We start from the raw sequence: 1,077,390 nt of genomic DNA, 5'->3' as shown, positions 1-1,077,390 counted from the left end.
TGCAGATGACACCACCCTTATGGCAGAAAGTGAAGAAGAACTAAACAGCCTCTTGATGAAAGTGAAAGAGGAGAGTGGAAAAGCTGGCTCAATGCTCAACATCCAGAAAACTCAGATTTTGGTATCTGGTCCCATCACTTCATGGCAGATAATGGGGAAGGAAACAGGGGAAACAGTGGCTGACTTTATTTTTCTGGGCTCCAAAATCACTGCAGATGGTGATTGGAGCCATGAAATTAAAAGACGCTTACTCCTTGGAAGGAAAGTTATGACCAACCTAGAGAGCATATTAAAAAGCAGAGACATTACTTTATCAACAAAGGTCCATCTTGTCAAGGCGATGGTTTTTCCAGTGGTCATGTATGGATGAAAAAGTTGGACTATAAGGAAAGTTGAGCGCCGAAGAATTGATGCTTTTGAGCCTGGGGAGAAGACTCTGGAGAGTCCCTTGGACTGCAAGGAGATCCATCCAGTCCATTCTAAAGGAAGCCAGTCCTGAATATTCATTGGAAGGACTGATGTTGAAGCTGAAACTCCAATACTTTGGCCACCTGATGTGAAGACCTACCTCATCGGATAAGACCCTGATGCTGGGAAAGATTGAGGGCAGGAGGAGAAGGGGATGACAGAGGATGAGATGGTTGGATGGCATCACTGACTCAATGGACATGAGTTTGAGTAGACCCTGGCAGTTGGTGATGGACAGGGAGGCCTGGTGTGCTGTGGTTCATGGGGTCTCAAAGAATCCGACACAACTGAGAGACTGAAATGAACTGAACTTACACTGTTGGTGGGAATGAAAACTAGTACAGCCACTATGGAAAACAGTGTGGAGATTCCTTAAAAAACTGGAAATAGAACTGCCATAGGATCCTGCAACCCCATTGCTGAGCATACACACCAAAGAAACTAAAATTGAAAGAGACACATGTACCCTAATGTTCATCACAGCACTGTTTACAATAGCTAGGACATGAAAGCAACCTAGATGTCCATCAGCAGATGAATGGATAAGAAAGCTGTGGTACATGTTCACAATGGACTATTACTCAGCTATTAAAAAGAATGCATTTGAATCAGTTCTAATGAGGTGGGTGAAAGTGGAGCCTATTACACAGAAAGAAGTAAGTCAGAAAGAAAAACACCAATATAGTATATTAATGCATATATATGGAATTTAGAAAGATGGCAATGGTGACCCTGCATGCGAGACAGCATAAGAGACACATACAAATAACAGACTTTTGGACTCTGTGGGAGAAGGGGAGGGTGGGATGATTTGAGAGGATAGCTTTGAATCATGTATATTACCACATGTGAAGTAGATGACCAGTCCAAGTTCAATGCATGAAACAGGGCACTCAAAGCTGGTGTACTGGGGCAACCCAAAGGGATGGGATGGGGAGGGAGATGGGAGGGGGGTTTGGGACTGGGGACACATGTACACCGTGGCTGATTCATGTCAATGTATGGCAAAAACCACCACAATATTGTAAAGTAATTAGCATCCAATTAAAATTAATTAATTAAAAAATAAAAAGATTTGATTTTTCCTCTTTTGGTAATTCCACAGCAGTTCATACTATTTTATGGTTCCAATTTCAATCTGTCTAATATTAGAGTGACTTGGTGACTTGCATAATCTACTAGTTTGAGTTATGAGCAAGGATTAGCTTTATTCATTTTTTAATCTATTAAATCATGAAATATTATTCTTTCCCTATAATAGGAACTTGAAGTATTTATTGAGAGGTAGCTATAGCCCGGAGAAAGAGGAAATAAAAAAATTTCACCCACCCAAATTGAATTATTTCATCTATTTTAGGAATACCCCGAACCACTGAATAAACACATATTCAAATAAAATTCATTTAGTTTATTCCAAGTTATTTAATACAATTAAATCCTTTTCAGCACTAAACAGCATCATCACCATAGGGGCATTTTAAAATCATAACAAAGGATTTTGCATATTTTTGGAGATTAAGTAGTTCTTAAGTAGATTAAGTAGTTCTTTTAAAAAGCAGACATGCTTCTTTTTAATGAGTTTGAAGACAGTGAATTCCAAATGGGATTTCACTGCCATTGACCTTTTTAAAACTTTTAAGAGGAGACAGCACTCTAGGGGTGGCATTGCTCTGATGACCCTTCTTTTAAACAATGCAAGAATTATCCCCTTTGAATAGGAAACCCTGTAAATACTGAGACTTAGGTGGCTCAACTCTGTGCCCCTGACCTCCCTTCGCTCAGAACATTTACTTCTGAAAATCTGTAATTGCAAAATCTTTCTCTGACACTTTGAAATGTACATAAATCCTTCCCTGACTTCTTTCCTGAATAACACTTCAGGAATGTCTTTCTCAAGGACCCAGGAGCCATCCCTTTGAAGTGTAATCACAAGGAAGATAATGCTGTATTGTTGTCATATGATATCAGCTACCTTCCAGTGCCCTTGGGAGGGTAGGAGCTAAATTCCGTAGGTGCTTTGCCCCAAGTTATAAAGCTACCTCCTGACATAAAGATTTTAGAACATAAGGCAAAAACTCTCCAGCCTGTGGTTTACTGCTGAGTTTAGATGGAGTTTTACTCTCTCTCTTTTTGCAATAGAAAGTCTTCTTTCTTGTTTAATAGTGTGGTGAAATTTTTGCTATGACTGTTTCCATAAAATAAAAAAAAAAAAAGTAAACTTCCCTCGGCAGTATTCATAAAATGCTGCTAGGAAACTATCAGTATTACATGAATTTGATGTTAAGATATTTAATTGCTTTATACATTTTATTCAGGAAGTAATGATAAATTGCATTTAAATTAGGCTATACAGATAGGCTTTGCATGACCAACTGTCAGATAAACGATTTTCTTCTGTTTAGTTGCATAAGGGGTATCACCCTAACTCAGTGTTAGTTCTGAGGAGCCTGGAGATTCTGGAGTCAGTCGCTTCCAAGACACAGGATGTACTTAGATTACTTTTATAATAAGTAAGTGTTTTGCTGTTGAAGGTTGCCATGTCATGCTTTCTGATTTTTTTTTTTTTTACTGCTTCTAACACTTGTCTCCTAATGCTGTAATTACTCTTGATAACAGACACTTACAGTTTGTGTCAATTGTTTCCCCTTCCTTGGCAAGAGCATCTTTCCAGGTAAGCACACTCAGGTTAGGGAGCAAACACCGGGTAAATAAATAAGGTGCTTTCAGTGCCCTTGGCTTCCAGCTCTGCCCACCTCCTCAGGCACCTACTTGGTTTCTGCAAGTGGTCCCCTTGTCCTGGGACTTTCCAGGACTGGCCTGGAGAACTTCTCTCAGATGAGCAGCAGGAAGAGAAAGGAGAAGGTTCATAAAGGAGCTTCTGTAAAGTTGAAGGAAGAAAGTTACTGCATGTCACAGAAGAACACAATGGGTTGATAGAAGGGATCTTTGATTAAAAGATTAAAAAAAAAAGGTTGAAAAGAAAAAAGAATGTTTAAATGAAGTAGAACATAAAGGGAAATAAAACAGGCACACATTACCATCAGTGAATACTGGATCACGTGTTTTGCACCTATCATTGCCCCAAGAAGAGAATTTAATTTAATTTATCATTAAGCAATAAACATACCCCATCTCTTCTGGTTATGCTAGCTCTTCTACAGTCTAATAAAGAAGAGGTCTTAGTCTTATAAATATAGGGCAGGAATAATGAGATTAAAAGAATTTTTAAAAAATTCTTCAATAGCAAGTATTAATCCCTTTCAAGATTACTTAGAATTTGTTAAATATTTATGCTAATTTTTAAAAATAATTATGCTTTATTTAGAATCTCCAAATACCAGAAGTGAATTACTTTCTACGTGTCATCAACTTTTAACTAGTTACTGTTTCTGCTGCTGCTGATTCTCTTCAGTCATGTCCAACTCTTTGTGACCCCATGGACTCTAGCCCACCAGGCTCCTTTGTCCATGGGATTCTCCAGGCAAGAATACTGGAGTGGGTTGCCATGCCCTCCTCCAGGGGATCTTCCTGACCCAGGGATTGAACTCAAGTATCTTATGTCTCTTGCATGGACAAGCAGGTTATTTGCCACTATTTCATAAGAAATTTTAGACATAATGAGATAATAATTATTTACTCGAAAGATGACCTGTCTACTGTGCTCCATTCATGCAAAAGAGGAACTGGCTAAGTGTGGACTGGATATTAAGTTGTGCACATAGGGGTTGGGGAGTTGCGATCTGTGTTTAAGTCATGTATAAGGTATTCATTTGCAGAAGACAATGCCATTGGATTAATGGAAGTTCAGAGGAAGTGATAGGAATCCTGGATAGTAGTAGTGGGATAGAAGAATGATTTTGGGAGGGACAGGTATATGGAATGTGGAACGAATTAAGATGATTGATGTGGTGTGTGCATGTAAACCATCCCTAATTTTCCTCCAAATTTCAGTAGACCAGCTGAAAGAGTCTCTGGGCCTAATCTGTATTTCTTGCTGTTGCTTTTGATGAGGGAGGATTCTTTACAGTGAAAAAAGAAAGACTAATATTGGCATCACATAGGCTCCAGTCACGGTTACGTCTAAAAGACTTTATACAAAACTCCTTCATGTGGGGATGGAAAAACAAAATCAACTGGTAGTGTTTAATGAATGCTCACATTGTGTGGATCTAGCCCTAAAATATTAACTGACTTTTATGTCTGATAAAAATTACGTGCTATTGTGCATTTTGGAAACAGCATCAGTTTTTCTGGGCTCCTAAATCACTGCAGATGGTGATTGCAGCCATGAAATTAAAAGATGCTTACTCCTTGGAAGGAAAGTTATGACCAACCTAGATAGCGTGTTAAAAAGCAGAGACATTACTTTGCCAACCAAGGTCCGTCTAGTCAAGGCTATGGTTTTACCAGTGATCATGTATGGATGTGAGAGTTGGACTGTGAAGAAAGCTGAGCGCCGAAAAATTGATGCTTTTGAACTGTGGTGTTGGAGAAGACTCTTGAGAGTCCCTTGGACTGCAAGGAGATCCAACCATTACATCCTAAAGGAGATCAGTCCTGGGTGTTCATTGGAAGGACTGACGCTGAAGCTGAAACTCCAATACTTTGGCCACCTGATGTGGAGAGCTGACTCATTGGAAAAGACCCTGATGCTGGGAGGGATTGGGAGCAAGAGGAAAAGGAGATAACAGAGGATGAGATGGCTGGATGGCATCACCGACTCAATGGGCGTGAGTTTGAGTAAACTCCGGGAGCTGTGATGGACAGGTAGGCCTGGCGTGCTGTGATTTATGGGGTCACAAAGAGTCGGACACGACTGAGCGACTGAACTGAACTGAACTGACTGCATTTTACACACTAAGTAAGATGGTTTGTCCCTTTGCATTTGCACAGCCTGGCTAGAGTTAAATATGTAAGCCTGATTTTATTATTCATTTGAAGTGGAATTAGTCACTTCCTTAGTTAGCATTTATTAGGCAGTATTTGTTGCTGGTGATGAGTTGGACATAACTGAGTGACTGAACTGAAGTGAACTGGTGACAACCTGAGAGGTGGCTTCAAGTTGCTTATGATTAAGGAGCTGAGACAGACATCTAAACAGATGATTTTGACACAACATAACCTGTGCAATAACGGAGAAATTTTTAAAGTGTTATTTTAGCATGGAAAAGGAGTCAATATTATTGGATGACGAGTAGGTGAGGAAAGATTCTAGATAGAGTACCCGCATATTCTAGTATCATCCTTTACAGAACTTTCCTATGGGCCATTATAAAGTCTCTCCCATGAGGGATTGGAGACAAAAGCTGTTCTAAAAACACAGGCATAGTTTACTATAATGTGACTTTTATTTTTGTTTTCTGGTCAGTTAACAAACATTGGCATTAATGTGCTAGTTCTTGAGGCTGGCACCCAAATTTTGGAATGCGGGAAAAATCAAAGCAATCTGCTTCGAAGTGAAGCCAACAGGATAGTTCTGCCAAGAGATGATGGCAGTATTCTAAATAGAATCATTTTATGATGGTAGGCCAGTTTCTCATTTTCCTTTACTTTATAGTCTATCTTGCTTACATTTGGTTAATAAATACAAGTGCAATTTATTTACCACAGAACAGGCCACTTTAAAGAAGTATGTTTCCAGACAATTTCATTGAGGCTATACTGACCCACATTTATCCAAGCAATCCCATCGTTGTGTTACTCTGAGTGCATTTAGGTAGCACCAAGTAATAGGACCCACTGAGCACATACTTGAGTTTTATGTGATGTGTATGTTCATTTAGGCAGCAGTGATGCTCTCAGAGAGCTTCTGGACTATCAGTGGAATTCTGTAATGTAATTAAGGTAGTGTGTACAAACCCCCAAACCTAAAAAACATGCAAGATGCAGGGGCAATTGTTGGAATAGTGATTCACACTTTTATTTAGAAATAAGATTTAGGGAAGATTGTCATGTAAGTAGATAAAGAACAGTTACTACTGGAAAATGTGTGGAATCTCAAATGCAAGATAAGGAATACAGAATGGAATGTCCCTTCACTGGGACTTCATCTCCAGGTGAAGTTGCTGTGTGTTGTGGTGTTGTTATTGTTGATACGATGGTGTCTGCTTCCTAAAAGTAGTGCCACCTACAAACTGTCACTTGCCTTCTGCCTCTACAATGAGTAAGGCACAAACCACTGTCGCCGCCAGCCTTCAACAGCCCTGAAAGGAGTCCATTTTGGAAATCAGAAGTGAGGACCTCTGTGCTCTGAGAAAAACTGGCAGAACAGGCCTTCAGATAGTCAGATATTTTTAGGAGAAAATTTCATGAGCTCAATTCTATATCTCCTCGTATCTAGAAAAGCACTAAAATCATTAAGGTTAACATCTGTTCCTCCTGACTAGCAGCAAGCCTCTGCCAAAATGTGTGTTGATTGCGTGTATTCCCCCTTCATTAATATCACATATGTACTGACCTTATCCCTACCTCTTTGAAGCGTTTCCTCAGAGCTACCTGAGAGGCTATCTCCTGGGCAATAATCCTCATTTTACCCCAAATAAAACTTAACTCACTATTCTCACATTGTTTTTTTTTTTTTTTTTAAGTCGACAGTATATTAATTCCTACTTTAGAGAATTTAAAGTTTATCTTCCTGAGTAGAATTAATTTCGACTCTGAGCAAGTATAATATCCTCAATACTGGTGTGACTCAAACCTTAGTAGGCTCTAGTAATATTCAGGGGAGCTTAACTGAAAATGCAGATTTTCAAGCTTCTTCAAAATCCTGTGTTAGTACATGAGTATGATGCCTGGGAGGATGTATTCCTCTTAATATCCCTAGGGGATTTATCTTTATTTCTGTTAATATTATTCATATACATTTATATTCTTGTACTACATCTTTTGCAAGAAATAAATAAATGAATAAATAAAGTGTTAATTGCTTAGTCATGTTTGATTCTTTGTGATCTCATGGGCTATAGCCCACCAGGCTCTTTTGTCCATGGAATTCTCCAGGCAAAAATACTGCAGTGGGTAGCCAATCCCTTCTCCAGAGGACCTTCCTGACTCAGGGATCAAATACAGGTCTCCTGAATTGCTGGCAGATTCTTTACCATCTGAGCCACCAGGAAAGCCCTTAATATTTTTTACTGCTTTATAACAAATCTTGATATGTCCTTGTAGACATCAATTTTTTACATGTATCTTACTATGTAGCTCTCTTGACCTAGATAGGTAAAAACTTTGATCTCTTATGTGTATTGCAAAAATGTTCCCTTGTGCTATTGCATTTTAGCTGTGTTTTTGTTTGTGTGTTAGGGGTGTGTGTAAAATGAGCACTGTGTACTGTAATACACTCTGACTCTCTGCACTGTGATCTTTGGTGTATTCCACTGCTAAGAGACAGATAACTTGAATAATTGGTTTCAGTGGGATTATGGTTTTGAAATATTAACCAAATTTTAAACAATATCACCTGGCAGTTCCCTTTGGTTTCTCTATCCCCAGTTCAAAGCAAGAGGTTTTTCTGGATTTACTGCTTTAGGGAAAAGATATTTGGGCAAAAGACAGCAGAGAAGATGCTACTTCTGGCTTTTAAGCTAAACAGCTCAGGCCCTCTGAGTAATGTGTGAAGAGAAGCAAACAATAGGCTTGAGAAAAAGATGATGTCTTTCTGCCCCAAAGTCTTAGAGAAAAACAATGTTCCTTTGATTAGAGGAAGGGAATCTAGGGCTACGAGAGAGCAAGAGGTCACTTGTGAGGGGTGGGCTTCTTCCCCTCCTCCCAGGGGTGTATGTGCAGGAGCAGACCCCAAAAGGTGAGTGGGCTCTGGAGGATGAGGGAACTTGGGGATCCCATCCTGGCTGACCCCTCTGGAGTTTTCCGGGGATATGCAAGTCCTGGAAAACAGTTAACATGTGGGTTCACAAACCCAGACACCAGGTAGTCTGATAAAGTTTCTAGTTCTCCAGCATGGTGGGGAAAGATGTGCCCTTTGTGCCTGAGAGTTGAGGAAAATAGCAAAAGTTGATACTGGTTCTGTAGGGCATTTGCAGATGGAAATAAGAGGTGACTCAGCAGCTAACTGTGGGAACTAATAGTTGTGGACTTCAGTCCTTTGCAATCCCTTGACCCCACTTCTCGTTCACATGTACTGGATGATCTGGGTAGATGCAGATCAGGGGGAAAGGGGAAAGGCAGAGGGAAGGATCAAAATACGAGTCAAAGTGGTTTCTGAAAACAGACCAAGGTACCTTTGAGCATGCCCAATCTGTGCACACCAGTGCTGGGCCTGGCGAGCTCTCCCCCTGGAGCAGGTGCCCTGAGCTCTGATTGTCACTGGAGAGGGGAGTGTGCGTACCTGCTGTCCATGGCTGCTCTGGACTGGGGTCATAGGCAGGTGTGGGCAAGCACCCTGTGTCTGAGAAGCACTCTGGAACCTAGAACACTTGACTTTGCCCCAGATCATCCCAGCCTTGAGATGGAGCAGAGTTAATGGTATCAGGAAAGGCCTGTCCTTATCTCACTGAGCGGAGCAGGAGAGGACAGTGAGTATGGCAGGACAGGTGGCCTCGTCCTGATGCTCACTGGCCATTCCTGAGCAGGTGGGGAGCTTCAAAGGGGAGCTTCTGGGTCAGTTTCCTCCTCCACCTTCCTTTAATTTGCTGGTTTCCTTGCACGTCTTTTTATTGGAGTCTAAGATTCTTCAAGGTAGGTTTAATTTAGTTGCCTTGGTTTTTTCACCAGAGAGCTAGCTTTCTAGCTTCTAAGCTTAGGCCACATTTCCTAACTTCAGATGGAGTGTTGGCAAACGTTTCTTCAAAGGGCCAAACAATAAATATCTTAAAGTTCTCTGTTGAACTACTTGACTCTGCCACTGAAGCATAAAAGCGGCCATAGGCAACAAGTAAACGGCGGCCGCGGCTGTGTTCCTGTAAAACCTACAGAACGAGCAGCTGGCAGTGATGGCCGTCCTCTTCAAGTCTACAAACGATAAATGCTGGCGAGGGCGTAGAGAAAAGGAGCCCTCCCACACTGCTGGCGGAAATGTAAACTGGGGTGCAGCCACCACGGAGAACAGTCTTGTTGTTTAGTCGCTAAGTCTTGCCTGACTCTTGTGGTCCCATGGACTGTAGGCCGCCAGGTGTTTCTGTCCATGGGATTCCCCAGGCAAGAATATGGAGTGGGTAGTCATTTCCTTCTCCAGGGATCTTCCTGACCCAGGGATTGAACCCAAGTCTCCTGCATTGGCAGGTGAGTTCTTCACCATGGTGCCACCAGAGAAGCCTGCAGAACAATATGGAGGTTCCTTAGAAAACAAAAATAGAGCTACCATATGACCCAGCAATCCCACTCATAGGCATATATCCAGAAAAGATGAAAATTAATTTGAAAAAATATATGCACCCCAATGTTCACAGCAGCACTATTCACAATAGCCAAATCATGGCAACAACCTAAATTTCCATCAAGAGGAGAATGAATAAAGATGTGTGCTAAATATATATATATATATATATAATGGGCCATTATATATTGGCTATTATATATATATATATATATATATATATATAGGCTATTATATATATTATATAATATTACTCAGTCATAGAAAGTAATGAAATAATGCCATTTGTAGCAACATGGATGGACCTAGATATTATTATGCTAAGTGAAGCAAATCAGAGAGAGAAAGACAAATATCACACAATATCACTTGTAAGCGGAATCTAAAAACAGATACAAATTAACTTATTTACAAGACAAAAACAGATTCACAAGCATAGAAAACAAAAGGGGGAAGTGGGAAGGGGATACTATGGGAGTCTGGGATTAGCAGATGCACACTTTTGTTGTTCAGTTGCTCAGTCCTGTCCAACTCTTTGTGACCCCATGGTCTGCAGCACACCAGTCTTTCCCATCCTTCACTATCTCTCGGAGTTTGCTCAACTCATATCCATTGAGTTGGTGATGCCATCCAGCCATCTCATCTTCTGCCATCCCCCTTTTCTCCTACTTTCAATCTTTCCCAGCATCAGCATCTTTTCCAATGACTCAGAGTTCTTTTCATCATGTGGCCAAAATATTAGAGCTTCAGCTACAGCATCAGTCCTTCCAATGAATATTCAGGGTTAATTTCCTTTAGGATGGACTGGTTGGATCTCCTTGCTGCCCAAGGGCCTCTCAACAGCCTTCTCCAACACCACATTTCAAAAACATCAATTCTTTAGTGCTCAACCTTTTTTATGATCCAACTCTCATATTCATACATGACTACTGGAAAAACCATAGCTTTGACTATATAGATATTTGTTGGCAAAGTGACCTCTTTGCTTTTTTAATACGCTAAGTTTGTCATAGCTTTTCTTCCAAGGAGCAAGCATCTTTTAATTTCATGGCTGCAGTCACCATCTGTAGTGATTTGGGATCCTGAAAAAATGAGGTCTGTCACTGTTTCCATTGTTTTCGCATCTATTTGCCATGACGAGATGGGACTGGATGCCTTGATCTTAATTTTTTGAATATTGAGTTTTAAGCCAGCTTTTTCACTCTCCTCTTTCACCTTCATAAAGAGGGTCTTTAGTTCCTCTTTGCTTTTTGCCATAAGGGTGGTGTCATCTGCATATCTGAGTTTATTGATATTTCTCCTGGCAATCTTAATTCCAGCTTGTGCTTTACCCAGCCTGGCATTTCACATGATGTACTTTGCATAGAAGTTAAATAAGGAGGTGACAATATACAGCCTTGATGCACCCCTTTCCCAGTTTGGAAGCAGTCTGTGTTCCTTCTTGACCTGCATACAGGTTTCTCAGGAGGCAGGTAAGGTGGTCTGGTATTTCTATCTCTTTAAGAACTTTCCATACTACTACTATATATAAAATCATCTACAAGGATCTACTGTATAGCACAGGGAACTAAGTTCAATATTTTTTAATAACCTATAATGGAAAGAATATAAAAAATAATATATACATACACATATATATGTATACATTTATACACACATATATGTCTGAATCTCTTTGCTGTACACTTAAAACTAACACAGCATTGTAAATAAACTATAGTTCAGTTGAAACCAAAAACACACTAAGCAGCTGGCCAAATTTTGCCGATGAGCCTAGTTTGCCAAATCCTGCTTCAGGCGTTGCTTCACCCCTCATTTTATCTATGAATTTGCTCACTGAAAATCAGGATTCAGATTATGTGGGGTGGTGTGTGGGATATTCAATCCTGGTCTTCCGTTTGCCTCTTCAAACTGTGTGTTAGAAGGAAGTTTGCATAACATTATGTGGACTGGACAGCTGGTGTTATTTAAGATGAACTAACCCAAATTTGAGAAGTGGATTGTGAGCTTTGATTATAGATGTAGGGGTCGGATAACCACATTGGTAGGGCAAAGATCACCAAAATGCAGTGGATTTTCTCCCAGTCAGCCTGGGCATAAAGGCCAGTGGCGATGTGAGCACATGGGTGGTGCACTGGGGTCCCATCTCACTTCTGAGGATTGAAGGGTCCTGTGGTTAAGGGCAGAGGGTCCCTCACCACATGTGATTCCACTGGGGCCTGGAAAGTCCTCAGTGATGCTTCTGGGACACTTGTCTCAACTCTCCTCACAGCAGTAATCTGCTGCCTTCCGGGCTGAACTTCCTTATTTTTCCTAGCTCAAGAAGAGACTTGATCACAGTCACAATTCTCACACCCCTGAGCTGGCCAGAGGGATAAAGGAGGCAGCATCTCCTCCATGGGCCAGAGAGGGCTCCTCTGTGGTTAACAGCAGTCGGTGGAGGAGGGCCGTCTGCAGCTCTGAGAAGGACCTGGGAGGAAACCTAAGGACTGACCTGGAGCATGTGCAAGGCAGTGACCTCAGAGACTCCCAGAGCAGCTGCCAGGTATGTTGCAAGCAATGCAGACTTTTGACAAATGCACCAATAGGCACTGGAGTTAAGATAAAAAGAAATAAGCTCATGTCCTATTTAGCATCTGGTAAGGCCACTGATATAAGGTACACCCAATTTCTAACCATCACAAATGCACTTATCAATACACATATATTATAGTCTAAAGTTGCTCTGTCATGTACACCTTATGGTCAGTTTCACTGTTGGATGTCTTCCAAATAGGAAGATTTAAACTTGCTAATGTTAAAAGTAAGTTTTATAGTTATCTTTGGGAATAAAGTGTTGTCTGTGATTTTCTAGTCATTTTTATGTTATTTATTTTTTGAATTGGCAAGTATCATTGTTTTCATCCCCCAGATGAAGAAGCTGAGACTCAGAAAGCTCACGTGACTTTCTAGGGTCAAATAACTAAGAAGTTATAGAAATGGGGATTCATTCTAAATTTTGGATTTCTCCAATTCTTGTTCCATTGTATAAAATGGCCCTTAAAAAAGAGGAAATAGAGGTCTCTCAATATCTATTTATGATTGTCTGAAAGCATCCTTTTAAAAAAATTAATTCCTGGAAAACATAACTGATGCCAAAAAATCTCAGAAAAAGTTTATTATTAGAGCTCAGAAAGCTTCATTCAAAGATGAAGGTCAACAGAGACGAAGTAGACACAATTCCAACCTGTTTTAATGAATCAGGACTGACAGAATGAATTCTCTTTTGTAAAGAAAAAAACAAAAACAAAAACGGGGGGGCTGTTGCTGTGGTTTCCTCTCAAAAGATTTTATTCAGTTTTTGATTAGACCAAGCAGAACATATTTCAAGGACAGAAATCATCTTTTTTTTTTTTCAGATATAGAAACACCTTGTGATTTGGAATCCATACTTATTTTCTGTAAAAAATTAAATCTATAGAAAGTAGGGTTGGGGTTATGTCAAAATGGTGATAGAGAAGACTAAAATGTCCTTCAGCTAAAGCTAGATGAAAACTGTTGCAGGTGACGCTTTCTGCTGAGCCCTTGCCTTCTTCAGCTGTCAAGTTCTGCTTGGTTTCTGTCCTTGCACACTTGTCTCTTCCTCTGTCTCGTCCCCTGATGCCTGTCTGAGTCTCTTGCTTCCTGCTTTGAATGTCTCCTTGTTTTCACATTTCTTCCCTTGGGAATCCTCCTCTGAAGGTTTCACTTGTGGCGGCTGCTAGGGGTGTTGTCCCAGTCTGCTGGCCCGAGGGTGTGATTTAATTCTTGTGGAGCTAGATGGCAAGCACCCATGGCAAGTGCCAATTTAGGACTGATGAAACCATCCTTTCACTGCAAGAATAAAGGTTCAAGGGTGTGTGGGTGGAACTTCTCTATAGATATGACTTGGAATTGCAGGACTTGAGGTCCTAACAAGGAAACAGTAGCTACAGTAGCCCCGGGAGGGCAGAGCACGGGCCTCTGGCTCTGATGCTAAAATAGCCAAAGATCACAGAAATTCATATGTGGACATTTTGAAAAAACAGGAAACCAGATGGAAATTTGGAGCCAGGCCTAAAATAAGGTTAAACAGTTACTTGACAACCTAATTTTTGGGGTTTTGTCCATAAGAAGAACCTGTTGAAGATCTAGATTTTTGGAAAGAGAATGATCTCTTTTCTTGAACATGAATATTATATGCTCTAAGCAATTATGTCACTTTCTTGACCTGGGAATGTTGGTAGCTCTTAGTAATGGGCTTAAGAGGGTAGGACATGGTACATACTTAAGACCAATCTAAATTTTATGGGACAAGTTATCTTCTATTTACTATTGAATATTGTCTTTAAGTACCAATGCAACAGAAGTTCTTTAAAAGACATTGTAGATAAAAATAAATTCAAATTTTAAAATATTTCCTGGTAGGTTTGATCAATATTATTATGATTTTATGCTTTTTTGATTTACAGACTAAAACTCTTACATTCTTTTTTTATACATTAATTTATTTTAATTGGGGGATAATTACTTTACAATATTGTGGTGTTTTTTTGCCATATATCAACGTGAATCAGCAATGGGTATATATATGTCCCCCCATCCTGAGTCCCCCCTCTCCACCTCATCACTCTGGGTGGTCCCAGAGCACCAGCTTTCAGTGCCCTACTTCATGCATTGAACTTGCACTGGTCATATTTTTATATATGGTAATATACATGTTTCAATGCTATTCTCTCAAATCATCTAAACCTCGCCACCACCCACATAGTCCAAAAGTCTGTTCTTTACATCTGCATCTCTTTTGTTGCCTTGTATATAGGATCATCATTACTGTCTTTCCAAATGCCATATATATGCATTAATATACTGTATTGGTGTTTCTCTTTCTGTCTTACTTCACTCTGTATAATAGGCTCCAGTTTCAACCACTTGATTAGAACCAACTCAAATGAGTTTTTTTTTAATAGCTGAGTAATAGTCCGTTATGTATATGTACCACAGCTTTCCTGTCCATTTGTCTGCTGATGGACATCAGGTTGCTTCCATGTCCTGGCTATTGAGAATGGTGCTGCAGTGAACACAGGGGTGCATGTCCCTTTCAGTTTTGGTTCCCTTGGTGTGTATGCCCAGCGGTGGGATTGCTGGGTCATATGGTAGTCCTATTCCAGTTTTTTAAGGAATCTCTGCATTGTTTTCTATAGTGGTGGTGCTAGTTTGCATTCCCTCCAACAGTGTAAGAGGTTTCCCTTTTCTCCACACCTGCTCCAGCATTTATTGTTTGTAGACTTTCTGATAGCAGCCATTCTGACCAGCATGAGATGATGCCTCGTTGTGGCTTTGATTTGCATTTCTCTGATAATGACTGATGTTAAGTATCTTTTCACATTTTAATTAGTCATCTGTATGTTTTCTTTGGAGAAGTGTCTCTTTAGTTCTTTGGTCCACTTTTTGATTGAGTTGTTTGTTTTTCCGGTATTGAGCTACATGAGTTGCTTATATAATTTCGAGATTAATCCTTTGTCAGTTGTTTCATTTGCTATTATTTTCTCCCATTCTGAAAGCTGCTTTTTCATCTTGCTTATAGTTTCTCTCATTGTGCAAAAGTTTTTAAGTTTAATTAGTTCCCATTTGTTTATTTTTATTTTTATTTCCATTACTCTGGGAGGTGGGTTACACGGGATCTTGCTGTGGTTTATGTCAGAGGGTGTTCTGCCTATGCTTTACTCTAAAAATTTTATAGTTTCTCATCTTACATTTAGATCTTTAATCCATTTTGAGTTTATTTTTGTGTATGGTGTTAGAAAGCCTTCTAGTTTCATTCATTTACAGGTGATTGACCAGTTTTCCCAGAACCACTTGTTAAAGAGGTTGTCTTTTCTCCATTGTATATTTTTGCCTCCTTTGTCAAAGATAAGTTGTCCACAGCTTGGATTTATCTCTTGGCTTTCTATGGTGTTCCATTGATCTTTATTTCTGTCTCTGTGACAGCACCATACTGTTTTGATTACTGTAGCTTTGTCATATAGACTGAAGTCAGGAAGGTTGATTCCTCCAGTTCCATTCTTCTTTCTCAAGGCTGCTTTGGCTATTTGAGTTTTTTGTGTTCCATACAAATTGTGAAATTATTTGTTCTAGTTCTGTGAGAGATACCTTAGGTAGCTTTCATTGCAATATAGATTGTATTGCATCTATAGATTGTTTGGGTAGTATGCTCATTTTCACTATATTCATTCTTTCATTCCACAAACATGGTTTATTTCTCCATCTATTTGTGTCATTGATTTCTTTCATCAGTGCTTTATAATTTTCTAAATATAGGTCTTTTGTTTCTTTAGGTAAATTTATTCCTAAATATTTTATTCTTTTCATGAATGGGATTGTTTCCCTAATTTCAGAAATTTTCAGAATTTCTCATTCTGTTTGTTTTTTTATTGTTGGTGTATAGGAATGCAAGGGATTTCTGTGTATTAATTTTTTATCATGCAACTTTTCTTTATTCATTGATTAACTCTAGTAATTTTCTGGTGGTATCTTTAGGGTTTTCTATGTAGGGGACCATGTCATCTACAGAGAGAGCTTTACTTCTTTTCCAATCTGGATTCCTTTTTTTTTCTTCTTCTTTTTCTTCTCTGAATGCTGTGGCTAGGACTTACAAAACTATGTTGAGTAATAGTGGTGAGAGTGGGCACCCTTGTCTTGTTCCTAATTTTAGAAGAAATGCTTTCAATTTTTTGCCATTGAGGATAGTGTTTCCTGTGGGTTTGACAAGTTAGGCTTTTATTATGTTGAGGTATGTTCTTTCTATGCCTGCTTTCTGGAGAGTTTATCATAAATGGGTGTTGAATTTTGTCAAATGCTTCTCTGCATCTATTGAGATAATCATATGGTTTTTATTTTTCAATTTGTTAATATGGTGTTTCACACTGATTGACTTGTGAATATTGAAGAATCCTTGCATTCCTTGGATAAAGCCCACTTGGTTGTGATGTTTGATCTTTTTAATATGTCGTTGGATTCTGTTTGTTAGAATTTTGTTGAGGGTTTTTGCATCTCTGTTCATCAGTGATATTGATCTGCAGTTTTCTTTTTTAATGGCCTCTTTGTTTGATTTTGGTATCAAGGTGATGGTGGCATCATAGAATGAGTTTGGGAATTTACCTTCCTCAGCAATTTTCTGGAAGAGTCTGAGTAGGATAGGTGTTCAGTTCAGTTCAGTTAAGTCGCTCAGTCCTGTTTGACTCTTTGCGACTCTTTGTGACTGCAGCACACCAGGATAGGTGTTAGCTCTTCTCTAAATTTTTGGTCGAATTCACCTGTGAAGCCATCTGGTCCTGGCCTTTGTTTGTTGAAAGATTTTTTTACTACAGCTTTGATTTCCATGCTTGTGATGGGTCTGTTAAGATTTCCTGTTTCTTTATGGTTCAGTTTGGAGGGTTATACTTTTCTAAGAATTTGTCCATTTCTTCCAGCTTGTCCATTTTATTGGCATATAATTGTTCATGGTAGTCTTTTATGATCTTCCACATTTCTGTGTTGTCTGCTATATTTTTTCCATTTTCATTTTTTTCCCCATTTTCATTTTTAATTTTATTGATTTGATTCTTCTCCCTTTTTTTCTTGATGAGTCTGACTAATGGTTTGTCTATTTTATTTATCTTCTCAAAGAACCAGTTTTTAGTTTTGTTGATCTTTGCTATAGTCTCCTTCATTTCTTTTTCATTTATTTCTGCTTTGTTTTTTATGATTTCTTTCCTTCTACTAACTTTAGGGTTCTTCTGTTCTTCTTTTTCTAGTTGTTTTCAGGGTAAAGTTAGGTTATTTATTTGATGTTTCTCTTGTTTCTTGAGGTAGGCTTGTATTGCTATGAACCTCCATCTTAACAGTGCTCTTACTGAATCACATAGGTTTTGGGTTTTCATGTTTTCATTTTCATTTGTTTCTATGTGTATTTTGATATGTTTGATTTTTCTTTTTGATCTGTTCTGTGATCTGTTGGTTATACAGAAGTGTGTTGTTTAGCCTCCATGTTTGTGTCTTTTTAAAATTTATTTATTTTGTCTTGTAGTTGACATCTAATCTTACTGCACTGTTATCAGAAAAGATGTTAGAAATGATTTCATTTTTTTTTTAAGTTTACTAAGGCTAGGTTTATGGCCCAGGATGTGATCTATCCTGCAGAATGTTCCATGTGCATCTGAGAAAAAGTTGAAATCCATTGTTTCTCGGTGAAAAGGCCTGTAGATATCAATTAGGTCTAACTGCTCCATTGTATCATTTAAAGACTGTTTCCTGCTAATTTTCTGTTTGGCTGGTCTACCCACAACTGTGAGTGATGTGTTAAAATCCCCCACTATTATTGTGTTAGTATTAATTTCCCTTTCATCCTTGTTAGTATTTGCCTTGCATATTGCAGTGCTCCTCTGTTGGGTGCATATATGTTTATAATTGTTATCTCCTTCTTGTATTGATCCTTTGATTATTATGTAGTGTCTTTCTTTGTCTCTCATCATGTTCTGTATTTCAAAGTCTATTTTATCTGATATGAGTATTGCTACTCCTGCTTTCTTTTGGTTCCCCATTTGCATGAAATATATATATTTCCAGCCCCTCTCAGTCTGTATGTGTCCCTAGGTTTAAGGCTGGTCTCTTGTAGACAGCATATATATGGGTTTTGGGGCTCTGGTAGACAGCATACATATGGGTTTTGTTTTTGTATCCATTCTGCCAGTCTTTGTCTTTTGGTAGGAGCATTCAACCCATTTATATTTAAGGTAATTATTGATAAGCATGAACCCGTTACCATTTACTTTGCTGTTTTGGGTTCATTTTTATAAACCTTTTTCTGTGTTTCCTGTCTAGAGAAGATCCTTTAGCATCTGTTGAAGAGCTGGTTTGGTGGTGCTGAATTCTCTCAGCTTTTACTTGTCTGTAAAGCTTTTGATTTCTCCTTCATATCTGAATGAGAGCCTTGATGGGCAGAATAATCTTAGTTGTAGGTTTTTCTCTTTCATCACTTTAAGTATGTCCTGCAATTCCCTTCTGGCCTGAAGAGTTTCTATTGGAAGGTCAGCTGTTATCTAAAGGGGATCCCCTTGTGTGTTATTTGTTGCCTTTCTCTTGCTGCTTTTAATATTTTCTCTTTGTGGTTAATTTTTGTTAGTGTGATTAATATGTGTCTTGAAGTGTTTTGCCTTGGATTTAGCCTGTTTGAGACTCATTGTTTTCTTGAACTTAGGTGGTTATTTCCTTCATTTTAGGAAAGTTTTTGGCTATTATCTCCTCAAGTATCTTCTCATGCCCTTTCTTTTTGTCTTCTTCTTCTGGGACACCTATGATTCGAATGTTGGGGTGTTTAACATCATCCCAGAAGTCTCTGAGGTTGTTTTCATTTCTTTTAATTCTTTTTTCTTTCTTTCTCTCTGCTTCATTTACTTCCACCATTCTATCTTCCACCTCATTTATCCTCTCTTCTGCCTCAGTTATTCCACTGTTGGTACCCTCAGAGTGCTTTTAATCCCAGTTATTGCATTGTTCATTATTGACTGACTCTTGTTTATTTCTTCTAGATCTTTGTTAAACATTTCTTGAATCTTCTCAGTCCTTGTCTCTAGTCAATTTATCGGTAACTCCATTTTGTTTTCAAGATTTTGGGTCATCTTTACTACCACTCTGAATTCTTTTTCTGGTAGATTCCCTATATCCCCCTCTTTTTTTGATTTGGTGGGATTTTACTATGTTCCCTCACCTGCTGAATATTTCTCTGCCTTTTCATTTTGTTTAGATTGCTGTGTTTGGGGTGTCCTTTCTGCAGGCTGGAAGTTCGTGGTTCCCCTTAATTGTTGACTCTGCTCCCAGTGGGTGAAGTTGGACCAGCGGCTTGTCAGGGTTTCCTGATTGGGGGAACTTGTGTCTGTTTTCTAATGGGTAGATCTGAATCTCTTCTCTCTGGAGTGCAATGAAGTGTCAGTACTGAGTTTTGGGGTGTCAGTAGGTCTGGCATGGCTTTGGGTAGCCCATCTTCTAATGTTTAGTGTTGTGTTCCTGTTTTGCTGGAGAATTAGCATGTGTGTCTTGCACTGGAAATTGTTGGCTCTTTGGGTGAAGCTTAGTTTCAGTGTAGGTATAGGTATGGAAACTTGGATGAGTTCTTGTCTACTAATACTCCCTGGAGTCAGGAGTTCTCTGATGTTCTAAAGTTCTGGAGTTAAGCCTCCTGCCTCTGGGTGTTGGTCCTTCTGTTGCATTAGCCTCAAGACTTCATCCATACAGCATAGACGATAAAACCCCTAGGTTAATGGCGAAACAACTCTCCACAGTCAGGAACACCCAGAGAGATTCACCAAGTTATATAGAGAATAGAAGAGGGAGGAAGGAGATAGAGGTGACCTGGAGGAGAAAAGGGAGAGTCAATAGGGTGAGAAGAGTAATCAAGCCAGTAATCAAATCCCTGAGTGAAAATGGATAATGAAGATTAGATTCTTAAAGGTACAAAATTAATAACAAATATCAAAAAGCAAAGATTAAAAGTGTAGAACAGTGGTTAGACTCTCAAAAATACAATTCAAAAATACAAAACAAAATCAAACACAAAAAAGTAAATAAGTAAAATAAAAAATATATGGAATTTGTTTTAAAAAATATGGATTTTTTGAAAGGTATGATAGTAGGTTACAAAAATGGAAGTTAGAGTAATAAAGAACTAAAATTTCAAAAAAATTTTAAAGTGATAATAGTAAAAATATATCTAGGAATTTCTGTGGAGCTGTTGTAGGCAGTGTGGGATCAGTTCTGTGTCAGATAGTCCATTGTTTCAACTTGTACTTGTTCTCAAGGTCTATAGTTGCCCCTCAAAGGCACAGAATCAGCATTAACTGAAGGGTTTCAATCTGTTGCACCCGTCACGTCCAGAGCCATCCCCCCGTCTTTGTTTATTTGGGCTCCCTCTGTTTGCAAGTCTCGTCAGTGTTTAATTTCCACCCTGACATGAAGGGGCAAAGTGGCCACTTATGTAGGCTCGCTTGTTCAGCTGTGCTGTGGAGAGGGAGGGACATCACAAACGAGCACTGCTGGTGTGTGCGGGAAGTGCGCTCAGCAGAAGGGACACGGGGCTTGCCGCAGCCCAGGGCGATGTATCCTTCCCAGGTCCACTGCTCCAACTCCAGGGTGCTCTGCAGGGCACTGCCCATGCGGACCCTGCGTTTCACGCGCTTCCCAGGTCTAAGCCGCTCAGGTTCTCTGGCACTCCGCAAGGACCAGACCCAGATGGGCTGTGCGTTTCGTGCCCGTCTTCCGTCCGAGCTGCTCAGGTGACCAAGCGCTTGGTGAGCGCTCTGTCCCAGGTCAGCCGTGTCTCATGCCCCTCCCTGGTTCTGACCACTCAGGTTCCCGGGTGCGCCACGGGGGCACGGTCACAGTTTCCCGGGTGCCTTTTGTCTCCTCTGGGAAGCTGATCTCAGGCTGTGACACTCCTGGAAGATGTTAACTGTCCAGGATGCCAGCAAGACGTGGTTAGCAACTGACAACCCCACTTTGGTGTAAGGTATGATCTATGGGGTCGAGAAAGCAGCAGCCCCTTGCCTTCCAGCTCTGGCTGCCGCCCGCCTGCCTCTCTGCCTCCCGCCCGCCTGCCTCTCTGCCTCTGGGGAGGGAGGCCATGAAACGCAGCTGACTTGCTCTCCTTTGCTATTCAGTCAATCCTTTGTTCTGTGAGCATGCCAGGGATCTCCATGTGGCATTAGAGTCGTTAGTGGGAACGTTCCTCGCTTTTTTTTTCTGTCTCACGGATGACTGCACAGTCTGGGTTGTCACATTAGCTCCCTCAGATTGTCCTCAAGGCTTTACAGTCCAGTTCTTACCCTAAGGATGGACAAAGCAGCCCATGCCTCTGTCCAGCCCCCAATCGCTGGTGGTGGAGGCAAGCATCTCAGCCACGTCTCCACTGTTAGCTGCAGTTAGGCGTGTATTCTGTGTTTGTTTCTTTGTTTTTTCCCAGTTACGCTGCCCTCTGAGATTCCAAAGCTCCACACAGGCTTGCCTGTGAAAGGGTTTCCTATTGTGTGGAAATTTCTTCATGACTCCCTCACCAGGATGGGTCTCCATCCCTAAATCTTTTGACTCTGTTTTCATCTTTTATATTCTGTCTAACCTCCTTTTGAGGAGTTTGGACTGCCTTTCTGGGTGCCTGGTGTCTTCTTCCAGTGTTCAGAAGTTGTTTTGTGGAAGTTGCTAAGCATTCAAATTATCTTTTGATGAATTTGTGGGGGAGAAAGTGGTCTCCCCATCCCTTTCCTCTGCCATCTTGGGACTGCTCTTTAATTCTTAATGTAAATGATCTGACGCCTTTTTACTTTAAAATGATTGAAAGATTCACCAGTCCCATATTATGATATGCATTAGTTTTCTTTTATTTCTTCACAGTTTCCCTTGTCTCTGTAACATATATGTGTATAGGTAAATTTTATTTTAAAGAAAATATTTAAATGGTCTGCATAGACAGATTAAATTAGCTCCTTGAATATATTTTTCTTTCCTTAGTAACACAATTTTAATAGTAAAATCATCAAAATAGATGAACATAAAGATCACATTCAGGTTAAGAAATGACTTCAGTATTAAGCCTAGAATTAGTGGCCCTCTGAATCTAATTTTCAGTTGTTTAGAAGCAAAGGACTCAGTTTGGTTCAGTCACTTAGTTGTGCCCAACTCTATGTGAACTCCATGGACTGTAGCAAGTCAGGACTCCCTGTCCAACCCCAACTCCTGGAGTTTACTCAAACTCATATCCATTGAGTCAGTGAAGCCATCCAACTATCTCATCCTCTGCCATTCCCTTCTCCTCCCACCTTCAATCTTTCCCCAAATCAGGATCTTTTCAAATGAGTCAGTTATTTGCATCAGCTGGCTAAAATATTGGAGTTTCTGCTTCAGCATCAGTCCTTTCAATGAATGTTCAGGACTGGTTTCCTTTAGGATGGACTGGTTGGATCTCCATGGAGGGACTCTCAGGAGTGTTCTCAAACACCACAATCGAAAAGCATCAATTCTCAGCACTCAGCTTTCTTTGTAGTCCAACTCTCACATCCATACATGACTATTGGAAAAACCATAGCTTTGACTAGAAGGACCTTTGTTGGCAAAGTAGTGTCTCTACTTCTTAATATGATGTCTAGGTTGTTCATGACTTTTCTTCCAAGGATCAATCATCTTTTAATTTCAACACTGCAGTCACCATCTTCAGTGATTTTGGAGCCCCCCCAAAATAAAGTCTGTCACTGTTTCCACTGTTTCCCCATCTATTTGCCATGAAGTGATGGGACCAGATGCCATGATCTTAGTTTTCTGAATGTTGAGTTTTAAGCCAACTTTTTCACTCTCCTCTTTCACTTTCATCAAGAGGTTCTTTAGTGGTGTCATCTTAACACCATCAAGGGTGGTGTCACCCTTGACACCATCAAGGGTGGTGTCATCTGCATATCTGAGGTTACTGATATTTCTCCTAGGTATTAGGAAGATATTAAGAAAAGGTAGCAAAAATACACAGAAGAACTATACAAAAAAGATTTTCATGACCCAGATAATCATGATGGTGTAATCACTCACCCATAGCCAGACAGCCTGGAATGTGAAGTCAAGTGGGACTTAGGAAGGATCACTATGAACAAAGCTAGTGGAGGTAATGGAATTCCAGTTGGGCTATTTCAAATCCTAAGAGATGATGCTGTGAAAGTGCTGCTATCAATATCCTAGCAAATCTGGAAAACTCAGCAGTGGCCACAGGACTGGTAAAGGTCAGTTTTTTATTCCAATCTCAAAGAAAGGCAATGCCAAAGAATGCTCAAGCTACCACACAATTGTGCTCATCTCATATGCTAACAAAGTAATGCTCAAAATTCTCCAAGCCAGGCTTCAACAATACGTGAACTGAGAACTTCCAGATGTTTAAGCTAGATTTAGAAAAGGCAGAGGATCTAGAGCTCAAATTGCCACCATCTGTTAGATCATCAAAAAAGCAAGAGAGTTCCAGAAAAGCATTTACCTCTGCTTTATTGACTATGCCAAAGGCTTTGACTGTATGGATCACAACAAACTGGACAATTCTTCAAGAGATGGGAATGCCAGACCATCTGATCTGCATCTTGAGAAACCTGTATGCAGGTCAGAAAGCAACAGTTAGAACTGGACATGGAATAACAGACTGGTTCCAAATCAGAAAAGGAGTACATCAAGGCTGTATATTGTCACCCTGCTTATTTAACTTATATGCAGAGTACATCATGAGAAACGTTGGGCTGGGGAAAGCACAAACAAAGGACTAATGAAAGTGAAATCACTCAGTCGTGTCTGACTCTTTGCAACCCCATGTAGCCTACCGGGCTCCTCCATTCATAGGATTTCACAGGCAAGAGTACTGAAGCGGGTTAATGTTTCCTTCTCCAGGGGATCTTTCCAACCCAAGGGTTGAACCTGTGTCTCCTGCATTTCAGGCAGACACTTTACTGTCTGAGTCACCAAGGAAGCCAAGGACTAATGAGATAGGTAATTTTTCTATGTCAGTTCTGGCAAGAAAAAAGAAAAACAAAAAACAGTTCCAAATACTTTTGAAAAGAAGGTTTTCTTTCAGTTTAAACACCATGTTGAAAAATGTTTGCTGCGGTTTATTATTTGTGATATCTTTAAGATTAAAATGTTTAATGTAATATTAATATTCTTTAGCTGAAAATAATAATAAATTTGTGTTTCTTCAGCATTCGTTGAGAGAAATCTAAGACTTGTAATTGCATGCAATGAAAACATCTATACTTGAATGTCATTCAAATGTAATGCTCTCATGAGAAAGAAGCTGCTAGGAGTGGGTTTTTCATTGTTACACTTAATAGAACCATATGATCTTGTTTTAATTGAAATTTTATTAACATAGTTCTCCCTGAGTGATGAGAGTTCTTAATTTAGCAGCATCCAACATCAATTTAAGAACTTCCAATGACTTTCCACTTATCAGTCCCTCGCCTAGTTCTTTCAGTTAAACAACAAATATTGCTTTATAATTAAGGAGACAGTCCCAAATGTTTCAACAGGTAATGAGAACATAGGATATAATTCCATGTCCATTTAAGAGAAAATAAGAGTGATTATTCTTTAATATTTTTTCTTGAAATATTGCTGATTTACAGTGCTGTATTCATTTCAGATGTACTGAAAAGTGATTTGGTTATATATATATATGTGTGTATATATATATATACGCACACACATATACACACAGAGACACACACACACACACACACACACACATATGTATTCTTTTTTTACATTCTTTCCCTTATAGGTCATTACAAGATATAGAGTATAGTTCCCTGTGTTATGTAGTAGGTCTTTGTTGGTTATCTATTTTATATATAGCAGTAAGTATCGCAAACCCTTAGGAACTGTGAAGGTGCGAGAGCAGTAAGAGGCTTACTGCCTGGGAGTTATGAATATGGACTTGGTCCCTCTGTCTCTCATCAAACTTGTCACTTTAGGAACTGACTCTCCAAGATTCTGTTTCATCATCTATAAAGTGGAGATAGTAATAATTGTCTTTCTCCTCCAGGGACTATCATGAATGTTAAATGAGATCATGAATGTGAAGATTTAACACTGAGCTGAAGTTAGCACTGTGTTCACTGGAGGCTGACTTCATTTTTATTATTATATAATTATTGAGTCTATCTCTTTCATTTTATTAGATGAGAAAGTCAAGATTCAGCAAGTTAAAATGACAAGCCCAGGGTACTTCAGCTTTTCTTCTTCTTCCTATGCTTCTTCCTGTGTTGTATAGAATCCAACCTGATTATCAAATTGAAACAAGAAATTCAATCTGGGCTCTGGGGTCTCCAACTTTCCCTACATCTCTCTTTCTCCAGAAACTTAAGGATAAGGTCACTGAATGCTTGAAGGGGACAAATCCAAATCACACCTCCCAAGACACAGTTTGAGCAACTGCCTGCTGGCATGTGGAGATAGAAGCGATACACGGTGTGAGCCACCCTGCTGTGGAGCATTAATCCCTGAAGACCAAGGGAGCATGTCCGTGTTTATTTTTATAAATGTTCTGCTCCACAATCTCTGTGGGACAGGCAGAGACAACCATGGTCCAGGACTCAGAACACTTGTCTTTCATTCTGCTGCCCCTTCTAAGGTGCACGATGTTAATAAGAAAACCAGCTTTTCTGAGCCCCTTCCCGGATCTTCTGTCCTCATCCATGGATGGAGAATGATGATATTTACTTCCTGCTCTTCTGATGAAGTTCAAGTTCACCTCTTTTCAGGGTGTAAATCTGGATTTCAAATGTTAAATGCTACACAACTGAGTGGGATTAGTGAGCAAGTTTAAAAACCTAGTGGGTGAAAGGAATTTATGTATGAAAACACACTTTAGTTAACAAGATGAAAGAAAAACATAGATTTTAGAACTAAGGAGATAATATATCAATAGGATTTGGAAATTTCTTTTTATTAGCCTGACTTATCTTGCCTAGTGGAATAATTTAGACTAATTTTTCTTATAAGTTTATGCTGTTTTATTTGCATATATTGTCTTTTAAATAATGTTAAGTTTTTATTTAAATGCAACAGCACCATTTACAATAAAAATAATCTGTTTTAAAGAAATGTGTTATATATAAGCACTCACTCATAATTAATCTATAAGCTTATAGTTTATTCTAAAAAAATATTGAAGTATAGTCTATTTAGATTTATAGTTTTGAAGAAAAAGAGTAAAATTATACCTTTCTTATACGTGGAGAAGCACAGAAGGGAATGAGTAGCACAGACCAGAAACAATGAGCATGAAAAAGGACAAATGATGGCCTCAGCCTTTTTAGGGAAGTTGATCTTGGGTTTGCCATTGTTCATCAGCATGAACTCAGTTTTCTGTTGAGATCCAAAACTGTTGTGATTAGTTACCGCACATAGGATAGTTAAACCATGAGTAAGATGAAATCGTCTTAAGAGAAAGTAAGGCCAATATCAAAGGGCAGAGAGTGAGAAAAAGAAACATCATTATTATTTCCAAACAATAATGAGATATGTGGGGAGGTAACCAGCAGATAATGTGATCACTAAACACAGGGTAATGGCAGAAGTAGAAGCGGATGGATTAAAGGAGAAAGAGGAAATGGGGTTGAATGACAGGAGGTGAGAGAAACATGCACCATATATGCAGAGTACCTTCCATAAATAGAAATGTTTGCAGAGCCATTTTGGTTTATAATCAAAAAGAAGGTTCTCATTGGAAAGCAAATAAAAAACAAGGCCATTACGGGGTGCGGGGGCAGGATCTAAAAGCCATTCCAAGAAAGGTTTTCAAATTCTCACATTTACTACCTTTGGATAATTTCTATTAACATGTGTGAGAAATTATTAGTAGCCAAAAAACAAAAGCTTTATCTTCAGTTAATTTCCCATCATCTTCTAAAGACATCTTTTAGTGAATCCGTTTAGGCATAACCATGTGCATTTATGTAAGAGTGTCCCTAAAACATTTGTATAAATGCTACAGTATTAACGAGCATGTGCTAAAACAAGTACATCAAAATATTTTACATAAAACAGGGGTAAAGTATGTAACAGGGGTAAAGTATGTAACAGTGTCAGGCCTAACACAAATGAGTGCCTTGTGTTTTCAAGGTGTTAATTGGTATATTCAGAAAATTCACAGCATTTAATTTTGGGATGATTTCCATTTAGATTATTAAAATATTTTGGGCTATAAGAAAATGGTCCCCAAATAGCAAAGATGATTTAATTCACAGCATTGTGATTTCAATATAATTTTTTAAAATAAATATTTATACCAGCAGTTAAGTTTATAGAAGACCTTAATATATGAAACATGATGTTAGTAAAAATCAAGCAACAAAGGATAATGGAATTTGCAAGGTAAGTTCTATACTTTGGTTTTTGTTTTGTTTTAAGCAGAGAAAGGTTTATTGCAGGGCCAAACAAGGATAATGGGTGATTTGTGTTAAAAGAAATCCAAACTCCTATACTTTGTTGAGTACCATAACAAAATATGTCTGAACAAAGGAACATATTGAAAGCATTGCAAGGATAATAGGTGATTTGTGTTAAAAAAAAAAAATCCAAACTCCTATATTTTGTTAAGTACCATAACAAAATATGCCTGAACAGAGGAACATATTGAAAGCACTGATGACCCAGCAATCCCACTTCTGGGCATACACACCAAGGAAACCAGATCTGAAAGAGACACGTGCACCTCAATGTTCATCGCAGCACTGTTTATAATAGCCAGGACATGGAAGCAACCCAGATGCCCATCAGCAGATGAATGGATGAGGAAGCTGTGGTACATATACACCATGGAATATTACTCAGCCATTAAAAAGAATTCATTTGAATCAGTTCTAATGAGATGGATGAAACTGGAGCCCATTATACAGAGCGAAGTAAGCCAGAAAGATAAAGACCATTACAGTATACTAACACATATATATGGACTTTAGAAAGATGGTAACGATAACCCTATATGCAAAACAGAAAAAGAGACTCAGATGTATAGAACAGACTTGTGGACTCTGGGAGAAGGCGAGGGTGGGATGTTTCAAGAGAACAGCATTGAAACATGTATATTATCTAGGGTGAAACAGATCACCAGCCCAGGTTGGGTGCATGAGACAAGTGCTCGGGCCTGGTGCACTGGGAAGACCCAGAGGATCGGGTGGAGAGGGAGGTGGGAGGGGGGACTGGGATGGGGAATACATGTAAATCCATGGCTAATTCATTTCAATGTATGACAAAAACTACTGTAATGATGTAAAGTAATTAGCCTCCAACTAATAAAAATAAATGGGGAAAAAAAAAAAGAAAAAGAAAAAAAAAATGAAAGCACTGATTTTTAATCAAGAATGAAAACAGTCAAAACTGTGAAGTTTGTATGATTATAAAATACTAAAGGAAAGCAACCATTCACTGAGTCACTAACTTAAAAACACGTGGACTGGAGCACCTCCCAGGCACTGGTCAATATTCTAGCCACAGCAGTGAACGAAGCAGACACTGTCACTAGCTTTGTGTTGCAAACACACCAGTGGACACAAACAACAAACACACATGAATTGGCGGCTGTGGTGACTGTGGGGAGAGGTTAAGCAGAATAACCAATGACGGCAGTGGGAAGACACATTTTAGACAAGTGGTTAGGGAAACCTGAGAGGGGCAAGTCCGCTGTCATCTGGGAGGATCACGCCAATCAGAGGGAGCAGAGCATGCCTGGAGCATTTGGGCCATGTAGATAACAGAGAAAGTGGAAGACAGCATGGGGTGGGAGAGAGGGTGGGGGAGAATTCTTGGTGGGCTGGATCAGGTAGGGGCTTAGGATTTACTCAGAGGGAGATGCTAAGTTTGAAATGTCTGTTGGGCATAGTTGACTCTAGCTTTCAGATAAAATGCTTTGACTAGAGAGGTAATTTTTGGAGTATCTGGCCCTGCAGATGGTGTTTAAAGCAGTAGGACTGGGTGTACCATTTAGAGGATGTGTGTGGTTAAAGAAGGTAGTGAAAGTGCAAGTGAAGTCGCTCAGTCCTGTCCGACTCTTTGCGACCCCATGGACCGTAGCCCACCAGGCTCCTCAGTCCGTGGAATTTTCCAGGCAAGAGTGCTGGAGTGGGTTGCCATTTCCTTCTCCAGGGGATCTTCCCAACCCAGGGATCGGACCTGCGTCTCCGGCACTGCAGGCAGACGCTTTACCATCTGAGCCACCAGGGAAGGTAAGAGGTCTCAAAGATCTTCATGTGATCCTAAGGAAGATCTCCATCAGTTGCGAGTTGGGAAGTCAAGTAGGCTCTAGTAGAGGAGGATGAGAAGGACTAGCCAGAATGTCAGAGGTAAAGAGTGAGGTTTAAGGTGTGAGTGGGACCGGTATCGGTTCCTGAGTTATTGCATCTGGCAGCGTGGAGGCAGACAAAGATATTGTCAAGAGGAGATTACAAAGAGCAGTGGTGACAAATGATTTACTAGGGAGTGGTCATGGGAGGACAGAAGTGCAGAGAGAAGGTAAAGTCAACTCAGTTTCAAAGCTTTGCTGCAAACAAAGGAAGAAGCAGCAGAGAAGATTTCAAAAGAGGATCTAGGTTGAAATATCAGTTCAAAACATTTTTCAAAATTCGGATAATACAGACGGTGGGGGATGATCATAGAGGGAACGCAGCGGTATGATGTTCAGTTATTCCAGCTGTCTCATTTGCATTTCAGAATATAAATCTATGTTTTGATGCACACAATTATACTTAAAATTCATTGTGGAAAACTCGCCCAAAGCACAATGCTTGTCTTCCTTGGCCCAGATACCTCATAATCTTTGTATCTAAATATTAAAATAAACATATACACTTCCCACTTGCTGAAGGTAGCTGAATTGCCTTCAAAATAACAACTCAGAATGTTTCTAAATCATGAAAATTGTGTTATACACTGTTAGCTTCCTTCCAAGAAGTCATATCTTTCCTTCCTTTTTAACAGAATTCCCAATTTTGTGTAGACTGAAGATCTGTTTAGCTGTAAGCAAAGAAAACCCCATTCCTCTTAGCCAGGGCCTTTTATGTGTGTGGCTGTGGCAGCCACCTTGTGATCATGAGGAAAAAGGCAATAAGCTGAAAATGGCAGATAAGAAAAATATGAAGGGCCTTGGTTTTTTATAATATTTTGAGCTCCTGTTTTACATCAATGGGACTTCTCTGGAAGCTCATCTGGTAAAGAATCTACCTGCAATGTGACTCTGGTTCGATCCCTGGGTCAGGAAGATGCCCTGGAGAAGGGATAGGCTACTTACTCCTGTGTTCTTGGGCTTTCTTGCTGGCTCAGATGGTAAAGAATCCACTTGCAATGCAAGAGACTGGGTTCGATCCCTGGGTTGGGAGGATCTCCTGGAGGAGGGCATGGCAACCCACTCAAGTATTTTTGCCTGGAGAATCCACATAGATAGAAGAGTTTGGCGAGCTACATGAGGTCACAAAGAGAGATACAATTGAGCCACATAAAGTTGCTAAGCACAGCACACACAGCACCATACCAGTAACACTTTACAGCTATATTTATTATATGTAAGAATTAAATGGCTTTATTAATTAAGCCTTGATTACTCAGGTATGGTGTTACTTGCAGCTGTAAACATTCCTGATATAATTTGATTTTAGTTGATGACTAGAAATCACAGGTGGAAGCATCTTAAATTTCTCACTGTGCATGTGTGTGCTCGGTTGTGTCCATGTCTTTGTGACCCCATGGACAACTACCTGTCATCTTTTATTCCCATTTTGGTGCTTTCATTTAAAAAACCATAAATCTATTTTTAATAATAATAGCTAACACTTAATAGCACTTTCTTTGATCCAAAGACTGTTCTAAGCATCTTACTTATAGTATTTTATTTAACCCAATAAGATATGTACTACTATGTTTTGAATTTTTACATACAAGAATCTGAGGCACAAAGAGATTAATAACCTCTCCAAGATTACACAAATGATGATCAGCACAGTTGAGATCAGCACCGGCAACGTCTGCCTCTCAGGGTCCAGACTCTCAGGGCTGAGTTAGGAGGAGTGCTCTTGCTCCTGTATTCCCTGCTGTGCCCCATTAACCCACTACAGTCAGATGTCCCTTCCTAGTCTATCCCTTCCCTTTATCAACATGTCTTCATCATATACAATTACTAAATAGGGCATTTTAGTGGACATCTAAAAATTCTATAAATCATATGTTTATTTATATCCATAAATTATACATGCATAAATTATATATGCATATGTACAAATTGCATATCTATGAATATTACACATACTGGACATATTGTCAGTTAATTTCTACAAAAGCCTATGACATTGTTGGGCTTCCTAGGTGGCACTAGTGGTAAAGAACCCATCTGCCAATGCAGGGGACAAAGGGCAATTTCCATTCCTGTGTCGGGAAGATTCACCTGGAGAAGGGCATGGCAACCCACTCCAATATTCTTGCCTGGAGGATCCTGTGGATAGGGGAGCCTGGTGGGCTACAGTCCATAGGGTTGCAAAGAGTTAGACCTGACTGAAGTGACTTAGCATGCGTGACATATTGTTTGCACTCACTTTATAAGGCTCCCAGAGAAGTTAAGTTCTAGTAAGTGGCTTGTATCCTGAATACAAACTTGTATAGCTTCTAGTGCCTCTTCTTCCTAATGGCTGTCTCAGCTGTCAAGTATACTTGTTTTTACAATTAAAAAAAATATTTAACTCACGTTATAAGGAGACAGGACCCAATTTTCTTTTTGTCACTGCCTAAAGCAATGACTGATGCATAGCAGCTACACATTGAAAATATTTAAAGCTATTTTATATCAGTAAAATAATTCAATATTTAAAAGTACATATACACAATGCAATATTACTCAGCCATTAAAAAGAACGAATTTGAATCAGTTCTAATGAGGTGGATGAAACTGGAGCCCATTATACAGAGTGAATTAAGCCGAAAAGGAAAACACCAATACAGTATACTAACACATATACATGGAATTTGGAAAGATGGTAATGATAATCCTATATGAGAGACAGCAAAAGAGGCACATATATAGAACAGTCTTTTGGACTCTGTGGGAGAGGGTGAGGGTGGGATGATTTGGGAGAAGGGCATTGAAACATGTATATTTTCATATGTGAAATGGATCTCCAGTCCAGGTTTGACACATGAGACAGGGTGCTCGGGGCTGGTGCACTAGGATGATCCAGAGGGATGGGGTGGGGAGGGAGGTGGAGGTGGGGTTCAGGATGGGAAACACATGTACACCCACGGAGGATTCATGTCAATGTATGGCAAAATCACTACAATATTGTAAAGTAATTAGCCTCCAAATAAAATAAATAAATCTATTAAAAAATAATATATGAAAAAATAAACAAAATTTATAGAACCAACATTCAGATAGTATTGGATTAAAAATCCAGTATTCTTTGGCTAGCTTGCTGATCTCTCTTTCAAAATAACTAAGAAGCATATCAATCAGGGGTGTCAAATCAAACAAATAGAGTACCACTCTCTCCTTATGTTCCTGGGACACACTTTGCTTAACAATCATCAAGCTTTTGCCCAATATGCCTTGTTGAGGCCTCAGAATTATTCTCTACTCAGGTCTTTAGACATTACTGTTGACTAATTTTTCTCGTCTAAGTTGAAATATATTTTCCATCTTAAATCTACAAATAATTGCAAGAAAATTCTTGTCTTGTTTCATATATATTTGCTCTGTTTCCATAAGGTTTTCCAACACTGAGGAGGGGAAAAGGTGGATATTAGCAATAGCTATACCATCACAGGAATTAACAAATTCTAAGTGCAAAATAACTCTCTACTATTTATCTGTCAATCTACCTATGTATCTATTTACCTACCTACTCACGTACATATTTACCTATCTATGTATCCATCCATATCTCATCTAGGGACAGAGAAGTAAAGAACAAATTACCCCTGTGATAGAATTCCCTGGAGATCCCTAGTAAAGATGCCCCAAATGCTATGCACCAGAGTAATTGGTGTCCCTCTATCTCAAATAAGTCTGTACAGGAAAATTGCCATTGCGATTGGCCTTAGCTTCATGAAATGGTTTATTCTTTAAGGAATATTACCTGCCAATTTGGTCACATGCATGGTAGACCCTAGTGGCAAAAAGCAAAGAGGAACTAAAGAGCCTTTTCATGAGGGTGAAGAGGAGAGTAAAAAAGCTGGCTTAATGCTCAACATTCAAAAAACAAAGATCATGGTATCCAGTCCCATCACTTCATTGCAAATAGATGGGGAAAAGGTGTTAAACAGTGACAGACATTCTTTTCTTGGGCCTCCAAATCACTACAGACAACGACTGCAGCCAAAAAATTAAAAGATGCTTGCTCTTTGCAAGAAAAGCTGTGACAATTCCAGACAGTGTATTCAAAAGCAGAGACATCACTTTGGTGAAAGAAGTCTGTATAGTCTAAGCTATGGTTTTTCCAGTGGTCATGTATGGACGTGAGATTTAGACCATAAAGAAAGCTGAGAGCCAAAGATTAATGCTTTCAAGAATGTGGTGCTGGAGAAGACTCTTGAACATCCCTCGGAGAGCAAGGATATCAAACCAGTCACTCCAAAAAGAAATCAGTCCTGAATACTTATTCGAAGGACTGATGCTGAAGCTGAAGCTCCAGTATTTTGGCCACCTGATAAGAAGAGTTGACTCATTGGAAAAGACTCTGATGCTGGGAAAGATTGAAGGCAGAAGAAGGGAGCAACAAAGGATGAGATGGTTGAATGTCATCACTAACTCAATGGGCATGAGTTTTAGCAAACTCCAAGAGATAGTGAAGGGCAGGGAAGTCTGGTGAGCTTTAGTTCATGGGATCACAAAGAGTCAGACACAACGTAGTGACTGAATAATAACAATGCTAGACAGGACCAGCCTCACGGTGGCTGCAATGCTTATGGCTCCCTTCTGAGGAGACCTGCGCTTTTCTCGAGGAGGGCAAATCCTAAAACATAGTTGCCTAACTGGTATTGGTTAAGCTCAGCTTTGATCACACTGATGGACTTGTGTATCAATGTAAGGAAATAGTAGGCTAGATAAGGAGCCTTGAGGCCAGCTGACTCCCAAATATCTCAGGATGTTTCAGTGAAAGATAACAGGGAAAACTGAAGATGTTATTAATAGAGGAAGGTGCTGGAAAGAGTACAGAAGTAGGCAGATGTCATGAGACAAAGGAGTTTGTAAGAGCATATTTTTCTGGTTGGTGTGTGAAAAATACACACTGATCTGGGTAAAAAATAAAAACATTAAAGTGTGTAGGTTAAGCTGCTTTAGTGTGCTGAGAAATAATTTTCCCTGTTTTTATTCTATGATATGGTCTGTATAGGGGCTTCCCAGGTAAAGAACCTGCCTGCCAATGCAGGAAGCATAAGAGATGTGGGTTCAATCCCTGGATCAGGAAGATACCCTAGAGGAGGCCATTGCAACCCACTCCAGTATTCTTGCCTGGAGACTCTCCATAGACAGAGGAGCCTGGTGGGCTACAGTCCATGGGTTCACACAGAGTTAGACATGACTGAAGTGACTTAACACACACACACATGCTGTGTATAAAATCAGGCTAATTTTTACAATGCCTTCTTTCAAAAATTACTTTCAATAAGTTCCTTGATATTTTCCAATATATTAAATTCACATTTAAAAAATAACTTTCAGGTTTGTCTATCTTTACTTTTCTAATAGTTAGTTGCTATTGGATTTGTATTCCCTAGAAAACACATCTGTTTATAGATTCTCAGAACTCTCTGTGCAGCTCCCAGGATGTCCTGCAGGTATCAATACCAAATATTTAAATTGGTCTTTAATGACAAGGGGTGTGGAATAGTCAGGAAAATGGAATTTTAACTTAAGAGATGCAGTACCTCATATAGGAAGAAAAAATGGCCATTTATAAGGGGTTGAATGAGTATATAGTAATGACGAGTAAGTGGGATTTGTAATTTTCTAAGTAAATACACTGATAAGGAGACCTAATTAGGTGACTTCAATCAGCATTTTTGTTACTTATATGCCTGAGACACACTGATTTGGCTAAGACTGTAGACTTCTGACACATGCAGTATGGCCCCATACCTAAATTCTTCCCGGGATATGCTTGGTGTGATTTAGCCACATTAGGAACCAATAGGAGCATGTTGGACAGCTCAACATGATCTGCTATCTTTTTCAACCAACTATATCATTATTACTTTGATTCTCTTATTAATGTAATGAGATATTTAAAATTTTGAGTCAAATATATTTTTATTTGATGCTAAGCATGACAATGTTCTAATATTTATCAATTAATTTTTATTTTGTCTTCTCAAGTTTATTTGGTTGGTTGCTTATTTTGCTTATAATTATGCTTTGGTCCTTTACTTTGGTCCATTACTTATGATTTTCATTATCTTTGGTTAATTTTTTATTCTTTACAATACAACCTATTTTTATTGTAGAAAGTTGGAAAATGAAAAAAAGCATAAACATGAAAATCAGAATCTCTGAACTTCCAAAGAATTTATTTTTAACAGTATTTTATCCTATGTGTAATAAATTATCATTCATTAATACTTGAAAGAAATAAAGGATAAATTTAGGCATTGTGGAGCATTTATTTTATTTTCATATTCAATTAAGAGAACTGATAAGAGTAATCAGATCTTTTAACTATAAGACACAAATAAAAACTTACATGAATCCCCCATCTTGAACATTAATCAGTTACTTTTACGACTAAACAAGTGAGAAACAAGAATAATCTCAATTTGTTTAGACAGAAAGACAATAAGTATAAGAGCAGAATCAGAAGATTCACTGTGATGGTGAAGATCAGTGTTGCAGGGACTATTTGCTTTCCCTATTCAATTCTATTGTCTTTTTCCCCTTAATACAACACCCAGTATTCATGTGTGCAGCATGAATAATAACTACAGGTGTAGCTGGATGAGATTGTGGGAAGAGGTTTTGTTCAATATAAGTTAGTGAACATGTTTGGGAGCAGCTTTTTGAAATCATCCTTAAAGCTACTGGATGTTCCTTGCCTGTTCCTTACTTACTTGTCCTCCATTTTGGACCATGAGGATAAGATGAAATGATGTACTAGAAAGATCTTGACTGCTTACGATCTTGACTAGAGGTGTTCTGTTGACCAGCTGAACCCTCTCTGATGTGAGAGAAAAAAAATTCTATATTTATTAAGCCACTGTGATTTGGAATTTCCCTGTTACTTTCATCTAAAACTAACCCTACCTAATAAAGTCAATTAATCCAAAACATGGTTCTTTGAAGACATAGCAATATTTGAAAATGTGTAGGTAGACCTATTTCTCTCCCCCTCACCCCAAAAAGAGGAAAAACATGGAAAGAAAGAAGGAGAAAGCCCAAATATGTAATATGAGGGAATAGAAAACGGGACATAATTTCTGTGGCATTAAAAAGTAAAATGGAGAGGAAATAGCAACCCACTCCACTCTTCTTGCCTGGAGAATTCCATGGACGGAGGAGCCTGGAGAGCTACAGTCCATGGGGTTGCAAAGAGACAGACACAACTAAGTGACTAAACCACCATCACCAAAAAAGTAAGAGGGTAGTACGAAAAATGTTACACCAAGAAATTTGAAAACATATATGAAATTCCCAGAATTCTATAGTATAAAACTGACTTAAGAAAGATACAGAATCTGACTAGTCTGATAACCATTAAGAAAAATTAATCAGTACTTCAAAAAATCTTGCCACAAAGAAAATACCTGAACTGGCTTTATCAGTAAGTTCTACAAAATAGTTAAGATTTAGAATACAAGTGGATTTTTAAAAGGTCATGCTATGCACAAACAGTCCTAAGATAGCTGTGCCATACACAGCACGTATGTATTTCTTGTTCACCTTATGTCATATTCTCTTTGTTGCTGCAACTTTTCTGTAGCTCTTCTCCAGATGTGCACTGGGATCACATCTTCTAATTCATGTCTTCTAGGACTCAAGTGGAAATTGCTACTCTTTTCCTGGATACATCTTTCTCACCAGAGGGGATGCAGGAGCAAGAAAAGACCCTATATATCTATGCAACTGGACTTCCATCTGGCTCAGACAATAAAGAATCTGACTGCAATGCAGGAGACCAGGGTTTGATATTTGGGCAGGAAGATCCCCTGCAGAAGGGAATGGCTACCCACTCCCACATTCTTGTCTGGAGAATTCTATGAATAGAGGAGCCGAGAGGGCTATAGTCCAGGGGGTCACGAAGAGTCGGACAGGACTGAACGACTGACACTTTCTTTTTTATCCATCCAGTGGCACTATGGTGTCTGTCTGAATGTGAAATGTATCCCACTCACTCATATCCCATCAGCTGAACTACATCACATAACCAAGTCTACATCAATTGGATTAGAAAGTACACTGCTTCCAGAAATTATAGGATTTGGGAGAAGTTTTGTGAATGAAAAGTGAAAGTGTTAGTCGCTCAGTCGTGTCAGGCTCTTTGAGATCCCATAGACTGCAGCCGGCCAGACTCCTCTGTCCATGGAATTTTCCAGGCAAGATTAACGGAGTGGGTAGCCATTCCCTTCTCCAGGGGATCTTCCCAACCCAGTGATTGAACCCAAATCTCCCACATTGCAGGCAGATTCTTTACCATTTGAGCCACCAGGGAAGCCCTATTTGTGAATTGAGATTTACCATAAACAATAAAATAATAAGCTAGTAAACATAAAGTAATAAACTATATGTGGTAAATCCCAATTTTTATACCAAATCAAAGTATAAAGAATGAAAACCCTCCAACTCATTTATGAAGATGTTACAAAATTGGAAATGAAAATAAAGTTAGAACAGTCTGAGAAAGAAAAGCAATTGCCAATATCCGTCATGAATTCAGATCAAAAAATTCCAAACAAGAAAATAAATCAAATTAGACATGCTGAAAAATAAAATATTTACTGACAAAACCACTTTATGAATGGATGTTTTAAATTTCACTTGCACTGGAAAAGTCAAATAATGTAGTCAACATATTAATTTATTTAAAAGAAAAATATCTTAATAGATGTAAGGAATCATTGAATAAAATTCAATATTTTAAAAAAGCATTATCAGCAAGTGTAAAACGCATGGAAATTTCTAAATGATGCTTTATTTATTTCATTCTGAAATAAGCTCAGGCTTCCCAAAAACTTAGAAAAATAATGTAAAGAATTCCTATACACACTTTCTCAGCTTACTCAGGGGTTAAGATATAACACAATGCTTGTTTTTGTTGTTTAGTCACTAAGTCATGACTGACCCTTTTGTGACCCCATGGATTCTTCTATCCATGGTTCCTCTAGGCTCCTCTGTCCTTGGGATTTTCCTGGCAAGAATATTGGAGTGGGTTGCCAGTTTCTTCTCCAGGGGATCTTCCCGACCCGGGGATCTTGAAGAGTACTGGTCAGTTATTTTTTACACTGTTTCTTAATTTATGTTTGTTTTATGCTCCCTAATGACTAAATTTGAGTCATGTATTTTTGCCAGGAATAGCAGAGAAGTGATGTGGGATCTTGGTGCATCATCTCTGTAAACGTGTGATGTTTCTGCCTTTCATTGATGGGGATGCTTTCTTTACAAACCTCTTAAGGTAGCGTCTGCTTGGTCCTTCCTTTGCAAAGATACTATTTTTCCCTTTGTAAGTAAATAGTTATTTTGTGGGAGGGTTCTTTGTGACCAGGTAAATATCTCATTTCTCATGGTATTTTTGCATAATAATTTTAATATCATTGATGATATTTTACTGCAAGACTTATTACTGTGTTGTCTGCTAAAATGGTGATGTATGTGCACAATTCTTTCTTTTTTTTAATAATTAAATTTTTCCTGTAAGAAAGAGCTCTCCTCTTTCCCATTTATTCAATTATTCATTTATATCATCATGAACTTGTGAATATTTGTCTTGCCCTGTGAGATTAACTCATTACTCTCATTATTTCTTCTATTGATATCACCCTAGATTTGGCCATTGGGGGCCACTTCTAGTTTGATTTTATTCTGAATTATGTCCCTATCACTTTGTGAGCATTTTCTTGTTTTCTAAATTGAAAAGAGTTCTCAGGCTTAGCTTGTTCTTGGTCTCTTCCAGCTCTAGAATTGACTGTTTTTCCTAGGAGCACTGGTTCTTTCTGTTAGAGAAGGACCATGACGATGGAGATCTGGGTGCTGGATGTCCTCCTTGCCACTGTGGTGTTATTACTTTTTATTTTGGGAGGGTACAGTTGCTTCACAATATTGTGTTAATTTCTGCTATACAACAAAGTGAATCAGCTATACATATACATACATCCCCGTTTTTTTTGAATTTTAGACTTCCATCAACAAATGGAGCTAAGAAAATGTTGACATAGACTAGTAAATATTCATATATACCACATCTGTTTATAGGTGTAATTACAAGTAATAAATTCATGGTGACGTCATTGATCCCAATCCCCAGCTCAGAATCCATCTGGACTCCCTCTTTCCTTACCTGTCAATGCTCTTCTCTGGCAATGAGTACATGGGTCTCCTTATCCACACTCATTTACTTATTACTCAGTTAGTCTCAGAACTGCTAACTCATACCTCTGTGAAAAGCAAATTTACCAGCTGGAGAACAGTATTTGTGGACAGCTCTTTTGTCTTCAGCTTTAGAATATGCTGTCAACATGCTTCACCCAAGTTACAAGTTACTTGACTTTGCTACATCTCTCTGAGTTCTGACTGTGTCTCCCACTTGTCCTCTGCATGTCTGCGTGAAACCTCTCTCTGCCTCTCTTTTAGAAAGACTCAGAGGTTGCCTTTAGGGCTAGCCTAAATAATCCAGGACCATCTCTCCACCTCAGAATTCTCCCATCTGCAAAGACCCTTTTCCCAAATAAGGTCCCATTCGCAGGTCCTGGGAAACAGTATACAGATGCATCTTTGGGAGTTGTCCCCAGCCTCCGCCAGTAATTACTGTCATTATGGCCCAGTCGATCTTTTCTGTGACTTTTGTTGTCACAGCTGGGCAGACAGGTGGCATTAGTGGTAAAAGAACCCACCTGCCACAAGAGATGTTGGTTCGATCCCTGGGTCAGAAAGATTTCCCTGGATGAGGGCACAGCAACCCACTCCAGTATTCTTGCCTGGAGAGTCCCATGGACAGAGGAGCCTGGAAAACTATGATCCATATGGATGCAAAGACTCAGACATGACTGAAGCGACTTAACACAAACACACTCATATGTAAACATGTAAAGTGAAGTGAAGTGAAATTTGCTCAGTCATGTCCGACTCTTTGCAACCCCATGGACTGTATAGTTCCTGAAATTTTCCAGGCCAGAATACTGGATTGGGTACCCTTTCCTTCTCCAGGGGAACTTCCCAACCCAGGGATCGAACCCAGGTGTCCACGTTGCAGGCAGATTTTTTTACCAGTTGAGCCACAAGAGAAGCCCAAGAATGCTGGAGTGGGTAGCCTATCCCTTCTCCAGGGGAGCTTCCTGACCTACGAACTGAACTGGGGTCTCCTGCATTGCAGGCAGATTCTTTACCATATAAACATATATTATCTTTACCATATAAACATACATTGTTTTATTTCCTTTTCTTTTTAAGGTGGAAGACAGCATAGATTAGATAATCTTTTGTACTTTACTTTTAAAGTTTAACAATATATCTTGGAAATTTATCTTTTTCCATTCTAGAGAGCATCTCATTTTCTATGACTTCATAGAACTCAACTGCATGGATTGGCTATAGTTTATTCATCCACTCTCACATATATGGAAGTTTAGATTGTTACCAATAAAGTATAGTTTCAAAGAGCATGTATGTATGTTTCTGTTGTTGAATGTTTATCTTTAGTGTAAATTCCTCAAAGTAGGATAGCTGGGTCAAAAGATAAGTGCATAGATAGATAGTACTATTGGTATTTCCAAATTCCCCTCTGCCTTAGTCTGTTCAGGCTGCTACAATAAATTACCATGGACTGGGTGACTTAAACAACAAGCATTTCTCCCGCTTCTGGAGGCTGGAAGCCTGAGATCAGGGTTCCAGCACCATCAGGTTCTGCTGGGAGCACACTTCCAGGTTGCAGACAGCCACCTTTACATATCCTCAGGTGGTAGACAAGAGCGAGAGAGCTCTCTGGGGTCTGTTTCATAAAGGTACTAATCCTTTAGTAGGGGCTCTGCCCTCCTGACCTGATCACCTTCCAAGCCCCACCTCCTAACGCCATCACATTAGGGGTTAGCATTTCAGGTATGACTTTAGGGAAGATGCATCCACCCACAGCACCTCCAGAAAGGTTTTGTGTTCTCAGCAGCCATATACGGCATCCCTGTTTCCTCATAGTCTCACTACAAATTACATTGTCACAGTTTATAATATACATGAGTCTGATAGATAATAAGTGCTTGAATTTTCATTTCTGTAATCATGAGGAAGGTAAACCATATTTTCATATGTTTAGGGACCACTGTAGAATCTTTTTAAAATTGCCTTTTTATGCATAAGGAATTTCCATAACCAGATAAATCATAGTTTAAATAAATCTGCAGGCATATCATATTAATAGAGAATTGTTTAAAATATTCCATTTTAGATTAGAAACAAAGAAAGAATTACTGCTATGATTACCTTTGTTCAGCATTGAATTGAATGTCCTAGTGAGTGAAATAAGGCATGAAAAGAAATGAAAAGTAAAGGGATTGTGAAGAAAGAAGCAAAGCCACCATTACTCACAGTTCGCATGATTATCTATGTAGGAAAATCAAAGGAGTCAGTAATTAGCATATTAGAATACTGAGATAACTTAACAATATTCCTGGTTACAGAATTAAAGATAGTTGCATTTCTAAACACCAAAAAATGTACTTTTATAAAGTACATAGAAAGCATACAACAAAAAAATAGAATGAAGTGCCAAATACCTAGAACTTGAACCAAAATATTCAAGGCATTTACAGAGAAAATGATAAATTTTGTATTTTATTGAAAAATATTAAAGTAGTCTAATAAATGGAGATAGATGTTTATGAATAAAAAGACACACTGTTATGAAATGTAATAGGTTGAACTACAGATCCAGAATAATTTCATTCAAAATCCCAACAGGTCATTGAAGTAAAAAATTTACAAGCAGACTCAAAAATCTACTTAGAAGAATGAAGAATTAACAGCAAGATTGGAGCACTTGGCCTATGAGTCACAAAAATATTAGCAGAAGAGGAAATTCTGAATGGTTAATAAGCACAGTAAAAGATGCTTAACCACTCACGATATCATTTCACTTCTATGTACTTAGCAAAAAATGGTAAAGGTGCAAAAATATTGTCATAAATGGGAACCAAGTGGACTCTGGTGGGAATGTAAAATTTAAAAATACGTCCTAAAGCTTTTAGTTGCATTCCTCAAAGCTTAAAATCGACGTTTATTTTTACTGTAGAAGTTGAAATTTTTTTTTGAAGTTGCATTTTTTTGAGACATATGTCCTAGAGAAAGTGTTTGATATATAACATCCAGAGATAAACACAACAAAGTTCATAACAGCAACATTTGTCAGAACAAAATGTTGGTAAGAACCCAGATTTCCATCCACCAGCGAATAAATAAACCATAGTATGTCAGACAATAGCAAATCTATAAAGCAGTGAAAATGGATGACCTTCAGCTGCGTGTGTCAATGAGGATAAATCTCGAGAACAATGCAGAGCATAGACCAGGCTGCAGAAGAATATATATGTGTTCTATAAAGCTTATAAATAGATAAAGCTAAACAACATATTATTAAGGAATGCATTGCTCGGGATACATAGTAAAACTGTCCTACAGACACTGTAGGACTGTGGCCGACTCAGATGTTGCGGGAGACCAGGAAAGGTCACACAAGAAGATTTAAGAGTACTGGAATGTTCTAAAGCTTAAAAAGACCTATTCTTCATATTTTATGCATACTGAAAAAATACTTTTGTGAATACATACAAACTGCAAAAAAAGAGATATCAATTTAAAGCATTGACATAACTCATGATTTTTGAGAAGGTGGTTACTTGAGTGCTTTGTTCGGAGAGTTCTTGGAGCCACTTTGTCCGCTGCCTCACAGCGCTTGTTCACCTCTAGCTGAAGAACTTAGTGGAAAAAATTGCTCTCCACTATAAAACCAAAACACACAAATAAAGCAGAGAGTATCTGAGTCCATATCGTGGGACAAAAATGTCCAGATGAACAGTGGTATCATTAGCAGCAAGCAGGAAGCTTTCTGAGGGATGGGGGATGGGTGGGTCAAGGCGTAAATGCTGCTAGTTGCCTATGCTGATCGTCTGAGTATCTAAAGGGAAACAATGAATGCAGTTAATTTGAACCAACTGAGTTTGGGAAAGGACATGAGTCTACAACGATGTTCTAAAAGAGTAAAATGATGTAAGTTGCTAGAAGAGATTGTATACATCCATATGAGTTAATTTAATATGAGCTAAGTCTTTCCCAGATGGAAGAAGGGATAAAGCCATCTAAGTTAAAGGAAATGGATGGCTGTAATGGGTTTAATTAGAAAGTGTTCTCACTGCGTCATTCAAGTCGAAGCATTGTGAGGGGCACTGTTTCCACTCTGGCTGAGATGTGAGGAATGTCTTACAGTGACAAGGATGGATGAGCTGCTGAGATAATACTGTGGGATGTTGACCTGAGAAAAGTGGCTGTTCTGCAAGAGTGGTTCCCAAGCATGGCAGGAGGGATGTATTAACACTGCTGGTTCAGAACCTTCAGGACTGAGCCGCAGGTATCTCCAGGCACGTGCTCCTCTCTTGAGAAGCAGGTAGAGACACAGAGCCAGAATATGTAACTAATGAGAGCCTCCTGTATAGCTGAGGGAGCAATACCCAATGCTCTGTGGTGTCCTAAAAGGGAAGGAAGTCCAAAGAAAAGGGGGGGGGGGATATATGTACAGCTGGTTCACTTTACCATACAACTGAAACTAACACAACATTATAAAGCAAATATATTCCAATAGAAATTTATAAAAACAGAAACGAGATGCTAATGGACAAAGCATCAACACGCTGTTTGATTCGTGTACCACATCCCTCCCTATCCTACCCCTCTATGTTGTTACAGAGCCCTGGTTTGAATTCCCTGAGTCACAGCAAATTCCCGTTGACTATCTATTTTACGAATGGTAAAGTAAGTTTCCATGTTTCTCTCTTCATACATCTCACCCTCTCCTTCCCTCCTCTCAGCATGTCCATATGTCTATTCTCTATGTCTGTGTCTCCATTGCTGCCCTGCAAATGATTTCATCAGTCCCATCTCTCTAGATTCCACATATATGTGTTAGTATATATATGGGCATTTTGGGGGCTACTCCTTTACACCAGGCATTGAGTCCTACTTAGGGATACAAAGATGTTCTCCAGGCTCACACCTAGACTAGAGAGGTGCTCAATCATCAAACTGGCGCTGTCATCACAGGGCACTGGGATACACCCAAGGGTGATGGGTATACCCAAGATGCTACCTGTAAAAAGGAAAGGCACACAAACTTGGGAGGAACTGACTGTCGTTCCCACTTAGGAGACCTCTATGAGCCTGGAACCTGTTGATATCAAGTCTAACAGGCACCTCAAAAATACATCCAAAATGGGGCTTGGCATTTTTTTCCTACCACCCTCCAAACCAAATTCCTCTCTCATTCCTTCTCATGTACTGGAATAAGTGGCACCACCATACACCCATATCTTTTGGCAAAAAGTCTAGGAAACCCCCTTGAGAGCTCCCCCTTTGAGAAGAAACTCCTCTTTACCTCAACCTAATGCAAGTCCTAGCATTCAGTGACAGGTGTATATCTCTGAGCTGTCAGTCATTCCTCTAGTTCTGGATTCATCCTCCAGTGTCTCCCCAGGATGTGACATGATCTCACGGTCTCTGACTGCACTCTTGCCTACCCATCCTTTCTTACCTTCTAGACCCAAATCTATTCCCTTGCAGCCATCATTGTATAAAAGATGCTTATAAAAGCAAATTACCTTTTTAAAATTTTAAATTAGTTGTTTAATTGAAGGATAATTGCTTTACAGAAATTTGTTGGTTTCTGCCAAACATCAGCATGAATCAGTCATAGGTGTAGATATGTCCCCTCTCTGTTGAATCTCCCTCCACATCCCACCTCTCTAGGTTGTTACAGAGCCCCGGTTTAAGTTCCCTGAGTCATAGAGCAGATTCCCATTGCTCCCTATTTTACTTATGGTCGTGTAAGTTTCCATGTTACTTTCTCCATACGTCCCACCCTCTCCTTCCTGCCCGCCTCCCAGGTCCATGAGTCTGTTCTCTATGTCTGCATCTCCATTGCCACCCTGCACATAATTTCATCAGTTCCATATTTCTAGATTCCAAATATATGTATTAGTATACAGTCATTTTTTTTCTCTTTCTGACTTACTTCACTCTGTGAAACAGGCTCTAGGCTCTTCCACCTCGTTAGAACCGACTCAGTCTTTGAATGCTATGATTAAACATTTCCTCACTGCTTTTAGAGTAATACCCTCAGTCTTCATGCAGGGTCTTGAGGCCCCATAAATTGGCCCCCTGCACCCATGTTCAGTACAATCTCATGCCACTTGCCCTGTTGCATCCCAGACTGTGCTCAACGAGATGCCTTACTGTTTCTCAAACACAACTCTGTCCTGCCTTGGTTTATTTATGTTTGCTGCTCACTTGCCTGGCTCACATCAGTCTTTTGAGTGGTGGCTGAAATGTTATCTCCTTACCTGCCTCCTTGACCACCAACTACTCACTGTCATATTGCCGTATTTATTTTCTCCCTAGCACTAGTTGCAATCTAAATTAATAGTGTTTATTTGTGTGTACCCGTATTTGTTTTTCACTTGTTTGTGTTTGCCTACCTCCCACCACTAGAATGTAAGTTCTACTGAGACTGCATTGAGTCTGTTTTCTGCCTTCTATACCCCCAGCACCATGCACAAATAAATAGATGTGCCATGAATTCCTGAAGAACGAATGTGGAAGAAATTGAGAGACGTGAGGGTATCATTTCTTTGGGAAGCCTGATCGATTCAGTAAAGCAATAAACATATTTACAGCAGTCATTCTTTATTGAACGTGGCTTTATGCCAGGTATGATTCCAGCAACTTTATATACACGATCGCTTTTAATCTTTACAGCAGCCTGGTGAATTAGGTGTTATTGCAAATGATTCACTTGAGGCACAGGGAGATTGAGGTTAAGTTTAAGGAATTTGTCCCAAATATAACAGGCAGTGGGAAATGAAGAAATTTAATGTAAACTTAGGTCTGACCTTAGCCTTTGTTTTCCCAGCACCCATGTCGTGGGTCTTCACAGAACAGCTGCTGAGATGCAAAGGATCCATCAGTGACTTGTCAACTGAGGCCTTCATTCTGTTGAAATTTCTATGATTCAGGTCACTTCTCTGGGTCTTCTATTTGTGTAATTAAGGTGCAATAGAGACATTTGTTAGAGTATTGGATAAATACCCTCATTTGCCTAATTTGGCATTGTTCCATTTCAGCTGATGCAGACTGTAGTCCTGAAAGAGAGGAACTAGGAAAGTTGAGGTTTGGTTAGACAGATTCATGGGAGGAGGCAACTGAGAAGCCTAATCAGGTAGAAGAAGAAGTCATAAAAATGTAAAAATTATATGCTCGTGTTCCCAAATACAGACTTGAGTCCCTGGTGGCTCAGATGGTAAGAATCCACCAGCAATGAAGGAGACCAGGGTTCGATCCCTGAGTTGGGAAATCCCCTGGGGAAGGGCATGATAACCCACTGAAGTATTCTCATCTGGAGAATCCCAGGTACAGAAGAGCCTGGTGGGCTACAGTCCATGGGGTCACAAAGAGTCAGACAGGACTGAGCAACAGCCAGGGGAGGTATTTTGCTTGGACAAAGCTCAGAAAAGTTAACTATTTGCCCACAATTGACCTGAAATGAGAAGTACGTCTAGAACAGAGGACCTGAAGTTCTGAGTGAAGTGTTTGTTCCAATGTATCAGGTTCTATGGGCTTCCCTTGTGGCTCAGATGGTAAAGAATCCACCTGCAATGTGGGAGACCTGGGTTTGATCCTTGGGTTGGGAAGATCCCCTGGAGGGAAATCTAGCCAGAATGTCCTGTCCCAGACCCACCAGGCTATCTATGTTCTAATTTCTGGAACCTGTGAGTGTGTTATTCTACATGAGAAAGGGAACTTTTCAGATGTGATTGAAGTTAAGGACCTTGAAATGGGAAGATTATTCTGGATATCCTGGTGGACCCAAGCTAATGACAGGAATCTTTAAAAGCAGAGGACCTTTCTTAGTTGTAGTCAGACGAAGACGTGAAGAGGCGTCAGGGAGATGCAATAATACTAACTTTGAAGATGGAGGAAGGGGATCATGGGGCAGAGACTGTGAACAGCCTGCAGAGCCAGAAAAGGCACTGGAATGAATTCACCCCTGGAGCCTCTGAACAGAGACTTTGATTCCAGCCCAGAGATATCTATAGCAGGCTGGTGGGCTTCAGGCCTATAGAAGCTAAAGATAATACATTTGTCTTGTTTTTTAAACTACTTAAAATGTGGTAATTTGTTATAGCAGCAATACAAAACTGATACATAGCCAAATTAGAATTTTAAGCTGCTTTTTAAATTTTACACAGAAGGGCTCAACAGAGAGCACATTTCAGGAACTCCTTTTCCATCTTAAGGATTCTTTCATGAGTTAAATCATTTTCATGTCATGAACACTGTTGGTCTCTCTGCTGTTTCAAGGACTAGATACAGTTTGGTTAAAAAACATTAACTCCTCTCTCCCAAATGGAACCTGATTATTTTTTCCCCTCTGTCAGACGGTGACTGACAAAGTTTCTTGAGGGAAGTTATAACTCTGATGCTGGTCAATAGGTTTTGGCAATTATTTGTTTTGTCTTGTTCTTGATATGATTAGCTAGTATTGTCATTATTTTGAATTTGGGACAAAAAAAATTTAAGATTCTTAAGCTAGCAAAAGGTGAAGCAAGCATTTTAAACACAATCTGTGTTTTTATGAGCCTGCTTGTGTTTAGTTAACACCTTGTTTATTTTTGAGACTAAGTGGAGGTTGCTTCTTCTCATTCATTATAGAAGTTTATGATTCATCTCATTCCCCTCCTTGCTCAGAAAGAAAAGAAAAAGCAGCTACACTGGGAATTAGAACTGTTATCAGTCTCAAAACCTTTAATTAAATAATGAATTTGCTTACTTCTAATCATGCTGCATTAATCTTCTTAGTTTTGCCCTTACATCAGTCAGGCAAGGCTAGGCTATATTGTGAAGTGAAGTCACTCAGTTGTGTACAACTCTTTGTGACCCTATGGTCTGTAGCCTTCCAGGCTCCTCCATCCATGGGATTTTCAAAGCAAGAGTACTGGAGTGGGTTGCCGTTTCCTTCTCCAGAGGATCTTCCCAGCCCAGGGATCGAACCTGGGTCTCCCGCATTGTAGGCAGATGCTTTACCATCTGAGCCACCAGGGAAGTCACCAGGCTATATTGTAGTAATAAATAAATACTCAAAGGCCAAACATAGCGATGTTTGTTTCTCATCAGTGTCTGCAGCCTTTCTTCACTGGGTTCCCATGTGTAGATGTGTCCCAGTGCGTGGACGATCCTCCATTCTGGGGCTTCCACATGTGCCCAGGCAGGAGAAGGAGGCTGGCTACTTGAATGCACCAGCTTTTAAGAGTCCTTCATTTATTTTCTTTCTTTTTCTAATTTACATTACTCAGTATGATGATCTAAAGAATATTTTTAAAAAGAAATGTATATATATATATATATATATATATATGTAAAACAGAATTACTTTGCCTTACAGCAGTAATTAATACAACGTTGTACATCAATTATACTTCAATTACAACAGTTCTATCATTTTTGATGGCTCAGACGGTAAAGAATCTGCTTGGAATGCCCTGGGTTGGGAAGATCCCCTGGAGAAAGAACAGGCAACCTACTCCAGTATTCTTGCCTGGGAAATCCCGTGGACAGAGGAGCTTGGCTGGCTACAGTCCATGGGATCACAAAGAGTCAGAATATGACTGAGCGACTGACAACAATCAGTTTCGAAAGGTCAGAAAACAAGCCTGGTTTAAAAGTGACATGTCATGTCACAGTAGTCACATGGCCCCTAACTTCATGGAAACTAGAAATTAGGATTACTTGGCTGCTCAGTGAGAAATAAACTTGTCTGCCCCAGAACCCCCAGTACTACCATCCAATTTTACAAAGAAGCACATAAGAAATGGGAAAGTTCTACTGGGAGTTGAAGGACAATAGATGTTTTCAGTTGTACTTTCATCACTTTCAGGTATCATATGGCACCACTTTGCTGGCTGTATGAATAATTGAATATCAGTCATTTTTTAAAAGCTCAATCACAAGGAAGTAAAGCAAGAAAGTACTAATAAATGCAAAAGTATAATTGAGGTTTCCTTAGTAACCAGCAAGCACACGCTTGTGTGGAAGGAGCAATGGGTGAAAAGCTGGTTTCTTTTCCTAGCTCTTTTTGCATTCATAAAAAAATGGAATGAATAGATGAATGAATGAACCCCCAATGTAACCAGGTTAAGTCTTTCCTTGACTACACCCTCATCTGTAAAACAAGGAGCCTGATTACATTTTCTATGTCTAAACTTCTATTAGGTGCAGAATTTTAGTAACCCAAACTTCAAAGTGGGTATCAATTTATTTAAGCAATCATTCTCATCCTTGGAATGGAGGCTCCTGCAACCTTTTCAGGATCTATATTGATATTAAAATGATGAATATTTGTCATTATATGTTTGTCCAAAACCGTAGAATGTACAACACCAAGAATGAACCCTATTGTAAACTATAGACAATGGAAGATAATGATATGACAATGTAGACTCATTGTTGGTAAAAAACATACCATCTGGTGAGTGATGTTGATAATGGGGGAGGCTCTCCATGTGTACAGGTTTGGCTAAATGGGAAATCTCTTTACCTCCTTCTCAATTTTGTTGTAAATCTAAAACTGCTTCCCAAAACATAGTCTTAAAAAAATGGACCACAATCACATTGAATTAGGACCCAATCTAATGACCTCAGTTTAACTTGATCACTTCTATAAAGAATCAGTCTCCAAATAAGGTCATATTCTGAGTTACTGGGGGTTAGACTCCAGCATTAGTTTTTGAAAGGGGTTTTGGAAGGGACACTATTTAACCTATAACTGCATGCAAAGATGCAAAGACACGTAACTGTTAACTGGCAGGATTATGTTCTCTGATTTTTCAACTTTCAGTCTGACACATTTTCTGCCAAAGTGGTGTTTCTTAAACTATGGATCACATTTGTTAGAACTAAGAAAATGGAGATATGTGTGTATGTGCTAAAATGCATTTCCTAGGTTCCACCTCAGACCTCCTAAATCAAAAGATGAGTATGAAATTCATACAGACAATATATCTTCACATCTGATAATAAATTGTGCTTTATTGCCAAAATGGTTTTTACAGCAATTTTGAAATGTACTCTTAAAGACATACAGAGAGGCGATTAGGTATAAATAGTTGCATTGAATAATTAATCCAGATTTCTTTCTAGAAGTATATATTATTTACAAAAACTATCTCAGGTATGTTTTTAATTTTTAAGATTTCCTTCAACAAATGTAAACTGATTTGAGATCTTCAGCAGTTAAACATGTAAACTCATGGTGAGAGTTGGGGTTCAAAATCTCTTACAGACTGAAATCTGTCTCTTAGTTCTGTGGGATGCTATCAATCAATACTGCATACAAGCAAAGCAATTGGCTCAGTAAAATCATAGCACACATCTCAAACTACACATAGTATTAGAGCATCACTGATCTCAATCAATATTACTTACCAAAATGCAATTGGGTCAGCTAAAATTATTAACAGAAATTAGCTTAAAGCCCTGTATATGCTATTTGGGTTACACTGATTTCTACATCCATCACATTGATTTCTACACCCATCATTGGAATCAATTTTGTACCATCTATCTTTTGCAATCTAATCAGTTAATTGTTGCCTGAGATTTTCATATATAGTGTAGCGATCAAGAAGAAAGCATGGAAAATGTATTTCTGATGGAAACTTATTCTGGGGGTTGATACACAGGGGTCACAAATGTGACCAATAAGATTAGTAATAATAACAACAGACTTTTCTCCTTTCTGGTGTGTGTTTTGCAAATCTCATTATTTCTTGCAGGAGCCAAATTACTTTCATCCTTGCTCCTCATCCCTGAATTTGGAACTAACTAACATGATTGAAAATGGCTCAAACCATGTCTTTTGTTGGGTTTTTAGAGGAATAATTAATGAATATAAAGTGCTTGGGGAATTTACTGAGCTATTTAAGTACTACTAAAAAAAAAAGCCCAAGAAGAGTCCTTTGGTACTCAAAGAAAAGATCTAATCATCACACTAGACTAAAATTCTGTTTTCTTTTATTGGATTACATTTTTGCAAAGGCAGGATATGGTTGAGTATTGATGGAGTCTTCCAGAGATTCCAGTTTTAGTGCACTTTTGACATGCATGTTTGAAAGGCAACCCTTCAATAACTAGTAGACCCCATCAGAAATGTTTTTAAACATATTCAATAACAAACATTAATACAATGAAAAACTACACATCACCCTGGTCATTTTAAAAGCATTAGATATGGTGGGGGATTTGCTTGCTTTTATGCTAAGTTATCTTTACATTGTTGGTACACATAGAATATCAGTATAAGACTCAGTTTTTGTGTGTTTTATTAGTGTATCAGAGCAAGACACGTGGATCTTGCTTTAGTCGCCTGCCACTAAATTATACTCAATCTTTTTAATCCTCAATTTCCTATACATAGTGTGAAGATTTATATCTTGCTTTCAAAGTTATTGAAAAGTTTAACTGATGTTGCAAAATTAAGTTTACTTTATCTTATGAAACTTTCCTCTGGGAAGCTATTTAAGACGGATTATTCAAGTTTCATCAATATGTTATTTACTATACTTTTCAGAGGGAATATATTAAAAATAATTTGTATTTGTTATAAAATATAATTAAGTAGATGTCCCTTATACAATCTCTAAGGTCTACTTAAGGCTGTGTTAGCTTTTTAAGGGCCAAGCATAGAAACCTATGAGTCTAAAGCCAGTCACATAAATATTGCTCAACAGAGGTGTGGATAAATGAACAAAGAAACTTAAAATAACTGAGATTCACCATTAACCCAGGCAAAGTAATGCATCTTCCTGTTTGCAAGAGATTTCAAATAATAAACCTTTACTATAACCAAATCAAAATCCCTCTATCCACAGAAATTATGTCTGAAAGAGAAATGACCAGAATACAAAATATATCCAATTTATTACTGTTTTAATAATATACAGTTTTACTTCTCAAAGAATGGCCTTAGAATTGACTTTAGGAAGCTGAGAGCACTTAAATCATAAAAATAGCTGAAAAAAATAAGGAAATGACTATTGCTGGTAATCACATATCTGAATACAAATTCTTTGCTTCAACAGATCAATGCTTGCATAGCCAACAGAGAGAGAAGGCGATGACAACTTCTGAAGAAATGACACTGTAAATTTCAAAGCTCAACTTGGCAAGGGTGCTCAAAATGGAAAATAATACCCTGGAAACGTGCTTATTATTGCTTAGCAATTAAATTGATTTAACCTAAGGTGCCATTTATTGACAGGACCACTACTATTTTACATATGACTAATGGCAAATAGATAGGGAAACAATGGAAACAGTGAGAGACTTTATTTTGGGGGGCTCCATAATCACTGCAGATGGTGACTGCAGCCATGAAATTAAAAAACCCTTGCTCTTTGGAAGAAAAGCTATGACCAACCTAGCCTATTAAATGACAGCCTATTTAATATGACAGCCTATTAAAAAGCAGAGACATTACCAACAAAGGTCAGTCTAGTCAAAGCTATGTTTTTTCCAGTAGTCATGTATGGATGTGAGAGTTGGACTATAAAGAAAGCTGAATGCCAGAGAATTGATGCTTTTGAACTGTGGTGTTGAAGACTCTTCAGAGTCCCTTGGACTGCAAGGAGATCCAACCTGTCAATCCTAAAGGAAATTAGTCCTGAATATTCATTGGAAGGACTGATGCTGAAGCTGAAACTCCAATACTTTGGCCACCGGATGCAAAGAACAAACTCATTAGAAAAGACCCTGATGCTGGGAAAGATTGAAGGCAGGAAGAGAAGGGGACCACAGAGGATGAGATGGTTGGGTGGCATCACCTACTTGATGGACATGAGTTTGAATAAACTCCAGGAGTTGGTGATGGACAGGGAAGCCTGGCGTGCTGCAGTCCATGGGGTCGCAAAGAGTTGGACACAACTGAGAGACTGAACTGAAACTAAAAGAAAAGAAAAAAAAGGTTAGTTCTATATGTAGGATGTTAGATGTTACTGGTTGTACCAATTTCAGAAATGAAGAGAATGTGCATTACAGAATGAATGTAATATAGTATGTAAAGTGTCAGTTGGGGATAACAAATAATCAAAAAAAAAAATCAATCTGTTCAGAAATTTGTCTGTTAGCAGGGCTGCCATAACAAAGTCGCACGGGCTGGTGGCGTAAACAGACATTTGTTTTCTCTCAGTTATGGAGGTTGGAAGTCCAAGATCGAGGGCTCAGCAGGTTGACGTCTGAGGTTTCCATTTGTCTCATAGAGGGTGATCTGTCTGTTCTCCTCCTGTATTTGTCTGTGTCTTAATTTCCTCTTGTTACAGGGACAACTCGATTGGACTAGGGCCACTGAATGACCTCATTTTGACTTAATTGCTTCTTTAAAGACTATATCTCTAAGTACCGTCAAAAAAAATAAATAAATAAAACAAAACACACACAAAAAAATAAGTACCGTCACATTGTAAGGTACAGGGTTAGGAACTAAACACTTGATTTAGAGGGGGTCACAATTCAGCAAATGGAAAGTCTAAGTTGGTGTCCGTGCCCCCTCTGCCTGCCTCAGTGAATGAAGTATGATTCTAATCTAGGTCTTTTTACTCCAGATCCTGGGTTCATTTCCTTATAGTGTCAGCATGACCACTAGCTATAGAATATTTATGACTGCTATGATGCTTTAGTCACAGAACAAGATGAATTCATCCAGCTTAAATAATTTTTAATATATTAATATATAGTGAATACTGCATACAAACCACATATGAATATTCATAAGTGAATATTTAGAAGTGGGAGTTAGTTCTATATGGTACAATAGAGTCCAATCAAATGCACCTAAATTTAGACATTTATTCTTCAGTTGTAGACCTGTGCTACCTTCCTCCCAAGATTGTAGTGAACATTAAATGAGATTATACCAACACAAACTTGGCTTGAAGCAAAATATTATCAGCATTGCACTTATTTAAAGAGAACAGTGCTGTGGCAATTCTGTCGGAAGTAGGAGAAACACAATTGCCTTTTTAAAGTTAAGCCTCACAATCATTGCATGATGGATAAAATCTTCTTGTAGTGGCAAGAATGGGGACAGTATGACTGTTAACACAACTCATGGAAGGATGCTTCACACATGGGATGAGATAGCCCATGGAGGTTTAGGAGAGGACCACGGAGACAGATATCAGTGACACCCATCTGCACACTTCCAGGAAACAGGGGATTAAAGCCAGTAGTTTTTTTTTATTTTTTTTTAAGATCCTATAGCCAAACTCCCAACTAGGGGATTAACTCTTAGGCCTGTTGTAGTCTTTTTTTTTTTTTTAACTTTTTTTGGAGTGTAGCTGCTTTATAATGTTGTATTAGTTTTTCCTCTTCAGCAAAATGAACCAGCTATACCTGCACTTATATCCTCTTTTCTTAGCCTTAAACCATAAGATATTCATTCATTACACAGTTTCTGCCTGAAAACCACTTTAACCTGAACAAAAGTGGTGTCAGTCACTGTGCTCGCAGAGGTCATGAGAGTCTCTCATCCTAACTTGGGTCTTCAGTAACTGCATTATTATTTCTTTAAGTAAATAGACGCTGATGACTTTAATGTGATTGAGCTATGAATCCCATATCTGATGTAAATCTGGTTTCTGTCTCTGAATGTCTATGGACTCAATTTTACCACATTGTAAATTTAACCTATATGATTTAATATTTAGGTTTGACAGATTTAGTAAATAAATATATAAAAAGCCCAATTAAATTTGAATTTCAGCTAATCCATAATTAGCATTTTTTAGGATAAGTCTGAGCCATGCAATATAAAATGTATTCATTGTTCATCTGAAATCCAAATTTAGCTGTTCATTGAGCATTTTAGCTGGCAAATCTAGAAAGACCTCTTTTAACACAGCTCCTAATTTTATTGCTTAAGTCCTATCACAGATTCTGGCACATAAAACCATAAATGGTAGCACATTTGAGCTTTTTATAAAAGATATTATGCAGGTTGAAAAGTAATCACATTAGTTAATATAGTTACTAAAGAGAAAATCCACACATTATTTTTTTCTTTTTACTTTTAAAAATGAAAGCCTCCAAAGTTAGCTATTAATTCTCTGATCAAGAAAGATCATATTGCTTCCTTTTTGTTTAGGAGGTGTCTAGATAAAAGGATATTTATGAAATGGCCCCCAGTTTTTGCTACCCCTTTAAGCCTGAATAATTACAAAATGGACTAAACTCCTGATTGAGATTCCTTCCGGCTGCCTGGTATAGACTTATGGCTGACATTAACCTAGGAGAGAACCAATGTGTAAAAAAGTGTTGACCTTCAATCCAGCCACACATCTGATCACCTTTGTTCGTCCCTTTCTCCTTTTCTTTTTTTTTTCTAATGGAAATATAGTTAGTTTAATTGCAATGTTTTGTTAGTTTCAGGTGTGCACCAAGGTGATTCAGGTTTATTTATTTTTTTTCTTTTCAGATTCTTTTCCGTTTAAGTTATTATAGAATACTGAGTACAGTTCCCTGTGCCACACAGCAGGTCCTTGATGGTCCTCTGTCTTAAGTACAGTGGTGTGCATATGTGAGTCCCCAGCCCCTAAGTTATCCCTGCTGACCCTCCCCCTTGGGTAACTCTAAGTCTGCTTTTTGTGTCTGTGTGTCTGACTCTACTCACTTCCCATCAGCTCAATGGGAGCAGATCCAGGGACAGTTGACAGGAATGTCTTGCCTTTGCAGACAAGAAGCAGTCGTCGACATTCAGGGTGGCTGAATGTCCAAGAAGAAAGTGGAGCTTAGCACAAGGAAACAGCTATTCTTAGGGCTACACAAAGTCCTCAGAAATTTCTAAAAGAAAGTCCTATTGAGTAATTAAAAACATATCCTTTTCTTACCACATTTGTCTGCAAGACCAAAAATGCCAAAAAATTAAAAGCTGTTAACTACTGTTTTGAAACACTTGGTGGATTGCTTGATCCAGATGATTTGCGTCAACTAATCAATATATTCTTCCTTTTCTTTGTCTTCCTCATTCCTATGCTGTTCTTGAAAGAGAGCCCCAAGGTCACTCCCTGCTGGAAAGAACTCATTTAACAAAGGCCACGTGGAGAAGACATCTGACCCCTCATGGAGGAATCTGTATGTGGCCCCTGACTTGTGTTAACACAACCACATGGAATTGACCAGTGAAACTACATGATTAAACTCTCATTGGGGAAGTACTTCTGTACTTCTTCCATGAGTCTAATTTTGATATTTTTTTTAGTCATGAAAACACAATAGCATTATCAAAAATAAATGAGCAAAACACCTAAATGTCCATCAACAGAGGAACGGATAAAGAAGATGTGCTATATATATACAGTGGAATATTGCTCAGCTATAAAAAGGAGTGAAATTGAATCATTTGTAGACATGCGGATGGATCTAGAGAGTGTCATATAGAATGAAGTAAGTCAAAAAGAGAAAAAGAGGTGTTGTATATTAACACATATATGTGGAATCTAGAAAAATGGTATAAATGATCTTATTTTCAAAGCAGAAATACAGACATAGTTGTAGAAAAAAAAAATGTATGGATACCAAGGGGGAAGGAGGAAGTGGAAGGAACTGGGAAATTAGGATTGACATATATATACTATTGATACCATGTATAAAATGGATAACTAGCGAGAACCTACTGCAGCACAGGGAACACTCCTCAGCGCTCTGGTGGGCTGAGTGGGAAGGAAGTCCAAAAGCAAGAGGGCGCGTGTATACATACAGGCGATTCATTTTGCTGTGCGGCAAAAACTAACACAAACCTGCAAAGCATCTATACTCCAATAAAAATGAATTCGAAAACTAAATGAGCAGAACATATTAAAAGACATAAATGTGCTCTATTGCATCACTCTGCATTCTACATTCATGCATGCATAGATTTTAACAGAACAATAAAAATTTGAAATGAATGAAACTGTAAGGCAAACTTTCATGTGTGGTACTTAATACGTAAAAATTCTGGACTTTCTTTTTTAGCCTGTTTGAAAGAATCATTTAAAACAAGCTCTCCTCCTGTTACTTAATTTCAACAAATAAGATAAAATGGAGGTTTAAATTACATGTCTTGTGGAGCGATTTGGTTGGCAAAGCCGAAGTGTGTGCATTCTGTAGGAAATAATTACCCTAACAACAACAAGCATTGTTGGCTTCTTTTCTAAAGACTCACAGGATGCCTTATAATTAAAACACAGCAAGCTGACCTACTTTTTTAAGGGTGTTCAGGAAGAGGAATGAACAGATATTTCTTTAGTTTTAAGCGTCCAGACAGAAGAGTACTATGAATAGAATCTGGAAAGAAATTCTGGGGCTTCAAAAGCCTGGAGCTTAGGAGTGGGATAAAACAAATAGCCCGCTGACTCTGACCTTAATGATCGACCAGGGACATATGGTCGTCACAAAAGATCTAACAAATTTCCTGGGCCTCAGCCATTAAACAGCTCATCAGTGACTGACACACCATTTGAGTCAGTCCTGGGGTTCAGTTCTGGAACATGCAGCCTGAGGGCCCAGTCGCCTGAGCCTTCAACCAACAGAGCTGACCAAGGGCTACTTCCTCGTATGCACCGGGACCTGGTAGCTTACCTTATCACCAGTGACCAAGGCTGCCCTGCACTCTGAAGTAGGGGTCGGCGAGAAGAGGTCTCCAAGACCCCAGTGGGAATATCAGTGGAGAAGAATTCCCGCGGCCAGGAGTAGTGATGCCCAGGTGATGCTGCTGGCATCAATAGCTCCAAAAACTTCACCTAACTTTCAGGCCAATGCAGCACTAGCCAAGTTCCTCAGCCATCCACTCTGAATTTAAAGGGGCATGTATCAGCTGTGGTTGGCCTTCTTCACAGTTAAAAGTCTGATGACCAGTTTGGACCTGAATACATCCCAGAAATTTGGGCTCGACTCTGTGGTGTCCTTCTCAGAGGCTCGAGGAACCCCAAAGCTGTCATCATCTTCAAATACATGCAAACAAGCAACCAGTACTATTTCAGTGTGGAAAGTACAGTCAGTGAAAGCAAGGGTCACATCTAAATATGTCTTTTAATAACAAGTATTAAAATTATTCCAACATCAGAGTAGACTAGTGGTTCTCAACCAAGGGTGATTTTGCCCTCGCCTCCACCCAGGGGATGTTTGGCCATGTCTGGAGGCATTTTTGATTGTCACAACTGGAGGATGCTACTGGCATCTGAGGGTAGACCCAAAAATGCTGCTTAACATCCCACAATATACCAAACCATCCACCCAACCACAGTCGTGGTTGTTGTTCAGTCACTATGTCATGTCCGACTCTTTGTGACCCCATGGACTGCAGCATGCCAGGCTACCCTGTCCTTCACTTCTGTCCCAGAGTTTGCTCAAATTCATGTACATTGAGTCAGTGATGCTATCTAATCACCTCAGCCTCCTTCAGCCCCTTTCCTTTGCCTTCAATAAGTAGTACTAGTATTAACTGATAGTGACTGGGTCATGGGTCATAATCAGAGGGGTTGGTTGGTAATTTGTTACCAGGAAGCAAGTCATCTGTATGGAGTCTATGAAAAAAATAGCTAAGGAACAAATGTTTGGTCGTTCTCACCACTGTTGAAGAGCAGAATGTTCTGATACCAGAAATCCATTTACCCATTCTTGAGTTAAATAGAAATATCCCTCCTACATAAGATGAGTTATTTCTCAGGCACTTTGGGCTATGGTTCCCACTTTGATCTGATGCCATTTTATTAATTACCCTCTGATCTTGAATTTGTTACCTTCACCAGCCTGGCCAATTAGGCAGAAATGCCCTGAATGATGAGTGAGTTTCAGTTCTCAAGTTAAGGACCTCTACCAAAATGTTCCACTTGTAAAACACCTGGAGTTTCACATAAGCTTGTTGTATCTAGATCCAAGCCTGTCAAGAAAAGAGTGATTTTTATCAATGAACATATCTACAGGAAACAAAAATTATAAAGGTCAATTGGTTTGTCAAAGCTCAATCAGTGGACGCATACCAGCCAGCTTTTCTCACAATGCTCACATCTAAGGAGAGTTAATAATACAGATATCAGAAGATGAGAGGATGATCAATACAGACAATAGAGTGTGAATATTTCCCCCAACAATTGTCTCCACCTATGTTGCTCCCAGTTCTGCTGTCTCCCTCTCTCTGGGTTTTGTGACTTTAGTTTCCATTCAGTAGCCTGTTGAATGACGCATGCTCCTCTCACACCTGGAGGTGTTGGGATGGCATGAGAGATGACAGGATGGATAAGGTACTGCATTGGGATGGCATAAGAGATGACGGGATGGACAAGGTACTGCGTTGGGATGGCATAAGAGATGATGGGATGGACAAGGTACTGCGTTGGGATGGCATAAGAGATGATGGGATGGATAAGGGACTGCATTGGGATGGCATAAGAGATGACGGGATGGACAAGGTATTGTGCTGGGATGGCATAAGAGATGATGGGATGGACAGGGTACTGCATTGGGATGGCATAAGAGATGATGGGATGGATAAGGTACTGCGTTGGGATGGCATAAGAGATGACGGGATGGATAAGGTACTGCGTTGGGATGGCATAAGAGATGACGGGATGGATAAGGAACTGCATTGGGATGGCATAAGAGATGACGGGATGGACAAGGTATTGTGTTGGGATGGCATAAGAGATGATGGGATGGATAAGGTACTGCGTTGGGATGGCATAAGAGATGACGGGATGGACAAGGTACTGCATTGGGATGGCATGAGAGATGACGGGATGGATAAGGTACTGCGTTGGGATGGCATAAGAGATGACGAGATGGACAAGGTACTGCGTTGGGATGGCATAAGAGATGACGGGATGGATAAGGTACTGCGTTGGGATGGCATGAGAGATGACGGGATGGATAAGGTACTGTGGCATCTCCAGAGGCAAGTGCAGAGAAGGGGGGATTTCTTCATGTGCATGGAGGCAAATGCTAGACTGGGCCTAGGAGGCAGATATTTTGAATTCCAAACTTACCATGTCCTTCTTGATTTTTAGACTATTGGACAAATTCCTGCATCGGCTTCCTCAATATATTGTTTGCAATTCTTGAATGAGAGTGCAAAAATGACTTGCTAAAAAAAAAAAGGCAGGTCCTTTAGAGATACTGAGCTAACAAGTAATTATAATAAATTAGATTTCCCTAATCATTTTGAGATGTTATCAATTATTTCCTAGTCTCACTACATTTAATCAAGCAGGTGTGTTAATAACATTTTCTGCCTTTTTTGTTTGCTTTGTAATAGTTTGCCAATCTAATTCCTTTGAAAGTGGGGCATATATGAGACCCTTCTTGGGGTATAGCTTTTTTCCTATTTTTAATATCTCATATTCACTTATTGCTAAAGGACTATATTAAGAAATTATTAAAAAAAAGAAAATATTTAAAGGCATATGAGAAGAATTGTGAACAAATTCAATCATACTTGACCATACTTAATGATCAAAGTGATTCAATAAAATATCAAAAGGGAATTTAACATTAACTTTTATATTTATTTTTTAAAATGTAGACTAGAAGTTTGAGTAGCTGAATTATTAAGGTGCCGGAGAGTCTGTGGTGCAGAGATAAAAGCCTCAGAAAAGGGAATCCCATTCAGTAACAGATGAATTATTCTTTCTTTCTTTAAACTGTCAGTTTAACAGTTTAACACTAGCCTTAAATAATACATAAGACCAAATGAACTTACTATATACATATAGAATATTCTATCTCAAAGCAGCATAATGTACATTCTTTTTAAGTGCATATAGAATATTCTCCAAGATAGGTTACATGTAAGGCTATAAAATAAGTCTCAATAAATTTAATAAGACTGAGATCATATCAAGCATCTCTTCTAAACATAATGCTATGAGACTAAAAGTCAAGTATAAGAGCAAAATGGAAAAAAAACAGAAGCACATGGAAGATAAACAATATGCTACTAGACAACCAATCAGTTACTGAAAACAATCAAAGAGGAAATTTAAAAATACCAAGAGACAAATGAAAATGGAACCACAAAACAAGTTAAAACCTATGGGACAGAGCAGAAGCAGTTGTAAGAGAGATAAGTTGGAAAACAAGAAATACACAAATAAGCAATCTGATCTTACATCTAGAGAAACTAGAAAAAGAACAAATAAGACCCGACATTAGCAGAAGGAAATAAATTATAAACATCAGAGCAGAGACTTTAAAAAAAAGAAAAGAGAAGTGAAAAAAGAAGATATCAAAGAAAATTAGAACTGGGTTCTTTAAGATAAGCAAAATTGTTTAACCAGATTTATCAAAAATGAGAGAAGGCACAAATCAGTAAAATCAGACATGAAAGAGAAGTTACAACTGACACCACAGAAATTGAAAGGAATAAAGTGATTTCTATGAACAATGATAGTTTAATAAAATGGAAAATATAGGAGACATGGATAAATTCCTAGAAAGGTACAATCTCCCAAAACTGAATCAGAAATAGATAGAAAGTATGAAAAGGACAATTATTAGTAATGAAACTGAATCAGCAATAAAGAGAAAAATCCCCAACAAACAAATGTCCAGGGCTAGACAGCTTTGTAGGTAAACTTTACTAAACACTAACACTTTAAAGAAGAGTTAACACTATCTCTCTAAAATGGTTTTAAAAATATTTCAGAGGAAGATACACTACCAAACTCATTCAAAGAGGCCAGCTTCACTTTGACACCAAAACCAAAGATACTACAAAAAGATAATTACAGACCAATATCACGGATGCCCATAGATAAAATAAAAAACTCTCAACAGGACATTAACAAATTGAATTCAACAATATATTAATGTATTAATAGGGTGATTCAATATCTGCTAATCAATCAATGTGATACATCCTATTCACAAATAATTAAAACTATATGAACATGTCAATAAGATGTGGAAAAATCTTTTGAAAAAATTCAACATTCATCCTGGATAGACCTAGAGAATACTATGCTAAGCGTAATAAGTCAAGCAGAGAAACACAAATACTGGATGATTTAACTTACATGTGCAGTCTAAAAAACTAACAAACATAAAACAGAGTCAGACTTGTAGATACAGAGAAGAGATAGTTGCCAGGAAGGAGCTGATGAGCAAAATAAGAGAGAGGTTAAGAAGCACAAATTTTCAGTTACAAAATAAATAAGTCATGGATGTGACACACAGGGAATATAGTCAATAATTGTATGGTGGCAGATGATGCTAGACTTACATGGTGATTATTCTGTAATGTATGAAAATATCAATTTGCTATGTTGAACACTTAAAATGAATATAATATTGTAAGGCAACTGTACTTCAACAGAAATAAATAACCTGTTAGTTATCAAGTTCCAAATATACCTAGTATCTAAAGGAAGAGCTTATTTGTTTACATTGAAGTATCTGTAGGTGCAAAGATCTGTCACCTCTTTTCAGCTTGAATTGATTGATTTCTTTGAGTTTAGTCATTTTTCTTGTTAAGAGGAACACCTATGTGAAATACCAAAACTCTCATTACATTTTTTCATGATGTGCCACATGCCTCTGGAGCAGTCCAGTTTCCATGATTATGTTTTGTGTGTTCTCACAATTTCAATTCATTTTTATTCCTTATGAAATCTCTATACAAGAATATTTGGGAATAAAAAGGTTTGTATCAATAATACATGAACACACAAACCTGCTGCTCCCTATTGCTTTTATCTCCCTAATGGAAGAAAGAAAAATGTTTTAAAATTCCTTGCTGTAAGGCTCCTGAAGAATTCCTCCGTGTATGAAGACCAAAACTCAAAATCTTCAAACAGAACATTAGAACTTTGAAACACTCTTGATTGGTCTTTATCATCTACACTTAGCTGCTTTGCATGCTAAGTTTTTAATTTGGGAAGTGTGAGAGCAAAAGGAATCCTAAGCAAATATATTATTTGGGAATATTCTTTTAACTCTGAGACCAAAGTATTGTAAGAAATTTCCTTAGTTTTGCAAATTTTTTCTAAAAGGGAAGAAATGGGGAGCAATAGATTTCTATTTATTTTTTCATAAATGGGTGTGTGCTTTTAATATCACAGGTTCTCGCTTGCTGGTTGGAAAGACTCTTCACACTATGAGTCTGTTTCCCGAGACCCTTTTTCTTCTGTTAAAAAGTCCCCTTTGCTTCTCTTCAGGAGACGTCAGAGGCACACAAGCAAAACCGTATTGTCACAGTCAGTAACTTTTATGAAAATTACTTGTTTGGATGTTTTAGATGTAATAGGTGATACTTTGTTAATGTCTTCAGTGAAGGGAAAACCTATGGAGACATTGTTCCTATTTGCTTTGATAGAACCTCAAAATCTTAGAAATGGTAGAAGTTCCTGGTAATCTGTTTTTCAATTCTAAGAAATTTCTTTCTCAGTCACAGTTGGGAGCATTCAAATGAGTTCAACAGAATTGAGTTGAAACCTCCTAATAAAGATAGTGGAGGACACGGAAGTTAAGGAAGACGGTGTTTATCTGCTGCCTGAGCGCATCTCACAGGATGCCGACATCAGAGGACTTTCATTTATCATAACTGCGATGCTTCCGCTCCGCCAGACAGCAAGTTCTTGGAATTCTAAAGCAGGTCCTCGCACATCCCTTTAGCAGCCGTAGCACAGTGCCAGGAACATTAGCGACCCTAGAGAATGTTTATGGTGAAAACGACCAATTTTACTTTGTGATAGGAAAAGAAATGGCATCTAATGTTAATACATTTCTGTGCAGTTCCTTCTATTGACCCAGTCTTGCTGGATCTGCTGATTAAAATAACAGAGAAAAGGCTCCCAGCCTTCTTTCTCTTTAATCCAAGATCTACCACTTTTTTGTTGTTGTGGTGGTGGTGGTGTTTTTTAAATTTTTCTATTATGATACTATTTTAACCATATTTAAGCACAGCTCAGTGGCTCGAAGTGCATTCACTTTGGTGTGCAACTCTCAACATCATTCATCTCTTAAATTTTTCGCCTTCCTAAACTGAAACTCTGTCCCCATTAAACACTAAATCCCCACTCCCCTCACCTTTCCCACCCCTGGCCCCTGGCATTTATCAATGTACTTTCTGACTCTATGAATTTGACTATTCTAGATACCTTGTACAAGTGGAATCAAACAGTATTTGTCTGTGCCTACTGTATGTTGGAATGCATTTCAAGGTTAATTTAATTCATGTCCTACAAACAGATTGTACTTTTCCCCCCTATGCTGTACAGTAAGCTTTCATTAATTATCTATTTTATACATAATACTGTATATATGTCAATTCCAATCTCCCAATTCATCCCACCACCACCACCACCCTCCCTTGGTATCTACCACACTTACTAAAAGTAATGAGTAAGGTCTCATTTACAACAATAGATCTCTTTTACTCTACTTTCGTGACTAAGATTGTCACCCTTATTGGCCCAGAGTCAGTCTGGGGTGGGAGGATATGGGGTAGAGACACTAAAATAAGATGAACATAAAGAGAAAATGTAGGCAACATGCAATTTTGGACAGTCAAAACAGGACAATAACTTTTCAAGCCATGCTAATTTTCTGGAAAAGGAGTTCCCAAGTTCCTACCACTCCCATTGAGTGTATTAAGGAATTGGACAGGCTTTGGAGTCAGACAGAAGAAGGATTTCATTTGGCAAAGTCAAAGGAGACTCAAGCTTTTCCCAGCGTCTGGGTATTATGGCACAAGGAGAAAAGATGCAAGCAGAAAGGTGACCTGTTGTACGTGTTAGAGGTTTTTTTGTTTGTTTGTTTGTTTGTTTGTTTTTCCTGCATGGGTTCATCTCACTAAAAGTTGATTAGTAAGGGGCTCAAGACAGGTGGTGGGGTTGGGAGAAGCTCTTGCCTGTGCTCTTAGTTTTGGCCTCTGGAAAGAAACACTTCCTTTAGCTTCTCTTAAACAAAGTGGTGCTTGGCCATGCCAACTTGAAGGCTCAGTGAGCATTCACAGGCATGAGTCATTTTAGTTTCTCCAAACTACCCAGATTTGCTTTGGGACAAGGATGCTGAGTTGAGCTTTGGAGGGTTAGCCATCAGGTCCTTTGTGGCAACAGGAACTGAAGATAACTGAACAGGCCAGGACACCGAGTGGAGGATATGGATATGCAATGCACAGATTCAAGGCCTTCAGGTGGTAGAGTTGAAAGGGACCCAGTGGGCCAGGCAGCTGCACCCAGCTCTGTCCAAGCCAAGGAGAGACTATACATCCACCAGTTCTGAATTCCACCAGCCACAAGCAAGCACAGGCGACCCATGGCTAAATAAGATACATGTTCCCCTGAGATGGCATGGCTAAACTTTCCAGCCAGTAGATGAGAACTCCTGAAAAAATCTAATCTTTACGGATGAGCTGTTATCTTTTGTCTGAGCGTCTAAACTGTAGTCAAGTTCTGCAAGCCCAGTCATGAGGGCAGCAGTGATTTGCCAGAATCTGAGTGCAGAACGGTCTTGTTTCAACTTGCCCGTGACCAGGCGGTGTTAGTACAACTCAGTCTCTTTGTGGCCACGTTGAAATGTGCACTGGAAATTCCTTAACCAGAATATGTGCCTGATAGGAGAGTCTCTCCCCGCTTAGGCCTTCAGGATTCATCATGCCAGGTCACAGTATAAACTCACGTGAGAGTTAGGATCGGGAAGTAATGGCTGCTTTCAATTCACTCTAGAATATTCACAATAATGACTTATATTCAATAACATAGGTCCCTAGTTACAAATGCTTGTTCTAGTGTTTCCTATGGAGTAGCAGAAGTAATAATTTACTGTATATCAAATTTAATATACAAATATGATGTTTTTTAATTCTCACAATCAGTCTGAGGATAGAAATTATTAGTCCATACTTATAGGATCCTGACTCTTCATGTGTGTGTGTAAACTGCCAAATATTACAGCCAGTAAGAGGAAAGACAGTGTATTTACTGGATGAGTGACTATTATGGGTAAAGAGTTTTTCATTAGCTATTTGAAATAATCTTTGCGATAACCCTCTCAGTTAGATGCTACTGCTGCTGCTAAGTCGCTTCAGTCATGTCCAACTCTGTGCAGCCCCATAGACGGCAGCCCACCAGGCTCCTCTGTCCCCAGGTTTCTCCAGGCAAGAACACTGGAGTGGGTTGCCATTTCCTTCTCCAATGCATGCATGCATGCAAAGTCGCTTCAGTCGTGTCCGACTCTATGTGACCCTATGGACAGCAGCCCACCAGGCTCCTCTGTCCACAGGATTCTCTAGGCAAGAATACTGGAATGGGTTGCCATTTCCTTCTTCACAGTTAGATGCTAATGTCTATTTACTGGGGCTTCCCTAGTAGCTCAGTTGGTAAAGAATCTGCCTGCAATGCAGGAGACCCTGGTTCAATTCCTTGGTCAGAAAGATCCCCTGGAGAAGGGTTAGGCTACCCACTCTAGTATTCTTAGGATTCCTTGGTGGCTCAGATGGTAAAGAACCCACCTGCAATGCAGAAGACCTGGGTCAGGAAGATCCCCAGGAGGAGGAAATAGCAACCCACTCCAGTATTCTTGCCAGGAAAGTCCCACGGAGAGAGGAGCCTGGTGGGGAAAGATAAGTCATTTGGTCCAGATTGCAAACAACACTAGTACTCAGTTCTGATTTCACTTAAATCCTGCTGTTCTTTCCATTTTCAACAGTCTTTCTACATAATTATCTGTTTGAAGATCAATTTGAACCACTATAAAATTCATAATATATTTTAGAGCCTTTATTTGTAGCTTCATATATTATTTGAAGGATGAAAGGGCAAATCAAAGCATAACAGACTGAAACACAGTCTAAATTTTCTGAATCCTTATTGCCCTATATTTAATTTTCTCATCTTTCAGGGATTAAATGAGATAACATATTAAAAGTGAAAGGCAAAGGCCTAGTGCATAGTAGATTGTTAAATGATCTTATTGTTTCTACATTGTTAAACAATTTTATTTATTTCTTTACCCATAAGCTCAGAATAAATATTTATATATACATATGATATATACATATATACACATATACATACTTATATACCTATTTCTCTTATATAATATATTTCTTTATATAATATATAATTTCATTAATACTATAAAACTGTAAAAGCTAAAGATAAACATTTGAGCAATTTTGCATTGGGTTTTTAATAGATGCAAAAGAATATAGAGCAAATTCTTACAAAGAATGCCTATGCCTATTGAGTGAACACTTAAATGAGGAGACAAATCTCAATTCAATAAAGCCTAAAAATCTTAAAATTACTAAAATTATAAAACTTTATTTTCATAATAAAAACTTCATTAGAAGCCATATAATTTTTTTTTTTTAATTCTTGGTGTTCAAGTGACATTGGGTATAGTCAGGGGAAAGAACTTAAATGTGTTTTGAAAATTAAAATGCTTTAGAATAGTAGACCAAAATGTAGGTCTAAGTAAACTGTACTTAGGGAAAATATCCCTTGACAACTGTGAGAAGCAGAGACAGAAATGATTTGCAGTGCTGAGCAGTGGAAGGTCCACATCACCCTCCTGCTCTCTGGGACTTCAGCCAGTCCATCTGGTCATCTAACAGGAGGCTGAAAGACAGTGGGTGATCTCACAGACCATATGCATGTAGATACCCAAGAACCACTGGAGCTCAGATAATGACATGGCTAAAACCTAAATTTGAGTTTAACTTGCTTTTACTGAGCAGAATCCAAAGATATTGTTTTGTTTGTCTGATTTTTGCACATTTCTTGCTTTGTATTTTATTAACTTAGAAATGGGGTTGCAAAAATATACTGTTTTTATTAGAGACATGATTTGACTGACCTGCTTAACCAATATTATGCCTCTCTTCCCATGGAAGAAAATTAAAGCCTGGGAGAGAAAAATGCTGCTATTCTCTTTGTGCTGAGGAGTATTAAGACGAATCACCAGGGGTTGGCATTGGTATTGCAGCTGTGAATGAATGACGGGATAATATCTTTGAGCCAAGACTGTCCTGATTCACAAGAATGTACAACTGTGGAGAAAATGATATAACAAGTCTGCAGAGGGTAAATAAACCCAGGAGGGGTGAGGAGAGTCCAAACAGGTGAAAATAAAGATCTGGGAGGATGATCATCAAAATCAGGTGATGATGGAGTCCTCCCGAAATGTTCATCTCATTGTCTGTTCCTATGTAAGCATCCTCTTCTATAAAAGGCCACCTCATTCATATAGTTCACAGGGAATAGACATGGAAGGTAGAATACAGCAGGGGGTATTCTGAAGGAATGATATTAATATTATTCTGAACTGGGTTTCTGTTATTATGATTTGGCCATGCATCACATGGGATCTTCCAGGGACAGAACCCACATCCCCTGCATTGGGATTGTGGAGTCTTGGCCACTGGACCACTAGGGAAGTCCCTTGGTCTCTTATTTAAATTACCAAATATTTATTTCCTCCATCTCCAATTTTGGGCTTTCCTGGTGGCTCAGATGGTAAAGAATCCGCCTGCAATGTGGGATACCTGGGTTCGATCCTTGGGTTGGGAAGATCCCCTGGAGAAGGAAAAGTCTACCCACTCCAGTATTCTGGCCTGGGGAATCCCATGGACAGAGGGGTCTGGCGGGCTCCCAAAGAACTGGACACGACTGAGCAACTTTCATTTCACTATCTCCAATTTCATGTTGCTCTCTAGACCTAGTAAATAAAAGTCCAAGGTTATTAAGAAGCTCCTTCTTAATTCAAGATGAGTGCAAAATTCTTTCAGACAAAAGAGAAATGTGTTTGAGATGACTGATATAATTATTTTGCAGAAATTTTACACCTACAGAGAGCAAGTTGGCGTGATTTCCCCTGCAGACTACTTTCCTATTTCAGTATCTTTGTTAACAATTTGTACAGGATTAGGAAGCATTAACTCCGATCCTCATCCTTAGTTTTCACTCATCAAAGACTTGATCTGATGTTTAAAGGCAAATTAAAAGTCCAATTAAGCTTTACATAAATGCTGACTTCTATTTAATGTGTTTTTACAGATTAGAAATCAGGAGTGTAAGGTTGTCTCTTAGTTCATATGGTGTTGCTTTAAATTCCACTTTTTTTTGGTTTCTGATTTAAAAACTGGTAAATATGCCAGAGAAATGCCACATTTAATTCAACAATGTGAAATCAGATTGTTTGGAAGCAATTTTTTAATTCAATTGAAATCATTTGGGTAATACTAACTAATATTCAAAATTGCTCTTGGATTATTCTCAATATCATATTTAATGGAAGATTACAAAAAGGGAAAACTCATGCTTTGGTCTGAAGATAGTTCTGAACATCTTACACACTAAATTCTCTCCATTAATTTATCAACAGGCTATTTGGTTACACTAAGTAACAATTTATTCTATATCTGTGGACACTGATATATAGAGTGATACTGGGAAATCAGGACTTCCCTGATAGCTCAGTTGGTGAAGAATCCGCCTGCAATGCAGGAGACCCCAGTTTGATTCCTGGATCAGGAAGATCCATTGGAGAAGGGATAGGCTACCCACTCCAGTATTCTTGGACTTCCCTTGTGGCTCAGCTGGTAAAGAATCTGCCTGCAATGCAGGAGATCTGGGTTCAATCCCTGGGCTGGGAAGATCCCTTGGAGGAGGAGATGACTATCCACTCCAGTACTCTGGCCTGGAAAGCTCCTTGGACTATATAGTCCATGGGGTCGCAAAGAGGTGGACACGACTGAGCAACTTTCACTTTCATTGGGAAATAGTGGCTTATCTGTGTAGCAGTAGTGTCACAAGGGTTAGAAATGTATTTCTGATACTGATTCTAGACTCTGGACCCTGATTTCATATCATCAGAACAGAACACTAACTCTTATTTACTTTAGGTGAGCAACTACGGTTAAGAGGACAACATATAATTTCAACATTAGAGGTTATCAAAAAAAGAACAATGGGAAAATGACACTATGAAATTGTGGTCACCAAGTTAGATCTAAACATGAAATAAGAGTCCAGATGGTAAAATTTCTAAACTAAGAGCCCTGTGGCTATTTTCCCTGAAAAGTTTGTGGTTGAGTCTCTGTAGGAATACATTTACTTATCCATTCAATAAGTATTTACTGTGTGTAACAATCAGAGCCCAGTCAACAGACAGAAATTACATCAGTGATGTGAACAGAGAGAATTAAGTATAAAGAATCATTAAGAATATGGTTAAATGATAACATTTTACTAAAAAGGGTTAAAGCAAAATTTTGGGTACCATGGTAATAGCAACTTAGAAAGCAACCACCATCCCTAGGGCTGAAGGAACAAGAGAAATGATTAGAATAACTGAAACTTAGAAATTTCAAGAAGTTCCACAAAGCTGAAACATACTTCCAAGGAGGAGTTGTTGTGGGCCTGATGGTGGCATCACTGAGCTTAGAGAATGACCCTGTGAGTCTGAGATGCAAACCTTTGAAGAAGGACCCCCAGGCAATTGTGTTGGTTTCTTGATCAGAAACAATATTGTCTGGAATGGCTTGATGGTGAGTAAGTTACCCTATTACTCTATAGGTTATCATGCTGCCATATGTGTGATGGACAAGGGAGGCAGAACAAGATCCAGAACAGATATGTATTGTGGTGAAGACCATGTCCCCTGTGAAATGGAAGAGGTCCAATATAATCAACCTGCCATCAAGGGACCGTCTGGTGCCCTGGGCACTGGACCGTGTTAGGGTCTCAGTGTTCATCCCTGCTGTTGGTGGGTAGGGTATTCTGCCCCAGTGGGAGCCAGGTCAGGCTTCATGTGGGTCACTTTATGTATAGGCCACTGGAAAAGGACTGAGTGTCTGGGGAAAGAGAGTCATGGACGGCTCAAAGCACACCATTTGTCTATATTATCCTGGAAAGCTTTCTCTGTAGTAGTTGCCCTAATTCCTGGCCATCCAGCCAACTCATGAGTTACCGCCTATAACTCCATGCGGTTGTGTACTTATGACCATTTATTTACAGACAGGTGGGAAACCAAATAGAGGCCCTCAAAGATCTCCGCCCCCCACCCCACAGCCCCCAAAAGAGTCCCTGTCAGTGTTCTCCGTAAATGGGGTTTTAATGATGCAGATATCCATTCTCATTTGGTGCCACCATTTGGAAGCCAGGCCTATTATTTTACCTCCTCTATTAAATGGTCATAATGAATTCACCCAAAGGGACCTAAGTGTCAGTTGAGGGAGGGATTCAGTGAAGCCGGTGTTGGTGCCAAAAAGCCAGAGATGTGCTCATGCAACCTGCATGGGACTTCTGGACCTGCTCAAGTCTGTGTAGGATGCCACAGCTGGCCTTCCATTCAGAAGGACTATCTCAACATGCTCGCTGAGGAGGTTCATGCCTACATTTGTTTGTGGTTTATCTCTAACACCTCGCATATGTCCTCCTAAGGCCTTCGTTGATATACTGTAGCTGTGAATGGCTGTCAGTAGGCTTGATGGGTCAGATAACATTCTTGTCAGTTGATGTCACCTGATTAAGTGCTCCATTTCTACGAGGACCAAACAGCAGGGTAGAAGCTGTTTCTCAAAAAGAGTGGTTACCTTGAGAAGAGAGCCAAGATTTGATCCCTGATCCCAGACATCCGATTCTTCTATAGCTCTTTGTGAGAGGGCCCATGCAGCACTCTTGTCCACCAGGCATTCTGAGTGTCTTGGAATTTGCTGTCATTAGGTCCAGGTGTATTCACTGCCCTTCAGACTGCAAAATTTCTCCTGCTCCGCTTTTCACTTCAGATTGCAAGACTTATGACTTACTTGATAGATGTGTCAAGCTGGTATATTTGAACATGGAATATGCTGCCTCTCCAGTTCAAAAAGTACATTAAGCTTCATTCTTCCTTCCTGTGGCTAGAAGTGCAAGATGGTACATCTTGCCTTCTACTTTAGAAGGGATATCATCATCACGCTTTAGACTACTGCATTAAGGTATCCTGCCTAAATTTTTATGTGGTTTATCTCTAACACTTCAATTACATCATATGAAGGCATTTAAAATATCTATTACATCAGCTAATGGGATCCAATTGGCATATTTTGATTATGGAGGGATCCACTGAAATATTGGGTAAAATATCAAGATGGTCAAGGTCTCTTGTATGTTAAAGAACAGCATGTGAATGGATTCACTCCTAGTGTCAGATTGTGAAGGGCAAAGTAAACTGCTTCTGGTCTTTCTTGAATGTATGTACAGAGGGATAATTTTTTTTTCTAGGTCATATTTGCATGATAGATGCCAGAGTCTTGGCTGATTTGCTCTGGAATATATGCTACATCTGGGATATTGTTGCTGTTTAGTCACTAAGTCCTGTCTGACTCTTCCACGACCCCATGGACTACAGCCCACCAGGATCCTTTGTCCACGGGATTTCCCAGGAAAGAATACTGACTGAAATGGGTTTCTATTTCTTTCTGTAGGTGATCTTTCTGACCCAGAGTTTGAACCTATATCTCCTGCATTGTAAATGGATTCTTTACCACTGCAGACACCAGGGAAGTCTTACATCTAGGATACCAAATGCAGCTGGAGTCAGCAATTAATAAATTTTATGATAATCCACAGTCACTCTCCAAAACCCTCCCACCTCCTGTGTGAACAAAACAAGGGAGTTAAATGAGAATGAGGTGGATATCACTATGTTTGCACTTTTAAGGCTTTGATGATGGCATTAATTTTCATTTTCCCAGGAATATGAATATTTTTTGATTAATACACTGGTGAAGAGGGGACATTTCTAAGAAGTTCCATCTTGGTGTTTATTTTTGTTGTTGTTGTTCAGTCACTCAATCATGTCTGATTCTTTGCAACCCCACGGACTGCAGCATACCAGGTGTGGCTGTCCTTCACTGTCTCCTGAAGTTTGCTCAAATTCACGTCCATTGAGTCAATGATACCATCCAACCATTTATCCTCTGTCACATCACTTCTCCTGTCCTCACTCTTTCCCAGCATCAGAGTCTTTTCCCAATGACGGGCTCTTTGCATCAGGTGACCAAAGTATTGAAGCTTCAGCTTCAGCATCAGCCCTTCCAATCAATAATCAGGCTTGATTTCCTTTAGGATTGACTGGTTTGATTTTGCAGTCCAAGGGACTCTCAAGAGTCTTCTCCAGTACCACAATTGGAAAGCATCAATTCTTTAATGTTCAGCCTTCTTTATGGTCCAACTCTCACATCCATAGATGACTACTGGGAAAATCATAGGCTTGACTGTATAGACCTTTGTCAGTGAAATGATGTCTCTGTTTTTTAATATAGTGTCTATGTTGGTCATAGCTTTTCCTCCAAGGAACAAGTTTCTTTTAATTCCATGGCTGTAGTCACCATCTGCAGTGATTTTGGAGCCCAAGAAAATAAAGTTTCACACTGTTTTCATTGTTTCCCCATCTATTTGCCTTGAAGTGATGGGACTATATGCCATGATCTTCATTTTTCTGAATGTTGAATTTTAAGCCAGATTTTCCACTCTCTTCTTTTACCTTCATCAAGAGGATATTTAGTTCCTCTTCACTTTCTGCCATAAGGGTGGTGTCATCTGCTTGTTTGAGGTTATTGATGTTTCTCCAGGCAATCTTGATTACAGCTTGAGCTTCACCCAGCCCAGCGTTTCTCAAGATGTACTCTGCTTATAAGTTAAATAATCAGGGTGACAATATACAGCTTTGAAGTACTCCTTTCCCAATTTTGAACCAGTTCATTATTCCACGCCTGGTTCTAGCTGTTGCTTTCTGACTTGCACACAGCTTTCTCAGGAGGCAGGTAGAATGGTCTGGTATTGAAGAATTTTTCACAGTTTGTTGTGATACACACAAAGTTTTTAGTGTAGTCAATGAAGCAGAAGCAAATTTTTTCTGGAATTCCCTTGCTTTTTCTATGATCCACTGGATGTTGGCAATTTGATGTGTTTCTACCATAGTGATCTTTATTCTTGTAAGACATTCAGTAATGAACATGAGAAATTCACTTTTTGAATGCTGTGTTGACTGCCTAGATGCTTTTCAAGACAGAAGAACTCATTTCCTGAGCTGCTGGAAATGTCAGTTGCAGACAGTTCACAGCTCTGTCCTTTTCCAAAAATTTCCATCCTTGGTAAAAAGCTTTATGTAAACTTGCATCTACTCCCCACCATCTTCCCACATTCAATGACTAGTAAACACAGGATACAAAGTGGTACAAAGGTCAGACTCCCTTGCCATGATTTGGGACATTTGTGAATAGTCATTCCATCTTGGAGCTTCATTGGCATCAACTCTGAGGTGTTGCAAGCACACTGCCCCCAAGGTTCTCTTCCTGCCTAATTTTGCTTCCCTCACTCCCTCCAAGTATTATTCCACAGAGCACTCACAAGGAGTTCCTACTGAGTGAGTATCTCCAATCTCAGAGCCTAGGGACTTGAGAAATGTCAGCTGGAATCTTAGGAATCAGATTTTGTAGTTGGTAATTGGCAGTCGGAGCAGCAAGGAAGACCTCACCAGGTGTGATGAGGATGGATGTCTCCACACAGGCAGTTCAGAATCTCTCTAGTGGAGAACTGGGGAAAGGTATCAGTGCTGGCATTGCATGGCACATGCAATCTCCCAAATGTTTGAGAGGTAAAGGAGAAATAGCAATTATAAAGACTATAAAAGTAGATATCTATGGCCCATGGTCAATAAATGTATTGGAGAAAGACAATGAAAGGATAAGTATGATTAACTATCAATTTAACGCAAAGTATAAAGCCTGAAGGATATTTTGGGCAGTCTATACAGAAATTTTCATCCATTGCAGTCTGAAAGCAGAAAAAAAGCTGAGAAAGCATCAGGTCCAAAACTTAATCATAAGAATAATAACAATCAAAAAGATGTTGAGCCATCAACTTCAACAAATCTATTACATCAAAGTCAAGGCCCTGATTGAAATGAGGCGGGTCTCTGTGCCTTGAAAAGGGACATTTGGCTAGAAGCACTTGAAAATATTGAATCCCTGAATTCACTGAGATCTTCCTAAAATCTTTGCTGAGGTGGCCACCCCTCCCCCATTTATTGAAGACAATACAAAAATCCCTGCCTTGTGGGGCCTCCACACCCTCTCATGATTTCCCCTACTTCCCCTGCTAATTACCAGAGCCATTGCTAAGTCACAATGTATACCTATTGGGAAAGTGATAAGTCTGATAATAGAGGAAATAGATAATATCGTGAAGGGACTGCAGGGCTTAGCCAACAGATCCTGGAAGAAACCATAGAGCATACAGGTGCCTGGATTCTGAACATCCTGGATTTGAAGAAGCAGCACAGAAGATTGGATGAGGGAGATGTTACTGACATGGAAGCAATTGCCCATGACACGGGATTTACCGCTCTAGGACAGATCTTGGGAGTTGGTGCTAGCATATTTCTGGGATGGAAATCCTCAAAGATGGGAGAAAGCAAACATCTATACCAGAATTGCCACAACAAGAATGGAAATCAAAAGACTGGTTGAAGTGGGCATACTCTGGTGCTAAACCCCTGCAAGCTGACTATATAATACAGGAAACTCAGACAACTTGCTCACCTAAGTGATAGGATGCATTGTGGAGGGGCACGGGCATCACTGAGAATCCAAGGGAGCCTGCTGTCTGTAGGCCAGGTCTGACTGTAGGATGGAGAGAAGTGCTACCCTGGGCAACAAAAGGAGGGTAGGGCCCTGAACAAGAGTCCAGGTGGTGGTTCTTATCTTTCAGAAGCAAGGTGAACACAACTGCACAATCATCATAATAAGCAGTGAGCAGAGAGTGCCGTCTGAGAAAGAGCCAGTTTACATAAAGCTGTGGGGGTGTTTAATAAAATACAGTAATCTCAGAAGCAAATGTCAATCTAAACTTGGCACTTGCCATCTTCCCCTGCAAGGATTAAAGCATGTACTGCTGCAGTTGCTGGTTTTCAAGACCTCTTGAAAGGAGTTCAGGATGGAGAACAGAAATGAGGCACTAGGTACTTGGGGAAAAGCTGGCAGAGCAGGTCTTCAGATAGATACTTTTTGGAGACAATTTTACGAGCCCAGTTCTTGCATCTCCTCTTATCTACAAAAGCACTAAAATTCTGACAACTGCTACTCATGACTAGCAGAAATCTTGCAAAAACAAGCAAACAAACTTGTTCTTGATTCTATGCCCTCTGCCTTCACCAAAATCATATGTATATATATACTGACTTCCCCATGCCTCTTTGGAGCAGCTTCTCAGGGCTGAGATGCTGTCTCTTGAACTACAGTCCTCATTTTGTCCCAAATAAAACTTAACTCACATGCTGTGCTTTTTTTTTTTAAGTTGACATAAGCTAGTTGGGAACCTAACAAGGACATTGTTTAATCTACATAAACCAAAGGAAGAAAGGATGCATGTTTAAGAGGCTAAGTCAACTGCCCAATAGAACATTACAATCCCATGACCGGTTTCTGAATTTGAGCCAATTTTCAGATGTAGAAGCCATACCTGAAGGAGAGGCTGGGTTTATAGAAGGAGAACCCTGAAAAATCATGGCCACTGCATATCATAATTATTCCTTTTTTCCTTTTCCCCCGAAGACCTACAGCCCTGTAGGTCTGTGTACCTATATAGCCCTGTATACCTATACAGCCTTGAACTGTGTTCAAGTTACCATATTTTAATGAAAGATACTGTTAGCTATTTGGAACACTATTAAATACTGGATTTGATTTAAACTTATCTTCAGAGACTTATCCAAATTTTGTCATCCTGTTTCTCCTGTTAGAGTAGGAAGTACATTGGCAACATACACTCAAGGGAATATTGGCTCAGTCTCCACTTACCATGGACCACGTGTCTACTCCCTCATTCAATGATCATTTTCTTGGTTTCACAATATAATTAGCAGGGATATATTTTATATTTGACAGAAATCAACATTGGTTTCTTGACCTGTGAAATAATAGCTACCGTAGGAGCCAAACAGAAAATTCTGATCACATCACCACCCAACCCTATCCCCAAATTAAGACAGTGTATCAAATGCAACATTGCATCATTAAGAAATGACAGGGATTTGCCATCATATCTTCATTGGCAACGTATAATTCAATGATTATCTTCATTTAACTCATCATCGGCCCCTAGGAGTATCACGTAGATCTTAGAGGATAAAGGCCAACTACCACAAACCTACCCAAACAATAGACCCATTTATAGCTTCTGTGCCAATTAAACTATCTTTGCTAGAACAGGTTAACACAGCTTCAGTTTTATTTATGTATCTTTTATGTATTTACTTATTTATTAGTTTTTGGATTCATATTTATATTTTGTTGAAGTATATTTGATTTACAATGTTGTGTTAATCTCTACCGTAGAGCAAAGTGACTCAGTTATGCATATGTGTGTACATTCTTTTGCATGTTCTCTTTCATTATGGTTTATCACAGGATACTGTGTAGAGTTCTCTGTGCTATACTTGTTGTATACCTTGTTGTTTACCCATTCTATATATAATAGCCTACCATCTACAGCTTCAGTGTTAAATATGTCAGTTACATTAGCACAGTGGTTCTCAATTGGAATGGGTGACATTTTTATTGTCATGACTTGGGGTGGAGCTATGGTAGATAGAAAATAGAGGTACTGTTAACATCATATAATGTATAGGACAGACATCCACAACAAAAATGGAATATCTGGTCCAAAATTTCAGTAGTGCCAATTTTTGAAATCCAGACTTAATGAGGGCATTTTCCCCCCCCCTCCCCATCTTTATCAGGAAGGAAGCCCAGGAGCAGTCACATTCACAAGGAACGGAAAAGAATACACACTTACACCCACAGTCCTGCCCTTGTTACTTTTACCATCCTCTGTCACAATATAATTCAAGGGCACTTAAACCATCTGGATCTGGATATCCCACTGAATATCATGTAAGTTTATTATATTGATGACTTCATGTCAGTGAGGACAGATGAACCAGAACCAGCACGTATACTGAAGGTTTTGATAAAACTATGTGCTGCAGAGGGTTGAAGATAGTCTTCAGGGTCAGAAGTCCATAATATCAGTGGTTTGGGTCATGCAGAGAAATCCCTCTACAAACTGAAGAACACGTTGTTGAATTTCCCACTTTCCATATCTAAGACGGTGGCATAAATTGCCGTAGGTTTCCTTGGGTTCTCAAATTCTGGAGGGAGCACGTTTCTCCTTTAGGACTAGTGTCAGATTGGTTTACTGAGTGACATGAAGGCTTACAGCTTTTGGTGAGCCCAGAGGAGGAAAGAGCTCCAGGAGATACTGGCTGTAGTCAAAGGGTTGCTGACTCTTGGACCACAGGACTCAGCAGACCCCAGGCTATTCAAGATGACTGTGGTGGGAAAGATTCCATGTGGAGTTTATGACGAGCCGCCAGCAGTAGGATCATTACATAGACCTCCAGAGTTGTAGAGCAGGGCCATGTCATCTCCAGCATAAAATTTCAAACCATTCAAAAATGTTCTAGTATGCTGTTGCATCATGGCAGAAACAGAGTGCCTGAGATGGGGCCAGGGACCCTGGGGCCATAGCTACACATCATGAGTTGGGTTCTGCAGGGCGATGTGGGTCTAGCAGTCATCATAAAGCAGGAGCATTTTATCTAGTATTGGGCATAAGTAAGACAAGAGGGTACAGAATGTGAAGATCACATATTAATGTTAATATCTCATAATAACGTGGCAAAGACATGTAATCTAAAAAGAGAGAAAGAGTCAGTCTGTTGTCATCACACAACCTCTGTCACCCCAGTGTTAGCACAACAGGAGCATGAAGAAAGTGCCCTGGTACAAGGATAGAGGCCACTCCACATTGTGGACTCTCTCACTGAAGCTGACACTGCCGCTACTGATGCTACACCAACAGCGCTGACTATCTCTGGGCTCCTGAGGTGAGCCTCCTCTCTCAAGGACCCTGAATATCCTGGCGGAAAGTTGATGACATTGAACACTGTTTACCCGTCAATGCACAACAATTCATCTTGTCTAAAATTGGCAGGTATATCAGGTATCTGCCTGCCTATCCAGTCTGCAAAGTGTAGATTGCACCAACATTGCAGTGTTTGGTCTAACAATGTGGGAAAGCACTTAAGTTGCGTGAGACCACAGGACCCACTGTGTAACAAGGGGGTTGGCCGCAGGCAAATGGCCATGAGGTCCTCTGGCTCCATAACAAGATGCACCCGGCAGAAGCTGCTGCCTGATAGAGTGATGACTTTTGAAAATGTGGCCAAGATTCCAGCGTGGTGATGATAAACTGCAACAATGGGACTTCATCCTCCCAGAGGGAGAACCCACTCTAAATCACGCTGTGTCTCTCATGTGTAGAATATGTGGGTCTGAGACTCAAGGGGTGAGATGGGCTTCCACTTGCTGTTACTCTCAGTAACCAAGTTAGGGGCTCTGTGCCTCCTAACCCCGCAACCCTGAGCTCTGAAGACATAGGGATTCTGGAGCTCAGAGGAAGAAAAAATTCTACCGCAAGAAGACAGTAAGACTCATTTTAAACCATAAGCTAGTACAGCCACCCAGTTGCTGCAGTTTCATTGGATCAGTAAGCTAGCAGTCAAGGCAAGGAGTCACCATCAAGTTGGGAGTAGTAGACCTTGATAATTAGGATGGAATAAGGCTTCTGTTTCGGGATAAAGTGGCTGAGTGATGTGTTTCACACTGGAATATTTCACTGGCAACAAAGTTGGCAATCCCCTAACCAGTTTTGGAGGCAAATGAAAAAATGCAACAACTAGAATCTTCTTAGGGTGCACTGGTTAAGGGCCCCAGGCCCCTTAAAAAGGAGGTTTGGAACACGATACCATGTTGCTTAGCAGCAGTATCGGCCAAAGTTGAACAGAACCTAGAAATAGGTAATAAAAAGGTAAATATTGAACATCAGTTGTAACCCTAAGGTCAGTTGTGGCAGAAGGGACTGTAGTTTGTCCTACTAACTTTCTTTTTAAACTTCTAGTGAAAGAGACCATTTAGAATACTGGGAATCCTTGCTTTTGGGTAGCGGAGGCATAGCGTTTGAAACAAGGAATTTGAGTACCATGAGGGTCGACTCCAGTGGAGGCTGGAGCGTACTGTCGAGATTCCCTTTGGATGTGGGAGCTCAGTCCCCTTGCTTCTGGGACTGTCAGCTGCTGGGTCTTCACAGATGTGTTCCTTCATGAGAACTGCCTTTGCCTTCACCCAAGTTTATGTCTTCTGGAGGCAGCCTTCATCCAATCACAGATCAATGCAAATAGGAAGTTCTGCTCTGCTTACCTGGACTTGAGACATATCTGCAGATAAATCCAGCTGCATGGTATCAACTACTCTGTACTTCAAGCTCTCCCTCTGCCAAATGTTGCTTTCTTTGATCATTCTAGGTGTTCCAAAGGGCACTTTTCAGTAAATCCTCTGCATGCAAATCTCAGAGCTTCATAGTCTGTTTCCTAGGATAGCTGACCTGTGGAGGCCACTAATTTCACAGAGTTTACATTTGGTTTCAGTACTAAGGGGACTCATGGATAATAAACATATAAACAAACAACCAAATAAAATAATTTCAGAAGATGATACAATATCATAAAAGGGTACTTAAACCTAATAGTTGATGGTGTAAATAGAATAGCTGATGGTAGAGGAGGAAGCAGTCTAACATGAAGAGTTGAGTAAAGAGAAGAGTTGCACTAAAACCTCATAGAGGCTTCCCAGGTGGTGCTAGTGGTAAAGAACCTGCCTGTCAATGCAGAAGACATGAGACACAAGCTTGATCCCTGTGTCCAGAAGATCCCCTGGAGGAGGGCATGGCAACCCACTCCAGTATTCTTGTCTGGAGAATCCCATGAACAAAGGAGACTGGCAGGCTATAGTTCATAGGGTCACAAAGAGTCGGACATGACTGAAGCAACCTAGAAAACATGCACACACTAAAATTTCATGGTGGCATGGAAGTGGGAGAAAGGTGATCTTTGAACAGCAGCAACAACTGAGTTTGTCTGGAGACCAGAGAATGAGAGGGGAGGATGAGAGGACATGATAGTAAGAGGAGGAGCTTTGTGGATGGTGGTTGAGTTGTTTGGTTTTTATTCAACTTTCAGTGAAGCCAATAAAATATTTCTAAGCAGAGGAGTGGTGTGATATGAATTATTCCTTAAAAGGGTCATGTCTGTCATCTTGGTAAAAGGGACTTTTTCCTATTTAAAATGTTACTCTTATCTCTCTCCACATTTTCCAACTTTTCATATCCCCCTTTTTCTGCATTATCTTTCTTGCATTTATCACAAATATAAAGTATGTTACTTCTTTATCTGGTATATGATCTAGCTCCCTACTAGAATGTAAGCTCCTAGAGGGCAGGGCTTTTTTTGTTTTTGTCATTTCTGAATCCCCAAGACCAAAGAGAGTACTTACTGCTATCACATCGCACATTCAAGACAAATACATATTAAATGGAAGAGTAAAATAAAAGTTACTGTTATATAGCTTATAGGCTAGGGTGACGGAGGGGCAGAGAGAAAGCCTAGAGCAGCAGTCCAGATGAGAGAAGGTGGTAGCATGGACTAAAGCTTTAGTGGTTCAGAAAAAGAGAATGTGGCTCATTTCAGTTATGTTTGAGAGTATAGTACTCAGTGATAAATTGGATGTTGGAATGATGTCTGAGAGAGGGAAATCAAGGATGATTTCAGCCAGAACAACTAAATAGCTGTTGGCATCATTCACAGAGATGGGAGAGATCAGAGCAGGAGAAGGTTTGTAGATAGTAGCTGTGGCTGGAGAAGCTATTTCTATAAAAGTTCAGGGAGGCGGCCACCTTTGTTTCTGTGCTCAGAGTAGGCTGGGAATTACAAGGCTTAAGGAAATGAACTTGAGTGTGAAGAACTTCTTAAGAAGAATTTGTGAGTCCTCATTCTTTAATGGTCTTCGTGGTTATTAAAAATGTTGGAACATTGGGTAAGAGGGTAGGAGAAGTGAGGATCTCTAATTTCTATGGTTTAATGGAAAGGTGTATATATAGTGGAACGACCACTGGTTACTATTTCTGTGACCTTACCAGATCTCTGAGCTGCACTGATCAGTGGATACCTGTTAATAGTCCAATCTCTGTCTTTTGTGGCAGTGAGATGGAGTTACACACAGCATGTTGGTCCCTTAACCAGTGAAAGTCCTGGACCTTCTTCAGCTTTGGAATGTTATACTGCTTTATAAACAAACTATCACAATCACATTATCAACAATATTGAATGCATCTGATAGATCCAAATGTAATAGAAATGGCATCCTTTGGGGACCACTAGAAAGAGTGTCATAACTATTGAATTGCAAGATTCTCCTTTCCAAACTGGAGAAGAACTTTTTCTAATTCAAGTCAAGAAACATAACAGTATTCTCAAAGATGCTGCAAAGTGATTATTCAGACAGCCTCAGCAACAGCAAAACTCTGTCTCCTTTTCTCTTTTGTAGCAATTCTCAACTTTGCCTGCATATTAAAGTCACCTAGCGAGCCTTTAAGAATCCTGATGCCTGGGTCACATATTATCCAAGTAAATCAGAATCTCTGGGTGTCAGACCCTGGCATCAGAATTCCTAAAAATCCCTAGGTGATTGTAATGTGTAGTTAACACTGATAACCACTGCTTTGAGATTCTTGAAGCACACTAGTGAATAGAAAACCTGATATATGTATACCTATGTCTGATTTATGTTGAGTTTTGAGAGAAAACAAAAAAAATTCTGTAAAGCAATTATCCTCCAATAAAAAATAAATTAAAAAAAAACCCTGAGAAGTAGGGTAATAAAAATATCATTTTTTTTGTTGAATATATAGTTTGCAAAGTAAAATGCCTCACAGTTATGAATCATTTATATTATTTCAAGGAGCACTACTATAATATGGGTATATTCTGAAAGTATTTCTGTAGATAGTTTAGATATAGCCTGTACTTTCTATGACAAAATTATGCAAATCTGAAGGATTAAAAGATGGCATCTCACCATTTTTCCCATTTGCATATCCTTTTTTATTAATGGGGTGAACATCTGTGCAGATGTTTATTTAAAAATCAGAAAGCTTTCAGGGTTGCTGCTTATGGTTGTGAATAATTCAAACAAAGGATCAGGGGAAGAAGCTCCACAAAGAACAGGAGAAGAAAGGCAGTGTCCTGGGCCTGGTCATTGGAATCAGAGTCCTGGGGCTTCACTGCTATCAGCATGGCATCATGTGAAAATTACAAGGATGGTAACACTGAGAGCTTGTAATCATGTTCACCTGTGTAGCCTCAAAACTCAGCCAGGTGCATGTCAGAGCCTCAAAAAGCATTTGTTGAATAAAGGATTAAGGTGTTGGCCTTTATCCTTCTAAGGTCTTTCTGCCAAATGGTTCTCCTCCCTGTGACTTTACACAGTCTTCTTTAAGTGTGTGTTTGTGTCTTAATCTCCTACTCTTAAAAGAATGCCAGTCATGTTGGATTGTGTGCATGTGTCCAACTCCTGCTCAGGTTCCTCTGTCCATGGAATTTTCCAGGCAAGAATACTGGAATCAGTTGCCATTCCCTTCTCCAGGGGATCTTGCTGACCCAGAGACTGAATCTGCATCTCCTGCATTGGCAGGTGGATCCTTTGCCAGTGTATCACCTGGGAAGCTGTAAATATTTTTTTATTTTTTTATGGCTGTGTCAGGGCTCAGTATTTCTGCATTCAATCCCTGGGTCAGGGATACTGGATAAGAACCCATGCAATGATTTCATTTTTTAACTCAATTACATCCTTAGTTAATCTATTTTCAAATAGTCACATTCTAGGATTTAGGGTTAGGATTTCAAAATATGAAATAGATGCCATGCTGATAGCTACACAATTCAGCCCATAACACTCTATCAACCAGTTCAGTTGCTTAGTCGTGTCTGACTCTTTGCGACCTCATGGACTGTAGCATGCCAGGCTGCCCTGTCCATCACCAATTCCCGGAGCCTGTTCAAACTCATGCCCATAGAATGAGTGATGCCATCCAACAGTCTCATCCTCTGTTGTCCCCTTCTCCTCCTGCTTTCAATCTTTCCCAGCACAGCCTTTTCCAATGAGTCAGCTTTTTGCATAAGTTGGCTGAAGTGCTGGAGCTTCAGCATCAGTCCTTCTAAAGATTATTCAGGACTGACTTCCTTTAGGATTTGATCTCCTTGCAGTCCAAGGGACTCGCAAATATCTTCTCCAACACCACAGTTCAAAAGCATCAATTCTTTGGTGCTCAGTTTTCTTTGTGGTCCAACTCTCACATTCCTACATAACTACTGGAAAAACCATAGCTTTGACTACATGGACCTTTTTCTGCAAAGTTATGTCTCTGCTTTTTAATATGCTGTCTAGGTTGGTCATAGCTTTTCTTCCAAGGAGCAAGCATCTTTTAATCTCATGGCTGAAGTCACCATCTGCAGTGATTTGGGAACCCAAGAAAATAAAGTCTGTCGCTATTCCCATTGTTTCCCCATCTATTTACCATGAAGTGAAGGGACTGGATGCCATGATCTTCATTTTTGATGTTGAGTTTTAAGCCAGATTTTTCACTCTCCTCTTTCACTTTCATCAAGAGGGTCTTTTGTTCTTCACTTTCTGCCATAAGGGTGGTGTCACTGCATATCAGGTTATTGATATTTCTCCCTGCAATCTTGATTCCAGCTTGATCTTCATCCAGCCCAGAATTTCGCATGATGTACTTTGCATAGATGTTAAATAAGGAGGTGACCAATATACAACCTTGATGTATACTCCTCTTCCCAGTTTAGAACCAGTCCTTTGTTCTATGTCCAGTTCTAACTGTAGCCTCTTTATCTGCATACAGATTTCTTAGGAAGCAGGTAAGGTGTTCTGGTATTCCCTTTTCTTTCAGAATTGCCAATAGTTTGTTGTGATCCACACAGTCAAAAGCTTTAGTGTACTCAATGATGCAGAAATATTTATTTTTCTGGAATTCTTTTGCTTTTCCTATGATCAAGCATATGTTGGCAATTTGATCTCTGGTTCCTCTGCCTTTTCTAAATCCAGTTCGTACATCTGGAAGTTCTTGGTTTATGTACTGTTGAAGCCTAGCTTGGAGAATTTTGAGCATTACTTTACTAGTGTGTGAGATGAGTGCAACTGTATGGTATTTTGAACATTCTTTGGCATTGCCTTTCTTTGGGATTGGAATGAAAACTGACCTTTTCCAGTCCTGTGACTACTGCTGAGTTTTCCAAATTTGCTGGCATATTGAGCACAGCACTTTCACAGCATCATCTTTTAGGATTTGAAACAGCTCCACTGGAATTCCATCACCTCCTCTAGCTTTGGTAGTAGTGATGCTTTACCTGACCTTGTACTCCAGGATGTCTGGCTCCAGATGAGTGATCACACCATCTTGGCTATCGGGGTTATTAAGATCTTCTGTGTATTCTTGCCACTTCTTCTTAATATCTTCTGCTTCAGTTAGGTCCATACTGTTTCTGTCCTTTATTGTGCCCATTTTTTCATGAAATATTCACTTGGTATCTCTAATTTTCTTGAAGAGATCTCCAGTCTTTCCCATTCTATTGTTTTCCTCTATTTCTTTGCATGATCACTTAGGAAATGTTTCTTATCTCTCCTTGCTATTCTTTGGAACTCTGCATTCAGATGGATATATCTTTCCTTTTCTCCTTTGCCTTTAGCTTCCTTTCTTTTCTCGGCTATTTGTAAGCTCTCCTCAGACAACCATTTTACCTTTTTGAATTCCTTTTTCTTGGGGATGGTTTTGATCACTGCCTCCTGTACAATGTCATGAACCTCATCCATAGTTCATCAGGCACTCTGTCTATCAGATCTAGTCCTTTAAATCTATTTCTCACTTCCACTATATAATCGTAAGGGATTTGATTTAGGTCATACCTGAATGGTTGAGTGGTTTTTCCCTACTTTCTTCAATATAAGTCTGATTTTTGCAATAAGAACTTCATGATCTGAGCCACAGCAGCTCCCGGTCTTGTTTTTAAAGACTGTATAAAGCTTCTCTCTCTTCAGCTGTAAAGAATGTAATCAATCTGATTTTGGTATTGACCATCTGGTGATGTTCATGTGTAGAGTCTCTCTTGTGTTATTGCAAGAGGGGGTTTACTATGACTAGTGCATTCTCTTGACAAAACCCTGTTACTCTTTGCCCTGCTTCATTTTGTACTCAAGGCCAAACTTGTCTGATACTCCAGATATCTCTTGACTTCCTACTTTTGCATTCCAGTTCCCTATGATGAAAAGGATATCTTTTTTTTTTTTTTTGGTGTTAGTTCCAGAGGGTCTGATAGGTGATCATGGAGCCATTCAACTTCAGCTTCTTCAGCATTACTGGTTGGTGTATAGACTTGGATTACTGTGATATTGAATGGTTTGCCTTGGAAATAAACAGAAATCATTCTATCATTCTTGAGATTGCACCCAAATACTGAAATTTAGACTATTTCTTTGACTATGAGGGTGATTCCATTTCTTCTAAGGGATCCTTGTCCACAGTAGTAGGTATAATGGTCATCTGAATTAAATTTGCCCATTCTGGTCCATTTTAGTTAACTGATTCCTAAAATAACAGTTTATAGGCAAGTTTATTTCCAAGTGGTCTAGAGAGATTGAGGACTGACCAGAAATTACTCTGAGTCTGGCATTCATTCTCTAGCATGAACTTTTATGGATCTAGAAAAATATTTTCTTCCTCCATATCATTATTTCCTGGGATGCATGTGTATGTGTGTGCACATGTATATGTCTGCATGTGCCAGAGAGAGAAACTTTTAGTAAAACAATTAGAAATAAATCAGGCTTTGAGGAGTATTCTAGCTGTGAAGTTCTGCACAGCGTCTTAATGAAGATAAGAGACCGATCATCTTTCTCCTGTTATGGTACTTTCCTTGGGGGCCTACATCATTGCCTGAATTCAGAACCTTTCAAAGGGTTTTGGAAGATGACTGGCCAAGGGTGGTCTAGCCCCCAGATTGTGCACAGAGATATTTTCTTTTCTTACTGACTATAGCACTAGAATAGGTAAAGTCACATTAAATTAGGTAAGAAGAATTTTAAAATACTGTGATAAATTCCTTACAATGTAAAGACTAACTTTAATACTTCAGTTACATCTAGAGCTGCATGCTCCAGATTGCTTCAAAGTGTCCAATTCTCTGCAGCCCCATGGACTGTAGCCCACCACGTTCCTCTGTCCATGGATTTCTCCAGGCAACAATACTGGAGTAGGTTGCCACGCCCTTCTGCAGGGAATCTTCCCCACCCAGGGTCTAACCTGCATCTCTTATGTTTCTTGCATTGGCAGATGGGTTCTTAACCACTAGTGCCACTTGGGAAATCCATAGTGAGAGCTACCTTTTACTTATTCAAGAGTTCCGGTAGAGTTTACTCACATATGAAGGTTTCTAATGCTTTCCATTACTGGCTTATTTTTTACCTTGGTTTCTATTTTAAATGATGCAATTAAGATAAAATATAAGGGGAACGTGGGAAAATATTTGGAACAACTCTTTCCTGATTTATTTATTTTCTGTCCTTTTGGAAGAATTTTTGAATTCTTAATGTTCTCTTCACATGTAGATTAAGTGATCTAGGACCTATAAATATTAGCAGATATTGTACATTTTATTCTGTAATTTTCAGTCACTTGAAGAGAAAATCCTGTGTCTTTCTTCTCATCAAAAAGAGGTGGAAGAGGCAAAAAACAGAACATCTTCTCTTCCTAAATTTCATGCCACCATAAAGAGATGACAATTACAATGTTTCTTAAAATTTGATATAGCATAATCACTAAATATATTTCCTAGGATCTTACAACTGCCATATTTTGGGGAATTTGGTTATATATAAATTTCATGAATGTCTATGTGATAAAAGAAACAAAATATATATAAGCTAAGACTGCATAAAATAACATCTTACTTAGGAAAATTGATTGGAGAAGAAATCTAGTACATGAGTGATCTTGCTTTTCAGTCTAAATTCAATCTACATAGTATAACAATAATTTAACTATCTGTATAATAAATACAACCTCACTTCCTCTGTAATGTGTGTTTTTCTAACAACAAACCTAGGCCCAGTGAAGGCAGGCAATATAAAAGCTATATGTACCATTTATTTACATATTTAGTCTTTAGTTTAGTAAATTCTACCTAATCTTTTAAAATATGTGATTAGAAGCTACAGTGCATTTTCTGGCGATTTTTAGAGCAGTTTCCCTTCTGGCTCAAATTCATAAGAGGAAGATGTTTGATGAAATGGTTTTGGCTGTTAAAATGTGTTAAATACTTGCATCTTGAGATTGTAAGACAATTAAGTGAAATAAAGCATGCACTAATAAAACATATACAACACAATAAAGAATTGATAACTGATACAATTAATAGGATAGAGAGAAAGATTATTTCAAGGACTCCTAACTGACAACTAAACAGGGAAATAAAATGCAACTAATCATAAGGAGGAGCTTGTGGATGTTTTGTGAGAAATGGTCTGATCATTCCAGTACACCTGTGTGTCCCAGAATTCCACTTTCCTTCTATGGGATAGATCTCTCAACTACAGTCCCTGCCAATCCTATGATTTTTTTTAAAAAAATTATTTGAGTATAGTTGATTTACAATGTTGTATGGTTCCCTGAGCTTTAGAGTAGGGCCTTGTTTATCCATCCTATATAGAATAGTTTGCATCTGCCAGTCCCAACCTCCCAATCCTTCCCTCCCATACTCCCCTGCCCCTTGGTAATCACAAGCCTGCTCTCTTTGTCTGCGGGTCTATTTCTTTTCACAGATAAGTTCATTTGCGTCATATTTTAGATTTCACATATAAGTGATAGAATATGATATTTGTTTTTCTCTGACTTACTTCACTTATGATGATCTCTAGGACCATCCATGTTGCTGCAAATGGCAGTACCGCATCTTTTCTGTGGCTGAGTAGTATTCCATTGAATGTGTGTGCCAAGCTTCCTTAACTATTCATCTGTCAATGGACATCTGGGTTGTTCCCATGTATTGGCTATTGTAAATAATGTTCTATGAACATAAAAACCTTGTGATGTTTAGTCTTTTTAAATTTGATCCTTTAAGATGTAAGACTCAGAAGTGATTGGTCATAATATCTGTGATGCTCATTGTTCACGGCCTCAATCTTTTTGACATCTGAGAAGAAATATTTATTATTATTATTTCTTTCTTCTACACAATAAAACTGTGCAATAGTAATCATAAAATAAGACAAATCATATTAATGACCAGAAAATAAATGTAGACTGTGACATCTTTCTTTTGCTCAATTTTTTACATAATCATGCTGGCAAATTTGTTTAATTAAATATAAAATAACTGTAAAGTGAAAAAGGAAAAAACAAATTGTTTAATACTGCTCAATTACAATAACAAATTTTTTGAAACAAGGGTTTAAACTTGCCCCTACATAATGGCTTGTCACAGAAATGAATAATAAAATTACAATTTCTATTTCAAGACCTATCTTTTGCATGTTTGTCAACGATTTTGTGACAACTGACTTTTTTGCGTGTTCAACAGAAGATCTATCAATCTTAGCTTAAAGTTCATCAAAAAACACGTTTTATTAATTTTTATTTAAGAATACTTCTTTCTCTATAAGTGACAGATATTAAATTTATTATGAAAAGTTTTTTACGTAAGAATGTATTGACAGCAATTTGTAAAATCTCATTTCACAATGAATTCTAGAATTTCAACATTTTTCTCCCAAGGATTGATTTCAGTAGTGGGAAATAATTTGAACAAAATGAAAAACTCTAAATAGTCACATAGAATGGCAGGATTGAAGTAATTAAAGTTCTGTTTCTTAGTCTTTTACCATCATTGTGTTATTAACTGCTTAAACACTGAAGCACATTGGTTAGAAATACAATTGCACCCGGAATGAACTCAAATTATTCTAAACTGTTGCAAAATTACTCTTTAAATATAGACATATATGTCAGTCCCTTTGTGTTGGGAGATTAATTGTATAATCAGAATTTCCTCAAATTAGCTTTGGTTATATATATATTATGTTGATAAAATTTTATTAAAGGAGAAATAATAATATGTGCTAATTTGCATATTATACTATTATAAAAACAACATTCAACTATACTTGCCACAAGTGTAAAATTAGAGCGGCAAAAGGTTTGCTTTGATTCGGAAATGACATTTACAAACTGCTGGCTACCTTTATTGAATCTTCAGGGCAGGCCTCTTCCATCTGCCCTGGTCTTGGTACCTCACTGTTAGAAGGCAGTTTCTTATGGGTGTCTTATACTTCTGATTGCTTTGTGAACTGAGGTTCTGATTGCCTTTGTTCTAGATTATTTTCCTAAAAATGTCTGCACTGAGAACTGTCTTAAAAGAAAAAAATGGCATCTTCTTCCAAATCAAAGGTCAGAATCAAAGAGAGTTTCTTTCTCCAGGACAAAGAGCACATTTGCGTATTCTCATTTATAAAAGCTTGGAGTTCCCTAACATTGAATTCTTTTCTGTAACTGAGAATTACCTAGTCTTCTTCACATCACATGATGGAACTGGGGCTCAGGAAACTGGCCTAAATACTGGTATTCTGGCCATTGCTATTGCTATGAGTAATAAAGTCATTTTTCTCTGAACCAAGTGTCCCATGCCTTCTGCCAGCATCCATAAAATTGTGGCAAGTAAGGTGAAATCTCACTTAGCACAAACAACTCTGTTACAAATATCTTGTAGATAAATTAACCTGTTCAAAATACAAAGGAAAGTAGATGATATAAAAAAAAAAAAGAAATATGGAAGATTTCTTTGCTTCTTAGAAGGGGTTATACAAAGAATACTCCAGTCTTTAGATGTTGCTTTCATGATGTTTAGGTCATTTATGTGTTGTCATGGTGACAAGAGGCATGACAGCCTAAAACCGGAAACAATCAAGGGCCATGCAGAAGCGATGAGTTGCCAAGTGGTACAGGGGGCAGTGGCTTCTTGGAAAGCAGGCAGGTAGGGTCTGAGGCGCGTGGATAATCAGGAAATGTCACATCCTGAGAGGCAGAGGTCAGAAATTAAGAACAAGTGGTAGTAAATGAAGATGAAGTAGCTGAAGGTTGGCTTGGAGGAGGCAGGGCTATAGCAATTCGTTGATCTCAGTCTTATCACCCCACATTGTCCCCTATATTTTAAACCTGATTTGAACAACATATGTTCCTCCACATCCTTAGGTGTGGCCTCACATCTGAAATTGGCCGGGATAGTATTAGTATCATTTGCATCATATCTCATTTCTTTATAAGCTTTTTCACTTTATATTATTTTTTTCCAAGTGTGAACATTTAAAGGGAAAAATCAATTAAATTTAGTTCATCACACTTTCACAACTCTGGATTCTATTATAGAAGGTGTTTATTTTTTTCCTTCTCTTTATTTTAATTTATTGCTTGCAATCTTTATTACAATCATTTGGAGACACTTTTCCCTGGTTACTAATCCCTTTAGAGCTGATGGGTGTATCATAGGCACTAACATCATCATTATTATGTAGCAGCATGTTCTTAGGGAGATGGAGTGGGAAACAGAAAACATTTACATCTTCTCCCTGGAGGAAATGTTAAATGTAGCAGGATAGAGGCTATATTAATGCCACAGACTCTAGAGAATATGTTGTCTGTGTACTTTTCCATCACACAGATATTAACAGGTTGACAGTACACTGTATAAAAATTCCAAAAATTATAATTTAGACTGTAATTTTCAGTCTAAGATGACCATTAAAAATGTTGAAGTATCTATAGAAAACCAAGATGAAAATACATTCTTGTTCCCTGGTGTTTAGAGTTAACTTTCCACTCTAAGGAAATGAGATTGGGTTTATTTAAACATCATTCCATGTTTGCTGAGCACCTACTGTGGTCCACACTGGGAGTCAGTGCTGGGATCAGACATCAGCTAAAGCGTAGGACCCTTCTCTCATACAAAATTAAAAGACAAACACTAAGTATTTACCAAGGGATATAAAAGAAAAAAAAACAACTATAAACTTGAATAAGTGAATGATATTATATTTAGAAACTGGAGAGATTGAATTTCTTAATGGTATTCTTCCAAAATTAATTTACATATTCAATTCAACAAGAATCTCAGTGAGAAAATAGATGGATGATAGGTAGGTAGGTAGATAGATTCAGTTCAGAATAGTTCAGTTCAGTCAGTGTCGACTCTGTGTGACCCCATGGCTTGCAGCATGCCAGGCTTCCCTGTCCTTCACCATCTCCCAGAGCTTGCTCAAACTCATGTCCATTGAGTCGGTGATGCCATCCAACCCTCTCATCCACTGTCGTCCCCTTCTCCTCCTGCCTTCAATCTCCAGCATCAGGGTCTTTTCCAATGAGTCAGTTCTTTGCATCAGGTGGCCAAAGTATTGGAGATTCAGCTTCGGCATCAGTCCTTCCAATGAATATTCAGGACTAATTTCCTTTAGGATGAACTGGTTGGATCTCCTTGCAGTCCAAGGGACTCTCAAGAGTCCTCTCCAACACCACAGTTCAAAAGCATCAATTCTTCAGCACTCAGCTTTCTTTATAGTCCATCTCTCACATCCATACATGACTACTGGAAAAACCATAACTTTGACTAGGTGGATCTTTGTTGGCAAAGTAATGTCTCTGCATTTTAATACACATTCTAGGCTGGTCATAGCTTTTCTTCCAAGGAGCAAGCATCTTTTAATTTCATGGCTGCAGTCACCATCTGCAGTGATTTTGGAGCCCCCCAAAATAAAGTCTGTTACTGTTTCCATTGTTTCCTTATCTATTTGCCATGAAGTGATGGGACAGGATGCCATGATCTTATTTTTCTGAATGTTAAATTTTAAGCCAACTTTTTCACTCTCTTCTTTCACTTTCATCAAGTGGCTCTTTAGTTCTTCAATTCCTGCCATACAGGTGGTGTCATCTGCGTATCTGAGGTTATTGATATTTCTCCCAGCGATCTTGCTTCCAGACTGTGCCTCAGTTAGCCTGGCATTTCACATGGTGTATTCTGCATAGAAGTTAAAATAAGCAGGGTGACAATATGCAGCCTTAACATATTCCTTTTCTGATTTGAAACCAGTGTGTTGTTTCATGTCCAGTTCTACAGATAAATAGTTATATAGATATCAATATGTTTTTGGAAACTTAGAAGGTGAATTCAAGTTTGTTCTGACAAAAGGAACCAATACATTTTGGTAAAAAGTTTTGTGAATGTGAATTTCCTACCAGATATAAAAATAAAAAGCTGCATAAATAAAAAGACACATGCGGTTCTGAGAGAAGACTTAACACCTCAAAGAGAGCAGACTTAATAGGCCAGAAGTAGACAAGCGATATACAGGAATTCAGTGAGGAATAAAGATGACATCACAAAATATTGGAGGAAAGATTATTCAATAAAAGACATTGGGGAAAATATATATGTACTTGAATGATCACTCCTCACAAATGCTTCTTCATTAGAATTAATTCTAGAGGTATTGAAAAGTTAAATGGAAAAAATGAAACTGAAAAAAAAGAAAAAAAAATCATGGATGTCTATTTTAGTGATTTTGAGGTGGGAAATTAAATTCTATATAAAAAAGCAAAGCAAGAACACCCAAAGGGAAAAACATATATATTTTTCTTATAAGAAGCAAAGGATTCTATGCGTAATTGTAGTTGGAAGGCAAAAATCATGATAAGTTGGAAAATATATGCAAAAAATGTAGCAAATTTTTCATGTACAGAGATTTTGTGGGGAAAATACACTAAATCTCCCCACTGAGGTGGGCAAAGGACACCATGGCCTGGACTGTCCAATGAAATCCATCCTGTCTTTGATAGTGATAGAGCTGTAGTCTGGTCCATGATTAGACTCACTCCCAGTCTCCATCGTGGCTGCAGAGATGTTTTTGCATGTGGGCCAGGAGCAGAAATGATGGACCCGCTAGAGAAGCAGGGCTTCTCTGAGAGGGAGTGTTCCTACCTTGACCCATCTCATCCTGCACACTGAAGCTTGCGTGGCAGGACCCAGCGCCTCAGGGTCAGCTTTAGAGGGTGCAGAGCTACAGAGCAATGGAGCCTGGTTTCTCCATGACCACGTGGAGGACACCCACCTGGCAGTTTCACGCCAGCTGGGAAGGGCGACAGATAAGCCTCTACGTGTATTTTAGCCTTTACCTTAACCATGTGGCTTGCTATAGCAATGTAGCTCACCTTTTACACAATGCTAAAAAGAAGAGACACATGTGGCTAGTAGCCACACAGAGTATATTCATGGTTATTAATAATTCAGAACAATTAAAACTCTGATATGTTACTTTCATCTATTGAATAATTATTTTGCAAATATATATATATATAAAAAAGCAAAATTGCTCATTTTTGACAAGGATTCAGGGGAACTGCCATTCTTAAATAGTTCCTGAGAATGTGTACTGGTCCAAGGTCTTCAAAAATCATTTTACAATGTATATTTATTGAACAGTCTTAGAAAACATACATATTTTAACCTAATAATTTGTCTTTAATAAATTTATCCTAATAATTAGTATTTAATAAAGATTTATGTGCAAAGATGTTCGTTGCAATGTTCTTTCCAAAAGCAAAACATTTGGAAACAAATTAATTCTCTCAAATAATAAAACAGATAATTACAATTGGGTGTATTATTATGATGAATATACATTCATTAAAATTGTGCTTAAAAAAATTTTAAGTATTGACACCTTAGTTACTAGTATGAAAAGGTAACATACAAAATGTAATATACAGTAATAGAAAGTATGCATCTAATATTTGGAGGAAACAACTAGACTGTACAAACTATAAATATAGATAATACATGTACAGAGATTTGAAATAATATATGCTGAATATTATATTTACTGCAAGTTACTTCTATGATCTACATTTACCTTTAGACACTTTTTAGAACTCTCTATAGTAAGTATTTTATTCATTTTTAATTAGAAAAGAAGCAATTTTGAAGGGAAAATGAGTTGCCAAAAACCTGAAGTAGGTTTGTGAACTTCTATTTGTTGATATACCAACTATTGCAGCAAATAGCTTAAAACATGCTATTTAGAAGACTATTCTAGGTTTAATTATTTTTGTCCTCTGGTTATGAAACATTTTCTAATATTAGAGTTTTAGAACTGCAGCATTTTCTGCAAAGTGGTACAAAGCTACTACTTTGGATGTCAAATATTAAAAAAAAAATTGAAATATAACATATATACAGAATCATGCACATAGACTAGATGGTTCCACAATCTGAAAGCACAACCATATCCAGCACTTAGATCAAGAAACAAAACATCAACAGAAACAAAAGACTTCTCATGTTCCCTTCTAGTCACTTATACCCAAGCTACCTGCACAGACTAATTTTGTCTATATGTACTTAAAGAAGTTGGATTATAGAATATAGCATCTTTTATGTCATACGTCTATCACTCAATTTTACCTGTTTTAGATTGTTCATTCTTTTTGCCGTGCAGCTTCCATTGTGGAAGTGTGCTCTGTTTTATGTATATGTTCTACTATTGATAAGCATTTACAGAGATTGGAATTTGAGCTTTTATGATGAACTAGAATATCCCAACACATATCCAGTGAATATACATGTGTATTTTAGTTAAACGAATCTGTAGGAATATAAAGTGAAGTTGCTCAGTTGTATCTGACTCTCTGTGATCCCATGGACTGTAGCCTCCCAGGCTCCTCCATCCATGGGATTTTCCAGGCAAGATACCAGAATGGGTTTCCATTTTCCTCTCCAGGGGATCTTCCCCACCCAGGGATTGGACCCGGGTCTCCCTCACTGCATGCAGACTCTTTGCTTTCTGAGCCACCAGGGAAGCTTGCTCCGTAGTAGATACTGCCAAACATTTTTCAGTTCAGTTGCTCAGTCGTGTCCAACTCTTTGCAACCCCATGAATCACAGCTCTCCAGGCCTCCCTGTCCATCACCAACTCCCGGAGTTTACTCAGACTCATGTCCATCGAGTCGGTGATGTCATCTAGCCATCTCATCCTCTGTCGTCCCCTTCTCCTCCTGCTCCCAATCCCTCCCAGCATCAGGGTCTTTTCCAATAAGTCGACTCTTCGCATGAGGTGGCCAAAGTATTGGAGTTTCAGCTTCAGCATCAGTCCTTCCAATGAACACCCAGGACTGATCTCCTTTCAGATGGACTGGTTGGATCTCCTTGCCGTCCAAGGGACTCTCAAGAGTCTTCTCCAACACCACAGTTCAAAAGTATCAATTCTTCAGCACTCAGCTTTCTTCATATTCCAACTCTCACATCCATACATGACCACTGGAAACATAGCCTTGACTAGACGGACCTTTGTTGGCAAAGTAATGTCTCTGCTTTTTAATAAGCTATCATAACTTTCCTTCCAAGGAGTAAACGTCTTTTAATTTCATGGCTGCAATCACCATCTGCAGTGATTTTTGGAGCCCCCCAAAATAAAGTCTGACACTGTTTCCACTGTTTCCCCATCTATTTCCCATAAAGTTATGGGACCAGATGCCATGATCTTAGTTTTCTGAATGTTGAATTTTAAGCCAACTCTTTCACTCTCCTCTTTCACTTTCATCAAGAGGCTCTTTAGTTCCTCTTCACTTTCTGCCCTAAGGGTAGTGTCATCTGCATATCTGAGGTTATTTATGTTTCTCCTGGCAATTTTGATTCCAGCTTGTGCTTCTTCCATCCCAGCGTTTCTCATGATGTACTCTGCATATAAGTTAAATAAGCAGGGTGATCACAATAAACTGTGGAAAATTGTGGAAGAGATGGGAATACCAGACCACCTGATCTGCCAAACATTTTTAAAAGTTGTTTAAAATGTATATCTCATCAGTTGCGTTCATTGCTTCGTTCTCTCACCAGCACTGGAAGTGTCAGTTTTCCTTTTATTCTCTTCTTAGTCATTCTGGCAATAGGTAGTGAAGTGGTCCTGACATCTTAACATTATTGGGTCTTCCAGTGAGTGAATATGATATATCTTTCCATTTATTTGGGTTTTCTTTAAATTTTCTCAATTGTTTTAATAGTGACTCATTTAGTTTATCTTTTTCTTCAGATTTGTTCTTAGTTATTTGATTTCAAATGGAATGCTCTTCTTCTTCTTCTTTTTTTTTTTTTTAAATTTCTGCACTCTATGTGTTTAATTCTGCACTCTATGTGGACTCTGGCCACCATTGTCTCCCAAGACATCCATCTCCATCTCTCTACCTAGAGTGTCCTCTGGGACTGTTCTGCATCCCACTTCTCTCAACACAGCAAGTGGAGACAAGCTTAAGTTTCACCTCATTTGTCCCTGTCTTACAGATCATAGTATTTCATTTTCTAATATTTATTTTTTTTTTCAAATACGTTCTGATGTTTCAGTTTTTTTTTTTTTTTCAGTAGCGAGTACAAGTCAGTTTCCTTATCCTCCATCTTGATTCAAAGCAGAAGACATAAACATCACAGGTGTTTGCTCTGTTATTGTTCTTTCATATTATACATATAGATTTTCATATTCTTTTAGCTCCATGTTATGTTTTACATATACACAAATACACAATTTTAATGAGTTTTTTCAAAGTTATGGAGACTCCTTATTTTAAAATGTTATCACAGCTTAAAAACAAGTTGGCAAATTTTACAATTTTTTTGGCATTCACTTTCTTCTCAAACATTGGAAGAGGAAGCAACAGGGGAGTCATATAGAGACTTTGAAATAACCACTGAGGTTTGGCCACTGCTAAGTAGAAGCAGTAAGTGGTTGCTATTTCTCATTTTGATGACAATTGGGTTAAAGGAAGCCTGTAGCAACAGGAATGTGACAAAGTTGCGGTTTAGAAATGTAAGAGCCGGAAATGCCCACATCAATTTAAAAATAAATAGCAGAATGTGGCTATTCTCTCAAAGTTTTAGAAAAGGTGGAGGGGGGGTGGCAGAATTGAATTAAACAGAAATCAATGACAGTTTGCAGATTCCAATAGCATTAAATCCTACTTAGGTTTTTGTACTCGTAGATACCTTCTGTAAATTATGTGTTTTTGAAAATTAACATTTACTTTTTTATCTCCTAAGGTGTACTTAAGTCATAGGAGACTCCAATTTTGATCTGATCTGTAGGCCATATAGTTTGGAAGCCACAGGTTTTAAGATTTTATGTTTTCTAACCACCCCTCCATACGCCCTGTCCTCCCTAGTTATCATTACATTACATTAGTGATACAGACTCCAGCTCATACAACTTGCAGCACAACAGGCCAATCTAGAAATGATTTGTTGGGCCAAACAAAGCAACTTTATTCAGCAAGCCAGCAGTCCAAGGACATGGTGAACTGGGGTCCAAACAACCATCTTCCCTGATCTTCTTGAGTTAGAATTCAGGTTCCTTTTATACAAAAAGGCTCCTTTTATAGTAAAAAGCAAAACATCATGGCAAATAGACAGGGAAACAATGGAAACAGTGACAGTCTTTACTTTCTTGGGCTCCAAAATCACTGTGGATAGTGACTGCAGCCATGAAATAAAAAGACACTTGCTCCTTGGAAGAAAAGCTATGACCAACCTAGGCAGCACATTAAAAAGCACAGACATTACTTTGCCAGCAAAGGTCCATCTAGTCAAAGCTATGGTTTTTACAGTAGTCATGTACAGATGTGAGAGTTGGACTATAAAGAAAGCTGAGCACCAAAGAATTGATGCTTTTAGACTGTGGTGTTGGAGAAGACTCTTGAGAATCCCTTGGACTGCAAGAAGATCAAAGCAATCAATCCTAAAGGAAATCAGTCCTGAGTATTCATTGGAAGGACTTCTGCTGAAGCTGAATCTCCAATATTTTGGTCATGTGATGTGAATAACTGACTAGCGGAGATCAAAAGGATATGGCTGCAAGAAGGGTTACTTTCTGACCTTTTCCTTGTATCCTGGGCTTCTGGCTATGGGCAGTCTTGGGAGCAGATCAATGAACACACTGTGACTCTGACATGGGGACATATGCCCTGCTGCAGGATGCCCACAGGGAGCTGGCAATCAAAGGAAGATCTTCTACGCTGGCCAAGATGCTCCAGAGAGATCCTGGGTCAAAGATGGAGGCCAAATTTCTCGTTTCCTTATCAGTTAGGAAATCCTGCTCTTTTGGAAAGGGATCAAGGGAGTATGAAGCCCCAGAGGAGTTCTTGGGATATAACCATATTCTACAAGGGCTTGCAGTTTATGGTGTGTCCGGAAAGAGAGCTTGGGTCAGTACGTCTCCAGGGTGCACTATACCCCACAGAGCCGCCATTCATTCTGGTTGCTTGGTGTCTGCAAGAATTCACACAGATGTGACATTCAATTCTGACGCAGCTTCTACAGTCCCGGCTCCAGCAACTCCTTGCTAAATCCGTGAAGATGTATTTCAACATTGTCACCCCTTGCTGTTAAATGATGTTTGAACTCAAATGCCATTTCTTTGATTAACTGTCCTGTAACCCCTAAACTTAACTATATTTTCATCTGTCTGCTCATGACATGGTTTCCACTTCCTTTGTCACTTTTTGTTTAATTTTGAATTATAACTGGTTTGTTTTTACAACTGCTATCCTCATGAAACTTTAAATCAGTTAAAGTTAATATCCTATATCTACTCTTTAGTGTTAATGAAACACATCTAGAAAAATTTCCTCCAGTAGTTATGCTACTAAATGCAACCTTGTGTGCCCTACCCACAGTGAAACCAAATAAACAGAAACATCGGAGTTTGAAGCAGAGAAGGGTGTATTGCAGGGAACTTCAAAGAGATCAGTGGCTCACAGCTAAACCCCCGAATCCCCCCAAGGATTTCAACCAAGCATTTTTAAAGGCTAGTTGAGGGAGGCACGTGGTTGCAAACTTCTTGGTGTAAGAATTCTTTGTTCTTGCAGTAGTCCACACAGCTCAGGTCAGAATATTCCTATAAATCTCCAATGAGACAAATGTTATTCTCTATTCTTCAACATTTTATCTCCATGTAAATGAAAGAGTGTTATACCCTTAAAGATCAGAGCCTTAAGAATGGACTCTTCTGTATATTTCAGTCTATAGGCAACATTCTTAACTCTAAACAAAAGAAATAGAAAACTAAGGTTAAAGCAAAATCTGACTATTGAGTTAGATTTCTTCTCCCGATTACAGTTATGCAATAAATATGCTTAAAGAATAATTTGATTGAATGTCAAAATAATCCTCACGTTGACCATAGTGGTGGTACCTAATCATGAAACATCAAATTTCTGGGGCGGGGTGGGGGGAGTCTAACCAGTTTTTAATGAGTATCTATTATATTTTATGTTCTATTCATAATGCAATGTGCGTTTCAATCAAGGAAGAAAATGTGTTAAACTGAGCCTACTTCGAGGATTAGAAAGTTGATACCAATTTGAATTGGAGAAATCAGGGGAAGAAAAGTATGTTTTCTGATGGATCACTGAAATTGAATTAATGAGTTTAGGCACAGGCCAAAAAGAAGGTTTCTCAAGTCAATCTACCATACTAAGGTGTGACAAGGAGTCAACATTTGATTATCAGCCTGGGTTTGCAGACTCCAGACAGAGATTTGGAACCTAGGGAAAAAGAAAGAAAAATAAATAACATAAGCCTGAGATTCGGTGAAGTGTAGAGCAGAGGTAATTTGGTCCAGCCCTTGTTGAAACAGGATGGGCTGGAGAATCTGATCATCAGGAAAGAACCTTTTAGGGGTTTCAAACTTGGTTGAATCTAACCTTGTTGTTTCTGCTTATTTTTAGCTCTTTTTTATTTCTTTCTTGCAGACTATAGTCTAGCTTCCTGACCAGCTTTTATTAAGAATGCTGATTAAGTTGTGACTTGAGGACAAAATAAACATATAAATAGATAAACAGACACTTAAATAATTACTATAAGACCATCTTCAAAGTAGTTGTGCCGTTTTGACAGAGACAGTAATTGTTTTCAGTGTCTCATTCTCTTTCTGAATGTTCTATTTATATTTCATCTCCAATAATACAGATGTGCCCCACTTTTCTTAGAGCAAACAAGGATTCATATTTTCAGAATGAAAAAATAAGAAAAATTATTTCAATTATAAGATATATACTTAACATGTTGACATTGCAAATATGTATTATTTGATTCCACTAAAATATGTTGTTGGTTTTTGGTTTTGGTTTTGGTATAAATTCTGGTTTACAGAGGTTTTCCTGGAGAAGGGCCAGAAAAGTTAATGTAACAGATTGGAAAGTACAAACAACTAAAACATTGTTTAAATCTCAGCTCAAATTTCACTTCCTGGGTGAAGCCTTACCAAGATTCCTAGTTAGACTCTCTCATGGCAATGGAGAGAAACTTGAATCACTAAATAATTCAGAAAATAATATTTTAAAATATATATTTAAAAAGCAATTATGAACAACTCCAGAAACTAGCACATCACATAAGGTTGTATGCTGGGGTACCATCTGCCAAGTAGTGAAATACTAAGTGGAAATGTCAGTACTTTCGACTTCCCAGCTTGAAGTTTACATTTGTGTCCAGCACTGAGTAAGGAAACAGAGAGTGTTCACTTCAGTGTATGAAACGGGCTTCCACAGTGGTGGTGGTCCTTTGATCTCTAAAAAGTCTCTTTTTAATTGGAATACAGTTGCTTTACAATCTGTATTAGTTTCTGCTGTGCAGCAGAGTTAATCAAACACATGTCTGCATATATCCCCCTTTTCTGGATGTCCTTCCCATTTGGGTCGCCACGCAGCACTGAGTTTTCCCTGCGCGATACAGAAAGTTCTGTTACCTATTTATACATATCGCTGTATACACGTTAGTCCCAATTTCCTAATTCATTCCACCCCCTTCTCCCTCTTGGTGTCTACATGTTTCTTCTCTATGTCTGTGTCTCCATTTTTTCCTTGCAAGCAGTCTCATTAGAAAAAAATAATAATAAGTATGGTTTAGTAAGAAATCATTCAGCTAAAACAGTTTCAAACTAAATTTTTTCATCTTTGAGGTAAGTAAATTTGAGGTAGTCACACCATCATTTTGAGATTTAGTTTCCTCATCTGTTAAACAGCATGATGAGCCTACTTTACAGCTATTGTGAAAATTCATGGAGACTGCGTACACAAAAAAATATCCTGCACAGTAGCTGCTACTGAATAGAAGGCCTATAAAGCAAAGCTTTATTTATTTGGTTTATACTTTTAACCAGAGATGCCTGGAGTAGCGGGCAAGTTTGGTCTTGGTGTGCAAAATGAAGTAGGGCAAAGGCTAACAGAGCTTTGCCAAGAGAACGCACTGGTCACAGCAAACACCCTCTTGCAACAACACAAGAGACGACTCTACACATGGACATCACCAGATGGTCAATACCGAAATCAGATTGATTATATTCTTTGCAGCCAAAGATGGAGAAGCTCTATACAGTCAGAAAAAAACAAGATAGGGTGCTGACTGTGGCTCAGATCATGAGCTCTTTATTGCCAAATTCACCCTTAAATTGAATAAAGTAGGGGAAACCACTACATCATTCAGGTATATCCTAAATCAAATCCTTTACAATTATACAGTGGAAGTGACAAATAGATTTGAGGGATTGGATCTGATAGACAGAGTGCCTGAAGAACTATGGATGGAGGTTCATGACATTGTACAGGAGACAGTAATCAAAACCATCCCCAAGAAAAATAAATGCAAGATGGCAAAATGAGAAGATCTTAAAAATTGCTGAGAAAAGAAGAGAAGTGAAAGGCAAAGGAGAAAAGGAAATATATATCCCTTTGAATGTAGAGTTCCAAAGAATATCAAGGAGAGATAAGAAAGCCTTCCTCAGTGACCAATGCAAAAAAATAGAGGAAAACAATAGAATTGGAAAGACTAGAGATATCATCAAGAAAATTAGAGACATCAAGGGAATATTTCATGCAAAGATGGGCACAATAAAGGACAGAAATGACATGGACCTAACAGAAGCAGAAAATATTCAGAAGAGGTGGCAAGAGTACAAAGGAGAACCATACAAAAAAGATCTTGATGACACTTATAACCAGGATGGTTTGATCACTCACCTAGAGCCAGACATCCTGGAATGTGAATTCAAGTGGTCATTAGGAAGCATCACTATGAACAAAGCTAGTGGAGGTGAAGGGTTGCAGCTGAGATATTTCAAATCCTAAAAGATGATGCTGTTAAAGTACTGCATTCAATATGCCAGCAGATTTGGAAAATTCAGCAGTGACCACAGGACTGGAAAAGATCAGTTTTCATTCCAATCCCAAAGAAAGGCAATGACAAAGAATGTTCAAATTACCACACAACTTCATTCATCTCGCACACTAGTAAAGTAATGCTGAACATTCTCCAAGTCAGTCTTCGACAGTATGCGAACTGTGAACTTCCGTACGTTCAACCTGGATTTAGAAAAGGCAGAGGAACCAGAGATCAAATTTTCAACATCCATTGGATCATCAAAAAAACAAGAGAGTTCCAGAAAATCATCTATTTCTGCTTTATCGACTACATCAAAGCCTTTAACTGTGTGGATCACGAAAAACTGTGGAACCTTATTCAAGTGATGTGAATACCAAACCACCTGACTTGCCTTCTGAGAAAACTGTATGCAGGTTAAGAAGCAACTGTTAGAACAAGACATGGAACAGCAGACTGGTTCAAAATTGGGAAAGGAGTACATCAAGGCTGCATATTGTCATTCTGTTTTTTTTTTTTAACTTATAAGCAGAGTACATCATGCAAAATGCCAGGCTGGATGAAGCACTATCTGGAATCAAGATTGCTGGGAGAAATATCAATAACCTCAGATATGCAGATGACACCACTCTTATGGCAGAAAGTGAAGAGGAACTAAATAGTCCCTTAATGAAAGTGAAAGCGGAGAGTGAAAAAGTTGGCTTAAAACTCAATATTCAAAAAACAAAGATCTTGGCATCCAGTCCCATCACATCATGGCAAATAGATGGGAAAACAATGGAAACAGTGACAGACTTTGTTTTCTTGGGCTCCCAAATCACTGCAGATGGTGACTGCAGCCATGAAATTAAAAGATGCTTGCTCCTTGGAAGAAAAGCTATGACCAACCTAGACAGCATATTAAAAAACAGAGACATTACTTTGCCAACAAAGGTCCATTTAGATAAAGTTATGTTTTTTTCAGTAGTCATGTATGGATGTGAGAGTTGGACATAAAGAAAGCTAAACACTGAAGAATTGATGCTTTTGAACTATGGTATTGGAGAAGACTCTTGAGAATCCCTTGAACTGCAAGATCAAACCAGTCAATCTCAAAGGAAATTGATCCTGAATATTCATTGGAAGGACTGATGCTGATGCTGAAGCTCCAATACTTTGACCACCTGTTGAGAAGAACTGACTCATCGGAAAAGATCCTGATGCTGGGAAAGATTAAAGGGAGGAGGAGAAGGAGGTGGAAGAATATGAGATAATGAGTTGGATGACATCTCCAACTCTGAAGATGAATTTGTAGACTCCGGGAGTTGGTGATAGACAGGGAAGTCTGGCATTCTGCGATCCATGGGGTTGAAATGATACAACTGATACAACTGAACTAGTAAACTGAGCTGAACTGAACACTTTAAAGAGCATATAGATGAGATGTCTATTCTTTTATCTGTTACTTTTTTTAAGAAAAAGATAGGAAAGCAAAAGAATGATATGTGAAAATGTAGATCAAAGAGATGTTTCTATAATATGGTATCACAGAATTTTTTGAAACTGAAAATTTTTCATAACAGCCATATCTGTGGATCTTGGGGATACTTTGGAAAATTCAGGCACTGCAGTTCCTGTGGGCAGTGTGGCCTGTGGATGTCCATTGCATAGCAGAATTGAGTTTTGAAAAATGTTGACACTCAGGTTTATTGTTGATTTCGGTGTTGCTTTAAATTGAATTCAATTCCCCATAGAGGCATTTCTTCTCATTGTTGTATTTACCCTGTTATATTACACAATATACAGGTTGCTGTGTGATAACCCTTGACTGCATCTGAGTAACCATTCCCATTCCTACCTCTGCTCACAGCCAGGTGTCAATGAGGGAAAGAGACCAGACCAGGGATGTGTAAGAAGACCTTTTGCCCCTCTTCTGTTTGTTCATCTCTGTTTTCCTCAAACCTTAATCATAATAATGAGATCACTGGGTAACACTTAACCTAGCTACTGATTTTTGCTTTGCGGAATGTACACAATACCTTGCCTAACCTGTTGATTCCTCTTCTGGTTTAGGAGTAAGAATGAACAATTAGGCAGATAAAGAATGACTGACTCTCTGTGCCTAGCTTCTCTTTAGCAAATTTGCAGGTGGATCCCATGGGTGCACCAGAAAGATGGCATCTGAAGGAAAATCAGGAGAAGTCAGCAGGTCTTCCCACAATGGAAAAATGATGACAAATCTAACATCTTACCTTAATGATTAACTGAGATTGTTTCCCCTTTTTCCCTTTAAAAAAAGTCATGGCTGAGCAGAATATTCTGAGTTGGTCTCTGGACACAGGTCTGCCTTGTCTCCAGCTTTTTGGAGTAAAAGTTTCTCCTTTCTACCAACACTTGCCCCTCAAATATTGGCTTTTGAGCAGAGAACTGCTGGACCTGAGTTCAGTAACAGAAACAGCTCTTCATGGACAGAAGACTGAGAGGCAGGGTTCCAGCTCCATCTTTACCACTTTAATCTCTGGATTTTCTGTTTCCTTACTTGTCAAATGTGGGGTTTGATTAGCACAGGTGATTTACAAGGTCTCCTTTCATTGCAAAACTCTGAATTCAGGCCTTATGAAGCTAAATTAAATGTTCTTTCGCTATCATCACAGTTCCTTCCTTCTTTCCTAGGAAATAGAAAACTTCTGCACATAAGACTCAGTATTCTTGAGAAAGAAGAATGGAACAGGAGGAATCAACCTGCCTGACTTCAGGCTCTACTACAAAGCCACAGTCATCAAGACAGTATGGTACTGGCACAAAGACAGAAATATAGATCAATGGAACAGAATAGAAAGCCCAGAGATAAATCCACGAACCTATGGTCACCTTATCTTCGACAAAGGAGGCAAGAATATACAATGGAGAAAAGACGACCTCTTTAATGAGTGGAGCTGGGAAAACTGGTCAACCACTTGTAAAAGAATGAAACTAGAACACTTTCTAACACCATATGCAAATATCAACTCAAAATGGATTAAAGATCTAAACATAAGACCAGAAACTATAAAACTCCTAGAGGAAAACATAGGCAAAACACTCCCTGACATAAATCACAGCAGGACCTCTATGACCCACCTCCTAGAGTAATGGAAATAAAAACAAATATAAACAAATGGGACCTAATTAAACTTAAAAGTTTTTGCACAACAAAGGAAACTATAAACAAGGTGAAAAGACAGCCTTCAGAATGGGGGAAAATAATAGCAAATGAAGCAACTGGCGAATAATTAATCTCAAATATATACAAGCAACTCTTCCAGCTCAACTCCAGAAAAATTAACGACCCAAGCAAAAAATGGGCCAAAGAACTAAACAGACATTTCTCCAAAGAAGACATACAGATGGCTAACAAACACATGAAAAGATGCTCAACATCACTCATTATCAGAGAAATGCAAATCAAAACCACAATGAGGTACCATTTCACGCCAGTCAGAATGGCTGCTGTCCAAAAGTCTATAAGCAATAAATGTTGGAGAAGGTGTGGAGAAAAGAGAACCCTCTTACACTGTTGGTGGGAATGCAAACTAGTACAGCCACTATGGAGAACAGTGTGGAGAGTCCTTAAAAAATTGGAAATAGAACTTCCATATGACCCAGCAGTCCCACTCCTGGGCATACACACCGAGGAAACCAGAATTGAAAGATACACGTGTACCCCAATGTTCATTGCAGCACTGTTTATAATAGCCGGGACATGGAAGCAACCTAGATGTCCATCGGCAGATGAATGGATAAGAAAGCTGTGGTACATTTACACAACAGGATATTACTCAGCCATTAAAAAGAATACATTTGAGTCAGTTCTAATAAGGTGGATGAAACTGGAGCCTGTTACATACAGTGAAGTAAGTCAGAAAGAAAAACACCAATACAGTATACTAATGCATATATATGGAATTTAGAAAGATGGTAACGATAACCCTATATGCAAGATAGCAAAAGAGACACAGATGTAAAAAACAGTCTTTTGGATTCTGTGGGAGAAGGCGAGGGTGGGATGATTTGAGAGAATGGCACTGAAACATGTATATTATCATATACGAAATGAATTGCCAGTCCAGGTTCGATGCATGAGACAAGGTACTTGGGGCTGGTGCACTGGGATGACCCAGAGGGATGGGATGGGGAGGGAGGTGGGAGGGAGATTCAGGATGGGGAACACATGTACTTCCATGGCAGATTTATGTCAATGTATGGCAAAAGCACTACAATATTTTAAAGTAATTAGCCTCCAATCAAAATAAATAAATTTATATTTTAAAAAAACAGTATTATCTGACTTCCGAAAAATGTCCGTACACTTGTATTTTATAGGTTCTATTTTAACAAAACAAGCCTACTGTCAACCTGTGAACTCTCAGGATTGTTGAAATGCAAAAGCAAAGTGAAAGAGCAAATCATTTGATTATTTTTCTTAGATAGCAAGGAATAAAAGTAACTTTGTCTGTCCTAGTATAGCCATTCCTGGCAATTCATTATATCAGGGGGGAAAAAAATGGGTCAGGTTTAAATATCCTGCTGTTTATAAAAATATATGAAGCCATAAAGCAGTCTTTGTATATGTCCTTCTTGACAGAGGGGATGCTTTAAATGACCGGGTTGGCTTTTGTAGACCTGATCTTTTTTTGCGCGGCATGACCATTGGTGGGAGGATGGGAGGGGTCACCTCGCGTCTCAGACGCAGGGCAGAACGCAGCTGTGAGTCAGGCACCAAAAGCCGGTGGTATTAGCCTTAGAAAGGATGATAGAAATTCTGTGTTCTTCTGATTTTATTTTTACCCACTTCTCACCTCTAGTTCTGAAGGTGATTAGAGGGGTTCCTAGAGACAAAGACACGCACCGCACACTGCGCACCACAGTAACCTGTGGTCTTGGTTTTATGAGCCTCTTCACCGAGTCCCATATCCATACATTAAGGGAGATTTGTCTCAACGCCACTTGCAGGATGATCAAATCACTTAATTTTTTATTGCATATTCTTTCCCGCACAACCACAGGAGCACTTTTATTTTCATCTTATGCTGGAGAATGAGGTTTCTTGAGTCTTCCGTGTTCTCTTTTATTTTTGAATGATTGCCATGATCTATTTGCAAGACTGGAAGTCTATTTAAATAGCATAGAGCTATCAACCTGATAACTAACGGAAAATGCATTTAGTTCTGCTTTTTAACATAAATCTCTCTGATCTAGATTTCCACTCCTAAGAAGGTCATGGGGCCACTTACTTAGGGTTGGGGAAGGTTGGGGAATAAATTATGGCTCCTATAAATTGAGTGAGTGAGGCAGCAAATGACGAGGCAGGGAGGTGTGGAGTCACATAGACCTTGAAGAGGCCACTTGGGGATGATCTTGCTGCCAAATCATCAGTATTTATGACATCTTCTTTGAGGTTGTAAAATGTTGGCCCTGGGTATTATACGGTGGTAATATCACATGGGTCACCTGTCTTGCTTCTGAATTTTTGCTCAAAATATTCCCTATGCCTAGATGTGTCTCTCCCTGCTCCTTCAGTAAGTTTTATTTATATATAAACTTGATTTCAAACTCTAACCTTGGCTCTTCAAGAGTCCTGTCTGAGTTGACGTTGAAAGCCCATCATTTTACCATGTTAAGGACACCTCTTCATTTTTAAACATAATTATTTCTATTAAATTAAAAATAAATATTTTAAATGTCCACTACAAGACAAGCAGCACAGTGGTACACAAGCACACACATTTTGTAACCACATTTGCAGACATTCAGAATATAAAAATCTCTGCTTTGCTGGGGACTGGGTAGGACCTTCTGACCCCGAACAACCTTCCGGTAAATCAGGGCAGGAAATCCAGTCATCCTTGGTCCTCTCTCTTGTTCTAAATTAAACACTCTACCCCGGGTGAGGTGACAACAGAATTTGTCATCAGCATTTAGAGGTGATAGGTTTACTTAGCACTTCAAAAGGAAGGCTCTGGAGGAGGGAAAGGAGGATGGGTTGAAATTGTAGGGTGGTGGTAACCATTTGCATGGAGCTCACCACGCCTCGGAAGCGAGGGACCCGAGCCGAGCCAGGAGGTGGCTAGTGACCCTCTCTGCAAGGTTCCTCTTTAGACAGCCAGCTCCCAAAGACAGGAGAGAAGTGTGTTGCACACTCAGAAATCTCCTTCTGAAAAGAAAAGCAAAGAGCTCAAAATAGTGAATTCCTAACTCTCAAGCGATATTGCTATGTCTACTCCTGGGGCAGAATAACTGCTCCCCCTGGGCCCTTGTCTCACCATGTGCCTTGCTGTTACTTCCTGTGATGATGAGAATGTGCTTGTGGAATCTCTCTGTCTCCAGGAAGGGTGTGTGTGAAGCAGAATTATGTGTATTAAACCCTCCTCTGCATTCTCACACATCTGGAACTAGGACATGCTTTTTGGCTGAGGTGTCCGTAAGCCCCAGCCCCTGGCAGTCCAGCTTCCACCCTGTGGTCAGACCGTTGGCATGGATTCTGTAATGTGCAACAGAAAATTCCAACAGGCAGTTTTTTTTCATGTTTAGTTAGAAAAGCAGAGATCTTCAAGTCTTGCTTGGGGTAGGTCTTCAGAGACCATGTAGCTAGTGGACTTTTTGATTTAGCAATTGTGATAAATTCAAATTCTGTATCAAATATCAGTGGGTCACCATAAAGGAAACTCTCAGTATCCTTGAGGGCCCTGCAATCAACATTTTAAGTGAGAAATAAGACATAGCTGAATACAGCCAAAAGGAGGTGGCTTCTCTGTGGACAGAAATCTTCCTTTCCTCCCTCTCCCCTCACGCTTTCTGTCACACAGAACTCCTGCAGCCTCCTCTATCCCCAGAGCTGATCTCACCCAGTATGATCACCAGGATTAAAGCAGGTGACACTGAGAGATTTAATGCATTCAATGAGATGTTTTTTATTGGAATATCATTGATTTACAAGTTTATGTTAGTTTCAGCATACAGCAAAGTGATTCAGTTATACACACACATCTATTATTTTTCAGATTATTTTCTCTCCTAGAGGTTGTTGCAAAACATTGAGTCAAGTTCCCTACGCTATGTAGCATATCGTTGGTGTTTATTTCATACACAGTAGTGCGCATGCGTTCTCAAACTCCTAATTTGCCCCCCTCCCCCACTTTCCACTTTGGTGACCGTAAGTTTGTGCTCTAAGTCTGTGGGTCTACTCCTGTAAATAAGTTATCTGATTCCACATGCAAGTGATATCATGACTTTTGTCTCTCTGTGTCACTTACTCCATTTAGTATGATAAATAGCCTCAGGGCTGATCCATGTTGCTGCAAATGGTCTCATTTCATTCTGTTTTATGGCTATGCATGTGTACCTGTTCAGTCGCTCAGTTGTGTCTGACTCTTCGTGACTCCACCGACCACAGCCTGCCAGGCCCTTCTGTCCATGGTATTATTCAGGCAAGAATACTGGAGTGGTTTGCCATTTCCTCTTCCAGGGGATCTTCCTAACCCAGGGATCAAACCTGAGTTTCCTGTATTTCCTACATTGGCAGGCAGATTATCACTGACCACCAGGGAAATTTTTTATGGCTGAATAATATCTAATACATGTAAATCCATGGCTAATTCATTTCAATGTATGACAAAAACCACTGCAATGTTGTAAAGTAATTAGCCTCCAACTAATAAAAATAAATGGAAAAAAAAAAATGGAAAAAAAAATAAAAAATAAAAGATTGAAAGTCATTTTTAAAAGAATGAAATGTGAGACTTAAAAAACTGGAAAATGTGAGACTTAGAACCATCAGGAATAATGACGAATTCTTTGTTAACAGCAGGGTTTATGTCCACAGCTGTGTGATTCAGGCCCTCTGCTTGGAGGACTCTCAAATGTCTTGCCCTGGATGGAGCCTTTTTACTCAGCCCTGTGAGAGAGCAAGCAGCTCATAGGTAGCCCAGATTCTGAGAGAAAAAAGAGAATCAGAGATCTCCCAGAACAAACTAGGGACACTGGAAAGACTCAAAGAAATGAGAAATTGAATTAAAAATTCTTCGTTAAGGATGTGGTACGTATATTCAATAGGATATTTCTCAGCCATAAAAAAGAATGAAATCATGCCATACAGTTTTGTTTGAAACCAGCACAACACTGTAAATTAATCATACTTTAAATTAAAAGATGGTTTAAGTGAAAAAGAAAAAAGAAAAGATGTTTGCCAAGCTAATGCCCACACACAACTGAAAAGCCCTGTGTCCTAAAGAGTAAGCTTGTGCTCTAACCTTGCCTTGTCTCCTGATTTTCCTGGTCAGAATCAACCACACTCGACTCCTGTAGCTCTTTCTCTGACATTTACCTTCATATTTCTGCTTTTTTATTTCTTTGTGAAGTTTGACTATGGCCTATTTATTTCACAAGACAGGAGGACTTAAGTTTCCAACAACCTCTTGCCTGCATCACTGCCTTCCCTATAAGGGTAAATCGATATTCTGTGTTTAAATCACCATGTCTATGCACATGCTGTCTGTACTCAGCCAAATATTACACCAGGATTTCTTTTCCTGTACACATTTTTATTAATCCTGATGTTCATACACCTTGTTTGTCACTTGATTAGTTTCATAATGATCACTCATTCTTTCCATAGTTTTTAACTACTTTCCACGGCAGTTTGCTATAAAATTGAATGTTGCATTTAATTGTTTTTCTAGAGCATTCCCCTCCTGGAGGTCAGAGTCATCTGCTTCAGTGTAAATGGGTGGCAGTCCAGGCCTGCTCAGAGCTGTCACTCTGGGATGTCCCATCACAAGCACCAGAGCACCCTTCTTCCTGGACTCTGGGTAGAATCTCTGGACACCTGGCTCCTAGGGCCTCTTTTCTTGGTTAGCTTCCTTGTTTTGAGAGCTCACACACCCTCCCTTTGGGTGGATTCCTGAGAAAAAATGCATGGGAAGTAAGATCCTGATATCTGGGAAATCTAAGTGTTGTTATTTTTCTGCCACATTCTTTAATTAAGATTCTGATTGTGTGCAGAATTACTTCATTCAGAATTGTGAGAGCCTTTTGCTTCTCAGTGTGGCTCCAAAAAACTGATGTCATTCTACTTTATATTCCTTTTTATGTAATCCATACTTGTTCCACACTTGAGATTCTTGAGGATAAATTTCTTTACCCTTCCTGTTGTGAAATTCATGATGCACTGCCTCGGTGTTTTCCTTCCTTCGTCATTCCCTCCCTCCCTTGCTTTCCTTCTTTAATCATGCTTGGCTTTGGTAAACCAATTTAATCCATTGACTCGTGGTTCAGGTTCAGGAAATGTTTTGTATTACTATATCTTGGTAATACTATCTAATCCTCTACTGACAATTTAGGGGAGGTTTATTTTTGAGTAGGGATAAAGACATGTTAATTTGCCTGGATAACTTGCCTGGTTGCTCTAGGATTGTCTTGATATTAACGCATGAGCTAAGTTGGCCAGTATTCAGACACTTATTCATCCTACAAAATGCAATATGTGCCTTATATCCTTTTATGTGCTACATCCTAAACTCAGTGAGCCTGTCAGACTCCACTTGGGTTAAACCTCCCTTAACTGCATCTTGAAAACTCTTTCAAGAAAGTGATTTCAGGAAATTACAGGACCTTCTCATCTGCCTCCCTTCCCTCAAGGTCCATTGTTCTTTATTGTTTGATATCTGGTGTCAGCGCGAGAACTCTTTTTCAGATATTTTAGGTGGTGTTGAGGTCATTTCCGGTGGGTGAGGGGGGAAGGGTAATTTTCTAATCCTTTTTACTTCATCTTGACTAGAAGTAGAAGATCTGACTCATTTATATTTGAAGCTTGCTTTTACATTATAGGAAGATTTAATCTTTGCTTCTACACACTTGCTCTGAGATATTTCATTTTAGCTTTCAGTGTATTTTTATAGCAGATAATAGCAGCGTCAATTTATGCTTTGTAAATCATTGATGTGAAGTTTTTCTCTTGTTACTTCCCCCTAGTCTTGTATTTAGACTTCCCAGTCAGATAGCTTTCTGATTCATAGAAAAATGTTTGTGTTGATGATCATTTTGGCATTAAATTTCCTTAGAATTCTCTACTGTAACCAATTTTTAAAAATAATTTCAGATACACTCTTTTTCTCAATTTTATCACGTCTTTCATGGCTTTCCACTTTTAAAAAATATAATGTTGCAATAAAAAAATGCTGAGTACTAGTAAAAAATAGCAGTGATCATTGATTTTTATATGTGTTAGAATTATAATTTCATTTTTGTAAGTTTTAACAAAGTGAATTTTCTCACACATAAATTGCAATTTTAATGCAGGTGCAGAGATTTTTTAAAATGTAATTTATGAGTATGTATGTGCTCCAAAAGACAGCACACCATGCCTTATATTATCTTTTTATGAAAACAGTTATTTAAATAAAGTGTTTTGCTTTACTGGGGCAAATATGACTCAGGAAGGATCTTCCCTGAAACAATCTATCAATACCCTTCTTGGCAACAGTCAAGATCATATTATAAGGAAGCATGAGAAGAGTGAGTCTGATTTTTATCACATTTATAGCTTCATTGATGTCTATTGGAGAGAAGGCCTATAACACTTCTTACCTTTGCTTTTACTTTTTCTGATGCAGACTCATTGTTTGGGAAAACTCTTACTTGGAACTCAAGATGAAAAACAGATGATAGCAAGTTATGCATTGCTGAGCTACTGACACCTTGAAAATACTCAGCCAGCAGATGTGTGACAATCCAGGAGGCATTTATCCCTTTTTTATTCTTTCATTAGTGTCTTTTGGTGTTATCAAATTTTAAGTAGGGTGTTATGCATTTTCTCAGAAAGCCAGTGTTTCAAATTTGATCCCAGTCCACAGTTAGTGTACACTTAGTTCTCAGAAACATCATTAAAAAGCTGACTCCTGTCTCTTCCACATTGTCTGATAGGATATGAGTGTTCTGGTCATCAGAGGAAGCTTTCAAAAATCATCTTTGTGGTTTCGACCTAGATATCTGTGTTCATTCACTCCGCTATGTATGAGCATCTATTAGGAACCTAATATTATTTTTTAAAAAATACTAAAGGGAGAGAGAAAACCTATGTCTTTTGGCTAAAACTTTGAGTTTATTGTAAGCTCTGATGTCTTCAGTCTTTATAAAAGGAGAGGATGAAGTGGCACAGTAGTCTACAATATGAGGGGATCATTTGAACAGATTGGAAAAGGTGAGTTTTAATGTTTATCACTGCTCAATGCATAACCTACTATCCTCATGAGTAGGCCAGCTAATGGTGACCATGAGGCATAATTTGTGAGCCAGAGATAGCATCACTGCTTTGGGATAACATGTTTTCTTCACTTCTGGTTATTCATAGGCATTAAATCATTAGTGCCCTAATTCACACCCATCGTTTTGTTAAGTTGGATCCACTGCCAAGCAAAACCTGGACTTGTATTTCAGCAGGAACCTTAAATAAAACTTTGTAGGTGATAGAATATATCTATAAAATGATGAGCTCCAGAATCCCATTTTTGTATTCTTTTTCCTCTAAATATATCTTTTAATTGTGGTCTCTGTGTTTTTGTGTTGACCTGAGACGACAATAAAGAATTTCAGTACTGTTACTTGGGATATGTGCATGTTAGTATTGGTTCTAGAACTCAGTACTGAGACCCTGGGTCTTGACTTTCTTGTGTGTAAAACGGGGAGTTTGAGCAGCATGATTTGCAAAGTTCTTTAAAGCTCCCGAATTCTGGAATATTAACCTATCACTGAGGAAAGGACTTAATATGCTAGTGACTTTGTCACAAATTCCCCAAAAAGTTGTATCAAAAAGAAAAATACAGTAGTCCTCCTTATATATGGTTTCACTTTCTGCAGATTCAGTTACCAGCAGTCAACTGTAGTTCAAAAATATTAAATGGAAAATTCCAGAAATATATAATTCATACATTTTAAGTTGTGTGCTTTTCTGAGTAGCATGAGGAAATCTTAGGTCATTCCTCTCAGGGATCCGCCACAATTGACATAATCATGGTCCCACGACCCAGGCTCTCCCAAAGCAGGTGACGGCCCGTACAGCATCAGACAGTCAGTGTTAGATTATCACTACTTCACAACACCTCCATCGTTCACTCACATTATTTCATCCTACTGGCATTTTATCCTCTTCCATCATCACAAGGAGAAGAGTGGGTAGAGTCCAGTAAGATATTTTGAGAAAGAGACCATATTCACAAAACTTTTATTATATTAGATTGCTATAGCTGTTCTACTTTATTATTAGCTACCGTTGGCTTCTCTGGAGGCTCTAATGGTAAAGGATCTGCCTGCAATGCAGGAAACCCAGATGTGATTCCCTGGGTCAGGGAGAATACCCTGGAGAAGGGAATGGCTCCCCACTCCAGTGTTCTTGCCTGGAGAATTGCATGGACAGAGGAGCCTGGAGGGCTGCAGTCCATGGGGTTATAAAGAGCGGGACACAACCGAGAGGCTAACACTTTCACTTTCATTGTTGTTACTCTCCTTTTGTGTCTAACATAAATTAAACTTTATCATAGGTATGTATATATAGGGAAATACACAGCATAGATGGGATTTGGTGCTATCCATGGTTTCAGACATCCCTTTGGAGTCTTGGAGCACACTCCCCAATAGAGAAGGGGGAGGACAACTGTATACTTAGAATGCTTGTGTCAAGTTTTGAGAACTAGAGTAATGAGAATTAGAGCTTCATTATTTCTGCTGACACCATCATTCTGGATGATCCAAATAAACACACTTTCCATTTCCATTCAGATATGATTTTTATCCACTTACCTACTCTGCAAGTGTCTATTCATTCATTAAATACTTCTTGAGTGTCTACTATGGAACAGTTACTATTCTAGGCATTTTGCAGATATGTTTTAATTCAGATAATTCTTTTACATGCTGATATGAGGTTTGAAAAATTTTGGGGTCTCAAGTGAGTGCTCTAGAAAATGATGAAAGATTGAAAAGTATATTAGAAAACAGTTTTTCCACCTCACCGAGCTGCCTCATTCCCTCCATCCACCCCTGTTGTGCCCTGGACAATTCTTTGAATATTCTTCCCAAATATTTTGAGTGAAAGGGGAAGAATAATTTTGATGGATAGAGCAGGACTCTAAGAAGGCAATATTAGCATAATATATTCAGGCAGATACACTCTTTAATGAGGATGGAATAGAAAGTAGCCATATGAGATCGAGGACTCAAAAATATATATCTTCTCTATAAGAATGCTTCCCAGAAATGATACTTCTTTTTCTTTTTTGGTAAAGACACAGCCTGACTCTGTGTGTGTGTGTGTGTGTGTGTGCGCGTGTGTGCGTGTGTGTGTGCATATACACACGTTTTTTCTACATTATATATATATATATTATTATTATTATATTTTTTCTACATTTTATATATATACACACACACACACACACACACACACGTATGTGTGTGTGTGTGTGCGTGCACTTAGTCACTCAGTCATGTCTGGCTCTTTGCCACTCCATGGGCTGTAGCCCACCAAACTCCTCTGTCATTGAGTTCTCCAGGCAGAATACTGAAGTGGATTATCATTCCCTTCTCCAGGAGATCTTCCCAACCCAGGGATCGAACTCGGGGCTCCCACATTGCAGGAGGTTTCTTTACCATCCGAGCTACCAGGGAAGACATATAGGTCTTAAATGATCAAAAGGTTTTGGTTTGTGATTTTTACCTGGAGACATTACATTTTCCAATTTATTTTTAGCATATTTGCAATAGGTCTGCACTTCAAGAGAATCCATCTATACACATCTAGCCCTTCTTCAACAGATCTTCCTAACCCAGGAATAGAATCAGGGTCTCCTGCATTGCAGGCAGGTCCTTCACCAACTGAGTTATCACAGAATCCCATAATGTAGGAAGACACATCAGAAATAAGGGTCTGGAAGTTACGCACACCTCTTTGAGCACAAGACTGAGCTCTTTGTGTCTAAACTGTAGCATTCATTTTTCCATGCTTCTCCAGCTCTCAAGCTGCACATTTGTCATCTTAATTTAGTTGTTTACATGTTTATTTTGGGAAAGCAACATTTAGAAAAGTAGAATCTGCTTCAAGAAATAAGAAGCGAGAATTCCATCACAAAGTAAATACTGAAATCAAGTGGCATTTATTTTTCACGCATCTTTTATTGAATTCTGTATTTTTGGATATCACCTTTTAGAGAGCTTGCAATGAGCAGGATATAAAACAGGAACCAACTGTCAACTGAAATTCACATGTTAAATTATGGTAAAAGTTTGAAAATTAGAATTGGGTGCAAAATTGTTTTTTCCTTTCAACTTCAGGAAGTTGAAGAATTAATCATTGAGAAATGGAATAATGTTTAAGCCAAAGCACAAGCTCAATAGTCTAAAATATTGCTACTGAAAAGCTTCAGTGTAATTTTTGATTGTGTGATTTATTAATAAATCAGTGTGTGATTTATTCAAAAAATGCATGTTAAAAACCTGATATGTATAAAACATAGCACTAGAAATAGGATGTGAAAAGAGACAATTATAGAAAGGTGTAAGGCATGGTCCTTACCCAAGTTTACAAACAGAAAACAGTAATTACTTCTGCAACTCCAATGTTACTGATAAAATATATGTGACATTTTTTAAAAAAAGACTCTTCTGGAAAACCCATGAGCTATTCACATGAAGGCTCCTAATATTGTAATATGAAGCAGGACTTGTCTACAAAAAGTCCTTTAAATCCTTTATGAAGAGTTCACCACAAAACAGGATCCGCATCTTGGAAGGAATTCACTGTTCCTGCCCTTTATTCAAACAACCCTGACAGATGAGGTAATAATAAGACACACTTAGGAAACCTAAGGAGGTGGCCTATTCCCAGCCACCAGCATGACGTACCTGGCACTCCACATTTTCTAAACGTGAATTAGTATGTTGCAAGTTACCCTGAGGTGGCCAGTAACATCATCACCTTCAGGTTTATGGATCATCTGTGTCCACAATTCATAACATGAAAGTTCTCCAGAAGCAAAAGAAGACATGTAGACTTTGAAAGAAGGGGGAGGTTTAGAGGCTACCCCTGATTCCTCCTCAACCCTCTTTGGGGATTAACTCTGTGGGTGGCCACCACCAAAGATGGAAATTCTGGGCCAAGAATCCTGCAAATTTAAACGTGACTCCAACTCAGTTTATTTCAAAATTTGTCTCATTTCTCTCTGAATTACTCACCTTAAAGTAAATCCTGACACTAATTTACAGCTTCCCAAGATAAAAAGACTGATTTAGAAGTCCTAAATCAGAACATCCTAGGCTTGGATTGCAATGATTCCCTGAATTTTTTGTGTTCCTAAATCTAACCCTGAAATATATCCTTCAAAGAGAATAACTGGATATTTAAAAATATATTGAGGAGAACACTTAAAAATGAAGAGAGGCTGAATGTCAGAGTTGTGGAAAGTTAGTTTTTGGCATTTGAAAAATACACATTTCAAAACAATGTCAATTATACAGCTATTGTTTTGGTGTACAAAGATGACAGAGAATTTATAAGATGGTAAAGAAAGCTAAGTGGGGAATACAGAGAAGTTATCCACAGAGACACCATGTCCAACTTTCACAAGTAATCTTGGCATGCTGGAGCTTTGTGGGAGAGTGGGCAACCACTTAGCAGGGAAGATACACAATTGCTCACATTTAATTATTGCTTTCTTTTCAAAATACTTTCCTGTTTTACAGCCCTATGTTCTCATTGATTAAGACTAAACCACCTCCTTTTTTCTTGGTAACTCAAAGTTATACATCTTTTTAAATACCATATTATATTACCCAAATATAACAATTCATTTGCGCTTCCTTGGCGGCTCTGGTGGTAAAAACTCTGCCTGCAATACAAGAGACCCAGGTTCAATCCCTGGGTCAGGAAGGCCTCCTGGGGAAGGGAATGACAACCCGCTCCAGTGTTCTTGCCTGGAGAATCCCAGGGATGGCGGAGCTTGGTGGGCTGCCATCTATGGGGTCACACAGAGTCGGATACGACTGAAGCAACTTAGCAGCAGCCGCCAGTATTCTTGCCTGGAGAATTCCATGGACAAAGGAGCCTGGCAAGTCATAATCCTTTTATGTTACAATTCTTTGTGCACTAAGTTTTAGATTCAATTACATGAGTTGTTAACCTGTTATAAGAATATGGAGTTCATTGGAGGCAGGGATCAGAGAGTTGAAGGGTTTTCCCACACATGAAAATGTTGCATAGATAATATGGTATCTGCACCATATCACCTTGTGCGAGGTGTAGTGTGACTGAACCCAGACCTAGAGATAAGGCAGAGAGACTGTCACATTTATGGCACATTCTCTGGGAGAGCACAGCTTCTCGGGTTGCATGCCACTGGGGTTGGTCACAGGCACAAGGAGAGACATCCGTCGGGATGTGCTTTTATGTGGTTTCTGTGGGAAGAACAGGTGATACAGGGTAAACAGGTTAGCATTGGAGAGTTTGACAAACTTCAGCAGATTCTGGGATGTGGAAGCTGACCCTGGGTGCCTGCTATGCGGCCCTGCATGGGCTTTTTTGGGGGGTATAGAGTGTCCTGAAGTGTGCAAGCCCTGAGACAGGAATGGGTGGAATGGTGGCTACATGGTTGCACAAGAAGGAGAATGATCAGCCTCTAAGTTCTGTCACTCAGTCACGTCCGACTCATTGCAACCCCATGGGCTGCAGCACACCAGGTTTTCCTGTCCATCACCAACTCCAAGAGCTTGCTCAAACTCATGTTCATCAAGTCAGTGATGCCATCCAACCACCTCATCCTCTGTTGTCCTTTTCTCCCGCCTTCAATCTTTCCCAGCATCAGGGTCTTTTCTAGTGAGTCAACTCTTTGCATCAGGTGGCCAAAGTATTGGAGTTTCAGCTTCAGCATCAGTCTTTCCAATGAATATTCAGGACTGATTTCCTTTAGGATGGACTGGTTGGATCTCCTTGCAGTCCAAGGGACGTTCAAGAGTCTTCTGCAACGCCACAGTTCAAAAGCACCAATACTTTGGTGCTCAGCTTTCTTTATGGTCCAACTCTCACATCCATACATGACTACTGGGACAACCATAGCTTTGACTAGACGGACCTTTTTTGGCAAAGTAATGTCTCTACTTTTTAATACGCGTAACTTTTCTTCAAAGGAGCAAGCGTCTTTTAATTTCATGGCTGAAGTCACCATCTGCAGTGATTTTGGAGCCCTAGAAAATAAAGTCTGTCACTGTTTCCATTGTTTCCCCATCTATTTGCCATGGAGTGATCAGCCTCTAGCCAGAGTCTTACCTCTGGGTCATGACAGCATCTTCGTAACATATGAGAGATGGTGCCTAGCTCTCGGTTGTAATATTGTGAGTGATCTTACTGGGAAGTCTTCTCCCCCTTGACTAGGCCTCAGTTCAGTTCAGTCACTCAGTCGTGTCCAACTCTTTGTGACCCCATGGACTGGAGCATGCCAGGCTTCCCTGTCCATCACCAACTCCCAGAGCTTGATCAAACTCATGTTCATCAAGTTAGTTGCTGATAATATAGACATGTGCTTGCAAATCTATTAATTTTTTTGTTGTTTCTAATCGCCTGCAAGAGTAAAATCTCCAGAAAAGCAGGGACTTGGCCTCTTTAACTGCTGTATTACTACAACAAGGAGCTCAAAAGACATTAAATGAATATTTTAATTGTTGAATAAATGAATTAGTTTCTGTATTACATATATTTTGCCTATTACTGTTAATTAAGCAAATAGCTTATAATTCCTATGTAAATAAATGCTTATCAGTCCAGTACAGTCACACAGTCATGTCTGACTCTTTGTGACCCCGTGGACATCAGCACGCCAGGCTACCCTGTTTATCACCAACTCCTGGATCCTGCTTAAACTCATGTCCATTGAGTCAGTGATATCATGTTTATAAAATGTTTATAGATAAAATAATATCTTAAATGCAATAACAAAATAGTATAGTGTCCTTTGATAATCTTTGGACATGAAATACCTTCAACATATATATTTTTTAAATTTTAGCTTTGTTTTGGCATATCTTTTCAATATATTTCATAAACTGAATATATATTAAAATGCTTAGTGAGATTACTTTGTGTGTTTTCATTCTCAATTAAGAATAGTCAAGTATAAACAAAAAATGGCTAAAATATAACCTGTTATTGAAAATTCATATATCCAGAAAAGACACAAACCAATTCAAAAGATACATCTGCCCCAATGTTCATTGCAGCATTATTTATAATAGTGAAGACATATATACATATATATCATATATATATATATACATACAAATATATCTTTTATATATATATCATATATATATATATACATACAAATATATCTTTTATATATATATATATATATATATACTCAAAGCTAGTGGATGTGATGAAATTCCAGTTGAGCTGTTTCAAATCCTGTGAAATGTGAAATGTGATGCTCTGAAAGTGCTGCACTCAATATGCCAGCAAATTTGGAAAACTCAGCAGTGGCCACAGGACTGGAAAAGGTCAGTTTTCATTCCAATCCCAAAGAAAGACAATCCCAAAGAATGCTCAAACTACTGCACCATTGCACTCATCTCACACGCTAGTAATGTAATGCTCAAAATTTTCCAAGCCAGGCTTCAGCAATATGTGAATCATGAACTTCCAGATGTTCAAGCTGGTTTTAGAAAAGGCAGAGGGACAAGAGATCAAATTGCCAACATCCTCTGGATCATTGAAAAAGCAAGAGAGTTCCAGAAAAACATCTATTTCTGCTTTATTGACTATGCCAAAGCCTTTGACTGTGTGGATCACAATAAACTGTGGAGAATTCTAAAAGAGATGGTAATACCAGATCACCTGACCTGTCTCTTGAGAAACCTGTATGCAGGTCAGGAAGCAACATTTAGAACTGGACATGGAACAACGGACTGGTTCCAAATAGGAAAAGGAGTACGTCAAGGCTGTATATTGTCACCCTGCTTATTTAACTTATATGCAGAGTAAATCATGAGAAATGCTGGGCAGGAAGAAGCACAAGCTGGAATCGAGATTGCAGGGGGAAATATCAATAACCTCAGATATGCAGATGACACCATCCTTATGGCAGAAAGTGAAGAGGAACTAAAAAGCCTTTTGATGAAAGTGAAAGAGGAGAGTGAAAAAGTTGGCTTAAAGCTCAACATTCAGAAAACTAAGATCATGGCATCTGGTCCCATCACTTCATGGGAAATAGATGGGAAGACAGAGGAAACAGTGTCAGACTTTAGTTTTTTGGGCTCCAAAATCACTGCAGATGGTGATTGCAGCCATGAAATTAAAAGACATTTTCTCCTTGGAAGAAAAGTTATGAACAACCTAGATAGCATATTGAAAAGCAGAGATATTACTTTGCCAACAAAGGTCTGTCTGATCAAGACTGTGGTTTTTCCAGTGGTCATGTATGGATGTGAGAGTTGGACTTGAGGAAAGTTGAGCACAGAAAAATTGATTCTTTTGAACTGTGGTGTTGGAGAAGACTCTTGAGAGTCCCTTGGACTGCAGGGAGATCCAACCAGTCCATCCTAAAGGAGATCAGTCCTGGGTGTTCATTGGAAGGACTGATGCTGAAGCTGAAACTCCAATACTTTGGCCACCTCATGAGAAGAGTTGACTCATTGGAAAAGACCCTGATGCTGGGAGGGATTGGGGGCAGGAGGAGAAGGGGACAATAGAGGATGAGATGGTTGGATGGCATCACCGACTCGATGGGCATGAGTTTGAGTAAACTCCGGAGGTTGGTGATGGATAGGGAGGCCTGGTGTGCTGCAATTCATGGGGTCGCAAAGAGTCGGACACAACTGAGCAACTGAACTGACTGACTGACTGATATATATACTCAAAGATTGGAGAAGGCAATGGCAACCCACTCCAGTACTCTTGTCTGGAAAATCCCATGGGCGGAGGAGCCTGGTAGGCTGCAGTCCATGGGGTCACTAAGAGTCGGACACAACTGAGCACTTCACTTTCCCTTTTCACTTTCATGCATTGGAGAAGGAAATGGCAACCCACTCCAGTGTTCTTGGCTGGAGAATCCCAGGGATGGGGGAACCTGGTGGGCTGCTGTCTATGGGGTCGCACAGAGTCAGACATGACTGAAGCGACTTAGCAGCAGCATACTCAAAGATATATATATGCGCTCAGTCTCTTCAGTCATATATATATACACACATACAATAGAATATTACTACACACCCATAAAAATAATGAAATAATAGTATTTCATTATTATATGAAATAATGCCATTTGCAGAAACTTGGATGTACCTGGAGATTATCATACTAAGTGAAGTAAGGCAGATAGAGAAAGACAGATATCATATGATATCACTTACATGTGGAATAAAAATAAGATACAAATGAACTTGACAGAAACAGGTCCACAGAGATAGAAAACAAACTTAAGTTTACCCAAGGGGAAAGGGAGAGAGGTTTAAATTAAGAGTTTGGGATTAACACATGCAAACTACTATATATAAAACATGGATGACAAAAACCACTGCAATGTTGTAAAGTAATTAACTTCCAACTAATAAAAATAAATGAAAAAAATGGACATACAATGTAGCACAGGGAACTATATTTGATATCTTGTAATAACCTATAATGGAAAAGAATCTGAAAAAGAATCACTTTGCTGCATACCAAAAGCTAACACAGCATAGTGGGATTTCCTGGTGGCTCAGAGGTTTAAGAATCTGCCTGCAATGCAAGAGACACGGGAGATGAGAGTTATATCTCTGGCTTGGGAAGATCCCATGGAGGAGGAAATGGCAATCCGCTCCAATATTCTTGCCTGAAAAATTCCATGGACAGAGAACCCTGGCAGACTACAGTCCAAAGGGCTGCAGAGTCGGACGTGACTAAGTGACTAAGCACAATACAACATTTTAAACCAATCATATTTCAGTAAAAATTCTTTAAGCAAAAACTTCATTTATGGAAGCTTTAAAAAATTAAATACTTAATAATATAGCTCCTAAATGAATAAAGCAAATATACAGGAAAACAGGAAGAAACAATTAACTTCATAATCACAGCAGAGATTTTAACATAACTTTCTCAGGAATTAATAGGTCAAATAAATAAAAAATAAGTAAGGATTTGAAGACTACATATCTTAATTTAAAAGTTTCTTCAAATGCAGAGAGATAATAAAAGAATCTTGGACTGAAACAACTGCATAATACACACTCTATTTCAGCACACTTAGGATATTGTGTAGAATATTTAGAGAATCTTTCTACTTTCTAGGCTCCAAAGAAAAGTCAGAACACATTTCAGACAATTTATGTCTTACAGGCCATGTTCTTTGACTAAAACACAACAACAGTAGTAATAAATTAGATAAACAAATCTAGAAAAACATTATATGTATGAAATTAAGAAATATGCTTTTAAAAACTCATAGATGAAGGGAGAAATCAATGAAAACCAGAAAATAGTGAAAGTGATAATACAACTAATAAATAGCTAAATGTGTGTCCAGCTAGAATAGTATTTAGAGATATTTATATTGCATATATTTAAAATGAATAAATGATGTAAATGAATGAACTGAAGGAAATAATTCATGTAAAGGCACAAATTAAGGCTATGGGAAATAAAACAGAGAGACTCTATAAAGCAAAATTTTATTTAGAAAGTGTTTCTAAAAGGTGGAAAATTGCCTGAAAATATTAAGTATCGAAGAGAATGTGGTGCTCTGCATAGAGCACTTATGTTCTACATCTGCAATTGTTATATGAATTTTGGAATATAATTTGGCATATCTGCTATATCTGCATATCTGCTATAGTTGATGATACCCTACAACCTGAGGCACCTATAAAATAGAAGCTAGTGAAACTGCACTTGTAAACAAACAAAAGCAGAAAATTCACAGAAGTACTCTCTGTGATAAAAAGGTATTAATTTTTTAAAAAAAGTATAAACAGCATGAGTAACTTTGAAAGTAAAAAGGACACACTATAGTATAGTCATACAATAAAGTACTACAGGGTAATTAAAATTAATGTATTTCAGTTACATACAATGGCATTGAGAAATCTCAGGAACAAAATATTGAGCTAAAAGACAAATACAGAGAATAATATTAATAAATAATACATAAACTTAAACAAAAATGCAAGACTAAACAGTATATTATTATAGATTAAAGGTTAGCTGATGGATGAGGAACAACTAGTAGAAATCTTATACCATCAGAGGTCAGAGTGTTAAGAAATAGGATATAGAGAAAGGATCTGTCAAGAGTTAAGAGAGAAAAATAAAGCTAAAAATGCCTTCATTTGTGGTGAACTTGGAGAACGAAATAGAAGAATAGCAAAAAATTTAAGTTATGTTTCACATCAATATTTTCTCAGATAAATCCTCGCCTACACGCAGCTTAAGCTGATCCATGCCCACTAATTGGGATTTGTTGCCTTCTTTTTTGCCTTTGTTCACCTTGCATCTCCCTCCCTGAATTCCTTCCTTCCCTCCCCCTCATCCTAGTCAAGGGAGGGTTAAAGTGTCACTTGCAGGAAGATGTCAGAGGTCGTTCCCTGTTCTAAAGTGTTCTAGACTCAGTCCAGCACTTAATTATTTGTAGTGACTTAACCAATCGAATATGACTGAAGCAACTTAGCATACAAAAGCACCAATCACCTAGGAATCAGACTTCAATTTTATCTTATTTTTCATTTATTTTTATTAGTTGGAGGCTAATTACTTTACAATATTGTAGTGGTTTTTGCCATACATTGACATGAAGCAGCACTGTTTATAATAGTCAGGACATGGAAGCAACCTAGATGCCCATCAGCAGACGAATGGATAAGGAAGCTATGGTACATATACACTATGGAATATTACTCAGCCATTAAAAAGAATTCATTTGAATCAGTTCTAATGAGATGGATGAAACTGGAGCCCATTATACAGACTTCAATTTTAAATATTCAGAATGAAACAAGGAATTTAGAAACAAATAATAAGGATAGATGACTTGTGGAGAAAACAGCTGTCTTAAAGCCCATGTATGTGTGAGTCAGTGTGACTTGAGGTCTTGTAACAGTCCCTTAGACAGCAAGGAGATCCAACCAGTCGATCCTAAAGGAAGTCAGTCCTGAATATTCATTGGAAGGACTGATGCTGAAGCTGAAACTCCAATACTTTGGCCACCTGATGTGAAGAACTGACTCATTGGAAAAGTCCCTGATGCTGGGAAAGATTGAGGGCAGGAGGAGAAGGGGACAACAGAGGATGAGATGGTTGGATGGCATCACCTACTCAATGGACATGAGTTTGAGCAAGCTCTGGCAGTTGGCGATGGACAGGGAAGCCTGGTGTGCTGCAGTCCATGGTGTCACAAAGAGTCAGACACGACGGGGCTACTGAACTGAACAGAATCCTATGTGTACCCATTCACCTCTGGTCTCCCTGGAAGACATGTATGGTTCATGAACTCTATTTTCCAAAGTCCTGTTACAATGTCAATCAAAATTCTGCTCTGTTTTCACTGTTTGACAACCAGACTAGAGAGATCCCTTAAAACCAAGGTTGAATTACCATTCTCCTGTGAAAAGCTTCCAAAGCCAAGAAGCAGCACGTGGGATGTGCAATGTCACTGTTATCACAAAGGGAAAGACTTGGGTGGAAGGCTGTGTTGATTATGTCTACTCTGGCCTCAAGCTGGTAACTGTGAGTGGAAGGAATTCAGCATCATGGGCACCTGCTTATTTAGGCAAGTCAGTCAGGTTGGAAGAATGCTGAAACTTCAAGGAAAAGAAGAATCGACGAGACATTGTGGAATCAAAGCAGTAGAACCTGACACCCCTAGGGCAGCTCTGAGAGTTTGAGGTGAAATTCAAAAGTACTCAAATTCAAAGTCTGGAGCTTACATCTTGCTCTTAGACAGTCTTTCTTGTCTAACTTGGGGGTCCGAAACCTCCATAACTGAAAAATCCCAGGGGCTTATTGAGCAAGTTTTCAGTTTGAGGGTGACTGCCCTGGGAAATAGCTGATGAGTGGAGTGAGACCATTGAGTTTCAGCCCCCTGGACTGAGATTTTGTTACTTAAAAGTTGCAGAAATTGATGGGAGTTGGGCTGCTTTCTGTGGGACAGGTGCTGGGAATGAGGAGCGAATGGGACACAGCAGAACTAGCAGCTGACAATGTCATGAAAAGATGTAGAGAGGCCAGGGCAATCTGCAAGTCATCCTTTGCTGTCCACTAGCCTAAATCTTTAACTTTTAAGAGAATAGATATAGCAAGAAAATTTACCTATGAGAGTTGTCCCATTGCCCATCATGTTACGTATGATTTACACTGTCTCACATTACATTTCGCTTCCAATTTGCTGGGACCTTTATTGTGTCTACTGAAGAAAGTGTTTCTCTGAATCAGCAGAGATCAAGAGTGCAAAAACAGGAGGCAAAACCTCTACATGTAGATTACTAGTAGTAAAAATACTTCCACTTTTTGTTCCTGGATGTGTTAATTCTGGCCATTGTGGAATAGGAGCTTATACTTGATCCTGGATTAAGGAATATATGAATATACCATATTCTGTGGCAAAACATAACAACTCTGCAGGGTGTGATGTCCCAGCTGGGAGTATAACTGACTCTTCTTTGGGTCATTCCATCATTCTGCTGGACTGAAGTCTCAGAGAAGTAGAATGAGGAGTGAAAACACTGAATTCCAGGAGTTCAGGTTCAGTTGTAGTGAAATGAATCCCTTGAGTGGAACAATGTTATGGGGAATAAAAGGAACAGTGCATTGGGTTTTTTGCAAGTTCATGAATAAAGGCTCTAACAGAGGGATAAGGTAGCTGGGAAAGACAAATGCTTATCAGGAACGTCAGCTCTGAAGACATGTCTCTGCCTCGTCTATGATCAAAGGCATCCAATGTCATCCAGTGATTACAGTGGGAAGACCAGGGGACCGCTGGTCCCCCAGGGTGTGATGACTTATTGCAGGCTCAGCACCAGCTCCTGATGTCTGCGGGTGGAGCCCTTAGCAGAGGTGGCAGCTACATCGCACCTGCCTCCATCCCTGCCCCAGTCACCCTGTGCACGGCTCCCTTAACAAGCAGCAGCCAGCTGACATTCACAAGACAGTTCACTGGGGTGGGGTGGGGAAGGAGGGGAGGCAGGTTCAGGAGGGAGGAGACGAGTATATACCTGTGGCTGATTCGTGTTGAGGTCTGACAGAAAACAAAATTCTGTAGAGCAATTATCCTTCAATAAATATAATTTAAAAAGAAGTATATATATTTAGTACATATGCTCATGCTATTTGTAATCTATTTTATGTCACCAGCTACTAATAAAGTACATAGTTTAAAAAAACTCATTGTTAAGTTGTTGTTGTTCAGCTGCTAAGTCATGTCCGACATTTTGTGACCCCATGGACTGCAACACACCAGCTTCCCTGTCCTTCACCACCTCCTGGAGTTTGCTCAAACTCATGTCCATTGAGCCAGCGATGCCATCCAACCATCTCATCCTCCATTTCTCCTTTCTCCCACGTCCCTCAATCTTTCCCAGCATCAGATTCTTTTCCAGTGAGTTGGTTCTTTGCATCAGGTGGCCAAGGCATTGGAGATTCAGCTTCAACATCAGTCCTTTCAATGAATATTCAGGACTGATTTCCTTTAGGATTGACCGGTTTGATCTTCTTGCCCAAAAGGGAATCTCACGAGTCTTCTCCAACACTACAGTTCAAAAGCATCAATTTTTTTTGATGTTTTTATTTTTAAAATTTATTTATTTTAATTGGAGGCTGATTACTTTACAATATTGGGGGGGGGGTCTTGTATTAACTGGAAACAGTGTCAGACTTCATTTTCTTGGGCTCCAAAATGTGGACAGTGACTGCAACCAAGAAATCAAAAGAAGCTTGCCCCCTGGGAGAATAACTATAACAAACTTAGACAGTGTATTAAAAAGTAGAGACATCACTTTGCCGACAAACATCCATATAGTCAAAGCTAAGGTTTTTCCAGTAGCCATGAATGGATGTGAGAGCTGGACCATAAAGAAGGCTGAGTCCTAAAAAATTGATGCTTTTTATATATGGAATTTAGAAAGATGGTAACAATGGCTCTATATGCAAGACAGCAAAAGAGACACAGAAGTAAAGAACAGTCTTTTGGACTCTGTGGGAGAAGGCCAGGGTGGGATGATTTGACAGAACAGCATTGAAACATATACATTATCATATGTGAAACAGATTGCCAGTCCAGGTTCGATGCATGAGACAAGTGCCCAGGGCTGGTGCACTGGGATGATCCTGAGGGATGGGGAGGGAGGTGGGAGGGGGTTCAGGATGGGGAACACATGTACACCCATGGCTGATTCATGTCAATTTATCTATGGGCTTCCCCTCTGGCTCAGCAGTAAAGAATTCACCTGCAATGAAGGAGCTGCATACTAACACTGAAAACATTTTTATTATACTAATGAAACAGACCCCAAAATTCATCACATATAAGACTGAATGATATGAAATAGTCATTTTTATAGATTAAAAAATAATCAAGCATCACTGCTTTCATATGGGTCAGCTTAATAGTTGATAACTCTTTAAAATATAAACTTTATAAATAACAATATATAAGACAAAAACAATAAAAAGATGATCTTGCCGTGCAAAAAGAGTCAGCCTCTTGGAAGCTGATAATCAAAACTCTTAATACAAGACCCCCCCCGGAGGAGGAAATGGCAGCCCACTCCAGTATTCTTGCCTGGAGAATCCTATGGACAGAGGAGCCTGGCGGGCTACAGTCCACAGGGTCGCAAATAGCTGGACTTGACTGAGCACAAAACAGCACAACCGTATTAGAAAGCTTCACAGCAAATATACTAAGTGATCAAATTGATAAACTAGGAAAAGAGGAAAATAATCAAAAGGAACTCTCAAACAAATAAAGGAAAAAGGGAAAACAAAAAGCAACAACAACGAAACACACAGGGTGGTAAAGAAAAATAAGAGCAAAAGCCATCGGATATGTAGAAATATAATTCATTTTGATACGATAATTTAAATTTCCTAACCTTGCCAAAGTTATTTGCTAACTATGATAACTTTTTGTTTGTTCTCAGAATTTTATATGTACTTCTTCCTTTCCCATCAACATGCCTTTTCTTCATTTTTCTGTCTTATTGTACCAGCTCAGACCTCTCACAAAATGCTAAATTTGAAATAAGAAAGTTTTCTATCTATCACCATATCTATATGTTGTGGGCTGTAGGTTTTTACTAGCTTTCTTTAATCAATTTTTTAAAGCAAGTTCTCTTTATTGTTAATTTGCTAAGAGATTTGATCATTAATTGATGTTGATTTCTTGTCAAATGCCTTCTCTGGATCTGTTGATTTTTTTTTTTTCTTTTGGTCTGTTGGTTTGATGAATTACCTTGGTTGATTTTAGACTACTGAAGCTGCTTCATATTTTGGGGAAAATACTATTTGGTCTTGATATAATGGGTTGGTGAAAATATTTGTTCATTTTTTTTTCTGTAAGATGGCTCCAGTTGTCTTTAACTCCATTTGAAACAATTTTGTTTTCAAGAAGCAATTTTATTATTTCAAGAAAGGTAAAAATGTAACTGAAACACAAAACAGAGTTGTGCAGCATATAGAGAAAGTGCTGAGACTGATCAAACTTTGGGCTGGAGATTTCTCACTGGAAGGTGCTCCACGGTTCAGTAGACCAATTGATGTTGATAGCGATCAAACAGAGACGTTAATTGAGAACAATCAATGTTATACCATGTGAGAGGTAGCCGACATGCTCAAAATATGCAAATCAAGCACTGAAAATCACTTGCGCCAGCTTGCTTGTGTTAAGTGCTTTGATGTTTGGGTTCCACATAAGCTAAGTGGAAAAAAAAATACCTTCTTGACCTTATTTTCACATGTGATTCTCTAATTAAAAGTAATGAAAGCATTCCATTTTTAAAACAAATTGTGATAAGTGATGAAAAGGCACAATAATGTTGAACAGAAGAGATTGTGGGCCAAGCAAAATGAACCAACCAACCACATTGAAGGATGGTCATCATTCAAAGAAAGTAATCTTGTGTTTGGGTGGGATTGGAAGGGAGTCCTCCATTATGAGCTTCTTCTGAAAAACCAAAGGATTGATTCCAGCAAATACTGCTCCCCATGAGATCAACTGAAAGCAGCTTTCAATGAAAAGTGTCCAGAATAAGTCAACAGAAAATATATAATCTTCCATCAGAATAATACAAGAACCCACGTTTCTTTGATGACCAGGCAAACACTGCTTATAGCTTGGATGGAAAATTCTGATTGATCCTCTGTATTCACCAGATATTGCACCTTCAAATTTCCCTTTATTTTGGTCTTTACAAAATTCTTTTAATGTAAAAAATTTCAACTCCCTGGAAGACTGTCAAAGGCACCTGGGACAGTTCTTTGTTCAAAAAGATAAAAAGTTTTGGGAAGATGAAATTATGAAGTTGCCTGAAAAATGGCAGAAGATAGTGGAACTCAATATTGCTGTTTTAACATATTAGTGGATTCAACATGCTACTGTTTTGTGAAGAATGTTCACATCTGTGTTCACAAGAGATGTGCTCTATATCTTTTTATCTTATTTTGTACTGGCCTCAAAAAAATGTTCTGGACTTGATTTATCTCTTCTCCTTTCTGAAAGAGTTTCTGTAGAATTGATATGATCTCTTCCTTATATGTTTGATAGAATTTCCTAGCAAAGCTATTTGGGTCTGAGTTTCCTTACAGGGAAGGTTGTTAATTAATTTTGTTTCTCAAATAAATATAAAGCTTTCAGGTAGTCTATTTTTTCTTGTATGAGCTTTGTTAATATACGCATTTCAAGGAATTAATTTCACTTGTCAAATTCATCGGCATAAAGTTGCCTCCTTACCTCCAGGCCCCATGAGCTTCAATTCTTCCATTGGGAAACTGCTGGTGTTTTACACTTAAAGAGAGATGAGAGACTGGGGCCACCAGCAGATAGTTGTCAGTACGGCCTCCACCCCTAGACATTAACCGTCCCTGCACATGTGCCCCTGAAGCCTGTTCCGTCCACCGTCCTCTTGCGGACTCTTGCAGCCGTTACCCAGATCAGGGCTCTCTGCGTGAGCAGGCAGAGGGGGTTGTTGGTTCTCCACCACCAGCCTTAGGCAGACCTTGTACCTGAGCCTCACAGGTAGCAGATAACCTCTTCACTCAGTCCAGGATTAGAGCATATTTGGTTTCTTGCTCTTGCATTTTTCCTTGGCAACCAAACTCTGCTCATGTCCTTCGGGGTCTGCTGCCTGGCATCAGTGTGCAGTGGGTCAGGGCAGCCTTACAGTGTCCCCACCCACCCACCCACCCTCAGCCATAGCCTGCCTTCGCTCTCACACTTTCATCAGGAAGTTGGAGGTTTTCCTGTCCTTCCCACCTTTCAGCTTCTTCCAGTGAAGGGTCTAGAGCTGACCACCAGGTGCCTCACATGTGTCTCGGATATGGGTGCCCTTTTTCTGGAATAGCCGCTGCTCCCTCAACCACTGCTTGACCCTGAGTACCTGAGCCCCTGGGCAATTTTTCAGGCCTTTTCCCCGACAGGTGGAGGCCTGTGCAAAAGAGAGAGCAACTAAGTGAGAACTCCCCTTCACCTGAGACTCTCAAAGATGCTAAAGGGTGATGCTAGCCCACATGTGCTTCTTGTTGTTCAGTCACTAAGTTGTGTCTGACTCTTTTGCCACACTTGGACTGTAACCCACCAGGCTCCTCTGTCCATGGGACCACGCAGGCAAGAAGACTGCAGTGTGTTGCCATTTCCTTCTCCAGGAGATCTTCTAGACCCTGGGATTGAACCCATGTCTCCTGCATTGGCAGGTGAGTTCTTTACCACTGAGCCACCAGGGGAGACTAAGAATTGTGAGTAATGTGGTTGTTTCCTTCTCATCAGCCCATAGGGATGCCCCTTCTTCTCCTATGTTCTAATGATGGTAAAAGAGGTTGTCATCTCTCTCTAGAACCCTTTTAGAATTCAGTTCCCCTGATTTGTTTTGTGACCTCAGCTCAGAGAGGAAAAAAATGAGAAAACAAGAGGAATAAAAGGGTTTTTTAAATGATAATTTTGAAATATATTCAGATATCTTTTCTTTTCTAGGATGGGAGCAATGTTTTCTTAAGGTTTTCTACATCCTCAGAGGAAGCAGAATTCTGGATGCTTCCATAAGTAGAAAACCTTGGAGACAGGATATCTTTAGCTGAATCATGAATAACTCATTAAGCATAGGCTGCTTCATTCTATAAGCCCACTCCTACATACCTGAGGACGTTTAAGGCCTTCATCATTCTAGGACATCGTGGGGAAGGCCTTGTTTCCATGTGCACCTTCCTGGCAGGGTCCAGATTAACTAAGGCGAGGCTCCAGAAGTATTCTCTTAGTGAGAAAATGACTTGGTCAGATATTTTAGAAGTCCACTACTTTATTTTACCTACTCTGGTATAGTTTGAACCAAACCACTTAAAACAGAGACCATCTGCTGGGAATCTTTTACCTTGAACAAAAGGCCCAATTCAGTTTCTTGGCACATTTCTTCAATTCAGTCATTTGTTTTTGGAACAGATATTTATTCAGTGCCCACTACGTGCTGGGTTCTGTTCTGTGCCCTGAAGACTATATAATGAATAATTGTATAAGATTGTATAATGTATAATGAATAAGGCTAAGACTTTGCCTTCACTGTGCTCACATTCTTATGGACAAAACAGACAATATGCAAAATCTTAGTTGGGTGTTTGACATAAATGCAGGTTTCAATTAAGAAAAAGAAGCAGTATAAGTAGATAGTAAAACTGTCTTCTATATAAGTAAGGCAATCTGAGTTAAGTGCACATGGTGACATATGGCTGAGCTTTTACTGTCCAAGGAGCTGTGTTTGGAGTCAGAGCACAGTGAGTGAAGAACTTCAAAGCTAGTGGAACCACCATGTCAAGGAGCTTAGAAGTCTAGGGGGGAGTCCTAGAGTGGTTTAGTCTATCAAAGTGATGTGCTTGTGAGAAAAAAAGAGGATGGATCAAGGCTTGATACTGTAGGTATTAGTGAAAGTGAGTCGTCCAAGTACAATATTGATATTTTCTAGGTCTGACAATATTTGACATGTGCTTGAATATTGTTATATTTACAATATCTAAAGTAGGAAAAAAACCCAATATTTGGGATATTGTGGAAACCTAAATCCTGAAAAATCTTTTAAAAATTACTTTCAAGTGCATATATAAAAATGAACTAAGCTACTTAATTAAACAAGAATTATTTATAATTAGAATATCAAAATGTTTCTAGTTGAGTGCTTATAGAATGCTTATAGGTTCCCCAGGATATTGTTGATACATAATATTAATTTATTCATTTAGCAGGTCCTGTCTCAAAAAGTGTGGATTTAAAACCCTACCTCTTGGTCTTAAAGTTCACAAACCTTTATAAAACTATGCGGATTGAGATTAGTCTAATTATGAGATTAGTCTAATTATGAAGCTTTCTTACTACTATTTTGTTCACTTCCTTGGGCCACGGTCTGTCAAAAGCCAGGTCAGGGGCTTCAGATGCTCCGAGGAGCCCAAAACAGAATGTTTTAGCAGGAATGCATGCCAACGTTTTGAGCTTAAAATTTGCCAGGAGTGATGTTTTCATACTGAGAGATTCAGAAAGATAAGTACAGAGTCCCCATAAATAAGGCAGAAATTCATCTACAGTATGTTCAGCTTGTCAGTGTCCAACTTTTTTGTGGGCAAAATTCAGAATGATTTATTTCTTGGTATACTTTGGTATACTGGTATACTTTTTTTAAATTTATTTTTTAATGGGAGGAAAATTGCTGTACAATGTTGTTTTGGTGTCTGTCATACAACAATGTGAAACAGCCATAGCATAAATATATCCCCTCCCTGTTGAGCATCCGTCCCACCAACACCCCTGTATCCCACTCCTCTGGGTCATCACAGGTCACTGGGCTGAGCTCCTGTGTTATATAGCAGCTTCCCATTAGCTATCTATTTCACACATGGTAGTGTATATATGTCAGTGTTACTATTCCAGTTTGTCTCCTGCCATGTCCACAAATCCATTATCTATGTCTGCATCAAAGTTCAGTTTTTTAATAAAAGTACACTGTAAATCTACTAAAATGAGAAATTTTCCTTATGGCTATTGTTTTCTATTTGACACAGCATATAAAGGAAAAATATCTATTTTTAATTTTTATCTTTTAGAGTGTACAATATTATGATTCAATACATGTAGACATTGTGAAATGATTGTCACAATCAAGCTAATTATAACATCCATTATCTCACATAGTTATCACTTTTTTTCTGTATGGTGAGAATATTCATGATCTACTCTCTCAGCAAACATCAAGCATACAGCAAGGTGTTAGTAACTACAGTACACATACTGTACAGTTAGGTCCAGAAACTATTCTTCCTGCATAGCTGAAACTTTGTACCGTTTGACTGACCACTCCCCACTTCCCCCACCCACCAGCCACTGGCAGGAACCACTCTGCTTTCTGTTTATATGACTATGACATTTTTAGATTCCACATGTTAATGAGATCATAGAGTATTTGCTTCTTCTGAGGTTGCCTTATTTCATTCAGCTTAATACCGTCCAAATTTATCTGTGTTGTCAAAAATGGCAAGATCCCTTTCCTTTTGTGGCTGAATAATATTCCCCCGTGTGTGCGTGTGTGTGCGCACATGTTTCTTTATGTACATTCATCTGTTGATAGGCACTCAGGTTGTTTCCACAGCTTGGCAATTATAAAATGTACTGGAATTTCAGCTTCAGCATCAGTCCTTCCAATGAACACGCAGGACTGATCTTTAGGATGGACTGGTTGGATCTCCTTGCAGTCCAAGAGACTCTCAAGAGTCTTCTCCAACACCACAGTTCAAAAGCATCAATTCTTCTGCGCTCAGCTTCCTTTATGGTCCAACTCTCACATCCATACATGATTACTGGAAAAAACATAGCTTTGACTAAAAGGACCTTTGCTAGCAAAATGATGTCTCTGCTTTTTAATATGCTGTCTAAGTTGGTCATAGCTTTTCTTCCAAGGAACAAGTGTCTTTTAATTTCATGGATGCAGTCACCATCTGTAGTCATTTTGGAGCCCAAGAAAATAGTCAGTCACTGTTTCCATTGTTTCCCCATCTATTTGCCATGAAGTGATGGGACCAGATGCCATGATCTTAGTTTTCTGAATGTTGAGCTTTAAGACAACTTTTTCAGTCTCCTCTTTCACTTTCATCAAGAGTCTCTTTAGTTCTTCTTCACATTCTGCCATAAGGGTGGTGTCATCTGCATATCTGAGGTAATTGATATTTCTCCTGGCAATCTTGATTCCAGCTTGTGCTTCATCCAGGCTGCCATTTTGCATGATGTACTCTGTGTGTAAGTTAAATAAGCAGGGTTACAATATACAGTCTTGACGTACTCCTTTCCCGATTTGGAACCAGTCTGTTGTTCCACGTCCTGTTCTGTTGCTTGATTACTCTGTGAAAATTTTAAGAGTCCTGATCCTTTAAATTTTAAAGTCACTCTGGGAAATGGAGGAGGCAATTTTCCAAGTATTGGAAAGGGAAGAGGCAGTCTGATTAGAGAACAAAAAGAAACATTGAGAATTACAGCAGATTGCTAATAATCTTGGATTGTATCAGTTGATTTTATAAAAAAACAAAAAAGCATGTCTAGCTGCTTTAAATGAGTTCAAGTGTCCACACTTTGATGACTTTCATTCTAAAATACTAAAAAAAAATACTTTCAGATATGAGTACATAATCAATGCTGTTAATAATAGGGAGTTTAAGGTCAAAGAAGAGGTGGCAGAATTAAGAGATGAGCCTTTCAATTTCTAACATTGAGGAAGACGGCGAACTCCAAAATAATGTGGAATATAAATCCTCAATAAAATTCTAGAACCGCTTGTTGGGCAGATGGCTTGTGAATACTGGGAAAAAGGATTCACTAGAACCATCATGAATTTTCTAAGAGCAAGTCATATTAACCAAATTAACTTCATTTCCTTTTAAAAATACTGAAAAAAATGTATATTTTGGGGAATCTGAAAAAGTTGTCTTAGGAATACTTTGTGGACATAGGGATATAAATTGTGAAGTTGGTTTCTGGTCTTGATTTAAGGGTTCAAGTAACTCTCTCTTGGGCTCTGTGTGTTTACTATTTTGTCAACTTAATTGACAACAAACATGACCTATTTAGCATATCTGGATATAGCAGAATTAGGAAGGTGGCTAACAAGTTAAATTGCAAAATCAGAAATTTTAAAAAAGCACAGTAGATAGAAATAATGAGTTAAAATGATGTCTAACCAAAATAACATAAAATTCTGCATTGAACTAATAAAAAATCAATCCTAGAGCAAAAACCTAAATTAATTTGGAGCTTGAAATCTATCTAGTCATTGCTTTTAGCATAAGTTCATACTGACAGGCAGGCTGAGAATATTACTTTTTTTTCTTTCCATTTTGCTTATGCGTCTAATAAGTCTGTCTGCATTAGGCAATAGCTCTTTAGAAGGGAACAATGATTGTGACAGGGCACATTGTTGCTGGCGTGGCAGGAATCAGCCAGTCTGGTTTAGGCTGTGGCTGGAAGAGGAAGTGGTAAAGAATTTACAAAATAGGACATTTATCCAAGTCCTGAGGTTCAATGTTTGCAGCAAGATTTGACAAAATTGGGCCCAAAGGTCAAATCCAGCACACCAGCCTTTTGTAAAACTGGTAAACTAAGAATGGGTTTTGCATCTTAAAAAGGTTGAAAAAAAATCAAAAGAAGAAGAGTATATCAGGACACTTGAAAATTACATAAAATTCAAGTATCCATAAATAAAGATTTATTGGAACACTATCATCAAGTTTTGCCATTAAATATTTTACTTTGCACTTAATGACTCTAGAATATCCTTTTTTGTGTGACATGTTTGACGAATCCCTCACTTTTGCTTTAAATGTGTTTTATTTTTTTGATTATTTTTTATTGGAATATAATTACTTTACAATGTTGTGTTACTTTCTGGTGTATAATGAAGTGACTCAGCCAATTCCACTGTCACATTTTATCTTAACAGACTTCCATATGCATTAAAGTAACTGGGTATAGAGAGAAGTTTCCCCAAAGTCCCATGTATTAAAAAAGTTAAAGCTTAGTTGGATATAATTTTAATAATTTGTGATGCCAGAATTTGTTTTAATCACAAATTTTTGCTTTATTTTGAATAATCTTGTAAGTGAAAACCCTCATTCTTTGCATTTGTAATTTAAAATTTTGTCTCAAAAATTAAGTTTTGTCCATATGATAACCATAAATATAACTAATAAAGAGGAAGGAATTCAAATAGTATCTTTAAGTGAGTTTAATCAACTTGTCACTCAACTGTCTCTAGGATATATGTGAAAAACAAATACTTTCCATCTTTGCTATTTCAGCAACTAAAATGATAATCCTCAATTAGGAAATTTTACTTTTCCTCAGGGTTAAAAAAAAAAGAATAGACTTAAATTTTCCCCATCAAACACTAAATTTTCATGAATGAGATATTATTCTGAAATTATTTGCTGAAAACTGTGTCCATCTCTGACCACTTTTTTCCAGACAAACTATCCATACAGTAATATCAGTGAAGGCACCAATGTCAGCTTTCAGCCTCAAGAGCTGCGTGCATCAATAAAGGATGGAAACCCACCTGAAGGACAAGAAAAGGCAGAGATATCCATCCTTAGGGATGGACACACAGCTAGGAAGAAAATTGCTTGATCGCATGTTAACTCTATGTTGAACTTTTTGAGGAACTGTCAAATCACTTTCTGTAGTAGTATGTATACCATTTTACATTTCCAAAGCAATGCGCAAAGGTTCCAACTTCTTCACATCCTTGCCAAGACACTTTTTCCTTTTTTTTTTTTTTTTTTTTTTTGCGTTGTTATGTTTTATTCTGGTAGGTGTGAAGTGATTGGTGTCTTGTGATTCTGATTTGCATTTCACCAATGATTAACGATGCTGGGCTTTTTTTCATGTGTTTATTAGCTATTTCTGTACCTTCTCTGAAGAAATATCTATTGAAGTCTTTTGCCCAATGAAAAATGCATTTTATTAGTTAGAGCAGTTTTGGGTTAAGAGCAAGATTGAGAGGAAGGTACAGATTCCCCCTATGCCCGTCCCACCCACATACACATAGATTCTTCCCTCTATCAAAATTTCACATCAGAGGGGCACATTTTTTACAATCAGTGAACCTACATCCATCATTATCACCCAAAGCCCATGGTTTACATTCGGGTTCACACTTGGTGTTCCATATTCTCTGGGTTTTGATGATATACAATGATATGCAGTATCATACAGAATAGTTTCCCTTCCCTAAAAGTCCTCTGTGGTCTGGCCAGTCATCCCTTTCCCTTAGCAACCACAGATGTTTCTCCTGTCTCCAGCGTTTGTCTTTCCCAGGATGTCATATAGTTGGAATCGTTCAGTATGTAGCTTTTTCAGACTGGTTTCCTTCTCTTTATCATCTTCGTTTAAGGTTTCTCCATGCTTTTCCCAGGTTGATAGCTCATAACCTTTTAGTACTGAGTGTTTGAATACCTGGATGTATGCAATTATTTACCCGTTCACCTACTAAAGGACATCTTGGTTGCTGCCAAATTTTAGCAATTATGAATAAAGTTCCATTTGCCTGCTTGTTTTTGTGAGGATGTACTCTTTTGGGTAAATACCAAGAAGCACGTCTGCTGGATCATGCAATGAGAATATGTTTGGTGTTTCAAAGTGGCTGTACCATTTCACATTCCCACAAGTAGTGAATGGATTTTTGTCATATAGATCTTACACATGTTTGTTAACATTTCATTTTGGAGGATATTAATGTAAATGATTTTTTGAGTTTTAATTTCAAATTCCACTTCTTCATTTATGGTATATAGGGAACCGACTGCCTTTTATATAATAACTTATCTTGCAACCTTGCTATTTAATTGCTTATTAGTTTCAGGAAAGCTTTTTATTTGATTATTTGGCAGTTCTTTCTGATTTTTTGGACAGACAATCATGTCATCTTCAAAGAAAGGCAGTTCTGTATCTTTCTTTCCTTTTTTTTGTATCTTTCTTTCCTAATTTGCATATCTTTTTTTTCTTTATCTTATCATCACATTAGCTAGGACTAACTGTATGATGTTGAAAGGGAGTGGTAAGATGGGACTTCGTTGTTTTGTTCCTGATCTTAGTGGAAAAGCATCTAGTTTCTTACCATTAAGAATGATGTTCATTGTTAAGTTTTGCAAATCTTCCACTTACATATCTGAAATTATTCATTTTAATTTTAAAAAATAAATCCACACAGTTGTCTTTACCTTAAGGTTATTTTTTGCCTAATCCTAAGTATCACAACAGTCTTTGAGGTGTGGTTTGCTATTAAAGAAGCAGATTCTTATCAGCCCTGCCCCCACCTGCCTCTCCTCTCCTTATGTTCTGGGGAATCACACCAAGGTGTCTCTTGCAACAGGTTTATCCTAACCTTCTAGTTCCTTATACCGATGCCTGTTTTCTTTAGAGTATCCCGCTTATTAAAACTTACAAGCTCACAGAATATTAAAACAACGATTCCTCATGAACATCTGATCCCATTCAAACAGCAAACTTTCACCTGCATTGGCAGTGGTACAGTGATTTGGGAAACAACCACAACAAAGAGATTACAGATGTCAGATCCACTGGCCTCATTTAGAATTTTAATCAGTGCCTCAAAATATCTGCTCATGTTTGTACATGACAATCTCAGGATAGTGGGATATTTTTTTTGAGACTATATATCTGTATTATGTATATTACCATGTAAGAGAAATAGATGGCTAAGATGCAAAAGAGAGGAACCATAGCTGTCATGTAAGACATAGTCTTAGTATCTCTTTTCCATTTTTAAAGAATGACTGTATGCCTGTTCTTCTTAAGGTATGAAAGTGAAAGTGAATGTGAAAGTTGCTCAGTTGTGTCTGACTCTTTGCAACCCCATGGACTATACAGTCCATGGAATTCTCCAGGCCAGAACACTGGAGTGGGTAGCTATCCCTTCTTCAGCAGAGCTTCCTGACCCAGGGATTGAACTGGAGTCTCCCGCATTGCAGATGATTTCTTTACCAACTGAGCTATAAGGGAAGCCTTTTATACGTATAGCATGTAAGAAAAAACAGAGATCATAAAGGAAATTAAAAATTCAGTACATGAAAGAAATGTGAGAATTATTTTAATGTACTAAATTCCATGATAACATGATTCATGGCAAATAGTTTGACATCAACGTTATTTTGAGCTGGAGTCTTAGACCAACTAACCTCTCAACTAGCCCCTCAGGGCATGTGTTTAGACAACTGACTCTTGGTACTAAGAACACTACCTCCAAGGCCTTCTCCAAGAAGTCTTCTTTCCCACTCACCCCCATTCTCCTACGCTAATAGCTTTAGTCTTAGACGGCTCTGTTTTACTTCCAGGGCTCTGGCCTTCTCACTCTCTAAGGAGCCCACCCCCAACTTCCGCACCAGGCTTCCCAGAGTTGGAGCTGTGCCACCTCTTTACGGAAGAAGCACCTCTCATGCTTTGACATTTGGTTATTCTTGCTGTGATTATATGATATCATTAAATAAATCAAGATAAATCATGTTAATAAGCATGAATTTTAAAAGCTGCAATAATACAACTATTACTGAACTATTGTTTCAATTATTCCCTCATCAAATACAAAAACTATGGCAGTTAATTCTAAAGCATAATAATTTCCAGTTTCTTTTGAAAAGGAACATAGTCAAGCTTTCATTATATGCTAAGGACCATTTCCCTAAAAATTGGGAGGATGTTATGCTCTATGTCTGTAATTATGCTGCTTCCACAAAACATTTCTCCATAAACCTAAGAAGTAGTATTCCATCTGGAAACCTAGTCATTTCACGTTTAGTGCATCTGCTAATTATTATGGTATAGGCCTTTCAGACATAATTTTAGGGATTCCAAAAAGCATTTTGCTAATGATTAAATATGAACATTTCTGTTCATTAAGGTATTACTGAACCGTGGCATCTTTGTCTTTTAATTTTACAATTGCTTGGAGAAATATATTACTTAAAATACAGATGAGTCTTAATTTAAGCAAAACAATGTAAAAATAAAGATTTTTGCAATAATAAATTGGAGTGTGACTACTCATTTTGCAGAGAAGAAATAAAAGCTTAACTTAGATCAGGGGTTGGTTAACTATCACCTGCAGACAAAGTCCAGCCAACCATCTGTTTTGTAAATAATGGTTTTAAAAAATAGTTTATACCTCCAACTCCCCGAACTCTATTGCCCCTCCCTACTTTGCACTGGCAACCACTAACTTATTTCTGTATCTTTGAGTCTGCTTCTTGTTATATTCATTAGTTTGTTGTATTTAAAAAAAGATTATGGGAATATAGTTGATTTACAATGTAGTGCTAGTTTTAGGTATACAGTAAAGTGAATCTGTTTTATATACATATATATATATATGTCTCGCCTGTTTTTTAAGATTCTTTCCCCATATTACATTGAGTGGAGCTCCACATGCTATACAACAGGTTTTTATAAGTTATCTGTTTTATATATGGGCTTCCCTGATAGCTTGGTTGGTAAAGAATCGGCCTGCAATGCAGGAGACTCCGGTTCAATTCCTGGGGCAGGAAGATCTCCTGGAGAAGGAATAGGCTACCCACTCCAGTATTCTTGGGCTTCCCTTGTGGCTCAGCTGGTAAAGAATCTGACTGCAATGCAGGAGACCTGGGTTTGATCCCTGGGTTTTATGTATACTAGTTTTATATTTTTATATTTAGATATAGCTTCTTTATATAGTTTGTTAAATAGATTTTTATATTTAGGTTTTATATCCCTGGGTTGTGTATGTATTAGTGCATATATGTCAGTCTCAAACTTCCAATTTATCCCTCCCCAACGTTTTACCCTGGTAAGCATAAGTTTGTTTTCTATAACTGCAACTGTTTTTCTGTTTTGTAAATAATAATCTTTTTTAAGATTCCATATATGAGCAATATCATATGACATTTATCATTCTGTGTCTGACTTAATTCTCCTGATATGACAATCTCTAGTTCCGGCCATATAATGCATTATTTTGTTCTTTTTTATATCTGAGTAATATTCCTTTATGATTGACTGGAGATCAAACCTGTCAATTCTAAAGGAAATCAGCCCTGAATACTTACTGGAAGGACTGTTGCTGAAGTTGAATCTCCAATAGTTTGGCCATCTTATATGAAGAGCTGACGCATTGGAAAAGACCTTGATGCTGGAAAAGATTGAAGGCAAAAGGAGAAGGGGGTGGCAGAGGATGAGATGGTTAGACAGCATCACCAATTCAATGGACGTGGATTTGAACAGTAGATAGTGGAGGACAGAGGAGCCTGGCATGCTACAGTACATGAAGTCACAAAGAGTCAGACACGACTTAGGGACTGAAAAACAATAGTATTCCATTGTATATATAGGTACTGCATATTCTTTATCCACTCATGTATTGATCATACTCAATGGAGAAAAGATGAGAATAAATCCAACTGAAGAGGTAAAAGATCCGTTGTATTTTGTATATTCCACACATATCATATGGTATTTGTCATTCTCTGTCTGACTTACTTCACTTAGGATAATGCCCTCCAAGTCTATCCATGTTGCTGGAAATGGAAAGATTTTGTTCTTCTTCATGTCTGAGTAGTAAATAAAGTTGTATTGGAACATAGTCATGTCTACTCATTTGCATTTTGTTGGTGGCTGCTTTGCTGATACAAAAGCAGAATTAAGTAGTTGCAATAGAGACCACACGGCCTGCAAAGCCTGAAGATTTTACTATTCAGATCTGTACAGAAAGTTTGCCAGTCACTGGCTGAGGTTTTCAAATAGGAGTGTTTTCAACTGTAGGCATTTCTGATGAATTACAGAGCTTTCTTGATAAAATTTCAGCTTGCTCATGATTTTGGAGGCGTGCCTCTGTTATTTATGGGGAGATCCATCCATATTATCAATGATTTTAGAAAGTTCTATTGTTCCCTTTCACAGCAGGGCACTGGCTAGTATTCTATTAAATGATGAGAGAATATGGGTCATCCTTCTATTCTCTCTATAATTTAAAAATAGAATTGTTTGTCCTTAAACAGCAGCAACATTTATTTATATGTCATATCAGCGGAATGGTGGGTACAGTGCAAAGAATAAAGTGATCTTGGTTTTTAACACTTGTCAACATCCCCTACATTTTTGCCTCTAATCTTTACAAATTACACAGACACGACCCTGAGGTAAAACATCTCAAACTTGGGTTAGTGCATTCCTCTACATTTTCTGCTCCTGGACCCAGACTGCTTAGTGCTGTTGGAGAAAACTTGGTTCAAACAAGGCATTGGACTCTCATGGTCCTGTAATTTCAGCCAAGCTTTCTAGCACCTTCATCCACGTCTCCAAGACACATACATTCTACATTTCTACAAGTCATGTAACAACAGGACTGTTCTCCTCTCATGAATTTCTTTCACGGGAATACCTTCACCTCCTCTGTTATAAAACAGGAATTCCCTCAGTGTCCACCTCTAGGGTGAACTAAATCTCTAAATCAATTATTACCTGCATTTCTTCCATTTAGGCAATGGCACCCCACTCCAGTACTCTTGTCTGGAAAATCCCATGGATGGAGGAGCCTGGTGGGCTGCAGTCCATGGGGTCGCTAAGAGTCAGACATGACTGAAGTGACTTCGCTTTCACTTTTCACTTTCATGCATTCGAGAAGGAAATGGCAACCCACTCCAGTGTTCGTGCCTGGAGATCCCAGGGATGGGGGAGCCTGGTGGGCTGTTGTCTACGGGGTCGCACAGAGTTGGACACGACTGAAGCGACTTAGCATCAGCAGCAGCTTCCATTTTGCAATAACACAGAAGATCACATTTTCATATCAAAATTAAGTGTCTTTCAAGGAGTAAGAGAAAGCTTGCTAATAATTTCAAGGATACAAGTAAATAGAGAGAACAGATGAGGCAGAGAGAGCTCCAGGATCACCAGCTTAGGTGCCCATCCCCAGCCTTTCTGCCCTGACCACCAGCCCCTAACCCCAATTCTAATGCTGATTCCAACCCAGCCCTTCTTAGTAGCCACTCTGCCCCAATTCAGATGGTGCTTCCTCACCTGTCAAATCTCAGTTTAGATGCTGCCAATTTGGGTAAACTTCCCCCAAGTCTCTGCCTGGGAGGATTTGCTCAATCTCCACGCTCCATGTATCATAAACCCATTCTGGCTGTCTTGTAACAAGGTATTATCATTCTCCTGGATGGTAAGCAACTTGTGAGTGGAAAATTTTTATTTTACTTTTTTTCTGTAACTCTAGCTCCTAGCATTGTCCCTGCATCAAATTTGGTGTTTAATAAATGCTCATTAAAGGATGAAAATATTAGGGGTATTTTCCCTCTGATATAGTATAGATAGATCTAAGGGGGAAAAGCAACAGGAAGAAGTGATGTAAAGACAGTGTAATAAGAGTTATTAAAGATGCAAAAAGCTGTAGAAACATTGGAGGAACAGTAAATCTGCTCCAGGAAATCTTGGAGAATTTCACAAAGACAGAGGAGAAATAAAGTTGCATCTAAGGGGAGAATAGATTTTTTTCAGGCAAAGATGAGGGGCAAGGTTGTATGGGGCAGAGGGAATAGTGGTTCTGAAGTCATCATTATCATTCTGCCGTGCTCAAACATAATGATGAAAATTAGGTACCTCATGTGATAAATTATTCAAGTGTTATGCTTTTGTTTATAGAAAGTATCTGGTATTTCAGTATTTACAAAGGAAGTGAATTTAGCCTAAATTCATATTATTGGATGAGGAAAGTATTTTTAAAATCAGTGCATAACTTGAAGACAGATTTTTTTTGTGGATTATTATGCAATGATTATTACAGATGTCCTGTGAATTATTGATTTAGCAAGCAATTGAGTTTCAAAACTGAGAAAACTGAACTTAATATGCATTTTATTTTTATGAGTCATGCATTTGAGTATAGAAGCCAGTTACTTACATTTGGAAGAAAAACAAATATTGTCATTAATCAATATTTAAATAACAAAGGAAAATGCTCCATCAATTACCGTGAGGTTTATGGTGATTTCAGATACTCAAGGTAAAAATTTTACTATGAAAAAGGGTTGGGGAAAAGAAGCCAGTGACATGTAGTCTGGATTTAAGGGTAAATACTGCTATTGTCCAAATGTTTTTGTCCCTTCTCCACCCCTGAATTCATAGGCTGAAATCCTAACGCCCAGGGTGATGGTATTAGGAGGTGGGATCTTTGGGAGACGGTTAGGTGAACAGGCCGCTGCTCCGAGGAATGGGATTAGCGCCCGCATAAAAGAGGCCTGAGAGCGCTCCCTGGTCCCACCCACCACGTGAGGACACGGCGGGAATTCGCCATGAATCTGCCCGTCCCTGGTCTTGGACTTCCCAGCCTTCAGGATGGTGAGAAATAAATTTTCTGTTCTTTCTAAGTCCCTGTGTTCGCGGCATTTTGTTACAGCAGCCCGAACCAACCGAGGCGAGAACTGTGGACAGCCGCTGACCTGTATGCATCCGTCACTATCTCGCAGTGCTTTGTAGCAAATTGTACTTCGTGACAGGAGCTGCATTCCTTCCTGATTGCTGACATTGCTGACATCAGTAAGATTTAATACTCGCCACTGACCAAAGGTGGCGAATGCATGGGCCGGGAGGAGGGGCAGGAAGCACGCAGGGATGGCGAGCCTTCCTGGGCTCTGAGGATTGACGTGGATGGTGGCTGCAGGTTCACAGGCTCCGAGGGCGGGCACAGCATGGGACCCACAGGGCCCTTTACATACTGGAGACTCCAGGCCCCTCCACATCTGCCATCCGGAGGGAAACCAAAGAGACGAGGATGTACGAGGGAAATGGTGTCGAGGGGACACAGAGGGGACCCCGGAACAGTAGCTCCCAACCACAAGTGGCCCCCTCACTCCCGCCGCGGAGGGTCTTTGGCAATGTCTGGACATATTTTCAATTGTCACAAGTGAAGGATGTTCCTGGCATTTAGTGAGCAGAGGCCAGAGATGCTGTTAAACGTCCTGCCATGCAAAGGACAGCCCACAAATAGAATTATCCAGCCCCAAATGTCAGTTGTGCTGAGATGAAGAAACCTCTGTGCTAGACCGCTATTGATGGCAGATTGCCTTTGACTATTAAGAAGTAAAAAAAGAAAAAATACGGGTAAGGAATGGATTGGCATTACTTTTTAGGTTACAAATGCAAGGCATAGTTTTAGAAGTTGTAAGTATGGAAAATTTATTTGGTATATACACAAATATATAAAGAAGAATAGTATATATATATAGTAAATAGTATATATATATATATATATATATATATATATATATAGAGAGAGAGAGAGAGAGAGAGAAAATAGTATAAAGAAGAAAATAAACTTCACTTGTGGTCTTGCCATACAGAGGTAACCACTATCACACTTTTAATGTTTTCCTAATAACTTGTCTGCAAATATCTTGGAAAGGCACTATGAATCAGATGGGAACCTGTAGCAATGGGAAGGGCAAGCTATCAAGGTTAATTGGTGGAAACAGCATAAGGAGAAGTTAGTAAGTGTAAAGCAGAAATGCACAGGTTAATAAGAACTTATGAGGAGAAAAACAAGGAGACAGGAAACCAAGATCACTTTGATGAGGTAGTGAAGGGTCTGTAGAAACTAAATAGTGCTTCCCTGCTCCCTGTGGTCCCAGAAATGGAGCTAGGATCTTATAACAGTGATCAATGAAAAGTAACAATAAAACAAACACTTGCAAGTGAAATTAATAGTAGAAGCAGACAACATCTTGGCTCAGAGCCTGAGAACTTTGGGGGAAGATTTTGCAGTGTGCATAGGGCTTCTCAGGTGGCGCTAGTGGTAAAGAACCCACCTGCCAATGCAGGAGACATGGGGAGTTTGCTCTCTGGGTCAGGAAGATCCGCTGGAGGAGGAAATGACAAACCACTTCAGTATTCTTGCCTTGCATGAACAGTATGAAAAGGGCTACAGTCTAAGAGCCACGAAGAGTCAGACACGGCTGAGATAGAATGGCTAAACTAGACCAGCCTGTCCAAGAACCTCAGCTATGGCAGGCACTAGTTTTTCCCAGTGGTTGTGTAAACCAGGGCCCAGGTATCCCAGCAATGAAAAATTCATTTATTTTGTCTGTTCTATTTACTGCCTTTGCTGCCTAGAAGACTTTTGTATTAGGAAAGTGGAGGATGCTTTTTCTTGGTGGTCTGTGTCAATTCTCTTAGAATTAGTACAATTGTAACCATCACCACCGCTGACTGTTCCTCCTCTCTAGATCCCTGAGAGGAGTAACAGGAATAATCCAAGGGGTGGACAATACACAGTGTGTGTGGACACGCATGTCTTATAACTGCCTTATTTAAAAACTTGAGATGATAAAGCAGAGAGATTACCATATCTGTTTTTTTTTAAATTTGGCAATATGCCATGAGGATTCTCTCATTCACTTATGTTCTAAACAGATTTTATCACCTTCTACTCACATAGCTCTACCTTTATTTATATACCTAATCCCTGTCAACAAACATATTAGCTACTTATAACTCTTTTTTTTTTTTTATAGAACAGTTCACACTGATCATCATTCTACAGTGAGCTTTTGTGATAAAATGTATTTAGAAATCAAGGTTGGATAGATAAGCAACATATTGGGCTTTTCTGTTATTCACAAGTTTATTGAAGTACAATTTATATATTATAAAAATCACCCATTTAAAATATACTATTTAGTAATTTTTAGTGTATTCCTAGGGCTGGGCAACCATCATCACAATCTAATGCTAGAATATTTTCACGACTCCTAAAGGAATTCTTGTGCCCACTCCATCCCCAGCCTTAAGCAAATGTTAATACACTTTCTCTCTGTATAAATTTAACCTTTTGTGGACATTGCATGTAAATACAATAGTACAATATATATTCTTTGGGGTCTGACTTTTTTTTTTCTTTTGTTTCAGAACTTAGTTGTTTTCTGTCACACCTCAACATGGATCAGCCATAGGTATACATATATCCACTCCCTTTCGAATCTCCCCCCCCCATCACCCTCACCATCCCACCCCTCTAGGTGGATACAGAGCCCCTGTTTGAGGGGTCTGACTTCTTTCACTAAGTCTAATGCTTCCAAGGTACATCCAGGCACCTAGCGTATTCATACTTTATACCACAGTGGACTCTTACCTGCCAAGAGCGTCAACAAATCTCCAGGCAATTAGACTAAGAAGCTTCTGATGCAGGGCTCATGGGGGGTCTTGGCTGAGTGGTCACATACTTCTGAGGTGCAAATATGCATAGTGAGTGACTTATATTTTAACATCTTCATGCAGTTTAGGGCCAAAGAATTCTGTTCTTCCCAGTTGGAATACACACAATTACTTCCTGCAATCCTTTTTCCTAGATGAGTATTTCTGGCATATTATGGTTTTTCTAGGTCTACACATGACTTATCAAAGGGCAAAATATATTTGTTTGACTTGAAAATTTAACCTAACTGAAGTCACTTTGCTGGTGATTAGCCATGGGTTTGATTTTCCAGGCTGATACACCAAGAGACACAAGTTTTAAAGAAAGCGTTTTTTTAAAGCCATCAATCAAGTGTGTAAATGAAAACTTATCAGGGTGCAGTTGACCAAAACTTCATAAAGGAGAGTAGGAAAGCCGTAAAATGGCCCAGAATGTGTTCTAAAATGGCTGAGGGAGAGGATGACTTCAGAAAATACTATCAAATGCCAAATAAAATGCTAGTGTTTCTGGACTTAGCTGGTGGCACAGTGGGTAAGAATCTGCCTACCAATGCAGGGGACAGTTTGACCCCTGGTCCAGGGAGACTCCACATGCAGAGGATGACTGAGCCCCTGCGCCAAACCACTGAACCCACACTCCAGGGCGTGCGAGCTGAAAGCGCTGAAGCCCGTGTGCCATAAAGCCTGTGCTCCACAATGAGAGAGGTCATCACAGTGAGCAGCCTGCAACTAGAGTCGCCCCCGTTTGCCGCAACTAGAGAAGGCACACGCAAAAGCAAGGAAGACCCAGCGCAGCCATAGATAAATACACCAATAAAATTCTAAAATGTCCCAAAAACAAAGAATCCAGCTAAGGCAAAATGTGGTAAGTAGAATAACACCTCCCTAAGATTTGTACAGTCTTGATCCCCTACCTCTCTGACCATGTTACATTTCTTGGTGAGACTGATTTGACAGATATGATTATGTTAAGCATCATGAGGAGATTATTCTGTATTATCTGGGTAAACCTGGTGGAATTACAGGCATCCTTATCAGGGAAAGAAGGCGATAACACAGTGAGAGGAGGTGTGAGGATGGAAGCAAACGCCAGACTCGGGAGAACCTTGGACCAAGAGATGCAGGAGCCTCCAAAGCTGGACAGACAGGCAAAGAGACAGATCTTACTCCAGAACCTCCGGGAAGAACACACACCACTGGATGCTTTGATTTTAGCTAAGGGCAAGCTGTTTGGGGTTTCCATGCTTCCAAACTGTAAGAGAATGTGTCGGTTGTTTGAAGACACTACGTTTTTGGTGGTTTGTTCCAACAGCAGTGTGAAACTAATATGCAGACGCTTACCAAGGGAGGGAAATCTGACCCACTATCAGGAAAGGAAACATGAGGCCGTGAGGGAGACAGAGCAGCTCTGAGGCAGCCAGTCTCTGACTGATCCTGGACCAGGCCAGACTTGTCCTCTCTGAGCTCTGAACTGGAACGTCCCATACCCTTTGTCCCCTCTTCCCCCAACACACAGGTTGCCCCACAACCGCTAATTGCAGTTTACTTTCAACTCAGGACTCCCCTAGAATACAGTTTAAGTGCCCCCCGGTCCTCAAGGTATGTTTTAAATTTGCAGCCTCATATGTGATTGAAACTGGGATGATCAGCCAGATCCAGTTTTTTATATGACTTTTCCTAATTTCCAGCCATCATGGTGGGCGAGAGGCACAACATATTTAAATGTTAGTTTTTCATGTGAAAAATGAGGAAATGTTACCACCTGTTTCCTGGAGTCACCAAGATCAAATGAAGCACAGTGTCTCCTTCTCAACAGCTGCCAGCATCAAGAGCCTATGGTGATCACCACCATCCCATCGTGGAAAATCACTAGTGCCTGGCTGTGCAAGTGTTTGTACATGCATATTAACAAATCAGAAACCAGGCAGATTGCTTCCATGTTCTGGCATTATTTGTAAATAATGCTGCAATGAACATGGGGTGCATATATCGTTTGAATTATATTAATAGGTTTCTCTTAATATGCCCAGGAGTGAGATTGCTGAATCATATGGTAGTTCTGTTAATACTTTTAGTTTTTTAAGGAACCTCCATAATGTTTTCCAAAGTGGCTGCATCGACTTGCATTCCCACCAACGGGGTCAGAGGGCTCCCTTTCTGCACGTTCATACTATATGTAAAATAGATGACTAATGAGAGCCTTCTGCAGAGATTAACGAACTCTGGTCAGTGCTCTGTGGTGACCTAAACAGGAAGGATTTCCAAAAAAGAGGAGGTATATGGGGCGTATAGCTGATTCACTTGCATGTACAGAAGAAACTATTCATAACACAGCGTCGTAAAGCAATTATACTCAATAGTAATTTAAAGAAAGAAAGAAATCAGGCAGGGCCCAGAAACAGATGACTCTGAAGACAACCTCTGTGACATCAAAGACATACTGATGATTAGATCTACATTTTGCAGATTTTCTGTGATAGATTAAAAACTACACAAAGCACATTTCATCATGTTTGTAGCTGTGCAACCTCTTACTTTACCAGCTTTAAGGAATGTGTGACTATTTCAGCTGACGCTTCTGGAATTTACTTAATGAAATTAATAATGATTTGATTTTTTTTTCTCTCCTGTCTGCTGTCTTTGTGATTACAGGAAAGTTTCAAGGAAAAAAAAATAAAAAGACTTGCCCTGTAAACAAACCAAAAATTATATGTCCGTGGGTAAATTTTTTTGTTCCAGTAAAATACCCCTGTATTTTCCCATGTTACTTGTATTTCATTTCTTATTGCAACATGCAGTCAAAATATATTTGTACTTTGATGTTATTCAACTCATTCACCACAGTGGTGTGTATCTTCAATATCACATATACTATTGCAATTAAGTTTTGCACAAGAGGGTGTCAGTGAACTTTCCAGAGTAGATGCCTTGGTCTAATGATCTGCTTGGCGGCAAGAGCCAGCGTCTGCTTCCTTTGAAAATTCCTAACAACCTAACGTGTTAGGTTGTCTACACAGCTCCCTTTGTCTCTCTTTCAGATCCTGTTTAAACAGTATCTTCTCATGAGGCCTTATTATCCAACAACCACCTTATTTAACATTGCTCTATCTATTCACTCTTTTCTCAATATTCACTCTCTGCTCTTCAAAGCATTTTTCTCAGAGACACAATCTCTGACATACTATATATTGCACTTACCTATTTTCTATCTCATTTGTCTACATATATACTCCACAAAGCATGATTTTGGAATATTTTCTTTACTTCTGTGTCACCAGCCCCTATAACAGTGCCAGCTAAATTGCAGACATTCAAGAAACATTTCTTTAATCGATGAATAAATGATGCCATGTTTGTTCAGTGTTCTATTTCCAGCAGGTTGAAGTAAAATTGCAAAATAGTCAAATCTTTTCAATGTATTTAGTGCAGCTTGCAGAAGAGTATAAGAGAGATCTTGGTGGCTGGAGTTAAGACATACTTCTTGAGTGCCCAGAAATGCTAAAAATCACAACCTGCATCAGAGAATTGAGGGATGATCATATTTGCAACTCCCCAACTCAGGTGTAGGAGATTGTGGAATGAATTCTATTCTATTCATAGACATCATTCTGTACACCCTTCTTTTGAAGGGTTTGCCCCTAGAAAAAAATCTGTCCCAGTGGTCTGTGTGGCAAGTGGGGTAAAGCGCAGGTGAAACAGCAGTCAAGCATGCAGACCAGCCCTTCCTCAGGGACCCATCCGCATTCATAACAAGGAGGATCTGGCTCCCTTGGGAGGACTCTCATCACCACTATAGAGAAGCAGATGAATGACAACTTACATCATTTTATCCTACTCTAGTGGAGAGAGCTGTGGATGCAGGCCATTCATGAACAGAATATTTTCCAGGTTCTTCCGCAACCTCAATGAGAGCATGCCTGGTGATGCCTGATGCCCGGGTTTGATTGCAAGCTGAGATGCGCCTACTCAGGGAGATTTTCCCACCAGGAGTGGAGCCCTGTTCTACTTTTTACTCAGTCACTCTGGATTGTGCATTAACAAGATATCATTTCCCAAGGCTATGGTTATTTATCTTTGTAAGAAACTATCAATATATCTTCCAAAGTGGTTATCCTTTTTTAAATTCCCACCAGCAGTGGATGACAATTTCTGTTGTTCTGTATCCTTGCCATCATTTTTCAGAGTTTCTGAGTTTTTTGTTTGTTTGTTTCTTTGTTTGTTTTTTAGCCTTTCTGATAGCTGTGTGATTGTTTATTGCTTATTTCATAGCTCATTGTTGTTTTATTATTCCCTAATGCAAATAATCCTTGCCATATGCTATTTTAACACCTGGATATCTTCCTTGGTGAGATGTCTTTTCTAAGCTCTTGCCCATTTTTCAGTTGGGTTGCTGCTTTCTCACTGGTTAGTTTAAAATTTTTTATGTGTATTTTAGATTCAAGTATTTATCATGTTATGTGTTTTGCAAATATTTTCTCCCAGCCTGTGGCTTTTAATTTTCTCAGTAATGTCTTCCATTTAGTGAGTGAAGTAAAAGTTGCTCAGTTGTGTCCAACTCTTTGTGACTCTATGGACTACAGAGTCCAAGGAATTCTCCAGGCCAGAATACTGGAGTGGTTAGCCTTTCCCTTCTCCAGGGGATCTTCCCAACCCAGGGATCAAACCCAAGTCTCCCTCATTTATCAGGTATGTGTTTTGCAAATATTTTTTCCCAGCCTCTGGCTTTTCATTTTCTTGGTAGTATCTTCCATTTAGAGTAAGTTTTTAATTTTGAAAGGTCTAAACCTTTAATTAATTTTAACTTTGAAAGGTCTAAACCTCATTTTTTAAATTAAAAAAAATGGAAAATTTTATTCCAGGCAACTGGAGGATTTTAACCTGGGTGGGAGACAGTCTCTTAGAAAGCTCTGAGGACTCAAAGAGCTAAGAGGTATATGTGATTTTGACAAAGGGATATGTGCAATCAAGCACACCTCTTGATAGGTGGTTACTGTTATTTGTGGGAAACAGACATCTAGGTTAATGGTTTTAGTGCTTTACAAAGTATGCAAAGAAGCAAGAAACTTGGTTCATAAAATTTTTCCTGAAAATGTCTCATTATCTGAGAGCCAGTTCTACCAGTTTTTCCATAGCTCAGAATGGCACATCCTGGCCTTAACCCTGAATGCCTTTCAGGATGTAGTGATGATCAGCAATTGTAGTGGCTAACAACTTGATTCTTGTATAACTGGATGGTGGGCAACATTCTTTATTTAATAGCTCCCTTCCTCTCGGTCTTAAATTTGATCAAGGATTGGGAAGCATTTTCTAATCAATTTGTCCCACATGCTAGGGTTCTATTGATAGTTCACTCCACATGATATTACTGGACTATTAACAGATTCTATTTACAGTAACCAAAAACCTCTAGATCACCTGTTTTACTAGTCTGTTTTGGTCCAGAATCTGATTCTTTCTTGTTGCTTCTTCCCATATCTAGAATACACCATTATCATCATTGATCTTAAAGATCATTCTTTAACACCATATACAAAAATAAGTTCAAAATGGATTAAAGACCAAACATGATCCAAAAGATTATATGTACCACAATGTCCATTGCAGCACTGCTTATAATAGCCCAGACATGGAAGCAACCTAAATGTAAATTGACAGAGGAACAAGTAAAAAAGATGTGATGCATCTATAGAATGGAATATTATTCCATCACTAAAAATGAAATAATGCCATTTGCAGCAGCATGGATGAACCTAGAGATCATCACACTGACTGACATTAGATAGAGAAGGAGAAATATCCTATGGCAGCCCTTATATGCAGAAGCTAAAAAGAAATTATACAAATGAACTTATTTGCAAAAAGGCAGAGATTACATTGCCAACATACTTTGGATCATAGAAAAAGCAAGAGAATTCCAGAAAAAACATCAAATTTTGCTTCTTGACTATGTTAAAGCCTTTGATTGTGTGGAACACAACTGTGGAAAATTCTGTAAGAGATGGGATTACCAGACCACCTTACCTGTCTCCTGAGAAACTTGTATACAGGTCAAGAAGCAACAGTTACAACCAAACATGGAACAATGAATTGGTTCAAAATTAGGAAAGGAGTACCTCAAGGTTATATATTTTCACCCTGCTTATTTAACTTACATACAGAGTACATCATGCAAAATGCCAGCCTGGATGAAGCACAAGCTGGAATTAAGATTCCTGGGAGAAATATCAATAACCTCAGATATGCAGATAACACCACACTTATGGCAGAAAGCCAAGAAGAACTAAAGAGCCTCTTGATGAAAGTGAAAGAGGAGAGTGAAAAAGTTGGCTTAAAGCTCAACATTCAGAAAACTAAGATCATGGCATCTGGTCCCATCACTTCATGGCAAATAGATGTGGAAACAATGGAAATAGTGCCAGACTTTATTTTCTTTGGATCCAAAATCATTGCAAGTGGTGACTGCAGCCATGAAATTAAAAGACGCTTGCTCCTTGGAAGAAAACCTATGACCAACCTAGACAGCATATTAAAAAACAGAGACTTACTTTGCCAGCAAAGGTCCATTTAGTCAAAGTATGGTTTTTCCAGTAGTCATGTATGGATGTGAGAGTTGGACCATAAAGAAAGCTGAGCGCAGAAGAATTGATGCTTTTGAACAGTGGTGTTGGAGAAGACTCTTGAGAATCCCTTGAACTGCAAGATCAAATCAGTCAGTCCTAATGGAAATCAGTCCTGAATATTCATTGGAATGACTGATGCTGAAGCCAAAGCTCCAATACTTTGTCCACCTGATGCAAAGAGCTGACTCACTGGAAAAGACCCTGATGCTGGGAAAGATTGGAGGCAGGAGGAGAAGGGGATGACAGGGGATGAGATGGTTAGATGGCATCACTGACTCAATGGACACGCATTTAAATAAGCTCCAGGACATAGTGAAGGACAAGGAAACCTGGCGTGCTGCAGTCCATGGGGTCAGAAAGAATTGGACATGACTGAACAACTGAATGACATCAACAAACAGACTCACAGACCTAGAGAACAAGCTTTACGGTTGCTGGGAGAATGCATGGGGAAGAAAGGATAGTTAGGGAGTCTGGGACCGACATGTACACATTGCCATATTTAAAATGGATAACCAAAAAGGCCTTCCTGTATGTCACAGGGAGCTCTGCTCAGTGTTATGTGCCTGCCTGGATGAGGATGGAGTTTGAGGGAGAAGTAATGCATGTATACGTATGACTGAATTCCCTTGCTACCCACCTGAAACTATCACAATGTTGCTAACTAGCATTCTCCAATATGGGCTTCCCTGTTGGCTCAGTTGTAAAGAATCAGTCTAGCAATGTAGGAGATGAGAGTTTGATTCCTGAGTCAGGAAGATCCCTTGGAGAGGGAAATGGCAATTCACTCCAGTATTCTTGCCTGGGGAATGCCATGGACAGCAGAGTCTGGCAGGTTATAGTCCATGGCATTGCAGAGTCAGACATGACTTAGTGAATAAACAACATATCCCAATATAAAATTTTTAAAAAGTTTAAAAAAAACCCCTCAAAAATATAAGATTGCTAAGAAAAAGATAAATTATTAATTTTAAAATTATAGCAAGAATCTTTCCTTTTAAGCAACAGAAAAGGTAGTTGTCTCAAAAATACAATAACTCTGTAGGAGAAGGCGAGGGTGGGATGTTTCGAGAGAACAGCATGTGTATTATCTATAGTGAAACAGATCACCAGCCCAGGTGGGATGCATGAGACAAGTGCTCGGGCCTGGTGCACTGGAAAGACCCAGAGGAATCGGGTGGAGAGGGAGGTGGGAGTGGGGATCGGGATGGGGAATACTTGTAACTCCATGGCTGATTCATGTCAATGTATGACAAAACCCACTGCAATGTTGTGAAGTAATTAGCTAATAAAAACAAATAACTAATAAAAATAAATGAAAAAATAAATAAATAAAATGTAAATAAATAAAAATAAATTTAAAAAAATACAATAAGCAAAAGAACAAGAAGAAGAAGAAGGAAAAAAAATCAGAATCAATGAAAGCAAAAACCAAATGAAAAGCAGATTAGAGTACTTAGTATACCATCAGAAGCCATATCCCAGGCTAATCTCAATATATAAGGAGAAATAGAACTCCAAAGAGAACAGACCATTATTAGACTAACAAAAATTTTTCTAACAGAACCTAAACATAATATTGTACTTCTGGCTACTACTTTTTGGTGCTCATCCAAATACAGTTACTAACAAGAGTAAAAGTATTCTGGAAATTGGAAAATATGGTTTATGCCAGTTAACAAACCACATCCACATGGAATGGAGGCATTTATAAAACTTTTAATTTGTTTTCAGGAAAATCTGTTCTTCATCATTATTTGTTACTGTTGTTGGACTATGGGGAAAGCCACTGTTAATGACTTGAGAGTTTCTGTAAGATATATGAAATTATTCCTGGAAAACTTTGAAGGTTAAGCTCATTTTGAAGTTGGAAGTGATTAAATAATTTATTGGGGGCAGAATGCCATTTTGCTGTCTTGGTTTTATAACTATTAATATCTATACACACACTTGTATGCATAGCACGTGCACATACAGTTCTTAATACAGATGCTAAACAATTATGATTTGAAATGCAATAATGGTTTAAGTAATAAAATCTTTGAACCCCTTACACTAAAATGCAATAGAGTATAATAACCAAAAGCCTGAAACTTGTGTTGAATTAAAATCCTTTAACTTTTAAGAGAAGAGCAATCATCTTTTACCCTGTCAATTATTTAACTAAATATTCAGCAAATCTCCACCCCCTTTTACTTAGTTTTCCAGAATCAAATGGCACACTACCTAATAGTCACTCTCTTTTAAAACTTGTACAAAGGTGAAATGTTGATCTTACAAACCCATTTCAAGGGGAGAAATGATGCAAACACACACAGGTGGAAACTGTTCAAATTGATCCTACTTTTAAAAAATAAGATATTTAATAATATTCATATCTTGCTGCCTGGAATCTTTGAGAATACCATGTGTTTCTCCTTGAAGTTTATTTATTATTGGCAATTAAGCAGTTCAGAGCAAGGAAAAATGCTTTTATAATTTCACACCATTGACAGGACCAAAAATTATTATGCATATTAATAAGAAATACAATGTGAATTAAATCTTCATACTTTATTGCAGATTTTTTTCCTTCTGCTGATCCTGCTTTTGATGATATCTAAAGACTCATCATCAAGCTCAAGAAAATGAGATTTTTTTCTCTTACATATTATTCTAGAAGTTTTATAGTTTTGGATTGTACATGTAGGTCTCTTTTACACTTTGACCTAATATCTTTGAAGAGCATAAGATTAATATCTGGTTCATCTTTTTGATATGGATGTCTAAGTGTTCTAGAACTATTTCTTATAGGACTATTCAAACCTTCATTGAATTGACTTTGCTCATTCCAAGGCAAACCTACTCAATATCACAGTAATGCAAGTCTGCCCCAACCACTAATGCTGAAGAAGGTGAAGTTGAAAAGTTCTATGAAGACTTATAAGACCTTCTACAACTAACACCAAGACAAGATGTCTTTTTCATCACAGAGAACTTGAATGCAAAAATACAAAGTCGAGAGATACCCGGAGCAACAGGCAAGTCTGCTCTTGGAGTACAAAATGAGGCAGGGCAAAGGCTAACAGAATTTTGCCAAGGGAATGCACTGGTCATAGTAAACACTCTCTTGCAACAACACAAGAGATGACTCTGCACATGGACATCACCAGATGGTCAATAGGGAAATCAGATGGATTATATGCTTTGCAACTAAAGATGGAGAAGCTTCATACAGTCAGAAGAAAACAAGACCAAGAGTTGACTGTGGCTCAGATCATGAACTCCTTATTGCAAAATTCAGACTTAAATTGAAGAAAGTAAGGAAAGCCACTAGGCCACTCAGCTATGACCTAAGACAAATCTCTTATGATTATACAGTGGAAGTGACAAAGAGATTCAAGGGATCAGATCTGATAGACAAAGGGCCTGAAGAACTATGGACAGAGGTTCATGACATTGTACAGGAGGCAGTGATCAGAACCATCTCCAAGAAAAAGAAATGCAAACAGGCAAAATGGCTGTCCGCAGAGGCCTTACAAATAGCTGAGAAAAGAAGAGAAATGAAAGGCAAAGGAGAAAAGGAAAGATATACCCATTTGAATGAGTTCCAAAGAATATCAATGAGAAATAAGAAAGCCTTCCTAAGTAACCAATGCAAAGAAATAGAGGAAAATGGAAAACAATAGAATGGGAGATACTAGTAATATCTTCAAGAAAATTAGAGATACTAATGGTATATTTCATGCAAATATGGGCACAATTAAGAACAGAGGCGGTATGGACCTAGCAGAAACAGAAGTTATTAAGAAGAGATGACAAGAATACACAGGAGAACTATACAAAAAAGATTTCAATGACCCACAAGATAACCACAATGATGTGATCACTCACCTAGAGTTAGATATCTTGGAGTGCAAAGTCAAGTGGTCCTCAGGAAGCATCACTACAAATAAGGTACTGGAGGTGATGGATTTCCAGTTGAGCTGTTTCAAACTCTAAAAGAGGATGCTGTTAAAATGCTCTACTCAAATTTGGAAACCTTAGCAGTGGCCACAGCACAGGAAAAGGTCAGTTTTCATTTCAATTCCAAGGAAAGGCAGTGCCAAAAAATGCTCAAAATACCGTACAGTTGCACTCATTTTACATGCTAGTAAAGTAATGTTCAAAAGTCTCCAAGCTAGACTTCAATAGTACATGAACCAAGAACTGTCAGATATTCAAGATGGATTTAGAAAAGGCAGAGGAATCAGAGATCAAATTGTGATGATCTGTTGGATCATAGGAAAATCAAGAGAATTCCAGACAAACATCTACTTCTGCTTCATTACTAGAGTGAATCTTTTGACTGTGTGGATCACGCAAACTGGAAAATTCTGAAAGAGATGGCAATACCAGACCACCTTTCCAGCCTCCTGGGAAACCTGTATGCAGGTCAAGAAGCAAGAGTTAGAACTGGACATGGAACAATGAACTGGTTCAAAATTTGGAAAGCAGTATGTCAAGGCTGTATATTCTCACCCTGTTAATTTAACTTATATGCAGGTTTCATCATGTGAAATGCTGGGCTGGATGAGGCACAAGCTGGAATCAAGATTGCTAGTAGAAATATCAGTAACCTCAGATATGGAGATGACATTATCTGCATAATGGCAGAAAGTAAAGAGGAACTAAAGAGCCTTTTAGAGTGAAAAAATTGGCTTAAAACTCAACATTCAAAAAACTAAGATCATGGCATCTGGTCCCATCAGTTCACAGCAAATAGGTGGGAAACAAGGGAAATGGTGATTAACTTATTTTCTTGGGCTCCAGAGTCACTGCAGATGGTGACTGTAGCCACAAAATTAAAAGACACTTGCTCCTTGGAAGAACAGCAAGACAAACCTAGACAGCATATTAAAAAGCAGAGACAATACTTTGCCAACAAAGTTCCATCTAGTCAAAGATATTTTTCCAGTAGTCATGTATGGATATGAAACCTGGACCATAAAGAAGGCTGAGTGTTAAACAATCCATGTTTTTGAATTGTGGAGAAGACTCTTGAGAGTCCCTTAACTGCCAGGAGATCAAAGCAGTCAATCTAAAGGAAATCAACCCTGAATATTCACTAGAAGAACTGATGCTGAAGCTGAAAACCCATTAATTTGGCCATCTGATGTGAAGAGCTGGCTGATTAGAAAAGACCCTGTTGCTGGGAAAGATTGAAGGCATGAAGAGAAGGGGACAACAGAGAACGAGATGGTTGGATGGCATTACCGACTCAATGAACATGAGTTTGAGCAATCTCTAGAAGATGTTGAAGGACAGGGAAGCCTGGTATGCTGCTATTCACGAGGTCACAAGCAGTCGAACATGACTGAGCAATAGATCATTTGTCAAAAATTAGCTACCTGTATTGTGAATCTTTGGGGGCTTCATTCTCTGCTCCTTCACTGTTTCTGTTCTTTTTGCAATACCATGATATTTTGTTTACTACAGCTTTGTGGTAATACTTAAAGTTGGGTTGTCTGAGTCTTGCAGCTTTTTCTTTTCAGTATTGTTTTGCCTCTTCTGGGTCTTTTACCTTTCCATAGAAACTTCAGAACCACTTTGTAGATATCTGCAAGAGTTCAGTAGATATCAAACCCTGGTTGTTTAAATCATTTGCAAATATTTTTTCCTTTTCCATAAGTTGTCTTTTCACTTTGTCAATGGTATCCTTTGTTGTGAAAATATTTTTAAGCTTCATTAGGTCCTATTTAGATCTTCCTTGGTGGCACAGACAGAAAAGAGTCTGCCTGCAATGTGAGAGACCTGAGTTTGATCCCTGTGTTGGGAAGATCTCCTGGAGAAGGAAATGGCAACCCACTCCAGTATTTTTGCCTGAAAAATTCCATGGATGAAAGAGCATGGAGAGCTACAGTCCATGAGGTTTCAAAGAGCCAGACATGACTGAGCAACTAATACACACACACACACACACACACACACACATACACACACACACACAGAGGTTCCATTTCTTTATTTTTGCTCTTATTTATTTTATTTTGGGAGACATATCTAAAGAAATATTGGTATGATTTATATCTCAGTGTATTTCACCAATGTTCTCTTCTATGAATTTTATGGTTTCAGGTCTTACATCCTTTAACTTATTTTATTTTTGTATATGATGCCAGGAGATGTTCTAATTTCATTCTTTTACATGTAACTGTCCAGTTTTCTCAGCATCATTCATTGAAGAGACTGTTCTCTTCTCTATTGCACATTCTCCTCACGTTTGTAGTAGATTAATTGATCACAGGTGCATGTGTTTATTTCTGGGCTCTCTCTTCTGTTCCGATGATCTGTGGGTCCATTTTTTGTCAGTACCATGATGTTTTGATTACTATCACTTTGTAGTATAGTCTGAAGTTTGGGAGGTTGATACCTTCAGGTCTGTTCTTTTTTATCAAAATTTTTTTGACAGTCTCTCATCTTTTGTGGTTCTATATAAATTTTAAGATTATTTTTCTTGTTCTGTGAAAATTTTCATAGATATCTTGACAGGAAATGCATTAAATGTCCAGATTTCTCTGGGTAGTATGACCATTTAAGCAATAATTATTCCAATCCAAGAGCATAGGATGTCTTTCCATTTATTTCTGTTATCTTCAGTTTCCTTCATCAGTGTTTTATAGTTTTCAGAGTATAGGTTTTTCATCTCCTTGGCTAAATTTATTATTAATCATTTTGTTATTTTTGATCAGATTTAAAAATCTTCTTTTTCTGAGAGTTCATTACTAGTAGGTAGAGCAATAACATATTTTTGTATATTAATCTTACATCCTAAAACTTTCTGAGTTCAATTATTATTTCTAACAGTATTTTGGTAAATAACCAAAGGCTCTTTGGTGGTATCCAAAGGGGTTAGTACCCCAAAACATTAACAGACCATCCAAATCAATATCAAAAAAGCAAACAACCTAATGAAATAATGAGCAGAAGACCTATGTGGAATTTTTTTTTTCCTAAGAAGACATACATACGGCTAGCAGGGACATGAAAAGATACTCAGAATTGCTAATTATTAGAGAAATGAAAATCGAAACTATGAGATATCATCTTACATCTATCAGAATAGCTCATAAATAACAAATCAAGAAGTTCATAAATAACAAATGTTGGTGAAAATGTGGAGAAACTGTAACCCTCCTCCTAGTGGAATGTCAGTTGGTGCAGCCAATATGGAAAACAGTACTACGGAGGTGCCTCAAAAATTAAAATTGAAAATTAATACTGTACAATCCAGCAACTCCATTCTTGGGTATATATCTGAAAAAAAATTTTTAAAGATATAAGCACTCCAATGTTCATAGGAGCATTATTTATAATAGTCAAGATACAGAAACAAGCCAAGTGTCCTTCAACAGATGAATAGAGAAAGAAATTGTGGCATATATTATATATATATATACATATACATGTATATATGTATATGTATGCTGCTGCTGCTAAGTCATTTCAGTCGTGTCTGACTCTATGTGACCCCATAGACGGCAGCCCACCAGGCTCCCCCATCCCGGGGATTCTCCAGGCAAGAACACTGCAGTGGGTTGCCATTTCCTTCTCCAAAGCGTGAAAATGAAAAGTGAAAGTGAAGTCACTCAGTCGTGTCCGACTCTTCTGACCCCATGGACTGCATGCAGCCCACCAAGTTCCTCCATCCGTGGGATTTTCCAGGCAAGAATACTGGGGTGGGGTGCCATTGCCTTCTCCAATGTATATGTATAATACATGGATATATAAAATGGAGCATTACTCAACCATTAAAAAAATAATGAAATTATGTCATTTGTAACAATGTTGGTGGACTTAGAGAATATTATGCTTAGTGAAATATATTGGAAAAAAACAAATACCATATAATATCACTTATATATGAAATCTAAAAAATAAAACAAATGTAAATTGCAAAACAGAAACAGAAACAGACACAGAAAACAAGCTAGTGGTCCCCAGTGAGAAGAGAGGTGGGAGAGACTAACAGACACAGAGTACTCTCTGTAATACAGGTGAACAACAGAGAGACAGCAAATTACAACCATCATTTTGTAATACTTTAAAAATTTTTATTTGGCTGTGCAAGGTTATAGTTGCAACATGTGGGATCTACTTCCCTGACCAGGGATAGAACCCAGAGCCCTGCACTGGGAGCAAGGCATCCTAGCCACTGGACCACCAAGGAATTTCACTGTAATAAGTTTTAATGGAGTATAGTCTGTAAAAAAAAATGAAACTGTACACCCAAAGCTAATAAAATATTGTAAATCAAGAATAATTCAATAAAAAAAATTAAGCCTGCATCCAATAGCAACAAAACTCATGCTTCTCGAGCTCATATGGAACACTGAACAATAAGAATCAAAGCATATTCTTAGGCATAAAACCATCATAATAAATTCTGACAAATAGAAATAAAGAAAGAACATTCTCAGACAATGATGGAATTAAATGAGAAACAAACACTACACAGAGAACTGGAAAATCCTCCATTATCTGGGCACTGAATAACCACTTTTAAATATCACATGGAGCCAAAAAGAAGTTTCAAGAAAAATCAAGAAATGTTTTGTACAAAATGAAAATGGAAATATACATTATTAGAATTTGTGGAGAATGCAACAAAGCAGTGCTTAGAAGAAAATTATACCATTACTTTTATATATTAAAAAAAAAGGGACAAGAATCAATAAAGTAGTAAATAGTGGAGAAATTGTAGAGAAAATCAAGTAACTCTAAAATGTGATTTTAGAGAAGATCAATAAAGTTGATAAAGCCTCTATGCAAGGTAATCAAAACTTGGAGATAGAGAGTGGGAAAAAAAAAATGACCAATATCATAAATGAAATAGTCATCACTACTGAAGCTATGAAGCTTAAAACATGGTGAATATTAGGAATAAATTCAAGCTCACAAATTTGATGCCTTAAATGAAAAGAATCAATTCAATGAAAATCACAAACTGTTAAACTCATACAAGGAGAGAGACGTAATATAGACAGGCCTATATCTATTAAATAAAATAAATCAATAATAAATAAACTTTAAAAAAGAAAGCACCAAGCTTAAATGGTTTTACTGATATATTCTATTGAATATTTGAAAAGAATGTTATATCAATTCTTCACATTCTATTCCAGAAAATAGAAGCTAAGGGAATACTTCTTAATCACTCAGTGAAGCCTGCATTGCTCTAATGCCAAAACTAGACAAAGGCATTACAAGAAAGGAAAACTGCAGACCAATATCTCTTATGTACATAGATGCAGTGATCCTCAAGACAGTATTGGTAAATTAATTCAACGTGTAAAAAGGATTATACCAAGTGGAATTTATTTTAGGTATATGAGTTGAATCAATACTCAAAAATAAGATAATAAATCTATCACATCAACAAAATAAAAGGATCAATGATATGACTGCATCAAATAATACAGAAAACAGCATTTTAAATGCATTTTAACAACACCAAAGCTTAATCCATGAAAGAAATACTGACAAGTTGGATTTTTAAGAAAATTCTTATGATTAAAAACTCTGAAAAAACTAGAAACAAAGGGGAACTTACTCAACTTGATAAACAGCATCTACAAAAACCCTACAGTTAATAGTCTGCTTCATGATGAAGAGCAGAACAATCCCCTTTCCCCTAAGATTGAGACCAAAGTCAGATCTCTATCCACCACTCCTATCCAACCTCATACAGGTAGTCCTGGCTAGAGAAAACAGGCTATAAAGTAAAATAAAAAGTGTGTAGATCGAGAAGGAAGAAACAGCTGTTTTTATTCATGGATGACATGAATATCTATGCGGAGAATCTTAAAGAACAGGAAAAGAACTCCTGGAACTAATAAGTGATAGTAGTGAGCCCATGGGATCCAACTGCTTTTCTATGTTCAAGCAATAAACAACTACAATTTGAAATTTGAAAACACAGCACTATATACAATAGCACTACAAAAATGAGAAATACTTCGATATAAATCTTATACAATACATATAGGATCTAAAAACAGGACATCATAAAATATTGGTAAAAGAAGTCAAAGAAAATATAAAGAAAAAGATATTCTATGTTCATGTGTGTGTGCAGAGTTTCTTCAGTCATGCCCAACTCTTTGCAATCCCATGAGGTGTAACCTGCTAGGCTCCCCTGTTGACATGGTTCTCCAGGCAAGAGTACTGGTGTGGGTCTCCATGCCCTTTTCCAGGGGATCTTCCTGACACAGGAATCCTCCCACACCTCTCAAGTTTCCTGCATTGGCAGATGGATTCCTTACCATTACGGCCACCTGGGGAAGCCCTCCATGTTCATAGGTAGACACTGTTGTCAAGATGGCAATGCTTTCCAAATTGATCTATAAATTCAATTCAATTGTAGCCAATATCCTACCAAGCTGATTTTTATTTAAAAGGGATTTGGCAGCTTTATTTTTTTTATTTTTATGAAAGTATAGTTGATTTATGCTATTCTATTAGTTTCAGCGGTACAGCATAGTGATTCAGTATTTTTACAGATTATACTCATTAAAAGCTATTACAAAAGAATGGTTCTGCTTTTCTCTGCTGTACAGTATATCCTTGTGGCTAATCTACTTTACACAGAGTACTTGGTTTCTCTTAATCATATTCCCCTAATGAGCCCCTCCCCACTTCCCTCTCATGTGGGTAATGTCTAGTTTGTTTCCTATATCTGAGAGCCTGTCTTTGTTTTGCTATATGCATTTCTATGCTTTATTTTTAGAGTTCATTTATGAGTAATACCATACAGTATTTGTCTGACTTATTTCACTAAGCATAATAAGCCCTAGGTCCACCTACATCATTTCAAATGACAGAATTTCATTCTTGCTAATAGTTGACTAATATTCCATTATATATATATATATGTATTCCATTATATATATATTATATATATTCCATTACATATAATATATATATATGTATATATAAATATATATATATACATATATATATATACACATATATATAATCCATTCATCTGCAGATAGACACTTAGGTTACTTCCATATCTTGGCTATTGTAAATAATACTATTATGAACATTGAGGTTCCTGTTTTTTTTAATTAGCACTTTTATTTTTGCCAGATATATGTCCCAAAAGGAATTGCTGGATCATATGGTAGTTTTATTTTTTTGAGGAACCTCCATACTGTCTTCCATAACAGCTGCACCAGGATACATTCCTGCCAACAGCATACAGGGATTACATTTTCTTCACATTCTTGTCAACATTTGTTATTGTAGATTTTTTGATGATGGCCATTCTGAAGGTGTGAGGTGACACCTCATTATTGTTTTGATTTTCATTTCTCTAATAATTAGCAATGTGAGCATCTTTTCTTGTGCCCATTGGCTATTTGTATGTCTTCTTTGGAAAAAATATCTATTTAGGTCTTCTTCCTATCATTTGTTTGGGTTGTTTGCTTTTTTGATATTGAGTTGGATGAGCCATTTATAAATTTTGGATATCAGCCTATTAACAGTCACATCATTTACAAATATTTCCTCTCATTCTTTAGGTTTTTGTTTTGTCTATGGTTTCCTTTGCTGTATAAAAGCTTTTATTTTTTTATTTGGTCCTTGACTGGACTACTTTAAAGATGGATTCTATTAACATGTAAAAAGAGCTAATACCTCTCCTTCTCAAACCATTCCAAAAAACTGAAGATGTGGTCTTTAAATGCTAGTTTTTAATCAAGTTGATTGATAGCACTGTTCATGTTAATTTTCTCCTTATAATTTTCTTTTTTTTTTTCCTTATAATTTTCTATCCCCTAGATCTATCACTTATGGAAAGAAGGAAGTTTAATTCTCCAACTATAATCCAAATACCTCCTTGAAGTTCTACCGGTTTTTCATAGTGTATTTTGATGCTCTCATGTTAGATTCATGAAGCCTAAGAATTGTTATGTCTTGGAGAATTGACTGCTTTATTGTTGCCCCTCTTTAAGCCTGATAAGTTCAGTGCTCTGAAGTTCACTGCCCCAACTTTTTGATTAGTGTTAGCACTGTATATCTTTTTCATTTCTTTTACTTTAACCTAGAGACTCTGAATTGAAAGTTAATTTCTTATAGACCATATAGTTGGCTGTTTTGTTTTTTTTAATTCACTGACAGTCTTCTCTCCTTATTTGGTGTATTGACATTACTCACATTTTAAAAGGTTTTGGTACAAAACCTTATATTATAGTAATATCTATCATACATGTATCTGTTTTCCACTTGTTGTGATTATTCTTTGTTGCTTTTATTTTCCTCCTTTCTTGCCTTTCAGGACAATTTGTAACTTTGTGTAAAAAGCAGATTTGACATATTGGTAATAGGAACCAAATGAAAGACGTTGAGGATGAGATTTTGTGTTGACTGAACTGAAAGTTGGGCTGTGTTTATTTTCTGTAGCTGTGCCTGTCAGAAGTTTCAAATTCCTCTAGGGTCCTTGTTTTAATTTCTGCTTTTTTCTCTTCACTTCCCTAGAAACTTCTCCTTAAATAATGTTTTTTCTTGCAGCTCTTGTAATCAGTAATCTACTCTTATTATACTAAAACACTTTTAATTTGGTGACAAATTGTGGGGGAGGGGAGTACTCTATAATCTTTGCATGCTAAGTCACTTCAAGTTTTGTCAGGGATTGAACCTGGGTCTCCTGCATTGTAGGCAGTTTCTTTACCATCTGCGCCACCAGGGAAGCCTCTCCCACCATAAATTGTCTTCCCTGTGGCCATCAGGGGGTCTCAGGATGTACTGATCCAAACAAGCCAGGGGCTTCTGATTACTATAGCAGAGGAAATGGAGGTGCTTAGTCACATCATTGCAAGGTAGCCCAGTTTCTCCTCATGAACATGGCGTAAGGACAAGGAACTGGTTTCATTTTGATGCATCAGGTTTAGCTGACCTTTGTCAAAATAGTCACATTGATCAACATTTGATTCAGTATATGATTCTATGTTGATGAAGTCCTATGTGAGGATGATCAAAGAGGAAAGGGGAAAAATCATCTCTACTCTTCTTGGCATTAAAATATGAGTTTCTTTATAGTTTCTAGAAAATATTTGGATTGTAATAGGGGGGATTCATCTTCTAGTTTGAGAAAAACAAGTTTATTCTATTATTACAAATATGTGAAAGAAAAACTATATGAGTTCTTTTCTTGGAAATATTGATATTTAAGTAAATTCTACTATATTCTTCAGTTGCTGGGTCTGAAAGCATTACCAAGAAAATAATATTTAGGCTTTTGTTGTCTAAGCAGAAAGTTTGAAAATTTTCCTTGTTAAAAGTAAATATTCTACAAAATGTATATTCATGATCACAGTGTAGTTCAACTTCAGGTGATGTATTTATTAAAAAATTTATCAAACATAGGTTTTGACATCCAAGTAGTTAATTCTTACTTTAGGAAATAATGACATTACTATAATTAGAGTTAACAGTTAGAAAAATGTCCAAATTTGAGACAGAAAGTGAGGATGAAAAGAAGAACCAGGAATGGGGGGAGGTTGAGAGAGAGATGTTTTGGGAAATTGCAGATTATAGAAAAAACTTGGAGAAATCCAAACATGGAAGCTCCTTCTGAAATATACAACTTTGTTGAGGAGGTAACCTGAAAACAGGTGACACCTGGATGCTGACAAGTGTCCCCAGCAGAGGTTAATACCAGGCTATGGTTTAGACCCAGGAAACAAGAAGAAACCAAAGGAGGTCCTTCTGGCAGACCAATAGGACTGTTGGAACAAGCACAAGGTCCCTGAGAAGAGGAGACTCCACAAGTAAATCCCTGCTTGCTTTTGATAGATCATTTTCTCTCCGTTTCCTGAAAGTGACCAGACAGCTTGAAGAGGCTGGCTAACTTCCTCAACTGCCCAATTCACTGTGAAAACTCAAGAATTTGGTGCCAAGCCTTACAAGATTAAAAAAAAAAAAAAAAAAAAAAGGAAAATATAAAACTAATTTAAGGGTCATGGTGAGGTCTGATGAGTTTCAACAGGAGTTACTATAAATCCCAGAAAGGCAAAGTAATTGCAGACTTCAGAAGATGCCTGTTCAACCAAAGACAGCAGTGACTATGGCTGAAGTGTTTATAAATCATCCCAGAACAGTGCATTCTGGGATAAACTTCTAAACCCATTTTTCTGCTTGCAGCCTCAGTTTGCTTCATGAAACATGTGATACATTTTAACAAGCCATCCTTGTGGTCCACCCGCCTCTGCCCAAACCATGCAGAATCATCTCTGTAGGATGCACCCTGACCACATCATCCTCACCTGAAACTCTCCCATGACTTCCCCTCCCCTTGTGAGAATTCTTTATGTACCTACCATGCCCTCATGTGGTGTGGCCCTAACCATCTCCCCAGTCTTATCTCCTACTTACTCTTCATCAGAAAAGCAGCACCCAAGAGAACTCTCTGTGAAGATGGTCATTTCAATACCCATATCTTTGGTGTCCAACACAGGAGTCACTTGTTACATTTGACCAATTAAATTTAATATTAAGCAAACATAAAAGTCAGTTCCTCAGTTACACTAGACACATTTAAGATGCTTGACAACCACATGTAGCCAATGGCTGCTGAAATGGACAGTCAGATACAGAACTTTTCCATCAAGGCATGAGGTCCTTTAGGGCAGTACTGATCAGCTCACCTAGCCTCATGTTCAGTCAGTTCAATTCAGTCACTCAGTTGTGTCTGACTTTGTGATCCCATGGACTGCAGCATGCTAGGATTCCCTGTCCATCACCAACTCCCGGAGCTTGCTCAAACTCATGTCCATTGAGTTGGTGATGCCATCCAACCATCTCATCCTCTGTCATCCCCTTCTCCTCCCGCCTTCAATCTTTCCCAGCGTCAGGGTCTTTTGCAAAGTGTCAGCTCTTCTCATCAGGTGGCCAAAGTACTGGAGCTTCAGCTTCAGCATCAGTCCTTCCAATGAATATTCAGGACTGATCTCCTTCAGGATTGACTGGTTGGATCTCCTTGCAGTCCAAGGGACTCTCAAGAGTCTTCTCCAACACCACAGTTCAAAAGCAACAATTTTTTTGGTGCTCAGCTTTCTTTATAGTCTAACTCTCACATCCATCCATGCCATGACTACTGGAAAAGCCATAGCTTTGCCTATATGGACCTTTGTTGGCAAAGTAATATCTGTGCTTTTTAATATGCTGTCTATGTTTGTCATATATTTTCTTCCAAGGAGCAAACATCTTTTAATTTCATGGCTGCAGTCATGACCTGAAGTGATTTTTGAGTCCAAGAAAATAAAATTTGTCACTGTTTCCTTTGTTTCCTCATCTATTTGCCATGACCTGATAGGACTGGATGCCATGATCTTTGCTTTTTGAATGTTGAGTTTTAAGCCAACACTTTTACTCTCCTTTTTCACCTTCATCAAGAGGCTTAGTTCCTCTTCACTTTCTGCCATAAAGGTGGTGTCATCTGTATATCTGAAATTATTGATATTTCTCCCAGCAATCTTGATTCCAGTTTGTGCTTCATCCAGCCTGGCATTTAGCATGAGGTACTCTGCATATAAGTTAAAGAAACAGGGTGATAATATACAGCAAACTGTGGAAAAAGAGATGGGAATACCAGACCACCTTGCCAGCCTCACTGCAGAACCTCTAAATATTTTCTCACTTGAAAGTCTTCCCAAATGTCCCTTTTGTCCCCATCTCTCCGCCTATCTCTCTCTTATAATGTCTTACCTTTTTCCCTTGTTTCATTTAGAAGAAGTCTTAAAACACAGCCTATGTTATATTCTTGTGTATTACCTCATTCATAGAGCTATTGACCATTGTAATTAATGAGTGATTTATTGATTCTTTCTTGCTAGGTTGTAATCTTCATTATAACAGACATTATATTTGTGTTCCCATTTCTGGCAGCAAAAATGACCTTAATAGGTGCTCATTAAAATTTATTTAGTAAAAGAAAAATTAATAAATGAGTAAAGGAAAGATATGGGACTGAAAATTTATCCATTAAGAAAATGCTTATATATGGGAGTGAAGGAAAGAAACTCATTTTGGTAGAAAGTGTGTGTGTGTGTGTGTGTGTGTGTGTGTGTGTGTGTGTGCTCAGTCATGTGCAACTCTTTGCGACCACATGGACTGTTGTCAGTCAGGCTGCTCTGGCCATGGATTCCCCAAGCAAGAATACTGGAGTGGGTAGCCATTTCCTCCTCCAGGGGATCTTCCCAACCCAGGGATCGAACCCATGTTTTCGGTGTCTTTTACATTGTCTAGCAGATTCTTTTCTACTGAGCCACCAGGAAAACCCTTACTCTAACATTAGACAAATTACCTTTGCGGTGATGGTGGGCTAGGGCCCTTTGTCCACTGGAAATATGGAACTGAGTCTGGGAGTGGAAATGGAGCTGGAAATGTGAGAACTCAGAGCTGAAGCCTTGGCAGTCAGTGAGATCTTTAAAATAGTGTAGGCAGAGGTAAAGGATAAAATTGTGCCACCCACAGATGAGAAGAGAGACAAGAGGGCTTCCTTGGTGGTCCAGTGGTTAAGAGTCTGCCTTCCCGTGCAGGGGACACCTGTTCAATCCCGAGTGTGAGTAGATCCCACATGCTGTGGAGCACCTAAGCCCATGGGGCACAAATACTGAGCCCTCACTGTAGAGCCTGCAAGCCCCAGCTACTGAAGCCTGTGACCTAGAGCTCATGCTCTGCAACAAGAGAAGACACCGCATTGAGAAGCCGGCACACCGCAGCCAGAGAGGAGCTCCCGCTTGCCACAACTAGAGAAAAGCCCGAGCATGGCAATGAAGACCCAACACAATAAAAAATAGACGTAAATTATTTTTTAAAAGAGAGAGAAGAGAAATCATCAGTGAAATCCGGAGACTGGAAGAGCTCCAAAACTGTCTAATGTCATGAAAGCTCAGGAAGATGGTCAATGGAACCCAGGGATATCATGCAATAAGACCCTCCACCTGGAAAAGCTCTTCATTCAATACCCTGCTGTAGAAAGTCAAAGCTACTCAGGGTTAGTCAACACTGTAGGGAGAAAAGGTGGCAAAGCAGCCTGTAAGTTAGGGCTGCATCCGAGCAAAAGATCCTGGAACACAAGCTGGTTGGTTGTCATTCTACCCATGAAGGGAGGAATAGGGGGGTCTCCTGGGGTTAGGGATCCAGAGACTGAAGGGGCTGATAAGAATGAGCAGGCATAGACTCAGAGAGTGTGATCCACATGTGTTCCAGGTCAGGACTCTCAGGAAACAAACTGTGCCCTCTGATATTTATGTGCAGCAAGAGCTTATTATGAAGTGTTCTTGGCATTAACAGGAGAGAAAAAAGGAAAGAGGCCTGGTGGTAGTGGTGGTACAGTCGCCAAGTCATGTCCGACTCTTACAACCCCATGGACTGCAGCCTGCCAAGCTCCTCTGTCCATGGGATTCTTCAGGCAAGTATCCTGGAGTGGGTTGCCATTTCCTTCTCCAGAGGATCTTCCTGGCCCAGGAACTGAACCTGGGTCTCTTGCACTGCAGGCAGATGATTTACTGACTGAGCTATGAGGGAAGCCCAAGAGGTCTAGACAGAGTGCAAAGTTGAACAGTGATGGAAGGAATCATAGCAGACGTTTCACCTGATCTCCACAAGGAGCTCCAAAACTAATAAGGCCCTGCAGGAATGTCACTAGTGGAAGCCAGGAGACTAGGCTTTTGAGTGCCTACTTTGGACAGTTATCAGATGTGGGCTCTCCCGAGGAGATGGTGTGACCTTGGGTGAGGCAGATTCCTTAGGTGGAAGGCAATTCCAAGAAAGAGATGCACATGTGAACCACCAGAAGCCAGTCCCCCCAGCATATGGGAAGAGTGCTCATCAGCACAGAAATGAGACCTACGGGGACACCGTGGCCCTCACTCCTGTCCACTCCTTCTTGAATCTACATGTTTCGAAGAGTGTGTTTATCCCATTTGGGAACAACTCTTCCAGCATCCTGGTTAGTCTCCATTTGTGAGGCAGCTTACAAAAGCAAGGTTAGGGAAAGCTGGAACAACAGATCCAGAGACCATAACTGACCCTTATCATCTCCTCCTTCTGCTACTCAGGTCACATCATTCTTAGTGAGCACCTATGCTTATGTACTAGCTAATCTGGCCAGATGACCCAGACTACTAACCCTAAAAATCCTGCTCTCTTGATCACCACACCTTTCTCAGGCTTTGACTAACAACCTTGCCAATTTTCCATTATAATGGACGTAAGAGTACCAAGAGACAGTCCAGACATTCCATCTCATCCGAGTGTCACACGTGTCATGGGGTTCCCTGACCACCATCAGGTAGCTTCCTGCTTACGACCAGAGTCAATGATGCCTGCAGCATAGATTCCTTCTCTTTGCTGGTTTCTTGGCACAGAGGTGGAAGTGACTGAGAGGCATCCATAGCTTGAAGATAAATGGGAATATTTCTGTGTGCCTGAGAGGAAATATTCCTTCTCTGTGGATCTCTGGACTAGCAAAGCCTACATGTATGAGGTCAAGAAGCACAAACCCTCCACAAGGCCACTTGAAGTGATGGTAAGGGGAGCACTTCAACCTCTTGCTGTCTGAACTCATATTCTGATTACAGGAGATACCATACAATATTATGGTCATTGATTTTAGAGTGCATATTGCATTTTGGAATATTGCACTTCATTTTTTATGGTATTGATTTTATATTGGAACCTATTCTTTCAGGGCAGTAGTTTTGAGGTGGTACAGTATGTAATAGGACCAGTAGATTCCAAGATCATGTGCCCATTCCTTTTGTTATAAAGCAGATCTCTTAGTCTTATTGGATGTATGTGGGGTTCTCTGTTAGTGGTTTGGAGACTCTATAAGCTCTAAGTTGGTATACTTGCTGAACTTTGGTGAGCAAGAAAGGCAAATACATAACCAGAGTATGTGCTGATTCCATCCAGATGAGTTGCCGCCCATTCCAGGATGCAAAGAGTTCAGGCAATCCACCTGTATCTCAGGGGCTGGTTGATGTTCTCTAAAGGTGGTGCTATACTGGGGCTCAGCGCTTTCCTCTGCTTCTGGTTGATTGGCTATTCAGCATCAGGAGACCAGCTCAGAGCCATTAGGTTGGAAAAATATACACTTGGATCCATGTATACCTACTATCTCAATCTCATGATTACTCCGTTCATGAGCCTATTGCACCAGCCTTGGGCTCATCAGTGACATGCTCACCGATGACCCAGGATGGCAGGCATCAGCTGTCTCAGTCATTCTGCCTACTTAGCTGTTTAGTACTTTTACCTGATGGATTCTCTCCGTTAGGCATGGATATGAGACAAAATCATCTTTATACTTTCTGCCACCTTCACAGTTCAGTCTATAGGCCTCTTATCCAGATCTCCTTGTCTGCAATAGCTCTCCTCCCAGACCCCTAACCCAAACACTAAGTCACTCATCTGCCCATGACACTCTATATATTCTTGTGGTGGTGGTTGTTAGTCACTAAGTAATGTCCAATTCTAGGTGACCCCATGGCCTGCAGTGCCCCAGACTTCACTGTCCTTCACTATCTCCTGGAGTTTGCTCAGACTCATGTCTATTGAGCCAATGATGCTATCCAACCATCTCATCCTCTGTCATCCCTCTCTCTTCCTGCCCTCAGTCTTTCCCAGCATCAGGGTCTTTTCCAATGAGTTGACTCTTCTCATCAGGTGGCCAAATTATTGAAGCTTCAGCTTTAGCATCTGAGATCATTCTGCTGTTTTTAAGATTGCATCCAAGAACTGTATTTCAGGCTCTTTTGCTGACTTTAAGGATTACTCCATTTCTTCTAAGGGATTCTTGACCACAGTAGTAGATATAATGGTCATCTGAATTAAATCTGCTCGTATCTGTCCATTTTAGTTCACTGATTAAGATGTTAATGTTCATTCTTGACATCTCCTACTAGATCATGTCCAAATTTACCTTGATTCATGGACCAAACATCCCAAGTTCCTGTGCAGTACTGTTTACAGCACCAGATGTTACTTTCACCCCCAGATGCATCCAAAACTAAGCATCATTTCCACTTTGTCCTAGCCTCTATTCTTTCTGAAGCTATCTTTTCACTCTTCCACAGTAGCATATTGGACATGTTATGACCTGGAGAGCTCATCTTCTGGTGTCATATCTTTTCAACTTTTTGTACTGTTCCTGGGATTCTCAAGGCAAGAATACCGAAGCAGTTTACCATTCCCTCCTCCAGTGGACTGTGCTGTGTCAGAACTCTCCACTATGACCCATCCACCGTGGACAACCCTGCACAACATGGCTCATAGTTTCTTTGAGTTACACAAGCCCCTTCATCACAAGACTGTGATTCATGGAGGAGCTATATATTCTTACCTTGAGCCAATCTTTTTCCACATAGAGTAGATGACTAATGTATGCCCAAATCTATGACTGTTAAAGGGTTTTCCTTTAACACTATCTTTCAGAGTCATGCTTGAGACCTACAGGGATGCAAAGATGACCTACATTTGAGTCATATTCAGTCTTTTTCCCCTTATTCAGTTGGAGATAAAGGCCTTGTCATGCAGCTATGGTCATGAGCTGGTAGATGGGATTTAGAGCCACCTGCTCATATTTGTCCCTCCAGCCCAGTTTATGTCTAATAACAGAGCATTTACATCTTACTTGTATTGCTTCTGGACCTTCTGACCTAATGACACAATGGGACTGTTATAGCCCAGCTCACGATAGGCAGTTTGGGTTGCATGCTTGCTTGGTATCCTATGATTAATGTGTTCCATTACTACCAGGGCCCTGGGCCATGCCAAGTGTTTTTGATGTTGTTTATTTTCAAATACTGGATAACTTGCTGCTTCAGATACTATGGCCTTGGTCAAGCCCAAGAGATTCATATTGTGATTCTCCTGCTGTAGGGTGAGATATGGCATCCTTCCCCTGAAGATACCCTATCTTTCATTAGCTACTCTAATACTAGTGTCTACTGGGTTACATGGAACAATTTGATGGAAAACTGATCCATAACATGGACTTAATTCACAGACTTCCCCTGCTCTAAACCCCTCTAAAAACATTTTTTATCATCCAGTGTTTGAGAGTATTGGGAGCAGTATTCACAAGTGTGGAGCCAAGTTGTCTCCAAGACCTAAAGAGGCTCATCAGTTGTGAAAGATGAAAGATGCAATAAATTTCCCTTTATGTGGATGGGGATGGTTCTTGCTTTATCTCCACTGCTAGACCTAAAACTTATCAATGGGTCAAGCCCCTGAATCTTTGTAGAGTTTAGTTTATTCTCTTAGGAGTATTTAATGTTTTACAGTGGGTTTTTATGTATTTGTGATTCCTTGCTCATTCAGTTTGATTAACATGATGTTACCAATGTAGTGAAGAGATGTGATGTTCTATGGCCTGGCTGCACACCCTGGGTCTCTGAATTCTATTATGAGAGAGATTAATGGGGTCAACATTAATTGGTATAAATGGATACTCTTATCCATTGTGGGTTTTATTTTTTTCATTTTTTACTGGAGTATAGTTGATTTACACTGTTGTGTTAGTTTCAGATGTACAGCAAAGGAGTATATGTATATATCTGAATGTCTGAATGATATGTATATGTCATAAAATGATATGTATGTATAATATTATATCTGATATGTGTATCAAAATATGTATAAGTATACATATATATATAACTATACTATTTTTCAGATTCTTTACCATTATAGGTTATTATAAGATATTGAGCATAGTTCTCTGTGCTATAGAGCAGGGCCTTATTGTTTATATATTTTATATACAGTGGTGTGTATATGTTAATTCCAAAGTCCTAATTTATCTTTCCCCCTTTTCACTTTTGGTAACCATAAGTTTGTTTTCTATGTCTGTGTGTCTATTTATATTTTGCATATAAGTTAATTTGCATCATTCTTTTCAGATTCCACATGTAAGGATATCATATGGTGTTTTTCTTTTCCTGTCCAACTCACTTCACTAAATATGATAATCTCTAGGTCCATCCATGTTGTTTCAGGTGGCATATTTACACTTTTTATGGCTGACTAATATTCGTTTTTAGGAATCAATGAACTAAAATGTACCAGGATGGGCATTATATCTACTACTGCATTACCATTATATCTACTACTGCAGGCAAGAATCCCTTAGAAGAAATGGAGTAACTCTCATAGTCAACAAAAGAGTCCAAAATGCTTTTCTTGGGTGCAATCTCAAAAATGACAGAATGACCTCAGTTTGTTTCCAAGGCAATCCACTCACTATCACAGTAATCCAAGTTTACAACCTAACCACTAACAAAAAAGTGGAGGTTGAATGGTTCTTTGAAGAACTACAAGACCTTCTAGAACTAACACCAATAAAGATATCCTTTTCATCATAGGGAACTGGAATGCAAAAGTGGGAAGTCAAGAGATACCTGGAGTAACACATAAGTTTCCTTGGAAATTAAACAGGGCAAAGGCTACCAGAGTTTTGCCAAGAGAGTGCACTGGTCATAGCGAACACCCTCTTCTAACGACACAAGAGATAGCTCTGCATAGGGGCATCACCAGAAGGTCAATGCTGAAATCAAATTGATTACATTCTTTGCAGCCAAAGATGGAGAAGCTTCATACAGTCAACACAAACAAGACTGGGAGCTGACTGGCTCAGATCATGAACTCCTCATTGCAAAATTCAGAGTTAAATTGAAGAAAGTAGGGAAAACCACGAGACCATGCAGGTATGACCTAAATCAAATCCTTACGATTATACAGTGGAAGTGAGAAATAGACTCAAGGGATTAGATCTGATAGACAGAGTGCCTGAAGAACTATGGATGGAGGTTCGTGACATTGCACAGGAGGTTGTGATCAAACCCATTCCCAAGAAAAAGAAATGCAAAAAGGCAAAATGGCTGTCTAAGGAGACCTTACAAATAGCTGAGAAAAGAAGAGACACAAAAGGCAAAGGAGAAAAGGAAAGATATACTCATCTGAATGCAGATTTCCAGAGAATAGCAAGAAGACATAAGAAAGCCTTCCTAAGTGATCAATGCAAAGCAATAGAGGAAAACAACAGAATAGGAAAGACTAGAGATCTCTTCAAGAAAATTAGAGATACCAAAGAAACGTTTTATGAAAATACTGGCAAAATAAAGGACAGAAACAGTATGGACTTCACAGAAGCAGAAGACATTAAGAAGAAGTGGCAAGAATACACAGAAGAACTATACAAAAATAGATCTTAATGACCCAAATAACCAGGAGGGTGTGATCACCCATCTAGAGCCAGACATCTTGGAGTGTAAAGTCAAGTGGGCATTAGGAAGCATCACTACAAACAAAGCTCATGTAGATGATGGAATTCCAGATGAGCTACTTCAAATCCTAAAAGATGATGCTGTTAAAGTGCTGCACTCAATATACCAGCAAATTTAGAAACTCAGCAGTGGCCACAGAACTGGAAAAGGTCAGTTTTCATTCCAATCCCAAAGAGAGGCCATCCCAAAGAATGTTCAAACTACTGCACAATTGCACTCATTTCACATGTTAGCAAAGTAATGCTCAAAATTCTCCAAGCTAGACTTCAACAGTAGGTGAACCAAGAACTTCAATTTAGATTTGTTAAAATTGGATTTAGCAAACGCAGCAAACCAGACATTAAATTGCCAACATTTGTTGGACCATAGAAAAAGCAAGAGAATTCCAGAAAAACCTCTATTTCTGCTTCATTGACTATGCAAAAACCTTTTTCTGTTTGGATCACAACAAGCTGTTGAACATTCTGAAAAAGATGGGAATACCAGACCACCTTATCTGCCTCTTGAGAAACCTGTATGCAGGTCAAGAAGCAACAATTAGAACTGGACATGAAACAAGGGATTGATTCAAAATTGGTAAAGAACTGCATCAAGGCTGTATATTGTCACCCTGCTTATTTAACTTATACTGGAATAAGCTGGAATCAAGGTTGCCAGGAGAAATATCAATAATCTCAGATATGCAGATGACACCACCCTTATGGCAGAAAGCAAAGAGGAATTAAACAGCCTCTTGGTGAAAGTGAAAAAGGAGAGTGAAACAGCTGTTTAAAATTCAACATTCAAAAAATGAAGATCATGGATCTGGTCCCCTTGCTACATGACAAATAGATGGGGAAACAGTGGAAATAGTGATAGACTTTTTTTTTTTTTTTTACTCCAAAATCACTGCAGATGGTGACTGCAGCCATGAAATTACAAGACGCTTGCTCCTTGGAAGAAAAGTTACTGCAAAACCAGACAGCATATTCAAAAGCAGAGACATTACTTAGCCGAAAATGGTCCATATAATCATAGCTATGGGTTTTCTAGTAGTCATGTGTGGTTGTGAGAGTTGGACCATAAAGAAGGCTGAGAGCTGAAGAATTGATGCTTTTGAACTGTGGTGTTGGAGACTACTCTTGAGAATCCCACGTATTGAAGGAGACCAAACCACTCAATCCTAAAGGAAATTAGCCCTGAATATTCATTGGAAGGACTGATGCTGAAGCTGAAGCACCAATACTTTGTCCACATGATGCAAAGAGCTGACTCATTAGAAAATACCCTGATGCTGGGAAAGATTGAAGGCAGGAGGAGAAGGGCATGACAGAGGATGAGATGGTTGGATGGTATCACAGACTCAATGGACATGAATTTCAGTAAGCCCCAGGAGATGGTAAAGGACAGGGAAGCCTGGTATGCTGCAGTCCATGGAGTCACAAAGAGTCGGACGTGACTGAGCAACTGAACAGCAACAAATATTCCGTTAATATTGAATTTGTTGTTGCTGTTCATTCACTGAGTTGGGTCCGTCTCTTTGCAACCCCGTTGATTACAGCACACCAGGCCTCCCTGTCCTTCATTATTCCTAGAGTTTGCCCAAGTACATGTCCATTGAATCAGTGATGTTATCCAACCACTTCATCCTCTGTGGCCAATATCCATAATGTAAGTATATATATATATATATATATATATATATATACACACATAATGCTCCATTACATATAAAACATTCCATTATCTATCTATCTATATATATATATGAATATATATATACATAAGCACACACATATTGGGCATGCATGCTCAATTGTGTGCAATTCTTTGTGACCACACAGACTGTGGCCCACCTGGCTCCTCTGTCCATGAGATTTCCATAGGCAAGTATGCTGGGTGCATTGCCATTTCTTTCTCAAGGATATCTTCCTGACTCAAGGATCCAACCCACATCTCTGGCATCTCCTGCATTGGCAGGTAATTTTTTACCACTAGCACCACCTGGGAAGCCCTACACACACACACACACACACACACACACACACACACACGTGTGTGTGTGTGTATATATGTATATGTATATATATGTACATATACATATATATCTTCTTTACTCATTCATCTCAGTGGACATCGAGGTTACTTCTAAACGAACATTGGGAAGCATGTATCTTTTCAAATTATATTTTTTATCATTTTTTTCTGGACATACACCCAGGAGTGGAGTCGCAGGATCATACGGTAGTTCTGCTTTTACTGTTTAAGGAGCCCCCATACTGTTCTCCTTAGCGACCGCACCAATTCACACTGCCACCAACAGTGTGGAAGGGTCCCCTTCTCTCCACACCCTCTCTAGCATTTATTATTTGCAGACGATGGCCATTCTGACCAGTGTCAGGCGGCGCCTCTTTGCAGTTTTGACTTCCGTGTCTATGATAATTAGTGATTCTGACCCTCTTGTCATGTGCCTCTTGGCCACCTGTGTGTCTCCTTTGGAGGTAAATGGCATCTGGAACTCTTTCCCAGAAGGATAGTGAAGAAAACATATATTCGTTAGATCAATGTCTATATACAATGAACCTGAAGTCATGTTAACTTGTTCTAGGAAACTTACTGTATCTGAAAAAAACAGTGAAAATTGGGGCTACTATTCAGTTTATTTTGGGCAAGACCATTGTCATTTCTAGGATTCTGTGAATTAAGTGAGTACATGGGGAAGCCAATCAATCCCATATGCTTTAAGTTTTTTCTTTTTCTATTACGGTTTATCATAGGATAATGAGTACAGCCCCCTCTGCTGTATGTTAGCACCTTGATTAGCAATCCTATATGAAGTAGCTGGTCTGTAATTTTTCGTTGGTAGCGATATTCTCTGTCATTCCTCTTCACTGTGCAGTATTGTTTTTACTCACTCTCTCGGTCTAGTGGGAGATTATTGAAGAAGTTTCTACTTGATTTCTCTACCACAGTAGCTCTTATCTCACAGACCAAGGAGCTAATTGGGGATTCTGCCAACTTCCAATTATGTCTATTTTAATTATATTCAGAAACCCAGGAAATGACTAAGGGGAACAGTAAGCCAGATCCAGTGGATGGAATATAAGCCAGACCTGTGGTCAAGACTTCTTTTTAAAATTAATATTGTATACAGCCCTAATTTTAAAAAGAGACAATTATGATAGATACTTACCCTGTTTATCAAATTCAGCTCAAACCCTACATTTAAAAGTTCTGAAAAATTACAGTTTTAGTGCACAGGTACCTGAGAAGCTGAGATTAGGTCATTCGGAGAGTTATTACCATTATATTACCATGTCTTACCATGATTTTGCAGTCTCCATACCTGGACATGTGTACTTTTTTAGCCAACAGATTTTAAGTCTTAAAACTCGCCCAAGGAATCTACCCTTTGCCCCCTGATTTGTTGTTGTTTAGTCAGTCAGTTATGTCTGTATGACATCCAACCATCTCATCCTCTGTCGTCTCCTTCTCCTCCTGCTTTCAGTCTTTCCCAGCATCAAAGTCTTTTCCAATGACTTGGCTCTTTGCATCAGGTGTCTAAAGTATCGCAACTTCAGCATCAGTCCTTCCAATGAATATTTAGGGTTGATTTCCTTTAGGATTGACTGGTTTGATTTCCTTGCTGTCCAAGGGACTATCAAGAGTCTACTCCAGCACCACAGTTTGAAAGTGCCAATTCTTCAGTGCTCAGCCTTCTTTATGTTCCAACCCTCATATTAGTAAATGACTACTAGAAAACCCATAGGTTTGCCTGCATGGACCTTTGTTGGCAAAGTGATGTCTCCATCCCCTGATTACCTATCCTTTACTTCTAAAAATCACACAGATGAAAAAATCCTTATTTTATGTATTTGAATAGATGGAGCAATTAGCCATCTCCATGGCTGCTGCCTCTCCAACTGTGTTGCTTCTTATAATAATTGTATCTAATTTTCTTCTGATAACTAAACACCACCTGACCTCTCTAATTTTGGGATTGTCTGATACTCACTTCTGTTAGGGAGTCTAGTCACTTCTGACGTGGAGAAGAAGCCACCCCTGAGTTTTTTTATAGATGTTGGTTGCCCTTTCCACCAGCTTCTAGGTTACTGCTTTGATACACGGAGTGTCCTCCAGGGTCTTGTTCAGAAGATATTTGGCTGTTAGCTTTTATGACCTTGTATGGTATCCCCACACTAGCAAGCTCCTTTCTCTGCTTTTCTTTTGATCCACTGTCTGCCCCAGCAGTTCTGGCATTTCTAACCCACTTACTACGGGTTTTCACTTTCTCCACATTTCAAACATCCATCCCAGTGATGTCAGCAGTGCCTCCCCAAACCCTCACCAGAGTATTTTGTCCTGTGAATGAGAAGGTGTGTCTGTGTTGAAGTTAATAAGCTCTCTGGTTTGTGACTTTATTTCCAGGCCTGCTTGATCCAAGAGAGTCAGGGTTCAGTTCCCTACAGACATCCTCAGCTCCTCCTGGTGCAGCGTGGTCAGTCCTGTGGCTCCTTCAGGGTGTGGCCCAGTTCTCTCCAAGCAGGGTCAGCATGACCCAGCTGGATTACATAGTGACTCAAGCCTGTCATTACTGCTCTGGTGGCCAAGAAGGGAGGCAAAGTAAAATCTTAGGGGAGATACTACATCTCCCTTCAGTTAAGGATTAGCCCTGGCACTTAACAGAAGAGAGAGCCACTTTGGCTGGCTCAGAGAGTTAATGGTCCTCTGGGGATTCAGTCTTTCTGAGTACATAGGCCCAGATATTTCGTCTCATGTCTTAGACATCCAAACTCCATTCAGGGTCTGATTTTGCTGTAGTTGACTTACTGAAGTTGAGAATTCAACCACTTAAGGATTTCAACCACTTGGGTCTGAATATCATCTTTGTCTATTTTATAGCTCTATGAGATGAGACTCTTGGTACATGCTACCAAGGAAGCCCTTTGACTTTTACGCCTGATCTTTAATTGATGATTAATTGCCCTCATTTAATGTCTTTATCCAGTGAATCAGTTCCACCCGGAAGCAGCCATCCAATTCCATAGTCTGTATAACTGTAATTTTCTTCATGTCTCTCAAGTGTCAGGGATGTTACTCTCATCAGAGTAATCCTATGCATTGCTGTCCATCCCAGCTCACTCCCAGTGAAAGTTTGAACAACTGTATGGCTGCTGAATGAGGACTATGTGTATTCTGCCTACCACCAATGGGCTCTTTATCACTGGTTGGCCAGCAGGTGAGTCAGTGTCATAATCCCATTTTTAAGTCTGCTTCCTTGGACCACTCCTGATAGCAACTGCTGTGCTTCAGGTTCCCAGGGAAACAGACTCAAAAACTCTGTGATTAGCAGGCAAGAGGTTTATCATGCCGTACTTTTGAGAACACCTGTGAGAGAGCAAGGAAGGGTGAATTTGGTGGGGAGAAAAATTGAATATCCACACAGGTGCAAAAGTGCATGCTACCGATTACACAGGATCTCTAAAGATGCTCCCTTTTTTATAGCAAATAAACCGGCTGGATCTTTGTACACTGCAGCCTTGACCACTCATTGAATGAGGGCTTTTTCAAGGAAAGGAACGTAAGGTGAGACAGTTCTCTTAGTCTAAATGTCTGCAAGCAACCAAACTCCCAGTCAGAGGGGTAATGAGTGCCTTGGTTCTGAAGGAAGATCTCAGTGAAACTTGACAGCATCCACTAGAGTATGTATTCTATTTCTAAAAACAGGGCATGTTACATCAAGGTGTCTGAACTGGAGTCAGTTGAAAAGTAACTTGGTGAATTGAGGGAAATGCATGGGAAATTAAGTCTTGAAGGAAATGGGGGTGACATTGTTGTAAATGGATGTTAGAATTTCTCAGTACTTAATAGAACAGTGACATCACAACTCAATGATTTCATAATCCTTTTGTTCTCACCTTGACCTTGAAGTAGGATCACTGTGTTTAGATTCTAGCTCTTCCATATGCTGCAGTACTATAACAGAGAATGGGTAAAACATATAACTTAAACATCATGTGAATGAAATATGCTCCAACATAGAATATAATGATGTACTGTTTCCTAGGTAACTCCATAAAATGTGTCTACCTATCAAGGACCACATGCCAACTTCTGAATCAGTCCCTGTGCCCAAAATAATGTTATTCCTTGTTGCAAAGAGAAAGTAAGTTTATCCCTTGGTTTAGACAAAGAAGCTCCAAACAGAAAGCTGGGATCAATCCCCAAGCCATAAGTTTCTAAGAGTGAAATAAAAGGTGCAGATGAGAGCACCATTTGAGGTAAATAATGAGATAAACATTTCCATCTGCCTTCTTAGTTTTTGTTTTGAAGTATTTATGGAGTCCAGAGGATCACAGAGGTTGGTAGATAGATTCTCATAAACCATCACCCAGCTTCCCTCAATGGTGACGTATTATATAACTGGAAGAAAGTATCAAAACCAGGAAATTGATGTTGGCATGATATTAACTAGACCTTAGTCCATTTTCAACATTTTAAAAATATACATCCACATACTTTTGTGTATGTCTGTGTACAGCTCACACCCAGCCTACTCTCATCCTTACCCTGACATCCACTAAACTATTCTCCATCTTTATAATTTTATTATTCCTTGAATGCTATAAATGGAACCTTTTTGGAAGGTTCCATTTGGTTTAGGCAAAGAAGCTCCAAGTAGGAAGCTGGAATTAATACCTAAGCCACAAGTTTATAAGAGTGAAATAACAGGTGTAGATGAGTACTATTTAAGGTAAAGCATAAGATAAAAGCTTTCATCTGCCTTGTTAGTTTCTAGTATGAATTATTTAGAGAGTCCAGAGGATCACATTCTTTGCCTATATGTGACCTTTTGGGAATTATCTCTTCAGTCACCATAGTTCCCTGAGAGTTGTTGCCTGTGCTAATAGTTAACTCCTTTTTGTTGCTTAGCCTTCCGTTAGCATGGATGAACAAGTTTCTTTAACCATTCACCCAGATAAGGACTTCTGGGTTTTTCCCAATTTTTTGCTATTACTAACAAAACTCCCATAAACATTTGTATGTAGGTTTTTTTATGAACAAATATTTTTATTTATCTGGGAATAACTCTCAGATTGTGACTGCTGGGTTTTTTAAGAAAATTATTTGAGTATAGTTGATTTGCAAAGTTGTGTTAGTTTCAGGTGTACAAACAAACTGAATCTGTTATACACAAACATATATCCACTCTTTTTTAAGATTCTTTTCCTTTATAGGCTATTACAGAGTACTGAGTTCCCTGTGCTATACAGTCGGTCTTTGTTGATTTATTTTATACATAGTAGTTTTAGTTTGCATATGTTAATCCTAATCTCCCAATATATCCCTCCTACTCCTTATCACCTGGTAACCTTAAGTTTGCTTTCTACATCAATGACTTTATTTTGTTTGTAAATAAGTTCACTTGCACCCCATTTTTAGATTCCACATATAAGTGATATCATATGATATTTGTCTTTCTCTGTCTGACTGACTTCACTTAGTATTATAATCTCTAGGCCCATCTATGTTGCTGCAAATAGCATTATTTTGTTCTTTTTCATGGCTGAGTAATATTCCATTGTATGTAGGTGTCAGATCTTCCTTACCCACCCCTATGTTTTTGTTTTTGTTTTTAAAGAGTAAATTAAAAAATTTACTGAAAAGATCAGTACACGTGGAAAAACACACAGGCCAGCTCAGAGAGAGAACTGCCTCTGGGAAGTTTAAATCCTTTATAAAGGAGTAGCATTCTGGTTCTTTGTCTTCCCTCAGGCCAATCACCTTGCTTTGTCCCCCATGGTTAATTTGTCTCAGGATCCTCCCCTGGGGTGTGCGCTCACACCCTAGCCAAGATAGATCTCGAAGAGAAGGCTTCTGGGAGGAGCAAGACTCATTATGGCCTGGAATTATCCCCTGGCTTCTGACTCCAAGGAGTCTTTCTGCAAATGAGTAGTCTCCCTTGTCAGACAGGGTGTTTTCTTTTCTTAGTTCTTGCCATGATTATTCCCTTGAGGTAACAGACAAAGACTGGCTATTTACCCTTTTTTTTTTCCCCGTTCAGTGATGCTATTTTATTTTTCATTTTACTTAATTAATTATTTTTAATTGAAAGATAATTGCTTTATCATATTGCATTGGTTACTACCAAATATCAACACAATTCAGCCATAGGTTTACCCATGTCCCTTCCCACTTGAACACCTCTTCCAGCTCCCTCCCTATCCCACCCCTCTGTCTGAGTTTCCTGAGTCATGCAGCAAATTCCCACTGGCTATCCATTTTACATATGTCAATGTACGTTTCCATGTTACTTTCTCCATACCCCCAATTCTCTCCTTCTCCCCCGGCTAGCTGTACCCATAAGTCTGTTCTTTATGTCTGTGTCTCCATTGCTGCCCTGCAAAAAGGTTCATCAGTTCCATCTTTCTAGATTCCATATATATATGTGTGTGTTAGCATACAAAAAAACTGTTTTTCTCTTTCTGACTTCACTCGGTATAATAAGCTCTATGGTGGAGCATGGTGGGCTGCCATCTATGGGGTCACACAGAGTCGGAGACGACTGAAGCAACTTAGAGAGAGAGAGAGAGGTTCATCCACCTCACTCAGTCACGTCTGACACTTTGTGGCCTATAGACTATACAGTCCATGGAATTCTCCAGTCCTGAGTACTGGAGTGGGTAGCCATTCCTTTCTCCAAGGAATCTTCCCAACCCAGGGATCAAACCCAGGTCTCATGGATTGCAGACAGATTCTTTACCAGTTGAGATACCAGGGAAGTACTGTATATATCTACTAGTATATGATAACTGGTTTTCTCTTTCTGACTTACTTCACTGTATAATAGGCTCTAGGTTCATCCACCTTATTAAGACAGACTCAAATGTGTTTCTTTTATGGCTGAGTAATATTTCATTGTAAATATGTACCACAGCTTCTTTATCCATTCATCTGTCGATGGACATCTAGGCTGCTTCCATGTCCTAGCTATTGTAAATAAAGCTGCAATGAACATTGGGTTGCATATGTCCTTTTCAATTTTGGTTTCCTCAGGGTATGTACATAGTAGTGGGATTGTTGGGTCATGTGGTGGTTTTATTCCTAGTTTTTTAAGGAATCTCCATACTGTTCTCCACAATGGCTGTATCAATTTGCATTCCCACCAATTGTGGCTCAGCTGGTAAAGAATCTGCCTGCAATGTGGGAGACCTGGGTTTGATCCAGGGTTGGGAAGATCCCCTGGAGAAGGGAAGGCTACCCACTCCAGTATAATGGCCTTGAGAATTCCAGGGACTGTATAGTCCAGGGAGGTCACACACAAAGAGTAGAACATGACTGAATGTGTCTCACTTTCACTTTCCCTCAATAGTGCAAGAGAGCTCCCTTTTCTCTATGTCCTCTCCCGCAGGTCTGATGATGGCCATTCTGACTGCTGTGAGGAGATACCTCATTGTAATTTTGATTTGCATTTCTCTAGTGATGAGAAATGCTCAGCATCTTGTCATGTGTTTATTAGCCATCTGTATGTCTTCTTTGGAGAAATATCTGTCTAGGTCTTTTGCCCATTTTTTGACTGGGTTATTTTTCTGCTATTGACTTGTGAGAGCTGCTTGTGTATTTTTTAAATTAATCCTTTGTCATGTGTTTCATTTGCTATTATTTTTTCCCATTCGGAGGATTGTAATTTCACTTTCTTTATAGTTTCCTTTGCTGTGCAAAAATTTTTAAGTTTAATTAGGTTCCATTTGTTTATTTTTGGTTTTATTTCCATTCATCTAGGAGGTGGTTCATAAAGGGTTTTACTTTGATTATGCCAGTAAGCATTTGGCCTACTTTTCCTGCAGGAGTTTTATAGTTTCTGGTCTTCTTTGGGGTCTTTAATCCACTTTGCATTTATGTTTTTGTACAGTGTTTGGAAGTGCTCTAATTTCATTCTTTTACATGTAAGCTGTCCAGCTTTCCCAGTACCACTTACTAAAGAAGCTATCTTTGCCCCATTGTATATTCTTGCCTCCTTCATCAAAAATAAGGTATCCATAGGTGTGTGGGTTTACTTCTAGGCTTTCTCTCTTGTTCCATTGGTCTATATTTCTGTCTTTGTGCCAGTACCATACTGTCTTGATGACTGTAGCTTTGTAGTATAGTCTGAAGTCAGGAAGGTTGTTTCCTCCAGCTCCATTCTTCTTTCTCAGATTGCTTTGTCTGCTCAGGGTCTTTTGTCCTTTGATATGAACCATGAGATTTTTTTGCTTTAGTTCTGTGAAAAATGCCATTGGTAATTTGATTGCAATTGCATTCAATGTATAGATTACATTTGTAGTATAGTCATTTTCAAAATATCAATTCTTCCAAGCCAGGAACCTGGGATATCCCTCCATCTGTTTATATTGTCTTTGATTTCTTTCATCAGTGTCTTATAATTTGCTGTATACAGCTCCTCCTTGGGTAGCTTTATTCCTAGTCATTTTATTTTTTTTTGTTGCAATGGGAAATGAATTGATTCCTTATTTTCTCTTTCTGATTTTTCATTGTTAGCGTATATAAATGCAAATGATTTCTGTGTATTGATTTTGTATCCTGCCACTGCTAAATTCACTGATTAGCTAATTTTCTGATGGCATAGTTAGGGTTTTCTATGTATAGCATCATGTTGTCTGCAAAGTGAAAATTTTAATTCTTCTTTTCCAGTCTGGATTCCTTTTATTTCTTTTTTCTTCTCTGATTGCCAAAAACTATGTTGAATAATAGTGGTGGAGTGGGGACCCTTGTCTTGTTCCTGATCTTTGAGGAAATGCTTTCTGCTTTTCACCATTGAGAATAATGTTTACTGTGGGTTTATCACATATGGCCTTTATTATATTGAGGTAGGTCCCTTCTGTGCCAATTTTTTGAAGTTTTCTTCCTTTAATCATAAATGGGTGTTGAATTTTGTCAAAAGGTTTTTCTGCATCTATTGAGATTTTCATATTGTTTTTATCTTTCAAGTTTTTAGTATGGTGTATCACATTGATTGATTTATGTATGCTGGAGAATACTTGCATTTCTGGAATAAATGTGACTTGGTCATGGTGTATGATCTTTTTGACGTGTTGTTGAATTCTGTTTGCTAGAATTTTGTTGAGGAGTTTTGTATCTCTGTTCATCAGTGATATTGGCCTATAATATTCTTTTTAGTGTTTCCTTTGCCTGGGTTTGGTATCAGGGTGACAGTGGCCTTGTAGAATGAGTTTGGAAGTGTTTCTTCCTTTGCAATTTTTGGGAGAGTTTTAGAAGGATAGGGATTAGTTCTTCTCTAAATGTTTGATAGAATTCACCTATGAAGCCATCCAACCCTGGGATTTTGTTTTCTGAGAGATTTTTGAATACAGTTTTGATTTCAGTGCTTGTAATTGGATTGTTCATAATTTCCATTTCTTCCTGGTTCAGTCTTGGAAGATTGAACTTTTCTAAGAATCTGTCCATTTCCTCCAGGTTGTCCATTTTATTGGCATATAGTTGCATGTAATAGTCTCTCATGATCCTTTGTATTTCTGTGTTGTCTGTTGTAATCTCTCCTTTTACATTTTTGATTTTGTTAATTTGATTATTCTCCCTTTTTTTCTTGATGAGTCTGGCTAATGAGTTGTTCATTTTTATCTGTTGATGGATAACATCCATCTGTTGTTATCCATCAACAGAGGGATGGCTAAAGAAGATATGTCACATATATACAATTGATATTAACTGTATCTTCTTTACTTATCCCTCACTTGATGGGCATTTAGGTTGCTTCCATGTTCTGGCTATTGTAAACAGTGCTGCAGTGAACACTGGAGTGCACATATCTTTTTGAATTATGGTTTTCTCAAGGTATATGCCCAGAAGTGGGATTGCTGGGTTATATGGTACTTCTGTTTTTAGTTGATTGCTGAGTCTTATAGTAAGTGTATGCTTAGTTTTAGAAGAAATAGCCAAACTATTTTCCAAAGTGACTGCCACATTTTACATTCCTACCATCAATGTGTGAGAGATCTATTTTCCCTGCATCCTTGAAAGCATTTAGTATTATCACTATTTTTATTTTAGGTGTACTGATAAAGTATACAGTGATATCTCATCATGGCTTTAATTTGCATTAGCTTTAATTTATTTAATAACTAATGATGCTGGTAAATTGATAGGTATGACTCAAGTAAATTGTCTAGCTTAATGTTCCTAATTTCCTTGCCTACACTTTCCATTATAATGATACTCTTATCACACAAAAAATGTTATTATTAAATACTGCCTGCTATATATTGTTCCCTGCCTCTGTGTATGCTATAATGTTAGAGATGGCTAGACTCTTAAAATACTGGTGGAATACTTAATTTTACATAGTTAGGAAATTAGGTCTAGAAATATTAAGTAACTTGTTCAAGATTGCATGATCAGAGTTGGAACCAAAACCCTGATGAATAGTGTCCTGGTTCACTCCCTGTTTTGACATGATTATATCTTGATGTTTGGTCTCCCCAGCCAAATTGGAGGTGTGTGTTTCATCTTACCTCCTTCCTCATCAAGCACATTCCCCTGAACACAGCAAGTGTTCAAAATACAGCTATTTATTAATAAACTGAGAGTTACAAACATCTCTCCTCCAGCTCCATTTTTCACATTTGTTTCTGGTCAAATGCCTATCTTTCAAATACCCAGCTCTTGACTGAATTTTACTAGAGTTAAATTCTGCATTGTATTTAGTGATGGATGTGTGTGTAAGCATGTGTGTGTGTGGTCAATGAATGCTTTTAATTTACTACTTTCTCTAGCCCCCTGGCTTTCTGACATCCTTAACCAGAGGATAATTATATAACATATGTTTGTCTTTAACTTCACAAAGTATTACAAGTTCTATCTAGCTTTTGGGACATATACAACTGAAAGAGTAGGGGAAGGGGCAGAATAACCAGGGATGAATAGAGTTAGATACAAAATTCTGTTGGTAGAAACATGGATGGAGGTCTGAGCAGCTAAGTTTTGAAGGAGAGAGAAATAGAGAGAAGCAGACCCAAAGGCAAGTAGCATGTTTAGAAATGAATGGATATTCCCATAGGGACTTCCCCAGTGGCTGAGATAGTAATGAATCTGCCTGCAATGCATGAAACCTGGCTTTGATCCCTGGGTTGGGAAGATCCCCTAAAGAAGGGAATGGCAACCCACTCCAGTATTCTGGCCTGGAGAATTCCATGGGCAGAGGAACCTGGTGGGCTACAGTCCATGGGGCTGCAAAGAGTTGGACACACTGAGCAACTGATGTTTCCACTTCCATAGTGAATGAACTGGGAAGAATTTATTTGCTTGATAGGCTCTTTCTTAAACCAAAATAAAATCATATCTAGCATTAGGTTTAAAATCCTTCCCTTATGTTTTGTAATTTTCTTTGATCCCACCCATTATTTTGATGAAGACTGATAAACATACCTCACTATCCGTGCATGTGGAGAAAGGAAGAAAGAATCAGAATTACTTTCCAAATCCATTTTCTACTTAGGATGTTGTTATCTTTGTAGGTAGGTAAAACTTAACATTCCTTTTTAGACAATCCCATCCATCCTCCTTTTCAATAAAGAGATTGACTATATATAGAGGAGGAATTCACTCTCATAGTGGGGAGGGTAGCACTAAGACTTCAGTGCCTCAACCCATCTGGTATAAACACTTAGAAGGCACTCTCAGAAGGACAAAGCTAATAAATAGTTATAGCATGTAAGAAGGAGACTCTTCATATCAAGCAAATCATAACCGAAGAGTTCTCAAGAAGTTACTCAAAGCAGAGAACAGAATGTAGAGAAATTATGCTCAAACACTGCCAATTAAACATACTAAGTGTGACTAAAATGGAAGATGATCAGTTTCAAAAGAATGTAAAAGAGGCCATGAACTCTGATTCTCTGATATTTTTTTTAAATCAGGAGATAAGCATTGCAATAAATCAAAGAAAGAACAGTTAAGAATATTTTCATTCTTCCAAGAATTAATTGCTTGGAAGAATTATGTCCAAGGCTGGTGTGACCCACCAGGAGAGAACAGAATCATGTTCCTTCTAGGTCCAAGGACAAAAACAGTCCCACACATTCAGTTCCTCATGAAATAAATGACAATAGTGGAACCTTACCAAAATTCAGATTAAAATAAGAATTTGGTTGAATTCGAGCAAAATGTCATATCCACTTTCAGCCAAATATTTTAAGTGAGATCACATGAGAGTCAAATGTTCACTGGAGCCAAAAATACATTTTTTTGCAAATAATTATAACTATGTATAAATAGGATGACCATATAGTTTGTCATGCAAACTAGAACACTGTTAAGTGAAAGAAGATGCTGTTTATACAGAAGACACAAACTCAGACAGTGCTGGATAGACAGGGACACGTGATCAACTTATATAGAAACCATTTTCGTGTAATAGAATAGGTGCCCATGACAATATGTGAATAATATACAGGTGGAGGTGATGATAAATTAAATCAAAACTCACTGTTGTCATTCACTGGTTAGGCAAAACTGCTTAGGTGTTGAAGAAGTTCCTAATTTATTTCTAAATTTTCCAGGAGATAAAAACACTTTTGTAATTGTAACTGGAGTTATACGGAATCCTAACATCAGGAAAGATCCACTTGCTTCTTCCTTGAAGTAGAAATTCCCTGGAGGTGCTCGCCTCCTGTGTTTTTCCCTCTTGTTTCAGTGAACCCCATCCCTGGCCTATCTTCTGTTTCTCTAGGGCTCTGCCCCTTCCTGACTTGAGCCTTGTGTCCACCGCCTCCCTCACCTGGGAACACTCTGAGCCAGACCTTTCTTAGACAATTCCTTCTTCTTCTTTAAATCTCTGCCTACAGAAGCCTTCCCTAGGACGCCATGACTACCCACCACCCACAGTTTATGCTCTATTCTATACCGCAAGTTATCTTCCAGAGAAGTTATTAAAGTCCAGCTGTTCTTGTGTGTTTATTTAGTTGTACCTCTGTCTGCTCCAATCACATTGTAAGTACCTGGAGCAGAGGTCAACAAACCTATTTCTTCAAGGCAGATAGTTAATGTTTTAGGATTTGCATGGTTTCCACTGTACCATCATGGCAGGAAGGCAGCTACAGATATTACATCAGTCAGTGGGTGTGGCTGTGTTCCAATAAAACTTTATTCACAAAAACAGGCTTTGGGCTGCATTTGACTCATGGGTCATACTTTGCTAATCCTTCCAGGGCCATTAACTTATATTCAGTCTTCACTCCCATAGTCTCAGACCCCAGCTTTCAACATTACCAAAATCCTGGAAGGTGGATAGTGTTATTTTCATTTTGTAGATATGCAAAATAAGGCTCAGCAAGGCATACTTCACCCAAACACACATAAATGTTGTAACACCTTTCTAGGGCTTCTATAGCAATGCGGCACAAGTTGCAAAACTGTTTGAAACAATAGACGTTTAGCCTCTCAGTTGTGGAGGCTGCAAGTCCAAAATCCAGGGGTCAGTAGGCCAAACCTCCTCCCAGGTCTGCGGAGGAGAACCCTTCCTGCCAACACCAGCTTCCAGTGGCTCCCTGTGTTTCTGGGTCTGGGGCTGCCTCACCCCCTCCTCTGCCTGCTTCCACACGGTCTTTCTCCCAGTGTATCTGAGCCTCTCTCCTCTTATAAGGACAAAAGTCATTGGACTTATAACCCATCCTATTACAATATGATCTATTTCATCTAACATCATGTGTAAAGATCCATTTCCAAATACAGTCATATTTTGAGGTTCTGAATAGGCCTGAACTTTGGGGAAAAGCACTTTTAAACCCATTCCATCTGTCAAATGGTATAGTAAAGATCTGAACTTGACCTCATTTCAATGATTTTTCTACCTGGAAGTTATAGTCTTAGCTACTAAGTTAAACTAGCAGTTATCAGTGATGTTGAATTTTAGACATCTTTCAAGAAATGATGATTTGAAGACATCAGTGGAAAAGAGAGCTTAGAATTTTACCTGAGGGGACCTTGGTCTCAGCCATCTCTTCTGACTTAAGTCCTTAACATAGGGTTAGTGTTGTTCTGACAGGCATTTGATACATATCTTATGAATAAAGATTTAAGACATTTTCCCATAGATTTCATTGGCTGGGCAAGGGGCATCTCAGGAGAAGTTTCATAGTCTCTCTAGTCAACATCTCTGGGTGCCAAGCTCATAAGATGAGATTTTTTTCCTAGTACTTGTCCAAAGTATGCTTTGTCCCTTAGGGAATGGGCGGTTTCATCACTGTCCAAATAGAGTTGGGAAATGCCAGGCCAAACCAGGCAAAACAAATTTTGTTACTGCAGTAAGTAACTTGCTTCTTAGCACCTTTTATTTGTTAAGGTACCTTGTGAGTTTCTAAGGAGGAAGTGAAAGTTGCTCAGTTGTGTCCGATTCTTTGCGACCCCATGGACTATACAGTCCATGGAATTTTCCAGGCCAGAATACTGTAGTGGGTAGCCTTTCCCTTTTCCAGGGGATCTTCCCAACCCAGGGATCCAACCCAGGTCTCCCACCTTGCAGGCAGATTCTTTACCAGCTGAGCTACCAGGGAAACCCTCTAAGGAGGAGATATTATGCATATTTTTTCTATGTTTATTGGATATTTTTTGTACAGTAGCTTCAGGAACTAATCATCTGTGCCACACACTTTGGCACATCTACCTTGGGCATTTATTTGCTTTCTTAAGTGCATGTAAATCTGATTTTCTGGATGCAAATGTAAATGTAAAGAAATGTACTTCTCTTGGATTTGAACCCCTTGATAATGGATGGAATCCCTGACAGAGGGGACACATCAATGGGTGTACCATGGCATCCACTAATTCATTGGTCAATTCACTCTCCTTTATTCATTTATTCACTCACTGATTTCACACTCACTTATCAAAGAGCAGGCAAGGAGTTGTAAACATAAAGATGATTGAGACCAGACTTCTTATCATTAAATCATTTAGATAATACACATCAATCACCATTTCCCAAAGTAATTCTAATAAATGCAAACCGCTAGTAATGGACTAGTGGAACTGCGTGCCCCCCAAAGTCACAGGTGAAGCTCTAATCCTGAGCACCTTAGAATGTGGCTGTATTTGGAGATAGGACCTTTGAAGAAGTGATTAAGGTTAAATAAGGTCGTAAGGGTGGGGAGCCTAAACCAACAGGAACAATGTCCTTATAAGCAGAGGAGACATAGCAGGGATGGGCCTGCTCAGAGATCAGGCCATGTGAGGACACAGCGAGAAGGTGGCCAAGGAGATAGGCCTCAGGATAAATCAATCCTGCCAACACCTTGATTGTGGATTTCTAGCCTCTAGGACTGTGAGAAAATAAATTTCTGTTGTTTAAGCCACCCAGCCTGCAGTATTTTGTTACAGCAGCTCTCTCAGGTGAAAACAACTCTGTTAATTGTTCATTAGGCCCCTACCTTCAAGAACTTCATTTAACTGGTTCTAATGTCTACTGAGGGTTTCTCATTCCTTTATTGACATCTTAGAAGAATTTCAACAACTTGATTATGTACCATGTGAGGACTTGGTCCTTGTTGTATCTTCACATTGACCAGCAGAGATGCAGGCATCAGACAGAATGAATGCGTCACCTACGTTTCTCCTCCCCTTTGAATATCAATTACGGAGAGATCGCCTAAAACATCCTTTGCAAGAAAAAAGAAAAAAAAGAGCACTAGAAAGTATTAGGCACACAGCTAGATGCTTCAAATATGCCTTTTAATTTAACATCCCTCTTCTATCTTGAGGTGAATATCTTCAGTCCTCTTTCTAGGGGAAGAAACAGAGATCCAAAGAGGATAATGGATTTGCCAAGATCATGAAATTAGTGATAGAGTCAGAATTCAAACTCATATATTGTTCCCTCCTGAATATATGCTGGTCTAAGGGAAACAAGGCTAATTTTTTTAAATGGAGAAAAGATGCTGATTAGAGTGCTTTCATCAATTACTTAATTAGAGGAAAGGGGAAATCTGGCTAGGCAGTAGCAGTTACCAAAACAGGACTAAAATTTTAGGACTATGTGTTTATTTCATTGACATTCTCATAACCAACATGGCTATCAAAAAGCCAGGCCTAATGGTAAGTTGTTCAAATAAAAATGATGCTTATAGAGTGTCAGGCACTGTTCTTGGTTCTTTCTGTTGTTCTTGATGCCTCTATTCAGGAAGGCAAGTGAAAAACCACCAGAATGTCTCAAGGCAGGTGACAAAAATGACCACATTTTAAAATCATGCTACAAGATTGTTGGTTGAATAAACTGGGAAGGTTTACTGTGGAGAAAATTGAAGATGATATGATGGGCATCTCAAGGAACTGAGAGATTTTCAGGTAGAAGGGAAATTTAGACATAGGGATAAAATTAAAAGGTAGTGAAACTTCCGTTACTGAGATTATTCAAACGGATGTGTCCAGATAGAAACAACACCCCCCTTCATTCAATGGGAGATCAACTAATTAAACTCCTAAATTTTATAAACTTGAATATTTTAGGGTTTTTAAGCATTTATAAAAGCCATCATCCTTATCTTCTTTATTAACAAAGTTAATAAAGGGGCTTGGAGGGGAAAACAAAAACCAAAAAAAACCCCCAAAAAACTAGATCCCTTCCAGAACTATAAAAAGAATTGGACAGGAGAGAAATATATCAAATTTTCCCAGCACCATTGCTAAGAGAAATTGTTGTTCAATTTGAACTCTTCTCTATATTAATTTTTTTAATAAATATATTGACAAAATTCAGTCTCAAGTATTGAAAGCCAATAACATCAACAGTTTTGAAAGGATTGTCTATTTTTGCCTATATCAGCAAGGGGACCTCATCCTTAATGCTTATTATTGGGCCAAGCATTGAGCAGAAGCTTCTCACAGTCGGCTGTGGTGGAGTGGTTTTCTTATCTGGGATCGGTGTTTCTTGAGAAGTACCTACAGAGGCTAAGAAGTGAATGCATGGTGATAGCGAGCATCATTAGAGCAATTAGAGTAGATAATCCATTGCCAACAGCAGAGAAGTGCAGTTATATGATAAGATGGACTATCCAGAGCTCCAAACGACAAATTAAAGATTCGCCGTGGTGTGGTGCCTCTGGAGGGGGATTTCAGATACATTGCACAGCAGGACCGCAGAGGGTGGGTCAAGGAAGACTGGAAGACCCAGAAAACCCAGTCTGCTGTGTGTGGGGGGGGAGGGGAGGGGGGTGTATCAAAATGATCTTTAAAAACCACATCGTTGTGGCTATGAACACTTGACCAGTACATGAGAAAGATACGGTGGAGGGGAGGAAATGCACGCCGAGGCTGTTCCGTCCTGTTCCGAACACCATGGGTGTTCTGATAATACTAATGATCCACGAAGAACATGGGGAGCGGGGATGATGACGATTAAAGCAAACCGTGGAAACACAGGGCTGGCGAGGATGGCAAAGACGAGGGAGCGTGAGAGGCAGGATGAGTCACGGGCCGAGGTACCTGGGCTGGAGCGCGGCGGTGCTCACGCCGGCCAGGGGCGGGGGTAGGGGGCGCGCGGGCCCGGGCCCGGGAGTGGGCGGGTGGGCGCCGTGGGCGGAGCGGCTCGGGGCCGAGCGGCTGGCAGCGGTGTCTGCGAGCTCAGCAGCATCACCGGAGCCGAGCCGCGGAGACTCCGCCTAAGTGCCACCCAAACTCTCCTCCCGCACCACGGACGCACGGAGGCGGCCGAGCCGGAGCATCCTCGCCGAGCCCCGAGCATCCTCGGCCCCGTGCGCTCCCGCCCCCGCCCGGGAAGGCTGGGCTGCGGGAGGCGGCCGGGCGCCCGCGCCTCGCCAGGGCCACCAAAACAAAGGCGGCCGCCTCCGGGGCTGGGTGCAGGCGGAGGACCATGACAGCCCGGGCTCGCGCGCTGCCCAGTCCCGCCGCCGGGAGGGCGCCGCGGTGAGCCGAGCAGGGACGCGGCCGCCGCCGGGCGTGGATCCGAAGGTGCGCTCGCGCCGAACCCAGGCCATCGAGGAGGGGCGGGCCAGGCCGCGAAGATGTCCTCGGCCGTGGGGCCCCGGGGTCCCCGCCCGCCCACCGTGCCTCCCCCGATGCCCGAGCTGCCCGACCTGAGCCACCTGACCGAGGAGGAGAGGAACATCATCCTGGCGGTGATGGACCGGCAGAAAGAGGAAGAGGAGAAGGAAGAAGCCATGCTCAAGTAAGCCAGCCGGCCGGGCCCGCCGAGCCTCCCTCCCGCGGGCCGTTCCCCGCGGCCGCCCGGTCCTCCCGGCTGGGGGTGGGGGCGGGGCGGGCCGGGTGCTGGGTGCGGGCGGAGGCGCCTGCCTGGGGGCCCGGGGCCCGAGAGGCCGGGGCGAGGAGGCGGCGGGTGGGGGGTGCGGGACAGGTGTCAGGCGAGGATGCGCTGAGCCCTGAGCCGAGGAACCCGGGGAGACGATGGCTGGGGACCGAGGTGCAGGAGAGGACTGGGTGCGCGGGGGCCAGCCGGGGGTGGGTGCTCAGAAGAGCAGATGCCGCCCGAGTGGAAGGAAGGGGCCCCGGAGCCGGAGCAGAGGAGGGGCAGGGGCTGAACAGGCAGGAAGGCGAGGTGGGGAAGAGCTGCCAGAATAGCTCTTCTTGCCTTGGAGTTGTTGAGCAGGTTGGGGTTACCCCAGCCAAGGGTGCCAGCATTGATGCAAGAAAGATGCTTGTTTTGAGTGTTCATTTTGCTACTCATTCATCTCGCAGCCCGAGGTTGGGTCTTTTTTTTTAGGCAGTTGCCATCTTTGGTAACCTGCCTCCCTAGCTTCTCTTTAACCTTTGATTCAGGGTCTGCTACACAGAAGACCTGTGTGAAGACATTTTCTTCCCCATATATAATGCCATTGGCAATGCAAAGTTTTTAACAATGGGAGAAGCTGATGGGCACTCTGGCCTGAATAAAATACAGGTTCCTCCTTACTGGTTTCCAAGGGAGCGCCAGGGCCTGCTCCTTCCTGGTGCAAGCCTTACAATAGAGGACTGAATCTTTGCACACATCTGCCCTTTAAATCCCTTCAGCCAACCCTGCAACGGACCTCTGTCTAATGCCCCTTTTATCTGGGTTTGGGGAGGGGACGGACTGGTGGCTGGCTATGTAGGCATGGGTGACCCTGTCCTGCCACCTGCCTTAGTCTCAGGCCAACATGCCCTGGGGTGCTGGCCTCCTGCACCTGCTTCCCATCACCGTTTATGAGTGGAGTTGGAGGGGACTTCCCCTAGAAGGGTCTCCCAATATTGGGCAAAGTTTTCAACTTGGCAGTGAGGGGCTTCAGAGCCCCGATGGAGATGAGCTCCTTGGAGCCCCAAGTTAAGGCCAGAAGGTGTGTCCAGGGGCAGAAGATTTCTATGAAGAGCCGAAAGGGAGCCTGTTGCATCTGGAGTTAGTGAAGAGAGAAGGAGGGGTGGCAAAAGGGTGATACCCACCTGAGCTCAGGGCAGCTGGGTCCTCTCCCCCGCCCACCCCTGGAAAGGCCTCCAAAAGAGAAGATGCTGCCACAGGAGGGGGGGTTTCCTCCTTCTGCCTGGGTGCAGCAGAGGCTGGCAGGAGAGAGCCGGAGGGAGCTGTGTCCCCGAACTGCTGGGTCTCCACCAGCACGGCTGCAGCCCATATGGGGGAGGGGGGCGTTGAGGACAGCTGTTGGGGCCGATCACAGCACACAGGGAGAAACCCAGTCATCCCTGCCCTTTTATGGTAGACTCCGAGAGGAGCCATTAACTCGGAAGGCCAGAGTTGGCCTGGTTATATGAAGAGCAGCAGGTTTCTAAATTCCCTGTCCCTTCTTATCAAAAAAAAAAAAAAAAAAAAAAAAAAAACCAAAGACTTTAAGCCTCCCGGCTTGAGGGAGGCAGAACCTCGTTAATCTGCTGCCTGTCCCTGATGGACCGTCCCTGGCGCTGCAGGCTTCCCCTCTTCTGAGACTGGAAGTAATGGATGGTGTCTGCTGGTCCTGCTGTCTGTCTGTCTGGTTGTCAGTCCGTCTGTCCTCCCCAGCCGCCGCCCCTGCCACCTGTTCCAGGCATCTCTTCTGCCGGTCAGGAAGCACCGTTTGGCTCCTATTTCTTTTGGTGTTCGCCGCACACAGCAGGTGGACGGATGCCTCCAGCCGCCGGTGGAAAACATGGGAGGCTGCCTGACGGGGTCCGACCCGGAGCAGGGCACGCGGGTGGGCGTCACGTTTCTTCATTGGCTGTTTCAGGGCTGGCAGAGAGTCAGGGATTCTAGTGGGGAGGGTGCATCCTGGTAGTGATCGGATCCTACCGGCTTCTATGGACAAATAAAAATGAAAGATGCTGTCCAGCTGCTCACGTGGAAAGCATCGTTCCCGCTGCTGTGCTTGCGACTGCTCTCCCGCACACAGCGCTCCTTTTTTGCAGATTCACAAAACATGACAGGGTGTGATGCTCTCACACCACAGCCTCTACAACCCCGGGGCTTGAGCACTATCTCTGTCAATCAGCCTAATGTCTTGGCCTTCCTTGCCCTGGCAGATTGGGCATGCTTTGGAATCCCAGTTTGCTGCGATGTAAGTCTGCCCTGTTATCTGCTCATTAGTGGAACAGAGCTGTACTTTTTTTTTCTAGAGGGCACTTTATGTCTTAAAAACAGGATCCTTAGTGGGTATTCAGATAACACACCTATGTGGGAACTTAAAGACACACAGTCATGGGTGGCGGCCCTTTGTAAACTTTGCATAAAGATAGATTGTAAAAAAGCAGGAGGCTTTTCACAAGGTTTTGAAATAGTTGTGAAATCAGAGACAGGTTTTTTTGTGATAATGTGTGGTCATCATAGCACATATCTAAGATATTGCTCTCACAACAGGTCCTACAAAGCTAAACTCCTGGTAACAGAGCATTTAGACTTAAAATTCACTTTAGTCATTACTGTAGAGTCATTCCCTTGGGCTCCCTACCTACTGTGTACCTATTGTGTGTTCACAATTTGTAAAGTCAGATGTCAGCAGAGAAGAGATGAAACTGATGGGTGAATATGCCAAAGAAATGCTATACAATATCAATTACAATATATTCATGAGGTTTCATCAGCCTTGACTTTACATTACTGCTTGAATTTGGTCTTGATAATGCCTTTAAATTTTTACAAATAGAAAAGAATAGTGAAGCTAATTTCACCTTAAGATTTCAGGAAAGAAATTCTTTGAAATTTATAAGTACTTTGTCATAAAAATAACTCGTTTTGTTGGCAAGGTGCACTAATTTTAGACACCACTGTCATATAGTAATTACTAGATATAGCTGACTCCTGCAAATAATTTCTAATGGTTTGATTTATTTCCCTGTGAATAGAAGGTCTTTCTTAATCTTAGGGTTTTGAGGTGTGTTGGTGTGGGTATGACTATGTGTTTTAGAAGTTTTTTGGAACCTAACTTCCTCAATGAATACTCCTTGAGGTAACTGTCACCAGACACCAAGAGCCAATATATTACATGGGTTGAAAACTGTGTTATCCTGGGACCTGAATCCAAGAAGATCTCATCAGATCTAAAATCTTATTCCCTTCTTATAAAAGCTTCATAGACAGAAGAACTACAGAGTAACAAGATGAGGAAAAAATATATAGAAGCAGAAAGGGAAAGTGATGGCTGGAGGCAGGGAATTGAGAATTGTGTCAGAATATTTAATAGAACTACTAACATTTATTGAGCATTTACCTCATATTGGCCATTAACCTAAGTGGTTATTGAAGCAAATGCCAAAGAGTTGAACTGTGTTCAAGTTCAATATGTGTGTATTTGGATTCTCCCAAAGAGCTTGTGTAGAAGGTAAGTTGGGTCATGTCATCCACAGATCCTCATCCTGCTCTTAGAGGGTTCCTGTGGTACCTTGAACCACCTCACAAAAAGCCCAACCAGGTCCAGACCTTTTATGCTAAGTCCGAGCACAGTTCCCACATGCCACCCTGCCCTTCTACCAAGAAGAAACCTGCATTTCATCCACCTCCTCTTTAAATTGGTGTCTGTCCATCCTTCACTGTCAGAGAGGGAGTTTGGCAGAAGGTTAGGCTGATTCAGAGGATGAGCTGCTGATTATAGGAGAACCAGGAGCTTCATCCACACTCTTAATAGGGTCTCCCAGTGGAGTGAGGGCAAGGGAATTATCTCCAAGTTGACGGTTATAAAAAGCATAATGGAAAGTCCATTAAAGTTGGATCCAAGCATTTGGGGGTTCAAGTTTTAATTTTGCCACTTACATTGTATAAATGTGGGCAAGAAAATTCAGTTGGGATTCCAGGAGGTTCTTTCTTACAAATCCTGCAATTCATGGTGTGAATTGATTTATAAAGGATATTGAGTTTGGACTTCTCCATCTCTCTTAACAGGGAACCTTGCACCCACTAACTCTTCAAACCTCCATAACACCTACTTCCTTTGTGAGAGGAGAGACAAAAGAGAGGGAAGAACCCTTGTATCTTCAGCTTTTTTTCCTCCTTTTTCTCCTCCAACCAATTATAATACTGTGACTCAGAATTCATCCAGCAGTCTCAATTGACAACTGTGAAATGAAAGAATGGTAGCAGAGGGCTTCTGTAGTGAAGTGAGGACAGAGTCCCCAAGAAGGCAGACATCATTTTTTCCTAGACATTTGCATAGAGTTTTGTATGTTACACCCCAGAATACTCTCTCATGTTGCTGATCCAGGGGGGCATAGACCTATGTTAGTAAATATACATACCTAGTACTAGGTCCCAAAATGCTCCTGGAGAAAATTCAGATAAGAGAAGCCTCAAAAAATGACAGTGAGGCGTTGTCAAATAGAAGAGAGGGTAAGAAAGATAACATTAGTTCACATTTCTGCCAGCCTGTCTTGCCTCTCCTTTACCTCTGAGTATTCTCTCTTAACCAGAAGTGAGGAGCACCACTGCTGAAGTAAATAGATTCCTAAATCTGCAGTAGAATGTGGAAACCAGTGTGGACTGCAGGCGCCCCTGCCGACTTAAATAGAAACAGAGTCTTGGGAGTGTTACTTGCTCAACTGGTTAGATGAGAAGAAAGGTTTGAGTTCAACCTGTGCAGAAAGAGTCAGCTTCCTGCAAAGATATCAAATAGCAATGCCTGCAATAACATTATTGCCCTCCCAACATCTGTAATATGCTGCTGAGATTACTGTACCATGGATTGTAAAGCCCACTGTATTGCATTCCATTTATCTTTATGGACTGTTTTATATTTTTAAGCAGCTTTCTACATGTTGAGCTATAATAGGAGCTGGGTATTTTAGAACTTGCCCTGGGAGTTGAATTAAGTTGGCCTGAGGCATATGACAATAAAAGTAATAGAACCCAGAACCCACATACATGGACTTCAAATCTTTAGTGTTCTTAAAAGTCTTTTCAAAACTGCATCAAGCTATGGGTATCAAGGTTACTTTCCCTCTTCTGTTGGGGAAGGAACTTAACATTTGGTCATGTGGCTGTGTACATTACATATTTTACTCTGCCCCACGCCCATCTCCTGAGAGGGCTGTCCTGTGAGTATTCTATTATTACTAGTTTCTGTTAGTGACATTCCCAGAACTAACTTGGTTCCTTCCAAACCCTTGCCTTATGACATTTGATCCTGGATTCAGAAAATAAACCTAAAAGGAGCAAATAGTTGTCATGTGAAGAGTGGCATTTTCCAACATTTTCAGAGGACCCCAGGCACGCTCCAGGCTCTGGATCTGGCCCACCCGATGTGCATCTAGATTCTCTGATCTGACTCATTTGCTCAGAGTTCTCGAATCCCTTTGCACTTTTCCACCATGAGGTTCTCTCTTCTCTCTACTATTGTGATAAATTTTATGTGTTAGGTAGATTATTTATAACAAGATATCATGTGATAATAAATTCACCAATAAGACCATTTTGTCTGGTGTTAGGGTTGGGTCAGGCACTGGGCTGTTGGTTAGAGTAAAGAGAAAATCTTTTGCTTTAGTCAGATGTTGACTAGTTCCTACCACTTAAAAACTGCCATGGCCAAAAAGGAAGGTGAGCATCAGAGAGTGAGACAGAGCAGTGGACTACATTCTACTCAACATTGTCATATTCCATAGGTGTAAACATCGATAAGTTAACTCATCTGTGCCCTGATTTCTTCCTGTGTAAAGTCGAATTGATAATGTCTGCCTTTCTAACTTATGAGGCTTTAACATGATGGTACAGGCACCCTTAAACTTCCAATTGCTGTAGCGAGAAAGGTGGCATTATTAACTTCACTCTGTAAAACTACAGAAGAGTCCCAGGAGCACCTTTTCCTGTGATGGCTGCAGCTGCTAGAGGTCCTGCTGAGATGGGTCCTTGTGGAAGAATCCATCCATCGTATTGTGCTAGCTGGGTGGTGTGACCAAGGCTGCAGCCTCCAGGGTGCGAATTTGGCATCGAGATCGAAGGTAAAATGAGTCCAGGGTTTGACCTGAGGTTATTTTTACCTTCCTTCCATTCTTCTTTCTTTCTCATTAAATTGCTCATGAATGTCTTTGCAGGAAAAGCAGTGTGGGCAAAATGATAAAGTTTGAAATGACTAAAAGGCAACCCTAATTCAAAAATGAGAAGAGAAATTAGCTTAGGGTCATTCCATCATCTTTTGCTAGAAAAAAATTGGAGAAATAGACTGATGATTTTAGTTTCACCAGATTTAATTAATTATTCACTGTAAATTAGCAGAATATGGGGCCATGTTCTTGCCAAGCAGAAGTTCCTGTTTCATGTCAGTTAAGTGTTGGGTACAGAATAGATTTAAATATGGTATGTGTTGAAGAACTTTTTAAGATTCTGTGGTGGATGTCTTGGGTTTTCTGTATTTATTTTTTATGGTTTTACATCAGGCTTATGTACATTTTTTATGATCTTAGTAAGTGTTCTGTAGATGATGAGAGGGGAATATATTGCAGAATTGACATTAACTTTTAAAAATTTCTTTTAGTGAAGTACAATGTTGTGTTAGTTTGTGTTGTAGAGCAAAGTGTCATATTTATATATATATATCAGTAACAGCAAAGTTATTTGTATATCTATTATTTTTTATATTCTTTTCCATTATGGTTTATTACAAGATATTGTATAGTTCCCTGCACTGTACAGTAGGACCTTGTTGTCCATCCATGCTGTATATAATCCTATATATAGTAGTTTGCATATGCTAATCCAAAACTCCCAATTCATCCCTCTCCTGCCCCCTCCCACCCCCGACAACCACAAATCTGTTCTCTGTGTCTGTGAGTGTGTTTGCGTCTTGTAGATATGTTCATTTGTGTTGGATTTCAGATTCTACGTATGAGTGATACCATATGGTATTTCTCTTCCTCTCCCTGATTTACTTCACTTAGTCTGATAAACTCTAGGCCCATCCATGTTCCTGCAAATGGCATTATTTCATTCTTCTTTATGGCTAAGTAATATTCCACTGTATATATATGTACCACAGCTTCTTTATCCATTCCTCTGTTGATGGACATTTAGGTTGCTTCTGTGTTCTGAGTATTGTGAATAAGGCTGCAGTGAATATTCAGATGCATGTATCTTTTCATATTATGGTTTTCTCTGGGTATTTGTGGGGCTTCTCTGTGGCTCAGTGGTAAAGAAGCAGATTCAATCCCTGGGTGGGGAGATTCCCTGAAGAAGGAAATGATGACCCACTCCAGTACTCATGCCAGGAAAATCCCACAGACATAAAACCCTGGCCGGCTACAGTCCATGGGTCACAACGAGTTGGACACGACTGGACACCTGAGCACGCGCGCACTAGGTATGTGCCCAGGAATGGGGTTGCTGGATCGTAGGGTAGTTCTATTTTTAGTTTTTGAGAACTCTCCATACTGTTCTCTGCAGTGGCTACACCAATTTACATTGCCACCAGCAGTGTAGGAGGGTTCCATTTTCTCCACATCTTCTCCAGCATTTATCATTTTTAGACATTTAATGATGCCCATTCTGACAAGTGCTAGCCTTCATTTGCATTTCTCTGATAATTAGTGATACTGAGCATCTTTCCATGTGCCTATTGAACATTTATATGTCTTCTTTGGAGAAATGTCTATTTAGGTCTGCAGAGTTAGCTTTAGATATTCTGTGATCTGTTGTTAACATGTAGAAACTTTTCATACACATGAACATTTATTTAACTATAAAATAAAATATCAAAAACAAAAGTGGTTATATATGTTGGTTTGCCCAGGATAGTATCTGTTGATTTCAATTTCATCCTATAATTAGAGCTAGTACCTCTTTCTCTCAATTTTGAATTTCAATCTGAATGATAACTTATTATCTCCCTCTTTATAGATTTTGCTTTCCCTGAACCAAATTATTCATTTAGAACTTCAGAAAGTCAAGTAATTAACTGTTATAAAGTATAGAAGTTAGTAATTATCAATAAGTAACACAGCAAGGTATAGATGTAGAATCTTGAAAATCATTGTTTGGTAAATGGAAAAGCATTTGCTGAGGATCAAGTATTATCTTTTATGGATTCTCAGTGAAATTCTACATTTAATGACAAAGGTGAATTTAAAAGTTCAAAACACTTTTTAAATAACAGTAACTAGGAATGCAATATATACAGGACTCTCTCTATGAAGATTTTTCTCTGGGACTTGCAAAGGAGCAGACTATGGTTTAGAGAAGATATTTAACTAGAGTTTAGGAAGTAGTATTCTGATAATTCCTCTGTATTGTATATAGTAAAAGAACATAATTTTATAGAAAGTAATTTCATGAAATTTGAAAGCAAATGCTTAGATATTAAAGAACCATAATGAACCAAACATATGTGTTTATGTAATATAAAGTATAATACTTTGCTGATGATTTCCATATTATTTAGTACCATATTTTCTGTATTTCCCATCATTATGCCAGATAATTATCCTCTATTTCTGTACAGCAGCACTCAGTTGTGTCCAACTCTTTGCGACCCCATGGACTATACAGTCCATGAAATTCTCCAGGCCAGAATTCTGGAGAGGGTAGCCTTTCCCTTCTCCAGGGGATCTTCCCAACCCAGGGATCGAACCCAGGTCTCCCTCATTGCAGGCAGATTGTTTACCAGCTGAGCCACAAGGGAAGCCCAGTTATCCTCTGGGAGATGCCATTATATTCGGATAGAGAAGAGATATAAACTATAAACCAGTTAAGGTATCCATGCTGTCTTGTAGGTGTCTTACCAGCTTAGCTTCTTTACATAGACTTTGATTCATGATCTGCGTATTCACAATTGAGGACTAGTGTAATAGTGGTTATTGATGGGGTTTTCTGTCTGTATTTGCTAAACTTTATGTAGTCTATTAAATTAGTTCCCACTTACGTTCCTGTACCCGAAGCATTCTTGATCGATGTTTGAGCAGTGTTCTTAATCTCAAGCATATTGAGTTATTTTAAAGTTGTAAATGATGTGTGCACAAGTGTCATGTGACACGTTTTTCTTGTTTAAACATAGCTCTTAACACACAAGGAGGAGCTCTTTGTTCTATTTTCAGTTTATGGGGTTTATATTTTAGAAAAAAATAGATGGTATATGAAATATCTAAGGGATGCATAAATCAATGTATCAGGTCTTTTTAAATATGGAGTGGTATCCCAGGTAGTTCAGACAGTAAAGAATCTGCCTGCAATGCAGAATACCTGGGTTGGCCATTGGTTTGGGAAAATCCCCTGGAGGAGGGCATGGCAACCCACTCCAGTATTCTTGCCTGAGAATTCCATGGGAGAAGGACCCTGGCAGGAGTTCTTTGGGGTCGCACAAAGAGGAACATGACTAAGCAACTAACACTCACACTCACACGCATCCACATGCAGAAGTTCTATCAAGGTCAGAAAGATTAGTTAGTATCTTAGGAGAAAGAGATGAAAACAAAAGTGAAGTAACCCAATGGCTTTCTTTTTATTTTTCACCCAGCTTAGCAGATTTATCTGCCTTAGCTATCTCTGTCTTGTAATATTTTGAAGCTTAAGCCTTCTTTCCTAACCTCCTTTTTTTTTTCTGCAGAAAAGCATGATATATTTTACATCCTGTTATCTGAAATATAGGACTATAGGTATCAGCTGGCTAATATACTTTAGATATTAAATTTTTTGTAAGAGTAAAAATTATAAGTCTGTTTTGGAATTCTTCATGATAATCATGACAGTTGTCATAAAATGTGATTTGGAGAAATAAAATAACATAAAATATTCTTATAATTAGGCTGAATACTTCAATGTACAGATTCTCTGTTCCCTAGGCCAAAAATAGTGACCTAATATATAGAAGCCTGAAGTAAAATCTTGATACCTGTCTTAAAAAGATTGTACCATCTGAATATTGTTCCAGACATAAGTATTAGAAAGGAATTTCATGGTATTTGGAGCTTCAAAGTTCTGAGCTATAATATTCACTATATGATAGATAATCAGTCAGGTGACTTTCCAGTCCTGCCTTCTAGAAAGACAGCAAAGTGGAAGATTCTTGGAGGCACAGGTGCAATTTTAAAAAGTCAGAGTCCAAATGGATAAACAAGGTCCTGCTATAGAGCACAGGGAATGCCATTCAACACCCTGTGATAAAACATAATGGAAATGAGTATGAAAAATAATGTGCATATATGTATAACTGAATCACATTTCTGTACAGTAGAAATTAACACAACATTGTAAATCAGCTGTACTTCAGTAGATAATTTTTTAAAAAATTAAAAAAGAAAAACATGGTCCTGGCCATTGGAGTCGGATATGGTAAGGTAGTGCCCACCTTAGAAAACGTGGCATATATACTTTGGAAAAGGCTAATTAGGTAGCAAGACAAGTTGTGCAAAATGAGTGGTGGTTATAAGAGCTGGAGGACTTTTGGAAGCTCCCTCTTGCCCTTCCTTCTATAATTCCATTTCCTTCTGATTTGCCGCCTTCTGTGTGGTTTCTGGTCATGAACTCAGTCACACTTATGTGTTAATGATCTCAAGTCTGTATAACTACACTGAAATTATCTACTAAATCCTGAATTCACATACCTGACCACTTGCTAAATTGTCTCCACCTGGATGCCCCATGGGTGCTTCAAACTGAGTGTTACCCTTCATCCATTTCTTGATTTTCTGCATAAGCCCTACAAACACTTGTATGAGTCTTGTCTGAGTGGGTAGATCACCATTGCAACCCCTAACTCACTGTGTTGTCAAAGCCGTCAGATTCAATCATCTGACTGTGTACACTGTCACCTCAGCATCAGCCCTGAGAGCAAGGACATTCTCGTCTGTGTCTGTCACATAAACACAGAGCTTGCCTTGGGATAGGTACCTGGATTTCTAAACTGTGTGCATGAATGAATGAGCACATCCGGAGGATGTGGGGCGGAGGAGTCATCTAAGGCTGCTGGATAGATTCATGGGGTATGAGTAGGTGGCTGGAGTGGGAAGTTTATTCTAACCAGGAGAGTTCTATCAGCATATTCTGAAAGCAAAAAAAAAAAAAAAAAAAAAAGAGCTGTGTGTTTTGACTATTGAGAGAACCATGTTGGCCAGAATTTATGAGAAGAACATACTGGTTGTTAGATATTACAAGGTGAAATTGAAGTAAGATTTTCAGATGATATGTTGTACTCTTAATTTCTCATTCATGGCTTTGTGAAGGACAGCATTCTGACAGTGTTTGAATGCCAGTGTCGGAGGATGTAAACAATACATTTAAAAAGTAATCCTCTAGACAGACAAGCTTAATGGAAACATTTCCTTTGAATTCAAACATTAGTAACTTCAGTGAGCGTTTAAAGCATAATATGGATTCTCTGATTTGATACTTAGAATTAGATCAGATGCTTATGACTGTAAACTTTGTGCTTTTGTGAAGTGTTATATTTTTAATTAAAAAATGCTTTCTGGTTAAGTCATCTTCTAACCTTTTTTTTTTTAATTTGAAATATAGTCGGTTTATAATATGCTGATTTCAGATGTAGAGCGAAGTGATTCAGTCACACACACACATACACGTGTTGTTTTTCAGGTTCTTTTTCCTTATAGGTTATTATAAAATATTGAATACAGCCCCTTGTGCTATGCAGTAGTCATTGTTGATGGCCAGTTTTGTGTCTATATTAATAGCAGTGCGTCTATATTAAGAGTAGTGTGTATATATTAATAGTAGCGTGTATACATTAGTAGTAGTGTGTATATGGTAATCCCAATCTCCCAATTTATCTCTCCCCTCATTTGCTCTTTGGTAGCCATAATTTTGTTTTCTATATCCGTGGGTCTATTTCTGTTTCTTAAATAATTTCATTTGGATTAATTTTTAGATTCCACATATAAGTGCTCTCATTTAATATTTGTCTTTCTCTTTCTGGTTTACTTAGAATGATAATCTCTAGGTCCATGTGTGTTGCTGCAGATGGCTTTATTTCATTCTTTTTAATGACTGAGTAGTATTCCATTATATACATGAACCACGTCTTCTTTACCCATTCTCTTCCAAACTTAAACTCCGTGAAGACAAGAATCCTCTCTTACTCATTTTCCTATTCCCGCTGCCTGACCTGAGGCCGGTAAACAGAGGGACCTCAGTAAGTGCTGCTTGAGTTGAGCTGCACGGCCTGCATGCTGAGGACATGGACGCACTCGTCTTTGACACAACACAGTCAGACTGAGCCAGAATGTGGATAGGGGCTTAGAGGCTGCCTTGTCTAGGTCTGGCAAATATCCAGAAAGCACAGACAAATTCCTGAAGCTAGAACAGTATTGCTGATAAATGTCAGATGCCCCAAAACCCTTGTGCATGGAGTATTCCAGAGCATCAACTGATGTGAGTTGTAATCAAGATAACACATTCTAGCCACTGAATATTTATTCCAGCTCCAGTTTTAAGATGAGAAAACTGAAGCCCAGAGGTTGTTTCAGCTTTAATTAGTAATTAGCTAGAGAGATTGGAAAAGGCGATGGCACCCCACTCCAGTACTCTTGCCTGGAAAAATCCCATGAATGGAGGAGCCTGGTAGGCTGCAGTCCATGGGGCCACTAAGAGTCGGACATGACTGAGCGACTTCACTTTTACTTTTCACTTTCATGCATTGGAGAAGGAAATGGCAACCCACTCCAGTGTTCTTGCCTGGAGAATCCCAGGGATGGGGAAGCCTGGTGGGCTGCTGTCTATGGGGTCGCACAGAGTCGGACACAACTGAAGTGACTTAGCGGCAGCAGCGGCAGAGAGTTAGGTATAAGACTTGGGGTTTTCTTTCTCCTGGTCCAGTGTTTTTTCTACTGTCACTCTCTCCCCATGGTTTCATTTTAGCTACCATCAAATACAAAAGATTATTTTTCTCAAATTCAGTTTGATTTGTCTGCTCTATATGGTTATAGCCTGTTATAGAAAACTCCAAGGAAACCTCTTAATTATTTTGATGATTTTAAATTTGGTTATATTTAATATTACTCATATTAAGTAGGTCATTTATAGGGATGAAGACATACTTTATTTAAAGATTGCATTTTCAGTGGTATTTGTTGCAATTATATTTAAGTTGCATTAATAATTATGAACTGTGATCAGTTTATTTTTAATTTTTAATACATCTTGAAAGAGACAGTATTTTTAGTATGCAGTAATTTATTCATTATTCCAAAGAGCTTTTCCTACCATGCATTTGAATTATATACAGATTAAAATCATGTTTTGTTTTTTCAGTAGGAAAAACCAGTTGGTCTTTGTTCACTGTGAGAACTTTCCTTGGCTCTTTCTCGTCTGGAGGTTTGGTTTCAGTTAGACTTTGGTTGGGCTTCCCAAGTGGCACTAGTGGTGAAGAATCTGCCTGCCCACGCAGGAGACTCAAGGGACACAAGTTCCATCCCTGGGTCGGGAAGATCCCCTGGAGAAGGAGATGGCAACCTGCTCCACTATTCTTGCCTGGAAAATTCCATGGGCAGAGAAGCCTGGTGGGCTACAACCCGTGGGCTTGCCAAGAGTCAGACACAACTGAGCAACTGAACACACACACGCAGACTCTTGGTCAGTGACCCAAAGAAAGAATCAGTAGGTTAGGGAAGAGGGCGGCATCCTATATATAGATCTGTGAACACTCCCACTCATAAATCCATCTGTACTTACACACCTCACACCCACACACCTGAAAACATATTCTTTCTATAAAGTCTTTTTTAAGGAGTTTAATTTTATCTCATTTAGAGAATTGGCATGATCTAGACATTCCTCACTTACTTTTTTGCATTACATAATTTCATTTATTTATTTTTATATTTTATTTTATTGTGGTAAAAGTCATATAATGTAAAACATGCTATTTTAACCATATTTCCTATACAGTTGAGTGCACTAAGAATATTAGTATTGTGTGCAACTCTCACCATCATCCATCTCTTAAAAGTTTCACTTTCCTAAACTGAAACTCTGTCCCTATTAAGCAGTAAATCCCCATTCCCCCTCCCCACCCCTTGAACCCCAGCCCCTGGCACCTCCCAATGTTCTTCCTCACTCTGTGAATTTGACAATTCTAGGTATCTCATGTAAGTGGAATAAAACAGTATTTGTCTGCACCTAATGTATACTGGAATGCACTTTAAGGTTATCTTAATATATGTCCTACGAACAGTTGTTCCTTCTTTTTTTCCCCTTGTGCTATATAGTACTTTTGTAAGCACAACCTATCCTGTGAATTTTGCCTCAATGAGCATTCTGGAAGAAGCAGTCCTGTTTCCATATGTGCCCACCCTGGCCATAGTGATTGGACTAAAGATAAAAGATATGATCCAAGTCCAGATGATTCATTGACCAACCAAGAATTAGTAAGGTTCTCTTTCAAAATGAAAATAAGAAACAATCAGGGAGTCAGGAGAGTTCCATTTCTTGGAACAGGAATGAATTGAGCACTTATGATATGCCAGGAATTGTACCGAAATTAAAAGAATTAGCCAGAGTCCATGCCCTTTGCAGGGGGAGATGTATTTCATTTAAGTCAGAGTATCTCTGACAAATGCAACCCAGGACAATATATGATCCTTTGATAATATAAGCCAGGAATTCTGATTGAGGTCAGGCTGGCCAGGAGTGGAAGTGACAGTGAGACTGAACTAATATCTGAGGACGAGGAGGAGTTAGTGAGGCAAAAACGGAGGGAGGGAATCAGAGGGTCTCAGGTGGGAGAGGGAGGGGTGAATCTGAAAAAGTGGAAGGAAACCGGTGTCATGGAAGAGCAGAAAGATGGCCTGAGAGGGCCTTGGAGATTAGAACCCTGACAGTGTGAGATCTTCCAGGTCATGTAATAGAGGTTTATATTCTTCTGAAGAGCCAAAAGACTTTGAGGAGAGATATGATATAAGCCTATTAGTATTTAAGAAGATCCGTCTGGCTCCAATATCTAGAAATGATTGGATGGAGCCCAGGTGTGTGTAAAGACCTGGGGAAGCTATTGCAGTACTCTGGGTGAGAGATGTTAGAAGCAAGGGCTTCGTGGAAATGCCAAAATGTTAGAATTGGAGAGAGATTGGGTATGCCAAAGCCACATTTTGTATCCTTTTAATAGCTGGAAAATAGGTTAACTTCTGATTTGTACCACCAGAAAGGGAGATGCTATACCTTGTCTTGGCCATTTTGCTTCTGTAGACTGGAGGTTTGGACCTTATAAGAAAGATGGTTGGAAATGCAAACTCCCAGTGAGTCTTCTCTGCACAGGTGCCAGAGATGCTACAGATGAAGATGAGTGATTAGATCCAGAGCAGGCAAAAACCTAGGAATTAGCCTTAAAGAAACTTTACCTTTCAAAGGAGAAAAGCAACAGTAACCTTGCAAAGGTATTGTAGAGAAACAGGATAAAACTTTGGAGACATCTTGTTACACCATGCAAAAGGGAAGAGAGAATTTCAAGGCTGATACGGCACTTTCACTAGGATGCCTAAAAGGAAGGAGACTGGCAGCATCCAGTGCTGAGCAAGGTCATGAGGGACCAGAATTCTCAGTTACTGTCTGTGGCAGCATAGTATGGTCCAACCACCTCAGGAAACTCTTTGGTCATTGCTGTAGAAGTTAAACATGCTTTTATGTTATGACCTAGCAATTATTTATGCCATTCATAGAGGTTATAGAAAAGAAATGAAAACACTTCTTCGCAAAAATTCTTTTACAAGAATGTTTAGATCAGCTTTCTTCATAATAGCTCTAAACTGGAAATAGCCTAGATATACATCAGCAAAAGGATGAACTAAAAACCTGTGATATATTCATCCAATGAAATACTGTCCATCAAAGAACAGGAGTAAACCACTGGTACAGGAACACACATATGAATCTCAGAAGTATCATTCAGAATGAAAAAAGCCAGACACAAATCATGCAGACCATAAATTCTATTTACATGAAGCTCTAGAACACACACACCTAATCTATGTGTTAGAAGCTAGCCTGGCATTCAGCTCTGATAGCACGGCTGAGGGGTTGACAGGAAGGGGATAGGAGGCAATTTTCTGGAGGGATAGAAATGTTCTGTATTTTTATAGGGTGTGTATTATATGTGTATATGCACTTCTCAAGACCAATAAACTGTATACTTAAGATCTATGCATTTCACTGTATGTAGATTATATCTGAATTAATAGAAAAGGAATTCAGCTGAGACAGACAATACAGTAAGAACTGATAAATAGCTATTAGAGTCAGTAAGAAGAAATACCACTGTGACTTCATAAAATACACACACATAGCTGATACATGCATTAATTAGCATGGAAAAATATTTCCAGATGTTTGGGAAGAGGGACATAAGGTATACCAGGGGGTTATGGGAGGCAGGCCCAATGTGGGCCTCCTTTAAATGGTGTTTGAATAGAATATATGTCCATTGGCAGATGAATGGAAAAGAAAGTTGTGGTACATATACACAATGGAATATTATTTAGCTATAAAAAGGAAAGCGTTAGAGTCAGTCCTAATGAGGTGGATGAACCTAGAGCCTACTATACAGAGTAAAGTAAGTCAGAAAGAGAAAGACAAATATATATTAATGTATATATACGGCATCTAGAAAGATGGTACTGATGACCCTATGTGCAGGGCAGGAAAGGAGACACAGACATAAAGGACAGACTTTTCAACACAGTGGGGGAAGGGGAGGTGGGATGACTTGAGAGGATGGCACGGAAACATATGCATTAGCATAGGTAAAACAGGTAGCAAGTGGGAGTTCGATGTATGAGGCAAGGAAGCCAGCAGTGCTCTGTGACAACTTAGAGGGATGGGGCGGGGAAGGAGGGAGCTAGGAGGCAGGCTCAGGAGGGAGGAGGTGCATGTATGCCTATGGCCAGTTCATGTTGATGCATGTCACAGGCCAGCACAATATTGTAAAGTAATGATCCTCCAATTAATAACAAGATGCCAAAAATAAAAATGTTGATGGAAAGAATATAGCGAACAAGAGGGCTAGAATAAAGGAAGGTATAAGTTTGTGACTGGAAAGATGAGAGACCTTATGTCTGATGGTTTCTGTTTTTCTGGGAAGTAGGGTTGGAGTCATCTTCTGAGAATGATGGGAGTTGGAGATTTGAGGGTGAGGAAGAAATTCTGAAATAATTGAAGTGGAAAGCAGGATTGTAGATCTGCACAGGTATCCAGAGGAAGCCACAGCAGGTCATGTGCAAGAAGAGTCAGTGGTGGGGATAGTTTCAGGTAAAAGGCGTGGCTGCTGAGAGAGGCCTTCTGGCTCCCAAGTGAAGAGGCTTTGGTCCTGACTGCTGGGCAGAGTAACAGTGAGGCTGTCTGAACTCTTGGCTGTGAGATTTGATCTTATTGGAATAGGTTTCTATTTCTTCAAGCCTAAAGAAAGCCATGATTAGGACTTTCTAGTTCTGCTTCTTTCTGAGCTAGAGATACCAGCTATTCTTAAGTCTGCATCTTTAGTTTTCACATTCTGAGAGGATATTTTCAATTCAGTTATGCGTACATATTGGGCTAGCCAAGATGTTTGTTTGGATTTTTCTGTAACATCTTACAGAAAACCCCAAAAGCTGTTTGGCAAACTCAGCATGTATGTATGTATGTATGTATATATATGTATATATACACACACACACACACACACACACACACACACGTGTGTGTGTGGGTGTGGGGGGTTTCCCTGGTGGCTCAGACAATCTGCCTGCAATGCAGGAGACCAGGTTCCATCCTTGAGTCAGGAAGATCTTCTGGAGAAGAAAACGGCTATACCCATTCCAGTATTCTTGTCTGGAGAATTACATGGACAAATACCTGTGAAAAGAAGAGAACTGAAGGGCAAAGGAGAAAAGGAAAGATATTCCCATTTGAATGCAGAGTTCCAAAGAATAGCAAGGACAGATAAGAAAGCCTTCCTCAGTGATCAGTGCAAAGAAAGAGAGGAAAATAATAGAATGGGAAAGACTAGAGATCTCTTCAAGACAACTAGAGATGCCAAGGGAATATTTCATGTAAAGATGGGCACAGTAAATGACAGAAATGGTATAGACTCAACAGAAGCAAAAGATATTAAGAAAAGGTGGCAAGAATACACAGAAAAACTATACAAAAAAGGTCTTCATGACCCAGATAACCACAGTGGTGTGATCTCTCACCTAGAACCAAACATCCTGGAATGTGAAGTCAAGTGGGCCTTAGGAAGCATCACTACAAAGCTAGTGGAGGTGAATGGAATTCCAGTTGTGCTATTTTAAATACTAAAAGATGATGCTGTGAAAGTGCGTCATTCAATATGCCAGCAAATTTGGAGAACTCAGCAGTGGCCACGGACTGGAAAAGGTCAGTTTTCATTCCAATCCCTAAGAAAAGCAGTGTCAAAGAATGTTCAAACTATCACACAATTGCACGTATCTCACGCACTTGCAAAGTAATGCTTAAAATTCTCCAAGCCAGGCTTAAACAGTACATGAACCGTGAATTTCCAGATGTTCAAGCTGGATTTAGAAAAAGCAGAGGAACCAGAGATCAAATTGCCAACATCCATTGGATCATTGAAAAAGCAAGAGAGTTACACAAAAACATCTACTTCTGCTTTATTGGCTATGCCAAAGCCTTTGACTGTGTGGATCACAACAAACTGTGGAAAATTCATCAGTGATGGGAATACCAGACCACCTGACCTGCCTCCTGAGAAATCTGTATGCAGGTCAATAAGCAAAAGCTAGAACTGGACATGGTTCCAGAACAATCTGGAAAGGAGTATGTCAAGGCTGCTTATTTAACTTATATGCAGAGTACATCATGAGAAATGCTGGACTGGATGAAGCACAAGCTGGAATCAAGATTGTTGGGAGAACTATCAATAACCTCAGATATGCAGATGATACCACACTTAGGGCAGAATGAAAAGAACTAAAGAGCCTCTTGATGAAAGTGACAGAGGAGAGTGAAAAAGTGGGTTTAAATATCAACATTCAGAAAACTAAGATCATGGCATCTGGTCCCATCACTTCATGGCAAATACATGGGGAAAAAATGGAAACAGTGAGAGATTTTTATTTTAGGGGGCTCCAAAATCACTGCAGATGGTGACTACAGTCATGAAATTAAAAGACACTGTTCCTTGGAAGAAAAGTTATGACCAACCTAACAGCATATTAAAAAGCAGAGAAATTACTTTGCCAACAAAGGGCCATCTAGTTAAAGCTATGGTTTTTCCAGTAGTCATGTATGGATGTGAGAGTTGGACTGTAAAGAAAGCTGAGTGCCAAAGAATTGATACTTTTGAACTGTGATTTGGAGAAGACTCCTGAGAGTCCCTTGAACAACAGGGAGATCCAACTAGTCCTAAAGGAAATCAGTCCTGAATATTTATTGGAAGGACAGATGCTGAAGCTGAAACTCCAATACTTTGGCCACCTGATGTGAAGAACTGTCTCCTTTGAAATGACCATGATACTGGGAAAGATTGAAGGTGGGAGGAGAAGGGGACGACAGAGGATGAGATGGTTGGATGGCATCACCGACTCAAGGGACGATATTGAGTAAGTTCCAGGAGTTGGTGATGGACAGGGAGGCCTGGTGTTCTGCAGTCCATGGGGTCGCAAAGACCCCATGTTCATGACTGAACAACTGAACTGAACTGAGGAGCCTCATGGGCTACAGTTCAACCGAATGACTAACACAACAATAATATATATGCGTGTGTGTGTATGTGTGTGTGTGCACTTATGCAAACCTTATTTGAAATCTCCATAAATGAGCACTGTGCTATCAAAAGACATTGTCTTCCTCCTCTTCCACATACCTCTCTTAGTTTATGTTCTTTCCTCTCTCTCAGGATGCTCCTGTTTATTTGAGTTGAATGCATTTGGGGACACAGAATAGAGAGTGACATGATTTGCTTCACATCTTTACCATGAGGGACAGCCTGGGACACACGATGTGATGGGAAAATCTCTGAACACCTTAGTTTGACTTGTTTCCCATCTTTGTGGTTAGAGAGCCATTTAGATTTGCTGTCGGTCAGACTTCCTAGGAACAGACTGTGAGGTGGGGATTCTTGTGCAAGAAGTGTATTAGACAGTGCTTTTGGGATTGACATCTGGATAGGAAGGAAAGCAGCAGGTTATAAAGAGAGAGAAGCCTAATTGCAGTGCAGGTCCAATAAGACCCCGTCAGCCCCTTGGAGGCAGTGACAATAGTTACATTACTCTTGCATTGAATGATCACCAGACTCATGCCCCCCAGGCCCTGGGACCTGGCCATAGGAGAGCTGGGTCTTTCAAAGGGAGGGTTGCCAGTTAAGAGCATTCCCTACATATGCCCATAATAATGGGGCATCTGGGCAGCTTTGGGCAGCATCCACTTAATAGTTTTAGCTGAAAATCAAACTAAGAAATTTGATGAATTAAATATTTTTTAACTGCCTGAAAATTTAAGGAAACCAAATGCTATATATGAAGTCATTTAATGAGGTAAAACTATGGTTTATGAACAAAACTGAATATTTAAATCAATTTTTGAGACTTCCAAATTGTACGTCTATTTGGAGTTTGACAATATCACCAGAATATTAAATTATAAGTCTGACTATAGGTTGAAGGCAGGAGGAGAAAGGGACAATAGAGGACGAGATGGTTGAATGGCATCACCACCTCAATGAACATGAGTTTGAGCAAGCTTTGGGAGATGGCGAAGGACAGGGAGGCCTGGTGTGCTTCAGTCCATGGTGTTGCAAAGAGCAGATGCAACTGAGTGACTGAACAACAGCAAAATAGAATGTTTGGAAATTCCTGTGAGGCAGTGAGTAAGATTTGTAGAGGGTGGTGACTTCACTTGGGAAAGATATCTCTGATTTCTTCCTGCACTTAATTGGAAAGGTGAGCCTTCCTAAAATCTTAGTCTGTATAATATTTCTTCCTACCAGCTTTTCCATAAACAAGGCAATTGACCTGGTACCTCAAACAGTATGGAAGATATGCAATGACAGGATTTTTATCCAGTGACAAAAGTTTTGAGACAACTGTGATGCATAGTTTAGGGGAAGTCCCCTCCTCCTATTTAGACCGTTTTTCCCCAAATATCCTTACCTCATCCTCTGATGTGTGTGCCTCTAAAGCACTAAACTCTGTGGACCACTTGTTATCTGTGAAAACAGACAATTGAATTTTAGAGATCTACCCAGGGTTCAGCCTGAATATCCTTATTAAATTAAAAGTGTACATTTGCCAGAAAAAAAATGAACCAAGCAACTTTCCTGGATTAACATAGTAAAACTTCATTTCTCACAAATACAGCTCTGTGTGGGTTGAGTGGCCTCTTCTGCAAGGAGGTAGTGCTCTCTGGACCACGTGACCGCATCCAGGGAGGGGATGGATAGGTGAGGTTGAATGGACCCGTGTCACTGGTGTCCACGGGCCACTGGCAGGGGCCAGGCAGCTGTGAGAGAGGGGACAAGCTGTGGGAGAGCATGAGGACCTTGGGTGAACAACTTAAAATGATTTAAGAGTCAGTGTCTTATTAACTAAGCTACTTGATGCAAAACAGAAACGTTGCTTTCCTCAATATAGAATTATTAACCCATTGTAGATAGATGTCAGTATTTAGACTCATGGAATTGGAGCTGAAAGGGGACTTCAGCATCCAAATCAGAGGTTTCCACACTGTATCTGGAGGATTTTCCCTGGACTTTGGGGAGTGATAGTGAGCAGACAAGAGAAAGCTGATGAACAGGGTCTGAGCACATGGATGCTATAATGCCATAGTGCCTGCTTTAACCCCAGATCTCAACTTCAGGTGCGTTATAGTTTGCAATTTGGGTATCTTACTAAAAATAAAAACTGTTTTGCAGCTAAAGGAGATGTCTGAAAACCACTCATCCATTCTGATACTACTCCTTTCATAGCTGTGGAGGTTTATTCATCCATTTAACCAATATCTCATAGCACTATGCTATGCTGATGTAGGCTGTGAGAACAGGATCCCTGTCCTGCTCAAGAGAACACTCTGACATGTCCCAGAGAGCACCAGTGCCCCCAGCATCCAAGTAAGATCTAGAACCCATTTCCCTAACTCTCAGCCCTGACTGAAATTACAGTAATTTGTAAACTGAGAATATTTTGAAGACTTCCCAGAAATGACTAGCTCTGGAGTGCCTATACTTCCCATGGAAGATGGCATCTGTTTTGGAGAAAGAACACTAAACCCCTTGAAGTTTTTTTTTTTTTTTTTTTAAAGTCCAAAATATGAGCATCGTTTAGACTTCCTTTCTTTCTCACTTCTAATTTCTAATTGACCGAGGAATTTTCCTCTCAGAGTCCAGCATGCACGCTAAATCGGTTCAGTTGTGTCCGACTCTTGTGACGCTATGGATGGTAGCCCACCAGGCTTCTCTGTCCATGGTATTATCTAGGCAAGAAAACTGGAGTAGGTTGCCATGCTCTCCTCTAGGGGATCTTTCCAAACCAGAGATCAAACCCACATCTCTTACCTCTCCTGCACTGGCACGAGGGTTCTTTACCACTAGCACCACCTGGGAAGCCCCATGCATCCGTTAGGACCAAGTATTATCATTAACAACTAGCATTTGTCCCTGGAGCAGAGGGTGCTTGCATGCACACTCGGTATGTTCTTACTCTGGTGCTATGAAGTCAGTAAGTAAGACAGTTATTACTACTATTTGTACTTACATTAAATAGAGAAAAAAAGTGATTTAAGTGAAGATTACCCAGAACAAGCAGTGAATGCTCCATGGACTTGGGAAATAAACTTCATTATTGTATGTTATTACAACCAGATACTGAAATGCAAGTCATAAGGGCGAATCTCTCTGATTGTGTGCACTTAACACTCCTGTGGCAGGAATCATCGTGGGGTGCAGAGGAGGGAGAGCTTAAATGTGTGAATTTCAGAATCAAAGTGGCCTGGGTGTGCATCCCAGACGCTGGGGCCTGCTGTGTGATCTCCATCAGCATTTCCCTCCAAGGTCTTGTCTGTGACACAGGGCTGGTGGAGCAATAGCGGAGAGAGCAACAGTTACGTGATGCACTTGGTGCAACTCTTCATCCAAGGGCAGCACTAACAGCTTCAGGCTGTCATAATCGGCATTTGTAACAGTGTGAATGTAGATAGTACTGTGCGCCCAGTGCTCACATCTCTCTGAGGATAAAGACAGGTGCAACCACGCTGTGTGTGCCGTGTTCCAGCTCCGAGGTGCGGAACTCGCTGTGTTGATGCTACATAAAGGAATTCTGAATCACAATTGGAGCCTCTTTCTCAAGTGTGCTGAGCCTGAATACCCTATTCATTGGTGTGGTTTTAGCACAATTCAGTTACCTGAGCTTTGGGAACACACAGAAGAAGGGGGTGCTTTTTTATCCAACGTGGGCAATATCCTTATTTTAGCGGCAATTTGAAATAGGTTTACCATGCATTATACCAACAGATTTAACTCTTCCCTTTTGTTGTTTTACTAAGGAAACATTTTGACTCACCTATTTAGTTTATAATCTCAGATGAATGCATAGGGATTTACATACATAATTCATATGGTTTGTATTCAGTGAGACAGGCTGAAACTCAAATATCCTATTTCCAACCAGAAATAATCTTTGTACAAGACTGCCTTATTTCAAAAATTAACAGATTTCCACACTGAATCAATGGTATTCCTGAGGAAGTACTCATAATAAATGCTGAATAAAATATAAAAAATGGTCTTCAAAAACTTGTTTAAATGAAAGGCAGGAATGAATTTATACTGGTGAATAGTTGGAATAATGCTGATATTTTTATACAAAATTGGAAATAATGAGAATAAATTTCCATTGTTTTAAAGAGACAAATAATTCACAGACCTGTACCTTTGCTGAGACGAAGGTGTAATGAAAAAACTGAAAGATATAATAAAAACATCTAACTGTCAGTACCAACTTCTAGCTTATAGCAACTATATATGAGTGTGTGTGTGTCTGTGTGTGTGTGTACAAACCACCACTTATATCAAAATGCCTGCATTTAACTCATGAGAAAATCAAGTGCCCATAATAATGACCTGTGTTTTATTGGTGAAACTCTGGCAAATTGAATATATATTCTACAGCATTTAATGCAAATTTTCCAAAAGATAAAGCTCCTTCTAGATGCTTGCTCCTTGGAAGAAAAGCTATGACAAACCTACAAAGAATATTAAAAAGCAGAGACATTACTTTTCCAGCAAATGCATATAGTCAAAGCTATGATTTTTCCAGTAGTCATGTATGGATGTGAGAGTTGGACCATAATGAATGCTGAACACCAAAGAACTGATGCTTTTGAATTGCAGTGTTAGAGAAGACTCGAGAGTCCCTTGGACTGCAAGGAGATCAAACCAGTCAGTTCTAAAGGAATTCAGTCCTGAATGTTCATTGGAAGGACTGATGCTGAAGCTAAAGCTCCAGTACTTTGGCCACCTGATGCGAAGAGCTGACTCATTATAAAAGACCCTGATGCTGGGAAAGTTTGAAGGCAGGAGGAGAAAGGGATGACAGAGGATGAGATGGTTGGATGGCATCACCGACTCAATGGACATGAGTTTGAGCAAGCCCTGGGAGATAGTGAAAGACTGGGAAGCCTGCCATGCTGCAGTCCATGAGGTAGCAAAGAGTTGGACACAACTGAGTGACTGAACATAAACAAATACAGTGATGACTTGGGCTTCCTGGGTGGCTAAGTGGTAATGAATCTGTCTGCCAGTGAAGGAGACACCAGAGAACCAGGTTCGCTCCCTGCGTGGGGAAGATCCCTTGGAGGAAGAAATGGCAACCCACTCCAGTACTCTTACCTGGAAAATCCCATGGACAGAGGAGCCTGGCGGGCTACAGACCATGGGGTTGCAAAGAGTTGGACGTGACCGAGCAACTGAGCACACACACAGTGATGACTTAAAAGGATCAGTGTATGTCTGAGAATTAATCCTTAATTTTGTTTCCTTCAAATTTGAAATTAAGAGGCTGGGTGTTTGCCTGTATCCCACCAGCATCATTGAATCTTTTACGCTGTAGGTCTGTATGAGTGGTGGTCAGTCTTAAGGTGGATGACTGTATGTCTGTTTACCCTTTGGATTCTTGGTTCTGGCGGGCAGGTTGCCTGTCCCTCCTTGCTGATGCTCAAAAGATGGCACTCTTGGGCTTTCAGTTTCTGTGTTTCTTTCTTTAGGGAAGAAATAACGGATAATCTAGGCAGGAATTTAGGGACTGTATCTCTGTCTTCCTTTCTTTGCTCTCTCCTCCTCCTCATTACAGGAGATGGAAATCTGAGAGCCTCAGTGGGGAATTTTCCCAGAAGGGATAGATGAAATATCCATTCATCTATAATGCCAGTCATTTCCGGGGAGGAGTGATGTTTTGTGTTTGGCCCTCGGGCTCTGCTCTGCTGGGCAAACCCAACTGTTTGAGTGATCCTCCCAGGGCTGAAGGAAGGGAGACTTTTTAGGAGAGAAGCTATGCAGATAGGAGTGAGCTCCTTCTGGGAGGGTTAGCCTCCCAGGATGAAGTCAGCATCTTGGACTCTATGGGCATGTGGAGTACTTAATTTACTTGTAGGCAGAACAGAAACTGTGGATGAGGCAGAACAGCAAATTTAGAAAGGAAGAGGATGCTGTGCTGTCTGCACAGTCATTGCATAGTTTGGGCACCCCCCTATTATTTTCCCTTCAGTGTGTTGTTACAGTATGTTTTGTTCAAGCCTAAATGAACCTTTTATCTGGTAATTAACTTTTTTGCAGTGTTTCTCCTACCACCATATATTTTTGTTTGGAAAATTAAGACCCAGAGCCACAATCAGTGTTTATTTTGCAGAGAATGTATTTAAACCCATATGAGATGATTAGAGGGTAAAATGAGAAAGTTAAAGCTCATTTAATCTCCACCTCCTTGATTGGCCCATACATCAATATTTTCATCCTACTGTCTTTGGGGTTTCTTTCTTACTTATATTCATTGAATTTGCTTCTGAATTCATCTGTCTCTAACATTACGTGACCGGTGCAACCATCAGTGAGTTTAGTGGCCTCCTTTTGAGGACTTGCACCTCAACGAACATGACCATCAGTACTCGACTCTGAGCTTGAAAAGTCTGTGTGGGAGCCCCCATCCTAGTCACAGGTTAGCTCAGGAAATCCTGGATTTTAGACCTGATTCTACTATCTGTAATCTAACCCTCTAGGGTCTATGAGTTGTCAAGAATGTTCCATTCTTTTTAATTCATTAATTGCTTAATTAAAATAATGTTCTGGCTCTGGCTTGCGGAGGTGTACTAAAATGAACAACAATTACATTGCAAGTTACTGCTGATCTTATTAAACTTTCAGGAAGCTCTGTTTTTTACGTACATGTCAGAGTGAGTTTTTAATTTATCTGAAGTGGCTTGTAATTATTGTAATGCTGATCATAACATGTATGCGCTTTGGATCAGAAAAAAAGAATTCTATGGATTCAGCCTTTGGTTCGATGTAATCTGAACTGTACACTGTGCTTCCTGGCATCCCCATATTGTAGTCATCCTGCTCTCTGCCCTCCCACAAAGCACAAGGGCCGCCTGGACCAGAAGTCAGCCCACTTCTTTTGCAACACTGATTATTTGCTCTGAGCAGGATGGTCAGAGCAGGTTTCTGTTTAGAGATCTAAGCTACAGCAGAAAAGAGTTTATTTACACTTAGGAAAGAACTTATTCTTTCAGGTTTCTGTTTAGAGATCTAAGCTACAGCAGAAAAGAGTTTATTTACACTTAGGAAAGAACTTATTAGTGCTAGACGATCTTGAAGTCTATAGACATCAGAGAGAAGCATTTCTCTGTACACACTTGCTCTCAGATCAGGAGAAAATAAAAGATTACTGCCCATTTGGTAGACTCTCAGCTAAGCTGACAATCCAAGGCTTCAGAGGAAATCAGAACATTCCATATTTTTAAAATATATAACTTTAGGAGGATGGAAAACAAAATAAAATGTAGGTTTCAATGTGTTTGTCTGATAGTGGAAGCTTTGTCACACTGTGAAATGTTGTGTATTTTTGGACTGGACAGTGTTTAGTCAATATGCTGTCTGTGAGCTCCCTGGACTGACCTCCAGACAGGGCTGGCACAGCTGTTGATGGCCAGTTGGCACACAATATCTAGTCCATGAATACACACTGGGCCACATTATGTTTACCAAATTCTTGATAAGGTCCCATGTTCTATATAGATAACTTGCAATTATCAGTGCTATGTAATTTTCATATGCATCTGTGTTTTTTAGAACAGATTTTTAATGCTAAGAAGCTCCTGATTTATGGCTGGATGGCATGACCAATGCCATGTATGTGAACTTGGACAAACTCTAGGAGATGGTGAGGGACAGGGAGGCCTGGCATGCTGCGGTCCTTGGGATCATGAAGAGCTGGACATGAATGGGTGACTGAACACCAACTGATTTATATTTGTTAGGTTCATGTTTTTCAAAATCCACTAAATGCTACTACTGCCACTCTGAACTTTCACCCAAAGGTTTTGACTTGAACTTATTCCTTCCTGGTGACTTTCTTGATCTTATCAAGGCACTTACCCTCTTTTCTCTGTTCTGTATCCTTTGTGATCCAGCATTGCTTTTAGACATACTTCATATACATTTTTGATGGTGTGTGGTACACATGATGTCATTGTCCTTTGCATGCACATCCTGTGCTTTTGGTAGTGTGAAGATCCAGGGGACAAAGGATGTTAATTAGGGGGTTGTATCTAAGTAAATTTGAGTATTTCAGGGAAGATGTGTAAAAGATACCCTCCAATAGCTCAGAAGTTTGTCTCAAACCAAAGATTAAATACAAGAACCTGGGAGGGCTCCCAGCTCCAAAGAATCAGAGGCGTCAGTTGAGTCTGGCTCCATGAGAGAGACTGGGTTAGAAAAAATTGCAAGAGTGATGCTGATGGTGAAGTTAAATCTAATTTGTGCATTTGGTTCCCAAGGCAATACAGTAGGTCAGGCAAAACTTGAATATTGTTGAAATTGCTTTTGAGAACTCTGCCAGAAGGAGTCACATTGAAGGTAAACACATCCTGTCTATCACATCCACACAGGCATTCACCTTCTGGCCCTAGAGGAGGCAGCTCTGTCGAGCACTAGAAGATGTCATTGGCTTGTGCTCTAAGGTCCGTGTTGGATAAAATATATGCATCTCTATGCCTTTGAATCCAGTGACTACTGGTGTCCTTCAGTTGGAGAGGTCTTCTCTCAACTGGAGAACCATGTAGGACCTGAGGCTGCCTTGAGTGGAAAATTCTCATGCCTACTCGGGGTAAATGCTTATGGAGAAAATTGGAACACTGAAGGGATTCCTGTTGACTGTTTAAAACATTTTCTCGCCTACTTCTCTGTCCCATAAGTGTGGTTCAGTTCTCATAAGCTAAGTGCTTGTACAATGCAAATGCACATTGTTTGTGGTCAGTTGGCCACAGCAGAGGAAAGAAGCTTTCTGGGACCCTCATACTCTGTTTCTTGGTGGATGAAGCCCTGGAAATAAAAACTGTCCATTGGTAAAGATTCCTCTCTTGGATGTCCATTGGATGGATTACCTCTACAGAAACTGGCTAGCTTTGTTCTCACAAAATCACATTCACCGGATACTTAAAATATGCAAAACTTTGGAAACGCTTGCTTCCCTACCACACATCAGTCTAATGATTAAGGATTGAAGGGTATTTATTTGTCAAAACTCTGGCAGCGCTTGAGAAGCGTAAGGCATCACCTGGCCCTGGCGCATCAGTGTAGAGAAGGGACGCAGAAGTGTATGGAGGGGGTACAGGTTGCAACCCTCGAAGGGCTTCCCTTTGAGCTTGGTCTTCCTGTTTCTCCTACATCTGACCTCATCACATCCCCAGTTAAGACCTGGGAACGTGAAGTCCCCTCCGGGGTGCGTCTGCTGAACGGGTGAAGCACTCCTTCCACACCAGGGCCAACACTCATGTTCAATGTCAATGTGGCCTTATGTTCTCAACTTCTTGCTGCTCCCCACTTCATAGAAGGTTCTTATTAAATTTTCAAGTTCATATCCTGGAACTAGTCAATCAAATCCACAGGAGAGTTTGGAATTGGGTATAGAGGAAAAAAAAAATCTGAAGTTGAGGAATTAGGCTTTAAAACTGTCATTCAACTTTTCTGTAGTCTACGAACTTATATCAGAAGGGAATATAAGAATGTGCTTAAAAAAAGAAAAAGAAAAAGAATGTGCTTCAAAGCTCCAGGGCCAGCTCTTTCATTGTTTTTAGGTAATATGTTTTCCATTTAATCAAAATATGTTTTGCTATCAAATGTTTGTAAACAAAGTCTCTGACCCTCAGGTTAATTCTTTACTTCTCAACATTCATTCTTTCCCTGGTTCCTTATTTCTTCCAACATTGTGTTTGCTATAAAGCAAACAAAAAGAAAGCTCTGATCTCTAAAATATTGGAATAGAATTTAAATATCATACCTTCTTATTGCTATTGTTTATCATAATTTCTATTACACTATAATACATATATTTTTCTGTGATGACTGTTAGCTTTCTTCCCTATGCTGACATATTTATTTTAAATTTTGTAGCATTGCTCCCAAGGCTGGTTTCCATAATCTTCTCCAAACAATGACTTCTTGTAATGAAGGGGAGCCTCTTTAATGGTAAAAATGGTGCTCAGAGGTCTTGGCAAATATTAGCCCTTAGAAATGAACACAAGCTTAACTATTCAATTTAATTGAACAAATATTTATTAAGTATTATGTGTCAGGTGCTGAATCATATTGCCGAACAGAAAAAAAAATCTATTATTAAAATAAGTAGAATTTTAAGGGAGAGAAGCATTTGCTGCCTTCTTTGATGCCAGTGGCATGGTAAAGAAGGATTGGATGTTTCAGTATTATTTTGCAAACAAAGATAAGTATTTTTATTACAAAACCCTTGGTAAAAAAACAAATGTGAAAAACAGACCTCATGCAAGCTTCTTGAATTTCATGCACTATCTTTTGTTCTGAAAACAATTGACTACAATCAGATATAGTTAAAACTTTTTAAAGGAAGTGCACTCAAACTTATTTTTTTTTTAGTCATAAGCCACCTTGATCCATTATTAAATCTGTGTGCTAATGGCTTAATATAGTCACAATGCTTTGAAATTCTAAGTTGTGTAGTTTGCATTAGAATACATACTTATTTAAAATATGGAAACATGTTATACCATTTAAATGATTAGGATTATAATTTTGTTTTGCAAAATATCTGTAAACAGATCCTTATGGTAAAACGTTCCTGGGAGATAGTTTGGCTTGGCTCACCCAGCAATAGGACAAATGGATGAGTTTTCACAAATGCTTCTTGTGGGGTGGGGGAGACTGGAAGGGCAGGATGGGTGGTTGACCACCAAATATTTTTTAGATTACAGTGTTGTTTAGGGGAATCTTTTTATACATTTTATAATCTTCTTTAAATGTGTTTGAAAAATAAATTCTATAACCCCCCCCCATTCTGTTTCTATTTATACTGGGATTTTTATAATGTATCACCCTTAAATAGAGAACAGTTGCATCTAATCCTATTTAAAATGGTTGCTAAGGGGCTATTCAGAGGCGCTGAGAAGTGAGTCCAGATCTCCCTTTAAGGAGTAAAGGAGAAAAAGTGAAGAAAAGAAAATGTATGGAAAGAATTCTGACATGTGGGTTTGCGTCACACAGTTCCTGGTGTTTGGCTGCAGGATGCATTTCCCAGTCTGTGCAGTCCAGGCCGGCGCTAAGCCCTGAGTCTGCACCCGTTGGCTGGTCCCCTGTACCCCTGAGAACCCTCCAAGGGCACACAGGACCAGGCAGAGAGTGCAGGTGCAGAGTGGTGCAGGCTTCTAGGACAGCTCAGGCCTGACGGCAAATGATAGCTAGGTGTCCGTGCGTATCTACTAACCAGCTCTTCCAGAAGGAGATAAGGGTCCTTGCTCTGGGGAGGGACAGTCAGGCAAGCTGACCAAGGGCTCTCCAAGATCCATTTAAGGAAACATGGAAGTTCCTGCTCTTCCTATCTTGGGATGAATGGGATGTGATGTATACACATTATGTACACACAGACAGACACACAGACACACACACCCACACCCACACCCACACACACACACACACACAAGGCTTCCCTGGGGACTCAGCAGCAAAAAATCCACCTATAATGCAGGAGACACAGGAGAGCCCTATGTCAGGAGGATCCCTGTGTTGGGAAGAACCCCTGGACGAGGAAATGAGAACCCAGTCCAGTATTCATGCTAGAAAAATCCCATAGACAGAGGTGCCCAAAGGGCTGCAGTCCACAGGGTTGCAAAGATTTGGACATGACTGAAGCGACTGAGAGCACACACACATATGCACACACACGTGTGTATATAAACACACACATGTATACACACACACACAATCTTGCATGTATGGGTATATATACACCCACACACAATGCATATATGTATATATATACTCACATCTACACATACACATATATATGTGTGTATATATATATTTCTGTTCATTTGTGTGAATTATTTTTGTTTTCCTGTGATGGGAAAAATATGAACTCCAAGGCTTGCTATAACCCAGGTAGAGTATATTTCTACTATAAATGTTTTTTTTTTTTTTTTGGCCTGTTTCAAAAACAGGAGCTCATAAGAGGGAACTATGAATACCAACTAGACATTTCTTCTGACAAGCATTAAGTAAGAGATCTAGTAGCTCACAAAACAGTTAAGAGTAGATATAGGGTTTTTTAAAAATCAAAACCTGTCCAGAGATTTTAGAACAAAGAATATAGTGAAAAAATTCTAAGTGAAAATCTTAGGATGAATTAGTTCTCAAAACTAAAGGGGGAAATAAGTTGAGATTACATATGATGCTTTAATAATGAAGGTGTCAATTTATTTTTAGGTGTTTCTATTTAAAACAAGAGCTACATAGATATGTTCATATACCAATGCTGGCTAATATTTATTGACTATAAATATAGATTGCTCACTCTATAAAATGGCCAAAATCAGGTCAGAAATTGTTATGGCCTTCATCTCATTTTGCCAAACAGCTTTAAGATCTATCCAAGGCACCGTAATTTATTGTTTGTGCTTTATAAAGCAAACATAACTCTTTAGGGAGAAATGACCTCTGATTGCTAGCCTGTCATGTCCAAACAAATCAAATGTTAGGAAACATAAAGCGTGCTACAAATTTAGGGCCCTTTTTGCTGGATCTAAGTTTTATGAGGATCTGGGTCATCCTAAGTTGCTGACCACAACCTGTGTTTCCTGCAGGAGTGTCTAAAATACAGTGAAACTCAGTGGGACTTCTTGTTCTAGTGAATTTAAGTATATAAGCATTTATATTATGGTTTGAGAAGCTTGGTTTTCATAATCATAATACTACTTGCAGAAATATTGCTGAGTTATGCACATAGACCCAAGGCTTCCTTTTCTTCTGTGTGGATTATTTGATGTTTTCCTATCACTCCAAACCTCTGCCCACCTATATATTGACCACTTTTCTATTTACAAGATTTCCTACGAATGTTATCTACAAAGTGTACTCCTTCCCCCTTTCGAGGTCTTATTCTTTCTATTTCCCCGATCTTGTCACATATGATTTTCATCTTTGCCTCCACTTTCTCTCCAACTAATGATCAAGCTGCTCCCAAAGCAATGAATCTAGTGACATGTGAGGTCATCTGCCTTTCTTTAAACAGTGGTTCTGAAAAAGAGCAGCATCAGAGGGTCCATTTGCTTAGTGTAGGTGGTCCCAGACCTTTTCCAGCTGTCTGCATGCTTTCTTTTCAAACACCTCTGTGTCCCCCTCAAGTCCTTGGCTCCTTCTTCCTCATGTCCTAGAACAGGGGTGTTTCATGGAAGATTACACAGTCCTGGCAGGTCATTCAGCTCTTGGCCTGTGTCCTGTTATCACAGGGTTGTTGGGAGAATTAAATTAGGTAATATTTATGAAGCACTTAAAACAATGCCAAGCACAGAGTAGACACTGAATAATTTGATAAACAAAATAAATGAAAATGGGTGTGGAGGAAGATCCGTGGTGAAGGAACTGATATGTGGGGCATGGGAAGCCTTCACTCCCGAGTTCCGTGGGTTGTGGTTAGAGATGGAGTGAGCACCTCCAAGAGCTCTGCAACCTGATGGGTCAAAGTTATCCCTTTGAAAGCCAACTAACGCCCTGGGCACTCAAAAAGCTCGTTTTGTGGATTAGCATGTTTGAGGGAGAGCTTATAAACTGTTTCCAAGGTTACAGAGCATTTTCCAGCAGACTCCTTAGCTAAATCCATTGTCCCACTGAGCAATGATGAAATTTTACTTTTCTGTAATTCCCTTTAAAAATTCAGTGTCTGCTCCTCTTAACAATCACCTGGTATTTATACTGCTAAGAATTTACCCTAACTTTGAGGGGTCTAAGCCAATTTTTCAATTAACCTTATAAGATTATTCTTACTCTAGATTTCTGAGTATAATATGAATTTGCTAATCTGAAAGTCATCCATTTCTAGCACCATGAGGAACAAGGCATACATTTTTTAATGTCTTGAAAATCCAAAGGGGATATTACTCAGCAAATTGTGTCTTAAAACACTTTATTCATAGGCAGACTCTTATTCTTAGGCAAACCCTTTATGGCCTCACACTGAGGCTGTATATTCTAACTTGTTTAGGTAGTAATTAAGTGAATTACTTTAATGAGTTTATTAGTTACTTATTGCCAGTTAGGAGGGGAAGGGGCTCAACCAGAGGCAGACACATTCATCTTTTTTCACCCAGTCGGTACTTATTTACAGAATGCCTTCAGTTCAGGGACTATGACAACACAATGGCAACCAGACAAACTCACTGCCCTCCTGGAGGTTACATTCTGATGGAGAACTGGGGTGACAGAATAGGGTGAAGTCACTCAGTCGTGTCCGACTCTGTGACCCCATGGACTGTAGCCCACCAGGCTCCTCCGTCCATGGGGTTTTCCAGGCAAGAGTACTCCAGGTGTGATGGAATAGGGCCCATTTATATCCCAATGGTTGGTAAAAGCACTACTTACTATGTTTCAGGGTTTCAACCTCTCTATACCTCGGTGTCTCTATCTGTGAAGTGAGAGTTATGAAGTTACTTAGGTTGTAGGGTTACTTTGATGATTAAATGAGTTAATATATGTAAAGTGCTTAAACCAATGCCTGACACATAGTGAGTGCTGTGTAAACATTAGCTTCTATTATTGAGAAGTTATTTAACATGCATCATGTAAAAACATAGATGGGGTGAACTGGGTGAAAGAGACCATTCAACAATCTACTGTAGAAATTCAGATGAGATATGATGATAGTTTGAACTAGAGCAGAAGTGAGAATCAGTTGGTTGATGAGCAGATTGAGTGCAAGTTATCTAACAGAGATGGAACTGACCAGTTTCTAATAGATTTTAATGTGTGTAAGTGAGAGAGAAGAATCACCAATGTCTCCAGTTTTGAATGTAGGCATCTGGATGATGGAGGTGCCATTTACTGTAAGTAAGTAAGTGTGTATTAGTCCCTCAGTCATGCCCGACTCTTTGTGACCCCGTGGACTGCAGCCCACCAGGCTCCTCTGTCCATGAGATTTTCCAGACAAGGGTACTGAAGTGGATTGCCATTTCCTTCTTCAGGGGGTCTTCCCAACCCAGAGATCAAACCCAGATCTCCTGCACTGCAGACAATTCTTTACTGACTGAGCTACACAGGATGGTGTCTATTTGGGGATGAGGTCCAATTGGACCAGGAGTCCAGTTTAGGACATTATCACACTGAGATGCTGATTAGATAAACAGCTAGAGATACTGGGCAAGTAGTTGAATATTCAAGTTTGAGATACAGAGAGATATTAGGGCTAGGTATATAAATTTGGAGCGACCAGATTATAGATATTTTGGAAAGTTGTGGAACTTGGATTGTGTTGCCAAAATCTGGGATAGACAGAGAAGAGGAATAAAGACTGAGCTGTAAGATTGCTTCCATGTCCTGGCTGGGGAGACGCAGATGTATAGAACAGACTTTTGGACTCTATGGGAGAAGGTGAGGGTGGGATGATCTGACAGAACAACATTGAAACAAGTATACTATCAAGGGTGAAACAGATCACCAGCCCAGGTTGGATGCATGAGACAAGTGCTCAGGGCTGGTGCACTGGAAAGACCCAGAGGGATGAGATGGGGAGGAAGGTGGGAGGGGGGATCAGGATGGGAAGCACATGTAAATCCATGGCTAATTCATGTCAGTGTATGGCAAAAACCACCACAAAATTGTAAAGTAATTAGCCTTCCAACTAATAAAAATAATTGGGAAAAAAATAAAATAAAATACAAAAAAAAAAAAGAGTGAGCTGTAAGATTGCTAATTTTTAGATGTATAGAAGAGGGTGAAGGGAGAGTAAAGGAAACCAAATCAAAGTGGCCACTGAAATAAGGAGAAGACTAAGAAAGTGTGGAATCATGGAAGCCAAGTGAAGCAACAGTTTCAGGAAAGGGAGAGTGACCCAATCTTGCCATGTGTCTCGAGGAACTGAGTAAAAATGAGCCCCGAGAGGGTCTGATCGGATTAGGCAATGTGAAGGTCACTGGTTCTCTTGTCAAGAGCGTGTGCCTCAGAGTGCTTAAGACTGAAACATAATTTGAGTAGATTCAACAAAAGAATGAGAATCTGCAGGGATGGATAACTCCTTTGAAGAGTTTTGACATAAAAGGACCTGAGAGATTGGATGCTATTTACAGAAAATGTGGGGTTACCTTTGTCTTTTTTAGAGGTGTTATCAGAAGTGTATGTACTACTGAGAATGGGTCAAGCTAGGGCTTAAAGGAGAAATCTTGATGGTGCAGAGGACTATGGGGTAATTATAGGACTGAAGTTCTTGAATGGGGAGGAAAGGAGGAGGGATGGGCGGGGAACAGGGCATCATAACTGGGTAGAGGGATGTTCAGTGGTCACAGAGCCAGAAGGTGGCAGATGGGAGAGTTATGGGAAAATGTCAAAGTTCCCCCTTGATCACCTCTCTTCTCAGAAATGTAATGACCAGCTGAGAGCAATGAGGAGTTAGGGTTGTTCTAAGAGGAAAAGATGCAAAGCAGTAGCCCCAAGAGGTGGGTGAATAAAATCACCAGAGAAATATAGAGAGTTGAAAGCAGTCCTGAGGATTTATTTGAGGTTGGAGATTATAAATTTTTAATTTGAATTTAGGTGACATGATGTGTGATTTTTCTCCAGCTGTATTCAGCTGTTTGGATGTAAGCAGTGGCTGAGTGGAGAGTGGGATTAAACCAGGGTCACAGTTTCACCAAATGAGTCTGAACACTCAAGAAAAGGCAGATGCTCTGAAAGTGTGTGTCACAGTATGGTTATAGGGAATCATGGTGAATGAAATCTGCATGGGTAACAGGGTAGAGTCCATGAGTGTAGGTACTTCTGGGCTAGAGGATTGTGAAGAGGGATTTCTGGAGTGAGTGAGCAGAAGAGAAAGTGGTCTTGAGTGAGAAGAATCTTTGAAATTGAGAATTGGTCCAGTCTGTGATTGTGGCAGTGGGCAGCTGAGTCATGGCAGTGGACTGGAAAAAGAAGCTGAGCCACTGAGAGGCTAGTGGTCAGATGAACGATCTACATGTGCATTGAAATGAGCTCCTCTAACAAAGTATATACTTTGGCCACCTGATGCAAATAATTGACTCATTAGAAAAGACCCTGATGCTGGAAAGATTGAAGGTAGAAGAAGGGGACGATAGGAGATGAAATGGCTGGATGGCCTCATCAACTCAATGGACATGAGTTTGAACAAGCTCTGGGAGTTGGTGATGAATGGGGAAGCCTGGAATAGAAATATATTTCTCACAGCTCTGTCGGATAGAAGCCTGACATCAGGGTGCCAGCATGGTCAGGTACTGCTGGGAGACCCATTCCAGCTTGCAGACAGTCACGTGTTCATTGCATCCTCATGTGGCAGAAAGACTGAGAGAGCTCCCTGAGGCCCCTTTGAAAAAAACCACTAGTCCTATTCTTGGGGCCCCACCTAATCATTCCACAAGTTGCCACTCTGTAATACCATAACACTGGGAGTTGGGATTTCAATGTAAAAAATTTTTGAGGGAGTACAAACATTCAGTCTGTTACAACTGGAGAGAACAGTGGTGAAGAAAAAGATAAGTCACTGCAAACATTTTAGGTGACCAGGGCTTTGCTTCCAAAGCTACATAGGAAATATAGGTTCATGACATGTACTTTGACTTTTAAGGGTCTTTTTCTAGGTATGAAAGAGTTTAGTACCTATAATATGTAGGTGCTTCAGGAGATCAAAAGATGCATCAGACAATCATCTTAAGGAGTTTGAAGTCATTTCATAGGTGAGATGAGAACCCTGCGTGCATGATATAGAAGCAAGGTAATGTGATACAAGATACCATAGCTGTATAGCTAAAACACAGAGTGGAGTCAGCAGAAGCATCTCCTTTCAGATGGGGGAGAATCTATGGGGAACTATTGGGGGAAAGTGCCTTTCATATGGAATTTGCAGGCTGGAAAGGGTTTGAGCATGGAGATAGGATAGAGGAAGCTTCACACAAGGAATAATGGAAGCAAAGGCATGGAAATGAAGAATTACAGGGAAGCAGCAAGTGGTGCATCTTGACTTCCAGGATGCTTGAAGAGAGAGAGAAAATATGAATGGGACCAGATGAAAGGAATCTAATGCCAAACAAAGGCCTTTCCTTCCACAGGCAGCAAGGAGGGGAGCAGGATGTAAAGGCACACAGATGATGTGGTCAGATTTGGGTTTCAGAAAGAGAAGTGACACAGCCCCAAGTCCAATGGAAAGAGGAGGAGGAGTCTAGGAAAGAGGCAAGTTAATAGCACAGGCAGAGAGTGATGTGTATTTATTTTATGACTTACGAAGTCCACCTTGGTTGGGATGATAGTAATAATAGCAATGGAAAAGGACTGGTGGGGACAAATTAATGAAACAAGCAGAGATTCGGTCAACACATATTGACAACTGATTGGATGCACATAGTACTGAGAAGTATGGAGTATGAGAGTCAAGAAAATGACAAAGTTGGTGATAAATAGAGGACAGAAGAAGGAAAGGACCAAGCGTGGGCAGAAAGATGATCAGTTTGGTTTTGGCATATCTGGCAGGTAATCTGAAGGATAACCCTGGGACTTAGGAGCCTTGGGTGCTGATGGGAGGAGTCGTGAGCCCAGGTTAGAATGCCGAGGAAAGGGTGGGTGAGAGAGAGAGATAAACAATATCATTGGAAGTTTTCATGGCACATTTTTTTTTAATGGGGGAAGAACGAGAGGAAAGGGCTAGAGATTAAGGCAAATAAGGTATAGTGAGGTCACCACAGAGCAAGCCTAGGAGACTGTAATGTCCCTGAATCCAAGGAAAAAAATTTGAATGAAAGTGCTATTTAATTTCATCAAACAATCCAATAACATTGCAAATAAGAATCAAAAATATGTCATTGGATTTTTAACTAAGGAATCACAACTGATGGACAATAGCAAAAAAAATGTGAATAACAACCATCACAACAGCTTTGACTTTGTGAACAATTCAACAGCAATATTTTATCATCAGCAGAGAAAACAAACAGTGCAAACACCAGGAACATTAGAATGTACTCAGGTTTATAGTTTACAGGGCCAAATAGTTTGAGATTCAAAGAGTGCAACTCATTTAAGCAAACCCTGGAGGAATCAGTAAATTATGGTATGGTTTAATTAGGTACCATTTATCTATTTTTGCTTTTATTTCCATTACTCTGGGAGGTGGGTCATAGAGGATCCTGCTATGATTTACATCAGAGAGTGTTTTCCCTATGTTTTCCTCTAGGAGTTTTATAGCTTCTGGTCTTACATTTAGATCTTTAATCCATTTTGAGTTTGCACAATGAAGGAAACTATAAGCAAGGTGAAAAGACAGCCTTCAGAATGGGAAAAATAATAGCAAATGAAGCAACTGACAAAGAATTAATCTCAAAAATATACAAGCAACTCCTTCAGTTCAATTCCAGAAAAATAAGTGACCCAGTAAAAAAAATGGGTCCAAGAACTAAACAGACATTTCTCCAAAGAAGACATACAGATGGCTAACAAACGCATGAAAAGATGCTCAACATCACTCATTATCAGAGAAATGCAAATCAAAACCACAATGAGGTACCATCTCATGCCAGTCAGAATGGCTGCTATCAAAAAGTCTACAAACAATAAATACTGGAGAGGGTGCAGAGAAAAAGGAACCCTCTTACACTGTTGGTGGGAAGGCAAACTAGTACAGCCACTATAGAGAACAGTGTGGAGATTCCTTAAAAAACTGAAATTAGAACTGCCACATGACCCCGCAATCCCACTCCTGGGCATACACAATGAGGAAACCAGAATTGAAAGAAACATGTGTACCCCAATGTTCATCACAACGCTGTTTACAATAGCCAGGACATGGAAGCAACCTAGATATCCATCAGCAGATGAATGGATAAGAAAGCTGTGGTACATATACACAATGGAATATTACTCAGCTATCAATAAGAATGCATTTGAGTCTGTTCTAATGAGGTGGATGAAACTGGAGTTTCAGTTCATTATGTTATAGAGGGTAAAGTACGTCAGAAAGAAAAACACCAATACAATATATTAGCACATATATATGGAATTTAGAAAGATGGTAATGATCCTATATGCGAGACAGCAAAAGAGACACAAATGTAAAGAACAGACTTTTGGACTCTGTGGGAGCAGGCAAGGGTGGGATGATTTGAGAGAATAGTATTGAAACATGTATGTTACTATATGTGAAATAGATCGCCAGTCCAGGTTCGATGCATGAGGCAGGGTGCTCAGGGCTGGAGCACTGGGATGACCCTGAGGGATGGGATGGGGAGGGAGGCGGGAGGGAGGGTCAGGATGGGGAACACATGTACACCCATGGCTGATTCATATGAATGTATGGCAAAAACCTCAACAATATTGTAAAGTAATTAGCCTCCAATTGAAATAAAGAAAAAAGAAAAAATATGGCATGGTGCAATTGATGTTTATAATATCACAACATGAGTCTTTAAGAAAAGATCAATTTACATTAAAGATATTGGTTTAAAAATCACTGATGTTGAATGCAATATGAACCCTGAATTTCTTCTTGGAACAGTAAAAGAATAGTAGTGAAAAACTAGTGAAGTAAAAATTGAGTCTGTAGTTTAGTTAATAGTCATGCACCAATGCTAATTTTTTAGCATAGTATTCCATGTATGATGGAGCATTAGAGAGGCTAGATTAAAAGTAATGAAAATCCTCTAGTGTCTTTGCAACTTTTCTGTAAATCTAAAATTGTTCCAAATTTAAAGGTGTATTTTAAAATATGTGCCCCCATATTTAAATGTGTGATATAAACAGATTTTCCAGTCCAAATTGTTAAATCAATACTTTTAGTGCTTACATAGGTAAATTTTAGTTAATGGAAATTTTATTTTTGAGAACTAACTCTTTCCTCAGGTGGTTTTATATGTATGAGACATTGTTGTTCTGAGGCCAAATAGTAAAACTGAATAAGATATCCTTCAAGTCACCTGCTTTCTCCAGTTGACTTTTTGATCTATAACCTGAATAGACAGCACCAAATAAAACCTATTTACACAATGAAATCAGATACAGCTTTATATTTGTATTTAGTATTTCTTCATAATAATAATTCATATCTATGTTTTTCCTCACTAAGAGCTTAAGACTAGAAAGAGAAATGTGGCCACTGTTTACAAACAGAGAAATAAATATAGTTGACCCTTGAACAGCATGAGTTTAAACTGCCTGGGTCCACCTGTATGTGGATCTTTTTTCAATAGTAGATACATAATTACATCGTCTGTGGTTGGTTGAACCTATGAATGAGGTATAACCACAGATGTGAGTGTTGACTATAAATTATATGCAGACTAATCTTTCAGTTGTTTAAGAGTCAACTTTAAATCGTTCTCACTAAGAAAAGGACTGACTTCTCCTTCTGGAACCCCTATCATGAGTCTTTTTGGTGAACTAGGGAAAGGAAAGCACATCTTCCCATTTAGAAGTCCATGTTTCCATGGGCAGAATATTTTACAGGGTCCCTCCGGTGAAGCAGCAGAAGTGTGCTGCCTGGGAGACTGGGTCACTGCCAGGTCTGAGCAACCAAAGAGATCAAGTCCTTAGCCATTAGACAGGGAGCACTGACCCCAAGACTGACTGCAGAGAACTAATGCTAGGATGTATCAAACAGTGAGAACTCACAGAAAGGAAACCACTTGAATACAAGACCTGGCATCACCCAACCACCAGTAGCAGCCTGTGCCTGAGCCTCATCTAAAAAACAAACAATGTATGGCAAAACCACTACAATATTGCAAAGTAATTAGGCTCAAACTAATAAAATAAATGGGAAAAAATAAAATATAAATAAATAAAATAAAAAACCAACAAGGCAAAAATACAAATCCAAGCATCAGCAGACAGGATTACCACCTCACTCAGCCTGCCCACCAGAGGAAAAACAAAAAAAACAAAAACTCAGCACAAATCTCACCCTGTACAAAGCTTACACAAACCACTGGACCAAAGAGGGCAGAAACCAAAAAGAATAAATAATTCAATCTTGAAGCCTGGGAAAAGGAGACCTCAAACACAGTAAGTTAAATAAAATAATGAAAAAGCAGAGAAATACTACACAAATGAAGGAACAAACTAGAAACACAGAAACCCAAATTAATGAAGAGGAATTAGGCAACCTGCTTGAAAAGAATTCAGAATAATGATAGTAAAGATGATCAAAAACCTTGAAAACAAGATGGAGAAAATGCAAGAATCAATTAATAAACACAGTAGAATTAAAGAATAAGCAAGCAGAGACAAACAACACAATTACTGAAATTAAAAATACTCTAGAAGGAGTCAGTAGCAGAATATCTGAAGCAGAAGAATGAATCAGTGAGCTGGAAGATAAAATGGTGGAAAAAACTTCTGAAGAGCAGAATAAAGTGAAAAGAATGATAAGAACTGAGGATAGTCTCAGAGACCTCTGGGACAATATCAAATGCACCAACATTCAAATTATAGGTGTCCCAGAAATATAAGAGAAAAAGAAAGCGTATGAGAACATTTTTCAAGAGATTATAGTTGAAAATTTCCCGACATGGAAGAGGAAACAGTCAATAAAATCCAAGAGGTACAAAGAGTCCCATACAGGATAAACCCAAGGAGAAACATGCCAAGACACATACTAATCAAACTAGCAAAGACTAAACACAAAGAAAGAATATTAAAAGCAGCAAGGGAGAAGCAGCAAGTAACATACAAAGAAAACCCCATATGCTTAACAGCTGATCTTTCAGCAGAAACTCTGCAGGCCAGAAGGAAACAGCAGGATATATTTAAAGTACTGAAAGGGAAAATCTACAACCAAGATGACTGTACCCAGCAAGGATCTCATTCAAAATTGATGGAGAAATAAAAAGCTTTACAGACAAGCAAAAGTTCCACCAAACAAGCTTTACAACAAATGTGAAAGGGACTTATATAGTCAAGAAATACAAGAAAAGAAAAAAAGATCTACAAAATCAACCTCAAACAATTAAGAAAATGACAATAGGAACCTATATATCAATAATTACTTGAAATGTAAATGGATTAAATGCTCCAACCAGAAGACACAGACTGGATGAATGGATACAAAAACAAGACCCATATATATGCTGTCTATAAGAAACCCACTTCAGACCTAAAGGCATGTATAGACTGAAAGTGAGAGGATGGAAAAATATATTCCATATAAATGGGAAGCAAAAGAAAGCTGGAGTAGCAATCCTCATATCAGACAAAATAGATGTTAAAATAAAGAAAATTACCAGAGATAAGGAAGGACACTACATAATGATCAAGGGATCAATCCAAGAGGAAGACATAACAATTGTAAATATCTATGAACCCAACATAGGAGCACCTCAATACATAAGACAGACACTAACAGACATAAAAGGAGAAATTGACAGTAACAGAATAATAGTAGGAGACTTTAACACCCCACTCACACCAATGGAGAGATCATCAAAACAGAAAATTAATAAGGAAACACAAGTCTTAAATGATACATTAGATGAGATGGAGCTCATTGATATCTTCAGGACATTCCATCCAAATGCAGAAGAATACACCTTCTCAAGTGCACATGGAACATTCTCCAGGATAGACCACAACTTGGGTCACAAATAAACCTCAGTAAATTGAAAAGAAAAACTGAAATTATATCAAGCATTTTCTCTGATCACAATGCTATGAGACCAGATATCAATTACAAGAAAAAAGCTAAGAAACACAAACACATGGAGATTAAAGAACATGTTTCTAAATAACCAACAAATTACTGAAGAAATCAAAAGGAAATCAAAAATTTCTAGAAACAAATGACAGTGAAAACATGACAACTCAAAATCTATGGGATGCAGCGAAAGCTGTTCTAAGAGGGATGTTTATAGCAATACAATCCTACCTCAAGAGACAAGAAAAACATCGAATAGACAACCTACTTTATGTCTAAAACAAATGGAAAAAGAAGAACAAAAAAAAAACCAAAATTAATAGAAGGAAAAAATCATAAAGATCTGAGCAGAAATAAATGAAAAATAAATGAAAGAAACAATAGTAAAAATTAATAAAACTAAAAGCTGGTTCTTTGAGAAGATAAACAAAATTGACAAGCCTTTAGCCAGACTCATCAAGAAAAAAAGAGAGCAGAATCAACAAAATTAGAAATGAAAAAGAAGAGGTTACAACAGACAATGCAGAAATGCAAAGGATATAAGAGACTATTATGAACAACTATATGACAGTATAATGGATAACCTGGAAGAAATGGACAGATTCTTAGAAAAGTTCAATCTTTCAAGACTGAACCAGGAAGAAATAGAAATTATGAACAACCCAATTGCAAGCACTGAAATTGAAGCTGTGATCAAAATTCTCCCAAAAAACAAAAGCCCAGGACCAGATGGCTTCACAGGAAAATTCTATCAAATATTTAGAGAAGAGCTAATGCCTATCCTTATAAAACTCTTTCAAAAAATTGCAGAGAAAGGAGCACTTCCAAACTCATTCTGTGAGGCCACCATCACTGTGATACCAAAACCAGACAAAGACAACACACAGAAAGAAAACTGCAGGCCAATGTCACTGATGAACATAGATGCAAAAATCCTGAACAAAATTTTAGCAAACAGAATTCAGCTACACATCAAATAGCTCATACACCATGATCAAGTTGGATTTATTCCAGGAATGCAAGGATTCTTCAATATATGCAAATCAATCAATGTGATACACCATATTAACAAATTGAAAGATAAAAACCATATGATCATCTCAATAGATTCAGGAAAAGCCTTTGACAAAATTCAGCACCCATTTATGATTAAAACTTCAAAAAATGGGCATAGAAGGAACCTACCTCAACATAGTAAAGGGCATATATGGTAAGCCTTCAGCAAACATTATTCTCAATGGTGAAAAACTGAAAGCATTCCTCCTAAGATCAGGAACAAGACAAGGGTGTCTACTTTCCCCAGTAGTATTCAACACAGTTTTGGAAGTCCTAGCTATAACAATCAGTGAAGAAAAATAAAAGGAATCCAGATTGGAAAAGGAGAAGTAAAGCTCTCTCTGCAGATGACATGATACTCTACATAGAAAAAACCTGAAAATGGTATCAGAAAATTACTTGGGCTAATCACTGAATTTAGCAAAGTTGCAGGATACAAAATCAATACACAGAAGTCACTTTCATTTCTACATACTAACAATGAAAAATCAGAGAAATTAAGGAACCAATCCCATTTACCATAGCAACAAAAAGAATTAAATATCTAGGAATACACTTACCTAAGGAGACAAAAGAACTGTACACAGAAAATTTATAAGGCAGTAATGAAACAAAGAGATGGAGAGATATTCCATGTTCCTGGGTAGGAAGAATCAATATTGTGAAAATGACTGCAGAACCAAATGCAATCTACAGATTCAGTGCAATCCCTATCAAATTACAAATGGCATTTTTCACAGAACTATAACAAAAATTTTCACAATTCATATGGAAACACAGAAGACCCTAAATAACCAAAGCAGTCTTGAGAAAGAAGACTGGAGCTGGAGGAATCAACCTTCCTGACTTCAGACTATACTACAAAGCTACAGTCATCAAGACAGTGTGGTACTGGCACAAAAGCAGAACTATAGACCAATGGAACAAGATAGAAAGCCCAGAATAAGCCCATGCACCTATGGGCACCTTATTTTTGACAAAGGAGGCAAGAATATACACTGGGGCAAAGACAGCCTCTTCAATAAATGGTGCTGGGAAAACTGGACAGCTACATGTAAAAGAATGAAATTAGAATACTTCCTAGAGCATACACAAAGATAAACTCAAAATGGATTAAAGACCAGAAACTATAAAACTCTTAGAGGAAAACATAGGCAGAACACTCAATGACATAAATCAAAGCAAGATCCTCTATGCCCCACCTCCTAGAGTAATAGAAATAAAAACAAAAGTAAACAAGTGGGACCTGATTAAACTTAAAAGCTTTTACACAGCAATGGAAACTATAAGCAAGGTGAAAAGACAACACTCAGAATGGGAGAAAACAATAGCAAATGAAACAACTGACAAAGGATTAATTTCCAAACTGTACAAGCAACTTATACAGCTCAGTGCCAGAAAAACAAACAACCCAATTAAAAAGTGGGGAAAAGACCTAAACAGACATTTCTCCAAAGAAGACATACAGAAGGCTAACAAACACATGAAAAGATGCTCAACATTGCTCACTATTAAAGAAATGCAAATCAAAACTACAAGGAGATATCATCTCACACTGGTCAGAATGGCCATCATCAAAAAGTCTACAAACAATAAATGCTGGAGAGGGTTGGAGAAAAGGGAATGCTCTTGCACCGTTGTTGGGATGTAAATTGAAGCAGCTACTATGGAAGATGGTATGGAGATTCCTTACAAAACTGGAAAACAAACCACCATATGACCCAGCAATCCCACTCCTAGGCATATATCCTGAGGAAACCAAAATGGAAAAATACACATATATCCCATTGTTCATTGCAGCACTATTTATAATAGCTAGAACATGGAAGCAACCTAGATGTCCATCAACAGATGAATGGATAAAGAAGTGTGGTACATATACAGAATGGAATATTGAGTTAGTCAGTCGTGTCTGACTCTTTGCAACCCTATGGCCTATACAGTCCATGGAATTCTCCAGGTCAGAATCCTGGAGAGGGTAGCCTTTCCCTTCTCCAGGGGATGGTCCCAACCCAGGGATCAAACCTAGGTCTCCCATACTGCAGAAGGATTCGTTACCAACTGAGCCCTCAGGAAGTCCTGCACAGTGGCTGTTCCCAATTTCCATTCCCAGCATCAGTGTAGGAGGGTTCCCTTTTCTGCTTCCCCTCTCCAACATTTGTTGTTTGTAGAGTTTTTCAGTGGCCATTCTGACCCATGTGAAGTGATGCCTTGTTGCAATCTTGTTTCTTTTCTCTAATATGTAGCAATGTTGACAACTTTTCATGTGACTTTTTTTTTTCAATGGTGTGAATTAAATTTACCTCTTTTCATTGGCCTCTTGACCATATGCCTTGTTTTGAATTATTTTTCGCTGACCAACCCTAGGATATTTCAGGTGCGGGTATTGTTGTTTTTTCTTTTTGCTACAGCCCCAAAGGCCTTGTAAGTAGTAAGTGCCCAGTGCCACAGGTTTAAGTTGTTTTGGAAAGTGCCCAGAAGGTGGAAGCATTTCTTCATCCCCCTTTTTTCTTCTTGTAGTTTATATTGAGGTAGAGTTGGAATATTACTCAGTCATAAAAAGGAACACATTTGAGTCAGTTCTGATGAGGTGGATGAACCTAGAACCTGTTATACAGAGTGAAGTGAGTCAGAAAGAGAAAAATAAATATTGTATTCTAATACATATATATGGAATCTAGAAAAATGGTACTGAAGACTTTATTTTACAGGGCAGCAATGGAGAAACAGACATAGAGAATAGACTTATGGACATGGGGAGAGGGGAGGAGAGGGTGAGATGTATGGAAAGACTAACATGGAAACTTACATGACCATATGTAAAATAGATAGCCAACGGGAATTTGCTGTATGGCTCAGGAAACTCAAACGGGGGCTCAGTATCAACCTAGAGGGGTGGGGTGGGGAGGGAGATGGGAGGGAGGTTCAAAAGGGAAGGAATATATGTATACCGATGGCTGATTTGTGTTGAGGTTTGACAGAAAACAAGAAAATTTTGTAAAGAAATTAATAAATTAGAAAAAAAAGGAAATGACTTATTCACTTTTACTGGGACAGTTTCAGCTTTGTGGGTAGTGATGTGTGTGTATAATCCACATTAACCCAAAGCAAAGGCATGGTCCATCTAGTCCTGGCTAAACGTTCATCCCTGCAACTGAGGCAGAGCATCTCCCTCTGGTCTTTGAAGTCAATGAGGTTGTAACCAAACCTCTGGTCTTGAATATATTTCATTCTTCTGCCATTTGTTAGCAAAGGGAAGTTCATGCATCTAGCTTTTATTTTTGAATACATTATATTAAAATTTCTAGATAATTCCCACAAACTTTACATCTCTTTTTGTGCTATGGCTTGTGCTGAGCATCAGTTCAGTTGCTCAGTCATGTCCAACTCCTTGCAACCCCACAGGCTGCAGCACGCCAGGCTTCCCTGTCCATCACCAACTCCCAGAGCTTGCTAAAACTTATGTCCATTGAGTCAGGGATGCCATCCAACCATCTCATCCTCTGTCATCCCTTTCTCCTACTGCCTTCAGTCTTTCCCAGTATCAGGGTTTTTTCAATGAATCAGTTCTTCACATCAGGGGCCTGAAGTATTGGTGTTTCAACTTGAGCATCAGTCCTTCCAATGCATATTAAGGACTGATCTCCTTTAGGATGGACTGGTTGGATCTCCTTGCAGTCCAAGGGGCTCTCAAGAGTCTTCTCCAACACCGCAGTTCAAAAGCAGCAATTCTTCAGCTCTCAGCTTTCTCTATAGTCCACCTCTCACATCCATACATGACTACTCGAAAAACCATAGTTTTGACGAGACAGACTTTTGTTGGCAAAGTAATGTCTCTGCCTTTTAATATGTTGTCTAGGTTGGCCATACCTTTTCTTCCAAGGAGCAAGTGTCTTTTAATTTCACAGCTGCCATCATAATCTGCAGTGATTTTGGAGCCCAAGAAAACAAAGTCTGTCACTGTTTCCATTATTTCCCCTTCTATTTGCCATGAAGTGATTGGACTGGATGCCATGATCTTTGTTTTTTGAATGTTGAGTTTTAAGCCAGCTTTTTCACTCTCCTTTCACTTTCATCAAGAAGCTCTTTAGTTTCTCTTTGCTTTCTGCCATAAGGGTGGTATCATCTGAGTATCTGAGGATATTAGTGTTTTTCCCGGCTATCTTGATTCCAGCATGTGCTACATAGAGCCTGGCATTTCACATGATATACTCTACATTTAAATTAAATAAGCAGGGTGACAATATAGAGCCTTGTCATACTCCTTTCCCAATTTGGAACTAGTCTATTGTTCCATGTCTGGTTCTAAGTATTGCTTCTTGACCTGCATGCAGATTTCTCAGAAGACAGGTAAGGTGACCTGGTATTCCCAACTCTTGAAATATTTTCCCCATTTTGTTATGACAGTCAAAGGCTTTGGTGTAATCAATAAAACAGAAGTAGATATTTCTCTGGTATTCTCCTGCTTTTTCAATGATCCAACAGATATTGGCAATTTGATCTCTGGTTCCTCTGCCTTTCCTAATTCCAACTTGAATATCTGGAAGTTCATGGTTCATGTGCTGTTGAAGCCTGGCTTGGAGAATTTTGAGCATTACTTTGCTAGCGTGTGAGATGAGTGCAATTGTGCAATAGTTTGAATGATCTTTGGCATTGCCTTTCTTTGGGATTGGAATGAAAGCTGACCTTTTCCAGTGCTGTGGCCACTGCTGAGTTTTCCTAATTTGCTGGCATATTGAAGGCAGAACTTTCAGAGCATCATCTTTTAGCATTTCAAATAGCTCAACTGGAATTCCATCACCTCCACTAACTTTGTTAGTAGTGATGCTTCCTAAGGTCCACTTTACTTCACATTCCAGGATGTCTGGCTCTGGGTGAGTGATCACACCATCATAGTTATTTGGGTCATGGAGATCTTTTTTGTATAATTCTTCTGTGTATTCTTGCCATCTCTTCTTTATATCTTCTGCTTTTGTTAGGTCCATACTATTTCTGTTCTTTATTGTGCCCATCTTTGCATGAAATATTCCCTTGGTATCTCTAATTTTCTTGAAGAGATCACTAGTCTTTTCCATTCTATTGTTTTCCTCTATTTCTTAGCATTGATCACTGAGGAAGGTTTCTTATTGCTCCTCACTATTCTTTGGAACTCTGCATTCAGATGAGAATATCTTTCCTTTTCTCCTTTGCCTTTAGCTTCTCTTCTTTTCTCAGCTATCTGTAAGGCCTCCTCAGACAACCATTTTGCCTTTTTGCATTTCTTTTCCTTGGGGATGGTCTTGATCACTGCCCCCTGTACAATGTTCTGTCCATTGTTCTTCTGTCCATAGTTCTGCAGGCACTCTTGATCAGATCTAATCCCTTGAATCTATCTCTCACTTGCACTGTATAATTGTAAGGGGTTTTTTTAGTTCATACCTAAATTAAGTCTGAAATTTGCAATAAGTAGTTCATGCTCTGAGCCACAGTCAGCTCCAAGTCTTTTTTTACTGACTGTATAGAGCTTCTCCATCTTTGGCTGCAAAAAATATAATCAATCTGATTTCAGTATTGACCATCTGGTGATGTCCATGTGTAGAGTCTTATCTTTTGTTGTCAGAAGAAGGTGTTTGCTCTGACCAGTGTGTTCTTTTGGCAAAACTGTTAGCCATTGCCCTGCTTTATTTTTACTCCAAGGCCAAACCTGCCTGTTACTACAGGTATCTCTTTGCATTCCTGTCCCCTGTTATGAAAAGGACATCTTTTTTGGGTGTTAGTTCTAGAATGTCTTGTAGGTCTTCATAGGATCATTCAATTTCAGCTTCTTCAGCATTACTAGTTGGGGCATAGAGTTAGATTACTGTGATATTGAATGGCTTGCCTTGGAAATGAACAGAGATCATTTTGTCATTTTTGAGATTGCACCCAAGAACTGCATTTTGGACTCTCTTGTTGACTATGAAGTCTACTCCATTTCTTCTAAGGGATTCCTGCCCACAGGAATAGATATAATGGTCATCTGAGTTAAATTCATCCATTCTAGTCCATTTTAATTCACTGATTCCTAAATGTTGGTATTAACTCTTGTCATCTGTTTGACCACCTTTTATTTACCTTGATTCATGAACCTAATATTCCAGGTTCCTATGCAATACTGCTCTTTACAGCATCGGACTTTACTTCCATCACCAGTCACATCCACAGCCGGGCATTGTTTTCACTTTGACTCCATCTCTTCATTCTTCTGGAGTTATTTCTCCACTCTTCTTCAGTAGCTTATTGGGCAACTACTGACCTGGGGAGCACAGTGACACAGAAATGTGGACTCTTCTACGATTTGGGTCTCCTGCAGAGCCACATTCATTGACCTGCATTTTGGCCACAGAAAACATCTGCCTGCTACATTAGCAAGTGTAGAAATCAAAACTGCTTGAACTCTGTGGGAGAAGGCGAGGGTGGGATGATGTGAGAGAATAGCATTGAAACATGTATATTACCATATGTGAAATAGACCAGTCCCAGTTTGATTCAGGAAACAGCCAGTGCACTGGGATGGCCCAGAGGGATGGGATGGGGAAGGCGAGGGGAGGAGGGCTCAGGATGGGGGACACATGTACACCCATGTGAATATGTGGCAAAAACCACCATGATATTGTAAAGTAATAAGCCTCCAATTAAAATAAAAACAACTGCTTATAAAAAAAGAAATGATGAATTATGGAAAGCTTTTTTCCTATAAAGTTGTTGAATCTTTCAAAGTTTAAAATTAGCTTGCATATTGTACTCTCTCTATTGGGAACCACAAATATGAAAAAATAGTCACTTTGTACAAATACTAACAGAAAAAGAACCTGCTTTGGTGTTTATTATGCAAATGCAGTTGAGGAAACTGGCCACCACATCATATAGTATTTCCTTTATGAGAATCCCTGGTGATTCTTCTCTGGTTTCTTTACAGTATTTTCCCTGGCAGTTGCTCTGTTATATTATGGATATTGTGCATTTTTGTTTTGGTTGTTAAGAAAATCAGAACAATATTTCCTCTTTACCTTTAACCACTGTGTTGAACTTGATAGCATATTCATGTATACTTACCCAATTTCAACCTATTTTCTCATTTATATTTCACTTTCTCTCTCTCTGTCACACACATGTATGCATACACATACACACACACACACACACATACACACACATGCATTCTGTTATATGTATATGTATCTCACTCTTTCCTCGAATTCTTTTCTTTGGTGTGGTTAAAATATGCACATCAACATTTGTCATTTTAACCATTTATAAATGAACAATTCAATGGCATTAAATACATTCATAAGGATGAAGTGCTCATCACCACTATCTACATCCTGATTTTTTCTTCATCTCTAACAGAAACTCTGTATCCTTTAAACCATAACTTCCTCCTCAACCCCTTCCTCCTATCCCTGGGTAACCTCTGTTCTATTAATACTTCTTGTTGCTATGAATCTGCCAATTTTAGGCGCCTCATATGAGTAGAATCCTACAATATCTGTCCTTCAGCATCTGATTTACTCCACCAGGCATGATGTATTCAGGCCCATGCACATTGTAGCATGTATCAAAATGTCATTCCTTTTCACAGATTAATAATATTCCTTAAAATCTATTTTGAAGGAAGGCATGTAACTGAGTCCAAGCTCATCCTGCTTGCCCCCCTCTGCGGGAAACAGGCCTTGCTGACCCAGTAACCAATTTGGTAACGTCATCTTCAAGGACATATTTTTTGTTGTTGTTGCTGAAACACTTTGAGTTTAATTTGTTGACATATGGTCTGTACTTAGACAAATACTATGCTCTCAGTTTCAGTTCAGTTCAGTCACTCAGTCGTGTCTGACTCTTTGCGACCCCATGAACCACAGCACACCAGGCCTCCCTGTCCATCACCAACTCCCAGAGTCCACCCAAACCCATGTCCATTGAGTCGGTGATGCCATCCAGCCATGTCATCCTCTGTCATCTCCTTCTCCTGCCTTCAATCATTCCCAACATCACGGTCTTTTTCAGTAAGTCAGTTCTTGGCATCAGGTGGCCAAAGTATTGGCGTTTTAGCTTCAGCATCAGTCCTTCCAATGAATATTCAGGACTGATTTCCTTTAGGATGGACTGGTTGAATCTCCTTGCAGTCTAAGGGGCTCTCAAGAGTCTTCTCCAACACCACAGTTCAAAAGCATCAATTCTTCAGTGCTCAGCTTTCTTTATAGTACAACTTTCACATCCATGCTTGACTACTGGAAAAACTATAACTTTGACTAGATGCACCTTTGTTGGCAAAGTAATGTCTCTGGTTTTTAATATGCTGTCTCGGTTGGTCATAACTTTTCTTCCATAATTAAAACCTAAGCGTCTTTTAATCCCATGGCTGCAATCACCATCTGCACTGATTTGGGAGCCCCCGAAAATGAAGTCTGTCCCTGTTTCCATTGTTTCCCCAGCTATTTGCCATGCAGTAATGGGACCAGTTTCCATGAACTTAGTTTTCTGAATGTTGCATTTTAAGCCAACTTTTTCACTGTCCTCTTTCACTTTCATCAAGAGGCATACCACCTTTGTCATTGCATGTACCAATGAATAAACACATTTGCACCAGGATACCAAAGAGTTCTCACAAAGGAAGTTTATTACAAGTCAATGAAATACAAAGGTTTGTTCTTGTCTGCATTCCCCTCCTCCTTCATTTGTTTTACACAGAAGCAAACATTTCTAGAAATGTCATCAAGGGTGTTGACTTCACCAATAACCCACCATCTCTTATTTTCAGATGTGCAATGTTCTCCTGTTGAAGAATGCTCTGAAACAGAGTGTGAGGGTCTCAGAGGTGGGGACTATGCAGGGCAGTCTTAGCAGCTGCAACCTGGTGGGTTCTTCCTAAACAATCTTGAGTGTTTGCGTCAATGCATGATAACTGCTTATAGAAGAGTTTTACCTGTAATGTGTTTTTATAATGCTAATGGGTAACTAGGATTAATTTTGGAAGACTTAAATCCACTTAAGAGTTTAACTGGAGTGCAGTTGCTTTACAATATGATGATAGTTTCTGCTGTACAATGCAGTGAATCAGTCACATGTGTGGTGTATATATATGGATGTATCCCCTCTCTCATGGACCTTCCTCCTTCCTGTCCCTTCCCGCCCATTGATGCCATCACAGACCACTGAGCCGAGCTCCCTGTGTCCCACAGCAGCTTCCCACTGGCTATTGTTTTACCCGTGGAGTGTATATATGTCAACCCTAATCTCCCAACTCATCCTAGTCCCCCTCCCCTCCATGTCCACAAGCCCATTCTCTGCGTCTGCATCTCTCGTCCTGCCCTGTACATAGGCTCATCAGTACTGTTTTTCTAGATTCCACATACATGAGTTAAAATATAATATTTGTTTTTCTCTTTCTGACTTGCTTCCATCTGTAGGACAGACTCTCGGCCCATCCACGTCTCTGCAGATCCACTCTGAGGTTTCTCTGTCATCATTCATTTTGGCACAATAACATTCTTTCAATAACTGGCTTTGTCAGTTTGGGCCACTGAATGGCCTTCTGCTTGAGTGAGTCTCCCCCTTACCATGCCTCTCCACCTGCAAAAGTGTGAAATCAGTGTGATGATGTCTGTCAGAGCTCCGTGTACCATTTGTAAAATAGACATAATAGGACTTAATGAAGTTTGTATGAGAAAAGAAGTTAAGAAAGGGTCAGGCATCTGATAAATTAAATGTTGTTTTTCTTCTCCCTTATCTGAATCAGGAGTTGCGGGGCAAGACAGATGGGACAAATGGTTGTCAAAAGGCTGCAAGGCCGGAATTTAAGTATAAATGCAATTGAGAAAATGATTTGATAAATAACCAATGTCCTGTTAAGTTGGAATATTTGTTTGACATGGATTGTGAAGCATGACTACTTAGGTGAAACACCTAACAACAACATCGGCTGATATTACAAATTATAACATAACACAACAGAATTTGTGATTGATGCACAGGTATGAAATAGTCCAGCTATTTAGGAGAGTAACTACTTCTCTATGTAATCTAATTTGAAGACATGGAGGAAAATTTAGACACCAAAATAAGGTTAGGTCTTTGTCAAAACATTCAAAACTAAAAATCAGCGTTACTCCAAGTGTTTATGTCTTTGGTCAGCCCTGTTATGTTTTTACCTGTCATATTATTTTATAGATTTTTATCTCTGTGATTTTAAAGCTGGTATTAACTGCTGCTTCTTAATAGCAGCCATCGATACTATTATATGTTTAATTAGATGGAGAATTGGTAAATTTTAATTGATTCAGCCAGTTTAGACATGAACTTTGGGTTGTTCAAATCAAGATGAACTTCTCCTTTAAGGTACTTTTCTGTATATATTGATACAGATGTCTTCTAGCTCAGTCTCACATTAATAATGTAAACAGGAGTTTAAAAAGATTCAGTGTTATCAAGTATGAAGGATATAATGCACATTAACAACACAATTGTAGAATCATGTACATGGTGCTAATGCAGTCAGCATTGAACAACCAACCTGAAACATTTTCTCATGTTATCAGCAGAATCAAAAATCAAATATTTCCAGCATGTTAGGGGGGCAGTTGATATACCTCAACTAAGTTAATGAGGAAACTTTTATTGAATTCAAGATACAGCAATATCCCAGATACTTTTACTTATTAACATCAGCTTGATTACTTTGATCTTAGTTATGACATGAACCTTAAGTACATAGATACATTTCATGGCATGACTTTACAAAGAAGTTTAGTAATGTTAATTGTTTTCTACCTGGATACCCACAGATCATAGGTTCTGCTCTGAGGCATGGTAAGTAAGGAATTATTAAATTCATTTCACATGTTAGAAATCCGAGGGAAGCACATACATCCAGTGAGTCTTGAATCAGCATATATACTGAAGCTTTCACTCTCTTTTATTGGAGGGGAGGCTATTTTGCCACTCTAAGTTACTCCTGTTTCAAGATTAAGTTTAGGGAATTCTCCAGCTCTCCAGTGGGTAAGACTCCACACTTTCACTGCTGAGGGCATGGGTTGAATCCCCGGTTAGGGAACTAAGATCCTGCAAGCCAAAAAAGGAAAAAGAAAAAAAAAAAGAAGAGAGATTTATCTGAACTGATTAGAGGTGGAGAAAAAGGCAGAATAAATGTGAGAATGAGTGAATAGCAGTGAATAATTAATTTTTACTCTGAAGTAGAGCAACGGGGGAAAATGAGAATACCTCTCAACTCCCCAGGTACTTCCTTACCCTGACGTTCATCAACCACGTCCTTTAAACCATCAGAGCCTGGCTCTTCTGTATAACCCAGCAGAGTTACCCTGTTGGATAAAGGCATCTAGAGTATTTAAACCTGACTGAATCACAGTTTTCTTACTTGTTCTTGTGCAGTTCTGTGCAATGGTTTGTAAAATTGTTACAGTCAACCACACAACATAATAAACTCAAACAATGTTGAATATGTTTTAGTGTATCCTGTGATGAGAGTCACAGCGAGTTAGAAATGAAAGGATAGTTTTTGCTGAATAAAGGTGAATGTTATTAACTGGCTGATTAAATAAGATTCAGCTAAGTTCTTAAGGACCTTCAGTTGGTGTATATGACTGTGAATTTGGACGTGTGAATATCTGTCAAGTTTTTTCTTTGATTTCATAGTAGGGAAATATATTATTGAATGATGTTAAAGCACAGTCTTTAATTGCTAGAGAAGCCTTCACTCTGTAATATTCTTGCCATATACCAGGTAATGGTTAACTTATTTTGGGGCTAATGGAGAAATATCTTGGGATTATTATCATAAATCTTCATGTCGTAAAATAAAAATACCAATTTATAACATTTGAAGAATGATATATTAAATTTCCAGGTAAGTAGAATGCATTTGTAAATTGCCATTTGGCCAATTTTCTTCTGAAATTACACACTTTTATATAAAATTCTACAGTTGTTTTATGGTTGAATATGAAGACTTTTCCTATTCTTTATAAGCTGGTAAGTTGTTGCTCTCTGTAGAAATTTTAGAAATAAAAAAAAAAAAACTAGTGTTTTAAAATAAAAGAATGCATGCTTATCCCTTTAAAAAACTGAGCAATATGTAATTATATGAATGAAAAGGCACAGTCATTTCATTTTCTTCCCTCAGCCCTAACTACATTCTGCAGGGTAGGGATTCCAGTTGTCATTCTTTGTATTTATTAATATAAACAAATGCATCGGTTTTCATATAGACATATTCATATACACATGCAACTGCAAAATATAACTTGTTTCATTCAAACTGTTCTGAAATCTGTTGTTTTTTGTTGCTGTTTTTTTGTTTTTTTTCACTTAACAGTGTATCCTAGACATCTTTTCCTTCAGAGTGTATGTACGTGCTTAATTGCTCGGTCATGTCTGACTTTTGCATCCCCGTGGGCTGCAGTCTGCCAGGCCCCTCTGTCCATGGGGATTCTCCAGGCAAGAATACTGGAGTGGATTGTCATACTTTCCTCCCGGGGATCTTAACAACCCAGGGATTGAACCCAGGTCTCCCTCATTGCAGGTAGATTATTTTCCATCTGAGTCACCACCAGGGAAGCCCAAGAATACCGGAGTGGGTAGCCTATCCCTTCTCCAGCAGATCCTTCAAACCCAAGAGTCGAAGTGGGGTCCCCTGCATTGCAGGTGGATTCTTTACCAGCTGAGCTACCAGAGAAGCCCTCAGAATATATAGACCTTAATATTTTTACTCTTTCCCCACTGTATCATGTAATAATGTTTATTTAATCAATTCTTTGGTAGTAGTGTCTCCTTTTCATTATTTGAAGTACTGTTCAAAGGCTCTCTTTCAACATATATCCCCTAAGTGATTAAATTTGGTTTTCTCCAACTTAATATTATATTACTATGATTGTAATATATAATACAACATAACCACATTATATATATTAATTTATATTTTATATTATGTTACTTATATATTCAGTATGAATCACTGGATTGCAGAATATTAGGAGAAAAAATATATAAACTAAAACCTAAACCCATATATAACCTTTATATCTGAATATTCTGTATTTACCATAATATATACAATAAACTAGCTAATATACATTTTTTCTTCATCACATCCTTGCATTTGTAGAAAGCACTGCATATAACAATGCTTCTCAATCTTGGTTGCACTTCAGACTTTTAAACTAATGATTCCCAGATTGCATTAATTAAATTAGAGCCTCTAGCATGGGAGACTCAGGCTTTGCAAAGCTCCCCAGATGATTCCAGTGTGAATCAGTATTGAAAACCACTGACTGTGTAACACAAGGAGCCCAGCCTGGTGTTCTGTGACAACCTAGGATGGAACCGGGGGAGGGGGGCACAATGTATATATAACCCCTCTAGATATACCTGGATATATATAGTTGATTCACATTGTTATATGGCAGAAACCAACAACCACATTGTAAAGCAATTATCCTACAATTTAAAAAATAACAATGAAGAAAATAAAGAAAGAAGACTGACGAGACAGAGTATCTTCTTTAGAATGAGATGCTGCTCAGAGAGAAATAGAGAGGATGCAAGGAAAATTTTTCAATATGTTAGTCATCAAGAATTTTATATATGTGAAAAACATGTCCACAGAATGCTAATTTTTTGCATGAGACCAAAAGTGTCCTTTTTCAGGTTTAATTTGGTTAATGGAAGTGAAGGAACAAGCTGCAGCATCTTGCCAGTCTTGAAGAGGTAACAGGATGGGGTAACAGGCTCCCCACAGGATGGGCCCTGTTACCAGCTATGCTGGCTCATGGCATCTCTCCTCCATAGCAGTTGTTTGGGCGGTATTAATTCTCTATTCATTGTCATTACTTCTCCACTCATGCTCTTTCCTGGTAGAAGGGACCTCCCTTGAGCAGGGACCCCGTCCCAAGTTCATAGCAGAGATAACACAAACAACTTCCAATCACTGTTGTGTCATGAATGAATGCCTTTGGCCCTCCGAAGGAAGGTAACAGGTAACTAAATAGAGGTGATCACCATGTGAAAAGTTCGGGCCTGTTTTTACTCCTTAAAATTCTTGTAAGCCAGATTGAGAACAAAGTACATTTTATTTGGAGAGATAGCAGAATACATTTCACGTCCAGTTGGATTGTCTTTAAGAAAAGTAGAAGAAAGGTGATTCTGCATCATATACAACTGGAGCAAGTGTAAGAAAAAGATGGTAAAGAAGAGTATTAGGAAGAAAAGACATTTAATATGGTAATGAGTACATTCTTCAGAAAGGCAGATAAATATTACACTCTTTTCTAAGAAAAAATTAAATGTATTTAAGCAAGAAATAATGGTAAGGAAACCTGGTTCTGTGAGACTGCATTTTCATCAGAATGGGAATGATTTCATGTGGAATAAAGACGGTACCTAAAGAAACCAGAAAGGGTCAGATCAGCACTGAAATGAGGTTTGACAACTACATTAAAAGGAAATATTCCAGAAGTTCAGTTAAAATGACCGAAAATAGGAACATTATCATGTTTAATGTCTAATATTAAAATGAATCAGACAGGCACAACTCAGGAAAGAATGAGAATGATTCTGCTGTACTCTGGGAATCTAAGACCTTGGTGTAAAATATCTCATTCAACTGTTGGAGAAATAACAGAATAGTTTAGCCATCCTTGCAAACTTGTATATCTGAGGAAATGAAAAATAGTATTTTAATGGCCCAAGGCATGATGTAGGTGATGACAGACATTGTCAATTTAATGTAGATTTGATTTCACTACTGTGTAAATTCAGAAATAGAAAACACCCAAGCATATGGGAATAAAGGTATGAGTATATGAAGATGCGGATTGTGAAAAGGGAAATATTTTTATCATGTTTGTAATCGTAATTATCTGCAATAAATAATTTTCCTGTACTTATTTCTTATATTTAATATCAATACTTTCAAAACAGTTTTAAATTTGACATCATTAGAAGCATAATGGTGAAATAATTTTACCATGATCTTTTGTCTCAAAAAACAAAGCCAGTCCATTTCTGTGCAGTTTTTATCCTCCAATTTATTATTTTATTCTGAACATCTTCAGTTGTCTGTGCTGTGTTTTTTTATCATTATCAGTGTTATATGCAGGCCTAATTAGGAATGTCTTTTCTCTCATACAAAGGGATCAAGCATTTGCAAGTGGCCACTTTAAAACAGAATTTTAGGACAATACTTGTTTGTTTGAAGCAATTGTTTTAATAAAATAAAATAAACTAGATAGACAGCATATTAAAAAGCAGAGACACTACATTGTCAGCAAAGTCCGTCTAGTCAAAGCTGTGTTTTTTCCAGTAGTCATGTCTGGATGTGAGAGTTGGGCTATAAAGAAAGCTGAGCACTGAAGAATTGATGTTTTTTAACTGTGATGTTGGAGAAGACTCTTGAGAGTCCCTTAGACTGCAGGGAGATCCAACCAGTCCATCCTAAAGCAAATTAGTCCTGAATATTCACTGGAAGGACTGATGCTGAAGCTGAAGCTTTAAGACTTTGGCCACCTGATGCAAAGGGCTGACTCATCTGAAAAGACCCTGATGCTGGGAGAGATTGAAGGCGAGAGGAGAAGGGGACCGACAGAGCATGACATAGTTGGATGGCATCACCATTCAATGGACACGCGTTTGAGTAAGCTCTGGGAGTTGGTGATGGACAGGGAGGCCTGGCGTGCTGTAGTCCATGGAGTCACAAAGAGACATGACTGAGTGACTGAACTGAACTGAACTGAGATGGCCTGTTGAAATGTATGTGGTTCATTATTTCATAACATTTTCATTTCTAATACCACTTTTTCTTACTCTGTTCCTGCTAAGGACCAAGATGTAGCTTTTGGAAATAAATTATGGCATTATGAAAAACTGTAGTCACTATTTAAAGATTTACTTCAAGACTACTTAAATATGATGTCTTCCATCTTAAGTTATTTTAGAGTATTTTGCAAATAAAGATAACAATTTTATGATTAACCACATGAGAAGGTTATTATAGTAAAACCTGAAACTCAGTGAAATTTGATATCAAGTTCACTATGAGAGTTTCCCAGATTTTAGAAGGTATAAACATTTTATAGAATCAGAATTATATTGCTGGTGGCAAGACTCTAGAGATTAGCCATCCACCACCCTCTTTTACAGATGAAAACCCAGGGCCGAACAGGTAGTTATTTAGATACTGATGAGCTGTGCGTACAATCCTAACTCTTGATTCCTAGTTCACTGCTCTTCTGTGTCATAATACACTGATTTTTCAAGTGAATCAAGCCCAAGTATTTGTCCTCTGCAATCCCCCTTTCCATTAGCATTCCTGTTCATCAGGAAAATAAAAATTATCCTCTTCCTCTACTTTAAAGCTTGCCTGAAAATGTACAGACGGAAATAATGTTAGCACAGCCGGAACCAGAAGATACCTGATCTGAGTGTTTATATTGTATTATGATAAAGGTCAGGTTGGAAAAGTCAGCCTGGATTAAAGGAAAAAAAACAGCATAAGCACTAAGACCAGTATCTACTAAAAATGTAAAGCAAAGACTGGCCATGTGTTGATCCTTTTTTTTTAATAAAGCCACTAAAAATATAAATAAACCCTTGCATCATAAATTATGTATTGTTGAACTAATTTTTTGAATTTTGGAATAGATTTTTATAATTATATTTTCATGTATTCATGTATAACTCTGGTTGAAAACACAAATCCAATGACCCTAAGGAACTTAATTCTCTCAGTTCAAAAATAGGACTTTCTGAATGATTTCATCAGAACGTTATTATGCTTTCATTTAAAAGGGTCATGTAAGACCTCAGGAGAAATACTTGCTTAATGTTGTGTATTTAAACACAGGGCATTTTTATCAAGACTCTAATTTACATATGCTTATGAAATATAAAAGAAAGAGGATAAATAAAACCTGACAAGAATATCTTGACAAATGGCCCAAAGAAATATAATCTTACTTTGCAGTGGGTAGGTTTTGCATGTATAAAGGAATTTAAGGACACCCCTTCATAGACAAATTAGAAAATCTGTCATCTTCAGATAATGATGAATTATCATTAGCTATGTTTAGTAGATGGCATTCTAGGATATGTATCTTGACATACAACGTGCCTTGGATTTTTTTCATCTTTTATAGATGGGCCTCCCTGGTGGCTGAGATGGTAAAGAATCTGCCTGCAGTGAGGGAGACCTGGGTTCGATCCCTGGGTTGGGAAGACCCCCTGGAGAAGGAAATGGCAACCCACTGCAGTGTTTTTGCCTGAAGAACCCATGGACAGAGGAGCTGGGCAGGCGATAGTCCATGTGGTTGCAAAGAGTCAGACACCACTGAGTGATTTTCACTCACTCACTCGTACATGGGAAGATCCTCAAATAACTGTTGTGGAGTACAGTGGAGGAACTATATAAGTTTGGGGGACACACTTGATTAAAGTTACATATTTAAATAAAATTATAAGGACCAAGGAAGGGAACATTAGCCAAAGAGTCTTTATTGGGTTCCTAATCCTTTAAATAATATTTATGGCCCACATATTTATGTGGTAGACATTAGGGCATATAACAATGACCGAAGTGGACAATAATACATTTTAGCGAGAAGTACTTTTTACTGTCAGAGGTGTATCATCAGGGCTTTGAATGCTTACAAAGAAGTGGGTGGTCAAGAGTCAGCTTGGGGATACAGAGAGCAGATAGAACAGAGAGCCCTGGGGCAGAATCCCTGTAGGGGAGAGGCAGGCTGATTCTGGGACTTTGTCCACTGTGGAGCCTCCTCTGACACAGCTTCTGCATGGGCTCCTCTAATGGACCCTGCCTGTTGTTGCCCACTTGCTGAGTCAGGTCCAGCTCTTTGTGACCCGATGGCCTATGGCTCATCAGGCTCCACTGTCCTCTGTCCTCTCGCGGAGTTCACTCAAATTCACATCCTTTGGGTCATGACCCTGGTAGGTCTGTCTGTTTCCCACCTTGTAGTAACCATCTCATTCCACTGCCTCTCCCCTTGGCACCCCACCATGTTTTCTTGCCTTTTCTTGCTCCTGACTCTGAGTCACTTTGAGCCGTGAATTTTCTCGCATCCGAAATCCAGCCCTGGTGCCTGGCATAGGGTGGGTGCTCTGTGGTTTCTGCTTAATCGATATGCTAGCAGTTATCTGACAAAGCATACAGGGGTTGTAGAGAAACAGCATCTCTGTGCTTGACCATCTGCATTACATTAGAAACATAATGATTCAAAACATCTTTCCCTTTGAATTTTTTAAGACCAAATACCAGTGGCGGGGAGGAGAGGTCCTATGAGAGAGGGTTGTAGCTGCCCCACTCTCTCCAAACAACCTCTGCCAGTTCTTCCTCAATCACAAGTAGATGCAACTGGACTTGAAAAAAAAAAGATGTGAATTTACCTTCAAACAGTCTCTTTGGCCTAGGTTCCAACCAGATTTCCACTCCAAAGCTATTATACTTCTAGCAAGTTGCTGGTTATTGGAAATCACTGCAAATAATTATTTAATCATGTTATAAAAACATAATCTGTAGAACAAAACCCCAACCAAGCCCCCTGCCCTAGATGCTAGAAGGAAACCCATGCCTTAGAGGGAAAATGGCAAGTGGAAATGTACTTGAATTCATGCCTGGAAACCCTCTCTCCGCACCTCCTCAGTGATGAGTACTGTTTTAGGTTCTCTCTGGACTCTGTGCAGAAATTCTGGCTTGTGGGAGTAAAAGCATGAGCGTCCCTGTGTGCTGAATTCCCATAGTGAAAATTAAATTCCAAGCCTTCCCTGGAAGAACTTTGTAACAACCTGACCCAGCCTTACCCCTGGTATTTGCTTCAGAAAATCGTTTGAAACATAACTGTTGTCTTTGGTTTCAAGTTTATAATCAGAGCGGTTTGAAATCTATTGGCACTGAACATAAAAGCCAAAGATGAAAATGGGAACATATGAAGACTGAATATAGGTAGTGATGAATCACAGTATGTCAGCTTTCAAGTATTACAATTATCCACCTAAAAATACCCTAAGGCACTCTGTGCCCTTCCCTACTGTTTACCCTGCTTGCTGCTTGAAAAACCTCGAGAGCTGCTACATGTTGCCTTTTGGGTGATAATGTTAGAACTCTTCCTTTTTTTTTTTTTTTTTTACTTACAAATTATCTTTTACTTGCTATATATTTATCTTGTGAGATAAATATAGTAACTCACTAATCACACTAATTGCGGGTGGGCACTGGTAGCATTACGGGATTTACAGATTAGTCACACTTAGAAGGAGAGGGAGTCAATGTTAGCTGGATTATATCAGTGCTGCAAATTAAAAAGGAGAAAAAAACAAAAGGAAAACTTAGTGCAGACTTTGATCTTGGACTCTGAGGCCTAGGGTTAGCTGCTGAATAATGTCAGATTCCTAATGTTAACTATTAAAGCACCCAAACAGGGTTTTGGTTTATAGCACCTCTGGATGTTTACTGGAGCTCGGAAAATCTCTGCCATTGTTATGCTTAACCAGGACGACTTTGAGTTGGTGGAACGACCATCTTTCCCTCTAGGATTTATGTGTGTGGCGTGTGCTCGTGTGCTCCGTCCCCTCAGTTGTGTCCCACTCTTCGCGGTGCTATGGACTGTGTAGCCCACCAGGCTCCGCTTTTCACAGGATTCTCAGTACTAGAGTGGGTTGCCATGTCCTGCTCCTGGGGATCTTCCCATCCCAGGGATCACACCCGCATCTCCTGCACCTCCTGCCTTACAGGCAGATCCTTTACCACTGGGCCACTGTGGTCTTCTCTCCTTAAAGAAAGGGGGGCGAGGGTGAGACAGAACAAAAATTAAAGCTCTACAAATAAAGTTCAACTGTTGCCAATATTGAGACCAGTGGTAAGGCAAGTATATTGAATGAAAAGACAAAATAAAGCAACTTCAGCTGGAGTAGGGGGAGAACAGAAGAAAAGAAAGAACTACAATAGCAAGAGAGAGGCAGAAGATAGCCAGATGGGTTGATTTCCTGGGAGGTTTCCCTACAGCTCTGGATGAGACAAGAGAATGACTTTGAAAATTAACTCTTGCCTCTCACTTGTAGAAATACACTTAATCTGACATTATACTGAAAGTCCTTGGATTCAAACAGAGGTGAGGGATGAAAATTATTTAAGTCAAGTGTACCATCCAGACATCTCATCCTCTGTCGTCCCCTTCTCCTCCTTCCCCCAACCCCTCCCAGCATTAGGGTCTTTTCCAACGAGTCAACTCTTCACATCAGGGGGCCAAAATATTGGAGTTTCAGCTTCAACATCAGTTCTTCCAAAGAACACCCAGGACTGATCTCCTTTAGGATGGACTGGTTGGATCTCCTTAGACCTCCTGTCCAAGGGACTCTCAAGAGTCTTCTCCAACACCACAGTTCAAAAAAATCAGTTCTTTGGTGTTCAGCTTTCTTCACCATCCAACTCTCACATCCATACATGACTCCTGGAAAAACCATAGCCTTGACTAGATGGACCTTTGTTGGCAAAGTAATGTCTCTGCTTTTTAACATGCTATCTAGGTTGGTCATAACTTTCCTTCCAAGGGGTAAGCGTCTTTTAATTTCATGGCTGCAGTCACCATCTGCAGTGATTTTGGAGCCCCCCAAAATAAAGTCTGACACTGTTTCCACTGTCTCCCCATCTATTTCCCATGAAGTGATGGTACCAGATGCCATGATCTTAGTTTTCTGAATGTTGAGCTTTAAGCCAACTTTTTCACTCTCCTCCTTCACTTTCATCAAGAGGCTTTTTAGTTCCTCTTCACTTTCTGCCATAAGGGTGGTGTCATCTGCATATCTGAGGTTGTTGATATTTCTCCCAGTAATCTTGATTTGCAGCTTGTGCTTCTTCCAGCCCAGCATTTCTCATGATGTTCTCTGCATATAAGTTAAATAAGCAGGGTTACAATATACAGCCTTGACATACTCCTTTTCCTATTTGGAACCAGTCTGTTGTTCCATGGCCATTTCCAACTGTTGCTTTCTGACCTGCATACAGGTTTCTCAAGAGACAGGTCAGATGGTCTGGTATTCCCATCTCCTTCAGAATTTTCCACAGTTTGCTGTTATCCACACAGTCAAAGGCTTTGGCATAGTCAATAAAGCAGAAATAGATGTTTTTCTGGAACTCTCTTACTTTTTCGATGATCCAGCAGATGTTGGCAATTTGATCTCTGGTTTCTCTGCCTTTTGTAAAACAAGCTTGAACATCTGGAAGTTCACGGTTCATGTATTGCTGAAGCCTGGCTTGGAGAATTTTGAGCTTTACTTTACTAGCGTGTGAGATGAGTGCATTTGTGCAGTAATTCAAGCATTCTTTGGCATTGCCTTTCTTTGGGATTGAAATGAAAACTGACCTTTTCCAGTCCTGTGGCCACTGCTGAGTTTTCCAAATTTGCTGGCATATTGAGTGCAGCACTTTCACAGCATCATCTTTCAGGATTTGAAATAGCTCAACTGGAATTCCATCACCTCCACTAGCTTTGTTTAGTGATGCTTTCTAACCCCATAATTAATTTCTAGAAAAAAATGTTTTTACAAACATAGGTTTCTCTTAGTGACATACACTTTTGTCTAAACACGCATGGATGTGGGTGAACTGCAGGAGAAAGTCACCTGTATTTGCTGGGAAAGAAAAGGCTGTCGGGAGTATACTGGTTGCCCTGTGGCCTGCTTGATTTTTGCCTCTCTCCCAGTTCACTGCTATCAGCATCCTTTCTGAGTGCAGTCTGATATGCCCTTAAAAACATGAGAAGATACATGTTGTACCTGAGACCATGAGATGAATTATCCTGAGAAGGAGAGGAGAGCTTCCTCTGTGGAACCTGCCTGAGATTATGCAGTTGGGATTAAGTGCATGGACAGCTGAATTTAGAGAATTGCTTGTTAGATGCGAGAAATTCTGGAATGAGGTCTTTGACTGAATTTCCCAGGTGGTGCAGCAATAAAGAACCCGCCTGCCAATGCAGGAGGCTCAGGTTCCATCCCTGGGTCAGGAAGATCCCCTGGAGGAGGAAATGGCAACCCACTCCAGCATTCTTACCTGAGACATCCACACGGACCGAGGAGCCGGGGGTGGGGGGGCGCCCACAGTCATGGGGTCGTAAAGAGTTGGATATGACTGAGCATGCACGCACAACAACCTCTTTGACTTTGGGGAATAAAATGCCCCTCGGTGGCTCTTCTATCCCACGATGTGTCCATGTCACAAGACTGACTCAGAATAGGGTGGCTTAGAGAGCCAGGCTTTGCTGCAAGGGAGCTTATGAATGTTCAGTGGATTTAGAAGTCACTCCCTAAACTCTTTCAGTCACTGTGACTCCAAGCAGAACCTGGTCCCCGGGTGTTGGCTCCCAGTTCCTATGGGAGGTTTTCCATGCACTCCCGAACAGTGCTGCCACACCATCTTGGTGTCCTGCCATCAGCTCAGCTCGGGCACCGTGGAGCTTGGGGATGGGTCCCATCGCACAGGTCTGGGGCTCAGGCCCTAGGACTGCCCCACCCCTTCCTCAGAAGGCAGTCCAAGTCTAGCTTTTCACTTAGGCACATGGCCAACTATATAGATGTTTCCAATGCTCTCAGGTTCTGCAGCTTTAGATCACAGGTCCCTCTCCTTGGGTTCAATTAATTTTCTAGAGCAACTCATAGAACTCAGAGAAGGATTTGACAGGCACACCTCAGACACACTTCAGGCTGGATTCCAGTCCACCACAATGAAGCAGGCATTGCAATAAAGCAAGCAACGTGGCTTTTTTGGTTTCCCAGTACGTGCAAAGGGTTTGTTTACTCTATACTGTGGTCTGTTAAGTGTAAACTAGCATTATGTTTAAAATACACATTGTTGTTCAGTCACTAAGTCATGTCTGACTCTTTGCAACCCCATGGACTGCAACTCATAAGGCTTTCCTGTCCTTCACTATCTTCCGGAGTTTTAACTCATGTCCACTGAGTCCATGATGCCATCCAACCATCTCATCCTGTCACCCCCTTCTCCCCTCAATCTTTCCCAGTACCAGGGTCTTTTCAATAAGGTGGCCAAAGGATTGGAGCTTCAGCTTCAGCATCAGTTCTTCCAATGAATATTCAGGGTTGATTTCCTTTAGGGTTGACGGTTGATCTTACTGTCCAAGGCACTCTCAAGAGTCTTTTCTAGCTCCATAACTCAAAAGCACAAATTCTTTGGCACTCAGCCTATTTTATGGTCCAACTCTCACACCAGTACATGACTACTGGAAAAATCATAGCTTTGACTATATGAACCATTGTCAGCAAAGTGATGTCTCTGCTTTTTAATACACTATCTAGGTTTGTCATAGCAAGCGTCTTCTTATTTCATGGCTGCAGTCACTGTCCACAGTGATTTTGGAGCCCAAGAAAATAAAATCTGTCACTGCTTCTGCTTTTCCCCCTTCTATTTGCCTGGAAGTGATATATCCTTAATTTAAAAATACCTTATTGCTAAAAATCACTATCATCTGCGCCTTCATGGAGTCATAATCTTGCTGATGGAGGGTCTTGCTTCCATGCTGATGACTGTTGACTGATCATGGTGGTGTTTGTGGCAATTTCTTAAAATAAGACAGCAGTGAAGTGTGCTACACTAATTGGATCTGGCTCTCATGAATGATTTCTCTGTAGCATACAGTGCTGTTAGACAGCATTTTACTCACAACAGAACTGCTTTCAGAATTGGAGTCAGTCCTCTCAAACCCTTGTGCTGCTTTACCAACAAAGTTTATGAAATAGTCTAAATCCTTTTCTGTCATCTCAACAATCAGTCAAGTTTGCCATCTTCTGTGAGCACTGTTCATGGTGTCCCAAATAACTACAATAGGAGCCTCACTGATCACAGGTCAACCATGATAAATATAATAATAATTAAACGTTCGAAATGGTGCAAGAATTACCAAAATGTGACTCAAAAACATGAAGTGAGCAAACGCTATTGGAAAAATGGCAAGACACAGGACACAGGGTTGCCACAAACCTTCAATTTGCAAAAACAAAAACAAAAAAATACAAACAAAAAGAAAGAAAATGCAATAGCTGCAAAACAATACAATGAAATGCAGTAAAATGCAATGAGATGTGTCTGTATTTACGAGATCACTGGTTTGTCCTAAAAAGGTGTAACTTGGGAACAGCCATATGGAAGGGATGCAGTGGGCAGGGGATGGGAAAAGGTCATAGAGGTTTCATGACCCTGCCCAGCCCATCACTGTCCCAGAATCTCCATGTGTTCAGGAGAGCCTGAGTAGAGCTTTCTCAAGCAAAAAATGTTTGTCAGTAGCTACTATTTTTGTGAATCTGTGGTGGGGGTGGTGGGATATTATAAACCAGAGTTTACAAGCCATCTTCCAAAATATTCTTTGGTGATTTAGTGTAGAGCATCTCTCTGGTCTGTCTACAGGTAATGGATCCCAGACTTCCAAACTAAGGTAGATCCTCATGCTGGTAATTACACAGACTAGTTAGAATTTTTTGGAGGGTGTTTATTTGCAGGATTTTGGGAGGGGGTCCTCTTTTTAGCCCTCCTTCCTTTCTCTGTTTCTGGTGATACTGAAATCAGCCCTTTGGTTTATTGCTTCCACACTATCTCTTGCCCGTGGATCAAGCCTTTCTGCTTCATGTTATAAATCTGTGCTGGCTCTATTTTCTGCACACAGAACTGCTGCTTCTCTGCTGGCCTTTTCTGATTAACACTTGGGTTGGGCTGTCTGCTTGGCTCTGGCAGGGGGTTGGTGGGTGGGCATCATGTTGTCTCTTGTACACTGTGCTCTGTGGCTCTGACCTAGTGCTGCCCTGACCTAAGGCCAGGCCGGGCTTTCTGATTGGGATCGGGGGCCCCGGGTCCAGGGAGGAAACCTCCAAGGAATTTGGGTCACTGCTCTCCTAAGTGTGATGCCAGTTCTAAGGACCACCCTTTCTCCCACTGACACCCTGCCTGTGAGCGGTGACTCCTTGGTAGATTATCCTGCAGTTATGGTTCCCTCCTTACCCTTGGGTGCTTGCTGGGCCAGTGCTTCAGATTCTGCAGAGGGCCAGCTTCAGCACCACGGTGCGGGGTGGACGGGGTTTCCTGGTCCCTGTGGCATCCCTGCGGTGCCGGCGTCACAGCAGAGGGCAGTGCCTACCCTCCCTGTGGGTAAGGCCAGCCCAGGTAAGGCCACAGCCACTCAGAGCTGAGTTTCGTTACAGGTTCTTCATGCGTGGCCTTTCTTCTGTGGAGGCAGGTTCCCTCTGTGTCCAGTTTCTGGAGAATTGTTATCATAAATGGATGGTGAGCTTTGTCTGAAGATTTTTTTTTTTTAATCTATTGGGATGACCATATGATTTTTAGCAGAAATAGAGGCTCAGATGTTGAGAACAAACCTATGAATACCAAGGGGGGAAAGTGGGATGAATTGGGAGTTTAGGATTGACATAATATACTATAGATACTATATATAGGATAGATAGCTAATGAGATCCTACTGTGTGGCACAGGGCACCCTACTCACTGAAGTATTCTAAGGTGACCTAAATGGGAAGGAAATCTGAAAAAGAGGGGACATGTGTATGCGAATAATGGATTCTCCTTGCCGTACAACAGAAACTAATACAACACTTAAAGCAATTATACTGCAATTAAAATTAATTTTAAAAGGTTGAGTTACACAGGCAACCAGTTCTGTGTTTATTGCTCTGTTACTAACATGAGGATTAAAGGTAAACTCGTAAATCCTCCCTTAACTAGACTCCACAAGCAGGTCATAAATGACTTGTAAAATTGATTACCCTAAATGTGATTACATATCATTTTTAATAGATGTCACTTTCCTTAGTTTATATCCATTATACATACATTATAGAATTTTTATTCAAATGTCAAATGATTCAAACATGTATAGTAAACTATTTATGTTTCCACAACATATTTTATTTTATGTATCTTACAACTTTAGTTTTGCCCTAAGTAACATTCATCAAACAATAAACAGGTATATGTAACTTTCTTAGAACCCTGGAGGAATTTTTTAAATGTATTATCTGTTGCTTTACTACCAAAAATATCCTGGTATTTTATAAAAGAAACAAAAACAAAAGTGACGAAAATTAAAATAACTCAGAGACAAAGACAGAAACAACATTATGTACAAAAATTAGATGCTTATGTATAAAAATTTTTCTGAATCTCTGAATATTAATAATTACTCATACATTATTTATCGAAACATACTTGTGCTAATTTAGAGCAATACTTTTAAGAAGAAAACTTTACAAATATTAAATGTAAATTTATATAAGTATTAAAACTAGCCATAGGTACTTAAAGACTGTTGTGTTAAAAATGGAAAATGTACTAAAATGAAAAGATCAGTGAAAGTGAAAGTTGCTCAGTTGTGTCCAACTCTTTGTGACCCCATGGACTATAGTCCTTGGATTTCTCCAGGCCAGAATACTGGAGTGGGTAGCCTTTCTCTTCTCCAACAGATCTTCCTGACCCAGGAATCAAACCAGGGTCTCCTGCATTGCAGGCAGATTCTTTACCAACTGAATTATCAGGAAGCCCATTAAGATCAGGGATAAGTTAAAATCTTGATTCAAAAATAAATATAACTACAGTATATTAGCGCATATATATAGAATTTAGAAAGATGTTAACAATGACTCTATTTGCGAGACAGCAAAAGAGACACAGATATAAATAACAGACTTTTGGACTCTTTGGGAGAAGATGAGGGTGGGATGATACGAGAGAATGGCATTGGAACATGTATATTACTATATATGAAATAGATGACCAGTCCAAGTTTGATACATCAAACAGGGCACTCAAAGACAGTGCACTGGGACAATCCTGAGGGATGGGATGGGGAGGGAGGTGGGAGGGGGTTCAGGATGGGGGACATGTGTACACCCGTGGCTGATTCTTGTCAGTGTATGGCAAAATCCACCACAATATTGTAAATTAACTAGCCTTCAATTAAAATAAATTAATTAATTAAAAAAAATAAAAAGTCAATATAACTAGTATTTGAAAGAGTCAAGATAAAGTCCAGGTTACTTCTACCCATTCTTACATACAGTAGTTACTCCTAAGTGCTGATGTCTTTATTAAACAAAACAAAATCATTACCTACCACTGAGTTGTAAATAATTAATATTTATTTATAGCTTAAGATGTGTAGATGTGAAATTTCACCCTCAGATTTTAACTGTAAATTCTGAATTTGGTTATATTTTCTGGCTGTGCCTAGCTATTTGAAACCTGTGATATCTGTGGCCAAGCAAAAAGAGATTCCTTTAGGAACAATGTTGTTGATTTGCACTCGTAAAGTAAGATCACTTAACATATTTCCCCCTGACTGGTTCCAGGCATTTTTTTTTTTTTTTGGCCCACAGACTCAGCACTCTTAGGAGGAGTAAGAATTTGCAGTTTCTGTGAAAAAATTGTTTCACAAGGACTAGAAGTCAGCCACTTTTAAAAAGGACAAGACTTGCTCTTTAACTTGTTGAATTTTACCTGTGCTCAAAATTGCCACTTCTTTTCTTCATCGGTAATTCTAATCCTGTATAATATGCACTGATTCTGTGCAAACTCAAAGCCTGGTTGATAATGTGACTTCAGCACAATGCAGACTGGTTATTTAAGAACAGTTCGACTTTGTTCAGCATGTACCAAATAATATAGGCAATAAGCAGTTTTTCCTTCTGAAAAGCAGCAGGTAATTCTTATAAGTATCAAAATTGCAGCTGCCATGGTTAGTTTTCTCCCAAATTGTTTGAACATAGCAACTTTCTGGAGTATTTGAAAGCCAAAGTTGCGATCCATTCTTTGAGTTGCAACTCTCAAATGTAAAATTGCCAATCCAAATTTTTAAATGGCTTAAACCTATTAAGTGGTAGGAGGTTGTAAACTGATTGACTCAAAATATTTTATATTACTCAACACATGGAATTAGACTACTTTGTTACTAGTTTTAATGTATATAAAGGAAAATTACTTTAAAGCAATTTTAATTAAAATGTTTTTCTTAATTTTCTTGGAACACATGTAAAATTCAATGCATAAAATAAATGATGTCTCTCAGTCTTAGACATTGTTTCTATTATTTGTTAAAATAACATTATGATTAAATGAATTCAAAGAGGCATTTGGGTTTATTTTCATATTCACAGTGTCTTATTACAAAAATGTACCGCACTAGACAACCATTTAATATTTAAAATAGGTTATATATACATGAGTTTGCATTAGGAATTTTAAGTGAATACTGTACATATTTTTAAAAAGAAACAGATTGTTTGAAAATAGATGTGTAAGGGTAGAACTGTGCTGCAGCAAAAAGGCACCTCTTCTTCTTGGGGTTCAACCTCTTCCCTGCTGGAGGGCATGGTATGGGGGGAGCCAGCTCTACCCCAAGGCTGGTGTTTTGGGAAGACGGGCAGCCTGCTCACTGAACTGCGAACCTGGCTTATGTTGGAAGTGAGGGAGGGTGGGGTCAAAATGCTGTGAAGGATGCAGTGATATTAGAATGTGGAGCTGGCTTGCAGTAGATGCCAGAGGGAAGAGGGGAAAGGGAGGACCCTTTGTGTGGGCAGAAGGGTCATGAGTCCATGAGAAGGGCTTCACATGAAGGAAACAGTGAGAAATAAGGCTGGGAAGATTCTGAGTCACAGGCTAAACGGCATTGTAACAATAGCAATAAAAACTGTCCCTCACATCGTATGTGAACTTTATGTGATCTACATGGAAATCATGCATAATGCCTGCCCTGGGGATACTCAGGTCATGTATGTAAGTCTGAACTGGAATTCAGGTCCCTCAATAAAGCCCTCTTTCCATAATGCTCCTCTGGCATCTCGTGATTTAACCAGAAGATGACGTGTTCCCACCTATAGGAATGGGTCCTCCAGGAGATTTAATCACTTATGGAAAAGTCTAACACCTGTGTTCTCTTTATGTATCTGAAAACAGTGTGTGTGAACTTTCCGGACTTCTGTCTAAATTGTCTCCTATAACAAATGACATGAGAAAAATGGAGAGTTTGGAGAGAATTTAGTAAATGGACTGACTGTAAAGATGTGGGCAGTGATTAGAACAGGCAGCAAGGGGAGGGGAAGGAACCCAGAGCCAGTGCCAGATGGTAGGGGCTTCTCCCTCATTAACCCTGGAGGAACAAAGGTGAGGCCAGAGAGAGCTGTGTGGTCATGCAGATGTCAGGGTATGGCCCTCATTAGAGAAACAGCCTCCCTAAGGGGATGCTGGGGAGATGGACATCTCACCCACGGTCTCTTCTATTTTGAGAGGCTTCAGCTGTCTGCCAAGGATAAAGTCAACCCAGCACCAGGAAGGGAGGAATCCCATTTTTGCAGCTTGAGTAGCTGAACCCCCAGGCCCCAGAGCAGTGGAGACAGGGAGAGGGATTCCATCTGAAGAGATGGACAAAAAGTGTCCAGGCACAGTCATCCACAGCCCATCAGTCACTCATCATAAGACCTTTATGATTTATGATTTGTTCTTAGCACTTATTTCCTTGTTGTTGTTTAGTCACTGAGTCATGTTCAACTATTTGCAACCTCATACAATACTGAAATGGGTTGCCATTTCCTTCACCAGAGAATCTTCATGACCCAGGGACCAAATCCATATCTCCTGCATCGCAGGCAGATTCTTTAACAATGGCCCAACAGGGAAGCCTTCACTTATTACTTATAATTATTTATGTATCCATTGCTTATTTTCTATCTTCTGTCTCCTTTCATCCAACTGTTCTCCCTTCTACGTCCAGTTCTTAGAGCTGTGCACTGCCAACCATGGGCATCAATGATTTCTTGACTGGATAAAGGAAAGACATGTATTAAACAGATGCATTCATATGTGTACACACTTATACTGTTTATATATTATATATAAATATGTAAGTTATGTATCTATATATACACATAGTATGCATGTTTGTATAAATTCTCTTTCTTAGTAGACAGGATTATGTTTTATAATTTAAACCAAAATAATATCTAACAAACGGATGTCCATAAGGTAGCCTCTCATTAAAAACTTATGAAAGGGTTATAAGTGTATCTGTTTATGATGGGTAAATGAATGTGTTCAAGTTATGTTCTGTTAAGTTCAGTCGCTCAGTCAAGTCCAACTCTTTGCAACCCCATGGACTGCAGCCTGCCAGGCTTCCCTGTCCATCACCAACTCCCAGAACTTATTCAAATTCATGTCCATTGAGTCGGTGATGCCATCCAACCATCTTATCCTCTGTCTTCCCCTTCTCCTGCCTTCAATCTTTCCCAGCGTTATGGTCTTTTCCAATGCGTCAGTTCTCATCAGGTAGCCAAAGTATTGGGGTTTCAACTTTAGCATTAGTCCTTCCAATGAATATTCAGGACCGATTTCCTTTAGGATGGACTGCTTAGATCTCCTTGCTGTCCAAAGGACTCTTAAGAGTCTTCTCCAACACCACAGTTCAAAAGCATCAATTCTTCAGCACTCAGTTTTCTTTATAGTCCAACTCTCACATCCATACATGACTACTAGAAAAACCATAGCTTTAACTAGATGCACCTTTGTTTGTTAGCAAAGTAATGTCTCTGCTTTTTAATATGCTGTCTAGGTTGGTCAGAGTGTTTCTTCCAAGAAGCAAGCATCTTTTAATTTCACAACTGCAGTCACCATCTGCAATGATTTTGGAATCCCCAGAAATAAAATCTTCCCCTGTTTCCATTGTTTCCCCATCTATTTGCCATGAAGTGATGGGATCAGATACCATGATCTTAGTTTTCTGAATGTTGAGTTTTAAGCCAACTTTTTCACTCTCCCCTGTTACTTTCAAGAGGCTCTTTAGTTCGTCTTCACTTTCTGCCACAAGTGTGGTGTCATTTGCATATCTGAGGTTATGGATATTTCTCCTGGCAATCTTGATTCCAGTCTATGCTTCATCCAGTCCAGCATTTCTCATGATGTACCCTGCATAGTAGTTAAATAAGCAGGGTGACAGTATACAGCCTTGACATACTCCTTTCCTGATTTGGAACCAGTCTATTGTTCCATGCCTAGTTCTAACTGTTGCTTCATGACCTGCATACAGATTTCTCATGAGGCAGGTTAGGTGTCTGGTATTCCCATCTCTTTCAGAGTTTTCCACAGTTTATTGTGATCCACACAGTCAAAGACTTTGGCATAGTCAATAAAGCAGAAATAGATGTTTTTGTGGAACTCTCTTACTTTTTTGATGATCCAGCAGATGTTGGCAATTTGATCTCTGGTTCCTCTGCCTTTTCTAAATCTAGCTTGAATATCTGGAAGTTCACAATTCATGTACTGTTGAAGCATGGCTTGGAGAATTTTGAGCATTACTTTGCTTGCATGTGGGATGAGTGCAATTGTGTGGTAGTTTGAGCATTGTTTGGCATTGTTTTTCTTTGGGATTGGAATGAAAATTGACCTTTACCAGTCCTGTGGCCACTGCTGAGTTTTGCAAATTTGCTGGCATATTGAGTAAAGCACTTTCACGGCATCATCTTTTAGGGTTTGAATAGTTCAACTGGAATTTCATCACCTCCAATAGCTTTGTTCATAGTGATGCTTCCTAAGACCCACTTGACTTCACATTCCAGGATGTCTGGCTCTAGGTGAGTGATCACACCTTGATTATCTGGGTCATGGAGATCTTTTTTTGTATAGTTCTTCTGTATATTCTTGCCACCTCTTCTTAATATCTTCTGCTTTTGTTAGGTCCATACCATTTCTGTCCTTTATTGTGCCCACGTTTGCGTGAAATGTTCCCTTGGTATCTCTAATTTTCTTGAAGAGATAGCTAGTCTTTCCCATTCTTTTATCCTCTCTTTCTTTGCATTGATCACCGAGGAAGTCTTTGTTATCTCTCCTTACTATTCTTTGGAACTCTGCATTCAGATGGGTATATCTTTCCTTTTCTCCTTTGCTTTTTGCTTCTCTTCTTTTTTCAGCTATTTTAAGGCCTCCTCAGACAATCATTTTGCCTTTTTGCATTTCTTTTTCTTACAGATGGTCTCGATCCCCAAGATCTTTTCCTTGGGGATGGTATTCAAATAAAAATGGGGTTAATTTCATATCAGTTGAAATCAATATTATTAGCATGTAGTCACAATTTGTGATCTTTTTTATTCACCATAAGAGTAAAAATACCCATCTAGTCATATATTAAGCATTCATCGTATAGGCTACATAGGTATTGCTAAGTCCTGATATTATCAAATGAAGTCATCATTACTGTTCACCACATATTTCTGGTTTGGCATCTTCCAGTCCCTTGCTAGGATTATACTTCAGTGTCTTATGTTGGGTATGGTCATGACACTTGTTCCGGCCGATGAATAGGAAGAGAAGTGACATTCCATTTTTCTGAGCACAGACACGTCAGAGCCCATTTTTAGTTTGCCACTTCCCCTCCAAGTGGCCTGGAGCCCTCCAGGGGTGAGAACAATGTGGAGAAGAACACTCCACGCTGGCTGAGATGATGCAAAATCCATGGGAAATCAACCATCACGATCTTCAACCACTAAGATCTGGGAGCTGTTTGTCATGCAGAATAACTTGATTAATGTGGGATGATACAGCAAAGCAGATGAGAGTGAGTTTTAGCTCCCAAGGACTTCATGATTTAATTAAGGGGATAGACTTAAAAGCAAATTACAGTAAAGCATCTCAGAAAGTTTTAGTAAGAGGTATCAGAGACATAGTAATGCAGAAAATGAAGCCTCCACATGAGTTAGGGCAGGATTCAGGAGGTGACACAAGAATCTGGACTCAAAGAAAATGTAAAGTATTCTCAGACGGATGCCTTCCAGGATGAGGAGCAACATGAGTCATAACAGCAAGCCCTGACTTGGGACACATACTTACACCCAACATACACGTGGACCAACTCTAGAGTTTTAGACATAACAGTGAAATGGGTCTAAGTGTGGCCTCTGGAGAACATTACCTGGATTTGAATCCTACTTTTATACTTGTGGCTTCTTAACATACTACACAGCTTTCTAAGACTCACTTTCCCCCTACATAAATTAGAGACAAGGAGGATGCTGTGAAGATGATTTTTTGATGGATTTAACAAAGTAAATGATGGAAGCAACCTGGATGTTCATCAACAGAGGAATGGATAAAGAAGATGTGGTACATACACTGCATCTTCTTTTCATACGTACACACACACATATACACACATAATGGAATTCTACTCAACTATAAAAAAGAAAAATTGTGCCTTTTGCTGAAACATGGATGGATCTAGGGGCTCTACAGGTGGCACTAGTGGTAAGGAACCCACTTGCCAATACAAGAAACATAAGAGACACTGGCTCAATCCCTGGGTTGGGAAGATCCCCTGGAGGAGGTCATTGCAACCCATTCAAGTGTTCTTTCCTGGAGAATCCCACAGATGGAGGAGCCTGGCAGGGCACAGTCCACAGTGTCACAAAGTGTTGGGCATGACTGAAGTGACTTAGCATGCACACATGCACAGATGGCCCTAGAGGCAGTCATACAGAGTGAAGTAAGTCAGAAAGAGGAAGAAAAATATATATTAATGCGTGTATGTGGAATCTAGAAAATGGCACAGATGAACCTGTTTGCTAAGCAGAAATAGAAAGCCAGATGTAGAGAACCAACAAATGGTACCAAAGGGAAAAGGGGTGGGAGTAGAATGAATTGGGAGATTGGGATTGACATATATATACTACTATTGGTAAAGAATCTGCCTGCCAGTGTAGGAGATGTGGGTTCGATCTCTGGGTCACGAAGATCCCCTGGAGAAGGAATGGCACCTTCTGCACCACGCACTCCAGTATTATTGCCTGGGAAATCCCATGGACAGAGAAGCCAGCAAGCTACAGTCCATGAAATTACAGAGTCAGACATGACTTAGCAGCTAAACAGCAACAAGAACAAATGTATAAAATAGTTAACTAATGAGAACATACTGTGTAGCACAGAGAACTCAACTTAATGCTCTGTGGTGACCTAAGTGGGAAGGAAATTGAAGAAAGAGGGAATATATGTAAACATATAGCTGATTCACTTTTCTGTACAGCAGAAACCAATACAACATTGTCAATAAACTATACTCCAATAAAATTAATAAAAAACAATAAAAAGTGATTAACACCTAATACGTGTGTAAAATATGCTTCATAATTATTGCTAGTAATAGTCTGTGGGCCAGCTTCACAGATGGAGAAAGGAGAAGGGAGGGGAGGAGGGCTGGGTGGTGCTGGCCTGAGGGCAGGTGGGAAGGAGCACTGCAGGCTGAAGTGACCTGGGAACTCCCCCGGGCGGTTAGAGCAGGGAGGCCCTGGGGACGTGTAAAGATGCTGGAACGCTGACCTTGCCAAATCATATCCATTTATGTTTTTAGTCTTTATGCATTAAAAGGGTCTAAGTTTACCCATCAAACCTATAAATGGAGCGAGGGCATAGCTAATTCAGGCCTGCAAAGCAGAGGTGAGGGCAATTACCAGGGTCCCTAGTATAGACATCACACAGTCCCTGGCGACAGACAAGTGCATTTCAAACCAGGCTGAGGACGTTTTTACAGTAGGAAAATTGGTCCCTGTAAGTGCTTATGGGTGTATTTCTATGGCTTTCAGTGCAATATCTTAATGCAGGTTGAGAGTGTGTATGGATTAGGAATGGAAAAACAGACATGACTTGCAAACAAGATCTAAATATAATTTAGTAGGATTTAAGCTACCTTGGGATGTCACTTCCTAGATCCTGGATCTGAGCATAGGAAGTTAATAAGAAAAGTGCTTTATATCATGTAGCATACTTTCTTCTTCTTTCTCTGAAGGTCAGGAAGAAAACAGAATGAGAAAGAACAACTCTCTGTTCTGTTTTCCATGTATCATTAAATGCACTATTGTCGGCAGCCTGCTCCTCTGGTGTTTGCTACACACTACAGTGCGCTTTGGAATCATGCCACCTCAGATAACATTCCAAATTTTGTCTTATTTCATGGCTAAATTAGTCACTTTAAGCTTCAGTATTCCCATTAAAATCAATGACAATACTAAGTACTCTCTACTCATAGATATACAGCAAGAATGAAATGAGACGGGCAAACTCTTAACCTTCATAAACGTTAGACTAATGTAAGTTGAATGGCTATGAATTGTCAAGTCACCCTGTGGTCTTACATAAAATGGTTAAGTGTAATGCTTCCATTGACCAGTTAAGCGATTAGTAGTTGAAACTTTTCTATACTGCTGACAGAAATATAAAACAGTGCAGCCACTTTGGGGAACAGTGTAACAGTTTCCTCTAAAATGAACATGTACTTGCCATATAACCCACCAGTTCCACTCCTAGGTGTATCCTTAGAAGAAATGAAGAAATATGCCTTCAAAAAAGATCTAGCCTGAATTTGTAGCAGTTTTATTCATATAGGCAAAAATTGGAGACAATAAAATAGCTATCAACTGCTGAGTGAATGAGCAAGCTGTGATATATCCATAAGACGAAATACTGCTCAGCTCCACAAAGGACCCAAATAGAGATTCCTGGGAAAACACAATGGATCTCAGATACATTAGGCTAACTGAAAGAATTCAGACAAAAAGACTACAAATTGGATGATTCTAGAAAGGGAAGATTTGTAGAGATGAAAAAGACATCACTGGTTGGGATAGAGCTGGGGCAGAGATGAGAAGAGTGGAGGAGATGGAACACAGGAGACAGGACAGAACTTTTTGGGTGATAGGAATGTCCCATATTTTGACTGTGGTGTTTGGTACAAGGCTGTATACATCTGTCAAAGAACTGATAACCATGAACTTTAAAAAAGTGAATTTAATTGCATGTAAGCTATATCTCCAAACTTAAGGAAGCAGATTCGTGAAAACCTCTGAGGAGGGAGAACATCACATGAATTTGCCACCCAGAAAATCATTCTAGAAAGGAGAAACCACCAACCTGGACAGTACACATGTAGCCATCCTGACTTGTTCATTTGAGCTTCTAATTAGGATCTGGTGACAGTGAATTACGTAAAAATGTGAATTCAACAACAGAAATGTCTTAGAAAACCTGCAGTTAAAGTTTATTAGAATAATTTTAGAAGTCTCTTCCAAAACTTTTGTACGAGTGTTTGAGAGCTATGACTTGTCCAGAAAGTTCAAGATTTATTTTGAAAAATAGCTTGCTGTTTACTCTTCCTCCCCAAAATACTTTTTTCCTACTACGAGAAAACTTCTACCTTTAAAGCTAGTTTTTAAGTAAGAGCCGTAATCTGATGCGTTTTATCTAAAGTGATGAAATAACACAAGCTTCCTCTTTTAAAAAAAAAAGAAGAAAACTCAGAAGACTGCCTGAAGCATACCTTTTGTGCCTGTGTGTTTTTCATGTTTACATATTTTATTGGGCTGCCTTTACCAAGAAAGCCATAAATCTAAGATAATATTTAAAGTGTAAAAGTATACTGTAAGTAGCTGTAATACTTGGCATTTAAATGTGTTCTTGAAATCAGCATGCAAGAATCAAATATATTGTTGGTTAGTTGACTGTGGTTAGATTGAAGACATGAGACAACAAATAAGCTTACATGAAGATTAGGACACTGGTTTCATACTCTGTTCCCCAGCCTGATCTCTGATGGTGTTTCCCTTAGTGAGTTGATAACATGGTAAATGCATAATTTTTCCATAATTTTTTTCTGACCTAGCTCCTATTTTAGCTTCAGCTTTGTTAGTTCCTTGTTTCAGGAGGTTTTTTGTTGTTCCCTTGCTCTCAGAACCACCCTGCCCTGACTACAAAACCCTGTTAGTAATGTCATTAGTCAATAGGATGATATGTCTTCTATATTCTCATACACAACTTTGGAGCACCTTAATTTCCAAAGTAATGTTTAAATTGGGATGAAAAAATGACTTTTTAGGATAATATTATACAATGTGATAATGCTTGAGTATCTTCAATGCATTTTTAAACATAGTACTTCATTTCCTATTGCTAAGAATCCTCAGCATAGTATAATCCTCAATAATAGTATGCTCACCATGTCCTACAATAAGGAGACACAGAAGTTTATTCACCTAATGTTTTCTAGTCAGTAAGTGGCCAGCACACCTAGAACTCAGTTCTTTTGATTCCTTTTACTGCTTCTCTACCACACTACCTTTCTATGTTAACCTTCTTGCTCTCTGATAAAATAAAATAAAATAAATTGGACAACTGCATTTGGTTGTGCGGTTGTGTTTTTCCATCCAGGTCTCTTGGGATGAGAGTCAAGGGAGGTCTGACTGATATGATATGATATGACTGATATGATTTTCATGACTTTTTCCATTTTATTTTTAATAAAAATATTATTTTACACTTTTGGTATAAGGCGTTGCTCTTCAAAATTACAGCTAATGCTCAGAATTGCTTAGAAAAGAAATGTCATTTGCTTTATCATAAGGCATATGGCATAAGACATATTTTCAGTTCTACATAAATTGTATACTGAGTCTTCCAAAATACTGATTTTAGGATTTTTTTCCCACCATAAATGCTTGTACCCGCCTTAAATAATATTTTGTGTAAAATACTAGAAGCAAGTTTACCTTTTAAATAATCTGCATATGTGACAGGTAATATTTTAAATATGGTTTTAAAACCATAGTGTCGTTTGTCCTTTTCCTGAACTCTATTTTCAAACCTCCTTTAAGTTCTTTAAGTATACTTAATATTTCATCTTGATGAAAAATATCCCTACACAAAACATATTTCTTAGCTTTAATTATTATGTTTATATTTAATTAGGTTTATATTTACCATTCTGATTCTTACAATGTCTAAAGGAATATAGTATTTGCTTTGAAAAAGTGTATTAATTGCCTTCCATAGTTGTTTATTGGTGTTACTGTTTTCTAAAACACATTAAATTGTTTTCTACTTACATGAAAGATGACATATCTTCAAATTACTAGACTTTTGACTTCTATTGGTTATTGGTTATTGTTATTGCTTATTTTTTTACTTTTTTATATTAAGATATAATTTACATACAAAGAAATGCACAGATCGGAAGTTTTGGCTTGATGAATAATGACATTTGTATACACTTGTGCCGCCACATCTCAATACAGGATATAAAACATCCCCATCACTCCATCCACACACCCCACCCAGTGGCAACTTCTTTCTTATTCTTGACACATGGAGGACTTTTTACCTCTTCTTTATAAAAATTGAATCACACAGTAAGAAATCTTGTGTCTGACTTCTTTGCTCAACAAAACATTTTTGAGATTCATTCACACTGTTACATATAACAGGAGTACATTTCTTTATATTAATATACCAACATTCTTGTCAATAAATTCTTCTGTTGAAGGGGTTGTTTCCACTTTTAGGCTCTGAATATGCTTGTACAAGTTATTTTGTAGACATATATTTCATTTCTCTTGAGTAGTAGAATAGGTTGCTTGTTTATTGATTTATAATAATATGCATTCTGGATACAAGCCCTGTATATGTACATATAATTGATATATAAGGAAGATTTATAAAGTAAATATTTTCTCTCAGTTTGTGACTTGCATATTTTTTACTTTAATATGATCTTTGGGGAGATAATTTTTTTTAACATTAATGAAGTCATATATTACAATTTTTATCATTGGTGAGAGATCAGTAATTTTTAATTGTTTAGTGTCAGAACCTATAACTTTTCCAAACTAAAAATGTCACTTTGAGTCATTGTTGTTTGCTGTTGTTTGGTTGCTAGGTCATGTCTGACTGTTTTGTGACCCCATAGACTGTAGTCCACCAGGCTCCTTTGTCCATAGGATTTCTCAGGCAAGAATACTGGAAGGTGTTGCCATTTCCTTCTCCAGGAGATTTTCCTGACCCAGAGATCAAACCCACATCTCCTGCCTTGCAGGCAGATTCTTTACCACTGAGCACCATGAAGACAATCTTCCCAATGTCACATTTTGGGGTAAATGTACTACTTAATTTTATACATAAGACAGAAAATAAAAAATTTTTCACTCAGATAATTGTGACTTTAGAGAAAATGTCTGATTGTACCTTGAAATTTCTCTATGAGTAAAAATATATATTTACAGTAAATTTGTCTGAAAATAAATGTATAAAATGTATGTATGAAAAGTGTAAATTTTAAAGGTTTGTGGTATTTCTTCTCTCATATTAGGGTGACAAATATTCTTACTTATTGCAGTAATTACATTTTTATTTCCCATATATCTTACTTAGGAATTACAAAGAAGTACATTGGGATTTCCATGCTTTTTAAAATTATTTCTCTTAAAGTTTACATAAGTATATTGATTGCTTTTGTTGACTAAGAAGGCTACTCCATTTCTTCTAAGGAATTCTTGCCCACAGTAGTAGCTATAATGGCCATCTGAGTCGAATTTGCCCATTCCTGTCCATTTTACTTCACTGACTGCTAACATGTCAACGTTCACTCTTGCCATCTCCTCTTTGACCACTTCCAAATTACCTTGCCCTCATAGTCAACAAAAGAGTCTGAAATGCAGTACTTGGGTGCAGTCTCAAAAATGATGGAATGATCTCTGTTCCCTTCCAAGGCAAGCCATTTAACATCACAGTAATCCAAGTCTATGCCCTAACCACTAATGCTGAAAAATCATTGAACTGTTCTATGAGGACCTACATGATCTTCTAGAAGTAACACCCAAAAAAGATGTCCTTTTCAGCATAGGGGACTGGAATCAAAAGTAAGAAGTCAAGGGATCCCTGGAGTAACAGGCAAGCTTGGCCTTGGAGTATGGAATGAAGCAGGGCAAAGGCTCACAGAGTTTTGCAAAGAGAACACAAAGGTCATAGCAAATACCCACTTCCAACGAAACAAGAGATGACTCTACACATGGGCATCACCAGATGGTCAATACTGAAATCACATTGATTATACTCTTTGCAATCAAAGACAGAGAAGCTCTATACAGTTAGCAAAAACAAGACTGGGAGCCAATTTTGATTAGATCATGAACTCCTTATTGCGAAATTCAGACTTAAATTGAAGAAAGTAGGGAAAACCACTAGGTCACTCAGCTATGACCTAAGTCAAATCTCTTATGATTATACAGTGGAAATGACAAATTCAAGGGATTAGATCTGATTGACAGAGTGCTGGAGGAGCTATGGATGGAGGTTCATAACATTGTATAGGAGACAGTGATCAAAACCATTCCCAGGAAAAAGAAATGCAAAAGGCAAAAGGGTTGTCTGAGGAGGCCTAACAAACAGATGATAAAAGAAGAGAAGTAAAAGGCAAAGGAGAAAAGGAAAGATATACCCATTTGAACATTTGAATGCAGAATTCCAAAGAATAGTAAGGAGTGATAAGAAAGACTTCCTAAGTGATCAATGCAAAGAAATAGAGGAAAACAATAGAATGGGAAAGATTAGATATCTCTTCAGGAAAATTAGAGATACCAAGGGAACATTTCATGCAAACATGGGTACAATATAGGATAGAAATGGTGAGAACCTAACAGAAGCAGAAGATATTAAGAAAAGGTGGCAAGAATACACAGAAGAACTATGCAAAAAAGATCTTTATGACCCAGATAACCACACTGATGTGATCACTCACCTAGAGCCAGACATCCTGGAGTGCGAAGTCAAGTCGGTCTTAGGAAGCATGACTATGAACAAAGCTAGTGGAAGTGATGAAATTCCAGCTGACCTATTTGAAGTTCTAAAAGATGATGCTATGAAAGTGCTGCACTCAGTATTCCATCAGATTTGGAAAACTCAACAGTGGCCACAGGACTGGAAAAGGTCAGTTTTCATTCTAATCCCAAAGAAAAACAGTGCCAAGGAATGTTCCAACTATGTCACAATTGTACTCATTTCACATCCTAGCAAAGTAATGCTCAAAATTCTCCATGCTAGGCTTCAGCAGTACATGAAAAGAGAACTTCCAGATGTTCAAGCTAGATTTAGAAAAGGCAGAGGAACCAGAGATCAAATTGCCAACATCCATTAGCATAGTAAAAGCAAGAGATTTATAGAAATCTATAAATAGAGAAAGCAAGAGAATTCCAGAAAAACATGTACTTCTGCTTCATTGACTACTCTAAAACCTTTGATTCTGGGGATCACAACTAACTGTGGAAAATTTTTAAAGAGATTAGAATACCAGACCACCTTACCTGCCTCCTGAGAAACCTGTATGCATTTCAAGAAGCAACAGAACCAGACATGGAACAACAGACTGGTTCCAAATTGGGAAAGAGTACAAAAAATCTAGATATTGTCACTGTGCTTATTTATCTTATATGCAGAGTACATCATGTGAAATGCTGGGCTGGATGAAGCACAAACTGGAATCAAGATTGCTGGGAGAAATATCAATAACCTTAGATATGCAGATGACACCACCTTTATGGCAGAAAGTGAAGAAGAACTAAAGAGCCTCTTGATGAAGATGAAATACTAAAGTGACAAAGCTGGCTTAAATCTCAATATGCAAAAAAATGAAGATCATGACATCCGGTCCCATCACTTCCTGGCAAATAGATGGGAAAACAATGGAAACAGTGTCAGACTTTTTTCTTGGGCTCCAAAATCCCTGCAGATGGTGACTGCAGACATGAAATTAAAAGACTCTTGCTCCTTGAAAGAAAAGCTATGACAGCCTCAACAGCATATAAAAAAACAAAGACGTTATTTTGCCTACAAAGATTCATATAGTCCAAAGCTATAGGTTTTCCAGTAGTCTTGCATGGGAATAAGAGTTGGTCAATAAAGAAGGCTGATCGCCAGAGAATTTGTGATTTTGAAATGTGGTGTTGGAGAAGACTCTTGAGAGTCCCTTGGACAGGAAGAAAATCAAACCAGTCAATCCTAAAGGAAATCAATCCTAAATATTCATTAGAAGGACTGATGTTGAAGCTAAAGCTCCAATACTTTGGCGACCTGATGTGAAGAACTGGTTCATTGGAAAAGACCCTGATGCTAGGAAAGATTGAATGCTGGATGAGAATGGGATGATTGAGGATGAGATGGTTGGATGGCATCACCAACTCGATGGACATGAGTTTGAGCAAGCTCAGGGAGATGGCAAAGGATGGAAACCTGGTGTGTTGCAGTCTATGTGGTCACAAAGAGTCGGACACCGCTGAGGGACTGGGAAACAACAGCTGATTACTACCTGTGTGAAAAGCTATCCAACCACCATACGAAATCTTTAAGCTTTGCCCAAAGGATGGCTAGTTTAGGCAAAATCTGTCCCTTTGATGATCTGATATTGATGCTTAGTCATAAAAGAAAGTAATTTATGATATAAATTCTGGTGTCATCTCTTAGTGAAAGTAATATATAAGAATAGAGAAAAATATGTACTCTTAATCTGTATTGTCTTACTTGGAAGATGAACTTTCTGAAAGTTGGGTGATAGATTTATTCCATGCACCGAAATGTAAGGCCTTTGCCTATGTTCAGGTGGACACAGTAAAGCTTTTAGACTAAGAAGTGGCCACGTCAGGATATTTTCCCCTGAAGTTTAGTGCAGTTTTTGTTCTTCTGTGTCACCTGGAATAATTTACCAAGCATTGAGTCTATCCTATGGAGAATTCTTATTTTTCTCATGTTGCAGTTATCAAGTGTCACGTCATCACTTCCCAAACTGTATTTTATTCCTTGGAAAATGCTACATATTATGCTTCTGTGTTTAGAGAAGAGTGAACACTAGCATTTTGAAGAGTCTGAAATCTTATGCAATAAGAAAACCTACTCAGCCTATCTAAATTAATGTTCTCCTCATTTATTTTATTTGATCATTAAATCATTTCCTTTCTGTGTTTAACAGTTCCTAGGGAGTGTTTCCCTGAAGCAAAAAATTCTTCCTGAAATGCTAATTTTGCATAACATGTCAACCTTAGAAAGATGCCATTATAATCATTATTTTTTTATATATATTTTTATATTGTGTTTACATATTCATATACTATGCCAGGTATGCACCTTAAGACTTATTAGAGTTATCTAATGTAAGAAAAATTTAAATTTAAATTTTCCTAATGGGATAAAGTTTTAACCTTTTTTCTATTATTCTTTTTTGCTTTTCTCAAATACATTTCAACATAAAACATTAGTAAAATGTAAATTGAAACTTTTAAATGAGAAAAAATGAGGTTATAAACATGCTTACCATGCCAACAGAATTGTTATGATAAGCTTTAAGCTTTTCTCTTAGCTTGCTTACGACCCTGACAAAAGGAAATTATGACAATTATTTGTAGTGAACAAGAAATGACATTTTTTGAGTGCTAAATTTGAAAAGAAATAATGTAGAATGAAGGTAGAGGTTTATATGAAGGACTCGGACTGAAATCTCACCAAAGGCAGAAACCAACTTCATACAACTATTTCTTGTATTGACGTGTCATAAGAACTGAAGCTGTAACGTTAAAATGTAGTTTAAGGAAAGTCATTTTATGAGGGACTATGATAATGTGGCCTGAGTTATGGAGGGCTCTTGTGGTTTAGTTTCATGTAAGGAAAGACTCCATCCAGTGCAGTCACTGAATTGCTCATTCATCAGCAAATGCCTACCTGGGTGTATTGGAATCACCCAGAGAAGCTAATCACTTGTCAATCCCTGGATCCAAAATTCACCTCTTCAGGTCTGGGCTAAGACCCAAAGAATTTGTTTCTTTAAAAACCTCTTTGGATGATTCTGATGTGTGACCAGATTTTGGAAGCCACACACTGATAATCTCCCCTGAATGTCACTTCTGTCTGTTGGCCTTTTTCTAGGACCTGGATATTAGAGGGGCATTATAAAATTTGAGTTTGTATTCCTTCCTGTGGACCTAGAGTGAAAATATTGCACAAAAAATGGAGCCAGCTTTTAAGAGAATTGTTAACCAAAAGAACTGCAGCTGGAGTGGACCAGTTCCCTGAGCTAATGCCTTAGGAGACATAATTGAGGAGCTGACAAGAAAGAAGCAAAGATCTGTGTAGCTGATTCTCTTTGCCATGTAGAAGCTAACACAAGGTTGTAAAGTACCTATACTTCAATATTTTTTTTAAAGCATCTTAGTTCTTGAGGCTGATGACCAAAGGTCATCCTTAAAACTTTGAAAGGACTCCTAAAGCTAAGATGATATATTTTTCAAACTCTTTCTTCTTGATGAGTGATCACTTTTCTATTCTCCATGATTTTTAAAATATTAAAAGACTTTGCTTTTGGAGAAATAAAGAAAGTAGCAAAGAGATTGAATTCAAGTACATGGAGAGATGTCTCTGTGGCCTTCCTACAGCAGAAGCATAAGAGCCATAGAAGAAATTAGTGACTTGGATGGAAGGGGTGTTGAATTTAAGTCTTATAGTCTAAGAACCTCTCATGTTTTTCTTTACTCATGATCTGTACATAAGAGGTGTATTGCAAGGAAATCCCAGGAATGACTAGCTGGAACTCTGGAAATGATAGCTAAAAAGCAACCTGAACATTATTTATATGTGATAATGGAATTATAATTATTTTATGACCTTGAGAACTGATGTGACAGTGTACATATACATTAAAAATGAAATAGACTACAGTTTTATTCTTCAAAATGAATATACTTTATATTTAAACATTTTGGGGGAGGGGAAGAGGAAGCCTCTATTTCATTATTAGTCTAGATTCCTACACTTAATCCTGTTGTTTCTGTACTTGAAGATAATGTTTTATATTAAAATAGGAATTTAAGCAATTTCAAATAATTAAAATAGTATACTAATAGAGCTCAGTTGTGGAATGAATACTGTTGCAATTTATATGTTCAGTTCAGTTCAATCACTCAGTCGTGTCCAACTCTTTGTGACCCCATGAATCGCAGCACGCCCAGCCTCCCTGTCCATCACCAACTCCCGGAGCTTACTCGAACCCATGTCCATCGAGTCGGTGATGCCATCCAGCCATCTCATCCTCTCTCATCCCCTTCTCCTCCTGCCCCCAATCCCTCCCAGCATCAGGGTCTTTTCCAATGAGTCAACTCTCGCATGAGGTGGCCAAAGTACTGGAGTTTCAGCTTCAGCATCAGTCCTTCCAATGAACACCCAGGACTTATCTCCTTTAGGATGGACTGGTTGGATCTCCTTGCAGTCCAAGGGACTCTCAGGAGTCTTCTCCAACACCATAGTTCAAAAGCATCAATTTTTTGATGCTCAGCTTTCCTCACAGTCCAACTCTCACATCCATACATGACCACTGGAAAAACCGTAGCCTTTGTTGGCAAAGTAATGTCTCTGCTTTTTAATATGCTATCTAGGTTGGTCATAACTTTCCTTCCAGGGAGTAAGCGTCTTTTAATTTCATGGCTGCAGTCACCATCTGCAGTGATTTTGGAGCCCCAAAAACTAAAGTCTGACACTGTTTCCTCTGTCTTCCCATCTATTTCCCATGAAGTGATGGTACCAGATGCCATGATCTTAGTTTTCTGAATGTTGAGCTTTAAGCCAACTTTTTCTTTTATTTATTTATTTATTTTCATTTATTTTTATTAGTTGGAGGCTAATGACAAAACCCACTACAATATTATAAAGTAATAAGCCAACTTTTTCATGTTAGGCTTTTATAAATGCTTTGTCACATGGTTACTTAACTTGCCCACCATACAGAGTTGTGAGGATCATATGAGTTCATGCATACAAGGAGCTTAAAAGAGTCTGTGTGATAAATGCTCAGTAAATGTAAGTTGACAATTTACTACTGTTATTAATGATTTTCAAGCTGACTTGCTTTCAGGTTGTTGTATAGCATGGGGCATGGTGCTTGGCACAGAGCAGCTGTCCTCTAAGTGTTCGTTCATTGATCGCAAAGATGTCATGGTCATCAGGGCTTCCCAGTCAGGTCCCTGGAACACACTTTTGTTTTACGTCCTATTTCTAAAACATGCATTTCCTGAATGTCTTTCCAGCTGTTAACAAAATTTTTCATCCTATATACATATGGACTAATTTGTTTCTTAGGAGGTGCTAGTGAAGGATTAATGAAAGTCTTTAGCCTGGAAGGCTTCCTAGAGTTCAGTGCATTTGAGTTGAATTTTGTAAGATCTAAAAGTGAATGGAGAGGGAAAAGGAGGCAGATCATTTTAAGTAAGAAATGTGGCATATGAACTAGAGAGGCAAGTGACAGAAGGATGTTCTGAAATATTGAGATGGATCACCTGACTTGAGAAACAGACTCTGTTAACAGACTCTGAGTTAAGAGGAAGAGATTAGTGAATGAGGATGTGTGTAGGTGGACCCTGGAACTAGACAGTGGTGTGTGTGTTTTACATGATCGGAGATGGGAAGCCTTTTCTGGAGTCTGAGGACAGGAGAAGAAGGCACTTGAGGAAGATCAACTCAAGCAGTTCACTCCAGAAAGAACATGACTCTGGAAGCAGTGGACTAACGCCTTACTGGCCATTAGAAAAAGTAAGAGGTCACAGGGCACCAAGATTGTGGACATAGTAACAAGAGGGTTAACTGACCACCAGGCAGACTTTGGGAGGTGTTATGGTCTGAGGGAAGGGGGGACACTGAGTTTAGTGTTTTAGTCTGATCTGGCTCAGTCATTAGGAAGGTTTCACGTAGACAGATTTCAGACCTGATAGGTAGTGGAAATTGAATTCTGGAAATGATAGTTCAGGAGTCATCAACCCATCGGAAGCCACAAGAATGACACTCTAATCAAGTCAAAAGTGCTCAGAGAGTGTTTACCCTTGTCAGTGAGTAGTCAGCAGTCCTAGTCCCTGGATTACTTTTCCAAATCTCATACCTCTCTTATTTGTCTAAATATCTGTACATATTTTCATCAGCTTGGTTGAAGGGGAGGAAAAAATGATTTACAATTTTTTTTTAATGTTCTCATTCTGAATGTCAAAAATATTTGGACAAAAAGCAATCATATTCAGGTATTAAAGGTATTGATGTATCCAAATGATTTGGATTCATCCTTTTGTCATGTTTTGGGTAAAAAAAGCACATCATGGCCTCTTGAAAAAATAAAGAAATCTTCATTTACAATAGGAAAGGAATAGTGTATATTTAGTATTGAGCACTTTCATACTTATATGAACATTTATATATATAGTCCATGGGCGATGCATTTCCATATCTGATTGACTCCAGTTTCTCTCTAACTTTCCAGTCAAGTGAATCAGATGAGAAATTAGATATAATTAATTGAAAACAATACCTGAAATATTTCATTAATGCTTTTCCTAGTTCCAGTTCCCCATTTTATCTATTTAAAATCCACTTAAATCCCACCAAGGAACTATTATGGACCTCTTAGTATATATTTATTTAGCTATCTAGCTCCCCATGAGCAAGGAAGGAATACTTGTGGAGCAAAGGCACACATAGAACAATCCTAAAATCGTTATTTAAAGAGCTATGGCTTTGTGTTGCAAATAAAAAGCAGAAAAATCGTTAGTTGTAAAGAAGCCCTGGAAATAATCCTTACAAATACCATTCATCCCTCCTTGCTACCGAATTGAATTTTTTATCCTGGGCATTAAACTGTAGATAAGCATTATCAGACAGCTCTCTATTCTTCTAGGGTCCTGAAATGTCATAAGAGGATGTGAGGTGCTTAAAGCTTGAAATACGCAATTACAAACTTGTGTCTCATGCTAACACTTGAATGACAATGGAATAATTTATTTGATCAAAACAAAGCACTTCACAGATAGCGTGTAGTGTTTGAAATGATGAGTTGTGCTTCCGAGAAGAAATGGTAATACTGCACAAGTAAACATGTAACTTGGGTGACACCAAGGGCCACCTGTGACCTGTGAGCAGATGGCATGCTAAATGCATCTGGGACGCTTACCTCAGCCCCTGGCCCAAGGCAGACACTCAGAAACGTGAGCTGATGTCACTCACTGTCCTTTTCCTGTTCTATTATTGTAGAGTTTTCCTCTCTGAATAGGTTTGCATTTCTTGAAATTAATTTTGTTTTGCTGAATTGCATTTTTGATTAATGAAGACAGTTTTACTTACTTGATTCTCTGTTTCCTTGTAACTTGGTATTATTGCTGATCCATCAGTGTCTCTCATCTCAATCATTCAAGCACCTTTGTTTAGGTGGAGAGACCACCCTCAGCCAGGCTTGAGACAGAGCCACAGTGCAGAGTAAGGATCCCAGATTGGGCTGTAAGGCCCAGGAGTTGGCTGTGAAGGGCGCTGTGAATGCATGCATACTCAGTTGCTCAGTCATGTCCAGCTCTTTACGACTCCGTGGACTGTAGCTCTCCAGGCTCCTCTGTCCACGGGATTATCCCGACAGGGATGCTGGAGTGGGTTGCCATTCCCTCCTGCAAGGAGATCTTCCTGATCCAGGGATCAAACCAGGGTGAGGTCCTGTTTATGAATGGAACTGAAGTACTAACAACTGTAAACAATTTTCCCTTTAAGATAACCATATGTTAGTGAGTGAGTGTTCGCTCAGTCGTGTCCAACTCTTTTTGACCCTGTGGACTGTTGGGGTCCTCTGTCCATGGGATTCTCCAGGCAAGAGTACTGGAGTGGGTTGCCATTTCCTTCTCCAAACTGTATGCTGGTTCCAAGATTATTCCTTGATACTACCGTTCTCATTCACTTTAGATCAATGTGCTTTCTTTTGTAGTTGTTCAGTCACTCAGTCACGTCCTTCTCTTTGCCACCCCACAGACTACAGCACACCAGGCTTCCCGGTCCTTCACCATCTCCTGGAGCTTGCTCACACTCATGTCCATTGAGTCAGTGATGCCATCCAACCATCTCATCCTCTGTTGTCCTCTTCTCCTGCCTTCAGTGCTTTCTTTAGTGGGACAAAAATGGGTGGGGCTTTTGTTGGTGCAAATCAGATCCTGTGTTCCACACGGATGCACCATCCTGGGGGCCAGAGGAGCAAACCAGGATGACAAATTCTCCTGTCTTGCCAGAGAAAGTCAGATTTCACTGAGTTATTCTAATGTTCTAATTGCTGTGAATTGTCCTTCACAGTCAAGGTGGTAGTGGTTGTTGTTGCTTTGTTTTTGCTTTTTTCAACTCACTCTAAATCTGAATGACTATGTTTTCTGAGTAGGCTTTAGATATGTTGACCTAAATAGTCTGCGTAGACTAGAATTTGGCTTCCCAAGTGGCACTAGTGGTAAAGAACCCACCCGCCAATGCAGGAGCATAGGAGAAGAGGATTAGATCCCTGGATAGGGAAGATCCCGTGAAGGAGGAAATGGCAACCCACTCTGTATTCTTGCCTGGAGAATCCCATGGATAGAGGAACCTGGCGGGCTACAGTATATGGGTTGCAAACTCAGACATAACTGAAGCAACTTAGCATGCACACAAGAGACTGGGGTTGGTGAGAAGCAGGGGGCGTTAGAAACACAGCAGAGCCTGCCTCTCCCCTCCCACTTCTCCCCTGCCCCTCTCCCCATCATTTTGTTGTTCAGTCACTCAGTGATGTCTGATACTTTGCGACCCCACTGACTGTAGCACGCCACGCTTCCCTGTCCTTCACCATCTCCCAGAGCTTGCTCAAACTCATGTCCATTGAGTTGATGATGCCATCCAACCATCTCACCCTCTGTCACGCCCTTCTCCATCCAGGTAACTTCTCCCTTCCCCAGGGGGAGTTCATCACCTGGAATTGTGCCTATAGATGTAAAAAAAATTAAAGTCTTCCTCATGACTCTTTTCTCAACCTACCTCACCTTACTCTCTCTTTTCACATTGCTCTTTCTCCTCAGCCTCCTGTCTTTCCACTGAAGTCTCCCCGCCCCCCACTTTTAGTCTTCGAGGGTCCGGAAGGTGGCTCAGGCCTCCCTTGCCTCGTTGGTGCCTCTGCTTCCTTGATTCTAGGAAGGTTTCCTCTGGCTGGAAATACCTTACCTCTTACTAGATAAGATTTTTTCCCCCTCTATTGAATGCACACAAGTCATTCTGGTGAATGCACACAGATTAATAAGTAGAAAAATGTCAGCAGGATGGTGTGTGGGGAATGGTAGCAGATATAAATTCATAGGTCAATGTAACACTTTGAGAATGGTGAATGGGGACAGAAACTGATTGTGTTAATAGGAAATATTAGCTTGGGTAAAAGGTTAATTGGGCATATTGCTGCCATGTTGGGAACAATATTAGGACCTTATAAAACCAAACCTGTTAGCATCCTGGAAACATGAGAGGTGATAAACAGGCAGATTTGAATGGTCCAGAAGACCACGGGCTTGATTTCTTACTTTCCTTCTTATTAGTCTTTGAGAAAATTGTTTTTCCCGACTTTAAAATCACCCATTAATCTCTGTAGCAAATCGATATCTTGTTATCACCTTTATTTTAGAATCCTATACTTTTTAGTCTGGTTTTGTAAATAAATTCCTGGCCTAGTTAAGGTGATTTAACTGCCCTTACCACTTACTGTGGAAACTGGCCAGCTGGGTTCCCTTTTCTTATAATTAAGAGCCTAACTTACCTGTCCTCATTGTCAATTTTAAAATAAAGGTCACTCTTATGTAGCTTCTGAGCGTTCCCTGAATGTACATCAGAGGTAGACCATACCCTTATGATCTGTGATTAGTACATCTGGCTTTTCAAAATAACAACATCCACTTTTCCCGTCTGGTGTAGAATTGTCACTGTTTCATCTTCATCTTACAAGTAGCAGTCATCACACTTCACTGCTAAGTAGACATGAATACACAATTTTTAAAATTCATTGTGTAAAATAATATTTTCAACTTTACCTCTTTCAGTATTAGTAAATGGAGATGAAAAGATCACTTTTGAAGACCTCCTTTGAAAAATATTTTTGAAGAGATTTTTATCAACCAAATTATATTTGTCTTGCAAGTAATTTTTAAATTTTTTTTCACTTTCTTGACTCTTTTTCTTATATAAGCTGTTTTTCTCTATATACAGGATGACCTACCTTGAGTTTTACATTCCCACTGGTCTCAAGGTCACTCTGCATTTCTAATTTAGCCAACCTGACACCTGCTGTCACCATTGTTCTGCTGGTATATTTGGAGAATATGGTCTTGGAATACTAGAATAATGTTTTAAGAACACTCAGCTATGTGAGATATCTGAATAGTTTCAATAATATACCTGTATCACGAAATCAGTTATATTGAAACATATCTGAGGATACTGTACTCTGTAGCTTCATGATTGATTTGTGTTAATTTTCATTCATCTTTTGAGTGTTAATGTTAGAAGGAGTCTTTGAATGATGGAAAAGACATTACCTTTTCCCAAACAAAACTTGATACACATCTTAGCTTCTTAAAATATTAACATTTGCCAGTTATCATTGGAAAATAAATTTAACCTCTTAGAGTTGTAATTATTTCATCTGTCAAATAAGGCAATCATATCTCCTTGCAGAGCATTGTGAAGATTAAATAGGATATTAACTGTATATCCTTGGACATTTTCAAAATAGATGACAATAGACAGAAGTTTTTTGTTATTTTCCTACACTGTTTACAAAAATTAAAAAAAGGGGGGGATTAATTTTCTCTCTTTACTATTAAGGAATTACCTCATGTACAATTATATTAAAGTGTTATTTGATAAAAGAGCAGGATACTAGATGTTAAATAGTGTCTCATTGTTTTGAAGCAACAATGTGATACTAAAGAGTCTTTTCCACAAAATTAATCATTTTTTTTCTGGTTTAGAAAAAGAATGAACCTTAGTCATGTCATATAAAAACAAATATAGTGGATTATTCAAATCATAAAATTTGTTGGTCATACATTAATTTATATTTTGCAGATATTTTCTATAAATATGCTTTAATCATGCAAAAAAGTATTACCTAAATCTATTTGTAAATAACTATCTTAGCATGTTAGTTACTCAAGCTGGAAATATGAAGCATTTTGCTTTATTCATTTAACAAATATGTAGTGAGTGACTATGATGTTCTATGTGACTATGCCCTGTTCTAGGCTCTGGGCCTTTGCCAGTGAACCAAACAGAGATCCTTCCTCTTGAGCAGCTGGTATTTCAAGCTGGGTTGAAGAGGAGAGGCAGATTTTAAAAGGCAACCCACTCCAGTATTCTTGCCTGGAGAATCCCATGGACAGAGGAGTCTGGCAGGATACAATCCATGGGGTTGCAAGAGTTGGACATGACTTAATGACTAGACCACCACCACCCTAGAGCAAGATGACTGAAGGGCACTGAAAGTCTGATGGGAGCAGACGGTACAGTAGGGAGGGAAGTTGAGCAGGAACCACCAAACACTGACGCTTGAGCCAAGACTGCAAAGAGGGGAGGGTTAGTTCCATACACATCAGGGAGGGAATGTTTGATACAAAGGTCCCAGTGTGTTTGAGAACCAGCAGCAAGGTCACTGCAGCTGGGGTAGCATGAGTGGGGTGTGGATGCTGGGGAGGAGATAGCAGGAGAAAATACTGGGAGTTACGTGAGGCCAGATGACACTCCAAGGACTCCTGCATTTTTGTGGGTAAACTGTGGCACCATTGCAGGATTTGGAGCAGAGGAGTAATGATTGATTTATCTTTCCAAAGGGTCTCTGCCAGCAGCCAGTGGGAAGTCTGATTCAGGAACCCAGTGAAAAGTAGCATTGACCCCATCGGGGTAGCCACAGGGGAAGAGGGGGGAATGGACAGATGCTGAAATGGACATATTTGAAAGGAGAATCAAATGTGATGGACTGGACACAGGTGTGAGAGGAGTGTCATTGAGACTAAAGCTTTCGGCCTGAACAACTAGAGAAAACATTTACAACCAGCCAAGATGGTGCTGGCCCTGGAGGGTCAGGTGTCTAAGAAAAGGTGGATTCCTACTGAAAGTGTTGATTTTGAGAAGCCTACTGGAAACCCACGCCAAAGTGTTGGGGAAGCAACTGGATGCCTGGAGTTAAGAAAGAATCAGGGTGGAGACAAGACGTTTGCACATGTTTTGGTACTTTTGCCTAATGTCTTATGTAAGAAGGGTCTCTGGTGCTGAATAGAAGGTTCAGAAGAAAGTGGCTGGTTACAGAGTCCTCTTCTTGCCTGTTTTTCCCTTATTCTGTGTGTCTGATCAGCGATCAGCAAATTAGATGTCATTGTAACTGACAAACTCTTGTGACAAATGCACACTAGTACAATCCTACCTGGGAGCAGGCACAGACACACTTTCCCCAGCCTTGTTTGAGTGTAATTGTTTCTATCACTGGAGGAGAAACCCCAGTAAAGTCCAGAACCACAAAAAATGGAGAGCGGAAATGCATACGTGTCCGCATCTGTGGTACAGCTCAGTGCTGTCACTAGACTCATGACCTTGTCATCAAGCTCAGTTGAGATAAAATTTCATAAAACAATAAGGGCTTTTTGTTTATTTGTTTGTTTTTTAGTTATTTTGCAGGGAAGGGGAGGGCAAAGTGGGGCTGGTGAGTGCAGGCACCAAAATGGAAACTCAAAAGAGAGAAAGTGATTATGTAAATTGTGCCTTTTGAAGGCATTGAGAATGTTTCATTCACATACTCTAAGTCTCTGGAAGCACATTTAGTTCCTGTTTGGGGAGATGAAAGCCTTGCCACAGCCTCATCTGCGGGCTTGCGGCAGGGTGAGTTTCTCTTGTGTGTACGATGCAGGGAAGAGTGGGCAGTTGGCAGTCGTTCAGCATTGATTGCAGTCATTCATAAAACCCAGCCGCGCGGAAGGCGGAGTCCGCGGGAGCTTCCCTGAGATGCTTACAGGATGCCTTATTTGCATAAATCCTCAGTGATGCTTGAGTGATAAGGGGTGCTCACAGGTACCGCCAAGATGGTGAGGGGTCCACCTTCCTTCCCAAGTAACTGAAGACTTTGCAGGAATCAGAGGTCACACCTCTTGGACTCTTGGTCTCTATCCACAGCTTTTCTGGAAAGTCGGCTTTGTGGCTTATCTGTGGCCTCTTTGTGTCTGGATGAAGGAGTAAATCATATGTAAGGAAGACCCTTGGGGCTTCCCAGGTGGTACTGGTGAAGAACCCTCCTGCCAATGCTGGAGACATAGGAGATGCAGGTTTGATCCCTGGGTCAGGAAGATCCCTTGGATGAGGGCATGGCAACCCACTCCAGTATTCTCATCGTCATGAACAAAGGAGCCTGGTGGGGGTCCCTAGAGCATCGCAGACAGTCTCACACACTGAAGGGCCTTAGCACACAGCAAAGGAAGACCCCTGATCACTGCAGTGTGCTGATCTATCACTGTGGTGTTTAAGTATGAGGGGTCCCTGTTATTGTGTTATGATTAACGCCTGGAGGATGGGAAGTGGTCGGCTGAACAGTTTCCATGCGTTACAACTGGCAACACCACTTGGGTTTATCCCTCAAACTGCAATAGAACAGACACAAGTACAGCTTTAAAGAAATGCTAATTCATTCAGGCTGACAAAAGTCTGAGGAGGCCGTTGTATTATTTTATGTTGCTTATTCTGAGTGTAGGGTTTTTTTTTCTTCTCCTCCTTCTCTAGAAGCAATTTCAGCTAAAAGAAGTCAGATTAGAAAATGTAGGAATACATGTTGGCATAGCTTAGTGCCCCCTCAAATTGATTGAATAACTAGCAAGCTGAAACTAATCATTTTCTCCCTGACAACAGATTCAACAGCTAACTGATTCACTCTAGACCTGAGATCAGGATATAAGTTAGTATGAAAAATCAGTTTTCGTATTTTGCTTTAAATAAAGTATATTAATTAAGTTAGTATATTTTAAATTAAGTACATTTAAATTCTAGCAACATTGTTTTTTAGTATTGATGTGTTTATTTTCATGGTCCAAAAAGAGCTTTAAATTTCAGAAATTCAAATGAGGTTTTTATGGGCCAAAGAACTAAACAGACATTTCTCCAAAGAAGACCTACAGATCTAATAAACACATGAAAAGATGCTCAACATCACTCATTATTAGAGATATGCAAATCAAAACCACAATGAGGTACCATCTCATGCCAGTCAGAATGAATGCCATCAAAAAGTCTACAAGCAATAAATGCTAGAGAGGGTGTGGAGAAAAGGGAACCTTCTTACACTGTTGGTGGGAATGCAAACTAGTACAGCCACTATGGAAAACAGTGTGGAGATTCCTTAAAAAACTGGAAATAGAACTGCCATATGACCCAGCAATCCCACTCCTGGGCATACACACTGAGGAAACCAGAATTGAAAGAGACACGTGTACCCCAATGTTCATCGCAGCACTGTTTATAATAGCCAGGACATGGAAGCAACCTAGATGCCCATCAGCAGACGAATGAATAAGAAAGCTGTGGTACATATACACTATGGAATGTTACTCAGCCATTAAAATGAATACATTTGAATCAATTCTAATGAGGTGGATGAAACTGGAGCCTATTATACAGAGTGAAGTAAGTCAGAAAGAAAAACACCAATACAGTATACTAATGCATATATATGAAATTTAGAAAGATGGTAACAATGACCCTATATGTGAGACAGCAAAAGAGACACAGAAGTATAGAATGGACTTTTGGACGCTGTGGGAGAAGGTGAGGGTGGGATGATTTGAGAGAATAGCATTGGAACATGTATATTATCATTTGTGAAACAGATCGCCAGTCCAGGTTGGATGCATGAGACAGGGTGCTCAGGGCTGGTGCCCTGGGATGACCCTGAGGGATGGGATGGAGAGGGAGGTGGGTGGGGGTTCAGGATGGGGAACACATGTACACCCATCGCGGATTTATGTCAATGTATGGAAAAAACCACTACAGTGTTGTAAAGTAACTAGACTCCAATTAAAATGAATTTTTAAAAAAAGATTCTATAGCATAGGCAGACAGATGAAATATGCCATTTACTATAGTTTTAAATCAAAACCACTGAATTCTCAAAATTAAATTAGAATTTTCTTACACAGACATGGTCTTTCATGCTGGCTAATAATCCACCTTTATTGGAGAAGAGTTTTTTAAAAACATATTGAAGGAAAACTCTAATTGAGTGGCAGATTTCTTTTTTTCCCAAAACTTTGCCTAAATACCTGAATTTTCAGGAGGGAAAAAAAAGAAGAAAGGAAATGAACTAAGACAGAAGGTTGCATATGGTTTCTCATACATATAATTCTTCAAGATTTTCTCCAAAGTTGGTGATATTTCCGATATTTTCACAAACCAATGCGTGTAAAGATTCAACATGCCATGTGGGCTATTTTTAGTTGAGTGAGAATTGCTAAAGATTTCCCAGTGCAGTGAAATGTAACTTTCTGTGCACTGTACTTGAGTAAGTTATATTAACATTTCAGAGCTCAGTAATACCCTGGGGTATTACTTCTCCCTGGCAACTGCCTTCTTGAATGTTCTCTGAACCTTCCTGCCAGAGTGTCCTTCTCCAATGACTGGTGATCAGTCCACTAAGAGTTTAGCGTTCACTCTAGATAGTTACCACATTTCTTTCCTTTGAGCCCAGGAGGGATGGCTTTGAAATGGCATCGTTTTCTTTTCTTGTCACATTATATATTGATTTCTAAGTCTTACTTGATCCTGTTTGGACTTAGCTCTGTGTGTGTGTGTGTGTGTGTGTGTGTGTGTGTGCACTCACGTTTCTGTGCAGTGTCCACGTCTGCCTGTATCATTTCTTTCAGAAGTGGAGAATTTTGCCATGCAGCTTTTAGCTCTGGGAAAGCAGTTTATCCGCCACTGCCTCACCACTGAGCCACCTCTTGAATAGCATGACTGGCCTTACAGGTAGTCAGATCTCCAAGTGCAGTCAAAAACACTGTCAAAGTTAAGAACCAGGTTCTTGTTTGAGAATCCCAAGTCCTATGTGGCTTGATTTAGCAGAGTCTAAGACTCAGGGTCTCAACTTTATAAACAGGGCTTCCCTATTCAAATCAAGGTTTGTTCAGGGCTTCTGAGGTGGAGGGATATCTGAGCCATCCAAGGACAGCCTCAAAGGGCTATGTTTTCTGGCTTATGCTCTGATTCTCTCCAGCGTTGCATTAAGTCCTGTTGACATCAGGTTAAGGGCACCTCCCCCTGCTGCCCTTTGCAGCTGTGACCCATTCTCTGCATTTATTTATTCTGTGATGGACAACTTAAGACCCAAAGACCTTTTCCTGCCTATTTTCACACTGTGCAGGCATCTTGCATATTTATTTTGCATACTTATGGAGACACACACACTTTATATATGTACATTTCCCTCTGACTCTTCCTCCTTTCTTAGCTTGAATGGATTTAGAACATGGGGGATGTCCTGAAACATTGCAGATCTCTGTTTTTTTTATTTCTCTTCTTTTTTCTTGCATAAAGGGAAAGATCTATGTGGTGATGAAGGGCATGAAACAAAAGTCCATGTCTTTCAGTAAGATAGCCAAGGCCACAGAAAGTCCTGCCTGTTTTTAACGTATCAGCGCAGCAGGGGCTCCTATGTTTACGCTTTCAGATGTCTTCATAGGGTGAAGCCAAAGTTTTCAGCAGCTTTGCTTCTATGGGGAAGTCTAATAAGGACCATTTTATTGGTACTAAACAGGAAATCCAATACTGAGGCCAGCACTGGCATGGAGTTCATCTGGGTGTAATTGAGCTCTTAGAAGCATGAGCTGAAGGCTCCTAACTCCCAGGGCTTCTCAGGGCCTCTAGGTTAATATGTAGGGGCTTGCAGACAGTTCCCTTAAACTTGTTTTCAGTACCGTGTTTAATTTCCAGATGTTTCTCCCCATTTTATAATTAATAGTGCGTTGTGCTGTCTATCATGCGCCCCAGGTGTGTGGTCAGGGACATGGTGAAGCCTGCTGCCTGCAAAGCCCCAAGAAATGTTGAGCACCAGCCCCACCCGCCTCCACCGTGAGTATGGCATTGGTTTCATTGACTGAAAATGTCGTCTGTAACACAGATCACTGGTTCCAGATGTATTAATTCACATTGCATGTGGGAGCGCAAGCTCTGGCTGCTCTGGGGTGTCTGGGGGTAAAAGGCTGCTACTGAATTAGATAAAACGATCTGGAAACACCTCTGTGTCTCAAGCATCTTCATTAAGTGATGTTTCTAATGCCTATGGGAAGCATGAAGCTAATGATGGGAAAGAAACACGTATTGGGGAGCTCTGTGCTATTAGAAACTCTGTAAGTTTTGGATTTAGAAAGTATGTGGGCTTGAGCCTGAGATCCTGGGGAAGTAATGAAAAGGTGCAGAGAGGGGATCCTTTCCTAAATGTGAAGAAGGGAAGTGCATGGCTCATTCATAACCACCTTCACACTGTGTCCTAGAAAGGTCAGGGACAATCAGAAAGAGGGATGGACCGTCAGTTTGTTCTTATTATTGTAACCTCAAGTGTGGATATTCCTGAAGCTTTAAATGGCCAAGCAAAAGGAATTAGAGGAGAAACCAAATAAGCAAACTCTGTGTTGCAAGTGTGGATTTCTGTAAGATGAAATGTAAAGAGCTTTAAAATTCTGCAGAGTGGCATAATCTATTCAATCTTCTGAATAAAATGATGCTCCTGGTAAGAAAAATTAAATATTTCCTTAAAATGTCTCAGCAGTGGTAATACTGTTAGCATAACCATTACAGCCAAGTAGTTACTCCTAGGGAAATGCCTCCTTCCAAGTTATTTTTGCAAAAGCCGTTGAAGAAATGTGTCTTAGGAGTGATTTTTCTATAGGTTTCCTTAGCTATCTGACAATTTTTTGAAGTAAAACCAAAATAAAGTAATAAGATTATCAAAAAGCTATGAAAAGAAAAGTAACTTTTTGTAATCCTTTTGCTGTGTCAAGTTTTATTCCCATTGGCAAAACTGAAATTAATAAAATGTTTAAATGCTTGCTTATATTTTGCATACACATGGTCACAAATACAAAATTATTTATGGTTTAAGATATAAAATTTGGGTAAATAAATTTCAAGAGGCTCCATAAATGAGTTATAGATTTTATCTATGTGTATTTGAAATATCATCTTCCACACTTGATCAGTACTTTTCAAGGAACACAAATAATTTTCTCCTAACTGTAGTAAAAATGGTTTATAATTGCATTGAAAAAAGTTTTAAGTTGGAAGAGCTGCTTCTTTTAATGATGTTGCCATTTTTTTATACACATGTTCTAGCCATAAATCCATTTTCTTGATGGTGGAACTTTTTTTGAAAATTCATGGAAAACTTATGATCCCCACTTTCCATCATATGTTCCAGGCATTAGAAAACAAGCAACTTTGGGGAAAGTTCTTTGAGGAATTAACATGAATTTTAAGATGTGTTATATTCCATATAATGAGGTCCCATTTTTGTTTGTACCACTTATTCCAGTGTCCACCTAAGATTGGAATTATCAGATAAGAAGCAGCAATTGACATCCTTGCCAAAGAGACTAATTATTTTTTCTTATTTTGCTTCTGCTTTCCGTGGACTCCTAGGAGTGGAAAGCTGTTGTAACTTACCATGAACCTAGTGGAACCTTCCTGGCAGCCTCTCTGAGTAGAGTGACTGAGAGTGGCTTTTGGGTTCTCCTTTCTGAGAATCTTTTTCTTCACTCCACACTTAACTAATTACGACAGTGGACCTCTCTTTAGGTGACTTGAAAAATTTAAAGTTTACAGTCCATTCCTCATTTCTACTGATTCTCTCTAGAGAGTGGTATTTGTAAGTCGAGCTCTCCATTTCCATATAAGTCCCTTTCTAGGTTGCTGTGAAAACAGTGACAGTAATTTGGGGGTGGGCAGGACACTAAGGATGGGCTTTAGCCTGTAGGCCAGTGTTTTTAAATATGTGCGTCACAACCTATCAGTGGGCCTGAAGATCAGTAAAAGCTAGTTTTTTAGTGTGGAGGTTGTGTTTACATTTTGATTGGACTAAAAGAGAATAGAAATGTAAGATGGCATCCTGGGTTACTATTGTAGGATGAGCTTAGATTTCTGTACATGATAACTGGATCAAAATAAAATTTAATAAACACTACATTTAGTTTTTAGCATGCACTGATGGATTTTAACTCGTCAGATTTTCATTATGTGTATGTATGTGTGTGTGTATAAGATACATATAGCTTACTTTGGCAGAAGTAAGAATGATGGCATATGAATAGGATGTGGGCAAAACTGAAGACAAGCAGATCAATTAAGGGACTATAGCAACTGTCCAGAGAAGGATGAGGTCTTGACCTACAGAAGTAGCAGAGGGTGTGGGAAGGAAACGTTTTAAGAGCTCAGTAAGAAAGAAGGTAAATGGGCAGTGCTTAGTTGTCAATTGAATATGGTTTGTAAGGAAAGAGTTTAGGGGGGCTGTTGTATCAGTGGTTGGGTGATTGAGCACGTCAGCAGCTGGCATGGGGAAAGAAAGGAAAGTAAAGCAGGCTAACCAGTAGGGTGGACAGTGAGGAGTTCAGATCATGATAGGATGATTTGGGGCACCTGTGCATTATCCAGGAGTCTATGTTCAAGAACGAGTTGGGTATATGAACCCAAGGCACTCAGCCGGAGAAGTAGATGACATCACCAAGTAACAGAGTGCCTGGGTAAAACCAGTGTTTAAGGAGTGGGTGAAAGAAGAGGCTCCCCTGACTCACCTGACAAATAATGGTCAAAGAGGTAGAAGAACCAGAAGCCAAGAGGGAGGCGTCATGGAGGGTGTCCCAGAGTAGCAAATGCTGCAAAAATTAATAATAATAATTCAAGAGATTAAAAAATTTTGGCCTCAGGGGTCATTAGTGACATTTGCTATAACACTTTTAATATCTAAGTAGGTGGAAATACTTTATTTGTATAGATGTAAGGGAAAAAAAATAGTCAGGAGGAGGAGATGGTGATTTTGCATGGTGAGCAGGAAAAGAGAGATTATTACTATGTGAATCAGTGGTAGAGTCACTATATTCAGGTCACTCAGTGCTTTCTGTTCTACAAGTCTAGGTCAATGGCTGCACATGTCAATATAACCTGTATTTTTATAATCATGTATGTAAACGGTCTGAAGATTCTTTTTTCAGTTATTATTAAAATGTCACTCAGTCTTATTTTAAGCATGCTGCCTAAGTTGTCATCACTTAATCAAAGTTCAGTTCAGTTCAGTCATTCAGTCCTGTCTGACTCTTCGCGACCCCATGGACTGCAGCATGCCAGGCTTCCCTGTCCATCACCAACTCCTGGAGCTTACTCAAACTCATGTCCATTGAGTTGGTGATGCCATCCAACCATCCCATCCTCTGCCGTCCCCTTCTTCTCCTGCCTTCAATCTTTCCCAGCATTAGGGTCTTTTCCAATGAGTCAGTTCTTCCCTTCAGATGGTCAAAGTACTGGAGCTTCAGCTTCAGCATCAGTCCCTCCAATGAATATTCAGGACTGATTTCCTTTAGGATGGACTGGTTGGATCTCCTTGCAGTCCAAGGGACTCTCAAGAGTCTTCTCCAACACCACAGTTCAAAAGCATCAATTCTTCATCACTCAGCTTTCTTTGTAGTCCAACTCTCACATCCATACATGGACTGCTGGAAAAACCATAGCATTAACTAGATGGACCTTCATTGGCAAAGTAATGTCTCTGCTTTTTAATATGCTGTCTAGTTTGGTCATAGCTTTTCTTTCAGAGCAGGCGTCTTTTAATTTCGTGGCTTTAGTTATTATCTGCAGTGATTTTGGAGCCCAAGAAAATAAAGTCTGGCACTGTTTCTATTGTCTCCCCAACTATTTGCCATGAAGTGATGGATCTTAGTTTTCTAAATGTTGATCAAAAACATTAGTGGAGTTAAACAAATTGAGTCTGATAGCTGCTATTCTTCAGGTATGAGATGCATAGATAAAGCCCTCTCAAGTTGGGGGCAACAGTTATATAATCCAATTAACTATTACTTCGTGATAACTGCAAGACTAGAAGTATGTCTATAAAAGAGAAAATGACCTATTCTCTTTGGGGTTGATGAGGCCAGAGAAGAGCGTTCAGAGCCTGAATTTAGAACAAAGTCTCCAGAATAAGGAGTTGATTGACTAGTGCCCCAAAGCATCAGGTTGTGGGTGGTGATTTGGAACATGTACTCATTGCTGGAGCCTGAGAGTGTGCAAGTGTGTGTATCTGTGTGTTGGTGAGTGAGTGTGCATGTGTGGGAGGGCGGGGTGAATGTGTCTGGGTGTTGTGGAGAGCTTTATAAAGACTTCAGGAGGTGCAGCACCAGTGTCTTTAAGGAAGAAGATGTTGGTCTAACTTGGAAAGGATAGTCTACACACTTGGTCTTGTCTTTGATTTTAGTTTTAATACAGTATTTTGAAAGTCGACCTAACAATGTGGGGTTTTTGAGTTTTTCAAAGTTATCGTGGATTTTAGAAGATGGACAGTTCTGCAGTCTACCAATCAGTTCCAGCTGTGGACGGAAGCAGGTCTAAGCAAGAGAGGCAGTGATAGGGCAGATTTGAGAATGTTTCCCGGGTGATTTAATTACAGCACAGTGATTCACTAGCTCTGATAATAGAGTCAGATGAAGAGGAAATAGTTCACTTTAGGTCAAGAGAGTAGATGGATGTGATCATAGCAAGAAGAGCTAATTTAGGCACTAGAACATGTTTAGATTTAGCTTTAGACATATGTGAAAATTGAAAGTGAACGTCGCTCAGTTGTGTCCAACTCTTTGCACCCCCATGGACCCCATGGAATTCTTCAGGCCAGAATATTGGAGTGGGTAGCCTTTCCCTTCTCCAGGGCATCTTCCCAACCCAGGTCTCCCAGATTACAGGCAGATTCTTTACCAGCTGAGCCACAAGGGAAGCCCAAGAATACTGGAGTGGGTAACCTATCCTTTCTCCAGCAAATCTTCCCAACCCTGGAATCAAACTCCGTTCTCCTGCTTTGCAGGCAGATTCTTTACCAACTGAGCTATCAGGGAAGTCCCCTTAGATGTATGTATTCGTGGCCAAAGAAATCTCTGGTTGAAACATGCAGAAGGCAGTTGGCTATTCATACCCCAAACTCAGGGGAGACTTATATAAGTTATACTAATTTGTGGATGATTATTTTATAATAAAACTATTAACACAAGTGAAATAGCACATAGATCTATACTCAGTATTTTGTAATAACCTGTAAGGGAAAAGAATCTGAACATAGTGATATATACACTTAAAACAACACACACACACAAACAAAATAATGTTATTTTCAAGTGTATGGCAAGGTGATTTAGTAAATTTAATTTCAAAGTTGTTTTACAGAGTATGATTTCTATAGGATTAATTTTATATATCTAAAAAGTGAATTTTAGGGGTAACTTCATTATTAAAATACTTGAGATTAAAAAACAGCATAAGCAGAAGCTGTCAGTTTGAAGGAAAAAGCAAGATGGAGAACATGATAGGAATTAAAGAGAAGAGGAATTCAGTAAATTATGCAAAATCAGGCAAGAGCAAACTTTCTCAGTTTTCCTGGAATTTTCCATGTTTTAGTGCTGAAAGTCTCATGTCTTGGGAACCCCCTCAGCCCTGAGAAAACTGGAAAGATTGGCATCATTAGAACTGGTAAATTTGGAATGTGAAAGTAGAGACTTAGAAAAAGAATTTATAGCCAAGGGATAACCATGTTTAGACAAACAATTTTTACAGTACTGTGGACAGTGACATGTTCAACAATAACTTGAATTCAGGGAGGTACATCCATCATACTTCAGCTCAGTCTTTTCAGTTTTCCTTTGTTTTGTTGGTGGTTGCCTGCTTTTAAAAATAAAAGAAAAAATATATAAATAAATGCTGTACTTGTAGTTCACCTTTTCAAAGGGTAAAAGTTAGTGTTCTTGTTCAGTTGTTCAGTCACTCAGTCCTGCCCAATTCTTTGCGACTCCATGTACTGCAGCATGCCAGGCTTCCCTGTCCTTCACCATCTTCCAGAGCTTGCTCAAACTCATATCCATTGAGTCGGTGATGCCATCTAACCATCTTGTCCTCTGTCATCCCCATCTTCTCCCGCCTTCAATCTTTCCCAACATCAGGGTCTTTCCCAGTGAGTCGGCTCTTCGAGTCAGGTAGTCAAAGTACTCAAGCTTCAGCTTCAGCATCAGTCCTTCCAATGAATATTCAGGGTTGATTTCCTTTAGGATTGACTGGTTTAATTGCCTTGCAGTCCAAGGGACTCTCAAGAGTCTTCTCCAGCAACACAGTTTGAAGGCATCAATTCTTTGGTGCTCAACCTTTTTCATTGTCCAGCTCTCACATCCATATATGACTACTGGAACAATCATAGCTTTCATTATAAGGACTTTTGTTGGCAAAGAAATGTCTGCTTCTCAATATGCTGTCTAGGTTTGTCATTGCTTTTCTTCTAAGGAGCAAATGTCTTTTAATTTCATGGCTGCAGTCACCATCTGCAGTGATTTGGGAGCCCAAGAAAATAAAGTCTGGCACTGTTTCCATTGTTCCCCTTTCTATTTGCCATGAAGCAATGAGACCAGATGCAATGATCTTCATTTTCGAACAGTGAGTTTTAAGCCAGATTTTTCACTTTCCTTTTTCATGTTCATCAGGAGGCTCTTTAGTTTCTCTTCATTTTCTTTCATAAGAGTGATGTCATCTGCATATCTGAGACTACTGATACTTCTCCCCACAGTCTTGATTCCAGCTTGTCCTTCATCCAGCTCAGCATTTTGCATGATGTACTTTGCATATAAGTTAAATAAGCACAGTGACAGTATACAGCCTTGATGTACTCCTTTCCCAATTCAGAACCAGTCCACTGTTCCATATCCAGTTCTAACTGTTTGCTTCTTGTCCTGCATATAGATTTCTCAGGAGGCAAGTCAGGTGGTCTGGTATTCCCATCTCTTTAAGAATTTTCCATAGCTTGTTGTGGTCTTCACAGTCAAAGGCTTTAGAGTAGTCAATGAAGTAGAAGTAGACATTTTTCTGGAATTCTCTAGCTTTTTCTATGATCCAATGGATATTGGCAATTTGGTTTCTGGTTCCTCTGCCTTTTGTAAATCCAGCTTGTAAATCTGGAAGTTCTCGGTTCACATACTGTTGAAGCTCAGCTTGAGGAATTTTGAGCATTACTTTGCTAGCATGTGAAATGAGTGCAAAAAACTTAGTAGTTTTTACAAAATTGTGCAACTGTCTCCACTATGCAGTTTTGAAACACTGCTGGATTATTCCAAAAAGAAAGATAATATTCATTAGAATTATCCCTATTCCCCTCAAAACTGAGCTTCTAAAAGCCACTAATCTACTTTCCATCTCTATGGATTCACCTATTCTGGATATTTAGTATAAATCAAATCACATAACATGTGATTATTAAGCTCTGATTTTTATAACTTGGTTTAACTTAGCATATTTCCAAGATTCATTCATGTTCTAGCATTTATAAGTACTTCATTTCTTTTACTGCCATATAGTATTGCATTATACCACTTGTACAGTGGAACATATGCACCACTCTTGTTCTGTATTTGAATTGTTTCCAATTTTTTTATGCTGTATAAAGTGACCCTTAACATTTATGTACAAGTTTTTGCGTGAACATATGTTCTTACTTCTCTTAAGTATAAACCTAAGACTGAAATTTCTGGGTCATTTGGCAACTGTATGTTTACATTTTTTAAGAATTGTCAAGCTGTGTTTGAAAATAGCTGCAGCATTTTACATTTCTACCAGCAATATAAGAGGGTTCCAATTTCTCTACATCCTTGTCAACACTTGTTATTGTCAGTCTTTTTAGTTATAGCCATCTTTGCAAGTGTGATGTGTGTGGAGGGTTATCTTTTTGCAGTTTTGATTTGTGTTTCCCTAATCAATAATGATGTTTAACATCTTTTCACATGCTCATTGGCTATTTGTATCCTTTCTTTGGAAAAATATAGATCAAATCTTTTGTCCATTTTTGATTGGATTATTTGTCTTTATTGTTTAATCTATATATATGTGTGCATATATAGGTGCATTTATATATATGTGTGTGTGTATATATATATATATGAAAGTGAAAGTTGCTTAATCATGTCTGATTCTTTGCTACCCCATGGACTATATAGTCCATGGAATTCTCCAGGCCAGAATACTGGAATGGGTAGCCCTTCCCTTTTCCAGAGGATCTTCCCATCCCAGGGATTGAACCCAGGTCTCACGCATTGCAGGCGGATTCTTTACCCTTTGAGCCACAAGGGAAGCCCAAGAATACTGGAGTAGGTAGCCTATCCCTTCTCCAGTGGATCTACCCAGCCCAGGAATCGAACCAGAGTCTTCTGTATTGCAGGCAGATTCTTCACCAACTGAGCTATCAGGGAAGCCATGCCCCTGATATTATATATATATAATGTGTGTGTATATATATATATATATGTATATATATATATATATGATATATGATATATATATAATGGATATACATCCATTATATATATAATTGATACTACATTCTTGGCGGATAAATGATTTACAAATACTTCCCCTCATTTAGTGAGTTGTCTTTTTATTTTCTTATAACTTGAGGCACAAGTTTTAATTTTGATGAAGTTGAATAGTTCTATTTTCCATTGATTACTTGTAATTTTGGTGTTGTATTTAAGGACCTCTTGTCAAATTCATGGTCATAAAGATATGCACCTAGGTTTTCTTTTAAGAATTTTATACTTTTTGTTCCTACATATATGTCTTTGATCCATTTGGGATTATTTTTTGCATATGGTGGGAGGTAAGGACCCAGTTTCCCCTGTGGACATCTAGTTGTCAAAATGTGGTGATCACAGACAAACATCTTGCTTCTGATACTAGAAGGAAAGCTTTCAGTCTCTACTGATTAAATATGATTAAATTTGGTGTTAATTGTGGGGTTTCAATTCATATTCTTTGTCAGGTTTAGCAAGTTTCATTCTAAGTTTTGTTTGTTGAGTGTTCATATCTTGAAAGAATATTGAATTTTCTCAAATGCTTTTCCTGCATCTACTGAGATAATAATGTGTTTTTTGAACCTTATTCTATTAATATGGTATAATGCCTTGATTTATTTTCACATTTAAACCCTCTTACATTCCTGTGATAAATCCCACTTGTTTATCTATTTGTTGCTTTGATTTGCTAAAATTTCTGATAATTTTTATGTATGTATATATAAGTGATATTGGTCTACTGTAATGCCTTTGTATGATTTTAGTATCAGGATAATACTGTACTCATAGAATGAATTGGGAAGTATTCCCTAGTATTCTATCTAAAGGAGAAGGTTGTGAAATATTACTATATTTTTTTCTTCAAATGTTTGGTAGACTTCACCAGTGAAGCCATCGTCTTTTCTTTGTAGTAAGTTTTTTTCTTACTAAGTTCGTTTTGTTTAAATAGTTGTAACACTTTTATATGAATATATATGTATGTTTAGGCAAGTGTATCATGTGAAATCCCTGCATCTTTAGAACAACTCACATTCAAAAGTCAGTTCTATTTAACTCTTGAACCATTCTTGATTTGTGGTTATTGACACCTTGGTTTCCATTTCCCACAAAATAAACTTAATTCTCTCTCTCTCTCTCTCTCTCTCTCTCTGTGAGACTAACTGAATCATATAAAAATTATCAGTGTAACCTCAGAGTCTGGGATCAATGTAGTTAAAGACCAATCAGAAAGAAATTTAGTGCTAAAAGAGCTTGAAGATATGTTATTAAATATTGTTGAGATTCTTTGGTTTGAGTTTATCTGATTACCATTGGAAAAATTGAGAAACTGATATTGATATAGCATTTATTTTTACTTATTTTTCTTTTGTTTTGCTAGTTAGATGTTTGTAAGTCCTGTAATTAAATATCAGTCTCATTCATCTAACAAAAAATGAATTTAGGTTCTGGATAAAAAATTCAAATCATTTAGTCTCAGGATTTTACTTGGCCGCTCTCTCTCTGTCCTCTTCACTTCCTCCTTCCCAGAAATGGTCTTCCTGTGCCATGGGAACTCACATTCTGAACTGGATCATCGGGTACATCTGCGTTGAGGCTTTTGACATAGACATGTGTGCCACACACACTCTGTTCTTTTCCCTTCTCACAGCTTCAGATGAATCAGCCTTGAATTGACAGGGAGCCTGCATCCAAATTTTTCTTTTGATAGTCATACTTTTTCAGATATCAGGGGCATGGATTTTTTCAGCAACAACAATCTTCCTTCAGATTTGGTTACAACACAGGGATTTCTGAGGACTAACATGTATGGAACTAGAATGAATTTAATAATCATGGAAATGTGCCATCTTATAGTAAACTTAGTTTTAAAATAGTCTACCATAAGGACCAAAATATGATTGCAAAATACCTATTAGTATATTTACTTTTCCCATAACACTACAGGAAATCTACATGTATGTTTATACTTGAACATATGTTTTTTCATTAAAATCACATATGTAACACCAAAATTATATATCATAATAGGTAACAGATCAAACAGAAGTGTCTTTGAGGTTGTAAACATTTGGACAACAACCTTTGTCCTTGTGTGACTGTGCTCTTAAGGTCTGCTCACCACATGTGGTCTTTAGGTTCTGAGTACTGATGCCCATAACTTTGTGTCTTGCTGTAGTAACAGATGGCAGAAGGTCCATGGATAACACAGAAAACTGGGCAACCCACTGGCAGACCATCACCACCTCTGTCATAAATCCAAGGATTCTTCTGCATAGCCTAGGAGAGATGCCATGGGTGCTGCAGTCGAGCCTGCTTTTCCCTGATTTCCCTGATCTTGACCCTCAGCTCCTGAACCTCCTGCTGTTCTGTGCTCCTGATGTTCTGCAGATTTTACACCCAGTCTTTTCCAAAGTCTCCTGAGTTCTGAACTCAGCCTGGCTGAGGTCTAGTTCTTCAGTGAGAACCTGTCAAATCAGCTTTGGGAAGGTAGCATTGAGCAAAGGGGGTTTGAAGGTCTAAAGTTGGTTGGAAGAGTGTGAGATGGGGAAGCAGTGCGCCGCTGGCTCTGCAGTGAATCTGGCTAGTCCTGCCTTCCACAAATATTTATTTACTCTGTGCCATATGCAGAGCCTGGCACCCGGCAGTGGAGGTGATGATGAACAAAGCAGAGTCTTGATAGAACTTGGTGTGTGGAGGAGAAGATCTAAACAACAAAATAAAATACGTGATAAAAACTCTTCCTTTTAATCCAGAGCCTAAACCAAGTGCAGGGATAGAGACCACACAAGAGAAGCTGTCCAGGGAGCAGACTAAAGTAAGACTTGGGAAGAGATGACATTTAAGGAGAGACTGGAAAGATAAGAAGTTGGCATGGAGAAAAGTCAGTGGAATGGAATTCTAGGCACAGAGGATGCTACATGCAGTGGACCTTATAAGGAAATTTGTGTATTGGGGCTGGAAAACTAAGAGAAAGACAGAGAAAAGTGAGGAGGAGGCGGGCAGTGGAGGAGATAAGCAAGGTTCCACCCCAAAGGCTTTTCAGGTTTTTGGGTTTTATGTAATACTGTGATCAATCCCTCGAGGCCTTCCAAAGAAGGGAGAATCATGATCCAATGTGGTGTGGCCAGTGGGTAGGAAGAAGATGAGGGACTTTGGGAGGCAGTTGGGGTGGTTTGGACTCTGCTGGTGGCCAGAGATGTGGAGGAAATAGAATTCAGTGAAGTTTAGTGGCATTTAAGGAAATTTTTTAAGCAATGAAGGAGAAATTTCTGGTGAGAACTGGAGGGAGGGGACTTCAGTTCATGTTTGTAATCCCCAATATGCTTGATCAGTCCTCTGTTCATTAAATGCATAATGTGTGGGAACATTTTCTCATAAAGTCTTAAGCACTCTATTATATATCTCCAATTTATCTTCAATGGCTTATATAAGTGACAAATTTAGAAATCTCACTTTATCACTTTAGGTAAATTTGCATAGAACTTCAAGTATTGAAGGTTAAAAATAGTGAAAAGTAAAACTGAGTATAATTGAAACGTGATCAGACTTTACCATTTTAAATAAATTTGTTTTTCATGATTTTTTCACTCTAATATTCTGTTGGGATAGATTTAATAATTTTGTAGGGTTTGCATGCACTAGAGGAAATGAATGTTTAAAAATATATACTCCTTATAAAAATAATAATCTTTTTCTGAAAGGTGTCTCATTTTTCTGAGTAAAATTCAGCCAAGAAGAAAAAGAGCATGTTTTCATTTGCTAATAATCTTTTAGCTATATATTTTATTATGAATGAATGTATTATTCAGAGGCAAGCAGCTATTTCTGGACTTCTCTTAGCTACCTGTTTACATCAAAATGTGATGAGTTTTATTATTTTCCTGGGTTCATTTCTTTTCTTATACTATAAAAGATGTTCAATGTTATAGTCTATAGTTCTATTACCAAACATAGTAGGAATCGTATTGAGCAAGTGATAATAGAAAAAAGTTTCAAATAAAAAACATGTTTTTTTGTCTTTTAGAATAAGTCAGAACAGCCAGTAACTTGAAAATAGAGAGTACTGGGAACACTGACATTTCCAATTCATGGTTATAATTAGGAAGTGACAGAATTTTTTTTTAATTGTGTGGCTTTTATAGACTTCATTCTCTTTGTATGATTTGCTAGTTTCTGCAAGTCATTCTGTGCCAGTTTACAAAGTCTTACAAAGCTCCTCTTTCTGATGTAGCTATTTTAATTTTGTGTTTATCTCTGTCTGAGTTCTCAGAGGAGAAGATGCCTCCTTCAACTTCCTAGTATTAAAAGAGTTTAATTCTTTAGGAATAGAGCTGTAGTACTTTTATATGTAACAGTTATATTTGGTGGAACTTTACTAGGCATTGATTGCTCTCACCAATTATCCCTTGTTAACTGAACTAGGTCCTCTTTTAATGATGCTCTGAGCAGTACCTTAAGCTGGGGACCAGCCGCGAGCAGTGGATTTTCCTACTTTCCACTTTCTTTAACTGAGTGATATATGTCCATAAGAACAAAGAATTACTTTTAAAAGATGCCCATGTCCAGAAGAAACTAAGGTTGTACAAACTCCAGCAAACCTTTGAGTTCACTTAATGTCAGCTTTACCTTGAGCCACATGTGGGCAATGAACAAGCTTGGAGGATATGTGGATTTGGTCTGCATATGGCAGACATCACATGGACCTGGGAAGTGCCTTCCTCTGGTTACTCAGCAGGAGAGGGGCAGGTCTAGGTCTAGAATTCATGTCTTCTGAGTTCATAGTAGAAGATGGATCCAAATTATGCAATTAATCCACATTATTAGCAAGGAGAAGAATTTTGCTGTTCTTCAGGGAATAATAAATAAATTCTAGCTTTAAGGCTTCAAGCTGTGTATTTTTTAATCCTTGCTCTGGTGTTCATTTGCTAGATGATGGTGGCCCAGTTATTTTAACTTCCTAAATACTTAGTTTTCTCATCTGGAAGATAGGAAGAAAATAGTTTATAGTTATCTCATTGGGAGCTTTTGAGGATGAAATGAGATAAAATGTAAGAGTTGTATATAAAGTACCACAAAAATATTATTCTATGAAAGCAGACATCAATAGACATCAATAATCTTTACATTATTTTTTACTTCATCCATTTAACAACTATTTGCCAAGTCATTACAGTGTGCTATACTGACACATTTTGAAAAAAAAAAATTATATATATATATATATATATATTGTTTTTTTTTTTTTGAAAATTCAGTCAAAACATAGACTATCTTTTCTTACCTATAACTGTTTCTTCTTGAAAAGAGTGATGTAAAAAGCATACACCCATCTCATGCTACCTCATCATGTGTATCAAATATTCCTTCCTATGCATGGATAGGGAGGCCAGGAAATGTGTATCTGGATCATTTGCCCAAGCTATCCTGATCTAGTCTCTTGATTTAAAACCACTGGTATGTACCACTGAGATGCTCAATAAAAATGAACATTAGCTGAGATAAGTGATCATTCATAATTCTAAATTAATGTGAATATCACTAAATTGCACTTCTCTAAAATTCACATAGAGAGGAAATAAATACTGGCAGCATTATTATTAGAAAGTCACTGTGCCTTGGGGCTAGCCTTGTTACTCTGTGAATCACTGCTATTTTCTCTACTCTTCTATGGAGTCTTTTGTCTGGGACAAGAATGCTCTGCCTGTGCCAAGAAAATAGATGGTCGTTGTGCAAAAACAGGGATCTTATAGCCAAAGGAGAATTTGTACCCATGGCTACTTCTCCTGGTATTAGAAGGAAGGTATTAAATAAAAGGAAGAGATTATTTCCAGTTCCTTGGCAATCTATGCGGCAAATGAATGTTTATTTAGTGAGAAATGATTTAGGTAGATAAATGAATGCATTCATCTATTATGCATGTAACAAATATTAAACCTTGTGGATGTGTCTAGCTCTTTAATGACTTCAGATAGCATCACTAGTGATCTATAATTGAGGTCGTTGGTAGACAAATTCAGAACATGGCAGGCTGAAGCAGACCTCTAAGTCTTATTTAACTCTAGGTAATGTTAAATAAGATTTCCATCAGTTCAGATGACCCAAATATGTAGCATCTATTGTGACATTTATTCATTAATTTTTACTCATTCATTCAACAAATACTAGAGACTTATAAAGCTATTAAGAAGATGTAACTTAGTTAAGCTGACAGACAGGTAAACAAATAATTAGAATAAAGTATAAGGATGAGGCTAGGAAAAGGCTTAGAGGTTCCTATGAGAGCAAAGAGGAATCTAGCTCAAAATGGGAGGTGAGGAAAAATTGTTAGAGCCAGTCAGATTTAATCATGATTACATTAATATTTAATTATATGCTGTCTGATATGTACCCATGTTCAAGGGCAGAGAAGCCCCAGCAAGACGGTAGGCACTGGAACAGCAGTTGTGCGGTGCTGGAGTGACTTTGAAGAGACACCCCACATCCAAGGGCAAATGAAAAGCCCCAGCAAGATGGTAGGAGGGGCGAAATCGGACTTAAAATCAAACCCCATACCCACCAGAGACGCTCAGAGGGCTCAAACATACCTCGTGTGCACCAGGACCCAGAGACCCCACGGAGACTTAGATCTGTGCTTGGGTGTCTCCTGTGGAGGCACAGGTGGGTCAGCAGCGGCCCGCCGCAGGGGCAGGGGCCTGGGTGCAGCAGACCTGGGCATGGCATGAGCCCTCTTGGGGGAGGTCGCCATTAACCCCACCAGAGAGCTGCCAGAACTTACACAAGACTGGGAAGCAGGGTCTTGGAGGCACAGACAGAACCTTGTGTACCAGGACCCAGGAGAAGACCAGTGACTGCACCAGAGACCGACCCAGGCTTGCCCGGGAGTGTCCAGGAGTCTCTGGCGGAGGCCTGGGTCCATGGTGGCCTGCTGCAGGGTTGGGGGAACTGAGTGTGACAGAGCCTGCGTGGGACCTTTTGCCATTATCTTCATTGCCTCCACCATAGTTTGGCCTTAGGTCAAATAATAGGGAAAGAACACAGCCCCACCCATCAACAGAAAATTGGATTAAAGATTTACTGAGCATGGTCCCGCCCATCAGAATAAGACCCATTTTCCCCCTCAGTCAGCTTTCCCATCAGGAAGCTTCCATAAGCCTCTTATCCTCCATCAGAGGGCAGACAGACTGAAAACCACAATCACAGAAAACTAACCAATCTGATCACATGGACCACAGCCTTGTCTAACTCAAAGAAACTATGAGCTATGTCTTGTAGGGCCACCCAATATGGACAGGTCATGGTGGAGAATTCTGACAAAACGTGGTCCACCAGAGAAGGAAATGGCAAACCACTTCAGTATTCTTGCCTTGAGAACCCCATGAACAGTATGAAAAGGGAAAAAGGACACTGAAAGATGAACTCCCCAGGTCAGTCGGTGCCCAATATGCTACTGGAGATCAGTGGAGAAATAACTCCAGAAAGAATGAAGGGATGGAGCCAAAGCAAAAACAATACCCAGTTGTGGATGTGACTGATGATAGAAGTAAGGTCTGATGCTGTAAGAGCAATATTGCATAGGAATGTTAGGACCTAACCTGGAATGTTAGGTCCATGAATCAAGGCAAATTGGAAGTGGTCAAACAGGAGATGGCAAGAGTGAACATCGACATTTTAGCAATCAGCTAAGTAAAATGGATTGGAATGGGTGAATTTATATCAGATGGCCATTATATCGACTACTGTGGGCAAGAATCCCTTAGAAGAAATGGAGTAGCCATCATAGTCAAGAAGAGTCCAAAATGCAGTGTTTGGATACAATCTCAAAACATGACAGAATGATCTCTGTTCATTTCCAAGGCAAACCATTCAGTATTACAGTAATCCAAGTCTATGTCCCAACCAGTAATGCTGAAGAAGCTGAAGTTAAATGGTTCTATGAAGACCTACAAGACCTTCTAGAACTAACACCCAAAAAAGATGTCCTTTTCATTATAGGGGACTGGAATGCAAAAGTAGGAAGTCAAGAAATACCTGGAGTAACAGGCAAATTTGGCCTTGGAGTACGGAATGAAGGAGGGCAAAGGCTAACAGAGTTTTGCCAAAAGAATGCACTGGTCATAGCAAACACCCTCTTCGAACAGCACAAGAGAAGATTCTACACATGGACATTACCAGACGGCTAATACCAAAATCAGATTGACTATATTCTTTGCAGCCAAAGATGGAGAAGCTCTATACAGTCAGCAAAAACAAGACTGGAAGCTGACTGTGGCTCAGATCATGAACACCTTATTGCCAAGTTCAGATTTAAATTGAAGAAGGTAGGGAAAACCACTAGGTTATGACCTAAATCAAATCCCTTATGATTATACACTGGAAGTGACAAATAGATTTAAGGGGTTAGATCTGATAGACAGAGTGCCTAAACAACTATGGACAGAGGTTCATGACATTGTACAAGAGGCAGTGATCAAGACCATCCCCAAGAAAAAGAAATGCAAAAAGGCAACATGGTTGTCTGAGGAGGGCTTAAATAGCAATGAAAGGAAGAGCAGTGAAAGGCAAAGGAAAAAAGGAAAGATATACCCATTTGAATGCAGAGTTCCAAAGAACAGCAAGGAGAGATAAGAAAACTTTCCTCAGTGATCAATGCAAAGAAATAGAGGAAAACAATAGAATGGGAAAGACTAGAGATCTCTTCAATAAAATTAGAAATACCAAGGGAAATTTTCATGCAAAGATGAACATAATAAAGGACAGTAATGGTATGGACCTAACAGAAGCAGAAGATATTAAGAGAAGGTGGCAAGAATACACAGAAAAACTATACAAAAAAGATCTTCATGACCCAGATAATCACAGTGGTGTGATCACTCATCTAGAGCCAGACAGCCTGGAATGTGAAGTCAATCGGGTCTTAGGAAGCATCACTACAAACAGTGCTAGTGGAAGTGATGGAAATCCAGTTGAGCTATTTCAAATCCTTAAAGATGATGCTGTGGTGCTGCACTCAATTTGCCAGCAAATTTGGAAAACTCAGCAGTGGCCACAGGACTGGAAAAGGTCAGTTTACATTTCAATCCCAAAGAAAAGCAATGCCAAACAATGTTCAAACTACCACACAATTGCACTCATCTCACATGCAAGCTCAAGTAATGCTCAAAATTCTCCAAGCCAGGCTTTAGCAGTATGTGAACTGAGAACTTCCAGATGTTCAAGCTGGGTTTAGAAAAGGTAGAGGAACCAGAGATCAAATTGCCAACATCTGTTTGATCATCAAAAAAGCTAGAAAAGTCCAGAAAAACATCTACTTCTGATTTATTGGCTATGCCAAAGCCTTTGACTGTGTGGATCACAACAAACTATGGAAAATTCTTCAAAAGACGGGAATACCAGACTACCTTACCTGCCTCGTGAGAAATCTGTATACAGGTCAAGAAGCAACAGTTAGAACTAGATATAGAACAACAGACTAGTTCCAAATCCAGATAGGAGTATGTCAAGGTTGTGTATTGTCACCCTGCTTATTCAACGTATATGCAGAGTACATCATGAGAAATGCTGGACTGGATGAAGCCAAGCTGAAATCAAGACTTCTGGGAGAATTATCAATAACCTCAGACATGCAGATGATACTGCTCTTACGGAAGAAAGTGAAGAAGAACTAAAGAGCCTCTTGATAAAATTGAAAGAGGAGAGTGAAAAAGCTGGTTTAAAACTCAACATTCAGAAAACTAAGATCATGGCATCTGGTCTCATCACTGCATGGCAAATAGATGGGGAAACAATGGAAACAGTGCCAGAATTTATTTTCTCGGGCTCCAAAATCACTGCAGATGGTTACTGCAGCCCTGAAATTAAAAGACACTTGCTCCTAGGATGAAAAGTTATGACCAACCTAGACAGCATAATAAAAAGCAGAGACATTACTTTTACAACAAAGGTCCATCTAGTCAAAGCTATGGTTTTTCCAGTAGTCGTGTATGGATGTGAGAGTTGGACTATAAAGAAAGCTTAGCATCACAGAATTGATGCTTTTGAACTGTCGTGTTGGAGAAGACTCCTGAGAACCCCTTGGACAAAAAGGAGATACATCCAGTCCATCTTAAAGAAAATCAGTCCTGAATATTCACTGGAAGGACCTTCGCTGAAGCTGAAATTCCAATGCTTTGGCTACTTCATGTGAAGAACTGACTCATTCAAAAAGACCCTGATCCTGGGAAAGTTTGAAGGAAGGAGGAGAAGTGAATGACAGAGGATGAAATGGTTGGATGGCATCACTGACTTGGTGGACATGAGTTTGAATAAACCCCAGGAGTTGGTGATGGAAAGGGAGGCCTGGCGTGCTGTAGTCCATGTGGTCACAAAGAGTCAGACATGACTGAACTACTGAACTGATCTAATATTTTCCTATAATATTTTTAAAGTGCTTATTAAGCCCAAGCTAGGTTCTAAATATAGTATATATTAGAAGATGAGAGAGGTTAACTTCCCAAGGTAATGTTAAGTAATAGGATTTGCCCTCAAGTAATTTATAATTTAACTATTGAAGATGAAGTATGGATGAATGGATGGATTTATGGGTAGATGGATGAATGCATGGATGGATGGATGGGAGGATGAACAGCAGATGGATACATTGGTGGCTATGTAGGTCTACAAGATACCCTACCAAAATCAGATGAATTCCTTAGTAGTTTATGTGGAGTTTTTTTCACAGAGGGCAAAAAGTACATAGGTAAAATGGTGTGGATTCAGGAAGAGCTCTGGGGAAAAGAAGCACTTTAATTTTCCATCAAGAATGAGTATTAATTGGGGAGAAAGGAGAGTTTAGGCCATCCCAAACTAAGAAAACAACTTCGGTAACTGTTCAGAGTGAGAATGAGTTAGTCAGGCAGAGAGGGCCTTGAATATAGACTCTGGTTTGAGAAGCATGTTTCACAAAGGATTTGGGGGAATATCAACCTATGGAGGAAGATTGGCTCTAGTTTATAAATAACCTTATCCTTCAGGATCAGTAGCCAGATTTTACTCTGAAGGAAGATGTGAAAACAGCTGACTATGGAGCTACCCAATTGAAAGGTACATTTCAGAATGATGGATTTCTCAGAAGTACCCATGATGGATGATAATAGGGCTTTCCTGGAAAGAAAGAGATCAATTAGGAGATGATTAAAATTGACCAGACATGGTTAATAATAGTAAGGACAAAGTAGTGGTTAAGAAGAATTGGATGAGAGAGAGAGGCATCTGGAAGGAATAAGCAGCAGCTTTGGTGACAAGCGAAGGAACCACAGAAAGGGACAGAGAGAGAGGAAGGAGTCTAAAAACATCTAAGAATTTGAGCCTGGGAGTTCTGCAGGAAAGTTAATGAAAAAAATAAGGAAACTGAAAATATATGTAGCTCTAGGGAATCCATTCCCTAAGATATGCACTTTTTTCTAATGACTTAGGAAGATCCTTAGGAAAGAAGTCTCTGTGTCACAGGGGAGAGAAGTATTTTATGTGGTAGCATCACAAAGGAAAAGAATGCACACCTAATTTTCAGAATCTAAGGGATGCATCAGGTTGGGGCTGAAGGTAGTCTGGTTTTAGCTCTTGGCTGGTTTTTTATCCACAGTAGTAACAATCACTGGAAAATGTCAACAATTGAGTTGAGGTGTTTGGGGGAATAATTGTATTTTTCTCTTTAGTTTTCTATATACTTTTTTTATAATAAAGGTAAACCCTGTCAAAATCATATGCTCTTCTATCTTAGGCACTTCATCTGTGTTCAACCCTCACAAAATTTTGTAAAGTACCACAATTATATTCATTTTATAAATGAGAAAACAGGTGCAGAGATTGCTCCTGCGCCCACACCCACTGATAGTGAAGCAGGATTTGAAGCAAGGCAGTCAGACTCCAGAGCTTCCTCAGAGGCTTGCTCAAAAGCAGGCACTGTTAGTAATTCATTTCAGAATCCACGTGAGGACCTCACTTATGGCTCCCTTCCTGCTCAGCCCTGGGCTGTGCTTTATGAGATTAGAAGACAAGAATGTTATTGTGTTTTTTTTTTTTTTTTCCTTACTGAAGTATGATTGAGTTACAAAATTGTGTTAGTTTTAGGTGTAGAGTATTGCAATTCAGTTCTTTTATATAGTCCTCAGATTATGTTCCATTATAGGTTGTTATAAGATATTGGATATAATTCCCTGTGCTGTACAGTAAATTACTGTTGGTTTTCTATTTTATATATAGTAGTGTAAATTTGTTAATCCCAAGCTCCTAATTTATCGCTGTCCCTCTCAGTTCCCTTTCGGTATCTATAAATATATTTTCTATGTCTGTGAGTTTGTTTCTGTTTGCACACAGATTCATTTTCACAATTTTTTGTATTCCACATATAAGTGATGTTGTACAGCATGTCTTTCTCTTTCTGACTTATTTCACTAACTGTAATATTCTCAAGGTCCGCCCATGTTGCTACAAATGACATTACTTCATTCTTTTTATGACTGAGTCATATTCCATGATATATATCACATATTTATTAATTCACCTGTCAATGGCCATTTATGTTGTTTCTACTGTAATAGTGGCTATTGTACTGTAAGTAGTGTTGCTGTCGTAAATAGTGTTGCTATGAACCTTGGGATGCATGTATCTTTTGAAATATGGTTTTCTCTGGATATATGCCCAGGAGTGGGATTGCAGGACTCTATTGTAACTCTATTTTTAGTTTTTTAAAGGAATATCCTTACTGTTCTCCATAGTACCTGCACTACTTTACATTCCCACCAACACTGTAGGCAAAAGGAGGTTGAAGGAAAAAGGAGAAGGGAGTGGCAGAGGATAAGGTGGTCAGATAGCATCACTGACTCAACAGACATGAATTTGAACAACTTCAGGGAGACAGTGGGGGATAGAGGAGCCTGGTGTGGTGCAGTCCATGGGATCAGAATTGAAGATGACTTAGCAACTGAACATCAACAGTGTAGGAAGGTTGCCTTTTCTCCACATTTATTATTTGCAGATTTTTTGATGATGACCATTCTCACTAGTGTGAGTTGAAACCTCATGGTAGCTTTGATTTGTATTTCTCTAAAGTTAGTCATGCTTGAGCATCTTTTCATGTGCCAGTTGGTCACCTGCATGTCTTCCTTGGAAAAATGCCTATTCAGTTATTCTGCTCAGTGTTTGATTGTGTTGTTTCTTTTGGTATTGAGTTGCATGAGATTTCTGTATATTTTTGGCATTAATCCCTTGTCAGTCACATCATTTGGAAATATTTTATCCCATTCTGTGGGTTGTCTTTTCCATTAGTTGATACTTTTTTTTTTTTTGCTGTGATGTCAGTGTTCTTGATTTGGAGAATTCACACTAGTTGGGAGTTTTGGGCATAATATACATAATCATACATAATATACAATAAGTCTCATTGTCCATGGAGTTGACCACAAGTTGGAACAAATTCATGGAGGATATAAAATTGGATTGATCTGGAAGAATGTAAAGAACTGCTCCCATGACTTTTCCACCTAAGTTTTCTCAAATATGATGTAAGTAGATTCTTATTGTTTTGCTTACAGAAAGGAGAGGTTGATATTTAAATTAAAGATGCGCTTCTGCAGGATTTTAAAAGCATACCAGTTATTTGTTGATAAATTGTGTGTTGCTTTGGGATGTGTTTTCTTTGGTTGCCTTAGTTGATTTAAAAAACAAAAAATATTAACTTTTCAAATGTTTTTATCTTCCCACCTGTAGTGTTAACTTGTTGAAGGTGGAGGTGGTATTTTATGAAAGTCCTTGGTCTTCTATAATGCATAATACTGTGCTACACCATTACAACTTGGTATAAGTAGCTTTCTTTTTATTTGAATTATGATTTCATTTGATTTGAATAACAAAGCCCAATTGCAAATGATTTCAAAATGGATCCCTTTATCCCCTTATTGTGAATGGTAAACTGGTCTGATAAACATGAAAAATTAGAGAATATGGAGAACTGGGGAGGAGAATGAAAGCCTCTTTCATTCATCCCTTAGATTTTTCTAGCTCTGCCTTTCCATGCAAAGCAGTTTCTCCATCTGTTATCCTTTGAAACATTAGTTGAAATACTTAGGTTGGTCCTTTGCAGAGTCATTTACTCTGAGAGTTCAGGGGATAATTTTGGGTCATATTTATGAGAAAAGTTCAGACTTGGAAAAAGTATGACTTTGAGTTATATTTAATTGTTTCTGTATATAACTGTGTGTAGATTAAATTTATCATTCTTTGCAATTGTGATTAGTGGGATCTCATGTGTCACCATACTCTCTGCTGCAGCCAGCATAGAGCCTTATACAGAAGTGTACTAAGTACCATGCTGTTTGGTCCAAGTAAAACAGAACTAAACATGTTATCTTCCTCCAGCTGCCCCCCTGCCCCCCTGCCCCCCTGCCCCAAACAGTGTATCTTCTTCCACCTTCTCTCCTTTCTTCATGCTGTCTCCATCCTCTGAGTCATCTGGACAGGAGCCCCTGGTCAGTTTCTGCTCTTGTTTCCTTGGGTCCCTAGTGTCAGTCACTGGATCCCATCAGCTCCATTTCTGAATTGCCTTTCACACCTGCTGCATCTTTCCATCCTCACTGTCATCCTCCTATTTCTCTTCTTCTCTGTCACTTGGAGTTGGAAACCTAGCTGTCCTTTCTATATCCAATTCATTCTCCAGTCAAAACCGTCCCATTCAGCTTTGGATGGAGCAGCTGCCCCTTTCGAGGCCTTCAGCCTGAAAATAATCCCAGACCTTGCACTGTCCAGTAACTGCCTGTATATGCTTTTAAGATGTTCTTTCCTAAATCCCACATTCATTATATGCCTTTCTGATTCAAAAATGCATTTTGGTTCGCAGCTACATGTCAAGTTAAGCCCAAAATCCAATGTCTGTATTTCCCGGCTTGTCCTCATCTTCATTTCTGTTATGTTTCTACATACTTTTAGCAATATACCAAAACTCATTAAACACTCTAATGTTTTTACTTATTGGTTGATCTATTATAAATTGCTGTTACTGAATAGTTAAACTGTCATCAGAATGTATTAGAAATAAGGGGACCATAATCTGATTTCTGCAATGTGTTTATATCTGAGACTGAGAGGAAAGCAAAAGGCTTGTGCAACATCTCTCTACTCTGAAACTCTTAAGTAATTGCTAGGTGATATACAGGGACATCTAGACAGGAAAATGAGAGGCAAAAGTCTCCAACATGCCCACCAGAAGGACTCCAAGCTAGTGTTACGAGGGCGATCTTTGAGAAAATAGGATGGGGAAAAGAAAGGAAGCTTCACTGCTGCAGCCACACTGCGAAATAAGGGAGTGTCTCCACCAAAGCAGCAAATGTACATTCTCTTGGAAGGATACATGGGATTCACGGTCATCCAAACTTGGAATATCTTCTCACAATTTTTGGTTTAAAAACCACTGCCATATTTAAGCTCAGTTCATTTTCTTGCCTTGGAGGAAGTGTTATTCTTGCTTTTTGTTTTGAGAAAATTGATGCTCACACTGACTAAATCATTACTAAATGATGGAGTAATAGCCAGACCTCTGACTCTAATCCTCCTTTTATTTCATTGCACAGAGATGGATAGGACCTTCAGTAAATTATCTTAAAAGTCAAGGTTGTAAACCTCCAGTATTCTGTCTGTCATCATCATATTTCTGTATCTATCACCTATCATCTCTCCATATACATGCTGATGGATGTTGTATAAAAGGCATGACTGACCACAGACCCTTCCCGCATCCCCCTGCCCTGTTCATCCCTGTTCCCACCTTCTCCTCCTTCACATACAGACACCTTATACTCCAGCAGAATAGACTTTCCTGCTGCTCACAACACAGAGATTGATTCATAACAGGAATTTTTCTTTTTAGAATAATATATGTATAGTTAAGGGCTCCCCTGGTGGCTCATGGAAAAGGAAATGGCAACCCACTCCAGTATTCTTGCCTGAAAAATTCCATGGACTGAGGAGCGTGGTGGGCTACAGTTCATGGGGTCGCCAAGAGTCGGACACGAGTAAGTGGCTTCACTTTCTTTCTGGTGGCTCAGACAGTAAAGAATTTGCCTGCAATGCAGGAGACCAGGGTTCAGTCCCTAGGGTAGGAAGATCCCCTGGAGAAGGGAAGGGCAATCTACTCCAGTATTCCTGCCCAGAGAAATTCATGGGCAGAGGAGCCTGGCAGGATACAGTCTATGGGGTTGCAAGGAGTCGGACATGACTGAACGACCAACACACACATGTACAGTTATCTTACTCTTTTCCTTATCTAACACGTATACTTACATTTTTCTGTTGGATAGAGCCAGGAAATATTTCTGTGGGATTTGAAATGACATAGTAAGACTTGTGTCTTATGAAGGTAAGCTTTAGACTTTAGATGAGGAATGGTTTAGAAGTAGAGATGGTGGAATTAGGGGAACTAGACTGGAGGCGAAGGCAAGAGGCAGAATGAGTGATGATGTGTGCACTGGGGCCCTAAGAGTGCCTGGAAATGGGGAACAGTTGGAGAGAGAACAGCCAGACAGGATCACTGGTTATAGCTGCTACATAAGAAAAAAGCAGAAACTACTCTGAAATTCCTTGCTTTGGTTTTGGAGTGCTTGGGGACGCTCGTAGCTGGGAAGTAGATGTCTGACGTGCAGCAAGCTGGAAGGACGACTGTGGAGGTCCGTGTGGGGCATGTTAGGTGTGATGTTCTGTGGCCAAGTGCACATTAAAAATATTTAGCCACCATTATAGTATTGACACTGACAATGAAAATGAGATACAAACCAATGGAATGGATAACAGCCATCAGCCAACAGGCATTGGCATTGTGTGACAGTGCTTTCAAGTCAGCAAGAATATCCAACCCACAGCTTTGGGTCTGGGACTCAGGAGAGAATTGGGTCTGAAGATTTCAGAGTCCTTGACTCAGGTGATATTGATAATCTAGGAGTAAGTGAGATCATCTGCAGAGTATTTGAAGCAGAGGGTGAATGGTACAACCACAGAGTATATTAATATTTATAGGATGAGAAGTAAAAGTAGGAAAGAAGAAAAAGATGGAGTGGTTAGATTTTGTGTATTGTAGAGATGATGGCTTTTCTTGCTTCCACTTCAACCACCATATTTTTTCTGATGGACCAGTGCTTTTGAACTGTGGTGTTGGAAAAGACTCTTGAGAGTCCCTTGGACAGCAACAGCAAGGAGATCCAACCAGTCCATCCTAAAGGAAATCAGTCCTGAATATTCATTGGAAGGACTGATGCTGAAGCTGAAATTCCAATAGTTTGGCCACCTGATGCAAAGAACTGATTCATTTGAAAAGACTCTGGTGCTGGGAAAGATTGAAGGTGGGAGGAGAAGGGGACGACAGAGGATGAGATGGCTGGATGGCGTCACTGACTCAATGGACATGAGTTTGAGTAAACTCTGGGAGTTGGTGATGAATGGGGAGGCCTGGCGTGCTGCAGTCCATGGGGTCACGAAGAGTCAAACATGACTGAGCAACTGTACTGAAATGACTGAATTGTTCTGTTAGAAGTGAGGTTATATAGGGGCTTCTATAAAATAACAATCACCACAGAGATTGGAGGCTTGAACTTTTGTGCTATGGGAAGACCACCCTTCATTGAACCGATGGTTGACTAGGGTTAAAGAATATCATTATCATTCCAGGAGCACTTTCTGGGACTGAAAGGCAGAGGGCTTATCAGGGTTCAAAGGTGACTTCCCGGCAGCCTCTCTGACTTCAGCCAGTGATGGAGAAGAGAGGTCTGGGAATATAAAGTGGCCTGTGTATGTCATTGACTGTGTCCTTAGCACACTTCTGCTGTTGTGATATTTCTCAAACTTGATAATAGGAGCAATTATGAGATGATGAGAAAGCATTTGCATTTGAACAGTGAGTTGTTCTAGTTCTGTTTCCCAAGGAGTTCCTGAGGAAACCAAGGCTACCATAGTCCATATGGTCTGGAAAAGAACACCATGCTTAGGCTCAAATATGTGTGGGTCAGCAAACTGCTGTTCCCCACCTCCCGCCCCTTAGGATTCTGAAAGGTTGCTTAATCATTTGTCTCGTTATTGCAAATGTTGCCATAATAATTATAAATGTCCTTTGCTTTCTAGGGCAGCAAATCTAAATTTTTCCAGTTGGCATCAAGATCCAGGCTACCCTACCTGCAGTAACATCCCCTCCCACATCTAGGTGCCCTCAGATTATATCACCAGCTTTACTTTCAAGGCTCTAAGTCCGTGATTGTCACATGGGCACATCAAGTTGACTCCCACTGCCGTATCTTTGTCTTACTTCATTCCTCAAAATTCCATCCAATTTCTGTTTTGCCTATCCAAGGTGTTTGGAGTCCATGAGACCTAAATCCATATACCCAAGATTTTTATATCAGGAAAAACTTTCAAAGCAACTGTCTACCCTGGTCTTGACCTGATAATCCTACTTATGGGAACAGATCTGACAGAAATACAGTGCCAATGCATAGAGATGTATCTGCAAAGAATTTTTTTCAACAAATTGGATAAACTTGAATAGTCAGTGATAGGAAAATGGCTAAATAACTTATGGTACTGCATGTAGAGTCCAGTTGTTCCTACAGCCACACTGTCACATGTATGCACCGAAGCTGAATTGGGTCTAATTATTACACAATAAAGCAACTTGTAAAGCACAGGTACAAGCCTAGCAAAAGAGATCTTGGCTCTGAGCAGCTGAATGGTTTACCAGTTTGTAAACAGCTCAGCGTGAGCCCTGTAGCTCAAGGTGTGCATGGGCAGTGGAGGACATGTGCAAGGTTGCATCAATAGGGTTAGACTTACTGATCGTGGCTCCTTAGGCAGGTGGGACTGGAGTGGGGCAGGGCTGTTCTATGTGAAAACTGTCTTGTGCGAGTTGTCCTAAAAAAGTTTATTTTGTCACTAAAATGACTGACGTGTAAAATGCTGCTTCTAGTAGAGACACCAGCACATAACACATAGCTCAATATTTGGTAACTATTATGGTCATTATAACTGTTTCAAGTTCAGGAAACTCTAGAAACAACATATATCCCCTCAGCATTTGGACCATAGAGACACTTGTGTGCAAACTTTATTTATAAATAATACATGAAATGGCACAGACAGGTCTTCATTCCCTGTGGCCTTACCTGAAACGAGGTTTTGTTTCAAAAACATAGTATTTTTAAGGTGGAGTCACATTTTATGCTTAGCTTACTTTATTGAGTAGTATCAGAAAATGTAATTGCAAGCAAAATGTTGACAGATAATTGCATTTGTTTCTTTTAATGAAAAGGCATTTATTTCTGAGCCACAGCTCTTGATTATGCTTGGTGGCAACCATTGATTCATTTGTTGAGCAGATCTATGCGAGCATCTGCTGTATTCCAGTCACCTCTGTGAGGTCCAGGAACACAACAGTGAACAGGACAGACCAGGCCCATCCTGGAGTGAAATTTGTTTTCTGGTGGGGGAGACATTCCAATACATTTACATAGATATAGATTTGCAAATATGTATAGATAAATAGATCAAATAATTAGAGATTGTGGTAGGCACTAGGAATTTAATGAGTAGGTGTGACGATAGAGAATAATGGAAGAGCATACTTAGCACAAATGTCAGAGATGGGGTCTGTAGACACCTGGACCCCACAAATGAGAAGCTGGGATGAGGGTTCCCCAGCAGGAGGCACACAAGCTCCCACGGGAACGACCATGCTCTGTGACCCAGGATGGATGGAGCAACCTGAGCAGGGTTGGAGAAGACCTTAGCTGGGGCACAGTAAGGACTGGGCTTGTTCCAAGTTTGATTGTAAGATTCCAAAATAACAGCATCTGCGAGTAACATCAGGTCATTGCCTTAGAAGTCTTCATGAAATATATTTTAAGCAGTTAAGATAATTATGGAGAGTTTTCATATTTAAAAAAGTATATCTCAGAATACTTTAAGATATACTTCTGGGTCAAGTGCTACTTGTTGTTCATAAATATTATTTAAAGACTTAAAGTGAATATGGAAAACCAGTGAATCTTTTCCAAGGTGAAAATGACCAGCCTCATCTCAGTTCTGTTCCTTTTGTCTAGAATTTGCCTCTCTAAGCTACACTGAAAAGAATGTAGTAACTGCTTTATTTTTATAAATGACTTCCTTTAAATTGTAGGTTTTATTTTTGAAATTGCCTCAAGACTCTGTGAGTCACTTGTCTTCTTATATTAAAAAAAAAAATCTTTCAAAATTTTGACAGCATTTTATGTCATTTACTCAGACCATCTGAATGTGTTTTTTTAAAATGTCTAACATTGTACCATTTGCTTGACCATGTCCTTTTTTTTCAGTAGCACATCCTAAAACCCACATCCTTTGCATTTTTTAGGTTATGTAAATGCCTGTATCTTTAACAAGTATCCTCCAAATTGAGCGTAGTTTATTCAGCATTTATTAACTCATCATACATAAGCAGGTACTGCATGCAAAATTTACTTAAGGAATCATCAGTGAAATCAAACTGTTTCCTACTTTCAAAGATATTCAATTTAGTAACAGTTTCAGTCTAATACTCAAATACAAAGTAGAGCATATTATATGTTACCTACACAAAAGGGGGCAAGAAAATACTGCAGGAATTTAGGGAAGGCACAAATGGAACGGCAGCTACAAATACATTGTAAAAGGAATCAAACTGACATTGCAGAGAGCCTGAGACTCTACAGTATACTAAGATAATGTTCAAAATATTATTTTCCTCTGTAAAAATCTAAAGTATTAAGTTTTCACTGTGCTTTGTATTATGTACCTCTTTAGTCAAAGTGGTATTATAAACAAGCAGTGACAATGAATGAGTGTTAATTATAAATCCTTGATCCTCTGCAATGTGCTTGAAAACACACACAAACCATTTGGGTTAAAAATCTTTAACATCTGTTAGAAAGAATTTCTCATGTGCACTCATAATTTTTTTTTAATTTCCCCCTTTATGCATCGTACTGGTTGTTGACCACCAGATACCACACTGCAAATATCTTTTCTTATATTCCCATATACCTAAATAATGATATTGGTAAGAGAAGAAATTTATTCTTTATAGATTAGAAAAACAGAAAGAAGAAATTAATTCCAGCCACCACAACACATGCAAAGGCGTGCTCATTCTGTCCACTCTCCTTTACTTAAAAGTATATCAAATAGAAAAATAAAAATTTAGAGCTGAAAGAGTTTACAGGATCATTCAACCTACATCCATGCTTGAACAGAGACACAGGTTCAGAGGCCAAATGACCACACTGCCCCGTGTTACTTGGGAAGAGAGTGGTAAAGCTCGGTGATTCCCCTAAGCCTGGGCTGCTTGCTTTCCACCACCATGGAGACACGTGGTGGTTTTCCAGAGAAGGTGCTACAACAGTCAAGGTTTATCCAAGGAATGTGCTGTACAGTTATTTTTTTTTTTTAATTTTAAAACAATCACATTTTATTTTCAGTTGACTTCTAATTGGAATTTAAATGGGCAAGTGCATTTTAATCAGAGTCTTCTTATCTAAATATATTGAAGACAGTTAAGGGAGAAATTGGATTTAACAAAACCAGTTGAGGTGTTGATTGGTCACGAGTGAAGCTTCTTCTTCATGTTCAGGTGGTCACAATGCGGGCATGCTCTATAAAGAGAGGTTTCTGAGTCCTAGATCCCAACATTTTAAAGAAGAAAGAAGACTATTTTGCCTGTGGTTCTCAGATATTACCTTTTCACAAGGTCTGTCAAGGCCTCTTGTTCTGTGACTTTAAATTGTTGCTGTTGCTTCCAAAGCTATGAGGAAAGGGGAAGAAAGCTCCAGGTGGAACCTGCTGATGTCTGTCTGTTTGTTTTTAAAAAGTCTATGACAGCAAAATAGAAACGTAAACAAGAGTGATGCTATTTTGGTGTGATTGGCATCTTGACTAATTGCCGAATACTTTTTAGATGGGCAGACTTCCTGGGTAGAAGTCAATCACAGTGCAGAGGGCCTCGCCTTCTCCTTCTTGTCTTTGGTGCAGACGAAGAAAACAATCACAAATGAGTCTAGCCGACCTGGTCCTCTTAGAACTGCTAGGGGGAAAGCTTTGGATAAGCTGCAGGTTGGCCCCAGATAAACAGTTACTCTTCTCCAGGTTCATCATTATAATCGAATTATAAGCTGTAGACTGTTTGACTCTTGAGGGATTCTGTCTAAGCGTTCACACAGTGGTAGACGGGAGGATCTTTCCTTAGAATTTTCAAAGTTGGATTTCTTTTGAAAATTATGGCTAATGTATGTACATTATATATTATTTCAGTCACAAGCAGACTTCTTTTACACTGTCATGGGTTGAATGAATGCTGTTCAAGCACTTTTGAAACATTTTTATGTGATTTTGGGAAGTGATTTATTTCCTAAAAATGGTCCTCAGGTGACTATAATTGAAGGACATTAAATCCTAAGTCAGTGAGAGTGGAGAATGATTTGTTACTTTGTTTTATCAAAACAGTTTATGGAAGATAGGAACTAGAATTCCCCAGCACCTTTTGTTTATTTTCACCTCCCTTTTAAATTTTAAATGTAGAGGGTTTATGTGGGGGATTCAGTATTATACTTTAAACTTGATCTTCAAAAGGATAAACCCAAACCACTTGGGGTTTGGTGAAACATTTTGTTAAAGAAAATGTTTCCATCAAATACATGTAGTTGAAAGCCTCTTTGCTCTTTTGCCCAGCCATCTGTGAACAGGTGGAGTAAGTCAACAGTTCAAGTAATGTCTGGAAGGATAAATGTGCTGAGAGTAAGTGGCTGCTTGCAAGAAGCATCCAAGACAAGATGCACCATGGATGAAACATTCTAATGGTCCCTGGACAAGTCAGTTGACAGTGTCACAGGTGTATGTATATATGGTCATTGTCTCAATACAGATTTTTAATTGCTCAGGAATGGGACTGATGGACATCCTCTATCACCCCCTGAGTTTCTCTTTATTCCTGAGCTTTTATCGCTAAGGTGACTTTTGGACTTACATTTTGGACTTCACTGTCCCAGTGGTGTCTTTCGGACTCAGCTAATGCTCCACCTAAACCAGCTATTCTTTGAAAGGGGAAAATAAAATGAATAAGGAGCACTGTCAGTATCATCAGCGGAATGGATGGAGACTGCATTTTAAACATATTTAAATGATGTATGATAATTTTCTCCTGAAATTATCTAGCATGCTCTGTCTCCAAGCTGGGCTGCAATACTTAGGGCCAGGGAAGAAGAGGTGCGTATACTGCCTAGTAAGAAAATTTCATCATTCTGTTTCTGCGTCTCAATGCTGACTCTTAATACTGTTTCAGCAAAGAAAATATTCTGAAATATAAGCTTTGTTAGGAAGAAATTGATTTTTGGAAATTGTGTTATACTCATTAGCATATCAAGAACTCTCCTAAGGTGATAGAATTTTCTTACAGTGAAGGACTGATGCTCCTTCTGACATGCAGGCTGAGCCATGGTTCTCTTACTCCTCTGGGATGAAAGCACCTTTGGTGTAGGGGAAGCACCCTGAGCCATTCCCCAGGTGGTGTTTCTCATAAAGAGAGAGGAGACGAGGCAGAACTCTGCAAGACTGAGCGGCCTAAAAGGCACTGTTGGAAATCAAAAGAAAATAATTTAGAAATGACTGATTCTAATTTGGATTTCCAAGTTTAAACTCGTTCCTTAGCCATCTTTGACCCAGACTACATTTTCTCTGTGCTTCTAGGGATGAAAATATTATAAGTTTTTACTTCATTTATATCAATATGGACTTAGACAAACTGCTCTATTTCTGGTTTTCAGTGTTTTGGTTTGTCATATGATCTGTGTATATGTGTGTGTGTGTGTGTGTGTGTGTTTATGTATAAAAGTGTGTATAGACTGTGTACTACATGATCCCTTGTGCACAAACACACCTCAGAGATATTATGGGTTCAGTTCCAGACCATCACAGTAAAATGAATATTGCAGTAAAATGAATATATAATAAAGCAAGTTACATGAACTTGTCGGTTCATATAGAAGTTATACTATACTTTAGTCCATTAACAGTACAATCAGTTCAGTTCAGTTCAGTTCACTCAGTCGTGTCTGACTCTTTGTGACCCCATGGACTGCAGCACGTCAGACCTCCCTGTCCATCACCAACTCTTGGAGCATACTCAAACTCATATCCGTTGAGTCAGTGATACCATCCAACCAGCTCATCCTCTGTTGTCCCCTTCTTCTCCCACCTTCAATCTTTTCTAGCATCAAGGTCTTTTCAAATGAGTCAGCTCTGCACATCAGGTAGCCAAAGTATTGGAGTTTCAGTTTGAACATCAGTCCTTCCAATGAACACTCAGAACTGATTTCCTTTAAGATGGACTGGATGGATCTCCTTGCCGTCCAAGGGACTCTCATGAGTCTTCTCCAATACCACAGTTCAAAAGCATCAATTCTTCAGTGCTCAGCTTTTTTTATAGTCCAGCTGTCACATCCATATGTCACTACTAGAAAAACCATAGCCTTGACTAGACGGACCTTTGTTGGCAAAGTAATGTCTCTGCTTTTTAATACACTATCTAGGTTGATCATAACTTTTCTTCTGAGGAGTAAGTGTATTTTTATTTCATGGCTGCAGTCACCATCTGCAGTGATTTTGGAGCCCCCCAAAATAAAATCTGCCACTGTTTCCACTGTTTCTCTATTTGCCATGAAGTGATGCGATCGGATGCCATGATCTGTTTTTCTGAATGTTGAGCTTTAAGCCAGCTTTTTCAGTCTCCTCTTTCACTTTCATCAAGAGGCTCTTTAGTTCTTCACTGTCTGCCGTAAGGGTGGTGTCATCTGCGTATCTGAGGTTATTGATAGTTCTCCTAGCAACCTTGATTCCAGCTTGTGCTTCATTCAGCAAAGTATACAATACATTGTCTAAAAAAGGGAACAGTGATACAGTGGTAAAGAGTCTTGCCTGCCAATGTAGGAGACTCAAGAGACACTGGTTCAGTCCCTGTGTCAAGAAGATCCCCTGGAATGGGAAATAACAACTTGCTCCAGTATTCTTGCCTGGAAAATTCCATGTCAGAGGAGGCTGGTGGACTACAGTGGATGGGGTTTCAAAGAATCAGACATGACTGAGCTACTGATCACTGAGCACAGTGCTAAAAAAAGGCCAAAACATTTATAATACTAACATCAAATGTCACTGATCACAGATCACCATAACAAATATATAACAATGAAAATGCTTGAAATATTGCGAGAATTACCAGAATATGATACAGAGACACAAAGTGAACAAATGCTGTTGGAAAAATAGTAATGATAAATGCTTGGCACAGGGTTACCAGAAATTTTCAATTTGTTAAAAAAAAAAAAAAGCAGTGTCTGCAAAGTATAATAAGGCAAAATGCAGTAAAATAGATCTGTATTACTTTGCTCACACTGATAGAACAAAATACCATAGATTGGGTGAATGAAACAGGAATTTGTTTTCTAGCAGTTTTGGAACAGAGAGTCCTAGATTAGGATTTTCCAGCATTCTTGGATTCAGGCAGCGGCTCTTCTCCTGACTAGTAGAGTCTGTGTTCCCTCCATGTCCTCACATGGCCTTCCCTTGGTTCTTATGAATGGAGAGGAAGAACAAACTCTCTGATGTCTTTCCTTATAAGGACACTAATCCTATGGCATCAGAGCTCCGATCTTATTATATCACCTAAATCCTTGGAAGCCCTGCCTCCAAATACAGCCACACTCTGGCTTAGGGCTTTAACATATGAATTTTGGGGGAATATATTCAGTTCATAACACCTTCAAACCTAAACCTTTGTTTGCAGTTTATATTCTTAGGTTAAATTAATGCCATATCCACTTTTTGAAAGTGTGTTAGTAGCTCAGTAGTGTCCAACTCTTTGTGACCCCATAAACTGTAGGCCACCAGACTTCCCAGTCCATGGAATTCTCCAGGCAAGAATACTGGAGTGGGTAGCCATTCCCTCCTCCAGGGGATCTTCCCAGCCCAGGGATTGAACCAGGGTCTCCTGCTTGCAGGCAGATTCTTTACTGTCTGAGTCGCCAGGGAAGCCCTCATTTAATGAGGTTGGCTCTAAATACCATCAGTCTAAATTCTAAACTCTATGAAAAATATTAAAACCTTGCTTCCCCACTAATGCACCATGCTTATGTTTTATATCTTTAGGTTTTATATACTTTCATTAGTACATTTTTCAGATTCACCATTAGCAGAATTAGAATGGCTTAAGAAAATTATACTGGTTTGGGAGTTTGGTAACAGCTCAAAGCATGCCCTCAGGACCCCAGGCTCTCTTTTATAATCTGTGCTTCACTCTCTTCTCTTTCAATAGCTGTGTTTTCTCTACTACCGAGAATAAAGTTTGCAGAAAATGGCAGATTCATCTAGGAGTTTGTGGTACATCCCAGCCTTGGTGCCACTGATCAGCTGGCTTGGACAAGGCCCCTGTGAAGATACTTTACAAGGGCCCCACTTGGTACAAACCTCTGAGCAGACAGAGATAAAATAGTACTAACTGACCTCCATACTGGTGGAGGGAAGTTCTCTGGGGGAAAAAAAGGAATGTCCCTACAAAGCTGCTTCCTAATATGACTAATAAAATTGCACTAGGTTTGATAATTATAACATTTCTAATGAATAAGAAAATTAATGTGTCAACCTAATAATTGTTGGGCAATAACCAGTCAAGGGTACCAACTGTTCTGTCACCACAAATAAAGTTTTCATGTGGAGTGAGAGATAAATTAGCTTCAATGTAGTTTATTAGAATTTTACATTGGTTTTGATAAATGACTTTTTCCTTAGAGCAATACCAACATTTTGTCTGAAATATTTCCCAGTGACTATTCAGCACAGAAAATACAATACTGAAGTAAATTAATTACTTTGGGAGGGAGGCAGAGTTCACCTTCATATAATTTTACAGAAGAGATGAGATAAACTTTTTTGTATTAATGAAGAGTTCCATTAAATGATTAAACCTTGACATGAGTTTTCAATATTAGCTTCATTTTAGAATTAAAAGAAATAGAAAAAAGAATTAAAATACTTATAAGCCAGGTGATACTTACAGTTAACAAGGATTCTTTGCAGAAAGATTCAAACTTCTTGGTTATAAAAAGCAAGCCAACTAAAATTCAAAGGGATTGCAAAAGCCATAAAATAAAATAGCCATTTAAAATACTTAATGAAGTGTGGGCAAAGCTCTTGTGCTTTAAATGCCTGCCCCTTTCATTAATTTCTTCTCTAAAACCTGAACAATTAGGCTGGAATGTTAAAGTCACTGAAAAACTTAAATAGCACTTCTGGGAATAAGGTGTTTTGAAGGAAGTGTTATTGCATAAGAACTGCAAACATGAAAATATCTCATCACAAGAAATCAAGCTGTGTTTTCTATGTGGGATGGGTGAAAAGAAGGAACTTTTATCTTAATTATGAGCAGCAGCACCCTCACAGTATGCAGGAGAGAAACTAGTTAATACAGGCTACTGTTCTAGGAATTTCAGTGTCTCTTTCTAATACTATATCAAAATGAGCAAATCATTTAAACATTGCTTTAAAACATCTTCGTTGTGCAGTTTGTACTGCACTACTCTACTCCAGAAAACAAGTAACATCACTGGCTCGTCTCAGAAACTTGTAATGTTGAACTAATATTGATGTTTAGGGATTGAAAAAGATGCCATTTGTTCATGTTCAGAAATATGGGTGGAAATAGCATATCCACAGTATAGAGTGATTCCTGAGAAAGCGGAGAGGCAGCTAGCTCTCAGTGGGAGGCCTCTTGGTGCCCTGGCCCCCCGTTTCAATTTGGTTTTAATACCTTGAATATTCTTCTGCTACGTCCTTAAAGGATGTTCACCTGTTAATACAGTGCTTGGAGCTTCAGTGTTCGTGTTTCTTAAACTCAGGCTATTTGCTGTGATCTGGGCTCCGGGGACCCCGCCCCTCGTTCACTGCGCCCTGGGTGCAGGCCCCTGCAGCTGTCTGCTCTGTTGGCCAGCTCACAAGGCCTGTCTGGTGCTGATCTCCGCCGTCCCCCGCCCTGTGCTGTGTTGTTCTCCGTTAGGGCACACGCCGCAGCCCTGCCTGCACTTAAGTGGTCTGTCCGCTTGTGCGCGGTTGCGTCCGTCCCTGCCCGTAGCGTGGCAGCTCCAGAGAGCCGGGCACTTGGAGGTCTCGGCGCCGCCTCCCGCATGACGTCACCACGTTATGCCTGGGCGGAGTCACCGCTCGAAGGGAGCCGAGTGCAATAATCCGTGTTTCCCCACTTACCTGAGAGTCCACGTTCACCACGCGTCTAAGCGCATATTGATATATTTTAGTCTCTTTCCATTTGGGATCTACTTTCTGCTTTTACCATTTTTATTTTAATTATTGTAACTATATGCAAAACAGAAAAAGAGACCCAGATGTATAGAACAGACTTGTGGACTCTGTGGGAGAAGGCGAGGGTGGGATGTTTCAAGAGAACAGCATAGAAACATGTATATTATCTAGGGTGAAACAGATCACCAGCCCAGGTTGGATGCATGAGACAAGTGCTTGGACCTGGTGCACTGGGAAGACCCAGAGGGATCGGGCGGAGAGGGAGGTGGGAGGGGGGATCGGGATGGGGAACACATGTAAATCCATGGCTGATTCATGTCAATGTATGACAAAACCCACTACAATATTGTAAAGTAATTAGCCTCCAACTAATAAAAATAAATAAATAAATAAATAATTATTGTAACTTTAAAATATGCTTTCCTACTTCAAAAAGCAAACAGTCCCTCACTCCTATACTGTTTCAAATACATTCTGACTATTGTATATGTATGTTTGCAGGCTGAACTTTAGAATAATCCTATCAGGTTCCAGTGAAGCTATCATTAGATTAATGCTAAATTTGTAAAGGAATTTGCCTCTTTAGATATTGACTCTTTTCATTTCAGATCAAGAATAGAATACCACTCAATTCTTATTCATTTACTATATATCAAATTCGTACTCTAATTTTTCTTTTAAATACATCCTCCACAACTGAAGTTATTTTGTGCTCTTTTTCTCCATTTTTTAAAAATAAGATTTGTTTTATAGTAGTTTTTCCTGACTCTGAAATTCTTTTAATTTTTAATATATTAAAACTGAGAACCTAATCAAAATCTGATTTCTATATGTAACTTAATTTTCATTTGGTCTTCTTTCAAAGTAGACAGTCATAGCAAACAAACATCAGTAACTTTATTGCTTCTTCTCTAAATTTTAGATTTCTTATTTCCTTATTGAAATCCATTGTAAAGGACCTCACTACTATTGTTACAATAGAGTTAGCCCTGGCTATTAGTGCTGAGATGAACAAATAAAGATATAGAGACTCAGATAGAAATATGGTTACAATATGTATATTCTTTGTTATACAAATTGTATGTAAGATCTGTGCTACCTTTGTTAAGTCTTCCTAGTAAGATGATTTTCTTCTGTAAAATAAATTGGCAAGAATCCCAACCCCCTTGGACAGTTTTAATCGTGTGGAAACATTTTGACAGCTTTAAACAATCTGAGTCTGGCATTTTGAGACAAAGAAGTATAGTTCTTTGGTAATTTAAAATCTATCCATTTTTATTAATATGTCTCAGAATTACACCTCTTTTAAATTAATGCTTGTAAACCACTGATATTTACTAGTCTGCCATCAGGCTGGTGGGGTTGTCAGAATTTTCTGCCAGCCTTAACCTGTGTTGGCTTCCCTGCTGGCTCAGACGGTAGAACGTCTGCCTGCAATGCGGGAGACCTGGGTTCAATCCCTGGGTCACCTGGGTTCAATCCCTGGGTCAGGGAGATCTTCCTGGAGAAGGAAACAGCAACCCACTCCACTACTCTTGCCTGGAAAATTTCGTGGACGGAGGAGCCTGGTAGGCTACAGTTCATGGGGTGGCAAAGAGTAGGACACGACTGAGCGACTTCACTGGTTACCTTTGTTGTTTGTCAGTGGTGGGACTAAGATGATTTCAGAGGAGTGTTTCTGTCTTTTACAGTTACTTGGGGTTTCCAGTCTTCTTCGTTCATAATGGGTGCTGTGCTTTAAAAAAATAATAATGTCCTCCATTACCTATGACTTGTTACTACTGTAAAGGATAATTGAATGTCAACTTTCAGCATCGCATTACAGTTTGGATTGAAATGCTCTATCTGGCAGACATTGCTCAAATTTGAGATGGTCATTATTTTTATCACTGATAAAATTTTTAACCTAATTTGTCCTTTTTATTCATACCAATCGCTTTCTGAGAACTGGGGCAGGAGGTGAAAGAGAAGCAGTGAAACCTCACACTTTTACCCTGTCTTCATCAAGGATGCCATTATATCATACGACTTGTTTTAAGTCAAGAACAAATATATTGTAAATAAAGCCATAAAATGAATCCCAAATTCTTCAGACAGAATTTGAAATAGTAACCCAAGCTTTCTTCTCTAAGTCATTTATTTTTCATTGTTTAAGTTCAAGATATAGAAAAATTTCATGTTACACAACTATATTGTATTAATGACACTTCGTAAATATCGTTTAGAAAACATGCTTAGTAAGTTCATTGCTTATAAGATTTAGTATGATAATTTCTGCTACATTCTTTATTTTCAGTTTCTCATCTTCACAGGTCCTCTTTCCTTCATCCTATAGTCACACTTAAAGTTAGCCCAACCAAATAATCCCTTCTGGAAGCAAACAAGCAAACAAATTTCCCCCTCGTCCACTGCGCTTACATTGAGGTCCGTTTTCACCTTCTGCTTGACTTCCAAGCCTCATGAAAGGAAGGGGCTTCTTCTCAGCTGTGGGAGTTTAGCTGTTGCGTTTGCCAGTACTTGGAACCTGCCTGCTTTGGTCACAGATAATTTCAAACTGCCAGATTTATTTGTTTCGCTTTCATTTTCAAACTGCTTGCTCACATTTGGGCTCTCCTCTGTGAAATTCTCCCCACTTTGCTTATACAGGTACTAATCTATCCAGACCCTCTCCCTCCTCAGTAATTCGTCCTTCAATGACTTCCTCCAACTCCCCTTGAACATTTTTTCAGTGATTTTCAACCACTACTGTGAAGCACACAGATTTAAACACATGAGAAACAGATTATGTTGGGTATTCTATCGACTGAATAAAGCTATCTGTATATTCCCCAGTCATCCCAAGTGTAAAACACCCAGACAAAACACAAGAACTGTCCTTATGGTCAGTGCATTTTCCAGTGTGCATTAGAGTCATTAATTCCACTCTTTCCCTAAAGTCACAGATCTCAGCCTGAAGAAGGAACTTCAGCCTCCTTAGCTGATCATAAAACCCTTGATAGGCTGACCACATGCTCCATTTCCGAGCCATCCACCACCCAGCCTCACTACAATCGCCTTTGTGCTCTTTTAGACTAAACATCATGCTTTCTTGCATGTCTATACATATCACTTCACTCTTGTCCTAAAATGCATTTTCCATTCTCTGGAAAAGTATTACTCATGCATCAGAACATAGTTCAAATATAATCTCAGTCCTTAACAAGCACTTCTTGCTCTATGATCATAGTGTTTGGTTCCTGTGTTATTTTATAACCAAGTATATTAGTATTTACTGTAATTTATGCCTGTTATCATTGCCCTGGGCTTCCCTGGTAGCTCAGCTGGTAAAGAATCTGCCTGCAATGCAGGAGACACCAGTTTGAATCCTGGTGTCTTGGATTGGGAGAAGGGACTTGGTTACCCACTCCAGAGTTCTGCCTGGAGAATTCAGTGGACTGTATAGTCCATGGGGTTGCAGAGCCAGACAGGACTGAGCGAATTTCACTTTCCCTTTTATCCTCTCCCTAACCCACCCCCATATTCACTAGAATGTGTTCTTGAAGGCAGAAATAGTACCTGATGTTACTATACTGCATAAACAACAAAGCTTTACTAAATTTTAGAAGTTCAATAATGAGAGAAAAAGACCAAGCATTCATTCCATCAGGCAGATATAGTGTAAAACTATGACAAACCTATTATCTTTCTGTGTATATCTGGGTACAAACACTAGACATTATAGTTGTCTACATACATATAAATAGTGTTTTAGGGCTCCATTATAATAAAGAAGCATTTCTTGAGGTCAGTTTTCATTCCTTCCCCGGAGAAAGGCAATGCCAAAGAGTGCTCAAACTATCACCCAGTTGCACTTACCTCACATGCTAGCAAAGTAATGCTCAAAATTCTCCAAGCCAGGCTTCAACAGTATGTGAGTCATGAAATTCCAGATGTTCAAGCTGGTTTTAGAAAAGGCAGAGTAACCAGAGATCAAATTGCCAACATCCATTGGATCATCGAAATATCAAGAGAGTTCCAGAAAAACATCTGCTTTATTGACTATGCCAAAGCCTTTGACTGTGTGGATCACAATAAACTGTGGAAAATTCTTAAAGAGTTGGGAATACAAGAACACCTCATCTGCCTCCTGAGAAATCTGTATGCAGGTCAACAAGCAACAGTTAGAACTGAACATGGAACAACAGACTGGTTCCAAATTGGGAAAGGAGTACATCAAGGCTGTATATTGTCGCCCCACTTATTTAGCTTATATGCAGAATACATCATGGAAATGCTGGACTGGATGAAGCACAAGCTGGAATCAAGATTGCCGGGAGAAATATCAATAACCTCAGATACACAGATAACACCACCCTTATGGCAGAAAGTGAAGAGGAACTAAAGAGCCTCTTGATGAAAGTGAAAGAGGAGAGTAAAAAAGTTGGCTTAAAGCTCAACATTCAGAAAACTAAGATCATGGCATTCCGTCACACCACTTCATGGCAAATAGATGGGGAAACAATGGAAACAGTGCCAGACTTTATTTTCTTTGTATCCAAAATCACTGCAGATAATGACTGCAGCCATGAAATTAAAAGATGCTTGCTCCTTGGAAGAAAAGCTATGACCAACCTAATCAGCATATTAAAAAGCAGAGACATTACCTTACCGACAAAAGTCCATCTAGTCAAGGCTATGGTTTTTCCAATAGTCATGTATGGATGTGAGAGTTGGACGGTGAAGAAAGCTGAATGCTGAAGAATTGATGTTTTTGAACTGTGGTATTGGAGAAGACTCTTGAGAGTTCCTTGGACTCAAGGATGCTACCAGTCCATCCTAAAGGAAATCAGTCCTGAATATTCATTGGAAGAACTGATGCTGAAGCTGAAACTCCATTACTTTGGCCACCTGATATGAAGAACTGACTTTTTGAAACAGACCCTGGTGCTGGGAAAGACTGAAGGCAAGAGGAGAAGGGGACGACAGAGGATGAGATGACTGGATGGCATTACCGACTTGATGGACATGAGTTTGAGTAAGCTCCGGGATTTGGTGATGGACAGGGAGGCCTGGTGTGCTGCAGTCCATGGGGTCGCAAAGAGTCAGACATGGATGAGCGACTAAACTGAACTAAACTGATTTCTTGCAAGTTCATGGCTGTCAGTTACAAGAGTCGCGTTGCTTGTATTTGGGCAATAAGAAGATTTTATTCTCTCCAAAATATGGTGCAGAAAATTCTACAAAATAGAGGAATGAATGATGAGGACATGGAAATTCTCAAAAGAGCTCAAAATGCTCATTTTATTTTCTTCATGTTCCTATGATATAAACAAGCAGATGATTTTTAAAAATAAAACTTAAACTAAAGACACAACAGGGGAGATTTCATTAAAATTTGCCAATGTGCCAACAAGAGAGCCCAATAGTAAACAGAATACTATTTTTTGCTCCTCATGGTCCATCTTGTTGATGCATATATTTTCACTTGTAACTTGTAAACTTTCCCACAAAAGGCAGTAGGTTAAGAACACAAAGAAAAACATCTTCATTCTCAGGACTTTTTAAAAAGCTGCCTGTTTTGCATATAGGGTTATCGTTACCATCTTTCTAAATTCCATGTATGTGCGTTAGTATACTGTATTGGTCTTTATCTTTCTGGCTTACTTCACTCTGTATAATGGGCTCCAGTTTCATCCGTCTCATTAGAACTGATAACCCTATATGCAAAACAGAAAAAGAGACACAGATATACAGAACAGACTTTTGGACTCTGTGGGAGAAGATGAGGGTGGGATGTTTTGAGAGAACAGCATCAAAACGTGTATATCATCAAGTGTGAAACAGACCACCAGCCCAGGTTGGATGCATGAGACAAGTGCTCGGGCCTGGTGCACTGGGAAGACCCAGAGGAATCGGGTGGAGAGGGAGGTGGGAGGGGGGATCGGGATGAGGAATACATGTAAATCCATGGCTGATTCAAGTCAATGTATGGCAAAAACCACTACAATATTGTAAAGTAATTAGCCTCCAACTAATAAAAATAAATGGAAAAAAAAAAAGCTGCCTGAACTCCCTACTGAGAGAAGCTGCTGCTGCAGCTCCAACTGGAGAAGAAATAGTGTTAACAGCAAAAAGATGCTCTAAAATGTATAGACTATGAAGGGAGATATACCACCTCTGGCATCAGTACAGCCAGGCCTTGCACTACCTTCAATACCTAGGAAGATACTTTTTTTACAAAAATAGGTAGAAAGTGGCATCCTAAAGAAAAAATGTATTAAAATACCTCAGTGGCACTGGTGAGATTAAAGGACCAAAGTTACATGGGGCGGGAGCGCACAGAAGGAGCTAGCAGCCTCAGAAGCACAGCCTTGCAGGCAGGGAACCTGCTTGGAGGAGGCCTGAGGAGGGGGCAGGGACAGAACCAGTTTTCACTGAGCAAAGGCAAAATGCTTGTGTGTCCAGAAACAAGATCACCACGGATGCCTGTGGATCCCAGTGTGAACAGGTAACCCAGGGCAGATCAGCGGAATGCAGCAAAAATAGGATTGAGCAGGAAAAGAGTGGTTAGCAGATGAAGAAACTGAAGAACACAGGCAAGAATGGAAGTCACCTAGGGTGCTCTTTACCCTTTTATCCCTGAAAGGAGGTAGCTAAATCCATGTCAGAAATCCCATCAAGGAAAATGGCCCGTGGAGTAATTGTCCTTGCTCTCCCCACAGAGAGCGCAAGCCTCAGGATGCCGGTCTCTGTGCCTCCATCCTCAGGGTCACAGGTATGCTTTCTAGCCCCTAACGAGGCATCTGCTTTTCTGGTGTCTCCCCAGCAGTCAGCCTGCAGGGTGGGCAGATCATACGCGACTGATCACGACTCAGTGACAAGGGCAGAGATGAGGGAGGACCCAGAAATAGCTGGGAAGGTGCTGACGGGGGTGACGCTGTGGTGGGCTGGGTGTGGAGGGAGCCATGCGTCGTCACCACTCGATGTGCATGGAGATCTTTTCACTGTCAGGCCTTACAGATCTTTGAGCATCTGAGCCTTCTGAGAGTTTCCGCAGCACTCCACCCCCTTACCCGAATATCTCCAGTCCCATCTTCTCTGGCAGCAGAGTGCGGGTGGTCACTGTTCTCTCACAGCACTTTCTAGAAGCTGGCCTGCCTGCCCTAGTGGATGCATACGTGGATAATGAATGAAGCTCTTTAGCCCCCTCCTGACTGTCCCCTTCTATTTCCATTGACTCCTGCTTTTAAAATGATTAGTATGTAATAATCACTGGCTAAAATGATGATGTATGCCATTTTGCTGGTGGGCAGAAAGGTGTGTGTACTTATCATCAGAATTCATCTGGATTCTCTTCAATTAGTTATATCAGACGACCCTGGACAGCCTTGTACTTGAAAGAACTGTCCACTATAGTGGTTCTCTTTCTGCAATTAGATTTTAAATAATTTCTGAAGAATAAGGCCACAGCTCCCCTGTTTTCTACCCCGTGGAACTAATACTGAGCTCAGCAGTGGCTTTTGCTGATGAATCAGTTGCTTGGAGACAGCTTATTGCTTCCAGCTTTTCGAAAAATCATTAATCGTTTGAGAAAATTAGCTTTCTTTGCCTTAAACTCAAGTAAGTAAGTAGACTTAGAACAAGCATCTGGCACAGAAAAGGCAGTGGGTGATGCCCCATTATGACTGGCCTCTGTTACAAGTACCTCTGGAATTCAACACCTGCCATGCTCATGAGCAAAGCTCTTTTGATCAACAATTATTTACTTATTATTCAGCTAAAATCATTTATTGGCTGTCTACTCTGAGATTCATATTGGGAATACAAGAGTGAGCTGGATAGATGGATTTGGTCTCTGCTGACATGTAACATAGATTAATAGGAGGCAAAAAAAACGAAATAAGTAAATGAGAAATGCCAAAAACTTAAGTTCTGCAAAGTTAAGGAATGCAGGATGTAGTAAATGGGAAGAAGGAGGGAGGGTGGTCAAATCACACTTATTTGAGAAGGAAACATTTAAGTTGAGACTTGAAGGATGAATAACTAGCTGTGTAATAAATAGAGAAGGGGGGCCTGTTGAAAAGAAAGGAATATAGTGCACATTGCAGGGGGCGGAAGAGCCAGGGCCTAAGAGGAAGTTTGTCTATTTGATGTACAGATACACCTTGGAGACATTTCAGGTTCAACTTTCATATCACCACAATAAAGTGAAGGTTGCAATAAACCGTCATATGTATTTTTGGTTCACCAGTGCATAAAAAATTATCTTTACTGTAATTTTTTGTGTGCAATAGCATTATGTCTAAAAATAGAACCTACATACCTTCATTTAAAAATGTTATTGCAAAAAAAAAAAAAATGCTAACCACCATCACCTTCAGCTAGTTGTAATCTTTTTTCAGGTAAAGGGTCTTCCTTTCAGACTTACTGACCAGGGTGGTGGTTGCTGAAAACTGGTGTGTCTGTGGAAATTTTTAACATAAGATGACAGTGAAGTTTGCCACATTAAGAGACTCTTCCTATAAGGAACAGTTTCTCTGTAGCATACAATATTGTTTGATAGCAAACTGTTTTCTGAAATGTTTGCACCATTTTTTAATATCACAGGCAATGAATGAGGTTTCTGATGGTTCCACTTTTGACTTATTATTGACCATTTTAAAAATTTTAGGTATCCTAGTAGATATGAAGTGTTACATAGCTGTGGTTTTGATGGGGAGATCTTTAATAAATAGTTAAATTGAGCTTCATGTACTTATTGGCCATTGTGTATCTTCTTTGGAAAACTGTGTAATCAAATCATCTGCCCATTTTTATACTGGGTTATTTATTTTGTCGTTGTTGAATTCCATTTTCCACTGCCAGAGTATAAAAGTACAGTTGCTTTTTGTATATTGATTTTGTATCCTGCCCCTTTGCTGAGCTCACTTATTAGTTCTAATTAGTTTTTTATGGCTTTTTCAGAATTATATGTATAGAAGATCATGTCATCTACAAATAGAAATAGTTTTTCATATTCTTTTCATCCTGAGTGTTTTCATTCATTTTGCTTGCCTAATTCCCCAGACCAGACCCTCCAGTAAAATTTTGAACATATGTAATAAGAGCAGACATGCTAGTGTTGTCCACATCTTGAGTGAGGAGCTCAGTCTTCCTCATTTAAGTGTGATATGAGCTATGGGTGTTTCATAGATGGGATTTATCAGATTGAGAAAGTTTTGTCCTATTTCTAGTTTAATGAAGATTTTTTATGATGAGAGTTTTTGAATTTTGTTAGTTACTATATTTGCACCTTTTGGGATGATCATATGGTTTTTGTCCATTATTATATTGCTATAGTACTTTACAGTAATATGGTCTGTAATCTTTTCTATATGTCACATAAATTCAGTTCATTAATAATTTTTTAGTGACTTTTGTATAAATATTCATAAGGAATATTGGTCTGCTGTTTCCTCTTTGGGTCATATCTCCTTTTACTGTCAGGGTAGTATTGTCTTTCTACTCTCTATTTCATTTATTTCCATTCTTATTTTTATCATTTCCTTCCTTCTTTTTGCTTTTGGTTTTGTTTTCTTTTCTTTTTCTAGTTAAGAAATGAACTCCTAGACTCCTGTTTTTCATGAATACTTCGGTTCTGGGGCAGATGGTTTTGAAATCTACTGTGGGCTAAGAGGGGAGAAGTGGGAAGAGAACAAGAGAAAATGCTATAAAGTGCACTTTTCTTACCCAGTTTCAGCCATTTTTCTTGAATAAGTGGATTGTTGCAAGTGATGGTAATTTCCAGAGTTCTGAAAAAAATGATTTTGACAAGTTTTGTCAGTGTCCTCATTTTATGGAGGACAGGATTTGGGGAGGGCCAAATTCTCCCATTCTAGAAGTTATTCTCTCCGCTGTGTTATTTTAACCACATTTGAAAGAAGAATGATCCACAGAATTTTGGGAGGCATTAGCTGTTTCTTTATGTGAACACAAAGTAGTTGATGATATGATGTGGATAATAATTAAAGTCCTTCTCAAACGCCTATGATGGGAAAATAAAGCATACTTGACTGTTACTTGGTGAGTATGTGCCAATGACATGGGACCCTGATGGTTGCAATTGTTAGAATGGGAGTCCTGATTATTTTTGTTCTACCAAGTAATGTGCCCATGGGCTTAAGAAAAATATTTGGTTTTATTAACTGTGTTGAGTCCATTAAGCCTTAAAAAGCCACCTTTTGAGAAAAGCGCACGTTACTACACCGTTAGGGTGTGTATATATAGCGTGGCCCGTATTCTAGACCTAGACAGGGACCCAGCGTGTTCACTGTGCTGCGGTGAGACGAGACTGCCATCTCCTTCTGCCAGCGTCTCCCAGTCACTCCTAGCTCTTCTCAGTGTTAGCATTCAAACGCTGTAATTAAATTACTAACACCTCATTTCATTCTAATGCGCTCACATTAACGCTGAGATGTATTTCCGCCTAGAACAGTAGTGATGCTGAGCATTTGGTTTTGGTGATTTAGTGACGCACAGTTGCCATTATGGTGGCCTGCGAACACTGGACTTTGCTCCTTGAGATGATGCGCAGTGCCTCTGTGGATGCAGCTCTTTCCGTCTCTCCAGCCACGTGTGGAGAAGCCAGAAGGGGCATGACCTAAGGCTTAGTTTAACCAGATCACTCTAAGCATGGCCATAGGGGTGAAGGGTTGGGAACAGGAGCTATCACTGGGGGCTACTGCAGTACCATTCCTGAGAAATGATAAGCTTGGCATGGTAGTAGCAGTCTAGGTTTTAAAAATATGTTGGGTTCTGAATATTTTTTCACAATTAGAGCTGAGAGGATGGCCTTACAGATATAATATAGAGCATGAGAAACAGAAGAGAGTCAAGTGTGGCTAAGGTTTTTTTGTTTGTTTGTTTGTTTGCCCTGAACAAATATAAAAATTGAGTTTTCATTTAATGATATAAGGAGAACGTGTAAAGTTACAGATTTTGTACATTGTAGGGGGAGGCCAGAATATCAAGAGCTCACTGTTAGCTGTAGAATCTGGGGTGCCTTTGACATCCTAGATGGAGATGGAGATGAGGCAGTCTTTTACACAGAGCTAGAGTCTAGGGAGATATGTGAGCTGGAGATCTATTTTGAGAGTTATGAGTTTATAGATGTCATTTAATGGATGAGAACCCTGATTGAAAAAAGCAAGACCCCAAATGTGAGCCTTGGAGCACTCCACCCTTTAGAGGCTAGTAAGAAGGAGGATGCAGAGAGTATGGTATCCTAGAACCCAGGTGAAGAATGTCTCGAGAAGAGAAGCAAAGGAAGTCTCAAGTGAGCAGATAAAAACTGAAAACTGACCATTTGGTTTAGTTTAGTTTAGTAATATAAATACCATTGTTCAACTGGGAAGATTATCCTCCAAATAATGACTTTATCATTGCAACAGGAATTCCACTCTGAATTTCAGAACGTTGTTAAATGATTTCACGGGTGGTAGAAAGTATCACAGTCACAGTCTTTGGGTATTCAGTCCTCCACTGCCTCATTAGGGGACCCTCCTGCTGGGATGAGACAGTGACTGGAAGGCGCAGCATGAGGCACACCCTCTATGGGTGCCCTCTGGTGTTCTGGGGTGAGATGTACAAACTTTATGGCTCCTATTATAATGTCTTGCCCAAAGTTCTCTTTGTTGGATAAATTCGTGTGTGAGTTACAAGAATTCTTTGACCTCATAGGATGAAAATATTTTTGTGAAATTGGAATGGAGTCAGATGTGCCTTTGTGCAGTACAAATGGGCTTTCAGAAAAATATTATTGACCTTTAATTTAGAATTTGATTCACCTATTAAGCTATTATTATATGGGAGATTTCTTTGTAGATTGCAGTCAACACAACAAATTAAGTCACTAATATTTCCTTTTTTACTTGACATTTGTTTTAAAAGTGAGGATTAGATGAAAAAATCAGCAGGCAAAGCAAGTGAAATTACTTTGTCATGCATAAATACCTGTGCATATAATTATTATAGAAAGCCATTTTACTTTTTTTATTTTAATTTGAGGGAATCTGTGACATAGGTAATACAAAACAGGGAATAATCAAGATGTTAATTTTGGATTTTGTAATGTAGCTTGAATGGATATAGACCTAATATACTGGAAAATTATTTCCCCTTGGTAATCTAACTAAAGAAGCTACTTGAATCTTCCTTCCCTTTCTTGTTCTCCTTGGTTTCTGAGTTCTTGGCTCTCTGGCAGAGTGTGGGTTATAGAGCTTTGTAAGGAGATGAGAGTGGTGGAATTTTATCAGTTTAATCTTTGAAATTTCATTTGTTGCCATTTTTCCCGTATAGACGTGTGAATTTGCATGTACTGCTCAGGACAGTGGTGCTGATGTGATGTCCCCGCTGTCACGTAAGGTTGTCGGAGGTAGTTCAGTCAGTCCTCTCATGTACTCTTTGTGCTGAGCTGTACCAAGTTTACTGTAAATTTGAGTTCGACACAAACTTTTAAAGACTTTAGAGACCAAAAATTAGGGTTTTAATCCTGACTCCATCACTTCCATGACAGGTCTCTCCACCTCTCAGAGCCTATGTTCTTACATGAAAATGACAATAATTACATTTATTTAAACAGTGTTTCAGAGTAAGTCCTGAATAGAATTATTACTCATTAACATAATATGCCAATCAGTTAATAATTAATACTACTAATATAGAGATATTCTGTGATACAAGTGGTGCCTTCAGCAGACCACTTCTCATTTCTTTGGAGGCCCTGGAGATAATAAAATATCTTCATGGCAAAGTCCTTCTCAAATAGTCTTAACAACAGCCAGAGCAAACTTTTAAAATCACAAAACTAAGTTTTCTTTGCTTCAAACCTATCAGTGGTTTCTTTGGGGAAAAACCCTTCAGTTGTTCAGATAGTCCATAAGATGGTCTACAAACATGACTTTGGCCTACTCAGCCTCCTCAATGCTGGTTTTTATAGCTCTGGCCTCCCTTCTGCTGCATTAGTGAGCTGACTCCTTCCTGTGTCTGGTGCTACACCACCACTGGGGATCCTGTCAGAATCCTTCCCGATTGCCAGCCACTGGTCAGTTCTCAATCTTTCACTTTGCAGTCTAAGCACACCCTTGACACATGGTGCTTGAGCGCTTGATGAAAATATCCTGGGAAGTCAGGAAAGCTGGAATCCTCTTCCCAAGAAGTTCCCAAGGAGCAGTAAGATATGACCAAGGACTGCTATCCCCTTTAGTGGCCGAGTTCTGTGTACCCTCAAAGAGGACACTGGTGAAGAAAGTTGGAGAACATAAGGTAGATGGATAAAGTTATTGAAAGTAAGACCCCAGACTCCAGAAGGGGTTCTGACTCAGCTTACCATCCCTGCATAAGAAATGAAAGTCTCAGAGAGGCTGACATCTTAACTTCTCATCGTACATGAAAGATCTCTCACTACAGTTTATTCTGTGAACTGTAAACACTTTATTCTGTAAACTGTAAACTGGCTTGATGTGAGGTCAAATTTTGAAAAATAAATAAATAAATAAATAAACTAAATGTCCCAGCAGAGTTGCCAAAAAATTACTAAATGCAAAAGGGAATGAGATTCTTTGTATAGTACCATGCAGTACCATACAGTAAGACTATTGGTTTCAAATTTTCTATCTTATAATCTCATAAAGAGGATGGGTAAACAGACAGACATTTTCCTCTTCCTCCCACCATGCTAATGGATATCTTCCCCTGCCCCTTGCTTCCCTAAACCACTGGAATCTGTCCTCTTATTCACCATGCCTTGCTATATAAATCTTCCTGGCTCTCAGGGAAGCAGCTGTCAACACTAATTGTGGAAGTCTTAGGATAAATCACCTTGGAGGTTCCTACTCTTCTTTCTATCAGACAAAGTGAACCAACGCCAGATTCTGAGCTCATCCTGCCAACTATCAAGCAGTGGGTCCTAAAGTACTCTGCTGTTCTCTCAGTCTTCCTCATCTGTCTGGGGGTACCAGAAGTGACAGAAGCGCTCTTCCTTCTCACCAGGGAACTAGGCTGATTTCTCTGCCCAGGAATTCCCAGGAGAAATAACACATCACACCTGGGTCAGTCGGGTTCCTAGAGAAGCAGATGCTGAGAAGGAGTCTATTAGGGGAAACGCACAGTGAGAGGAGACAGAGTCAGAAAAGACTGGAAGACTCATTGAATATAAATCTGACAACACGAGAAGGGTGGGAGGAGAGGGAAGGGGACGGTGGGTGGAAACACCCTAGATCGCTGTGCAGCCTAAGGAAGGTTCCCCAAGGTGGTCAGAGAGGCTTTAAGCACATGTTGGTGATGAGGTGAGTGAGAACCTTTTCTCCTGGAAACAGAATTGACCTTTGCATCCCTGCCCGGCTCACTGGTGGCCTAGAAGCAGCTCACAGGGGTGTGGTCTCCACGCAGTAGCTATGGGTTTTTAGGGGACTGAAGATGGACCTGTGTCAATTTGCACCTCCTAATCTGGCCACTCCCATGAGAGAGAAAGTGGCACAGTGATTAGGAGTGGAACTGTGGATTCCTACTTTGTATCCGTTTCAGTCTTAGCTCCCCCACTCATTGGCTGTGATATGTACAAGTGACTGACATTGGCCACCTCTCCCTGTCCTCATCTGTGGAGGGAGGAGACTAACCCTTTCCAGGCCATGGTGGTGTCATGATGTTTAACTCTTAGATGACTGCCCAGCACGCGGGGAGTGTTCAAAAGCACATTAGTAAAAGGATGAACTAGTACAAATGTACTTAACCTCAGACCCCATGATCCTCCTGCTATGATGACACTGTAACTCCTGGGGAAATGAGATGAGAAGGTTTTATGTGAAACTCCTGGGATGGTGCTAGACATAGGATAAGCACTGAATAGATGGTATAGGTGACACTGATTGTTATCAGCAACAGAAGCGATGGCAGCAGCATCCTCACGTAGCCTCTTCCATCTTGCGATCGTTGTTTTCTAAAAGTCGAGCCTATTAGATGCATAACCATCCTTTCAATGTGCCGTGGCTAAGGACCCTCTCTGTGTCTGACCCTTCTGGGGACAGAGGCTGTTTTCTCTTCATTCCAAGCCATTCCAGATCCATGTTCTAATTAAAGTCATAGCGAGTGTGACAGAGTAGATGATTTAGCCCGCTCTAATTTAGCTTTACTTGTAAAAACATGTCCATCGATACATAAGGGTTAATGATCTTGCCCTGTTTCACATGTTAAACAGCTGGCTCATGTTGGATTGGAATTGTCTTTTAATTCTTCACCCAGGAAGGCTCTAAATGTGAGACCATCTTTTAAAATCATATTAATAAATGTGTTTCCTCCTTCTGAAATTAAAGCTCTGAAATATGTATATCCAAAAAAAGTCTTACTTCATAAAAATTTATTGTTGTTATAGGGTCTCTTAGTGTTGAAACTGAGAAGTTTTGATGAACCAGACTTGCCAGTAATGCCCTCAATATAGTGTATTAGGAGGATTTTAAACATTTATTAAGTCTGTATTATTTTCCAGGTCCTTAGGGGATAAAAAGATGGCACAGTGTCTGTTTTAGAGGCACTTATCCAGAAAAATACATACTCACAATAGCTGGGCGATAAGCTCAATGCTAAGCTTAAGCCAAGATGTCTGGTGCACAAATAAAGGACATGGTGTCATTTGGGATTAGAATCACCTGAGAGTCATAATAAAGGCAAAATACCCCAAATAGCAAGAGGAAAGTTTCTTCCTCTCACAAGTCCATAAAAGGCATAGTCACCAATGTAGGAATGAACAGGGCCGCACAACGTCAGGACTCAGGCCTCTATCCTGAGATATACTCTGAGAGCAGCATCCTTTCCCTACGTCACTCCTGGTCCTTGTTGATTGTTGATATTCAGTTGTATTTGCATTGAGCCATCAAGGAGAAAGGAGAAGAGAATGCAGGATTCACTGGCACCTTTGACAAGTAAATCCTAAAGGTTTTGTACAGAACGTCTGCATGCATCCCCTTGACCAGAAAGTGGAGGGTGTGCAAAGGGAGTCTGTAAATATAATCTTTTTTCCAAGCCATCATGTACCCAGGTAAAATGACAAATTATTTTTGCATACAATGTAAGGTGGAAAGAATGGGTATTTGACAACAGCAATTCTGCCGTAAAACCCAACCAGATAGGAGTGGGAGTAGAAGAAGCTGTCAAGTGTTATTATTAAAATAATAATATTATTAGTGTGTGGCATTTTAACTGATAAGCTATTTGAATTTCAAAAAGCATTTACAGAAAAACTCACAGTCTAATTGAAAACCTAATGTAACCAATTTGCATCCATTGACAGCAAAATGTTTATGTTGCTTACAAGTAAAGACAGAGGGCTGTGGAGTGTGCCATAGGTGGAGGTTAGCTTTCTCCCACTAGAACGGAGTCTGTGCTTACCTTCTTCAAACTTGGTGGGCCATATTGTGATTGTCTTCTTTAGGTTATTACATGGAAATGTTTATATAAAGGTGGCAAAGCTTGGGAGAGAAGTAGCAATCTAACATATTCTGATATTTAATGTACATTTACATTATAGTATATATTTGCTATAATATAGTGGTGGTGGCAGTTTAGTCTCAAAGTCATGTCCAACTCCTGGGATCCCATGGACAGTAGCCTGCCAGCCTCCTCTGTCCATGGGATTTCCCAGGCAAAAAATCGTGGAGTGGGTTGCCATTTTCTTCAACTGCAGTATAGAAGATGACTTAATACTCAGTGCTTTAGTGTATTACTGCTAACTTCAAGCATAATACCTAATGAGTTCATTAAGCATTAAAAAATTAGGTAATTAGTGTCCTAAAGGCTTTGCATTGTGCAAGCATCCTTGGTAGCTTTTTTATGTTTAAGAGGGTTTTATTCGTATTTGGTGAAGTTGATTGGGTTTTTTGGAGTGATAGGAAGAGTTTGTTACCTCTCCCATTTAAACTACTGGAAGATAGGCTCATGCTATAGGAAAATTCACAATCCAGCACATCTTCAGGAACATATTAGGTGCAGACAAGAGGAGTACCTCTAATTAATCCTTAGAATAGGGGCCCAGAGTGGGAAGGAGATATCTAGTAGGGCAGAGACACTTTTTGCAATAATCTGTTCTAAACGTCATAGGTGGGGAGGAAGGTGGGAGGGGGGTTCAGGATGGGGAACACATGTACATACTCATGGCTGATTCATGTCAGTGTATGGCAAAACCACCACAACATTGTAAAGTAATTAGCCTTCAATTAAAATAAATAAATTAAAAAATAAATGTGATAGGCACCATTGAGAGACAAACATATACACACCAAGATACATGTAAGTACGTGTTAGCTTCTTTATCTGCTTACATCTAGCTTTTTATCCAATCTGTTCTCCCTCTGTGGGAACAATTAGGAGTCACAGGTTGTTGCTAAGCACAGTTCTGAGTCCTGAATGATTTTGAATTAGTATTTTGCTTTTTGCTAAGAAAGTTACCAATACAAATTTTAAAAAGATTCAATCTCATTTAGAGTTTTCAGTGTTATTTCAGTTACCTAAATCATTTAAAAAGACTCTTTTACATCCTAAAAGAGCAAAAAATGTTATTAAATGTTTGGTATTGATTGTAGATATGTAAATTAGATATGTAATATAGGTCCGCATCATGTTTATATGTTGTATATAATAGCATGGTATGTTTCTACTATAATCAGTTTTTGAAGTATTTTATATAATCATATGTAATTTAAGTAATTCTTATCATAGCTGGGAAAGATTGAGGGCAGGAGGAGAAGGGGATGGCAGAGGATGAGATGGGTGTATCACTGACTCGATGGACATGGGTTTGGGTGGACTCCAGGAGTTGATTATGGACAGGGAGGCCTGGTGTGCTGCAGTTCATGGGGTCCCAAAGAGTCGGACATGACTGATTGACTAAACTGACTGATAGTCTTTTATAGTTGTGACAGGAGGTTGTTATTATTTTAATGTGGGTAAAATTATTTCTTAACCTTGATTTAGAAAATGCTTAGGAAAATATCTGATTTGATTAAATATCTTTTCCTAGTCATTCTTTTAAGAAAAAAAAAGAAAAACTTCTGATTTTTATATTATTTACAATATATTATTTGAAATATGCAGATATAAACTTTGCAATTTTTAAAATTTTATAAGGATTTTCATTTTCTTGCTATCTGTATCTTAGTGAGTCTAGAATTTCATTGATTTGTCTCAGGCAGAATTGTTATGTAGTATACTTTGTAAGTATCTTGTTTGTGTGAAATTCTTAAACCAAAATTATTTCATGTTAAATTGTTTTACATATGTATATATGTATATGTAAATACTTATATGTGTAAACTTACCTCATGGATATATTTAAAGAAATACACCTGAAATTGTATTTAATAAAAATCAAGTTTTAAACACATGCTATATCTCAGGCACTATTATGACTATTTTAGGTGAGCTAACTTGTTAAAAGAGGATCCCTTTGACTATCATCTCCAATTACTGATGAGAAAACTGTCTTAGTGACGCTAAGCTCCTCATTCAGTGACACAGCTTTGGCGTGTCACTCAGTCATTTCCCCCCAAATCAGATTATAAAGCATACTTTTTATGTCTTAATGAGCTTTAAAGGAAATGCCTTGGTGAGTTTGTGGAGGGGATTTCCTTAACTTGGTTTTCAGTTGTGTCTCTTGCTATGTCTATCTCCCTGCACATTTCTGATTAAAAATTTATTTTACTGAAGTAGAGTTAATTCACAGTGTTGTATTAGTTTCAAGTGTACAGCAAAGTGATTCAGATATATATCTATGTGTGTGTATATATATATATAGACACATATATATATATTCACACACATATGTATATTCTCTTCCATATTTTTCCATTATAGGTTACTATAAGATATTGAATATAGTCCCCTACACTATACAGTAAGACTTTGTTGTTTATTTTGTATATAGTAGGTTTGTATCTGCTAATCCCAAGCTCATAATTTATGCCTCCTACCCTCCTTTCCCCTTTAGTAACCATAAGTTTTCTATGTCTGTGGGTCTCTTTCTGCTTTACAAGTAAGTTCATCTGTGTCATTTTTTTTAGATTCTACATATAAGTGATATCATGTGACGTTTGTCTGTCTCTGTCTGACTTACTTCAGTTCGTATGATAATCTGTAGGTTCATCCACCATTTCTGATTTTTTATCTTCCTTCTTGATGCCTTTGTTTCTCATATAGATGTAGGACTATCTTCTGTTTCCTGTGAATTTTTGCAACTTGCTTTCACCTCTGCTTGAGCAGTTTTCTCTGGTAAGATGCATTCCCAATTCTGAATTCAGAGAACTTGGGTCTTATCAGTTTGCACATATTTCAATCTTGGTTTCCTCATGTGTGAAACAGATGCTGATCTTGAGCTTATAGGGTTGCTGTGAAAGGAAGGACATCGGTTCATACACATGAAATGTTGAACGTGAAATACTTGACATGTAGAATTCAAACGGTGTTTGTTTTTTGTAATTAATGTTTTAATTCCTATGACTTCAGCTGTCTTTGTCAATATATCCAATCAGATATGAGTCCCTCAAACCTACTCACTTCTGGATTTCCTGGTCACCTCTCTCAGATAGTAGGTGCCTACACCAGCTGCTTCCAGCTTCAGAGAAGTAACATAACTTGGATCAAATGACAGGCTCTCAAAGACTGCTCTGAGCCAAGCAGTGTGCTGGGCACCATCCACTACACTATCCTATTTAGGTCTGACAAATGTTGCCCATCTTTCTGAAGAGAGAAACAATAAGCTGAAATTCCAAAATGGCAAATCACCCAATGTCAGGTAAATATAGTAAGTAGCAGAGCTGAGATTTGAACCTAGGTTTCTCAAATTTCCCATTCATTTCACTGTGTATTTTTACATTTGTTTTACACTTTTATGCAGACTTGCTGCTTTAAATTTGGTTCCACTCAGGGGTCCAGTGTGATGGAAACAGGGCAGCTGTTCTTTTCATCCTGGTGACCCCTCTTCATGTGCAGAAGTGACAGGACGTACCCGTGTAGATGGCAGAGATGAAATTCAACAGCGGCTTAACCAGCTTTTATGTCCTGTGTCTGCTGCTTCTCTAAAGTGAAGCCGACACTTTCTGATTTATTTTTTCATATCTTCAGATGATAGCCTAACTAACATGTGATACAGTTAGTCAGTCCCACATCATAACTTTACCTATACTAGAATACTTATCAACAGAGCGTGTAGGACACATAGTTGCTCTCATTTTCTAAAATAATATTTTGTCTGCTGGAACTCATCTGGTTGAGCAGATAGTTAGGACCTCTTTGTGTTAGTTGCCTATTTCTTGACCCATATAAATTACCCCAAAATTGAGTGGCCTGAAATAGCTGTCTTTTTTTTTTTTTTTTTTTTAATGTGTAACTGGGGAGTGGCAGTGTGAGAGTGGTTCAGGCTTGGATTCTCCAGGCTGCAGTGGGATGTCACCAGCTACGCGACATGCAACTGCAGCTTGACCGGGGACTTAAGACCCACTTTAATGCAGCTCACTCCCATGCTGGCAAGTTGTTACTGAAAGTTGGTTTCTCTGCGGATAGTCTGTGCATGGGTTTTCTTTCCCAGTGTGGCAGCCAGCCTCCCCCAGAGCAGGCAATCTGAGCAGGCAGGGTGGAAACTGCAGTGTTACTAAGACCCAGCATTGGAAATCACACGCTGTCACCCCCTCCATATTCTGCCAGAACATGGAGATCCAATTGCAGAGGGACTATGGAGGGCCTGAAATGCACAGGTGTGGACTTGGGGTGGTCATCTTGGAGGCCAGCTACCAAGTTTTTCAGGAGAAACGGCAGTATTTTCTCCTTATCCAGAATGGAAAGGCAGTGGATTGTGTGTGAAATGGGACAAGTATGATCAAGGAAAACCTCTTTTATAAAACTGTGATAGCTCTCCATTGCCAGTTGAACAGAGTGCAAACATTTGATCTTTGCATTAAACATTCACCAAACTTCTGTCCCTAACCTTCTTTACTCTCTTTACTTTCCACTATTATTTTTAACTGAGGAATAACGTACCCATTTGGGGCACATATCAGGAAGTGCTCAAAACTCAGGAATCATATAAAATGGTATTTTTGCCTCCAACTAATAAAAATAAATGGAAAAAAAATGGTATTGTTGTTGTTGTTGGTATTCAGTCATTAAGTCATGTCCCACTCTTTGCAACCCCATGGACTTCAGCATGCCAGGTTTCCCTGTCCTTCACTATCTCCCGGAGTTTGCTCAAACTCATGTTCATTGAGTCGATGATGCCATCCAACCATCTCATCCTCTGTCACCTCCTTCTCCTCCTGCCTTCAATCTTTCCCAGCATCAGGGTCTTTTTGAATAAGTTGAATCTTCACATCAGGCAGCCACAGTATTGGAGCTTCAGCATCATCAGTCTTTCCAGTGAATATTCAGGGTTGATTTCCTTTAGGATTGACTGGTTTGATCTCCTTGCTGTTCAAGGGACTCTCAAGAGTCTTCTCCAACACCACAGTTCGAAAGCATCAATTCTTTGGCACTCAGCTTTCTTTATAGTCCAACTCTCACATCCATACACGTCTACAGGGAAAACCATAGCTTTAACGATATGGACTTTTTCCAGCAAAGTGATGTCTCTGCTTTTTAATGCTGTCTAGGTCTATCATAGCTTTCCTTCCAAGGAGCAAGTGTCTTTTAATTTCATGGCTGCAGTGTCCATCCACAGTGATTTTGGAACCCAAGAAAATAAAATCTGTCACTGTTTCCACTTTTCCTCCATCTATTAGCTATGAAATGATAGGACCGGATGCCATGATCTTCATTTTTTGAATGTTGAGTTTCAAGCCAGCTTTTTCACTCTCCTCTTTCACCTTCATCAGAGGCTCTTTAATTTCTCTTCACTTTCTGCCATTAGAGTGGTATCATCTGCATATGTAATATCTGTTGATATTTCTCCCGGCAATCTTGATTCCAGCTTGTGCTTCATCCAGTCCAGCATTTCACATGATGTACTCTGCATATAAGTTAAGTAAGCAGGGTGATAATATACAACCTTGACATACTCTTTTTCCAATTTTGAACCAATCTGTTGTTTCAGGTCTGGCTCAAACTACTGCTTCTTGACCCACATATGGGTTTCTCAGGAAACAGGTAAGTTTGTCTGGCATCCCATCTCTTTAAGAATTTTCCACAGTTTTCTGTGATTCACATAGTCAAAGGTGTTAGCATAGTCAATGAAGCAGATGTTTTTCTGAAATTCCCTTGCTTTTTCTATGATACAAGGAATGTTTTTTAATTTGATCTTTGTTTCTCTGCCTTTTCTAAATTCAGCTTATATACTTGAAAGTTCTCAGTTCATGTACTGCTGAAACCTAGCTTGAAGAATTTTGAGCATTACTTTACTAGCATGTGAAATGAGTGCAATGATGCAATAGTTTGAACCTTCTTTAGCATTGCCTTTCTTTAGAATTGTAATGAAAACTGACCTTTTACAGTAGTGTGGCCACTGCTGAGTTTTCCAAATTTACTGGCATATCGAGTACATCACTTTAATAGCATCCTCTTTTAGGATTTTAATAGTGTACATAGTAATATATGCACACTTCTTTTTTTGACACTGAAATGTGCCCAGATTTTCTACTGCTATGTCCTTCCAGGGATAGCTTAAAGGACAAATTCTACATAAAATGTTATCTAAACTGCTGAAAGATCATTCCCACCCTCACTGCACCCTACTCCTCAATAAACCTTACAATATTTGGTGGATTTTTTCAATGTTTCTTTCTTTTTTAATTTATTTTAGTCTATTATTGAAGTGTAGTTGATTTATAATGTGTTGGTTTTAGGTGTACAAGTGATTCATATATATATATATATATATGAAGGAGATATATATATACATATATATATATATATATATATATATATATATATACTTTTCTCCATTATAACTGATTACAGAATATTGACTAGTGTTTCCTGTGCAATACAAAGTTCCATGTTGGTTTTCTCTTTTACATATAGTGATGTGTATATGTTATATAATGGTAGTTTGTTTTTTTTTTTATATAATGGTAGTTTTGGCATACTACCCCCTGTCAACATTTTGAAGTAATGTCTCACCTCTTCAAAAAATCTCTAAAGGCTTTGATAGCAGAAGTCATTTTTAAATTATTTTTGATTCTCCAAACTCACATTTTTCTAAAACAAGTAAAATATCTTCATTTTAGAAAACTTGGAATATATGGAAATTTAAGTGAGGAAATACTTCTCACTCATCCACTGCAGTTTAAGCTCTAAATTCAATGAATGAACTACATGAATACATTTTTAATCATTCATTGAAACAAGGATGAATGATTTTAAATGTTTTCACATGTTCATTTGGGCCAGCTAATTTTGACGGTCAGAATTGTTTTCTTGTAAAAAGTGGCTTCCTAATTTTCTGTGCTTTCTAAGACCAAATTTGGATTCTTCTGGCTTACTGGCTACCACACAACGTCTACTTTCCATCAGAGGTGGATGAGCCCAGAACTGTGCCCAGGAGGCCTGTGGTTCATTAGCCTGGAAGACTTAAGTTGTCAAGTAGGTCATGTGGTCCTGTGGCTGGAGTAAGGAATATCCACCTCTCTGAAGGGGCAGTCACATGGGTAAGCTACAGAAAATGATCAGTTTAACCAGATCTCTACCACCCAAATTCTTAAGACTAATACAGCACGTATAACAGGAAGTGCTTGAGGATGCCCTCAGAACATGGAACATAGTAGAAACCAAAGCTGTTTTATTATTTCCTGACAACAGTTTAAAGAAAATATCCTCTTTTGTTCATGTGTTATGAAATTCTTAGAAATGAACTGAAAAGATCAGTTGAAAATGTATCCTTGCCAACCTCTTCATTAATAAAAGCTGTATGAAATTTCCTTGGTCACAGCCTCTTCTGTTGATGGCTTCTTACTGTCCTTATGTTACCGATAGGATTGTATACTGTGCCCTAATTAATCCAGTGACAACTACTTTAAGTCTTGTGGACATTTTCATAGCAGTAGAGAAAATATAAGAAACTCAAGGATTATGCGATTTGCTGCTTTGCACAGTTTAGATTTTGAAACACCTATTTCATGGATGCTCACGGTAGTATCAATACCTACCAGCGGTCTCGATTTTTATCTCTTGCTGTGCTCTTGAGGCAGTAAGTGGACCAGAGAGGCATGTTTGCATTTTTATGTGTATTTGTCTTTGCTCAGTGAGAACAATATGCAAAATTTCTTCTTTTTAGAATTCAGATTAAAGAAGAGATTAAATAATCAAACAGATACACATCAGGTTGTATAGGCTATCAAACTATTACAAAATGAAAGAAAACATATTCTGGATTCCACCTGGGTATGTTAAGTACAATGATTATTTAATGTAGTAAAACTGTCACCAATAAATGACCTTATTTAGTTATGTAATATCAATGTATTAAACAAACTCATAGCCTAGTGCAGTTCCTTAATCTCTTGGCCATGATGTTTCTATTGTAATATTTCTAAAAAGACATTTAATAAAAAGTAAGCATTTAGATATATTTGTCAAACTATTAAATAATTGATCTAAAACACTTATGTTCATATGTGTGTGTGTGTGTGTGTGTGTGTGTATCTGTGTTTGTGTATATATGTGTGTGTGTGTGAAAGATTTCTTTGAGATGTTTTATTTCCATATTGTACCCACAAAGAATGTTGAAAATATAATTTGTGATTTGGAACTTCATATACAGTTGGGGAATCTACATAGTCTTCCAGACAGGCCAACAATGGAAGCTGAAAAATGTTTCACAAGCTTGTCCCCCTAAATCAATACCATTTTCAACATGATGGAAAATGGAATGCTTCCTTTCTTAGCTTCTTCATTATCATATTGGTGATGAATCAACACAACTTTTTGCCAACTAACAAGCCAAATGAAAGCATGAATATTTTTCAGTTATTTTAGTTGAGTTTGCATGTATTAAAATAGGATATTCCTCAAAATATTTCAGGGATTAAAAGGATCAGAATACATATTTCTTTCACCAAACATATAGACTCTTCAGAGTTCCCTGGATTCTGAACGAAGAGTCTAAGTAAAAGTGGAGATTCAATAAATATCCATGCATTGTCCACCTTCTATGTATCTGCTCCTCTGTGAGAATTAGCAGAAACCAACTGTGGACTGGCTTAAATTATAGTCAGAAATGCCCCATGTCCTTATGAATGAAACTGACAATGCAGTGTTTACATTACTAACATTATATTTCTTGATCTCAAAAGACTTTTCCCTCCATTAGTGACTATAGAGACTTCAGCTGCAATTTCCACAGAATATACTTGTGACTTTTCATTTTTACTTAAACTGTTATCTTGTCAGTATTACCATAGTGTATGTTTGAAACTAACCTATGAAAATGTAATAGAAGAAGTATAAGTTATGCATGTTCTATAAATATTTACAATTGCAATGGCATTTTCCCATAAATTTTTGCTACAATTTGCAGATATTTTGACCACTTCTATAATTGAAAAATACTGTAAATTTTAAAAGATAGTTATATTTGAGTTATTCCAATAAATGTGTGATTCAGCTTTTAAATGAGATTTTTAGTATGGTTTATTTTTCTTAATATCTTCAGTGAAGTAAAAAAGCCTTTGACTCCAAAATACACGTGATCTGTTTAAACACAGCTACACTGTATAGCTAGAAAAGCAAAATTAAGGAAATGCTGCTTTCAACTGCTTACTTCTGTTTTCATTCTTATTTTCATCAAAGTGTAGATCACAATCAAAGAAAAGAGATTCAATTCAAACTCTCCTTGTCTAACTCTTGTTGAGATAGGAAAAAAGCAAGGGAACAGTTTAAATATATTTCTGTGGGTTTGCAACTTTGTTTCCATTCTTTATCTACTATTCTTTTCTACAAATCTCACCTGAAGGCTTTGAGATCTTGTTGGAATAAAAGCAAACAAGTAAAATAAATACAAGACATGACATGATTATTTTAGCAGGTTTGTATCTTGTGGTCATGAAATTCTCCCTTGCAGAACTTTAGATTACCTCTGATCACTCCATGTAACCAAAGATTATACAGATGGCCATAAATAGAAATAAGAAAAAACTGCAAGATGACAGCTTGAGGTTCCATTAAAAGAAGTACTGAAATGAGAGGTCGTCCCTTGCACTTTCTGTCTGGTGGAGATGTCCGCCAGTTCCTCTATATATTTAGCAGTATATAAAGGATAAAATGATACTTCTGTCAGAGCCCACAGCCGATTTTCTATTCCCCAACTCATCCTCCCAACAAAGCGTTTTCATTTATAGCCTAGAATAACACTCTTTCTATATGCGGGTATAATTTTCCAGTGATTCCAAATAAGGAAGTTGTTATTCTTGAAACTGGGATTAAAAATATAGAGAACTTTCTCCAATATGGAAAAGTAATTATAGAACTCAGAGTCTCTTGAACTGGTGTAAACTAAATTCTGGGGGAAATAATTAAACAGGCACAAGCTTCCTATGGGCAAACAGTCAGGAAGCAATAAACACAAATCTTACAGCCTGATGGTCCAGCCAGGCAGAGGTGAGACCTGCTTGAAAGGTCTAGATGATGCATTTGGGTAAAATTCTGAAATCTTAAACTTTAACATCCACGTATCCCACTGCCATCATTTATTACCGAAATGCTTGTTGCTTGAACACTTACTAGATACACAGCCATATACTTTGTTATCAAAGAAGACAAAAAACAAGAATAGAAAAGAAAGACTTTGCCTCTGAATTTGTAATAATAGAGATGCAAAGAAGAACAAGCACATATACAATGATGAGAATCAATGAGCCAGTGTTTGATGGTACAGTGTAAAGTATGGTTTTGAGAGGAAGCGATGAGGCATATGTTCAAGGGAGTCTTCTGTAAAGTGTCCCATTTGGGGACCAAGGAGGCTTGTATTGGAGGAGAGGAGGTGGGGAGAAACCAAGGTGAGAAGAGAAGTGTAAGGGTTATAGAGCCTGTCAGGAGGAGAGAGACGGGGGAGGGAGGGAGGAAGGGGGCAAGGAGGGGCAGGGGAGGGATGGAGTATGCAGGAATGAGTTTTGGAGGCATGTTGGAAATATGGGTCTGCATTAGGGTATTTCTGTGTGGTATTAAAAACATGACAAACCATCCTGAATTAAGCAGAAAAAACAGACTACATGGGAGACAAAGAGGAAAGCACAGAGCTGGCTGCCAGCCAGAGCACATTGTGCCCGAAGCAGGATCTTCCTTTGTTGTTTCACGATGCACACCCAGACCCCCCAGGGGACCTCAGCTTCCAGAACTCTCTCTAAAGACCATTTTGTTCCTGCAGGTGTGGGTTTGGAGTCTGCTTACCCTAGGGTACTAGGCTTTTTTCATTTTAGCTGGAAATGGTATCTGGGAAGAGAAGACGGGATACCCTTAGAACATTGTGGATTTGCATTTATTCATGAGGGTTTGTTTCAGAGGATTTCTATTGGTATAACTCCTCTGTGAGTAGAAATGCTTTATTGCACTTCAGTCAGATTTCACCCCAACTCCTTAGGAATAAAATTAGAATTTTTAAAAATAAAATGTGTAAAACAAATTCCTAATGTGAAGCGGCAGAGCAGAGGAGAGGTGAATCTGAATAAAACATCTTTGATTATTTCTCTCCTCTATCAGGTGAGCACTTCCATTCTTGTGCATTCGTTCAGAAAGGTCTCAGGATACTCCAGAGGGGCACAGCTCCTGATGTCAAATCGTTCTTGCCTTTTAGGGAAAGCAGCCATGCAGATTCCCAGCTCCATCTGATAATACAGCACTAGCTCTGTGGGTGCATCAAGGGGGTAAACAGGTCTATGGAGTCCTAATGAAGAGCCAGCTGAGCAGGCCTGTGAAGACTTGTGCAGATGGGCAAAGGGTGAAGAAAGATTTCTAGTGAGACACAGGGTTTGGGTCAGGCATTTCCCAGGAAGTGAACCAGGAAAAGAACACCCTTGTTGGTGGCAATGTAAATTGGTGATGCCCCTATGGAAACAATGTGGCTGTTTCTCAAAAAGCTAAAAATAGAATTACCATATAGCCCAGCCATTCCGCTCCTGGAAATAAACCTGAGAAAAACAAAAACTCTAACTTGAAAAGATGCATGCACCCCCATGCCTATCAACAGTGTGAAAAAATATACACTTACCTATAATATGTAATTATAAATATTATATGCACATATATATATCCCATATATATATTTTCTTAGTCACATACCTTAGATATCAGGGAAGGGAGCCAAGGCCATGGTAATTAGTATGGTGAATAATTGCACTGAATTGCATTGATTCAATAATTGCATTGAATACATTTCAAGACATTTTTGGTTGTGTCTCAGGGAGTTTAATGCTGCACATTCTTATAAAAATTAAGTATTTATATACTCATATTTAGACTATTTTGACAAAATGATTAAAGTAAAAAAACCCAGGTGAATGGATAAAGAAGAGATGGAATGGTATTTTATGACTAATGAAATATTAGTCACAAAATAATGAAATAATGTCATTTTCAGCAACATGAATGAAACTAGAGATTATCCCACTAAGTGAAGTAAGTCAGAAAGACAAATATCATAATATCACTTATATGTGAAGTCTAAAAAGTACAACACACTAGGAATGCAGCAATGTAGTAAAACAGAAGCAGTTTGACAGAAACAGAGACCAAACTAGTGGTTACCAGTGCGGAAAGGAAAGTGGGGAGGGGCAATAGAGGGGAATAGAATTAAGAGGTACAAACTATTAGATGTCAAATAAGCTACCAGGATATACTGTACAGCCTGGAGAATATAGCCAATATTTTATAACTATAAGTATACTATAACCTTTAAGAATTGTGAATCACTATGTTGTACACCTGTAACATTTAATATTGTTTATCAACTACACTTCAGTCAAAATTTAAAAAAACAAAAAACAGGAAAAGAGCATTGCAGGCTGGCCTAGCTCCCTTGCTTCTTGGTAACTGGCTTCTGTTTTTCCAGGCTTTGCTTTCACCATACCCATTCACAGTTTCTGTCAGCGGTGCCTGGCTGCCCTCGGGTCGCTCACCATCCAGAGGAAACTTGTGTGTGTTATGCTGCCTTCAGCAGGCAGGCTAGGGCTTTGCATGGACACTTTGTCCACCAAATGTGATTTCTTGCCCTATCTGGGGCATGTAATATGTCCATGTTAATTACCTAATTATATGAGCTGGATTCCTAACCATCACTCAGGTCTGGGCTTACATGCTTTGGTCCTTGTATCACATGTCTCCTTTCAATACCAAACTCCGTGGACTGTCTCTTCCCTCCAAAACAGCCAGATGCTTTGGTCTTGCTTTTCATGGTCACTTCCTTTCTACTGGTATTGTCATCATTAAAGAAAACTCGTCAGGGGATGAGAGAACAACAGCCTTGTGAGGGCTGATTTATAAAAGATTTTTTAAAAAGATTCTCCTGCCTGTAGCATGTTTGAATAGGAACCACAAATGTAGTTTAGTCTTTTTGTATATGTGTATGATGTTATAATTTGGTATTGGGTAGGCACAGGCATTTGAGGAATAAGAGCTGGTACCTTAGGCTAGCTAGCGTTTCTCACTCAGATGCATGCTCACTGGTTCATAAGTTCTAATTATTTTCTTTGGGTTTCATGTTTTCACCTCAACCAGGTGAGTCATTTACCAGTAGATTTGCCAGATAAAATACAGGTGCCCAGTTTAATTTAAATTTCAGATAAATGATGAATAGTTTGTTAGTGTGTCCCTAGATTTTAGTACATCCCTAAACATTTTAGGATAGCACACCCTTAAATGAAAATGCATCCCTCAGTGTAGTGGTGGAGGTTTAGTCACTAAGTCGTGTCTGACTCTTGGGAACCCATGGACTGTCGCCTAATAGGTTCCTCTGTCCATGGGATTCTCCAGGCAAGCATACAGGGTGTGCTAAGAAGTTATTCATTGTTTATTTAAAATTTCAATTTAAATGGGTGGGTGTACTCCATATTTATTTGCTAAATCTGGCAACTCTCTGTATTAGTGATAGAGATTAAATTTCTCTTTTTCAGAGATGATTCACATTTTCATTGTATAAAATGAGATTTTTGAATCGGTGTTTCTCAGGCTTGGCAACTGTGGACATATTTTTGTCAGTTCTCAAAGGTTACTCTTTCCTTGAACAATATCTGTTCCATAGTTAGGTTTTTAAAATGCCCCTTGAAAACTAGGAAACTCTCTGTAAAATTATTTTTCATTATCAGATAGAACACATATCTAGAGTTTATAGAATTCTAGGAATTTGGAGCTCAAGGGATATGAATATCCTTAAATAATCTTTGTTACAGTTAAGGAATATGACCACAGTTTTTAATGTTAAGTAACTATTGATAAGTTAAAAAGTTAGCAGGTAAATAAGCTGAAACTGATCTCACATCTTCCAGGTCTTGGTCCTGTGCTAAGAGGTATGTGAATATGAGGGTATATTCTTTCTCTTCTACAAAGGTATCAACATGCATAGCTGTGAAGTAATTAAGAAGAAGAAATTAACTGAATTCAATATCTTGTCTAAATGCACTGGCCTACATGTTATTGACCATCACTAACAACTTCCAGTATCACTAATTACTTACTGTATTCAACCAGTTCAGTTTAGTTGCTCAGTCATGTCCGATTCTTTGCGAATCCATGAACCGCAGCACGCCAGGCCTCCCTGTCCATCACCAACTCCTGGAGTCCACCCAAACCCATGTCCATCGAGTTGGTGATGCCATCCAGCCATCTCATCCTCTGTTATCCCCTTCTCCTCCTGCCTTAAATCTTTCCCAGCATCAGGGTCTTCTCAAATGAGTTATTTATTCCCATCAGGTGGCCAAAGTATTAGAGTTTCAGCTTCAGCATCAGTCCTTCCAATGAACACCCAGGACTGATCTCCTTTACGATGGACTGGTTGGATCCCCTTGCAGTCCAAAGGACTCTCAAGAGTCTTCTCCAACACCACAGTTCAAAAACATCAATTCTTCTGTGCTCAGCTTTCTTTATAGTCCAACTCTCACATCCATACATGACCACTGGAAAAACCATAGCCTTGACTAGATGGACCTTTATTAGCAAAGTAATGTCTCTGCTTTTTAACATGCTGTCTAGGTTGGTCATAACTTTCCTTCTAAGGAGTAAACGTCTTTTAATTTCATGGCTGCAATCACCATCTGCAGTGATTTTGGAGCCCCCAAAAATAAAGTTTGCCACTGTTTCCACTGTTTCTCCATCTATTTGCCATGAAGTGATGGGACCAGGTGCCATGATCTTAGTTTTCTGAGTGTTGAGCTTTAAGCCAACTTTTTCACTCTCCTCTTTCACTTTCATCAAGAGGCTCTTTAGTTCTTCTTCACTTTCTGCCCTAAGAGTGGTGTCAGCTGCATATCTGAGGTTATTGTTATTTCTCCCGGCAGTCTTGATTCCAGCTTGTGCTTTACCCAGCCTGGCATTTCTCATGATGTACTCTGCATAGAAGTTAAATAAGCAGGGTGACAATATTCAGCCTTGATGTACTCCTTTTCCTATTTGGAGCCAGTCTGCTATTCCATGTCCAGTTCTAACTGTTGCTTCCTGACCTGCACAGAGATTTCTCAAGAGGCAGGTCAGGTGGTCTGGTATTCCCATCTCTTTCAGAATTTTCCATAGTTTATTGTGATCCACACAGTCAAATGTTCTGGCATAGTCAATAAAGCAGAAATAGATGATTTTCTGGAGCTTTCTTGCTTTTTCAATAATGCAGCAGATGTTGGCAATTGGATCTCTGGTTCCTCTGCCTTTTCTAAATCCAGTGTGAACATCTGGAAGTTCCCGGTTCACGTACTGTTGAAGTTCAATCAGTTAGCCATCATTGGTTAAGAGCCAACAGCTATGCTGCTTGCCTCACCATCAACTGGCTGTTTTACTTTCACCAAGTAACCTCTCTGTGCCCCCTGTCTTTATCTGTGGAAAGGGTCATGGTGATGAGAGTGCCATCAAAAACTGGAGTAGGAATTACATGGGAATATGGCAACGCACTCCAGTACTCTTGCCTGGAGAATGCCATGGACAGAGGAACATGGCAGGTTCCAGTCCATAAGGTCACATAGAATCAGACACGACTGAAGCAACTTAGCATAGCACACCTACAGAGGAGCCTAGAGGGCTGCAGTCCATGGGTCACAAAAGAGTTGGACACGACTTAGTGACTAAACAAAAAAAACAGATCTCTAGGGAACATCCAACAGTGCCTGATGCCGATCAAGATCTAATCAGGATGACTTCTTGTTGACTTGTTATTGGCCTTAATATTGTTAGCTCCTCAGATACCCACAGATAGTGAGATCAATGTCCCGACTGTCTGAGTAGATGTGATTAAAAATGGGATTAAAAGCTTCAACTTAGATATAGATTTTGTGATTTTTGAAAATATTTGATGCTCAGCATTGTGTATAAATTGTTGTTTTTAATTTTAAAAAAGTAATGGTCCCCCATCCTGCAACTTCATCAACCAAAGGGGAGACAACCCAAATTTCTTTCCTATTGCTTTCAGTGATACCATATTGTAGATTTAGCCTTGAATTTCTTTCATTTTTTTTCAGGATTAATTTGAAAAATATGGCCCTCCCAGTAGGAAATGCCCCTCATAGTAGAAAAGCCTTTGTGTGGATCACAACAAACTGTGGAAAACTAGTCAAGAGATAGGAATACCAGACCATCTTTTATCTGCATTCTGAGAAACCTGTATCCAGATCAAAAAGCAACAGTTAGAACTGGACATGGAACAACAGACTGGTTCCAGATTGGGAAAGGAGTACATCAAGGTTGTATATTGTCACCCTGCTTATTTAAATTCTATGCACAGTCCACCATGCGAAATGCCAAGCTGAATGAAGCATAAGCTGGAATCAAGATAGCTAGGAGAAATATCAGTAACCACAGATGTGCATATGACACCACCCTTATGGCAGAAAGTGAAGAGGAACTAAAGAGCCTCTTGATTAGGGTAAAAGAGGAGACTGAGAAAAGCTGACTTAAAACTCTACATTCAAAAAAATAAGATCATGGCATCCGGTCCCATCACTTCATGGCAAATAGATGGGTAAACAATGGAAACAATGACAGAATTTATTTTCTTGGGCTCCAAAATCACTGCAGATTGTGACTGTAGACATGAAATTAAGAGACACTTGCTCCTTGCGAGAAAATCTGTAACAAACCTATGACAGCATATTTAAAAGCAGAGACATTACTTTGCCGACAAAGCTCTGTAATATGCTATGATTTTTCCAGTAGTCATGTATGGATGTGAGATTTGGACCATAAAGAATGTTGAGTGCCAAAGAATTGATGTTTTTGAACTGTGGTGTGGGAGAACACTTTTGAGAGTCCCTTGGACTGCAAGAAAATCAAACCAGTCCCTCCTAAAGGAAATCAATCCTGCATATTCACTGGAAGGATTAATACTGAAGCTGAAGCTTCAATATTTTGGCCACCTGTTGTGAAAGGCTGACTTATTAAAAAATACCTTGATGCTGGGAAAGATTGAAGGCAGGAGGAGAAGGGGACAACTGTAGATGAGATGGTTGGATGGCATCACCAACTCAATGGACATGAGTTTGAGTAAGCTCTGGGAGTTGGTAATGGTCAGGGAGGCCTGGCGTGCTGCAGTCCATGGGGTTGCAAAGAGTCAGATATGACTGACAGACTGAACTGACTGACTGGGTAGGAAATTAGTATTTGAATTTATAAAATTATACAATCCTTTTAGAGATTCAAAAAAAAAAAAAAAAGACAGGAAGAAAATATTGTAAGCATTCAGGTTCTTCAGTGATGTCCCAAGAGGCTCAATATTCCCTTGTGGGAAGGAGAAAATGCGTATCTTCACACTGTAGTTCTGATCATTCTAGTTACAGGTTTCTATCCAGAACATCTGGGGATAAGTTTCCAAAATTAGTGGCCGCAGTGTGTTAAATTCCAGAAGAGTCATAAAGGAAACTGACTATATTTAGCTCAGTAACACTTTGGGATAGAAAAGACCAAGTCATACTCAGGGTAGAAAGTTATTTTTCTTTAACAAAGCAAGACTTCACATCCTTGAAAATTAGCTAAACAAGTTATTGTTGCTTAGCTTTTCAATCGTGTCTGACTCTTCTGTGACCCCTATAGCCCAGCAGGCTCCTCTCTCTGTAGGATTTCCCAGGCAAGAATACTAGTGAAAGTGAAGTCGGTCAGTTGTATCCAACTCTTTGTGACCCCATGGGCTGTAGCCTTCCAGGCTCCTCTGTCCACAGAATTTTCCAGGCAAGAGTACTAGAGTGGGTTGCTATTTCCTTCTCCAGGGAATCTTCCCAACTGAGGGATCAAACCTGTGTCTCTTACATTGACAGTTGTGTACTTTACCACTGAGCCACCAGGGAAGCCAAGCTAAATAAGTAGATAGCTGTTATTCTGTAGATTCAAACCCAATGGAATCCACCAAATGGCAAAAACAACTTGCATTTGTGTTCCTGAAGTACTCAAATTCACAACACTCTGCTCACCATTTGTGCAACACATTCTAGATGAATTTCTTCTGTGTTGGTCTCCTAGCATGTCTGAGACCCGTGGTCCCTGCCAAAGGGTCACAAGTAATTTCAGATGTGAAGCCCCAAGTTCACAACTAGGAAGGCCTATTGATTACCTGTTGTCAATGTAAGAGCTTGAATTTAGATTACAATTGTCTTTGTTTCTCAAAAGTTGTTGACAAAGAGGAATTGATTGGAGCAACAGAGAAAGGAACGGCTTCCTAATGTGCAGTGATGCCAAATGTGTCTGCTGTGGGAAACCCTTCCCATTCCTATGCCCACAGATGTGTGTGTGTGTGGTGAGTATGCATAACTGAGCTTGCCTGAACTGAGAACCATGTGTTTTGATAGATGCTTACAAAGACAAATAATCATAATTCCTGACCTCAAAGCTCTGTCTGTAGCTCACATGAGAAGCCTCCAAACAATCAGGTCTCCCTCCAGTCTTAGTTCTGTGAGTCATCGAGATAAATCCAATAAAACCATGGACAATGCCTGATGCCTGATAACTGGGCATCAGAGCAAATTATAATATCCGTATTAGCAGTGATCACATGTTTAACACAGTGTGGGCTGTATACTAGGTGAATAGTCATTTAAAGAGGAGGTAAAATCTAGGTATATTCTACCAAAACCATCTGTCTTGTAGATACAAACAGGCTGAAACAATCTGAAGCTGTCATTCATATAAAAAGCTTTTCTTAGGCTAAAAATGGAAGTGGCCAGCATGGGAATTTCTAATGGGCTAGGGGAATGTTGTATCTTCCATGTCTGCTTTTAGATCAATAAATGCACCTTAAGCTTTCTCCTAGCAACTGATGTCTCCAAGTAAGTATCTCATGGGGAACCTGAGACAACAGCTGGAATTCTTAGGAAATGGCTCATTACGACAATGAAGTATTTCCCAGCTTTCTGGTTGACAACCCTTGGCCATCATCAGCCCCTTGGCGGTCTGAGTTCCATGTGTTTGCTTCCTTATTCTGAAGGCAATTTTGAGGTGAGGAAGTAGGGATGCAGGCAGTCTTCTAGGTTGGCATGTGGATGAGGTGACAGGAGAATTTTAGCAGCCCGTGGGTGGGTGTGCGGGGAGCAGGTGGCATGGGAGAAGGGAGTGACTGTCAGGATTCGGTGGCATTTGGGGGCGGGTATAGGCAGGCACAAAAAAAGAGTCAGGGATTCTAAAAACACTTTGGTATTCTCGTCACGAGAAATGTAATCCAGGGTTTCTGACATTCTAAAGCACACTGTTTAATTTGTCACTCTGAGCATAGTTGGAGGAAAAGAGCCCCAAGAGTTAAAAATAATAGGAGCAGTAACCTATTTACATGGTGTATTAGCAAACCCTGCGTGATGGTTTGAATTTTTGAAGCAATGCTTTGGCAGGTCAACAGTGGGTTTTTTATGTTCTTATCTTCTCAGGGAGGAAACAGTTTTCACTCCAGCATTGCTGTTTTGGGGCGGTTTGTGAGACCTTGGCTGCCTCAGTTAAAATAAAGTGGTTTCAGTGCTGATTGGAGCCATATCACCAATCTTTAGCCCTTGGCCTCATGTGGCATCTGTGTTCTGAACTGGTCCAAAGGTGTTCATCTCTTAACAAATTCGGGCTATCTCCCATGGTAGAAGAGCTCCTTCTGTTACTGATGGGACAATGCGGTTGCAGTCTCTTCCGGGACATGGAGAGAATACATTTTGATTCAGTTCTCGGTTGAACAAAATATTAAGTTCTCCACTCCCACTTTCCAAAAAGACACTCTGGAAATCTTCAGGAAAGAAGGTTAAACAAGAGAGATATGGAAAACTTCGATACATGGACAGCAATGTCATGACAAAGATAGTTCTAAAAGCAAATAGTCAGTCTTTTTTTCAGATAGGCTTTCAATAAGCTGTGATCACATGTAAGCCCTGTCAAGTCAGAACCGTAAAAAGGACATATACAAACCTTTGGGCAACTGGTTTTTCAGAATTCATGATAATGTTTACAGATAAGAATATCCTTCAGATGCTCCTGTCACTTTAAAGACATAACAGAACTTATATACTTTATAAGTTTCAAGTTGAAATATTGTACATTTGTAAGCTTGCGTTGAAATAGGAAAAGTGAAAATCGCTCAGTCGTGTCTGACACTTTGCGACCCCATGGACTATACAGTCCATGGAATTCTCCAGGCCAGAAATACTGGAGTGGGTAGCCTTTCCCTTCCCCAGGGGATCTTCCTAACCCAGGATTGAGCCCAGGTCTTCCACATTGCAGGCAGATTCTTTACCAGCTGAGCCACAAGGGAAGCCCGAAATAGGAAAAGTGAGGATTTAAAATAGGTGTTTAGGGACTTCCTGGCAGCCCAGTAATTAAAATTTTTGCCTCCCAATGTAGGGGGTACAGGGTTTAATCCTTTGTCAGGGAGCTAAGACCCCACAGGAGAAAAACACCAAAGCATAAAACAGAAGCAATACTGTAACACATCCGGTAAAGATGTGTTTTTGGATGTATTTTTCTTAAAGATGTGTTATTTTAAAAATAGAAAAGAAAGTAAAATAGGTGTTGGCTTGCGTGTTTATGAGTCAGGGTTCTGGAAGGGGAGAGAGTCGAGGGTGGATGTGGGCAGGTCAACAGTCAATGGTGCAGCCTAGCTGGCAGGTGCCACGCTGCAGATTTCGCTCCTCAAAGGAACAGCATTCAGATTGCAAGTGCTTTGGAAAGAGAAGGGCACCTCTCACTGCTCTGGGTTTTTCAGGATCCTCCCGGGAGTGAGGTGTTCGTAGGGCTCTGACATCATTTGTGTTGGGATTTCTTCAAGTTCCCATAGTGAGGTGTTTCCCTGTTGCCTGGAGCTAGCTGGGCTGTAACAGAATTCTTATGCAATGACTATTTAAAGTGGTAGCTATCTCTTGGGTGTCTCCTAGTGTATTTACATTTTAAAAACTTGAAATAACAGTTTCTTTTAATTATCAGTGGAATTCTAAAAATAAATGGAAATGTCAATGTATGACAAAACCCACTACAATATTGTAAAGTAATTAGATTCCAACGAATAAAAATAAATGAAAAAAAAATAAATAAAATAAAAGACTGAAAAAAAAAATGGAAATAGCATTTCACCGAGGCTTCAACATACAAATCAGCTTGATTTGACTTTTCCTAACAGTTTCGATGTGGTTTTGCAAAGCTCTTTTGTTTGCCATAATTTCTGTCCCAGAGATCGCTGTTCAGGACATGCTTTCCAACAGGAAGAAACACCAATACATTTTAGAAGTAACAGTGTGCCTTAGCCACATGCGTATTTTGAATAATGTCTATTGTGAAACTTTTTTTTCTTCATTTATTTTTATTAGTTGGAGGCTAATTACTTTACAATATTGTACTGGTTTTTGCCACACATTGACACGAATCAGCCATGGATTTACATGTGTTCCCCATCCCGATCCCCCCTCCTGCCTCCCTCCCCATCCCATCCCTCTGGGTCTTCCCAGTGCACCAGCCCTGAGCACTTGTCTCCTGTATCCATACACTCTTAACAGTATATGTCATTTAGAAATCAGTTTAATGATTCTTACATGCTCTTCATCAATGAAGAGCAAAAACTAATATAAGGCACAATTCTCTTAATCTTGCAAATTCAGAGAGAAAAGGTGAATTTTTTTTTTCCCATAAAGTAGATCTTCCTTTTTACTTGATGTTCATTTTGACAATATGAAAAAACTTCAGGCTATTTGGTCAAATGTTAACATATTGATTTTTCCACACAAGTCAAATCATCTCTGATATTCAGCAGAGATGATGGCTTCATCTGCAAGTCAGCCGCAGTGCTGAAATACGGAAACACTTCTCTCCCACTCAGATAAAGACCCCCTTTACTAAGTGCTCCCATAAGACTCCTTCCTCGCAAGCCCTGGGGCCCTCTGTGAAGCAGCCTCTCAAGGAGTTTAGAAGGACTTATCTTTGAATCAGGCACTCCAAACAGTTCTGTGATTTCAGCAGTTATTAGTTTACATTTTTAACATATCTTAAAAATCTTAATGGATTATGATTAACCTCAATAGCCCAAATGAGATTTTAACCCAATGTGTTTTTTGTCAAATGATGTGTCTAATATAAGTACAACGGTTCAAAGCATTCACAGCACTTTCAAAAACTGGTATAACTAGGACGATGTTCTTTGGGAGGCAGACCTGATCGACCCACTAATAAGGAAAGAAAAAGAAATAGTGGCTCATATAATTACCATCATATTTCTCCTTAATGGTTTTGTCATTCATTTTTGCATTACAAAAGGATATATGCCAGGACTGGTCACTTTATATTCACAGAGATTGCAAATGTGTGTTGCTTACGGCACATTGCTTTGAATGCAACACGGGGAGCGTTTCAAAGTAGTATCTTGGACTTTCTGCTGACAGGCTCTGTGAAAGGGGATAGAAGGTGCTTGGTATCCATGCATTTTACTGTTTCATCTGCAAAATGAAGATGGGAACTAGCTTATCTCTGCAAGCTGCACTCCCTTCCCCTGTTCCCTTGCACGTGGTCTTTCCACTGGAACACGAGCGACGATCAGTGCTGGCGTCTGGTTACTGTTTCCAACCATCTGTTATTTGGAGCAAAGTGAGAGCAGTAACAGGACTTAATGAATAATAGACTTTTCTGGGCAACACGACAATAGCATGGTATTAGGATATGCTTGTCTAGATTTTAAATCCTAGCGTCCAGGCCAATGCCCATGTCACACAGATATGATGTACTCAGCCCTGAGAGGTATGTCTGGAGACAAGCTAGAACATTTCGTGAACTAAAGTGTAGAGTTCTCGGCTAGTGTATTTGGGAAAAATAGATAACATTTAAAAATAAGGTTTGTATTTTTTCATTTATTATTATTATTATATGAAGTGAAATGGGCTTCCCAGATGGCACTAGTTGTAAAGAACCTGGCTGCCAATTCAGGAGACAAAAGACACATGAGTTCAATCCCTGGGTCAGGAAGACCCTCTGGAGAAGGGAATGGCAATCCACTCCAATATTCTTGCCTGGGAAATCCCAGGGACAGAGAGGCCTGGTGGCCATCAGTCCATGGGATCGCAAAGAACTATACATGAGTGAAGTGTTCAATTCATATTCAGTTCACATGTTGTGACTTAGCAGCAGGCATGAAGTAAAATACTGAAAGTTAATTTTGTAGCCTAACATTATACCCAAATGTTGCCTTACATTATATTTTGTCCTTCTATAGTCACAGTGTTTCTGGGTATCATAAGAACACCCTTTCTAAATGAGCCTGTTTTAAGACAATAGCGTGTACAATGACTTCCCAGGTGGCACTAGTGGTAAAGACTCTGCCTGGTAGTACAGGAGACATAAATGACGAGGGTTCGATCCCTGGGTCGGGAAGATCCCCTGGAGGAGAACATGGCAACCCACTCCAGTATTCTTGCCTGGAGAATTTCATGGACAGAGGAGCCTGGTGGGCTACAGTCCATGGGGTCATGAAGAGTCAGACACGACTGAAGTGACTTAGCATACATGCACACAACATATACAATATTCTTATTAGTTGCATTAAGATTTTACTACACTCTCATCCTAGTAATCCAGATCAGATACTGTGTAAAGTTAAACAGTCTTAACACAGTAGAAAGCTGTCAACCTTGACTGATCTCCACTGCACATGCCCAGTAGTTTAGACAAGAAACCTTGCTAACAGGAGCTGCCCTCTGATGGATAAAGCCTCTGTCACATGTGTTTTTCAAAAGTATCATTTCAGTAGTTGTCCCCTAAGGTTCTGATGAGCATCTTCTAATGTTATATATAAAGTTTTTTTTTAATCTAGATAAACAAAAGAAAAAATTTAAAAATCACTCCTTATTTTACCACCCACATGTAAGTCAAGACTATACAAAGTTTTATTTTTTTTATGTCAATAAGTATTCTTTTGCCACATTATAGTTAATATTTGGAGGGTATGCTACCATACAGATGTGTTATAATTTACTTCAATAATCTTTTATCTACAGGCACTTAAGTTGTCTCCTCTTTACCCAAATTGTTAGCAGTGCTCTATAAAACACTCTGGTGCATCTTCTGTAAGCTGCGTTTTTCCTTCCTTAGTTGAGGTGAGCATGCTATGCTGAAAAATTGCAGACAAGTAGCAATCTACTTTGAGTGTATACCTCAAAGAATATTTCTAATGCAGTTGCCTTTCCCTTTCATGTTACTAAGGTTCTTTACACATAAAACATAGTAAACTACTTAAAAATGGGTTCATGCGACTTCTCCAAGTGGTATTTGATGACCAAGTGGATGTAGTGGAAGGGCTAAAGAAGCAAAGCAGAAAAGTTGATATTAGTTTTCATATTCAACTCACATGTTGCCTGAAGCTTCTTCTTAGGTGATTCTTGGTTATTAAAACTGTACTATTTTTTAGTATTTTGAATATTAAAAGAATAGTTTTTTCAACTCATTAATCTCACAGATTACCGTTTGAACCAAGTATTTTGGACCATCATTTTATTTTATTTTTCCATTTATTTTTATTAGTTGGAGGCTAATTACTTTACAACATTGCAGTGGTTTTTTATTTTATATCTTACTCTAACACCACTCTGGGAAATCGTGTCAACCCATTTTTATTTTACTGTATACTGCATGTTAAGAACATGCATATTATAATATGAAAAAGAAAGGCATGTCTATTAGAAATATCTTTGAGATATACCAGATTGGGTTGTTATTTATCTGTAATTTCTAAACACAACATGCAAACCTCTGTTGAGAAATAAGAAAACAATGCAGTGTACAGAGTGTTTCATGAAGCACTGTTAATCATTTGAAAAATTTGGAGACAACCTGAGTGTCTAACTATCAGAAATCACCCGAAAGTAAGCTTTAGACAGGACTTGAATTGAATGTGAAAACGAATTTCAACTTTCCTTCTTAGCTTTTTTTAGCTCTTACACTACTCCCACTTGGTACTAATTATATTTTTTGCCATGTTTCAGTTTTTCTTAGAGTCGTGCTATATAATGCCATAGTCATGGAACATACTCACACTCACACACAGTCACAGACTCGCAAGATTATTTGCATCACTGATATTATGAATGTAAAATAAGAAGTTCCTGAAAAGGCAAGTTCCGCTCTGCCAAAACTGTCTATTATAAAAAAAAAATAAGGAAAAGGATGAAGAAATAGAACTGTTCATAGTTGTCATTTTTATCTTTCTACCTTAAAATCTAGGGGCAAAATCTTTAAAAATAATCAATTGCTATCCATTGATGTTTTTCATTCACTCAGGTTCCAGCAGAAAGTCCTTGATCATCAATGAGTATGTAGAAAGTTCAGCATTAAAATTGGGTGGGATTACACAGTAGGATTGTATGCCTAAATCATTTATTAATTATTATTCTTTTTTCCTTTTAAGGATATAGTCTGTTGAAACATTTGGCTTAACTAAAAATTCTGTCTATTCCTTTGAGATTATTCAATTTAACAATGAAACTGTCAAATATAATCTGATATTGTTTTAGAAAATTGTAAGTTACTTTTAACCAGATTTTCCACTTTTCTGTTGATGTACTATGTTTCATATATTTATGTGATTATTTCTTCCAATTATACCATTAAATAGAGTTATAACCCAGGAATCTGTTTCACAAGTTTAATGAATGAAATTCCAAACTTTTATTTTATTTTTTTTTCATTTATTTTTATTAGTTGGAGAAGGCAAGAGTGGGATGATCTGAGAGAATAGCACTGAAACATGTATATTATCAAGTGTGAAACAGATCGCCAGCCCATTGGATGCATGAGACAAGTGCTCAGGGCTGGTGCACTGGGAAGACCCAAAGGGATGGGATGGGGAGGGAGGTGGGAGGGGGGATCAGGATGGGGAACACATGTAAAATGTAATGAATGAAATTCCAAAATTTTATTATAATTTATATGTACCTTTGTGAAGGAAAATGCAATTAAATATAAAAAGAAAAGTAAAAATATCTACTATATAATCAAAACTCAATAACCTTGGGGCATATATTTTGGTATGTTATGCTCCAGATTTGTATATACATTTTGTTTTTACGATTTTTTTCACATGTGTCATTTTAATAAATTATTAATCTGTTATAAAAACACTAAAATCTGCAGCTCTCTGACATAATAATACACAAAAATAATTATATTTTATAGAGTAGGGCCTTGCTTTATGAAACATAATTATTTTTTAGGATTAAGAATAGACATATGTATATATATATATAACTGAATCAATTTGTCATACACCTGAAACTGACACAACATTATTAGTCAGCTATGCTTTTGTTCTTTTCTGTCCGGCTCTTCGTGATTCCAGGGACTGCAGCATGCCAGGCTTCCCTGTCCTTCACTATCTCCTGGAGCTTGTTCAGGCTCATGTCCATTAGTCAGTGATGCCATCCAACCATCTTATCCTCTGTCACCCCTTCTCCCCCTGCCCTCAATCTTTCCCAGCATCAGGGTTTTTTCCATTGAGCTGGCTCTTCACATCAGGAAGCTAAAATATGGGAGTTTCAGCCTCAGCATCAGTACTTCCAAAGAGTATTGAGGGTTGATCTTCTTTAGGACTGACTGGTTTGATGGCTTTGCTATCCAAGACACTCTCAAGAGTCTTCTCTAGCACCAGAATTTGAAAGCATTAATTCTTTGGTGCTCAGCCTTCATTATGGCCCAAATATCACACCTATACATGACTACTGGAAAACCCATAGCTTTCACTCCAAGGACCTTTGTTGGCAAAGTGATGTATGTGATTTTTTAATACCCTGTCTAGGTTTTTCATAGCTTTTCTTCCAAGAAGGAAGCATCTTTTAATTTCAAGGCGGCAGTCACCATCTGCAGTGATTTTGGAACCCAAGAAAATAAAGTCTGTCACTGTTTCCATTTCTTTCCCATCCATTTACCATGAAGTGATGGGACTGGATGCCATGATCTTTGTTTCTTTGAATGCTGAGTTTTAAGCCAGCTTTTACACTCTCCTCTTTCACCTTCATTAAGAGGTGCTTTAGTTTCTCTTTCCTTTCTGTCATGAGGGTGGTGTCATCTACATATCTGAGGTTGTTGGTATTTCTCCCAGCAATCTTGATTCCAGCTTGTGAGGCATCCAGACTGACATTTCACATGATGTACTCTTCATATAAGTTAAATAAGCCGGGTGACAATATACAGCCTTGACATACTCCTTTTCCAATTTTGAACCAGTCTGTTGCTGCATATTCTGTTCTAACTGTTGCTTCTTGACCTTCATTCAGGTTTCTTAGGAGGCAGGTAAGGTGGTCTGGTATTCCCATCTCTTTAAGAATTTTCCTCAGTTAGTTGTGATCCACACAGTCAAAGGCTTTAGTATAGTCAATGAAGCAGAAATAGACGTTTTTCTGGAATTCCCTTGCTTTATCTATGGTACAATCAGTTCAGTTCAGTTCATTCACTCAGTCATGTCTGACTCTTTGCGCCAGGCTTCCCTGTCCATTACCAACTCATGGGGGTACAGTGGATGTTAGCAATTTGATGTCTACTTCCTCTGCCTTTTCTAAATCCAGCTTGTACATCTGGAAATTCTTGGTTCACATACTGTTGAAGCCTGGCTTGAAGGATTTTGAGCATTACCTTGCTAGCATGTGAAATGAATGAAATTGTGACATTGCTTGATCATTCTCTGGCATTGCCCTTCTTTGGAATTGGAGTGAAAACTGACCTTTTCCAGTCCTGTAGTCACTGCTGAGTTTTCCACATTTTCTGGCATATTGAGTGTAACATTTTAACAGCATCATCTCTTGGGAGCTAAAATAGTTCAGCTGCAATTCCATCACCTTCACTAGCTTTGTTGTTAGTAATTCTTCCAAAGGCCTGCTTGACTTCACACTCATGAATGTCTGGCTCTAGGTGAGTGGCTATACCCTCATGGTTTCCATGTCATTAAGTCCATTTTTTGTTCAATTCTTCTGTGTATTCTTGCCACCTCTTCTTAATATCTTCTGCTTCTGCTAGGTCCATGCCATTTCTGTCCTTTATTGTGCCCATCTTTTCATGAGATGCTCCCTTGGTATCTCTAATTTTCTTGAAGAGATCTCTAGTCTTTCCCATTCCATTGTTTTCCTCTATTTCTTTGCATTGTCCTCTTAGGAAATCTTTCTTATCTCTCCTTGCTCTTCTTTGGAACTCTGCATTCAGATGGGTATATCTTTCCTTTTCTCCTTTGCCTTTCCCTTCTCTTCTTTTCTCAGCTGTTTGTAAGACCTCTTCAGACAGCCATTTTGCCTTTTTTCATTTCTTTTTCTTGGGAAAGGCTTTGGTCAGTGCCTCCTGTACAATGTTACAAACTTCTGTCCATAGTTCTTCAGGCACTCTACCCAGTCTAATCCTTTGGATCTATTTGTCACTTCCACTGTATAATCGTAAGGGATTTGATTTAGGTCATACCTGAATGGCCAAGTGATTTTCCCTATGTTCTTCAATTTAAGTCTGAATTTTATAATAAGGAGCTCATAATCTGAGCTGCAGTCAGTTCCCAGTCTTCTTTTTGCCAACTGTATAGAGCTTCTCCATATACAGCTGCAAAGAATATAATCATTCTGATTTCAGTATTGACCGTCTTGTGATGCTCATGTGTAGAGCTGTCTTTTGTGGTTTGGGGGAGGGTATTTGCTATGACCTATGAATTCCCTTGGCAGAACTCTGTCAGCCTTTGCCATGCTTCATTCCGTCCTCCAAGGCCGAGCTTGACTGTGACTCCAGTAGTCTCTTGAGTTCCTACTATTGCACCTGAGTCCCCCCCTGTGATGAAAAGGACATCTTTTTTTGGTGCTTTTTCTAGAAAAGTCTTATAGGTCTTCATAGAACAGTTCAACTTCATCTTCTCTGGCATTAGTGGTTGGGGCACAGACTTGGATTACTGTGATGTTGAATGGTTTGCCTTGGAAACGAACCGAGATCATTCTGTTGTTTTTGAGATTGCACCGAAGTACTGCATTTCAGACTCTTTTGTCAACCATGAGGGCTACTCCATTTGTTTGAAGGCATTCTTGCCTGCAGTAATAGAAATAATGGTCATATGAATTAAATTTGCCCATTTCCGTCTGTTTTAGTTCACTGATTCCTATATCTATGGCTGATTCATGTTTAAGTTTGACAGAAAACAACAAAATTCTGTAAAGTAATTATCCTTCAATAAAAAATAAATTAATTTAAAACATGTCAATGTTCACTCTTTCCATCTTCTATTTGACCACTTCCAATTTGCCTTGATTCATGAACCTAACAGTCCAGGTTTCTATGCAATATCATTTTTTACAGCACCAGACTTTTCTTTCACCACCAGATACACCCACAACCGGGCATCATTTCCACTTTGGCTCAGTCTCTGTATTCTTTTTGAAGCTATTTCTCCTCTCTTTTCCAGTAGCATGTTGGATACCTACTGACCTGAGAGGTTCATCTTTCAGCGTCATATCCTTTTGCCTTTCCATACCATTCATGCAGTTTGTAAGCTGAGAATGCTAATGTGGTTTGCCATTCCCTTCTCCAGTGGACCACAATCTGTCAGACCTCTCCACCATTACCAGTCTGTCTTGGGTCACTCTACGTGGCTTGGCTCATAGTTTCATTGAGTTACACAAGTCTGTTATCATTTTGGTTAATTTTCTGTGATTGTGGTTTCCATTCCGTCTGTTCTCCAATGGATGAGGATAAGAGGACTGTGGGGGCTTCCTGATGGGAGGGACTGGCTGTGGGGGAAACTGGATCTTGTTCTGATGGGAGGGGAGGGGCCATGCTCAGTAAATCTTTAATCCAGTGTTCTGCTGATGAATGAGGTTGTGCTTCCTCAAAGTAGTTTGGCCTGAGGCAGCCTAGTCCTGGGGTCTTGTATTCTTTACAGGAGGGCTATAGTGTCTGTGTTAGGCCTAATGGTGACCTCCTCCAAGAGGATTTATGCCAACATGCTGCCTCTCCCAGGAATGCTGCTTCCCATGCCCCTGACCCTGCGGCAGGCATCTGTGGAACCACGCCTCTGAGAGAGACTCCCAAACACTCACATGCAAGTCTGGCTCAGTCTCCTATGGGGTCTCTGCCCCTTTCTATCAGCTATACCCCAATATAAAATGTAAAGTTTAAAAAATTACTAGTATAAAAATAATTACATTTTGTCTTTAAATTAGTCTGCGGAACTTTTCAAAGGTGCCAAGGTAATTCAGTGATAAGTAGTCAATAGTGCTAAAACAGCTGGAAATAGAAATGCAAGTGAAAAAAACATTTAAACCTTTAACTCACACCATATAGAAAAATATGTCAAAAACAGATCATAGACTTAAGTATAACAGTAAATTATTAGAGGAAAACATAGATTATTTTCTTTCTAAGAAAATTACTACTACATCTATGAAAGCAAAATAAAATATTTTGGTTCACAGATAAGTGGTTTGATAATTGGACCAATAGTGACTAATCAGTGACCACCTATGTCTTGAAATCTCAGAAAGTTGTTGAATTCCAGGGACCAGCCTGTGGTATGAACCTTAATCTCAAGCTCTGAGTTTACATAACCATCAGGTCTGTTTAGAAAGTGTTCCAGTTGGTGTCCTCATCCATTTTTGTGAGTCTTGAGTCAGAGAGTGGTGTGGGGGCGAAATGATGAACAAGTTTTATTGTTGGGGGGATGCTGACATGGAGGAAACTTGACCATGTTTAGACACTAGAATCCATAGTTCTGGAAAATTTTGAGGCTACAGAGGAGGAGGACAGCTGGGGAACTAGCGTCTCTGAGGATGCTGCAGGGTCCCAAGTCTATTCAGAGAGATCACCCTGGATTAGAAAGAAGTTATCATTACTAAGGTGAGAGGGAAGGATGGGAACAGGGATAGGAATACTTACCAACAAGTCAGAAGGACCCTGACAGGAAGCCTACCCAATTGTGTTTATTTGTATTTTTATTTGCTACCTTTAGCAAGATGATGTGCTATAAATTAAGATCTGGAGACAGGTGCCAAATGGTTTAGAAAAGTCATACTGAGAACTGAAATTTTAGATTTCATTCTTCCAAACAAGGAGTTCTGAGAGAATTAAACTTTTGTAGAATGTTTGCCTCTAATATTCACTTCAGGCCAATAGATCATATAAAGTGGATACTCTACACCGTTTCAACAGTTTCTACTGTAATAGTTAACTTCCCTCATCTTTAACTATAAACTATTATATTCTGCTGTCCTCCTGTGCTTTGAGTCTTTGCATAAAATAGATACTTTTTAAAACAGGCTTAGACTTAGGAAATAAATTTTGAAGTCATCTGACTTGGGAAAGTAAACGGTGTTTATATGAATTAGTCAAATACCTCTGTCCTTTACAGGAAGATTACAATATATAGTTACCCCCCAAAATCTGTTTTTATGGCATAAAATGACATGCTTTGGAAGTGATCTGTGTAAAGAAGTAGTAGATTTTTTTATAAAAACTTCAAATTTCTCCTTTTAGCTGCTATGAATTTTTTGTGTGACCCTGCAAACTGCAGAAATTGATTTTTTATTGCACTCCTCACTGCAGGAGATTCTTTGAATAAGTTCATCTAACTTTACTTATTAGAGTTTTACTTCTCAGAAGCAGCATTGTGACACTTGATTCAACAATTCCAAATTAAATCTAAATGCAAACCATGGAATTTTCAGTTTCACAATTTCTTTGGAGACCTGGTAAATACTACAAAGGAGGAATTCTGTGGTGAAATAAATCGAGAAATGATGACCACATAAGATGTTGCTGGTCTACAATATTTTAATTCCCAGTGAAAAACCTTAGGCAGTTTGTTAATCTGCCTGAATTAAATGCTTTGTCATCCCAGATTTAAAGACACAGACATAATTATGAGAGACAAGAGACTAATGGAATAAAAACAACAATAGCAAAATGGCTTTCAAAAAGTTTACCTGCCACTTCTGTAAGTTATGGAGGTGACTTTACAGCTTCTCTGACCTAGCTAGCAAGGCAGAACTAGGTACAAACTCAATCCAAATCCTCCTCCCATAAAATTCACATTTAGCCTCTAAAAGAAACATGGTATGCTAATCATATGGTTGTATTAGGTGGCTTTCAACATTATCTTCCTAATCAGGAAGTCTTAGTTAAATCTGTGTTCTTTTATGTGGGTTATACTTAAAAAATCAGTTGCATACTGATTGGAACTATTCTTCAAAACTTTCAGTTTATTGGGCAGTTATTTTTGAATTGTTTCCCATTTCCATCATCCCGCATTGTCAACAAATATTAGTGGATTCAAACCAAATAGTACCACTAGCAAAACAGCTTATTTCTTCAACAACTATGAGAGGTTGCCACTTTTCAAGGTTTTGGGGATACAGACTGAATAAAACAAGCAAAAATACCTCCTCGTGGAGTTTATATTACACTGGGAAGAGACAGAGAATAAACAAGCAAATGTTATATTATAATAATCATATTACATTATAATGATTATAATTATTAATATATTAATATATATTAATATAATTAATTAATGTATAATTGTTAATATAATTATATATTATATAATTATATTATATTAGAAGCAGATCTGAAAGAGACACGTGCACCCCAATGTTCATCACAAGCACTGTTTATAATAGCCAGAACATGGAAGCAACCTAGATGCCCATCAGCAGACGAATGGATGAGGAAGCTGTGGTACATATACACCATGGAATATTACTCAGCCATTAAAAAGAATTCATTTGAATCAGTTCTAATGAGATGGATGAAAGTGGAGCCCATTATACAGAGCGAAGTAAGCCAGAAAGATAAAGACCATTACAGTATACTAACACATATATATGGAATTTAGAAAGATGGTAACGATAACCCTATATGCAAAACAGAAAAAGAGACTCAGATGTATAGAACAGACTTGTGGACTCTGTGGGAGAAGGCGAGGGTGGGATGTTTCAAGAGAACAGCATTGAAACATGTATATTATCTAGGGTGAAACAGATCACCAGCCCAGGTTGGGTGCATGAGACAAGTGCTCGGGCCTGGTGCACTGGGAAGACCCAGAGGGATCGGGTGGAGAGGGAGGTGGGAGGGGGGATTGGGATGGGGAATACATGTAAATCCATGGCTAATTCATTTCAATGTATGACAAAAACCACTGCAATGTTGTAAAGTAATTAGCCTCCAACTAATAAAAATAAATGGAAAAAAAAAAAAGATAAATGACAAAGAAGGGAGTGAGTAAGGGGATCAGGAGTGTCCTGGGAGGGTGCATTTGCATATTCAGATAGTGTGGCTATCCTCCCTTGTCACTTCACAGCAGGCCTCCATTGGACCACTGTACCTGGGGCTGCCTCAGTGATAAAACGACGTTTCAGCAAGGAATTAAAAGGACACGAGAATGAGGTAGCAGAGAAGTAGGGGAAGCTTTGAAGCAGCTGTGGCAGCAGGTACAATGCTCTAAGGCCAGGGTTTTCCCAGGGAATTCTAGAGGAGCAAGGAGCCAGCCTGGCTGCATAGGAGGATGGGAGGAGGAAGCTGGCAAGGGTGAGGCCAGAACAGTGACGGGCTTTGTGGCTGTCCCTCCAACAGTGGATGCTAGCAGTGCAGGCCCCACAAGTGGTTACTGACTCCTGCATAAACACGCTGCATGTAATTTGTGAAATTAGTGTTTTGTTTTCCTTTATGGAAAGGATGGCCTACTTTTCAGACATAAAGACAGAATGTTGAGGGTAAAACCGTATATTTTAGAAAACAAGAAGAGAGACGTTACCCTATAAAAGTGTGAAATCACTCAGAAAATACAATCTGAATTTTTGCCATTTATATTTAATACAGTGGCTTTACCTTAACTGTAGACTCATTATCATCAGCATGAGTTCTTCTTATCCTTTTCCAATGCCTCCGAGCCAAATCTGATTCTTGAAGCCAGACTAGATTTACATGTTTTAGTGGAAGTTGACCACTAAGTACAAGGTGTCAGTTTTCTATAAAGGAGGGTGAGTCTGATGGGTGCCTTTTGATTGCAGTTCCCAAGAGCACCCAGCTGATCCATTGCATCACTTCTGCCTGAAAGAGAGCCACCAGGATGACTCCGGGTCTCATTTATGACTTCACAGTGGGCTTTCGATTGGGTGATGGTTGACAGTCCCCAGGAAGACTCCCCAGTCATTACTCAGAGCCCGGCATGTCAGTTACCTCTTCCTCCTTCAGCTGCCAGTCATCTCAGCCTCTGCTAGTCTGAAAAGTCTACAGAGGTCATGATGAACTCACCTCAGATCTCAAAATAGAAACTGCATTAAATTTCCTGTTTCAGAATATTTTCTTCCCAACATTAACTTTAAGTGTGAGTTGTAGGAGTAAAATGTAAAAAAATAAACTGAGAAGGGGGGGAAGGATATATATTATGGTGCTCATGGTACAAATTCTAGTAGAAACCAGGAGAGTAAGAAGGAGAAATTAGGTCTTTCAGAGATGAATGGTATTAATCTAGCTTAATTTTTTTTTTCAAAAAATCAAGGTTGCCTTACTCCCCAAATCTTTTAATATTCCTTACAATAGGATATAATTCAGGGTTTGACTTAGCTTGAAGGGAAAAGTGTTATGTAAAATCTATATTTCCAAAATATCACTGTTACAATACTTAAATGAAACTACTTTGGCAGGGGGTGGTGGGTATTGTATGAATCAAAGGCATTCTGAAGAATGAAAGGAATTATCACTCTTTATGTTGGTCTTGACTATAAACTGAATTTTTCCCTCTGGTCTTGCCTTCTGATCCTTGTGAGGTGAGGAAACATTGGCCATTAAACTTCAGTCTGCCACCCTTTGGTTAAAATAGCATATTTGTTGAGACACCTAAAATCTGTGATGACCTATCTACAGTGGTGAAAATATATGCATAGCATTAGATATGGTAGTGATTTTAAGTAGGAATGGTAGACAAAGGAGCACAAAATAAGTATTAAAAATATCTTCACTTGCCATCATTACAGCAAGTTACTTTAGGTCAGGGTATAAAAACCCAAGCCTGTACCAGGGAGTGGTCCAGAGGCTTTTGCATCCACAGTGGGAGGATTTCCCAGTGACACATGGGGTTCAGCCAGCACAGCCTCAGTGTTCCTCTCAGCCCTTCTCCAAGCCCTGGTGTCCCTTAAAGATGCAGGAAAGATTTTCTTTTCCTCAGGGACTGGCAACACAGTGTGACCTCAGTGTTGCTTTCTCAAGAGTTACATGATACATTTTGTTCCACTATGCTACAGGATGTAGAAACAAAGTAAAAGAGAAAATTAAAAGTTTGAGAAGGAACAAACTATATTTATAGCAGTGGGTAATAGTGTCATAATGTAAGAACTGGGCCTGGTGGGTAAAGTGTTTCATCAACAGCCTTCTGGGAAAGAGGATTAAATATAAAAATGTTAATGGAAAAGCTTATTATGACATCAAAAGTTATTTTCTTACCTTTAAACTTTAATTATGAGAAACAGATTGAGAAGAGGGAATATGTTCATGACTTCTGCCTGAGATTAAGCTTCTTGGTTCTTAGTGCAAGTAAAACACTGGAAGGAGGAGTGGTAGCAGTCTGTATAAACCCAGCAGAAGTGACCTTAGACCCTTGACCTGCGGCCGGAGTCTTAACCTGGCTGTGGGCCTGATCCAGGATGCTGGCAGGAGAGACAGGGTGGATGATAGACCTGTAGGCAAAGATGGGGCAAAGATGAGCACAGGACCCAGGAGAACGGACAAAGAGAGGCTGCTAGAGGGGGCCGAGGGCATGGCCAGTAGTAGGGCTGCCCTATGGGTGAGTTCAGGGTAGACCAGAAGGACCAGGCACTCGAGAGCAAGATGTGGGAACATCAAAGGTCAAGTGCAGAGGACTCGGAATGGGGTCAAGCCATTGAAGAAAGAGGAACATTTGAACCCTGGCAGCCAGGAAAGGATACAAGAAGCTGAAAACTGTAGGCTTTCTCTGGGGGGAATTTTGTTGTTTTCCCTTGTGTTTTTGTTGATCAGGTAGGAACCAGCCTCAAGAGTGTATAACTTAGAATCTGGGAACTCATCACTTCTAACAATTTGGCAGTGAAAGCAGGTGATGGAGAATCTTTTATTGTAGAAGAATCCACACACTGAAGCATCTAATAGGACTTTATAGAATCTGGTTCATCTGATTGTAGTCACAAAGCCAAGTTCCATAGCTGCAGGACAGTGGGCATTCAGATAGTATTTATTGTAGGTTTGAACATTGGGAAGTGGGATGGTTAGGTGTCATTGTGTAACTTAACCAGTAAGGAACGAACAATCCCCAGATGGTTTTGGCCCTGTAAAGCCTGTAAGCTGAGGGGCAGGAGCAGGTCACCTGACAGCATGAAGCATGCTGTGGCCTCTCCCACAGCCCCCCAGAAGACTCCAGTATAAGTTTTCTTTATAAACATATAGCCGTTGTTTGTGGAGAGGCAGTACAGATAATATAGAGAAAAGAGTAAGTGTACTGTTTCTTCACACTTCCATTATTGATCCCTGCTACCTGTTCTTAGCAGGTTATTTTTATTAATTTATTTTTGGAGTATAGTATTAGTTTCTGCTGGTGGATTATACTAATACTTTAATAAATTTTTTTCTAAGAGAAAGCACTTATTTTCTATTATAGATATAAACTTAGATGTAATTACATATTTTATGTATATAATAGATGTATATAAAGTGTGTGTGTGTGTATGTAAGTATGTGTTACTCATGTGACAATCACCTTCCTTATTGGGCCCAAAGTACATTTTTTTCAGTGTAAAATTGAAGAATGCATGCTGAAGTCCTGGCCAAAGAAATCAAAGATACGCCCATGACTCTACTTCCCCAAACTTGGAGAATCCAAATCAAGGAAAAGCTATTTCTAAGAGGCTGACATGCTCACTAGAGAGCAGGCATCTGCGCGCTCCCTGTGACTCTGCCGAGGGTCAGTCCCTGAGTTGAGCTGAGTAACTTGACTGTTAGAAATGGTAACAGCTGGCTTTTTAAAAATATATATTTTGATTGAGAAGTCTCAACTTATGAGGAGTAGGCAACAGAAAAAATCCTGGTTTTTCAGTAAAAAACCACCTCCTTGGGTCTCCACGAGGCTCTCCGTCTGCTGGGAATGAGTGTCTCTGAAAGCCATCTGGGTCCAGCTCTGTCATGTCCAGTCACGCTCACTTAATGAGAGTGTGCTGGTGTCTGGAGTGGGAGTGCTCGGCCTCTTGAATATTTCAGCCTCCCCTCTGATGTGTGGTGGCCCCCTTCCATGCCTTCTCTTCCCTCTCCTGGGGCTCGATCACCCGGGCAGAGCCCCACAGTGGGCGGCCTGGGCTTTAGGGTTTGAGTGTGGTCTGTGCTCACGTGCCCACACCCTCCTCCTGGCTCTGGACCTTGGCGCTGGGCCTTGGCAGTGGGTGAGGGGAGAGGCCATCCTCAGAGGCGCCCTGGATGAGTCTGACTTCCACCTGAACCAGGCTGCCTCCTCCGATTCTAACCGCCCAGCCCTGGCTCCCCTGGGGGTGGATGTCCAAGTGCCTCTACTCTTCTGGGCTTCTGCATCGGGCACGTTCTCAGGGGCGTGTACAGTGCTGCAGTGAAGATGTCAGGAAGGGCAGGTTCATCCTGTGTCTCACCCCTGCCTCTCTCTGCCAGGCACAGGCAGGCAGATCCAGGGCCAGTGGCATCCCATCCACCTTGGGCACCAGAGGTGATTCCCATCCCCACCTGGCTGGATGGGGGCATCGGGCTCACTGGTCCTGCAGGAATGGGCTGTGACTCGCAGAGGAGGGTAGAGAGGAAGCCACAGTCCTCTCAGCTCAAATGTTCGTCCAGGAGGCCCTCTTTCTTCCTCTGGTCCCCTTCACTGTCTCACTCTGACAGAAGCTGCTGGAGCTTCTTTGGCCTTTGAGGGTGTGAACAACAGGGCCTGCTTTGAGCTTGACTCCAGAGATGTTAGTTTCTTTTCTCAACAAGGCACCATCTTTACAATAATCTTGTCTGTTTTTTAAGGAGTGGGGAGAGAAGGAAGGTCTTCATGGCATTCTCATAGTAATGAATTACTTACTGTGTGTTTGGCGCACTATTGTGACTCATTGGAAGCCGAGGCCCAGAAAAGTTCAGTTACTTCTCAGAGATCAGAGTCAGAGTTTAAATCTGACTCTCACCACAGAGGCTGTGCTTTAATCATTGTGTTTCAACAAGGCTTGTAGGACGTGATGCCTGGCCATCATTCATGGGTTTTTTGAGGCAAGATCCTGAGAAAAGTGGCTTTTGATGCAGGGGACAAGGCTGGGAACTCTCCTCTTATTGTGAAAACTCCAAGTCATAGCACTGTGGGGTTTAGTGCCAGATTTGAAACAGTAGCAGTGGTTGACCCCAAGATCCCAGCTAATTTAAATTTACTTGCTGTTTGAATAAGAAGTATTGAAACAAATTATAATTAGCACACTCTCCTTTTATAGTTGAATTAACAATTTATTTTGCAAGTATTAGAAAGTTTAGCAGCTTTTTTTAAAATGTAATGCACAGTAAGCTGATCTACAATAGATTTATTAGACAACCAAAGAAATTTAAAAACATGATGCTAACAGCAGATTAGTGGTCATACAAACAAGGGGGGAATAAATGCATTGTTTTATGCATTCATCATGATATATTAGACTTTGCTAAAATTTCAGTCTTTAGTAAGTCTCCCAGAATTCTATAGCTATTATCTATAGGACAGTGATGTATATAATTAAGTTCCTAGTGGTTAAAACTGCTGGGTTGCCCTCCAGCGCAACTGTGCTTTCTCAAGTGAAATGGTGGTGTGTGTGGCTCAGGGTTAAGCGTGGTCCTTTCAGCCTTCGAGGGCCCCCAGCAGCTGCCACAGTACCACATGTAGGAAACAGCATGATTCCTTTTGTGAGTCAGAGAACCCCATCTGGGTTGCTTAAGACATAGTGGAGTGTCTTGCAGAATCCAAGAAAGAAGGATAAAGAAGAAGTGGACGAACAGTTAGAAATAGGCATGGGGTCCCGGAGGGAACCGTGAACATTTTGCTTCTAGCCTTCATCTCTACTGACCTGCCTCCTTTGCTGGCCATTCAGTGATCTCTTCTCATACTTCCTTGGCATCTGTTCAAATGACCAAAAAATCCATCATTTAGATTTCAATGCAGCGTGACTATGGTAAACCATCCAGATCATCAACATTGAGACCCACCTGACCTGGATTTGCATTTCAGTTTTGTCCCTTGATGGCTCTGCCAATTCGGGGGTCTCATTTAGTCTCAGTTTCCTCATGTGTGAAAGCGATATGCAAGCTACTGGGTGGCAGTGATAACCAAAGAGATGTGATATGGAGAGCATCTGTGTTGTTTGAACAAGTGTTATTCTCTGCCTTGTGGATTACATGGCCACTTGAGCAATAATGTAACAGAATTATAGCCTTTCATGACTGTTATTCACCAGATGCTTGTAAATGCTCACTCTTTGCATGAGAAGGGAAACCACGAGGTTGTACCCACCAACAGGTGGGGAAATGGCTTCTGCGAGGAAGCCACTGTGGTTACCCCGGATCCGCTGGGCTGCACAGGTGAGATGTGTGATGGGCCCGCTTGTGAGGATGTGCTGCAGAGACACGATGAGCTTAGGCTCTTCCGCAGAGATCACCTCCTGCTTCTGAAGAGCAAGCCCCAGCTTTCGTTACGACCCAGAACCACGGCTCGCCTTCTTGAGTGGCCCCACCTGTTGGCCCCCACATGGGCAGAGGCCCTCTGCTCCCCGCCCCCCCCCCCACCGCCCACGGCTCACATACCTGTTTGTCACTCTGCTGCATGTAGAAATCTTTGCTCCATCGTCTCCTTTGGCCTGATAAGCTAGGTATACTATCTGTTGCCTTTCTTTCTATGTTTGTAAAATTTTAAAGGGGGAATAAAACACACCACAGAATGGGTAGACTCTTCTTGGCTTTTATGGTTTAATATCTGTTAGCTTCACTCTTTATGAGCCCTGTGCTTCTTTCCTACCATGGAGCACAGGTTTGGGCTGCTTGCACAATGAGAGGAACTGAGTGGGGATAAAGATAAATCAGTGAGGGATCTCAGTGAGGTAGATCTTGCCATCTACCCTGAGTCTTCTTAGCATCTAACTAAAAATTCAGGCATTTCGCTCACAGAGGCATATTTAATCACTCTTGCAAAGGGAGATACATTTCATTCCTTTGTGAAGAACAGTCCTGGGAATCAAGCAAACTTTAATGGCTGCCGTTGGAAGTAAAAAGAACAGGAAGAGGTATAAAAATAATACTTCTGAACCAGGACATAAATTCAGGTTTGCAAAACCTTACAGTTGGACACCAGCTCTCCTGGTGGTTAATATATGTGACATGAATAAGTTTATTATGTTCTCCAAAGGCAATGAAGCAATGTGACTCATAAAAAGTGTTTCGGTGAGTATTGAAGTCAGCCCTCAAATGTTACTTTCTGCATGATGTAATAGAGGGAGCCTTTGAGAAATGGGAAATTCACAGAAATCTTGGAATGCAGTTTTTGTGATTGTTAAGGAGCTGCTTTTCTTTCTTTTTAAAATAAGAATAATTGCCATTTAATGAGCATCTGTTCCAGGCAAGCACACTCCTGGGTTCTCCTTACGTATAATTATATTTTATTCTCACAAAATGTACATGAAGCAAATGTTAACCGGATGAAGAATTTGAGAGTCAAGGAGGTAAATTTTCTTATCCAATGTCATGCACTCTGTCCTTCCATGTGTGGCCTAACTCATTTTCAAAAGAACTGTAAAAGGGAATCCTATGCATTACTATGTAAAATTGAGAGAGTCACTGTGATGTTTTTCTGCTTCAAACCAGCAAGACAAGTCACTTTTTTCCCTTTTATATTTTGACTTCAGAAGATGAATGACTCTTTTGCCTATCAAGTTCTAACTGTTTTCTCTCTACGCAAAGATTATAGTTACTTCTAGGATGAAAGGAAGATTTAGAATATTTATTTGAAATCTTAATTTTTATATTTATTTAGTATTTTCAAGTTTACAGAAAGAGTTGAACTGGCTTGTCAGTTAAACATAACAGAAAGTAAGAAAACAAAGGTTAAATAAGATCTGCTAAAATTTATAGATTGTAAAGTATACTTAAGAAAAGCTAATTTAGATACCTAGTTTCTAAAATTATTTAAATAAGAAAAGTACAGTTTTCAATCTACATTATCTTTCCTAATAACAAAACATGTAGAATAGTCTGTTGATAATTTTCAGAAGCTATGCTGAAGAAGAAATTTTCATATACACAGATTCAGGTTTGGCCCCGTGAACTGGTGGATTTCAGGTGATGCTGAGGTGACATGGTTTAGATCACTGCTTTCTGTCCCTCTGGCTATAGAACAAATAGATAAGCCAAACACAGGAGAACGTAAAGTACTCTGTGAAAAAGGTTGTTGAAAATGTTGTTGAATTGGAGTACAGTCTTTAGCAATGCTTGAATCCAGTAAAGTTGGACTCAGTGCCTTTGACATAAGGTTGCAATGCAGAAATTACCTCAGCTATTAAAGGTGCTGTGTTTATATAATTAATGGTCCACACTGGGGTACTTGAGAGGAAAAAGGAGAACTGATCATATTATACCAACTGAAGAGCTTTCATCAGAGACCATGCCAGGCACATGGGGACTATGGTGGCCCTAGGTAACAGCTCTCTTACCTGAGGTCAGGGCAGCCCCTGGAGCAGATCCCGTGGCACTGAGGTGTGCTGTGCTAAGTTGCTTCAGTCGTGTCCACCCCTTTGTGACCCCATGGACTGTAGTCCACCAGCCTCCTCTGCCCATGGGATTCTCCAGGCAAGCATACTGGAGTGGGTTGCCATGCCCTCCCCAGGGGATCTTCCTGACCCAGGGATCAAACCCATGTCTCTTGTGTCTCCTGCATTGGCAGGTGAGTTATTTACCACTAGCGCCACCTGGAGCACATTTTAATCCTTATCTGTGCAGATGCCAGCCTCCTAAGGATGGTTTCTGTTGCATGGGTGCCTAGGAAATAGATCAAGATTCCTTTACAAAATGTTTTCAACAACCTCATGGACTTTTAAAGGACTTATTTGAGTCTCCTGACGTCTGTATACCAAGTTGTTGGAGAAATCCATCGGTTCTCTGTTAACTTTTTTTTTTTTTAAAGAAATCAAACCCTGGACTTGAACCTTATGCCCAAATGTCCCCTCCTAGTGGGGTGTTCTCACTCATCCCCACTAAAGCCCTCAGACTGGCCTCAGAGATGCTCTGTGAAGGTCAGCTCCCCCCATGAGTCTTGGTTTCAGAGTTGATCCTCATCTTTATCATATAAACAGCATTCTATAAAAGGCTCAGAGATGGTAGATGAGTAATGCATGCACAGTGATGAGTGTCGTGGTGACCTGATTTACACAGGGGGACTGACTCACCATCTTGGAAGGCCTTCTGGGCTCGGGGTGGCTGCCAGGTGCTCAGCACACCTCCACCTGCTGAGCCCACCTTGTTCCAGCTGTGCGTTGGAGAGAGGGTCGCTTTCAGGAGTATGTGCCCTCCAGACACCCAGGAAGAGTGTCAGTCTCCTCCTCTAGGCTCTGGTTTCTCCCTAAGCCTTCTTTCCTGGGCTATTAAGAGCAGGACTGTGGCCACTCTGAAGCCTCTTTATCTTACTCTGTCCAGAAGCACCCCTAATTCTATGTGCCTCACCTATTAAGCACACTTTGAACACAGGAGACACATAGAGAGGTGTTGGAAGATGACTTGGCTGTGTATGATCCATGGAAGTCATGCTCTTGGTCTGAAAATATTACTAAAATAGTATCAACTGAGCTCTTGTTTCTATATAGTAAGTGTTGAAAATATTTGCATTATTATAACTAGCTGCGAGAGAGAAGCAGCCTTCTAATTGGATGTTTAAAGGATTAAAATAGAACTCTTAATCAATTATTTTAATATGTTATTAGTAATAGTAAATGAATATTCATTTTGGACAACATTGCTACTGCCCAACTTACTGTTTCTAATTTTAACTTCATGATCATCATTTTTGCAGAAACTTGGAAATCATTCCAATTCAATGGGGGAAAACTACAAAAAAGTTTTTATAATTCAAAATATATTTAAAATTATATTTTTAAAGCAGCCAAAACCTTTAACCAAAAATTGTATGTAACTGTGACCTGCTTCTACCAGGTAGTTTTAAATTCCTTCTAAATCATGTTGCCTTAAGGTTGTTGATGACTATGTGTTAAAAGCTAACATCAATCGATTAAGTGTAAGAAAAAATGATTACACATGTGATAATGCTGTCACTGTCCCATTTGAGGCCTTATCAATTCATGCCAAGATCCTTCTAACATCCTTATTACTTGTGGACCCATTGAAAGCTGCCAGCATAGGGATCAAATACCACTTTCATCCTCTAGTCAATCAATCCATCCATCAGTCGGTAGAAAGTTCCTTTTGAATTATGTGACATCCAGGAGTTAGAAAGGTTCACATCAAACTCTGGGTTTCTAGTTGTTCTGAAGGAACCAGGTATCTGGCAGAACTGGACCCGCCGAGTTTCCTACGGGCCAGAACAACGTGGTCCCCCGAGACTGCTGGCACAAGCCCCCCCAGGCCTGATATGCACCTGAGTTTGCAAGCCCTGATCTAGACACCCACATTCCAGTGCAGCCTACACTGCCTCCAGATTAGACCTCTGGTGCCTCATGGTAAATATGCCGCACCCCACTAGGACCCCTCCTTGGCTCCATCTGTGGACTCTGGTATAATATTCTGATACGTGGCACTCAGTACCATTGTTCTGGTCAGGGAGGGCTGGTTGTTACCAGAGCCCACCTTCTATTTTTATACACCTTCACTTTTTGGATGCTTTTCTTCTGCCTTACATTTCTTCTCATCTGTCTTCACATATGAATACCAGACCCATTGATTTAGATCCAGTTAAAAGTTTGTCCCAGATTGTTCTTCCCTGAGCCGCCAAGATGGGTCTACACTCATATCACACCACACACATATCACATATCACTTTCAAATTCCTGAACATTATGTTGAAATTACATTCAATCAAGTCTCATCTTTACTGTTAAGTAGGGTCTAAATCTTGTTCAGTTTGAATTCCATGGGTATTTGGCACAATTCCTTATACTTATTTGAGACTCATAGTTATTTGTTGAATGAGAAAATTGTTTTCTTTGTTCCAACATTCTCTGTGTAACTAACATCCTGTGAGACACCGATGTTGATATTTATGCTTGTGTTCTCATTAGGTAGATGACAGATGTGTGTATTTGAAGTACTGATTTTTGTGACATATGTGAATCATTTAAGCTCTAGAGCTTTAGTGTAATCAAATATTTGAACTTCTTGTTTAATCTTTTCTTTCCAGTTATTTCCATGATGTATTTTGGTTCTTTATAGCTCTCTCCTATGAAAATAATTCAGAAGTAATTAAAAATACCAGTGATATATCTTTCTTAACAGTGTAATAGTATCATGTCCAAACTATAAGAAAAACTGTTACTCCTAAACTGTAACATGGTGCTAAATTTTAGGTTAGTGGGATTCAATGTTAAGTTTGAAGTTTGGCTGGGAATTTGTAGCTCATGGAAGTCCTTTTAAACAAAGTACTATAATATTCCTTTTGGTCACACAGTTTATTAGAGTAGTCGTTGCTCCTTGTTACTAAGTCAGAAGGGTGTGCTTACATTTACATATGTGTTACATGTGTGTTACATACCGGTGTGGGTTGGCAGCTTCTTTTGCTCCCATTGGTAGGCTCATTCCTTTGTTAGAACTCACTTAGTAGCCAGTTTTTCCAGCTCCCTGACTTCCAATCTTCTCACTTGCTTGTCTTCTTCCCAAAGCTGGGACCTGGGCCTTGCCCGCTACTGCCCTCCTTGTGGTGAGGGGACTGCAGTGGTGGATGGCGGGGGGTATGGAGACCAGCCTTGGCCACCAGGACCCCCCAAGCCTGGCTCGGCATCTCAGAGCATAGTGAAGAGATGCCCTGTCAGGCATGTACCTTTATAAACTTCAAGCAGAAGCATTTTCTTTTTAACATTTTAAATCTGTTACAAATCATTCTAGAAAAGATTTGCAACACAATAACGTTTTTATTTTTCCCCGGAGGGAAATTTTCACTGCTTTCAAAGACAGAAACAATTGCATTTTCATAAATATAGCCATCACAGTGTGCATAAATATAATTATTCAGCATATCCCTATCGGCAGAACTACAGGGAGACTTGTGCTTGACCTTGAATCAGAGTGAAAAAGCAAATAGTTTCTGGTGGCCCTATAAACCTTTCAGTGGACCACTGCAGTGAAGGAGTCGCCTAGGATGAATGACATTGAAACTTGTGCAACATCTAAGGCTCCAAAAATGCCCAGATATTTTTTATCAAGGACTTAGTTTTTTGTTTGTTTTTTCCTTCATTTTATTAAAGGGAAATAAGTAGTGCGATGACAAAGTACGACAATCCTGTCCTTGTAAAAGTGACTACGATCCAGCCTTTTCCAAATAGTTGTCCCAGTCATTTATCTCTCCATTTATCTGTTTACATGCACCCAAACCACTTCTGTCCTCAGAGCTCTGTTATTTTATCGCTTCCTCCCTCCTTCTCCCTTCCTTTCTCTCCTACTTGCTTCCCTTGTGCTTTTTCTTTCTTTCTGTTCTTTATATTGATCTTCTTATTTTGCCTATGCCTCCACTCCCTGCCTGTGGAAACTGCCAATCTGATAATCTGATTTCTGTATCTATGGGTTTGTTCTTTAAGATTAAGTGTGATCATACAGTATTTAACTTTCTCTGACTTATTACACTTAACATGATGACCTTAAAACTCATCCATGTTGTTATATACATACATACATATATATATATATATATATTTATAAAACTTCACTTTGCTGACAAAGTTCCCTTTAGTCAAAGCTGTGGTTTCAAAGTCATGTATAGATGTGAGAGTTGGACCATAAACAAGACTGAGCTTCGAATTATTGATGCTTTCAAAGTGTGGTGCTGGAGACTACTTTTGAGAGTCCCTTGGACTGCAAGATGATCAAGTCAGTCATCCTAAAGGAAACTAACCCTGAATATTCATTGGAAGGACTGATGCTGAAGCTGAAGCTCTAATATTTTGGCCACATGATGTGAAGAACCGATTCATTGGAAAAGACCCTGATGCTGGGGAAGATTGAAGGCAGGAGGAGAAGGGGACGACAGAGGATGAGATGGCATCACCGACTCAGTGGGCATGAGTTTGAGAAAACTCCTGTAGAGAATGAAGGACAAGAAAGACTGGCATGCTGCAGTCCATGGGGTAGCAATGAGTCAGACACCACTTAGTGACTGAATATATATCTTTACATACATAGAGAGAGACACTTTATATATAGAGAGAGACACTTTTTTTTAATAAAAAAAAAGTGAAAATTTCCCTCTGGGGAAAAATAAAAACATTTTTGTGTTGCAAATCTTTCCTAGAATGATTTATAACAGATTTAAAATGTTAAAAGGAAAATGCTTCTACTCCATTCACCTGTAGACACAGGTTGTTTCATCCTTTTCAAACCTTTATTAAACTTTGACACTGTGGAGAGTATTTTGCTAGTAATCAGAAGAGTTAGAAGAATTAGAATGCTCAGTATTTTTTCTAAAGTATCTGACAATCTAATCAGGGAAGCTAAGCAGACCCTAAGATAAAAATTCAAGTACAGACACTTGCTTAGGGGCAGGGAGGAGTCAGTGGGTGGGAGGCGTGGATGTGGGAACCGAGGTGCACTTCTTTCCCAGGGCTGCCTTCACAAAGCCCTGAAGACCAGGTGGCTTAGAGCAGCAGAAATGCATTATCTGATGGCTCTGAGCACAGCCGTCAGGCATGGAGGTGCCGGCAGGCCTGGGCTCCCTTTGGCGGTGCTGGGAGACAACCCTTACTCATCTTTTTCTCTGCCTCCAGTTGCCTCGCCGTCTTTGCGAGTGTTTCCCCTGCCCTCTATCTTCCGTCCCTATAGGTCGTTCTCCGTGGCCATATCCCGTCTGTGCATGTGTCCTATTGGATGGGAGCCCAAGATAATAAGCTCATTCTTAACTGGGTTACTGCATAAAGGCCTTATTTCCAAATCATGCCCTCTTCCTAAGGGACTGGGATCAGAACTCCACGCGTCTTACTGAGGGACACACCTCAGTTCATAAGAAGTAGGAGAAAGCCAAAGGGCAGTGTTAATTCTAGTAAAGAAGCAACAGCTTCTGGCAACAGCTGTGACAATAGAGGCCTCAGGTTCCTCCCCAAATGGAAGGAGGGAGCAGGGGCCATGATTACAAGGCCCCATGGGTCACAGGGCAGGGGCTGTTCATCGCTTCTCTCTTGGGCTGAGAAAGCCCACAGGCAAAGGATGAGGCGCTCAGAGCTGGAAGCAGTATGTGTGGGGGGGTGGTATGGGATGGGCACCCTCAGTCTATGTGACCATATGAAACGCCCTGTCACCAGCCTGTCCCAAAGAAAGAAAGCAGGTAAAACCAGGAGTCAACATTACCCCGAGCAGGGTAACGCATGCAGTGCTGTCTGCTGGTGAGAAGCTGACCAGGAAACAGCAAAGCCCGGGGACCCCATCACGCCCATCGCGGAGGTGGTCTGTGTGCAGCAGACGGGAGGAGGGGCCTTGCACCACCAGGGTACCTGCTCCAGGCGGAGACTCTTCCTGCGCTGCAGCGGGAGTCCACACTGCATCCTGTGCTTTGTATGATGTAGCCACTGCCTGCTTCTCACAGCTGCTCCAGCTGTTAGTTGGTATCCGCTTTATCCATAAAAGTTAAAATCTGTTTCAGTTTGCTAGGTCCCACAGGTGGAGCGGCTGAAATAACAGAATGTATCTTCTCAGTTATGGAGGCTGGATCGCAGTCCTGGATCAAAGAGCTGGCAGACTTGGTTCCTTCCAAGGACTGAGCAGAGACTGTATCCCAGCCCTCCTCCAGGGCCCAGTCCTCTTCCCTCTTCCCTCTGTACTTGTCTGAGTCCACGTCTGCTCTTTCTGCAGGGACGACAGTCACACTGGATCAGGGCTCCCCCTCATGGCTGTGTTTTAACTTAATTATCTCTATAAATACTCAGTCAGCCCATAGGGTCACATTCAGAGGTACCATGACTTAGGACTCCAGTACATGAAATTCTGAAGGGACACAGTTCAGCCCAGAACACTCTGACCCCGTGAGTCATGTCCTTCTCTCAAGCAGAAAGCACTTACCCTCTCCCAACTGACCTGAATTCTTAATCCCATCCAACATCAATTCTAAAGATAAAATCTAGTTTTTTGTTTGCTTTCGTTTTGTGTTTCCTATTCATCTACTAAGCAGATGTCCATCTGGCATTTCCTTCCAAATGATTCCACTCTACATCCTGCAGGGTCCCTTTTGCTTGCTTGTTCTGTCAAGGTCCTGTATTTCCCTGTGATGGCACGTGTCACAGTCAAGCTCAGGGTTAAATGCTCTCATCACTCTGTAAGACAGGATCCTGTAAGAGAAGAAAGGCTCCAAGAGAGAAAGAAAAGAAGGAAGGGAAGAGGAAAAAAAGGAAAAGGTTTACATGGAGGGAAGATGGTCTCAGAGCCTACTTGATAGGAAGCTTTGAATGCAACCTGGGACATAAGAGCTAGGCACCGTCACCTTGTTCAGCTGATTAACCTCACTGGGCTTTATCTGACAAGTAAAAAAGCTAGACTTCAGTTTTCTTATCTCCTTTAAGATGACACTTGTGTGTGTGTTAAGTCACTGCAGTTGTGTCCAACTCTTTGTAACCCTATGGACAGTAGCCCGCCAGGGTCCTCTGTCCATGGGAGTCTCCAGGCAAGAATACAAGGGAGTAGGGATCTGCCTTCTTCCTTCAGGGGATCTTTCCAACCCAGGGATCAAACCCAGGTCTCATGCCTCCTGCATTAGCAGGCGGGTTCTTTATCACTAGCGCCACCATGATGATGCTTTAAAAACTTTATTTCCAGCAGCTGTGAGTGGATTTAAGCTATTTGGCATGGGCTGGACTCTGAAAGACCACCTAGGAATCACTTATATAAATACAGGTGTGAGGTTCTGTTTGGAAGAGAGTTAAAATGATGGATTTGAGTTGGGAATAGGGTTTGGGCGATCACCACCTGCATTACGGTGCTGTTTGTATAGGTTGTCTGCCTTCGGAGATGTGTGTTTGCTGTAACATGGGCTTGGTGTGCGTCATCCTATACCAAAGTCACCTCTTTACGAGCATTATCAGTGTTATTGATGCTTAGTGTATGAGGGATGGTGCGAAGGTATTGATTTGAAGTCTGGTTAAAGTGTCTGTATTGTTCAACTGAATTATGCTGCTATAATCAATTATTCAAACCTGGTGTGCTACAGTCCATGCGGTTGCAAAGAGTCTGACATGACTTAGTGATAAAACAACAGCAATCAGTTATTCATCTGCTGTGATTAGAGATACAATTTAGTGAAAAGGTCCAGGAAACTCTTCTGTGAATTAAAATGAAGGAGGAAGAGAACCCTTTGAGGCTGAACAGATCTTACCCCAAACCCAAGCCTGACCGTGATGCTGTGGCCTCTAATGTGTACCAGACTTGCCAAGGCTCACCTCTCCTCTACACCCAGGATTACTGAAAACTGGCCAAAGGTATTATGTTATGTTGGATCATAGTACTGGATTGAGCTCTCCAATAGGCATATATGAAAGCATAAGTACCTGATTTTACTAATGGAAATTGCAAAAGATTTCTACAAAATAAACTCTTTTAAATGTTAAAGCTTGAAAGAGTGACTGCTGTTGGTAATTTTACTTTTTTGAAGAATTTATCTTTTGTTAATGGTTTCTTCCTCTCCTGGAGAGAAAAGGAGATACGGGACACATGAAATTCAAGGGACCTGTAAAAATAATAGTAGTACCAATTAAAACAACAACAGTAATGGCAAACCTTGACTGATTCCTTACTCTATGCCAGATACCTATAGGATCTCATTTAATCTTCAGAATAGCACTGCGATGAGGGTCAGTTATTATCTCCATTAGACCGGTGAGAGTGTCTGTGAGGCACAGAAAGATAATAGGACTTGCCCTTGAACACATACTTACTTAGTGGTTGAACCAAGATTCATATCCAGGCTGTCGGAAACCATGCTCTTAACCAAACAGGCTATAGTTAGGGTAGTTGCTAAATAATCACTCACTGAAAATGAATCTGAAACAATGTCCAGAGAGAAGCAACAGAATTAGGGGCTGAGGAAAAGGAATGCTGGATCCCAGCAATGCAGCTGAATATATATTGTGCTGGGAATTCATCAGTGTTATGTACAGGAAGAAGTGAATTTTCTGTTTGATTTGAATCATTCTCAGAGGTGCTTCTTTAAAGTCACAAAGACCATGGAGGAATTCCAATCATGCTGAGGGCTTGGGAAGCTCCTTTCTTGAGATAGTTAGTGTAGTTTAGAGACATGCAAGTGTAATAAATGATTCATCATTATCTTCTTACATATTTATAGGTTTCAGTGTTCCCTTTTTAAATCCACAGTGAGCCAAGAGAAAAATATTTGGCTTTTCTAGTTTTGTTCATTGCTTTCCAGGTATATACTTGGCGGATTGGGCCTATTCTGTCTCTGTGACTTAATGAAATATGTCCTTGCATTTCACTGACTGTACAGCTGGAGCCTTCTTTTCGAGGTCATTCAGTATTATAATTAATGCTGAACTTGAATCTCAGCCAGTAACCAAGTTTGTATTGTATATCTACCTTGTCAGATTTTTTTTCTATTAATCATACTTAGATTTATCTCCTCAACCAACCCAGATGTGAGCCCAGCTACTTGTAAACTATTTAGATCCTTCTTCTCTTTTGTTTTAAATTGTAATCTTTCTCTGTGCTCAGAAGCAAATTGTGTTGTTTTTCCAAGTGTGTTTTCTCTTCTATAAAAATGAGGTAATAATAGTTCTCATGTCTTGGAACCATGTGAGCATTAAACAAGACTGTATGTTTGTATCTCTAGCCTAAACATTTTCCTGAGCAATATGTAATTACTTATGCAGCATCTTTGCTCAGATACCTAGTAGACATGTCAAACTTAACATGACTCAGGCGGTAAAGTTTCTCCCTCAAATGAGCTCCTTCCCTGACTTTCTAGTCTCTGTAATTGACCCAGTTCCTCGGATCATAAATTTAGGACTCACCCTTGAATTGTCTTTTTCAGTCATTCCTTGCAGAGATCTACCTTCAAAATCAGCCCGAATCTGGCCCTTTTCAGTAACTTCCTTGCTCATATCCTTTGGCTAATCACAAGTCATCATCCTGCTCCCCAAAAGCAGCCAGAGAGACTCTGTATATCTTTTAAATAGAGCATGTCTCCTCTCTGCTTAAAATATTCTGGTCAGTTTCCATCCCACCTGAAATAAAATCTATGCAATTTATCAGGGATGGTGGGACCCCAGGGGTTGTGGACACACATCCATGTCCACCCACCCTGCTCCTGCTGGGACTGCCCCACTGGCCTTCTTGCTAATTCTTAGTACACCAAGCTCATTGCCTCTGAACTCGGCATTCCCTCCATCTAGAATATTCTCCCACAGATATTTGCATCATTTGCTTCCTCACTTTATTTAATCTCTGTTCAAATCCATTTTTTCATGGAGAGGCTGGGTCAAGCATTTTTAGCATAATTTATCTAAAATATCCCTCCTACATTCCTGGTCACTCCCTGACCTCTTCCCCAACAATCATGGCCCTTGTTATATATTGCAGGATATTTTTCTCCATTTACATGTTCTCTTCATTTAGGATATAAGCCTCTTGAGTTCAGGAACTTGCCTTTTTCAATGCTGTATTTCCAGTGCCTAGAACAGACTGGCATATGTTAGGTTTTTTTAATGCAGATTTGTCAAAAAATAATTAATAGAAAGCATCCACAGTCTGAAGCATACTGAGTCCTCCTGAATGTTAGTTCTTATCTATTTTTCTGCCGAGACACATTACATAGTCAGAACCTATTCTATTTGCATTGAAGTGTATTATACACTTTTAATTGAATGTACTTATATTTTCCTCATGGAATCTGTTAGGTCAGTGTTTTTATTTCACGGATGGAGTAACTGAGGCTTATGCGCTCAATTGGCCCAGAATGACACAATCATTAGAAGTTCAGAGTTGGCCCAAACTCATGTCTCTGTGTCCAGGGATCCTGCAGTAAAGGGTGGTTTAAATGAAGGGCTACCACTCGGGAAGATCCCCTGGAGAAGGAAATGGCACCCCACTCCAGTACTCTTGCCTGGAAAATCCCATGTACGAAGGAGCCTGGTGGGCTACAGTCCGTGGGGTCGCAAAGAGTCGAACACAACTGAGCAACCTCACCTTCACCTTCACTAGTTGAATGCTCAAAGCTATTGTCTTTCCACTAGTCAGGTACAGATATGAGAGTTGGACTATAAAGAAGGTTCAGTGCCAAAGAATTTATGCTTTCAAACTGTGGTGCTCAAGAAGACTCTTGAGAGTCCCTTGGACAGCAAGGAGATCAAACCAGTCAATCCTAAAGGAAATCAACATGAATATTCATCAGAAGGACTGATGTGGAAGCTGAAACTCCAATATTTTGGCCATCTGATGTGAAGAACTGACTCATTGGAAAAGACCCTGATGCTAGGAAAGATTGAAGGTGGGAGACAGGGACAACAGAGGATGAGATGGTTGGATGGCATCACTGAGTCAATGGACATGAGTTGAGCAAGTTCCGGGAGTTGGTGATGGACAGGAAGGTCTGGCGTGCTGCAGTCCGTGGGGTCACAAAGAATCAGATACAACTTAGTGACTGAACAACAACAACAACCAACCTTTCTAGAATTAGACATGTTCTAACATCCAACGTTATTGTACCATGCTGTGTCTGCTCCTCAGATCACTGGCAAGAAACCAGCATCAGCTCTTTTTCTTTGGACCATTGTGTGTAGGCCTTACATTTTTTAAACTAATTTTCATTCTATACACTAAGGGTAGTTGTTACATGAGCCAATTAGGAACAGTTTCTTTCTCGCAAAAATCCACCATGCTTCGCACTAGATAAAACCATTCCTGTACTGTTAGGACTAGCTGTGGGCTTGCTAAACTGTCCTCAGAGACGGGTGTGGGAGAGTGCAGATGGCAGAGGAGCTGGCAGAGGTGACGGGGTGGGGAAGCAAGGGACAGTGAGGAGGGATGGAAACACAAGAGAGGTGATGGGTGTGCTGCAGCCGCATCAACGAGGAACCAGCAGAAGTAAACCGGTGACGGACCTACGAAGTTCCAGGCATTGAGGGCCGTGCTGAGGGGAACAGAACAGAAGCAAGCAGAGGAAGCACAAAGGCAAGAGCTGAAGACAGAGTGTGGTCCAGGCCACAGGATGGAGATGTGTCTGGGGTGATGCACTGGCCACGTGTCATGGAGATTAACAGTGATTGTGACGCTCAGGAGGAAACTGGCCCATAGCTGTGAAACCCAGGATTCAGACTGTGCCACGCTGAGGGAGAAACAGGAGGCTTCACTAGCTCTCCCTGGTGCTGATCTGACCAGAGGGAGATGCAGGGCTCCCGGAGATGCTATGCTTAGGGCTGTTGTGGGGGCAAATGTGAGCCAGCAGCCACTTCCTCTGCCTGAAGGCAGTGTAGACAGGGGAGGCAGCCCCCAAGCCAGAGCTCGCTGGCCCAGTTCTCGGATGGAGGTCTCTGGTGGTTTGTTGAGCTTAGAGGACAAACTAAAAAGTGTCTGTGAAAAAAAAAAATCAGAATAGAATTGAGGAAACTATTTCTGCATGTTGTGTGTGTGTGTGCTCAATCATGTGTGACTCTTTGTAACCCCACGGACTGTAGCCCACCAGGCTCCTCTGTCCGTGGGATTTCCCAGGCAACCAAACTAGAGTGGGCTTTCTGCACATTAGTGTTGTGGCAAAGGTAGATGTTTGGGGATTTTTCGAAAAGAGGCAACTGTTTCTGTTTCTTTTGCATATGCAAAGCAGTCTCCATCTCCCAAGCCCCTGCCTCCTGACTGTTGGCACCCTGTGTTTCTGCTCTAAACCTTCATTCTTCCTGATGCTCCAAAGAGAAGCGGGCTTCTCCTTATTCTCACAGTGTCTTTGAGCAGAGGGCCAGTGACGTGATTTCCGTTTTTCACCACCAAACTGAGGCAAAGGATTGAGTAGTTTATCTTAGACTAGGAGCACAGCCATCCAAGTGGTCTTGCTTTTGTTTTTTGACCCCTGCTTGGTTTAATTGGGTTTCATTTATGTGTGCTGGGGCCTCGTGTGGGAGTGGAGGAGTATCCGGATGTGGAGCCGAGAGTAACTGCATGGATTCTCGCCCCTTTGGGAAATGTGTACCACATCTTGATTCTATTTTCTAGTTTCAGTACAAGTTTTAATTTGACATGTTGCTTCTGTTTGTCATAACTTCCCATTTTCTCCCTTAGCATATTTATTTGCACTTATTCAGTTCACATACTTGAATACCCAAGGTTCTAGGTACTAAGGATATAATGGTGAATAACATAGTGTAGAAAGATTCATTAACACAGACATTTTATAAAATATGTTGAAATCTACCACTTAACAGAAGTAAAATGGAAAAGCATATAAATAATTTTAAATACCATTTTATTCATTAGCAACTACTGATCTATGATTATGAATGGTACAGTGGTATAAGTCATAAAGAGCCTTTAGTCAACTGGGGGAAAGACAATGTAGTAACTGATTTCTACTACATATACCTCTATAATGATGTCTATCAAAGGAGACTCCCGGGGGGGACATGATAGATAACACTCTTCAAATATTCAGATGAATGTCTTGTGGGAAAAGGATTAGTTTTATTCTGTGTGAGCCAAGGGTATAAAGACAGTGATGGAGGAGCAGAGAGGAGGCTCAATATATAAATAAATACTCATTTGAATTATTGTTCAAATATGGGATTTGTATGCCTCAGAAGGTAGTTCCTTTTCCTCCCTGGAAGGTGTGCACAGAGAACTGTGAGTCAGGATGTTGTTGATGGGATCAGAAGATCAGAAGGAAATCTAGATTAAGTGACATGTAAGATCGCTCTTGAAACTGAGCATCCCAGAGAGTAATTACCATGCAATTGAATGCGTTTTGATATTCCTTGTCACTGACTGTTTGCAAAGTTTATAATTGTGAATGAGACAAAGGAATCCATGATGTGGATTCAAAGGGGAACAAAAGACCTTTGCAAATAAGAGATAAATGCATTAAGCATCAGGATGAGTGATGTGTAGACTGAAATTCCATGGTCATTCAAACAGCATGGGGTCAGTGAACATTTCAGGAAGGGGGTGAGCTCTGAATGAGCTTTGAAGATTGGTTTTAATTCGGGTGGGTGGTAATAAGAACACAGAGGCTCTAGGTGATAAGAGCAGTGTAAGCAAATACCAGACAAGGAGGGGTAGGGTAGGAGATGTGGACAGTGGGGGAGAAAAAGGTTTCTTGGAACAATGATTCATTCAACACTGAAGGGGCATCCATTACAGGAAACCACAATGCAATACAAGAGGTCACCAAGATGAGTACAATAAAGATTCTTGTCCTCAGGAAACTTCTAGCCCAGGAAGAGGAAAATCAATGCTGACGACTCTCTACAGTAGCTTCGTTCCTAGGTGATTCAGCCACTAGATGAGTTATGGGAAATTTCTTGAACAAGTTTCCTCCAGCTTAAAAAACTCACCAACATGTATTGAACAAGTCCACATTGAACCCCAGCATTGTACTGACTCTTGGAGATGGGTCCATGGACAAAGCAGAAAGAACCCTCATGACCAGGATGTAATCTAAACATAATTTTTGTTATTCCCTGGTCCTTCAAGTAACATAAGACACTATTTATTGTTTTGCAAACATTGAGAGGGCAAAATCCATATGAGAAACATCTTCTGGGGGCTTTCAGAGGAATATTTAGAGCTCCATCTGTAAAATACTCAGCAGTGTCTCTTAAAATCTATGCTCCTTCCTTGAGCAGCATTTGTATTTTTGTCATCCATTCTATTGTGATTGTGGTTTTGTTTTTTCGCACCTGCAAGATCTAAACTGGAAATTTCATCCTTTGTGTCTCAGCTCTTGTCACTCAACACGTCTTTTCTTGGATGGAATCAGTATTGGCTCCTCATACAAATAAAATGCAAATCATATGCTTGTCAGAGCTAAACGCTTATCTCAATGAAATCAGAACAAATATTTGAAGGTTAAAACTGAGATGCGTTGAGAGAAAAAGAGAAGAACACTGAATGCAACTTGAATTTTCCATTGAGATGAATTCAGAAGACAAGCCAAAAACTCAGTAGAGATAAAAATACTTCTTATACGAAATCATGTATTTTGATATCTAGAACCAATTGGCACACTTATTTCATTTATTTTTTCACATGGAATTTAATGTTGAGCATCACATTGCTTCTCACTGTTGAAAAGGCCATATTCAATTTCACAAAAGGAAGTGAGTTAACTCTGGGGTCCAGCTCAAGTGGCTTTCCAAAGGGAACAGCTTCCCTGGTTTCCCTGCAGAACCAAAGGTCTGCCGGCTAGTGGACTGGGAGGCTCTGCCTTTCCCTCTGTGAATCACCTTTTCCCTGGCTCCTGGCCGCCTCACCTGTTAACTCTTGAGTCTGTGAATGTCGCCCTCTAGGCAGTGGCTTTGAGGCATAAAATAAGCATCAGCATATTGTATTCTATTGTTCACTTAAAAAAAGTGTTCTCCTTTTAGTGTCCAAGAAGTTAAAAAGATCATACATATTGCTACATTTTAAATGTGTTCTTTTAATACCTGGATAACTTTTTCAACATAATTGGTTTTCTTGATCATTCTGCCTATTTTATGATCTATGCTTGAAAGCATCAGTGTGAGGAGGGATCTGTAGATTGTCAATGAAGTCCATAACCCCAAAATGGTTCAGAACCCCATATCCTATACTTGGCTGTGAAAGAGCAGGTGTTTCCTCTGACCCACTCTGCCATGTCCTTAGGTTGCCTTGAAAGAGAGAGGCAAGACCTAAGCCAGGTTTGCTAAAAAGATTCAGTGGTGAAAATCTCCTACAAAGCCACATTCATTCACATAAATGTATTGCATAATATAGCTGGTGTGTTGTGCTAAGTCATCTCAGTCATGTCTGAGTCTTTGTGACCCTATGGGCTGTGACCCACCAGGTTTCTCTGTCCATGCGATTCTCCAGGCAAGGATATTGCAGTGGGTTGCCATGCCCTCCTCCAAGATATCTTCTTAACCCAGGGATCAAATCTGCATCTCTTATGTCTCCTGCATTGGCAGGTGGGTTCTTTACCACTAACGCCACCTGGGATTGCATTACATAACTAGTATTCATAGTTATTTTTATTTCATCAATATATCTTGTTTGAATCTGAGGCAAAAACAAAGCCAAAGTGATTGTTAAAAATCATTGTTAGAGTGAAACGTAGTGTCTGCTGGCAGGCCAACATTTCCAAGATGAGTGAGTTGGGGAAATGATAGTATGTATATAGTTTCTGCAGTTTCCACAGCTACTGGATGTCACCAGTCAGCACTTCTCAAGGGAATAAGCTGAGTTCTGGACCTAAATAGCATAAGCAGCTACCAGTTACTGATAGTGCAGACACCAGGTTTGATGCTTACTGGATCCGTGCAGGTGGAATCAACCCCTCTCTGTGTTCTTAAAAATGAAGAGTCTGTATGTAGAGGAGAGGGGATCCTTTCAAACGGTGAAGTCCACTGGTTCAGAATAATTCTGAGAGGAAACTCAGACTATCCTTTGGAACAGAGGATGCTTCCTTTGCCATGTTCTGGTGAAGGTGAATTTCATTTTTCAGGTCTATCTGGACTCTAATGGTGAAAGAATTTCATCCTGGCATCTCATGTTTAATGAGGTTAAAAGTTATTATTCTGCTTAACTAATAATAGAAGAATAAAACAAAAAAGCATGTTCACAAGCTCTAGATCTATAAACGCTCTAGAAATTCTCTCCTCGGGTGTCTAAATAGCACAGGTCTGAACAAATTTTAAGTCTACACTTGTACACTAACACTGAATAAGTTTCTTTTTTAATTAATAAGGATTTTTTTTTTTCAGGATTCCACCTTCAAAGCTATTTTTACACTAGTCTTTTAAAATATCCAGATGAATAAGAAAAAAGCATTTCTTTATGGTAAAAAAAATCAATGATTGGAAAAGCTAAAGTTAATTTTGCTTATGCTCAAAGTTATAACTGCAGATAAATTTTTGCAATGAGTTTCTTGTGAATGTGTGACCTGTTTTTTCAGGTGTAATTATATATGACCTACATTTCTTGTCAAGTTAAATATTCTCTAGCAAACTAAGGATTTTCAAAGCATTTGTTCCTAGGAATTGATCCTTATATTAATGATGATGACTTGTAGAAGTTTTAAATTGCATTAATAATTGGTGAAGCGGACTAAGCATGCTAACACAAGCCAGACCTTGACTTTGCTCAACTTCCCCCTGTAGGCCCCACAACAGCCCCATGGAGGGGACCAGGCTGTCACCCCACTGAGAGGGGAGGGCATTCAGTGTCTTGGTCAGCTCAGGCTGCATAGCAAAATGCTGTAGACTGGGCTACCTGACAAGAGGTCAGTCCTCCCTTTTCTGGAGGCTGGATGTCCGAGATAACGGTGCTGGTGGAACTGGTTCCCCTAAGGGTCTCTGTGGGCTGCAGACAGCTGCCTTATCACTGTGTCCTCGTGTGGTGGAAGGTTCCCAGCCCTGGCCTCTTCTCCTTCTTATGGGGATGCTAATCTCATCATAAAGCCCCAACCTCATGACTTCATCCTCGCCTCACCAACTCCCGAAGGCCCCACTCCAAACACCGTCTCATTGGAGTTAGGGCTTCACCTTATGCGTTGCGGGGGGAGGGCATGTACATCATGTCCCTAGCAGTGGAGGTTGAGGAGATTAAGGAATTTGCTTTTTGTTACAGAGCAAGTGGGCATCCCCTGTGGCTCGGGGGTAAAGAATCCGCCTGCAATGCAGGAGCCACAGCAGGTGAGGGTTTGATCCCCGGGTCAGGAAGTTCCCCTGGAGGAGGTCATGGCAACCCCCTTCAGTATTCTTGCCTGTAGAATTCCATGGATAGAGGAGCCTGGCGGGGTACAGTCCATGGGGTCCCTAAGAGTCAGACATGACTGAAGTGACTTAGCACATGTGCGTGCTAAGGGCAGGTAAGTCCGTAAAGATGGAGCAAGCCCCTGGGACTCGCTGAGATGCATGCTTACAGTGGAGTGATGGCTTTAATAGACACTCTGTGACTTTACCACCCTCCCCACAAGCACCCCATCAAAACACCACCACAGCTTGCTGCTCTGCTAAATGTCCAGCTGTGGGCATGTTCTCCACACAGTAAACTGAAGAACCCTTGCAGTCCTCAGCTTCATCATATCAACTTGTCACTCAGCCCTTCAGTGGCCTTCGACCCCATTCAGAGGCAAACAGAAAGCCCTCCATGACTCCAGAAGTGCTCTGGCCTCTTCTGATGGTGACCTTGTCTCCAGTCCCTGCCAGACTCCACCCCGCCTGCCGGAGCCCACCATCCCCTCTCTGGGACCCTGACCACCCCATCTCTGCCCCGCCACACCCAAGACTGTGTTCTTTATCCTCTTGTATTCGTCATCAGAGCCTGCCCTGCTGCTTGACAGTACCCTACCCTAGGTCCTTTTCTTACCGTGTTTTCACACCCACCTCCCTTAGTTAAATGCAGGTTTCCTCTGAACAGAGAGGCAGTTGTGTTTGCATTGAGTTCACCAGTATCCCTAAGAGCATCCAGCACATGGGACATATGCATTGTTTGCTGAATTTACAGAATAATGAAGGGTAACTCTAAGTGGTCCGAGTGTATCCCTGCTATGGAGATAAAGAAGCCTGGCTCAGAGGTGCCGAGAGCTATATCTGAAATTCCCCTGGATGTGGAGGCAAAACCAAGCCTGAGACCCACGTCTTCTTTCTCTACTGGTCCTTCCGTCCCTGCTACCGCCCGCCCCTGCAGGAGCAGAGTCAGGAGCAGACATCCTGATGAGAAAGGGGAAGTGTAGGCAGATCTGCAGACCCGCTGAGGGTCAGGTCAGCATCCAACACACACGTGGTCACCCCTCTATAGGCCCGAGGGGTAACAGTGGCTATTCTCACTTTACAGACAGACTCTGCCACTTGCTGACATCAGTCACCAAGCCCCTGGCAGAGCCTCTGCTCAAACCCTGGCTCTGATGTGGCGGTCCTGCCCTTACCAGGAGGTGCTGCTCAGGGTCCTTGGATGAAGCAGTTTCCCAGCCTCATTCACGCAGGAGTTTAAGGGAAGAGAATGGCTTGGCCTTAGCCAAGTTCTCTAGAATTTAGAAGACTCCTTCCTCAAACTCCTGTTCTTCTGTTTACTGTGAGGTTATTCAAAACTCAAACAAAAGCCAGAAACCTCTGGGTTCTGAAAGCAATCTGTTAAAGCTACGTATAAATCATGTGTTGTTAGAGCCAAGAGTATTTACACATGAGGCCTGATCCCTTCAGACAGCTGGGATGGTGCGGCGCAAGCGGGCTTTGCAGTGTCATTTTACAGATTGCAGGGTAAGGTGGGCTGTGGGTGCACACACAGACAGGTGAGTGGTGCTCCCAGCCAGGCCATTCGCATTATTTTTAGGCAGGAGACATCCTGTACTCACCGGGCTTCAGATGTGAGTAATTAATTTGAAAAATGTCCTCCCTCTTTGCCTGTAGTCACACTGAGGAGGATTTTTCTCTCTCTTCCCAGGTTCATTGCCTGGGTTCTCATGTATTGTCCGTCTTGCAGACTGCCCTGCTACTGAGAACAATGTTCTTGTTATACTGACAAGAATGTCTGTTCTCTAAACCGGGTGCTGGTGGCAGTACCCCTGCCCAGAGCCCGCAGTGCGGAGGCCTGAGCCCTTGACTCCCCTTCTGTGATGGACCAGAGGCACTCACTGGTGTCTGATCAGGGGTTGGGATGGGTTTATTTAGTTCACTGCCTGTCTACTGAGACCCTCCGTTAGTTAGAAGCTTTCTCCTAGACTTAGCAGAAGTAAAAGCGAAAACAGAACAAAACAAAATAAAACCCAAACCAACCAAAGAAGCAAGCAAAAACCACAACAAAACAGAAGCTCATAGAAGGGATTATTTGAAGAAGCATCTCCTTGGCATCTGAGCCAATTTCCCATCCCCTCCTATATCTATATTTTCACCATCACACGGGTTTTCGTTGTTGTTCAGTCACGAAGTCATATACGTACACATCACAGAAGGTGGAGGCATTAAAATGAAGCCCCCGAGGCCTGTGCTATCCTAGATCACATGAAAAGGGTGACCCCCCCCCCACCTCCCACACACACACTGCATGCCTGCGTGCTAAGTCACCTCAGTTGAGTCTGACTCGGAGACCTTGTGGACTGTAGTCTACCAGCTCCGCTGTCCATGGGATTTTCCAGACAAGAATACTGGAATGAATTGCCATGCCCTCCTCCAAGGGGATCTTCCCAATCCAAGAATCTAATCCGCATCTCTTATGTCTCCTACATTAGAAGGCATGTTCTTTAACACTAGCGCCACCTAGGAAGCCTGCTGCTGCTGCTAAATCGCTTCAGTCATGTCCGACTCTGTGTGACCCCATAGACGGCAGCCCACCAGGCTCCTCTGTCCCTGGGATTCTCCAGGCAAGAATACTGGAGTGGGTTGCCATTTCCTTCTCCAATGCATGCATGCACGCTAAGTTGCTTCAGTCATGTCGGACTCTGTGCAACCCCATGGACAGCAGCCCATCAGGCGAAGCCTGCAAGCATACTATATTGGGCATTTAATGTGTTTGAGGGAATTAACTTTCTCAGAACACCGCAGTTTAGGTTTTTTATAAACAATCCAAGGGAAGGTGGAATCTGTTACAAAAACCAGAAAATATATTTTTAAAATATTTTATATTAGAGCTGTTTTCCTCTGTTTCCATACAGATTCTACGTTCTATTAATAATAATGATTTAGTTTACCTGAACTTTCATTCCTGCCAGGGACAAAAGAGTTGGGACCATGGGACTTGACCCAGGAGCTAGAAAAGGGAAAGGGAACCAAGGAAACAGGATTAACATGCCATTTCCAGACATGGGATTACTATGTAGTCACATCGCCTGCACAGTATTCATAAAACATACAAAATAAATGAAATTTCGGGTACTTTTAAAGTGAGTTTGCCTTGATGCCTCAGCAATTACCAGCTTTTACAGTGGGTGTGTGCTGGACCATACTTCAGCCCTGATGCCAATAGGGCATCTAATCAGTTTGGGTGTTTTTAACCATGAAGCAATATATCAACATACTTCTGCATCCCCTTCTGGTGATGCAGGAATTCCTTCAGAGGCAACTTCTTGGGTGTCCCTCTGCCTCAGATAGCTGAATGCTCCTCACTTGTGATTTGGCAATAATTGCCATTGATGCTGAGGAATGCTGTACAGTGTAAGGTACAAAATGAAACCTGATAACCAGTTTTGAAAGAAAAAGAAATTATATTATGGTCATGAAAATTAAAATCTACCTTTGTATCATTTTTTAAGATTTCACATATAAGCGATATCACACTATATATAATGCAAAGACAAATATTTGCCTTTGCCTGACTTACTTCACTTAATATCATCTCTAGGTCCATCCATGTTGCAGCGTGAGCAGTATACTGATGGCTGAGTAGTATTCCATGGAATATATGAACTACATCTTTTTTATCCATTTATCTGTTGGCGAAAATTTAGGTTGTGTCCATATCTTAGCCATTGTGAATAGTGCTGCTATGAAGATAGGGATGCATATATCTTTGTGAATTATGATTTTTGTCAGGCTATATGCCCTGGAGTGGGATCCCTTGATTATGTGGTAACTCTATTTTTAGAGTCATTTATGAAACAGAAATAGACCCACAGACAGAGAAAACAAATTTATGGTTACCAAAAGGGGAAGAGGGAGAGGGATAAGTTAGGAGTTGGGATTAACATATGTACAGTCCTATATGTCATAAACAAGGATCTACTGTATAGACAGGGAACTGTACACAATATCTTGTAATAAACTACAAGGGAAGAGAACCTAAAATGAACACGTGTGTGTGTTTGTGTTTAACTCAGTCTCTTTGCTGGTCTCTTGAAACTCTTCTGTGCTGTACTTACTTGCTCAGTGGTGTTCAACTCTTTGTGACCTCACAGACTGTAGCCCACCAGGCTCCTCTGTTGATGGGGGTTCTCCAGGCAAGAGTACTGGAGTGGGTAACCCTTTCCTTCTCCAGGGGATCTTCCCAACCCAGGGATCATACGCAGGTCTCCCACATTACGGGCTAATTCTTTACCATCTGAGCCACCAGGAAAGCCCTGAAAATTGAAAGTAACACTTTGCAAATCAACTATGCTTCAATAAAATAAATAGAATTTTAAAAGACCCTCTGCATACCTGCAGAGGCGGTGGGAGTATTTGAAATAGGATGAAAGGAAGAGGCAGATTCAGACACCAGCCCCACCTGCTCCCCCAAGCTGCTGTCAGACCTCTATGTCAGGTCGTCACGAGGCCTCATTATGGAGAGAGGGACCACCAGGATATTGTGAAAAATTAAGTCCAGCTGTATGGTGCCTCCAGGGACTTCCCATCACCCAGGGTTAGGCCAGCTGCTAACAGTGACTTAAAACTCAACATTCAGAACACTAAGATCATGACATCTGGTCCCATCACTTCATGGCAAATAGATGAGGAAACAGTGGAAACAGTGACAAGCTTTATTTGGGGGGCTCCAAAATCACTGCAGATGGTGACTGAAGCCACAAAATTAAAAGATGCTTGCTCCTTGAGAGAAAAGTTATGACCAACCTAGACAGCATATTAAAAAGCAGAGAGATTTCTTTGCTGACATAGGTCCATCTAATCTAAAGCTATGGTTTTTCCAGTAGTCATGTATGGATGTAAGAGTTGGACTATAAAGAAAGCTGAGTTCTGAAGAAGTGATGCTTTTGAACTGTGGTGTTGAAGAAGACTCTTGAGAGTCCCTTGGACTCCAAGGAGATCCAACCAGTCCATCCTAAAGGAAATCAGTTCTGAATATTCACTGGAAGGACTGATGCTGAAGCTTCAATACTTTGGCCACCTGACGCAAAGAAATGACTCATTGGAAAAGACCCTGGTGCTGGGAAAGATTGAAGGTGGGAGGAGAAGGGGGCGACAAATAAGATGGTTGGATGGCATCACTGACTCGATGGACATGAGTTTGAGTGGTGGTGGACAGAGAGACCAGGCGTGCTGCAGTCATGGGGTCACAGAGAGTCGGACACGATTGAGTGACTGGACTGAACTGACTGAACTGAACAGTTCAGTGACCCAGGAGATGGACAGAGCCTGCCCCAGCCCGACACCACTCTGCTCCCCGAGCCTCTCCAGCCTCTCCAGCCACACCCCTCCCTGCCTCTCCCTCCCCTCCCTCCCTCTGCCTGCCGATCCTCCTCGATACCCTGGCTTTGGGACATGTCCACTCACCTCCTGCAGGTCCTCAGTTTAAAGCCCTCTCAGTCAAGCCTTCCCCAGCTTTCCCATCTCTCCTTTCAGAAGCAGGAAATCAACAGAAACCAACATGACTCAGCATTCAGAGACCCCAGATGATGGCAAGATGTGTTTCACTCTACAGAGCTACAGTATTTTCTGTTATAGTCCTGGCTTTGCCCCCAAGAGGAGTTCAGAGTAATACAATTTAAAGAGAAGGAAAGGAGTGGATTCCTCTGTGTGATGACAAGGTGACTTTCTGGGCCATTCCACTGTATAGATTCCAGGTAGATAAACTCTAAATATTTATCTAATCTCTATTTAGATAAACTCTAAATATTTACTCAGAGAAGGCAATGGCACCCACTCCAGTACTCTTGCCTGGAAAATCCCATGGACAGAAGAGCCTGGTAGGCTGCAGTCCATGGAGTCGCTAAGAGTCAGACACGATTTAGCGACTTCACTTTCACTTTTCACTTTCATGCATTGGAGAAGGAAATAGCAACCCACTCCAGTGTTCTTGCCTGGAGAATCCCAGGGACAGGGGAGCCTGGTGGGCTGCTGTCTATGGGGTCGCACAGAGTCGGTCACGACTGAAGAAACTTGGCAGCAGCAGCAGCAAATATTTACTGATCTCCAGTTCTATAGGACTCTGTGCAGGGGTTACTGAGCAGATCAGAGACCAAGGGGCCCAGGTTTTAAGTTTTTTATGCTCATCAGAGGAAATTAAATACTCAAGAGAAATCACTCCAAAAGATATAAGTTTAGGTGTTACCCATCAGTGAAGTAGAGGAAAGCATTCTCTACAGTATTGATCAGATGGTTGAGCTGAAATTAGATGATGCTTAATCTGATGGATAGGGCTTCCTTGGCAGCTCAGACTGTAAGAATAAGCCTGCAATGCAAGAGACCCAGGTTTTATCCCTGATTTGGGAAGATCCACTGGAGAAGACAAGGAAACCCACTCCAGTATTATTACCTGAAAATTCCATAGACAGAGGAGCCTGGCAGGCTACGGTTATGGGGTCACAACGAGTTGGACTTGACTGAGCAACTTTCGATCACTCACACTCTGATGGATGGTTACAGGGACAAAGATTGCAAGATTTTCTGTCCACGTTCTATTGAACTAAATGCAGTTCAAATTTAAAGTACCTTGATATTATGCAAAGTTTTTTCATAGATACTGCAATATTATGAAGGGTAAAATAGACTGTTTCTAGCTTTGTGTGCACTGTGATTAATGAAAGCTGATTATGACACATTTTTAGCCTCTAAATATAACATAAGATGGTAAGTTTTAAAAATAGACTTGATTATTCCTAGGCAGTGGCTGGTGAGGGTAGAAGATGTCTGGAGTTGATTAAATAGTGGTTGGGGTTCTGGGTCACATGGCAGAGATATAGAGTCAATATACATTTGGATAAATTAAAAATTCTTCCAATATTGTCTGGAATTTTAGTTTCTATATTTGCCAAACCACATGAACAATCCACTTTATGATCTCCCTTTCACGGTATTAAAAGAACTTAAGTTATTTACAACACCTGTTATATTATTTAGATGATCATTAAATCTTAAATGCATATTAACAATGTATTTTAATTAAAAGATGAAAACAGATGTCACCATTAGCAAATATAATGGGGAGGAAATTACATCTTGTCACTTGTCTTGAAGTGCACTCCAGAATGGCTTAGAAAATATGGTACCTAATGATGGCTGACTAATTCATCTACATGGCACAAGTAGAATCCAGGAAGCTTGTACTTCTCTGCTTTTAAGAAATGGTAAAAAGGAAGCCCTTTTGGGATAAATGTCTCAGTCCTCAGATATTCAATTTAGGCTCTAAAATTAGGATATTTTCTGGTGCTACTTTTAGAAATCTGAACTCAACCTAGATACTCTATATTTTATTATTCTAAATCCTACTTACACATTGCAGTCCTTTAAAAATAACATTAGATGTCACAGAACAAAAACAGATGCTTTATCTGAGTAGTGTTCACTGTTTTCTCTATGTTATAAAAGGAGCAAATATTTTATGGAGTACTTACTATGTCCATATGTACCTAAGCACTCTACATGCATTAGCTGTTTTAATCCTCACAACCCTTTAAGTAGTTAGGCATTATCAGCCCCATTTTATAAATGAAAAAATGAGGTCCTAGAGTGTTAAATAAATTGCCAGGCCACAGAGCTGGTATAAAAGGAGGAGCCCAGGAAAGATTTGCACTCAGGAATTTGGCCCCAGAAGCCCTGGGCTCTGCTATTTCCTCAGGTATTGGTACATACCCGTGTTTGCCAGATTCAAAACCAGAGAAATATGCCTTTGTCCTCATTTCCTGGGACAACAATCCATTTCCTTCTAGACTCAGAGGAAGGTTGACATGACTTCATTACCCCCTCTCTAGGGATGAGGTGGAACCTATGACCAGACAAGGCAGGAGAGTGACTGGTGGTCAAACAGAGCCTGGTAGCTGGGTGGGTAAGCTCAGCCTTGACCATCAGAAGGATTTGTTCATGGAGGCACGCCTTAGAAGTCTGCAGATCAGGGCATGTTGCCCATCTACCTCCTGTGGCTCTTTGCTTTCTGGGAAACAAAGGCCCTTAATTGGCTTTGTGGGCCATTGGCTTTTAAAAGGAATTATTCTGATCAAATACCACAAATATAAGGTAAATATTTGTCCAAATTACATGGGAAGATTCCCCTTATATTTTATCATTCAAAAGAACACATAGCAAAACTTGGTTAGCTCACTGATAAGAAGGGTAAATTCAGTGTACATAAATTGATCGGACATTAAAAGCAAACGGGAAAATGACTTTCGACATGTTAAGAGTTTTTTTTATGTATCATTCATCCATCCACTATTTCAGAGCATTAGAAACACTTGTGATTTGGACAGTCTACCTTTCTCAGTTCCAATAGCCTTAATGATACTGTTCTTTTTTAAAATATCAGATTTTAGAATCTCCCTTCTCTTTTTCTGTTTGTGTGACTTTTCAATGACCATTTTTAAAAATGCTGACCATTTTTTCAAACGAAAGTATGTGCATTTCCCCAGTGGCTGTATCTCCTGGACATTTCACAAAACAAGTTAGACCAGTAGGTTTGCCTTTCTCTTTGACTTTTGTCTTATAAGATGTCCTTTTGTCCCTTATTCCTGGGTCTATTGATAGATGATCTTGAGTCACTCGCACTGGTCCCTACATGCCAGGAAATCCTGCAGAAATAGCTGCTTCCCCAAAACTTCAGTGTGAAGTCATTTCTCCCCTCGTGTATGATCTATGTCTACAGGTGATAATGTGAGCTCAGTAATAATATGAGGAGTAATAAGAGTGCAGTAATAACATGAGCTCAGTTAACGTTTACGAGCTCACGCCAAGCTCAGCACTTTAACTGGAGGAACTCAGCTAACCTTCCCCAGAGTCATGTCAGGTTGCACTATTTTCACCAGTTCATACATGAGAAGACTAAGGAATAGAGAGTTTATGTAAGTTCTTCATTGGGCTTCTCAGGTGGTGCTAGTGGTAAAGAATCCATTTGCCAATACAGGAGAAGCAAGAGGCTCAGCTTTGAACCCTGGGATGGGAAGATCCCCTGGAGTAGGAAATGGCAACCCACTCAAGTAATCTTGCCTGGAAAATTCCATGGACAGAGGAGCCTGGAAGGCTGCAGTCCATAGGGGTGCAAAGAGCTGGATACAGCTGAGCACACACACACAGTAATGGTCAGAAGCTAAGAAATAGAACTAGATTTGACCCTGAGCTGGCTACCCTAGATTTGTCCTACACACAGTAATGGTCAGAAGCTAAGAAATAGAACTAGATTTGACCCTGAGCTGGCTACCCTAGATTTGTCCTCCAACTGTTATGTTGAATCTGAAGAGCATCCAGTTGTGGACTGAAGTTGGCTTATCTTTCACTTCTGGACCCTAGTAAAACACAGCCAGTCTGGGGAAGATGGTCACGATGCAGCAAAGGCAAGGCTGATGGCGTTGTGCCTTCTGGGAGCTGCAGGCATGAGTGGATCGCTCAGCACTTTGACTTTATCATGTGTGTGGACACAACCTTCTTCTAGATGGTTCCCACATGTGGTTTGGCCTTTCTGTCTCAGATGGATTAGCATCAATGTCATGAAACAGACAGAGAAGTCCACGTGGAGTGGAGTTTAATATTGACCAATTATATTTTTATCACATAGATGGCACCAACATTACCTATTAGATCATTTTCTTCAAAAAACTAACTTCCTTCCTCGTTAACTTTATGGTTTCTCTTCTGCCTCTCTCTTGACTTTCTTCCCTTGGACTGTGCTGTGAATGAGTAACCTGCTCCTCAAAGTATTAAAATGATCCCTTCTTGGGCCAGTTTTCAGGTTTAGGCCTCTGGTGCATCTCAAGCATAAGAAGCAGTAATCATATCCGATCATTTGGAATCACTAGTTCTAGGATCTAAGACACAGTTTTTACACACGCAGGGCCTCAACGTGCAGGAGTCCAGGGAGAATGTTTCTTGGGAGATGAAGTGGAACAAAAATTGTGAAGTGTGCAAGGGGGCCTCTGTGTCCTGAGATGCTCGCTTAATGCTCACTCAGGAGTGGCGTCCTGTGGTAAATTGAAAACAGAATTAAAAATAAATGCTTGACTGAAGTAACAGATTATGAAACACTCGCCGCTAATCATCAGCTCTGCTTTACTTCTCCTAAGTGTCATTTCTCTGTGCTTTCAGAGCCCCGTGGGATGCTGATTGGATGAGCTACATCTTTAAGGGTTCTCTGCCAAACCAACCCAAACAAACAACAAACAAAAATAAATGACAGAGTTCTTAATACATAAATTCTATCAGGGCATGTAGAAAGAGGTCCTCCAAAAAAGAGCAGAAACTGCACCACTTTGTACATTGCTCTTTTATTCTTTTTCAGCTGCCTCTGAAAGCACATATTTTTCCAATAAGTTACACCTCCTGCTGATTGATCTGCTTTGATTGAACATATTAGGTACTTTCAAGAAAAACAATTACTAAGAATTTTATATGACAGTAAGAATCTTTAGCGCCATCTGCTGGACATTGACAATAAGTAAAAAGTATAGGGTTTCCTTGTGGCTCAGTTGGTAGAGAATCCTCCTGCAACGAGGGAGACTTGTGTTCGATCCCTGGGTCAGGCAGATCCGCTGGCGAAGGGAAAGGCAAACCAACTTCAGTATTCTTGCCTGGAGAATCCTGTGGACAGAGGAGCCTGGTGGACTACAGTCCATGCAGTCGCAAAGAGTCAGACACGACTGCACGACTGAGCATGCATGCATCCATACTCATTTTTAAGACTAACTACGGTCCTAAACACAAAGTGAAAAATCGTCTTTTCACCTGTAGTGACTTATTTGAAACTGAAAGTCTCTCAGTTGTGTCTGAGTCTTTGCCACGCCATGGGCCATACTCCCCATGGAGTTCTCCAGGCCAGAATACTGGAGTAGGTAGCCTTTCCTTTCTCCAGGGGATCTTCCCAACCCAGGAATTCAATCCAGGTCTCCTGCACTGCAGGCGGATTCTTTCCTAGCTGAGCCGCAAGGGAAGCCCAAGAACAATGGAGTGGGTAGCCTGTCCCTGCTCCAGCCAGTCTTCCCGACCCAAAATGGGACGGGGTTCTCCTGCATTGCACGTGGATTCTTTACCAACGGAGCTATCAGGGAATTGTTCAATAATACCTGGGGTATATTTTTGAATTACTGAAGTGTTGAGAATATGAATAGTATTATATTTATATGAATGTATTATAGACATTTTATATATAATAACATTGCTATTGCAATCTTTCTTGGGCAGTTTTTTTTTTTTTTACAGACTTTAATATTTTTTCAAGTTCAGTTCAGTTGCTCAGTTGTGTCTGACTCTTTGTGACCCCATGGACTGCAGCACACCAGGCCTCCTTGTCCATCACCAACTCCTGGAGTTTACTCAAACTCATGTCCATCAAGTTGGCGATGCCATCCAACCATCTCATCCTGTCATCCCCTTCTCCTCCTGCCATCAATCTTTCCCAGCATCAGGGTCTTTTCCAATGAGTCAGTTCTTTGCATCAGGTGGACCAAAGTATTGGAGTTTCAGCTTCAACATCAGTCCTTCCAATGAATATTCAGGACTGGTTTCCTTTAGGATGGACTGGATGGATCTCCTTGCAGTCCAAGGGACTCTCAAGAGTCTTCTCCAACACCACAGTTCAAAAGCATCCATTCTTTGGTGCTCAGCTTTCTTTATAGTCCAGCTCTCACATCCATACATGACTACTGGAAAAATCATAGCTTGGCTAGATGGATCATAGGAGGCAAAGTAATATCTCTGCTTTTTAATAAGCTGTCTAAGTTGGTTGTATTAATTCTTCCAAGGAACAAGCATCTTTTAATTTCATGGCTTCAGTCACCATCTGCAGTGATTTTGGAGCCCCAAAAAATAAAGTCTGACACTGTTTCCACTGTCTCCCCATCTATTTCCCATGAAGTGATGGGACCGGATGCCATGATCTTAGTTTTCTGAATGTTGAGCTTTAAGCCAACTTTTTCTCTCTCCTCTTTCACTTTCATCAAGAGGCTTTTTAGTTCCTCTTCACTTTTTGCCACAAGGGTGGTGTCATCTGCATATCTGAGGTTACTGATATTTCTCCCGGTACTCTTGATTCCAGCTTGTGCTTCCTCTGGCCCAGCATTTCTCATGATGTATTCTGCATATAAGTTAAATAAGCAGGGTGGCAATATACAGCCTTGACATACTCCTTTCCCAATTTGGAACCAGTCTGTTGTTCCATGTCCAGTTTAACTATTGCTACTTGACTTGCATACAGATTTTTCAGGAAGCAGGTAAGGTGTCTGGTATTCCCATCTCTTGAAGAATTTTCCATAGTTGTGATCCACACAGTCAAAGGCTTTGGCATAGTGAAATAATAAAATCAGAAGTTAATGTTTTTCTAGAACTCTCTCACTTTTTCGATGATCCAGCGGATGTTGGCAATTTGATCTCTGGTTCCTCTGCCTTTTCTAAATCCAGCTTGAACATCTGTAATTTCATGATTCACGTACTGTTGAAGCCTGGCTTGGAGAATTTTGAGCATTACAGTGCTAGTGTGTAAGATGAGTGTAATTGTGCGGTAGTTTGAGCATTCTTTGATATTGCCTTTCTTAGGGATTGGAATGAAAACTGACCTTTTCCAGTCCTATGGCCACTGCTGAGTTTTCCAAATTTGCTGGCATATTGAGTGCTGCATTTTCACAGCGTCATTTTTTAGGATTTGAAATAACTCAACTGGAATTCGATAACCTCCACTAGCTTTGTTCATAGTGATGCTTCCTGAGGGCCACTTGACTTCTCATTCCAGGCTGTCTGGCTCTAGGTGATCATATCATTGTGATTATCTGGGTTATGAAGATCTTTTTTGTATAGTTTTTCTATGTATTCTTGCCACCTCTTCTTAATATCTTCTGCTTCTGTTAAATCCATACCGTTTCTGTCCTTTACTGTGCCCATCTTTGCATGAAATGTTCCCTTGGTATCTCTAATTTTGTTGAAGAGATCTCTAGTCTTTCCCATTCTGTTGTTTTCCTCTATTTCTTTGATCACTGAGGAAAGCTTTCTTATCTCTCCTTGCTATTCTTTGGAACTCTGCATTCAAATGGGTTTATCTTTCCTTTTCTCTTTCACCTTTTGCTTCTCTTCTTTTCATAGCTATTTGTAAGGCCTCCCCAGATAACCGTTTCACCTTTTTGCATTTCTTTTTTTTGGGAATGGCCTTGATCACTACCTCCTGTACAATGTCATGAACCTCTGTCCATAGTTCTTCAGGCATTCTATTGTATATAATCCCTTGAATATATTTGTCACTTCTGCTGTATAGTCATAGGGATTTGATTTAGGTCATACCTGAATGGTCTAATGGTTTTCCCTACTTTCTTCAATCTAAGTCTGAATTTGGCAATAAGGAGTTCATGATCTGAGCCCCAGTCAGCTCCTGGTCTTTTTTTTTTTTTTTTGCTGACTGTATAGAACTTCTCCATCTTTTGCTGAAAGAATATAATCAATCTGATATGGTACTGACCATCTGGTGATGTCCATGTGTAGAGTCTTCTCTTGCATTGTTGGAAGGGGGTGTTTGCTATGACCAGTGCGTTCTCTTGGCAAAACTCTGTTAGCCTCTGTTAATATTTTTAGTTTGTTTTTGTTTTTGTTTTTGTTTTAGAGAAATTCTAGGTTGACAACAAAACCGAGGGGAAGGTGTAGAGATTTCCCGAGGACCTCTGCCCTGACACATGTACCCCTCCCCACCAGGTGCTTTTGTTATAACTGATGACTTTCCAGTGACACATCAGTAATATCCAGAGTCCATAGTTTAACCTTAGGATTCATCCTTGATGTGGTATACCCTGTGGCTTGGACAAGTATATGATGACACCTATCCATCTTTATAATATGCAAAGTAGTCTGACTGCCCCAAAAGTCCTCTCTGCTCTGTCTATTCATCCTTCCCTCCCCACAGTCTCTACTATGATTATTTTTAAAATCTATGAATCCTAATGTGTGCATATGTATTATTCATAAACCTGTTAAGCTTTAAACAATGGTGGACATCACATTAAATTAGATAACACAATATTTACACTTTCAGCATAACTTCTCGCAGGCCATACCTCAACTTTTGCATTTATAATTGAAATTTAATAATGTGATGAAGATTATTTTAACAAGTGATATGAAAGATATATGAAAAAGGCCGTCATTTTCTTATTTAACACTAATGTAGGATCTCTACCATATTACAGTCCTCAGATAATCAGAATTACCTGGGTTGACTATTAAAAAGGCAGGTTCCTGGGAGACACCCCACACCTACCGTCTCAGAAACACCTGAGGTTAAGGTGCATTTTAATAAGCCCCTTGGATAACTTTGGTGTTATGTTTGAGAACACCTGGGAACATCCTTCATAGATTGGTAATTTTCCATTCCTTCAGCCATATTCAGATGAGATTCCGAAGACAGGAAGGTATAGTGGAAATACCAGACCTAATTATCACAAACCAGTTTCAGGACCTTGCCTAGATTTTCCCATTATATAATGAGAAGCTTATCCCCAGAGATCTTCAAAGTCCCTCCTGTGTCTCTATTTTCATAAATATTTCCATTTAAAATAAGTTTTGGAATCTTTTCTTTATCTTTTCTCACTCTGAGAATGGGGTTCAAATGACTTCAAAGTTGTGAACCCCAAGTTCTAGCAAAGAAACAAGGGGTTCAGATTTGTACAACTGAATTTTTTAAATGTAAAGAACAACCAAAGAAGAAAACAAAGATGAAATGTAGAATAGTTCAAACTTGTGTCAAAAGAAAGCTAACATGGTCATGTAGAAAAAGAGCATATTGTGTTCCTATATACCAGTGAAAAATTAACCTAAGTGAATGTAGATTAACAAATCATTGAGAAGTTAAAGGTTTATAATACTTGGTAAGGGTTCTGGTTGCAAAAGACTATTCAAGGCTGCAAGGAAAATACACTGCTGCAGAAGTGATCTCACTTGAATTATATGAATTTGCAATTGCAATCATTTCCTTCTGAAGAATATTATATATATATGTGTGTGTGTGTGTGTATATATATATGTATATATATTCTAAACAACTGCAAACAACTTGTTACATTATATGTTTTGTATAATCTGAAAATATTGCAAAAATACATTTACACATTTTAACTAAGATTAATTGTTCCTCTAAATAACAAAAACTACTTAATTTAATCAAGAATATTAGCAAATCATAAGTCTTTTTTAATTTTGTGACTAGAGCCTAGAAATTTACATTTTTTAAATAAATTGTTTTATTTTTATGATCAAATTACATTAGGTTTTTTTCAGATTTCAGCATGATATGTCTTCTTTTAATTGGAGTATAGTTGATTTACAATATTGTGTTTATTTATAGGTAGCTCAGTCAGTAAAGAAACTGCCTGCAATGTAGGAGACCAGGGTTCGATCCTTGGGTCAGGAAGATCCCCTGAAGAAGAAAATGGCAACCCACTCCAGTGTTATTACCTGGAAAATCTCATAGACAGAGGAGCCTGGCGGGCTATGGTTCATGAGGTTGCAAGGGTCGTACACAACTTAGCGACTAAACCCATATTATAACTCAGGGGAACAGTGTAGTGATTCAGTATTTTTATAGATTATACTCAATTTCAAGTTACTACAAAATAGTGGCTGTATTTCTCTGTGCTGCACAATATATCCTTGAAGGATATTTACTTTATACTTAGTGTTCGTCCCTCATCATCCCCTGTCCCTATCTCGCCCCCCCCCCCATCTCTCTCCCTACTGGTAGCCACTAGTTTGTTCTCTATATCTGTGAGCCTGCTTCTGGTTTTTAATATTCATTCATTGTTTTATGTTTCAGATTCCAAATATCAGTGATATCATACAGTATTTGTCTTCCTCTGACATTTCGCTAAGCATAATACTCTCTAGGTCCATCTACTTTGTTGAAAATGACAGAATTTCGTTCTGTTTTATACCTAATGTTCCATTAGATAAATATAGATAGATATATTCCATTAGCTAAGTATAGACAGATAAAAAGTGATATATTACATATCATTTGTTTTTGCCCATTCATCTGTTGATAGACATTTAGGTTACTTCCACATTTTGGCTATTGTAAATATTGCTGTTATGAGCATTGGGATACATGTACTTTTTCAAATTAGTGGGTTTGTATTTTTCCGATATGTATAAACAGGACTGGGATTGCTAGGTCATGTGATAGTTCTATTTCTCATTTTCTGAGAGACCTCCATACTGTTTTTCACACTGGCTACACCAATTTACATTTCCACCAACAGTGTACATTAGGCTTTGAAGATAAAAAAAAAATAGTTATCTCTAATGTAGGGAGAATGATTTCCATGTACAACAGAAAAGACCCATTTTTATCAAAAAGCCTTAAATAAAGTAATAAAGTAAGTGGAACTTTGTCTTCTTTTGTAGTTTTACACTGTTCTCTCTGTACCCCAGGGAGGCAAGCAGTGCCTGTGGTACAATCAGAGCTCAGTAATACTTGTTGCATTGTTGTTCGTAAGATTCTACTGTGTATCGTAACTGGAGAGAAAGCCTGATGCAAGGGCAGGAGTAAGATGTATGAGAAGGGTTTGTAGGAGACACTGATAGTAAGCAGATAAGTGGGAAGGAGGGAGGATCACCTTGGATCTCGGGATGGGGAATGGACTCTCTTAGAAATGATAGTTCAGCCGCTAACTGATGTAAATGGTTCAATTTTTTAAGGGAGATCATTCAAAGAGTGTGAAAGGTGAACCAGCGTGAGGGAACCTATTGGCCAGAGCCTCACTAAAAAGTTGATGAAATAACCAAGCTAAGAACAGTGAAGGTCCTCATTACAGGTGGTAGATTTGGGCTGTGTATCTCACGTCTGCAGAAGCAAGGTTGGATGTGTGTTTATCTGATTGTATATGTCTTGTATCTGAGTCTGAGTTTTACCTTGACTTGCCGTTCTTGCAACTAGTTTGCTAGAGGAAATGGACTGGACAGACAGCTACATATATGTGTATGAGAGTTTCTCGGGGGGCTGTGCGCTATGCTTAGTAGCTCGGTTGTGTCTGACTCCTTGTGGCTGGGGGTCCCAGTGGGGCTCTGGGGGCGGCTCCCAGACCAGAGCACCTCAGCTGAGGGGTTGGGGCTCCAGCACAAGCCTTTTGGGCAGTGACTTTCTGATGCCACAGCTTCCTGGCTGAGGAACTTTGAGTAGCTGGTTTTGCGCTTTAGTTTTGGGGATCATCCTTGGCGATCAGGCCAAGAACTACTTCTTTCCCCCTTTCAACAATTTTGTAGCCCCAAATTCTATTACCTAACCTTTTTGCTTAAAACACTGTGATGTTTGTTATTTTCAATATTTTCAAGTCAACTCTCATACAGGGACCATTACTTCCAAGCATCATTTAAAAGAAAAAGTCAGTCCCCACTGAAATGTACTGGAAGTTTACTGGCCCTCTGTTACAGAGTAGAATCAAAGAGACAGTTTCATGAAAAAGTGAATAATTGTGTTTTGGGGTCAGGAAACCATTCTTAGCTGCACCTGTGTTTTGACTTCATGGTCGGTTGTGTAGGGTGATTAGGATTGTCATTTACTGGAACACACACACCTGCATGCTTATTTGCTGATACACAAAGAATCTAAAAGGTGATTTGATTTAAACTCCATTTCTGAGACATTTGGGAACATTCATAATTATTTTATTATTATCTCAGCGTGCTTTCCTATTTCTTTGTATAAGTACTTCTATTAACTCCACCATGAGCCAGATTTTTATTATTTCAGAGAATAGTCCAAGTTCTAAATCATCTAAGAAAATATTTTGACCAGCTAAGCCAAATAGATCTCCCTGATCATCTCACCCAGAATTATTACTCTCTACTGAGCGAGTTATTTGCATTCTTTGTCGCTTGGTATATGTTGCCATAAACTGCTAATTTATGTTTACATATAACTTACTTCCTAAGTGCAAGGGACATTCCTTGGATAAAGCACAAGGAGTGCTCTTTAGAGTTGAGGTTAGTGTGAGTTTGCTCTAAAAATTTCTGAAGCAAGTCTTCAGCATATCAGACTAGCAGATGTTTAATTTCAGTCACTACCGGGGCTCCCTCCTGAACATCCCCCAGGTTTCTGGAGGCACTAAACCAGTCCAGCATTCTCAGAAGAACTCTCCTGACTGTATCTGCCCTGCCACAACTTGCCTGGGTCCTTGCAGATGCCCTGTGGTATGTGTTCTGTGCCAAGGTTTGGAAGGAAACAAAGACCATGCGTGCTGTTCTCAGTACCTCTGCCTTTCCTGCCTCATGTATGTTCCAAAACAGTTCTCCATCTCGGGAGCTGCATGCAAACTGCTCACACCTTTCCTCAGGACCTGTATCCTTGGTTTTTGAAACTTCAAAGCCCTGGTTCCCATCCCTTCGTACTCCAGGAAAATCTAGCCTAGGCTTTGCAAGGCAAAGCCAGGAAGAAAGGAGGGATTGTGGTCTCCTAGCTTCTGATGACTTTGGGGTTGGAGGAAGGAACAAAAGAAGTAAATTAGGCACTTTGCTGACTACAAAGGTCCCTCTTCATCCCACCATCACCATAACTCAGCATCTCCAGTTATTTATGGTAAGGGATCGACATATATGCATTAACTGGTAAGGATGTTATTAATAACTTCCTGTTTAAATAATTTATTTTGCATTATAGGATGATATTTATATATTAGATGCACAGAGAATAAATACTTAGTTTTTTAGGCATTCATCATTATTTCCTTCAAATATATGTCGTTACTCATCCAAACAGTTTGCTTATAAATGAAATCTTGGAGTTTCTTGAATTGAGTGCAGAGATAATAAAACAATGCAATGATTATGACATAGTGAAACAATGGAAAAATTACATCCAGGGAGGAAGCCAAGGTTTCTATCAATGCTTTTCTTCTGATAGCATTGCATATTTTAGAATACTCTGTTTCCTTCATAGAAAATTTAAGTCAGAGATCTGTGATCATATATTTTGTCAATGTTGCTAATCAGTAAGAATACTGTATTAATTTTAAAAGTGAAAAGTACAAATAAATTTCACAAAAGATTCTACATTTATGTTCCTGCCTTTACTGAAATACCATATAATCAAATATGAATTCCCATGTATTATTCATAATGGAATACTGTCACATATTTGATATGGATTAAAGCATTAAAACATTAGATAAAAAAAATAAAGAGACTGTTTACAGTTTCACTCCCTATATCCTGATTCTAGCAGCATATGAGGACAGCATCTTGACAGTGAGTGGTGTGAGTGACGGTGGGGGGGAGAGAAGGGCATTGAGGTTGGCTTGTGAGAGAGTTTCCTAGAGCGTTTGGAATAAGGAGATTTCAAAGAAGTCGAAATTGTGAAGGCTGCTTCTGCCTGTCCCCTCCTCAGCTCAGTTCAGTCGCTCAGTCATGTCCGACTCTTTGCGACCTCTCCCCGCCTGCTTTCCTGTTATAATTTCTACCGACTAAAACAAGGAGTCCTCTAAGAAACAACTTGGAGAAGATGATGAGGGCTTGGGCTGGGCTTTTTCTTTCAGAGCACAATAAGGGAGTCCTATCTGTAAGTAGAGGAAGAAGCCCCGGAAGAAAGGGACGTGAAGATGTGGCCTGAGTTCTGTGCTGAGAAACAGCGGGATCTTCCTGCTTTGATTCTCCTCTCTGTGATGGCGTACAAACCAGTTGTATAAACAGGGCCTGTTGCTGAAACCAAGAAGGAATTTTAAATGCATGTGAGAAGAGGGTTCAGATGCATTCTTGCCACCAAGATGTGGCATCCAGGAGGCTGTGAGTCCTGGTAGGCGCTGGCGTGATGCCTGTGGGGTGAGGCACGGGGGTGCATCCTTCTGGGAGAAGAGCTCTGTTCCCTGCTGGCTCTTGTCCTTAGAAACGTCTCTGTGGGCTGAAAGTTTGCTCACTTTCGGCGAGACTGGAAAGGAATGCCCCTCTAGGGCATCCCGTGGAGAGCGTATGAACCCAGAGACCTCGCCCTGAGACCGCAGTTAAGAAGCCTCATCTTGCCAACCCGACCCTTTGCCGTGGCCTCTGGGCCTCTTGGAAACTCAGTGCTGTCTCCTGGTGCTACTGTAACTCAGACCGTGGGGTCCCCCAAAGCCTCGCCAGCGCTTAGGAGGCCAGCACTGAGTTCCCAAGTCACAGAAATAGCATTTTGAATTTTACAGGACACAGTCACTTGAAGTCAGATCGGGGAACAAATACCATAGAGGAGCTGAGAAATGAGTGGGAGCATAATTGAGCAGGAGCATAGACTCTGCAGAAAGACTGCAGCTGAGCCTAGCAGCGTAGCTTTCGCTTTTCCATAGTCAGCTTTGTCCATGTACTTTCGATTAGTAATGATCGAAAGTGGACATTCACTCCCAGTGAACGCTTTGCTGAGGCCAGAAATGCTTTCCTTTGCAAGTTGCACCACATTCATTCTCAGGTTTTCTGTAAATGTGATATAAAATCTGAAGTATGTCATTATTCATGTTATTTACTTTTAATTTTTTATTTTTATACAATTTTAAAGTTTACACTCCATTTACAGATATTACAATATAGGCTATATTCGCCACATGGTACAGTACACGCTTGTAGTACATCTTACACCCAATAGTTTGTACCTCCACTCCCCTGACCCGTAGTGAACTTGCTCAGTCGTGTCCGACTCTTTGCAACCCCATAGACTGTAGCCTTCCAGACTCCTCTCTCCATGGGATTCTCCAGGCAAGAATACTGGAGTGGGTTGCCACTTCCCTCTCCAGGGTATCTTCCTGACTCAGAGATCGAACCCGGGTCTCCTGCATTGCAGGCAGACGCTTTAACCTATGAGCCACCAGGGAAGCCTCCTGCCCCATACCACCCCCCTAAACCAGTAAGTGCTCACTTTTTCTCTATGTCTGTGAGTCTGATTCTTTTATGTCATATTCACTAGATTGATGTATTGCTTAGATTCTACATATAAGTGATAATCATACAATACTTGTCTTTATCTGAGCTTTTATTTTTAATTTTTGGTCCCACCACTTGGCTTACAAGACCTTGGATCCCTGATCAGGGATTAAACTGGGGCCCTGGCTATGAAGGCATCAAGTCTTAACCTCTGAACTGCCAAGAAATCTCCTGAGAGACATATTTCACTTAGCATAATATTCTCCAGGTCCATCCATGTTGCTGAAAATGGTGACTTTTCATTTTTTTTATGACAGAGTAATATTCCATTATATAAATATATATATATATTATATATATACACACCACATCTTTAGTCGCCTGGTGATGGATATGTAATAGTGCTGTTATGAACGTCAGGGTGCATGTATCTTTTAATATTAGTATTTTTTTTTTTTCAGATATATGCTCAGAAGTGGGATTGGCAGACCATGGGTAGCTCTATTTTTATTTATTTATTTATTTTTAGAAACTTCCATACTGTTTTCCACAGTGGCTGCACCAATTTACGTTCCCACAAAAAGTGTACAAGGGTTCCCTTTTCTCCACACCCTTGCCAGTATTTTTTATCTGTGTTCTTTCTGATAGTCGCCATTCTGACAGATATGAGGTGATATCTCACTGTGGTTTGATTTACATTTCCCTGATGGTTAGCCATGTTGAGCATCTTTCCATGTACCTGTTAGTCACCTGAATGTCTGCTTTGGGAAAATGTCTGTTCAGTTCTTCTGCCCATTCTTTAATTGGGTTGGTTGTTTGTTTGAGGTTGAGTACTGTGAGCTATTTGTATATATGAGATATTAACCCTTTAACAGTTATATCATTTAGAAATATTTTCTCCCATTCAGTAGGTTGTCTTTTCATTTTATTCAAGGTTTCCTTTGTCATGCAGAAGCTTTTAAGTTTCATTAGATCTCATTTGCTTCTTTTTGCTTTTATTTCCTTTACTTTGGGAGATGGATCAAAAAAAAAATACTGCTTTGATTTATATCAAAGAGTGTCTACCTAGGTTCTCCTCTGATTTTTATAGTATCTGGCCTTAAATCACTAAACCATTTTGAGTTGTTTTTTTATATGGTGTTAGAGAATGCTCTATTTTAATTCTTTTACTAAAGCATGCAGATTTAGAAAGATATATTCAGGCAGAAAATAAAAGCAAAGTCCCAAACAAAAATTAGTTTCCTCATCAATAAAACAGGAATAAAACTGTATACTTCATAAAAAGTCATTATGTGGTTAAACATATGCATTTCTTCTGAAAATTATATTCCATACATGGTAAATTCTTTTGTAGATTTTAATGCTCTCAAATACATTCACTTTTTCAGTTCTTTAATAGCACTCATTTGTTAGCCAGTGATACCTAATGAGAAATAAATTTTCCTTCTTTTTAACATAAAATATTTCACACCTACAGGAGTATTATGTTACACACATGTAGAACATAAAGAAAAAAAACAAAGAATACATCATGCATTTGCTATGCTGCTTAAGAAATAACACATTTCCATTTACTTTTGGGGCCCACATTTGGAAAAACTTTATATCTCTTTGAAAAAATATATATTTCTTGTATATATTTACTGCACTCAACATGTTGAAACAAATTTAGTTTACTGGACACAGGTATACATATACACATATAAACTTATTCAAACCTCCCCTGTCACTGTTTATTTTTGATCTGTCAACTACATAGACAGAGGTGTGTGAAAATATTCTACTGTGATGGTAGACTTCTCTGTCCTATTAGTTTTATGAGTTTTAGGTTTTATATGTTTTGTGCAGAGAAGTTTAGAATTATCACATACAACATGAAATGAACACTATCTTAAGTAATGCTTTTGTCTTATATATATTTTTCCATATTTTTATTTAAAACATTCTGTGCTTTTATTTTATAGTTTGAGTATTTCTTATCTAGAACTCATTTAGCTGAATTTTTAAAATCTAATATTATGAACTTTTAATAATGCTGTAGTCTACAATTACTGTGACTCTTGATAGGCTAAATTGTCTCTACTATCACATGCTGTATTCTGGATGTTGTGTTTGTTTGTTTCAATTCTTATCTTCCTTGTATTGACTTTTTTCTCATTCCCTGTTTTACCCTCTCCCAGTTTGAATATTATACATTCTACTTCAATTATTTTTGGTGGCTACCTAACTAAAATTTTATTTTCAGTCATTGTCGTTCAGTTACTAAGTCCTGTCTGACTTTTTGAGACCCCGTGGACTGCAGAACAGCAGACCTCCCTGTCCCTCACTATCTCCCAGAGTTTGTCCAATATCATGGCCATTGAATCAGTGATGCTATCAAACCATCTTATTCTTTGCCACCCTCTTCTCCTTTTGCCTTCTGTCTTTTCCAGCATCAGGGTCTTTTCCAATGACCTGGCTCTTCACATCGGGTGACCAAAATATTGGAGCTTCAGCTTCAGCATCAGTCCTTCCAATGAGTATTCAAGGTTGATCTCCTTAGGATTGACTGGTTTGATCTCCTTGCTGTCCAAGAGACTCTCAGGAGGCTTATCCAGCATCACAATTCGAAGGCATCAAGTCGTCAGTGCTCAGCCTTCTTTATGGTCCAACTCTCACTTCTGTTTGTGACCGCTGGAAAGACTACAGCTTTGACTATATGGACCTTTGTCAGCAAAGTGATGTCTTTGCTTCTCAATAACCATCTAGGCTATTTTCTGTTACATGTACAAAAGTTAAAACTGAAGTTCTTGGTCAAAGAGCCTCTGTCTTTGTTTCCAGGGAAGCCATTGGTTTCAGAGCTATATTGTATCAGAATTACTGTTCCTATTCCACATTTATCATTTGAGGATCTCCATTGTATCTCCTAAGCTCAAACATAAATTTAAACATAAAGTTATCCTTTTAAATATTTTATCCAGCATTTCTAGCATTTGGTGGTAGTATGTATTTGATAGATATTTAGTCTTCAGTATAAACTTCTTTATTAATTGTGAGTTTTGCTTTTTTTCTCAAAATGAAATATATATATACTATCATATAGTATATAAATATTATAATATATATTATATTACTATATAATATATATTTTATATATATATACACACATATAAGTATATGTGACATTTCCATTCATAAGATGTATGCTTTTACTATTTGACTGAACTGTGCATTTCTAAACCATTTGCCATTTGGTAGAAGACATGTATCATGTCCAGAAAGACTAGTAATATATGGTATAAATAGTATGAAGTAGTTTTTGAGGGACCAAAGGAAATGCTATGAAATTGAAATAGAGGAGTTTTCATTTCAGTGGTCAGTGCTCTGCACAAATATATTTCACAAAGCTTCCTTGAAACAGATACATTTTTGATTGGACCCAATAGGACAGATAAAAGGTCTTTGTGTTTGAATTATTTTTAATTTACTTATATTTTAAAATATTTTTTTATTTTTTTAAATTATGAAAGTATGTTAACACATACTTTCATAATTTACAGGTGATTTGGAAAATACAGAACAAAGTTTCATATAGTTCCACTATGAATTGCAATCATTTTTAAGTAAAGTAAGATTTTCAGTTGGAGTTTCAATGTCAAACTTTCAAAAATTAATAGAATGAATATGCAAAAATGTATGGTATATTGGACCTGAAAACCATGAACCAAATCAACATGATTAAATGCATAAAATTTTCATACAATAGCAGAATACAGATTCTATTCAAGTCCCCATAGACTATTAAAAAAGAGATACTAGAATATACATATGGGGACATAAAACAAGCTGCAAAAATTTCATAGTCTAAAGGTATTGAAATCATAGAGTCTATTCTCTTATCACTGTGGAATTATGTTAGAAATCAATGTATCAATATCAAAAGATATATGAAGACAAGTGTGATGTGATATTTACCAACAGAGATCTCTGACTTGGCCATCAGAAGCCTCAATACAGTTAGAAAGCTGAGAAACCACAGAGGGGATTGCAGAGAAGAAAGCATTTAAATGAGAAATTCATACCAAAGGTACTTTAAAAACTCCATGTATTTGAAAATTAAACATCCAGTGTTAAATAATGGGTGTATCCTAGAAGCCATAACAAAGAAAATTAGAAAATATATATAACATAATAAAAATGAAAAAATAATTCATCAGCATTTGTTATATGCAGCTGAAGCTGCTCAATGAAGCTAAATAAAACGTGAAATCTTGTTTTCTTTCTTGGAATTTGATTAGAAGTTTCAAGCCTCATTCAAATTATTTTTTGAATCACTGAAATAATAAGCTTTCTAAAGTTTTAGCAGTAATACTAGAAGCCAGAATAAATGGAACTATATCAGTGTTTTGAGTGAGTGTAAATTAGAAATCCAGCATTCTATTTAGTATTTATTCTATTCATATTTAGTCAACATATAAAACTGTCATAAATTTTTTAGCTAAGCAATAGTTTATGTTTTCTAAAGTATATATATATATTATAAATACTATACACACACAAGTTTTCCTACTATACTTAATATACTTGTTCTTCTTGTGAATAAATTTTTTAGCTAAGCAATAGTTTATGTTTTCTAAAGTATATATATATATATATATATATACATATATATATATTATAAATACTATACATACACAAGTTTTCCTACTATACTTAATATACTTGTTCTTCTTGTGAAAGAACAACAAAAAGGATAGACAAATTGGGGAACATAAACTAAATGAAATGGGAGCACAGAATATAAAATAGGAAAAGTTAAACTAAATTGAAGTAAAACATCATCATATAATTCAGTTGTTTTTAAAGATGGCTGCTTATTAGAATCACATCTGGAACTTTAGAGAAAAACAAAACAAAACCTTGACATTTATATTTTTCAAAAAATTCCTAGATATTTCTAATGTGTATCTGTGTTTTAAAAAGTGATTACATTTTTCTATTAAATGGTAGTCTTAGTTATATTGAATTCTATTATTTTCTGTTGACCAATCATGATACAATGCTAATAAAATGAGTAATAGTTACATAATCACAATAGTAAAATATGTTTATCAGTTTTCACAGTCAATAGCCAGACCACCCCCCCCCCAGCAAAAAGATATTTACAATTGCAAGCCATAATGTAAACATGATTAACCTAACAATAGAAGATAACTGCATATAGTTTGGGTGGTTAAGTACAGTGATGTGGTAAGTGGAAGTGTATACTTGCACATGCTTTCATCCACCCAGCCAGTCCATGTCTTCGGCTGGTGCATTTAATCCATTTATACATAAGCTTCCCTGGTGACTCAGTTGGTAAAGAGTCTGCCTGACCCAGGATCGATCCCTGGAGAAGGAAATGGCAACCCATTCCAGTATTCTTGCCTGGAGAATTCTATGGACAGAGGAGCCTGGTTGGGCTACAGTCCATGGGATCAAAAAGAGTTGGACACAACTGAGTGACTAACCCTTTCACTTTCATTTTTCATACTTATGGTAATTACTGATATATATGATTCTACTACCATTTTCTTACCTGTTTTTTATTAATTGTAAGTCTTTTCTTTCTCTTGTATTTCCTGCCTAGAAAAGTTCCTTTAGCATTTGTTGTAAAGCTGGTTTGGTGATATTGAATTCTAACCTTTGTCTGTCTGTAAAGTTTTTTATTTCTTCATCAAATCTGAATGAGAGCCTTGCTGGGTAGAGTATTTTTGGTTGTAAGTTCTTCCCTTTCATCATGTTAAGCATATCATGCCATTCCCTTTTGGCTTGTAGAGTTTCTGTTGAGGAAATAACTGATAACCTTATGGAAGTTCCCTTGTATGTTACTTGTCATTTTTCCCCTGTTGTTTTTAATATTTATCTTTAATTTTTGTCAGTTTGATTACTGTGTGCCCTTGTGTGTTCCTCCTTGGGTTTATCCAGCCTGGGACTCTCTGCTCTTCCTGGAATTTGTTGACTATTTCCTTTCCCACATTAGGGAAGTTTTCAGCTATTATCTCTTCAAATATTTTCTCAGGTCCTTTCTTTCTCTCTTCTCCTTCTGGGACCCCTATAATTTGAATGTTGGTGGATTTGGTGTTGTCCCAGAGGTCTCTTAGGCTGTTTTCTTTTTTTTCATTCTTTCTTATATATTCTGTTTTACAGCCGTGATTTTCCACCACTCTGCCTTCCAGGTCACTTATCTGTTCTTCTGCCCCAGGTATCCTGCTATTGATTTCTCCTAGTGTGTTCTTCATCTCTGTTTGTTCTTTAGTTCTTCTAGGTCTTTGGAAAACTTTCTTGCATCTTCTCCATTCATTTTCCGAGATCTGGATCATCTTCATTATCATTATTCTGAATTATTTTTCTGGAAGATTTCCTATCTCCACTTCCTTTAGTTATTTATCTGGGGTTTTATCTTGTCCCTTCACCTGGGACATAATCTTCTGCCTTTTCCTTTTGATTAACTTTCTGTGATGTGGTTTTCTTTCTGGCAGCTGCGTGATTATAATTCTTCTTGTATCTTCTGTCTACCCTCTGGTGGATGAGGCTAGGAGGCTCGTGTAAGCTTCCTGATGGGATGGACTGGCAGTGGGAAAAACTAGTGGGCAGGAATCAGTAAAACTTTAATCTGATAGTCTTCTGATGGGTGGGGCTGTGCCCCCTTCCTGATAGTTTTTGGCCTGAGGCAACCCAGCCCTGGAATCTACAGGCTCTATGATGGGTCAGTGTTGGCTTCCAAGAGGGCTCCCACCAAGGGGCTCCTCCCAGCACTGCTGCTACCAATGCCCTGTCCCTGTGGCAAGTCCCTGTGGGCCCACATCTCTGCAGGAGACCATCCAAGACTGCCAAGATCTGGTTCAGTCTCCTGTGGGGTCACTGCTCCTTTCCCTTGGGTCCTGGTCCATGCAATATTTTGTTTGTGCCCTCCAAGAGTGAAGTCTCTGTTTCACCCGGTCCCATGGAAGTGAAATCCTCTGGCTTTCAAAGTCAGATTTCTGGGGGATTCCCAGTCCCTGTGCTGGATCCCCATGCTGGGAAGCCTGATGCAGGGCTTAGAACCTGCACAACAGTGAGAGAACTGTTGATGTTACTATTATCCAGTTTATGGGTCACCCACCTGGCAGGTATGAGATTGGGTTTTATCATGATTGTGTCCTTCCTACCATCTTGTCACAGCTTCTTCTTTGTCTTTGGATGTGGGGTATCATTTTTGGTGGGTTGCAGCATTCTCCCACTGATGGGTGTTCAAAGCTAGTTGCGATTTTGGTGCTCTCTCAGGAGGAGATGAGCACACATCCTTTTAATCCGGCATCTTAACCAATTTTGGGTCTGTGTTTGAAATTTTAAAAGTCAGAAAATCTGATTTTCAAACTGTTATGCCTTAGCACAAATCAGACACTAAGTCAGAAGTTGTCAGCCTGGTGCACTGGCTAAGTCTGGGTTACCATTTTTTAAAAAAGTTTAACTGAAACACAGCCATGCTTACTATTTACATATTGTGTGTGCCACTCTCCTGCTACAACGGTAGAGCTGAGTACTTTCAACAGAAATTTCCTGGCTCACAAAATCTTAAAATATTTATAAACTGCCCTTAGACCATAAAATGTGCCAATACCCAAACTAAATCTTATTCTGTATCAGACATTCATAGAGAAGCTTTTTCTAGCCTAGCTTTCTCCTTTGCATTATATATATTTATGATTTGGTGGTTCTCACAATAAATATTTATGCATGCACTCTTTGTCTGATTAGCATTGTAGAATGGGTCAAATTGCTCTTCAATATATTGATCAGATATTCTTATACTCATTAAACCAAGTATCATAATACCCTTCCCTGAGCTGAAATTTGCTGGCTTCTAAACTAGGAATGTTTCAGATTCTGAACTACTTTATGTGCTAGTGCAACTATGGTTACTTTAATTATGCAAAATAAGTAGAAAAAGTGTCAATTGGCAAAGCAGGAAAGGGATTTCAGAAATTTTAATCATTAAAGTTTTGCTTAAAAGTTGTTGATGTGAAAAGGAAAATATAATAAAATCCTAGTATTTCAACCAATATAATGCTGAGACTTATCTTATTTGATTCAGTTTCCAGGGAGTCCCAGACCCCCCCACAGTTATCGTAGAAGTGGAGCATCACACAAACTGCATTAATTACCAATAGCATGTGTTTTCTCTGATCATGGAGAACTCATATCCAGAAAGAAGCTTAGATACACAGATGTATCTACTTAGACATTCCGCATGAGTTTCTCTTCTGGTGTAAGAGACAATGACTGTTAGGCCTGGGAAATGCTCTCAGCTGTCATTCACTAAACAAAGGCATCCTTCCTCTGGCAATTTACAGGATGTCACCCTGCTCTGCTTCTGTTTGTAGCAATCTGAGAGAGAGGAGTTTGGACTGATGGGAAGGCTATGGGGCCTCGATCACATTAAGTGTGAACGTTCTTCATCTTGGGGAAATTCTTTGCCTCAACAAACTTAGTTGTCCCACTTTCAGTACTTATCAGGAGGAATAGGGATCCTCGTACATAAAAGATTGGAGAGAGCCAGTAAAACTGGGGCATGTAAAAATCTGAATATCTTCAAGGTATGGTTTAGAACTTGTAAGTTGATGCAGCAGATCTAAGCAAGCTCAACTATTATATATATATATATATATATATAGTCGGACACAACTGATGTGAGTTAGCAGCAGCAGCAAGAGCAGCATACATATATATATAATATTATATATATTAAACATATATATCAATATATTTGTATATGTATATATATATATATATCTGAAGATAAATGTTATATTCTGTGTACTGTGTGAAATGTTTGACGCCAAACAAGTCTCCAGGAATGGAAGTGAAGACAGCTTGCCTAGCCATGTAGTTTAAAATAGTCAACTTCCAAGCATGCATTACACTTCATGAACTCAATTTACTGTGACAAACTTCTTACAGATAGTAATCAGTATTCGGGATACCCAGGTGACTCAGTGGTAAAGAATGCAGGAAACGTGGGTTTGGTCCCTGGGTGGTAAGAAAAAGGCAACCCACTTCAGTATTATTGCCTGGGAAATCTCAAGGACAGAGGATCTGGTGGGCCACAGTCCATGGGTTACAAAAGAGTCAGACACAACTTGGCAACTAGCCAACAACAACACAAAGCACTATTAGACTTCAAATAGAATAAGACAAAATACCAAAGCAAATTCTGTAGAGCTGGTCTAAGAACATTGTATAATTTTGCCTCAGTTGTATACACACATACTTCTTGTTGTAAAGTGTTCCCAGTAAAATACTTCGAAAACTGCCTGCCAAAGCAGACACAATGAGTGGATACAAGAATTCCACTGTTGGGGAAAATAGTGATTATTTAGAGTCAACTTATATATGATTCAGTGCTATTAATAGTAGGCAACACTTGACGGAATAAATACAAGCTAATACTTTTCTTACCTCTGATAATATTGTTAGAGGGGAAGTGAAAAGTGAAAGACACTCAGTTGTGTCCAACTCTTTGCGACCCCATGGACTATACAGTCCGTGGAATTCTCCAGGCCAGAATACCGGAGTGGGTAGCCATTCCCTTTTCCAGGGGATCTTCCCAACCCAGGGATCGAACCCAGGTCTCACGCATTGCAGGTGGATTCTTTACCAGCTGAGCCACAAGGGAAGCCCATTATTGAGGAAAGTGGCTTTATATGTTTTGCTTTAGTTCAAGTAACTAGATGCCTCCTCTGTTAGGAAAAAGTGGTGGTTGTTTTTTTTCCAGCTCATTCGTCTACTGAGTGTGGCCATTTTCTCTTCCGTCCAGGAGATTGCATCAACAATTTGAAAGCTATAAAGAACAAGTGAGGAAAATAGGGGAGGAAGCGCGGCGCTATCAGGGAGAGCACAAGGACGATGCTCCGACCTGCGGGATTTGCCACAAGACCAAATTCGCGGACGGCTGCGGCCACCTGTGCTCCTACTGCCGCACCAAGTTCTGCGCGCGCTGCGGGGGCCGCGTGTCTCTGCGGTCCAACAACGTGAGTACCGTGGCCGCTAGCATCCAGCATCCCTGAGCGCAGGCGGATGCGCCCCACCTGCGCCTGCTCGGCGCAGGGGATGAGTGATGCAAAGAATTCATAAAAGATGCTCTTTGTATGTATGCACCTCACAAACAATTGCCACTCAGAACCAACAGGTTACTTGTGGGAGCACATTTGTTTTCTGAAGAAGGTCGGAGATATGTATTTAGTGTCAGGAATTAAGAAATTCTTGAAAGTTGTTGTGGTCAGTTCTTCTTGTACAAAGCAATAAAACCCAACAACCTACCTTTAGTTTCTGCAACATGTTTCAGATTGAATGAAGATAACATCTGTAGAGTTTGTGTGGCATTAATTTAATCCAATATAATCATTTATGAAGTGATAATTAGCCTCTGTGAGAATCCCTTCATTTACTATCATGTCTAAGAAATTTAGTACTAAGTTTATCTCATGAAAATTATTTGGATATTTAAAGAGTGTGTCAAAATATTGGGTTTTTTTTATGGAGTCTTGCACTTTTGTCTCCCTAATTTGGAAAAATCACAGTTAGAATTAAAGTGAAGTTACCACTCAACATTGTTTTTTAGTAGTGTATTTGAGCTATAAGTAGGGTATTATTCTAAAATCTCTCTCAGGGGAATTAAGACATTCAGTAAAATAGACGCATTATTATACTTAAGATGAGCCTTAAAGATGTATCTTTAACCTCTCTGAAAAACAGCTTCTTTATGTATGAAATTTTATGATAATAGTTACTATATATGGTTGTTATGAGAATTAAAACAGTTCTAACCTGTGCATATTTAATTTTTCTTTAGGTTCCATTTTTTGACCACATAATACTTTTTTTTCCTTCTAAAACTTACGTGTTTTAGTTAATCTTCATGTGCTACCTTACAGACTTTCTAGGGCAACCGTGGATTGAGATCTTTTTTGGCACATAAAAAGTGCACAGGGTCTATTTGTTTAATTTCCCTTCTTTAGTTCTTGAAAACACTATTTTGGAATAAAATCTCACAAATAAAACCTGTGATGATATTCAAAATACTTAACAACTCACGCAGCACTCTGAAAAGTGTTGGCCCTGAGCAATACAGTGCAAAGGTGTTGAGTGTTAATTCTGGCTGCGTGTGCATAGTGTGGGATGCTTTTAAATTCACATTATAGGTTTGAAGTAAGCCAGTAACATAGAGTCAAACTCATGTTTTAAACAGGAGATGTGTTTAAAGGAGATTGAACTAAGGGGTACTTAGGCTTTCAAACAGACACCCAGGCCTAATGAAGTTCATCTATCCTTACTATACCCATTCAATCTTGGGAAAAATTAAAACTAAAAAAATAAATAAAACAAAGCACAACTTACAATTTTTAATCTTGGGCAAAAGACAAAAATTGTATAAAGTTGGTTTTTCCTGTGATATTGTAAATGTTGAAATGCATATTACAAATAAATCAACCTTGTGGGATTATTTATGGCTAAAATAGTATAGTTCCTTTCTGTTTTTATTACAGACACTTCCCTTTCTTACATTTTTCCAATTCAAAACTATAAATATTTTAAGGACAATTTGATATAATTATTCACTTAAATTTTATGCATTTTAGTATAATCTTTTCAATAATAGGTAAACCAAATATGGTAGCATTTTTTATCTTTCTAAAGAATGTTTTAAATATAGATTTAATAATCCAAGTTCTAAAAATTTCTGAAATTGTAGTGTCCAATTTTTGTACCTACAATATAGCAAGATGGTTATATGTGCATTTGGAATGAAAGTTTGAATAGTGACTATTTTTTGGTAAGAATAAACATTTACTTTTCAAAGTACCTTTATTTTTATACTTTAAAGTTGCATATGATTGTTTTCTTAAAATCTGATTATTAATATGTGCCTTATTTTTATTTTTCTCTTCTTTTCTCTCTCCCTTCACTCTGCTTCCTTGGATGCTTTCCCAAAGGAGGACAAAGTGGTTAGAATCCATGATTTCTTTTCTATCACTTGTTATTACAATGTCATGAATTTTATTAAGAGAATGTTTCACTTTCAAAAAGAAGTTAAGTGCTAGGAAGAGCTCATTCCCAGTTCTCATGGAAAAATAAAATGAATATCTAGGAGCATTACAGTTTTATATTAATAGGCAAAGACTGGATAATAGTCATGGAAATAGTGATATTTTAATATAATTAAATCATTATGAAACTCATTTGTTCTCTTAGCTCCCTGAGTTCTGAGGATAATCTGTTTGCCTTTAGGAACAATAATGAGCTCTACCTTTCTCAAAACTCTTTAGATGCATAGACAGATGATTTGAAACTTTCTGGTAGAAGAAATGGAATACATTAATTTAGTAGACAGGAAGGATCAAATTAAGATCAAGAACTCAGAATAAAATGATATTTCTCTAGAACACAAGTAGTAGAGTTGTCATATTGAACCGCAGTTTTGCTCTTTTCTTTTCCCTCATTCATTGAAACCACCCTCTCAGGGAGTAAAAGGTCACCTTTAATTTTTATCAACCTTGGAAACCACAGAGGCTATACTCAGTAAGATAGGAGATAAGTGAAATCTTCAATCAGCCTGTCCTTTGTATATATACATACTTTGTATACACACTTCCATTTGGTATAAATTACAATTCCCCCAAAGTCATTAATTACCAGTATGAGACTGAGGCAATGAGCATTTCAGGTTCAATATATCAACTCAGCTGACTCTGTTCAACTGTTTTAAAATTTACATTACATACTATAGTACATAGGTAGTCAGTGTGACATTAAGTTGGACATTAATTTGTGTTTTTAAGTTTGTTGCTAGTGTATGTTATCAGTATTTTTTTCTATGAAAAAGAAATTAGATTGAAAATTATGTGGTTTAATTATTTTCACTGTGTTTCCTTGTAACATGGGTGGTATGTGAGATCATTTTAGGGGTTGTTATTTTAATGCAATACAGGTTTCCCATGCTATCTGAAAGTAGAGTGTTTCTATGAAAACTTTTGCAAGTCCAAATGGCATATAAAAGGAAGAACCAATTACCTCTGGACACATCTTGCTAACAGATGCACAAAATAAATCAGATAAAGCACAGATGCCCAGAGACAAGGTCAGAGTATGGTGACCAGACGCTGAGATGCTGGTGGGTCTGGAAAAGGAGCTTGGTGATCCTACTATCTCTGCTCTGACTGAGCACTGCCTCTATAACAGCTCACTCTAAAACAAACACAGAATGATGTTTTCACATCTCACCTTTTTTTTGCACAAGTGAAAATCCTTTTTGGATTTCCTTCATTTAGTCAAAACAGGTACAAGTACAGGTCTTTCATGAAAGTAAAGTGGAAAGAAGTGAACTTTTGAAAAGTGGAGGACATCAGTAGTGTATCACATTAGAAAAAATGTGATCATAATATCACAGTTTTGGTTGCATGATTATTATTACTTTGGATGAGTCTGAATTTGAAGTGTAGATAATTTTTAAATCCTTTAAAGAATAAAAGTTAAGTACATAAATAATGCTGGTGTCATGCAGAACTGGTGATAAAATTTTAGCCGCTCCAGTAGAGCTGGCCAGGTTGATTGTCCTATATGTGCTTGTTATGATTACTGACTCTGTAACAAGAATTCAGGTGGATTTTGTGGTTCTCAGGCTAATAACAGAATTAAAAGACCTATAAAATACAATAGCTTTCAATTATTTTATTCACTTTGATTAGAGTGTATATATCTAAATCCTACCATTTATGTTTAAGTACTTGGTCATAATTTCATTAAACTCCTTCATAACCAATTGAGATTGTTCAATGAATTGCTTTCTAGTCCAAGGAAACTGAAACCAGATTTTGTCTTTGTGTTAAATAGTTGAGTATTAAGCAAAGTGCTTGCTATTTCTTTCTCTATTCCTCTGGCATCTTTTATTTTTAATTGAGAAATTATAATTTGCAAATGTGTGTGTAGCAGGAGGAGGAGACTGTTGGTATGAGAGGAAAGCAAAGAGTAATAGGATGAATAAAACCTTTCTAAAATCAATCTCCATCTTGATAAATGCAATGATAATGAAGTCTGCATAGGTTGTTAAATTGATGAATAGTGTGATTAAAATAATACTATATATGATATGAAGACCTAAGATTAGCTAAGATATAAATATTTCTTTATTGAGTCCAGTGAAAAATATTCATGATCCTATTTTTTTTACAGCCCAGCAATGTTTTATTTTAAAATTTTACTGTTAGTCTAAATCAGCTCCAGTAATTTGGGAGATTGTATACTTGCTTAAAAAGAAAATGGCTTGTCATATATAGTCACTTTGTAATTGACCCATAATAGTTTATAATGAGATTATTTTATATTATTTTTATTATTTTTATAATATTTATTTATATTATTTTAAAGTGCACACTTTCAGAGATAAAATGGCAGTTTTTACTTCATAAAAAGCCTCTCCAAAGTCTGAATACATAGGGGTACTGAGGATTTCCCCAAAACCTGTTTAAATTGTTTTTGTCTTTGTTTTATCCTCTGTTTGATGGCAGAGTATTGAATTTAGATAACTCCTTTGGTAAATTAACAATTTGCTTTTACTAAATCTACTGAATTGAGTCCTCTAAGTTCAATTCCTTTAGGGTTTTCCATAAATTTTCATCAGTATTTCCTTTTTGGTGAGAGTGAGTGACTGTCAAATAAAGCAACTAAAAATGAACTATCTTGCTACCTTTCTATTTAATCTTTTTTTTTTCATACAAAAGAAGTGTCATGCATTATAAGTTGAGTATTTTGTAATAAATGTAAGCAATATTCAGAAAGCAGAACATGACCATTTTCTTAGCTATTTTATTTAAAAGTAAAAACTAAACATATCTACCCTTTAAATGTCATGTGTAAGAAAAATAAAACCTCTTTTTTTATCAAGATAATAATTAATGAGGGGCAGTGTTTACAAAGTCATGACTTTTTAAACTGGCTCCTCATACATTTTCATTGGTGTTTATTTATATAATTATGCTAAATGATATGCTGATAAAGTAAGTATGTTTTTGTAGAAAACAATTCATAAAATGTAAGGGTTGGGTGGAATGAGATAGCACCTATTGAGTTTGGAATTGGTCTCATCCTAAGGTATTATCTGTGGAATAATTGACCCTTGACATCATAAAAAACTGCTCTCATAGACTCTGTTCTTAAACGCCAAATTTGTTTTGTATTTTCTTTCACTAGGGTTAGATAAATAAAAGCAATTCAGTAGAAGTATATCCATTTTTAAAAATTATTTGCATGATTGCATTATTTATTCTTATGAAAAGAACTCTCAGAATTATCCCTATTTAGTCCATGATATGATGAGTCATCTAATCATAATTTTCCACATTCACTCTTGAAAAAAAATGACTTAAGAGCATTCCTGGACCCACTTTCATGTTCCCTCTTTCTCTCTCTATTCAATTTTTTGTACTAGATGCTTTGGTGATGGTTTTCTCTGTAAGAGTGTTCTCTTAGAGATTGTGCCCAGAAAGGCCTAAGTAGAGAAGTTATAAATATAGGTAAACATATCAGTAAGGAAATGTCAGGGTACATTGAGGGGGGAACATTCACTAAGCAATTTCATTGATTAGATTTGTTAAGGTGCCTCTTAAGGTATTGTGCTTGTCTCAGTTGTTGTTATTGTTGTTTGGTCGTTAAGTTGAGTCTGACTCTTTGCAACCTCATGGACAATAACCCGCCAGGCTCCTCTCTGTCCGTGGAGTTCCCAGGCAAGAACACTGGAATGGGTTGCCATTTCCTTCTCCAGGGGATCTTCCCAACCCAGGAAACCTTCTGCACTGGCGGGTGGATTCTTTACCACTGAGCCTCCAGGAAAGCCTGCTTGTCCCAGACAGAAGGGTAAAACATCAAGTTCTAAAGAGTTTTATTGGATAATTCAGAAAGTTTTTATTCCAAATCTGTTTTAGGAATTTGCTACACTGCTCTTCAGGACCACGAAATTTTAATCTCTTGAATTTAGCCTTACTATCCTGGAAATGCTTGCTAATATTTAATAATCAGGAAGTTTATAGTCCTGGTTTTGCCCCCGCTCCACAAACCATTTTTAAAACCTTTAAACAATCTCTTTCCATAAATCACAATTTCACAACAAATGCTTAATACAGATGCATCTTAGGATGCAGAGAAAACCATTCTAGTTTCAGGAAAAGGGTCTGTGGTAGTCAGAACTTTCACAAAGGCAGACTAATCCATGGCAAGCTCTGTGGTATTTTGTGAACTTAAGTTATCAGATCTGTTTTTCATTTACCTAGGAGTGGAATTACTGGGTTGCATGATAGCCCTATGTTTAACAATTTGAGGAACTGATCATTTTCCCAAGCAGCTGCATAGCAGTGTTTATGGGTTCCAATTCTCCGCATTCTCACAACACTTGTTACTAGCTGGCTTTATTTTTACCCTAGCCATCATGTTACATGTGAAGTGATGTTATATCCCATTGTGATTTTCACAAAGCTGTTTTTAGACCAAAATTATCAAACTAATTTGATATCTCTAAGAATTTGCTTTGTATCTCACAAAACAAAAATGTTTCTAAATTAGCAACTTCTTGAGAATGAATTTTTTTAAGCTATGGTATTCAAAGTATTAGGTGTTTGGTTTCTGTAGTGATTCTTTATGTCTTTTATGTTACAATTACACAACTACTTATTAATCTACATAAACCAATCAGAACATGAGCTCTGTTGAGTTTAGGATAACTTGGAATCTAATATCTGTCTTCTTAGACCATCTATCCCTAGGATACACACAAAGTTAGAGACTTTATTACCAATTGAAAAGACTATATTTTAAACATGCACTGAGAACTAGCAGCTTCTGTTTTTCCACTCAGCCATAGGCCCAAAATTAACACAGATATTTAAGCCCAGATTTTAAAAGATCATTCTTTTTTCAGCGTGTGCAAGATACTTTTTTTAAGTGATGTGAGCTTGCAGCAGTATGCAAACAGACCCACATAGAGACCAACAACCAGACTTTTTGTCATCCACCACCCAACTTTCCATCCCTCCCTGCTGTCGGCCTCCAGCAGATTTCAGTGGTAGACAGACTCCCGGTCATTGCTGCTGCTCAGTTCGGTTCAGTCGCTCCGTCGTGTCTGACTCTTTGTTACCCCATGAACCTCAGCACGCCAGGCCTCCCTGTCCATCACCAGCTCCCAGAGTCTGCTCAAACTCATGCCCATCGAGTCAGTGATGCCATCCAGCCATCTCATCCTCTGTCTTCCCCTTCTCCTCCTTCCTCCAATCCCTCCCAGCATCAGGGTCTTTTCCATTGCTGCTGCTAGTGGAGAATAAATTTTCAGTAGCAAACAAAGCCTATTTTATCTGGTATAACTATAGTTACTCCATCTCTGTAATGTCTGCTGTTTGCATGGTATATCCTTCTGTGTTTGTTAAAATTTAATCATACATTTATCTTTGAATCTAAAGTGTGTCTCATATAAATGACATGTACTTAGATTTTGGATTTTTTTTAATTCATTCTAACAATCTCTGCCTTTTGACTAGATTTTAATGCATTCATATTTAACATTATTACTGATATGACGGTATTTTTTTCTCCTAGCTTACATTTTGCTTTTTATGTTTTTTGATTCCTGTTTCTCCTTTACTACTTTCTTTTGCATTGAATGGGCATCTTCTAAGCATGCTTTAAATATTTCAGTGATTTTTAACTATATTTATGATTTATTTTCTTAGTGACTCTAGATTTTCCAGTTTGCAACTTTTTTTTTCTAGTTTTATTGAAATATAATTGACAATGTGTAAATCGAAGGTATTCAATGTGATGGTTTGATGCATATATTTATGCATCCATCTTGACAGAATCTACTTCAACTTTACACTATCATAATTCAAGTGAAAGATATGTTTTTCAAGATTTTTTTTTTGATGTGGACCGTTTTTAAAGTATTTATTAAATCTGTCACAAGATTGCTTCTGTTTTATGCTTTTTTATTTTCTGTCCCCAAGGCATGTGGAATCTTAGCTAACCCACCAGGGATCAAACCCACACCTTCTGTGTTGAAAAGCAAGGTCTTAACCACTGGACTGCCCAGGAGAAATGTTAATTCTACGTAGCTCTATTCACCTTTCTCCCTTTTTTGTGCTATTGTTTTTATATATTTTATGTCTATATATGTTAAAATTCCAATAATACATTGTTGTAACTAACACTTTATATGGTTTTGCCTTTTAATAAAGCCAAGAGAGGAAATGAGAGCAAGTATATATTTATAGGATCTGTTATGTAATGTTCTTATTTACTATTTTTGGTTCTCTTCATTTCTTCCTTGGGATTCAAGATAGCATCTGGTGTCATTTCCCAACTCCAATTCATAGTTGCTTCCATCCATCTCCTTTGTTCTGTTATTGTCAAATCTATTTGATTTCTTTACATTATAGGCTTAACAATGCTAGTATATTAATACTGTTTTTATACTATTCTTAAATAATTCAAGATAACAAAAAAGAAATATGAAATTATATTTTTATGATTACCCCTATAATTCTATTTACCAGAGTTCTTTTTTATATGAATTCATGTTTCTATCTACGCTAAAGACTTTCCTTTAGTATTTCTTAAAAGTGAGTTTCCTAGCAATGAATTATGTCAGATTTTGTTAACCTAGGAATATATTTCACCTTCATTTTTGAAAAATAGTTTGCTGAATGTAGGGTTCTTAGTTACCAGCCTCTTTTTCCTTCTTTTAGCACTTCAAGTATATCATCCCACTGCCTCTGACCTCCACTGTCTCTGATGAGAAGTCAACTGTTAATCTTACTAAAAGCCTGTGTGTGTGTGTGTGTGTGTGTGTGTGTGTGTGTGTGTGTGTGTAAGATGAGTGTATTTTCTCTTGTTTTTTCAAGAATTTCTCTTTTCCTTTTGTTTTCAGTGTTTATTGTGATATGTATGTATCTGAATAATGGATCTCTTTGTGTTGTTCCTAGTTGGGTTCATTGAGCTTCTCAGATGTACAGATTGATGTTTTCCATCAAATCTGTGAAGGTTCAGCTTTTAATGCTTTGTGTTTGGAAGGGATCTCTTTCTGTCCTCATGGCAATGCCACATATATTCCTGTGGCTGATAGTCTTCTACATTTCTTCAAGGTTCTGTTCATTTTTCTTCATTCTTTTTTCTTTGTTTTCACCAGGTCTCATAATCACTATTGATTTATCTTTATATTCATGAATTCTTTATTCTGCCAGTTTAAAACTTAATATTGAATCCCTCTAATAATTCTTTTCATTTTTAATCATTTTATTTCTTTAATAAGTTATATATCTTTATCTTCTATATTAGATGAGATGCTGTTTTCTTATTTTTTGTTCTTCGAGCATGGTCACTTTAGCTCTTTGAACATATTTACAAGTTTTTTTTTTTTTAATGTCTTTGTCAGGTATGTCCAAATTCTGGGCCTTCTCTGAAGGTTAGTCATATTTCTGTTTCTTTGGATGCCTCATAATTTATAGTTGAATATTGGCCATTTTAGATAGTATATTGTAGCAGATCTGGATACTGATCCCTGTCCTCACTTCCAGGGCTTATTTTTGCTTGCTTGCTTCTTTATTTGTTTCATGAGTTGGCTATATTATTTCAGTGAAGCCTATTTCCCCTGCAGCGTTAGCCTCTGATGTTTCTACTCATGGGCAAAACTTTATCATGTACACATCTGTCTTGCCTTCCCATCAGAGATGATGGTGTTTTTAACCAGGCTGTCTTTAACTGTCATTCTCTTTTCCTGGTCTCTCAGTTAAGATTTTAGTTCTTCTGCTCAAGTTGGAGCCAGTCTTTAAAACCTGTTCTGACTCTGGTCTCTTCTCTGTCTCCATGGTTCTTTCTGCTCAGCTTCCTGCTTGCCTGTTGTTTTCCTTGTTGTTGTCACAGAGCTGTCAGACTTCTCCTTACGGCTCAGCACCAAAATCTGCATTGCTTTTGACTGTGTTGCTCTGCTTGAATGTTCCCAACCTCTATTCCAGATGAAATCTGTTCTCTTAGAGAAAGATACAGAGCTCTTTCTTCCTGTGTATGACTTGCCTCTTCTCCTAGTCAGAACTCCATGTCACTGCTCTGGAGCTAGGGTTAGGGATAGCAGCCTGCTTCTCTCAGGCAGACACTCCTGCTCCATGAGTGTGTCAGTGGATGAGGTCCTTAATTCCTGATGGGCTTGATGTACCTTTCCTCATGTGGAACATCCACCGCATGAGGTAGCTGAGATCAGCGTGTTTGGGGTCCCATAGCCTTGGCCTGCACAGCAGAGGTAGAGTTTTAACCCTACAACTGGGAGATGGGTGGGGAAAGAGAGCCTTTGACCACTCAACAGCCTTTGCCTAGAGTAGAGCTTATGCATCACAGACCTGGATGAGGAGCGCTGTGGCCTTACCTGCTGGGGCAGATGCTGTAACGCTTGACCGGGAGCTGGAGGTCCTGCACACTCAGGGGGAATTTCTGTCTTCCTGAGCTTGGAGGGGAGAAGGAAGGGAGTGGGTTGTAGCTCAGATGCCACACACCCTCCCTCGCTGTTTTGATGGATTTTAAGTAGAGTTTATTGAATAAACCTTTCTCCATTTGTTATATTCCCTTTGGACAATTTCTAGGGACTTTAAATGGTTACTTTTGAGAAGTAATTTTCACCAGTCATGGAGAAGAAGTCTGAAAAGCTCCTCACTTAATAATTCTAGAAATGCCTTTCAAAGCAACTCTTGATGGTTCTGTTAAAACTCATCTATTCACTTATTAATTCATCTTTTCATTTTATTGTTCATTAGTTCATGCCTTCTTACATGAGGTTTTTTGATATAATTTTGTCCTTTTAGAATTAACTACTAATTGATTCAACAAATGCAATTTTGATGGAGATGCCCATGAGGTTTTTGTATATAATTTTATCCTTTTAGAATTAACTACTAATTGATTCAACAAATGCAATTTTGATGGAGATGCATGCCAAGATGCACTCTTTTTGTTTAATTCATATAAAATTATTTCTGTGAGCTTATTATATCATAAATTCAGATTAAAAGTGTGAATGTGCAGGTGTTGTTTTGATGCATAAAAATATTTATGGAACACCACATTAAGGAAAATAAGATTCTCAAAAGCTTCCTCTCAGTGTACATGATAAAAAAAATATCTGATAACTCTATAGACATTCCTACTCAAACTTTTCAGTGCCAGAATATCTGTGCTTATTTGTTTTAAAGCCACAAGTTTAGTAAACTATGACTAATCCCCATATTCTATATATTATTTTCTTTTTTTCATGTTAGCATTTTATTTAAACCAATACAAATACCACACTTAACAGAAGTCTGTCCAAAATAAATATGCAATATAAACTTGCACATATTCTATTGATCAAAGCTGTTTTGGAGATATCTTTAAAAGTTTATAAAATATGTTCTAAATTTGTTAATTTTGCACTTAATTTTTTAAAATATGTTCTAAATCTTATAGTCACAATTACAGTTACACACCTAGATCTCAAGAAATCATTGTTTTCAGATATTTCTTTACCACATCATTTAACAAATGTATTTTTGAGTGCTTTATTTTGTTGCTATGTATATATACATGCAATAGATATGTTTCTTACATCAACTTCAATAGCAAATATTTTGTTTCCAAAATTCCATTTGATCTGTTTCATAATGGAGGAAAAAAATGACAAATACTTGTGTTGCCAAAAAGTTAATTCTTGTAAAACTCAATTATTTTTATTGACTAGTAAAATATTGTTGTAGCAAAGAATATGGTAAAAGTAGAAGGCTCATCTTCAGTGAGAAAAGTACTATACCACTGAACTCTTCATTTATGTCTAGGGAATTTGAAAATGTCTGTGCTTTTTAACAGAACACCAAGCGTCCCAGCAGCTGAGTGAGTGTGCAGTTATGTACATGTACCAGACGTGATCCTCTCAGGGAAATGGGGCACTTGGGGGCAGTAAGTCAATACTCAGGTTGGGGGTTGGAATAGAAGATCACAAAAGTTTCTTCTTTATTTGCATTTTTTAAATGTTTTCCTTGTCTTGTTTGTTGTTGTTACTTCTAGATGTGGTTAAAATTGCATTCCCTTCTCTAGGAGATCTTTCTGACCCAGGGATCACACTTGAGTTTCCTACATCACAGGTGAATTCCTTACCATCTGAGACACCGGAGAAGCCCCAAAACTTTATTCCTGATCGCAATTACTTTATAGTATAGTTTGGGCTTCCCAGGTGGCCCAATGGCAACTTGCCTACCAATGTAAGAGATGCAAGAGAAGCGGGTTTAATCCTTGGGCAGGGAAGACACCTGGAGAAGGAAATGGCAGCTCTCAATAGTATGCTTGCCTTGTCATGAAGAAGGGGCTTGTGTAACTCAGGAAGCTATGAGCCATACCATGTAGGGCCACCCAAGATGGGTGGGTCATATTGAAGAGTTTTGACAAACGTGGTCCTTTGGAGGAGGACATGGCTAACAACTCCAGTATTCTTGCAAAGAGAAGACTATTCACCATATGAAAAGGCAAAAAGGTATGACAATGGAAGATGAACCCTCAGGTCAGAAAGTGTCCAATATGATACTAGGGAAGAATGTGTGTGTTAGTCACCCAGTCATGTCCAACTCTTTGAAACCCCATGAACTATGTGTAGCCCACCAGGCTCCTCTGTCAATGGTATTTTCCAGGCAAGAATACTGGAGTGGGTTGCCAGAGCAGAGGGCACTTACTATTAGCTCAAGAAAGAATGAAGTGGCTGGGCTAAAGCAGAAACGATACTCAAGTTGTGGAATGCTGCTGAAAGTAAAGTACAATGCTGTAAAGAAAAATGTTGCATAGGACCCTGAAATTTAGGTCCATGAAACAAGGTAAGTTGGATGTGACAAAACAGGAGTTGGCAAGATTGTACATCAACATCTTAGGAATCAGTGACCTAAAAGGGATAGGAATGGGAGAATTTAATTCAGATGACCATTATATCTGCTATGTGGATAAGAACCCCTTAGAAGGAATGGAGTACCTCATCATTAATGAAAGAATCAGAAATGCGGTATTTGGGTACAACCTCAAAAATGACAGAATGATCTCAGTTTGTTTCCAAGGAAAACCATTGAACATCACAGTAATCCAAGTCTATACCCCAACCACTAATGCTGAAGAAGCTGAAGTTAAATAGTTCTATGAAGACCTGCAAGACCTTCTAGAACTACCCCCCCCCCAAAAAAAAAATTATGTCCTTTTCATCAGGGGGACTGAAATGCAAAGTAGGAAGTCACAAGATACCTGGGGTAACAAGCAAGTTTGGATTTGGAGTACAAAATGAAACAAGGCAAAGGCTAACAGAGTCTTGCCAAGAGAAGGCACTGGTCATAGCAAATACCCTCTTCCAACAACACAAAAGACTCTACACATGGACATTGGCAGATAGTCAAAAATGAAATCAGATTGATTATGTTCTTTGCAGTTGAAGATGGAAAAGCTCTATACAGGCAGCAAAAACAAGACCTGGAGCTTACTGTGACTCAGATTATGAGCTCCTTATTGCAAAATTCAGGCTCAAATTGAAAAAATTAGGGAAAACCACTAGGCCATTCAGGTATGAACTGAAGCAAATCCCTTATGATTATGCAGTAGAGATGACAAATAGATTCAACGGATTAGATTTTGTAGAAAGAATACCTGAAGAACTATGGACAAAGGTACATAACATTGTACAGGAGGCAGTGAACAAAATCATCCCCCAGATAAAGAAAAGAAAGAATGCAAAGTGGTTGTCCAAGGAAGCTTTACAAATAGCTGAGGTGAAGAGAAGTTAAAGGCAAGGGAGAAAGGGAAAGATAAACCCAACTGAATGTGGGCTTCCAAAGAATAGCAAGGAGCCCTTCTTCAAATGAATGATGTAAAAAATAGAGGAAGACAACAGAATGGGAAAGACTAGAGATCTCTTTAAGTAAAGTGGAAATATCAAAAGAACATTTCATGCAAGGATGGGCACGATAAAGGACAGAAACTGTAAGGACTTACAAAGCAGAGGAGATTAAGAAGACGTGGCAAGAATACACAGAAGAAGTGTATCCGCAAAAGGTCTTAATGACCTGGATAACCACGATGATGTGGCCATTTGTCTAGAGCCAAATATCCTTGCGTGTGAAGTCAAGTGGGCCTTAGGAAGCATTATGACAAACAAAACCAATGGAGGTGATAGAACACCAGATAGGCTATTCAAAATCCTAAACATGATGCTGTTAAAGTGTTGCAATTAATATTTCAGCAAATTTGGAAAACTCAGCAGTGGCCACAAGACTGATATAGGTTACTTTTCACTCCAGTTCCAGAGAAGGTCAATGCCAAAGAATGTTCCAACTACTGCACAGTTGCACTCGTTTCACAGGCTAGCAAGGTAATGCCCCAAATCCTTCAAACTAGGCCTCAACATCACATGAACAGAGAACTTTGAGAAATACAAGCTTGGATAAAAGGCAGAGAAACCAAAAATCAAATAACCAACATTGGATCATGGAAAAATCCAGGGAATTCCAGAAAATCTTCTGATTTCTTAAATAGATTAAAACCTTTGACTGTGTGGATCACAACTGTGAAAAATTCTTAAGGGGCAGCAATACCAGACTACCTTACCTGCCTCCTGAGAAACCTGTATACAGGTCAAGAAGCAACATTTAGATGCAGACATGGTACAACTGACTGGTTCAAAATTGGGAAAGGAGAACAACAAGGCTGTATATTGTCATCCTGCTTATTTAACTTATATGCAGAGTACATCATGTGAAATGCTGGGCTAGATGAAGATTGCCACAAGAAATATTAATAACCTCACAAGTGCAGATGACGCCACCCTAATGGCAGAAAGTGAAGAGGAATTAAAGAGCTTCTTGATAAAGGTGAAAGAAGAAGGTGAAAAAGCTGGCTTAAAGATCAACATTCAAAAAACCAAGATCATGGCATCTAGTCCCAATCAGTTCATGGCAAATAAATGGAGAAATAATGGAAACCATGATAAACTCTATTTTGGGGGGCTCCAAAATCACTGCAGATGGTGACTGTAGCCATAAAATGAAAAGAATATGGCTTCTTGGAAGGAAAGTTATTACAAACCTAGACTGCCTATTTAAAAGCAGAGACATTACTTTGCCTACAAAGGTCCATCTAGTAAAAGCTATGGTTTTTCCAGTAGTCATGTACAGATGTGAGAGTTGGGCAGTATAAAAGGCTGAGCACCAAAGAATTGATTGCTTTCAACTGTGATGCTAGAGAAGACTCTTGAGAATTCGTTGGACAGCAAGGAGATGAAACCAGTCAATCCTAAAGGAAGTCAATGCTGAATATTCACTGGAAGGACTGATGCTGAAGCTGAAACTCCAATACTTTGGCCACCTGATGCAAAGAACAGACTCATTGGAAAAGACCCTGATGCTGGAAAAGACTGAGGGAAGGAGGAGACGGGAACAACGGAAGAATGAATGGTTGGATGGCATCACTGACTCAATGGACATGAGTTTGAGCAAATTCCAGGAGATAGTGAAGGACAGGGAACCCTGGTGTGCTGCAGTTCATGGGGTTGCAAAGAGTTGGGCATGAGTGAGTGACTGAACAACAATAAGACTGTGTATTAGGGACATCAACAAACAGTTTTTATTATAATCATCAATGTATGTAAGAATTGGACCATAAAGAAGCCTGAGTGCTAAAAAATTGATGCTTTCAAATTGTGATGGAGAAAACTCTTGAGAGTCCCTTGGACTGCAAGGAGATCAAGCCAGTCAGTTCTAAAGGAATCAACCGTGAATATCCATTGAAAGGACGAATACTGAACCCGAAGCTCCAAGTGATGTGAAGAGCTGACTCCCTGGAAAAGACCCTAATGCAGGGGAAGACTGAGGGCAGGGCAGGAGAGGGCAGCAGAGAATGATATGGTTAGATAGCATCACCAACTCAATGAGCATGAATTAGAGCAAACCCTGGGAGATAGTGGAGGACAGAGGAGTCTGCAGTCCATGGGTTCACAAAGAGTCGGATAGAGCTAAGCGACTGAACAACAGCAACAATACAATTAATTTATTTGTAGGGCAAGACTGTATCTTCTTATATCTATATATTCTTCTTGTATCTATACATTTTAGTTGTTAACATTTAAAATTATTAGAGATGCCTAAATTGTTATTAGATACATAAACCATTTATATTGGGTTTTGTAGAGACGATTCATCCATCATGTTACCAATTAATAATGCTATTAATTTCTCTGAATGTATCTTGCTCTTTTGTACTTTTATATCTTTGCTTAGTTTCTTTCTGTACTAAAATAATCTTGCCCCATAAAGCACTCCTCACAAGGGTCTCAGGCTGAGTTAGCTTGTTCTGCACTTTTTATACATCTAAATTGTAGTATATTTACAAAGTAATATATTCCACTTTGATTTCTGTTTCTTGTAGGCAAGGAAATATTAAATACTCTTTTGAATGCTCAATTATGTGGACACTGCTTGACACATATTAGGTATCCAATTCATATTTGTTAGAAAAACATGAATTCAATGAGATAACAAATAATTTCTCTCCAACTCTGACATTTTCTATGTCTTTGAAATATTAGTATCAGTAGGTGCAGCAAATCCTTCCTAGAAACTAGCTAGTGTTCACCCGGCATGTCTTTTTCCAGCCCTAGATCACAGGCCTAATGCATGTGCAGTTTTTATTAGAGAATCCACAGCAGCCTTAGCGCTTGCTGGTGTCAGCCCAGCTCAGTCTTTAATTCATCATCCTTCTGGATCACAGCATCACCATTATCCCTGAACTATTTCAGGAAACATATCAACATTGTCACCCAACTCAGTCTTTTCTTTCTGTTTATCAGAATAGTATGTTCTCCTTATTTTTATTTGAGTTCTCTATTCTCTTGAAAATTAAAGAGTGAAAGACTATCTCCCTGCCTTTCTTGTGGATTAAGTACAAGGAGGAACTCTCATTTTACCTGATGTCTGACTCACTTGTTTTCTCAATCTTTGCTTTATTTTCAGTTTTTCATAAAAAAGTACAGTTGGGGTATTAAGACATAGTGTAAAGATAATCAGGGATTGTGTAACATAAATTAAGAAGTTATATAATGAATACAACTGTATTTTTACTTCAAAATTATTCTTTAAAATGGAAAAAAATTTTGATGGTGTCATAAAACTTGGTTTATAATCAATATAAAAGAAAAAAGGTACAAAGACAAGATCAATTGTCTCTGTTTTACAGATGTTGCCCATTTGTCTGTGTGTGTTTCTGATCTTATTGCATGTGTTTTTCTTCAGCTGCACACACTAACTACTTCCTTGGTCATTGTTTCTCAGCTGTCTGATTTGCCCTACTTTCTATCATATGTATATTAAATTTCCTGCACCCATCTCTTCATATTTTTTCACATCATCTTCACTACTTTTCATTGCTAATAGTTCTCAGAATTCAAAGCTCTTTTCATATAATTATCCCTTCATGTGAACTTTGCATTATCCAAAAGCAGAAATTTTATGTCAGATTGTCTTGTTTCCATGGAACAAATATTTTCTCAAAACTCCTTAATAACATGAATTATGCATTTTCTTTTCAATGTCAGTTTCCCCTCAGTTCATCCAGTGTATAATACGATTGTTATTTATGGAAACATTTGCTGTGACTCCTCACAAAATTCCCATTTTTCTCAAATAAAAATTTCACCTTTTGGTTCATCCTTAAAATTTGAGTTTGATCCCTTTTCTAAATTTTAGCTTTAGGTGAAGAAGAAAGTTTTCATTTTCTAATAGCCCCAAGATGTCAGTTTGGGGAAGGTATGAGCATGATGCTATGGGAGGAAGACTTGATGCAGGAAATTTGGGGTAGATTACTGGCTTCCCCTCACTACTCAATGCCTCTCAGACTCAAGCATTCAGGCCCCTTTCCTTTAGTAAATCCTCAGCATCATTCAGAATCCAGATTTCCTTCCCTCCAATACTTTGATTGTGTGGATCACAACAAACTGTGGAAAATTCTTAAAGAGATGGGAATAGCAGACCACCTTACCTGCCTCTTGAGAAATCTGTATGCAGGTTAGAAAGCAACAATTAGAACTGGACATGGAACAACAGACTAGTTCCAAATTGGGAAAGGAGTACATCAAGGCCGTATATTGTCACCCTGCTTATATGCAGAGAACAGCATGAGAAATGCTGGACTGGATGAAGCCCAAACCGAAATCAAGACTGCTGGGAGAATTATCTGCATAACCTCAGATATGCAGATGACACCACACTTAGGGCAGAAAGGGAAGAAGAACTAAAGAGCCTCTTGATGAAAGTGAATGAGGAGGGTGAAAAAGTTGGCTTAAAATTCAACATTCAGGAAACTAGGATCATGGCATTTGGTCCCATCACTTCATGGCAAGTGGTGGGGAAACAATGGAAACAGTGACAAACTTTATTCTTTGGGGCTCCAAAATCACTGCAGATGATGACTGCAGCCATGAAATTAAAAGACACTCGCTCCTTGGAAGAAAAGTTATGACCAACCTAGATAGCATATTAAAAAGTAGAGACATTACTTTGCCAACATAGGTCTGTCTAGTCAAAGCTATGATTTTTCCAGTAGTCATGTATGGATGTGAGAGTCAAACTGTAAATAAAACCGAGCACCAAATAAATGATGCTTTTGAACTGTGATGTTGGAGAAGACTCTTGAGAGTCCCTTGGACTGCAAGGAGACCCAACCAGTCAATCCTAAAGGAAATCAGTCCTGAATATTCATTGGAAGGACTGATGCTGAAGCTTAAACTCCAATACTTTAGCCACCTGATGCAAAGAACTGACTCATTGAAAAGACCCTGATGATGGGAAAGATCGAACATAGGAGAAGGGGATGACAGAAGATGAGATGGTTGGATGACATCATGGACTCAATGGACATGAGTTTGAGTAAGCTCCAGGAGTTGGTGTTGGACAGGGAAGCCTGGCGTGCTTCAGTCCATGAGGTTGCAAAGAGTCGGACACGAGTGAGCGACTGAACTGAACTGAACTGAATGCTTCTGTTCCTCATACTTGTCTCCTAGCCTTGCAGGAAAGACTGAGGTTCCCAGTACCTGTGACAGGTCAGAATCATAACTGTGCTAGTCAACAATGTGGGAGGAGGCACTCTGGGGGAGAGGCCTCAGCGTGGTAGTTAGGTACATCTGCAGATGCTCAATAAGCATCTCTAACTTAACATATATAACACCCAACTCCCATTTTTATCTCCTAAGCTAGCTTACTCCACAGTCTGCACTGCAGGAAACAGAAACTCCACTCCTAAAGAAGCATAAACCAAAGACCTAGGAATCCTCCTGATTCCAAAATCCTCCTGATTTTGTTGTTGCTTGTTTGCTTTTCTCTCATGTCTCACATCCAACCCATCATGAAATCCTGTTGGCTTTGTCTTCAAAATATATCTGGAATGCCACTTCTTCTCACCATCTCCTCATTTCCAGCCTGTTCTGAGACATCATCCAGGCTGAATTATTGCATTCGTTTGCTAACTGAGCTCTCCTTTCTGTTTCCAAAATGCCACTCCCCAAAGCCAATCTTAGCTGTGATTTTAAGAAGTAAAGCAGACCTTGTGATGTCTCTTCTCAAAACCCCACGATGACTTTTCATCTCATGATGAAAGTAAAAGTAAAAGCAAAGATCCTCAGAGTGGTACTCAGACTCTCTGTGACCTGATCTATACCTACACACAGACACCCTTTCCGATCATCTCACACTTGCCCACCACCTTTGCCAGAGGCCTTCTTCCTGTCCCTGTCACACACTAAGCAGATACCTGTGTGGGCCCAGGTGCAGCTGCAGCTTTTTGTGGAAACTCTTCTCATACCTCAGTCCTGAACTTACTTCTGGTCTTTGCTCTAAAATTGCTGTATCAAGGATGGCCTCTCTAATCACCCCATATAAAATTGTAGCACCCTCCTCCACCACGATATCCCTTTTTCATGTTTAATTTTTCTCCACACACACACATATATATATGGAAAGTACTATGGCTATATATATCCATACATATATGGATATATGTCCTATATATATATATATGTTTTTTATATATATATGGAGATTTATATACATATACATATGTTTTATATATATATGGAGATTTATATACATATATATATGTTTTATATATATATATGGAGATTTATATACATATATACATATGGAGATAAGCACTATGGAATATATGTGTGTATATATATATATTCCATCCAGGAGACAGTGAAGGACAGGGAAGCCTGGCATGCTGCAGTCCATGGGGCGCAAAGAGCTGGACAAGACTGAGTCACTGAACGTGTGTGTGTGTGTATTTGTTCAATATGAGTTCTGCGAAGACTGGGCTGTGTTTTAATTGTATTAGGGTTTTCTAGAGAAACAAAACATATATATATATATATATATATATATATATATATGGAATTGGCTTATGCAGCTACATAGGCTGAGAAGCCCCATGAGCTGCTGTCTATAGTAGGAAGGCCTAGGAGTGATTACTTCCTGGAAGGCTTTGGTTACTTCCAGTCCAGGTCAGAAGGCCTGAGAACCAGAGGAGCCAGAGTCTAGTCCTGACCTCAGCAGGAGGAGGAACTGAAGCCGCAGCTCAAGCAGTCAGGTGGACCGTGAACTCTCCCTTTCTCCACCTTTTTGTTCCATTCAGGTCCTCAGGGGATTGGACACCACCCACCCACACTGGAAAGGGCCATCTGCTTTACTTAGTTTACACATTCAAATGCTCATCTCATCTGGAAACACCCTCACAGACACACCCAGAAATCGTATTCAACCCAGTATCTGGGTAGGGTGTGACCGAGGAGAGTTGACCCGTAACATGAACCATCTCTGTGATGAGGGCGGAGAAGTTAGTGTCTGTGGCATGAGCTTCAGGACAGCAGGACAAAGGACCTCTTCTCCACTCAGCAGCATCCTCCTGCCTCGAGAATCTCACTGGGCACAGTACTGCTGTACTTTATATGCTGTATTTGCATGTTAAAGTGAGGAGTGAAATTTGCAGCCCAGGTCTGCGTGCAGAGTGCTGGCACAATTTTGGAAGCCTTTTCTGCCCTCTGTCACTGGACCCTGGACCATCCCTGTCCTGAGACCACATGCTCCTTAGCTCCAGCATCTCTGGGAACTTGGTCCATGCCCAGCCTTCCCTTTGTCTCTGTCACATCACAGGCTAACCATGTCCTACTCAGCTTGATTCTTTTTTTTTTTCCACTGTGCTGGGTCTTCATTGCTGCCCAGACTTTCTCTAGTTGTGGAGAGTAGACAGCTAGCCTCCTGTGGTCAGTTGCAGGCTTCTCATTGTGGTGGCTGCTCCTGTTGTGGACCAGGGGCCCTTGGGTGTGTGGACTTCGGTAGTTGTGGCGCATGGGTGCCAAAACTCAGGCTCAGGAGTTGTGCCTCACAGGCTCAGTTGCTCGGCAGCACATGGGATCTTCCTGGACCAGGGATCAAACGAGTGTCCCTTGCATTACAGGGCAGATTCTTAACCGCTGGGCCAAAAGGAAAGGCCTCAACCTGATTCTCACCTGTCTTCTAAAATTTTCTCAGTTTCTGACCACTAATGGTGCCCATCCTTGTTCCACAGAACATATCCAGATGCCATTCTTACCTCTGTATTTCTATAGCTTTTGGAGGAGTAGAGGCAATTGCCTTCTTGAAATGAAAATTCATTGAGTAATTTTGATAAGGTTGAACTTTTAGACAAATAACATAAGATCTTATATAGAATGATAAACTTTCCCCCAATTTAGAAATTGTGAGTCTTTATGACTGAGCGGCTTCACTTTCACTTTTCACTTTCATGCATTGGAGAAGGAAATGGCAACCCACTCCAGTATTCTTGCCTGGAGAATCCCAGGGACAGAGGAGCCTGGTGGGGTCTATGGGGTCGCACAGAGTTGGACACGACTGAAGTGACTTAGCAGTAGCAGCAGCATGCTGGCATTGGACCTGCATGATTTTAAAATTACTTTTGTTGTAGAATAGTCGACACACATGATTTTTAAGATACTGCTTTTGTTGAATATTTTTAGAAATTTAGTACTTTTAGTTTTTTCTTATATGACCCAGAATGATTTTTTTCTTGAATTCTTGTCACCTCCAAGTCTCACTGGGTAGATTTGCCCATTAGTGAAAAGAAAATCAGTAATGCTAGTTATAGATTATTGAAAACCAATAATCCTAGTTATTGCAGTGAGAAAATACAAATCAATGATATAATATCAGAGAAAAATTAAAGTAATTTTAAACTTGGTGATTAATGCTGTATAAATAAATATTTGATGTGAGATACTTCTTGATCATTTTACTCTTTGCCCTAAAACTCATATACAGATATAAAATACTGTAATCTGTAGTATTTTTAAATAATGAGAATATTTTATGACAATTACTATGTCAAACATCAAATGAACAACTGAAGTAGCTGTTCTCTGATGTATCTTGAAATTCTTTTGAAAAGAAAATATTTGGCTTATGTAAAGTCATTGCTGAACTGCACATTTCCTCACTGACGAAGTATTGTGAAAGTTAGAGAAAATGAGAGGATTAGAATTTGAGTTGGCACAATTTAGTGAATGCAAATGAGCCAAAACCATACTTTTGTAATTTGTCTTTTAATTTGCCTAACATTGTTTGAATGTTTTGCAAAGTAATTTCCAACTTGCATTATTTCATGGATTTATGTACATACTGTACATAGTCATGGTAGTTCTTTACAGGTAGAGATGAGAAGGATGGCTAGTTAAGTTGAGTGATATTTTCTACAACAAAATGTTGACAGAATATGATTGGAAATCCAAGTTACTTGCCTCAGAACTCATGGCTTTTAAAGTAAGGTGATATGATTAATTTCTTCCAAAACAAATTCTCTGGTTACAAAGCATCTTTGTGTTTATACCAGATTTTAAAGGGAGTACTAAGTCTGACACTATATTTGTGGATATGTCTTAACTCCTTCACTTTGCTCTAACTAACTGCTGGATGACATGGGCTATATATATATATATATATATATATATATATATATATATATATATATTCCCCCCCCCCCGAGAGATATTTGAATTGAAAAGAATCAAAGGAGGCTCCCCACAAGCTTTTCAACTTACCAAGTCCAAACCCAAATCAACCTCAGGAGTGAATGGCACGTGCATGAAGAATGAGCAAATACAGATTTTTCTGATTTAGACTATTAATTCAATATTTGGAGTGGTAAAGAATTAGCTTGCCAATGCAGGAGACACAGGAGATGTGAGTCCAGTCCCTGGGTCAGTTCCCTGGCATAGGAAAGAGCAACCCACTTCAGTGTTCTGGCCTGAAATATTCCATGGACAGAGGAGCCTACAGGCTGCAGTCTCTGGTGTCACAGAGTCAGACGTGACTGAGAATGCATGCACACAATCTGGTTTCCATTTCATGAATCCTTCTTAATCATATACTTCTTGGTGGGCACTTTATTATTAGTTGGAATAAGTTACTTTGCTTCAAATTGTATCTTTCGTTAGCCATATGAATCTGGTTGAAAGTCAAATACTTATTACAGGCATTGATTTTCTTGATATCCATAGAATAAATAACATGTAAATTCTTCTAAGGGATTCCTGCCCACAGTAGTAGTTATAATGGTCATCTGAGTTAAATTCACCCATTCCAGTCCATTTTAGTTCACTGATTCTTAAAATGTCAACGTTCACTCTTGCCATTTCCTGTTTGACCACTTCCAATTTGCCTTGATTCATGGACCTAACATTCCAGGTTCCTATGCAATATTGCCCTTGAAAGCATCAGACCTTGCTTCTATCACCAGTCACATCCACAACTGGGTGCTGTTTTTGCTTTGGCTCCATCCCTTCATTCTTTCTGGAGTTATTTCTCCACTGATCTCCAGTAGCATATTGGGCACCTACCAACCTGGGGAGTTCATCTTTCAGTGTCCTATCTTTTTGCCTTCTCATACTGTTCATGGGGTTCTCAAGGCAAGAATACTGAAGTGGTTTGCCATTCCCTTCTCTGGTGGACCACATTCTGTCAGAACTCTCCACCGTGACCCGTGCATCTTGGGTGGCCCTATACAGAATGGCTCATAGTTTCATTGAGTTAAACAAGGCTGTGGTCCATATGATTAGATTGGCTAGTTTTCTCTGATTGTGGTTTTCAGTCTGTCTGCTCTCCGATGGAGAAGGATAAGAGGCTTATGGATTAAGTTTCCTGATTGGAGAGACTGACTGAGAGGGAAACTGGATTTTATTCTGATGGGCAAGGCCATACTCAGTAAATCTTTAGTCCAATTTTCTGTTGATGGGGGGAGCTGTGTTCCCTCCCTGCTATTTACCTGGGGCCATCTACGATAGAGGTAATGAAAATAATGATGACCTCCTTCAAAAGATGCATACACTGCTCCACTCAGTGCCCCCAACCCTACAACTGGCCACCCCTGACCCACACCTCCGCTGGAGACTCCTGGACACTCACAGGCAAGACTGGGTCAGTCTCTGGTGGGGTCACTGCTCCTTTCTCCTGGGTCCTGGTGCACAAGCCTCTGTTTGTGCCCTCTAAGAGTCTATTTTCCAGTCCTGTGTAAGTTCTGGCGGCTCTGTGGTGGGGTTAATGGCGACCTCCTCCAAGAGGGCTTGTGCCATATGCAGGTCTGCTGCACCAGAGCCCCAGTCCGTGTGGCAGGCCACAGTGACCAGTATCTCCACAGGAGACACTCAAACACAGTTCTGTCTCAGTCTCTGTGGGGTCCCTGGGTCCTGGTGTGCACAAGGTTGAAGCTGGTTTTAGAAAAGCCTGAGGAACCAGAGATCAAACTTCCAACATCCGCTGGATCATCGAAAAAGCAAGAGAGTTCCAGAAAAACATCTATTTCTGCTTTATTGACTATGCCAAAGCCTTTGACTGTGTGGATCACAATAAGCTGAAAAATTCTGAAAGAGGTGGAATACCAGACCACCTGACCTGCCTCTTGAAAAATCTGTGTGCAGGTCAGGAAGCAACAGTTAGAACCAGACATGGAACAGCAGACTGGTTCCAAATAGGAAAAAGAGTACGTCAAGGCTGTATATTGTTATCTTGCTTATTTAACTTATATGCAGAGTACATCACGAGAAAGGCTGGGCTTGAGGAAGCACAAGCTGGAATCAAGATTGCTGGGAGAAATGTCAATAACCTCAGATATGCAGATGACAGCACCCTTATGGCAGAAAGTGAAGAGGAACTAAAAAGGCTCTTGAAAGTGAAAGAGGCGAGTGAAAAAGTTGGCTTAAAGCTCAACATTCAGGAAACTAAGATCATGGCATCTGGTCCCATCACTTCATGCCAAATAGATGGGGAAACAGTGGGAAAAGTGGCAAACTTTATTTTGGGGGCCTCCAGAATCACTGCAGATGGTGAGTGCAGCCATGAAATTAAAAGGCGCTTACTCCTTGGAAGAAAAGCCGTAACCAACCTAGACAGCATATTAATAACCAGAGACATTACTTTGCCAAAAAAGGTTCGTCTAGTCAAAGCTATTATTTTTCCAGTAGTCATATATGGATGTGACAGTTGGACTATAAAGAAAGCTGAGTGCCGAAGAATTGATGCTTTTGAACTGTGGTGTTGAAGAAGACTCTTGAGAATCTCTTGGACTACAAGGAAATCCGACCAGTCCAACCTAAAGGAAACCAGTCCTGAATATTCATTGGAAGGACTAATGTTGAAGCTGAAACTCTGATACTTTGGCCACCTGATGTGAAGAGCTGACTCATTTGAAAAGACCCTGATGCTGGGAAAGAGTGAAGGCAGAAGGAGAAGGGGACGACAGAGGCTGAGATGGTTGGATGGCATCACCGACTCAATGGACATGAGTTTTTGTAAACTCCGGGAGTTGGTGATGGACAGGGAGGCCTGGTGTGCTGCAGTTCGGACACGAGCTGAGCGACTGAACTGAACTGAATTGGAAAAGTATGGTATTAATAGAAACTGATCTCATCTGTTCTCTAAATTCACTCTTTTATCATAAGGAGCTTATTTTTAGAAGTATGTGACCCAAATACATAATGCAAATAGTATTTTTGTCATCCTCCATAAGCCAATTAAAACATACATTATCAAGTTAGATTTATAAAGTGATTATATTTATTCCAGACATTTGAGATTGTCTTTATTCAGCCTTGTCAGTATTCCTTAAAAAGTGTTTTCCTTATTTAGATTTTTGGTTGGTGAATTAGAGAATATTTTAACAACAACAAAAAAAAACCCAGAATATTATGCTAATAGAGTATCCTTCCAAAATAAGTTGCTACATAATTTTTTGACTCTTAAGGAATTTTTTGTAGGTGCTATTTCTTTTAATTTGATTTAGGAAAGTTAAAGCTGTGTAAATAATTCTGTTACTTAAGTACTAGACTATAAAAATATCTAATTTCCTACTTTTATTCAATCATGAGGCCACCGTCATTTAATTTATATTATTAAATGCAAGTAACTTCCTACAACTGCAGCAAGAAGGTCATTCATATTCTTAATTGCTTGTATTAACATGTTTTCTTCTGAACCTTATTTTTCTGTTTGCATTCACAGAAAGATCTAAGGATAATATTATTTTTGCAATATTTAGTTTCAGTGATACAAATGTAAATGTCAGGTATAAACACAGTGTAGAGGCGGAATGTATGGCTTACAGGAATAATTCTTTTATTAATTTATTTTATTGACGTATAGTTGATTTACAATGTTTTGTTAGTTTCTGCTCTACAGTAAAGTGAATCAGTTATGCATGTATACATTCTTTTCATGTTGTTTTCCATTATGATTTGTCACAAGATATTGAATATAGTTCCCTATGTCACACTGTAGGACCTTATTTTCTATCCATTCTATGTATAATAGTTTGTATCTGCTAATCACAGGCCCCCAATCCATCCCTCCCCATCCCCCTCCTGCTTGGCAGCATCAAGTCTGTTCTCTACATCTTTGTGTCTCTTTTTGTCCATAGATAAGTTCATTTGTGTTGTATTTTAGATGCTGCGTGTAAGTGTATCTTGTCTTGTATGTGACTTATATGTCTTATATGTGACTTAGTTCACTTCATATGGTAACCTCTAGGTCCATCTCATTCCAACCCCAAAGAAGTTTTCATTCTTTGGGGGCAATGCCAAAGAATGTTCAAACTGCTTCACAATTGTGCTCATCTCACATGCTAGGAAAGTAATGATCAAAATTCTCCAAGCTAGGCTTCAGCAGCACATGAACCGTGAACTTCCAGATATTCAAGCTGGATTTAGAAAAGGCAGATGAACCAGAGAACAAATTGCCAGCATCCATTGGATCATAGAAAAATAAAATAAAATTCCAGAAAAACACCTGCTGTGCTTTATTGATTACGCCAAAGCCTTTGACTGTGTAATCACAACAAACTGTGGAAAATTCTTCAAGAGATGGGAATACAAGACCATCTTAACTGCCTCTTGAGAAATCTGTATGCAGGTCAAGAAGCAACAGTTAGAACTGGACATGGAACAACAGACTGATTCCAAATTGGGAAAGGAGTCTGTCAAGGCTGAATATTGTCACCCTGCTTATTTAACTTTTATGCAGAGTACATCATGCAAAATGCTGGGCTAGATGAAGCACACGTTGGACTCAAGATTGCCAGGAGAAATATCAATAACCTCAGATATGCAGAGGACACCACCCTTACGACAAAACATGAAGAGGAACTGAAGACCCTCCTGATGAAAGTGAAAGAGGAATGAAAAAGCTGTCTTAAAACTTAACATTCAAAAACTAAGATCATGGCATCCAGTCCAATCACTTCATGGTAAATAGATGTGGAAACAATGGAAACAGTGACAGACTATTTTATTGGGCTCAAAATCACTGTGGTTGGTGACTGCAACCATGAAATTAAAAGATGCTTGTTCTTTGGAAGAAAAACTATGACCAACCAAGAGAGCATATTAAAAAAGCAGAGACATTACTTTCCTGACAAAGGTCTGTCTAGTCAAAGCTATGGTTTTTCCACTACTCATGTATGGATATGAGAGTTGGACCATAAAGAAAGCTGAGCACCAAAGAATTGATGCTTTTGAACTATGGTATTGGAGAAGACTTGAGAGTCCCTTGGACAGCAAGGAGATCCAACCAATCCATCCTAAAGGAAATCAGTCCTGAATATTCATTGGAAAGACTGATGCTGAAGCTGAAAGTCCAATACTTTGGCCACCTGATGTAAAGAACTGACTCATTGGAAAAGACCCTGATGATGGGAAAGATTGAAGGCAGGAGGAGAAGGGGACAACAGAGGATGAGATGGTTGGATGGAATCACCGACTCCATGGACATGAGTTTGAGCAAGCTCCGGGATTTGGTGATGGACAGGGAAGCCTGGTTTGCTGCAGTCCATGACGTCGCAAAGAGTTGGACACGACTGAGTGACAGAACTGAATGACTGAGGTCCATCTCTGTTGCTGCAAAGAAGTGAATCTTAATGACAGAATGTAAATATTTAATTACTTTATATTTTTGTTTGAGGAGTCTATGAATCATTTTCTATTCCTACTTAATATTATTTCTTAATATTATTTCTTGTGGCTGCTGAGATGACCACCAAGGCAGTCTCAAGTTGAGTGAGGAACATGAGAATAAAGACTAAAGAGTCTGAATTTAGCTGGAACGCAACCCATCTTCTAGAGGGGGGAGCCACATGAAATACCCCTGACTTCTGGTCTAGTATTGACAAAGGCAGCGGACTATCCCCAGGGCTCATCTGCTCACTGCTTAGCTTGGACATGGGACTCTAACAGGTTACTAACAGGAGTCATCAAGGTGTGTCAGTGTGAATGTCGACTGCGGTGGTATCACATTAGAATCTGTAATTCTAAGTGTGGCTTGAGATTCCATAAAAAGCAAATGAGTGAGGATTTGATCAAGAGGCCACTGTCAGAACCAAGAAAACTGGAAATAAGTTGAAAATAGCCTTATGATGTTCTACTCAGGTAGAACACACAATGCGTTCCCAAGGACTCATAACCACATGATTTACTGCTTCAAAGCCTCCATATAATCACACTTCAGATATATATATTTTTTAATTTTCAGAATTTTCCTACTATATTCGCATGCATGCTCAGTCACTTCAGTCATATCTGACTCTGTGACCCACCAAACTCCTCTTGTCCCGGGGACCCTCCAGCACACTGGAGTGGATTGCCATGCCCTCCTCCAGGGGATCTTCTTGACCCATGAATTGAACCACTGTTTTCAATGTCTTCTACATCGCGGGCGGATTCTTTACCCACTGAGCCACCTGGAGCCAACAAACTTTTCTGTAAAGGGCTAGATAGTAAATGTTTTAGGCTTTGTGAGCCTTCAGAACTGTCATATCCACTCAAATCTACATAAATGAGTCAGTGTGGCTCAATGCAGTCTAACTTGACTGAAACATAATTTTCATGTGTCACAAAATATTCTTCTTCTTTTGATTATTTTCTTGACATTAAAAAGTGTACTTATTATGCTTAGATGCTGAGTTATTCAAGCAGGGGTGTCAGGAAGGATTTGGCCTATAGTTTCCAGCTGCTGATCTTGCATTAGGACCATCTTTTGATCAGTACTATATATCAGCTATTAGTGGAACAATAGGAGTAATTAGTCTCATTGCATTATTATTAATTTTATCCACTATTTCTCTTACTTCCAAAAGTGCAATTTTGTGTGTATGTGTCAAAGAGAGAGAGAATATATTTTTAATTTCCTTATAAATATTAAAGTTGATTATAAGTCAAAGATTTAACAAAATATCTGGTGTATGATAAATGTTAACAAACTAATATTGTATATATATATGTTACACATTAATGTATAATAATGTAATAACATAATTCCATTAATGTGTAATATATGACTAATTTTAATAAAATGCATTATTATTGCTGAGATCCAGTCGCTAAATCCTGTCTGACTCTTTGCAACCCTGTGGACACCAGGGTTCTGGTGTCCTGCACACCAGGCTTCTCTTTTCTCCATTGTCATCTAGAGTTTCCTCAAATTCACATCCACTGAGTCAGTGATGCTATCTAACAACTTCATCCTCTGTCACCCACTTCTTCTTTTGCTCACTCTTTACTAGCATCAGGGTCTTTTCCAATGAGTTTGCTTTTCGCATCAGGTGGCCAAAGGATTGGAGTTTCAGCTTCAGCATCAGTCCTGCTGATGAATATTCAGGATTGAGTTCCTTTAGGATTGACTGGCTTGATCTCCTTGTTGTCCAAGGGACTCTCAAGAGTCTTCTCCAGCACCACACTTCAAAAGCATCAAGTCTTCAGTGCTCAACTTTCTTTATGGTCCAACTCTCACATCCATACATGACTACTGGTAAAACCATTTGATTATATAGACCTTTGTTGGCTGAGTGATGTCTCTGCTTTTCAATATGCTCTTTAGGTTTGTCATAGACTAATCTTGCTCCTTCCTTCCAAGGAGCAAGCATCTTTTAATTTTATGGCTACAGTCACCATGCACAGTGATTATGGAGCCCAAGAATATAAAATTTGTCCCTGCTTCCACTTTTTCCACTTCTATTTGCCATGAAGTGAAGGGATGAGATGCCATGATCTTAGATTAACTTGAGTTTCAAGCCACTTTTTTCACTCTGCTCTTTCACCCTCATTAAGAGGCTCTTTAGTTCCTCTTCATGTTTTGCCATTAGAGTGGTATCATCTGCATATCTGAAGTTGTTGGGATTTTTCCTGGAAATGTTGATTCCAGCTTTTGATTCATCCAGCCTGGCATCTTGCATATTAAATACAAGATAAATAAGCACAGTGACAATAGACAGCCTTGTCATACTCCTTTCCCATTTTTGACCCAGTCAGTTTTTCCATGACCAGATCTGAATATTGCTTCTTGACCTGCATGCAGGTTTACCAGGAGACAGGTAAGATGGTCTGGTATTCCCATCTCTTGAAGAATTTTCCACAGCTTGTTGTAATACACACAGTTAAAGGCTTTAGCTAAGTTAGTAAAGCAGAAGTAGATGTTTTCCAGGAATTGTCTTTATTTCTCTATGCTCCAATAAATGTTGGCAATTTGATTTCTGGTTCCTCTGCCTTTTCTAAATCCAGCTTGTGCATCTGGAAGTTCTTGGTTTACATTCTGCTGAAGCCCAGATTGGAGGATTTTGAGCACAACCTTACAAGCATGTGAAATGAGTGCAAATGCATGATAGTTTGAATGTTTGGGGGCATTGCCCTTCTTTGGGATTGAAACGAAAACTCACCTTTTTCAGTCCTGTGGCCACTGCTGAGTTTTCCAAATTTGCTGACATACTAAATGCAGCACTTTAACAGCATCATCTTTTAGGGTTTGAAATAGCTCAGCTAGAATTCTATCATCTCCACTAGCTTTGTTGTAGTAATACTTCCTAAGACCCACTTGACTTCACACTCCAGGATGTCTGGCTCTAGGTACGTGATCACACCGCACCACTGTGGTTATCCAGGTCATTAAAACTTCTTTGTACAATTCTTCTGTGTATTCTTTCCACTTCTTAATCTTTTCTGCTTCTGTTAAGTCCTTACCATTTCTTTTCTTTATTGTGCCCATCCTTGCATGAAATATTCTTTAAATATTTCCAATTTTATTATAGAGATCTCTAGTCTTTCCCATTCTGCTGTTGTCCTCTATTTCTTTGCATTGTTCATATAAGACCTTCTTTTCTCCCCTTGATGTTCTCTGGAACTCTGGATTCAGTTGAGTATATCTTTCCCTTTTTCCCTTGCCTTTCACTTTTCTTTTCCCAGCTCTTTGTAAAGCCTCCTCAGACAACCACTTTGCCTTCCTTCATTTCTTTTTCTTTGGGATGGTTTTGGTCACTACCTCCTATACAATGTTATGAACTTCCATCCATAATTCTTCATACACTCTGCTAGATATAATCCCTTGAGTTTATTTGTCACCCACACTGTATAACCATAAGGGATTCGGTGTGGGTCATGTTTGAATTGCCTGATTTCTTCAATTTAAGCTTGAATTTGGCAATAAGGGGTTGATAATCTGAGTCATGGACTTCCTGGTGACTCAGGCAGTAAAACATCTGCCTCCAATGCAGGAGACCCGGGTTCAATCCCTGGGTCAGGAAGATCTTCTGGAGAAGGAAATGGAAACCCACTCCAGTATTCTTGCCTGGAAAATCCCATGGATGGAGGAACCTGATAGGCTAAAGTCCATGGGATCACAAAGAGTTGGACACAACTGAGTGACTTCACCTCACTTTTTCACTTCGCTCTGAGTCACAGTCAACTCCAGGTCTTTTTTTTTCTTTCTTTCTGTCTGTCTGTTTTCTCTGCTTGTGTAGAGCTTCTCCTCTTCAGCTTCAGAAAAAAGCATAATCAATCTAATTTCATTATTGATCACCTGGTGATGTGCATGTATACTGTCATCTCTTGTGTTTTTAGAATGAATTGTTTGCTATGACCACCATGTCCTCTTGACAAAACTCTGTTAACTTTATGCTGCTTCATTCTGTACTTCAACGCCAAACTTGCCTGTTATTCCAGATATCTCTTGACTTCCTGCTTTTGCATTCTAATTGCCAATGATGAAAAGGACATCTATTTTTAATTCCATAAAGTGTTGTAAATCTTCATAAGCCAGTCAACTTCAGCTTGACTGGCATCAGTGGTTTGGGCATAGATTTGGACTATGGTGATGTTGAATGGTTTGCTTTGGAAATGAACTGAGGCCATTCTTTTAAAGATTGCACCCAAGTACTGCATTTTGGACTCTATTATTGACTATGAGGGAGTATTCCATATATTCTAAGGGATTTTTGCCCACATAGTAGATATAATCATCATCTGAATTAAAATCTGCCATTCCTGTCCGTTTTAGTTCACTGATTCCTAAAATGTCAATGTCCAATCTTGCCATCTCCTGCTTGACCACGTCCAAGTTACCTTCATTCATGGACCTAAACATTCTACATCCCTATGCAATATAGTTCTTTATTTTATTTTATTTTTATTTATTTTTTATGCAATATAGTTCTTTATAGCATCAGACTTTACTTTCACCAACAAACACATCCTCAATTTAGTGTCATGTTCACTTTGGCTGAGCCTCTTTATTCTTTTTGGAGCTATTTCTCCTCTCTTCTCCAGTAGCATATTGGACACCTTCCAACCAGGGGAACTCATTTCTATTGTCATATCTTTTACCTTTTCATTCTGTTCATGGGGTTCTCCTGGTAAGAATACTGGAGTGGGTTGCCATTTCCTCCTCCAGTGGGCCATGTTTTGTCAGAAATCTTCACTATAATGTATGTGTCTTAAGTAGCCTGCCATGGCATGGCATAGCTTCACTGAGTTGTGCAAGCCCCTTTGCCATGACAAGGCTGTGATCCATGAAGGAGAAATGCATTATACAAACTACTAAAAGAACTTATATGTATGTATGTATTTATCTGTATATATATATATATATATATATATATATATATGATAATTTTTATTAAATCATGAATTCCTGAATGTGCAGGCTAGCTGAAGGCCCTTTCTATGAATAATAGAAATTATCCTAAACAGTTTGATGTGTACATTTTAAAACTAAATATATGATTAGTATTTTAAATGTTTTATTGTGTTAAAAATAAGGTATCTATATTTTATCACACACACACAAAAAAAAAACCAGAAACCTATGTCCTTGACAATATACTCATTATAATGCATACCCCTGATTTCTATCTTAAATTATTAAAATTACATTAAAAATTGATAAAATGTGACATACCACAAGTTAAAAAGGATGAGAAAGCATTCTTAGGTACATTTAGGAAAGATCATCTTTTTATAGTTACAAGTATTCTAAAACCATAAATGTTAAATTCACTTCTTCCTTTTCTCTTTTAAGTGTAAGAGAGTTACTTTTCAATAGTGGAAAAATGTAAAACCTGTACATACTTAGATTTCTTTATTTTCTTTTTCCTATCAAGTTTCATTCTTATGTGGCATTCTTACTAAAATCAGTATTCTGATATTTATTAGAAACATGATTGTGGATTACTTTTCCAACTTGCAAAATTTTAAAGATGAAGATCTAAAATTCCTCTTAAATCTTGTTGTTTTAATGTCTTATAACTGTTCAATCAGCAGAGAGGAGGCACCCCTTTACCAGAAATATTTTTTCAGATATTTTGATGCTTAAAGATGGTATTACTAATATTAATACTTTATGTGAACAAAAAGCAAAGACATCAGGTCACTTTTAATTTATGAACTTCAATTTCACTTCTCTAGCTGTGATCTTCATTCTTCTGTGCTGTAGGCTAATACCAGTATGTACTGTAAAGGTTTTTTCCCCCCTTAATTTGTGTATATTGTTTTGCATGCAAATATTATTCTCAGCTGTGTTCTAGTTCCCAAATTTTGGTGGTACTAGCAATGTAGTAAGGACATGGAGTCTCTGGAAACATCTTCACTTCCCTTAATGTGATTATGACTGCTAGATTTCATCCTATGAGACCAATGGGAAATTTAGTCTCAGTAATCATTAGATTCACTCCTCCTACTCCCGGATATGCACCTTATTTACACACTCACAAGGCATCGTACGGCTCCTCCATTCCCCAAACGCACATTTGTAACCACAGACACTATTTTTGGAGGCTTGGTGCCACACCTGGAACCTGGGAATCTTATGAAGCAGAAGCTCCATGCTTACGGTCCAGCTTTATGGAAAATCAAATTAAAGACCAAATTGTTTCTAAACCCAGAAAACCTGTACACAAAGACAGTGGAGAAAGAAAAGACTCTTACTATTGAATAAGCATTAACTCAGGATGTGATTTGCTTCACGGGCAGTCAACTAGGAAACTGTAAGAAAGAGAAATGCTACCCTTTAATATAGCCAAGTGGATGCAGCTAACTGTACGTGTCCTCAAGATAAACAGAAGCTAGCCCTCAAGTAAGAGGGCTTGATAGCACTGTTCATCACAGGTAGTTCATCCTAAGTTCTTCTAGTGTTTGGCCTGTTTTAGCTGATTGGCTTTATCCAAAGATAAAATGAACTCATCTCTCTAGGACAGGAGGTTGATTTGCAGTTTGTAGAGAGTCAGCTTCTACCATCCTGGAGAGGGTGCTGTCCTCCTTGGCGATGGCATTTCAAAAAGAAGGCTGCAGGTCTTGGGAAAGACCTCCTTGAGTCTAGAGGATTTTTTAGCATTTAAAACATTTTCAAAAGGACAGAGAAGAAATTACATGTTTTGCAACATAAAGTCTCTTTTAAAAAAGTAGGAGAGGGAAAGTCTCTTCCCTTACTTTCAACAGCAAAAACTATGCCTTTTTTATTTTTCTGAATGGATTTTTGCCCTTAAATCCTCCCTGGATCCACACACAGTCACTTCAGTTCAGTCGCTCAGTCATGTCCAACTCTTTGCGACCCCATGGACTCCAGCGTGCCAGGCTTCCCTGTCCCTCACCAACTCCCAGAGCTTGCTCAAACTCATGTCCCTGGAGTCAGTGATGCCATCCAACCATCTCATCCTCTATCGTCCCCTTCTCTTCCTGCCTTCAATCTTTCCCAGCATTAGGGTCTTTTCCAGTGAGTCAGTTCTTCGCATCAGGTGGACAAAGTATTGGAGTTTCAGCTTCAGCATCAGTCCTTCCATTGAATATTCAGGACTGATTTCCTTTAGGATGAACTGGTTGGATCTCCTTGCTGTCCAAGTGATTCTCAAGAGTCTTCTCCAACACCACAGCTCAAAAGCATCAATTCTTTCATGCTCAGCATACTTTGGGGTCCAACTCTCACATCTGTGCATAACTATTGGGAAAACTATAGCTTTGACTATATGGACTTTTGTTGGCAAAGTAATGTCTCTACTTTTTAATATGCTGTCTATGTTGGTCATAGCTTTTCTTCCAAGAAGCAAGTGTCTTTTAATTTTATGGCTGCAGTCACCTTCTGCAGTGATTTTGGAGCCCAAGAAAATAAAGTCTGTCCCTGTTTCCATTGCTTCCCCATCTATTTGCCATGAAGTGTTGGGACCAGATGCCATGATCTTCATTTTTTGAATGTTGAGTTTTAAGTCAACTCTTTCACTCTTCTCTTTCACGTTCATCAAGAGTTTCTTCAGTTCTTCTTTGCTTTCTGCCATGAGATTGGTGTCATCTGTGTATCTGAGATTATTGATATTTCTCCCAGCAATCTTAATTCCAGCTTGTGCTTCATCCAGTACAGCATTTTGCATGATGTACCCTGCATATAAGTTAAGTAAGCAGGGTGACAATATACAGTCTTGTACTCCTTTCTCAATTTGGAACTAGTCTGTTGTTCCATGTCTGGTTCTAACTGTTGCTTCCGGAACTACATACAGATTTCTTGGGAGGCAGGTCAGGTGGTCTGGTATTCCCATCTCTTGAAGAATTTTCCATAGTTTGTTGTGATCCACACAGTCAAAGGCTTTGGCATAGTCAATAAAGCAGAAGTTGATGTTTTCCTGGAACTCTCTTGCTTTTTCTATGATCCAGCGATACTGGCAATTTGATCTCTGGTTCCTCTGCCTTTTCGAAATCCAGCTTGAATATCTGGAAGTTCATAGTTCATGTACTATGGAAGCTTCACTTGGAGAATTTTGAGCATTACCTTGCTAGCGTGTGAAATGAGTACAATTCTGCAGTAGTTTGAGCATTCTTTGCAATTGCCTTTCTTAGGGATTGGAATGAAAACTGACCTTTTCCAGTCCTGTGGCCACTGCTAAGTTTTCCAAATTTGCTGGCATATTGAGTGCAGCACTTTAACAGCATCCTCTTTTAGGATTTGAAATAGCTCAACTGGAATTCCGTCACCTCCACTAGCTTTGTTTGTAGTGATGTTTCATAAGGCCCACTTGACTTTGCATTCCAGGATGTCTGGCTCTAGGTGACTGATCACACCATCATGGTTATCTGGGTCATTAACATCTTTTCTGTATGTAACCCATAGACTGTATCACTCAAAGCTCCTCTGGCCAAAGAATTCTTCAGGAAGGAATACTGGAGTGGTTGCCATACCCTTTTCCAGAGATCTTCCCAACCTAGGGATCAAACCCAGGTCTCCCGCATTGCAGGCAGACTCTTTACCGTTTGAACTACTCAGGAATCCAGATCCACACACAGCCATCTATTTAAAAGTTTGAACATACACCCAGGGAATCACCAGCCAGCCCTGCCTTAGTTTGTGCTATCTGCCCCACAGCTGCCAGCCAACCTCCAGTCTTCTGAAATCTTGCAGTATTCCTCTCTTAAAATCTACAGTGTGCTCCTTTATGTTGGAAAAACTCCCCAAGACAAGGAAACAGAGGTTAGTTAAGCCGATTTGAATATGGCTATGGAACCCAGGGGCCTCCCCTGGTAGCTCAACTGGTAAAGCACTGGTCTGCAATGCAGGAGATCCAGTTCGATTCCTGGGTCAGGAAGATTCCATGGAGAAAGGTTAAACTACCCACTCCAATGTTCTTGGGCATCCCTGGTGGTTCAGATGTTAAAAATCTGCCTGCAATGTGGGAGACCAGGGTTTGTTCCCTGAGTTGGGAAGTTCCCTTGGAGGAAGGCATGTCAACCCACAACAGTATCCTTGCCTGGAGAAGCCTCATGGACAGAGGAGCCTAGAGGGCTACAGCCCATGGGGTTGCAAAGAGTCAGACATGACTGGGAGAATAAACACCTGGAATCCAGAGGCAGAAAATGCAAATTAATATCTTAATAACTTTCCATCACATCGTTATTCTTGTTTTTACTCCTTATGTTTTGTTTTGTTGTTGTTGTTTTTTATTAGTTGGAGGCTAATTACTTTACAATATTGTAGTGGGTTTTGTCATACATTGACATGAATCAGCCATGGATTTGCATGTGTTCCCCATCCCGATCCCCCCTCCCACCTCCCTTTCCACCCTATCCCTTTGGGTCTTCCCAGTGCACCAGGTCCGAGCACTTGTCTCATGCATCCAACCTGGGCTGGTGATCTGTTTCACCCTAGATAATATACATGTTTCGATGCTGTTCTCTTGAAACATCCCACCCTCGCCTTCTCCCACAGAGTCCAAAAGTCTAAGTTTCATCCATCCCATTAGAACTGATTCAAATGAATTCTTTTTAATGGCTGAGTAATATTCCATGGCATATATGTACCACAGCTTCCTTATCCATTCATCTGCTGATGGGCATCTAGGTTGCTTCCATGTCCTGGCTATTATAAACAGTGCTGCGATGAACATTGGGGTGCACGTGTCTCTTTCAGATCTGGTTTCCTTGGTGTGTATGCCCAGCAGTGGGATTGCTGGGTCATATGGCAGTTCTATTTCCAGTTTTTTAAGAAATCACACTGTTTTCCATAGCGGCTGTACTAGTTTGCATTCCCACCAACAGTGTAAGAGGGTTCCCTTTTCTCCACACCCTCTCCAGCATTTATTGCTTGTAGACTTTTGGATAGCAGCCATCCTGACTGGCATGTAATGGTACCTCATTGTGGTTTTGATTTGCATTTCTCTGATAATGAGTGATGTTGAGCATCTTTTCCTGTGTTTTTTTGCCATCTGTATGTCTTCCTTGGAGAAATGTCTGTTTAGTTCTTTGGCCCATTTTTTGATTGGGTCATTTATTTTTCTGAAGTTGAGCTGGAGGAGTTGCTTGTATATTTTTGAGATTAATCCTTTGTCTGTTGCTTCGTTTGCTATTATTTTCTCCCAATCTGAGGGCTGTCTTTTCACCTTGCTTATAGTTTCCTTTGTTGTGCAAAAGCTTTTAAGTTTAATTAGGTCCCATTTGTTTATTTTTGCTTTTGTTTCTAAAATTCTGGGATGTGGGTCATAGAGGATCCTGCTGTGATTTATGTCGGAGAGTGTTTTTCCTATGTTCTCCTCTAGGAGTTTGATAGTTTCTGGTCTTACATTTAGATCTTTAATCCATTTTTAGTTTATTTTTGTGTATGATGTTAGAAAGTGTTCTAGTTTCATTCTTTTACAAGTGGTTGACCAGTTTTCCCAACACCACTTGTTAAAGAGGTTGTCTTTTTTCTATTGTATATCCTTGCCTCCTTTGTCGAAGATAAGGTGACCACAGGTTCGTGGATTTATCTCTGGGCTTTCTATTCTGTTCCATTGATCTATATTTCTGTCTTTGTGCCAATACCATACTGTCTTGATGACTGTGGCTTTGTAGTATAGTCTGAAGTCAGGCAGGTTGATTCCTCCAGTTCCATTCTTCTTTCTCAAGATTACTTTGGCTATTCGAGGTTTTTTGTATTTCCATACAAATTGTGAAATTATTTGTTCTAGTTCTGGGAAAAATACCGTTGGTAGCTTGATAGGGATTGCATTGAATCTATAGGTTGCTTTGGGTAGTATAGTCATTTTGACAATATTGATTCTTCCAATCCATGAACACTGTATATTTCTCCATCTGTTTGTTTTGAAAGTGAACTGGATCAACCAGATTACATTGATTACAAGATTTGTCTGTGTGTGTGCACATGTGCAAATACCCCTTCCTTCTTTAGCATTAGCACCATATACATTATCAAGGCCTTAATTTCCTTTATGAGTATAATAATATCCTCTCCTTAGCAGTCCTACATTGTATGTGATAGTTCCAGATCATCTTATGGCATTAAATCAACTCACAAGGCTTAGTCCCATCGCATAACTTTTGATCGCACTTCATTGCTGCCACTAAAAAAATTGGGTGTAAGAAATGGCCATATTTTGGGGGTGATGTTACTAGTGGTCCCTAGGAGCTGAGTCTTCTTGGTCTGAGTAGCAGCCCTATGACCTGGAAAAAAAAATCAAGTCTTCTTTGGATTAGTTTTCTACCTGTAATATGGAAACAATATTATTACCCATTACCTATTGCTCAGAGCTACTGAATTAAAGTAGTGAGAAACTTCTAATATTGGAAAACTATACAAGTATAAGTATTTTTAATTCATATTTTTACATAAGACTTGGGTTGTAAATAGGAGAGAGATGAGCATTTATGATTAGTGCTCATTCAATGCAGGTAGACCTCTAGTTATTTTTCTCTTATGATTGATTAAACTGTATTTCTTTAGTGGTTGCAAACCACTAGAAAATGGGCAGTGTATCTCTCAGCTTGTGATATACATGGTAAAGTGGTAACTGTATCCAACCATGTTATGGTTGCCTATCCACACGGCCTCCAGAAGCATCATGAATCATAATAAACCAAATGTGTCCTGGCCATTCACAGTGTAACACTGGACTGTTTGTTACCCATGATTCCTGTTCAGATATTGTAAGGTACGACTTTTCCATGATCCTCCTTCACAAGTTTTCTCTTCTATCCACATTACTTCAGAATGAGATCATTTTGAGTCTTCCCAAATACTTAGAAAAAATTCAAAACTAGTTCAAGTTTTAGTTCATAATTTTAGTTATTAGGAATTTCCCAGATTTTATTTCAGTTATTCTAAAAAATAAGCCCATTTTAATTTCCTTTTTGTCTTGTCACTGTTTTGAATTTAATTTTCTTTTTCTATTTCCTTGTCAGTTATTTGTGTCAGCCAAAACTCTCTAGCTAGGTGATTATTTCAGTAAACTTATTATTTAATGTGCTTGAATGACACTTCCTTTTATGTGGTATAAGTTATTCCAGCTATTTTTTATGAATATATTTGGTACATCAGCCTTATTTTCCAGATAAAAGCATATTTTACTTTATTCATATATTCATTTCTTTGCTGTGAGGTTTGATTATTTTTAGGTCAATATTTTATCAATGCTGCTCTAGCAGTTAAGCATAAATTGTGTATATTCCACATCCATTTTTAAAGTAAATTATCAACGTAGAGCCTGATTATGGAAGTAGGTCATAATGATGGATAATCTTCTTAGAGACATGTGTTTGGGGGATAGTGTGTGGTACAATATACACCAAATTCTCCTACAGCAGCAACAACATAATTCTATCCTTTATTTTAGTGTTTTTATTATTTTAGCAATCATTTATTATTCCACAGATAACACATTGCTTTTAAATATATTTTGGGACACATGCCTGATACCTCTTATCTTGGAGGGGCAAAATTCTGTTCTGTAAGCTATTTGGAAAGTTGTAAAAAGGTCAAAGGATTGAAATTTTGATATTCCTTGGGGAAAATATGCTAGGCACTGGAAAAGAATTTCCTGTAATCAATAAAAGAAAGACAAGCAATTCTTTTTAAAACAAGACAATTGGAAAAAAAAATTTTTTAATAACCTGGAGGGACTCCCCTAAATTATGAAAAATTCCACATCGTTATTTCAAAGAAATCTGAAAGTTTAGACAGCACAGCATTAAAAAGGAGGTGCTCTAAGAAAGAAATAGGAATTGATCAGTTTGGCTTCCCAGGCATTGATTAATCACTGACTGAGTTCTCAGTGCATCTCTTTGGCCCTGTTGCTTGCTTTTAGTGGAGAGAAACCTGCACCCTACATCTGCTGGTTACACAAACCGTGATTAGTGAGGAAGTGCTTCATCAATCTGCATTCTCAAACATCTCAGGGATTAGAATCCTCCTGTACTTAGCAGAGTGGAAAGTGGCCTGATTCTCCCTGAAGACAGAAGAGGAAGAGGATGCCCCAAATGTGACCAAGTTAGCATTAGTGTCGGCAGTAACATTATAATGAGAATCGATTTGCAGAAAATATCATTTGAAAATATCACCCATCGTGAAGCAGACGTTTGGGGTTAATGTATGCTGAACACACATTCTGTGGCAGTCAGGGCTCTGGTGTGCTCTGCAGTGTGTGTGTGTGTGTGTGATACATTTTAATATTTATTTTATTTGATCATCTAGACAACCTTAGTTCTATCTTCATGGGATAAGTGAGGAAGCTGAGTCAAAGCCCGTAGTTCAAGGTCATGCTTACCTGTTCCATGCTTGGCTTGGAGAAGGCTATTACTCACATCTGTGCTCTTTAAAATCTAGATCTATGCAAATTCATCCCTTGAGGAGCAGTTTTTTTTTTAACTTTTTTATTGAAGGATAATTGTTTTTACAGAGTTTTGTTGTTTTCTGTCAAACCTCAACATGAATCAGCCATAGGTATACACATGTCCCCTCCCTCTTGAACCTCCCTCCCACCTCCCTCCCCATCCCACCCCTCTACGTTGATACTGAGCCCCTGTTTGAGTTTCCAGAGCCATACAACAAATTCTCATTGGCTGTCTATTTTACATGTGGTGATGTAAGTTTCCATGTTACTCCCTCCCTACATCTCACCCTCTCCTCCCCTCTCCCCCTGTCCATAAGTCTATTCTCTATGTCTATTTCTCCATTGCTGCCCTGCAAATAAATTCTTCAGGACCAATTTTCTAGATTCTGTATATATGCATTAGAATACAATATTTATCTTTCTCTTTCTGACTCACTTCACTCTATAATAGGTTCTAGGTTCATCTACCTCATCAACTGACTCAAATGTGTTGTTTTTATGGGTGAGTAATATTCCATTGTGTATATGTACCACTACTTCTTTATCCATTCATCTGTTGATGGACATTTAGGTTGCTTCCCTGTTTTAGCTATTGTAAATAGTGCTGCAGTGAGCAATGGGATACATGTGTCTTTTTCAATTTTGGTTTCCTCAGGGTGTATGCTTAGGAGTAGGATTGCTGGGTCATATGGTGGTTTTGTTTTTAGTATTTTAAAGAATCTCCATACTGTCTTCCATAGTGGTTGTATCAATTTACATTCCCACCAACAATATAAGAGTGTTCCCTTTTCTCAACACCCTCTCCAGCATTTATTGTTTATAGACATCTTGATGATGGCCATGCTGATGGGTGTGAGGTGATATCTCACTGTAGTTTTGATTTGCATTTCTCTCATAAAGAGCGATATTGAGCATCTTTTCATGTGCTTGTTAGACATCTGTATGTCTTCTTTGGAGAAATGTCTGTTTAAGTCTTTTTCCCACTTTTTGATTGGGTTGATTTTTGGCACTGAGTTGTATGAGCTACTAGTATATTTTGGAAATTAATCCTTTGTCAGTTGTTTCGTTATTATTTTCTCCTGTTCTAAGGGTTGTCTTTTCACCTTCCTTATAATTTCCTGTGCTGTGAAAAAGCCTTTAAGTTTAATCAGGTCCCACTTGTTTACTTTTGTTTTTATTTCCATTACTCTAGGAGGTGGGTCATAGAGGGTCTTGCTTTGATTTATGTCATCGAGTTTTCTGCCTATGTTTTCCTCTAAGAGGTTTATAGTTTCTGGTCTTACATTTAGGTCTTTAATTCATTTTGAGTTTATTTTTGTGTATGGTGTTAGGAAGTGTTCTAATTTCATTCTTTTACATGCAGCTGTCCAGTTTTCCCAGCACCATTTATTGAAGAGTCTGTCTTTTCCCCAGTGTATATTCTTGTCTCCTTTGTCAAAAATAAGGTATTCATAGGTGCATGGGTTTATTTCTGGGCTTTCTATCTTGTTCCATGGGTCTATATTTCTGCTTTTGTGCCAGTACCATACTGTCTGGATGACTGTAGCTTTGTAGTATAGTCTGAAGTCAGGAAGGTGGATTCCTCCAGCTCCAGTCTTCTTCCTCAGGACTGCTTTGGCTATTCAGGGTCTTTTGTGTTTCCGTATGAATTGTGAAATTTTTTGTTCTAGTTCTGTGAAAATGTCATTGGTAATTTGATAGGGATCACATTGAATCTGTAGATTGCATTTGGTAGTATCATTTTTTCAATGTTGATTCTTCCTACCCAGGTATATGGAATATCTCTCCATCTGTTTATGTCAGCTTTTATTTCTTTTGTTAATGTCTTATAATTTTCTGTTCTTTTGTCTCCTTAGGTAAATGTATTCCTAGATATTTAATTATTTTTGTTGCAATGGTGAATGGGATTGACTCCTTAATTTTTCTTTCTGATTTTTAATTGTTAGTATATAGAAATGCAAGTGATTTCTGTGTATTGATTTTGTATTCTGCAACTTTGCTAAATTCACTGATTAGTTCTAGTAATTTTCTTATACTATCTTTAGGATTCTCTATGTATAGTGTCATCTCATCTGTAAACAGTGAGAGCTTTACTTCTTTTCTGATCTGAATTCTTTTTATTTATTTTTCTTCTCTGATTGCTGTAGCTAGGACTTCCAGAATTATGTTGAATAATAGCAGCAAAAGTGGACACCCTTGTCTTGTTCCTGATCTTGGAATGCTTTCAGGTTTTCACCATTGAGAAAAATGTTTGCTGAAGGCTTACCATATATGCCCTTTACTATGTTGAGGTAGGTTCCTTCTATGCCCATTTTTTTGGAGAGTTTTAATGATAAATGGGTGCTGAATTTTGTCAAAAGGTTTTTTTGCATCTACTGAGATTATCATATAGTTTTTATCTTTCAATTTGTTAATATAGTGTATCACATTGATTGATTTGTGTGTGTTGAAGAACCCTTGCATTCTTGTAACAAACCCAAATTGATCATGGTGTATGAGCTTTTTGATGTGTTGCTGAATTCTCTTTGCTAAAATTTTGTTGGGGACTTTTGCATCTGTGTTCATCAGTAATGTTGGCATGTAGTTTTCTATTTTCATGTTGTCTTTGTCTGGTTTTGGTATCAGGGTGATGGTGGCCTCGTAGAATGAGTTTGGAAGTGTTCCTCCCTCTGCAATTTTTTGAAAGAGTTTTTAGAATGATAGGCATTCAGTTCAGTTCAGTTCAGTCACTCAGCCGTGTCTGACTCTTTGTTACCCCATGAATCACAGCACGCCAGCTCTTCTCCAAAAGTTTGATAGAATTCTCCTGTGAAAGCATCTAGTCCTGGGCTTTTGATTTTTGGGAGATTTTTTTATCACAGCTTCAATTTCAGTGCTTACAATCAAGTAGTTCATAATTTCTATTTCTTCCTGGTTCTATCTTGAAAGATTGAACTTTTCTAAGAATCTGTCCATTTCTTCCAGGTTATCCATTATATTGCCATATACTTGTTCATAATAGTGTCTTATAATTCTTTGTATTTCTGCATTGTCTGTTGTAACCTCTCCTTTTTTATTGCTAATTTTATTGATTTGATTCTTCTCTCTTTTTTTCTTGATGAGTCTTGCTAAAGGCTTATCAATTTTGTTTATCTTCTCAAAGAACCAGCTTTTAGTTTTATTAATTTTTCCTATTATTTCTTTCATTTATTTCTGCTCGGATCTTTATGATGTCTTTCCTTCTACTAATTTTGGGAGTTTTTTGCTCTTCTTTTTCCAGTTGTTTTAGGTGTAAAGTTAGGCTGTCTATTCGATGTTTTTCTTGTTTCTTGAGGTAGGATTGTATTGCTATAAACTTCCCTCTTAGAGCTGCTTTTCCTGCATCTCATGGGTTTTGAGTTGTTGTGTTTTCACTATCACTTGTTTCTAGAAATTTTTTTTATTTCCCTTTTGATTTCTTCAGTAACCTGTTGGTTATTTAGAAATGTGTTGTTTAATCTCCATGTGTTTGTGTTTCTTACAATTTTTTTCTTGTAACTAAAATCTAGTGTCACAGCATTGTGGTCAGGGAAGATGCATGATATGATTTCAATTTTCTCAAATTTACTGATGTTTGATTTGTGACCTAAGATGTGGTCTCTCCTGGAGAGTGTTCCGTGTGCATTTGAGAAGAAGGTGTATTCTTCTGCATTTGGATGGAATGTCCTGAAGATATCAATGAGATCCATCTCATCTAATGTATCATTTAAGACTTGTGTTTCCTTATTAATTTTCTGTCTTGATTATTTGTCCATTGGTATGAGTGGGGTGTTAGAGTCTCCCACTACTATCCTGTTACTGTCAGTTTCTCCTTTTATGTCTGTTAGTGTTTGTCTTATGTATCGAGGTGCTCCTATGTTGGGTGCGTAGATATTTACAATTGTTATATCTTCCTCTTGGATTGATCACTTGGTCATTATGTGGTGTCCTTCCTTATCTCTTGTAATCATTTTATTTTAAGGTCTATTTTGTCTGATATGAGGATGCTACTCCAGCTTTCTTTTGCTTCCCATTTGCATGGGATATATTTTTCCATCCTCTCACTTTCAGTCTATATGTGTCTTTAAGTGTGAAGTGGGTTTCTTGTAGACAGCATATATATGGGTCTTGTCTTTGTATCCATTTAGCCAGTCTGTGTCTTTGGGTTGGAGCCTTTAATCCATTTACATTTAAAGTAATTATTGATATATATGTTCCTATTGCCATTTTCTTAATTGTTTAGCATTGAGTTTGTAAATATTTTTTCTTCTCTTGTATTTCTTGACTATATAAGTCCCTTTCATATTTGTTGTAAAGATGGGTTGGTGGGACTGAATTCTCTTAATTTTTGCTTGTCTGAAAATCTTTCTATTTCTCCATAAATTCTGAATGAGACCCTTGCTGTGTATAGTAATCTTGATTGTAGATTTTTCCCTTTAAATATATCCTTCCATTCCCTTCTGGCATGCAGAGTTTCTGCTGAAAGATCAGCTGTTAAATGTATGGGGTTTCCCTTGTATGTTACTTCTTACTTCTCCCTTACTGCTTTTAATACTCTTTCTTTGTGTTTTTGTTTTTTAGTTTGATTAGTATGTGTCTTGGAGTGTTTCTCCTTGGCTTTATCCTGTATGGGACTCTTTGTGCCTCTTCGATTTGATTTACTATTTCCTTTTCATTGTAGGGGAAATTTTCAACTATAATCTCTTCAAAAATTCTCTCATACTGTTTCGTTTACTCTTCTTCCTATAATTAAAATGTTGATGCATTTGATATGGTCCCATGGGTCTCTGAGACTGTCCTCAGTTCTTTTCATTCTTTTTACTTTATTCCAGTCTTCAGAAGTTACTTCCAACATTCTGTCTTCCAGCTCACTTGTTCATTCTTCAGCTTCAGATATTCTGCTATTGATTCCCTCTAGAGTATTTTTAATTTCAGTAATTGTGTTGTTTGCATCTGTATGTTTGTTGTTTAATTCTTCTAGATCTTTGTTAATTGATTCTTGCATTTTCTTCTTTTTTTTCAAGGTTTTTGATCATCTTTGCTATCATTATTCTGAATTCTTTTTCAGGTAGTTTATCTATTTCCTCTTCATTTATTTGGACTTCTGTGTTTCTAGTTTTTTCCTTAATTTGTGCAGTATTTCTATGCTTTTTCAATATTATTATTTCTTTAAGTTATTGTATTTGAGGTCTCCTTTTCCCAGGCTTCAAGGAAAGTTGTATCCTTTCCTTGAAGAAGGTTGAATTCTTTCGTCCTTTTGGTTTCTGCCCTCCTAAGGTTGGTCTAGTGGTTTGTGTGAACATTGTATAGGGTGAGATTTGTGCTGAGTTTTTGCTTGCTTGTTTTTTTTTCCTCTGATGGGCAAGGCTGAGTGGGGTGGTAATCCTGTCTGCTGATGACTGGGTTTCTATTTTTGTTTTGTTTGCTGTTTAGGTGTGGCATCCTGCACAGGGTGCTACTGGTGGTTGGGTGATCCTGGGCCTTGTATTCAAGTATTTTCCTTTGTGTGAGTTCTCACTATTTGATACTCCCTAAGGTTAGTTCTCTGGTAGTCTAGGGTCTTGGAGTCAGCACTCCCCTCCAAAGGCTCAAGGGTGATCTCTGCCCAGGGTCCAGTGCAGAAGAAACAGATCCAGGGCCACCCAGAATGTCTAAGAGAAACTCATTTGCTTTGTGCTTGTCCTAGAGCTTCAGCCTGAGGGGCACACAGCAGATCTGACACACCCTGGGAGTCCTGCAGGGCACCCTCCTGCACAGAGACATGGGTTCCATCCCAGGAGCAGGTTTATATGGAGATTTCTTCACCTCACTCCCAAAAATTTTAATTCAGTGGCTTTGGGATAGGGCCAAGACATTTGCATTTGTAAACATCACTCAGAAGACAAGTATCCATGGATTCTGAGTATCATTGGCCCAGGTAACTACTATGTTTATGCATTGCTGTGAAGTATCACATTATATCCTATACACAAAGTGTGGTATAGTAATAAAGTAATACCTCATTCATGTACACTTCAGCCTTTAATCAGCTTAACCTTCTTGATGAAATCAGATAAGAGACAGAAAGGAAACAAAAAGATACTGTGGAATTTCACAGATGATTCTTCCATGTCCAAAGAATTAAGTGTGTACTATGAATTCATAAGAGAACATATTGGCTCTTAGTTTATTCAGAAGTCTTAAAAGCTGGATTTGATTTTCAGTCTTCAAGTTTGGGAAACTGGATCAGAAGAAAAAAGAATGCCTACTCCAGTGTAACAGGTGCCTGCTGAGAATTATGTGGCACCTTCAGTGGACAGCCAAAGATAGAAAGATAAGCACAAGAATCCAAGTGGACAGCACAATCCAACTGGCCTGCCCATCACTGTTCAACTACAATTCTCAGTTGTTGTAGCAGGAGCAAGTGCATCTGTCCTTACACAGTGATGGCTTGAGGGAGAGAAAAAAAGCATAGGACTTAGGATAAAACAGAGTAGTTTCAAATCCTAGATGCTCCACTTCTTGTGTGAATATGACACTAAGTTTTCTGAAACTATATTTTCTCATCTGTGAGATAGTCATAGCAGCTGTCTCCTTAGATGGAGAAGACCAGGTGGGCAGGTTCCCAAGGACAATGCCTACTGCACAGTAGGGACCAGGTTCCTGTTCTGCCATCCTCGAGGTTATGAAGGATGGAGAGGGTAGGAGAGGAGCCAGCCAAATCAGGGCCCAGATGCTGGCCAGACACCCACCAGCTGGGAGACAGGCAAGATACTTCAACTTTCAGTGCCTCAGTTTACCCATCTGCAGAATGGAGTCACCTAATGTCTCACACTGGGTTAGTGTGAGAACTATAAATTATAATAGTATTCTGCTTATATTATATACCTTCAGTAAATGATCACTGTAAAGACTATATGTGTCATTTCCAGTTTCTTTCTTTTAAAACAATATTGCAAGTATGTTATGCACTTTGGAAATATTTGTATCCTACGTGGCAAACAAACTGAAACCAACAACAAAAGAGCAAATATGTTCAGAAGAATGAATCATTGGCAGTTCAATATAATGTATTCATTAGAATGCTGGTTGATTTTAGTTTCATTCTAGAAAAACAAATATATAGTTAATATCTTGTTTTACTTGTGATGGATATGAATACGCCCAAATAGACATGTGTCTATGTATAGGCAGACCTAATTTCACTGCAGTTTGCATCACTGCACTTCATAGATATTGCATTTTTTTTAATAAAATTCAAGATCTGTGGTGACCTTGAACCCAGAAAGTCTGTTGGTACCATTTTTCCAATGGCATTTGCTCACTTCATATCTCTGTGTCAGTTTTTGGTAATTCTCATATTTCAGGCTTTTTCATTATTATTATATCTAATGTATCATATTTGATGATCTGTGAACAGTGATCATTGATACTACCATTTTAATTATTTTGGGGTACCATGTATAGTATCCATGTAAGTTGATGAACTTAATCAGTAAATGTTATGTATGTTCTGAGTGCTCCACAGACCAGCCATCTCTCTCGGCCTTCCTGTTCCCTGATACATAATAATACTTAAATTAGGCTGATTAATATCCCTACAATGGCCCCTAAGTTTTGGAGTGAAATGAAAATTTTCTCATCTCTGATTTTAAATCAAAAGCTACAAATGACTGAATTTGGTGAGAAAGTCATGTCAAAAGCTGAGACAGGTCAAAACGAGGCCTCTTGTGCCAAACAGTCAAGTCATGAATGTAAAGGAAAAGTCCTTGAAAGAAATTAAGTTCCACCCCAGTGAAGATGTGAATGATAAGGAAGGGAAACAGCCTTATTGCTGATATGAGGAAAGTTTCAGTGTCTGGATAGAAGATCACACCCACTATAACATTCATTCTGAAGCCTACAGATCAAGAAGTAATGTTAACCTTCAAGTCATTATTTAAGCAATATAGTTTGTAAGGCTACACTTCCATAGGTAGATATTCCTGTGATAAATCTGTACAGAATCAATTGAAAACCTTCTGAAAAGGATTAACCATGAAAGATATCATTAAGAACACTTGTGATTCATGGGATAAGATCAAAATATCAACATTAGATAGTGTTTGGAAGAAGTTGATTCCAACCCTCATAGATGACTTGGGGTATTCAAGACTTCAATAGAGGAAATACCTACAGAAGTGGTGGAAAGAGCAGGAAAAGTAAAATTAGAAGTAGAGACTGAAGATATGACTTAACTTCTTCAATCTCATGATAAAACTTGAATGGATGAGAAGATGCTTCTTAGGAATAAGCAATCAAAGTTGTTTCCTGGGATGGAAACTATTACTGGTGAAGATGCTATGAAGATCACTGGATAACAATAAAGGATTTAGAATATGACATAAACCTAGTTGATAAAGCGGCACAAGGATTTGAGAGGAGTGACTCCAAATTTGTAAAATTTCTACAGTGGTCAAAATGCTATCAAATAGCAGTGCGGGTTAAATTGTTCATGAAAGGAAGACGCCTTTGTGGTAACATCTTTACTATTGTCTTATTTTAAGAAACGCCACAATCACCCAGCCTTCAGGAACCATAATTCTGACCAGTCAGCAGGCATCACATGGAGGCAAGGCCCTCCAACAGCAAGATTGTGACTCCATGAAGGCTGAGATGAGGACTAGTGTTTTTATCAGTAAAGTACGTTTTAATTAAGGTGTTGCATTATATTTCAGGGCTTCCCTGGTGGCTCAGACGGTAAAGAATCTGCCTATAATGCAGGAGACCTGGGTTCAATCCCTATGTCAGGAAGACCCCCTAGAGAATGAAATGGCAACCCACTCCAGTATTTTGAGAAGAAACTTCAATACCAATAATATTGCACACTTGAAAGATTGCAGTGCAGTGTAAATATAACTTTTATATGCACTGGGAAACCAAAATATTCTTGTGACTCACTTATTGTGATATTTGCTTTATTGCAGTGGTCTAGAGCCAAACCCACAATATATCCAAGGTATGCCAGTGTGTATGTGTGTGTGTGTGTGTGTGTGTGTGTGTGTGTAAGAGGCATGTGTGCTCAGTCATGTCTAACTCTTTTGCAACCCCATGGACTGCAGCCCACCAGGCTCCTCTGTCCATAGTATTTCCCAGGCAAGAATAGTGGAGTGGATTGCCATTTCCATCTCCAGAGGATCTTCCTGACTCAGGTATTGAATCCGAGTGTCTTGCATTACATGTAGATTCTGAGCCACTAAGCCACTGGGCAGCAGTGTGTATGAATTAAATATGTATGAATTAAATATATAGGTATAGGAATTCATATATATATATGTATGATTTTTAATTTAACTTATATCATTAGCTTATATAAAAGGATTTTTGCTTGGGAATTTGAGATCTTAATATGCTTTAATAGTGATAATATTTTCTATGAAAATATAGAAAAACATAGTTATGAGTCTGAACTTAAAAGTATAACACAAATAAAAACTTGGCTTCTCTACTCATGAGATTTGTGACTTAGGATGATCTACTTAACCACACTGAACCTCAGTACCTCATTCCTAAAGTGGGATAATATTCCCTACTTTCTATGTTTTGGGGATGATTACTAGCATTTATAGAGTCTTCCCAGGTAACACTAGTGGTAAAGAATCTGCCTGCCACTGTAGGATATGCAAGAGAGAGAGAGAGTTTCAGTCCCTGGGTTGAGGAGATCCCCTGGAGTAGGGAATGGCAGCCCACTCCAGTATTCTTGCCTGGAGAATTTCTGGATGGGGGAGTCTGCGGTCCATGAGGCTGCAGAGTTGGACATGACTGAGCAATTTAGCATTAGAATTTATGAAGTGCTTAACGTGATTCACATTATAAATAATCAACAAATGGTAGTTTTGTCTAGTTACATGCAAATAGTTGAGGAAATCATTCAGAATATCAGGGACATTTGAGTTCTCCTCAATCCCCACTCCTACTCCTTTACACATGCACGTAACAGAACAAGGCAGCAGCATCATTGACTCTTAAGCGTCACACTAACTTTCTAACACAGGAGGGCTTGACCACACTCTAAGAAAATTTATTTATTTGTGGGAGGTGCCTAGTAGAAGAGTCAGGGTCTGAAAGGGAATCAGAGGGACCTTTAAGTTTTAACTTGGTATTCAGAGTTGATATGAAAGAAGAGAAATGCAGCATGTACATCTGAGGCAAACTCACAGAGAACAGTCAACTTCCTTTTGATAAATAAAATACTAAGAAATGTTTTTGTGTGTTTGGTTATGGGTAGGTGTTCATTGCCTTTCTTCACATGTGTTCTATGCTCCAGTAATGAAAATCAAGTCAGGCAATCAACACATTCACCCGCTTACACTAAACTCATAGTGAACTCTCATATTTAGAAATAGGAAAATACCCTGTGATCTGCACAATGGCAAAAGGAAGGCACCCCAAAATAAACAGAGATGATTAAGTGAGATTGGATATAACTCAAAGAGAGATTTGCATACATAAATAAAAGCACTTTCCTATTTAAGGGGCTACAAGTGTATAAGAATGAGTTAGGAATTAAAATATGTTTGCAAAGATTGTTTTTAAAAGCTGATAGAAGTCTCTGAACCAATGTCACCCGCCAGGGAGCAGACACCAGAGCAAAAGGAACTACAGTCTTGCAGCCTGCAGAAAGGAGAGCATAGTACAATAAATTTGACAAAATGAGACAATAAAGAAATGTGTTGCAGACTAAGGAAAAAGATAAAAGCCTACAAAAACAACTAAATGAAGATGAGATAAGCAATCTCTCCAAAAAATATTTCAGAGTAATAATAGTGAAGATGACCCAAGATCTCAGAAACAGGGTGAAGAAACAGAATTTTAAGATACAAGAAACAAAGACCTAGAAGAAATAAAGAACAAACAAAGATGAACAAGACAGTAACCAAAATAAAAAATACACTAGAAGGAATCAATAGCAAAATAAATGAGCCAGGAGAATGGATAAGTGACCTGGAAGACAGAGTGGTGGACATTTCTCCATGGGATAGAATAAAGAAAAATGAATGAAAAGAAATGACTACAGTTTCAGAAACCTCTGGGGCAACATTAAAAGCACCAACATTTGAATTACAGAAGTACAAGAAGAAAAAGGGCCTGAGAAATATTTGAAGAGATCGTAGTTGAAAATTTCCCTGACATGGTAAAGGAAAGAATCACCCAAGTCTAAGAAGTGCAGAGATTCCCATACAGGATAAACTTAAGGAAGAAAATGTAGAGACACTTGTTAATCAAATTAACAAAAATAAATGCAAAGGAAAAATATTAAAAGCAGCAATGGAAGGGCAACAAATATATACAAGGGAATCCCCATAAGTTTATCAGCTGATTTTTTTCAGCAGAAACTACTGCAGGCCAGAAGCAAGTGGCAAGAAATATGTACAGTGATGAAAGGGAAAACTACAACCAAGGATATTCTACCCAACAAAGCCCTCATTCAGATTTGACAGAGAAATAAAAAGCTTTACAGACAAGCAAAAGCTAAGGTACCAAACAAGTTTATAATTAATGTTGAAGGAAATTTTCTAGGCAGAAAACACAAAAGAAGAGAAAAAAGAGGAAGAGAAGAAAAAAAGAACTACAAAAACAGACCTAAAATAATCAAGAAAATGGCAGTAGGATATCAATAATTACCTTAAATGTAGATAGATTAAATGCTCCAATTAAAAGACACAGACTGGTTGAATGAATACAAAAGTAAGAGGCATATATAAACTGTCTAAAAGAGACCCCCTTCAGACCTTAGGTCAGGGACAGACTGAAAATGAGGTGATGAAAAAAGATATTCCATACAAATGAAAATCAAAAGAAAGCAGGAGTAGCGATACTCATATCAGAAAAAATAGACTATAAAATAAAGCTATTACAGGAGACAAGGAGGGGCACTAAAATAATGACCAAGGGATCAATCCAAGAAGAAAATGTAATGATTGTAAATATTTATATATCCCAAACAGGTGCACCTCAATACTTAAGGTAAATGCTAAAGCTATAAAAGGGAAATCAACAGTCAAGCAACAATAGTGGTAGATATTAACACTTCACTTTCATCAATGGACAGATCATCAAGCCAGAAAAGTAATAAATAAACACAAGCCTTAAATGACACGTTAGTCCAGATGGATTTAACTGATATCCAAAGGACATTCCATCTTAAAAGCAGCAGAATACACATTCTCCTCAAGTGCGCATGGAATGTTCTCCAAGATAAACCACATCTTGGATCAAAACTCAATCCTCAGTAAATTTAAGAAGATTGAAATCATATCAAGTATCTTTTCTGACTCCAAGGCTATGAGATTAGAAATCAGTTACAGGAAAGACACTGTAAAAAATATAAACACATGGAGGCTAAACAATATGTTATTAAATAAGCAATGAATCACTGAAGAAATCAAATAGGAAATTTTTTTAAAACCTAGAAAAAAAAATGACAAGAAAAACATGGTAACCAAAAATCTATGGAATGCAGAAAAAGCAGCTCTAAGATAGAAGACTATAGCAATACAATCCCACCTCAAGAAAAAAGGAAAATTTCAAATAAGCAACCTAACCTTACACCTAAAGCAACTAGAGAAAGAAGAACAAACAGAACCCCAAGTTAGTAGAAGGAAAGAAATCATACAAATCAGAAATAAATGAAATAGAAACAAAGAAAAAAATAGCAAAATTCAATAGAACTAAAAGCAGGCTCTTTAAAAATATAAACAAAATTGGTAAATGTTTAGCCAAACTCATCGAGGAAAAAAGGAGAGGACTCAAATCAATAAAATTAGAAATAAAAAGGAAAGTTACAACTGACACCACAGTAATACAAACAATCATAAGAGATGAGTATAAGCAACAATAGCCAATAAAATGGATACCTGGAAGAAATGAATAAATTCTTAGAAAGATATAGCCTTCCAAGATTGAACCAAAAAAAATAAAAGATAAGAGCAGACCAATCACAAGTAATGAAATTGAACCTATGATTTAAAACCTTCCAACAAACAACTCCAGGATCAATGTCTTCACAAGTGAATTCTATCAAACATATAGAGAAAATATATAACAACTATCCGTCTCAAACTCTTTCAAAACTTGGAGAGAGAGGAATGTCCCCAAGCTCACTCTACCAAGTCACTTTAACCCTGGTAATGAAATCAAACAAAGATGTCACACACAAAAAAGAAAAGAAAATCACAAGTCAATATCCTTGATCAATATAGATACAAATATCCTCAACAACATACTCACAAACACAATCAAAACATGTAGCCGGAGGAGGCAGCCACCCTGATTTTAGGCTGTACTACAGAGCTAGAGTCATCAAGAGAATGTGGTACTGGCACAAGAACAGAAATACAGACCAATGGAAGAGCGTAGAAAACCCAGAGATAAACCCACACACCCATGGACACCTAATTTATGAAAAAGGAGGCAAGAACATACAATGAAGAAACTTCATTCCAGAAGATATTTCTCTTCCGGAAGTGGTGCTGGAGAAACTGGACACCTCCATGTAAAAGATTTAAATTAGAACACTCTAACACCCTGCACACACAACACAAAAACCGCAAAAAGGATTAAAGTGCTAAGTCCAAAGGTGTATATAAAACTATACACATAGATCTATAAATATATACACACATAACTTATTCACTGATTCAATTTACAGTATAGTAGAAACTAACATAAGTGTAAAGCAATTAAATTCCAATAAATATTAGAAAAAAATGAAAACAGAGAAACAAACTACCAAATCAACAAGCAAAGAAATCTAATAACAATTAACAGGAGCTCCAGAAGACTAGAAAAAGAAAATAGAAAACATGAATACAAACATTGAGAAAACTATTCCCAAGTTGTTAGAAGACTTGAATCTTGAGATTAAAAAGATATATATTAAGTATTAAGTGAAATTATGGGAAAAAGCTATACACACAGATGTCTCATGGTGAAATTTTGTTACTCTAAATATGCAGATGAAAATCCTAAAAGGATTTAGGAAAAAATGAAAAATGTTGATATATAAGCAAATGAAAAGCAGACTATTATGCGATTCATCATTGACAGAATGTTAGAAGTTCTTCAATGTTTTGAAGCAAAAGTGTCCTGAATCTGAAAATCTATATATAACCGAGTGTGAGTACAAATTTAACACATTTGGGACATAAAAATATTCAGAAACTTAACCTTTTACAGACCCATTCTGAAATAGTCAGTCTAAGGTTTAATGTAACAAAATGATCAGGTAGCATCTACTATAAGAATCAAAAAGTGATTTGATAAAGTAAATCTAACAACATAATTCAGTGTATCAAACATGTAAAGAAGAAAGTCATATAATCATATCAATAGATTCTTCAAAAGCATTTGATAAAGTTGCTAACCATTTCTAATTAAACCCTAAGAAAGCTAGAAGCATCATAAAACATCCTAAATATGAATAGGAATATTTACCAGAAACTAACAGCAACTATTTTTCTTATAGATAAAAAACTAAAGGCATATCAATAAATGACAGAAAGCAGCTTGATTACTATTTGTATTTTAGTCTTAGACTTTTTGGTGAAAGTAAGAAGACAAGAAAATAAACTAACTTAACAAGTGAGAAAATAGAAAAAGTAAGGTGGTATCTTTTGGCTAAGATTGTATACCAAAATGCAAATGAGAAATTCAGTATGATACCTAAATATGAAATAAATATGCAAAATTATATATATATATCATAATTTATTCTACATACTTATTGTTTCAAGTTTTTTTTTCTCACTGAAAATAATACTATAATGAATGTCCTTGTCAATATATTCTTATTTTTTAGTGTTTTACATTTTAGGGATAAATTTTTAAAAATAGGTTTTCTGAACTGCTTTCCAAAAGCATTTTAATGATTAAGAAATGTTTGAGAGCACATTTCTCTCACAGATCCAACAGTAATAGCTGATAACATTCTTTTTGATTCCTGTCAACATAATGCACATAAGTTGGCATTTAATTATTAACTTGTTCTACATAGATATTTGTTAAGTTATGCTTTACTTCACATATTTTGGGCCACTTGGGTTTGGTTTTCTTAAAATTTTTCATTCATAACTTTTGCTTATTTTTCTTTTTTTTTCTTATCAATTAGTAAGCACTGTGTATTAAGTGTATTGGCATAGTATCTGTTAAATACAGTGTGTGTATATATATATATTTTTTTCTGAATTGGTGTCCTATTTGTTTATTGATTTTGTTTTGCTTTCACAGCTTTGCTATTTTGCTCTTCTGTGCTGAAAGCAGGGTAAAAATATGTGTGCAGAAATTAAAGTGTATATGATCTATGTAATGAAAAAACCATATGTGAGTGTGTGTATGTGTATTTGTGTATAAACAGTACAGAAAAGGTAGATTTTGAGACTCTCTGTACTAACTTGTAGGGATGTCCATGATATATTGTTATTTGAAAAAAGTTGCTGGGTAATGTGTATATTTCTTTTATTAAGGTAACTTGAAATATAATATACATATAAATTCATCTCATTCAAACTTACATTTCAATGAGTCTTAGCACCTTTACCAAGTGGTGATACCATCATCATAAATCAATTTTAAACATTTTCATCCCCGTAATATTTTCATTCCCATTTGCAATTAACCCACATGTCCAACCCCAGACCTAGGCAGTCACTGATCTACTTTTTGTGTCCATAAACTGTCTTTTCTTGTGTTTTCAAATAAATAAAAACCAAACAGTTATATATATTTGAAAATAGGCTTGCATGTTTGTATGAATGAGGAGATAGCTGAAAAGTGGTACACACTGGGTGTTTGCACTGGTTAAAAATGAGAGGTTTGTGGTAAGAGCAAGGGAAGCAGAACAAAGACAGTCAAATAAGCACTCTCTACCACAAAAGAAGTATAACCTGACAAAAACAGAGTTAGGAAATTCACATAAGGCATGTTACAAATAACATAAAAGTACATTAAGTACAGCATTAATGTGCAATGAATTATTGTTTTCACTACCAGATTGATCAAACTTTCCTAGACCAGGGATCCCCAAACCCTAGGCTGCAGAATCATAACAGGTGATTCTGTTAGGAATCTTGCAACACAGTAGGAGGTGAGTGGCAGGCAAGCAAGTGAAGCTTCATTTGTATTTACAGCTGTTCCCCATCTCTTGCATTACTGCCTGAGCTTTACCAGATCAGAGGCAGCATTAGATTCACATAGTAGTCTGAACCTTACTGTGAACTGAGAGATCTAGGTTTCTTGCCTCTTATGAGAATCTAATGCCTGATGATCTGAGGTGGAGCTGAGGAGGTGACGCTAGCGCTGGGGAGTGACTGAAGATACAGATCATCATCGTCAGAGAGGTTTGACCACACAGAGACTGTAATAAATCAATTTCTCGCAGACTCATATCAAACCCTCATCAATGAAGGGCAAGTGAAAATTAAGCTGCATCCAGTGGAAGGGCTTTAAGTCAGAATCCAACACTGCATATGGCTCGCCCTTTATTTTATTTAGTTCTTTCTTCCATGCCTCTTTCCCATACTGTGCACTTTCACAGTCACTGTTTAGGTAAGCCCACAAGCTAACCCTAGCCAAATGAGTTTAAAAAAAAAAAATTGCTGGAGAGCTCCTTTGAAAAGGCAGAAAGACCCAATGATGAGACAGCAGAAGACTCTAAGACTTCCAAGAAGAAAGTTGTATTTGAAAGAAAATACCAAGTCCTACTTAACTCACAACAGGTGATCTACATTTTCCAAGCACACTTTGTATAATATGTTGATCATCTATACAATGAAGTCAAGGAAAAAAGGTGCTGTGCCACATGGAGACCAAGCACCCTGCATGAAAGATAAGCCTTTGGAGTTTTTCAAAAGAAAAAAAGAAAACATACACATGAAGACCAGAAACAATTATTAAAGTCTACCACTTCATCAAATGTGTCTGCACAGAGAGCAGTATTCTTAGTGGCTAACCACATTGCTAAAGCTAAGAATCCCTTTATTACTGGTGAAAAGTAGATCCTGTCTTCTACCAAGGATATTTGTCATGAACCTTTAGAAGAGACTGCAGTTCAAAAGATCACACACGTTCCTCTTTAATATGGTACTGTAACTAGACAAATTGATGAAATGGTAAGAGGATATTGAGGCACAACTGTTAGAATTAATGAGTCACACAGGCTATGCAGTCCAGGTTGACGAGTCTACCAGTGCTGGCAACAAGGCAACGATGTTTGTTTCCATCAGATATATTTTTCAGAATGATATGTTGAGGATATGTTATGTGCACTTTGTTGCCAATCAACAACACAGTTGCAGAGCTATTCAAGTCTTTGAATGATATGTAATCATTCATATGGAAAATTGAATTGCTGATTTTGTGTTGGTATATGCAGGGATGGAGCGGATGTCACAACTGGACAGCTTTCTGGTTTCACCACTCGGGTCAAAGAGGTCGCTTCCGAATGTGAGAATACACACTGTGTCATCCACACAGAAATGCTGGCTAACCAAAAAGTGTCATGTTTTGTAGGATGTGATTAAAATTACCAACCACATTAAAGTATATGGCCTTAAGTCACATCTGTTTGCCTTTCTGTGAGGAGATGGATGCAGAGCACACATTTCTACTCTTAAACACAGAAGGAAGATGGATTTCTAAAGGTGTATCACTGGCCAGTGTTTTTGAGTTATGAGATCTGCTCCAGGAATTTCTTTTAGAAATTCACCACTGGCAGCACACTTCAGTGACAGAGTTTAGTTCAGTCACTCAGTCCTGTCCGACTCTTTGTGGCCCCGTGGACCGCAGCACAACAGGCTTCCTTGTCCTTCGCCAACTCCCGGAGCTTGATTCAACTAATGTCCATTGATTTGGTGATGCCATCCAACCATCTCATCCTCTGTCATCCCCTTCTCCTCCCACCTTCACTCTTTCCCAGCATCAAGGTCTTTTCCAATGAGTCAGTTCTTTGCATCAGGTGGCCAAAGTATTGGACTTACAGCTTTAGCATCAGAACTTCCAACGAGTATTCAGGGCTGATTTCCTTTAGGATGGACTGGTTTGATCTCCTTGCAGTCCAAGGGACTCTCAAGAGTCTTCTCTAACACCACAGTTCAAAAGCATCAATTCTTTGGTGCTCAGCTTTCTTTATGGTCCAACTCTCACATCCGTACATGACTACTGGAAAAACCCATAGCTTTGACTAGATGGGCCTTTATGACAAAGTAATGTCTCTTCTTTTTAATATGCTGTCTAGGTTGATCATAGCCTTTCTTCCAAGAAGCAAGCATGTTTTAATTTCATGGCTGCAGTCACCATCTTCAGTGATTTTGGAGCCCCAAAAAATAAAGTCTGTCACAGAATGGATCACAAAACTTGCTTACTTGTGTGATACATTCAACTTGCTCAGCAAACAATCTATCACCTCAGGGAAGAATGACAAGCGTGTTCAAGTCTACAGATAAAGTGGCTGCCTTCAAAACCAAACTGAAATTATGAAGGTGATGAGTGAACATTGGGATTAGTAGAGATTTTGAAACATTAGCAGAGAGTTTGAAAGAGACTGAGCAAGGGCCTTCTTTCTCCCTGCTGGTCCATGATCACCTATCACATCTTTCAAAAGAGTTTGTGCATTACTTCCCAACCACAAATGACCCCCAAACTGGGAAGGAATGGATCCAAGACCCATTCTGAATAAGTTTCTGTGAATTGACTTTGTCTATGCTAGAAGAGGATCAGCTGCTTGATACATCAAATGACAGTGACCTTAAAAGTATGTTGGAGAAAACTTGAAATATCTGTACATTCTGGATTAAAGTCAAGGTGGTATATCCTGAGATTGAAATAAAAGCACTAAAAGCCTGCTTGCATTTCCAAAATCCTACCTTTGAGAAGCCAGGTTTTCTGCAGGAACTCAACCAAAACAAGATTACAAAGTAGACTGGTCATAAGCAATACACTATAGGTGTCACTGTCTCCCATCACCCCCAGATGGGACCATCTAGTTACAGGAAAGCAAGCTCAGGGATCCCACTGATTCTGAACGATGGTGATTGTATAATTATGGCATTATACATCACAATGTAATAATAATAGTAATAAAGTGCACAATAACGTTAGTGCATTTGAATAATCCCCAAATCATCCACTCCCCAGTTCCATGGAAAAAGTGACTTTCACAAAATCAGTCCCTAGTGCCAAAAAGATTAGGGACCGCTGCCTTAGGCAGATGGAACCTGATGTTGTTGCAGATTTTGAGAAATGGTTGTTCTCCTACTTTGCTGATTGAAAAGTAAATTGGTGGTCGTTTAGTCACAAGTCATGTCTGACTCTTGTGACCCCATGGACTGTAGCCCACCAGGCTCCTTTGTCCATGGGATTTTCCAGACAAGAATACTGGAGTGGATTGCCATTTCCTTCTCCAGGGGATCTTCCTGACCCAGGAAACGAACCCGGGTCTCCTGCATTGCAGGGAGATTCTTTACCAACTGAGCTATGAGGCTGGTTGAAAAGTAAATTAGTACAGCCTATTCTGAAGGGTAATTTATTAACATTTGTCAACATTTAATATAACTTTACCATGAGTTACTTTTATATTTTTAACTTGTTTTATTAAACTATAGTAGATTTACAATGTTGACTTAGTTTCTGGTATACAGCAAATGACTCAGTTTTTTATATAGATATAAATGTCAGGGGCATGGAAACCCAATCCAATATTCTTGACTGTAGAATCCCGTGGACAGAGGAGCCTGGTGGGCTACAGTCAATGGTGTCACAGAGTATATATAAACTTCCAATCCATGCCTTCCTCAACACCCTCTCCCTTGAATCCTAGGGAAATCGCATATGAGCAAAGTTGTATTTTGCAATAGCTAAATAAAAACATCTATACACAGCCAACACATATATGTGTAAACACACATATGTGTGTACATACCCATACATATTCCATCTATCTATCTATTCATCCACCCATCCATCCATCCACCTATTTACATCTCAGTTCAGTTCAGTTCAGTTCAGTCACTCCATCATGCCCGACTCTTTGTGACCCCATGGACTGCAGCACACCAGGCTTCCCTATCCTTTATCAACTCCCGGAGGTTGATCAAACTAATGTCCATCAAGCCAGTGATGCCATCCAACCATCTCATCCTCTGTTGTCTCCTTCCCCTCCTGCCTTCCATCTTTCCCAGAATCAGGGTATTTTCTAATGAGTCAGTTCTTCAATCTGGTGGCCCAAGGTATTGGAGCTTCAGATTCAGCATTGATTCTTCCAATGAATATTCAGGGCTGATTTCCTTGAGAATTGACAGGTTGGATCTTCTTGCAGTACAAGGGATTCTCAAGAGTCTTCGCCAGCACCACAGTTCAAAAGCTTCAATACTTTATCACTCAGCTGTCTTTATATTCCAACTCTCACATCCATACATGACTACTGGAAAAACCATAGCTTTGACTAGATGGATCTTTGTTGGCAAAATAATGTCTCTGCTTTTTAATATGCTGTCTAACTTAGTCATAACTTTCCTTCCAAGGAGCAAGTATCTTTTAATTTCATGGCTGCAGTCACCATCTGCAGTGATTTTGGAGCCCAAGAAAACAAAATCTGTTACTGTTACCATTGTTTTCCCATCTTTTTGCCATGAAGTGATGGGACCAAATGCCATGAACTTCGTTTTTTGAATGTAGAGTTTTAAGCTAGATTTTTCACTCCTCTTTCACTTTCATCAAGAAGTTATTTAGTTTGTCTTCGCTTTCTGCCATAAGGGTGGTGTTATCTGCATATCTGAGATTATTGATATGTCTCCTAGCAATCTTGATTCCAGCTTGTGCTTCATCCAACCAGGCATTTATCATGATTTACTCTACGTAGAAGTTAAGTAATCAGGATGACAATATACAATCTTGACGTACTCCTTTCCCTATTTGGAACCAGTCTGTTGTTCCATGTCCGGTTCTAACTGTTATTTCTTGACCTGCATGCAAACTTCTCAGGAAGCAAGTAAGGTAGTCTGGTGTTCCCATCTCTCGAAGAATTTTCCACAGTTGGTTGTGATCCACACAGTCAAGGCTTTAGCAAAGTCAATGAAGCAGAAGTAGATGTTTTTCTGGAATTCTCTTGCTTTTTCTATGATCCAGCAGATACTGGCAATTTGATCTCTGGTTCCTCTGCCTTTGCAAAATCCAACTTGAATATCTGTAAGTTCTCGGTTCACAGACTGTTGAAGCCTAACTTGGAGAATTTTGAGCATTACTTTGCTAGCGTGTGAAATGAGTGCAGTCGTGCGGTACTTTGAACATTCTTTGGCATTGCCTTTCTTTGAGATTGGAATGAAAACTAACCTTTTCCAGTCCTTGATCACTGCTGAGTTTTCCAAATTTGCTGGCATATTGAGTTCACCACTTTCACAGCATTATCTTTTAGGATTTGATAGAGCTCAGCTGGAATTCCATCACCTCCACTAGCTATGTTTATAGTGATGCTTCCTAAGGCCCACTTGACTTCTCACTCCAGGATGTCTGGCTCTAGGTCAGTGATCACAACATTGTTGTTATCTGGGTCATGAAGATCTTTTTTGTTGTTCTTCTGTGTATTCTTGCCAGCTCTTCTTAATGTCGTCTGCTATCTCTTTCTATATGGGCTTCCCAGGTGCCTTCCCAGTGGTAAAGAATCCCCCGTCAATGCAGTAGATGCAAGAGATGTTGGTGCGATCTTTGGGTCAGGAAGATACCCTGGAGAAGAAAATGGCAACCCATTGCAGTATTCTTGCCTGGAGAATCTCATGGATAGAGGAGCCTGGCAGGCTACTGTCCCTAGGGTTGCAAAGAGTCGGACATGCCTGAAGCAACTTAGCATGCATGCCTATCTGTGTATATATCTCACTATACACATAATATGTACTCTCAGTGTCCTTTATCATGTTTCTTCACACTGTCACGGAAGCTTCTTGATGATGGGAACTTCTTGCTTTCCTAAGGTCTAATACCTGGCACAAGATGGATACAGAATATTGACTGTTAAACAAATGAACTAGATTGCAAAGATTATGAGAAACTGCATGAAAGGAAAATATCATATCTCAATTATCTTTAATTACTTTTGGTTATTTTTAAAGAATATGTTTCCCTTATGTGTGCATTATTTCATTATTTTAGAAATCACAGATGAAATCTCTCACACTTCCAAATTAATCCAAGAAGTGTGCTTTTAGTTACATTCTTCAAATTGCCTAAAGAAGTCCAAGTTTAGAATAAAGGCTTTTGTCTTAAAAAAGATAAGAAACCTGAAGGTTGATTTAAGGTTTTACACTAATAGCATGTTAGTGTCTTTGTATTTAACTTTGTGGGGTGCAACGTTGGTCCAAGTTTGGGGAGAGCTTGCTTTCCTTATACTATGTCAGATAAAATATGTTCCTCATTTTTATGGACACGTGATTTCAGACTAAGTTTGGAGCTATAATGGTTTAGCAAACTGTTCTAATCAGTGATATACAGCAAACAATAATTATTTCTTTTAATGTGAACTTTTGAGTTAAAAAATCATTTAAGCAACTAACCTTTATTCTAAAATAAAGATTTTTTCTTCTCTTTACATCACTTTCTTTAAATTTGTGATTTAAAGACAAACAACTAACCTTTATTCTAAAATAAAGATTTTTTTTTCTCTTTACATCACTTTCTTTAAATTTGTAATTTAAAGACAAGCAACTAACCTTTATTCTAAAATAAAGATTTTTTCTTCCCTTTACATCACTTTCTTTAAATTTGTGATTTAAAGACAAGCAACTAACCTTTATTCTAAAATAAAGATTTTTTTTCTCTTTACATCACTTTCTTTAAATTTGTGATTTAAAGACAAGCAACTAACCTTTATTCTAAAATAAAGATTTTTTCTTCCCTTTACATCACTTTCTTTAAATTTGTGATTTAAAGACAAATTTGTGATTTAAAGACTTAGATTATTGTTCTAGTTTGGTTATAATTGTACATGCCTGGTGATATCGCAATGAGAATCAGAAATTATGTGGGTAACATGGTTAAACAGAGACAGAACAGTCTGTAGTGAGGACATGTTGAAATTTAATCAATTTAATCTGTTTAGAGTATTTCAGCACAGTTAGAATTTTTTGAAAGTACTTTGTTATGTTGCCTGGCAGAAGTTACAGAGCATTGGGAAGAGGAAATATTACTATCACATAGTATTACTGATTATGCTTTAATATTTCCACCTGGTGTGATTGTTATATTTGGTGTGATTGTTATATTTAAAACTTAGTCCCTGAAGTTCCTTATTATAGTTATATTTATTTTGCTTCAGTTTATGAGAAAAAGGCAACCTCATTTCTCCAGCAAGAAAGCAGATCCCTGCTGTGTGTGTAATTGTGTGTGTGTGTGTGCGTGTGTGTGTGTTATCAGACCTCTCACAGCTCAGAGGATTTCAAACCAGGAGTTAAGACATCCAGAGTTGCATTTCTCATCTTCCTTCCTGTTATCAAAGATTAAGTTACCATCTTAGTTCAAATGTGTATCTCTGTCTTTCAGAGACATCAAAATTTACACAATATACATAAATTAAATATATATTATAAATACATAGAATATATAAGGTAAATATATAAAGTTAGCCCAGTGGTAAAGAATTGGCCTGCCAATACAGGAGATGCAAGAGACGCAGTTTGATCCCTGGATCGGGAAGCTCCCCTGAGTAGAAAATGGCAACCCATTCCAGTATTCTTGCCTGGGATAATCCCATGGACAAAGGAGTCTGGCAGGCTACAGTCCATGGGGTCACAAAGGATCAGACACAACTGAGCATGCATGCAATGCAGTGCAGTGCAATGCAAGTATATGAAGTATATATATAAAATATATTAAGTAGAAAATTGCATGAGCTTTCTTTTTATTGTCATGTGAATGAAAAATTATATAGCTTTCTGAAAAAGTGAATACTCCTCCGGAGGGTTTTGGGGTGAAAAAAGAAAGTTGGCAACAAGTTCAAAAGGAAGGAGAAATCAGTCGTTCCCTAAGGTGGTAATGTTCCCTGAAGATGGTAGAAAAAAAAAGTAATTTATCAATGTTCCCAATTGCTGAGAAGCAGGTTACAAATATCTCATATTTGGGGGTTGGTACAATTCCAATTTTTTTTAAACAAAAGTATTGTTGATTTACAATGTTGTTTTATTTTCAAGTGTACAGCAAAATGATGCCATTATACATATACATATAATACTATTTTTTCAGATTCTTTTCCCTTATAGGTTATGTGAATTCCAGTAGTGCCAACACCATACTGAGAGATTATTCTGCACAACCTCTAAGAATTGATAGTTAATTTCTTAGTAATATTTTCAGAATGTTTAATAAACTACTTGAAGCAGCTATAACCTGAGCTGTCAGCTAGCACAGTTACGGCATTTGGATCATGACTCTCTGAGCAGGGATGTGGTCTGAGGGATGAGGGCAGGAGTGATGTGAGTGAAGGCTGACTCCCGTCCCTGCCTCACCAGCGGGGCAGATCAAACCTGTGCACCGCAGCGCTTAGTTCCCGTTGGGCTTTTCTGCTGTTATTTATTCCCAACCCCCACTCCAAAAAAAAGGTTTAAATATACTTACAAGCTCTGTGTATCTAAATCAAATGGCTAGGAGGTCTTAGAAACCGTATTTGTTACAATTGTTAAATTAGAGGCTGCATTTTGTGACAAAAATCTCACAAGAAAGTTAACACTTTCTCAATTATAGTGTTCAATGATGACCAGTATGTTTAGTAATCAAAAGGATGAGGATTCTTGGTGTCATATTTAAAAATTATATTTTTCGGAATTTAATGTGCTTAGAGCTTAGAGTACAGCTGGCATGAAAGAAGCTGGTGATAAAAATGATAAATCACTAGACTTTGACTAAAGTGCTCTGTTCTCACCTCAAGGAAACTGTTAGTCCAACACCTCACTGTGTGCAAGTGATGTAAGTGTAGTCCTTTCCTGGGAAGAAGTGGATGTTGACTTAGGTGACCTATAAACTTCCTTCAGGTTCTCATTCTGGAATTGAAAATGTTTGTAATTTGCATTTTAATGAAATACTTTATATCATGCTTTTAAAACAGTTATTAAAAGTGAAATTTGCCTTCACTACTAGTATGATTTTTAATTTTTTATGATGTTTTATAAGACACTTAAATTCACTATCTTCAAATCTGTAAACTGAATTGATAAGTAGGAATTAATTTAGCCTCCTTTTAAATGTCAAGCACCATGCTACCCACACTACAGAAGCTCTCTTTTCCAGCCCCCACCCAGGTTTAGCAAGTTGGGTTTTATTGTCTTCAATTTACAAAGAAGGAAATTTAAGTCTGTGTATGTAAAGTTGACTTGCTGTATTTCAAAAAGCATGAAATTGGGTATACCTAACTTTAAAGACTTTTACTTTATTCCCCTCACTGTACTATTTTAAATGAAAACACCTTCTTTACTCCTTGGAACAAACTATGAGATACTTTGTTATCATTTTAAAGTAATTTTCTAAGAGAAAGTGGTAGAACATTAAAAATAATCAATATGTCTTTTAGCAGGTTAGACAGTAAATTCCTCCTTTATAATATGACATATTTTCATTTACTGAGAAAAGTAGATAACCATTGATATTTGTTTCTAAAATCCATCAGAATTTACTCAGAGATCGTACACAATAACAAGGAAAGGGTATTTTTTAATGAGTTGTTGCAGAATTGTGTCAGTGTGAAATCTGTGTCAAGTCACATTTTCCCATTATGTATACAGAAATGAGGTTAACTCCAGCTTAAAATTAAGCAGGAATCATCTTGCAATGACAGGTGTTTCTGCTCTGTTATGATATTATTTCCAGGGTAACTCACCAAAACATCATAAAGGAAGGATTATGTTGGCAGGTGTGAAATAACCAGCAGGAGAACACTTTACGGAAACTTTATAAAACTTTGAAAGTAGATGATATTTTTGTAAACATTGCCACCAGCAATGATACATATAGGATTAGGAGGGGTTCAAAAATCACCTAGTACATGAAGTACATGATGAAAACTAGGTCAGTGTTGCTTTACTAGAAATAAGAGAATTTATGCACACAGTTTTCTCCATGTTACAGTTTTATGGAGCAAGCTATTTTTTAAAAATTGTACCAAAAGACCATTGATTTACAATGTTGTGTTAATTTCTGCTGCCCAGCAAAGTGACTCAGTTACAAATGCACGAGTGCTCAGCTATGTCTGACTCTTTACAACTCCATGGACTGTGGACCACCAGGCTCCTTTGTCCATGGAATTTTCTGATCAAGAATACTGGAGTGGGTTGCCATAACCTCCTCTAGGGGATCTTCCCAGGGATCAAACACATCACCTTCATTAGTAGGCAGATTCTTGACCACTGTGCCACCTGGGGATCCTCAGTTATACACACATATGTTCTTTTCTATATGATTTATCACAGAATTTTGAATATATTAATAGTTCCTTGTGTTATACCTTAGAATCTTTTATTTGTCCATCCTACAAATACTAGTTTGAAGCAAGCTACTTTTTCAAGTTCCTTGATGATCACGGGTCTGTTACTTATGATAGGTTGGTGTACAGTGAATACACTTATGATCAAAAAACAGTGTTAATGTTGAATTGGTATGTGGATGTTTTTCTTTTTTATTAAAAGATGTTTCAGTTTGTTTCTAACATATAGTTTGGTTCAGTTCAGTTAAGCCACTCTGTCGCATCTGACTCTTTGTGACCCAGTGGGCTGCAGCATGTGAGGCCTCCCTGTCCATCACCAACTCCTGGAGCTTACTCATACTCATGTCCATCGAGTCGGTGATGTCATCCAACCATCTCATCCTCTGTCGTCCCCTTCTCCTGCCTTCAATCTTTCGCAGCATCAGGGTCTTTTCAACTGAGTCAGTTCTTTGCATCAGGTGGCCGAAGTATTGGAGTTTCAGCTTCAGTCAGTCCTTCCAATGAATATTCAGGACTGATTTCCTTTAGGATGCACTGGCCAGGTCTCCTTGTAGTCCAAAGGACTCTCAAGAGTCTTCTCCAACACCACAGTTCAAAAGCATCAATTCTTTGGTGCTCAGCTTCCTTTATAGTTCAGCTCTCACATCCATATGTGACTACTGGAAAAACCACAGCTTTTAGACTGATCTTTGTCGGCAAAGTAATGTCTCTGATTTTTAATATGCTGTCTAGGTTGGTCATAGCTTTTCTTCCAAGGAGAAAGCACCTTTTAATTTCATGGCTGCAGTCACCATCTGCAGTGGTTTCGGAGCTCCCCAAAACAAAGTCTGTCACTGTTTCCATCATTTCCCCATCTATTTCCCATGAAGTGATGAGACTGGATGCCATGATCTTAGTTTTCTGAATGTTGAGTTTTAAGCCAACTTTTTCACTCTCCTCTTTCACTTTCATCAAGAGACTCTTTCGTTCCTCTTCACTTTCTGCCATAAGGGTGGTGTCATCTGCATATCTGAGGTTATTGATATTTCTACAGGCAATCTTGATTCCAGCTTGTGCTTCTTCCAGCCTGGCATTTTGCATGATGTACTCTGCATAAGTTAAGTAAGCAGGGTGACAATATATAGCCTTGATGTGCTCCTTCCCCAGTTTGGAACCATGTAGGCTTCCGACATGTAGGCTAGTCATAAAATGCTCTAAAATACCATGTTTACCTCAAAACAGTTAGACACATAGTTCCTAGTCATCCGTGAGTCTTTTGGAGGAAGCAAGACAGTTTACAAAACTTGGATGTGGAGTTGGTCCTTTTTCTCCTTTAATGGATAAGCCATATCAAAATAGAAAATTGTTTAAGTGCGTAATTCGGGAGAGGGGTGCAGTGGCGGGGGAGGGATCCATTTAAATTGCTTCATGGAAACTGGAATCCAGAGCAAAATAATGGGTCAACAAAGTCTCCACCATTTGGCCCTGGTGTTTGGAAAGAGTGACCAGTTTTAGAGTGTGGGGAAAGGATGGAGTCAAGAGTCTGCCACCAGCGGATTGCAGAAATGTGTGCAGAACTTCACAGCTTCCATAGACTTTCTGGATTGTGACTCCAGGAGCAGGGTGAGCAAGCCATTAAACTGAAACCTAAGTGATGGTCCCAGGACCTTGCCTTTCCTCCATCAAGCTCTGTGGATGCTCAGCTGATGCTCAGGGCTGTCTGTGAAGATCAAATCCCATTTTGAGCAGAGGAAAGGCTCCAGAATATGACAGAGGGACATAACTAATTCCATGTTGCAGTAAATGCCCAGTCTGCACGATCACGTTTCTACCCCTTTTCTACATGTGTCACGTTACTGGATGAGGTTCTATTACTTGAATGACAACTCTAAGCCATTCACAGCTTGGCAAGGAAAGGATAACATTATGCATGGATCCTGAAAAGACTGAGAAAAAGGATGGGGAAAGTGAAGAGAGAAAAATCAGATGTAACTAAGGGCCAATATGAGCTAAACGCTATATATTTTAGAGAATGGATAAACAAGGTCCTACTATACAGTGCAGGGAACTATATTTAAAATCCTATAATAAGCCATAGTGGAAAAGAATATGAAAAAGAATTAATCTGCTGTACAGCAGAATTATCACATCACTGTGATCCAACTATACTTCAATAAAATCTTTTTTTTTCCATTTATTTTTATTAGTTGGAGGCTAATTACTTTACAATATTGTAGTGTTTTTTGCCATACATTGACATGAATCAGCCATGGATTTACATATATTCCCCCATCCTGATCCCCCCTCCCACCTCCCTCCCCACCCCATCCCTCTGGGAAAATCTTTTTTTTAAAAAAAGAAAAAAGGTAAATGTGAGCTGGGGACAGTTTTCTGGGGACATTCATAATTGCTTGATGTCTTCCCTGTAGCCACTGACATTCCCGAAGCTGCAAATCATTAACTAATTAACAACACAACTTTTCATTATACAGTTATCCACCATGGCTCCATTAAGTGTTATTCAAGTACTTGATCACTAATGAGATGGTTTAGATCACTAATGAGATGGTTTACATTAAAGCCAAGTATGTTTTTACAAAGGCTAGTTAATTCAGAATGAGTTCTCACCATTGTGACAATGGTCCTAGACTCCATAAAAGGAGCTGACTGCACTCTGTCCAAGAATTAACAGGGAAGACTGTACATCTCCTGAGCTCTTTCCTGGGGAAAGAAGGAACTTGAGATGGCTCTCAGGGACGTGCCTCATGTCCTAATCACATGTTAGGATGTGAGGTGATGGAAACTTGAAAACTGAGGCTTGAAAAGACTTGCTCATATTTATGAGAAAAATATTCAAGAATCTTTGACCCCCTCCCTAATCACAAATATACTTTATATGTGTATAAAGCTCTCAAGCCAACATAGCCTGAATTGCTCACTTTGCAAGCATCCTAATGTCTCCAGCTTAGTTTTGCAGGAACTGAAGCAGACAGAAATTGGCGGCAATTCTCTGTTCTGTTTGTTAATCACCATTCATTCATCTCCTTCCCTTAAGTCTGATGCTTTGTTTTCATTTCATCCTTTTCCTGGGGTTTCTATGATTCCCTCACCCTCAGATTAAGGATGGCTGCCCTGAAGTGGCAGACCGCAGAGTCCACGTTGTATTGTTGCCTTCCAAGGCTCTTTTCTGCTTCCCAAGGTTTGCAACTTAATAATGATGGTCAGGAATATTGCTATATTGGATTCAAGTTGACCTTAGTGATAGTCATAAATGCAGTTGACAATCATTATGGTTTAGGATTTCCGAATTAACTGGAAGTTGGAAAGGCATATATTCTAACTGAAAAAGTAGTTGACTGAATCAGGATAAATGTTGAAAGAAATGGTTTCAGAGTTTAAAAATTACAAAGAAGCGATCTTGAGTTTTTTTTATACTCTCTGAACTTCATTACAACCTGTTCAAATTAGCAGCTGAAACTCAGATTAGCAGCTGTATGGGCAGGAAAAACATGCCACCCTGGTGCTCTGTGCTGTATTTGGCATCTCTTATTGTCAATAAACCCTTCTTGTATCAGATGCTCATCTTGGCACTGCTACATGTGTGTGTTTGTTATCTCTGATACCTTCTTCTTGAGCCAAAAAGAGCTTCTAAATGTCATTTTCTCTCTCCCTCTCTTTTCTCTGTGTAGCAACATGTTGCATATAAGGCAGGCCATTTTACTTAAGGGAAGACAGCATGAGTTGGATGGAAAATGCTCATTTTTAAACCCCACATTTAATTTGTTTACCAAATATTTTTATAGCACTTACTACGTATCAGGCATCACTCCAACTACTTCACGAATGCCAATTCATTTGATGTCTTCATGACAAGCCTGTGGGGGAGGCATCATTAGTGATCCCATGTTGCAGACAAGGAAGCTGAGGCACAGGGCAGATGGGTAGTTTGCCCAGGATCCCAGCGACTGATGCGTGACCCAGGTGGCTTTCAGTTGCTGTACTGTGTTCCTCTCCATGAAAACGTCTGCATGACTTTCTCTGACATCTTGAATATGTTTGACTGGGTTCTGTTCCTAGTAGTATCACCAGCTCTGCATCTATGCCACAGGTATCCTGAGGTTGTTATGCAGTGTGTGTCTAACCTGTTACCAAACCAAACTTGGATCCACTGGCCCACATACAGTAAATCCAGCCTACAGACACTAGGCTGTGGCGAAGGGAAGAACAGCATTTATTGCAGGCGCCAAGCAAGGAGAATGGGCAACTCGTGCTCAAAAGACCCAAACTCCTTGATACCTTTCTGGGAAGGGATTTTGAAGGCAATGTGAAGGAGGGAGTTGCAGAATGCATGATGAACTTATGCATAGTTCTCAGGTTGGTTGGCATCAAGACTAAGCTTCAAGCCCTCTGGTTTCAACCAGTCTAGGGTTTATGTGCTTGTGGTTGGCAGTTTTCATCTAGTGGGAGTCTACTTCCTGCAAAAACAATGTAGGAATGTGTGTCAGACCTTTATATCTTTCAGGGAACTGGGAGTCAATGACTCTGTTATGTGGCTGGTTTATAGTCTAATAAATTGTTTCCAGTTTCCCAGCCTAAGAGCTATTCTTTGTTTTAACATCTTCACCTTAGCCAGCCTTTAGAGACTCAAGGAAGACCTGGGAGACTAAAGCAAAAGTGATTTACTTCAAAGGACAGGGGCACAAGGGGCTTAGACACGAGATCAGCCTGTGTGTGTGCAGCAGTGTGAGCTTCTGTGCAGTGTCAGTCGTGTGTTGATTTATCACAGCATTTTTGGAGATACTGACACTGGGGAACCTTAAATTAGGAAGCAAGCAAAGAATACATAACAACTCCCCTCTCCAAAAGCACAAATTCCTAACTAATTACATTGTGAGACCCTGGGCAATTCAAGACCACTCTGAGTCAATTTCCTCATTAGCAAAATAAAGGAGAGGGACTCGATTTTTTTTTTCATCTTCAAATTCTAAACCTGGATCAGGGAATATATTGATTTATAAAGGAGCCAGTAAAGAAATTTCTCCTTAAGACCACGCTGACTTTTGACATTTGAAAAAGCTATACCCCAAGACTTTAATAAATCCCTATGTTTGCAAAACAGCATCTGATCCCACAACCAAATATACTAAGAAGTAAATGAAATTTTTACTTCTAGTCTCAGGTCTAAAAGGCTAAGTAACTTACAAAATTATTACAAAAAAGCTATGTAATAAGACCAAATTTACACTGTTGTATTATATAATCAATCAGATAAAACCTCAGCAGCAGTGCATCTGCAGTCAAACAAAATTGGGTTTGTGTATTTACTGCACAGAAAGTTCTAGGGGAGCTTTAGGAAAGACCCTGAAGAGGGAGTGGGAGAAGCAGACTTAACACGGTATAATTATGTGACCGGTTTACTGAGGAGCATAGAGTTTACTAGGAGTATAGATAGGGCCTGCTAATCTGTAGTGGACTCCATTTCAATGCATTATTTTGGAAAATGTGATGTGTTAAGCTGTTGTATTTTTGGTTTTGCTTGTACAGGTGGTTGTAATACTATAGAAACAGTTTTTAATTTTGAAATGATCAAATTTATAAACATATAAGGAATAAAAGGGACAGAATTTATTTGCAAGTCTAGTAGGTATAAAAATGAAGGAGGAAACATTGTTCAAAGCATAACTCTCACCAATGAAGGCACAGAATTAATTATAAGCTTGAATATGCAAATGATTATGCTGCCTCACAATATCTTTGCTGTTTGGTGAGATGACTTATTTCTGCTTGGCAAACTGCCTGATTCCTGGAAATATATATATATATATATACATATATATACATATATATGTATATATATATATACATATATATGTACATATATATAAATATATTCCTATAACAGCTATAAATTTGCAAGCTGAGAGGATAATCACACATGGGAAAAGTTGCACATTTACACAAAATGCAGAATCTTTCTCTTTTCCTTTTACTTAAAGCTTTTGGCTCTCCCAAAGCAGCAGCCTGTTGCTATGCTTACTGACAACTGACTGCTGGATGGATGTATTGATTATACAACTTTGTAGAATAAAAAGGAAGCAAATACTTCAACAGAAATTGATTGAGCATCAGTTACACCAAGGGCATATGATGGTTTCCCTTTAGGATGAAAAGGAAAAAACACCTAACTTGCAGGGAGCTGTGGTTTAATGGAGATGACAATAGCAAAATGCTGAGAGTTGTAGGAATGCAAAAATGTATCCATAGCATACTGTGAGAAGTTAAGAGAAAGAAGAAAAGCTAGTCAGTTGGAAAATGTGAAAATTCTGACAAATGCATAATCATCTGTCTACCTGAATTAATATTTTACTAATCCACATTTACTAGAATAATTAAAATACCTGAATATAAGACAACCACAGAATCCAAGGCATATGATCATTGTGAATCTTTTACCGCAATTCCTGTGTGCCTGACTCAGCCAATCCACACCCATTGTGAGAGCTGGATTGGCCTTTGTGGTTCCTATCATGACTGAAAGAGGCCCTCAGGAGTAACCATCAGGAAACAGAAAAAAAAGAAAAGTTTATTACTTATAGGTCCTGGAAATATGTTGGCACACCTGGGGCCACACAACATGGTCTTAGGTAGACAGTGAGAGAGCTTGGCCTGGGGTTCTGATTTTATTGGGGTTGTGGGTGGGGCTGTAGGGTTTCCCAAGCCTCTCTTTATTGGTGAATTTAAAACAGAAGAGCAGGACTCTGAAGCATAGGAAAAGAATAAAACAAGGGCCCCAAATGGTCAGTTATGAAATGAGCCAAGATCTCTAAAACAAAGGAGTCAGTTTGAGGAGGTAGCCTGTCTTTTTAATCTTGTGTTGTGACTGGCTAGGTGTTTATTTGGGAAGGCTGTTTTCGAAGTGGATGCCTCCATAATCAAAGCTTAAGTCAGGCACTTTCATTGTAAAAATAAAAAGTAAAAAAAAAAAAAAACCAAAACCTGTTGGAGCTTAATGATTTTTTTGAATAGATAAGAATCATCTGTCTAAATAATGAACTGTGCAAGTAGCCTGATGGCACTGCTTTAAAAAAGTAGTTGCAAAACATTTGCAATAAGGAAGTGAAAAGATTCGAAATCTGACATTTTTCTTTTTCTTTGTGATTGCCTTACTTCTTTTTGTCCTTTAGCATTCTGTAACAATTTTAGAATCACCTTGTTCATTTCCAGAAAAACATAGTGGGATTGTGTGTGTGTGTGTGTGTGTGTGTGTGTGTGTGTGTGCGCGCGCGCTGAGGATTGCACCGCTTCCATAGAGCATTGTTTGATGTACACATTTACACGTTTGTGATTCTGCAGTTAATGAACACAGTTCATTGATGAGGGCAACTTTTGTTAAAATCTTTATAACTTTACTGATTTTTATTACACGTGTTTTATTTTCTATATTGAGACTATAATGTTAATACATATAAAGTTAGATACTAGTGACATTGAATGGATTTTTGTTGTTGTTCAGTTGCTGAGTCATGTCCAGCTCTGCGACCCCATGGACTACAGCATGTTAGACCTCCCTGTCCATCAGCATCTCCCAGAACTTGCTCAAACTCATGTCGGTCGAGTCAGTGATGCCATCCAACCATCTCATCCTCTGCCGTCCCCTTCTCCTCCTGCCCTCAATCTTTCCCAGCATCAGGGTCTTTTCCAGTGAGTTAGTTCTTTGCATCAGGTGGCCAAAGTTGGAACTTCAGTTTCACCATCAGTCCTTCCAATGAATATTCAGGATGGACTGGTCAGGTCTCCTTGCAGTCCAAGGGACTCTCAAGAGTCTTCTCCAGCACCACAGTTTGAAAACATCAGTTCTTTGGCGCTCAGCCTTTTTTATGGTCCAGCTCTCATATCCATACATGACTACTGGAAAAATCACAGCTTGAACTATGTGAGCCTTTGTCAGCAAAATAATGTGTCTATTTTTTAATAATGTGTCTAGGTTTGTCATAGCTTTTCTTGGATGGATTAATGTTTTACTATATTGAAATGTGTCTTTTTATCAATACTAAGAATTCTTCTGTCAAGTCTACTTTGCCTGACATTAGTATAACTATATTTGTTTTCTCCTGGTCAGTGTTTATGTGATATTTCTTGTTTTCTCTTCTTTTAATCTCTCCATATCCCTATACTCAATGAATATCTCTTCTAGTTAGCAGTTAGGTTGTTTACAAAATCCAGTCTGATGATTTTCTTCTTTCAGCTGGAACATTTAATTTGTTTACATTCTATGCCATGCCACTGAATTTGTGTTTAAATTTACCCTCTTGCTTTGCATTTTCTATTTACCCTATTATTACCTAATTTTTAGTTAATTATATATAGCATTCTATTATTCATTAGTTAATTAGTAATATTGGGTTGGCCAAGAAGTTCATTTGGTTTTTTCTACAAGATTGTAAGAAAAACCTGAAAGAACTATTTAGCCAACCCAATACTTTCTTTTGCTATTCTTTTATTTATTATCCAAAAAATCTTATACTATTAGTATATTATTAATGCTTAATCTATACTAATATATCTAGCACTTTCTGGAAAATACAAGGAACTTAATACCACATTAGTGTGATGTACTACCCCCAATATTTATGCTATTATTGCAATTTATTCTAAGATAAATATTTTAAATGATTCTTGCTGCTTTCCATCAATATTCATTTAGATTTATCAACTGTTGCTCTCCTTTCTTTCCTGCATGTTGGTTTCTGCAGGAACTTAGTAATTCCTTCACCTTAGTAATTCCTTTATTGTGCTTCAGCTGGTGATACATTCAGTTTTTATTAGAGTTAGAATGGCTTTATTTTTAAAGGACATTTATAGAACTCCACCAAAGTATAATTGTACTGTCTTCTAACTTTTCTGTTGAGAGGTCAGTTCTCAATCTTTGGTTTCTCCTTTGAAAATAATATCTCTTTTTTTGTGTGGCTGCTTTGAAGTTTGTCTGGTTTTCTTTGGTATTGTGGTGTTTTCTTTATATTTATTCTGCTTAGGGTTTGCAGCAATTCTTTAATCTGTGGCATGATGTCATTCATTGGTGTCTTAGTCAGTTCTGGCTGTGATAACAAAATATTACAGACTGAGTGGCTTAAACAACAGTCATTCATTTTTCGCAGTTCTGGAGACTGGGGCATTCAAAATCTAGGTGCCACCTCCAAATACCATCTCATAAGGGCTTAAGGCTTCAACATATGAATATAGCAGGAGCACATTCAGTCCAGAACAGTTGATTTTGGAAAATCATGGCCTTCAATGTAGCTTCTGTTCTGTACTTCATATTCTCTCCTTTCTAATTACATGTATGTTAAACTGTTTTACCATGGTTCATATCTCATATACAATCATCTGTACTTGATAATTCAATACTTTTCTTCTCCCTACTCAGCCTGTGTATGTCATCCTAATCTGAGTTCACTAATCCTATTTTCTATTTTGTCTAATTTGAAAGTAAACCAATCTACTGAGTTCTCAAGTTTACTTTTTTCAGTGCTAGACTTTTCATTTGTCCCTTAGTTTCTGGTTCTCTGCTGAGATCCCTTCTCTTATCATCTAACTTACATGACATATGAATCGCATTATCAGAATATCCACTTTATAACTCCAGTATGTGGATGTCCTGTTCCATTATGCTTCTGTCCTTCTCCCTCTTTCTCTCTCTGACTCTGTTCCTCTGGCTGTGTCTCTTTCTCTCCCTTGCCATGACCACATTGCCTTCTGTGATATGTAGTCATTTTTATAGATGCTTTAGATTTTTCATGAAAAATTATGCATATAATTTGAGGCTTTTATGATGTTATAATACATCAAAAACAAGTACTTTTGCTTCTTCCAGGAAGTAAGGGTAAAGGCAGATCACTTTATTCCAATCAGAGATTGAGTTGGTTTGAAGTTGCAAAGCCATGAAGAGATCTAGGTCTAGGGGAGTCAGGGGAGGAAGTGGTGGTATAAGGGTCCTGGGAGAGCAACATAACTGGGGGTCCACCCAAGGGGAACCACAGAGGCATAAATTCATTGTCCATACTACTGGGGGAAAAAGACCCCAAATTTCTCTTCTCCTGACCTCTGGTCTCCTACTATGCTTCTCCTTTGTGAGAAATAGCATCTTAAGAATGCTAACAGACTTGTGGACTCTGGGAGAAGGCGAGGGTGGGATGTTTCAAGAGAACAGCATTGCAACATGTATATTATCTAGGGTGAAACAGATCACCAGCCCAGGTTGGGTTCATGAGACAAGTGCTCGGGCCTGGTGGACTGGGAAGACCCAGAGGGATCGGGTGGAGAGGGAGGTGGGAGTGGGGACTGGGATGGGGAATACATGTAAATCCATGGCTAATTCATTTCAATGTATGACAAAAACTACTGTAATGATGTTAAGTAATTAGCCTCCAACTAATAAAAATAAATGGGGAAAAAAAAAATTAAAAAAAAAAAAAGAATGCTGAGTTTTACAATCATTAAATATGATACAGGTTTCCGTTAAATATGATACAGGTCTCCATAGTTTGCTTACACTATGGTAGCAAATGCCATAGACTGGATGGCTTAAACAGCACATGTGTGTTTATCATGAGGCTGAGGAGTCCAAAGTTAAGGTGTCAGCAGAATTGGGGGCTGGTGAGAGCACTCACCTGGCTTCCAGACAGCTACTTCCTTGCTGAATACTTGCCTGACATTTTGTCTATTGCTTCCATGGGCAGGAGCTGAGGGGAGAGCTATCTATCTCTCACTCTTCTTATAAAGATGCTAATTCTAACTTTTTCAGAACAGAGTCCCACCCTTATCATCTCTTTCTTACAGGGCCCTATTGTCATATATAAGCAAATTAAGGGAGTTGAGACTTTACCATATAAATTGAGGAGGGTGTCACAGTCCAGTCCATAGCAGTCTTTATGAATTTTTCTCAGTAGCATTTTATAAATTTTAGTGTAGAGTTTTTACATATATTGTTGCTAAATTAATCTTCAAGTATTTGTATTGATTTTTGTATATTGACTTTGTGACTTACTGCCAGATAAAACCACTTCTTTTTATCCAGTAGTGTGTTTTGTTGATTCTTTTCTTTTCCATTCTTTTTCATTTATTTATAATAGTTGGAGGCTAATTACTTTACAATATTGTAGTGGTTTTTGCCATACATTGACATGAATCAGCCATGGATTTACATGTGTTCCCCATCCTGAAGCCCCCTCCCACCTCCTTCCCCATCCCATCCCTCTGAGTCATCCCAGTGTACCAGCCCCGAGCACTTGTCTCATGCATCCAACCTGGATTGGCGATCTGTTTCACAATTGATGATACACATTTCAGTGCTATTCTCTCAGATCATCCCACCGTTGCCTTCTCCCACAGAGTCCAAAAGTCTATTCTATATATCTGTTTCTCTTTTTCTGTCTTGCATATGGGGTTATCGTTACCATCTTTCTAAATTCCATATATATGTGTTAGTATACTGTATTGGTGTTTTTCTTTCTGGCTTACTTCACTCTGTATAATGGGCTCCAGTTTCATCCACCTCATTAGAACTGCTTCAAATGTATTCTTTTTAATGGTTGAGTAATATTCCATTGTGTATATGTACCACAGCTTTCTTATCCATTCGTCTGCTGATGGGCATCTAGGTTGCTTCCATGTCCTGGCTATTATAAACAGTGCTGCGATGAACATTGGGGTGCACGTGTCTCTTTCAGATCTAGTTTCCTGGGTGTGTATGCCCAGGAATGGGATTGCTGGGTCATATGGCAGTTCTATTTCCAGTTTTTTAAGAAATCTCCACACTGTTCTCCATAGTAGCTGTACTAGTTTGCATTCCCACCAAGAGTGTAAGAGGGTTCCCTTTTCTCCTTGCATGTATGGTTATTACTTCTATAAATAAGGACAGATTTACTTTTTTGTATATTGATGTTTTATTTATTTTCATTGCTTTATTGTGTTTGCTCTGATCTCTACTATAAGGTTACAGTGGTGTTGAAAACAGAAATCTTTGTTTTGTTCCTGATTGTAGGTAGAAAGCATTTGACTTTCACTTAAATGTACTGCTGGTGGTAAGTTACTTGTAGATTTGATAAATGTTTTCTTAAAGATTTTTGTTTCTATGCTTTTCAGGGATAGTGGTTTTTAACATTATTCTCTTATAGCAGTGTTTTCTTGTATCAGAAATTGAGTTTCAATGCTAAGCTGGCCTGACAAAATAAGTTCATAAGTTGAAGTGGTCCATCTTCCACTGTTTTACTAAAAAAATTTTGTATTATATTGGTATCATTTACACTTTAAATATCATTTACTTTTTTAAATTTTTAAAAGAATTTTCCATTAAAGATATCTGGTTCTGGAATTTTCATTGTATTGTCTTTTAATTATGAATCCAACCACTTTACTACTCATGGAGCTATTCAGGTTTTTTATTTCTTCTTGTATTATATTTAGTAGTTTGAATTTTAGTGGAATTTCTCTATTTAATGCATGTTAATTAATTTATTGAGGCTTTCCAGGTGGCCATAGTGGTAAAGAACCTGCCTGCCAATACAAGAAATGCAGGTTTGATCCTTGGGTTGGGAAGATCCCCTGAAGTAGGAATTGGCAATCCACTCCAGTAATCTTGTCTGGAAAATTGCATGAACAGAAGAGCCTGGTGAGCTACAGTCCATGGGGTCACAGAAAGGTGGACATGGCTGAGCCACCAAGCACACAGATTTTATTTATAGGCATAAATAAATGTGTTGTTAATAAATATATAGTATACTAATTTATAAACATGTTTTGTATATATATTTATATATAGTATATATTATACATTTATATGTAAATAAATATGCTGTTCATAATATTCCCTTATTTATCTTTTTAATGAATCTAGGGTCTGTGGCACTGTCTTCTCTTTTGGTAATTCTATTTTCTGTTTTTTTAAATTTTTCACTGAAGTGGGACATTCATCAATTATATTAGTCCTTTCAAAGAAGCCAGTTTCTAATTTCATTAATTTTCTCTAGGTTTTATTGATTTTTAAATTTTATGTGTAATGGATTTCCCCTCTCATCTTTATTGTTTTCTTCTTTATTTCATTATTCTTGTTAATTAATTTTATTATTTTTGTTCTTTTTATTGTCAAAACTGAGATCATTGATTTTATAATTTTTTTCTTTTGGAATGCAGTATTTAAAGCTATAATTTTCTAAAATGTACTTTAGCAACATCTCAGAAATTTTGATAAGTTGTATTTTATTATCATTTAGACCAAAAATACATTTTAATTTTGTGATTTCTTCTGTGACATTGACATACTTAGATATGTGTTCCTTTATTTTCAAAATTAGGATATTCCAATATTTTTGTGATTATTTTATAATTTTATTCAAGTACAAAATAAAATTATTATTCTATTATTTTTCTATATATTTTATATATATTATTCTATTATTATTCTATACATTTTTAATCTCATTCATTTAAATTTATATTTTGCATGTCTTATACTGTAAATACTGTGTTAATCTAATAGACATGGATATAATTTATTAAATAAATACCCATTTGTTGTATAAGCTTCAAAAATATTTTGTGGCACTTCACTGGCAGTCCAGCAGTTAAGACGCCACACTCTCAAGCACAGGTTCGATCCCTGGCCATGGAACTATGATCCCACATGTCACATGGCATGGCAAAAAGGGAGTTCTGATCAAAATGGAATAAGAGATGCAGAGAAGCAAGAAAAAGGAAGGTCCATGAGTTTAGGAATAAAATTCTCAAACAGAAAGAATACTTTACCAAAAAGACTGAAATTCTGAAAAAGATCCAAACAGAAATTTTGGAGCTGAAGACCTCAATTAAGGGCATGAAGAATGCATTAAATGCATTGGAAATAAAATGGACCATATGGAAGAATTAGTGAGGTCAAAGATGGAAGTCTAGAAATCATACATGCACAAGAGGAAAGGGAATTAAGACATTTTAAAAAAGAAGAAATTCTGCACTATCTAACCCTACTAGGAAGTGCAAAATTAAGGGAATAGTTATCCCAGGAGAAGAAAGGAGTAGAGAATTTATTTAAAGAAATATTAATTGAGAATTTCCCAAACCTTAGGAAGGAACTGGACTTACCATTCCCTGAAGCTGAGAACACCTAATTATCTCAATGCAAAAAGACCGTTTCCAAGAGACGTTATATTAAAACTATTGAAAATCAATGACAAAGAATTTTAAAATGATTGGGGGAAAATGGATGGTCACTTGCAAAGTAACCTCTATTAGGCTGCCAGCAGATTTCTCAGCAGAAACTCTGCAAGCCAAGAAAGGAGAATGACATTCTCAGAACACTGATAGAGGAAAAATGTCAGGCAAGAATACTCTATCTAGGAAAGTTACCCTGCAGACATGAAGGAGAAATAAAAGCTGTCTCAGAGAGACAAAAGCTGAGGGAGTTCATCATCATCAGACTTGCCTTATTAGAAAAGTTGGAAGGAACTCTTCTACTTAGGAAAAAAAAAGTCAAAAGTACTTTGATGGGACTTCTCTGGCAGGCCAGTGGTTAAGACTTCATCTTCCAATGCAGGGACTGTGGTGTGATCCCTGATCTGGGAATTAAGATACCACATGCCTCACGGCCAAAAGAACAAAACTTAAAAAAAAAAAAAAAACACAGAAGCAATATTATAAGATATTAAAGACATTAAAAATTGTCCACATCAAAAACAAATTTTTTTAAATATACAAACTTTGAATAAGTAGGTAAATAGAATCAGACTGAAGAGGTTGTTAGTCGGAATAGGTTGTTAAAGAAGAAAAAGCAATTAAAAAAAATAACAATAGCTATTTCAATTTGGTAACAAATTCACAACATAATGAAAGAATACTTTGAGACAACAAAAACATAAATAGGGAAGAAAAAAAAAGGATGTTATCCATGTAGGCAAATGAAAAGATGTCATCTGCATAAAACAGATTATTTTATTTATGAGATATTAATAGAAAACCACCAAATTAAAATGACAGACAAAAACATAAAGATCAATGGAGATATAGAACAACCAGAAAAGGAAAAAATAAAATGGCAATACTAAGTTCTCATTTATCAATAATCACCTTAAATATAAATAAATTGAATTCACCATTGAAAAGACACAGAGTGGCTAGATGGAGTAAAAAACAGGACCAAGCTATAGCTCTAAAGACAAACATAAGCTCAAAGAGAAGGGATGAAAGATTATATGCTAAGGAAATGTCAGCCAAAAGAAAGTGGGTATAGCTGCTTTCATATCAGAGAAAATAGTCTTCAAGCCGAAACAAAGATGGGCGTTATATAAAGATAAAGGGGACAATTCATCAAGAAGACATAACAGTGACTAATATATATGCACCCTGGTATAGAAGCATCAATACATCAAGAGATGGATCATCTAGAAAGAAAGTTAAAAAGGAGACAGAGGCCTAAAATGAAAATTTAGACATAATTGTGTTCAATCTCTCAGTTGTGTCCAACTCTTAGTGACCCCATGGACTGTAGCCTGCCAGGCTCCTTTGTCCATGGAATCTTCCAGGCAATCCTACTGCAATGCGTTGTCATTTCCTCATTCAGGGGATCTTCCCAATCCAGGCATCAAACCTACGGCCTCTGCACTGGCAGGCAGATTTCTTCCTAACTGTGTCAGCTGGGAATCCCCTTATACAAAAATGGACTTGAATGGGCTTGGTAGATTTATACAGAACATTCCATCCTAAGGCATCAGAATATACATTCCTTCCAAGTGCACATGGGGCTTGTCAGGACAGATCATAGATGGGGACAGAAGAAATTTAAGAAGATCAAAATTGTATACAGAATCTTTTCTAATCACAAAGGTATGAGACTGGAGATCAACTAAAGCTGGAAAGCTGGAAAATCACAAAACATGCAGACTAAACAACGTGCTACTGAACAACTATTGTGTCAACAAAGAAATCAAAGGATATGGAGTAAAGGGAACCCTCATGTACTGTTGGTGAAACTGTAAATTGGTGAAGATAACATGGAGAATTCTTTACCAGTTGAATTACCAGGGAAGTCCTGAGGAATTATAGGTATACCCCACAAAATTCCAGATATGACTACCATATGATCTAGCTATTCCATCAAAGCACTAATTTGAAAAAAAAATGTCCCCCCATATTCACCATAGCATTATCTACAGTGCCTGTCAACAGATGAATGTATAAAGGAGATGTGTCTTATATAACGGAATATTTCTCAGCCATTAGAAAAGATATTTACTTTTTCCATTTGTGACTACATGGATTGATCTGGAGGGCATCATGCCAAGTAAAATACATCAAATAGAGAAAGACAAATAGTTTCACACATAAGTGCAATATAATAAAACAAGGAAACAAACAATGAATGAACAAACCAAACAAAACCAGAAGTTACAGGGAACAGAGTTTTGGTTAACAGAGTGAAGGGGAGGTTGGGGAGGCTGAAATGAGTAAAGGGGGTCAACTTGATGGTGACAGGTGGAAACTAAATATTTGGTGGTGAGCATGCAGTCCTGTATACAGAATTAAAAATAAAATATTGTACATATGAAACTTATATGATGTTATGAATCAAAAGAATAAAAAGTACTTCAATATTACCTGTGAATTTCAATAATGCCAGTTATCCTTTGGCCAAGCAATATCTATAATAGGAGTCATTTTATTCAGAGTAGAATATTTTATGAGACCTTATACGTTTTCTTTCACTAGAAGGGGCTTCTCAGGTGGCGATAGTAATAAAGAGCCTGGCTGCCAATGCAGGAGACATAAGAGATGCAGATTCGATCCCTGGAGTTGGAAAGATTCCCCTGGAGGAGGGCATGGCAACCCACTTCAGTGTTCTTGCCTGGAGAATCCCAAGGACAGAGGAGCCTGGTGGGCTATAGTCCATGGGGTTGCAAAGAGTCAGACATGACTGAAGCAACTGAGCACGCATGCGTGCATACCATTAAAAAGGATAAATTTGAAATTGTGAATTCTCATACAGAGTTCCTCAATACTGTCTTTGCAAACAACAAATATGATTCTGCTCTTTAAATGATTATAGCGATAATAATTGCCACAATTTATTAAATGTCAATAAACTTAACAGAATGCCAGGAAAAGAGTATGAGTCGGGACTTCTAAAGTAAGGACTGTCCATATCTAGAGGCTACTAAAACAGAAATCAGACAAATAAATACAATTCAGTCTTGTGCTGTGTGTAAGAAGAGATGCACCGCCAACAAAAAGACACAAAAAGATAACCTACAGGGTTTAAAAACCATACATAGCAAAAATGAACCCAAAGAGCAGGATAGTAAAACCCCCTACATATGAACCTTCAAGTTGCAACATTTCAAAGATGCGAACGTGTGTTCCACCAGCATCAGGTGTGAGTGAAATTGCAGCTTGCCCTCCGTCTCCCATTGCTGACGATTCTTCAGCTCTGCGGTCTCCCAGCCCCTCTCTCCCTCCAGTCAGTAACTCTTGCCTGTTCACGTGATGCCAGTCCCTGTATGCCAGCTGCTACGCAGTACTACTGTACTTTTCAGGGTACTGCACTGTAAAGTTAAAATGTTTTCTTTATTTTTTGTGTTTTTATGTATTATTTGTGTGAGAAGTATTACAAACCTATTACAGGACATTGCTGTATAATCCACTGTGTTAGCGGGGCTAACTTTATTGGACTTACAGACTGGGCTTATGAAACAAGCTCTTTAAACAGAACTGGCACTTATGTAGGGAACTTACTGTGTTAGAATTCAATTCAAAAAGATCTTCAGCTAAGTCTCTGCATTTTGTCCCCAACACAGCAGCTAGAAGGATCCTATTAAAACATAAAACATTAGGTCACTTCTGTGCTCAAAACCTTCCAAGAGTTTCCATTACTCTCATCACAGAAGTCAGTCTTTGCTGTGGCTCTCAAAGACCCACTCAGGCTGACCCTAGTTGCTTGGTGAAACTTCCACAGTGCTCCACCTTCACTGCCTTGAAATCGACAGGTTTATATCTCCTCAAAATCGTCTTCACTTCACTTTCAAAATCATCTTCATTTCACTTTTGTCTCTTACAGCCAAACTTTTTCAATACCCTCTCTCAGTTAAATGTTTCCAACGGCTACTATGAAGGTAAACCAACCCTATCCACCACCACACACAATGCCTGTTCTTTTTCATTTTTTTTTTCTATTGCACTTCTCACTACCCAGCATACCTCATCTATTTACTATCATTTTTTGTTTTGTTCTGTCTTCTTCACTGGAATGTGAACTCCACAAGTCATTTTGTTCACTGCTGTATCCCCATAGCCTAGGGGGAAAAAAAGTACACTAAAGAAATACTTGTTTAAATCAGAAATATGTGCAGAGTATGGCACTTTTTACAGGGGGAAAAAAAAAAAGACTACTTGCCTTTAACTGAAGTTGTCTTCTAAAACTAAAGTGAGTTTTTGTTTGCTGTTAATCATTTATATGTATTGAGTGCTTTCCATGTGCTAAACAAGGTTGTATATATTCTCTCACTGACTAAATCCTAACACATAGTCTATGAAATCATCATTATTATTATTTTCCCTATTTTATGAATGAGTAAACTGAAGTACAGAGAGATGATGTAACTTCCTCATTAGCAGAGCAGGAAGGTGGGCCAGTCCACCCCCAGTTCATCACATTCAGTGTTCACCACCTTTGACATGTCATGACCCACACAGATAATAAAAATTTTGACTTTACACAAACAAGAGCCATGAGAGACACACCCTCAGGCAGCTCATGTGGAAGCAACTCAAGATGGAGGGCTGGGCATCATAGTTTAACTGTTGTGGCTGAATTAACAAGTGCACAGGAACATCTGTCTCTTTCTCTGCAGGAACAAAATACAATTTTCTTGCTGGCCTTGTATGCTACAGAGAGCCCCCAAAATTTTATACATATGATGAACAAGGTAATGATGATGGTAATGATTAATTGTTAGTAATAATTAGACATTACCATGTGATTAGTGCCTCATAAGCTCTTACTGTCTATCAGGCTCTGTGCTGAGTGATTTAGATGAATTATGTCATTAATTCCCAAACAACTCAGTGAGTTAGGAGCTGCCAGGATCCTAAGTTTATGGTGAGATATGGAGGCTATGAAAGGGGGCCAGAGTAAACAGCAAACACGAGGCGGATCTGAGGTGAGAGCCTGGGCTGTTCAGATGCCACGTGCTTCTTTGAAGTTCAGTGATGAGATGAGAAGGATTATCTAGTACATCATGTCAAGGTAGTTAGCTCTGAGGGAAAGACAACCACTTTAGACCCCTGTCTCTTGTCACACATCGAAATAAATTCTGAAGGATCAAGAACTAAATTGTAACATATTAAAACACATGAATAGTCAATGAAAATAAAAATGAATTATCACAGCATTTTTGGTGCTAAATTAGAAGCAACACAAGAAGCATTAAGGAGGAGCACAACAGATGAGACAATGGAATGTCATCTTTGTAACAAAAAATAGTTGGTATGACAAGTGACAACTTGAAAACTCTATCAAACAGTTATTAAATGGATAAGAAAATGCCATTAATTCAATTGATGAATACACAAAATGTTGGGGCAGTTCATATCCTAATGGATATGTAGAAATATCCAACAACTGAAATGAACAAAAGTAATAAAATCATCAATAAATGGCAGTAAATGATCACTGTACATCATTCTACTTTTAAACATATATTATGAATATGGTTAAGAGGTTTACCAGTAGACATGCATATATATATATATATATATATATATATATACACACACACATGTATATATATGTGTTATATATAGTTAATATTAGTTAACATTATTATTAACTATTAGAATAAATATTATTGACTTATTAATATTAGTTAATATTAATAATAGTCAATATAGTTAATAATAGTTAATGTTAAATTCAAAAACAGAATCTTTAAGCACAAATAACTGCATTGCCTATTAGCAACTAATTGGTCATTTTTATACATGTCTGCAATGTTTGATATGAACTGTGTTGAAAGATATGACTAATATTTTATTGCAATTCCAGATATTTTTCTTTACAACTCACATAAGCAATTTCTTTTTTGCTTGTAAACTTTGGGTCAAGAATAATTTAAATAACTAACAATGGATATTGAGGAGAATTAGTATTTTAATAAAAATATTTTACCTCCTAACAGTTAATTTTGCTTTAAACTGGAAGATAGGTTGACCATACTTTTAATTAATTTTTAAGTACAAATATAAAAATACTGTGGTACACAAATAAATACAACATAGGAAAATTTGGAATTACACAAGTTTTCCTAACTGTTAAAGTTTGACAAATATAATATCACAAATTAAAATTAATAGATAATATTACAAAATGCTAAAGTAGCTGCTTCTACTAGCCATTAACTGTAACTTTTTAAATAAAGTAAAAATAAAATTAGGTGAATTGTAAAATTTAATTGACTTCAACAGTACGTGAATTGGGAACTTCCAGATGTACAAGCTAGATTTAGAAAAGGTAGTGGAACCAGAGATCAAAGTGCCAACATCTGTTGGCTCATAGATAAAGCAGGAGAGTTTCAGAAAAACATCTCCTCCTGCTTTATTGACTATGCCAAAACCTTTATGTCAATCACAACAAACTGTGGAAAATTCTTAAAGAGATGGAAATATCAAGCCACCTTTCCTGCCTTCTGAGAAATCTGTATGCAGATCAAGAAATAACAGTTAGAACTGGACATGGAACAATGGACTGCTTCAAAATTGGAAAAGGAGTACATCAAGGCTTTATATTGTCACCCTACTTATTTAACTACTACGGAGAGTACATCATGCAAAATGATGGGCTGGATGAAGCACAAGTTGGAATGAAGATTGCCAGAAGAAATATCAATAAACTCAGATATGCAGATGACACCACCCTTATGGCAGAAAGTGAAGAAGAACTAAAGAGTCTCTTGGTGAAAGTGAAAAAGGAGAGGGGGAAAGTTGACTTAAAGCTCAACATTCAGAAAACTAAGATCATGCTATCTGGTCCCATCAATTCATGGCAAATAGATGGGGAAACAATGGAAACAGTGACAGACTATTTTCTTGGGTTCCACAATCACTGCAGATGGTGACTGCAGCCTTGAACTTAAAAGATGCTTGCTCCTTGGAAGAAAAGCTATGACCGACATAGATAGCATATTAAAAAGCAGAGACATTACTTTGCCGACAAAGGTCCGTCTAGTCAAAGCTATGGTTTTTCCAGCAGCCATGTATGGATGTGAGAGTTAGACCATAAAGAAAGCTGAGCGCCAAAGAATTGATGCTTTTGAACTGTGGTGTTGGAGAAGACTCGAGAGTCCCTAGGATAGCAAGGAGACCTGACCAGTCCATCCTAAAGGAAATCAGTCCTGAATATACATTGGAAGGACTGATGCTGAAGTTGAAGTTCCAATACTTTGGCCACCTGATGCAAAGAACTGACTCATTGGAAAAGACCCTGATGCTGGGAAAGATTGAAGACAGGAAGAGAAGTGGACGACAGAGAATGAGATGGTTGGATGACATTATCGACTCCATGGACATGAGTTTGAGCAAACTCCTGGAGTTGGTGATGTACAGGGAAGCCTGGTGTGCTGTAGTCCATGGGGTTGCCAAGAGTCAGACATGACTGAGTGACTGAACTGAACTGAATTAGTAAAAAGCACATTCTGTTTGCTTTTACTAATCCTACAGCAGTTCTGCACATATTCAAAATTTGGAACTTGGCCAAATCTGAAAATTACTTTTTATTAGTCCATTTTTATAATACTTAAAATCATGAAACAAAAAAACTGTGATAACAATTTTATAAGAAATATGCAGATTTTTTATGAATCATGTAGTCTCCTTCCTGCTCTTTTTCTGCCTCTTTACTCAGGTTAATTCCATTTTGGAACTTGTGTAATAATTGTAAATTTTGCTGTGCTCTGCACAGTTTTCAAGGAAAGATATATTTATCCTAAGTACACCTTATACACCTTTTTGTATAAAAGAAAGTAACTTGAATCTAAGTAATACTTTGCAAATTATTGGTGTAATCAATACGATTTTAATGTCTACTTAGTTCCTGTGAAATTGTCAAAATTTCATATCAATGTCCTAGGACTCCATGAATTCAGACCTTCTCTTCACTGTCTTAGCAACCAATGAGGCAGCCAAGGAGGAGGGGTGTCACCTGTCCTCAACCAGGGTCTGGGCGGAGGACACATGGTGTCACTGTTGATGGAAGTCCTGACTCTAGGGTAGCATGCTCACGACATTGTCATTGATACCTCCATGTTCAATCAGTCAGAACTTCTGAGGGACTTCATTCATAACATCAAAGAGATGGAAGGATGCTGTCAAAGTATAGCCATATTTGGCAAGCATGTTAAATTGAAGTTCCACTCCATAGTTCCTTTATTTTGGTATTGGCATATACAGCATATTGCTCGTCTTGTCTAACATTTCAGTAGATGTCCATGATATAATACAGTGTGCAGATGTTATAATTAACTGATTTTGTGGACCAAATTTTCTTTGTTTTGTGACCCAAGGAAATATAGAGGGCTGAGTTAAATGTCATAAATCTTAAACATATTATAGCAAATATATTTGCTACATCTTAGTTTTCCCCATATTATTAATTCATTTGAATTTTTTTTGGTTGGAAAGAAGGAGTTCTCAGCAGTTCATCTGCAATATTTTCCTTTTTAAAATGTATTACTTTTCTCATCTCATTATCATTTTAGCTTTAGTCTTATAAACAGTAACAAGTGATAATTTTCCTCATATCCATTGGAAAGTTTTTAGTATTCTATTTTCTTCTTTTTGTCAACTAAACCATGCTTCTATTGCCTTACATTGCTTCTCACTTGATGTATCTAGGATTTATCCATCCTCACGTGATAAATTTGAGTGATTGTTGACTTGGTCTTATTAGTGGAAATGGGCACCTGGAGATAGGTGATGAGCCTTTCTGGAGGTGCTGCTTCTGAAATGCAAAAGAAAAACTGAAGTGCATTCTGAGAAGCATAACTGAGCAGGCTTGTCTGTGGTATTATTATTTATTATTTCTCTGAACACAATTGTCCCCATTATTACCTTCACTGTAAGCATTCCCAAGAAGAGAGCAGCTATATAGATTTTAAATGGTAATACATTTCATAATTTATCAGCGGATGTGTTTCCCAGTGATGGTTCCAAAATAGCTCTTATAGCTGAGCTTACTTGATTACTAGTAAACTAGAAAATATATACAACCTGTCCTGTTCTTTGGCACCTACCTTTCATTGTTTGTTTATTCCTCTTGAATATCTTGCAATATTGATTTTAATAATGGATGGTTCTTGAGAAGACAGATGGCTTCTAAATCTTTTGACACACAGAGGCGTATGTACATAAATATTAATTCCATGGTTCCCTACAACATTTTTCTAATCAATCAACTGCCTTGCTTAGACCATTTTTACTAGCATATTTTAAATGAAACTTCAGACTCACCATTCAAAATGTGATGAATACATGGTCATAGGAAACTCAGAATCATAGACTATGAATTCCAAGTAGAACTCTGTTCTGGTTACCGTAAGTCTATGGTTTCCGATGGGTCATGATGCACGCATTCATATACTTGTTCAGGGGTCATTTTCATAAGACCTGCTCAAGGATCAACATAAAGATTACAACCATTCTGCTTTGCCTTAAGAGATATTTTAGTGTGATGAAAAGAAATTTATTTCCACAGCACAGAAAATTTACACCATTCTCTCTTCTTCAAATAGGTTATGTGGGTATGCAATTTGTGTCGAAAGCAACAGGAAATCTTAACGAAGTCAGGGGCATGGTTCTTCGGCAGCGGCCCTCAGCAGCCCAGTCAGGACGGAACGCTCAGCGACACGGCTACAGGGGCGGGTTCCGAGGCGCCTAGAGAGAAGAAAGCCCGGCTCCAAGAGCGCTCGAGGTCGCAGACCCCCCTGAGCAGCGCCGCGGCCTCCGCCCCCGACCAGGCTGCCCCCGGTGCGCAGACGGACAGGACCAAGGGTGCTGAGCCCGCCCCGCCAGCCGGGGGCCCCGAGCAGAAGCAGGCATCCTCCAGGTCTAGAAGCGAGCCTCCCAGGGACAGGTAAGAGGTCAGCAACCCACAGGCAAAGGGCAAGATCTTAAATGGAGAGCAAACCCATCTTCAGGAATTGAACCGCTAGGATATGCAGAAAGGGTGCCCCTCGGACCCGACCAGTAAGGCGATAGGGATCCTGCTGCCTTTGTCTCACTCCAGAACGTTATCTTTCCTTAGGAGGCCTTTGCTGAGAAGCTTGTCTTTCACGTTCCGCATGGAGGTAAACATGTCACCCAAGTGTACTGCTAACTTCCAACCCTTTGGTGAGAACAGCCGTTGGGCCGTCTATTGGCTGTTAGAGTGAGTCCTGCAGCTGAATCTGTGCTCTGAGAGAAGAGTATGGGGAACAGTCACACTTAGGGGTGTGGGTGCATCAGCAAAGCCTTCCCGGAGGATGCTTTCTTCTATACTGAGCTTTGAAGGTGACTAGAGATGAGCCAGGTGAAGCGAGGGATGGGTGCACGGGTGTCCGGCCAGAAGGAACAGTGGGACAACCCAGTGGATGCTCTTGGCTGGAGGGTGAGTTGGAGATGGGGGAGCAGGGGATGACAGTGAGGTCTGAGCGGCCAGGTCCCACTGGGCCTTTTAGCCAGGTTCAATTTCACAGACTTTATTGTGAAAACAATGGAATGCAATGGAGGCTTGTAAACTTGGGCTCACATGATCAGCTTATTAATTTCAATTTGTCTACCTTATCATTCAGTCAAAAGCGTGTATTTATGACCAGACAGGATGGTATGCAATAGGTGGGGACAGCATTAACAAGGCGGAATACAGCCCTTTTCTTCCCGAGGCTGGGAGTTTGGGACACCCGACAGTTAGCACTAGGTATGCCTGCTTTCGTCTGTAGGACCCTTATTTATTCCACTGGGTGGGAGGACAGGATCCGAGGGTAGGAGCTAAGGAAAGTTTCTGTTCTCCTTGTCAAACCAAACTCTCATAATATGCTCAAAGACTTCAAAGCTGAGCTGATCCGGATTCCAGGCCTGGCTTTTTCACCAGGGATTCTCACGGGCACCTTGGAGGCCTGGGGGGGCATCTGTGCTCAGCAGCAGGCTCATGGGAGGCCTCTAGTGACTGCAGACAGTAGGCACCATGTGTTTACCATTAGAGAACACTGCAGGAGCCAGAGGGCATAAAGATGACTGGCGCTTATTCCCTTTTCATTCAGATCCTGGGAAAGAGACCACGCCATCCCCTAGGGAAGACAGAGCCCCGGGCAGTGAGCTGGGCCAGAGGGCTGACATGATCAGAGCTAGACAATACAAACTCAAGTCCTTTGGAGGCCACAGGAAAGAGGAGTGCTTTCTGAACACAGGCAGACAGGACACCCAGAAGTTGTGGGATGGGCAGGCAAAATAGGAGAGACCATGATGGCAAGATATCAGAGCCACCCTAGTGATGGCCGGACTTGCAGCATGGTGACAAAGTGCTGTGAGTTAAGGAGAGAAAAGATGCTGAAAGGGCAGCTCAGGATTGGTCAGAAAAGGATTTCTTTTAAAGGAGAGGAAGAGTTTGGAGGTATAGGGTTTCCAAAGAGAAAATTTGCATCCTACTTATAATGAACTGTGAAAAACTACAATGAAGTTGAGAGTAGGCACCAAGGAGAGGCTTTTTGATGAAATTTGAAAAAGACTAATAAGGGCAAATAGCTTTTGTGATGATATAAATGACTTGCTGATTATATAAATACTGAGGACCACAGTGAGGACGTTGGGGTTGGAGGAGAAGGAAGAAGGGGAGCTGGTTGGTAGTCAGGGCCCTTCAGAGAATAAGCTGAGACTGGAGGAGTGGCTGGCTGTCTTGTTTTATATTTCATTATTTTTAAAATTTTATTATTGGAGTACAATTGCTTTTCAGTGCTGTGTTAGTTTCTGATACAACAAAGTAAATCAGTTATATGTGCAGATAAACCCCTCCTTCTGTGGCCCCCCTCCCACCCTCCATCCCACTCCCTAGGTCATCACGGAGCACTGAGCTACCCAGCCCCTTCCCACGAGCTATGTTTCACACACGGGAGTGTGTGTACGTCCGGGCTAGCCTCTCAATTCGTCCCGCTCTCTCCCTCCACCACTAGCCATCTGTTTTACACGTGGGTGTGTGCATGTCAAGGCTACTTTCTCAATTTGCCCCACCGTCTCCTTCCCTGATAGCTCAGTTGGTAAAGAGTCCCCCTGCAATTCAGGAGACCCCAGTTCGATTTCTGGGTCAGGAATCCTGATCCGCTGGAGAAGGGATAGGCTACCCACTCCAGTATTCTTGGGCTTCCCTTGTGGCTCAGCTGGTAAAGAATCCCCCTGTGATGCGGGAGACCTGGGTTCAATCCCTGGGTTGGGAAGATCCCCTGAAGAAGGGAAAGGCTACCCACTCCAGCATTCTGGCCTGGAGAATTCTATGGACTGTATAGTCCATGGGGTCACAAAGAGTCGGACATGACTGAGCTTCACTTCAGTTCACTTCTCCTTCCATCACTGTGTCCACAAGTTCTGTTCTCTATGTCTGTTTCTCTATTCCTGCCATGCAAATAGGTTCACCTGTACCATTTTTCTAGATTCCACATACATGTGATGACACACCAAATTTGTTATTCTCTTCCCAACTTACTTCACTAGTATGACAGTCTTTAGTCTCATCCATGTTGCTGCAAATGACATTGTTTTCTTCCTTTTTATTACTGTTATTTTGTGCCTTTTTATCACCATATCCCATTCATTGTATATTATATGTACCACATCTTCTTCATCCATTCAACAGTTGATGGGCATTTAGGTTGCTTCCATGTCCTGGCTATTGTAAGTAGGCTGCAGTGAACACTGGGATACATATTTCTTTTGGAAACAAGATCTTAATCTTTTTGATCCTAATTTGTACACTCTTCAGGAGCTAGTGGGGATGGAAACATTAGAGGTGAGAAAAGGCCTATTTCGAAGACAAGAATCAAAGAGACAGGAGGAGTCCCATTTGCATATAAGGCTATCATTTCATAAAGCATCTTCACAGATGCTGTCTCCTTTAATCTGCACATGAACTCTGCAAGGTAAGCATCATTGATCAGCATTTCAACAACAAAAAGATCGACTCCATAGAAACTTCCAACAAGGGCAACCATGATTTAATGAGCTACTGAGGTTTGCGGTACATTCATTTCACTTTTATGAAAACTCTAATTATGATGACTGCATTCATAGCACCAGAAAACACTGCATTCTTATACCGGAAAACAGCAATGCTACCTATGAAACCACACCCTCCATGAAAATCTCTCCCACTTCAAAAGAGCAAGTAATCTAAATGCCTCAAGCAGAGTTGACCACGCTTCTGTTTTGCTTTTGTGTCATTGGAAACCCTTGACCCTTTCTTGCCATTATCACCAGCCCCTGCATAGACTGATCCCACAACATATTTTAGCAATTACTACTTTGTTAATGGACAATAGAAACTGCTCTACTTTTCTGCATCTTGCATATTATTCTCAGTTTTTGTTCGTGAAGTCTGCTTTGGAATTCCAGTTCTCTCTGGAAAGCCCTTTCTATGGATCTAAGGATTCCAGAAAGAGCCTGTCTCCATTTTAACTGCGCAGTGGAGCATATAGTATCTGAATACTTTGCTAAGGCATCCCCTTTCTGTAACTTCTGGTGTCTTTGCTGAGAGCTTCCCAACGCAGGTGGACTACAATGTTCAGAAAAGGGCGGCATGGGGTATCTTGCTGCTGCTGCTGCTGCTAAGTCACATCAGTCGTGTCCGACTCTGTGTGACCCCATAGATGCCAGCCCACCAGTCTCCCGTCCCTGGGATTCTCCAGGCAAGCATACTGGAGTGGGTTGCCTTTTCCTTCTCCAGTGCATGAAAATGAAAAGTGAAAGTGAAGTCGCTCAGTCCTATTGGACTCTTAGCGACCCCATGGACTGTAGCCTACCAGGCTCCTCTGTCCATGGGCTTTCCCAGGCAAGAGTACTGGAGTGGGTTGCCATCACCTTCTCCAGGGGCATCTTAAACAATGCAATTTAAATATTCAGACTGTGAAACACTTTTCCTTTATTTTTTCTTTGCCAGTGCCTCCTACAAGATGGAGAGCAAAGTAGAACACAAACAAATACTCTTTTCTGTTATGATTTATTATAGGATATTGAACATGGTACCTGTGCTCTGCATTTTGGAATGAGGGAGAAGGCCTGGCGGGGGAGGAAAAATGAATAATAATTTCAAAATGTCAGCATTTCTCTTTTTGCTGGGGAAGGTAAAATGAAGGCTAGGCTTCAACCATTTTTTTTTTCTAACCAATTCCCTAAAAAGTGTTGGACTGCACATGATCTCTTAAAAATTACTTTTGTTCTACAACGCAAGTGCTAGTAGAGTTAATTTCTGAAATGGACATACTTGTATTCACGTTTCCTTGAACGTTTCAATTACAATAAGAGATTAATATATATTGCCCAAATATATGTCAGGTATAAATTTTTGAACTGATATTTATCTATTGGGTTTATCCTAACTTATTATTACCTATATTATTTTTATCTAGAACATGTTAAAGGCTTTGGTTCACAAGCAGAGGTCAGCATAAAACTTGTTTCTTTAGCATTAATTTATTGATTTTTAAAATGATCTGTTATCTCTATCAGTTACGATAGAGAATTTAAAAATCTTAAAGCCAGTTTTGAAGACACTGAATATCTTGTAACTCAAAGGAGCCCTATTTAGAAAGCTACTCAGGCATACAGGTTTAATGCGCCTCTTTTAACATCTCGCTTTTTAATTAGACATCGAAGGATAACTATTTCCAAGGATGCTTCTTCTGGGGTCTGTTCCTCGCCTTGAGTTTACACGCGATTCTCCTTCTTCACGTTCTTTTGTGCATCCCAGGAAGAAGACGCCAGGGCTGGCCGAGCAGAATGGCAAAGGCGCCCCAAAGGGCGAGCGCAAACGCGCGCCCAGGACCTCGGCGCCTCCCGTAGAGGCGCCCGCGGAAGAACGGGAGCGGAAGGAAAGGCGGGAAAGCCGAAGGCTGGAGAAAGGCCGGTCCCAGGACTACTCTGTCGTGCCGGAGAAACGCGAGGAAGGCCCGGCGGCGGAAGCGGAGAAGCAGCGGAAGGAGGAGGAGTACCAGACCCGGTACCGCAGCGACCCGAACCTGGCGCGGTACCCGGTCCAGCCGCCGCCCGAGGAGCAGCAGATGCGCATGCACGCGCGGGTGTCCCGCGCCCGGCACGAGCGGCGCCACAGCGACGTGGCCCTGCCGCGCACCGAGGCGGCCGCGGGGCCCGAGGGCAGGCCCGGCCCGCGCGCGCCCCACGCCGCCCGGGGCTCGCCGCCCGCCTCGCCACGCGCCTACTCGGCCGAGAGGACCGCGGAGGCCCGGGCGCCGGGCGCCCAGCCGCTCGCCGACCCCAGCCCGCCGGCGCCCCGGCCCGGCCCAGGCCCCGCGGAGGTCCCGGAGCCCAGGGCCCCGGAGCCGCTCCGGAAGCAGAGCCGCCTGGACCCCGGCTCGGCCGTCCTGGTGCGCAAGGCCAAGCGCGAGAAGGTGGAGACCATGCTGCGCAACGACTCGCTCAGCTCCGACCAGTCCGAGTCGGTGAGGCCGTCGCCGCCCAAGCCGCACCGCGCCAAGAGGGGCGGCAAGCGGCGCCAGATGTCCGTGAGCAGCTCGGAAGAAGAGGGTGTGTCCACGCCGGAGTACACGAGCTGCGAGGACGTGGAGTTGGAGAGCGAGAGCGTCAGCGAGAAGGGTGAGCGAGCGGCGCGCGCGGGCTCTGGGCGCGGGCGGGGCTGGCGGGGTGGGTGGGAACGGGGCGCTCCTGCGGGCATCCGAGGTGCGCGCTCCGAGCTGGGGGCGTGTGCTGGGATCCGAGATACACGCTCGGGGCTAGGGGTGTGTGTGCTGGGATCCGAGGTGCGCGCTCCGGGCTGGGGACTCACGTGCTGGGATCCGACAAGTGCGTTCGGGGCTGGGGGTGTGTGTCCTGGGATCTGAGATATACGCTGGGGACTGGGGGCTAGTGAACTGGGATCCGAGGTGCGCGCTCCGGGCTGGGGGCGTGTATGCTGGGATCCGAGATATACTCTCGGAGCTGGGGGCGTGTGTGCGGGGCTCCGGATTCGCAAGCTTGGCGCGTGTGCTGTGCACTCAGGGTGCGCGCCTGCAGGGTTTACATTAGCTGGTAATGTCTAACACGGTGACTGTGACTGTAGTTACCACTGCTTTATGGTAGATTAGAAACACGCTAAGGAGGCAAATCCTAAACGTTCTCATCACAAGAAAATTATTTATTTTGGTAACCGGATGAAGACAGAAATGTTAACTAAACTTCCTGGGGTAGTCTTCTGGCCTCCTCTATATGTCTGATGGTTAGTTTAAGTTCACACGTCGCTCAGCAGTGTGACTCTTTGCTGTGCCATGGACTGTATAGCCTGCCAGTCTCCCCTGTCAATGGATTTTCCAGGCAAGAGTACTGGAGTGGATTGCCTTTTCCTACTCTAGGGGCTCTTCCAGACCCAGGAATCGAACCCGCATCTCTTGGGTCTCCTCCACTGGCAGGTGGATTCTTTGCCACTGAGCTCCCTGGAAATCCGCAGGTGGTTAGGGGTACACCTTAAACTTCCATGGAAAGTGAAAGTCGCTCAGTCGTGTCCGACTCTCTGCGACCCCATGGACTAAACAGTCCATGGAATTCTCTAGGCCAGAATACTGGAGTGGGTAGCCTTTCCCTTCTCCAGGGCATTTTCCTAACCTTGGGATCCGAGGTGCGACCAAGGGATGAGCGAAGCGTGGGACTCGGGGCCCGTGTGCAGAGATCTGAGGTGCGCGCTGGGGCCCGGGTGTGTGTGTGCAGGGCTCTGGGATTCGCGAGCCTGCTCAGAGGCGCGTGTGCTGGGCTCAGGGTGCGCGCATACAGGGTTCGAACCCAGGTCTCCCTCATTGCTGGCGGATTCTTTACCAGCTGAGCCACAAAGGAAGCCCAAGAATACTGGAGTGGATAGCTTTTCCCTTCTCTAGGGGGTCTGAGCTCTCAGGGAAGCTGTATGTCAATTAAGTCTCAGTAAAAGTAGGGAAGAAAAGTGGGGCTTGGGATGCTCCAGTCAGTCTCCCAGCAAATGGAAGGTTTTAGTGTTTTGTTTCCTTTTATTTTTGGATGTGGAGTTTAGAAACGTCACCACAGGCGCCCAATGAGTTACAAGAGTTTTTCAGGACGTTGGTTCCTCTCATTCTGGGAAATTTAGTATTCTTCTGTTTTTAAGTTATTTTCAGGGAGTGGGTTTATTTGCCTGGTAGAAGTATATGTACCTTTTTGTTACACTTTAGTGGTGTAATCTTTAGGAACAGAGACTGTCTTTTCAAGTTTCAAGTGAATCTTACAGTTTGTGGAAAAGTTCCTTCACAAAGTGTCTGTCATGCGCATGTTATATATAGTGTTTCTGTAGTACGTTTGGGGTACAAATTCCATTTTACCTGTTACAGTCCAAGGAGAAGGAAATGGCAACCCACTTCAGTATTCTTGCCTGGAGAATTCCATAGAGGAGCCTGGTGAGCTGCACTCCATGGGGTCACAAAGCGTCGGACACCACTGAGCTGTCTGGGACTCTGTGTTTTTCTTAATGAATTTCTGTTTTGAGATGATTGACTATTCTTACATTTTTGCCTTGCTTTAGAATTTATAGATAAATAATAATTTAGAATGGCTAAATTATGTTAATATTATGTTGTATAAAAAGAATCACTTCCTCATTTTCTGTGCCTGCAAACTGCATGCAGGTGAGTCCATCCTATCTCCCTCCACCCCCTTCTCTTCTTCTATATCTTTGTTTATATATATATATATATATATATATAAAGCATAAGATCATATATATACGATCTTACGCTATATTTGGGAACAATTTTAAAAGTTTATTCTGTTGCTATTATTACTATAATTCAACTGGTAATAGGTGTCTTTGGAGTGTGGGGGGAGTGAATTTGGCTTTTTCAGCTCAGCATTGATGTTTATAAAGTGCACTCAGATGATGTATAGACTTTCGCTGCCTCTCATGCCTCAATATTGTGTTTTGTGAACATGTATTTTTTTCCCCTAAGTCATAAGGAAAGTGTTAAGTAAGTGGATATGCTTAATTGGTGTGCATAAAACCCCTTATGAGGATGGATATAGATATATATGTATATTTTCCTACTCTATAGAGAAAGGGTCTCCACTAGCTCCACTTGCATGTGTGTAATAAATCACAATGGGCATGAAAGTAGAAGTGAAGCTCAGAATTATTTACAGTAACAGCAGATTATGAAAGAAACATGACCGCTGGTGTGGGTGAGTGGAGGAAGGCAGCTAGTGTGATGAGAGGCACTTACTCTCTCTGGCCACTGTCTCCCTTTCTCAGGAATTATCTTCTGGGCGCTTGGGTGGCCACCTGGAATTTAGCCACCTCTGAAGTTGGGGTTCAGTGTCTTCATGTGGAAACATGGGAGCTGTCATCCGATACATGCAGCCCTATTTTCTTTTCATTTATAAATAATCTCATCCTCAATGTCTATGAATGTAGCATAGGCATTTTCCTCCATTAGCCTTAATCTGCAGTATTTATCAATGCCTTTATTTGCCAAGGCTCACCGCTGCCAACCAAGGGCTCAGCCATGGTTGTCTCCAGCATGCTGTGACCCCACACAACATTTTTAGCGTCTGTAAATCTCAGTTTTCTTATTGCTGCAGTGGAGATGAGAGTTTCCACTTCGTCAGGTGACTGAATGGTTTGAATGAGCTCATGTATCTGCAGTAAGATGCTAAGTTAGTATTCTTCCTGTCTTGATGAGCCTGTGGCATATGTGCTGTAGATCTAGTATTGCAATGAAGGTGACAAGATATATATGATGAGATATATATGATGATGTATATATATATACAAAATACAAAGAAGAGGCAAAAGAACCCATTTTATGTCTTCCAGGCTCTAGGGGGGTGAGAAGGGGACGAGTAATCAGGGAAGAGCCATCTTACCAGAAGAGGAAGCCATATGGCGACCTTCACGGTCAAGGAAGGTGATCTTCACGGAATAACTGTAAAAAAGCAGCATTTTGACTATATCCTGTGTATTCACTTGCTCAGTTTATCAGTTACATGTATCGTGTAACTATTGAACACTTGCATGGCTCTGCTAGCCTGTTTGGGCTCCTGTAACAAAATTCCACAAAACAAAAGAAGTTGGTTTTCTTGCAGCTCCTGGGCTGGGAGGCCTGGGATCCAGGCGCCAGCGCGGTCTTGTCCTGGGGAGGGCGCGCTTTCTGGTTCAGGTGGAGTTGCTCCTTCTCTCTGTATTTGTGCGTGGGGGAGGAGGCAGGGAGCTCTGTGGGGTCTCTGTGATGAGTGCTAATCCCGTTCGTGAGGGCTTCACCCTCGTGATATAAGCACCACCCAAAGGCCCCATGTCTTAGTTTGGGGGGTTAGAATTTAAACATGGAATTCCGAGGGGATACAAGCATCCAGACCAGAGCTTTGACACAGACATCTACTTAATATATGTGTACTACTCTTGGCATTTATGTTGTTTTCCTTATCATTATGCTGAGTTGGTTTGTGTGTTTATTAGAAGTGTAGATTTAACACTTTCAGTAGATACGCTGATGTCAAAAACAAAGACATGTGCTGCATGCCCTTATGGAGCTTCCTTTTTGTTGAGAGAAAGAAACAATAAAGAATAATTACACAATGAAGTATAATTTATTAAACGTCTCAAAGGAGCATTCCTTCCAGATGTATTGATATAGTTTTGCTTTGTGTCCAGATGTTTAACCAGAAAGTTTCCCTGGGCAAATGGTATCTGAAAGTCAACACATAGATAGTCAGCATGATGCTTTGTGTGTGGTGTGATTATACACACACACACACACACACACACACACACACACACACGGATTTACAGTGAGCTGTATCTAGTGGGCTTACTTAAAAAGTAGGGTCAGCTACTGCATGTTTCAAAGAGAATGCTGTTTGGTAAATATTCATACTTCTCTTTGGCAACTGGAAAAAATTGGGCATCTCTGATTTCTTAGATGAGGGGTCCCCAACCCCTGGGCCAGGGACCACTGCTGGACAGTGGTCTGTTAGAGATCTGACTGCACAGTAGGAGGTGAGCTGCAGGCTAGGGAAGGAAGTTTCATCTGCACTTACAGCCACTCCACATTGGACCACCTCCTGTCAGATCGCTGGTGGCATTAGACTCTCTTAGGAGTGGGAGCCCTACTGTGCACCATGCAGGCGAGAGGTCTAGGTTGTGTGCTCTTTATGAGAGTCATCCTGAAACTACTTTCTCCACCCTGGGCCAGCTGCCTTTCATGACACAGTCCCTGGCGCAAAAAGGTTGGGGACCACTGTCTTAGATTATAAGTATTGAATCTCTCTATGCAGAAGAAAAACAGAACTAAATCTTACTTGTAATAAGAAAGCAGTTGAATTTACATGAAATATGTAACAAGATCCCCTGGGGCAAGGTCCAGTGAAGATTTGTGCCCCTAAGGAATTGAGTCACGAGGCCTAAGGAGAAAAACGAGACACAGGCGGTGCAAAGTGGATGAGAGGAGGAAAAGGCAGCATAGCTCAGAAGAAGCAGAGCATCGCTGCCTCAATCGGGATTCATCCACTGACCCTTATAAGGAACCTGAAGCCCTCTGACAAAGCACATTGGAAGAAGAGTCTGGTGTGGGATAAAAGAATTTCCTTCCCTTTTAATCCTCGCCTTCTTGCTGGCTTTGAGTAACTGGGAAAAATACGACCCAAATTAATGTGACCTTTGAGCTTTAAAAGAACTTTTTTTTTTCCATTTATTTTTATTAGTTGGAGGCTAATTACTTTACAGTATTATAGTGGTTTTTGTCATACATTGACATGAATCAGCCATGGATTTACATGTATTCCCCATCCCATCCCCCCTCCTACCTCCCTCCCCACTGGGAAGACCTTTGAGCTTTTAAAGCACTTTGTGATTGGCTTGTGATGAACAAGGGCTAACTGGTTTCTTCGTAGCTGTTACTGCTAAGCATCATTTAGCTGTCCTTGCAGGAGTGCATGTTACTTGGATGACTAGCAAGAAATAATACTTCTAAAGGTAGCAAATAGTGAGTGATGGAAAAGGGAGCCCGAGGACACTCGGGAATCACAAGGCTGAATTTTCCCCATAAAACAAAGACAGTTTCAGGGGGTCTGTGTGTCAATTGTGGGCAGTGTGAACCATTCACTCTTTAGTCTGGGCCCCCGTCAGTTTAAACACTGGGGAGTCAGGAACAAGAGTTGGGGACCTTTGCAACTATCAGGTACTGAATTATTTAGATGTAACTAATTCATGCAATGCTTTGTATCATTCTTTAGTCATTAAGCTAAAACTGTTAGGAGTCACCTGTTTGGGCTCCAGCAGTATACCACCTGTTGCTCACACAGTACTTTTAATTCTGCACAGTTGTTGCTTTACTTCCGTTTCTTGAGAGCACAGAATGTATTTTATATTCTTTTGGTGCTCCTGATGCTTTTCCCTATAACTTTAAGAGGGTTTGCAATGAAAGAAGGTGGCCACCATTCAGTCATGTATTAATTTGTGTGGTATTACATAAATATTACATTATTTACATGATATTAAGCAAGGTATCTATAAGAATCTGCTAAATTCTAGGCACATTGTGCTAGGTTTTAGAGGTACAGTGATTGAATACAGACATGTACATAGATACAGATAGATACATATGGGGACAGCCATGGTTCTTGCGCCTGTAACACTTTTATGGGCAACCAAGAGAGCTGTTATTGTGGACTTTATAGAGAGGACATATTCGTTAGAAGGACTGACACTGAAGCTTAAGCTCAATAATTTGACCACCTGATGTGAAGATCTGTCTCTTTGGAAAAGAGCTTGATGCTGGGAAGGATTGAGGGTAAGAAGAGAAGGGGGTGATGGAGGATGAGATGGTCGGATGGCATCATCAACTCAATGGACATGAGTTTGAGCAAACTCTGGGGGATAGTGAAGGACAGGGAAGCCTGGTGTGCTGCAGTCCATGGGGTCACAAAGAGCTGGACACAACTTAGCGACTGAACAACAATGTATCTAATGAATGTGTCCTCTCCATAAAGTCCCCAAGACACTCCAAGATAAAATCAGGTTCCGTGGTAAGAATTTGACTACTGATGTTAAAAACTGAAACCTTTAAACAATTACAACTTGGAAAGACTTCTGTATTTTTTTTAATTTAAATTTTGTTTATATTGGAGTACAGTTGATTTACACTGTGATGTTAGTTTCAGGTATATAGCAAAGTTATCCCATTACACATATATACTTTGTTTTTCAGATTCTTTTGCAATGTAGGTTATTACAGGATATTGAGCAGAGTTCCCTGTGCTATACAGTAGGTCCTTGTTGGTTATTTGTTTAATATTTAGTAGTTTGTATAGTATGCTAAACCCCAGAGGGACTTCCTCTTTAAATGTCTGCCCAAATGTAGGTATTTCTTTTTCCCACTCCATGAGACCCAGCAGCAGTGAAGAGGAAAGGAAGCAAACTATGAATAGATGGTGTAAAGAGGCAAGCAGCCTGCCCTGGGACAGGGGAGCTTGCTGAGGAGGTGAGAAGGGTCAGGGCAGAGGGAGGCCTCCTGGCCGTTAGGTCCCTTGAAGAGACTTCAGGCTCAGACCTAAGAGTCAGCGAAGCTGGGAGTGAGAAGCAGAGCTGCTGATCACAGACTTCTTCAGTATTTGTTGACGGAGCTCCTGCAGCACACTCTTCATCCTTCCTACCGTTTCTTCCTCCTCTACCCGCCTGCCACCCAGCAGGAGCAGCCCAGCATCTAATTCCCAGGAAAAATCAAGAGGCAATGCAGTGAGCTGCCTCAGCAAAGCCGGAGGTCCTGGAGAAGGTGCTCTGAGTTATGGGCCCCCACCTTCCCACCAGGTCCCGCCAAGCCGCCACCTCCTCATTCCCTGTGCGGGGACAGGGCCAGCTCATAGGTGCCATCCTTCTCAGATGTCAGAGACCACATCAGTGTCCACAGGAGAAGCTCCACTGAACACACCTGTGTGACACCTGCCATGAGTGTCCACCTGAAACTAAGTGTTGCACGAGGCAGCACCAATGGCTGTGAGATATGAGGGTAAATAAGGGGGCATGTGGACCCTGGAAGTAGGGGATAACTCAAAAGCAGAGGTGTGCTCGGAAAGCAAATGGAAAACAATGCTGCACATCTTAATCGAGTTCAGTGCAGCCTGAATTTCCCAGCCCTCACCCCTGGGGCAGTGACACTGCCCAAAGCTATGGATGTCCCATGCAAAATATTTTGATATTAAAAAATTAATAAATAATTAATTTACTAATACTATTACTAACAAAACTCAAAGAGAAAGCTCTGAGTGTGCAAATCCATTGCTCTGAAGTGCTTGGAAGAGATATTTGGACAAAATACAAGACTGTTCAACTGGACACAAGATTAAACTCTTACCTGAAAATATGGATTAATTCTTCTAAACAAGAAGTAAAATATGTTCTGAGACCTTAAAGTGAAAGCTGATATTAAATCTGCAAAAATTCTTTTGGGTCCAGAAAGAAGCAGCCACACAGAAGCCTGTTACAACATTGGGGATGCCCAGAGGATGGCTCCAGAGATCAGTTGGGAAAAAAAAGAGGAAATTCAACACCATGCCAAGGGAAAAGGGAAAAATCTATACAATTCTGGAGGCTAAAGAATAAGCATTATATGTAAACTACGAGGTTATATGTAAAATCGGAGTTACACTGACTTTACATTTCTCATCAGCAATGGATCCTAGACTACAAATGACCAACGCCTTCAAAATTTGGAGTGAAACCAGTTCTAGACACATCTAAATTATCAATCAGCTCACATTTCTCAGAAATTCTACTTTGCAATCTCCTTCTGAGAAAATTGTTTAAATTTGTATGTACTCAAGAAAACTGAGGATAACCATGGAAGTGGAACAAGTGAGAAAGAAGAAACAGGGCGGCTGACCCAGGAATCCAAGGCAGAAGAACCTACGAAGGACACTGGGGATCATATATAGGAAGCTCTGCAAAGAATATCTTCTTAAGAAGAATGTCATGGATTTAAGAAGTATCCAATGACTAATCAGTTCCTTGATGCTATTAATGTGGTAAAGAAAGGCTGTCTTTCTCAACAATAAAGTGGAACAGTCAAAACTTGATGGGGGGTGGGGGGAAACTCTTAAGGAAAATCACAGTCCAAACATGAAGCAATCAAGAATATGGCATTATTTTAGCAATTGATACAGACCATTTGACTGTTAACCTAGGTAATCTTTCCTCTAAGTGAATAGGAAGCCTGACAGTTCATCTGTAGAATAGGAAATTTAACGTCTGCCTGTTACTGGTTTTTCCTTGGTCCTGAAGTATTTACATGTAATAATATGGTGAATGCCAGTTTTGTTGTTTAGTCACTAAGTCACTCTTTGCAACCCCCATGGACTGCAGCATGCCAGACTTCCGTGTCCTTCACTATCTCCAAAATTTGGTCAAACTCATGTGCATTGAGCCAGTGATGCCACCCAATAGTCTCATTATCTGTCGCCCACTCCCACTTCTCCTCCTGCCTTCAATCTTTCCCAGCATCAGGATGTTTTCCAGTGAGTCGGCTCTTCACATCATGTGGCCAAAGTATTGGAGCTACAGCTTCAGCAACAGTCCTTCCAGTGAATATTCAGAGTTGATTTCCTTTAGGATTGACTGGATTGATCTCCTTGTTGTCCAAAGGACTCTCAAGAGTCTCTAGCACCACAGTTCAATGCTAGTTACTGGTTTTCAATTTTTAGAATAAACCCCTTTCTGCATTGAATATATGTGTACTTATTTTGGTCTCTTTGTTTTACACAATTGAAGATAAATATTATGTCCATGTTAAAATAAAGGAAAAACTGACAGATATGGGAGACAAATAATTTAGAGAACAGAGAGTTAGAGATAAGCCTATGGATATTCTTATCTCTAATCATCATCTCTTAAAGATGATGCTGTTATAATTTTGCATTCAGTATGCCAGAAAATTTGGAAAACTCAGCAGTGGCTACAGGACTGAAAAAGATCAGTTTTCATTCAAATCCCAAAGAAAGGCAAAGCCAAAGAATGTTCAAAGTACCACACAGTTGCACTCATCTCACATGCTAGCAAAGTAATGCTCAAAATTCTTCAACCCAGGCTTCAGTAGTACATGAACCATGAACTTCCAGATGTTCAATCTGGATTTCAAAAAGGCAGAGGAACCAGAGATCAAATTGCCAATATCCACTGGATCATCAAAAGAGCAAGAGAATTCCAGAAAAACATGTACTTCTGCTTCATTGACTGTGCTAAAGCCTTTGACTGTGTGGATCACAACAAACTGTGGAAAATTCTTAAGAGATGGGAATACCAAAGCACCCTACCTGCCTCCTGAGAAACCTGTATGCAGGTCAATAAGCATCAGTTAGAACCGGACATGGAACAACGGACTGGTTCCAAACTGGGAAAACAGTATGTCAAGGCTGTATATTGTCACCTTGCTTATTTAACTTATATGCAGAATACATCATGCAAAATGCCAGTCTGAATGAAGCATAAGCTGGAATCAACATTGCCAGGAGAAATATCAACAACCTCAGATATGCAGATGACACCACCCTTACGGCAGAAAGCAAAGAGGAACTGAAGAGCCTCTTGATGAAAGTGAAAGAGGAGAGTGAAAAAGCTGACTTAAAACTCAGCATTCAGAAAACTAAGATCATGGCATCTGGTCCCACTTCATGGAAAATAGATGGGGAAATGATGGAAGCAGTGACAGACTTTATTTTTGGGGGCTCCAAAATCACTGCAGGTGGTGACTGCAGCCATGGAATTAAAAGATGCTTGCTTCTTGGAAGAAAAGCTGTGGCAAATCTAGACAGCTTATTAAAAAGTAGAGACATCACTTTACTGACAGAGGTCCATCTAGTCAAAGGTGTGGTTTTTACAGTCGTCATACATGGATGTGGGAGTTGGACCAAAAAGTACATTGAACGCTGAAGAATTGATGCTTTTGAACTGTAGTGTTGGAGGAAACTCTTGAGAGTCCCTTGGACTGCAAGGAGATCCAACCAGTGAATCCTAAAGGAAATCAGTCCTGATTATTCATTGGAAGGACTGACGATGAAACTGAAACTCCAATACTTTGGCCACCTGATGCGAGGAGCTGACTCATTTGAGAAGACCCTGATGCTGGGAAAGATTGAAGGCAGGAGGAGAAGGGGACGACAGAGGATGAGATGGTTGGCTGGCATCACCAACTCAATGGAAATGAGGTTGGGTAAACTCTGGGAGTTGATGATGGACAGGGATGCCTGGAGTGCTGCATTCCATGGGATCACAAAGAGTCGGACACGACTGAGCAACTGAACTGAACTGATGAATGTTCTCATCTAAAATGTTCAACATCCTGCTCAAATTTTAGGCCAAGAAATAAGGGATTAAGACTACTTAAGTACAAAAATACATAAATAAAAATAAATCTATTGGTTTTGAATGCAAAAGGGTGTCAGTATCATAGTAAGCTTAATAAAGTCTCTTCTTTCATTGGTTTTTAATATGATGTCATAAAATTAGAAATCAATGGAGAATATCCTAAATAGAGTGGTTAGTGGATAGAGCAAAGTTATTTAACACTAGAATGCTTTCCATTAGAACAACTAAGAATCATTTTGAAATAGGTTGGATGATGGAGTCGACAGTGTGGGCAGAAAGGCCGTGAGGATAAATGAGTTACTGTCGCCGCCTCAGAAGTCATTAATTTTCATCTTGTGCACAGGTTCACTTGATGTCCACTAAAATAGGAAAACAGAAAATTGCTATTTAGCTTCCCCTTGATAAGTTGTGAGTGATCAGTTTGGGTGTCTTCTGCGCCCTCTCAGAATTTTACCCACCATCTATCAGTGGTTGATCCACATGGAATTCTGACAGCCTTGACTTCTCTTTGACCTTTTATACATTAATCTTTCACTGGTTCCTACTGTTTCTGTGGGGAAGAGGAATTTAATTCTCGCTTGCAGCTGTTGGAAGAGTCAGCATTTAGAGTGTTAGGGGCTTCTGTTTAGATTCCTTCGAGAGAGTCTGAGAACTAATTTCTTCTTACAGTGGATATAAAATGACCTTGACTGTTTTAATCATCTATGTAATTTAAATCTTAGAGACTGAGGGGATATAGGTAACTGTGCCCACGCATGTGGGGGGGGAGGTTGTCAAAGCTAATGTGCTAATTCCTAATTTCTAAGAATATGGGATAAGGACATTTTGGGAAACATCATGGTGAGGAGCTGAGGTTTTAGAATTACAGTTTCTCCATAATATATAAAGGACTGGAAAATCTCCTTGATTCTGAAGCAGGAGCTCTGACTTAAAAGAAATTCTATAAAAAAAAAATAAATTAAGTCTATAAATCTAACCTGATTATATCCAATAATATTTTCCCCAAATTAATTCATGGCTAGATATACTACTCATTTAGCTACATCTGAAGGAGATTTCTATTCTAGAATCAGGAGAAACTCAATTAAAATCTGGTTTACATCTCATTTTCAAAACTAATCAAGTACAAATTTGACACATATGCTGACAGTTTTTAAAGTGGAATGTTTGGGTGTATGATTGAAGGACATTTTAAGGGAAACCATTTGTGCTTCAAAATGCATTTAGAAAAAGGGTTGATGTTGAAAGTTTCAGTGTATCTATTTTATCTCATAGGTTATTACTTCAGTATCCTTTCAAAATGCAGAATCATACTGCAGTGTTTGTGACCCATTTTATCCAGTGAATGAAAAGGTTGTCCTTACTTGGGGTTCAGTTTCACAGAATAATAGAACCTCAGGACCAGGGAGAGACTTGAGAAGCAAGCAAATAAAGAGAAAGCCTCCCCTTTCACACCCTGTTTAACAGAGAAGTGGATATTGCGGCTACCATCAGTTGTCCTGCCCCTAGCACCATTTTCCATTTGCAGCAAGAAGAGGTAGAATGCATACCAGTCCCAGCTCCAGCCAGACTTCTGAGGACCATCAGTGAGTCAGTCCTGCTGCTGTTCTGTCCTCAGTCAAGGCCCAGCCCTAGCAATCTGGTTTCTAACATATTCCTGAGGCCAGGCCCCCAGATGGTGCCTGGTTTTCGTTATTAGATTCCCATCCCTGGATCCTTGTGAAAAGCAAAAGTGAAAGTGTTAGTTGCTCAGTCCTGTCCAACTCTTTGCCTGAGTCCCTCTGGAACTAACGCTTGGCCCTAACCAATCCCCCTGTAGGAACTAGGAACTGGATTGCTGATACTGACTCCTAATCTAGGTGTCCCCTTGTGTGTCATTCTTACTCATACCTAATGGGCATCTACTTGGCACTGCTGATCTGCATTGAATGGTTACTTTCTGTGGCCATCTTTTTTGAGCGTCTTGGTATTCTTCCTGAGCTGGACTTCTACATTTGGGTCTTCTTAAAAGCTCCAGTTCTACACCAAGAGCCAAACTAATTTTAATTCTGATGAAGTCCTCTGAGGCTGGTGTGTACAAGGTAATATTATATCAGTTTCTTAGGATGCTGTAACATGATGCCACAGTGACAGAGTCCATTCCTAGGCAGGTTGATAAGAAGTTTGGGGGTCCCCAAAATGAAAGGTTGTTGCTGAACCATGAAAGATACTGGGATTCTTGGCCTCCAGAGGAGAAGAATTCGATCCGGGGCCAGAGACGAGTCTTGATTGCTCAAAGCTTTTTATGTAATAAAGTTTTATTAAAGTATAAAAGAGATAGAGAAAGCTTCTGACATAGACATCAGAAGGGGGCAGAAAGAGTGCCCCCTCACTAGTGTTAGCAATGAGTTATATACTTTTAATTAGTTATTACAATGAATCAAAAGACTGTCTGGAGGTTGTAAAGACCTTACTAGACCCGCTCCCATAATTTGCATTTTAAGATAACAGGATTAGCCAGAAGGTTTTTTCCAGAAAGTGTCCTCAAGCAGGATACATTATTGTTATATAATCCTAAGAAATGTAGAGGGGGAATAAAAAATGTTTGTCCTTTCCTCCTCCTTGAGAATTCCAGACCCCTCTCTCCTTGGGGACCCCCGGACTTCTTATCAACCTGCCTGGGAATTGACTCTCTGAACAGCCTGGGTAATCTGAACAAGAGAAGTTTGCTTCTCCCAGTCTGGAGGCCAGGACTGCAGCGTCTGAGTATCGGCAGGGTTGACCCCTCTGGGGTCCGTGAACAAACCTCTGTCCTTGGCCTGTGAGGAGCTTCTCTCTGTCTTTCCCCTCTGTGTGCATCCATGTTTCCTCTCCTTATGAGGACACAGTGCTGTTTGGCGTAGGGAACATCCCAGTGAAGTTCTTTCAAATTGATTATCTCTTTAAAGATGCTATCCACAGATATGGTTACATGTTGAGGGAGTTGGGGTGAGGACTTCAACACACGAATTTTGGCAAGAACACAGTTCAGTCCATGATAATCGTATTCTCAGGATGAAAGAGACCACATCCTCCACGTGTTTGTATCCATACAAACACGGTAACATACAAGGTAAATAAATATTCATGTCTGGAGCTTGACTCCATTGATTTCCATTTGTGAAAAGGATAAGATGATCAGGAATTTCATGGGTAGTTACTTTGTAAAGAGGATTGCCATCCACAGTCAGGAAGATACAGACAGTTTGAGGCACTGCCAGAGACTGAACCCATTGGGCATGTTTCTTAACCTCTGTAAGGCTCAAGTTCGTCCTGTTTGGAACTTGTGGAGTAATTAACTGTGCACGTTCCATGCAGTCGTCATAAAGATTAAACGAGATGATGTTACAGCTCTGTGTCCCTGGTACACGGCAAGTGCTCAATAAGTGTTTCTATTTCTGCGACACCAAGAAGGATGCAGAGACAGTAAACATAACAGGAATCAGAAGGAAAGCTGGGATGCCAGGGCTTCATGTAGGAGCTGCAGTAGAGTTTTGTGGGAAGAATCAATGTGGCGTTTAAGTCAGAGAGGTGGGCCTGAGCAAAGAGAGATGCAGAGACACACACATGTGGAAACAGGAGACTTCCAGACCTGTGAAAGGAAACAGCCCAGAGGCCAGTGATTGAGGGAACAGTTTGGATCCTAGGACAGTTTGAAGGACTAGGTTACCTTGGGCAGTAGAATGAGAGGGATAGGGTGTGTCAGTGATCTTCCTTCTTGGGTACTCTTTAGAACCTCCTGGGGGAGCATAGAGGTTATCATACTACATAAAATAAGTCAGAAAGAAAAAGACAAATGTCGTGTGATGTCGTATGACTGAAGCTGAAGCTCCAGTACTTTGGCCACCAGATTCGAACAGCCAACTCATTGGAAAAGACCCTGATGCTGGGAAAGACTGAAAGCAGGAGGAGAAGGAGATGACAGAGGATGAGATGGTTGGATGGCATCACTGACTCGATGGACATGAGTTTGAGCAAACTCTGGGAGTTGGTGATCGACAGGCAAGCCTGGCTTGCTGCAGTCCATGGGGTCACAAAGAGTTGGACATGACTTAGCGACTGAACAGCAACAACATATGATGTCACTTTTATGTGGGATCTAAAGTATGACAACTACAAAACAGAAACAGACTCACAGACATAGGGAACAGTCTTGTGGTTGCTGGGGGGATGGGGTAGGGGCAGGGGTGGACTGGGAGTTTGGGGTCAGTGGATGCAAGCTAGTAGGTATGAGATGCGTGAACAGCAAGGTCCTATTGTATAGCACTGGGAACTGTATCCAGTCTCCTGGGATAAAGCATAATGGAAAAGAACATTAAAAAAAAGAGTGTATATTTGTGTAACTGAATCAATTGGCTGTCCAGTGGAAATTGACGCAACATTATAAATCAACTATACTTCAATTAAGAAAAGGGTTGAGGCATCATGAAGAGATTCTGATTTGGTCAGTGTGGATCTGGGCCTCAGTTTATTTTATTAAAGCATGTAGCTGAATTGAGAACTGTAGGATTAGTTCAGAGTACATTATAATCACTTGAGGAGCTTCACCAAAAAAGGTAGCAGTGTTCAGGTCCCAAGCCTAGTTCTGATGGTTCTGATCTGATGGTTCTGGACTGAGGCCCAAGCATCATCACTGTTCTTAGCATCTCTTTGGTGAGTCCATTGTGAGGTCAAGGTTATGGCCACAGAGCCTTCAAGGACCTTTCCAAGTCTCAGACGTGACCCTTTCTAAATTATGAAGTGCTGATTCTTCCATGAAAAATGTTGTTTTGTATCACACAAGCTTCCCATGAGACAAAGTTGCTTATTTATATGGGGAAACATTTGGCTGGAAGAAACAACTTCATGCCTCTACTAATGTTTATGGGATATAATAGAGTTGGCTGTGTCCTGGTGTCCTTCGGAGCCCTGACCCAGGCAGAGTTGGCCTCAAACAACACAGGTTTGTACTGCACAGGCACACTCATACTTGGATTTCTTGCACTGAATACAGTACTACATGATCCAAGGAATCCAGGGGCATTTGGAATATAAGATGTTATTGCATCCCAAAGAGTATCTTGGCAGAATAAACCTTATATGATGAATATGGGTAAATACTTCTTATGACAACACTTTATAATACAGGAATTGGAAGCCAGCTCAGTTTTCAAATTAAGAAGCTCTGGTTAAAGGAATATTGTGTTGCAATCAAAGTTAACATTGTATATTCTTATACTTAGAACATAAAATATGTTTGTGATTATTGAGAGAAAGGTAATGCTAGTTGTATACATACTACATGGTATGTTTTTGAAAAAATGTTTACAGAATATGTGTAAAGAAAACTGAAAGATCAAAGTATTGTGTCTACTTATATCTGGATGATAAAACAGCACACATTCCTTATTTTTCTTTCTGTATTCTTTGTATGTTTAAACTCCTACCATACACATATTCCTTCATATTAACTTCATGTGGGTTATCTGTTCACCAGTCATTCCTTTGCTTTGATTTTTTCTCTTCATGCCTTCTGTAAGACTGATCAGGTTGTTTCATGTGTTTCACTTATTTTCAAGCTGAAGGTGTTATATTAATACATTCCTGTGGTATTCTTAATGCAAACCTGAACTTCTCAATGCAATACGTAGTTTTATAATTTTTTAGTGAAATCTAAAATCACTAACTCTGTGAAAGGTGACTTTAACATTTTAACTTTCCTCTAAAATTTACTGCTTTTCCTACTGTCTATGTTATTGTTGTCTAGAATAGGTTCAGATTGTCTTTCCCCATTCATATAAGTAGGTGTTACTATTATTATTTTTATAATTAAGACTTATTTATGTTTTTCAATGTCTTTAATATGTTTTATCTGATTTCATGTTCGTTATTACCTATTACATCTCTTTTCTTTTCCTGCTTTCATTTTTCTTCTTGTCAGAGCTTATCCTATATTCATTCTTCCAGTGAGAGTCTAGGAATAGCTTGTTATCATAAAATCATTGTTATCATTTGCAGGACACCCAACTGGATGTCCAGCACAGGCTTTTGCTCTTTTGAAAAAATAGTAAAAACTACTATTTTTTGGAATAAATGTTTTATTGCATTTATGGCACAGAAGTGAGGAATATGGGCATGTTTTGTCTTGACCTGAAGCACATATATCATTTTTAAGATTTTTTTTTAAACTAAGTGAGGGAGGGCTAAGCAAACTGAAAATACTGTAGACGTTCAGTCATGGTATAAAAGCAGAGAAAAGTTACTGGCCTTGGTGTGATTTGGTTGAAAATTCAATTGAGGTGGAACTTAGGGACCTCCTGTTCTAGGAAATCGTTGGTTCTGGTATGTTTTGCTTAATTCCTAGAAAGATTTGAAAATTTCTTCTAACAAAAACAGAAGGACAGCCATTAGGATAAAAATAAATAGAAAGTTAAATGGGGTTTAGAAATAATGAAGTAAAGCTATAGGCTTTTCAGTTCAGCTCAGTTCAGTCACTCAGTCGTGTCCGACTCCGCGATCCCATGAACCGCAGCACGCCAGGCCTCCCTGTCCATCACCAACTCCCGGGATTTACCCAAACCCACATCCATCGAGTTGGTGATGCCATCCAGCCATCTCATCCTCTGCTGTCCCCTTCTCCTCCTGCCCCCAATCCCTCCTAGCATCAGGGTCTTTTCCAGTGAGTCAACTCTTCGCATCAGGTGGCCAAAGTATTGGAGTTTCAGCTTCAGCATCAGTCCTACCAATGAACACCCAGGACTGATCTCCTTTAGGATGGACTGGTTGGATCTCCTTGCAGTCCAAGGGACTCTCAAGAGTCTTCTCCAACACCGCAGTTCAAAAGCATCAGTTCGTCTCCGCTCAGCTTTCTTTATAGTCCAGCTCTCACATCCATACGTAACCACTGGAAAAACCATAGCCTTGACTAGACAGACCTCTGTTGGCAAAGTAATGTCTCTGCTTATGTTAATTAATTTAATTATCTGCTTATTTAATTAATTAGCTTGTACATCACGTAATTAGGCTTCCACCTCTCTAACTTGCTGTTTGAAAATCTTGTCATTTCTAACATTTCTACTATGCCCTTTGAATTAGTTGTTCTCTTTGTGGAGAAATAACTTGTGTCCACTGCTGTAGGAAGCTGGGTATTTGGGCCACAGGTTAATAGGAAAAGGTGTCATTATTCACCCCACTTCAATGTAGTCCCGTAAAGACAAATACATATAATATACCCTCTTAATGGGTTTTGAGTTTACCTATTAGATTTTAAACTGCCATCATAACCAAGTGAAAAAGCCGAGCAGCACACCCCCAGAAACTATTTCCAGTTTATAGTTACAAGTCTGCCTAAGCTAAAGAAATTAAGAGCAAACAGAACCAACTTCCACTGGCAAAAATCTATAAATGGTGGATGTAGAAAACATTTATTTAAAAATGCATCACTGAGTTTGCATAAAAGAGAAACATCCAAACGGCAGAACTGAAATGAGAAAACCATCTATATAAGGATGTGGGATGATGCTTCAGCAGTGCCTCTGGTTGGGTAAAGACAGGTGATGTCTGGGGCCTTAAGCAACCCGGAACTGCGAGGAGCAGTGGTCCCTGCAAGAGGCAGGTGATTGGAACTGGCATCTCTGTGTGAGAATATGACCCTCAGAGAGCTTCCCCTACAATGAAAACAAAACTAACATTAAACTTCACATAGTTTGGATAAATGAGAAACCTTGTTTGTCTGAAGGCTGGGAGAAAAAACAAACAAAAACAATGTATCCCTTGTAAGAACTCGAAATCTCTTTCTGTTCCTAAGGTGGATTTTGTAGACAATTTATGTTGTATACATTGTGATTTAATCTCAAGGCAAGAAATTAGCATTTCCTTTGGTCCTTGATCAGGGAGAGCTTCAAGCTCAGAAGCCTTCCATTTCTTTATAATCAGTGACCTGTGTTCTGAAGAATGGGCTTCCCTTCTGGCTCAGTGGTAAAGAATCTACCTGCCAAGGGGGAGATGCAGGTTTGATCCCTGGGTCCAGAAGATCCCTTGGAGAAGGAAATGGCAACCCACTCCAGTATTCTTGCCTCAGAAACTCCATGGACAGAGGAGCCTGGCAGGCTGTGGTCCCTGGAGTTGCAAAGAGTTGGACTTGACTTAAATAAAAACAATGACAACAATGTTCTGAAGAACAGACAAGTACTGTGAAGTGGCCCTCAGAGAATCAATATTTTTACTTTATCATTGGGGTTTCTTTTTCTTTTGACATGTTTTCTGTCTTTTACAGACCAGGGCAGTAATGGCTAAAGCATTCACACCCGGCTGAAGTGTTCAACTTCTGACTGTCCTTTAAAGTATCTCAGCACCATGAAAAGCCCTCAGTTTCATTCTGTTTTATTTCATTAATTTATTTTATTGAAGTATAGTTGATTTACAATGTTGTGTTCATTTCTGCTGTACAGCCAAGTGACTCAGTTATACATACATATATGTTCTTTTTTCTCTTCTTTTCCACTATGGTTTATCCCAGGAGATGGGATGTAGTTCCCTGTGCTATATAGTAGGACTTTGTTTATTCGTTCTATGCATAATAATTTGAACTGCTAATTCGGATCTTTCAGTCTTTCCCTCCCTCATCCGCATATACCGCTTAGCAACCACAAGCCTATTCCCTATGTGAGTCTGTATCTGTTTCATATATAAGTTCACTTGTATGATATTCTAGATTCCACGTGTAAGTGATACCATAAGGTCTTTGTCTTTCTGCATCTGAATTACTTCACTTAGTTTGATCATCTCCAGGTTCATCTGCAGTGCGACACATGCATACTCAGCTGTGTCCAACTCTGTGACCCCATGGGCTGTAGCCTGCCCGGCCCCTCTGTCCGTGGGATTTTCCAGGCAAGAATACTGGAGTGGGTTGCCATTCATCTTCCAGGGGACCTTCCTGATACAGGGATCTAACCTGTGTCTCCTGCATTGGCAGGTGGGTTCTTTACCACCAAGCCATCGGGGCATATTGCCACCAATGACATTAGCACTTAATTTCCAATTGTCCTGCTTTGCTAGGTCTCCTCTAGGAGATGTGTGGGACGCATCAGAGGGTATGTGTTGGAGGAATATTCCATGGTGAGAGTTGGGCTTACAAAGCGATCACTTTCCATAACAGCCGTTTGCCTTTTCTTTCTTTCTCTACCTTTCATAACCCAGTTGTCTTTCCCCAAATCTCCTTAAAGAGATCCTCACTGAAATGTTCCAACCAGCCCTGGCTCATATCCTGTCACTATCTGATGTGTTGGGCTATTTGCTATTCTGATACCCTTTATTCTATACCAGGTAGAGGTATGGAACATGATTTGGGAGCCTTAAGATCCCAAGCTTGGAGAACACAGACCAAGGAAAGCTGGGTGACCAATTCTTCCTGAAAGATCCCTTTCACAGACACATACTGTGAGACGGAGGACAGGGAGGGTCCTGGGGGGGCTGTGTTTATTTCATGGAAAATGGTTTCATCAGTACAACTTGGAAAGAGTAATTCCCATACCTGTATTTCAGAATTTCAGAGTGATCTGGGATCCAGAGGTCCTTAATAGCATCACATTCTTTGAGTGTTTTTGACCTTTGAAACTTTCTCAAGCTAGATAGTTTATAGACAGAGTCCTTCTAGTATCCAACAAATCCTTGTAGAAAAACTATAAATCCTGATACAAGAAAGGCTGCAGCCTTATGACTCAGGAAAGGCAAGTGTGAAAGAAGTTCTCAACCTGGAAAAAAAAATGAATTATTTATGTGATTACACTAATGCATTAACAGAATACACGTGTGGCTTACAGAACAAGTTGTTTCCACCTTGACTGTCTCCACTCTATAACCGCATAGAAAAGTGGATGCTTTACTTCTATCCCGTCAGGTGTTTGCAATCTAACTTATAACTTCATTTTGTTTAGAATTACTCAGTACATTTGTCTCCGTGGAGGTATACCTGTTTTTCTCTGAGATATGGTTGCGAGCAGCCCAGGACATTACACGGATGGGTCAGCTGAGGAACAGTGGATAAATTTGCTGTGGCACGGGAGTAAAGAATCCACCTGCCAATACAGGAGACGCAAGAGCTGCGGCTTTGATCCCTGGGTCAGGAAGGTCCCCTTGGAGTAGGAAGCGGCAACACACTCTGGTATTCTTGCATGGGAAGTTTCATGGACAGAGGAGCCTGGCTGGCTACAGTCCCTGTGGTCAAAGAGCGTTGGACATGCCTGAGCATGCACACACAATTCATTGCTGCGCAGTATTTCAGTGCTGCCTTCCGTAATGTTCTGGGGTGATACAGAACTTAGAGATTCAATGCATATTGATTATTACTGCAGTGTGCACTAGTAGGAGATTTGTGATTTGAAATCAGATTTTGTTTTGTTTTAATTACTAGGACTGTGAAGGAAAAACAAAAACAAACTTCTAGTTCCCAGGGTATTGTTATGTGATTAATATTTCAACATTAGCAGTATTGGCATTTGACTGTAATAATTTTTATCTCTCTTTTCCAGCTGTTGTGTTAGTACTAAAGTTTAATTTGAAAAAATAAAAGCTGGGTAAAATAGAAATATTGGGTTGATAATATAAGAGTTTAGTTTCCAGGAGATACTAGTCTGGATATTTACTCCATATCTATTTCTATAAGCGGTTGATTTTCTTGTAATGCACTCCATCCTGGTCCCTTCTCAGGTTTGCTTTAAAACCCATGGAGGGGTTCCCCTGGCAGTCCAGTACTCAAGAATTGGTCTTCCAATGCAAGGAGTGTGGATTCAATTCCTAGTTAATCCCACATTCTCTGAGGCCAAAAAACCAAAACATAAAACGGAAGCAATATTGTAACAAATTCACTAAAGACTTTTTCTTTCTTTCTTTCTTTTTTACTTTACAATATTGTATTGGTTTTGCCATACATTGACATGAATCTGCCATGGGTATACATGTGTTCCCCATCCTTAACCCCCCTCCCACCTCCCTCCTCATCCCATCCCTCTGGGTCATCCCAGTGCACCAGCCCCAAGCACCCTGTATCATGCATTGAACCTGGACTGGTGATTCGTTTCACATATAATTTACATGTTTCAGTGCCATTCTTCCAAACCATCCCACCCTCGCCCTCTCCCACAGAGTCCAAAAGACTGTTCTATACATCTGTGTCTCTTTTTCTGTCTTGCATACAGGGTTATCGTTACCATCTTTCTAAATTCCATATATATGCATTAGTATACTGCACTGGTGTTTTTCTTTCTGACTTACTTCACTCTGTATAATAGGCTCCAGTTTCATCCATCTCATTAGAACTGATTCAAATGTATTCTTTTTAATGGCTGAGTAATATTCCATTTTGTATATGTACCACGGCTTATCCGTTCATCTGCTGATGGACATCTAGGTTGCTTCCATGTCCTGGCTATTATAAACAGTGCTGTGATGAACATTGGGGTACACGTGTCTCTTTCAATTCTGGTTTCCTCAGTGTGTATGCCCAGCAGTGGGATTGCTGGGTCATATGGCAGTTCTATTTCCAGTTTTTTAAGGAATCTCCACAATGTTCTCCATAGCGGCTGTACTAGTTTGCATTCCCACCAACAGTGTAAGAGGGTTCCCTTTTGTCCACATCCTCTCCAGCATTTATTGCTTATAGACTTTTGGATAGCAGCCACTCTGACTGGTGTGAAATGGTACCTCATTGTGGTTTTGATTTGCATTTCTCTGATAATGAGTGATGTTGAGCATCTTTTCATGTGTTTGTTAGCCATCTGTGTGTCTTCTTTGTATAAACGTCTGTTTAGTTCTTTGGCCCATTTTTTGATTGGATCGTTTATTTCTCTGGAATTGAGCTGCAGGAGTTGCTTGTATATTTTTGATATTAATTCTTTGTCCGTTGCTTCATTTGCTATTATTTTCTCCCATTCTGAAGGCTGTCTTTTCACCTTGCTTATAGTTTGCTTTGTTGTGCAGAAGCTTTTAATTTTAATTATGTCCTATTTGTTTATTTTTGCTTTTATTTACAATATTCTGGGAGGTGGGTCATAGAGGATCCTGCTGTGGTTTATGTTGAAGGGTGTTTTTCCTCTTGGAGTTTTATAGTTTCTGGTCTTACTCTTAGATTTTTAATCCATTTTGAGTTTATTTTTGTGTATGGTGTTAGAAAGTGTTCTAGTTTCATTCTTTTACAAGTGGTTGACCAGTTTTCCCAGCACCACTTGTTAAAGAGATTGTTTTTTCTCCACTGTATATTCTTGCCTCCTTTGTCAAAGATAAGGCATCCATAGGTGTGTGGATTTTTCTCTGGGCTTTCTATTCTTGTCCCATTGATCTATATTTCTGTCTTTGTGCCAGTACCATACTGTCTTGATGATTGTGACTTTGTAGTAGAGATTAAAGTCAGGCAGGCTGATTCCTCCAGTTTCATTCTTCTTTCTCAAGATTGCTTTGGCCATTTGAGGTTTTTTGTGTTTCCATACAAACTGAAATTATTTGTTCTAGTTCTCTGAAAAATACCATTGGTAGCTTGATAGGGATTGTGTTGAATCTATAGATTGCTTTGGGTAGTATACTCATTTTCACTATACTGATTCTTCTGATCCATGAACACGGTATATTTCTCCATCTGTTTGTGTCCTCTTTGATTTCTTTCACCAGTGTTTTATAGTTTTCTATATATAGGTCTTTTGTTTCTTTAGGTAAATATATTCCTAAGTATTTTATTCTTTTCGTTGCAATGGTGAATGGAATTGTTTTCTTAATTTCTCTGTTTTCTCATTGTTAGTGTATAGGAATGCAAGGGATTTCTGTGTGTTGATTTTATATACTGCAGCTTTACTATATTCATTGATTAGCTCTAGTAATTTTCTGGTGGAGTCTTTAGGGTTTTCTATGTAGAGGATCATGTCATCTGCAAACAGTGAGAGTTTTACTTCTTCTTTTCCAATCTGGATTCCTTTTATTTCTTTCTCTGTTCTGATTGCTGTGGCCCAAACTTCCAAAGCTATGTTCAATAAAGACTTTTAAGAGGGTCTACATTAAAAATAAAACCCTTGGATGTGTTTTGGGAAGTATGAGATACCTGCATATACATCAGTTTTACAACTTACAGTATTTGTATTAAAATCCAAAAAGTAACAATCACCTGCACAATAGTAGTTATATGTATGTGTTGTTTTAGTTAGTATAGGAAAATATAATTCCCTAATTCCTTTTTGTTCCCATAAAGTTGGAGTTTGCATTTTATCTAAAAGAAGATATAGCTGTTTATAGTCTAGACCTGTTACATCATGTCTCAGGTAGTAGAAAAGAATCCCAGAGCCATATATGTGTGTGTGTGTGTGTGTGTATTTAAAGTATTTGCCTCTGCTGGGAAAATACAGCAATAGGAAGAGGAAATCTACCTCTAAAAGTTTATGTAATAGGAGAAAAATATTATATAAAGAATATATAATATTCATAAAAAATAGCCTAGTTTCAAATATTTCTTCAGGAAGAAACAAAACTGTTTTTCTTCAGAAGTCAGAGCCCTAATAACAAGGAACCCTCTCATTTATCTGGTTTTCATATCCCTGCACAGAACCACAAGACTGGAGCCTTAAGGAGTCATCCTATGGGCGACTGGCCATGTGGTTGTCATAAAAAGCCTTTATTTAGCGCGCTCTGCAAATAAGCACACAGCAGGATAAAGGACACTAGTTAGAATGACTGGGGGGTAGGTAAACAGAAGGAAGGACTTGGAGCAGAGTGTCATCTGGCTGAGAGCTTATTTCCTGAGTCCTGTGGATCTGGTTAAAACCCAGCAGAGATGCCAATATGTTTCTGCTCAGTAAATGCTACCAGGCTCCAGGCCACCAGGCCACCGAGGCTCACGTGTGGCATCCCGTCCAGGCAGTGCCTGCAATGACCTGAGTTAGGTGTGCAGAGTGACTTTCTCCCGCTCACATCCTCATCCTTGTGTTCCGTCTGCTGCTGCTCCTGACCTCTAGGCCGTTCAGTGGCCTGAGCGGAGGGCTGGAGGAGACACCGTGTACGCTGCTTGGATGAGATCTTGAACTTGTTTCAAAGCCAAGGTGACAGCCCCTCGGCTGGATTTCTCCGAGAAGCTGCTGTCACGTGTGCCCCCGGGACACCTGTGTCTTCAGAAGGGTGGGACGATATGAGGGCGGTCGACCCCAAAGAGGGAAGCGTGGAAGCCTGGAGAGCAGGTGCTGGTAAGCCCGACCAGAGTCTGGAGCTTGGGGATCCCACTTTATTGGTTTGTCCAGTCAGATGCAAGTTTGTATTTAACGCTCATGCTGTGTCTACCTCCCATGCAAATATTAACAGTGTGTTTCAGGTAGAATATGATTTTGTTCTGTTTTCTCAATAGAGCAGTTTCCAGCTTTCAACTTGATCATCTGTATTTTTCTTTGAAAAGACATGATGAGATTTGTAAGATAGCCCTAAAGGTTATAGGATGATTAGTCATATTTATGATTTTATTTTCTTGAGTGATGGCTAAGTCAAGAAAGAGGTAAGTATTAGAATGTCAGTGTTTTCTGAGAAGAAGAGAAAACAATAGCTAGTTGTTTAATTGTGCATGAGTTTTGTTTGTAGTCCATGCTTTCTGTGCTTTGCTGTCATGCTTTCAAAGAATGAGAAAGACCTGAGAAGTTGGAGTCAGTATTGGTAGGGAATCAGCCCCTAGATAGGAATTTTTTAATTAATTTTATTGGAGTATAGTTGGTTTACACTGCTGTGTTAGTTTCTGCTATACAGAAAAGTGAATCAGCCATATTCATACATATGCCCCCTCTGTTTTGGATTTCCTTCCTATTTAGGGCCCCGCAGAGGACTGAGTAGACTTCTTTGTGCTAAACAGTAGGATCTCATTAGTTATATACTTTGTACATAGTATCAGTAGTATATATTCATCAATACCAATCTCCCAGTTGGTGTCCATATGTTTGTTTTCTGTCTGTATCTCCATTTCTCTCTTGCAAAAAAAATCATAGACGTGAAATGTAGAAAAGTGCTGTAGATGATCTTACTCCCAAATGGGAAGTTTTTGTCACTTTATCCAAATAATGGATCCTAAATGCTTGTGAAAGAGCCTAAGCTTTCCACAAACAAGCCATGATGCTGACCACAAAACCAGCAGTCAATGGTGTATGTGAAGCAAGCTCGGCATCCCGGTTGGTGTTAGGTCTTATGTGTCCTCTCCTAAGAGACAGAGGATGTGATGGCTGCATGGTATCACTGTTGCAACGGGCATGAACTTGGGCAAACTCAGGGAGATGTTGAGGGACAGGGAAGCCTGGCATGCTATAGTCCATGGGGTTGCAAAGAGTCGGACATGACTAGGTGACTGAACAGCAATGACAAAGAGGAATTAGCTGGTCGTTGGGGTGACTGTGGTCCACAGCTAAGTAGGAGGCTGTGAGACACATAGCCCCAGAGAGGGATGCACATGGCTCAGATAGACAAAGTGGTAGAAATGTTTTCAGTGAGTAAATATTATTAATATACATTTCTGAATTGACAGATGGAAATAAGATTTTTTTCTCCTATTTACATGTGGACAGTGGCCTCCATGAAAGACACTCTTCACCTTACCATTCATGGGGTATCAGAGTAAATGGTACCCAGACATAAGAGAAAGGGTCTTTTAAAATAAGGTCAACCTTGGCCACTCCTAAACTCGACTTTCTGTTTGGGTTCTGTAATTACGGAGGCTGTGTGTACCATTTCATAGACTTTAATTGGTTTATCAAGCATCTTTGGTTAGAAATAGCAATTTGTTTCCATGTAGGGAACTCAAGAAAATTACACCAAATTAACATAACTTTCTAAGGTGGAATGAAGGATAGGTATTAGATGAGTAGCATTCAAATGATGTTATCATTTGAAACAAGCCCATTTCAGGTGCTAAATGGGAAAAAAAAGAAATAGAAGAAGAGAAATACGGGAAAGAAATATGTAAAGGTCAAACACGATGATAGCTATAGAAAAATATTAGTACAGAAAAATATTTTCAGATCCATAGACTCTATTTTTTCCTTTTTTTGGCTGTGCCCTAGGGCATGTAGGATCATAGTTCCATGCCCCCTGCATAGAGTCTTAACCACTGTACCAGCAGGGAAGTCCCAATATCCACAGCCTCTTTTACTTCCCGACAGTCAGACTCCACAGTGCCAGGCTCAGCTTTGGGCGAGGGCATTGGTTTCCAAGGGTGTGACTCTCCTTCCCCTGGTTCTCACTGCTGCACCTGTGGGGTTAGCACCTCCATCTCTAGACCCAGATGCTTGTGTGTCTGTATGACAGAGCCAGTGTTGCCTCATAGGCTGGTCTGGAGAATATTTACTGACTCCAAACATGGGACACAGAGGTAGATGAATGTCAGCCCTCCTGCCTCAACAGTTTTCACACCAAATCCCTAGCACTTTGACAAAACCTGAGAGGCCTTCAAGGTGATCTACGAAATAATCTCTACAGCTTCTATGTACCGGGTTCATGAAAAGCTGGGCCTCCTCGTTAGATGAGGCCAAGTTCCAATCCCAGCTCTACTAGTTGTGAACCATGTGTCGCAGGGCAAGTTCGCTGGCTTCTTGAGCCTCGTTTACAGTATGGGGTAAATAATATCGATTTTGCCATATGCCTGTGAAAGATACATGAATTAAAAACAATGCACATGCTTATTTAGCAAAATATTTGGCACAGGTTCACTCAGCTAATGTGTATTTCTCTTTCTTTTTTCAACTAGCAACCATGTGGCTAATTTTATATTCGAGCCAATTTATTAAAGCATATTTGGAAGTTTGGGGTAAAGAAAAAAATAAAGGTTCTAGTTAGAGACCAAAAATGTGTTTTTTTGTTTGTTTGTTTGTTTTAGGAGGAGAATGTTCAGATTAGTCAGTTTGTTTCAAGCTGGTGTTTTGCACTTGCCTTGGTGATGATGAACTGATCCATAGTTCAGTATAATTTTTTCCTTTGCTGATAATTATTTTTGACCAGCATCTATAATTTAAGCACAGTGCACTTAGTTTAGATAAGTGAAACCTGGGTCTTAATTCTGCCATTATGTCATTTCATCATTTCATTTTCTAAAACAAACTAGAAGCAGTCTGCCCCAATTTTTCAATGATTTTCCCTTATATTAGATTAGAGAAGTGCGTTGTTTCTGGAAACTGAATGATAAACCACAGTAAACATGACTTTGGAGGAGTGACATCATTTGAAAGCATTTCTAAGTTTTGTTGTGATCGTTGCTGTTCTGTCATACCATGGTCCGGGGGGATCAAGAAATATAGGAAATCTGGTGAGAGGAGGGGGATTCTGTCTCAGGGGGGAGGTCTAGTGGGCCATGAAGTGTGATCCCACAGTCGTCAGAGGCCTGCATCTTTAAAAATATTGAAGCTGAGAGCCCACCCCGTCTCCCGAACTCTCAAATACACCAGTTTGGGTTGTCCTTTTGCCCCCTGGAGATGAGCCCAGTGAGCGGCAGGCTGGGCGTCCTTCCAGCACAGCTGGAGGAAGCTCTGTGTCCTGTTCCTGGTCACTGATGACCTCCTGGCTGACGCCTCCTCCTGCCAGTTGTCCCTGGGCTGAGTGAAGTCCCAGGTAGGGAGACTGCAGAGGGAGTGATGGGGTTTACAGAGCTTGGCAGGACCGCAGCACGAGGTTGAGAATGGGACCAGATCATCTCAGGTGAGTGTTCTCGGGTCTCCTGGCCGGCAGGGGTCTGCTTGCCTTTGTCATCTTAGCCCATCTGTGAGTGTCTGTCCAAAATGTCACAAGAGGGATGAGAGGAGGGGCTTTTCAAACCTCTGCCTGGAACTTCTCTCCAGTGCTGGCTGTAAGGGGCCACAGCGTTTCGGGTCTCTGCCACAGGAAGGTAGCATCTTCCGTGCATCGGTTCAGGAAGCGGTTAATCACAGACTTGCCAGGGCTTCAGTGTTTGCTACAGCGGGGTTCTCTTTAGCGTAGCACAGAGCACTTTGGATGCGTAATGCAGTCATCAGTGAGAATCTGTACACTGCAGAGATCTGTTTTGATGACAGCCGCACTTCTGGCCTTGTTTAGTGTCACCACTCTATATGTTGGACACTGCAGGATTTTTTCTCTTGTTGATTTATAATGCAGGGACCACAGGGGATGCTATTTGGCATTTCTTTTGCATTTCAGTAGATTTCTGACTGTGTTGTGGATTTGCTGCCCTTGCTAGCTAGAGTTTAGTAATCTGATGCCAGCAGCGTCTCTTTAACCCGTCCAGTGCTGCTGTTATGTTGGCTGTGTTTCTGTAGCTTCTACTCCTTCGTACATTGCACTCAGGAACAGGTAAACCAAGCTCTAATGTCAATCTTATGCATAAGTGTAAAATTAATGGGGTATTTGTTTCATTATCTGAAACAGTAAGATATGACTCAGGAAGCTCAAACAGGGGCTCTGTATCAACCTAGAGGGGTGGGATGGGGAGGGGGATGGGAGGGAGTTTCAAAAGGGAGGGGACGTGTATTCCTGTGGCTGATACATGTTGAGGTTTGACAGGAAACAACAAAATTCTGTGAAGCAATTATCCTTCAATTGAAAAATAAAGAAAATGCTTTATCTAGAGTCTATCAGTAGAGAATAAGGAATTTGACAAGGGAAATTTCACAGATATGTTTGTTATTAACATCATTTTGGAATGCAATGGTAATCGTCTAGTTGTATTGTATGAGGTTATTTTCATGTTTCATGCTTCAAGTGAATATCTAAAGTGTGCATTTAGCTGTCTACGATTTAGTATTTAACTCTCAACTTGATGTATGTATAATATACGATTAACTCAGAAAGTACATATTTTCCTTTTCTTACTGACCCAAGACAACTGTTTTCCTTGTTTACTGAATTTTACTGAAATCAGAAGGCCTCATACCTTAATCTTCTTAAAAATGCAAAGGAGTGAGTTTATATATAGATTGCTACTTTGAAGCATGTAAACAAAGGTTGCCCAGGCTGGGTTTCCTGTGACTGATGGCCCTGATTGTAGAGCCTGTTATGGAAATGCCCAAGTTTCTGTGTGATGTTAAGCTGTGGTTTGAAGGAAAACCTGCTAGGATAAGAGGACCAGGGAGCCAAGACAGAAAGAAGGGAGAGGGCCAGGCAGTGCCTTGGGTCTGAGATTTGGGTATGTGTCCTCAGATGATGGAGCAGCCCCCTGGCGCCCATTTCAATATGCCAGTGTGGTGTAAGACTCTGCTGCTTGTCTTAGTAAGGGTAGCATCACAGTGCTCAGGTGCTCAGAATTGTCTGATGGTGATGTCTGTGCAGTAAAAGAGCCTACTGTGAAGTTTTTAAAGGTATACAGTCTTCTGAATAAAGTTGGGGCATGGAGCTCTTTGCGTCCTCCCTTCACAGCGTTTTAGCAACTGAGGCTTTTCTGAAAGGAAGTTTACAGCTCTTTTAAACTGATAAATCTCTCAGCTCCTGCACAAGTCTTTTGCCAAACAAGCCTGAGGAGTCCGCGGTATCCTGAGGGCACCTGCTGGCCGGCTGCACCTAGGAGGGGCGGGAGTCACAGGGTCCTGCTGCAGTGGCGCGGGGCTGATGCAGACTAAGAGTTCCCTGGAGGCCTGCCAGGGCTGCAGGCTGCCTCCCTCCCGGGCAGAGCGTGTGTTCCGAGGGCACCTGAGGGCAGCTTCTGTCTTCTCTTCTCAGTAAGGGACTTTCAAGAGGTTCGCCTTCTGCAGAGGGCGGGCGTAGGATCTGATGACCAGAGGTGACCAGAAGAGCAGCTTCCAGCCACCCTCACCTGCCCCATGATGAAGTGTGAATCAGTTGCTGCCTGTCCAGTGCTAGCTCCCATCCATGAGTCTAGACACAGTTAGTGTTGCTTCAGGGAGGGCAGAAGGATCCGATTGTAAACTGAGTCACACTGGCAGGGTAGCTGCTCATCCCTGACGGATGAAGATGGTGAATCTTGTGTTCATGCTCATCATCGCCGGGTCTTGGTGACAGCCAGCCACCCGCAGGGGGAGGGCTGAGGCTGTGACGGTCCCCTCTCTGTGCAGGAAGAGGTGATGAAGGATGAAGACCATGGTGGGCTCCTCTGCCCAGCGCTGGGGAGCCCGTCTTGCGTGAGACGTGCGTGGAGGGAAGTGGCTTTGTTGGGAGCATGATTCTCCCTTGGGCGGAAGGTGGTCCCCTCAGCTGTCTTCTGACTTTCTGACTTTAGGTAGCGCTGTTAGTCGTTGCCTGTGGTTGGAAAGCTCTGCAGGAGAAGGCGATGTGTTCATTTTCAAGGGCTACCTAGAGATGTTCCTAAGAAGAGCACTGTCAGAGGTTTGCAGAAAGGGGCATTTGCGAAAGAAAGACAAAAATCTCAGTGGACATCAAATATATATCCTTTATATTCTTCCCTGTACCTCTCCAGGTAATCCACAGACACTTTTAATAAATGAAATAAATGATTTCTGTTCTTCTCAATTTTCCAAGGCTAAGGAGATTAGGAAGAAGTATGTCAGATTACAACATAGAGGAATCAATGGAACAATTAGTAGTTTTAACAATATCAATAATTAAGGGGACTGCTACAGTATTTATTACCTGGCTTGTAAATTGCAGGCTACTGAAATGGATTTAGGTCCCAGACAGCCTGCTTCAGGAAGCCCATCTTTAGTCATTAAAGAAGGGAACTGTTGTAACCATATAGTGAGTTGGTCCATTTGTTGCAGAAATGCAAGGAAAAATTTTGGATACCCACTTAATTTAGATTGGTTGTTCCAGAGAAGGTTTTTTATGAGTTGTGTAAGTTTTAAAGATTTGAGAGATAAATGTTGACAAACTCTAAACATGGAACATATTTTAAAGCTGACTTCAGTGAAATGGGGCATATTGATAGTAATAGAAGGTAGGTTCCATAAAATATGTTTTCAACAGTGTGACATCTGTAGTGTATTTTAGACTTACTAGCAGTTTCTGATGGTTCTTTTTCTTTCTTTTTTTCCTCTCTAGGGAATGCTTAGCCCTTGAAACTTGCTCTTATCTTTTAAGCAGGTCCAATTTAGAACAATATTTTATTCACCTTGAAGTCTTACTTTTATTTCAAGATTACAATTTCTAATAACATTTAAATTATATAAGGCTTATTATTTATTCTGTATTTTCTTGTGTAGCAAATGCCCTTGAAATGAAGGTACTCTTCAGGGAGATCAGAGAGGAATAACACATCTGTATATAGTATTTCTCTTGCCTATCAAGACTAAAGGCTCTTGAAAATGTGCTTTATGAGTCTTCAGAGCACACAAATGTGCTTTCTGATGTGAATTTCTTTGCTCTCTATATGTAACCTCAAAGCTCATTTTCCCCAAGTGTGGTTTCTGGATTTCCTGAATGTCTAGCTTAAATGGGGGGTCTTAATGAAAACCTCTCACTGAGGCTGGGGCCAAGTGGGAGAGGATCTTGAGGTGAGGCAGCTGGGCAGTAGAGAAGGTCCCAGGCTGAGTCACCTTCATCCAGACTTGTTACTCCTTTGCTGTTAACTTGGATAAAGATCATGGACGCTTCAGAGAAACTGAGGAAACAGAGGGTACTTACACACACACAAAATTTTACGCACAATCTCAAGGAGTATATTGAACCCCTGAGTCTAATCGGAGACCATGTCAGAAGGCTCAGCTCACATATTGCAGGTCATAATGCTGTGCTGATGTTAGGACCCTTTGTGACCCCATGGACTGCAGCCTGCCAGGCTCCCCTTCCATGGGGATTCTCCAGGCAAGAATACTGGAGTGGGTTGCCATGCCCTCCTCCAGGGGATCTTCCCAACCCAGGGGTTGAACCCAGGTCTCCTGCATTGCAGGCAGATTCTTTATCTGAGCCAGCAGGGAAGCCCAAGGCTATAAACCTTGCCCTAAAGGTCACAGAAACAAGGGACTTGACATTCAGTGGGAGAGAAAGTCTGCTAACTTGAAGGTAACCTGTTTCTGTTCTGAAGTTAGTAGATAAAACCAAGCTCCTCCGTAGGGGAACAGAGGAGGTTCCTGCCCCTGGGTGCTAACTAGGGTAATCAGAGACCTTGGCCTGTTGGACTCCAGGCGCGCCCCCTGCCCAGACCCCACCTAGGAAGACTTGCTTCAGGATTTGTTGTTGTTCAGTTGCTAAGTTGTGTCAAACTCTTTGCGACCCCATGGACCGATGTCAGGCTTCCCTGTCCTTCAGTATCTCTCGGAATTTGCTCAGATTCATGTCCATTGAGTCAATGGTGCTATTTAACCATCTCAGAATGCTCTTGCTTGAAAAAACAAAAACAAACAAAAAAAAAATCTTAATTTCCATTTGATGTTTTTGTGAGTTATGTTATTGCAGGTCAGAGTGAAAAAAATCCATCCCAAGCTGAATTCTGTGAACAGGAATAAATGGTTAGATACCTTGATATAAGTAAATGGATTAGGAATGACTGAAAACTCAAATATAACCAGCCTACCAGCATGCCAGCCTTATTTCCCTGAACCTGGAGGTCTGGCCACGGCTTGATTCTGTTTAGAACAGTTGACAGAGTCCAGGTTTTTCCTGACTGTAGGTCTCTTTGACCAAATGCTGTGATACCCTGACATAGAGGCCAGCGTTGTTCTAGGTGGGGCACATAGCTTTAGAAATCTCTGTGTAAGATTGGCCTTAGTCTATTAGATTTTGCTGTAGTCAGAGCTATTCAGTGAAGGCATGAAAGTGATAGAACAATTGAGCACAAAATAAAATCCTCTGGAAACTCCAGTTTATTCTGAAAGACCCCTAGAGGTTGGTGGGATACCCATGTTTTGTCCAGAGAAGGATCCCTCTTTGGAGTGTTTGCTTGAAATTTTCTCCGTTGTGTTTGTTGTACAGAACACACTGTCTTTGGTCTCTTCCAGCCCCGGCTGCTTTTACAGAGGTCAGTGGCAGTGGGTTCATTTCTGTGCCTTGAAGAAACCCCACACCTGGATATTTGGACTAGAATGTGATACAGTGACAATTACCCTGAGCAAAGATTGTAGCAGGTTCAAAGATGTGTGTAATTTTTTGTTGTCAAAACTGTTAGTGCCTCACTTTGGAAAACAAACAGAACTGTTGAAATTCTGGGTAAAAAGTGAAATTATAAAGGCTAGCAAGATGTTGTTTTTGAATGTTTTGACCCCTTTCCCCAGAAGAAAAGACAAACTAGACAAGTAAGAATAATATAGAGTTTCTCATTTGAAAAATAAATATTTAGTCATTAGAATGCAGTTGCAACAGTTATCTTAATCTAAGTTGTTAAAAAAAATATTTGAAATATGAATAATAAGCTGCTTATACCTAAAAGTGTATACTACACTTAGAGTCTCACCAGGTATAAAGGACATGAGCTTGAACTTAAGAGATGTTACTGACTCATTTTAAAATGGAGATGAGCCTTTAATTTGATTTTAAATATATATAAAATAAAAGTCTGTATATTTGGGGAAATTTTAAGGCAAGCTCTTATTTTTTAATAACATTGGAACAATTAATATTATAATCACTATAATAATTAGCTATTTCACATAGGTTATATCCACTTCTCCAGCTCATTCTTGCTGTGATCATTAAGTTATCTTAACTAAAATTTAAGTTTCTTTATATAAAATCAAGTGCAGTATAATGATCTCATGTAGTTAAATCACTGGAGTTATTTGAGCCATCTTAAATATGCTCATATTTATTGGGAGAAATTACATAAAGGTTTTTTGTGGATTTACAAAGTTTGATTTAGAAATTAAGTGTAAAAAATTATTATTTTTAACATGGAAATGACATTCAATTTAATCATGTTATGAAGGAGTTAAAGGGTAATTTCAACTTTCAGATTTAATGTCACTGAAAATTTTAAGTAACAGTACTCACATTATTCAGTTTCAGTTTTTTCATGAAATATCTTGTTTATTTCATAATTTAATTCTGTTGCATAATCAGTCCTCTAGAGAAGGAAATCAGTCCCCAAGAAAAAGAAATGCAAAAAGGCAAAATGGTTGTTTAACAAGGCCTTATAAATGGCTGAGAAAAGAAGAGCAGTTAAAGGCAAAGGAGAAAAGGAAAGATATTCCCATTTGAATGCAGAGTTTCAAAGAATAGCAAGGAGAGATAAGAAAGCCTTCTGCAGTAATCAATGCAAAGAAATAGAGGAAAATAATAGAATAGGAAAGACTAGAGATCCCTTCAGGAAAACTAGAGATACCAAGGGAACATTTCATGCAAAGATGGGGACAGTAAAGGACAGAAATGGTATGAACCTAACAGAAGCAGAAAATATTAAGAGGTGGCAAGAATACACAGAAGATCTATACAAAAAAGACCTTCATGACCCAGATAATCACGATGGTGTGATCACTCACCTAGAGACAGACATCCTGGAGTGCAAAGTCAAGTGGGCCTTAGGAAGCATCACTATGAACAAAGCTAGTGGAGGTAATGAAATTTCAGTTGAGCTATTTCAAATCCTAAAAGATGATGCTGTGAAAGTGCTGCACTCAATACTCCAGCAAATCTGGAAATTCAGCAGTGGCCACAGGACTTGAAAAGGTCAGTTTTCATTCCAATCCCAAAGAAAGGCAATGCCAAAAAATGTTCAAAGTATGACACAATTGCACTCATCTCACACGCTAGTAAAGTAATGTTCAAAATTCTCCAAGCCAGGCATCATCAGTATGTGAACCGTGAACTTCCAGATATTCAAGCTGGATTTAGGAAAGGCGGAGGAACCAGAGATCAAATTGCCAACATCCTCTGGATCATTGAAAAAGCAAGAGAGTTCCAGAAAAAATTTACTTTTGCTTTATTGACTACGCCAAAGCTTTTAACTCTGTGGATCACAACAAACTGGAAAATTCTTAAAGAGATGGGAATACCAGACCACTTTACCTGTCTCCTGAGAAGTCTGTATGCAGGTCAATAAGTTAAAACTGGGCATGGAACAACAGACTGGTTCCAAATCAGGAAAGGATGTCAAAGCTCTATATTGTCACCCTGCTTATTTAACTTATATGCAGAGTACATCATGTTAAATGCCGGGCTGAAGAGGCACAAGCTGGAATCAAGATTGCCGGGAGAAATATCAATAACCTCAGATATGCAGATGATACCCCACTTAGGGCAGAAAGCAAAGAAGAACTAAAGAGCTTCGATGAAAATGAAAGAGGAGAGGGAAAAATTTGGCTTAAAACTCAACATTCAGAAAACTAAGATCATGGCATCTAGTCCCATCACTTCATGGCAAATAGATGGGGAAACAATTGAAACAGTGGCAGACTTTACTTTTTGGGGGCCTCCAAAATCACTGCAGATGGTGACTGCAGCCATGAAATTCAAAGATGCTGTTCCTTGGAAATAAAGCTATGACCAACCTAGACAGCATATTAAAAAGCAGATACATTGCTTTACCAACACAGGTCCATCTAGTAAAAGCTATGGTTTTTCCAATAGTCATGTATAGATGTGAGAGTTGGACTGTGAAGAAAGCTGAGCACCGAAGAAATGATGCTTTTGAACTATGGTGTTGGAGAAGACTCTTGAGAGTCCCTTGGACTGCAAGGAGATTGAACTAGTCCATCCTAAAGGAGATCGGTCCTAAATATTCATCATAAGGACTGATGCTGAAGCTGAGGTTCCAATGCTTTTGTCACCTATGTGAAGGACTGACTCATTGGAAAAGATCCTGATGCTGGGAAAGATTGAAGGCAGGAAGAGAAGGGGATGACAGAGGATGAGATGGTTGGATGGCATCACCAACTCTATGGACATGAGTTTGAGTAAGCTCCAGGAGTTGGTGATGGACCGGGAAGCCTGGCACCCTGCAGTCCATGAGGTTGCAAAGAGTCAGACACAAATGAGCGACTGAACTTAACTGTACTGAGAAAAGGTAGTTTTGTTTGCTTTGCTTTGTTCTTAGTTGAGAGACATCACTTTTGTTAAGCGTCTTTAGAAGACAGTTTAGCCACTCTGTGTGTAAGGGCATTATGCAAAAAGCAATTAGCCATCTTTTTCTCATTTTTAAATTGCATTCACAGAATGTAAAAATACAGCCTTCAAAGAGAGAAAATAAATAATGTTTATAGTGCATGATTCTAACGCATGGTAAATTTAAAGCAGTATTTGATAAGCAGTTACTACATGTTTCTGTTGTTCATAGTACTGATGAGTAATAATTTTGAAATTTTAAACATGTAGCCTCCAATCCCTGGATAGCTGAGTTTTACAATATGCTTAATGTTTACCAACCACCTTGTTATTGCTGCTATTCTTTTTTTTTTTTGATGCTATTCTTTTTTATAATTTTAATTCTTTTTTATGATTTTAATTCAGATAGTTCTCATCAAAATTGCAGCTTACTCTGTTTTGTTTTTGTTTTAAATCAGGAAAGGGGGAAAGAGGGTTTCATTTTCTTTTCGTAAAAGTTTGTGTGTCATAAAGTAATTTTTTTTAGTTGTTGCCTAATGGACATTGTTTTACCATTGGTTTATTTTTTTGCCTTGTAGTACAGTTGTTTTCTCAGTGACTCACAGTTTTGAAGTGTTGAGGGCAGGTAAGGCTTTGCCCACTTGTTTGATTTGGTTTTGTGTTTTTTTTAAGTTTCCCGTTCCTGGTCCTGTAGAATTCTTATTGCTATTAATGTGCTTGTCTGTAGCAACTCCTTGCTGGTTTACAGTATGCATCTTCAGTGACCCTGTGGGGGTGAATGTCAGAGAAAACTGTCTTATGATTGTGACCATTAAGTTATGAGTGAAGCCTGTTGGATTTTGAAGAAAGCTGAGCACTGAAGAATTGATGCTGTTGAACTGTGGTGTTGGAGAAGACTCTTGAGAGTCCCTTGGACTGCAAGGAGATCCAACCAGTCCATCCTAAAGGAGATCAGTCCTGGATGTTCATTGGAAGGACTGATGTTGAAGCTGAAACTCCAATACTTTGGCCACCTGATGCCAAGAGCTGACTCATTTGAAAAGACCCTGATGCTGGGAAAGATTGAGGGCAGGAGGAGAAGGGGACGACAGAGGATGAGATGGTTGGATGGCATCACTGACTTGATGGACATGGGTTTGGGTGGACTCTGGGAGTTGGTGATGGACAGGGAGGCCTGGTGTGCTGTGGTTCATGGGGTCACAAAGAGTCAGACATGACTGAGCAACTGAACTGAACTAAACTGTTGGATTTTTAAAAGACTACAATCTAGGAGCTCAGATTTGTGATACTGGTTTTAGTCAGAAGAGAATCTTTTTTTTTTTTTCTTGCTTTCCATTCTTTGGCACGATTCCCAAGTACAGTACAGTAATTTGCTGTTTACTGAATGCTCTGATTTAAGCTCAGGATAAGCTAAATCTGTGTATCAGTTTCATTTTAGTTATTTCTCATGGTAGCAAGGACATTTTGAGATTGATAGATGGAAAAATCTATATTTTAACAAAACCAGGGTTTACAATTAATATAATAAATAATATTTTATGCATAGTCGTTCAGTTTTATTTTATTCCCACTATAAAGTCTTCTTTTATACCAAAGAGATTTAACATTTTCACTAAAATGTAAAAATACAGTCATATGGAATCAGTTAAAAATATGTAGAAAAATCAGGAAGGGAACATCAAGGTAGGCATTTACTTGTAGATTTAACCATACATCCTAGCACATCTTTGAGAAAAATATCGTTAGTTAAAAGTGGACATAAAATGTTTGTTCACGTGCTCACTGATGGTCCTGACACAGACTCCAGAAAGAGGGCTCTTCTGTACAGTTTCCTGGGGAAGCCCCTCAGTAGCAGCAGCAGTGTGATCTGTGTGATAATCTGGATAATATGTAACGTACTGAAGGAGAACATGGTAGAACAGTGGGGCAGACTGGGGATGGAGTGCAGTCCAGGTGCATGGCTGTGGTCTGGGTTAATGCCAAGCTAGATTTTAGAGCAGCTAAATGCAGTCATTGCATCTCCCTCACCAAGACCTCGTTGTGCATTATTGCTTTGAGTTAAACGTGTCAGAAATATCCAGGGATAGGGTGTTCCAGAATCCTCCCTGAGCTGTGCCTGGGTAGGTCAATGCAGCTGGATGACTATGGAGTCCTGGGCTTAAATAACCAGTGGAATAACCTTAATAAGTCCTGGGCTTAAATAGCCTGTCCTTCCCAAGACAGAGCCCACCAGCAGTCAAAAAACCATGCTGAACACTTTGAAGGCCAGCAAGCCATCCTGATGTTTGCAAGTAATAAGCTTTGGCATGAAGGTTTCATCTAAGAAGGATGTATTTGAAATGCTTGCATTGGAAATGTAACTCTGGACTCATTTATCCAAACTGTAAATGTTCAGGGCCCTTGAGAGAGAATTCCTCTCCTCTGTCAGTAGGCTAACCTCTGATCACCTGAACTGAGATGTCTGTGTGATTAGCAGTGTGTGTCCTGTGCATGTGTGGTTTGAGGATGCCTCGTTCCTTTGGCGTGTTTGGTGCTTTGATACTTGCATTGACTCCTCCTACCACTCAGAGTGGAGCCCAGTTGAGAGGTCATGCCTATGAACAGCTTGACTGTTTTGGCACTGTGGTGGCGATCTAGGCCAGTGACCTTGGGGTGTTTTGCAGTCTGGTTATTGATGGCTATAACTTTGAAGGTGTATGAATATGGGAACTTAGCAGTTTTGTCTAGAAAAATGTGGAGGTGTAAAGTGTTCTCCAAATTGCTTTGCCTATTGATTTCCCATCGCCAGTCAAGGAATTTCCAACTTCAAAGAAGTCCTTTAGTAGATCTATAAATTATTTGCTTGCATATCCAGAATAAAAACAATGACAAATGAGAAAAAAAGAAACAGTATTTAGGGTAATTTACTTGGCAAGAGGGAGTTCTGGTTTTAAAACATGTTTTTACTGCAAAATGTTTGTTTGCTAGGGTGAATTTATTTTCTACTCTTTTATACTTTCACAGTATATTTATAAGTGGTAAGCTGTATCAGTCCCTCATAAGAACTTCCGTTTTGATCTGTATAACCTTAAAATTCATCTTTGTCATTTGAGTATTTTTCTTGTTATTTGTATCATTAAAACCAGGAGAGTGTATTGATCTCCATTGATCTCCCTATTTTTCATTTCTGTGTCTCTGGGATGTAAAGGCAGGTGGAAATTGATTGACAGAGGATCATTGCAGGTTAATACTGTTTTGCTAGTGTTGCCTGGGCGTGAGATCTGGATAAAGACTCGAGTTTTCCTTGATCAGAGATGTTTGCATCCAGAATCTCTGCTAGGACATCACCCAGCACTACAGCTGCTGAAACGTGTGGGTAACACCCAGTCCCCAGACCATGAAAACAAATAAACCCTGGTTTCTTCCACAGGGTTTCCTGGCTGGTTTTTCCGAGACTTTGCACTTGACAGCCGGTCTGCGCGTGAATGGACTGCTCAGTGTCACAGAGGAAGCCTGGTCAGTGGGAAGTGGCAGGGACAGCCTCCCTCCTATAGGAAGAATCCCCAAGGCCAATTATGAGGGCTCCTTGTGCTGGGAGAAAGGGAGCAGCGTCCCTGTGGTTGTAAATTTGGGGATCTGCTCCTCAGGGTGCAACACGGTTCTTTCTGTGTGTAGATTCTGGGAAAGCAATGGCTTAGTCATGAAGCGTCAAAAACCTGTCTACATGTGAAATTCGTTCTTCTCTAAACTATTCAACGAGGGCATCCTTTTTCCTGTCATCAGTCACCTCAGACCTGTTTTTAGACCCATTTTTATTGTTGTGTAATATGGGCAATATATACAGTCTGTTGTAGATTTCCTAAAGACTATGTAAACATCCTTATTTTATTATTCTAAAGGCACAGGTGTGTGTGTGTGTGTGTGTGTGTGTGTGTGTGTGTTTTCTGTTGCTGTGGTTGTTTAGAACTTTCAGAAACTGTACTTTACTGACTTCTTTGGAGATCTGTGACATCAGATCCACATGGCAATAAAAGGTACAGATTTCACAGTTGTAGTAGTTCTGAACCCTGAAACTTCACATAGTCTCAATAATATACATTGATGTAACTTTTAAAGCTAGGAAAAATAAAATGACTCATATTTACTATGTGAAATAACTTTTCATGTATTCTTCTCTGTCTTTTAGCCCATTTAAAGTAAAACAAAATGTTCTTTGCTCTGCCAAAACCCCATCATTCTGAGTGGTCCCTGTTACAGATTTAAATTTACAGTGGTTTTCATTAAGACCATCCATCTTGTTATGATTCAGATTATTTTGTTTGGAATGTAACCTAAAAAACAGAATACTAGAAAGTTAGGAATCTTATAACTGTTTTTAATATGAATATTGAGATATATCCCATAACTAGTATCTGTACCAAATAATTTTAAGACATAATAAGGCTGGTTTTAAAAATAATTTCAGGGGTATCTCTGAATCATCAGAAAAAAAACATAAAGGGGTAAAATAACCTCCTTGTTTCAAGATATGGAAGATTTCAGTCACAACTATGTGGCTTATACACCAAAAGTGTTTCGTTTTCCCACGTGAAAATGTGATCATATAAAGAAAAATGACAAAATGCTTATTATTAGACTAAGAATATATTGAGTGACCTGGTCAAATTAATTCCTTCACACATTTGGGTTTGGGTTAATCTGTATGCATCTTGGTGTATGGAAGATCTCCCGGAGAAAGTAACTGTTGTCTCATTCCCTGGCTCCTACTAGCTTTGCAGAGATTAACAGAAGATCCCTGCCCCAGTTTCTGTACGTGGCGGCTGCTTTTCTCACTGTCTAGCAATCAGAGTTAAAGAAACATTCCTTCCTTCCGGGCGCTCGGGTGTCTGTTTTATAGCAGGCCAATTAAAAGTTTTTATAAACAAAATGACTTAACATTTTTTTAAACCCATTTCAACTCATCCTTTGGAAAGATTACTGATACTGCATGAATTTTAGCTGTGGTTGCAATTTCAGCATCAATCTGATCTCTTCACACCGAGACTTCATATTCCTATCCTCAACTGTATAATTAGACAATAAAACCTGTTTCTAAAATCCTTTACACTGTACAAAACTGGCAGATCTCATTTAAGCCTTGTGGAAATTTCACGAGGAAGTGGCTTATTCCTTCCTTCTTTTCAGTCAAGGATTATAGGAATGAAGGGATATTATTAAGATAGGGCACCTGATATGGTAGAGTTAGGATTGAGAGTCCCAAGTCTCCAGCTTCAAGTGCTATGCTTTTGTTATATCATGTCTTGTTTTTTGTATGTTTTATAGAAATAGCATAATTTTAACTATTAGGTAAGATGATACTGCTAACAGAGAAATTAAAATGCAGGGAAGTTATTTGATTTGTCATGATTTTAAAAGGTAAACTGTGGATCAGAAAAAGAGATACTGCACAATGTTTGATTTGACAAAAATACCTACCAGTATTATGACGGGAAATACTTTTCAGTGTCTGTTTTTACACTCTAATGACCACTTGCTTATTTGGGGTGCTCTGTAGTTTTATTACAGATTTTAACATTCATTGTCTCATCCTGCCCTGGAGAGGGTGCTGAGAGGTCCTGAAAGTTAGTGTCTACGAAGCTGAGGGAACTCAGCGCTCAGCCAGAAATGCTCATTCCCAGTTACACATCCCCGCTTTGTAGAATTCTCTGGTGGTCGGGTTGACATACCCAAAATTAGCTTTCAGACTCACCAGATGACACATATAACCAGAAAAGTACCACCTTCATCAAACAGGTTTACAAATTCTCCTTTCCCAGATTGGCTACCAGTCTTCCTTCCTGTAAACCACAGAGACAGCATCACAGGCCCTGAAACAAATATTTCATCTTTCCCTAGAGGTAGTTCACCTCTGGAGGTTCTATTTAATGTAAGTAATCTCTGAATGCAAGCATCTTTGACACCTCATTACCTTAATAACTGTCAGTTGCTGAATTTACTTGAATTCTTGCATTGTCAAATTTATGCATCAAAGACAGAGACGTGGTGGTATTGTTGGTTCTGTTATAGAAACAGAGCCCATTGTGAACAAATGGGGATTCTGACAGTGAAATTGCTAAGGTGCATTTGGAAAACGGACACTTTTATCGAATCCCTAAAAGCTGGAGATAATGTAATTCTCATGGCGGGGGCCAGGGTGGGGGGTTCTCACGGAAAATGGTGGGTGTGTATCTGCTTTCAGCCAGCCCAGGGCAGGACCCTGGAGAGGAGGTGTGGCCCCAGTGATGGATGGATCCAGGACAGTGTTGGAACAGCCCAGGGGCTGAATGGAGGCTCACAGGATCTTAGTTCTCTGACCAGGGATCGAAACCCAGGTCCCCTGCAGTGGATGCGTAGAGTCCTAACCACTGGACCAGCAGGGAATTCCCATAGATATTGTCAACATATACACTGTTGTCAATGAACAACCATTGACAGAAGAATGTTGGATCCCACCAAAAAAAAACCCCAAAACACCCCATGTCCAAGGCCAACAGAGAAGCCCCAGCAAGATGGTAGGAGGGGAAAAATTGCATTTAGAATCAAACGCTATACCCACCAGAGACACTCGGAGGGCTCAAACAAAACCTTGTGCATACCAGGACCCAGAGACCCCACAGAGACTGACCGAAACTGTGTTTGAGTCTCCTGTGGAGGCACAGGTCAGCAGTGGCCTGCTGCAGGGGCAGGGGCTCTGGGTGCAGCTACCTGGGTCACAGCCTGTGGCTTAAGCCCTCTTGCAGGAGGTCACCAATAAGCCCTCCATAGAGCCGCTGAGCAGATGACCCGCAAACTGCAGAACAATTAAACCAAGAAATTCTCACACTGTTTAGAAAGTTCTAGGACCCACAACAGATTTCCCAACCTGGGGATCTGGCAAAGGGACTGAGAATCCTCCAGGGAATTTTACTTTGGAGGCAAGTGGGATTTGATTACAGAACTCCTACAGGACTGGGGAAACAGACTCTTGGAGGGCACAAACAAAACCTTGTGCACACCAGGACCCAGGAGAAAGGAGCAGTGACCCCACAAGAGACTGAGTCAGGCTTGCCTGTGAGTGTCCAGGAGTCTCTGGTGGAGGCGTGGGTCTGCGGTGGCCTGCGGCAGGGTCAGGGGCACTGAGTGCATCAGTGCCTGCACAGGACCTTTTGAAGGAGGTCCCCATTACCTTCATTTGGTTCATTTCAGTTCAGTCACTCTGTCATGTCTGGCTATTTGCAAATCCATAGACTGCAGCACAATCGGCTTCCCTGTCCGTCACCAACTTCCAGAGCTTACTCAAACTCATGCCCGTTGAGTCGGTGATGCCATCCAAGCATCTCAGCCTCTCTCGTCCCCTTCTCCTCCCTCCTTCAATCTTCCCCAGCATCAGGGTCTTTTCAATGAGTCAGTTCTTTGCATCAGATAGATAAAGTATTGTAATTTCAGCTTCAGCATCAGTCATTCCAATGAATATTCAGGACTGATTTCCTTTAGGATTGATTGGTTGAGTCTCCTTGCAGCCCAAAGGACTCTCAAGAGTCTTCTCCAACACCACAGTTCAAAAGCATCCTTTCTTTAGCACTCAGCTTTCTTTATAATCTAACTCTCACATCCATACGTTACTACTGGAAAAACCATAGCTTTGACTAGACAGACTTTGTTGACAAAGTAATGTCTCTGCTTTTTAATATGCTTTCTAGGTTGGTCATAGTTTCTTCCAAGCATAGATCTTCTTCCAAGAAGCAAGCATCTTTTCATTTCATGGCTGCAGTCACCATCTGCAGTGATTTTGGAACCCCAAAAAATAAAGTGTCACACTGTTTCCATTGTTTCCCTATCTATTTCCCACGAAGTGATGGAACTGGCTGCCATGATGTTCGTTTTCTGAATATTGAGTTTTAAGCCAACTTTTCCCCTTTCCTCTTTTACTTTCATCAAGAGGCTCTTTAGTTCTGCTTTGCTTTCTGCCATAAGGGTGTTGTCATGTGCATATTTGAGGTTTTTGATATTTTTCCCAGCTATCTTGATTCTAGCTTGTGCTTCATCCAGCCCGGCATTTCTCATGATGTACTCTGCAGAAAAGTTATATAAGCAGGATAACATTATAGGGCATTGATGTACTCCTTTCCTGATTTGGAACCAGTCTGTTGTTCCATGTCCAGTTCTAACTGCTGCTTCTTGACATGCATACAAATATCTGAGGAGGCAGATCAGTTGGTCTGGTATTCCCATCTCTTTAAGAATTTTCCACAGTTTGTTGTGATCCACACAGTCAAAGACTTTAGCATAGTCAATAAAACAGAAGTAGAAGTTTCTATGGTACTCTCTTGCTTTTTCTGTGATTCAACAGATGTTGGCAATTTGATCTCTGATTCCTCTGCCTTTTCTAATTCCAGTTTGAACATACGGAAGTTCTCAGTTCACGTACTGTTGAAGCCTGGCTTGGAGAATTTTGAGCATTACTTTGCTAGTGTGTGAGGTGAGGGCAAATGTGCAGTAGTTTGAAAATTCTTTGGCATTGTCCTTCTTTGGGACTGGAATAAAAAGAGATCATTCCCAGTCCTGTGGTCACTGCTGAATTCCCCAAATTTGCTAACATATTCATTGCAGCACTTTAACAGCATCATCTTTTAGGATTTCAAATAACTCAACTAGAATTCCATTACCTCCACTAGTTTTGTTTGTAGTGATGCTTCCTAAGGCCCACTTGACTTCACATTCCAGGATGTCTGGCTCTAGTTGAGTGATCACACCATTGTGGTTATCTGGGTCATGAAGGTCTTTTTTGTATAGTTCTTCTGTGTATTCTTGCCACTTCTTAATATTTTATGCTTCTGTTAGGTCCATACCATTTCTATCCTTTACTATGCCCTTCTTTGCATGAAACGTTCCCTTGGTGTCTGTAGTTTTCTTGAAGAGATCTCTGGTGTTTCCCATTCTATTGTTTTCCTCTATTTCTTTCCATTGATCACTGAGGAAGGCTTTCTTATCTTTTCTTGCTATTCTTTGGAACTCTGCATTCAAATGGGTATAGCTTTCCTTTTCTCCTTTGCCTTTAGCTTCTCTTCTTTTCTCAGCTATTTGTAAGGCCTCCTTAGACAACCATTTTGCCTTTTGCATTTCTTTTTCATAGGGATGGTCTTGATCACTGCCTCCTGTACAATGTCAGGAACCTCTGTTCATTGTTCTTCAGGCACTGGATCTATCAGATCTAATCCCTTGAATTTATTTGTCACTTCCACTGTATAATCTAAAGGGATTTGATTTAGATCAGACCTAAATCATCTTCATGACCTCAGCCATAGCTTGGTCTTAGGGCAAACAACAGGGAGGGAGCAGAGCCCCACCCACCAACAGAAAGTTGGATTGAAGATTTACTGATCACATCCCCGCCCATCAGAAGACCCAGTTTCCCTCAAAGTCAGTCTCTCCCTTAGGAAGCTTCCATAAGCCTTTTATCCTTATTCATAAGAGGGTGGACAGAATGAAAATCACAGTCACAGAAAACTAACCAATCTGATCACATGGGCCACAGCCTTGTCTAACTCAATGAAACCATGAGCCATGCTGTGTAGGGCCACTGAATATAGATGGGTCATGGTGGAGAGTTCTGACAAAATGTGGTCCACTGGAGAAGGGAATGGCAAACCATTTCAGTATTCTTGCTTTGAGAACGCCATGAACAGTATGAAAAGGCAAAAGATCCTACACTGAAAGATGAACTCCCCAGGTTGCAAAGTACACAATATGCTACTGGAGAAGACTGGAGAAATAGCTCTAGAAAGAATGAAGAGACACAGCCAAAGCAAAAACTATGCTCAGTTGGTGATGGGACTGATGATGAAAGTAAAGTCTGATGCTATAAAGAACAGTATTGCATAGGAATCTGGAATGTTAGGTCCATGCAGCAAGGCGAATTAGAAGTCATCAAACAGGAGATGGCAATAGTGAACATCAACATTTTAGGAATCAGTGAACTAAAGTAGATGGGAATGGGTGAATTTAATTCAGATGGCCATTATATCTACTACTGTGGGCAAGAATCCCTTAGAAGAAATGGAGTAGCCCTCATGGTCAATAGAAGAGCCTGAAATGCAGTACTTGGATGCAATCTCAAAAATGACAGAATGATCTCTGTTCATTTCCAAGCCAAGCCATTGAATATCACAGCAATCCAAGTCTATGCCCCAACCAGTAATGCTGAAGAAGCTGAAGTTGAATGATTCTATGAAGACCTACAAGACCTTCTAGAACTATCACTTAAAAAAGATGTCCTTTCATCATAGGGGGGTGGAATGAAAAAGTAGCAAGACAAGAGATTCTGGAACAACAGGTAAGTTTGACCTTGGAGAACAAAATGAAGCAGAACAAAGGCTAACAAAGTTTTGCCAAGAGAACACACTGGTCATAGCAAGCACCCTCTTCCAACAACACAAAAGACGGCTCTACACATGGACATCATCAGATGGTCAATACTGAAATCAGATTGATTATATTTTTTGCAAAGATTGAGACGCTCTATACAGTCATCAAAAACAACACCAGGAGCTGACTTTGGCTCAGATCATGATCTCAGTATTGCAAAATTCAGACTTAAATTGAAGAAAGTAAGGAAAACCACTAAACCATTCAGGTATGACCTATGTCAAATCCCTTATGATTATACAGTCAAAGTGGCAATAGATTCAAGGGATTAGATCTGATAGACAGAGGGCCTGAAGAACTATGGACAGAGGTTCGTGACTTTGTACAGGAGGCAATGATTAAGACAATCGCCGAGAAAAAGAAATGCAGAAAGGCAAAATGGTTGTCTAAGGAGGCCTTACAAATAGCTGAGAAAAGAAGAGAAGCTAAAGACAAAGGAGAAAAGGAAAGATGTGAATGCAGAGTGCCAAAGAATAGCAAGGAGAGATAAGAAAGACTTCCTCAGTGATCAATGCAAAAAAATAGAGAAAAACAATAGAATCCAAAAGACTAGAGATCCCTTCAAGAAAACTAGAAATACCAAGGGAACATTTCATGTAAACATGGGCAAGATAAAGGACATAAATGGTATGGACCTAACAGAAGCATAAAATATTAAGAGGTGGCAAGAATACACAGAAGAACTATACAAAAAAGACTTTCATGACCCAGATAACCACAATGGTATGGTCACTCACCTAGAGCCAGATATCTTGGAATGCAAAGTCAAGTGGGCCTTAGGAAGCATCACTATGGACAAAGCTAGTGAAGGTGATGGAATTCCACTTGAGCTATGTCAAATCCTAAAGATGCTGCTATGAAAGTGATTCACTGACTATGCCAGCAAATTTGGAAAACTCAGCAGTGACCAAAGGACTGGAAATGATCACTTTTCATTCTAGTCTCAAAGAAGGACAACGTCAAAGAATTTTCAAACTACTGGACATTTGCATTCACCTCACACACTAGCAAAGTAATGCTCAAAATTCTCCAAGCCAGGCTTCATAAGTTTGTGAAACGAAAACTTCCAGATGTTCAAGATAGATTTAGAAAAGGCAGAGAAACCAGAGATCAAATTGCCAACATCCAATGGATCATAGAAAAGGCAAGAGGGTTCCAGAAAAACATCTACCTCTGCTTTATTGATTTCACCAAAGTCTTTGAGTATGTTCAGCTCAGTTCAGTCACTCAGTTGTGTCTCATTCTTTGCGATCCCGTGGACCACACCATGCCAGGCCTCCCTGTCCATCACCAACTCCTGGAACTTACTCAAACTCATGTCCATTGAGTTGGTAATGCTACCCAGCCATCTCATCCTCTGTCATCCCCTTCTCCTCCTGCCTTCAGTCTTTGCATCAGGGTCTTTTTCAGTAAGTCAGTTCATTGCATCAGTGGCCAAAATATTGGAGTTTCAGCTTCAGCATCAGTCCTTACAATGAATAAATAGGAATGATTTCCTTTAGGAATGACTGGTTGGATCTCCTTGCAGTCCGAAGAATCTCAAGAATCTTTTCCAGCACCGTAGTTCAAAAGCGTCAGTTCTTCGGGACTCAGCTTTCTTTATAGTCCAAGTCTTATATCTGTACCTGACTACTGGAAAAACCATAGCTTTGACTAGATGGACCTTTGTTTGCCAGTCAATATCTCTGCTTTTTAATGTGCTGTCTATGTTAGTCATAGCTTTTTTTCCAGTGAGCAAGTATCTTAATTTTATAGCTGCAGTCACCATCTGCAGTGATTTTTGAGCCCCCAAAAATAAAGTCTGATGCTGTTTCCATTGTTTCCCCATCTATTTGCCGTGAAGTGATGGGTTTGGATGCCATGATCTTAGTTTTCTGAATGATTGTGTAGATCAAAACAAACTGTTGAAAATCTTCAAGAGCTGGGAATACCAGACCACCTTACCTGCCTCCTGATAAATTTGTATTCAGTTCAAGAAGGAACAGTTAGAACTGGACATGGAACAATGGACTGGTTCCAAATTGGAAAAGGAGTATGTCAAGGCAGTATATTGTCACCCTGCTTTTTTAACCTATATGCAGAGTACATCATGCAAAATGCTGGGTTGGTTGAAGCAGAAGCTGGAATCAAGATTAGGAGAAATATCAATAACCTCAGATACTTAGATGATCCCTTTATGTCAGAAAGTGAAGAGGAACTAAAGAGTCTCTTGACGGTTAAAGAGGAGAGTGAAAAAGCTGGCTTATAACTCAGCATTCCAAAAACTAAGATTATGGCATCTAGACCAATCACTTCATAGTAAATAGATGAGAAAACAATGGAAACAGCATCAAACTTTATTTTCTTGGACTCCAAAATCACTGCAGATGGTGACTGCAGCCGTGAAATTAAAAGACACTTGCTTCTTGGAGTAAAAGCTATGACCAACCTATACAGCATATTAAAAAGCAGAGACATTACTTTGCCAACAAGGGTCTGTCTAGTCAAAGCTATGGTTTTTCCAGTAGTCACGTATGGATGTGAGAGTTGAACACCGAAGAATTGGTGCTTTTGTGCTGTGGTGTTGGAGAAAACTCTTGAGAGTCCCTGAACTTCAAGGAGATCCAACCAGTCCATCCCAAAGGAAATCAGTCCTGGAAATTCACTGGAAGGACTGATGTTAAAGCTGAAACTGCAATACTTTGGCCACCTGATGTGAAGAGTTGACTCATTGGAAAAGACCCTGATGCTGGGAAAGATTTAGGCAGGAGGAGAAGGGGACACCAGAGGATGAGATGGTTGGATGGCATCACCGACTCGGTCGACCTGAGTTTGAGCAAACTCTGGATGATGGTGAAGGACAGGGAGGCCTGCTGTCAATGGACAGGGTTGCAAAGGGTTGGTCACGACTGAGGAAGTGAACTGAACTGACTGGATGTAATTCTGGAGACTGACAGTTTCTGTATGTGTCTTGTGACAGCACCAGACAATGGAATTTCAGTTATGTTGGTCCTTTAATGGACCGGAACCTGGTGGTCCGGAGTCTACGATAAGAAAGTAAGAGCGAGAAAGAGGCTGATATCCCCTGGTTTACACGGAAAGCCAATTGAGTCCTGTTCTTAGGGCTCGCGCCGCTGCACGGAGGCACCGGGTGCCCTCTCGAGTGGGTGAAGGCACGGTGTGCCTTCTCGAGTGGGTTTTAGAAACCCGGGCAAGAAAGTGAGCTCAGCGGGCCTCCGCGCTCCAAGGAATTAGCCAGAAATAGAGAAAGACAGAAAGAAGGAATAGAAAGAGAGAAAGAAAGACATGGGGACCAAAGCTCTGATGGAGCAAAGATGTTTTAATCAACATGGTGTGTGCATATATACTGTCTTACAAGGTGGTTATCAGCAAAGATAAAGATTAAAATTCCAGATTTACAAAACATAAAGAGAATTGCAAACAATCTCCTTTTACCGTATGGCTCATAAAAAGGAAGAGGGTGCTCATCACTGTAATGAGAAATGCCTGGATTCCTCAGCCCCGGGAAAGGCGTGCCTCTCCTCTTAATTCCTGAATATTCAGGAATTAATAAGGGCCAGAGGGTTCCTGACAGATCCAAGACAGCACACAGGAAGCCTCTTGTTAAATGCTTCCTGACACAGTTACTTAGAATTACTGAAGAGATATCTGCTAAAGACCAATAGTTTAGAGATGCCTCCAGCCCTGCCTCAGGCCTTGCATTCAAGGGACATAAATTTGCTACTTAATTACACAATATTTGCCATCAGATTGTGCAGTAGACATGGTGGGATTTGAATGAAGTCACCAGATGCGTTTGTGGGCCAATACTTTTACTCTACTAGGAGCTTAGACTATCAGGATTCCAGTCATGAATGACAGTTTGCTGATTTTGCATCTGTGCAGAAATTCTCTATTATTTCACAGATTATTTGGTTAATCACTAAAGTTAATAAGCACATGTTCCAATTTTATTTTAATACCTAGATGCTAAGTCCTTTTAAGTAATATTTGTTTCTTCTCCTGGATTGTTAAATTAACTGAGGCGAGGTCAGGCTTTCTGGCGCTCTGTTGTAAAACACATTTTTATTGACTGACTGCACAGTTAGCTCCATTATTGTATATAACTTAGGGTGAGAGTGAATACACTTGCCCGTGGAAGACATGGAACCTTCTAAAATATAAGGAAACTATTTCAAGCATTTTTGTTGTATCAATCAGAAGTTAAGTTTTTTCCTCCATTCTTAGACATCACAGTTTATTTCCTGTTTAGGAAAAGAATGTCCTTGTAATGTATTAAAATGAATAAAGTGGATACTGCCTCTATTATATCATAACTATAGCAGTTTAGCAATATTTATTAACTTACATGCTGATCATGGTACGTAGGATTAAAAATACCTTGCTTTGTCTCAAAATATAATTCTTATAACTGAGTTGGCTTTTATGTATACACTGTGTATAGACATGTAATAAATGTGTTTTTAGCCCATAATTTAATTTGTCTAGTGCTGTGCTATAATGAAGTACATTAGGATTCTTCTGTTAATAGTTTCATTGAGTCTCCATACATACCCTGCCATAGAGTGTAAAGAAAAAAGAGGAAAAATTTAGAGAAGTATATGAAACCTCTGGGAAGAATTGTTCTGATTTTAGCCCATGATTTTTATAATTGTTTTGAATGGTACAATCTGTTCTATGTAGGAAGAGCAATCCATTTACTTTGAGAGGACAAGTAGCAAAATTATGGATATGTATTGTTCAGACTTAATGTGAGTCTATCTTGTAATTGATTTAGTCCCATCTTTTATTATCATCCATTATAATGATGTTAAAAAATACACTATCTATGTCTTGTGATGGAGAAGTCCACATTTTCTATTGCTTCAGGGGTTTGATATTGATACTCTTTCCTTTACTACTTGAACATTAGTTAGATCTTCAACTCGGCCAAGTATGTTTGTTATATGAGTTTTTAAATAGATATTTAATGTGTGAAGTAATTTATGATTTTCTCCTTACAGTTTTAGTATATCTATATACATGCAACCATGCATATGTGTTGTTTAGAAAGTGTTTTTGTTCATTGCCTTTGATTGGTCTTATTGAAATCTCTTATGCTTTGACACTAGCTATCACAAGATGCAAACATTTAAATCATAGAAATATATGTTTATGCACTGTTAGATACTCTTGCCATAATAAGCTAGGTTTAGGAAAAGCAAGATCTTTTTTCCGAAAGCTCTTATGTCGCTGTGCTGTGCTGTGCTTAATCGCTCAGTCGTGTCCAACTCTGTGTGGCCCCATGGACTGTAGCCAGCCAGGCTCCTCTGTCCATGGGGATTCTCCAGGCAAGAATATTGGAGTCGGTCGTCACGCCCTCTTCCAGAGGATCTTCCCAACGCAGGGTTTGAACCCAGGTCTCCCGCACTGCTGGCAGACACTCAGTTCATGTTCTGACTCTTTGCAAGTCCACGTACTGCAGCATGCCAGGCTTCCCTGTCCATCGCCAATTCCCAGAGCTTGCTCAAACTCATGTCCATCAAGTCGGTGACACCAACCAACCATCTCATCCTCTGTCATCCCCTTCTCCTCCTGCCTTCAATCTTTCCCAGCATCAGGGTCTTTTCTAATGAGTCAGTTCTTCGCATTAGGTGGCCAAAGTATTGGAGCTTCAGCTTCAGCATCAGCATAAGTCCTTCCAATGAATATTCAGGACCAATATCTTTTAGGATTGACTGGTTTGATCTCCTTGCAGTCACTAGCTGACTTTTTGTGTGTGCAGTGAAAGCTTTGGGCTTACTTATGAAGTTTAATTAACCTGCTTTTTCAACAAGCGACAGGATAAAATGCTGTCTTTAATGTTTTCACAAAAATTAATCAAATTATAATACTTTTTTGAACATGGATATTTATGAACTTCAGCCATTTCAGTAGACTGAAGCATCTATTTCCTGGATCTAAATTAATGATAGTACTAAATTTACTCCTCTACAGTTACATTGAACATTAAAAGCAGGATGCTTTTGTGTCAATTCCATAAGCAAATGCCATGAATTTATAATTTTATAATTATACCACTGTCAGTCAATATCTTTAATCACCTATTAGGAAATTTAATTAAGAAAAATGTTTTATATTAATGAAATTCTAGTCTGAATATTTTAGGAGGGAGTTTTGTTGAGTGTCACTTCTATTAATAATAGAAAAATGTCTTATAAAGACAAATTAGAGTACTTAAAAGTCAATGATACATTTACAGCTTCATAATGCATGGAAAGATGAAGCACATATAGTTTAAAACTGCATATTTAGATTTTAGAATGTATTTTTTATACATGTTTAAGCAAACAGTGGTATTTTAATGTGTGATGATGAAATTCATGCTAAGAAAGCTGTTAAAACTTTCGGAATGTGAGGGAAGTATATTCATGTACTAAAATATATGCAACTATTAGTGTATACTGCAGTACTTAATGTGTTTTTTAGATTTATGTTTATTAGTCATTTTTAGTCACTTGCCACAATTGAAAAGCAGAGTTTCCAAAGCTGCAAAATCTATTCCATCCAAATGAGCATTAATGTGCTGGCCACACACCTGAATGGCCATGGAAAAACATATATACATACATATGTACATACATGCATGTGTTCCAGTTCAGTTCAGTTTAGTCACTCAGTCAGGTCTGATTCTTTGTGACCCCATGGACCACAGTATGCCAGGCTTCCCTGTCCATCGCCAACTCCCAGAGCTTACTCAAATTCATGTACATCCAGTCGGTGATGCCGTGCAACCATCTCATCCTCTGTCGTCCCCTTTCCCTCCCACCTTCAATCTTTCCAAGCATCAGGGTCTTTTCAAATGAGTCAATTCTTTGCATCAGGTGACCAAAGTATTGGAGTTTCAGCTTCAGCATCAGTCCTTACGATGAATATTCAGGATTGATTTTCTTTAGGATTGACTGGTTGGGTCTCCTTGGAGTCCAAGGGACTCTCAAGAGTTTTCTCCAATACCACATGATAATTCAAAAGCATCTATTCTTCAGTGCTCAGCTTTCTTCACAGACTACTAGAAAAACCATAGCTTTGACTAGATGGACCTTTGTCGGCAAAGTAACGTCTCTGCTTTTTAATATGCTGTTTGGGTCGGACATAATCTTTTTTCAAGGAAGCTCAATGTCCTTACTTGCATGCTGCTAGTCACCTCTGCAGACTTTGTGAGCCCCAATTAAAGACTCCTCATGTTCACATTGTTTCCCATGGCAGAATATGGACATCAGTATCATGATCTTAGTTCTTCCAAGTGGTTTTGAAGCCAAGTTTCCCCTCTGCACCTCATTTCACTGTTCATGACTCCTTTCATTTCTCGTATCGCGCATACTTCCTGCCATAAGTTCCGAGCTTGCTTACTCTGTCATCTAGTTTGAGCCAATTAAATTCATCCTGTCATTTATCTCCTGCTTCATCTTTCCCTACACAGTTTTCTAATGATATATCCATTAGTGAAAGTAGGAGCTTATTCATCAATAAAGTCCTTCCATGTCATTAGACTGACTTATTAGGATAAACTTGTTTTTTTTATACTGTTTTTTTTTCATAAATTTTTATTATGAGTTAATTAACTGCTTTTTCATAAAGTACAGGTATGTGTTTTGTTTATACAATTAATCAATTACATATTTTTACATGGATATTTCCAACTTCAGCCCAGTCGACTGAACATCCTTCCTCCGATCCTCTAGGCTTAATGACTATACTAAATTTCCCTCAAGTACATGAACATAAAGCAGGTATCGCTTTGTGTCACCCTAAAAATATAATTATAATTTTAATGCTTTCTCACTGCAGTCAAATCTTAATCACCACCTCTGGAAATTTAATTACAAAGTTTTTCATTACATGAATTCTGTTTCTTTTTGCATATTAGGGGTTTTGTATGTCACTTCTAAATAATAGAAATGTTTAAAGAATTGATATTTGTAATGTCTTTATCAGCTTCATATTGCATCGTAAATGAGCCATAGTTTCAATGCATTATTTAACGATTTAGAATGTATTTTTTTAATGTTGCCTGGTATTTTCAATGTGTATATGTACCACATGCTAGAAAGCTTTCAACTTTCGGATGTGAGGGAATGGTTATATGTCTGTACTAAAAACTATGCTCGATGGATACTGGGTACAATGTGTTTTTTCAGATTTGGTTTTTAGCCTTTTGTATTGCCAGAAGTGGAAGCATGGTCCATATGCAAATTCTATTCCACTTGTTAAGATCTCCACACACCTGATTGCCATGGAGCTATTACTACATTGCATTCCATCCACACAGTTGTCAAGCAGGTTGACTTCTTTGTCCACAACCCTTCATGCCAGTTTCATCGCTTGTAGCTTTATCAATATGCATGCCATCAGTCGTGATGCGTGTGCAAACCATTCATCCTTGGTTTTTTTCATTCCCTCTAATATTTTCAAGCATCTTTTCATGGTCGTTGTTGCCATCTGTACCCGTTGGAAATGTCTTTAGTTCTTTGTCCCATTACGTTGAATTTCGGTATTGATTTTCTTTGGATTGACTGGGGGTTCTTGTAGTAATGGATTAAATCTTCTCTTTCTCATTGCTAATTAATTTTCTCCAATCTAGCTTTTCTTACACACTTCAATAGTCTTGTATGTGCAAAAACTATAAGTTTGATAGTGGACCCTTTGTGAAATACTTTGCTTTTATATCTGTTTGGGTGGTACATAACTTTAGGAGCATGCTTATTTCATGTGGCTGAGTTTTGCAGTGATTTCCCTCTAAAGTTAAATTCACTGGTTTGCCATGTTTAGTATTTGCTTAATCATTTGAAGTCTTTAGTTTTTGATGTTGGTTTTAAGCAATTTTCGTCTTCTTTCCTTTATCAAGGTGTTCCAGTTTCTTCCCTTCCATATGTGTCACCGACTTAGGTTAAGCCAATTAGACCTTTTATGGTTTTCTCAATTTAGTACTGATAAAAAGCCTTGTACTGCAACAGTCATTTATATTAAAAGTCTCCAGTAACTGACTTAAAGCAGAAACATTAGCTTTTGACTCTTTGCATATAAGGAGTCCTTTTTGCACAATGGACATTCTCCAGATAGAAATATCCAGATTTGCTCAGGAAAAGGTGAGTGAAACAGTGTTTAAGTCTGTACAAGGATTTGGAGGACAAGCCAGAGAAGGACCCAAGGATTCTATTTTCTAAGATCTACATTGATTCCTGAAGGATGCAATGAACTGTTTCCATGAAGCCTTTAAAATAGGGAAGATTTTTGTCATTTCTTTATCCTTAAAGACTTTTCAAAGTAGCTTCCAACTTAATGACTATTTTTTCTTTAAGCCCCAAGCATATCTCAGTAAGTCTATTAATTTGTCACAGGATTTCAGAGTGAATCAGCATTTGAGAAGTCATCAGCCTTATTACTTGGTATGTGAAATTTTGGGGAGAAAGCTTTATGAATTGAAATAATCTTTTGAATATTTGAAGTTACTGCTTAGTAATCATTTTAATTTTATTTTTATTGTAGATTTTCTTTCAAGAGGAATGGTGTCATAATATTAAAGACAAAACAGCTTTAGTGAAATATATTTAAACTTTAATATATGAAGTTTCACAAACAGTAAAAATAAAGGAGGAAAAAAACTTTCTTTAACAGCTTTCCTTATATTCTATTCACTAAGACCATCCAGAAGAGTATTCAAGATTTATAGTCACAAATTCATGTACAGATTTTAACGTTTGTGATTTGGGGAGGGATATGGACTCCATGTGGAGTAAATTTTAACAGAATATGGCTTCATAGAATATATTGATAGTTATCTACATGCCGTATTTGAAAAACATTAAGTGTTTTTTATAGTATGTATAACACTCTTCCACTTTCCTAAGACATTATGTAAAAGGAAAAGAGGCAGCTACTAAAAAACTGAAATGCATGCAACTTTTGTGCCTACACATTTTAAACTTGTTTTTTTCCGTTTCTGTCATATTTCTTTTATCATGCTTATTATGTTTGTCGTGTCTGTCATCTACATAAAATTCTGTATTTATGACCTTCACAGGCAGCATCCAAACATTTTCTTAGCAGTGAGCTAGACATCTCACTGTTAACTAGCATGCTTTACTCACTGTCTTAGTATTTTTCTCTTTCAACATCCACGGGGAGAAGAATTTTCATTGATTTAATCTGATGTTTAAAATGTTAAAGGTCATTAATTCTCACATGGTTACCCACTTTGGACCTTCTTCCTATGCAGACACTTACAGCCCTGCGGCTTTGCATTGATTTTTCTTCTTCTTTTTTTCTCAAATGCTTTCTTTCACATTATATTTTTAAGCCAAAAAATCCAAAGTAAATGTTCATAAATTCATGTTTAAAAAGTTAGAATTTTTGAAGTATTTTTTATGATTTAGTAAAAGTGAATACTCTGTCAGTTGTATGTACTCTTTTGCTAAAAGTTTTTTTGGATCTTTAACTTTCACACCACTTTTTCAGAAATGTCCTAAAACTGTGTGTCCAGTTTTAGAGACTAGAAAATAATTTTGAAAAACATGATGTAGTTCAGAGGAGTTGAAGAAGGGGCAATAAATTTTAATACTCATCTCAGTGCAGTGAATATAATTTTAGCCAGTATCACTCATGACAGTCTGTGTCTTGGGGTGGGTAGTCCTTTTGGGGGCAGTGCGTGGGGTAACCTAGTTCTTTCTGTACTCTATGTGTTTCTAGCTGAAGAAAAGATAACCCTCCCCTAGGACGATATGCGTTTGTGACACACACTCATTCAGGGCTTCAGATCACAGCCTTTGCAGTGCAGATGTGTACCATCTGAGGCGCACACACCCGAGATTATGAAACTTATTAACCCTTCATAGGTTGAGGAAGTTGCCCATAAGGTATTCCTTCTCCACTTCAAAGCAGTTGCATTTTTCCTTCTCTCCCTACTGTGCAGGTGACTTGGATTATTACTGGCTGGATCCCGCCACGTGGCATAGCCGAGAAACATCGCCTATTAGCTCGGTGAGCATCCGGGGAGGGAGATTTTGGGAGCTCGGGGAAGATGTGGGCCGTTCATCATCCTTTGCTGACATGTGATAGACAGTAACCTTATTCTGCTCCATTGTATATCTTACGAAAGAAAATGCTGATTTCATTTAAGACAGTACAGTTATGAAGAAAAATAAGTTAGCACTGAATAATACTTTAAACAAATTTTAAAGTAGTAAAAGCTAGTGTTAAGTAATGACTATATGTAAATGAGATATTATTTGCTTAGTTATATCAACATCACTGACACCTCAGAATACAGAATCAACTTGATTGATGGCAGCAGATATATTTTGCAGTTTCATTTCATTTCACTTCAGAGCTGTATTTTGGAGAGGTACTTAGTTTCTGACTTTTTAGAATGATGTAGTATAGTAAATGCCTATTTTGAAAAAATTACAACTGTAAATGAAAATTGTTATAAGCCAAGGATAGAGCCCACTAGAATAAGGAGTCCCCTCAGAGTGTCCTTAACTGAGGAAATTGCATCATACTACAACCAGTAATTATGTGTGTATAGGAAAGAAAATAGCTGGTTTATCACCTTAGCTTTGTTCATGTCTTAATAGCATCCTGTAACGTGGCAGCCTTCTAAAGAAGGGGATCGATTAATTGGACGTGTTATTCTTAACAAGAGAACAACCATGCCCAAAGAATCAGGTGCATTACTGGGTCTGAAAGTAAGTACTCTGGTTTATAGTGTTTCTTAAATGATGAGTTAAAGTGTGACTGCATTCAACAAAGTTTCTGACAGTGATCATCTTCTCCTCTTTGGAAAAAAAATTTCTTCTAGTAAATATATCTTGTTGATATATTGATGGCTTATGGTATATTTAGTACCTTTATCTGGGCAGTATTTTAAAATCATTTTGTTAAAATGGCATACAGATATGTTAGGAAACTGCAATAAAATGTAGAAAAATAAAATAATTTTCCTCTGAATATAAAATTCAAAGACTGTTTTTACATTAAAATGGTTTTAATGGAAAGTAGTAACATTAGACAATATGAACCTCATAATTTTATTATATTTTGACAAGCAACCTCAAAGATCACTGAAGAGATTGTTTCCTAAGTGCAATAGATTTTATACTTAAAGAGTAAGAGGTACCTTTAACAATATTAACTGACTTCTAACAGATTAAAAAAACTAAAAAATTATAAATATTTTTATTTTGGCAAGAAAAAATATATATACATTTTGTTTTATTGTGTGTAACATGAATCAGAATGTTGTCTCATGGTTTTATTTACTTTCATAAACATTCACAAATGTTGCTTTAAAATTATTATTTACCAAGTGATTGCATGGTATAGTTGGGTAATAGTTTGATCTCTTTAAAACAATTGCCTATGAATCCAACAAAAATGTTTTTTCAGCTAATGTCACCTTATTGATTATTATCATTAATTTCTCTTGCTGTGAACTAATTCTCATCACCTCCACTATTGGGCACACCCCTGTTGATCAACTTCAACTTTTGACAATACCCCTTCCATTTTTAATCATATGTATTGAGCCCCTGCATGGGAGAGATTAAACTTAGAACCTTTCAGATATGTTTAATTTTAGTTATTGAGGAAAATTCAGGTGAACATGTTAATTATTCAGTGATACAACTCAGCCTTGGAGACTCAGATTGGATCCTGTTTGTATATCAGATGAGGAGGTCATTCAGGTGTTCAGGAGATGTGATAAACTTAGGCTGTTAGTCTGCACCATGGTGAACTGCTTCCCCAAAGTGGTCTGTTCTTGGTTTAAATCCCCAGTCTTTGTCTTAGACTAAAGATATATGAAAAAGATCAAGTTCCCATGTCACAATGGAGCATGGTCTGATTATAGAAATTCAAGTGAATTTAGATAAAGGAAAATGAACTCCAGTGTTAGTAAAGTGTCAAACACCTGTTGTCTGATGGTGAAAGGGAGTATCTTGTATTCTCAGGGTCACGTTATCCTAGACACCCGTCAGTGTGAGGTTGGTATGATGAACCAGTATATAAACTTCCTTAGGACTCATTATCTCACATGCAATGAGCTAAGTTTTCTTGTTGCTACTATGCTGCAGCCTCCTTTAACCAAAAACAGATTTCACTTCATTTTTGTTCCTATGTTCAATTCTAAACATATCACAAAATATATAGGAATAATTCCCCAAACTAAGAGACTTATGTTTCAGTGCGAGTCTTGGGAACTTACAAATGTATAATTATCCAGGTTGTTGGAGGAAAAATGACTGACTTAGGACGCCTCGGTGCCTTCATCACCAAAGTAAAGAAGGGTAGCCTTGCAGATGTGGTTGGACACTTGAGAGCAGGTAAAGTTCCTCTTTTAATATCTAAGTCATATGTACTCTATGCATGAGTTGGTGGTTTTCAATTTTGGGTAAGTTATATATGCCCATTAAGTGAATAACCAATATTAATGCAGGCATACAGATATTTTTCCTGATATGAATATTTAATTGATTGTCATAATAGAGAACTCTACATGAATCACAGTTTGGAGAGAATGAGTCAAATCTTTGCATTTATGTAAAAATAAATAGATGAAAAATGCCAAAGGATTACTAATTTTTGTATATGGCTGCATAATGTTGCTACAAAAGTCTGAAACAGTTAAGCTTGTGAAAAAAATAAAGTCAGAGTTTAGTCCTTCATTTTATGAGTCATAGTAATTACTGAAGTTTTTCATAATGGCCCCCAAACTTATTCATTACTGATGTTTTTAATAAAATATAATCATAATAGCATTTCTTACACAGATTTTATATTATTTGTTAATTTAAATGTGACATATATCATTGTATTCATTCAGATGTGCTACTTGTTAGTATTTGGAAATTTGCATTGTGTTACTTTGTAACCTTAATATGATATAATATCATTTATATGTTGAAATGTGCCACACTTAGTAGCAGCATATTTTAAAATTTATTTTTGATAAATCTTTTTATTTTTCATTTAGTAAAAGCCATATAAATATATTTTTTTTCCAGTTTGCTATACGTCAGAGTTTAGTAGAAATCTTTTGGTGAGAAAATTGGCTTACCCATTTGCCAGACAATCATAAAGAAAACAGAGTAAGCTGACCTGTCAAAGTGAGGGTTAATAACCCATAGCATGTGGAAAGAGAATATTTCTGGACTATGTTTTCAGTTTTTGTACCTTAAGGTTATAATTATTGGAACCTTTAGAAAAAATATTCTATTAAGTAAATTTTTTTGTAACTGATTATGAGGGCACCAGTTCAAAATCATTCAGATTTTTATTTGCTGGGGATGTGCTCTCCAGGTATTGTATGGAGGGAAAATCCAAATGAGAGGTTTTTCTCCATCTGCTATATGCACGGCTTTGAAGATGTGTACTGTCCTCTGTTATTTCTTATCAGGGACTATTATGATTCTATAAGAACATAGCTCAATCAGGAGTGACTATGTCATTAAACCGAGTCTGCTTGTTTAGGGACTTGAAAACTTAAAACATTGTAAAAATCACTTGTTGTCTACTCAAGTGTAAAATCACTTAAGAAAGCTGAATTTGCAGATCAGATTCTAAACATGACACTTTTTTGATTTTTGTTTTTTAATAGACAGTTGCTTAAGAAAGTCAGGTTTTCTATAGTATATATATCCCTTAGTGATTAATTTCACTTATTTAACACTCTTATGTGCCTAGAGTCTGAGAAACTTAAAACTAAAACGTTACTCTACTTAAATAACGGTAAAACATATGTGTACTTTTCACTTGAAGCAATTGATGTGCTTGAAAATTAGTATATTCTGTTTGATGTACATGGTTGTTTAGGAACGGTTTTCCTTCTCTTTACATATAAACAGCGTTGGCCTGTGAAACTAGTTTGTTTGTTTAGCATGCCATTTGTTCAGCATCTGCAGTCTTGCCTTAACCGGCAGTGGCTTTTCCGACTGCTGTTCCCTTCAGTCCTCGCCTACTGCTGGGTGACGTAATCACCGACTCTCCCCTTGCTAAGACGCTCCATCGTCCCGCAGGCGCCATCTGCTCGGTTGAAGCTCTGTAGTCCGCCCTCCGCTTACAGCCCCGCCCACTCCTTGCGCTCAGCCAGCCCCAGCCGAGCCGATCCACCTGCGGCCCCAGGCGGCTGTTTCCACCTGCAGGACCTGGCCGTGCCTGCCCTCCTCACGGTGGCTTTGCTGTTCCTGGGCTCTGCCTGCTGATGTCCTTGCCGTCTTTCAAACCTCATCTAAAGTCACCTTACTTGTGAAGCGTTTCCTGGTTCTTCCCCTGAGCAGTAACTAGTCCCCTCCTCCCTGCTGCACCCTGACTCGCCTTCTGCTCCTCACGTAGATTTCTCTCATTGCCTATAGCATTTTATTAAAGGGATTCAGTTTTGTATTTCTCCTCCAACAAATTTAGAGACAGAAGAAAGCCTCTTTTTCATGTTTGTTTCCCCATAATCTTTCATAAATAGTTTTAAGGAGACCACCTTCTAATTAAGGAATTCTTGATTTGTAAATAAATCAATACATATATTGTTGATTTTATATTAAAAGTTGGGCTGCCAGATTTCTGTCTATAAGAGGAAGAATTTTATAATGCAGGATTTTTTGCAAAATGTTGATTGCAACACCTTACTGGATAGTAAAGTTGATTTAATGGGTTACATTCATTATTTTTTAAAAATGGAATAGAACAAAATAGAATAGAAAATATCAACATAAGTATTATTTTAGATAATATTTTTCCATACACACACATATATCCACATGATGTAAATTTTATTTCCTTTTTTTGTAAATTTAAATTTTACAGTAAATTTACGGTAAATATAAAAGACTCCTAATATATTTTAAATTTGTATTACTTTTTTTTTTTTTAATAGAGTGAGGTGTATTCACTCCTGTTTGAAAAACTGCTAGTTAACATCTTAGGTCAAATGATCAGAAGTCATTTAACTGTTTGTACTAAGCATACTCTTATCATACCTAAACAGCATTATATGCTTTTCAAATATTTGCCTTTTTACTTTTGAGTAAGCAAACACTTGGGGGTAGGGAGAAGAATTATTTTAAAATAAGCCTAGCAAAGCAACAATCTACTTTTTTTAAAGGCATAGCTAAAAACTAAAAAGTTCCATATTTGTCATTAGCTTTAAATGTATAATGATGATATTGCTCCCTTTATTAGAGACATATTTCATTTGCTACTGAAGTATTACAGAAACTGATAACAGCAAAATAAGCAAACACAAACACAAAACTAAGACTCCTCAAAATATCCCTGCAGCTGGGATATTTCAGCTGAGCCTATACTGTCAATTCAATGGTACATTGCAGAGATATTTGAGAACTAAAACTGCTCTAAATATTTACGAAAATAAGTGTTTTTTTTTTCAAATGTTCTTTGGTGAAAGCTCTGGTTAATATAGCAGGTTAGTCCATGTATCTGAATACCATGTTATTTAACAACCTAATATGTATTATATTTTTATTATTTAAAAATACTTTCTAATTTTACCTTAATTACTATGATATGTATTATGTATAGAACGTGTGTGTGAACATCTGGAAGTGGGTTGACTGTCATGCAACAGTTTTACATCTGCTTGCTTTGTAATTTTGCCATAGCTCCCTGCGTTACCCTCTGGGTATGAATTCAAATCCTTTCATGCATTTTTATTCTGTTGTGCATCTGGAGAAGGCAATGAAGCATGACTTATAGTTGGAAAATTCATGCTAACAAATGTTAATTGCTATTTCTACCAAAAGTAAAGCAGGATTTATGCAGCATTTAATAATCTTTCATGTGTAGAGCCACCTACATTTATATTATGGAGGGCATGCTGCTAATTATTATTTTTGATGTTTCCAAATGAGCTGTGCTAATTCCATCCCATAGCATGAGATGATTTTTATATTATTTCTGATATTTCTCAAAAGATAAAGGTAGTTTGTGTTGTACTGTTTCAAATGACCAGTAATCTTCGATGGGGGAAAGAAAAAAACAAAAAAGAAAAAAGTGTTTAGAAAGAACCATTTAGCTGACATTATATGGCAATCAGTTTGCTTTCAAGAGCAGAGCCTAGACGATTAAACTATTTGTATATGTTTTGCATTTCTTTGTTAAAAAAAAAAAAACAAGAAAAGATAAGAAAAATAAACAGAATATATAAGGTAAAAAAATACCCTTTTTTTTAAATTCAAGGGGATGAAGTTCTAGAATGGAATGGTAAACCCCTGCCGGGAGCTACAAATGAAGAAGTTTACAACATTATTTTAGAATCAAAATCAGAACCTCAAGTTGAAATTATTGTTTCAAGGCCTATTGGGTAAGGCTAAAAAAACTTGCTTCTTAAGTTTAGTAAATTACATGTATTAGCAGGGTTTCTAAAAGAAGTTTATACATTCATACAGTACATGTTACAATGGATAGTTTTTCTTCAAATATGGGCATACATTTTAGATCTTTCAAATCTCAATTTTTTAAACTTGGACTGAATTTTCTTCACTTTACATTTTAGGAGCTCCACTATTTAACAATTGTAGTATCAAAAAGTATGTATTTTTCATAAGTGGGCTATAAAGTAAAAATATTTTCTTTTAATGGTAGAACTATTTATTTTTATTAATTCTAAATTACTATAGTGTTTCCTTAAAGAGAGTCACTTACAAACTCATCTTTTTGTGATATTTAAAATAGTAGTCATTTCATACGTCTACATGACTTTTTGTTATTCTACTAAGAATGGAATACTTTTTCTATATCTTTAATTATGGGTAGTTCCAAATTTTATTTAAAATCAAGCAAGCATGAAATATTTAAGCATTTTAATTCACCATGATAATCGGAATGATATTTTTAAAACTCTAATTTTCAGCATAACTTAATAATCTAAAGTCAACGGGATATTTTTTCTCTGTATATAGAGTTCCCATATTGGTATATTTTCCTAACAAACCCACAAGTCCAGAATATTCATTATGCCTGTCTGTAATTTTTTGGAAGGCATTATGAATTGTTTCATAATTAGCTTAATATTTGAATATATTTTTTGAAATTATTCCCTTTTTTGTATTCTCTAAAATATTATAGAGCCATAAATTCAAGACTTTTTATGGAAGAGTAGTAACCTTAATTTTTTGTTGTTCTCATGAATACATATCAATGCAAAACATGCGAGAAAATATAATTATCCTAATTCTCAAAGAACTGAAACTGTATGATCATATATTCTAAAGAATAATATACATATATAAAACTCTAAAGTAAAGGCAAACTTATAATCAATTTTAAGTGGTGATTATTAAGAATAAAGATTGAAGACATTTGCAGAAGTATTGTACATTTCCATGCAGATTTTTTAAGAATAACGACACTATATAATTTATGGTAGTTTTACATGACGTGTTCTAGTGCTGAGGTAAACATGAGACTGGAAAAGAGGTAAGTAAATTGGATAATGAATCAGAAGTATAAAAAACAAAACTTAAAGCATTGGGCACATTGCCAAATACTTTCAAATATATAGTGATTTTAAGTAATCAGCTAAAATACCATTGATTCATGGTGATTTAAAAAATAAAAATTAACGGACAGTTAAAGTGGACTGGAATAACATTCTCATTATCTATAGTGTAAAAATAATTTTTAAAGTATTCTTTGCATAAACAGATCTAAACCATCATGGATTGTGGAACTCAAAGGATATGGGAATACTATATTTAAGGAAATGGGAATATTTAAATAAAAATTAAACCTGACATCAACTTTTGAGTTAATAGGGAATTTTTTAGAATCTTGGAAGAATAATTCTAGATATATTTAGTAATTATGTTTCATGTAGTTCTATAATTAAAGCAGAAAGCAGATATGTATTCATTGTTTAAGGGGATAGTTATAGTGATTCCAAGAATCATCCCAAATATAATTTACACACATACTGACCAGCATGGTCTAATAGACATAAGCCATCCTGAGGTACTGCCCATTTTTGCTATTCCACCTAATGTAGTGTTCTTTAACTTTATGATTGTAATTTTTTTTTTATGATTGTAATTTTTATCCAGACTGTTTTACCACCTTATTTGTGAGCAGAACAATTTCAGAAGGCTTATATAATTGTCAAGAGGACATTTTTTTTCCTGAAAATATTACTGAAGCAATTAACAAACATTAAATAATTTTAATTCTGTCTCTTCAAAAGAATGTTTTGTAACTTCTCCATTATTCTTCTTTCACAGACACATAAAATTCAAAGCTTATATCTAATTTTGAAGTTCCAAATTTTACTGTCATAGCTGAGGATAATTTTCAAAGAAGTTATATTATCTAAAAAAATATTGTTTCTAGATTTTTAGGAATTGATTTTCTGCCTTTGAATTAAGAAGGTAGAAGATATATAGTTGGTTTCTTGTGTCTTAGGTATTGAATAATTAGCCCCATTATCACATAAAATGTATATTTCAGACACATTATTAATTGTACATGATTATATAATAAAATTTGGCTTCTCAGGTGGCACAGTAGCAAAGAACCTGTCTGCTAATGCATGAGACACAAGAGACAGGTTCTGTCTCTGGGTTGGGAAGGTCCCTGGTCTTAATAAATGACAACCCACTCCAGTATTCTCCCCTGGAAGATCCCCTGGAGGAGGAAATGGCAACCCATTCCAGTTTCTTTCCCTGGAGAATCCCATGGACAGAGGAGCCTAGTGGGCTGCAGTCAGTCCATAGGGTCGTAAAGAGTCAGACACAACTGAAGTGACTTAGCACCAGCATTCTTGCCTGGAAAATTCCATGGACAAAAGGAGCCTGGTAGGCTACAGTCCGTGGAGTTGCGAAGAGTCAGACATGACTGAGCAGGTGAGCACACATAAAATACATGAGATTAATTGTCATTTGTAAGAAGTAAAAATTGTAGGTGTTTGGAATTACTTTGCCCAAAAATGTGAAAATGAAGAGTCAGGAAAATAAATCACCAAACAGAAAACTATTTTTATTTCAATTCCCTCCAAAAGTGCAAAGAAAAATCAAAATGAAGTTAGTTCATAAGGTAAGTGGTTAGAAATTCTTAAATAATATTCTGATAATTTTATTGGGACTAGCTAACTCCAGTCTGCTTTAATTTGTCCTGTTAATACTTGTATATTGGTAATGGTCTTATATTGATACGAAAATATTTTGGAAAAAAGAAGTTAAATAGTTTAATACAGTATAATTCCCAAACCAAGCTGGTCCAGGGTTCTAAGGCCACAGTGGATAATGGATGAGGCTGAGGTCATATTAAATATTAATTCAGAATAATTTGTGAGTGTGTCAGGAGTGGGTGTTCTCACAAGTCACTTTCTGATCATCTAGTCAATGGCCATATATTTAGCTAACTTCAGCATAGAGATATGAATCTCTGTATAGGGTTATATATGTGCATATGAATTATATATTCACATATATAATATATTTTGGCTTTTTTGTTGCTAGCTTGAACCATTTTTAATTTCCAAAGCGATCCATCTTTTTTGTTTTTTTAACTTTGCCCATGATATTCACCATATTATTTTATTCTCAGGAGATGTTTCCATTCCTTTCATTCAGTAAACTCTTTCAGATGTGTTTGTAAAGCATATTACTGATTTGTAAAATATGTGTCACTTTGATTTTCTAGATTTGAAATAAAATATTGCCTTTAACATTTTTTATTTCCAAAACCTGCTGTTTTGGTAGTAAAAATATTGTGGCAATTTTAGCTGCAATATTATTCTGATTGTTGTCATGTTAAAGTGTTTTGCTATTAAATATATAAAAACTTACTTTTACTGAAGTTTTGTGTGTGTGTGTGTGTGTGTATGGTGTTTGACATTCATGCACATTAGAAGTTGCCTTAATGGTAACTCTTGTCCAAATTCCACGAAAGGATTTTTGACACCACTGAGATAAAGTGTGGTTGTGATTGCCTCAGGCAGGGTGGTTTAGCTAATGGGATTTTCACCATGCCCTGTTTCTTTTAGTGACATTCCAAGGATTCCTGAGAGCTCCCATCCACCACTGGAGTCCAGTGAGTATAAAATTTAAGGTCTTTTTCAGTTATTTGATATAAATGAGTTGTCAACCATGGGAAATCCAAAGACGATCTGCTTTAAGATTTTTCTCTTTCTATTCTTTGTGTATGGGGGGATGTGAATGTGCCTACCAAAAGTTCAAAAGTCTTTCTTGGCAGTAGCCTTCTGCATCTTAGCATTTAGGATGCACAGAGCAAAATTAATGAAAGTAATAGTTCTATTTGTCTATTTGCTGTTGTTTAGTTTCTAAGTCATGTCTGACTCTTTTGCGACCCCGTGGATTATAGTCCTCCAGGCTGTTCTGTCCATGAGATTTCTCAGTTTTCTCTGTATTTCCCAGAACACCAAAGTGGATTGCCATGTCCTTCTCCGGGGGATCTTCCAGACCCAGAGATCTTAACCGTGTCTCCTCCTTAGCAGGCAGGGAAGAGGAAATGGCAACCCACTCTAATATTCTTGCCTGGAAATCCCATGGGCAGAGGAGACTGGCAGGCTCCAGTCCATGGGGTCACAAAGAGCTGGACTTGACTTAGCAGCTAAACACCAGAACAATCCTATTTGCCTTACATAAACATGTGTTTTGATGCTGGATTGTTCAGTTTCATTGGAAACTGACTTCATGGCATGAGCAGTCTAGTGAAGAAAACAGGCACAGAAACAAATAATTTTAATTCAGTGTAACAGTGTAGAATATGACCATAAACGTGATGGGTGGGGTAGAGGGAGATTTCAGTGCAAATAAAGGAGTTATGGGATTGAGGCTGGAGGGTTAAGTTATCTACATGGACATTAAAGGGACTCCAGATGGAAGATGATAACGTGGGTAGTGAAGTTTTCAAGGACAGTGTGGAAGTGACTTAAGTATTTACTTTGCAGTGTATTGGCATTGAATTGATAATACTAGGGCTTTATCACCAAGTGTTATTATGTAACCTAGCTTATTGGAATAGAAGATACAAGGTGATTTTAGGAGAAAACAAGAGATGGTTATAAGAAGGTAGGAAATGTGTGGGTGGGATAAACAAGGAAGTGGGGATCAGGAGAGTCAGTCAAATGTATAGCATCATGTTGCACATTCCTGCTAGATATGAACCCATGGTTCTTTTTTAGTTTTCTAATGTGAAGAGAGAAATGGGACCGATTGGATAACTTACAATGTTGATGCTTTTTTTTTTTAAGTCTGTAATATTAGAAAGGTACTGTTAGAAGCAACAATGTCTGAAAACTAAGAAGAAAATTATCCTAAGAATACTTCATCAAGGAGACACAGTTAACAAAGAATTTTATGGCACTGTATCTGATATTTAAAAGTCTTGGGAAGGTGTAAAATGACACTGTGTGATTTAATTTAACCATATTGATAATTTGCATGTATGGAAAAAAGTGTGGATGGGAAACTCTTGGGAAATGGTTCATAAGCACTGTTTTCTCAATAAAACTAAGGTTTGATGGCTGTGGGTTCAAGGTTATACTTGCTGGGGATATAGCATTCTGCAAACACTCATCCTGCTGGCTGTGGACAGTTTATCAGTGATCCAGGAAAAGAGGACTTTTCATTTGAAAGAGGGGAGAAGACCCTCACTGCAGGTGTTGTGTGGGAAGCCACCATCCCTCCTCCACAGGTGAACCACTAGACAGCGTCCTTAGACAGTCAGGAGATAGATTTGTGAGATCACAACTGAAAGAGGTGGAAATCTTATCTTAAAAGACTGATGAATTCTATCTCAGCTTAGATGCAGCTCATAAATTATATGATACATGCATCCATTTTAATTTCAGTGAGGGCAGTTCATCATAGATGATCCTAAGATCATTAACATAATGGGTACCATCTTTCTTATCATTAAAGCATGAAGCCTTGAACTCTGGGTAAGGCTGTACAAGAACTTACATTGGACAATACCTTGTAGAAACATAGAAAGTCAGTGCTAAGAGAGTGAAGCAAACACATTCAGTATTTGTTTATATCACGTTAAATTCCCTTAAAATAGACAATCCAAGAAGACATGACAATAACTTTCTACAACCTCCCCACTGAAAGTGATTTCTACTCTTATGGGTGGCACTGAATTACGATTGTATACCAATAGCATATGCACTTAACATTTCATGAAAAATATGTATTCTTCACATACAGGTTATAATTATATTATTAAAAAGTACTTAATTTTCCCCCTCATTTTAGGTTCTAGTTCCTTTGAGTCTCAGAAGATGGAAAGGCCTTCCATTTCTGTAATTTCTCCCACAAGCCCTGGAGCTCTCAAAGATGCCCCACAAGTATTACCAGGACAACTTTCTGTATGTATTTGCAGTGCATGTTGCTGACTATTAGTGTCAGCTCCCTGCTCTGCTTATGTCTTTAAAATGTGTGACTTTTCTTAAGGCCTGTAATATAGTCAGACTCATTTCACAGCATCATTTACTTCATCAGTTTTTCATTCATTTATTAGATTGTTCCTTTACTCACATATTTATCTGAACATATCTATGGAGTGCCTACAATATGCCAGATGTGCTGAATATTAAGTGATAACTTAAGAAAATAAGCTATCAATTATTTTTGTGTGTCCTGTATGAAAGTTTCTAAGGTAAGTAGTTGGTTAGACACAATAAATGCAGAAAGCCGTGTTCTTGTTTACTTAACAGCCTCATTTTCCTGGATCTTGGAAAACTTAAATTTAAAATATTTTTTAACTTTCTTAAGACATTTAATGAAACTCTCCATTACTGATCTTAGTGTGAAAAAGCTAGTTTTCTTCACTGTGGTCTTATATGTGATCTGGGAAAAGCTGAAGTCAAGAAGCTGTGACTATTACAGGATGTTTGTGTTAATAGCTAATAGGAAATCCTGCTTCACACCGTTCTATAGTTAAATTAGCTTATTTTGTTACAATGACTATTAAATGTATTTCAATAAATAACTATTAAACAACTTATCCTGATAGTTCTTATTTAACCATAAACCCGAAGCTAACTTCTAAATTAAAAATAAATAAATAAATAAAGTTAACATTGTCTCCTGCCAGTAAAAATACTGCCCTGACTGTGTCGGCAGTTTGCCAGTAATTTTTCAGTGTGTGCTCTTTTCCTGGTTTTCTTTATTCACGCTATCATGAATCTTAGTTAATAGAAATATCGCTTGGTCTTCATTTGGTTTGAAGGCATCATATATGCAGGATACCTTCCTTTTTGCTTTTCTCCTCTCATGAAAATTAACCTGTAATAGGTTAGTTGAAAATTAAATGAGGAACGCAGCAGTACCTGGTGTAAAGAGGTCTGCAGTAAATGTGTTTCCTAGTATATTGTTTCTAGCATTGAACGTTTTGTTTCAGCTCCAAGTGGCGCTGCAGAATGCCTTTAGCCATGCTGTAATCGTTACGATACTTGTAATCACCGAAAAGCTGCATTCAGCATTTAAAAACAAGAATAATTATTTCAATATTCCCTTCTTCCCTTATTTTTTTTCTGAAATTTTTACCGTTATTTTTATTTCATCACACAATATAAGAGAGTATACAGCAACATGGGCAGGCCTGCCTGTTGTAAGTCATGTTTAAAATGTGTGAAGAGAAAAGTCAGGTTCTAAAGCGGTTATGCTTTCACGTCAGTATTCTTTGCTGAAAAATAACTATGATTCAGTTGTATTTTGTAACTTGACATGTCCTTCAAAAATAATTTTAGTACTTTTTGTGAAAATTTAATACCTCATGATTTTTATAAATGCTAATTTCTCTGCCCCTTGTGCTTAGGTGAAGCTGTGGTATGACAAGGTGGGCCACCAACTGATTGTCAATGTTCTGCAAGCTACAGACCTACCCCCTAGAGTAGATGGGCGTCCCAGGAATCCCTATGTAAAAATGTATTTTCTTCCAGATAGAAGGTATGAAATAAAATTTTTTTTAATATGCAAAAATCTTTATAGAAAAAGTAGAATTTCTTCTCCTGGGATATAGTTTCATTTAGTTTTCAAAGTTTTACTGAGGTGTAATTGATATGCCAAAATTTCCACATACTTAATTATATATATTTTGATGAGTTTGCACATATGTGTACACCTTGATACAATTTTAAAATATAATAGGTACTTCTCTATGGGGGAATAAGCTATATATTGTCCCTAAAAAATTCCCTCACGCCTTATATTTCTTTAAAATAACCTGCCAATTTAAAATTTTTTCATTACCTTGTTTCTGCATCTATTAGTCTTTGACAGCTACATCATTTATCATGTACCCTTGTGTGTGCACATCTATAATAGTAACAACTGCTTATATCATATTTAAAACTAGAATTTTATTAAACTCAACTGTCTTTTCAGACTATTATATAAAAGGTATAAATTACAGATTGTAAAAATATTCCGAGATCAGTATTGCATGTAGCTACAGTAGGTGGCAGCATATACTTACGTTTGCTTTTTCTTTTTTTTTTTCCATTTATTTTTATTAGTTGGAGGCTAATTACTTTACAGTGTTGTAGTGGTTTTTGCCATACACTGACATGAATCAGCCATGGATTTACATGTGTTCCCCATCCCGATCCCTCCTCCCACCTCCCTCCCCATCCCATCCCTCTGGGTCTTCCCAGTGCACCAGCCCTGAGCACTTGTCTCATGCATCCAACCTGGACTGGTGATCTGTTTCACCGTTGATAGTATACTTGTTTCAATGCAATTCTCTCAGAACATCCCGTTTGCTTTTTCATTGACAAAGCATACTTACTTTTCAGTGATAAAAGTAAAAGGAGAACCAAAACGGTAAAGAAAGTCCTAGAACCAAAGTGGAATCAGACTTTTGTCTATTCGCACGTGCATCGTAGAGATTTTAGAGAACGGATGTTGGAAATAACAGTGTGGGACCAGCCCAGGGTGCAGGAAGAGGAGAGTGAGTTCCTTGGAGAGGTGAGTATGTGGTCAAGACCTCAGTGAGATGCTTCGTGCAGCTTCCGCAGCGGGCATTATAGTGGCAGCTTCCTTCTGCTTTGCGAAAGGCCTTGATCTGACCTGAGGACTGTCCTTTCAGATCCTCATAGAGTTGGAAACAGCGCTTCTAGACGACGAGCCACATTGGTATAAACTTCAGACTCATGACGAATCTTCACTACCTCTGCCTCAGCCATCGCCCTTCATGCCGCGGCGACACACCCACGGCGAAAGCGCCAGCAAGAAGCTGCAAAGTAGGTTGACGTTCTTCTCAGTTGCCAGGAGCAAGTGTGTTGTTAGCTCTGAATTCCATATTGACGTTCAGGGTGTTTTTTCAAATGTTCATTAGAGATTATTGAAAAACTAGTCATCTATTTAAAGAAGCCTGGCAAGACCGTTTTCTCCATTTTCCCAATGAAAGTAATACATACAATATAGTGGAGTCATTCCCGAGGTGAAAGTTTAGAACCTGCGAATTATAATCCTTTTTGCTGATGGGGTTGTTCATTGGCTGACCGAGGGGGGCAGTTATTGCCTTAATTGATGGGCTGCTGTGTAGAATATCTTAATAACCATATAATTCCTGGATATTTTAGTATTATTTGTAAGAAACATTTTCTCAAAAGCATTGTAAAATCTGTTTGCTTTTACTCATCTGATGATTGGAGGGAGAAAAATGTACTTTTTCTGCACTTATTTATTAATTTTTGAATTATGACCAAATCTCTTATTGGGCAAATGAAACTTAGAAGCCTCATTTTGGTAACCTGGAATCAATGTTCAAATAATTGTTCAAATATTTGTATAATTAAACATGTCATGTTAGTGCTTCTCTGATGAATTATTTCCTCAAATTAAACCTTTAATGCAGTATAATGGCTAATTTTGAAGGCTAAACATAAACATTTATAAAGGCACCTGATACCCTTTCAGTAACATGAGTTCCATAGAGTTCCAGCCAAGAAAGTTCTCTCTGAACCTTTCCACTCACCCCAATCCTGCCTGCACTGTGCAGGACGGTGTATAAGTGAGTAGAAAACAGTATACACTTTGCTATAGACCTGAATTAAAGAATAATTTAAAAAGTCAAAATACTGTTCTATGAAATCTTGTCTCTTCTGTGTGTCTTCAGTGATTATAAGGATACTGAGAACATGGTATCCTTGGAGAACAAGTATTTGAAAACCAACTGCACATGAACTTCGCAGAATATATATGTACAAGAAAATCACTTTTTTGCACCCTGAGATATTGAAGTCAATATACTTCATTCAATAAAAATAAAGTGTTCAGTAGCAATGTAACTAGCATTTAAAGAGAAATCTGTGACCGTGTCCTCCACATTTCCTGACCCGAGCCGACGCAGAGGTGTCTGTTTGCCTTCCTGTTGCGCAGGGTCCCAGCGAATCAGTGACAGTGACATGTCAGACTATGAGGTTGATGATGCGATTGGAGTGGTCCCTCCAGGTGCGTGGGGGGGTGTGGCGGGGTCCTGCGCTTCTGTGCTTGCTGTTCTGCGGGCTTCCCGACTTCCCTGGGCCCCACGCCGCAGATCTACAGCACAGAGAAGTCTGAATGATACTATTCCATGGTGACTTGTGTTCCAAATTATTAAGAAAGTGTGAAATGGACTAGTAACTATTCGTTAACATCCCCTCTTAAATTAAATTAGATAGGTTCTCCTTTAGAAGCATGGCTCGTGAGGTTAAAATGGTCAAATCAAAATGTTCTGAGCAGAAGTGAAAATATGAATTTTGAAAAGAGATAGTTAATTTTTAAATAAAAATCCCATTCTCCTATATTTAATATTGTATCTCTGTGACTTTCCTTCCTGTGTTTCTGGAAATAATGTAGCCGTCCATGGAATATACTGAGAAATGTGCATGGCAGGGTTTAAATTGCATGTGGCATGGCTTAACTTCAATGCTTTTGTGATGTGCTGATTATACGTAGAATGATTATACCTAGAATGTGTATGTATGTTTTACAAAAAGAAAATGCTTTAGAAAAGTTTACTATTTGTTTTAAGTCAATGTCTTTTGTCACCGTGTAAATTAGTAAAATCTTTGTGATACTTTGCATTTCAAGTCTGTTTCTCACTTGACTAGTCAGAAAGTGAGTAAAACCAATTAGTAAAGACTTGTTTTCTTGGCACTAACCCTGTTCCTTTTATTTGCTAATGAAAAGTAGGGAGATATTCAAATGAGAAAAATTAAAGAGAACTTGTTAGGCTATTAAGAACATTTTCTTAGGAAGATATTGACATCTGCCCCCTTAATTTATATAATTCCTCAGACAGGGATGCACCTAATTTGAAGGCAGTGATTTTGGTAAATGGCTACAGACAGATGCCACACTAGTGACTGAGTTTACAATTTAGAGATTTTTTTTACGACTTCATTAAAACTGGGAGAATATTATGGAGAGGTCCCTAAAATTAGGCTTCATTTGCTCCCTGTAATTCAGAGAAAATATAGTCTTTGATCACTGTATGAAGTGGCAGATATCCTTAACAACAATAAATCTGGTTCTGCGCATATCTGTATACTTAGATTACCACTTGATATCAGACCATCAGGGAGTTTTAAATAATAGTGGATAATTGTGGATTACAGTTCATGTTTTGTTTCTGAGTTTGTTGGTTTCTAAAAGGATCAGTGTAATTAGACACACTTTACATGGAAACTTCCACACAGAATTCAATAGAATATTTTTTATGAAATTGAAAGGGGGAAGGTAGTTGTAAATGGAACCCCTTGGCATATTTAATAGAACTCAGATGATTCCTCAGAGGAATGGGGTCTTGTTATCAAATCTTTCTAACAAAAATTTTGCCTGCTAATTACCTTAATGCTGTGACTTCCAACATATCTAAATATAATTTACTTCTGTGGGTCGTTCTCATATTTTATTCACCTAAAACTTCATACTTTTATGATGAAGGCAGGATAGCAAATGAAGGGCTAATATAATAAATATTACATGTGTATTTAGTTGATCTCTTTCTAGGCTTAATATTACAATTTCCTGAACAAGGAAACTACATGAAATTAAAAATAATATGTGAATTGCTATTGTTTTTGTAAAATGAAAGTATATGAAATTATAAATTAATAGCACTTATGTTTATAATTATTTGGTTGTTTACTGATGTTTTTGTGGTTGTTTAGTCACTAAGTCATGTCCAACTCTTTTGTGACCCCATGGACTGTAGCCTGCCAGGCTCCTATGTCCATGGGATTCTCCAGGCAAGAATACTGGAGTGGGTTAACATTTCCTTCTCCAGGGGATCTTCCTGACTCAGGGATCGAACCTGAGTCTCCTGCATTGACAGATGGTTCTTTACCACTGTACCACTATGTAATTATTACTTTTTTGCATGAATACTAAATGAAAATGATTTTATACCACTACTGTTTACATTTCAAACATTCCCATCATTCCCCATCTCCAAAATAAGAACACCAAAAGCTACCAAGTTTACTGTTGTTTTCACATTATAGTGCTTCTGAACTTTTTAATGTAAACAAACATTCTTAATTTACAAATTTTCAAAGTAATGGTACAAATTTAGCTTTCTCCTTGGAACGGAAAACTTGCTTGGAAGTTATTTCGTTTTTTTTTTCCTTTCAAGTGCATCTTGTAGCACCAGCTGCTAGATGTTTTTAGAGAGTGGCAAAATGGCTGAACTTCTTTGGTGTCAGTATTGTCATATGAGCCCTTATGAAATGTTTCAAGACCTACCTTATATGCTAAACGAGGTCAAAAGATTATATAATCACAACAGATAAACTGTTGAGGAATTTTAGTCTGCCTTTAAAAATGTCACATGGCCTTTAAAAACGATGTGGGAGTTATCAAGTAAATAGATGAACATTGGTCAGGCTGCCCAGTTAAATTTAATGTTTCCATAGTTTGTGTACATTTTATGTCGTTGTAAATATAGTTATTTTTCCTTTGGTCACATAATTTTTTGGTTTTTCTTGCAACAATAGTAACAATGACCCTTGTGAAAAATACTTAAACTGTTACTATGTAGTTGAGATTGCTGTTTAATTTTTAACTAAATAAGAGATCATAAAAACCTTTTTGTTTCACGGGAGCATGACCGTTAAAATTTATTTTTAACTTGAACTAACTATTAACCTAATTATTTTAGTTTAATAGCACATTTGTGGAATAGTTTCATAATACTGGGGTAGATTTGATTATTATTTCTTTAGGAGGTTTAATTTGTTCTACATTATTTCCATAGTCATTCTCACCCATACCATATTTTCATTTGAAAATTACAGTATTATCTGTGGTTCACAAAATTCACAATCAGTATTTGTAATAGTGAAGACCTGCTATTCTTCTTTGATAATTAAAATTGGTATGATATTGATTTTATTTTCTTATTATCAAAGCCATCTGAAATCCAAATAACATATATTGTCATTTAGAAGAAAAAATAAAAAAAGACAATCTAAAAAGGCACCAAATTTCTAAGCATTGACTTGTATATGAATGACAGTTCACTGTCAAGTCCTTGATTTGTATTGCTGAAAAAAAATCACTAATTCATTCTTTAAGCCAGTATCCCAACTCATCATGATTTTTGAGGCATCATCTGTCATATTCATGTCAGTGTCTCCATGGTAACCTTTGACTTGAGCCAAACTCTACTCGGTCCTCATGCATGTGTCTTTTACACTCCATGCGTGTACTTAGTAGTTTTGCAGATAAGCCTGATAATACTGATTGCATGGCACTTATCTCCATAGGTCAGTGGCTGCTCTGGGTATAATTTGACGTCGCCACATTAGCGTTGACATTATGGAAGAATATTGACTTGTTCTTCATGTATACTCTCACCAGTAGGTTATAGGTCTAGCGCTCGAGAAAGCAAACCTTCAACATTAACCGTGCCAGAGCAGCAGAGAACAACTCATCACCGCTCGCGGTCGGTGTCTCCTCATCGCGGCGATGACCAGGGGAGGCCACGGTCACGGTTACCAAATGTGCCACTACAGAGGTAGGCTTTGAGAGGGCCTTGCATCCTTGACGGGACTTCTTTCATGTTATAAGCCCGCGTGCTCAGTCCTGGCCGGCTGCGTGCTCAGTCCTGGCCGGCTGCGTGCTCAGTCCTGGCCGGCTGCGTGCTCAGTCCTGGCCGACTGCGTGCTCAGTCCGGGCCGACTGCGTGCTCAGTCCTGGCCGGCTGCGTGCTCAGTCCTGGCCGGCTGCGTGCTCAGTCCGGGCCGGCTGCGTGCTCAGTCCTGGCCGACTGCGTGCTCAGTCCGGGCCGACTTGTTGAGGCCCCGTGGACTGTAGTCCGCCAGGCTCCTTTGCCCGTGGGATTTCCCAGGCAATAAGATTGGAGTGAGTTGCCATCTCCTCCTGCAGGGATCTTCCTGACCCAGGGATTTGAACCCACATCTCCTGCACGTCCTACATTGGCAGGCAGATTCTTTACCACTGAACCACCTGGGAAGCCCTGACTGCACATTTTTATTATAATAACATGCAAACTGCTAGGAGACTCTCACGGAAATGAAAGAATGGTTTGGTCAATCGGTTATTTTTCAGAACCCTTTGTAGGCAAAATGCTGTCTTATTCATGACCCAACCTGGGCAACATTCTGTTCTCCAATCTCAAGACATCTCCCAGGGCGTGGAAGAGGTTAATGTCACAAGCATGGGTTTTGAATAACTGTATTGTATTCTATTTGCTAGTTTGTTTGTTTGTTTTTCTCCTGTTGGGAGAAACTGTAGGATAATAAATTAGCTTGGGCAGAGAAGTGGTAGAGAAAATAAGGTTAAAAGTCAGAATATATTTTTAAGAAATTTGGTGCTGTCTCTTTGAAGCACTGTAAATGTTTGGAAAAGCATATAAACCATAAGGAATGTCCTTCTGTATTTTACTTAACCCTAAAAAGCAGTTCTGAAATTTTATTTAAGTATGCAGATGAAAACTGTGGTCCTTTTTTGATAGTAGTTCAAAAGGAGATTGGGGAAATATAGCATACGCAAAGCAACAACAGACAACCAGTTCAGTTCAGTTCAGTCGCTCAGTCATGTCTGACTCTTTGCAATCCCATGAATTGCAGCACGCCAGGCCTCCCTGTCCATCACCAACAGACAATAAATATCTTTAAAACAGGCATTTGGGGATATGGCCAGAGGTTTACAAGCCGAGTCAGTTGTTTGCCAATTACTGTCAGTTCTTTCCTGTCAGTCTCTCAGACTGCTTGGGACAAATGTTACATTTTGATACATGTAAATCTTTGTAATCATTTTAGGAGTTTAGATGAAATTCATCCAACAAGAAGATCACGTTCTCCAACCAGACACCGTGATGCCTCCCGAAGCCCAATTGATCAGAGAATCAGAGATGTGGATAGTCAGTGTTTATCAGAACAAGACAGGTATTTTTTCACATTATGATCTCAACATGATACATTTTCTTTGCCGTGTTTTCATATATGATAGATATCTTAGCAGAGCGCAAGAGACAGTGAAAGAATTCCGTCTTTCAAAACTGAACTTCTCCCAAGGAATGACTTTTGAGATATTCTAATAGAAATGGATCTCTAGGAAATATTTGACTAATAGTGTATTGTCATAAAATGTGCACTATTTTACAAAATCAGAATTTATGTTTAGCCAGTTTTAAATATACAGTTTGCTGTTGACTTTCTTAACCTAAGTTACAGAAGGGAGACTATATAAGCTACTTTTAAATATTTTATTTTTTGTGTATTGCAGTCTTAGGAATATTATTTGTATAATTGTGAAATTATGTTTTTTCTGTAATAAAAAAGGACAGCTCATTTGAAAGACTTACTTTCACAGTATCTGTGAGAACTTCAATAGTAATATTTTTTTAGTACACCTACTTTTCATAAAATGTAGTAACCTAAAGTGTCTGTAAAGTACAAAATGTTGAAATGGACTCTTTCTTCTATGGATGTGTATGTAAACTTAGTTCTGCATTTCTTTATGAACAAGGTACTTCCTGTTACTTACAGTTACTGAAAATTAGCATTCTGGTTCCATTGTTCTACATTTCTACAGACCTGCTCCTCTGGCCCACGCTCTTCATATAGGATGTGCTTGACCATAAGCTCAGGGTCTGACTTAGTGGTTAGAATCCCCAGCCGGTTGGATAGTGTCTTCTGGCTTTTTGAAGTGGACAGGTTTTTAGGGACGGGTAGGAAGGGAGAGTGGTACTCGGTGGCTGATTTTTTGCTGTGTAATCAAGGACACAGAACTCACAGATAGCCTTTTAGCTTTGTGATTGTCCCCTTGCTGTAGAGGGAGTAGGGCCAAGACCTTCAGGATGGGGTGATGGAACTTCCTGGGACTTAACACTGCTCTCCAGAGTAGGTTTCTCGGCTACTCAGGGTGGACTGAGGTCAGTTGAGGGTCCCTTTGTTGACAGTCACCAGGGCCACCATGAATTTATGTGAAGGAGGGGATAAAAAAGGACTTCCAGACCAGGGCATTCAGTAGAGTGAAATTAATTTGAGTGAAGGAAAAGTATCGATTTTAAGATAAAGAGTCCTAATCAAGTATGTTCCTAGTCTGAAAAATGAGAAACAGAAAGTGAGATGTTGCCTTTTAGTGGCTGTAAAAACCGAGAAAACCATCATGCTTTGAGTTGCTAAAAAGAAATGAAAGGATCTAGGGTTCCCATTAGAAGCGGAAAAGCCAGATTTATAGGGCCTTTAAAAGCTTATTAAAATAACCGAATGTCTAGAATTGGAAATAGATTTCTGTGTCTTACATGGGAAGGGATCTCTTTAAGTTTTTTCCTGATACTCTTATGAAATCATTTTGAAATAGAATAGCAAATCAGCAACAGCTAGGACTTTGACCATCATGTTTGCACTTTATTGTTTAAATTTTTAAAAATACTGTCATGTTTATTTTTGTTTGAACTCTGAAGCAAATATGCTAGTGCAGACAATCTGGTTTCTTCCCTCTTCCTGTTGTCATCGGCATACCATTGGCACAACCCATGTCATCCAACGCCTCATGGCCTATCTGTTTCACTCACCACCCATCCTGTCTGTGCAGCGAGCTTCTCATGCTTCCCAGAGCAAAACGAGGACGGAGCGCAGAATGCCTGCACACCACCAGGTAAACGCAGGGGTTTGGTGCAGCGACTGTGTGCGATGACTCCCCACTCTGCTCTGCTTGCCTCTCCCCTCAGCGGTATGATTACAAATACGTGCAATTAATTTACCCAGCATTCAAAATTGGTTTTGTCTCATATGGAAGTTGTGGAAAAGGTTCCAATATATTTGAATTCTGATCCAGGCAGACTGCTTTTCTGTTTGAACGTTCAAAATCCAGAGGTTAATGAGCCTCTCTGCAGAACTGTTTACATATTCCCCAAACCAAGGAACCGATTTCTGCAATTAAAATTCTATAACCTTGCTGTGAGGGGTCCCCAGGCCTGCCACATACACCCATCAAGACACAAAAGTCTGATCTGTGCGTGGCAGTGTTACTGTTTGCATCATTATAAGTTTGCTTTGTTTTAGCCTTTTTTTTAATAAAATTTTTGTCTGTTTCATATTCTATTGTTGTTTTCTTTGTTTGGTTTTAATAAAATCTTGACTGTTTTCATTTTTAATAGCTGAGCTTCAGTTCCTATCTTGATAAAAAGTGAGGATATTTGACATGTAAACTTCCAAACCCTCCAGTCCTTCATGCCCCCACCGGTTCAGAAGTGCTCCACTGCAAACGTTCTCATGAAAGCACATAAGAGTATGAAGGCTTTTTAAAGATGAGAACGAAAGGGGGCATAATACTGTCCTCTAAATTGGAACTTAGTGCTTTATTTTCATCGTGTTACATCTCTTAGATCTCATATCCCAGATAAATCGTCTTACAGATTACTTACAAGATAATCTGTGCATATTTATTGTCAGTATGGAGTTAATAAAAGGGCAAGAAGTAATAACTCAGTAAAGCCAACAAACCGACACACAGACAAACTCTTTCAAATATTGTGGCCAGTAAAGTGTAAGTAGGAAAGAGAATGAAGGAGCTGTACCTGGAAATCCTGCCAGTGCCCACGCAGGTTTATTTTGTCTTTGAAGACATGGGCTTCTGCTGAGGTGGTGAACATGGTCACTCCCATGGCCACGATAAGCACATGTGCTTACCACAACTACATGCTTAACACACATAAGCCCTAATGTTTTACACGTATAAAAACTTGCCTTGAAATAAAGACGGCTTCGTGTGCAGTGCCACAGGGAAAAGTGAGGAATGTCATTTCTGCTTCCAAACTGGAGAAATCATGTCAAATCATAACTATTATAAAAATCAACTGAGATTCTTTTTTGCTGAAGTTTCCAGCCTTACTATTAGTTGTCCTGACAAACAGTTTAATAGGAATGATTTCTTTACCGATTCAGAAAGTTTTCTCTATTCCTGTTGACATGACTCCAACCATAAAACAAAAGCAAAAAACAGCCTTCATGTTTATTAGGCACCAAAGTGTGGGTATTTTTAACACTCTTACACCAATAATATATATAGAATTAGTAAATATATTGCTTTTCTTTCCCTTATATTTCATTTCTCAAGGTAAAATACCATAATATGCATGATAAACTAGTAGTTTCATCATTTTGTTAAATTATATCATCAAGATACAGTCTGTCATATTCACTTATGAGTTTTAAGAATAAAATCTGTGGATTTACTACTTTTCAGCAAACAAGGAAAATAACATTCATTGACTACAAAGAACTGTGCTAATTAATTAATGTATTTTTTCTCATTATCCTGACAAAGTTATATCACATTAATATTATTGCCTTCATTTCCCAGTTGAGGAAAGAAGCTAAGAAAGTTTTGTTTGATATGTAACTTAGCAAGGATTCAAAATCAGCTCTATTGGAAGTTTTCCACTAAACTGTTCCCCCCTGCCCCAAAATTTGACAAGGAGTTAGTCTTGCACAGAGTTCAACCTGTTTAAGAGTTTGCAAGTCAAACATATTTTGAAAACTTTGCAAATTAAAATCAGTGCCTAGATTTTATATGCAAAGCATACTGAAGTTGTGTGCTACAGATATCTGTCCCATATCATTTAATTCATCCCCTCCTATTATTGTCATATCAAATAATCTTTTCATAGAGCATTTCCTGAGAAAGTCATGTGGTACAGAAAATGCTGTGGCTTCCTTACTGTGTCCTAGATCCTTTGTACCTGTTTTTTCATTTAATGCTCATGGATAGCATCCCCATTAAAGATTATTTCTCCCATGATACAGACGTAGAAAAAGGCTAGATGATTTGACTTGAATCATCCAGGTTCACAGTCAGTAAATGGCAGTCAACTGTACCTTCATTCTGTAAACTGTGTGCTATTTTTCATTGTTTCCATTCTCTTCTGACCCCCAGTTAGAGTGTACTCCTCCCCAAATCATTTTTGAAGCAGTTACTTAGAAAAGTTATATGGCAACCTGTTTCGTAAGATAGTTGCCTTAGGTTTAGGAGTTGAGAAGAGGTTTCTATTGTTTGTGAGGTAGGCTGAATCATTTGCTTCAGTTTAAGTGGCCTTAACTGGTGCTTGAAGGTGATACTTTAGTACATTTTAAACAAACATTTTAAGAGATTTCCCAATTCAACCATTAGTATAAACATGAATAAACTGGGGGAGGGGGTGTTTGATATTTAATATGTCCTAAGCAAATGTTTAATCCATTATCAATTTATCAAACTTTAATGTAAGCCAAATGGGCAATATATTTTCATAATTGATAGTTAAATTTGTAGAAATATTATTAAATTTAAATTATCAAAATATTAATTGACTGGGACTTGTTTGTCCTATAGACGGCCAGAAACCCTCATAGGTTTTAAGTGAATTCAGATGAATTCACTTGTTTCTGCCATTTTTTCTGCCAAATCAGAATTAATATTCTGCTAATATCCATCTCACCCAGTTTCCAGTGATTGTTAGCTGTTGCTGGGTTTGTATCCAAGAGCTGATAAGTGGAAAGGACTCGCCCTCATGTAGTCATCTGCTCATCTTCCTCCTTTACTGCCTGGTCAGTACCATGACCAGCCTTTTCCCCAAAATACTGGTTAGCATTTTCCTTCTTATTAAGATATTAGCTTTTAGTAATATTAATTCCCAAGTTTCATGAATTATTTGGTTAGTGCTTTTAACCATGAGTTGTTACTTTTGCAAACAAGTAGGTATAATATTAAATCAGGAGTTAAATAGTAAGTTTCGTGCCTGTTACTAGATAGAGTATAGGTCACAGATCTTTTTCAAATTAAGGCTTTTGAACTATAATTTAGAGTCTCTTAATTATGCACAGAGATGTTTGTAATTCTATATTTAATAGTTCTCTTCCTACCTTCAAATTATCAAGGTGGTCCTTCTGAGAAAAACGAAAGATTGGTCTTTTTAGCTTTCTAGGCCTCTTACTTGCTTCATATTCTAATAAAACTCACTTCATATATATTTTTCTGTTTCCTGCGTGTCTCCATTGCCACGTTCCAGACATCTTGTTAGGCACTATAAAACATTACCGCCTAAGATGCCCTTATTAGAGAACTGTTCTCACTGGGATATTTACAGGTAAGAGTCATAACAGTGAGTCTCAGTTACAAACTAATGCCTAATCCCCAGCCTGCTGAAAATAGCAAGTGTACATTCTAATAAGACATTAGCGTTTCTTCTTAAAATTAATTATATACTCAGAAACACTAATGACTTCTAAAAATAACTTTAAGGGAGGGTAGGGGGAGGGTAAACTGGGAGACTGGGACTGACAAATAAAACACTGTATATAAACACTACAGTATTTAAAGTAGTAACTAATCAGGACCTGCTGTGTAGCACAGGGAACTTTACTCAATACTCTGTAATAACCTATATGGGAGAAGAATCTAATAGAGAGTGAATATACATATATATACATATATATACATAAATATACATAAATACACTATAAAACTGATTCACTTTGCTGCACAGCAGAAATGCAACAGTGTAGAAAAACTAATAAAACTTAATTGAAAGTAAAAATAAGATGATTTAAATTATAAAACTTACGCTAGCATACTTCTCTAAATGAAATCTATATACTCAAATGTCAGGTTTCTAGTCATTGTCATCTTTTTTCATTTTTTTTTTTTTTTTTGCTGTGTTACTTGTTGATTTTAATTATGAGAATTAATTTATTTTATTTTATTTTTGGATAATTTTACTTTGTGGAGCTCAATCCTGCCTGCACGTACCAAAACCAAAACCCTTCACCATGAATGCTTTCACTCGAGAGCACTGAGGGTTACTGATGAGATTCTGGTTGGGTAAGGACGTTTGGACGTCATCCCTCCCACCTCCCCTGTCCAGCGTTTGATCCAGAGTAGCTGGGTTGTACGGTTTTCCTCCTCTGCTTGTCCTTCATTTTGTTTTGGTGTGGCATCTGTCCTTGGTAACGGAGTGTTAGGCATTGCGTTTCAGTGCTTTCCGTATCCAGTTTTTTCATGAGTAGGTGTGATTTAGTCTTTTTTTTTTTTTTCAGTCTGAGACCCTTTTTAAAAATTATGCGAAGCAAGTCAAGCATAATATTTGTTTAGTGTCACTTTCTAAACAAAATTGTGCATGGCCATCCTGTCGGTGCTCACCCCGTATGAACGCGGCGCAGTGACCCTGCAGTTTGTGTACAGGGGTAGGACTGGATGGTTTCCTCTCTAACTGGTCTTCCTCTTTCTGTTTTCTCTGTCTTCTTCCTCCACCCTGGATGCAATGCACTGGCACTAGTGACCTGCAGCCCTCCCTTGACAGGGCGAGGAGTGCTAGTACCAACTGCTTGAGACCAGATGCTAGTTTGCATTCACCAGAACGAGAAAGGTATACAGTAAAGACTTTCTTAATCTCCTATCATTTCGTAGTGTCACTTTTTTTCCCCATCACTGTGTTTCGCGTCTCGGAGCCTCACAGGTTGTTCATCCATGTTCACATGCTGCCTGTCTGCCTCTCCCCTCCCTCCCGTCCAAGTCCATGCAGAGATATATGTGTACGTGGGGGAGCCCAGGGCACACATACACATATTTCCGTGCGTGTTGTTGCGAATGGCGTGATGTGATTTGTAACTGCTTCTGGCTGCTGCTTTTCCCTTTTGTTGCCTTTCTGTGGTTTTCTTTACGTCTACTCAGGGAGCCTTCAGTACGCTGATATGGTTAAGGGGACAGGGAGTTATCTGAAGGAGAAAATCGCATAGTAGATCTGCTGATAAATAGTTCCTGTAGGTTCAACAGCAATCTTCTATAAACTCAAAACAATCTTCTTTAGATAGAGTACTTCCTTTGTGCATCTACATTCACTCTTTTAAATCAACTTTCTCTTTGATATAGATCCTGTTTTTATTAAATTATGTTTTGACAACAAAATGTGGTATGTTTATCATAGATTTCCTAATACTTACAAAAATAGAAAGAAAGAAAGTGAAGTCACTCAGTCATGTCCGACTCTTTGCGACACCATGGACTGTAGCCTACCAGGCTCCTATACACACATACATAATTTTGCTTAACACTTTTAATTAGTCAGTTAAAGTCTGATTTTAATTTAAAGGTATTCAGTGATCACGTTTTAACCTGTCTTCTATGTGAGCAGCTAATTTTCTGGTGGAATTTTCTATTCCAGTAAACTTGGTTATATTTTATAGTGTTTGTTATAAATGTTATCTCTCTTCAATTAGAAGTCATTCACGGGAGATACTACCTCATCACAAATCCTGAAAAAAGTGTTTCATTGTGCTAATGTAACCCACTTTTCCTCTTCTTTTGAGGCTATTTAAAACTTTGCTTTAGCAATCTTTATAGTCTGATTCTATGCATTTATGAAACATTTATTTCTAGAATTGAATAATAGGTTCAGGTAGACATATTCATTTTCAGTGTCTTCATAAGATTATTTCAAAAAAATCTGCTTTTTAATTTTGCATTATTTTGTATTGGCAACATTTATGTTAGAAAACAATGGAATCTAACTTATATCTTGTATTTTTTTTTACATTTGTAAGAGTAAATTTGTACATAATTAAAGAGTACATTTGTACATTTTAGTTGAAATGACTATAGGCTCCACTAAAAGCACAATTGAAAATTGTTTCACTCTTCGCATTTGTTTTATATTATGCTTCCCCAAACAATTATAAGAGTAGCAAGAAAAATATTTTATATTATTTCCTTATATGTTTTGAATTGGTGTTAAATCAAGGGTAGAATGAATCAGTGGAACCTGCTGATGGCAGAACACCACCCGAACATCTTAAATATCATCTGTATTAGTTCTGTCTAATAGAAGTATGATTTGAGTCATAAGTATAATTTAAAATTTTCTGCTTGCCATCTTAAAGATGTGGAATTACTTTAATACTTTAGTATGTATGTGAGCTGTTATCATTCTAACATATAATCTAAAAACCTCTAGTGAGATATTCAGCTTTCCTTTTTTTCACAGTGCTCTGTGACCACTGCACTGGACAGTGACATGTTATTCTTTTGTTGAATCCTGTCTAGCATGTGTTCTCTTGTTGTGCTGAAGCTATAGAATTCACAAACCCATATGCTGCTGAATTTAATCTCTCAGAAATACCCTTAGAACAGGCCAACCTGTGGGCAGATAATCCGACCACAGTTATTTTACAGGTCATAGTGAAGTCTGAGGGCACTCACTCGTGATATTTAATTTTGATAGAAGAAAATAAAATATGCTTTAAACTTATGTTCACTCTATGTATTTAACAAAAAGAAAGAAATTTCCCCTTAAAATGAAAAAGGGACAAGAATTCAAAAATTGGTATTATTAATGATATTTAATTTATTGGGGCCAGTTTCTTGTCAAGAAGAAGCTAAAATGAGAAGGGTTTTCATCAGGAAGGTTGCAGACATTATAGATGCATTTTGGTGTGGAAGGTGCTGCTTATGCACACTCAGACCTGTGAACAGCTTTGAGACAGGACAGAACAGGGCCAGCAGCGGGGGCTTTGTGCTTTTTGGAAGATGCACTTGTCCATCCACAGATAGGACGTGAAGGCACTGGGGTGGCTTCCAGGGTTTTCCAGATTACGTAGCTCTTGTGATAGAGCAGAGAGCTGGTTAACGCCTGACACATACGTAGTAGACACAGTGTTAGAGGAAAGTTGTTAGACATGTAAGTTCATTTTCTTGAGATAGTACCACGTTTCCACAGCTTTATCACCTGTTGAGGTTAAGCAGTTTGCTGACTAAACCATTTTGATGACCATTTCTATGGTGTTCTACCTACTTAGGAGGCTTTTCTGAAGTTTCCTTACTAACCTTGGGAGCAGAGGAAGTTCTGTGTTAGTACAAAGTGTGAAATTGTTAAAGCTGAGTCAACACCCACCGCCGCACGTCAGTCATGATTCCAAGATATAGGAGCAGCAGGCACAATTAGCATGTTCTTCTCCTGAACTACCCCAAAACCCTCAGAATGACCTTGTCTTCCTTAGAAGAATGGTTTGGCCCGGGTTAAGAGATAAATTTCCATATAAGCCAACAGAAGCCCTGTTTTCGAAGGAGGTCATTTCTGCGTTTGAGCACCTCTGGTATGTATTCTGTAGATTGCACAACTAGAAAAAACACATACTATCCTTAGCCCCATCCAGTCATGACCCGTAAGTCAAGAAATTTGAGGTTCATTTACAATGGAAGATAACCAGAAAGACTGGTTTTGTCCAACTGAAGACATCCAATGGAAATGGCTGGCTTTCATCTTTTCTCTAGCAAATACCACTGCATGTTCACAAGGAGGTCCGGTCAAGGTCCTTGTACTTTCCTTCCTCTGTGTCAAGGTCAGCTTGAGGTCATCAGTTCTCCCTTGTCCCTGATCTCAAAGGAGTGAGTTACATGTCTGCTCCTCGCCTTTCCTTTCCCAGATTTTCAAACAGCGTGTCGCTTACATATCCAGAAACACTGATTTTTAGAGCCGCTGGAGAATGAGTCCTTTTCTTGGATGCTTTATCTTCTTCTTAGACCTTTTACAAAAGCCGTAGCCTTGCTAAACTCCATCAGAGAGTAGTCTGTACTTGCCACATCGTTTTTGTGCCTCCCAGAGAGTTCTGCAGTCCCACCGCTGTGCTAAAACCCTGCCATGGGTTACCTTGAGCTCTGCTGGCCCAGCAGCATTTCACAACATTTTACAGTCACCGCTGCCTCTAGAATCTTTCCTTTCTCAAGCACCCTCTACAAATTCCCTAGTGCCTCCATGTCAGGTCAGTCTCCTTTACAGGTTTCTTTTCCCCCTGTCTCCCTCTCAGCTTTCCTCTGTTGTTCACCCATCCCATCTCTGAAATTCATTGTCTATCAGAAGTGTCCACACTAATACCTATGAGGACCACAGTCCACTGTAGCTGGTCAGGCCAGACCTTCGCCTGAAAATGCCTAAATTCCTCAGTGATTGACAGATCCTGCGGGCATCAAATTCACTGTCTTCCCTCACACCCTTTGAAAGCAAAGTGCTTTGTTTTCTGACATGTCCCTGTGCTTTGCCAAATTTGACATCTAACCATCCACATAATCTGGAAATGCTTCTCCTGCCCCTTTTGTCTCACTGAATGAAATGGTAAATCCTATCCGTTCTCCTTCAAGAATCTTCAAAACAGATTCTCCCCTTGGTTATGCTAAAGTCCTCCTCCACTTCCAGTGTCATTCCTGCCCCTAAATTTCTCATAATCTCTCCTAATCATTCTGTTAGTTTTTGTATGAAGTTGTCTTTGCATTGAAATTGAAATGTCCTTTTCCTTTTGTTGTTATTCTCATTTTTCAAAAAGGGGGTCAAATAGCCATGTCTCCTGTAAAACTTCTCCTAACCTCCCTCCCTCTGCCCCTCCCACTTCCCTTTCTCTGCCAAGCGGAATTGCCGATGCTCTTTTCTGGATTCACATAGTATTGCATACTCTCTATTTCACTTAGGTGTGTATTTTTCCCTTTTACTAGATTTTTCTCCTGGAGGGCAGGGATCATATCTGATTTGTCCTTGCTGTCTGTTGCAATAGCATTATTATTATCATTATTTTACTTAGTAAATGCTCAGTTTGGAGATATGAGGGCAGTTAAAAAAACACTCTCTATTTTCTTCTCCCAAGTCCGTGTCCAGTTGTGAACTCGACCCAGGAACTGCAAGGTGGGAGATCTAGTCATCACCATAAATGCAGTGAACAAGTTCAGGAGCTAGACTTCAGGCCGTAAGCTTGCTGATGGCTCAACAAGAGGCTGAACCACAAGAAGCTTCTGCTGTCTGAAGACTGTTGTGTAGATTTGCTTGCTCTTGTGTCTGCTGTTTTGCAGTCAGACAGATTTGGAAAGAGGAATCCAGAGAGGGATAAGTAATCTGTGCCTGATTCTTTAACACAAACACCCCCACTCCCTCCTTGGGGTGGACAGATACCCAAGGCAGGACTTGAAAGAATTTCCCTCCATGTGAAGACACGAGGCCTAAGATAAAGAAGTTCCTACCTAAAACTTAACAACTGTTAACTTGAATTGAAATAGATAAACCTTATTCCAAAATATAAGTACCTATATTAAGTTAAATTTTAAATAGTATCGGGGAAATGTCTTAAAGAACTCCGTAAATAATAAGGATAGAGCATAAAAATATATACAATCAATTCTCTCCTCTGGTCAGGTTTGGTTTCTAATATAGAACTTCACAGATACTTTTTATGTGTGCTGCTTATGGAATGAAGGATCTGCATTTCCAAATACTTTCTCTTTCAGGTAACTAAAGCAGCTTAGCCATGTTCTGCCAAGAGTTGTGCACCGCTGAAAGCTGTGTACACATGCAAGCATGTATACTAGTTACACATTGAAACACACGTGCATTTGGTTTGAGGTATATCCATGGTGGGGAAAAGCCCCAATGTAAGAACCATTTGATTGCTTACTGAGGACAGTCAGCTCTCAGTCCTTGTATCTCCTCACCACTATTGACTTCTCAGTTTAGTTTCTCATTATTTCTTACCAGGATTACCCCCAAACCTCAAATCTTATCCTCTCTATTATCTACTTAAATATTTGCAGACATTTATTCATTACTTATTCTGTGCTGTGCGTAGCTGATGTCACTGCCAAAATAAAGCCAAACCAAACTTTGTAGCCCCTTATTTAGGGACCCCCTCTGTGCCTGTTGCTTCATCCCACAGCCATCAGAGTGACCTTTGCCACCCTGATCTGAGCCCAGTGAAAAGGATGAGCTCTCAGCAAACAGACTTCCTAAGTTAATGAGTTTAAAGCATCTGAGATTAAAGCATTAATAATGTAATTTGCAGGCAAGATGATTTGGAAAGAGAAATCAAGAAGCAGCTGTTTTAGTTCAGATTTGCGATGAATGCCCCCAGCATAGCCTGCCGTGTTCACTTCTAGCACGAAAATGGATGTGGAAGGTGTTTCAGTCAGTAATAGTGAATAAAGATTCTAACTTTGATCCTCTTCATCTGTGTGACAGGAGGAACAGAGAAAGAAGTTGCACACATTTTAAAACATATAAAACATTACTATATTTAATGCTCATAAATATGTGTTATTAAAACTTAGGTACTATCTGATCTTTTGGGAAAAAAAATAGGTATAAGTTGATCCTGCTCTTTTCATATCCAAGATGCAAGGGAAAAGCAAACCTTCCTTTTATTGGGACTACATATCAGCATATTCAGAAGGACTTTGAGTGTACAGATATGAATGTATGATGCTAAATGTTTCTTCAGAATCTCCGTTTAATAGCTTTCATTCACTGTGCCTTGTTTCTAAATGTACATCTCTCTTCTTCATGGCTTTCCGTGCATGTTTCATTATTATAGCATTTTCTTTAACTTTTGCATTTAAATAAGCACAAGGACTGGAATTTTGCCTCAGGAAGCAAGGTTATTCATAATCCTGTCAAGTGAATACTGCTTATTCCTTCAAAAAGGTTTAAAGAAAATCATATTGACTCTATATTTGGATTTTCAAGGAACACCTTAAGCTTTCTCATAACTGAGTACAATTTCGTGTAGAAAACACTATAGCTGTAATTCTCTTTAAAAACCTTAGAAATATTTTTATTTATTGTGTCTGTAGAGCAAAAGGCAGTGAAAAGATATTTTTTCAAGCCTTTCAATTGAGTTGACCAGCTATTTAAATCATTTAAAATAATTAACTCACTTGAATGCAAATTTATTTTTAATTTCACAAACACATAACACACTGCAGAGTACATGCCACACAATTTTGTCTTCTGCCCAAATTCTGCTCTCGAGTATCTCTACTTGCTGCACCAGTTGCACACAGCCCTCCTTGAATCCATCCAAAGCTGAGAGATGATGAACAGGCTTCCCGGAGGTTCTGAGATGAGCTGCTTTTGTGCAGATTGTCTGATAAATCCAGGAAGCCAAGTTAATTAATGGCAAAGAAAGATGGCTTTTAAAAGATATTAGGAAAAATAAATAAATAAAAGATATTAGGATTGGTCTTCTTTATATTGTTATAAGATCTTATGGTTAGATGAGTCTTAAACACCATTCAGTGATCCCTTGCTACATATGAGGAAGCCAGTATGCAGAGAAATTACCCTGCTTTCAATGTGCATATCTAATATATTAAAATTTCCAAAATAGGGCTGTTTAGTCCCTCACTGCCTCTTTTCAGTATTTGCCCAGATGTTTGTAATTTGTAGTTACACAGACAGCACATCAAGATAGTTTAACAAAAAAATGAACCCAGTTTCGAATGTTTATTTGACTGTTAATCATAAAAAATTAGTATTCTTCTAAATGCTGAATTAAGAAAACAACTATGTAACTCACTGATAGATACTTTTGCAAGTTAAGGTTAGTGGACTATTTTAAAGATAATGCTATTTTACTGTGGCATTTATCTGCATTTCCCACTTCTATACATCAGTGGTTTCTGTTCACAGTATTTTAATTTCAATTATTAACCCTCAGTTTTCCCCAAGGGAACTTGTTTAGACTTCACTAGTAGCATTTCCGTGAGTTATTTCTTCATGTTATTGTTTCTACACTAGAGAGTACATTTATTTCTTCTGTTTTATATCAAATGCACATCTTTGCCACTTTAATCCAGTAATTTCAAGACCTTGTATCAAGTAAGCATTGGTGGCTTCTTAAATCTATTTTATTCAATATCTGCTAGATTCTTAAGCTTGCATACTTGTAAAGTTTTATATACATATATGTATAGTTATATACATACATATATATAGATGTGTGTCTGTAGATATACAAAGACACACAAGCACATTGAAAAGAAAAAAAAATACACAATATATTTCAGACATCTTCTCAAATAAGTTTCTCTATTCACATATAAGGCTACCAGTTTTCTTTTCTTGCAGTATTATCATATATCTTTCCAAGGCTTGTAAAACTGAAGAATACATTATGGAGCAAAAAGCCTTCACTTTGCCTTTCTGGGGTGCTTTTCCAGTCCTCTTGTTCCATATATTCTTTTACTTTAGGAGTTACTAAATGTCCTGTTTTCTCCTGTCTTGTTCATTGGGCAAACAGGGGTAGATGGCCCCCCTCCCTAGATAGGAGACGGCCTCCTAGCCCCAGGATTCAAATCCAGCATGCGTCTCCGGAGAATGACAGGTACTTCCTCCTCCCGGACAAGTGGCTTCCAGAGGCTGGCAGGCCACCAGGTGGAGGGTAGCCAGACCCCTGTGGTTCCTACGCCTTCCTTTCAGGGGCCAGAGCCCAAGAGGTGGAGATTCCAAAACTGAATGCGTCCGCCTCTGATGAAGCGCCTCAGAATATTTTCTGAAATGAAACTAGCATGCACAGGGCGTGGTTCAAACAAAGAAAGTTGGGTCCAGTGGGAGAGTTTTGTTTTAATGAGCATTTATTTCAGGGTTTCAATTTTCCAGAAACATATTTAACTATTGCTTTTGTTTACACTTGACTACAATTCTCAGGTGCTTTAAGATATTTTGAAAACTATCACGGAACCTGATTTTTTTGTTGTTCTGACTGATGGTTTGATCTTCACCCTCTTGTTTTGTAAATGATGAAGTTTAGGCTTTTAGATATATTCCCTGATTTAAGGTAGAATGCCTGGTTCTTACCTGTTTTATGAATATTGTGTTTTTAAGCCAAATATTGTCAAGGGCTAGGGTCAGTCATCAAGGTAGGTTTTTAAAAATAACATCAGTGCTTTGAATCCACTTCATGCTGTGATGTCGTAAGTGCCACAATGTGTTTTTCCATTGCTTTGTTTTCCTTCTGGGGTGTGTTAGTAGTTCATCCAGTTCTCCTATTTTGTGATAGTTGTTATACATAGTGCGTATCTTTTCCCAACTGGCCATGAAAGGCTACAGGCGTTTTGGTGGTTTTACTTCTGGTGAAGCAGAAATTCAGTCAACATACGGGTAACATTTATTAAGCAGATAAGCAGATGGAGTATCTCAGATATGGAGCAACCAGTCATACCAGCACACAGGTTTTTACTAATTTATCTTTTAGTATGTGTGTATATAGTAAAGTAATTGTACCTTTAGTTAAGAGTGATATGATTTACTTTCTGTATCTGTAAATTGTCAAGATATTGTCGGATTACAATTTGAAAGAAAAAGCAAACATCATTACTCAGAAAAAAATGAATAAGTCATCTTACAAATGTTGGACCCCAAGATGACATTTATGGAGGCTTTTCAAATATTTTATTATGCTTAAATCTTTAAGACCTTAATATGACTTACATATTTGCAGTTTAAATCTAATGTCTTCTACTGCTGTCTGATTTCTAGGATAATAGAAATAATTTCTATTTATTATAAACTATAAATAATTTCTATTATCCTAGAAATCAGAATAGAAACATTAGTAAAATCTCCAATCTAAACATTATTATAAACATAAGGTCTTTTTGAATAAGAATATAAAATAATAATGTAAATTAAATTTTAAAATGTGCATCCACAGTGCTACTCATCCATTCAACAAATATTAATTGTGTGCTTATTTATGTGCACCCATTCTAATGGCTAGAGTCACAGCAGTGTTTAAGAAAAACACAGTCATGGCCACCAAGGAGATAAAACTTCCTTTTATGGAAGGCTATTTTGGATTTCATTTTATGTAATGACTGCTAGAGTATAAGACGATTAAGTATGATGGTCTTTGTAATGAATATAAACATAAATTTGGCTGGGTTTAGAATGGAAATCCAAATAATAATTTCAGTTCTTAACATATGTGAGATGAGGATTAGTTGAAAGTTAGTTGTCTTTTAATAACGAATTAATAATGACATTTGATTTAAGAGATTGTATATATCATTGTAAAGGTAGATGTTAGAAGCAGAAATACTCCTTTTAGATAAGATTATTAAATGAAACTCTTCCTAATAAGTAACAACTTATTCCTCATAAGTAATTCTGAGTGCACATTTTACTTGCTATCATAATTTATTTGTAAGTAAGTTCTGGGTCTAATAAAGGGAAATACATTTTAAATGGCTTGACCCTATAATTTATTACTGTAGGGAACAGAATATTATTTATAGTATTAAAATATACTTTTATTAAAATATGAGTAACAAGTACCATAAAAATGAGAAATTACTGTATCAGTTGATATAAAAAAAAATTCATTGGTAACACTAGCAAACGCTTAATACTTGCTTTCCTTTTTACCTCTTATAAGCTTTATTTACTCACTTAGAAAAATTTGCAAATGAAGTGAACATGGCATCAAATCTGGAGACAGTAAAAATTTGCCACCAGATAAATTTTGGTAACTGGTAACTTAAAAAAATATTCTAAAATCAGTGACAATTTATATTGTCACTGGATCTCCTGCATACTTGATTATTTTGAAAGCAGCATAGTAATACAAGAGGTAAATATTTGATTAAGAGAGCTTGCTTGTGAGTTAGAAAGCATTGATTTGCTGTCTTATTTCACATAATGCATGTACACACACACACACAATTTTTAATGTACCATTTCTCTATAATTTAATTTCAACAGTAAGAAATATTGATGTCATTTCAAGTGGTACAATAGCTTTATTCGGAATTAACATGGAAACATGTTTATCTAGATCAAAAAAATTTCCTAGAAGTTGTAGGATTTTTTTTTTAAATGATGAGGAAAAAATACAGAAATCTGTAACCCCAGCTTTTTTTTTAACCTTAAAGTTTAGTGTATATTTTCTTGTAGTTTTATTACTAAAAATGTTGAAACTTCTAAGAATCACCTTTCCAATAACAAAGCATTTCTTTGTAAATGGCATTATTTTAATATAGAAATAGTAGCTTTTATGAACCTGTGTAAACATCATTCTCTTATAAAATTCAGAGCTACTTATGGCTGTATATTTAACCAAAATTTATGAATAGCAAGTTAGAAAAAATGTATTTTAATAGGCCCCTGAATCATCAGGTGTCTGAGTTCAGTGCTCACAGTTGAATCAGCCATCTTTAAATGTGGTGAAAGTGAACGTGAAGTCCCTCAGTCGTGTCCGACTCTTTGCCACCCTTGCACTGTAGCCTACCCGGCTCCTCCCTCCATGGGATTCTACAGGCACGGTACAGGAGGGTTACCATTTCCTTCTCCAGGGGATTTTCCCGACCTAGGGTTCGAACCCAGGTCTCCCGCATTGCAGGTGGATGCTTTAACCTCTGAGTGTAAATTACTATCATAATTACTATCACCTAAATTACTTTTTAGTAAATGCTTTTTCAAGAAGACACATATTCTTTTTAAATACATTAAAAATTGATAGTGACCATTCTAATAAATGTGAGTTGATAGAGTATTTTCTTATTTAGTACATTTTAAGATGTATTTTAATGCTTCATTAGTTTGAAGGTACTGACTCCAGTGTTCTAATTAAAAATATTTTTGCATGCGTGTACATATTTTTGTACATGGTATTTTTAAGGATGCAGTTTATTGATGTGACTTTAATAAAATGGAAAATATTGAATAAAATAACACTATTTTTGAGAATTTGATTATTAGAAAAAGTAAAGTATCCCACTGTGTTTAAGATTAATTCTTGAATTACTCTGCTATCCTAGTTCTAATTTCTTTTGAGAGTAACCAGATTTCTATAGTTGCCCACACTTGCAACTTGGAAGCAGCTACTTGCTAAGGAATTTTTAACCAAAAATATCATGTGGTACCTCTTATTCAAAGTGGATGGACCTTCTTTCTCCACTGAAAGTATTTCTAGGATAAAGAAATTATCCACTTTTCCACTTCCAGATTTGATGATACTTTTGCAGTGTAGATGCAGAGTTAATGTAAAACTACTTATAAATTCAGGATACTACTAGTCATTTTTGTTTGCTTCATAACATTTATTATCTATGCTTTTCAAAAATGCCCTTAATTTTAAGGAGTGAAATAGACTCAGGTACTAAAATGCTTAGTCTTTTTAATGTCTGCAGTCATATACATAAATACCAATAATAAGCAAAAGGGTAAATGTATCTAAATCGTATGTGTCCATCTTCACTGCATATGAACACTTGTTAAGTAGATTCTTAATCTAAATTTAACATTTTCTTACCAAAATTATGAGGAAACAAGATGATAGAGATTTGCATTTCACATCAGACCATCTGGAGAGTCAACCAGAATATATACAGAAATATTCTTATGACATCAGTGTTAATTATAATTAAAACATTATGTGGTAGAACTTATTATTCCCCAAAGCAGAACATATTATATTTTCATTTTATTAGCATGTTAATTTTGCACTTTAATTGTAGTATCTTTAGAAAAGTGGTGTTTATCAATGTCTTCAGGGAATTGTTCTGATTGAGCTTAGTTATTGATGAGGAAAGGAAAGTAACACAAAGACAGATTTTTAACAATTGCTTTTCATTTCATTAGTACATTTTATGAATCTTCATACTTTATCTAATAGAGAATGGTAATTGAAAATAGGACTTCCAGAAAATTAGCTTTAATTAGGAACAGCCCCCTCTTATGATTATTTCTCTTGCGTCCACTTAATGATACGATAATTGTTGTTATAACGTATTTGAATAGACCTTTATAACTTTTAAAGAACCTCATTTGTGCCCTAAGAACTGGGCACAAAATCGTCCAGCTATAAGTTGTGATTAAAAGGCAAACAACAAACTGAGGATTTTCTTTCATACCTAAACCAAAGAAACATTCTTTAAGAATAATAAAAGTTAATTAAAAATGTTAATGTAACAAAATGCATGTTAAAACCCCAAATAGATAAGACATGATGGAAATGCTCTCACTGTTTTATTTGATTTTGTTGAGGGATCCCTTCAATGACCATCAAGTCATTCAGAGTTGCTGGATGGCAGAGGGGCAGGATCATGGGCCATGACAGCGCTGTCCTCACCAACTGACTCTGGCCCATATCAGTCACTTAACCTTCCTGGGACTCATTTCCCTATCTAGGATTTAGGGGGTGTAGATGGATTAGCTGAATTCTGACATCCCTTAAAACTCTAAAACTGAGTCCATGCTGCCTGATCGCATCATGATGAACATGCATTGGGCCAGTAGTGATAACTCTTCCTTATTCATAAGTCAGTAACCAGAATGCATTTCTTATATATGGTATTTTATGTTTTACTGATGATCAGAAAATAATGTATGTCTAAATTGATTGATATAAGCTGAATTGTATAATCCTAGTTAGATTTTTAACTTGTTATAGTCTTTTAGCCTCTTAAATTCCAGTAGGATACTCAAAATACTACTTTTTAAACCACCTGTTTATTCCACATATATTTAACAAGAAGCTACTATGTGCTGGGTGTTGATGTTTCAATATAAGCCAGATACAGTGCCTGCCCATAGGAACTTAGGAAAGAATAGTGTAAGGTAGAAGGTAGTTCCTTTCACTGTGATCCTTTTTATGATCCTGTGGCCAGTAGTTTCAGGAAAACAGTACATGAATATAAACTGATGGTTTTAACCCAGGTGGTGCTAGTGGTAAAGAATCTGCCTTCCAGTGCAGGAGATGTGGGTTCAATCCCTGGGTCGGGGAGATTCCCTGGAGTAGGAAATGGCAACCTGTTCCAGTATTCTTGCCTGGGAAATTCCATGGACAGAGGAACCTCACAAGATACAGTCCATGGGGTTGTGAAGAGTCAGGCAAAACTGAGCGACTGAGCACAGGCACGTTTACACATCGCAAAACTATTCCAAGAAATGTCTGTCTTTACTGTGTATAGTATATTCAGAGGAAAGACAGTAGAATCTTCTGTTTTCTTCTCTATTCTTGCTTTACACTGAATTATTACAATCAAGTGTATGTCGTTTTAACTTAACTCCAGGATTCTTTTAAGTAGTTAGAAAAATTATAAGGACATATCCTTTGTAGAAAGCTTTAGAAGAATCTTCAATAAAGTAATTGTCTGAAGCATTTGAAGAGAAAAAAAGGAGCATCCTTAAATAGAGGGTTAAAAACAAAAGCAAAAACAAAAGTTAGACACATGAACCTCTGCATGAATATTTATCATCTAGTTATGGGGCACTGACTCTGAGGTTGATACTCTGATAGATAAGGAAGAGTTTTTACTTTAGGGAAACAAATACATATTATTATCATTTTAAATAATACTTTTATAGCATTGATCTCTTGCTATTCTAAGTAATGCTAAAACTAAAGTCCTTGTTCCACATCATACTATAATGCAAATAGTAATACTGACATATTTATAGAGTTAGCATCTGTAAGGTGATAGTATTTTTGCCACTTTGCAAGTAGAAGAAACCTGAGGCACATAGAGATTGAGTAAACTGACTAAAATCATCCAGCTGTTCAGAAAGCGGGTGGGACCTCAGTTTGGCTCTAGGGTCCGTGTTTTTAGCTGCCATGATCCAGTATCATTTGAGCCACAGATGCAACATGTTCACAGATACTGAGATCATAGACTCTCAGTTACGTCGTGGTTTGACGTGCAGGGTCCATGTAAGAGCAACTGACTTCACCCCTGCAAACCTCAATCTCCTTCTTCTTAAAAGGGTGAAAGAGAAGTATGCCTTCATGGGATTGATGAACTTAGATGAGAAAAGACAGCAAGTTCTCAGTAGATATTTGATATTGTTAGTATCAGCGCTGTCATCATCAGTATCACCAAGTACTGTCATGATCAGTCTTACATGTGAGCCCGTTAAATTTTAGAGATGAGAAGAGGAAGAGTTGAAATTTTATAGAGGAAATAAAATCTCCATTGAATTCGTAGCAATGACTAGGGATAGGAGAAAAGCAGAGAAGGTCTAAAGGATGCTCATCGCCTTTTCATTGCAGGGATGTAGAGTTGGTACAAAAGCCTGCCAGGTGCTTCTGGTCCCTCCCTTTGCACCCACACACCCTTCCAGAGCATCTTTCTTCAAACTACAACCTGCTTTTATCTGAGACCCCATCCCTCCAGCACGTCTCTGAACTGTGTTTCCCTGGTTGACTTTTTCTCATTGTTCTTATTATTGATCTGACATGTTATACAGTTTACTTGTTTGAGGGGTTCTTGTTTATTGTTTGTCTTTTACCATAAAACACAAATTGTTTGAGGGCAGAAATTTTGTCTGCTTTGTTCACAGACATAGCCCAAGCAGCTAGAGCAGCATCTGGAATATAAACACAGTATTTGTTCAATGAGTGAGTGAACGAATGAATGAAAACACTTAGTGATTTTGAGTTTCAGGAACTGGCCTGAAACTCTGTGTCTTCACTTGGCGCTACGCTTCTCAGAGGGGACGAGGGACTCTGGCTCTCTCAGTCCCAGGACACTCTTGGGACCAAACATGTGTGTGTTAGTCACTCAGTCGTGTCTGACTCTTTGCGACCTCATGGACTGTAGCCCACCAGGCTTCCTTGTCTGTGGAATTCTCCAGGCAAGAATACTGGAGTGGGTTGTCATCTCCTTCTCGGGGGGATCTTCCTGACCCAGGGATCGAACTTGGGTCTCCCACACTGCAGGCAGACTCTTCACCATCTGAGCCACCAGGGAAGCTTGGGGCCAAGTGTAAATTTCCCAAATAGTTGTTTGGAGCTCAGGCCCCTGGGTCTGCAGACCTCTTTCCTCTGCCTCCCCTCCTGATCACTTCCTGCTCTGCACCCGATACTTCCCTCTGCTCCAGGAGAAAACTTTGTCTTCCTCATTGATCACAGGCATGTGCTCAGGACTCCTATGCGCTCCTGCACCCCTGGGCCTGACGTAACTGGACCTGTGCTGGACACTTAGAGGATCTGGCATTAATTTATCAAAAGAATAGAGATGAGAGACTAGATCTTAAAGGTTCCCATCACAAGAAAATTTCTGACTTGAGTGGTGATAGATATAAACCAGGCTCATTGGAGTTGCCATTATGTCACACATCTGAAACTAGTATGATGTTATATGCCAACAACATCTCAAAAAAAAACAAAAACAAAAACAGTTTTCTCCTTAACATTGTTGGAAGGAAAGGATATCAGAAAATAAAAATAAATTGTAGGCAGCCAGTTATCTGAAGTGAGAGTCTTTCAGTCGTGTCCGACTCTTTGCAACCCCATGGACTGTAGCCCAACCAGGCTCCTCTGTCTGTGGAATTATTCAGGCAAGAATACTGGAGAATTCTCTTCTCCAGGATAAACTTTATTTCCTTTAAAGTTTCTCTCTCTCTTTTTTTTAAATAAGTGAGCTTCTTGACCACAGTATTTTTTATTTATTTCAAGTATATTGTAGTCCAGACACATTTTAGGATGAATAGATGTATGTAAGCTGCCTTGGGGAGGTTAGTTCTATGCATAAGCATTATTTCTATGGAAATGCATTTCAAGTTTCAGATGTTCAATATACATAAGTACTTTTAGAATATAGAGTAAATTGCTAACTTTATTACTTCTTTGGTTTGTGATAGATGATTAGCTTTTTAAAATACTACACGAGTACAAAAGTATATGATAATTTTAAAAATAAATTGAATAGTTGATTTTTAAATACCGTTCTTTATGTCAAACACATTTCCCTAGAGCATAATTTTGGAGGAGAAAAAAAAGCAAAGGAAAACATCTTTGTAGCAGCAGGTTTGAGACTTTCAGGGTGGCGAGCACTCCCCCCGTGTGTGGTCTTTCAGTGCCTGAACCACGACTGTCATCATCTTTCTCATCACTGCGTTTCACCATTGAGTTTGTTTCTGCCTCAGTTGCCAGCAGGAGTCTCCTTGACATCTGGACTGTAGACTTTCTCGTCTACACTGGCGTGGTGTCAGCTTCTGTGCCTCCTGGTGGGAAATTGTGTCTTCTACACAACACCAGTTCTCATTTTTGTTTTATTTTTAAGAAAGTACGGACTGACAAAATCATTTAGGTAAAATAGTTGCCATTTTCCATGTCAATTGCTTTTGTCATTGTAGAAGATGACCAGATGACTGTAGCGTGATTCATCATGTGTTTTGTGTTTCTTTAACATTTCATTCCACAGGCACTCCAGAAAGTCTGAAAGATCTAGCATCCAAAACCAGACTAGGAAAGGCACTGCCTCTGACGCAGAAAGGTAGGCTTGATGTTGTGCTGTGCGGCATCTTCCGTTCCGCTGAGATGTTCTGGGGCACCTCCTCTCTCGTTTCACAAGATCACTGTTTAAACACAATTGTGATGCTTAGAGAGGCCTTCCTGTTGAGAAATCTCCTCCATGGGGATAACCTCATTCAAAAAATGAGAGATGGATAGTTTGAAGGCAAGTCTTAGGGCTTGCCCTAAGTCTTAGGGCTTAAGAAAAATCTCATGCATTTCTCTTAGTGATCATTCTGATCACTAAAAAAGGATTAAATGCAGTGTAGTCCTATATACATATTAAGACATTAATATTTTGTTTCTGAGATTATTGAAATGCTACCAGTGAATATGTTACCTGAAATATGCAAGTATTTTGAGTGTCTGTTATTTATCCAAATGATGCCATCTTCTTTAAAATCTTTTCCACAAATGCATAATCTGAGTCTACTCATAACTACAACTTAAGATACTCACTAAGTTAATGTAGAAATTAAGTGATTTCTTGTATTTTGTTCACAGTTTGTATAAAATTTTGAAGTGCTTTTAAAAAGGTTTAAGATACCGACAGAATTTTTGCATAGTTGTAAAAAAGAAACACCAACAATCCAATTAACATATATCCACTCATCCCATCAGTATCGAGAATGTGCAGGGTGACATAGATATAAGTGGATGCATGCTTTCAGGTGTCACCGCCGCCATAGAGGTGACGTGAGGCATAGTGAGAACACAGGAAAAGAGGCTGCAGGTGAGGTTAGGTGACCTAATCTAGGTGCATAAAAGTAGGTGTCAAGAAGAGTTCTATGAGAAGGGAACAGTGTTCTATGAGAAGGGAACAGCATGCTATAACACTGAGGACTGAAATACCCTCTTGAGTTCGTGGAACTCAGGCTTACTTGGGACGACTCAGGAGATTGGAGAGAGGTTGAAAACAAAATGGGAGAAATTCTTAAAGATTGCTGTAAATGTGCTATAAATTCTCACACACTGTGGTATAGAATTTTAACTTCCACCTTACTACTCCTTGAGCCACGGCAATTCCTTCCACATGATTGTTCTGAGTCACAAAATGTAGACCACATGAACACCACTTTGGAAAGTGGCTTGAAGGACCCAGGGCTAGATGGGAAACACCCGCGAGGCTGTCATAAGAAGGAAACTTGGCGGACAGGGAAACTGCAGTTCAGTGGTCCATGCAGTCAACAAGTATGTACCAAGCTGTGTGTCCAGTTCAAGGAATGGAACAGCGAGCAGCAAAGAAAGGAAAGCTTTCCAGAAGATAATACCTCTTAGGTGAGGTTAGAAAAATGAGTAGGTATTAGTCACATCAAGCATTGTGGGTGAACAGGAGATTGAATTTGTTTCTGGCTCATGATCTATGGAGATATGAACTGTTTAGGCAACTTAACTTACAATGGAACAAGGATCCCAGGAACCAAAAAAAAAGTGCTGAGTAGAAATTCAGTTTTGCAGAGACATTGAATAAATAGATACATACCCATCTTATAGAGATAGAAATAGATAGATAGATAGATACATACATACATACATACATACATAGATGGACAGGTAGATAAAATAGACCAATAGTGGTGATAGTGGTGGTTTAGCTGCTAACTTGTGTCTGATTCTTTGTGATCTTGTGGACTGTAGCTGGCCAGACTTGTCTGTTCCTGGGATTTCTGAGGCAAGAATACTGGAGTGGGTTGCATTTTCTTCTCCAGGGGATCTCCTCAACCCAGAGATTGAACTGTCATCTGCGTTGCAGGCAAATTCTTTACAACTCAGCCACCAGGGAAGCCCATGATAGATAACGTACATACATAAAAAAATAGATGGACAGAGAAATAGATATATAGATGAACAGATAAATAAACAGATAACGTCAGAAAGAGTGCCTGAAGAACTATGGACAGAGGTTTGTAACATTGTACAGGAGGTGATGACCAAAACCATGCCAAAGAAAAAGAAATGTAAAAAGGCACGATGGTTGTCTGAGGAGGCCATACAAATATCTGAGAAAAGAAGAGAAATAAAAGGCAAAGGAGAAAGGGAAAGATATACCCAACTGAATGCAAAGTTGAAGAGAATAGCAAGGAGAGAAAAGGACGCCTTCTAAGTGAACAATGCAAAAAGAAAAAAAAAAAGAGGAAAACAGTAGAGTGGGAAAGACTAGAGATCACTTCAACAATATTACGGATACTAAGGAAACATTTCATGCTAAGATGGGCACAATAAAGGACTGAAATGGCAGGGACCTTACAGAAGCAGAAGAGATTAAGAAGGTGGTAGGAATACACAGAGAAACTATACAAACAAGGTCTTAAAGACCCAGATAACCACAAAGGTGTGGTCACTCACTTAGAGCCAGATGTCTTTGAGTGTGAAGTCAAGTGGGCTGGAGGAAAAATTACCATGAACAAAGTTAGCAGATGTGATGGAATTCCAGCTGACCTATTTAAAATCCTAAAAGATGATGCTGTTAAAGTGCTGCATTCAATATGTCAGCAAATTTGGAAAGCTCAGCAGTGGCCATAGGACTGGAGGAGGTCAGTTTTCTTTCCAAATCCAAAGAAAGGCAGTATCAAATAATGTACAAACTACCATACAGTTGCAGTCATTTCACATGCTAGCAAGGTAATACGCAAAATCCTTCAAGCTAGGCTTCAGGAGTACGTGAACTGAGAATTTCCAGATGTGTAAGCTGGATTTAGAAATGGCAGAGGAACCAGAGATCAAATTGACAACATCCAATGTATCATAGAAAAAGCAAGGGAAACCCCCCCCCAAATAAAAGCCTATTTCTGTTTCATTGACTACGCTAAAGTCTTTAACTCTCTTGATCACAACAATCTGTGGAAAATTCTTAAAGAGATGGGCATACCAGACCACCCACTGTACCTGCCTCCAGAGAAACCAGTATGCAGATAAAGAAGCAACAGTTAGAACCAAACATGGAACAACAGACTGGTTCCACATTGGGAAAGGAGTACGTCAAGGCTGTAATCACCCTGCTTATTTAACTTATATGCAGAGTACATCATGTAAAATGCACAAATGGATGAATCACAAACTGGAATCAAGATTTCTGAGAGAAATATCAACAACCACAAATATGCTGATGATACTGCTTTAGCAGCAGAAAATGAGGAAGAATAAAAGAGCCTCTTGATGAGAGTGAAAGAGGAGAGTGAAAAAGCTGGCTTAAAACTAAACATTCAAGAAACTAAAATCATGGCATCTGGTCCCATCACTTCATGGCAAATAGATGGGGAAACAATGGAAACAGTGACAGATTTTATTTTCTAGGGCTCCAAAATCACTATGGATGGTGACTGCTTCCATGAAATTAAAAGACGCTTGCTCTTTGTAAGAAAAACTATGACAGATCTAGACAGTGTATTGAAAAGCAGAGATATCACTTTGCTGACAAGGTTCATATATGGATGTTAGAGTTTAACCACAGAGAAGGCTGAGTGCTGAAGAATTGGTGCTTTTGAATTGTGGTGCTAGAAAATACTCTTGAGAGTCCCTTGGACTGCCAGGAGTTCAAGCAAGTCAGTCCTAAAGGAAATCAACCCTGCATATTCATTGGAAGGACTCATGGTGAAGCTCACTTTATACAATTTTAAGTGAATGTTCCACTTTTTTCTCCTCCCAGAAAATTCTAGAAGATACCTTCAGTAGGCAAAGTTGAAATTTCAAACTCAGAATGTACATAGAGCACAGCAGCAGCAAGTGAGTACGTCAGGATAATTCAGAAGGGACTGTTTTCCATTACAGAATTCCTAGTTTGTCATGATGGCCTAGTGGAAACCAAGATTTCCTGAAAAAAGTGAGCATGTTTTTCGCTCAAAACTTTGTTGGTCAGTGCTTTGGCCACCTGAGAATAACTGGCTTGCTCATTGGGAAAGATCCTGATGCTAGGAAATACTGAGGACAGGAGGAGAAGGGGCCCACAGAGGGTGAGATGATTGAATGGCATCACCAACACAATGAACATGAGTTTGAGCAAACTCAGGAAGATAGTGAGGGACAGGGAAGCCTGGCGTGCGGCAGTCTGTAGGGTCACGAAGAGTTGGACACAACTTAGGGACTGAATAACAACATACATACATACATATGTGCATACAAGCACACATTCGTACATAGGTGGACAGAGAAATAGATACATATGTACATTGATGGATAGAGAAATAGATAGGTGGCTAGCTAGCTACCTAGATGATAGATGAGAAGAAGGTAATGAAAATACAGATTGTGTAACTGTTTGCATTTTCTTTACTTTCAATACATTTAATTAAAATACAGTCTCTTTACCAGAATGTAAATTACTTAAGCTCCTCCCACTTATTTTCACAAGATTGAAAACTTTCCTCAAAGTTTCATATTCTTTATATTCCACTGAGGCCTCTTGAGTTCATTTAACAATTACTAGTTAAATGTCTGCCATGTGCCGTTTTCCAGAATCAATGAACAAGGTTTTTTGACAGTAAGATACGGTTTTACAGAATGTTAGGTGATGCTAGAGGTAACTGAACGTGTTTCCCTCCAGATGAGGGGTATTTGAGCATCATCCCTGGCAACACCGAACATGTGTGTTGTTAGTTGCTCAGTCGTGTCTGACTGCTTGCAACCCTGCAGACTGTAGCCCACCAGGCTCCTCTGTCCATGTAACTCTCCAGGCAAGAATACTGGAGTGGGTTGCCATTTCTTTCTCTAGGGGATCTTCCCAACCCAGGAATCAAACCTGGGTGTCCTGCATTTCAGGCAGATTCTTTACAGTCTGAGCCACCACATGTATGTGGATAATCACAAATCTTCCCTCCAGTAAGAAGAGAAGGGATTCTATTCCCCCCAGTCTCAAATGTTTGCTTAAGAGCCACATTCATATTGCTCTTTCCTTTACTTACTCTGCTTGTAGGTTTTCATGTAGAAAACTCAGGCCTGTTAGGTATTTGAATTTGTTTTCTTATAATTAAAACTCTTCATTGATTTTTATTAGAGTGTAAATGGTCACATGCTTAGCTTTCAAGGGAATTGATGAATAACTCATTACAATAGAAGAATTGGCCTGGATTTTCTAGGTTTACGTTAGCGCTCATTTCTTTTGAAGATACCTTCTCAGTTGATGTTCAGCTACAGGTGAGTGAGGTCACAGTGTGAATGCTCTGGACGCTGATTCTTGGCCTCAGGAATTGATGGCTCCCCAGAGGAGCCCCAGCACACAGACCCATCTTGGCCTCAGGCAGAATTTGCTGTGTGGCGATCATAATTTTTAAGGCCGTTTGTTGGCCTCAAAAACGTGACCTTTTCAGGAATAGCCATGCAAGAAAATGTTTTGAAAGCTATGATAACTGTTTTTAGATAGAAGAAAGGCAGAACTGATTTCTGACTTACATGCCTAACCCTTGAAGCAGAGCTTCAGAACCTCTGAGGAAGCTCCTTAGTAAATGTGTATCTTTTCACCCTCATGTGCATTGAGCTTTGCGGACTGTTAGCACTGCTGCACGTGGTGTTCTGGGGACTTTTCCTCTTGTGGAACCTGCTTTCTGAATCCTGACTGGGGGTGTTGGCCAGGGTTGATACTTAGAATTGCTCATGCATTCATTTTCTGTTGTACTGGTGCTCCTACAAAAGTCACAGCCACCACGGGAGGAACCATGGTGACCTTAAGTGCCACATGCATGTCTGTCCTTTAGCAAGTAATTTTTTAAAAAGACTATTTTTAAGCAGCAATAGAAGCAATTTCCTGCAAGTCTCCTTGCAGCAACAGAAATGTCTGACAAGCTAAATTTTGGTGGGGAAATGTTAACTTCACTTCAAGAACACTAGTCTTAGGTGAAGACAGTAGGCATGGGTTGAACTCAGCAGTAAATATTTAGAAACTCGTTTGGAGACAGTGAACTGGAGTTGTAGTTAGGTTGGATTTATATTTTGTTTTAGAACCCTCACTATTTTTATTTCAAAAGTATGTTATGTGTAGACATATGAAGCAGAGTTGATATTCATTAAATACTATTTTCCATATATTTTGTTCCTATAAACTCTCAAAATACGATTCTATTAAATCTTGTCAAACAATTTGTTACTGGACACGCATTTATGTTTTGTTTTGCAAGATGAGCAGTACATCCAGGGATGTGATATTACCATGTTTCTTCTCATGATAATAGAAGCTAGTCCTGTCTCAAAGGCAGAAAAGAGAGCAGTATTGGCGCTTCATATACTCTGTGGGTCCTGCCTTTATCAAGCTAGTTATTTGTCTTTTTGCAGTTCAGGCTATTAGCCCCGGTTTCCCCTCTATAACATAGGAATGATAATGCTTTAAAGAGCTGTTGTGAGAATGCAAAAAAGGCACACGTGTATGTATGTGATATGTACACCACACCACATGCATGCGCACACACATCTGAACACACACAGACACGCTAGAGCCTGGTGTACGCAGACGGCACCATGTGGATGCCTGCTAAGGAACACTTTTCTCCCATCACCCTCCTCCATCATTCACTCCCTGTCCATCCTCTGTCCTGCTCCTTGCTGGTCTCTTTCCCTCGGATACCTTTACATTCTCAGCATGTCCCATTTCATCGAAAAGTCTGGATTTCCTCCCATCTCACTCCGGGACCTCAGAAATTCCTGATTCACCCTCCTTCCTCTCCTCTGAAACAAACGCTCCTTGCTTCTACCATCTCTTTCTCCAAAGCCTGGCTCACCTCTCTCCAGCCCTTGCCTCCTCACTCCCCTTTGCCCCCCTCCTGTGATCCAGACTCCTTTATCCTCAGGCGGATGGGTTTCCACACCTCCTCAGAGTCTGCGCTTCCTTACTAGTTATAGATTGGCGGGTAACAGAAGCTGTTTTGTTCCTGAGAAACAATCCTGTGATTGGTTTCAAAGGAAAAACAGCCCTGGGGCTAAGTAATTAACCCCCAACAGGGCACACTATTCTTAGGCCCTGAAAGCTCCTGGCTTGGGAGGATCTGTGTAACATTCATCGAGAAATGAATTTGCACTTATTTGCCCCTGAAATTGCTTTTTTATATTTATACAAAATAAGTGGCAAATTAGATAGATAGATATTTGACTATGTCTTAAGGCATGGGAGCTCTTAGTTCCCCAACCAGGAATTGAAACCATGCCCCCTTCAGTGGAAATGCAAAGCCTTCACCACTGGACCACCAGCGAACTGTGCTTTTTATATTTTTGTCATTTACTTTGGGGCCATATAGACTCATCTGATTTATTCACATTTCAGGTTGCATTTAGGAAGTTCTTTTAGTTTATGAATTGCATTAAGAAATGAAGCAAGATTTTAGTGAAATTGCAAGATCTGTGAAATTTGTCTGGACTAGGGTAAAAACTATGTTTTTAAACTTTCAAACCACATTACAGTGTATTTTCTACAAGGGAGTGTTGAAATTTATTGTCATGATAATTGCTTTTAAAGAATACTAGATAAAAACTCATTATTTATATCATTGGAAAGGACGTGATCATACCTTGATCCTTCCCGTGTAAGTTAATTATGTAGAATGGAGTTCATGTGAGAAGTCAATCCAGAATGAATGAACAGTTTTGATACATGATGCCAGCTTCCTTCCATTAATTCAGCAATCAAAATGACCGTCCAGGTTTCTGGATATCCCTTAGGGTCTGATGCAGCATTAATCCAGAGCTCAAAAAGGTTAAATGAACATTAGATACCTAAGCTGTACCTTTTTATGCTCTAAAATCTGACCTTTTCCCATTCATTGTTTGAAAATAGAGGATATACCCTGAATCTATATAATTACAGCTGCAAAAGACATTCTAATTAAGACAAAAATTGTTAATCCAAATAAAAGTTGAATAAAGTACTTGGTAATTAATGTATCACTACTTCCTATAGTGATAAATATGGATTTTTGACTCACCACTTTAAATTACTTAATTGACTACTAACAGCATTGTTTTCAAAAGGATGAAGTGTTATTTCTTGGCTTCTGTGACTGTGAAAAATAATACAGATTAGGTATTTTAAATGTGCACTTTATTTAAAATACAAAAAATGATAAATAAAGCAAAAATGTGTATGTTTTAAAGAAGCATATATATAATATATACATAGATATATTCACATGTAAACATCAGTTTTTAATTCTTAATCCTTAATTTATAAATTGGCTTCATAATAATTTTGCACACTAATTAAAACAGCTGTCAATATATGGACAAATATCCTTTCCAATACCTTTATGTATTAGAGGATGTGTTTTTATCTATATATCAGCCACTTGCATTTAGCCAGCTCAAAAAGCATTCTGCACCGTATATCATTTTAATTTGTTGATCTATTTAAATTAACCTCAGAAGACAGCTTCCCTTTGCTGTTTGGTGGGAACTTCCTATTGCAGAGTCCAATTATGAACATTATGAATGTGCAGAGCACTGCTCCTTTTTGAAGGCAAGTGCTTCAAGTGTCCCCGGGTTCATTGTCCTGACGGTGCTCGCTCTGCAGCTCCGATCTTTTTACTGAGCTCTTGGTGTCTGCTGCTGTGTTCCAGGCACCAGAGATCAGCTCAGTAAGACCCAAGAGTCCAAAGTCTCGGCCCTGTGGGCCTTGAAGGCTTGTCATCCTGGGGAAACCCAGATGGGTTCTCTCAGGACCACTGGGCGTGCACGTTCGGGATAACGCGTCCGTTTGATGTGAAGTCCCGTTCAGTAACATTGGGATGGGTTTGCTCCTGGGTTTTACAAATCACTGTCTTGTACGAGTAACCAGGTTTTCCTTGGACAGATGTGCTGGTATCAAAGTGGATGTGACCTGCTGACTGAAGATCTTTTCTGACCCTAATGTTTTAGGGTTCTCCCACCATGTCTTTCTAGAAGGGGATACGCAGCCGCGAGAGCGACTGATCAGCCAGTCCTTAGGGGGAAACATCCCGCTCGCTCCCGCTCGAGCGAGCACCCTAGTGTCAGAACACTGTGCTCTATGCACCACCTTGCCCCCGGAGGCTCCGCGCCACCTTCTCCGCTCCTGACAAGGTCGCTGTTCAGTGTCTGCCTCCAGGTGTCGCTGTGGTGTTGTGCCTTCCTGAGCTCTCGACACTCTCACTCATTACGGCACCGTAGCTCTTGATCCTTCCTTTGTGACACTTAAACCCCCCGCATCCACCCTTGCCTGCATCTGCCTTCACTGTGCTGGTGATCCTCTCTTCTACACTTCCTGCCAACCAGCCATCACTGAAAACTAAACTTGCCTGTGTTCCGTCCTTCCATCTGTTTGTGGCATATTCATATATATACTTTTTTTTTTTAATTATGTGAAGTTCTTTATAAGAAATTGCCTGGAATTAAATGTATATTTGCTTTAAAATGTATAAGAAGAATCAGAAAAGAAAAAGAAAACAGTCTTTCATCTTTGTTCACAAAATTCTGAGAGTGCTTTAAAGTTCTTAAGTATATATAAAAAAAAAGTTTGAATAATAGTAGATAGAGGTCAGCTTACTCCAGTACAGTAGTAATGTATCCACACGCTTCTTAAATTTATATCTGTAAGTTTGATCTGTTCCCCAGTATATTTCATACCATGTGCCCAAGGTTCTTTTTAATACATATCTTTTCAGACGTTTCCTATTTAAAAATAAATTGCAAGTGAATGGTAGCTTGTAAAAGTCTATAACTGTAACTACTCTCGTCACTTAGATGGATTTAATTGTAGCCGTCTAGCAGCCTATCTTAAATAATTGACGCACGTTGTTAAGATTCAGAGGCTGTGAGTAGATACATTCCCTGCAGTACTACCGAAAATGGACACCTGAACAGCGAGTCACAGCTTCATGCACAGTTTATGAAAAGAGGAGTGTTCAGTTCTGCCCTGTTCAGGAATTCTTCCTGCAGCACTGTCTGTGGCGGAACCCTTCCTCTTTTGACCCCTTTTTTGGTCATAGTCATTTTATGCACATCATGTAAGAGAATTTGATTTTACTTCCAAAGGCCCGCGTAGGGGCTTTACGTCTCTTTTAATAGCAGCAGGAAGAAGTCAGGGGTTTTTGTCAGGCCCTCGGGGTTTCATCGTGTGATTTGGCCCTTTCTGTCTCCCCGCAGGACGCACCGGCAGGCGAGCCCCACCCGGTCCCCGCCCGCGGACGCCGCCTTCAGCAGCCGCCGGGGCAGGCAGCTCCCGCAGGTGCCCGTGCGAAGCGGCAGCATAGAACAAGGTATCCACAGAGGGAGCCGGCCCCAAGCCTGGCTTCGAGAAACCCCTCTTTATATATGCCTTCTGCTAACAGAATCATATTCTGGTTGCATGTAGTCTGATGAATCGTAAGAACTCAAGTTACCCAGCACCTGGGTATAACAGTTGGTGCCTCTGTGCTGTTTCTGCTAAGTGAGTGAGTGAGTGAATTTTAGATGGTCAGTTAAGAGAAAAAAAACCAGCCCTTAAGAGATACTTCTTCCAATGGTACCAAGGCAAAAAATAAAACTTTAAAGACCTCAGTACAACACGGTATTTTTGGTGTTAAAAGAAGACTTATTTAACCTTATTTTAAAAATATTTTTAAATGAAACAAACATATTGAAGGCTTGGCTAGTGTTTTTTTATTTGAACTTACTTGCAATATCTCATATTTTTCCTATGTCTTGATTAAAAACTGACTTAGAAAACACATTTTGGTGTCTTTAAACAGTTAACATCACTTAAATTTCCCTTATTTTAAGCATATACCCGTTGTTTTTATCTTCTAGATAGAGAGCGGGTGGGAGTGGGGGATATATTTTCCTGGAAGTTAAATTCACTAAGCTACCTGGCCGAGAGTTAAACACAGTTGAAAGAGTCAGATTTTTTCATGTGACTCAAAGTGCCTTTCCATTTCTCAGTAAGTGAAATGATATGTTATCAGTAAATGTTATCATAAATTTTTTAAACAGTTTAGTGAAATAATGTTTAATTTGGGGTTGTAATGTGAATACAGTCGACTTATATTTAAAATGTGTATTAAAATTCTTCATCTGAAGATGTTAACTGAAAGGTTAACATTTTGAATATTTTTTTCAACAGTGTTGGTTGTTGCTGATGGAAAACTTGTATATTTCCTTCTATATTGCTGAATATGTGTTCTACCCCCTCAAAGCACTTTCCTGAATGTATCGTTGAAATATTAGTGGTCAAAGAAGATAAATATGTTTTTGCAAAGACTGACCTGACAGACTTTGTACACAGAGTACTTGGTTATAAGAAAATTAGTGTAGATTTTAAGAAGTGTCATCTTATTGACAGAAAAATGTTGGTACAATAAATTCTGAATTTGTATTCTTTTTTAAAAATCATGCGTCCTGTTGATATGCCATGCTTTAATATTCAGGGTCATTATAAAGCTATTCATTTAGCTAATCAGAAAAATAAAAGGCTATGTGAAACTCTGACTTTCTTTTCTAAAATAACAATTAATTCATGGGAATTCTCAATTCATGTCTTTAACAAACTTTCTCTTATTTGGGAACATTTTGAGAAGATAACTCATAATTAATGTAATATTATTAAGGCTACAATTAGCAATAGTCTAAATGAAATTGTCTTAAAATTTATCTTAAAAAATGTGGTGTTTGTTTAAACTACTCAGTCACGGACTCCTGTTGCACAACCAAAAGAACTACGGGTACTAGTGTTCAGCTGCAAACTCACTACTGGCCATAGTGTGCTAAAGATTGATATCCAAAAATCATGTGTTCCTAAAATTCTTTGCATTTCCTCCAGTTGCTAAAACACTTAAGATTCAAAAGCATGTGAGCGTATTGAATATAACTCTCATATAGTGAGATTATAGTTTTATTAATCTGTAGAAATAAGACTTGCTTCTACAAAACCAGATGGAATGTGTGCTAGACTTTGTGTTTTTTAAAACTCATGTTTGGTTGTTAATATCAGTCAACATTACTGCTTTATGATATTCATATTCACAGTTGTCTTTCAGAGAAATCACCAATTTGTAAGGATTGAATTGAGGTGGGAAGAAAGGAATGACTGAGGATGAATTTGGTGGAGTTTTTTGATAGTTAATATCACAAATACCTTTCTAGTCACTTGCTATCTGAGGTTCCTAAAGCGTATCATCTTAAGAGTTGTATAGATACAACCATTTAAAAATACAACAGCAAGCATGTACTATTTTATCTGTGTATTCTGTAGTTAAAATGGATCTGATTTGCCTTATGTTGTTACTATGTGCTTTGGGAGGTTGGTAAATGATGGTACTGCCCACCTTCATCTTATTATGGATCTCTTTCAAACCGAACAGGTCACATGACATCTTTGTATTTCCTAGAATGTGTTAAAAATCAACGTGTAATTTTATTCATGGGCTCAATAGAATTTAGCTTATTTTACTGAAGATGGAGTTCATTGATGTTCTTAAGGCTATATAATCATGTCATTTTTTCCTTTAATATTACATGTTAAAATTTACTTCTGTATTCTGTGAAGACTAATGCCAAATGCAGTTTATTTACAACCAATGAAAGCCCTACCGCATTTGACTCCTTCTTTCCAGTCTCATTTTATGTTTATTTTTACTTTTTAAAAAATTTTTTAACAAAGGATAATTGTATTTTATTAAAAAAACTGAGCTGACAATTGGTTGGTAAGAGTGAATATTTCAAATGATGTAGATTCCTGAATAGTGTTATAACTTCTTGATGAACTTATAATTTTATTCATGCATAATTTCTGGATATAATTATCTGCATTATTGTGTTTAGGATCCATAGATTGTTTGGATGCTTATTTTCTTCATTGTAATTCAGTTCAACCATTCTCTCTTTGTACAGTGAAAGCAATATATATATATATATTTTTTTTTTTAAAGGCTAACATCATGTGAAAAAACACATTTATTTAAACTTCTAAAAATGTATTCTAAAATTTCTTTTAAAAATTAGGAATGCTAGCCTATTTTCTACATGGAATCTGATTATGTTACAGCTAGGGAGGAAGCATAGGTGTGGTTATGATACAGATTTTGAGATAAAGTAGCTGAAAAAGTAGCCTTAACATTTAGGTAACTCCAAAGGTATGTGATAATTGAGAGCAGAGGCTTTCAGGAAACTCCTCTGGGTATGTTCCAATGTTGTATTCCAGTGTAACCCTAAGGTAGTGTGAGACGGAAAGCAAGATGATCAGTTGCATTAAAATGGATGGTTTTCTGAAGCCAACCAAGTGATTTTGTATGTGTGTGTGCAGCATAGGTATTTTTTTAAGAAAGCCTATTTAAAGATCATTCATAAACTGACACAATGTGCCAATTATTTTGTTGTTGTCGTTCTGGTATTCTGCTACCTAACATTAATGGCGCGCCCCTTCAAAATACCTACCTAGATAGGCCATTGTTTCTCAGTAAATGATGTACCAACAAGGAGGTGGATAAATTCGTAAGAAATGTGTGAGAAATATAATCTCCAGAGAACATTTCACTTTGAGATAGTTTAATATAATTAATTTGAGAAGGAGAAAAGGATTACTTGAAGTAGAATATTTTTTTCCCAGGTGGAAAATGTTCTAGAATACTTTCCACAGTGAAAAGAAAATGCCTACTACCTACCAAAAAATGGAATTTATGTTTTCATTTATTATATAAAATTTTAAATGATCTGAAAGGCTATCATTTTTGAAATTAAATTGTTAGTTTTGAATATTAAATATGCTTTTAAGTACATTTATAATTAAATGTTATGATATATTAAGATTGAAATATCTTAGTAAAGCGGGTGCTGAAATATTGTTCAATTCTTCAAAGGCAAGAAAATATACTTTTTCAAATTCTAAATATATTAATTTCCCAATGTTTATGCTTTTATTTAAAATCTTTAAATTGTTGCATTCATTCTTTCTTTGATTGGTTTTAGTGCCATGTTTGAGACTTCTTCATAGTTTGTCATTAAAGTTTGTCATATCACATTATATGTTACATATTTTTATTATTCATGCCATTGTGTTGATTCACATTTCCATGTCTAACTATAAATTTGCTGATTTCTTTCTTTTATTTCCATCATTATGTGCATTTAATTCATTGAAGAACAAGAAAAATATAACTCATCCACAAAAGGTAAATATTAACATAACTTTTTAACAGTTGAATATTGTTTCTTTTCTCTCATAGTATGTGAGTTATGTAACTGCATTTTTTAAAATAATGAGCTACATTATTTAACAGATAGCTTTTTGCCTGCACTGATTTTGTAGGGCATTTGGTGTCAATTGTTTGTATTGTGAGCAGTTTGCATCAAAGAAGAGAGGATTAAAATTAAGAGTGTTTTTGCTTCAATATTTATTTTCGACACTGACAACTAGAAAGCAATTCTCTTTGGAAAAGAGTAGCATATTTATTTTATGTTTTTTGCATTCCCTTGCACTCATAGATACATGGTTTAATGCTTACTGTCTGTGATGCAAAGGAGTAGAAAATCCCTAGGTTTTCCTTCTAAACAGCAGTAACCTTATGGAATATTTGGCCCCCTGCAGTCATGCATTGGAAAGTGGCTGCTAAAATTCTGCTCCTCTTGGCCCCAGGAGGGGTTAGAACACCCATCAGTTCTTCCTTCCTGAGGGACACTGGAGGGAGACCGTTTACTCGGCTGTGTTAGCATCTTGATGACCTGCCCTGACCCTTCGGATCACATGTGACGTTTGGTCTTTGTACTTGAATCTCATGTAGATGCAGACGTCAACCCACTCTCATGTGCCACCTTATTAGGTATGACTATTGGCTTGATAATTAGATATTTGAATATGAGATTTCAGCTTAAAGAAATAATATTAACAATGCTAAAAGATTATATAATTTAACAAAAGTACCTTTGCTCACTATTTGTAGCTTGATGATGTAATTAATTTATTGTTTCCAGTAACTCTAAAAGTTAGTCCTGAGAGGACCATCATCCTTTTACGAAAGATGAAGCTCAGATTGAAAGAGGTTCAGAGATTTACCCATCCAGCCTGGTGATGTGACATAGATGACAAGCCCATCTCCTACTTCGGACCTCCTTCCTCTATACTTGATTGCATTCTATTTTAATAGGCACATATCCCAAGTTTATATTCCTAACTTTGAGTATAGCGAAGTATGTGTTATGTCTCTCAATGTCATAGACTGAAAATAGGAAGTAATATTCAAGTACTTCTATTAGTTTTAATTTATGAAAATTTATTTATATTCTGGCACATAATACATATTCTGGCAAAGTGTCTGAAATACTAGGCAATGAATAGATATTAATAAAAATAAAATGTTATTCAGATCAAGATGTTATGAGATCCTAGGCTTTGGTCCCTAGATTTTTCATAGATTTCTGGCCACCTTGCATTTTTAACTCAGGTATCAGAAACACAAATTTAGGTTCAGTAGTACAAAAATAGCCAATGCATTTGTACTTACATTCAGAAGAATTTGTTTAGACTTGCAAGATAAATTTTAGTATGCAAAAAAATGTTATGTTGGAGATGGGTCAATGACCTCATTTGTTTAGTCGAAAATAAGTATAATAGTTGTTCATTTGGAGAGCTTTTCCTCCTATATTATTACTAGCCAAAGCTTTAATTTGCTAATCGAGACATTGCAGAATTCATGGGTTGTACAACTTCAAATGTGTGAATTATGCACCTTTACAGCCTCACTACAGAGCATGTCAGGTTGTTAAATTTTAACAAGGTCGTGTTTGTCCTAACTGAGGTGTGTCATCATTCTGCCAAGTCTTCCTGGGACATAGGATGTAGATAAGCTTCATGGGATGTACCATGTGACTGAAAACAATCGAAGAGACTTATTTCCAAATGCAGCCAGGAAGGCAGAGGGCAGTCCAGGGTGCTGCATTTCTTTCCTGGGATTTATGGGAGCCACAGCTTAGCCATGAAAAGCATGGGAAAAGATATAAGCAAATCCAAGAAATTTCTGTTGAGTCAGATTGTAGGTTCACCTGCCCCATAGGAAAGAAAACGTTTTGTTTTGCGTAGAAACCTGCTGCTGTGAGCTGACCTTTCTGAGGTCGACTGTATTTAGAATTTACAATTAGGTTATCCTGAGTTTTCCCTGAGTGGTCCAGACTGGCTTAACTACAGGAGGTAACAGCACAGGCTTACAGGACCCCTAGTGAGAGGTGGTTTTTGATGAATTGCAGACAAATTTGTAAGATGTTCCCAGTTTGTCCAGGATGTATGAGGTTTCACAAGATGCAAGATACTCAGTGCTAAAACCAGGAAAACTCTGGGCAGGATGGGGCGGTTGGTCACCCTACCCAAAGGGGACGTAGGGGACCAGTATATAATTTTCAAGCATACTTTGTAAAACACATCCAGAAAGGTGTAATATACTGAACATTTTTAATATGAGTTAGAGCTTATAGGGCACGTCCTGTAGGTCAGTGTCTTGACTAACAGGGTCGTCTCTTTGTCTCATCATATTCCTGCCCCACCTTGAGACATAACTATTCGTATCATTTATCAACCGAGGGAACTACAGCGTAGAGGGATGCAGAGCCCGGCCCCAGGTCAGCTGCTCATTTGGGAAGTGCTTGGACAGGAATCTGGGCAGGAGCCTCACTCAGGCGCTTTGCTTGGCTGCCTCTCCCACATTCAGCACTGACCAAGCTCCACTGTGGTGTGGCACCACATAATTAGGGTAATGACCTGGGACAAGCCAAGGAAGGTGTAGTGATTCCTCTTATAGAAAGAGGGCAGAGGATGCCCGGAAGCCCAGAGCTGCTGCAGGACGCAACTGGCCCGTGAAGCCGCAGCCCGCGTCCTGGCCACTCCTCGGGTCGCGGTCACCTCCCCCTCCCGTGGAGGAGGCCACTCCAGGGCCGCCCCCGGTGACCCAGTTTTATGTCACTCAGACAGACCTTGCAGTCCCTGGCTTGTTCTTCAAGTGAACCCTGCACCCCGAGAAAAGGAAACCACTGTGTTTGGACTAAGATGACACTGTCTCACGTTGAAACAACCGAGGAAATAGAAATGTTCACACCAGCTTGCTTACCTCTTTCCCACCTCCTCTTTGTATGTTGGAAGCTGAGGTACCCTTGTTTTATAGGCGTATTTTAAATCATTCATTCTCAAAGTAAGCCAATTTTTCCCTCTCTGCTACATTTCTTGGACAGTTTTAAAGAGCCCATGAATGTAGTTTGGGGGCATCGAAATAATGATATAAGAAGATCAAAACAGAACCAGAAATTAAAAGGCTTCAGGTGAGAAAAAATGTTATTATCATAATAAGTTTCTAATTTATATGCCTTTAAGATACGATCTCTAAAGTGCATTAACTTTTTGCCTTTTGGAAGCAATTTGGAATAATAACAAAACCCATTATACTGTCTTTTCTACAAGTAGAACTTCCTTTCTCTTAAGAAATGTGTAGTTTACCCATAAAGAGAATGAAGTGCATTTAGAGTTCAAGTAACTAAAGGATTTGAAAAGGAATGAGCTAGCATCTGTTTTGTGATCCTGTTTAACTAATAAAATAAATAGTAATTATTGTAAGCAGGTCACAAGGGCCATTTAAGGATTATCTCTAGTCAACCGAATTTTTAAACTTCTGTTAGAAAAATGCTCCAATAAATTATCTGTATCTTCTTTTTGAAGTGTTGACAAGAGTAGTCTGAATGCTAAGCACTCAAACTATAATCTTTATGGAACTATTAGCATTAATCTGAATTAAAATGTAATTCATATTAAAAGTGAAAAACATCATTTTAATGATTTTATGTTACATTATTTATTGTTTATGGAGTTGCTTTTGAAACACATTATAGGAGAAAAATCATGTCACTTGGCTTTTGCCAATATAAGTAAACTAATTTATTTGTGAATCTTTAGAGGCAGCATTATTTTACCATCATTATATAGAAAAGGATTTCAGCTTTGTTCACATTTTTCTTAACTGCATTTTGAGCAGGTGCATATTACCCAGGTGATTCATTTGATGTTATTGTGTGTAAAGATTTCAAGTTCTTTAATCTTCTAGGGCTTTCCTTTTCTTGAACACTTGCCATGAATATTCATGAATGTTTAGTCATAAACATTTAGACCTCTGTTAGTAAAAGCATCGAACTGGTCCATTTCTCTTTTTGTCACAAACCTGTGTTTGTCATTCTAGTCTTCTTTTTAAACTTTAGGGATATATGAAAGTGATCCATGTACAATAGTTCTGAACTCTTGGTTTGGGCCCATTTTTTTCTGTTCTGCTGATTCAAATGTGATGCTTTACAATAGTATTAAAGACTTTTAAAGTTTTGAAGTATTAACGCTTGAATCAACCAGGTGTCAGCTTGCCAGAAATGTGCCCGTGAGGGAGAAGGGTTTGCCCCTTCCTCCCTGATTCTGCAAGAGAAGATAAAAGGTGGATGTCTAACTATGAATAGACCTTTTGGGTTTTCTCCTCTAAAGCTGTATATTTCCCCTGAATACTGTAATTTGGTTTTGCAAACTTTAAAATTTGTCACCAATTTTTGCAAAAAAGAAAGGAGACATTGGATTTAGTAGTTACGCCACATCAAACCTTTCAAGATAGATTCTGTTGCCACCAGTGTAATTGGATTAACAAAAAATGATGGATAAACATGTTCAGAGATCCTGGGGATGAACAGGATGATCCCTTGGGTTCCCAGAGAAGCCTTAAGTCCATGGACTACTCTCACAAAGATTGCGTTCTGTGCACTGGCTTGTAAGGAGGACAGTACTTGCTCTTAAGACAGGCATACACATAAAAAGCTATTTAAGTCTGGGTAACAAAAGGGCAGGGTAAAGTGACAGATTTTTCGTTTGACTTTCTCATCTGTCCACTATCTGATTAATATTTTCACTGTTACTCTGGGGCTTGGCTATTTTGACACTTAAAGTAATATATGGGGCTAGAAATTCTGAACTTTGTTTTAGGTAGTTGAGTGAAAATCAGCTAAAACAAGAGTTGGCCTTGGGGTTTTGGCTGCAGACAAAAGAGAAATAAGTGATGGTGCATGAAAGTTACCTATTTCTTCTAAATCGATATTTCATTTCAATTTTTTATGCCAAAACACAGCCTCTTTTCAAGTCCTTAAAGGTGATGTGGTTCTTTTTACTTTGCACCTGTTATTTGCTTGTTTTATGTTTCTCATCCTGGATAGATGGTATCTTTTATTTTATTGTTTATGTTACTGTAGCATAATCCTTAACATCTAAGAGAATCATGAAAGCACACTTTTCCCCCCTTGCAAATTGAAATGCATTTTATTCTAGGAAAATGACCCAGAATATGGGCATTGCTGTATAGTCAAAATATTTTAAGTATTTACTCTTTAGATACCCATATTCTATATGTCAGAGGGAGAAAAGTAGGTATGTGAGTATTGTATCAAAGTTGCTTATTATGCTTGTATGACTCCAAAGATAAGGATGGGCAAGAAAAGACTGCTTTATCTTTTAACTGGCAAAAAACAAAAAAAAGATAAAAAATAACCAAATATAACTGGTAATTTTTGCCCCTTAACTTCTATGGTTTTGGTAAATTGGCAAACAAACAAACAAACAAAAAAGTAAAAACGCTGGAAATTAGTTGAGCAAGAGAGAAAGTTGTTAGCTTCCTATTTTTCAAAAATATCGGAAAAATGTCAGCACTTTATTGAGATGGTACAGAGTCAGAGACTCCAACAGCAGAAAGTTACTCTAAGTGATGTTTACTTTAAGTGATTTTCTTTGCAAATGAAAACGGTGAAGGTGAGATGTTAAGACTGATCAAGTTCACACTGATGAATGGTTGTATGTCTGAGGTTTTACTCTCTGCCAAGTGTTTTTGAGTCCTGAGTTCTTACCATTTGACCCCATTGCTTCCAGATGTGTGGAGAATGTTCCTACATCTTCACAGTTTGTGTTCCTTTAAGTCTAAAAACCCATGTGTAGGGATAAGTAAATATTGCAGTCTCGAATTTTCTAATAAAAAAGCATCTTTCTTTCTCTTCAGGCTGTGTTGTACGCCTTACAAAGTTTACAGATTCAGCCAGCTCATTTTTTTTCATCTTTTCTTACTTTCCAATCTCCACATTTCCTGTTACATTGTTCATTGTATCTGAGTGCCCACCAGTGATTTGTGGTGAAAACAAAAGCTTCAGAGCAGGGATTTCCTGGGTGATGTCAGTAACTGAGGCATTGCAGATATCTCATTCGTATGTTTAATTCTGACAGCTTTCAGGCCTGTGGTCATTTATCATCACTCTTTCTGAGACACACTAGACCCAGATCAGGGCTTCACTGTCCCCAAACTCATTTTGTATCACCAAGCAGCAAGGATGCAGAGGCACTAATTTTTCATAAAGTGTGGTAGCAGACTTTAGATAAGGTTGTTATCCTGTACAAATGTTACCATGTTTTACCTTTCACACATATGCTAGCTAATCTTGTTATTAAAAAAAAAAATCAGTAACCTTTTTACTTTAATATATTTAATAATACAGAAATTTTCATTATTCCTATTCCCTTTTGCACTCATATTTCACGTAGAATATTTGAAAATGTAGGTTTAGCAATATATTGTATGGATTATCTGTTTTGCCTATAAACAGAAGAGTTTGAAACTGCAAATTCATGTCAGTTTCTAGATGCATAGGGAGAAATGTGAAAGATTTAAGGAATTTGAAGAGCAGAACAAATTTGTATTTACATAATTGTACATTCAAGAATAATATTTAAAATATATTTATGAAAATTTGATGTTTAAATTATAATTATCTCACATTACACAGAGCCATAATATTTACAGTGTTTTAAAGCAGGTCATGAACGTCTGCCAAGTCAAAGGAGTTTCCCAGAAAACTGCATTTCTCTTCGGAAGAGGTGATACATTGGAAATTTTTCAGTGATGGATTAGGGAAGACATTAATGATTCTTTAGCTTTATTTTAAGTCATAGGCCTCTTTAATAATCTTATGAAAGGATAGATCTAGAAAAGTGCATATAGGTCCAAGCAAATGATTGCAGCTTCTTCATAGTTTCTCCAAAGATCATCTATAATACTAGATTAAGAATTCATAGCACAACATGGGGCATGAAAAAATAAGTAATTATTTTAATCTGACTTTATATTCAATAATATCTAATATTTTCCATTAAAAAACTAGTAAATCTCACTCTGTGTGCTCCAATCAGTTATTCTCATTGAGTTTAGAAGAAATGATTTCACAAGTATTTTATTTTTTAACTTAAACTCAAAAAAGTTCTAGACTTTCTTAATTGGAATGTTGAGTTGATATTTGATTTAAGTACATTCATTGGGTAAAAATGTCAGAATTTAAAATTAACTGAGGATATAAAGTTGATCTAAAGAAACTGGATGAAATTCAATAAATATCTTTTAGGAAAATTAATACTTGTTTTTTAAAAGACACAATTTATTTAACATCGACACATCAGTCAGCTTGTGGAAAGCATAGTGAAAAATTCTAGCTTTTTAAAAAAAGCTTCTGTATAAAATTAGTGTTAATTATACTCTAGTGGCTAAGGGAAATGAATTATATTACTATCATACTATCACTGTATGGGAATTATAACTGAAGCTATATTTTCATTAAAATACTAAGTGAAATTATGTGATAATTACATTTGTTATAAAACATGAGCGAGGTTATTTAACTCTCTAGTATGTGGCAGTATTGAAATTTAAAAAAAAATTAAAATCCAGATGTTCTCCAAATTTAAAATCGTTTTAAAAAGGAATAGTAACTGGCACTTTGATGATTTGTTAGTTTCCAATGCTACCAGTATTCAGAGTGTTCCTAAAATGTAAATTTAATGCTAGGATTTATGGAAGAATTAGAAAATATTTTATTTCATATTTTAATTTTGCTATTAGCATTAACATTGTTAATATAAAAAATTTAATAATGAATAATCATTCTTTTCAAAGTAAGATATTTGAGCTCTCTGGGCTGTGGTTAATTTTACTTTTAACTGGTTACTCAAGGGTTAATCACATTCCAAGGATTTATTTCTAATCATTACCAAGTACATTATTCTCTCTGTAAATCATGTACATTAATAATCATGTTTTCTTTATCAATTTGTGATAAATGTTCCATTTTAACTCATAAATTTTCTCACTATTTAGACTGACACACCAATAATCCAGAATTGATTTCATTTCATTCCATAATGTACAATACACAAAATATGTAGAAAAATTAAAGAACTGCCCAGTTCACACTGAAGCCTCTTCATTGATGTTTATGAAAAACAGTTTTACTGAAACATGACCATTTGTATTGACAGTTATTTCAGAATACACACTAATGTGCACATCCTCAGGAAATAATGAGAAATACTCTCTACAAATGTGAATTATATGTAATTATCTGACTTTTTGATGTAAGTCAGTGATAAGCTGTTTGCATTTCACTTCTGATCTTGGAATCCGAGAGAGAGCATTGAGGACAGAGATATGAGTCAGGATTTTGAAAAGAAAACGATTTGGAGATTTTCTCTCTTTGACAGCTTAGAGGATGTCAACTTTCACTTCTTTAGGAATAAAGATAGTATATTAATTACTTTGGGAGGTCAGAGTGCAGTCGTGGAACCACTGTAGGATTCAGTTTGTTGTTGGTATTTTTTAAAGTCTTTAAAAATCCTGCTGCTACTGCTGCTGCAGTTCGCCTTTGCTATCCGCCGTGGTCCTGTCCTGCCTCTGAAAGCAGAAGGGCAGACAGCCCTTGCCACCAGCAGGTCCCCTTGAGAGCAAAACAACATGGAACAGCCTCGTCCAAGGGGAAAAAAGTAAGACCACGTTTAATAAAGAGAAAGAAGAAGAAATGAGAGTAAGAAAGAAAGGAAATCTCATTTCTTTCTGTAAACTTTAGAAGACCTTCAGAATTGTTAGTCTGGATGGAGTTGCCTTTAGAAAAGAATAAAAACAAAATATAGCTGGAGATATGTAGCTGATGACGAGCCAGCCTGTCTGTAGGGTCTTCCAGGTTTATTAGATGGAAAGCCATCCTTCATTCTCAGGGATGAAAACCTGGTCTTCTCTAAGGGACAACTGTAACCTACGTGTACTTTGCTAATCACACGTCACCTTCAATCTGAAGCATTTTCCTTAATTTTTCCACGACTTCTTGGCCACCCTGCTGTGTGTTTCTCAGGCTCACCCCAGGAATTCTGTGTCTCTCATTTAAAGAAACAAGGTGCTATCCTGGCAAGGTTAAGTCACCAGAACTATTTCAGACTGCTTTAGGCTGTAGCTCATGGGAAATAATCTTTTCAGTGCTCCCCACCACGAATTACATGATGCTAAATGTAAAGGTTACAAAGCTACAGGCTAACCAGTGTCAAAAATTTCTTAAAAGGTCTGTCATTGCTGAGAATATTAAGCTGACATCATTTAAATCTGCTTTTATCACAAGTAGAGATAACTTGGATTTGCTTTAAGCATTAATTGTAGAGTACAGGTGTTACAGTTCCTCTGTCTTCCTCAAAGCCCGAAGCAGATGACCCAGGAGTTACCCACATCACAGGCAGATGGCAGACAGCAGACTCCTGTACATTTTCTCAAGGGGTTTATGGCTTTCTATAAGTACAGCTCACATTTTCAATGATTTTTCTCAATTCCTAATTATCTTACATAGCATTTTGCTTTGTAATACTTACTATGACTCCTTATATATTGTCAAGTAATTAATACACTTAGAAACTGCTCTTCCCAAGGTCTTTATCAAGGCACATCTTAATCACAATAGTTATCATTTACAACCTCGAGTCAACTTTTTCAAAGCAAGTGTTGTGACTGCTTCATTCTGGTAACTGTGTCATTATTGGTTGATATCATCTGTCTCATATACTGACTTAAAGCAAAATATCTAATAACTTGGTGTTAAAAGACAATTAAAACATTTACCACACATTTCATACCGTGTACTTATCTCATGGGCTATTAGTCTGTACTGGGACACACAGCCAAAGCTACATATTTACTGAAATTCCACAGGTGTCGGTGTCTTTTATCAAGGATCATGGGCCATGTTTAATTACTGGAATGGAAAATATTTGTCAGCAAGTGTCTTTATAAACTCCTGTTAGACAAGAAATTAACAACCAGGTCAATCAGATGTATCAATATTCCCATTCTCCTTTAAATCACAGAACCTCTTGGCAGAAACCCCAGTACATTAGTTACAAAACAGTATGGGTTTTGGTCAGATATATGTGTATGTAAACAACTTAATAATAAACTCTAGCACTTGTTGCAGAGATTGGCAAAAGATAAGTTATAAAGCATAAACATAGTCCTCATGCAACACAGGTACATGTCCCCAACTGTGTTCTTATTTTTTTCATTTGTAAGAATGTAAAAATTAAAGACAGGGTCTTTAAGCTACTTATGATGGATTCTGATTTAAAATAGCTCATACTTTACTGAAGGCGGTACTTCACATCTAAACAGTTACACCTGCTATACTACTTAGAAGATTAATAAAGGCTTAACTGGAATATACTCATTTATTTACAATTTAAATTTAAAACCTAAAGTTCTATATCACATTTTCAAAAAGTACGAATTTCGTTTTTGTAGTCAGAGCTTTCAGAAAAAGAAACTGAATCTTTTCCCTTAGCAAGTCCAGTTTTAAGGTTGGCAAATATTCATGAAAAGCTGTTGGTAGAAATGAAGGATTTAATAAGAATGCCTCAGAAAAGCAGATGCTCCTCCGTTACGAGTGTTTAGGTGCCTGCTTCAGCTGACAGTGTTACCTGGAGTGCATGTGTCTCAGTAAGCACGTGTAGCTTTGTGTGATGTGTTCGCTTTATATGTACAAGCAACCAGTTCATTCAATAGGGAGCATATTTTCGCAATCAAATTCAGTTTCACATAATCACTTATGAATGGAATTGATGTTATTTCATCTCCGATAAAGACATAGGGTCCTTAGCTTTTGTTACTAACCTTTGTGTCCCCCATCCTGTGTGATTTGAGTCACATTCATCGTTACAGCCCCAGTTGCTAGCATTTTATCTTCTGCCTTTTGTTTGTTAATCATGTGATCTTGATGTTTTATTTGAATTCATTATCAAAAGCATTGCAATCTTAAACCATTCGGTTCCTCAGAGGTGCTTCGGTCTTTTAATGGATTCCCGTTGTGTGTTTTTGCAGCAAGCTTAGTAGTGGAGGAGCGAACGAGACAGATGAAAATGAAAGTGCATCGATTTAAGCAGACAACAGGGTCTGGTTCTAGTCAAGAACTTGATCGCGAGCAGTATTCCAAGGTAAAACCAGTAACTGACCAATAATTTCTCTGGTAACAAAAAAAAAAGAGTACAATGTGGGTAGCAGGTAGGACCAGTGAGCCCTTAAGTTATAGGAGAGAAATTATGCTTCAGATGATGGTCCTGCATCATGACTTCTCTCCTCTTAACATGCTTACAAGATAGAAGCTTAGTAACATACCATTTATGAATTTAGATTAAATGTTGTATATAAAAAAGAAAATGCTTGATGTTAAAGTCACTTACTGATTGTCAGTAGTCAAATTCACATCAGTAAGGTAAATGAAGCCATTTTATCTCTTGAATTTCATTTAACATTGTACTTTAAATATTAAGATGTAGATTTATAGTCTTAAATACTATTTGAGGTTGAGAATTCCTATGACGATTTCACAGTGAGTGAAAATTGTGTGATGTGAGATTTCTTATTGATCTGTCTTTAGTAAGAAAACTGATTTAAACTCTTAGAAAGTGAAATCTACCCGATTTTAAGAGATAATAAAAACTTATATTTCAAAGTTATTTTGTAAGGATGCATTGAGGAGTTTACAAACTGCTAAATAGCATCTGATAATTTTGATTAAAATATGATTCTTAATTGAAATAGAGCTTTATGCTTCATTAAGCAATTTTGAATATATTATCTGATTTATTTTAAAAATATTTTTTAAAAAGACTACAAAAGTGGCAGTAGCCACTACAGGATGTGCTCAGTCGCTTCAGTCGTGTCCAACTCTCTGTAACCCCATGGACTGCAGTCCACCAGGCTCCTCTGTCCATGGGATTCTCCAGGCTAGAATGCTGGAGTGGGTTGCCATGGCCTCCTCCAGGGGATCTTCCTAACCCAGAAATCAAATGATCGACTCTTATGTCTCCTGCTTTGGCAAGCGAGCTCTTTACCACTAGTGCCGCCAGAGAAGTGCACTACAGGATAACCTGTGTTATAATTTGATATCTAGAGTCCTTTTAGAAGTAATGACCTTTTAGAAATTCAGAATTAAGTAAAAACTATACTCAATTAATGTTGTTAGCTTGTTATATGAACCTAGAAAAACCTACTCATTTTTAAATGTTGGAGGTTGTTCATTATGTAGCCAGATATTCAGAAACTAATACAAAAATATACAGGCGGTAACAGAATCAGATGTGTTACCAGCCCCCCCATACCGGCATGTGTGTTGGACATCGTCTTATCATTCATTTTATGAGTTTATGTCTTAGTTTAGCTGCAGAAGGTTCCAACTGGACAAAGCTCAAGGTCACTGTGAACTAAGTGGAGGAGCCCTACTCCCTAGGAGTCTGAAACAATATTTTAAAAAGTAAACTCAGTAAAGCAAAAAAAAAGAGAGAGAAATATTAGTAAGCAGAATATCTTGATGTTGCCCAGAGTTGCTAATTCCTGCTCCACATGTTTTTTCCCTCTGGTTTGTACTTTATGATATTATCACTTAATCAGCTATTTGTCTGTCTTTATGGGTATCATCATCATTTTTGTTTTCTTTTATACAAATGCAGTAAGAATTATGAATCAGGTTAAGTTAGAATTTCTTCCTCCACTGTGGCATTTGGGAAGGATCTTTAAACTAGAAAAGCTTAATCAAAGATGTAAATGCTTTCTTGATTTCTTAGCATCATGTCAAAGGATGAGGTCAGATTGAACTACAGAAAGAGGTAGAGCCAGCACAGAAAACAAGAAAGAGGTGAATAAAGAATCAGCATAAAATCCTGAAAGCCTTTCTGAACTGGGCCTCTAGTCATTCATCAGGTGATCAGAAAACTGTAAAATGCAGTGCCCTAGACCCTAAACCACCCTAAACCACTACTAACACTTGTTTTCATAATGAATCAAAAGTAGGTTTATCTTGATTGAGAGATTCCAAATTCTGAAAATACCTAAAAATGATCCCTGCTAGTCCAACTGTCTTATTTACCAAATTTATGAAAACTGAGGCTCTCTCCAAAGAAAGGAGGTACTTTCTTTTCATTAGCAGATGTCCTGTTTGGTGGTCAGCTCTCTATTCCCTAGCTGGAACTTAGATGCCCTTTGCTCTTCCTATGACGCCAATGAAATGTATGCATGACTCCAGCCTGACTCAGAGGCTCTCCTATGAATTTTAATTTGTATGGAGTTGACTTATTATATTCTGTCATTCCTTTCTTGTTTGCATAGGCATCCTTTTCTTTTTTCTCTTTCATTGCATGAATATGAAAAAACCCTTTACTTTCAAATATATTACAATTGCTTTTACTGCATATATTGATACTACTATATTACATTAATAAAGTTATGTTATACTGATAAGTGTGAAATCAAAGATATGGTGTCTTTAAAAACATGAGACTATAATACAGGAAAAAATATATAAAGTAAAATAAATAATTAACATTTAATTTTATGGGTTAAGTAAAAGGTAAATACTCTGCATGATTCTAATATTCTTAATGCTTACAGTAAATTTTTTAAATAGTTTCCAGTAGCAATTTCTGTTAAACCTCTTACTTTTTCTTTCTTAAATTTACCCTTTTACCCCAAACTTTTAACAATTTACAAAGATCTATTTGTATTTGTATAGCTGAGAACCAGTATTTTCATAAATTTAATATACACTAAATTTTGAACTTTATTCTTTAATTGACTTATTTTTAGTCATTCAGCACTTTGCCTAAAGCAAAGCACCTTAATTGAAATTCTGCCAAATTAGAAATTGGTTAACTATTTTCAAATATTTATAATAAAGCCAACAGAATTTGATTTTCTTTAGGACAAAGAATTACCAGACAGATGTAGTATCATTCCTAAGATGTCTCAAACCTGACACCTCCTTAAAGTATTAAATGAACCTAACTCCATCCTGACTAAGGAATTAGCAGTAACTTGGCTTCTGGAAAAAATACAAAACTACATCACTGTCCCTGAAATGTGGCACTCTGTCACATCCTCATTGGTGTCAGGGTCACATGCCCTGGCAGGAGAGTGAAATTCATCAGTGGAGAGTGAATTTTCATGGAGGTCTCACATTTGAAAGAGCACTTCTGTTTCTGTAACTCAGGAAAAGTAGGCAGAGTTGACGTGACAGGTTTTGTAGGAGCTTCTATATGTTTATTATAAGTTATGAAAGCAGCAGCCCTTTTATCAGGGCTTCCTTCACATCAAGGACTAATTCCCCTGCTATATGATCAATATGAATTTCTCCTGAGGAAGCTGCATTTCTCAAAATACATTTAATGTATTTCCATTAAAATATTTAATTGCTCAATAGGACATTTAAAGAATCATGCTTGATGAAAAAAAGTTATTAAACTTTTAACAGATTTTGAAAGTAAGTAGATATAGTAGTATAAAGTAAGTGTAGAGCGTTTCCTTCAAATTACAAATGTGAAGAAAATTGTGACATTGTGTCAAAATGATGAATTATTCTTTACTCCAATATAAAAAATGTTAACATGACAGTCTTTCAAAATTCTTCATTTGGTCTCTTGACAGGAATAGCAGAAGTCTATATACAAATTTATAGGAAAGGAGGATTTCTTTAGTTGGGGAAATAATTCCATGCACATTCCCTTACTCTCAGTTTATAGTCCTCACTGCTTGTTACTGGCATTTGCCAAATAAGGGGAGACTTTGTTCCAGGGGTCAGCACCATGCCAGAATGTGTCCTACAGCTATAAATTTTTATTGTATTAGAAACAAATTAATTCATACTCTGTCAAGTACAAACTATCATTTCAATGTTTGGAAATATTATAGGAATGACATAATATATTTACATAGCAAGATAGTTTTAGAGATAAGTAATATTGGAATTATGTTTACGCCCCAGTAACAGTATTAAATTCAGCTTCCACCATGTGAGCATGTTACGTTTTTACATCTATTATGTAAATAAAAACCAGTTCTGATTGAATGAATCCTGCCAGTTAGTGTCATGTTATCAGATGTGACAATTTGATGATAAAAATTACCATGCTACTTGAAATACATGATCATAAATGATGTTAACTTTAGGTCACACACAAAGTTATGTAAATAGCTCATTTCTGAACATACTAACATATATGCATTTCCTTTTGGATTATTATTTAGCATATGACTTTCAAAAATAAATCATGCAATCATGAATAAATTATTTGGAAATATAATTTTATAGATATTCTATAAATTTGGAATTGTGAAATTCTTTGCCCAACACATCCATGTGAGAGATGGAAAATTAAAATTAACATTTAAATACCTTCAACCTTAACTGCTATCATATGAAAAATTATTAAATAGACATGGTCGATTTTCTAGACTTTTAAAGTAAGTATTATTGCCCTATAATTATCTTTGTATATATAGAACCACAATTTAGCATCATTTTATGTAGTATTCTTTAGCAAGACAATTTTTTATACAAATTTTTGAACTAGTTAGGATTATTTTAGATTTGTTAAAACTCACATGATATAGAGCACAGAGGAAGGATGAGTCTTTCTACAAGTTTAACAAACATTTGATATATTCACACCTAAGCATATAAGTGCAGAATTAAATCACTTGATAAGAAATATAAATAGCTGGTATTGGTCATGTGTCCCTTTAGTTATATGTTCTTTTATTTTAGGTAAGAAGTTATCTTACCTTCCAGTACCTAACAATAGAAAGTCAATTCTGTATTTGTTATTTTAAAATTATAGATACTTATAGAACCTTACTATTTATTATGATTTAAACACCCATAAAAATATAGACTGTATAAAGCTATTCACTGTGTGATTTGTTGCATAAGACAGTAACATAGAAATAGAAAAAAATGCACTTTTGACACCTTCACCAATTTTAATGTTTACCTAATGATTTCTAAGACTTTAGATAATAAGTACTAAAGACAGATACAAAGACACATTGAGGGGCTTCACTGGTGGTTCAGTGGCTAACACTGCGCTCCCAATGCAGAGGGCCCAGATTTAATCACTGGTTGGGCAGCTAGATCCCACATGCCATATAAGACCCACACAACCAAATAAATTAATTAATTAAAAAGTAAAGACTTTTAAATATGAGATGTAATGTATATTGAAATTTTAATAGGAATCCCTTTTTTAACTTTCTTTTTTTAATTTAGTTAATAGTTTAAAATGAAAATGAGTAATTAAACCATAATAGAAAGAAAGTCAAAGTTCTGTCTTTGCCTCGATCCTTCGCTTGACTTTGGCATAATCCCTTTGCTTTATATCAACTTTTTTTTTTTAGAGAGTTATATTTTTTTGGTAAAATGTGGAAAAATGTGACATCTTAAAATAGGGAGAGTGTGTAGGGTAAATTAAATGTCAGTTTTAGAAAGACTGAAGAAGCACAGAAGCAGTCTATTTCATGGGTAGAGTTGAAGGTGAGTAGAATTGTAGGCAGTGATGAAAATAAAGGAAAGAGAAATTGAGGTACTGGAGAAGATGAATAATGCAGTTTTGAGGTATGAAGTAGGTGCGGGTCATTTATTTAGTGCATTTTCCGCCCAAGCATTGACACTTCTGATTATTTTGTCCTCCTAGAGCACTTCTTACCGTTCAGAGGATGCGAGATGGTTCTGTCGGAAACCATGCATCATGCTAGTGTTGGGTCATTTTAGATTTCACACCTAATTTTATGCAAAGTGCACTTTTACTTGATGCGGGCAGAGTAGCCGCTAACCTCACCGTGTGTATCTCTGCTTCCCAGCACCCGGTAATGGAGCTCACACGCTCTTGTTTTCACTCCTTAGTATAACGTACACACAGATCAGTACAGAAGCTGCGACAACGTCTCCGCCCGGTCCTCAGACAGCGACCTCAGCGACGTGTCTGCCGTGTCCCGAACCAGCAGCGCCTCCCGCCTCAGCAGCACCAGCTTCCTGTCCGAGCAGTCTGAGCGGCCTCGGGGCAGGATCAGGTGAGTGGGCATCACTCGTGCCACCTTGCCTCCTGCTTATTCTCGCTCAGAGTTTAGGTAGAGGAGCCGAAGCGTTTCGTTGAAATGACCGGGACTAGGGTGGGTTGAGCCTTGGTTCACTGTTGTGTAATATTGCCTGGATTCTGTGGTCCTTCCCGCCAGGTGGGGCTTGTAACCGCAGAGCAATCCCTAAAATTCCTTCTAATGTCATTAAATCCACAAAGCATTCTTCAGTCCTGTGTTGGGAAGCCTCTCTGTAAAGGGCCCAGTAGTAAATGCTTCAGGCTCTGCTAGACAGCCTCTGTTGTGGCGATTTACAATGTCATGGAGGTACAGAAGCTCTGCACCCAGGTGAGCGCAGTCGTAGTCCGGGAAAGTTTTATTTACAGAAGGACAGAGAGCAGGCTACATTTTCCCGCAGGCTGTAATCTACTGAGCTCATCTTCAGTCCCCGAGCAGTGGTGCACCTTCAGATGAGAGTGAGATCAAAATAGACATCCCTCTTTTTTGCATTATGGGACTTGTAAAAGATGTGCGTGTAGTTTGTTTAAATCACCAGCAATTATCTTGGTTCTCACGAGGTAAATAACCCTTGCTGAAATGAAAAAGACCTCGGGAATCTGGTCCTGGCTTCAGTAAAACAGACTCAGTATGGACAAGGCACATTTTGTATTTGCTCTTAACTAGTTCCCAGAAGTAGAAGTTTCATTGAAGGCATTTCAGGGTTGTTGGGAAGCCCATGAAATATAAATGTTCAAAACAGGAGCAGTTATCTTCCGAACACTCCGAAAGCTGGTATGACTGCACATTTCAATGATGATCCTGGAGCGTTCTGTCTTCTTGGATTTCTTTGCACCTTGCTCACCTGTTGGTGTAATTTGAGAGCAGTTATCTTACTGTTAATTAACAGTGTCTCACTGAGAATCTACAAGAGAAGTTCTGATCAGTCAAGATATTAGTGGAATGTTTTATTTCTATTTTGAATATTCTCTGCCTCTGGTCCTAACAGAATATTAAGTTCTCTAAAAGTGAAGAAAGAATTAGAAGAGCTAAAGAATATATCCATTGAGCTGCTAGGATAGAGGGTGTAAAAATGATTCTAATTGATCCTTTTATATTGAAATATTATTAAGATACTCTGTTTCAGAACCTATTCAGTTTAGCAAGAATATTAATAAATAGGGATTAAACAAAAACTTTTCACTTTTAATCACTAAAAACAACTTAATTTATATTCATGATAGACTCTAGTGGCCTGAGTCCTATGGTATAAAGAATGACTAATTAATAGAATTCATGTCACAAACCAACTCTGAGAATGCTATGTGGGTCCACTGTCATTCTCTTGAAATTTCAGGAGAATCAAGTCTTCAAAAATTTATCTTCAGGAAAAAATTGGCAACATGGCCTTTAAGGAAGAAAGCAAAGCACAGGAATTTTAGGCAGCTCAAGGTACTGTGATTTTGTATTTTGTACAAAGGATGAGAAGGAACTACAGGATTGGAGCCAAGGTTACTTCGTGGAAAATGATAGTTTATCAGATCGGTTCAGTTCAGTCGCTTGGTTGTGTCCCACCCTTTGCAACCCCGTGGACTGCAGCACGCCAGGCCTCCCTGTCCATCACCAACTCCCAGAGTTCACCCAAACTCATGTCCATCGAGTCGGTGATGCCATCCAACCATCTCAGCCTCTGTTGTTCCCTTCTCCTCCTGCCCTCAATCTTTCCCAGCATCAGGATCTTTTCCAATGAGTCAGTTCTGTGCATCAGGTGGCCAGAGTGTTGGAGTTTCAGCTTCAGCATCAGTCCTTCCGATGATAACACTCACTATACTATACCATGATACGAAGTAGAAGGTAGATGATGTTTTGCCTCTTTGATTCATATGATTTCTGTTGAAGTTGGTGAAGACAGAGATTAGACCTGTAAACAGTACAAGTGAATTTCTTAATGACAAATCTGTTTTCTCTGAGCATTTCCCTGTTTTCATCTCCTCTTTCTTGTCTCTGTAGCTTGGAGCATGTTTGAGTTATTTTTATTTAAGTGGATTATGTAAAGGCAGGCAGTTAAACTAATGGCTAAACAAGTTTCCCCTGAAGCTAAGGTGAAAATTATTTCCCTGTGGCCTGATGCTCAAGGTCATAATTGGTAGATGTTTGATTTCTTAGAACACTTAGGAATAAAGAGGGTAGGATGAGATATGGAGGGGCAAGACTTTTGACATTTCAAACCTAGTTATCTTTTCATTTATGTTCTTCCCCAGGAATATCCATAGTGCACAAACGCACATGTTAACACACACACACACACACACACACACACACACTTGCATCCACCATCAGCCTTGCGGTAAAAACTTGAGAGGAGAGTTTGTAACGAATAAACAAAGAACAAAATCATATCAAATGTTTGCAGGCTCCTCAATCTTAAATATCCCCAATGCTTATAACACTATGAATATTTATTTTTCTCAATATAATACTGTTTTGCATTTCTTTATTTTTAGTAGCTAATTACCTTCATAGGTTTTAAAATTCTATGTATTCAAGCTCATATATAAAGTATCTGGTCAATATGATAATAGATATATTTACATTTCATAATAGATACCAGCAAACCTTTGAGATCCAATCAAGCATAAGGACTTTATTATTTCCCAAGACTTCATGATAGTATAATATCTATGCCACACACTCAAGGAGATTATAATCTGTTTAAGAGCTTAAAACCTATTTTTTATGTTCTGGTTCCTTATACAAGAGGTCAGATCTTTGACAATGTGGGCAGGAAACTGAGATGGTTAAGATAAAACCAGAACTCAGACCCTAGTCTTTTCTTTCCACATTGAACACAAACTTTTCCCCACACTTAGTTAATTTAAAGATTAAACTATGTGCTGTATTTATTGAAAAAATCAGCATATAAACTCACTTACTTCAAACCCATGTTGTTCAGGGTTCACATATAAGTATCTTCGCTTATATTTTCCTATGAAACATGAAATGCTTGGCTCTGTGTTGACTGGGATGGGTTTTATACTGAAAGGCATTAAGGATTAGAAGACACTAGAGCACCTCCTGAAGACAGTGTTCAGTATCTAAAAGTCCACCAAGTGTCCAGTACACTCCAGGAGGACCCAGAGAGAGAGAAACCACTGACCCCATCTTGTCCATATCATATAGAACCATAGTATGCAGGCAATTAAATACCATATCTGGTTCTGATTCCATCTATCCAAGTATGTAATGAACCAAGAAAATGTCAAGATAGGCACCTCTGAGATGACCAGTGGGTTGCCCCGTGTGATACATGGGCCGGCATCTCCCAAACACTGCTTGCTGCACTTGCGTGTTAATGATTCACAGGACAACCTACAGTTCTTGAGGTTTTGCGAAGTTCTACCCTGTAACAGCTTGTTTATCTCTGCTTACTCCAGCATATACCAAGCTTATTTCATTCTAGAAGACCTATTTCCCAGGGACATCCATTAATGTGTTGCATAGTTTTTAAGTGAAGTTTGAGAAATTCCATTTTAGATAGCCAGCATCCTACCACCTAAGAGATAAAAGGCTGTAAGCTCAGTTCAGTTCAGTCGTTCAGTTGTGTCCGACTGTTTGCGACCCCTTGAACCGCAGCACGCCAGGCCTCCCTGTCCATCACCAACTCCTGGTGTTTACTCAAACTCATGTCCATCGAGTCGGTGATGCCATCCAGCCATCTCATCCCCTGACGTCCCCTTCTCCTCCCACCCCCAATCCCTCCCAGCATCAGGGTCTTTTCCAATGAGTCAACTCTTCGCATGAGGTGGCCAAAATATTGGAGTTTCAGCTTCAGCATCAGTCCTTCCAATGAACGTCCAGGACTGATCTCCTTTAGGATGGCCTGGTTGGATCTCCTTGCCTTCCAAGGGACTCTCAAGAGTCTTCTCCAACACCACAGTTCAAAAGCATCAATTCTTCAGTGCTCAGCTTTCTTCACAATCCAACTCTCACATCCATGTATGACCACTGGAAAAACCATAGCCTTGACCAGATGGACCTTTGTTGGCAAAATAATGTCTCTGCTTTTTAACATGCTGTCTAGGTTGGTCATAACTTTCCTTCCAAGGAGTAAGCGTCTTTTAATTTCATGGCTGCAATCACCATCTGCACTGATTTTGGAGCCCTCCAAAATAAACTCTGACACTGTTTCCCCATCAATTTCCCATGAAGTGATGGGACCAGATGCCATGATCTTAGTTTTCTGAATGTTGAGCTTTAAGCTAACTTTTTCACTCTCCTCTTTCACTTTCATTAAGAGGCTTCTTAGTTCCTCTTCACTTTCTGCCATAAGGGTGGTGTTATTTGCATATCTGAGGTTATTGATGTTTTTCCTGTCAATCTTGCTTCCAGCCTGTGCTTCTTCCAGCCTAGTGTTTCTCATAATGTACTCTGCATATCAGTTAAATAAGCAGGGTGACAATATACAGCCCTGATGCACTCCTTTTCCTATTTTGAACCAGGCTGTTGTTCCATGTCCAGTTCTAACTGTTGCTTCCTGACCTGCATATAGGTTTCTCAAGAGGCAGGTCAGGTGGTCTGGTATGTTCATCTCTTTCAGAATTTTCCACAGTTTATTGTGATCCATGCAGTCAAAGGCTTTGGCATAGTCAAAAAAGCAGAAATAGATGTTTTTCTGGAACATTCTTGCTTTTTTGATGATCCAGCAGATGTTGGCAATTTGACCTCTGTTTCCTCTGCCTTTTCTAAAACCAGCTTGAACATCTGGAAGGTCACAGTTCACGTATTGCTGAAGCCTGGCTTAGAGAATTTTGAGCATTACTTTACTAGCGTGTGAGATGAGTGCAATTGTGTGGTAGTTTGAGCATTCTTTGGGATTGTCTTTCTTTGGGATTGGAATGAAAACTGACCTTTCCCAGTCCTGTGGCCACTGCTGAGTTTTCCAAATTTGCTGGCATATTGAGTGCAGCACTTTCACAGCATCATCTTTCAGGATTTGAAATAGCTCAACTGGAATTCCATCACATCCAGTACCTTTTTTCATAGTGATGCTTTCTAAGGCCCACTTGACTTCAAATTCCAGGATGTCTGGCTCTAGTTGAGTGATCACACCATCGTGATTATCTGAGTCATGAAGATCTTTCTTGTACAGTTCTTCCATGTATTCTTGCCACCTCTTCTTAATATCTCTGCTTCTGTTAGGTCCATACCATTTCTGTCCTTTATCGAACCCATCTTTGCATGAAATGTTCCCTTGGTATCTCTAATTTTCTTGAAGAGATCTCTAGTCTTTCCCATTCTGTTGTTTTCCTCTATTTCTTTGCATTGATCGCTAAGGAAGGCTTTCTTATCTCTCCTGGCTATTCTTGGGAACTCTGCATTCAAATGGGAATATCTTTCCTTTTCTCCTTTGCTTTTCTCTTCTCTTCTTTTCACAGCTATTTGTAAGGCCTCCTCAGACAGCCATTTTGCCTTTTTGCATTTCTTTTCCATGGGGATGGTCTTGATCCCTGTCTCCTGTACAATGTCACAAACCTCCATCCATAGTCCATCAGGCACTCTGTCTATCAGATATAGTCCCTTGAATCTATTCTTACTTCCACTGTATAATCATAAGGGATTTGATTTAGGTCATACCTGAATGGTCTAGTGGTTTTCCCTACTTTCTTCAATTTAAGTCTGAATTTGGCAATAAAGAATTCATGATCTGAGCCATAGTCAGCTCCCGGTCTTGTTTTTGCTTACTGTATAGAGCTTCTCCATCTTTGGCTGCAAAGAATATAATCAATCTGATTTCAATGTCAACCATCTGGTGATGTCCATGTGTAGAGTCTTCTCTTGTGTTGTTGGAAGTGAGTGTTTGCTATGACCAGTACGTTCTCTTGGCAAAACTCTATTAGCCTTTGCCCTGCTTCATTCCGTACTCCAAGGCCAAATTTGCCTGTTACTCCAGGTGTTCCCTGACTTCCTACTTTTGCATTCCAGTCCCCTACAATGAAAAGGACATCTTTTTGGGTGGTAGTTCTAGAAGGTCTTGTAGATCTTCACAGAACTGTTCAATTTTAGCTTCTTCAGCGTTACTGGTTGGGGCATAGAGATCTTCAAATACCCTGTTTGGGGAACAAATGAAATTAAGCCCTTACAAAATGTGTATAGGTTGAAGAATATAAACATATTTAGATGACCAATCTCTTAAAGATCATTTTCAGAATATTAGGAATTCACAGACCATATCCTGAATCTTTTGTGTTTGACATAATGATTAGGCAAAAGATACTTAACCATTGGGTGTGGCACCAGTTAAACCATATGTTTCTGTGTGAACTGAAAAACAGGTGTCTCTCCCCCTAGATGCATTCTAAATGCTTCTTTCGAAATAACCCAGAACATTCTTAATGTTTTCAACGGTTTTGTAAACAGGGAACTACAGTAGAAAAACGTATACTGTTTATATTAATTAACCTTTTGTGTATAGAATGAATTAAAAGTTCTTCCAAGAAAATGTTGTCATGGATTCAAAGTACTTAAAACCTAAGTAATTCCTAGGATAATTCTTACAGAACAAAATCAACACAGTAATCCAAAGTGCTTGCATGCTAAGTTGCTTCAGTTGTGTCTGACTCTTTGCGACCCTAGGGACTGTAGCCCTCCAGACTCTTCTGCCTATGGGATTCTTCAGGCAAGACTATGGGAGTGGTTTGCTTATCCTCCAGGGGATCTTCTCAACCCAGGGGTCAAACCCATATCTCTTATGTCTCCTGCGCTGGCAGGCAATTTCTTTACCACTAGTGCCACCTGGGAAGCCCAGTTCAAAATAAGAATCATCAATAAAGATTTGAGGTCCCTTGTTTTTCAGATTTGTTCTGCATGTGACATATAATTTTAATTTAGTATTAGCTTAAATAGTTCTCAAAGAACATCTTCCATTCCAACCATAAAGAATGTAAAGTGTATTAGTAGAGGTAGCATGACAAGTGAAAGTCGCTCAGTCATGTCCAGCTCTTTGTGACCTCATGGACTGTAGCCTGCCAGGCTCCTCTGTCCATGAAATTCTGTAGGCCAGAATACTGTACTGGGTAGCCATTCCCTTCTCCAAGGGATCTTCCTAACCCAGGGATCAAACCCAGGTCTCCCGCATTGCGGGAAGTCCCATAATTAATAATAAGAAATGCACAAGGGGGGACTGGGATGGGGGAATACATGTAAATCCATGGCTAATTCATTTCAATGTATGACAAAAACCACTGCAATGATGTAAAGTAATTAGCCTCCAACTAATAAAAATGGAAAAAAAAAAAGAAAGAAATGCACATGTTCTGGGAGCCAGAAATAATATGTTAAGTTTCTGAGTTGTTATTTTTCGCATCAAAGAAAATGTTCATCCCAAAAAGAGGGTGAATTTTTGTGATATAGCTCCGAATTTTTTGTTCATCTTTATCGTATATCAATTTCATTCCAGGCAGACAAATTTCAGTTGTTTTATGTAAGATCAAACTACAAAACCAAATACAAGTATAATCCTATAAAATCCTTTAGTTGTACTCAGATGATACATAATTTTAGAAGTTCTGTCAAAATCAACAGTTTCCCAGCGACCTTCACATATAAACTTTTGTCAGCATTGACAAAGGTTTGTCTTGATCTACAAGGTCGCCTTTCTACATCAAGGTGAATTTTGATAAACTTGCTGAGCAAATTTGATCCAAATAGTTTTCGGTCTTTTTATCATCTCTTTTTGAAAGAATATTTTCAAAAGCAGTTCTTTTTTCTACAATCATAGTTTGAAAGATATGAGAGCTTTTTAAGAGAAGTTTTCTCCTATACACAAATAGTAATTTCGGAGCAGGAATTTTACTATAATCTGGCAGTTGATGTCAGTAGGCATAATAATAAGTAGGCACATACTTAAGGAAATATACTTATTGGGAGATTTTAAAACATTGTAGGTTAAATTATTCAGTATTTTAAGTTGTGATAGAGAATGTGTGCATAGTTTAGTATCTTCTGGAAAATCAATCTTGATATTGCAGTTATGCTTGAAAAATATTACAGAAAATTTCAAATGCCATTAATTTCATGCTGGTTCTTCAGCTCCACAAGGGAATACAAGATACCATTTAAAAATAATCTTTGGAAATTTTGCAACGGCATTTGAAAAATACTTAACTGCAAAATTATTTGCTATATTGATAGCTCAGAATAACAAATGAAACTCTCATTTTTATTTACTTACTGTTATGCCTCCTGACATTGAATATAGTCAGAATGACCACGAGGGAATTTTTAAAGCTGTCCACACTATTTTGCATGCCCTCCTGTTCTCCTATGGAAAAAAAAGTCAACTGAGATCTGCAGAAGTCCTAAAAAGAAAGGAAAATAACATGGACATTTGGTGATGGGGAAAAACTAACTGGAACACAGTGAGAAATGCTGGATATTGAATATCTGAGGAAGGAAATATATTTTGGCATTCTTCTTTCATGGAATTTCTCCATTTTAATTGTCTGAGACTGATGCTACTGCTAAGTCGCTTCAGTCGTGTTTGACTCTGTGCAACCCCATAGACGGCAGCCCACCAGGATCCTCCATCCATGGGATTTTCCAGGCAAGAGTACTGGAGTGGGGTGCCATTGAGTGGACTATTATTATTTCCTGTGACCAGATTGAAGCAATAGAGAGATGGAAAGACTGTGCCACGTGCCCTTTAAAAACTCTCTACCTTTATGGTGAAATTACTAAATGATACTTGTTAATATACCATATGATGAAGGTTCCATGCAGCTGGGTTGTTAAATCGTGCCATGTCCACCACATAAACACAATTGTCTTGATGTATGAATGTAAGTAACAGACAGTCCTTAGAGTAGCAACTTCGAGCTCGTGGGGCAAGTGAGTAGATTTTCCTGGTGGGAGTCTTCCTTGCAAACCTTCAGTACCACTGCAGGGGTCTGGTTCCATTCCTGGCTGGGGAACTAAGATTCTGCAAGCTGTGCAGTCAAAAAAAAAAAAAAAAAAAGACTGCAGTTTGAAGGGAAGCAGCAGCAGTCTGATTTGAACAGCTCCTTTCTGTCTGTTTTTACTGATCTGTTCTGTTAATTCCTTATAGGCTTACTAAGATGTTTTGTTGAAATCTGGGAAGGTTAGCAGAGTATTAGATAAATGCTTCCTACTTAATAGGCAATAAAAATGGTCAGTTATAACAAAGTTTTCAAGATTTGATAGAAGCCCAGACTACTTCATAAAGATGGAAGTTACTTGTCAAAGTGATCATTTGTAATTAGATCCCAGAGACAACTTCTGTCTCTTAGGGAAAAATAGCTACACTGCATATGGAGATTTAAAGTATGCTCTAACGTTTTGTTGTTTGCAGAAATCTAATTCCCTGTAAGGATTAAATCAGATAATATTTAGCATTTCAAATATTTTAAAGAGCATGCTCAGTGGACATCGTAGATACTGTTAATTAGAAACATTTCTTTAATGAGAAAAATAAGACTGTTGTTTAGAAGAATGTATTAGAAGATTTATTTCATTTATTATTTGAGGTGAAATAAAATCTTTGAAAGTTCAAACCAACAAACTATATTAACTTTGCTTGTAATACATGCTCATCTGTTTATGATACTAAATCATACTTGATTTTATTTAAGAGAGTGTAATTTTCCAATTTAATTAATTATCCTAAAAGAAGTTACACATTTAATTTAATACTGTTGTTAAATGAAATAAAAATGTAATTCTCTCTTCTTAATTATTATTTCCCCTCAATATACAAGAAATTAAATACTTCTAACAGCACAGCTTCAGTGTAACCAATTATTAGAAAGCTATAGTTCATACATCTTTTAAATGCAAGGAAAATATCATAGGTTATGAATCCTGTAGTGAATTGACTATGTTAAAGCAGCTTTCAAATAAAACCAATTTATTTCCTAGGAAAGGTTTTGAAAGAGAAAAAGAATTCAACTTTGGGGTTCAAATCCCTGTTCTCCATGAGGGATATGATTGTAGTTGTGATCTTGGTTTCTGACAGCAGGCGTGAGCAGTGCATTTACTCTGGGGCTATGAGTGATGTCCAGAAGTACCACCTTTGGATTCAGGGCAGACCCAGGTGTGGGAGACCAGGCCTGTTGGTGAGATGTTGACTAGCTTTGCTTCAATGCTCTGTGATTTCCACAGCATGTGAGGGCTTCCTAAAGGACCAGTGCTGTGACCCTTTTGTTTGATGTGCGGTCTCTGCCACACAGACTGGCTGTAGGAAGGATGCTCTGTGCTGTATTCACTCTCAGACAGCAGGGCGACTGTTCTGAGACAGTCTGTTTCTATATTTGTCTCAATTTGTTACTGTATTTTTATGCCAAAACCTAAAGGGATATTTCTAATGGGAATTGTCTAACAATCTGAAGCTTCTATTTATCCTGCTGTGTTTACATGTTTATATCTGTGTGTTGGAGAACTGATTGCTGATTTTAAACCTGGCAGTATTACATAAACGAACAGCTAATAGTTTTATGGTCCCCAAGCATGAACTCTGGTTATCAACATTAAGTATCTGTTCTTTGGGACAGTCTTCATATTTCCATGGCAGTGATCCTGTAATTTAAAGTGGATACGAATCCTTTCACTCCAAACCAATGCTTCCCAAACTTTAGTTATTTCACATGTCACGTTCATATTTTTCCATTACTGTGTAATACATACATAATTTTTAATGTATTAAAAATGTGGTGGTGACATGTAAAGTATGTTTTATGTCTATCAGATATTCTAATAGATGGTTTACATGCAATATCATGAGTGCTGTACCAGCCCAGTAGTGTAACTGCTAATAGTCTCTTTTTATAAATAAAAAGTGAAGCAACATATTGACTTTGCTTGGCAGTAAGCGATAGAGCTAGAATCGAGAATCAGGTGATGTAACGTTTTGTCTTTATGTAGTGAATCTCTTTATCTCTAATAATTTTTTTTTTTTGCTTTAAATTGATTTTGTCTTACATGAGAAGTTTTAAAACCAATCTTCAGTCTAACTTTTCACAGCCTTTTACTTTTAACCTTTCTGTTCAGGGTTATAAGTTACATATGAATTATATCTCTTATAACCAGCATAGAGCTGGATTTAGATTTTTTTTTTCCTTCTAGCTTGACAATCTATTATTTAATTGGTTACCTAATCCTTTTACATTTATTTTTATTTCTTATGTATTTGGAATTCTTTCTACCATCTTATTTAACACTTTCAGCTGTTATTATCTTATTTTTTCTCTTTCCTGATTGGTTATGAATTGAATTATTTTCATTTCATTCTCCATTATTATGGAAATTATATTATTTCTATGATTTTAGTGCCTGATTTTGTGCTTCAAGTATATATATTTCATTAAGCAATAAATCTAAAAGTTAATCATTATTTCTGCTGCCCCCGGGGCGGGGATGGGGGGAAATGACTGTAGTACATTTTAGCTCTGTTACCATACCTCCACCATTTACATATTTTATGTCTAGTGTTTTAATTATATGTTGTTTTCTTTCTTCCATTATTGGATGTGGTTTTTTTTAAAATGCCTTAGAATGACCCACGTTTTTTTCTAGTTTCTCTGCTAACCATTTTTTGGTGCATTGTAGATCTTCCCTTGGGGGAGCATTCTCTGTCTTCCTGAAATGTATACAATTATATTACATTTTATTAAGCAAATCAGTGGCACCAGTGAAGGTCCCATAGGGCTTAGACAAAACCCACATTTCTTTTTCTTCAGTGGTCTTGACTCATGCCGGGGTTTCACTTCTAACTCTGCCCCTGACCCTGGACTCAAGTATCTAAATTCTCATCTGCAAAAACTCCCAAGACATTCATACTTACTTAACAACCTGTTTTCAGGCCCTCTTGATCTTTGGGCTACAGAATTTCTCTTCCTTTCTTAGAAACTTGGGTTTGTATTTCGTATTTGTAATTTTCCCATCAGTTCTGGGTATTTGGGAGGGAAAGGGTTTTTTTCAGAATGTATCATCTCCTACTTTGCTAGAAATAGAAGCTCCTATTTAAATGTGCTCAGTCAGTCAGTCAGTTTAGCCACTCAGTCGTGTCCGACTCTTTGCATCCCCATGAATCGCAGCACGCCAGGCCTCCCTGTCCATCACAAACACCCGGAGTTCACTCAAACTCATGCCCATTGAATCAGTGATGCCATCAGCCATCTCATCCTCTGTCGCCCCCTTCTCCTCCTGCCCTCAATCGCTCCCAGCATCAGGGTCTTTTCCAAGGTACTGTTTCCTTAAATTTTTTAAAGGTTTACTCAGTTAAAAGGATACTGTTTAAAACAAAAGAAACAAATAATTGTAGCAAAAAGCACCATGGCCCTAAGGACCTTGTCCCAAGGCAGAGGGCGAATGCCAGGGCAGGGAAAAGAGAACTGAGTCTTGAACTGGCAGTGAGATCTAAGGCACAGGAAGACAAAATGCTGGGATGGGGAGAGGAAGAGGGAGCTGAGGACCAGGAGATAAGGAAAGGGAGGGTGGGCGGGAGAGAGGAAGGAGGAGGGAGAGGGAAGGACAGAGGGAAAGAGGGAGGTCCAGAGGAGAGGGCCCTTGGATGGTGAGGACACACGGAAACCGGGGAGAGAAATGTGAGCTGGGGTAAAAGGTAGATTACGGTCCAGGTGGAGGGAGAGACTCTGAGGATGTCTGAATTTAAGGGATGGAGCCTGAGTGAGCCATATGTTAAGGGAGCCTTGTCATCCGGAAATAAAGAGGCCATTAGAGGTTGCTTTGGACTCAGATGCCAGTCTTTGGTCAGCTGTGGTTGAGGTGACAGGACAGCCCAGCATGTGAAGCTGGGCCTGCCGGACACATGGGGCCCCTGTATTCACCTGGGGAGCAGAACCAGTGCAGGATGCGGAGAAGCAAGCAAACAAACAAAGCAAAATGACAACAAAAACCTCAACCTTTAACATCCTATCTGTTCAGTTCAGTCGCTCAGTCGTGTCCAACTCTTTGTGACCCCATGAACCGCAGCACACCAGGCCTCCCTGTTTATCACCAATTCCCGGAGTTTACTCAAACCTATGTCCATCGAGTCAGTGATGCCATCCAACCATCTCATCCTCTGTCGTCCCCTTCTCCTCCTGCCTTCAGTCTTTCCCAGCATCAGGGTTTTTTCAAATGAGTCAGTGCTTCACATCAGGTGGCCAAAGTATTGGAGTTTCAGCTTCAACATCAGTCCTTCCAATGAACACCCAAGGATGATCCCTTTTAGGATGGACTGGTTGGATCTTCTTGCAGTCCAAGGGACTCTTAAGAGTCTTCTCCAACATCACAGTTCAAAAGCATCAATTCTTCAGTGCTCAGCTTTCTTTATAGTCCAACTCTCACATCCATACATGACTACTGGAAAAACCATAGCCTTGACTAGATGGACCTTTGTTGGCAAAGTAATGTCTCTGCTTTTTAATATGCTGTCTATGTTCATCATAGGTTTTCTTCCCAGGAGGAAGTGTCTTTTAATTTCATGGCTGCAATCACCATCTGCAGTGATTTTGGAGCCCAGAAAATGAAGTCTGACACTGTTTCCACTGTTTCCCCATCTATTTGCCACGGCATTAACATCCCATAGATTGATATAAAATCATTTCACTATACCTTAGAAGAACAATCACTGCATCACAGTAACTGGAATTCCATGGACAGTATATTACTGAGGCTTGTAATGATAATACTGGGAGCTACTGTTTATTTACAGTTGAGCATAATTAGGCAAAGGTGATTTGCTGTCATCCAACAAAGTAGACGTTTCTCTTTATTTTAGAATGAAAAAATGTGATATCTGAGATTTGAAGAACTTGTGCAGGGCCATGAACAGCAAGTAATGATACTGTCATTAGAATGTAGGTCCTTCCTTAAAAAAAGAAAAAAAGATTCTAGGTCTTTCTTATCTTAAGGCTTATAGGTTTGCTGTCGTTATTTTTCTTTTTCACTCTGCACACCTACTTTTAAAAACTATTGAAGGTTTTAAAGGCATAAATAGAAAGAAAAAGTAAATTCAGTGCTAACATGACTTCAGTGATGAGACCGGTGAAGCGCGGAATGTATTTAGAAAGTTTCCCACCCCACCGCCTTAGGGACAGGCCAGAAATCTGACAAACTTTGGAGTTTGCATCTTGAGGCTTCTGCACAATAATCCCTCTTCCCGTCTGAGGTCCCCCACACTGCAGTGAGTGAGGCTGAGAAACCCCGGGTGGAGGTGTGTGAGTTTGTACCGGTGTCCACTTATCTCTGTACAAAGTGTGTGTGGAAAGTGTTAGTCACTCTGTCGTGTCTGACTCTGCGACCCCATGGACTGTAGCCCATCAGACTCCCCTGTTCAAGGGATTTTCAAGGCAAGGATACTGGAGTGGGTTGCCATTTCCTTCTCCACAGAATCTTCCCGACGCAGGGATCGAACCTGAGTCTCATGCATTGCAGGCAGATTCTTTACCACTGAGCCACCAGGCAAGCCTACAGTTGTCTTTGTAGGTTCTAGGAAATACTGAAGTGAGCCTCTTCCCCAAGCCCCTGGCTCACATGAGAGAGCACCCAGTCTTCACCCAGACTGCATTCTGTCCAGAGCAGAGCTAATCGTGGCCTCCCGGCTCTCTGTCAGGGATATCCTTTGGGACCCTGGATGGAAACCTGTAGACAGCCACTGAGATCCTTGGTCTGGAGTCCAGAGTTAAGGTCTGGAGAAAACTTGCAGGAAATGGGGACAGAAAACTGATGGGGATTGCAGGTCCTCTAGATCTTGTACTTCTATGGTCAGACTAGACGTATATAAAGAGGTGTTATGTTTGACGACTGAAAGTGAGTGTGGGGAGGAGGCCTTACCCAGATTGAAGAATTCTCTGAAAGAGTGTGCTTTACTGAGCTTAAGGCAGATCACTCTTGTGGGCAGAGTTCTCCACAGTCTGTAGCTGCCGCTGACCTCCTGCATCTTGATTGTTGCTCCCTTTAGAGTGGGACTGGGTTCATGGACCCTCCAATGTCAGGCTCTAGTCAGAGTGGATGGAAACGTGTGCATAAACCTACCAGGTCATCAGGAAGCCAGGATTCTGAAGGGAACAGAGATCAGCCATTACGGATCAAATCATTGCAGAAAGATTCATCCTTACTTTCAAAGGATGAATTATTTCAAGTATTATTTCCTTATTAAACTTTTAACTAAATCTGCTCCAAATGTTTCTGTGTCTGTGCATTTTGATTTTATTCTTGATTTTATTTTATCAAAACATAGGAAAGATGAAGCTATAAGAAACTCTTAATATTTACGTTTACTTTAGTGATATACAATGAATGCTAAATATCTAATTTTAGTGTTATTTGCCATATATTAAATGATATTATTTAATAATATTAAATAGCAAAAAGTATTTAGTTGTACTCTCACACTTATAATGTTAGTTTATAGTTACTTTGAGTATCAGTTACTTATCTATGGTTTTATCTAATGTAATTTCCTAGTTCCAGAAAGTGGTCAGGTTTGCATCTCAGGTATGAAAAGGACATTTGTAAACATAGCAAGAGCATGTGTGAGGAAGTTGAGGGATTCAGAAGGGTGTGAGAAAGGGGAAGTAAGATGGTTATTTAGCAGGAAGTAAAGTACTAATGGGCCTCCCAGGTGGCAGTAATGCTAAGGAACCTGCCTGTCAATGCCAGAGACTTAAGAGACTCGGCTTTGATCCCTGGGTCAGGAAGAGCCCCTGGAGGAGGGCATGGCAACCCGCTCCAGTGTTCTGGCCTGGAAAATTCCATGGACAGAGGAGCCTGGCAGGTTACAGTTCATAAGGTCGCAAAGAGGCACACACGACTGATGCAACTTGGCACATAGGACGTACTAAATAGATAATATATGTAGAGTAAATAAAGAACTGAAAGTACATGCAGACACTGTCTACTGTCTATCTACTTATCTCTATTATCTATCTGTCTATCTATCTGTCATCTATCTATCATCTCTATCTCTCTAGTATCTGTCTATATCTATCTATCTATCTATAGGTCTGTCTATCTATTTATCTACCTATCATTGTCTCTCTATCTATCATTATCTCTCTAGCATCTATCTATATGTATCTATTTATTTATTGGCCTATCTATCTATCTGCCTATATCTCCTTTGATTCTATCACTAATCAGTATTGAGAACTTCACCCAGTACACTGCTTCTGTAGAGCTGAATTTCTTTTCTGTTTAGCCATTCATTCATTCACTTGTTCATCCCTTACCAGTCATTTATTGAGTGCCTATTATATGAAGGTACCATACTTGATGCCAATTATATGGTGCAAAGCAAAACCGACTCATAATAAATACCTAATATTAGGATGCATATATTTATCTGAGAAATGAGACTCAGCCTGCCACTCCTGCCTCGCAGGACTGACTGAGATAATAGAATGAAGGGTAGTTATGCCGCATGTTCATAACTCAGCTACTGCACACAAATGTCAAGAATTAAGTGAGTTACTCTGTCTTTTAAAAGTTATCCTTACATCTCTCACAGGTCAGATGCCTACATAAGGTATGACACAATACCTTTCAAAATCTGTATTTTGATTATTAATATTTAACTTTTCCACTTGACTGGGCTTTATGATGAGCTGAATGAATGTGTGTTGGCTTGGAGAAGTCCAGTTTCATTAGTGTGGAAATTTTCAGAGTCATGCCCCTGGACTGTTGGTATTCTAATGAACATTAACTGTCTGCAAACCTCCACATACAGGTTTGAAACAGGAATATTAAAGGATAAGAAGAGGAGACTCAGATAGCAGGGCTCTGAGCTTTACCCTTTCAATAGAGCAGTTGTACTAGGATTTGTTTTATTAATTCAAGACTTATGAAATATATCATTAAATATAAAGAGGAAGTATCACTGCCTTAAAAGCACATTTTAAACCAAATGTGGCACAGTAATTTCTAGTGCTATGATTTGAAGGAAAAAAATGAAAATATGAGATTCAGTTCTAATTCTTTAGCTATTAAGTATTTTTAATTCAGATAGTATCATAATTTGGCCAATGGTTTGTCTATTATGTTGCAAGTCCTTGGTATAATACGTTAGGAAAAAATTCTATTTCAAAGAAAAAAGAAACTTGCAGACCCTAGGTCTATGTTGAGATTGGATGTTCTTTTTTCCTACTGCATATTTTATTTACGAATCGTACACTTGGTGTATGAAGTAAAAGAAGTACTTGGGATTGCTTTTTAGCACAATAGCTTTACACAGTATGATACAAACTATATAAAATAATATATTTTGTTTTCAAATTCATTGCTTTAGCATACATAGTTAACAGATTTCATACTACTCTTGGTAACTTAAATTTAAAATAATATGGTAAAAATTTTAAAGGCTTTTTTTTTTACTTTATCAGTTTTTAAGAAAATAACCACTTAGAGCTACATTTCTTTACTCATTTTTAACTATGATTACCTTGATTTCAACCAGGACATCTTAAAGCGTAGACACAATAATGAAATTGGTATAATCAGCACTCACTGACTGAATACAGAGCACAGACCCAGTTTAGTGACTCAAAACCCTAGGCCTTGAAGGATTCTCAAAAGGCCTTATGCACTAGCTTCCTGTAATTAGTGGAAATGTTTTCTAAGTTATTTGCATCATCCAAAATAATTGGTGACCTTTGTTCCTTTGTAAACTAAAACAGCAGTTATGTCAAGGAATCACCTGTGTGTCCATCTTCAGCTTTCTGACTTTATCATTTTGTGACTCATTTATACTATTTTATGGTTCATACATGATATGAGAAGGTATTTACTTTTTTATATACATATTTTTTTACTTTAGTTTGATTTGCTATGTTTCAGGTATACAGCAGTGTGATTCAGTTACATTTATATGTATTTATGTGTGTGTGTGTGTGTGTGTGTGTGTGTGCGCGCGCACATGTATGTATATGGGGGGAATGGTTTCCATGTGGCACTTGTGGTAAAGAACCCACATGCCAAAGCAGGAGACATCAGAGACCTGGGTTTGATCCCTGGGTCAGGAAGATCTAGAAGAGGGCATGGCAACCCACTCCAGTATCCTTGCCTGGAGAATGCCATGGACAGAGGAGCCTGGCGGGCTACAGTCCATAGAGTCACAAAGAGCATATATATGTGAGTGTGTGTTTGCGTGTGTGTGTGTATATTCTTTTTTAGATTCATTTCCATTATAGGTTATTATGAGATACTGAATATAGATCCCTTTGCTATATAGTTGATCCTTGTTGTTTATCTATTGTATATATATAATAGATAATATATATACTAATATATATAGATAATATATAATATATATATAGATAGACAATATACTATCTATATAATAATAGATAACATATATATATATACACTTATATATACACACACACACACACACTATATATAGTGTGTGAGTGTTTGTTAATCCAGACTCACACTTTACCCCTTCCTTACCCACTTTCCACTTTGGTAACATAAGTTTTTCTATGTCTGTGAGTCTGCTTTATTTTGTAAATAAGGTCATTTGTACCACTTTTTGGATTCTACATATAAATGATATCACATAATGTTTGTCTTTCTCTGACTTACTTCACTTCAAATGATCGTTTCTACTTGCAGCCATATTGCTAAAATTGGCAAAATTTCATTTTTTATGATTGAGTGATATTCCATTGTATATATGTACCACATTTCTTTATCCATTCATCTGTTGATGGGCACCTAGGTTGCTTCCATGTCTTGGCTATTGGAAATAGTGCTGCAAGGAGCACTGAAGTGCCTGTATTGTTTTGAATCATGGTTTCCTCTGGCATGGGATTGGTAGATCATATGAAGTTCTCTTTTTCATTTTTTGAGCAACAACCATACTGTTCTCCATAGTGACTGCACTGCCACCAACAATGTGGGAAGGTTCCCTTTTATTTTCTAATGTTTCAGTATTTACTGAATATTGCACACACAGCAGCTCTTGTTGAACAGTGTGTGTTTGTGTACACACACACATATATACTTGATTGAATTTATGATAGACTGGAAATGCATGTATATGTAGTTAGTTCATCATTTGTAATCACCAAGGTCCTTAAATGTTTCTTAGAATAAATAATAAACAAATGGTTGATTTATTTAGTATTTGAACAGAGTAAGTATATTCTTTCTACCTCATTAACCACCTAGTTCCCAAATCAGAAAGTTGGAAGCTGCCCTAGTTTTAATTCCTCCCAGTCCTCTTTCTAACACTTTGTTTCTCAACCTTTGTAGCATGATCAGCCCCCACTGGATGTTCTTTTCCTAAAAACCTCCCCACATGACATTTTAACCTCACAGGTACTCTGTTTGACTTGATACCCTGTGGCCTCTTGGAGGACCCAACCAGGGTGTTATCTGAGATCTTTTCATTCCTGCCACCTCCAGGAACCAGTGATTGCCTTTGGGAGACTTATTCGCTCTAGAAGAGAACTTGTGTTCAAGTCAGTCATCGGTTAATACAATTGATTTTACTTCCTAAATAGAACTCATGATCACAGACTGCAGATTGTAGGGAATAGATACTTTTATTCATCTCTAATTGCCAACTGAAAGCTACCCGAATTTTGTAAGAAAAAGATAAACTTTTATCTACTATGAAACTAGGAGACAACAGCATCCTTAAATTATAGACTGTAGAAAACACCTTTTACATTCAGCGAAATCTGTACTAACAGGAGGAGAAATACCAAGAGTAGATGCTGACTTATTCAGCTACTGAATAATGTAGAGTTCTCTGAACGGGGCAGCCTTAAAAGCACAATGAAAATGTGCACCTCAGATCTGTGGGAACTAGAGAACTTCTAGACCTGGGACATCCTGAAGCAGTGTTTCAAACCTCAGAGAAGCAGCTGACATCTGCTCAGAGGAGAAGCCTTGCTGGTCTGCCAGGCCATGTGTCACCTGTAGCCTGTCAGGGAACTGTAAATAGAAGCAATTTGGAAAACACTACTCAGTGTAGTTTGCAGAGAAATGAATCGCTGCAGCCCTGTAACACATACCTCTTCATTATTCACCATGTGGAGATTTTGACACCACCACTGGTCCAATTAACTCTAAACTTGTTCGAAAGTAAGGAGTGAGATGACACAGCCTTTCCAGTTGCAGGTGTGACAGAGTAGCTGGTATCAGATGGATCATCCCACCTTCAAAGCTACGAAAACTAAACCAAAACAAATGAACAGATTTAAAAAAGCTTTTTGACAACACTTGTAAGCAATATAGCAGGTAACGAAATTGGAGGGGCTGCAACCCTTGAAAGAAGACAAGGACACAGAGCGGTCCCACGTGGACCCCTTTCCTCTGGAGGGACTTTGCAGTCTGGTGACACAGACATTGGAGCAAAGCAAAGAGCAGCATCTTCCTGGGGTGGGGAGACAGATGTCACAGCTCGGGAACTGACAAGAGGAGTTGGAAACTGAGTGAATGGGCCCACAGTTGGTGACAGATTTCCCTAATCTGTTGACTGATGAGCTGTGCATGCACAGAAATTAGCCAAGAAATTAACCAAACAGCAGCAGCTGGAGGATGAACTTCTGAGCAAACTTTTCAGCAGCTGCCAGGGGCTGGGAGACCCAGGCCCACTTCAAGTATGTGGAAACACATTGGTGTCCTGGACAAATTCCAGGAGGGCCAAACTCTGGGACTAGCATCACACTCTCAAGTAACGGCAGATCTTTAAGCCCAGCTCTGAACAGGAGCAGGATTGATTCTCTCTGCCAATCGAAAACAATTTCACTCTTGTTGGAGGAAATTAACATCATCCAAAGCCTCTGTAGGTTTTCACCCACAGTGTCTGGCATCTAACTTAAATTAATGAAGAAAAGGACCAACCAACTAACAATAAAAACTAACAATAAAAGCTAACAATAGCATTATCAAAAGAGGACTTAAAAATATCCATGATCAATATGTTATAGAGACAAAGGGGGAGGAATGCTTTCAGCAAAGACTTGGAATCCATTTTTACAAATTGCATGATAATTTTAAAACTACAAAATACCCTCCTGCAAAAAAACCCTAACAGTACATTTAGTAGGTGGGTTTGATGGCATATTAGAGACAGCAGTACTGAGAGTTAGTGACCAGGTCTGTGGAAAGTACATATATTGACACGAGAGAAAAGAGAAGTTGAAGGAGAACAAGTCACATGTGGAACAAGATGGAAAGGTGGCCTGAGAGTGTAACCAAGTCCCAGGAGGAGAGGATGTGGCAGAAACAAAACTTGAATCCTAAAGGGCTGGCTGAGAACTTTGCAACATTACATTATAAATCCAACAGCCTTTCATATTCTCAAGGTGGAAAGAAAAACAAACCTAGCAATATCATGATATGTGTACTGAGAACTAAAGAAAACAACTTTTCTTAAAATAATCCTAGGGAGGGGAAAAAGAGATTGTTTTCAGGAAGGAAACAGTGAGACTTTGGCTGGAATTTCAGCAGATGTTATCAAAGCCCCAAACCCATGGAATGACTGAAAGGAAGAATGCTAGAGGAAAAAAGAAAAACATCAGACCTACTGTTTATGCTTGTTACCTGTTACCCAGTGAAAATATCCTTCAGGTAGTGCAACAATGAATGGGTGAAATATCTAAGAATTCATCACCAGCCAACCTACTCTTCATGTGGAAGGAAAAAGTCCCCCGTAGGGAGTAAACTGGAGGAAGAAATAGTGAACTCATGGGAGGGGTAGTAAGAATAACAGTAACAGTAACAACATATGGGGGAAAGTTAGTAATAATTACAGTAACAGCAACACCACTAACAAATCGGTTGTGTTTTTATGTGCCAGCAACAAACATTAGGACATGAAATTTATAAAATATATCAATACAGTATAATTAAAAACATGAAATACGTAAGAATAATTCTGAGTAGGTAAGCTAATTAGAAATAAACTAAATGAGTAGGAATAGATCAATAATATGTAAGTCCTTAATACAAAGAGTACTTATAGGCTCATGGATAAATTCAGTTCTGTGTGAGTGAAATTCAATAAGAATTACACAGACACAGCTACTTCGGAAGGTCTGGCTATTTGAGGGATCAGATGTAAATAACAATCTAACTTGAGCACATCCCTTGGTTCTAAACTGATGCTGCTACCAAAACAGGTCCAGTAGACATGCTTAGATGGAATTTGACACCATCCTGTTATCAAGTCCCAGAATTTTAACTCCTAGAAATTATGAGTGAGATGCCTGGGGGTTTCTTGATCAGCAAATTCCTTTTGTGTTGACCATTTATGATTAACAACTTGTATATTGATCCAAACTTAAGTGTAGGACTCAAATAATTTGAGGTGATTTCTGCATATGTGAAAACATACAGTGAATGTATATGTATTATAGTCATCTTTTCATATGCCTTAAATCACTTATCCTTTTATGGCCTTACAGTGCAGTCATGGTAGTCGTCTACCTTAGTTTGGTGTGTTCAAGATACAGGAATTGATTATCATTATTTTTAAGCTAAATTTATTATTAAGAGTGGAAATCATCTTTACATGGTATCTCATAAACTTTTCCTAAAAGTTGCCTGACTTTCTGAAAATGAGAAGCTGTATCAGGCCCATATTTTTTTTTTTTCATTCTGTTCCAAAATTACATGCCACTCACCTTATGTTAGAATAAGGAACCAGAATCTGACAATTAAAGGTGCAGATTTGATTGCTTATGTGATTGGTCTCTGGTATGTCTATAGGTAATGCAAATTCTTTTTGTCTACTTTAGGGAAAGTGGGTTCACAGGATTTCAGTTTCATTTTATCAATCTTTAAAAAAATTCTTCACTGAAATTAGTTTCTAAATTGCCTATTACCATAATTTCATTGGTTCTATTAATACAATGCACACTGATATGTACTATATCATATGTGAAATCCATATATATTTTACAATTGATGGCATTTTTCTTTCTTAAAATACATAAAATTTAATGTATCTTAATATTGAACATAATTGATTTGATTTGTTTAGTCACTAAGTTGTGTCCAACTCTTTTGTGACCCCATGAACTTCCATGGGATTTCACGGTCCATGGGATTTCTCAGGCAAGAACACTGGAGTGGGTTACCATTTCCTTCTCCAGGAATCTTCCTGACCCAGGAATCAAACCCACATCTCTTGTATTACAGGTAGTTTCTTTACTGCTAAGCCACCAGGGAAGTCCTATTTATTTGATTCAGTGCATATAGATTATTCACTTTAACAGAAAACCCAATTCTAATCTTGCATAATGTAATATTTGTTAATAAATGGTTCATAGATTGTTCTTATTATATTATGAAGATTTCCATTAAATAGAGCCAGTTAGTTAAAGTTCTGGTTTTTTTTTCACTTTAGACTTACTGTTTACAACTATAATAAAGCAGAGTAAATAATTTGCTTTCCTCGAACCTTCTACAATTTAATATATTCACCCAAATTCTGTGTTGTTTTTTTTTTTTTTTACTATCCTTATTTATATTCCAGGTATTTTACTGTAAGGAATGATTTCCTTCCTTTATTTAATAAATAAAAACACATCTATTATCTTGAATATGTTGTATATTTTGTCACTTTTTTCTGGTTTAAAATGAACCACCCATATAATTGCAACTTTTAAAAACTTGATGGAGCATAATTACTTCATCATGTTGTAGTCGTGTCTGCTGTGTAGCAGACTGAGTCAGTCCTGTGTATACACACATCCGCTCTGCTCTAGCTTTCCTTCCCATTTATCAGAGTTTAACCTAAGCTTCTCTTTCATAGAGAAAACCTGGAGGAAGATAATTGAGCATAACAGGTCGTTTGTCATATACAAGCAATTTTGCAGTCTAGCAAGTAGCAGCACCTATAATAAACATCCTACAAACAACCCAATCAAAAATGGGCAGAAGACCTAAATAGACATTCCTCTCAAGAAGACATACAGATGCCAAAAGGCACATGAAAAGATGCTCAACATCACTAATTATCAGAGAAATGCAAATTAAAACGACAGTGAGGTATCCCCTCACACCAGTCCGAATGGCCGTCAGCCAAAAATCTATAAATAATAAATGTTGAAAAGGGTGTGGAGAAAAGGGGAACTCTCCCACACTGTTGGTGGGAATGTTAATTGGTACAACCATATGGAGAAGAGTGTGGAAGTTCCTTAAAACCTACAAATAGAACTACTATATGACCCAGCAGTCCCACTCTAGACATATATCTGGAGAAGACAAAAACTCTAATTCAGAAAAATACATGCACCTCTACAGTGTTCATAGCAGCACTATTTACAGTTGCCAAGACAGGACACAAGCTACATACCTATTGACAGAGGAATGGATAAAGAAAATATGGGGTGTGTGTGTGTGTGTGTGTGTGTATAAACACAATATTACTCAGCCATAAAAAAGAATGAAAGCAATGCCATTTGCAATAAAATGGATGGATCTACAGAGTATCATACTAAGTGAAGTCAGAGAAAGACAAATATCGCTTATCAGTTTATATATGAAATTTAAAAGCACAGATGAACTTATTTATAAAACAGAAGCAAGCTAACAGACATAGAAACAAACGTGGTTACCGAAGGGGAAAGGGGGAGGAATAAATTCGGAGTTTGGGATTATGGTACATATAATACATTCAGCAGTTTTTAGTAAATTCACAGTTAGCTATGCAACCATCACCACTATGTAACTTGAGAACATTTTTATCATCTCCCAAAGAAACCCATAACCCTTGGCATATACCCCTCCCCCTGTTGTTCTGGCCCCTGGTGATCACTTACCCACATTTGTGTCTTGATCTGGCATTTAATTTAGATGGAATTATACAATATATGAGCTTCCCAGGTGGCGCTAGTGATAACTTGCCTGCCAATGCAGGAGATGTAAGAGATGCCGGTTCGAACCCTGGGTTGGGAAGATCCCCTGGAGGAGGACATGGCAACCCACTGCAGTATTCTTGCCTGGAGGATACCATGGGCAGAGGAGCCTGGTGGGCTACAGTCCACGGGGTCACACAGAGTCAGACATGACTGAAGCGACTTAGCATGCATGCACTCATATAGTATGTAACCTTTGGTGGCTGGCTTCTTTCATGTAGTATGATGTTTTCAACTTTGTAACATGTACCATTCGTTTTTATGAATGATAGTATTCCATGGCATGGATAAAACACGTTGTTTCCATTCATCATTTGAGAGGCATTTGGGTTGTTTTCTTTTTAAAGTGTTAGGAATAATGCTAACCTGAATATTCCTGTGTAAGTGTTTGGATATGTTTTCAGTTCTCTCATGGATATATCTAAGAATGAAATTACTGAGTAGTATGACAACTCAAAGTTTAATTTAACTCTAAGTTTTATTTAACCAAACTGCCAAACTGTTTCCAAAGTGACTGCGTCATTTTACACTGCCACCAGCTATGTATGAGGCGCCCAGTTTCTTCAGATTCTTGTCAGCACCTGTTAGCATCGCCTTTTCGCCGTAGATAGCCTGTGCTTGCAAAGTGGCCTCTCATCGTGGTTTTCATAAAGCTTCTTTTAAGCCAAATTTATCAAATTTGTTTGATATCTCAAACAATTCACTTTGGTTGTGGATTCAGATTCTTATATGAAAATTCTTTTGAGTCATCCATTTCTTAAAAATGGCTTTTTGTTGAAAGAGAAGCATATTCACAGTATTAGAAGTTCAGTTTCTTTTTTCCCCTGGGAATTCTTTGGTTAACTGCATTAGAACTATGTCTGCATAGATCAATCAGAGCAGGAGCTCTTTTCAGTTGATATCCGTCTGCCCAGACCAGTATTCGTAAGGTACACAGGACGTGAGAGACGTTTTTCGCCAATTGAAGGCTGTTTTTTAAACATGCAGAGAACACTAGTAGTTTCAGTTTTACCGCTTGACATAGATGGAAATGGACACGGAAACCTAACCCCAGAATATGAAGGGCTACTCTTTATTGTGGACAAGGCATTTTCTTGAATGATGTGAACTTTTGTAGCATACTAACAGACAGAAAAAACAGATTTTCTGTCATCTGCCACCCAGCTCTCAATACATCTCTGAGATCTTCCATTGACCCAATTTCATCCGTAGACAGACCCTCTATTTTTGCTGCCACTGGCCACAGACAAAGCAAAAGAAGAGCCAGATTCACCAGGAAGCAGAACCAGCAGCAAACGAAGGCCAGAGTTAAGAAGAGAAAACAGAGATTGAAAGTAATGTTCTGTTGTCTCTTGATATTAAATCCAGGAGCCAGAAAAAGGCATCACTGGGCTCAGAGCATTCATGGGGCGCCCTGCCCAGAGGTCCAGCAGATATCCACCTGGGCAGTTTTACAGGATCTCTGACATTCTTGAAACATAATCACCAAATTTAAAACAGTTGTCAGAAAAATATATAGGAAATGTCAGAATTTTAACTCACTAGTGAGCAAACCAACAGAGTGTCATACTGGTTCCTCAGATGATGTGCATATAGACACAGATATACAGTCATTGCGGAAGAAAAAGAGAATGCTGGGACGTTATCCAGTTTGATTCCAACTGGATAATGTTCTCTAGCTCAATAAAACCCCGTTCTTTGGAGTTATCCTCACTACAAAGTAGTGATCATTTTCTCCTTATAAGTTCTTTTCAAGTTAACATTCTTTTTTTGTTGTAGTTCAGTCGCCTAGTCATGTCCGACTCTTTGCAACCCCACTTTGTAACATTTTTACAGAGTCGTAAAATTTTTGGACTGTAATTATTATAAGAGTAAATAATAAGTCAATAAATATTCCATTCCCCCAGAGAGTCAGATACCTTTAGGTCCTTGGGGTGCTTATTAGATAATCCTTAAATATGGCATTAACAGGTGAAACAGTTTTGGTTTTTTTTTTCTAATCTCATTTCCAAGTTTAGATTTTTTTTTTTCTTTACTGGAAGGATGCAGGTATTACTCTGAGCAACTGGGTAATTGGCACGCCCTTATTGTATTGTGCAAGATTAGAGAAGACAGTTTTTTCATTGGGTTGAGCACATTTTTGAGAGCCTTATCAGACAAACCCAAGCAGTTCACAAGTAAGGTACATAAATGTAGAGTCAAGGGCTGTGATGAGGTCGAGAAAACCCGTGAAAATTGGCAGAACATAGAAGGAAGTAAAACTGGGAACCAGCTGAGGCACCTAGAGAGTCGGGTGGCTGAAGTTACGGAGGTGTGGGGAGCGGGAGTCGAGAACTCCAGGTTTAGTGATGAAAGAAAATGAAAGTCTTGCCAGGAGGCACAAGGTGGGAAAACCTATAAGAATAGAGTGTCTCAGGATCAACAGAATCAAATGCTTTGTCGAATACACGATGTATGAAGATGTCAAAAGGATGAGGACTGAAGCATAGTAGGATTTTGCCATGCGGGGTCATTGTTTGACTTTGATGAGAGAAAAAGGCCATATGCATGAAGTGCTGGTGTCGGAGCCTGGTTTTGCTTGGTTTAGGAGAGAATAGGGAGAGAGGATGCACAGCCCAGAGGTTTCAGCACAAGGTCGGTAACTATAGGAGAGTCTTCCAAAGGGGGAAGGAGGTTCTTTGTTTGTTTGATCTTTAAAGATGGGTTGTGTCAGCCTGTTTGTATAGTGAGAACTCACTGATTCAGCTTCAGTTTAGGAGCTTCCCAGCTGGGTAAAGAATCCATCTACCAATGCAGCAGACACAGGAGACATGGGCTGAGTTTGATCCCTGGGTTGAGAAGATCCCCAGCAGGAGGAAATGGCAACCGTCTCCGGTATTCTTGCCTGGAAAATTCTGTTGACAGAGGAGTTTGGTGGGCAACAATTCATGGAATTGCAAGGAGTTGGACACAGCTGAGCAAAGGCCGGAACTTCACTTTACTCAGCAATGGGAGGAATGCTGCCAATGTTTGGTGTGTGCTGATTTTAAGTATCCAAGTCTTAATGTGACCGGTACAAAATATAAAATGCAGGTGTGGGAGGCAGCAGTCAGTGCTCAACAGAGACCCCCAAAAAGCTTTAAAAGGCAAAAGGCCTTTCAGGGCATCTTGAAGGACTCAGGCACCTCTAAAGGACAGGAATCAGTTTTGGGATGATGGAAGCAGAATAAAGGAGAAACAGGCAAACAGAGGTAGATCTGTGCTAAGACTCTGACCTTCCCATTGGTTTAATTGATCTGGCTGATTAGACCCAACTCCAAACCTCTCCCTTCAGTTAGCTAACAGAATTGAAAATGCCCTAACATGTTCCATTTGAACATATGATGCTCTAAATTCTTTAGGAAACTATTCAGATTACGTAATAATGATTTTGAGCTTCTAAACAAAATATTTTATTTTTTGAGGAAAAAAGAAAAGTGTCTTACTTATTCATAGACTTACTTTTAACATAACTTCTTAAATCACCCCCCACCAAAAAATGGTAATTGTTTACTGTACAGATTTATCTGATTTTTTTTTTCAGAATTTTTATTTGTTGACATTGTAGAACATTTCATTGCTGTAATTAAATATCCATGAAAAATTTGTGAATCTTCCTCGTTCATTGGATACATTTTCATAATAGAGCTGTTATAGAAAACACCTTCCTGTTCTTTCAAACTTCTCTATAACCTAAATAACACCATCCAAAGTTTAGCAATAGTATTTTTGTGCAGTGATTTTTAAAATACAGATTGAGAGTTGTGATATAATTCTGTTTTCATGACAATCATGTGGAGAAAAAAGATGTGTGTTAGTTTATATGTACTTTACAATAAAGGTAAAAATAAAATCCCTAGAAAAGAGAGTTTCAGTAACCACTGTGGGGAGTGTGCTGAGGAGACTGATGAGAGATGAAACACTATGGATTTCCAGTCACAGGTGTTTGATTGAAGATGGATCTTACTGAAAGGTTGTTGCGGGATTCTTGGCCTCCGGAGGAGACGAATTCAATCCGGGGCCAGAGACGAGGCTGGATCGCTCAGAGCTCTTGTGTAATAAAGTTTTATTAAAGTATAAAGGAGATGGAGAAAGCTTCTGACATAGGCATCAGAAGGGGGCAAAAGAGTACCCCTTTTGCTAGTGTTAGCAATGGAGTTATATACTCTCCAATGAATCCAAAGAATGTCTGGAGGTTGCAAAGACCTCACCAGACCCACTCCCATTACATTTTAAGATAACAGAGTTGGCTAGAAGGTTTAATCCAAAGATTGTCCTCAGGCAGGATACATCCTTGTAAAGACCAGACCTACTCCCATAATTTATGTTTTAAGATAACAGAATTAGCCAGAGACTGTCCTCAGGCAGGATACATTATTGTTATATAATCCTAAGGAATGTAGAGGAAACAAGTAAAAAAAGTTTGTCCTTTCTTCCTCCTTGAATATTCCATACTTCTCTCTCCTTGGGGACCCCTAGATGGTGAAATTGACCAAATCCTGTCATTTCTGTATACCCTTCAGCAGAATCGTGTGAATAAAATAGTAGAGAAACCAGACACTGAGAGACGACTTGAGCAGTATCACAGAGTTAGGAAATGCATTCAAATAAATTGGCGAGGACATGAAATAAATCGGCCATAATATTTACCTGAAAAGGAAGTCCACTAGAGTTGGGTATATAAACCTCACAGAAATCAGTGTTAAATTGATCATGTGTAAAACTGTCTTCTTAATGTTTGGAAAAAGAGACTGCATAAAATGCATAGCGGAATTGCCGGGTTTGCAGATCACTTTAAAGAACACGTGGCTTCATGAAAAGGTGATTAGAGTAAAGGGAGACAGTGTGAATACCTGAACACTGCCAAGTGAATGTCGACATGGACTGATGCGAGAAACACAGCCAGGGTTTAACATTCCAGGTTATTCTGGTCAGATCAGGTCTGTTTCCGTTCACCGTCTCTGAAGGGATCCTGAGGTCCAGACAGTCCTCTGTTTTCCTTGCCGTCTGAGCCCGCATACCAGTTTTCCCTTCCACTGAAACGCTCATTGTGTGTGTGACCACAGACATGTTACGTGATCACCAAGGCTTTCTGTTTTATTGTCTCTCATATTAGGGTCTATTCTGACTTGTATAAGAAGTGTCATCACTTAAGCTATATTCAATGATACATTTAGTATTTCCAGACAAGAAATAGAAAATCCAGATGGTGGTAAAGGTCATGGGAGCCAGTTTTTGCAGATATTTTGAGGGCACATAAAATAAGAGGGCTGTTTCAAAGATATAAAACAGGCGTTTTTTTTGGCCAAAAAAGGGACAGTCTATGTCAATAACATAAATGCATACACAGCACGATTAAGATAGAAAGAATCCTACCCCCTGACGACCTCTGCCCTGCTTCCGACTCCAGCTTACAGACACACCTTTGCTTGGACAGGTAGAGAGGTATGCCCATTAACTTTCTATGGTGCTGAAATTCTGAGCAGAAATTTATTCATTTGGGAAAGACGTCCAGTGATTTAGTCAGATACACTGAGGCAAGCTCAGGACACAGACAAGTAAGTTTTACAGAAAGGAATGAAAACGGCAACATCTGGACCCAGAACCTGTGGGTTTGAAGAGTCCAAAGATGAAAATGAGAGGAAACTTGTGTGGAGGAGATGGACCAGGAGGGGCTAAGATGGACCAGCAGGGGAGAGGCTGGGAGTTTTGCCAGATTAACAGATTAACAGTCTTTCCTGGGTTCCCTAAGCCTCACAGAATAAAAGATGTGCCTATGAGTTGGAATCCCAAAGAGAAACCAGCATAAATGCTGTTTTCATTTATTTTAAATCTTGTCATGTGGCAAATTCTGAGTATCCATTTTTAACAATATTTTTCGCTCAGAAGTGTGTATGAACTTTTCTCAGTGACTGAAATATTTTGGCTTTTCCCTGAAAGTAACAGAGGAACTGTTGACAAAACTGATCAGTTACGTTTACTTCCCCATCGCTAGCATCTGTTGCATTTCCTCTTCCTCTCTTCCAGGAGTTGATAGATGACTCTGTGTTGACATGCTTGTTCAGGCTACATCCGGTAAACATTTGACGGTGCTGATGTGATCTGAAGAGCATCCATAGCTGTAGGACTGCTATTCAGCTGGCTTTTAACTCTAGAGTTTTGCCTGGATTATTTCAAAATGAATGAGATTTAGAGTTTCAGTTATGCTGACCTGTAATTTATGGATGCATATATGTTTTTACTTTGTAAATATAGTTCATTTACCCCTAAAATGCAAGGCAGACGGATGGGGACTTCCGGAAGAGCCATCACCAAGAGCACAAGCATGAGCGGGGAGATGTACACACTGGAGCATAATGATGGCAGCCAGTCGGACACAGCTGTGGGCACCGTCGGAGCAGGTGGGAAGAAGAGGAGGTCCAGCCTGAGTGCCAAAGTGGTTGCCATAGTGTCGCGAAGGAGCAGAAGCACGTCCCAGCTGAGCCAAACAGGTGAGTGACATGAACTCAGACATCTCAAGTTCTTACTGGAGAGATGGAGTCGATCGTCATGCTGTCTCGTGATGGGCTTTACAGTGTATCGATTCTTCTTTGCGAAGAATGTTTATTTCTGTTTCTGGAACCCTGCTCCACGTGTGAGTTTATTCTTCTTTTCTGTACAGCTGTCTAACAGGCTATCATTTGTCAACCCTAAAGTGGTCAGATGTTTTCATTCAAATGAAAAAAAAAATTAAGCCATATTTACAAATATGCAAGGAAATGCAAAGAAGTATTAAAGAACCAAATTGATTGAAATGCAAGAAAAGCAACAGGATTCTCCTTTTCAAAATGTTCCTTAATGCAATTACTTCTAATTTAGACTAACTCTATATTGTTATAGAAAAGAAGGTCAGTTGTGCAACTTGAAAAAGTGTGTGAATGCAATAATTGGACTGTGATTGCTGTATTTTCAATGCAAGTAAAAATCTAGTGGTTATTTTTACTTTAGAAAAAAATGGGTCAGTGTATTCATGCAAAGAATAATGTTTTAATACAAATTTGAGTTTCAAACATTTCCTACTCCTTATAAATCTTAAAAGCTTTATGTCCACAAGGTATATAGAAGAAAGCAAACACAGAAGGGAGGATGGTTATTTATGTATTCTAAAATATAAAAAAAAAACTGCCTGAAATTATATAACATTTGATCTTATACATTAGATAATTCATTACTAGGCTGAGTACTACAGAAAACCAAAGGTAAGTGAAATATGCAACTGATACCAATTGTCAGCACTTGTTTCTCCTGCCATAATCTTTGTTCCATTTTTGTTCCTTAAGAGTGAAAGTCTTATTGCAAAATTTACTCATGCTAAAAGTAATTTGCTTATGCTAAAACACTTTCATGAAATGCTTTTTTAATAGTTAACTTGGCATCCTGGAAACTACGTGTTTTATATTATGCATTTTACTGGACAAAGTGACGAATAAATTAGAAATTGGAATATTTGAGCCATTCAGAAATTGAACTAGCACACATAGCTGTTTATCAGAGCAGAGGTTTGTCTTTCTGAAAATCATAGGGTTAGAAAGGACCTACGTTAACGGGGTCTAGGAGCTGCCTCTCTGCCATCCCAGGGGGTTGGGCTGTTCATTTTGAAGGAAAATCGTGTGTCTTCCTTACTCCTACTCCTTACTCCTTAGGAGTAGGAGGTGTTTTTTCGTTTCTTTTGCTTCTTTTATTTTTGACCCTGGTGCTTATTGGTTTGTAGGATTAATGTAATAAATGATCCTTTCCAGTGTGGGGTGTGGATGGACTTTGACCATCAGACTTCACGTCACTTTATCACTTGGATGAAATGGAAATTCTCTTTAATGTCCTTCTAGGGAACCAGTGTTTGCTGCAAGTTCTGGGATAGCTTATCTTCTTTCACGGCTTCCACAGTCTGTCTCTTCTCATTCCCCCACAGTTAGTGTGAGTGGAGTTACCTTTTCTTAGAATAAAACACAGCAATAATTAAACATCAGAATTATACCTGAGGCACTGCTTTGCAGGTAATAAATTCAAATGAGTGCCACTGAAACCCTCAACCCCTTTAGTTTAAATTTTATCCCAATTATGGTCATTGCTGAATTTTGAATATCTACCTCCCCAAAGTTGCGTTCTTAGTAACTTCCACTGAATACCCTGGTTTCAGAGATCAGATTTCAAGGTGTAGGGACAAAAAGGATGACAAAGCCAAGATAATGAAATAGTTCTATTCCAATGAACTTTGACTTGCCCTCTGGGGCTCAGTTTACCTGTTTATTGGGTAGGTTTGACTGAAAGTCCACCTCTGAACTTTCCAGGTGTAGGAATTGATGCTTCTTCTTCTGCATCATGATTGTGTCTTACATTTGGTAACATGTTTTCTCGTTCTTCTTCATCCTCCCAAGGTAACAGACCAGTGATAACTACCCTCAGTTATCTCTCCTTGTTTCAATGGGTGGCCTGGTTCGTCTCCCTGCTGCTTCTTTTACAAGTAATTTTTTCCCCCTTTATCAGTGGTTATATTTTCTCTCTCCTGTGAAGAGTCACCAAAATTCAGAATTCTCATTCTAAGAAATCTTGTTTTTTGTTCCTTCAGCTTCTGTGTGAAAGTCAAAGTCGCTCAGTCATGTCCAGCTCTTTGCGACCCCGTAGACTATACAATCCAGGGGATTCTCCAGGCCAGAATACTGGAGTGGGTAGCCTTTCCCTTCTCCAGGGGATCTTCCCAGCCTAGGGATCGAACCCAGGTCTCTTGCTTTGCAGGCAGATTCTTCCCCAGCTGAGCCACAAGGGAAACTCAAGAATACTGGAATGGGTAGCCTATCCCCTCTCCAGCAGATCTTCCCAACCCAGGAATCAAACCAGGGTCTCCTGCATTGTAGGCAGATTCTTTGCCAACTGAGGTATCAAGACTGTATATGATCATAAAATTGATTTTTTCCATATTTGTCCTCCAGAGAATTATTCCTTAATTTTAATTTCTTATAAGAAAGCCCCTTGTATGGCCTACTTTAAATAAGTGGAACATCTCCACAAATCTGAATTTTGAGGCCTTCCTTTCAGTAATGCCACAGTATGTATAGTTACAAACCCTTAGAATAGTTTTCTACTTTTTAAAACATTCCTTTAACTAGTTTTCCCCCAGGTCCGTCATTCTAGAGAAAACTATGTGATATTTGTCCAATTTTAAGAAACATTATTATATTTCATTTAGATGTCTTTAGTGTAAAGTGAACCCAATAATTACAGACTGGTGAGGGTTTCGGGGGGCCTTCTAAATATATGCATAATTAAGATGAACTTTTAAAATGTATTTCATTAAAATATAGTTGATTTACAATGCTGTGTTAATTTCTGCTTTACAGCAAAGTGATTCACCTATATATATATTATAATGCGTGTGTGTGTGTTCAGTTGGTCAGTCATGTCAGTCTCTTTGCAACCCTATGGACTGTAGCCCACCAGGCTCCTCTGTCCATGGAATTGTCTAGGCAAGAATACTGGAGTGGGTTGCCATTTCCTCTCTGAGGCAGATCCTTTACCACTGAGCCACCTGGGAAGCCCAATATTATAATATATATGTATGTGTGTATATATATATATATATATGTGTGTGTGTGCATGTATGCATATTATTTTTCATATTCTCTTCCATGATGGTTTATCACAAGATATTGAATTTAGTTCCCTGTGCATTGCAGTAGGATCTTACTGTTTATCCATCCTATATGTAACCATTTGCACCTGCTAATCCCGAACTCGCAATCCATCCCTCCGCAAGGCGCCGCCTTCTTGGCAGCCACAAGTCTCTCCTTTATATATGTGAGTCCATTTCTGTTTTGTGAATAAATTCGTTTGTGTTGTATTTTAGAGTCCACATATAAATGAAATCATATGTTAGTTTTCTTTCTCTGTCTTACTTCAGTTAGTATGATAATCTTGAGGTCCAACCATGTTGCTGCAAATAGATTTATTTCATCCTTTTTTGTGGCTGAGTAATATTCCATTGCATATATGTACCACATCTTTATCTGTTTAGGTAAACAGATTGTCTAATGGTGTCAGTTAATCAAAGATTTGGAAGAAGAAGGCAGTGTTATAGAGTGAAACAAGCTGGGTATTCTGTGGAATAGAATGTATCATGTTTAATGCAAATGTCTTCTTATGTTTGTGAAAAAATAAAAGAGTTTAAGGGCTTCTGTGGCAGTGAGTCTCTGGGATCTTCCCCAAGCATCTCTGCCACACAGATGGTGGATACTCAGGGAAACATGAAGCAATCAGAAATAATGTTTAACCAGCTCTTTTTAGAATGGGAGATTTCAAGTGTGTTGTTTTATTTTTTTATTTTTTTGTGAATGTCAATGTCATACCCATTTATTTTTTTTTATTTTTTTTCATTTATTTTTATTAGTTGGAGGCTAATTACAATATTGTGTTTTTGTTTTTATAGCCACAGGTTTGCTCAAGGAATTTATTTGCTTCTTTGTTCAAAATCAAGTAAAATTTATTTGCAAAAAATGAAAAGCATAGTAAATAATATATATATACATATATTTATGTAGTAAATTATATATGTGATATGTAAGTATATTACATTTACTTTGCACTTATATGTTACTTGCTATGCACCTCAATATATTTACTGCACTCTTCAATTATGTATAATTATTTATGTTGAATATTTCAAGTATAAACAATGTTAATATTTAAAAATCACCTTTAGCACAATATTCATAATGAAGGTAGAAATTTTTAAATATATTTTTTAACTGGGAGAGTGATATAAACAGAAATGTTTCCAAAAATGCTACTGCTAATGAATGGCTTCAAACCATCAGGCACATAACTCAAAACTTGTTCAGTGTGCGACATCTGAATTAGATTGAAAAGGGTATAAGAAGTGGAAGGAAAAGGAAACTTGGAGGAAAAGCCCTGATCCAGGAGTGTTTTGGAACTGAATGGAGCTCTGGTTCGCTCAATGTAGGGCCAGGCCTTAGGATATGAGGGGGGCTTTGGGCCTAATGTAGGTATAGCCTGGCCTTTGTAGCCTGAGGTTTGCCTCACTAAGAATGAAGGCTCTTCATGAAGAGCATCCTTATGTACACCCTGTATTTACCAACACGTGAAGATGATTGTGGTGATAGTTCTCATAATAATGATAAGTATTCATATATCTAAATGATTGAAACCAGGATGTTTGCATTTCTAGACCTTTCTCCATGTACCCCTAAGTTATACAGGCACAGCTGTGTGTGTATAACTGCAATCCATGATTGGTGACAAAAACATTGTGATTAGAACTTTTAGCTTTTATGAAGAAGACACCTATAAATGTGAAAGTATTATAAGCTTTATAAGCTAGAAACTACTTAATTTACTTTATCATATTAATGAATATCTGTCTCTCCAGGACTGTACCAGGAACAATATTTCAAAATTTAGAAGCATTATTCCCAGTGGACAAAAATCATTCACATTTGAAATAAACAAGAATCAAAGAACTCAGTAAGAAAACATAAAGCCAAATGCCAAATATGATAAAACCCAGTGTCATTTATGTCTATTACCAAGGGAAGTGGGAAGACAAATTGGTCAAAGGACTGAATTTCTTAGGATAAGAACACATGCAGAATCAGCAGCTGATTATAGTCTAGACATTTAATGTAATTATTACTTGTTATAGCATTAACAGCTGATGATACTTCATTAACTAGATTAATATCATCTTTTCTTACATACTGGCAGGATTTTGGTGGTTGTACATTGATTAAATTATGGAAAATGTCACAGGACTTTGTTATACTGTCTAATAATTGAGTTAATTATCATGTACTAAGACCATACTAAAAAAAATCACTTCTGTGTTCCTTTAAGAACAGATATTTTGTACCGTTCCAACATTTTTCACTATCCACATTTCTGTTTCCTGTGCAAATCCTTTATTTCAAGACTTGCTCAAAATCCTCTTAAGTCATCTCATGGTGTTATTTCAAGATTTTCTAGTCTCTTTTTCCTCTGAATTCCTGTAGATCCCAACTTCACTGTCAACTTGCAAACACAAACACTCTGGGGCCATTGCCATGAGCAAAGCAATAAGGAAATAATGATTAAGAAAAACTCTCACCTGGACACAGATAAACAAACAGACAGACAAAAAGCTTCAGTGAATTGAAACTGATTCACACTCCCTCTGAGAGAAATCTGAGTCTTTGTATAATACCATTTCACGCCAGTCAGAATGGCTGCTGTCCAAAACTCTACAAGCAATAAGTGCTGGAGAGGGTGTGGAGAAAAGGGAACCCTCTTACACTGTTGGTGGGAATGCAAACTCGTACAGCCACTATGGAGAACAGTGTGGAGATTTCTTAAAAAACTGGAAATAGAACTGCCATATGACCCAGCAATCCCACTGCTGGGTATACACACCGAGGAAACCAGATCTGAAAGAGACACGTGCACCCCAATGTTCATCGCAGCACTGTTTATCATAGCCAGGACATGGAAGCAACCTAGATGCCCATCAGCAGACGAATGGATAAGGAAGCTGTGGTACATATACACCATGGAATGTTACTCAGCCGTTAAAAAGAATTCATTTGAATCAGTTCTAATGAGATGGATGAAACTGGAGCCCATTATACAGAGTGAAGTAAGCCAGAAAGAAAAACACCAATACAGTATACTAATGCATATATATGGAATTTAGAAAGACGATAATGAAGACCCTATATGTGAGACAGAAAAAGAGACAAAGATGTATAGAACAGACTTTTGGACTCTATGGGAGAAGGCGAGGGTGGGATGATCTGAGAGAATAGCATTGAAACATGTGTATTATCAAGTGTGAAACAGATCACCAGTCCAGGTTGGATGCATGAGACAAGTGCTCAGGGCTGGTGCACTGGGATGATCCAGAGGGGATGGGATGGGGAGGGAGACGGGAGGGGTGTTCAGGATGGGGAACACATGTAAATCCATGGCTGATTCATGTCAATGTATGGCAAAAATCACTACAATATTGTAAAGTAATTAGCCTCCAACTAATATAAATAAATGAAAAAAAATTTAAAAATTAAAAGAAAAAAAAAAACTTGCAGCCACACTGTGCTTCTTCCTCTTGTCCTGTGTTACACCAGGGTGAGTGGAACAGGCCCCAGGTCCCCACAGACTGCACCGAGTCCAGAAGCCCAGCTATGCCTGCTTCTTCTGCCTTCCTGACCTGACACATTTAGCATCATCTGTTCTAGGCTCAAACATTTCCAAAAGACTGAAGTTTTAGGCCTGCCTTCCTGCTGCCATTTTTCTTCCGAAATCCTGAAGCAAGGAAGCATAAAATAATTTTGTGGCAACTATTAAGAGGCCAGTATTTTGCGGAAAGGGGAAGAGAAAGTACTGGAAGAAAAACACAAGATGTGTGTCAATAAATTGCCTAGCCTATGAACACACTTTGGCTGAAGCAAAGATGTATGAAAGAGCCGTAATGGGACATATGTTTTGGAAAGAAGACTGGAGCCAGGTCTTGAAACCATGTAAAGGACTCTGCTCACTATTTTTATGAAGAGCTTTTACTGGAGAATAGAAGAAAGAAAACTGTGTCCCCAGAAGCTTAAGTGGAAGCAAGATGTACAAAATAGTGAGGAAGCAGAAAGGTCAGGGTGAGGCTAGTGGATGAAATGGAAAAATGCAACGTAGGTAGAAAAGAGCTGTTAAGAGGGACAGGGCTGAGCTTGTGATAAAGTAGGGACCCAAATGAGAGACTCACATGTAGGGGTAGCTGGCGAGGGAATGGGGGTGGGCAGGATTCAGGGAAAGAGTGAGTGAGCAACGAGAAGGAGAAATAGACCCGAGGGAAGGGAGGGTCTCCCAGAGCGGCTGCTTAATCCCCAGAAGGACAGGGAGGCCAGGAAGTGAGAACAGACTGCTGGAGTTTGCACCGCAGGGTTGCTCTGCCTGGCCCAGTGGGGAAGGACAGGGGTCCTCAGTGTGGGTGGCTCGCCAGGAGGGAGACTGTTCCTCTCTCCATTCTGTCCGCGTTTCAGCTGGAACCACCATCTCCTAGATCTGGGATGGGACTGCTGTAGATCAGGCTGGAGGGTCTACAGTGAGTCAGAGCAGGGATTCCCTAAAACCTATTGGATGAATGGTGCTGAAAAGGTGAAAGAGAGGGAATTACTACAAACTCATCTTCAGAAGGCAACATGAAGGGAAGAGCTCAATGTGAGCAGTCTGTCTTTCATTCATTCTACCAGCATTTATTGACTATTTTTCATGTACCAGACTGTCATCGAAAGGGTGTTAGGAGCAGGTAAAGTGTATGTGTGTGTGCACATGCGTGTGCGCGCACGTGTCTCAGAACAAAGGGGATCTGAGCATTTTTCCAGGATGACGTGGAAGAGGTACCTCTGGGTGAAGATACGGAAAAATTTGAGATACAATACAAAGTATTGGAGCAAAATCCCAAAGAGCAAAGTAGTTAATCTGAGGACACAAGGTTATTCTTGGAGAGAGGGCAAGATGGTTCTGTCCCTGTTTGATAGAGGGTATGGTTGGAATCCAGAGGAGTATTGCAGTGGGGTCCCTGAGAAGTGAAGGAGCCTGTGTCCAGGGCGATGCAGGTAGAGGGAGGGTTCAGGGCAAAGAGCGTAGTAGTTAGACGGTCATTTGCATGGATCAGAGTACGGCCAACCCGTACCCACGTTCCTGAGTTTGGATGACGAAAGTCTCTGAAAGTGGCTTCAGAAACATCTTCTAGGGTCCATGTCATCCCTGCAGGCTTCTGATTCATCGCGGCTGTTCTTTTCTCTCTCAAGTCATCCCGAGTTTCTGCATCTGTGCTCTCCTCTCAGGATTTCTGCAGTCACTGTTGAGTCTTTGAGTTCTTGTGGATTCTGACACGAGGACTGGTTGGATCCAGACCCATTTTGGAAGTTAACTGTCTTGGGATGCCATCTGCTCCTTAGGTGACTGTCTCCATTGTGAATATTAGTCTCACTGGAGAAAAGGGAAGTCCTGCCTTCTCTCTTATCTGTAGATATTCCCCTTCCCAAGGCAGAGAGCAGACCTTATTCTCACTCAGAATATGGGTCAGGGGACTTCCCTGGTGGTCCAGTGGTTAAGACTTTGTCTTCCAATGCAGGGAGTACAAGTTCAATCCCTGGTTGGGGAGTTGAGATCACACCGAAAATCCAGAACATAAAAACAGAAGTTAACAGTGTGCATGCATACAGTCGATCAGTTGTGTCTTAACTCTTTGCGACCCCATGGCCATGGACTGTAGGCCATCAGGCTCCTCTGTCCATGGGATTTTCTAGCAAGATTACTGTAGTGGGTTGCCATTTCCTCCTCCAGGGGATCCTCCCTACCCAGGGATCGAACCTTCTGCATTGGCAGGCAGATTCTTTACCACTGAGTTATCTGGGAAGCCTGTGAAGTAATAGTGTAACAAATTCAATAGAGACTTTGAAAATGGTACACATTAGGGAAAAAAAAGAAAACTTAAAAAAAAAAAAAGAATATGGATCAAAAAGACTTTTTTTTTTTTTTTTGCTTTGGCAATTTAGCTCAAGGAAATTATTTCATTACAATCATGGGGATGAAAAGAAACATTTCAGAAGGCCCATAGAGCATTAAAAACTATATAGATAGAGTTCATTATTCTACAAAATCATACAGGTTAAAACTTAAGTATTCTAAGAAGTTTTAGCTAGACTTAAGGGTAGTTCATTTCAGAATAGCTTAATAAGAGTTAATGAATATCCAAGGCATATCTCTAACTTCTCAAGACATAGTTAGAAACTAACCATAATACCCTTGATCCATTGTCAAGAAAATAACAATATACACAAAACTTGAACTGTAATCCACTTATCCCTAAAGGAATAGTTCCTGAAAAAGCTAATTTACCCATGAGCTCAAGGCATTATTTTAAAATTTATATTGTTCGTAGTCAATATGCGTTCCAAGAAAATGTCCAAGTTATTAAATGCTCTTCTGCTTATCTTTTTCCAGTTTTCTTCTTCAAAGCCACACAGTTAAGGCAAGTCATAAAATAAACCATGCACCAGCTTAGACCTCATACTTTATTTACTTGGAGAAAATGATTGTCTTACATTTGCCTTAGGACTTTTTTTAATCTTTCCAAGCTATACAATTTACCAGAATATTCTGCATGGTTTAAATCTAGTGCTTCTTGGTACATGCTCTCTGCCTGTTTCTTTGCACAAGCAATGTGGAGCTGGAGGAGAGGGGGCCACAGTAATTTTATTGGACGGTCTAAGGGGAGTTTTCTTGACTCTGCTGATGTTAATACTGGAAGCAAAACATTTTTACAAAGAATGGGCATCCCCCCTCCCAAAGTTTCAGAAACTGAGAGCTACTGTAGATGAAAATCTTGCTGAAATTGAAGTTCCTTGTCTGTGCCTCATTTAATCATTTAATAGTGCTAGGGAAGCATTCTGAGGAACGTCATGTTTCATGTTCTTTGTTTCCTGAACGCACGGTCCTGGTGCCAGAAATGATTTTCGGTCTGCAAAACCATCAGATGAATGTAAGCATGAGTTCTTTTATTTACTGCTGCTGTCTGGCTTAGGAATTCACTACTGTTAATAGAGATTTAATGCCGCAAGAGTAACTCATCTGCATCAAGAGATGCCCTAATAAGGATTCGTAGTTTTAAATACACGCCAGCTGCTCTATTTTTGTTCTTTTCCTTGCTCTGAACTAAAACGTTTGGTGTGGCTAATAGGTAGATAAACTTTTAGTTTGATTTGGCAGAAAATAGTGGAATTCATTTTTATAATTAATTTGAATTTTAGGACTTGGAGGAAGAAAGAAATACATTTATTAAGTGACTTAAAAGCATAATACTAAGTATACCTTTAATTATAAATTCCTTTAATTATAATTATAAATTCTTGTTAACCGGTAGTAAGGTAATTTTTACACATGAGATCAGTTTCAGAATGGATGTTCTAAAGTATTTCAGGTAGCTTAAATGTAACAAGAAATATGTCTGGTTATTTTTCCAAATAACCAATTTCAATGCATCCTCATCTAATGCAGACTGACTTTCAATAAATATTTTTTGATTGATTTCTTTGCTAATGTTTTTTTTCAGTTTTAAACCCAAAAAGAGTAAAAAGAAGATTCATCAGACTCCTATAGTATCACTACTTATTGCAAATTCACTGCAAAAATATTAGGAGTGTATGATTAGCTAATCTTTTATGCATTTTACTACTAATATTGATAACACCATCAGCAATTAAAGCTATTATTTATTAATCACCATCAGCCAGCTGGCATTTTCATTATTTTGCATATATTAATGTCTGTGGTTCTCAAGACACAGCCACGAGGCACTATTATTATTGACACTTTATGGGTCTCATGACTTGTCTAAGGCCAAACAACCCTTAGAAGTTCAAGTAGAACTTATGTTTATAACCACTTCACTGTAATCTCATTCAACTTCATGGACACACAGAGAAATACCTCTCTTTTCAGCTTTTTAGAAACAATCATAGTTTCACAATATTTCATTTTGTTCTTAAATATGACCTTTTTTTTAGCTTTTAAAATAATCTGTATTTAGGATGACCGCTGAAGAAGGTTTGTCTAGGGTTGATTTGGAAAAAGGTGGATCAGTATAAAAGGAATCACAGTGCTTTGTATCTAGGAGTCAGTGGTTCAGAGGATGGGATGTCAAGACATGAGAGGTGAGACATGTGTGATGTTGCCTTTTAAGGAGAGTGATTGTTGGGGAAAAACATTATTTGTCACTTTGGTCCAGCTTGCAGTGGGGGCAGTGATTGGAAGGGGTTTTTGAGGAGATTGGGGATCATCAGCATATAAATGGCACCTGGGGTCAGTGAATGTGCTTAGGGAGAAAATGCAGATCTATTTTCTAGATCCTCTTCCAAAAGGGAAGTAGATGTATAAAATAGAAGAAAACAGAAAGGGGAAGGCCTTTCTGAGCCTCAGTTTCCCCAACTCTGAAATGGAATGGTAAACCACACCGACCTGAGAATACTGTTGAGACAATTAAATGAGTATCTATGTTAAGAGTTTAGCAAAGGACCTGGCATATGAAAAGGAATCAATAATAATAATGGTTAGCGACTTTAATAACTCTGAGAAAACAAAGATAAGAACAGCAGGTAAAGAATAGTGTCGGTGGTATTGCTCATGGGGCTGGAGGAGACTGGACTCTTTCTGCATCAGTGCTTCCGAAGTTCCTCCTGCCTGATGCCCTCTGAGGAGCCAGTGGGGTCGTAGCACTGACCTCAGGTACCTGCCTAGACGTGGCTGCACATGCCACTCTGTGCACACAGCAGGCATCTGTGGACTCCCTGACCTGCAAGGCCTCCTCCCCGGACCTTTACCCAGCCTCTTCTCTACAAGGCCCGGGGTCAGCCTGCTCTGGCCCACAGCCTGTGTGTTTTAATGGCCCATGATCTAAGCATAATTTTTCTGTTTTTTTCAAATGGTTGGAAAAAAATCATAGTATTTTGTAACTCATGAAAGGATATGAAATTCAGGGTTGGCATCCATAAATACAGTTTTGTACAGGTGTTCCTTTGAACACCAGGTTTATACAGGTGTTCCTTGGCTGCTTTCATGCTAAAAAAGCAGAGACCATGTGGCCCGTACAGCCTGAAATATTAACTCTCTGGTCCTTTAAAAAGCAAGTTTCAGGATCATTTCTATAGACTCCATATATATATATATATTAATATATGATACATGTTTTTCTTGAGTGGGATAGGAAGGTGGGAGGGAGGCTCAAAAGGGAGGGGATATATGCATACTTATGACTGATTCACATTGTACAGCAAAAACCAACACGACTTTGTAATGCAATTATCCTCCAATTAAAATTTATTATTATTATTATTTTATTAAAGAAAGTTTTATGGCTCTTGCTCCAGCGTGAGAACTCAGTGGTTCTATTGGAACAGGACCTTTTCTATAGTTCCCTAAACAGGGTCTCAGCTTTTCAAAGGCAGTTGTTCGTTTACACTATTACACCATGAACTTTGCTCTTTCCTCCCTTACTCATGCAGACGTTACATTTATACGGTGGGCCCATCGATGTCATCTGTCGTTAGGTCAGTGAGTCTCCAAAATGAAAGTATATCTCCGCAAGGGTAAGAATCTTTAGATCTTCAACCTTGCTCTAAAAATTGATCCCTGATTTAGCTGCTGACCTAAAGTAGTAAAAGCACTTTCCCTCAAAAGCACTTCATTTTCACAGTTGGACACTCAGGGACTTTGTTATTTCACTGGTGATTACATGCCCAGCATTTAGCACATGGCCTAGCCTGGGCACATGCAGACTGTTTGGAATAAATGAAAGTTCAGAAAGAGTTTTCTGGATTCCCTTTCTTCACAAGTCGCTGAGTCCTCCTCACACTCCGGTCTGAATTCTGCCTACCCAGTTTCCCCAGACTGTTCTTACTAAGGTCACAGAAAGTCAACGGGCATGAATTTGATTGGGAGAAAATTTAACTTACAGTAGAGGTCACAGGTATTCTGCAGATATAAACTGAGGCGATGTGTATAATAGAAAAATGCTTATGAAGAGTATTTATTTTTATTTGACATGACTAAAGGTTTCTCTTACACGTCACTTCCTTTCTGACAGTGCCCCAGCCAGACTTACCTCCCTTCAGTTCACAAAACACACCTTAAAACCTCCTCCTTTGTATCTTTACAGGTGTTGCAAAGTTCTCTTTTTAAAATTAATTTTCATTGGTATGTAGTTGATTTACACTGCTGTCTAATTCCTGTGGAACAGCGAAAGGAGTCAGTTAAACATACACACATATTCTTTCTTTTTAAATCCTTTTCCTACGCAGGTCATTACAAAGTGTTGGGTAGACTTCCTTGTGTTATACAGCAGGTTATCTGTTATCTATTTTTTATACATTAACGTATATATGTCACCCCCAGTCTCCCAGTTTATCCCCCATCCTTTTATCTCCTGGGTAACTACATTTGTTTTCTGTGTCTGTGACTGCTTCTGTTTTGTAAGGAAGTGCATTTGCACCATTTTTTTTAGCCTGTCAAAATCCTTCTCTGCATCCAGGCCCTATCGAAATTCCAACCTCTTGTCGGGGCTAAAAGTGGTCTCTGAACTCCTGTAAGAATTTTCTGGTTCTCCAGTGGTATGGTTTAAGTATTTCTCTGCCTTGTAAGTGTCTGTGGAAGTCCCACTCACAAGATGAACTTAGAAGTTACCCAAGGACAGTTATCCTGGAACAGGTGTGTTTCCCCAGGGACGGTTATCCTGCAGCAGGTGTGTTTCCCCAGGGATGGTTATCCTGCAGCAGGTGTGTTTCCCCAGGGATGGTTATCCTGCAGCAGATGTGTTTCCCCAAGGACGGTTATCCTGCAGCAGGCGTCTTTCCCCAAGGACAGTTATCCTGCAGCAGTTGTGTTTTGGTCTCACACAACCGAGTGTCTTCACAGCAGGACGATCTTGGATTCATGTGATGCTGACCTAGTGAGAACAGCTCAGATGGTGACTCACTGATCCTTTAATATTGAAACATGCTATATTTAGTGAATAATTTTCAAAGGTAATTTTTCTTCTATGTTGGGTTTTGTTATTCTTAGGAAATCTACTCATTTTTGTTAATAAGTAAGAGTAAATTTTCTTTTCTTCTTCTCCCTACATTTCCCCTTATTTCTTTTCTTGGCTTATACATCACTTCAGAAGCACCTAGGGACTGATCTGGATACATTTTACTGGGCAATTCCACCTTTCTGCTTTCAAGTTTTAACCGTTCTACAAATAATTATAGATAATTATCTTTTGAAAGTTTTGAGACAGTAAATGAATTGTTGTGATGGTAACTTCCTTACCTTTACAATAAAAGTCAAATAAAGTAGCATTTTATTGGGAAATTACTGAGAGACAAAAGTAGGCATTGATGACTTATGATGCTGTTTTTCAACACCCTCCTGTGTGTGTCACTCCATTTAATAAAGGTTTGGCTGTTAATCTTGTGAAAACACTTGGTAAGAAATGCAAAAATATCCATTTTTTTAAAGAAATCTTTTTTTGGCAATAGAAACAGAAGATCCTTTTATATATAATGGCCCTACTATAACTTCTTTGCAAGTCAGCTAGTGAATTCCTACATGAGAAATAAAACTTCTGATTTGGGGCCAGTACATTGTGATACTTATTATAAAATCATTTGCATTGTTAGGATTCTTTTCTTATGAATAAAGAATGTGTACACACAATGATTAGTCATACTTATAGTGAGACTTAACAGACTTTATCTAGGACTGCAGGAGAAATAACAGTTAATATTCCAGATTCAGACTCAATTTCTTGGAATGTTTTTGAAAGTGAAAATAGCACATTCCTTCCACTCTTAATTTGAAACTCTAAAACCTCTGACGATTTATCAAATAGTAAAGTTAAATATCTATTATACTTAGGAAAGTTTCAAAGGGAAAAGGTTATAAATTATACATAATAACTAAGTAAATTTGCTTTTATAACTAAGCACATAACTTCATTGAAACATTTCGCTATTATCTAATGAAGTAAAGGTGTATCAATTGGTAAATAAAAGCAAATTGATGAAGATGTTCATTTGATACTTTTAGCACTCTGAGATTGAAAGGGTAAGACAGAGTCCTTGATCTGTGTCCTTACATTCTGGAAACTGGAAATAGATGCAAAGCTGCTAACGAGGGAGAGTTCTTGAGAGGAGAACCTATTGATTTGAAGCCCACAGGAAAATATGTCCAAGAGACTGTTAATTGGCTTTAGGTGGTCTAACCTGCTGCTATAAATGCCAGTCTTATTTACAGCATCTGTGTCAGGAAATTCACCTAAACAGTTTTTAAAATTTTTTTTTAAATTAAAAAAAAAAAGGAAAGGAAGGGAAGAAGGAGAGATAGAAAAAGAGTAAAAATTATTTTAAGGGAGTTACATAAAATTTCATGGAGATTCTTAGATATTCAGCAAATCATTGACCAAAAAATACCAATTAGCATGTATATTGGAGACTTACAGCAAGATCAGAGAAGGGAAATTTTGCCTCCAAAGTAGAAATTTACTTTCAATTCTGTCGTCTCATCATGGATGATGCCTTATTGTTTCTTTCAAAGTAAACACTCAAGAGTATTATGTTTTGTGAGGAAAACCGATCCACTTGTATAGATTATAAGAATGATTTTGATATTTAATCTAAATTTTACAGACAGAAACATGAAAGAATAAAAGCTGAATTCAAATATATGTTAATGTTGCGTTAAATGCATTGACCGGGGTGATAGAGCCTTCTTTATTTCCAGAGTTGCTTGAATCTAGTCTAAGTACAATTGCAAGCACTGTATTGATTTTCATTTCAAGGTGTATGTGGCCTGAATCCCAGGTTCCTTGGTGAGACTGCCTGCATTCAAGTGGTAATAGCTCAGTGATAATGGGAGTCTGCCAGCTCGTTCTGCTTTGCCAGACCCCTCCCTGGGCTTTTTAATTCATATTCTGCACGTCCTAGATTCTCTGGCCCAGATAACATGGTCTGACAATTGGGTGCACATCTTTTCACTCTGTAAATGGCTTTGTAACACTATTCAGAGTAATGCCAGTTCTCTTACTCTTTTGTTCTGCTTTTATATTTTTAGAGTTGTCGCTCATCGCATACCCTTTAGCTAAGCATTTCAGAAGAGCCTCTGCCATTTGGAACTCTGCTCTGGGTATTCTTCCTGATCCACAAGAAAGGGAAAGCATTCCCCTTGTCCGTCATTTTTTTACAAGCTTTTTGACCAAGTAGAACATCAACAGGCGAAGAACTGCCCTACCTTTTTATATGCGACTAAACATACGCACACCTTCTTATAAAACTTTATAGTTTTATAAAGTCTTTCATGTTTATCATTGAATGAGTTCAAAATGCCTGAAAGATTTTAAAATCAGAGCCTGGATCATATGAGGAAAGATCAGAAATGCATTAACTGAAGGAGGTTCCCAAAGAAAATGAATTTTAAATTGAAATGGGATATTAATACATGCTCTTCATCCCTCAAGGTTTCCATAAGTTTTAATACATTCTTAATATAATTTCCCTTCTTTCAACCCAGAATACAGTTGTGGCAATTGAATACAACCATAAGGAACATGAATATTTTGAATTGCACATGCATATGAATCTGTATAAAAAGTCTGTTTTAGCAGCTTATCATCCTAAGCATTGATGTTCATTTTTAGTTATGTTCTGCTCACCTCCCCAGGATAAGAAGAAACCGTCATTTTTGTTTTAAGCTTTAATTTTTCCCCGTCTTTATGTCAGTAGTGCTTGAAACCAGCAGATGCTCCCCAGTGAAGTTTAGTGGTGACTGTTTGTATTGCCCCTTATCCCTGGGGTTGCTCACATGGTGAAGAATCCACCTGCAGTGCAGGAGACCCAGCTTCGAGACCTGGGTTGGGAAGATCCCCTGGAGAAGAGAATAGCTACCCACTCCAGTATTCTTTCCTGGAGAATTCCATGGACAGAGGAGCCTGGTGCGCTACAGTCCATGGGGTTGCAAAGAGTCAGAGCACTGGTGGTACTGCTGTGTGATGACAGACAGTTATCCACTCCACAGATACTTATCACAAGGTCATCAGTAGCTAATACAAGTGTAATACTTGTCCAGCCTGCATCCTGTGACTGTTCCTGCCTAAAGCACTTGGTGTACATGATCACATTCATCTCTCTCAGCCATCTTGGGAGATTGCTATGACATAAGAAGGTGATTATTTTTGAATTTTCAAAGGAAAAATGAAGGCTGAGAGAAATGAAGTCACTTGTCCAAAGTCACCCAACTGGCAAGTAGCAGAAAGGATTTGGGTCTAGTCTGTTTCCAGAGCCTCAGTCCTTGCTATGGCCTGAATATTTCTGTCCCCCAAAACACGTAAGTTGAAACCTGATGCCCAAGGTGAGGGTCTCAGGAGGTGGGGCTTTGGGAAGAAGATTAGCTTACAAGGATGGAGGCCTCGTGACTGAAATGAGTGCCCTTGAAACGGCAACCCCAGAGACTTTTAAAGGGGCCTTTTCCTGTGAGAAGACAGCTGTCTTCAAGGAAGTGGGCTCTCATCAGAGACCTGGTCTGCCACCACCTTGATCTTGGAATTCCCAGCTTCCAGAATTGTGAGAAGTAAACATCTGTTTTATAAGAACTTAGTTTATGGTATTTTTGTTGTAGCATCCTGAATGAACTAAGAGTCCTTAACCATGATACTGCATGGCCTGGGTATTTTGAAGTGGTTAATTAAAGGTGTATAGTATAGTGTTAGTCACTCAGTCCTGTCCAACTCTTTGTGATCCCATGGACTATAGCCCACCAGGCTCCTCTGTCCATGGAATTCTCCAGGCAAGAATTCTGGAGTGGATAGCCATGCCCTCCTCCAGGGGATCGTCCCAATCCAAGGGTCGAGCCCAGGTCTTCTGCATCGCAGGCAGATTCTTTACCATCTGAACCACCAGGGAAGCCCAATTAAGTATGCAATCATCTACAAATATCCAGAATACCCAGTGTCAACAGTTGGTATTTTGTTGGTTCTCTAGAAGTTTATGTAACTAGAAAAATATTTCATTTGGATTTCCTTTTCCTTTATAGGGAAACTGAAAGTGTTAGTCGCTCAGTCGTGTTTGACTCTTTGTGGCCTCATGGACTGTAGCCCCAGACTCCTCTGTCCATGGAATTCTCCAGGCAAGAACACTGGAAAGGGTTTCTATTCCCTCCTCCGGTGGGTCTTCCTGACCCAGGGATCAAACCAGATCTTCTGCATTGCAGACAGATTATTTACCATCTGAGACACCAGGGGATAGCCCCTTTATTGAGAGAAAACTATAAAATGTATATCTGTATGAGTTTACCACTGAGACTAAAGTCAAGTCACTGTTTTTCTTCTTCAACAATATGAACCACTTTGTTACTAGTTGGTGTCTTTTTGCTCCTTAGGAAAGGAAAATGCAGGAGTCCACGCCAGTAAGGGCAGAGCTGGTCTTGAACCCAGCAGTCAGACAGAAGTCTGTGCTCCATACGGGGCAGTGTCAGCCAGCAGCTTGGCTCCAGGCCCCCAGCTGACGGCTTCCTGTCTTCAGACACAGTGAGGCCCAGTACCATACTGTGTTTCTTGTTCATTTCACCAACAAATGAGCTTGCTGGACATCTGTGAGCTGAGCAAATGCTACTAGATTTTTCTGTGGGGAAGGGAGTATGTGTAGAGGAGATCATATCGTAAGTTACATAATTTTGTCTCAAAACAGTGAGTCGTGTTCAGATTGGTGCTGGTTTTTGTCTGGACCATGTCACTGTTTCTGAGCCCTTGTTGGGGGGAGGGGTGCAGTACATGAAGAAGAAAAGACTTTCTCGGAGTGTCTGGAGCTGGCCAAGGGAAGTCAAGGGGAAAAGGAGTCCAGACCATGATGTGCCTCCATGTGAGCGGGGCCCTGGGGTCCCTGTCCCCTGAGCCGTGTGCGATCAGGCTCCAGCAGCTGCTGTGAGGGAGGGCTGTGCCCATAAGTTATCAGATCATCATCTACTAGGTGCCCTGACAGGGTGAGTCAAGAACAAGATGGTTGTGTTGGGGGAAGATGGGAGATATAGAAGCAAGTGATTTGGAGCTTGAGGAACGCCTCTGTATATTTACAAGAAAGCTGGATGCTTTTGTTGTTTACTCAACTGATGCATTTATCCACAAGAATACATCTCATTATAGTTAATAATAAAGGTTGAGTTTATTGAATCCTTAAATGATGAGCCAGACTGGCACATTCAGGCGTTTCAACCAGGGGATTTTCATTCAGGCATTTCAACCAGGTACCATTCTTATCAGGGGTCTCCCTCGTGGCTCAGGTGGTAAAGAGCCTTCCTGCAATGCAGGAGACAAAGGTTCGACCTCTGGGTTGGGCAGATCCCCTGGAGAAGGGAATGACGACCCACTTCAGTATTCTTGCCTAGAGAATCCATAGACGGAGGAGCTTGGCGGGCTATGTCCACGGGATCACAAACAGTCGCACACACCTGAGAGACTAGTGCTTTTACTTCCTCAGTTCACCATTCTTACTATCCTTTTCTGGATAAGGAATCCCAAGCTCAGGAAGATGAAATGTAATTTGCTCAGTAACACATAGCCAGTAACTGGTCCATTCAGGCTGCTAACATGCTTATGCTTAGCCCTCGAGCTGCGCTGGATATGTTAAAGTAATTCTACTTGCTGTAAAAATTGACCCTAAAATGTGCAAGTTCTCAAACTGAAATATCACTGAAGTGATGTTCCCTCTTCATTCAGTAGCATGGGCAGGTGCTCCTAGCTGACAGCGCTTGCTTCCACACAGTGGCTCAGGTACCGAGGTCCTGACATCTCATGCTGTTGTTTTCTGAATCCACATGGCAGAAGGATGAATGCAGGTGGAGAAAGTATATCTGCTTCTTAAAAGCTCTGCCCCAGAGCCCATATGCCTTGAGCCACATGGCCATGTCCAGCTGCTAGGGGACAGGCCCTGGGAAATGCAGTGCTGGCTGAACAGTCCTTAGCATCAGTTTACTGCAGTGGAAGGGGGTGGACAGCAGGCTAGCCCCCACACGAGTGACTTCAAATGTCTTCCGTTATAATGAGTTAAAGCATTTGAAGCATTTGAGACTTTTTTTTTTAAGCAAAGGCTGAAAATACTGGTGATTTCTCTCTCTCTCTCTCTCTCTCTCTTTTTTTTGTATCTCTTTTTTTAATTAATTAATTTTTAAAATTTATTTAATTAATTTTTTTTTTTAATTTATTTTTTAACTGAAGGATAATTGCTTTTACAGAATTGTGTTGTTTCCTGTCAAACATCAACATGAATAAGTCATGGGTATACATATGTCCCTTCCCTCTTGGTATTTCTTATGTAAGAATCGAACACAGCCAGTGTGTTTATCTCAGCTCCAAAGCCTGGAATAAAAATTGGGTTTTGTTCATTCCTCAGTTTTAAGTTTTCTTGGCCTCTTCCAACTCTTAGATTCCTCTACCCCATTTTATATATACCAGTGTGTGAAGTTGAGCCATTTCTTTGCCTTTTTTTTTAATGTTAGTTTTTATTGAAGTATAGTTGATTTAGAATGTTGTATTAGTTTCAGGTGTATAGCACAATGATTAAAATAAATACATATATGTGCATTTATAAACATATATCTTCCATATACATGAATGCATACACACACAAACACACATATGTGTGTGTATTATTTTTCAGATTCTTTCCCATTACAGGTTATTACAAATGTTGAGTATAGGTCCCTGTGCTCTACACTAGGTCCTTGTTGGTTAACTATCTTATGTATGACGGTGTGTCTATGTTAATCCCATCTCGTTGCTTTTTAAAACAAAACTGGCACGTGCCAGCATGCCTGAGTTTAGCATCATTTGGAGAAGATGTCACAGGGAGCAGGGCTGGAGGAAAGGAGACGTTGGGAAGTGGTCAGATCACTAGACACACAGGATTTTGCCACTTTTTCCTCTTTGGTCTTCTCTCTCTCTCTCCTCTGCTCCTCCATTATTTTTCTGGGAATCTGTCATATTGCTCAACAGCAAGGGCGTGCATTTCTATATCCCTCCTCTGAGTTGCATCATCAACATCTATTTAATTAATATTTAAAGCAGGCCTGTGAGGGGGGCTCTGTTGGCATCTTTCCTGTTTATCAGTGCAAACACTGCAGGACAGAGAGTGAATGGTGACGGCCTGGCTCAGGTGTGGACCCCGACTGCTCAGCTGCAGCCTGCCCTCGTGGCCATGAGACCATTCTCTCTCTCAGTAGGGACTTTCTCATACAGGAAAGTTCTGGTGCCAGCTCTCAAGGTTCAATTCTGTTTTGTTAAATGTATTTCTGAAGTTCATCTGAGCTTGAATCCAGCTCTTAAGTGCTCACCGTGGTTGTAATTGTAAGGACCACAAAGTACTTCCTGCGCTTTCACCAGAAAGGAAACTTGTGTGAGCCATCACTGGATGCTATTACACTTGATCCTTATGCGCTCTGTGTGTGTCCTTAAGAGTGAAAATTGCTATTGAGTGTTTTAACTGTAGGAGATTTATTTGTAATTTCCCTAGTATTCTTTTGCAGACCAGAATAAAGAGTTTGCTGGATGGGCTTAGTTTGCACACCTCTGTTTATGAACACTTGTAGCGAAATCTCAGCTTACTCGGCAACCTGTTTTGTTCTTCAGACCTTTTTCGGAGTTTGTCACACAGCCAAGGCCCAAAAGTAAGTCCAGGCACCACCAAGGTCTTTGCCGCAGCTACTTTCTGCAAAGAACCCAGCTTTTACTCGTTTTTACTGAAATTCCTTTTCTTTTTTTTTTTTTGGTGCTCAGTGGTGTGTTCAAATATTAAACATCAAAGGAAAGTTCATATATTTACATAACCAAATAGGAGGAAAAAGCTATTATGTGTTGTGACTATGCCTCCAAGATAGCTCCAGCAAGTCCTAAGATAGTGCAGTGTGGTGAGAAGGAATACCTTCACGTTGTACAGCTAGGGTTTTCTTTTAAATTTTTAAATGATATTATGTGTCACTTTATAATTTTGACACAATGAAAATACAAGGGTAAAGAAGAATGGGATTATTTTCTAGTCAATCTGTGCAGGATTTTGTGCTCTCTATAAAGTTTACACAGTTCAGTATTTACAAATAATTCCTTTAAGGATTACAGTTTACATGTCCTTTTTTGAAGATTGGTTTATTATAGGGGATTTCACTTGATGTAGATATTATTGATATAACTAGTCTTTGATGCCTCAAAACAAGAGAATATATGTATTCACACTCAAAGAACATAAAGCAAAAATAACCTGCAGAGCAATGCCTTTGTAATTTATTTGGGCTTGAAAAGATTTTTTGTTTCTTAAAATTATTGTCCTTTGGATGTTTCTCTTTCCTTTAAATGCAAAAACCTAATTCTGTTTCTCTTCTTTTGTGCGAGTAAAGATACATGAAGCCACTGTTATCATAAACAGTTCATTTTTCACACTGATAAACTGTGCTGCAGTGATGTTCTTGGTTAGAGGATGCCTTGACGAAAGACACTGGATGGATGCTCCCACTTCTCAGATTGCATGACATTATACTGGATATTTATGTCTACCGTCTGTGTTTTCCCAGTAGGTTAATGCCATGTTTAGATGAATTTGGGGGCTGTTTATCATTTTCTTATATCTCCAGTTCTGTACCCACTATTTATATCCATTTTTCCTGCCCCTTCAAAAAATTGGTCATGAGTGTAATCTCATGTTTGCTGATAAAACACACTTTTTCATTGAAGTGTCATTGGTTTACAGTGTTGGATAAGATTCTATTGTACAGCAAAGTGATTCAGTTATACATAAATGCATTCTTTTTTTACATTCTTTTCCATTATGGTTTATCCCAGGATATTTCCCTGTGCTGTACTATATGTGTTGTTATTTGGCCATCCCATATACAATAGTTGGCATCTGCTAATCCCCAGACTTCCAATCCATTCCTCCCCTACCATCTCCCCCTTGGCAATCCCAAGTCTGTTCTCTATATCTGTAAGTCTGTTTCTGTTTCATAGACAAGTTTATTTGTCTCATATTTTAGGTTCCAAGTGTTAGTGATATCATATGGAAAGTGTCTTCCTCTTTCTGACTTACTTAACTTAGTTGATGACCTCTAGGTCCGTCCATGGTGCTGCCAATGGGAGTATTTCGTTGTGTATATGTACCACGACTTCTTTCTCTTCATCCATTAATGAACATTTAAGTTGTTTCCACGTCTTATGTTGTAAATAGTGCTGCAGTGAACACGGAGGTACATGTATCCTTTTGAATTACAGTTTTGTCTGGATATATATACCCAAGCGTGGGATTCCTGGTTTTATGGCAATTCTATTTTTAGTTTTAAAACACATATTTGACGTTTTTATCATGTACCTAATAAGACCTGGTTGATGTCCAGAAAGTTAGGTTTGTATATACTAGATGGTTCTTGGTCTCAACATACATAAAGGAGGTTGGATATCATCACTGACCTAATTCTTCCACATACTCCAGTAGGTGGTTACAGCCCAATGTGTTAAGCTGTCGTGGAATACTCCAGAGATGAGTTGACATTCTCCATCCTGTGAATTGATTGATATCTGAGATATGTCATTTTATGCTGATTCTAGACGTTATCACTATTTTCAGAACATAATCATTTCCTATCAGTGGAATGCATGAAATGAGAGCTATTTTAACCCCAAACCTCTGATCTCCAAGAAGACTTGAAATTCTGTCACTTGCTTTCTGGAATTTGGAAATGTGCTTCTGGAACAGATAAAGAAATGGTCCACGTTTCTCTAACTCTTCCCTTGGGATGCATCTAGTGGCAGAAGAAAGCCCATCTTCAACGGGATGGAGGCCAGAGCCTGAAGCAGCAGCAAAGAAGGAAGATTATTTGAAGTCTTGAGTTTTAGCTTAAAAATTCATGAGACGTTAGCCTTTCCCTGACTATATACTCATGTTAATTTTACTATAAAATTTCCCCAAAGCTTCTAGCAAATGTAGAATAGCATTCTCCTCTAAGTTCCATGCTTGTTCGTTATCCTCAAATAGCATCGAAAAACACTGCTCCCAGCCCTCCTCCAGGATCATTAGCCAGAACCTGAAGTCCAGCCGTCCACATCTGGGGGCTTAACCAGCAGGGTTTTCAGTTAAGTCCACGACCGTAGAGTAAAGGACAGCTAACTAGACAGCAGAGACGACAAGCTGGGGTCTTATCCAACCCCAAAATCTGACTGCCTGAGCTAACTCTGATTCACTCTGAGTGCAGGATGCCCTGTAGCTTGAAGAATGAAGGATCTTTGCCAGGGATCTTCCCAAGAAAAGACTTCTCTTTGCTCTCCCGGTTCTCAAGAAGTCTCAAAAACTTTAATGCAAACCTCCTTTACTTGAGTTTTACAGATATGTACTGTTGAACACTTAGCATTTCTATAAACTTGAAACTAAATATGCTAACAACCATCTTAGTTATAATTCCGCATTCTGATATTGGTGATTGACAATCATTCCACTCAAGGTTTTTCTTTCTCTTTTCCAAGTGCAAAAATACATTGAGTCAGATTATTTACAGAGATTGAGAAAAGAAAAAAGGGAAGCATTAGTGGTTTATATCACTTCATGGTTCGCCTTTGTGTAGCCCTACCAGTCACGTGTCATTCACTGACCCCCCCCAAATTGCAGCTGCTCCGTGTGAGGGAGATTCATTTGCAGGGGAGTCACACCTCTTGGCTGTACACCACAGTTATGTAGCAAAGCAAGAGCTGAATTTGTATAATGACAGGGATGTATTCTTCTCTTTTGCCTTTCCTAGAACTGAATGAAGTTAGAGTTAGGAAAAAATAGTGCTGATACTGATGATAAGAAACATAGCCTTCAGAAAATATAGTTCAACAAAATATAACTAAAGACGGTGTCTAATAGGGGAGGTGGAGGGAAGTGCTAGAGAGATCTTTAAGATTCTAGGGTGATGATGCTTGTCTCGGAAACATTCCAGTGAGTGTTCTTAATGCAAAGTAATGCTGCATATTTGCATGAGAACTGGAAGAATACTTAGAAGGGGCTACTGAGATTCCACAGTTTCTGATTAGCCAAGGCTGCTTTGATAAATTGCGGAGAAATTCTTGTTTGCAAGATACCAAACATACCTAGAGTTTATATGGGGACAGATACAGGAAACATTGTTTAAATGTAATTTCTTAAGTTATGAACACAGAAGAGGGGCCTGTTAAGTTTGTCAGTGAAAAGTATGGGTTTTGAAAAATGTATATTCTAATGAAAGGAAAAATTTAAGATTAAAAATGGAGAGAGAATTACTTCCTAGAGCTCAGTCCTTGAGAAGGCAAGAGGGAGAGGCAGCTGACCAGACAAGAGAGACACCCTTTGCCTTGTGGGAGGAGACATGGGGGGAAAGGTGAGTGTGGAGGCTTAAGCACCTGTGACCTTCTCATTCATCATGCTTCACCATGCTTCTGGTACGTAACTGCCTGTATGATGGCTCCATGCCTGGATGGTCTTCAGATACCACACTGACCGCCCGCAGGGTGCGTAGCCCAGCCCCAGCATTACCGTCAGGTCTGATGAGACATCCTCAGGCCAGTATGTCAGTTAAGGCATGTAAGAAGCCAGCCAAGTCAGAATCCCCACCAGCCTTCTGTCTTTGAGCCTCATGTCTAGTTTAAGTCATATCATTAGAAAGTCATTCACCTTATTTTTCTGAATAATGACCTTTTCAAATAATGCCTGGCCAGTTAGACACATCTTCAGATCTTCAGTGGCCCTGCTTAATACTGAGTGTTTCAAGTAGTGACATAATCCAGCATAAATGACAAAGTTTGTTAAATTAACATTTAGCATCCGTGGAGTTATAGAGTCACCAAAACCTTTCTAGGACAGGGAATTTAATTAATTATTACACTTGGACTTGCATTGCTTCTAAATCATGTGTAAACTAACAAAGTTTACCTGCCTAAATGACAAGAATTTTCCTTCAAGGGTCATATGAAATAAATAATGCTCAGAAGACATTAGTTACAAAGGTTGGGTTTCAAATATATGTTATTGTGTTTATAAAGTCACCCTTTCTCCATAAGTACATGTGTGAAAAATTACTGTTAAAAACCTTGACAATGACCCAACATAAAAAATTTGTTTTACCCAATTTTCTGGAAGAATCCTATATTCTCTACATTCAAACTTACATGTGAGACTTTTAATACACAGTTGTGTTCATGGATTTTTAACAAGTTGTATGAAATTTATCAGGTATATATGCTTGCTTTAATGACAGGCTAAAAGAGGACAGTTTACTTGCTAGCGTCGGCTGACTCTTCAGATTCCAATGGTACAGCCCTTTTGTGTGAGGTTAAGTGTGGTTTTAAGGTTAATTTGTGTTGTATTTTATCACCTGGCTTCTAATCAGAGCACTGTGTCTCTGTGTTCCTTATAAAATGGCTTTCCTGTTAGCAACCACTTTTCAGGAATATGTGTGTATGCTCAGGCATGTCTGACTCTTTGCACCCCCATGAACTGTAGCGCTCCAGGCTCCTCTGTCCATGGAATTTTTCAGGGAAAAATACTGGAGTGGGCTGCCATTTGCTTCTCCATTTCAGGCATATATGGAAATGTTATTAGCCCGAATCCTTATTTGTGAGAAAATGCAAAGGGTCTGCAGTGCAATATTATTTCAAGTAAAAACCCATAAATACCAAGTTATTGTTAATATAACAGCTGTTTGTCTTTTAGGTGTCAGAGCCTGCCCTTGGTGCTTTACATCATTTCTATTTATTCCAGAAAACTAAGCTATTTCCACTTTACACAAAAGGAAACTTCAGACTAACAACTTGCCAGATGTTATCTAGTGGTAGTGTTAGCATTTCAGTGTAGGTCTGTGTAGAGTCTTAAGGGGAAAATGTGTGTGCATATGTGTATATCTAAAGAGAGGAGGCAAGGCAGTTTTTATATGTGTATATTGTTCTCCTTGAGGGGCTTAACAAACATTTGACTAAATGTGTTCTAATTGCCAATGACTCTGTTGTCTATAGGTGTGAACTTACAGCATCTGTAGGAAATTACGTTTCTTGGCCTGAGAAATCCTTATAAATGGTAATTTTTTCAAAATTATTTGGAAGCCTTCTATAATTATTTTTAGGATTTGGATCATGAGATCATCTTTTAAATGGAAGTAAACTTTGTGGAAGTCTCTTTTGCAGAGTAATAACTTTCTGAGTAATCTTGTAGTAGTAATGTATGATTTGTTTTTGCTGCTGTAACAGGTGACTATAAATGTAATTGCTTAAAACACAGCAGAAGTGTATTATCTTGCAGTTCTGGAGGTCAGAAGTCCATAGTGGGTCAAGATGTGGGCTGGGCTGAGTTTCTCCCTGGGGCTACAGAGAGAACCCATGTCTTTGCCTCCCAGTCTCCTGGGGTTGCTATCACTCCTTCACCTTCAGCCCTCTTCCCCCTTCAAAGCCATCACATCAGTCTTACTCAGACCTGTGTCTCTCCCTCTTGTAAGGACCCTTAGGATAATACTGCCCTCCATCCTGATGATCAGGATAATCTCCTTATTTTAAAGTCAGTTGATCAGCAAACAATTCTATCTGCAACCATGATTCCAACTCACCATGAACATAGCATACGTTCTAGAGATTAGGGTGCAGACATCTTTTGGAGGGTGGGGGACATTATTCTGCTCATCCCAGACAGATTTCTATTTTGTAGGGTCTGAAGTTTAAGGAAAGCTTTTTTCAAGAAAATCAGCAGACAAAATTACAAATGCAAAATCGGACATTAAAGCACTTAATTATGTATACTGAGAAAAAAATGACACCAAATACAGACTTTTAACAAACCAAGCTGTATAAATATGTCTCAAACTTAACTCATACTAATTTTAACCTCAGTTCTTTCATATATTCATATATCAAACAAAAGAACTGTATTTGATAAAAATGCCTCATTCAAAACTTCCATTTGTTTGGGTAAGTTAAAAATGAATAGGAGGAGCCCTTCTAAATTTAGGTTTTCAAAATTTGGTTTCTAACCAACTTTTCATTCACTTTTATTCATGTCATTTTTTTCCCCATGGGTTCAGTTGTCCAGTTGCTCCTGTTCTGAGAGAGATGACACAAAGAATATGGAAATTGGGGCTGGAAGACCTAGGCTCATTGGTTTGTTCATTCACTCTGAATGTATTTATACAGCGTCTGCTGTGTGCCAGGCATTGTGCTGGGCTCAGGGGGTGTGTCCTAAGTGAGACAGATCCCTCAGGACTTTACAGTGTAACAGGCAGACACAGGTGGTCTTCTCAGCACACTGGGTGTTCTGAAGGTTTGCAGGACCCTGGGAAAGCCTTGAAAGGGGCCCAGCCTAGGCTGGTGGCCGTGAGGTTTCCTCCAGGTCCTGCGGACGAGACGAGGCAGTCAGGGCAGACGGGTGCGGGGAGAGGAAGGGGATTTCAGCAAAAGAAATACTGTGAATAAAGACTGGTGCTGGGAAAGCTGATACAGATTTTGAGAAGGTGAAAGGGCAGGACCCTGTGGTCTGGGGAGGAAGGGAGAGAGTGGCGTGAGAGGCTCCCTGAGAGCAGGTGGGGGGCAGGTCGGAAGGGGCCTCAGGACCATGCTTGAGGTCTCAGTTTCATCTTAAACCAGCAGGATTCCAAGGAAGGGTTCTCAACAGAGTTGTAGAATGATCTGATCAGCAGACTGAAAGCTTTTCCTGTTCCTTTGGAGCAAGGGACCGGCAAGGGGGGAAAGGCAAGAGTAAATGCAAGAAAATGTTAGGATAAAGAGAAGTATTTGGATTTTAAATAAAGGCTTGTTAACTATGTTTTCAAAAGGATTTGGATGTATATGTCTTTTCGTTGGCAATGATTCCCTTTTTAAAAAAGTTATTCATTAAGCACTATTTAAGATACACCAAAAATTTAGAAGGCATATGATCACTTGCTTTTATCCTGAGAGATGCAGTTACAATTTCTTTGACCAGGTGTTTGTGTTCTTTTTCTAATTGTGTAATAAACGTAGTTTCCTTAAAAGGAGGCATTTGGGGGCATCAGCAAGCAGGTTAAGGGGAGGTTGGGGGAGTTAGAAAGTTTCTTCTCAGACGGCACCAGGCCTGAGAAGGAGGCACCAGCCTCTCCACCAGCCTCTCCACCAGCTTCCAAGGAGCACACCTGTCTTTACTGCAGGTGTTGCCTTCTCCCCTCCAGGATTCCCACCTCCTTGGCTCACAGGGCAAGCCCCACTCCTGCCCCCGTTCATACACCCCTGGGGCCCCCCTTTTTCTGCCCTGAGATGGTCAGAGGTGTCCTTTGTGCATTCTGTGTGGTTTATGCATATCTTTCAATGTTTTCTCACTCTCGTTTCCCTTCTGACATAGTTTCTACTTCTTCCTGCTACACTATGACAAGGAAGCAGACTGTTGGCATATATTATCCTGTTGATGGAGGTTTGTGTACAAGTGTGCTAAGTTGCATCAGTCGTGCCTGACTCTGTGCAACCCGATGGACTGGAACTGCCAGGCTCCTCTGTCCATGGGACTCTCCAGGCAAGAATCCTGGCATGGGTTGCCATGCCCTCCTCCAGGGGATCTTTCTATCCCAGGGTTCGCACCTGTGTCTCTTGCATTGCAGGCATATACTTTACCACTGAGCCACCGGGGAAGCCCCTGCTGGAGGTTTGTTTATACCTCTAGAAGTAGTTGAGGTAGACGGCTGTGCATGAATGTCCACACTATAAAGGATGAAGAGCTGAAGGAAACTGCTATATGTGTGTTTGTCACATGCTGTCTATGGAAAGCCTGTCATTATAGTTTATGTCAAGTGAAACTTATGTTATTCTAATCTTTGTAAAATACTAATGAATTTACAAAGAAAAATTTTTTCCACATTCCCCAAACATCTGCTAAAACCACGTATCTCTCCAGCCCTAAAAAATAAAATAAGCTTCTCTTTGGCAGCTGTGTGGGTTGGACTCACCTGAAAGCAGACCCTGAGTCAAAAGTCTGAGTGCAGATAGTTTACTTAGAGGTGATTCCAGGGCAGTGAGACAGGAAAAGGCAGTCAGTGTAAAGTGTGTTATTTAGTGGGTGAGTGCCCTTGGCAACTGGGGCCCTGTCCCATTGGGGTTCTGTGGGAGACGGTGTAGAGGTGTCTTCTTGAGGGTGAGGAGGCTGCGTTTATCCAGCAAGTCCCGCTCCTCATCGACTGCTTCCAGGGTCCTCAGCTTCCTGGAACTTGAAGCCTCTTTACTGTGTGGGCCCAGCCAGCGGCAGCCAGGGCCCCCATAGAGTCACGGGTCCTGCAGGGAGAAGCAGTCTTGCATCTGGGAACAGGAACTGCCCAGGAGACTGGGCAGAGCCCCCACAGCGTCTGCCCAGCGTCTGCCCCTCGAGTTGTAGGAAGGGCACCCAGCCCGTGGGTTCCTGCAGCCCCCGCCCAGGCAGAGTGAGATCACGGTGAGATCACGTCCTTCTATCATTGTCCAGAACATTCTGTTACAGAGGAGGACCCCTATCGGTCCGCTCCACATGCTGCTGTGATGCACACTGGTCAGTGAGGTCTGTGCCCGCCCATCTCTAAATCCCTTTGGTTGGTTTTTCTCTGTGCTCCTTATTTTGGCTGCACATGAAACACATCTTATTAAAGAGATGCTCTTAACAGACAGCGTTATGTTGTCCAAAGTGGAAGGAATTCACCCTTTGAGGGAAGCTGCTGTTGATTGGAGGGACCCAGTTCTCATGGCAGGATGTCCAGGGTCATGGGTGGGCTGCCACCTTCCACCCCTCTGAAGAGCATCCAAAGGAAGCAAAGTAGCAGTTTGAGGGGTTCCCTGCTGGTCATGAAAGACTGCCCATGTATGTGCTGTTTTACGTTAGAAAGTTCTCTTATAACCTTGTCCCTTTTTTAGTTATTCTGGCCTCAAATTCAACTGCTTCAGTTGTGCCGACAGAGGTGGTTCCGTCAGCACAAACATACGTTTCCCCATGCAAAAGACCCAGGTAAGCACCCCAAGTTCCAGGAGCGCTGGAATGCATGCGCTGTGCCCCACAGAGCCTCCAGGATAGACCCTTGAGTTCCATGGGCTTCTGTTCTTTGGTGTTTTCAAGCCTTAGGATTTAAATAACTGTCTAAATGAAATTTCACAATGTCACCTGGAATTGTTTTGAGGCAAGTTTAGTTTAACTTGTTACTGTTCTCCTTTTTATATTGGTATATGTATGTGGACTAGATTAATTGATCACCCAGACTGGAATGTCTTGGTGAGTGAAAAGGAAACATTATTGATAACGTGTTACAACAGTGCTCACAAACCAGGACTGTCCTGTGTTACTAGTGAGTAGGATCACCCTGCCACTATCACCTATTCATGCTCATTTTTTTTTTTATGCTCATTTTTAAGGTGAGAAGGGATGATAGGAAGAGACACAGTCGTGGTCAAACCAAGACAAAACAAGCAGCTACACATAGTCAACTCCATAACCCAGAATAATGCCTGTATTGCCTACCAAATAGTGTTAAAATATTATATCATTGGGGTGACTGTAATAACAGCATTTTGAAGATATTTTTGCTTGGTTCTTTGTGACAGTTTACCCCCGACTCTGAAAAGGATCTGCTATTAAAAAAAAAAAAGTTCCTATCTTTCAAATAGTGCTTGTTTCTTATCCAAAAAAGCAGAAAAACAAACGAACAAACAAAAAACCAAACCTGATCCTCGTAAGATGGTTCTGTCACTGCCATTTTCCCCATCATCATGAAAGGGCTTACAGTGCCACTTCGATTGGAAGGAAGCGGACTTGGTTGGAAGTGGCATTCAAGGGCTTGATGTTGCGGCTGGTGGTAGTTTTGCATGTTAATACTAACTGCTCCTGAAGTTTGGGCCTGTGTCCTCATTCTTGTAAAACACAGCAAGCCCAGCAATGCCAGCAAATTGGAGGAGCATGAACAGAAATGTGTGGGAAGCAGGGAGCTTGGAGTGTAAAACATGTTCAGCAAGAGTTGGGCTGTTTCCCTTTCCTGTACATTACCGTCTCCTTTGCCCTGGAGCTGTCTCCTGGCAGGGTGGGGTGCAGAGGAAGCCCTTGAGTGCATCTGGAAGGTGATGCTGTTGATGCCTGGGTGTATTACATGTGTATTACAAGCCCCAGGGCAAGATATCCATATGGGACCTTCCTCATGACCCTCTAAAAGCCCTTTAAACAGATTTACCCTGGAAATCATGTGTTAAGCCCTGAGCTTTACTTCTTGACTTTTTATTAAATACTAGAGAAGCTACATGGCACTTCATAGATTAAGAAGCAGATTTTCAGTTCATTTGGTTTAAATACGTCTTCATTATGTAGTTTGTTTAAAAATTTGTGACTATGTAGCAGCTTTCAAATTGTGCTAAATAGCAGTTTTCAAATTATGAGATGATACATAGCAAATTTACCGAGTGATTTTTCACTTCATGGTCGTATAATATAATAGGCTCTGGAAGAAACACTCCTGGCAGAAGCAATTTAATCATCCTGTTGTAAGTGTGAGGAAGGGGGGCAGGGGAGAAGGGACTGTGGGGGGAGAGAGAGAAAGGAAAGGTTTCTCAGAGCTCCGATATTCCTCCCCGAGGCAGCACAAGTTATTTAAGTCAGGTCAAAGCTGCTTTGGCTTCAGATTTCCTCTGAGGACAACCTAATGCTGATTCTTCATTTTCTCAAGATAAACAAGGTAAGTCTGTGTTCTGTAAATGGATTTACTGAGCCCTTAGAAGAGTTTGTTAGTTGATGTATAACATCTTATGAAACTAAAACCAAAAGCCAAATTCCTGTTTATCTGATATGTTCAAAAAATGTGTAAACAGTTTTTGCAAAAGTATATTATACTTTATTATTAGAGTACTAATAATTGAATGAAAAAGAAAAAAATGTAAAAGTAATGTAGTGGATGAAGTACTTACAGAAGGATGTCGCTGCTCTGGGTGTATTTATAAAATCATAATGTCTAAATATGATAACTTTAGACCTAGGCTTACAGGATTTTAAAACTGGATTTGAAATTGAGCAGTGCTTCAATTCAAGCTTACCTCGTAATGTTATCACAAAATTATATTTTTCTTTAAAGCAATTTGATTTGTATTTAAAATTGGATCAACTGTTTTGCATATCACATAATCCTTTTATATACAAATAAATACAAATACTTTTATATGGACATTATTTTGGAAATTTAAAAGTTTATTTTCATTACTTTTTAAAATTGTAAATCATGTTAGATTCCAAAAACTTTGCCTTTCATGTGTTATAGTCAGGCAAGGGCCAGAGAAATGTAACTTTTTTGTGTAAACAACTTAATGATGACTCATTTCAACTGCTTTATTTAATACAGTTTATAGTTTTTTGTTGCTGTTGTTTCCTAAGACTACCTGTTTTTGAAGATCTTTCTCAGCCATATTTCAGAGAAATTAATCAAAATTCTCAAATGATAAGTATGGTTTAACTATCTTTAGATTAAAAGAAAACATGCATTTTAAGAGTCTAAATAAAATTTTAAAATAGACTTATTTTGTGCTTTCAGATAGTTCATGTGCAGAAGTGTAATCTGGTCATCTTTCCCCCTAATTCATTTTCTTGTTCACTCGTATGCTGTTGCTGCAGAAGATCTGGCTGAAATTAGAAGTGTTGTTTGTCATCACTAGACCTTGTGTCAAAGCCATTCTGAGAATCTTCTAGAAAAGGGTAGTCATAGTTGCACATAGTCATAAACAGTGCTGCTCTTCAAAGACTAACCATATAATAACACTTTGTTACTTGCTTCTTTCTAAAAAAATTTTTTAAATAACCTCTAAGTCAGAATCTGGGGGGCATGTAGAGGCTTTCATACATTAGCAAAGTCTTCACCATAAGACTTGTGTTTTGTTTGTATGCTTATTTTATATTCTGATTAACACTTGTATAGAACTAATTCCTGATTTTAGTTCCAGTTAACACTTCACACAACTTCAGAAGCAGGGCTCATCCACGGAAAGAAGCCATAAACATGCTTAGGATGGTTGTAATATGTCATGATTTTTATCTTTCCCTTCCCTAATCCCCAGTTTAGCTTAAGTCATTTGTCTCAAAAGGAATCTTAGAATCTGTTTGGTTTCACAACATCTTCATGTTTAACCAACTGAGTGAAATGGCCTCTTCTTATATGTGCTTATTATTAATGGGCAGTAAGAAATTATTTTTCTACTGAACTAAAAAGTATATTTAAAAAATTATTTTGAGTATAGTTGATTAATATCATGGTGTTTGTTTCTGCTGTATAGTGAAGTGAATCAGCTACATGTGTATCCACTATTTTTTTTTTTTAGATTCTTTTCAAAAAGTGTATTTTTTTTTCCTTCACACTTTAAACTTGGTGTAAGACTAACAGTGCAGAATCAGTGTGTTCTGGATTTTATTTTTTTAATCCGAGTGGCCAATGATCAGGAACCGCTTTGGGCTAACACTGAATGTGTATGTGCAGTTAATGCTCTCGGCTTTAGTTACAAGATTCAGTCCGCGGCTCACTCAGTAAATATTTTTGGAGAAACTGGTGTCTCACAAAGCACTCTGACCAGGAGGATGCTAAGGGGAGAGGCATGAAAGCCAGGAGGATGCTAAGGGGAGAGGCATGAAAGCGTATCCAGAAGAAAAATTACATGTAAGTGAAGGATTTTATTTAAAGTCTATCACGTTCATCTAAGTGTTTTCATAGAGCAGTTTATAGTCAATTACCAAGTAACTTTTAGGGACACCTCCAATGCAGGAGTGAAAACAGCAGTGTGAAAAGAGTAGCTTAGGCTGGTCTAACTAGATTGCAAGTGTATATGCTTCAGGTGGTCTTAAAGGAATGGCAGGGGTCATCTCAAGTAAGTAGGATAAAGTCCAGCTTGGAGGCAGAAAACATCAGATCATACATCAGGAACAGGCTAGAAGCAGCCTGGTTGGTGCAGAAGGTTGCTGTCAGGGAACAGAGAGAGGAAGATGAGGCAGAATTGGTGGGAATAAAACGCAGGGACACCGGCCAGGAACACAGGAGCCAGAAACCAACGACCAACATCTTTATGCAAGTTAATCCGCTGTGGCTGTATAGACCCCAGCTGAAATGACAAGCATCTCAACATAAGGAGAGTGATGGAAGCAAGAAGGAAGGAACAGGTGGAGAAGATGAGGTGGAAGAGTCACAAAGATAACCAGGTTCGAACGTGGGAAAGTGGCAGCCCCTTTAACAGAAATGGGACGTTAGGAGAGAAGACCTCTTGGGATCTGTGACGCTGTGCCAATCAGTTTCAGCCAGAGGAGCAGAGTCTGTCAATAAGAGATTTATTACCGGGCTTCTGTGGTTGTGGGGCAGGTCTGAAATCCACAGGGCAGCCCAGAGTTTGGACAACCCAGGGCCCCAGGAATGGCTGGAGCTGCAGCCCATATGGGAGGTGTCCCCAACCAGAGGGGCCTTAGTTCTTCCCTTGAAGCCTTTAAATCATCCAGATTGTCTGAAATAGTCCCCCTTATTAAAGTCGACAGAGTATGTCTTCTAATCACACCTACAAGGTGTACCTAGACGTGTGTTTGATTGAATGACCAGGACTGTAGCCCAGCCCAGGAGACACAGAATAAAACCCATCAGAATCCTCCAACTTGTTATGAACCCCAAGGGGCTGGTCAGATTTCTTAGGTGACAATGGAAGAAACACATCAGAAATTCAGAACTGAAATCCAGGAAAGGTGCTGAGTTTGGAGGGCTTCACTCGTGGCTCAGATGATAAGGAACCCAGCTGAGTTCAGTCCTTGGGTCAGAAAGATCCCCTGGAAGAGGGCATGGCAACCCACTCCAGCATCCTCACCTGGGGAATCCCATGGCAGGAGGAGCCTGGCGAGCTACAGTCACAGAGTCCCACAGAGTCGACCACCACTGAAGCGACCAGCGCAGCCCAGCAGACCACTGAGACTGGAGCTACCGTGATAGGAGTTACCCACTAGCGGTGATATGTTCATGTCGGCCAGGAGTTTGGGAGGTCCTCACACAAGGCTATAAACTCCTACATCAAAGATGACTCTTAGGAGAAACCATTTTTAAGGGGCAAAAGAAAGAATATTTGACTAAAAGATGCAAAGAAAAGATTAGATTTGAAAGTTTAGATTAAGTGCTAAGAGGAGAGCTATAGCATTGTATGCCTTTGTCCATCTCTGCTATACTTTCTCACTAATTTTCCAAGATTTCCAGTGGGGCAGGGGGACACTGTGGTCCCCTGGTTTTCTCCTATACTATATTGAGTGATCTTGCTGCCAGGGTTCCAGACAGAATCTGCACTGAGAGAAAGCCAGTGTTTTGTTTTGTTTTATTGTGAACTTTAAACATGTAATTGAAGTAAGGTAAAACTTTCCAGATTGCAGGTATTACAGGCATAAAGAATCAGACACATATTCCAGATAATGAAGAGTTAGAGGTACAGCCATTCTGCTTACTTAGTGGAGAGATTTGGGGGAAGCTTCAGCCCACAGTCTTGAATGCCTTGTCTCTTGCTCATCTGTTCAGCATTTTCTTTAACCTTCAATATACAGCTCAGGTGTCTCCTCCTCTGAGAGAAGTTCATTAACTCACTGTGGCAGGGATGTTAACTCTGTCCTTTGTCCTATCTCTTGGGCATATTTGCACTTGTTATCCTGCTGATTGAGACTTCCCTGGTGGCTCAGTGGTTTAAAAAAAAGAAAATCTGCATGCCAATGCAGGAGATGCAGGTTCAATGCCTGGGTCAGGAAGATCTCCCCTGGAGAAGGAAATGGCAACCCACTCCAATATATTTTTCCTGGGAAATCCCATGGATGAAAGACCCTGGCGGGCTACAGTCCATGAGGCCACAAAGAGCCTGGCATGAGTGAGTGACTATAAACAGCCACACCAGCATCCTGCTGAGTTAGAACTGCTTGTATGTTTTTCTGCCCCACCAGCTGATGGTCAGCTCCCTTCAATTTTGAATTCACCGCCCTGGAAGGAAATGTTTCTGGGGGTTAATGAGTAAAGTTTAGGAGAATAAGGTAGAGAAGAAGAGGAGGGGAAGTGAATGGCAGGAACATTGCGGGAGGTGGGGGAGGTGGTTACCAGGGTCCTAATACGGAGGAGGTGGAGGATGGAGTCGGAAGGGAAGGAGCCTGGGAGAAATCTGTCCTCTTGGAAAAGGAAGGAAAATGTTCCTTCTTTAACGAGGATATTTTCCCTGATGTGAGAAACTCATTGATTTTTAAACTGTTATTTATAACGTTAATATATAGCATGTAAAGGGCTTATAACAGTGAAAGCTACTAGTCCTGTGTATGTGTGTGTATATGTTGATGTGTGTGTGTGAGTGTGTGTGTGATCTGAGGGTCTGTTACGAGTCTGGTCTTACATATTTTGTTTAATTGACATTTCACTGTGTTTTTCCCAGTCATATGCTCTCTTAGTGTTTGGTTACAAATGCTGTTATTAATAAGTCAAAATGTGGTTCCTTCCTCAACTAATTGAAAGTATTTTACAAATAGTGAAATTCTATGTGAATATGATTGTGATGCATTGGGTTGCAAGAAAACAAGAAAAGTGACTTTCTACATCAGCATTGTCTTGCAGTGCCCTTGAGAGGAAAATATAAAGGTTAAAGAGAAGTGTCTCATTCTAAAATTGAAAGTACTGGTCTATACTTCCATGATGTTTAACTTTTCTCATCAGAATTGTTTAAGGTATTCCTAAGATGATTATTTTCACCCCTGCCTTCCAGAGTTCTATCTTTTATTTTGTTTGTTTTTATTGTCTTTAACTTAGCAAAGAGTGTGTGTTAGTTGCTCAATCATGTCTGACTCTTTGCAGTCCCATGGACTGTAGCTCTCCAGGCTCCTCTGTCCATGGAATTCTCCAGGCAAGAGTACTGGAGTGGGTTGCCATTCCCTTCTCCAGGGGATCTTCCTGACCCAGGGATCGAACCGAGGTCATCCGCATTGCAGGCAGTTTCTTTACCTTCTGAGCCACCAGGAAAGCAAACAGTAGATGTTTTCTTGATCTATAAAGTCTATAAAAATGTTTTTTTTTCCTCAGATTGATTTAGAACTTGATTGTTTAACTGCTTGACTGCTTAGCATCTTTCAAAAAATGTGAATTTGTTTGCAGAGAAATTCAGCTGAAATCAACTTTTCAAAAATTTAGGTACCAGGGACATAGAGTGTTTCTCTCCTTTTGTTCTATTTTAGGGGTAATTTCAAGAAGCATTATCAAGAGCCTTTTACTGTAGAATTTCAGATTTAAATTTGCAGACAAATCCTTCCTGGCTTAAGGAGAATTGCAGAACTAGGAGCCATGTCTCTAGACTATTGCACAGCGATGCGGATCCTTGTTCATTAAAGGACACCATACATGGCTGCCTCCAGGTGACACCACCTGTTAGGTAACCAATTATTGTAGCAGGGATGCTCGAATCTCTGGAGGTTGGACTTGGTCTGTTCAAGTGTGAATAAATGGAGTGTGACAGTGTCTGTTCTTCGTGAAACAAACAGTCCACTCAAGGCCTCACTACTTTCATGGTCAGATTCTTCATCTTCTTCTTCTTTTATTTACAAAATGGAAATTGAAATTTCATCTACAATAGAGGCCAGACAGAGAGTTTGGAGCAGAAAGTTTGAGGCTCTGATCTTCACTGTGGCTTTAGAAGCCATGTGGCCACCAGCTAAGGATTTACATCTTGTCCCTTTAAATAAAGAATTTGGATGAGATCACTCATTTTTAAAGTTCCAGTGCTAAATTTCAGATCTACTCTACTCTAAAATGCACCAGTTGAATCCACCTAATTGTATTCATTTTAGGATTTCAGCTCCGTGTTTAATTTTTGTATTCGTTTAATCCTCATTTGAACTGAAAATAATTGTTGCCAGTATGAAATTATCTTACTGCTTTCATATCACATAAGCCTCAAGGTATATTATGAAAAGTGTTTAATAGTGTAAATTTACTTCTGCTCTAGTGAGGGAAATGTCAGGTTTGTTTTCAGCTGTATCCAGTTGCTTTCCCTCCAGGAAAAGAGTTACCAGCTGTGCAGTCTTGGTCGTGTTTATCTGTCTCCACCTGACGGGGTGTAATGTCTCAGTCAATTTGGGTCCCTGTAACAAAAATGCCATAAACTGGGTGGATTGTAGACGGCAGAAACTTGCTTCTGGAGGCTGGAAGCCCAGGGTCAGGGCACCAGCATTGCCTGCTTCCTGGTTCACAGATGGTCATCTTTTTCATAAACCTCACATGGTGGAAGGAGCAGGCAGGCATTCTGGGGTCTTTGTTATAAGGGCACTAACCTCATTCATGAGGGCTTCACCCTCATGACCTAATCACCTGCCTAAAGCCCTGGCTCCAAGTACCACCACAATGCAGGTTTCAATATATTAGCTGGTGGGATGGGAGACACAGACATTCAATCTATAGCCTGCGGCTAAACCAAAGTCCAAACATTTTTGTGTCATTAACACCTAACGCCTCTCTAGCTCAGACTCTCAGGACTGTCATTCTTCTATGGTACAGTCAAGTTAGGACAATGCCTTGAGAATAATAAACAATAACTGGAAAAATGAGAGGCAGAATGACTGACTTTGCTAAGAATGTCAAATTAGTATCAGTAATGTGTGCATAACTCCTATCCCTCATGTGGTTCACATTTCATTCTGTTCATGCTTCGGTATCGGCTCAGGAACATTTATGTTTTGGCAACAGAATCTTTAAATACTGTGCTTGACACAGTTCAGTTAACTCCTTAGATGCCCTAAGATACAGGCGATGCTGTGCTGTGGATTGGTGAGTCTTGGTCATCAGGGTTTCCCTTCATTTGTACACATTTTAGACTTTCCTTATATTGTATATTTCAAATTCTGTTCATCTGATTTTCATGGAAGGTAGAAGAGTGAAAATGAAAGACCTCAAATTTTTAATATTCTTATTTACCAATTTTTACCCACCGAGCATTTCTTTTTTAATTTCCTAAGGGTTTCTTTTGCTATTTCGATGTGAAACTTTGTTTTATTTAACACTTATTTTTTGTATTGAAGTATAGTAGATTTAGAAGGCAATGGCAACCCACTCCAGTACTCTTGCCTGGAAAACCCCGTGGATGGAGGAGCCTAGTAGGCTGCAGTCTGTGGGGTTGCAAAGAGTCGGACACGACTGAGCGACTTCACTTTCATTTTTCACTTTCATGCATTGGAGAAGGAAATGGCAACCCACTCTAGTGTTCTTGCCTGGAGAATCCCAGGGACGGCAGAGCCTGGTGGGCTGCCATCTATGGGGTCACACAGAGTCGGACACGACTGAAATGACTTAGCAGCAGCCGCATAGTAGGTTTACAGTGTTAATTTCTGCTGTAAAGCAAAGTGACTCAGTTGTGTATATATATGTGTGTATATATATAATTTTTCATTTTCTTTTCAACTATGGTTTATCCCAGGATATTGAATATAGTTCCCTGTGCTATATAGTACAATTTTGTAGTTTATCCATGCTATGTGTAATAGTTTGTATCCGCTAATCCCAAACCACCAATTCCCCCCTCCTCTACCCAGTCCCCGCTTAGCGACCACAAGTCAGTTCTCTAGGTCTGTGAGTCTGTTTCTGTTCTGTAGAGAAGTTCACTTGTGTTTTAGAGTCCACCTATAAGTGATGTCCTACAGCATTTAATACAGTCTAACCACCGCAGTGGAGAGCAGCCAGCAGGTTCCCAGTGACCCATGTGGACCTGTTTGTGTGCACGTAGCATTCCTATCACTCATGGACTCTCATCACTGGGCACAGCCAGACCCCAAAGTACTCCCAAGACCTGTGTGGCCAGGCCTCCAATCACCACTGTTTACTGAACTTGCCCATTCGCTGCCTGTTTGGCTCATTCTCCGAGGCTTGGTTTGGTCTCCCTGCCAGCCCGAGTGGTTTGCTTTACAAGGACCAGCTGCTCAGGATCCACTGCGCAGACAGCCACCCTCACTCTTGTGGTCTTTTTTGTTTTGCCCCATGAAAGTTACTTTCTCTTCCTCGGCCTCCCTCTGTCTGTTCCTGCTGAATAATTCACTCTTCTTTTTCCACTTGGAACCTGAAGATTTTTCTCTTGAATCAACTAACTTAACTCCTTCTATGCCTATTTGTAATATTGGTATATTTTACCTCTTAAAACATAAATTACCTTTATGATCATTCAGTAAATAGATAAAACTACTTTTTAAAAAAATTTATTCCCATCCTCTAGAATAGGTGTTAGAAATTAAGCTGATGAATTAACTTGTACCAATCAGATACAGTGAGTAAACAGAAATCTAAATAAACCTCCAGTTACGATATAAGAGGGTTCCCTGGTGGCGCTGATGTAAAGAATCTGCCTGCAATGAGGAAGACCTGGGTTTGATTGTTGGGTCAGGAAGATCCCCTGGAGAAGGGAATGGCAACCCACTCCATCGTTCTTGCCTGGAGATCCCTTGGACAGAGGAGCCTGGCAGGCTGCTGTCTGTGAGATCACAAAGAGTCTGACACAAATGGACAGCTAACACTTTGACTTTTTCACTTTATGATATAACAAGCTAAAATATTTGCAGATAATAGTATTGTGGAAGGTTACAGCCCCCTCAAGCAGCCCTTACTCTCTCATGGTGGATTTTGCTTCCCGTGTAGTGACACATAAAATTCCTGATGTTTGGGTGCAGGTCTGTGGGGTAGTCAGGTAAGGCTTGGGTAGGATTAGGGTAGTGAGGATGGTTTTGAGACTAAGTTGCCACCTGTATGAGATTCCTACAGTATTTCCTGGCTACTGATCCCCTGGAAGTTTGCCAGTTAACTTATTTGTCTTCTTTGCCACTGCATTGAAAATATCCCATGGACTAATGAAGTTCTCAATGTCCTTATCAATAAAATGGAAACTGGATTATTTTTAAAAGCTACCAGAAGTAAAGATGTCTCTTTGACCACCTGTATTTCTTACCTCGTAATTTTATAAATGCAAAAGACAAGAAATGGCTGCTGACACCTCTGAGTTACCTTTCTCTTAAAGATGACAATTTTCCAATTTTATAGCTTCAAAAAGATTGATCCCAGTACCCCAGTTCTCTGAATTCTTTGCTTAATCAGATCTTAGCAAATAGCACTTTGGCATACTATTAAGTCTGTAGAGTAACATCCAATTACTTGAGATTGTAAATCAGACGTTACGGTAGGTGCTGGCTCATCCTGTTTTATTCTGCAAAGTGTAAGCACTGCTACCTTGTCCTCATGCCGTGAGTTTCCATGTGGAGTGTTCTCTCTGGATCTGTAGGTTTTGTGGCCCCAGGATCTCAACATTATGGAAACCACCAGACAGAGGGACCGAGCAGCGAGTCTTCAGAGAGACGCACACCCATGATCACTGACTGCAGTGACTGTCACCTTCTTTCTTGATCTCCAAGTTTCCTGAATTGATGGAAAGTTTCATAAAACCTTGAAAGAGAGCAGGATGCTGTGGCCACACTGTCCTTCCCAGGGTGTTTATCATCATCAGAATTGATCACAAGTTTTCCAAAGTCTGATCAAAGCTAAAAATATATATGTATATATATATATATATATATCCAGTAGATATTTTTCTAATAATAATCCTTCAAGTGGATCAAAATAGGATTTTCCTTATATTATGAAGCGTGAGACAGTTTCATCCCTGAGAGACGCTAGGCTTGGGCCTGATCAAAAAAACAGAAGCGCACATACCTGTTGTCAAACAGTTACAAACCAAGCTAAAAAAAATTGCTAAATAGAAGGTCTTTTAGTTTCCTACCTTGACAAAAAGATGTTTGCAATCTCCAAAGAGGTCAAATTTCAACTTAGAATTCTGACTGCTGGGAGGTCTGTGCCTGACTGTGACATACCCCCGCCTTCTTCTGGGACCCGCCACCCTCCCCCTTCTGTTCCCACCTGCTGGCTCTGCAAAGCGCCTCAAGCGGTCCTGCGTGCTCCCACCTGGACTCTGGGGTGTGCACATTGGTGGTGCTGTTCATCCTTAGGAGAGAGAAAGACATACGGGCTGGCCCTGGATGTGGGATTGGGGCCTCTGGGTGGGAAATTCTAGGCTCCAAGGATCTTGGAGGCTTCGTGTAGAAGCCGGCCAGCAGGCTCTAGGTGGGCAGACCCTCTGGATGACCTCCTGGTCCCTGGGGAGGGAGAGGCTCCATCCTCTGTGCAAGAGTGTGGCCATAGGAGGGACTGAGCCAGGCCCCAGAATGCAGGAGAGGGGGTTTTAATGGACCTCCAGAGATGATCCAGAGATGCCTGGAGTATCATGCATTCTTATTAACTGTATGGATTAACTCATTTTGTAACCCGATCTTTGTCAAATTTTGTTTTACATACAGACTCTTTATATCCATCCTATCTGTTCGGGAATGATGGGTAACGCCAGCGTGATTAATGTGCCTAGCCAAAGAGGTGGGAGGGAATCTTAGAGTCCTCTTCACATGAACTTGGCCTTTAAGAGTTGGCCAGGCCCATTTCATTCCATCCTGTTTCTCTGGACAGTGTTTATCCCATCCTTTCAGTAATTATCTTGTGAGTCATTCTGTGATGGTAGCACTCTCCCTCTATACTGAGATGCACAGTCACACATGCTGCTTGACTCTCCAGTATGGGTTGGGAAGGTCATAAGCCTCAATGCAGTTAATTCCTGCTCAGCAGCTGGTTCAAGCTAGACTGAGTCCCTGAAGAGGGGACTGTGTGATTGTCCCCAGCACTCACTATTTTGAGTGCCTGATGCTGTGACCTTGCGTTTCAACATGGGTCTCTCTTGGTCATGGGTGACTGGTTACACAGTACAAGTCTCTCCCAGATCAGTGTACCCCTGACTCAGACTCTGTCAAGAACTCCTGCCCGTCTCTTTTTTTTTCTTTCATTTATTAGTTGGACGCTAATTACTTTACAATATTGTAGTGGTTTTTGCCATACATTGACACGAATCAGCCATGTATTTACATGTGTTCCTCATCCTGATCTCCCCTCCCACCTCCCTCCCCATCCCATCCCTCTGGGTCTTCCCAGTGCACCAGCCCTGAGCACTTGTCTCATGCATCAAACCTGGGCTGGTGATCTATTTCACCCTAGATAATATACTTGTTTCAATGCTATTCTCTCAGAACATCCCACCCTCGCCTTCTCCCACAGAGTCCAAAAGTCTGTTCTGTACATCTGTGTCTCTTTTTCTGTTTTGCATATAGGGTTATCGTTACCATCTTGTTAAATTCCATATATATGTGTTAGTATACTGTATTGATCTTTCTGCCCGTCTCTTTAAAGTCACCCTGCTGGTCTCTGAAATCCCTGAAAAGAACTCCGCTTGTGCTACATAGCTCATATTTCAAATCAGACTATCCTGATTTCGATGAAAACCCATCCAGTTGGTTTGAAGGGATGTAGTAAGAAGCAGAGAAACTACTTTGTTTTATAGAATCTGGAAAGAAATATACTCATGTAATTTGTGATCTCAAACTCTTTTCTTCCCGTAATGACCAGTGCAGCAGGTCATTGCTACACAATAATGAGGAACTTCATATGTGCACATGACAGAATATTCAACAGGTAAAGATCCACATACCTGATGTCACTTAACAGAAGCAGAGGACTTATAACTTAGAAGGGACCCCTCTGTGTATTGAATCAGTTATTGCTAGATTCTCTCCTAATCCCATTTTCTCTGAGACAACACAGAGAAGAAAATTTCCTAGCTCTGCTATTAGAAGAGGAGCCTTGTATTTTCTAAATAGGAGAGCGTTGCTGATCAATTCAGTAACTCAATTCACAGATCTAAAGTCAGAGAACTGAGTGTACTCTTCACAAAAATACGATTATATTTTTAAAATCCACACTAGATTTTATTTATAATCCTGAGTACCATAGTACAGATTAGGCTACTGTAACAAGCCACTCACAAATAGAGTGGCTTAATCAAGACCCTCACATAGCAGCACAGATAATCTGGGGCTGGCAAAACAACTGCAACACATCAGGGACCCCGGCTCTGCCAGCTTCAACACATGCGTGCATCCTGAGGCCCAGAGTGGCTGCTGTAGCACCCACTATCACGTCCCCATGCCATTCACAGTGGCGATGGGAAGGGCAATGTGGTCGGACCTTAGCTGGCAGCATGGGGGAAGTTCTATCACTAGAGAAAAGGGTAAGGATGGATACTCAGGGCATGAAAAGGTTCTGTGATCTGTTGCCACTTACACTTGATCCAGAAGAGCATTTTGAGCTAAATATGTGAAAAATGCAGAAAGATGTACTTTGAGTTGAGCATGGAGAATTAGTGTTATTCTACTTGGAGACCCAATCTTTGCAAAACACTTTGAGATCTCACAGTGTAGCAGGAGGTAAGTTCAGAAGCATGATCTCTTCATCCCCACTCAAGACAAGCTCCCGTTTCATAGACAGGAAAAGTGAGGCACAGAGAGACCAAATGAGCCACCTGCAGACTCAGAACTAACACAGGTGGAGCTGGGGCCGGAATCCACAGGCTCTGATCCCCCGGAACGGCCTCAAACCACTTCCTATACAGCCAACACTGAGTGTATTAGGCTGCCTTTTCAAATTGGAAAAAACAAGATCCCTTAAATAGTAATTGTTGTTGTTCAGTTCCCGGATGTGTCCTGACTCTGTGACCCCGTGGACTGCAGCATGCCAGGCCTCTCTGTCCCTCACCATCTCCCAAAGTTTGCCCAAGTTCATGTCCACTGCATGAGTGATGCCATCCAGCCATCTCATCCTCTGATGCCCTCTTCTCCTTCTGCCTTCAATCATTCCCAGCATCAGGGACTTTTCTAATGTGTCAGCTTTTTGCATCAGACGACCAGAATACTGGCGTTTCAGCTTCAGCATCAGCCCTTCCAATAAGTATTCATAGTTGATTTCCCTGAAGATTGTCTTGATCTCCTTGCAGTCCAAGGGACTCTCAGGAGTCTTCTCCAGCACCACAGTTCGAAGGATTCAATTCTTTGTTGCTTTGCCTTCTTTATGGTATAACTCTTAGAACCTTACATGACCACTGGGAGGACCATAGCTTTGACTATACAGACCTTTTCTGGCAGAGTATTGTCTCTGCTTTTCAACACACTCTATAGATTTGTCATTGCTTTCCTGCCAAAAGCAAACGTCTTATGATTTCATGGCTGTGGTCACCATCCACAGTGACTTTAGATCCCCAAAAGAGGAGATCCATCACTACTTCATTTTTTTCCCTTCTATTTGCCATGAAGTAACAGGGCCAGACCCGGGTTCGATCCCTGGGTTGGGAAGGCAGTGGCACCCCACTTCAGTACTCTTGCCTGGAAAATCCCATGGACGGAGGAGCCTGGTAGGCTGCAGTCCATGGGGTCATAAAGAGTTGGACACGACTGAGCAACTTCACTTTCACTTTCTTTTTCACTTTCACTTTCTTTTCCACTTTCACTTTAATGGGGCCAGATGCCGTGATCTTAGCTTTTTTAATATTTAGTTTTAAGCCAGTCTTTCACTCTCCTCCTTCGCTCTCATCAAGAAGTTCTTCAGTTCCTCTTCACTTTCTAGAGTTAGAGTGGTACCATCCGCATGCCTGAGGTTGATGTCCCTCCTGCCTGTCTTGATTCCAGCTTGTAACTCATCCAGCCCGGCATCTCTCACGATGTGCTCAGTGTATAAGCTGAACAAACAGGATGCCAGCAGACAGCCCTGAGCATTCCTTTCTCGATCTTGAACAGTCAGGTGCTCCATACAGGGTTCCAACTGCTGCTTCCTGACCCGCACACAGGTTTCTCAGGAGACAGGTAAGATGGTCTGGTATTCCCATCTAAATAGTAATAACTTGGTTTAAACATTTTTTTTCAAAAAAGAGAAAAACCTAAAACACGCAACAAAGCATTTGCTTTTTTGTAGGTTTCAGCCTAAAGTATTGTTTTATTTTTACAGTCAGAATGTCCTATAGTTAAGGAGATATTCTAAGTTTACACTCAGTAAGTGAAATACAGTTTCAATTAAGGTGTTAATTTAGAACAAAGAGGAGTTAAAAAAATAAATGTGACATAAATGTGGTATGTTTTACTCCTGGGAAAATAAGTCTGAGGCCTTATTTTCTGAACACTGAGTGGTTTATTTGTTTGTTCATTGTATTTTTTTTTCTTTTGACTAGAAGTATATTTAGTATATTTGTTAATTTTTAAAATAATTTTATTTTATATTGGAATATACTTGATTTATAATATTGTGTTAGTTTCGGGTGTACTACAAACTGATTCAATTATACGTATACATATATCTATTCTTTTTCAGGTTCTTTTCCAATTTAGATTATTACAGAATACTGGAATAGAATTCCCTGTTCTGTGCAATAGGTTCTTATTGTTTATTTTCTATATGCTATTTTTTCTACTGTTTAGTCACTAAGTCATGTCTGACTCTTTGCATCCTAATGGACTGTAGTCCACCAGGCTTCTCTGTCCATGGGATTCTCCAGGCAAGAATACTGCAATGGGTTGCCATTTCCTTCTCCAGGGGATCTTCCCAGCCCAAGGATGTAGTAGTATTTATAAATTAATCTCATCCTCCTAATTTATCCCTCCCCACCTTTCCCCCTTGATAACCATAAGTTTGTTGTCTATGTCTGTGAGTCTGTTGCTGTTTTGTATCACCTGTATCATTTTATAGATTCCATATATAAGTGATATAAAATACTTGTCTGTCTCTGTCTGACATACTTCACTTAGTATGATAATCCCTAGGTTCATCCATGTTGCTGCAAAAAATGGCGTTATTTCATTCTTTTTTATGGCTGAGTATATATATCCCTTGTATATGGGTAAGGAGTTGACTGGTAGCACAGCAGACTCAGGTTCGATCTCTGGGTGGGGAAGATCTCCTGGAGGAGGGCATGGCAACCCACTCCAGTATTCCTGCCTGGAGAATCCCATGGACAGAGGAGCCCTGCAGGCTAGTCCATAGGGTCACAAAGAGTCGGACACACATGAAGCAACTTAGGACGCATTCAAGCACATGTATGTGTCACAGCGGCTTTATCTGTTCATCTGTTGATGGACATTTACATTGTTTCCATGTCTTGGCTATCGTAAATAGCGCTGCAATGAACTTAGGATGCATATATCTTTTCAAATTATGGTTTTCTCTGGATATATGCCCAAGAGTGGAATTGCTGGATCATATGGTGGCTCTGTTTTTAGTTTTTTAAAGAACCTTCATTCTGTTTTCCACAGTGGCTGCACCAACTTGCATTCCCATCAACAGTGTAGAAGGGTTCCCTTCTCTTCACACCCTCTCTGGTATTTATTGCTTGTAGACTTTTAAATGATGGCCATTCTGACTGATGTGAGGTGATACCTCAGTGTAGTTTTCATTTGCATTTCTCTAACAATTAGTGATTTTGAGCATATTTACATGTGCTTTTTGGCCAACTGGATGTCTTCTTCAGAAAAGTTTCTAGTTAGATCTTCTGTTTTCTGATTTTTTTTTTTTTTTTTTTTTTTTTTGAGCTATTTGAGCTGTTTATATGCTTTGGAGGTTAATCCCTTGTCTGGTTGCAAATATATCTGAGGCCTTATTTTTTGAACATTGAGTTGCTAATAAACACTTTAAATATGTCCATGTTATACTTTAGAACACTTGTTAATCAAGTCAAGCTGAAATAAGTCCATCCCAGTATTGGGGGCTTAATCTCATCCTCAGAACATTTAGGTGATCCTTGATCCCCAGGTGCTTTAACTTGTATGCATCACATTTATTGAGCAAGGAGATGACCGTATATAGTATCTACTCCTTAGATATATTGGTTTGCTCAGCCTGCATGACAAAATATCAGTCTTGGTGGTTGGAATAGCAGAAGTTTGTCCTCCCACAGCTCCAGGGGCTGGGCATCCGCAATCACGGCATGGGCAGGTGAGGTTCCTCTGAAGCACCTGTCCTCAGCTTGGAGGTGGACACTGTCTTACTGCCCTCCATGCCGTGTCACCTTGCATCCTCATCTCCTCTTCTTGTGCAGACACGAGTCAGATGAATTAGGGTCTCCTTAGGGGGCTTCTTTTTACTTAATCACCATTTATAGCCCTATCTCCCAATAGTCTCATCCTAAGGTTTTGGTGTTAGGACTTCAACCTATGAACTATGGATGGGTGATGGGAGGGTACACTATTCAGCCCAGGCCATACTTTGGGAACATAGAGACTGTGGACTCAAGCCAGATGTCCAGCATGCGGCTGCCTCCTCCCTGACAGCTTTGGCCAAAACAGGATGCGGGGCAGGTAGTGTGTTTCAGGAACCTTAAGCCTCTTTCCCTAATTATTTGGGGACCGCATTGTTAAGTTTAATCTGAAGACTATTTAAAAGCCCATCTTGAACTTGTTCGCATTTTCAACACCTGGGAAAGATTGCAGTTGAGGTCACAGTTGTTATTGTTGTTGTTTAGTCGCTTAAGTCATGTCCGACTCTTGGGACTCCATGAACCTAGCCTGCCAGGCTCCTCTGTCCACGGGATTTCTCAGGCAAGAATAATGGAGTGGGTGGGTAGCCATTTCCTCCTCCAGGGGATCTTCCCGACCCAGGGATTGAACCCATTTCTCCTGCATTGGCAGGCAGATTCTAAGCCCTGAGGTCACAGTAGCAAACATTTTCCTGGAAAACCCAATGCCTGTGAGGGGGCCAAGACAGTCTGACTGCAGGCATTCCAGGCACTCAGCACAATGCCAGCTTCTCACCAGGGAACCATTTTTAGTCATGGTTAGGCTGAAAAGCAAAGGTCGGGGGTCAGCATAGACCTTCTAGAGCCAGGTTTGCAGAGCACACAGCAGTGAAGGAAGCACCATGACCTCCTCCAGGTTATTGTAGTGGAATAAGAAAGCACAGCCAGGGTCTGTCCCTGCTTGTTCAGTGGTTAGGACTCTGAGCTCCCAGTGCGGCCGACATGAGTTCACTCCCTGCTCAGGGAACCAAGATCCTGCATGTTTAAAACAAACAAACAAAAAAGCATCACTACATCACTGGGAAAGACTGGAAGAATTCTGAAACTATTATTAAGGGCACTTATTCCATCCATCTCACAAAAAGTATTCCTAATGATTCTATTTTTAGCTTTTTGACCATTGTGTATCTTTCATTATAAACCTCTTTGGAAAATGGGAAAACTGTAAACTTTATGGCTTGTAGGATTAAACTGGAGAATGAATGAGGGAAACCATAAAAGTGCAGGAACTCTCATGCCGTGTTCTAAAAATATTCTTCAGACTTATGAAACTTTTACAAGTTGTACTTATCTGGAGTGGGGTGAGGTATATTCAAGAACCTTGGCCCAGCACAAAAGGAACATTTTTGTTTGTTTAAAAATACCCAGAAACTCCACTGTGGCACCGTTGGAACAGACTGCCTAATAAATGTTTTCCGACTGTGTGGTTGCCACAACATTGGAATGTCTGACAGCAACAGGAGAACTGCTGGGTCTTTTCTTATAAGAAATGGATCACTAGAGATCCGTATTGTATTGTGCACAATCCAGAGTACACACAGCTATGTGTGGCCCTGGGGCGCCAAGAATTTGATGTCAGTGAGAACAGAATGTGGCTGAGAACAGCCCGAGCCACCCAGGTGGTACGTAACCATGCATCCTAAGAGCATCAGGTCAGAGGTCATGTAGAGAACGCCCTCTCTGCGCTCACCACTCACAGTGTCAACTTGAGGTTAACTGGAGTCAACCCGGGAATGTACCCACTTCAAGGGACCATGCCCCCCCTCACTCGAGACCTTTACATACGATGCTTTCCTGGCATGAGACACAAATGCCCCTTCAGCATCTGTACAGAGTTAAAGTTGCCTTTGAAAAACCCCTTGGATATCAACCTGCAGTGTCTCAGGGAGTCCAGTCCCATCAGTTAGACTGTATTGCTGCTGCTTTCTTTACACACTAGATAAAGTGGTTGGTTTGTGTTTGGTCAGTGTATTTTATTAGAGGTCATCATAAACTCTGGAGGGCCTCCTAGTGGCTCAGACAGTAAAAAATCCTCCTGCAATGCAGAAGACCCGGGTTTGATCCCTGGGTCAGAGTCAGGAAGAGTCCCTGGAGAAGGAAATGGCGACCCACTCCAGTATTCCTGCCTAGAGAATCCCACGAACAGAGGCCTGGTGGGCTGCAGTCCATGGGGTCGCCCAGAGTCGGACGGGACTGAGCGGCCGACACACACAGACACATATAAGCGCGGGGATTCTCTTGAGGAACTGACAAAAGTGAAGGAAGAGAAGTTTTGCATTTCTCACTCCTGATTCTGCCAGGTTACTGCTCATTTACTGGTCGAGCAAGCAGCATACACCTCACTGTCTAAACCGTTTTCTCTCTCGCTCTGTCTTCTTCTCTCTGTGTCAGTAGCATTACATTAGATAAAAACCCGAAGCTCAATACATATGAAATAAATCTTCCGTGTTTCACTGACCCTTCAGGATCAGTGCTTGCCCGTCCCTCCTACAAGGCCGTGAGCTGCCTGGAGTCCGGGACTCTTTCCTTTCCAAGTGTACATACGCGGCACTGGCCTGAAACATTCAGGGAAAAGTTCCTTGAATAAGTTAATAAAGGAATGAATAAATGAAACAGATCACATTAACCACAACAACTTTTCTGTTTAAAAACAACTGAATTTTGCACTGTACATATTAAAAAAAATTAATCTTATCACTGAGCTCAGTGGTTACTTTCAAGATAACCAAAATGATGCACTTCCTCTGTTATTTCTATGAGTTGATATCCCTAATAAAAAAATAATCAAATAAAAATGTCTGATTAAGAAAAAAAGACATTTATATTTATCTTTTGAATTGAAATTGTTTAATTCATTAAGTTATATTCTTTTAGAGATATTTTCAGTTGATGGATACAATTGGCTTTTCATTTGATGGTTAGATACTGCATTGATTGGAAGGTGATTTTTTGGACGTTATTTATCTTTATCCGTCTCTCCAACCCATGATATTACACCTGAAACTGTTGTACTTCACCCTGTGCATTTCTGGATTCCCATGTGCATAGAAACAAGCTCTAACATCTTTAAAAAATAGACCTGCCCTCATCCTGTGTGACTTTCCAAATACCCTCTCAGTCACTGCAAACCTTTTGGAAATGGTCCTGGAGCCTCTCTGCCTCCTCATCTCTGGTTCTCTCCTCTGACTGGTCCCCACCTCCCCTTGAAATCAGTGCTGCCGGGGAGGCAGCCCTGTCATCCACTCTATAGGTCTGCTTCTGACTAAAATTCTAAGTAGTAATCAACAGTTAATTATCTTACTTCCTGAAATACTTGATTCTTCTGATTTCTGCACCATGACACTTACCTCTTTTTCTCCTGAAAAGGTCTTCCCATGGAGACCCCTTAGCTACCTTGATTTTCTTCTAGACCTCAAACGTGAAAATATCCTGGGCTCTGCTCCGACTCCCCTGTGTATCTCTCTGTGTTCCCTGGAGGTTAAACTGGTCCCCTGGATCTTTATCTCATCGGCCTGCCAGCGTGTCCTGTCTGTTTGCCCACCTCCCGCCTCTCTGGCCCCGACCCAACCCTCTGGTCCTGATCCATCTTCCTCCCTCTGTACACTCCACACAGCTATTGGCGTGAGCTCCTCAGTTATCCACTGGAGAACCGAGTTTCCGCCACCCATGAGTTCCCCTCCATGTAAGTGACACTGGCATCCAACTAGTTGTCGTCATTGTTGTTTAATCACAGCCGTGTCTGACTCTTTGAGACCCCATGGACTGTGGTCCACCAGGCTCCTCCATCCGTGGGATTTCCCAGGTAAGAAGACTGGAGTGGGTTGTCATTTCCTTCTCCAGGGGATCTTCCCAACCCAGGGATCGAACCCACATCTACTGTTTTGGCAGGCAGATTCTTCACCACTGAGCCACCCCAGAAGCCCCTCCCACTGGTTATCCTAACTGAAAACCTGGAAGTTCCTGATTCCTCCCGTTTTTCTAAGCCACTCGCACATGGATGAACGGGAGGGCTGTCAGCTACACTGCAAGAGCAGCTCAAAGCCTCCGCCCGCTGATCTGCCCTGCTGCTCTCCGAACACGGTCTCCATTTCCCTCCTCGGGGAGAGAGCTTCCCCACCTCCTCCACTCCTGCTCCAGGCGCTCAGCCCCACACAGGGGCTCAGTGACCCTGTGAGAGGGGGGATCAGGACAGGACCCAGCCCTGGGTTCCCCCCACACTCAAGCACAGAGTCCAGGCAGCCACCCAGCAGAGCCCAAGCCTCTCAATCTTCTCCTCTCCCCGTGCGTAGTCTCAGTCACCCGGGCTCTCCCGGTCCTCCTCACAGTCCGTCTCTTGCTCCTCTGCCTGGGCTGGCCTTCCCCCAGAGCCTTGCATGGCAGCCTCCTTGTCTCCAAGTCACCTGCCCTATCCAACTGATCAAAAGGAATTCTCTCAACGCAGACAGGCTCTTTTTCATTTTTCTGTGATGATATCCAATATCCAGATGATATTCAGATGGAATTCCAGTTGAGCTATTATCAAATCCTAAAAGATGATGCTATAAAAGTGCTGCACTCAATGTGTCAGCAAAGTTGGAAAACTGAGCAGTGGACATGGGACTGGAAAAAGTCAATTTTCATTCTATTTCCACAGAAAGGCAATGCCAAAGAATGTTCAAACTACTGCACAATTGCACTCATCTCACATGCTAGCAAAGTAATGCTCAAAATGCTCCAAGCCAGGCTTCAAAAGTACATGAACCATGAACTTCCAGAGGTTCAAGCTGGATTTAGAAAATCTGTGGAAATTTCTTAAAGAGATGGGAATACCAGACCACCTTAACTGCCTTCTGAGAAATCTGTATGCTGGTCAAGAAGCAGCAGTTGGAACCAGACATGGAACAACAGACTGGTTCCAAATCGGGAAAGGAGTACGTCAAGGCTGTATATTGTCACACTGCTTATTTAACTATATGCAATATACATCATGCAGAATACTGGGCTGGGTGAAGCACAGGCTGAAATTAAGATTGCCAGGAGAAATACAATAACCTCAGATATGCAAATAACACCACCCTTATGGCAGAAAGCAAAGAGGAACTAAGGAGTCTCTTGATGAAAGTGAAAGAGGAAAGTGAAAAATCTGGCCTAAAACTCACCATTCAAAAAACTAACATCATCGCATCCAGTCCCATCACTTCATGGCAGATAGATGGGGAAAGAATGAAAACAGTGACAGACTTTATTTTCTTGGACTCCAAAATCACTGCAGATTGTGACTGTAGCCATGAAGTTAAAAGATGCTTGTTCCTTGGAAGAAAAGCTGTGATAAACCTAGACAGTATATTAAAAAGAACAGACATTACTTTGCCGACAGAGGTCCATCTAGTCAAGGCTATGGTTTTTCCAGTAGTCATGTATGGATGTGAGAGTTGGACTATAAAGAAAGCTGAGCACCGAAGAATTGATGCTTTTGAACTGTGGTGTTGGAGAAGACTCTTGAGAGTCCCTTGGACTGCAAGGAGATCCAACAGTCTGTCCTAAAGGAGATCAGTCTTGAATATTCTTTGGAATAACTGATGCTGAAGCTGAAACTTAAAGACTTTGGCCACCTGATACGAAGAACTGAATCATTGGAAAAGAACCTGATTCTGGGAAAGATTGAAGGCAGGAGGAGAAGGGGATGACAGAAGATGAGATGGTTGGATGGCATCACTGACTTGATGGATGTAAGTTTGACCAAGCTCCAGGAAGTGGTGATGGACAGGGAAGCCTGGCATGGTGCAGTCAATGGGGTCGCAAAAGAGTCAGATACGACTGAGCAACTGAACTGATCCAGAGTCTAAAGTCATTATTGTTCCGTTTATATGATCTTTATTTAAGTAGAAATACAGTTGATTTACAATGTCATATTAATCTCAGGTGTACAGCAGAGTGATTGAGTATCTATCGATCATCTTTCTATCTATTCTTCCTCAGATTCCTTTCCCTGTGGTAAAGAATAGATTATTACAAGATATTGAATACAGTATACAAGATAGATGATACAGCATACAATACATAAAATACAATATGCAAGATACTGAATCCAGTTCCCAGGACTATACAGCAGGTTATTTTTTAACTTTTTATTTTGTATTGGTATATAGCTGATTAACAATGTTGTGATAGTTTCTGGTGAACAGCCAAGGGACTCAGTGATAGATATCCATGTATCCATTCTCCCCCAAACTTGCCTCCTCTCCATGCTGCATAACATTGAGCAAGTTCCACAGATCCTTATTAATTATCTGTTTTATTAATATATTAATATGTAGTACTATATGTATCAATCTCAAACTCCTGATTTATCTCTCCCCCTGCATTTCCCCTTTGCCAACCATAAATTTGTCTTCTATATCTGTGAGTCTGTTTGTAAATGAGTTCATTTGTATCTTTTTTCACATTCTGCCTATAAGCGATATATGGTATTTGTCCAGAATTATCATGTTACCTGGCTTGCTTTAGCTGTTTGCTGGATGTGCTTTCCTATTACTTGTGTGATGTAGACACCTAGAATGCTATCAGGTTATCAGATTATAGGACTTTGATGCTTAACAAGCATTTGCAGAATGAACTAATACATCTATAGGTTGTTTCTAAATGCAGCATTTCTAAATATGAAAAGTGAAAGTTCATATGTAAGCAGGACACATTTTGGAATATTCTATGAGAGCATTTCAATTTTTCCAAAGCATGAGTAAAGTATTGCCCCCCGCCATATTATGCATTTTACTAACTTTTACGTGTCTGTGAATGTAGAATATTAAAATATATTGGTTTTCTAATCCTTTTGTTCTTTGTATAGTACTTGGGACAGGGTTTCAAGTCAAAGGTCTCATGACATCATTTGCCCATAGATTAAATGTCTTTTTCAGGTTAGTGATTCTTCAGTGGATACAAGTAGTTATTAAATACTGATGGTATCTTTAATAGGCATAACAGTATTTTATAATATTTAGTGGCTTAATACATTATATTGGTATTAAAAATGTCATATGTGTAGCATATTTATTCTGTAATTATAGCATGCATGGTCAATAGCTCAGTCGTGTCTGATTTTGCGACCCCATGGACTGCAGCCCACTGGGGTCCTCTGTCCATGGGATTTTCTAGGCAAGAATACTGGAATGGGTTGCCTTTTCTGACTCCAATCACGGCACAGAGGGATGAATTACAGATAATTATATACACTTGTATAGAATATGTGTGATTGTATCAGTGCTTTCAAATGCTGTAAGCCCATGTGAAAATGCAACCATGAAAATATCTGTAACTAAACTTTTGTTTGTAAAGTCAATCAGATCAGACTCTGTGTTTTCCTAAACTGTGATATAATGGAATGATCACAAGACTAAGGGTCAGAAAATCAGGTTTCTCATCTAGCTTCCAGCCTAATGAGGGGGATACAGAAGAAGTCATTGTTCCCACTAGAATGTAAGCTCCATCGGGCAGAGGTCAGAGTCAGTTGCATTCATTTCTGTATCACCAACATGCAGAAAAGGTGAGGACCAGTTCAAGTGCTGGACAGTTCCTTGTTACATGAATTATACTTCTCTTTTGTACAGTTTCCACAACTGTAAAATTCTGATCCTTCCAACCCTTACTTTCCAGATAATATGAGAGCCCTTTGAATATAAATCAGACACATTCAGAGCTAGAATTGCTTATCCAGCTGTTTCCTGGGCCTTTATACGGTTGTATAGTGAGTGCTTCAAAATTTGGTTGAATATTTCTTAACATGAGTAAGACAAGATATCGGCCCATGACTTCAATCTTTAGAAAGGCTTAATACAAAAACTCTACAAATATATTACTCAAATACACAAAATTAAATAAGTATAAAAGAAAGTCCAATAACCGATCTCATACATGATGTTTTTGCAAAGTGTGTAGGACTTAAACATTTATTTGGAAGCTATGATGGTTTAAAACTGCTGTAAGGATTTGAGGACACCCTGTAGACATACCCTTCTTTGAAAAAACTTGAAAAATACAAATTGATAAATAACTCTTAAATGTTTTAATTTCATTCATCAAACACATATGTCACTACAAGCACCTGTAGCAGGTGTTAGGAGAGGCGGGAGAAGCCAGGCTCTGATAGTACCTCCGTCATCTGGACAGCCAGGCACACACAGCCTCCTGGGCGGAGTGGACATCAGAACTGGAAACGCCACAGAGGAGACCTGTGGATTGGGGGCTGATGACCAGACCACCATCACTCACAGCCTCCAGGACCAACCCAGCTTTGGGAGCCACTGTCTGGTCCCCTCACATCCTCCAGACCAATGTTTGATGAGACCCTGACCCCTTTTTTATAAAACCACTGCTCTGCTCCATCAATCTCCATCCCTTCTCTTGCCTGTTTTTATCCATAACAGTTATTACCAGACCTGTTACATATTTGTTGACTTGTTAATTGCCTTTCTTGTGTATACATACATGTATGTAAGCTCCATGATGACAGGAAATTTGTCACTTGGCAGTGTTTACCCAGAACCTAGAACAGTATGGGACACCTGGTTGGTGTTTAGTAAATATTTGTTGACTGGAGGGATGGATGGAGTAAGGGATGGAAAGAGGGAGGGAGGGATAAATGGATGGGTGGAAGGATAGATGGAAGAATGAAGGAAAGATGGTTGGAAGGAGGGAAGGATGGATGGATAGAATAAAGGATGGAAGCATAGATGTATGGATGGGGCTAGGGATGGATGGATGCATGCATGGAAGGATGGAGGGAAGGAAGGATGGATGGATGTATAGAAAGAAGGATGGATGGATGGAGGAATGGATGGATAAATGAATGGACGAAAGTATGGATGGATGAATAAAACAAAGGGTGAATGGATGGAAGGAATGCTGACTGAGTGGATAAATGAACACCTTAATGAAAAGATCCTTGTGGCTGATCCTCTTAACCATTTCTCTCTAGTTCCCAGCATCCTTCCCTCCATTTACGTATAAAGTTTGCTTTCATTATTCTAGCTATGAACCTCATTATTTTCAGTAGAATTTGCTGTTCTACCCTCGTTTATTCCCTCGGGTTGCCTGGGGTAAACATTTGTCAGGATTCTGGCTGGCTCACCTGGGTAACATGGTATGGGGGCTTGCCCCTTGCCCTCAGGTGTGTGGTGCTGATAGGCATGCAGAGATGAAATGTTGCTTTACATGGTGACTTCATACAGGAGCGACATCTAAAGAGGAGCCACAGACACACGTAAACACCCAAACTAAGCTAAATGGCAGCTATCATGGCCATAGGTGAAGTCCCTGCCTTGAGCCCAGTGGGTGAGACAGAAATCAGAGGGAGCACAGGTGGGGAATCTAGGGCCATAGGTGGGAAAAGAGATGCATCCACATGATAGTTGGTAGAAGCACAAATTGCTTTGTAGAGGACAAGTTAGAAACAATAAGATGAAACAGATTCCTACCCTTTCACTAGCATTTCAACCTCTAAAAATGTATCCTGTGAAAGCCCCTCTAACAAGTGGAAATGTCACCAGTAATGAGCCCTATGTGGGCAACCTCTGTGCCACCTCGGATGAGATCCTGTATGCTAAAGTGTTACAGAAAACATTGAATAAAATGCTCTTGTTGTTCTTGTTTTTTCTTTTATGAGGATTGTGGATAGCTTGCTGTACCAAAACAGTGGCATTTTCCATGCTGGGTTCCAAGTTCTTCTTCTGTAGAGGACATTCCCAGTCATTCAAATCTGTCTCCATGCAGTTGGAACTTTCCAGATTAGAAGAAACCTGTTAGCTTTCACAGAACAGTTCAGTGCAAAATCCAGTTTTCACCGAAGCTGACGACTTGAGCAGCCATAGTGCAGGGATGCGTTTTGGCTCATTGGGAGTCAGGTGGTCTCTGAAACCGGGCGGTGGTCTGCCTTCTACTGCTGCCTCCTTAGCCAGAGCATCCTGTAGCAAAGAGATTAATTCATCAGGGTATTTTCTTAGACATTATTTTTGTGAGTAAAACTTGAATTATATGCATAATTAACTATTGTACTTGCAGAATCGATATCCAGGGGAACTGTCTGGGGAAAGAAAAAAAAAAAGCAACAACTTAGAGTTGCTTTTACTCTCTCCTGCCAGAGTCAGGCCACAAGAAGTTGAAAAGCACCATCCAGAGAAGCACAGAGACGGGAATGGCAGCTGAGATGAGGAAGATGGTGAGGCAGCCAAGCCGGGAGTCCACAGATGGCAGCATCAACAGCTACAGCTCCGAGGGAAAGTAAGTGGGTCAGCGTGGCACCTGGACTAGAGCTGAGGGTCCCGAGTCACAGGAAGGGTAACAAGGCCCCCAGGTCATCCTGCAGTTGCTTTGTACAACTGGGAGTTCAACCATCCACTTAAAAACAGCCTGACCTCTCAGGGTACAGACAGACACACCCCTGCCCCTGGTCACTCAGACCTCTCAAAGGGATGAGGAAGTGGCGGCTTAACATGAATAAACTGATTTTTTGTTATCCTGAAAGGCTCAGAAAAGCCCATGACCAGAGGCTTATGGTAGAAATGCCACATTTAATGGCTTCTTTCAGATGGGAATTTCATTGTCTGGCCCATTTGCCAAAATCTGAATTAGAATGTAGACAAATGAAACTAATTGTCCATATTCTTGCTTTTCTCCAAACTATTTTGGGATTCAAGTTGTTGGAAGTCCAGCATTCTTATAATAGCAACTTATTTTTCCTATTTTTAAAACATCACGATTTCATTTTCACCTTAGGAAAAATGCCCAGGATCTACCTAGTTATTTTTCTGATGAAAGAGTTTTCATTAATCTTGAAATTAATTAATTTGGGAAAAAATATAACTAGATATTTGTTTACTTAGTGTGATTTTTTTACACAAAATCTACATTTTTCTTATGCTTGAGAATTTCCCTGGTGAAACTGAAATAATGGTTTTAATGGTTGATAGTTTGATGGTTGACAGGTTACTGAAGTGATAAATCTTACAAATAATTAAGTATTATCCTGCAATGGGTTACTTGGGGATTGACCATGTACAAGTTTTCTATAATTATGTATTACCATGCAAATATCTTTTATCCATTCATTATTAATAATTTATTTTATTTTATTGGCATTTTTAATTTGGTTCAGAAAATAAAATAAATTTTGCCAAGTTAATGTTCATGATATGGTTTCCCATTCCTGAAAGTAGTGAGTCCCTCTATTTGATCCAATGATGGGTATGCATTCTCCCAGCAAGATACAGACAGGAATAAAAATCAGAAGGCATGAATTTATGGAGTTAAGTTTGCTGACATAATACCAATATTTGTAGAAGTATTATAAGGCAATGAGCAAATAAAAAACTGGAGGCACTGTTTTCTGACATAAAAAGCAACAAGTGTAGATTGGGATTAACATATACATACTACTATATGTATATATATAATCATTAGCTAATAGGAACCTACTGTATAGCACAAGGAGCTCTTCTAAATTCTCTGTAATGGCCTATAGGGGAAAAGGACCTAAAAGAGGGTGGACATATGCATGTATCCAGATGCATATAACTGATTCACTTTGCTGTACTGCAGAAAGTAACACAGCATTGTAAATCAACTATACTCGAATAAAATTTTTTTAAAAATTGACAAATCTAGTCATACTTCCACCATGGATAAAGCACTTAACGTCTCACAGATTTATTTTATGGTCTCTGAATAGGATAATAATTGATGCCCTAATTCCTTTGATTTTGAAGAAATAATATGCATGAAAGCACACGGTTGTTGTTCAGTCGCTCAGTCGAGTTTAACTGTTTGCGACCCCACGGACTGCAGCGTGCCAGGTTTCCCTGTCCTTCACTACCACATTGGAAACAATCAACGCTTGTAGAAAACTGTTTATTCCAAAAAATTACTTATTGAAGTTAAAACTATGTAAACAGCCTGGTTCTTGTTACCCTGGCTGTTGCTGCTGCTGCTAAGTCGCTTCAGTCGTGTCCGACTCCGTGTGACTCCATAGACGACAGCCCACCAGGCTCCCCCGTCCCTGGGATTCTCCAGGCGAGAACACTGGAGTGGGTTGCCATTTCCTTCTCCAATGCATGAAAGTGAAAAGTGAAAGTGAATTCGCTCAGTCATGTCCGACTCCTAGTGACCCCATGGACTGCAGCCTACCAGGCTCCTCTGTCCATGGGATTTTCCAGGAAAGAGTACTGGAGTGGGTTTGTTACCCTGGAGACATCAGTTAGAAGAGCACAGTCCCTGCTCTGGGTAAAGATACAGCCTGGGGTTTCAGGCAGGCATGGTGAGAAACAGACAAACTTCAACCAACTTACTTCCATTTAATTTAAATACAAATCTCATATAATATGACATTTTAATTCATTCAAAATGTTAATTCATTCAAAACTGAATAAATTAAGCATTTTGATTTGTAAATAAGAATCTGTTTTCAAATAATATTTATTCAATATTACAAACTAGAGATACCAAGAGAACATTTCATGCAAAGATGGACACAATAGAGGACAGGAATGGTATGGACCTAACAGAAGCAGAAGATATTAAGAAGAGGTGGCAAGAATACACAGGAGATCTATATGAAAAAGATCTTCATGACCCAGATAACCGTGATGCTGTGATCACTCACCTAGAGTCATATCCTGGGATGTGAAGTTAAGTGGGTGTTAGGAAGCATCACTGTCAACAAAGCTAGTGGAGGTAATAGAATTTCAGTTGAGCTACTTCAGATCCGAAAAGATGATGCTGTAAAAGTGCTACACTTAATATGCCAGTGCTACACTCAAATTTCCAAAATTTGGAAAACTCAGCAGTGGCCACAGGACAGGAAAAAGTCAGTTTTCATTCCAATTCCAAAGAAAGGCAATGCCAAAGAATGTTCAAACTACCGCACAATTGCACACATCTCACAGACTAGCAAAGTAATGCTCAAAATGCTCCAAGCCAGGCTTCAACAGTAGGTGAACCGTGAACTTTCAGATGTTCAAGCTGGATTTAGAAAATTCAGAGGAACGAGAGATCAAATTGACAACATCTGTTGGATCATCAAAAAAGCAAGAGAGTTCCAGAAAAATATCTACTTCTACTTTATTGACTACACCAAAGTCTTTGACTGTGTGAATCACGATAAACTGTGGAAGATTGTTCAAGAGATGGGAATACTCGACCACCTTACCTTCCTCCTGAGAAATCTGTATGCAAATCAAGAAGCAACAGTTACAACTGGATATGGAACAACAGACTGTTTCCAGATCGGGAAAGGAGTCCTTCAAGGCTGTATATTGTCACCTTGCTTATTTAACTTCTGTTCAGAGTACATCCTGTGAAATGCCCAGCTGGATGAAGCACAAGCTGGAATCAAGATTGCTGGGAAAAATATCAATAACCTCAGATACTCAGATGACACCATCCTTATAGCAGAAAGCAAAGAGGAACTAAAGAGCCTCTTGATGAAAGTGAAGGAGAGTGAAAATGTTGGCTTAAATCTCAACATGCTGAAAACTAAGATCATTGCATCTGGTCCTATCACTTCATGGCAAATTGATGGGGAAACAATGAAAACAGTGAGAGATTTTATTCTGGGGGGCTCCACAATCACTGCAGATGGTGAGTGCAGCCATGAAATTAAAAGATGCTTGCTCCTTGGAAGAAAAGCTATGACCAACCTAGACAGCATATTAAAAAGCAGACATTACTTTGACAACAAAGGTCCATCTAGTCAAAGCTATGGTTTTTGCAGTAATCATGTATGGATGTGATAGTTGGTCTGTAAAGAAAGCTGAAGGCGGAAGAATTGATGCTTTTAAACTGTGATGCTGGAGAACACTCTTGAGAGTCCCTTGGCTGCAAAGTCAATCTTCATGGAAATCAGTCCTAATATTCATTGGAAGGACTGATGCTGATGCTGAAATTCTAATACTTAGACCAGCTGATGCAAAGAACTGACTCCTTGGAAAAGACCCTGATGCTGGGAAAGACTGAAGGTGGGAGGAGAAGGGGACAACAGAAGATGAGATGGTTGGATGGCATCACTGACTCAATGGACATGAGTTTGAGCAAACTCTGAGAGTTGGTGATGGACACAGAGGCCTGGCGTGCTGTAGTCTATTGGGTCGCAAAGAGTCATACACAACTGAGTGACTGAACTGAATATTTCAAATAATATCTATTCAAGAAATTATTAAATGTTTCTTAAAATTTAGCACTTTATTGTTACTTCATGCTCATGAGCAATTATTTAAGTAGGTCATGACATAAAATATCACATCTTATATCTTACGTTAGTCATACATTTATGTAGGGATTTGTATTGTAAAATGTGCCAAAAACTTACTACATTAAAAACTTTAAGCCCTCCTCAGCATGTCTTTTTTAAAACTTTTCTATTTTATATTGGAGTATAGTTGATTAACAATGTTGTGTTAGTTTCAGGTGAACAGAAGGGAGGGATGTACTGGGAGTTTAGGATTGACATGTACACACTGCTGTATTTAAAGTGGATAACCAGGAGAGGGAGGTTCCCTCGCGTGGCAGGACCGCGTTCACCTTGGGGACCCTCCCCCCCAAAAATAAAATAAAGTGGATAACCAACAAGGACCTACTGTGTAGCCAAGGGAACTCTGATGAATATTCTGTAAATTGATAGGCTAGACCTTTTCTCATTCAGCACTGAGCCTCATATGCTTGGTTCAGCAGAAATGCAAAGAATCAGTAAGTAAACCAGTTACCCAAATACTGTTTGATTCATGTTCAGAACGATATTCTAATGGAAAGTAATGGGGCTTCCCTGGTGGCTCAGCTGGAAAGTAATGAAAAGAATTCTAGGAGATCTAATGTTTTTATTTTTGTCCTTTTGCCAATAGTTTAATATTTCCTGGAGTGAGACTAGGCGCAGATAGTCAATTCAGTGATTTTCTTGATGGATTGGGACCAGCCCAGCTTGTTGGCCGCCAGACCCTTGCTACCCCTGCAATGGGTAAGAATAATTTTTCCTGAAAGAAAATGAGTGTTTCATGGTTGACAAGATTATTTAAAGTAGCATAATAGCATTGATAATACAAGTGAGAAGAACATTTTATCTCAAGTATTGCTGGTTTCTAATGACTATTCTAAGTTTTAATGCATTTTTCTAACTTGATACATATTTCTAATGCATTTTCCTAACTTTGCTGACAAAGGAAGGTCTGTATAGTCAAAGCTGTGGCTTTCCAGTGGTCATGTATGAATGTGAGAGCTGGAACGTAAAAACATTGAGCACCGAAAATTAATGCCTTCAGACTGTGGTACTGGAGAAGACTCGTGAGAGTCCCTTGGATATCTAGGAGATCAAACCAGTCCATCTGAAAGGAAATCAACCTTGGATATTCATTGGAAGGACTGGGGCTGAAGCTGAAGGTCCAGTACTTTGGCCATCTGATGTGAAGAGCCAACTCACTGGAAAAGATCTGATTCTGGGAAAGATAGAGGGCAAGAGGAGAAGGGGTGACAGAGGATGAGATGGTTGGATGGCATCACCGACTCAGTGGATATGAATTTGAACAAGCTCAGGCAGGTAGTGAAGGACAGGGAAGCCTGGCGTGCTGCAGTTAGTTCAGGGCTCTCAGAGTCAAACACGACTACATAACAGCAACAGCTTGACACATAATGTAAAATGAATAAAGTTAGTCACCTCTCTGAATTATCAAAATTCTGTCAATGTAATGTCTACAGTATATCCAAATGTAGGAGAAGGGTAGCATTTTATAGCATGGAAAAATCAATACATTAGTCAATCAAGAATGTTGGTGTGAGTGTGTTATTATGCAAAAAAATTAATGAAATTGCCTCCCTACTTCAGAACTCAAAAAAGTAGTGTTTTGGAGTCGATTGTAAAAGAGAAACAGGAGGTAAAGAAAGACACTAACAAATACTGAAGAACACTTTAATGTTTCTATACTCTTGGAGTGGGAAAGAACTTCCAAACCAAAGCCAGATAAATCAAAAAACTTCTACTAGCAAAAATACCATAAATGAAGATTATAAAAGGTGACAAATGTAGAAAATTATATGTAACATGTGCAATAAATATCTTCCTGAAGGTATGAGATTCTAGCTTGAAAGGACCCACAGAGTAGTCAGCAAATTCATGAGAAAATTTCAAACACAAAAACAATATTATGTCATTTTACAGTACCAGAGATTGATAGAAAATCCCACAACTTTCCTAAGAGGAAAAATAATTGTATCCAAACTATTAAAAATCTGATTCTCACTGGACTCTTCAGTAATAATAGTGGAATCCAGAAGATGAGCATTGTCTTCAAAATTCTGATTAACAATTGATTTCCAACATGGAGTACAATAGCCAGCCAAGTCATCTAGTAAATTTGAGGCTAGAATTAATATATGTTCAGACCAAAAGGGCCTTAAAACATTTTCCTTATACCCAGCATCATTCAGAAACCTATTAGAGGACATACCTCAACAAAATGAACTAAGTGAACTTAAAAATTGTGAACTAAAAAGGAGGAACATGAAATTCAGTAAATTAATGTTTCCGTACAAGAGAGTAATGGATGGGATGCCCAGAATGGTAGTGAAGGAAAATCTAAGAAAACAGCTACTGCTTTAAAAGCAACCTGTTCAAATTGTAGCCTTTCAGATTCATAAGCTAAATCTATAGAAAACCTAGTGTGTTTGATTTTTAGAAGAACTGAATAAGCAGGACAGAGTGAGATATTTTAATTAGCATAAAAATACATAAAAATGTAAGCAAGTACTTTTTAAAACACACTTAGTGGGGGTAGAGAAAAGGAAAAGTGTCCAAGAAATGAGAAGTAATCACAATATTCCATTGTACTTAACTACAAGTAATATTGCATAATCATAATATAAATAATAATACTGGGAGAACAGCATGACAGAAAATGTCAAGTGTGTACTGGGGATAGGAAGACAGAGAAAACAAAATCAGAGGTCAGTAATAATATCTATTACTGAAAAAAGGAAGGTATCTTATGAATATGATATTCAGTGATAGGGATGCAAATGCCAAAAAGTAAAAAAAAGTAAGTTAAAATATTGCAAATTTTGAAAGCGGTGACTTTTGAAAGGGAAGTAGAGAGAGAGAGACTGGGAATATTTTATACTGATAATAAGGCTTAGAGAACAGTTTGACTCTTTAAACAGTGTGTGTATGTGATTAAAAGGAAAAAGCCTGAAAATCCCTAGGAGCTGAGGTTTGAAACAAGAATTATTATAGAACTAATGAACAATCCAGAACCACAACACTGATAAATGGATGAGGCAAATAAGAAGAATTCACAACTGAATTGTTTCTCACAACTGAGAAAATAGAGATGATTCAACTAACTAAAACCAACTGAGAAATAATTATATTTAATATATTGGAGGATAAAGTATTGTATCATTCAGAAAAAGTTTGGCATCTTCTAAAAATGGATAAAGGGCATGAACAAGCAATACAAAAGAAGAAATAAAAATTGAAAATATTTACAAATATGTTCAACCTCCCTAATAATCAAAGAAATGCTAATTATAACTTATGGAACATCAGATTGGAAAAAAAGTAGACATATTGCTCTTAATGATATTAGTGGGCTGTGGAAATGGGAAGACAGATTTTTCTGATCACAGTGTACCTTTCTGAAGGATAGTTGGCAGTATGCATGAAATTATTGAATGTCCCTTCAATTAGACCTAATGATTACAAATCTGGGAATTTATATTTAAGAAATAATTGATCATGGGTGTAAAAATTCTTCATAAAGGTATTCTTTCTAGTGTTTTTTAATGGCAGCAATGTAGATAAGCTATATTTCCATCCACGGGGATCTGGTTAAATAGGTAATGACATTCCCATTCCATGGTTCATACAGTCAGTAAATTGAGGGTGTATGGTCATGAAAGATGTTAGATAAATAGATAGAGGCAGATGGATAAATTGATGTATAGATAGAATGATGGAGAGAGAAAGATAGATTAATAGATGATAGATGAGATAGACTCATAACCAGAGAGAAAGAAAGATAGGAGTGAAGGAAGGAACTAACAAATTGTGAAATTGCTAAGGTATTTATCAAGATATTAATGGAGATTTTTGCTAAATAATGGAAATGCAGATAATTATACTTTTTATTAAGTATTTTATATACTCAACATAAAGGATAAGAAACCTTAGAGTACAGAATTTCTTAAATACTTCAGTGTTGTTACAGTTAAGCAATTTATAAACTAATATGAGACTCTCATAAGTTGAATGAGTACCAGAAAAATGAAGAGAAACATTTCAAAACCTGATTTGGAGGCAGGGAAAAAAAGTGGGGTTGTGGGCTCTAAGTATTAGTTTTTCATGAAGATCATGAGGATCATAATTGGACTCTGTTATGACCTATTTTTTTTTTAACTGAATGTGATTGCAAAGAAGCTGACACATTTTGCTTCTGCTGGCAGGTGACATACAGATTGGAATGGAGGATAAAAAGGGCCAGTTAGAAGTTGAAGTGATTAGAGCACGAAGCCTCACGCAGAAACCCGGCTCCAAATCCACACCTGGTAAGATGCAGAGCTAGCTGTTCATATGAGAGTCTTCCATGGGCAGCAGCTCAAAACGTGTTGTATTTGAATTTCATATGCTCTGTGTTGCATTATCTCTCCTTTGTATAAAAGTGGATCTGGGTTTTCCTTGCACAGTTATTCTGTTGAAAGTATTAGTTATGATGACTTCTTAGCTCGTGTCAATTATTTTTGTCTGCCTATTTACAAAGGCAGCATAAAAAGTCAGTTCTAATCGTAACAAGGATGAGCTTTTAGATAGAAAATGAGCTTTAAAATATAAGCCTATGTTGTATTGCCAGCCATAAGCCAAATAAGTCAGAATTTTATTATAACTTTGCACAGTTGAAATGAGGAAAATTATGTTAGTAGTAGCATGTGGGTTTTAAGGGGTAGCATTCATGGAGCACTGAAAACTTTAAATGATTTAAATAATCAGTGGAAAGCTTTTAGTAAGTATCTCTACTTCTCTAAGGAAGCATTTGCTAATAAAATCAATTTAATTTGAAGGATTGACTTTTTATCTGTTAATGTTACCTTTGTTCAGCTCCTTATGTCAAAGTGTATCTTTTGGAGAATGGGGCCTGCATAGCCAAGAAGAAGACAAGAATTGCACGAAAGACCCTTGACCCTTTGTATCAACAGTCCCTGGTTTTTGATGAAAGTCCACAGGGTAAAGTGCTTCAGGTCAGTCATAGCTGGTTTGTCTGTTTACACTGTAACAGCCTATTGTCCGCATCAACACTGAAGAGGTGGGCAAACAGGAAGATAATAAATTCCAAATTGTTGATTTGCAATATAAGTAACATGTAGTTGTAAAATATCTCTTAGTTCCAATGGAGAACAAGATATTTATTTTCACTCTCCTTTTCTCCCTTCTCTTCATCCTCTCCTTATACTTTTGCCCTGCTTCCCACCCCTTTCATCTTCTAGATGATAGATGGGTAGACCAGATGGTTAGACTAGATAGATAGAAAGATGGATAGATAGGTAGACAGACAGATAGATAAATAAATAAATAGACTAGATAGATGGAAAAATGTATGTATGGGTGGGTAGATAGGGAGATGGATAGATAGATAATTAGGGCAACCAATGTTAATAATAGTTTGTTGAGCGAGACATGATGCAGAGGAAGAAATGAAAGGAAGCACATATTCATGACTGGCTGAGTGTCATTTTCACTGTTAGTTGTGTCCACATGTCACCATTTCTAAATATTTTGACCACGATTGCCCTGCCCCCGGCTTTTTTTGGCTTTTCATTTGCATTTCTGTAGCTACTAATAAGATTAAACAAATTGTTCATATGTAAATGACCATTTGAATTTTCTCTTATGTGAAAAATTAAGCATTTTACCTGATACTCTTTTTAGCTTGTAGAAGGTTTTTTTTGGTTGGTTGGTTTTTTTTGTTTGTTTGTTTAAGCTATTCTGGTATTTTGTCATTTACATGAATTGCACACACATTTGTCCTACTGTGGCTTTTCTTTCACCAAACTCTTTACATCTTTTGATGAACAGAGTTCTCAATTTAAATATACTTTTTTAAAAAACCACTTTTGTATTGTTTATGATTTTTTTTCTGACTTGGTTTTGAAAAATCCTTCTTTATACCTTATTTATTAGGTATAATCCTTCTTTATTTTTATCCTTCTTTATAAATATATATGGTATATATAACCTAAAGGTTATAGATATATTGTTTTCATAGAGTTTTATTATTTTGGTTTATGTTGTGAAGTAGGGCCCAATTTTATTTTTTTTTCCCTTTTATATGATCATTTGTCCAGAAATTATTTCTTGAAAAGTCCTTCTTTTACACCTATTTTATAATATCACCTCAGTCATAGGTCATTTCACTGTCTGCATTGTCCCCTTTTGAAAGATTATGTCTGAGGAATACAGGCATTAAATAATTTGCCAAGGTTACTCAGTAAATTGAAAAGCTGAGATTCGCCTCCCCCACCTCTTTAAAACAGGTGAGTGAGTTCATTTGGGAAACTCCACAGAGCCTGGAGTAAGTGTAATGGGAATCTTACCTGACACCAAAAGAATTGGTTTTGGTGTCAGATTGTTCTGTCAGTTCACTGACTTATTAATCTTCTGATCAAGTCAGAACTGTCAGGCAAGTCTTCAAAAGGCACCAGCTTATAATTATTGTTCAGCCTGTCCCTTCAGTAACAAGTCTATAACATAAAAGAAATGTAATGAATATTCTCATCCTTTATACACATTCCTCCATGCACACATGCTGTGGTACCGGAAGTTGGGTTATCTTGCCCTCCTAGCTTGCACAAAATTTAATTTGTATATATCTCTGTGGTCCTGCACATTGCTCACTAGATAGTAGTTGCTAAAGAAGGTTTTGAATTGATAAGTAAATAAGCTTGCCTGTTTGTTTTTAACATGGTTTATATAGACAATACCCCTTATGGACTAGGGAAATATTATATGTATTCCATCAAATCAAAAAATCATGATGAAGTGTCTGAGAGTACCTGAATATTTTTAATTATTAAGTCTCCTTGATCTTAGTTATATTCACTTCATGTCCTTCCCTGTCTGGCTCAGTTTAACAGACCAATTTGCTCTCAACTCTTCACATGTGCAGGAGAGGAACTCAAGTTCACTCCACTTCTCTTTCTCTGCAGGTGATTGTCTGGGGGGACTACGGCAGGATGGACCACAAATGCTTCATGGGGGTGGCTCAGATCTTGTTGGAGGAACTTGATCTTTCCAGCATGGTCATCGGCTGGTACAAGCTGTTCCCACCATCATCACTGGTTGACCCCACGCTCACCCCTCTCACCCGCCGGGCTTCCCAGTCATCTCTAGAAAGTTCCACTGGGCCCCCCTGCATCCGGTCCTAATGAACTCACACCAGTAAGACTCTACCTTCAGGATAGTAATCTGAACCAGATATTTCATGAGCATTGTTGGAGACAGACAATCAACCTGTGTTTTGCCTGTAGTCATTTTTCAATAATATGTCCCAATCGTTGTTTAAAAACCTGGCTTCACATGACAGAACAAGGCAGTCTATCAAATACAGGAAGAGTCAACGTGCTAGAGAATCACTGATGCTTCTAACAAATGAAAGAGAGGAAACTGCAAATTCACACACACGCGCGCACATGCACACACCAAACTGAACAAACTGGAAATTGTCACTCTTGTGAAAAGCTGTATTTTATGTGTTTTTTGCACAAACCACAAGGAGTGTTATTTCCCCGGTGTTTAAGTTTTGTTTGTGTGTTATTTGTTGATTTCAGTTGATTTCCTATTTGTTTTGATTTGATTCAGTTTTCACTGCATTTGTTGTTTCTACTCGTTTTCAGCTGTGTCATGACAGGGCTCGTGATGTTTACAGAGACCCTTCCTTTCTTTTTCCAAAAGCACCAAAAAAAAAGGGCTGAAGCAGTCTCTGTAGCATCTCTGCAGAGTGTGCACCATGAGACAAAGTGAGGCCAATGCAGGGCTTCACTGACTTTTGCTTTATGATTCTTCAAGTTCTTATGTGTAGAAACCCAGAAAATGAAAGTTATCTTCCAAAAACAAATAATCACAGAATCACTTTTTTGAATGGAGCTCATGTCTGTTTGTGTTCTAAAACATTAATTTATGTTTTCCATTGTTTTGCATGGAAGACCTTTACAGAACTGAGTCTGCAGCGAATGCTGGGAACTAACCTAAATGCATCGTTGTACCTTGGAAACACTCCTTGTTATGCCTTTTCCTTCCTGACATCCAAAATAAAAGCAAGTATATGCTCATGTGTACAAACCATATGTTTGACTTCCCAAAATGGTGACTAGACATGGAGTTGAGCCTCAGACACTTTGAATGATGCCCAGGCTCCTTGGCCACATCTCAGTGTAGACTTAGTACCAGTCCTGGCAAGAACATGGTATGGGCTATTAATATTCCACTGGAAATTTCATTTGAAATATTCCACACTAAACTAATGATTTTTATCAAATTTTAGTTTACATTTCTTTGAAATTGATGCAAGCACAACGCTTGTTTTTTTAACGCAAAGTATCTTACCTTGGGGTGGGGGAAATAAAACAAAGTCCAGTTCAATTTGCATTTTCTTCATCTGAGTTTTTCTTGGCCTTGAATTCCCTTGTGACCTTCTGTATCTGTGCTAACAGCTGCAGACTCTGCAGGTGCGTAAAGACCTTGTCCCTCCTTTTATGAGTCCCTCCACTTTTGTGACTCCACAAATAGAGCAGCATGACTTGGAACTGTTCAAAGCTGCATGCACGTTTTATTTAAAAAAAAAAAAAGGATAAAGAAAAAAAAGAAAGGAAAAAAGAAAAGAAACAAAAGGTTATTTAATAATGTATGTTAGTTCCACATAGGCCAGCTTGTATGTTGCATGTACTTGTACAGTTTGCTTGTTAATTACTCTACTGAAATAACCAAGAAATCTAAGCCATCCATTTTTGTTACAGACATTTTGCAAGTTTTAGCCAGACTCCGTCTGTGAGTCTGAGGTGAAATGTCTATAGATGGACTTTATTTTTTACCCTCTGGAAAACGTGATGTAGTATGGACCAAATTCCTTCTAATAAATATTTTGGTGTAGATTCCTCCTGTGGGGCTGTAACACATGTAGACACTGTGTAACATAGGTTTTAATCCATAGACATACTGCCTGCACCAAGTGAATTATTTATTATTTACACACGCCAGAATGACCTGCCCACTGTTCCCAGGGCACAGATTGACCATGGGTCACCATGCTGAGCAGGAAGGACTGAAGCATTGGTGTACTTCTGCTAGATACCGTTCTGTCTTAGTGGCCAATGATCAACTGATTCTAATTGGGTAGTATCTTTCTATTTGACCACTTGTCTTAACACTTCCCTGTGCTTTTAAATGAACTTCCAACTCATGTATGTAAACATGTTTAATAAAATTTACTTTTCATGTCAGTCTACAGCCATCTGTGTTCTATGTTGTGCCAGATATTCATTGTGGGTTTCACTGGGCAAGATGGGAGCTGGATCGCGGGAAGGGAGGTGGGATTTGTCATCTGCTGGGGGCACTTGACTTGTCACTGCACCATGTGTGTCTTCATCTCCAGCCCAAAAGGGTACTTTGCATCACATACAATTTTTTACTCTGTCAGCCTGTCTAAGTGAGCACATGAGTTTGCTTCTGAAAAGTGGCATTACTGAAAACAATAAATCTCAGTAAGAATCAAACGGAAGATTGTTTTTCTGCTGCTCTTTAAGTGTACTGTTGTCCAATTGCCAAGTCATTTCAAGCATGTGATATGTCAAAATATCAATTCGTGCATCTTTCACCAGTGTCTGGTTCCTCTTTCCATTGGTTCCTCTGGACCCGTGATTGATTCATAAGAAATTGCCTTACGGTTGGTCAACTTAAACCAAACAATATGTTATATCATCTCCAAGAAAATCTTAGAGAATAAAATATATCTTCAAATAAATAGGTGAGTCTCCAAAAGTAGTATGTTACATAAAATTTGTTGGCTTTATTGCTTCAACTTTATGACATTTTCTTTTCTTCCCCAAAAGTGTATTCATATGTGATGCCAAACCTGGCCTCTGTACACCAACACTGAATTAAAATTTGGAGATAAGAGTTTTGGGTGAAGAAGAAAACATATCTTTATTGCTTTTCTAGGCAAAGGGGGACACGGTGGGCTGATGCCCTCAAAACTGTGTCCCGTCCTGCAGGGCATAGTGAGGAGTATTCAAGTGTTCAAGGAGCAGAGCATGATCAGCCTATGGCCAATGTTCTGATTCATTGGTGGGGAGGGAAGAGGGAGTCAGGATTATCAACCTTCTGGTTCCAGCTGGTCTGAGGTCTTTGTGCTTGTGGGCAGGATACAGTTAACTTCTCCTACCTGGTGGGAGTTTCAGTATCTGCAAGACAGCTCAAAGATACTGTTATGTGTATCACTTGAGGCCGAATCAGGACCCTGTCCTAAAGCTGCACTATTGTTTCTTGACTGCTCCTCTCTAGTCTCCGCATCCCCTCCCTCCTGGTTAGTAATTGTTTGAACCTGACCTTTGGAGCTCTGGGAAGGTCATGTAGGCTGAATGAAGCCTATTTCCTACCATTAACCAGGGACACAGAAAGACTTTTGCATCCAGGAGCCCCACAGAATTACTTTCAGTTCCATATATTTCATCATTGTCACCCTCACAACACTTGGTGAGCATCATTTTCATGTTGCATTGCTGTAAGATAATTGCTGCAATCTAGTCTCCACCTTCTAGGAGCGCTTAAAATTTTACAGAACACACTGGCTTTAACTTTGTAAATCAGAGTAAACACAACTAAATCAAAATCAAATTGGAGACAATCAGTTGTTTAGAGTGTTTTACACAGTTGACTGAATTTTACCCTACTGAGTCAGCCAGTTGTTTGGTCTACAAGACATGAAATTATCTCTGAGACTGGGTCAACAGGAGACAAAAACAACTGATCAGTTCATTTCACAACAAACTGTCAGAGCACAGCTGGCTAATGGCCCTACAGCACATCACTTGGGGTGGGAGGGGGCACTTCTGCCACTGAAAGAGGATGCAGCTGAATGTGGTTCAAGAACTCTTTGGACAGGCACAGAAGCAGAAATCAATCTTGAAGTCATATAGGATTGCATGGTGTTATGATTTCAGGGCCTGCATGATGGAGCGGAATTAACTAGAAGGGTGACCATTTTGCTAAATTGTCAGGATTTCTTGCTGACTCTGACAAGTTAATTTCTGGACATCTCAGCCTGAAATATGTGATCTGATTTTACTTAACCAACAGTGTTAAGAACTTTGTTGGGTACTAGATTTTAAGTACTTGGGATATAAAAGCAAAACAGATACTAGCTTCAAGGAACCCATGTCTACTGAGAGTAATCATTACCTAAAGAAATAATTGCAATGATATATGTTTGATTTGCATGCAAAGGGCTATGGGTTGCAGTTAATTTTCCCAATAGCCTGTGAGTTAAGTACTCTTATGACTCCTACATCCCATAAAGTATCTGCAGCGTGGAGCAGCTAAGCTGCAGGTCAAAGTTGCAGTGCAGGTTTAGTGATGGAGCTCAATACCCACCAAGGTCTTGCTGTCTTCAGAGCCTGTCTGCTCAGCACTCAGCATCTTCCCTCAGCACTCGCAACTGAGCTCAACCTTCACATACAAGGAGTCCACAAAATGGGGAAGAACTCCAACCAAAATCCATCTCTCCACTCGAGGCAAGGATAAAGCAATGCACAAAGTAGTCTTTGAGCCCCAGACTGATCCTTGGGTTTCAAGGCAACGTTGTCTTGGGTTTCCCTCCCCAGCTGTCCTCAGACGCAATGTAATAACTGTAGTTCTTACAGTTCTTCATCAGTCACAAAATTTTGCATCTTAGGGTTGAATCCACCCATGGAGCTGTTGGGTCTTCCCAGAGTCATCTCATGCACTCTCTTAAGTTATTTGCTTCCAAAGCACATTCAGTGATCATCATTGAGATGTAGAGTGCCCTCTCCCCAGAAGCTCCCAGAGGTCATCCCTCCACTCTGCAGCCCCTACACTTGACTTGTACTGCCACCCCGATTCCCCTCCAAAACTTCTCAACAGGGCACAAGAGATGCCAAGTCTTCACATCTGAGTGCAAAGCAGATGTTAGCAAATCACGGGCACCAAGTGATGACGTTTTTAGTAGTTGGTCCCATGCAGGTTACTCTAAGCTCATATCTTGGGACAAAGTCTTAGAAGTCATGTTTTTGATTATTTTGTTTTGTTTGAATCACCACAAAGAGATGCTGTGAGGTCACAGTATCCAATTACTATCCAAATTTGTTTCTTTCTCCTGTCATCTTCCAAAATGTGAAATGTTAGCACACACGCACACCGGCCACACATGTGTGTGAGATGATCTCTCATATTGTGGATTAGGTCTTCACCATCAGGAGAACCTTTCGATACTACCTAGATCCATCAGTTTATCCCTCCCTAAAATGGTCTTTTCAGTCCTGCCTCCAATACCTCACCTACTGTTCATTCACCACTCTAATGGAAGGCTGCCAGATCAAAACACAACATAGCCACATTCATTTGAATTTTATATAAACAATGAGTAATTAAAAATCCTCTTAAAGTTAGTTTTATCAGCCATTCAAAGTCACCTTGGCATCCTGTGTTTTTACTGGCTAAATATGGCCATTCTATCCCTGTGGTGGGTGGTTTGTGCCCCTACCACTTTGCTTAAATGCAAACACATCCAACAGCATTTTCTCAGCATAGTTATTGACCCCTCCTCTGCATCTCCTATTGAGAACTTCCTTCTTGAAAGTTTTTCTCTCCTCTACTTATTGTTCTCATCCTCCACCTTGAAGACTGGATTATGTGTCCAATTCCTCACTCCTTCTGAAAAGATCACACTCTCAGACCTGTTGCCATGTTATTTTGCACCCCCTCACAATACAGCAGGATGAGAATCTACATCTCTTTGCCACTGACTTGGGATTGGCCAGGTAACTAAGCTTATTTTTTTTAATGTATTTTATTGAAGTATAGTTGATTTATGATGTTGTGTTAATTTCTGCTGTATAGAAAAGTGATTCAGTTTTACATATATAGATATATAGGCTTAGATATAGTAGTAGTGGTATTTGTTGCTCAGTCATATCTGACTCTTTGTAGCCCATGGACTGTAGCCCATGGGGCTCCTCTGTCCATGGGATCCTCCAGGCAAGGATACCGGAGTGGGTTGCCATTCCCTTCTCGAGGGGATCTTCCCAAGCCAGGGATCAAACCAAGCTCTCCTGCACTGCAGGCAGATTCTTTACTGTCTAAGCTACAGGGAAGCCATAAATATTTAGAGATAGACATATTCTTTTTCATATTCTTTTCCATTATGTTTTATTTCAGGATATTGAATATATTTCCCTATGCTATATAGTGGGACTTTGCTGTTTATCTGTTCTATCCTATATGTAAGAGCTTACATATGCTAATTCCAACTTCCCAATCCATGCAGTTGGTAACCACAAGTTTTTTCTCTGTCTCTGAGTCTGTTTCTGCTTTGTAGATAAATTCATCTGTGCCATATTTTAGATTCCACATATAAGTGACATCATATGGTATTTTTCTTTCTCTATTTGACTTACTTCACTCAGTATGATAATTTCTAGGTCTATGCATGATGCTGCAAATGGCATGATCTCATTCCTTTTTCCTGGCTGTGTAGTACAGATATGTATATATCTGTGTGTGTGTACACATGTGTGTGTATACACATCTTCTTTATCCATTCATCTATCGATGGACACTTAGGATGCTTCCATATGGACAACTTGCTCCTGTGCTTGTTGATGAGTTAGTTGGTTAGCACCTAACAAGAAGAATTAGTGCTGTGACACAGCAAGGGCAATTCTCCATGGGAAGGGCTCCCTGCAGGCTGGCACTGCTAATTCAACCTGGTCCAAGCTGTGTAGAGCAGACATGCGTCCACCTCCCAGACTGAAATAGAGCTGCTCCCAGATCTGTGCACAATAAAAAATGTCTTTGGGGGCCACAAAGACTTGGAAGTTATTTGTTATGCAGCCTTACTATAGGCTTGACTAATACATGAACTGAGACCTTCCAGATGTATAAACTGGATTTAGAAAAGGCAGAGGAACCAGAGGTCAAATTGCCAACATCCACTGGATCATAGAAAAACATCTACTTCTGCTTCATTGACTAAGCTAAAACCTTTGACTGTGTAGATCACAAAAAACTGTGGAAAATTCTGAAAGAAATGGAAATACCAGGCCACCTTACCTACCTCCTAAGTAACTTGTATATGGGTCAGAAAGCAACAGTTAGAAATGAACATGGAACAATGTACTGGTTCAAAATTGGGAAAGGAACACATCGAGGCTGTATATTGTCACCCTGCTTATTTAACTTCTATGCAGAGTACATCATGTGAAATGTGGATCTGGATTAAGCACAAGCTGGACTCAAGAGTGCCAGGAGAAATATCAACAATCTCAGATATGCAGATGATACCACATTAATGGCAGAAAGAAAGAGGAACTAAAGAGTCTTGTGATGAAGGTGAAAGAGGAGAGTGAAAAAGCTGGCTTAAAACTCAACATTCAAAGAACTAAGATCATGGCATCTGGTCCCATCACTTCAAGGCAAATAGATGGGGAAAAAGTAGAAACAGTGACAGATTTCATTTTCTTGGTCTCCAAACTCACTGTGGATGGTGACTGCAGCCACAAAATTAAAAGATGCTTGCTCCTTAGAATGAAAGTTGTGACCAACCTAGACAATGTATTAAAAGGCATAGATACCACCTTGCCAACAAAAGTCTGTCTAGTCAAAGCCATGGTTTTTCCATTAGCCATGTGGTGGCTCAGATGGTAAAGAGTCTGCCTGCAATGTGAGGGACCAGTGTTTGATCCCTGCGTCGGGAAGATCCCCTGGAGAAGGAAATGGCAACCCACTCCAGTATTCTTGCCTGAAAAATCCTATAGGCAGAGGAGCCTGGAAGACTACAGTCCATGGGGTTCCAAAGAGGTGGACACAACTCAGTGACTTCACTATGTACAGATGTGAGAATTGGACCATAAAAATGCTGAGTGCTGAAGAATGCTTTCAAATTGTGGTGTTGGAGAAGACTCTTGAGAGTCCCTTGGACAGCAAAGAGATTAAACCAGTCAAACCTAAAGGAAATCAGTCCTGAATATTAATTGCAAGGACTGATGCTGAGGCTGAAGCTCCAAAACTTTGACCACGTGTTGCAAAGAGTTGAGTCATTGGAAAAAAACCTGATACTAGGAAAGACTGACAGCAAGAGAATGGGTGACAGGGGAGGAGATGGTTGGATGGCATCATTGACTCAATGGACATGAGTTTGAGCAAACTCCAGGAGATAGTGAAGAATAGAGAAGACTGGCATGCTTCAGTCCATGGGGTTGCAGAGTTAGACACCGCTTAGTCACTGAACAACAATTACAGGGAAACCTATTACACCATCCTTTCCTGGGTCCTTCTCATCAGCATCTACTATGTATAGGGGGTATTTTGCCTACAAAGGCACGAAGTTGAATAACAAAGAATCTGTAATAACCCTTAAGGTTGTTTATTTCACAGTATTATGACCTTTTTTCTTTCTATACCTCTTCCACTCTCTAATCTACTCCCAAATTTCAACTAAAGCCTCTATTTTCATCTTAGCATGGCCATTTCTCCAGTTAACAGGTCTGGGTTTCAGACTCTTCGCAGGATACCTTTTTAATGTCTCAGCATCTCAAGAAGAATATGTCTAAAGGAAAAACATAATCACATATTCCCAAAGTCACCCTATATCTGAGAGGCATCACCTTTTCTGAGTTTCTGATATTTGATTCATTCTCTTTTTTTAGATGTGAAATAGATGATTTAAAAAAAATTATTGAAGGATAATTGCTTTACAGAATTCTGCTGTTTTCTTTCAAACCTCAACATGAATCAGCCATATGTATACATATATCCCCTCCCTTTTGAATCTCCCTCCCATCTCCCTCCCCAATCCACCCCTCTAGGTTGAAACAGAGCCCCTGTTTGAGTTTCCTGAGCCATAGAGCAAATTCCTGTTGGCTGTCTGTTTTACATATGGTAATGTAAGTCTCCATGTTACTCTTTCCATACATCTCATCCTCTCCTCCCCTCTCCCCATGTCCATAAGTCTATTCTCTATGTCTGTTTCTCCACTGTTGCCCTGTAAATAAATTCTTCAGGACCAGTTTTCTAGATTCCATATGTATGTGTTAGAATACGATATTTATCTTTCTCTTTCTGACTCACTTCACTCTGTATAATAGGTTCATCCACTTCATTAGAACTGACTCAAATGCATTCCTTCTTATGGCTGAATAACATTCCATTGTGTATATGTACCACACTTCTTTATCCATTCATCTATCGACGGACATCTAGGTTGCTTCCATGTTCTAGCTACTGTAAATAGTGCTGCAATGAACAATGGGATACATGTGTCTCTTTCAATTTTGGTTTCCTCAGGGTATATGCCTAGGAGTGGGAATGCTGGAGCATATGGTGGTTTTATTCCTAGTTTTTAAAGGGATCTCCATACCCTCTTCCATGGTGGCTGTATCAATTTACATTCCAACCAACCGTGCAAGAGGAGTCCCTTTTCTCCACATCCTCTTCAGCATTTATTGTTGATAGACTTTTTGATGATGGTCATTCTGACCAGTGTGAGGTGATATACCTCATTGTAGTTCTGATTTGCATTTCTCTAATAATTAGCAATGTTGAGCATATTTTCATGTGTTTGTTAGCCATGTGTATGTCTTCTTTGGAGAAATGTCTGTTTAGATCTTTTCCCCACTTTTTGATTGGGTTTGTTTGTTTTCCTGGTATTGAGTTGTATGAGCTGCTTGTACATTTTGGAAATTAATCTTTTGTCAATTGTTTCATTTGTTATTATTTTCTCCCATTATGAGGGTTGTCTTTTCACTTTGCTTATAGTTTCCTTTGCTGTGCAAAACCTTTTAAGTTTAATTAGGTTCCACTTGTTTACTTTTGTTTTAATTTACATTAGTCTAGGAGGTGGGTCATAGAGGATCTTGCTTTGATTTATGTCATCAAGTGTTCTGCCTATGTTTTCCTGTAAGAGTTGTATAGTTTCTGGTCTTACATTTAGGTCTTTAATCTATTTTGAATTTATCTTTTTGTATGGCATTAGGATGTGTTCTAATTTCATTCTTTTACATGTAGCTGTTCAATGTTCCCAGCACCATTTATTGAAGAGGTTGCATTTGCCTCATTGTATATTCTTGCCTCCTTTGTGAAAACTAAGGTACCCATAGGTGTATGGGTTTCTTTCTGAGCTTCCTATCTTGTTCCATTGGTCTATATTTCTGTTTTTGTGCCAGAACCATACTGTCTTGATGACTGTAGCTTTGTAGTATAACCTGAAGTCAGGAAGGTTAATTCCTCCAGCTCCATTCTTCTTTCTCAAGACTGCTTTGGCTATTTGGGATCTCCTGTGTTTCCATGAAAGTGAAAGGGAAGTTACTCAGTCATGTCTGACTCCTTGTGAACCCATGGACTGTAGTCTAGCAGGCTTTTTCGTCCGTGGGATGAATTGTGAAATATTTTGTTCTAGTTCTGTGAAAAATGCCATTGGTAATTTGATAGGGATCACATGGAATCTGTAGCTTGTGTTTGGTAGTATACTCATTTTCACAATATTGATTCTTCCTACCCAGGAATATGGAATATCTCTCCATCTGTTTATGTCATCTTTGATTTCCTTCATTAGTTTCTTATAATTTTCTGTGTACAGTTCTTTTGTCTCCTTAGGTAAATTTATTCCTAGATATTATTTTTGTTGCAATGGTGACTGGGATTGATTCCTTAATTTCTCTTTCTGATTTTTCATTGTTAGTGATTGCAAGTGATTTCTGTGTATTGGTTGTGTATTGATTATGCAATTTTGCTAAATTAACTGATTAGCTCTAGCAATTTTCTGATACTATCTTTAGGGTTTTCTATGTATAGTATCATGTCATCTGCAAACAGTGAGAGGCTTACTTCTTCTTTTCCCATCTGGATTCCATTTATTTATTTTTCTTCTCTGATTGCTGCAGCTAGGACTTCCAGAACTATGTTGAATAACAGTAGCAAAAGTGGACACCGTTGTCTTGTTCCTGATCTTAGGGGGAATGCTTTCAGGTTTTCACCACTGAGAATAATGTTTGCTGTAGGTTTATCATATATAGCCTTTACTATATTGAGGTAGGTTACCTCTATGCCCCTTTTTTGAAGAGTTTTAATCATAAATGGGTGTTGAATTTTCTCAAAGGCTTTCTCTGTATCTACTGAGATGATCACATGATTTTTATTGTTCCATTTGTTAATATGGGGTATCACATTGATTTATTTGCATCCATTAAGAATCCTTGCATCTCTGGAATAAACCCAACTTGATCATGGTGTATGAGCTTTTTGATGTGTTGCTGAATTCTGCTTGGTAAAATTTTGTTGAGGATTTTTGCATATATGTTCATCAGTGATATTTGTCTGCAGCTTTCTTTGTTAGGTTTTGGTATCAGGGTGATGGTGACCTTGTAGAATGAGTTTGGAAGTGCTCTTGCCTCTGCAGTTTTTTGAAAGAGTTTTAGAAAGATCGGCATTAGTTCTCTAAATGTTTGATAGAATTCTCCTGTAATGCCACCTGGTCCTGGTCTTTTGTTTTTTGGGGAGATTTTTTAAATAACAGCTTCAATTTTAGTGCTTGTAATTGGGTTGTTCATAATTTCCATTTTATCCTGATTCAGTCTCAGAAGATTGAACTTTTCTAAGTATCTGTCCATTTTTCCAGGTTATCCATTTTGTTGCCATATAGTTGTTCATAATAGTCTCTTGCAATCCTTTGTATTTCTGCACTATCTGTTGTAACCCCTCTTTTTTCATTTCTAATTTTGTTGATTTGATTCTTCTCTCTTTTTTTCTGATGAATCTGTCTAAAGGCTTGTGGATTTTGTTTATCTTCTCAAAAAAACCAACTTTTAATTTTATTGATCTTTGCTATTGTTTCTTTAATTTCTTTTTCATTTATTTCTGCTCAGATCTTTATAATTTATTTCCTTTTAATAATTTTGGGCTTTTTTAATTCTTATTTTTCCAGTTATTTTAGGTGTAAAGTTAGGTTGTCACTTTGATATTTTTCTTATTTCTTGAGGTAGGATTGTATTGTTAAAAAACTTCCCTCTTAGAATGGCTATTGCTGTATCAAATAGGTTTTGAGCTGTTGTGTTTCCACTGTTACTTGTTTCTATAAATTTTTTTATTTCCCTTTTGATGTCTTCAGTATCCTGTTGGTTATTTATAAACATGTTGTTTAATCTAGATATGTTTGTATTTTTTGCAATTTTTTTCTTGCAATTGACATCTAATCTAATAGTGTTGTGTTTGGAGAATATGTTTGATACGATTCCAATTTTCTTAAGTTTACTGAGGTTTGATTTGTGACGCAAGATGTGGTCTATCCTGGAGAATGTTCCATGTGTGCTGGAGAAGAAAGTGTATTCTTCTGCATTTGAGTGGAATGTCCTGAAGATATCAACGAGATCCATCACATCTAATGTAGCATTTAAGTTGTGTTTCCTTTTAATTTTTTTTTTCATGATCTGTCCATTGGTGTGAATGGGGTGTTAAAGTCTCCTACTATTTTTGTGTTGCTGTCAATTTCTCCTTTTAAGTCTGTTCAGTTCAGTCTCTAAGTTGGGTCTAACTCTTTAGACCCCATGGACTGCAGCATGCCAGGTCTCCTTGGCCATCACCAACTCCTGGAATTTACTCAAACTCATGTCCATAGTCAGTGATGCCATCCAACCACTTCATCCTCTGTCGTCCTTTTCTCCTCCTGCCTTCAACCTTTCCCAGCATCATGGTCTTTTCAAAGAGTCAGTTCTTCACATCAAGTGGCAAAAGTATTGGGGTTTCAGCTTCAGCATCAGTTCTTCCAATGAATATTCATCACTGATTTCCTTTATGATGGACTGGTTGGATCTCCTTGCAGTCCAAGGGACTCTCAAGAGTCTTCTCCAACACCACAGTTCAACAGCATCAATTCTTCAGTGCTCAGCTTTCTTTATAGTCCAATTCTCACATCCATACATGGCCACTGGAAAAACCATAGCTTTAGATTAGATGGACCTATGTCAGCAAAGAAATGTCTCTGCTTTTTAATATGCTGTCTAGGTTGGTCATAACTTTTCTTCCAAGGAGTAAGCGTCTTTTAATTTCATGGCTGCAGTCACCATCTGCAGTGATTCTGGAGCCCTAAAAAATAAAACCTGCCAATGTTTCCACTGTTTCTCCATCTATTTGCCATGAAGTGATGGGACCAGATGCCGTGATCTTAGTTTTCTGAATGTTTAACTTTAAGCCAACTTTTATACTCTCCTCTTTCACTTTCATCAAGTGGCTCTTTAGTTCTTCTACACTTTCTGCCATAAGGGCCGTGTCATCTGTGTATCTGAGGTTACTGATATGTCTCTCAGCAATCTTGATTCCAGCTTGTGCTTCATTCAGCCTAGCGTTTCTCAAGATGTACTCTGCATGTAAGTTAAATAAACACAGTGACAATATACAGCCTTGACTTCTTATCCTATTTTGAACCAGTCTGTTGTTCCATGTCCAGTTCTAACTGTTGCTTCCTGAACTGCATACAGGTTTCTCAAGAGGCAAGTCAGGTGGTATGGTATTCCCGTCACTTTCAGAATTTTCCACAGTTTATTGTGATCCACACAGTCAAAGACTTTGGCATAGTCAATAAAACAGAAACACGTATTTTTCTGGAGCTCTCTTGTTTTTTTTGATGATCCAGCAGATGTTGGCAATTTGATCTCTGGTTCCTGTGTCTTTTCTAAATCCAGCTTGAACATCTGGAAGTTCATGATTCATGTATTGCTGAAACCTGTCCTGCAGAATTTTGAGCATTACTTTACTAGTTTGTGAGATGAGTGCAATTGTGTGGTATTTTGAGCATTCATTGGCATCACCTTTCTTAGGGATTGGAATAAAAACTGACCTTTCCAGTCCTGTGGCTATTGCTGAGTTTTCCAAATTTGCTGGCATATTGAGTGTAGCACTTTCACAGCATCATCTTTTAGGATTTGAAATAACTCAGCTGGAATTCCATCATCTCCACTAGCTTTGTTCCTAGTGATTCTTCCTAAGACCCACTTGACTTTGCATTCCCAGGCTGTCTGGCTCTAGGTGAGTGTGAGTGATCACACCATCATGAATATCTGGGTCTTGAAGATCATTTTTGTACAATTCTTCTGTGTATTCTTGCCACTTCTTATTAATATTTTCTGCTTCTGTTAGGTCCATATGATTTCTGTCTTTTATTGAGCCCATTTTTCCATGAAGTGTTCCCTTGGTATCTCTCATTTTCTTGAAGAGCTCTCTGGTCTTTCCCATTCTATTGTTTTCCTATATTTCTTTGCACTGATCACTGAGGAAGGCTTTCTTATCTCTCCTTTCTATTCTTTGGAACTTTGCATTCAAATGGTTATATCTCTTTTCTCTTCTCCTTTGCTTTTTGCTTCTCTTCTTTTCTCAGCTATTTGTAAGGTCTCCTCAGAGGCCATTTTGACATTTTGCATTTCTTTTTCTTGGAGATGATCTTGCTCCCTGACTCCTGTACAATGTCATGAACCAGCATCCATAGTTCATCAGGCACACTCTCTATCAGATCTAGTCCTTTAAATTTATTTCTCAATTCCACTGTATAATTGTTAGGGATTTGATTTAGGTCATACCTGAATTATCTAGTGGTTTTCCCCACTTTCTTCAATTTCAGTCTGAATTTCGCAATAAGGAGTTCATGATCTGAGCCACAGTCAGTTCCTTGTCTTGTTTTTGCTGACCATATATAGCTTCTCTACCTTTGGCTGCAAAGAATATAATCACTTTGATTTCGGTGTTGGCCATCTGGTGATGTCCACGTGTAAAGCTTTCTCTTGTGTTGTGGGAAGAGTGTGTTGGCTATGACCAGTGCATTCTCTTGGCAAAACTCCATTAGCTTTTGCGCTGCTTCATTCTGTACTCCAAGGCCAATTTGCCTGTTACTCCAGGTGTTCCCTGACTTCCTACTTTTGCATTCCTGTCCCCTATAATGAAAAGGACATCTTTTTAGGGTGTTAGTTGAAGGTCTTGTAGGCCTTCATACAACTACTCAACTTCAGCTTCTTGAACATTACTGGTTGGGGCATAGACTTGGATTACTGTGATGTTAAATGGTTTGCCTTGGAAACGAACAGAGATCATTCTGTCATTTTTGAGATTACATCATGAACTGCATTTCAGACTCTTTTGTTGACTATGAGGGCTACTCCGTTTCTTCTAAGGGAGTTTTGCCCACAGTAGTAGATATAATGGTCATCTGAGTTAAATTCACCATTCCAGTCCATTTTAGTTCACTGAATCTTAAAATGTCAACATTCACTCTTTCCATCTCCTGTTTGATCTCTTCCAATTTACCTTGATTCATGGACCTAACATTCGAGATTCCTATGCAATATTACTCTTTATAGCATTGGACCTTGCTTCTATTACCAGGCACATCCACAACTGGGTGTTATTTTTGCTTTGGTTGTTTATGTTTGTTGGTGTTTGTCTTATGTATTGAGGTGCTCCTATGTTGGGTGCACAGATACTTACAATTGTTATGTCTTCCTCTTGGATTGATCCCTTGATCATTATGTAGTGTCCTTCCTTATCTTCTTTATTTTAAGGTCTATTTTGTCTGATATGAGGATTGCTACTCCAGCTTTCTTTTACTTACCATTTGCATGGAATATACTTTTCCATCCTCTCACTTTCAGTCTATGTGTCATGAGGTCTGAAGTGAGTTTCTTGTAGACAGCATATATATGGGTCTTGTTTTTGTATCCATTCAGCCAGTCTGTGTCTTTTGGTTGGAACACTTAGCCCATTTACATTTAATGTAGCTATTGATATATGTATATATATATATGTTGCTGTTGCCATTTTTAAAATTGTTTGGGATTGATTTTGTAGATCTTTTTTCTTATCTTGTATTTCTTGACTATTTAAGTTACTTTAACATTCATTATTAGACTGATTTGGTGGTATGCAATTCTCTTAACTTCTGCTTGTCTGTAAAGCTTGTTATTTCTCCATCAATTTTGAATGAGATCCTTAGCAGGTACAGTAATCTTGGTTGTAAACTGTTCCCTTTCAGAACTTTAAATATATCCTGACATTCCCTTCTAGCCTGAGGAGTTTCTGCTGAAAGATCAGCTGTTAAGCATAAGGGGTTTCCCTTGTATGTTACTTGTTGCTTCTGCCTTGCTGCTTTTAATATTCTTTCTTTGTGTTTAGTCTTTGTTAGTTTGATTAGTATGTGTCTTGGTGTGTTTCTCCTTGGCTTTATCCTGTATGGGACTCTTTGTGCCTCTTTGACTTGATTGACTATTTCCTTTTCCATGTTGGGGAAATTTTCAACTATAATCTCTTCAAAAATTTTCTCATACCCTTTCTTTTTATCCTCTTCTTCTGGGACCCCTATAATTTGAATGTTGGTGCATTTAATATTGTCCCAGAGGTCTCAGAGTCTATCCTCAGTTCTTTTCAGTCTTTGCACTTTATTCTGCTCTTAAGAAGTTGTTTCCACCATTTTATCTTCCAGCTCACTGATTCATTCTTCTGCTTCAGATATTATGCTATTGATTTCTTCTAGACTATTTTTTAATTTCAGTAATCATGTTGTTTGTTTCTGTATGTTTATTCTTTAATTATTCCAGGTCTTTGTTGATTGATTCTTGCATTTTCTCCATTTTGTTTTCAAGGGTTTTGATCATCTTTGCTGTCATTATTCTGAATTGTTTTTCAGGTAGTTTGCCTATTTCATCTTCATTTATTTGGATTTCTGTGTTTCTAGTTTGTTCCTTCATTTGTGTAGTATTTCTCTGTCTTTTCATTGTTGTTGTGCTTTTTTTTTTTTTTTTTTTAACTTATTGTGTTTGAGGTCTCATTTTCCCAGGGTTCAAGGAAGGTTAAATTCTTTCCTTGAAGAAGATTGACTCTTTTACTCCTTTTGGTTTCTGCCCTCCTAAGGTTGGTCCAGGGGTTTCTGTAAGCTTCTTTTTTTTTTTTTTTTTTTTTTAAATTTTTTAAAAAATTATTTGGAGGCTAATTACTTTACAATATTGTAGTGGTTTTTTGTCATACATTGACATGAATCAGCCATGGATGTACATGTATTCCCCATCCCGATCCCCCCTCCCACCTCCCTCTCCGCCCAATCCCTCTGGGTCTTCCCAGTGCACCAGGCCCGAGCACTTGTCTCATGCATCCAACCTGGGCTGGTGATCTGTTTCACCCTAGATAATATACATGTTTCGATGCTGTTCTCTTGAAACATCCCACCCTCGCCTTCTCCCACATAGTCCAAAAGTCTGTTCTATACATTTGTGTCTTTTTCTGTTTTGCATATAGGGTTATCATTACCATCTTTCTAAATTCCATATATATGTGTTAGTACACTGTAATGGTCTTTATCTTTCTGGCTTACTTCACTGTGTATAATGGGCTCCAGTTTCATCCATCTCATTAGAACTGATTCAAATGAATTCTTTTTAATGGCTGAGTAATATTGCATGGTGTATATGTACCACAGCTTCCTTATCCATTCGTCTGCTGATGGGCATCTAGGTTGCTTCCATGTCCTGGCAATTATAAGCAGTGCTGTGATGAACATTGGGGTGCATCTGTCTCTTTCAGACCTGGTTTCCTTGGTGTGTATGCCCAAAAGTGGTGAAAAGACAGCCCTCAGATTGGGAGAAAATAATAGCAAACGAAGCAACAGACAAAGGATTAATCTCAAAAATATACAAGCAACTCCTCCAGCTCAACTCCAGAAAAATAAATGACCCAATCAAAAAATGGGCCAAAGAACTCAACAGACATTTCTCCAAGGAAGACATACAGATGGCTAAAAAACACATGAAAAGATGCTCAACATCACTCATTATCAGAGAAATGCAAATCAAAACCACAATGAGGTACCATTACACTCCAGTCAGGATGGCTGCTATCCAAAAGTCTACAAGCAATAACTGCAGGAGAGGGTGTGGAGAAAAGGGAACCCTCTTACACTGTTGGTGGGAATGCAAACTAGTACAGCCGCTATGGAAAACAGTGTGGAGATTTCTTAAAAAACTGGAAATAGAACTGCCATATGACCCAGCAATCCCACTTCTGGGCATACACACCAAGGAAACCAGTTCTGTAAGCTTCTTATAGGGTGAGATTTGTGCTGAGTTTTTGTTTGTTTGTTTTCCTCTGCTGGGCAAGGCTGAGTGAGGTGGGAATCCTGTCTGCTGATGACTGTGTTTGCATTTTTGTTTTGTTTGTTGTTTATATGAGTCATCCTGCACGAGGTGCTATTGGTGGTTGTTTGATGCCTGCCGGGTCTTGTATTCAGGTGGCTTCCTTTGTCTGAGTTCTCACTATTTGATGCTCCCTAGGGTTAGTTCTCTGGTAGTTTAGGGTCTTGGAGTCAGTGCTCTCACTCCAGAAGCTCCGGGTTTGATCTCTGGTTGGGAACAAAGAGTCCACAAGTGGTTTGTTATAGCATTAAGTGAGATTAAAGCAATAATCCAAAACTGAGAAGCCAAAGATGAACCTCAGAGAAACAGTAGTTGCAAAAGTAGGCAAATAATAATTAAAATAATGGAATATATACATATATATATATATATACACCCATGAGCAATGTCAAAACAGTCCAGCAAAAATAAAGTGCAGTAGATTGACTCAGCCAACAAAGGAAATCAAAGATTATATTTACCAGTTAAGAATGAAACTAATTAATTAAAGCACAAACTGGAAAGCAAAACTAAAGCAAGGTGCCAAGTGGGGAATAAAGCAATGAAGACAAAACTAACAAATATATTGAGATGAAAGGAAAGAGAGAAAGAATAGATATGCAACTTTAATTAGAAGTAGATGAAGAAGATTTATATACATTTATATATAAATGTATATATACATTTATATACAAAGATTAACTGCAAGGGGAGAAGATTAGTAGGAAAGGCAAACAAAGGAATAAATGTAGAAAAATTATAATAGGTTTAAAAATTAAAATTTTAAAAAATAGAAAAGAACAAAAATGGAAGAAGAAAGAAAAAAGGAATAAAAAAGAAGACCTCTACAGAACTGCCAAACCCCAACATAGAGGCAGAGGTTTATAACAACAATAAAAAGTGTGACTGAATATACACATATACATATACATCCATAAGCAAAATGAAAACAGTCCAACAAAAATAAAGTACAGTAAATTGTCTGAGCAAACAAAGGAAACCAAAAATTATATCTACCAGGAAAAAACTAACTAAAGCACAGACTAGAAAACAAAACTAAAGCAAGGTGCCAATTGGGGAAAAAAGCAACGAAAATAAATTAACGAATATGTTGAGAGGAAAGGAGAGAAAAAAAAGAAAGAAAGAATAGATATGCAAAGTTATATAGAGGTAGATAAAGAAGATTTATATACATTAAGGATTAACTGCAAGGAGGAAAGAACAATAGGAAAAGCAAACAAAGGAATAAATATAGAAAAAATAATAGGTTAAGAAAATGAAAATTAAAAACAGAGAAAAGAAAAATAAAAAAGGAAAACTCCACAGAAATGCAAAAGCCCAATGTAGAGGCAGCAGTTTATAACAACAATAAAAAATGTGACTGAGGGGAAAAAAAAGGCTCCAAAGCTTAACTGGATTTCTTAGTGCCAGTACAATCAACTACAATGGGGTGGGGGTGGGGGTGGGAGGAAAAGAAAAAGGAAAAAAACCCAAAAGAAACTACAGGACAAGTCAAAACATCAGAATAATGAAATTTTTTCTTGAGTCACTGCTGTCAGGGTCCCTTCCCTCGCTGGGAGTCGCAGCCCACCTCCCCTCCCTAGGATGCCCTCCAGCACTGTGCTGGTCTCTGGACCTGCTGTGGGGGCAGCTCAGAGTCTAATCTGGTCCTCCCCCTGTGTGTTCTTGCCTCCAATGTCCACAGCTGTCAGGACTAGTGTGTCTTCTCTTGTGGGAGCTCTCAGTGACCTTTTATGTGTCCCATAGACACAGGGTCTGCCTAGCTGATCCTGTGGGCTTAACCTGCAGCTTGTACAGCTGGTGGGAAGGCTTTGGGTCATCTTCCTTAGCCACACTGCCCCTGGGTCTCAATTGTGGTTTTGTTTTCACTTCTGCACGTGGGCCGTCCACTGGGGTTTGATCCTGAGGCTGCCCTGGAGGACCTGGGTCTGCCCCAGTGAGAGCCAGGCGTGGAGGTGGTGCAGCTGCTTGGGTCGCAGGGGTTCTGGCAGCACCAGGTACTCGGGGGGTTGGCAGCTAGGGCAGCAGGAAATACAGTGCTCTAGAAGGGTATGGCAACCAGTATTGGCCAATACACTCCAGTATTCTTGCCTGGGTACATCATGAGAAACGCTGGGCTGGAAGAAGCACAAGCTGGAATCAAGATTGCTGGGAGAAATATCGATAACCTCAGATATGCAGATGAGATCACCCTTATGGCAGAAAGTGAAGAGGAACTAAAAAGCCTCTTGATGAAAGTGAAGGAGGAGAGTGAAAAAGTTGGCTTAAAGCTCAACATTCAGAAAACTAGGATCATGGCATCTGGTTCCATCATTTCATGAGAAATATGTGGGGAAACAGTGGCCAGACTTTATTTTGGGGGGCTCCAAAATCACTGCAGATGGTGATTGCAGCCATGAAATTGAAAGACGCTTACTCCTTGGAAGGAAAATTATGACAAACCTAGATAGCATATTTAAAAGCAGAGACGTTACTTTGCCAACAAAGGTCCAGCCCATCAAGGCTATGGTTTTTCCAGTGGTCATGTATGGATGTGAGATTTGGACGGTGAAAAAAGCTGAGTGCCTAAGAATTGATGTTTTTTGAACTGTGGTGTTGGAGAAGACTCTTGAGAGACCCTTGGACTGCAAGGAGATCCAGCCAGTCCATCCTAAAGGAGATCAGTCCTGGGTGTTCATTGGAAGGACTGATGCTGAAGCTGAAACTCCAATACTTTGGCCATCTCATGCGAAGAGCTGACTCATTGGGAAAGACCCTAATCCTGGGAGGGATTGGGGGCAGGAGGAGAAGGGGACGATAGAAGATGAGATGGCTGGATGGCATCACCGACTCAATGGACGTGGGTTTGGGTAGACTCCGGGAGTTGGTGGTGGACAGGGAGACCTGGCGTGCTGTGGTTCATGGGGTCGCAGAGTTGGACACAACTGAGCAACTGAAGTGAACTGATTCTTGCCTGGAAAACCCCCTGACAGAGAAGCCAGGCAGGCCACAGTCTACAGAACTTCAAGGGGTTGGACAAGACCAAAGCGACCCTGCAGTCATAGACACAAGATTTTTTTGCCTGTGGCAGCTCTGCCCCAGTGAGTGTTGAACATGAAGTTGGCGCAGCAGCTTGCACTGCGGGACCCTGTTGGCGCCAAGTGTGCAGGGACACGGACTGCCTCCGCTGAAGGAGTCATGACCCTATCTGAGTATTTTTTTGAGCCTCTTGTAGCTGGATATCAGAAAGTCTTTTTGGCCAGTCTTTCTCCATAGCTCTGCCTGTCCAGGCACTTAGAAGGATCCCTTGCCTGGGGTCCTTCTCTGCTGTTCTATGCATCAGGCACATAGAGGGCCACTCTGATTGGGGTCCTACTCTGTAGATTGGCGCATCAGACACTTAAAGGGGCTCCCTGGGTGGGGTCCTACTCTGTAGTTCAGTAGTCAGTCGTTTGATGGGCCAGCCTCTCTATTTTCAGCTGCCGATGCTGGCCTTTGGGGGCAGAGAGGCTGTGGTGATGGCTCCACCCTCTACGTGTGACTCAGCATTATCGCCTTGCTTCCTTGGCTGCCTGGCTTTCCTCCACAGTCATTTCCAACCAGGATCTCCTCCCTCACATCCGCTCAATCTGTCCCTCCGCAGTCAACAGCAGCCCTCTCCCTGGGATTGCTCCACAATCCCTAAACCCCAGCTCCCAGCCGCTGGGCCTTCCAGGGGGCCTGCGTCCCTGTCTGGGGTGTGTGGCTGCAGCAAGGACTGTCTGATTCTCATTCCATTTAGGCTGCCACAGATCAGCTGTTTCACTCTCAGCCTTAAATGTTTCTCCTGTGACTCAGACAATTGCCCCGATGTGGGGACTGGACCCCTGCTTCAGTTCCCCCACCCACCAAGGGCAGGTCCATTCTTAATAACACTTCTGTTTTCCCCCCTAGCTCCTTCATCCTACCGAGTTTTCTGTGGTTCTATATGTTCTTTTCCACTGGTCAGGTACTCCTGTCTGCTTTCAGATGGTGTTCTGTGTCTGGAGGTGTGTTCCTGATGCATCCATTGGGAGAGATGGGCTCCACGTCCACCTACTCCTCTGCCATCTCGTTCTCTCTGATTCATTCTCGATATTGATGATAAAGGTAGTGAGAAGTAATTGATGAATAAAGTCCACAAGGAGTTGGAGAAAGTTAAGAGTCTTATCCACTCAACATAGATTTACTTTATTTCATTTTATACTAGGTAATTTTCAAGTAACCAACAACATGATGCTAAAGAAAGTGAATCAGAGCCCTGCCCTAAAGGAACTTACAGTCCAGTGGGGAGCTAAGGGCTCAATCAAAGAATAGCCCACATATAAAATGGCTAAGTATGATTAATGTATAAAGGAAAATGATATAAAATATAAATATATAAATACATAAAATTATATAAAAATATGAAATGGGTATTTTGCCTATTCTTATTTGCTGGAAATTTCTTGAAGAAGTAAAGCTTCAGTTGAGACCCTGCACAGAAAGAAGAGTGAGATATTCTAGGCAGAGGAAAAGCTTGCAAGACTCAGAGACGGTTGAGAAACCCTCACATTCTACCAAAGGAAAGGAGTCCCCTGAGGATAAAATGCAGCGAAGAAAGAGGCTGCAGGTGGGCGGGGCAGGTCGGGCGTGTCCCCACCAGCCTCTCTGAAAACCCAGAGGGGGTTATAATTGTCCCCCACTTATGCCACAGAGCTCCCTTAACTAGCTGTGTCTACCTGCCTGACCTCACACTTGGTGCTTGAGACATTTTGGTAAATGTGTTAGTTGGGGGGAGGGTAACTATGCCAAAGAGTGGACCCCAAATGTACAACAGACATGTACTCTCCTGGGCAACAATACTGGGAAAGTGAACAGGTGGTCACAGTGTGTGGGGACCCAGGCTGCAGGACACCAGGAATCTTTCACGTGGGATATTGGAACCTCCCTGGAAATTGGCCCTATTGCACAATCTGAGTGGGAAAAGCAATGGGGGATACGTGTGGTCTGAAGGGGTTCACGGCTTCCACTTCCATTCTATTTGCTAGGACTATCACACGGCCTCGCCCGACGGCGGGAGAGCATGTGAGTGCCGGAAATAGAAGGAGAGCTAGGGCTCTGATGAGCAACTCAACGGTTCTGTCCCAGAATGAGGGGCTGCATGGAGGTCATGGCAGACTCTGCACCCACACTGGAGTCTGGGTTTGTGTTCTTTCCTCTTGGTTTCAGTAGGAACAATGGCACAAGACGTTCTGAGGACACAGTGACCATCCTGTGGCACTGTGCTTCACTTGTTTGAGAAACACCCAGCTCGGGGATCACTGGTCCCAAGATTCTCTTTCAGACACAACTTAGCGACTGAACAAAAACAGGGGGCTCAGTGATAAGGAACCCACCTGCCAATGCAGGAGATGTAAGAGACACGGGTTCGATCCCTGGGTTGGGAAGATCCCCTGGAGGAGGAAATGGTGACCCACTCCAGTATTCTTGCCTGGAGAATCTCATGGACAGAGGAGCCTGGTGGGCTACAGTCCATGGGGGTCACAAAGTCAGACACGACAGCACACATACACAGAAGACTCTTTCCCTCAATAGGATCCAAGCAACAGGATTCACAGTTAATCAGGTTTTCAGTATTTGCATCTGTTCTGGTAAGTTCTGTTCTTAAGAATAAGCCCTCTTGGGCAAAGGCAGTTTGCTTGGGCCTTTTAGGTCCTGTGCCAAGCAGCATGTGAGGATGATTTAACCCACTGCAGATTTAACATCTCCCCAGAACTAACAGCCTGCTCACTACCCTTCATGCAAACCCCATCGCAGTTGCCTCCTAACTGAGATGTCAGAAGGGCTAAGATCCTGGGTTTGAATGCTTTGGGATGGAATGATTGATAGAAAGCTGAAAAGGCATAAACTAAAAAAGGGAAGCTACAGATTCACATATGTGAAAATTCTATAGGTTGATCTGGTTTCTGGCACTGGCTGGAGCTAGTGTATCAGACATGCATCAGGAATCTGTTTCTATCTACTGATGGTGATTCCTCTCTGCTGACTTCATGCTTGCATAGACACATCCAAGGTTCAGCAAAACAGCTGCTGGCTGTCCAGGCTCACAAAGAATAGCTCAGCAACCTCAGAGGAAAAAGCACACGGGAAGCTCTATCTCCTATCATTCCAGCAAAATCCAGGCTTGACCCTCATGGACCAAGTTGAGTCACTGCCTGACCCTGAGCCAATATCTGTGGTCAAGGAGGTGAAATACTGATGCGCAGGCTTGTGTCAGGATGCACCCTGGATCCAGAGACCCTGACAGCTCACCCAACTACACGGTGTCCCGAGGGCAATCCAGATGCAATTAAAGGAGGAGAAAGATGCTAGTAAACGCCTGACCTAGACCTACGCTTCCTTTTCTCCCAAAACCTGAGGCAGGTAGGACAGGACTTCTAAGGTCAACAATGCTCAGTCACACCCACCCCTCTCACCAGCGACACCCATCTTTCCCCATCTCCCAAATTAACAAGTTACTTGTCCAATGTCTTGAACACTCTACAATGCCAGGTCAGCATCCTGAGGGACACGCCATCATAAAAATCATAAATAGCAACTGATCTGTTTTCATTTATACAAGAACTTCCTAGACCAACTTAATAATCTGCCTTTGTTACACCCTTTGGGAATGCCTGAAGCTGGGGAAGCTGCCCTTACCACAAAGTTATATGAGGAGTGGGAAGAATCATACATACTCTGGAACATATCTGTTCAATAGAATAATAATGCTGCTTACTGCATTATTTTGCTGATGAAGGCAAATAGTTAATATTAGATTCTTAGGACCAAATCTGAATTCACAGTAAATAGCCAGTACATTTTAACAGTTAAAGCTGTTGCGCATCCTTTTACCTAAGTCACTGCCATTTTATCTCTCCCCACCAGACCGAGCCCTGCCTCAACCTCTTCTTTGAATTGCTGCATCTTCAGATTCTTCCCCCTCCCCTGGTACCTTATTCCTGCACGAGTTTCCTGATTGTGCTTCCCACAAGACACAGCCACGCCTTTTTTGATTAGCTAGTGTTTCATTCTCTCTTCATTCCTGTAGATTTTTTAAATTCTCTCAACACGGGAAGTAAAATCCCCAGAAACTACTCACTCAGATAACATCGTGTTCATTCCACCATAAATTCACTGAGGCTTTCTGTAATGCTTTGCCTTCAGCATTGATTTAATGTTAATTAAAAATTCTTCTCGTGTCAGCTAGGCGTCTTTGTCAAAGACATTTCCCAATATGTCACTCGATAGCTTTCTTCGGCAAATAGATGTTTGTGTGGTGTCCTTTCTTACTTCACGTCTGGAGGAGGTTTTTCTTCTCTGGCCTGTACTTTCCTCTGCCACAGGCTTCTTAACCCTATGTTAGCTTTGGACCCCTGTGGTGCCTGGTGAAGTCTAGTGACTCCGTCAGAATAATGCTAGACTTACTTTAAATATACACAGCATTAAAAGAAAAACTAATTATATGAGAAGAATTTAAAATATTGTTAAACAAATCTGTGATATAGTTCCATTTTGTTGTTGTTCTTCAGGTGCTAAGTCGTGTGTGAATCTTTGCAGTCTCATGGATTGCAACATGCCAGGCTCCTTGGTCGTCCGGCCTCTCCCCCAGAGTTTGCTCAAATTCATGCCCACTGAGTCAGTGATGCTATTGAACCATCTCATTCTCTGCCGCCCCTTTCTCCTTTTGCCTTTTATCTTTCCCAGCATCAAGGTCTTTTCCAATAAATCAGTTCTTTGCATTAGGTGGCCAAAGTATTGGAGCTTCAACTTTAGCAGCAGTCTTTCCAGTGAATATTTAAGGTTGATTTCCTTTAGGATTGACAGTTCTCTATACATGTTTTATCTTTATGGATGTACTAAATAAAACAAAGTGACAGAATATAATACCTACTATATTTTCAAAGTGAGATAAGCATAAATGATGATTCAAGATATCTGCAACAACCATAATGTGATTAAAAATATCTGCTATTTTATTAACAGCATCACAGGTACTGGTCTGCTAGCATGCTCTGATGCTGACAGAAAGGCTTCATTTCAGTTAGAGGCAGGGAATAAAAAACCTAAATCTGTAGGGTTCACTGACCTCATGAATTCCTTCTGGGACACTGTGGGGATCATATAACTCCCCATAGGGTCTCACTTCACCCCAGTGACCCAGAGCACCATTCAGCAAACTAGATTCTCACATTGCATACTATAGCTCATGGTTAATATTTTAACTTTCATGCCTTATTCCAACAATGTTACAATGAAATGGGTTGGCGAAACTCTTTGTAAATCCTTTTCAAGGACTGAAATTATTCAAGGGTGAAAACAGTGACATGAGGTAACTCTTCAGTGACTGGCCCATAGACTGTATAAACCAAGATGGCGGCAGGAATGGATGCAGGAAAGCCAAGAATCCCACGTTCTCCTGGGTCGCTGTTTCTCAGCCTATTAAAATTCCATCTCTCTCTTGATGAACAAAACTTTCCCCTTCAACATGGCTGCAGGCATAATGCTCAAGGGGTGAAGACCCTGATAGAGCTCTTTCTTCATTTGAGGAACAAAATCAATTCTATACCTTTTTTTAATGCCTCCAGCTAAGAGTTTTCTTGCCTGCTACTCTCTAGCTTGTGTTCCAATAACAATACGTTTGCTTTGCTTTGGCGTCCTTCTGCTTTTCCTTTATCTACTTGTATTAACATATCTAAGATGCTGCTTTCGTTCTCCAATGATGCACACTAGTACACTGGAAATGGAACAATCCAGCTCATTAAAACTGCAAGGATAACCAAGATGAAGTGCCCAATGACACCAAGATCCTTAAATTCCTATTTAAATGATTTCCATAATTATTGCAACAGATAATTTTAGATTATAAATTGTTTAAAATTCTGTTGACCCACCACCACTATCTGTAGCAGTTGGCCTATTGGAGCCTTTTCCTGGAAGATTTCTTGTTCTTCTGAAAGCAGTGAAGCCTGAGGTCAAAGTCTCTTCCAATCTGTTCGTCTATAAATCTGTAAACTCCCTGACGACATAAAGCACTGTGTGTGTGTGTCCAGAGACAGAGAGAGGAGTTTTGAGAGCAGAAAGGGAAACTGAGGGGGAGCTTCCTAGGGCAAATGCAAAGACAAAGAGGAACTTGCTCCTAATGATGGGATTCCTGCCTCATTCCAGGACAAAGCAGTGGCTCATCAGCCTTCAGATTCGCACCAGAGTCAAAGGTCACTGGTCAGCTCCACTTTCTACTCTGATCTTAGAACTGAGTTGCTCAAAATCTTGTAACAGGTCACTGAGATTCAAAGGAAATGCGCCTGAAGAGGTTTTTCCCTGGATTATAGGATAATTTCCCTTTCTTTCTCTCTTCTCCAATTTAATCATCTCCCAAATTCAAGTTTAGAAGTCTGAGATGGGGCATTAAATTATAGATTTCTAACAAACTTCCAGGCAAGTTTGGGAGTTTGTAACAAACTCTTACTCCCTGCTGAGTATTTTGAAAGGCTTGGGGCAAAATAAAAATGCAGGGGCCCCTGTTTAAAGACATCATTGAGGATTTCAGGTCAGCAACAACAGAGCATTAAGTCAGTCCTTACAGCCCCGTGCATGGCCAGCCCAGCCCTCGGGTGATGCAGGGCTAGGCGGTGCTCACTCTTCACAGGACACCATGAGAAGAATGGCCTGGGAAGCAAAGCCCTGTGTTTGATCATCCTTCCTAGGGGTAAAACTCGTCACTGTTTTTCAGGCATTTTGATCTCTGATTCGTTTGATTGAAATTGGTAAATTGATATCCTTGAAGCAATGCTGTAGGAATTCTTCCTCCCACCTCCTTTGGAATTTTCTCTTTTTTAGTTTTTATTTTACTGAAGTATCATTGATTCATAATGTGTTAATTGCAGCATCGTTCACTTAGGAAGACTTTCTTATCTCTCCTTGCTATTCTTTGGAACTCTGCATTCAGATGGGTATGTCTTTCCTTTTTGCTTCTTTTCTTTCCTCAGCTATTTGTAAGGCCTCCTCAGAAAACCATTTAGCATTTCTTTTTCTTGGGGATGGTCTTGATTACCACCTCCTTTTACAATGTTACGAACCTCTGTCCATAGTTCTTCAGGAACACTGCCTATCAGATCTAATCCCTTGAATCTTTTGTGACTTCTACTATATAGTTGTAAGGGATTTTATTTAGGTCATGCTTGAAAGACATAGTGGTTTTCCCCACTTTCTTCAAGTTAAGTCTGAATTTTTCAATAATGGTTTGTGATCTGAGCCGCAGTCAGCTCCTGGTCTTGTTTTCACTGACTGTGTAGAGCTTCTCCATCTTCAACTGCAAAGAATATAATCAATCTGATTTCAGTGTTGACCATCTGGTGACATCCATGTGTAGAGTCTTCTCTTGTGTTGTTGGAAGAGGGTGCTTGCTATGACCAGTGTGTTCTCTTGGCAAAACTCTGTTACACCAGAATGATTCAGTTATACATATGTATGTATGTATATATATATATATATATATATATCTTTAAAAAAAAATTATTTTCCATTATGGTCTATCACAGGATATTGAATATAGTCCCCTGTGCTGTATAGTAGGACCTTGCTGCTTATCCATTCTCTGTATACTAGCTTCCATCTGCCAACCCTGGCTCCCCAGTCCTCACCTCCGCCCTCCTCTACCCCTTGGCAGCCAGCAAACGGTGCTCTCTGTCCATGGGACACCTTCTCTAACAAGAGCTTTTCACACGATGCCCTAGAGAGTGAAGGAAGTCTCTGAGCTTGTCTGCGGGTATTGCAAGAAAAGGTGCATGACTGCAGAACCTTCACGCTTGCTCCACCCAGAGCTCTGAGCTCTCACCTGCCTGACAGCATGCGTGTTCAGGAGGATGGAGCAGGGAATGCGAACACAGGTTGCTCGGGAAAGTTCACCTGCCGTGAAGTTAGTAGAGACCAAGAAAGAAGGATTCTTTCCATCCACTGACAGCCACACACCAAGTATTACTGAGCCACGGAAATCCCGTTTCCTAGAAGAGCAGGCCATCCAAAGCCTAGTTGTTGGAGCGTTAGAGAAACACTCAAACCGAAGCTCCACCCATTTAGGGTGAGGGGCTGTCTCTGTGCCAAATGTTATCGGACGCCCGGAGCAGAGGCGGTATTAGCGAGCCTCCAGCCCTCACCCTCTTCGCAGCCCAGGTGCCGGCCTGCTGGCTGCCATGGCCGCAGCGGCAGGGTGGGGATTAAGAAAGGATTGGAAATGCAAATTAGTACCTACAGTGGTGTGTTTTCACCTCCGGGGAGACTGCTCCGTATTTGTGAATTCCCAATGCCTTAATAACAGGCAGACAGACGTTCTTCTTAGTATTCAGTTTCAAATAGCACCCTGCTCTCCTCAAGCCAGAAGCTCAAGATTATAAACAGGGATTTCAGTGTGGAGTCTCCATCCCAGCCTCTGTGGGTCCCCACGGGAACCAAGCCAGTGGATGTTGTGGCGCATCCTGGCCACGAGATGGCAGTGGCGCTGCGCGAAGCTCGGGGAAGCCGCTGGGGCAGGCGGGCCTTGTCTGAGCACCTGAGACACCCTGCAGACAAGAGGAGTATTTGGATCGAGATGAACTAGATCTTAAGGTTAAGGACAAAACTTACCGGGAAGGGCCTTTTTGGAGGTATAAAAATATCCGAGAGTAAAAACAACCGATGAAGCTTTTCCATCTTCATCTCCATCAAGAGAAAAAAAATCAAGATGCTGCACGCTTTAAATCAACACAATATTGTAAATTAACTATACTTCAGTATTTAAAAAAAAAAAATTATCGAAGTCAAAGAGTATGTTGCAACAGAACCAATTTTTTTTTTCTTTTTTAAAGAAGTAATCTGAGTCATGACTCACCTTCCCTCGAGGGCACAGCAAATTTGTTTTCCATCTGCCAACGTGTCTAGTCAGAGAATCTCTATCATTTCCGTGTATGGAACTGTAAGTTGCCCGGTCCCCAGTGCTGGGGCCCCTGGCCTCACCAGGGGTCACCACGTGGACCTCCAAGCTGAGGCAGCGATGGCCCCGGGAGAGGTCCCCAAGGCTGGACCACTTTAACCGTGGGGTTGTGCATTGGGTTCCTAGCGCTGCCACAGCGCATCGCCTCCTTCTCGATGGCCTAAAGTAACAAAAATGTGTTTTTTTTTACAGTTCTGGAGGCTAGAAATCTAATATCACAGTGTGGGCAGGACCACGCACCCCGCAAAGCTGTAGAGGAGACTGCATCCTGCCTCTTCCAGCTCCTGGTACCTCTGGGCATCCTTGACTCAGGGCAGCATCACCCCGTCCTCTACCTCTATCTCCACGTGCCTTTCTCCCTGCGTCACTCTGATCTTCTCCCTTTCTGTCTCCTAAAAGAACAGTCACCATTAGATTTAGGGCCCACCCTAATCAGGATTGTTCTCATCTTGAGATCCTGATCTAAATTAAAGCTACAAAATCCTTCTTCCAAATCAGGTCATATTATGAGGTTCTAGGTGGACCTTTATCTTGAGGGGAGGGGAGGGGCACTATTCAACCTTCTGCAAGTTGCAGGCGGGTAAATTCCCTGACATCTGTCAGAACTATGAGATTTCAGTCTATCTGGACCTCAACCACAAAATGCTGGGCCAAAGCAGAAAAGTTCACTTCACTCTGAATATGGAACTTTGAAAAGTAAAGCAACTCCTCTCCTTAGAGTTGTCTCTGTGGCCACACTATGATACATGAACTAACTTCCTGTAACCTAAGCCCACTTAGATTTAGAGCATTTCAATATTGTGTATGTGTTTAATAGCAGCCATGATAATAATTTTCTCATTTATATACAAATAAAATTGCATACAAATACTGTAATAATGACCAATATGCTGTAATAGTGACAAAAATATTCCATTTAGAATAGTCTTTTGCGGCCAAAAGTATGAAAAATTGGATCTGGAAGCTCATTAGTTCTGTGTCCCCGGGCAGAAACATTGGGCTGATTCTACGTACCTTACCACCTAATAGGCACTACATGAAGAGGCTCCGTTGACAACCCCACAGCATGAGAGACAAGCTTTGCTATCACATCCACTTGCACATCATGAACAGGCACATGTGTGGTCATGCGAACACAGACCCTGTGGGTCCAGCCTGGAGCCAGCAGCTGTGGCAGCCCCAGGGAACTTGGCAGAAAAGCAGACCCTTGGGCTCCACTCCAGACCGTGGACCTCAGAAGCAACCGGCTGTCTAACAAGCTCCCTGGGTGATTCCTACAGACAGGAGTGCTGGGGAAGCCCTGCATTGCTGGTCCCTATTTGGTAAGTTTCATAAACCATGGCAGTGAATCTTTTTCTCATCATTAGAAGCAGGTTCCTTAGAGGTACCCCAGGTGTGGGCAGTGTTGGGGGCACCCTCATCACTGACAATCCTTCATCAGCCAGAGCATGAACAGCAACTGCTATGCCTGGCTTGGACACCAGTGGGTTCAGCTTTGAGAACCATGGGAGACTGATGGGGTGCTGATGGGGAAGTAGAGAATATGTGTACTCTTCACCCCAGCACTTCAGTGTGGCATTTTCATGGGCCAATAAAAGAGTAACTGGGAGGCAGTGTCAAGGGAGTTGCTAAAATTAAAGGAGAGAAAAAAAGAAAGAGGGAAGAAAGAAAGGAAGGAAGGAAAGAAAATAAAGAAAAGATTAGGTCAAAGGAGACCATTGGAGAAGCCCTGGCGGAACAATGTGTATAGTGATGATGCTCCTCTCTGAAAGCGTTCCTGCTCTAAGTTGTCCAGATGGAAGGAGCTCAGCAGACACAAAGTGATGGTTGCTGGGCTGGCGGTTTTGCAGCCAAGCACATCTCCAGGGTGGTCTCTCACTCTTCCAAAGCAGAGAGCATGGCCATACTCCCACAGGGTTTCACTTGGTCCCATTGTGGCTTGGCCAGCTCTCACTGCAGACGGTGACTGCAGCCATGAAATTAGAAGATGCTTGTTCCTTGGATGAAAAGTTATGACTAACCTAGACAGCATATTAAAAAGCAGAGACATTACTTTGCTGACAGAAGTCGGTCTAGTCAAGGCTATGGTTTTTCTAGCAGTCATGTATGGATGTGAGAGTTGGACTACAAAGAAAGCTGAGCGCTGAACTTTTGAACTGTGGTGTTGGAGAAGACTCTTGAGAGTCCCTTGGGCCGCAAGGAGACCCAACCAGTCCATCCTAAAGGAGATAAGTCCTGAATATTCATTGGAGGGACTGATGTTGAAGCTGAAACTCCAATACTTTGGCCACCTGACGCGAAGAACTGACTCCTTGGAAAAGACCCTGATGCTGGGAAAGATTGAAGGTGGGAAGAAGAGGGGCCAACAGAGGATGAGATGGTTGGATGGCATCACTGACTCAATCGACATGAGTTTGAGCAAGCTCTGGGAGTTGGTGATGGACAGGGAGGCCTGGCATGCTGCGGTGCATGGGGTTGCAAAGAGTCAGACACGACTGAGCCACTGAACTGAACTGAACTGGCTGGACCCTGGTTGCCAAGGAAACTGCTGTGGAAGAGATTGGGGCATCCCAGGTTCTTGATTGATGGGTTGAGCTGAGAACAGATTTCATGTAAAAGACGTGTATCTTGAGTGACCAGGGAAAAAGCAAATGATGACCAATGAAAGAGATCATGCTCATCTTTTGCCCTAGAAGAACTCATTAGGATGGGAACGCTGAGCTGTGAGGGAAGGTGCCTTCTCAGAAGTAATAAAAAAACCTCAAGTGTGGACTTATGTGCTCTATGGAGAGCCAGCATCTTAGCAAATATGAGTCTTCACATTTCTTTGTAGGAACCTGGGAACACACAGACCAAAGAGGCCTCAGATCACAGTTTTGCCCTGTCTTGGCATGATGCTTGAAGAGGACCACAAAGATGCTGTCTTGCCATCTTCTCTTGGAGAGGGTCAGGATTTGGATCTGCCATTTATTTCTCTTGCTTATTGCACATCTGTGAGCTCTTCTTGACTGCTCCCAGATAGAATTAGTTGTCCCTCTGTGCTCCCAAGAACAATATTCCAGCCTTCATGATCACATTCGACTGTAACTATTTTGAGTCGACTCCTCTGACCAGTCAAGTAGCTTCCTGAAGATCAAGGATGATGTTTATTTATCTGTTCTGAGTGCCTAGCACTGCAAGTCCTCAACTATAATTTGAATGAATTACCCTCTCTGTCCCTGAGAGCAGGGGCAGCAGACACAGCCAAACAATGAGGTTTTCAGAAAATCTCAGTGAAACAGAAGTAAGACAAACATCACACTGAAGACTCACTAGTTGCCAGGACTTTATATGGTTATTGGACTGAATGCTCATGTCCCCGCCAGCACTATGAAGAAGGTAGGGCTGTCCACGCTTTAACAAAAGGAGACAGCTCAGCAAGGTTAAATGAGCACCTCAGATGCGCATCCAAACTAGAGAATTCCTGGGCTGTGTGTACTCAGGTGCATCTGACACAAAGCTGTGTTCTTAGCTGTTACGCCAGACTCGTGACACGTCATGTGGGGCCTCTTGGATTGCCTTCTTCAAAGGGAAGGATGCAACCTTAGACTGTGGTGAAGCCATCCTTGGTGAGAGGGCGTGACCTCAGATTCAGCTGGGAGCAGGTGACGTGTGTTCACTAACCCGGCGCCGTTATAGACAAGGCACATGTGGGCAAAAGCATGCTGCAGGAATCACTAGCTTTATAAATCTTACAAGAAACTTAAAACACTGTGCTTTAGATCTCTCATGTCCAAATCAGGACAAACATTTGCAGCAATGTGGATGGACCATCAGATGGATGGATCTAGAGATTATCATACTAAGTAAAGTAAGTCAGACAAAGACAAATACCGCATGATATCACTTACACATGGAATCTAATCTATAACACAAACTCAACTACAAAGCAGAAACAGACTCCCAGACATAGAGAACAGACTTGTTACCAAGAGGGAAGGGATTGGGGAAGGGATGATTTAGGAGTTTGGGATGAGCAGATGTGAACTATTATGTATAGGATGGATAAACAACCAGGTCCTACTGTATAGCACAGGGAACTATATTCAGTATCCTTTGATAAATGGTAATGGAAAAGAATATGAAAAAAGAATATACATATACCTATAACTTAATCACTTTGCTGTACAGAAGAAATTGACAGAACGTTGTAAATCAGCTATACTTCAATAAAAATTTAAAAAAAAAAACTAAATGAAATTATTTGGGACAAACAATATTCCTTTCCTGAAAGAATCGCTGTGAGAATTCCATTAAGCAACACATGCAAATATACTGAGCTTGATTCCCAACATATAATGTGTTTGATGGGTTTTTATTATCAACACATCATATTCATTCTTGATTTTTTTATTATATAAAGTAGGTTTCCTTAAAGGCTTGAGGAGCTGCTCAAATCTGAATGTCACTGGAGTGTCTTTTCAAAATTATCCCTCCGTTAAGAGTTTAGAGAAGCCGGAAAGGTGCTCCCAGCCAGAGAAGCTGGAAAGGTGCTCCCCAACCAGAGAAACCCGAAAGGTGCTCCCCAAGAGAAGAGAAAAGACTCAGCCCATTGAGTCGGCAGTCTCTCCACAGCCTCCAACAAATCACTGTGGAATTTGCACGAGCTGTTGACATACTCTCCACATCTGTGAAAGGAGGTGGTACGCGCCAAGAATCATTTGAGAAAGTGCTCTGAAAACTAAGAATTACCACACAGGAGTTCTCATTCTTGTTTACCAACTAAAATTCACAGAAACGTTTCTGTTTGGCTTCCCTATCTAACATGGACAGGTGCATTCCACCTGTTGGGTCTCTTCACTTTTCCAGGCATCGCCCTTCAACCCAGGCTTGTCAGGGCTGGGAGAGGAGGAAAACGTGTTTTCTTTCCACGAAACTCATTAAATAACAGCCTTTTCCCCCTTTCCTCCTGGTTATGTTGCCCTCTGAGATTCCAAAACTCCCCTTAGACCCACTGGTCAGAGGGTTTCCTGGTGTTTGGAAACTTCTCCTCCTTCACGACTCCCTCCCTGGGACAGGTCTCTGTCCCTGACTGTTTTGTCTTTCTTTTTATCTTTTATATTTTGTCCTACCTTCTTTCAAAGAGAATAGGCTGCCTTTCTGTGTGCCTGGTGTCCTCTACCTGCATTCAGAAGTTGTTTTGTGGAATTTGCCCAGCATTCAAATGATCTTTTGATGAATTTGTGGGGGAGAAAGTGGTCTCCCCATCCTATTCCTCTGCCATCTTAGGACCGCCTAAATAACAGCTTTTAAAAAAAGGATGTGGTCTTTGCTTTGTATGTCTTAGTGGCTTTTCTATTTCTGTAAATTCATCACCACACACTAATCCATATTCCCCCTAAGTAGAAGACTCTGTGCTGGGGAGAAGCCCTCTAGACTTGGTGGTCCAGACAGCCTCGCCAGTCACTAGGCAACCATGAGCGGCCAATCAGCAGCTGTGCAGACACCCGTGACCCCACCTCCTCCTCCTCCGAGCCACAGTGGTCCTTGGGGTTAATGAGTGCACAGCGCTGGTGGACAGCTCTACTTACGAGTATTCTTTGGCTGCCATAGACCGCATACACTATCACTGCGCTCCTAAACTGGGTATATTGGTACCATCCCCGGAAAGCTACTACCTCCTACAGGCCAGTGGTGGCCTCCGGGACTCCTTGACCACCAGGTTCCAGAGCTGGCTGGCTTTCACCCTATAGAGTATACGATCAGGTTTGCTTTGCTCTAAATTTTGTTTGTTTCCCACTGTAAAAAGGTAACCTATTTACAGAACAGTGATTAAAGATACTATGACTTCTTTACAAGCAGATGTAAGAACAGGAGCTTGCCACTTTTTAAAAACTCTATAAATAGTTCCACTCTCCACTATTACTATTATCTTCTGAATCGCCTGTATCGAAGGCAGGTCCTTCCCTGCAGACTGCATTCAACTCTTCAAACAAATTTCCATCATTTCTTCATCACTCCTGGCCCAGATGCTTCTGAAAAGTCTCTGAGGACAAGGCATAAGAGGACAGACTTTCAGACTGAAATCAAAACCAGAACTAAAAACACCTCTCCATGATGTCTGCCCCACCCCCCAAAGATCCCCTTCCTGCGCTGCTGGGCCACCACCATCCCACAGCATGTCTGCTCTAGTGACCCCTACAGGGCTCCAAGCCTAGACCTTGTTCCTCGATGAGGAGGTGCTTATCCACAGAGGAGAAGGTGTGGGGCGTTCATGCTGCTCAGCATCCCACGATCAGAGGGTCATGAAGAAACCAGTGGAGCCTTCCATGTTCCACGTTGGCCTCTGCCTGTGTGTGTACCCCTCTGAATATTCAGAGACCAATTACAGCTGGTCTGTTCCTAAGTGGCCTGGCTCAGAAATGGAGGTGGAGATTGCCTGTGGTTCAGTTGACAGGACCTGGGTAAATAGATAGGACATTTCAGCCCAAACATTCATTCATCTCACTCAGTTAATAGCAGTCCTGGTCTTTGCAGTTTATCTAGTTATTCTGACTGTTGTTGTTATTCGGTTGCTCAGTCGTGTCCAACTCTTTGTGACCCCATGGACTGCAGCACGCCAGGCTTCCCTGTTCTTCAACATCTCCCTAAGTTTGCTCAAACTCATGTCCATTGAGTTGAGTCGATAACGCCATCCAACCATCCCAGCCTCTGTCACCCCCTCCTCCTCCTGCCCGCAATCAGAATACCTGAAAGGTATTCTGACTATAGCCCAGCTTAAGATGCCTTTTGCTTTTCCACAGACAATTCCAGAAAGCCCGCAGTTACAGGCAGTGCTGTTTGAATGTGCTCAGCAAACCTGGCTCTCTAGCTTTGAACCAAACGGGCTCATCTTGGCTTAGTCAAAGGAGCCATAAACAGAGATAAAAATGCAGTTGAAAATTATATTTAGCATTACATATGCTTCCACCAAAAGCAGCCTTAAAAAAAGCAGTGCAGGGAATCTGATTTAACCCCCCTAAATGTGATTGAATCTGAAATTGTTAAAGCTGGAAGGAGCTGCTCATCTTCTAGAGGAAGGAATGGGGCCTGAACAGGTGACCTGGACAGGTGAAATGCTCTCGAGCCCCCTGTCCACTGCAGAGCCAGGACTAGGACAGACCAGTCTGAAGCTCAGGGCCACCCTCACCAGGATCTCGAGGTTCAGGGTCTTCACAGACTTTATCTCCTTTGATCATACGCATATGTATTGTATTGATGTCTACACAAAGGTCTCATATGCCAAGATAGAAGCTTCCTGAACTGACTTTTGACTCCTCGATGAGGAGGTGCTTGTCCAGAGAAGAGGAGGCATGGGGCACCACAGGTTCAGCATCACAGGACCAGAGGTTCTTGAAGAAACCAGTGCAGCCTCCCAAGTTTGGGGCCATTCAGAGAACATGGAAATGCCAGGAGTCCCATCTCCGTGTCCCATCAGAAGTGACTTGACTGCTTTTTTTTTTTTTTCTCCTTGGTGACACAGGCTCTGGGATTTAGAGTGATCTGAGCTGGCTCTGTAAGAATTATTCAATGACAGACAGACAAATACGACAAGACAAAAAGGACAGCGCATGGGAGAGGTTTGTTTTGGAGGAGCCTCTACTGAGCATTCCTGGCTTTTGTTGACATTCTTAGGGATTAAGACAGAATGCTGGAAACATGACTAGCCCGGAAGCCTGCTCACCTCCGAGCGTGCCTTTCCTGTGGTCCCTGCATCTTGGGGAGGGCTGGGAGGTGGGTGGGGTCCCCAGGGAGGCAGCCAGGCCAGCACACCTGCCCAGACCTCCACTCAGGGCGGTGGGAGCATTGGAACTCTGCCCAGCCTGCCGCAGGCTTGGGCAAGTCACACCCTCACTCAGAACCCCTCTCCCAGGCTGTGGGAGAGCTGAACCACAGCAGCAGTTTTAAAGCATTATAATTGCTATTGCTGTGGTTATTACTATTACCCTTTGCACCAGCAGCAGCCTGTCTTCAGGGGGAAGCAGAAGCCTAATCCATAGAAGGGATCTTCTTTCTGGAATGACTTTGATGGCTGTGATTCCTCCCCACCCCCACCCCTGCCAAACAGGGTCTGCCCAGGTCCCTGGAGCAGTGCCCATCCATTCTGTGGGGCAGAGTCTGAGCAAAGGGCTGGTCTCACAGGGGCTCTCGTATCTCACCTTTTATTTCTGCTTCCTTGTAAAGCTGCTCTCTATTTAAGTACCTTCTGACACATCCCCGGAAAAGTGAGCACATCTACGTGCACACCCAAGGGCACAGGGGCCAGATGCCACGAGAAGCCTCCCTGCTCCCAGCCCATAGCCCAACTGCATGGTTTGTCTTAAGGGTCATGGCTGAAAGGCAAAACTTAAGAAGATTTCATTGTTGTTATGTATAAAATGACTTGGAATCTCTAAACAGCTATTTGGTAAAAGGATATCTATCTAACTGAATACAAGACAGAAGTTGACAGGACAGTCCCCTTTTTAAAACTTTTTGTGTTGGGGTGTAGCGGATGAACAATGTTGTGATAGTTTCAGGTGGACAACAAAGGGACTTGACATACATATGCATGTATCCATGCTACCCCAAACTCCCTGGTCATCCAGACTGCCACGTAACATTGAGCAGAGTTCCATGTGCTATACATGTGCTGTTTATCCATTTATAACATAGCAGTGTGTACATGTTGATCCCAAACTCCCTAACTATCCCTTCCCCCCGTCTCTCTCCCAGTAACCATAAGTTTGTTTTCTAAGTCTGTGAGTCTGTTCCATGACAGTCCCTTCTTTAATATTGATAAGTGAAAGTGAAAGTCACCCAGTTGTGTCCGATTCTTTGCGACCCCATGGACTATACAGTCCATGGAATTCTCCAGGCCAGAATACTGGAGTGGGCAGCCTTTCCCTTCTCCAGAGGATCTTCCCCACCATGGGATCAAACCCAGGTCTCCCTCGTTGCAGGTGGATTCTTTAACAGCTGAAGAATGATGTCAAATAGGTTCGCTCCTCAGTTCATCTCTGGTCACTCCCAGTGCCCGAGTTCCACTAGGTCCAATATTTTCCTTGTGGGTGAGAACATTCATGGGTAGATGCTGGACCAGGGCATTTCCCCCTCCAGCATTTTACTTTTTTTCAGCATCTGGTGTGAAAAAAGAATGAGGTCTTAGATCATGATTTAATATGACAATGATTTTTCTCAGCAGTAATGGGAGGGGCAGTATAATTCTTGAGCTCCCCAGGTGCCATGGATTTTTCCCCATCCCAAGAGATAGTGAAGGACAGGCAATCCTGGCATCCTGAAGTCCATGGGGTCACGGAGAGCCGGACATGGCTGAGTGACTGAACAAGAGCAACGGTCTTTAAAGTCACTTGAGGCCAATAATTTGTAGATGCAAATTGTAAGCCTTTCCCTCTAAATGCCATGTCTCTCTCTCAGCATCCTGCACTTCTGATGTGTATTACCCAAAATATGGTTTTTACCAAGTCCTAAGAGGTTTTACAAAACAACCACCAATCACACTTACATTTGTGTGTTATTATTTTCCTGAAATGTCTTAGGTACCACTGCCTTAAAATAATCTCAAACACAAGCAGGGAGGATGCTAAGTGTGATTTCCCTGTTGTTTCAGAATTTTGGCCAAGCTCCCAGAGGAAGCTGATAAGGAAGGTGTTAATTGCCTGAAAATTCTAAGAGAAGATGCCAGAGCTTTTAGGTAAAATTTGCAAAATGGAAATTCAAAACAAGGGTTGGCCACCTTTAACTCCATACTCTACTTGTAGAGTAATACCAGAAAAAGGACTGTGAAATTAGGAGTGAGAGTTTTCTCTGGGGAGAGTAACTGGAGTTCAGAGTGTCTCTTTTGGGGGTAAGAAAACAGGGCTGGGGAGGGAGAGATAGTTGTGCTGCTCCCAGGAGAAGCCTCTCTTGGGGGAAGTGCTCATTCACCCCAGGATGTTCATAAGAAGCAGAAATCTGCTGGCCTGCCTCTTGGTTCTTACAGAATCTGCCATGCTTAGCTGGAGTGCTGGGCCTTAAGGGCCAGCATTTGACTCCTACCAGCATTAGACACCTAGGGAGCATCTAGATTCTCTCTAGGACAGAACAGAGTCCCTGCTCCCATCCTAAGTCTTTCTCCAGCCTGTGGACTCAATACAAAATGATTGACTTTTGAGTCACATTGATAAAGACCCTGCTCTTGTTGAGGAAAAAATTATTAGGCAGGTAGTATAGGAAATCTGAGACCTCAGCCTGTTTCAATAAACATCCCACTCCATTAACCTAAAGCTATATAGCTATATACACTTTGTCCCGAATTCCTGGCTCTGTGTCCTTGGTCTGATAAATTATTAGCACTCAGATCCAAGAAAGGGTAGTAAGTAACTTCTGTTCCATATGCCTGAGGGGAAAACAACTGGTGATCTTCAATCTTTAACCCATACATCTGGTCCATTGTAAAATGGCCAGTGGTCTTGAGTAAAGGTTGCGGGATGGTGACTTAATGTCTAAGAAAACAAGAATCCAAGGATCAAAAGAAGCCACGAAGATGTCAAGTTAAACCTTTAAGCAGATTGGTTAGAACTGTAAACTTTAAGTTGGTTGGTTAGAAATGCCATATGTTAAAAGTAAGAACCAATCAAAAGTGTACAATACTAGTAAGGATATAAATTGCTATCAGTTCAGTTGCTCAGTTGTGTCCAACTCTTTGCGACCCCATGAACTGCAGCACGCCAGGCCCCCCTGTCCCGCCAACTCCTGGAGTTTACCCAAACTCATGTCCACTGAGTCAGTGATGCCATCCAACCATCTCATCCTTTGTCATTCCTCTCTCCTCCTGCCCTCAATCTTTCCCAACATCAGGGTCTTTTCAAATGAGTCAGCTCTTTGCATCAGGTGGCCAAAGTATCGGAGTTTCAGCTTCAACATCAGTCCTTCCGATGAACACTCAGGACTGATCTCCTCTAGGATGGACTGGTTGGATCTCCTTGCAGTCCAAGGGACTCTCAAGAGTCTTCTCCAACACCACAGTTCAAAAGCATCAATTCTTCAGGTGCTCAGCTTTGTTTATAGTCCAACTCTCACATCCATACATGACTACTGGACGAACCATAGCCTTGAGTAGACAGACCTTTGTTGGCAAAGTAATGTCTCTGCTTTTCATGCTGTCAAGGTTGGTTACAACTTTCCTTCCAAGGAGTAAGCGTCTTTTAACTTCATGGTTACAGTCACCATCCACAGTGATTTTGGAGCCCCTAAAAAGAAAGTCTGCCACTGTTTCCACTGTTTCCCCATCTATTTCACATGAAGCGATGGGGCCAGATGCCATGGTCTTAGTTTTCTGAATGTTGAGCTTTAAGCCAACTTTTTCACTCTCCTCTTTCACTTTCATCAAGAGGCTCTTTAGTTTGTCTTCACTTTCTGCCATAAGTGTGGTGTCATCTGCATATCTGAGGTTATTGATATTTCTCCTGGCAATCTTGATTCCAGCTTGTACTTCCTCCAGCCCTGTGTTTCTCATGATGTAGTCTGCATAGAAGTTAAATAAACAGGGTGACAATATACAGCATTGAAGTACTCCTTTTCCTATTTGAAACTAGTCTGTTGTTCCATGTCCAGTTCTAACTGTTGCATCCGGACCTGAATATAGGTTTCTCAAGAGGCAGGTCAGGTGGTCTGGTATGCCCATCTCTCTCAGAATTTTCCACAGATTATTGTGATCCATACAGTCAAAGGTTTTGGCACAGTCAATAAAGCAGAAATAGATGTTTTTCTGGAAGTCTCTTGTTTTTTTTGATGATCCAGCGGATGTTGGCAATTTGATCTCTGCTTCCTCTGCCTTTTCTAAAACCAGCTTGAACATCTGGAAGTTCACGGTTCACATACTGCTGAAGCCTGGCTTGGAGAATTTTGAGCATTACTTTACTAGCCTGTGAGATTAGTGCAATTGTGTGGTAGTTTGAGCATTCTTTAGCATTGCCTTTCTTTGGGATTGGAATGAAAACTGACCTTTTCTAGTCCTGTGGCCACTGCTGAGTTTTCCAAAATTGCTGACATATTGAGCGCAGCACTTTAACAGCATCATCTTTCAAAATTTGAAATAGCTCAACTGGAATTCCATCACCTCCACTAGCTTTGTTTATAGTGATGCTTCCTAGGCCCACTTGACTTCACATTCCAGGATGTCTGGCTCTAGATGATTGATCACACCATCATGGCTCTCTGGTTCATGAAGATCTTTTTTGTACAGTTCTTCTGTGTATTCTTTCCACCTTTTCTTAATATCTTCTTCTTCTGTTAGGTCCATATGATTTCTGTCCTTTATTGAGCCTATCTTTGCATGAAATGTTCCCTTGGTATCTCTAATTTTCTTGAAGAGATCTCTAGTCTTTCCCATTCTATTGTTTTCCTCTATTTCTTAGCATTGATCACTGAGGAAGACTTTCTTATCTCTCCTTGCTATTATTTAGAACTCTGCATTCAATTGAGTGTATCTTTCCTTTTCTCCTTTGCTTTTCACTTTTCTTTTCACAGCTATTTGTAAGAACTCCTCAGACAGCCATTTTGCTTTTTTGCATTTCTTTTTCTTGAGGATGATCTTGATCCCTGTCTGCTGTGCAATGTTACAAACCTACATCCATAGTTCATCAGGCACTCTCTCTATCAGATCTAGTCCCTTAAATCTATTTCTCACTTCCACTGTATAATCATAAGGGATTTGATTTAGGTCATACCTGAATGGTCTAGTGGTTTTCTCCACTTTCTTCAATTTTAGTTTGAATTTGGCAATAAGGAGTTCATGATCTGAGCCACAGTCAGCTCCCAGTCTTGTTTTTGCTGACTGTATAAAGTTTCTCCTTCTTTGGATGCAAAGAATATAATCAGTCTGATTTCGGTGTTGGCCATCTGATGATGTCCATGTGTAGAGTCTTCTCTTGTGTTGTTGGAAGTGGGTGTTTTCTATGACCTGTGCGTTCTCTTGGCAAAACTCTATTAGCCTTTGCCCTGCTTCATTCCGTACTCCAAGGCCAAATTTGCCTGTTACTCCAGGTGTTCCCTGACTTCCTACTTTTACATTCCAATCCCCTATAATGAAAAGGACATCATTTTGGGGTGTTAGTTCTAAAAGGTCTTGTAGGTCTTCATATTCAACTTCTTCAGTGTTACTGGTTGGGGCATAGACTTGGATTACCATGATATTGAATGGTTGCCTTGGAAACGAACAGAGATCATTCTGTCGGTTTTGAGATTGCCTCCAAGTACTGTATTTCGGACTCTTTTGTTGACCATGATGGCTACTCCATTTCTTCTAAAGGATTCCTGCTCACAGTAGTAGATATAATGGTCATCTGAGTTAAATTCACCCATTCCAGTCCATTTTAGTTTGTCAATTCCTAAAATGTCGACGTTCACTCTTGCCATCTCCTGTTTGACCAACTTCCAATTTGCCTTGATTCATGGACCTAACATTCCAGGTTCCTATGCAGTATTGCTCTTTACAGCATCTGACCTTGCTTCTATCACCAGTCACATCCACACCTGGGTGTTGTTTTTGCTTTGGCTCCATCCCTTCATTCTTTCTGGAGTTATTTCTCCACTGATCTCCAGTAGCATATTGGGCACTTACCGACCTGGGGATTTCATCTTTCAGTGTCCTATCTTTTTGCTTTTTCATACTGTTAATGGGGTTCTCAAGGCAAGAATACTGAAGTGGTTTGCCATTCCCTTCTCCAGTGGGCCACATGCTGTCAGACCTCTCCACCATGACCCGTCCATCTTGGGTGGCTCCACATGGCATGGCTTAGTGTCATTGAGTTAGACACGACTGTGGTCCTGTGACCAGATTGGCTAGTTTTCTGTGATTATGGTTTCAGTCTGTCTGCCCTCTGATGCTCTCTCTTAGCGCCTACTGTCTTACTGGGGTTTCTCTTACCTCGGACGTGGGGTATCTCTTCACGGCTGCTCCAGCAAAGCGCAGCTGCTGCTCCTTACCTTGGACGAGGGGTATCTCCTCACAGCCGCTGCTCCTGGCCTTGGACGTGGGGTATCTCCTCTCAGCCGCTACTGCACCATGCAGCCACCCCTCCAGTCCCCCCTTTTGGGGAGCACCTCACCCATTCTCAGTGTCTATGCTGAGAGCTTTGTACTTTCTTTCTCTCTGAAATAAATGCTGTTGCTTTTTACCATGAGTGTTTGCATGTTTGCGAAGTTCATTCTTTGGCTCCGCAAACAAGAACTCGGTTTTCCATTTTATCGTTAGCACAAATTCTTGTGCCCTATGCACAATGACGCCAAATAGACTGAAATACAGTCTGGAGCAGATAAAGGTTTATTGCAAGGGAATGCAAGGAAATGGGTGGTTCATGACCCCCAGGAGCCCCAACCTCCCTGAAGGGTTTTGGCGAAGCATTTTTAAAAGCCTGGTGAAGGAGGAGGCTGCAGAGTCTGCGATGAGCTCATGCACAATTCTGATTGGCTGATGGTGCGGGAATAGGGTGGTGCCGCACGGGTTCACATGATCAGTCCTTAGGCTGCAGGACGCCTGGGGATATGTGCTCACGCTTGTCAAGTAATTGACATCTTCGGTTTGATGGGAGGTTTTCGCGTCTATAAAACTACTCAGGAAAGGTGCATCAGATACTGTTATCTAGGTCCTTCAGAGAGGAGCTAAAGTAGGATATTAAGGAGAGGTCTCTCCTGGGAAGGCACCATGGGGTCTGACTCCCTCACACTCAGAGGGCTCCCTCCAGGGCTGAAGCATCCCTGACAGAAGGAGACTTGGGACATAGAATTAGAGGGGCTGAAAATGGGGTGGGTGTTGCAGCCAGAAACATGGATCAAGGAATTAGGGCTGCAGGGGACCCTCCCCCAGAGATGATCAGGACACCCTCACCCTGTGGAGGGCACTGGGCTGGATCACCACCTTCTGAGTCCCCTCATCTTCTCGCCAGCTCTCAGCACAGCCCTGGAACAGCCTGGAGACACAGAGAGGAGGATTAAGAAACGAGTAGAAATGCAAGAGAAACCGATCATGCCCCGTTCCACGCCTCAGATTCCTGAGCCAAGTGAACAGCTTTGGATGAGGAATTGAAGACTTTTATATTAGACTGAAGCAGACTTTTAAAAAGCTAATGGAGTGCTCAACATTGCTAATTACTAGAGGAAAGCAAATTAAAATTAAAATGCGGTACCATCTCCCAGCAGTCAGAATGGCCATCATCAAAAAGAACACAAATAACAGATGTCAGTGAGGATATGGTGAAAAGGGAACACTCATACACTATTGGTGGGAATGTAAATCGGGGCAATCACTGTGGAAAGCAATATGGAGGCTTCTAAAAAAAAAAAAAATAGAATTACCACATGATCCAGCAATCCTGGGCATATATCTGGAGAAAACCATGATTGGAAAATTACATGAACCCCCATACTCAGTGCAGCACTATTTACAATAGCCAAGACATGGAAGCAACCTAAGTGTCTCTTGACTTAAAAAATAGTCACGACCTAGATGTTGAGAGTTATATTTTATTTGGTGGGAATTTTTAGGGCTTCAAGCCTGGGAGACAGCATCTCAAGTAACCTGGAAGGGACTGTTCTGAGGAGGCAAGGGGAGGAATCACGTTATGCAGAAGTTTTTAACAAGGGGCAGGAAGTGTGAACATCAAAAGATTGTTCTTAATTAAGGAAAACCAGATATCTCAAGTTAGGGATTTTATTTATTTATTTATTTATTTGGTTTTATTTATTTCTTTTTTTCCTTTTTTCCATTTATTTTTATTAGTTGGAGGCTAATTACTTTACATCATTGTAGTAGTTTTTGTCATACATTGAAATGAATTAGCCATGGATTTACACGTATTCCCCATCCCAGTCCCCCCTCCCACCTCCCTCTCCACCCGATCCCTCTGGGTCTTCCCAGTGCACCAGGCCCGAGCACTTGTCTCATGCACCCAACCTGGGCTGGTGATCTGTTTCACCCTAGATAATATACATGTTTCGATGCTGTTCTCTTGAAACATCCCACCCTCGCCTTCTCCCAGAGTCCACAAGTCTGTTCTATAATTTTAGAGTTTTTCTATGCATGGGAAGATGCAAGAGTCTGGACTCACTGAAATCATTCATTTCATATGCATCTCAGCTATCTGGGGTCAGCATCCTGCAATCTGATTTTTCACACCCTTAGTTCCCCTCTCACTGTAGAGAGGGGTGGCGGCTTGAGAGCAGCCTAATTATAGTTATTGCTTTTCTAGGGCAATTCACATCTGAAGGACTGGAATAGCTAATGGCTATAACACCCTTGTTTACTGCTATGGCAGGAAATACTCCACTTCACAGGTCTATCCACAGACAAATGGATAAAGAAATGTGGTACATGCTTACAATGGAATGTTACTCAGCCACAAAAAGAATGAAATAACGCCATTTGCAGCAGTGTGGATGGACATAGAGATTGCCATACTAAATGAAGTCAGACAGACAAATATCATACAATATTGATGATATGTGGAGTCTAAAAGAAAATGATACAAATGAACTTATTTACAAAATAGAAATGGACTTATAGACATGGAAAATAAACTTACAGTTGCCAGAGGCGGAAGGGGTGGAGAGGGATAAGTCAGGAGTTTGGGATTTAAATATACACACTACTATATATAAAATAGATAAACAACAAGAAACTACGGTATAGAACAGGGAACTACTCGATATCTTGTAATAACCTGAAAGAGAAAAGATAATAGACACATGCATATGTATAACTGAATAACTTTCCTGTAGACTTGAAACTAACACTACACTGTAAATCAACTATACTTCAATAAACATAATAAAAGATAATATAAGTTTATATCAAACATATTGAGACTAGAAAGTATATGAACTTGCACCCAGCACACATGGCCATCATCTATTTATATCTGATCCACACTCTTCTGCTTGTCATGTTGAAGCCAAACTGCTTGACTATTTTCATACCTACATGCAGTGATTCCATTCTGATGCTTGACCACTGGCATCCCCCAGGCTCGTTCTTCCTTTGTGCCCCACACAGAAGCCCATCAGAAAGACTGGGTGCAAATTTGCGATTGGGTAGACTCTGTAGATCTTTTTCCGATCTACAGGTATTAGTAAGCAGTCTCAGATTTAGTGTTTTGTGGTTGTCTGGTTAAGGGAGATCGGTTTGTGTATCAATACTGATGGTGCCACACTCACACTCAGAGACTGCTAAGAGGCTTATTACCCACGTGCTGAGTTTGGGGAGAGTGTGGCAATATCCACAGTCCTGGAAGTGTCCAGCCGGGTGAGGACACGTGTTTGGATGTTCACTGTGGCGGGGGGAGAGCCTGCATGAGTTTTCTGCAGCCCACAGAGCCCTCCATGCCTCCCCGGGGATGCCCAGGCTTCCCGTGCTTGTCTTGTGGGCTTGACCCTGAGTGTGTGAACACAGAGATGAGAGTTGCCACAGAGAGATTTGTGCCAGGACACAGAGTCCAGTAGTAAGGTGGCCCCTCATCCTTGCCCTTCTCCCTGGGAACACTGAACTTACAGCACAAGTTACAGCCCTTCACACATGAGCATCTAGGAATATTCTTATTTCCTCTTTGCATTCCACTGCTGCTAAGTCGCTTCATTCGTGTCCAACCCTGTGCGACCCCACAGACAGCAGCCCACCAGGCTCCCCCGTCCCTGGGATTCTCCAGGCAAGAACACTGGAGTGGGTTGCCATTTCCTTCTCCAATGCATGAAAGTGAAAAGTGAAAGTGAAGTTGCTCAGTCATGTCTGACTCTTCGAGACCCCATGGACTGCAGCCCACCAGGCTCCTCCATCCATGGGATTTTCCAATCAAGACTACAGGAGTGGGTTGCCATTGCCTTCTCCACTCTTTCATGACTGGTTCCTTTTGAAGAATAGATGCCTAACTTATCCACAGGAGAATTAATTCAGCAAATCACCCAGCAATAGTACCACAGTATCAAAGATCTACCTCTGGCTTCTGTAGCTGGATAGACTCATTGTTTGCAATCCCAGGACTATGGAATCAGAACACCACTTGAGAAACTACTCACAGACCTGCTAGGTTTTGACTGGAATACCACAAAATCTACCAGGGGAAATCTACCAGGGGAAATTGCTTCCATCTAGGTAGTTTCAGAGGGCTTCCCTGGTGGCTCAGATGGTAAAGAATCTGCCTGCAATGTGGGAGACCTGGGTTTGATCCCTGGGTTGGAAAGATCCCTTAGAAAAGGGAGAGGTTACCCACTCTAGTATTCTTGCCTGTAGAATCCCATGGACAGAGGAGCCTGGTGGGCTACAGTCCATAGGCTCTCAAAGTGTCAGACATGACTGAAGGGACTTCATGCACACAGGTAGTTTCAGAAACAAGCTCAATGCACCAAAAATATCATAGAGCATAAAACACTGTGCTCCAAACAGTGGACTTTATTCCTTCTCAGCAACTAAGTGTCCAGTCTAATGAGGTGTAAACAGTGGTGTTGGAGCCAGTTTATAAGACCCAGCACTGCCCAACTGTGTCCCCAACTCTGTGTTCAGATATGTCACATTGGGAGCTTGGAATCAACCATGGTGGAAGTATTTACACCATGGAAATAGGCAAATGCTATAAATCAGGGCTTTTGATAGCAAAAGCTAATGTCAGTTAAGGTAGAATGAAGATGGGGAAGTAAACGAAACACTGAGGATTTTGCCAAAATGTGGCAAAACTATATCACTAAAACGGAGCAAAACCTTGCCCCTCCATACCCTCTGCCTACCTTTTCTTTATGGAAAAACTTTAGCCAAAGAATAAGTTTAATCAGAAAAGTGAGAACATGCAGAAACAAAGGAAAGCAGTCAAAGGAGACCAAATAATAATAGTTTAGTCGTTAAGTATAGTTAGGGACCTCCAGTTCCTTCTCGGGGGCTTATAGATAATATTCTGAGCTATGTCCTTTGAGCTGTCTTGCAGCTACTGGAAGGTTCACCAAGTGGAAGAGATTAACTCCATGATGACCAGACTGTAGCCAGTGACATGAGCTGCCACGGTTCTGAGAGCTGGCTTCAAGGAAATGGGAACAAACCATTTGGAACTGAAGATTCACTGCACTTGAAACAATCAAGATGATGCTGATCAGACCACTGATGACCCGTTTCAAGGTGACTGTCAGAGCTGACTGCTGCTTCTGCATGCAGCCCCTCCCTCAGCGCTTAAAAATCTGAGCCACTTGTTGCTAGTGGGCGTGGTGGGCCTTTGGACAGAAGCCTGCCTCACTGCCTCCTGCCTGGTTCTGGCCCCCAAAATAAAGCAGACTTTCCTTGCCTGCAACCTGGCCTCTTTATAGTCTTTGGAGCTGCGGGCAGTGGGACCCCCCTGTTAGGTCACATAACTTTTCAAGTAAAATGAAGCCAATTCTTTTCTCTCTTTCCTTAGCTCTCACTCAACTTATTTCCTTGCTGTTCCATTTATGAGAAGAAAGTTATGCATTGCAACACAGCTTCCTGAACTCAGGCTTGATGAGGCAGTGTGGACTCTGCTTTAAGAGCTTGGGCTCTGATCAGAATTCTGGCTGGGCCTTTCTCTAACAGTCTGACAATGGGAAATGTCATTAAGTTCAAACACCTCAGCCTCCTCGTCAGAAAATATGGATAAGAAGAGCTCTTATTTTCTAGAGTTATAATGAGAAATGGACTTCCCTGGTGGCTGAGATGGTAAAGAATCTGCCTGCAATGCAGGAGACCTGGATTCGGTCCCTGGGTAAGAAAGATTCCCTGCAGAAGAGAAAAGCAACCCACATTAGTATTCTTACCTGAAGAATCCCATGGTCAGAGGAGCCTGGTGGGCTACAGTCCGTGGGGTTACAGAGTCACACCTGAGTGAGAGGCTACACTTTATAATCAGAAGTAAAGAGGATAATCTTCTTTATTTCTTAGATGTTTGTTAAGTAAATGTATGTGCTATGCTTAGTCGCTCAGTCATGTCCGACTCTTTGAGACCCCATGGACTGCAGCCTGCCAGGCTTCTCTGTCCATGGGAATTCTCCAGGCAAGAATTCTGGAATGAGTTGCCATGACCTCTTCCAGGGGATCTTCCCAACCCAGGATTGAATCCAGGTCTCCTGCATTGCAGGCAGATTCTTTACTGTCTGAGCTACCAGAGAAGGCCCTAAATGTTGTATAATTTCTTATATGTCATTTTATTAGTGCCTGGCATAAACCAAATGCTTCATAAATAATATAAAATTAATTTCAATAATATTTTACTCTTATTATTAATGCATTTATTTTCTTAATCTTTCTTCATATACACACCAGCCTTTCAAAATGCTATGGCAGGATCATTTTTGAACATATGTTGACTGGTCACTCTCAGATGAAACAGTAGACATTCATTGACTCCCTGCTGCCCCAGACAAAAGTCCATTCACAGGCTAGACAAGCTGGAGAAAACGAGAGTTTAGCTTAAGGATGGCAGGCGAGGGTCGGTGCACACAGAGAGGGTGACCTGAGATTCTGGATGTGCTGAGCATATTTTCAGACAATAGTCATCAGTCATGCCTCTGGGCTCACTGCTTCATATATCTGATAACATGGCTCTTGAACATGTTCATTTTAACATCCATTTTTATACTTGAATTTTAAATTTATTTGAACAAGCTAGTACCACATTTAGCTTTTATGATATCCAATTATCTTAGGGATTAGCAAAAATAGCTAAAGAATGCAGCCCATTGCATATAAAATAAAATTTAGAAACCATGCATCTATCTTTATTTTCTAATAGATGTCAGGTTTTTTGAGCAATTTCAAGTCTACAGGAAAAGTGAGCAGAAAGTACAGTAACTTCTCACCTGCTCTCATCACCCCCCTTCCCCAGACTCTATTGGTAACATCTTGCATTACTCTGGTTTTAATACATTTGCTACAATTGATGAGCCAATATTGACAGATACATTATTATTAAATGAAGTCTGCATTTTACATTAGGGTTTGCTTTTTATATTGTACGTTCCCTGGGTTCTGACAAAAGTGTGATGACATGTACCTTCCTCACAGTTTCACACAGAGGAGTTTCATTGCCCTAAACATGCTATCTATTCCTCCCTCTCTCCTTCGATGTGAAGCCCTGGCTATCGGCAGTCGTTTCACTGTCTCCAGCTTTACCTTTTCCAGAAAGTCATAGAATTGGGATCATACATCATGTAGACTTTTTCAGATTGGCTTTTTTCACCTAGCAATATACACTTAAAATTTCTCTTTGCATTTTGGCGGTGGTCTTGCTCATTTTGTAAAAATAATAATATTTTTGAATATTATTCCATAGTTTGAATGTACCAATTTTTTCATTCACTTACCAACTGAAGGGTATCTTGCTTACTTTCAAAATTCGGCATTCTCATCTTTTAGAACTGAAAAGCTTGGTTAAATGCCCTAAATTTCGTTTGTTTACCTTATAGAACAGATCACTTGTTATTTCTTAAATTAATGCATGAAAGTCACTCAGTCGTGTCCGACTCTTTGTGATCCCATGAACTATACAGTATATAGTTCAAGAAATTCTCCAGGCCAGAATACTGGAGTGGGTAGCCTTTCCCTTCTCCAGGGGATCTTCCCAACCCAGGGATCAAAGCCAGGTCTCCCAAACTGCAGGCAGATTCTTTACCAGCTGAGCCACAGTAGTGTGTAAATGGAGTGGTCAAATTAATTAAGATACATTTTTTTCAGAAAATAATACAACCCAGCTGAAAATTGCATCATTTTAAATTTAAGTGTCTATATATTTCTTTGAGTGTCTGTCTTATCTGGTACTGGGTAGATTTATGCCTCCCTGTAAACCTTATTGGAGAGAGTAAAGGTAGCAATAACTATTACAGGAAATGAGACATAACGGCTACTTGCTTTGGCTAAAAAGAAGGAAAACTAGAAATAAGTGGCAAATTTCATGCACTGGCGTTGTCAGAAGAAACTATGCATTCACATAGCAGTGAGTCTATAGTAGCTTATAAATCATACTTAGGACAGAGAGCTCTTTCATAAGAAAAGTCACCAGGATGAAGGGGGGTCTATCCAGGATTCTTTCCTGTTGGCTTCCCATTATCACCTCCACTTCCTGTTTCCTCTACATTCCCTGAAAATTGGTACAAACTCAAGCGTTAGCAAATGAATTGTATGAATAGGTCAACAGCCCCTTCTGCAGCAAGGTTTCAGTTAGTTAGCCCAGGTCATCTCCTTTTGATGTCCTTCCCTTCTATCTAGCAGGCCTATGGGAATCTGTCACTCAGGTAATGAGGATTTCTAAGGGTGAACACTGCAGAAGTAACATGCAGCTTCCTTCTAATGCTTACAGTCTGCCTAGGAATAGAGACATGGACACAGACTACACATGGCAATGTTGCACTGCTTGCTCCCAAACACCACTTCTCAGACTAGCGAGAGAATTCAGGTGGAGGGAAATCACTGAGACCCATCATAACATCTGAGATGGAATTGAATTGGACTGCCAGGAGTAGGTGGTCTCCGGGTGTTCAGGGTTAAGGAAGACAGGGTGTGTGTCGGTGGGTCGGCGGAGGCTGCCAAGGACAGGACGCTTGCTCTAGACCAGCCCTTAGGGTGGGTGAATTCTGGAGCACATTTCCTATCCTTACGGGGTTCATCTGGCTCATAGCTCACTTCCTCAGCATCTGGTTGATCTCCTGTACTTTATATTGAAACCCCAACATATTAACTTCCTTGGGATGTCTATGCACCTAATACAATCTGGTTCTATCAGGTTTAACTTGCTTGTACTTCTGCCAGGCGCGGGCCCCCACAGACAAAAGATGCATTGCTCCAGCAAGCTCACTATCAAATGCACTCATATTACTCTGTTTTGTCAGGTTGCAGAAAAGCAGAGCATCAGAAATCTCCTTCTCTGTAATAGATTGACAGCAAACACTATGATTTTAATGTTCTTATAATATTATTTCAATATATATTTTTATAAACTGTGACACTAGGAAAAATCATCTCAAAACAAGTCATCGCTAGCCACTCCTGAAATACCCATAAAGGTGATGGTGTGTTCTGCCAAAGCTAAACTCACTGTCGGTAGATCTTAAAATGCCAAAATATGGGAGGACATCCATACCAGGCTCTTAAAGCCACTCTTTCTTTTTTTTTTTAATCACCAGACACAACACAGTTTTCACAAGATAAGAGTGACTTGGGGTTAACATTTACAACATCACAGGGAATGTTAAAACGCTGGTTATGGTGACCACAATAAAGCTGGGAATATTGGTTTCAGTCAAAACCAAGGGCGATTGGCCTGGAAAGCAGAGGCAAGAGCCAAAAAATAAATAAAATAAAATAAGTTTTCATGGTTTTTAACGCAGATTTAATAGAAAAAGTTTGGGAAGCTTTCTTCTACTTCATTATCACTGTTCACTTAACAGATGGTATTTCAGTACAAGGAATCAGTAAAAACGTAAGGACATATTAAAGTGGCAACATTTAAAAAGTTTTCAGGCTGTCCAAAATGTGAGTACTTGCCAGATTCACATTTTAATTAACCTCCGTTCAACAGATTGGGTTCCTCAGTACTTAGTGACACAGTCACCCCTTTCCTCTCAGACTGACTCACTGCATTCATCCATTCCACACCCCTGGCCAATCTCTCATGATTCTCATACAACAGGGGTCCTGAGTCCAAGTACTTGCTTTCCCTGTTTTTAGCAATCATTGGTGAATTGTTGTTGTTCAGTCACCAAGTCATGTCTGACTTTTTGTAACCCCATGGACCGCAGCACACCAGGTCACCGTCTCCCACCATCTTCTGGAGTTTGCCCAAGTTCACATTCATTGAATTGGTGATGCCAGCCAACCGTCTCATCCTCTGTCCCCCTCTTCTCCTTATGTCTTCAATCTTTTCCAGGATCAGTGTCTTTTCCAGTGAGTCACTGGTTTGCAAAAGGTGGCCAAAGTATTGGAGTTTCAGCATCAGAGCTTCCAGTGAATATTCAGGGTTGATTTCCTTTAAGATTGACTTGTTTGATCTCCTTGCTGTACAAGGCACTCTCAAGAGTCTTCTCCAGCACCACAGTTCAAAAGCATCAGTTGTTCTGCGCTTTGCCTTCTTTATGGTCAAACTCTCACATTTGTGTATGACTACTGGAAAGACAATAGCCTTGACTATACGGACATTTGTTGGCAAAGTGATGTCTTTGCTTTTTAAAACACTGTCTAGCTTTGTCATAACTTTTGTGGGATATTTGAAATTTTTCGTTAGTCACTCTGACAACAGTTACAGAAGGGGCAGGCGTGTGGGCCCAGTAACAGTACGATCTTCTGCTATCCTGAAGCTAAGTCAGTGGCCCAAGCACCCAAAACTCTTGTGTTCTCATCTCCATTGAACATGTCTCTCACCTGTCCCTAAACTCTCACCCCATCTCCTCACATTCCCCAGGATCATACCATGGGTTCTTGCCTTCCTGCAGCACCATGCTGACATGGACAGAGGTTTCTCCACATTAGAGAAGCACCATTTCCTGTTGCTGATGTGTCTAGTGGCCTAACTCCATCCTTTCATTTTATTTCAGGGCATGACAGCGTGACCCAACCTTCAGTCAGGGTGCATCTCAGCCTGGATGCTGCCTGAGAGCTGAGGAGGCCACATGAGCCCTCATAATCCTCCAAGAATCTCAGATGCCTTATTTCAGATGCCTCGTGATGGTGCCTCCAGAGGCATGTGGGTTTCTTGGCCAGACATGTCTGCCATCAAGGAGCTGCCAGTCTGATAGGATGACAGACATGTAGACCAATCCTCCCATCACAGTATTGACAGCACTCGCGAGTGATTGAAAAGTATTGCCATTATGGGGTGGGGAGGCAGAGACTGTGTCCAGTGGTGTCAGAAGGGTCAGCAAGAGGAGTCTCCACACTTGCCACTCAGTGGAGAGAGGGGCATGGGCCAATCTGCAGCCTGCAGAACACCAAGGACTCTTGGAGCACAGATGGTAGACCAGGAATTCCTGTTGCATGTAGGGAGGTTTGGGAGATAACACAGGGGAGGAAGAAGAACATTGATGTTGAAGGTTTGTGCCTGACTATGGAACTTGAGTTTTATTCACAAGGAGACAGAGTGTCTCCAAAATAATTTAGGTAGAGAAATAAGCCCAGCAATGAGTTTCTGAAAGATATCTCCAATGCTTAGAAAACTCCAGGCATAGGTTAAGAATGTTTCAGTTACAAGCTACATGAACAGATGGACCAAAATTAACCAAAAAAAGATAATTTATTGAAAGTGTTATCGCACTTCATTGAAGAACTGATTAAGCAACTAATGTATGGATAGAACCCAGGGAGCTGCAGGAGTGGAGGGCAGTCTATCCAAAGCCATGAATGAATGATTTTGGTCATTCTGTCTCTCTATTCAAGATGACAGAGTTCACATTTCTAGAGGAAGACATCTGATTGGTCCAACTTAGATCAATCATTCATGTTCTGGAGATGGTTAGCCAGCAGAGTCCCACCTATTGCATCTGGTGAGGACTTGGAATGAAATGAGTCGTCTCCAACCAAAGAAAAGCAGACAACCATTATCTTGCACAAGATGGGACAGGTGAAATTAAAAGCAAAAGCTATAGAACATATTCTACATTTCTTTATTGGTTAGAAATGTCATAAACTTGATAAATAATTGGGGCTTCTCCTTGCAGCTCAGCTGGTAAGGAACCTGCCTACAATGCAAGAGACCTGGATTCAATTCGTGGGTTGGGAAGATCCCCTAGAGAAGGGAAAGACTACCCATTCCAGGATTCTGGCCTGGAGAATTCCATGGACTAGTCCATGGGGTTGCAAAGAGTCGGACATGGCTGAGCAACTTTCCCTTTCACTTTCCCAGGTGGCGCTAGTGGTAAAGAGCCCACCTGCCAATGCAGGAGATGAAAGAGATGGGGATTCGATCCCTGGGTGGGGAAGATATCCTGGACTAGGAAATGGCAACCCACACTAGTATTCTCAACTAGAAAATTCTATGGATAGAGGAGCCTGGAGGATTACAGTCCATGGGGTCATAAAGAGTTGGGCATGACTGAGCCACTGAACACATGTGGGAAGCAAGATTAAGCAGAATGGGTATTCTATCTTGGGATATGGGACAATGGCATTACTAGCCACCAAGATGGGAAACAAAGAAGACAGAGAAAATTTGAGGCAGGAGATGACTGGTTTCCTTCGGGACCTGTGGAGTATGAGAGGCCTGTATGACACATCCTGGGAAAGATGCTCGGAGTGTTGAGATCTGATTTGGGAGCTTGAACGTGGCCCAGCCCTGGATGTCATTAGTGTGAGGGTATCCCTGGAAGAGGTGGGTGTAGATGCTGTCACCAGGGTGACCAAGTAGAGTGAGAGAGGAGAGGAACCAGCAGCCATCATCAGTGACATGACATCAGTCAAGTAAGGGAAGGAGAAAGAAAGGCTGGTGTATTCGTTACTTGGAAAATGACTGGTGACCTTGTGAGTGGAAGGATGATGTGGTACAGCAGAGGCATGGTTGCCTGGGACTAAGTAGCCAACCAATGTGAGAAAGTAGACATGTTGAGCCTTGAATGGCATCATTCTTTCACGACATGTGTCCAAGAAGGACAGAAATTGAATAGATCATACTACTTTAATTTGTTTTTGCAACTAGTGACAAAAGACATACATAAAAAGTTAGGAAAATGCAGGGAGGTGTTAACAGCAAAAATTACATATAGACTTGAGAGGATATGGACTTGACCATTTCACTGGTGGGGAATATATCTTTATAAAAAACTAAAAAAAAAAAAAAATAATGGCAAGTCTGGAGAAACCAGAATCTTTATAATCATTACAAAGAATTCAGCACACCAGGCTTCCCTGTCTTTTGCTATCTTCCAGATTTTGTTCAAAATAATGTCCATTGAGTCAATGATGAGATCCAACCATCTCATCCTCTGTTCCCCACTTCTCCTGCCCTCAACATTTTCCAACATTAGGGTCTTTTCCAATGAGTAGCCAAGTATTGGAGCTTAAGCATCAGTCCTGCCAAGGAATATTAAGAGTTGATTTCCTTTAAGATTGACTGGTTTGAGTTCCTTGCTGTCCAAGGGACTCTCAAGAGTCTTCTCCAGCACCATGATTTTAAAACATCAATTCTTTGGCACTCAACCTTCTTTATGGGCTCAGACAGTAAAAGCTTCTGCCTACAATGTAGGAGACCCAGGCTCAATCCCTGGGTCAGGAAGATCCCCTGGAGAAGGAAATGGCACCCCACTACAGTACTCTTGCCTGGAAAATCCCTTGGATGGAGAAGCCTGGTAGGCTACAATCCATGGGATAGCAAACAGTCAGACACGACTGTGCGACTTCACTCACTTTTCTCACATCTGTAAATGACTACTGGAAAAACCATAGCTTTGACTACACGGACCTTTGTCAGCAAAGTGATGTCTCTGCTTTTTAACATGCTGGTTAGGTTTGTCATAGTTTATCTTCCAAGGAGCAAGTGTATTTTAATTTTGTGGCTGAAGTCACCATCCACAGTGATTTTGGAACCCAAGAAAATAAAATCTGCTGCTGTTTCCACTATTTCCCATCACTTCATGGCAAATAGATGAGGGAAAAGTGGAAGAGGTGAAGAAAATGTAGATAGATGATTAATTCAGAACTTTGGCTTCACATATGTGAAATAATAGAAAATATCTACTATTTGACTCAGGAAGCTCCCTTGGAGAGGGAAATGGTATCCCACTCCTGTGTTCTTGCCTGGGAAATCCCATGGACAGAGGAGCCTGGCAGGCTACAGTCCATAGAGTTGCAAAGAGTCAGATATGACTGAAGTGACTTAGCACATATTATGTCTGTCTATCTGTCTATCTATCTATCTGTCTGTAATATCTGCCCTTGGTTCCTGACACAGCAATCCTGAAACCCTTGTAAACTCCTAGGTAATAAGAACACTAGGGGCATCTTTGGTTGTGTTATTTGGTCTCCCTGGCTCCCCATACCAAGTTCCCACATCCCTTTTAATTTCTCAGGTGCTAGGAGTGCCTTTTGTTCTAATGAAGTGAATCTGGGTGGGCTTCTAAGTGGCTCCTGGATGGTGTCTGGTCACCAGAAAGACCAAGCTGTGATTGAAGCTTGGAAGCTTCAGGCCCAACCCCCATTCTCCAGAAATGGGAGGAGGGGCTGGAAATAGAGTTAATAACCAATCGCACCTCCATGATGAAGCCTTCATAGAATCCTAATAATACTGGGTTGGGGGAGCTTCTGATTTGGTGAATATGCCCACATAGCAGGAGAGTGATGTACCCCATTTCCATGGGGACAGAAACTTCTAAGCTGGGAACCATCCCAGATCTTACCCTTTGTATTGTATAATTGTGCTGCTCAACTTTATCACCTCCTTTAAACTGGTTAATGGCAGTGTTGGCCTGAAATCTGTGAGCTCTTCTGGAAATAATCTAACCCAAAGAGGGTGCAGGTTGTAGGAATATCCAATTTATAGGGATGTTGCATTGGTGGGTAACCTGGGGATCTGCTTCTCGGGACTGGCATCTAGAGGGGAGAGTGTTAACGGACTGCGTCAGTAACCCATGGGACTTGCCACTGCCTCCAGGTAGATGGTGTCAGGATTGAGTGAGGCCACTGGGCACCCAGCAATGTCACCGCATCGCTTGGTGCACGGAAAAGACCCCTACATGTGGATGCAGAGTGCCGAGTGCGGCCACAGTGAGACAATGAGAGAGAGACACAAGAGTAGCGGGCGTTCCTACAAAACACACTAGGCAGACAAAAGCACACGTTGGTAACACTCTGAGTCATCAGGAAGGGCCAGTTGTGATGGTTTGACCATCATATTTAAGCCACGAAAGGAAACCAAAAGGGACCTGATCATTTGAAATTAGAAAGCAATCAGAGATCCAGAGGTTCAGTCAATCAAAAAGCAGATTTGGTGAAAGTAAGAGTGCAAGACAGGGAAAGTGTGGTTGCAGAGGGGAAGGTCACAGACACTGCTTTCATTTAATAATTCAAAGAAGATTATGGATTCATAAGATAAAAGTAATTTGACTGAAAACTGATTGTGAAACAGCTTCATGTATGGGCCGTGTTTGTTACCTTTGGAAATTGAATTCTTCTAGGTTCTGGCAGGGTTAGGGGAAGATGACAACTGGGCCAGATGTGAAAATCCTTGCAGTGTGTGTAGTGATATGACTGCAGTGTCTGTGGGAGGTGGAGCTGCAATATTAAGGCTTGGAAATAATTTCCTATTCCTTGCACAGGTGTGAGAAAGCAAGGATCCCAGAGTGGCAACAGAGAGCAGTGTGTCTTCAAGCTGCTTTTAATTTTTTAGGGATGGGGCAAGAGGTTCACTATTAAGTCAAAATGCCCTCTTAGTAAATATATGCTAGTTTTTTATAACTCATGTTTCATTTTTAAGGTACTTTCAACACTTGGAAAACAAAATAGCAAGTAAATAAAACAAACCCTTAAATTTGACTATGAAGGTGATGAAAGGCTTACTGTCTTGTGAGGAATCAGATCTACTTGATGCTAATTTAGGGAGTCACCCTCCCTGTGGACAGAAAAGGCATCAGTTCATGTATTTCTAACATTTTATATGAGCAACAGAAAATTTGCTAATCCTTAAAAATCCAGGAGTGTTGCAGCTAAGAATACTGGACATTTCCAAATGACCTGGTGTAAAAGGTTGTTAAAGAAAAAGTCATGGAAGGACCTCCAGAAACTGTTCGTGAGAGCAAGTGATTTTACTTCTAGGAAGTCACCATTTCACTTGTCAGCACTTTCGATATGGTTATGAGTTGCTGCGGCAGCTTCGGGAAAGAATGCCATTCCAGGCTTACAGGGCCAGACCTGAGTGCCCACAGCTCAAAAAAGAACTTTTCTAGCTTCTGCTTCCAGTCAGAGAAGAATTAACTAATGACTGTTTTTATGGATGGTTATTAGGGGTTCCCAGGTGGTGATAGTGGTAAAGAACTCACTTGTCAGTGCAGGAGACTTCAGAAACTCGGGTTTGATCCCTGGGTCGAGACAGTCCCCTGGTGAAGGAAATGTCAACCCACTCCAGCATTCTTACCTGGAGAGTGCTATGGACAGAGGAGTCTGCTGTGCTACATGTACATAGGGTTACAAGGTGTTGGACATGACTGAAGCGATTTAGCACACACGCATAACTCATAACAAAAATATTAACACATATTCAAAATATTAGCTAATCTCTTGATAAATTGTCAAAATATTCAGAAGTCATTCTTCAGGAAAAATTTAAAAACAGGAAATAACACCAAAATATGAGCAAGGTTACCTCTGGGTTGTGGGATTATAGGTGCTCTTCTCTGTAGCTTCTAAATTCTCTCTCTGTACAGTTAATGAGTCCAGACCAATAGTTTCCCTTCTGGTGCCAAATGTGGAGCATTCCTTGGAAGTCAGAAGGAAGCAATAGATGCCACTAAAATAAATAATAAAAATTAAAAATATACCTAGTTTTCTCTGAGTTGGTATGTACAAAATTTGGGAAAATGCCAAAAAGAGAAAAAAATTCTAATCTTTGGGCTTGATGAAGCACAAGCTGAAATCAAGATTGTCGGGAGAAATATCAATAACCTCAGATATGTAGATGACACCACTCATATGGCATAAAGTGAAGAAGAACTAGCATCTCTTGATGAACATGAAAGAGGAGAGTGAAAAAGTTGGCTTAAAACTCAACATTCAGAAAACTAACGTCATGTTATTTGATCCCATCACTTCATGGCAAATAGATGGGGAAAGAGTGGAAACAGTGGCAGACTATTTTTGGGGGCTCTAAAATCACTGCAGATGGTGACTGCAGCCATGAAATTAAAAGACCCTTGCTTCTTGGAAGAAAAGTTATGACCAACCTAGACAGCATATTAAAAAGCAGAGACATTACTTTGCCAACAAATGTCCGTCTAGTCAAGGCTATCGTTTTTCCAGGAGTCATGTATGGATGTGAGAGTTGGACTATAAAGAAAGCTGAGTGCCAAAGAATTGATGCTTTTGAACTGTGGTTGGGGAAGACTATTTAGAGTCCTTTGGACTGAAAGGAGATTCAACCAGTCCATCCTAAAGAACATCAACACAGAGCATTAATTGGAAGGACTGACGCTGAAGCTGAAACTCCAATACTTTGGCCACCTGATGTGAAGAACTGACTCATTGGAAAAGACCCTGATGCTGAGAAAGATTGAAGGCAGGAGGAGAGGGGGATGCAGAGGATGAGATGGTTGGATGACATCACTGACTCAATGGACATGAGTTTGGGTGGACTCTGGGAGTTGGTAATGGACAGGGAGGCCTGGTGTGCTGCAGTCCATGGGTTTGCAAAGAGTCAGACATGACTGAGCAACTGAACTGACCTGAACTGAACTGAAATAAATGCAGTTATGTTAAAGTGAGTTGATGGTCAGATATGTAGCTCTTCCATGACACATTATTCAAGCCTCAACTGGTTCCTTCTTCTTCCCAAGACCAACTCCAATGTCATACTGAGTGGAGTAAGTCAGACAGAGAAAGAGAAATATCGTATGAGTGGCTCCCATCCTCTAGCCCCCTGGACCTCCGCAGTGTTGGGTGAGTCACTTAACTTAGCAGTTAAGAATTTTGCTATTTATTTATTTTGGCCAGCAGTGACTTTCATTTTTTTCTTTCCGAACGTAAACTCTTCATTTTGTTTCGAGGAGTAGCCGATTAGCAATGTGGTGGTAGAGTCAGGTGAACAGCAAAGGGACTCAGCCAGATATGCTCACGTAAACATCCTCCCCCAAACCCGCCTCTGAGCCAGGCTGGCACGTAACACTGAGTAGAGTTCCACGTGTTATATAATAGGTACTTGTTGGCTATTCATTTTAAATATATCAATGTGTCCATGACCTTCTCAGACTCCCTAACCTTCTGATCCCCTACAATCATAAGTTTGCTTTCTAAGTCTGTGAATCTCTTTCTGTTTTATAAGTTCATTTGTATCATTTCCTTTTAGAGTCCATATGTAAAGGATGTCATACAATATTTCTCTTTCTCTTTTGGACTTACTTCACTCAGTATGACACTCTCTAGGTCCTTCCATGAATAATAACATTATTTCATGCTTTTTGATGGCTGAGTAATATTCCATTGTATATAAGTACAACAAAAGCACTAACAAACCCATGCTTTCCTTTACAAAATACACACAGTGGTTCTTCATGCAGTTGATCAATATTTTCAGAACTCTGACCGGTTTAGGATTCTGTTTGGATTTTAAAGATCCCGTGGTCTGGGTCCACCAAAGGCCAACTGAATACCTACCCTTGAGGCCAGAGCTAACTCACTGAAGACTGAGGAAAAGCATCCTTTCTGAGAGAAGCCTGAAGACATGCCACTCTCTCTGCCTGGAGATTAGTGCCACTAAGTCATGACAAAGGGAAAATTCCCTGACTTTGGCAGCACCAATCAGAACACTTCAAAAGCTTACTCAGAGAGTCAGCTATCTATAGAATGAGATCACTCTTCCCAGGGGATTTGCTGAAATGCTTTACCCTGCCCTGAGACACCAAAATAATAATCCTCTATAGACATACTTCTAAAAATTTGATGTAAGAACTGATATTCCTTTCTCCTTCAAGGAGAACAGAGTGCCATGTTGTTGTTGGGGTCCATGTGTGTGTGTATTTTGTAAAGGAAAATTGTGGATTTGTTAAGCTTAAATTTTTAAAATCATTTTTAAAGTGTCAAACAAGCCCTTGTTGGCAGATGCTTGGCATTTGGTTTTGTTGACCCAGGTAAGGCATAGAAAGGAGAATTAAAAACACTCTGAAAGTCTAGGTAATCTAGATCCCAATGAGAGAAGATCATCTGATGGACAGATGAAGAGACCGAAAGATGACAGAAGGTACTTGATCGAATAGGAATTGAGTTTGGAGACAGTGTTCAAGGGCAGAGAAGAGAAATTTCCCAACAGCTTGTTGGGTAATTGGAGAGAGATGGGGAAAGAAGCTTTGAGGTTATTTCCTGTGTGATATGAACACAAACCCTTTTCAGCAGTGAGCTCAGCCTCTACTGTAGAGATACACATCATTTTTCAATTATTCTGGATTTCACACTTGTGACTCTGACTGACAAGGCATGTTGAAACCGGCTTCAAGGCTGCCTGGCTTTGTACAGGTGATACGAAACCCCCCGCTGAGAAAGGCCTTCCACTAAACCAAAACACTAAAGACAAGCAAAAGTGCCATCCCATAGATAAGGCCTGTCCTCACTTCTACCCAGGACCAGGAGTTTCAACACATGTGAATTTTCACAGCAGATGCAACGGTGGCGATATCCTTAAACAAATGTGACGGATGACACAGAGGTGGAGGCATCCTGACAGAAGGACACAGGGTGGGCAGCGTCTGCCTAGGCTGGTCGGCAGCTGAGTGTTCCTGAAGCGAACACCTGCATCCAAAGCAGAGAAGGACAGGAAACGGGGGTGGCGCAGGCTTTCTGGGACGGGACCAGAAAGTGAGTTCATTCTTTAGCTGTGCTTAATTGATCCGGACTCTCTCCTTCTGTCCAACTGGCATCTTGCAACACTAACAGATAGCTAATTTCCACCTTTCGTTCAGCTTTGTCCTTAGGAAGACAAATTTGCCATTTCTCCCATCTTTACTGCTGAGCATTCCAGCCACATGTGACACCGTCAAGCCTCCTTGCTCCTTGGCCTGAGGCATGAGGCTCAGGAACTGGCCCTTACATTCTCCATCCCTAACCCCTAACTTACCTCTCTTCTTGCCCAGCTCCCCCACTACACAAACTAAATTTGTGAATTTTTCACCTGAGATAATTATTGATGTGCCAAGTAGGTAGCTAGTGGGAACCTACAAAGCATAGTGAACTCAGCTTGGTGCTCTGCGCTGACCTGGAGCGGGGGGATGGAGGTGGGAGGGAGGGCGGTCCAAGAGGAAGGGGGTGTATGTATATGTATGGCTGATTCACTTCACTGCACCCAGAAACTAGCAATACTATAAAGTTATTATTCTCCAATTAAAAAAAAAATTACTGATGTGCTGATCCCAAATAATGAATTATTTCTCTACATCCAAATAACTTATATACAAATTATTTACTAAACTTCACCAACTGGGTTTTTCCGGAAGATGTACTGTGCTGATAGGAGTATCATATCAGGGAATAACTAAAGGTCAGTACCAGCAAGAGAGCTATTTGGGCACAAGACCCTTCCTCAAAGCAGTCAGCCCTATCTGACAGAATAAAAAGAAGAGAAATATTTCTAAATAAGGGAGAATATCAAATGAAAGTCATTCCAAAAGAGCCCCATGTGGTCTATAAGATGGAAGGCTCATGTACTGAGGGAAACACACAGAGTCCAGAAATCAAGAAAATGAAATCCCCACAAAGTAGGTCATCCCTCATAACCAGACTCCAAGACCACAATTCAATATGTGTTGACATCTCATACTTCTAATTCAGTTTACCTCTATTAACAAAAGTATGTCTATTAAAAGTGAATCCAATTCTCACCTCAGCATGGATCATATTTGTGCTGTAGCTAAATGGCTTTGTCTGAAAAGTGGCGTTGTGGAACATATGCTACTCAATTATAACATCATCTTCTGATCTGATCAAAATTCCAGATAGAAATGCAGGTCTGAACTCACTTGGGAAGCATTCATTTGCAAAATTGCCGTCCCTTACAAAAGCAGCTGGCATTGTTACAAAGGTTGGATGGAGTAGGTTGAGAAGTAAGAAACTAATTTTTTTTTTTTTACTTCCTTCAGGGCAAGGTTTTTCAAACTTGATCGTATTTATATTTGGGGCTAGATAATTCTTTTCTGAAAAAGAAACTTTATTTTTTTATGGAAGTTTTAGGTTCACAGCAAAATTGATCAGAAAGTACAAATAGTTCCTGGTTACCCATAATTCTTTTTTGTAGGGAGCCAATGTATGCATCATAAAATGTTTAGTAGCATCCCTGACCTCTGTCCTCCAGACACCATCAATATCTCCTGGCTGTGAAAAGTACAAATGTCACTTTGTGTGTGTGTGTGTGTGTGTGTGTTCTCAGTCATGTTCAACTATTTGCAACCCCATGGACTGTAGTCCGCCAGGCTCCTCTGTATTTGGGATTTTCCAATCAAGAACAGTGGAGTGGGTTGCCATTTCCTTCTCCAGGGGATCCGAGATTGCCAATGTCGTTGAACATTGCCAAGTTCTCCTTGTGGACAAATTCATCCTTGGTTGAAAACTATTATTTGAGAATTTTACCTACCCCCTAGAAAAAAATAAAAGCTAGATTCTGTCTTCATGTTTCTTAAAGAGGCATAATTTGAGACCTGCTTGACTAAAACAGAAGAATCTGGCTAGACATTTTGTAAGTATTTAGTCTCTTCAGACAAAACCACTACTAACTCATTATATATATTAGAGAAAGACAGGATGATTGGGTTGGTGAGAAGTGACATCAGGGAGGAGGCCGGAGATATAAGATAAGAAAGACTTTGACCACGGTGATCATCTGAGGTCTCTGCAATCTTGTATGTTCACATGCTCAATACACTCAAAATTAAAGAACTGACCAGACTCAGGATATCAATTCACAGAAACAGTGTCCACAAGAGATGAGCAAATCGAGCAACCATGACTATCTCTTAATTTGCAATGAGAAACACTGAAAAGGAACAGAACTTCATGCTGGCTGTATCAGTTCCTCCACTAGATGAGCTGTGTGGAAACGGAATTCCAGAGGGTGCCAGTGAGCATGGACTCAAAACGGGGGAGAGACACGTGATCTGACAGCTTAGCGTCCCCCATGTGGGGACTCTCCCCCTGCCCAGGCAACTCTGGGCAGAGTCACGTCTAGTTGGTGCTCCCAAGACGGATAGGCCGAGGAAACAGCAGAGAACCATGTTAACATTCAGATCCATGGCTTTACTGCCAAGATCATGATTTAGTAGGATGGACATGAGGCCTGGTCACCAGCATTTTTAAAGAGCACCCCAGGTGCTCAAAAAGCACTGAACTGTGGTCGCCTTTGTAATCGCCCTTCTGTCTCTTTCTGTAAGATTCTGCCAAGTTATGCTCTAGTGAACACAGCCTTTCTCCCTGTTAACACCTCCAGTGAAAGTGAAAGTCACTCAGTCGTGTCCTACTCTTTGCGACCCCATCGACTATATAGTCCATGGAATTCTTCAGGCCAGAATACTGGAGTGAGTAGCCTATCCCTTCTCCAGGGACTCTTCCTGACCCAGGAATTGAACCGGGATCTCCTGCATCACAGGCAGATTCTTTACCAACTGAGCTATGAGAGAAGCCCTTATGATGGCCAGCCTGGAGACCTCTGTTTCTGTATGTGAGTCTCAACCAAAGGTTCAGCACACCTTCCTTATTTCCTTCCTGGGAACAGAGAGTAGGCCATGGGCACAGCACAGCCTCAGCCCCAAGGGATACCTCAAGTACTAAAAAACCGATCTCCCTAAGATACTGTTGAAGTCAATTAAATTGCACGAAGGATATTCCTCTGTTTTATGCATACGAAGGCTTCTCTGTTGTTAGTATGAGACTATTGCTTTTAGTGACATTACAAACAGGAGAGCAGATCCCACATACAGGGTTGTGGCTGCCCCCTCTTCTCTCCCAGGTCCCCAATTACTAAACAAAATGTCCTGTTTCTTGTATTAAAAATCCATCTGTCCATTCTCTCTGGAAACATATGTTGAATGTTTATGGGGCTTCCCTGGTGATTCAGAGGGTAAAGCATCTGCCTGCAATGCGGGAGACCTGGGTTCGATCCCTGGGTTGGGAAGATCCCCTGGAGAAGAAATGGCAACCCACTCCAGTACTCTTGCCTGGAGAATCCCATGGACAGAGGAGCCTGGGAGGCTACAGTTCATGGGATTGCAAAGAGTCAAACATGACTGAGCGACTTCCCTTTCTTTTTTCCTATGGTGGGGCAGCTGCACCTTTCAGATTTCAAGACTGAAATCTCTGCTCGGCGGTGCAAAGCTGTAGGATAGGGACCTGGGAGGGAGCAGAGAAATGAGTATAGGGTCCCCAGAGACCAGGAGGAAGCAGCTTCCAGAGAGAGTAAGACGTGGGGTGCAAGGGGCAGGGGGTGCAAGGCTGCTCGGGGCAGGTGAGCCGACAGAGAGGTCGTGAGGAATTCGCCGAGAGCAGGGAAATGTGGCCCAGCAAGCAAGGAGTGGGACCTGCAAGGACAGCGTGGTGCGAGGGATGCTCCCCAAGGCTCCTCGATGCTCCCCAAGGCCCCGTGGTCCTCGCCTGACTATAGGGGGCCTGGGGTGTCAGTGTAGGGCACACAGGAGCCACCCACCAGGAGCTTATACAACACGCTGAGCAAGTCTGACTCTGGATCGATGAGGCCATGAGTCCTCAGAAGCTCTCAAGCAAAGGAAAAAGACATGATCCAGTTCATGTTTAAAGAGCAATTCCCCTGCAGCAAACAAGAGGTTTTAGAGGAAGAGACCAGCGGATTCAAAGTTTGGCAGCGGGGAGCTTGGGCAAGGAGAAGGCACAGGACCTTGAACACCTTGCTGCAGCTTTAAAAATGTTAACGCTTTGAACAATCCATTTGCTTAGGAGATTCTTTTTTTTTTTTCTGGCAGTGCTCAGTCTGGATGTATAGACCAGAAAGGTGGTGGTGAACTAGTTCACAGTTGTCACATGTAATTTTTGTTTAAATCAGGGAGGTGAGAATTTGCATCTTTGAAGAAGAGATATGGTAGAAAAGGGGATGGAAGGGAAGAAGCAGGGGTCTGATATATGAGGCCTTCATGGAAGGACTGATGTTGGAGCTGAAACTTCAATACTCTGGCCACCTGATGCGAAGAGCTGACTCATTTGAAAAGACCCTAATGCTGGGAAAGATTGAGGGCAGGAGGAGAAGGGGACGACAGAGGATGAGATGGTTGAATGGCATCACTGACTCAATGGACAGAATGGCATCACTGACTCAATGGACATGAGTTAGGGTAAACTCTGGGAGTTGGTGATGGACAGGGTGGCCTGGCGTGCTGCGGTCTATGGGTTCGCAAAGAGTAGGACACGGCTGAGCGACTGAACTGAACTGAAAACTGAATATGAAAATAAAGTTTGTGGTGGTAAAAAGGAAGTTAGACATGGAGGAAACAGGCTGTGCTAGAGAGAAGAATATTGAAGAATAATATCGAAGAGGAGGAACAATTTCAGCTGACAAGTCAATACTGTGTGTGACCATGGTGGGGAATACATACACAGGTGCATAGGTACAATTTCAGCTACCTTTCTAATGCACTGCTCAACCCCTACTCCTACTCATGAAGCCACAGCAGGTAGGGTGCAGGCCCTGTTTTTATAGTGCTGACATTGTGGCAGCCTTGACTCACTGGACCCAGCAGTGCCTGAGGATGTACAGTCAGAGCCTCGGTCACTGTTTGCTGATGCTTTGGTGCTGCATTCCACCCTCACCCTGCCAGCACCCCCAGTTCGGCAGGCGTAGCTGATTCAGACAGGGAGGGAGAGCCTGAAAGCAGAACTGATAATCCACGTGGCCATGAGTGGGAGCATGTTTTTCCCAGAGGCTCTCCAGTTCTCAGTCTATTTCCTTAGATACCTTTCCTACAGTTGGTTTTGTGAGCTGGTCTTGAGTATCATCCCTTAGGGAAAAAAGCTCACCTGGATGCATAAAGTAAGCAGTTAAAATCTAAACATTTTTCACTCACAGGATTGGCTAAAGTGTTACTGTTCAGTAGAAGTTGAGGGGTCCGGGAATGTGGTCCCTTTCTTGATAGACCCTCCCCCCCCACACACACACAACAACAACTTCACCCTTTAGATAAAGGGCAGACTGAATCTTTACCTGTCTATGGCAAAGTCACCTATATTATCTGCTCCAGGATATGGATAAAAAGTGAAAGAAAAGGTACAGAAAATAGAGAAAAAAGTACATACTCTCAGATTTATTTTAAAAGGAATAGGAATTGGAACCATCTTCTTGAAAGGCAGTTGAGCAATACCTTGTGAACACTTCTGTTTTGTTCTTTAAAAGTTTGTATTCCTTCGGTTCTTGTTCTTTATCTTTCAGCTTTATTTACATGTGATTGACACATAGCACTGTAAAAGTTTAAGGTGTACAGCATAATGGTCTGACATACATACATCATGAAGTGATTATCACAATAGGTTTAGGGAATACCCATCATCTCATAAAGATCAAAAAAAAATAGAAAAACAATTTTTCTATTCTTTGTGATGAGAACTCTTAGGAATTACCCTCTTAAGAACTTTTACATATAACATTCAGCAGTGTTAATTATATTTATCATGTTGTACATTATTTCCATAGTACCTATTTATCTCGTAACTGCAAGTTTGTGCCTTTTGACCACCTTCATCCAGTCCCCTGTCTCCCCAAATCCTGCCTCTTGTAACCACAAATCTGGTCCCCTTTTCTCTGAATTTGTTTGTTTTTCAAGTACAATTGAACTGCAACACTCTTGTTAGTTCCTACTACAGAACACAGTGATTTGATAGTTTTGTACATTTTAGAACGATCACCACAATATTATACTACAACCTGTTATTGTACTAAAATATTGCAGTTTTTGATTCCTCACATTGTACATTTCATATGTGTGACATTTATTTTGCAACTGGAAGCTTGTATGTTTCAATCTCTCCCACCTATTTCTTTTCTCCCCCACCTGTTTCCTTTCTGGCAACCATTAGTTCTCTGTATCTGTAAATGTTTCTGTTTTGTTATATTTGTTTATTCGTTTTGTTATATTTGTTTATTCGTTTTGTTTTTGAGATTCCATGTGTAAGTGAAATAACACAGCATTTGTCATTCTCTGTCTGACTTATTTCAATTAGTATTGTGCAGTCTAGATTTTTCCATGTTTCCAAACATAGCAAGTTTTCATTCTATTTTATGGCTGAATAATATTTCCTTTTATATATATGTGTATAGCTTCTTTATCCACACATATCTGTTAATGGAAACTTAGATTGCTTCTTTATCTTGGCTATTTTTTAAAATGTTGCAATGAACACAGGAGTGCATATCTTTTCTAATTAGTGTTTTTACTATTTTTGGATAAATATTCAAGAGTGGAATCACTGGACCTTAATGTAGTTACTTTTTTGAGTAACTGCCATACTGATTTTCATAGTGGCTGCACCAATTTGCAATCCCACCAACAGTGCAGGAAGGTTCTGTTTTCTCCACATCCTCCTCAACATTTCTTATTTTTTTCTCTTTTTAATAATAGCCATTCTAATCATTGTGGGATGACTTGCTTTTATATAATAATTAGCGACATGCAGATGACACCAACCTTATGGCAGAAAGTGAAGAAGAATTAAAGAGTCTCTTGATGAAAGTGAAAGAGGAGAGTGGACAAGTTGGCTTAAGGCTCCACATTCAGAAAAACTAAGATAATGGCATCCGGTCCCATCACTTCATGGCAAATAGAAGGGGAGACAGTGGAAACAGTGGCAGACTTTATTCTGGGGGGCTCCAAAATCACTGTGGATGGTGACTGCAGCCATGAAATTAAAAGACCCTTGGTTCTTGGAAGAAAAGTCATGACCAACCTAGACAGCATATTAAAAAGCAGAGACATTACTTTGCCAACAAAGGTCCGTCTAATCAAAGCTATGGTTTTTCCACTAGTCATGTATGGATGTGAGAGCTGGACTATAAAGAAAGCTGAGTGCCAAAGAATTGATGCTTTTGAACTGTGGCATTGGAGAAGACTCTTGAAAGTCCCTTGGACAGCAAGGACATCAAACCAGTCAATCCTAAGGGACATCAACACAGAGCATTAATTGGAAGGACTGATGCTGAAGCTGAAACTCCAATACTTTGGCCACCTGATGTAAAGAACTGACTCCTTGGAAAAGACCCTGATGCTGGGAAAGATTGAAGGTGGGAGGAGAAGGGGACGACAGAGGAAGAGATGGTTGGATGGCATCACTGACTCAATGGACATGAGTTTAAGTAAACTCTGGGAGTTGCTAATGGACAGGGAGGCCTGGCATGCTGCAGATAATAGGGTCACAAAGAGTCGGACATGACTGAGCTACTGAACTGAACTGAACTGAGCATCTTTTCACGTGCCTGTGGGCCATTTATATGTCATCTTTGGAAAATGTCTATTCAGATCCCATACTCATCTTTTTAATCAGATTTTTTGTTTTCTTGATGTTGAATTTGCATGAATTCTTTGTATAACTTGGATATTAAACTTTTATCAGTTATACTGTTTGCAAATATTTTTTCTCATTCAGTAAGTGGCTTTTCCATTTTGTTGATAGTATCCTTTACTGGGCAAAAGCTTTTTAGTTTGATATAGCCCATTTGTTTATTTTTTTCTTTTGTTCCCCTTGCCTGAGGGGCTGCGCTGCACTCACTCAGTTGTGTCCGACTCTTGTGACTGAGGAAACACATACAAAAGAATATTACTAAGATGAATGTCAAAGAGCTTACTACCACTGTTTACTTCTACAAGTTTTATGGCTTCAGGCCTTATATTTAAGTCTTTCGTTCATTTTGAATTTGTTTTTGTGCATAATTTGAGAGAGTAATCCAGTTTGGTTCTTCTGCATGTAGCTATTCACTTTTCCTAAGTTGTTTTTGAATAGACTGTCTTTTCCTAATTATATATTCTTGCCTCCTTTGTCACAGCTTAGTTCTCATATAAAGTGTGAATTCATTTGTGGAATCTCTATTGTGTTCCATTGATCTATGTGTTTCTTTTTTTTAAACTTAATTTATTTTTTATTGAAGGATAATTGCTTTACAGAATTTTGCTGTTTTCTGTCAAACCTCAACATGAATCAGCCACAGGTTTATTTTGGTGCGATTACCATCCTGTTTTGATTACTGTATCTATAAGTCATGGAGTGTGATACCTCCAGCTTTGTCCTTTTTCAAGATTGTTTCCGCTATTTGAGTCTTTATGTATTTACACAAATTTCCATAAATTTGTTTTCTATATAAATTTTAGAATTATTTGGTCTAGTTCTATGAAAAATGTTTTGATGTCTGCTAGGGATTGGTTTTTGTAGTAGTGGTCACTTTAACAATATTAAGCCTTCCAATCCATGATCATGGGATATGTTTTCACATGTTTCTGTTGTGTTCAGTTTCTTTAATCAGTGCCTTATAGCTTTCCAAGTATAGGTCTTTACCTCCTTATTTAGATTTACTCCAAAGTACTTTATTCTATTCAATGCAACTGTAAATGGGATTATTTTCTCAATTTCTCTTTCTGATAATTCTTTATCGATCAATAGGAAAACAACAGATTTTTGTATACCAAATTTGGACCTTAAAGTTCACCAAATTTACTGATGAATTCTAGTACTTTTTTGATGGTGTCTTTAGAATCTGGATATAGTATCATGTTATATGCAAATAGTGACAGTTTTACTCCTTTCCAACTTGCATTCCTTTTATTTCTATTCTTGTCTGATTGCTGTGGCCAAGACTTCCAAAACTATATTAAATAGAAGTGGTAATAATGGGCATCCATCTCCAAAGACTAAACCAGGAAGAAATAAAAAATATATATATAATAAATGGACCAATTACCAGTGATGAAATTTAATCAATAATTTCATTACTGATTCAACTAACAATAATTCAGTACCAGATGGCTTCACAAATGAATTGTATAAAATATTTAAAGGATAGTTAACACTTACACTTTTCAAATTGTTCAAAAACAGTTCAGAAAAAATAACGCTTCCAATCTCATTCTAAGAGACCAGCATTGCCCTGCTACCAAAACAAGACAAAAATATCACAATAAAGAAAGTTCCATTTCTATGCACTAACAAGAAACTATAAGAAAGAGAAATTAAAGAAACAATCCCATTTACTATTATATCAAAAAGAATAAAATACCTAGAAATAAACCTATCTAAAGATGTAAAAGAGCTGTATTCGAAAGACTATAAGACACTAAAGAAAGAAACTGAAGACAACACAAGATTTGGAAAAATGTAAAGTATTCTTGGACTGGAAAAATCAATATTGTCAAAATGACTATACTACAGAAGACAGTCATAGACTCAATGCAATCTTATCAAAATACCAAAGGAATTTTTTCACAAAACCAGAAAAAAAAATTTAATTTGTATGGAAACACAAAAAGCAATAAATATCCAAAACAACACTGAGAAAGACAAACAAACCTGGGGGAATCATGTTTCCTCACTTCAAACTATAATTCAAAGCTATAGTCATCTAAACAGTATGGTACTGGCACAACAGTATAAATATAGATAAATGGAACAGGATATAAAGCCCAGAAATAAATCCACATATATTTGGTAAATTAATATGGGACAAAGGAGGTAATAATATACAATACAAAAAAGTCTCTTCACTAAGTGGCGCTGGGGAAACTGTTCAGCTACATGTAAAAAAATGAAATTAGGACACTCTCTAACACCATGTACAAAAATAAACTCAAAATGGATTAAAGACCTAAATATAATAATGAAAACCATAAAACTCCTAGAGGAAAACATAGGTAGGACACTATTTGGCATATATCATAAAAACATTTTTTTGGCTCTGTCTCCTAAAGTAAAGGAAACTTAAAAGTTTTGCACGGTAAAGGAAACCACAAAAAATGAAAAGATAATACATTAAGTGGGAGAAAATATTTTCAATGTTAAGGGGCTTCCCAGGCGGTGCTCATGCTAAAGAACTTGCTCACCAGTGTAGGAAATGTAAGAGACCCAGGTTTGATCCCTGGGTTGGGAAGATCTCCTGGAGAAGGAAATGGCAACCCATTCCACTATGCTTGCCTGTAGAATCCCATGGACAGAGAAGCCTGGGAGTTACAGTCTACAGGGTTGCAAAGAGTTGGACAGGACTGAAGCAACTTTGCACACACATACACCATATGACTCAGCAATTACATTTTGGGATACAAATTTGGGAAAAAAATGAAAACTCTAATTAAAAAAAAATATGCACCCCAATATTCATAGAGGCACTATTAACAATAGCCAAGACCTGGAAGCAACTCAAGTACCCACTGACAGATAAATGGATAAAGAAAAATGTGATACATATATAATGGAATATATAAAAAAGAATGAAATAATGCCATTTGCAGCAACATAGACGGCCCTGGAGGGTTTTATGCTTAGTGAAATAAGTCAGACAGAGAAAGATAAATACTGTGTGTTATCACTTATATGTGGCATTTAAAAAAAAATGAATGAGTATAACAAAACAGAAATAGACTCACAGACTTTGAGAACACATTCATGGTTACAAATGAGGAGAGTGAAGGGGCAGAAGGAAGGGCAAGACAGGAGTACAGGATTAAGAAATACAAACTACTATGCATAAAATAAATAAGCTACAAGGGTATACTGTACAGGATAGGGAATATAGCCAATATTTTATTAAAAATTTAAATGGATTATAATTTATAAAGATATTGAGTCAGTCTGTTGCACACTTGAAACTAATATTTCTAGTATAGTATCAATGATACTTCAATAAGGGCTTTCCTGGTAGCTCAGCTGGTAAAGAATTCACCTGCAATGCAGGAGACCCTGGTTTGATTCTTGGGTTCTGAAGATTCCCTGGAGAAGGGGTAGTCTACTCACTCCAGTATTCTTGGGCTTCCCTCATGGCTGAGATGGTAAAGAATCTGCCTGTAATGTGGGAGGCCTGGGTTCAGTCCCAGGGTTGGGAGGATCCCCTGGAGAAGGAAATGACTACCCACTCCAGTATTCTTGCCTGGAGAACCCCTATGGACAGAGAAGCCTGGCAGGCTACAGTCCATGGTATCACAAAGAGTCGGACATGACTGAGTGACTATGCACAGCACAGCATACTTCAGTAAATTTCCTTAAAAAAAAAAAAAAAAAACTATTCTGCAATTTTTTAGATAAACCTGTCTTAGGACGACTAAGTCTGTTTTTTGGCCAATAAATGCAGAAGAGTCTATTCCCATGTTATTCTCATGCAGACATATGTTGTAAGAAACTGGTAATTTGTTTTTAAAAATTCAGCTTTCTTATATATTCATTTCATTTAGCAGTAGTGGTATCAGTTTGTACCTTCATCTTGACATTATGCAAAACATACTGGACATTACAATAAATGTGCTTGTCTAACCCAGACCCAATTTGTCATCTTATAGCCCTTTCCCCATCATGGCTTCACAATAAGAAGTCCTCAAAGCTTTTGTTTGAACAATAGCCAAACTAAATCGCTGATTTCCATCCTGAAATCATACACCAGACATCCTCCCTTCTTGGGCCTACATTTACAGAGGAATACAAATGTGTGAAGAACAATGGCTGTCATTTAGTTATGTCAAGGATCAGTTCTTTTACATGTTTTAAAGTACTGAGAATATTTTTATTTAGTCTATGTTCCTGTCCAGATGAATGCTACCATTGTAAATGGTTCCACAGGAAATATATCTATACTTAGTCCAAAGTTGCATCCAATGATCAGTAAGAACATCAGTCCTATGACTTTATAGTATAGACAAAATGCCTTGGTAAGACATATTTCCTCACCCTTCATTCGTTTTGCTCGTTTTCTGCTCTGAATTTCCGGGAGCCCGTGTGTGACCTGAGGGATGCTGAGACGGGAGCTGTGGACCAGGCTGTGGTCAGGTCAGGTGAATCTGGGGAAAGGACCCCGGAGGAGGTTTGACCACCTCTCTGCTGCTTCCTTGCCTGAGACTAAGATGTTAGTGTGTGACTTTGGGAAGGAGGCTCATCAGGAAAGTTCTTTTTTTTTTTACCAGCATCATAAAAAGATGTGCTCAGTTCATACCAATCCTTCCTGGACTTTCTAATTTCTCCACATTCACAAAAATAGGATGTCTTTTCTCACAGAACTCAAATTTTGTTAAAAATTTCAAGATATCAGAGGCGATATCCAGAAAAGTCAGCCTGCTTTAGCCAATAGCGTATTCATTTTCATAATTTAACAAGATCATGCATGTTCAGTGTCCTTACCCTAGGTTACTTGACATTTTTTTTTTTTAAATAACAGGAAATGCTCATCAGCTAAGGAGGAGATTCTTCTTTTCTCAGTGGCCTTTGTACATATCTGTAAAAATCTATTTCATTTCTATGGTTCTCATCTTATCCCAACTCCTGCTTCTCCCTCTGTCTCCCTGTCTATTATCTGCCTGATTTTAGTTAAAAACATACTGCAGGGCTGCAGTCACACAAATCAAAATTTTTTATTCTAATGGGAAATTGAATTGGTGGCTGTCACTTGCTCTCAGTCTTATTCTAAGTGAAATTGACTCTGGATTTCTAAGTTACTTCTCCTACAAAGGGTGATTTTAGATCTCTAGTCCTTTGTATGTTATTGCTCCATACAAGAAACTTGTTTAAAGAGTTGTAGACTTTTATAGTAAATCTCTTATTACCCACTTAAATGTGATGGCTATATGCTTAGTAACTGATGTTTTTTCATATTTAAAAAAAAACCACCCACTTCTGATTGTGTAGCTTTTTTCATATTTTAAGAAAAACCACCCACTTCTGATTGTGTAGCTTAGAGGATTTGAGTTTAGAGATCCACCTCCTAGCATCATGCTAAATAGGAAATTCACATCCTATTTCTTTTCTTACCTCTTCTATTAACTCATGCTGTTTTGTTTTGCTTTTTAACTTCTCTGAGTCTCAGTTCCTTCCTCTGGGAAATCAAGGATATTTGACTATATAGTCAAATATATCCCTTCATAATATCCCTTCTAACAACAAAATTCTTGTTACTTTATTAATAAATCAGCACATTTTCCTTGATACAAACATCTTTAGAATCCCCACAGAGAACTAATCAAGAGTATGTGCTAATACTCTGATTCATTATCATAGTTTTTGCTCTAAGCAGTAGTTTACACATAGGTAGAATAAATTATTTTTGGAGTCATTGAAGACTTATGATTCTGCCATTCATGTGACAGATCCTTGCTGCCATTTCAATTTAGGAATTTTTAAATTAGAGATAATTTTATATGTTTTCTATTGTCAGGAACTGAAAACTCCAGAACTCAAGCACATTTTCTGGCTGTAGGAAAACTTCAAGTCAGATTCATTGCCCAAATATTGCGATGTGCTCAATGCTGTGTCCTGAGAAATCATCAATTTCCTTTCAAATGGATTTGTTCTCTATTATCCTCAAATGCCTTACTTGGAGAGTTTTAATTTGAAGGTGTGAGCAGGATGCAAGACTTCAATTCAGTTCTCGTATAATCTCCAATTCTGTGCTGATAGATTTTCAGGTTCCTGTTTACAAATTAATCCACTCACCTCCCAGTCTCTTGGGACATTGCAAAAATGGTCAGACTCTCCAGATACTGTAGCATTTTATGCAAGGATCACCTGCTCACCTGACCTCTAATGGAACTGCTTTGCATTAGCAGATTTTGTTCCCCAAGTCAATGTAATTTCCAAGCTTCTCTACCCCTGGGGGAGGAGGGCATTGCCGATGCAGCAAAAGTGCCTCTGTTCTTAGGTTGGTTCCTTTCTATCTCAAACACCTTCCTTCTGGACCCAGGATTTTGCTTTGTTTTTTCTCAACAAGCCAGAGCAGCCGTGTACAAAGATAATAATTCCATAGGTGGTGCTACTGCTACTGCTAAGTCACTTCAGTCGTGTCCGACTCTGTGCGACCCCGTCCCTGGGATTCTCCAGGCAAGAACACCGGAGTGGGTTGCCATTTCCTTCTCCAATGCATAGAAGTGAAAAGTGAAAGTGAAGTGGCTCAGTCATGTCCGACTGTGAAGAATCCACTTGCCAATACAGAAGATGCAAGAGATGCAGTTTTGATCTCTGGGTCAGGAAGAACCCCTGGAGTAGGAAGTGGCATCCCCTCCAATATCCTTGCCAGGGGAATTCCATGGAGAGAGAAGTCTGATGGGCTACAGTCCATGGGGCGCAAAGAGTTGGACACAACCGAATACACATGGAAAGCTGTGCGGTGCATGACCTGTACATCTGCTGACAGCCAGGGTACGGAATTGTTGGGAAGGAAGTGTTTCCTTCTAGCTTTTTAGGTCTGACTGGCCTGAGGATTAACTTATAAGTACATGCGTATAAGACGCAGGAAAACTAAGTAACTGAATCAAAAGGCTAAAATCCTCATCTTAAATGCCATCTTCAGCTAACAACAAAACAGGATATTGGGGTAGGGGTTTGGGACCTCAGTGGGCAGGAAGACAGTTCACATGGAGATGATAGAGCAGGGGTTCTGGTCCCTGCAGAGACCCTGGGATACAGAGTGGACTCTAACCCCCGGTTCCCCCATCACATCATACCACAGCATCTCCATCCCAGGTGACAGAACTATTACTTTATCCAAATTCTGTATGCATTTAAGAGAGAGGTAAAAAGAAAGATTTACTGAGTCCTCTGTTTCTTAAAAATAATTAGCGTAAATTAATCCTCATGCCAAAAAGATATATTTTGTGGTGCCAAATTTTGCTTCTCTACAGTCCTGCCTTTGAAACTTCTCCAAGAAGCCTCACAGTCCAGAAGCTGAGTTGGTAGATTGTTCCACCTCATTAAGTCAGCCTCATAGTTCTGATAATGAATCAATACAATTATATTCATTTCAGGAGGCTATGAGTTGGGTGGGCTTCCAAAGCCAGGCCTATATAAGGTACAAGCAATTAAGTTTTAAAAAGAAGCATTTCTATGAAAACCAAAGAAAAACAACAGTTAATGATTGGAGCAAATTATAATCCATTGTCACAGTTCTGAGAACTCCCAGTCAAGAACATTTCTAGATGTCAGGTTTGAAGCACCTTGAGACGAAGTGAGGATAGAAAGTGACCATCTGGCACAATTTTCTGGTTTGTAGTTTGAATGTCTCTTGTGAGGTCACTGATCCTAGGGTAAACTTTCTGAGCTGCGTACACAGCAAAAGGCACAAAGATTGTCGAAACATGGGCTATTGTAGTGATCTCTCTTAAGTTTATATCATGTAGTCCAGCTTCAGTTTTCAGGGCTTCAGGAGAAGGGGAGCTTCATTTTCTATGATTCCAAATCAGAGGTGGGAGAAAGATTGGAAACGTTAGTTTGCAGAGCTATAGCTAAATACTTTAGGAAACTAGAAAAATTCAGGATTCAGACCAGTTTACAGAAAAACAAAATCTCAAAGACAATTAACAGACCTAAACTCTATTATTTATGACTATTTATTACAGTTTCTACTGAAATGCATTTCTTTCTCCATAATCACTCTTATTTTTCCCAAAGATAGCCAAATTAAGGCTAATTTGTTTGAAAAAATGTTTAGTTTCAATAAATCCGGCTTGATCATATGCATAACTCCAGCAAAAATAGTGATTGCTCATGTAGGTTTTTTTTTAAAAAAATCTATATTACTGGAACTTTTCATAAGGAATATTCAAACTGAACTTTTAAATGTCTCTTAAGGCCAGAAAATCAAACCAAAGAATGCCATCAGAATTGCCTGTAATAACTATAGATTTGGGTAAATTCCTTTCTTCTTGTGATCCCCAAATATCCTGAGATTCCTGCTCCTATTAGAAAGTGACCTTCCTTACTCACCTGGTAAGGCTGCTAGGAATCCTGTAAGCAATACATCTCCCTGTTTTTTCCAAGGGGCAATTTGGATCCATAAAGTCATCCTTAGTTCCTTAAAGCTGACTGGTCATATCTGAGTCCATATGTTCCTCTCTCAAATGTGGCATTTCAGTCAAAGCCTTGGTAATGTGACCAATAGTGACAATTATGTTCTGTTATAGTAAACATATAAAAATAAGTTTATTGCCAAGAGCATAATAATACATGCTAAGAGTTTCCAAATTCTAGAGTGATCAGGTGGGAATAAAAAGATAAATGTTTCAGTTCTGCTTACAAAGTTATAATTTACCAAATTGCTATAGGTCGTAGTTAGTAACAGGAAAGATTTTGTGAGATGTATGGAGAGAGTAACATGGAAATTTATAATACCACATGTAAAATAGATAGCCAATGGGAATTTGCGGTATGCCTCAGGGAACTCAAACAGGGGCTCTGTGACAATCTAGAAGGGTGAGATGGGGAGGGAGATGGGAGGGAGGTTTGGGAGGGAGGGAGCATGGGTGTAGCTATGACTGACTCTTGTTGATGTATGACAGAAAACTAGAAAATTCTATAAAGCAAATATCCTTCAATTAAAAAAATTAAGTGGGAAACCCCCCAAAAAATCCCAGTGATATTTCATCCAAAAGTCATAAAAATTATATTCATGAATTCATCCAGTCTTGTGTAATTAATTCTCACTGATCTTGATCTTTTGTTAATAGCTTACAAGGCCATTGTTTTTTTAATTAGAGTTCTGTAATTTCTTACTCAGTTACAGTAGTATAATCTGAAAGTTATCAGAAACCTGTATTTATCAAAAAGTCCTTTTTCTTAATCTTCTTGAAGATCAAACATTTTTGCAAAAGCATCAGATTATAGCAGAAGCCATCTATAAATGACTTAAAATGGTCTGGTAAAAGATTTGATTCATTATAATACAATTGACCCAGAAACTTGGCTATTTCTTTGACACACAAAATTATAAGAAAATAAGTAGAATTATGACTGATGACATTATACCAAGACATATCTGAATCTGAGGAAATTTATATAATTTCTGGGACATTTGAATTAATAACATTTACCCATTCAACATAAGGAGGTTTATCACTATTCGACAATGCTTACCATATAGTTTAAAATACCAAATAAGCCTAATTAGATTAATACTGATCTTTTATAAGGAAAGAAAAGAAATCTTTTCAGTTGTTCTAGGGTCCCTCTGGAAAATCCAAACTTAATTTCAGGTCAATAAAATTTCATTTAAAATTTGATTTGGGGAAATTTTGTCAATAATATCAAAATGGTCTTAAAACTCTTGGTTTAAGAAAGAACATAGTTCACTGCAAAACAATTTATCAAAATGACAAACTTCACAGGTATTACAGAAAGTTAAATAGTTGTAAAAAGACTTAACTCTTTAAATATCAAAAAGATTCAAGTAATCAAAGACCTGATAAAAACAACATAGGAAATTATTTTGAAAAAACATCAGTTCAGTTCAGTTCAGTCGCTCAGTTGTGTCCGACTCTTTGCGACCCCATGGACTGCGGCACGCCAGGCTTCCCTGTCCATCACCAACTCCCAGAATTTACTCAAACTTGTGTCTACTGAGTCGGTGATGCCATCCAACCATCTCATCCTCTGTCGTCCTCTTCGCCTCCTATCTTCAATCTTTTTGATAAAACATAACACACCCTTAACCCTGGTTATTTTAGGCAGACTGATGAAAGGTAAAGAAAAATGTTTTGCAATTTCTTTATGAGTAGACTTTTGTCCTTTTAACAGAGAGAAAACCAAATTCTAATTTTACATTGGGTTACTTTGATATTAAAATTTGTTCACCTAGATTCCTTTTGGTCGTAACCAGGTTAAACAGGAATAAGATTCTTTTCTCATGATTCTTTTTCCACAAACCTTCTACAACATTGTATTTCCATTTTAGTTTATCCCTTGTTCTTTCTCCCCCCATTCTTGAAATAGCTAGCCTTATTTTAGGCAATATCATTTTTATTTCCCACAACAAATTGCATTTCCATTTCTCATATCTTTCTTATTAAAAACTGCAACTTACTTTTCTTAAATACAGAGATGTTTTTCACATAATCTTCAGTAGCTTTAATACATGTATTAATTAGAAATCTTAACCCTTAGGAACCTTAACTAAGAGGCAAACAATTGTAAACTGTCTTTTACACCAACATTTTATGACTTGGCAAATTTACACATGCATTATATAATTCTAGAGGTATAAACTATTTCATACTACAATCTTTCAATAAAACAAAAAACATATTTACTAAGCCCACATTTACCTCTACTTTTTTGGTACCAAGAAGCCAAAAGTAGGTATACCTATGCTTACTGATTTAATGTTTTACCATTATGTTTTATTTGGAAATGAGCTATTCATTTATAGCTCAATAAATTAGCTATTTAGCTCATTTAGCTATTCAATAAATTCAATTTTTTTACTTTATAATTTAACTCATCTTAGTAAAACTAAGATTTCTAACAAAAATGTTTTGAAAGCTATTTTTGAGTACATATAAACCATAATACATAAATTTTTTCAAGTTTACCTAAAACCCTTTTATCTTACTTATAGCTATTTAACTTTACTTGCTTTCAACAATTGTTTATATAACCTATGAAAATTTCATGAGATATTAAGTCAATCATCATCTTCGGCTAATGTTTTTTCATCTGCTGGCAAATTTTATAATGGATAACATGAGCTCATTAGACTTTTCAGTGAAGTTAGATGATACCATTCTAATGACAGAAAGCAAAGAGGAACTAAAGAGCCTCTTGATGAGGGTGAAGGAGAGTGAAAGTATTGGCTTAAGACTAAATATTAAAAAAAAAAAAAAATGAAAGAAAAACTAGAAACCAAAATCATGGCATCTGGCTTCATTACTGCCTGGCAAATAGAAGGGGAAAACGTAAAAGTAGTGAAAGATTTCCTCTTCTTGGGCTCAAAAATCACTGCAGATGATGACTGTAGCCATGAAATCAGAAGTTCACTGCTTCATGGCAGGAAAGCAATAACAAACCTAGACAGTGTGCTGAAAAGCAGAGATAATATTCTGCTGACAAAGGCCTGTATAGTTAAGGCTATGGTTTTCCAGTGGTCACATACGATTGTGACAGCTGGACTGTAAAGAAGGCAGAACACCAAAGAATTGGTACCTTCAAACCATGCTGCTGGAAAAGACTCCTGAAAGTCCCTGGGAATAGCGAGGAGATCAAGTTCAGTACAGTCGCTCAGTCATGTCCGACTCTTTGCGACCCCATGAACTGCAGCACGCCAGGCCTCCCTGTCCATCACAAACTCCCGGAGTTTACCCAAACCCATGTCCATTGAGTAGGTGGTGCCATCCAACCATCTCATCCTCTGTTGTCCCCTTCTCCTCCTGCCCTCAATCTTTCCCAGCATCAAGGTCTTTTCAAATGAGTCATCTCTTCGCATCAGGTGGCCAAAGTATTGGAGTTTCAGCTTCAGCATCAGTCCTTCCAATGAATATTCAGGACTGATTTCCCTTAGGATGGACTGGTTGGATCTCCTTGCAGTCCAAGGGACTCTCAAGAGTCTTCTCCAACTCCACTGTTCAAAAGCATCCATTCTTTGGTGCTCAGCTTTCTTTATAGTCCAACTCTCATATCCATACATGACCACTGGAAAAACCATAGCCTTGACTAGATGGACATTTAACCAGTCAATATTAATGGAGATCAACACTGAATATTTACTGGAAGGACTGATGCTGAAGCTGAAGCTCCAGTATTTCAGTCATCCAATGCACTCAGATGACAACTAATTGGAAAGTCCCTGATGCTGGGAAAGAGAGAGGGCAGAAAGAGAAGAGGGTGTCAGAGGATGAGACGGCTGGATGGCATCACTGATGCAATGAATGTGAACTTGGGCAAACTGCAGGAGATGGTGAGGGACAGGGAGGGCTGCCGTGCTGCAGTCCATGGGGTTACAAAGTCACAGGGACACAGCTGGGCAGCTGAACAACAACAATGATGAAACTGAGATAGAATAAAGTATTACTCTTAATGGTGATGTCAACTTAAAAAACAGTCACAGTCTAGAAGTTGAGTTATGTCTTATTCGGTGGGAAATTTTAGAGCCTCATGCCCAAGAGACAGCATCTCAGGTAACCCCGAGAGGACTGCTCCACGGGGAGCAGTCAGGTTTTATAGAAGCTTGCCACAAAGGGCAGGTTGTCTGAACATCAGAAGTATATTTGTGAATTAAAGAAAACCATGTATCTCAAGGAATTTAGTGCTTTTTTTATGTATGGAAAGATGCAAGAGTCTGGGCTCACTGATATCACTCCTTTCATGCCCATCTCAGCTGACCTGGGCCAGTATCCTGTGTTTTTCACATCTTTAGCTCCTCAGTGCTCACCTTAGGCTGTGGTTGCAGCCTGATGTCAACTAGATAGCAGGTATTATTCTCCTTCCTGATTGTCCTTAGGGTAGAGACATTCACATTTGGAGGGCGCAATTCTCTGATGACTGTCACGTCCTTGTTTACTTATATGGCAGGAAACACTCCATTTCTGACTGATAATTAAAGACATGTGTGTTTTGTTTAAACTAGCAACCTTAAATTTGCTATTATTTATTAAAGATTAACCTTAGATCACATGAAACTGGAAAACATTTGATTTTGTTTCTATAACACGTCTGAGATTTAGAAATATTTACTTCATGAGCACTTTTAAGCCAGTTGAGCTATTTTACAGTGATTTTGTCAATCCCATCTGAGAATAGAAAAAGGTCCTATTTGTAATGTACATACATAGCCACACAGACGGATGTAATCAGAGATTTCATTTTAAGACCTTAGTCATGAAACATATATAATTATAATACCTATGTTGTGTAACTCACTAGTCTATAAATGGGCTTCCCATGTGGCACTGGTGATAAAGAACCCACCTGCCAATGCAGGAGATGTAAAGGATGTGGATTTGGTCCCTGGGTCAGAAAGATCCCCTGCAGAAGGGCACAGAAATATTCTCCAGTATTCTTGCCTGGAGAATCCCATGGACAGAGGAGCCTGAAAGGATACAGGCCATAGGGTTGCCAAGAGTCAGGTATGACTAAAGTGTTGTTTATAAATAATGGTTGGAATAAGTTAAGGTTATCTGCTTAGATGACTAAGGTTCTTTACATTTATGGAAAGCACTTTTAAGACTTATATTTGTCCCTGAAAAATAATCTCAAGGAAGTTATAGGCTAGATTTTCAGCAAGGGGAATTTTCCAGTAGTCTGTACTTTTTAAAAGGCATCTTTCCCTCTATTTTTTTTGTTTGTTTGTTTGTTTCCCTGGTCTCAGATTTTCCCAGTCCTGTTTACTGGGCTTAGTCTCAGGTGACTGTGGACTGTATTTATTTTCTGATTTTGTAGAGATGTGCAAGACAAAGACAGTTGTTTTTAATTCCTCCAAAGATCTGGGCTGCTGTGAAAGAGATATTAGAAGTCTGTTCTGCCCATCCAACCAGGCTTTCTTTAATTTGCTTCTTCATATCAGGGAGAAGATTTCCAACTAAAAGGGAAACGGAAAGATTTCTATGCTCTAGAAATTCAGGGTTCAATTAGCACATCTAAAACAGTCTGCACCAGGCATTCAACAATGGCCCTTTCTTCCAGAGCACAGTTTGAGACCAGTTCGCCAAGTGGCTAAAAGCCTCTATCACCTCCCACAAGTGTATTAAACAAACCTAGACAATGCATTAAAAAGTATAGACATTACTTTGCTGAAAAAGGTCCATCTAGTCAAAGCTATGGTTTTTCCAGTAGTTGTGTAAGGATGTGAGAGTTGGACCATAAAGAAGGGTGAACACTGAAGAACTGATGCTTTTGAACTGTGGAGCTGGAGAAGACTCTTGGACTGCAAGCAGATCAATCCAGTCAATCCTAAAGGAAATCAATCCTGAATATTTATTAGAAGGACTGATGCTGAAGCTGAAGCTCCAACACTTTGGCCACCTGATGCGAATAACCGACTCATTTTAAAAGACCCTAATGCTGGGAAAGATTGAAGGTAGGAGGAGAAGGGGACGACAGAGAATGAGATGGTTGGATGGCATCACCGAATCAATCGACATGAGTTTGAGCAGGCTGCAGGAGATGGTGAAAGACAGGGAAGCCTGGCACGCTGCAGTCCATGGGGTCACAAAGAGTCAGACACGACTGAGCGACTAAACACCACCACCACCACCAGCCCCAGGCTCCACCTCACATCCAAGAGACTCAGGCAACCCTGCTGGCTCCCTTCAAGTTCAGCTAACTTCACCTGAGGTGCAGAGTCCTATGCCCTGTTCGGTAACTCCAGGCAGGGGACATATTCCCAGTGAGACACAATGTCTGTCCCCACAATACAACCAGGCAAAACAGACACAACCACTCTACGAAAGTGTGTCCAAATAAACGAGCTTTCTCCAATCTTTCGCCTCAATTTCATCACCCCTTACACCTCTAGCCAGGACCCCACTGGCAACCCTGTGTTGGGGAAACATTCCTGGCCAGCCATTAACACTTAGTCCCATAAATCACTGAGGCAACACTGGTCTAACATCTCCGCATAACACCCTCACAGCATGAACATTCTAACCTTTGTCATCCTATCAACCCTGCACTTTTCCTTTTCTCAACGTGATTGTACCCCAAGTCAGGGCCCCACTGGCGGGTTTTAAAACCACAGTTCATGGGGCTGCTGCCTGGAGCCATCCTAGAAATTCCTCCTCTTTACTCCTCAGCCTTTTGTCTTCTCCCAGTGCAAGAGTTTGCCTTCAGTGCAGGAGAACTGGGTTCGATTCCTGGGTCAGTAAGATCCCCTGGAGAAGGAAATGGCAACCCACTCCAATATTCTTGCCTAGAGAATCCCGTGGACAGGGGAGCCTGGCGGGCTATAGTCCATGGGGTCACAAGAGTTGGACATGACTTAGCAACTAAAGAGAGAAAGAGAGAGGGTGCAAGAAGCCGTGGGTCCCCATGGACCCATGGGGGTGGAGGGATGGAGCCAAGGGACCCCAGCTCTTTTGTCAACCTTAATTTGATTCACTGACCTCTATACTGCTTTAAGTAGTTTCTGGTCATGTTTTTCAAAGTACTTTTTGCCTTAGGCTTTTAAAATTTCTGCAAATTGGGGTAAATAGAGTGGACGTTTTGGGAACCCTTTTATTTTGAGATATGACTAGGGTCCCTTTTGCTCAGTCTATCCCATCAAAATCCACTACACACATCCTATTTCTTATTAACCATTTAAACATTTCCACCTGCTGAGATGAGTCCTGTCCTCTTCCCTCCCTGATTCCTCTTTGCCCTACCTCCTTAAATATTTGTTTTATTTATGGTATTTCTTATAACTATAAAAATTTCCATTGGGAAGAGTCCTTTGACTTTCCCCTTGGCTTCTTCCCATTCTTTTATTAATTAACCTAATGATTTTATTAGCATTTGTAAGATCCAAACTTGATGATGCTTCCCAAACCATTTTTTAAATTGAGCAAATTCTCTGGGTTAGTTGTCACATTTCTTTGAATCCACCTTTTAATTTAGTCTTTACATAAGTACCAGTAAAATAGCTACTTACTTAGAGCTCTCTAAAAAATTACCGATTTATTAGTAGAAGGTTTTCCAATTCAAAGGACCCATTGTGTGGCTATTGATGAGGAAGATCGTCAGTCAGTTCAGTTCAGTCGCTCAGTCATGTCCGACTCTTTGCAACCCCATGAATCACAGCACACCAGGCCTCCCTGTCCATCACCAACTCCCAGAGCTTACTCAAACTCATGTCCATCGAGTCAGTGATGCCATCCAGCCATCTCATCCTCTGTCGTCCCCTTCTCCTCCTGCCCCCAATCCCTCCCAGCATCAGGGTCTTTTCCAATGAGTCAACTCTTCGCATGAGGTGGCCAAAGTATTGGAGTTTCAGCCTCAGCATCAGTCCTTCCAGTGAACACCCAGGATTGATCTCCTTTAGGATGGACTGGTTGGATCTCCTTGCAGTCCAAGGGACTCTCAAGAGTCTTCTCCAACACCACAGTTCAAAAGCATCAGTTTTTCGGTGCTCAGGTTTCCTCACAGTCCAACTCTCACATCCATACATGACCATTGGAAAAACCATAGCCTTGACCAGACGGACCTTTGTTGGCAAAGTAATGTCTCTGCTTTTTAATATGCTATCTAGGTTGGTCATAACTTTCCTTCCAAGGAGTAAGCGTCTTTTAATTTCATGGCTGCAATCACCATCCGCAGTGATTTTGGAGACCAAAAATATAAAGTCTGACACTGTTTCCACTGTCTCCCCATCTATTTCCCAGGAAGTGATGGGACCAGCTGCCATGATCTTAGTTTTCTGAATGTTGAGCTTTAAGCCAACTTTTTCACTCTCCTCTTTCACTTTCATCAAGAGGCTTTTTAGTTCCTCTTCACATTCTGCCATAAGGGTGGTGTTATCTGCATATCTGAGGTTATTGATATTTCTCCCAGCAATCTTGATTCCAGCTTGTGCTTCTTCCAGCCCAGCATTTCTCATGATGTACTCTGCATATAAGTTAAATAATCAGGGTGACAATATAGAGCCTTGACGTACTCCTTTTCCTATTTGGAACCAGTCAGTTGGTCCATGTCCAGTTCTAACTGTTGCCTTCCTGACCTGCATACAGGTTTCTCAAGAGACAGGTCAGGTGGTCTGGTATTCCCATCTCCTTCAGAATTTTCCACAGTTTATTGTGATCCATACAGTCGAAGGCTTTGGCATAGTCAATAGAGTAGAAATAGATGTTCTTCTGGAACTCTCTTGCTTTTTCGATGATGCAGCAGATATTGGCAATTTGATCTCTGGTTCCCCTGCCTTTTCTCAATCCAGCTTGAACATCTGGAGGTTCACGGTTGACATACTGCTGAAGCCTGGCTTGGAGAATTTTGAGCATTACTTTACTAGCGTGTGAGATGAGTGCAATTGTGCAGTAGTTTGAGTATTTTTTGGACTTGCCTTTCTTGGGGATTGGAATGAAAACTGACCTTTCCCAGTCCTGTGGCCACTGCTGAGTTTTCCAAATTTGCTGGCATTTTGAGTGCAGTCCTTTCACAGCATCATCTTTCAGGATTTGAAATAGCTTAACTGGAATTCCATCACATCCACTAGCTTTGTTCGTAGTGATGCTTTCTAACGCCCACTTGACTTCACATTCCAGGATGGCTGGCTCTAGGTGAGTGATCACAGCATTGTGGTTATCTGGGTCATGAAGTCTTTTTTGTACAGTTCTTCTGTGTATTCTTGTCACCTCTTTTTAATATCTTCTGCTTCTGTTAGGTCCATACCATTTCTGTCCTTTATCGAGCCCATCTTTGTGTGAAATGTTCCCTCAGTATCTCTAATTTTCTTGAAGAGATCTCTAGTCTTTCCCATTCTGTTGTTTTCCTCTATCTCTTTGCATTGATCACTGAGGAAGGCTTTCTTATCTCTCCTTGCTATTCTTTGGAACTCTGCATTCAAATGGGTGTATCTTTCCTTTTCTCCTTTGCTTTTTGCTTCTCTTCTTTTCACAGCTATTTGTAAAACCTCCTCAGCAGCCATTTTGCCTTTTTGCATTTTTTTTCCCATGGGGATGATCTTGATCCCTGTCTCCTGTACAATGTCACGAACCTCCATCCATGGTTCATCAGACTGTCTATCAGATCTAGTCCCTTAAATCTATTTCTCACTTCCACTGTATAGTCATAAGGGATTTGATTTAGGTCATACCTGAATGGTCTTGTGATTTTCCCTACTTTCTTCAGCTTAAGTCTGAATTTGGCAATAAGGAGTTCCTGATCTAGCCACAGTCAGCTCCCGGTCTTGTTTTTGTTGACGGTATAGAGCTTCTCCAGTCTTAATGGTGAATCAAACCAATGAGATTTTTATGGCTTAGGTAAATACCCGAGGTATTTCACAGAAGAGTGCAAAGGATGCAGCCCTCAGGACATCCAGAAAGGTGACTCTCCAAAATAGCCTAAGAAAGCAACAGTCTTGTTGCACAGGTGTTAAGGATCACTTTAAGATGATGAAGGCCCTTTATGGACCGGGTCCCCTCATAGTAAACTCTGCTGAGAGCTGACACAGCCCAGGTTATTACCTGTGCTTCTGACCAAGTGGCTATATCTGCTCAGAATCCCGGTCTATCTGACTGACCACAAAACGCACACTGAGACACACACACACACCTTTCTGGTGGTGGAGACAAGAGAGAATCTTCGCTTGGTCCTAGTGTCAACCTCTCAGGTCAGAGAACAAGATAGATGGCACAACAGACAGAGACAAAGAAAAAGAGTGATCACGTATGGGAGTCAAAGGATCAATAGCTCTACCAAATTTGCCAGCATTGTCAAGTCCCAGGAACCAACTCCAAAACAACTTCTTCCTGCTGATCTAAATTTAGAAAAGAGAAGAGAAAGGAGGCTTCTGTCAGTTGTCTGAGGATCTCTGAACAGCAGTACATGCCTCAGGGCATGTACCTTTCAGCTAGTAAACTTGAATCCTTCCAGTTATGCCAACTTTGGGGGAGGAAAATTTTCCCTCTGCCTTTCTAGGTTCTTCTGTCTGGTCTAAGGATTCAGCTGACATGAGACAGATTAACAGGAGAAAATCAAACAAGAGCTTACTTACATGTGTGTAGGGGAGAGATCCAGGAAACCTCCCTGGTGGCTCAGATGATAAAGAACCTGCCTGCAGTGAGGAGACCCAGCTTCAATGCCTGTTTGGAAAGATCCCCTGGAGAAGAGAATGGCTACCCACTCCAGTATCCTTGTCTGGAGAATTCCATGGACAGAGGAGCCTCGTGGGCTGCAGTCCATGGGGTCACACGACTGAGTGACTGACACTTTCAACTTCACTTTCACACATGGAGAGACCCAAGGAAATTAAATAATTGGATAAAAATGCAGAAACCCTCTCTTGAAATACTAACTTCAGCTAAAGACAAAGGAGGATGTTGGAGGAGAGGTTTGGGGTGAAGATGGAGGAAGGCGATTAACAGGGATTTGGGAAAACAGGTGTTTGGTAAATAATTGTTTGCTGGGCTATCAGCGACAAGGGGACAGAGTGGACTCTGGTCTTTAGTTCTGCGAAGTTCCCCTCGCCACATCTGGCCCTCTTCCTTGAAGATCTCTTTGGTGACAGCTCTATTCTGTCTCTATTCTGTCTCTCTATTCTAATTAACTCGTTTTAATTATTTTTTTAAACTTTCTTTTAGGCAGTTAAGAGGTAGGGAAAGCAAACAAACAAACAACAACAAACAAAAAACAAAACCAGAAAACCTTCCTGAGTCTTCTGGTTCTTAGAAATAATCAGCCTAAATTAATCCTCGTGCCAAACAGACACACTTTGGGGTAGGGGATTTTGCTGCCTGGGGGAGGCTTCTCATAATCTGGTTCAGGACAGTTCTTTTTGGTTCCCTCTTGTACCTTTGATCAGTTCAGCACTAGTCAGATTCCAGTAAGTGTTCACAAGACTGTTTCTAACTAAGGAAAATTTTGATTTCTTTCAAAAATCACACATCAGATACTATTCACTGAAAATAGTAACCACTTCTTTTACAACTGCTGCTTTTCCTGTATCTCACATGAACACAGCAGCTTAGGAGAACAATAGCAACAACAAATTGGTGATGGTGATTTTTGAGAATCTGTTAAGAACAAAGAGGGATGTCAGCACTAGTAAACTTAATAATGTATTCAGGCACCAATTATTTTAAAAACAGTTGTCTAAAGCAACTGGCTATTCACTATTATTAATACTGGCTATCTAGAGTTACCAATTAAGCACTAAAAAGTAGATATGGGTCAATTTTTTTTCCCCCTAGTGGAACTTAGACTTGTAGTTAAACTATGGAAAAGTCTCCAAGAAAGATGTGACAATATTAGTCTGACTCTTGCTAAAAATGTAACTAAGACCTAAGAACAGATCAAATTGCTAACATCCCTTGGATCATCAAGAAAGCAAGAGTGTTCCAGAAGACACCTACTTCTGCTTTATAGACTATGCCAAGGCCTTTGACTGTGTGGATCACAACAAACTGTGGGAAATTCTTAAAAAGATGGGAATACAAGACCACCTTACCTGCCTCCTGAGAAGTCTGTGTGCAGGTCAAGAAGCAGCAGTTAGAACTGGACATGGAACAACAGACTGGTTCCAAATCAGGAAAGGAGTACGTCAAGGCTGTATATTGTCACCCTGCTTGCTTAACTTATATGCAGAGTACATCATGCGAAATGCCAGGCTGGATGAAGCACAAGCTGGAATTAAGATTTCCAGGAGAAATATCAATAACCTCAGATATGCAGATGACACCAGCCTTATGGCAGAAAGCAGAGAGGAACTAAAGAGCCTCTTGATGAAAGTGAAACAGGAGAGTGAAAAAGTTGGCTTAAAACCCAACATTCAGAAAACTAAGATCATGGCATCTGGTCCTGTCACTTCATGGCAAATGGATGGGGAAACATTGGAAACAATGAGAGACTTTATATTTTTGGACTCCAAAATCACTGCAGATGGTGACTGCAGCCATGAAATTAAAAGATGTTTGCTCCTTGGAAGAAAAGCTGTGACCAATCTAGACAGCATATTAAAAAGCAGAGACACTACTTTGCTGACAAAGTAGTCAAAGCTTTGTGTAGTCAAAGCTATGATTTTCCAGTGGTCATGTATGGATGTGAGAGTTGGACTATAAAGAAAGCTGAGTGCTGAAGAATTAATGCTTTTGAACTAGAGTGTTGGAGAAGACTGTTTAGAGTCCCGTGGACTGCCAGGAGATCCACCCAAGTCCCTCCTAAAGGAGATCAGTCCTGTGTGTTCATTGGAAGGACTGATGCTGAAGCTGAGGCGCCAATACTTTGGCAATCTGATAAGAAGAACTGACTCATTGGAAAAAACCCTGATGCTAGGAAAGGTTGAAGGCAGGAGGGGAAGGGGAGGACAGGGATGAGATGGTTGAATGACATCACCGACTCAAGGGACACGAGTTTGAATAAACTCCAGGAGTTGGTGATGGACAGAGAAGCCTGGCATGCTGCAGTCCATGGAGTTGCCATGAGTTGGACACGGCTGAGCGACTGAAACTTTTATGTGCTTTACTTCCAAGTCCTTCAGCAAGGGCTAAACTTATGGGCTATAAAGGCATACAAACTGATACTATGGGACAACCCAGAGGGATAGGGTGGGGAGGGAGGTGGGAAGGGGATTCAGGAATGGGGAGACACATGTAAAACTGTGGCTGATTCAAGTTGATGTATAGCAAAAATCATCCCAATATTTTAAATTATCTCCTAATTAAAATAAACAAATTCATTTAAAAACTTAAAAAATATTTTCTCAATGAGATTTTGAAAGCACTTTTATGTGTTTGATTATACTTGCTATGCTCTGGTTTTAGAGAGAAGTGGGGGACATTATTACAGAGATCATGCTGACACTAGTTGGGGGTGGTCCTGGGCTATACACATTTTTTTTTTATTCCTCTACTGCATTCAAGCATAAAGATAATTGAATACTCTTGAAAATAATGATGTCTAGCACACAAGGCTATCAAACCTCTACAAATAATTTAATCGTCTCTATTTAACCATTCTTTTACAGTCAGGAATAAGGAAAGTGTACAATTTAGAAAGAATCTCAAAAGTAAGAGAACAAAAGTGTTTTTAGCCAACTCCTGAGTTGTTTAGTACTTCCCAACTTCTTGTCTTAGGAAATAAAAACCTCCATATTTCTTGAAACTAGTTTATGAAAAGTCTGAATTGAAAGAAGTGAATGATCTACTAGCTTATTTCTTACAATGTGTATGAGAATCTCATAGAAATCTTCCCCATATGCAGATTTTTTTAAAGCTTTTCCATATGTGGGGAACACCCAGCCTTCTATATTCCTGCAGACACTCTCACCATTGCAAACTACATCTGCTTTCTGAGAAATTGCCTTCATCCACCTCACAAACCAGCATACTGATGACACCAAGAGCAGCTTTCAGCATTCCACTCCACCTGGTTTGGTATCCTCACTGTCTGCCCCTCCATCCTGCTTTATTTGTCTTCATAGCACCTTTCTCTGCCTGACAAGATTATAACTATTTGTTTCTTACCTGTCTTCCAAATGAGAATGCAAACTCCTAGAGAGCACAGATTTTGACTGTTTTGCATATTGTGATAATCTGTGCATTTAGAACAGTGCAGGGTGCACAGAAATCATTCAATAAAAACCTTTGGAATAAATGCACTTTGGCAAATTCCACTAGTGAATTGTCCCTTATTCAGCTTTATTATATGTCAAGGAAGAATCAGAATGCTAGCTGAAGTGCTTCAGTGTTTATGACATGCTGAGTTATTAAGTAAATGCGAATGAACACTCAAAAGTTATTTTTATTACATAAATTATCTTCTGTTCTAATAAGCATTTAACAGTTCTTTGCTTTTGGCTGCTTTTTTCTATGTTTTGCACTAGTTGAGAGATCTGAATCCTTAATACCAAAATGTAAGTTCACCTACAGGAAATATTTTATTCCATTCAGGTGTTTAGCAGAGATAGATAATGCATCACCAAAAGGAGATATTCAGCAAAGCTAGGCTGTGAGTGTTCAAAGAAATGTTTTCCACAGGATAATAGGCAACAGTTTTGCAGAATGCAAAGTTCTATTAAAAATGATCAAGATAGAACCTCTGACTTTCATTTTGACAGGTGGAATTATTATTGGAAAACTGGATTTGCCTCTTGGTGGGTGTTGAGCCTACAGTGGGAGAAGGATTTGTTGCTTGCATCAAGTAAGGAAAACACCAGATATCTTTCCCAAAGCAGTAACTCCCAGAACTGCAAAACTGAGGAAGTTCTAATCTAAGTAGAGATGCATATTCATGGTGGTGGGGGTGGGGGTTTGAGATAGAGGAGAATTCAGCATAGGATTGGAGCAAAGGTTGACAGAATCCAGGCTGGACTTGATGGAAATCAGGAAGGTCAGCATCGTCCTTCCATCCTCTCCCTGGGTGGGAGTCAGTTCCTATAGAACTCAAAGATCCATTTTTATGTGATGTACTCCTTCAGGCGGAACGAGTGCTCTTCTTTGCGTGCTGTACTTCGTCGCTCAGTCCTGTCTGACTCTCTGTGACCCCATGGACTGTACCCGAGCAGGATCCTCTGTCCATGGGGATTCTCCAGGCAAGAATACTGGAGTGGGTTGCCATGCCTTCCCTCCTCCAGGGGATCTTCCAAACACAGGGATCAAACCTAGGTCTCCCACATGGCGGGAGGATTCTCTACCATCTGAGCACCAGGGAAGCCTGTACTTTGCTCTATGACTGCACTGTTGTTTGACTTCCTTTTCTCTGTCCCTGCATTCCTTTGTTCCCCTAAGATCATTAATTACTGACATTTGTTGAAGGGCAAGGATTGCAGCTACACTTAGATCCCAAGATGCTTGGGCAAAAATGACTTTTTCATGAGCCAGCCCATGTAGCACCATCTAAGATGGATGGGTCATGGTGGAGAGTTCTAACAAAATGTGGTCCACTGGAGAAGGGAACAGCAAACCACTTCAGTACTCTTGCCTTGAGAACTCCATGAACAGTATGAGAAGGCAAAAAGATAGGACACTGAAAGATGAACTCCCCAGGTTGGTGAGTGTACAATATGCTACTTTAGAAGAGTGGAGAAATAGCTCCAGAAAGAATGAAGAGGCTGAGCCAAAGCAAAAAAAAAAAGCCCAACTGTGGATGTGACTGGTGATGGAAGTAAAGACTGATGCTGTAGTAAACAATATTGCATAGGAACCTGGAATGTTAGGTCCATGAATCAAGGTGAATTGGAAGTGGTCAAACAGGAGATGGCAAGAGTGAACATTGACATTTTAGGAATCAGTGAACTAAAATGGACTGGAATGGGTGAATTTAATTCAGACAACCATTACATCTACTACTGTGGACAAGCATCACTTAGAAGAAACAGAATAGCCCTCATAGTTAACAAAACAGTCTGATGTGTAGTACTTGGGTATAATCTCAAGTATGACAAGATGATCTGTTTTTTTCCAAGGCAAGACATTCAGTATTACAGTAATCAAAGTATTTGCCCACGCACTACAGCCAAAGATGTTGAAGTTGAATGATTCCATGAAGGCCTACAAGACCTTGTAGAAATAACACCAAAAATGATATCATTTTCATCATAAGGGACTGTAATGCAAAAGTAGGAAGTCAAGAGATACCTGGAATGACAGGCAGGTTTGGCCTTGGAGTACAGAATGAAGCAGGGCAAAGGCTAACAGAGTTTCACCAAGAAAATGCATGGTCATAGCAAACACCCTCTTCCAACAACATAAGAGATGATGGACATCACCAGATGGTTAATACCAAAATCAGACTGATTATATTCTTTGCAGCTGAAGATGGAGAAGTTCTATACAGTCAGCAAAAGCAAGACCTGGAACAGACTGTGGCTCAGATCATGAACTCCTTATTGCCAAATTCAGACTTAAATTGAAGAAAGTAGGGAAAACCACTAGGCCATTCAGGTATGACCTAAATCAAATCCCTTACACTTATACAGTGGAAGTGACAAATAGATTCAAGGATTAGATCTGATAAACAGAGTGCCTGAAGAACTATGGACAGAGGTTCATAACATTGTACAGGAGGCAGTGATCAAAACTATCACCAGGAAGAAGAAATGCAAAATGGCAAAACAGTTGTCTGACGATACCTTACAAATAGCTAAGAAAAGAAGAGAAGCAAAAAGCAGAGGAAAAAATGGAATAACATATCCATCTGAATGCAGAGTCCTAAAGAATAGCAAGGAGAGTTAAGAAAGCTTTCCTAAATGATCATGCAAAAAATAGAGAAAAACAACAGAATGGGATAGACTAGAGCTCTCTTCAAGATAATTAGAGATACCAAGGGAATATTTCATCCAGAGATGGGCACAATAAAGAACAGAAATGGCACGGACCTAACAAAAGAAGAAAATATTAAGCAGAGGTGGCAAGGATACACAGAAGAACTATACAAACAAACAAACAAACAAACAAACAAACAACCTTAATGACTCAGGTAACCATGATGCTGTGATCATTCACCTGGAGCCAGATATCCTGGAGTGTGAAGTCAAGTGGGCCTTAGGAAGCATCAGTATGAACAAAGCTAGTGGAGATGATGGAATTCCAGTTGAGCTATTTCAAATCCTAAAAGATGATGCTGTGAAAGTGCTGCACTCAATATGCCAGCAAATTTGGAAAACTCAGCAGTAGCCACAGGACTGGAGAAGGTCAGTTTTCATTCCAATTCCAGAGAAAGACAATGCCAAAAAATGCTCAAACTACCACACAGTTGCACTCATCTCACACGCTAGCAAAATAATGCTCAAAATTCTTTAAGCTAATCTTCAACAGTACATGAACCATGAGCTTCTAGATGTTGAAGCTTGATTTAGAAAGACCGAGGAACTAGAGATCAAATTGCCAACATCTGTTGGCAGGAGGCAGGAGGAGAAGAGGACCACAGAGGATGAGATTGTTGGATGGCATCACCGACTTGATGGGCATGAGTTTGAGCAAGTTTGGCAGTGTGTGATGGACAGGTGCTGCAGCCACGGAGGTCACAAAATGTCAGAGACGATGGAGCAACTGAACTGAACTGATGTCAAGAAAACCACTCCTGGTTTTCTTTCCCCCAGTACTCCCTAACTTATCTGCTTACAAAATAGACATTCTTTCCTTAGCAAATATTTATCTGGAGTGAAGTTTAATATTATTCAACTTTAGTATGCATTTGTAAGGGAACAAAATTTGCCACAGCAAAATGCGTCTCTGACATTTAGCTTATTTTTAGCTTAAAACAATTAAGGGCCTGAAGAATCTGGAAGAACATTTGACCTTCCCCTTGAATGGCTTAAAGAATGTAGACAGGGAAGCTGGTTCAGGAAAGGAGATGTCACCATAGACCACCACAGAAAGAACTGGGTGTTTAGACAGGGAGGAAGTAGCAAAGTCTGTTAAAATTCCTCTCTGTGCCCCGTAGCCTCTGCTGACCCAGGAAACAGTTGTTTACCAGACCTGTGCTTCCCCGTTTCCATATGAACTGCCATCCTCCCTCTGAAGCCCAAAACATCCTCTTTTGTCTTTAGCTGAAGATATTTAAATATTTAGCTCTTTAGCTGAAGGTATTTAAGGTCAAGATTTCAGACATTTTGAGGAGTTACTCAGTTTCCCTGGGTTTCTCCATGTGAACATATTATTAAAGTCTTCTTTGATTTTCTCCTGTTAATCTGTCTCATGTCAATTTAACTTTTAGACCAGACAGAAAAACCTAGATGAGTACAGGAGAATTTATTCCTCCTTGGAATATTATATTTAAATAACAATTTTATATTGAGACATAATAAATATATGAAGATTATATTAAACATAATTTGTCAGATTATTAAAATATAAAGCAAAAAAAAAAAAAACTCTATAACTACTCAGGTAAAAAATACAGGAAATATTACTAGCATTTTCTTGAAATTCCTCTCTGTCTCTTACCTACTCTTCCCTCACCCATGGGAACCAAATCCTGAATTCCATTAGAAACACTTCCTTGATTTTTCTTTAAAATTTTACTACCTAACTGTTGATCTCTAAGGAAGATAGTTTAATTTTGTCTGTTTTTAACTTTCTGTGAATGAAATCATGTAATATGTGTCCTTTTATGTTCTTTGCTTAGCATTATGCATTTAAGATTCAGTAATACTACTGTGTGACTCTATAATTTATACAATGGAATACACATAGCATTCTATTGTTGATGAATATTTGAGTTGTTTCCAGTTTGGATCCACAACCAACAGTGATGCTGTGGATATTCTTGAATAACTACCACATTGTATACAAGCCTGCATTTCTGTAGGGTGTGTATCTGGGAGTAAAATTGCTAATCATGTGGTATTAATATACTAGTTTTAGTAGAAACTCTTGAGTATCTGTCCAAAAAGTTATCAAGCTATACTTCTCTCATTAGTAGAAAGTATTCCCATTTGCTCTATAGGATTAAAGTCTTCTTAAATTCACTAATATAGTGTAATGTAGTGGTATCACAGTGTGCTTTTATCTGCATTTCTCTGATGGCTAATGAGGTTTGAGCATCTTTTTATGTATCTATTGCACATTTGAATTTCTTCTCTTCTGAAGCAAATTTTGTCCATTTTTATTTTCTTTTTTATTGTGGATCAATGTGTTTTAGATGTGTACCTGTAGACAATTCTATGTGTTGCATGTGTATTTTCTCTCTCTAGCTATCCTTACTATGGTATTTGGATGAACAGCCATTTAAAATTTTAATGATGTTGTGGGGGAGAAAAATAATATTCCCTCTCTTTTCAGTTTCTTGGCTGAGGCCCTCTGTAATAAAATTCAAGTTAACAAGAGAGAAGCAAACAAGTATAATAACAGGGACATACTCTTCCTTTATTTGCAGTTTTGCTTCCTATTGTTGCAGTTACCCATGGTCAGCTGTAATCTGAAAATACTGGATAGAACATTCCAGAAGCAAATCGTTCATAAATTTTAAATTGTGCACCATTCTGAGTAGTGTCAGGACTTCTCATGGGTCCTGCTCTGTCCTTTCCAGGACATGAATCTCCCTTGTCTTGAGCATCCCACCGTTAGGGGCACAGGACCACTTGGTTATCCCATTAGCTTTCATAGTCTCAAGGGGCTCACTCTCATGGGATCTGTGTTTTACTTAAAAATCACCCAGACGTGCAAGGATATGGATGTTGGCAATTTGTTTATGCCAAAGAGAAGCCATAAAGTGCTTCCATTAAGTGAAAAATGTGAAAGTAAGGAAATTATAGGCTGAGGTTGCTAAGATCTAAGGTAAAAACCAAACTTCTGTCTGTGATATTGTGGTAAAGGAAAAAGAAATTTGTGCTAATTTTCTGTCTTCCCTGATGTGGCAAAAGTTAAGACCATAAGATGGAAAAGGCATTAAATCTATAAAATAAGATATTTTGAAGAGAGGATCACATTCGCAAAACTTTTATTACCATATATTATGATTACACCCTGCATTGCCATGTATATGCCTGAAACAAAAGAACTCCTATTTTGATTTGATCATTAATGAGAAATGAACTCTCTACTGAATATTTTATGCCTCTCTTATTGGGAAATTTTCATACAGACTAGCTTCAGGCACCACTTTCCTCATCTGGTTTCTCGTCCTCTGCCCACCAAATTCCTTAAGACAAACCATGCTGTGCTATAGACTCTGGTCCTTCACCTTCAGGTGACAACTCTGGGTGAGTTAGCCCAGGGGACTTAGGAATGTTCTTGAAGCCATTCTGACAACTGAAGTAGCTCCATATGGAAGTGGCTGAGAGCCACATACTCAGGCCACCAATTTTAACTAGATCCCCACTCCACTCTCCTCATTCAGATCCCTCAAATGCCCACAGCCATTCCAAAGTCAGCCACCTTGAGCAGGTGGGTAAGGGAAGTGGATTCAGAGAGGAAAGGCAGAGTTAAATCTGTCTCTGGTTACACATTTAACAAACACACACAACCACGTGAACACAGTGTTTGCACATCTCCAAGGGTCCTGACACAGGACAGCGTAAGCTCTGTGGAAAATCTGCCTCTGCACACACACTTGTACTTAGAGTTAGATGTTAGAACTCTGCATCTCCTTGCAAATTCAAATTCAGCTTCTCTTGTTCCCCAGAGATTTGTGTAGGGATTTGGGTAGAGATTTCACTAAATTTATAAATCAATGTAGGGAGAACTAACTTCTTTGCAGTTTAAGTTCCCTGATCCATGCATATAGTATACATTTCCATTTATTTCAGCCTTTTAAGATTTCAATTCAGTGTGTATGAATTTCTACAAAAAGATCTTACACATATCTTCTCATTTTCATTTATAGTCCAAAATATTTTTGTTAGAACTGTTTGGGCTTGAAGTTTTCTTTAAGGTAAGATTGTTTTAATTATTATTTCCCTAACAACTGTAGGTTTTTGGCTTTTTTTCTTCATGTGTGTCAGTTTTGGCAAGTTATATCAATTCTATAATCTTTTAACAGAACCATCTTTTGGTTCTTTTGATCTTCTCCATTCTGCGATTAGTTTCTATTTTATTAAGTTCTTCTTTTACCTTTTTATCCCCTTCATTTTACTTACTTTGCTTAATTTGCTCTTCTTTCAATAACTTTCAATAACTTCAATAACTTGAGATGGTTGCTTATTTGACTTATTTTCGTCATGTCTTCTTTTCTAATAAATGCATTTTAAATAAAATATCCTCTTGGCAATAATTTACCAACATTTCACAAGTTATGAAATCTTACATTTTGATTACTCAATTTGAAATATTACTGAATCTATTATGATTTCTTCTTTGAGACATACGCTATTCATGTGATAATTTCTTGAATTTCTAATCATATGGATATGTCTTAGTTTTATGGTTGTTATCCATGTCTGACTTAATTGACTGTTATATTGTAGTCCTTTACATGTGTTGAGACACACTTTACAGCTAGCATATGGTTAATTTTATAGTCAGTATATGGTTAATCTTTCTAAACATCAGTGTATGCCCTTAAGACTGATTTTTGCAGTTAGTTGCATAAAGTTTTAAAAAGTGAAAGAACAAATCCTGGTGCCATGCAATACTATCAAAGAGAAAAAAAAAAATCCAGTTCCCCAAGCAGAATTAGAAATCTCTCCTGTTCTTTCTTTACTTTATGTGTTCCTAGAATTTTTAAAAGCAGCTGCTTGGGGATAGGAAATAAACAGCCAGTTGAGTTTGCCTATGAGTTTTCCAACAGTGCTCTGCTTAAATAAACACAGTAGTGTAGTTATACACAATTTTTGTTTTATTTATTTTTTCTATAAGCCAAGAGAGACTTTAAAAAAAAATAGAATTTAATGTCAACAAATAAATAATGCATTTGGGAAAGAAGAGTTTGGTGTTAGTAATACACCTTCTAATCTATAATGAATAACTCTAATTTCAATGCTGTTCCTTAGAAAAAAGTCTCAAAGTGACCTATTTGAGATCACTATTTTTTAATCTGGGAATTCATGTTTAGCTTAACAGTATTGCAAACAGTCAGTTTTACTTTGTGCCCAACATTCTAAAGAAACTTTTATACAAGAAGTCATTTCATGGTGAAAAACTGAAAACATCCCCCCTAAGACCAGGAACAAGACAAGGTTGTCCACTTTTGCCACTATTATTCAACATAGTTCTGGAAGTCCTAGCTACAGCAATCAGAGAAGAAAAAGAAAGAAAAGGAATCCAGATCAGAAAAGAAGAAGTAAAGTTCTCACTGTTTGCAGATGACATGATACTATACACAGAAAACCCTAAAGACAGTATCAGAAAATTACCAGAGCTAATCAGTGCATTTAGCAGTTGCAGGATACAAAATCAATACACGGAAATCACTTGCATTTCTATATACTAACCAGAAATCACTTACATTTCTATATACTAACAATGAAAAATCAGAATGAGCAATTAAGGAATCATCCCATTCACCATTGCAACAAAAAGAATTAAATATCTAGGAACAAACTTACCTAAGGAGATGAAAGAACTGTACACAGGAAATTATAAGACACTAATGAAGGAAATCAAAGATGACATAAACAGATGGAAAGATATTCCATGTTCCTGGGTAGGAAGAATCAATATTGTAAAAATGATTATACTACCAAATGTTAGCCACAGATTCCATGTGATCTCTATCAAATTACCAATGACGTTTTACACAGAACTAGAACAAAAAATTTCACAATTCATATGGAAACACAGAAGATCCTGAATAGCCAAAGCAGTCCTGAGAAAGAAGAATGGAGCTGGAGGAATCAGCCTTCCTGACTTCAGATTATACTACAAAGCTACAGTCATCAAGACAGTATGGTACTGGCACAAAAGCAGAAATATAGACCAATGGATCAAGAGAGAAAGACCAGAGATAAACTCATGCACCTATGGGTACCTAATATTTGACAAAGGAGGCAAAAATATACAATGGGGCAAAGACAGCCTCTTCAATAAATGGTGCTGAGAAAACTGGATGGTTACATGTAAAATAATGAAATTAGAACACTTCCAAGCACCATATGGAGAAGGCAATAGCAACCTACTCCAGTATTCTTGCCTGGAAAATCCCATGCATGGAGGAGCCTGGTAGGCTGCGGACCATGGGATCGCTAAGAGTCAGACAGGACTGAGTGACTTCACTTTCATTTTCACTTTCATGCACTGGAGAAGGAAGTGGCAACCCACTCCAGTGTTCTTGCCTGGAGAATCTCAGGGACGGGGGAGCCTGATGGGCTGCCATCTATGGGGTTGCACAGAGTCAGACACAACTGAAGTGACTTAGCAGCAGCAGCAGCTAACACCATACACAATGATAACTTCGAAATGGATTATAGACCTAAATGTAAGACCACGAACTATAAAACTCTTAGAAGAAAACTTAGGCAGAACACTCAATGATATAAATCAAAGTAGGATCCTTTATGACCCATTTCCTAGAGCAACGAAAATAAAAACAAAAGTAAACAAGTGGGACCTGATTAAACTTAAAAGGTTTTGCACAGCAAAGGAAACTATCAGCAAGGTGAAAAGACCACCCTCAGAATGGGAGAAGATGATAGCAAATGAAACACTGGACAAAGGATTAATTTCCAAAATATGCAAGCAGCTCATACAACTAAACACCAGAAAAACAAACAACCCAATCAAAAAGTGGGAAAAAGACCTAAACAGACATTTCTCCAAAGAAGACATACACATGGCTAACAAACACATGAAAAGATGCTCAACATCACTCATTATTAGAGAAATGCAAATCAAAACTACAATGAGATATCACCTCACACTGGTCAGAATGGCCATCATCAAAAAGTCTATCAACAATAAATACTGAAGAGGGTGTGGAGAAAAGGGAACCCTCTTGCACGGTTGTTTGGAATGTAAATTTATACAGCCACCATGAAAGAGGGTATGGAGATCCCTTTAAAAACTAGGAATAAAACCACCATATGCTCCAGCATTCCCCAAAATTGAAAGAGGCGCATGTATCCCATTGTTCATTGCAGCACTATTTACAATAGTTAGATCATGGAAGTAACCTAGTTGTCCACTGACAGATGAATGGATAAAGAAGTAGTGGTACATATACACAATGGAATGTTACTCAGCTACAAAAAGGAACACATTTGAGTCAGTTCTAATGAGGTGGATGAACCTAGAACCTATTATACAGAGTGAAGTGAGTCAAAAAGAGGAAGATAAATATCATATTCTAACACATATATACGGAATCTAGAAAAATGGTACTGAAGAATTTATTTACAGGGCAACAGTGGAGAAATAGACATGGAGAATAGACTTATGGACATGGGGAGAGGGGAGGAGAGGGTGAGATGTATGGAAACAGTAACATGGAAACTTACATCACCATATGTAACATAGAGAGCCAACAGGAATTTGCTGTATGGCTCAGGAAACTCAAACAGGGGCACTGTATCAACCTAGAGGGGTGGGGTGGGGAAGGAGATGGGAGGGAGATTCAAAAGGGAAGGGATATATGTATACCTGTGGCTGAGTCATGTTGAGGTTTGACAGAAAACAGCAAAATTCTGCAAAGCAATTATCCTTCAATAAAAAAATAAATTAATTTTTTAAAAAGAAATAAAAGTCATTTCATTATGCATTAATAGCACATGTACAACACTGTGGTGCTCAAATATTGGGCGTGCCATATTAAAGTGAAGAAAATGAGATACCAAAGCCCCCACTGAATTCCCGGTCATTCCCCTAAGCAGACATGCATTAGACCAGCGCCTGTGACAGAGTAATGTCCGGATGGCATGGGCACAGTGACAGGACACATCTTGTGAATGCTGTCTTCAGTTGCCCAGATTCAGGTAGGAATCCCTGAATGCAGCCACTCCATTTGTATGATGTCTTCTGTGACTTTGAATGATAGGGCTTGAACAATGTCCCCTGAGGGTACCTGTAATCAGGAGGTGGGAACGAAGGATCCAAGTGGAAATGACTCTTCTCATCCCCTCCCCTGGTTGGTTTTGTGAACCTTGAACAAGAGACTTAACCTCTGTAGCCTCGGTTTTCTGTCTGTGAAAGAAAAATTAGACAAACATTGCGAGGTTGCTGCTGAGAGTTATATGTTACTACACGATGAACACACATGTGTGCACACAGCTTTGAAGATATGATTGTTTCTGTGATTATTAGAGTAGTGTTAGCTTCTGGGGATTGCAGAACCTGCCACACTGGGAAGGGACTTACTGTTATTAGGAGGCAAATGGATCTAGGCTTTTAAAGGCAGACCAGTCTCTCCTTACGGCTTTTTCCCAAAAGCAACAATTTCCACTTCAATCTTTGGAAATACAACAAGATGAAGTACTTTTCAGATGACAAGGTCCACTCTGAGACACAAGAGGCTTTTACATAGAAAATAACTGGATAATGAAAACAATATCCAGAGCCCTTTGGCAGACAGCATCCTTTTCCACTGTGATTCATTTTACTGCAGGTACAGACATCTCGGTGTCATTGTGTGTCTGTGTCCTTTTAGATGTCCTTTCCAATAGAAAGGAAAATGATTGTTCAGGTTTTCTCAGACAGGAAAAGCAAAACACAAGTAATTTATTTATGATTCTATTTCGTTCAGCTCTTGTATTTATGATCCTATTTTTATGTGTATTTTTTAAAACTTTTCTCCAGAAAAATAAAAATACGTTTCTCTTTACCAATAGGATTTAAGAAAGGAGTCCTTTCTGAGTGTTACCAAGTAATTCATCATATTACTTAGGGCAAGCCACCAGTTGTCTCTCTCTGACATTCTACCATAGAAAAACAGATAGTAATTATTTGTTTCCTCTTATAGGCAAAAAGAGACAAAAAGACAAAGTTAATAGTAATAATAGCTAATAATTATTGATCACTATTACAACTTCTCTGGTGACCCACTGGGTAAGATTCATACTTTCAAGCAGAACGTGAGGCATGGGTTCAAACCCTGGTTGGGAAACCAAGAATCCCAATGCCGGGGATCATGGCCAAAAAAGTATTGATCACTATCTATGGGGGTTTCCCTGGTGGCTCATATGGTAAAGAATCTGCTTGCAATGCAAGAGCCCCAGGTTTCATCCCTGGGTTGGGAAGATCCCCTGGAGATGGGAAAGGCTACCCACTCTGATACTCTTGCCCGGAGAATCCCACGGACAGAGGAGCCAGGTGGGCTATAGTCCATGGGAACGCAAAGAGTTGGACATGACTAAGCATGCATGCAATGCAACACAACCCATGAGTCAAGTACTAGTCCAAGCGCCTTACTGTAATTATGTTTAATTCTCACTATAATCTCATACAGAATGGTCCCCACTGTCCCACGAGGAAAGAAAGGCACAGGGGTTAAGCAGCTTGCCTAAAGTCACAGGACTAGTAAGTGGAATCAATATATTTAAATCCAAGCAGACTGTCTCTAGAGCCCACAGAACCTTGCTGATATTCCAGTGAAAATGCAGGTATAAGTTCTTATCCCTAGTGCCAGACATGTACTGGATCAGCAGAGATGCAGAATCTCTAGCGCTGGAATTACTCTGCTAAAAGTTTGTTAAGTATGGTAGGTCATTCCTGGCTTGGCTAAAGCTAGGCGTAGGATTACTTTTCTCTCCTGACAAGAAAACCTGGTTCTTAGTAAAGTCATGACATCCAGAGGGTAAACTTCCTACCATTACAATAACTTCAGTATGGTCCATCTTTGAGCTCTAAGACTTCACCTCACATACTTTCTAGTTTTGTTTCCAGCAGGTTTGGTTCAGCCTCCACATCCACATACCTGAAATCACACAAAGCCAGGTGCTCCTGGGTTTCTGTGACCCAACCAGGTTTGTCTTAGCCCAAAACGCTGAGATGCCAAGGTTTGCAGCTGAGAGAGGGTTAATTCTCATTGCTGCTGGGGGAGGAGACGGCAGAAGACATCTCTGGTCCACCTCCCCAGGGCCAGGATCTTGAGGGATTTATGGGATAAGAGTAAGGAAGCAGGGCCATCTGGGTGTGTGGAGCGTGTGGAGCATGGGAAAGGTGATTCGGTAAAGGTGTGTAATCATTATCCAGTGCAAGTGTATAAGCTGCAGACCGCTGCATGTTCAGGAATGGAGGTGATGTGATTAGCAGCATTCGAGGGGGGCTTTTTGGCCCACCGATGTCAGGATCACCGCAGAGGACATTCTCGCAGGCCCAGCTGGAGGTCTGCGGTCCTTCCAGTCTTCTCTGGCTCAGCTTGAATTGCATGTATCTGACTCCAACCTCCTAGAACACAACTTGGGCAAGCATATTGTTTAGGCTCTGTGTCGCCTTGAGGACAGAAAAGCCGCCTGCATTAGTGATCTGAGTAACTTTTTCACAGGGATTCATTCATCATATTCTTGCAGACAAGTGCCCTCCACATTCCCCCTCACCTGTAACATATGCCTCTTGCTTCAGCTGAACACAGAGGACACACGTGCTTGCCAGGTGGGAGAGGGTGAAATTGATGCCACCTCACTGAGCTCTTCTTCCGTTCCACCTCATGATCTGCTGTTAGGGTGACCACTACTGAGAAACAGTCGTCTTTATTGATTTCCATTTTTCTACTCAGACAAGAATGCCTTCCTCCCTTTCCAGGCCTCCTCGAGTAGCTCATGCCTCAGTGGACATCCATCTCCACCATTGCATCTCTAGCTCGGCCAGGATACCAGCCAGCACAGGATGGTATGTTTTGCCTTTACTTGTGCATTTATTTCAGTAAATATTTCATGAGCAGCTACTGTGCACCAGGTGTGGAGCAACCCCTTGTCGGGGACAATTTCTTCTTGGTCTCTTCTTACCCACACTTTAAACTCTACTCATTCCATTCTTCATAGCAACCCTCTTGGCTTTTCCAGGGCTCATGCGTTTTATGAATTAAACTGTCTCTTTAGTTAGGTGATAGCTAGGCTTTCAACAGCTTTAGACCTCTGCATCCTTCCAAAGGGCTTAGCATCATGCTGGGAAGATGTTAATTGAGCAAAAATTACTTATTCACAGAGGAACTTCAGGGAAGCCCTCAGCCTAATTAGCACTTCAATCCAGTGAAGGTCACCCACCAGCCGTTGCTTAGAGAGCACTGGTGGCACGTTAGGAAATTGAGGAATGATTGTTCCATCTGTGCAGATGCAAGTGAGGAGCATGCAGTCACGTTTGCTCTTTAAAAACGTGTGTTGCTGACGTGTGTCTGAGGATAGCAGGGGTGGGGTGAGGGGAGAGAAGGAAAGTCCATTCATCTTATATGGCTGTGGCTTAGTCACTAAGTTGTGTCGAACTCTTTTGTGACCCCATGGACTGTAACCCACCAGGCTCCTTTGTCTGTGGGATTGCTCAGGCAAAAATACGGAGTGGGTTGCCGTTTCCTTCTGTAGGAGATCTTCCCGACCCAGGGACTGAACCCAGGTATACCTGCATTTCAGGTGGATTCTTTACCAAATGAGCTACCAGGAAAGCGCTCATCTTGCAAGCACGTCCAAACCCCTTGGTTTTCTACCTTCGCCTCTTTCTACCAGTACAAACCTGTTTTGGTTCATCCTTGTTTCCATTTCTCTGCATTTCCCAACCACAGTTTTCCATGTTCTTTATGTTAGAGCTAGGAATTAAGCCAGTTGAATGCCAAACCACTCCAGTATTCTTGACTGGGAAATCCTATGGACAGAGGAGCCTGGCGGACTACAGTCCATGGGGTCACAAAGAGTTGGACATGACTGAGCAACTAACACTTTTTCTAATCCCTGCTTTATACCTCAGGATTGACATTCTACAATTGTTATTTTACCCTGGCCTGGTTCTAGTGTCCTCTTATCCTTATCCATCAGAAGGCAGACAGAATGAAAACCACAATCCCAGAAAACTCACCAAACTGATCACACGAATCACAGCCTTGTGTAATTCAATGAAACTATGAACCATGTCTTGTAGAGCCACCCAAGATGGATTTGTCCTGGTGGAGAGTTCTGACAAAATGTGGTCCACTGGAGAAGGGAATGGCAAACCACTTCAGTACTCTTGCCTTGAGGACCCCATGAACAGTATGAAGAGGCAAAAAGATAGGACACTGAAAGATGAACTCCACAAGTAGGTAGGTGCCCAACATGCTACTAGAGAAGAGTGAAGAATTAGCTCCAGAAAGAATGAAGAGGCTGAGCCAAAGCAAAAACAAAGCCCAACTGTGGATGTTACTGATTGTGGAACTAAGTCTAATGTTATAAAGAACAACATTTCATAGGAACCTGGGATATTAGGTCCATAGATCAAGGTAAATTGGAAGTGGTCATACAGGAGATGGCAAGGGTAAACATCGACATTTTGGAATCAGTGAACTAAAACAGATTAGAATGGGTGAATTTAATTCAGATGACCATTACGTCTACTACTGTGGGCAAGCATCCCTTAGAAGAAATGGCGTAGCCTGCATAGTAAACAAAAGAGTCTGAAATGCAGTGCTTGAGTGATTTTCCAAAAATGACAGAATGATCTGTTTGTTTCCAAGGCAAACCATTAATATCACAGTAATCCAAGTCAATGTCCCAACCACTGATGCTGAAGAGGCTGAAGTTGAACAGTTCTATGAATGCCTACAAGGCCTTCTGGAACTGACACCAAAAAAGATGTCCTTTTCATCATAAGGGACTGGAATGCAAGGAGATCCAACCAGTCAATTCTAAAGGAAATCAGTCCTGAATATTCATTGGAAGGACTGATTTTGATGCTAAAACTCCAATACTTTGGCCACCTGATGTGAAGAACTGACTCGTTGGAAAAGACCTTGATGCTAGGAAGGAGGAGGAGAAGGGGACAACAGAGGAAGAGAAGGTTGGATGTCACCAACTCGATGGACATGATTTTGAGTAATTTCCAAGAGTTGATGATAGACAGGGAAGCCTGGTGTGCTGCAGTCCATGCGGTTGCAAAGATTTAGACATGACTGAGTAACTGAACTGAACTGAGTTGAATCCTAGCATTGTACAAGCAGTGTTTTCTTCACTTATTTTGCAGTCTCTTTATCCATTTCCTACATATGATCATCCTGTAAGGAGCCTGGCTTACTCATTTAGTCAAAAGCCCACTTTGTTCATTTTACTTTGTAATTCAGTCTTCAGTGTCTTTTGCAGCACAATGCTATGAATTTTTGATTTATTTTAAATCTATTTTTATAACTGCCACTTCTACAATGTGGCAAGCTTTCCCCCCCTTAACTTTAAAAAACATTATTTCTGAAAGAAAGCTGTTCTGAAATCTGGCTTTTTCAGCAAACTGAACACCCACACGATGAAGACAAAATGACAGAAGTTAGAGGTGGAAAAGATGAGTAAGGTCACCTTGCCTAATTTTTTAGCAAGTACACAGATGTTTACACAGTAACACTTGAATCTACATAACCCAGTGTTTTGAGTTTAGGAAATGTTGCTGACTGTTCCCCCCAACTCCCCACCATTATGCCTTCTCTTACCTACAGGTTTTGCTTCAGCCATATGAGTGTTGCTTTTAGTTCACATTTTCTTTGAAATCAAAGTTTATCTTTGTGATGGAATGTGAGTCTTATTGAGTCCAAATTTGTTTTTCCTTTTAAATGATAACAACAACTTAATTTTCAACCCACATCCCATTTTTAGGAGTACCTTTCTCTTTATCTCTTGGGAAAAAAAAAAAGAAAAACACCTCCAAACCTTAGCCATTTAAAATCGCAGCATTATTTTCTTCTTATTTCTCATTGGCAAGGAAACTGGGCTCAGCTTGGCAGTTCTTGTCCAGAGACCCGTGTGCAGCTACAAACAGATAGTGGCGGCAGCTGGCTTCATCTTAAAGGCCTTCTCACACACCTGACTTGGCTGGAAGCTTCGCTGAACTTCCAGCCAGAAGATGTGCCTACAAGTGGCCTCTCTGAGTGACCTGCGATTTTCTCACAGCAGGTCAGATGATCTTGAGACAAACAACCCAGGAGAGGTACAGAGGCTGGCTACCCTTTATGACTTGGACTTTAAAGTCACATAGCATCATCTCACCAAATAATCACAGAGGAGAACCCAGGTATAAGGACAAGTGAGGAGGAAGCAGGTGGGGAGATCAGGCTGGGTCCTGCTTGGTTTCATATGCATATAGTATTTAGAATTAGTGTTAATTAGTAGTTGATTGTGGAGGAAGATGGTGCTCATCCCACTGTCCTCATCCCCTTCTATTTGCCATGATGTGATAGGACCACATGACTTGATCTTAGTTTGTTTTTTTTTTTTTAATATTTAGTTTTGAAAAAACTAAGAAGGCCAGATTAAGAGTGCAGACCTTATAGGCACCCCGATCATTATCAGCAACTCCACCCTGGAATCATTGCTATAAAACTCCTTACCAAATCCTCCACTCTTTCAGGGCACAGCCCATGTTGTCCCCCTTTGCCTGGCAAAGCAATAAAGTTGTTCTTTTCTACTTCACCAAAAACTCTGTCTCTGAGATTTGATTCAGTATCAGTGTATGGAGACAGAGTTTTCAGCATCAGCTAGGGAATGAAAGATTTCAGTTGGATACCAGTTTTAAGTTCTTTTCACACCACACCACACACAGTGCCCTGAATAGATCTTGAAATGAGCAGAGTGCTTCCCTTACTCTGTCTCAGTGCTTCCAGATCACTCCCTTCAAGTTAGTGAAATCGGTAAAAAAAGATGAAGAGGAAGGGCTTGCTATTTCATAATCTGTAACCCTCCATTTCAGTTAAGTTCAGTCCCTCAGTCTTGTCTGACTCTTTGTGACCCCATGGACTGCAGCATGCCAGGCTTCTCTGTCCATCACAAACTCCAGGAGCTTACTCAAACTAATGTCCACTGAGTCAGTGATGCCATCCAGCCATCTCATCCCCTGCTGTCCCCTTCTCCTCCTGCCTTCAATCTTTCCCAACATCAGGTTCTTTTCCAGTGAGTCAGTTCTTTCCATCAGATGGCCAAATTATTGGAGTTTCAGCATCAAAATCAGTCCTTCCATTGAATATTCAGGACTGATTTCCTTTAGGATGGACTGGTTGGATCTCCTTGCAGTCCAAGGGACTCTCAAGAGTCTTCTCCAACACCACAGTTTGAAAGCTTCAGTACTCTGGTGCTCAGCTTTTTTTCTAGTTCAACTCTCACATCCACGCATGACTACTGGAAAAACCATAGCTTTGACTAGATGGGCCTTTGTTGACAAAGTAATGCCTCTGCTTTCTAATATCCTGTCTAGGTTGGTCATAGCTTTTCTTCCAAGGAACTGCTGCTGCTGCTAAGTCGCTTCAGTCGTGTCCAACTCTGTGCGACCCCATAGACGGCAGCCCACCAGGCTCCTCCGTGCCTGGGATTCTCCAGGCAAGAACACTGGAGTGGGTTGCCATTTCCTTTTCCAGTGCATGAAAGTGAAAAGTGAAAGTGAAGTAGCTCAGTCATGTCTGACTGTTAGCGACCCATGGACTGCAGCCTACCAGGCTCCTCCATCCATGGGATTTTCCAGGCAAGAGTACTGGAGTGGGCTGCCATTGCCTTCTCCATTCCAAGGAACAAGGGTCTTTTAATTTCATGACTGCAGTCACCATCTGCAGTGATTTTGGAGCCCCCCAAAATAAAGTCTGTCACTGTTTCCATTGTTTCCCTTCTATTTGCCATGAAGTGATGGGATTGGATGTCATGATCTTAGTTTTCTGAATGTTGAGTTTTAAGACTTTTTCCACTCTTCTCTTTCACTTTCATCAAGAGGTTCTTTATTTCTTCTTTGGACCCAGTCTGTTCTTCCATGTTCAATTCTAACTGTCGCTTCTTGACCTGCATACAGGTTTCTCAGGAGGCAGGTCAGGTGGTCTGGTATGCCCATCTCTTGGAGAATTTTCCGCAGTTTGTTGTGATCCACAGAGTTAAAGGCTTTAGTGTAGTCAATAAAAGAGAAGTGGATGTTTTTCTAGAACTCTCTTGCTATTTCAATGATCCAACAGATGTTACCAACTTGATCTCTCATTACTTTGCCTTTTCTAAATCCAGCGTTAACATTTGGAAGTTTGTGGTGCATGTACTGTTGAAGCTTGGCTTGGAGAATTTTGAGCATTACATTGATAGTGTATGAGATGAGTGCAATTGTGCAGTACTTTGAACATTCTTTGGCATTGCTCCTCTTTGTGATTGGAATGAAAACTGATCTTTTCCAGTTCTGTGGCCACTGCTGAGTTTTCCAAATTTGTTGGCATGTTGAGTACAACACTTTCACAGTGTCATTTTTTAGGATTTGAAATAGCTCAGCTGGAATTCCATCACCTCTACCAGCTTTGTTCATAGTGATGTTTCCTAAGGCCCACTTGACTTTGCATTCCAGGATGTCTGGTTCTAGGTGAATGATCATACCATCATGGTTATCTGGGTCATGAAGATCTTTTTTGTGTAGTTTCTCTGTGTATTCTTGCCACCTATTCCTAAAATCTTCTTCTGTTAGGCCCGTACCATTTCTGTCCCTTATTGTGCCCATCTTTGCATGAAATGTTCCCCTCGTATCTCTTATTTTCTTCAAGAGATCTCTAATCATCCCATTCTATTGTTTGCCTCTATTTCTTTGCATTAATCACTGAGTAAGTCTTTCTTATCTCTCATTGCTATTCTTTGGAACTCTGCATTCAAATGGGTATATCTTTCCTTTTCTCCTTTTCCTTTCACTTCTCTTCTTTTCTCAGCTATTTTTAAGGCCTCCTCAGACAGCCATTTTGCCTTTTTGCTTTTATTTTCTTGGGGATGGTTTTGATCCCTGCCTCCTGTACAATGACATGAACCTCCAGCCATAGTTCTTTAGGCACTCTGTCTATCAGATCTAATTCCTTGAATCTATTTGTCACTTCCACTGTATAATTGTAAGGGATTTGATTTAGATCATATCTGAATGGACTAGTGGTCTAGTAGTTTTCCCTACTTTTTTTCAATTTAAGTCTGAATTTTGCAATAAGGAATTCATGATCTGAGCCACAGTCAGCTCCAGGTCTTAATTTTGCTGACTGTATAGAGCTTCTTCATCTTCACCTGCAAATGATACTACCAATCAGATTTCGGTATTGACCATCTAGTGGTATCCATGTGTAGAGTCTTCTCTTGTGTTGTTGGAAGAGGGTGTTTGCTATGAGCAGGATCTCTGATGAGCTAGCTCTCATCACATCTTCTGTGAGTTCAGACTATCTCTACTTGCTTTATGACTATAACAGCTCACTTCCCTGGTTAAATTGCCCCCAAGTTCTCTTTCAATTCTAATGTTCTGGAATTCTAATTTGTATTCATAGGTCAAAATCTGTTTTAATCTTATAATTAAATATCTTTAGTAAGTGTTAGCCACTCACTCATGTCTGACTTTGCAATCCCATTGACAGTAGTCCACCAGGCTCCTCTGTCCATGTAATTCTCCAGGCAAGAATACTGGAGAGGGTTACCATTTCCTTTCCTGAACATCATCAGTGTCACCAGACAATTATCCTAATGAATGTTCATATGTTTATTTTTCTGTTTTGAATCCCATGGAAAACCATGAAATCAATTCCCATTGCATGCTCCCACATTGAAAATAAGATAAGGATTATATTTCTACTTGGAGTAGAGTTTATTGAATCACACACATTCTTTTTCTTCTGCCTTTATCCAAGAGTAATTCATCAAGCCTCAGAAGGTTTCCCATGAAAATAATAAAATTGTGCAAACAACATGCCCTAATACAGTTTACTGAGAAAATCTTTCCCCATCAAACGTGAATCTGTGGCCATGATGAAACTGAGAAATCTGAAATCTGTCAGAAGCATGGAACTCACTTGGGAAGCTAGTTATTAGTGTGCTGAATTTTCATATCACAGCAATCACCCTGTGGGTTTACAGAGAAACATGAAAACCAAACTTCCAAAATGGTCACTCAAGTCCTCTGAACCAATGTCTGGCAGAGATTGCAAAGCAATGGTGACCTTAAGGGTGACCTTGAGGTCAGTCATCAGTAACCCTTCATCACTTTGTGAGTTGCTCTGAATAAAAAGCATTGTTAAATATGGAGAAGACTTTATCTTTCTCCACCCATGACAATTTTCAGAGCTTAATTCACACATTCTTCCATCTCTTATGAACATTTCTTTATCCTCCCAGTCAAGTGCTGTACTCTCTCTTGCTGTTAACAAGATGAAGTGCTGTCACAATTTTTTCCCCCCATTTTGCCTAGAAATCCACATGGCTTTCTCTCAGTTTTTCCTCCACAAACTGTCCCCTGTAATAAATGTTTCTGTGTACTCCAACATCTAAATCCAAAATAACTGTCATAGGTCAAAGCTCCTGTGGATGCCTCTGATTGCATGCACGGCTCTACTTAGAAGCACATGGAGCAACATGTAACTAGACATTGGGGGAACCTGGCTCATCCTCCCCTTCTCTGTTCCAGCTTCAGTCTTGACTGTGTTCTCTCAGATCATGGGAGATCAGCTGTGGTTGGAGGAGCCAAGCAGCCCCAAGGAGTTCAGAGGACAACCTCCCTTGCTGCCCACCCAGCCACTGGCCCCTAGGTCACATCAGAAGAGACCAGTGGAAACCAATGATGAAATCTAAGATATCTTAGGAGGTTGCCAAGCACCCAGGTACCAAGTGAGCCCCCTGGCAGGGGAGATTCTAGGGGAGCAACCCACAGAAGTTTCTGAGTCCCAGCAAGCCCTCAGAATCAGTAGAATGATCCTCAGACCCCCGACAGAGGCACTAAAGTCGGGAGGTTTCTTCTGGATGGAAGTGAGACCACTTCTTGGGGAAAAAGCCCCAGTGCACTGCAGGAACATCACTGTTAGATGAGGACAATGCAGGCTTCCAATCTCGCTTCCCTGAACCACCCTGACTCAGCCCCTGAGGCAGAAATTTAAAGGTTTTTCTGGCATCTCTCCGCATACCCCACGGGGTAGCACTCCCGGTAAAGGCACTTCTAAAGGCAGCTTGACATTAAGGGACAAAAGTGATCCCCACAGCTTGTTGTCACAATGAGCCTCTGGAAAGTGGTGGAGCCAATACCTGATTGGTGAAATTTGTTTATGTAATGACTTGTCCAGAAACATCTCACCAAGAAAAGAGGAAAGAATGGCTGATCTAACCCAAGTAATATGCTATATGGGGAGCCCCTGCCCGGAGCTGCAGACCCTCAGATCCCCCGCTGTAGCCCTATAGCTACTCTTCCCCTTTCTGGAAAAAGTCCTCATTAAGAAGCCCATTAGAGAATACAGAGTCTCCTCTTTTTATATCTGTCCCTCAAAGAAAAAATGCTATTTCCTATACACCAAGTGTATAGGAAAAAAAAAAAAAAGACTGAAAATTCAAGAAAATCAGTATTTTTATGCTTCTTTTCTGCCATCCCCCCAAACATGTCTTTTTAAAAACAGCAATGAGTCCATAAATGTAACTGGATTAAAAATGTGTTCTTAAAATGTGAGGAGAATACTTATAGTGTGAGAATATGCCGTCAAAAGGAAAAAGAATAGACATGATTTCCTTAAGAAACATGCTTGAAATAAAAACATAGAAATAAAATTAGAGGAAAGATATACATAGCCTATATTGATTCTAGGGTCAAAAGCATATTGGAATAGTCTTATAGATCTGGCTGATAGAACTTTTTCTTATCATTAGATGCTTAGTAGCCAGGAATAGAAATGAAAACTTACTTAGGAGCCTTGGGAGTTTGCTGTGTTTCTAATTGCATGTGTGTTTTAATAAATATGTGTGTGTGTGTGTGTGTGTGTGTATGAACATCTGTGCAGTCATGTAAATATATAACACATATATAATTTCAAAATATTGAAATTGGAATCAATTTTTATTAAATCTTAAAGAAAGATGCAAATGAACTTATATACAAAACAGAAACAGACTCACAGACATATAAAACAAACACACAGCTACCAAAGAGGAAGGGTGGGAGAGGGATAAATTAGGAGTTTGGGATTAATGCATAAACACTACTGTACATAAGATAGATAATCCACAAGGAACTACAGCATCGTACAGGTAACTCCACTCAGTATTTTGTAATAACCTATGTGGAAAAAGAATCCAAAACAAGTGTAGATACATGTATACATAGAACTGAATCATTTAGCTGTACACCTGAATCTAACACAACATTATAAATAAACTGCACTCCAATATTAAATAAAAAAGTATTTAAAAAATATTGAAATTTAGTCAAAATTCTCATGTCTCTATGTGTGTGTTAGTTGCTCAGTCATGTCCAACTCTTTGCAATCCCACGGACTGTAGCCCGCCTGGCTCCTTTGTCCATGGAATTCTCCAGGCAAGAATACTGGAATGGGTTGCTGTTTCCTACTTCAGGGGGTCTTCCCAACCCAGCTATTGAACCTGGGTCTCCCACATTGGCAGGCAGTTTCTTTACCATCTGAGCCACCAGGGAACCCTAGTATGACCTGAATTTTAAAGAATAAATGTGATGTTGAGATTAGACCTAGGCTATTGGCTGGTTCCCCATAGGGCTCTGGGGTGGAGCAGCAGAAACCCTAAGTGACCCAGCCACAGTCACGTACATCAGGACAAATGAGCATTTTGTTCTTCTGGACTACAGATCCAGACATACATGACCAAGCAGGTGAGAGGCAGCTATGCTCGTGACCACAGACACACTCACTCACAGAGTGTCCACAGGAACACAGTCAGTGATGTTGGTGGGCTATTTGGGGCAGGGAAGATTATAAATCCACATGTCATAAGAAGTCCCCAAGCACTTCTCTTACTGGTACTAAGAACACATTGTGCAAACTCTAAGGTTAAGTAATTAAGTAGGATATAGATTTCATTTTTGTTTTTATGTTCTATTGACTAACTTTACAAGATCAATTTATTTAAACTATCAATCTTTATAGCAATAATTTCTTATTCAATCACACTGCTATGCTGAGTTGTCATTCAACCCGGTTTATATCTTGCAGTCTGTCACACCAGTGTGCAAAAAGATAAATTGGCTTACCTCAGATCACCGAACCAATTCCTTGTAAAAGTCTTTGAAACTTTAAAAAAATAATTTATTTATTTTAATTGGAGGATAATTTCTTTACAATATTGTGGTGGTTTTTGCCACACATCCACACGAATCAGCCACAGGTGCACATGTGTCTCCCATCCTGAATCCCCCTCCCACCTCCCTCCCAATCCCATCCCTCTGGTTGCCCCAGAGTGCCGGCTTTGAGTGCCCTGCTTCATGCATTAAATTGCACTGGTCGTTTATTTCACACATGGTAATATACATGTTTCAATGCTATACTCTCAAATCAGCCCACCCTCTCCTTCTCTCATGTGGCTCAAAAGTCTGTTCTTTACATCTGTGTCTCTTTTATGCCTTGTATATATGATTGTTTTTACTGTCTTTCTAAATTCCATAGATATGTGTTAATATACTGTATTGGTGCTTCTCTTTCTGACTTACTTCACTCTGTATAATAGGCTTTAGTTTTGTCCACCTCATTAGAATTGACTCAAACATGTTCTTTTTTATTTAGCTGAGTAATATTCCATCATGTATATGTACCACAACTTCCTTATCCATTCATCTGCTGAAGGACATCTGGGTTGCTTCCATGTCCTAGCTATTGTAAACAGTGCAATGAACATTGGAGTACATGTGTTTCTTTCAATTCTAGTTTTCTCAGTGTGTATACTCAGCAGTGGGATTGCTGGGTCATATGTCAGTTCTATTTCCAGTTTTTTAAGGAATTTCCACATTGTTCTCCATAGTGGCTGTACCAGTTTGTATTCCTGCCAGCAGTATAAGAGGGTTGCTTTTTCCCCACACCCTCTCCAGCATTTATTGTTTGTAGACTTTTTGATGGAGGCCATTCTGACCAGCAAGAAACGATGCATCATTGTGGTTTTGATTTGCATTTCTCTAATAATGAGTGATGTTGAACATCTTTTCTTTCTAATAATGAGTGATGTTGAACATCTTTTCATGTGTTCGTTAGCCATCTGTATGTCTTCTTTGAGGAAATGTCTATTTAGTTCTTTGGTCCACTTTTTGATTGGGTTGTTTGTTTTTCTGGTACTGAGCTGCATGAACTGCTTGTACATTTTGGAGATCAATTCTTTGTCAGTTGCCTCATTTGCTATTCTGAAGGCTGCCCTTTTACCCTGCTTATAGTTTCCTTCGTTGTACAAAAGTTTTAAGTTTAATTAGGTCACATTTCTTCATTTTTGTTTTTATTTCTATCACTCTGGGGGAGTGGGTTGTAGAGTATCTTGCTGTGATTTATGTCAGAGAGTGTTTTGCCTATGCTTTCCTCTAAGAGTTTTATAGGTTCTGGTCTTACATTTAGATCTTTAATCCATTTTGAGTTTATTTTTGTGTATGGCGTTAGAAAGTGTTCTAGTTTTGTTCTTTTACAGGTGGTTGACCAGTTTTCCCAGCACCACTTGCTAAAGAGATTGTCTTTTCTTCACTGTATGTCTTTGCCTCCTTTGTCAAAGATAAGGTGTCCATAGGTACATGGATTTATCTCTGGGCTTTCTATTTTTTTTTCCATTGGTGTATATTTCTGTCTTTATGCCAGTACCACACTATCTTGATGACTGTAGCTTTGTAGTATAGTCTAAAGTCAGGCAAGTTGATTCCTCCAGTTCCATTCTTCTTTCTCAACATTGCTTTGGCTATTTTTTGTGTTATAAAAGTAGCTTTTGGCTATTTCTTGTTTTTTTTGTGTGTTTCCATACAAATTGTGAAATGATTTGTTCTAGCTCTGTGAAAAATACCATTGATAGCTTGATAGGGATTGTGTTGAATCTATAGGTTGCTTTGGGTAGTATACTCATTTTCACTATGTTGATTCTGCCAATCCATGAACATAGTACATTTTTCCATCTATTTGTGTCATCTTTGATTTCTTTCATCAGTGTTTTACAGTTTTATATATACAGGTCTTTCATTTTTTGCAAGGGTGAATGGGATTGTTTCCTTAATTTCTCTTTCTGATTTCTCACTGTTAGTGTATAGGAATGCAAGGGATTTGTGTGTATTAATTTTATATCCTGTAACTTTACTATATTCATTAATTAGCTCTAGTAATTTTCTGGTGATATCTTTAAGGTTTTCTTTGTAGAGGATCATATCATCTGCAAACAGTGAGAGTTTTATTTCTTTTTAATCCAAATTGTTTAACTTTTAAAAGGTAAAATTTGTCAGAGTTTGTGTTCTTGAATGGGTCTGTGTGTTTCTGCTCAGTTGTAAACATGGGCCAGTGCATGTCTCAATAGCTGTGTTAGGATGGAGGCTGGAGAGCCTCAGACATGAGGCGATTACCCCCACAGTGACAGTTTTAGTCACCCAGAATTCAAATCAAATTTTACAAAAGGGACGTGGTGAAGATCAGAGGTGGGCGGGTTACCAGGGTCATCAAATTATGGAGACATTTGAGTGACTGGCTGAGGTGTTCGAACTTTATTCTCATATAAATGAATGATCAATTTTTGGAGTGAATGATTATTATGATCAGATTTTAATATTGAGAATATAAGACAAGCAATCTTAAAAAATAATTGATAACCCTAAAGCAGAGAAAATGGGAGAGGAGAAAAATATATTTTCCCAATGTTAAAAACAAAGGATGCATACCAAAGTTATATAGCCTCTTTGGAGTCCCACATGACACCCAGCAGTAATGAATACTGATAGGAAATGTATACCCACCCCCGCTTAGCTCAGGGTCAGATATAAATTTCTTTAATTCTTGGAAAGAATGTAAAGATGAATGTTGTCTTGAGTAAATGAAGTTAAATGAATTGCACCAGAAACAAACTGCCTTGTTTTCTCCAAATGGTCTCCTTATTTATATAATAACAACAACCGTGAATTGTTCTTGTAGAATTCAGTGGAATTGTTTTTAGATACTATTACCTTGAACCATATTATCACAGTCTGGCAATATTTTCAAATTGTTATCTACCCGAATCTAGAAATAAGCCTTTGACCAAGAACTGTGAGACCAGCTGAAAATACGGCAAATGCAATGCATACTATTATTTGTAGGAACATTTAAGCTAGTCGTGCTGTAATCAAACTTTGTCTCATATAGAGATCCTCACTCTCCCTGATGGCTTCAGCTAAGTCGGAAGGAAGATGCTGTCAGTAAAAGGAAGAATTCTTTACCTTAAAATCAAAACCACTGGAGGAGGGGCTGAAGGAATGGAGACATAGCTGATGAATTGACAGGGCAAGTTTCACTTTTATCAGGACTGTGCTTAACTTAAGAAAGATTTTTTTTTCCATTTATTTTTATTAGTTGGAGGCTAATTACTTTACATCATTGCAGTAGTTTTTGTCATACATTGAAATGAGTTAGCCATGGATTTACATGCATTCCCCATCCCGGTCCCCCCTCCCACTTAAGAAAGATTAATTCCAAAACTTCTTCATGAGACTAATCTCTGGTTATAATCTATAAATGTTGTCTAATGATTAATTCAAGTAATGGACACTAAGAGCATGAAATGACTGAATGCAGTTTCTTGATAGTTTGCTAGTAGTCCTCGGGGTGATACTTGGTACTCTTACAGCTTTTTCATAGGAAGTAAATACCATCTCCATAGAGCTATGGGCTTCCCAGGTGGCACTAGCAGTAAAGAACCTGCCTGCCAATGCAGGAAATATAAGAGATATGGGCTCAATACCTGGGTTGGGAAGATTCCTTGGAGGAGGAAATGACAACCCGTTCCAGTATTTTTGCCGGGAGAATCCTGTGGACAGAGAAGCCTGGTGGGCTACAGTCTGTAGGGTCACAAAGAGTTGGCATGATGATGTGACTTAGCACGCATGCATGCCATAAAGCTACAATGTCATCTCACTAATAACTCTGTACAGCACAAGCTTTTTCAAACTGAAACAAATGTATTAATAGCAAGAGTTCAGCAAACTTCAGCTCACGGACCAAAACTGGCCCACTGCCCTGATACGTAAGGCCTACAAACTAAAAGCAGTTTTTATACTTTTTAAGTGGCTGGTGAAGAAACACAAAGAAGAATACCCTATGACACTTAAAAATAATATGAAATTCAAATTTCAGTGTCCATAAATAAAGTATTATTGGAACATAATCATGCCTGTTCATTTATGTGGCTGTTTTTAAGCTATAATGGCCAAGTTAAGGAGTTGCAACAGAGACCCTATGACCCACAAAAGCAAAAATATTTACTATATATCCCTTTTTAGAAAGAGTTAGCGGAACTCCAGTTTATAGCATTCCTGGAGCAAAACTTTATATAAGAAATTGAGAATCACTTTTTTTTTTTAATAAAGTCAACTAGTTTTTTTTTTTTTTTAATCATAGCTGTCTAATAAGAGAGAAGAAGTTGTCTTTGACAAGGTTTGGTTTGTGGGACGGCAGTGAATTCTCACTCATAGTTGAAAGCTGTGATTTTGAAGCGTGTGGAAAAATCCAGGCTTGCCAGTAAAAGAATACATGAAAGCACACAGTGTAGGCCTGAGTCCCCGTGAGGCTTGAGAAAACACAGGGAGTTACAGGACACTGGCCTGTTTGTGTTCCTTGCTGGCAGGCACGTGAAGCTGAGCTATTTATAGTGAGCCAGGCAGTGGCTCAACGTATGTTAGCTGCACAACCACCTTAGGAAAGAACCCAAACTGTTTTTAAGGAAAGGGAAGGGGGAGAGAGAAGTCTTTTTTTAAACAATCCAGAATAGAAACATGTCAAAGAAAAAGGAGAACATGACACATTTGAAGACACGCTAGGGCATGCCCAGCATCTAACTGGGAAATTAACCAGTCCTGAGGACCTGGCTGTTCCTCTCAGGGTCGCGTGAGCACACCCAGGGGATGCTTATGGGTTCCATGCTCTGATGCGGCACCTAGATCCCCTCTAGCACACAACTCCTGTTTCCAGGGCCTGTTCAGAGCATTTCTCCAGCAGAACTTGGAGGGCTCCCTTTGCACAAGGGCCAATTAAACATTGGAGCTTAGTTTACGGTACCCATCCCCTCAGGAAACGGGAGACAAGGGGGAAACAACACTTTGAGGTTTCCGTATTCTATTTCCTACAGATCAAGAAGACAGAATCAGGCTGAATAGCTCTGGGCCTCTGTGGCAGGTTGTGGGATTTACTGGCCTCACAGCTCAAACCCAGTGAGCAAATCCAGCTACTGCTGTGAGCAGCCTTCAACAGATGTGGGGTCTCCCGGGCTTCTAGAGCTGAGGACCTTCCACTATGAGCACGTTTTAATAGATGTCACTGGGGTGCATCTTCTCTTTTATGTCACCAAGCAGCTCTATGCATCAGGACTCAGGCTCCAGACATCTGAACCACACACATGAGTAGCTTTCCTCACAGAATCAGAATGCACAGCTTTTGTGGACAGCTGTTGCTGTGTCATGTGTCATCTTCCTGCTTCCTCAGCATGGCCACTGGCTGTGGACCCACCTCAGTTTTGTGGCTGAATCTGGTTTAGATTCAATTGCCCAGATTTATTCCTTCAGTTCATTGAATTTGAACAGCTGTTCCAAGGTCCAGACTTTCCCTGCTCTAATTCCTCTTTGCATAAAGCTTCTCACTTCCCAGCTGCTGAAAAAGAAGTAGTTTCCTTTGACTTAAAGAAGTAAAGTCCTCTTAACTAACCAGGTGGGTTAAATCTGATAGGTCTGATTCTATACTTGCCTTGGGTTGACTCTACCATTATGTTGAGGTCTCGCACTAGTTTTTGCCACCGTTTCCAGTAACTGAACAAGCAACAGACCGTAACTCAGCAATTTGCTTTTAGCTGCCAGTTGCCTTTTCTCTGAGCGTAATCTTTCACATCTTCATCTCTTGCTCATGTGGTCAGTCAGGGCCTTCACTTAAAGCCAGAATGTTCTTGTGTGAATCAGTACTTTTTTTGGCACTGTTGGAAAATTGGCAATCAACACCTATAAAGCAATGAAGATGAAAAAGATAGCAGTAAGAAATGAAGCAATGGCTAGAGTTTGCAACCAAAGAAAAGTATTGACATTAGTGAGTCTGACACATGCAAAAGTGATGTGTGATAAGTCCGGGAAATACAAAGGAAATTTCTTTATTTACTAGGAGCTTTGTATGAAGTGTACATGTATAAAGTGTTAGAGGTATATCAATTTTACCTTAGAAACACTTAACAGAGACACAAAAATTACCCCTCATTCTATTGCATTGTGAACTCTAAAGCAACACTTATCTACAATCTACTATTTCAGTAAAAGTTGCAATACTACACTCTTGGTTAAGAATTAAATTATGTCTTTGTGAAAAAAAAAGGAATGCAAAATATTCCAAAGGAGTCACTACCAAATGTCTTCAACTAATCAACCAAAACTGACAGACAGTGGGAGTGGGTGATGATTCCAGCAGCAGAGGACCAACGTCTAATGTGTGCTCTGTATGTGTGTGCTAAATCACATAAGTCGTGTCCGACTCTTTGGGACCCCATGGACCACAGCCCACCAGGCCCCTCTGTCCATGGGATCCTCCAGCCAAGAATACTGGATGGGTTGCCATGCCCTCCTCCAGGGAATCTTCCTGACCCAGTGATCGAACCTGAATCTCCTGCATTGGCAGGGGAATTCTTTACCATTAGCACCACCTGGGAAGCTCCCTGATGTGTACCAAGCAGGTTTTTTAAATTACGGCAGCTGACGTGTTATAGGCAAGAACCATAGGATTTGGAATAAAAGAGCCTGTGTGATTTTGGACAAGTCATCTAAATTTCCCAAATCTTAGTTTACTAGGTTTTGAAAATAGGAACAGAAATACTGGCCTCCATAGAATTTTAAAATGAGGGAAACATGTGCAAGGTATTTACATAAAATCAGTTCATAAACTGGAAGCAACTACATGAAAGAGATTTTAGTTTGACAGACTCTCTTCTGTCTGATGCCAATTTTGTTCATCTTGGTAATACTATTTGTTTCTTGAGCACCTGCTATACGCTTGGCCCTCTGCTTAAGGGCTCATAGCACACTTTCTTTAAAAAGCATTTTTTGACAACCTTGAAAAGTTAAGGGTTACTATTACTACTCTGAATACAGGACACATTTTCTAGGTCCTTAGTTTCTATTTGTTGCACACACAGCTGCTTCACCTACTGTATTTAAAGACCGAAGTGCTGAACCATTTCTGACTCAATGTGTTTTTTTTTTTAATTGAAGTATAGTTGGATTATAATGTTGTGTTGATTCTTATTTGTCTGTTAAAAACCAGCTTCGTGATCATCATACGCCCCACAGTGGGCCTAGAACACATCATTTTTGCTTCCTTAGTGGCAGTTCTTGCCTCCTATGAGAGTTAAGACAATATCACAGATAATTTAAGATACATAAGGACTTTTGGGGAGGGAGAGAGAAAGAGAAAATCTGATTTTACACATATGATGAAAAAGCAGTGATCTAGGAGAAAGGGATCAAAGACAAAATTATAATTGTGGGTCTGGGGATGAAAAATGTTAATGATATTAGGGTGATGCGAATGTAATTTTGGCTTCAGATTGTGAATTTTAAATCATTATAACTAGGCTCAAACACATTTTTATTACTCAAAATAGGAACTATCACAATCAATACATTATTGCCAATGAGAAGTAAGTTTGGTATTCCTGTAGAGTAAAAATCTGTGCCTTGGGATTCAGCGAACTCTTGGAAAGCATTTTTTGCATCCTGCTGGTTGTTGAAGCATTTTCCCTGCAGAAAGTTGTTGAGGTTATTGAAGAAGCAGTAGTAGGTTGGTGGTAGGTCAGGTGGATATGGCAGATGAGAGAAAAGTTTGTAGACCAATTCATTTAACTTTTGAAGCATTGGTTGTGTGAGGTGCAATCAGGCATTGCTGTGGAGAAGAATTGGGCACTTTCTGTTGACCAATGCCAGCTCAGGTTCATCTCATCATTTGCTCATTTTGCTCAGCTCATTTGCTGAGCATACTTCTTAGATGTAATGATTTTGCTGCACATCACAATTCAGTCAAGAAATGGTTTGTTGTTGCTGCATAGAGTAAGAGAAGATGACACTTCAAAATGATATATATACACTTTCTGTGTGTGTGTGTGTGTGTGTGTGTGCATGCACTTGTGTGGATGGGCAGGGCACAGGACAGTGTTCTGGTGGCTTCTTTTACCCATCAGCTATCCCCATCCTGCATCCCAGGCCTGCTGGTAACAGCTGGAGTCCATTGTGGATGCTCTTTAAGCTCAGCTACTAGCTGATCAGGTCTTTGTCTGCTCCCATCGCTATCTGGGTAATTCTGTGTTTAGGTCAATGATTTAAAAATATATATATATATAATAATGTATATATTATATATATATATATTTGGTCAGCTCATGAGGCACCCTCTTACTGAGCTTCATTCACCTTTCTAATTTGCTTCAAATGCCGAACAATCATAGAATGTTCAACGCTGAGCTCTTTGGCAACTTCTCATTTTGTTGTAAGGGGACCAGCTTCAATGTCTGCTCTCAGCTGGCCATTGTCAGCTCCCAGTGGTGAGCTGTGCACTCTCATCTTCAAGTCTCTCATCTCCTTTGCAAAGCTCCTTGAGACACTGCTGTGCTCTACCTTCGTTAGCAGTTCCCGAGCCAAATGCATTGTTGATGTTGTAAGTTGTCTCTGCTGCTGTATGGCCTATTTTGAACCTAAATTAGAAAATCACTTGAATTTGGTTTTTGTCTAATATCATTTCCATGGTCTAAAATAAACTGCAAGTAATAAGTCATTAGCTAAAAAACAGAAAGCAAGAAATGAGCATTAACATTGAGAATAGACTTATGGACACGGGGAGAGGGAAGGAGAGGGTGAGATGTATGGGAAGACTAACATGGAAACTTATATTACCATATGTAAAATAGATAGCCAACGGGAATTGCTGTATGGCTCAGGAAACTCAAACAGGGGCTCTGTACCAACCTAGAGGGGTGGGGTGGGGAGGGAGATGGGAGGTAGGTTCAAGAGGAAGGGGATAGATATATACCTATGGCTGATTCACGTTGAGGTTTGACAGAAAACAGTGAAATTTTGTAAAGCAATTATCCTTCAATAAAAAAAATTTAAAAAATGATGTATAACATAGTCACATTCATTTAAGAATATGTTCCAGTATCAAATGTCAAATTTCAACAAAGCAAAAACCACCATTACTTTTCAGTTCAGTCGCTCAGTCGTGTCAGACTCTTTGCGACCCCATGAATCGCAGCATGCCAGGCCTCCCTGTCCATCACCAGCTCCCGGAGCTTACTCAAACTCATGTCCATCGTGTCGGTGATGCCATCCAACCATCTCATCCTCTGTCGTCCCCTTCTCCTCCTGCCTTCAATTTTCCTGGCAGCATCAGAGTCTTTTTCAACAAAGCAAAGCACACCATTACTTTTGCTCCAATCATAATACCATGCAACAACAACAGCAAACTGTCCCTTTAAAACTGTACCTCTTCTGCTGTATTATGTATTTGCTTTACAATTGTGAGAGCAAATGCTTCCCTCGATGCTTTGTAGACTTACATCTCTAATTTTCTGGGTGAAAGACACATTCCTCTGAATGACGATGGGGGTACTACGTGAAAGCTACAAAAGACAACAGCGCACCTCCTTTGTTTCCTTTGGCTGTGTTTCGGAGGCTGGGCTGAAGACAGGACTCTGTGGCCCTGCTCCTCCGCCTCTCACCCCATTGAGATGCAGCATTTTTCCTGGGATGAGCCCATCTTTATGTGCCCTTACCTCACACTGCAGGCTTGAGGGGAACAAGTGGGCCCTTCTTGTGCTCTGGATTAAAACACTTGTGTATGTGTGTCTCTTTTTACAAAGAGTAATTGTCAGCCTTCAAAGACCCTATGACATGTGGGGAGGAAATAGTAAGAGTGTGAATGAGGAAATGAATCTCAACACAGAGACTCATTCTCACGCTGCTCAATTACAGAGAAATCTCCCTGGTGTGGTTTTGCTGAGCCCAAATATCAGCGATGGTCACAAACCATCTTTTAAGTAAGGGAGACCCACGATGACCTTCAAGGCCCTGGGCAGCTTTTGCTTTTGGCTCTGATGGGACTTCTCCACAGTGCACAGCATAAAATATGCATATAATTTTTTATCTGTGTTGGCATAGAAGTACATATGTTGATGTTATGTATTGAACATTTTATTTGACTTAATCCTTCTGATTTTAAAATAAAAATACTTTCGTGGTCTCTTACAAGTATGATGGCATTTGGAAATGTGTCTGCTTTGCATAATGGGTAAATATCTTACCTTTCAGACGATGAACTTCTATAACTATGTTCATAAGTGATAATTCTCAAACTAGGCTGCTTTTATCACCATTTGATATCAGGGTTACAATACCTTGATAAAAATAATAGAGAACTTTCCTTCTATTTCTATGTTTGGGAATAAATTCACTGTAGGAACCATCTTTTCTCCAAATAAAAACCTACTTATAAAATTGTGCCCAAATGTTTGAAGAGGAAGTTCTTAACAACTGATCTTCATTCCTTTTTGGTTTATAGCCTATTCTGCGTTTTTTCTTCTATGTAAACCAGCTTCCCTAGGAATGTCATCTATTTTGACATTTTTTTTGCATTTATCAGTCATTTAAACATTTCATGTTCCCCAAACTCTTATGCACTCTCGAGCTGTGGTTATCTAATACATTTTATTCTTACAGCTTATATGGTTTTCTTTCTCTTTTTCTTGATTTTCTGTGCTAAAGTGTTGGTTATTTTAAATCACTGTTTAAAGTGAGATCTTTGAAGTTTATTGATCAGATCTTTAGCTTTTTCTCAATTTTTGTGTTTGCTTTTATCTTTATTATTCCTTTCCCCCCACTTTCCTTTGCTTTTATAAAAATAGTTTCCTGGATAGAATGCTTATTTCATTTACTTATTCTTATTTATTAATAATGAAATAATTGGTGCCCCTAGTGGTAAAGAATCTACCTGCCAATTCAGGAAATGCAAAAGATGCAGGTCTCATCCCTCAGATGGGAAGATTCCCTGGAGCAGGAAGTGGCAACCCACTCCAGTATTCTTGACTGGAAAATTCCATGGACAGAGGAGCCTGGCAGGCTATGTCCATGGGGCCAACTGAGTGACTGAGCGCACACACACACACACACACACACGCACAAATTTAAATCATGTATTTCCTTCTGATCATAATTTTGGCTGCATGCTATGAACTTTTTAAACAGTATTTTCTTTGGTGACTTCTGTAAAGTCTCTGTCATTTTAATTTGCTCACAATCCAAGAAATGTTTAGTAGGTTTCCTTAAAAAAAAAAGTCTGTATCTGTGTCTCCCTTTGAGAGAATAGCATTGAAACATGTATATGACCATTTGTAAAACAGATAACCAGTGCAAGTTCGAAGCATGAAGCAGGGTACCCAAACCCAGTGCTCTGGGACAGCCCAGAGGGATGGGGTGGGGAGGGACGCGGAGGGGGTTCAGGAGGAGGGGGACACATGCATACCTGTGGCTGACTCATGTTGATGTATGGCAAAACCATCACAATATTTCAAAGTAAGTATCTTCCAAATAAATTAATTAATTTTAAAATTTCTAGCTTATTGGTTTTGTTATCATTAACTCTTTAGAAAAATAAATCTCTTTCCCAAAGAAGACATAAAGAAGGTCACCCAGCATATGAAAAGATGCTCAGCATCACTAATCAGGGAAATGAAAATCAAAACCACAATGAGAAATTACTTCTTTCGTGTCAGAATGGCTATTATTAAAAGGAAAAGAAATAACAAGTGTCTATAATTATGTCAAGAAAAGGAAACACTCATGCACTTCTGGTGGGAATGTAAACTGATGCAGCTGCTCTAAAAAGCAGTATAGAAATTCTTCAAAAAATTAAAAATAAAACTACCATAATTCAAAGAAAATGAAGACCCTAGTTCAAGAAGATACTTGTATCCCTATGTTCACAGTAATGCTATTAACAGTAACCAAGATATAGGAACAATCTAAATGTCCCTCAACAGATAAATGGATAAATATGTGTTGCATATACAGAGTGAAATATTGCTCAGCCAGAAAAAAAAGAATGAAATAATGCCACTAATAGCAACATGGATAGACCTTGAAGTTACTATGCTAAGTTAAATAAGTCAGACCGAGAAAGAGAAATACTGTACAATTTCACTAATATGTGGAATCTAAAACAAACAAACAAAATTAAGCTAAACTAATAAACACAGAGAACAAATTGTTGGCTGCATGGAGTGGGGTGGGGGCGGGGGCTGGGAGTGGGTGAAATTGGTGAAGAAAATCAAAAGGTACATATTTCCAGATATAAAATAAAGAAGTTATGGGATGTAATGTACAGTGTGGTATATAGTCAGTAATGTTATTGTATGTATTTGAAAGCTTCTCAGTGCAAATATACAAAGTTTTCATCACAAGAAAGTACAATTTTGTAACTTTGTATGACAGAAGATAGCTAGGCTTGTTATCTTGTTAACTTGTATGTCAAATCATTATGCTGTACACTTGAAACTAATGTTGTATGTCAATTATACTTTGATAAAAAATTAATCAATATATTTCTATTTTCATTTAATCATATTAAAATTTTAAATCTTTATTGAAATAAGATTAAAATCATAATTTCAATATGATTAAATAAAAATTATTAATTTATTCAACATGCTAAGTTAGTACAAAATGTCCTACTGGAGGAATAAATATTTTCTGCTTTGGAATTTACTAAGAGTTTCTTTCAGACTGAGAATTTTTAAATGATCTGAAGACATTGGAAAACAAGATGCATTCTCTAGACAGTAAAAGTTCAATATAAATCTTTTTTCTGCTTTATTATTTGTACTATTTAGATTTTGTGTATCCTAAATGCTTATATTTTTGCCACATTAATTAGTCAAAGATCAAGGGAAATGTTAAAAATCTCTCTAGGTCTATGTTTTTACAAATGATGTCTTTTGTTATTTGGTGTTTTTGTTTTTGTTTTTTTCTTTATGTGTCTCAATGTGAAGTGTTCAGTCACTAATGTTCACAAAAATTTTACATCTATCTAATGATTTGGACTCTTGGTCAACGTAACAATTACTTCAGTCCCATAACTGCCATTTTTCATCCTGTGTTAGTTATTTTTTGCCTTATATTAACTGTTGCTTTCTTTTTATTTACCTACCATCTGATATTTGGTTTTTTGATATCAGTTTTCAGCATATTTCGTAAGCTTGTCCTATCAGTGGATATTGTTTCTGACTCAGTATAAGTGATTTCCTTTTATTTTTTGTTTCTTTGAAATATGTAACCCATTCACATTTTTCTTAAAACAAATATTAAAGCTTCTATCATTTGTTTCTAGCGATCTGGTTTGTTTTTTTAAATTTTTTGTTTTTGTTTCTAGAGAGTTCTTTATCGTTGTTCTTTTGATATATGAATTATTCTTTTTTGTTCCTTTGTTCTGATCTTTCCTACAATTTTGAAAGCTGTATACTTTGGTTTTAATTTTGCTGACCTTTAAACTTGCATCTTGTAAAAGTAGCTTTAACTTCTTTTTTTCCCTTTAATTACTAGATACAAAAATGAATTGCTATCTTTTGAATACTTGAACCAAATACATTTAAGACATTTTTAATCCTCCCTACATCTTGAACTTTCAGTATTTTTCAATGTAATTATTTCAAATATAGACTATTACTATTTTATTACTTTTACTTTACATTAGCAAATTCTTTTTAACATTTACACTTAGTTTTTAACAGACTTGTTTCTGTCTCTTTTCTAGACTTTTCCAGTTTTTGCAGGGGGAGAGGTTCACATTTATTTGTATGGTTGATGAATTTCCTGCTGTTGGACTTAGGTTTGGTGTGAGGTCATGAACAGCTGAAACACACCTTCAAGCTCTTTTAGGTTAAGAGGAGACCAGCAGTGCTCTTTCTGCTCCAGAGCATCTCTGAATATGTTCTTTGGATTCATGCAGGCATCAGTGACAACTTGACTCTCTTCAAGTTCCTGGGACACAATCTTTTCCATCAAAAGCCTGGAAGCTCTGTATCATTGTCTTTGGCCAGTTACTATGACAGTAAATTCATCAGATGCTAACCTTAATTTCCTCTTATTTAATTACATCACCATGGTACTGCTAAACATCCATTTTATCTGGCTGTTTGCCTAAGGGTCAGGTTGAACTGGTAACACTTTGTAACTCACCCCTATCCCTCCTAGCATACACACACACACACACACACACACACACACACACATACACACTCTAACTTGTAATCAATGCATTCATTATTCAATTATTCAACATGCTTTGTGAGTTAATACGAAGTGTCCTGCCCTGGGAATAAGGGTACAAAACAGGATGCTCTCGTCCCATGATCAGGAACACTGCAGAGAATCCTGGGATGCTCACCCTCCAGGCAGGGCAGGAGGTAGGTGGCACAGAGCCACGCTCATGAGGACTCCTTCTCTCTCCTGGGACTTCCTAACAGCCTGTGAAGAAGGGTTCTGCCCCGTCTTTGCTTTCTAAGTCTGGTCTTTGTTGTTACTGAAAATCTCTCTGTCCGAAGGTTTAATATGGTCAGTCATGTTTCTGCAGAATCTTTAATTCCCCACTGCCAATGATCCTGTTTTCATTTTAAATTTTGATGTCTTATTTACCATGGATTTTCATACTTTTTAATTTGCTAGAAGAATGCATGAACATATTGTTTATCTTAGTTACTGAATTTTTTCATACACCCTAATTTCTGCATCACTGATTCCATGGATATGAACTTGCGCAAACTCCGAGAGATGGTGAAGGACAGGGAAGCCTGGCGTGCCACAGTCCATGGGGTCACAAAGAGTCAGATATGACTTGGAGATGAACAATAACAAATTTCTGCATCCCCTTAACCCTGGCACATGTTACTAAGCCTTTCAAAGCTAGCCCAGATTCACCTTTCCTGCACTCCTCTTTGTGACTCTTCCTTAATATCTACTGATGCTGAACAGTCATTCCTTTTATACGTTTATTTTTATCGAGGTATAATGAACATACCTGGAAATTAATACTTTAAAAGTATAAATCATATTTTTAGTATACTCACAGAATTGTGCAACCATCACTGCTATATAATTCCAGGCCATTTTAAGCAGCCCAGAGAGAAATCCCATTAGCAGTCACTTTCCTTGGCAATCACTCATCTCCTTTCTGTCTCTATGGATTTGCCTATTAAGTAGTTAAGATAAGTGTATCATCGCCTTCTCCTTTCACCTGCAATATTTTCCCCTCCTTCTCTGTGGCACAAAATCTTACTCATTTTTTAAAGAAAATCTTATTGAGATTTCCTCTACCCTTGCATGCACAGTCCTGTTTGTGCATTGCTGCCACAACCCCTCTAACACCATCTGTCTGTCCTTACTCACTGGTAAGTTCTTTGAAAGTAGACTTAAAAAGTACGAACAATTTGTTAAATTTCATGTTTTACATGACCAGCATCCACTCTCCTATTAAAATATGCTCCTTCTATTTTACTCATTTGTAAAATACTTCTCCCACTCAAATTATTTGCCTTCACAGAGCTGGTCTCTGACACAATTTCTAGTCACTCATATTGGATATGCGAGAATCAAAATACCCTATACTCTCAGCTTCTGTTATGGGTTCAAAGTTTGGTTACATGACCCAATCAGGGTGAGTCAGAACACTTTGCTAGAACTTTTACATATTGGTGACACAAGTCTTTTCTTTCTTCTTGTTCAGCTCAGTTCAGTTGCTCAATCATGTCCAACTCCTTGTGACCCCATGGACTGCAGCACGCCAGGCTCCCCTGTCCATCACCAACTTCAGAGCTTGCTCAAATTCATGTCCGAGTCAGTGATGTCATCCAACCATCTTATCCTCTGCCATCCCCTTCTCCTCCCACCTTCAATTTTTCCCAGCATCAGGGTCTTTTCCAACGAGTCCATTCTTCACATCAGGTGGCCAAAGTATTGGAGCTTCAGCTTCAGCATCAGTCCTTCCAATGAACACCCAGGACTGATCTCCTTTAGGATGGACTGGTTGGATCTCCTTGCAGTCCAAGGGACTCTCAAGGGTCTTCTCCAACACCACAGCTCAAAAGCATCAATTCTTTGGCACTCAGCTTTCTTTATAGTCCAACTCTTACATCCATACATGACCACTGGAAAAACCATAGTCTTGACTAGATGACCTTTGTTGACAAAGTAATGTCTCTGCTTTTCAATATGCTGTCTAGGTTGGTCATAGCTTTCCTTCCAAGGAGTAAGTGTCTTTTAATTTCATATTCGGCTTCAAAGAGTATAACCAATATGATTTCAGTATTGACCATCTGGTGACGTCCCTGTGCTGAGTTGTCTCTTGTGTTGTTGGAAGAGGTTGTTTGCTATGTCTTGTGCGTTCTCTTGGCAGAGGTCTGTTAGCTTTGCCCTGCTTCATTTTGTACTCCAAGGCCAAAACTTCCTGTTATTCCAGGTATCTCTTGACTTCCTACTTTTATGTTCCAGTCCCCTATGATGAAAAGGACACCTATTTGGTGTTAGTTCTAGAATGTCTTTATAGGTCATCAGAGAACCATTCAACTTCAGCTTCCATTAGTGGTTGTAACATGGACTTGGATTACTGTGATATTGAATGGTTTGCTTTGGAAAAGAATAGAAATCTTTCTGTCATTTTTGAGATTGCACCCAAGTACTGCATTTCGGACATTTTTGTCAACTGTGAGAGCTACTCTATTTCTTCTAAGTGATTCTTGCCCACAGTAGTAGATATAATGGTTTCATCTGAATTAAATGTGCCCATTATGGTCCATTTTAGTTTGCAGATTCCTAAAATGTTGATGTTAACTCTTGCCATCTCCTGTTTGACCACTCCCAATTTACCTTGATCCATGAATCTAACATTCCAGGTTCCTGGGCAATGTTGTTCTTTACAGCATTGGACTTTATTTCCATCCCCATTCACTTCCGCAAGTGGGCTTTTTTTTTTTTTTTTTTTTTCACTTGGCTCAGCCTCTTTCCTCTTGGGTCAGAAGCTATAGAACTATGACTTAGATTATCCACGTGTGTAGAGATAATAAGACAAGCTTACCAAGAGGAGATGAGATGAGAAACAGAGGGAAAATGGAATCTTTAAATAATCATTCAAATCCCTGGAGAGAGAGACGAATGTCTAAGGCCAGAATCCCCTCTTTCCTCACATCATGTGAACTATTTGATTCCTTTAGATGGACACAGTATTATGCTCATTAACTACGCTATTTTCATATTCATTTTCTAAGTACTTATGTAGGCTAATTTCCACAAACAGATACTGAATAGCTGTTTTTACTTTTTCTATATTTATTTATTTGGCTGTGCTAGGTCTTATTTGCTGCATGTGAGTACTTCAACCTTCACTGTGCCTTGTGGAATCTAGTTCCCTGAGCAGCAATTGAACCCAATCCCCCTACCTTGGGAGCACGAAGTCTTGTTCACTGGACCACCAGGGAAGTCCCATTAAAGAGGTGTTTTTAATATACTAGCTGTTAATGTCACAGCTTCTTCTCTGTAGCTGTATCCATCTTACCTAGCTTGACTCCCTAGCATCTGACGATTGATCCGTTTCATACATTTCTCTTTCATTTTCCCAAACCACAAATGCTTGGAGTCTCCACTGGAAATGTGGTCCAGCATGGTATTTCTCCTACCAGTTTTACTCCAAGACTAGTTTATTACGACTAAACAGGGGGTGGGGGGTGGGGAACTCATCTAACTAGAGCCTGTTCAAGATGACACCTATTGGTGTTTGGCATCTGTCTTAGCCTTCTTTTCATCCATCCACTACTCAGTACTCAAGTCATAACTTGAAAAGATAAGAAGTGTCCTGGTGTGGAAAGACCTCCTCTGGCATCACCTCTGCATGGCCTCAGGGACTGCCAGACGCCCCAGGGCTAGATGTCGGATTCCACATGCAATCTTGACTCTTCATGTAATTTATTGGTGACTGATACACATTTTGCTTTTTGAAGTTTTCAGCTTGCACACTTGGAAAGTCAGGTCCTGATCAGATGAAGTCTACAGTTTCTTCTTTTCCTGGAGTGCTATGATTTCATGAATTTCTGCCATCAAAAGTGGTTCCTGAAAACTAATTTGGTTGTGCGGCAATCATAGGACTGCAGTACCCCCAGTGATTAAGATAAGGCCTGATATTCATGCATGTGTGTGCTGGCTAAGTCGCTTCTGTTGTGTCCGACTCTGTGATCCTATGGTCTGTAGCCCACCAGGCTCCTCTGTCCATGGGACTCTCCAGGCAAGAATACTGGAGTGGGTTGCCATGCCCTCCTCCAGGGGATCATCCCAGTCCAGGGATCGAACCGACATCTCTTACATCTCCTGCTCTGCTAGGCGGGCTCTTTACCACTAGTGCCACCTGGGAAGCTCTGATATTCATATTTGATCTCAAATCATAGGGCACGCACTCTGTCAACATGTTCTTCGTAAGTACTGTAACTTTTGTATCTTAAATGTTACAACTAGGATACATTTCCAGACTTAAGATATATGTGTAGGTTGTGATCTGTTATGATCTTAACACATTTTGTTGTGGTCTGACTTTCATTTTTTGGATGAAATTAAAAACATTGTTTAAATGGATAAAAGTATTTTGTGCATAGTAGTAAAATAATACTGACTAAAAAATCTTTTCCTATAAATCTCCATTTTGATATGAATAATATGACCTCAAGAAAAATACTATTCAGTAAATTGGCAGGAACATTTTTGGCAAATAAGAGGTTAAAATGGTGTGCAAGGCACACATCAGCCTAGATATTATAATGCTGGTGAGTATTTCTGCTGTGCCTTGTAGATTTCAAGTTCCTCTCTCTATTGTTAATGCTACAACTCTGCCTTGAGAGTTTCTCCATCTTTGACTATGATAGAAGAGTGATTTATGAAGAAATATATAAAAAGAAGCAAAGGTTTGTCCATGTGTAATGTCCCAGGCATCTCTTAGCAATCACCTCATCTCATCTTCACACAATCTTTCCAGGCATATTATTATATATTGAAAGAATCTGAAGCTCAGAAGAGATGACAGGCTGATCAATGGGAGATAATAAATCGAACTCCAGGTGTGCCTGAGTTTACTGAATATAACATATAATAGGATTTTTGAAGGAAATTTTAAAAAGGTCCTTTCCTTGTAATCAGGAAAATGTGAACAGTTTGTTACATGCTTTATGGAACATGTACAAACCAATACCTGCTTCAAAATTGACTAGAAATCAATGTTTTTGCTTTTTGCTCATAGTAATAAACCACTGCAAGCACTTACTGAGAATCAAGCAGTGTGTAAAATAAAATGCTCTATGTATGTGATCTCATTCAGTCCTTAAACAAACCCCACATGACAAACTATAATTATCACCATTTCATAGATTTTTATTTTAAGACTCAAGTCGCCCTGTCACTAAATGGTCTTCCTGACTCCAGGGCTTAAGCTTAATCCCCAGACTATAGAGCTGGACACCAGGTTAAATGGGGAAGTCCTTCTGTGTTTCCTTCTTCTAACTCACTGAGTAATTTTTATAGCAATTTTATCTTTTTTTGGCCTTGGTTTTCTCCTCTGTAAGATTAGAAGGTAGAATGAGAACATTTTAAGAACTTCTTTTGAACATAAAGAGTTTCCATGGCCTGGAGCAGTTTTCAAACGTACAAGGATCAAGTTATCCAGACTTCTTCCATCTGACCTTTAAAAAATTACTCAGCCTGTTGTTTCTGAACTTGAGCCTTAGATCAAGTTTTGATTTGGGCAACATCACTGGTGTCACTTTGGGCTTCCGCATTGTCTCACTGGTAAAGAATCCATCTGCCAACACAGGAGATGCAGGTTTAATCCCTGTGTTGAGAAGATCCCATGGAGAAGAAAATGGCAACCACTCCAGTATTCCTGCCTGGAAAATCCCATGGACAGAGTAGCCTAGCAGGCTAGCGTCTATGGGGCTGCACAGAGTCTGACAAGTCTTAGAGACTAAACAACAGCAGCAGTCGGTGTCACTCGACCGAAGAAGTACATGCTGGTAAATTCTTCAGTCCCTATGTACAGGCTGTCCTCCTGAGCCTATTGAAGAATGAATATGAGGTTTCTGGATCATATGGTAGTTCTATTTTTAGTTTTTAACGGACCTCCATACTGTTATCCATAGTGGCTGCATCAATTTACATTCCCTTCAACAGTGTAGAATTTCTCTACACCTTCTCCAGCATTTATTGCTTGTAGAGTTTACCCTGAGAAAACCATAATTCATAAATTTACCTGTACCCCAATGTTTATTGCAATACTATTTACAGTAGACAGGACAGGAAAGCAACCTAAACATCCATCAACAGATGAATATGTAAAGAAGATATGGTATGTATACATGACGGAATGTTACTCAGCCATAAGGACGAACAAAATTGCCTCATTTGTAGAGACATGGGTGGACTTAGGGTCTGTCATACAATGTGAAGTAAGTCAGAAAGAGAAAAACAAATATCGTATATTAATGCATATATATTAGTGGTACAGATGGACCTATTTGTAGGGCAGGAAGCGAGATTCAGATGTAGGGAACAGATAGGAGGACACAGGTGGGCAGGAGAGGGTAGGACAGATTGGGAGAGTAGCTTTGACACGTATACACTACCGTGTGCAAAATAGATGCTAGAGGGAGCCTGCTGCTTGGCACAGAGAGTTCAGCTCAGTGCTGATCTAGATGGGTGGGATGGGGCTTAGAGTGAGAGGGGGGCTCAAGGCAGGGGACATTTGTATACAAATAGCTGGTTCATGTTGTCAGACAGCAGAAACTAACAAAACATTGCAAAGCAATTGTACTCCAATAAAAAAAAAAGAATTATTAATAATATGAGAGAGATGGGCTTCCCAGGTGGCTCAGTGGGTAAAGAATCCACCTGCAATGTAGGAGATGCAGCAGGTGCAGGTTCGATCCCTGGGTCTGGAAGATCCTCTGGAGAAGGGCATGGCAACTCACTCCAGTATTCTTGCCTGGAGACTCCCATGGACAGAGGAGCCTGGTGAGCTACAGTCCATAGGGTTGCAAAGAATCAGACAGAGTTGAAATGACTGCACACATGCCAGCATATGAGAGAGTATGACACTTTGTAGAAGAAGGAACTTTTCAAATGATTGCATCCTAAATAGCAGAGTGAAAATAGTAAAACCTACAGCAAACCCACTAGGATTCTTGGTTTTTAATAAAAAATAGGATAGGGAATACTACAGAGAAGACTCCACCCATTATACATGGCGGCTCAGAGAATAAAGAGGCAATGCAGGAGACCGGGTTGGATCTCTGGGTTAGGAAGATCCCCTGGAGAAAGGAATGGGTACCCACTCCAGTATTCTTGCCTGGGGAATTTCATGGACAGAGGAGTCTGGTGGGCTACAGCTCACGGGGTCTCAAAGAGTCAGACACGACTGACTGACTAACACTTAGGATAGGAAAAGTCTCCACCCATTTCAATCAAAGAAGTTTTTGGTTGCTAGAGATCTCAAACTGTCCTCTGGCACATTTCCTCTTGGAAGTTCTTTGCAAATTGTGAAATATACACACAGGCGTATTGCACATTTAAGTGCAATGTATCCACATTATCCATCTTAAAACACGTTATGTTAGGAGCACCTTAGAATATGAACCTCTCTAAGATCACATCTCCTACCCATCCACCAGTGTGTGTGCATACTCAGTTGTTCTGCTGTGTCCAACCCCTTGCGACCCCCTGGACTGTGTGGCCTGCAAGGTTCCGCTGTCCAGGAAATGTTCCAGGCAAGATTACTGGAGTGGGTTGCCATTTCCTACTCCAGGAGATCTTCCTGACCCAGGGATTGAACCCACTTCTCTTGGGTCTCCTGCCTTGGCAGGTAGAATCTTTACCACTGCGCTACTTGGGAAGCCTGAGCTAACCTCCTGGGCTAACCTCTGACCTGAGTTTTATGTTAATCGTCCCCTTGCTTTTCTTTATAGTTTTGCCATTCATGTATATACCACCGAAGACATTTTTGGTTTTGCCTGTTTCTGAAGTCTGTATGAATGGAATAATCATAGTGCATGCATTCTTCATGACTTGCTGTGCTCACTCACCATCATTTTTTTCTATTCTTCTATGTAGTGGATGTAGCTATGGGGTTTTTCTTTGTCACTGATTAGTAGTACTCCATGGTATTAAATATGTCAATACTACAATTTATCTGTTCTACTATTAATGAATCTATACGCTATTTCTGTTTGTTTTGTTTTGCTATCATGAGCATACATTTATCTGTTTCCTGGTACACACATGAGACATTTTCTCAGGCATTTATACATGGAAGAGGGATTGTTGGGTTTTTTAAAATTTTATTTATTTTAATTGGGGGCTAATTACTTTATAATACTGTAGTGGTTTTTGCCATACATTGACATGAATCAGCCATGGGTGTACATGTGTTCCCCATCCTGAACCCCCTCCCACCTCCCTCCCCATCCCATCCCTCTGGGTCATCCCAGTGCACCAGCCCTGAGCACCCTGTCTCATGCATCGAACCTGGACTGGAGATCTGTTTCACATATGATAATACACATGTTTCAATGCTATTCTCTCAAATCGTCCCACCCTCGCCTTCTCCCACAGAATCCAAAAGACTGTTCTTTACATGTGTGTCTCTTTTGCTGTCTCACATATAGGGTTATCCTTACCATCTTTCTAAATTCCATATATACGCGTTAGTATACTGTATTGGTGTTTTTCTTTCTGGCTTACTTCACTCTGTATAATAGGCTCCAGTTTCATCTACCTCCTTAGAACTGATTCAAATGTATTCTTTTTAATCACTGAATAATATTACATTGCATAAATGTACCACAGCTTTTTTATCCATTCATCTGCTGATGGACATCTAGGTTGCTTCCATGTCCTGGCCATTGTAAACAGTGCTACGATGAACATTGGGGTACACGTGTCTCTTTCAATTCTGGTTTCCTTGGTGTGTATGCCCAGCAATGGGATTGCTGGGTCATATGGCAGTTTTATTTCCAGTTTTTTGTTGGATTTTAAGATGGGCACATTTAAACTCTACTAAGCTGGTTTGGTTTCATTGATAGTTTAACATTTTAAATCAATTTAATGTAAATATTTGACATTCTGGAGAATGAAAGAAGTCATAATTCTATGGAATTGTAAAATCTGGCTTCCTATCTGTATTTGAAACACAGCAAGAGAATACGGTACCCAGTTAGACTTAACTGGTTTTAATCAAGAGATAGTAAAAGCTGCTAGAAGAGAAGTTGGGCTACTTGAGTTGGGCTACTGAAGTTAAGAAAAATCTTCAGTGCATAAAAACTAAAAGAAAATCAGCATAAGAATGGATAAATGAATACAAGAGAAGAGGATGGTCTCCTGTTTCCAGAAAAATAACCTGGAAAGATGGGCGCTCTTGCTTCTTCTTGGTCACTAATTTATCTTATGTCAGCCCCTGAAAATGACCAGAGTCCTGTGAATTCTAGATCAACAAACACAAACTTACAAACCAGGAATACCGAGTCAAGCATCTACTCTGAGCCTGCCTCCCTGTCTTTCTCTCCCACATCTCATCCGTCCCCCTGCCCACCTCCCACATTTCCATCTATGTCATTGCAGTTTCCACAGATTCCGGGAATAACTCTAGCCACGCTCCCGGTGAAACTCGGTGAGAGTCACAGTGTACCAGGGAAATAGCGCTGAATTTTCTAAGTAACTGACATCTGAAGGAGTATGTTCTAAGAAACGTAAAAGGCAATATAGAGTTCATGTTTGCTTTATGAGTTTATCATTTTTTCCATTATTGAATCTCTTGGAAGTCATCCCGACAGCCCTCAGAAAGAAATGCTTCAGTGTCCCCCTCCAGCAGCTGTTCCCAGACTGCACAGACACGATGAACCTCGGTGGGCACTGGGTTATTCCAAGTGGACTGTGACTCACGTGCACAAATACCATTGTCGTGGGTGAAATATAGGGCACAGAGCAGTTCATGCACCTATGCATCATGGCTAATCCAGGTATGTGGATAACCTCGTGATGAATAAAGAACACGAGTACATAACATCATACATTAATCCTAGGTGTCTTTTTTCCTCTTGATCAATGGATATGTAGATTTCAACTACTATGGAAAAGAGAAGACATTTTTCATATTAAAATTGTTTTTGAGATCTAAAATCTGGGACCTACTGCTGCATAATATACATCTGCTCCTCTCATATTATGTGTATCTGTGCACATGTAGACACACATGTATGTATTTCTAGATATACTTTATAAATACCCACACTGCCAGGAGGATGGGAGGACAGTAAGAGAAATTTTCTCTGCAGAGATGTACCTTCCAGCTCTCTCTCAGACAGTATTTTAAATTATTAAATAGAACACTTCACATTTGTATTTGAACATCTTATTTGTCAACAGATACATTAGAGAACACTATTATTCAACAAGATTTCTCACACTGCAAATGGAACATAGGTTCATTTGGGTTTACATATTGTAAACATTATTTATAAATCACTAAGTACTTAATCAAAAGGGGATCAGAAAGCTGAATTGATTAAATATGAATCAGAAAATAAGAGGAAGCAACAGTTCAATTATAGTGAGTATCTTTTCTTATTTACTGTCCAGATTTCAAAAAACTGAAATTCATTTTTCTTTCATTTTGCTAATTCAGTTTTGTCTCTCAAAAACACACAATTTCTTTCAGACCAGAGTGTAATTATTAGCAGCCTTGAATATACATATGGGTTCATTTATTTCCTCTTCATCTGAGAAAAAATATTTTCCTTGAGTGGAAGAGACTGATTTTTTCTAATTAGCATAAAAATGACACCCCTCCTTACAACTTAATTTTATAATTAAACTCTCCAAAGAAAATGAAAATAATAAGAACGATTCTTCACATGGCTAAGACTCAGCAAGAGGGTTTCTCTCTCGCTAACACTCCTCAGAGAATTGTTATGGAAAATCACTAAACTGGCTTCTGACAGTGTTTTCATATTTAAAACAAATCATAAATGACAGTATTTTCATTACTGCTAATAATGAAAATATTGACATCTAAATGTTTATACTCTGGAAATATACAAGATGAGAGCCTGACTAAGTAAAATATGTTGATCACAGAAATAGATTTTTTTAAACTTATAAAACAACCGGCATCTGACGCCTTACGTGGGGTTACATCTTCTCCCCTAGTGATGCTTGAGACAGAGTAAAAAACGAAGTGAAGCAAATACATAAAGGAAAACAATAAACTTAAAAATTCTTAACTAGATGACCCATGAGGTGCCTACTGCTCTTCTATTTTTTTTCCCTTCCCCAACAGGTCATTCAATAAGTAATGTGCTTGAGAGTGTTTGTGTACGCAGTGTCTTGGCTCCAGGGAAAGATAAGATTAGAACTGACTCCTGGAGTTGGTCCTGGCAGACTCCGTACACTGAGCAGTTCTTTGGTGTGAGCTGATGCGCCGGAGGCGACGTGCAGGACAGATCGACCTTTATTCTGCTGTGTTTTTTTGTTGTTATTTACTCACTCAGTTGTGTCCAACTGTTTTGCGACCCCACGGACTGTAGCCTGCCCGGCTCCTCTGTCCGTGGGATTTCCCAGACAAGAATACTGGAGTGGGTTTCCATTTCCTTCTCCAGGGGGACTGTTGTGTTTACAGATGTGAAAATATAGATCCTGTAGCAAAGGTACTATGAACATCACATGAGAATGTTCAAATCCCTTCCTCCTTTAACACAATTATTCCTTGCTCATGCCCTTCAGTAGAAACTTTTCTCTCCCCACGTGGAAACAAAATGTTGCTGCATCCAGACCTGGCTAATGAGAGTGAGGGCTTGCTGCTGTCTGATTGGAGAATGGAGGCGGCTTTTGTGGAAGAGTCTCAGAGTCCCTGGCAAGTCCTACCTGCTCACAAACACGGGGCATCTACAAAGTCTGGCTTCCCGTAAAAGGATGGACCTGAATCTTAGTGGGAACCACTCCGGGGAACTCCATCTACTCAGAAAGACACAATTTCATTTAGAGCAGACAGCTCCAGACAGTAATTGTTTCTTGTTTCGAGAGGACAGTGGAAACTCATCTTTTCCTCCTGACACTTGTAGGTTGCTTCCATGCCGCAACAGGATCCCCTTGGCTACCAGATACCTACTATTCTGGCATCTTAGTCTTTCATCCACTAAATTCATTTTCTCCTCCAAAGCAAGAGAGTACATCTTTTTACATGTTCAAACTTTACCTAAAAATACATCATCAACCTACTCAACCTGGATTTGATTAGGCATAAAATAGACTGAGGATGGCAGTGCTTTGCCACTATTTTCTTAAAAGGCATAAACAAGAAAGCATGAGCCACTAGCAAACCATCCCTAAGGCTCCTTGCCATCTGAGGTGTTTCAGTTTTAAGTTCTCTAAAAGCAAGTATATTTGCAACATTGTAATTTAGAATTTATCTGAATACAATGTTGAATTGCGCCATCTTCACAGCTAATTTGCAGGAACAAGTCACTTGGTCTAGTTGAATGCCCTGAAGTAAAGAATTCTCTAATTAAAACGGAATAATGTTACACAGTACCTAACTCTCAAGCAATGATAAAAACCTTTTTTTCTTGGAAAGACAATTCTCGGAAGTTATTCCTGAAGTTACAGAAATCCTCCAAACCAAGGATGTGGAAGACCAAGAAGTACCTTACAAATATCAGAGGTCTCCTGAATCAATGAATATTTAATGCTTTCATGGTATAAATTCATCTTCTGGTAAAAATTCAGGAAAGCACCAGAATTAGCACTCCGAGTTACAAGTGACCAAAAAAAAAAAAAAAAAAAACACCTCACAAAGGATTAAAAAAATTCAAAGGGAATCCAGTAGTCCACATTATTGAAGACATGGGCAAAGACAGTCAGTTTTAGGAAAGTCTTCACAAAACCGAGACTCTTCCTCTGGTTTCTTCCTCCACGTGGATGTTTCCTTTCTGTGGCTTCTTCCTCACTGTGGATTCTCCTTCCCTGTAGATTCCTCCACCCTGTGGATTCTTCTTCCATAGAAGCAAGATGTTTGTAGCAGCTATGGCATCACATGCTTCTAACCTCAATTCCAATGGAAAGAAACTCTACTCTCAACCAAAAGTTGCATCCTGTCTGATCACATGCCCATCCCTCAATCAGTTATGAGAGCACAATTCCCTATCAGACTTGAGCCTTCGTCACCCTAACGTTCCACTTTAGAGCTGAGGCTGGAGGTCCATCTGGCCTAGAACAATGAGGATGGAAGAGAACCTTAAACTTAAACTGGAGGCTTTTTCCACAAGGAGGATGGATATTGGAGATGAAAACCCCACTGCCCCAGAACACTTTGCTATCAGCTCACCTCCTTTTATTCTCTGAGTGCCAAGGATGTTTAAAAAATGTATAAGTGGAGGTACAATTTAATAAGCCTAGTAACTCGCATTCTCTACCACAATATTTAAATTTTTATATAATTATTAACTATATTGTACTCCATATTAGATATTTCTCAAGTGGGTTCTTTATTGTAACATGCACAAACACTTGCAATTTTCATCCAGAATGCAGAATTCAAATTTTACTTTAGCCAATTCAAGGCAAAGGATACTATTTGGAAAATTTATAGCTGCATAAATGTAATCTAAATCATTAAGCTCTTCCCTCCCTGCCAGGAAAGCATTTTCTGATCCTGTATTTAATGTATTTTATTAAAGACTCCCCAAATATGAAAAGCAAACATTGATTAAAAATATGGCCTGCAGATAATAGATAATGCAGAAAAAGCATATTACTCAGTACAAACACTGTAAGTATAAAGACATCATCATATTTAATGCCTTATTAAGTGGTAATTTTTCATGGCTGGAAGGACCACAGACATCATTCAATCCTGAGACTTCTTAATAAAGATGCTTTCTCAGTAAGCTAGTTGCCATTATTTTTCCAGTTGGCAGGATAGCCTGGACAATATAATACTAGCAAACCATGGGGTTGGTTCTATAAAGGACTCGGTTCCTCCTGGCAGACACACATAACCCCAACTCAGCTGATTCCTTCCCAGGCTCCATTCATTCAAGTGTCTTTGAGACCCTCTGTATTCCTAGTACTGCACAAGGTGCTGGAATTCAAAGATGGATAAGAGGAAGGTGGCCCCTGGACATCTGGAGCTTCCAGCCCAGTGTGGATAACAGGCATCCCTTGTGTCATTACACAAATACATTCGTCAGTCCAAAGTGTACTTCATTTTACAAAGGAAAGTTTCAGAATCCTGTGACATGGTCTCAGGGCCCATTCAGCCCCATCTGGAGGCTTAGAGAAGTGGCTTTTGAGCAGAGTGACACAGGATGGAAGTCTAGGTTATACCACACGCTGAAGGCCCCAAAGATCTAGAACACAGAATGCAGGGAGGAAGTTCTGTGGGGCCAGATCATACAGGAGCGTGTAGACTACAAGGGTTTGAGCCTTCTGAAGTTTTAAGCAAAGGGTGACATAGTCAGATTTCCACTTGCAAAATCACTCTGGCTAACCTACAGGTATGTTGAAGTTGGTATAAAAATGATGTCAGAACAGCAAGGAATGTACTAGGTCGGTCCAGTTGAGAGAGGATAATGGGGTAGTGGCTTGTCCTAGAGGGCACTATTGGAGAGAAAAAAACCAGACAGATTCGAGAGGGATTTTGAAGATAAAATTGAAAGGACACATTGGCTGTCACAAGCTTGAAGAGTATCTGAATGCTGGCAATTGTTTTTTCAGTGTACTTTCTGAGAGGTTGAAAATCAGTCCCAGTTTTCCTGATGAGACTGAGTGACCTGTGGATGCTCCAGTAGCAATGGTGCCCACAATCTGTTGCTTTCCATCAATGCAAAAGCTTTCGGTTGGTTGCCTGGATTTCCAACCCTGTCAATTCAAATCTCTTTGCTCCTGATTAACGCTTAGACACCTCAAAATGTGAAAGCATCCAATAACCCAGGGTGCTTGTGTGTCTGAAACTCTTCTGAGTCCTGTCATGGTTTATAAATATCTGTTCTTTAAATCCATATACCAATGTGACCTGGAGGACTTTCAGTTCAGTTGAGTTGCTCAGTCATGTCCGACTCTTTGCAAGCCCATGGACTGCAGCACGCCAGGCCTTCCTGTCCATCACCAACTCCTGGAGTCCACCCAAACCCATGTCCATTGAGTCGGTGATGCCATCCAACCATCTCATCCTCTGTTAACCACTTCTCCTCCCACCTTCAATCTTTCCCAGCATCAGGGTCTTTTCAAATGAGTCAGCTCTTTGCACCATTTGGTCAAAGTGTTGGAGTTTCAGCTTCAATATCAGTCCTTCCAATGAACACCAGGACTGATCTCCTTTAGGACGGACCGGTTGAGTCTTATCCAACACCACACTTCAAAAGCATCAATTTTTCAGTGCTCAGCATTCTTTATATTCCAACTCTCACATCCATTCATGACTACTGAAAAAAACCATAGCCTTGACTAGACAGACCTTTGTTGGCAAAGTACTGTCTCTGCTTTTTAAAATGCTGTCTAGGTTGGTCATAACTTTTCTTCCAAGGAGTAAATGTCTTTTAATTTCACGGCTGCACTCACCATCTGCAGTGATTTTGAAGCCCAAGAAAATAAAGTCAGACACTGTTTCCACTGTTTCCTCATCCATTTGCCATTAAGTGATGGGATCGGATGCCATGATCTTAGTTTTCTGAATGTTGAGCTTTACAATTGAGTGAAGTAGCTGACCTCACATAATACACCATATGTATATTGTTCCTTAGACAAATACTATGTCTCAAAATTAAAAATTGACATTTAGACCAAGATGATGCCAAACCCCTCTGATTCTGCCTCTACTTCCCTTTTCCCTCCAACCCCCAGCAGTACTACTATGCCCCAGAATCTCTCTTTAGGCCATTTTAACTTTTTCCAAATCAGTTTCCCAAACCACTGGTGCTGGTCCTGAGCCTTCCACCTTCACATTTAGCTGCTCATATATTTGTTCAGCTAACACATGCTTTTGGGATCCTCTTCTATCCACCAAGTACTAAATATCTCAGTGAGGCAGTCCACCACCAACTCTAATCCACATATTAGAATTTAATCATCAGACCTCTCCAAATCTAGCCCTTACCTGTGTTTACTGTCTCAGCGAAAGTTAACATAACCCATGTGCTTTAGCTCCCCGAATGTCTACCCTCATCTCTCCTGCCCTACTTAAGCCTGTCACAAAGTCCTATTCTTCTTAAGCCTCTTTCCAATCCACCCCGTTTCCATCCATCCTTCCCTTCTAGGGCCTCCATCTATACCCTTGTCATCTCTGGTACATTAAGCTTACACTGAGGAAGCTCATACTTCCTTCCATCTACTCCAATCAATCTTTCCAGTCCAAGTTTTTCTATTATGAAGACTGATTGTGTCACTTCTGTGCCCCGAAATCTCAAAGGCGGGATTTCCTCATTGCCTTTAGGATAAAAATCCTAGCATCTCAGTACAGCAAACAGCTCCCTTAGGACTGTGCCCCCTGGCCCTTTGGCTGCATCCAAGCATCACCACCTGCTCCCCAAAGACCAGCTGTAACTGGTTCCTTGTTCTGCAGTTTTACAACAAGGTCATGTCTATGCATTTGATTTCTCTGCCTCACCCTGCAACTGCCCCTCTCCTCCATAGTCCTGTTCTAATATTACTTCTCTGCACAATATCCTTAGGGTCAGGCCCATGTGTGCCCTGTCATTCTACTTCATCCATCAATTTTTTAGGACACTTAGACTACCACTTGCTGTGATCCTCTGTTCTGTCTCTCTCTCCCAAGATCAGAGGAAAACAGACCTCTGATCCCCTGAGAACAACCACTGTATAGGATATGCAGCAAGTTAGTAACTTGCATTTGCAGAACCACGACTGGTAATTGTAATAATACTGAAAAATGAATAAGTGCTTTTGTGTGCTAAGTGTCTTAGAAAGTTTGAGAGAAATGCGTGCATGCGTGCACACACACACACACACACACACACCCAACAAGGAGGCAGAATTAGAGCCTGAGTGAAAGAATGAAAAGGTAAATGTGAAAACCTCACTTCGGGATGCCCAGAACAAAACGACTTTCAAGATTTCTTTTTACACAACCAACAGCAAAAATTCACTTTATATCACAAATTCTCCACCATTCAATCATTTTTAATATGGGAATTACAATTTTACAAAATAAGTACTTACCCTTACTATATATGCTCTTTTGATATTTTTTCTATCCCTCCTTCATTTTGTAAGTGTTGGCTTCAATATATTTTGTGACTCATTTTGGAAAATGCTGTTTCAGAATTTTTGTTATATTTGATTTACCCAGATTTGTATTCACACAGCTTCTGTAAATAATTAAGGCTGCATGTAAAAGGCAAATAAGTAATTTCTCTAACTTTTAGGTCTACTCAAAAATCATGGATTTAAAAAATGGTTGATCACCACTGCCAAAGCCATACTACTTTCTAATGACAGCAAATAGCTTTTGATGAGAATACAGGGAAATATTTATCACACACTGAAATCACTGGAAGCAGGCTGAAACTTGAAGCAGGATTTGCAATAACTGGCTATGCATTTTCTGTCTTCTAGGCCTAATGTAAATCATATTTCCTGTCATGACAAGCCCTCTGATGGCTCTCCTTTTCCACTAGGTATAATTTCTTACTTGTTTCTTACCAAAATATTATAAAATATGAGTATGGGATAGTTTTCTAGAAATGAAGCCAGTTGTAGGAATCAATTTAACATTTATATGAAGAATCATTCCAGAATATTCCTCCCCCTTTTTTTCCTGTTTCTAGATGACTCTATTACTTGGAATAAATCACATACAGCTCTCATATCACCATAGTATTTGGAGAGGAAATTTGCAATGTTTCTTCTTTAATCTTAAGAAGCATGTATCTGCCAACCATTATGTTGCCTCATGGAAAGCAATAAATATTACACTTCATATGTCAGCATTTCAGTGCCCAATAAAGGAGAGTGTTCATTGTTTTCTAAATGAAAAAGCAAGCATTCAGGATGATTAAAAAAATTTTGCCAGTGTTTCTCTATAGAAACATTCTTCTCTTAAAAAAAAAATAGTGTCACAAGAACTATACCAGAAGTGAGGATATTTATCATTATATATGTGCTTTCATGACGAAAGTTATGAATATTTTAAGTGAGAATTTGAAAAGCAACTTACATAAATAAAGGTCTTGCTTTTAAATAATTTATATTTCATAACAAGATTTAAGATGTGTTGAGAAATTTGTCAAAATAAAATTTCTACCCTACCCTTCTGCTAAGTAGAGTAGCACAGCTGACATGAATCCTAAATCTAAGTACTCATCTTTTACGAGTGAGGCTTAGAACACCACTTTCAAAATATAGTATGGGGTCCTCTTGGTATGTTTTGAGGCTATGGGGTTTCCCCACTACCTTTGGTGATGATGCTATCACCAGCCACAACTAGTCCCATCACTTCATGGCAAATAGATGGGGGGGGAAATGGAAACAGTGACAGACTTTATTTTTTTTGTGCTCCAAAATCACTGCAGATGGTGATCATAGCCTTGCAATTAAAAGACACACTTGTTCCTTGAAAGAAAAGCTACAACAAACCTGGACAGCATATTAAAAAGCAGAGACATCACTTTGGCAACAAAGGTCTGTATAGTCAAAGCTTTGGTTTCTGCAGTAGCTGGACCATAAAAAAGACTGAACACCGAAGAATTGATGTTTTCAAACTGTGGTGTTGGAGAACACTCTTGAGAGTCCCTTAGACTGCAAGGAGATCCAATCAGTCAGTTCTAAAGAAAACCAGTCCTGAATATGTATTGGAAGGACTGATGTTGAAGCTGAAACTCCAATACTTTGGCCACCAGATGCGAAGAGCCAACTCATTGGAAAAGACCCCAATGCTGGGAAAGATTGAGGGCAAGATGAGAAGGGAATGACAGAGGATGAGATGGTTGGATGGCATCACTGACTCAACATACTTGAGTTTGAACAAACTCTGGGAGATAGTGATGGACAGGAAGCCTGGCATGCTGCAGTCCATGGAGTCACAAAGACTTGGACACAACTGAGTGACTAAACAGCAATAACTACCTCTGAAGCCTTGAGAGGAGTATAAAGAGGAGGGTGTGTGGTTCCATATTTATATAGGTATTGTTCTATTTCAGATGAACTAAAATTTTTTACACCAAAATATTTTACACCAGAACTATTTATAGGGGATTTTCTATATTGTTTGGTGAACTGTAGGAGGTCATGCCGCCCAAGGTAGGCAGCATCCACGTGGTGGTGGTGGGACCTACATATTCACTGTCCGGTTAGATGTAGTGCCCGAGTGGGCAGGGGGATGTCTGGAATGAGGACAGCAGTGATGACAGCTCTGCAAGTGGTGTCCGAGCCCAGGCAGGAAAAGGAAACCACTGATGTAGGGAGATGGGGGACAGTCTACAAAACAGCTGACCTTTATCTTCAGAAGTGCCAAGGTAATGAAGTCAAGGAATGACGGAGGATCTGTCCCAAATTGAAGGAGAGTAAAAGGATGGCTTTTCCTGATGGCTCAGATGGTAAAGTGCAGGAGACTCGGGTTTGATCCCAGGGTCAGGAGGATCACCTGGAGAAAGGAATGTCTATCTACTCCAGTGTTCTTGCCTGGGAGATCCCATGGACAGAGGAGTCTGGCGAGATACAGTCCATGGGGTCACAAAGATTCGGACACGACTGAGTGATTAAGACTTTACTTGCTTTTATTACTTAAAGGGATGTGGCAACTAGATACAATATATGATTCTGAATTGGATGTTTTCTCATAAAGGAAATGGTTTGATAAAATGTAAATGAGTTCTGAGATTATGCAGGTATACGTTTACATAAATTCCTAATGTGTATGGTTTGTAGTAACACAAGGTAATATCTTCATTTATAAGAAATATTCACTGAAGTACATAAGGTGATGAAGCATCTTGTTATCCGCTTACAATTTTTCTGTTCTTGCAGCATTTCACCATGTTTGAAATCGTTTCAAAGTAAAAAGATAAAAATATGTATTATGGAACATTTTGCTGCACTGGCAGTCTGAAATATCACTGGTTTCTTTGAGAATAGAGATCTTTGGCTATAATCCTTTAACTATTATGTCTGTTTACTTTGAAGTAAAAAGGCAGTAATTACTACACTTAAATATTATAAATTAGTAGTTATGACTTTTTAAATCTTAAACAAATTCTTGGACTTGGATTTTCATTATGCAGATCCTGTGGAGCAAGTCATGGTACTTGAATACATATAGTCCTGGGAGGACAGTCTCATTTTTCCTCTGAAAGTGGGGTCCTGCTGCTTGCCATTCCAAAGCTAGTAAAGAGACCAGAATGGTGGAAAAGGAAGTTTATTTTATTTCAGAGGCCAGCAGTTGGGGTGGGGGAGGTGGGGTCAGACACGTGTCCAAAGACTGACTCCTGCCACTGATAATCAGTGGACAAGATGGTGGAGGGAGGGGGCTACACACAGAAATAGCACAGTAAGCCCTGGTGGTCAACTTGAGATTGCTCACCAGTGGCCTGATCAGTGTCATCTTGATCATTTTAAGTACAGTTAATCTGCAGTTCCACAGTCAGTTCTTCTCCCATTTCCTTGAGGGTAGTTCTCAGAGTTGTGACAGCTTACGTCATGACTACAGTCTGATCACCATGTAGTTAACTTCTTCGACTTGCTGGGGATTTCAGCATCTATAAGAGAGCTCAAAGGACATGGCTCAGAATATCATCTATATGTCCTTGAGAGGGAGCAAAACTTCTTAACTATGCTTTATGATTAAACTATTGTTACTTACTTGTGTTGAACTACTTCCCTTTGTTTCTGCATGTTCTCACTTCTGTGATTAAGTTTATTCTTTGGTTAAAGTTTTTCCACTGACACAAGGCAGGTGGAGGACATGGGAGGCAAGGACCTCAGCGTCCTGCTCTGTATCCTGCTTGGACACCCTTCTTCTGTTTAGTAACTTTCCCACAGCCACTTCAGTGAAATTCCTTTAACAGTTGTTATCACCCATCTCATTATTGTTAAACTCTGAAGACACTTTTCAGCCCTTGCTTGATGTCTTTGAAAAAATTTGGTAGTCTTGACCTCAGTTTCCTTGAAAGTCTCAGGTCATGGACTCTGTGACAAGGTCTTCTCAACTCTGGCCTATGCAGGAGTTTCTTCTACTTGGCATCCTTAGGCCCGTTCCCTCTGATAGTCCCTGGAATATCCATGCTCCTTTGAGCTCTGTTCCCCTGGGTGGCCTCATTCCTTAAGGCACACCTTCCCTGAGTCACCTCTTCAGTCTTGGCCAACACCTGCTTGCCGATGGACTCAGGTTTCTCCTGCAGCCAGAGACCACTTAGCACTACCTGAATGGCTCACTGCCTGTGGACACACCTGCATCCTATCCCACAAGCATCTCACAGTCGTTACGTCCTTCATGCCCTCTCCCATCCTCCCTTAAGTCCCTCCCACAAGGTTTACTTCTCTGTTTATCTCCCTTTAGAGAATCACATCACCATCTACTTAGGCGCCAATCAGTCAACAAGATATTTTTTTACTTTCTTATTATTTATCAGATCCGTACATTTCTTTCTCTTCCCTCCCATGGTCTCAGTTCAGACCACCGTTATCTCTCCTCCCAATTACAGCATCAGACTTGGCCTCCTGGCCGGAAGGGTGGTTTTGCCCATCTTCAACATGTCTTCCTGGGTTTCCATGGTGCCTCAGATGGTAAAGAATCTGCCTACAATGCAGGAGACCTGGGTTTGATCCCTGGGTTGGGAAGATCCCCTGGAGAAAGGAATGGCTACCCACTCCTATATTCTTGCCTAGAGAACTCCATGTATAAGAGGAGACTGGAGGGCTACAGTCCATGGGGTCGCAAAGAGGCATACATGACTGAGCAATTGAGCATGCACACACACACACACAATGCACTTTCATGTGATGCTGGGTATCCAAGTCACGGTACCACCCAGCCATGAAAATCCCCTGACCACAATCCTGTATTATCTGCCCATTGCCTTCGGGCAGAAATGTGAACTTCTTAGCAAGATGTGAATGATCCTTCCTAAGTCACTGCTCACCTCTCTCATCAGCAATGTGCTCCTTTATGCCCCATGTCCCCCAACTCTGACCGGAACACACTTCATGCCCTTATTGCTTTTGTTCCTCGTTGCCTGGTTCAGTTCTGGGCAGCGTGTGCCCCCCCAACAGCCCCTCGGCCACTGGATCTTCCTTCAACACCCCGTGGTTGCCCGGTCCTTTTATCAAAGCACTTATCATGCTGTAGGACTCTCTTCTGTCTCTTCTCTAATCACCAACAATCATCAAACCCATCCCTTGCTTCACACAACTCACAGAGTGAAATCCAGTTCTTTCCTCTGGTTCTCATTGCTTGACATTACTTCACCCATATGCAAATCTGCCATCTCCCCCGGGCCTCTCCCCACCACCTTGGGTGTTGCTCACAGGCTGCTGGTCTATGGGCAACCCATGTTCATTTGAAGGTTTGCTTTCATCCCCTGGTCCTTCTGTGGCTGCTCCTTTGTATCATTATTACTGACCTTAAATGTCAAATCAGCAGGGAGGCTCCCTAGACCACCCAGTCTACTGCAGCCTGTCTGTCATTCTCTGCTCTTTGAACCATTGCAACTCTCCGCATTGCACCCGTCTCTGCTGAAAATCTGTCTTCATTATTGGTTTATTGATTTCTTACTTGTGTGCTCTTACCAGAAGGTAAATTCCATGAGCGTACAGACCTTGTATGTTTTGCTTCTTTACATAACCATAATGCCAAGAAAAATGTCTCAATAAATAAGTAGTTGAGCGAATGACTCCCGTATAGGACTACAGGCTTCTTGATGACAGACTTCATCTTAGCAATTTCTGTTTACATGATACTATCCTTGGAATACCAAATGCTTAACTCTCACTAATTCATTCAACAGATAATCTGAGTTATTTCTATACCCAAGCACCATGCAATGGATGCAATTGAGAAAAACCCAGTCCAGTGAAAAAACTCATCGTCCGCCTGCAGAGACCCCAAGTATGCAAATGCAGCTCAATTTCCCAAGTTGTCCATCCTTCCAGAATCACCATTCACTTTGATCACATAATGGGAAATAATTTTAAAAACCCAGGCCATGTGAAATCTAGCAAGCTGGATGGCATTGCTATAAATCCATCCAGGGATGGGAGTGATTGGTTTCAGAAGCAGTTTGTCACCTGTTGTTCCAATTTCTGCTGCAAGCTCCGCATCTTGGTGCTATCCTGCTTCCTAAGTCTGCTGCCTGTTGCCCTCACAAGCGAAAGTACACCCTCCATTCCACCAAACACAAATCTGCTGTATGTTACTGACCTGTAATGAAGATTTGGGGACTTAAGGGGAACTTATAATTCAGAACAGAAAACCGTCTACTTTTAAACAGCAGTCCTGAAATCTCAGGATTTTTCCCAATGAGAAAGCTCACACTCATTTTTCCCCCCTTAGTCCTCAGCCTGCCACAGTATTGCTAATCCTTATCTCCACCTACAGAGATCTTTTGCCTAGAAAATCCCCATTAATTTATTATCCAGAACACTTATCTTTCCCAGAATCACACTTTCTCTCCGACATAAGTCACATATGACATTCACAGTGGGCCACGAATAGGTTTTCGTAAATGAAAGAGCCGCCCACTCCCCTGAATGGGGGGCAGGGGGGTGACTCTGTTTGAACAGATCAGAGCTATCTCCCCCAGCATTCTAGATAATAGACTTTTCTCAACGATGCCTAAAATTGCATTTAGTTTTAGGTTAAACGTTTTGCAGGATTGACTCACTGTCACCATTCAGACTGAAGCCTTCAAGTCTTTGGGAAGAGCTGCCTTTCAGGCGAATCTCTGTCATTTTGTGCTTGTTGATTTGGAATTCTGACCAAAATACAGGCTTTTCTTCCCTGCCCTGCTTCGTCTTATTACATTTGGCCCATCACTTCAGGCTGTCGAGATCTTTCGGGAGCTTGGTTCTGGCAGTCAGTAAACTCACTCCCCTGCCAGCTTCATGTCAAATTCAACTTGTTCTCCAGACTCTCAGAAGCCACCAGAAATGGCTGGCAGGCCTGTGCTGCGCTGTTAGAGGATTCCAAGAGCTTGAGATGAGGGTGAGGCTCACATGCTCAGGCGTGTGTCTCCCATTTGTCTAGATAATCTCGTCACCCCTTAAAATCTTACTGTGTAGGTTGTCCTGGGGTGAGAATGAGGCCTGGGGCAGTGGGGGGGCAGGAGGGGGTAAGTGCCCTAAAACAGGCTTTACTGAAGAGAGGCAGGCCTGGTCTTGGGTAACAGTGAGGCAAGAGCAGGGTGGCCTTGCAGGGTTTCCAGAGTGAATAGTCCCTGAAATTGTGCAAACTGGATTTCCCATTTGTCGTTTGAGCCAGACTCGCAGAGTGTGGCGTGCTCTGCTTATCTGCTGCATCATGTTTGACATGTTGTGACCCTATGGGCTGTAACCCACCAGCTTCCTCTGTCTGTAGGACTCTCCAGGCAAGAATACAGAGTGGGTTGCCACTTCCTTCTCCACTAGAGTGTGGAGACACATTCAATTTTCAGACGATATCTTTGCCAAAGTTTACTCTGTCAGCCTGAGCTTGAGCTGTCATATCACCACCTTCTTTTCTCCGCTGGTTGAAACCCCACTGTTAAGCTCCTTTTTCTAGGGATCTGAGACCATGATTACTGAGGGAGAGTTCCAACACCAGAAATAATAAGAGGCTTACTCTATCTTTTTAATTAGGATACAGACCAAAAAGGCCAGTTTATTTAATGCATTTTGCAATCTTCTGTGCCAGCCTTAGTATTATTTTCTTTGTTTTGCTTTTCCCATTTCCCTGTAGTTGGGTCCATTAATACTACCACTTCTAAAAAAGCCAGGCTCAAAATCATCCTGGCTTAGTCAGGCTGTTGGGATCCTCTTGGCAACTCTGTATCCACGCAGGCAATTAACTTTTGTCCAGACCTGCTGCAGTGTTTTCTGAGGATTTGGACTGCTATGCTGTGTCCAAATCCCTGTTCCCCAGAACTGATGCTTAAGTAATCCCATAGCTGCAAACCACAGTGCTCCCCACTCCTTCTTCCCTCTTCCCCTTCCTCCCCTCCCCCTCTCCTCCTTCTCCCTCCCCCCTCATTAGCCCTATCCCTTACCCCCCACCCATCTCTGTGACACCAGCTTTGCTGAGCTTTGGAGTCTGTGTTCTCTACTATAGAATTCTGTCCCTTCACCCATGCTATTCTTTTTTTTTTTTTTTAGTTTTTAAATTTGTTTTTTTAAATTAAATTATTTTAATTGGAGGATAATTACTTTACAATACTGTAATGGTTTCTGCCATACATCAACATTTTGATATAGCTGTTGTCGCATTTAATATACACACACACATTCCCTTTTGCATTTTAAGTAGTAGGTAATTCACAGTTATTTGATGAATGAGTGAAGGAGCTACTAGCAGGCACTGGATGTTTAACACTCAGGAAACCACGATTAAAATGACTGGGCCACTGATGGTCCTCGCAGTGTGAGCTCTCCACTCAGGAGCCTGCAGGGGACAGCTGTGCCCGCCAGGATCTGCAGCACGGTTCTGCCTCCCCAGCTCCACGCAACGCTTCAGTTAGCACTCTAGTCGGCAAAGCCATGGTTGACAAGCTCAGTGCCTAGCGAATACAGAGGGCGCTCAGGGAAAAGTAACAAAAATGCACGGTGCGTGAAAAACAACCTATAGTTACCAAAGGATATAGTGGAAGGTGGGAAAGGGGAGATAAATTACGAGTTGGGATTAATTCGACTGCATGTAAGATAGATAAACAACAAGGATCTATAGTATAGTATAAGGAAGTATACTCAGTATCTGATAATAATCTAAAAGGTAAAAGAATGTGAAAATATATATATATGCATCTGTGTATAATTGAATCACTTTGCTTTTCACCTAAAAATAACACTACATTGTAAATTACATACCCTTCAGTTAATAATGTGATTATTTAAAAAAAGAGAGAGTAAATATGACAGAGGGGGGAAATGGATCACGTGCGTGTGTTCATGTGTGTGTTCATGTCTGATGCACACGTGCATTTGCGCACACACACACACACACACACGCACACGCGGATGTAAACGCTAAACCGCAGCAGCCACAGAACACGCCGAGTCCTTTGCCACTCCTGCTGCTCCAGCATCGCCCTTTTCATCTTGCAGAAACAAGCAGCTGAGATCAATTCTTCTGTGCACTTTACGAAAGGCAGGTTGCATCCATCCTTAACGTTCTAAAATGTGATCCAATAGTTAAAAATTTTTTTAAGCAATTAATGTTTCAGATATGATTTAAAAGCAATCGTTTTATTTTTGCATTTGCATAATCCCTGTTCTCACCAATCCTAATTGCTCTTTCAGTAACTTTGTTTTAAGACATTATTTGACATTACAATAGCCATTAGGAAAACAGCAATGAAAACATCCATAAGTCCTACCTTCACACCGTTTATAAACTAGAGACAGACAGGATAAACTGCACTTGGGAGACATGTGATTAAAGATGTTATATCTCATGTCCAACACCCCCATTAAAATTTTATGAACTCGTGATTTAGAAAAAAAAAAGAGGAAATGGGTCATAAAGAGATGAGACATTTTAGCAAATTTATGGAATTCATAAAAGAGGTTGAGAAGTGGTAACTGGGAATTAGGTCAGAGGAAATCTCTAGCCTGGAACACACAGAGAAGCTTATAGTCTAAACTCATCTGTAATGCAGAAAGCAGGCAATGCTTGGACTGAAAAAGCTACATTCAACTGAAGGCAAAGTTAGTTATGAAGCTAAAAAGAGGAGGGAGAATAGAAAGTCTATATGTGGACCAGGGACTGTCCTATACTCTCATATCCCCAGCCTCCACGTGAAGCCCACTCAGAAGCACGCTTCTATTTACCAGGCTGAAGGAAAATTCTCTAAAGAAGCTGAACAATCAGAGAGAAAACAGCTTCTTTAAAATTTCTCCAGTGTAAGAAACTTAAAGTACGGTTCCCAGCCGCACCCACCCCCCCCAGCCTCCCATTACTCTAAAGTGTTTGCTGTCTGCTAGCCCTGTCCACACACAGAAAGTTCAGTTCAATTCAGTCGCTCAGTCGTGTCTGACTCTTTGTGACCCCATGAACCTCAGCACTCCAGGCCTCCCTGTCCATCATCAACTCCCGGAGTCCACCCAAACCCATGCCCATTGAGTCGGTGATGCCATCCAGCCATCTCATCCTCTGTCGTCCCCTTCTCCTCCTGCCCTCAATCTTTCCCAGCATCAGGGTCTTTTCCAATGAGTCAGCTCTTCACATCAGGTGGCCAAAGTATTGGAGTTTCAGCTTCAACATCAGTCCCTCCAATGAACACCTAGGACTGATATCCTTTAGGATGGACTGGTTGGATCTCCTTGCAGTCCAAGGGACTCTCAAGAGTCTTCTCCAACACTACAGTTCAAAAGCATCAATTCTTCGGCTCTCAGCTTTCTTTATAGTCCAACTCTCACATTCATACATGACCACTGGAAAAACCATAGCCTTGTTTAGACAGACCTTTGTTGGCAAAGTAATGTCACTGCTTTTTAATATGCTGTCTAGATTGATCATAACTTTCCTTCCAGGGAGCAAGCATCTTTTAATTTCACGGCTGCAATCACCATCCACAGTGATTTTTGAGCCCAGAAAAATAAAGCTTGCCACTATTTCCACTGTTTCCCCCCCATCTGTTTGCCATGAAGTGATGGGACCAGATGCTATGATCTTAGTTTTCTGAATGTTGAGCTTTAAGCCAACTTTTTCACTCTCTTCTTTCACTTTCATCAAGAGGCTCTTTAGTTCCTCTTCACTTTCTGCCATAAGGGTGGTGTCATCTGCCTATCTGAGGTTATTGATATTTCTCCCAGGAATCTTTATTCCAGTTTGTGCTTCCTCCAGCCCAGTGTTTCTCATGATGTACTCTGCATATAAGTTAAATAAGCAGGGTGACAATATACAGCTTATTTATAAAAAAAAAAAAAAAAAAAAAGATACACCAGAAGCCTAAAGAGATAGAATAAACTGCACTTAGGAAGCATGATAGAGTGATCAAAATAAACAAACACAAAAATCAAGTTTAAAAATGAGGCCAAAAGAGGTTAATTATTCTCAGAGAAGTCTAAAGGAATTACATCCACAAAACAAGACTAGGAAGTTACTAAAGAAACAACCGGAGAATTAAAATGAGCTCTCACCTAAAAATGAGCACTGCTGCCCAAAATGTCAGAAGTGGATTGAAAGGTAAAGATAAGGAATTCTCCCAGAACATACAATAGAAAACAAAACCAAACCAAGGGACTGAAGATAGGAGAGAAAACAAAAACCTAGAGAAACAATTCAGATGAAGACAAAGCTTCAGAGATAAAAGATTCAAAGTCTCTAGGTAAAAGAGACCACTGCAATGCCAGAACCATGAATTAAAATCCATTACTTCAGAATTCCTCAATTCTAACATTAGGAGCACCAAGTTCAAGGTTTTAAAAGCTCCCAGAAAAGAAAAGTCAGACCATGTTGAAAGGAGAGAGAATCATAAGTGTGAGCTTTTGTGTTTTGTTTTGTTCTCTGATTTTATCAGCAACACTGGCTACTGGAAGGTAACAAAGCAATATCCTGGGCGTTCTGAGAGATGAACACCTTTTCAGCCTAGAGCTCTATACATACAAATAGTACTAAGTAGAATTTTTTTTTTTTTTTTTTAGGTCAGACATGTGAGCAACAAAAACAACAACAAAAATCACTTTCCCAAACTGGAAGATTAAGGGAAGTCTCCAGATACCAGCTATGCTCAGAGTCAGAGGACAGGTAGAGACAGAAGCAGAGGGTGGAGGGTGAGCATATAGGTAGGTCTGTAAGAAGGTAGCTCTGAAATGTCCAGCACTGTGGAGGAGTTAAATCACTCCAGCCCATCCAGAGAACCCGGTCAGATCATATTAATAAATGTAAGGCAAACTGTTTCCTGGCATGTTCTTGAGATCTTAAGGAATAAAAGAAGACTATTAGATGTAACTTCCCAAAAGACATATACCATATGCATACACCTGAGGGCTTACCAAGTGGCACAGTGGTAAAGAATCCACCTGCCAATGCAGGAGACAGAGGAGATGGGGGTCCGATCCCTGGATGGGAAAGATCCCCTCAAGCAGGAAATGACAACCCACTTCCGTATTCTTGCCTGGAGAATTCCATGGACAGAGGAGCCAAGTGGGCTACAGTTCGTAGAGTTGCAAAGAGTTGGAAATGACTGCAACGGCTCAGCCTTCTTTATGGAGCAACTCCCACATCCATACATGACTACTGGAAAAACCACACCTTTGACTATACAGAGCTTTGCTGGCAAAATGTTGTCTCTGGTTTTAACACACTGTCTAGTTTTGTCAGAGCTTTTCTTCCAAGGACTGAGCCCACACACACGCACATACACTATATGTGTATATATATATATATATATACATATATATACATACACACAAGATTAATATATACATCATTCACATGCGCATGAGATTATTATATTAGACTATTAAAAATTGTTGTTGTTCACTCAGTTGTGTCTGACTCTTTGTGACTGCAGCACTTGAGGCTTCCCTGTCCTTCACCATCTCCCACAGTTTGCTCAGACTCATGTTCATTGAGTGGGTGATGCCATCCTACCATCTCATCCTTTGTCACCCTCTTCTCCTCCTGCCTTCAATTTTCCCAGTGTCAGGGTCTTTTCCAATGAGTTGGCTCGTCACATCCGGTGGCCAAAGTACTGGAGCTTCAGCTTCAACATCAGTCCTTCCAATGAATACTCTGTGTTGATTTCCTTTAGGATTGACTGGTTTGATATCTTTGCTGTCCCAGGGACTCTCAAGAATCTTTTCTAGCACCACAGTTCGAAAGTATCAATTCTTCAGTGCTCAGCCTTGTTTATGGCGCAACTCTCACATCCATATATGACTACTGGAAAAACCATAGCTTTGACTATGCAGACCTTTGTTGGCAAAATGATGTCTCTGCTTTACCGTCTACGTTTGTCAGAACTTTTCTTCTAAGGAGTAAGGGTCTTTTAATTCCATGGCTGGAGTGGGTAGCCAGTCCCTTCTCCAGGGGATCTTCCCAACCCAGGGATCAAACATGGGTCTCCTGCATGCAGGCAGATTCTTTACCATCTAAGCCACCAGCCCACATTATAGATTATTATTAGATTATTATACAAGAATATTATTAGACATAACTTTCCAAAAACATATGCTTTGTGTATGTACCATATATATATATGTATATATACATATAAGATTTATATATACATCATTTTTATATATACTATATGTAACACAAATATATATATATATACACACACACACACCCTATATATATATGTCATTTTTTTCCAGGCAGAAGAAAATTCTGGAAGACTATGCACCAAAATTTAAATACTAGTGTTCTTCTCTGAAGGTAGAAGCAATTCTTTTAACATCTGAATTTTTCCCCTCTTTCCCTGAATAGTGAGCATATATTACAGAGGATGAGATGGTTGCATGGCATCACCGACTCACTGGACAGGAATTTGAGCAAGCTCCAGGAGTTGGTGATAGACAGGGAAGCCTGGCATGCTGCAGTCCATGGGGTCGCAAAAAGTCAGACATGACTGAGTGACTGAACTGAACTGACTGATTACTCTGTGTGATCAAAATATAAAGAAGCATTTGGCCTTATTTAAGTACCCTAAACACGCATCTGCTTTTTCATTTTTTATTCATTTACTCCTAAACCCTCTGTGATCTAGCTTCCATCCCCAGTCCTTCATAGGCATTACTGTCCACCCAGGTGAAAAATGACTTCTGAGTAGCAGTGGAGGTCCTGTCATTAATCACAATCTGCCGCGATATTTGATATTATTAATTACTCTTCTTGTCATTAAATTCTGTCTCTTGTCTCCTCTCTGGGCCTTCCCTCTCTGTCCAACCCTCTGGTATCCATGTCACTAGCACCTTGCCTTTGACTTTAGCTGGACTCTTTTCCTGGACACCTCAGGTATCCCCCTGAGATTAACTATCATCTCTATGTTGCTGATTCCCATGTCTACACTTCCAATTCAAATTTCCCTTGTGGCATCAAAAGCCTAATGTTAAGCTGTCAACCACGTGTGTCCACTTGGACATGCAGAACGGGATTTATTACCTCCTTCCTTGCCTCCACAAAACCCCTACTTCTTCTGTATTTTCTATCTCAGTTTACATACTGAGATATGGCCAGTATCTTTCCCAGGCCAGAAATCTCCTCTTGGTTTCCATCTCTGACTCATCCTACATGAGGTCAGTCTAGGACTCCTGATTTCCTGGGTTTGGCGTCCTCTCACCGTTCCTACCACCATTGCTTGTATATATCCTTTCATCACCTACGTCTCACCCACTGGTACAGTAACTTCTGTTTAAGTCCCAGCCTCTAGTCCAGCGTCTCCCCATAAACATGCACGCTGCCACCAGAGGGATCTCCCTAAGATAAAAACCTTCTTTTCCATTCCCCTGACTGTAATCATTTAATGTTTCCCAATTGCCCTCAGTAAAAATCTTACCACATCAGAGGCTTCGTGGTTTGATGCTTTCTCTCCAGTGGAGATTCAATTTTCCCCATTGTCTCCTAGATCCTGGATTTAGCTGTGAACACTTCTCCCCCAGAAAAGACTTTCTTTCTCATGTGTCTTCTCCACCTGCTCCTGTTATTCATCCTTCTAGAATCAGCTTGAGCACTTTTCAAGGAAGTTTTCCAGAATCCACTCCAGTTAGAATTTTGTGTACTCTTAAATTTCTTGTGTTAAATCGTGACGTCTTAATGGAAAGAATTGCTTTTCATTTCCACTAGATTGCAAGAAATTGCTGCTTTTAAGTCATACATTCCCTAGGTCATATATGAACAATTTCATGTAATTTGACACATCCCAGCACTTAATGTATTACCTGGCACTTAATGAATGTTAGAAAATTTTTTGTTGAAAGAAAAAATATGTTTAACCAACATTGTCTGTGGAGGAATTCCTCTTGACCTCTGGGTTTGAGATTTATCTATGCAGTTTAGAAATTTTAAAAGAGGAGGAGGGCTTCCTTGTTATAGTATAAGATCAAATACTTCATATTTTAAGACCAGAAAGTAAACTGTCATTGTTTATCAGCACTGCATATCAAATTAATGATTCTAAGTATACTATTGTTTTTGAAACTCTATCAAAAATCCCTCTAACCCAAGAAAGGAATCATTAATTGGAATATGGGACATACTAAAAACTAAAGTTCACTTAAGGTCTTCATATATAAATTGTAAAGTATTTTTTAAACATGATCCATATGAAAAGACTGTTCTCATTTGGAAAATTGAATTGAAGTTGAATATTCTGACTTCTACCTCCTTGTGGTTAATTTTCAGTTAGCAGTGTGTGGTAAAATCAAACACTTTTTCAGACATTCTTGGCTTACATAATGTTTAAAGGAAGGCTTCCTGCTGAATTGGAAAGGGCAAAACTATTGATGGAACACAGCGAAATCAATTGCACCTTTTAGTGTTTTATCTGTTTGTTTCCTACTAACTTTTGAATGGGTTGACTGGTTTTGATCAAATTTGCTGCACTTCAATTTTTTTATTGTTAATTTACAATGTTGTGTTTGTTTCAAGTATACAGCAAAGTGGTTCAGCTATTCTTATATGTGTATATTATTTTTCAGATTTTTTTCCATTCTTGTATAGTTTATTACAAAATATTGAGTAGAGTTTCCTTTATACAGTAGGTTCTTATGGATTATCTGTTTTATGTCTAGTAGTGTGTATATGTTAATCCTATCTCCCTAATTTATCTCTCCCCCACCTTCCCCTTTGGTAACTGAGTTTGTTTTCTGTTTTTAAGTCTCTTTCTGTTTTGTAAACAGTTCATTTGTATTATTTTTTTCAAATTCCACATCTAAGTGACATCATATGATATTTGGCTTTCTCTGACTTACTCCCTAAGTAGGATAATCTGTAAATCTATCCATATTATATTATATTGTATTATATAGATAGATAAATAGATGGATAGATAGATAGACATATACACTACATCATCTTAAACCAATAATCTGTTTCCACCTCTTGTCTATTTCAAATAGTGCTGCGATGAACACTGGGGTGAATGCTTCTTTTTGAATTAGAGTTTTCTCCTATAGGCCCAGGAGTAGGATTGCAGGATTACATGGGAGCTCTATTTTTAGTGTTTTTAAAGACCGTCTATACTGTTCTCCATAGTGACTGCAATAATTTACTTTCCCACCAAAAATGTAGGGTTCCCTTTCCTCCACATCCTCTCCAGAATCTATTATTTATAAACTTTGATGATGGCCACTCTGACTGAATTAAGGTAGTACTTGCTACCTTGCATTTATCTAAGTAATTGTAGTTTCGAGTTTCATTTCTCTAATTAGTGATGCGAAGCAGGTTTCACATGCCTGTTGGCCATTTCTATGTCTTCTTTGGAAAGGTGTTTATTTAGGTCTTCTGCCCATTTTTTAATTGGCTTGTTGTAACAGTTTGTATGGGGATCTAAGTTGTTTCAAGATTTTTTGCTATTAGAAATGAAGCTGCTATAAACATTTGTTTAGAACTAAAGTATTTGTGTGAACATAAGTTCTCAGTCCTCTGGGATAAATTCTTGAGTGCAATTATTGCATCATAAAGTATACACAGGTTTAGTTTTATAAGAAACTTGCCCATTTTTTTTTCAATATAACTGTACCATTTCTCATTTCCCCCAGCACCATATAAGTGATTCAGTTTCTCTGCCTCTTCACCCACACTTGATGTTTTCAGAGTATTCTATTTTAGCCGTTCTGACATTATATCTCATAACAGTTTTATATGTTAGGTGTGTGCAGGGTCTGAAGAAATATTAGTTTCACTGTCACGATATTGGTAACTTGTGTCCTTTTTAAAAAATATGTCAGTCTTGTTAGAGGCTTATTAACTGTATCAATCTTTTCAAAGAACTGGCTTTTGGTTTCATCAATTTTCTGATTTTTTTTTTTTTTTTTTACTTTTAATTTCTTGGATAGTCTGCTCTTGTTTGCCTGCATGTGTGCTAAGTCGCTTCAGTCCTGTCTGACTCTTTGCGACCCTATGGACTGTAGCCCACCAGGCTCCTCTGTCCATGGGATTCTCCAGGCTAAAGTACTGGAATGGGTTTCCATGCCTTCCTCCAGGGACCCAGGGACTGAACCTACATCTCTTACATTTACCTGCATTGGCAGGCAGGTTCTTTACCACTAGTGCCACATGGAAAGCCCCTGCTCTTATTTCCTTCCTTATTCTTACTTTACTTATTTTTTGAATTTCTTACTATAAAAATCTTAGATTATTATTTGAGACTTTTCTAATTTTCTAATGTAAGCATTTAATGTTAGAAATTTCCCTCTCAGCACTGAGAGGAAAGCTGTTTTCCTCTCAGCTGTGTTTTAGCTGTGTCCTACAAATTTCAATATGTTGGGTTCTTTTCCTTTTTATTCGGTTTGATGTATTTTTATTTCCTGTAGGACTTCTTCTTTGACCCATCAGTCATTTAGAAATATATTGCTTAGCCTCTAAGGGTTCGTATATATTCCTGTTAATATATTTGTTGTTGATTTTATTTTTATTCCGTTGTGATCAGAGTATGCATTATGAATGCTTTTACTTCTTTTAAAATTGATGAATTATGTTTTTAACTCAGGATATGATATATCATGCAAAATCTGTGGGTTCTTGAAAAAATGTGAATTCTGCTGTTAGTGAAGTGTCTTTTGAAGGTCAATTACATGCTGTTGGCTAATGGTGCTGTTGAGTTCTATGTTGTTAGTGGTTTTCTCTCTAGTTGTTCTTGTACGTGTGTGTGTTATCATGTTCAACTCTTTGCAACCTGATGGACTGTAGCCCACCAGACTCCTATTAATTCTTAAAAAGTGGGTGGTGGAATCTCTAACAATAATTCTGGATTTTTTTCTTTTATGTCTATCATTACTTTGCTTCACATATTTTAGAGGTCTGCTGTATGATGCATACACATTGAGGATTGCCAAGAGTTTTTGCTCTGATGTCATTATTATGTAACAATTTTCTCTTTTTCTCATGATTTTCTAAAGTATACTTTATCTGATATTAATACAGACATTTAAGCTTTGTTTGGATTGATGTTTGTGCATATCATTTTCAGTTCTTTTACTTTCAACCCACTCATACTATTATAGTTGAGATGAGTTTCCTATGCCTGTGTGCTAAGTTGCTTCAGTCATGTCCGACTCTTTGTGATCCTATGGACTGTATAGCCCACCAGGCTCCTCTGTCCATGGGATTCTCCAGGCAAGAATACTGCAGTGGGTTGCCGTGCCCTTCTCCAGAGGATCTTCCTGACCCAGGGATCAAACCCACCTCTCTTATGTCTCCTGCATTGGCAGGCAGGTTCTTTACTACTAGCACCACTTGGCAAGCCCGAGTTTCCTGCAGATTGCATATAATTGAGTTATATATTTTTTAAACAACCCTACCAATCTCTGTCTTATAATTGGTACATTTATATATTTGCATTTAATGTGACTCAGTTCAGTTCAGTTGCTCAGTCGTGGCCGACTCTTTGCAACCCCATGGACTGCAGCATGCCAGGCCTCCCTGTCCATCACCAACTCCCAGAGTTTACTCAACTCATGTCCATTGAGTTGGTGATGCCATCCAACCATCTCATCCTCTGTTGTCCCCTTCTCTTCCCACCATCAATCTTTCCCAACATCAGGGTCTTTTCCAATGAATCAGTTCTTTGCAACAGGTGGCCAAAGTATTGGAGTTTCAGCTTCAACATCAGTTCTTTCAATGAACACCCAGGACTGATCTCCCTTAGGATGGACTGGGTGGATCTCCTTGCAGTCCAAGGGACTCTCAAGAGTCTTCTCCAACACCACAGTTCAAAAGCATCAATTCTTCAGTGCTCAGCTTTCTTTATAGCCCAGCTCTCACTTCCATACATGACTATTGGAAAAACCATAGCCTTAACTTGATGGACCTTTGTTGGCAAAGTAATGTCTCAACTTTTTAATATGCTGTCTAGGTTGGTCATAGTTTTTCTTCCAAGGAGCAAGTGTCTTTTAACTTCATGGCTGCAGTCATCATCTGCAGTGAGTGAGTTTATTTTTGGAGCCCCCCAAAATAAAGCCTGTCACTGTTTCCACTGTTTCCCCATCTATTTGCCATGAAGTGATGGGACCAGATGCCATGATCTTAGTTTTCTGAATGTTGAGTTTTAAGCCAACTTTTTAATTCTCCTCTTTCATGTTCATCAAGAGACTCTAGTTCTTCTTCACTTTATGCCATATGTGTGGTGTCACTGCATATCTGAGGTTATTGATATTTCTCCTGACAATCTTGATTCCAACTTGTGCTTCAACCAGCCAACATTTCTCATGATGTACTCTGCATATAAGTTAAATAAGCAGGGTGGCAATATACAGCCTTGACGTACTCCTTTCCCAATTTGAAACCAGTCTGTTCAATGTCCAATTCTAACTGTTTCTTCCTGATCTGCGTACAGATTTCTCAAGAGTCAGGTTAGGTTTGGTATTCCCATCTCTTTAAGAATTTTCCAGAGTTTGTAGCGGTCTACACAGTCAAAGGCTTTAGCATAGTCTATAAAGCAGAAATAGATGTTTTTCTGGAATTGTCTTGTTTTTTTTTTGATGATCCAACGGATGTTGGCAATTTGGTCTCTGGTTCCTCTGCCTTTTTTAAATCCAGCTTGAATATCTGGAAGTTAATGGTTCATGTACTGTTGAAGCCTGGCTTGGAGAATTTTGAGATTATTGATATTTTAAAACTTAATTTTGGCATTTTGCTTTTTGTTTTCCATTTTTCTCTCTGTTTTTCATTTCTCTGTTGTATTTTTGCTGCCTTCCTGAGGGTTATGTTGAACATTCTTCAGTCTGTCATTTTTATTTATCTGTAGTATTTTTAATGTATTTATTTGAATAGTTTTCATAGTGATTTCTATAGATAATAAATTATGTATAAATAACTTGTCACAGTCATTTTACCAGTTCTGGTAAAGTATAGAAAACTTACCTCCCTTTCTGTCCCTTTATCTTCCTCCATTTATAGTTGTCTCAAATATTTTCTCTATGCACATTGTATACATACAATGTTATAATCCTTGCTTCAATCATAAAATATAAGTTCAAAAATTCAGTATAAAAAGAAAAGTCTATTGGATTTTTATTCTTTTCACTTTTTTCTTTTGTTTTAAGACTCCTTTTATCATTTCCTTTGCTTCTTTTTTTCTTTTTTTCATTGATTTTTATTAGTTGGAGGCTAATTACTTTACAATATTGAAACTAGAATACTTTCTAACACCATACAAAAAATAAACTCAAGGATTAAAGATCTAAATATAAGATCAGAAACTATAAAACTCCTTTCTGTTTAGAAAATATCATTTAGCCATCTTTTTAGATTAGGTCTGATGGCAACGAATTCTCTTACAGTTTATGCATCTCAGAATGTTTTGATTTCTCCTTCATTCTTGAAGGTTATTTTTACTGAATATAAAATTCTCTGTTCACATTTCTTTCCTTTAACAGTTGAAAAATATTATCTCCCTTCCTTCTGGCCCCATGGTTTCTAGTGTGAAATTCACTATTATTCAAATTGTTTTTTACTTGTAGGGGAGTTTATTGTGTCTTTCTTGATGCTTTTGAGGTTTCTTTTTCTTTGTCTTTAGTTTTTTAGAAGTTTTTTTACGATGTGTCCTGGCATTAATATCATTGAGCTTGTCCTATTCAGCATTTTCTCAGCTTCTTGAACTTGTGCATTTATGTCCTTGGCTCAACTTGAGGTAGTTTCATCTTTATTTATTTGAATACTTTTAAATCCCACTCTCTTTCTTCTCTCCTCCTGAGACTCTGATAGCACAAATGTAGGGTCAGTTGTTGCAGCTCCCACACATGTCTGAGATTTGGTTCATATTTTTCAGCTCATTTTCTCTCGTTTTTTACATGCTGAGAAATCTATGTTGTTCTATATTCAAGTCCTTTCCTCTGTTATCTCCTTTATGCTGTAAGCCCATCAACTTTTATATATTTGGTTATTGTACCTTACAATTAAAAAGTTCTATTTGGCTCTTTTATTATATCTTGTATTTTAATTATTATTATTTTTTTGTAGAGTCTACTTGTTGAGACTTTCTATTTTTTCAGTTACGTCAACCTTGTCTAAACATTTTTAAGATTGCTTATTTAACACCCCTGTCATATAATATAAGCTGTTTCATCATCTTGTGTGCTTTCATCTGTTGATTTTCTTTTTTTGTTCAAGATAGGAATTTTCTATATCTAGGTATTAGAGATTACTTTCTGTTGTATATGAATATTTTGATTATTATGAGACTCTGTAGACTATTTAAAACACCTTTTAGGAGACCTCCTCTGACATTATGCCAGTAGGAAGAGGGAGGCACGATTTCATGATCCGCCAATAGGGGTTGTGTTTCCCACATTGCCACGTTTGACTCTCCACAGAAGGAATCCTGTTGCTGGTGGGTGGGTATGGGACTCCAGGCTCATCACTAGCGTCTGCTGACAGCACCCTGACCCAGCAGGGAAGAATGTCTCCCACCGGCATGGCCTACACTGACACCACGAGGGTGAGGTGGCCTTGTTAACTTTGGGAAGGGATAAAAGTTCTGGCTTCCAGTGATTCTACCCCATGGATAAAGAGAGCAAAGTGGTACAGAGTCACCAGGGTGGACATTTAGGCTAACCACTCTGCCTTTGCTATCAGGATGGGAATTCAGCCACAGCTTTGTCCATGGTATTTGGCTGCAATAGGGATGGAGGCTATTGTCAGAAAGTCTTTCTTTCTAGGCATTCCCCCCTTCTTCTCCTATGGTTTGAGAGAATAGGCTTTGCTTTAGTCAGTCAGTTCAGTCACTGAGTGGTGTCTGACTCTTTGTGGCCCCAGGGACAGCAACATGCCAGGCCTCCCTGTCCATCACCAACTCCTGGAATTTACTCAAACTCAAGTCCATTGAGTCGGTGATGCCATCCAACCATCTCATCCTTTGCTGTTCCCATCTCCTCCTGCCTTTAATCTCTCCCAGCATCAGGGTCTTTTCCTGTGAGTCGGTTCTTCACATCAGGTGGCCAGAGTACTGGAGTTTCGGCTTCAGCATCAGTCCCTCTGATGAATACTCTGTGTTGATTTCCCTTAGGATGGACTGGTTGAATTTCCTTGTAGTCCAAGGGACTCTCAAGAGTCTTCTCCAACACACAGTTCAAAAGCATCAATTCTTTGGTGCTCAGCTTTCTTTATAGTCCAACTCTCACATCCATACATGACCACTGGAAAAACCATAGCCTTGACTAGACAAGACTTTTGTCAGCACTATACCTTAAAACTTTCCTTAGGGTTGTTTTTTTTTTTTTTAATCTGCACCTATTGGAGTTCCCAGCACACAGTTAGGGATGTGAGGCAAAAAGAAAACCCAGGTTCTTCTCAAAACAATTTTAAATTGTGTTCCTCTAATTGCTAATTATGAGGTGCATCTTTTTATGTGCTTACTTGCTGTCTGTATATCCTCTTTGGTGAAATGTCTGGTCATGCCATCTGCCTATTTTCTAAATGAATTATTTAGCTTTTTACTGTTAAATTTGGAGAGCTCTTTGTATAATCTAGATACAAGTCCTTTTTCAGATATATGACTTGCAAATATTTTATCCCAGTCTGTAATTTGATTTTTTTTATCCTCTTAACAGACTGTTTCACAGACCAAAAGCTATCAATTTTGATGAGGGTAATTTTTTTAAACAGCTTTGACTACCCAGACCTTTTTCCTACAGCCACTTTTCTAGGGTGCTGCAACAGTTGGAGGGCTGTTAGAATCAGGATGGGATCAATCAGGAATCTGCTCTACATAAGCCTTTCCCTGTGGTTCCTTTTAACAGCGTATGGAGGTAGTTTCTCGTATAACAATTATATTATGTGGAATATCACAAGCATGAGACTATACTGGCAATATGTGGAATATCACAAGCATGAGACTATACTGGCAATATTCATGAATAATCTGCTACAGAAAATAGTCAATAAATATTATTGATTGTCAAATAATCCTTATTTTCTCTACTGAAATAATAGGCACTATCTACAGATAAATAATAGAGTCTCTTTTTTGGATTGTCTACTCTATCTTGATAAGTATAATTATAAATTTTCTAGTAGTCACAGGTTAAAAGGTTTTTTTTTTAAAGTGAAGTTCATTTATGTTATGTTTTACTCACCCATTTTAGGTTCCAAAGATAGAATATCAAACTGGTTTTATTTGTCCCAGTTTGAGTAAATTTTTCCATGCCATTTAGAACTTTTCATGCCATTTAGTAGGCAATGGCTCATCTGTAAGGTATCTGTCTTTTGGTCAGCTGCTGACTTTCCAATGCAGTCACTTGAGAGAAAAAACTACTTCTGGGAAGGCTATACATTGTAGGATGTGTGAATCAAAACCCATGTTTTGTTTTACACCTAATGATATATTGTATTGGAAACAGAGTTAAGATAAATAAAGGGGAAATAAATCCTTGCTTTTCATGAGGCTCCAGACAAGGTACTTCCCATCATCAACTATTCTTCTGTCACTATTATTGAGCACTTTTCTGTTGCTGTTTTACTGGTGAATCCAGCATCTCTCTGTATTCCCACAGTGAACATCAAAATTGCCTTGATCTCATTATCATTCTTAAATGACTTTGATATTTAATTGTGACAGCAATATACCTGGAACCCCTTAGTCTGCAGACATTATAGGTGAAAAAAACCAGCAAGAATGGGGAGCCCTGCAGACAAGCAGCAGTAAAAATATCCATAGAGACATTGTTGTGTCTTGTGTTTCTTCATCAAATCTCATAAAATGGATAAAAGATGCAAAATTCTAAAAGAAGTAAATTTGCCTCTGCAAGCCAAGATCAAACAGGCCTATTAGAACAATAACCATAAAGTTTTCTTCATTTTACTTCAGAAATAAAATTAGGATAAAGACCTAGAGGATGTTACCAAATTAAAATGGATTTGATTAATGGAACTGTTTTATGGGGTTACAAAATCACTTTTATCCATTTTATGGGGTTTGATGAAGAACACAAGACACAGTAATGTCTCTATGGATTTTTACTGCTGTTTGTCTGCAGGCCTTCCCATTCTTTCTGGTTTTTTTAATCTACAACGTCTTCAGACTAAAGGGCTCCAGGTATACTGCTGTCACAATTAAATATCAAAGTCATTTAAGAATGATAATGAGATCAAGGCAATTACAAAATAAGAACTGTAACTTACAAATATAGGTGTTTGAAATTTCTTAGAAAATTTTGCTATGTATAATTATCTTATTTAGAAGGAAAGAAGTAGGTAAGAGGGGTTAAGAGGTGCAAACTTCCAAATGCAAAATAAGTAAGTCCAAACAAATAAACTCATAGAAAACGAGATTAGACTTGTGGTAGCCAGAGGCAGGAGGTGGCGGGGGGAGGGGAATCGGAGGACGGTATCAAAAGGTACAAACTTCCAGTTGTAGGATAGAAAAGTACTAGGGATGTAAGTTGCATGCAAGTGCATGCTGACTCACTGCAGTCGTGTCCAACTCTTTGTGACGGTAGGGACTGTAGCCCGCCAGGCTTTTCTATCCGTGGGATTCTCCAGGCAAGAATAATGGCGGCATTGCCATACCCACCTCCAAGGGATCTTCCCAACCCAGGGATCAAACTGGTGTCTCTCTGTTTCCTGCCTTGGTAGGCAGGTTCTTTACCATTAGTGCCACCTAGGAATCCCCTCCTGGGATGTAATGTTCAACATGATAAATATAATTAAAACTGCCTGCATATAATATATGAAAGCTCTTAAGAAGTAAATCCTAAGAGTTCTCAATACAAGAAAAAAGGTCTTTTTTCCCTATTTCTTCAGTGCTATATCTGCATGACATGATTGAAGTTACTAAGTTCAGTTCAGTTTAGTTGCTCGTCATGTCTGACTTTTTGTGACCCCATGTACTGCAGCACACCAGGCCTCCCTGTCCATCACCAACTCCCAGAGTCCCAGAGTCCACCCAAATCCATGTCCATTGAGTCGGTGATGCGATCCAACCAGCTCATCCTCTGTCGTCCCCTTCTCCTCCTGCCCTCAATCTTTCCCAGCATCAGGGTTTTTTCAAAGGAGTCAGCTCTTCGCATCAGGTGGCCAAAATATCGGAGTATTGGATGTTACTAAACTTACTCACTAAGCTTATTTTTATTATCATGATGTATGTAAGTTATTACACTGTACACCTTAAATTTGTACAATGCTGAATGTCAAGTATATCTTAGTAAAACTGAAAGAAAAATATTAATTAGCTTATTTAAAAATAAGATCCTGTTTTAGAAACAATAGGATAATAAAAGGCATCTAGCAATACTATCCCATATTTGGCAGGATGAATACATCAATAAATTGTACTTGTGAAAGTCAAAGTAACATAAAAAACACCTATTGAGTAAAAAAAACAAAAAACAAAAACAAACAAACAAAAAAACCACCTATTGGATAGAACATCTCAAAAGGTACAAAATTTAATAAAGAGATAAAGACTTCATTAAAAAAAAAAACTTCATAAGAGGGGGAATCAAAAATTAAGAGGGATACTTGTTCTTTTCTTAAAAATAATCCATGAATCTAAATTTAGAAATAAGATGGCTAGAATTAAGCCATAATTCATAAGAATTAAACATACCAGGGATACCAATCCTCTTTAACTCAAATTATTATCATGGTAGGGGTAAATGAAAACTTTTATCAAAATTGGAAAAAGAGATTCTTATTAAGATACTGATGACTATTATTGTCTTAAACCTTCCCAAAAATACTACATTAATTTTTTTTCTTCAAATAAGGCAATAAAAATTTCTTCAAAATTGCTTTTAAAATTAAAATGCACTGCCAAGGTCTAATATAAGACCTGGCTGGCTTTGGAGTCCAAGAGTCATCACCATCATTGACTTTCTTCTTTGAGGCAAGGGCACAGTGCCAGAAATGGTTCATAAAAGAGAAATTTTTGAAGACAAGGCAAAGATGTCATGGCGCATAAAGTGACGGGGAAATGTGATGGCTAATTTTATGTGTCAACTCGACTCGGTCACAGGGTGCCAGACAACTGTTAAAACATGACTTCTGAGTATATCCATGAGGGTATTAACATTTGAATCCATAAACTATAAAGCAGATTGCCCCTCCAATGTTTGTGAGCATCCTCCAGCCTCTCAGGCATAGGAACAGAACTGAGAAGGAAGGAAATTCTTTCTCTCTCTGCCTGACACTGGAGCTAGAACCACTGTCTTCTCCTGTCCTTGGACCAGAATGTATACCAATGGCTCTCCTGGTTCTCAGGTCTCAGACTCAGAATGGAAATACCTACCACTGGCATTCCCGGGCCTCTGCATTGCAGACAGAAGATTTTGAGGCTTGTTAGTTTTCATAATGGCGCATGCCAGTTCATTATGATAAATTAATCTCTCTCTTTCTCTCTCCACACACACACACATACATAAACACATGTATGTATCTGTGCATGTTGATTGGTTGGAGGTTCTCTGGAGCACCCTAAAAAAATATGTAGTTTATAAAATATTAATAATGTCTATATTTAATGGTAAGCATTAATATGGAACTTTTAGCTTCAAGGTCATTTCACAAGATCATTATATCTAAAGGATAATTTGATTCACAGAGCAAAATCTTCTTTCTGTGAAATAGTTCTTAATATATCCTCAGATGTCAATATATCTACTGAGAATGATTTCTTAGGCAGATTGTAGCTTTGGTAATTCAAATGTTTCTCTCTCTGGCTGTGGTTTACAATTGTGTCTGCCTAGCTGTCCCTAAGTGTTTCTCCCCACTCCAAGTTACTAGTAAACAGTTAGAAAAAGATAAAAATCCTCATGAATAACGAGATTAACAGGACTTTCACATTAAGATGGTTGAGTAAAGGCATTTATGCCCCTTTTCTGAAAAAAAAAAAAAAATAATAATAATAATTCACTCCAAGCAATGTAAGCTGATCACCAGGCTGGTTTGCCGAGAACCGAGAAGTCTCCTAAAACAATCAACTCTCAATTGCTGAGTCTAGCGCAGTCCGGGCAAACCAGAATGACTGGTTACACCAGAAGAAGAAAAGGAAAATGCTATGCTCACTGAAAGTAGGAAGCATCTGTTGTCCCTGCTCCTTCTGTGTGATGGGAGAAGTGGGGGGATGGGAGTGGATTCACAATGAGGAGACTGCTCAGCCCAGAAGAGAAGCAAGAGTCTCAGCAGAACCGCAGGAAGTTGCAGGAATCAGGAACACCTGAGTCCCCAGAAAGCAGGGGCAGGAAAGGGACTGAAAAAGCTAAACAGCTGTTGCGTGGAATCCTGTCTCCCGCCCTGGTCCTTATCTGATGCTTCTCTGACACTTGAGTTCCTCTGAGCCTCACCCGTCTCCTTGCTCCAGCTGCCGAGCAATCATCTGACCGGCTTCAGGTTAGTGCAGTCTTCCAGTGCTTTACCTTATGGCAAAACTCATACCCCTCAACCTATTGCCTTGGAGCCTCTCTGCTTGATGCAGGGATGCAGGATGCTATAGGATCTCACTTAGTACACACACACACACAACTCAAAAGTCAGGAAGGTTAACACAGGAGAGGGGAGATGGGGCCACTTCTCTAATCAATAGGAGACAGCAGTGGGGATAAATCATCCCACCTGTCTCTACCTTGCCTGGATAGATGACCCTGAATCACAGTTTATACAGACCCTGAACCACAGGCTGGTCCCCGGTGATGGGGCATCAGTGAGTCACACATCTATGTCAGGTCACGGCAGTCCTGAAGGCCTTGTATTTGGCTCTGCTGTGTGGGCACCCAAGCTCTCAGGCCACCCCACCAGGAGACTATGCTTCATTTTCTGAAGATGGTGAATCAAGAGGCTCTGGAATCTGGAACCTTGAAGAATTGGGGAAGAATCTGCTCTCCAAGTCACTGACAGGAATATCAATGGGAATATCTCCAGTGTGAGTATGGGAGTGTTTCTACTGGGGGTGCCGGTGACAGAGACCACTCAGTGATACCGTGGCCTCTTCCCTATGAATGAGGAGCAGGGGGACATTCATTAACTCTTTCTAACTCAAATGACAAGGTCATCACCATAATTTCTGGAAACAGTCCTCTCAGGCCTCCCTGTGTTGAGATCTGGGGGGAAATCTGACAATGCCTTCATTTGAAAGAAGTGATTAAAGCTTGTCCATCTCACCAGTGGTCAGAGAAACTTGACCCCTGTGTCTGTTGCAGACACAGACAGCAACTGACCCCAAAAGCCCCAAATATGCTTCTCCTCTTTCTACCTCTTTTCTGTTTCTCTCTGTCTCTCTCTCACACACACACTCACACATCGTAGAGCTTGCCTGTCTCTGGGGAGACATGTTCCCTCTCCCTGAAGTGAGAAGGGGAAAACCTTCCATACCCAAGAGATGATTTTTAAGTAGTCACTAGTCCCAAGAGACTTCCCAGCTCAAGGCTGAGCAAGAGGACTCTGGCTCCAGCAATGGAAAACAAAGACCATGTTCAATCTTCAGCAAGTTGAGGACTTTTATCTTTGCCTGGACTACCTGCCACAGACATTTTCCCCAGTGAATTTAACCTAAGACTATATTTTGAGGCAAAACTCTGAATGTGAACAAGCCGTCCTGGCAATAGGCTTTTATCTTCTGCAGAATCAGTCAACAAAAGTATTCTGTGACTGTGCATGTATGCGGGACACCGAAGGAGGTGCTGTGCAATGAGAAGGAGGTGACGATGACTAACAGCAGCTAGAAAATATTTATGAAGAGGAATTTTGAGTCCTCACATGCTTTCCCCTACACTTTCTTTAGCCTCTTGAAAAAGTTATAAAGGCATTTATTAAGCGGAAGCTTTTAGCAGCCAGGTTATTTGAGAGGAGAACGTGACAGTATATGGCTTCTCAGAGGAACTGGTTACTAATAGCCTTTCAGTTCAGTACATTTCAGATAAGATTTCTAACACCAAAGCTTCTCCTCCACTTTATGGATAAGAAATCTTATGACCACTTCACTCACCTCAGCAACCACACTATGCAAGAAACAGACAAGCTTTGAACTCTCAATATATCCCCCATCTTGGAAGGGCATCTGAAAAACCTTAAGTGCTTTTCAGCTCCTGGAATGATTTCCTATTATTTCATTTCTGTCTCACTAAGTATTTCTCACTTTTTCAGTTCTCTAAGTTCTTGAGAAGCATTTTTATTTTTCCTTCCTCCTTTAGTTTTTCTTCCCTCCTCAGAAAGAAATCTCACTCCCACACTGTTCCCTTCTTTTCTGCAGTAGTAGAGAATTCTAAAATTACTGTGCTGTGCCCTGTGGTGAGGTCTCTTCAACATCAAATGAAATGCTGTTCACAGAACTTAAGCCATTGTCACAAGAGGTAGGGTTTATAGACTCTTCCCTCATTTGTAAAGTCAACGTTTTACCTTTCAGAGCTCTGTTCCGAGTGGAGAGTGGCTACAAAGAGTCAAATAATGTGTGGAAAGTGAGGGAGAGCTCTGAGATCTGGCCTGGAAACCTGCAGGAGTGCTTCAAACGCTACAACATCTATATGTATTTTGAGAGATATAATTGTGCATTGCAAATGTCAAAGAAAGTTTATTTACACAGAAAGATTGTGGTTTCTCACTAGATCAAAATTAGGAGAATGATCACAGGAACAAATTACATGAAAGGGACTCTTTCTCCTCAAACAGTTTAGCAATTACCTTTTTTCAGACTCTCCACTTGAAAAATCTCCCAGAAATTCAGGATGGGAGGCATAAATGACCCCCAGATATAACCACATCCCTGAAAATTGATCTTTCAGACTATTACAAACCACCTCTAACAATGGAAAACACCATTGCCAAAGAGTGCCTTTTTCCTTGGATTTTTGGCTTTCCTGGAGTAACTCAGTGCCTTTAAGGATAAACACATCAAATAACCACTTCCCCCACCCAAGAAGCTGCCTCCTCATCATCTATAACATTCCTAGTCGTGAGCCAATATTTTTGTCCCTAAAACTTGGACTCAAGGGTTCCCATTTTACCTCCTTACATCACCCCAAAGAAACGGAGTCCATTTTCTGTGGGCAAATAGTGTACTCAAGGCACCCCCGCCCATGATACGCCTCCCTTCAAAGTCTTCATCCCATTTTCCAATGACATGGGTGGGCTCTGATTCCTAGACCACTAAGCTATTCGAAACACCTCCCTCTGGAGCCCCAACAGGAAGCTCTTTAGCTCTCCTTGAACAGATGATTTCTGTTGAGGTCTAATCAACACAAAAATCCAGCAAGACCACTTAGGCACTTTCTATAAACCCAGCCTAAACCTCAGGAGCTTTCTTAGTGAACACATCTGCTCTTATTCATTGAGCTCACAGTCAGCTAAGCCAAATGTCCCCTATCCTAGAAATGTGCAACTTGACTTCTGAACCCAAACACATAAGTTTGCCTTTAAACCTCTTACATGTCTTTACGTTCTACTTACCCAAACATTCTAGTCTTTTAAAGTTATTTTTTGAAACCTGCTTCTTTAGTCAATATATTAATTATTCTTTCTAATTTTTAAGTTATGAATCTGATTAATATGCCATTGATGTGTTTTTGTAAATCTATTTACTTAAATTTTTGAATAGAACAGGATGAGACAGAATCTTTCATCATGTCTCTACAGAAATAAACCTGGATTGAGATTAGTCAATTAAACTTTCCATTCTCTTTTGCATATAGCCACTCTAGCCCCACTACTCAAGCCTGAGATTCTGAAATAGTCACCCCTCTCCACCATTTCCTTAAAACCTGGGAAGAAATAGGAACTTTTACCAACACTATTGAGTTTTTATAGATACACCATCACTCTCCCAGGTCATCAAAAGCCACACTGACCTACACAGTGGTGGACACAGCCAGGGCAGTTACTCATTATGAGTAGCTGGATGAATACACATGGAGATTCTTTTTATTCCAGCGTTCTTTGAATATCCTTTAAACATGTCATCCCAGCTTCTCTCTACTCTACAAAAACAAAGCCAAATTCTCCATGTGTTTGACTCTAAACCAAGTTCTGTGTGGTCTAAGGAGACAAAGTTAGAATCAATGAGTCCAAGTTTTCAGGAGAAAGATACTAGCTCACTATGGGGAATATAGATCAGTTTCCTGGGTGAGGGCAGTGACTATTCGACATGTTTATATTTAAAAGCACTGAGTTATTCCAGGGAAAGGAGACAAGATTAGGCCTCTTTGCACTTCCTCTCTGCATTTTATCACTTCCAGCATCTATACCCTGTCTATGAAAATAAGAGAGTATGTTAATCCCAACTACCATCTTTCTGCTGAATGTCCAACCTAAACCCTTCAACACCAGGAAACCCCTCACACTGCAGACCTTTCTTTACTCCACACACATCCAAACTGACAGGATATAGCCCATGTAAAATGTTCTCCTGAAAGCAGAGTCTATTACTAAATGAACATTATAGGTGCATTTGAGTTAAGGTGTGAATGTCAACAACAGTTAAAACATCAGTACATCAATTAATATTTGCATCTTAACAAAGGTTGTCAATGCCCTAAATCAAAACAGCACATTTGTAAATATTGTGGTTTCTTAACATCCATGTCAAGGAAAGCAACTGTATGCCTCCACTGATTTGCAAACCAGCTCCTAAATTATTACCATTCTCATGAAGCTGGAAAAGCTGATCTGTGTACACACTCCTTCCAAGTACAATCGATTATTATCTTTATTTCTGTATTACGTTTCCCTGGTGGCTCAGCAGTAAAGAAACTGCCTACATGCAGGAGATCCAGGTTCCATCTCTGGGTTGTGAAGAACCCCTGGAGAAGGAAAGGGCAGCCCACTTCAGTATTCATACCTGGGAGTCGATGAGTTCATGGAGTCACAAGAGTCGGATACAAAGTAGTGACTAAACCACCACAACAACGACAAGCCCATTAACCTTCCCTAGTTAGAATTAAATATTAATAAATGATTTTATTTTTGAAAAGGGGGATAAATTGGAAGATTGTGATTTGACATATGCACATTACTATACATGAAATAGATAGCTGATAAGAACTTACTGTATAGCACAGGGGACTTCCCAGTTGGCTCAGAGGTAAAGAATCTCCCTGCCTAGCAGGAGATGTGGGTTCAATCTCTGGGTAAGGAAGATCCCCTGAGGAAGGAAATGGCAACCCAGTCCAGTATTCTTGCCTGGGAAATCCCATGGATAGAGAAGCCTGGTGGGCTACAGTCCATGGGGTCAGAGAGAGTCAGATACCACTCAGCGATCAAACAGCAGCAACAATATAGCACAGGGCAGTCTACTCAATACTCTGTAATGACAGATACAGGAAAAGAATCTAAACAAGAGTGGATGTGTGTTAACCGACTCATTTTGTTGCACAGCAGAAACTGACACAGTGCTGTAGATCATGTGCTCTGCTTAGTCACTCTGCTGTGTCCTGCTCTCTGCAACCCCACGGACTGTAGCCCACCAGGCTCCTCTGTCCACAGGGCTTCTCCAGGCAAGAACACTGGAGTGGGTTGCCATCCCCTCCTCAAGGGGATCTTCCCAACCTAGGAATCGAACCCAGGTCTCCCACATTGCAAGCGGATTCTTTACCATCTGAGCCACCAGGGAAACCCAAGAATACTGGAGTGGGCAGCCTATCCCTTCTCCAGGGGATCTTCCCAACCCAGGAATCAAACCGGGGTCTCTTGCATTGCATGCAGATTCGAAGGAAACCCCAATTATACTCCAATAGAAATTAGTTTAAAAAAATAAGAAAATTTTGAGATTTAAAAAAAAATAAAATCTGACTAGTTAGTAAAGAGCTTTTACTCCAAAGTTTTTTTTCTCTCTACATATTGAAAACATCTTCATTGAGAAGAAAATCTCAGAAAGGCTTCAAAAGCAACATCCCAAAACTAATTATCCATAAAAACAACAGTAACAATACCAGTATCACCAATACATTGCAATAACAGGACTAGAATGACAGCTTCTGTTATAAAAGATCTCAAACTCCACCACCAAAGCTGCATCTTGTCTTGACATTCAAATGTAATCAAGTTTTTAAAACTGTCACAATAACATCTGTTCCCAAAATACAATTTACCAGATCTTGAGTGTTTTAGGATACTTTTCACCCAGTTCAATTGGAATTAAGCTAGTTCCTATGTACATAAACACGAATGTACATTTTTGGATTGCTTACAGGAAATTTCAGTCAAAACTTCATTACTCTTTAAAAATTTTCTGGTGATCCCAGCAAGTTTAATAATAAGAGGGCTTGTTTTCAAAGGTTTGCTAAAGAAAAATTATCATTAAACATGGATAGGATCGCAGTGTCATAAGGATTTAGAAGGAATTTTGTAAGTCAGCTTAAACTATTAACCCCATAGGTTTAAGCCAAAGCTAAACTCAGAGAGATGAAGACTGGTTCCTTCCTGTGGACACTAAGAGGAAAGGTTTCATAGCCATGAGCTTTCATGGTGTGACATCATCTCTGTTATTTAATAAAACTCCTTGTCACCGACCTGAATCATAACAGCCCTTCCTTTCTGTCACCACTGGTGGTGGCTATCTTGGTGTGGGGAACTGACCCATCCTAATCCAGGTCCACTGGCAACTCCTCTTGGGAAGAGTATGAATTCAGTAGGGATCTCAGGGAAAGACAGAGAAGGAATCTGTACAGCTTTCATCTCCCAAGTGTTTATTTGCAGGGACTCTAGACTTCTTGGGTGAACCCCTGGGTGAGTCTGAGGTGACATGGCTGACCTCTGCTCCCACAGGCCCTCTGTATCAACTGTGATCCCCATCTCATGGGAGGGCTGCAGGTCATAGCAGGGACTGTAGAATCAAACCATGTGCATTCAAATTATTGACTGTTTCCAATACTGGTTAATTTGGCAAGTCATATAAACTTTCTAAGTTTCTGTTTCCTCCTTCAGAAACCAAAGGTGATAAGGTTGGTGTAAGAGTGAATCACAAGATGGATAATACTTAACCTCTGGGTCACAGACTAAGGGTTTAAGAAACTCCTGGACTCTGTACCCCCAAGCTTTCCCCCTTACCACACAATTTCCATTACATGTAATCTTGAATGCATCAGAGAAGGACAGAAAATAAAATAAATCAAGCATCACTGAGAAACCTGTTACTAGTAGGTAAAAGTGAAAGTCGCTCAGTCATGTCCGACTCTTTGTGACCCCATGGACTATATCCAGTCCAGGCCAGAATACTGGAGTGGGTAGCCTTTCTCTTCTCCAAGGGACCTTCCCAACCCAGGGATCGAACCCAGGTCTCCCGCATTGCAGGCAGATTCTTTACCAGCTGAGCCACAAGGGAAGCCCACTAGTAGGTAAAATGCATCACTTATCAAGAACCGGCTTGGTCTAGTTCAGAAATTCAATGGTAATGTGGCCAAAGCATCATCTCACACACAACATAGGAGGGGGGACTCTAATCTCTAGTGATGTGACTTCTTATCTGTGTGTCAGGGCTGAACACTCTCCCTGGGACATTGGTCTGGAGAAGATCTCTCAGCTATTAAATATGAAACTGGGGCCCAAACTGAGTCTTTGGCTTGCAAGTTTTGAGCTTTTCATCCAATACAACTGCCTATTATCCCCATTTCTTACCATAAATTATTTGCTCGAAGCCTTGCTTTGCTTTGATTGTATGGTGGGCTGACTTTGATCAGGAAAATGTGTTCATCATGTTTCTCAGAGCATCACTGGGGGAAAATCATTTCTCCTTTCCAAATGCAGGAAAGGCTCCTGATGTTTATGCTGCCCATGAGTCTTCAGCAGGTCCTAATCTGACTCTATTAACATTGGCCTGTTGATCACAATGGTTTGGCTGACAGTTTACCAGATATACAGCCTCAGCATCATTTGAGTCTGCAGCCCATACCACTGTGATCTTGTCCCCAGCTGTGAACTTCTTAAATAGCAATTATTTGGCTATAAGACTTTCGATGTAGTCAGTTGAATCTAAACCACACTGATCAACCTTTTTGCTTCACTGTCTTTAGCAATCTGTTCTTATGGTACTATGTCACCCACAGGAATTTGTTTTATTAAAAAGAGTTGCCTATATAAAGATTTTGTAAACCTAGTGAAGATGAATTTTGGTATAAAATCAGATTATCTTAGAGACATATGTTAAGAACATTCACAAGTGCATTTATTAATATTTGATGCCTTTAAAAAACCAAAATGAGGGGGGAAGCATCTGTGGTGAGATGAACATATGTAGCAAGTTTGTTCCTTGCTTGTTTGAGACTGTTGATCTGTCAATATATATATGAGGAAATTACTCAATTTATAAGTGTTAAATCTGAGGAATCTAAGAGAAGTAGTGTAAAGCAGAATAAGTTAGCTAGTATCCAAGAATAGAAACTATGAAAGGTATGGAGAAAGGTGTTCCCAATTCAGTGTATAGTTAGCCTTGTTCAACCATAGAAGAAACCATGGCTATAAATTGGTTTAGGCAACAATTAAGAATTTACAACAAGGGTATAAAGGAGAGATGATATTTTCACACTTTATGAAAAATGATTCCTGATAAAATTTGATGCTAACCTCTAAATATTCCATGCACTGTTATCAGTTCTGCAAAGAAACAGAAAATGCTGTAACAGTGCATTAAAGGCAAATGAGCAAGATATGGAAGCTAATGTTAAAAAGCAAATTGGGGCTTTTAGGGGGAGGAAAAGTAATGTGTGTTTACTTAATAACACCTTTGCTTAACACAGCACCCATATTGCAATTGACCTGAAGAGTGCTTCTCCATTGAAAGGCTGCATTTGGACTATAAGCTACCCAAGAGTTTGGTTTTCAAATGCAAACATAAATACACAGCAACAATCCTATATCCACCAAACATTATTATATCAAGTTTCACTTTATACCTAGAAATTTTTAGAAAAACTATATCTTTGCAAACACAGTATGTGCATGCTAAATTGCTTCAGTCGTGTCTGACTTTGCCAACCTGTGGACTATCGTCTGCCAGGCTCCTCTGTCCACGGGATTCATCAGGCAAGAATACTGGAGTGGGTTATCACGAGCTGCTCCAGGGGATCTTCCCAACCCAGGGACTGAACCTGTGTCTCTTATGTCTCCTGCTTTGTCTTTGGGTAATGCTACTCTGACATCAAGGGATAGGAAAGTCTCCAGAAAACTCTCTGAAAGTGGAGAAAGTGCTCAGTGCACTTGTTTTGTCTGTGATATGGGTCTTACAGAAGATCATATGTGTAAACCACATTTCTAAGATTACTTCCCCTGAGCAAGGGGTGGCAGCTGGGGCTTTTCAGCAGCACACGTCACCGTCATGTCATCATCCCTCATCTAGAGGGTCCCACATGGCTCATGGGGGTACCCTACCTTGCTGTTGACCCTTGGCCACAATCACAAGTGAGGGAGGCTGCCCACCTCTGCTCCCAGCCTGTCTGGCTCCCACAGTGGTCAGCGTGAGAGGCGCTGGGAAGCGGCCCTGTGGCCCTGGCCAGGGTCCTGCCACCTCGTGGTGCTTCCCCGTGCCCACGTGTCCCCCAGCTGAGACCTGGCTGTGTGCAGCCAGTCTGTGTTCCTTGGGCAGCTGATAGCTTGTTTGTGTCCCACGGTCTGGACCACTGCTCACCTGTGCTTTGTCCTGGGGCTGCCTCTCTGTTCCTCCTCGAGTTTAAGTCCCACCTCATTCCTTTCCTCACACTGCAGAGCTTGCCCCTCCTCTCTATAACCAGGAACTCTGATAGGCCCTCCTTCAACACCACTCTCAGAGTCTGAAGTTCTCCTCATCCTCTCCCTGGGGAGGATTTTCCATTGCTTTATATTTCTTTCTGCAGCTAAGCAGCATCATAATCCTATTTTTTCTTTATATTTTTCTAATGAATTTCTTCTTTCACTGGGAGCTTCCATTAAGGACATAAAGAAAAGTGAAGTTGCTTCAGGTGCATAATATTATCAGGTAAGTGGGAAGGAGTGAGACTTTTGGACGAGGTGATACAGTGATGCTTTATCTTTTTAAAATTTATTTTATGGAAGTATAGCTGATTTATACTGGTGTGTTAATTTCTGCCATGTGTAAAAGTGATTCAGTTATAGACACACACATATATACAATATATGTGTTCTTTTACTAATTATTTTCAAGTGGCGCACTGGTAAAGAATCTGTCTGCCGAGATAGGAGATGCAAGAGACGCAGTTTCGATCCCTGGATTGGGAAGATCCCCTGGAGTAGGAAATGGCAACCCACTCTTATTTTTGCCTGGGAAATTCCACACACAGAAGAGCCTGGAGGGCTACAGTCCATGGGTTGCAGGGTCAGACAGCCCTGAGCACGTGTACACTGCCAATACCACTGATTCTTTTCTATTGTGGTTTATCACAGGATATTGAGTATAGTTACCTGTGCCATACAGTAGGACTTCGTTGTTTATCCATTCTGTATATAATAGTTCGCATCAGCTAATCCAAACTCCCAATCCTTACCCTTCCTCTCCCCTTCCCCTTGACCACCATAAGTCTATTTGCTAGGTCCGTGAGTCTATTTCTGTTTCATAGATAAGTTCATTAGTGTTCTATTTTAGATTACAACACATAAGTGATATCATGTGGTATCTCTTTTTCTCTGCCTGACTTACTTCATTTAGTATGGCAATTTCTGTGTCCTTCCATGTTGTTGCAAATGGCATTATTTTATTCTTTTTTATGGCTGAGTACTATTCCATTGTGTATATGTACCATTCTTTATCCATTCATCTGTCAATGGATATTTAGGTTATTGCCATGTCTTGGCTCCTGTAAATAGTGCTGCTTTTGGGGTGCATGTATCTTTTCAAATTAGAGGTTTCTCCAGATTAATGCCCAGGAATGGGATTGCTGGATCATATGGTAGTTCTAGTTTTAGTTTTTTAAGGAACCTTCCTACTGTTTTCCATAGTGGCTGCACCAATTTACATCCCCATCAACAGCATAGGAGAGTTTCCTTTCCTCCACGCCCTTACCAGCATTTATTATTTACAGAGTTGTTGATGATGACCATTCTGGCCAGTTTGAGATGGTATCACGTTGTAGTTTTGATTTGTATTCACTGATGTTTTCTTTAGAGGTGACAACGAAGATTCAGGGCCAACTGTAGACACCTTGCCCAGAGCTGCTTGAGCCCCAGAACGCCTGTCTTTCTACTACCCCCATGTTTGTCTGTGGGACTTAAAATTCCTCCAGAAGCTGCATCACAGACACCCCCTCTATATTTTAAGTGTGAAACAGCTACTTCTCTTGATCCTGCTGCAGCCTCCCATTGGTAACCTGTCAGTGACTCAGTGTTGCTTAATAAGCTGAATTTTAACACCATAGACAGAAAAGCCTTTGTCAGGGTTAGTGAGTCTTCATCATCCCTACTGCAGTCAACTGAACTGGCTTCACTTACTTGCACAGTCTGAGTTCGAGGCCTCTAGAGACTATTTTCCAGGAAAATCACAATCCCCTTTTCACAGCAGAATCCCTGGTATGTTAGTGTAGCACCTGGCTCATAAGAGGCTCTCAATGAGTACTGAATGAATAAATGAATGCATACTAATATCTGAAAAAAAATGTATGTGTGGGTGAATAAAGATGTAAAATACAATAAAATATTAAATAGGCTGCAATAATAAACTCTGCTGAGATCTGACTGCACAGTAATGTAAACACCAGACACCTCTGCTTATCATGCCTCCCCCAACACTAATCCATTTGGTCCTTCCCATCCTGACTCATGTAGGGCGTTCTTGAGGCTTATAGTACATGGTACATATGCAGTATGTATACCCATTAACTTAGCTGAATCCCTCACTAGTCTGTATCCTCCCAGAGGCCAGGGCATCCTACGCATGTCCTGCTCATCGCCGTATCTGTAGCCTCCAGAAAGGTGCCTCGCTGCCTAACACCTCATGGGTTTTCAAGGAATATTTTTTGGCAGATTAGATGAGGGCTTGACTGGCTCAGGTCTTCAGGGTTTTAGCCCCCATTTAATTTTCTTAACCTTTATGACATACTGAGACAGATAAGTCAAAATTACTTCCAAACAAAAATATGTGAGGAGATAGGTGTATCTTTCCAGGAGTTTTAAACTCTTTAAATCACCCCTAAACAATGGGTGGTGGAGTTGAGGGCACGTTTGTATGTGGAAAGTGGCGAGGAAATGGCTTGAGCACAGGAGCTGAGCTTGGCTCCCAGAAGGTAGGTCATCTCTCAGGGGCAACAGCTCAGCTTCTGCCCGGTGGAATATTAGGTCCTGTCACGTCGGAGACCAGAGGACCCCCTCCCTTAAGGAGAGCCTGAACTGTCTCTCGGGAAGTGTGTCCCCGGACCAGCCCTGGGTGGGACAGCTCCCCAGCTCCTTTGCAGCGATCCAGCTGTGTATGTTCTGGCAGGAACAGTTCTTATTGCCCAGTAAACTGACCAAAGAAGTACTTCAACAGGAACACTTTTTAAACTCTAACAGATTTTTTTTCCCCTACTACTTTATCAAATTTTTATTTTGCCTATTTGGTTGGAATCCCAGACGTCCTTTAAAGTTTAAAGACCATCCTTGGGAAAAAAGCTGATATCTCCATATGCCTAACATTCCAGAAACCCTGCTGCTTGCAACTCAGCCAAACCATAGTCTGAAGTTTCTCCCAAGAGAACCACTAGGGCAGATGCACAAAGGGCCCTGGGGAGCTGTTGGAATAGCACAGTCATCGCATGTTGAGGTCCACTGAGGTGGTAAGTGAAGAGAGTTGGACAGGAAATTGCTAAGATGCCTAGTTAGACTATGCTATAGAACAAGAACGAGGACGGAGGGAAAGGAAGATGGGAGAAGGGGGATTTGCAATTCTCTAAGTGAAGCAGGATATAAATAAGCTGAGGCTGTGGAAGTGGAGAAAGCATGGTTGAGAGACTCAGCTGTTTTCACTAAACACTAGCATAACTCAGGTCTCTGCTATCTGTCTCCAGTACCAGCTTGTGAACCGGGAGACCCACGTGGCTTCGTCTTGGAGCAATGTTTTGATCAAAGAAAGATCAAAACAGCCAGTAAGTATTTCTTTAATTTTTGTCTTTACTCCAAGTCCTTACTCAGATTTTTCTAAGATGATGAGAAGGATCCAGATATATAGACTTAAAATAGCATACAAATATATAGACTTAAAATAGTATACAAATCTTCCTCAACTTGTGGTGGGGTTATATCCTGATAAACACAATGTAGGTTGGAAATATCATAAGTTGAAATGCATTTAATGCACCAAGTTTCCCAGGTAGCGCTAGTGGTAAAGAACCCCCCTGCCAATGCAGGAGACGTAAGAGACACAGGTTTGATCCCGAGGTTGGGAAGATCCCCTGAAGAAGGAAATGGCAACCCATTCCAATATTCTTGACTTGGAAATTCCATGGACAGAGGAGCCTGGAGGATCACAAAAAGTTGGATATGACTGAAGTGAGTTAGCGGCGGCAGCATCAAGTTGAAAATATCTGAAGTCAAAATGCATTTAATGCATCAAACCTACTGGAGATCATAGTTAAGCCTGGCCTACTGTACATGTGCTCAGAACACCTACAGTAACCTACAGTTGGGAAAAATCAGCCAACACAAAGCCTGTTTTATAGTGAAGTGTTGAATACCTCATGTAATTTATCAAGGACTATATGGAAAGTGAAAGATAGAATGGTTGTCTGGGCACAGAGAGATTGTCAGGGTGTCAGTTGTTCACTGTCATGATCTTATGGCCAGTGGGAGCTGTGGACCACTGCCCAGCCTCACAAGAGAAAATGTACCAGAATCACTGGCCCAGGAAAAAAATCAAAATTCAAAACGCAAAGTGTGGTTTCTGCTGAATGTGTATCACTTGTGCACCACTGTGAAGTCTAGAAATTATAAGTCAAATCATGGTTAAGTCAGGAATTGTCCATACACATATAAGTTCCCTGTCTTTCCCAAACATCCCCCTGCAGTGCCACTCCAGTGTCTCTCCCCAAATCCCTTTCCTGCACCCTTCTGTCCCCAGCCCTGGCTCCCCTCTTGATTTTTGTAACCCTCTGCTTTTCTTTATGTCTCTGAGTTGATTGCCAGCTCCCTGTCATCCTTGTTTCTTATCACGTGATTCCAAAAAGTGGCTTGAGCATCTTTAGATCATTTCTCAGAGATTGCAGGAAGGAGTCAGATGGGCAAAGTCAAAACTTCCCTTTGCAGGGATATTGAAAAAGCCAGACTAGATTTAAAACTTTTGTCCTGTGAGGACAACCTATCTCCCTCTCTTCTGTTTCTTCAAGGTTATGTCATGAAAAGCAGGGGAATGTGGTCAGGGACAGGCACAAGCGGAAGGTTCCTGAGATGGCAGCAAGACCGAGTGAATGATGCTAACAGATGACGTAGGCATGGGCCCTGGTTCTCCAGTTCCCACCTGGGAGTTTGACGAGAAGGATCCTGAGTTGTTGGCTCTTGGACCTGGGACCGCTGGGACCTACCATCCTTCCTTTGTCTTTGCCAGTGTGTGCTCACATGCTTTATTAGGCAACCATCCCATTTCTTTCACTGTGGCTGGAGAGGTAGGCTTTCCTGGTTTGGTTTCCATCATTATGTAAAGTACTCATAGATACTCGGAATCTAGTGTTAGCTTTTTTAAATACTCTAATCTAGTGTTAGCCTGTGTTGTTGAGACTGGGACTAGTGCAGGAATATGGTTAATTTGCAAAACACAACTGCTAAAACCAAGTAAACAAAGGGCAAAATAAACTTTCTAGTATTAAAACTAATAGGACATGCCCTCAAACTATAATGCATTTTTATTTTTAAAGTAATACCTTGAAAACCGAGAGAAATTACATATGAAGTTTAAGTGGACAATATTCTCAAAGACTGAAGTGTTTACTTGTACTTGTAAAATCTATGTAAAAATTATAGTCCACAATTTTGGTACATTTCTCCATATTTTTGCCTTGACTTGAACCTGCTTAGTGGTATCATCATCTGTACCTTTGTGTATTGATTGTGTGTTGTGTGTACATGAAAATGTTAGTCATTCAGTTGTGTCCGGCTCTTGGCAACCCCATGGATGTAGCCCACCAGACTCCTCTGTCCATGGGTTTCCCCAGGCAAGAGTACTTGACTGGCTTGCCATTTCCTTCTCCAGGGGATCTTCCTGACCCAGGGATTAAACCCAGGTCTCCTGAATTGCAGACAGATTTTTTACCATCTGAGCCACCAGGGAAGCCCTGATGTTTTAATCAGCATAAAAGACTTGTGAATGTCTCCTCAAGAGTTTCGGTGATCACAGAACATTTTTGAATTGAACCTCTCTCCACCGAGACCGACACATTTCAATAGCTATGACTAAGCTTGCCTTGCCCTCCAGCATGGCAGATCTGGGCCCCTCTTTGTCATTTCCAATGCCAAATAAAAATCTTTGTAGGTACTCACAGAAGCACATTCTCTCTATTTCTTAAAAATTTTATTTAAGCTTTCCAAACATTGTAGAAACTATTTTCATGACCACCATGGATTTTCACTCATGTTTGTCAATAGGGCAACAATTGTTTTGATGATTTTTGCATTTTCTAGACCATCTTCTCCTCTATGATGAAAATATCTTCCCTCTGTGATGGTGTCTAAAATCTATGTTGTCTCAGACTTGTTAACTCCAAGCCTACATGTTGGGTTGAGTTTGACGTGATGATCTCTTTAGATTTTTCACCCTACCATGTTCACACAGTTCATGCTAATTAATTAAACTGACATCTCAGTCCAAGCTTCTGTGATAAACTTACCTGACAAGAAATTTTAAACATCCATTAGCTTCAAAAAAAGAATTGTTACAAAGTGATGTGCTTCTATAATTTGAGGGTAGCACACAGTCAATTGTGGAAAACACAAAACAAACAAACAAAAAAAATCGCATTAGGAAAAAAGTCATCCTCATGATACCTAAGAACCTGAATAATGTGCATTGAGCACCAGGAGTGTTTTAGACATTGAATGTCTACCAACTGACTTAGCCCTCACAAAAATTCTAGAAAAATCGATGTAGGTATTTATACGGTCCTAAAAGAAAATACAGAACAAACAAACAAAAAAAAAAAACTTATGCTTTGCAGAATCATCGCTAAAACTAACAGAATTTATTGGAAAAACAGTATTAGGGTAGTCAAAATTTATGTATGATGGCACTATGTAACATAACACTGAAGAGCAACATTCACTGGTACATTCAACAAGGATTCAACAGCCAGAGAGGCAGTTCTGAGCAGCTGGGGGTTCTCCTGGGAGGGGAAGCCCGACTTGTGGGCTGTGGGCATGCAGGTGAGCCTGCACATTTAAAGTAGGCTCAGGGGAAAGTTTACTCTGCCAAGGGCTGAGACCCAAACAAGACTGGAGATGTGATGATGAGCCTGGCAATTGCTTTGTGAATAGTTTTTGATTACTGATTCAATCTCTCTTTTTTTTTTGTAGCTTTATTCAGTTTTTCTATGTAATTTGAGTCAGAGTTAATTTGGGTCTTTCTTAATTCATCTATTTTGTCTAAGACATCCAATTTTAAGGCATGTAAGTGTTCATGGAATGGTATTCCCTGTAGTAGTCACAGAGCACCGGTTGGATAGGGTGGGAGGTGGGAGGTGGGAGGGAGGTTCAAGAGAGAGGGGGATATATGTACGTCTATGGCTGATTCAAGTTGGTGTAGGTGAAAGTGAGGTCGCTCAGTCGTGTCTGACTCTTTGCTACCCTGTGGAGTATAGCCCACCAGGCTTCTCTGTCCATGGCATTTTCCAGGCAAGAATACTGGAGTGGATTGCCATTTCTTTCTCCAGGGGATCTTCTCAACCCAGGGATCGAACCCAGGTCTCCCGCATTGCGGGCAGATGCTTTAACCTCTAAGCCACCAGGGAAGCCCAGAATCTGCCTGCAATGCAGGAGACTGAGGCTTGATCCCTGGGTCAGGAAGATAATCTGGATAATGGAATACTCCAGTATTCTCGCTTGGAGAATTCCACAGACAGAGGAGCTTGGCAGGTTACAGTCCATAGAGTTGCAAAGAGTCAGACATGACTGAGAAACTATCACTTTCACTTTTTAATGGCAGAAATCGACGCAATATTGTAAAGCAATTACCCTCCAATTAAAATTTTTTTAAAAATTTAAAAATAGCATTCCCTTATCATCTGTTTTATTTCTTTTAATAGAAGATTGATAGTAAAGTTCCCTATTTCATTCCTAGTTTTAGTGATTTGATCTACCTTTTCTTTGTCATGTGAGCTAAAGGTGTATTAACTTTTCAGTTTTTTAAAAAAATATAGCTTTTGGTTTTATTCACTTTTGCCTTTTATTTTTTCCTATCCTCTATTTCATTTATTTTTCCTCTAATCTTTATTATTTCCTTCTTTCTGTTGTTTGGGTTTAGTTTGCTCTTCTTTTTCTAGTTTCTTTCAGGAGAAAATTGTTATTGATTTGAGTTCTTTCTTACTTTTAATATGGAAATCTATACTATAAGTTTACCTCTGCACACTGCTTTCTCTGCATCTTGTAAGTTTTAGAACCAATCCAGAAAAAGTGTTTTCATCCAGGCTGTCTTGATGTCCAACCAGAAGACTAGCACCTGCTGTTTATCTTTTCCTTTTGAGATTCAGAGATTAGCAACTTCACAGATAAGGGCAGTCCTGACCATAAACCCAACAGTATTTGCAACAGAACAGTAGAGTCAAGCTATCCTTTCCAGCCTTACATCATGGTGCTCACTTCTTGTCCTCACCAACACATGTCCTTTGTGACACTGTCTTTTTTTTCTCCCCAGAATAGGGCAGTTCTGTCTGCATCAGAAACCTGTTCGGGTAGATGCCCATTCTCTTCAATGACTTTCTTATGTGTCTGGGTGCTTGTCTGCTGCCTTGTGGGTGACAAAATCTTCTCCTTCTGTTCTCTGGACATGTTTAAGCCAAATTTCTTTCTGAAGTTATCAAATCATCCTTTGCATATGTAAGTATGTGAAATTGCTTCAGTTGTGTCCAACTCTTTGCGATATTATGGCCGGTAGTCCACCAGGCTCCTCTGTCCACAGGATTCTCCAGGCAAGAATACTGCAGTGGGATGCCATGCCCTCTTCTAGGGGATCTTCCCAACCCAGGGATTGAGCCTGTGTCTCTTATGTCTCCTGCATTGGCAGATGGGTTCTTTACCACTGAGCTGACGGGGAAGCTCAAATCCAGCTTTAGCTCTTTCATTTTTCTTCTGCTCTAAGTTGTCATATAGTACTTTGCTTTTTCTCAAATCATATTAGAGTCCACAGGTAGGTCTTTCTTATAACAATTCTATACTCACAGAAAAGCTGCATTTTCAATGCTCAGTAGAAAGTCATTCAAAGAAAAGTGCAAGGTTTTCAAACCTACCAGCATAGCTACAGTGACAGTTCCAGTCCCTACTCTGAATTATTTATCTGGAAATGGCAACAACTACTGCTGTGCACCTCAGTCTACAGTCCGTTTCAAGTCATTCAGCTGTTTTTTGTTTTTTTTTGTTTGTAATGTTATGATTTTGCTTCTTGGGAGAACTTCCACCATCACTAGTGGCATTTCATATGGGTACCAGTGTTATTCAAGCTTCATGGTATTGCACTAAACATGGTGAAAATATTCAAGAGCCACAGAGATCACTTTTTTACTGCAATGCTCACTTTATTAGAGAGATGAATTGCTCTCGCTGAGATGATGAGTGTCACACTGTGTTTTAAGCAGAAACTCAAAACATCTGAGCTAAACACAACAGCAATGGGCAGAGCCAACAAATTATGACAGTAACAGAGTAGGTACCACAGTTAACTGTATGCAGCTTATGATGTAGTACTGCATCGCTCTATTTGTTACATTTCTCTAAAGTGGATGATGTCATGGAGCCACACTCAGTCTGTGTTGTTATGCATCTTCATAAATTTAACTTTTGTATAGATTTGCCTGTGTTTTACTGTAGTAAATAACAAACTAATATCTTCAAACTTTTTATCCATGTATGATATAACTCCTCCTTAACTTTTTTTGATATTTGTAGGCAACACAGTTTATCTACAAGGTTTTACATTTTTGGAAACGTCCAAAAAATTTTCCAATCTATTTATTGAAAAATATCTGCCTATAAGTGGACTGTGTCACGCTCAGTTGCTAAGCTGAGTCTAATTCTTTGTGACACCATTTGCTGTAGCTCACTAGGCTCCTCTGTCCATGGGATTTCCCAGGCAAGAATAATGAAATGGGTTGCCATTTCCTTCTCCAGGGGAAGTTTCTGACCAAGGGATCAAACACGAATCTCCTGCATTGGCAGGGGGATTCTTTATCATCAAGCCACCTGGGAAGCCTATAAGTGGACTAGTGCAGTTCAAACCCATACTATTCAAGGATAATTTTAAATTCAATATACATACAAAATGTTACATAAACATTCATAGGTGTGCACACAGTGGTTAGTATACAAACATATTTCCTTGTGCTGCTAGCTAGACAAGCCTAGAGACAACACCACTCTGATAAAAGCATCCATTCCTAGCACCCATATCCTGGTTTCCAGTACATTTTCAAGTAAAAGGATCCAGGATTCTATGGAGAAATTCCTTATTCTAGGACTAAGGCAGGGAATACATAACATGATCCTGAATTATCTTATAATGTCAAAATGTTAGGAAATTCTCAAAAAAAAAAACCCCCAAACCCCAAAATTCCACCATGATGATGGTGTCATGAATTAAATAGTGTTACTCCAAAATTCAGGTTCACATAGGACCTCACAATGTAACCTAATTTGTAATCCAAAAATACTTGAGAAGGTCATCCATGAATAGTTTGGACCCTAAGTTCAATGATTGGTGTCCTTCTAAGAACACAAGGCATAAAGAGAAACAGAGAAGAAAATGTTATATAAAGACAGAGACAAAATCAGGAATGATGAGTCTACAGTCCAAGGAATGGGAAGGATTGCCAGCAACCATCAGGAGCTGGAAGAAACAGGAGGGTTCTTCAGGCTTCAGAGGGAGCATGGTCATACCAGCGCATTAATTTCAAACCTGTTGCTTCCAGACTGTGAAAGAATACAGTCTGTTGTTTTGAGCTCCCAACTTTTTAGTACTTTCCACAGTATCTCTAGGAAACTAACACAGAAGGGATGTCAAAGCAAGAATATTTAAGCAACAAATCAAATGAAATAAAATTGTATTAGAACACAAAATATAAAATACTTTAAGTCCATGCTAATATAAATAAATGTCTTAATAAATGACTATCTGGGAAAAGAGACAAAACTTTCATGCAGAAAAATATAAAATATTTTACTTTACCTGGACCTGGAGCATGATTCTCAATCCAATCCTTAGATGTGGTCTGTGCATAATGGTTTTATTTCAAAGAGTATGGTATAAAGGGAAGAGTATAACTTTATGGTGGAAAATCTGATAAACAGTGCTTCAGCCAAGTAATCAAGCTCAACATCAACAATCGTAAGTCATGTTTATAGCATGCACCCTATGATATAATGTGAAGAAAATGATGCTTTACTTCTGTGGTCTTCCTCTCAAGAACACATAAATTCAGTCTAATCAGGAGGGAAACATCAGAAAAGTCCCAGTTTAGGGACATTCTACAAAATACCTGGTTAGTACTGCTTGAAACTTTGAAGGTCATCAAAAACAAGGAATGTCTGAGAAACAGTCATGGTCAAAAGCAACCTAAGGAGACATAATTTTTCTGCTTTATTCACTCTATTTTTGGTGACTCTACTTGTGTGTACATTAAGGCTACATGATCTTATGCATAGGTTATTATTTCTCTGCAGTTTCCTCTCTGTGCCTCAAGTAATTTTAAAAATATTCATTGATTATTTTGGCTGTGCTGGGCCTTTGTCATTTTACATAGGCTTTCTCTAGTTGAGGCAAGCAGGCGCTACTCTTTGCTGTAACACACAGGCTTCTCACTGTGCTGGCTCCTCTTGTTACAGAGCACAGGCTCTAGGCTCAAATAATTGCTTTTTGTTTTTTTATCAATTTATTTATTTTAATTGGAGGCTAATTACTTTACAATATTGTGGTGATTTTTGTGATACATTCACAAGAACCAGCCACGGGCATACATGTGTCCTCCATCCTGAGCCCCGCTCCAACCTCCCTCCCCATCGCATCCCTCTGGGATGTCCCAGTACACCAGCTATCAGTGTCCTGCTTCATGCATTGAACTTGGACGGGTCATCTACTTAACATATGGTAATATACATGTTTCAATGCTGTTCTCTCAAATCATCCCACCCTCGCCTTCTCCCTCAGAGTCCAAAAGTCTGTTCTCTATATCTGTGTCTCTTTTGCTGTCTCGCATATAGGGTAATCATCATCATCTCTCTAAATTCCACATATATGTGTTAGTATACTATATTGGTGTTTTTCTTTCTGACTTACTTCTCTCTGTATAATAGGCTCCAGTTTCATCCACCTCATTAGAACTGATTCAAATGTGTTTTATTTAACAGTTGATTAATATTCCATTGTATATATGTACCACAACTTTTTTATACATTCATCTGCCAATGGACATCTAGGTTGTTTCCATGTGCTAGCTATTGTAAAAAGTGCTGCAATGAACACTGGGGTTCATGTGCCTCTTTCAATTCTGGTTTCCTCGGTGTGTATTCCCAGCAATCCCATTGCTGGGTCATTTGGCTGTTCTATTTCCAGTTTTTAAAGGAATCTCCACACTGTTCTCCATAGTGACTGTACTAGTTTGCATTCCCACCTACAGTGTAGCAGGGTTCCCATTTCTTCACACCCTCTCCAGCATTTATTGTTTGTAGACTTTTGGAAAGCAACCATTCTGACTGGCATGAGATGGTATCTCATTGTGGTTTTGATTTGGATCTCTCTGCTAATAAGAGATGTTGGGCATCTTTTCATGTGTTTGTTAGCCACCTGTATGTCTTCTTTGAAGAAATGTCTGTTTAGTTATTTGGCCCATTTTTTGATTGGGTCATTTATTTTTGTGGTATTGAGCTACATGAGCTGCTTGTATATTTTGGAGATTAATTATTTGTCAGTTGCTTCATTTGCTATTATTTTCTCCAGTTCTGAAGGCTGTCCTTTCACTTTGCTTATAGTTTCCTTCATTGTGCAAAAGCTTTTATGTTTAATTAGGTCCCGTTTGCTTATTTTTGCTTTTATTTCCATTACTCTGGGAGATGAGTCAGAGAGGATCCTGCTGTGATATATGTCAGAGAGTGTATTGCCTATGTTTTCCTCTAGGAGTTTTATAGTTTCTGGTCTTACATTTAGATCTTTAATCCATTTTGAGTTTATTTTTGTGTATGGTGTTAGAAAATGTTCTAGTTTCATTCTTTTACATGTGGTTGACCAGTTTTCCCAGCACCACTTGTTAAAGAGATTGTCTTTTACCCACTGTATATTTTTGCCTTTTTTTCAAAGATAATGTGTCCATAGGTACATGGATTTATCTCTGGGCTTTCTATTAGGCGCCATTGGTCTATATTTCTATCTTTGTGCCAATACCATACTGTCTTGATGACTGTAGCTTTGTAATATAGTCTGAAATCAGACAGGTTGATTCCTCCAGTTCCATTTTTCTTTCTAAAGATTGCTTTGGCTATTTGAGGGTTTTTTTGCATTTCCATACAAATTGTGAAATTATTTGTTCTAGTTCTGTGAAAAACACCATTGGTAGCTTGATAGGGATTGCATTGAATGTATAGATTGTTGTGGGTAGTATACTCATTTTCAGTATACTGATTCTTCTAATCCAAGAACATGATATAATTCTCCATCTACTTGTGTCACCTTTGATTTATTTTATCAGTGTTTTATAGTTTTCTATATATAGATCTTCTGTTTCTTTAGGTAGATTTATTCCTAAGTATTTTATTGTTTTTATTACAATGGTAAATGTGTCTGTTTCCTTAATTTCTCTTTCTGTTTTCTCATTGTTAGTGTAAAGGAATACAAGGGATTTTGTGTATTAGTTTTATATCCTGAAACTTTACTATATTCATTGATTAGCTCTAGTAATTTTCTGGTGGTGCCTTTAGGATTTTTTATGTAGAGCATCATGTCATCTGCAAACAGTGAGAGTTTTACTTCTTCTTTTCCAATATGGATTCCTTTTATTTCTTTTTTTTCTCTGATTGCTGTGGTTAAAACTTCTTAAACTATGTTGAATAGTAGTGGTGAGAGTGGGCACCCTTGTCTTGTTCCTGACTTTACAGGAAATGCTTTCAATTTTTTGCCATTGAGAATAATGTTTGCTGTGGGTTTATCATATATGGCTTTTTTTATGTTGAGGTGGGAGAAGGTGATGGCACCCCACTCCAGTATTTTTGCCTGGAAAATCCCATGGACAGAGGAGCCTGGTAGGCTGTAGTCCATGGGGTCACTAAGAGCCCAACATGACTGAACGACTTCACTTTCACTTTTCCCTTTCATGCATTGGAGAAGGAAATGGCAACCCGCTCCAGTGTTCTTGCCTGGGGAATCCCAGGGATGGGGGAGCTTGGTGGGCTGCTGTCTATGGGGTCGCACAGAGTCGGACACGACTGACGTGACTTAGCAGCAGCAGCATGTTGAGGTATGTTACTTCTATGCCTGCTTTCTGGAGAGTTTTTATCATAAATGGGTATTGAATTTTTTCAAAGGCTTTCTTGCATTTATTGAGATAATCATATGTTTTTTATGTTTCAATTTGTTAATGTGGTATATCACATTGATTGATTTGTGAATGCTGAAGATTCCTTGCATCCCTGGGAGAAAGCCAGGTCACGATGTATGATCTTTTTAACACGTTGCTGGATTCTGTTTGCTAGAATTTTGTTGAGAATTTTTTCATCTATGTTCATCAGTGATATTGGCTTGTAGTTTCCTTTTTTCTGTGTTATCTTTGGTCTTGGTATTAGGGTGATGGTGGCCTCATAGAATGATTTTGGCAGTTTACCTTCCTCTGCAATTCTCTGGAGAGTTTGAGTAGGATAGGTGCTGGCTCTTCTCTAAATTTTTGGGAGAATTCAACTGTAAAGCCATCTGGTCCTGTGCTTTTGTTTGTTGGAAGATTTTTTATTACAGTTTAGATTTCCATGTTTGGGATGCATCTGTTAAGATTTTCTATTTCTTCCTGGTTCTGTTTTGGAACGTTATGCTTTCCTAAGAATTCATCCATTTCTTCCAAGTTGTCCATTTTATTGGCATTTGGTTGCTGATAGTAGTCTCTTATGATCTTTTGTATTTCTGTGTTGTCTGTTGTGATTTCTCCATTTTCCTTTCTAATTTTGTTGATTTGATTCTTCTCCCTTTTTTCCTGATGAATCTGGCTAATGGTTTGTCTATTTTATTTATCTTCTCAAAGAACCAGCTTTGAGTTTTGTTTATTTTTGCTATAGTCTCCTTTATTTATTTTTCATTTATTTCTGCCCAAATTTTGATGATTTCTTTCATTCTACTAACCCTGGGGTTCTTCATTGCCTCTTTTTCTAGTTGTTTTAGGTGCGAAGTTAGGTTATTTATTTGATTTTCCTCCTGTTTCTTGAGGTAAGCTTGTATTGCTATGAACCTTTCCCTTGACACTGCTTTTACTGAATCCATAGGTTTTGGGTTGTCGTGTTTTCATTTTCATTTGTTTCTATGCATATTTTGATTTTCTTTTTATTTCTTCTGTGATTTGTTGGTTATTCAGAAGCATGTTGTTTAACCTCCATATATTTATATTTTTGCTAGTTTTTTTCCTCTAGTTGACATCTAATCTTACTGCACTGTGATCACAAAAGATGCTTGAAATGATTTCAATTTTTCCGAATTTACCAAGTCTAGATTTATGGCCCAGGATGTGATCTATCCTGGAGAATATTCTGTGTGCACTTGAGAAAAAGGTGAAATTCACTGCTATAGATATCAGTTAGGTCTAACTAGTCCATTGTATCATTTAAAGTTTGTGTTTACTCACTAATTTTCTGTTTGGTTGATCTATCCATAGATGTGAGTGGAGTATTAAAGTCTACCACTATTATTGTGTTACTGTTAATTTTCCCTTTCATGCATGTTAGCATTTGTCTTACATATTGAGGTGCTTCTATATTGGGTCCATATATATTTGTAATTGTTATATCTTCTTCTTGGATTGATCCTTTGATCATTAGGTAGTGTCCTTCTTTGTCTCTTTTCAGGGCCTTTATTTCAAAGTCTATTTTATCTGATATGAGTGTTGTTACTCCTGCTTTCTTTTGGTCTCCATTTGCATGAAATGTCTTTTCCAGTCCTTCACTTTCAGTATGTATGTGTCTCTTGGTTTGAGGTGGGTCTCTTATAGACAGCAATAATTGCTTTTTAACGTAGCATTTTGTAAAGAGCTTGTAAACATGTTCTGTAGTAGTGTCAGCCCAAATCAAGATAATCCACCACTGCCAGAAACTATTTGTCTGTTCATTTCTGATGATTTTTTAAGGACCCTTCCCCTCATTTTTAAAAAGTTTTTGTTGAAGTATTGTTGATTTACAATGTTGTGTTCATTTCCGCTGTGCAGCAAAGTGAACCAGCTAAACCTATATGTCCGCTCTTTTGTTATTTGCCCACTTACTTATTTGGCTGTGCCGAGTCTTCGTTGTGGCATGCTGGATCTTTGTAGCATCATGCAGGATCTTTTGGTGTGGGGCACCTCCAGCTGTGGTACCTGGACTCCATGAGGGACGGGCTCAGTAGTCGTGGCACACAGGCTTAGTTTCTCCGCAGCATATGGAATCTCAGTCACCGAATGGGAATTGAAATCACCTTCCGTGATTGGTAGGCTGATTCTTTACCACTGGAGCAGCAGGGAAGTCCCTATCCATTCCTTTTTAGATTGCTTTTCCATAAAGGTTATTACAGAGTACTGAATAGAATTCTTTGTACTGTTTTATTTCCTTAAACACATTAAACAAACTCATTTTATATTTTATATCTAATCATTCTGATTCTTGATTTTACGGGGCAATTTTTCTTCCTTCTCCTAAGCTGGCTTTTGATTTTTATCTGTTTGTAATTTTTTCTTTTTTAACATGGATTCAATATTGGTTGGTACTTTTTTTTATATGCTGAGATCTGCATTTAATATTTTTATTTCCTGGAAAGTTTTGAGTTACTTTAACTTTCAAGTTCTTGGTTTTTTGTTAACTATGGAAATGGATCCGCCAGTTCAGGATCACTTCAAACTAAATTCTCATTTTGTTTTATGAAAGAACTAAACAATGAGCATTTTGTCTTCAACCACACTTGATGCGTTTTCCCCCTTTCTATCGAAAGCCAAGTCTGTGGGAGGAAAACTCATTTATGTAATTCACCCTTTAAGCCTGGGGCTTGCCCTTTAGGGCCTCTGGCTTTATAATAGGATGTCTAATCCAAATGTCCCTTTTGTACAGTTCACTCACCTTTCACCACTAGCACCATGTGTGGGGTTCATTTCCAGGTCACTAAAGACTGAAAGGGGCTTCACTCATAGCTCAGTCGGTAAAGGATCTGCCTGCAATACAGGAGACCCGGGTCCGATTCCTGGGTCGGGAAGATCCCCTGGAGAAGGAAAAGGCAACCCACTCCAGTATTCTTGCCTGGAGAATCCCATGGGCAGAGGAGCCTGGCAGGCTACAGTCCATGGGGTCTCAAGAGTCAGACATGACTTAGCGACTAAATTAACCAACCAAAGATTGAAAGATGCTCAGAGCAGACACGGCTTCAGTGATTGCTTACGTCATTGGATTTCTGATTTGCCTTTTCCTTCCTACTTTTGACTTTTCGTTTACTCTCTGGCTCATTCAGCTGAGCATTTAGAAAGATGATCTTTTGTTTTGCTTGTTGTTTGTTTTTAAATCCAGCAGTTAAGTGTTTGGTAGCTAAAGGAATTTTTAGTGTACCTCATATGCAATGTTGTCAAAGTGAGAACATTTTATTCTAATTTTAAATAAACATCAGTTGGAGTCCTTCAATTGCATTTCTATTTACTTTTATATTTAAAATTTTAAAGTAGATTTTTAATATAAATTGACTTTTATATTGAAGAATTTTTGCTTTTGAACTGTGGTGTTGGAGAAGACTCTGGAGAGTCTCTTGGACTACAAGGAAATTAAACCAGTCAATTCTAAAGGAAACCAGTCCTGAATATTCATTGGAAGGACTGATGCTGAAGCTGAAACTCCAATACTTTGGCCACCTAATGCAAGAGCTGACTCATTGGAAAAGAACCTGATGCTGAGAAAGATTGAATGCAGGAAGAGAAGGGGAAGACAGAGGATGAGATGGTTAGATGACATCACCGACTTGATGGACATGAGTTTGCGCAAGCTCTACAAGTTGTTGATGGACAGGGAAGCCTGTTGTGCTGCAGTCCATGGGATCGCAAAGAGTCAGACTGATTGAGTGACTGAACGGACTGACTGACTGACTTTTATATTTAATCCAAGAGTTGACAATATTGTGAAAGGACAATTTGTTCTGCACATCAGGGTGGTCTTTAGGGGACTTTTTTTAGTCTAGTGGCTTGTACAACACATATAGCAGAGATTTTGCAATTTTGATGATATATTTCTATGATTTCCCAAGCTGATGATGGATTTCATGCTTTGTTCTGAAGTGATAAAATATGTTTGTCACCTATAATCATGGTACTGACTATGCTAGTAATACTATCTCTCCACAAAAATGAATAAAGTCAAGGTTGTATAATAATTAAATCATGTCTCAAGAGCTCTTCTGCTTATAAGAATTGGTGAATTTAGAGAGTGTTATGATCAGAGGAAGATGATTCTCTTTCATCACTTAAATGAAACTTGAGTAGTCATCTCATCCATTCATTCCTGTCAAGAAAAATGATAGTAAAATTAATTTTATACGTTAGAATATATCCTATTTAAGTGTTTCCAAAGAAAAACCACAATTTCTAAAATATATATATATATATAGTATTTATCATCTCTGGCTCTAAAAAAACTTCTTTATTCTATAATCATGACCTCAATCCCACCTGTCCTGCCCTAGCCTACCTCCTAGTTGCTAAGGTTTTCTTTTGACATACCTGAAGAAAAATGCCAAAGGGATTTGTAAATATTTGGAGAAAAGTATGTGTTTCTCCAGTGGCTCAGTGGGTAAAGAATTTGCCTGCAATGTAGGAGATACAGGAGACTCAGGAGACGTGGGTTTGCTCCCTGGGTCAGGAAAATCCCCTGGGGAGGAAATGGCAACCCGCTCCAGTATTCTTGCCTGAGAAATCCCACAAACAGAGAAGCCTGGCAGGCTACAATCCAAATGATTGCAAAGAGTGAGACATGACTGATCAACTAAGCATGAATGGGGGAAAGTGAGAATAATTGCTTGACTGTTAGAAAGTCAAAATCATTGTAAATTTATAAGATAAGGAGGCATAAATGCTTGCTACTCACCACTCTCACAAAAGTTTCTTGCCATGACATAACCACCACACCTGCCCTACCTGGCCTTCCACATTTTGAGATAGGTTACTAAACTATCTCTAAAAGAGAATACAAGGTAACCAATTAAAAAAAAAAATAGCATTTTCTCTATCTTTTACTTGCTATAGCATTCTTTTATTTCCATGGGTTGTTACAGTTAACACAGTACTCAATTCCAGCTATTAAACCACTCTTCAGTTTATTCTCTACTAGACATCTCTTCTCACAAATTAAACATTCTTATCCTTTAATAACATCAGTGATTTTTCTCCGAAATCTCTTCAAGATTATGATCTTCGTACTCATCTCAAGATGAGTCATCATCATGGTCTCTTTGCATCTCAAGAAATATACACCCTGCCACACACACACATACATCTGTGTGGAAACATCCCAGTTGATATAGATTGATGTTATTGATGCACTAGATCATTTAATTCTAGGTTCACATACACATTTATAAGTGTTTTCTGATATCCAAAGTCTTGATGTTTAAGATAACACTAGAGTAGAAATAGAATCAAAGGTTGAATCATAGAACTTTATAGTTGATAGTCATATATATATAATATTATATACATATATATATTTCTAAATTGTGCCATGAACATTTAAGGGATAGATACACACCACATAAAATTTGCCATTTTAAGGATACAATTCAATGGTATTTAAAACATTCAAATGTTGTAAAACCATTACCACTGTATAGTTCCAGACATCTTTATCACTTCCAAAGGAAACCAGGTACCATCAGAAATCACTCATCCTCCCTCCCCCAGCCATTGGCTACCACTAGTCTGCTTTCTGTCTCTAACAATTTTCCCTTTCTGGGAATCTCATGTAAATAAAATTGTATGTGCACAATAGATAGTGTGTTGTGTCTGGCTTCTTTCATTGGACGTCATGCTTTTAAGCTTTATCCATGTTGCAGAATGTATTACTATTCTATTTCTTTTATGACTGAATAATACTCCATTATATTGATAGAACACATTTTTTCATTAATTTATTAATCATTGAATTTTTTTCCCCATTTTTGGCTATTTCAAATAGTGCTGCTTTGAACATCCTTACACAAATGTTTGTTTGATCACATGTTCACATGTTTTCAATTCTTTGGGAATTGCTGGGTCATATGGCAATTCTAAGTTTGCGCTGTCCAGGAACTCTCAAATTTTACCATAGAAGCTGCATCATTTTACATTCCTACCAGCAATGAACAAGGGCTTCAATTTTTCCTCATATGCATCAACACTTACTTTCCATTTTTTTAATCATGACTAACTTACTAGAGCTAAAATGCTATGTTTGGTGAATCGGCTATGTATTTCCCTAAAGACAATGAATGTGGTCAAAGGGAAGATGGCAAGAGTGAACATCAACAATTTAGGAATCAGTGAACTAAAATGGATGGGAATGGAAAATTTAATTCAGATGACCCTTGTATCTACTACTGTGGGCAAGAATCCCTTGGAAGAAGTGGAGTAGCACTTACAGTCAACAAAAGACTCTGAAATACAGTTCTAGGGTGCAATCTCAAAAGTGACAGAATGATCTCAGTTTGTTTCCAAGTCAAACTGCTCAGTTACTAATGCTGATGAAGCTGAAGTTGAATGAGTCTATGAAGACCTTCTAGAACAAACACCAAAGATGTCCTTCTCATCAAGGGGACTTGAATGCAAAAGTAGGAAGTCAAGAGATACCTGGAGTAACAGGCAAGTTTGGCTTTGGAGTACAAAATGAAGCAGGGCAAAGGCTAACAGAGTTTTGCCAAGAGAATTCAATGGTCATAGTAAACACCCTCTTTCAACAACACAAGAGAAGACTCTAGACTTGGATATCACTAGATGGTCAATACTAAAATCAGATTGATTGTATTCTTTATAGCCAAGGTTGGGGAAGCTCTATACAGTCAGCAAAAACAAGCCTGGAACTAACTGTAGTTCAGATCACCAGCTCCTTACTGCAAAATTCAGCCTTAAACTGAAGAAAGTAGGGAAAACCTTTAGGCCATTCAGTAAGATCTAAATTAAATCCCTTACGATTATACAGTAGAAGTGACAAATAGAGTCAAAGGATAATATCTGACAGAGTGCCTGAAGAACTATGGACAGAGGTTCTTAATATTATACAGGAGACGGTGATCAAAACCATCCCCAAGAAGAAGAAATGCAAAATGATAAAATGGTTGTCTGAGGAGGCCTTACAAATAGCTGAGAAAAGAAGACAAGTGAAAGGCAAAGGAGAAAGGGAAAGATACACCCATCTGAATGCAGAGTTCCAAACGATAGCAAGGAGAGATAAGAAAGTCTTCTTAAGCAGATAATACAGAAAAATAGAGGAAAACAAGCTCAGTGCATGAAACAGGTCACTCAGAGTCAGTGCACTGGGACAACTCAGAGGGATGGGATGGGGAGGGGTAGGAGGGCTGGCTGATTCAAGTCAATGTACAGCAAAAACCACCACAATATTGTAAAGTAATTAGCCTCCAATTAAAATAAATAAACTTTAAAAATGTAATAAAATTGCTCAGGGAAAAATGGCCAAAAAATAAAGAAAGGTCTTAATGATCTAGATAACCATGATGATAGGGTCACACACCTAGAGCCAGACATCCTGGAATGTGAAGTCAAGTGGACCTTAGGAGGCATTACTATGAACAAAGCTAGTGGAAGTGATGGAATTCTAACTGAGCTATTTCAATTCCTAAAAGATGATGTTGTTAAAGTGCTGCACTCAATATGCCAGCAAATTTGGAAAACGCAACAGTGCTCACAAGACAGGAAAATGTCAGTTTTCATTCCAGTCTCAAAGAAAGGCAACATCAAAGATTGTTCAAAGTGCCACACAATTGCACTCCTTTCATGTGCTAGCAAGGTAATAATGCTCAAAATCCTTCAAGCTAGGCTTCAGCAGTACGTGAATTGAAAATGTCCAAATGTAGAGACTGTACTTAGAAAACGTAGAGGAAGCATAGATGAAATTGCCAACATCTGTTGAATCATAGAAAAAGCCCGAAAATTCCAGAAAAACACCTACTTCTGCTTCATTGACTATGCTAAAGTCTTTAACTGTGTGAATCACAACAAACTGTGGAAAATTCTTAAAGAGATGGGAATACAAAATTACCTCACCTGCCTCCTGAGAAATCTGTATGCAGGTCAAGAAGCAACAGTTAGAACTGAATATGAAACGATGGCTTGGTTCAAAATTGAGAAAGGAGTATGTCAAGGCTGTTTATTATCACCCTGCTTATTTAATTTATATGCAGAGTACATCATGAGGAATACCTAGCTGAATGAAGCACCAGTGGAATCAAGATTGCCAGGAGAAATATCAACAACCTCAGATATGCAGATGACGCCACCCTGATGGTAGCAAAGAAAGAGGGACTAAGGAGTCTCTTGATGAAGATGAAAGAGGAGAGTGGAAAAAGCTGACAAAACTCAATATTCAAAAAACTAAGATCATGGCATCCAGTCCCATCACTTCATGACAAATAGATTGGGGAAAATGGAAACAGTGACAGACTTTATTTTCTTGGGCTCCAAAATCACTGCAGATTATGACATCAGCCATGAAATTAAGACACTTGCTCCTCGGAAGAAACCTGGACAGCATATTAGAAGGCAGGGACATTACTTTTCTGACAAAAGTCTGTACAGTCAAGTCTATGATTTTTCCAGTATTCAACGTATGGCTGTGAGAGTTGGGCCATATGAAAAAGGCTGAGTTCCAAAGAATTGATACTTTCAAACTGCAGTGCTGCAGTGCTGGAGAAAATTCTTGAGAGTTCCTTGGACAGCAAAGAGATCAAACCAGTCAATCCTAAAGGAAATCATCCCTGAATATTCACTGGAAGGAATGATCAGAAATATGATTTGAAAATGCTTTCTCTCACACTGTTAGTTGTCTTTTCACTCTTACCAGTGTATTTCAATGCACAAAAAGTTTTCTTTTTGGTAAATTTCAATTTGTCCATTTCGTTGTTGCTGGTGCTGTTTTTGGTGTCAACGTCTAGACATCCATTGCCAAGTCCAATATCATGATTTACTCCTATTGTTTATTCTAAGTGTTTTATAGTTTTATATTTTACATTATATTTTTGAAATATTTGAGTTAATTTTTACATGATGTGAGGTAGGAATCCAACTTCATTCTTTTCCATGTGGATATACAGTTTTTGCGAATTCAAACTTTCCTTTCCCTCACTGATAGATCTTGGCACAATTGGCCAAAGATGTATTGATTGATTTCTGAACTCTTTAGCTTGTTGATCCACATCTATTTTTATGCCAATGTGAAACTCTTTTGATTACTTAAGTTTATAATAAATATGGAGCTTGAGAAGTATGAGTTTTCCAACTTTTTTTTTTTTAATTCATGTTCTCTCTGAAAAAAGATAGTTTTACTTCTTCCTTTCTATGCTGGATGCCTTTTACTTCTTTTACTAACTAATTGTTTGGACTAAACTTGCAGTAAACTGTTGAATATAAGTAGTAAAATCAGGCATTCTTATCTCATTCTTGATCCTATAGGGAATGCTGTCAATCATTCACCTTTGTGTATGATGTCAGCTGCTTTTCCAAAAATGCTCTTTTTTATTTGGAGTGTCTTTCTATTTTTAGTTTGTGGTATATTTTACACATGAAATATGATTGGATTTTGTCAAATGCTCCTCTGCAACAATTGACATTAACTTATTGTTTTTTCCTTCATTCTATTAACATTATGCAGTGTATCTATTAGCTTTCATATGTTGAACCATCTATGCACTCCTGGGATAAATTTCACATGGTCATGGCATCCTTTCTATACACCGCTGAATTCAGGTTGCTAGTATTTAGTGGGAATTATGCATCTATATATACTGTGAAACTGAAAGTGCAGCCGCTCAGTCGTGTCCGACTCTTTGCGACCCCATGGACTGTAGCCTACCAGGCTCCTCTGTCCATGGGATTCTCCAGGCAAGGATACTGGAGTGGGTTGCCATTTCCTTCTCCAGTGATCTTCCCGACCCAGGGATCAAACCTGGATCTCCCGCATTGCAGGCAGACACTTTACCATCTGAGCCACTATTTATCTATAGAGATATTGCTCTATGGCTTTCTTTTATTGTAAAGTCTTTGACTTTGTTTTCAAAGTAATGCTGTCCTAACAGAATGAGTTAAAAAATGTTCTCTCCTCTTCTTTGTTCTTTTTTCCCCTAATCTGCAGACCAATAATTTCAATTGTCCTGTCTTCACGTTCATGGCTTCTTTCTTCTGCCTACTCAAATCTGACGTTGATATTCTCCAGTTAATTTTTCATTTTGTACTTTAGATCCTGAATTTATATTTAGTTTCTTTTTATAATTTCTCTTTATTAATAGACTCTATTTGATGATACATCATTCTCTTGATTTCCTTTAGGTTGTTTTTTGTCCACTGCTACATTTAGCTTTGTCTAATAAGTACTCTTGCCTGGAACATCCCATGGATGGAGGAGCCTGGTAAGTTATAGTCCATGGGGTCGCAAAAAGTTGCAAACGACTGAGCGACTTCACTTTCACTTTCAATAAGTCTGATGTGTGTGCTCCTAGGGGATAGTTTCTATGAAATTTGTGTGTGTGTGTGTGTGTGTGTGTAAATATACCACACTTTGCTTGCCTCATAATTTTTGTTTGCAACTTGACATTTTAAACATAATGTGGTAGCTCTGGGATTCAGATTTTCCCTGCTGCCCAGTTTTTTGTTGCAGCTTGTTGAGGGTTATAGCTTTTGTTTAGTGACTTACAAACTATTTTGGGGGAGACTAGATGCTTTGTTGAATTACCACTAGAGTCTCTAGATGCCTGGTACATGGGGGGAGAAAAACAAAAAACAAAACAGTCTCTACAGCTGGGTTCTGTGTGTTTTTTGGGACACATCTTCAATACTTAAACTGCTTACAATTCTGCCTTACCCTTGTTTTCCTACTTGAATGGTCTTGGATGCCAGTCACAGGTAAGAGCTTAGGGTCTTCTCAAATTTTTCTGAGCATGTTTCCACCCTGAGCATAAACATGGTCTTATTTGATCTCAGTGTGGACAAGAAATTTCTTAATATAAAAGAGAAATTCCATAAGGAAAATATGGATAAAAAAATCTACTTCCAACTAACTCTATCTATAATTTAGACTTTGTGTATGAGTCTGAGATTTTAACATAATTTGCACATCTGTCTATTATTAATCTTTGTGAACAAATGAAGAATTATGGACTCCATTAAAATTATGGACTAATTTCAAGCAGTAGCATGGCTCTAAAATTGAAGTATCAGAAAAGATGAATTCCACATTTACAGGATATACTTGGCCTGAAGAGAAGAGGATTGGTATGTATCAAATCAAAGAATGACTTTATGCACTTTCATGATGACTATTTTAGAAGCACAGCCATTTGACTCATGTACTAAATTCTAAAAGCAAGGAAGCATACTCAGAGGCACAAGAAAATTGATAACCTCAAGGAGGAAAATAATTTTAAGATTAACTGTCATGAATAGATTATAATGTAGGAAGGGCACACTTTAGTTCATCAGAAAGAAGAAATGAATATTATAAAAGTACGAGTGCAGGATGAAAATAAAAGAAACAGATAATGGGTGTCACATACATTCTGGCTATAACTCTCTTTAGCACACCTCTGATCACAAGCATTTTTGGTTTTGGCTTCTGGGCACAAAATTTAGTAATAGACATGATTTCTTGGCACTCTTGAGAACTAAGATCAGCACTGGATAGTTTTCCAGCAAGTGTTTAAACTCACTTCCTTAAAATCTGAAAGTGTTATCATAAAAATATCCCAGATACATCCCACACACTTGGAGTATCCCTGGCTTGTAAAAAATCATATAATAATATGATTTTTATTATCTTTCCTAATCTTGAGGAATTACGGACATAATCAAAACTTTTTAGAGCCAGACTCAAGCCATCTATATAAAGCAATATATTTCAGGATCCCTAAGGATATCACATTCAGTTTGTGATATTAACATAACACTGTAAGAATGTCAATTAACATCAAATTAAATCCAAGATGGACACAGTAAATTACCATTGACTTGAACTATTCCATAGATGTTTTTCAACATGCTACCCCTGGAGATCTCCCAGAACTTGTTGAAGAGTGTTGATGCCTTAGAAGTTGAATCTCTTCCTCACATGTCTATGCTCATTTCCAAATATCTGAGTGTGAAAAAGTTTTAACTGGAAGTCACAATTGGTGATGAAAGGGAGCAGGACTCTATGGTCTATGCCCCCCAAGTCCTCAGGCTGTATTTTGTCTGTAGGAAAACTTTAGCCAAAGAATAACTTTAATTAGGGAAGTGAGAACACACAGAAGCAAAGGAAAACAGTCCAACAGGACTAAATAATAATAGTTCAGTCACTAAGCAAAGTCAAGGGGGTTTATTTCCTTCCGAACATTATAGACAATATTCTGAACCATATCCCATGGGTTGTCTCATAGATACGAAACCCCACCTGGTGAAGAAATTAAGTACAAGATGACCATACTGTAGCCGTGACATAAGCTGCCACAGTTCAGAAAACTGGCCTCAGAGAAATGAAAACCATGGAAATGAAGATTAGTTGTACTTAAAACAATCAAGATAACACTGATTTAACCACTGATGACCAGTTTCAAGACAGCCAATGTCCATGGCTGTCAGAGCTGACTGTGCTATTCCTACACGTAGCCCCCTCCCTCTGTCTATAAAAGCTCTTGCCCACTGACTGTCAGTGAGGGGGCAGTGGGGGGGGGGGTCGACCCTTGCACAGAAGGCTACCTCTCTCCCTGTTGCTGTCATCTAAAATAAAGCAAATTTCCCTTTGCACCAGCCTGGCCTCTCTATTGGCTCTAGAGCAGCAAGCAGCAGGACCACACTTTCAGTAACAGTGAGGTTGGCTGAAGCAAGCTGGACACCAATGCCTATAAAATCAGAAACAAGACACCTTCACCAAGTAGTGAATATCAGTGTTTACACAGGAATGCCACTTCTTAAAAACTAATTAATTTATTTTTAATTGGAGGATAATTGCTTAACAATATTGTGCTGGTTTCTCCCATACGTCAGCGTGAATCAACCATAGGTACACTTATGTGCCGTCTGTCTTGGATCTCCCTCCCACCTCTTACCTCATCCTAACCCCCTAGGTTGGGATGCTACTTTTATAAATATATAAATATATATATTTTTTTCTTTTTTCAAATACATATATATTCTTTTTTCAAATATATATATATTCTTTTTTCAAATATATATATATTCTTTTTCAAATATATATATATATTCTTAATCAAATTATTTTCCCTTATATATTATTAAAGATATAGAGTATAGCTCCCTGTGCTATGCAGTGGGTGCTTGTCATTTATTTTTTTTTTATGTATCATACTCATGCTCAGTCATTAAGTTGTGTCTGACTTTTACATGGACTGTAGTCTGCCAGGCTCCTCTGTCCATAGAATTTCCCAGGCAAAAGTACTGGAGTGGGTTACCATTTCCTTCTCCAGGCGATTCTCCTGACCCAGGGATCGAACCCATGTCCTCTGCTTGACAGGCAGATTCTTTACCACTGAGCCACCTTAATTGCAAATCCCTAATTCATCCCTCCTTCTCCACTTTCCCTCTGTAACCACATATCTGTCTTCTATGTCTGTGAGTCTCCTCTTGTTTTATAAGTAAATTCATTTGTATCGATTCTTAGATTCCACGTGTAAGTGATGTCATACATTTGTCTTGCTCTTCCTCCTGTGCTTCACTTAGCATAATAATCTCTGGGTCCATCTGTGTTGCTGCAAAGCGTTACTTTACTCTTTTTGGCTGAGTGGTATTCCACTGTATATATGTGCCACATCTTCTTGGTCCACTCTTCTGTCAATAGTCACTTAGGCTGCTTCTATGTCTTGGTTATTGTGAAGAATGCTGCTGTGAACACTGGAGTGCATGTATCTTTTAGAATTTTCAAATTTCAGTTTTGAGAAAGAAAGAGACTGAACTATCACAGACTCACAGTAGCTGAACTTAATTTTTGGCCCTGAAACATAGAGTTGCAAGAAATCATATACGAATTATCAGCATTGTTCACTAAGTTTAGTGTAGTGAGGGGTTATAGTTAGACACAGAACAAATAGAACAGAGTGGATTTAATGGCATTAACTCCAAATGAGTCATTCAAACCTCATAAGAAATGACCATGAGATGGTGTGAAAGGATAATCAATATCCCTGGCCCTTCCCTCTTGGACTCTGGGAAGAGGAATCAGTTGGATCTACTTTGAGCAAACTAGTATGTATGCAGCTTTGATAAACAATATGAGGTTCCATAAACAAAAACTATAACTAAACATCATGGTGAAAAAATAGAAGTCCTGTCACATAGTCATCTTTTCAGCTATGTTAGCACTAAGGATAAGAGACCAGAGACCAGATGAACTGAGCAAACTGTAGTGATGTTCTGAATTATCGTGTTGGTTGCAGATAAGCAAACCAAGATGCAGAGTAGTTTGTGAACCAAATTTATATATGTGCATTTATATATGTGCACACATAATGGAGAAGGCAATGGCACCCCACTCCAGTACTCTTGCCTGGAAAATCCCATGGATGGAGGAGCCTGGTAGGCTGCAGTCCATGGGGTCGCAAATAGTCGGACACAACTGAGCGGCTTCACTTTTACTTTTCACTTTCATGCATTGGAGAAGGAAATGGCAACCCACTCCAGTGTTCTCGCCTGGAGAATCCAAGGGATGGGGGAGCCTGGTGGGCTGCCGTCTATGGGGTTGCACAGAGTCAGACACAACTGAAGCGACTTAGCAGCAACAACAGCAACACACATAACAGGTGTATGTGTCTGCATGCACACACACACACACACACATACACACACACACACTCCTTGCCGTGATGTGACCCTGCAGTGTAGCTTTCTTCATTCTGATAATCACGCCCAGTTTAAAAGATCTTAAGCAGCAGCACTGATTTCCCATCCAACCCTGAAAAACACAGCAGGTTGTGCTTATTAGCACATACAGAAAACAATAAAGTCAAATTTCTATGAGAAAATACATTGAAAAATTCTCTGAAAAATTCCCTCACAAACCGACAGCAGTACTTATCTCAAAGGAGGGGGTGAAGAGAGAAAAATTAGGGTGGTGGCAGAGACAATTTTAGCCTCATCTGTAATGTTTCAAATTAAAACTTTATTTTTAAAAAGGGTGTATTAGCAGACATACAAGCTAACCTTAGCAGATTTACATACTCTTTCCACTTTCTTAGGTTTATATGTATTTTTTAAAATGGTTAAGATGGAGAACACACATTATCATCTCTACAATCCTAGTTGTATTATCCTAAATAACTATTCCTGAATAAGCATACTGAGTGATTTATTTGCCCTCCAGTCTTTAACATAACCTCATGTGTATTTTTTGTATCTAACTAATAGATTACTATATTCCAAACCCCACAGAAGACAGATTTTTCTTTATATGGCACTCACTTTCAAACAAGGCACCATATAGTGGAAATTACTATCAATTAAAATTTTCTCTGAAACTTTTACAAATTAACAGAAAACCAAAATAGTTATAAAGAGAAGAATAGAATTTCAGGAATGCAAGTATTACATGAACATATATTAGAAGTAGACAAATTTAATATGTTAAACCAGTGTTCTATCTAATTTAAACAGGTCTGTTCTAATTTGATGGGGCCCAGTCTCATCTGTTGGAGAAGGAAACGGCAACCCACTCCACTATTCTTGCCTGGAGAATTCCATGGACAGACGAGCCTGGAGGGCTACAGTCCATGGGGTCACAAAGAGTCAGACACACCTGAGCAACTAAACCACCACCATCACCAGTCTCATCTGTTGGGGCTTCCCTGGGGATCAGACAGTAAGGAGTCTGCCCGCAGTGCAGGAGACCTGGGTTTGATCTCTGGGTGGGGAAGATCCCCTAGAGAAGGGAATGTCAACCCACTCTTGCCATATTCTTTTTTGGAGAATTCCATAGACAGAGGAGCCAAGCAGCTACAGTCCACGGGGTCTCAAAGAGTCAGACACTACTGAGCGACTAACTTTTTCACTTGTCTTTCTTTCAGTCTCATCTATAGAGGCTACTTTCTGATGCTGCCATATTTCCTAATTTGGGGCCTTTTTTCGCATTTACATTTTATAATTTTGGTATTTTAGACATGCTCTAGACTTCACAGTCTAATATAATATGCACAGGAATCTAATAGAAGTCAAGTTTTAGACCTAGTAGGAAACTTCAAAACCTTCTAATGTAGATTCTACAGATGAGAAAAGGAGAAACAAATCCGTGCAGTTATTGACTTAAAATCACTCAGCAAGTTAGTAATGACTTAAATTGGGATAAACCCACTGATACTTGTATATAAATGTGTTTTCTTACATGCAAATCAGCTGGAAAAGTAAAATGGTGTGAGAAAGAAAACCATCCTGGGAGTCCATTAAATGCCATTAAATGGTCTGAGGTACTCCTAAGCAAAAGCTTGTTTCTAATACAGAATTTTTCAATATATTACTTTTCTGTTTAACTAATCTTGCTTTCTTACAGTTAACAAACTGCTTTTCCCAACGTTTCTGAATTACAGTTAAACCTCTAACCCTGTTCCTTACAGATGGATCATTATTAGAACTGGACTCCTGTGAATTCTCTCAATCTTTATTTTGCAAACTTTCTATTTGTCACTCTACTCTTGTGACTAAATCAAACATAGGAAGTTGTAAAGCATAATTTCACTTCATTCTGTATTGAAAAATTGCTCTTACTCCTAAAATGTGATGGACGATTTCAATTTTTAAACTGCCAATAAACGGCATGAATTCCAGGGTCAGAAAACAGACCGCTGGTGCTAAACACCTGGGTTTAAAGATTGAAACCTCTCTATATTGATTCTAAACATGAATATAAACTGGAGAGCCAGGAAATGTGCCCAGACAATATATCAGAAGGCGTTAATGAACTAGAAGCTTCACAAGGTGTCCTGTAGATGCTGCTTCCACTTCTGTTCAGTTGTTCTTCTTTTCATCCTTATACAGAAAAGGCTGTCAGATTTAGTAAATAAAAACACAAGATGTCCAGTTAAATTTGGATTTCAGAGAAATAAATAAAATTTCAGTATAAGTATGTCCTCATGCAATATTTAGAACACACCTATGCCAAAAAAAATTTGTAATTCTTCTGAAATTCAAGTTTAACTTAGTGTCCTGTGTATTTTATCTGGCAACCCATTTGTATGCCAAATACTTCTGAAAATAATCTAGCCTTTCCTATGAGTTAGTATGTGGTATGTGATTTTCACAAATTGAGGGGAGAGCGATTTTCAAATATCAGACTAAATACGATAAACTTTGCCTGGAAATGTAAACCAGGGATATTTTCCAGATCTGGTGTGTGGGATAGTCCACAGTGCTCAAACAGTTTTTTAAAGGGTCAGATAGAAAATATTTCAGGCTTTGCAGGGAACATAATCTCTATAGTGTGAAAGAAGTCACAGATAATACATAAACAAATGAATGTGACTGTGTGTCAATAAAACTTTATTTACAAAAACATATGCCAGGCCAGCTTTGACCGCAGGCTGTGGTTTTCCAACTCATGTCACATTTGAACTGGCACTTAGTCAACATTCCAGTGACATTCAATTTAAGCTATTGGGAGATCAGTCCTACAAATTGGATATAACTAGAAAACCCCAAATTAGAAAATAGCATGATTGCTAAATGAATTGAAAATCAAATTTTGTACATAAACTCTGAAAATCTGTGCTATATCATGTTGCTATTTGGGATACAGAAGAATGACCTTATGACCAAATGGGTTTGAAATACTGATTAGCACTAATTAAAGTTAACACCTTGTACCATCACCCAGGTCATAAGACAGGGAGACACTATCTTTTAGCCAAATTGTGAATCTTTTAAAAAGAAATTTAAAAAATTAAATTAAAAAAGGAGGTGAGGGAATGGCAATTTCAAAGAAAGAAAATTTAAACAAGAGAAATAGCACTGAAGTAGGTGAATGGAAAAGCATATTGCGACCCAAGGGCAGCTGAAAGACAGACACATAACAGGATATGGCTGGTGGATAAATCGGGAGAGAAGGGTCTTTAGTAGTTTCCATGACTCGTTGCTCAACCACAGAAACCAGAGAGGGGCAGATGGATGCAAAAATGGACACAAGGAAACTGAATATGGCTGGGAGGAGAGGACAGAAAGTCAAGGTCTAGACAGGGTGAAGTGGAATGACAACTCAGAGAGACACATTCCCTGGCAAGACATGTGGGAAACAGACACAGATTGGTTTTGTTTGTGATCTCTTGCCAGCAGCTGCTTGCTTACAATCTGAGAGTTAAGTCAAAGATGACAGTGTACCTGCTGATGACAGGAGCGTCTTTTTTACAGCATATTTTGTTGTCATGGGTTCAGCCTGGTAGGAAGGACTTGGGCATATGTTTAGAATCAATCATGCATGTGACAGCCAACCTTGTATTTCAGATTATCTCTGGGAATGAAAGTTTCACTTGCTAAATTTGAGGCACAAAAAGATGTAAAGAAAGTTGAGCAGGGAAGAGTCACTTTATTAAATGAGGGTCTCTTTTCCTTTTCTTCACCATCAAAGCCAGATTCAACCTGACACCATGCTAACTGTGGAAATGACTGAAATGAACTGAAGAGGTTCTTGTCTTTGAACTGCTATCCCCATGGCAATAGGACTAGATTGTGTACAACAGACAGCACAGAAAAGAATGAATAATGAATAAACACAGCACATAGTCCCAGAGAACTCAGGGTCCAGGTGATGCTTGTGAGAATCCACCAGCAAAGAGGTTAAGGAGTCAGGATGTCAGAAATGACCAGCATTTTTACTTTGTCAGTACTGGCGAGTCTGTGAGATGAAACTGTCCCCCAGGTTTGAATAATAACTTAGAAGAAACATTCTATGATGGTTTTGTGGTACTACCAGTTAATGTCACAAAACAGTAACTGAACTAATCTTAATAGTAAGTCCCCTAACTATGAACCTTCAGGTTGCAAACTTTCAAAGAGGAGACCATGTTTCTCTTGTCTAATCACATAAGTTAGTTCACATGTCTGGCATACATTGTCAAGTGTGTGAATCCTCTACAAGTGGTTGTGTGGGGGTTTTTTGTTTTGTTTTGTTTTGTAATTTACCGTACAGTACTGTATAGAGTACAGGAGTTGTTGTTCAGTCGCTCAGTCGTATCCAACTCTTTGCTACCCCATGGACTGCAGCACGCCAGACACCCCATCTCTACCATCTAATGGAGCTGGCTCAGTTTCATGTCCACTGAGTCCATGGAGTCATCAACAATCTCATCCTCTGTTTCCCCTTCTCTTCCTGCCTTCAACCTTTCCCAGCATCAGGGTCTTTTCTAATGAGTCAGCTCTTCAAATCAGTTGGTTAAAGTATTGGAGTTTCAGCATCATTCCTTCCAATGAATATTCAGGATTGATTTCTTTTAGGTTTGACTGGTTTGATCTTCTTGCAGTCCAAAGGACTCTCAAGAGTCTTCTCCAACATCACAGTTCAAAAACATCAATTCTTCAGCACTTTATGGTTTAACTCTCACACCCATATATGACTACTGAACAAAACCATAGCTTTAACTAGATGAACCTTTGTCAACAATGCCTCTGCTTTTTAATGTGCTGTCTAGGTTGGTCATAACTTTTCTTCCAAGAAGAAAGCATCTTTTAATTTCGTGGTTGCAGTCACCATCTGCAGAGATTTTGGAGCCCAAGAAAATAAAGTCTGTCACTGTTTCCATTGTTTCCCCATCTATTTGCCATGAAGTGATGGGACTGGATGCCATGATCTTCATTTTTTAAATGTTGAGTTTTAAGTCAGCTTTTTCACTCTCCTCTTTCACCTTCATCAAGAGGCTCTTTAGTTCCTCTTCACTTTCTGCCATAAGGGTGGTGTCATCTGCATATTTGAGGTTACTGATATTTCTCCCAGCAATTTTGATTCCAGTTTGTGTTTCATCCAGCCTGACATTTCCCATGATGTATTCTGCATATAAGTTAAATAAGCAGGGTGACGATATACAGCCTTGACATATTCCTTTCCCAATTTGGAACCAGTGTGTTGTTCCGTATCTACTTCTAACTGTTGCTTCTTGACCTGCCTACAGGTTTCTCAGGAGACAGCTGAGGTGGTATAGTAGTCCCATCACTTGAAAAATTTTCCACTGTTTGTTGTGATCCACACAGTCAAAGGTTTTAATATAGTCAACGAAGCAGAAGTAGATGTGTTTCTGGAGCTCTCTTGCTTTTCCTACGATTCAACAAATGTTGACAAGTTGATCTCTTGTCAACCCTCTGCCTTTCTAAATCCAGCTTGAACACCTGGAAGTTCTTGGTTCACATATTGTTGAAACCTAGCATGGAGAATTTTAAGCATTATTTTGCTAGCATGTGAAATGAGTCCAATTGTGCTGTAGTTTGAGCATTCTTTGGCATTGCCTTTCTTTGGGGTTGGAATGAGAACTAACCTTTTCCAATCCTGTATCCACTGCTGAGTTTTCCAAATTTGCTGGCATATTGAGTGCAGCACTTTCACAGCATCATCTTTTAGGATTTGAAATAGTTCAGTTGGAATTCCATCACCTCCACTAACTTTGTTCGTAGTGATGCTTCCTAAGGCCCACTTGACTTCACACACCAAGATGTCTGGCTCGAAGAGAGTGATCACACCATCATGGGTATCTGGGTCAGTAAGATCTTTTTTGCATGGTTCTTCTATGTTCTTGCCACCTTTTTTTTTAATATCTTCTGCTTCTGTTAGGTCCATACTATTTCTGTCCTTTATTGTGCTCACCTTTGCATGAAATGTTCCCTGGTATCTCTAATTTTCTTCGAGAGATCTCTAGTCTTTCCCAATCTGTTGTTTTCCTCTATTTCTTTTCATTGTTCATTTAGGGAGGCTTTCTTATCTCTCCTTGCTATTCTTTGGAACTCTGCGTTCAGATGGGTATATCTTTCCTTTTCTCCTTTGCCTTTCACGTCTCTTCTCTTTATTTGTAAGGCCTCCTCAGACAACCATTTTTCATTTCTTTTTTGGAGGGATGGCTTTGATTACTGCCTCCTGTGCAGTTTTACGAACCTCCATCCATAGTTCTTCAGGCACTTTGCTTGTCAGATCTAATCCTTTGAATCTGTTTGTCACTTCCACCATATAATCATGAGGGATTTGATTTGGGTCATATCTGAATGCTTAGCTGTTTCCCTACTTATTTACAGGATATCTAGAAGCAAGAGTAAAAGCAGTGGTGATACTGGTACTGCTAAGAAGCTCCAGGAACTGGAGACCCAGCAACAGGACGAAGAGAGCCAAGAAGAACAAGCAGTAACTGGAGAACTGAAGATATTCAGAATCCAAGAAATGGCAAGGAGATTTTCTTTGTTTGAGGAGGCGCTGTCTGTTTTTGAATCGCAGAACCCGAAGGGTACACGAAGGTTGCCACAGTCATTCAGAATGAAATCCAGTGCTACCCTGCCATCCATGAAGAGGAGAAGAAGAAGAAAGAAAAAAAAGGAGCTAGTAAACAGGTACCAAAGGATCACAGTAAAGAGCCAGAATCTGTGGCATCAACACCCATTTGAGTGAATTTGCAGCTTTTCCTCCGTCTCCTCTTGCTGATGACCCTTCCGCTCTGCAACCTCCCACCTCCTCTCCGTCCTTCAGTCAGTAACTCTTCTCGCCTGTTCGCTCAGTACCAGGCAAGCTGTGCGCCAGCTGTTGTGCTTACTACTGTACTTTTCAAGGTACTGTACTGTGAGATTAAAAATGTTTCCTTATTTTGGGGGTTTGTTTTTTATGTATTATTTGTGTTTAAAGTATTATAAACCTATTACAGTACAGTACTGTATAGCTGATTGTGTTAGTTGGGTACCTAGGCTAACTTTGCTGGACTTATGAACAAATTAGACTTAATGAATGTGCTCTCAGAACAGAACATGTTTGTATGTAGGGGATTTACTGTAATTTGTATACTCTGATCAAATGAATTTGCAAAAAAATCTCCAGCTCCTGTGTGAAAATGTTGCCTGTGTCACAATAAGGTGTGTAAGAAGGTCTTTGTTCTGATAAAGTCACTAGATATCATCAAAGGCAAAATTTATCTTGCTTGAAGCATAGAAACTGAAAGTGACACCACTCAGCCCAACTCGTTGCAACCCCAAGGACTGTAGCCTCTGTCCATGGGATTTTCCAGGCAAGAGTACTGGAGTGGGCTTCCATTTCCTGCTCCAGGGGATCTTCCGGACCCAGGGATCGAACCGAGGTCTCCAGCATTGCAGACAGACACTTAACCATCTGAGCCACCAGGGAAGCTCTTGAAGCATAGAAGGTACTCTTTACTGAGCACTCAAGTGCAGGGCATGGTGGTAAGTGTTTTCATGTGTCTCACAGCAACCCTGGCAAGGAGGCATTTTTAATATTTCTATTTACATATGGAAAACAGTGAACGCTGAAGGGCCAAGGAATTTCTCAGGGATGCAGCTAAGAGGCAATAGTGTGAGTCTTGAGCCCAGACTGCCCCATTCCCCCAGATGCCGAGATGTTGGTCTATTGGGTAACTCATCCCGGCGGGCATGGCCAGGGTGGCCCTCATTCATTGTCATCAGTTGCCCCTGACTCTGTGCTTGGGGTTCCCATTTGGGGTCAGAAACTCGGCTCATCTATTTGTTCAGGGTGCTGTTTCCTAACAGAAAAGCACTCTTCTCTGCCACTGACCACACTGACTTCCAGAGTTAGTTCTGCGGATCTTACTTGTTGGACAGGGGTGCCTTTGCTACCATTCCACTTGAGTGCGGGCAGCCCTCCAGAGGCCTGATCTTTGGCGGTGAGTATTCACTGATGCTCTTCCCATTTCCTGATGGAATTAATACAGGGACTGCTTAAGGCCATTCTATTCAAAGTTTAGCCCTCAAAATTTCAGAGTAGTGAGACCTGGGAGCTGGATGGAAAGCAGTTTCCTGCCCCTTCACCTGACTCACTCTATCAGTAGCTCTGGAATCTCCATTTTAGCAAGATCTCCAGGGGGGTCATAAGCACACCTGAAATGGAGCAGGACCAGTTTCTGTGTGTAGTACCTCCCCAACTTCTGCCTGCAAATGCTCTTGCCCCACTGGTTGGCAGTGCGTCGGGGGTAGGGGGGTGGGAGGATGTGGAGTCAACCTTTGGACTGATGACCACCACCTTATTCCCCTCTACCCCCAGTTGCCAGCATCTGAAATAAGCAAACTTCCCTTTCTACAACCTGGCCTGCTTATTGGCTTTTGAGTGGTGAATGGCCAGACTCCACACACTCTTTCGGTAACAGATTTTGGCTCCCAGCGTGGGGCTGGCTGCTGCTGGCTCCTCTGCTTTCATGGCACCTGATTCTCCTGGGGTTTCCAGGAGAGAACTATGACCAGGACAATATATGAGCCTGCTGCTTGTGGCTAGCTAGCCCAAGTAGTGAATTTGGAGGATGTTCTCAGCAACTGCCAAAACCATTTGTTTTGAGGATCCTCCCTATTTCTCCCCTTCTCAGCACTGGCTGCAACTTACGCTCTTCCTTGGTGGAATGGAAACTTGCATTTGGGACAAGCCGACAAGCTCCAAAACTGGATAAGTCCACCAGTGCGCACACGGGCAACCTTCCCATCTGTGAGTACCAGGGCTATCTGGGCATTCTTGCCAGTGGGGTCTCATGTGTATCTGATGTTGAGAACAGTTTGGGGCATGAAGTGCTGTTTGGGCACCTTTGGCATTTGGTCCTGATGTGTGTCTGATGTTAAGGACCTTTTGGGAGCACTTCCTGCTATTTGGGCATTTTTACCATTTGGTTCTGACATCTGTCTACTGTGAGGGCTGTTTGTGAGCACCGAGTGACATTTAAGCACTTTTGCCAGTTGGTTTCTGATCTCTGACTACCACTGAGGATTGTTTGTGTTGGGGAAGTGTTTGTTTGGGACTCCGTACCAGTCACCCTCAGAAAGGGTCTGTGACAGATCTATCATTTGGAGTGTGAGTGTGTATTCCACTTGTGTGTTTGTTATTTTTGTTGCCTTAAAATGGGAAATTCAGGTTTTATTCATTAAGAAAAATTTTAGCTGTAAAATTATGACAAAAGAAAAAGAAAGATGACTTATTTCTAGACAATGTGTGGTAACAGTATTCCTTAGACTCTGGAGAAGATTGGCTAAGATAAACCTAAAAAACACAAAAACAGGTTCTTTTTTGCATATGCAGTTAGGGAAAGCTAACTTGATAAAATGCGTTTTTTCAGATCCTGAGAAAATAAAAATATGTCTGGGAGAAAACTTGTATATAATAGTTATCATGTCCTTGAAATATAAACACAGTCCACTTTGCCTAGAATTCCAGCCTTGGGTTAATTATAGAACTTCAAGCTACGAAAAAACTTTTTAAAAGGGGGAAAGCCTTTTAAAATTGAGAGTGTAAACTTGACTATCTTGACTGTTATCCGTAAACTGATAAACATAATTGCAATGCCTAATTCACAAAATGCAAAGAGATGAAAAAAGTGAGATCTCTGGGTGTTTGTATGTCTCAATATGTGTTTTTTTCCTTGGATAATATTGCTGAGGTCAATTTGTAAAGGAGATCTATTTAATTGACCTTGAAAAATATAAATGCTTGAAAATCAAACAAATCAAAATTTACCTACTTATGTCTTCTTGCAAACCAAGAGGGAAATTAAAGATGTTTGGATTTATTAAACATGCATGATATATCATTAAAGAAAAATTATGCTGTGAAGAAATGTATATTTTTAGAGGTACGGAATATGTTCTTCAGTTTGCCAATCAGAAAATGCTGATGTAACATTTCAATCACTTGTTTCTTTATTTTATCAAGATCTTCAAGGGTTACAAATTGTGATATATAAAACTGATAAGGAAAACATTTCTGTGTTTAAAATAAGTAAGATATGTGTTGTTGGCAAAGAGAAAGTATAAAGAATTGGGATTTTTTGTCAAAAAAAAATAATGGTAATGATTCTGTCTTACAGTTGTTTGGTTCTGGATGAGAAAATGAAGGATAAATTTCTTTGGATCCAGAAAATGATAAAAATAATTATGAACAAGGAACTTTGAGAAAAGAATTTTGTATGTTGTCAAGATTAAGATTAGACTGAATTTAATTAGGTTTATGAATTTTGTTATTAACAATAAACTGATACAAGACTGAATTTGTTTTGTTTGGTTTTGCTCTGTTAAGAAAGCAAAGTTCTAGAATATTGATCTCATTTTGGTAACAGAGACTTCCAATGGAAAGTAATTGTTTTGTTTCTAACCATACTTTTAACCCTGAAATTCAAGAAGGGAAAATTGTGCAGTAAAGTTGCATAGAGTATAACTACCCATGACGCAGGCTTCCCAGGTGGCTCAGATGATAAAGAATCTTCCTGCAATGCCAGAGACCTGAGTTTGATCCCTGGGTCAGGAAGATCCCCTAGAGAAGGAAATGGCAACCCACTCCAGTACTCTTGCCTGTAGAATCCCATGGACAGAGAAGCCTGGAGTGCCACAATCCATAGAGTTGCAGAGTCAGACGGCTGAACACCTCACACTCAGTTTTCAAAGTTGCCACAAAGTGTAACTACTCATGATGGTTTTACGTTTACCACTCAAAGCACATGTACAATGTTTGTGTGACAACTGGGTGTGAACGATAAAACGTATATCCTATAAAGCATTTCCCTATTAGTACACCTCTGAGCCTGTTCATGATATCTGATTAGAGTCCCCCAACATGGACAACTAGGCAAATACATCAACAAAAAGGAGGCCTAACACACAAGGACATGGGTGGACCCAGAACAGGCAAATGAACCAGTCTGGCAATGCTGGAAAAATATATTGTTTATCAATGTTTCCTATGAAAGGAATTTCAATTAAAAGGGGAAAATTATGGAAGAAATTTTCACATATCGAGGTATGGGAAAGTCATTCTGGCCTATACATGACTTAATTTGAACTTTGTGTGTGTGTGTGCATGCTGTCGCTTCAGTTGTCTCCCAACTCTTTGCCTACCAGGCTCCTCTGTCCATGGGATTCTCCAGGCAAGAATACTACAGTGGGTTGACATGCCCTCCTCCAGCAGATCTTCCGACCCAGGGATCAAACCCACATCTCTTGCAGCTCCTCCATTTCAGGCAGATTCTTTACTGTTGTGCCACTTGGTGAAGCCCAGTTTGAACTCTAGGCTAACCAAAACAGCCTGTTTGTAGCCTATTAAACATAGGTTCTTCATCCCCTTTCTGATTATCTATGTCAGAAGCTTTGTAATAAAACCTGCCAGACAAAAGCTCTGAGTAATCTAGTCTGGCCCTGATTCCAAAGTTAAATCTTCTTCGGAGATCACAAATCGTGATCGTATGTCGTTCACCGTAAACTATCATCTTGGGGTCTCGTCTGGGACCTTCAGGACAAGGTAAGAACACTCAGAGCTCTAGCCTCTCTGCTTTCTCAGTATACATGTTTTCTGCTTTATTTTACTAACTCTACATTGTCTCTCTGTGTGTGAGTGATTGAAAACCTATTGGCGAAGCCTGTGGATGGAACTTCCCTTTCTCGGTCATATTTTCCTGGTCTCTTTGACCATTCTGCAACTGCTTGGGGAATTAGAACTACTAACCTAATCTGTCAGATCATAGACTTTCAAGGGACTTGTGATCCATGCTGTTAGTATATACTTTTACATAAACCCCAAACTTGGGCTTCCCTGGTGGCTCAGAGGGTAAAGCAACTGCCTGCAATGTCAGAGACCTGGGTTCAATCCCTGGGTCAGGAAGATCCTCTGGAGGAAGAAATAGAAACCCATTCCAGTACTCTTGCCTGGAGAATCCCATGGACAGAGGAGCCTGGTGGGCTACAGTCCATGGAGTCGCAGAGATTTGGATATGACTAAGCAACTAACAAACACACGCTGTACATTTGCTTTAATCATTAAGACAAAAAGTAGTACAAAGGTACATTTTAATGATTATCTTTATTGTAATATATCTAGTAATTTTCAAGTGTTTGTCCAGGTACTATGAAAGTTGATTACCTTTCATGTTCTGTACCAATCCCTCCTCGAGATTGAGGAGTGTCAAAGGAAAGGAGGGATTGAAACAGCAGGCCTGCTCCATGTCTTCTGCCTGCCTTTTGTCTGTGGAAAACTTTAGTCAAAGAATAAGTTTAATCAGAAAACTGAGAAGTGGAAACAAAGGAAAACCATCAAAAGAGACTAAATAATAATAATGCAGTCATTTAGCATAGTCAAGGACCTTTAGTTCTTTCTCAAGGGCTATAGTTAATATTCTGAGCCATATCCTGGGAGCTGTCTGTCTTACAGATACTAAAACACCAGGCAGAGAAGTTAGCTACATGATGACCAGATTGTGCCCAAGATGTGAGCTGCCACAATTCCGAGAACTGAGTGCAAAGAAATGGGAACAAATGGCCCCTGGAACTGAAGATTAACTGTACCTAAAAAAACCAAGATGATGCTGGTTAGACCACTGGTGACCAGTTTGAAAATGACTGTCAGAGATGACTATGCTGTTTCTGCATGTAGTAACCCCCTCCACTTCTCTCTATAAAACATCTTGCCCCACTGGTTGCCAGTATGAGGGGAGTCAGCCTTTGGACAGTCATCTGTCACCCACTCCCCTCCAGTTTCTGACGTCTGAAATAAGCAAACTTTCCTTTCCACCAACTTGGCCTGTTTATTGGCTTTTGAGTGGTGAACAGACAGACCCCCACACATAGCTTTTGGTAACACATTCAAATTGGAGAAACATCAACTTTGAGGGCTTCCTCTGGCCATCATTTTTGCCTCCTATTCAGAAGACTCAGAATGACTCTGTATCAGGGGATGTTCCAGGCCCAGGGCAGTCACTCTCCTTCTCAGTGAACCAGAGACTCCTGGCTAGAGAGAGTAGACATCAGTGGCAGCCACACTTGAAAATGGTTCTTCTTCATAAAAGTGTAAATTTCATGTTTTTTTTCCTGGGAGTCCTAGTTCTCAGATTCCCAGGAAAATCAATGATACAGAAGCTTTATCTGGGATCTGACCTGACACCGATCCGGGTTACTTTTTGGTTCTGATGTGCTTCCTGAATATAAGAACTCAGAGCTTTGTAGATAAGTTTAATGCACATTTTTTTTAAAGATTCCATGTATAAGTGATATCATATTTTATTTGTTTTTCCCTTCTGACTTTACTCTGTATGACAATCTCTGGGTCTACCCAGGTTGATGTAAATAACATTATTTTGTTCTTCTCTATGGCTGAGTAGTATTCCATTGTATATATGTACCATATCTGTGTCTATCCATCTGTCAATGGGCTTATCTACAAGACAGAAATAGAGTCACGAATGTAAAAAACAAAATGAAACAAAACAAATTTATGGCTAATGGAGAGTAAAAGGGGTGAGGTATAAATTAGGAGATTGCTATATATAATAGATACCTATATATAACTATATATATAGTATATGCTCTATATAAAAGAGATAACTAAGGAAAACTTCACTCAATATTCTGCAATGACCTATATGGGAAGAGATTGTGCTATACATCTAAAACTAACACAGCATTTTTAATCAACCATACTCCAATAAAAATAATTTTTTTTAAAAAATGAAGTAAAATAAAAGGACTCAAAGCTGAACCTGCAAGATCATGTAGGATTCAGTTCAGTGTAAGAGAATAGAATCCTGACAGCCAGCAGTGAGAGCTCCGACAGAACCTTAGATTCATTTCTCACTGCCTCAGCGATCACCTCTCCTGAGTGTTTATTTAATATCCAAGAGATTAATTTTGACTTAATGTCCTAGAGTCTTATCCTGTTAAGAAGTTATTGTCTACTTAGAGGGATGCCTCAAATGCATAGATTGTAGGAAGATAATACAAACAGAATTACCAATTAATTGTGATACTACATAGATGCAAGCTCTAATGAAACAATTAGATGGCCTTATTCATGAGGAAGCCTGACCAAACAATCCATGATAAATAAGAAAACTAAACTTGAGTTTCAATTGTCCAGAAAAAGGGTTCTTCAATGCAGGCTGCAAACAAATCAGTTTAAGTCTGTTTTTCAAAAGTAGTGTAGATTTCCTTTAAAATTAATTTTCTTTTCTATTTTCATCTGATACTAAAAATTTACCTCCACCATCTCCCCATCTCATTTCCCTCTGTCTGTCTCTGTATCTGCCACCCCATCCTTGAAGTGTTTGCATCTCTCTCCTTGTGACACATGACTTATTTTAGATCTGGCCAGAGTTCCTTCAGAAGGTTTCAATCTGCACTTATAACAGCCAGAATTTAACTTCATTCTGCATCTTGGACAAAGCAGGAGTGAGAGATGTGTAGAGATAGACATGACATAACATGAAGACAGGTGCCAAAGAAGAATGGGTCAGGGAAAGACAGTGTTGAGAGAGGCAAAATTCAAACGGGAGGGAAGATAACCAGTAAATACAGAGGAGCCAATAGATGATCAAGGAGAATAAAGACCCTGTAAAAAAGAACACAGGGCTTCACAAGATCCAGATGAGAGACCCTCAATGAACCATGGACTCTGTACCAGAAATCTAACACTTATACTTACAGTCAGCTTAATTATGTTATAAATAAGAGTATAATTATTTCACTTGCAAAAATACTTGAATATTCCTTCAGGTAGAATGGTCAAAAAGTCATTGTTATGTCAAAATTTGAAATAAATATGCTTTTATTTTTTAATATGCACAATGCTACTAATACCAGCAAAATTATTACATATACTGCATGTAGCTTTCCAAGCAGAGAAAGTGAAGAAGTGCTTTGGCAAGTAGGAAGTATAGGATACTTGGTGCATATGTATTTCTCAAAAGCATCTTCTTAACTCATGGTGGATCCAAGCAAAAGCAGATCAACCAGGGTGCGGTCGGCTCGTGTGCTTAAAAGAATTTGTTGTGGAAATCTTTATTTTGGCCCTCATGGATATCTAAGAATTTCTGATGTTTACCTTATTTTTGAAAATGAAAATACACAAGCAAACATAGCTAAATCTCTTTTTAGGGATATTTATAAATGTGGTAATAATTTCTTTAAAGGAAAGAGATGCTAAACATAAAACTCAGGATGAAATTTGCCTCCCAGAAGGAAGGCAGTAGGAGGCACTATGGGAAATCACAATGACCCTGGGGATATTCTCATTCTTAAACTGAGTAGTGAGTATTCACTGTATTTCTAGAATCATAGCTTACATGTTATATGTCTTCATATGCATAAAATATCACATAATAGACATTTAAAAAAATCATCCAAAAATTTTGTTATGCTCCCAAATAAATCCATAGAATGTCAATTCAGAAACATCCCAGTTATGAAAATTCATGTCTGAACACTAATTACATGAGGGATTGAAAAAGGCTCATGCTTTGAAATGTTGTTCTATCTGAGTTGAAAGCAGAGAAGACCTCAGTCTGCCAGAGAAATCAAGCAAAGGACACCGGGCCCTTCTGTCTCTTCGTTGTTTATGAGTGTAAAAATGACAATTTTGGTTTTTACCAAAAATAATTCTAACAATTTTTTTTTTCCCAGAGAAACTATAAGCTTTTCAGATAGACCACATGGATTTCCTTAAATACTATTTCAACTATATGTTTTGGTCAGAATAAGTGCTCACAAATGCCACAGGGGTTTTGAAGGACAAACTGAAATAAAGAATCCACCATAATTGTTTTTAAATCATTTTATTTTTAAGAGCTAAGTTTATGACAATAATCGGAAAATAACAAAGACTTGTAGAAGAGCAAGTACATTAGGGATATCAGGAAGTAGAATAGATAAATGCAGATCAGGCAGCACTAGGCAACTTCTATCTCTGTGAATGACGAAGACCTCTAAAGGTTGGCTCACTGTGGGTTGTGACTCTTTTCAAACTCCTGTGATGAAGCTAGAGTAAGCTTCATCAGTGTAGCAGGTTACATAAAAATGGAAAAGCCAGCTAAGAAAATGCAGGATACAGCTAATATCCCAATGGTCTTGACAAGCTATAAGGGTGGACCAAATCCAACAAAATATATTTAATTAGAGTATATATAAAGTCCAACACATATGTTTCAAATATACAGTTTTTTTTAAAAAAAAGTACATGTGAAAAGAAAAGATACTCAAAATGATATCTATCTCTGCAAGAAAAAGATGATCAAAAAATGAGGCAACTGTTTCCTACTCTGAATGAGTCATTAAGAAATCTTGCATTTGTTCCTGAGGGCAACACCTTAATGTTGAAGAAAACAATCTGATTAAAGAACTGTCTTGAATCAATCTTATAAAAGGGACAGCGGATACCCAAACCAAAAATGAGACGGTGCCACAGGGAAGGGAAGCCAAAGGTCAACCGTATGTAGTTATTTCAGGGATTCACATGTGAGTGAGGAGTGAGCTAAATTTGCACATTTATTTCTTTGATGGTGAGGACATAGCCAAAGAAAGGGAAAGTTTAAGCTTATACTTCTCTTCCCTAGAGATAAGTAAACTGAAGTAGAATGCTGTAAAGGAAACAAATATCAAACTCGGGATTATGTTAGATTAATTTTAAGATTGCTTCCAAATCTGAAGACTGTATGTGTGTGTTGGCATGCATGGGATTTTAAACTAATGGTTTTTTTCCAATTAATACAAGTTTCCAAAAATTTTTCGAAATATATATCAGCACAATAAAATTTTGACTAAACAACAGCTTAAAATCAGAACTAAAACCAGAATCAAGAGAATCAATGAACTGATGTTAAGAAAAAGATTAAACCAAAAACAAAAAACAATTAAAACATGGTGATCAAGAAATTCTCACTTTCCCCTTGGCTTCAAACGTCAGAGCAGGTTTCTGTCTTCCTGGGGCTTCCCTGTTAGCTCAGTGGTAAAGGATCCATTTGCAACACAGGTGACAAGGGTTCAAACCCTGGGTCAGGAAAATCCCCTGAAGAAGGAAATGGCAACCCACTCTAGGATTCTTGCCTGGAGAAATCCCATGGATACAGGAGCTTGGCCAGCTACAGCCAACGGGGTCACGAGAGTTGGACATAGCTAAGCGACTAAACCCTGCCACCACTGTCTTCCTGACCCTAGACCCGGACCCCCTTTTCTGAGAGCATTTATTTTAGAAAACATGTAAATTCCTTCTCTGCCTCTCAGAAATATAAGTCTCCTCTCAATCTCTCCCCCGTGCCCCGTTTTACTACCTCAGAATGTCTTTCTCCAGGACCTGAGAGCCACCCTTTGAAATGTGCTCATCAGGATCAGTTCAGTTCAATTCTATTAAGTCACTCAGTCGTGTCCGACTCTTTGCAACCCCACGGACTGCAGCATGCCAGGATGCCCTGTCCATCACCAACTCCTGGAGTTTGCTCAAACTCATATCCATCAAGTCAGTGATGCCATCCAGCCATCTCATCCTCATGCCATCTGCTTCTTCTCCTGCCTTCAATCTTTCCCAGCATCAGGGTCTATTCCAAGGAGTCAGTTCTCCACATTAGGTGGCCAAAGTATTGAAGTGTCAGCTTCAGCATTAGTCCTTCCAGTGACTATTCAGGGCTGATTTCCTTTAGAATTGACTGGTTGGATCTCCTTGCAGTCCAAGGGACTCTCAACAGTCTTCTCCAACACTACAGTTCAAAAGCATCAATTCTTTGGCACTCAGTTTTTTTTAATAGTCTAATTCTCACATCCATACATGACTACTGGAAAAACCATAGCTTTGACTAAATGGACCTTTGTTGGCAAAGTAATGTCTCTGCTTTTTAATATGTTGTCTAGGTTGGTTATAGCTTTTCTTCCAAGGAGCAAGTATCTTTAATTTCATGGCTGCAGTCACCATCTGCAGTGATTTTGGAGCCCCCAAACATAAAGTCTCTCACTGTTTCCATTGTTTCCCCATCTATTTGCCATGAAGTGATGGGACCAGATGCCATGATCTTAGTTTTCTGAATGTTGAGTTTTAAGGCAACTTTTTTCACTCTCTCACTTTAATCAAGAAGCTCTTTATTTCTTCTTTGGAACCAATAAGTTCTTCCATGTCCAGTTCTTACAGTTGCTTCTTGACCTGCTTAGAGGTTTCTCAGGAGGCAAGTAAGGGGGCCTGGTATTCCCATCTCTTGAAGAATTTTCCACAGTTTGTTGTGATCCACACAGTCAAAGGCTTTAGGGTAGTCAGTAAAGCATAAGTAGATGTTTTTCTACAATGCTCTTGCTTTTTTGATGATTTAACAGATGTTGGTAATTTGATATCTGGTTCATCTGCCTTTTCTAAATCCATCTTGAACATCTGGAAGTTCATGGTTCATGTACTGTTGAAGCCTGGCTTGAAGAATTTTGAGTATCACTTTGCTAGCGTGTGAGACGAGTGCAATTGTGCAGTAGTTTGAGCATTCGTTGGCATTGCCTTTCTTTGGGATTGGAATGAAAACTGATCTTTTCCAGTCCTGTGGCCACTGCCGAGTTTTCCAAATTTGCTGGCACAGTGCTGCTGTGCTCATCAGATATGCCTTGACTAATCTCCCCATGGGACTAAGGGAGCTTGACAAACTCAGAGAGTGTAGTTACAGAAAGAAACATTTGAAAACTCAGGAATAATTCAACGTAACACACACCTTGTTGCTCAGACCATCCTCTAATCTCCTAAGGTGCTTTTTCACCAGCTCACCTAGCACTTAACAACACTCAGGCCTTTTGTTTCAGCAGAAATTAGCTCAGACTGAGGGCTATCTCCTGCACTGCAATGCTGCTGCTGCTAAGTCACTTCAGTCGTGTCCGACTCTTCACGACCCCATGGACCGCAGCCTACCAGGCTCCTCCATCCATGGGATTTTCCAGGCAAGAGTACTGGAGTGGGGTGCCTTTGCCTTCCCCGCCTACACTGCAATAGACTTGAATGAGATCATCCTTGCCTTTTTAACTTTCTCGAGGACAAATTTTGCGTTGACAGCGGTGGTCAAGGTAAGACCTAAGAGTAGGGAACCAGAAAGGAAACCCGGAGCTATGCAGTCACCATCATCTGGCAAACATTTTCAAATGCCTATCAATCCACTGCAATAACAGAGAAAATAAAATATATGGTCTCCCAGAACATAGGGTGTGTCAACTACAAATTGACTCTTGCCAAGAGCATTTGCCAGTGACTGAATAACAACAAGAAGGGCATTTGCCATCTGCCTCTGCAGAGACTGAACTTTGTGGTGCTGCAGCTGCTGACCTTCAGCACCCCTGAGAGTAATTCAGCGTGGAAAGGGACGCACTCTGTGCTCCAGGGAAATTGGTAGACCAGGTCTTTAGATAGTTAGATATTTTTAGGAATTGATTTCTTGTTCCCAATCCTTGCATCTCTTCATATCTAGAAAAGCACTAAATCCCTTCATGGTGACATCAGTGCCTCATGACTAGCAGAAAACCTTTTGTAAAGTAAGCACTTGATTGCACTGAACTCACTTTTCACCGAAAGCTTATATATTGATCTTCCCCCACTACCTCTTTGGAGCAGTTTCTCAGAGCCATCTGAGGTGCTATCTTCCAGGCTGCAGTCCTCATTTTGCCCAAATGAAACTTAACTTGCAACCCTCGTGTTGTGTATCTTTTTAGTCGACAGGTGTGACCACAGGTGACTTTAATGCAGTCTGGAAAAGGAAGAGTGGCTTGAAATCCTATCAAGTTCCCTGAAGTAATCATACCTTTCTATGATTGGCCTTGGAGAGAAAAGCCCAAGGTGCATAAGTAAAATTACAGTGTTATAGCCACGCTTTCCGGGAAACAAACTCACTCAGAAGGACAATGCAGATAGTAGAGTGCAGTTTATTACACCGGCGGGCCCAAGGCAGAGTCTCCTCTTAGCCAAGGACCCCGACCAGCATTTGTGAAAATCTTTTATACTCCATGTGTACGTGTCCGAACCCACCACCCCAAATTCCTTGAAGACTTAGAAAGGAAGGGTAAATACAATCACAATAATCCCATCATTCACATGTTATGTGTTCAAACAGTTAATAATCAATAAATCCATGGTTACGTTCCAACCAGTTAACAATCGATAAGCCTGTGGTTACATTCCGATAGATACTGTCCGGAGGCAGGGGTGAATAGTATATGTTTTTTCTTAGGTGATGAGTAACCTGCATGTGATCTTCAAGATTCCCTTGTCTGGAGGGGATCTTATCCTTCCATTGTCGTTCCCATAAGCACTGAGCAGAGTTCAGAGTCCATTGGAGAGGCGGCCATGCACCATCAGCACGGACAGACCTGAGATGGAGTCCAGGCCCTATGAATTCCTTCTCCTAGAGCAAGAACAATAGTAAAACAAAAAGCTTTTGACACATCTAGTGCTGGAGCAGGAGGAAATTATCAGGCATAAGCAGGAGTGGAATTGCTGACTCGGTGATGTGGAAAGAATATTGAAGCCTGCATCTCTTGACTCCCCATGTCTTGATTATTATGTGGTCATATTACCAAGTCTAAGCTTGCTCTGCTCGCCACACAACAGGCCAATGAATCCAAGAGATGAAGTATCGAGGCAAGGAATATGACTTTATTCAGAAAATAGGCAGACTGAGAAGATAGCAGATTCATGTGTCAAAGTAACCATCTTGGGGTCTGGATCCCAGGTTCTTTTATAGAATCAGAGAGAGAGAAGCAATGAAGAAATAAAATCAAAAGGCAGAATAGAGAGGGAGAGACAAGACAGTGAAGTTAAAAGCCTCTTCAGTCTTGTAAAACATCTCCCCTGAAGGGCCAACCTTCAGAAGGATGTGTTAATCTCTTCATTTTGTTGTAGCTATTTATAGGTCACCAGGGTCAGATTATCTCTCTAAGAGATAAACAAAGGCTCTTTAACATTCAGGTTTAGGGGCAGGGTCCTCTGAGTCAGGCTATTACGTTTGATTGTAATAACAAAAGCAACAAAAAGCAAGTCAAAGAAGCAGTTTCTAACATGCAGTCAGAACTGGCTTCTCCCTGCAACCAAGGGATGTACTTCCTCTTTCTCTCTAGTAAAGAGAAGTGAAGTGAAAATCACTCAGTCACTTCGGACTCTTTGCAGCCCCATGGACTATATAGTTCAAGGAATTCTCCAGGCCAGAAGGCTGGAGTGAGTAGCTGTTCCCTTTTCCAGGGGATCTTTCCAACCCAAGGATCGAATCCAGGTCTCCCATATTGCAGGTGGATTTCTTACTAGCTGAATCACCAGGAAAGTTCTTAGTAAAGAGAAGAGCCTAAATTTTGCCCATTGTTCAGTCATTCCATTGCTTATGTAAGCACACATCTGCTCTGGAGCAGTGCTTACAGCAGGTCACAGAAGTAGTCCTGCCCCTGTCCAGCCGTCAGATGGACACCTGGCTGTGGCTCCAGCCACACCAGCAGGAACTTCAGAGTCAGGTAGAGGACACCAAGCCTCCCATCACAGCGGTTCTCCTGCTCAAAGACGTGCTCAGCAGCCTGGCTGCCCCACATGAGATGTAAATATCAAATATCATTGAGGGAGAGAGAGCTGTCCGAGAGGGCAGAGGAACCAGGAGGTCAGCATGTGTCTTAATGATACAAACAGTAACAACAATGGCCATAACAGTGCCAGCCTGGGTGCGATAGGTGCCTTAAGTCTCTGCATCCTTCTTATCACCCAATGAAGAAGATACTATTATTATTATTCTTACTTCTCTAAGGAAGCTGAAATTCCCATATTTAGTGAGACTGACATTTAAACTAATGCTGATTCTAAACCCATATTCTTGTTAATAAATCCAGTGGCCTTCAACTTCAGCTTAACCATCAAGTCAGCTGGGAAGCTATTTAAAATATCAATATCTGAGTCCCATTCCCCAGAGATTCAGATTAATTGTTTTGGGGTGAGACCCAGACATTAATATTTAAAAACATTAAATAAGCCCTTCTGAAGGTGACCGTGTTGTGAGCTGTGTCACTGGGCTATTCTGTTTCTCCTCCTGCCACTTCTGTGGTAGAAATAACAGCCAGAAATTGATGCCAGCAGAGAAAAAGCTAGCTTTCACCATGCCCTCCCCTCGAATTCACCTCAGAGAGTAGCATTCTAGCCTTCAACGCTTACCATCCACCCAGGCTGCACCTGCTAAGGTCATCAGTTAACTTCTACTGACACATCCACAATCATGACAATGCTCATCTTCCTGCACCATTTGATTCTATGATCAGAATATCATGCTTGAAACTGTACCCCCTCCCCGTTTTGTAAAGCACGCTGTCTAACTGTCCGGAGCTCCCAGGGGATTTTCTGCTGTGGCTCATACCTGTCCTCTTGCTGTGGCCCAGGGTCCCCTCTGGACCTTCCACTTTTCTCATTCAGCACCTTTGCACCCTGTAGCGCTAGCTCACTCTGCCCAACATTATCGACTACCTGCCAAGGAAAACAAACTCTTCCTGCCTGCAGCCAGTCCCTCTCGTGGACCTCAGCTCTGTGTACCAGCTGTGTACCCCAAATGTCTCCACCTGCTTCACTGTAGACCAGGATGCTGGCCCATGGGAAAGGGGGTCATTACAGCTCAGTAGCCTGGGGTCTCTTGTACCATGAAGGGCCTACCCTATGCCTTATGCAAGGTGGGCTGGACGCTTACTCCTTAGCTCCTGAGGAGGAGGTAAACCCCTCATGCCTTCTCCTTAGAGTCAGAGGACAATGCTCTGCTGATAGTGAAGGAAAACTTACCAAGAATATCATTTTATCAGACTGTTAAGGGAACAGAAACCAAGGGAAGTGTAACTGTTGGGTGTTTGCCTATTTCCAGGTACTAGGACTCAAGCCAAAGGAGAAATTGTTCAGACTGATGGTTGATTTGCTATTACTCAGACTTCTGTACCCTGACTCTTTGTACTGCTAGCTAGAACAAGTATCATCAGGTTCTCATCTTTTTTTCCACTTCAAATATTTAAGTAAAGAAATACAATTTATTTCCCAATGACTGCCTCAATAAAGACAAATTGTTAGTTTTATATCTCAGAGTGTGATAAAGTAATGCTTATTCATTTTACCCTGTAAGGTAATGATATTATGAAAGAAATGAATTTATCACTGTTTATTTTAAAATTGTATAGGATTATTCTGAACAGTCATGATACTAGCATTGATAGCGATACTGTTATTTTCTCTAATGAAATGTTTTATAATTTATAATGCCCATTATTATAGTGTCCATTTAAAATTTTTATCACTAATACATAAAAACAAAAAAACATTATAGCATCCCATTTCATGAGTTATGAATGCGTAATAACTTAAAGGTACATACATCGAGCCTCTGGTTCAGTAATCAAAATCCAAATCTATGTGAGTTACAAGCCTAGAGGTGCTTGTTTCACACTGTGATAATTATCTGGATTGAGATTCCGTTTCATTTATAATAAAGTGGAAGTGCTACAAAGACAAAAATGCAGTAGGAGGTTTGCACATATAGTGCATTGCTGAATATATGAAATATATTCAAATAAACTCTACAGTGTTAAATCTTTAAAATTAATTCTGCCATAATTTCTTTTTGCTTACAAATTAATATGTATGCTGTGAATATTGGAGGCAAAAGTTTCCCATGGATTCTTCCTTTTTGCTTCTTAAGTTTAATGTGAAAAAACATCATTTTCTCTGTGCTCCATATAAGACTTGCTGAAACTTGTCCATGAAGACAGAGATCTTCAGGATATTACTATTTTTCATTTCTTGCTTCAACTATATCTCTAAACTGAAAACTTTAGATAAGATGGTTTAGCTTAATTTTCATAGGAAATGTGAATCAAGAGTTGGAATCTACTGCCTTTTTAATACTAATCTAACAGCAAGAAAAAGCCAAGCAGTTTCCATGGAAACCAATCATCATTAGAACTGTTCTTCTTGATATTCAGTCGGGTATGAAACAGGTGAATTCACTTTCCTTCCAACACAGAACCATGACCCACTCTGTAAAATAAAAGCCTCATGAGATATGTGACTGACTGATGTGTTTCTGAGTAATATTTTCGGAAGGAACAGGAATTACCTATTAAGGAGGAGAATTGATCAATCCCAGAAGTCAAGCCGATGCCCACCTGGCCTTCTACGACCCACAGACATTTCCACTGACCACAAGGGAGTCAGACAATTTTTTCTGCAGCCTGTGGACCACAGAAATGCATATCAAGACAGAAACACCCTGGCTGCCAGCACAAGTTCTCTTTGTTATTTATCAGAAAGACTGCCAGCCAAAATCTATAGTTTCTGATCTCCATCTCCCATCTTCCAGTTCCCCACCTGGACAATTTGTGGTTATTACCAAAACAGAAGCCCTAGCTTGATAGAGATTCCAAGAATTAAAAACAGAAGCAAACCACCAGCGGGACCTTCAGGGTAGAGACTGGGAGTACCAGTTTCCACCTGTGTAGGTTAGGATTTTATAGTCACATGCCAAGAAAATGGGATATCAGAAGACTATCTTATAGCTCAAACCAAAAGGAGTGAGTTGCTCCTAGATTATGAAAATGAATTTAAGGGGTTGCTAATGTTAGGTAGGTAGAATAGGAAAAAGGAGTCCAGAATGGTGGTGGCTAAAAGACAAGGAAGGGAAAATCCTGCGAAAACAGAACAAAGGAAGGTCCAAGGACCAGAGTGAGGACCTCAGGTAGAACAAACAGCTCTCCTGGCTAGCCCAATTTACATAGGGTAGGCCCTGGGGGAGGAAAAAAACATATAAAAAGAGGAGCCAAAGGGCCGGGGCTCTCTCTCTCTCTCTCCTCTTCGTGTCTTTTGGGTCAGCATGCACAAATGCCTCAAGGATGTATTTTCCTTTTATTTTCTAAATAAAACTGAGCTGTAACACGGAGCTGTAACACTGATCTGTCCAAGAGCTATAACACGGTCTGTCCAAGAGCTGAGACACGGTCTATCCAAAGACTTTAACGTCCATCACTTCAAATTTTTGTTGTGATGAGACACAACCGAGGAAATTACACACTCCCCTGACACTAACATCTTAGTTTTCACTGAGGGAAAAGTACTTGGTGGTCTCCATCAATTTAAAAATACCAGCAAGGTAAACACTCTGGAACTCAGTCTCTGCAGAATCTTTCTATGCTAAGCCCCACCCCGAGTGCTTCCTTCTGGAAGTTAGGAGCGAGGTAAGTCCAGGTGACTTGGTGTTCTTCCTAGAACATCTGTTGTACAAGGAAGACAGTGCAATGAATCTAAGGGCCTGGATAAACTTTGGAATCAGACAAAGTGGATTTCTTTCATAGCCTGTGACCTCAAGAAGCTTATTCCACCTTACTTATCTTGACTGTTTTCCAGCTATAAGATAGAAATAACGGTAAGAGATATTTACAGAACCAACTGGGATGTCTCATGCAAAGTAAATAGCACTATGCCTTACACTTAATCAGTACTCAAATGGCAGCTAGAGTGCAAGAATTTTTAAGTTCTTTAATGAATTTGGTACTCATTAGAACATAGTAACTGGGAGAGAAGAAATGAGTCCTTCTATCTGAATGTTCTAGTTTCATCTCCCTTTCTTTCAGCACTGAACATCTGTCTCGATTTTTCTAGTGACCATATTCGAGGTCATTTCTAATAACCAGCTGAACCATCTTGTAAGTCTACAGATCTGTGTTAGTGTGCTTTCTAAAATTTTTCCCGTTTCCTTCTGATATATTTTCTGAGGAATGAATTCAATGGTCAAGAATCTCATCTGTGAAAGGTGTTCTAATTCTCCCAGGACAACTGGCTTCCTCCCCCGTGTTCCCACCAAGAGCAGGGCATTCACTTCACTGGTTGGGTGGTTGTCTGTGTGTCTCTCCCCCTGGATACACAGAAGCTCCTTGAGGGCAGAGACCGTGGCTGCTTGTCCTTACTGAACTCAGAGGAGTGTGAAAAACTTTAAAGTACACACTTTGGGAAAAACAAATACTGAGAATTGTTCTGGCCAGCAATGTCATTTGGCATTTGGAGAGCCACTAGAGATGGAAAAGCACAGTCAGACATGCTGTGAGATTTTCTCTAGTAAATGCCAGAGTGGAAAGTGACTGGGCATTTGGGAGCTCCCAAGAGCATCACATTTGAAGCCGCAGCTTTGGATTGAGTGCTCTTTTAGGACTCACATCTGCTCTTCATATTTTGTTGTCCAAAGACTATGCACAGCAGAATGTAAAATATCAGTAAATGGTCTTTGTTATTGGAACATAATTGCATTAAAATGCTGTGTTAGTGTCTGATGTACAACACTGCGAATCAACCACATGTGACAGTCTTTAATCCTTTTCAGTCTTACTTCTGCCCCTTAAAAATTAAGAGATAGTCATCTTTAGTCTTAAAAGATCATTAGCTACTCGAGACATCAACAATAATAATATGATCTTTGTTCCATTTCTAAAATTCTCGAGACACAAATAAAAGTTTTGTCAAAATTCAACTTATATTTCTAAAATATAAGAAGGATGAAAACCAAATAAGCATGATAATCATAGTCATGTGAGGTCAACGCCACTAATGATAGCAAATTGAATATTAATTCACACTTGCTTTGTGTGTAAAAATGTAACAAACTTAATTGTGTTTCATTAAACTTGTTTTAAAAAAATTTTTGGTGATCTCCCCATTTAATATGCTAAACATATTGTTTACATAAATGGGATTTTGGCAGTAATGTTAAGAATATAAAATTGAATTAATCAAATCAACTATTCCAAGAAAAGCATACACACACACACACACACACACACACACACACACACATATAAAATCTCTTCAGGTTAAGAGAGAAAAGATCTCTCTAATCTCAAATGCATCTTCTTACCATGACAAAAACAACATAATCATACTAATAGAGCCAGACATGGAACAACAGATTTATTCAAAATTAGGAAAGGAGTATGTCAAGGCAGTCTACTGTCACCCTGCTTATTTAACTTATATGCAGAGTACATTATGGGAAATGCCAGGCTTGATGAATCACAATCTGGAATCAAGATTGCTGGGAGAAATATCAATAACCTCAGATAAGCAGATGATACCACTTAAATGGCAAAACATGAAAAGGAACTAAAGTACCTCTTGATAAAGGAGGAATAGGAGAGTGAAAAAGCTGACTTAAAACTCAGCTTTCAAAGGACTAAGATCATGGCATCCAGTCCCATCACTTCATAGCAAATAGAGGGGGCAAAGTGGAAACAATGACAGATTTCATTCTCTTGGGCTCCAAAATCACTGCAGATGGTGACTGCAGCCTTGAACTTAAAAGTTACTTGCTCCTTGGAAGAAAAGCTATGAAAAACTTAGTGTATTAAAAAGCAGGTATAATTTTGCCAACCAAGGTCCCTTTAGTCAAAGGTATGGCTTTTCCAGTAGTCATGTAGGGATGTGAGAATTGGACCATAAAGAAGGCTGAGCACTGAGTAATTGATGCTTTTGAACTGTGTCACTGGAGAAGACTCTCTTTTGTTGTTGTATGTATTTAATATTGATACATTTTATTGTAGATTTACATTCTTGAGATAAAACCTACTAGGTTATGACATAATATTATTTTTTAAATTTGTGTATTATTTTATTTTTTTAAATTTATTTATTTTTTAATTGAAGGATAATTGCTTTACAGAATTCGGTTGTTTTCTGTCAAACCAAAACATGAATCAGCTATGGGTATACATATATCCCCTCTCTTGAACGCCCCTCCCATCTCCCCCCCCATCCCACCCCTCTAGGTTGATACAGAGCCCCTGTTTGAGTTTCCTGGGCCATAGAGCAAATTCCCGTCGGCTATCTATTTTACATGTGGTCATGTGAGTTTCCATGTTACTCTCTCCATACATCTCATCCTCTCTTCCCCTCTCCCCATGTCCATAAGTCCGTTCTCTATGTCTGTTTCTCCAGTGCTGCCCTGCAAATAAATTCTTTGGTACCATCTTTCTAGATTCCATATATATGTGTTAGTATATGATATTTATCTTTCTCCTTCTGTCTTACCTCACTCTGGATAATAGGCTCTAGGTTCATCCACCTCATTAGAACTTACTAAAATGCATTGCTTTTTATGGCTGAGGAATATTCCATTGTGTATGTGTACCACCACTTCTTTATCCACTCACCTGTTGATGGACATCTAGGTAGCTTCCATGTTCTAGCTATTGTAAATAGTGCTGCAGTGAACAATGGGAAACATGTGTCTTTTTAAATTTTGGTTTCCTCAGAGTATATGCCTAGGCTTGGGATTGCTGAGTCATATGGTGGCTTTTTTCCTAGTTTTTTTTTAAGACTTTCCATATTATCTTCCATAGTGGCTGTATCAATTTACATTCCCACCAATGGTGCAAGAGGGCTCCCTTTGGAGAAGACCTTTGAAAATCTCTTGGACTCCAAGCAGATCAAACGAGTCAATCTTAAAGGAAACCAACCCTAAGGAAGGATTGATGCTGAAGTTGAAGCTCCAATACTTTGGCCACCTGATGCTAAGAGCCAAATCATTGGAAAATACCCTGATGCTGGGGAAGATCGAGGGCAGGAGGAGAAAGGGGTGACAGAGGATGATATGGCTGAATGGCATCACTGACTCAGTGGACATGAGTTTGAGCAAACTCAGGGAGATAGTGAAAGAAGGGGAAGCCTGGCATGCTGCAATTCATGGAGTCAATAAGAGCTGGACAACACTTGGCAACTGAACAAAAACAACAAAATAATTTAAAAAGGAGTTAGAGGAGTCGCTGATTTCTTCATCTTTTCCAGGTACAACTTGTGAACAAAAGTACATTTTAGATTAAAATAAAAACTGAATTTTTACCAAAATATATTCTACTATTACAAAACAGAGGTGGAGCAAAATGTGTCATTTTTTATTCTGAAGACTAGTGGCTTTCAAGCAGATGATTTTCAAAATAAATTTTAGTGGGAATAAAATTTTTGAAAACCATCATAAATTTTATTGTATTTAGAAGGACCCAACAAGCCTCATTCTAAAAACAGATAAACCTGTTGAAATATTTAAAGTGGAAATTGATACCCATTTCAGAGAAAATATACTTACCTGCAATTCTTCAACCCGTGACTTATTTCAAATTTATCATGGGAAATTACATGTTTCCCATCCTAGTCTTTTTCTTGAAAACAAAGAATGACTTTGGAAAATGCAAATAGCACAGTTAACTCTAAATATTTCCATGGTATCTAAAATTCAACTATGAAGACATAGTCCAAACTAGCTTTCAATACCTTCAATGATATTTTAAAAGCATAACATTATAGTAAAAGTGCTACTTGGCAAGTTAAAAAACCTTTATGAGAACAAGAACAATGAATAGAAAGCAATAACAAATATAGTAGACATTAATCTAAATTTATCAATAGTCACTTTAAATGTCAATGATCTAAATACACCAGTTAAAAGGCAGAAATTGTCAGTGAGTAAAAAATTAAAACTCAACTATATGTTCTATAGAAAAAAAACAAATTTAAGTATAAAGATACATATAAATTAAAAGGAAAGAGATATACAAAGATATACATGCAAAGAGCAATCAAAAGAAAATGAGAGTAATAACCATATTAACTTCAGACAGAGCCAACTTCAGGACAAGGAAAGTCACCAAGAATAAAGATGGCATTGCATCACGTCAAAGAGTGTATACTTCAAGAAAACATAACAATCCTTTGTGTATATGCACTTAACAACAAAGCATCAAAATACAAGAAACAAAACTGCAAGGAGATTGATGAATCCACTGTTACAGTTGGAGACTTTTTTTTTTAATTGGAGACTTTTTAACACTCCTTTTTCAGAAATAGCTTTCCAGGTGGTGCTAGGGGAAAAGAACCTGCTTGACAATGCAGGAGAAAGAAGAGACATGGGTTTGATCCCTGGGTCAGGAGGATCCCCTGGAGAAGGAAACGGCAACTACTCCAATATTCTTACCTAGAGAATTCCATGGACAGAGGAGCCTATTGAGCTACAGTCCATGGGGCCACAAAGAGTCAGACATGACTGAAGTGACTAGCATTCTTAGAAATTAATGGATTAAGTAGGCATCAAATAAAAAATAACATAGTTTAACAGCACTATCAAACAACTGAATATTATAGACACCTATAGACAATTTTATCCAACAACAGCAGAATATACATTCTTCTCAAACTTACACAGACATCAAGACATCATATCTTGTAAAGCAAGACATCAAGACAGACCACATTCTGGGCCATAAATCACACTTTTAACACATTTAAAAGAAGGAAATCCTACATCTGCTTTCAGACCATAGTGAAATCAAACTAGAAATAAATAACAAAAAGATAGTTGGAAATTTTCAAAATACTTAGACATAAAAAACACACTTTTTTTTAACACATGGTCCAAAGAAGTAATATGAAGAGAAATTTTAAAATATCTTGAAAAAAATGAAAATAAAATAAAACCACCTTATCAAAATTTGTGAGATGCCATGAAAGCACTATTTAGAGGGAAATGTGTAGCATTGAATACATGCCTTAGAAAAAAGGAAAGACTTAAAATCAAATATTCTAAGTTCCTAAGAACAAATTAAACCCAAATCAAGCAAAAAAGAGAAAAATTAGAGCAGAAGTAAATGAAGTTGAAAATAAGAAATCAATACCTAAACAACAAAACAGCTAGCTCTTTGGGAAAAATCAACAAAATTAATAAGCCAGACCAAAGAAAAAAGAAGACACAAATCACTTATAATAGAAGGGAAAGCGCCACAGCACCATGGTGACACTGAGCTTTAGAAAGATAGTGAAGAGATACGAAGAGCAACTCTGTGCCCACACCATTTATAACCCAGATGAAATAGACCAGCTCCTTACGTGACACAATATACTAAAAACACATGAAGAAATAGACGATCTAAATGTAGCTATTAAAGAAATTGGATCATTTAGTAAGTTTCTGGAACAGAAAGCATCCGGTCAAGAAGGATTGAATTCTACTGCTGAATTCTACCAAACACTTCAGGAAGAAATGACAGCAATTTTCTCAGTCTCTTCCAGAAGATAAGCAAAGGGAGTATTTCTTAATTCATTCCATAAAACTAGCATTACCCTAACACCAAAACCAGACAAAGACATTACCAGAAAAGAAAACTACAGATTAATCTACTTCATGAACATAGATGTAAAAATCTTCAACAAAATATTAGAAAATCAAATCCAGCATATATTAAAAAACAAATGTACACCACCACAAAGTGAGATTTACTCCAGTTATGTAAGTCTGGTTCAACATCAAAAAATCAATTAATGTAACTGATAACATCAACCCACTAAAGAAGAAAAATTACAGTCATGTTAATCAATGCAGAAAAAATATTTGACAAAATCCAACTCCCACCTATGAAAAATGCTCTCAGCAAATTAGGAATGGGGGGATCGTCCCCAAGTTGATAAAGAATATCTACAAAAAAACCTTAACTAACCTTATAAATGGTGAGAAACTCAAAACTTCCCCACTAAGATTAGGGACATAGGGAAGATGTCCTCTCCCACCAGCATCACACTGGAAGTCCTAGCTAATATAGTAGGAAAAGAAAATAAAACTGTACAGACGGGGAAGGAAGAAATAACACTGGTTTGGTTTTTAGATGATATAACAACAACAACACAGTCTTCAAACGAACAAGCAATTTTACCAAGATGACAAGATACAAAATTAATACACCAAAGTTTATGGCTTTCCTATATATCAACAATGAACAAGTAAAATTTGAAATTAAAAGCACATTGCCATTTACACTAGAACTCAAAAAAAAAAAAAATACCCAGGTGTACTTCTAACAAAATATGTGCAAGGTTTACATGAGGCAAACTACAGGGCTTGGAAGAAAGATATTCAGGAAGAACTAAATAAATGGAGAGATATTCCGCATTCATAGATAGAAAAACACATTGTCAAAATGTCAGTTCTTACCATCTTGACCCATAGATATGCAAGAATCCCAGTCCAAATTCTGGCAAGTCATTTTATAGATGTTGATAAACTGATTCTAAAGTCTATATGGGGAGGCAAAAAACAAACAATAACCAACTCAACACTGAAGGAGAAGAACAGAGTCAAAATCTGACACTACCCAACTTGGAGACTTATTTTTTATTTTTATTTATTTCTGCATTCCAATCCCCTACGATGGAAAGGATGTCTTTTTTTTTTTTTTTTTTTTTGGTGTTAATTCTAGAAGGTCTTATAGGCTTCCTTGGTGGCTCTGTGGTAAAGAATCTGTCTGTCATGCAGGAGATCCAGTTTCGATACCTAGGTCAGGAAGATCCTCTGGAGAAGGGCATGCAACCCACTCAATATTCTTGCCTTGTAGGACTTCATTGAACCAGTCAACTCCATTTTTTTCAGCATGAGTGACTGCAGCATAGACTTGAATTTTTGTTGAATGGTTTGCATTGGAAATGAATCAAGATCATTCTTTCATTTTTGAGATTTCTTCTAACGAATTCTTGCCCACAGTAGTAGATATAACGGTCATCTAAATTAAATTCACCCATTCCAGTCCATTTTAGTTCACTGACTTCTAAGGTATCAATGTTTACCTTGCCATCTCCTGTTTGACCACATCCAATTCACTTTGATTCGTGGACCTAACATTTCAGGTTCCTATGCTGTACTGTTCTTTACAGCCTTGGACTTTAATTTCACCACCAGAAACATCCATAATTCAGCATCCTTTCTGCAATGGCCCAGCCCCTTTATTCTGCCTGAAGCTATTAATAATTGCCCTTTGTTCTTCCCCAGTAATATATTAGACACCTTCTGACCTGGGGGGAATCATCTTCCAGTGTCATATCTTTTTGCCTTTTCATACTGTTCTTTAGGTTCTCCAGGCAAAAGTACTGAAGTGGTTTGCCATTCCCTCCTCTAGGGGACCACATTTTGTCAGAACTCTTCACTATGACCCATCTGTCTTGGGTGGCCCCACATGGCATGGCTCATAGCTTCATTGAATTAAGCCAGCCCCTTATTCACGACAAGGTTGTGATCCATGAAGAGGGAAGACTTACTACAAAGCTGCAATAATCATTAGCAAAAGAAGAGACAAACAGATCAATGGAACAGGATGTAAAGCTCAGAAGTAGACCACCATGAATATAGTCAACTGATCTTGAACAAAAGAGAAAAGATGATCTTTTCTACAAATGTATGCTGGGACAACTGAACATCTACATGCAAGAAAAAAAATAATTTATACACAGATCTACATCTGTCACAAAAGTTAACTCAAAATGGATAATAAATCTAAAGTTAAAATGTAGAAGTTTAAAACTCCCAGAATATAACATAAAAGAAAATTAAGGTGACCTTAAGTATGGCAACCAGTTTTTATTTTTTTTATTTTAATTTTTTCAGTTTTTAGATATAACACCAAAGACACAACCCATGAGAGAAGAAACTGGTAAGTTAAACTTCATTAATATTCAAACCAAATAAAAAGCAAGAAATCTTTCAGTAAAAGACTCAATAAATACACTGTAATACATTTAGACAATGAAATACTACTTAGCACCAAAAAGAAATGCATTATGAAGCCAAGAAAAGACACAAGGGAAGCTTCAATGCACATTTTAAGTGAAAGAAGCCAATCTGAAAAGACTACATTCTGTTTGATTCTAACTTTATAATATTACAGAAAAGGTAAAACTATGGAGACATCAAAAGGATTAGAGGTTGCCATGGGTAATGGGGAAGGGAAGATGAACAGGTGAGTACAGAAGAATTTGAGGCAGTGAAACAATTCTATATTATGGTGGCTATATGTCATTACACACCACCAAGAGCGAACCTTCTGTACACAATGAACTTTGGGTGATAACAGAGTACCAGTGTAGGTTCATCCATTGTGACAAGGGTACCCCTGTGTTCAGAGTGTTGACAGTGGAGGCAAAGGGTACATGCAAACTCACGGTACTTTCTGCTCATTTTGCTTTGCCATAAACTGGCCTAAAACATGAAGTTTATTAATATAAAAATATTTAAGTAACAATATCAGTTATTCTCTGTATATTCACACTTAAAATTGAAAATGTTGTCACCCAACTGTGGCAAAATTGAAAATAATGACTTTATTCAGTTCAGTTCAGTTCAGTCACTAAGTCGTGTCAGACTCTTTGCGACTCCATGAATTGCAGCATGTCAGGCCTCCCTGTCCATCACCAATTCCCGGAGTCCACCCAAACCCATGTCCATTGAGTCGGTGATGCCATCCAACCATCTCATCCTCTGTCGTCCACTTCTCCTCCTGCCCTCAATCTTTCCCAGCATCAGGGTCTTTTCAAATGAGTCAGCCCTTTGCATGAGGTGGCCAAAGTATTAGCGTTTCAGCTTCGACATCAGTCCTTCCAATGAACACCCAGGACTGATCTCCTTTAGGATGGACTGGCTGGATCTCCTTGCAGACCAAGGGACTCTTAAGAGTCTTCACCAACACCACAGTTCAAAAGCATCAATTTTTCTGTGCTCAGCTTTCTTTATAGTCCAACTCTCACATCCATACGTGGCCACTGGAAAAACCTTAGCTTTGACTAGACGGACTTTGTTGGCAAAATAACGTCTCTGTTTTTTAATATGCTGTCTAGGTTGGTCATAACTTTCCTTCCAAGGAGTAAGTGTCTTTTAATTTCATGGCTACAACCACCATGTTCAGAAATTTTTGGAGCCCCAAAAAATAAAATCAGCCACTGTTTCCACTGTTTCCCCCATCTATTTGCCATAAAGTGATGGGACCAGATGCCATGATCTTAGTTTTCTGAATGTTGAGCTTTAAGCCAATTTTTTCACTCTCCTCTTTCACGTTCATCAAGAGGCTCTATAATTCTTCTTCACTTTCTGCCATAAGGGTGGTGTCATCTGCACATCTGAGGTTATTGATATTTCTCCCAGCAATCTTGATTCCAGCTTGTGCTTCTTCCAGCCCAGCGTTTCTCATGATGTACTCTGCATATAAGTTAAATAAGAAGGGTGACAATATACAGCTTTGATGTACTCCTTTTCCTATTTGGAACCAGTCTGTTGTTCCATGTCCAGTTCTAACTGTTGCTTCCTAACCTGCATACAGATTTCTCAAGAGGCAGGTCGGGTGGTCTGGTATTCCCATCTCTTTCAGAATTTTCCACAGTTTATTGTGATCCACACAGTCGAAGACTTTGGCATAGTCAATAAAGCAGAAATTGATGTTTTTCTGGAATTCTCTTGCTTTTTAGATGATCCAGCAGATGTTGACAATTGGATCTCTGGTTCCTCTGCATTTTCTAAAACCAGCTTGAACATCTGGAAGTTCACGGCTCACACATTGCTGAAGCCTGGCTTGGAGAATTTTAAGCATTACTTTACTAGCATGTGAGATGAGTGCAATTGTGCAGTAGTTGAGCAATATATGTATACAAACTACTACTTACCATAAAGGATGTGAAAAGTTTGGTTCATATTTTCTTTCTCTAAATAATATGCAGACTTTGTTATTCATGGACCAGTGATAACTGTAAAATTGCTCTCTAGAGGTGCATATCTCACACTTATTTGACTCCAAAAGTATTTTTAAATTATGATGTATTGACAGAGCCCCAACGGGATTCATTAATAATATGACAATTTCATAATACCTTAAACATTGAAAATGTCTACATCGTGTGTTAAAGGTACAAGACAGGAAGGTGCAGAATGAGCGGAAGGTCAAGGTGGACTTCTAGCACCCAGGAGTTTGTGGACAGTGCCTCTGCTTTAGCACACTGGCCAAGCAGCACGTGTCAGGTGCTTTCATTTTTGACTTCCAAATTCTCTTGGGAATTTTTCTTAGATTCTAAAATAATGATTAAAACAAATGCACAAATATCTTAAGCTTTTTCTAACATTTAAAGCAAATGCATCTCACACTAGTCCCAGGATAACTGCAGCCCTGAAGGCTGGCACACCCAGACCCAGCACATAGGAATGCCTGACCCGTCCTGCCCACCAGTGGGCCAACCCAGACCTGGCATTCAACCATGTCAGGAACTGGCTCAATCCATCAACTACCCACCAGATCCATAATGCCCAGGCCATAGCCATCCACCCCAGAAACTGGGTCTGCCCACCAGTGAGTCAGGGCTAGGCCTGGGGTCCCTGGGACCACACAGGCAGCAGCTTCATGAACTGGCCCCACCCACTACTGACTGGCAACCTCTGCATCAGGCACAGCATAACAGTCACCTGGATCAAGGGCCCAGACACTCCTCCCAGATCACCCGCAGACATCAGCCCACCACACAGAAGGACCCATAGAGCCACATAGGGTGCTCCACTGGAGCACACAGCACTAGCGACCAGAGGGGTACACTAGTGGGACACAGGATGTCTCTGACAAAGGCCACTTCTGCAAGGAAAACAAACTACCAGATACACAGAAAGAAAACCAGCAAATTAGACAAAATGAGACCACAGACGAGCATGTTCAAAACTAAGCAATAAGGTAAAACCCTAGAAGAGCTAAGTGAAGTGGAGATAAATAATCTACCCAAAAGAGACTGAAGGGAAATGATCATAAAGATGTTCAAAGAACTTGGAAGAATGGAAGGACAGAGTGAGAAGTTATAACTCTTCATCAAAGAGTTAGAAAAAATAATTATATATATATAATATATATATATTACATTATATATATTATATATATTAATTATATATTATATATTATATATATATAAATGAACAACCAAGAAGACATGAAGACTATAATAACTGAAATAAAAAATATGCTAGAAGGAATAACAGTAGGCTAAATGATACAGAGGATCTGATCAGAGAGCTAGAAGGCAAAGTTAGTGGAAATCACTATTGCAGAACAGAAAAAAGAATGAAAAGAAATGAGGACAGTTTAAGACACCTCTGGTACAACATCAAGTGCGTGAACATTTGTATTCTAAGGGCCCTGGAGGGGAAATGAGACAGAAAGGGGCAGAGGGTAAATTTGAAGACATAATAGCAGAAAACTTCCTGAACCTGGGAAACCAAACAGACATCCAGGTCCAGACAGCACAGTCCCAAACAGAATCAACCTGCAGAGGAACAGACCAAGACACATTATAATTAAAATGGAGAAAAAAAAAAATCAAAGATAAAGAGATAATCTAAAAAGGAGCAAGGGAAAAGTAGCACATTACCTACAGGGGAACTTCCTTATGGCTATCAGCTGGTTTTTCAGCAAAGACTCTGCAGGCCAGAAGGGAGTGGCAGGATATAATTAAAATGATGAAAGGAAAAACCTACAACCAAGAATGTTCTACCTAGCAAGGTCCTCATTTTGATTTGTTGGAGAAATCAAAAGTTTCACAGACAAGCAAAAGATAAAAGAATTTAGCATCAGCAAACCAGCTTCACAACAAATATTAAAGGACAGCGGAGACTGGCAGTCTACATCCATTGGGTCTCAAAGAGTTGGATACAACTGAAGCGACTTAGCGCACATGCAGGCACACATCTAAGTGAACGAGAAAAGGCCACAACTAGAAACATGAAAATTACCAAAGGAAAACTCCGTTAGTAAAGGCAAATATACAATAAAAGTAGTAAATCAACTTCCTATAAAGCTAGTGGGAAGGTTGAAAGATGAAAGTGGTAAAAATAATCAATATATGTAATAAGGGATACACCAAACAGAAAGATATGAAATAGGAGGTACAAAACAGTAAATGTGGGGTGAGGGGAGTAAAAATGAAGGGTTAGTAAAATACATTCCAACTTAGAAATCAACAATTTAAAATAATCTTAGAGAAACTGAGAGATAGCTATTTACAGTGTGAATATAGTCGATGACTAAGTATATATAATTGTATGGTGACATATGGTAAATAGACTTCTCTTGGTGATCATTTTGAAATGGGTAGGAATATCGAATCACTATGCTATAGGTTAATTAGACTTCAAGAACAAAGAAACAAACTCATAGCAAAACAGATCAGACTTGTGATCACCAGATGCAGGAGTTGGGGGAGGGGAGATTGGATGAAGACATCAAAAAGTAAAAACTTCCAGTTATAAGATAAATAAATAGTAGAAATATGATGTACAACACAATAAATATAATTAACACTACTGTGTGTGATATATCAAAGTTAAGATAGTAAAGCCTAAGATTTCTCATCACAAGTAAAAAATATTTTTTTTCCTTTTCTTTAATTTTTTATCTAATGAAACGATGGATATTCACTAAACATACTGTGTTTATCATTTCAAAATGTAAATGAGTCAAATCATTATGCTACATACCTTGAACTTGTACAGTATCGATTGATAGTATGTCAACTACATCTCAAAAAAAGTGAAAGAAAAAAAAAGAAAAGAAACTGAATACCTAGTATATAAAAGGCCCTGTTTCCTGGAGTGTTCCAAAGGAAAAAAAATGCATTTAAAAGGAAATGTACTGTGAATATTTTTGCATAGAACACATGAACATCTTGAGAAATACTAGTACTCTATGGAAGAGGATTTGGAAGAGTCTGCCCTAGACAATTAAAACTTTATGCACAAAGAAGAAATATTCTTTTGAACGATCCTAAATGAAAAAACAGAATCTTCATTCATTTGGCAAACATTGGCAAGACTGTCTGCAGAAGAGATTGCTAAGATCATTGCTAGAAATAGGAAGCATTATATTCCTTCAAAAGCAGGTGGTCTCCTGATATGAATGTTAGGGCTGGCAGAAATAATTAAACCTGTTCTTATGTAAGCAGCTTTAGGCAGGCAAGAGCTCCCTGCAGGAGGTCCCCTTGTCTTGTCATTGACCTTAAATCTCATGCTTTCCTCATCTCAGGCCCAAGCCCACTTTTCAAATATTATGATCATACAATACCTTGCCTCACCTGTCAGTTCATCTTCATTAACAGATGACAAGATCCATCCCCTAGCTTCCTGTTCAGCAATCTTGTGAGCAAACTGTGTGATTAAGACATCATCTAAAGAAAGATTATGAGGAACAGACAAGCCTGCATCCTAACATGCAGATAGTAGGGGGATGGCCATGACTCTGACCCCTCATCTCCTTGTTTAACTGAGATTACATCCCTGTTTCCCTTTAAAAACTTTCCTAGCTGAGCAGAATCTTCAGACTCCAGACATGAGTCCACCTTCTCTCCAGATTGCCAGCATTCTTTTTTTTTTTTTTTTTTTAGGCATGGAATCTTATTAAAAGCAACATTCCTGTCTACCAACTTACGCCTCTCTCTCAGGTATCATTTTTGAGAGGTGAGCAGCCAAACCTGAGTTCAGTAAGACTTAAAATTCAAGAAATGATGAGCATTGAGTTACATTGGTGTCACAGTTTAATAAATGGCCCTCTCAGGGAACCCCAACCTGTTCAGCCAATGGTTTCCTTCCTGCTTCTATAGGAGCATCCTGGAGGAAGTAACCCCTCCATAAAGAAGTGAGCCAACATTGAAACACTGCCCATCTTTCCTCTAGAGAAGGTGCCATAGTTAGTTTCATCGTTTACATATTAGATATGAAATTAATTTGATTGAAATTTTCAATCACTTAGCAAAAAAGCATGAAAAGCTTTCATGACTATTACTTTTAGAAGGTAAAGATGACAGAGGCGAAGGGAATAACCAAGTACTGTGACCACAGACCATCCACGGAGAAAGAACATCTCTGTATGATGCAGATTCACCAAAATGTCCAGCTTTATCTTTCCATAGCCCTGAATGAATTGATTTTCTCTAAATAAAGTTTCAATTACTGAAAAAAAAAGGACTGAAAAGTGATTTTCCTCCCATTGTATAATATGCACATCTGAAAATTCATTGCACTTTATGATTTTGATATCCATATGTATATCATATGTGCTATTGATGAAAAAATATTTATATAAAGGTTTACCTGTGAACAAAAAATGATTTAAGTTTACACTGTGAATACAAAAGAGATTAATCTATGATAGAGGATATCTTTACAAGCAAAACACTGACTCAAGAATTTGCTTGATTTTTTTCTTTTTTCATTGAAGACATTAGCCTAGTTTAGTTTATATCTATGGATCAGTTGTGTATTAGTGGGCATCTAAAGATATCATAACTTAATCCAATTCTTCAACAAGTATCATTGTCCTAAAGAAAAGCACCAGGTAGAGAATAAGAGCACTTTTGTGACAAGAAAATCCCACAGCGCTGCTGCAATGGAAATCAGAGAAGGAAGGAAGAAAATGACAAGTGGGCAACAAGTATATGCTTCAAGGTCTATTGTATCAATCATTCTTCTTCGTGGAACATAAAAAGTACATACCTTGTATTTCATGTTTACAAAGTTAAAATGGATGTGTTTAATCTGACATTGAAAAAGTAATGGCTATGAAAGCTCCCATTTCAGGAAGTACCACAACATTCTGACTCATGAGGAAGCGCCATGTGGTAGCACTTCTATGTTTATTTTGAATCCGGAAAGTTCTGAACTGAGAGGACAGGCTATGGAGCTTGTAGCTGGAGTTTGTAACTTATCTGGAGAAGTCTGCGTTCAGTGAGTGATCTCACTTTTCAGGCAGTTCTCTGACCCTGAAGAGCAGCTGAAGGAAGACCTCTCCCTGGCCGCTCTGCTAAGAGTTCCTAGTGCCATCTGCTGCATGCTTCCAGCTACTGTAGGGAGGTGGAACCTCAGTAACCAGCCCACTCAGGTTAGCAGGAGCTAGTGGGTGCAGGAAGGGCAGACACCGTATCTGTCAATTTACAATCCACGTGTGGAAAGAAAACACATCACGACAGCATTCTGACATGGACAATTCTTTTGAAAAAGTCTTAGAATAGTTGAAAATAACGATTAGTTTCTTAATTCTTACACTAAAAATATTTCCTTAATGTACTCTATCTCTTCTGTTTTAACATCTATGAGTAGTAATTTCCTCTAATACATATCAATAGTATCAGCTTCAGCTCATCGGTAGTGAAACTATTAATCACAGTGAGCTATACTTAATATCTTATTATAACCTATAATGGAAAAGAATTTTCAAAAGAATATATATCTGCATATACACATATATATAACTGAATCCATTTGCTGGACACTTGAAACAACACAATACTGTAGGTCAACTATATTTCAATAAAAATTTTAAAAAAGCAAAGTGAACCTATTATTATCTTTCAGCTTGCTCCTAGAAAAGTTAAAAAAAAAAGGATCATATTTGGAAGCAGCAAAAATAATTTAATGGCACTAATAAAGATTACTGAGATATATTCATATTGTTCTTTTTAATTAAATGGCTTATTTTTAAGCTAAAAAAAGACAGATAAGGAGAGAAAAAATAGTTGAGCCCATTATTCTAAAGACTACAGCACTGCTAAAGATACATGGGTGCATGCTAACTCACTTCAGTCGTGTTTGACTCTTTGTGACCCCATGGACTGTAACCCACCAGGCTCCTCTGTCCATAAGATTCTCCAGGCCAGAATACTAGAACACGTTGCCTTTTCCTTCTCCAAGGGATCTTCCCAACCCAAGGAACGAACCTGTGTCTCTTATGTCTCTGGCATTGGCAGGTAAGTTCTTTACCACTAGTGCCACCGGGGAAGCCCACCTAACTGATAGCGATAGTGGTAGTTAATGCTACCTAAAGAAGGGAAGCATCTGCTTGTGACTAGATTAGCTCCTGTAACAGGGGAGTTGCAGCCAAGTGCATGGCCCTGCACATTCTTAACCAATAGCCCATTTGAAAACACGGTCCATAAAATTTCTGAAGACTGGAATATGCCATATAATTAATTATAAACATTTGATATGTTATTTTCATACTTATATTGTCTTTTTCTGAAACAAAATTCTCTGTGAGACCTGGTGAGTTTTAGGGAGGCTGCCAGGTAAACCTGAGCTCTTGTGTCTACCCTCATCCCAGTCTGTCCACTATTTTTGTCTCCAGAGTCCTGCTGTCTTTCAGGGTCGGGAATGTCCACTGCTCGGAGCAAGTCCTTAATTTAGGGACTTCTCTTCCAGCCTCACCTCATTTGGGGACTGTTCTTTGCTTCATTGCAAGGGACTTAGAAAGTGGAACGTTTCAGCTAGATGTTCACACTTGCTGTAAAAAGCATGATGAAACATGCTCTGTTGAGATAATTACATAGTTCAGTCCTTAGCAGTTAAGGTTATCACCTAAATGTGTGAATATAAAATGCCCAGAGATGATTGTCACAGTCTTTGTCTCTTAAACTAATTGCCCTCAACAGTTACACTGTAACAATCCCTTGAGCTTGTCTCTTTTTATTCCAGAGAATTATTCTTTTCTTTCACCTTGTCTAAAGACCATCCTCAGCTGGCAAATAATGAATCCAAGAATCCTATTCCCTGCAGTGTATTAAGATCATAGCCTCTGTAAAAGCACACAGCCATTTCCTCAATGTTGGAAATGAAGCAGACTGTGTACTAATGCAAAAGGTGTTTAATTATGCATAAAACAAATCACAGTTGCAAAATGATAAAGAAATTAGAAGCATTCAAGTAAAAGGCTGCAAGGACAAATATGACCAAAAGCTCTGCAAGGCAATAACAAATAAATCACAAAAAATACTTAGGATTATAGGGACTCTTGAAACACAGTGTCAGTTATTATTTCTTTTTTAAGTTTTAATAAACTTTATTTTTTTTCTTATTTACACATTTAATTTTTAATTTTTTTATTTTTTATTTTTCCCCAATTATTTTTATTAGTTGGAGGCTAATTACTTTACAATATTGTAGTGGTTTTTGATTCATTGACATGAATCAGTCATGGATTTACATGTGTTCCCCATCCTGAACCCCCCTCCGTCCTCCCTCTCCATCCCATGCCTCTGGGTCATCCCAGTGTACCAGCTCAGTTATTATTTCTAAAAGCCAATAAACTAGGCTGATTGAAATCTTTCCTAATCAATGTGTAAATGAAGTAATGCTTAGATTTTCTTTTTCAGTCACTGAGAATTTTAAATTTTATTTTGTGTGTGATAGAGACGTAAGTCACAATGTTCAAAGCAAGCCCAAGTGTATTCCTTGCTAGGAACCCTGGTCACATGCACCCCAAAATGATTAGAGAAAAAGCACTTCTTGACCTAGAATACCTAGAATATCTGCTCTGAGACTTTATACTTAATAGTTAATGAAACCATGAGGTAACTACCATATTCTGTGTGTCCTGAATCTCTCTTTATCATGGTCCATGCAGTACCCAAGCTTTTGTGCTCACCTGACACCCCTTTTCCTGGATGCAAGGAATCTGTGAAGCCCATCTCTCTACATGATGGTGAATTGATGAGTTTCCTTTTGTGGGAGGTTATGCATTAAAAGAACCCACCATGTGGGCAGGGTGATGCCTGCAAAGCCCTCACACATGCAGAGTAAGACCCACCGCAGCTATGTGATGGGCCAATTAGCTCACCTGTTATGACTGGAAAGGGTTTGGTGCACCTACGATTTTTTTTTCTAGTCCTTTATTTGACATTCTTAAACCCATAGTTGCTCAAGAGACAACAGTAGTGAAACTAGTGTTTGAACCCAAGTCCACTGGTGCTCCAAAATACACTCCTTTCCTGTAGAACTACACCTACAAATAGCAAGAGAGCCAAGCTACATAAAAATCAGAGTCAGACCCAGGGTGTCTTGTGGGTTTCTGCCAATGATTGATCCTAATTAAGAATAAAAGCTGATACTTGGGCCTAGTTTTCCTCCTCTAGTTTGATTTAATTCTAGCCTGACGTATGTAACATCTAATCTGAGTCAGGATCTACGTTATCCTGAAGCATTTCCTGTCACTGTCACCCCGTCTGGGCCGCACTCCTACATGAAATTCAGCCTTTCTTCCTGTTTCTCCCCATTGCCTTCCCTTTTGGACCAACAACCCACGTCCTCCTTCACACCAACTCCTCGTTCCTATTTCTTTTCTGCCTTTCAGAAGAGGGAAGACATTCCACAGAAGACAGAAGAGGCCTAGAAATAAATCAGTTAAACAAAGGAGGCGAATAAAGATACCAATTGCAGGAACAGGTTGGGATAATAAAACAGAAAAGAAATCCAGGATTTCCTGTGAAGAAGGAATAGAGCTAAGCTTCTTTAGGCAGTCGAAGCTCAAAACAACAACAAAAAACTCTTGAAATCCAAATTGCTTCCCAGAGAGCATTTTCCCAGTGTTTTATCAAGCATGAAATGTCCAATATCTGTCAGTAGAAATGTGGAAAGACATTCCTAAAGCCCTCTTGGATTCATGCTTTGTTCAAAGCCCAGATTTATCATCATATCTACCCCATAACAAGAGCAGACCCTCAACTTCTCCCTGGGGGTTTCCAGGAATAAGACATAGGCCTTCAGAAAAATGGGTGGACAACCTCCTCCAGCTCCTCCATAAATCTGCCATGGGATTTATGTTTATATCATTTATGTTATTTAAGTTTATTTAAACACTCTTCCGACTGAGAAAACTTCAAACAGTCCCATGCCTTGGATGAGATGTCTGTGGTTTCCCTCCTCTCTATTGTACTAGATCTTACTTTATGATGGCATAACTGCTTTGCTTCCCCTTGCCATTCATTTTTCTGATTGTAATATCCCCTCTCTCTGTTACAGAATAAATTGGATCAGATTCATTTTCATAATATAAAAAGCAGCATAGAAATACTCTGTTTTGTTACATAATAGCATTATACAATCCAGTAGAACCACTTAAATTTAGAATTAGAAAGGCACTTGTAATCAACCTTTCAAAATTACTAATCGACCTGCCTAAAAATACAAGGAATGTTTCTTGATGAATGAGGCTGTGAAAGTCAGCCTTCCTTCTTCCACTGAGAAAGAGAAAAGCAACAAAACTGTGGTATCTACTTTTTAGTGAAACTAGGAGACAGATAATTCTGACTTCAATATACATGTAAAGCTACAAAAAGTTTATCTTTATCAGTCGTGTGTGAGAGTTCCAAAACCTCTACATCCCCACCAACACTGGCATCTTGGTGTGGCCAGGCTTTGTAATTTTAGCCCTCTGGATAGCTGTGCAGTTGTGTTTTGTTGTGATTTTAATTGGTATTTGCCTAATGACTGGTGATGTTGAGCACCTTTTCATGTACTTATTTGTCATCTGAATTTTTTTTTGGAAAAAGTAAAACTGTATTTATTCACAGAAGACACGACATTCTAGGTAGAAAATCCCAAAGAATCAATAAAAAGCAATTCAAAATAATAAGTAAGATCTTCTTTAGCAAGATCTCAGGATACTAAGTCAATATGTAGGGCTTCCCCAATGCCTCAGCAGGAAAAGAATCTGCCTGCAACGCAAGAGACATAGGGGATGCAGGTTTGATCCCCGGGTCAGGAAGATCCCCTGGAGAAGGAAATGGCAACCCACTCCAATATTCTTGCCTAGAGAATTCCATGGACAGAGGAGCCTGGTGGGCTATAGTCCACGGGGTGGCAAAGAGTTGGACATGACTGAGCGCACACACTCACACAAGTAAATATGTAAAATGCAAAAATTTAAATTAAATAAACAATATCTTTACATTAGCATCAGCATATGAGATATTTAGGAACAGATTTAACAAAAGATATTTAAAACATATGCTAAATACTGTAAAACATTATTGAAAACATTTGAAAGTCTAAAGGAGACATAAATAAATGGAGAGATATAGCAGGCTCATATATGAAGAGAGTTAATATTGTTAAGATGTCAATTCCACCCAAATTTATATATATATATATATATGGCTCAGATGGTAAAGCATCTGCCTGCAATGTGGGAAACCTGGGTTCAATCCCTATGTCAGGAAGATCCCCTGGAGAAGGAAATGGCAATCCATTCCAATACTCTTGCCTGGAAAATTCCATGGACGGAGGAGCCTGGTAGGCTACAGCAATGGGTTTGCAAAGAATCAGACCTGACTGAGTGACTTTCCTTTCATATATATATATATATATATATACATATATATGTGTATATGTATATATGTATATCGGTCCCGCTGTGTGGCATGTAAAACCTTAGTTCCCTGACCAGGGATTGAATCCATGCGCCCAGCATTGGATTTGTGGAGTCTTAACTACTGGACCACCAGGAAGTCCCTCAATTAATTTGTATTTAACTCAGTCCCAATCAAAATCCTTGAGGAAATTTTTAGTAGAAATTCATAGGTTGATTCCAAAATTCATGTGCAGATGCAATGGACCTAGACAGCCAAAACAATTATGAATAAAGCTTTTTTTTAGAGTACTGTAAATTTCAAGAGTTTTTATATGGCAAAAATAATCAGACAGTGTCTAAAACTGCCTTGCTAACTGCTGTACAGTAGATCTCAGGGACTTAGATACAAAAATTTTGTATTTTTTCACAAATACCTGAAGTGTATTGGTGAAGTGTCTGTTAAAAGATTTTTCCCATTTTAAAACTGAGTTATTTTTCTCTTATATTGTGTCTTGAGAATTCAAACCTTGCCAGTCTGGTGGTCATCAGTGGGGGTACTGTTATCCCATTATGATTATAACCTACATTTCCTTGGTTATAAACTAAGTCCAGCACTTTTACAAAGGTTTATTGGCCTTTAGGACTACTTGTTTGGGGAAGTGCCTGTGTTTTGCTCATTTTTTTTTTCCATTTGATTTTCTCTCTTTTATTGATTTGTATGAGTTAATTTATATTATGGATATGAGTCCTCTATAGGTCAGCAAATATCTTCTCCCATTCTGGCTTGTCTTTTAATAATGTTTACAATACTTTTTGATGAGCAAATTTGTAATTCTAACATAGTCCTAATTTTTATACTTTCCTTTTTGTCTTGTGCTCTTTGAGTCCTATTTAGTCAGTATTTCCCTTCCCAGATGTCATGAATATATTATGCAAATTTATTTCCAGCAGCTTTATCTCTGCTTCATCCACCTGTTAATGGTGTGAGAGAGGGACCCATGTGTATATTTTCCCACATTCATACTTATTACTGCTTCCTGCACTGTTTATATAAAGGACAGATTTTTCCACTGATCTGCACCTCTTACTCCTGTTTCCAGGCTCTCTTTTCTATCCCCCTTGGGATATCTTAATTATTCCACACTGTCTTAATGTTACTAAGTATTGATATTCAGTTGAGCTATCTAGTAACTTGTCAAGTTTCAGGAACTAACACCACTTTGATTCTCTTTTACTCCCTTGTACATATCAAATCTTTCATCGAAGGTCATCTTTATTCCTGTGAAATACATCCTTTAGAATTTATCTTTAATACAGTTTTGTTGGGTAGGTACTGCACACTTCCAAACTGTGTTTTTCTGAAGATGTCTCCTTATTTTATTCTACCTCCATTTTAGAGGATAATCTCAAAATGTTGAAGACATTTTTCCACTGGATTCTAGCACCCTTGGTTGCATTGAGAAGTGAACTGGCAGTCAAGCTGCTGGGGTCTTTCTTAGAGGCCATCTACCTTTTTTATTTTCCCTCCTGCTGTGTTTAAGGTTTTCTCTTTGCCTTAGGAATTCTGCATTGTCATTGTCATGTGTCAAGATGTCTGCTTTTTTTTAATTCAAATTTTATTGTGATAATCGTAGATTCACGTGCAGTTGTAAGAAACAATAGAGAGATCTCCCTGTCCACATTCCCGAATTTTCCCCAATGTTACGGTTTTGTAGGAGTTTGACGACCAGCACTGATGTTTGTACAGTCCTCTGTCCTTATTCATATTGTGCCAGTTTTACCTGCACTTGTGTTTGGTTTTATATAGTGTTTCCCTGGTGGCTCAGACGGTAGTCTGTCTGCAATGCGGGAAACCTGGGTTCGATCCCTGGGTGGGGAAGATCCCCTGGAGAAGGAAATGGCAACCCACTCCAGTACTCTTGCCTGGGAAATCCCATGGATGGAGGAGCCTGACAGGCTACAGTCCACGGGGTTGCAAAGAGTCGGACACGACTGAGCGACTTCACTTATCCCAACAAAGATGCAGAAGAGCCTCAATACCAAAATTATCTTTCCTGTTGCCTTTTAATAACCATGAACACCCCTCTCCTTGGCCTCCTTGCTATAGAGGGACAATCAATCAATTCCTACCCCAATTATTTCAGGTCTTCTCTGTCTATATTTTGTGTTTCTTAGTGTGTCCTATGCATTTTCCATCTTTTCTTGATGCTGGAAAATTTATTCCAACTTGTCTTCTACCTCACTAATTTTTTCAGCTATTTTTATTCAGTTGTTAAAACTTTACATTGAGCTTTTAATTTTAGTTACATTTTTAGGATGAGAAGATTGATTTGGGTTTTTTTAAAAATCAGTATCTTTCTTAAAATAATTTTTATTTCTTATGTCTTTCTTTATATTTTTAGTTTGTAACTATAAGTTGTCTTATGATATATATTTCTTAATTTAAATATTATATCTGAATTCATTATAATCTTTCTGTTGTGCATTTTGCTGGTTCTAATTAATGATATTTCCTTTTTCATGTGTCTGATCATCATACATGAAAACAAAATAATTGCAAGAATAATTCAAGGCATCAAAAGAAGGTTTTCATTTGCTTTCACCAGTGGGTTGGGGGCACGATGAGAGTATTGTCTGAGGTTCACATAAGGACTTCTTTCCTTCGGCCTCACCCCTTCTTCAGATGGTATAGCGCCTTTCAGACTGCACTTGGGTAGGAATTGACTTCTAAAGTCTACCCCTTTGCCTCAGGAGGCTGCCAAAACCACAGCTCAGTTTCATAGCTATTTCTTTCAATAGACAAATACCCTCTGGGCAAAATCAGCTTTTAGTTTTGAGCTTAACCTTCTTAATTTTCAGTTTCTCTTAGGTTTTGGCCAGGTAATTCTTCATTATCTTTTTAGCTCTTTTATGCTTTTAGAAAAATTTTAAATGTTTCATTTAGCTTTTTTAGTTACCATTTCAGGATTCTGAGGGCCACTGAATATCATTTTTTAAAATATTTTTGGAAATTTGAATCATGTTAATATAATACTAGTTTAGAAATAAAACATACATGCACAAACATATACAAGATGGAAGTATTCCAAAGATCCACTTGTGGGAGCAGGAAACTTTGGGAGAATTTTATCACAGCTATCCATGCCATAATATTCTGTAAAATCAGCCACAAAACCATGGAGTCTGTGTTTTGTTATTTACTTTTGAGGTTAAAAAAAAAAAAAAAAGATGTGCAGATTACCAAAGTTTCTTGGCACAAGGACAACTGAAACACAGAATAGAGCATGGAGTTGAAGGAAAGAAGACTTATTTTCCATATTAATCATGTAAGTTCATTTACTACTGAAAGTTTTCAGGCAGTTAAATTTAAAATAGTGTATGAGTTTTGTTTGTTTTTTTCTCCCTTTTAGTTTAAAAACTGTGGCTTCCAGTTAGCTGAAAGGAAAGAACAAAATTAGTACTGCTACATTAGATTGGCTTCAGTTGCCTGCTAAGCTCCGGGAAGGTCTCTATAAATATAAGAAAGTATATATAAGAATATAAGCAAGAAAGTTCTCACCATGATCTACGATTAAGTGAAGGCACCTCTCTACCAGGCACTGCAACTTCAAAAAGCAACAGCGACCCTGCAGGTCCATTCTGTAGGGCAGCAATGGAGACGCCGACATAGAGAACAGATTTGTGGACACAGGTGGGGAAGGAGATGGGGAGGTGCATTGAGAGAGTATCAGTGAAACATATATATTACCATATATAAAACAGATAACCAGTGGAAATTTGCTGTATGATGCAGGGAGCTCAAACTAGATGTTCTGTCCCACAACCTAGGGGGATGGGATGGGGTGGGAGCTTGGAGGGATTGTTCAAGAGGACGGGGACATACATATACCTAAGGCTGGTTCATGTTGATATATGGCAGAAACAAACAAAATATTGTAAAGCAATTAGCCTCCAATGAAAAATAATTAAATTTTGAGAACAAGATGGTGGAGGAGTAGGTGGACATGGAGTACATCTCTCTCCACGGATACACCAGGAATACACCTTCAGACACAGAAGAGCATGCAGAACGCCAGCTGAGAATGGACAGGAGGACCTGACCAGTGGAAGAGAGTATATAGGACCACGCGAAACTCAGTAGGATGAAGGAACTGGGGGAAAAAGTGGGAGTGTTAGTAGGACTGGACCTGCTCTCAGCAGGTGGGGGAACTGAAGCAGGGGTCCGATCCCCACACATCAGGGCAATTGTCTGAGTCAGAGGAGAAACATTTAAGGCTGAGAGTGAAACAGCTGATCTGTGGCAGCCTAAATGGAATGAGAATCAGACAGTCCTTGCTGCAGCCATACACACCCCAGACAGGGACGCAGGCCCCCTGGAAGGCCCAGCGGCTGGGAGCTGGGGTTTAGGGATTGTGGAGCAATCCCAGGGAGAGGGCTGCTGTTGACTGTGGAGGGACAGATTGAGCGGATGTGAGGGAGGAGATCCTGGTTGGAAACGCCTCTGGAGGAAAGCCAGGCAGCCAAGGAAGCAAGGCGACACTGCTGAGTCACACGTAGAGGGTGGAGCCATCACCATAGCCTCTCTGCCCCCAAAGGCCAGCATTGGCAGCTGAAAATAGAGAGGCTGGCCCATCAAACGACTGACTACTGAACTACAGAGTAGGACCCCACCCAGGGAGCCCCTTTAAGTGTCTGATGCACCAATCTACAGAGTAGGACCCCAGTCGGGGGGGCCCTCTATGTGCCTGATGCATAGAACAGCAGAGAAGGACCCCAGGCAAGGGATCCTTCTAAGTGCCTGGACAGGCAGAGCTATGGAGAAAGACTGGCCAAAAAGACTTTCTGATATCCAGCTACAAGAGGCTCAAAAAATACTCAGATAGGGTCATGACTCCTTCAGCGGAGGCAGTCCGTGTCCCTGCACACTTGCAACCAACAGGGTCCCGCAATGCAAGCAGCTGCGCCAACTTCATGTTCAACACTCACTGGGGCAGAGCTGCCACAGGCAAAAAAATCTTGTGTCTATGACTGCAGGGTCGCTTTGGTCTTGTCCAACCCCTTGAAGTTCTGTAGACTGTGACCTACCTGGCTTCTCTGTCAGGGGGGTTTTCCAGGCAAGAATCAGTTCACTTCAGTTGCTCAGTCGTGTCCGACTCTGCGACCCCATGAACCACAGCACGCCAGGTCTCCCTGTCCACCACCAACTCCCGGAGTCTACCGAAACCCATGTCCATTGAGTCAGTGATGCCATCCAGCCATCTCATCTTCTATCGTCCCCTTCTCCTCCTGCCCCCAATCCCTCCCAGGATTAGGGTCTTTCCCAATGAGTCAGCTCTTCGCATGAGATGGCCAAAGTATTGGAGTTTCAGCTTCAACATCAGTCCTTCCAATGAACACCCAGGACTGAGCTCCTTTAGGATGGACTGGTTGGATCTCCTTGCAGTCCAAGGGTCTCTCAAGAGTCTTCTCCAACACCACAGTTCAAAAGCATCAATTCTTAGGCACTCAGCTTTCTTCACCATCCAAATCTCACATCCATACATGACCACTGGAAAAACCATAGCCTTGATGGGCTGGACCTTTGTTGGCAAAGTAACGTCTCTGCTTTTAAATATGCTATCTAGGTTTGCCATAACTTTCCTTCCAAGGAGTAAGTGTCTTTTAATTTCATGGCTGCAATCACCATCTGCAGTGATTTTGGAGCCCCCAAAGATAAAGTCTGGCCACTGTTTCCCCACATATTTCCCATGAAGTGATGGAACCAGATGCCATGATCCTAGTTTTCTGAATGTTGAGCTTTAAGCCAACTTTTTCACTCTCCTCCTTCACTTTCATCAAGAGGCTTTTTAGTTCCTCTTCACTTTCTGCCATAAGGGTGGTCTCATCTGCATATCTGAGGTTATTGATATTTCTCCCAGCAATCTTGATTCCAGCTTGTGCTTCTTCTGGCCCAGCATTTCTCATGATGTACCCAGGCAAGAATACTGGAGTGTATTGGCCAATACTGGTTGCCATACCCTTCTAGAGCACTGTATTTCCTGCTGCCCTAGCTGCCAACCCCCCTGAGTACCTGGTGCTGCCAGAACCCCTGCGACCCAAGCAGCTGCACCACCTCCATGCCTGGCTCTCACTGGGGCAGACCCAGGTCCTCCAGGGCAGCCTCAGGATCAAACCCCAGTGGACGACCCACATGCAGAAGTGGAAACAAAACCACAATTGAGACCCAGGGGCAGTGTGGCTAAGGAAGAAGACCCAAAGCCTTCCCACCAGCTGTACAAGCTGCAGATTAAACCCACAGGATCAGCTAGGCAGACCCTGTGTCTATGAAACATATAAAAGGTCACTGAGAGCTCCCGCAAGAGAAAACACACTAGTTCTGATAGCTGTGGACATTGGAGGCAAGAACACACAGGGGGAGGACCAGATTAGAATCTGAGCTGCCCCCACTGCAGGTCCAGAGACCAGCACAGTGCTGGAGGGCGTCCTGGGGAGGTGAGGTGGGCTGCGACTCCCAGTGATGGAAAGAACTCTGACAGCAGTGACTCAAGAAAAACATTTAATATTCTGATGTTTTCAGTTGTTCTGTAGATTCTTTTGGATTTTTTTTAATTCTTTTTTTTTCCCCCTTTTTCCCCCTGTGTTATAGTGGTTGATTTTAATGGTGCTGTGAAATCTAATTAAGCTCTTGAGCTATGATTTTTTTCCTCAGTCACATTTTTTATTGTTGTTATAAACCTCTGCCTCTATGATGGGCTTTTGTGGTTCTGTGGAGTTTTCCTTTTTTTTCTCTCTCTCTTTTTATTTAATTTTAATTTTTAATTTTTAAACCTATAATTATTTTTTTCTACATTTATTCCTTTGTTTGCTTTTCCTGCTATTCTTTTCCCCTTGCAGTTAATCTTTAATGTATATAAATCTTCTTTATCTTTCTCTAGGTAACTTTGCATATCTATTATTTTTTTCTTTTATTTTTTCCTTTCCTCTCAACATATTTGCTAGTTTGTTTTCATTGCTTTATAACCCACTTGGCACCTTGATTTAGTTTTGTTTCCAGTTTATGATTTAGTTACTTTTGTCCTTAACTAGTAAATACAATTTTTTATTTCCTTTGTTTGCCAGGTCAGTCTATTGTACTTTATTTTTTTGGACTGTTTTGACTTTGTTCATAGGTGTATATGTGTATATTCCATTATTTTAATTATTACTTTCTTGATTTTGTAACTGCCATTTGTCTGGGGTTCCTCTTTGGTTTCTCATTTTTGGATATCTGGTTTAATCTCACATAATGTTATAACAAACCACTTGTGGAATTTTCGTTCCCAACCAGATATTAAGCTCTGAGCCTTTGGAGTGGGGACAATGACTCCAAGGCCCTAGACTACCAGAGAACTAACCCTAGGGAGTATCAAATAGTGAGAACTCACACAAAGGAAACCATTCGAATACAAGACCTGGCATCACCCAACCACCAGTAGCAAGCACCCTGTGCAGGACACTGCATCTAAGCAACAAACAAAGCAAAAATAGAAACCCAGTCATCATCAGACAGGATGACCACCTCACTCAGCCTTGCCCATCAGAGGAAAAACAAGCAAACAAACTCAGCACAAATATCACCTTATACAAAGCTTACACAAACCAGCGTACCAAACTTAGGAGGGCAGAAACAAAAAGGAGGAAAGAATTCAACCTTTTTCAAGGAAAGAATTTAACTTTCCTTGAAGCCTGAGAAAAGAAGACCTCAAACACAATAAGTTTTTTTTTTTTTAATTAAAAAGCAGAGAAACACTACACAAATGAAGGAACAAACTAGAAACACAGAAGGCTAAATAAATGAAGAGGAAATATGAAAACTACCTGAGAAAGAACTCAGAATAATGATAGTAAAGATGATCAAATGCCTTGAAAACAAAATGGGGAAAATACAAGAATCAATTAACAAAGATCTAGAAGAATTAAAGAATAAACATACAGAGACAAACAACACAATTACTGAAATTAAAAATACTCTGGAAGGAATCAATAGCAGAATATCTGAAGAGTAAGAATGAATCAGTGAGCTGGAAGATAAAATGGTGGAAATAAATTCTGAAGAGCAGAATAAAGTGAAAAGAAGGAAAAGAACTGAGGATAGTCTCAGGGGCTTCTGGGACAATATCAAATTCACAAACATTCAAATTATAGTGGTCCCACAATAAGAAGAGAAAAAGAAAGGGTATGAGAACATTTTTGAAGAGATTATAATTGAAAATTTCCCAACATGAAAAAGAAAACAGTCAAGTCCAAGAGGCACAAAGAGTCACATATAGGATAAACCCAAGGAGAAACATGCAAAGACAGATACTAATCAAACTAAAAAACACTAAACACAAAGAAAAAATATTAAAAGTGGCAAGGGAAAGGCAACAAGTAACATACAAGGGAAACCCCATATGTTTAATAGCTGATCTTTCAGCAGAAACTCTGAAGGCCAATAGGGAATGGCAGGATATATTTCAAGTACTTAAAGGAAACAATCTGCAACCAAGAATACTGTAGCTGGCAAGGATCTCATACAAAATTGATGGAGAAATAAAAAGCTTTTCAGACAAACAAAAGTTAGGAGACCTCAGTACTACCAAACAAGCTTTATAACAAATGTTAAAGGAACTTAAATAGTCAAGAAATACAAGAGAATAAAAAAGATCTACAAAATCAACTCCAAACAATTAAGAAAATGGCAATGGGACCATATACATCAATAATTATTTTAAATGAAAATGGATTAAATGCTCCAACCAAAAGACACAGACTGGCTGAATGGATACGGAAACCCACTTGAGACCTCAAGACATATATAGACTGAAAGTAAGAGGATAGAAAAATATATTCCATGCAAAAGGGAAGCAAAAGAAAGCTGGAGTAACAATCCTCATATCAGACAAAATAGACCTTAAAATAAAGAAGATTACAAGAGATAAGGAAGATCACTACATAAGGAATCAATCCAAGAGGAAGACATAACAATTGTAAACATCTACACACCCAACATAGAAGCACCTCAATACATAAAACAAACACTAGCAGACATAAAAGGAGAAATTGACAGTAACACAATAATAGTAGGAGGCTTTAACACTCCAGTCACACAAATAGACAGATCATCAAAACAGAAAACGAAAAGGAAACACAAGTCTTAAATGATACATTAGATGAAATGGATCTCATTGATATCTTCAGGACACCCTATCCACATGCAGAAGAACACAACTTCTTCTCAAGTGCACATGGAACCTTCTCCAGACTAGACCATATCTTGAGTCATAAATCAAACCCCAGTAAATTTAAGAAAACTGAAATCATATCAAGCATCTACTCTGACCACAATGCTATAAGACCAGATATCAATTACAAAAAAAAAAAAAAAATTATTAGAAACACAAACACATGGAGATTAAACAATACATTTCTAAATAACCAGCAGGATACTGAAGAAATCAAAAGAGGAAAGCAAAAAAATTCTAGAAACAAATGATAATGAAAACACAACTCAAAACCTATGGGATGCAGCAAAAGCAGTTCTAAGAGCAAAGTTTACAGTAATACAATCCTACCTTAAGAAATAAGAAAAACATTGAATAGACAACTGAACTTTACACCTAAATCAACTGGAAAAAAGAACAACAACAACAAAAATTCCCAAAATTAGTAGAAGGAAAGAAATCATAAAGATCTGAGCAGAAATAAATGAAAAAGAAATAAAGGAAACAATAGTAAAGATTAATAAAACTAAAAGCTGGTTCTTTGAAAAGATAAACAAAATCAACAAAGCTTTGGCCAGACCCATCAAGCAAAAAAGAGAGAACAATCAAATCAACAAAATTAGAAATGAAAAAGGAGAGGCTACAACAGACAATGCAGAAATATAAAGGATTATAAGAGACTATTATGAACAACCATAGAGCAATAAAATAGATAACCTGGAAGAAACTGACATATTCTTAGAAAAGTTCAATCTTCCAAGACTGAACCAGGAAGAAATAGAAATTATGAACAACCCAATTATAAGCACTGAAATTGAAGCTGTGATCAAAAATCTCCCCAAAATCAAAAGCCCAGGACCAGATGGCTTCACAGGAGAATTCTATCAAACATTTAGAGAAGAGCAAATGCCTATCCTTCTAAAACTCTTTCAAAAAATTGCAGAAGAAGGAACACTACCAAACTCATTCTATGAGGCCACCATCACCCTGATACCAAAACCAGACAAAGACAACACACAAAAAAGAAAGCTACAGGCATAGATGAACATAGATGCAAAAGTCCTTAACAAAATTTTAGCAAGCAGAACTCAGCATCACATCAAAAACTCATATACCATGATCAAGTAGGGTTTATTTCAGGTATGCAAGGATTTTTCAATATACACAAATCAATCAATGTGATATTAACAAATTGAAAGATTAAAACCACACAATAATCTCAATAGATGCAGAAAAAGCCTTTTACAAAATTAAGCACCCATTTATGATTAAAACTCTTCAAAAACTGGGCATAAAAGTAACCTACCTCAACAGTATAAAGGCCATAAGCCTACAGCAAACACTATTCTCAATGGTGAAAAACTGAAAGCATTCTCCCTCAGATTAGGAATAAGACAAGGGTATCCACTTTCCCTACTATTATTCAATGTAGTTCTAGTAGCCCTAGCTACAGCAATCAGAGAAGAAAAAGAAATAAAAGGAATCCACGTCAGAAAAGAAGTAAAGCTCTCAATGTTTGCAGATGACATAATCCTGTACATAGAAAACCCTAAAGATAGTATCAGAAAATTACTACAGCCAATCAATGAATTTAGTAAAGTTTGCAGGATACAAAATCAATACACAGAAATCACTTGCATTTCTATATTTTAACAGTGAAAAGTCAGAAAGAAAAATTAAGAAATCAATACCAATCACCATTGCAACAAAAACAATTAAACATCTAGGAATAAACTTATCTAAGGAGACAAAAGAATTGTATTCAGAAAATTGTAAGACACTGATGAAAGAACTCAAAGACAACATAAACAGTTGGAGAGATAATCCATGTTCCTGGGTAGGTAGAATCAATATTGTGAAAATGAATATACTACCAAGTGCAATCTACAGATTCAATGTGATCCCTATCAAATTACCAATGACACTTTTCACAGAACTAGAACAAAAAAATTTCACAGTTCATATGGAAACACAAAAGACTCTGAATAGCCAAAGCAGTCCTGAGAAAGAAGAATGGAGCTGGAGGAATCAGCCTTCCTGACTTCAGACTATACTACAAAGCTAGTCATCAAGACAGTGTGGTACTGGCACAAAAACAGAAATATAGACCAATGGAACAAGATAGAAAGCCCAGAAATAAACCCATACACCCATGGGTACATTATTTTTGACAAACAGAGCAAGAATATGCAATGGGGCAAAGACAGCCTCTTCAATAAATGGTGCTGGGAAAACTGGACAGCTACATGTGAAAGAATGAAAGTAGAACACTTCCTAACACCATACACAAAGATAAACTCAAAATGGATTAAAGACCTAAATGTAAGACCAGAAACTATAAAACTCTTAGAGGAAAACATAGGCAGAACACTCAATGACATAAATCAAAGCAAGATCCTCTATGACCCACCTCCTAGAGTAACAGAAATAAAAACAAAAGTAAACAAGTGGGACCCAATTAAACTTAAAAAAGCATTTGCACAGCAAAGTAAACTATAAGCAAGGTGAAAAAACAACCCTCAGAATTGGAAAGGATAATAGCAAATGAAACAGCTGACAAAGGATTACTTTCCAAAATATGAAAGCAGCTCATACAATTCAAAACCAGTAAAACAAACAATCCAATCAAAAAGTGGGAAAAAGACCTAAACAGACATTTCTCCAAAGAAGACATACAGATGGCTAACAAACACATGAAAAGATGCTCATCATCACTCATTATTAGAGAAATGCAAATCAAAACTACAATGAGATATCACCTCATGCCATTCAGAATGGCTATCATCAAAGAGTCTACAAACAATAAATGCTGGAAAGGGTGTGGAGAAAAGGGAACCCTCTTGCACTATTGGTGGGAATGTAAATTGATACAGTCACCATGGAAGATGGAACGGAGATCCCTCAAAAAACTAAAAATCAAGAAGCAGAGAAGTACAAAGCTGAAGATGAGAAGCAGAGGGATAAGTTGTCTTCAAAGAATTCGCTTGAATCCTATGCCTTCAACATGAAAGCTACTGTTGAGGATGAGAAACTTCAGGGCAAGATTAATGATGAAGACAAACAGAAGATTCTTGACAAGTGTAATGAAATAATCAACTGGCTGGAAAAGAACCAGACTGCAGAGAAGGAAGAATTTGAATATCAGCATAAAGAGCTGGAAAAAGTCTGCAACCCCATGATTATCAAGCTGTACCAGAGCGCAGGAGGCATGCCTGGAGGAATGCCTGGGGGCTTCCCTGGTGGTGGAACTCCTCCATCAGGTGGTGCCTCCTCTGGGCCCACTACTGAAGAGGTTGATTAGGCCAGCCTAGCATAGATCTAGCATTGTTCCACACAAAACATGGAAGGACCCAAATTTGTAGCAAATCCCATGGCAGTTATGAAGTTGAGCTGCTATAGTAAATAACTGGGCATTCTTGATACTTGAACATGGAATGTGTGTGCACATGGAAAAACATTGCACTTTACAAGCACTGTATTATAAGTGGAAAAATACAATGTCTTAAATAAAACTGTATTTTAAATTGGCACACACACACACAAAAAAAAAAAAACCTAAGAATAAAACCACCATGTGACCCAGCAATCCCACTTCTAGGCATATACCCTGAGGAAACCAAAACTGAGAGACACATGTATCCCATTTTTCACTGCAGCACTATTTACAATAGCTAGAACATGGAAGCAACCTAGATGGCCATCAACAGGTGAATGGATAAAGAAGTAGTGGTACATACGCACAATGGAATATTACTCACCCATAAAAAGGGACACATTTGAGTCAGTTCTAATGAGATGGATGAACCTCGAATCCATTATACAGAGTGAAATGAGTCAGAAAGAGAAAGATAAATAATGTATTCTAACACATATATACGGAATCTAATAAAATGGTACTGAAGAATTTATTTGCAGGGCAGCAATGGAGAAACAGACATAGAGAATAGACTTTTGGACATGGGGAGAGGGGAGGAGAGGGTGAGATGTATGGAAAGAGTAACATGGAAACTTACATTACCATATGTAAAATAGATAGCCAACAGGAATTTGCTGTAGGTCTTAGGAAACTCAAACAGGGGCTCTGTATCAACCTAGAGGGGTGGGATGGGGAGGGAGATGGGACGGAAGTTCAAAAGGGAGAGGATATATGTATACCTATGACTGATTCATGCTGAGGTTTGACAGAAAACAAGAAAATTCTGCAAAGCAATTACCCTTCAATATAAAAATAAATTAATTAAAAAAATAAATTTTTATAAAGGCAATAGCTAAGTGCCATTTAAATGCATCTCCTTGGTCAGTCATTATACTTTAAGTGAAGTATTATAGATTGTAAGCTTCCTGAGGAGAGAAACAATTAAAATCACACTAATAGAGACACGAGGACCCACATAAAAGTGAAATAAAAACCCCAGGACTTCTTATTTAATAAACTGTAAAAATAAAATAGCAGTAGTTAGTAGCTCATAATGTTCACTGAAAACAGTAAGATTTTTTCACATAAAAAAAAATTATAGTTTAAGACAAAGGATGATGTGGAATGTCTGTGATTCAATAGCCTACCATATTGTCTGGGAGTGTGTCCCAGTTAACCTTAGTTCTATATCCCCAGACAACAAATTCACTCAGCCATTGTGCTCTACTTCATCCTCCAGGTTTTTAACTCTCTACTCACTGCATTCTTCAGGAGGTGGAGAACAATAATAATTTTTGTGCTGTTATTCCCCAGTTGCTCACTTCTTCTCCTTGCCAAGATGGTTCTGCATTGAGAAAACATATATATTTAAGAAGTTGCCCCAGGGTGGACTTATTTGGAGTCAGATGAGCTCTGACAGACCGGGGATGTTCTCAGCTACACACGGATGTCTCATAAGAGATGAAGGATTAGAAGAAGGTCTCCAGTTACCACAGGATGGATGTGAGTGGCCTCACAGCACCTACGAAGGTAGTTTTCTTCCATTATTTTCATTAAATATTGTGTGGATCCCAGGAAGAAGAATCAAATATGTGTAAAGTACAAAAGTAACAATGCAGTATATGGACAAACACCCTCTTTTCTACAACTCAGCATTGCACCTCTTTCTAGATCTGAATGCTGGTCTCCAATCTCATCCTGAGTCCTGGCCTTCCCTTCTAGCCCAGATAACCAATATATTTCCTGTATCTTTTCTTTGCTTTTTAAGGTTGTTGCCTAGCATATGTATGCCAGCAGCATATTCTTTACTTTCTGTGGGTGTGTTAGCCACTCAGTCATGTTTGACTCTTTGCAACCCCATGGACTGTAGTCTGCCAGGTTCCTCTGTCCATAGGATTCTCTAGGTAAGAATACTAGACTGGGTATCTATTCCTTTCTCCAGGGGATCTTCCTGACCCAGGGATTGAACCTGGGTCTCCTGCATCACAGGCAGATTCTTTACCATCTGAGCCACAGGGAAGCTCCACTGTTTACTTCAGTCCTTTATACAGAGGGAATTATCAAGTGTCTTCTTGAATGTGGCCTTTTTGCTCCTGAGATTCTTCTGTGTTGAATCTGGTTATAATTCACTCATTTTCCTGTCATATACTGGTCCCTTTTACCAATATTCCACAGTGTTGATTCACTCAACTATTGGGTTGTGTGCAGTTTTTCTCTGGGGATAACCAGTGCTTCCAATAACATTCTCACACATTTCATGGGATCCCTGTGAGTGTGGTTTTCAGGAAAAGAGACAAGGGTGGAAATCTGTAGGTCCTAGAATTTGTGTATCTTCAACTCAGTTGGAAAACATATTTTTGACTCCAGTTCACACTTACTTCCATCAGGAGCACATTGTAGTTTGCTGGCTCCATACTCAAGGCTAAAGCATCATGGCCTGACATCTAGTGGGTATGAATGCGCTTCTCATTGCAGTCTTAATTTCCATTCACCTGAGTCTTCCATTCACCAGTCACCTGAGATGGAACATTTTATATTTTCTGGCTTCCTGTTTTCCTCAAGAGAAATGACTTTACTTTTTCTCCCTTTTTGGCCCATTTTATTAGGTATTCTTCCTGTTGATTTTTGTGATTTCTTTATACATCCTGAGCTCTAATTCTTTGTTAGTTACATTACATTACAAATATCTCCTGAATTTCATTTGTCTTCTTAGGAATATTTTGAGCAGTTCTTTTTTAAAAATGTATCCATTAATTCATGTGAAGTCCTTGTTTTAGAAAGCTCCCTCTATACTGAGGGCATAAAGATGTTCTCCACCAGCACATCAGTTGGTAATTACTTATGTGCTAGGTTTAGGTTCTAGCTCATCTTCCCCATAATTATCCCAATGCTTTCTCTTTAAAAGTCTCTCTGTCTCCATTAATATAAAATGCCAACTTATCATCAATTAAGTTTCTGTGTATTTCATTTCTGTTTCTGGTCCCTCTTATATTTCGTTCACTGGCTTGATTATTCGACTTTAGTAATTATTCTTTATAATAGACCTCAGAGATATCAGCTATTTTGGTCTTCAAGCTCTTAAAGTTAAATTCTAGAATCCTTTGGTTTAATAAGTTTAATTACAATAAAGTATACATGAAAACAAGCCAAAATCCTCATTTTATTATTGATACAATAACATTTATTTCACAGATTTACTAAAGGGAAAGCTGATTTTTTAAATATATATCCCACCCTATAAACACTGTGTTTCCATGTATTTAGGTCTTACTTAATGCTGTTTGATTACATTAAAATTTTCCACATGAATGGCATGCATACTTTTTGATAATTTATCCTTAGATACTTAATTTTTTAAATATCATGGTAAAGGTTATATTTGTTTGATTCCATTTTCTACCTTTTTGTTGCTAATGTATAGAGGTATGATTTAAGGTTTTTAACTGCTTTGTGTGTTCAGCAATCTTGCTAAATTTACTCAATGATTCTTTAGAGGTTAGTTTCACCCATAATATTCTTATAATAGCTATATTTTGAAATCAAGCTAAGCAGTGTCACATAAAATGAGCTAGGAATACGTCCTCTCCTTCTATACTTCAGAATAGTTTGAGGACAGCTGGAATTAATTGATCTAGTGAATGTTTGATGGAAATTAGAATTAAAATATCTGAGCCTCTTTGGGAAGATACACAGGAGGGGAGACTTTTAACTACTGATTCAGTTTCTTCATAGTGAAAATTCTATTTAGTTTTTGTCCCATTTTTCTAGAAGTTACATTTATTTATTAGTGGAATGCAATTTATTACATTTATATTTTTGAGAATTTGTTCATTTTATCTAACATTTTATATTCATTAGGATAATATTTGAATATTAACTAATTGCTTTTAAACTACACAGAATATCTAGTTATACCCTCCCCACTTTTCATTGACATTATTTTTTTCACTTTTTTTCCTTGCTCAGTCTTACCAAAGTTTGTTAGTTTTGCTATTTATTTCAAATAATCAATTTTTGGCTTTGTTGATTCTCTCTATTGTATGTCTGTTTACTTTCTTTTTTTTTTTTTTTGTCTGTTTACTTTCTATTGGTCATCTACTATTTCCTATTTTGGGAAGGTGAATGAAGATTTTATCTAATTTCTCAAGCTCATTTAATTTGAGGCTTTTCTATTTTATAACATAATGACTTAAAATTCTGTAATCCTTCTTGGAACCACATCGGCTTCATCACATGAGTTCGACATATAGCATTTTCATTACCGTGTTGTTAGGTATGGTAACTTTCATCATGGACTAGATAACTTTCCTCATGATTTCTTACTTGACCTATGATAGAAATGTTAAATTTCTAAATGTATTAGTTTTGCCTTATCTTGTTGTTAATTATTTCTTACAAACCCATTGTGGTCAGAGCATGTGTCCTACATAAACCCAGTTGTTTAATGTTTGGTGAATCTGGCTTTCCAGCACACTACGTGGCTAGTTTCATGATAGTTCTAAGTGCCCTTGAAAAGCTGAATGTTTTGCAATTGATCTGTTGGTTGTTAGGTAGTCATATCTTCTGTACTCTCACTGACTTTATGTGCCTTGTCTTTCCAGTTACCAGACAAATTTCCCAGTTCTAATAATGTATTAATATGTTTTTCATCCTTTTCATTTCATTTCATGCATAAAGATTGTATTATTAAACAGGTATTTACAAATTAAATTCTTAAATCTTGCTAGTAAATTGAAACATTTCTTGACTTTATAATTACCCTTTTACTTCTAATAGTTTTCCTTTTTTCTTAAAATCTATTTTGTCTGCCATTTACAGAGTTTCACTTTAAACTATTGCTTGCTGAAAGTGTCTTTTTTTTTTCTTTCTGAATGTGTCTTTATTCTACCCTTCCATGTTCAAACTGTATCCTGAAATTTTAGGTGAGTCTTTTGTTTTTTAATTAACATTAGAAATCTGGTCTTTTAAATGAATCTTTAATTATATTTTATAGTACTTTCATATTCTTGCAAATAAAATTAGGGAAAAGTAATAATACAAAAAATGAGATCAATTTCCCCACACATCACTAAAACACTCTGAAACTCATGTAACAAAGCACCAGATATTTCTGCATTGTATGTAACATTTTAAACCCAATTTATCTATACAGTTTGTGCTTAATGGATGTTATTGAATATACTGTGTGTTTATTCTGTGGAGTATTGAATGCAAATTATCTCGACTCTCTATGCTTAATAATAAATACGTACTGTGGTAGAACTAAACAAAGAAATCATATTAAACACAGTAGGTGTACTATCTAAATTGGACCTAGTAGTTGGTGCCCCTAAGTAACCTACAGAAACAACCAGAAGCTAAACCCACAGGAAAATAACATTAGCAAGAGATTAGACATTATTGGAAAAACAGGAGATACTTCTGCAAGAACAGGAAAACTTCTTTACTGAACTTACACAGAACTTAACATTTTTGCTGATACATATGTAGATATATGTTAATTGGCTTTCATTTCAGATAATAATTTTTTATGAAACATAAGCAAGTCATTATTACAAATACCTAACTTTTGAGAGCTCAGACAGGAGGGATGTCTGTATGATTTCTACTATCTTATTTTTGTGTTTTCTCTGTATCCCATCTTATCTGTTTCTATTTTGCTTGTTTTACTTTTTTCAAAATAGTGATTGCCTAGTTTTCCTTATTCATTTGTCTCTATGGATTTGAAATTTAAACTTTTTACATCTAGTCTTTCATTGGTTACCTTAGTATTTCCAACCTGCCTAGGTATCAAAATCCAAAATTACAATTTTCACTGTTTTTAAACAATGATCTTATTAAACTTTTCAATCTGATCAAGTCCTCCTGATTTATATGTAATTATTGACTATCCTAGTTCTACCCTGTTTAAACCAAAAAAGCATTATTTGTGCATTATAATGCTGTTTATATATATCCACATTATTTGTGCATTATAATGCTGTTTATATATATCCACATATTTACTGCTTTCTTTGTCTTCCATTCTTTTGGGCACCTTCCATGTGAAATTGGTTTCCTTTTGTCTGGAATCCATCTTTTGAATTTTTTAAAGTGTGTATCTTTTGTGACAAACTTTCACACTTTTCTTCTTCTGACAGTATGCTTTTTACTTTTTTTTCTTTCTTCAAATTTATTTTTGCTCACTATATAATTCTAGATTGACATATATTTTCTTTCATCACACTAAAACATTCCACTGTTTTCTCAATTGTCAGCCTGATTATTTTCAAATTTGCTACTACCTCATTCTTTCACCTCTACTTCTAGAACTACAAATATGTGAATTATATTAGAATTTTTTTCTCTCTTCTACCCATCTCTTCTCTGTTATATTTTCACTTTTCAAGAATAAATTTCTTAGACCCATCATCTGGTACATCATCATCTGGATAATCTCATGAAATACCTAATTATCCATTAAATCTAGCCACAGTTTTATTTCAATTTATTTTTTTAATTTCTGAAAGTTATATGTATTCTTCTTCAAGTCTGCTTTTTAACGTTTATAGTACTTTTCCTATATTTTAACACTCTATTTTTTAAAAGGAAATATTTTAAGAATGCTAGACTCAGCCATTTTATTGTCTGTCTGATAAATCCAATATCTGGAAGTTTTGCACTTTTGATTCAGCTGTTTACTCGGATGGTGCGCCTTCCTGTTGTCCTGTTTTCTTGAGTGTCGGCAGTTTTGACAATAAGCCGCTTTTCTCTACGTGACATCTGCTAGTATTTCTTCAGGCTTTGATGGTGGGTGGTATGTTTGCATTCGTTTCTTCCAGGCTCCGGAGGACACCTTTATGCTGCTGACAGCCTTTGTGAGCCACTTGGATGACAGGCCTGCCGTCTGCAAATGCTTTGCTCTGGTTTGTTAAGAACAAATGGAGGAGCTTCCTTTCACATGAACCTAATGCCAGTTTCACAACAGGTAATTTTTCTTCAGTGTTCTTCCAACTCACTCTCTAGTCAAGGACTTAACGTGCTGAGATCCTGAGCAGGGAGCAACATCCATGCGACCCTGACCTTGGGTAGTTTTGCCCCCTGCCACTACCTGCCCCCAAGCAGACACCTGTGAAAACTGAATTTCAAGTTCACTTAAACCGGACAAATATCTTCAAAGTGGCATCTCCACTCACCTGTCAGAATTCCTATTGTCACTAGTTTTTGGACCCTGAGGGGGGCTGGATCAGTCTGGAAATTCTTTCATGATATCATCAAAGAACATCAAAAGCTTGTTTCCTTATTACTCCAGCTAGATGATATATGAGTGTGTGTGTGTGTGTGTGTGTGTATAAAAATATCTGCTCTCCACTCTTCCCTTAAAATCATTAATTATCTGACATATAATGTCTATGTCTGAGGATGAAAGTATGTGTGCTGTGTGCTAAGTTGCTTCAGTTGTGCTAGCCTGCCAGGCTCTTCTGCCCATGGGATTCTCCAGGCAAGAAAACTGGAGTGGGTGGCCATGCCCTCCTCCAGGGGATCTTCCCAACCCAGGGACTGAAACCACATCTCTTACATCTCCTGAATTTACAAGCAGGTTCTTTACCACTAGCACCACCTGTATATATGAATGTGTAAAACATCTGCTCTCCTCTGTTCACTAAAAAGTCAATAATTATCTGACATTTAACGCCTATGCCTGAGGATAAAAGTAAGGTATTTCTATTTCTTTAACAAACATTTTTGATCACCTATCATCTTCAGTTTGTGTTGTTTTCATTTTTGTTGCCTTTGAATTTATAACAGCCCCTCAAGAATATCTTCTCCATGGAGCCTGGGACTCTTGACAGTACCACATAATGGTTTTTCCTTCGCTTGGAAAGAAGATGAAATAAAATCCAGCTTTTTTGACCTTTCGCTGAAGACAGACAATATAAAATGTCATCAAATTCCCTGCTATGTCTTTCTTTCTGTTTGCTTTCTTCTATTTGCTTATCTTTGAAATTACGTCCGCTTGTGATTGATGTTTCTATAAAATACTAGAGACAAACAAGCATCTCAGTGTCCCGAAGGAGCGAAGAAACTTGTGTTAAGCTGTGACTGTGAGCCTCCAATTTCTGCTTTGGGAATAGTGATACAGGGATCTGAGCACTCACCATTTTGGACTAATAGCTCATTCTGGATATGGAGACAGCAGCCAGGAGACTAGAATTAAAAGTTTAAAAAATATTAAAAAAGGAAAAACGTAGAGCAGGAGGGAGAGTAAGCCTATTTATATCCATGTACATGAACATTTATTGAATTTTACTTCAATTTGGGAGCAGCTAAAAACATATGAATCTGTATGACTGAGCAATGTTGGGCTTGCTGGTTAACCATGTTCCTTTACAAGAAAAAAGTTTTAAATAAATAGATAAACATTTCAGCATGGTGTAACTCTTAATATTTTTCCTAAAATACTTTCCATATTTCCCATAAACTAGAAGCATCTATAAGATATTGAACATTGACAGAGCATTGACAGGGTGCAGGGAACTTTGCAGAGATTATAAAACTTAGTTCATCTCCCAGTAACTCTTGTCTCCTATTTTGAAAGTGAGAAAAAGTGAGGGATAAAGAGACTAAATAATGTGCTTTTACTTGTATGTTAAATAGAGAAAGTATGGTTTAAGCTAATCTAATAAATCCTCTGATTTTCCAGTATAATCTATAGCAGAAAAAAAACTTAGCATAAGTTAAGTCATTTTTATTTAAACCAAAACTGGAACATCATTTAAGGAGTATTAAAGAGACAGGAGTATTTTACAGTTCAATTTGAGAAACAGTTTTATTTTTCTTCAAGGAGTGACTCTCTTTTCCAGAGTAAGGAAACTTAAGAAACTTAGTGGACCACTGAAGGTAGAAATAAAGCTAATATTTTAGAGGTCCTATGCACTTGTGTGTCCGTAACCAACTTGAATATGCTTGTGTGTCTTCCCAGGTGGTGCAGTGGGAAAGAGTTACACCCGCCAATGAGGGAGACACAAGAGATGCAAGTTTGATCCCTGGATCAGGAAGATCCCCTGGAGCAGGAAATGGCAACCTACTCCAATATCCTTGCCTACAAAGTTCCATGGACAGAGAAGCCTGTGGGCTAGTCCATGGGGTCGCAAAGAGTTGGATACAATTGAGCAATTGAGCATGCACACACGCACACACAAAAATAAATACTAAGATTGGTCAAAAGTAATTGCAGTTTTCATTGTTGAAATTTTCCATTTGGTATTGGAATACATTCTTAAATAAATGTGGTTATATTATACATCATTTTAACCTGCATTTCTCACTTTATGTTTTTTTCTAATGATTTATTACTTGCTGTTTATTTTAAATTTATTTTAGACTATGGAAATGATGTTAGATAAAAAGCAAATTTAAGTAATTTTCTTACTCGAGTTCAAAATGGGTTGTAAAGGAGCAGAGATGACTTGCAACATCGACAACGCACTTGGCCCAGGAACTGCTAAAGAATATACAGTGCAGTGGTGGTTCAAGAACTTTTGCAACAGAGACGAGAGACTTGAAGGAAAGGAGCATGGTGGCTGGCCATAGGAAGTTGACAACAACCAAACTGAGAGCAATCATTGAAGCTGATCCTCTTTAAACTACACGAGAAGTTCCCCAAGAACTCGGTGTCGACCATTCTACAGTCATTCAACATCTGAAGCAAATCGGAATGGTGAAAAAACTTGGTAGGTAGGTACCTCATGAGCTGACTGAAAATCAAAAAAATCATCATTTTGAAGTATTGTCTTCTTTTATTCAATGCAATGACAATGAACCATTTCTTGATCAGATTATGATGTGTGACAAAAAAAAAATGGATTTTATATGACAACCAGCAATGACCAGCTGAGTGGCTGGATTGAGAAGATGCTCCAAAGCACTTCCCAAAGTCAAACTGGCACCAAAAAAACAAAGGTCATGGTCACTGTTTGGTGGTTTGCTGCCAGTCTGATTCACTATAGCTTTCTGAATCCCAGAGAAACCATTACATAGGAGAAGTATGCTCAGCATATCAACAAGACGCATCAAAAGCTGCAATGCCTGCAGCCAGCATTGGTCAACAGAAAGGGTCCAGTTCTTCTCCATGACAACACCTGAACACAGATTGCACAACCAAAATTTCAAACGTTGAATGAATTGGGCTATGAAGTTTTGCCTCTCCTATCATATTCACCTGACCTCTTGCCAACTGATTACCACTTCTTCAAGCATCTTGACAACTTTTTGCAAAGAAAATGCTTGTACAACCAGTAGAATGGAGAAAATACTTTGCAAGAGTCGAATCCTTAAGCACAGATTTTTACACTACAGGAATAAAAACAACTTATTTCTCATTGGCAAAAAAAATATGTTTATTTTAATGGTTCTTATTTTGACTAGTAAAGATATGTTTGACCCTAGTTATAATGATTTAAAATTTACAGTCCAAAACCGCAATTTTGTTTGCACCAACCTAATACTATCTATAGAACATGCCTTTGATTCAGAAAAGAGAGATAAAAAACAAGCTTTGCCATAAAAAAATAGGTAAATGTATTCATGAATAACATGACAGCAGGAAAATGCAGTCACTTCATTCGTTCCAGTATTTCCCCATCTGACAGATTTCCTTCTAACCCAGAACCATTGTTACATAAGAATATTATTAGCCACCATAGTATATTCATATATAGTTAAGTGAAGTAAAGAAATATTGTCAGCTTATGTAGCTTTTATAACACTATGGTTACCACAGAAAGGTATGTGGTTTTATTAAAATTCTCAAAAAAGATGTAGCAATCCACAATGGAAACACTTACATTAAAATGACACTTAGACCAAATGTCCATGTTTGAACCTCTCATAAAATATCTTTATGAAAGTGGTGAAAGGTGAGCTACAGACCACAGTTATTTTACTTTTTTCATTGGCATTTTATTACCATCAAAGGGCTCCTGTATAAATTTATGTGGAATTAGATAAAGCTTGAATAAATCTGTGGCATCATTTCAAAGATCTATACAGTAATGCAACCATGAAAGAATGCCTCACAGCACCTTCAGAATCCTGAGCTAACTGGCAGTTCATTTGCTCCAAGATTCTTTAGCTGCCTCTTTCCTTTCCATGATAGACACAGAAAGATGTGCTAATTTTTAGGTAAAAATGATACTGATATTGTTCTAAATTTCTAGAATATTACTGACAGACATGCCTACTCATTTACTTTCTCTGATATTGATTCCTCAATATGTTCAAAGCCTGGCTTAAAAGGTCTCTCTGTAGTGGGGTTTCCCATCCTCAGCTCTATTGGTGTTTTGGGAAAAGTAACTCTGTTGTGGGATTTGTCCTGTGTTTTGTAAAATGTTTATCAGCATCCTTGGCCTCTACCCGCTGAACACCACAGCAATGCCTCCCAGCACCTATCTCACCAGCACTATGCCTACCAAAGATGTCTCCAGGAGTTGTGAACAATTCTCGGGAGCAAAGTCATCACTAGTGTAAAGAATTCGTAGAGAAATGCATGATTTAAAAGTATATTAGTTGGCCTTGGATTATCAGGTTTAGACCATTTTGCTGTCAGTCTATGTTATGTACAGTTTAAGATCACCTTTCTATCATCTCATGTTATGTATAAAACTCTGCTCTAAAGCTTTAGCTTTAGAAAAATTACAGTGAACTGCAGGCTGCATTACACGGAGAGAATAAATGGAGTTTAGAGTTAATATAAAAACTATATTATAGAGGAGAAAATTGAGAGGCCCGTTAGGGGTCCAGGTGAGGAACTGTAAGTGCCATGTTTGTCGAGTCATAAAGCAGAAGACTGTCACGTGTGTGTGTATACTATATATATATATATCCCATATATATGGCTATATATGGGATTCTCCAGGCAAGAAAACTGGAGTGGGTTGCCATTTCCTTTTCCAGGGGATCTTCCCAACCCAAGGGTCTATATATTAATATGTTTGCTATAAGTTCATTTTCAAAAGCTTAACCTGACATTTGTGGGACAAGATGTCATAGTGGAAGAATGTAAGTTCACCTCCTCTCAGGAAAACAGCAAACTCTCAACTAATGGCAGAACAACCATTGACAAAAAAGACCAGAAGTTACCAAAAAAGATCTACTACTTCCAAAGACAAAGAAGAAGCCACGACAAGACAGTAGGAGGGGCTTAGTCATAATACAAAAACATAATCTGATTAAGGAGGCCGCTTATGCTTACTATCTTGTTAAGGATTTTTTTTGTAGTTATCAATACATAGATATTGAATTCTACTGAATTCTTAAAACAATTATTCTAAATGATTGTACGAAGATTGTTTTTGCTAATAGAATGATTTACTTTTAAAAAATTTTTAAGTTGAAGTATAGTTGATGTACAATGTTATATGTAATAGGTGTACAATATAGTAATTAACAATTTTTAAAGTTTATATTCCATTTATAGTTAATATAAAAATTAGCTGTACTTCCTATAATGCACAATATTTCCTTATTTATTTTATAAATAGTTGTTTGTACCTCCTCACCTCTCCTTCTCTTCTGCCCCTCCCCACTTCCCACTCCCCACTGATAATCATGAGTTTGTTCTCTATATCTGTGAATCTATTACATTTTTGTGATGCTCACTAACTTGTTTTATTTTTTATATTATACATATAAGTGATAGCATATAGCATGTGTCTTTCTCTGACTTATTTCATGTAGCATAATACCTTCCAAGTCCATCCAAGTTGCTGCAAATGGCAAAATTTCCTTGTTTTTTATGGCTGAGTAGTATTCCATCCGGAGAAGGCAATGGCAGCCCACTCCAGTACTCTTGCCTGGAAAATCCCATGGATGGAGGAGCCTGGTGGGCTGCAGTCCATGGGGTCACTAAGAGTCGGACACGACTGAGAGACTTCACTTTCACTTTTCACTTTCATGCATTGGAGAAGGAAATGGCAACCCACTCCAGTGTTCTTGCCTGGAGAATCCCAGGGACGGCGGAGCCTGGTGGGCTGCAGTATATGGGGTCGCACAGAGTCAGACACGACTGAAGCGACTTAGCAGCAGCAGCGGCATTCCATTATATGTGTCTACTACACCTGTGGATGGAATCTTAGGTTGATTCCAGATCCTGGCTATTGTAAATAGTGCTGCCATAAACACTGAGGTGCATGGATCTTTTTGAATTAGTATTTTCATTTATTTCAGATATATACTCAAGAATGAAATTGCTAGGGTTATATGGCAGTTCTATTTTTAGTTTTGTGAGAAACCTCCATACTGTTTTCCGCAGTGGTTGCATTTACATCCCCACCAACAATATACGAGACTTCCGTTTTCTTCACATCTTTGCCAACATTTATTTATGCTCTCTTTGATGATGGCCATACTGACAGGTGTGAGGTGATATCTCACTGTGATTTTGATTTATCCTTCCCTAATAATTAGTGATGTTGAGCATTTTACAATGTGTCTGTTGGCTATATGTATGTTATCCTTGGAAAAGTGTCTATTCAGATCTTCTACCCATTTTTAAATGGGCTGTTTGTTTTTCTGATGTTGAGTTGTGTGAGCTATTTATATATGCTGGATATTAAGCCCTTATTAAAAAGCAGAGACATTACTTTGCCAACAAAGGTCTGTCTGGTCAAGGCTATGGTTTTTCCAGTGGTCATGTAGGGATGTGAGAGTTGGACTGTGAAGAAAGCTGAGCACAAAAGAATTGATGCTTTTGAACTGTGGTGTTGGAGAAGACTCTTGAGAGTCCCTTGAACTGCAAGGAGATCCAACCAGTCCACCCTAAAGGAGATCAGTCCTGTGTGTTCATTGGAAGGACTGATTGTGAAGCTGAAACTCCAGTACTTTGACCACCTCATGCGAAGAGTTGACTCATTGGAAAAGACCCTGATGCTGGGAGGGATTGGGGGCAGGAGGAGAAGGGGACGACAGAGGATGAGATGGTTGAATGGTGTCACTGACTCGATGGACATGAGTTTGAGTGAACTCCGGGAGCTGGTGGTGGACAGGGAGGCCTGGTGTGCTGTAATTCATGGGGTCACAAAGAGTCAGACAAGACTGAGCAACTGAACTCAACTGAACTGAAGCCCTTATCCTTATCATTTGCAAGTATTTTCCTCCATTGAATCTGTGACCTTTACACTGTGTTGATGGCCTCCCTTGTTACACAAAAGCTTTTAAGTTTAATTAGATCCCATTTGTTTATTTTTTCTTTGCTTCCTTTGCTTTAGGAGAAAGAACTGACTTACTTTTGAATGCTAATACACCCTTGTATTTTTTCATTTATCTCACTTGGTATTGATGTATTTATTTTATATATGGCTGTATTCATATATTTTTATCAGAATATATATATCTGTTTATGAAATAGATGGTGTAAAATTTTATTTTAATGATCTTATTCAATTGGATTTACACTGGTTTCATAAAATAAACTGAAAAGTATTTAAAAAACAAAAACAAAACCCATGCCTTAAAGGAATGCCGCAGTGGAGGGGATCCATAGGCTCCAGCAGGTGAGTGGGCAGGCAGCTGGCAAAGTGGAGGCTGGGAAACCAGTAATGGGGTGTTTCTAAGACTCGATCAAGGCTTTAATTTATGGAGGCCACTTTCAATGAGAAAGCTGATGCTTTCCCATGTCAGAGCACTAGCCAAGACTGAAAGGAACCTTTAAGCATGGAAATTATTGTGATCCATTTATCTCAGTTGAAGCCCTACATGGGCCCATAATCTTCCCTTCTATTGCAGGAATAGATGGTTCTTGGTGGATGTGTTTGCTGGTGGGCAATGTTTTAAAGCATCGAATTGCAATTACATTAAACCATATTTACATTTGTTTATATACACATACACTAAGCTACACATACACACACATACACGCACACACACACAATCATACTCTTGGGTTTAAAATCGGTTCCTAACTGCAGTCTGAGAAATAGAATGGGTTATTCAATGGAGTGCAAGGAAGTGTCTGCTACTCAAATTACTCTTATGCACCCAGTACAAAGCATCCTGAAGACAGCCTCCAGAGAACCTTTGTAAAATTCATTCCTTTAAGGATACAGTCCAAGTACTTAATAATCTGGAATCCACAAGCTCCAGGTTATATAAATTGTTTCAGAGGTTGTCTACAAAATTATAGGTATGCTTTTCAGACTTTTGTAAAGACTTTCACCAAATTCTCAAAGCTCTGTCATCCAGTAAAACTTCAGAATCATAAATTAATTCAGCACCTATCACCAGACATCTAAAATGTCACATATATTTTAGAGCGAAAGAATTAAACACCCATTACCACTTGAATATTGCTATTAGAAGTAGAATAATATTCACAGCTATATGTGTTAAAGGTTTAATTATATCTAGTCTCCTTCAAAAAAGCATTGTTATATAAAAAATGAATACATAGCCTAGTAATTATCAGGTGTGGCTACTTTCATTTGCTTTTTAAACTTCACAAACAGTTCACTGAAAACTGTCATCTACAAACTTATAGTTTTACTTCTGGGTTATCTGAAGCTTTACCCAGGAAAAAACATATCCTTTAACAAGTTCATGCTTCTCTTACTTTTATATGTTTTCTCAATCAGTTAATGTTAAAAATTACAAATGGTAATGTTTCATAAAATTCATCAGCTATTACTTTCAAATTAATAGCTTTGTGGGGTGAATCATAAACAACCTGAGTGAAGTCCTGCAGACCATGATCACTAGCAGTAGTGGTCAGATTTACTGTCAGAGCTCTGCTAAAACTTTACATCAGCTCTTCATTTAATCCTCACAAAAGCTGTCTGATGAGGACACAATGATTCCACTTTAAACAGGAAAGAAATGAAGACAGAGAAACTCAGTAACTCAGTCTGGAACCCAGATCTGGTAACTTGGAAGTTTTTCCTGACTCTAAATTCTGACCAGTTTAAAAGTAACATTGGCCACCCTACTCAATATAAAACAAACAGTAAGTATCTACTGTGTACACAGGGAACTACACTCAGTATCTTGTACTAACTTATAAAGGGAAGGAATCTGACCAAGAATCTCTCTATCTTATTCACCTTGCTGCACACCTGAAACCAACACAACACTTAAATCAACTACATTTCAATGAAAACATTCAGATAAATAGATAAATAACAGAGAGTCCTTCCAGCCCCCCACCTTTACTGCAATTACTGGTCCACTTCCGATTCTCAGCACCCAAAAGAACACTGGGTCTTGTGGCCCCCAGTTTCTTCCTCATTTTTAGTCTTTCTATCCACATCAGGAAATACCTTCTTCCTGAAAATGATTTTCAACTTTGTCCCCTTTTTTCTCAAAATGCCTGTCTCATGTACAAAATAACAAGCTAGAGCAAAACCAAACGTTCTGAGAAGGCGCCAAGTTTACTGGTCTATTTCATTGACCTGATTACACTGTATCTCATCAGAATCTTATGCCAGAGCCGCAAAACATAGTTTTACAAAACAAAAACTGAAACAATTTGACTGCAATACCACTTTCCATCTATCTGCTTTTCAGGACACTCGCCTCTTACATGAACTCTTTTTACTTTCAGGATTCCTACATAAGGCCCAGTGTCAATTTGTAGCACTTGGATCCTAACATTTTGCGGCTTCCCGAGCAGCTTGGCCGCGAAGCTGCAGCTCCCAGGGTGGCTGGAGCCCTGGCCATCAGCTCTGGGTCTCCTTATCTTCCCTTTGCCTCTGTGGGCAGTGACTTGTCGCATTCTGTAACCATGCCTCAAAAAGGCAGCAAGCATGACCCTAAGCAGCCCAAAAAACAGGACCAGCTTTTAAAAATAATTTTAACAGACTTTCTGTTAGCCTAACTTTGTACTAAAAAGCCTCATATAAAAATTTTTTTTTTAAAAAGAGAGAGAGAGAGAGAGAAATATCTGGTTAAAACTGTAGGAACTTGGATGCGCACCCCTGCCAATTCCTGATCTGTCAGAGAGATTCCAGCATCCGTTCCATTGGTCTCGGTACCACTGCCTGAAAATTGTGTTGAATATCTATGAGTTATTAGAGATCTATGTACAGTTTTCCCTGAGCGATCCAGTCAGTTCTGCAACTTTTCATTTGAAATACAACCAAACAAAACTACATCATTTATCCAACATGCATCTTCATTCCAGGTAAAACTAAGCCTGAAAAATATATACACATTAAATTAAACTTTGGGGGAAATGTTAGAAATGAAAAGTGATAGTTTTTATTAAAAATGCTCTTAAGGTACAGAGCAAAATCAATAGACATCCAAGTGGTCTCAGACCTCCCAGCTGGCAGTGAAATACTGTCAGTCTAACAGTAGCTCAGACTCAGCCAGAGGACCTCTGAGCCTGGCTGTGACAGCCACTCGGGTCTCGTGAGTCAGCATCACGTTATGCTGAGAATCTTGGTCAAACCCAAATCCTCTGCCTGCTGCTTCCTTGCTCCTCCCCTCCAGAATCATTAACGTCACTGTCTCACTTCTGAATTCCTTCCTGCCCATTATGACCTGATTTCTCATTCTACAAGAAATTCTGCAAGGAAAACAAAACCCAGAAACAACTTCTTCCAATGACCTGTTTGTGGTCAAATCCTATCTCGATTATCTTTGTCCCGCATTTCCCTGTTGAAGCTTCCTTTATGACTGCTGAGGCAATGGTTCTTAGTGGTCCTCAGAGGTTACTCAGCTTCCTATTCTCCTTTCTCCTCCCCCACCCTCAGTGTTTGGCTCTGAGCACCCCCGCCCCCCAATTTGGGTCCTCGGGCCTTTTCCTTTTTCAGCCAATCTACATATTTTCCCAGGTAATCTAATCCCAACCCATCACTTTCATCATATATGGTGATTGCGTCTTTTATATGTGTATATATATATATATGCAGGAGATGCAGGTTCGATTTCTGGGTTGGGAAGATCCCCTGGAGAAGGAAATGGCAGCCCACTCCAGTATTCTTGCCTGAAAAATTCCACAGACAGAGGAGCTTGGCGGGCTACAGTCCATGGGATCGCAGAGTGACGGAGTGCGCGCGCGCGCGCACGCACACACACAGATTCCTGGCTCCCTCTTGAGCTGCGGACCTGTATACTCACTGGACCTTTCCACTGGGCTACCTCAGCAGTCAGGCCGTATTCCTGTGAAGTTGAAGCCACCATCATCCCTGTCTCCAGATGGCTGTACCAGATAGTCTTTCCAAGTTCAGTAAATAACACCACTCATCATCCAGAGACTCAGGCCTGGAAGCTGGAGGTTTGGCTGGACACCTGTCCATGGACTGGCAGTCATCACTATCTTCCACCAAAGACATGTCATCTCTGAATCCCAGTTTGGAACAGTGTGTGCCAAGCATTAGCGCTCAAGCCACACTCCCTGCCCCCCCCCCCCCCCCATTAAACTCAACTAATATTCAGGGCTTTTCTGCACGTGGAAATAGGAACAAGTAGAGTGTCTTGTTTCACATTCTTCAGGGGCTCCCTGCTCAAGTCAGAACACAATCCCTGAATTCCCGCTGAGACTCTCAGCTGTGGAGCCCTTGCCTTACCACCACACCCTTCAGAAGCACCCTGGGCTCCAAGAGAATCCAGCCACTTGTCACTCTCAAAGGATGCCTGGCCTTCACAGGTTCTCAACTAACTTTTCCTTGAACAGCCTGCCCTGATGTGTCACCGAAGGCCAGCTCTTCCACAAGGAAGCCCAGCCCCTGCGTCCTTCAGGAAAGCCTCTCCAGCTTCCTGTAAGATGCAGTGCAAACCTCCGGGAACCCGTCACATTAGAATTACTATTCAGCCCGTGCACCTGAGAATCAAGACATTTTTCATCTGCAGCCGCTCCAACTAGCTCATACCTGATGACTAACGATAGCTTGCCGAGGAGATGAAAAGGTTTGGGGTGATTCATAAAGGGTGCTTTCTTAATTTCTCTTTGAAAAAGGTTATGGTAAAACGTCAGTGCCACTAGGGGGCACAGAATTATAACAGAATTTTCCCTGGGCACTCCCTCAAACGAGAGGTTTGTCTTCTGTATCAATCTCTTCACACAGTTTCTAAATGTATATATCTTAGAAAGAGCAAATAGCTGTATTCAAATTACTTCCAGGAAGATCATTTAAGTAGTTGGCTGCCATACTAACATAACAGGAAGAAAATAGAAATCTGGTATAGCCAAGTATGATAAATAGGAGTTTGTGAATAAAACTGAAGGTAGTGTTAGAAAAAGGATAAAAATGTAAGTATAATTCCAAGATACTGTTACTTCATGATTTGGGACTCTTAAGGTAGTGTTAGGAAAAAGATAAAAATGTAAGTATAATTCCAAGATACTGTTACTTCATGATTTGGGACTGTTTTAAAATATTCAATACAGAAGAAAAATCTCTATACATAAGCTTTTATTTCTTCAGGAAAAGTGAAGAGGGGTATTGAGGCTAATTCTGTGTTTAGAATAAAACCCCAAGTCCTACTATGAAACAGCTACTAGACACTTTCCAACACTTCCCTTTTTAAAGGAAAAAGAGTCAAGTATATTAACGTGATAATAGGCTAAGGCTTTTTATTTCAAAAGTTAATACAGCCTAGTTATTTAAAATCTGGTTTTGGTTTTTGTCTTTGTGTTGTTTTTTTTTCTCATGAAATAACCATAAGTTTGAGTTCAGACTCAATTTCTCATTAGTTTTGAAAAAGTATTAACTTTCTCACAACCTCACTTTCTTCCTTATAAACCTGTAGTGCTCATTTGTAAAGCTACGGTCAGAATCAAATGAAATAATTCTTGTTAATCACAATGCCTCGTGCGCTGTAAACACATATGAAATGTCTGCTATTATTTTGCTTTGACAGTGGTAACTGGCACACTATTTTAGTAATTCCTAGGAAAATAAATTTTGATAGTTGCTGGGATGAACATGGTGAGGCTTTTAGAGCGCTTCTCCTATTCTGTCTGCTCCCCCACCAGCCTCTTTTCACACCCCTGTCCACTCACACCTGCACTGTTTCTGCACCCCTAGGCAGAGGCTGATCTGAAGGGACCATGCCTCACCCACTGAGGGCAGGCTAGGATGAGTCCCTGCGATGTGGGAGCCTTCATGTCATCTGGCAGGTTCTTATGATCTCTGATGTTGCCCCAGGTTTTCTGATTTCTGTCCCTTGGTAAAATATAGAGAGAATCTCAGCATCACATCTCTAAAAATCATCCATAGAGTAAAAATGATACTGTGGTCCACAATGCTGACACATTTGAAATAATCAGATTTACCAAATCAATGGTTATAAGATACCTAAGAAACACAACTATAGTTGTTGTGCTTGTAGGTTTGATTCTGATCCGACAGGAGGAAATAAAAGCTAAGGGAAAGGGTGGCCTGGCTTAAAGGCATTCCACTCAGGCGTTAGGGGACTTCAGTTCTTCCTCCAAGGCAAACAGCTGAGCCTTGGGCAAGCAGCCAACAATAGTTTTCCATTTCTTCATCAGCAAATGTCCCTTTTGCTCTAAGGTTTGAGGATTCTGTTTATTACCACTACTCTGGTTGACCTGGCATTTCACAGCGGATCAAAAAGCATCCACATCACACAAAAAAGGAGCACTTCCATCCATTGTGAGTTGACCAGAACGATGACCATGACTCAATGAGAAGTGTGTAGAGGTGGTAGGAGCAGAACACGGGGGCTGGGAAGGTCTGGAGGAGACGGGAGAGGCATGTGGTCACGGATATTCTGTAAAACCAGCTCACAACTAGTTATTCTGCTGTGAAAGTCTTTCCCGAGCACCTCTAGCTCTTGTATAGAATGTTCCATATTACTATTCTAGAGTGCCCTTCAGATGAAAAATATAATGGCATAGAAAACACACTGAAGTAAAATATTTCTAGTAGCTATTTTCAGCAGAAACCATCTCCAAGTAGACTTCAGAGAATAAAACCTTCCATGGGCATACATTTCAAGCAGATATCTCACAATGGTTGAAAGCACACTCACCTCCAAAGGATGGGGAGGGAAATCAGCTCATATGGTCTACATTAGAAATAAACACTTGGTTTGGAAAAGACGGCTGTCTTTTACCATTCTACCTCTTTATAAGGCTCTAATGTAATATTACAGGTGGAATATACATGGCTATGTCATTTCACTCTTTGTCTACCCTCTCTTCTGATATTAGGTTTTAATATTTCAACCAAAAGAATGAAAGGCAGTTTCCTAGCAACATCTGTGTTCAAAGGCACAGCGACAGAAAAAAGCTTGATCACAGCACTCTGTTTTTCCAACAGTTAATTCCTGCCTTTTGAGAGAAGTTAGCTGGTAGTGAAGAAGCCAGGAACACACGGGGAAGCCAGTAAGAGAGGTGAGCAGCCTCACGTGGCCTTTCCTTCCCAGCACGCTCAGGCGGGGTGTCAGAGTTTGTGGCTGAACCTCTCTTTCCAAAGGGAGCCTGCAGAGACGCTGAAATACAGCCAGGAGCGCCTCAGGGTGCCTGCATGCTCAGGCGCTCAGTCAGTCGTGTCGGACTCTTTGCCACCCTATGCGATGTAGCCAGGGGCTCCTCTGTCCATGGGAGTCTCCAGGCAAGAATGCTGGAGTGGGTTGCCATGCCCTCCTCGGGGGCTCCTCCAGAGCCAGGGACTGAACCCCAGTCTCTTAAGTCTTCTGCATTGGCAGGCAGGTTCTTCACAGCTAGCGCCATCAGGGTAACCTGCGTTTCAGTACCTGTTCTGTTTAAGATGTGGAAGGGACACGAAACCCAGAGGCGAGGCTGCTGGGTTCCTGATAACCCTCATACCAACCACCTGTGAATGCTTGGGCCGGTCCCCTCTGGGGTGTCTCTAACTTCTAGAGAACCAGAGAACCGATCTCAAAGGCCCTTCCCAGCTCTAAACCTCTGCTGATCACCACCTTTGATGCTACTTTAAAGTGTCACGCATTTGCTTAATCCACATTACGGTTTCCCACCTTGCCACACACTCAGGAAAGCGTCCATGAGAAGTCAGGCAACTGGCTCTTTCCCTGGAAATTTGTCCCGCCTTCCCAAACCTTCCAGCCAGCACGCTGGGCCCAGCAGTGCCAGTGAGACAAGGGATCTGACCTTTGCAGTGGGATGGGGTAAAGTGTGCAAGAAGGAAAACTGCTCGTTCAAGCCGAAATGCTTCTCATTTTCCTGCCTGCAGAAAAGCCAAGATTTTCACGTTGAAAGCGCGCACACGAATCCTTCTAAGCCTCTAGATCTTTCACCCTGAAAACCCTGCGCGGAAACTCCGGGGGGAGTCTAAATATAGCGACGCCAACTCCCCAGCGCTCCGCCTGGTCCTCGCTCGGCCCTAGGAGTGGAGCGCTCGCTCCGGGGCGCTCTGTCACTTGGCCTGAACCTTGGGGGCACTAGGCCGCCCCCTTGCCCCTCCACGTGCGCGCGCGCGCGCGGGGGTGGAAGTGAATTAGGGGGCAGTCACGTGGCGGCGCCGCCAGCTGCACCGAGCGCCTCCGCGAAGCGCCCGCGGCCGCCGGGCTCGGGCACCCGGCGGGAGGGGGCGCGGGGTCGCGCCGGCGGCCGGGAGCCGGCGAGGGGGCTGCGCTGACTTCGCAGCGATGACAGGAAGAAGGAAGGGGCCAGCCGGGCCATGCGGCCGCTGCCCGAGGCAGACCGGAGCCGCCACTGGTTTGCTCACACGGAGGAGCTGGTCGAGCATCTCCAGAGCCGGGGGCAGCTGACACGGGACTCACGCCTCGGCTTTCGGCTTCTGGAAGCAAAAAGGCACTGGGGCTCACTATCTCGGAACCATCTGTTCTGGCTTTGCGGTGGAACCCCAGTTCTTCCTTCAGTTTAGTGATCATTTCCTTCCTATTTGAGGGGGAGGGGAGGGGTTCCACTCTTTGGGAAGAAGTTCCCAAACCCAGCTTCATCTCAGCGTCTCTGGCACAGCGGCTCACGCTTTTTAACGCCGTCTCGCTGAAGGCCAGAGGTTCGCCGGCCTCCCTCCTCCCCCGGGGGGAAGGGGGCTTGGGGGCGGACCGCTCTTGTGTTGGAGGCGGCGGGAGAAGCCTCGCACTGCGTAAGTGGAAGCAGAGGCGGGTGGGGAGAGGACCCAGGGAAATTGGGGTCCTGGACTCTCCATCCTCCAGGATTTCCCTCCCGCCCCCAGACTCTGGGGCTGCCGCCGCCACCGCCGAGAGACTTCGCCTATTTATGACTTTCTCTGACTTCAATGCAAATTTCTTGACGGAGGGACCCGGTCTGTGCTACCCTGCTTCGCGCCGCTGTAAGGCACAGCCCAGCGCCAGTCGTTCACCGCGGAGAAGCGGAGTTTTGACGCACCCCACCCCACCCCACCCCCGGGCTGGCAAGGATGTCCAGCTCTCCTGTCTGATGCTGGGATGGAAAGTCACAGCCCGCAAGCCAGAGGAGTTTGCGGCGGTGAGGTGCCCAGCGCCCGTCTCGCTGGCTAGGCGGTCGCGTCCCGCGGGGCTGCACCCTGAACGTGAGGATCCGAGCGCCCCCGCCCGGAGCTTGGGCCGGCGCGCTTGGGGACTGGCTGGTACCTGGAGGGCAGGACTGGGCCGTTCCGGCACACACCCCTCGCGGAAGGACGACGGGACCAGACCGCGCGGCGGTGCAGCGGCGGGAGGAAAGAGCGCCCGCCTCTCCTTTCCCTTCTCTGGGTACGAGG

At 39.4% G+C, this 1,077,390-nt stretch overlaps 1 protein-coding gene, 1 non-coding gene and 1 pseudogene across 51 annotated transcripts; 2 read left to right on the top strand and 1 right to left on the bottom strand.

Annotated features, from left to right (window-relative positions):
• Window positions 1-48,812: 48,812 nt before the first annotated feature.
• On the bottom strand, window positions 48,813-48,884 carry TRNAC-ACA (transfer RNA cysteine (anticodon ACA)). The gene has a single exon. It is a non-coding gene; the product is annotated as a tRNA-Cys (tRNA).
• Window positions 48,885-200,029: 151,145 nt separating this feature from the next.
• On the top strand, window positions 200,030-782,712 carry RIMS1 (regulating synaptic membrane exocytosis 1). 50 transcript variants are annotated; one of them, XM_070450169.1, is made up of 32 exons: window positions 200,031-200,643; window positions 303,010-303,090; window positions 446,421-446,634; window positions 448,597-448,608; window positions 538,934-539,274; window positions 544,132-544,994; window positions 603,017-603,084; window positions 603,681-603,791; window positions 605,327-605,426; window positions 609,292-609,415; window positions 613,091-613,137; window positions 615,327-615,439; window positions 616,891-617,021; window positions 617,870-618,041; window positions 618,163-618,316; window positions 619,458-619,529; window positions 622,926-623,079; window positions 624,347-624,472; window positions 626,127-626,189; window positions 630,847-630,936; window positions 638,618-638,701; window positions 647,523-647,594; window positions 656,441-656,623; window positions 657,686-657,798; window positions 672,730-672,842; window positions 678,581-678,747; window positions 709,911-710,146; window positions 769,332-769,470; window positions 774,081-774,193; window positions 777,670-777,771; window positions 778,319-778,458; window positions 780,424-782,712. In XM_070450169.1, the coding sequence occupies exons 1-32, from the start codon at window positions 200,480-200,482 to the stop codon at window positions 780,640-780,642; spliced, it is 4,881 nt and encodes a 1,626-aa protein (XP_070306270.1). In that variant the 5' UTR covers window positions 200,031-200,479; the 3' UTR covers window positions 780,643-782,712. The 50 variants fall into 50 exon arrangements, with proteins under 50 accessions (XP_070306307.1, XP_070306309.1, XP_070306270.1 ...); XM_070450171.1 differs by having other exon boundaries at window positions 622,923-623,079; window positions 709,938-710,146; XM_070450168.1 differs by having other exon boundaries at window positions 622,923-623,079.
• A 270,493-nt stretch (window positions 782,713-1,053,205) lies between these two features.
• On the top strand, window positions 1,053,206-1,053,628 carry LOC110137759 (heat shock cognate 71 kDa protein pseudogene; annotated as a pseudogene).
• Window positions 1,053,629-1,077,390: the final 23,762 nt, after the last annotated feature.

The sequence above is a fragment of the Odocoileus virginianus genome, chromosome 19 (assembly GCF_023699985.2).
Source record: "Odocoileus virginianus isolate 20LAN1187 ecotype Illinois chromosome 19, Ovbor_1.2, whole genome shotgun sequence".
Taxonomy (NCBI): domain Eukaryota; kingdom Metazoa; phylum Chordata; class Mammalia; order Artiodactyla; family Cervidae; genus Odocoileus; species Odocoileus virginianus.
This window is presented reverse-complemented; position numbering and strand designations above follow the sequence as displayed.

Excerpts from the sequence above, each read along its gene's own strand:
- RIMS1 (XM_070450168.1), top strand. The coding sequence starts at position 200,480 with ATGTCCTCGGCCGTGGGGCCCCGGGGTCCCCGCCCGCCCACCGTGCCT. Across the intron at positions 623,080-624,346 it reads CCAAATGTGCCACTACAGAG|GAGTTTAGATGAAATTCATC; the intron begins GTAGGCTTTGAG and ends TAATCATTTTAG. Across the intron at positions 778,459-780,423 it reads CACAGGGTAAAGTGCTTCAG|GTGATTGTCTGGGGGGACTA; the intron begins GTCAGTCATAGC and ends CTTTCTCTGCAG.